The sequence below is a fragment of the Ursus arctos genome, unplaced genomic scaffold (assembly GCF_023065955.2).
Source record: "Ursus arctos isolate Adak ecotype North America unplaced genomic scaffold, UrsArc2.0 scaffold_5, whole genome shotgun sequence".
Classification (NCBI taxonomy): domain Eukaryota; kingdom Metazoa; phylum Chordata; class Mammalia; order Carnivora; family Ursidae; genus Ursus; species Ursus arctos.
In genome coordinates this window covers 75,386,509-76,471,513 of record NW_026623067.1, presented here as the reverse complement: position 1 = coordinate 76,471,513, position 1,085,005 = coordinate 75,386,509, and the positions used below count along the sequence as shown (strand labels likewise).

The following is a 1,085,005-nucleotide window of genomic DNA, read 5'->3' as shown; positions in this document are numbered from 1 at the left end:
GGGCAGTGCTGGTAGAGGCCCCGGGACAGGGTGCAATCCTGCAATCATATCATCTTCTCTTCGTAGTAAAAGGCTGTCTCATTAACAGACTCCAGCTTAGGGGCTGTCCAGTCTGATTTAGACCTAGGATATTTCTCCTAGCTGGGTCCTTAACCTCTGGTTTCTACAAGTTTTCTGAAGGAATAATGGAAAGGAAGAAGTTCTCGACTAAACATTGATACAGAAAACCTGGAACACGATCAGTGCCAGGAGTGATTCTGGTTAGGTCTACGAGGAGCCTCACAGATGAGTGAGGTTCCTAATGTTACCATGTCCGCAGCCCTCCCCCACCGGACATTTGACACTGAACTTGTTTCTTAACTCTTTTCCTCAGCTGTGAAGTGAAAACATGCCTTCTTGGGCATGGAAGAGGCTTCATCATTGGTAAAGCACTGGGGAGTTCCATGAATAACTGCCATCTAAATTATGGATTGTCTGCGGAATGCCATAGGGAGAATTTGTTGGAGGATTAGTTTCCTGGTGAGAACAAGTCCTTTTTGACTGATTGCAGAGGGGGCAAAGGCAGAGAGAGGCTTGAGGTTTCAAGGTGGAGTGTTTGGGGTTTGCTTTATTGAATGCCGAGACCCACGCAGACCTGCTCCACTGGTTTTACCTTTCTGAGATTGGAACAGGAGACTGACAGTGGCAGGAAGTAACTGATATTTTTATGATTGCTCAATTCTCAAGCTGGGGTCAGATGATCCTGCTGTGTGTGACAGTAGAGCTGTGTATTTACAACTCCTGCCTGCTGAGTTCAACTGGCCAGCCAGGCTGGTTTGTCTTACTGTAATTAGATCCTTGGTGCAATATGGGCATCTGTAGATGGGTGATAAGAATTCCATTTCTGGGTTTTTGGAATGTAGGAGAGTGCTTCCTAAAGACGAGCCCACGTGATCAGCCACCACATTTGGGTTCCGAAGCTAGGGCTTCTAGAGGAATGGCCGCCTGCCTTTCTATATTTCATGTATTTCTAAGGGCTTACAGAATTCCACCGCGGGGTAGACAGACAGCATGCTCTACCTTGCCCGTGTAATCGCCTGTGGACCCACTCTCCGCACACCAGTCACACAGACCTGCCCTCGGGTTCTCCGGTGACCCCCGCTCCTCCTATCCCAAGGCCTTACTCAGTACTTGCTATCTCTTCTGTACTACCAGGTCCATCCTCCACCCCTTCCTCGCTTAGCTAAGTCCTCCTCACCCTCCTGATCTCCCCTTAACATCACCTCCTCCAGGAAGCTGTCCCTGACCTCTCGGACTAACTCAGGTCATGCTGGTATATGCTCTGTTTCATCTTCTACTTCTCCTTTGTGGCATTTATGATGATTATAACTAAATACTAATTGTGTTAAGTTCCATGAGAGTGGAGACTGTCTTGTTCTCTAGGGTGTTCCCAGCTCCTAGTCTAAGTCTAGTACCTGGCACAGAGAAGGTGTGCAGTAATAATTTATTGAAAGAATGAATGAGGCAGGCTATTCATATGTCCTATTTAAAATCCATGTGGCCAGAGGATTTGGATTACTGCGAGAGTCTGCTGTGTCATTTAGGTCTCTGTGCCGTGCCACATCTTTCCAAAGTCATGAGTTAGGAATTAGTTACTGATGGCAGACTGACTTGCCTTTGGGAGCCCCTTTGCCATGATGAACCAACTGGACACCTTCAAAGGGGAGGTCTCTTTCCAATTTGGCATTCATACCTCTAGTCACCTCTGGGACATGAGCACCTCAATAGTCTAATGCTTTGTAAGATTACATGATTTTAAAAGTTACTTTTACTTATTGTTAACTCGTGGGTTCTGATTTCATTTCCTGCTGTATTTTTTCTATACCTTTCTCCCACTTCTCAAAATCATAGTAGAGGACAGCAGTCTAGAGATAATGTTATATTTCATTTTTCTATCTTCATTAAAGCACCTCTAGCCTGACATTTCTTTAAATTCGAGATGAGCTTTTGTCGACACTTATTTTATGCCTAGCATTTCTGTCGTCTTCCAAGCGTAGACATTTGGAGGACAAAGGACTCTGGGATTCCCGTAACGATAGAGCCAGCGGAGCCCATCAACAGCATCCTGAACTGGACTCCATAGATGACGAAATGAAGATGTTTAAATGACAGCCACCCACAGCAGGTTGAGACCCTAGGAGCTTATGGACTGTCCCTAGGGAGGGGCTGAGAACAACCCAGCAGCCGCTAATGGCAAACGATACAAAGATGGAGTCGTAAAGTGCCAGACAAGACGTGCCGGTCACAAGCGGTTCAGAGCAGTCAAGTCAGACAGCCTGGCTCAGTGCTGCCCTGCCGCTCACCAGCTCCACACCGTAAGCAGGCTGATGAAGCCCTGCGGCTCGGCTTCCCGTCCGTGAATGGGACAGCACCTCCCTCGGGGCCCTGTGGTAATGTATACGTAGGACGGTGCCTGGCACCCAGTAAGTTTTCCATAGACACATTTTTGTTCATTTTCTAATTCCTTCTTTCCATCTTTTATTTGGATTTGGAGAGTTCTGTTACAATATACCTGACAACAGGCAGCCAGCCAGGACTGAAGAGCCAACTGGGGTCATTTAGATTTTTGCATGACAGTGATTGAGCCCCTTACTGTATGATAAACACAATCCGGAACATTTCTAAGGCTCTGCTCCTTCCTGCTTTGTGAAATAAGTTTTCTCTGTGAGTCTTTCCAAGTATCACATTAGCTTCTCTTAACACCACTGACTACCAGTAACTTAGTGCTGATGCACTAGTCCCAAGCTTGAGCTTAACTTTGAATATCCTACTAATTCTCTCTTCCACTTGTCTTCATAGGGGAGTTTTAAAACGAGCTTTGTTGTCTGTAAGCCTGAGTGCTTTGGCCCATGCAGGTACTGGAGGGGGCTGGCACAGTTCATTTCAGGTCAGATGCTTTGGGGAAAAGCCTGCTGTGGAAGTAACTCTAGTACCCCTGTAAGCTTTTCCTTCTCCTCTCAAGGATAGAGATCATTTAAGTCAGCCTTGTCAAACCAGTGCCAAGAGGGTCTCCAGGGGTCTTGTGGCCACCTGAGCCACAGAGCTCTGCAGCTGAGAACAGGCTATAAGGGGACACCGGGGACTGTTGGCAAAGCCACCTCCTATCCTCCCTCATCCTTCCTTCCTCCCTCTGCCCCTGATGACAAGTCTTTATTGCCATGGTAGTCAATTACCGCCACCCCACCTGCTCCTCACTTCGCTTAACTCACCATTCTTGCCTGAATGAACTAGTACAGCTGCTCCCTTCTGTTAAGATGCATATCTTATCATTTCTCCTGTCTTTGGTTACAGATGACTTGGCTTATAGATCATGGGAAGGCCAGTTCAAAACCAAGAACCTGTGAGCAAAACATGAAAAGTCTGAGCAAATTGAAAATACTTTGATATGAGGTGCAGAGAGTAAAGAACAGATCTATACCCTGGGTCTGAGCCTAGTTCTGAGATTCACCAACCCCGCGACCCTGAGCAATCTGCCTAATCCCCTGGCTCTTCCTTCCAACATTTCCGATGAATTAGGATAATACCTATATTCTATAGTTATGCAAGGATTAAACAGAGAGTGTTGCATTCAGTGAGAGGGACTGGGCGGGGCAATCATAAAGCACACGATTGATTCTCACACGTGCCCCTGCACACATCCTTTGGTGGCTGTTTCCTTGCCCTCAGGGATGAAATCTCCAGCAGATCTCAACTCCTCTAGGACAGTCGTTCTTGATAAGTCCTGTGGTCACTCCTAGTATAAGTTTCATTTCATAATGAGTAAGTCCAACCTTCTGTTAACAGCCAATACTCTGAAATTCATTTAAAGTTAAAGCCTCTCCTCTCTTCCAGGTTAGACTTACTGGAAGCCAAGGGATTCTTGCCACCCTCCCCATTGACCCACCCCTCAGCCATCCCTGGGTTGATGATGGAGGAGAGGGTGGGGAGGAGAGATTAGGGCCACAGAGACCTTAGCACCCCTGGAATCTGGCCTCGGCTTCCTGCAGGCATTGTCAGAACCCATCCTGGGTGCCTCAGGAGGTGTCCTGCTGAGCTCCTCCAGCCTTTCAGGGTGTTGATAGGACCTCTCCTTTGGCCAGCCCTCCCACAGCACACAGGTGTGCGTGCGCACACATCCACACACATCCACACGCCCCTCTAAAGGCAGGAAGCTAGTAGCTTGGGCCTCTTTCTAAAGGACCATGCCAACATGGCAACTACAAGTGTTCTGTCCAGTCACACCCCCCCAGCCATGAACAAAAATAAGCGCTGAGTGCATCCTCCACTCTACTGCAGGGGTTCTGTGTCCCCCAAGCTTGAGGAGTCACAAATCAGGGGTGTTTTGTTTATTTCAACCACTTTTTTAAAATACGACTGACATGTCAAAAACTGTAGCTACTTCCTCTGTACAACTCAGTGAGTTTGGGGGAAGGATACACCTACAGAGCCATCACCGCCGTCAAGGCTGCAAACGTGCCAACCACCTCCCAAAGCTTCCTCTCACACCCTTTGTCAACATTAGTATTTTTGTGTGAGTGGTAAGAATAGGTCACACAAGATCTACCCTCTCCGGAGATTTCAGGTACACAATAGAGTTCTATAACCTGCCAGCGCTGTGCTGCATAGTGAGTCTCCAGAAGTTGTCTGATGCTTTGTACCCTTTGACCATCACACCTCTTCATCTGCCTACCACTGGCCCCATGATCGCCATTCTGCTGTGCTTCCGTGAGTTCCACTCTTTCAGAGTACACATACAACTGAGAAAATAGAGTACCTCTCTCTGTCTGGCTTATCGCGTTTAGCATAATGTCCTCCAGGTCTATTTGTGTTGCAAATGGCAGGACTTCATTTTAAGGCTGAAAGATTCCATTTGTGTGTGTGTGTGTGTGTGTGTGTGTGTGTACTTGTGTGTGTGTGTGCAGCACATTTTCTGTATCCATTCATCTATCTATGAACAGTTAGTCTGTTTTCCTATCTTGGCTTTGTGACTAGTGTGGCAGTGAACAAAGGAGTGCAGATACCTCTTTGAGAACTTCATTTCTTTTGGATAAATACCAAGAAGTAGGATTGCTGGATCATAGGGTGGCTCTATTTCTAATTTTCAAAAGAACTTCCATTCAGTTTTCCATAGTGGTTGCAGCAACTTCCACTCCCACCGGCGATGCCCCTGATTTCCTTTACTCCACGTCCACGCCAGCATCTAAGTGGTCTTTGTGAAACTGCTATCTCTCATTAGCCTGTGGTAAGGGGAAACACTCCCAACCCTCTGGAGAAACCCTCTGATTTCCCACATCAGCTGACTTCTCAACTAAAAGCCCTTGTGCCAGTGAGAGGAGCCAGAAGCGAGGGGGAGCAAAACTGGGTGTTTTGACCACCTCTGCTGGCCCCGCACGTGTGGCCCCGCACCTTGCTTTACAGTTGTGGGTATACAGCAAGTTACTGCCTCAGGACATCAGCCAAAGCTGTCCAAGTCCTGTGTTGCGCCCCATGCTGTGTGTTTGTGGATTTTTAGTCCGAGCACTGGTGCATTAATCCAACAAATACTGATGGGCCCCCAGGCACCGTGCTAGGTGGTAGGACTCTACCACTGAGCCAGACCCATGCAAACGACACTTCCAATTGTGGTAAATGCTGCAAAATGAAAGGGCAGCTAGGAGAATGAGTACTAAGGGGACATAGGGCAGTGAGGCACTGGAGCAGGGGAAGTGGCGTGGAAGCTAGTGTCTGGGGGATGAGTAGGAGCTGGAGGAGAGGAGACTGTACCAGAAAGAGCAAGCATGTGGGAAAGCCTTGAGAAGCCCTTTAGCACTCACTGAATGCCTGTTTATCCAGATCGCTTCTCAGTAACAAAAGGCATTTAGGGTCTGGCTTTTTTGTTGTCCTTGTTTTCTCAATTGCTGCTTTGCCCTTACTAAGCATTTCTGCCGAGATGAAGCCCAGACAAGATTCCCTACTGAAGTCTAGGCACTCGAGGTTATTGCCTTATCACGGGCATTTCGGTACTTGGGGTTCTTATCTGGTGGCCTTCTCACATTGCTTATAGTTCTGAGGAAAGTTTCCAAAATAGACTGTTATCAGTTTAGGGGCCAGTTGATCTCAGACAGGTCCGAGAGCTCTCACATGGCAAAGTGTGAGCTGGGGAGGAAAGTGACCGGCCTTTCCCAGAAATTAGCCAGCCCACCTTCTCCTCTGAAGTGGGAGCCTAGCGCAGAATGAATGCGTAGAGAGCCAAGACGGGCAAGTGCCCCGCACTGATGGAGGCTTCTGGGGTTACGGCAAGAAGTCTCGGCCACAGGGATAGAGCCCGATCAGCCGGAGGCCGTTTCTCCAAGAAAAAGAAAGAACACCTGGACTATTAACATTGCCAGCCTTTTCTCTCTGCTGCCAGCAACCAGGCAAACCATCTGTGTGCCTCTAAAGAGGTCACTGGTGGGCAGGGAGGGGTGGAGAAAGATGCCAAAAGGTCAGACAGAGAAGCTGAAAAGGAGCGCTTCTGGGAATCAAAATGAGCAGAAGCTCGGAAGCAGGGTGGGTATTTTGAGAAACCACTTTACAGCATACGACGCTTTGTGCGTCTTCCAGGCACTTTTTTTGCACATATTCCCAGTCCTCCCTTTAAACCCTTTTTAGCATGAGGTGGGATATCCCACCAAGAAAAAATAGGCTTAGAGGGGTCACATGGTAGCAGCACTAGGACAAGAAGACCATTCTTGTCGCTCTCCTGTACCCCACTTGCTGCCGGCACACCTCCGGTGCTTGCCCTCTAGGACTCGGTGCTGATCCCCAAAATCTACCTAGTTCCTGAGGGGACCCAGCAAGGTCTCCTCCCAGCCAACTCATGTTCTGCCTCCTTGAAATGTAGTTTCTCCTGTAAGAGTGCTGAAGTAAACCCCTATTTACAGAAGGTAAATTTCTGTCCCTGTCTGTGCTCTGAGCCAGGTATTCCTCAGTGCCCTGGCTTCTTCAACCAGGTAAACACCTCAATCTGCTATGAAAATGCCTCATTCTGGAACACCACACTAGAGTTCAGCCATGCCACATGATAAGCATCTTTCCCAGACTCCCGTCCACGACCGTAACCATCCCTTCCTCCTGTATTCTGCCGGGAGGTGGGATGCCCTCTGTCATAGCCAGACTAAGTTTCCCCCTGGCAGTGGGAACAGAAACTCAAAGGACGCTCCTAAGCCAGTCAGTTTCACCAGATTATCTTTCTAACTCCCCGACCATGACTGTTATGATCATCCAATGAAAAATTAAAATTTGTCCTTTTTTTTAATCTGTAGTTTAAAAAAAAAGAAAGAAGTCCTTTCCACTCTTGACAAAAATTTCCAATAGTACATAGTAAACAAAATAAAAAGCAAAAGCCCCCTGTTCGCACTCAACTACCTCAGGCCCCAGAGGTAGCCAGGAAACATGCACAGTCTTCTCTTTGGCTCAAATAGGAGATCAACCATAGTCTGCGACTTATTGTTTTACTTAACAGCAATGCTTGAACATCACTCCATGTTAGTCCCTGTTGCCTTATTTCATTCTTTTTAACAGCTGCTTGGTATTCCAGCACTTAGGTCATAATTTCGTAATTTAATCACTCCTGAGATTCAGGATTATTCCTAATAGTGAAAACCTTAAATCACCAACAATGGCCACATAAATTCTCTTTAGGAAAAAAAAAAAAAAAAAAAGATGGAGCGCCCGGGTGGCTCAGTCGGTTAAGCATCTGCCTTCAACCAGGTCTTGATCCCAGGGTCCTGGGATCGAGCCCCACATCAGGCTCCCTGCTCAGTGCGGAGCCTGCTTCTCCATCTCCTCCCCGCTCGTGCTCTCTCTCTCTCTCTATTGCTATCTCTGTTTCTCTCAAATAAATAAAATCTTTAAAAAAAGAAAAGATTCTATTTATTTGGAGAGAGAGAGAGAGCACATGAGCAAGGAGGGGGCAAAGAGACAGAAAGAAAAGAATCTCAAGCAGCCTCCATGCTGAGCACAGAGCCTGACGCAGGGCTCGATCTCGTGACACTGAGATCATGACGTGAGCTGAAACCAAGAGCTGGATGCTTAACCCACTGAGCCAGCCAGGGAAAAAATTCTGTTTTTAAACTGAATGGTTTAACATTTTAGTCAGTAACCCTGCTGACAGTCTCTACCTTACCTTACTCGCCAAATCCTCTTAAAGCATGAGAACCGTAAATATAAAGACTGTTTAGAGGATGTTCAGAAATCACTTACAAATGCAAAAAACTTAAATATTGTTCATCAGTTTCTAAAAGTGATCAAGTACCTCTTGTTTCTTAAGTTCAACAACCTTTGATGGTAGCTGTGGCTCCATGCTGTGAATGGGGAAAGAAGAAAAAAAGCTAATTTCCCTACTGACCATTTTGGACTATTATATGTTTATATATTTTTATGATGTTAAGGATTTACGGTAGTTACATTCTGTTCTTTAACCATAATTTCGTGCATTTGGTTCAGTTCTATAATTAAATGGATTCAAGACTCTACCTCAATTCTTTGACTCCAAGCCTTCCCCATTCTTGAGACTTTGATTCATCTCATAGTTAACCAGATTTTGTTGTGTACTTTTTTCCCTAATTAAATATCTCCAATGGGAAATTTGAGGTCAATCTGTTCTTTTCTCCTTTGTAGGAAACATGCTTTTTCAGCTTAGATGCCCGTGGGATTCTTATATTGTCAAAGTTCAACTAACTTGAGTATGTGTCTTTGTGTTGATTATTCTGTTACAAGTTTCTTCCCCCTAAGACCTCTTTCAATGTGCAGAGTCAGATCATGCTTTATTTCCATGGAGTTTTCTTTCACTTTATTGTCGATATTTTTATTTCCTGCTCCATTTGTTCTGTCATCTACTTCAGGAACACTGTCATCCCATATGCTGACTAACTGTTGTCTGGCTGGCTGTCATCTTGTACTTAGTTTGTTTTATTTGGAGATCCCCCCCATAAATGCTATTTTATTCTCCTTGGCCTGACCTCTGCATCACTGAATATGTTTTCAGCAACATCTGATCTACTGTGATCTTCATTTCTAGGATAGTTGTTATCTTCAGTTTCATTCATCACTCTTAGTTACTTGGTCTTCTTTTGCCTATTTTCTTTGATCTTATATTTCACTTCAGAATTATTTCACAAAGACCTACTGTGTTTCTTAAATTGGGAGTACAGACAAATATGCATCTGAAATTCCTTGGTGTGCTGGAATAATTCTTAAGAGTATTAGTCTTTATTTGCTTTATGGTTTTTGAGTTTCTTTGCTCATTTTTGTTTGTGATTTTTATTTGCTTTTGACATTATTAATGGACCTACGTCTACTTGAAAACATAGACCCTGCTCTGAAGGGAATGCGGTTCTCTCTTGACTTGCTATTTGTTTTAACTATGGAGAAGGGTAAGCTGGAGCGCTGGCAGGCTTCAAACTGGGTTTTTTATTGGGCTTCAGTAGTTTTTAACCATATTTGCCATGTTCTCTGACCTCTCGAGTGAGCAGATGGCCCCAGCAAAATGTAAGGATCATGGGGGAGCTCCCAGCTCTCTAATCTTTTATTGGGCTATTTATATTTATCTATGGCTGCATGGTTGAATCAATCAACCACCACTAAGCCGGCTGCCACTACCACCTTTTCATCCTCCCTGCCTCTCCTCCTGAAGAGGAATCCTACTGTGGGAAATAAATACGGCTCGCCCAGTAACGTACTTCCATCTGTCTGACCATCCTCTTCTGCAATATAGAGCAAACCCCCTCAGTTCTTGCTCTAAGTAAAAGAGCAGCACCTGAACCCCTGATAACACTTACTGTCAGAACACTCTGAATCCTAATTGGAACCCGAAAGGTGTGTTTCAGCTCTTTCCAGCTTCTCTTGACTCAGTCCAGACTCACTATATTTGGGGGATAAAATAATTTGAGATTTTAGCTACTTCCTAGTTTTACTGCAGATGGACTTTTCCTATCAAAATTTCATCCATTTTGTAGCTTTCATAGAAGGGATAAAGAAAACACCACTTTACACCACCATCTTTTAGCTCAATCACTTTTTGTTTCTTTGAAACTCTCTAGTTAATAGGATCCCTGGATTATGAGCATTTTGCTTCCTTTAGTTTCATTCAAAGTCACTTATTAAACATTTATTACCCTATTGAAAGCTCCCTGCCCCCAGCACAAATCATCAATAGAATATAAATTTGGCATGAATCATTTACACTAGGAACTTAAAATAAAAATTTGTTGAGTAAATATTAAATGCAGAACAGTATGCAAGATGCTGCTTAAGGTATAAAAACGAGTAAGACTCAAGACCTACATTCAAGGAATACTATGGTATAACATGGGTAAGATGAGACATCTCTAAGTAACCATAGTAAGATGCATTAAATGAGGTCAATGAACGATCACTATTATTATGATGTGATCGTGACGATGGAAGGAGCTATGGAGAGTGTGATCACATCCAGCTGAAACGATGGTGCAAATCAAAAGGAAAGAAACGATGAGCAACATTCACACTAAGTAACTTGACGTAGGGTGCCATGATGGCAGGACAACGGGCTTTGGAGCCGTACAGACAGACGTGGGCTCACCTCTCGGGTCGTACAGTTACTATGCTCTCTCAGTGAAACCACTCCTCTGTCAGTTTTGCCTTTGGCAAAATACCCAATACTACCAGTCTGTTGTAGGGACCAAGAAGAAGATCCCCGCACAGTGCCAGGCTCACAGTAGGGGTCTCATAAATGTTTATTTTCTTGCCAAATTAATTCTGTTCATGTTTCACCCCTTAATTGCCATATCTGTTCTATTAACTATTTTACACATATGGAAGGTTTTTGTTTTTGTTTTTAAAGATTTTACATATGTATTTGTCAGACAGAGAGCACGAGCAGGGGGAGCGGCAGGCAGAGGGAGAAGCAGACTCCCCGCTGAGCAGGGAGCCCGATGCGGGGCTCCATCCCAGGACCCCGGGATCATGACCTGAGCCGAAGGCAGACGCTTAACTGACTGAGCCACCCAGGCGTCCCGGAAAGTTTTTTTGGTTTTTTGTTTTTGTTTTTTTCAAGATGAGTGTTCTTACCCCTTGTTAATTCTATCTGCTATAGAATTGCATAATTCTTAACTAGATCATTGTCCTATTAACTCTAGCTCTGAAAAATCCAAAGAGGGAATCATGAGAACACTCCACAAACTGTTAAGTAATAGCCAGTGTAAGGCAATCGTATTACCGTCCACCTTATCTTATGTTCTGTCCTTTAAAACAAAATCCCAGCCCTCCTTTGAATGGGAGAAACCTTAAACAGATCTGAACTGGGTTTCACCCTACTGTGCATTTAGACAATTTCTCTATTGATTGAAGGCTATTTCTCTGAGAATATTTAGAGTCTCCTTGAGGCTGGCTTGGGACCTTGCCAGTGTTTTCCATGGATATGCAACATTATACACATAAAAAGAAAATAGGTCAGAATCTCCTGTAGTTGTGCTGCCTCTTTCCTCAGCTAAAGGTCATTCTTAATCCTCCTCCAGCTCCCAGAACGCTGTGTGCAATGGTTTTTCAAATGTTCTGGGAAGGAAATGGCTTCTGTAAGAAAAGCAGGGAACAAATTTTTCATGGGAGCAAGGGACGCTAAATGTTTCACAATTCCATTTAAAACACCGCAAAGATGAGTTCTAGGGAAACTTCATATTGGTCTATTTCCTGTAGTTAAATTTTGAAATTACATCCCTAGATAGAACCATGGCTGGAACGCTAACCATTAGCCCTCTGTGACAGAGCATGGAAAATGAGAGGATTCCACGGGCCGGTGTGACCACACGTGAACGCAGAGGGTAGTATTAACACAGCTGGAGAGTTCCCACTAAACCCAGTGACCACCACGCTGGGACCAGAGTAGACGATACCACTTCTCAGAAACCTAGAAATGACAACAAATTCTGAGAATGCCACGGGGCACACTCAGATGGCTACGGAAGATGTGGCCTTGAACAAGGCACACCATGACAGCGAGGCCAACCTGGAGAGCTGCCTCCTCGCTTCCTCAGAGCTCCCGCTGCCCGTGAGGAGCGCCAGCTGCTCCCAGGTCTCCACCTGCGGCAGAGGCCAACCCAGTCCGGTTCCCAGAGACGCTGGCTGTCCCTCCATCACCCCGAGTATTGGCCACTGGCTGGACCACACGGCATTCACCATTTTAGAAAAGCAGTTATTTTCACAATTTGTTGTTCCCTGTGCATGAGCTCATTTCCACACTTCCTAAGCCTACCACACAACTTGAATTCCCTTTTTCTATTCATAGCAGTTCCCTCATTTAGTTTTGACTCAACCATTATCAGAGCATGTGTCACTCTCTCAGACATTTGTCTGGAAATACTGTGTATGTGACTTAGGAACAAATAAACATGAGCACACAGGTATCATCCCTTTGGGATGATGTTCATTTTCTAAAAGCAATGCTTTTCCAGGTATCTGCTAATAACAGAAATAAAAACTATACATATATACATACATGTGTGCATACATAATACATGTACATATTTATGTGGGTATATAAAATTTGGTTGATGCTAACATCATCTGCAAAAACTGTACACATTCGGGGCGCCTGGGTGGCTCAGTCGTTGGGCCTCTGCCTTCGGCTCAGGGCGTGATCCCGGCGTTATGGGATCGAGCCCCACATCGGGCTCCTCCGCTATGAGCCTGCTTCTTCCTCTCCCACTCCCCCTGCTTGTGCTCCCTCTCTCGCTGGCTGTCTGTGTCAAGTGAATGAATAAAATCTTTAAAAAAAAAAAACTGTACACATTAAAAGAAAGCATGGTACGGGGCACCTGGGTGGCTCAGTCAGTTGAGCAACTGCCTTCAGCTCAGGTCATGATCTCAGGATCCTGGGACCGAGCCCTGCGTAATCAGGCTCCCTGCTAAGGAGCCTCTCCCTCTCTCTCTCCCTCTGTGTTCTCTCTCTCAAATAAATAAATAAAATCTTAAAAAAAAAAAAAAGCATGATAGCAACATCTAAAACAAAAAAGGTGAAATTTAAAACTATGACACTGAAAAGACGAAACAGAGCATAATACTTCTAGGATCTATTAAATTCTTTTGCTTCCTTGAGCACACATTCTATATGGATATTGTGGAGTTATGGATAGCAGTACATTTCTGCCTCCTTTTAGCCACCCCCCCCAAAAAAAAGCCAATTCTCCCAAACCAAGAAATTGTAGGTTTTGTGTTAACTTCTACTTATGTGGTATTTCCATTCCTGCTGGGGAAGTGACTATATCATGTGTTCACTGTGAAACTGGTAAAAATGCCTGTTTGGCCCATATTCTGTGGCTGCCCAGGCCTGGGGGCTGGAGTTCTAGGAGAATGCCCAGTCCAGGCTCATCTCGATGCCTGAGCTCAGACATTTCTTGCCTCTTCTAGCTCCCACTTTCATGTCGCATCTTAATGTGGGCCTTCACTCACCTTCATCTGGCTATCAGCCCACCTTTGTACTAATCTCCTCAGCTTTCCTATGGGGGCTGGAAACCCTCAAAGTCAAGATGACCCTAACAGTTTGTTTTTTCAAGTGCTCTAAAACCTTGGCTCCCTGTTGTAGGGATATCTGGTCACTGTAGCAAAAGCACAAAACAAGTATATATTGATTCTAGTTCCCAAATGAATTTTACCTTCATTTCTCACCATTAAACAGAAATATGCCATTTGGGAATGAGCTGGGAAAGTTGGGTTTCATAAGTAATGCTGTTCTTAGTTCATGTGGCTGTCCTTTGAACCAAGAGCAAAGAAGCCACTCTGGCAGGGCCCACAAACACCCACATGGTTCTTGGTTGGAATTTCAGGGGTCTATAAATTTGGATGGGGAATAATCCACTTATTTATTTTCACTAGCATACAACTAAAATATAGCTTTTCTTTTAATTATGAAGATAGGCAACAAGCTATAATAGTTCACTATGATTTTGTCACCATTAGTTGTGACCAGTACCTTGAAATATCATTAACATTCATCCCTACTTTGAAGGTGCAATGCTTACTAAGCCCACCAGATCTTATTTACTGTATTAATAAAGAAGCACCCATATTGCTATATCACATATTTTTTTTAAATTTTCTTCAACATAATTGGTTTCGTTAGTATCCTAGTATCCTATGTATTTTGTTTTGTACTTTCAAGAACATCACTCTAAGAAGTGGTTCACGGGCTCCACCAGACTTCCAAACAGGGCCATGGCCCCAAATCAAAGACTGTGACTCCTTGCGCTTGGCATGAACCTGAGTCGCTGGTTTATAAATACATCATCCCAATAGGAACACGGCAAATGATAATGACTAATGCTTGAGAAATGTGATTTAGGCATGGGCTTCTAACAAGTGTCCAACCCTCCTGGGTCAAGAAACTTCAATGAAAGGGTGGAGAGAAAGAGAACCTGCTGTCAGCAAGCTTTCAGAGATGCAAGACGAGCCATTGCATAACCATAGGCTGGATTCGCTGGTTGGCCTTCTTGATTCAGCTTGCCGAGATTATGATATTCCTGTCTTCAAGAATGATTATAGGTTGTGAGGCCTGCAGGTTCAAAACTGCCCTCTGCGGCTATTTTTAAGTTCCCCTGACTCTTCATTTATTGCCTGTTGAGTTCCCTGGTTCTTTGCCCTAGAAGTTCTAGCTTATTCCTTTGATTCAGGGTTTCAATTAGACCTTTACAACAGAAGACAGTTCTTTGTCTTCAGGAGAAGCTGACTCCATAGTGTCAGGTCCTACTGGACTTGAGATGACTCTTCCCTTAATTTCGGTTGATTCATATTCTCGGTGGCTGACTCAGAGGCATGGCTCAATCATGACGACATTGTTTTAAACTTATAAAATTTGAAGGGAGCCAGGGACAGAAATAGAAGGGAAAACACGTAGAATGAATGATAGGGATAAAAGGAAGACTGTATAACAAATGAATGACTGCCAGTGGCCCTTTGTCTTGGAATAAAATAGAAACTTTGCTAATAATAGCACATAATTTACATGTGAGTAGGGTTTATATAGTCATTATTCTGTTCAACGTCCTTAACAACCCAGCCAACAGTTACAAAAGCTTGTATCTCAGAGAACATCAAGGACAGGCCACAGGACCAGATTAGAAAGTGGGGCTTGAGCCAGGTCAGGGGTCTAGGCTCTCTACTCTTGGGGCAGGGCTTCTCCACACCACACAAAATCTGAAAAGCCCAGAGTCCTCAGGGGTACTGCTTGAAAAAATGAAACAAAACATAGAAGAACTGTGTACTGACTGAAAACTAAATGGGACTCAGGAGCAAAACAGTAAACATCAGCACTTCCTAATGTTTATAACACTCACCAAAGATAGAAAAGGCCAGAGCAGCATCGTTGGCTATTTGAAGCAAAAAAAAAAAAAAAAAGGGGGGAAAAAGATAATATATAGAGAAGACAGGATTTTAGCAAAGAAACTGGAGGTCAGAAACCATTGAGAATCTACTTGAAGTTATATTTCATTTTTTAACAAGGTTATTGCGTATCTCTTCATAGGTTTGGTTCTTGTTTATATTGAAACATAATATATGTATATTGTATTATCCACAAGGCAACAGGAGCTACGATACAAATAATAATGTCTTCGATGGTTTATAAATACATTTCCTATATAGTTTTCTGAGTAATATCCAACAAAAATTATGTAACATGCTTTGGCTTTATTCAAAAATAAGTAAATAACTTCATCTTTTGGTTATTTTGTTTATGATCTCTTAGCCAACCACAGGGAAAGCTTGGTGCTCATAACAAGGAAAAAAACAAAAACAAAAAGGAGGATGGAGGGCCCCACTGGTCTCCAAGCATTGTGCACGCAAGCGGTTGCTACACAGGTTTCCAGATCCTGATTTGAATCTCAGGGGCCAGAGCTGTGTGTGTTCCACAAAAGGCCCTTTGAAACCCTGTTCCCTTCCTGGTCTGACGAAGCCCTAGATGGCTGACCTTTGAGGGACAGACACGTTGGTTTGGCCTGGCCTCTGATCTCTGTGAAGGACTGTGAGCCATGCTTATCTGTCTGGGAGCTGCTGCCTACTTCCTCCATTATATTTAGCTCTTCGGTTATTTTCCTAATGAGCTGTCTGTTTGCCTCCAGCCTTCCAGCCAGAAAATGAATGTGTGCAAATCATAAACTAAGTACCCAGTGCTTGAGACCTACAAGGAGCTGTTCTGCGCATTTTGAAATCCACCCACTCGAGAGTTCTTGCTGGGGCTGTGTCTTTATTCTGTTTGCCCCGTGGCTGGGCAGGAGCAAGACCCTCCGGCTCGAGCCCCCGCCCCCCCCCCCCCCCCCCCGTTCTCTCAAATGACCACCTCCACAGCTGCCCTTCGCACACCTCCCCGCCTTGCTAGTTTGCTAAGGTAGCAAAGAGGCAGGTCGAGCATGTGCCCACTGTGGAAGCAACCCAAAGAGAAAGGAAAAATTAAATATATTTTAATCAACCAGGTAATTCCCATGGGAGAATTTTTTACAATTACGATGTAACTTTGAATAGTCTATTATGAATCATGTGCAGGGGGGCTGGAGGAGAATGAATCTTAATGTTTTTTGATTCATGGAGACTCTAAAGGTCCTCAGCCTCTACTGCCTAGCGATCTACAGACTGGTTTTTGCCCCGCCCCACTCCTCAACTCAGAGTTGATGTGACTCAGAGAATTCAGTCCTGCTGGAAATGTGGGACTTGGTGAGCCTCAATCTGCCTTCACGTGAACTTCTCAGCTCCTGTCATTCTACCCTTGCCCGGCCCAATAACCGGAAATTGTAGAAACTCACTACTTTCCTTCTTTAAAGCCAAATGACATTTTGGTGATGGTTTGGAATCTTTATTTTCATGGAGTTGATTAACACCAAAATATATACATGGTTATATCTTCACAGATAGAATATCACACGACCCCCACCTCTCGTGTCTTACAGAAGACTTACGTGCATATTTTAATGAGGTCACATTATATAAAATGGACATTGATATTTTTAATTTGAAGACCTAGGAGGGGCTGTGTGACCAAGCTCTCTCTAAACCATGAGAAGCAGTTTGCACATCATGGTGGAAAAGCGCATTATCAGTATGTCCATGAGAATCAACACAGATGGGCACACGGCTACCACGCAGAAGTTGCTTTTCTGCTCAAGGTGACACCAAAGGGTGAAATGACCTAGAGAAGATTTGGAGTGGATTTAGCAACTGTTAGATATTGCCAAATACTGAGTACTTGATTTTTAAAAACTTTAATATATTAAAAGTATATATACATATATAAATTTGCACAAAAAATAAACCACATGGAGAATGTCCATCTTTTAGAGGACTCAGAACAGCACTGCTTAGGGGAAAAAAAAATTACCCAGAGCATTTAAAATACAGTGTAGGTTTTAAAATTTAATTTATATATAGCTTTTAAAAATCATTTTGGAAAAATTAAAATTACAGGCAGACGATCTCATGACTTGATCTGCAGTGCCAGTTTTAAAATTACATTTTCAGGGCTCAAACAACTGATACATCGCCTCACCCCACCTATCCCTGTCTTTCCCCTGGTAACTTTGTGCTGGGCAGGAACGAAGGGATGGCAGTTGCAAGGTCTGCTTGACATTCTGTGCCTACTTCTTTTCCAGCCCTGGCAGGAAGAAATCATGGGGCTTGGGATTTTATAAACATGAGTTTCTTACTCAATGCTCTAGGGAAGGTAAACTCCAAGCCCTGGCAGAGGGGAAAACGCCTCCCAGTTTCCAAAATTGGACAGTCGGGCCCAGTTTGGACCATGGGATCCGGCTGCACCAGAGTAAGCCTGGGTGGCCACACTGTGGCCACATCAAAGCAAAGCACACATGCAATTTGGGGACATTCGCCCTGCAAGTTTTGATGGGAATGCGAGTGGGAGGAGAGGCAGTGACAGTCCCTACCTCTTACTTCCAGGTTCCCCCCTCCCCTTGGGACTTCCAGGATAAACTGCTCCCCGTCTGTGGTCTGGGACTCACTTGTTGAGACAAGGAACTTGTTTAGCCTTACACATGAATGAAGAGCAGATGGAAAAGTAAGCCTCACTGACCACTGCTTCCCCCAGTGGTTCCTCTCCCACGCCCCTCATGGAAAGCCCTCCACCAAAAAAAAAAAAAAATCAATCTTCTGGCCTTTAAATCTGCCTTCTGTCCTAATGAGAGGTTGCCAAGCACAAAGCATTATGGGGATTCCTATCGCAAAGCTAACAGGGCCTGAGTGACCGGAAGGAGAGAGCTGCTCTTTAAAAGCTTTTAAATGCTGTTATATTTTTACAACCACTTACTGAAGAGGTGAATTATTTTCTACTCCTCCTTCCCCAGAAGCACAGCCATTAAGGTTACCTGGAAACCTGTCCAGGAAGCATGTGGCAAATAGCAACCAAGTAATAGAAACATCCGGATCTGTCATCTAAAAGGAGATGGTATCAACAAGGTCATATTTGGGTAGAGGTGGATTGGAAACTTCATTAGTTTGCATGTCCTGGCTATTTTGGGGGGCTGTTTACACACGCATTTGGGAAGGGAGTTTGTTCTTAGTTTGGCTGGGGTGGGGGGAGCTTGGTTGGGCTAAGTGGGAAAAGAGGCGTGAGATGGGATGCTCCTCGTTCTAAAGACTAAGCCCAGGGAAGGAAGAAGCCCATTAGAAGGCACGGCCTCTAATCTGGAAGAACTTCCAATCTGTGGGAGACGTGACGGACAGAGAACGACAAGACAATGATGAAGTTTCAGAAGCACGATAACATACCAGGAAATAATATCTCCTAGGGAGACAAGATTTCACAGTGAAGGTGATTTTGAATAAGGTCTTGAGAGACAGAACAAAGAAAATGGGAGAAAAGGTGGGAGGGGGCGGCTAGCATGGTATGTTAGCCGGTCGTGGGCACTGAGGACATGAAACAAAGTAACAAGAAGAGGGTTTGATGAGAAATGTACAGTGTTGTTTATTTTGATGTTTTAATTTTCCGGACTGTATGGGTGAGAGGGGGCAATGACTCCTCTGTGTCTTCATGACCTTAGTTACCGGGGAAAAGCCTTCATGTCGTGAAAGCTCGGTTTTTCGCTTTTTTTTTTTTTTTTTTTTTATCTAAAGAGCTTATTCCTAATGTGTATTTCATTTCCAACCAACACCCTTTCTATGTCAGATGAGGTGATAAAATTTGTAATTATAGAGAAGCAAAGCTGTGACTCAGCTCTTTCAGCACACTGCCTTGCCCACAGACGCGGGGCTTGGGGAACTCCAGCGGGCAGAAAAGCAGCAGCAAGGAGAGGGGACGCTGAAAAAAATGCTGTATAAATACTTGCTGCACCCATTCCCTTTTGCTTTACCCCAGAGTATGTCCTCGTTCCGATTCAGCATTAAGAAAGCGAACGAACGAAACTGTAATTCTGAAAGCTAAGCTATCTGCAAAGCCCATTCTGAAAAATCAGCTGCAACCGGTAAGGCAAGCTACGGGACAGTTCCCGGGCTTTCCACACGGAGTGCTTTCCATCCAGCAGCCATCAGGTTTATCAGGGGCACCAGGGCATCTGCGTGAGTCAGTAAAACATGGCCACGGACACTTGAGCAACCATGGAGAATCAGACACTAAAAATATGGACAGGAAATCTCCACAACACAAACAATTCTCAGGAAGGGAGAGGGGGTGAGTGATAAAAGCCCAGCTGACATGCCACACAGCTCTCAAATGACACAAAACCAGTGCTGTCGACCTGAGACTACTGAACAATATTCTAGCAGCCTGCGTGTTTCACCAACGGTGGCCTCATCAGGTACTAGGACCTAGAGAAAAACACTCACCTGAGCATCGGGGAACGTGCCCATGGTCTCGGCGAGCCCTCCTGCCTTGTAGGAGACACCTGACCTCAGCCCCTCTGTAAATGGAATGAGGCACGTATCAGACCGGCACCTGGTCTTCCCCCCTCACTCACAAATGGCAAGAGGGTTGAAAGGCATGAATTGGAAGCTGTACTTCTTCACTGCACCTGTGATATACCACGGTCTTAAAAAATTCACACAAGCCCTCTATGAGTCTTAGTTTCACCATCTCCGAAATGGTGTGAGTCCGCCTTACCTATTTTATTCTACAAAGGTCACATATTAAAAATGCCAGACCAACGCACGGTTCTTTGTGGGAATAACAGTTGTTTTCTGGCCTTATTCATATTTCTACCCTGATAAATCGGGATCAATCATAATCTCTTAGTAAAGCTTCTGTTTGCATTTGTTTCCTCTCTCACATAAAACACACACAAACACACATACTTATAAAGAATCTGAATTCTTTCATTTTCTTCAACTCCAGTACATTTCTCTGAGTGAGCAAGAACAGGAGAGAATTTACATCACAAGCCAAGAATTACTCATAACATTGCATACGTCCATGAGAATCTATTACACATACAGGCATCATTCTTCCTGTATGCCCTATGGGGTGGGGATGGGGGTGAGTTTATTTGGACTTAGCTAAACTCTGCTGGACTTGGCTTTCAAGGTGTATGCTTTTGTTTGCTCACTCACCTGAAATGTCCCTGTCCTTGTGCCTGAAAAGTACTCAGTACTTGTACTCACGTTCCTCCCATGGGCCCCCACCCAGTTCCACTAAAGCCAGAGACCCTGTGACAGCTGGGGACCCCCGTCCCCTCCCCCACCAGTGAGCCCTGGAAGGAAAAGGGAAATCAAGAGACACCATGGATTCCCTTCCTCCTCCAAGGCCCCAAAGATAATTTTTTCTCAGTAAAAAACTACAAGAACCAAACATCAAAAACCAGAAACAAAATCTAAAGAAAAGCACAAAAAGTTTAACGAGACAGAGAGATTTCTGTAGGAGAACTTTTAGGGAACAATGAAATTTGAGATTACCCAAGGTGTGAAAGGGGATTGGACACCGGTAGGAAAAATCCCAGAAGAACAACTAGCCGAAACTAGGAATGAGGACGTGGGGAACTTCTCTCGAATCTATTTCCCTCTAAATGGGGGAGAGGAGTCAGAGCAACACGCTGGCGACAGGCAGGTAAGAGAATTACCTTTGAGTGCCCGGACCGACGCTACCCTGTGTACCTTCCTGAGCAGGCCGGCTGCCGCTCCCGCCCACCCCCTCCTGCAGGTGAAAAGCTTTCCCGGACCCCCCTCCAAGTTAATTCTTTTCAGGTGCTTCTCCTGATGTAAATCCAGGGTATCATTCAGGATCCCTGTTCACTGGCTCAAGCCCTTCCAGACCTTCCCAGATCTGTTTTCTCTCCAATTCTACCCCCATCTTGTGTCACTTCCCCAATACCAAAATTCTGCCATAATTCTCAGAACAGATCAACTGCAGTCATCTACATTTTTTTTCCTAGATGCAGAAAAAAAAAAAAACCACAACACTCTAGGCGGGTCCCCTCAGTTCACTCCCTCCTCACCCACATTTCCTGCTCCGGCTCTGACCAAGTCACCGTCTCCAAGAACAATCCCCTCCTGGGCTTCCTGCCAGAGTAATATTTTACAGGTTTCACTTGAATTTCTAAACGGCATACTTTTGAACACGTAAATAATAGACAAGGCAGACCTATTTTTGGAGCTAAGAGTGACAAAATTCTCCAAATACAAATCTGTCCCAAGTTGGTTTTAAAAAAATTAAAGTGCCCTTGAAAAAGTAGAAGTGCTTATGAAATACTCCAATATCTTCAGGGAGCACAAATACAGTTGGCCCCCTAAAAGTTCAAGAACTGGTCCGGAGCGAGGGGGAAGGGTCAGTGCTGACTGATTTACAGAAAGTGAATCTGAGTCACCGCAAGGTCCTGAAATTTCGCATGAACTCATTCTGCCTGTAAATGCCCCAGAATCAATGGTGAGCAAAGCGAACTCTGGCCAGGCAGGCAGAAGCACTTTGTTTTCCACTGTGCGGTGACGCCAGATCCCCCGTGCCTCTGACAAAGGCCCTCGTCAAGCCGGTGTGTCATCATCTGCGTTTGCCATGGCTGCAGCTCGGGGTGCGCGAAAACCCACTTCCCGACTTCCCAGTAAGTCCGGGGCCTCCTCTGGGGAGCGTGGGCCGGCCGGGGCCGCGCGGGGTGCAGCGCCACCTGCTGGACGCCGCCCGCAGAGCCGCAGACGAGGGGACGGCGGACCCCAGTGAGTCCTATGGTGGCCCTGTTTGCTTTGAGGGAACAACCAGGCCTGACTGGAAGAAGAACAGAAACACGAGCAGAAATACGCACTCTTGATCCAAACCCGTCCTCAGGGGCACACGCGATCCTTTCTCCACTATAGAATGGGGTGTGGTGTGTGTGCACACGGATGTGTGTCAAGGTATACAGTGTGGTTGTGCCTCCGGGCGGGTCCAGAGGTGATCTCTTCAAGGTAGGGAAACTGTTACCATCGTTATCCTCCTTGTTGGATCTGCAAGGAGTTCCTCAGTTGGCAGCTACTCCCACATAAATTATCCCACTGAGTTTCCTACTACTCTGTTCAAGGAGGTAAAGCAGTCCCAACCACGAACGGCCAGCACCCCGGCTCTGCTAGCAGAATCACTCATAACCTCACCATGTTTGAGGATGACAGCAAACAAATGAGTTTTCCCCCGTTCAAACGACTTCACCCACATGGAAGCAGACTCACAGCCCCTCAGCCAGGCGGCACTGGCCGTCAGCGTGGACGAGATCCAGGGCTGACTGACAGGAAGTCAAGTCCAGCCAGCTGTACGAAGGAATCTGAAGTCAAACCTCAGCCACCTCCAACAGGCAGTAGCGGGTACGTCGGAAAACTCAGATGAACCCTCGTGTGTGGGTCTTCGTCAGAACCTCTTTGGCTCTTCAGAGATATGCTCACATATGTCAGAATTATGAGGTGACTTTCCCTGCCTAAGAGGTTCCTGACCTAAAGCCGTGGACATTTGTTGAAGCAGGAGGCCTGAAAGGCAAAAGCAAAGGTGTTTCATGAAGATGCTGCTGTTCAGCAATGTGGCAGTGTCTGCCGACAGTTCTAGAAACACCAGTGACTCAACAGATTGAGTCTTCTGGATTTTCCTGGTGACTGAATAATACAGACAACAGTACTGTGAGGGCTTACTTATGCCAGGCAGTAGACTAAGTACTTCACCTTTTCTTTTCTCATGTAATCCTCACAACTGCTCTAGAAGATAAACACTATGCTTAGCCCTGCTTTACACATGTGGAAACTGAGGCGGAGAGTTTAAGTGGCCTAAGGTTACCCAGCTCAGAGGTGTAAAGCTAGGACTCAAGCCCAGGTCTGTCTGGCCCAAAGACTATGCTCCCCATGTTTACTGCTTCCCAGCTGTTAGTGCCCAACTAGGCCATGAACTATAGTATATTTTACTTGTTATTTCAAGGCCAAAATGAGTCATCATCGGCCACATGACCACACCACTCATTTTCACTGACCCCTGGAGTATGCAAGCAGGGCCTGAAGAAAGAGCTTTCGTTCACTTTGTTCTGAGCCAGGATGACAGACCAAGAATGGTTGGAACAAATAGTTCTAGGTCAGAGGTCAGGGGACAGAGCTGGACTCCTAGGGCAAAAACAAACAAGGCTCTCGGTGCCATGTGGGGGCCCACAGGCTGGGGCTGGCGCACGTGTCTCGGGATAGGATGATGGGGTGTGAAAGGTGGCCTGCCCCATTCTTAGGCAGCTGGGGTGGGTGACGAAAACACTGTCCTGCATTCAGCTTCCTGTTCTGCCGCGTACCAGCGGGGAATGTGTGCGACAGATGGGAAGGGCAGCCTTTGGCAGCGTCATCTCTGAGAACTTCACATGGGCCAAAGCTTCTCGCTCTAAAGCGGCAATAATGACTTCCATGCTCAACTGCGGTCAGGTAACACAACCCAGTGTATGAGAAAGTGCTGTTAGACCCCAGGGTCCTGCAGATACAGTGCAGTGTATGGTTATCAGTTCCACAGGAAAACAAATATTTTATTAATTCTGGCATGTGCTTGTATGAGAAATGGTAAAGGGATATTATCTGTGCAGTCTTTTGCCCTCTGGTAAAAACTTTGGGATGGAGTTACACAGTTTGAGGTTTCTGTGAGGCAGTTTGACCTGCCCGGCTAACCCAAGTGACATGTTCCTCAAAGCCGTCCTGTGCGGCCAAGTTCGGGTGTACCAATGTTGTTGGTATCTTCCCCCACTGAGCCAACCAGTTCTAAGAGCAAAGGAAAAGAGAGCCAGATTTACATATAAAGGCTCTGAGGAGCGCTGGAGAGACAAAAGTGATAGGAGAGTGAATGCAGGAGCCGCCCAAGGCCTCCCTGTGGAAGCAGGGCGCTAAGACCCAGCTAGTGTCTCTCTCCCTGGCCTCCTGGGAAGGCCCATCCTCCCTCACCAGTGCAGGGCAAAAGGACACTGGAGGTCTAGGTGGCGCAGGCCTCAAGCCTTCAGACCAAAGCCTTTTGTCTAGGAGGTGCTGGGAGACACCACACATTTCTTTCTAAATTGATTTTTTTTTTTCTACATTTTATCTAAATCCTGGAAAGCTATTTCCACGAGCTGATTTTAAAATACCTTATGATATGTGAAAAAACTGTCAGCAGCATGAATGTCTCCCATTCGGGGAATTGTTAAGTAGAGGCTGGTGTATTCTATAATGTTTATGAGAGTTCATTAACACCCAGAGAAGTGCCGTTAGCGTAGAGGAAGGCTTGTGTTAGGCTCTAACAGAAGAGCAGAGAAAAGCTGCAGGCAGAGCGATCTCATGGTGCTGCCTGATTGTACAAAAGATAAACGACGAAGCAGATGAGTATGATACAGTAATGGCAGAAGCATGATCCCGTGCGCTGGTCAAAACCCACAGAACTGGGTAACACAAAGATGAACCTTACTGTGAAGAAGGGATTTCAGTTAATAATAGTGTCTCAATACTGGTTCACCAATTATACCAGCTGTACACCTCACGTAGGATATTAATAACAGGGCAAGCTGTGTGCAGGGAAGGAGTATATACGGGAAGTATTTGTAACATCGATTCAATATTTCTATGAACTTAAAACCGTTCTAAAAAAAATGAAGTCTTTACTTTTGTTAACAAACTAAAAACAAATAAATGAAAAACCAGAAGGAAATAATCAAAATGCTAACAGTACTGTTTTTTGGATGATGAGATTATGACTAATTTCTTTTTTTTTTAATTTTTACTCTTCAAATTTTCTACATTCTAATTTTGTCTGTTTTTACCTATGTATATCACTTTGCCAACCAGGAAAAACAAATGTTCTGTTTTACAATCTTGTCTGGGTGACCAGTCTCTGTGACAGAAAATGTATTTTTGCTCTAAGTGGTTGGTTGTCCAGTTCTTTATTAAGTAGGAACTTAATAAATTTTGCTTATAAAACATAAGCACCTTTAAATATGTTGTCACCTCTGTCAGCCTTGGAACCTGAGAATTTGTTGCCTCGTGGCTCAGGAGAGGACAGCAGATTAAAATAAAAATTGTGAGAGGAAGAGGATCAGAGCCTTGAAGGATGAGCTGGATGGGTCCCTGCGAATTGAAAATCTCTTCTTGAGTAGCCAGAGGCCTGTTTGGGCAACTTGAGAAGCATCTAGTAAATGGCACTGACAGGCAGGAGAGTGATGGGTGCTGATATAAGACAAGATCCCAAGGTCGTTGTGTAATTAAGCGAGAAGCATTGTGTAGAAGTTATAGTCATAGTACTGGTTTGAGAATCGGGGAAGGTGATGCCAGGAAAACTCTTCACTGAGTTCCTGGTTCCCAGCAAACCAGTCAAAAAAATGGTGACTGATATTTGAGTGCATTAGACAGGTTTCTTATATTCTAGTTGTAAAGCAAATCTTCATAGTAGAGGTGCTTTGCAGTTTACAATGAATCTTTGCATTGATCTCATATACTGCTTTCATTTGTTTGTTTGCCATGTGACCTTATGTGACTATGAGATTCTTGAAGATGGAGCCTTGTGTTACTTATTTTTGTATGGCCTGTATATGCCTGGCCCATAGTTGTTTCTTATGGTGGATTAAAAGTGGCTGCAGGGGCGCCTGGGTAGCGCAGTCGTTAAGCGTCTGCCTTCAGCTCAGGGCATGATCCCAGAGTCCTGGGATCGAGCCCCACATCAGGCTCCTCCGCTGGGAGCCTGCTTCTTCCTCTCCCGCTCCCCTGCTGTGTTCCCTCTCTCGCTGGCTGTCTCTCTGTCTCTCTGCATAAATAAATAAAATCTTTAATAAATAAATAAATAAATAAATAAATAAATAAATAAATAAATAAAATAAAAGTGGCTGCAAACTCTTTGACACCTCCCACCAAGAGATGCAATCTATTTCTCCTTCTTTTGAATCTGGGCTGGCTTGTGACTGCTTTGAGCAATTGAATACAGTGAAAGTGACATTATGCCAGCTCGAAGCCTAGTCTTCAAGAGAACTTGGTATCTTCAAGCCATGAGCTTTCACATATAAAATCCAGCTACCCTAGTAGAGAGTCCATGGGGGATCACACGGAAGGGGGATGAGCCCAACTGAGCCCAGCCTTTCAGCTGCCCCCACCAAAACATCAGACAAATACATGGAGCCATTTTGAACTATCCAGGTCAGATCAGCCACCATTTGCCTGTCCCGAAGGACCCCAGCTGACTCCACATAGAGCAGAATAATCACTCAGCTAAGCCCTGCCTAAATTCTCAACACACAGAATCATGAGCTATAATAAAATGGTTGATTCAGTCACTAAGCTTTGGGGTAGTTCATTCTGAAATAATAGATAACTAGAATAGCTCTCAATAAATGTTTGCTGCTGGATAGGTGGATGGATGGATGGATGGATGGATGGATGGATGGATGGATGGATGACTTAGAAGGGCCATTGCTTTTCCTAGAGAAATGATGCTCAGAGAACTAAAGAAACTTGCCAAAGCTACCATAGTGCACATTTGTCATTCGCCTTCCTCCTCCAGGATCTGAACCTCCTCCTTCTTTTGGAGAATCCCCTCCAATTTGAATGTGGCTGAAATACAGAGTCTAAGTTGGAACTGGGTTACTCCATTTCTTAACTACATCTAGTACTGCTGTGAGAAGTCGGCTGTCATCGGACTCTTGCTCCTTTGCAAGATGGTTTTTTTCTTTCTCTCTAGCAGTTTTTAGACTTTTCTTTTGTTTATGAAACTTTAAATTGCTCTAAAATTCATCCAGGTACGGGTTTTTCTTTATCTCTCTGTGTAGCACACCACAAGTCTAGTCAATCTGAGAACTTTTAAAGTTCTTTAATTCTGGGAGATGTACCTCCATCATTTCCCCAAATAGTTCCTGAATTTGGGTTTTAGTTTCCTCTTTCTCTGGGACTCCTGTGACTGGAGGTTAGCATCTCTACTTCTTTCGTCCTTATATCTTAGCTTTCTTTTCATACTATTTTCTCTTTCTCCTTTCTTGCTCCCTTCTGGGAAAATTCCCTTAGCCGTATCTAATTCATTCTTCAACTATATTTACCCTACTATTTATGTTATATATTGTGCTCTTTATTTCAACTATTTTAAAACTTAATATTTCCACTTAATTCTTCTCATGCTCTCCTATGCTTGTTTCAAATTACTAATATATTCTCATTTTCTCCAGGATATTTATATCAAGCTCATTTTATATCCTCCTGTTTATTCTAATATTTTTGCTTGCATAGTATGCATTGTTCAAATTGGGGTACTTTCTGTCCTTTGAGCTTATATTGAAAGGGGAAATCAGCCACCCTCTGATAGTGCACATCAGGAAAAGAGCTTAAGGAAAGGGAGGTGATGTGCCCAAGCACTAGAACCACTGCCCCTATTCCCATTCGCAACTCCTTTATGGAGAAGCACTCTGGAGGTGGGCAGTTTGTTCATAATTTTTAAAAATCTATGTTTCTTTCTTGCTTCTATAGTTTCTTCAGGTTGATCTGGGGAAAGGAGCTCCAGCCATGTCAGTTGGAACTCTCAGGAAGGATAGATTCCAAATAAGTAATTAATTAATTTCAACTAAAAGGACAATTAAAAGAGGTAGAACTCACATGTGACGCAAAGCTGGTTCCCAGCTTGTAGGGGCCTGGATTGCTGGTTCTGAGGGTCCCTACTGTCGTGTTTCCCATACAGTCACCCAACGGTCCTTTACCCGACCTGCAGAAGCAGCTGATCTGACCACAAAGCAATGGCACCTAGAGTCCTGGCCTCAGTGACCCTGTCCATGTCTATGTGTGAAGCTTCTGAAGCACTTGGAGACTGACTCAAAATTGCCTAAGACCGTTCTTCATCGGCCATTTCAACCACGTGCCACAACTGCCCAAGCAAGTAGGAAGAGAAGGTGGATTGTCAGCTATGGGGTGGACTTCACCAAGGAAAGCCCGGATTGGCTGCAGCCACTGTAGCAGCGATGGGCCAGGTGGACAGGGACAGGACACAGAGTTTCAGGTTACACAGAACAGCTGATCTAAGACACAATAGGGCCTTGTTCTGTATCACTTACTGAGAAGTGTCCTCAATATCTCTCTGCTCTGAGAAAGTCATTTCCTTGGTAACAAGGGCATGTCCTTGTGTCCTGTGCTGGGAGTCGACAACAAAAGGCCAAGGCTATGGCTTGTGCGTGCACGCTGATGCTGAGCTTTTGAAACAGGTTTTTTGCAGACACTCATATACCAGCAAACTACCTTTTAACCCTATTTCCTGAAAGAGTTCAGCGTTATAATTCTCAAAGTTCTAGAAGTTAGAATCTGAATGACAGATCTTTTGAATGTCAGTGCTTGACCCCGAACTTAGACCTGAATGTTTCAGCCTCATCCCCACTGGTCAGGTTCAAAATCTTATTAGCCACTCCTCCCGTGCTAAAGGAGGCTCCTGTTCCTGCTCCTGAATACCGCAGCACGCTTTCGATTTATCTTTTAGAGAGAGAGAGCACACAAGGGTGTGTGCGTGCATGTGCGGAGTTGAGGGTGAACAGGGGAAGGAGAGGGAGAGAAAGAACCTTAAGCCAGCTCCATGCCCAGCGTGGAGCCTGACACAGGGCTTGATCCCAAGACCCTGTGATCATGACCTAGGCCAAAATCAAGAGTTGTACGCTTAATAGATTAAGCCACCCAAGCACCCCCTACTTAATAAATTTGAGTTAGAAACATTCTATCATCTAAAGTCTATGTATTATTATTCATGCATACTTTTACAGAGATATAATTAAAATATCTCAGTGACATGTTGTTATTATAAACAAGATACCAGTGAGTGAATAAGATGATAATAGTTGTCACATATCAGTGCTTTATATACACTAATTTATTTGTGCCTGTCAACAAGTAAACCAAAGACCATCAAAGGTAAGGGGCACCTGGCTGGCTTAGTGAGCATGTGACTCTTTTTTTTTTTTTAAGATTTGTTTATTTATTTGAGAGAGAGCTCACGTGTACACACACACACACACACACACACACGAGCAGGGAGGGACAGAGGGAGAGGGGGAGAGACAGTCTCAAACAGACTCCCTGCTGAGCATGGAACCTGATGCGGGGCTCCATCCCACAACCCTGCGATCATGACCTGAGCTGAAATCAAGAGTTGGACACTCAACCAAGTGAGCTTCCCAGGTGTCCTGAGCAGGGGTTGATCTTGGGGTTGTAAGTTAAAGCCCCACATTGGGTATAGCGATTAGAGATTACTTAAAAATAAAATATTTAAAAAATTTTTTTTAAAAAGAAGACCATCAGAGTAAGTAAGTGGAGAAGAGATGGATAGATGGATGGATGAATAGATAAAAATAAAAGCTAAGTCTATTGATTTGCCAAAGGAGCACAGGCTAGTGAAAAAAAATTCACTGAATAAGTAAGAGTTCACTGAGAGGGAAAAATCAGAGTTTTTAAAGTCCTGGGGGTAGGGAGGTGTTCATGTGGTTATTGCTAACTAAGGATTGAAATCAAGTACTCTGGAGAGGACAGAAGGAGTCCACGGGGTTTAAACACAGTTGGCTGAAACAAACCATACTGCTCATTCTTTAGGAAAGTCTTCAGAGAGGACCACTAAGAGTCTGGGGTCTCAGGGTCAATACAAGGTCCTGGTCCTTTACCAACCCCAGCTGGTCAGAGCCAGCTGTAAGAAAGACACCGTCAATTGTGATCTCTTCTTGGCAAGCACTGCTGCAAGCAGAACATTTTCCTTTACATTCTTCACCACAGCTGGTAAGAGAGCGCAGGTTTTATTATCCCCACTTTATAGAGCAGTGGACGAAGGCACAGGAAATGTTAAGTAAATTGCCCAAGGTCAAGACGGAATTTGAACCTGAGCAGAGGAGTTCAGAGCCCACACTCTCAACACTTCAAAAGCTGAGCACAGGGGCGCCTGGGTAGTGCAGTCGTTAAGCGTCTGCCTTCGGCTCAGGGCGTGATCCCAGCGTTCCGGGATCGAGTCCCACATCGGGCTCCTCTGCTGTGAGCCTGCTTCTTCCTCTCCCACTCCCCCTGCTGTGTTCCCTCTCTCGCTGGCTGTCTCTCTGTCACATAAATAAATAAAATCTTTAAAAAAAAATTAAAAAAAAAAAAGCTGAGCACAGATCTAAAATCAATATTGATGTATGTTGCTGATGTAAAATCATTCAAATTATTTAAATTATACTTACCAAACTTATTTCCCCATCTCACCTAAACTAAATGAACAAATATTAATTCAGAGAGTACCATGATTTAGTACTATGACTACACGCTAGGTTTAACTTGAGATCTGCCTTTAACCTTGGCAACCTGCTTTGTACGTGTTGAATATTTTATGAAGACAAGAAAGGGATGTATTTGCCTTTTAATTTTTGCATCTTCTGTTGCCATAGGAACCAAGCCTGTCTCTCTACAATCCTCCACATTATACCAAAACCATCCTGAAGGAGAGGATTCCCCTTTTTTTTTTTTTTTTTTTTTTTTTTAAAGATTTTATTTATTTATGTGACAGAGAGACAGCCAGCGAGAGAGGGAACACAGCAGGCGAGTGAGAGAGGAAGAAGCAGGCTCCTAGCCGAGGAGCCCGATGTGGGACTCGATCCCGGAACGCCGGGATCACGCCCTGAGCCGAAGGCAGACGCTTTAACGACTGCGCTACCCAGGCGCCCCAGGATTCCCCTTTTTAAAGACTTTCTCACTGGTATCCCCTCCACCCATCCTAGACTTACCCACTCCACTATTTTAAAACCTCACACGAGGAACATTGTCGAAGTGAACGTTATTTGCACTTGTTTGCCCATTTATCTCTTTCCTTGCATCTTAAACTCCGTCAAAAGTGAAGCATCTCTTGGAGTCAGAGGCACACATTGTCTTCTTATTTGAGGAGATTTAACTTTTAAAAAGAGGACAATCTTTGATAAATCTGACAACTAAGAAAGTTGGCTGAGCTGCCTAATGGAGTTTTTAGCTCCAAAGGAGTATCGCCCAAAATAATGTACCGTGACTTTCACCTCACCAATGAAAACTGATGATAAAAAAAAGAAAGGCAATCCCAAAAGAGAAGTCCCCAAAGTTTAAAGCTCAATGATATGCCATTGGAAAAAATGAACAGCCTCCCAAGATGATTATTTTAATGATAATTACTAGGTGTACATATGTCAGTGTGTTTGTTGGAAAACTCCACATGATCCAGCGTGAGCTATACATCATATGTACATTGAATTCAAACATACAGACAACTGCGTGGCTTCCCTTCTTGCCAAGTCTATGGGTTACAAACCGAAATATAGAGTGCAGAGTAAGATTTCATTAGAAAAAAGAGTTCTGTGGCCGAGAAAACATTAAGTACAGGACTAAAGTATCTTTGAAGCCTTTTATAACACAAAGATTCTAAGATTCAATATTTCAAAAGAGCTTCTAGCAGCTTGAATTATTTTTCAGCCATGAGTTCCCACTGAATCAGCTATATTTTTTCTCCAAATTTCTCTTGTAAATGATGATGATCATTTATAGGCTGGTATTAAGAATCTTGTCACTGAGAACCCTTTCCTTAGACTCATTAACACTGAGCTCCAGGCAACTGAATTAATTAGCTTGGAAAGTACCTTCAACTCCCACTTCTCCAGGATGCAAATAACTGGAGAGCTCAAAGAACCAGATTTATTTTCTGCACACAGCTTTTCTAGAAGGAAGTGTAAAATGTCAATATTATGACTATTGCTAATACTGCTACTACCAATAACCATAATAATGGCTACTATTTATTGATAAGTACTATTAAAGACTTTACATTTAAATTGTTTCTTTATTTGGACATGGAACATATTACTTGCCAGAATGCAAAGGGCATAAAAGAAACACAGCATCAACAAATTAGATGTGTGTGTGGGTGTGTGGGTGTGTTTACTTTCAATTCCTTTCCCCAGTCCCCTGGCTCCTTTCCCCAGAGACCACCACAGTGATTAGTTTATTAGGTATCCTTCCAGGATAACAAAACAAGTATGTATTGCTATATTGTAAATCACACATACACACAAAAGTATATGTGTGTGTGTTTAGTATACATGTATGTATATACGTATTTCCATACATATATACATTTTTCTGTTTCCATGTGAAATACAGCATTCCAGCGATAGTGTTCTACATGTTCTTTCTTTTAATATCTCTTGGCCAGTTCTTTTTTTGTAAGATTTATTTATTTGAGAAAGAGAGAGCGCTCTCAAGGAAGCAAGAACGTGAGTGGAGGAAGGGGCAGAAGGAGAGAATATCCAAGCAGACTCCTCACTGAGCACAGAGCCCAACGTGGGGCTTGACCCCAGGACCCATGAGATCAGGACCTGAGCTGAAACCAAGAGTCGGACGCTTACCCAGCCAGGTGCCCCTCTTAACAAGTTCTTTATATAAGCCTCTTTCTTTTAATGGTTATATGATATATTATTTCTGGATGTACACATTTTTAAAAAATAGAAACTTAGATGAGATAAAAAGTTTTTTATAGATTTTTTCCAATCTGTTACATTTATAGCACTCTATAATAATAACTAGTGTTCGTTATGATGACACTCATGTTTTTGGAATCATTAAGATAAAACTAAAATTATGCTTATGTTTAGTATAATAAATAATATATAATCTAATATGTTTATTATAATTTTGCTTAAAATCATATTCTCCGCAGAATTGTTTTTGGAGATCAAAGATCCCTGAATACTATTTATGTCACTACCCACCCATTGGAAAGATTTCTCGTCATTCGTCACACACTGTTCTTCACTACCACTAGATGGTGCTCGCACATTAATGTCTCCACTTGCGCTTCAGGGACCCTTTCACCCTACACAGTCCCAGGTCGGGCCCCACGACTGGACAAGGCCAGACCTGAATGAAATTGCAGCATATGAAGTATGTTTTTAAGCCCCATAAAATTTATCCAGATCCCCAGAGTGAGACGAGAGTGGTAAGGCACTCTAGTCAGAAAAGCAGAAGTCTCCTCACAGCGGTGAGGAAATGACTAAGGCGGGTGGGGTACCAGTGACTGGCCCAGTCTTTTCCTCCTGTGATGCTTCCAATAGTAACTTAATCCCCCACTCCAGGAACTGGCCCAGTGACGCTGAAAGGTGAGGCCAGCACCCAGCTCACACAGACGTCTTCCGTGACCTCCCATCTACCACAGCCTGGCCAGCGTGTGCACTGGGGAGAAAAAGCCTAAACAAAGCACCAAGGTGGGGCCCGCTGGTGTGTCGGCCCTGCTCCACCCTGGGAGGTGGTGTGGAGTAGCAGCTCAGCTCCCGCCAGCACAGGCCACTTGCCACAGGGGGCAAAAATCCAGATGTCCCCCGTCTATGAACAAAGCAGCTCTCCGCAGTTCCTGCAGTGCTTTCCATTACATTCAGTTTCTGAAGTAACTCTTGAGCCACTTCCCAAAAGAAACACAAGGATACACTGACTTCACCAGAAGACAAACCCCCACATCTAGGTCAGTTTGCACACGCAGGCCACAGTGTGTGTGGCGTGCTCCCCAACGCTAGCGGAGCACAGAGAAGGATGCGCTCTGCTTGGGCCAGGGTACCGAAAGAGGTTCCTGAGAGTGGCACTTACAATAAGAGAAGTGTAATGTTTGGAGCTGGCAAGGCCTTGGCAAACATCTACGGAAAGGGGGGAGGTGCATTCCAAACAGTCCCTCAGAGTTCCAGGGCTTCCAGGAGTTACCTCAGGAGCCCCCTGTGAGGCTGAGTTCTGCACAAGCTCTGTTTAAACCAAAAACCCTGCTGCCCGTTTCTGGTTTGGGTTGTTTGTTTGTTTGTTTGTTTGTTTTTAACTGGAACCGCTAATTTTACAAATGAGAACACTGAAGCAGGCCAGTGACTTGCCCTAAGTCACACGCCCTGGAGACCATTTTGGATATGATACAGAAGGGAGAACGAGGAAGAAGAAAGAACCACATTTCATCTGACCCACGGGTTAGAAAGGAATATTTGTCAAGCCATGTGAACCTAAAGGCAGTTTATACTTGCCTCTCAGGTTCAATTAAGAGACATATTTCCTCTTACCAGAGACAGACATGGAGCAAGACATATTTCATACTTACTAACCCCAAGCCCACACCTATAGAGCTTGAAAAGTAACAGAATACTTGTATCCATTGTCCAGATGCATTTTTTTTTTCTTTTACATCTTTTCACTTGCTCTCTTAAAGCCATTTCCTACTCTTCATCAAAATACAGTCAAGAAAAAGGCAATCCTCCCTCCTGGGAGCCTGATCCAAACCCGCTCAAATCCCTGATCCAGACTTGGCAGTGGCTAGCTACACTGGTTGATGTTGGCAAAAAATCCTATCTCTTGTAAAATGTTTTCTCTTTCTCACCAACTTCTGTTTCCCTTTATTTCACAAATGTGAAATTCATTTCAGACTAGCTTCAAGAACTTGAGTCAAGAGGTGGGTTGGGAAAACCAAAAGAGAGCATGAAAAGATCAACACTTGAGAAGTGGTGGGAGATCTATGATCCAGGTCATAAGCAAAAGGACCCTGTTGCTTTTCTACTCCTCTGGTGAAGAGAAAACAGAAGGTGCCCCTTCAGTTTCCTGTTGTCTTTAGGTGAAGAAAGCCCACCTCAAACCAACTTAAGCAAACAAGGGAATCAATTAGTCCAGGCAATGGAAAAGTCCAGGGGTGGGTCATCCTTAACGAGAGGCAGGTGTTCAAATAATGTCATCAGGCAACTATTTCTCCCTCCCTTGTCTCCACTTTATTCTTGTCTCCATCTCACCCTCACTTAGACTTTCCTAAAGGGAAGGCAAGATGTAAGCAGTTGCAGGCTACAAACGTAAGGCCTCCCAAGAAAAGAACACCCATGTCCCGATGGCTCCAGGTATCGGGAGTCGCATCTCGTTGGCTTGGATGGTACCATGTGTCTCTCTTTGAACAAAGTGGTTCGGTTCTGATGGGCCAGCCTGTGTCACATACCCACTCCTGGCATTGGGATTTGAGAACTAACCAGAGGTCACATCCTACCAGAACGGAGTCTTAAAGGATAGAACCCAAACCAAGGGCCAAGCGTAGGAGAGGGTTAGTTCTCCAAAGGGGAAAGATAGGTTCTGGCACTGGAGGACGGGATGCGGGGCAGGCAAAAACCCTTCCTCGGCCCAGCTCTGCTGCTCTCAGCGCTGAGTGGACCAGGCGCACCTGGTACCCTTGGCAGTCTGGAGCTCGGCTAAACCTCAGCAGCTGTTAGCTAAGCTTCCCTGCCCATTCAATGATGTGCTCATTCGACAAATGTTTATTTGTAGTAAGTTCTGAACTTGGACTGAGCTCATGCGGGAGTGTTATTGGGTAAACTGGCTTCCTGGAGCCGCTGTGTCGGGAAGCTCTGCAGGCTGGTCAAATCCCCAGGGCCACATTTGGAGCCCCGGCTGACTGTCAGCTACTTTTTCTTCCTTCCTGCAGACCGCGGGTTACCAGCCATTTTGTTTTTCTGTCTACTCCGTTCCCTGAGAGTTTGTTCTTCTCCTAAGTTTGAAGAGGCCTAGGACACGTCCTTCCAGCTACCTTTGACACTCCTGAAAATGAGGAGCAAGATTTTCTTCTTCATTAGAACTAGAGATGGATGGAGGACCGGGGACAGTTCAAAGATTCGGAAGTCTTACAGTTTCCTCATGCTTATTGTTCCCGGTCATCACCCTTTTCAGGTTCCTAACCTTAAGGAGCTCCTGAACCTTCGTGACATCTCTGTCTCCTCTTACATGCATGAAGTGGAACCCCCAGCATCTCTCTCCCGCCCCCATGGATGAGCAGTCTCGGCTACCTTCCCGAGCGCTCCCTCATCGTGTATGCAATCCTCCCCTCCCCTCTGAGGGGAGGTTCCCATCTTGCACAATCTAATATTGCCCATCAGGGAGGACACTGGGGGCTGGAGAGATGAAGTCACTTGCCTGAATTCACACGACCGGTCAGCGACAGCAAGGGACCGAACCTAGGTCTGCCTGACACTGAACCTCTGCTCTTCACCATTACACACTGTCCTCCGTGGCCCTCTTCTTCAGAAAGCCCTCTGACAGCATGGAAGCCTAAAGACACAGAATGACAAGACCAAACGAGGGTGTCCTGGAAGACCACTCAGGAGCCCCCGGACTCAAGAACGCCATTTGCATCTCCAGTGGTCACAGGGATTTTGATCTCCACGTCTGATGACGTACCCTTCCCCACAACCAACGTACACAGAAGAGGTTATCATAACAGGGGTTTTCTCCGTGCATTACCCCAGCTGGTGCCTGACCAGAATCACCTCTGTTTTATGTAGTTGGGTGTTTCCTACCTTATTTCATCCATGCCTTTCTGATAAGTGCAAACTTCCTACTACCACTGTTGCAATGTCTGGAATGGTCCCCAGTGGTTTCTTCCCTTCTATTCTGTGTTTTGCATAACTCCATCTCACCAGCCAAAGCATTTCACTGAACTTCGCTTCCTGTAGCTTGAAATACAAGAGAAATCCCCTTTTATATTCTCCATGTATAAAACTATTGCGTGATAGTGACAATGATTTTCAGAATATGCCCAGCCACACCTAAAATATTTAACAGCTCAGATGGCATGAGGCCCAGCCAATCAGAGCTGGTGCTGGCCCTTCTAGCACGCTGGGGCCTACCACCAGAACATCGGCCCGCCCAGCCAGAAGTCCCCGCAGCACTTCCCGAGGGCACCTCTCCCACCATCGCAAATGAGAATAACTGAAGTAGGTCCTAGTGTTTCTGCGAATGTTGCCGCAGAACTCCACCAGGTGAGGAAGGAACAAAAATGGGGATGCTGTAATTCTCTTTCTCCTTTCTTTCACATAAAACTTCCTTCCTAACCAATTTCTTCTTGTAAAAGAGAAGTAAATTTTCAACCATGAGTAATAACAGCCCAGGGGCTACTGTGTGTCAGGATGAGGACCTGTAGTCCATCAGGTGGCATCGCCCTGCTACTCATCTCAAAATCCAACTCTAGGAAACAGCAGGTCCCTATCCAGCAGCCACCCACTTAGTCCTCCCAAAGGAAGCTCGTGAAGTCATGAGGGTGTGAGGCACTTGTTTTCATGATCCATGAACATTGACCCAGTCCTGGAAGAAGAAGCCAACACCCAAGCCTGAATACTTCTCCTCTTGCTCTTAGTAGGCGAGGAGTGTGGTGACACGGCAGGGACCTTAGAGGACCCGCGCCCCTCCTGTGAACACAGCTTCCAGCATAGAGCCTCTGGGTCATGTCAAAAGTGAATAAAAAGTGAATAAAAACAGTGAAACAGATGGTATATTTTTGTTCACAAAAAATAAGGCATATTTAGTTTGATATTTAATTCAGTCAAATTGTATGGAGAGCCTGTGGTGAGCAATGCCAGGAATGAAAAGGCAGGCTTCCATCCCTGAGGTCCTACTGCAAGCTTGTTAGAAGTAACTTTAAGGTATTTCTGGGATTCTGAGGAAGCAGAAAACGGAACGATCAGCTCTTGAGCTCTCTTGAGGATCACCTCAAATCTCCAATACCTGGGCTGAAAAAGCCCAAAGTTCCCCAATATTAACAATTTCTGGAATTAATGTCTCTTGGTCCTCTGACTGCCAGCTCCCGAGTGCCCTCCAACCACGAGAGCAACACCCCGCCTCCCTCTCAGCTCTGAGAGAGAACGCACTCACACCACAAAGAAATACACTGTTAACAGTACAGGCCGACTGAAACAACCCCAAACTCCAACTGTAGGACACTGGTTACATGGGTGATGGTACGTTCATTAAACGGAATACTAAGTAGCGTTTACGAAGATGAGCCCGAGGGGCAGAGGTAAACTGTCGCCTGACCAAAGCAAGCGCAGGCATTGAGCACATCGGCGACCACTTAAGAAAAAATACGTGAACAACTATCTCCAGAAACGTGGTTGCATTTGAGAGAGGAACATGAGGCTAGGGGTCAAGAGTAGGAGGAAGCTGTCTTTCAAAATGATTTTGAGTGAAAATGACCCAGAGTTACTTTGAAACATTTCCAAAGAGGAAGAAGGGAGAGGAGAAGCTGCCCGCACAAAAGCATTAGGGAACAAGTTTCAGCTTCACTGAAGAGGTCCTGGAGAAGACAGAGGAGGGATTTATATCCAGGCCCCAGGGGAAACTGCAGAGATTTCTGGTCCCATAGCCCCTCTTTGAACACCTGCTCCCGGGAGCTCCTCTGCCAGCCTCTCCCAATCACACAGTCAGCTCCGCAGGCCCTGTTCATGTGTTCTCCTTTCTCCACACACCAAACTTCAATTCTTCCCCCTCCTTTAAAGCCACTAGATGGAAACTCTCTTCTTCAATGACCTACCAGTAAACCAATAAGTCTCTGTGTGTGGTGGGAATCATTCCGCTACCCTTGAGCCTAAGAATTCCCACATGGCTTAGTTTCTCCAAAGAAAATGCAATCTGGCTGCCCCCAGCCACCTGCTCCCACCCCTCCTTTGGGATCATCCAAGATCTCCAGAGTTCTAAGGTTGCTAGGACCCAAGAACAGGAGCAGAGGCCCTGATGCAATGTGGTGGCGGTCGCCATCTCCCAGCCCACGGTGCAGCTTCCCAGCTCCTCTGGCCTCACCGCCTCCAGGCCACGTGAGGCCCAGGGCATTCCCCTTGGCTCCCAGGTCCTGAGACTCAATGCTCACTCCCAGCTCTCCACCAATTCCTGTGCTTGATTCATGCTGGGTGTATCATAGCTCGGGATGCTGGACCTGAGAGGCACACAGGCCCCGGATACTCAAAACTGGCCACCCTCTCTCTGCCGTCAGAGCCAGGCCGCTCCCTTCCCTTCAAAGCCCACCTCCCATTCCCTCCTTTTCTAGCTCCTCCTTACATTACAAAACTAATACTTCCATCATAAAACGTGATAGAGCATAACACTGACCCCTTCCCTATCCAGAACAAGACAATCCAGAGCTCAGAACATCAGGGCCTGTTTGTCCCGCCTGCAAGGGGGAAAGGGAAGTTACCCACACCACAGAAAACCTCCCCGTGGTAACTATCAACCCTCTACTCGGTTACATGTTCCGCTCAATAAATCCTTGTGCTTTATAAAGGGGAAATACTTTCCATAAATTAATAGGGATACTTTCAAAGGGAGGTAAGGGCACTTCTTAGCCAGGGTAGCTGAAACCCATTTTTCTACATTTAATATCAACTTACTATTGATTTACAGAGAGCAGTTTTCACAGTAAAACAACACCTCACAGCGTAGACAAGCTTCCCAAGGTTTGGCAGATGAACCTGGGCTCAAAGAGGATTTTCCCGCCTCCTGGCCAGGACATACCTCTGAGTGGGTCTTCCTCTGTGGAAGGAAGGTCTTTGGTGGGAGCATAACCCCAAGGGGCTCCAAGTCAATTAACCCAAAGTGGGACTCAGGCAGGTATTTTTAAAGCTCACCAGGGGCATCTCCTGTGCAGACAGGACTGAAGGCTGATTACGCACAGGCCTAAGGCTGTAAATCTCATTGGTGCTGAGTTGGTTTCCTGGCCCCAATCTCTGTATCACCGTAGCACGTCCTCAAATAATCATTCTCTGTGTTCTCCTAGTATCCACGCTCCACGCAGGCCCCAGACCAACACGTTTAGATGCCAGTGTCCCCTTTTAGGGTTAGGGCCCTTCCTCCTCCTGGGTCTCCCTGGCAGTAACAGATGTTGGAAGTGGAGCCCCCAGTCAGCCTCATTAGGGTTGGAGAGAGGAAAGCGGAGACCCTTTTGTTTCCGTAGCCAGATAGGGTGTGGCAGGGCAGAGAGGAAATGCCACCCAGGCTTTTGGGAACGCTGCATGTCGTTGGCGATCCCGGGTTTCAGCCACTGAGTGGCACACCCTTGGCTCTCTCGCTGGCAAGGCCAGGACGTGGAGCGTCCGTGGAGATCGACTAGCACTCCAGCTCGCTCCCCTTCTTTCACCAGTTCCGCTAGCTGTGAGCTCCACCACTGCTCTTCTGCTGTTGATGCAGGGTGACCACTTACTCTGGAAGCAGTGAAGACCTAGGAAGGGCTTGAAGCCAGTCAGGCTGGTGCAGAATGGCGATGTCACTCAAGGTGTCTCTCTAGGTCCTACTGCAAATGGACGGGCCTGGTCCCATAGCTGGCCCCTCACCGCCCCTAAGGAGGACACTCTGCCCCCATACTTCTAACCTACGTGCTTTAAAAAGCACATTTCCCCAGATTTGGGGAGGGGATTCGAAAAACTAACATGTAGCACACCCCCCCCACCGGCTCCTGTTCTCCCCTTGCCGTGTGTCTGGGTGGTCTCAGGATGCAGTCGGAGTCAGCTGATGGCCCCCTGGAGCACAAGAAAGGCCTTGAAGGCTGGGTCTGTAAACATTCCTTCAGCGCAGGTCCCCGCCACCAGTCACTTGCGATCTCGGTTTGAGGCAAGATTCAGATGTTCCCTCCTCCAGGATGAGATGTTCATTCTCAGAAAATACCCTCCGTTTCTGAGCATCATCTGTTGCTCTCACATGCAGACTGGCCTTCACTGCCACCTGTCCCGACACACTGGCCCCCCCCTCGCAGGGCCACAGGGCAGCTTCATCGTCCAGCTCAGGCTTCGCCAGCCACAGGGTGACATTCTGCTTTCTCCAAATAGTTCTAGTTTTTAGTAATTCAAGGTCCAAAAGAGAATCCTTAAAATTCCACATTCTGAAAATTGTAGAGAAATGACTCTTCCATGGCCCTGAGAAGGCTGCGGTTGGTTTCTCCCCCTTCCCACTGCCTGCCAGCTGCCCAGGGGTTCCCATCGTTTGACAGGGACTTTCTTGCTCGGCCTCCTCACAGCTCACCGGTAGCCCCACGGCTGCGGAAGTGAGGGACTTGGGAGTGGGACGTTCCCTCTCTCTTTTATGACCCACTGTTGGTCAGCTCCCAGCACAGGCATGATTACTAAATGTGGGATGTGTCCCCTCATGTCTGTACCTTCCGGTCCTCTAGGTTCCCAGGAGGGTATCAAGAGTGATCACACCGCTTTCATCTTTGGTCCTTGTTGTTTCTTTTTTTTTCTTACATAAGTAAGACATGAATACATCCTTATTGTACAAGTTTCAAATAATATAGAAGACGATAGAGCAACGCTGAAAACCTGCACCATCCCTCCTGTGGCCTCTTTTCCCCTCAGAGAACACACTGCCCACCATTTGCAATGTACGCTTCTAGCCCCTTTTCTAGGCATTGACATCAGACATAGCACATGGATCCATGCCCCTGTATCATCTTTTAAATTTCTCATTATTTTATATATAGATATTATTTCGCAACTTTTAAAACTCGATAGGTTCTTCACTTGGCAATCTTTCATGTTAGGATATGTAGATAGAGCTCGTTCATATGTATGTATATACATCATACACACACAGACTACTCTCATAGCCTACGTTTTTATCTTCCTACGAAGGATCCTGAACACGTGACTGTGCAGTTTGATTTTCAGACCCTAGAAAACTCAGCTCACGTGCCTGAGGGGTCTCAGGCACTGTTGGGATTAACAGCCGCATCCTGTTCCACCATTTGGATGTGCCAAATGTATTAACCAGAAGCCCACTGAAGAACATTCTTATTAAAAATATACTTGGCATCTCTCCTCAGTCAAGCCTCACGTCCTGTGGAGGAGTCATGAACCACCCGGTTGCTGTGCGGGGGCAGGAGGCAGAGCCGAAGGGGGGAGGGGGAGGGCCCCTGGGCAGCTGTTTCCTCTTGATTCACCTCCTAAGGCTCCCGGAGATTTTGTTCCAAGTGACCGTCCACTCAGGTTTACCTCAAGCACTCTGGACCAGTCACTCCCAATGGTCGCTCCACACACTTGTGCCCAGCGACTGTCTCCGGGTGGGGCCAGCTGTCCTTTCCACCACGGACACGCTGTCCCTGTGATTCATTGCCTTTGAGCATTGCAACTCAGGTGTGAGTAACGGTTTTCACAACCGGCTGCACCTGGAGGTAGTTTCTTCTTCTACAGAAGACGGGTGCCGTGCAACTGATAATCTGGAAACGTGATTTTAAGATTTGGATGTGTTGGTATCGACTTGACCTCGGTGGTTGGCTTTTCTTTAGTACTGTCTCCCTGGGCAAACAGACCTCAGGCCTCAGTTAGTTGTAGGGTCACTGTAGCCAAAGTAAAGTTGTATTTCCCAAGAAAGGCTTAAAACTGCTTTTTTTTTTAACTTTATTGTTTTGTTTCCACTGCTCCTATTTGTCACACAGTCAAGTATCCACCAAGTGCTTGCCTAGGAGTCTGAATTTCCCATCCTTGAGCATAACTTCTTTTTTTTTTTTAATATGATTTTTTTAATCCCTGCTACTGGACCAATATTTCATCTTCATTTGGCCATCAATTCCTCCCATTCTGCCCTTTTGCGATCTTCTCCTGGCTTCACCTGCCTCCTCTCCAGCCTGGAGTCCAGGCCTGGCTGTCTCAGCTATGCGTCAGAGTCTATAGTCCCCTGTCCCTTGGGCTCTCCCTGTGCCTCCTTGACTTGCCCGTCCTCAGCCCCAGAAGCACTTCCCCTGAAGATGTGTCCCTCCTTCTTGCCAAGGTTAACCCCACTGCCTGCCCTCGGTCCCCTACTGTCAGTTCTAGTCTGTGACCTGGCTCCATCCACCACCCTCTTTTCCACTTATATTTTCTTCCTTCAACTGGTTGCTTTCTCTGCGAAAACAAATTTTAAAAATGTACTCAATGCTCCCTCATACTACAGACTTTTCTCGACCCTGCTATTTCCTCAAACTACTGCCATATCGTTGCTTCTCCTTCTGCCAAAGTTCTTTAGAGGTTACTCCGCACTGGTTTTCTCCACTTGCTGCCAATCACTACTTTACGTAAGGAGAAAATTAAGCACAAAAGCAAGAACAGATTCAATAAAGAAGGGATGGAGTGGAAAATAAAGCCTCTGCCCAGGAAGGAGAGATGAACGAGCAGCGCACAGAGGACTCTTAGGCAGGGAAACTACTCTGCATGGTGGATACAAGCCGTTAGACATCTGTTCAAACCCACAGAATGCACAAGACCGAGAGAGAACGCTCACGTAAAATATGGGCTTCGGGTGATGGCGATGTGTTCCTGTAGGTTCCTCAGCTGTAACAAATGTATCCCTCTGGTGGGGGATGCTGATAAGGCCAAGGGTACACATGTGTAAGGGTAGGGAGCCTGTAGAAGAAATCTCGGCACCTTCTACTCACTTTTTCCTGTGAAATTAAAAATGCTCTAAAAAGTAAAATCTAGTTTGGGGCGCCTGGGTGGCACAGCGGTTAAGTGTCTGCCTTCGGCTCAGGGCGTGATCCCGGCGTTGTGGGATCGAGCCCCACATCAGGCTCCTCCGCTGTGAGCCTGCTTCTTCCTCTCCCACTCCCCCTGCTTGTGTTCCCTCTCTCACTGGCTGTCTCTATCTGTGTTGAATAAATAAATAAAATCTTTAAAAATAAATAAATAAATAAAAATAAAAAGTAAAATCTAGTTTAAAAAAAGATATACACCTGAAACTTATATAATGTTATATATCAATTATACCAAAAAAACCCCTGAGGAAATAAAGTAGGGTTCATAGTCACTCTGGAGGCAGAAGGCAGAGCAAACAGGCCTTGTTTTCCCCTTATAGAGGGCACAAGGAAACAACACGGATTCACATAGCCACATTTATACACTCCACATGTGTGTACATACACACACACACATACACTCATATGGCCCCATCCCTTCCCAACTCTCTACTCTGAGGATCTTTAAGCTGAAGGCTGACCATACCCGAAGTTGATCCCAAGCGAGCAGCTTAGCAGAAGTCTTATCGCGACCTGCAAGTGTACATGGGGCTACTTGAATGTCCTCACAATATACCCCTAGAGTAAGAGAGCTAAGAAAGAGCAAGGCAGAAGATACAATGTCTTTAAAAAAAAAAAAGATTTTGTTTATTTTAGAGAGACAGAGAGAGAGAAGCAGAGGGAGAGGGACAAGCAGACTGTGTGCTGAGCACAGAGCCCCACGCGGGGCTCAATCCCACAACCCTGAGATCGTGACCTGGGCCGAAATCAAGAGTCAGATGCTTAACTAACTGAGCCACCCCGGTGCCCCCACAATGTCTTTTATGACTCTCGGAAGTCATATGCATCATTTCCACAACATCCTGTTGGTTGATAAATGTCAGCTCTATTCAACGCAAGAGGGACCCACACAAGGATAGAGATTCTAGGAGGGCCAGCTTGGACACTGGTTCCCTCAGCTTTACCACAGTACTTCTGCCTGGTTCCTATGTCCCACCAGTCCTTGCTGATTCTTGGCTGGCATCCTTGTTCTGCTTGCTAGACCTCAAACTGCCCTGTGACTTTAAATAGTCTCCAAACCTCCCTGAGTCGGCTTTCCCATCTGCAAATGGCAGGTACCTCCTATAGTGGGATATCTGCTTATTACATTATTTTAAGAACCTGCCTTGGGAAAGGAGTAATTGGCAGATATGAAACTGCTAAAAAACATTTAGGCCCGGAAGGCACCGTGTTCAGTTAAAGAAGTAGATAAAATGGTCTACGAAACAGCGGAAGTGGCCATCTTTTATTTGGTGTTTTCAGCTTGGTTTGACTAAGCAAGATAAAGTTCCTATTGGTAGCTTACTTCTTCTAAGTTTATCCTGAGGGTTGGCCGTGAATACTGCGGGTCGCTTCCCTGACATCCCTTTCCCCTTCCTTCTTCCTAGAGAACTCCAGCTGTGCTCAGGCAGCCACTGCTCCGCACAAGCTAAAACCATCGCCACTCCAGGGTGGGCCTGATCTTCCCCAAAGTCAAGTCAGTCCATGCCTTTTGCTAATCTTTGGGCCTGGAATGAGCCTGGGAATCAATCTGGATCCGTAACACAAGGTGAGGTTTACTGTGGGAAAACTTTATATGTGACCCTTCCTATAGCTTCCTCAGGACATTTTTGTTCACAGAGATGAGGCATCCCACTATCAGGATGAGGGTAAACCATCACATGGACAAGGGCAGGGAAATGGAGTTAAGGCCACTGAATCATGCCAGCCATAAAGCTGGCCCGACTTCTGGAAGGTTTAAAAAAAAAAAAAAAAAAAAATATATATATATATATATATAAAATTGTTCAAGCCAGTTTGAGTTGGTGTTTCTGTTCCTCATAGCCAAAGTCATCCTAAGAAACACAAGAGTAATTAACTGGTACAGAAAACCCTCTGCGTCCGATGCAGCTACCTTGAGAAGGATCAGGGAAAAGCAGACCCCTGCTTCTGATGGTGAAAGGGGATGGTAGACAAAATCAGAGTGCCACATGCAGTACAGGAGAAGGCTGACTGATTATCTGTCTCTTCTTGCTGTCCCAGAGAACTCGGGTACTAAGCATACAGCAATGTGCTCAGGGAAGAGCGACACTGACTTTGAGGTGGGCATGGGAACCACCCTCTACCTCCCTACCTCCCTACCACCTTTGAACACAGCTGTGTGAAGGTGATGCTTGGACCAGCCGCAGCCAGCTGCCATCCTGAAGGAAGGACCAAGAACATCACAGAGACACCTGCCCAGAGCCCCGGATCACTGAGCCTCCGAGCCACGTTCTACCTCCTAACTTCTTGAGAGCCAAGAACAATAAACCCCTACTCAAAACTAGTTTTAATTGGGTCTTCTGCTAATTTACACCTAAAATATCCAAATTGATAGATCTGGCTGGAGGCCAGGACAATAAAAAACCTGGGGTATTATATTCTGCTTATTCACATCATGCTTTGAAATCTACATCTATGTGCTTTCCCTTGAAGACCTTAGAACCCCTTAAAAGAAATCCAAGTCACAGCCCTGGGGGAGTCCTTAACTTTCCATCTATCTCCAACCACATCCACCCCACAGGACACAAGTATAATGTCCTGTGAGCTATCCTTCCTTGGCACCAAGGGCTGGGAAAGATAGAAACCTAATGGCACTTTCTTATTGGGGCCCTTGATAAAGAGATTCCTAATAAAGGGCTTAGTGTATTTTGACATGATTAGGTTAAGGTGGTCAGGGCAGTAGCGCTTATTGCCTCCCAGGAAGCCAATAGCAAGAGTAAGATCTACGTGTGGTAGAACACCTGGAAAGGTAAAGGATACAGTCTTCAACTTAAATGACAGCAATAAACCTCAGTGGAATCCAGAGACTTTTCAGTCACCTGTGTGAGTAGGTGATACACTTGATAGAGACTGAGCCTGGATCTTAGAAAAAGTGGCAACAAGAGAGACTTTCCAAATATATGCTGGAGCTTGTTGGGAAGCAGCCTAGACTAGAATCTGACCTTGGCTGAACTTCAAGTCCTCCAGGTCAGGACCCTCTCCTTATTCCTCCAGTCACCTGCATTCCAAAGTCTCCAAAGTATCTACCTTTCAAGTTGCTATGAGGATTAGAGATGACGTGTGAAAAGCCCCTAGCCCCAAGCCCGGCACACAGTAGGGACAAAGTACGCGGTAGCTATCCATGCTACTGCGCGGAGGGGGACGGTGAGGAAACAATCCAACCAAAGGGACGGCAGTTAGAATAAGTCACTGCTCCTCTGTGGTCAGATCTAGAGAGGTCCAGAGAGAGAGAGCACCAAACAGGCTCAGACTCTGAAAAAGGGCATGGCCTCACACCAGAATTTTGATGGGTCTGAGGCAGGAAAGGGCCGCTGGTAACACGGTTCATTCACCTGAACTGCTACAGCCGCTCGTTGCAAGGGCTGAGAGCGGCCGTGATTAGTCTAGGAAGTCCTGGCAGCCTGCCACCTGCTGAGCTGCCCCTTCCTGCCCCTTCCGCACCACATCGAGCCTTGTGGAAGCCAGGAGTGGTCCCAGGATGAGCTCTGAGAGATCCTCAAAGGTTGGCCTGCTTCAAGGCATTCCTCAGAGCCTTTCTGTGGTCAAAGTGCATTTAGGTAGCCGATGTGCGACTTGGGAGAAGTGACACAGTCACTAATTGATCATTTCACTGCAAATCTAACCATTCTTAAAATACACCTAGTACAACTCCTCACTGCCCTTGTGTAAAGTCCGCACTGTTTCGCTTGGTAAAGGATGCCCATCATCTGCCTGCTCAGCCACTGTCTTTCTCCCCTCTTCCCGACCTCATACCCCTTATGCTCTATCCACACGCAGCGACGTCCAATACAAATGCCATTTACATCCTTCCTGCTCTTCCTCCGTCCTCCGCTCGCAGCGCCCTTCCCCACCGTGTAACTCACAAACACCTCATCTCTTGGATTCGGCCAAGCTCACCTTTGTCACCCTTTCCCTAAGCGCACGGCAGGCAGGAATAACCACTCTCTCTCGGCCACCCTAGGACCCATACATACTTCTGTTAGGCCACTTAGAATACTTGATGACACTTGTGTCCATTTCCGTGTCTGTATTCCCTACTGGACTATAAACTCCTAAGGACTGGGGCTATATGAAATGGGTGTTCGTGTCTGGCTCAGAGTAGTTGATTTAAAATATTTTTTGAATGGAGGCATGCGTGAACCGATAAGGACCAGAGTGTCTCTGTTAATCTTCTGGGTTCTGGAAACACAGAGATGAAAGCCCTCTCACTGCCCTCAAAGAGCTCACTGTAGGTGACAGAAAATGTGTAACCAAGGACAAGGAAATGGAATAAGTCAGGCCACACCATGTGAGCCCAGCCATGGGCATTATGAGCTCAGCTGAGGGTCGCCCATTCCGGTGGAGAAAAGACGTGCGTGCTCAAGGATACTTCCTACAGATGATCTGGATCCTGTTGGACCAGGGGAGTCAGCCACACAGGAAGGTGGGGGGGCACGTTAGAGAGATTAGCAGGACCCAAGCAATGAAGGTGTGGGCAGCAGGTGTGTGGAAATGGCTCAGACTCCACCGAGCTGGAATAAAAGGAGAAATGTGGGGGGAAGGCAGTGATACAGCTAAAGAGGGGGAGGACCCATCACGCAGGGCCACAACCCCACTAGGGAATTTGGAGTTTTTCCTAAAGAAAAATGGAAAGCTTCTAAGGCAAAGAGAGAACATGGTAGGATTTGCAGATATAGAGACCACCCCAGGAGCAGCGTGGGACCAGGTCGTGAGGCCAAAATGGAGATTCCAACAAAATGTAGCCCAGACCTCATATGAGAGTGGGTTGAAGGCAGGGCAGTCACGATGAAAAGGGTGTTCAGACCGGGGTCCGGGGGAGGCAAACTTGTTAGCGTCTGGTCACTCTGCATAAACAAAAGCAGGCGCATGGGGGGGAAGTGGCAGTGCAGATGCCCCCCAGGTCCACAGGGCCGGGGCTGGTGCTATGGGAGCACGCGTACCCACGGAAGAGAAGAGGGTTGCTTCAGTTTTGTTCACACTGAGACTAACACGCCTTAGGAACTCCCAGGGGGTCTTCTCAGTAGGCAACGAGTTGTCCATTCCTGAGGCTTAGGGGAGAAGTCTAGACAAGAAAGATAAACGTGGTCCTCCCCAGCAAACTGGGGCTAGCTGGAGCTACGTGGGCAGATGAAATCTTTCAAAGAGGGTATGTGCACCCACCAGGAGAAGAGGATCAAGCCCCAGGATGTACCACATGTGTGGGCAAAATTCTTGAGAAAGAGTCTGAGACAGAATACCCAGAGCTACAGGAAGAATAATAGTTTTTTTAAAAAGCAAGCCACAAATGACCTTTCAAAGAAGAGAATATTGTGTGGCCAAGTTCTGCAAAGTGGCAAGTCAGGAAAAAGCCTGAAAAATGTTCACGTGTGGCCAAATTTCCCAGCCCTCATCTGCCTGTGGGTCCACACGGGGTCACATGAATAGTACCAGCCACCATTCACACGCATCGCGGGCTTGCTGCCAACCATCTGCGGAGCAAGTCCTCCACTCCCTGAAGAGAAGTCCTCGCTTCCCATTATCTCTCCAAGTGCCTGGGGGGCAGGGCACAGGCCCAAGAAGAGTGCCCGCGTGCTCCTCCACACACGCCAGCCTCTGATGTCCACAGCATCTGGGGGCAGGGCCTCCCCGCAGCTGCCCTGGGACGCCCCCGAGGTTAATGGGTTCCGTCTCTTGACATGCCAAAGCTACACCTTCACGATGTCGAAGCAGCAGAGCATTCTACCCTCTGACTTCTCCCCTGAGTGGAAGCCACAGCATTTTCTGAGAAATGATGAGGACACCCCCTATTTGTCATCTGTCTGTGCTCCACGTCTCACAGAGTTCCTCACGAGAATGCCTTCTTCAGCCACGTGCCCATCTGTCTTAAGGCTTCAGACTCCAGTCCCTGGGGCTGAGCTGTGGAGCGGACAACAGAGTCCCCGTATCCCAGGCTCTGCCCCAGGTACCCAAACCCCCAGGTACCCACAGATCTTTTGGGACGTCCACTCCACCAGTTTACCAAAAACTCTACACCCACGGTTGTGGTTAGTCTGTCGGGACACCTGGCCACACAATGACTTAGCAAAGGAGTTTCAGCAGAATGGTGATAAGGAGGTCAGATTGCAATGAGGTGAGGAAAGAGTGGGAGATGAGGAAACCGCAGATAGCAAACAGAACAGCAAGTTTCCTGACACTTGGTTGTGGGGAAAGGGCAGAGGCAGGAGAGTAGGGTCGAAGGAAATGAAAGGTGGTGGTGGTTTTCAATCAGGAGGGACTTGAACAGAGTTGCATGCTGGCCGAAAAGAGCCCCAGAGAGGGACAGGCGAACCCCAGACACTGAGAAGACAAAGGCTCTGAGAGAATAGCCAGGTACAAAGCCTGCCGATGAACCTGGGGCCCAGGAAACAGAAGGCAGCACCCCTGAGGTCCCTGAAGAGATCCTGGGCCCCAGGGAGGAGCCTGGCTACCAGAGAGCCCTCTAAAGGAAGGAAGTGGGTGGCATAGGCAGAAGAGGTGAGAGAATCAGCCCTGTGCTCAGGCAGGAGGGAAGGAAAGCCATGGGCTGGGCAGGACAAGCTGCCTCAGCCCCCTAACCCCTAAGCACATTCTTCTTGTTGACAGAAATCTCAGTAGCTCCCTCTCTGTGACTCAATATCTGGGTTTCTCTTTTTGCCATTTAATTTTAGTAATAATTAGAGCTGCTTCTGCGAGTCCATCTTCTTCCCTTTGTCAATCACACGATGCTGGGGGTTCCAACGACATGACAATCCCTGGAAGGGTCCCTTGCTGGCCCCAGCCCCACCCCTCCTGAAAGAGTCAGGGTAAAACTTCCTGCAGAAAAGGACTCACTTTTAAAAGTGGTGTTTCTTGGATTGATTTATTTAACTTACTGCACACAGAGGGGTCAGAACTGAACCTAGAACAGAAGACTCTGCTCCCCCTACTAGGGACTGTGGGCCATGCAGGGGAGAACATCACAGTTTCTGATGCCACAGCCCCTGCTTGAGGTGAATGTGGTGGCCGAGTTATTACACCACTTCATTCCCAAACGTTGAAAACGAAGGGGCACAAACGGAGGGTTAAACAGAGGAAAACACCCTCCTTGAACCTGCAGTTTGAAATCGTGGTGTGTGTTGGAATTTGCTTTCATGGTAAACTGATGTTCAAGGGTCCCAAATTCAAATGCTTATGGCAATAAAGAAGCAGATGTCTCCAAGACAGGAGCTAGCCCGTGGCCTGTAGCAAACTGGAGTCCCCGTCCACCCTGCTGAGAGCGACAACAGCTCCTCAGCCCCAGCTGCTGCCACAAATTGGTGTGACCTGACTTCTCGGAGAGAGGTAGAGGTTGCAGGACCGGATTCTTCTGTGAAATCTCTGGATTGTTAAGGGTTGGGAACTCATTCCATCAAAGCAATCACAACCACAAACACCCATCAACCATGACCAAGCCACAGCAAAATGGATGCAAAGTCCCAATTTCAGTTTCACTTCCTCTAAGGTGATTTCCATGTCTCGTGAGTGATTCTGTTTCCCTGTGAGTGTTGGTGTCTCTGAGACAGAAAACGAAGATTGGACTCCTAAAAAGTCACTGCTAGCTCAGCCCCCTCCCCGGTGCTGGTCTGCATACTTGATGCTTCCCCAAAGGGTACTTTGACTCTGCTCTCTGCCAAAGGGCGGGCACTCCTGAAAAAGCTGAGGACAACAATGACACCCTGGACATAGCTATTGATGAAATACAAGTATGCCGTCCTCGGCATCTCAAGCTGGTGAATCACACCAGACTGAAACGACACTGGAGCTGTCTCTTTAAAACTCGAGCACGCTACCGGGCAAACTCCTCCTCCTGGGAGGTTCCTTTAAATGAGAGCCAGCTGGCCCAGCCACCGGTTTACACCCCGAGCAACCCCGGCAATTGAGGATTCCTCCCCGGGGGGCAGCTGCCTGTCAGCATGGCTCAAGAGTTTGTGAACAGCAAAATCCAGCCTGGGAAGGTGGTCGTGTTCATCAAGCCCACCTGCCCCTACTGCAGAAGGACCCAAGAGCTCCTCAGCGAATTGCCCTTCAAACAAGGGGCTTTGGAGTTTGTCGATATCACAGCCACCAGCGACATAAGCAAGATCCAAGATTATTTGGAAACGCTCACAGGAGCCAGAACGGTGAGTTCTCAAAGGCTGGGCAAAAGGTTCTCAGATTCCCTTTCCTTGTGGGGGCTGTGCAGGGGATACGCCTGCGCCTTTCTCTAGGACACCGCTAGGGCTCCGTCCCTCAAGGCGCGGGAGGGCTCTGCGGGGTGGGGGAGGGCGACGAAGAGGAGACACCGCTCCAGGGAAGGGGCAGCTGGGCTGCGAGGTCCTTGCCGCCCCTGTGCTGTGCCTCCCGGTCAGCGGGCCCAGCAGCTGGCCCAGAGTGCTTGAGCTATCTGGAGTCTTTGTTTGAAGCACTGCTGGGCAATGACAGTTTGCTGCTTGCAGGGCTGGGGTTGGAAGGTGGGGTGCAGGGGCCAGAGTGACCTGTGCGTTTCTGTTATTGAAGGTGGGAATCATATGCACTCTTTCTTCAGTGTTCACTTGGCTAAGTGGGATTTGCTGTCCTTCAATCTTTTCTCTAAGCTTTCTTTAACCATAACCCAATTACTTCATTCTTCCATATCTTACCTAACTCCTCCCACTGGAAGAATCTAAAGGCTCAGGATTTGCCCCTTCTTCTGTGAGATGCTTCCAGGCCTGTGCTAGTAGGCAGTTCAGGGGCCAGAGGTCCAGCCTGGCTCTCACGATGGCCTGCAGTGTGGTCCTGGGCAGGACACCACCTCGGTGATCCTCAAGGACTGCCCCGGCTGCAAGACCAGACCGCCAAGTCCCCTTTACTCTCAGTAGACCATAAGCGTCTCTAAGAACTCTAAGAACTGCTTTTCTCTACCTCAAAAAGGCTTCCTCTTCCTCAGCACCCCGGGCTTCTGGAGGGATGGCCAGCCAGCCAGCTTGCCTGAGTCTGTTCTGGCGCTGGGTGGGTAGGAGCCGGCCCACCAGCTCACCCCCGCCGCACTCAGCGTGCACATTCTCCGACACAGTGTTTGCAGAAGCACATGTCCTGCTTCAGTTTGACTTTGACTCCCAGGCTTCTGTCTGGATTCCTAGCATGAAGCATTGGAGGCTGTTTCTCTTTGCCTCTCCAGTCAGAAATCAGTATTTTGGCCCAGAGGGAGGCTAAACCTGTGACGCTATTGCTTCCAGGGCCCCAGCTGTGAGCTGAGGACTCTTGTGTCTGATGGGGAGGTCCTGCTGCCTGGGTCCTGAGAGCCGAAGGGCAGGGCGGGCACTGCCAAGGACCCCGTCGTGATGGGTGGATGGAGCCCTCTCAGCCGGTGGCTCCCAAGCCTTGCGGCACGCTGGCATCACATGGGGAGCTTTTTAAAAAATCTGGACACCCAAGTCATTCTGCATATCCATTAAATCGGAGGTGGGAGCCAGGCATCAATAGCTTTAAGGATGCCCAGATCAAAGGGTACACACTCTCAGTCATAAGATGGGGACGTTCTGAGGATCGAGTGGACAGTTTATAATACCGCACTGTGTGCTTGAAGTGCGCTGTGGAGGAGATCTCAAGTGTTCTCACCACACATACACAGACGTTAACTATGTAAGCGTTAGATGCGTTAACTAACTCGATTACGGTGATCGTTTCAAGATGTGTACGTAGATCAAACCACAATACTGTAGACCTTACATATATACACATTTGTCAATTATACCTCAATAAGGCTGGAAAAAATAGTTTATTTCCTACCAAAAAAAAATCCCCAGGTAATTCCAATGTGCAACAAATTTTGAGATCTCTTGTCAGCCTGTCAGCGTCTCTCCTTTAGCAGGAGAAACCTCTTCGTGCATTCATTCAACACCTTCCCCCCATCTCTTCATAAAGCAACAGTTAGTCTTGTAGTCTTTTAAGTTTGTTTTTGAATTCTTAAAAAGACCTTTCACAGGTTCTTGAGCCCTGAATGCATTCCTCCAAGGGGAAGATCCTTTTACAGGGTCTGCTTCCGGTTCCCTCCCAAGGAGGGGTTTATATCTGAAGAGACGAGAGACTTGGAAGTAGTTGCTCTTAACTTATCCTGTAATGACCTATGGTCGTGGGCACATAGTAGGAGCCCAGCAGGACCTGACTGATTCCAGAAATGTGTGTCTTCAATCAGTCCATGTAGTTGAAGAAATTGTTTGGGTTTGCTATGGCCAAAGTACCTTCATTTATTCTTTCTCTCATGCTCTTCCTTTCTGTAGATCTGAGTTTCTGGCTGTATCATTTTGCTTCTCTCTGAAGAACTTCTTTGAACATTCTGGGCAAGGCAGCTCTGTTGACAACAAATTTCCTCAATTTTTGCTTGTGTGAGAAAGTAATTTCTCCTTCACTTTTGAAGGATAATTTTATTGGGTGCCGTAGTTTTTTCAAGCACCTACTACATATCAAGGCACTTTTCTGGACACTGGAAAACCACCACGAACAGAACAAAAACTCCTGCCTCTGTGGAACTGATATTCTAGTAAACACAACAAGTAAAACAGTTTGTTGGAAGGTGGTCGGTGATAAGTGCTGCAGAGCAAAACTAGGCAGGACAAGGAGGTGGACAGTAGACAGCAAGGTCCAGTTTTAAACGAAGCCCTCAGAGCCTCACTGATTTTAGATCTCTAAAGGTGAGACAGCAATGCATGCAGAAATTTAGCAGAATGCTCCAGGCAGTGGGAACAGCGAGTGCAGAGGTCCTGTGGTAGAAGCGTGCCTGGCAGGGAGGCCTGTGTGGCTGGAACGTGTGAATTAGCAGGAAAGTAGGAGGAGATGAGGTTGAAGAGGGAAGGGTTTTCAAGCTGTTACAAGGACTTTGGCTTGTAAAGGGCAATGAGATTCCAGAAGAGTTTTGAGCAGAGGAGGAACCCCAACTGACTGAGTTTTGAAACGGTGGTGGCTGTGGGGAAAAGTGAGCATTGGCAGGCCAGCCTGAGGGCTAAAGCTGGGAGACATCCGGAGGCCAGAGCAGTTACTCAGATGAAAAACAATGGTGGCCTGCACCCCGGATATAGCCAGGGAAGGGGTGAAGAGTTTGGTAAGTAGCCAAGTCACTGGCTCTGAGCGAGCACCCTGGAGTATAGTAGATGGAGATGGGGCCAGAGAAAGGTACCCAGGGACAGCACAGGCCCCAGGATCATAAAGCTTGTTTTTATGATGGTCGCTCTCTTTCTGTTCTTGACAGTAAGAGATTCTTAGGTTCCTGGAAGAGGGCGCTGGGGCCAGGAAGGGAGGACACAGCACATGTTCCTTCATCCTTCCTCAGCAGAAGCAACAGATAGCAGCTGTGTCACCACAGCTCCCCACACTGTCCTGTGCAGCCAGTAGCCCAACTCCTTTCTGTATGTGGTTTTGCTGGTGCCTAGCCTACAGGGTGGGCGGAAGGGCAGAGGGGCCTTTCAGCCCTCAGGCTAACCAACCCCTTTGCCAGGTGGGGTCTAAGGAGAGGACTCCTTATTCAAACTCCTAATTCAAACCCTCTTAACCAACAGCCCGGCCAAAGGTGGGGATGTGGCAAGCAGTAGGAGTCGTGACCGTTGCTCAATTCTTTTTGAAAATAAAGAAGTTCAAGAGTGAATACATCTCCTCCTTGTTTAAAGCTCAGATGATTTCAGGGTGCCTGGGTGGCACTGTCGGTTAAGCGTCTGACTCTTGGATTCAGCTCACGTCATGATTTCAGGGTCCTGAGATCCAGCCCTGCTTGGGCTCCCCGTGCTCAGCGGGGACTCTGATTGAGATTCCTTCTCCCTTCCTCTGCCTTTCCCTCTGCTCCTCCCCCACTCCTGAGCACTCTGTCAAATAAATAAATAAAGCTCAGATGATTTCTATTTCATTAGGCAATGCCTTTGACAGAAGGAGCGTTGCAGTATAATTATATTGATGTTACACTGGGATTCTCTTCTAGTTCTTGCTACACTGACCACGCCAAGTGTTCCTAGGGTTATAAAAGCCCTCTTTCTCATCTGTCTCATGTTTTAAAAAATTCACTTGAATTGTTATGCCTTCGGAGGAAAATCAAACGCTTTGAAAATATTTTTTACTGCTTTCTGTCGTTCATCTCTGCAGTAAGTTTTTAGGGTTCAGGAAGAGGACCTGGTTGCTTCTCACAGTCAGGTGACCTGTACTGTTTGTCTCTCCCTTGCCAGTCAGCTTTTCTGTACAAGTGGGCCTGGAAGGTTTTGGGCCACAGTGAGAGGACTTGCTCCTCCCTTCAGGATTCTAAAAACATTCTGGAAGCTAGCAGTTGGGAGGGAGCCTAAGTGGGTCTGGAGATGATGGCATTCAGCAGGTGTAGTGACTGTGTCAGCCTGGCCTGCCTTGAGTGACCCACACATGCCAGAGGTGAGGCCAAATCTGCCCTTACTCCCAGAGCGACAGCACTTGAACATACTGTGAGAGGCCAGGAATGAAAAAAGGAGAGTCAGATACCACCACCCCCTCCCCAGCTGAGGACACAGCTCACAGCAGACAGAGATGACTAACATACCGTGAATCTAACAGTCAGGGACCGGGACCTGGCGCAAATACTTTTCTCCATACTTTTCTCACTGTGTTGAGAAACCAACTCCTTCCTGGTCCTCGTGGCTCAGCCTAAGGGCTCAGGTGTGGTCCTAGCTGCAGAGAAACCAGAATCCAACCAGTGTGGTCCAGCTGCAGCCAACCAAAATTCTTTCCCTGAAATGTGTTTCTCGAGAATGAAATTTTTAAGTTATTTTGACAAGTTAGACAATCTCACACGCTGCATTCTCCATAAGAAAAACATCTTGGCTTACAAACATTCTTTCGTGAATAAATTTACGCTGGTAAAGTTCTGACCTGAAAGAACATACATAAGGAGGTGGTAAAGTGATTTTAAAGGCTTTGGATCATGGGAAATTTTTAAAGGAAGGAAAACTGTCATTCTTTCTAACCTAGTAATGAAGCTCCTTACCTATCTTCGCTTGCTTGCTCTTTTAGGTACCTCGGGTCTTTATCGGTAAAGACTGCATAGGCGGATGCAGTGACCTGGTAGAAATGCATCAGAGAGGGGAACTGCTGAAGCGGCTGAATGAGATCGGAGTGCTACAATAGCTGTAGGTGAGTGGGGGGGGGGGGTGCCCGGCCACAGCACTGGGAGATGGTAGAATTCTGCTGGATTTTATTATACTCCAGAGAGGCAGTTCAGCCAGAGAAAAGAGAGATGTGGGGTGATTTAAAGAACTATGACGTCATTTAGGAATTTCCTATTTTACAAAGAGGTTGTGTGGATAGGAAGAAATCCTTTCACTTGACCTTCATTTAACAAATATTTATTGAGCACTTACTATGTGCAGACACGGTACGAGGCACTGGGAGTAGGGAGGTGAACAAAAAGATAACCTGGAACCTCTCTTCTAGAGAGGTGGACTGATCAAAAACAAGTAAGTAAATAATTCCTGAAACAAATTAACAGAATGACATGATAGAATGAGGCAGGGGGTGGGGAGCAAACGTAGCTAACATGGGGACGGAAGGCCGTTCTCAACCGGTGGCCATGAAGGAGGCAGCCATGTAAAGATAAAGCCAAAGAGCTTCTCGGGCAGAGGAAAGAGCAAGTGCAAACTTCCCGAGCTGACAACAAGTCTGGAACATTCAAGGAACAGAAAGCAAGCAAGAACAGATCGAATGAAGTGCAGTGAGAAGGAAGAGTAGCAAGAACTGTGGGCAGGGGCCAGGGCACACAGGCCATGGTAAGCAATTTGGATTATTCTCCGCGTAATGTTGAAATCAAGGTAATTTTTACATTACCTGTGTTCACACTGCAAATCAACTCCATCTAATTGGGTTCCCAGATGTCAAAACAAAGTTTTCTACAATTGTCACCCAAAGGAGATCCTTGGCTGAATGGAAAGCCATAGAGCGATGAACTCTTCAAAAAGGAACCAGGGTCCTTTTAGGGTCTGATGAGCTCTTCTTTCCCCCAGCTGTCGTCACTATTAGCTGGCTGCTAAGTAGGCCAGCTCCACTGACTCACGAGCAGAGAGACTCAGTGGGGGTTTTTTTAGTCAAAGGAGACTTTGACTAATGTATGGTTCTTAGACCAAAATATTCTCTGAAGTATATTTATGGCCCACTAGTTAATAACTTACCCGTGAGCAATGTGTATATGTAAGTTGTGGTGGTTACTCAAAATAGCAACAGAAGTTAAAAAAAAAAAAAAAAAACTTCTGAAAAAGTATAATTGGATACCTTGAAATGAAATGGTCAATATTATAAAGCTCCTAATCACAAGTCTACAAGATGATTGCAGCAAGTGAACACTAAGTCTGTTTGTATTAGCTTTCTGGCCTCACCCCATGTATCAAAGCACTTAAAACCCAAATAACTGTGGTAACAAATGTTTCCTATTCCGGAACATTTTTGAGCAATTTCAACTTAGATTAAAAATGGAAGAAAATTAATGACTTTGCTGGGAAGAGATGAAAGACCATTTCCCCAACTACCTCTGCATTGGGGTAGGCGTTAGAGTCCCCCTTATTCACAAGGTCTGTTCACACTGTCCTTTAGCGTTCTGTGATCTCAGTATTTTGTTGCCAACTCTATCTCAATGCCATCTGTAATAGAATGTGCTTAAATAGCAGGAGTAACTGTTTTGGTGATGGGGGGAAAAATGAAGGGACTTTACCTTTCCAGAAAATCCACGTCTTTGTGTTTTGTTTTTCTGGCAGGACAGACCCCAGGAGGCTATCCCCCTGAGAGCTGGATGGCACTTCAAATGACAACCACACTTCCTGGCAGATGGATCTGGGGCTAAAAGCCACAGCAACTGGTTATTTAAAATTCTGAAATACGTTAACCAAAAAAAGGGGGGGTGGCAAAAGAGCTTTTTCTTCTTTTGATTCAGTATTAAAAGTGGACCAACTTGCCCCAAACCACAGGTCTGAGAAGGTTGATGGATATCTTGGGTTTCTTCTTGATTGGCCCTTTGGTTTCCAAAAGACCATGACGATTGATGGCTTAGGATTCACTCAATGACCCAAAAGGTCTTCTTTCTCTTTGGCACATGTCTCTTTCTAACTGTTCTCCATATGCCAGGACACCTCTACCTCTAAGCCAGTGTTTCTCAACCAAGTTTATCCCAGGCCCTCTAGGATGAATCTGTAATTGGTTTTCTGCTACTGCCTGAAAGGTACTTTGTTGAGTCTGACTTTATAGAATTTGCATTATGAAAACAAGACGTATTTTGAATGTGCTTTTTCAGGCTACATGGGTCTCCTCAGTTATGACCCCCATCCCACACCATCCTATCTTGAGAATCCCTGCTCTGAATCAGTGTTCTTCACCTTGACAAGTCACAGATCTCCCACGAAATATTCAACAATTCCTTGAAGGGTCTTGAGGACCTAATTTGAGAAACACCACATGAAAACTTAAGCATGGCTGGTCTTCACTTGCTGCCACAGAGACCCCAGCTGCTGCAATCATGGGCACCTCTGTTATGTAAGATGGCCGTCCAGGTAACCCAGAATAAGTGTGTATTAACTTGTTTAGATTATCACCAGAAGTAAAACACAACATTTAAAATGTTATCACAGAAAACTTGCAAACCCCTCCCCCACGAATAGGTCTGTGAAAATGGCCGTATTTGAGAAACACTGTCCTAAATGGTTTTCTCTCTCCTTTTTCCCTCCACTCTACGAAAACTTAAAAGAGTCCCTGATTGTGAAGTTCATTCTAGAATTGCAATTTTAAGTTAATTTTCTTCTGCAGTCTCTAGTGTGAATGGTTAATTGACAGTGATTTTTGTCTAATTCTTTTCTATGTGTTCAATATCTTAAGGAATGGTATTAATGTGAACTGCACCATATTAAAACTTTATTCATCTTTGTCCCCTACCATTATGAATAAAGGCACATGCTATCGTCCTTCAATGAGTACAAATGGTTGATGTGATTTTTAAGTTTCATATTGAAATGACAAATAATTTGAATACATTAACACTAACCTATTGAATAATGTTTAGAATTCAATAATAGTTTCATTTCACATTCTATTTTTCCATTTCTTACCTAATAATACCCTTCAACCAGATGGCTGTGGACAATTGTGCAGGTTGCATACTGCACAATACTGCGAATGCCCCCCTCGGGGTTGTGTGGTATGCAACCTGCACAGTCTGTAATCCCCTCCAGACCATTTTCCCACACTTCATCCTCAGATACCCTTTCTTCACCTTTGGTTTACTTTCAGACTTCTCCTTTAAGGCCTGATTTACAGATTTTTCTCCCCTGTACCCACCCTCTCCTCTCACTGCCTTTTGACCAAAAAAAGCCATTGCCCTCTCTTCTGTACTCTAAAGCACCCGAATACAGGTACTTCAAAACTCTCCTAGGGGTGAACTGCAGTTAATTCTCTGTACTGGTCTCTTGCCAGATTGAGAAATACTCGAAGGCAAGAGTCTCGACTTAAATATCATTGTATGCCCAGTTTCTAGCGCAGAAGATCTTTTTTATCAAAGCAATACATGCGTGAGGTTTAAAATGTCAAACAATACTGAAAGTTCTTCCTCCTCCGCCCATCTGCAAACCCTGTTTTGACTGCACATTTATCAGTTTCATTTAAGCCTCTTAAGATAGGGGTACCTGGGTGGCTCAGCCGGTTGAGCGTCTGCCTTCATCTCAGGTCACAATCCAGCGTCTTGGGATCAAGTCCCGCATCGGGCTCCCTGCCCAGCAAGGAGCCTGCTTCTCCCTCTGCCTCTGCCCCTTCCCACCACTTGTGTTCTTGTTTGCTCCACGCTCGCTCTCTCTCTCTCTCTCAAATGAATACATAGATAATCTTAAAAAAAAAAAAAAAAAGAAATGTAAGATATATTAGGCCTATGTAAAAGTGTGTAGAATGCATAGTTCTGTGTAAATTACCAGCCATATATCTGCCTCCTAGGTTGAGAAATTAAACAGCTCTCTAACAGAGTCGTTCTGAAGTAATAAAGCACCAGAGAGGCCCATGTGCCCCTTCCCAACATATCCCCTTCCTCCCTCCACAGAGCTAACCACTGACTCATATTTGTTGTAATCATTCTTATGCTTTTCTATAGTTTTACTCCCTAAATATCCTCAAGCAGCACATTTTCATTTTAAAAAGCAGTAACGAACACCAACCCAGCTGTGTAAGGTAAGGGCAATCTTATCACAATCAGGTGAATGGCCCCAGGAGAAGATAAACTGAACCCAGGCTCTGAGTCTTCAACTGGCTTCGGTTTCCCTGGGAGTTTACCAGAAGGGTGACCCCGAATGAGTCCTTCGGAACCCCAGGAACCCTCTGGTTGGGAAAGCTAACATGGGAACAAGTACTGGGCATCCCCCAGAAATAGAGTTAATGGACGTGGGCTCCTCTGCATTTTCTCCTTCCATGGCCCCCCTCCAGCTACGACGAGCAGGTCAGAGCACGCCGCTTCTGTGGGAATGTGGCACGCCTGTACCCCCTCAGCTAGCGAAATGTGTGGTATGAAGAATGGAAATGTCATCAGCACAAGGCAAGCTAAGTACAGATAAGGATCTGCTGTGGGCTCATTTGGGCGCTCTCTGCTCAAGTTAGAAAAAAACAAACAAACAAACTGAAGAGCCATCAACGGCTCGAGTCTGGGCTGGCTGCCCTCTATGTCCTGGCACGGCTCTCTGCCTGGGATCTCTCTTCTCTGTCATTCTGAGTACTCTGTTTCTCTCCTGGGCTGGATCTCCAGTTTCGCTCTCTCCATATATATTTGTTACAGCTAAACTGCTTTAACAAAGACGTACTCTCTCTCCTGACAGTCAAGAGGCAGGCAGGAGGCTTTGCTCCAAGAAGTCACAGTCAACCCAAAGGTTGTATGCACCACTTCCACTCACATCCCGTTGGCCAGAACTTGGTCTACGGCTCCAGTTAGCTGCAGGGGAGGCCAGGGGATGGTGTCCCCACTGGGGAACCCCATGCCCAGCTAAAACTCTGAGAAGTCTACACCAAAAGAAAGAAGGAAAGTTGGTAGATTGTGTCTTTCTCTTTTTTAGTCTTCTTTTTTATTCTGGAAGACCATATGTCTTCCACGGTTTTTAAGAAAGAGCATGGAAGGTAAATTTTTTGAAACCTTGCTTGTCTAAAAATGTTTTTATCCTACCCTCCTATTTGACTGATAGTTCATCTGTCTATAGCTTCTAGTTGGAAATCATTTTCCTCCAGAAGTTTGAAGACACTGCTCATTGTCTACCGTTTGCAGTGCTGCTGTTAAGTCTAAAGCCATTCTCATTCTTGGTCTTTTGTAGATGACCTGTTTGGTTTTCTTATTTGTTTTATACTCCGGAAGCTTACAAAATCTTCCCTTGAAGCCCCATGTTCTGAAATATCACGGTGATATGCCTTGGTGAGGGTCTAATTTTTCCATACATTTTGGGGACTACATGGAGGTTTGGAGGGTCCATAGGCAGTTTTATTGGATTATTTTATAGATAACTTTCCTCCCCTCCATTTTCTCTGTGTTCTCTTTCTAGAACTAGTAGTCAAATATTGACTTTCCTGGACTTGTCCTTTAATTCTTGTTCTATTTTCTCTTATTTTTTTCCCCTGGGGGATTTACTCATCTTTATCTTTTTGTTTTTCTAGTGAGTTTTTAATTTCTGACATCAGGTTTTTAATTGCCAACAGCTTTTCAGTATTATTTCAATGTCCCTTTTTTAAAGGATTGTTTCTGTTTCATGAATGCAACGTCTTATCTCTCTGAGGTTATTGTGATTTTTCAAAACGCCTTTACTGCATTTTTTCCAACTGTGATTTGTTTTATTTCCCAGAGTTTTTTCTTGTTTTTAGTTGGTTTTTTTTTCCTTTTTCCTCTTGTTCTTATTTTATGAATGCAAACACTTTTTTTTTTTAATTTCTCAAAGATACTAATTTTACTTGGGGCTTTTCTAAAAGCTGTCTTCTGATTCCTGCATTATCTCTTTTCCCACTGAGGCCCTATTTTGTATTTCTGCTTTATATTTTAAGGCCATTCAGTGTTCTGCCCTGAAAATCTGATATCTGGCTGTCTGCACCTATCTAAGAATGAAGCCCCAAACACTGGTTAGAAGATCTGCGTGCCTGGATTGGGTTCGTCCACTGGTGAACTTCACCACAGTCTTTGTGCAAATGCCACCTTCTCAACGAGGCTCCCTGCATTACCCTATTTAAAATTTCACCTGACATTCCCTATCTCTCTTCCTTGTTTTATTTTTCTTTATAGCATTCATCACCTAATATGGTGTGCAATTTATTTTGCTTGCTGTCTGTCTTCACTAAGATGTAAGCCCCTCGAGGCCAGGAATTTGTGTCTGTGTATTTACTGCTCTATCTGCAGCACCGAGAAGACTGGTTGCACACAGTTGGCATTTGATAAATATCTGTTAGATGTTTGGATGGATGAATGAATGAATGAATGAATGATCAGGTGAGGATCCCCCAGTGGTTAGTTCTGGATGTTTTCCTTTTAAGCGGTTGGGTTTCCCCAGTTTCACAGCTGAGGGGTTGGGTCTTGCTACCAGGTTCTGGCTGCCAAGCAGGGGAAAGGGATTTGGCAGCCCCCGGGCCAGTGTGCAGTCTCTCCTGTCACCTCCTGTCACCTGTCAGCTCCTTGCTGAATAATTCTGCGGGATATGCAGGGATAGAAAGGAATATCATCCGAAGGGCACCAAGAGGTTGGCACAAGCGGTTAGCAGAGAAAACAATAAGAATAACCAGGCAAACAATTCAGAACCAAAGCTCTACTACTTCTGTTTACTTTAAAAAGAAAGTGATTCAATCTCCTGCATGTGTTCCATTTTAATAACGGCCATAGGTCTGCTGCTTCCAGCCTGGCTCCTGGAATGGGATACCTAACAGCTGCTCTTTCAACTTCAAGGCTGTCCAAAGATGGCCCTTAAGGGGAAATAACATGTAGGGTGATAAATGGGTCTGTGTGACCCAGATCACACTATTTATATCCCCAGCAAATATTATTAGGCCATTATCTTAACACTTGGTTGTAAGAGAAACCCACGCTCCCTAATTCACTGTACCACAGCCGTTGGTAGCAGGTTCTGGAAAATTCATTAAAGAACCGGCCTCCTGAAATATTTTAAGTCAAATTTCTTTCTTATATTAATAGCAGTCTTTTTCTTATTAAATACATTCAACATTTGAATGAGTAAAATTTAATCTTACTAATTAATGGAAGAGAATTCTAGCTTGGTCCATTTAAACACAAGTGATATTTAGACACAGGTCTGTATTTACACACAGATTTATATTTGTTGTCCCCAGGTGACTTTTCTGGTGAGCTGTGCAAAGCTGAAGGGAGAGGAGAGAACAAGGGGTATTAGGAGAGCCAATCAACGTGAGGAACTTTGTGTCACCTTTCTGGGGTTGCATGTGGCACAACATTCTGGCTCTTCCTGCCCAATCAAGGTCCTTCCTCCCTGCCAGCAGGGCTGGCGCCTTGGGGTGCCTGCCGCTGAGTTTTCTCAGGAGAAAGCAAAATCACTGCCTTCTCGATTTTGTCTTGTGTGCCTTGTGAAACTTGGAATACTTTGTACATAAAATTACAAGTTGTTTTTAAGGTGGGGATTTTCTACTGCCTTTCCTTACGATTCTTCCAAGTCATCCCGAGGATTAGGTATGAATGTTCTTCAACGCAATCTGCCCTGACTGCTAACCAGAGGTGTCGAACAGGGACCAGAGGATTGGCTCTGGGAATGAAGAGCCAACAACTCCTGGGAAATCAGAGAATTCGGCCGGGAGCTGTGGCCATGAGGAGGGCTGTCCCCTCACCTCTAGGATGCAACCGCAACGTGTGGCAAGAGCTGATTCTGACTGCCTTGAACCAGCCACTTGCTTGGAAGACATCACTCATAAACCCAGTCACTGGATGACTGGCGAGTGCCACAGAGTGCAAGGGAAGAAAAGGAAGGATTACAGGCTGCCTCCTAAAAGGGCAGAATGTGGGTAGCCTGAGACTGACAAAACGCACACTAACCAGAAAGAAGCTGTGCTTCTTTTCCCACCTGGGGAAACCTGAGGCAGGCAGCACCACGGAGGGGATAAATGTGGCTCTGGGCCACTTTTGAGGACAACTTACCCCACCCAGATGGGGGACAGAGCAATGAATGCCAAGTGCCCTTTCAAACATACCCCAAGCTGGCAAGAGATGAGAAACCCCCTTCATAGGAATTTGAGGAGGAGGGATATGTGTTCCTCACTAATGAGGTCATCTTAAATATGAGGCCTCTTCTCTCCACTGGTTATTCTTTGACTTCAGGAGAGTGGGCCCTGGGAGCCGCAGAACCCTGGCATGGTCTCAGGGCTATTGAGAGGGTCAGAGAATATACACAGGTATTCCCATTTTCCACAGGTATATATAAAAAGGTACCTTTCTATGTATCTTTTACTGCATCTGTTTTTTCTAATATTTCAATAAAGGTGAACAATTGGTTTACCCAGTTAGTTTTTCTTGGTTTATTTTCTTACATGGTAGAAGCAGCAGGGAAGAAAATATAAATTCGTTTAAAGAATCACAGCATGTACATATAATTATTCAAAATACTTAATTTACTTACTTAATTTATACTATTATTTCTCTATGTGGGGCTTGAACTCACAGCCCTGAGATCATGACCTGAGCTGAGATCAAGAGTCGGACACTCAACCGGATGAGCCACCCAGGTGCCCCCATACTTACTTTACTCTGAAAAAGAGAGCGTCGCAGCATTTACAGTAGCTTTTGACCGTGACTGTTTTCTCAGTCAATGGTTAAAGCACAAGCACTGCATGTGAAGAGGCTGGGGTCTGCCCCATCTTGTAACATGGGGAGGCAGGTGCTCCACAAGTTTGGAAATACTAGAAACTATCGCCCTGTACCACAGAGATGGCTAACACCATTGGTTCTCAGTCTTTCTACTTAGATAGATCAGAATCTAGAAAATAGCTGCGGTGTAAAGGTAATATCAAATCATGGTTGGGGCGCCTGGGTGGCACAGCGGTTGGGCGTCTGCCTTCGGCTCAGGGCGTGATCCCAGCGTTCTGGGATCGAGCCCCACATCAGGCTCCTCCGCTAAGAGCCTGCTTCTTCCTCTCCCACTCCCCCTGCTTGTGTTCCCTCTCTCGCTGGCTGTCTCTATCTCTGTCAAATAAATAAATAAAATCTTTAAAAAAAAAATCATGGTTAACTCATCCAAAAGTCATGTGTAAACGAATTTTCTCCCGTGTTTCCTAGGCATTTCTAAAGGGCTATAGAATCTACCTATTAGCTGAAATAGAATATAAAAGTCTGCATGCTATGACAAAAAGGGCTTAGAAAGACCCAGCTGCTCTCACCAGCTCCCAAGCTCATTCCAAGTTTTGAACATGTTTCACTCATGTGATCCGCACAGCAGCCCTATAAGCCAAATACTATCCCCACCATTTTCCATTCTAAAGACGTAAAAACCAAGACACGGAGAGGATGAGTAAGTTGCCCAGGGTCTCTCAGCAGAGCCAGAATTTGAGCCCAGCAGGCTGCTAGGAACACATAATGGTAACCATGCTGCCCTCCGCCAGGCCTTTCGTTGTGAAGAAGACCTACCTGTGTTTCCTGGTCGAAAGAAAGGGCTGAAGGAAGGGCCTTTGCAGGCCTCTGGACACTAAGCCACAGCCACAAGACGCAGTCTGATTCCTCTCCAGCGTGGACTGTCTCTTAGCTCAGAGTTTCCCAGAGTGGGTTCTTAAGGACACTGGCTCCATGCCACATTACTAAACGTTACATGACAAGAGGGGTTTGATGGTCAAATACATTTGGGAGAGGCTGGGCTACACAACACACTGGCCACAGGGCTTGCACTCATTTTGAAAGTCTAAGCGTTTTATCTGATAGACTTTAAAAACTGATGCACTTGAGGACCTCCAGTGTCCAATTCAATATGTAAGAAGCTTAGAAGTTGACAGTCTATCTCAACAGCCAGTAAAATGCTGAATAAACTGAAACATTAACAGTGTTCCTTAGATCCATAAGAGGAACGAAGTCACAGGGTAAACCACGCCCCCCAAGTTGGAAAGACTGACAGGCAGATACAGAGAATCACAAGTTACCAGAGCCGAGAGCTCCGTGAGAATTAGAGCTGGGGGAGGGACAGCTGAACTACAGCTGGTGAATTGCTGGAGGCTCAGTGTGGACTACAGGGGGCCCCAGGCATCAGGGTGCCCCCACACTTTGTGGAGGTTTACTTCCTGGAGTTCTAACAAGGTTCTCACAGTGAATATTAGAGAAAAGTGCCCTCGTGCTTCCAGCAGGGGAAGGAGGGGGGGGACAACTTTGAAATATGCCAGAATACTTTGTTTTTCGTAACCAGGTCTATTCTCAGGAGTGAACTCTAACTGGGGCCTAAGCTGCTGGGCTTTTATCAGAAATTAACTGAGCGGGGGGAGGGGAAAACCCAATTTTGACCCACCGTAGTCTTCCACAAGGGAAAACAGAAATACCCAACTCTACTCTAGCTTTCCTATGGTGCCTGGCTGGGGGGGGGGGGGGGGGGGGGAGGGGGGTGACATGTGGAACTTACAGTCCAGAAGCACTGGCTCACTAAAACCTGACACCTACTCAAGAGACTAAGGAAGACTTCCCCTCCCTCCACACGTCCTACCACCACATTACTAAAGTCGTGTTTATCGCAGTTACCCAGTACACCGTGAAAAAATGATAAGGCATATTAAAAGGCAAAAACACAATTGGAAGAGAGAGAGAGAAAGCATCAAAACCAGATATAGCTAGGGCAGGGATGCTGGGATTATCAGACGGGGAATTTAAAACAACTATGATTAATATGCTAAGAGTTTTAGTGCATAAAGTAGACAGACAGCACACAAGAACAGATGGGCAATGTATGCAGAGGAAATTCCAAGGAAGAACCAAAAAGAAATGCTAGAGATCAAAAACACCATAACAAAAATAAAGAATGCCTTTGATGGGCTCATTAGTGGACTGACATGTGCTATGGTCTAAATGCCACCACCCGCCACCATATTTCACAGGTAGGAATTCTCATGCCCAATGTGAAGGTGTGAAAGTGGGGCTTTTCTCGGAGGTGATTAGGTCATTAGAATAGAGTCCCCCTGAGTGGGGTTAGTGCTCTTATAAAAGACCCCCCAGAGCTCACTAACCCCTTCTACCTTATAAGGACACAGCGAGAAGCCACTAGCTACCAGGAAGAAAGTCCTCACCCGGCCATGCTAGCATCTCGATCTTGGACTTTGTAGTCTCCAGAACTGTAAGATATAAATTTCTGTTGTTTATAAAATACCCAGTCTATGGTAATTTGTGAAGCAGCCCAAATGGACTAAGACCAAGGAAAGAATCTCTGAGCCTGAGGACATCTCAATGGAAACTTCCAAAACTGAAAAGCAAAGGAAAACAAAAATGGGGAACAAAAATACGGAGCAGGATATCCAACAACCATGGGACAACTACAAAAGATGGGACATATGCATAATGGGAATACCAGAAAGAGAAGAAAAAGGAAAGGAACAAAGGAAATATTTGAAACAGTAATGACTAAAAATTTTCCCAAATTAATATCAGCCACCAAACCATAGATCCAGGAACCTCAGAGAGCATCAAGCAGGATAAATGACAAAAAAACTCTATCGAGGCATCTCATTTTCAAACTACAGAAAATATAACAGAGAGAGAAAATCTTGAAAGAAAACAGAGGAAAAACCGTCTTACCTATAGAGGAGCAAACATAAAAATTACATCTGGCTTCTCTTCATAGACCATGCAAGCAAGAAGAGAGTAGACTGAAATATTTAAAGCATTGAGAGAAAAAGCCCACTAAACTAAAATTCTCTACCCTGTAAAATTATTCTTCAAAAGTGAAGGAGAAATGGAGATTTCCCTAGACACAAAAACACTGAAGGAATTTGTTGCCAGTATTCATAATTGATCCAAGAGATAGCTGTTTATTCAAAATAATAATAGCAGCAATGTATTTGATTACATATGCTTAGGTGCACATATGGACATATGTATGCTTCCGTATAAGTGAAATGAGTAACAGCAATGACACAGGGATGGGAGGGAGAAATTAAGATTAGCTTGGTAGTTACCTGGGAAGCAGTACAGTGTTATTTGAACTTGGACTTGGATTAGCTGTAGATGTATATTGTAAACTCTAAAGCGACCACTAAAAAAAGTAAGAGAAAGGGAACTGACATGCTATGAAAGGAGAAAAAAACTGAATCTTATAAAATGCTCAATTAAAACTACAAAAGGCAGAAGAAGAATGGAAGACAAAAATAGGAACAAAGAACAGGGCAAAAAATAAAAAATAGTAACAAATATGGCAGATATTAATCCAAGCGTATTAGTAATCATTGAATGTCAATGGTCAAAATGCACCAACTTAAAGACAGAGATTGTCAGGGTGGATCCAGAAACAAGGCACATACTTTAAATACAAAACATAAATTAAAACTAAGTGGATGGAGAAAGATATATCATGTTCACATTAATCAAAAGAAAACAGACAAAAGCTATATTAATTTTAGGCAGAGCAGACTTCAAAGGCACAAAAGTTACCAGGGATAAAAAAAGGGCATTACATAAATATAAAGGGGTCAATTCTCCAAGAAGACATAACAGTCTTTAATGAGTATGTGTCCAACAATCAACTGTCAAAATACATGAGGTACAAACTGATAGTACAACAAAGAATAGGGAAATCTACTATATATTGGAGAATTCGATAACCCTCTATCAGAAATGGACAGATCCAGCTGGCAAAAAATCAGTAAGGACATGGTAAATCTCAAAAACACCTTCAAAAGTAACTGGATATAATCAACATGGATAGACTATTTTAAAAACAGTAGAATACATATTCTTCTCAAGCTTATGTGAAACATTTACCAAGATAAATCATAAAACACACCTTAACAAATTTAAAAGAATAGAAATCATATAATATCTGCTCTCAGCCCAAAATGTAATTAAACTAGAAATTAATAACAGAAAGATATTTAGAAAATCCCAAAGCACATGGGGATTAAACAACGCACTTCTAAATAACACATGGTTCAAAGAAGAAATCTCAAGAGAAGTTTGAAATATTTTTGACATAAAAATGAAAAGGAAAAAATGACTTATCAAAATTTGTGGGATGCAGCCGAAACTGTGTTTAGAGGGAAATTTATAGCATATATATTAAAAAAGGAGAAGGATCTAAAATCAGTCATATAAGCTTCTACCTTAGGAAACCAGGAAAAGAGAAAATTAAAGCCAAATTTTGCAGAAGATAATAAAAACGAGCAGAAACCAATGAAATTGAAAACAGAAAATCAATAGAGAAAATCAACAAAACCAAAGCTCGTTCTTTGTAAAGATCAGTAAAATCAGTAAGCCACTAGCAAACCTATCTAAGAAAAAAAGAGAGAGGACACAAATTACTAATATCGGAAATGAAAGAGGGTATATTACTAAAGATCTCATGGGCATTTAAAGGATAATAAAGGAATACTACGAGCAACTCTATGACTGCATCTTTGATAATCTAGATGAAATGGGCAATTCCTTAAAAGATACAATTTGCCAAAATCCACACAAGAAGAAATAGACAAACTGAATAGGCCTGTATCTGTTACAGAAATTGAAAAAATGTTCAAAATCATTAGCTATCAGGGAAATTCAAATCAAAACCACATTGGGATACCACCTTACGCCAGTTAGAATGGCAAAAATTGACAAGATAAGAAACAACAAATGTTGGAGAGGATGTGGAGAAAGAGGATCCCTCTTACACTGTTGGTGGGAATGCAAGCTGGTACAGCCACTTTGGAAAACAGTGTGGAGGTCCCTTAAAAAGTTAAAAATTGAGCTACCCTATGATCCAGCAATTGCACTACTGGTATTTACCCCAAAGATACAGACGTAGTGAAGAGAAAGGCCGTATGCACCCCAATGTTCATAGCAGATTGTCCATAATAGCTAAATCGTGGAAGGAGCCAAGATGCCCTTCAACAGGTGACTGAATTAAGAAGATGTGGTCCATATATACAATGGAATATTACTCAGCTATCAGAAAGAACGATTACCCAACATTTGCAGCAACATGGATGGGACTGGAGAAGATTATGCTAAGTGAAATAAGTCAAGCAGAGAAAGACAATTATCTCATTTATGAAATAAGAAATAGCAGGAAGATCAGTAGGAGAAGGAAGGGAAGAATGAAAAGGGGGGTAAACAGAAAGGGGAATGAACCATGAGAGACTATGGACTCTGGGAAACAAAGGGCTTCAGAGGGGAGGGGGGGTGGGGGACTGGGATAGACCGGTGATGGGTAGTAAGGAGGGCACATATTGCACGGTGCACTGGGTGTTATACGCAAATAATGAATCATGGAACATTACATCAAAAACTAAGGATGTACTGTATGGTGACTAACATAACATAATAAAAAATTATTATAAAAAAAGAAATTGAATCAATAATTAATAACCTTCAAAACAGAAAGCATCAGGCCCAGATGGGTTCACTGGTGAATTCTACCAAACAAGTCTTTATGATCTCTTTCAGAGCATAGAAACAGAGGGAATATACTTCCTAACTCATTCTATGAGACCAGCATTACCCCAATAACAAAAATACATCATAAGAAAAGAAAACTACAGATCAATATCATTCATGAACACAAATGCAAAGGTGCTCAACAAATTATTAGCAAATCCAACAATGTACAAAAAGAATGACACTCTTTGACTAAGTGGATTTATCTGCCCCAGGTATGCAGGGCTGATTCAACATTTGAAAATCAATTAACAGAATCAATCAATCAATCACAGGCTAAAACAAGAGAAGTCACATGATTGTATCAATAAATTCAGAAAAGGCATTTGACAAAATCCAGCACCAATTCATGATAAAAACTCTCAGTAAACTAAGAATAGAGGGGAACTTCCTCAACTTGATAAATATCCACAAAAAGCCCACAGCTAACATCATACTTAATGGCGACAAACTTGAAACTTCCCCAGTAAGATCAAGTACAAGGCAGGAATATCCCCTCTCACTACTCCTTTTAAATATCTTCCTGGAAATTCTAGCTAATTCAATAAGGCAAGAAAAGGAAATAGAAGGTATACAGATTGGGAGAAAAGAAATAAAACTGTCTTTGTTCACAGATGACATGATCATCTATGTAGGAAACCTAAAAAAAGTACCAAAAAACTTTAAAACTAATAAGCAATTACAGCAAAGTTGCAAGATACAAGAGTAATATACAAAAGTCAATCACTTCCTTATATAACAACAATGAACGAAAGGAATTTGAAATTAAAAACACAATACCATTTATATTAGCACCCCCAAAAAGAAATACTTATGTATAAGTCTAACAAAACATGTAAAAATCTACATGAGGAAAACTACAAAAGTCTGATTAAAAACAAAATCCAAGAAAAACTAAATAAATGGAGGGACAGTCTGTGTTCATCGATAGATAGATTCAATATTGTCAAGATGTCAGTTTTTTCCAACTTGATATATAGATTCAATACCACAGTTAAAATCCTGGAGATTTTATTCTTGGATATCGACAAACTCGTTCTAAAGTTTATACAGAGAGGCAAAAGTCTCAGAATACTGAATACAATATTGAAGAAGAACAAAGCTGGAGGATGGACACCACCTGACTTCAAGACTTAATTATGAAACTACAGTAATTAATATGTTGTGGTATTGAGTGTCTATAAGAATAGACAAAGAGATAAATGGAACACAACAGAGAGCCCAGAAATAGACCCATATAAATACAGTCAACTGATCTTTGACAAAGGAGCAAAGGCAACGCAACGGAGCAAGAAAAGTCTTTTCAGCAAATGGTGATGGAACAACTGGGCATTGTTTTGCAAAACAAAGAATCTAGACACAAACCTTACAACCTTCACAAAACTTAACTCAAAATGAAGCACAGGCCTAGACATAAAATGCAAAATTATAAAACTCCTAGAAGATACCATGGTGGAAAACTAGGTGACCCTGGGTTCAGGGATGACTTCTTAAACACAATACCAAAGGCACAGCCCACAGGGGAAAAACTGATAAGCTAGACTTAATTAAAATTAAATAGTTTTACTCTTTGAATGACACTGTCGAAAGAATGAAAAAGCAAGCCACAGACTGGGACAAAATATGAGCAAAAGATGTATCTGATAAAGGACTGTTACCCCAAATATACAAAGAACTCTTAAAACTCAATATTCAGAAAACAATCTGATTTTGAAATGTGCCAAAGAACTTAACAAATACATCACCAAAGAAAATATGCAAATGGGAAACACACATACAAAAAATGCTTCGCATAATATGTTATGGAAATTAAAATTAAATACAACTACACAACCACTAGAATTGCCAAAATCTAAAACACTGACACCACCAAGTGCCGGTAAGAATGTAGAGCAAGAGCTCTCATTCATTGCTGGTGGGAATGCACAATGGCCCGGCCACTTTGTAGACAGTTTGGTGGAGTCGGACAAAACCACACATAGTCGTAACACACAATCCAGTAATTGCACCCCTTGGTATTTACCCAAAAGAGGTGAAAACTGATGTCCACACAAAACCTGCACATGGATGTTTACGGCAGCTTTCTTCGTAACTGCCCAACTTGGAAGCAATTAAGATGACCTTCAGTAGGTGGCACTGAAAATAAACTGTGGTACAACCAGACATGGAATATTACTAAAAACAAATGAGGGGCGCCTGGGTGGCTCCTTCGGTTAAGCACCTGCCTCCGGCTCGGGTCGTGATCCCAGGGTCCTGGGATCGAGCCCCGCCATCAAACTCCTTGCTCAGCGGGAAGCCTGATTCTCCCTCTGCCTGCCTCTTCCCCTGCTCTCTCTGTCTCTCTCTGACAAATAAATAACCCCCCCCCCAAAAAAAAGAAAAGAAGAGAAAAGAAAAGAAAGCTACTAAGCCATGAAAAGACATGGAGCAACTTTAGAGGCATATTACTAAGTAAAAGAAGCAAACATGAAAAGGTTACATACTATAGGGTTCCAACTATATGACATTCCAGAAAAGACAAAACTATGGAGACAGTAAAAATGTCAGTAGTTGCCTGGGGTTGCAGAAGAGGGATGGACACACAAAGCCCAGAGGATATTTAGAGCTGTGAAACGATTGTGTGATACTATAATAATGGACATATATTATTATATATTTGTACAAACCCACGGCAAGTACAATATCAAGAGTGAACTCTAACATAAACTATGAACTTTGGGTGATACTGATGTATCAGCGTGTCCATCAGTTTTAACAAATGCACCACTCTGGTGGGGGATGTTAATAATGGCGGAGACTACGCATGTGTGGAAGCAGGGGTATATGGGAAATCTCTGTACCTTTGCTCAATTTTACTATGAACCTGAAACTACTCTAAAAGATAAAATTTATTTAAAAAACAAACAACTTACACTCTCAGCCTCACCAAAGCCCACATACATACAAACAACCTCTCTCCCTTTGCTGAGATACAGGAAGAAGGCAACAGAGATCAATGGTGGGCAAACAGCCTCCCTGAGAGGCATCGCCAGCTTGGAGGGATGAAACGGGGGAGGTCACTTAGGGTCGGAACTAGGCGGGCTCAACCATGCTCTAAACCCATGTACGCAGAAACAAAATTTTTATCCAGTCTTCACTGAACTCAACGTCATCTGGTGCTTATTGGACCAGATAGAAAACATTTTTCCAACTACTCATGTTTTATTTTCCTTCTTTCCTTCCTTCCTTCTTCGTCCCCTCTCTCGCTCCCCCACTTACTTCTTTTCTGTATTTTCCTTTCTTTCTTCCTTCCTTCTTTTTTTTTTTAACAACTTATTTAGCTATGTTTTATAGCCCATGTAATTCACCCATTTCATTTGTACAGTTCAATGAAACAATGTTTCTCAAACCTATAAATCTCCAGTAGGAACTGGCCCAAGACCTGAAATAGCTACTCCAAGGACAGATTTATTATTATTTTTTTTAATGGTTTAGAAGCAACATGGACTGAATTCAAATTCTGGTTAGGCTATTTCCTAGCTCTATACCTGTGGCTAAATAAATCTCTTCAGCTTGGGTTCTGACAAGAATTAAAATGAACTAATTAAAATGCAAGAGGATTAACGGAGAAACCTCACTACCTGGCTGCTGGAATTGAATGTGCCCCACAATCAGCTCCCTTTCGCTGGGATCGCTTCCTACCAGGATATGCTGATTGTCTTCCAGCCTTGGGTTATTTACTTCAAATATTAACCACCAGGGTGCTATGTTAACCAATCATAGCATTTGAAGCATCGTGATCAGATTAGACCTTGGAATAGTTTCCCCAGAGCGGGGTGGTTGCTGTTTGCTACCTGGGCTTTGGAATAAGGTCTCGATTCTTCCCACTCTGCCACTTATTAACACTGTGACCCACTTCAGGCTATTACTCCCTGTGCTCATTTCAGAAAGGACACACTGACAGCACGTGGCCCACGGCATTGCTGGGATGATAAGATAATAACAGTTAAAACAGTTAAAACTTTAGAGTGCTCACTCTGTGCAAGTCAGCGTTTTATGTGCATGACCTTACTGACTCTCCCATGAGACTGTGAAGTCGCTGCACGCATTAGCTTCATTTTATAAATGAACAAGTCCAAGGAGAAGCCATTTCTCACGTCTGAGGTCCCACGGTAAGAGGCAGAGCTGGAATCTGAATCAACCGAGGCAGTCCGGCTTCATCACCTGTGCGGTCTGTCAGCCCACCAGACGACCTTCCTCTGCTACCGTGGCTCTTCTAAAGGAAAGAATGTATGCAAAACGCCTGACACTTAGTGAAAGTGCCGTAAGTGGTAATGGGGACATAGTAAGTGACGCTTCAATCTGCCCAGGCTTCACCAGCCTATGGAATTCACACAAACTGCAATCATAAAATTTCACTCAGTTATACTCTTGCCAATAGGATGTGGGCCCCAGAGTCTCCCCAAGTTATTCCTGGGTGTCTCCTAGCTTTCCACACTGACCCCTCGCTGAAGGCCCTGCCCCTAAAGTGGGGCCTCATCCTGCTTCTGTTGCGGGTGTCTCTTGTGTCCCTCCCCAGGGCCAAGACCCCTGGTCCCTAAGCAGAAAGGGAACACCTGGGCCATAAGAGTCAACATGGTTGACTTGGACCCAGTATGTCTGCTGGGCTCTCCATCTTATACTCAACAGATGTTTCTTAAGCAGCTATTATGCTTTCTGAAACGGTGCTAAAAGACATAAAACTATGAAGTAAGAAACAAGCAATCAGTATGTCCACTGTGGTACCTTCTTGCAGTTCTGGGACCCCTGGTGCCTAGATACTAAGATCCCATACAAGATCAGTCTTTCTAACATACTCGCTAGAAGTAGTGAGGGTTATAAAAGAGAAAGTTTTCTTACCGGTGGTGTTGTGCAGCTTAGGAAAACATTCAGACCATTCTTTACTATAAATTCCAATTTATTTTATCTAAATGATCTGCTTTACATTTGGGTTCTTGCCAAGAAAATGTCCTAATGTTTGTTTTCCATCTATTCAAGGAAATCATTCAAACCACACCTGGGCACTGCTACATTCTAATCTGCCTTCTGACCCATTTCCAGGGGTTCTATCTTGGCCTCTCAGGTAGTTTGGTCTGTAGTTTAATTCTACCCCGAAATGTCCTAGTTTACTCTGAGGCAATTCTTTCCTCAGAGGAAGTCACTAGAAATTTAGAAAACCAACCCTACTCTTCTTCCAACCAAGGGGACATAAGACCCAAGAACAATGAGGTGTCCAGTTACCATGGTGACACATGGGGAGACTATTAGACGAGAGATTTCTAGGAAAATAAAAATGAATCTACATAAATTTTATGAAAACTGAAAGAGGAAACTGTAGTTATTCTTCTCCAGCTTTAAACATACTAAAGTAAAGGCAAAAGCAAGACTTCCAATCAGGAGGAGGAAGGGTTGAAGCACTCAGAAGTTTGAAGCAAGCCTGTGTGAGGGGGACACTGGTTACTTAGTAACTCCCTGCCACCTGTGAGAAGAATTTCTGGGACCCACAAAACCGGTTTAACCAAACTTTGATCTTCTAGGACCTTCAGTTTAAAAAAGATTATATATGATTATGCTCCAATGTTGCTTACAATTCTTACAGCAGCTGAATATTTTTTAAAAATCAGAGACGACAACAAAGAGATAGACAATTTTCTGGAAAAAAAAGTATCCTGTGAAACAGTAGCAAAATATGTCATTGTAAACAAAAAAAGATTTAAGGACTTACATTTCCTGTTAAAACTCTTTCAAGAGTAGTATATAGGACTGTGTCTGAGGCCTTCCAGAGTTAATTTTACTTTCATTTATTGAGAGTTCAGAGCCGTGCATTGCCTCTTGGGCAAGAAGGTCAAAGACCCAGCACGCAGCATAAGCACAGAGAAACCGGGAGCTCCAGATGAGACTAAAGGTCAACAGTAATGTGAAGTGAGGCCTTCGCAAGGTTTAGTGCGTGATCTTGAGTGTCTGAGTCCAACCCCTCTCCTCTGACTCACCACCCTCAACCCCCCACACCCCCAAATAAAGAGAAATCATCCCGGGAGGCTCTGCTCTGACTGGCTGCCCCACAGGCCAAGGCCTCAGGGGAAACTGTTGGCTTTTAGTCAAACTTTTATGAAGCAGAATCAGAAAAATGAAGAGAGGGTAACAGAGCTAGAAAAACTATCAAGGAGACAGAGGAGGGGCCTGGGTCTAGAGGTCAAAGTTCAAACCGAGAGTGGAGGGGGAGAGGGGAGGGCCTGGAGTAGTCAGAGGCTTCAGACCCAAGAGAAGTGAACTGTCCGATGTGTTCTCAAAGCATGTTCTGTGGACCAGCGGCCTGGGCATCCCCTGGGAACTTCTTTCAGAAGCAAACGCTCAGCCTCCAACCAAGACCTGTCAAGTCAGAACTCTGGGGTGGGGCCCAGCACTCTGCTTTTATAAGCCCTTCAGGTAATTCTAATGACTGCTACCATCTGAGAGTAACTGGCTTAATTAATTACTGAGTTCAAGGTATTGAGACCCCACTCAGGGCCTCCTTACCTGGTATTGATAGCAAAGGATACAATTCATGTCACCTCTGTATGAAGGAAAGAGTGTACTCATTTCCTAGTGCTACTGTAACAAACGATAACGAACTTAGCAGCTTACAACAACACACACTTATTTTCTTATAGTTCTGGAAGTCAGAAGTCCAAAATCAGTCTGACTGGGCTAGACTTGTCAGCAGGGCTGGTTCCTCCAGAAGGCTCAGGGGAGAATCCATTCCCTTTCTGAAAAACTGCTGGAGACTATCCTTCTTCCTTGACTCATGACCCCTTCCTCCCCCAAATCCCCCTCCCCACATTGTCTCCTGTCCGGACTCTCACTCTACTGCATCCCTCTCAGAAGGGCACTTGGGGTTACCAGGGACCCATTCAGGGTAATCTCAAGATCCTTAATTTAAACACACCTGCAAAAATCCCTTTTGCCATGAACGGTAACATTCACAGGTTCTGGGGATTAGAATGTGGATATTTTGGGGAGCCATTATTTTGTCTCCCATAGGAGGAAAATGAAAATATGCATTTTCATTGCTCATATTCACGTTAGTCAACACTGTAATGATGCCTAAAAAACGAATGCAAGTGATTATTACGGGGAACGTCAGAAACGGGGTGAAAGGAAACAGGTGGGAGCAAGGACTCTTTTCCCAAAGTATACTTTTTAGATGGTTTTGAGCTTTCAGCCTCACAAATACATTGCCTACTAGAAAGTGTTAACACTAAAAAATAAAAAAGAATGAGAAACCTTTTTAGTAATTTTTGGCTGTTGAATTGCTCTGCTTGAACATGGCACGTCAGAGACTAAACCACTGGCAAATTTGGAGTCAGAGAAGTTACAAGTATTTTAAGAGAAAAGCATTCCAGGGGTGATGTGGTTACTACAAGAAGAAGAAATAAGATAAAAGGACATCCATTCTTGTGAACAAAACAAGACAGGTACTAAGTCAGAGATGAGGGGCTAAAGCTCAGCCTTTAAGAACGTTAAGCTCTGACAGTTAACAGGACAACTAAGAATTTGAGAACTAGCTTCGCACGCCACAGAAATCACGTACATGCAGTTAAAGGATCATTTACATACAAGCATTATATGTGACACTGGGAGCTCCTTCCGCTTCGTTATTCACAGCAGAAACTCTTCTGTCCCCCCAGCTCATCTTTCTACTGACCTTCTATGGCAATTCCCAGGCAGGTGTCTCCAAGGATCACTTTGTACATGTTCTTCATCCCCCTCAATGGTCGGGAAATTATCACTCTTCCATCCTGTTCATCAATTCCCCAGAAACCCAGCCACCATGGTCACTCTGGGTCCCACATGCCAGCGGACTCTGGCTACTCCTGACACAGGGCAAACAAAGCTTCAAGTGTGAGCGTACTATTCACTTGCATTTACAAGTTTTTGATTATTGTTCCAACAGAAGCAATCTGGCCTTTTCAGTGCCATTTATTATACACAGTCTATGTCAGTCCCATGTTTCTTGGAGGGTTAGGGAGGGGCCGCAAAGGTAAATCAAGACATGGTCCCCGGCCTCAAGTTACAGGCAAGTAGAAACCACCAATACATAAATACCTAAAATGCAGCAGGTGCCATAAGAAAGGTATGAATAAAGAGCTAAGGAAAGACACATGCAGAAGCAATTAATTCTTATTCACATGTAGAAGCAGTTCTGAAGTCCTAAAGAGCATAAGAGATATGTTTAAGTGGGGTTTTCCAGGATATGCAGGAGTTTGCGAAATGGACAAGGAACGGCAACCCAACCCAAGGCACAGGAAGAGTATGAAGTGCGCAAGTGCACAGCCAATATCCCACACGTCAAGGCAGAGAGACGGGGCTAGTTAGGAAAGGCCGTGGTGGCAGCAAGGACTGCGGAGGTTCCTATAGGTAATTGGGGTCCTCTAGAAGAATGTGTTGCCAGCTCAGATTTGTGCTTGCAACATAATTCCAGGGGAGCTGTGGAGGCCTTTATGGGTTTAGCGGACTTTCGTAGCAGTTGGGTAACCTGGGGAGGGATTATAATATATACTGCACACTCCATGTTCATACTACGATTGCCTTGTCTTTCTCCCTCTCCTATCTGGCCTCCTCAGCCCTGGAAAGTTCCAAATTCTTTTTTTTTTTTTTTCTTTTTTTTAACTGAGATACAGCTGACATGTAACACTACATTAGTTTCAGGTGTACAAATAATGATTCAACATCTGTAGATGCTGCAAAATGATCACCACGTTCCAGTTACCATCCCGTTACCACATTACCTCTTAGCAACTTTCAGATAGACAATACAGTATTAACTAGTCACCATACTGTGTCTTACACCCAATGATGACATCTTATAACTAGAAGTTCATAACTTTTGACTTCCCTTTACCCTTTTCCCCCACCCCAATCCCCAACCTCCACCTTTGGCAAACACCAATCTGTTCTCTGTATCTGGGAGCTTGGTGGCTCTTGTTGTCACTGTTGTTTTAAGATGCCACATATAAATGAGATCACACGGTATTTGTCCTTCTCAGTCAGACTAATTTCATTAACGTAATACCCTCAAGGTCCACCCGTGTCACAAACGGCAAGATTTCGTATTTCTTATACCTGAATAATACTCCATTGTGTATATACACCACGTTTGCCTTATCCCTCCATCCACGGATTGAGACAGGTTGTTTCCATGTCTTGGCGATTGTAAAAAATGCTGCAATGAACATGGAGGTGCAGATAGATTTTCAAGTTAGTTTCTTCATTTTTTTTTTTTTCAGATAAATACCCAAATGTGGAATTGCTAGATCACAGGGTAGTTTCATTTTTAATTTTTTGAAGAACCTCTTCACTGTTTTCCAGAGTGGCTGCACCAATCTACATTTCCACCAGCATCACGTGAGGGTTCCCTTTTCTCCACATCCTCGCAGACCCCTCTTATCTCATCTTTTTGATAATAGCCATTCTAACAGGGGTGAGGTGATACTTCATTGTGGTTTTGATTTGCATTTCTCTGCTGAACATCTTTTGATGTGCCTGTTGACCATATCTATGTCTTCTTTGGAAAAAACTCTGTTCAGATTCTCGGCCCATGTTTCAATCACACTGTATTATTTTGCTTTGTTGCTATTGAGATGTATGAGTTCTTTACATATTTTGGATATTAACTCATTCTAGATAAATGATTTGCAAGCATTTTCTCCCATCCAGTGGCTTGCCTTTTCATTTTGTTGGAAAGTTCCAACTTCTTAACCCTTTATTATGCAGAGTGGCTTCTCTACTCAAAAGTCTTGGCCCCAGCCAACATTCAAGCCCACAGGGCTCACTTGCATGCTAAGTCATTATCAAAGAATTTTTTTTTAAAGATTTTACTCATCTACTTGATCGAGAAAGAGAGCAGCAGAAGAAGCAGGCTTCCTACTGAGCAGGGAGCCCAATGCGGGGCTCTATCCCAGGACCCCAGGATCACGACGTGAGCCGAAGACGGACGCTCAACCTCCCGAGCCACCCAGGTGCCCCTGAAAGCATTTTTCTAAATAAAGGCAGTTATTTTGTTAAGAGAAATTCTGGTACCAGCGGTAAAGGTAATATAAATGTCTTTATCTCATCACAGGCATCTACAAAATAACAATATTCTACATATCTTACGTGTAATGGAAATTATCTGTGAAACATAATTATGCTTGAGAAACACAGGCAGTATTCCCAAATTTATTCCAACATTTCAACATCCGAGGTAAAATAATTGCAGGACACTGTGTTAAACTTGTTTTAAAAAAGGTTTATTTGTTACAAAATGTTAAATACTAAAACTAAAAACATATAAATTCAGGTCAGGCTATATTAAAATACATACATACCCTTAGCAAAATTATTAAAGATTGAATTAAACAGATGCTCTAAATAAAATAAAGTACTCTCGAGGAAAATTTTTTTCTAATTAAGTATGTCAGTGTAGTGTAGTTCTTAAAACTGCAATTGAAAAGTTAAGCTGTCTTGGAAGTTAAAATTACCCAATTGTTCAGTTTCCTGCAACTGCCCAGTATGAAGCCACCATGCTGGCTGGACAGGGTGAATTTCAGTTGTGTTACTGAAACTTCTATTTTATAAGTCTACTCTCTTATAATAGGAACAGAGAGCAGTCAGAAGTATACAAAGGGTTATATAAGGTGAAAACCTGGCCCAAAAAGAAAAGGCCTTAGTTCTATCACACAGTATCTTCTCTAATTAAAATGATTGGTAAATATATTGAAGCAGAGATGAACACAGCATACATTCATCTAGAAATAACCTTTCAATTAAAAAAAAAAACTCAAAAAGAGCACTCATTTCTCCAAGATAGTTAAGTATTTTTAAATTTCTTGTTATTTTAAATTGAGTTAATTCAAAGGTACTGAAGAGTCTAGGTTTAAGAACTAATCTGATTACGGTTCTGACCAGCTCTGGAGAGCCACGACAGCAGCGTGTTTGAGTTACTCACACAGGTGGTAAAGGACCTTCGTAATAAAATCTACGTGCTCGACACCCACAGAGCACCAGCTTCCAAACTCAACTTCCATTCAGGTTAAACAACCTCAAAGTATCTATAGTCTATGAAAATGTTAAATAGTATTTTCAAGAAAATACTTTATTTTGCTCTAGAACTTAATGTTTTTTCAATTTCCTAGATCAAAAGTTACCGACTTGGAGTTTTAAGTGTTGTAATTCACACGGGGGAAAGACCACCTTAGGAAGAACATAAGGCTATTGCTGTGTTTTAAAAGATCTTAAATGTGATGAATTTCTAAAAATCTACTATAGTATTTATTCTTTACAATGTTTATCCTTATCAAATGGGATCTGCCAAGAGTTGATTAACTCAAGTAATTAAAATACAAAAAACATAAAATGCATTCCAGTAATCTGCATCAATACAATCGAATTAAAATCAGGTTTCTTGGAAGATACATATAGGGGATGTTTACTGTTTTACTCTAACAGTGTTGATATACCTCCAAGGACTAATTGTATAGTATTATGTCTAATACTGTGGTATAAAACTGTTTAATCAAGCTTTTGAATAGTTGGAAAAACTCGATGTTCTTGAAAATCATTAGAAATTAAAAGAAAAATATATCCCAATACTGAATTACAGATGAAAACAATGTTAACAATAAATAGTAATTTGGTTTTCCATCTCTCGGCTTGTGAGCTTCCGATGTAATTATTTCTGTTGACATGTGATACAAGAGAGACTGTAATTCTATCCTACTGCTATTTTCTCTCTATGTACTGAGTCTTTGATTTATAACCTTTCTCTTAACTTACTGGGTTATCTTGAAGGACAAGATTCATGCTACTCACTAAATAACCTTGCGGTCCTCAGAAAGAATTCAAACAATTCAAGCTGCTCAGTAAGTACACGAAACAAAAAACTCTTAAGCCACTGATTGCAATTTCTCTAGAAAGCATCTCTTCCTACGAGCATCATTTTAAGTGCATTTTAAATTCACACTGGTCAGTCGCTTTTACCAACGTCCTGGTCTTAGAATGAGCAAGAAGACATTTGTTCAACTGTGATAGAGCCAGAACTGTGAGTGTTTTAAAGCTGAGTAAACACAAGGCATGTGTCTCTTGCCCCCGGAGGTGGCAGCAGAGCACCGCCCCCCCCCCTACAGATGCCCCCAAGGATGGGAATTCCCACGTGATCTCTTCCCTCCAGCAAGCCTCCTTCTCTTCCCTCGATGTCAATGCCTCTTTTTTGCTTTCAGAGAGAATGATGTTTGAGTAAGAAAATGCAGTACATATCCTGCTAGGAGACATAGATAATTTGGGGGGCCCAGTACAAAGTGAAAATGCAGGGCCTTTCTTTAAACATTATTAAGAATTTCAAGATGGCGATAGCAGAGCATCGAACCAAGCACGGGGCCCTGTGTGACGACACAGGTTACACGGCCATAAAGCTAGCCCTGTGCAGGTTTCCTGCCCAATCAGGATCCCACAGAACAGACGAGGTGGTTCAGCTGGGTTGTCCACATAAAAAACAAAGTTTTCTCATGATGGTTCAAACACTGTCACTGATTTGAAACCAACTGGCGTTTTTCACTTTCAAAACCCCATGCACATTTCTACTCCTAAAATTTCGGATTGATCAGCTTTACCCTAGATTTTTCATTACTGAAATAATCATACTGGGTCTTTAAAATGCCCTTATTTTAATAGAGCAATTCATCAGACATGATGAAAATTTCTAATTAATACTACATGATTTTTTTTTAATTTAAACATTACTTAACCAGGAGGGGTATTAATATCACTAAAGCGACAGGGCATCTTAAAGAGAAAAAGAAGCTGTATGACAGCTTTATATACTAGGATGGTGAAGCCTTAGTTTTAGCCTGTGGTATATTTTGTTCCCTTTTAAGATCACAATAGTAGTTTTTTTCAGAGAACTAAGAAATCCACTAAGCTGTATGGTAATTTTTTAAACGCCCATATTGGTTTCAGTCACAGAATTTTACTGGAACACAGAGGTATCCCATTCTTCTTCTTCATAATAGTAATAATAATAATAAAAAGCGTATGTATATAAAAGCTCTGGGTTACATTACTAAGCAACGACATTTCCGGGAGTGAATATACTTCCTGTATTCCGCAAGCTGCTTCAAGTACATATTCGATGGCCATCTGTGCTTTTCAACAAAACTGCGTTCTTCCACTAAAATTTTTAGAAAAAGAATGTTAATTGCATATATTTTATTTTGGATCAAGTTTAGATATTAACTACTGATGCCCTATTTAACAGATTAGATCTGAGTTCGGCTACATTTCCCCTACCTTTCCCTCAACGCTTCCACAACTGTTCAACACACTTTTGGTTAAATCAGTCATCAGGATTTAAATTATTATGTGATTTGCAACAATATATGTCTTGTCCACTGCTTCATCAAGTACTATGTATATTCTTTTGTTTTTCCGCATAAGACTTATTTTTCTTGGCGGTAACAGACTTGTTTTTCATTGACTTTTCCTTGCAGCTACCTCAGCCTCCCAAACTCCTTAAGGTCCTCTCAAGCCTATTCTCCACCCAGCCACAGTCACTCTGGTGGCAGCTGCCCGCCCCTTCTCCTCACAGCCCTGCACCCTCCTGCTTTCCAGGCCTCCTGCCTGCTTCCGTGTTGGATCCCTCCGTTCTTGGACTCCAGGCTTTTCACTCAAGTTTATTTTCCATTTCTGGTGAAGCACAACCTTTATTAGCTCCCTGAAAAAGGGGGTACATATGAAGTATTTTTGAGACCTTGCTTGTGATGAAATATCTTTATCCTCTTCACACACGATTGATAATTTGGTTTGGTATAGAATTCTAGGCGGAAAACTTCCCTCAGAATGTTGAAGACAGAATTCCATTGCATTCTAGTTTCCAAGGTTATTAAACACTCCTCTACCGTTCAGATTTATAGCTCTTGGCAAGTAATCTGTGTTCTTTTAAAACTTTCATATTTTTCTATTTATAGTCGGCATTCTTGCACGTCCCAGGGATGGACTTTGTTCACTCATAACACTGCGCGCTTAGGCGGTCCTTTCAATCTGAAGACTCGGTCCTTCAGGACCAGGATAATTTCTCGTATTACTTCCTTGGTAATTTCCTCTCCACTGTTTTATTCTGTATTAACTTCATTTACTCAGAAAATTCATCTCCTGGATTGAGCCCCAAATTTTTTTTAAAAACTTTCTTTCTTTCCTCTTTATCTTTTTGTCTTACTTTTTGGAAGATGTCCTCATTTTTATCTTTCAACATTTATTTATTTATTTATTTATTTATTTATCTTTCAACTTTTATGTAGTTGTTTCAACTCTCTTATTTATTTAGGGTTCTTTGTTTGTTTGTTTTTGCTATCCTGTTTGCAATTTCCAAGAACAACTTCGTTTTTGTATTGTTTTCTAAACTACGTATGATAAAGCACACATAACATAAAATTTACTATCTTAACGATTTTTAAGTATATAGTTCAGTATCATCATGTACATGCACATTGCTGTGCAATTTCCAGAACTCTTTTCGTCTTGCAAAATTAAAACTCTGTACTTATTAACAACTCCTCATTTCCCCATCCTCTCAGTCCCTGGCAACTATCATTCTACTTTCTGTCTTTGGGAATACTATTTTTTTTTTTTAAGATTTTATTTATTTATTCAACAGAGATAGAGACAGCCAGTGAGAGAGGGAACACAAGCAGGGGGAGTGGGAGAGGAAGAAGCAGGCTCATAGCGGAGGAGCCTGATGTGGGGCTCAATCCCATAACGCCGGGATCATGCCCTGAGCCGAAGGCAGACGCTTAACTGCTGTGCCACCCAGGCGCCCCGGGAATACTGTTTCTTTTTAAATAACATTTTCTCCTGCTTTATAAATTTATATCTCTTATTCTCTGAGGATATTAATTTTAGGACTTTTGAAGGTTTTTTTTTTTCTATTCTTTGTTCCTCTAAATTCTTTCTCTTCTGTTTTTATTAATTTTATTTTGGTTTTGGTGTTTATCTTTCATGTTAGATATTGCCTAAAATACCTGAAGATCCTCAGTTGTATCCTTACGTTTAAGACTGAGGTGTGACATAGCTGTTTGGATATCTTGTGGTCATGGGTAGCACTTACTGATGGTGGAATAATTGAACAGATATCTGTTGGGTTCACTGAAAGAATTTCCAAATGATTGCACCTATATATTTTTTTTCCAGGGCCAGAGAAAGATGCTTCAATCTCATGCCCAAAGTGTGGGAGTCAAGGCAGCAACATCTGGTGCCAGAATTCTAGAATCTGGACACGGGAAGAGGCTGGTGGCTTACTATACAATGTGTACACTTCCACAGGATCCCCATGTATTCAGGTCAGCTCCTTAACAAATTCCAGCTCTACCTGGAATTTGTGATTCTATAACTCTTTTGGCTGAATTTCTCCAGGAATAAACCTCCCATCTCCAAGGATGATGAAGGAGAAGGAGTTGCCTGCCTGGGTGGGATGGAGTGCAGCAAAAGCTTCTTCATAACTTTCTTTTTTTTTTTTTTAGATTTTATTTATTTATTTATTTATTTATTTATTTATTTATTTATTTAAGAGAGAGAGAGAGCTCACACAAGCTGAGGGGGAGAGAATCACAAGCAGACCCCGTGCTGAGCACAGAGCCCAATGAGGGGCTCGACCCTAAGACCCCAAGACCAGGACCCAAGCCAAATCCCAGAGTCGGATGCCCAACTGACTGAGCCACCAGGCGCCCCTTCCTCATAACTTTCAACTAATTCTACTGCTTTCAGCCCCCAGCCTCATTCTGCTTTCTGAAATACCTGGTCTTGCAAATCTCTAAGGCTTCTTGGTGTTCTGCTGAGTGACTCAGCTTGCTTCTCATCCACATTCCCTTCTGTGGGTACTTAGGTTTCCTTCTGCTAAGTCAGTTCCCACTTCCTCATCTACTGTTTGACCTTATATATTAGAATTCAGATTAATGAGGTCATGATTCAGGCTGCAGGACTTGGACAAAAAGAAACGACCTAGTGGTTCAGGGAAGTTAGTCGTAGGGTTCATTAGTGAGCAAACGTGACGTAAGACTACTCCCTTGGTTAAGATTTAAACAGAGAGAAAAGTTATCGCAGATGAGCTCTGGCAGCCAGCAAAAACCAAAACAAGACAAAAAACTCCACACTATATAATATGCAACATAATACTGAGCTAAATTAAACTGTGAGAATAATGAACCCATAAACGCCAAGAGTAACTTATATTCCTAATGCATTGCTGTTTGTGTTCCAAAGAGTCCAACATATAAAATATACTAACATTTAATGAGCTATTTAACCGAGTTCTGCTATATCAAAGCCAGCATTAACATGACATCTCTTCTCATCTCACTTTTCAGTTTCTAAACACCCCTAAAGAATTCTCAGGAAAGAGAAAACGGTTCACAGAGTTCCGATAATAACTCGATAATTTTTGAAACTTGAAAATGGGAAATTATTTAAGGGAGCCGTAAACTGTGATAAGAACCCTTCCAACTTCAAGTGACCGTGTAAGGCAGTTCAAGTGTGAGACAACAGGGAGGAGAGGTGACTAGGACATTCTGGAGGAGACATGTTCCTATAAATGCTCAGCTCCAGGTTGCTGCCATGTGGGAAGATGGGCCCAGGGCTGCCAGATCTTCCAACTTTTCCAAAGAAGCCAGAAATTTGGATTTTTAAGATATGACATGTTACAATTTTTAAATGGTGACACTAAAAAAAAAGTAATACCATGTGGTCCAAATAAAACCTCTTGGTAGACTGTATTCTACTTTTGACCCACGGATTCCCAGTTTGTGACCACTCAATTAGACTATCTCGTTCTCCCTTATCCACCAGGGGCTTTTTCTCTGCCCCCAAGGACACGTCACAGCAGGTCCTGAACAGAAACAGGTACCACTGAATGGGAGCATTCATGATACCTTTTTAGTTCCTATCAAAGGAAGAGAAGACAGTCAGGGACACAGCCTCATCCTCTTACCCTGCTTCTCAAATTACACGGTGGAGTCCTATTTCTCACTATGCCAGGTGGTCATAACATACTTTATAGTCAATTATGTAAGTAATAAAATAAAATAAAAATGTATAACTCAAAGGATTTATAGAGCACCTTTCTCCGCAGGTTGTATAGTACTCCGTGTGTGGCATTCATCTATACAGGATAGTAAATGGAAAACAATCTCACTCTTTTAAGAATGAAGGGGGACCTAAGGCCGCATAACAAAGGTAGTTCTACAATCACAATGTTCACTCATTTCATTCTGAATTGATTTCTTAAAGAATGACTGTATTAGAATGTCCCTATTAACAGCAAGAAGTGTGCCTTCTCTTTAGGAATGGAATTAGTTTGTTCCTTTTTTGCACGAAGTAGATAGTTAGGAAATATCTATATTCCGCTTTATTATGTCACTCTACTGTACTAATAACTAAGTCTACATAAGAAGGCTCCCAATAGGCATACAGTGTTGGTCAACTAACTGAATACATCTGCCAAAAATAGACTGTTTCCTGGTTTCCTCATCTGTGCAAGAAGATGAAAGAAGCCGGGGATTTTCAAATATTTCAGCAGCAGATTATCTTTTACAAGTAGAATTTTACGGAGAACCCTAAGATATAAAGCAGATAAAAGTGGAACTACTCTGGCTGAAGAGCGAAGGGGTCTAAGAACTACAAACTTAGCCTTCTCTTCTTCCTTCCCCCTCTTCCCTCAGCCATTCCCGGCTCTCTGCCCCCACCTCAGAAAACCTTCAGGAATCTCCAAGGACACTTTCCTGCTTAATGTTTAAAACTACTTAACTAGGTGATCTTTTTGCCTTTTAACTTGATTATTCCTTGAGCCTATTCACAGTGTTACGCAACCATCATCACTATCTATTCAAGGTAACCTGAGCAAACCATCGTTATCTAAATTGACGGTCTACTCTGATGACTACTCTGTTCTCATTTTCTTTCCTCTTATGCAGCGCTCAGAAGCTCACACTTTGATTGGTTTTCATCTTTACGCCCTACCTTAAAGATCACACTAGGTATCCTCTCCAGTAAGTTTTGCAACATTCTTTGACTAATAAAAATACTGTTTTTTCCCAAGTAATATAATGGATTCCTACACAGATATACTTAAATAGACACAGATATCAGAACAATAGACCCACATATTATAAATAACAATAGTTAAAATTCCTTCACAAGAAAAAAATGCTTAAATCTGTACTATTTAAATTTTGCTTCTAACTTAGGTGGTTAAAACCAAGATATCATTTATTACAATCAAATGCCACCTGAGGCAACCTTATCTCTCTACTTCAGAAAAAAGGTGCATTTTAAAACGGATGGGAGCTATAAAACTGTAACACAGGTCAAGCTATTTTTATAACCAGGTGACTGTAAGTTAAAGTGTCCTCAATTACAGCACTGTGTAGTTAAGAGGAATGTATTACACTTTTTTTTTACTTTTTTTTTTTTTTTAACAACGACTATTCCTACAAACTATGTCTTAAACCTAAGAACAAAGACCGAAGTTTTCTTTTCAAAACAGTAATTGGCTATCTACCTGAAAGATCCTGAAATTCAGGTTTTTGGCTGAAGATGAGGTAGTTAGTGGCGATGAAATGGAGTAGCCAGGTTGAAAGGCAGTCGGAGTGGTGAAACTGCAAGAAAAATGGAAAGTGAAACAATGTACATAATAACCATCAAGACGATGACTAGGTGGAGAGAATGGTCTGGGAGAAGTCGTGGAGAGCCCGACTCCATCCCGACTGCGTCCAGGTGTGATGCAGCCTTCTGCCTACTCTGAGAGCAGAAAGGAAAAGGGAGAATTATTCACATGTAATAATAAAATTACATCAGCGAGGAAACCAAATCAAACGAGTAACAAGCCGCCGGTGCTGGAGCTGCACAATGGCTTATACGGCGGCACGCGGCATCAGTGGTTAGCAGAGACTCTTTGAGGTTCTTAAGGATTTCCTTTAAGCTTTTAATCTTAGGTCAGGGCCTTCACTAACTGCGCTTATATCTGTGTAGCAGAGATAAGATTATGGTTAGCAAAGGTACACACTTGTCCATATCTAAACAAGTTCACCTGAGGAGCAAACCGAAAAACATTTTGTGGAGAGAATGTCAACAACCTAAGGGTTTGGGTTTCAATGTGTACATATATTTCTATGAGAAGGCTATGTCTGAACAGTTGCTTCTAACTAGGATGTAGTTAAAAGGACGCTTTTAACTAGGATGTAGTAATCCTGCTCACTGAGCAGGACTTCTAGCACATTTCTCATTCTGAGTTTCAAACGCTAATGGGAGGGAAACTCAGAGCACCACGGCCATGACATCCTCACCCTGGTGCCGATCCAGTGATGCTCACTGATCCATCTAACCGCTCAGTTCAGACTACAGTAACCTGCCGGCAGGCCACTCTGATACAAGAGTATAGTTCTTTTTGTTATAATTGTGGTTAAAATACACATAACATTTTAACCTTTAAGGGTACCAGGGGCATTAAATACATTCAGATGATCATGCAACCATCATCACTATCTATTTCCAGAATGTTTTTATCATCCCAAACTGCAACTCTATATTCATTAAATCATAACTCCCTTTTTACCCCTACCTCTAGTCCCCAGTAACCACTATTCTATTTTTCTCTCTATGAATTTGACTATTCTCGGTACCTCATAGACACTGACTCATACAATAGGTATGCTTTCTCTGTCTGGTTTATTGTACTTAGTATAATGTCCTCAAGTTTCATCCGTGTTGCAGCACATATTACAGCGTCATTCCTTTTTAGGACTGAGTAAGATTCCACTGTATGTATAGACCACATTTTATTTATTCATTCATCTGTTGATGGACATTTACGTTGTTTGCACCTTGAAGCTAAATATAGCTCTTTAAAGGAAACTCAAAAATAGTAGAGAAGCAATAAAAAATGCTAAATCAAAGAAAGATTTATAATCTCAAATCTTAAGGAAGAAACTCAAGTATTGCTTTTTCAAAAAGTATAATGTGGGAATATTTTCACATGTAAATCCACAGGTTCCTCTGATTTTCAGTATACAAAATCAGAATTTTTGAATTGTAAGACACTTTATGGTTCATCGAATCCCACATCACATTTTACCAATTTTTATTCGCCTTAACTTTTAGCAGATAAATGTGAGTGACCGCAAAGAGATAGAACAAGAATGTGTAGCTATTTCAGCAGAAGCCTCCGGCACTATCAGATGATTAACCCAGAGAAGATAACCCAGAAATGAAGGCTCGGAACATCGCCCAAGGGCTGTGACTTTAAAGAGAGGGAAGATCATAGAAATGAATAGCTGGCTATGAAAACATGGCTAACATGCAGAATTTTATTTTTGGCTAAGATTTAAGATATTGTAATTGTAGGCTCTTGGTGAAGATAGAAAACAGTTCACTGTAAGAACTACCTTTTTTTGGAAGAATATGTGCTAACCTGAGAAAGCAGTTTTGTTTATTTATTTAATAATTAAGTTATTTATTTGAGAGAGAGAGAGAGAACATGCATGCGCGTGTGTGCACACCCAAGCATGAGTGGGAGGGGCCCAGGGAGATGGAGAGAGAGAATCTTAAGCAGACTCCCTGCTGAGCATGGAGCCCGACTGGGGGCTCAGTCTCACAACCCCAAGATCACAACCTGAGCAGAAACCAAGAATTACATGCTTGTCTGACTGTGCCACCCAGGCACTCCTGACAAAGCAGGTTTAAACTGAAATAACGGAATAAAAAAGAAAGGCTTTAAAAATCCCATTAACAAAATGTTATAGCATTTAATAGCTCTGTGAAGAATAATAATGGTGGGGAAAATACCCAGAAGCTCACAAAAAAAAGATCAGATACAAAACTGGTGGCCTGAAGCAGCCAAATATTAATGCACAGATTATAAGTAAGATATTGAGTTTTTGTAAGTAAGATACTGAGTTTGAAACTTTAATACGGTTAACAGAACTTCAGAGGAATCACCGAAGTTCGACCAGTTAGGGTATAAAAGGGAGCAGAGATAAGGAGATGTCTACCTGAGTTCAAAGGACTTAATCTGATTAAGGGAAAGAAGCTTCTCTTGCATGTTAAAAGTTCAACTTGATGGAAACAGACAAATTTGCAGGTAGAATCATGGTAAAGAACTGAGAAATGTTGGGGGAAGGGGAAGGGGAAGGAGGAAGCAGAAGTGAGAGAATGCCAAACTGCTCAACTATACCAAAGATATGAAGGATGCTTTCTTGATAAACAACGCAAAACTAGCAGAGATGATAATAGAGTATTTGGATATTTTGATTATTCAAAAAGCTACTCAAAGTCTAATTCTGCTAAAAGACAATTTCACCTCCCAGAAGTCAGAGAAACAATGAAGGAAAGGTTAACTAAATTTTGACCAACAGTATGAACTGGCTGGTGAACTAAAACCTCAAACTAGGAACTTACAAGAGAACTGGCAAAGAAAATGATCCTGTTATCTTGCATTTGTAATTGCCGAATTAGGGACCACCAGGAATAGAACAAAGGAAAACTGGTAAATGGAGACTTAATCTGAGAAAATAGAAAAGTCTTCAGAAACAAAAAGAAAAATTCAAAGAGGGCTGGTATCTTCAACTTTTAAAGTTAAAGAGAAATAAATAAGGATAATTACATAATCAGAAAGCATAGAGTCAGGAAAAACAGGTCAGTAACAACCACTGACGCCGCCATCATAAATGACACCAGTGAGGAAACGTGCGCAAGTGCACGCGTGTGACCTAAAACATCAGTGCAACTGGACAGGAAGTTCTCGGATGCAGGAACTAAAAGGATACGACGAGATAAGGAAGAGAAGATTATGATCATTTTTTTAAAGAATGACAGACTTGGTTGAATTGTATGAAAATGATATATCAAAAATGAAGAGAGATTGTGAAAAATACCAGAAAGAATGAAAAATAAATTTTAAACTAAATCTAGAGGTTAGCTATTTATCCCAAGCTCAATGTAAATACCCTACAAGGAGAGATCAAGGTTTTGTTTTGTTTTACTTGTAGCAAGAATTACTACCACAATGCACTCACTGGGCCAGAGACCTTTGTGGTGTTAGCAAAGGACTTAGCGCTCCTGTGCACACTGCCTACACTCGTGAGCTCAGTGGCCAGTCAGCGGCCTCAGCCCCAAGCTCCAACACTGTGCAGAAGGCTACTCAGTTTTTTAAATTTGTATTTATGCTTTAAATTAAATATATAAGGTCTTAAGACTTGATTATGAAAGAAATGAACTCCAAAATAGTTAAGGAGACAGAGAAGACCTAGATGCTTAAAATGAATTCCCTTCTATGCCCAGAAATACACGTTATTGCTTTATGAATTCAACTCAACATGGAGGCAAGCTTTTAGCAGTTTGTCCTTTGCCCTGTTATGTGGCTCCATTTTAGCAACTTGAAGACAAAGTTGTCCTATTTTTCTAACTTTGGATATCAAATTGATAGGGATAGCCAAATGTTGTATGCCAGATAACATTTTACAAAGTCCTGATAGTCACCAATGATGGACCAAATATATTCCTATAAAAAGATCTAGAAGGTTCAGCTTACAGCAAGTTCAATATACACCATTATATTCCACCATGGCCGCAAGCCCTAAAACTGTCATAGAGCAGAGGACAGGACAGTAGAATAACCATCGGAAGAATGCCGGGTCTGGATAAACTTCCTGCTCCCCCTTTAGTGGGAATGAGGAAATAACAGATTTTTGACTGGCACATCTGCAGGTGCCAGAAGATTTCAAGACCGCAAATCTAGTTGACTTATAGACCGACCTAGACCTTTGTCCGATTCAGATTCTAGGGTCTTTGTGACTGCAGTTATTCACAATTAGCTTAACCATGCAAGACCTGTTTCCGAGAACGTGTGGCAATGCAATTCTCAAAAACAAAAAGGCCCTAAGCTTAGAAGAAGACAAAAAGTATGGTGTACTGTAGTGATTCTCAACTCAAACGTTTTTACTGAATGTACATGAGACGAATCGATAAATGGCATTTGGAAAGTATTAATGAAGTACACCAATACCTCCTACAGACAACCAGGAACTTCAAAACATGGCCGTGAAGTAAAAACAGGAATGAATGAACAAATAAATGAGGTTAGCCTAACCATCTCTGTCAGTATGCATGGACCAACTCTGTCATTTTTCTTTTGCGAACCTAAGATGTGACTGCTCTGGGGAAATTCAACCTTAGTTCTCTTTCCTACAATGCCAATATGGCGCAATAAAGCACCATACTCTGATGACTCCAATTCAGGCCGCCATTCAGGTGAAAACCTTCCTGTCAGCAAATTCTACCTCCTTGGAAAAAACTGCTCAAATATCCGATGCTTCAAAATGATCTGGCCACAGAATTAGTTGTGAGGGCACTTCACCCTCATTTGGCCAAAATTCCAAACCGAGACAAGCACTACTGTATCTCTCAACAAACAGAAATTTTTTTAAAGTAGTAGAATTTTTAGAAGAATTTTCTTTTTTTTTTCACTCCAACAACCAGGTAGGTAGGGGCAAGTACCTTGGCCTTCTTGAGCAGGTCCACTATATCCAGGTTCATGGAGGCCAGCTCCCTGCTGGGCATGCTCTGCAGCTGCGTGATGATGAACAGCTCGCAGATGTGCTGCAGTCTGGACACCTGATACATCTCCGCGCAGATCAGGAGACACATAGCCTGAAAAATCCCAGCTGACGCGGGAAGGGAAGTAAGAAAAAATGGACAATGAAGCTGTTTCTGTTATGACCTAAAGCAAAACCACAACAGAAAGCAAACCAACGACAATAGAACAGGGCTGACTAGATCATCCAGCGTAGGACAGAATGCAGAGAAAAAGCCTGGAAGCAATGAGTCTGCAGTCAACACTAGTGAGCCATTTTCTTCTTTACTTATTTTGAAAGATTTTATTTTTAAGGAATCTCTACACCCAACACATGGCACAAACTCACAATCCTGAGATCCAGAGTTGCACACTCCACCGGCGGAGCCCCTACAAATAGGCGCCCCTATTATGCCCTTTTAAAAAGAATTAATTTAGGCCTTAGTACTCCGAAGTGAATCTTTTCCTTGTTGTTTTTTTAATTCTTCAGAGAAGGCGATTCTACAATTGCCCTTAAATAATCAATTCTAAGGCTGTTATGTAATTCTTTACGCTAGCTAAACTAAATCCTTGCAATTTTGCTTCTCTTTAGTCACCAGGTGTGTTTGTTGTTTTTATTGTGGTAAAACAAACATACGATTTATCACTGACCACTTTAAAGTGTATGGTTCGGTGGCATTAAGGTACATTCACACTTCGGTGCAACCATCACCATCATCTATCTCCAGAACTTTTTTCTTCTTCCCAAACTGAAACTCTCTATCCCTTAAGCCATAACTCCTCATTTCCACCTTCCTTAACCCCTGGCAATCGCTAAGGTTGTTTGTTTTTAAACTTCCCTAGAAGTGATTTTTCAGGTTATTCTCTTTCTAAGCCCATCTGAAATTCCTTGCATTGTTTTGTAGCTAGGAACCAAGAACCCTATGTATGATCGATACTTAACATAATGAATAGACCACCTTTTTTTCTGTGATTTCCCAATGCAAACATTCTAGTACTGATCTACTTTGATTATTCACTTTGACTCATTTTTCTCCCCACATCTTTTATCAACTTTTAAAGGGCTTTGTCCTATAGTTATTAGTGCTTCTCTGAGCACTTTTTCTAATCAGCAAGAGAAGATCTAAAATCTGAAGCTTCAATGACAATAGTGGGAAGATGACTAAGAAACTAAATTTTCTTATTATTTTAAATCTGGGTCAAAATTTTTATTTAACAAATTCTCCAGTATCATTTTTCTTAAGCAAATATAATAAGCCAGTCTTTAACACTGACAGTAGCAACTCTAAGTGGCTCCAAAGTACTCTACAGTGGCTGCAAGACCAGAATCAATTCAGTTAAAAAAGGAATTTTCTTTTTTTTTTTTTTGAACTTCTAAAACCTTTCACTAGAGGGCTCACGACTTGTTTAAAACTTAAGAGATTTTAATAACAAAGGTTGAAAATCTTCCTAATCTAAAAGTAAAAGCAATAAATCTGAAGAGAGGGATGGTCTGAAATGTGTGTTTTCTTTTTATATTTGCTAGAGTACCTGGCCAGGTCTTGTAATCAAGGTCTCAGGCTCCTGATCAAGTAAACCACCAAGGATTTATTCTAGCTGTGTTTGTGGTAGTTGTGTTTGTGGTGGGAGCCATCTAGTGGCCAGAGGTTGAAGATGAATTAAAGGGGCTTCCGTGCCGGCGTCCCAAGGCTCTAGGACTGTAGAAAGGATTTTGCAATTTCTCCAAGGAGGCCCCAGCTAGAAAAAAACCTGCAAGATCTGTTCCAACCTATCGCTGCCAAAGATGATTAGTTTTTAGTCAGATAGTTCTAAGTCCGTGAATAGGGAAATAAATCCTACAGTCTGCTGGGGATCCTAAACATGTCAGGAAAAGTTTTTGGAGAAGTTAGTTTAAGGAGAGTATGACTTTAGGAGTAGTCAGAAGAAGCCTTTAAAAAACCCCACATTCCTGAGCCACAGAGATGACCAAAGGGTCTCAGAATATTCAAAGTCCTTAAAAGTGCCTCAATCACAAGTTAGAGCCATAAAAGCAGCTGCCCAAACCTCTTCTCTTTATGGAAGGGATGTCCCAATCTGTAGAATTAGTGACTGGGTACCACAAAACACCTCCATTTCTAGGGTATCCACATAATCAACACACTGTTGGGGTTGGCTGGGACATGGGAACTGACTGAAAATTCATTGTTGTCCCACTACCACCTCACCTGACTACCACATTCCATGATGTCAACTCTGATCAATCTTAAGCAAAAACAAATTTCACAGAAATTTATCAAAATGAGTGACAAGGAAATAAAAAATCATGAGCTATTACCTAATATTTAGACTGCTCACCTGGGCAACAGGAATCTGTGTATAGGTATTCTAAGAATGACAAGAAAGTCTCTTTGGAAACACCATAAACTGGAATCAGAACACTCTTTGCTTCCATGTAATTCCCATTAAACATGGCTGCCATCACTTCACAACGGGCCACCAGGATGGCCCTGTGAGCTGGCACCGTTGTACCTGCAAGGTTCAAAAGCGAAATAAAGCTAAGTTACATAAACTTGCAGAGTTGTTATTCTAGCAATCTCCCTTTCAGTTAGAGTGGTACTGTGTTAGGCACAAATAGCTGATGTCAGAAAGCAAGTTTGGGGAGATAACCAGCATTAATCAGAAACTTTTTAATTTTTAATTGAAAAATAGTTCAAAAGTTGATTCTGAAACCGACAATTTATAAAACAGGCAATTATTTGTTACTCAGCTTATATTTTCTGCAGATAGAAACTCTGAAATGAAATATTTTGCTGTGTATCCTTTTAATTGGCTTGGAATACCATCACCCATTCTTCCCCATGTGCCTCCCAAGAAAACACTGCCATTATCCTTCTTGGACACACTCAAAAGAATAGGTCTTGGCCATGCTTCTGCTAATGAGAAAGAAGAAACTCTAGAAAGTGAACTATCCCTTGGCCTAAGCAATCCATGTTACAGCAAGTACGGCAAGGGACTCTTCTTGGAGCCAAGGGGAGCATTTCATAAGTTATGGAAAATTTGGAAGGGGATGACCTAGTCCCCGGATGTCTCTCCAGTGTACTACGTCCTCAGGGAACAGTGCTGCTTCTGGCAGAGCCAGAGCTACTTTGAATTTTATTTTATTTTTTTTAAAGATTTTATTTATTTATTTAACAGAGATAGAGACAGCCAGCGAGAGAGGGAACACAAGCAGGGGGAGTGGGAGAGGAAGAAGCAGAGAAAGAAGCAGAGGAGCCTGATGTGGGGCTCGATCCCATAACACCGGGATCACGCCCTGAGCCGAAGGCAGACGCCTAACCGCTATGCCACCCAGGCGCCCCTACTTTGAATTTTAAAGCTCCTCAGCCCATACCCTTCTCGGAAGCTCATTAAACTGAACTCTCTAGTGAAAGCCTGCTAAGCTCTCCAGCTACTGGGCTGTCCCACCAACGCAGCACCAGCTGGCACATGGTGGGGAAGCCAGTGCTTACCACTCCCAGCACCTCAGGAAACCACGAATCCACACGTAGCCTTCAGTTCAGTCTAGATCAGTTTGACATCTTGTTAGTGAGCAGCCACGATGTGCTAATCACTATGTTACGCACTAAAGATACAAAGATGAAAAAGACGAAACTCCCCTGCTTGGGAGCAATTAAGCTTTTAATTTGGTGGAAGACACCACAGCCAATGAGAATGACAAAGTCTTCCAAAAAGTAACTCTATGAGCCAAACCACTCGGCTCTGCTCAATAGTCTTCATCTATATACCCCTAAAATTGCAGACCTCTCAGGAGCACATATTCTATGCTATGTAAAATATCCTAAAATATTTTACAATGAGGAACACCTGGGTGGCACAGTCAATTAAGCGTCTGACTCGGTTTCAGCTCAGGTCGTGATCTCAGGGTCATGAGATTGAGTCCTCCACCGGGCTCTGCGCTCAGCATGGAGTCTGCTTAAAAGACTCTCTCTCTGTTCCCCTCTCCCTCTCTCTCAAATAAATCAATAAATCTTTAAAAAAAATTTAAAAAATATTTACAATGATTGGATTCTTCAGCTTCTCTAAATCCAAGCAAAACGTCTTCTGATTCAGAAAAGAAGAGTTCCACCTAAGCCCAGTGACAATAATTTGTCAATAATCCCCTAGGATTCACACACAATGCCCAACATTACCAGTTCTGAGCTCAACGCTTAGAGTTATGCTTGGCACAAATGCACCTCCCAGAGGAGCAGGGAGAAGAGGCTACATACAGTGAACATTGCTACTGAGTCATCAGACACCTGCTAACAGGCATCATCCCCTCTCAGCTCTTTCCCCTCCCTGCCCTTTTGCCATTAGGCCTCCTGCTCTCAATGGAACAATGTCCACTGATGGAGATGACCAGTCTCCATGATTAAACACGCTGCTTATCTTTGTACACAACAATTCACAAAGAATCCAAACAGGTAATGCAATTGGGCTTATAATTCTAAGGTTTTTTAAAATCTGAAGTAGGACTATTAAACAAAAGGAAAGGAAAAGCAGAAGCATGGCTTAAACAAACTAGACAGCCTCTTATTTGGGTTAAGCAGAGGGATTTCATATTGAACCAAATACCAAATGGACAGTAGATGGGGAAGGAATTTGATAAGTAACCTTGGAACTTTAATGAGAAATTTCCCATTGATAATATAGTTACAACAGTTACAAGACCAGCAGGAAAACACCCAGTACCTTAAAGCACTGTCAAACCCATTTCAAGCTTTGGATTTGGCTTGGAAAACCATTATACCTTCTGCTCAGAAAATCGTCACTTCGTTTCTCACCTTTTCCAACTACTGTTTGGTATTATAAACTGTTCCATTGTGAAACCACAATGCAATATAGTCACATTTTTCAACATAGTATAAAAACTGTATAAATATATAAACACTGTATAAAATATGCCAAATGAACACAATCCAGTGTTCTTATACCAACCAGCAATAAGATAAACCTGAAGAATGAAAGGGGGGGCATCAATTTTCTAGTTAAAAGATAAACATGTTATTTGAAAATGTCAAGGCCTAAGTATCTTTCCTTTGTAGAATTCAACTGTTGTTACAGTTTTAGAAACTTTGTTTTTAAAGGAAAATGCTTAAGAGTGAAATAAAATTTGAAAGCCCAAGTTTCCTAATAACCTTAACATAAATTATCAAAGATTTTTGTTTATACTATACACTAAAATAAAATCCTACGTTTCTCATACCTTCTTCCCATTACTTTCCAAGTTTCATAAATAAAATTTTTAGAATATTTTTTGTTTTATTCTGAAAATAGGAAACTTGCTCAGTTCAAGAGAGATTTAGAATATGTACCATGGGAGCGTTCATATACCATTACATGCACCATCCCGATCCTCATGACCACTCTACCAGGTAGAGATCAGTGTCCCCACGTTACAGGCAAGGAAACGAAGGATCAGAGAGGTAAAGTAGCACAGGCACACCAGTCCGGTAAATACGCACTCACACAAGATCCCAGCCAGGTCTCTCTAGTCCTGGTCACTACCACCTCAACAAGCTTAACACTAAAAATGACCTTTTAGAGGCTATCTGGTTCACCTTGTTCACTCTGGAAATGAGAAGACTTAATAAAGCGAGATGCGTTTAAGCGACTGGCTGAGGACACATGCTGGTTGGAACGCAAGGCCAAGGCTAAACCTAGGGTTGCAGGTGAACCTGCCTCCAGAGGAGACAGCACTGCTCCCTTCTGCACACTAGAGCTCTCTTACCAAACTCCAGAACCATCCTCCCACAGATGGCAGAGAAGCTGCTGCTAGACCCCGCTTCCACCCGTGCCTGCTGTCTCAGCTCCCGGCCTTGGGGGGCCGTGGTTCTGAGCTGACGACGCTACAAAGAGCAGCTGAGCATTAGCAAGGCCCCCAACTAGCCTGCCCACACCCAGCCTCTGCCTAGGTGGGGGGCCAGGCGGGGGCCCGCAAAAGAGTTGGCAGGTGGAATTGTGAGAGAAAAGCAAGAGATTATAAGGAGAAATAATTCTCCACATCACTGTTTCTTTCTTTCCTCTTAACGTGTATTTTCGTATGTGGCATATTCCTTTTAAGAAGCTTTTCAGCAGGTTACACTAGCGTGACGTGTGGTGTGAAGGCACCCTATGCAAATTATAAGCAAATACAGTCTCTTGTTAGCTTTTTTCCCCAAAATCATTTTTTATGTATTTCAAGGTCACCCTTATTGTCCCATTCTCGTGTCTCATGCTCACATTTCAAACAGTGCTGACTGGAGCTTATCAGAAGGCACTTGGGAAGTTTCCAATTCACTGTTTGTCTTGGCAAGTGGCCCAAGTTAAAATGAATCTTCCTGAGGAAAAATTTTAAAAAGCAAATGACTGCTAGCTGCCATACACTTCTCTCATAAAATTATAATTCTATCTTACTTCTAGTAATAGCCTACTTGAAGTTCTACTTAATACATTTGGAAACAACTCCTAGCCTTCTTGCATAGTTGCAGGTACCTGACAATTCACTTGCAACATTATGCTTTCAATCCACTGAAGTGGCAAAATTATCCAAGTGAATAATCAATAATGGGCATTAAAACAGCTTACCATTATTAAAATTAGGTAGCATTACTTTCCTACAGAGATAAAAAGCAGCTCTCAGTTGCTGTGGTGATAATTCTCAGAGTGCTGTGAGGAATAAATGTAGTAATACCTACCCAGGCCTAATGTAAGCCAGGCATGACCCTCAACGCATGCTTAGTTTCTTTGCTCAAACAGAAAGGAAGAGAACTGAGTAAGTTACAGGTAATATAATGTTTAGGGGGCTGGTTTCAGATGATTCAACAACTAGTATCTTAAAGAAATACAGGGACAAAAATATGCAATGACGTGATATTATAGATCAGTCCATTCCATGCTGGTCCCTAAAAACTAATGAAGCATATGGTAAGGGGGAAAAAAACTAGGAAAATATAAATTTCTTTTCTTAACAAAATACTTCATTTCCCTAGATTTTGCTGAAATTCAGCCAGCATTAATCTATATCCTGCATTAGAGATTAGTCATCTCTTCACCCAAAATATTCAAAGCTGAAATAGAAAGTTAGGTAAGAAAATAAGGAAAAAAAACAAAAAGAGTTTTGAACTTTGTAAAAATTGAACCTTACCTTGTATTTCGAAGACAACATCAGCAAGCATTGGTTTATTAAGGAAAAACTTGAGGGAAGTGTTATAAAACCATAGAGGTTTTCTGGCTTGATAAGTTTTGCAATTCCTTAGACAATTAATCTATAAGGGAAAACAAAAATACAGGAGGAAATGTACGATATGCTCTGGTAATAAATTTGTAGGTTGGTTAGAGAATTTGCAAAGCTGTACTAATCATCCGAAGAAATGATGACTTCCTCCTCCAGGGCACCTGTGCTCATGGCTGCCACGGGAACTTGCCCTCAAGAAGGACACGCGCTACACGAGAGGGAGCAGCGTGGCTCTGTGTAACGTTCTCAGCAGTGCGCGAACTGTCTAAGGGAAAACACAGCTCTCTGGCTGAGAAACGCCGAGTCCTGAATCCAAGCACGTCCGCGTTAGCTGGGAAACAGACAACGGTCAACCTTCTATGAATGCCTGGTAAAATATGTTCACATATACAACTTGTTCGCTTGTTCACTAGCTAAAAAAATACACATGCAAAAATTTAATTTGTCATTTTAAAAAACACGTATTTTCCCCCATCGGATCATGTCCTACAACTTACTAGATCAACACTAAAATACCTGAGAGTGATGAACTGATTCATCTCCGTCTTAATGCACAGTCTTATAGTCCTACCCACAGCTGGGACTCCTGGAATCTATCAAAGGTCGCCTGGATCTCCACTCCGCAGTTCCAGAGAACCTCTTCCATGACTACACCTATCTGCTCACACACCTGCTCACTCTAGGTGGCGGCCTCCCTGTAATAGTACCTCTGTCTGTCGGACTCAGGGGTCTCCAGCCCCCAACTACACCCCACTTGGGCTTTGGTGCTTTGTTTATCCTTCCTGTAATCTTTCAGACATTCCTTATTCCAACACATTCAAGAGCCAGCCCTCATCCCTCCCCTTCCCCCCATTTCCCTAGCTGAATCTCAGGACCTCTGCCTGGGTCAGAACTCTGACCTCTGCGCGGCTATCCGGGGAATACGGAAAGCTTCATTCCTAAGAAATAATCAGGCCTACAACTGCAGCAGTAGGAGTAAATGGCTCCTACTCTCCACTCTGGATTAATCCACTATGGCGGGAAATTTAAATCTTTGGTAAGAGGAAAACAAAATATTATCCGTCCTCACAAGGAGGGAGAAAACACACCCCAGACTGATTTCCATGAGCAAGGCGGAGAAGCAAAACAGGATCGTCCAAATCCTGCTCCTATAAGCACGTTCTCGGATCTTAATACACATGGAAGGAACTGGTGGAGAGGGTTCAGGTGAGTGCCACACACAGAGCAGAGCAAGTCAAAAAGCCTCACAGAATCTGAGAACCAGCAAGGGCTTCTGAAATCATCATTTATTCCTCATTTTACAGAAAGTCCTGAAGAGACTTGCTCAAAGCCAGGAATAACTCATGGCCAACTCACAACTTAATGTACATTTCCTGATTCCTAACTCAGGGTTATAGCTCTGTGTTGTACTCAGTGAATGAGAGAGACCTCTACCCTAGGAAAGCACAGGAAGAAAGCACAGAATTCATCTTTCCTCCTGTACAAAGGACGGAATTTAGTTCAGTATCATGGTATTGTATAGCCCCCAGCTTCTTCCCCAGTAAGAATTCTTTTTTTTTTTCCTCAGTACTTGAAGGAATGACTGTTTAAAATCACAATCAAGGGAAGGCTCAGGTTTACAATAAGAGGCAACACTTCTGTCCTCACCATTCACGTAAAGGTTATGAATTTGTATATCATCAGTACTATATAGATGTACATTATGTATGAATAGATAGGTAGGTAGATAGATAGATAGATCATGAATCTGGGTCAACAGATTTCTTTGTCACCTATGCCTTGAATTTGAAGGCAAAAAAGATAGGAAGATAGTAGTTTGGACAGACACTGATACACACAGTGTACATTTTCCCTGCTCTATAAACAAGTATTTCCAGAGAAATCTGGAAAAACAGCATGCAGGGTTTAGGTGCACATTCCTACAAAAGCATTATTTAGTTGAATTAGATTGCAAGAGAGCTACCACTCTGCCACCCCCCTGTGAAACGGACAGTTCTGTATACTTGCTTCCATGTGTGACAAGCTAGAAAAGGCCTGCCCCTTAATTCCATGTTACTTTGTTTACACTTTTTTTCTCAAGTCAGGAATCTTCATTAAAAGCTAGTACAGTTTTAAAATATTAACTTATAAAATATTAACTTAAAATGTCATTAACTTAGGTTGTAGAATTGACAAAGTCATCAGCATAAAAAAACTAAAAGAATGATAATTTCTCTTATATTTAACGTAAGTCTATAGTCGGCTAGGCATTGCATATAGCTTACCTTTTGATCTACTGAAGCCAATTTGTTTAGCACAGAATCTGAAATAAGAATACACTGGCTCAACTGTATAATGTAGTTGTCTCTAACATTAACAAATTTATTTTTAAAGCCCTTACAGACTGTGTAGTCTAAGGGCCTAGAGTTTTAACATGCACACATTTAGAACTGTATACAAAGTCTGTATTTTATAAACTTTGACCTTGTTTATAATTTTAAACCTATGCAAGATAAGATCTTATATCTTGTATCTTACAAATCCTTAACTGTCTACCTGATCAAATAGATTTCTCAGAACTCTTGAAAAAGGCCCACAGAGAAACCATCTTGCTCCTGAAAACTACTTGGACTTAAACTCGGAGAAGTGAGAGAGCATCCCCATTAACAAGCTCAAATGGAACTGGACAGATTCGGCAGCCCTTCATTCTTGACATAGACTGCATATTCCTGGAGCTCCAGGGGAATGTTTCAGAGGATGGAATTCACAAATCAACATTTTAAAGACATGACTCACACATATTTTAATTCTTACATGAATTCAAATCTGAGATGGTGAGAAATACATGTTTGTGTTTAAAATATTCAAATGGCAAAAATAGACTCAAGAAAAACATTTCTATACTGTTGACTCTTCTCACGACTCAATATTATTCATTCATCATCATATATTTGTTAAAATTCAAAGAACATCAAGGTAAACTGATTTTCAATAAAGGAATTTACCTTTCCTGGTGTTTTTAAAATGCATTTAACTTTCTCAATTACACTTGAAACATCCCCAGAATCTTTCACTTTCTTCCTGATGTCTTCTTCCAATTCTTCCCACTGAAAAGCACCTGTAAACAAATTAATATATGTTGGATTTTTATGTTTAAACAGGAAGTACAAAAGTAAATCTCTCATTAGATACCACTGTTCCTTCTTTTAGTATTTTTTGTCTTTACCAAATATATATCCTCGTAATTACACGAAAACATTTTAGACATTTTTAAAAAATCAGCTTCCCTTCCCCTAATGTATTTCTCAAAACCTAAAGTTTGCCTCCTTGGACAGCTGCTACCTCTTTATAATAGATGGTCACCTAAAAATGACAGCAACGGCCAGAATATTAGTTGTCATCACAAGCAGTCCTTCCGACACTCAAATTATTTACTTATCCAGGGTACGAAGGCAGATGTAGTTTTTTCATATTGAATTAAATCGTACTAATCATGGAAGGCAGTGACTACCATCAGAAGAATAAGCAGTAGGAACAGAATGCATTCAGAAGGTCTCGCGCATTGTCAGGGTCAGATAAGGATGTTCAATAGCCATGTCCGTGGAACCAACCTGAAGAAGGGAGGTGGGTAACATCCTGAGGAGCTATATGACCATGGCACTGGAGCAAAATCACCGCACCTGGTACCCCAACCCACTTCCAAGCTATCTCTTCCTAGGCTCATGTCACGTCTGTCTACACTGTCAGCCCCTTTCCTCTGTGTCTGACAAAACTGTGGGATGATCTGCAAAAGTTCTCCTTTCTCCGAGCACTTGTCTCGCTTGGCTTAGAGCAGCCTCCTATACAGCCTGCCTGCTCCTCAGTGGCCTTCTCCTCATTGAATCGATCTCCACACTTAATGCTGGTAAGTTTCCAAAAGTACGATTCTGATGATGATATTTGAAGAGATGACCCCTATCTATCCCATGGCTTACAGAAAGTCCTCTAACTCCTAAAAATAAAATTAACCAAGGTGTAGTGTGGTTGGGCATAACTGGGAGACCGAGGCCCTAGTTCTACCTCTGCCATCAATTACTGGTGTGACTTTAAGCAAGTCCTCTCACCGCCGCATAACTCAAAATCCTTTTTGATCTCTCAATCTGTTTCTTCTGATGCTCCCCTTTCTGTATCCAGAACTTTGCCAGATGCCCTCATGGACATCAGGGATGGGGAGAGCACATAATAAACATTTACTGAACCAATGGGAGCAGGCAATTGTAGCCGGCCTGAGCCAACCAGATCCAAAGCTACTCTGAAGAGTCAAGTGATAGTCCAGTGGCTCTCAGGCATCATTCCAGCGGAACCCTGTAGCAGTTGGCACTCTAGAGTATCTTTAAACTTCTCTTCACCTAACCCTCATGATTACTATACTGCACCCTGAGGTGAGAGGGAACGGGCAGGAGAGCCGTGATCTGGTCCATTTGCTACCTCTGTGGTGTAAATACTCGCACCATGGCCACATTCAAGCCACCGACATGACATCACAGAGCACAGAGTTGAGAAGAGATAAACACAATTGGCTCTCACAAGCTGGTGCGAGCCAGCTCCAGCACACCACTGTTTCTTCCTACCTTTCATGCTCTTTTTCTGACTTCACTGTCAGCTCCCCTTCCTTCTCAAATTCCTGAAGGTTTTCAGCCTAGAAATATCCAGGTTTCTTGTTTTCACTTTTCTGAACTAAGGATTTTTAACTTTAAAGTCACATATTCTTTTCACAATCTAATAAATTCTTTGCATTGTCTCCCTAGAAAATTTCCCAAACACACATAGACATTACAGTCTACATTAAAATGTCAGAAGTAAAAGAACCCCTGAGAAGCCAACAGAACCCAGATCAAAAGAATTTATGCCAGTGATTCTCAACCATAGCTGTGCTTTACATTTACCTGGACATCTTTCATAAAATACCATCAGGGAGGTATCATTCCCAGACCAATTAAATTAGAATTTCTGGGGCTGGAGCACAGACAGCATTTTAAAAGCCTCCCAGGTGATTTTAAGGTGCACTGGGTGCTGATTATCACTGCTCTTCCTTCAGACATTTCACCCATGATCAAAACCCAGGGTCAGTGGTACGCAGCAAACAGCAGGTATTTTTTGATTGTCTATACTCACATATGCTAAAGGAGAACAGATATTAGCTCTCAAAAAGAAATTGTATTAACTAACGAATATCTACACAATATCTCCAGTCAGATATTATCTGAGAGGGGTGCTTGGGTGGCACAGCGGTTAAGCGTCTGCCTTCGGCTCAGGGCGTGATCCCGGCGTTGTGGGATCGAGCCCCACATCAGGCTCCTCCGCTATGAGCCTGCTTCTTCCTCTCCCACTCCCCCTGCTTGTGTTCCCTCTCTCGCTGGCTGTCTCTATCTCTGCCAAATAAATAAATAAAATCTTAAAAAAAAAAAAAAAGAATATTATCTGAGAGAAAGCAAGAATTAAGTTGAAATACATAGGATTGAACAGCAGGTAAATCCCTACAGGCCACTCATTTGTCTGAGAATAGACACAGAAGGACCCAGTAACTAAATTAAGACTAGTTCATAGGGGACTCTAAGAATTGGGCTATTCTTATAATTAGAAATGCTAACCAAGTCATCTTTGACATGTTTTGGTCCAAATAAAGTAATAATCCTTATACTGGGATTTTCTTTAGCTTTTTTAAAATTGTGATATAAACATTTAACAAGTGGAACGCCTGGGTGGCTCAGTCGGCTAAGTGTCCAACTCTTGATTTCAGCACAGGTCATGATCTCGGGGACCTGGGATCAAGCCCCAATCTGGCTCCACACTCAGCAAGGAGTCTGCTTGAGGATTCTTTCTCCCTCTCCCTCCACCCGTCCTCCCACTTGTTCTCTCTCTCTCCCCCTCTAACATAAATAAATGTATCTTAAAAAAAAAAAGAATATCTAACGTGATCTTTTTGGCAGAATTTTAGGTGTCCATTATGGTGTTGTTAGCAATAGCCATGATATTGCATGATATAGCAGATCTCTAGAACTTACTCATCGTGCATAACTGACTGAGATTTTCTGTTTAGTTCTCAGAGCACTGATTGAACTGACTGAGGTTCTGGGGAGCACGGTACACTCATGCATACAAGCTGTGCTTTTAGGCAGGGCAGAAAAGAGCATACCGCAGAATAATTCCAAAAGCCGGAAGATACCAGGCAAGCTGAGGACGAAAGCTCCCTTCCACATGTTCATGTGCTCTGGCGGCATTTCAAGCAGCCATGTGAAATTCTAAGGGCCATCCGTGGTGTGAAGAGCTCAAAGGAAAATTCTTGAGGCTCTTACATACATTTCAATTCCTAACCATCTGAAATTGTGTGCATCAGGAATGTGCAAGCATAAAGACTATCACGTATTGTGAGAATGTCACAACTGTAGGCCAATAAAGGATGACTCGATGAAGACCCAGAAACTGCTGACCCCACTCCTTCTCTTTGGCTAACAGTCTTCCAATTCCTATACAGTATACAGTGTTAGCTGTTACCCAACAGAAAACTAACATACACGAAACACCTACTTTTACTGGGTCTATTTATTTAGGAATTTGCATAGGAGAAAACACTGAAGCCTTAACGTTAACCAGACCATTCAACAGACCCTTTCTAAATACAGGACAAATGTCCATGGTGACACAATATACACAAAATTTCAAATTCCTAACGATTAAAAAGAAGAATGTTATTTAGAGGAAATTAAGACATTCTTTATAATTTGTTTTTGTTTTTTTTTTTTTTAAGCAGGAGATAGACTGAAGATGGTTTTTCAGTCCATGTTTGCTCAGGACGAATATTCCTGAGCCTGCTGCGTCCTGGAGTTCTACCTCTGCCTTACCGACCTAATAGACTCGAGTACAAACAGCTCCTGCCTGCACTGCCCCCAGAAGCTGATTTGTGGGTAGGCCACGGCTGCTGTGAGGAAACCACTACATAACTGGGTCTTCAAACTTGTGCTCGGTTCAAAAGTTTTAAAATGCTCAACAACAGCAGCAAGAAAAGCAAGGAAAACAAAGATTCCCATAAGCCTGTCCTCTTTACTGAAGTCTCTAAAAATATGTGTGTGTGTGTGTGTGTGTGTGTATTTAAAACTTCATTAAAAATATTTTTTTAAAGATTTTATTTATTGAGAGAGAGCATGAGCTGGGGTGAGAGGCAGAGAAAGAGGAAGAAGCAGACTCCCCACTGAGCAAGGAGCCTGATGTGGGGCTCAATCCCGGGAACCCAAGACCATGACCTGAGTCAAAGGCAGATGCTTAACCAACTAAGCCCAGGCTTACCAGGTGCCCCGATAAAAAAATATTTCCTAAATAAATGGTAACCTATGCACGAGATAAAACAAAACATCAATAAGTGTTTCAACATTTGAGAGTAAGAGTTGATTTTTTTCTTAACAAATTTTCTCCATTTTTCACAATTGTCTTTACTGTACAAGTACAGCTTTAATATCTTTTTAAATATAATTTAAACACAATGTAACTCTTGTTTGAGTCTGAGGTTATACTCTATAAATACAGAATAAGTAATAGGTTCCTGCTAAAGCATTTCTTTTCCGTTCTCCTCAAAGCATCGGGGTCTCCCTGCAGCCCCAGGTCGATGGCCTGTGTCCGGGCTCTTACCTGACACCACCTCTTCTCTGGGTCTGGACATATAAGCAGAGAACAAATGGAGCAGAAATGCAATAGCTCAGTGGCAGGTTAGGAAGCCTGTCCTCTGACTGGTCAAGGGCCTGCAGCCAGCTCTCCTTGCCATGATGCACCTCTGCCTCTACTGGCTCTTCCTGGGCTCACGTCGTTTCCACCCAGCCACGAAGCACCCCCTGCCCACCCTCAGGCAGCAGCTACCACAGGGCACCTCCGGCTCCAGCTCTGAAGAGCTCACGTCAGTCTGTCTTGCAGCTGGCCCCATTTTGATTTTGTGCCCTGAGACTGATAGACTGGTCCCTGCCCTGGGCCTCTGGACTGAATGCCAGCCTCTTTGAGCCCCCTGGCTAGGGTTGGTACGTGGTTCCTCACAGGGCAGGTGGCGCAGCTGCGTGCGGTCCAGAGCATCAGCATGACGTGGGAGACTGCGTGAAATGCAGTCTCACGCCCCACCCCCCAGCCTACTGAATCAGAATCTGCATAGGAGGGGGGCCTGGGTGAGTCAGGTCATGACCCCAGGGGCTTGAGATGGAGCCTGGCATTTGGCTCTCTGCTCAGCAGGGACTCTGCTTCTCCCTCTGCCCCTCCCCCTGCTCGTGCTCCTTCTCCCTCCCTCCCTCTCTCTCTCAAATAAATAAAATCTTAAGAAAAAAAAAAAAGGCTCTGCACATGAACAAGATAAGATCCCCAGCTGACTTGCATGCACAGTAAGCTTGAAAAGCACTGGTACAAATGATGGACAAGCTGTAGCCCCAACCACCTGTCGTCAGAATAATGGCCTTACTGAGGTTGATCTCCAGAATAATGGAGCTTCCTTATTAAACTCCTGTCTTGCCTCCTCTATTCCACCTCCCTACTATCGCCAGAGATGATCGTGTCAAAGCCCAGTCTGATCATGCTTAAAATTCTAGAACAGCTTCGATGAATAGCTTCCATCTGGCTTGCCAGCCTCATCTCCTGCAAGCCTTCACCTCCCACTCTATGCTCCAGCCGTGGGAAACTGTGCTTCCTGGAAAACAGCACTTACTCAAGATTACATTTTCCTTAATGTATGTTTCTCAATAAATTAACTGCTTTCAAATAGCATCAGTGTCAACACATAAGGGGGCTGAGGAAAGAACTTCTTTTTTTCTTTCACCTTTTCTTCCATCTGCATGTATTAATTTTGCAATTTAAGAAAAATCACTCCTCTGGGAAACAAACTGAGGGCTTGGGGGGGTGATGGGATAGACTGGTGATGGGTATTAAGGAGGGCACGTATTGCATGGTGCACTGGGTGTTACACGCAAGTAATGAATCATGGAACTTTACATCAAAAAATAAGGATGTACTGTATGGGGACTAACATAATAAAAAAATAATATTATAAAAAAAAAAGAAAAAGAAAAAATCACTCCCTACAAGAAAGACAAGTAGGTTCTGTCACTGGAGATACAACTAGCTATTTATTGCTACCTTATTAAAGAGGATATAACTGACTTCAAAGTGTTCATGTGCCTTCGAAAGTATTCAATAGATATTGTAGCAAACTTGCTGAATAACTCATAATTTCAACAGTAACATCACTGAAAAGCCAAACACTTCCTTCATAGTTCTCTAAACACCATTAATGACTTTTTTCTTTTAACATGTAAACATTTTTGTTTTTCAGAACTAGCCTTAAATTCTAAACTGTGAGACTCAAAGTTTAAACATAAAAATCTGTAGTAGTAAATGAAGTGTTTAGTCTGCTTTATTCATATGATGATTCACAGCTACTAGAGTCTACTCACTGATTCAACCAACACAAAACCTGCCATGTTGAAGGCGCTGTGTTGGAGTGCTCTGTAGGAGTGGTTATTTATGCCTTTCCCAAGCCATATTCACTGAATAATGTGTAAGACCTACTACCGTTCCACTCCTACATAGGTATATGTATGTACATATATAAAGGTTTTTTAAAACTTTTTTTAAAAGTAATCTCCACACCCAACATGGGGCTTGAACTCACGACCTGGAGATCAGGAGGCACGCGCTCTACTGAGCCGGCAGGTGTCCCCATATACATACTTTAATCCGCTTAAATCTTCATACTGCAACTGCACTTTTCAAAACCATTAATTTTTTACTTTAACTTATAGTAAAATTATATAACCACAGCCCAAATGAAAAAAAGCAAAATCTTATATTAACAGCTATTATTTCAAACTGAAGACTATCCAAAAGTTTCTTACAAATATGAAACAGCATTTTATTTGCAAACCTTTGAAGTCTAAAAACAGATTATGAATGTTTCTCCAGCCACATTCCAGAGGAGTGACCTTAACTTAATATTTCATCAGAACATGATTCCAAGCGAAAAATTAAAGAGAGAAGTTCTCGGAAAATTTTTACTTCAATGCTTACTTTAAAAATCATTTTACATCAATTCTTTTCCATTCTTATATGGGACACTTAGATGTGACACCCTCAATTCATTAGCTAAAATGACTCAGATAAAACTTCTATTTTTTAAAATATAGTAGCTACAAGTATTTAAAAGGACAAGAAGAAAAAAAATTGATAAGCTCTATCTTAAAAAGATAAGTGCACTGTAAGAAAAAAAAGTAAAATCTAAAAGAGTCAAAGTCAGGGTGCTTGGCTGACTCAGTTGGTGGAGTGTGTGACTCTTGATCTTGGGGTTGTGGGTTCAAGCCCCACACTGAGGTGTAGAGATGACTTAAAAATAAAATCTTAAAAATTAATTAATTAAATTAAACAAAGTTGTTCAGATCTCAGTCTAAACTAACATTAGATACTGTTTCCAGTTCCTAAACTGAACGCAAGGACCCTAATTTCTCTCAATTCCCTCCAAAATCTAAGAGTAAAACAGAAAAGTGAATAAATGGCCAGCTTTCAAGATGCAGATACTGAGGAGCCTGGGAAGCGCAGCTGGTTAAGCATCTGCCTCTTGGTTTCGGCTCAGGTCATCATCTCAGGGTCATGACCTCAGAGTTCTGAGACCAAGCCCCACATTGGGCTCCCCACTCATCTGGCAGTCGGCTTCCTCTCTCTCTGTCTTTCCCTCCACTCACCCTCTCTGTAGTCCGTGCTCGCGCTCTCTCTCGCTCTGTCTCTCTCTCTCAAATAAATCCTTTAAAAAAAGATGCAGATACTTATTTTCATTTAGACTTTGAAAATTTTGTTTCTTTAGAGTTAGTCTAGACAATAAATTCTCGTATTTTCACATTTTGGATATTTTTTTTTAAAGATTTTATTTATTTGTTTGACAGAGAGACAGCCAGCGAGAGAGGGAACACAAGCAGGGGGAGTGGGAGAGGAAGAAGCAGGCTCCCAGCAGAGGAGCCTGATGTGGGGCCCGATCCCATAACGCCGGGATCACACCCTGAGCCGAAGGCAGACGCTTAACAGCTGCGCTACCCAGGCGCCCCTACATTTTGGATATTTTTGTTTAAATAAAATACTAACACATCTGCTCAGTAGGAAAAGAAATTATTATTTTCACAAGTAGATTTAAAACCAGGGCAAGCAAACTTATAAGGAAGATGGAAAGCTTGAACGAATTCCTGTATATAAAGACTATTTCATGTATAATCCTTGCCTCAGAAGGTAGAAAGAAGATAAAACTGAAATTAACCAATACACCTGAGGACCACAGGCACAGTTGCTTTCAAAAGCTTAAGAGAACGTACCAGAACCATTTAACAAGATACCTGAATAAATGAAGCGCAGAATGTCCGACAAACAAGAACAGAAGAGGGCGTCTTTGACAATGACACGTAAGGGTGGGTTGCCTGGAGAATCCTGACTAGCACCTGGAAATGCAGTGTCTCTGTTGATAGCGAAGAGGTCCTGGGTAGTTCGGATGATACTGGAATCCTGAATGTCTGCGGGACTCTTCACATTGAAAAGTAGCATGAAAACATGGCTTACGGCACACAGAACAATCTTGTGGGCCTCGGCAACTTCCTTTAAATCTGGGTTGTAAAATACCACATCCACACACTGGCAGCAGAACAGTAAATTATTTAAATCAGAGTTATAATGCGATGCTTCAGCCTTTAAGACGGGCATTTTCTCTGTTTCAAAAAAGAAAATAAAAGTGATAGATTATTCTTTAGGTCTATAGACCTAATCATTTCAGGTTTCTTTTAAACACAACAAAAGAATATCTTCTTAGTATTATTAAGTTGAGCCATATGAAATTGCCAACATTTGGCCATTTGTGACCTACGAAAACAGCAATTTTGTGTAACTTAATCTAATTATAAACACATATAAATTAATTATCCTGAGATAACAGTCACAGAAATACTGTACTTTTTATAGTGCAAATGAAAATTACACTAATGCCATTAACAGCAATAAAATAGTACTTCTCATTATTTGCATGTCCCCAAATAAAATACCTCTCCAAAGACTAAATTTTAGTATGTTGGTAGTTATCATTCCTTACTTCCACCTGATAAAAAATTCAAACAAATTACTGAGCTAGCTCTGAAGAACCTAACCTCACATTTGAAGTCGTTTTCCTCCTGGGTTTGGACATGGAGGGGGGAGGAAATTGTAAAATTAAATTATGAAAACTGTAACCTCTCAAAGCCCGTCCTCAGAGTCTTGGGACTCCATTGTTTGAAACCATCTTGACCATTTTGTTTTGATCCTAAAATTAATATTTTTTCCCTCCTAGTAAAACAAGAACCAGTCTTTCCCCCTCAGCACACCTCAGGTAGAGTGTTGGTTAGACTCCCCACTTTCCAAAAAAAGGATGTAACCTTCCATTTCCTAGTTTGATCACTAACAAAGATAATGAGCCCTCAGTCAATTCAGAATATCCCCAAGAGCATCACACCCTAGGCCCTCATCAGAGACCCTAACTGTGAAATATCTGCTGGCTAGCTTTTATCCCAAGCTGAACTGAGGAAAGTGTTGTCTGTAAAGGGCTGCTTGAAAGATACACAATCTTCTAAATCAGAATTCAAACTTTTTTAGGAATGAAAATTCTTTAAAGCAAAACTCCAGTTTCTAAAACTGATAATAACAAAGTACTTTGGTGGCTAGGCTTTTCCTGAACTGTACCCCTTCCCTCCACAGCCTAAGGCACCTCACAGACCCCTAATGGCTTAAGGACAATCTGAAAGCCACATGCCCCAGAGCCCAGGATCTATCCTTAGAAGAAACGAGCACCAGAATGAATGTTCAGTGTGATACTTAACAAAAGGGCACAAGGTACCACCTGGGAGAACAGAGACAGCATTTGCTGACCAGACACTTGACACTTCGGAAAGCCCTGTCCACTACAAGTGCCCCAAGCGGAGACCCCCATGAGAAATTTCTCCTACTGCTAAATGCCATGAACTGCTTTGCTTTCTCAGAGGAACTATTGTGTTTTCTCTTCTTGAATAATAAGAACCAAGAAATTATCTATCTTCATTGTTTATTTGGCTATTCCCCACCCATCTTCTCATCCGGAAAGTATTTAAAGCAGCAGGTTTGCTACATAACAGACCAAGTCTCCACTCTTACTTTGCACACCAGGAAGTTCAAAGCCAAATTGTGTATCATCTAAGATCTATCTGCATCTAAAAAAAAAAAAAAACCTGGAATTGACTTCCCATACTAATTTATGTTTTCCTGATTTTTAATTTATATAGATTTATTTAACAAGTACTTACCAAGTACCTATATTTTAAAACAATTTCCATAACAAATCAGTCTGAATAGAGTACTACTATTATATTTCTATGACATAATTATGCGATAATGTTGATAAAAGTTAATTTTGATAAAAATTATATTTATTTATTTTTAACTTTATTTTCCTCTAACCTTGTGTTATGAACATTTTTAAGCATTCAAAAAGTTGAAAGAATGATACGATAAGCACACACATATCCTTCACCTGGATTTTGCAATGGACATTTTGTCATGTTTGCCTTATCTCTAGCTACATACACACTTACACACACCCTCAAGCTGCTGAACCACTTAAAAGTAAGTTGTAATCATCAAGATACTTTAGCTCTAAATGATGTCATATTCATTTCCAAAGAATAAGGACATTCTTCCATTAATCATACCCATTACCATACATATAAAAATTAACAATTCTCTCATGTCACCCAATTACCAGTCCATATTACAATTTTACCCAACTATCCTAAGAAAGTCTTTAACATGTTTTTATTGAACCGTATCCAATCAAGGTTCATGCACTGCATGTCGTTGTTCCTTCTCTCAGACTCGAGTCTAGGATAGCTCTTCATCGCACACACTATTTTTTTAAAAAGCTATAGACTCAAGTTTAAGACAGTATTCCTCAAAAATGGGTTCAAGTACCACCTGCTTCAGAATCACCTGGAAACTTATTTTAAAAGCAGATTCCACACCCCATCCCAGATTTACTGAATAAGAATGCCAGGTAAGTCCTCAACATACTCAAATTTGGGAACAACCGCTCTAAGACTTGTGAAGTGATCTATAATAAACATCAATTGAACATCTAGACATTCGTTAAAAATGCACCTGGTTGTTCAAGCTGAGGTGGTCTAATTCCATGAAATGAGTTGCTCATTTTCCTTTTCTTCATTTTTTCACTTGTCTTCTGATTTAAGGCTTGAATCATAAAATACTCCAACTAAAACATGAATCGAATTGTAATTAAAGCTTCAACAAAATTATGTATCTGACATGATTATTGGTACCCCAGATCACATTTGCCAAATGTTTTTAATGCCAATACCATCTACATGTAAGCTTTAGCAAACACTTTTGAACAAATTTTTATTTTAAAAAATGTATCAAGTAGAACAGACTGTGCTTTGTCTAAGCATAAATAAACTATCCATTCAAGAAGGAACTGTTTATTCTCTTGAATAATCAAGAAAGCCCAGCAGTACAACTGTGTGACTGTCAATAACCATCTCGTGGGCAACCACAGCAGTTAATACTAGAAAAACTCAAGGCAGGACAGACCCGGCTTTATGTCACAGAAGCTCATATCAGCTAGGGACGTTTACACATGCTCTATCTTTTTCTTGAATAAATTACACTGAAATACGTCCTTTAGGTTATAAATTAAAAATCCTGGGGCACCTGGCTGGCTCAGTCAGTAGAGCATGCAAATCTAGATCTTGGGCTTATAAGTTTGAGCCCTACATTAGTGTAAAAATTACTTAAAAATAAAGTCTGAGGGGGCACCTGGGTGGTTCAGTGGGTTAAGCGTCTACCTTCAGCTCAGGTCATGATCTCAGAGCCCTGGGATCAAGCCCCGCATCAGGCTCCCTGCTCAGGGGGGAGCCTGTTTCTCCCTCTCCCTGCACCCCCTGTGCTCTCTTTAGCTATCTCTCTCTCTCTCTCAAATAAACAAATAACATCTTTCAAAAAAACAAAAAGAAAATCTTAAAAAAAAAAATAATCCTAACCACACATACTCCTCGCACAGTTCCAGGCCTAAGTCTTACACTGTGAGGCTTGGGGCAAAAGAATAAATAGAGGTCTATGTACCATATACATAAATATTTAAACTTTGTAAATAAAGAAACCAAACTATTATGTAAAAGATATTCTATCTTCTTGCTTTGACAAATGTATCATCATGAAAGCCTAGAAGGCCAGGTTTGGATTTAAATTCTCAGTCTTCTCAGAGCTTCCTACAGCACAGGGAGAACTGGCCCCTAACTCCCGGGCCCCAAGACTGCCCCTTCTCTTCTCACCCCCTGCTCCATCCCATGCCTTGAGGAGCTTTATGCATACAAGTAGACATCCACGCTTGCGTATCCAAACTCTACTTTCCCCTCCCCCATTCCTCACATGCAGCCATCCTTTGGCCACCTTTCAGACCTATGGACACACACGCACTAGTAATGCAATCCACTTTCAGGAGGACTGATCCAGGAAAAAGGCCTGCACAGGCCAGAGAAACAGACTGAGAGCGCTGGTCAGAGAATTCTAGGCTCCTGGGTTTTGGAACACGGTTGCAGCACTGTTCTATTGTACAGTGTTGTTCTGGGTTGATGGAAATGCTCTGTAATATCTGTGCTATTGAATAGAGTAGCCACAAGCCACATGTAGCTATTAAGCACCTGAAATGTGGGTAGTGCATCTGAGGAAGTGAATTTTCTTTAATTTAAACACAAATCGCCGCCTGTGGCTGGTGGCTACCATAATGGATGGTGCAGGTCTAGAAGGGCTACCAGCGCCAGGTGGGCATACCCCCTTGGCTCCATCAACTTTTGCCACGGCGGTGCAACTGGAGGAGGGCCAGATGGGGCTCTCTAAAGCTGAAGGGCACAAAGCCCTCTAGCCCAAGTCTTCATCCCTGACCCTTAAATACAAGGTTTAAAATGCTCCTTGCACTCGGACATTATCACCCCCACCTATACTCCTGCAAGTACCACTATTTCTTACACTCAAGATCGAAGCCGTACTTTTCAACAATCTCAAAACAGATAATTCTGATCTTATTTCCATAGTCTCACCAAGTCTTAAGGAAAAAAGAAACTGCCATGTCTTTCTTCCAACCTTGACCACATCTTCAATCCTTATCATGCATCCAACTCTAACTGCAACACCAGGTGTGAGTAACAAAGAGAAACAAGGAGGAGGAAGCAGAAGCGAGCAAAGTGGGCTTGTAAGTTGGCAGGTGGGAAGAGAGACCTTGAGATCTCAGGTTCAGGAAGTGGAGCAGGGAACAAGGAGACCTCCAGACCCCCAAGAGAGCCAGCCCCCTCCTCTCCAACACATGAAACCAAGCTATCATTTTTCCCCAGTTTCCTAAATATTTCAAGAAAATGCAAGATTCTTAGACTAAATTAAGATTTTTTAAAATCCACTACAACATAATATCTTTGACAGGAAAATTAGATTTCAGTCCTCTCTACCTTTCCACCCTTTCTACTTTTAATTTATCACTGCAAATAAATAAGACAAAAGTTTCTCACAGTCATTATGATACCAATATTGTGAGTCTATCTTCCTTAATGCTATGTTATCAACATTTCTTTACATTAGTGGGCTGTATAATAGCCACTTATACATGATAGAAATCAGAACCATTTATATTTGGTTCTTATTTTATCTTTGGTTTTTATTTGGAGTTTGGTAACTGTCTGGAACAAATAAAATTTCTACAGTCATCTGTGGAGACCTCAACATGTTGACATGGATCAACATAATGAATATTCTGGTATATTGGAAAGAGTACTTGACGGAGATCCAGGGAACTAACGGAGAAGTTCAAAGTGCTCCTGCTTCATGCAGGGTTTGCTTTGGTTTAAACCTCTCATCCATGTTTAACAAATGTGTCTGTTGAGTGGAGTCACTTCTAAGAGGGTTGAAAAGATAGTTCCAAAGTCAGTTAATACTTACATGATACAGCTCCACACTATTCTCCAAGCACCACACAGTCCTAATAGTGTAGGGTAGATGCTGTGTGCTAAGACGGGCCTCAAAATGCCTATAGGACCCAATAAATGCCATAGTTACAGAGCAAGCAAATCCCAAATGTCTTTTTTTAAGATTTATTTATTTGAGAGAGAGAGAGCGTATGTAAATGCAAGCAGGGAAAGGGGCCGAGGGAAAGGGAGAGGAGAGAAGCAGACTCCTCGCTGAGCGTGGAGGCCGAGGGCTCGATCTCAAGACCCTGAAATCATGACCTGAGCAGAAATCAAAAGTCGGACACTCAACCGACTGCACCACCCAGGTGCCCCAACAAGCTATTTGTATAAGTAGTTTCTATGGACATTTTTGAGCTGAATCATTTAGGAGTATACAAAATCTTGATGACGCACACGTGGAGGAAGAAAAATCATTCTTTTCAAATTGTAGTAGAAATGAAGGAGAACTTTCAGGGCCCAATGGTTTGAGTTGTAAGGCTCGTTGAACTATATAAAGATTACGAATCAAATGACACCGCAGGTTTGTGTAAGTAAATATGATTCGATATGTACAACAAAACACAACACTGTCACCAAACGGAAAATTCTAAAATATCCTATTGGACAACAGAAAATGCTTCATTTGGATAGAAAAATAAAATTATAATTTTACTCTTTACTTCTACTCTCAGTGTGTTTCTCAAAGTTAAAACCAATCATGCTTTTAAAACTAAAGTTCTAATTGAGGTTCTAAAAAATAGCTACACAGCCAACCTGACAAATGACTTAAATTTATGTAACAGGGATTGCCACTTACCACTCCTCCAAAATATTTCCCTATATAGAAGTCATCAAGGCTGTGTAGTTCAAGGTAGGTAGCTCCCAGTTCTTTGGCAAGCTGGATTCCTTCCGTCGTACTGACACAGCTCCCTCTGTCTGAGGTACACAGCGGGCACGTACAAGGCAATTCTTCTGAGAAAATAAGTATGAGTAATAACGAGCTTTGAAATTAAACAGGAAAAGAAACACACACAGGCAACCTGAACATTAAACAACAAATTAACAGCTCATACCAGAACCACAGTTCAGGGGCATTTGGTATATATACTATCAACTAGACTCTGAATAAAAAGCATCAGTGTTAATAGAAAGTTCCCTAAAGTAAACAAGCTTTGAGTGCAAGCGGAATAAACAGTATCTTAGAAAACAGAAAAACTTAAAAATAAGTGAATATATATTACCAAGACTTTTATAGTAATTAAACCAATCAACTAGTAATGGAGGACATGTTTCCCTTTATACAATGCTGACACCCTATCAATAAAAATTAACAACTTAATTGCCCATAGAAACCATGGAAAACAGTGGGTTAGCTCTTTTCCTTTTTCTTTCTTTCTGTCTGTCTTTCTTTCTTTCTTTCTTTTTGTAATAAACTCGAAATATATTCACCGAGTTGACTAGATGTGAATCCTCAAGGCTGCAAAATTTTGTAGATTTCATATAAAGTACATTTTTATTAATCCAGACATTTCAATTATTAGACTCTAAAGTATATTTGACTGCAGAAACCAAATTCAATCACTTATCTTTCTATTCAAGATTAAAAATCATAAACTAAAGGAATAAAAAGTATTTATTCAAAATGTGAACTATCCTAAGCCTCATGGTTGTACCACGTACAGGTGTATGGCTGGGCAGGTGGTAGATCAGCATATCTATTAGGACACTCCTTAATAAAGCTAAAAATGTATATTCAACTCTAGATTCATCAGCAAGCTTTGTTTTGCTTCATGACACATCAGATACATCATTGTTTAAACAGCAGCCAAATCAAAGAGGGATAAATTCATTTCTAGAAATGCATGTTGTTATGGATTAGTTTCCCTAAGAAGCAGACTCTCAGATGGAGACTGGTGTACAGGAGGTTTATTGGGGGAATGATCTTGGGAACAAATGTTCTCAGGGATGAGGGAAGGAGGACTGGGCAGAGAAAAAAATTCAAACTGCAATATAGCTACAACAAAGATCTCAGAGGATCCTACTTGGGGTTCTGGAGCTTAGATGGCCCTTTAATGGTTCCCCATTTGGGGAAAGGCAGCTGGGCCTTTGTGCTCCTAAATCAATCAAGATAATCAGTGATTAGATGAGGGCTGCCATGGAGGGGGCAGAACCTTGAGCAGACAACTTCTATCAGCACAAAGTAATACCTAGGAAGGGACTCAGCTGTCCACCATCAGCAGCCCACAGTGTGGTAACTGAGGGAGTAAGTACAGTGGCCCTCAAAGGGCATTTGGGGGACACCTGTGTGGCTCAGTTGGTTAAGTGTCTGACTTGAGTTCAGCTCAGGTCGCAATCTCAGGGTTGTGAGATCAAGCCCCACGTGGAGCTCTGCATTCAGCATGCAGCCTACTTGAGAGTCTTTCCCCCTCCCCATCCCTCCCTGTCTGCTTTTCCCCGCTTTCTCTCCCTCTAAAATAAACAAATAAAATCTAAAACAAATTTTTTTTTTGAAAAGGACATTTGGGCAACTTCCCACAGTCTACCCAACAAATTCCTTACCAATGAACTGCATATAGGTAGACCATATATATGTACACAAAGGATATTTAGGGCATGTGCGTGCTATGCATGTAACTACGTAGATAATTTCAGCTTCACTGAAAGCATTTTAGAGCTCAGAAACCAGGAATTTACATCCTCCTTTTGCAAAGGAAGAAACTGGGGCTCAGGGAAGATAAGTGACTTGTCCAAGTCTCTTTGTGTGTCTGAGATGGAAAAACAACGATAAAACTGTTACTTGCTCTGATAAGCAAAGTGATATCAAAAGATAAGATAAAAATTTAGTTTGAGTAAAGACAGTGATTTAAAAGTTAAGCATGGGTTCTCAAAATTAAGCCACGAATTCTGAGTTTTTGCTTTTACTTTTTCCAAGATCATCATGGGTTTGGAGCACATGAAGTTTCTATACAGAATTTAGCCTATCTTGAAAAATAACACATTGGTATTTCACATTCTTTACAAAGAATCATACACAGTGCCTTTGATTTTCTGAAGACAGAGGCCTTCTTATGTCTACAAAGCTCTCCTTATGTTGATGGAATGGGGTGAGTAGGCAGCCCATCTTATTAAACTGTATTTCTAAACAAAAATTGAGCAACCGGTTTCAAGTGAAAAATAAAGTGAACATAATGTAAAATAATTTTTAACAAGTAATCTTGATTTGAAGGAAAATCTATCTAATTTCAGGTTTAACCCAGCTAACCAGGGTTTTCCGTTGTGTGTAGCCATGGCCCCTTACTGACATACACGCCTAGAAAATTCCTCTTCACATCTAGTCTTCACATCTCCTCTGTGACACAGAAGACATTGCTTTTTGTTCACATGCACCCAAAAGGGAAAAAATGTCTCGTCATTATGTGGTGGGTATAGCAGGAAAACCAACAAAACATTTACGGAATAAATAAACCTACATTATGCATTTTACCAGGAACCATGAGAGGACCCAAAATAATTTTAAATTGCGGTGCCTTCTTCAGGAGATCACTCCTGTGAGCGCACCTCAGGGTCACAAGGACTCCAGACATCAGTGTTACACTTTTGGTTAACAGTACAGTCTTTTTTCTTTCTCTTATGTGACATCCTTTAAGGTGTTATCACAAATGTCTATTTTTTTTGGAAAGCAAACACACGGTAACTCTGGAATTCAAATGAATGGCATTTCTTTCAAAGCAGTGGCTTTCAGAATCTGTAGGGTGATTCTTACAATGTTGCCAAGTGCTTGAAAGTTTTAGAAATCCTTTTCAGAATTCTAGCCTAGCAATGTACTCGACTCTATCAGAATTTCAAAAAGAAAAGACAGGATGCCCATTTTGGGGAGCTTAAGGCTATGAATACCCCTAGGCATGTTCAGAAAAAAAATTCTTTTTAAAAGACAGGTTCAATATTTAGTAAAAGCCAAAAATTTGTTCAAAGCCAAATGTGGTGAAGAAGACACACAAGTCAAGCTTGTCAAAATATGTGTAACAAAGGAAAATGATGAGACTGATTGTGTTTGCTGAGCTAATTCTAAAAAGAGCTCAGGAGAGGAATTATCAGGAGAACACACAGCACAGATTCATGTATTGCAAGGGACTGGGGGAGGTTAAGCAATAAAAATCCTCAGGTTGAATATCAGATTTAGCTTGGTAATTACTTTGCAATCACATCTATATGTGAAATTAATTTCATCTTGTTTAAAACCATTCATTCACTAACTGAACAAATGTTTATTGAGTACCTACCATATATCAAACAAGAAATACACACAGATAAAAGCTCATAGTCAACTGAGCCAACATAGACATGACTGCAAATTATAATATAATACATATAATAAATACTAAAATAAAGTATGCAAAATCACCACGGGAACAGAAGGGAAGAAATGAACTCTGCCTGAAGATTACGGAAGGCTTCACAGAAGAGGTAGTGATTTACTGGATAAGTATGAATTTGCCATGCAGATATGACAGGAGGGGCACTCCCATTAGAGGATATAGCATATACGGAGGTCTGGGTGTAAGAAAGAACAACAACACATTAGCTTCCAGTTTCAAAATGGCAAGCTAAGCTCACATTGCAACTCCTCTCCCTGCCAAATCACAGAAATGACTAAACAAAGAGGGGAGGGAGAGGGAAGGAGAAAGGAGAGAGAAATGGAAGGAAGGAAAAAGGGAGGGGTGGGGGAAAGAGGAAGGGAAATGTGCATATAGAGCAACACTCAAAAATTAAGAGGAGAGAAACTCATCAGCCCAGGAAGGAGGAGTGCCTAAAGGAGAAAGGCAGATAGCATAGGACCAAAGAGGGAAGCTGAAGCTCAGAGGACGGGTGGGAAGTCACACGCTGGGCAACATCAAGAATACTCAATGCTCAATCATGGGGGAGCAATAAGGAGGCCCACCGACAACTGAGTGGAGGTCAGCTGAAGACCCCAGTGGAAGCAGCGAGGCCTACAGATCTCATATGAGCTCTCACTCCCACCCCAACCTCAGAGAGCAGCTGGGCAGAGGAGGAGAAAGGCGTTAATCCAACAGAGAATCTAAACTGCAAAACTACGCAAATTAAGAATTACCCAACATTTAAGAAGCCTCCATACTATGAAATAAAATCTCATCAAATGAAAAGACTTAGATTGTCTTCCTTAAAACAAGACTTAATAGACCAATCAAAACAGAATCTTAAAATAAGTATAATTAATTGAGAGAGGTTTTCTTCTTAAAGTATTTACATTCTTAAAACAGGTAGAAGAAATTATGAAAAACAACCAGAGATCTTGGATATGAAAAGCTGTGGAAATTTTTAAAAGTGTAATAATGCAAGAGGGCAGGATAGATCCTGCAGAAGTAATCTGTGAGCTGGGGAAAAAGACCAAAGAATTCTCCTATAACACAACACAGAGAAATAAACATTAGGAAACATAAAAGAAAGATAAGAGAAACAGAGGAGAGATCCAGAAGTTTCCACATCAGTCTAATAAGAGTTCAAAAAGGACAGAATAGAGAAAATGAGGGAAGGTGATACCTGAAGAAATCATGCAGTTGAGACTTTCCCAGACCTAAAGAAAGACATTAAGTTCAAGCAGTTCAGTGTGTTGGGTACATAAGACACAAAAGATCGTGCCTACAGGTTGCAGAAGTAGTCAGGAGATAGACCATGAAGGATCATGTCTTTTAGGTAAGACATGACAAGAGAAAATTACTGAAGTGAGATACAAATACTGGATTGGAAAAAGAGTATCAGTGGGAACTCATGATTAAAAGATATGTATTTTAAAAATATATATATATCCAATGAAAGGGCCTTGAAGCAATGACAAAGTTATGAGCACCCCTAAAGCCCTGATCTTGGTTTCTAAATATCATGGCTCACTAAATGGAACCAGGGATCCCTGAAGAAATGACTGATTCCAGGTGAGCCTGGAACATCTTATGCCAGAAAACAAGGAAGCACTCAAAACTTAATTGCAACTAGCTTGAAAAGACTCTCTCCATGCAAATTTGGAGTAGTGTGAGCAACAGAAAGAATAATGAGAAGAACAGATTATAAAATATTGAATTAAAAAAATCCACTAACTATAATGATTCTAAAAGAAAGATGTGGGAGCAGAGAGAAGGGAAAGTTCTATTTACAGAAGAACACCAACTAATAAGTGTAGGTGGAATGATAGAAAATCACTATTTTGCAATCACAGTCATCACAACTAAAGGAATTATGCCAAATAATGGGCTTAGATTCTTTAAAAATGCCAATGTCATGAAAGACCAAAAAAAACAAAACAAAACAAAACTCTGGGGAACTTTTCTGGATTAAAAGAGACGAGAAAGACATTAGAGACACATAAAAAAAAGATGTGAAGAGCGAAGAAATATGCTGGAAGAAACACTAACTGTAATTTTCTTCTCTATATAGAAAGTATCAAAAGTGGTTATCATATGAAGAAGTAATCAAAGACTATGCAGACAACGAACATAAGAAAAATTAAAGAAATGTCAAGCTGTTAAATAACAGAAATATTTTTTAGATATTTGCAGTATTTGACAGCTTTTTATTTTTTTTATTTAAATTCAATTAGCCAACATATAGCATATCATTACTTTCATATGTAGTGTTCAATAATTCATCAGTTGCATATAATATGCAGTGCTCACCACATCACGTGCCCTCCTTAATGCCCATCACCCAGTTATCCCATCCCCCCACCCACCTCCCCTCCAGCAACCCTCAGTTTGTTTCCTACAGTTAAGAGCCTCTCATGGTTTTTCTCCCTCTCTGATGACTTTCAATTCAATTATCCCTGCCTTCCCCTATGATCCTCTGCGCTGTTTCTTATATTCTACATGAGTGAGATCATATGATAATTGTTTCTCTCTGATTGACTTATTTTGCTCAGCATAATACCCTCCAGATCCACCCACATCAAAATAAATGGTAAGTATTCATCCTTTCTGATGGCCAAGTACTATTCTATTCTGTGTGTATATATATATATATATATATACACACACACACACACACATATATATATACCACATCTTCCTTATCCATTCATCTGTCGATGGACATCTCGGCTCTTTCCATAGTTTGGCTATTGTGGCCATTGCTGCTATGAACATTGGGGTGCAGGTGCCCCTTTGGATCACTACATTTGTGTCTTTGGGGTAAATACCTAGTAGTGCAATTGCTGGGTCATAGGGTAGCTCTATTTTTAACTTCTTGAGGAACCTCCATACCATTTTCCAGAGTAGCTGCACCAGCTTGCATTCCCACCAACCGTGCAAAAGGGTTCCCCTTTCTCTGCATCCTCGCCAACATTTGTTGTTTCCTGTCTTGTTAATTTTAGCCATTCTGACCAGTGTGAGGAGGCGTCTCATTGTGGTTTTATTTGATAGCTTTTTAGATTTGCAACTTGTCATGCTTCCTTTTCTCTTTCTAAATGTGTGTGTGTGTGTGTGTGTGTGTGTGTGTGTGTGTGTGTAATGTTGTCACTTTTTCCTTACAAAGGACCTCTAGAACTGTATAAGTTTTAGGGCCTACAAGATCAGGAACTGCCCCTTTAGGCCAAAAAGAAGGCCACTATGACAGATAATTAAATGACTAGGATCTGAAATCCAATGAAGATAAAGAGAAAACAATGAATTTGAGGTTTATTTGGAATGTGAAACCAAAAGAGCTTCTTAGCCCACTGGATATGGTGAATGGGAGAAAAACTGGGTTGGATGATTCTAGTTTGGGTGAATGCATAGGTTTGGCATCATTCACCAAGACAGGGAATTCAGCAGAAAGAGGAAGATTCTGTGGTAACACGGGTTGGAAGAGAAACTAGAGCTGGAGAAAGAGACTGGGTATTTCATCAGTGTCTATACAGGGAAGGGAGAGCAACATATTAACAGATTCAAGGTCAGAGTAAACAGCAAGAAGAGGTGAAGCCAAAGGATGGAACCCTGGCAACAACTAAGGATCTACTGGTTCAATATGTGTATTGGGGGGCAAGGGGGGCAGGGGGTATTGACTAGTAAGAAGACAGAGAATTGAAACAACCAAGAAAGAAAGAGTAGCTTTTTTAAATGGAGGGAGAGATGTGTTCGAATAACCTCAAGGGTGAATTGTTATTAAAATATAAATTAAAGTGTTAATTATATGGAAATGGAAATCAAATTTGGCAATAAGCATTTAACTGGTAACCCTGGGTGGGAACAAACCCAGTGTAATTGTGAAAGTCAAAGTCAGACTGTAGTGGACTGAAGAAGAAATGGGAAGTCAGGAAGTGCACTCGGGAAGTGTGGATGACTCTTTCAAGAGTCGAGGGCAGCAATAAAAAGAAACATAGGGAAGTAGAGGGGATGTGGGGTCAAGGAAGGGTCAAGTCTGCTTCATTTGTGTCTCCTAATACCCTATGACCATGACCCAAAATCCTACTCCTAGGAAACAACCTAAGCATCACGAAAAGGAGAATGAATAAATATATTACAGCACATTCACACAACTGAAAAATACACAGCAAAATAACAAGTTTAGATAAGCACCACATGGATGAATGTAGGTATTATGCTAATTGAAATTAGAAACAAGATACTACATACAGTATAATCCCATGTATATGAAGTTTTAGAACAGGTAAAACTAATCTATACTGTTAGAATAGCGGTCATCTCTGGGGAGGTGGGCTAGTAACTAGGAAGAGGCATGAATGAGCCTTCCAAAGTGAGGCAAACATTCTCTTTCTTGACCTGTAAGATGGCTGCATGGATGTATAAACGTGTAAAAATGCATTAAGCTGCACTCATGGTACCTAGTGAACTGTGTGTCCTTTACTTCACTATACCTTAATGAAAAGGAAAAAAATAAATGAATCAAATTTTAAAGACAGCTTCACTGGGGAAATACCACTATAAAGAACTATCAAAATTCCACCAAACCAAAGTGAATTCTGAGTTGGTCCTAGGACTTCTGACAATGATATGCACAGCCACCACTGCTGGAATGGACTGAGCCAACGGAATCCATCAGCCATGGAGGAAATGATTCTCTCTCTCTCAGGCGGGACCGTCAGTGTCTCCAGCTCGCTCGTTCCTGGCTACCTAAAAATCCTGCTCCGAAGCCCAGTCCTTCTGCGGACAATCTATCCTTCCCACTGGACAGACATTTAGAATGTCAAAAGCAATCTTCCAGAGCTCAGTGCCAGCCTAATACCTCTCCTATATCAAAAGAATACAATTACTGACTTCCTTCACTTCTGTGGAAGAGCAATTTAGAAGACAAATTTGTTCCCATCAGAATCCCAGCAGTAGTCTGTGACACTTTCCTTTGATGTCTCACTATCATATCCAGTGATGGAGAGATAACAGCTGGCATTTGAACATAGTCATTTTTTTTTCCAAAAAAAAAAAAAAAGACCCATAATAATCATTAATAAACTTAACACTATTTAAAATGAACATGGAACCTGCACTCCTATCACAAGAAAAAAAAATTGAATACTTACCATTTTGTCTGGTACCAACAGCAGCAATGATTACTGGAACTGAATTTAATGCCCTTTTTATCACTGGAATATAATTATCCTTCACTTCGTGGAAGGAGAACTTGTCATTTACGTTGTATTTGATCACGATGATGTCGGCACTCCCAATTAGGTTTCTAGAGGTATACCAATCACTGTCAAAAATGTCCTAAACCAAAATGCAAAGAGCACTCTTTAGTCGACTTGTCTTCAAATCAGTCATGAAGTAAAATGGGACACATGCCATTTTTTGCTATAGTTTAATTTTTGGAATTCATAAAAAGAATTTGTTTTTAAATAAGTAACGACCTAAAATTAAAAATGTCTGAAGCCTACCAACTCTTCTCTTTTTACGTATTCATTTAGCCTAGACAACAGTGTAGTTGTTGTACTGTGAAGCAGATCTACAGAATTACTGAGTGTCTCATGAAATAAGCAGCCCCTTTTTAGTAGTTGTACTTAAAAATAAGCACTTTGTTTTAAAATTATGCCATACTTTTATCACCTAATAATTTTGAAAATGTTAGCACTACAGCATTAGATGCCCAAGCATCAGTATGAGTAAGGAAGCTTCAAAGGATTTTCTGTGACCCAATTAGACGCTGCAGGATTGTTCAGTGTTTTAAACTGCGATACATTGTGAATTCTCCGGAGTTCCATATATTTTATACATATTTTCAAAATTTATAAATACTTTTCAACTTTATCCATCCTTTGGACAGTACTGTATACATACGTGTGTGGTATGTCTATGTGTAGGGACATATGTTTCATAGAAAACACCGTGTATTATAAGGTCTTAACATGGTAAGAAACAAATTTTCAATTCATGTATTTAGCTTATGTAAGTCAAAAATTCAGGATAAACCTTTCAATTTTGAAATTTTCACTTCTGGACTACAGTTAATAATATTTATATTTAGAATCAGGACCAAAGTAATTTATCACAAAGCCTACTTCTTAAAAGCTTTGATATTTTAAAAGTATTTTTTCAAAGTTTTTATGTGAATAGTAGCACAAGAAAAATATATATCTTAATACCACTGCTAAATATGCATTAGTAGGTTTCTTCTCATATTCTAGTTAACTATTAATCATTATTTGTCCTTTCATGTGGCCTTTGGTATGTATTTCCAGGATATATTAAAGCTAGATTAAGAAAATAGTTAGATGTGGCTAACAGGTCCAAAAACTGTTGGGCTATGAAAGTCTGCACTTTGATATATGAGTCCAAAACAGGGTAATAATCCTGGAATCAGTCGATCAAGATCCATGTGACAGAGCTTCTACCGTATGACAGAAAATTCTAGGGAAGTGTTACACAGCAATGCCCTTTTGCAGAGAGAGCTGCTTCTCACCAGTACGTCCACGGTGTTCATCAAAGCCTCTCCCAATTCCCTATATCCACCCCAACCCACCCATTTCCCACAAGTACACTCACAGTAACAAGAACTGCAGAATTTTTAGGTATAAATACCCTATTGAAAATAGGAGCATTTAAAAATGAAGTTTAAAAGGACCAAAAGAGAAAAATAGGCAAACTATGGGAATATAAACACCAAAGGCAAAGTCTTGAACTTGAACTAAGAGGGGGGAGAAGTGAAATGGGAAACAGATCAAGAAAACGTGAAAGCTTCCCAGCAGAGTTCTGCTAATTTCCAAATCCCAAACCACAAACCCATTCAGTTCCAATTGTATCTGTTATAGTATCCGAGCTCAAAGTATACACGCATAACAAGGGTACGCAAGTGTAACAAAGAAAGAGAACAAAGTCAGATGAATGGAATAAAAAACAACAACAAAAGCTAAACATAGGTGGGACCAATATTAAACAGCCATTTAACTCTGAGAGAACAAATCAAAAGTAACTGCTCTTTGCATTCCAAACAGTTTAAAATTCCAGAGTTACTGGAGAGGTGTACTGGGCAAAAAAGAGATATTTAGAGGAAAATGTCATGAGAAAATGGGTTCGGCATTATCTGTTGTATTGAGGACACGAAAACTACAAATAATTTTATTTTTAACACAAATCAGATTTTCAAACCCTGCACAAGAAAATTGCACATGCATTACCTCACTACTTTTTGTGGAATATTTTTGGTAAACAGGAAAAGATCTAGAAATAAAATAACATAATTGCACAAAAAAAGGAGGGTAGGTTTGAGAAACACATACCAAATAATGAACTGCGTAAAACGAATTTGAAGCACATTTATGTTAAAAGTGCCAAGTATACGGCAAGGATCCAGAGTGAGGCTACGGATCTACAGAAGAAACTAGAAAAGAGAAGCACAAACTATCTCACTCCGATTCCAAGGAAACAACACCACATTTCTAATCAAGCTATGTCAAAGAGAAAATGCTCTCCTGGTTTCTAGAAACACGAAGGAAATCAAATTCTCCCACCCCTTGTAAATCAGTTCCAGGATTTCCTCTAGGAGGTTATGCAATGCAAGACTTGGAGCCACACTGGGAGAATGGAACTCATCTTGTAAAAAAAATAACCCAAAATGTTACAGCAAAACAACAATTTTAATCTACCTGACGGCAGGGCTGCAAATACAGCACCTACTAAGTACTAACACTGCTGCCTCAATGTACTGTATTTATGTAAATTTGAGTGATGTGTAGGGAAACTTAACTTTCACTCAGTATAAGTGATATATAGTTACACTAACGTTGCAATAAACACTTTATTACTATAGTAGCTACCACCTCGAGTACCTGCTACATGTCAGCTTTTATCCTAAGAACTTTACAGGTATTATCTCATTCACTCTTCAGCACAGCTCTAGGAGGCAGGAAGTCTTTAGGAGGCAAGCAGTCTTTTTATTGTATACACAGGGAAGAACAGGACTAAGAGAAGATAGTTGACTCACCAGAGAAAACCACTAAGCACCAATGCGGGGATCTGAAATCAGGTTCTTTTGCTATCAAAACCTGTGCTCTATCTGCTTTGCTATACTGAATATTCTGTTCCAGTACATGTCAAGTATCAGCTGATAAATACAATCAACTTGGATATCTCAGATGGAATTTACTTACCACAAAGAAAAGAAAAGCACCTTGTAAAGGGAAGCTCTACAAATGTTCTCCCTTATGCTTGAAGACCATTATAACCCAAAAAAGTGCACCAAAGCTCAATGTCTTAAACAGAACCAGAGTCTACACAAACAAAAGGTGATTATCACAATAAACCATAACGAATCAGTATAGGGCAAAAATCTGGACTACAGAGGCGTATTTTAATTCATTTGGAAGATTTCATTTACTACAATACCTGGGATCACAAGTATTGTTTTTTGCTAAATTAACAACATAAACGGGAAGGAGTTAACAGCTGCAAGAAAAAACAGGAAAAGTAATCCTAACATCCTAATTCAGCTTATTTTATGTTCCCTACATTTATTTACTCTATTCACTCACATTTGTTCAACTGTGTGTAAAACCAGTAAGTTTTTAAACTGTATGATCTTTCACAGTGAAATGGCCAAAGTAAAAGAAGTGTTTCATTTGCTTGCATAGACTCCAGCCAGCAAGTTCCTTACCGATGCTTCTTATCATTGGCATCATCACTATGATATATGGGAGTTTAAACCCGGTTATTGAAAAAAACCCATTTTTCATTTATTTTAGCCTATTAATATAAATATCCTTTAACTGAAAATTTATTTGAGCTAGTGATCTTTTCATCCCATAATTTGCGTAAGTAATTTTTCTCGGTATATTCCATACATTCCTTTAGAAAGGTGTATTAGTTCCCTATAGCACATAATTCAGTTTTTTAAAATTGATGTTTAAAGGTAAAATCTCACATAATGATAATTTGTATTCTTTTTCAGACACTAAGCTTTCTTCAGTTACAAAATATAATCTTTAGCTTCAGTTATAATATTGTAAGTCCAATATCAGAAATTTTCAAATAAGATTAAATGAAAACATTTAAATAATTACTGTTATTGTGTATTACATTATTACTATATTATTGTGTACTGAAAATATTTGTGTGTCAGAGAGTAGATTCCTTTCTCCTTTTATCAAGCACTCAAGAATCAGGCTAGAATTTTATCAACTTCATTACAATTTCTTTTAATTATTGCAAATTTTAAAGGTTTCTGAAAATTCCAAGCAGTTTTACTATTTCTGATTTATGAGTCACTGAAAGCAAACGGCCAATATAACAAGAGTAACTGCATTATTAAAATTAAAAACACTAATTAAAAAATTCAAAGGAGGATAGTATTATAAATGAGTGGTTTAAAATTAATTCTCAGTCTCTGTCTCTTCCTCTCCTTTCCAGGGGTCCTATTCCTGAACTGTCCCAGTGAAATTTATTTTTGCTTGTGTTGAGCTTTCAGAGGACTTTATTTTTAGAACACTAATATTACACTATCACCCACAGGGTAGGCATGAAAAAACATTGCTCTCTGCTGGTGAAACTTAGTGACCCCGTCCCTTGGGGTTGTCACATTCAACTGCCAGCTCCCAAGGGACAACCTACAGCCGTGAATCGTAGGAGTAAGTGCTCCATGTTGCCACTGGGGCTTTTTGCGTTCGAAGAGTGTTCTATGACCGGGCTGCCTCCTGCCTAATGAAACAAAGGAAAGCAAAGATTTCCCCCAAAATGTTTTAAAAACTCTACCCAGGTGACCCTGACGGTCCACATTCATGAAAGGGGGAAAACGGAGAAGAGGGAAAACCAATGAAAGAAAAGCTCTGTCAGCCTCGGCACAGAGCAGCTGCCACCTCTTACCCAGACGGGACAGTCGTGGACCACCAGCTTGACATTCCCAAACGCGCTGGCCTGATACTCGGTGAACACCGGCCGTGCGACCGTACTGGTCGCGTTCAGCAACAAGCTGCTTTCGTCCCCCGAGACCAGCGGGCTTCTCCCCAGGTAAGTGCGGATGAGCCCCGACGGCCGATTGTCCTGGTGAAACGCGTCCCCCTCGTTCCCCAGCGCCACGATGTGAATGGACCTACACGACAGTGAAGGGGAGAGGGGGAAAAGAGGCGCGTGGTCAGCCCGAGAATCACTTTAATCCGAACAGGAAGGGCGGGGGGCAGCGCGCGGCGAGGATGAGCAGGAGCCCCTCGCGCTGGGGCGCACGACACGCGTTGGGGTAGAGACAATGGCAGGACTGCGACGCGTACGTACATGATCTCAAATCCAAGGGCAGGGCGGCGACTCGTAGAAAAGCGGCTCCTCGCGGCCTCTCTGGGCCAGGCGGCGGCGTATTTACCCGCAATCAGCTCATCCCCGGCCGCGTCCCCCTCGCGCGCCTCCACCGCGGCGCGGCCGACGCAGAGCGGGCCCGCGCGAGCGAGCGAGCGACAAGGGGGCCGGGGACGTGCGAGTCGGGCCGTGTGCGCGCTGCCAACCAGTCAGGAAGTGCCCGGGAACATCCCGAGCGGCCCGCCGCTCCCCGCCTCCCCGGCCGCCGCCGCTGCAGCCAAGAGTGGCCAGGCGCCCGGGCGCTGCAGCCCCCTCTCTGCCGCGCTCCCTGGGCAGGGCAGCTGTCGCCTCCTGCTGCTGCTGCTCCTCCTTCTGGCCGAGAGTGGCTTAGGAGAAAAGCCGGGGCCTCCGCCCCCTCGGCTGGCCTGGCAGGCGGGCGCAGCACGTGCTGGCCTTGGGGGTCGAGAGGACGCGGGGGGCGCGCTCCCCGCCGGGGCCCCGGGCCCAGGCAGCGGCCTCCGGATACAAAGGAGCAGCCCGCACAGGGCCCCGCGGAATATAAATTAATAAATACAACGCCCAAGCCTGGGAGCTCCTGATCGCCAATCCGCCTGCAGCAAGTTTGTTCAACTCGAAAGGCTGTAACCAGAGCCAGGGAAAGGGGGGTGGGGCGGTGAGGCCCCCGCTCCCTAAAGACTGGGGAAAAAAGAGGTAGGGAAGCTAGGCATTCAAGCCCGTTGGCCGCTCCAGCAGCCCAAAATTTTTTCCCCTCTTGGCCTTGACGGAAAGTGTTTTACCACGTCTGCCGCTTTGTCATTTGTCAACATGCGCTACAGCTGTTTTCTAAAAATCATACTTGTGAGAAAAAAATAAAGGCAACATTCATGCTAGAGCAGAAAGGGTTCTTTGTTCATACACCAATTAATTTGCTAATATCGCTTTTGAGGGATTATTTACTATTTCAAGCTATATTTGGCATATTTTGCCAAAAACTGCAGGGTTTTTTTTAAAGTGCTGGGGTTCTTATTGTGATAGTTTTAAAAAGAAGTTACGTGTGAGATGTTTAACGTGTTTACAAGCTAAATGCTAGTTTACTTGGAGATTTTCAGTACACATTCTGGCTACATATTTAATAATAGCTCCTTAGACCAACTGAAGTAATAACGATCATGCTAATGCAAGGATACTTCAGATTCTTTCATGATAACGCACTGAAGTAAAGGTTATGAAGGTTTCTAAAGAGACTCAAACTACCTTAATGCAAATGAACACTGGAATCCACTAACACCAAGAAGAAGGGCCAGAGGTTACTCTGGGACTCAGCTTCTCCATAAACATAAAAATTTTCACAAGTGCTCTGTGTTGAAAGAGTTTTTATTTATCCCTTTCCTTATTTATTTTGCCCTACTTTAAAATTTCTTTTCTCAAAAGAGCTATTTTGAGGGCATGAGGTATTGAAGAGGTACTGAGGTACTGAGTAGGGCAGTGAAAAGACTAGGGCAAGAGGCCTTTGGAATGTGAACAGCTTTTTATTATGGGCCCTTGCTGCTCAGTTGGAAGCAGTATAATACAGTTTCTCATGCTTCTAGGGTATGACAAGAGGCATTCATTCTGTAGTCACTGGTTGGGTTTTTTTTTTTAATCTAGTTTCCCTTGCACTAAGTATAATTTCTCTTTTAGTCTCTAGAACATAAACCATCCTGAACTATTTAAGAGTTTAGGATCACCTTTTCTCTTGGGGCAACAGAAAATATTTTCTTGTCAGTCCCCTCTAGTAACCACAGGTCAAAAACAAAGACAGTAACAATGAATGGATAAAGAAAATGTGGTATGTACCTACAATGAAACATTTGGACTTAAAAAAGAAGGAAATCCTGTCATCTGTAACAACCTGAATGAATCTTGAGGGCATTATGCTAAGTTAAATAAGTCAGTCACGAAAAGACAAATACTGCATTATTCCACTAACATCAGTTATCTAAGCTAGTCAAAATCTTAGAAACAGAAAGAATGGTAGTTATCAGAGACTGGGGGTAGGAGGAAATGGAGAGTTGTTCAACGAATAGAGTTTCAGTTTTGCAAGATGAAAAAGTTCTAGAGATCTTTTGCAAACAAGATGCATATAGTTACCACTATTGTAATGTACACTTAAAAATGGTGAAGATGATACATTTCATATGTCTTTGCCACAATATGAAAAAGGGGGATCAGATTGGGAACTGGCAGGAAGAGAGACAGCATTCATTTTTCTCCTCTATTATTGAGTATGTGAGCCAGGCCTGTGCTAGGCAGGCATGGGAGATATTAAGATATATAAGACTCAAGTGTTACCCTTGAGAAACTAAGTCTATAATTAAGGGTCACTATATTGTAAATATTAATCACCCAATCCTTTGAAAACATACTGGTTCCTTAAATAATTATAATACAGGCTCACACATTCAGTAGCAGAGGTAGGTACAAAGTACAAGGATAAAGTTCAGTGAACATTAAGAAGAGATCTGTGCCTGTGTGTCATCAGAAAGAAGTTCATAGAGGAAGTAAACATTGTCTTGGGTCTTAAAGGATGAGGAGGAATTGCTAGATATGGAAGAAGAGGAGAGAGGAGGAAAGAGAAAGAGTTTTAGAAAGAATGGACAGACATCATATGCAAATCACAAGTAAAGGTGTAGAGACATGGAAAATCATGGCTTGTTCAGGGAACGGCAAGAGCTGAAATTCCTGCTGGAGTGCAGATGCCTTTATTACAACAAGCAAAAAAGACAGTGACTTCCCAAGAGATTTCCAAAGGCAGACCTGGTGACACTCAATTATAGATTAGGAATGCTTCTGTATATATGATAGAGCTCAGCTAGGTGCTCACCAACCCTATCTTCTCTTCCAGCACCCAGAGCTAAACTACATTTCCCAAAGTTTTTACATGTAGATAGGGCCATACAATAGGTTTTGGCAGTAGAATATAATCCCTGCTGAGCAGTTAAGAAAAGCATGCCTTCTCCACTCTCTTTTATCCCTCTTTCTGCTAATTGAATGAAGCCACGTCAATGTTGAAGCCATGTGTTTGAAATTGTTGGTCTGCAGCATGGAGGAAGCCTGCGTCCCTGAATAACTGGTTATAGCACAGCTGCCCCACTGCATGCATTGTACTGAGACATGAGTGAGAAAATGAATCTTTACTGAGTTAAGCCAGACATTTTGTGGTCAATTACTACAGTAGCTAGTGTTACTTATCTTGACTAATTCAAGATCGCAGATGGTCCTTTTCCTGATATCTTAAATATTCTTTTCAGAATTATCTTAAGACTACTTTTACATAGTTATTTTCCTTTTATTTACAATGTTTATTTGGCTTATATATTTGTAGTTTCCCTCAGTAGCATTTAACAAGAAATTTACTTTTACCAGGGTGTGACAAATTCGATTATTATTATGTCCTCCAATCTCAAGGTCACTGGGGAACAGAAAAGCAAGCACCTCTAGCCCAAACAATATGTTTTCCTATTTTCACAGCTGAAATGCCACTATTTTATATTCATTCTAATAGATGTTCTCATCCCCCAGATAAAATGTAGCCACATATGCGTGTCAGGTATGTATGAGGTAACTCAATGAGTTATTACTGATCCCCAGATCATGAATATTAATATACCAGCCTTTGAAAAATAGGCTGATTCCTTAATGACTAGAGAGGAAGCAAGTGTTACTACTAAGGGTAGATCTGAAGAATTAGGGTTGGCATAGGATTTTTCCAACTATGTTTCAAGGAAACTAGTTTTCTACCTGAGGAGGCTGGGGAGAAAGATGGATGCCTAGAGAGGTCTGAGCACCAACTTCTCGTAACTCAAAGTCAATCAGACCAGTGTTATTGTCATCTAATTTTAAAAAAATATTAGAGTTTCAAGTTTATTTTCAGTAAAAAGAGGGGCTTTCTAACACTGAAAAACCCCCACAAAATCTTAAAACACTTATCTAGAGCAAGGGTCTCCAAAGTGGGGTACAGAAGTTGACCCCTGAAATTTTAGAATAAAATATTTGAACTTCTATGTACAATTACATATATTTTTTACCAAAAAAGAGGGGAAAAATTAAGCTTTACTTATATTTAATGTGAAGACTGGCAGCAGCACCCCCACTTGATCCATAAGTGGGCAAGCAGCTGGGGTGCTCTGGGAAGAGGGCGGGGAGCACAGCAGCACATAATAGGGGAGGGGAGGACTCTCGCCTTTGTTCGCTTTCAACATACTGCCAAATGGTGCAAATTCTGTATCTAACTAAGTGGATTTATGTATGATATTTGAGTAAACTAATTGTTATGGCATGGACCAATGGCGGTAGTGTTCATAATGCAAGAACAGGCAAACACAATTGGCTGAGCTACATTTCTGATGCCCTTTGGAAGCTACCTTGCAAAGTAAAAAACTAATGACTAATCAGATCTAACAAGGTGGCCATAATCATTGAAATTAGAAAGAACAATGTTATAATATGAATTTACACTATTACTGACTTTACCCTCAGTGCGTGTTGGAGTTAATAGATGATATTCTGAACTGATTACAATTAGCTAGCCATTTAAAAACTCGGTATTCCAAACATGAAGGCAAAACTCCACAGTATCTCCAGCATAATTAGCAATGTACTATTTAAGCAATACTTTAAAGAAAATTCATATATTATAAATGCTAAAAAGCCTCTTCTGAGCTTTCTTAACAATGAAAGTCAAAAAGCAACATATGATTGGGAAAACAGTTTTCTTCTTGCCAAGATGAAAATGTCTGAAATTATACATGGAACACAAATGGAAAAAAACAACTGCATTCCTTTGACAGCGAATACCTTGAGAATATGCATATAAAACACTGCTAAAGACCCCAAGACACAAGTACTGGAACAAGTTACACAATGTGGGAAGTTTACCATAAAGTTAAACTGAAAGCACAGATGTTTTTAATATGTCTCACATTATGGTAGATAGATTCTGTTAGGATAGATTCTGTTTCAGTGTGGTATTTACTAGACTGTGTTTCAATAATGAAATACATTTTAAAATGACATGTTTCTGTGAGTCACTAAAGGAAAGCTACAGTAAAGAAGATAATCTTTCTCTGCTACTTCTTTAAATGGTATTTTAAGTAATAATTGAATTTTTAAAAATAAAAACTATATTTTATGCAAAACTTGTGTAAGTGTAATCACTGATTAGTCGTTTTGACAAAAACTTTTTATTAAAAAAAATAATAAAAGGGAGGATTCCAAGCTAAGGTTACAGTGAGCGCAACCATGTGAAATTCATTCATGGTACATCTTACAGGCAGTTATTCCAGCAAAGAAGTTGGGGCCAGAATACATAGTACTGTAAGATGTTAAGTCTACACCAGACTTGTGTAGCGTTTTTAAAAATTTCTTCACTGTGAAATAGAACACACATACACAGAAAAGTGCATAAAACCTATCATAAGTTAATAATTATAAAATAAACATTCCTAAACAGCTCCCAAATCAGAAAACAGGGTACTATCAGCATTCATGCAAGGGAGCAGGCACACGTGCTCACACACACACATGCACACACACCCCTGAGGCCCCTCCTCAGTTACAGTCCTCTTCCCTTTTTAAGAGATAATCACGAGCCTGACTTTTGTGATTATTATTTATCTATTTTTCTATATAACTTTACTATCCGTGCATTCCTAAACAAACGTCGTTTTGTTTCTTTTTGAACTTTTTATAAGTGGCATCACACTATATATACACTTGTGTGTCTTGGTTCTACGATCATCATCATTTGTCAGATTCACTCATGTGAATGTAGCTGTGGTTTGTTCCTCTCATTTGTTTTTATTGCTGAATAGCATCCAGTGGATACAGACAAGGCCTTTGACTTATCCATTTCATTGTAGATGCACATGAGGGTTATTTGTAGTTTTTGCCTATTACAAACAAAGCCTCAAGGACCACTCTTGTTAAATATATTTGTGGGTATGCTAGGTCACAGGATATGTGTATATTCAACTTTGGTAGATAATATCCAACTGTCTTTAAATGTAATTTTAATTATTACACTCTTCTAACAGCAGGGCATGAGAATTCTCCCCTTAATCCTTTACATATTTAAGTATACTTACTATATGTCAGATATTATATTAAGTACTTTACTAATATTTGAGTTATTTAATTTTCATAATGACCTTGTTGAGTAGGTTCTATTGCCATTCTAATTCACAAGAGAGAAAATTGAGGCACAAAGAGACTAAGTAACTTGTCCACGGCTACATAAGCAATGAGTTGAGGAGTTGGGAGTCCAACTTAGTAGACTGGCTCCAGAGTCTATGCCCTTACCCACTATGCTATGTTGATGCTTGAAAATATTTCCTTCATTATATAATTTTTGTGATGAAAAACACTGCATGTAACCTATAAAAACTCATATCTTATAGGATTTTTTAAACCCAGTTAAACATTTTCCAAATATAATTTCCATGCAGTTTGAAGCCATTTGTTAAAAATATAAACATTTACAACACCTTCTCATTAGACTGTAGAAACAAATGAGTAACAGGTAAATTAGAAATGTATTCATTAGATATTAACCAAAACCCTCACATAACAAGTGGTACTGAAAAATAAGTATTGTGATTTTGTAACCCATCTAAGGAAACAGTTCTTCCATTTAAATCCATATAACTTTGTGAGCTCTTTTCAGAGAACCTTTATTTAAAAAAAAAAAAGATTTTATTTATTTGAGAGAGAGCAAGAGTGAGAGAGAGCACAAGCGGAGGGGAGCAGCAGCAGAGGGAGAGGGAGAAGCAGCCTCCCCGCCGAGCAGGGAGCCTGATGCAGGGCTCGATCCCAGGACCCTGGGATCATGACCTGAGCCAAAGGCAGTTGCTTAACCAACTGAGCCACCCAGGCATCTCTCAGAGAACCTTTAAATAAACTGAATGTAAAAGGAGACATCTAGGGGGGCCTGAGTGGCTCAGTCGGTTAAGCATCCAACTCTTGGTTTTGGCTCAGGTTTGACCTCAGGGTCAGCCCCAGGGTGGGCTCCCTGCTTAGCATGAAGTCTGCTTTAGGTTTCTCTCTTTCCCTCTCCCTGTGCCCCTCCTCCAGCTTGCTTGTGTGCTCTCTTTCTCTCTCTCAAATAAATACATCTTAAAAAAAAAAAAAAAAACAGCAGACATCTATGTTGCTGTATCACAAAATGTTAAACCAAGATTTAAAAAATACTGAGGCACATTTAATTATTGCTCTCTCTAAAAAGCTTTATTAACAGTAACATTATAGAGAAAATGTATTTTGTATTATTACTAATACAGTTGAAATTTATTTAAAATATGATTTACTTCATCTTTAGCTCATCTATTGAAATTTTTTCTGTCTCAGTATGTTATATTGTATTCTTAATGTATTAACAGAAACATATGCATGTAATTTATGAAAATATTGAGGGTGTGTTCAAAATTCTTTCTTATACGGTACTCAGTCAAAAACAGTTTGGAGACTATGGATCTGGCGGCTCGGGCTGTGCTCTAGAGAGCAAGCTTAGGGAAACATGGTAGTAGAGTCCTGCGCTGCCAGGATGCAGAATAGGGCATCAGGCCTGGCTGCTGGGGTGAGGGAGGCTGGGAGAGAGGAAGCAAAGAGGAGATAGGAGAAGGCAACACCGATAAAATGCAGAGCTACAGGCCCAGAAATCAGCCTGGTGAAAAGTGTATTTGTATTGTATTAACTTATCTAGTGAGAGATAAAACTTGCAAATTTACACAAAAATCATAAATTTCAAGATTAGCATTTTTTTTTTTAACAACAAGAGCTTGTATGTACTTCACATAGAGTATTGTAAGCAAAGTCACATACCAGGGTCAGTAATGATACAGTTAGTCATAAGGAAAGTTGACTTCATTCACTTTATTACCTGTGTAATTCTTCCTAGAGAAGTAGCTGACAGATTTCTTCTAGTGGATTTCTTCTAAACTGCAAGGCTGCTATATTGTCAATTCTGTTTGGAGAAGCCAAGGTGATAATCAGAATGATACTTATATGCCCAATCTAACTACCCTAAACTCTTTCAGAAAAGGTCTAAAATGTTCAAATGTTTGTTTGAATAGATATTATCCACCCACCTCTATCCTTGTGCCCAATTGTGTTTTTCAAACAAGCGTTGTTTTCCAGTTAAACTGTTACTTAAAAATACCAGAGCATATGTTCCTTTGAACCAGGGCTGCTTGTTTCTACTAGCGTTTTTCAAAGGATTGAACTTCAAAGAAATCTGGTTGTTCATCCTTTAATATGCCTGCTTTGTCATTTAGTCCTTGAAAAATATATATACAAGTATCATTATCAAGCATTATTGATGGTATCATTTACTTATGCATAATATTTGTGAATATTTCCATTTACAGCTATACAGAAATATAGACTATTAGATTTAAACATTTAAACCTTTCTGAAGATCTCTAATACATTAAAAAATAGATTTTTTTTTCAATTTTACTATAATCTGGCTCTAGGGTTAACTGTACTAAAAGTTATGCCATTTACTATATGGTGAATAACATAAAATAAAATTTTTTTTTTTTAAGTTATGCCATTTAAATGGGTAAATTGCTCTTAAGTCTTCCCATTTCTTACTCCTTCTCTGCTATGCATCCCTGCTATGACCATCCATCAGGCATTGTCCCAACTGGGCATTTCACAAGCCTGCTTTGAAATGTTCTTTTTCATTCAACAGCTTGGACAAACCAATTCACTTGACTTCTGCTCTCATACAATACTTCTGATCCTTATTTTTCTCACCTTGCTTTTTACTTTTCACTCCTGAGTCTATAATACTGTCTGCAGTTAAAAATTCTATTTTACAGTGAACAACAATTGAAATTTTCTTAGAGGCTTTTTTTCTAAGAAAAGCCCAGGTTATACCATTAAATATTAAGTTAACAGCTTGTATCTTTGGTGAATAGTCCTTTTGGCAACGTAACATCCCCTAATGAGGCATTTAAAATTTTCAGCTTAATTTAAGGAGATTTTTTTTTCTCTCTTCCTTTTGTCTTGATTCTCACCTTCTCCAGAGATCCCCCGGGCATATTTTTACTGACAGTCATCTCCATGCTTTAGAGCCCAGTCAATGTTTTAAATCTTGGTATGGGACTTCAGTATTATTTTTGATTGATATTCTCTCTTATCTTCAAGTTAAAATATCTGCACTTGCACAGCTATTATCATCTTTCCAATTATACTACCGGTTTTTTCCCCACTGTAGCCAGATCCAACCCTCTTTCCCAACCAGTAACTGCCCCCACTCCTACAGGGCTGATACTATTTCTGCTAATAAAGGGGCATGTCCAATATTCTTCCTCAAGATCTTCTAGTGTTACAAGCTCCTTCCAGTTTTAGGACCAGAATGGGACAAGGGCAATTCAATCTACATTAAAAGATTGAGTATTTTCATTCATAAGTATCTAGACCTTTCTCAAGGAAGTGATAAGTAGGAGAAACAAAGCAAAGATGATTCCGGACTAATCCCAGTGGCAAGCAGAGCTTCTCAAAATTTCCATTAGAATATCCCCCAAAAGAGAGGACCTATACAACCCCCTCCAACATCCCATCCCTAAACTCCCATCTTTCCCCACTGCCAGCCCAGGGCTTTGTTTAAATTCTCAAGTTGTGCCTTTAAGTCATAGTATATCCTTGCTGATTTAATATAAAAATAAGGATTAAGTTACTTACCAGCAGGTAAAATTAAAGGATGTGCATGTTTATACTGTGACTTTTTCCCCCCCCACATACCAAATTGGCCAATCATTAGAAAAACTTATGAAATTCTGAGGGGCAAGAAAACACTTTTCTTCTAGTGAAATCTAGCAAGAAATGACATTTTGTTGAATTGGTTAGTTATCTTTTTATAGGTGAACAGAAACAAAAGAATAATCAGTAATTGTTATTGGAATGGTTGCCATGTTGGAAAAAATCCTGTTTTTATTGGTCATTATGTCCCACTCTTCAGAATAGTGGGAAAAGTTTATGATTCTATGAACGAGAAGAATGAGACACTCAGAAATGTGCAACTCTGGCATAACACAAGAAGCAAAGAAGTATAATACAAACAAAACAAACCAGTCAAAAGAGCAGAGTTTGCTTTGTTTTGTTTTGTTACAAGCATTTTAGTACTCACAGGCTATAGCCTTAAAATGGAACAGTCTGTTACTAGGTCACTACCCATGAACAGTCACAAATTATATACACTGTTAAAAACTCCCCATGCTAGACTCTAGAATTAGGAGACATTTTCAGCCACCGTACCTTATTAACTCACTATGATTTCTAATGTATCACATAGTCCTCTTGCATTAACTGAGATTGCCACAATGTTTTGCTAACAACTCCATTGTGGTCTCACAGATTCTTATTGCAGGAGGTGAAGATGATTTCAATAGAGTTGCTGTTCTAAACAACCAAGTTCGAAGTGTCATAGGGAGAGGCCAGCTGGGCCTCACAGGCTGGCCTCAGGATGATATTGCCTCAGTCAAGTCACATTTTCCAGGGCTCATTCCTCAGTTTTGCAAGTCCAGAAACTTAATTTTGTCAGGGTGCCCAGAGTTGATCATACTCAAGGGATGAGGTTTGTGCTAACTCAATGCACAAGAGGCCAGTGTATAAACTAGAACACTAATTTGCTCATTTATAATGAGAAGGGTAACTATCAAAAGGCCTAGAAACCTATGATATGTAGCCAACACCTTCTTTTTCCTGCAGGAAAGTCTACATGGAAAGTCTGCTCTTATCTGTTCAGTTCAGCAAGCATTTATCAAGCACCTAAAGTACAAGTCATTTTGATCCCAAGGATGTTTTGTATATATAAATAAACATTTTAATTGGACTTATGCCAGCAATGAATTGTTAAGGAGACATCATTTTCCAGAGAAAACTGCCAATTTATAACTTGATCAACTTCTAAAGTTTTCTCTTCTGATTGGCTTAGGAGAGACTAATATCTATCTACATGATGGAATTAGCCACAAAGATCATCCAATAGCCATATTTACAAAGCCATCTTCTAAATATAGCTCTTAACCTGGAGCTTCAAAGGAATCTGATAATCTACTGAACTAGTATGCAAACATTTGTGTTTAATGCACAAATGTTCTTTACTACTAGATTCTCATATCAGGGAGTGACCTAAAATCTTGGAATCTTCCAGAGCCAACCTGGGCAATGTGGGATACCAATACCACCCACTACTCAAAATCAGGGCATTTCTAGAGTGAATTCTTGAAAACTTTATAGCCAGTTTAACCTAATATGCCCCATTCCCTGATATTCTTATTACAGGTCCAACTATAACTTATCTTGGTCATCTACGTTTGCCTATGCATTTTTTTCCTGCAAAACTTTTCTAGTTTATCTTCTGGAATTCCAACTGGGGCAGAGGGGAGAACCAGACCATTATTCCTCTATCCTCCTAAAGAACTGTTCTTCTGACCCAAAGGTTCATTTACTATACTTCCTTCCACCTGTCTTTGTACTGTCATGTAGCAACCTCCCAGTCAGCCCTACCCCACTTCATACACTGTGCACTATTTTTCTCTCTACTTCAAATATGTCTATGATCCTCCGTGATGTCAGTGTGCACATGAACTACTCTTTCAATTTCTTAGCCTCTTCATTTTGATGACCTTCACCTCCACTCCACTTCATCCCTCCTTTCCCATGGCCAGTCTTTAGGTATTATCCCTACCTGCAACTATTTCTCATTCATATATTCCATAACCTGGACACACCACCTTCCATACTTTCATTTCCATCATTCAGTTGCTCTCTACTCATGCTCTCATATAACATCCAAACCCTTGACCCTTCCATGTTCTCCCTCTCTGCTAGCCCTCTTCTGTCTTCATTTCTCACCCTATCCATTTGAGATCCCATGGTCCTTCTCTTTGTCCTTAGCCTCACATTCCTTGTTCTATTGTCCTTCAGTCTAAAACCCCAACCCTGGATCCATTCAGGTGTCTGATTTTTCCATATCCATATTTGGGTTGCTAAGTAATGCTATATAAGTCACCATACAGACTGATGGTGCTAAAATTCACGGTCTCCAACTTCAACTGAGTATTTGGTACTTCTCGGCAAACCTGATTATTGCTCTTGTTCTCCAAAGTAGTTCAAACCTTCTCTCTGTCTTCTCAGATTTGACATCTCTTCCCCTTCCTCTCTTCCCTCATGTTTTCTGTCCCAGAGAAGAAGGAAGCATCAGATGGGGAACTCCCCTCAGCTTGCCACTACTAAGCCGACAAGTTTATATGCAGCCTTCAGTCACAGCGCAATAAATATCCCTCATCTTATTTAAGGCTAATCCCTCTGGTAGTGCTGTGTGTGCTTCCCCTTTCGACGCTGGAGGAACTGCACTCCATCCGTTTCCTCTTTCTTCTCTGGTGTCTTCAACATTTACCTCTCTACTATTTATTATTGTCAGTATTTAAACATGTCCAAGTCTCTAGCTCAAAGCAACTTTTTTTTAAAAGAAAATATCTTTTAGTCTTGAGTAATTTAATTATTTAACTTGTCAGGACCTGTATGCTTGTTTATGACAAATTTCTAGTGTTTTAAACAGACTATTTTAAGTGCTACAGATTTGCTCACCTGGAAAATTGTTATGACTTTGAAAACTAAAGTATTATACAAGTTCTTACTGTTCAGTATTGTTGTCTTCTTTAAACTTTTAAATTATGAAATATACAAAAAGCACAAAACATAAACACATGGTTCAATGAATAATTGTGAAAACAAACGCCCATTTAGCCATCATTCATATAAGGAAATACCCCAACCCTTGTGTCCTTTCTAGATGCTTTCTCACCCTCCTAGGGAACCACCATTCTCAATTTTATGGTAATAATTTCCCAGCTTTTCTTTATAAAGTTTAACTCATTCTTTGCCTACCCAGGCCCACTCTTTTCTCTTCTCCCTTCTCCACCCTCTTCTGTATACTGGGAAGTTAGCTTATATGAACTGTATCAACAGATTCCTTTGGCCTCTGGCTTCCACTTGCATTTATCAACAGGGAGATCAGAGGGAGTGGAATGAAACAGGATATTTTCCTTCCCTGCCTCCTCCCCTAGAGTCTCCCCAAGGGCTAGCCAAGTCAGTTTTATTACCAACTGTGTTCATCAGGGTAAACAAAGAAACATAATCAGCGGGGTGTGTGTGTGTGTGTGTGTGTGCGTGTGTGCATGTGCTTATATATATATAATACTGTCATACATACTGCGCTGAAATATCTGTCATATATATATATATATATGTCATACATATATATGAGAGAGAAGGAGAGAGAGATTTATTTTAAAGAATTGGTTCATGTGATTGTGGAGGTTTGGTAAATCTAAAATCTGCATGGTAGGCCAGCAGGCTGGAGATGTGGGGAAGAGTTGCAGTTCAAGTCGAAAGACTGTCTGCTGGCAGAACTCCTTCTTGCTTGGGGGAGGTCAGTCTGTTCTATTAAGGCCTTCAATTGATTGGGTGAGGCCAACCCACAGTATGGGGGGTAATCTGCTTTACTCAAAATCCACTGATTTAAATGTAAATCTAGAATGAATAAGTCACAGGAATAAAAGTCACAACATAGGGAATATATTCAATGATACTGTAATAGCGTTGTATGGTGACAGATGGTAACTACACTTGTGATGAGCATAGCATAACATATGGAAAAGCTGAATCACTATGTTGTGCACCTGAAACTAACTTGTGTGTCGATTTTGCTCAAATAAAAGAATCAAATAAATATTAATTTTGTATTTGAAAATACCTTCACAGGAATCCAGAATAAGTTTGACAAATACATGGGCACCATGGCCTAGTCAAGTTGATAAACAAAAATAACCATCCCAACAACCAAAGGCCACTATTTCTAGGAGACTTAACTCTCATGCAACTCTCACCCTCTGGGCTCCCTCTGCTTACCCTTTTGACCTTAGTTATGGCTTCTGCTGTTATCAGCACTAGGACACTGTATACCGTTCCTTATACCTTTTCTCAAACCTTGCCCATACCTTTTATTAAACAATCTTCAATTACCTAGCTTGAGAATATCAATACAACTACCCAAGTGTGCAATCCCAGAAAACAGAGTGCCTGTTTTAGAACTTGATGTAAGTAAAGTCAAGGTGTGTGTGTTCCATTGTGTCATGCTTTCTTTGTTCAGTGGTATTTACAGAAGTTTCACCCATGTAGCAACAGTTTATTCATCTTCAGTGCTGTATAGAATTGAATACATGAAAGTACCTTATTTATATATCCATTCTAGGGTTGATGTATCGATATATGTGTTGTTTCCAGTTTGGGGCTATCATAAATAATACTGCTATGAATATTCCTTACATGTACCTATGTATGCAATTTTTTCTACAGTATATGCATGGGACTGGGAGTATACATAATAAAATAGGCACATATTTAATTTCATGAGATAATGCCCATTTCCCAAAGTGGTAACCCCAATTTATATACACACATAGTATATGAGTGATTCTGTTACTCTATATTGTCAGTAAAGTAACCATCTTGTTATTTTCATACCTTTGAATTTTTGTGACTTGTGGTAGGAAGTAAGTCATTGTGATTTTAATTTGCATTTCTCTAACAAATAATAAGATTGATTTTATTGTCCATTTGGATTTCTTCTTTTATAAGTATCTGTTGAAACTTTTTGTCCATTTTTACATTGAGTAGTCTTTTTCCCTTGATCTGATGAATTATTTCTTTATGCTAGATTATAGTCGTTTGTTGGCTATCTCTGTAACAAATATGTCTGCCCATCCTGTGGCTTATCTTTTCCTTTGTTTTTCTGAAGTCCTTCAATTTCATGATGTCAAATTTCCTTTAAAGTTAGAACTTTTTCTGTCTTGTTTAAGAAATTCCTCTCTAACCTGAAGTCATAATTTTTTTCTATATTATTTTTGTAAGTTTTATATTTTGCCTGTCACATGTAGGTCTTTAATATATCTGGAAATGACTTGTATATGATGCAATTTTACTTTTCTCCATATGGATATCCAACTGTTCAAACGTCATTTATTTAAATGAGTGCTCTTTCCCCACTGCTCTGTGGTGTTACCTATTTCATAGAGTAAGTGTCCATAAATGCATGGGTCTATGCTTTTCTATTGGTTTATTTGTCTGACCTGCCAATATCATGCTGTCTTAAATATTATGGTGTTAGAAAAAAAATAATTATGGTGTTAGGATAACTAATTCTACTCAATTCTACTTCTTCAAGTGTCTCTTGCCTGTCCTTGGCTCTTTACAATCCTATGTAAATTTTAGAAACATACTGTCACAGGGTGCTAAATGAGAAAAATATGCAGCCAAGAATACTTTATCTAGCTAGGATGTCATTCAAAACAGGAGTGATAGAAAGCTTCCAGGACAAACAGAGACTTAAAGAATTTGTGATCACCAAACCAGCCCTACAAGAAATATTAAAATGGATCCTCTAAGCAAAGAGAGAGCCAAAAAGTAACATAGACCAGAAAGGAACAGAGACAATACACAGAAACAGTGACTTTACACGTAATACAGTGGAACTAAATTCATATCTTTCAATAGTCACTCTGAATGTAATTGGGCTAAATGCCCCAATCAAAAGACACAGGGTATCAGATTGGATAAAAAAAAAAAGCAAGGCCCATCAATATGCTGTCAGCAAGAGACACATTTTAGACCCAAAGACACCTCCAAATTTAACATGAGGGGGTGGAAAACCATTTATCATGCTAATGGACATCAAAAGGAAGCTGGGATGGCAGCCTTTATATCAGACAAATTTGATTTTAAAGCAAAGACTGTAATAAGAGATGAAAAAGGATACTATAACATAATTAAAGAGTCTATCCAACAAGAAGATCTAACAACCATAAATATTTATGCCCCTAACATTGGCACAGCCAAACATATAAGCCAATTAATAACAAAAATAGAAGAAACACATTGATAATAATGTAATAATAGTAGGGGACTTTAACACCCCCCCCCAACTGTAATGGACAGATCATCTCAGCAGAAGATCAACAAGGAAATAAGGGCTTTGAATGACACACTGGACCAGATGGACTTCACAGATATATTTAGAATATTGCATCCTAAAGAACAGAATACACATTCTTCTCTGGTGCACTTGGAACATTCTCCAGAATAGATCACATACTGGGTCACAAATCAGGTCTCAACCAGTACCAAAAGAGTGGGATCATTCTCTGCATATTTTCAGACCACAATGCTTTGAAACTCAAACTCAATCCCAAGAGGAAAGTTGGGAAGAACTCAAATACATGGAGGCTAAAGAGCATCCTACTAGAGAATGAATGGGTCAACCAAGAAATTAAAGAAAAAATTTAAAAATTCATGGAAACAAATGAAAATGAAAACACAACCATTCAAAATCTTTGGGATGCAGAAAAGGCGGTCCTAAGAGGGAAGTATATAGCAATACAAGCCTTTGTCAAGAAGCAAGAAGGGTCTCAAATACACAACATAACCTTACACCTAAAGGAGCTGGGAAAGAACAGCAAAGAAAGCCTAAACCCAGGAGGAGAAGAGAAATAATAAAGATTAGAGCAGAAGTCAATGAAATAGAAACCAAAAGAACAGTAGAACAGATCAACGAAACCAGGAGCTGTTTCTCTGAAAGAATTAACAAGATTGAAAAAACCCTAGCCAAACTTATCAAAAAGAAAAGAGAAAGGAAGGAACCAAATAAATAAAATCATGAAAGAGGAGACATCACAACCAACACCGAAGAAATACAAACAATTATAAGAACATATTATGAGCAATTATTTGCCAAAAAATTAGGCAATCTGGAAGAAATGGATGCATTCCTAAAGACTTACAAGTAGAAATCCTGAACAAACCCATAATCAGTATGGAAATTGAAGCAGTAATCAAAAATCTCCCAACAAACAAGAGCCAAGGACTGGATGGTTTCCCAGGAGAATTGTATCAAACATTTAAAGAAGAAATAATACCTATTCTTCTGAAGCTGTTTCAAAAAATAGAAATGGAAGGAAAACTTCCAAACTCTTTCTATGAGGCCAACATTATCTTGATCCCCAAACCAAACAAAGACCCCACCACAAAGGAGAATTACAGACCAATATCCCTGATGAACATGATGCAAAAATTTTCACCAAAATACTAGCCAATAGGATCCAATGGTATATTAGAAAGATTATTCACCACGACCAGGTGGGATTTATTCCTGGGCTGCAAGGTTGGTTCAACATCCGCATATCAATCAATGTGATACTCTACATAAATAAAAGAAAGGACAAGAACAATATGATCCTCTCAACAGATGCTGAAAAAGCATTTGACCAAGTACACCATCCTTTCTCGATTAAAACTCTTCACAGTGTAGGGATAGAGGAAACATACCTCAATATCATAAAAGCCATCTATTAAAAGTCCAGAGCAAATATCATTCTCAATGGGGAAAAACTGGGAGCTTTTCCCCTAAGGTCAGGAGTGCAGCCGAATGTCCACTATCACCACTGCTGTTCAACATAGTACTAGAAGTCCTAGCCTCAGCAGACAACAAAAAGAAATAAAAGGCATCTGAATCAGCAAAGAAGAAGTCAAACTCTCACTCTTTGCAGATGATATAATACTTTATGTGGAAAACCCAAAAGACTCCTCCCCAAAACTGCTAGAACTCATAAAAGAATTCAGCAAAGTAGCAGGATATAAAATCAATGCACAGAAATCAGTTGCATTTCTATACACCAACGAGACAGAAGAAAGAGAAATTAAGAAGTCGATCCCATTTACAATTGCACCCAAAACCATAAGATACCTAGGAATAAACCTGACTGAAGAGGCAAAGGATCTGTACTCAGAAAACCATAGAACACTCATGAAAGGAATTGAGGAAGACACAAAGAAATGGAAAAACGTTCCATGCTCATGAATTGGTAGGACAAATATTGTTACAATGTCTATGCTACCTAGAGCAGTCTACATATTCATTGCAAATTCAGTATTAAAATGGCATCAACTTTTTCACAGAACTGGAACAAATAATCCTAAAATTTGTATGGACCAGAAAAGACCCCAAATAGCCAAAGGAATGTTGAAAAAGAAAACCAGAACTGGTGGCATCACAATTCAGACTTTAAGCTCTATTACAAAGCTGTAATCATCAAGACAGTATGGTACTGGCACAAAAATAGACACATAGGTCAAAGGAACAGAATAGAGAACCCAGAAATGGACCCTCAACTCTATGATCAATTAATCTTTGACAAAGCAGGAAAGAACATCCAATGGAAAAAAGTCTCTTCAACAAATGGTGTTGGGAAAATTGGACAGTCACATGCAGAAAAATGAAATGACCATTTTCTTACACCATACACAAAAATAGACTCAAAATGGATGTAAGACTTAAATATGAGACAGGAATCCATCAAAATTCTAGAGAAGAACACAGGCAGCAACCTCTTCGACCTCGGCCACAGCAACTTCTTGGTAGACACGTCTCCAAAGGCAAGGGAAACAAAGGCAAAAATGAACTACTGGGACTTCATCAAGATAAAAAGCTTCTGCATAGCAAAGGAAACAGTCGACAAAATCAAAAGACACCAACAGAATGGGAGAAGATATTTGCAAATGACATATCAGATAAAGGGCTAGTATCCAAAATCTATAAAGAACTTCTCAAACTCAACACCCAAAAGAACAAATAATCCAATCAAGAAATGGGCAGAAAGGGGTTTGGGGGTTCTGAAACACACCTTCACCCCCCCACACACATTTACACCCCAATGTTGCTACTTATTGTAACAACTGAAAAAAGTAAACTGAATTTTTAGAAAAATGGAACTATTCTGTATGACACTGGAATTGTAGATACAACCACTTGCATTCGGCAAATCCCATACAGTTATACTACACAAAGACTAAACCCTAAAGTAAACTACAGCCTTTAGTTAATAATAATAATAATAATAATACAGCAAAGTATCAGTATTGCTTCAATTATAACATAGGTACAGCACCAATGCAAGATGTTAATAATAAAGGGGGAGGGAGTAATATGGAAACTGTACTCTCTGTTCAATTTTCCTGTAAACCTGAAGCTGCTTTAAAAACTAAAGTCTACTATTAAAAATAAAAGGAAAAAGTTAAAAAAAAAAGAAAAGAAAAGAAATGGGCAGAAGGCATGAACAGACATTTCTCCAAAGAAGACATCCAAATGGCCAAGAGGCACATGAAAAAATGCTCCACATCACCCAGCATCAGGAAAATACAAATCAAAACCACAATGAGATATCACCTCACACCAGTCAGAATGGCTAAAATTTACAAGTCAGAAAACAACAAATGTTGGCGAGGATGTGGAGAAAGGGGAACCCTTTTATGCTGCTGGTGGGAATGCAAGCTAGTGCAGCCACTCTGGAAAACAGTATGGAGGTTCCTCAAAAAGTTGAAAATAGAGCTACCCTATGACCCAGTAATTACACTAGTAGGTATTTACCCCAAAGATACAAACGTAGTGATCCAAAGGGGCACCTGCACCCCAGTGTTTATAGCAGTGTTTGTAACATATATAACAAAAAGCTAAAATTCTCACTTCATATGGGACTCATAAATAAATATATAAACATGCCAAAGGGAAAAATATTACCAAATATATATGTTACAAATGCAATATGTACCCTCCCCTATTTACACTTAATTTTCCTTTTCCAAAAGAATAGAAAATAATATTTGAGGGGCGCCTGGGTGGCACAGCGGTTAAGCGTCTGCCTTCGGCTCAGGGCGTGATCCCGGTGTTATGGGATCGAGCCCCACATCAGGCTCCTCCGCTATGAGCCTGCTTCTTCCTCTCCCATTCCCCCTGCTTGTGTTCCCTCTCTCACTGGCTGTCTCTCTCTCTGTCAAATAAATAAATAAATTCTTAAAAAAAAAATAATAATAATATTTGAACATATGGCTTAATTTCATGGAATAAAAAAGTCACCTGATTTAATACGAATGGTACTTTATTGAAATCTTTAAAGAAATGAATGAAGTAAATGCAATATAGCAGAGCAAAGTGCTGACTGCTCCTCACTAGAGATTCTCCTCTATTTAAATCAAGTTATAGGAATGATTTGTAGATATTAGTGCAGAATATGCCAAAGAACAGCAAATTTTTGAGTCAGGAAGATCTGGTTCTTATCCCATTTCTGCCCCTCAGCAGCTGGCGATAAGGGAAAAAATCACTTAGCCTCTAAGGATCTGTAAGCAAACGGTCTCTATGTAGTATTCCATCCCTTAGTAGATACTTCCAAAATGGATACTTATTCTTAAATATGAGAACAAAGTATATCTAGAGCCCTAAATCAGGCTCAGGTTCTCTGCCAAAAGTTTGAAGATAACACGAAAAAATATATATACGTTTTACATGTTTTATTTTTGGTTTTGCCATAATTAATTTTAAACACCTGGATTTAATACATCTTGCAGAGAAGTTATGTTTTTGTTTTGTTTTCTCTAACAACTCTGTTGACTAAAACCAAGTACTTTGTGTTGTTAAATTTTCCCTTGACAGAAGAATCTTGGCATGATGAAAGGAAACTACTAGCACAGTTGTAAATGGAACAAGGTATTGAACAATCCTTTAAGGATTTATATGTGCTCCATTAACTCTAGTTCAGTAAAAGTTACATCATGAAGTATTTTAGTCCACTGTTCTGGGGTATTTTTACTAGACTATTACTGAAGTAGAAATCTAACTTTACTAAAGCTGTGTTGCCGTCAATATGTAAAATTGTCGAGCTTTCTAATATGACTAGTGTACAAAGTGTACATCTCGTGGCCACTTTTACAGGGTGGTATTTACTCAGCCTGCAAATATTTACTTTAACACTGATCTTACTTACGTGGATCTTCTACTAACACTTTTCCCCAAGCATACAAGCTTTAACTATTTCCATAAGATTAATTATAGATCTTTTTTGGGGGGGTGAATTCCGTTTATAAAGATTAATTTTCTTGGCAACTGGCCTAATACTATTTTCTTCCTAAGTAGCAGAAGCTTCCTCCTTGTCTAGTCCAGGTCAGAGTATCACAAATTTTTATTTGATTAAGAATGAAGCTCACTGCTGATATGCTGTTTGTTGTCAGAATAGAAATGGTTCACGATGTTTTAGTTATTAAAAATAATGGGTAACAAATATTTTCACTCACAAAATACAAGTTATTTTTGTTAGAACAATTGTTAGTTTATTCTCCCATTACCTAATATATGCAAGCCCTTTTGAGGAAGCAGCCACTTGTGGAAGGTATGCTAGAATCTTTCCAGGAAACAGGGTATTATTTACTACAATTAGAGAGTTATTAATTGTGCCCCACTGGCCACTGGCCCAGTAAGATAACAGACTGACCCTGACTCAAAAAGAATTGAGGCAGAAATCTATGCTTCAGATCAAGAGACCAAGTGACCTAGGAATTAGAATTCTAAAATTGTAGAATTGCAGGGTTTTAGAAATCATAACTCACATTTTACTGATAAAGAACTTAGCGAACAGTGAATGACTGGCTAAAGTTCTCAGAAGAATCTGGCTCAATATATTCAATAGTATAAAAAATGTATAAATACTTTGTTAATTAGATATTTTAAAAATTGATATGATTTTTGTTGTATTTGCTGTTTGAACATTAGAGAGTATCAAAAAACTACAAAAAATACTTTAACAAAATCCTGTGGTGTAGTTTCTTCATATCAAATAATTAATTGGAGTGAGGAAAAAGAAAAAAAATTTAACAATTAAGTATGAAAGATTCTATGAATCCATTCATGTGATAACATGGCATAAAATTGGGAACACATATATACATAAATGAGTGCGTGTAAAACTGGAGAAATCTGAATAAAGTCAGTGGATTATATCAATGCCAATTTCCTTGTTTTCACGTTGTACTCTAGCTATGTAAAATGCAGTCATTGGGGGACCCTGGGGGAAGGGTAAATGAGACTTCTGTACTATTTTTGCAACTTCCTGTGAATCTATAATTACTCCAAAATAAAAAGTTTTAAAAATATGAACTCCAACTGTACAAATGCTTTTTTATAATTAAATATTTAGAAATGATACATGACTGGCATTTAACATAAAAATAATTATGATCCTGGTTTGGTTCTCACCTGTTTGTCTATTTCTTAACTGATTGAGCCACCCAGGTGCCGCAAGTTTTTCCATTTCTTAACTGGAAATATCGTGTCTCCTTAACTGGGAATATTCCTAGAAATTGTGTCTTCTTGATACTCTCCATTAGAAAACTGATTAATATTCATGATTTCTGGGACCAGCTGTATGTTGGAGGCCCCCAAATCTTTCTACCAGCCCAGATGTCCCATTTAAACTCCAACTCTACTAAACTATTCTCATGTAAGAGCCTTACATGATGTTGTCCAACACCAACTTGGCACTGAATGAATAAATAAATAACTTTCCAACTATCTATAGGATGTTTGCCTTTGGAAGTTCCATCATCGCCTAAATTTGACATGTAGCAAAACAAAACTAGTATTTTCTTCCCACCACTCTTACCAACGCCACCTGCTCATTCTGCTAATGTCTATATCTCTCCCTTTTCTACTATTCTCCCATCCAACCAAGATTTAACAATTTAAATTGGTGTTGACTCTTCCTTTTCCCTTATTTACCTTATTATATCTAAGCAGTTACCTCTTCTGTTCATTTGCTCCTCAAATATTCCTTACATTTGTCCCTTGACCTCTATTTCATCTCTATAGCTACCATTTAGCCTCATTTTATTACTCAACGATTCTAAGTTTTCTGCCTCCTCCTAGTCTTGATTTACCTTCAGTCTATCTTCCATGCTAATGGCTGGTAAATTTTTCTAAACTACTATTTTTGTCAGGTCATTATACCAACTAAGATCATAGTAATCCTAATCATTGCTACTGTTTATTGAATGCTCACTGTTAACTCTTTACAACAATGCTGTGAAGTAGGCATTATGTATCCCCATTTTATAGATGAGGAAACTGAGAGTCCAGGAGATCAACAATGAGTCTGTCACATTTTTTAAGCAGCAGAACTGGGACATGAACAGGTTAGCCTGGCTCCAATCACTCTGAAAACACCATTCTCCTAAATATGTACACATCTTGCCCATTCATCGAAACACGCCCAGCCGAACCTTGGCCTGGCAAAAATAAATGCTCAGTGAATAGCTACTGCAACCACTTTATTAAAGGACTAGAACTCTGTAGGGTGTAAGCTGAAAGGAAGGATCTCTTTTTGTCCCACTGTCCTCCAAACGTGCACTATCACTCTGCTCCAACTCTCAGTGCTCCACCTTCACTACCTTGAAATCTCAGGTCGATTTTGTAGTTTTGTGCTTGCTCTCATGTAGTAAATGAAGTTTTAGTACTTAAAGTCCAGTCCAGTGTCATAATCCAAACTCTAATCTCATTCCATTTAAAACTTTCCTTTCCTGATTGAGTTTTGCTGCAGGGGTGGGGGGGGCAGCTGGGGAGAGCTCTTACTTAACTACGTGGTTGTGACTAGCATTGGTGCCCTCAGGAGCAACAAACAAAGGTGACTGTATCATACAGAACCCTACTGGGAACCTCCTACTGCATTTCTAGCTAGATTACCGTCCTGAGAAACCCCTGGGCAGTCTAGCAGCCTTCCCCCCTCACCCTGCCCCTTCAGGTGGGGTCTATCTTGTGAAGATGTCCATCTAGGTCCCTCCACAGGTGCCCAGATCTAGTCCACAGTTTGCTCCCAAATAACATTCCCTCTCTCTCCTCTTGAATGTCATATGCTCATTTCATTCCAGCCCCACTGGATCTGCGTATTTGCCTCTCCCACCTTTCCTGTTCTCTGCCAGCTGAAAGGTAATTCCCAGCTAATCTCAACACACACCTTTCCCTATGAAGCTTTTCCTTTTTTTTTTTTTTTATTTTAAATATTTTATTTATTTATTTGACAGAGATAGAGACAGCCAGTGAGAGAGGGAACACAAGCAGGGGGAGTGGGAGAGGAAGAAGCAGGCTCATAGCGGAGGAGCCTGATGTGGGGCTCGATCCCAGAACGCTGGGATCACGCCCTGAGCCGAAGGCAGACGCTTAACCGCTGTGCCACCCAGGCGCCCCACCTATGAAGCTTTTCCTGATTTACCTCTTCTTACAATGATTTTCCCAGTCTAAAGTTCTGAGCACTACAGACTGTTCCGCTCCCCCCAAGTCAGTTTTACCTAAGAATATCCTGGATGAAGCAATGAAAATGATTGAACTTATTAAATACTGACTCTTAGGTGTGTATCATTTTAATGCTGTGTGTGAGTTAATAGGAAGTACGCATAAAGCCCTTCTGCTGCATACTGAAATACATGAATGCCTCAAGGAAAAAGCAGTAGTATACTTGTCCTGACCTGTGACCTGAATTAGTGGCTTTTTTCATTGAATATCATTTTCACTTGAAAGAACAACTGACAAAGAAACAATGGTTATACAGAGTTGAGTGTTAGGCAAGATATTTTCTCAAAAATAAAAGAAGTTAGGCTGTCATTTCAGGAAAACAAGTGACAGTGTTTATTGCCAATGATAAATTTAAAACAAAAACTAAAATTTGGGAAAACCTGAATCTGGCACCATGAATTTGACAACTTGTGGTGGCTGGGTAGACATGCCCCACATTCTTTGATCGAGTTCTTCTCAAGAGGTGGGGCTTAGTTTCCCACCCCTTGATTGTGGGCTGGATCATTTCCACTGAACAGAATATGGCTGAAGTGATGAGTTATTATATTGAGATTATAAAATGACTATGCTTCTGTCTTAGGTTAGTATTTTTATATTCATACTCCCTCTCCCTCCCCACTTTCTCTCTCATCACTCATCTGGGACAAGCTGCTAGGATGTGAGGTAGCCCTGGTAGAGGAAAGCCAACTGCTACAGCTTGAGAACACTCAAGCAGCCTATGGAAAGGTCCACTTGGCAAGGAACTGAGGCTTGCAAGCAACCATATGAGTAAACTTGGAAGTGGATCTTCTGAAGCCTGCCAAATGGTACATGAGTGAATTTGGAAGTAGACTGTCTCTCAATTGCGCCTTAAAATGACTGCAGCCCAGCCAACAGCTTGACTACAACCTTTTGAAAAACCCTGACCCAGGGGCGCCTGGGTGGCACAGCGGTTAGGCGTCTGCCTTCGGCTCAGGGCGTGATCCCGGCATTATGGGATCGAGCCCCACATCAGGCTCCTCTGCTATGAGCCTGCTTCTTCCTCTCCCATTCCCCCTGCTTGTGTTCCCTCTCTAGCTGGCTGTCTCTATCTCTGTCAAATAAATAAATAAAATCTTTAAAAAAAAAAGAAAAACCCTGACCCTGAGCCACCCAGCTAAGCCACTCTGGATTCCTGACCCACAGAAACTGTGAGAGAGTAAAAACTTGTTGTTCTAAGTTGCTAAGTTTGGGTAATTTCTATGCAATAATAGGTAATACTATACCTTCCCCAAACTTAAAGACTTTTCTGATAAGAGCAGTAGTAATATTAACAAAGGGTTTTTGGGGGGTGGAGGAGTGGGGGAGGACAGGGAGGCTGTTGTGTGATAAAACATGTCAATGGCAGATCTGCATAAATCAGAGGACCAATATTATCCAAATGATCAATGCACGATGTAACAAAATTATGCATTAGAAGATCCAGTCAAAGTACAAGACAGACAAATAAATTTTAACATAACAGAGTATATGATTTCTATGTTGCAACTAACCTTTGGGAAACTACCACTTATTGAAAGCTGGTATAGGATCAAAGAAGACTATGCACACTTACCAGGAAAGAGGATTACATAGTATATGTGCTGCAAAAGCGAGCACACCAGGAAAAAGTACTAAAATATTCCTTACTTTCACAACTATATTATCTGTCTGAGGCTGGATTTTCTTCACATATTTCAACCAAAACAATGTACTGCAACAGATTAAATTCAGAGGCAGATATGAGAAACCAGATGTTTTCAATGAAACTAAACATTAGAGAGATTTGCAAAAATGAAAACAACATCACTCATCTCACTACATGTTTTATTTTGAAAAACAGTTATTTTTCATAGGAAATATTATTGTCATTTTTAAAATGACTTCTATTAGTTATATATTGTGTCACCATTTATGCCAAAATTTAGCAGCTTAAGAGTATTTCTTTATTATCTCACCATGTCTGTGGGTCAGGAATCCCCATGTAGCTTCTTTGGGTTCCTCTGGCTCAGGGTGTCTCACAAAGCTGTACTCAAGGTATGAGTAGAGCTGCACTGCAGGCATCTTAAGGTTTGCCTGGGGTAAGATCAGCTTCTCAGTTCACTTACATGGTTATCAACAGGACCCAGTTCCACACTGCTGTTGGCCAGAGACATCAGTTCCTTGCCATATGGGTATCTCCACAGGAAAGTTACAACATGGCAGCTGGCTTTCCTCAGAGAGACTGAGAGAGAGAGAGGGCAATAAAGACAGAAGACACAGTCTTTCTGTAACCTAATCTTGAAAGTGGCAACCCATCATTTTGGCTGTGTTCTTTTTTTTTTTTTTTTAAAGTCAATAAATCCAGCCCACACTCAAGGGGAGGGGATTATACAAGGGCATGAATACCACAAGGTAGGAATCATTGGGGGGCATCCTGAAGCCTACCATATGAATTAATAAATATTTTATACATTTCTCAGTATTAATTTCTAATAAGTTATTATCAATAGATACAAATGACATAAACAAAAGCTATTCGGGGTCCTCAGTAATTTGTAAGAGTGCAAACAGATTTTGAGACCAAAAACTTAAAGAACTGCTCTTCTAGTAAGACAAATACTGGCTTTCCACATGGTAGAGATGCAGAGCATTATTCAAGAGTTGATAATTCATGTCTCATTTTTATTATCATTCATAACTATAAACTTTTTTCCCCAAAATGATAGTATTTATAATAGCATTATAAGATGCACAAATGCATAGTGAAATATGGTAGCCTCTGCCACAAGTACATAGACAGTAGGTGTAGTATCAAGACTTATGAGTACTATACGTACTGTATATTTATCATGTATCCGAGAATACTTCATTAAAAATTTTTAATAATACTTATTCACTATATTAAGTGCTTAGACTGTAAGCACTCAATAATTGGTGACTTTATTTTATTATTATTTTGTTCAGCAAGTATTTGGGAAACTCTGGACAAAATAGTGTTAGAGTTGGAGATATATAAAGTTTCTAGCAAGAATTAATAATTTAAGCCAATATTCAGATGTGATTGCCATGACACAGAATTTAATGATAGAACAAATAAAGTACAAGACTTTGGGGTGTGGAGAAAAGACAGAAAGAAGGAAGACAAGACATGGAGAATAGCCAGAAATAAAATAAAAAATTATCTTATGAAAGAAAAAGATGGCTACATTAAGAAATATGGGCTATTAATAGCATCAGATACTACAAGGCTCAAAAAGAATGAAGACTGAAAAAGGCTTAGATTTGGTGAGGAGACTTTAAAGGAAATCCCCCAGACGGCCAGAATGCAAATCTAAGTAGGAAATAAGAAAGCTGAGACAATAAAGGGAAAAGAAAACTTTGGTTGGAAACAAAAGAAGGTTGCAAGATCTAAGGAACAGGAGATCTAAATATGTGTCTCCCTACTGCTTACTACTTTCAGCATTGAAGAATTTTATGGGACAGTCTGTATTTATGCAAACCAAGAAGGGCCAATTTTGAATTATATTTGTTATATTTTTAAAACTGAAGAGCTTAATAAACTAAATTTTAGAGATTTTGCTTTGACTAGGAATTTTTCTTTTTTTTTTTTTTTCTTGCCAATAAGTTATAGGTACATCCTTGATTTTTTCACCCTGTACTAAGTGCCCCTAATATCTGGTTTGATCCTGGAGAAATTACAGTTACAAAAATATACAATGACTATCTGTGATAATGTCGGACAGCTGCTAAGGTCAAACAAAATTTTGGAGATCTCTGTTGCAACTTCTTTACTGTACTGATTAATAAATTTGAGCGAAGGGATTGTAGTTCCTACAGGCAGCCAGATCAAGCCTGGCACTAATATCCCAGGATCTCTAGACTTGTAACCCTGGGGTACCTTTTGACATCATATTATGCTACATTACTTTTGATGATTTTTTCCAAAATTATTACTGGTGGGCTTTTTAAAAAAGTACTTTATTTATTTATTTGAAAGAGAGAGAATGCATGCTCATGAGTGGGGCTGGAGGGTAGAAGAAGAGGGAGAAGCAGACTCCCCGCTGAGCAGGGAGACCCACGCGAGGCTCGATCCCAAGACCCCGAGATCATGACCTGAGCAGGAGGCAGAGGCTTCACCAACTGAGCCACCCAGGCGCCCCTACCTACCTGTGTGATTTTAACAGAAACTTCGTATTTTGGAAGAGAGCGTTTCAGGGTGAAGAAACCTCTGAACAACAACAAGGGATAGTGGTTTGACAAAAATTAAAAGGTGTTACCGTTTAGAATTAAATTAAAAGGTGTTACCGTTTAGGATTAAATTAAAAGGTGTTACCGTTTAGGATTAAATTTTTCTGCTCCCTGGTAGTATTCTTGGGCTTCCTAAAGCCATCATCCCCTTTCTTCAAAATGATGTATGGCAGTACCTTCTCTCTTGGGCCTTCGTTTTCATCACAAATCAACCACACTTTGCACCATTTGCTCTTCTCCACAGCCAAAACTCCAAACCGCGAGGACAAGAGGATCTCCAGTTTGAGGCTGGAGTGCAGTTCTCTGGAGCGGCATTTGGGTCTCAGGTACCAGGGCCCTAAGCATGTCCAAAGTTGGGGAGTGGGTTGGAGGAGACGCCAAGACTCCCCCACTGGGCCTGCGCCGCATCCGGGAGCTCTGAGAGGTTCTGAGTACCACAATACCACCCACGCAATTCAGGCGCCTCCCTGTGCCTGGAGCCCTGCGTCTGTCCCAGGCTCCATCTGGCGACGCTCAGCCTCACGCATGACGTGTTGACGTCACACATTATGGCAAGTGCGGCCGGGTCCGCCAGGACTAGCGCAGAGGCTCATGGTTACATGTATTTGGAAGTGGGAGTTGTTGGACCTTGGGCTCCTGGGTGTTTTATTTCCGTGTGGGAGGCGGCTGGTGGAGGCGAAGGCTGCAGCCCGGAATGCCGGAAGGGCCTTCGGGGAGCTGCACTGGTAGTGGCCCAGTGCGGAGGGCAAGGAGGCAGCCTGCACCTGGCATCTGCACCTGCACCTGCATGAAATGCACGGCAGCCTCCTCCAGACAGGACGCTTCCATGAGAGCCGGTGGAGGTGAGGACAGCCCTCAGGGCCATCAGCCTCTTGTGGCCGCTGCCCCAGGCTAGCCTCTGCTGAGAGCATCTCTGTTTACTGAAAGGAAAAGGGATCTTTCATCTTTATTTTTTAAACTGGGTAAGGATGAAACTTGAATCAAGAGATTTTGAGTTTTGGCGGAATTACACTATTTCCTTGAAAGTAAATTTTATGTAGAATATAAAGGTACTGAGTTTTTAAAAACATACTGATTTTGCCCCCAAACACTAAGCAATAGCTATTCGAAGTGTTATACACCCCTGATGTCTCAGGTCCTTCTCATTTTCTCATGGGAGTTCTTCCTTGACATTTATAGTAACCCAGTTTTCTCTGTATATTGATATATTTCATTTCCAGTATAGCACTTATTAGTACATGGGATGACCTCATTTATTTGCTTGGTTAGTTATAGTATCTTCTTAATGCAAGGTCAGGGAGAACTGTGATCTGGTCTGTTTTATTTATCATCTCCAGCTTTTAACACAGTGCCTGATGTTTGTTAATTAGAGGAAATCTTTTATGACTCTTTGGCCACCCAGAGTTGGTGCCCTGCCTCTTGCTTGCAAGGAACAACATCCTATGTATATCCGTTTTATTGCATTTATATTTTATTGTAATTGTCCCTGAATATGTCTGTGTTGTACTGTGTGCTCCTTTATTTAGAACAAGGACTTTTATTATTCGTTTTTGTATCCTATGTGCCTGGCATGCAGTGGGCACTCAGATTTTGATTGAAAGGGTGAAAGCTATCCATAATAGAATTTCTGATAATCTGTATATTTTCTAAACTTCTTAGGCTATCTTAGAATATTTCTCCTCTTGATGGTATTTTTGCCCTGATATTGAAAGCCACTCACTCTAACTAAAAAAGGTAATAGATGTGGTGAAAAGAATTCAAATTTTGGAAAAGAATCTAGATAAGAGTGCTTGTTCTGCCATTTGCTGGTTTGGAGATACTTTCTAAATTTTTCAGAGCCTGGCTTATCATTTGTAGATAGAGATAGTAATATTTATATATGGTCTATATAACCATTCTGTTTCTTTGTATAGAATTTAAAAAATCTGACTTTAATACAGCTCCTTAAGAGAAAAAAATGAAGAGTTCTCCACTTTTCCATCCTTTGCCTACATAACACATATTAGACATATTTAGTTTTGAGTTTTATTGAAAATTATTCATGTAAAAAATGAGTAAAAACCACAAATTAGGCAGGTACGATTTCAATCCTTGGTCATAAAGACTTTATTTTAAATAAAGGGTGTTATTATTTATATAAATGTTATATATCATCTTTATAATTTAGGACTGTAGGCAATTAATTAGTCTTTTAACATGTAAGAATTATTTGTGTATAAGATAGCTTAGGAATACCTAAGAGGATTGGTTGGTACTGGCTGAAAATAAATGTAGTCTCATGGCAAGTTTAGATAAATTCACACTTAGTGAATTAAGTCTTGTCTGGGCTCCACTTCAAAGAGGTGTCATCAACTTGCTGTTAAAGTGTTGGGTCAAAATAAAGAGTGGGTTGCATCATTTACTGTATTCATTTTTGGCACTGTTGAATGAATATTATTTTTTATAATTATGTAAAATTCCATGGAATAACTAATTATCTTTTTCATTATGCTTGAACATTATTGATTTGACCAGAGAGATCTTACATAAGTATCTGTACACTATGACTCTAAGTGAAGCGACCAAAATACACAATCTATATTGGTTCCTGCAAAGGTTACTGCAGAAGTAGATAAATCTAAGACTTCTAACCAAAGGCTGTTAAAAGTAGGGATTGTGAATACTTAAATGTATTTAATATGTGTTTCTTTTCTTGACATGCTTCAATCAAGATTGCCTGTTTCCAAGGTGGAAGGATCTATCAGAAGATATGCAGCTGCTCAGAAGCCCTTACTGGACAGTGATGACTACCAATTTGATGAGTGATATGTAAGAAAAGAATGATTTAAGTTTAAAACATAGATTTATAACAAAATTTCCAAAGGCTAAAATAAGATCTACTTTTCAATCAGGGGAATATGTTATATATAATTCTTTCAATTGTTATAGAGAATGTAGTTGTGAAACATTCATCTTAAATCTGAGCAAATTACTAGTGAAAGAGATGGCTTTTCTTAGTTCATAGAGAACAGCAATAAGTAGTTTGATTCTGTACCACTGTATGCAAGCTCCAACAGAGTCAGGCTTTTTGTCTGTTTTGTTCATGCAATGGTGAACAGTGGTAGCACGTAGTATATGCTCAGTAAATAGTGAATGAGTGAAAAAACTACGCTTACTGTTATTACTGGAATAGCTATTGATGATAATTTTTCACAAAAGTTCTTACAGCAATTTGCTCTTCAGGTTATTTCATTGTATTGTGTTTATGAAATATTGAAGAATCACATATATTTATAAATTGTGAGATATAAATAATTATAGTACATTGATATTTGTACACATCATTAAGTTTTAGAAAAAGTACGTTACCGTTACCCTTGAAATGGCCATGTGTTCTTGGTCCAATCCTGTCTTCGTCCCACCCTACTCTGAATTTTATGCTGTTCCCTTTCTTTTTCTTTGTAGTTTTACCACACATATGTGTACTCCTAATATATTGCTGAGTTTTGACTATTTTTGAACTTTATGTAAATGAAATCTTGCTGTGTTTTTTCCTGTATCTTTTCCTCATTCAAAATTATTACATTCCTAAGATTTATTCATGATGTTGCATGTAGCTATAATTTATTCATTTCTACTACTGTACAGTAACTACTAAATTATATAATTTATTTATTAATTCCGTAGTTAATAGATGCTGGAGTTGTGTCCATTTTCTTCGTTCTACAATTAGTGTAGTGAACATTCTAGTGCCTGTTTCCTAGTGCTAGTGGGGATATTGCCAGAATTGGAAGCGGTGGTCACAGCTATGCAGCTGTGCAGGTCTTCAGTTGTACTTAATAATACTGTTTTTCAAAGTAGGCATGCCAATTCACGTTCTTGTTACCACTATATGAGAATTTCTGAGCTCCACATCCTTGCCAGCACTTGATAAAATAAGAAAGAAATAAGAAATGCAAGGAAAACTTGACAAGAATACAATTTATGGAAGATTTTAACATTTGTTTTTTAGTAACACAGCTAACAGGCAAAAATTAATAGGCTGTATAAGAACTGAATAATATAATCAGTAAACTCAGTTTTTTGTAATGTAAATGTATTTTTACATTTTTTGATTAAAGAATATATGTTTCCTTTGTATGATTTAGGACATTTATAAAAAATTGTTCATGTAGTTCGTCCCAAAAGAAACCTTAAAATCAGGAAAGTAGAGATTTTATAGACCATATTCTTTGATCTAAAAGCCAATCGGGTAGAATCAAATAATAATAGAATATCAAATCTTAATTACTGGGGGGTGCCTGAGTGGTTCAGTTGGTTAAGCGTCCGATTCTTGATCTCAGCTTGGACCTTGATCTCAGGGTCATGAGTTCAAGCTCTGCTTTGGGCTCCACGCTCGGCATGGAGCCTACTTAAAAAAGAAAAAAAAAACACTTAATTACTTGGAAATTATAAAACATAATTAAAATTGTTCTTGGAGCAAGGAGGAAATCAAAGGAAGCGTTGAAATCTCTTCTTTCAAAAATGTATGGGTTAAAGTAAAAGATCTATTCAGAGTACTTTCATTATTGAAGAAGAAAGACTAAAAATACAGAAATTTTGTACTTATCTTAAATTCTTTCAGTGTGTGAATCAAAGAAAAAAGAGAAAGAAAAATATGTAAGATTAGAAATACTACAGATACAGAAGATTAAAGTAATTACACACAGCTCTGTGACAACATACTTGAAAATCTTGTATAATAGGATTTCTTAATGAAACAAATTATTTAAACTTCCCAAGAAAAAGACAAGTTTAATATACAAATGAACGTATATGAAATTTAACAGTTGGTAAACCAAATTTTTAAAAAACAATCAAGACCAAATAGTTTCACAACTGAGTTCTAGCTAGCATTTAAAAAAAAGGGGGTGGTGGAATTTTACTGTATGTAAATTATACCTCTGTTTTAAAAAAGGAAAAAGAAAGAAAGAAGAATACCAAATACTGTTAATGTTATTGTTCCAGATACCTCTGAAAGATGCAAGCCTTCTCAATTCATAGTCACATAATTTTATATTTCATATATTCCATAGTCACAGATTTTGGTACTAACCTGTTAAGTACACAAAAGAAAGCCATGGACAAATCTCACTTAGGAATATAGTTGCAAAAATCGTAAATGAAATATTAGCAAATGACTCTAGCAAGATATCAGAGAAATAATATGCTATGAACGAGTACACATTCTATGCCAGGAATACAAAGATGATTCCAATAACAGGAAAGCTAATACAGAATTTCTTATATCAACACACTGAGGGAGGAAAAAAAGTGATCATATCTATAGATTATGAAGTGGAAGTTGATAAAATTCAATAACCATTCCCAATAAGAAAGAACAAAACCAGGGGTGCCTGGGTGGCACAGCGGTTAAGCATCTGCCTTCGGCTCAGGGCGTGATCCCAGCGTTCTGGGATCAAGCCCCACGTCAGGCTCTTCCGCTGAGCCTGCTTCTTCCTCTCCCACTCCCCCTGCTTGTGTTCCCTCTCTCGCTGGCTGTCTCTATCTCTGTCGAATAAATAAATAAAATCTTTTTAAAAAAAAAAAGAACAAAACCAGAATGGGCATAGAAATACGAAAAAGATTGCTTAGAATAACACTTGCTGTTGGTCTTTTGGTGAGCAGTAAAATATTGAAGATATTTTAATTGATAACAGGAACAAGATAGGTGTCCCTTCCATAATTGTTGTTATTCAACATTATTTTTGGAAGTCCTAGTGAATGCAGTTAAACAAGATAATAAAATAATTGGTATGGACATGGAAAAAGAAAGATGACATTATTTTTTTCCCCCTTGATGACAGTGAACACATGGAAAATCTAAGAGATTAGTGGAAAAACCAAGCTGGGGGGTGGGGTCGAGGAACTCCACTGGAAATAATAGAAGGAAAAAGAAGAGTAGCAGAGACTTTCCTTAACAGAAAATGAAACATAGTATAAAGTCACTGTGGTCAAATTAGTATCATAATGACGTAGAAATAGACAGATCAGTGAATCAGAATAGAAAGTCCAGAAATAGTTCCCAATATATGTGTGTGTGGTAGTAGCAGTATTTCATATTGATGAGAACAATAGTTTATTTAATCAGTAGAACTAAAACAGTTGGATATTCAGATGGAAGGAAACAACAACCTATTAAAATTGAAGTATAGATGGATTAAAAAAATTTTAATTAATTTTTAAAGAAAGAAAACTGAAGAAAATTTGGGAGACTTTATGTCTAACTTAGGGCCTGGAATAACTTCATTAACAGGAAAACCATAAGTTTTATAAAGAAAGATAGTTTTATTTGACTATATGAATATTTAAAAACAAAAAAAATCCTTTTTGAATATAAATTTTATTTTTTAAGATAATTTACTTTTAATTTATGAAGGTATTGGATTTTCACTGCAGTTCAAGAAGCACTGATATAGGTTGTGGGTTGCCTATATTTTTGAGAAACTAGAAGATAGATTTAAAGTTAGATTAAGTTGGAACATTTTTGGCTACAGTATGTCATAGATGATATATACTTAAATTTTCATGATTTTAAGAGACACATAATATCTGTTCATGCCATAAATAATAATGCTGTATTGACGACTGGATTCGTATGATAATGGCTGATCATCCCATGAGACCAATAGGAGTCCCCTTAAGCTGACTTCTGGGTTCTCTTAATAGGATCCTATTAATCTTCAAAAACTTCCTTCCTTTCTGGATGAGATCTCCCTGGTTTACCTTGTACTTCTCCTGTCCCAGACCTGATATCAGCTGTTTCTTCAAGGAGTCCTAGTTCATTGTAGTGAGGAATGATATTAAAGCCCAGATTCTAGGTACTAGGAGTGTTCTTTTCTACTGGGCTGGCAATGTTTCTAGCCATTCCAGTCTGTACTCCTAGAAAAAAATGCATTTTTAAAAATCATTTTTGATTCTGTTTACTATTACAGTGTTTTACTTTGTTCTTTGGTTTTCTGATTAGGCCTTTTTCTTTTTCTCTTATACTGAAATTCTTGATTCTTAATGTTATTAACTCAAAACTGTGTTTATCCTGTACTATAAGCAAAGTAATTTCAAATAACAAAACCAGTAATAATACTACCAAGAAAATGACTGAATGAAATTTAAAATGTCTTTTTAGTTCTTTTTGTCCTTGCAGTGTTCTGAACTGTATTCTAAAGTTCCTGGAAAGAAATCGTCTCTATGTGTTATACAAAAATTTGATACACAGCTATTTTTTTAATTTTGTCCAGTTTTAGGGACTAGTTTTTAAAAATAAAAATTTTGAAAGTTTTTACATGTATATTCTTTTGATCTCTACTGCATTAGATATTTTCATTTACTTTACTCACATATTTATCAGTACTATACCTATTAATGTGCTACACTTTTATTTTCTATTCTCAGATATACAGTATAATAGACAGTCTGCAGTTAATATACCCAGCATTATTTACCCAAAAAAAAGCAGAAAGGGAAATCAAAGACAAATGTTCTCATCATGTCTGTTTTCTAGTCCTTAATGATTGAGCTTATGTTGAATTATTTCAGTTAATTAGGATATGTCACATGACCTAATATTCACTATGATGGGTAAAATAAATAAAAATGTAGTTGTATGTGGGAAAGAGTGTTCTTCCCATAATGTGTGATAAACATTCTGTGTGTGTGTTTGTGTGTGTGTGTGTGTATGTATGTGTGATGTGTCTTATGTGTACTATATTTACAGCTCAGTTGGTTGACTCCATGATGAATTTGTTAATGATAAAATTTTTCATCCTACCTGAGACATGAATATTAGGTTTGATTATATTCATTCAGGAAATATTCATTGTAATATTGTAAAATTATAAAAGTACATAAAAGCACCATCCTGGTTTTGGGAATATAGCCTTGAGCTAACTAAAGACCCTGAACTCATGGAGCTTATATTGTGATGAGGGAAACAGACAACAAATAAGTCTGACCTTCTCAGCTTCCTGCCATCTAACCAACCTCAGCAATTCCCACAATTGTGTAGCAATGCTTACGTTGCAAATTTTGTCTCCTATATGGCCTGCCACTTTATTATAACTATTTGAAGACTTCCATTGGGCTTTCCAAGGCTACTCAGTATTAATGGTACACAACTAGAATTTTAGAATATAATTATTAAAGAATTTTTAAGAAACAAAGTGCTTCTGTTTTGAAACATTTTTGAAAAATCTATCTGTTTGAAAAATCTACCTATTTGAAAAATACCTGTTTTCAAACATTTTTGAAAAATCTGTATAAGCAAGATATATAGCAGGTATTTATTTTTGGTATTAAAAAGATGATAATTTACCCTACAGAAGAATTTTATCTAGGGTTACTTTTAAAGAGTAAGTTCTCCTAGTGCATTTCAAATGATTGAAGTTACAAACATCCTGTTTGCACGCAAGCTGCCTCAAATTTTTATTACAATGAGAAGGTCTATACATTTTCTCTTGTGACCCAGGATTTCCCAAGTTTGATCAACTTATGATTACAAGTTGGGATCACAAGAATAATAGTAACCTATACTTCACTGGCTTTGCCCCACCTGCAGAACTTCACATCTGAATCTGCTCCCTTCCCTCCAAGTATTTTTGGGAATTCCCACAGAGCGTCTAATTATTAAGAACAAATCTGGTCAGCTGCCTTGCAGGTAGCATCTGCTTGGCACTTGTGAGTACTTCTATGGATATCATTATGTCTCCCTCGGGCACTGCTTCAGTTGGCTCTGTTCTGGACACTGCATCCTCACAATGAGTACCACTGCTAATGCATTGATACTTACAAAGAGCCAAAGATCTTTGGCAAAGTCCTGAAAACGCCTCCTTTCCCTTTTTTCTTTCTGGGGGGGGGGGAGGGGCACCCTAACTGTATAGCTAATTTGTGCGCACTGCCTTAAGAAAGCTGAGTAAGACTGTTTAAGGTCTCTCTTTTCATTCTATCTGAATCCCTATTGGATGTGAGATCAAGGATAGATCTGAGGGATATACAGCAGCCTATGCTCAGAATCACTCCTCTCTCAAGAAAATTAAGGCATCGTTACTTGATTGGCTTTGTCAGAGCTGGCTAATGTAATTAAATCTGGGTTCTCTCCCAGAAGGATCCCGCAGTCTCGTGTATGTATATAGGCTTTGATCAGTCTGCCGCATCTGTTGTCCAACATCAGGACCTGTCTGAGCCTATAACAGTAGATGCGGAGACCTCTCCTACACACTAAGCTGATTTATATAAAACTTTTCACTAGTCTCTGAGCAAAGTGATATACTATTGTATTTTCAATCACACTTCAAGACGTAAACTTGGCATTTAATCAATTAGACATAAGTGAATAGTTATATGGAAGCAGTTTTTCTATAGTATTTTTAAAAATTTGTGTGCCTTGTTTGCCATGACACGCAACTTTTTAGGAATAAAGAACCCAATTAACATTGATTTTTATTAGTATTTTCCTTTCTAAGCTTTGTGTACATGGAAACTTTGGGTTGTTATGAACTATATTGTTTTCCACACATTTTGTTTAGTTTATGTGCATAGATTTTTAAAGAGTCCACATTTTACAGATATAATGAGCAGAAGCTTTTCCATAGTCTTGGGGTAACAATCATTTGATGAATGTTATGTACAGGTATCCCCTACTTTTCAAAAGTTTGCGTTCTACCACTGTGCTTTTGTGAAAGACCTAGTGGTGGTACCTGATTTCACTATCCAAAAGAAATCCAAAGAAATTTTCACTTTTATGAAAAAAAAAAGAAAGAAAAATGAAAATAGTATTGGATGTGTGTGTGTGTGTGTGTGTGTGTGTGTGTGTGTGTTGCAGCAAGCTATGATAGAGGGTGTGGGCACCCGAGCAGCAAGAGTGGCCCTGCCAAGCTCCTTCCTCGGAACTACACTCAGTATCAAGCTGTGATAGCTTTGAACCGTGTCTGTAAGCATCTGTGCTTTACCTCAATTTATTTTGTGTATCCCTTTGCAAGATGTGTCCTAGGGTATCAGAAAAGCCTAAGAGAGGTTACTTTTTGGTCTGGAAACAGTCAAAATAAATTAATAATGTATAAATTAATAATGATCATTGCTTCTTCGCTTTACTCCGTTTTGGCTTACAAAACGTTTCCTAGGAATAGAAAAGCTCTTTCTGATAGCAAGTGAAACCTGTATTTGAATTATTTCTAATTTATGCCATCCTGAATAGCCTTGCATTAACTGTCTTTATACAAAGTATTATTGAGGATTTTTAAAATTGGGATATATTCCCAGAATGATGGTTGGTTTTAGTAATATTAATGTATTGGTATTATTTGATATTTTCAGATTGCTTTCAAAACATTCTTACCTCTGAGAGTGATTATCTTTTTTCCATATTAAAGCCTTTTAAATACAAATAAATTTTCAGGGTTGTTATAAAATTTGGAGGTATTTGTAACTGTTGCCTAATTAATTTTTTTTAAGTATGGAGCACTGTATTATGAGCTATAAAGAATAACATTATAGCTAAAGAAGATAACCATTAACATTATTTATTTTGTCTAACTTTATTACCTGAAATAACATAAGATACATAAGGATATAGGTATAATTAAAATTAAGTAAAACCCATAATATGATCGGATATGGTCACAAATATAAAGTAAGTATGGCAGGGTGGGATTTTTAAAAATCTTATCACCCCCTGTCTTTTTTTTCATCAGTCCTCTCCCAAGGAGAGTCATTAAGAAAGCAAAGACAAAAAGAACTTTGTTAGAATGACACAGAGTCTGGTTATGCTCTAAGTGTGGGCAATATTAGCATGAGAACTTGTTTTTTCTTGTAGATTTGTTAATTTCATAAGATGCTTAGGAGGGTGAGAACTAATAAAAAGAAAAAAAACTGGATGAAATCAGTTGGGAGCTAGGACAGACATCAGGAGTTGGCAGATGGATAAAAAGAACTTAGGGGGTCAATGAGAATGAACAGGGAAGAAGATCAGAGACAAAAGGGACAGCCAACTGTTCCTCTGGGGTAAATACTGATAGGCACATATCATAATAGGACAAATAAAGGGTTACATTTCTAACAGACTTTCAGTTTATGTGTTCATCATTGTCTAATAAGATTTTCTTTCTGGCAATGGATTGCAGTTTCCACCTATTAAGGGTGTAATTATCTTAAGTACTAGGGCCATGATGGAGGGAAACATGTTCTTCTAAGGTTAAGAGAAGTGTTTGTGGTGTGGTGAAGAGTGTTCTCAGACAGATCAAGACTAAAGACAAATTGAAGGTGGGGATCTGGCAAGCTTCACATGATAGAGGAATTCTATGATGAACATTTTTCTCTTTCCTAGACAACTCCAATGAACAAACCTTTAACACCCACAGCTTAGGCCTGCTAAAGACAATGGTCTAGCTACAATTAAATGTAAAGGCTTCAAATTAAAATGGGATTTGTGTTAATCAACTCTGAATTCATCCACACTAAAATATTAACTAGGTAATCAATCAAATCCACATGATATGAAGTTCTTCCTAGATTTGATAAATGGAAAATAATGAAGTGGGGTAGTACTAGAAGGGAAAAAGATGAGGAAGAAGTAGAAGAGGAAGAAGGAGGAGAAGGAGGAGGAGGAATTTTAAAGAAGAGAAACCATAGATTTTATAATTTTGCCTGTGTTTGACCTAGTGATCTTTATTTGAGTGAAGGACAAACTATCTGTTCAAAAGTCTTTCTGAACTAACTGCTGGTGTTTCTATTCTTCTTCGCATCATATGCGAAGCATTTCTTTTAAAGCATGTGCCAACTTTTTTCAAAGGGAGCTTTGTTCTCAGATGATCCATTAATTGAGGTATCACTGTAGAAGTTGGGTCAAAATTCCACATAATGCAGAACTTCTTAGTATGGTTTATTTTTCATTCTCCTTTCTCCTCCCTTTATGCCTTCAAACACATTCTTCCTCTTCTCACTGCCAGAGTGATTTCAGAAGATTCTGTAACAAGCTCTCAGAGGCCCATTGTGCAGTAACAAAGAATTCTGGCAATGAGCTGAAGGTTCTGTCCTTGCCTGCTTTCCTGAGTGGAAGGGTGCCCTCATCCCTCACTAATGGCAGAGTAGGACAAGCGTTGCCCTGGCCTGCAAACCTGCCAAGTACTAGGAACCCAAGCAAGAATTTGTCATGCCAATCAAACCTGTTGGGTGGATATGTGGGCAGGTGTTGAAGAACTTTTCTGGAAGAAGTATATGCAATCTTGTTGTAAAGGGGATATGGGTGTGGGAAACAACGGGGAATAAAATCCCCTAGGGTTTACTTATTTTCCCAGGCACTTACAAAGTGGACCCAGTGTCCCATGTTCTTTTGAATTATGGTTAGGTGATAATTTTCCTTAAGCTTTTTTTCTTCCTAACTTCTTTTTGTCTTAGTCGAGGGGATCCAGAAAGTCATCATGGACCTTATAGATGAGTTTAAAGATGAATTCCCTACCATCCTAAGATTATCACAGTCTAATCAGGTAATGTGATTTCATAATTTTGAAAAGGATTACAAAAAGTATATTGTATTTTTAATATCATATCCATTATTTAATGCTTGACTTTAAGATCAGTGCTTGAAGCTTAGGAAGAAATTAATCTTGCCTCAGAAGAATGAATTTCAAATCTTACTCACTGGGTAGGTCTATGAAAAGCAGAAAGATGGTGGACAAAGAAATGAGATGGATAAATTAAGTTTAAAGAAAATCACCGTGCTATTAGGTCGGAAATGTGGAGCTCTCTCATAGCCACAATTGCAATGTATGTAGTTTGCTACATTTTCTTAAGATTTGCTTTATATAAAAATCAGGAAAACACCTAGATATATTTTAACTAAAATCTATGGCAATTAAATCAGTGAAAAAAAAATAACCAACATAAATTATAATAATGGAAAGATAAATATGGTATGAGTGTATGTTTTAACATGGAAAGAAAATAGTGATATCAGATAAACAAAACATATGTGCATATGTTTTGTATAACCTCTGTTCCCAAAAGGATTTGAGACAGATAAAATATTGGGAGTGAAAGGGGGAATAGGTAGAGATTTCTGAAAAGACATCTGATCAGTAAAAAGTAATATCTTGTCATCTAATTTACTTAAAAGTACACAGCTCTTAATGGACAAGTGTATTTTAGTCATCCAGACCACAGTTAGAATAGAATATATTGTAAAGTTACATGGTACAGTAATAATTTCCTCATCCAGATACCAGAGTTTTGGCAATGTCAAACATGAGGAACATAGCCCAAACCTGGAAGTAAACAAAAAAGCTCTCTGAGTAACATAGTAATCACAAAGTCTTTATATTTCATTCCAAAGGAGAGACATTAGAGCTACTTTTACCCATTCATCCAGACAACCAGGCATCAGACATTTACTAAATACTTTCCTATTGGCTGGGACTGGGAGAGGGAATACAGGGATAAGACAGGATGCTTTCAGTCAGTTAGCTTAATCTAATGGAGATGGAATTGTAAACAAGTAATTGTTTTAAAATATGGTAAGAGGTAAATCCGACTTAGTGGAATGAGTGGCTCTGCCTAGGATGGTCAGAGAAGGCTTTATGGAAGAAGGATGCTTAAATTGGGTTTCAGAGGATGAATATGAATTTTCAGTAAAAAAGGGATAGGGTAAGTAGATAGGAGCAGAGGAAGCAGTGTCAGCTAGGACAAAAAGTATGAAACAGCACAGCATATTCCCAGAATATCAAGTAAATATGAACCAATGGCGTGAGTCTTGGGTCTAGACTTTGGGGAGGGCTGATACTGAAGTGTAGATATCTGGATACCTAATGGTAAGATGGCATCCCAATGGTGGTCCACGAAGTAGGATAGAATGAGGCCTAAAAGCCCCAGACTGCAAACCAGATTTTATTAATCTGTATCTTAGACTCGGTGTCTAGTTGCTTCCCCCTGTAGCATTCCCCTAGTTTTAGTATAAAATCTTTTTAGATGTTGGAAATTTTTCTTGAGTATGCTCTGGAGTATTAAAGAAGGAATGGGCAGGTGACCATGCTTGGTCTAGGATGTAAAATGGATAAGACTGGCACAATCTGGAAAGCCCTGTTTCCCCTTCCAAGTTGTGATTCATTCACCACAGGCAACATTAAAGAAACTGGGTTTAATAATCTGAGAAGTTACAACTTTTTTTACAACTCCCTTCATCTCTTCCTACTCCCTGAACAGCCTCATTATCACTAGAGGCATAAATTTGGTTTAATAGTAAAATAGATTGATATTCTGATCCCAAAGAAAGAACTCTGAGTTCTCATTTCCAACTCACTGAAGTTATTTACTTATAAGAACCTTACCTCATTCAGAGAAGAATATAAACATAGTTACTTTATTTCTCATTTTCAAAACACTTACGTTGTTCTTTTTCCACCATTTACTTTGCTGAGATTGCCAAGAAACCCAAGTTCTTGGGGGATATTACAACAGATTGAAGTTACTTGTACTTCAAAAGTAAATTATTCAGAAAACAATGCTAATACTTGGATAACTAAATTATTTTTAAAAGGTCAGATTGTAAATGCTACAAATTTTATTATTTTGGGGATGATCCATAGTTCCCAAACATACTGAAAAGATTGGTTTTAAGAATACTTAGAGGGTTTTAATTCATTAGGTTGGATTTTAAATCTCTACATTTCATGATTAGTATTTAAAACTTTTTAAAAAAGTTTTAGGCATTTATTTATTTAGGAAAAGGCCATCTTGTTGGCCTGAAACAAACAAAAGATTTGGTAGGAGTGATGGTGGGATTTTTATAGAGAGATATATCCAGAATAGTGGTTATTAAATAGTTCTTCATGACTAATGATTTTGAAGGAAATTTTCTTCCTAGGGCTGCGGGAAGTTAATTTTAGAATCTTGGCTTGAGGTCATGGCTTCTGATGTCATGTATGCTCCAGTCCAACGCAGACCCCAGTACCTTCAGTATCCACTTCCTTTAGCAAAAAAGTGATTTAAAGGTTTGCATTTGTAAATTGCATATGATTTTCATAAGAGGATTTAAAAATATTAAAATATTAAAGTTTTATATTCAAACAAATGAAAAATGTATTAAGTTTTAACTTAGATGATCTTTACTTGAATGAGAGAAATCTTTTGTGGTAAATAGGGTCAACTTTTGTGGTTTTAATTATGAAGGGTAATTATGTGTTTTATTCTGTAATTATCTTGCCCTTAACCTTATACTATAAAACTGGGAGTTGTAAGCAGAACATATTGGAATCCATACAAAACTTTGGATTTTTATAACTGTAGATGTACTTTTCTGAATTCTCTTGGCTTCTTCTTTTTTTTTTTTTTCTTTTAAAATCGTAGGACAAAACTCTTGGGGCTGCAGCAGTGATGTCTGGAAATTACTTTCATTGGTATAGAATTTCCAAATATGATGAGAGTAGGACTGTGTTCTATAATTCAGTTACCCTTTTGTCTTTGGTGAGTTGTTTCAGTGGGGCACTGTCATAACTGTGGAAGTTACAGAGCACATTGTACATTGAAAACTTTCAGGGTGGTTTCTAATTTAATATTTGGTACATTTCCCTAGTTAATTTGTTATATTTTCTGATACTCTTCATTCATTCATTTCAACAAGTATTTCTATACCCTACCCTGTGCCAGACACTATTCTAGGTACTGGTGAAATATCAGTGATCCAAATAGATACAAAACACTGCTGTCATAGAACCTACATCCTAGTCAAGTAGGAAAACAAGAAACAAGGAAAATGAGCTATATATTATGTTAATGGTAGGTCTTAAGAAGAAGAAGAAATACAGCAGAGTTATGAAATAACGGTAGGGACAAGGAGAATAATTGACCATTAAGGTAGGGTGACCAAGAGGGTCTTAGTGAGAAAGTAATTCTTGAATTAAGACTTGAGGGAAGTAAGGGAGCAAACCTTAGTACCTTTGAAGAATCAAACAGCATAGCTAGTGCTAAGCCCCCGAGGTGGGAGCATACTTAACAAGTTCAACAAGTAGGAGGAAAGGGAGAAAAAAGACAATGAGGTTAGGGAGGTAAAGAAAGGACAACCTTTGTAGGGCTTTGTAGACCACTGTTTGTAATTTGGCTTTACACTGAGTGCACTAGGAAGCCACCGAAACAGCGGAGCAGAAAAGCAAGATACAACCTAAGTTTTAATTCTCTCTCTCTGGCGGAGGTGTTGAGGAATAGAATGAACATAGATAGACAAGGATGGAAGCAGGGACACCGGTGAGGAGGCTAATTAACTAGTCTGGAGAAGAGAGGGTGGATAAGTTCAATGGACTGAGTGTTGGCACTGGAGAGTAGTGAGAAGTGGTCAAATTCTAGGACTATTCAGAGAAAGAATTGAATACGACTTGCTGACAGGCTGGTTTTTTTGGATGTAGAGTAGTAAAAAGCTGACGTAATAGAAATTGGAGTTCAGCGTTGAAACTGCTGATGATAGAGAGATGAGTATGGCTCCAGAAAAAAAAAGAAGAAGAAAAGAAAACAGAAAGGCAGGATATATTCAAAGAATGGGGCTCAAATAGCGAAATCTGGAGCAGGATTCTCAAAACAATCTGATTAATTGATACTAGGTTTCTTGTGGTAAATGATCATGACCTTTGTGTGTCTCTGAGGTGGCGGAGGGGAGGGAAATTGGAATTTCTTTTCTCACATTTGGTAATGTACTCAGATGATAATGATGACAAAAAGAATCATGTAAACTTGCACATCTTGCAACCAATTCCAGGATGCTTAGGACAGGAGTCAAACAAAACAAACCAGGAAAAAGAAATGAGCACTTCTTAATTTGGGGTCAAAGTTTAAATTTACACACATGGCTTGGTAGGAAAATATATAGCATGCATAGTAGACAAAGGGAAAAGCTGGTAGCTTAAACAAAGAAAAAAAAACCCTTTATTTAAAAAGTTTTCTATTAGAGCCTATTTTAAAAATTCACTGAAGGTAAGAGTGAGTTGGAATTGTCACTATAAACTGGTACTATTTGAAAAAAGAGAGAGAGAGAGAGAGAGAGAGAGGAAAATCTCATCTCATTCTGCATCTCCAGGATTGTAAGTAGCCTCTTCTCTGTTGTTTCCTTTCTATTCTCAGAGCCACAAAAAAACCACTTTACATGCACCTCAGTGTCTAGATTTGGTTTCTAATACCATTCCGAAAAGCAATAATGGTCTTCTTGGGAACAAGCTGATTGTATGTTTTGTGTCAGGGAAGATAAAGGTGGTCAGAAACATTTTGTTGCTAGAGGTAATATTTCCTTCAGAGACTGAGATATCTATGAAAGTTTTGAAAAAGGAAAGCATTTTAAAAACCATGAAAGGAGGGGCAACTGGGTGGTTCAGTCAGTTAAGCGGTTAAGCATCTGCTTTCCGCTCAGGTCATGATCCCAGAGTCCAGGGATTGAGCCCCACATCAGGCTCCCTGCTCAGCAGAGAGTCTGCTTCTCCCTCTCCCTCTGCCTGCTGCTCCCCCTGCTTGCTCTCTCTCTCTCTGTCAAATAAATAAAATCTTAAAAAAAAAAAAACCAACCATGAAGGGAAGCATAGTTATCAAATTGTAATGATTTCAGCATTAAAAGGAAATAAAGATGATATTAACTAGGAACAAGTTGAGTCTGTTGGAAAAAGGCATGAATTTATGACAATACTAAAATGAGAAGCATTATTTAAATGTATGCTTGAATTTTTAAAAATATTGTTTATCATAAATGCTATATTTTGGTCAACACAAATTTTATGATCCTACAGGAGAGTTTTGATTCACAGATTATCAATTACAAGAAGTCTTATTCCTCTACAGAGGTAAAGATTTAGAAAGACAATTTTGTAAAAGACAGGAGGGTTGAATGAATCAATCTAGTAAAGTGTTTGGAGGAATGAATCAAGATTAGTTAATAGAAATATCTGAGTAAAGTCAGTGAATCCAGGCCAACAAGTACAGATCATCAAAATTTTGTAGACACAAAACAAGGAGAGGGAAATTTCATAACGTTAATGTTTCATCTGCAAAAACTAAGAGTCCTTAAGGCACTGACTGACCTTGTAGACAAATTTCAGCATAGGTGGAACTGCATATATCCCACTCTTGTTCACTGTGGCAATCTGGCCCCACCTTTTTTTTTTTTAAGATTTTATTTATTTATTTGACAGAGAGAGAGACAGCCAGTGAGAGAGGGAACACAGGGAGGGGGAGTGGGAGAGGAAGAAGCAGGCCCCTAGTGAAGGAGCCTGATGTGGGGCTCGATCCCAGGACCCTGGGATCACGCCCTGAGCCGAAGGCAGACGCTTAATGACTGAGCCACCCAGGCGCCCCTGGCCCTCACCTTATGACTATAAATTACGAGCGAAAACACAGTAAACTGTACTAGAAGTAAAACCAAACATTCTAGCTGCTCCAACTTCAGGAGGAGCTGGGAGGAAGAACCAGTGAGGCAAAGCATGAGATCACAAGAGAAATTCAATCTGCGTGTGTAGGAGCGCTGGACAGTGCAGGACAGTGCAGGTAATTGTGGTTTCTCTCCCCGGTGCGCTGGAAACCAAGCTACAGAATCAAGTGATTGCACCTGTGTCTCATTTTGCTTGTTTCACCCACCACATAACTGCTTTTAGGGGTTGCTCTGCTCTAAACTGGCTTGAAACTGCAGCAATTCTAGCAGCCCACAACTCAGACGGCCTTCTCTCCTGTTTGCATTGACTAGGAAGGTTGAGACCAAAGGTGGGCTAATGGGACTTTTTCAGTAAAGTTAACAGATTAAGCCACAGTATGACACCAGATGCCACAGATGCACATCCTCCTTGACAGGTGAGTAGTTTGTGGTTGTCTCCAGTCACAGATGCTAAACCATTAGGAGAAGCGTCAGACTTTAATGACAAAACCAGCGAAAATAAAATCATTTCTTAGGATAACAGTTGAGGCATTTCAAGTAAATATACAGTACATTAGCTCTTAAGCAAATACATGTTGCTCGTTGTAGACCAAAACAATCCATCTTAAAGATGTTTTGTACTTATATATTTGGATTCAATAATTAGAGATTCAAAGTTGCTTATTTGTATTATAAACCATTCGTTTCCCCCAAGTCCTATATGAAAAAGCCAGCATAGCCCATAAAATTGCTTAAATGAATAATAACAACTCTATTCGCTGTTGCCTGGAATGCAGTCTAACCACATTGTAAGTAATTTCTCTGCGGTTCACTTTCTGGTACAGCAGGGAAAGAGCTACATGTCATATGTTTTGCTAATGCCACAAATTTTTTCTGTCTGAACGCTCACAAGTTTTGAGGTTTTCAGAAGTAAAGTTTCTTAAGCTTGTTAATTGGTATGTAGGGAATTTGTTTTATTTTTTTAAAATTGAACCATGTGGTATGTATGAATGCTTTATCATTTAAATTTTTAAAATAAACCGGGAAAATATTTGTAACAGTTTTGAATAAGAATTATTGTTTGAATAATTCAAACATTGAGTAATATTTGAATAAGAACTGCTTACTTTCGAAAGTGCTCTTAAAAAAAAAATCAGTGCAAAAATAAATAAACCCAGAGAGAAAAATGAAAAATTTAGATCTTTTGGCTCGTAACTTAAATTGTGGATATTTATGCCAAGGCAAAACTCATACATTTATTCAAAGATTTAGGTACACGGGGTATGGGATATAATTATTGGACACCGAGTATATGCGTAGGGCCATGCGTAATATGCTGTTATGTGGTACTTGTTCTCGGTCTGAAGTAGATTGTCATAACTCATGGGAGAATCACACACCAGTCACTTTTTAGAGGCTTATTTTCCAGAAAAGAGAACCCATGCAGAAAACATCCAAAATCAGAATGGCTGTCGCCTTAGCGAGGATCAACCGAGGAACATTAATTCAAGGATTAAACAGCATATCCAGATCTTCCAAATCAGTGGCCAAACTTCTGCAGCCTCAGCTTGCTTGTAGACTGCTAGAGTTAAGGGACATATCGCATCGTTTGCTGAGGGAAGTTAACGCACCGAAGCAACCCCTCTATAACGTGCAGGTGAGTACATATTAACATTTGCACAAGATATGGACTCTTTTCTAAGAAACTGCTTTGAAATTGCAGGATTTTAAAATGGAGCACATTTGGTTGTCTTACATATAAAACAAGAATAGTTGGATAGGAAATGAATGGTTTGGTCTTTTTTCACTATAGTATATATATTCTGGTTTAAATAAATCTGAAAGAGGAAGTAATGTGGACTTTTTCCCACTTTGTTATTTGATTGAGCTACATGAAACTGTACATTTCAAATGGTTCAACCTAAATATCAGCAGATTACCACTTACGTCAAACCTAAAAAGATTCCTATAAGCCTTAAAAATGATGGTTTTGTTCCTTTTCCCCCATAACCCTGCTATGTTTCCAAGATAATCTTTGTTTGACTGAACATATTTGACTATATTCAACTATAAACTCATTTTGCTAGACCCACCAACACACAGTGTATTTCAAATGACAGGCTCTACGTTGTTTTATTGAGGCTCTGTTATATTTTGCTAAGGACAACAGCTTTTAAAACTTTTTCAGGACCAGTTTCTTTTTTTCTAAACTTTATGGCATAGAACTCTGGGTTTTTCCATTTGAGCATTATTCAAAGCATTCTAAATGTTTGTTATAAATGATTGGGAATCCTGCAAGCCTGGCACCTAAACCCCAGAGTGAGTCATTTTGACTCTGTTGTTGAAGGGAGAAGAACCCTGGCTCAAACAGAGTGAAGCCAAAAATCTGTATTAGTTCCTGTAGTCAAACAATCCAGAGCTGATAAGTATTCAGGATATAGGTACTCAAAAGATGCCTTCAGGGTCCTGTTTTTCTCTTTCTACCCATCTCCTGGCTCTGCTTCCTCTGTGTCGACTCCATTCACAGACTGACTTTCCCTTCGTGGTTACAAGGTGATTTGCAGCTGTTCCCAGGACCCCATCCTTCCAGGTTCAATTACGGCCCCAAAGAATGACAGTCCTTGAGCCAGCATTCCTGGCCAAGTCCTGAGGGTCACTCTCAGAGAAAGGCTTACTTCTAAACTAGGGAAATGGGATGCACTGATGGGCCTCTGACCCGATTGCATTGCCTGCTTTCTCCCTGGATGGGGGTTGGAGCCCCATCCAGACCACATGACCAGAGAATGGAGAAAGGATGAATCCTCAAACCAAATTTTGGTTATTTTGAAAAGATGAGAAAAAGGACAATGGATGGCTAAAATCAACAAAATATCCATTCCCTAGGAGTCTCTCTTTAATCAAAGATTTTAACATTTCCAGAAATCATGGGATAGGTTCAACTAGGAATTACCTGAGATAGCAATTATAAAAAGCTCCCTTATAATACCTGATGTTTGAGAAAGTAAAAAATGCCTTGCGTTTGTTACCTCCTGGTTTCTCTAAGCAGTATAAACCTTATTCCTGTATCTTTAGGTTGTCAAAAAGAAATACAGAGGAGCTGTGTCATCCCCACTGAGATGCATTTTCTAAAACGAATGTTTTGCCTTGATGTTTCTTCCCTTTCATTGTTAACCCATAGTTTTTATAGAGCGTTGACATAAGAAACGTCCTTTGAAGAATATTTCCGTATGTATTAGGAAATCACATTTAAAGACACTCTCCATTATGTTATTCAGTCTTTCTTTTTGCTTCTCTTTGCTGAGTCGGAACTGAAGAATCGGAGATTTTACACTGTTTGCGAGCTAACAAGTTAGGGTGCTACAGCTGTACAAACACACACACCGAGAGGAGACACAAGACTCCCTTGAATCAGAGACAGAGATTGTTTATTTTTTTTTTTAAGATTTTTTTTTTTTTTTATTCGACAGAGATAGAGACAGCCAGCGAGAGAGGGAACACAAGCAGGGGGAGTGGGAGAGGAAGAAGCAGGCTCATAGTGGAGGAGCCTGATGTGGGGCTCGATCCCATAACGCCGGGATCACGCCCTGAGCCGAAGGCAGACGCTTAACCGCTGTGCCACGCAGGCGCCCCAGAGATTGTTTATTATTAACCACAAAAGCAGCAGCCAGAGCAGCATCTTGTGTCATTTCCCGAACCCCTCAGTTCCAGCAGGGCACGTGATGAGAGCTGCGTGTTACCTATGCATGTAGTAAGTTCCATCACAGGAGAGGATACTGAAATTAGGAGACTCGGCTTTTGTAGGAGTGCTGGCGTATTGGCCCAGCCTGGGAGAGAGACAGAGACAGAAACAAAGGGAGAAAAGGTAAGAGGGGGTTGGGGAGAGAAATAAATGTTTCTGGAGGGTTTAAGGAGAAGGCTTTATCTTTAGTGCCCCGTGACATGTCTTGGGAAGTACATCTCTAGATCTCTCCAGAGGAATACACTTTCTCTAGCTCCTAAAGCTGTTATTCAACCACGTCCTTTGCTCAGTAGGCCCAATCTGTACAGGAACTAGAGATATCCACAGAGAATTGCCTCCCAATACTCAGGAAAATTCAGTGGCAGGAAAGTAATCTCTTTCCAGTTGAATTTATGTTTCCTTTCATCCAATAATGAGAACTGAAAAACACAATACATTTGCCTTTTTGCCCGACAGTGAGTTTCCCAGGTAAATTTAGAGCTTTATTGTGATAACGTATTCCAGGAACCTGAGGTGGAGGGAATCAGTGACCTGTCCAAGGTCCACATGCTGACTGTGACTGTCTCTATGACATCAGTTCAAAATCAACACCCATGAAATTTCTTCCCCTTTGCTCTTATTCTAATTGTCTTAGAACCTAGCTTTAATTTTTAAAATTCTTATCAATAAAATGCTTCAAAATATATAAAAGAGTTTATCAGAAGTCCCATCCAAATGCAAATTGGTAGTAATATTTTGCAATATAGCCTTTGGATATCTCCTTTATAAAAAGAAATATAGGGGCGCCTGGGTGGCACAGCGGTTAAGCGTCTGCCTTCGGCTCAGGGCGTGATCCCGGCGTTATGGGATCGAGCCCCACATCAGGCTCCTCTGCTATGAGCCTGCTTCTTCCTCTCCCACTCCCCCTGCTTGTGTTCCTTCTCTCACTGGCTGTCTCTATCTCTGTCGAATAAATAAAATCTTTAAAAAAAAAAAAAGAAAATCTATTTTAAAAAAAAAGAAAGAAATATAATTAACCATGTCCCAATACATTCCCCATTTTTTTCTCTACAAAGGTAATCATTGTCCTGAGGTTGATGTGAGCATTTGTGTGCATACTTCTATAGTTTCACTACATTTGTATACATTATTCTCCATATATTTAAAATTTATATAAATGGTATTATACCGTACTCATCCTTCTGAAACTTTCTTTTTTCACTCAACATTTTTGAAATGTGTAGCTACGGTTTATTATTTTATCTTCTTTGTAATATCCCATTGTAAGACAAAATAATCCACAGTTCATTATTGGACAGACGGGCAATTTAGTTTCCAATTTTTTTTTGTTTTGCAAACAGTATTTCATTGAACACTCTTGTAAATGACTCCTCATCTCTGTGTGAGAGACATTCCCCAGGTATACATCTAGAAGGGGGATTACTGGGTCACGAGGGACACATATCTTCAATTTTATTAGCTGTTGTCAAAATGCTTTTCACTTTCTTGTGAATCATAGTGGTTCTTGAATCTGAGGATAATTTCTTCAGTTCTGGAAAATTCTTAGCCATTGTTTGTTCAGATATTACTTCTTTCTCATTTTCTCTAATCTCTTCTTCTGGAGCATCTGTTGAACATACTTTGGACCTTTTCATTTTATTCTTTATATCTGTTTACCTTCCTCATATTTTCCTTTTACTTATCTCTTTTTGATACTTCCTGGGACATATACTCACACACTTACTGCTCCGCCTTTTAGTTCCTGGCACAGGGAAATTTCTTTCCCTCCCTCCTTCCTTCCTTCCTTCCTTCCTTCCTTCCTTCCTTCCTTCCTTCTTTCCTTCCTTCCTTCCTTCCTTCCTTCCTTCCTTCCTTCCTCCCTCCCTCCCTCCCTCCCTTCCTTCCTTCCTTCCCCCCCCCCTCTTCCTCCCTCCCTCCCTCTCTCCTTCCCTTCCTCCCTCTTTTTTCTTTTTCTTCTTTTTTGTAAACTCAGTCTTGTATTACGTTTTGGAGTTTGATTTTATATAGAATTTCTAGGAGTATTTATATAGAATTTCTAGAGAATTCCACATTAGCTCAGTCTACCCTACTACTGGAACCAGATGTCCTTCCTCTGGTATCTTTTACGATTTTAATATACGGTAGTTACATTTCTTTCTGGAAGTAAGTGGAGTATTAGTCTACTTTTTTATTTATTCAACATATATTTATTGAACATTGATGTGTAAAATCACTAGGTTAGATACCAGGATTCATAGATGTCTTGCTCTTGCCCTCTATGGACTGTGTGGATGATAGGTTAGTAAGCAGTATCAGTGGAGTGTAGCAAGCGCATGATCAGAATGTGCAAAGTGTGGTATGGAAGCATCAACAAGGGGCATATAATTCCACAGAATAGTCAGTGTTGGCTTCCTAGAAGATAATACTGGATCTTGAGGGAGGAGATACTAACCAAGTGAAGAAGTAGGAGAATTATCCCCAGAAGGGAACATTGTCTATTAAGATGTTGAGGTCAGAGAGAGTATAACTTATTTAGGAAATGTAAGCAGTTCCATATGGCTAGAGTGAGACAAGTGGGAAGAGTCTCAGAGATTCCAGGGTCCTTGAGGGTTAGGAATGAGGAATAAACTCTACTTGGATAATATGGATTAGCCAGGTTAGAGAATCAGAATTGCTACTGAGAGGAATTACGTTGTAGCAAGCAAGAAAACAACATATCTCAGATGTAAAAGTCTCAGTGAAGAAGAAATAGAAGTATAAATAGTGAAGATAATGTCCTGGAGAGTCGAACAACGGAGTAACGTAAGAGGTGTGGTGGAGGTCAATGGAGCATATCCAGGGTGCCAGTGTACCAGAGAGAGAAGTGGCACAGAGTGAGGGAGCTGTACCAGCCCTGGTACATACGTTGCTTGGCTGTCTTTCCATAGTGCTAGAGTTTAGCTTACCCAGAGTGGATTCCAGCATGAATTCCTTCAAGGATTGAAGGAATCCTGCCTGTGTCAAAGTGGAACTTTCTGGTGTGCAGAAGTAAAAGGAGTGAAAACTGAGATTGCTAATGCAAGGGGATATGCTTTGTAGGTGCATGGAGGACATCACTTTGTGTGGGAAGGTGAGCAACCTCGTTAACCTATCAGGAGGTGTTAAAGATCCTCTTCATATATCTGACTTGTCACTGGTCTGAGGATAATTCATGATAGAAAGATACTTTTGTACACAGAGCACCTTAAATGGTTCTGCCAAACTCTGTTGGATATTATGTAGCTGGGGATGCCAGTCCAGCAGATTACTCCCTCAAAAACATGTAATAAAGGAGCGTTTTCATTAGGACACTACCTATGACTAGGATAGTGTTTCAGCCCTCTGATGTGGTCTGAGACGAAGCATGCAGTAATAGTCTCCTCAAGGTAATTAGAGTATGAATGTTGTTACGGGAGCTCCTTGCCAATATGCCCAGGCCTTTCTGATTGTATGCTCAGCCCTAGAGCAAGTCCTCTTTATGTTAGCATATCCAGAGATATTGGGCCCAATATGAACAATCCAAAGACCCCGCTGATACAAGTGACCTGAAGAGATCCTGACGGCTTGTTGTAACATGAGCACGTTGCTGGAGTCAGTCTTCTCCAGCTTGTTACAAGAGACTTGCTTTGCACCTGTCTTTACGGGTGCTGAGTCAGGTTGTTTCTCAAACCCTCCCAGCTTATGCAGGACTGAGATTATCGCGAGTTATCTGCTAGTTCTAAAAGGGCCTCAGGAGCAGAAAACTCTGGTTAGAGAACTTCTTGGTGGTTTTCACCATCGCCAGCATCAGTATTACAGAATGGTTCATCTGCTTAGCCTCGTAAGCTGTCTGGGTGAGTTAAGCCTGCAGCTGCTCTAGGCTGGTGACCTAGATAATCCGCTCGGACGCTCGCTTCAGCCAGGACACGTCAGCTCCCAGACAGAGTTGTTGACTTTGGCAGGGCAATGCAGGGCCACAGGAGCTCTTGTTATGATAGAATCTTCCTTATATATGTCACAGTCTTCCTTATAGTAGCATTAGAGGTGACTGTTTCTCCTTTATACAGGCACTGTGGAGTGGTGTAGGCCAGATATGGGCAAAAGTGAAGAAAACCCTCACCAACTAAAATACCCGCGACTTACGTGGATCCCAGTGAACTTGTGCTCCCTTTTTCAGGATGAAGATCAGACACTTTTCTAAGTCTAGTTTCTTCCTCACCCCCAACACTTCAACGTAGACTGGGGTTTAAACTCAAACCTCACATATTTTGTGTAAAAAAAAAATATATGTAAACCTCAAAAATATCAAGAATGTCTATAGGTCCTCGATGGGCCTGCCATGAGGTTATCTTGGATGGTATAATTCAAGACCTGGGGACAAAGGACAGTTCCTAGAAAGTAGAATCCCTGGAATCTTGAAGACATAACTTCTCCAGGTTGGCCAAGAGGTTGGGACATTAAAGCTTTTATAGGACCGTGTGAGTAAGAGCTTATTCAAGAACAATGTTCCACTGCATAGTAATACTGGGATAAATGAAGTCAAATAACTTTCTTCACTGTGGACTGCTAGGAGTCCTTCCTGTGCTCATGAGTGCTGTGGGTTGCTCAAGCACAGACAGGGTCATGAAGCTTTTCCAAACCTACAGGAAATACTTTTTTCTGGGCCAGTGCTTCTTGCAACACTTACTTGTGAATCACTGACTTAAAGCTCTTCGGTGACTCCCCTAGTATCCTTCGTCAGGGTAGTTTGGAACAACATAACTAAGTTGGGCCAGGTGATTCTTTAACCTTCAAGTCATCTATAAGTAGATCTTTATTGTTTTCTAAACTGCTTATGGTTTGCTTTTTTTGTGATTTATCTCCATTTTCCTCCATGAAAATAAGATAAACACAGGTACTTCTTTTATAAGGTGAGGCAAAGTTATGTGACAGAGGTGGAACTCAAAATGATGTGAAAGAAATTTTGTTAAAGATTGAAATGTTTTTACTGTTGAAATATCCATATATCTGAGATGTTAGTATGACCATATCCTATATATGTATATATACATATGTATATTAAGAACTCAAAAAAACATAAGGGCATAATATTGATATCAAGATTCTTTTAACTTAAATATGCAAATAAAGTTAATACAAGAAGTTCAGATAAAAATTTTTAATTGGTTGAGATGATCTAAATACAACCTTTGATTTATAAATCTCCCCTATTTATCTATTTTATCATACACTAGTCCTGCTTATAGCATGCCAAAAATGAAACAGGGTGGTTTGTAATATGAAAAACATGTATTGGAAGTAGGTCATAAAATTGAAAAATGGCTACTTGCCAGTAGCCACATAAATTTTGGAGGAAATGTATTTTCTACAGGAATGAATTGTTACAGGAATAGAACGTATTTATTAAAAGCACTAAAATGGTGAAAAAGTGACCCTTAGGCAATACGCGGATTCCTCATTCAGAAGCATAACATATATCAGATATATAATTTATTTTGAAACTTTGAAAAGTCATCAGTTTTAATTACTTCAGGTGAAGGACAAAATGTGGGGGAAAAAAGATGCAGTGAAACAGAAACAGAGAAATTTCTCGTGCATGCAGACACCGCTTTTATTTTTATTGTATATGGCCTACCAGGTATTGAATATGGACCTGTACATTGCCACTGTACATTCATATATTCACAAACTCATGAGTCTTTTACTCTCCTAGGAGACATTTTGTTGGAGTGTATCTGCTTTCTTCCCTAACGTCTGCTCTCCACTTGTCTTTTTGTCTCCCTGTAGCCCAATAGTGGGATTCGAAAGCATGCTATCAGTTTGATTCTTCTAGCAAGAGGGAAGGAGCAGCAGCTGCTTCAGTTCCTGGAAACTCTTTCCAGAAGCCAGGAACTCTGGGAAATTTTCCAGACTAATGGAGAGCGTGGGCTAAAACTGCCCCTACCTAATCCCATATGTAGGAGTCAGGATGGCCTGAAAGACAAGGCATAAGAAGGAATACCTTCCTCCCCTGACCTGCCCCTCCCCCACCTCCATCTCTTGGCTGGTAGGCTACATAGTATTCTTGGCTTCAGCATCCCATAAATCACTTAAGAGAGAAGAAGGTAAATTGTGATGGGCAATTTTGTTCTTTATTCGGCAGTGGCAGCAGTAAGCAAAAACTGAACATACCGCAATAGGCACTTAGAACACAGTGCCATAGAAATGTTTGTTCAATAAAATGTTATCATGCATTCTTCAGAAGCACCCTTTAAAAAGCTGCGATATGCCATTGAGTGGATACAGCTTAATTTACCTAACCATTCTGCTTTCAGTTGTTTCCATTTTTCAATGTCGCGAAGAACTTTAACGTACATATACATACTGTTCTTTCTAGTTTGTATGTACTTTACTGTGCATTTACGTGATTTTATTAGCTGCAGCCTGTACCTTTGGGAGTTATCGAAAGCACTGAGTGTCTTGGCACTTACTTCGGAGCAGCATGGCTAACTGCCACTTCGCCGCTGAATGGGAAGGGCATGTTTTTCTTCATGCCCTCCTTTCATATCCTACTCAAGGCAACAGAGGTGACCTAGAAGACAGTATAATTCCCTTAAACTAAATATATTCTGCTACATTTGGGGCAGAGACTCCTATTACCAGACACTAGAAGCCTCTGAGAGACAACTTTATGATTCGTGTAAACCTTCCCTGTTTCAAAAAAGCATGCTGGATGGGAGCACAGTGCGTTTCCTGAAGCTTAATGATCATCTAAGGTTAATGCCGGCCTTCAGCCGTCTCATGATTAACGTTTCCAATCAGGTCATTAATCTGCAGGAAATGCTTAGTATTTCGATTGCTGTTTGCTTAACGAAGAGGTGAATTTAGTAAAGGATGATTACTTGAATCTGAACAAAGAAAAGACTGTTTTTCTAACATGCACAGTGGCACCCCCTAGTGAGCACACTTGTTAAATGTAAAATAGTTAATTTAGATTTTGGAAATGCAAGGTTTTCTATAGATCTTTCATAGGTTTTTATAGATCTGCCATGGCAAAAGAAAGTATCTTTTTGTAAATAAATAAATAAATAAATAAACCGATATATTTTTGGAATGTGAAAAAAACCGAGATAGACCCAGTAGATAACTTTCTTTAGAAATATTTAAAATCTCATTTTACAGTAACATTGTAAAATTTAACATTGTAACATTGAAAACTTTTATTATAATAAGAAAACTATTTTTCTGTTTTTGCAGGTCAGAAGGGGTTCTTTGTTTGAAATCATTTCTTTTCCAGCAAAGACTGCTTTAACTAGCATAATGTATGCCTCATATGCAGCACTAATTTATTTGGTAAGTTAAGAAAATTATTAGAATGTGGGTATAAATATACTTATTTCATGTAATGTTAAAGATATATTATAAATTCATAAGCCAAGGCACTGTTCTTTTGTTGTACAAAATAATTTTACATTGAAAATTTACTTTTCTAAAAAAAAAATTATTTTCTGAGGTGAAGTCAATCCATTTCTAAGGCAAGTCAATCCACCAAAAACAAATTTACTTGAATAAAATTATTTTTATAAAGGTTATTACTATTTGGTCAAAACATTTTGGTTTTACTTTCACTTAGCCATGGTGGTTTTGTTTCAGCCATTGTGCCATGGTTGGCTAACACTCAGTATTTCCATCATTTAAGTCTATGATATTGGGGAACACAAGTATTAGTGTATTTTGAATTACAAGTGCTGTAATTCAAAAATGTTCATTAAAAAGTGTGACAAAAGGAGCGCCTGGGTGGCTCAGTTGGTTAAGCATCCAACTCTTAATTTCAGCTCAGGTCATGATCTCAGGGTTGTGAAACTGAGCCCCGCATCAGGCTCTGCACTGAGCGTGGAGTCTGCTTGGGATTCTCTCTTTCTCACTCTCCCTCTGCCCCTCCCCCACCTTTCACAGGCCTGCTTTCTCTCTCTCAGAATTAAAATAAAATAAAAACAAAATGTAACAAATATATAAAGGATTTTTATAAATTATAAGGGGTTATTTTCTTTTAATCCATTGCCATTTATACTTATCTCTAAATATTTTTTAAAAGTATAATACAGAGAGAAAAGTATGCAGCTTGATGGATTATCACAAAATCTATTTATCTACCACACACATCACGAAACAAAATGTAACCATCATTCTAGAAGCCTCTTTCTTGCTTTCCTCACGATCATGAACATCTTCTATAAAGGGTGACCACTATTTTGACTTCTAATACCATAGACAGTTTTCTTTAAATTGTGTATAAATGAAATAATATACTATATATTCTTTTATATTTGTCTTTTTTGCTCAATTATCATTATGAGATTCATTCATTGCCTACAGCAATAATTTGTTGGTTTTCATTGTTGTGTAGTATTTCATTGATTGAATACATATATATTCAATATATATTCTCTCTATATAAGTCAGTGTCCACACTATGGTTGAAGCTTTATATTATTTACAGTTTGGGCAGTTGTGTATATGGTTTCTATGAATATTTTTGTACATGTGTTTTAATAAAATTTCTGGACCACACAATATGCATATGTTCATCTCTAGTAGATACTGCCCAACAGCTGCTATTGTCAGTCTTTTCCATTTTAGCCACTCCTGTGAGTATGTAGTAGTATCACATTGTGCTTTAATTTACATTTCCTTGATTATTAATCAGACTGAGTTCCTTTTTATGCATTAAGTGCATATTGGGATCTTTTTTTGTGAATTTCTGTTACAGTCTCTTCTGTTTTTCTATCTTTTTTATTGATTTGTACTTTAAAATATACTCTAAATATAAACCCTCTTTTGGTTATTTCTTTTATTCTGTGACTTCCTTTCACCCTTTTAGCAGGGTCTTTAAAATAGAAGTTTTTAATTTTAATGTAGTCCAATGTTTAATCTTTTCTTTATGTTAAGTGCTTTTTATGTCTTAATTAGGGCAGCTTGACCTATATCCAAGGTCATGAAACTGTTTCCCCTGATATATTCTAGGGGTTATTATTTTACCTTTCACTTTTAGATTTACCAATTCCATCTGGAATTGGTATGAGGTAAGGGACAAATTTTTCCTCTATGGGTATCCAGTGGATCCAACTTAATTTATTGGGGAGAAAAAACTTTTCCTTTTGCCCCAGAACATTTCTTTTGTCATAAATCAAGTGTCTTTATATATGTAGGTCTATTTATATATTCTCTGTTCTATTCAGTTAATCTCTTTTTCTATTTTTACACTGATTCAACATTGTATTATTTATAAGAGCTTTGTAAGTCTTGATAACTAGTAAAATAAGTCCTCCCTTCAATCCAGGAGCATAGTATATTCTTCTATTTATTTAGGTCTTCTTTAATTTTTCTTCATAATTCTTATGGCTTTTTTGTTAGAGGTCTTACACATTCTTGTTAATTTTTTTTATCATATTGAGACACACAATAATAAAGATTAAGTTTTCCCATCATCTGTAGATTGATTGCAGTCCCAATTAAAATATGAGCAGGTGTGTAAGTTGACTAGTTTATTTTAGAATTTACAGGGAAATGAAAAAGGTCAAGAATAGCCAAGACATCCCTGAAAAAAAAGTAAAGGAATTTACTTTTATAAACACATCCATAGTTTTTTAAAAGAGCCAAACTTATAAATATTTTGCAAGTGTTAAAAATTTTTGAGAAGTGCTCAGTATCTTAAATGTGACTCATTCAAAAATGCCATCCAACTGAGCTAGGGTACAAATATGCTGCAAAGAATGGGTGGGATGAAATAACTGTGGCGAAACTAAAACAAATTAGGCTAAAACCAAAATTAAACTCTAACTTCTTGAAGGCTTTTGAAATCATCCCACATGACTTGTCATTCTATAAACTTTCTAAATAGGTATTAGAAACAATTTTTTGGTGACCTGATAATTGGTCACATATGCACCCAAGATCTAGGAGAGGTCAGAGCTGGAATTATGAGTTTGAAAGCAAATAATTATATGTTGGAAGTTAATATCCTGTGAGTGGAAGCACTGTGGAAAGAGTGAAAAGTCTGGAAGTGAAAAGAGTGGAAAATCAACAGAAATGTAAAAAACAGCAACATTTAGGGTGAGCTAAGAAGAAATCCATGAAGGAGACAAAGAAGCAAGAATCAGAAAAGTAGGAAGAGAACCAGGAGAGAAAGTGTCAAGGAAATAGAGTCTCAGGAAGTTGTGAGCAGTGAAGTGTCAATTACCAGCAGAAAAAGTCAAGTAAAATAAAGATTTGAAACGTGTTCATTAGATCTAGTAGTAAAGCTGTTGGAATCAACCATCTTGTAACTATTTCAGTGTGATAGAATAAGGAAGACAGAAATGAGAAGGTTTCAGTGAAGAGGAGATGATAAAATCAAAGCCATGAATATAGACCCCGGTTTGATCAAGAAAAGCAAGCATATATAGCAGTCAAGAGAGAAACAGGGTGCCAGGGATTTTTATTTTAAGATGGAAGATACTTGAGCACATTAGAAGTTTCAGGGCAAGAGGCAGTCAAGAAGGAGAGGCTGAAAGGCAGGGAATAATTGGTAGAGAAGAGGTAAGGTATAGATTAAAAATAAACATGGAGTTACTGACCTCAATCAAGAGGCTTCATTTTCTGTGACTGGGGTAGAAGTGGTTAGAATGGGCACAGATAAAATTTTGTAGGTGAGGGAAGAAGAAATATATCAAATAGGACAGTTTTTAGGGGGCGGGGATGGGAGAAGGAGAAAGTGCGTGTGCACGAGCGTCTTTCTGCTAATCAGTTGAGTAATAAGATCCAGGTTTTACAGCGTGAGGGGCAGAGGGAGAGGGAGAGAGAGAATCTTAATCAGGCTCCATGCCCAGCATGGATCCCACCATGGGGGGCTCCATCTCACGACCCTGGGATCATGACCTAAGCCAAAATCAAGAGTTGGATGCTTAATGGATTGAGCCACCCAGGCACCCCCCACATCTTTTTTCACAGCATGGCATGCATACAAAATGGTCCTACCAGGGGATAAATGGATGAAGCTGTTTGCAGCTGGAAGTGGTGGTTCTCAAGGTTTATAGCTCTAGGTTGGGATATACTTGGATGGCAGTGCCTTAATGGATGAAGACATTTAAATATCTCAGTTCATCAGAAGTCTAGAGTTCGGTGGTTCCCAGGCTTATACAGTGGAGCTACAATGTCATGAATGCAGGGCCTGTCCATCTTTCTCCTGCGCTATCTTGTTTATTGTTTCTGGTTCTTAGGTTTGCTGCCTCTCGCTCAGGTATCCTGTCGATATCAGTGTCCAAAGCAGGGAGGAGGGGATAGTTAGGAGCAAAAGACAAAGAGTCTTTCTTTTTATATAGGTGAAAAACTTTCAAAAATCCCTTCTGACCTCCTCCTCAGCAGATATATTTTATTTTGTTGGCTAAAACAGGGTCACATGACCACATGCTAACTGCAGGGAAGTGAAGGAAAACATCTGGTATTCCCTCATTCTATAGCGGGGTACAGGCTGAGAAAGGAGGAGGCAGGAGATCAGGAAGAAATTGAGGTTGGTCAGTCAAGGCCCTCAGTCATTTCTCTATTACCCTCTTTAGGAAAACCTTCTAAGAATTTATAGCCTATTATGTGAGCTTTAGGCATCGCTTTGGTAAGATAAGCTAGCTTAGGTCTTCTCATATTTTATGGATTTTATTATTGTTGTTGCCTTAAATACTTGGCATCATCGTCATCTTCATCATTACAGTTCTTTGTGATTCCCACTTTTCAAAGCTCTATTTCTCTGTGTGTTTTGACATTCAAGGTACCGAATGGCATTTTTTCTGAGGGAAAATGGATCATGTGTTTGCTTAGAAATCATTGATCTACTGGCTTACTAAATTCTAACTAATATGTTTAGCCCTTTCAATTGTACACATGGGTATAAGCAAAGGGTGGGGGGAGAAAGTAAAAACAAAAAACCTACTTTGAGATAGTAACACATTTGGGGACAAATTCCATCTCCCAAAAAATGTTTCATTTAATTCAAGAGAAGAAAGGGGTCTCATTTAATTAAATCAGAGAGGAAAGATGTAAAACATTTAATCAATTGGGGGGGAAAGAGGTAAAGTATGTCTTTATTGAAGCATACTATGCTTTAATTTTCTTTCTAGATTATGCTATGATATATTTAGAACAAGGAATCAATCTCCTGATGTTTATCATGTGCCAGGAAAGGAAGTGCTTCTTTATTAGAATAAGGAGATTAATGACTTTATGTTACACATTTTATTGGACTTATTACTGGATGTTCAGTAGCTTAAAAAGAAACTTTACTTTTCAAAAATTTCTTTATTATTAGACAGTCTGTGTTAATGCTGTGCTGGAGAAGGTAAAGAAAATTTTCCAAGAAGAAGAATCCATAAGGCAAAACAAAGAAGAGAGTGAAAATCTTAGAAAAGCCTTTTCTGAGCCTGTGCTTTCCGAGCCTACGTTTCCTGAAGGTGAAATCAAAGCAAAACCTTATAGGTCATTACCGGAGAAACCAGACAATATTTCCGATCGCCCCAAACTTCCTGCTAATAAGTTGAGTAATAAGATCCAGGTTTTACATTCTGTGTTTGACCAATCAGCTGAAATGAATGAATGAGCAAACTGGAACGTAAATATCACTGAGTGGAGCCTGAGAGTTATTATCTATTCATATTTCATCTAACAAAACCAGGAAACTAGTTTTCGTATATTGACTGCTCTGCTTTAAAAAAGGGGTGGGGAACTACTAAAATGTCATTCTCAAGTATTTATATGGTAGAGAAAATAAAATGAATCTTGATGTAGAAGCATGACTATGATATTTTTTAATGGACAAGAAAGTGCACCCTTCGGAGGGTTAGACTTTATGCTATCGTTTATAACATGGCTATATTTATAATATATTTATGTTTTTGTTAAAGACCTGTTTCAAGTATCTTTCCAATTACAGCTGGCCCTGGAACATGGGTTTGAACTGTACAGATCGACTTACATGCAGATCTTTTTTGATAAATAAATACATGATAGCACTGGAAATGTATATTTTCTTCCTTATGATTTTTTAAACATTTTCTCTAGCTTACCTTAAGAATACATGATGTAATAATACAACACTCAAAATATGTGTTAATCAACTGTGTATGCAATCAGTCAGGCTTCCAGTCAACAATAGACTATTAGTAAAGTTTTTGGGGAGTCCGAAGTTGTATGTGGATTTTCAACTGTGTGTGGGGTTGGCAGCCCACCCCCCCTGCAATGTTCAAGGGTCAGCTGTCCTCAGCTGGAGGGAAAACACCCTCCATATCAAAATACTACAAATCTTTTTCGGAGATAATAAAAGGATATTTATTTTCTATCTACAGGCTGCATAGTTTGAATCTGCCTATTATCGAGCCTTTTTTTTTAAACTCATCTGTAAAGTTATGAAGGACTTGTAATTCACAGATGTAATAAATTTATAAAACAAAATATTAATTACAAATCTTATAGAAGATTTCTTTATGTGAGGATAGGCTATGACATGACATTTTTTATTTCCGGATTTGGAGGAACACATTTAGAACCAGAAATCAAGTCCATATTACTCATTGTTGCCCCTGGGTCCTGAGAGAAAATGCTTCTGGTACTGGCCCTGCAAGAGAGGGCCACTTTTCCGCCTGCAGAAGGTACTTTGGTTTCTTCCACGTGTCTTAAATTCTGGACACGTGTTAAGACCTGACTGGTCATTGGAGGATTAGCACCTGATATAATAGGCTAGGATGTACCCATCGAGTGATGGCACATTTCCTGTACCTGGGAAATAGCCGCTGCCATAAAAGTATTATAAAAAGCCCAACCCTGACTTTTCAGGAGTCTGAGAAATGAGTAACCAGTGCGGTATCACCTCATGTTACCCATATTCCATCAGAAAAGGAAATGCAATAATATGTAGCAAAGGGCTCTGTAATCAGACCCTTAATGATAGGTACTTAATTCACTTAGTATTTTTGCAATAACCAAGGGAAAGAGTCCAGGTGGCTCCCCTAGAATGTTCAGTATTAGGTTTGGGGCTTTAATTCAATCCTAGGCCACTAAGAAGATTACTGTGCTTAGAGACAAGGTTCCAATTTTGACAAACAGTTTTTCGCACTCTGAATTCGTAATGTGATCATCGTGGTTCTGATTCTAGTTATGCTTGTATTCTACTGCCTGCTGCCGAGTTTCAGATGAGAAGCACCCAGAGCGTTACAGTACGGTGTGGGCACCAGGCAACCAACCAGAACAGTGCTGGCCATAAATAACGGGCCTGTGACCGCAGGGTGGGCCAATTTAACATCGACCCTGCCTGTGAACTCAGCAGAAAGAACTCTGAGGAACAACACCCTCTATCTCATCTCTGGAACAGTTACAGGAAACACTTAGTTCTACATACATCACAACATTCTCAAAAACAGAACAAAACAAAACCAAACCTTTATTTGAAAATTTCACGTAGGACATTCAAAGTACTTTGGCTCACTGAGTAAGAGACTTCACATCTCTCACGGCTGGGCAGCAGCTGTGTGTGCCTTCCTTGCTTGGAGAGGGTTTGCTTTGACCAGACAGAAACTGTGCCAAGATTTATTTGGTTTCAATGCACAGTACATGAGGATTAAGAAGTGCACTTGTGGTGAGCACTGGGTGTTGTATGGAAATGTTGAATAAGTTTCTTATTTTTAAATGAAGCACTGTAAATTGATCCCATTTTGGAGGCATTGTTTTAAGTGTAAAAAGTCTGCCATATATTTGGAAAAATTGAATAGTTGAGATATAAGCATTTCAGTGTATTTAAATTTTACCTAAAAAAAGTAAGAATAACAACCAAATGGCAGGGGGCAGGGGGTGGAGAGTGTGTCGAAGTATCAGTGAAACAAGAATACAAGAATAGAAGAATGGAAGAATGCTGATAATTGTTGAAGCTGGGTGATGAGAGCTTATTATGCTACTCTCTTTAGTTTGTATATATTAAAACTTTTGCATGATAAAGTCTGCTACATCAAGATAGGGATCCCCCCCCATTTCTTATTAGATCTAATTTTTTACCTTTTCTTCATTGTGGCTACTGCAAATATTTTCACCCTTCTTAAAATGCACATTCCAAACCTAAAACCTTCAGGTTCCAATCAATCCAGAGGACTAGATGAAATGTATTCTATAGATCTTGATAATAATCCTTCCATCACACTAAATATATGTACTTTTGAACTGGTCAGATTTATATGATTTTTTTAAAGATAAGTAATAAATATGCCTATGTTGGAAAAATTAATACTTTTTGGTAGTGAAGCACGATTATTCTAATATACTCAGAACATACACAACATTTTTCATTGCCATATAGTTTTATCAGAAAGAACTCCGAATTACTTTGAAGTCTCCAGTGGCATAAAAATCAGAGTCACACTTAAAAGGTTCATTAGAAAGAGTCACATAAATATTCCCATTGTCCACTGTCACTGTATGAATCCTTTGCTTTACTCCCTTGGAGCACCACTCGGGTTTTGCTGATGGATCTCTAGGGTTTATAGACTGATACAGTCCTTCTCCCGTTGCCAAAGTAATTTTGTATTTATGCCAGGGGCAAACTATACATGGTCGTCCATCAAAATCCTGGGGAAGGAAATAAATGGTTTAATAGTCTGACATTTCCAACATTCGCAATAAATCTCAGACTCAACAGATTCCATTGCAGAAAAAACAGGTTAAAGAACAGGCCGGCTTCTCTTTTTTCCTTCCATTTACAAATTATTCAGCATAAGGCAGAACCTAATCTTGGCAGTCATCAAGTCCCCTCTGCATTTGATGAGAAACCCAGTGTGTGAGAGCTCTATCAGAAAACGAGCTCAGGGGACGCCTGGGTGGCACAGCGGTTAAGCGTCTGCCTTCGGCTCAGGGCGTGATCCCGGCGTTATGGGATCGAGCCCCACATCAGGCTCCTCTGCTATGAGCCTGCTTCTTCCTCTCCCACTCCCCCTGCTTGTGTTCCCTCTCTCGCTGGCTGTCTCTATCTCTGTCGAATAAATAAATAAAATCTTAAAAAAAAAAAAAAAGAAAAAGAAAATGAGGTCAGGCAACTATACCATGTGACTGAAGCTACGATGTTATCTATTAGATGTTAATATCATTTCCTTGACAGAAAAGGGACAAGGGCATCAAGTGCTTCTAAAGGAATTGTCACTAGCTGCTCGAAGAATGGTGAGCTTCAAATATAAATTTAAGAGAGGTTCCTAAAGGCAGGAGAGTATATGTTAACTAAAGAGCAATTTTTGATCTCGAGTAGTCAACTCCCAACTTTTTAATTGTCTCAAATGGGTGCTTCTCAAATTTTAAAGAGCATGGGAATCCCCGAATCTTGTTTAAATTCAGTAGTCCTAAGGTAGGGCACGAGATTCTGCATTTCCAAGAAGCTCCCAGGTGACACCAATGTTGCTGGTCTATGGAGCACACTTTAAGTAGCAAAGTCTTACAGGTCTCAGTATGGTCCCAAACTGAAGGAGATTCTTTCACATTATCACCACCAGGTGCTGACGTTTGTTTCTCTACACCAGAAGTGCAGTAATACTGATATTGTATCCCCACGGAACAGTCAACAGACATCACATTTTTATAATTCATAAATCCATGTTCATGATTTAAGCACACATAAGTCCTTTAACTTGAGGACAGGTGTGGAAGTAGGTAGATATGAAGTAGAGAGAGTGAATGCTAAGTTTCAGCTTGTACTTTGTACCAGTGGCAGGTGGCAGGAAGGAGAAGGATGGAGAAAGATCAGTTTTATGAAGTAGAAAACAAGAAAGTAGGCAACTAGCTAGTTTGGGAATGCAAGGAAGTAAGTGCCCGCATTCTTTCCTCAAATTAACCTTCAGTGTGTGATTTTCTTTTTAAAATATACATATTTATATGTTTACTACATTATTCACATAATATATACTCACTGAAAAAACAAACTGTGTAGAAGTGTATAAAGTACAAAGCAAATATTATTTTTTATTTAAAAAGTGGGATCTCATTACACCTAGCATCCAATGACTTGCTTTTTTCACTCAAAAATATATTGCTGACATCCCTCCATACCAACACATACAGATCTGCCTCATAAATTAATGAGGCAGTGTTGCACAGTTTTCCATAGCATGGCTATTGAGTTTATTTTAAATGTTTCTTCTTATTAAAAACATTTAGGTTGCCTTCAATTTTTCATTGCAACAAATAATGCCACAGTAAACCTCTCCCATATATATACTTGAACATTTGTGCAATGATATCTGTAGGGTCGATATCTCAGAATATAATTGCTAGGCCAGAAGCCATGCATACTTCCCCTATTTACCTGTGAAACAGTTTTCTTTACATTGTAGGACTGTGAATTCCTGAAATATTAGCAGTTATACTCAAAGCATTAAAATGCAGTTCAAACCCAAATATAAATTATTTTTCCATACAGAATGAAATAAAGAATATAAATAAGAAACATGTGAATTTGTAGAGAACAGATTTAATTTTACATACCTCTATATCTCCCAAATGTAAAGGTCCTCCTGAGTCTGAAAAGAAATTGAATATTACATCTAGTCACTAAAAAAAAATAGCCTTAAATTTTGATAGTTTTGTGGTTAGTAAACAAATATACAAGGTTTACAAATGAAAAATAAACTCTTACGGTAACAGCGAATATCCATAGCATGATATTCTCCTTTGTGGTAGAAAATGACCACTTCTCTATCATGGACAACAGCTGTCATTCTTTCAGATTTTTTAATGTCCTCTTCTCTCCCAACATAGACAGAAGAATATTCCTTCATTTCAGGATCTTGTTCAGAGCCATCAAGATCCATGCTAGTTGAACAAAAGAAAAAAGAGGCAAGTAGTTTTCACAACTTTGGCTACAACTTAACTCACAGAGATCATCATGTTATTATATATTTAAATGCTCTAAGATTGATGGAGGCTTTTTTTATAGCTATATAAAATGAAACATTCATAAATACTGGGTTATAGTTAGTCATGATTTTGAGTTAGAGACTCTTAAAGCTTGCCAAAATTAGGGGGGACTCCCTACTTTGAGGCTGGACCCAGATTCATTTCAATGTGTAAGATGGATATTTCAGAAGTCGCAAGACCCAGAGACTGAAGTTTCATTTTTCTTTTGTTCCCTGTCATTTCAATGCTAAACAACACCCAGTTATCAGTGTTGTTTTCAGCCTTCTCTTAAAGGTAGGATTCTTTGATAGTTGGAATAGTCTTGGATCTCTTCATTGAGGTGACTCATTTGATACTGCCTGGAGTGGACAGCCAGGCTTAGAAGTCAACCAGATAACTATACTAGCACAAGGGGATAGGTATGAATGGGCACATTTCATTTTCTTAACTCAGACAGAAACTAACATTACTTTCTTCTGCCTTACTTGGGAATTCAGAGAGATGGCTTTCTCTTCAATTAATTTATATAAGTATATAAACCCATATTTCTAAACAAAGAACTTTTAGTAGAGAATTTTCAGGTACACTAAATATATTTTTTCTCAGCATAGATAGTCTATTTTTTTGAAAACAACGCTTTTATTTTTATTTATTTTTTATAATAATTTTTTATTATGTAAGTCACCATACAGTACATTCCTAGTTTTTGATGTAAAGTTCCATGATTCATTACTTGTGTATAACACCCAGTGCACCATGCATTACGTGCCCTCCTTAATACCCATCACCGGCCTATCCCAATCCCCCTCCCCCCGCCCCGCTGAAGCCCTCAGTTTGTTTCCCAGAGTCCGTAGTCTCTCATGGTTCATTCCCCCTCTGTTTACCCCCCCTTCATTCTTCCTTTCTTCTCCTACCGATCTCCCTATTTCTTATGTTCCATAAGATAATTGTATGTTCCATACGATAATTGTCTTTCTCTGCTTGACTTATTTCGCTTAGCATTATCTCCTCCAGTCCCGTCCATGTTGCTGCAAATGTTGTGAAATCGTTCTTTTTGATGGCTGAGTAATATTCCATTGTATATATGGACCACATCTTCTTAATCCAGTCATCTGTTGAAGGGCATTTCGGCTCCTTTCACAATTTAGCTGTTGTGGACAATGCTGCTATGAACATTGGGGTGCATATGGCCCTTCTCTTCACTATGTCTGTATCTTTGGGGTAAATACCCAGTAGTGCAATTCCTGGATCATAGGGTAGCTCAAATTTTAACTTTTTAAGGGACCTCCACACTGTTTTCCAGAGTGGCTGTACCAACTTGCATTCCCACCAACAGTGTAAGAGGGATCCCCTTTCTCCACATCCTCTCCAACATTTGTTGTGAAAACAACCCTTTTAAAGAGACCTTATATATACTTTAAGAATATAGTCATAGTCCGTTAATTCCACGTGAGAAGGAAACATCAAGATACATCAGTGTCAGGACTGTCAGGCCTTGTAGAGGATTTTCCTGAGGGCCTCCCACTTGGGGGTATTTATTTTATGCTATGACAGTTTCTGAATAAAACTATATATCCTGTTTTGCCAAGAATTGCTATAATTTTTCTTTCTCCACTCTTAACCCCGTATCTTTCTTCTTATACCCACCATTTTTCTATTAGAGTAGTTATCCCAAATTTTCTGGAAACATTCCTGCTTTTCCTCCCTATCTCAGGATGGAGACTGGTTGTCTATAACTTTCAAAAAGTGTAAAGAACCATGTATAATATTATCTTAGGGTTGACAAAGAACTTTCTTCCCTGAGCAAGAGCACATTTTGAATCTTTGCACATAATGAAATAAAAAATCACAAGATGGGGCGCCTGGGTGGCACAGTGGTTAAGCGTCTGCCTTCGGCCCAGGGCGTGATCCCGGCATTATGGGATCGAGCCCCACATCAGGCTCTTCCGCTATGAGCCTGCTTCTTCCTCTCCCACTCCCCCTGCTTGTGTTCCCTCTCTCGCTGGCTGTCTCTATCTCTGTCGAATAAATAAATAAAATCTTTAAAAAAAGAAAAATCACAAGACACAAACTGGGTCAAATGACTTTACTTTTTATTTCTTCAATAATTGCATTTCCGGATATCCCTGCATGGTTTCTGCCCTCTGCTGGAGAATGGGAATCTTCAACCATCTGGACAATATCGTTTCACAACTGGCATAAGGCAAGCTCACTCCCCGATATGCGTGGACAGGAAAGAGGCTGCCTACAGCATTTGGGCATGAGATCTTATATGTACCTCAACCATTATCTTGGAGCAGTGCTACTCCAACTCCTTTATTATATGAAAGAAATTAAAAGTTCATTGTAACATCTAATCACAACCTACTTTTTTCTTTGGGTCACTGATGGACAAGTTTCTCTGTCATCTATTTAGGGAGGAATATATGTCTAAAAAGCAAGCAAGCAAAATTCTCAAGAAGTGACTACTGACAATAATCTTTAGCACAGAATAACAAAATTTCAAAAGAAAAATTTCACCAGTGGATCTTCTCCTTTTGCCAAGTTCTCTTTCCTTGTCGGAGATTATCATTTATTTAATAAATATTTTCTGAACATGTAGTATGTCACTGGCACTTCGAGGAAATAAATCAGATCAGGTCTCTGTCCTCTAGATAGTATATTCTAGTTGGTGAGATCAACAACAAATACCAGTAAACACACAAATGAGATAATTACACACTACCGAAGCAGCCATGAAGAAAATGAACTGGGCAATATGAGAGAAAAGGGGAGGCCATTTCGGAAAGAAAAGACTGGGAAGGTGACTCTGAAATGACAGTTGAGTTGGAACCTAAAAATGCAAATGAACTAGACATTTTAAGAGCTGAAGGAAGAGCATTCCAGGCTGAAGGAACAACAAATATGAAAGCCTGAGGAAAGGGGGAGGTAGGGGCAGGAGGCTTGGTTAATTTGCGGAACAGATAGGAGACTGGAGCATAACGAGTGAGCTTGGTGAGACAGACAGGAGCCAGGTCGTGCAGCACTGTGTGTGGATTTTGTTCTAAAAGCAATGGGAAGGCACTGAAGGGTGTAAAGCAGGGAAGGGTGACATGATTTATTTTTAAAAGAATGCCCTTGCTGTGTGGATTGTAGCAAAATAAGAAGGAAGCACAGAAATCAGAAAGCTATTGCAGTGGTCCATGGGGGAGAATATGGTGGTTTGGACCAGGGTGTTGACTCTTCTGGGGAAGTAATAGTAAAACAGTAAAAAGTAATAACAACAACAACAGCAGCAACAGCAGTAGCTACAATCACACTGTGCTAACTACATGTCAGGCACTGTTTAAAGACTTCACATTTATTTAACTCATTCAATCTCCCAACGTTTTACCACAAAAAGATTAGACTCTAATTGTGCAGTGAATAAACTGAGTGAGGTCCAGAGAGGCTTAAGAGGGCCAAGACCAGTAGAGTGTCCAATCTATTGCTAATCTAATGAAATCCACTCACTGCTCACTACTCTATCCTACGTTCTCAAATGGCAGGTAAGTGGTAACCCAGCAAAAAAGGCAGGCTATGAGGTAAAATACATTCTAATGCTGGCCACCTCTTCACACAATGATCCATGAACAAAACACGGGCTTCCTAAGAAGCTGTCCCAAAAGACTGGTTCTTTCATGAAGAGTTGGACCTATGCCATACCCCTTTCTCCTTGTAATTTCACTTATTCCTTTAACCTCCACTCTCCTAGAAATAAAATACTGGTTAATATCCAAGCAATGGTTTATATCCAGAATTATTATTACTACTCTTTTCCCAGTATTTTTAAAGTTTGTCTCCTATTAGAATCTTAAATACTCTTTTGGTCAAAAATAGAAATTGAAAAGTGAGAAGAATCAAAACTAAGAAATCTTTCGATATTGTTCATTGATACTGGCTCAGGTGTCAACTCTGCATAGGTCTGATCCAGTCATTTTTTAAAAAAAAGATTGTGTTTATTTGAGAGAGCAGGGGGAGGGGCAGAGGGAGAGGGAGAATCTCAAGCCCACTCCGCAGAGCACAGAGTCAGATGCAGAGCTCGATTTCAGGACCCTGAGATTATGACCTGAGCCGAAACCAAGAGTCAGACCCTTAACTGAGTGAGCCACCCAGGTGCCCCTGATCCAGTTCTTGAATCAAAATAATGATTTGTATTCATCACAGTATAACATTTAAGAGCCATTATTTGACATTCAATTAAGCACCAGTCAGCCTTAAAAATGGCATATATGTTCATTTTCTTTTTTTTCTTTAATAGTTTGGGGCCTCCAGCCCTTCTTTTTTCTTTTCTTTTTTTTTTTTAAGATTTTATTTATTTATTAGAGAGAGAGAGAGCACGAGCAGGGGGAGGGGCAGAGGAAGAAGCAGACTTCCTGCTGAGCAGGGAGCCTGACCTGGGACTCGATTCCAGGACCCTGGGATCTTGACCTGAGCTGAAGGCAGATGCTTAACTGACTGAGCCACCCAGGCGCCCCCATATATGCTCATTTTCAATCCAAAATAACTCTCCAGTCATAATGTCTCAATAGATGTTTATGTTGACACAAGCCTTCCAAAACAAAATGTAACAACTATTTCTAAAGGTGGTGGCAAGGCTAGGTTTTATTTAACATTTTCAATTTCAGTTCCATTTTAACAATTTCATTATTTTATGGATTTCATCAGATTGGGAAACTAGAGAAAGTTCCAGATAACTTGAGAGGCATCCAACTCTGTCTTATACAATATAAGGCATTACATATAGGAAAGGAAAAGGAAGTGAATCAAAGTGATGGCGCATGATAGCCGCAGAGACCCAGATGGGTGTTAAACATTAGGAAGGTTGCCGTGGAATGCTCATATCAAACAAAATACAACTGCCTATACTTTTAGATACTTCACAAAATGACAAATCACATGTCAACTTCAAATATTCTAATTTTAGAAAGATGATCCTTCCAAATCCATGTTCTCTTCAAATACAGTAATACTGTCATATTCACAGGAAGTTGTACAGAACGATGATGTACCTTTCTTGATAACAGAAAACTACCATTTTTATTTCACTCAAGTCTCAGTTTAACATTTTACATACAAACATGTGTATGCAACTTCTTTAAAAAGGGCACTTGGACCTTGATGAACCTAGCTTAGGATGGTTATAAACTATAGACCCAATCCCCACCCCTCAACAAGAGGGAACATTTGTTATGTGGCAGCACCAAGAGTCTCCAGGCTTTCTGATGGCTTCTCTAAATATTTAATCTTGTATGACTGATGGGAAGTCTAGAAATGTTGGGAGGAAAAGAACACGGAGTGTTAAAAAATAAGTTTGTAAAACAGAAATTATTATTTAGAAGTAAAAATCTCTATATGAATGTGTTAGGAGTGACCTTTAGAAAGTAGGAATTTATAGGCTACTATTTTGAGAGGGGTAATTCTGAGCCATAAGGAAGACAGATATTAGATCTTACATAAACCTGGGCTCCAAAACTGAGGTGTAGGAAGTGGGATGTTTGTGTGTGTGCATGTGTGTTGATGGGGAGAGGCAGGAAGGAACTTTGAATTCAAGGTATAAAGGAAAGCATTACACAAATCAAGCTTAGGAAATTACAGAGATGTCAGATTTGTACTCTGAAGTTTGCACTGTCAACTCTTGATCTAACCTAGTCACTTTTTAAATGATGGAAAAAAGAACATGCTATTTAAAAAAACTATTTCACAATAAGTCAAACTGAGAAAGACAAATAACATGTGATTTCAGTCAAATGAATAAACAAAGTAACAAAAAGCAGGATCAGACCTATAAATACAGAGAACTGATGGCTGCCAAAGGGAAGGGAGTAGGGGGGGAAATGGCAAATCGGCAAACGGCAGTGGGAGGTACAGGCTTCCAGTCAGGGAATGACTAAGTCATGGGAATAAAAGACACAGCAAAGGGAATACAGTCGGCAATATTATAACAGTGTTGTATGGTGACAGATGGGAGCTACACTTGTGGTGAGCACAGCATAACCTACAGAGAAGTTGAATCACTACGTTGTACACCTGAAACTATTGTAACATCGTATGTCAGCTATACTGAAACAAACAAGTTAAAAATTATTTTACAGTGAAAAACAAAAATATAGTATTTTTGCGAAAAGTCAATGAGGACCATGCCATGATTCTCTGGATTAGCTATGGCTGACAGAAGGCTGGATTACCACAACTCTAAACAGTTATCTTGTTTTGCTTGATATTGGCAGGTACCCAAAGTATACAAATTGCTCAGGTGGTAGTACTTACTTCCACAGTATTGGGTGTGCAGACTTTATCACATTTTGTGACAGGACAGATAGAGGGGCAATAAAGATAAGAAAAATGGGAACAGATGAACTGAAATAGGCTGAAAAAAAAAAAAAGAAATCTGGAATTTGCAACACATAAAACCGACAAAGGATTATGATTCAGAATACATGAAGAAGTTCTACAAACCAGTAAGAAAGTTCAAAAAAAAAAGAAAGAAAGAAAAAGAAAAATGAGAAAAAGATACAAACATTTCATAGATGAAGACGTCTGAATGGCCAGTGATCACATATAAAGATGCTCAACCTCATCAGGAGGAAAAAATAAAAGAAATGTAAGGCAAAGTCACAAATGGGATACTATTTTCTATCCAATTGGCTGGCGAAAATTATACCAAGTATTGGTAAGGATATGGAGAAATTGATGGTGATGACATCAAATAGCAATACCACAATTTGGCATTTCTAGACTTTTCTAACATATTCATGACCCATTAATCCCCCTTTAAGTATATTATAGAGAAGCATGCACAGACACCAGGAGACATGCATAAGACAAGCAAAAGACAGGAAAAAACTCAAAATGCATCAACCGTAGAATGGAGAATTTTTACATTCATTCAGTGGAATGCTATATAGTAGCAAAAAATGTCTGGGTACATTAAGTTGGATTAATTTCAAAAACATAACTTTAAAGGAAAAAGTTGTTTTTCAAGAACTCAGAGTATGCTTCTATTTTTACCAAGTGCAGAAACAGGCAAAACAAAACAATATATAATGGATACAGGCAGCTAGGGTAAATTTATAAAGCAAAGCAAGGCGATAGTAAACACAAACTTTCTTAAATGTCTCAAAATATCACACTTATTCCTATATTTAAAATTACTCTTTTAACATTTAAGTTGTATCCTACTGTATATTTATGCAGCAAATGATCCAAAAATCAAGAAAAAAGGGGATAAAAATGGCACTTTCTATCCTCAGAAAATGTGCCTGTGCACTTAGATCATGAATGGACTATTCGAGAATTTTGTTCAGCTTATTTAAAAACTTGGCACTAGAAGAGGAAATAAATGAATATTTACTTTTCTTTTTCTAGGCAAAAAATTAGAAAAGAAATACTAGTATCAAGCAAGTAACAAAATACATGAGATGTGGAATAGTACCAAAAGTTAATTAAGTTCTCCCCCATTTCCAAATAAATGAGAACGAAATACAATCCTTCAAGTTTCAGTTTCTTTGGACACAGAGTTTTAGCAGAGTATGCACCCCAACCAAGGAAAACTGCAGGGAACTTTGCAGGAACTGATAAGAAATGAGCAGAGAATGCTGGGCTCAACGATAAAGGTTTCAGAGAATTATGATTACAGTCTTGCATTTTGCTTAGTAAAGTATTATCGTATCTCTCAAATAATGGTCATATTTATTTATGATATCTGGTTATATTTATAATTAACACCCACATTATTCTTAAATATTATGAATATCACGGTCCATTCAGACAATAACAAAAGTCAATGCATTCACCTTAATTACCATTACTTTGATGCACTATTCATATGCTCCCACATATTTCCTCTATTTTGAGTCGACTTTAAGATAGCAAATCTTAATTAAATAAAAAGAAAGTGAAAAATTAACTGGTCTATACAGTTTGGGAGCTAGATGAAGAAAAGTTACTCCTGAAAAACTTAGCCATTTTGTTCCATTTCCTCTTAAAGAAATGTTTTTTGGTCTGTGCCTCAAATAGGTTTCTAAAGGTGCTAATACCATATAAACTTACAGATTAGCTAAATGGATCATGTGTCTCTATCAGATACCATTCCAGCACAGGTTGAAATTAAAAAAAAAAAAAAAGTAAGTTTCCATAAGACACTGGAAACGAAAGAGAAAATTAAAGGAACGTACTTATTACTCCTCTTGAGCTCTGACAAAGGTGCTTTTACTAAGTCTGGGGCCTTGGTCTACACATTATCAGAACGCATAACTCCAGGGTGACACCCCTGCTTTTAGTTCAGAGAAGAGAAATGCCTTAGATAGTAGTTTTGTATCTTTTTGGATGGCAGAATAATAGTAGATAAAACTAGTTATCTTTCAGTGAGTACCAACCTCTTGGACTGTTTGCATACCTGAGTTCATTAATCCTCACAAAACCTCCAAGGAAAATAGCATATTTATTTTCCAGATGAGGAAACTAAAGGTAAAGGAACCTTTTTAACGAAATGTTTCCTAAAACCACAAAGTAGCAGTCAAGATACAAACCTATATCTTCTGAATTTAAATTCGATGAACACTGGTATATAAATCTTAACATTTCATCTAAGTAGCATCCACAGGTTTATAAAAACACGTGGCCTGCAAGTAAACTGTCTTAAACGTACAAAACCTTTTAGCAAAATAAAGCTATCTGTGTACGTATATGTGTATGTGTGTATCACCAAACATGATTCCACATTTTTTAAAATTTAGGAATGCTAATGTGCAAGAGTTGCATCAACAGATGTTTAAAAAGGAATAGTTTCCTAATCTTTTAATAAATTCACGTAGCTGCTCTGGGATCCGCTACCATGTCCCTGCTATTAGAGATCTGTGATCACCAGGTGAGTTCATCTGGTTTTGAATCCCTGCTCTGTGTGAACTGGGGCAAGTTGCTTAATTTCACTGTGCTGCACTTTGCATGTAAACACACACACACACACACACCTCTGCCAAAATGCTTCACTACAAATCAAGTGTTTTAGAGCAGGGCCCGCCCGCGGGGAAACGCTCCAATCCTGTTAGCTGTCATCTCTAAGTCCTTCCAGCTCTGACAATTTATCAACGCAAGACTTCAAGCTGTATTTAACATTTTAGTAAAGTAGTTACACGGAGAGGCGCTCAGGAACCACAGGCACAGTCTACGCGTGCCTGTTCTGGTGGACTGTTCCACCGGCAAACTTCGGGAGACGAGTACCTACGACCGCCAGGGCTGCGTAAACCCCGAGGCAGGTTCAGCGCGTACGAATGCCAGGAAAGCTAGTGCTTAAAAACGCCCCTCCTGCCCCACCCAGGAGGCGGGTCCCGCGTGGGCCCAGACTCAAAGGGGAACAAGCTCGGCGGGCCTCGCTGTCACTGGGCGGAAGCCTGCCCGGAGGTTAACGTTTAATGAACTCGTGCCCTTCCTGAGAAGGGCGGAGAGCAAAGACCGAGGAGACCCCCTCGACCGCTCCAGGCCGCCAGTGCCGCCGCAGCTGCGGCCGCCGGAAGCCCGAGCTCAGGCCCGCCGCCCGGCCGGAAGCAGCGGCGCTCGCGAGCCCCGCCCAACCCCGCGCGAGAACATAACTTACCTTCCTCTAGTTCCTTGCTCCGCCTCCGCAAAACCGGCCAGCCGCGGAGTCCGCGTGACGGTCGTGCGCCAGCCAAGGTTCTGACCGACGAGCGGAGCCTCCGCGGGGCGGGGCGAAGTCGCCCACGTGACCCGAGAGCGCCTGGACCCGGAGAGTACCTCTGTGGCACTGCCGGCTGATGGCCCTCCCACCCCCGAACTGATAGTCGTGAAAGTGTGCTTGACAAACGTAGGTGGCATCTATTTACTTTTGAATGTTAATCTCATTACATTTACCCACATTTTATTTTATTTCAAGTTTATTTGCTTATTTAAGGAATCTCTACACTTAACGCGGAGCTGGAGATCAAGAGTCTTAGGCTCTTCCAACTGAGCTAACCAGGCGCCCCTTGCATACATTTTAAATGCACCCACCAATCTCATTCTCCGGAATTTACCTAATAAAAAAATTTCCGGAAGCTCCTTATACATGTAATCCATGTATAAGGATGCTTATTGCAAGGGAAGAATAAGAATAGCTGAAGTGATCGGCAAAAGGGAACGATGGTTAAATAAAATATAGTGTGGACATGTGAATTACTTTGTAGCCATATACTCACAGGCCAGATTTCATGAATGTACTGAATGTTAAAAAGGAAAGTATACAATACACAATTCTTTAGTATTAGTAAAAATTATTTCTCAAGATACAAATAGGTATGTTTGCACATAAGCTTTTTATAAAAAAATTTTTTTTAAAAACTTAGTGGTTGCATTGGAGGTGGTGGTTTTTCACTTTAATTTTTTGAACATTGCAACTTTTTCTCTGTACTTTAGGAGTTAAAAAACAATCAAAAACCCACTTCCTACTTGTATTCAAAACTGGAAGGTAGTTGAGTCTGGAATGTTTTTTGAAGTGTCCTTGACTGTCTTCTAATACTGTACTTCTTAACTCGGGTTATGCCTTAGAGTTACCTGGGAGTTTTAGACAGTCATGATGGCCAGACCAGTGAAACCTGGGGGGTGGGGGTGGGGGGTTAGGAGGGGTCAATATATTTTTTCTAACTTCCCAAGTGACTCCAGTGTGAACTCAAGGTTGAAAACCACAATCTATATTTAATATCCTGAATACTGATCTCAGATCCTAGAGTGGCCCAGTGGGTCTCAGGCAGCTGAAACCCAGGGGCCTTGTCCATTTACTTCAGTGTACCATGCAAATACCATTTTTTCTATAAGCCCAACATAAAAGAGATTGAGAAACCCAAAATGATGGATTTGCCTCCAGAGTTTCTTTTGATTTCTATTCTGTTCAGTATAGTTTTAGGATGACAGTATTTTATGGGATAACTTCCCTTTTGACCATTTATTTCACTGATCCAAGCAAAAACTAACCATCTAGTTTTGATGAACTGCTTTACCAAAGAGATAATAAAATATATTTGGATTATTATAATTTACATTATCAATTAGCCATCCAAATTATTTTATGACCATGGAGGGTATTAGAAGTCTTTTGGTTGTGTCATGGAAGGACTAAATTAGGTTTGCTGTATCTAATGAAAAGTCCTTCTTTCTTGCCTTGGCATAATCTGGGCATTAAAATAAGACACATCTTAGATTCATTGACCTTAAATCTGGTTTCTAATAAACTAAAGACCTCAGTTGTTATGCACCCATATATACACAAGAGGGAGAGAGAGAAATGGAAAGTTTCTTTTATCTCTACCTAAAGTATTAATGGGGTTAATCATCTAATAATATGAAATGCCTGGAAAACTTTAATGGGAGTGTGGGAACACTTTCTACCTTTTCTTTTTTTTTTTTTTTTTTTAAAGATTTTATTTATTTATTGGACAGAGATAGAGAAAGCCAGCGAGAGAGGGAACACAAGCAGGGGGAGTGGGAGAGAAAGAAGCAGGCTCATAGCGGAAGAGCCTGATGTGGGGCTCGATCCCGTAATGCTGGGATCACGCCCTGAGCCGAAGGCAGACGCTTAACCGCTGTGCCACCCAGGTGCCCCCACTTTCTACCTTTTCTCTCCTTGGAACCAATCTGCATCTTCCTCTAGAACCTTCCTCCATTTTTGCTTTCATCTTTTCCTTTCCTACTATTGACACCTAGTGGTAGCCCTGGCGTGAGTTTTGTTACCTACCACAGAAAGCAACTTTGCCTCTGTGAACTTGCTCCTCAGTATCTTTGTCTAAAAGTTTTAAATGTCCCTTTTCATCTCTGTGAGCCCCTCTCCTGTGCTCTGAGCATCAGGCTATGTCTAGGCAGGCTTTTTTGGGACCAAGCCTTTCCGCTTAGAGATGTTCAAAACCTGCCTTCAATCCTAAACTGTAATCTGTTTTGTGAGCTAATGAAGACATCAGTGTGCTGATAGTTTCACTACAGGGAGGTTTGAAGAGTATCAACCATTCTGGATTTCCTATTCGTTCACACCAGAAAAGGGTGACAGCATTGCTCTTATTAGGCTACTGGGATTCAGATAATGAGAAAGTGAGGGTGGCTTTAAATACAACCTTTCTGCTTATGACCCCTAACTGAAAATCTCCATAGTATTCATTTGTTGTGGCCACCTATATGACATTCCTACCTGGATATTGTGGCAGAAACAGTGGTGTTCACCAAGCATCCCATCTACTACCCTACATTTCCAACCCCAATTTCAGTTGGTTGAGGCTCTGTGACTACTTTTGGCCAATGGGCAGTGGGTGAATATGCAGTGTGTCACTCCTAGATTGAAGCATAGAAGAGCTCCTATTCCACCTCTCCAGTGTCTCTCTCTCTCTCTCTTTTTTTTTTTTTTTTTTGTCACAACCACAGACATTCTAGATGGTGGACCTCTACCAGCCTGGGTCCCTGAGTGACCATGTGGAACAGAGACCACCCACCAGTCACTACCTTCCACTGAGCCATTAAAGATATGTAACAAGTGAGAAATAATCAGTTTGTTGTGTTAAGCCATTGAAATTCTAAGGTTGTTTATGATTGCCCCAAAGCATAATTTGACCTAACATCTCATTGCTATCTTCGTTTTATGTGTTCAAGATTGAAATATTAAAGTTCTCCTGTAAACCTATACTTCCTTTGTTCCCTCCATCTCCATAAGTGACAGCCTGTTCATCTACATGCTTAAGGGAGAAACCTGGAAGCCGTACTCACATCTCCCCTTTTCTCACTTCTCCTGTGCAGAAAAAAGAGTTGACATAGCTGACCTAAAACTGCTATCCTTATAAAGCTCTGCTTATAAGGTTGGCCCCTAGCTGGTGTCTGGGAATTTGGCTGGCAGATAGTTCCCTACCCTGACATAAGATCCTAAACAAGAAGGATGCCTCACTGTGACTAAATTGTTTGCACAAACAATATGGTTTATGCCGACCACAACCTGCTTTCCTTCTGGGAGTCTAAAACTTTGGTACATGCTAAGCAGAGGTGCCTACATGACCAACCCGCAATAAAAACCTTTGGGTGTTGAGTCTTTAACAGGCTTCCCTGGGCAAAAACATTGCACACATGTTTCTGCATTTTCATTGCTGGCTGTATTACCCCTCCAGAGAGGGAGAGAACATAAGGAAGCCTGCACCTGGATTCTTCCATTTTCCATCTGTGTCCTTTTTCCTTATGAGCCAGCTGTGTATCCTTATAATATCATTATAATCATCTTAGTATGATAAGAACTATGTAATGAATTCCATGAGTCATTCTAGTGAATCCCCAAATATGATATTGTCTTAGGGACCCCTGTGGTATCCCCCCATATCTAATCCAGCACTGAGTCATGTCAATTCTACTTCCTAAAATATACTTCAAATTATTGCGCTGCTTTTCTTTATTTGCTGTCACTACTCTGGAAGGTGTCATCATCTTTTAGTTGTATGGGACTTTAAGAAGACCCAATAAAAAACACCTTTTTTTTTTTTCCTGCCTGAGTTTGGAACCAACTGAGAGATACAGTAAGAAATCAAAGTGTAAACTTTATTTAATAATAAAAATCTAGATTAGGGTAGCTTAAATGTGCAGTCAAATGGATTTGCTAACATCTCCTGAATTAAATTTATATGCCCAAATTGCTGCCCTCTACCTTAGAGCTGTCCATCTTGAGAGGATGGACCAGATCGTACTCTCTTTAGGCACATGCTTTTGTAGAAAGGAGGGGTTGCTGAGCTGAGCATACCAAAAAAAGGAGTGAAAGTTGGAGATTTTGAGATTTCTTGCCCACTGTGAATTTTATGTTGCAAGTGGAACTCCAAATCCTGGGCATTAAGCAAATGCTACACGTGCTGACCGTAAGTAGGCAGCGGAGAAGGGAGCGTGGTCAGTGAACACCACGTTGTCTGTAGTGAGCCTTGAGCAAAACAGTGGCCATTAGTACCAAGCCAGGCTAAACGAAGTAGGCACAGAGCTCCGTGGCCCCAGCAGGGTGCAGGCTGCTGCTCCTTGACCTTGAAGCGTGTTTAGAACAGACTCATTCTACCACATTCATTCTTAGCAAAGGTAGGAAGGCCAAAAGACCTCAGAAAGCAGGCATAGCTAAGGCAAGGATTAAATTACAGGAAAAATGTATCTACACAGAATGATATTTACTGCAATTAGAGATAGTGAAGTTAATGAAACATAAGCTTCAGGTCCCCTCACATTTGTGGGCCCTTTCCAAGGTCCTGGGCAGCTCTAGTTATGTGTTCCCATGGTCATCCTTTATATCCTTTTACTATAATTTGAAAGCACACAGAATTACACAAAAGTAGTACAGGGAACTCCATCACAACAGCCATTTAAAAGTACGTTGCTAATCTGATGCCACATCAGCCTTTAATGCTTTAGTATATATTTCCTGCAAACAAGGACATTCTTCTACATAACCACAATACAGCCATCAGAGTCAGGAAGTTAACCCTGCCATCTAAGCCTCAAATCCAGTTCAGAATCAAGTCGATTTAGTTGTCATGTCCGTTTCACTTCCTTGCCTGGGACGATTTCTCAGTCTTTCACTAACATTCATGACATGCACATTTTCAAAGATTATAGGCCATATATTTTATAGAATGCCCCCCCCACCTGCAGTTTGTCTGGCATGTCTTTTTTTTTTTTTTTAAAGATTTATTTATTTATTAGACAGAGACATCCAGTGAGAGAGGGAACACAAGCAGGGGGAGTGGGAGAGGAAGAAGCAGGCTCATAGCGGAGGAGCCCGATGTGGGGCTCGATCCCATAACGCCGGGATCACGCCCTGAGCCGAAGGCAGACGCTTAACCGCTGTGCCACCCAGGCGCCCCTGTCTGACATGTCTTTATGATGAGATTCAGATTCTGCATCTTTGGCAGGAACTTCACGTAGACTGGCCTCGGAGCCCCCTAGGGCTGTATTCTCTACTCATTCAGCTTGAAGGAGACTCACTACACTACTGTGTTGCCATCTACCCCACTGGGCCTCTGTCTCTCCTCTCTAAGCCACCGTATGTCCCCCCAGTCCCCTAGCCAGCGTAGGTGTCTATACCCTGTCCCGTCCTCCCTACTGGCTTTAGGACTGCATTGTTCGTGAGGGAGAGAGAAGACAGAAAGGAATAGTTGTCATAAGTTTTTGTAAACATGTGCAAGAGTAAGATAATTTAACTTCAGTGGATGAAGGCCATTGTCTCTTTTCCTTCTGTCACACAGGCATTTTTGGGATTTGGCTGAGAGACATTTGAGTTGGAAATGTATTTAATTTGTGTTTGGTGGGATATATTTATATGGTTTGCAGCCAATTGTGGTGTACGTTAAGTTTTTGCTGGCCGTCCCAGTGTAAAAACAGCCTCCAAAAATACTCCCAGTGCCCACTGTGATGGCTCTCCTTATATGTTAGCACGCAGGCCAGGGTGTTTTCAAAGTATGAGTACGGGCTGTGGTGTCTGCCCCAGGGATTATGGAAGTTTGGGGAGAAATAAGATTTGAACAGATAGAGCCACTATTCTATGGAAAATTTGTCTTATCATTAGACTCTTGGTAAAATTGTAAGCACAGGATTCTGTTCTCATAGACGGTACACGTGGGATATATAATACAGCCTATAAATTCATATATCTTTCTTGATGGGAATCACATGAAGTAGAATTTATCATAATTCCTATGTCTATAAGTACACAAACCTATACTAAGACTACCGTTTGTTTTATGCTTTCTGTCGATTAAAAAAAGATTAGGCTATAGGAAAGATCAAGTTATCTTTCTATTGTCTTTATGTAAAATATTTTTAAATCGTTATTATATGAAGGGACGAGTAAAGAGTGAGAGACAAAAATTGTAGGCAAAAACTATGATAGTAGTGTATCTAGCAATTAATAAATGTTTGCTATTATGTTCGATTTTTAATATTTGTATCTTTTGTGATTATTTGCCCATTCTGAATTTTCAATTTCATACCTAATTTTTTAATTTATTATTTTGTATTCTTTTTCTTGAAGAGAGCCTCCCTGTCCCACCCACTGTGACCTGGATCTACTCTGAGCTACATTTAAACTGCAGGGCAGCTGAGCTCTGTGCCCGCTACAAAGCACTAATGAGTATCTAACTGGAAATTGTCCAGGACAGCGTGGGTAGGCTGCCTGGGCTGCTCCAAATTCCATTTGCATTCTGGCCCAGAAAGGGAAGCATGGCAGAACGAGCCTTGGATTCGTGTAGATGTCACATGCTCAAAGTCACTCCACACCACCTCGTTGAGTCCAGATGGTGCTGGAGAAAGCGTACCTAGAGGCAGATTGCTTAGCCAAAGTCAGTGGAAGCAGTCACTGAGGCACAGGACTGAAAATACATGTTCCAAGAGAGCTCCGTGGCCGGACAAAGAGGCCCTGCTCAGTTAAGTAGGAGCACTCAGAATGGAAATGACAGTGAAGAGATTTTTGATCTGTAAGAAGAGAAAGAGATGGGGACCTCCACCTTTGCAAATTTCTAAACTTGTAAGAAGGCAGATTCATTTGCCTCTATCTCGGGTAAATGCATGGATGGATCTTCTCCCCATCCCCAGAGTTGTTAAACATGATGCCAAATTAACCTTTTATGAGCGGATTTCTCTCAGTTGAGTTCACCTCCCAGGTTGTACATTTGGACCACCTGCATCCACCAACTGGCATCCACCCTGGGGAAGCCGAGACCAAGCGCCTTTCTTATCTCATAGCCTAAGCCTCCTCTTGAGAGTCTTTGGTAACCCCAAGTACTGTTCTCAGAACAGTTTTGCTTGGCCATTGTTCTAGGAGTAGGGGGTGGTTTGTTTCCTAAGTTAAATAGGGGGGTGAGGAACCAGTGCTGCAGTAAAGTTCTGCTTCCTGTTGACACTTTGAACTTTTTAAAAGAGTGAGGCTCATCATAAACTGGGAAATGAACAAATAGAGCCTCAGAGGTCCTAAAGGAATTCCCCATTTCAGGGAGAGCAGTCTGCACTCCGGCTGCTGAAGGAAGGATCCACAAGTCCCCCGTACTTCAGGGGAACTCTCCAGCAGAGGCTACGTGAAATCGGCAACGAAGGTCTTTAATTTTTTCATATAAGATAGGAAATTTTGATTTTTGAACTGCAGTTCTTGGGATTTGGTTATCTTTGGGCTTTAACCTGCAAGACGATTTAATCTCTGAACCTCAGTTTCTCCCTAGACATTGGTTTAGAACCTAAATAGGGAGAATGTTTGTTTTGGTTTTGATTGTTGTGTGTTTTGGTTTTAATTTGGCTCCTCTCACCCCAACAGTGGAGAGATTCCAGGAGAGCTGGTCTGGTTGAAGTCCCTTCACGTGAGGCCAAGGGGTGAGGGCTGTGTGGTGCTGTCTAACACTCCGCCGAGCCCAGCGTTCCAGGCATGCATGCGCTGCATTAGAGGTGGGTCTCCACATCTCTTGAGAGCAGCATTTTAAGTCTTGACACAGTGTCTGACTTCTCCTCATCTTGTTATAGAATTGGTTAGGTTCATGCAAAATGCTGCCAGGATGATTCTCCAATATTCCTCACCTTTGCTGCACCTGGGTTATCAGTTTGTGGCACAGTTCTGATACTGCTGTTGATGCTTCTGAATCTGGTTTCCTCAGGCCTTAGGGAGCAAGAATACCTCTGCCACATGGTCTTCAAAACTACGGCCTTACCTCAACTCTGGCTTTGTCTGTATATGGTAGAATATATCTTCAATGCTTCAGTCCCTCCCGCTGTGCCTCTGTTCCTTCTAAGAAGGCTTGGGTGAGTTTCTAACGTGTTAACTTGCTTCTTAGGTTGGTGTCTTTATCTGCCATATGCACTGCCTACCAAACTGAGTGCCTTCTTTCCTTCCTTTAACTTACTCCTTGCTTTCTAGCCTAGACTTTTTCCCCCCTGGATCTTCCCCAAAGAAGCACTGTGCAAAAGCAAATTTTTCTTTAATTGGATGATCCCAAGAGAAGATAACCTTCCACCAGATCAACAGCTAAGCCAGACCTGTGCTTGCTCTGGTATTGTCCAAGCTGGCTTGACTTTAGTGTGTGTCATCTTGGTTGTGCCTTCTCTAGGGCCCTAACTCCACACATTTCTACTGCCTATTCCCTCGAAGTGTGGGCATTACCAATATCCTACTTTTGGTATCACTTTTGAACTCACCTAAACTGAGTATTTTATCCTGATTTTCCTAGTCTTCTTCTCCCTTAAATCTGTATTATCTTTAAGGAGGTGGTTCTAATGGACTAGCCCCAGAGGTCAGGCTACAAAGTCCATATGTGACTGCTGGAAGCCCCGTGTGTGTGTGTGTGTGTGTGTGTGTGTGTGTGTGTGTGTGTGTGTTTTGAAAGTGGGGACATTTCCCAAAGAAAGGATTATTGCAAAGAAGGCAGAGGTTCCTAAAACGTGTTCACTTGGAGGGTTGTTTTGCACTTAGCATATTGAAGGCTCTGAGAAGTCCTGCTTTCAAGAAACCTGGTTGGGAAGAGAGGAATCAAATAGAAGTTACAAGGAAGTACTCAGAAAAATTCAGAATGTGGGATATTCTGCAAGACAACTGGCTTGGTTTTTTCAAAAAACACAATAGCTTTTTTTGTTAAAAGGTCAGGGAGGCCATTTTGGAATAAAAGAAACCAGGAAGACCTAGCAATCAAAGGCAGAGTGTATACACTATGATTAGATTTTGGCTCAAAAGGAAAATATTCAACTTACGTTGAGGACAAAAGTGAAAATTTGAATATGGACTGAGTATTAGGAGATTTTAGGAAATGTTAACTCCCTTAAGTGTGGTAAGCTCTCGTAGTCATGCAAGAATGTCTTAGGAGCTGCATGCTCAGGTATTCAGAGGTGAAGGCTAATGATACCGTGTTTGCTGCTAATTTTCAAATTATTCAAAGACAGCAAAATATATGTAGATGTGTAAAAGGAAAGATGGCAAAATGTTAACGACTGTTGAATCTCAATGGTGAATACGTGGGTGTTCTTTTGTATTATTCTTCAACACTTCTATGTATTTTATAATAAAAAACTAAAAAGAGAGATCTATTTAACCTAGTGTTCTAAACGTTTAACTGAAATTCTCTTTTTCCTTTATGACATATTAATATGGAAGCATCTGTTGCTTCGCACAGTATACTCTGGAACATGTTGGCCTAGGTCAGGCTTTCAGTGGCTACATTTAAAAAATATGCAATAATGATAAATGCTCAGTGAAGAATACAAATCCTTTTTAAAAATTCAGAATGCCCTCAAAAAACTCTATCCAGCTAGCCGAGGAAATGTTTGCTACCTTGCCTACAGGGCAGCAGTTCTAATACTCATTTTAACACAGTGGTGTGACTTCACTGGCCAAAGGAATGGAGTTCACAGCTTGTAGGGTGGTTCTTGAATGTCTAGAATTGCATTATCCAAATACTTTGTTTTAATGTAACCTTTTAGATGATGATGATCCAGGCTAAATTCTCAATCAACTGTATCCTTCCGTCCTTAAAGATTTAGGTGAAATGATAGATGGCTTAGAGCACTTTCAGGAAGAGAGAGAAACAAAACTTTGCAGGCATAATTGACTCTATCTGGGATGAATTTATAAGGAAGCCCTATAGTCTCTCCTGGTGGTTGTTAATTCTATGTATCAGCTTGACTGGACCAAGGAATGCCCAGATATTTGGTTAAACATTATTTTTGGGTATGCCTGTGAGGGTGTTTCTGGATGAGCATTTGAATTGGTAGACTGACTAAAGCAAATTGCCTTCCCCAATAGGGCTGGGCATCATCTAATCCATTGAGGGCTTCAATAGAACAAAAGAGCAACAGAACACAAAACCGGAGAAAGGGGGAATTCACTCTCTCTGCCTGACTGTGCTGGGACATTGGTCTCCTCCTCTCCAATGGGAACTGCACCATCAGCTCTCCTGGGTCTCCAGCTTGTAGATAGCACATCGTGGGACTTCTCAGCCTCCGTAATTGCTTGAGCCAATTCCTTATACCATATAAATATATGTGTACACACACACGATTGTTGTTTCTCTGGAGAACCTAGACTAATACATTCCTTATAACCACTTGGATGACTTTAGAGAAGACAGCAACTCAGGCTGGTTAGACAATGAGAAAATTTACTGTTTCACATAAGACAGTCTGAGGTTGGATGACTCCAACTTTGGTGAACTCAGCTGCTCAACTACATAATCAAAGACTTGGGTTTTTACCTTTCCATTCTTTGAGCTGGATGATGGTGGCCTTCTCTTAAGGTTATCTCCATTCTGTGGGTTACACAATGGCTGTGAGAGCTTCAGGTCACATCTATAAACTACACCATTCAGAGGAAGAGAAAGAATTGCCTCTACTGATACCTCCTATTTAAAGTTAGGAAACCTTTGCCAGAAGCCCTTACCGCTAGTTTCATTGTCCAGAACCAGTCAACCAGCAAGCAGAATGGGATGACCATGGTTGACTTAGGTATCTCCCAGAGCTGGGGGAGGGTTATCTTACTTGATGGGTGAAGTGGCAGTTGTGAAATATGACACCGAATTCTTTGACACTTCTTCCATTAGAAGGTAGGGTTTATGCCTTTAAAATCTGGGCAGGTTTATGACTGCTTCAAGCAGTAGAGTACAGAGGAATCTGTATGACTTCTGAGACAAGGCATACCAAGCCATGTGGCTTCCATATTGTTCACTAGAACATTTGTTCTTGAAAACTTGAGCTGCCTTAAAAGAAGTTTGACTGCTGTAAGGCTTCCATGCGGTAAGAAAGTCAAAACCCCGTGGAGGGCCATGCTTAGAGACTCTAGTCAGTAGTTCCTGATGAGCCCTGCTTTTGAATATTTCAGCCAAGGCAGCAGATATATGAGTAAAGAAGCTCCCCATTGTAGACCCCAGTCATTTGAGTCTTCCCCCACTAAGGCCCCAGGTACCATGGAAGAGAGACAAACCAGCTCTCCTATACTCTGTCCACGCCCTGACCCACAGAATCCATAAGTGTAATTAAATGGTGGTTATTTTACACCACAAAATTTGGGATAGGTTGTTGCATAACAATAGATAACTAGAACACATTAGTCCTGAACAAAATTAGGATTCTTTTAGTAAGGCAAGAGAATAGTTAGAAAATGGTTGATGTTGTTATGGACAACCACAGAGCCTGCTCTGTTTTTGATGCTGGCTCTTATATTGATGTCCATGGACATTGGGTTTCTCTAACATACCCAACTTTTAGATTTTTTTTTTTTTTGAACAAAAAGTGTTTCCTAAGGTTAAGTGATGTTCTTTGGGGCAAATAAAAGACATCCTGGGTAGCTGGGTAGCTTATTCGATTAAGCATCTCTCTTCGGCTCAGGTCATGATCCCAGGGTCCTGGGATTGAGTCCTGCGTAGGGCTCCCTGCTCAGTGGGGAGCCTGCTTCTCCCTCTCCTCCCCACTCGTGCTCTCTTTCGCTAGCTCTGTCGCTATCTCTGTTTCTCTCTCTCTTCAAATAAAATCTTAAAAAAAAAAAAAGACATCCCACAGGCATGATTTTGTTCAGACATTTTGGACCTAGGGTCCCTCCTCAAGCCTCTGAAGAGTTACATTCTAGACTTGGTCAATCCAAATTGACACCAAGCTCCCCTGCAAACACAGAAGCTCTGTGGAACAAAAAAGAAGCAAAACCATCCCTTAGTCTAATCTAATACAACCTTGAAATAAAGTTGAGATAAAGGCTAGCTGAAATAAGGAGACTCCCAAAGTTCAGTGCCTTAAAGAAATTTATTTCTCTGTCACATAATCTTCTGTCCAGTTTAGGCTGTCTTTGTCCTGCAAGATCCAGAAAGGACCCAGATTCCTTTCATCTTGTTGCTCTGTCACCTTCTAGGATGTTGTCCACATCTGCATGGCTGAACCTGGTCATGGTTACATTGTGTGACTATCATATCATATTTTCCAGCCAACAGGAAGGGGAAGGACAACATGGAGGAGCCCAATCTCTATGTTTTAAGACCCAAGTCTGGAAGCCACCCATGTCACTTTTGTTCACATTCTGTTGCTAAGAACATAGTCACATGGATCTAACTAGATGCAAAGGAGACTGGGAAATGTAGTCTCTGGCTGAACAGAGGAGGGGAAATGGATTTTGGTGAATAGCTGGCAGTGTTCTCCATTCCTAGCAAGTCAGTTCTTTACTTGGATAATTTGGAGGCTAAGATGATGAAACTCTGATATAACCGTGTAGTTTTTCTAAAATGCATTTAATTTTTCAGGTAGCCATTTTTTAATGTAACACGTTCTTTCCCACCTCACACTTGTGTGCCCAGGCTGCGGCTCTAACAGACACAGTTTACATAAAGCAAGACCAGTATCTTAGGCTCAGATGAACTTCTTGGCTATCACCTGTTCAAATGACAAAACAACACCAACATCAATGAAGAACCCCTCACGGCTTTACCTCTGCCACTTACTAGCTGTTTGATGATGGGCAAGTTATCCTTAGTCCCAATTTTCTTATCTAATAGATGAAGAGGATTATGATATAACACTTAAAGTTGTTGTGAGGATTAATTGAATTGATGCTTGTAAAGTGCCGAGCGTCATAGAAATTATTTAGGGCAACCTTCTTGGGTCCCCTTTCTCTTTGGGAGCCTTGTACTATTGCTCAGTACTATCGCTTAATAAACTTTGCTGCCCACTGCTAAAAAAAAAAAAATTAATAAATTTTAGCTATCATTATTATGGTTCTCATTATTTATCTTATGGGTATTTTGTAAGGCACACAATAGTACCTTACTTAATAAAACTACCCAGAACTGCCAGGGTTTGGCAATAGATTTCACCACATGGAAAAAGGGTTAACTCTTTCCCTTGATCTTGATATTCCCTTTGGGGTTCTCTGCATTTCAAGTTGGTGTGAAGTCTCATCAGATTACATGGTGAGCAGTAAATATCCCAATTTGACATGTGGTGGAAGACTAGAACCCTGTGTTCTGATATCTGGGTCATTTGACTTCCATTTTTAATGTATCCAACACCATTTTACTACTCTGACATGATTTAGTTATCTATTGCTGCAAAACAAACAAACCCCCAAACTTCATGGCTGTGATTTCTTATTTCTCACAAGTCTGTAGGTTAGCTCAACAGTTCCTCTGTTCGTCTCCCCTGGGCTCACTCATGTGGCTGCAGTTAGCTGGAGAGTCAGTTGGGAACTGGGCTCAGCTGCAGTGGCTGAGTAGCTGGGCCTCCCTCACCATATGCTCTTTCATTCTTGGCTTCTTCATGTCATACTGATACTAGGGCAGCTTTTCTGAGAGGGCAAGCCCCATGTGTATGTGCTTTTCAGTACCCTGCTTGTGAACAATCTCCTGATGTCCACTGCCAAAATCGGTGACATGACAAAGCCCAGACTCTCTGGGAAAAGATTACACAAGGGGTGGATATCAAGAAGAGTGATTCATTGGAAGCTATTATATAATTACTCCAACCCATTTTGTGGTTGTCAATTCCAGGTTTGGCCAACCAGTAATAGTTGGTCCTAAGTTCCCACCCAAAAGCTAAATTTTAAATGGAATGTATGTCTATGATAAGTGATATATATATATCTATATATATCTAAAAGTTCCTATGTACATTTCACATGATGGATCTTTAATAAATAGCCAGTGAATAATTAATGAATGAATCAGTCATACCACCAATGGTAAGAATTTGCAAATAATGTCCTATATCATTAATAATTATAGATTGAGATTTCTCAACAAAGTCCTTACCATGAAAATCAAAGTTCTTCATAGAATACAAATTTTTTAAATATAAGAGTTACATTTTTTTGTTTTCTTCCCTTTGCTCCACTATGCTCAAGATAGTGTCCAATACGGTTCTTCAATACATACTGGCTGATGGACTAAATAAAAGTACACTTGGAATGTTCTTATTTCTTTGATAAAGAACATGCAGTAAGCTAAAATGAGACACTTTTTCTTGCCAAACTTTTTCAATTACAGGATGCTTGCTGTCACAAATAACAGAAAATCCAGCTCAACTGCCTCAAACAATAAGAAAATGTATCTCATTTAACAGGACATACCTCTGGTGTTTGATCTGACAGCTCCGTGAGGTCATTAAGGACTTCAGTTCTTTTCTTCTCTCCACTCTGCCATATGCATAGTGTTGTTGTCATCTTCTGGCTTCTGATGGTCAGAGGTGGGCTGCCAGCAGGCAGGAGCACTACATGCTTCCTCATTCACCTTCATTAAGAGAGAGAGGGAGAGAGCATATTGGCTCTCAGAAGGGTTAAGGACTTCTTCCTAGAAGCCCCAGCAACTCCCCTTGCCCTGTAACACGTCTCACTGGTCTTAACTGGATCACATGACCATTCCTGAGCAAGCCGTGGAGGGAAGAGGAGTGAAATTACTTTGATGTGCTTACACTAATTAAGGTCCAGTGTTTGAGCTTCCCTCAAAGCACTTGACTCCTCATAAGAGGCATTAGATACAAGAATCTGAGTCCTGCTAGAAAAGGAGAAATGGATGCCAGGAAGGCAGTCAACAATTACTGTGAACAGTATACCTTCTGTAAGGCCCAACTTCCCTATTGCTATGTGCCACCATTAATCTTCCATAGATTGATTTCCCAAGATCCCTTGCTTCCCTTCATGTAATATTACTCAACTGGATTTTATCCCTTATGACCCAGTGTTAGAAAATAATAATAACTATTATATATTGAGTACTAGGGCGAATCTGAAGAGACAGACTGACAGGATCCCCCTCCCCCCATCAAGTATTTTACATTTTTACATATATCGATCCTATGAAGTAGATAATATCTCATTTTTACTGATAAGAAAACCAAGAATCAAAAAAAAAAAAAAAAAGAAATAGAAAAGAGAAAAGAAAGAGAAAAAAAGAAAAAAAAAACAAGACTCAGAAAGATTCAGCAAACAACCTAAAGTCACACAGCTACTAAGTGGTAGAGATGAAATTCAAGTCCAGGTCTGTAGGCTCTAAAGACTGCTCTTTTCATTATACTGCCTCACAACTCAGCAAAACATCTGTTTAATTTAATTAGACTATTCATTTTCATTATAATATCTTCCCTTCAATAAAGTCAGAACATTTTAGGAATGCCAGGGAAACTCCTCCAATTTTTGGCTTGCTTTCGTGTTTCCCGGGAAGCTTCCTAGGAAGCTTAGAAAAAATCTACCTCCTCTTCCACAAATCAGCTCGACTATTCTATTTTTAGTAAATGAATTATAGCTAGTCACTAATTGTGGTTTTAATTCCACTCCTGGCTGTTTCCTACATACTTTCTGCTTCGAATTATGTAATAGGTCATGTTTACTTATTTTAGCTGTATGTTACCATGCAGCCAGTTATTTTTTTTAAAAAAAATATAGAATTCTTTGTATTTAGGTTTTAAAGTTCTGGTGATGACATTTACATTGCTATCTATATGAATAGTGCCTCCTGGAGTCCTGCAGTCTAGGCCTGTGTGCGGCAGCCTAGTTAAAATCTAACTCCAAGGGGAAATGTGCAGTGGGTGAGGGTATATTATTTGATTCCTCCTCAACTCCAAATACGTGGTCTGGTTTCTCCTCTAGTCATATCCTATTTGGGTAGTACCTAGAAAATAGATCAAGGTCAGGGTCAACTGTTCACATACTTTTGCTGTGAAGTGTGAATGGTATGTCCCACTCAAGCAAGAGTCTAAATTTAAAATAACCTTTGGGGGCTTCCTTGATGGGAACAGAACTGAATCTCTGAGTTGTCTATAGCAATGAAGGTTCTGGAGATCAAATTCTGAGGTGATGCTTCAAATTTCTTAACCTACAATGCCTCTAAAGATGGGAACCAAGTCACCTAGATCTACCTTCTATCTTCAAGTGTCAGATTTAGTTAAGATTAGGGAAACTTCCTTAGCTGTGGAAGTATTTCAGTATGAATTGGGCTTAGCCAACTCTTCCACAAAATCTTGGGAATATACAGTTTAATTTCAAATTAACTACATGAATATATACTCTCTATTTTTAACCCAGATGGAGATTTCTTAAAATTTCTCTAATAGATTATAAAAATCAACTTAATAGTTTGACAATTGTATGAAAGTTTAGTCTTGCCCTCCCATAAACATTTCCCCTTCTTTTCTTAAAAAATGGAAGTCTCATTTTTTTTTCACCCCTTTACTGTGCAACTCATATCTTCCACTCAATGTCTAAGCCATCATGGTGGCCCCATTTCCCTTGCAATGGTCTGCATACTGATATATGATATAATTGTGGCCAATGAGCCATGCAGGAACATGTGCTTGGGAATTGTGAGAAATGTTTCTTCATTCCTATAAAGTGAAAAAAAGAGAAATTCTTCCTTTTCTGGACATTGTCATATATGAATGTGATGCCTGGAACTGTAGCAGCCATTTTGTGACCTCAAGGAATGCAGCCCTTAATGTCAAGTCCACCAGCTCAGGATGGCAGAATAGAAAGATGAGAAGGAGCTAGGTCTTTGATGTTGAAGTTACGAAGCTACTCGACTAACCAACTCTGGAGCAGCTCTACCACTGGACTTCTTGTTATGTGAGAAAATAAGTTTAAACCAGCTGAACTCATTTTTCTGTTAGGGTGCTCTCAATTGCAAATAACAGAAACAGCAACTCAGCTGGCTTAAATCCTCAGTTGGGAACATTCCAAGTGATGCAACAGGTCATATTTTGAGTCTCTCTGTGCTTCTGCCTTGATCCCTGACTTTACCTGTTCCCCCTTTCCCATTGGTTAGTCCTTCATAACATCATTGGAATGACCGCTTCAGTCTCCTGAGGTTGTCCAGGTGTACTTTTTCAGTGACCCAACACCCTGAGTGGAACCTTATTAAAGCATATGTGCTACTGTGCAGTAATTCTCAGATTGTCTCCTACATATGATTATAAGGCCTTTGAGGGAAAGATGTGTGCTATTCATTTTAGTATGTCCAATGCCCAACACATTGCTTGGCACAAAATAAGGAATTAATATTTATTAATGAAAAATGCTAATGAATGTCAAATGCTAATGAATAAAAATAATATGAAGACAACTGTGTTCTCTCTTTGGCTGACTTATTCTTATATTATACACCATAGTATCCTATGCAGGGTGGGGGAATTAAAAAGATGAAGGAAAACCTTTAAAACATTTTTATTTATTTTTTTATTTTTTAAAGATTTTATTTATTCGACAGAGATAGAGACAGCCAGCGAGAGAGGGAACACAAGCAGGGGGAGTGGGACAGGAAGAAGCAGGCTCATAGCGGAGGAGCCTGATGTGGGGCTCGATCCCATAACGCCGGGGATCACGCCCTGAGCCGAAGGCAGGCGCTTAACCGCTGTGCCCCCAGGCGCCCCCCTTTAAAACATTTTTGACAGAATTTGAGGGAAAGGTAAATCAAGTTTAGTGGAGATTTTTGTAAATCTTGTATTCATTCTATATTTGCCTGACTCATATGATGAATTATTTAACAAATATGTGGTGAGTGCCTAGTACATGTCAAGCATTGTTTAAGAGTTTGGGATACAGAAGGGCGCCTGGGTGGCACAGCGGTTAAGCGTCTGCCTTCGGCTCAGGGCGTGATCCCCGGCGTTATGGGATCGAGCCCCACATCAGGCTCCTCCGCTATGAGCCTGCTTCTTCCTCTCCCACTCCCCCTGCTTGTGTTCCCTCTCTCGCTGGCTGTCTCTATCCTGTAGAATAAATAAATAAAATCTTTAAAAAAAAAAAAGTTTGGGATACATCAGTGAAGTAAACAGAGAAAGCCCTCAAAGAGCATTGACTCTACAAGTGAACTCTAGCAATCATATCATATCCCCTTTCTCCCTCTTAGTTTGGCATTTGTGCACGAACAGGAAGCACTGTCATGGAAAGCTCGCAGATTCTCAGATGAAAGACACTGGTAAACATGTGGATATATTGTTCATAAGTGCTGCCACTTCTTTCTAGAACCAAGGACAGTTAAGAGGAGGAGGTCACGGTTTAAATCTGCTTCTTGACTTTGTTCTCAGCAATACACACCAATAGGCATTGCCTTCATTTTTCAAAAGCGAGTTTTACATATACATGCAACATGGGGGGGGGAGGGGAGCGGGGCAGCTTTCTTCCCAGCTGCACATCTCCGTGAGGCTCCACCTGGGACAGTGAGCCCTGCCCGGACGCACCACCTTGGTGTTTCACTTCTCTAGTTTGCTGGGCACTCTGAGCTGGGAGGCTACGCCGGAGCACAGCACCTCAGCTGTAAAGGCTAGTTTGGGCACAGGCACAATTTCCTACAGGAACTGGGCATATCTGAAAGGGACTAAGGGAAGCTTTTACGCGTCCCTCCTACAACCCCAGCTTCTATTGAAGTGAAGACTGGAAATAAAGGCCACACTGATTTTCTTCTGAGAAAACACATTACCATGGAAAAAAAGTACTAATTGCTCTCTGGGTAATGTTTTTATTTTACAAATACTCTGTGGCTCTGCAGTGACAGCATGATTACATTTCTGACAGTATCACTGGTACAATTTCCAGGCTCCTCAGGGAGAGCGGTGTGGGGATTTTCCTTCTGGAAAGCAAGGCAGATTCTCTGGTCTCGAAGGTACGCTTGATTTAAACACGATTCAAAATAAGTAAAAACGGATGATAACACAGCAAATAATGAAAGCTTGACAATTTAGCTAAACCAAAAGATCTTATCCAGAACACTATGGGAGCGTCAAAGAGAACTGCAAAAATAACTCTGTATCTTTGTTTTTACAACTTCCCAGTGGCTCAAACTGTCTTCTCCAAACTGGGAAATATGAGAAGAACCGAAACGGAGAGAAAAAACTGGAAAAGTGTAGGAAAATGTAAACATTAGAAAGAAACAGAGTGTAGGATGGGGACAGCTTCAGGGGCAATCTCTGAGACTCTCCTGCCCGTTATGATCTAGATAGACCCGGGCCAGCCTCGTGTTCCGTGGAGGCTGTGTGGCGGCGACAGATGACCCGTCTGGCCATCGAGCAACTAGAAAGCGCTTTCGCAGGAGCAGGGCAGCGGCCGGGGGCGCGGCGGGGGTGGGCGCAAGCCGCCCTCCTCGGGCTGCTCCCGTCTAGCGTGGTGGTAATGGGGGTGGGGCCAGCGGTGGCGGTGAAGCGCTTGGTGGCCCCCGGACCCCTCATCGTCCTCCGCTCTTCCCTCCCACGAGCAGCAGACTGCGCCCAGGCGCCTTCGCAGCCGCCGCAGGAGCTGGCAGTCGCCCGCCTGGAAGAAGAGGTAGACGAAGGGATTGAGAGCGCTGTTGGCCACCCCCACGAGGTGCAGTGCCGCCGCCAGGTCCTCGGTCTCCCAGTCTCCCACCTGTCCGGACGACCACGCGGCCGCCAGCCGGGCGGCGAAGTAGGGAAGCTCGCAACTCACGAACAGCAGCGCCAGCGCCAGGCTCATCTTCAGACTCTGCACCTTCGCGCGGGGCAGCGCACTGGGCGCAGGGGCTCGGCCGGGAGTCGCCGACCAGGGCGCTGAAGGCGGTGGGGCCTGGGGCAGGCGCTGCCACCAGGCGCAGAGCAGGCGGCTGCATGCTACGCCCATGACCGCGACCGGCGCCACGAAGCCCGCGACGGCCTCATAGAGCGCGTAGACCTGCAGGTGCCAGCGCGGCAGGGGCGCGAAGATGTCGCGGCAGCGACGCTCCCCCGGCCAGGGGCGGACGGCTGAGGGCGCGGCTGGAGGCGGCGAGGGGGCGCCCCCGCGCACCACGAAGGCGGGGGGCAGCGCCAGCAGCAGCGCCAGCAGCCAGCCCAGTGCGGCGAGGGCGCGCGCGGGCAGCGGCTGGCCCTGCGGCCGGCGCACTGCGCGCTGGCGTTCGAGGGCAATGAGCACCACGAGGTGGGCAGAAGCGCCGCGGCCGGACGCCTGCAGCAGCTGCACGAAGCGGCACGACAGGTCTCCCGCCGCCCGGCGCGGCTCGCCCAGCAGCTCCCAGGCCAGCTGCGACAGCGCGGTGCCTCCGCACGCGTACAGGTCAGCCAGCGCCAGCTGCACCAGTAGGAAGTCCATCTTGCGACGCTTGGGACCCGCCCAGGGCCCGCCACCCCCGCACAGGCGGCACAGCACCGTGGCGTTGCCGGCCACCGCCACCACCAGGATGACCCCCAGGAAGGCCAGGCGGATGCCGCGGCTGGGTGGTCCGGGAGGCGGCGGCGGCGGCGGCCCGGGGGCTGGGGCCCCCTGTCCGGAAGTAAAGTTGAGACCCCAGCCAGGAGAGACAGGTACGGAGACGTTGGGCGCCGGCGAGAAAGTTGAGGGGCTGAAGGGATCCTCCATCCTTCGCCTTGGGGAAAAGGAGGTACGGAAGCGGGCTGGCAGCGCGCGGGAAACCCAGGTGGAGGCGAGGCAGTGAGGGGCACGACGCCGCGTCTACGAGTTCCCAAAGTTAGTTGAAAACGCACACACACAGAGGGAAATGGATTCGGGTAGACTTGCGCTTAGTTGTTTTTATAGGTTGTCCTCGTCATTTGTCACTCAAATGTGGGTTGTACACTCGAGGAACACACATGATTCTTATTCTCCACCTTCTCCGGGTCTCTCCTCCCAATCCCGGTGGATGGCCCTCCAATCTCTGCGGCGGCTCCCGCGGTGCGCTCGCGGTAGCCGCGGACCACCGAGCTCTGGCGCCTCACGGGTTCGCTGTCGACACGGAGAGCACAGCAGGGCAGAAGCTCGCTTTGCCTGGCCTTTGCAAAAGCTCATGTTAGCTGGGACCAACACACCAGAGAGGAAGGTCCTGACCGAGATTGTACCTCTCAAAATGGTTACGGATTGCCAGTAGGAAAAAAAAAAAATAACAACAGACACTAGTTTTGATTTAAAAGAAAAAAATCGAAAATACCATGGATCTGCATGTACTAGCATGAGAAAAACAGGAAACACAAGAAACCCAACAGCATTTGGGGCAAAGAGGAGCCCAGCAGATGAATCTTTGATAAAGATATGCCTTCCTCTGGCCAACAGTCAGAGTATTTACTTGCCGAGAACTGAAGTAATGATATTGCTTGGCAATTCGGTGGAGCAGTGATTTGCAGATGTTTCAAATACTCCTCATTACTAACTAGAAGCAGTGGATCACAGCTGCTCTCAATGATGTAAAATTCACTGCATTAGTCTGAAGAGGGCATTAATAGGTTTCATGCAAATGGTAGTACATTTGTTGATTTTTCCCGTAATATTTTCATCCAGTGACGGATGTGTCATCATGGCTCTTCATTCTCTTGATTCTGTTTTCCAAGCAGATGGAGGTTGCTGGGAGGGACTACGCCCCCAATAAGCCTAGAGAAAAGGTGACTAAGAAAATGATAAGACGGCCAATTTTTAAAAAAGAAATCCAAGTCACAGGAAATGGTTTAGATTCAATGCTGTCTCTTTTATTTTAGCCCTATCTCCTCACAAACAAATTTTAGTTTTCCTGCTGGAAGCATCAATTTGTCTTTTATGCAGCCTCCACATGATCACTGTGCAAGTAGATTTCCTGCGCTTCCTGGTCTGGGCATCTGCTGGGATTCACTGTCCCAGGCTGGGGACACATTTGGCACTTTAAGAGGCTCCCGAGAGGAGGGTTTGGTGGGTGCAGGTGACAGTCAAGACGACTTGAGGAATCCTAATTTCCAGACTGTTCTCCTTTGGCCAGAGACCTTTGTCATTTTTATCATCCTCTCCCCTGTCTCAGGCCTAACAGTGGGCCTGACACAGTCTAGAAATCAGGAAATAATGTTTTGAATTGCTGAACTAATGGATATATGATGCATTTCAGAGAACTTTGAGCAAATGTTCCTGCTTTGTCCATAAATCCATCAACCTAAGGAAAAAAAAATGCCTTTCATACCTACGCCAGGATCATCCAGAGAAGGCCAGGGAAGCTCTGGGGAAATGGAGGAGGAGCCATTCTTGGTGGAACACTTAAAAAAGAGGTAGAGCGATAGCCTTGGGAAATCAAACTCTTGGTTTAATTTTCACATTCTCCCCTCAGAGGGTTTTGCCGAGGCCTTTCTCTTTGTAACATACATCATCCCAGCTTATGATCCGCTTCTTCCAGGGAGCTCTCTCTGAGCAATACCCATAATTCAATGATTCCTCTAGCCAATACCAGCTTAATATTTCTCAAGATAATTCTATAATTTGTCTCAAATTTGTTGAAATGCTCTCATATAACAAGACTCTGCCAGCGAAATTACATTTCACAGAACTTTACTAAGACCTGATAAATCATTGATTTAAAAAAATAATTCTTCTCAGAGTGAACACATACACAGAGTTTGGAAAGTTGAATAGAACTAGAGGGCTGACAACAACACAGTTTTCGTGTCCACACATCCTCACTCCTCCTGCCCCTCCTCTAAACAGAACCCATTTAGAATCGATTTGCTGTTTCTTCTGGCATTTACTTAATTCCAGAATTCTGAACAGTAAATGCGTAATGCGCTATGTATTAGCTTCTCATTGGATAATTTCTCCCTTCCCATACTTAATACAGTAATATTGTCATTTTGGGTTAGATCTATATTTGGTGTTTACATTATTATGAAATGAAAATATTCCCAGGTGAAGTTGTAGAATATTATAAATATCATTTTCTTTTTCTTGAAGTTAATAATTCCATTGTTACATAGCTAGTTCTTCCCGTACCTCTAAGTAGTCCCTCAGTTCAGTTTTGTAACATAGGGTAGCAATTCCAGTTTATTTTTCTTGGAAACTTCCTTACCGGAGACCTCCATCCATTTCCCTCCTATGTGGGCTGGTTTCTCTCTAGGCCTACTATACAACTATCATCCTAGAATGTCTATTTGTCATCACTGAAACTCTGCCATTCTCTTGAGTTGGAATTCTTGTTTCTTGGATATCTGGTCATTTTTCATGTTTTTTTTTTTTCCCCTTTTAGTAGAACACATCATCCAACATGTCGGAAGATTAAAAAGATCACGCAGAGGCTGAGGACATAGCTGTGAGAGTCTCATTGTGCCTATTTCTTGAGTCACGTGGAATCAGTCATGTTGCCCTTCAGGACAGCTGTTACCCAGGCAGCTCTCTTTACCACGATCCTAGAGACTCCTTTCATTATCTCATGCTGGGTTTCCTGCTTTCTAATTTCGCGTGTGTGTGTGCATGCATGGGAGCGCATACGTGCTTGTTTTTCTTCTCTATTTCCCTGCTTGGTAGAAAGCATCCTTCAGTGGCTTCTTGAGAAAGGATAAATTCTTGGGATATTGCAGGTCTGAACATTTCTTTATTTTGCCATCATGCTTAACTGATGATTCGGCTGGGGTTAAAATTCTACACTGGAAATGCTTTCCTTCTGAATTTTCATGGCATTGCGCCATTGCCTTCCGGCTTCTAAGTGTTTGTGTTGAGAAGCCTAAAGCCGCTCTGGTTCCTGGGTGTGCCAATGTGATCACTGTTTTTTCCATTCTAGAACTTGATTCTTCTCTTGTCTCTGACAAATTTCACAAGGATGTGTTTAGTTGGATCCACTGCATGGGTTGTATTTAACTGCATTATTTCTCTAGTGGCCTTCAATCTAGAACAATTTCCCAGTCTTTCTTTTTCCTTTCATGACTCTGACAGGTCTGAAGTGTCCATGACACGTTTCGTAGACTGTCTCCAAAGTGGTATTCGTTTCCACATAATTAAATTTGGAATAGAGTCTTTGGCTGAAATACTACACGTAATACTGTGTTCTCAATGCAATCATTTCAGAGACATACAGTCTAGTTTGTCTCAATACCAGTGATGTTACGCTTGACAAATGTTTTTAAAACACAAGGTTTTGAGTTCTGTGCTCATCCTCCAGAGGTCGCCACTCCCTGGCCCACTGTCCACCTGACCCACTAAAGGGGTTCCATTAGCCCTGCCCCCAGTCCTTCTCATGAGTGCTGCTTGAGGTCCATGAACCAAAGTTCATGTGTGGGGGGTTCCCAGAATTTCTATTGTTATTTTCACACACATTGGACATTTAAGGATTTGTCAAAGTATCAGTTGTTTTGTTACCCATTCTTTTGGCTGCCAGTTCCCCTCCACCCCCCCGCCATGTTTTTCCAAAGGTGACCCAGTTTGAGTATCTCACCCCTTCTCAGAGGAGCTTGCCACACTTTTGAATTCAGTTTACCTGTTGCCTTGCAGCCTCAGGCACCTGATGGCCTCAAAAAAAGCTTAGATTATCTGGCTTTTTTTTCCTTGATTTTTGTTAACATGGGAGGAACATTCCCTTGCAACCTTCCCTATCCTATGTGAAAGCAGAACTCTCAAAACATTATTTAAGGAACAAATCCTTTGCTATAAATATTACAAAATTGATGCTTATTTTGTTGTCTAACTTCTTGAACAGTTTATTTCCTCTTAATAATAAAAAGTTTAAGGCTAAAAATACTCTGGGTATAGTTCTGGTTGTGTGTCACATGTTCTGAGTTTTCTCATTTTCTTTATTTTAGAAATAGCATAGAACTGTAATTTTTTGACCTAAGAATTATTTAAGATTCTGCTTTATAACTTTATTTTTTTTTTAAGATTTAATGTATTCATTTGAGAGAGAGAGGGGCAGAGAGAGCACAAGCAGGGGGAGCAGCAGAGGGAGAGGAAGAAGCAGACTCCTCGCTGAACTGGGAGCCCAACGTGGGGCTCATACCAGGACCCTGGGATCCTGACCTGAGCCAAAGGCAGTTGCTTAACCATCTGAGCCGCCCAGGCGCCCTTCTGCTTTCTAACTTTAAATTGTGTTTTTAAAGGGCTAAAAATCTTACCTGAAAGCTTAATATGTATAATTATAAATAACACACACATATATCCACAATATATGATCAGTGTATAAGAGAAGAATTCTAGCACAGGTCTAGATCTTTCCCGTTTTCCACAATGATTTTCTTCCACCTAGTTCGTGTTGAGACATATCTTTCTTTTTCATGGTCCCTCATTGCCAAGTTCTTAGTTTGATTCAGTGATTTATAATATGATTTAATAGCCAGTAAGAATAGTCCCACCTTAATTTTCTTTTTTCCATAATTTTATTAGGTATTTTAGGCTTTTTTTTTTCCATGAAAATTTTAAGATTGTTTAGTCCAATTAAGAAAAAACACCCCAAACTCTATTCAGATTAAAATCAGAATACAAAATTTATACATTAATTCTAGAGAAGTGACATTTTAATATAAGATCCTCCCATCCAAGAACTTGCTGTCATTTCATGTTCATATCTTGTTTGTATATTTCAGTAGAACTTAGTAATTTTTTCATCTATGTTGTGCCTCTTGCTAAAATTTATTTTATATTGTCATAATGTCAGATAGTTTTCCTAATTTTCATTTTTACCCAGTGATTATTCTTGTAGATATATACTTATTTTTGTATATGTAGTTATTTAACCCATTTCACCAATTCTAGTAATTTTTTTTAGGATGCCCTAGGTTTAATGAGATGGAAAACCACAAAGAGTAGAAGGATAAATACAAATCTACCACTTTATTTTAACAGAAACAAATAAAAACATATAAGGCTCCCAGTTGATGTCGATGGTTCTGGTCCAAGGACCATCATTTGAATAACAAGGTTCCAGAACCTTGGTTCCCAGATTTTGCTGCACATTAGACTCACCTGGGAAGCTTTTAAAAATCTCAGAGCTTATAGGTGGGAGCCGGGCGTTAATAGTGTAAAACAGCCTCAGGTAATTCCAGTTTGCAGCGAAGTTATGAACCATTGTTCTAGACTAGGGGTCAACAAACTGTGGTCCACAACAGGTCAAATCCTGTGTTTTTGTAAACAACGTTTCATTGGAAAGCAGCCCTGCTCATCTGTTTACGTACTGTCTATTGCTATTTTCACGCTACTAGGGTAGTATTGAGTAGTCATGAAAAAGTTGTGAAAAAGACCATATGGGTCACAAAGCCTAAAATATTCACTATCTGGCCTTTTTCATAGAAAAAGACGAAGAAGAATAGAGTCCTCTTGTCAACTCTCCTGTGCGGGCTTTTGCTAGAACTGTTTTTAGAAGGCTCTATTGAGAAGGCTACTCCCTTTCAACTCTGCCCTGCCGTGGCCTAATGTGTTGGTTTTTTAATCCAGTGTGTTATCTGAAAAACTCTAATTCCCAGCAAATTCATTCAAGAAGTGTTTATTATTCTTCTGTGTGTCAGGCACTTGGGATACTTTAGGAAACAAAAAGGACAAAAAGCCATGCCTGTACGGAGCTTCCATCCTATTGGGGTAGGAGGAGTGGGGGACGGTATAAACGAATTAAGTATGTGAACTCTACCCTGCATTGGATGGTGATGACTACCACAGAGAAAAATAAAGCAGGGACGTTCTTGTGAGAAGGGAGCAGTGGAGCAGTAGTTCGAAGGAGGTAGCAGAGTGAGCCATGTGGAAATCTGAGGAAAAAACCGTATTCCAAGCAGAAAGCATTGACAAGCACAAGGGTCTTGAGGTGCTGGATGCCTGGGGTGCTAGAAAACAGCAGGGATGCCAATGTGGCCAGAAGAGAGTGAACAAAGTGGGAGTGTGGGAGGAGAAGTGGTCTGTGAGAGAACATGCAGCCAGAAAGTTCAGGGTCCTATAGGCCTGGTGATGATTTTGGCTTTTACGGAGTAAGATGGAAAACCCGTGGAAGGTTCTGAGTATCCACTGAAGTGATGTGATGTGGTACATCTTAACAGGGTCACTCTGGTTGCTGTGTTCAGAAAAGACTGAAGAAAGCCAAGGGAAGGTTCAGGGAGACCTCTTAGGAAGCTACTGCGAAATTCCAAACAAGAGATTATGGTAGACTGGACACGGTGGAGCAGTGGGGGCAGTGCAAATGAATCCGAAAGATTGTCCTCAATTTAGTTTGTAATTAGTTTAGTCGGTTTCTCTCACATCCTGGCATTCATGTCTTAGTTTTCCAAGTTTTTCTGATGTTTCTGTTTTCATGGTTAGATACCAGTTTGAATTAGATTTTGTCTTAAAAACTCAGTTGGACCTAAGTATGATCCTATATCCAATATGCTTAAACCACTGTGGATGGTTGGTTCGTCCAAACTATGAAGACATCTTGAAGGCCTTGGGTAGAACGAGATGGATTGTATTTATCTTCACATGCCTATGTTTTCAGAACCACATTTCTATTATTATTGCTTTATTTTCCCCCTGTAATTAGCATATACACCCACACACTAGCTATCTCACGGTCTTTAGGTTTAACTAGGAGATGGGAGGTAGATTTGTATATTTTCATTTTAATTGTAAGAGTCTAATATTGAGATCTTTTCCTTAAGGGTTTTACTTTAAAATGTATCTGAAGTGAAGTTTATTTCTCAAAAACTCGTATGTAACTGCAAAGATAAGCTCATACAAATTCCCTGGAGAAGAGTAAACCAAGGAGATGAAGTGGTTCATCATGAAAACTTCAAAGACAGTTTGAAGAGGGAGTTAGGTAGAATTATCATTTGCAGATCTGGTTTTTACCTGAAAAATAGAAGATACGACTTGAAAAACTGGTACCAAAACATATGGTATTATTGGCATAAAATTAATATATAGAAAAAGAATCTGCATATATAAACAGCCAGTTAGAAGATTTAATGGAAGAAAGGTCCACCTAAAACAGCACACCACCAACAAATGATAAAACAACTAGGAATAAACTCATCTCTGCCTACACTTCAGGATCACCAGCTAGAGAGCTTAACCGGACAGTGAGAAAGAACAGTGCCCAGATGCCATCCCTAGAATTCGAATTTCACTGGTGTGGGGTGGGGCCTATAGGCAGTATTTTTTTTTAAAGGTCCTTACTTTTCGAAAATTCTCTAAAGAAACCGATCCGTATGAAGAAGACTTAGACTAGTTCTAGGAGATCAAAGAAACTTTGAAGAACGGGAAAAGGGTGCTACATTCTTTAGAATAACTGAAGATGATAAGTCAATTTTTCTAAAATAGGCTATAAATTGAATATGATTTCATTAAAAGACTAACAAGATTTTTCATTTCTGAGCTAGGCAAACTTATTCTAAATTTGCGTGGAAAACCTAAGTTAGCAAGAGTGGCCAGGACAACTCTGACAAAGGAGAGTGTTGGAAAGGACTAGTCTGACCAGAGATGAACTACCACATCAGTTAACAAAGTAGATTGGTCCACTGGAAGATAAAAAATGCTCTGAAAGCACCCAAATGTAAATGAGACTTTGGAATATGATAAAATGACATTTCAAATCAATAGAGAAAAAGATAATTGATTCAATAAAAGGTGTTATATAATGAAGTGGCATTTTTCTAACCAAGGGGACAAATGTTAGTTTACTCAATAAAAAGTCATTTGGGTAGCCATCTTAAAATAACAAACTGAAGTTAGATTTCTAATATGGAACACATTCCAGATGGGGAAAGATCTAAGGACAAAAAATAAAACTCTAGAAGTTAAGTGGCGAATACCATGCTGAATGCGTGTGACATAAAATCCCAAAGCCATAAATGCAAAGATGCATAAGTTTGCGTGAAAATACCAATTTCCACAGGTTAAAAACACCAGAACAAAGTCAAAAGACAAATTACAAAAAGGAAAAAAAATGTGGAGCTTCTCTTACAGACCAAAAGCTAAGATCCAAAACCATGGGTGTAATAAAAAAGACAAGCAATAGAAAAACAGGCAAAGAATAGAAATAGGAAAGGTCGCAGTGAAGGAAATTCAAATGGCTGTTAAATATATGAAAATATGATTTATCTTACCCATAATAAAAAAAATAAAAATAATATATATTTTTTATTTATCAGGTTGGTGAAGGATGCGAGGAAGTGCCTCACTGGTGAGAATTTAAATTGGTCTAACTTCTTTGGAGGGAATTTGATGTAATTTTTCTAGATACAGTCTTGCCCCAGCAATTTTACTTCTAGGTATTTTTAAGTGGGAGGAAAAAAAAAAAAAAAGAGCAAGATGCAGAACATTTTGTAGAGTAAGCTACCTTTTGTGTGTGGAGGGAAAACACAAAGTTTGTTTGTTAGATACAAGGTGTGGGTCTAAAAGGATACTTAGGAAGGTGGTTACCGTGGTTGCCCCTGGAAGGGAACTGGGAAAGGAGGGAGACTTCAGGCTCATAGTTAACTCTTTTGTACCTTGTGTATATATTACCTATTTAAAAAAATAGTAATAAAGTCAGCCACATCCAGGATCTGTGTCCCATCAAATGCTCTGAATACTCCCATGAAACACATCCACATGATTTATGCCCCCTGAGAGGCAGATAACTCGTCAGACACCATCAAATACAAATAACTATTTTATGGTTCATAAATCATAAGATAATTGTTAAAATTGTCTATATTCCATACTTTTCAGAGGAACATAACTTTATACTATTTGCTTCCATCCTTTTAATACCTCCATTAAGTTGTTAGAAGTTAGTAAGAATGAGGTCTTGATAGTAATCATTTTTGAAAATATGTAATTCTGTAACGATTACTATTTTATTTTAAAATAGAATACGTTCTTTAAAAGGAACTAAAAATCAGTAATTATTAAAACAAACATATAAAAGCTAATCATGATCTCTTAACATATCTCTATTCGTTGCTCTCGAACATTATTTTCTAACTTTAGTTCAGATTTTAATAGGATTAATGGGGGTTTTAAGCCACCAATCAATCGCACTTTCATACTTCCTTGGTTCTTTCAGCCAGTCCTGATGCCACCTGAGGTTCGCTATAACATTGGAATAGTTCTGCCCTACACTTTGCTTCCACTTGATAAACTGCTCTTTGTTGTATTGGTGGACAGAGGCAGAAACCTTAGGGTAGTTTATAATGGAACGAAGCTTCTGATCCAAAGAATACGTAACTTCTGGAAATTTTGTAGCAATATTTGTTAGCTCATCTGGATCTGAGGAAAGATCTGGAAGAAAAAAAGGAAATAGCTGTCAAAAGTTACCTGCTACAGAAACATATTTTAGAATATCATGACTCTGTGACAGATAATGCATTTGAGTTTATTTTTATTTTCAATTCCTCTTAGCATAATAAGATAAAGGACTGTATAAATGGTAAAGAAATATACCAAAGGTGTCCAAATTACCTTCCTACTATCATCCTGCTCTCTCATTTTTTTTCTTATCCTTTCCTAGATGACAGAAATAGATGAACTCATCACTAGTAAGCTGGCTTAGCCCTAATTCTTCCTGGTTTTGATGCCTTGTTTACTTTGACATACGGAGGAAAAAAAAATAGTAATGCTTTTATTGTCCCATTGCAACAGCCCCAAACTTGCCAGATATAAGAATTCTTTACATAGTCAAGTCATATTCTTGCAACTTCACTTACTCTTAGTTTTCCATATACTTTAGCATCTTGTGCTTGGATTTTTTAACGTTCGATTCATCAACACTGTCCATTTGAGCAAATAGCCATGGAAATAAGAATGTATCTCAGTTGCTACCACCAAGAAAAGAATGATAAATATTTTGGAACATGATACCCTTTTTTACCGAGGTAAAAGGAAGTCAGAGAATATGACTGGATGTCAATCTAATTAGAAAAATCGCAAATCAAAGATCTTATGACAATTTACTTAAGATAATAAATGAACATTACATGTTGAGGGAAAAACCTCTATGGGCCTATATGGTGTATTTGCCAGAAGAGCTCTGAAAACACTGATGAATTTGTTAGGTGATTTCAGATGGCACCTCTTTGGGAAAGGGAAGTCAGTGAACAAACCCTAGAGAATATAGGAAATGTAGGCTCACCCATTGATCCTTTTACAGTCACATCTGCTTTTTGCAGAAAATGTCCAATGAATGAGCAAGAGATGCCCATTACACATCAGGATGAAAATTTAAGGACTACCCTTTGAAGCCAAGAATCTCCTGCTCTTAGAGTTAAGAGGGGAGGTGGAGGTCAATCAGTTTAGCCCCTAAAGAATTATTTGGAGTTAGCAATTTTGACATTTCTAATTGGAAAGGAAACTTAGGGGGAAATGAATATTAATAATGGAGTATTTTATGTGAAAAAAGGGGGCAAAGGATAAATAAAACTTGAATTTAATAATGTTGCTTTAAAATTAATTCACAAAGGGGTGCCTGGGTGGCTCCATCGGTTAAGCGTCCAACTCTTGATTTTGGCACAGGCAGAGAGAATTTCTCAAGCAGACCCCCTCTCAGTATAGGGCCTGATGTGGAGCTCAATCCCAGGACCCTGAGATCATGACCTGAGCCAAAATCAAATCCCCTCTGTGCCCACACACTCTCTCTCTCCAAAATAAATAAATCTTTCTTAAAAATTTAAAAAATAAAATTAATTCACAGAGTAGTAAAACTAGCAGGCATCTTTATAGAGTAGGAGCATGGATTTTGAAGTTAGATGTGGCTTAAAATCCCAGTTCTGCCACATAGCTGTGCGGTCTTGCACAGGTATTTGAATCCCTTTGACCCCTAGTCTTCTCTATAAAATGAGGATAATGGTATCATCTTAAATAATAAATGTAGCATGTCAGGATTCACAAGATATAGGGGTTAATCTCCAGAACAGCTGAAATCAAGGTATAATGAGAGGGTGTTAACTACTATTTAGGAAAGATAACCATGACTATTAGAAGACACCTTGATCAGAGAAAACCATGGTTTCGATCTTGAGACCCGATCAGAAGCCTTCAGACACTTGCTCTGAAATTCAGATGATTTGCAAAGCTGCAGCTCACGTGGGCAACCTTTTGTAGATTGTCCTGGCATGAGAAGCAGCAGATATTTATTTATTTAACCAATGATTTCTGGATCTCTTGAGCAACACCATGGAGTCAGCTCATTCCATATAATACTACACTTAAAAAAAATGTATCGACAGATTTACCGAAGAGTTGAGGCAATACTGAAGTACCATCAGAGTAGGCTATATACTTCCATTGGTTAGTCCGAAGCATATACGTGGAAGCATTCACATTGCTTCCATGGAATTCACTCAGAATCCAGGGCGGATGTAGGTTTTTGAATTTATGCGCATTCTTAAACATTTCTGATGATAATGGCAACAAAGAGTATCCACTCAGGTTCTGAGGCAAAGGAGCTCCAGCAATATCTATGTAACAAAATAACATAATATTTCTAAATACCTTATTCTTTCATTAGTTGAGATATATGTAAATGACATCATTAGATGCTATGGAGACCAAAGACCACATATAGACATTGTAAATAGACGGCCTAGGTCCAAATACTTACTTCATGAGCCATGTGGCCCTGGACATGATATTAACCACTCTGAACCTCAGTTTCCTCATTTGTAAAAGGGGAATAATAATCATACCTGTACTTCATATGCTTATTTTAGGTTTAAATATGATGATTTATGTAAAGTTCTGAGAACAGTACCTGATAGGAAATCCTCAACAGATATTAATCAGTCCTTTATTTCTGAATGATAAATAATTACAGTTGTTTCTCACATTTGTTCCACCAGATATTAAGATAAAAGACCTATATGAGAAAGGGGTTTAGTAGTCATATATGTTTGCAAAGAATGATTAAAATTAAGTATGTAAATTTATTGTAGATGTAAATGTTTTGCTGATATATATCATAAACCTTTAAGGGTGGTATAATAGTATGCCATTATTTCCAAAGTTATTTGATGACATAACATTTTTAAGTAGCATATTGAGGGGCTAATAATATTTTGCAGAACATATGTTGGAAATCCTGGATTATACTGATGTAGGGAAAAATACTTTATTTTCCCCTTATAAACCTATAAAACATAGCATGAGAAATGTCTAACTTAAAAAGAGGTATTTTTAAAAATTGCTTTTAAGGTACCTGGAACTCAAACTATCTTTTTCCTATAGAAAAATTACCATTAATTATGACTGGGTACGTGGGATGGTTCCAAAATGAGTTTGCAGTTGCTTTCCACCCCTTTTCTGGTTTCCATGTCCCGTGTTTTTTAGGTATAATTAAATATGTCCAATGAAAAACAAGAAGTAATATATCTGCAATGCTAGGAGTTAAACAAAATTGAATAAGAAAGTTAACATGACTAAGCATTTGAGGAAAAATACGTTAATTGCAGGAGAACAAGGAGGTCGAGGAAGACCTCTATAAATCTTCTGAAGGTATGTGTTTTACATATAACGTAATTTAAAAATCCGTATTCTCCCATTTCCTTGGAGGGGGCATATTACAAGTACTAATCTGCCAATCAGTCATAATCACGGACTTTTTTGAAGAAAGAAAGAAAGATTAGAGATAGCTGGTTAAAAACAAAAGGAGTAAAGGGGCGCCTGGGTAGCGCAGTCGTTAAAGCGTCTGCCTTCGGCTCAGGGCGAGATCCTGGCGTACCGGGATCGAGTCCCACATCGGGCTCCTCCGCTGGGAGCCTGCTTCTTCCTCTCCCACTCCCCCTGCTGTGTTCCCTCTCTCTCTGGCTGTCTCTCTGTCACATAAATAAATAAAAATCTTTAAAAACAAACAAACAAACAAACAAACAAAAGGAGTAAAGACATTAAAGAGGATGTGTGAGACAAAGGGACTGCCTGAGATAAAACTCACTGAGCCACAAGGCAGTAGGCCCCTACTGTGAGGTCTACCGTAAGGAATGCAAGCAGTGGGGAGCAGCTGGCTCAGGCTGGTCTCCTGGCAGCCGTCAGGGGGCACCACCAGTGAGGCGTAGAAAGGGAGAGAAGAGGACTTCAAAGATGACTGGGAAGCAGGGACCAATTGGTATATACCCAGGACTGGGAAGTTCCCGTATTCAGCATTTTAATAACCTCTGATGCTTAGAAATACCTTATTTCAGATCTATTCTTAGCCCAATTTTCCTTAAAAAAAGGTTGGAAGACTAAGAAAATTGTTTTTCTGTGTTTATATGAGAAGTCAGTAGTAAACTGGGAGAAGAGCGCAGTTGAGTTTTTTTAATTCATTCAACAACCTAGGCGCTGTTCCAGGTGTAAGGAAACAACAGTAGAGAAGGCAGGTAAGCTCTGCTAGAGCTTACATTCTAATGTGGGGAGACAGACGCACAAACATGTCAGGTGGCGCTGGGTGCAATGAAGAAAAATCAAGCAGGGCAAGGGAGACAGAATGATGGCGAGTGTGTGTTCAGGTGCCGTTGTATATAGTGTGGTCGGGGGAAGGCCTCTCTGATGAGGTGACATGTAAACCCCAAGGAAGGGCCAGGGTGAATCCCGTAGATACCAGGGGGAAGGGCAGCCCCCTAGGGCAGAGCAAATGTACAGATCCTGAGGCGGGAGCCTGCTTAGTCCACTCCCCAGACACCACGGAGCCCTGAATGGCTGGAGCAGAGTAGGTGAGGGGTGCAACTGTAAAAGAGGACTGAGAGATCATGTTGGAATCCCAGGCCCAAGGAGAGATTCTGAATTTTACTCTATGTGAAAGGAAAACCAGCAGAGGCTTCGAGTAGAAGCACGCCATGCCTGACCGAATGACCTCAGGGTGAATTGACTAAAAGCGGTCCGTGCAGCAGGTGGGTGGAGGAAGGTACTGCAGGAGTCCAGGCAAGAGAGAACAGTGACTTGTTGCCAGTCTATTAGGAGTAGTGTTATATACCTTTGTAAACTGATGAAGAATAAAACCCCTGTCAAATATCCAGAGTATTTAATAAATACTTGAGCTATTGATTAGCTTCTCTGTGCTGCAGGAAATGGGGTATTCACTTCTCATACATTTATCAATGATGTCCTTAAAAGCACGTTAGCCTGAACTGCATTTCAAAAAGCTCTTTGATCTTCATTTAAAACCCCTTTTTGGGGCATCTGGGTGGCACAGCGGTTAAGCGTCTGCCTTCGGCTCAGGGCGTGATCCCAGCGTTGTGGGATCGAGCCCCACATCAGGCTCCTCCGCTATGAGCCTGCTTCTTCCTCTCCCACTCCCCCTGCTTGTGTTCCCTCTCTCGCTGGCTGTCTCTCTCTCTCTGTCAAATAAATAAATAAAATCTTTAAAAAAAATAAATAAAACCCCTTTTCATACGTTTTTTCCTTCTGGTAAATCTGTCATTCGAATTCTGTTTTAAGTAAATTTCATCTTTCTTGGTAGTATAAGCAAAAATTAAAAGTAACTGCAGGATTCTCAGTAAAGGGCCTTGAATTTAAAACAGTGAACGAATGGGGGAAATGCAGACCTGGATACATATGATGGTTTCCTGAAGAGAGAGAAGATTGTATTTCTTCCTGAGCATATGAGCGGATAAAAGACTAGACTGGTACGGCAGTGACGCACACTGCGTTCATGTTTTATGGCATACCGAAGAATACAAACTACTAATGATGACATGCCTAACATTAATCGTTTGCCATGTTCCAGTCATTGTTCTAAGCTTTGCAATAGCCGCTATTATAGTCACGTTATTGATAAGAAAATTGGAGACCAGAGATGTTAAGTAACTTGCCCAAGGCCAATACTGAAGGAGGGATTTGAATTTCGGCAGTCTCAGGCCAGGATCTCTGGATTCTTTAGTACGACAACACACGTCTTGCTTTCCTGTAGTTACTCAACTTCACCATATTTTTTAGGTAATAAAAACAAAATAGTCTGTGTAGAATGCTTCTCCCAACCCTCCACTAAGATCTTGTAGCAAGAAGGGGTTTGCAATTTGAATCCATCACAATTAAGCATTCTTTTAAACACAACTGCGTTTTTACATAATTACATTTTCACAATTCAAAAAACACGGGTTTCTCTTTTATGTGAGAGGAAGGCAGGTATTTTACAAAAAAGATCAACAAAAGAAAAAAATTCACATGAAGTTAAGTTTAAAACAGAAAATCAAAACAATTTTAATTTTAAAGTGAGACTACCTTTATTTCTAATGGAGCCAAAAGATGCCGATAATAGGTTATTAAAGAAGAAAAAATATGGGGGAGGAAGTTTTAAAGAATAATCTCTGAAGTGATATCAACTTTAATAGCATAAAGAATTCCTGTTCATAAAAATGGCACTCTTCTGCCAGTATTAGAAAATGATAATGTGAAAGTATACCAGAAAGGACTATTAAGATAAACAGACTAAGAATACCCTTTCTACTTTATCATAAAATACCATTTTTATAGGAAAGAAAAAAAAAAAACTCTTTTAAAATACCTTTTATATTTTTTCCCCAAGTTTTTATTAATTTTACTATGCTGTGCAATACTAGTTGCAGGTGTAGTTAAAATACCTTTTAAAAACTATTTATAAATTTAGACTTTTTAATAAAAGCATTGTAGCCTCTTAAATTTGAACAGGCTCTTCATAGTAAGGTAGGTTTATTAAAACAGGAATCTCAATTGGTTTTTCCTATTTAATATCCTTCTATTTGAGGTGTTTTTAATCACCATCTCTTATATGATATTTATGAGATTCATAAGGGAAGAGGAGGTCTGGCTGGAGGCTTTGATCTAAGAAATTTAATCCCATACTCTGTGTGTAATTTAGATTCATACAAAATAATACAGCTATGGCTAAGCTAATAAAGAAAGGGCCTTTAGAATCCTAAGAATAGATTATGTTTTATATCTATCGTAAACTCCTAATTGGTTAGAAGAATCACCAAAAAAAAGCCCCTTGTAGATATGTTATCACAATCCGTGTATCTTACTTATTAAGCAGAGGTGAAAGAGAACATACTGTCCTACGGGTCCAATTTTTGAGTTAATCTTCACTGAAGTAACTTTAAACTCTTCCAGTACTGAGCAACTTCATTTTAAAAGGTAGACTGAAACATCAGATTAAACACAGACCATCAGAACAATTCTTCCTTGTTGGCTGGTGAGAATGTTCAACAAGGCAACAGTCTCTGTTTATGGCCGTTCATCCTGGTGTAATTGTTACTAGTCTCCAAAAGGTGCTAATTTGCACAATAAATTAGATACACCCTATCTCACTAAATAAAACAAAAACCCCCTGTTTATACAGTTTCAAGCCTCCATTTTCTTTTCGATAATTCATGGGGGCCATTTTCACATATCATGTCACCGTTTAAAATAAAATTGACTGTTTTTTTACCCAGTCTGTTACTACTTGGTATTCATATTGTTTCTGATTTTTTAACTTAATGCAATACCACAATAAATATCCATGGAGATAAATCTTTGTATATAGCTATAGGTTTTTTTCTAAAATTGGTATTTCTAGGTCAAAGAGTATGCGTTTTTATTGCCTCCAGAAAATCTGTGCCAGTTTATACTCCCAGAAGCAGAATAAGGAAAAGCCTATTTCCAATATAAGACTTCCATATATATATATTTTTTCTATATTTCTTATATATATTACATGTATCGATATATATCTTATAAAATATATATATTCTTATATATATATTCTTTTTAATCTTTGCAAACTCTGAATGTGAAAGAAAACTGGCTTCTTGTTTTAATATTTTTCTGACTACCGAGTTTGAACCTTTAAAATATCTTGGCCATTTGTGTATCTTCTCTTGTGAACTGTTTGTTTATATCTTTCTGTCCCTACTTTAGTAGGGTATTTCTCTTTTTCCTATAGATTTGTAAGAGCTCTATGAATACCAATGCTTTATCACTTGAAAAAAGGTTAATTTTAGATAAATGATAATGTTGCCATACTGTTTCCTGGTTCCAACACAAGATTCTTGCTGTACCCCTTCATTATTCTCTTTCTACCTTATCTCCGGCTAATATCTGGTCAGTAGGATGTTTCAGTGTTTTATAGAAAAAGACCCATGCACAGATGTTCTCCTTCCTGCCCCAACCACATAAATGTAATTTTTCCCTTTTGGTGATAAAAAGAAATTTGTAATGAAACGTATTATAAACTGTGCTAAGCCTGAAGATGCTAATTTCCAGTTTAGAATTAGAGAGACACCGATTTTTGGCTTAATTTCCTTTACTCTAGTTGGGCATATCTCATCAACACATGATCTAAATGCTGTTAATATATTCTGTGGGAAAATGTGACTCAGAAGGAGTCTATTACAAAGAATCAGTGAAAGATAAAAATAAGTAAAAATCTACAGAGAACTGTGAGTTTTAGAAAATTGTAATAATTAACAAATTGCAGGAAAAAGAAATTGGAGAGCACCTACATAATTTCCAGAAGAGTAGGGAAGGAATGGAAGGAGTTTCTGGGAATGCTTGGTTTTGGCTAATGAAATGCTTATTGTCATGCAACACAAATTAGCCAGGGATAGGCAGGTATCCCCCTAGGTGTCTTATAAATCCCGCATTCTAACCAATTTTATTTAGTGTTTTCTTATATAATCTGTTAGCTAAATACATTGTGAAATCTTCCAATGTGAAATCTTGCAGATGCTTTTTAACTTTTATGATATATAAAATGGCAAGTAGTATTAATGGTGGGTCAAAATTATAGAGTAGAAAATTTGCATTGTAGGCAAATATAAAACAATGTTTAAAGAAAAATGACTTAAACAATGCATATTAATCACCTTACATATCAGGTGATAGGCTACTAAGCACAGATAGAGTAGGACTCACTGCAGACAGCTCCCTGTACATAATGGTCAATTGAGCTGCTAGAGTCAGAAAGACAAACAAAATGTCATATATCACTAGGAAATATATTGAGGGGATACTGAGAAAGAATCAGCCCAACCTTTCATGATTGTTTGCAGTTCTGGTCACTGTCCTTCAAGAAAACAGAACAAAGCTAAAAAGTTCAGCAAATTTGGAAATGGGGTGGGGAGACTTCTACATGAGGAAAAACCAGGGGAGCAAACTACAAAGAAATGCCACCATCAAGAAGCCCCTGTTCCACCCCCGACCTGGGTGGCTCAGTCAGTTAAGTGTCTGTGTTTAGCTCGGGTCATGATCCCAGAGTCCTGGGATCGAGCCCCACATCGGGCTCCCTGCTCAGTGGGGAGCCCGCTTCTCCCTCTCCTGCTCCCCCTAGCTTGTGCTCTCTATCAGATAAATAAATAAAATCTTAAAAAAAAAAGAAGCACCTGTTCCTAAAACTATAAAGATGATAATAAGAGAGACACAAACATACATAATCATATACACACTTCTTATCAAAACAGAAATGAGGAAGTAATCAGGATTGCTTGAAAAGTTTGGGAGCCAGAAAGCGGCAGAGATATGGCTAAGTGTGATAATTGCTTTGGGACATAGGGGAACCAGCAAATGACAACTAAGAAACTGAAGAGATTAAAAATATCATCAGGCAAAAGAACAGCAAAGAAGTGTGTTCAAATATACAAGAAATGATGTAAAATAAGAGAGAAAGGGAAAAGGCACTGAAAAAAAAATTAACACTAAAGAATTTTAAGACCCTGGAATAGTCTTCAGTTAAATGAAGGAAAGGACTTCATAGCAGAAGGAAGGAGATGAAAAAGAACTTTCTTATGTCTTTGGTTTTCAGATACATGTTTCTTCCACATTTCGATATATACCTATGAAACATACATATCTTATGTTGTATTATCTTCTTCTTTCATCAAAATCTATTTATAAGTAGATGGTACTTTCTGTAATTGATGGTGCCTTAGAACAGAAGGATTTCAGTATTTAAATGTTACTGAATTTAAAGTAGTCTGCTAAATTAGATAGAGACTAACAGTTCTATATGATTTCCTCTGAATTTGCTGACGGTATTGTTCTGTTACCTTCAACAAAAAACTGTTAGCTACCCCTATCCATACGTTGCTGTTCTAGACGTATGGTTATGCTTACAGACATTAAAAAGCTAGTAAAGTTCTCAGCACAGAACAATGTAAAGATTCTGAAGAGAAACAGGTTCACACATCAGATTAAGAGACTTTTCTAACGCTGTACAAAATTAGTAGTTTCAAAGTGGATAAAATAACCCAGAAGGGAGCTACTTACACTTTTGAGAGGTGGTGGTAGAGAGTCACGTGATACACAAATCACATCTGTAACGTTACGAACCTGAATATCTTCTGTGGCTGACTTTATAGTCATGTCCTGATTGTGAATCTTCTGAAGGGAAGAATGGCCATCATATATGAAGGCTACAGGAACCTGAGGACGACCACCCCCATTTTCCAGATGTGGATCGGACTCACAGTTAAAGGACTTGCTCAAGGTTATGAACCAGTCAACAAAGTCTCTCACTACTTCGCTTATTCATTTTCCAACACTATTACAAATAAGTATGGACAGAATTGTGTTACTTACCAAGCATAGTCGGGTAAATATCCACAAGAGAAACCACAGTTGGTACTTGTAGGTTGGCCTTAATTCCTGGTCCCATCATCAGGAGTGGAACGTGGGCGCTAGCTTCATACATACTCATTTTATAAAACTGACGATGCTCCATGGCCAGCTCCCCGTGGTCTGAGGTGAACATGACAATAGTGTTCTCGAGAAGATCTAACCGGCGAAGAGCTAAAATAATTTCTCCTACAATACGAACCAAGATAAATCTTAATTAGCTTTCGGTTTGTGTTCTATCACAGTGAGTTGTAACAGCTGTCTCAGAAGAGGATGCTTCTTAACATCCGGATGTCAGCTAGTGTTCTTAAGTAAGTTATGCCGTATTTCACGTGCCTGCTCCTCACCTGACTGACGAGAGAGAGGAAGGAGAAAATGTAGTACCGACAGGATACGTTTCTTTATTTGGAGATTATGCTGGCTTGCTTTCTATGTTCCTATCAGAGATTGGGGAAACTTTCTTCCCCCCTTAGTGACTTAAATGAAAAAAAGAAAGACAACTCTAGATGTCAGCACTGTACTGCGTCTCAGACAATGAAAGGATTGGTATTATCACCAACCCACAAATTCTGCCCCATGGGAGGTCAGAACTCTTCCTCCCTGCTACCCCTTCTCCCAGATCCCCAGTTGGCAGGTCAGACTTAGCATATTCTTGGATAGGGAATAACTGGGCAATATCTTTTGACCAGTCCCTGTCTCTTAGTGTCCTCTTCCTTGTAATTAAGAGAATCACAGGAAGGCATAGTCTAGAGAGAAGAGTCATCCCTATTTTAGCAGTTTCCAAGTCCTGGCCTACAGGGGTCTGTCTTATTAAAAACAAAACCCACAGGTGATTCGGAGGGTCTGTCAAACTGAGACCCACTGTTCTATGGAGTTATTTACAGAGTGCTGACCATCAAGATCTTCCAACTGGACAACTACAGTGGCTTCCTAATGGGTCTTCTTGTTCATATATCTCTTCCCATCTAACTCTTGTACCACTTGGGTGGCTATCTTTCTAAAATATCAGATCATGTCATACCCCAGCTTAAAACTTTTTAAAAACTTTCCATTGTCTAATTCTTCAACAAGCTCAGGACCCTCAACTACCCCCTAGACCTTTCCCTTTTATAGTCCCAAACTACTTAGAATCCCTGAACTAGTAATAATTAGGTTGGACTTCCTTGCCTCTGTACCTGTCTGCTTGCTTCTGTGTGGAACGCCTTTTCTCCCACCTTCTACCTGGCAGATTCCCATTCTTCCTTTATGACCTAGCTCAAGCATTATCTCCCTGGCGAAACATTGCCTGCTCCTCCAGGTAGACGGACTCGCTATCCTCGAAGGCCCCTACAACTTGTATTCTGCTGTAGTTACAACAACACGTTACAAGTGCTGGTGTTTATACTCACTCCGTAGATGTTTACTGAGTTCTTACTATGTGCCAGGCACCATGGATGCAAAGCTAGGCACCTGGGATGCAGTCTTGATTAAGACTGAAGTCCCTGCTCTCATGAGGCTCCCCTCGTTCAAGGGAAGCAGGCCATCGACAAGTAAATAGATAGAACAATTGAAGAGTATGATGTAAACAATCAAGATGATAAGGTAGAGAGTAAGGAAGATGGTGGGGCTGGTATACTAACGCATGGCGGTTGGGAAGACATCCCCGAGGAGGGGATAGTTGAACTGACAGCTAAATCTGAGAATAGCCAGCTGTGTAAAAAGCAAAGGGAAGGGCATCTCAGGCAGAGGGAAAAACAAATATAAAGGCCCTGAGGTGGAGCAAGAGCTTAGTGTTTTTAATTAAAGTGTGATTTCATAATAATATTCAATTAGTATCAGCAGTGCCCCAAATAGTGCCTGATAGCTAGCTAGTGGGCACTAAGTATTTGTTGAACAAACACAGCGAACAATAAGAAATACTCTCTGGTGACAAGACTAGTGTGGATATCACAAGATATGACCTATTTCATAAACTTAGTAGTTGAAGTGAGCTGCTGCATTTTTTTTCTCTAAGAGACGTCAAGAGATATTCCCACACCCCCTGCAGCAACATTATATACACAGTATTTCACCTTAGTGGCAATGGATGAACGGATAAGCTGCAAACTTTCCAAAGTGATTTCCAGGGGCAAATGGGTGAATACTCATTAGCATCAGAAAATATGAAAAAAATTCATTTGTAGGGATTTAGGATTAAAGAAAGTTACTTTAAATCTCATTTGCATTTAAGATTGAGTATTTAGAAAATCCTTAGGACTTTTAATTCATATTATACTTGGTATATTATAAATAATTTATCCTTTTTTTTTTTTTGGCTTTCTGCTTTATACTTTTCTATTTTTGTCCAGTGAATGCTTTTTAAGAAACTGCCGCTCGTTCACTCTCAAAATTTACTTTGTACAGAAGAGGTGCCTCCCTCATTACACTAATGCAATTTGCATACTCCAAAGTATAGCAAAATATGAAAATACCTGGTTAGATGATTTTTTTAAACCAAGCGTTCTCCAATCTAAACTGGAAACTGCCATTAACTCTACAAATGAGTAAGCAAAACATTTGCTTGACAGTCATCTTATGGAAGCAGGCAGGGTTTTGAGCTGAACTGGGGAAGGAATTCAGTATGATTCTGGACCAGAATACACATGGGGAAAATGATGTCAGGTTTAGTTAAGTCTTGCTCTAAGGGGCCTGGGAAGAATGGTTTTGTCTTCTAATTATTACAAGTCTGGGAGAATTCACGAGATTCTGTGACTAAACTCTTATCTCTTAGAATCTAAACTGCCTTACAATTACCTGTCACATGTGTACCTGTGTTTGGTTCAATACGATTCCTGTTTAAAGCAGGTAATACCCTTCTATGGTCCTGTCTTTATGTATGAACAAATCTAAGCATTTATTAATTTATGAGTAATTAAGATAGAAAAGGCTTTTTATTCTTTGATTAATAATGCAAACTATTCAATTTTTATATGTGTCAAGGTTTTTGCAATTCTAAGCCTTTACCATCTAAGCAACTGTTGTAAAACATTGTCTGAGGAAGTTCATACAAGTCAGCAACCAGCATGATCACAATTTGTTGGAAAAACATTATACTTTTTCTTCATTTAATTGCTTATTAAATATACCACCTACCAAGCATGGCATCTGTCTCAGCACACATAGCATAATAAAAGGCCCTAATATTTTTTATTTCTTTTTCTGTAAACTTTCCAGTGCAGTTTTTTGTATAAGAAGAGTAATAATCTATAGGGTGCATTTCTGACAGAGGCAACCACTTTGGGATTTTGATGGCATCATAAGAAACCTAAAAAGGAGAGAAAAACAAGGTAGTAATATTCTTCTCTTCCAACAAGGATGCATGGTGAATTAGACAATGCTTAATTACTTAGGATTGTGGAAGAAAATAGTTACGAGTTATGTAAAGAAAATAGTAAATCAAATACATAATTAGGAACAAATTGTTAATATTCCTAGTAAAAACAAAAGGTATATATTAATATCTGTATACATAGTGAGACAATTGTGAAAATTATTTTTATAACTATAATTTCCATTATACAATGAAAAACATGAGCTATTTTAGACATTATTCAGTCCAGAAAAAATACCCAAGCTTTTAAAAAAATTTTTAATTAATTTATTTTTAAAAGATTTTATTTATTTATTTGACAGAGAGAAAGAGAGAGAGAGGAAGCACAAGAAGGGGGAGCCACAGGCAGAGGCAGAGGGAGAAGCAGACTCCCCACCGAGCAGGAGCCAGATGCAGGGCTTGATCCCAGGACCCTGGAATCATGACCGGAGCCGAACGCAGATGTTTAATCATCTGAGCCACCCAGGCGCCTACAAGCTTTTTAATATAGTGTGTGACTCACTCAAAATTCCAGAATCAACAACCTGAGAATCTAGATTCTGTTCCAAATAATTCGCTAGTAGAACTGCCAATATCTAGTGAGATAGCCAAATGTTTGCTAAGAACAAATACAATTTTTTTTTTAAAATGATTTTTTATTATATTATGTTAGTCACCATACAGTACATCCCCGGTTTCCGATGTAAGGCTCGATGATTCATTAACAAATACAACTTTTTAATACATATAAATGCTTATAGTTTTGGTGAAAACAAGACTAAACTTAAGTCATATCCTTCTTTTAGTCATGTGACTTAAAAAACTCAGATATCTACTTACTATATACTTACAAGTTATTTGATTCAGTTCATTAGGCTAGTACTAATTTTTCAAGATAGAGCCAGTTACAACTTTTTCTGAAAACATGAAGTATCTACAATTTTGATATTGTTTCCTTTGAAACAGGGTTAACTAAACAGCATTTCTGATTATAGTTTTTAAAGCAACTTAAATTCAATTTAAGTTGATACCTTTCAAAACACAGGTGGTCCTCGTTTGCATGGTTCAGATGTGCATGGATTTCATTTACCACAGTTTAAATACCACCAGTCCCCCAACAACACAAATTTCAATTACCAAAGTATATTAACTGTGACTTACTGCATAAAGTACAAACTTTCACATTCAAATACTGCTAATTCTTTAGTTTACAGATCCCTGTATATTACAGGTGTGTGTCCCAATCAGGTACTAATCGTGTCATTTTTTTCAAAGTCTACCAGTGATTGGTCCCTGGATATCGTTTATTCAGTATGCATACATACAGCCAAATGTGTAGTTGGGCCGTCTCCTTGTCTCTCAGTGAGAACTCCATGTGACATTTTACAAAAATGGATAATTGAAAAAGGGGATTGGTCAAAAAAGATGAATGTACAGTAAAGAAATAAAAAGTGGTAACACTGTACGTGAAATCTGAATTAAATCTTAATTAGAATTATAGAAAAAAGAGCCAACCTGGGAATGTTGACACTGCCACCATTTGATACACTCTAGCTATGCAGCTAGAGGAACTTAGTGAAGATAAACTCACTGATAAAAATAGGAAGGTCGTTGCAAAACAAAGGGATGAACATATCCTAGAGAAAGTGACACTGGCAGAAATCTATAGGTTAAAAGAACTCTCAGAAATATATCATGACTTGGAAGTGCAAAGGGTAAAATGTTGGAAGGTGATCCACATTTAGAAAGGGATAGGACAGTCTGCCAAGACTTAGAGAAGATGCTTGCTCCGTATCTTGTTACACAGTGAGAAGACAAGCACTGTTCAAACTCTTTTGATTTTTTTTTCAAAAACCCAAAACACTTTAATTCTTACTATTTCTAGTGTCTTCAGTTACAGTGCATTCAATATTAGTTTTGTTTTTTTTTTTTTCATTTCCCTGCACATTTATAACCCAAAGCAAGAGAGGTTTAATGTTTTGACAAATGTTTTTAAGAGTCCTAGAAAAATGGTCATTTTCTCAATTGACTGTTGAGATCTCTTTGTACAGTTTCAGCTTGCATGGTCACTTTTACCACCCTGACCTCTGCCAAGTGAAGACCGCCTGCCTGCACTATTAAGAGAACGTCTTTTTTCTTTCTTTTTCCTTTTTTTTTTTTTTAAAGTATTTGATTTATTTAAGAGACAGAGAGCTCACAAGCTAGAGAGGCAGGGCAGAGGGGGAGGGGCAGAGGGAGAGAGAGAGAATCCTGAGCAGACTCCGCACTGAGGGAAGAGCCTGACCTGGGGCTCGATCCCAAGACCCTGGGATCATGACCTGAGCTGAAACCAAGAGTTGGACACTCAACCAACTGAGCTACCCAGGCACCCCAGTTTCTTTTTTTATAGACACATTATATGTAAATGTGTTCAAATCAGAAGTACATTACTGAGTTTTAATACTTATTTGATTTCTGTAAAATTGACCCTTTGTTTTTTGCCAACCAGTTATTGGTCATATTTGATTTACTAAGATACAGAATTTTCAAATTTTTCTTTAAATTGATAATCAAAGAAACAGTGGGCAAGTACCAATAACATACAGCTTATAATGTTAACTTGTACTTTTGGGCACACAATAGTATACTTACTTTATTAAGCCAGTGAAGAGATGTGTGAAATGTCGAAGATCCAAAATTTTCTCCTGAAGATGGTGAAGGATATGGATGTGGTAAATTTAATCCCAAGTACAGAACAAATGGTTGAGTGTTATTACTTGCTTCCTTCCTTAACCAATTTACTGCTTTGTCTGTATTCTTCCAGTCCTTTTCCATTACTCTTACTTTAGTCTTTTTAGGGATAAGATTAACCATAGGTCTGCCTTCTTGTCTGAGTAAGAAAGCAACATCTCTTGTCCATGCTTCAACACGGTTGCTGAGGAGGCAAAAGACAGGTGTATTATAAGGTACTAGAAAAGTTAAAAATACCGACTAAGCATAAATATAAGAAAGCATTATGGAAAACAATTTTAGACTCAGTCATGTAAATGTTCAGGCTCACTACACTAGATCTCATTAAGAGAGTTACTGAGACTTGCAAACACAAAATCCAGGGGGAAAAATGACAAGAATCAAATATTCACCTATGTGTTCTTTAAAACTAAAATAAATTATTTAGAAGGGTTACTTTTTCTTATAACAAGATAATTAATAAAATAAAAAATGTTTCAAGTTCCTAGTATTTCTCCTAAATTTTCTAGCAATTTTTTTTCTGTCAGAAGAAGAGAGGTTTTTATTTTTATTCTAGTATAGTTAATATACAATGCATATTTGTTTCAGGTGTATAATATAGTGATTCAACAATTCCACATATTACTCAGCACTCACCAAGGTAAGCGTACTCTTAATCCTCTTCAGCTCTCTCACCCAACTCCCTACTACCTCACCTCTGGTAACCATCAGTTTGTTCTCTATAGTTAAGATTCTGTTTTTTGGTTTGTCTCTTTTTGCCCCCTTTGTTTATTTGTTTTTTAAATTCCACATATGAATGAAATCATATGCCTCTGTCTTTCACTGACTGGCTTATTTGCTTAGCATTATACTTTCTAGCTCCATCCCTGTTGCTGCAAATGGCAAGACTTCATTCCGTTTTATGGCTGAATAATATTCCAGTGTGTGTGTGTGTGTATGTGTGTGTGTGTGTCGCATCTTCTTTATCCATTCATCTTTTGATGGACACTTAGTTTGCTTCTAAAATTTTGCTATTATAAATAATGCTGAAATAAACAAAAGGGTGCAAGTATAGCTTTGAATTAGTGTTTTCTTATTTTTTGGGTAAATACCCAGTAGTGCAATTACTGGATCATAAGGTGGTTCTATTTTTAACTTTTTGAGGAAACTCTATACTGTCTTCCACAGTGGCTGCCCCAGTTTGCGTTCCTATCAACAGTGCACCAGGGTTCCTATTTCCCCACATCCTCACCAACACTTGTTTCTTTTGATTTTAGCCATTCTGGCAGGTGTGAGGTGATATCTCATTGTGGTTTTGATTTGCATTTTCCTGATGACGAGTGATGTTGAGCATCTTTTCATATATCTGTTCGCATTGGGATGTCTTCTTTGGAGAAATGTCTGTTCATGTGTTCTCATTTTTAATTGGATTATTTGGGTTTTGGTCTTAGAGATTTTGTACATTAACCTTTTATGGGATATGTCATTTGCAAATATCTTCTCCCATTCAGTAAGTTGTTTTGTTGGTTGTTACCTTTGCTGTGCAGAAGCTTTTTATTTTGATGCAGTCCCAACAGTTTATTTTTGCTCTTGTTTCTCTTGTCTCAGATGTATCTAGAAAGATGTTCTTATGGCCAATGTCAGAGATATTACTGCCTGTGCTCTCTTCTAGGATTTTTATGGTTTCACTCTCACATTTAGGTCTTTAATCTATTTTAGGTTTATTTTTGTGCATGGTTTAAGAAAGCAATCCAGGTTCATTCTTTTGTAGGTAGCTGTCCAGGTTTCCCAACACCGTTTGTTAAAGAGACTGTCTTTTTCCCTTTGTATATTCTTGCCTCCTCTGTTGAAGATAAATTGACCATATAATTGTGGGTTTATTTCTGGGCTTTGTATTCTGTTCTGTTGATCTATGTGTCTGTTTTTATGCCAGTATCATATTGTTTTGATTATTACAGCTTTGTATTATAACTTGAAGTCTAGAATTGTGGTACCTTCAGTTTTGTTTTTCTTTTTCAAGATGGCTTTGACTATTTGGGGTCTTTTGTGGTTCCATACAAATTTTTGGATTGTTCTAGTACTGTGAAAAATGCTGGTGGTATTTTGATAGGGAGTTCACTAAATCTGTAGATTGCTTTGGTTAGTATAGACATTTTATAATGTTTGTTTTTCCAATCCATGAGCATAGAATGTCTTTCCATTTCTTTGTGTCATCTTCAATTTCTTCCATCAGTGTTTTATAGTTTTCAGAATACAGGTCTTTCACCTCTTTGGTTAAGCTTATTCCTAAGTATTTTTGGGGGGGGTGCAATTGTAAATGGGATTGTTTTCTTTATTTCTCTTTCTGCTGCTTCACTATTAAGTGTATAGAAATGCAATGGATTTCCATACATTGATTTTGTATCCCGCAACCTTACTGAATTCATTTATCAGTCCTATAGTTCTTCAGTGGAGTCTTTAGGGTTTTCCATTTATATAGTATCATGTCATCTGCAAAGAACAAACGTTTTACTTCTTCCTTACCAATTTGGATGCCTTTTATTCCTTTTTCTTATCTGATTGCTGTGGCTAGGACTTCCAGCACTATGTTAAATAACAGTGGTGAGAGTGGACATCCCTGTCTATTCTTTGACCATAGAGGAAAAGCGCTCCATTTTTCACCATTGAGTACGATGTTCACTGTGGGTTTTTCACATAAGGCATTTATTATGTTGAGGTATGTTCCCTCTTAATCTACTTTGTTGAGAATTTTTTTTTTCATTGTGAATGGATGTTGTAGTTTGTCAAATGCTTTTTCTGCATCTACTGAAATGATCATATGGTTTTTTTATCCTTTGTCTTATTGATGTGATGTATCACATTGATTTGTTTATACTGAACCACCCTTGCATCCCAGGAATACACCCCATTTGATCATGGTGAATGATTTTTGTAAATGTATTGTTGGATTTGGTTTGCTAATATTTTGTTGAGGATTTTTGCATCTATATTCATCAGAGATATTGACCTGTAGTTCTTTTCTTGTCGTTGTACCTTTATGTGATTTTGATAATCAGGAAAATGCTGGCCTCATAGAATGAATGTGGAAACTTTCCTTCTTCTATTTTTTGAAAAAAGTTTGAGAATAGGTATTAACTCTTTTTTAAATATTTGGTAGAATTCACCTGTGAAGCTGTCTGGTCCTGGACTTCTGTTTCTTGGGAGTTTTTTGACTATTGATTCAATTTCATTGCTGGTGACTGGTCTGTTCAAATTTCGTATTTCTTCCTGTTTCAGTTTTGGTAGGTTATATGTTTCTAATTTATCCATTTCTTCTAGGTTGTCCAGTTTGCTGCCATATAAATTTTCATAATATTCTCTTACAATCCTTTGCATTTCTGTGGTGTTGGTTATTTCTCATCTTTTGTTTCTGATTTTGTTTGAGTCCTCTCTCTCTCTCCCTCCCCCTCTCTCTTTCTCTCTCGATGAGTCTGGCTAGAGTTTATCAATTTTATTGATCTTTTCAAAGAACCGGCTCCTGGTATTGATCTATTGATTTTTTTAGTTTCTATATCATTTATTTTTGCTCTAATCTTTATTAGTTCCTTCCTTCTGCTGGTTTTAAGTTTGGTTTGTTCTTCTTTTTCTAGCTCCTTTAGGTTTAAGGTCAAGTTGTCCCCTTTAATGTTTCTTGTAGGGCTGGGTTAATGGTCATGAACTCCTGTAGTTTTTGTCTGGGAAACTCTTTATCTCTCCTCCTAATCTGAATGAAAGCCTTGCTGGATAGAATATTCCTGGCTGCAGATTTTTTCCTTTCAGCACTTTGAATATATCATGCCAGTTTCTTCTGGCCTGCAAAGTTTCTGTTGAAAAAAATCTGCTAATGGCCTTATGGGGTTTCCCTTGTATGTAACTGTTTTCTCTTGCTGCTTTTACAATTTTTCTTTATCACTGCTTTTTGCCATTTTAATTACTATGTGTCTTGGTGTGACCCTCCTTGGGTTGATTTTGTTGGGGGAGCTCTGTGCCTCCTGGATTTGAATTTGTTTCCTTTCCCAGATTTGGGAAGTTTTCAGCTACTATTTCTTCAAATAGATATTCCGCCCCCTTTTCTTTCCTCTTCTTTTCTGGGATGCCTATAATGCAAATGTTATTATACTTGAAGTTGGTAAGTTCCCTAAGTCTATTTTCATTTTGCATTTTTTCCCCTCTCATCTGCTCAGCTTGATTACTTTCCATTACTCTGTTCTCCAGGTCACTGATTTGTTCTGCTCCTTGTAGCCTGCTATTTATTCCATCTAGCGTATTTTTAATTGAAATTACTCTGTTCTTCATCTTTGATTGTTTTTTATCCCTATGTTAAGGATCTCACTGATGTCCTCCAATCTTTTCTCAAGTCCAGTGAGTAACTTTATGATCATTACTTTAAATTCTCTATTAGGCATATTACTTAGCTCTGTTTCACTTAGGTCTCTTGCTAGGATTTTGTCCTGCTCTTTCGTTTGGGACATATTCCTCTGGCTCCTCATTTGGCCTAACTCTCTGTGTTTGTTTCTGTGTGTGAGGAAAGTGAGCCATGTCTCTTGCTCTTAAAAGTAGTGGATGGGGCATGCACTTTTTTAACAAAGTGGCACTGGTTCTCTTCCACGGGTGATTGACAGCTTCTGCAGAGATCTGGCCTGCTGGGGCCACTCCGCATGGCACAAGCAAGCTGGGTTGCAGCGCTTACAAGTTGTGCAGGCTGGTCTTCTTCCACAGGGGATGTGCAGCCACTGTGGAGACCGAGGCCCGCCTGGGCTTCTCTGTAAAGTGTGTGCCAGTGTGGGGTGCAATTTTAACAAGGTGTGTATGTGCTCTGTGGGAGCTGACAAGCTGGAGTCAGCAGGACCCAGGCTGTGCAAAGGGCAAAGTTGGGAGATACAGTGTTGGTAAGGTTTGTACTGGTTATCTGGGGGAGGGGCCCCACCGTGCTGGGACTGAGGGAGGCCCACCTGGAGGGGGAGGGGCATGGTGTCAGCAAGTTAGGTGCTTATGCTACACTGGTTTCCACAGGTGGCTGTGTGTTTATGCTGGGGGGTGGGGGAGCGAAATGGTGACTGCCAGCTCCTTTGTTCCAGGAGATGTCCCTCACAGAACTCTGAGTTTGGTAAATAACTGTCCCTCCTGCATGCTCCAGGTGATTTTCTTTTTTTTTTTATAATAGTTTTTTATTATGTTATGTTAGTCACCATAAAGTACATCCCAAGTTTTTGATGTAAAGTTCCATGATTCATTACTTGTGTATAACACCCAGTGCACCATGCAATATGTGCCCTCCTTAATACCTATCACTGGCCTATCCCAATCCCCCACCCCCCTCCTCTCTAAAGCCCTCAGTTTGTTTCCCAGAGTCCATAGTCTCTCATGGTTCATTCCCCCTTCTGTTTACTCCCCCTTCCTTCTTCCCTTTCTTCTCCTATCTTCCTACTTCTTATGTTCCATAAATGAGTGAAACCATATGATAATTGTCTTTCTCTGCTTGACTTATTTCGCTTAGCATTATCTCCTCCAGTCCCGTCCATGTTGCTGCAAATGTTGTGAAATCGTTCTTTTTGATGGCTGAGTAATATTCCATTGTATATATGGACCACATCTTCTTAACCCAGTCATCTGTTGAAGGGCATCTTGGCTCCTTCCACAATTTAGCTATTGTGGACAGTGCTGCTACGAACATTGGGGTGCATATGGCCCTTCTCTTCACTACGTCTGTATCTTTGGGGTAAATACCCAGTAGTGCAATTGCTGGATCATAGGGTAGCTAAATTTTTAACTTTTTAAGGGACCTCCACACTGTTTTCCAAAGTGGTTGTACCAACTTGCATTCCCACCAACAATGTAAGAGGGATCCCCTTTCTCCACATCCTCTCCAACATTTGTTGTTTCCTGCCTTGTCAATTTTTGCCATTCTAACTGGCATAAGGTGGTATCTCAATGTGGTTTTGATTTGAAGTTCCCTGATGGCTAATGATTTTGAACATTTTTTCATGTGTCTGTTAGCCATTTGTATGTCTTCATTGGACAAGTGTCTGTTCATATCTTCTGCCCATTTTTTTATTTGATTGTTTCACGTGTATTGAGTTTGAGAAGTTCTTTGTAGATCTCGGATACTAATCTTTTATCTGTAGCGTCATTTGCAAATATCTTCTCCTTCCGTGGGCTGCCTCTTAGTTTTTTTTATTGTTTCCTTGGCTGTGCAGAAGCTTTTTACCTTGATGAAGTCCCACAAGTACATTTTTTCTTTTGTTTCTCTTGTCTTTGGCGATGTGTCATGAAAAAAGTTGCTGTGGCCGATGTCAAAGAGGTTGCAGCCTATGTTGTCCTCTAGGACTTTGATGGATTCCTGTCTCACATCGAGGTCTTTCATCCATTTGGAGTTTATCTTGTGTATGATGTGAGAGAGTGGTCAAGTTTCATTATTTTGCATGTAGCTGTCCAATTTTCCCAGCAGCATTTATTGAAGAGACTGTCTTTTTTCCACTGGATGTTTTTTCCTGCTTTGTCAAAGATTAGTTGCCCAAAGAGCCGAGGGTCCATTTCTGTTCTCTATTCTGTTCCATTGGTCTATGTGTCTGTTTTTGTGCCAGTACCATGCTGTCTTTGTGATCACAGCTTTGTAGTATAGCTTGAAATCCGGCAACGTGATGCCCCCAGCTTTGTTTTTCCTTTTCAGCAATTCCTTGGCAATTCGGGGCCTTTTCTGGTTCCACACAAATTTAAGGGCTGTTTGTTCCAGTTCTTTGAAAAATGTCATTGGTATTTTGATGGGGATGGCATTGAAAGTGTAGATTGCTCTGGGTAGCATAGACATTTTAACTATGTTAATTCTTCCAATCCATGAGCATGGAATATTTTTGCATCTTTTTGTGTCTTCTTCAATGTCTTTCAAGAGTGATTTGTAGTTTCTAGAATATAGATCCTTTAGTCTCTGGTTAAGTTAATTCTGAGATACAGTATGATTTTTGGTGCTATTGTAAATGGAATAGATTCCCTAATTTCTCTTTCTTCAGTCTCATTATTCGTGTATAGAAATGCAACTGATTTCTGAGCATTGATTTTGTATCCCGCCACATTACTGAATTGCTCTATAAGTTCTAGTAGTTTGGGGGTGGAGTCTTTTGGGTTTTCCATATAGAGTGTCATGTCATCTGTGAAGAGAGACAGTTTGACTTTGCCTTTCCCTTAAGATCAGGAACAGGACAAGGATGCCCACTCTGGCCATTATTATTCAACATAGTACTAGAACTCCTTGAAACAGCAATCAGACAACAAAAGGGGATAAAAGGTATTCAAATCAGCAAAGAAGTAGTTCAGGTGCTTTTCTAAATGCTGCTTCTATGCTGAATCTCCTCAGGCTGTCTGTCTTGCTTTGTTGTTAAGGGCAGGGACTTGGCTTCCCATTACCCTGTATGCTGTCTCAGCATGGAACCTGCTTATATTTAAAGCTCTGTGCTTTAAGACCTGCTGGTTCTAAGAACTCATGAAATTTGGCCACTTTTACTTTCAGAGAGCCAGATGCTGTGGGGATCTGTCTTCTCTATGCAGACTCCCTGGTGTGATAGTCTCTCACCCCTCTCCATGCCCATGGCTCCCTGCCTCCAGTGGCCAGACTTGCAGGATTTAGCTCCCCACTACATCTCTACCTTTCCCACCCTCTTCAATGTGGCCTCTCCTCTACATTTAATTGTGGAGTTTGTTCTGCCAGTCTTTGGGTCGTTTTCTGGGTATTTTGCATTGATATGAGTGTTACTTGCAATAAGCACAAACACACAATGTGTAGGTTCCTATATGGCAGCATTTCTCGAAATGTGGCCCAGGGATCTCTGGGAGGTCCCTGAGAGGCTTTCAGGGGAGTCATGAGGTCAAAACTATTCTCATATTAGTAAGATGTTATATGCCTTTTTCACACTCAATCTCCTATGAGTGGACAAAGGGACACAAAATTACCACATTTCTGATAAAGCCATCCACAATAGGTTAAATCCTGTCCGGTTACCCCTACCTAAAATCCAGTTCTTTATAGCCTTGCTACTGGAAGTGGTCTGTGGACCAACAGCGTCAGCATCACCTGGAAGCTTGATACAGAAGTCGAATCTCAGGTCCCATCCCAGACCCACTGAATAAGAAAGGGTATTTAACATGATGCCCAGGTGATCTGTATGCATATTAAAGTCTGAGATGCATTGTTCTACACAACAATCTAAGAATCCTTTTATGCAAAAACGTCTCAATTTTTAGATAGGATCATCAAAATAGTATCCCATAAATGGGCTACCTTGGTTCACTGCCAGAAAACAAGTTGATGGCCAAATGCACTACCAAACAATCAGCAGTCTGATTCTTTTTAATAATAAAATATCCTCCTAATATCAATGAAAAACCCCTACCTAACATATTACCAACTATTTAATGCATACTTTTGCATATATGCCATTGCTGTGTGGGTTTTCTGTGCCAATATGCCAAATTCTGCTGCAGCATTGGACACAACCAGTCTGCAGGAAGCACAGGATTAATTAACATAGTAGCAATCACTTCTGAAAAAAATATGGCACATTACAGCTGATTACATGACCATTTTCTTTCAAGATGAATTCCGAGGTGAGACTTAACCTGCACCTTCCTAAGATAATTAATGCTCAGCCTTCAAGAGTTTTGTGGGTATCTCTTTTTCTCTCTCTCACACACATACACAATTATTGTTTCTGATGGGATTTAAACAGCTAGATGTATCTCAGATAAGCCTCCTGAATGAAAACATTACAATTCTGAATAATGACCTTGAAAATTTTGGTATCAGCCTAACAGATTCTATAAAAGAAAAAAGAAATCCATACTCCTTTCCAGTAAATATTCTTCTCTCAATGTTGTGAGAAATACACACACCATTTTTTAAAGAACTTATAAGGCTGTCATCTATCTTCCTCACATATATAGGACACTCAAAAAACAGTCTGTTTTAGTGGAATGAATAAACTCTAGCAAATTTAGGTTGGAACATTCCTTTTCAATATACATTATTTAAATGCTGAATATATGCATGCTCTCTCATTGATTAATTTTATTAATTCCATTTTTTTGGGTGACATTAAAGTGGCCAGTGCTCCTTAATCTTTTTTTTTAAATTCATAGCGCTATTTGTAAATAAGATGAAAATCATGGATTTTCACTAAATGATATAATTTTCACTAAATGATTTATTATTATTACTAATACTTATATAATATAAAATATTAATTTAATAATGTTAATACTTCATACTTTAAATATTTCATGATTAGTTTTTATTATAAATATATTTTTATATAATAATATTAAATGCATAGTAAATAAATTCTCTATTTTTCATGGCTAACTACAATAGAATGTAGGCAATAAAAGAGCCACCTGGAAGGATGGAAATACTCAGAGAAGAACACAGGAAAACTCTGAATGGATGACAAATTAGATCAATCAAAAAATTACACGAACGAGGGATGCCTAGGTGGCTCAGTGGGTTAAGCCTCTGCCTTTGGCTCAGGTCATGATTCGAGGGTCTGGAGATCCAGTCCCACATCGGGCTCCCTGCTCAGTGGGAGCCTGCTTCTCCCTCTGCCTGCAGCTCCCCCTGCTTGTGCTCTCTTTCTCTTTCTGACAAATAAATAATTAAAATCTAAAAAAGTTCATTTAAAATAATCATGGGACTTGACCAGAGGGCAAAAAATCTGTTCAAGGATGAAAAAAATAAAACAGAACCATTCCAAAGTTGTTACTGCTATTTTTTTTTTTAATAGAACAAAAACTTTGTGGAGATTCTCAAATTCAGCTTACCAGATGAAACATGCAGGGTTTTGTTTTTTGTTTTTTTTGTTTTTTGTTTTTTTTTGCCAGCTGCCTGAACTTGTTACTGAAATCCTCTCACATATGAAAGTTTTACCTTTCATTGATTTTCTACAGGAATTCTGGTTTATCCAATGTTCTCCAAAAGGTTTGTACTTTCCTACTTGGATGCCTTTGTTTAAAAGTTTCTCCTTTCTGTCCATTTTAGCCTAGTAATGTTCTACTTCTATGAAATCTTATCAAATCTAAAATGCTATTAAAACTATATATACCATACACACACACACACACACACACACACACACACACTCTTAAGAAAAAGACTGCCAATTAGGCTATAACAGAATTTTGTAATCTCAATGGTAAGATGCATTGCAATTTCAGAGATATCTTAAATTGTGGAAAAGAAAGAATAAATTAAATACAGCACTTTACAGCCTTTACTCCCATCCCCTGAAAACAGAATGCAACATATTTTGCCCTGTACTGTAGTGATCTAGACCTATTTTTTTTTAAACCCCTTTTTAAAACCATAAGTCCTTCAGCTAGGTCATATCTGGCTAATGTTAAATTGAAAAGTTAAATCTCCCTATTATTAGATAGTTTCAGACTCTTCTCAAATAGATTGAGATAAATTTCCACAAATCGCTAACACTGGCCAAAGTAGGAGCTAGAAACTTCACTATAGGCAGCTAAACCCTAATACATTCAAGTTTAGTAATTAAATGGGAAAAAATCCAAGAATAGTAATGAGATTGTACGCTCAGAGCGATCCACTGATGTCTCAAGAAACTGATCTAGGAATTATGGTAGACAGCATCCAAAGATAGCCTCAGGGGCTGTTTCAGCCAAGAATTTGCTAGTCATCAGCAGACTTGTTTCCTTATCCTAAATTATCTGAAAATGCACCCAGAATAATGCAAGCTGTTCTAGATAAAGTAAAGATGGTGGTAGTGGTGTGGGTTCTATAAAAGCTTCTAAACTGACCAAAGGAATGGATGCCTTTCTCCATGATAAGGAAAAGAAAAAAATAAACTCCTCTTTGTATGGAGAAAACCAGTCTAGAGATATATAATCTTAGATCATAAAATAATAGTGGATATGGATGAGATATACACATATTTACCACTAGGCTGCAGAATTGAAAGGGACTGAGAGAGGGCTCTATGGTTGCTATTCTGAGTTCTGTCCCTTCCTTCTTAGTCACGCTAATTCTACTGAGAAAGCCTGCGTTTCCTGGAGGCCTGACGGCGACAGGAAGAGTGGTGTAAGCAGCTCATGGTTTGCTTCACGTTGCTGTTTGCCAAGATGTTCAAGCTTGAGAACTCCCCAAAGCAATTCTCTCATTTTGGAAGTAGGCCTTTATTTTTCATTTGTTTCAGAGGAGTGAAAGTTGCCTAGCGTGACTTGGCTTCAGAAAAACATGAAGTTACATGAATTGAGAACATAGATAAAATTTCAGTGGAAGTAGGATGACAGAGGATTTGATTTTAGGTTTTAAACTTTTAGCTAGGAAAGAGACGACAGCAGCTTTTTAAAACTGGCTTCTGATGCCATTAGAATGTAAGTTCCCTGAGTTTAGAGATTTTTGTGTTTTGATCACTCCTGTAGTCCCATCATTTAAAAATAGTGTCTGGTACACAGTACTTGGCTTCATTAAGTACTGGCTGAATAAAATACATTGGACTATACTTTTGTAACTTAAATAAGAATCATCTTTAGTCTTAGTATTTTAAGGAATATTACTCAATACTCAATTTCTTTATTAAATTGTGCTGATCTTAGAAATCTAGTTTTTAAAATGTCTATATAAAATACCTCCTAATTCTACACACTTCCAAGTTAACACATTCTTTGGTTTTGTTGATTTAGAAATATTTAGAATATTTTGCTTTAGATCATGTTTTCTCAATCTCTGCACTATTGACATTTTAAGCTTGATAATTCTTTGCTGCAGGGTGGAGGCAGATGGTGGAGGGTCTGTTCTGTGCACTGTAGACTGTTTACCAGGAACCCTGGCCTCTCCCCTCTGGATGTCAGCGGCATTCTCCCAGGCCTCGTCAGATGTCTTGGGAAGGGGTTGGTATCAAAATTGCCCTTGGTTGAGAACCATTGTGTTTGATATTGAGAATATGCTGGCAAAACAGTCTTATCTGATAGTAAAAATTACCAAAATACCCTAGGAGTTAAATATAAATGTTTTCTTTCAGTTGCTAATAAGATATGGCAAATTTGAACGTAATCAAACCCATTATAAGTATAACACCTACAATGTGAGGGGAGGTTAAGTAGATAAATAACTTGCCCAAAGACTTACAGTTAGTAAGTAGAACCATAATGAGTACTACCACCACTACTTGTTTAACAGTTGTCTAGAAGAAACAAGTGTGAAGCCCTTAAAGATCCCAGTATAGTGTAGTATATTATACAAAGAAGGGACACAAAGCTGGACTAGCGTTCTTAAACTGATACAAGAAGAAAGTATCACTTGAGGCCTAAAAAAGACAGATGGAGTATTATTGTAGTAAACTAAAGAAACTTGTAATTCTTTTTTTTTTTTAAGATTTTATTTATTTATTCAACAGAGATAGAGACAGCCAGCGAGAGAGGGAACACAAGCAGGGAGAGTGGGAGAGGAAGAAGCAGGCTCCCAGGAGAGGAGTCTGATGTGGGGCTTGATCCCATAACGCCGGGATCACGCCCTGAGCCGAAGGCAGACGCTTAACCGCTGTGCCACCCAGGCGCCCCAAGAAACTTGTAATTCTAACTGAAAATACAAGTAGGTTCAAAAATGGCCAATTTCAGTGGAACAGGTAGCAGAAAGGGTTATAAAAACAACTTCTGACTTTGAGAGTCAGTCTACCAAAATGCTGAATACCCCTATTAAGTTTGATATCGAGAGACTTTTTTTTTCCTGAGACCCATTTTTCAATTTGCACAGAAAAATCTAAAAGATAATGTGCCATAATTTATATAACCTTTGCAGATATGCTATTAGTAGCAAACTTGACCTATCTGTCAGCTAAATAACTGTGTGGGTAAATTCAGCACCAATACAAACAGTCCTGAGAGCTTATTTCAATTTCCTAAGCCCTGGTGAGATAGGAAAATTAGCTATAAGCAATTATTATACTGAAAATCATCTTTGATGTCCCAAATGTCAGCATTTAAGTGGCTTTTTTTCTTTTACTGATTTTAAGCCATAGGTTAAACAGAACATCAATGTTTATCAAATAATAAGCTACAGCCAGATCAATGTAACTTCCTATCCCATTCATTCAGACATTTGATTCTGTGCCTACAGTGCACCGGCACAATATTGGCAAGGAGAATAAAGCAATGAAAAAGAGAAACAGGGTCCTTATTCCTGAGGAATAAAATTCAGATCAGATTTTAACCACGTCATACACAGAATGATAGTTATAGTTTGGCCTCAGATTCTTTTTATTATTGGATTGGTTGAGGAAACCAAGAAAACAATAGGATAATAACATAGGACAGGGGGGTAGTATAGGATAGGCTAATAAGAATAGCTACATTTTACTTTGGATTAAACTTACTTTCTTTTTTTTTAATAATTTTTATTTTGTTATATTAGTCACCATATAGTACATCCCCAGTTTTTGATGCAATGTTCCATGATTCATTATTTGCGTAAACTTACTTTCTAAAAAGTAGAAGAACTTTAAAAAGAAATTTGTGAAACTGCATGAAATAATTAGCAGTGCAACACACCTTAGGAAAATAAAGGGTTTTGGGCGCCTGGGTGGCTCAGTCAGTTAAGCGTCCGACTTTTGATTTCTGCTCAGGTCATGATCTCAGGGTCATGACATGGAGCCCTGCATTGGGCTCCATGCTGGGAGGTGGAGTCTGCTTAAGATTCTCTCTCTCCCTCTCCCTCTGTCCCTCCCTCCCTAAAAAAAGGAAGAAGAAGAAGAAGGAGAAGGAGAAGAAGAAGAAGAAGAAGAAGAAGAAAATGAAAGGGTTATGTAAATATTAGACTATAATTCTGATTAAGCCATTTTTATAATAATAATTTTTCCCCTTGATTAAATGCTTATTCTGTGCCAGGCAGTGTTAAGTACTTCATATTATTTCATCTAATCTTTTTACATGATCTCTTATATTAATTCATTTAAAACTCCTAATCATCCAATGATGTGGGTATTATCTTTTTTTAAGATTTTTTTTAAAGTAATCTCTATACCCTGTAGGAATAGAAGGTACATTTCTCAATCTCATAAAAGCCATCTATGAAAAGCCTACTGCAAATATTATTCTCAATGGGGAAAAGCTGGAAGCCTTTCCCTTAAGATCAGGAACTCGACAAGGATGCCCACTTTCGCCACTATTATTCAACATAGTACTAGAAGTCCTTGCAACAGCAATCAGACGACAAAAAGGGATCAAAGGTATTCAAATTGGCAAAGAAGAAGTCAAAATGTCTCTCTTTGCAGATGACATGATACTCTATATGGAAAACCCAAAAGAAGCCACTCCCAAACTATTAGAAGTTATAGAGCAATTCAGTAACGTGGCAGGATACAAAATAAATGCTCAGAAATCAGTTGCATTTCTATACACGAATAACGAGACCGAAGAAAGAGAAATTAGGGAATCCATCCCATTTACAATAGCACCAAAAACCATACGTTACCTTGGAATTAACTTAACCAGAGACGTAAAGGACCTATATTCTAGAAACTATAAATCACTCTTAAAAGACATTGAGGAAGACATAAAAAGATGGAAAGATATTCCATGCTCATGGATCGGAAGAATTAACATAGTTAAAATGTCCATGCTACCCAGAGCAATCTACACTTTCAATGCTATCCCGATCAAAATACCAAGGACATTTTTCAAAGAACTGGAACAAACAGTCCTTAAATTTGTATGGAAACAGAAAAGGCCCCGAATCTCCAAGGAACTGTTGAAAAGGAAAAACAAAGCTGGGGGCATCACAATGCCGGATTTCGAGCTGTACTACAAAGCTGTGATCACAAAGACAGCATGGTACTGGCACAAAAACAGACACATAGACCAATGGAACAGAATAGAGAGCCCAGAAATGGACCCTCGGCTCTTTGGGCAACTAATATTTGATAAAGCAGGAAAAAACATCCGGTGGGAAAAAGACAGTCTCTTCAATAAATGGTGCTGGGAAAATTGGACAGCTACATGCAAGAGAATGAAACTTGACCACTATCTCACACCATACACAAAAATAAACTCCAAATGGATGAAAGACCTCGATGTGAGACAGGAATCCATCAAAATTCTAGAGGAGAACATAGGCAACAACCTCTACGACATCGGCCAAAGCAACCTTTTTCATGACACATCCCCAAAGGCAAGAGAAACAAAAGATAAAATGAATTTATGGGACTTCATCAAGATTAAAAGTTTCTGCACATCCAAGGAAACAGTCAGAAAAACTAAGAGGCAGCCCACGGAATGGGAGAATATATTTGCAAATGACACTACAGATAAAGGACTGGTATCCAAGATCTACAAAGAACTTCTCAAACTCAATACACGAGAAACAAATAAACAAATCAAAAAATGGGCAGAAGATATGAACAGACACTTTTCCAATGAAGACATACAAATGGCTAACAGACACATGAAAAAATGTTCAAAATCATTAGCCATCAAGGAAATTCAAATCAAAACCACACTGAGATACCACCTTACGCCAGTTAGAATGGCAAAAATTGACAAGGCAAGAAACAACAATTGTTGGAGAGGATGTGGAGAAAGGGGATCCCTCCTACATTGTTGGTGGGAATGCAAGTTGGTACAGCCACTCTGGAAAACAGTGTGGAGGTCCCTTAAAAAGTTAAAAATTGAGCTACCCTATGATCCAGCCATTGCACTACTGGGTATTTACCCCAAAGATACAGACGTAGTGAAGAGAAGGGCCATATGCACCCCAATGTTCATAGCAGCAATGTCCACAATAGCTAAATCGTGGAAGGAGCCGAGATGCCCTTCAACAGATGACTGGATTAAGAAGTTGTGGTCCATATATACAATGGAATATTACTCAGCTATCAGAAAGAACGAGTTCTCAACATTTGCTACAACATGGACAGCACTGGAGGAGATAATGCTAAGTGAAATAAGTCAAGCAGAGAAAGACAACTATCATATGATTTCTCTCATCTATGGAACATAAGAACTAGGATGATCGGTAGGGGAAGAAAGGGATAAAGAAAGGGGGGGTAATCAGAAGGGGGAATGAAACATGAGAGACTATGGACTATGAGAAACAAACTGAGGACTTCAGAGGGGAGGGGGGTGGGGGAATGGGATAGACCGGTGATGGGTAGTAAGGAGGGCACGTATTGCATGGTGCACTGGGTGTTATACACAACTAATGAATCATCGAGCCTTACATCGGAAACCGGGGATGTACTGTATGGTGACTAACATAATATAATACAAAATCATTAAAGTAATCTCTATACCCAACATGGGGGTCAAACCCACAACCCCAAGATCAAGAGTCACATGCTCCACTGACCGAGTCAGCCAGGTGCCCCAAGGTGGGTATTATTAATTCCAGTTTTCACATGAGAGCATTGACACTTATAGAAGCCAAGTAACTTGCCCAAGCTCACAAGGATTGTACGCAGGGAAGCTGGGCATTTAACACGTCCGATGGACTCACAGCCTCTGCCCCTTCTACTGTGTTTACTTCTGCTTCCACCCTTTTCTTCTCCTGCATTACTGGGCAGAGCAGGGGAAGAGCTTTTTGCACAAGACTAGCTTGTGCTGTGGTCCACAGCTAGTGAAAAGCATGTGAGAGGAATGAAAGAGCACGTGCGTACTGAGGGGGAGAGAGAGTGGTACACTGGGACTAGATAATGTAGGGTCTTAAAAGCCATGTTGTGGGTTTGGGATTTTAGCCTACCTACAGAGGAAAAAACCACAGGAAGATTTTAAGCAGGTCAGGCACTTGATCAGATGACTATTTTAAAAAGATCACTCCGTCTGCCTCTAGGAACCAGATCAGACAGAACAAAAGTTGGAGGGCCACTTCAGTATTTTAGGCAGGAGAGGCTTTGGTAGAGATGATAAGTGAATAAATTGGAGAGAGATTTTAGAAGTAGAACTGACAACACCTGGGGATGGATTAGAAGGCAGAGATGGGGAGAGGATGCAGTAAACCCAAATCCTGGGTTTGCAGGATTGGTATCTTTTAGATTTTGGAAGGCAGAAGAGGAAAGACATTTCACCTTATCCAGAAGAATAAGACTAATACTCAGATTATTCTAGGTTATTTTAGTATCCGTTCACCCAAAACTCATTCTATTAGTTTCCTAGGGCTGCAGTAACAAATTACTGCAAATAGGTGGCTTAAAACAACAAATTTATTCCCTCACGGTTCTAGAGGCTAGAAATCGGAAATCAAGGTATTGTCTGGGTGATGCTCCCTCTGAAGGCTCTCAGGAAGAATTCTTCCTTTTTCCTGGCGTCTGACATTCTTTGTAGCTGTGATCACTCCAGTCTGCTTCTGTCTTCTCACCGCCTTCTCTGTGTGTCTATGTCCTTTTCTTTTCTAATGAGAACACTAAGTCATCGGATTTAGGACTCACTTTAAATTCATGGATGACTTCCTCTTGAACCCTTAACTAACTGCATCTGTAAAAAGGATCTATTTCCAAATAAGGTCACAATCTGTAATTCCAGGTGGACATGAAGCTCTGGGGAACACTATTCATCTCACTACATTCACCGTTATTTTTATTGAATTTATTTTTCTGGTTCTCACCATAATCATTAGTATCATCATCATCACTACTACCACTGCCATAACCCTCAATTAGCACCTATAGGCAAGAGGTACTGCTCTAAGGCTTTAATATGTATTTGTGCCAGGAGTCACGAGTGTTGGGAGACTCTAAGCACATACCCAAGTTCACTAGGAGAACTCACGGGACTCAGCATCTCGTTGTACACATAGGTATGATTATAGTGAAAGGACACAAAGCAAAATCAGCATAGGGAATGATATTTAGGCTAAGTCCACAGCAAACCATTTTCAAGCTTCCAGTGGAGTCACAAAGGGCACAACTTAATTCATCCAGCATCAAACATGACAATGCATGTGAAGAACTGTGTATTACGAAACTCATTAGTACCCACGTTGTTATTGGGGGTTGATCATGCAGACACCCTCTGCCTGCCACATACCAAAATCCCAGACTCTCAAAGGGAAAGCAGGTGTTCAGCATAAACCACATTGTACATTTCAGGTATAGAATAAGTCACTTTTATCAGGGAATAGATGGAACACTCCTGATATCCAAGTTACTAGATATAAGCCACGCGCCCATCTTGAAAGCAGGCCTTTCTAAGGATAGCTGTCTCAGACCTGCTGTGCTAGCTTTTTTTTTTCTGCAGATCTCATTGCATTTAATCCTCCCAACAAAGAAATTAGAGGTCAGTAGTAAATAGAGAAAGTAAGATTCACAAATAGGCATTCTGATTCCAGATCTCGGCTCTTAACCACTATGCTTGGCTGCCTGGTTTTTGAGGACTTGGTAAAATGAAAAAAAAAGTTATAATAGACTGAAAGGAGACAACTGACAAAAGAAAGCAGCAAGAAGATTATGGTCTTTAAAAAAGATTATAAACTGTGTTCAGTACATAGTAGATATTGTATAACAAAACCCAAAATAAATTTTGAAGTAAACAATTTTATAGACCTTTCATGTTTAAGAAAAACAAAAATTACCAGCATATTAGCAATTTTAATATTTTAAGATTAAAGAAAGGTGAAGTTTTAGCCAAATTGACACAGTTGAGGGATTAAGAGCTTTACTTTCACCTTTGTGGAGAAATAACAAAAGCCAAAAAAGAGTACATGTATGTGCTATAGCAGAGGGTAGCACATTAGCATTCTTTTGTTTTACTTTTTACCTAATGGAGTGATGTCCTGAAGTGTAGTCCAGTTTTCCAAATTTTTGTGTCCGGTAGCCATGCTTCTCCATGATATCCATCCATGTTGTATAATTTGGATCTAGGCCCTTAAAGTTATTCCAAGATTCTGTTAAGTGAGTGAAGAGGCCACTCCACATTGCTGGGGGTAGGGGGAGAAATTGGGATTAGTGTAAAGCTTATCGATTTGTTTTAACTATGAAGACAATTACAGCAAGAAAAGAATCTACTAGTTTAGAGCTCGTGCTCTTGAGTAAGACATAACCTGCATTAGGTGCTTTACCTAACATTTCTCTTTGTTACCTCGTGTTATCAAAGGGAAAACTCTGCAAGGAGTTACTATTTCTGTTTTACAGGTGAGTCTTCAAGGCTTACAGGTTAAGTTGTTTAAGGTAAATACAGCTGGAATTATGTATAAAGCCTGTTGGACTCTAGAGTCTTTTTAATCATAAAAATAATCACTCAGTGTTTATTTATTTTCCAGGTCAGTCGAGTGAAGTACAGATCTTTTTCCAACATCCTTAAGGATGTTGTTCTTATACTGCCTTTCCACAAAAAATTTAAGTGTACTACATCTTTGCTGTTATTTTCTACAAGTATGATTGTATCCAATAAATCTTTCTTCATGTATTAACAAGACCTAAAGGGAGAAACAGGCAGCAATACTGTAATAGTAGCGGACTTCAATACCCCCGATTCAACAATGGATAGATCATCCAGACAGAAAATCAATAAAGTAACACTAGACTTAAAAACTACATGTTAGGCCAGATGGACTTAACAGACATTTACAGAGCATTCCATCTGAAAGCAACAGAATTAACACTCTTCTTAAGTGCACATGGAACATTCTCTAGGACAGATCATATGATAGGCCACAAAACAAGTCCTAATAAATTTAAGAAGTTGAAATATCAGTTATCTTTTCTGACCACAAAGGTATGAAACTGGAAGTCATTTATAAGGAGAAGACTGGAAAATTCACAAATATGTGGAGATTAAACAACATGGTACTGAACACCAATGGGTCAAAGCAGAAATCAAATGAGAAATAAAAAAATATCTTGAGACAAATGAAAACAGAAGTTTAACATATAAAACTAATAGCATGCAGAAAAAGCAGTTCCAAGGACTAAGTTCATAGAGTTAAATGTCTACATCAAGAAGAAAGAGCTTGAAATAACAACCTAACTTTACATTTTTAAAAAGATTTTATTTATTTGTCAGAGAGAGAGAGAGCACAGGCAAGGGGAGCATCAGGCAGAGGGAGAAGCTGACTGCCCACTGAGCAAGGAGCCTGATGTGGGACTCGATCCCAGGACCCTGGGATCATGAGCCGAAGGCACTTAACAGACTGAGCCACCCAGGCATTCCCCTAACTTTACATGTTTAAGAACTAGGAAAAAACCAAACTAAGCCCAAAGTTAGTAGAAGAAAGGAAATAATGAAGATTAGAGTAAAGAAAATAGAATGGATCAATAAAACTAAGAGCTGTTTTTTTAAAAAGATAAAGAGACAAACACTTACCTAGACTTACCAAGAAAAGAGATGATTCAAAAATCAGAAATGAAAGAGAAGTTAAAATTGATAACACAGAATACAAAGAATTATAAGACTACTATAAACAGTTACATGCCAACAAATGGGAAGACCTAGAAGTGGGTATATTCCTAGAAGTATACAGCCTACCAAGACTAAATCATGGAGAAATAGAAAATCCAACAGACCAATCATGAATAAGGAGACTGAATCAGTGATCAAATACCTCCCAAGAAAGGTAAGTCCAGGACCAGAAAGCTTTACTGGTGAATTCTACCAAACATTTATAGAAGAATTAATACCAATCCCTCTCTCCAAACTCTTCTAAAAAATAGAAGAGGAGAAAACACTTCCAAACTCATTTTAAGAGTCCCACACTACCCCGATAGCAAAACCAGAAGAGGACAGCCCAAAAGAAGAAAATGACAGGCCAATATCCCTGATGAACATAGTGTGAAATTGCCAACAAAATATTAGCAAACTGATTTCAACAATACATTAAAAGGGTCATACACCATGATCAATTGGGACTTATTCCAGGCATGCAAAGATGATTCAACATCTGCAAATCAATCAACATGATATACCACATTAACAAGATAAAGGATAAAAATCATATGCTCATCTCAATAGGTGCAGAGAAAGCATTTGACAAAACTGAACATCCATTCATGATAAAAACTCTCAACAAACTGGGTATAGAAGGAATGTAGCTCAACATAATAAAAGCCATATATGACAAGCCAGAGCTAACATTATATTCAGTGGTAAAAAGCTGAAAGCTCTTCCTTAAGATCAGCAACAAGATCAGGGTGACCCCTCTCACAATTCTTACTCAACATAGTAGTAGAAGTCCTATATAGAGCAACTAGGCAAGAAGAAGAAATAAAAGGTAGACAAATTAGAAATAAGTAAAACTGTCTCTATCTGCAGATGACATATATAGAAAACCCTAAAGATTTTACCAAGAAACTGTTGGAACTAATCAACACATTTAAAAAAGTTGCAGGATATAAAATCAATATACGAAAATCAGTTGCATTTCTACATACTAAGAACAAACTATCAGAGAAATTAAGAATAGAATCCCAATTACAATTTCATCAAAAAGGGTAAATTACCTAGAAAAAATTTAACCAAGGAGGGGAAAGATCTATAAACTATAAGACACTGATGAGAGAAACTGAAGAAGACACAAATAAATGGAAAGATACTCTGTGTTCATGGATAGGAAGAATTGATATTGTTAAAATGTCCGTACCACTCAAAGCAACCTACAGATTCAATGCAATCCTTATTAAAATTCCATTGGCATTTTTCTCCAAAATAGAACAAACAATCCTAAAATTTGTATGGAACCGTATAAGGCCCCAAATAGCCAAAGAATTCTTGAGAAGGAAGAATAAAATGGGAGGCATCACACTTCATGATTTTGAATTATATTACAAAACTATAACCACCAAAACAGCATGGTATATGGCATAAAAGTAGACACTTATTTCGACGAAAACAAAAGAGAGCCCAGAAATGAATCCATGCATATATGGTCAATTAATGTAAAACAAAGGAGCCAAAAATATATAATGGGGAAAAGGACAGGCTCTTCAATAATGCGTTGGGAGAACTGGACCCTTATACCATGCATGAAAATCAACTCAAAATAGATTAAACACTGAACACGAGACCCGAAACCATGAAACTACTAGAAGAAAACGGGGTAAGCGCCTTGATATCAGACTTGACAATAATGTTTTGAATTTGACTCTAAAAGCAAAGGCAGAACAAGTAAAATCAACAAGTAGACCTACATCACACTTGAAAGCTTCTGCACAACAAAGGAAACCATCAACAAAATGCAAAGGTAATCTATGGAATGGGAGAAAATATTTGCAAATCATCTATCTGATAATTAATACCCAAAATATACAAAGAACTCCTACAAAAAAAATCTGATTAAAAAATGGGCAGAAGAACTGAATAGATATTTTTCCAAAGACACAGAAATGGTCAAATAGCTACATGAAAAGATGCTCAGTATCACTAATTATCAGGGAAATGCAAATCATGGCCACAGTGAGATATTACCTCACACATGTTAGAATGACTGCCAAAAAGACAAGAGATAGTGAGTCATGAGAAGATGTGGAGAAAAGATGACCCTTGTGCAATGTTGTTGGAAATGTAAATTGATGAGGCCACTGTGGAAGCCACTATGGAGGTTTCTCAAAAAATCAGAACTAGAATTGTCATACAGTCCAGCAATCCCACTTCTAGCTATATATCCGAAGGAAACAAATCCTTATCTCAAAGAGATATATGCATCCCCATGTCCACTGCAGCATTATTTACAATAGCCAAGATATGGAAGCAGCCTAATTGTCCACTGATAGATGAGTGGATAAAGAAATGTGATTTTATATTTATATATATCACATATACATACATATATATTTCACACATACATACACACATATATATACACATGGAGAAAAAGGAAACCCTGTCTTTTCTGACAACATGGATGGAACTTGTGGGCATTATATTAAGAGAAAGAAGTCAGAGAAAAACAAGTAGTGTATGATCTTACATATTTGTGGAATCTAAAAAAAGGGAACTCACAGAAACATAAAAGACTGTGATTGTTAGAAGTGGGGGTTGGGAGGTGGGGAATATGGGTGAAGGTGGAATGTACAAATTTCTAGTAATAAGTAAGTTCTGGGGATATAATGTATAGCATGGTGACTACAGTTAATAATACTGGATTATATATTTAAAAGTTGCTAAGAGAATAGATCTTAAAAGATCTCATCACAAGACAAATTTTTTTAACTATGGGAGGTGATGGATATTAACTACACTTACTATGATAATCATTTCACAATATATACATATATGATGTCGTTATATTGTACAACTAAATTAGTACAATGTTATATGTCAGTTATCTTGATAAAGCTTCCATTTCCAGGTACACACATAGTAGGGTTGAAGAAGGTTTCTTTTCTCATCTAACAAAATGATTTCTTTTTGAGCAGTGAAATCAGGGATCATCAGGGTTTGAATCCTAGTAATGCCAATTACTGATGGCCTTTGATAAGTTACTTAACCTTTTAGTACTTTTGTTTTTATATGCAAAATGGGGGTAGTAACAATATCTACTTTATGGACATGTTATTATTATATCAATTAAGACATGTAAGGCACTTCAAATATTTGCCAGACCCTGGGTAAGAATGCAACAAACGTTAGTTTGTATTACTATTATTCCTCCTCTTTGTTCAAACTCTTTAAAATATAGTTCTTCTAGGAAAAGCATCACCTAACATTTTTGAAACCTTTAGAGTTCATTAATCACCTTTTTACGGATTATTTCATTTGATGCTGGGAACAACCCTGTGAGATAGATAAGGAACAGACAGATATCTAACCCTGTAGATAAGGAAACTGAGTGACTTGCTTCCCCTTGAGGATTAGAATCCAGGACAACACCTCACCCTAGGCCACTGCTCATTCCACTTGTTCAACAAGGAATAAAAAACTAACAAAACTGTTTTAATATCCCTGGGCCTTCATCACTGAACTATCATTTAGTGCTGTGGGTTTCCTTTACTCACTGGTGGTTACATAGGTGATTGTCCTGGCGGTGAAGGGATATGGGACGCAAATCACACAGAAGATCATGTCATGTATGTCCTGACAGACGTGCTTTTTACGCATCCCAAAGCAAACAAACGTTAGAAAGGCAGGAAGGAAAACAACTCTGTCAGAGAACAGAGTTTATTTTAAAAATGGCTTTTCCCCTGCTTCTCAGTTATTCATGGATTAATACTGCTGATATTTTACCATTAAAACTATGCCTATTTGGTAATTACTCTAATAAAAGTGAACAAATAAATTTGGGATAGAAGTGAATTGAGACTGAAGAGAACAGATAAAGTCTGTAATTTGAAATAATATGGAAACATTCAGAGTAACCTGACGTATGAAAATTCTAACTACTCTGTGGTATGCTCCAAAGTCCCCTCCCAATCCCCTCTACTCTTCCTGAAAATTTTCTTGAAGATACAACTCTTCTAGGAAATATGAGTATTTCCTCATTTGCTTGGCAGAGGATTTTTAGTCACCAATCATAAGGAAATGAAACTAACACATGAATTAAACACCACTTTGGATGATATAAATTCCTACTCTTGAAAAATAAAGTAGAAATTCCAATAACCCCCAATACATAGCTTAAAATATGCATCACTTGTATTAAAATTTTTATTAGATGACAAATATAACTTACTATTATACTTTTGGTTATAATCTTTTAAATTGTGAGAACATTTTTATGTGTGTGGCCCCTCCCATTAATATTAAGCATGTTCTTACCTGCACGTGATGGGCAACAAATTGGAGAGTTTGTGTAGGCATTCAGAAAGGAAGTGCCACGTGCTTTCATAAAGTTAATAAAAGGAAGTTTCACTACCTGACTTCCTGGATAAAATGTTAGCCTTCCATCCTGGAATAAAGAAATTTAATTAATACAGATTGCATTAGGAAAGAAGAAAATTATTTCCTTTAATTTTAACCATAAAATTTACAAGTAGTAGACTTCAATATGATCCCAAGGATTCTCAAAAGAAAAAAAAGTATAGAGAGTGTTACCTCTATTTGCCTCATAATATTAAGAATTTAATGTTACACTTGGATTCATTTGAATATAGTAAATAAACTAAAGGACTTCCTGGAAAGTTCATTTGGGGCATGATGGACTGATGGAATAAATATTTATTAAGCATTCACCATGTTACAGGTACTGTGAAAGATCCGGAAATTCAGTGGTGAAAAAAATAGAGTCCCCGGCCCCTTGAAGCTTATAGTTTAGTGGGAGAGCCAAAAAGTATACTGGTAAATAAAGCATTAATAATTACAAATTGTGATATGTGCTTTGAAAAAAACCCTGAGATACAGAATAACAAGGGAGATGTACTTTACATAGAGTGAACAGGGAAAGCTTCTCTGGGAAGTATGAGACCTAAAGGGTAAGAAAGATCCAGCAGTTCTTTAGGCCGGACATAAGTGAAGATGTCAGTAGCTGCTAGATAAATGAGCCTGATGATTAGAAGAGATATTGGGGCTGGAGATGTACATTTTGGAACTGAAGAACTCTTCTTGGTAAAGAGTAAAGACAGAAAAAAAATATTTTAGGTCTGGAGTTATATCTATACTATATTTTCAATGTAATTATAAACAAAAATACGGTCTTAAAATGAGTTAATCCAAATGTGAGAAATACATAAACCCTTGATTTGTCTGAGATTTCCAAAAGGATATAAAGTAGGCTGTTGATTACAGACAGGAATCTGGAGCTCAGAAAATCTACTGTGGTGAAATAAACATGGGGGTCTTTAGCATATTCATGGTATTGAAAACTATGATATTGAAAGAAACCTTTCAGGCAGAGAGTGAAAAGGGAGGAAAGAAAGGAATTCGAGGAGTCCCAAATAAGAAGAGAAGGTGTCATGGGAAACAAAGAATGGCCACCAAGGGAGGAATATGATATGAGATCGAGCACCATGAGGCAGAGAGAAAATGGTGTGTCAAGAAAGATATAACATCAGCTGTGTTGAGAAGCTACCTAAAATAAGGCCAGAAAATGCGCGTCAGTATTGGTATTAGTTTCTGCTCTAACCCTTATTATTTCCTTCTTTCTGCTTGCTTTGCACAAGCTTGTCTGGTCTTTCGATTTGTCTCCCCTGGCATTGAACCTTTCCCCTAGTAGTGAGCTAGGGCAAGGGCGATTGGGGCACTAAATGTATTTATTTATTCATATATACATATATATATGTTTATATACTATATATATTTATCCAAATATTTATAAAATATAGTCTGTATAAATATATACATGTTACATATATTTGGATAAAGAAACCAAAAAATCATGTTAATGTAGTTAGGAACCAAAATACTTGGTATAAAAGAGATACAAGTGCAAAAATCAAAGAATTAATAACCCTGTAATCTTAAATTTGAGTTGAAACTATCAACATGCTCTCATGTTTTACTTTTTCTAATATATGTACTTTCTAGATCTGTCCATTGGAAAGGTCTAAAAGCAATGAAAAACCGGAACACCTGGATTATAGTCTAAACACAAGATAGGACAGGAAATACACAAGTTGGACATGGAAGTCTATCAAAGTAAACTGCTGAAGATTATTAGGCGTGGGTCAAAAGGACTCACGAACAACATGAAGGGTCTTTCACTAACCAAAGATGGGACATTTTGAACATCAGTAGGTATAATAAATGCAAAGGATTTAAACACAAATACATAAAAACCTATGTATTCATACTATACTGAAAAAAAAAAAACCCAAAATATTTCAGTCATCTTTGGAAGTTTCTAGGATGCTTTCATGCACCACCCAAATTCCCTTTAGGAATGAAAGAATGCCTCTGCTAATGAGAGTTGCCTTGCCCCAAATTATGCTCCTTTCTGGGAGCAGCGCACAACTAATGGCCATCCAACATGAGGGTATAAAGGCCTAGCCCCTTCACCCCAAATGGAAACAGTTCTGAAGCAACATACTAGTTCGAGAATTACCCATAAAGTCAGCTGAGGCTTCTCTTGAGATAGCAATACAACTTAACTTCTCTTTCTTTGCACAATCCTCCTTTCTTCCCTTCCCTTTGATCTCAGGAGCACTCCCTAAAAACCTCTTTCATGTTAATCTCCAATACTGCTTGTTCCCTAAGTTTAGATAATCATAAAGATTACTTTGAATAATTTTCTCAACAAGTCCTATGAGCATATCCAGATTATGAAATTTTAATCATCACAGGTTAATCAATGGGAAAGGCAATAGAATATAGTGATTAAAAGCACTCTTTTGATGCAGACAAGCTTAACACCAACAATCTGTGTGACCACAGTAACACCCAGTGATAAAGCTAGTATTGTAACTCATAATCAAACATTCGTCTAAGCGGTAGTTTTAAAATCACGGATAATACTAAAAGTTTCAGGTACTGTTGATACTAGTATTCTTTTGGGTGATGGCTTGGGGAAGTTCCAAAGACTGTTGAAGTTTGGGATTAAACAACAACACACCCACACAATTTCCATGGAACATGGGGGAGTGGATCAAATTAGATCAACTAACGCACTTAAATCAGCACTAACAGGATTATCAGATACCTGGGTAATAAAAATATTAACTTCATTCACTTCTCACCCAGCCATGAGTTCCTGTAAACTTGAAGTGGAAAATGACCACTGGGAAGCTAACACGCTCTTATGGAGATGCAGAATGTTATTTTTCCCCACAGTAGACGCAAACTGGCCTACGGACTTAAAGTGCATTAGTAGTGATAAAATTATTGGGTCGAGGGCAGCATTAAAAAAAATGCAAAGGTGTTATCAGATACATTTTACTTACTAGATTATTGTTTTATATGTGCATGGTGTACGGGTGTATACGGGGCCTCAAAATAAAATGCATTTTTTATTCTGCGTCGGGGTAGAATATGTTTGAAAGTCTCTCAGATTCTGCTCCCCAAAGCCTGCAGCACAGTAAAAACTGGGGGCCAGTCGCTAGTCTGGCGCGGGACGCCTACTCTCTTGCCCTTCGGTACTTACAAAGGAGTCGCTCACGACTAGCACCACGTTGGGTGCAACGGGCCAAACCCGAGCAGCTCCTTTTCTCTGCCCACCTGCCCCGGGATCTGGTGCTGCCAGAGCCGAGGCTGCGACCACCGACACCCACAACAGCAGCATTGCAGAGAGCCGTTCAGAAACGCTGGGAGCTCGGCCCGCCGCCGCCCTCTAGGAACGCCTCTGGAAAGAGGGCGGGGATCACAGAGCTCATAGTTCGGGTTTCTCCTAGCGCTTTACCCATGGAACTACAATTCCCAGCAGGCTGGGCGTAAGCACATGCGCAAAGGGGGGTTCCCGGCCTTAACTCACATTAAGACCTTTTAAGCAAATACCGAGCGAACTAAACGCTCAGTCACTTCCAGTCACGTGAACGATGCCTGGGGAATGCGCATGCGCTCAGATTCCAGCCTTGGCGTTTGGAGGAGAAGCATCTGTACCAGGTGGGTTAGGGTCGCTGTAGCTTTGGCAGAAGTTGGAAGTAATACGCGGTTGAAATGGTACCTACAGAGAGAACGGGTCAGAGGCCAGGACTGGTCATTTTGTGACGCGCAAGCATGGCCGAGTATTAGACAGGACCATGAACTGGTCAGTGATGAGGTGGCAGCGCGTCTGTCACTTAAGTTGGATGGGGCGGTTCTTTGTGGGGCCTCTTGCTGGGCCGTCTCAGGTGCGATGTGGATTCGTGGGACTCCTCGAATACATTCTCCCAAAGAAATTTCTAGCCTGCCTCATCTTAACTGCCAGTGCAGTAAGGATTTATGATGCTCCGGTGGAGTGAGGAACGGGGCCTAGTAAGTCAGTTTCATGTTCTAGATGGGGAAGAGCTTAGGTGCATCTTGCCTTCAGAGTGCAAAGGAGAGAAACCGAACAGGCTCTTAGGGGAAGAAATACTGAGCTGTGTGACGAGTTCGATTAATTGACAGGTTCAGAATAGCATTGTTTTGCTGCAGAAAAATCACTGGTCCCACTTGACTGTCGAAGTACTTTGGAGAATTCTGGAAGAAGCTGATTCCTGTCCCAGAGCCAAATTCTCATTTCATTATCATAGTTTCAGATATATAATTTCTTCATCATGTTAGTCGTATGAATATTTTGACAGGAAAAGGAGTTGCAGTACCTAACATAAAATCAACTCAATTTTATTATTTTCCGTAATCCTTACTTTGACCATTTTGCAGATAGGAAAACTGAGACTTGGACAGGTTAAGTGATTTACCCAAGATTACACAGGGGGCCAGTCTGAGCAGGACTTGAACTTTAGTAGTGGCCCTAACTCACTACAGTTCTCTGTCCCTAGTTAATTATAACATTTCATGACATTCTGATGAGTTTAACTCTATTAGTGTAGACAAATTCTTAATCAAGAAGCATGCTGAAGCTCTTTGTGAGGATTCAAATATATGAGCAATAGTTCCTGTCCGCAGGGAACTTAAACTCTAGGGAAATAAAGCTAACATACATGGCATTGCAACCTTATAGCATGGGAGATAACATAGGTAAGCTATGTCATGATCAGGTTATGTTTCAAAAATTTGTTTTGAGTTAATTTGGAGTGTGGAAAGCATTTCACCATAGAAACATTGTTAACTGACTTTTAGTTTTGTAAAAAATATATCCAACTTTATCTGTGGGGTGATACCATTTCTGTGAACTGTGTTTACTCTCTCTGGCTTTGTTTTCACAGGGCATGTATTCTGAGTTCCCCGTCAGAATGACAGGAGCACATCTTTTTTTCCCCTCTCTTTCCCCTTGTCATGTCAGTGGGAGCAGGTGCTGCAGTGAGTTGGAACAAGATGGATATTTTAGGGCCCCAGAGACATAACACTGGAAGAATCTAAGGGACTTCTATTCCCACTACCCATCTGACATTCAGTTTGTCCTACAACATTCCTGCCAAGTGAATTGTCCAGTCTGTGCTTTTTTTTTTTTTTTAGCCCATTCCACATTTGCCATGTCTGATTATTAAAAGTTCTTATTTTGAGCTGAAGTCAGTCTCCCTCTACATTTAATCGTTCATTGGTCCATTTCTCTTTATTCTTATGTGAGTAATCTCTCCTTTTCAACAACCCTTTTCACCTCTTTCTCCACCAATTTTTTTTTTTTTTTTTTGCCAAGGCCTTCCCAATTTCCTTCAGCTAATTATGTAATTGCAGGTTTCTTCATCATTTTGGTCACTCTTTTCTGGACTTAAAGCATTTTTGCTAATCAGTAACTATCTGAAAAGGTACTTTTGAGGTGTGTTTGTGTGTATCGCTCTGTTTGCTCATGCTGACGTATGTGTTGCATTGAGGGTAGGTGCTTTATTACACGTACGTTTAAATCATCAGTTAAAGATTTGTATGTTAGAGATTGCTTGCTTTTGTGAGATACTCAACTGCAGTTTAGAAAGATCTTCCATTAAAAGGTCTTGGTATAGATTTTGATTCTTTATAGTTCTTTTAACGTCCAGTATACCCCCAGCATTATATTCTGCCTTAGGAAAAGGAGGCAAAATGTGAAGTTAGTGACTATGTGGAATAAATTCAGTGTTGTCTTTACCAGCTGTGATTTTGTGAATATTTGTTGACTATCTACAATGTACTGGATACTGTAGGAAATAGAATAATAGAAGTAGTCTTTGCTCCTAAGGAACTTCCAGTTTAGTTGTGGGAAATAAACACACACACCTATAAATTTAACAATATAAAATACATAAAATAACAATATAAAAGACATAAAAAGTATAGTTAGTTGCCAAACATACAAAAACAAAACCCAGAATATCTCAAAGTGTACTTTGGAGAATGCTGATGTGCTTCAAAATGTTAATTGCTGTTCATTAAAATAAATGTTCCATAGTAACATAAGTTTTAGAAATGCTAGGTTAAACTGTCTTTGGATAGTTTATCTTCAAGACTTTTTAGAGCTTTTAAAGTGCTAATATATATTTAGGATGACTTTAAAAGAGAGTGAGATATATAATTGGTAGCATTCACAAAGTTACTAGATGGTGTGTTAATACCTTTAAGCATGTTTTATTCCTTGGAATGCTTTTTGGAAATGTTGGTTTAAATTAAAAGTGTTAGATTAGTGAGATTCATCTGAGTAGGCTTTATGCTTGACGCTTGAATTTGGCTTTCAGTTACATGTACCATTTGACTAGATAGAAGCAGTGTGAACAGGCTGAATGAGAGGAGCAAAGATGTGAAGTGGAAAGTATTGGGGGACAGTGAAAAAAAGTTATGTGAGCTAATACTCAAAAAGAGATTCTTCCTTTCCCATTTTAGCAAATTGAGAACTGCCGTTTGGCAGTGGGATAGCTGAATGTTTAGAGCAGGCTTTGGGAGCTGGACAATCAGCCATTTATTGAGTACATATTACTCATTAGGTGTTGAATATGTAAGGAACCCCAACAATCTAATACTTTTGTGTAGGGTTTTATTGACCTGGGAGACAGGGCATATCAATATAGCATGGCAAAAAATATCGATTAAGTTTAAATTGAATAGCTCAACTAATGTTTCATTGATTTAGAGTATAGGGTGGTCTCTTTTGCAGGATTTACTCTGGACTAGTATTCACGTAATTCAAGAGGGTACTTGTGTTTGATGATAGCCATCTTTTGAAGAACACTGGCAAGAAGGTTACTACTTGAGAGATCAAGGAAGGAGGGAGTGGGGTTTTAAATGTGTAGAGAAAGTTTGTAGTAACCATGTGGATTAGGAATAGAAAAAAAAGTAGTGAAGTTGATTGAGAGGGTGGCAGTAGATAAAGAGAATAGAACTAATATACGGTTGACCCTTGAACAATGTTGGAGTTAGGGGTGCTGACCCGCCATGCAGTCAAAAATCCACATGTAACTTATTCCTCAAAATGTTAACTACTAATAACCCGCTGTTGACCAGAAGCCTTATAGATAATATAAGGTTAACACATTATTTTCTATGTTATATGTATTATATACTATATTCTTACAATAGAGTAAGGTAGAGAAAAGAAAAGGTTATTAAGAAAATCCTAAGGAAGAGAAAATATATTTACGGTACATTTATAGTACAGAAAATACATTTATTGGAAAAAAATCCATGTATAAGTGGACCTCAAGCCCATGTTGTTTGAGGGTCAACTGTGTCTTATGTTCAGGCACTCCATTTACATAGATATCAAATAAGTGATGTATGTAATCCCCACGTTACCAATGAGGAAGTAGGCTTGGAGTAATGAAGTAAGGTGTCCAAGTTCAGATTGTACTAACCCAGATATATCTGATTCCTAAGCACATTCTGAACAAGGTTAAGTTTTGGCTTGGTGGGTGGGTATGCAACGAAGGGGCTGACAAAACCTGGGGTGTTTTGTAAGAACAGAGTTGAAGTGACTAAGTAATTATAATCAGGTTGGTTTGGGGCTTTAAAAAGTTAGTGTAATGGATAGAGTCAGGTTTTTACTTTTATTTTACCTTTCCCTCCAAATAAGGGTAACCTTGTTTTAACTTTTATTTTACTTTCTTAAACATTGTTTGCATCACAGTACTGTTTTTTCCGTTGAGGCATTTTATTTGCACGTATGTATTGCATCCATAGAAAAAAAAATCCCAGGATTTTCCCTCCTGTGTATTTTCGTCTTATTTCTTCATGGACCATGATGCCAACTGAGGTTATCAGCACAGTGAAACAAATCTGGCAGGATGGGAGCAGATTATTCTGCCATTTTTCTAGATCTTTGAGTTGTACATCAAATCTGGGGCTGATCACTCCACACTTGTTCAACCTGCCCATGGGGTTCACAGCAATTTTTCCAGCTCTGTGACCATCAGTGATTTCAGATTTGCCAATGTAACCATGCTTCATCATTTCAGTTAGAAACTGGCTGATGACTTTAGAGCATGGCCTAGTAAGAACCTGGTGTTTGCCTCTCTTTTTGGCATTGCTAATGCTCTTGAGAACACCTGCCAGGACATTCATGTGCACCATTATGGCAGCATGGAAAGATGGTAGAAAGAGGACAGGAGGCCACAGTGCTTTTTTTCTTAACGGTTAGACCCTTTTCTATCAACTAACCATTCTATTTAAGTATACTCCCAATACATGTTTCAGTCTAGTAAGTTTACTTCCTCTTTTTGGTCCAGACCCCACCTGCTTCACCTAAATTTTTTTTCATTTCCTGGTTTAAATAACATTGCTATTTTTTTTATTCAGTTTTTTGAAACCACTTCCGTTCTGTTTATGAAGCATTCTAGATTAATTTTGTTTGATGAAATTTATTCCAGAGATCTCATCAAAAGATACTTAGGATTATATCATGTAGAATTTGTGTTAATATTCCAGATGGTTGTTTAGCTGGGTTTTGACATTTAAAGAAAGTTTTCTCTATTTTCATTAGATTATAAATTAATCTAGTTACATGATGTGAGCAACATTTTACATATTTATAATTCTTTTTATGACTTAAAACAGGTTCACTTTAGTGTAGTTAGGCAGCAAATAGGGAGTAAATAAGTACTGTTGATTGTCCTTGATTCAAAACAAAGTAGCATAAAAATAGTTGATACCCTTTTTTGGCTTATTTTATATTGAAGTTCATGTATTTTTGAGTTTCTGGAATGTTTTTTGGGAATTTTTCTGATTGCTTATGGAAGTTCCTTTATAACCTGAGGCTACGGGAATACAGACCAATTTGGAAATTTTGGGAATGAAAAAAAGATTGAAAAATTGTACCTAATTATTTCTTGTGTTTTTAATTATGAATTGTGAAAATTAAACCTGAATCTGATGTGTTAAAAAATTCACAGTTTTCACTGTTTTTCATTCTTTGTATGTGCCCTCTCATATTTTACTTAATTTAGATGGATAATGGTTAAGGAACAACCTGAAATTCAATTAAAAGGAAGATAGAAGATAATAGGTAAAGGGTAAGTGTCTAGAATGCTAAATAATAGGTAATTGGAGTCTCTTTTTACTTAGTAATTGTTTTTTACCAATTCATTTCTGAAGAAGGGTGTGATGGTGTATAGGTTGTTATTGCCAGACTACAGGTCATCCAAAAACACCTTTAGACTTTTGTTATTAGATTTAAAAGTACTATATTTTGCTTTTCCGTGATTAGCCTCCATTGTCATTATTGTTATTATTTATTGTTGTTGTTTTTGCTTTGTGGAGTCATTGTATCTACACAATGGAATGTAGCTTTAGGTTGCATAGCTTTAGCTGGGGTGTGTAGGACATAGTAATTCGTTCACCTACATTTGTTATTTTTGAGATTTATCATTTTGGCCTGTGTATCACTTTCTATCTTTTTTTAAGTGCAGTTATTGCTACTTTTTATGCTTGATATGTTGAATAAAAACCTTTTTTAGTTTGGTAGTAGGAACCCTTTCATTGAGTTGAAAGTGTGCAAAATGGCTCACCTGGGTGGCTCAGTCAGTTAAGCGTCTGCCTTCTGCTCAGGTCATGATCCTGGGGTCCTGGAATCTGACTCCGCACTCAGCAGGGAGTCTGCTTCTTCCTCTGCCCCTCCCCTTGCTCATGCTCTCTCTCTCTCACTCTCTCTGTTTCTCAAATAAAAAATAAAATCTTTAAAAAAAAAAAGGTGTGCAAAATGAATACTGTTATTGAAAAAAAATGACAAGATTGAGAGGGAAAAAAATAGGAGAGATTATCCGGGGCTGTGGAAGAATTTTAAGGACACTTATAAAAGAGCTAGATTTTTCTTTAAAATGTTGGAAATGATTGCAATAGAGGGAAATGTCCCAAATAGAGGTGTATCATTTTTGTTTATAGGTTTTTGCTCTATGAAAGGAAGTGAGTTTGATGATACCTAGTAGGTTAGTACTTAGGAAAGTTTTTTGTTTAGAAAATGAATGAATGAGTCTCTTTTTTCTCCACTCCATCTTCCAAAATAGGAAGTTTTTAGGGCTAGAAAGGGGCAGATTATTTTGTCTTTTCAAAAATTAGTTAATCCCATAAAACTGTATCTATGTATCAATATTGTCTATATCTGTGTCTGTATATTTCTTGCTGTATAAATGTTAGGTGAAGAGAGAGGGCCTCAGTGCTAGTGTATTATGCTAAATGCCAAGTCAAATGAAGAAGGAAAAGAAAGAGAAGAATAGAAGATCCCACTGCAGCAAGGGTAATTGTCATTACATATGGAGACATACAGGGATATGGAAGGATGTTGAACATTAGTTGGTTACCAAGAGAAGAATGGGGTTTGTCTGTTGTGGTCTTTAAAAATACCTTATGTAGAGGCATTTAGCAGCTCTGTTTTTGCTGCTGTATTTAAGTGACACTTGTCTGTGTCTGACTTTTAAGGTCTTCTGTAGTCTAGTGTTTTACTTTATCCAGTAAACCTCATTTTCTTCTGTTCTTTAGCAAGTCCCTTCTGCTCCACTGAGCCCATTTTTCTCATTGTGTCCTACACATGCCACATTCATTCCTATTTCTCTGACTTAGCCAATGCAAATGCTTCTGACTGGAGCAGTTTTCCTTCCTCCCTCCATTCTTAAATCCTGTCTTCTTGTATCCCTTCATTACTTCACACCACACTTCTTTCCTTCTTTAAACTCCTCTTGCAGTTGTACTCATTATCCGTAGTTCAGCATTTGATTCTCTAATGACTCAGATGTCTTAGGTTTGGTTTAGATTATATTCTTTAGAGCAGGAGCCTTCTTTTCTATTTCTTTTATGGCATATGCAGTGCATGGTTTGGGGGTCGCATGTTGGATTGGTGGTGGCTGGTTCTGCCTTGTGTGATTGTGCTCCCCCTCAAATCCTGGGTGGTAGAGATGGTGATCTTTCCTTCACAAAGTTGAATTCTTCTGTTTGTTTTTGCTTGGTCTTATTTTGAAACTGTTTTTGTTCTTTTTTAACTTTTTTCCACTTGGGTGTCTTTGTTTTTATCCCTTTCTTTTGGTCCAGATTAGTTGTTACATCATTGATTTCTCTTCTTTTTAGTCTGCAGATTTATCTACCCAAGGTAACTTTGGTGCAAGAAAAAAAAAATTTTTTTTAAGATTTTATTTATTTATTTGACAGAGATAGAGACAGCCAGAGAGAGAGGGAACACAAGCAGGGGGAGTGGGAGAGGAAGAAGCAGGCTCATAGTGGAGGAGCCTGATGTGGGGCTCGATCCCGTAACGCCGGGATCACACCCTGAGCCGAAGGCAGACGCTTAACCGCTGTGCCACCCAGGCGCCCCTGGTGCGAGAAAATTTAATGTGAAACCAGCATTGAAATTTGTTGCCTGTTCCAGTCAAAGTTTGTAGGCTAAAAAAAAAAAAAATCCTGAAGTTTGCACCTATAAATTTATACCAAGATAATTTCAGGTAAGAGAACAATTTCTAAAATAGGAGCATATGAACTATGCAGCTTTAATTGTGTAATTAATGTAGGTAGGCAAAAAGTTACTTTTTGCTTATTTAAGGAATCTCATTGTAGCTACAAATAAATTGATTTTATATATTAATTTTTATATTATTTTGATCTAACATTCTTTAAGTCAAAAGCCTTGGTTTTTAATTTTTTTTTTAATTATTTTTTTTATTTCCCTACTTTCTTAAACTTCTTTGACCTGCACTTGTACGTCAGCTTCTTTGGGTATAAAGGGTGTCAGTACACCGTGTCAGCAAGCCTTCTTCTTGGTTCATTTTGCTGCCATGAACATCTGCAGTCTATAGTGGATTAATATTTACCCAGTTTTGTTTCCTGAAGAGATTAGAGTTCAATGGAGTTGTCAAAAAATACAAGTGTGTCTTTTCTTCAACATGGAGTTGTGATTGGATCTGAATTGTTTACTGGTAAATCTGAATAAGTTGTAAAATCTTAAAATATATTAGGTTATTTAAAATTAAATTAACATAGCTTAAATTAAATGAAGAAATACTTTGTCTACCAATTGAAATATCTTTTTATGGTTGAAATTAGTGCATAATCCCCTAGCATATTCATCACCTTCATTTAAGCGTAAACATTGCATTTATTCCTCTTCAAAGAATATTATATTGCTACAACTCGACAGTGACTCTTACTGTGAAAAAAGTTAATATCCTGATTTATATTTTACAGAAACCAGCATTAAAACAGAATGCTTTCTTATGCTCTTACATCATCAAAGTTACTGAAATTAATTTGTATTCGTTTTTTACTTTGCGATTTGGACTTATTCTATTAAATCTTCCTTGGTGTAGAATTGGATTGAGATTCACACCCGTGTTTTGGGTCCTAGTCCATTAGATCATCTGTGTTTTAGCTACTATATGAAGAATGAGTATAACTCAAATACAACGGACTTTCAACAAGTATTTATTAATGTATACAATTTGTCAGATACTAGGTGCTGGCAATGCAGCAGTTCGCAACAACAACCACAGACAAAAGTCCCTGCCTACATGGCATTTACATGCTGGTGGGTTTGGGGAAAAGATAATAAATAAAATAAGTAAGATATATAGTGTATAAGATGCTAATGTTAGGGAGGGGGTCAAGGGAATTTTGTGTGCTTGGGTGTGGGGGGAGGAAGGGTTGAAATTTTAAGTAGTGTGGCCAGCCAAGGTTTCACTGAGCAAGTGACATTTGAGGAAAAATCTGAAGAGGAGAGAGAATACGCTAGGGACCTTAGAGTGGAAAGAGCGTTCCAGATAGAAGGAACTACATGTGCGTTTTTCAGATAGTTAAGTTTATTGGTATTATTGTAGGTTCACTCGGTCTTTTTATTTCCACAGGATGTCCAGCAAGGAAGTAAAGACTGCTCTAAAAAGTGCCAGAGATGCAATCAGAAACAAAGAATACAAAGAAGCTTTGAAACATTGTAAGGTAACTGATATATTTTTTTTATTCCACAGTAGAAGTATGTTACCCATTTACAGGCATTATGGATTTGTAATATGTGTATCATTTATTGTCTAAACATAACAAAAGTGGTTAGATTGTTTAGTCGACTGTTAGAAAACTACATTGGCCATACTCCAAAGTCAGACTCTTAAAATCTGAATGTTTTGTATCTTATGATGGGTTGTATTATGGAGCACTACTGTATCATAAAGTTTTCATTCTTTAATGGTAATTTGACAGTGTAATTCTATTTGGTTTGTGAATGGGAGACTCAAGATTCTAAAGCTCCTCTGTAAGGTGCTGAGGGGAATGTACCTGTCCAGAGGGAGAAATTGAATGTGCAGGAGAGAGAGTGTAAGGGTAGGAGTGAGAGAGGATGGGATCCTGAGCTTGAGAGGGAGGTCTTTGATACTCTCTCCATCTTAGCAGGGGGGAAGATAGGTGTAAATCCATATACTGTCAGATTTGTAGATTTGGGGGTAGGAAGAGAGGACTGTTCTCCTCTCATGTCTTCTATTTTCTTATAAAAGTATAAGCTGAAAGTAGAGGAAGAATTAGATAGGAGGTTTGGGATGAAAGAAGGTATGAAGTAGTTGTTATTTAACTTACTAGTGAGGATTGAAAGGATTGCCAGGCCCTAATGAATGTTCATTTGAAGTTTCATGTTATTGAAGTAAAATCACTGAACTGAGTTGTGTAGTTTCTCCCTTCATGTTCAGCTACTCAAGCTTAGAAATGGGCGTGCTGGGATTCAAGTATGGATGTTGAGAAAGGTGATAAGAAAGAGAGGCAAAGGAGTTGAGGATGTTTGCAAGGGAGAGAGGACAGTGATGGGTCAACGAAGTCTAAGCTGGGAAAGGAGAGATGAGAATTGAGAAGTGGAGCCATAGTCGAATAAGGGGAGGTCACCTAATTGGACATATCAGAGGTTAAAGAATCGTCAACTTTAGTAGTTATCTTGTTGTTAGTTTTTTGGGAGACAGCGTTGTTGGATAGAATGGAATTTGTGCTATGGAGTGGTGAGAGATTGCTACAAGTGTCATGTGGATGCATAGAAACACAATAATCTGTCTCAGTTCATGGAAATATTCTTATTTTCCCAGAATATGTAAAATCTTAAGAGCTAATTTCATTTTAGTTACCAGTTTTGTTTTCTGTCACTAGAACATCTTTTTCTGTTTCAAACTTTTACATTAGCCAGTAGCTGTTCTTTCTGAAAGCAGTAGCTCTACATATAATTTTTATTCTCATTGACAGGTGGTATTTTAACATTCATTGCTGCTATTTATTTTGAACATATTTGGTATGTCACATTGGGATCAGTTTACCTTCCTACCCTGTTATTTCAATGAAAAATCTGTCTGATAGTAGGAAATGTTATCATAGTGAAGGAAAATGTGAGCATTGGTTAGGGTGAACCTATACGGAAAACAGTTTTGTGAGTTGATGGGTGGCAGTGTGGAGTGGGGGCAGGCAAAATGGTTGGGTGGTATGAATAGTCTTAGTCTTCTTTTTATACATAGTATTTTCAAGGAGCTTGGGGAGGCATTTGATGGAGGCATCAGCATTGGTTGGGCAGCTTTTAAAAAATATTCCTCATATTTTGGACTCCTTACAATTACTGATCCACTCCAGCTCCTTCTCTCCTTGAGGAAACTGAAGACCAGAGAGGTTAAGTGGCTTTCTTAAGATCTCCTAGTTAGTGGTAGATCCAGATTTTCTGACACTCAAGTACACAGTCTTTTAGTTGTTGTTTGTTCATTAGCTTTTAAAATTTAATGACCTGTTTTTTAATTTTTTTTTTATCAGACAGTGTTAAAACAAGAGAAAAATAACTATAATGCCTGGGTTTTTATTGGTGTTGCTGCAGCCGAGTTAGAACAACCTGATCAGGCCCAGGGTGCCTATAAGAAAGCTGCTGAACTAGAACCAGACCAATTACTGGCTTGGCAGGTATGTAGAAATTTTTTCCTGTATTATGGTAAAGAATTTTTTGTCCCATTTTTTAAAATATAGGTAGCAGCTTTTAAAAAAGCGCTTAAACCTTTATTTACCCCACAGAAGAAAAAAATTTTAAATTTAAAAAAAGGCCAATGGTCCTATTTAACATTATTTGACATCCAACCCAATGGATTATTTCCAAAGGTGAGGATTGGAATTGAAATATGATTATATAAATCTCTAATTTAATTATGTGTGCATATGAAAGACTTACCAAGAATATTCTTTATGCTTATTCAAGGGAAAAGAAATGTATATTAATATGTTTTCTAAAGGTAAAATAGAAAAAATTTGCAAGTTTATATATTGAGTACAAGTGAAATTCTTTTTTCTTTTTTAATGTTCTTCATTTTTTTTATTGGCTTCCCCAACTTTTTCATATTTAATAAGTTTGTTTCATATCTCAATCACATCTTAGAAATTGTGATTAATAGTAGGCAGTAGGCTTGGGAGAACATGAACCTGTTTGTCTCATGTTTATGTGAACAAGAACATGGAGTGGAGTATCTGGTAACACACTTAAAGAGGTGCCTGCTTTTATTATGTATTGATTGATTTAAGAAATCTGATCTTTCTTTGAAGCAAAGACGACAGGTTCCACAAATTACTTGGATTTTTTTTTATTTTGACCATATAAAAGTAGTGTCATATAGTAATGCCTTAAGAGTTAAGTTTTTTGTTGTGAAACACTTCAAATATATTTTCAAAGCTTTTTTTGAAGATTTATTTATTTGAGACAGAGAGAACACGTGCATGTACTCATGCATGAGTGGGGGGTGCAGAGGGAAAGAGGGAGAGAGAATCCTCAAGCAGACTCCCTGCTGAGCATGGATCTTGATGCAGGGCTTGATCCCAAGACCTTGAGATCATGACCCGAGCTAAAAATCAAGAGTTGCACACTTAACTGACTGAGCAACCTGGATGCCCCGCTTCAAATATATTTTCAGAAGTGAAGAGAATGGTATAATGAGCCCCTCTGGCAATCACCTAGCTTCAGTAAAAATCCACACGTGGCCAGTATTTTTTCATCTGTACTTTCATCTACTTTCTCCCACCCCTAATTATTTGGAAGCAAATCCCAGACATATTACTTTATTTGTAAATTATAATTTTCTTTATCATAAGTAATCTTTATAGATCGTCACTTTATTTAGCAAAATGAATGTGTGAGCATTAGACTTTTTAGAAGAATAATCTCTACTGTTTCCTATTTTAGGGGTTAGCAAGCTTGTATGAGAAATGTAATCACATAAATGCTAAGGATGACTTACCTGGTGTTTACCAGAAGCTCCTGGATCTTTATGAAAGGTAATCATTGTATGGGGAAAGGCCAGTGTCTTTAAAAGCTTTAATTCGAATAAACTGATTAAATCTTACATAGAAGTACTCCAAACTTTTATTGGGAATTGAGAAGCATTTTTCTTTCATACCATTGTTACAGAATCTTTTGATTGTGATTGAAACAGAGTCAAAACACTATTAGTAAGAGGATTGACTAATTTGGGAACTTTGATATAATTTTCAGTTAATATAATGGAAGATATTATTTCTTAAACCTTTTCTTTTTCAATGAGAGGTTCATTTTATAAAATTTTCCTGTGTTATGAAAGAGGATATGTTCTAATTTAAAATAGTACCTGACAGTAGCATTGGGATATTTTAATTTTAGTGTCTTAAGACCTTGGTTGTTTTCATTAATCAGATTCAAAATCCTTTTTTTTTTTTTTTTAATTTTTTATTCTAAGTGTTGACAAACAGAAGTGGTGCGATGTCTGTAAGAAACTTGTGGATCTATATTACCAAGAAAAGAAACACGTAGAGGTTGGTTAATGATTTGCTGGGGAAGTAGACTTCTTTTGCTAAAGCCATTATTAGAAGAAACCTTTCATTTAGCTTAAGGGAAAATTAAAAAAATTAATATGTAGCATGATATTGAAAGAATATAGAGAGATATTACAACTTACATTGTTTTGAAACTAAATTAAAATGCAAGTTTTAGTTATCCTAACTTCCAAACCTGTTTGAAACTGGGCAGGGATAAATAAAAGAAGTAAAAGCATCATCTGTAGAATTTAGTGACGGATTTGTGGTGTGTCCATAGCTGATGCTATGAGTTACGAGGATTGGGACATGTAGTCATTATACCTGTTTCCACTCTGGTATCTCAGTTGTACTTCTAATATAAAGGCTGTGTGGATTTGCCCAGTCACCTTATTTCTTGTGGAGTTCATAGTAGATGAACTTCTGTGCTTTTGCTATTTTTACATATTAGCAGATGAAAAATATTTTTATTCATAGATTTTATATTTTAATTGGCATTTATTATATTTAAGATTAAAAAAAACATTTAAATCTCCTTCTTGATAGGTAGCCCGAACATGGCACAAATTGATAAAGACACGGCAGGAGGAAGGTGCAGACAACCAAGAGCTTCATCAGCTGTGGAGGAAATTGACTCAGTTGCTAGCTGAGAGTACTGAGGATCAGAATAATGAAACCCAGCAATTGGTATTGCCCCATTTATTCCCTACAGTTTGTATCATGAAATTGATCATTTAATTGAATTTAGCAAATGGAAACATAATGGTGTAATGTAGAAAAGTGTTTTATAAGTGTTCAGTTTTAAATTCATAGAGGTTCTTGCTGATACAGTCAGAATTACTGGCCTGCAGTTTCATACTAAGTCTGGACAGAGTGGACTTGGTGTTTAGGGTATCATAATTTACCTCCTTGTGTTCATAAGAATCCACAGTCAATTAGTAATTTAATCACTGTGAAAAAGAAACTGAAATTGGCTTTCGCAAAACTGCTGTAATATCTAAAAAGTTGTACTTACTTAAAGGTATGTTTAAAGGTATGTTTCTTTATGTTTGTGAAGTAAGAGTACTAAATTACGTTGAGGTTTAGCAACTCAGAATATTTCGTTTAAAGTATTTATTTAGGGTACTTATATCTAGAAATATTCCATTTTAGTGTTTTGATTTGAAGTAATTGAAAAGAATTTTTAAAAAGACTATAAAATAATCCATTGATTTTGAACTGTAATTGGAAAACATCTCCATTCTACTTTTGTATATTTGTAAATTTAAAAGTAAACTTAACTTCTTTTATCGTACATAGGCATTCAGTGTATACTTGTGAAATTCAAATGGACTTTTTAAAGTAAGCAATTATAGACTGAATATAGGATGAGAAGTTCATTTTTTGTATGTTTTTTGATTCATTAATCCTTTTTCCAGAAAATATTTATTTTATATAGAATCTACTATATATGTCAGGCAGTGTCCTAAATGCTGGAGATAAAAATAGAAGAATATGATTTGCATTTGTTTGTATGTTGATTTATCTGTGTATAGATTTAGTTGTGGAAAAAAAATTGAGCAGTGACAAAATTAGGTGATTTGCAAACTTCTCTTAAATCATATCTTAGTATTATGAATTCATTGTTTTCCTTGAAAAACCATAAGTTACCAGAATATCAAACATATACCAAATACCAAAGTAAGTAAAAATTTTTTTTAAATTATCTGTACTATGCTCCTCCATGAAAGAGAACTAATTATGCTTGTCACTTTAAGAATTGATTTTTAACTGTTAAAAATAAGATAAGAGGATTTCGGGGTGGGCTTATTTTCATCTTGAATTCTAATGATAATTTTGCTTATTTAAGTGTGTTCAGAAAAAAATATATCACCTGTTTTCCAGATGGATTAGTTGCATTGCAATTTTTTTAAACCCCTTGCGCTAAACTGCATAAGTTAGGCTTCCCTTTTTGTAAGATTATTAACTTTATCAGAGGAGTAAAATTTCCCCTATTTATGTAGACTTTATACCATACTTCACAAAGAAATTTGTAGTAGTGAACTGTATTACGAGTTTTCATTTTAAAGTCATGGAGGGGCTCATGGGTAGCTCAGTCATTTAAATGTATGACTTTTGATCTCAGCTAAGGTCTTGATATGAGGGTCATGAGTTCAAGCCCCACTGGGTGTGGTGCCTACTTTAAAAAATAAAAGTAAGAAAAATAAAGTCATGGAAATTCATTTTTAAAAAAAGTTATAACTTATGTAACTAAATGAATGGTATCCTTAAAGTGCTTGATCTGGATTCTAGTATTGTTGTTCTTGCTCAAAACACAATCAGAAAGCTTATTTTGGAATTCTCTGCAAAGTCATTTGGTAATACTGGATAAGAAGTGATTTTGTTATAGTTTAGTCATATTTCTAGTTTTCTTTTGACAAAAGTAGAATTTTTTTTTTTCGTAAATGTGTTTAAGATTGAAGATTTGCCACCATTGAAAATGTTCTAAGGAACATACTGGTGATTTCAATAGAGGTGTTTTAAAAATGATCTGAATAGTTGCAGTTACACTGGTATATAAATAAGACTGTACCTCTCCAGTTGACTACTTTACAGGGAACAGCAAGCACTTACAAGGATGTTTTGTTAAATTCATGATGCTAATTTATAGTTATCTCTCATTAGTTCAGTGCAGTCTCCTGGCCAGTTGGAGCTAGACTATATTCTAAACCTTGCATAGATGTTTCTTTCCACATTGAAATTGTCAGGGCCAGACAATATATAGTATAGGAAAATATGAGACAATAAAATACATTTGCTGTTTGTTAGTTGAGGTGGTATATTGTATAAGTGAGTCTTATACATTCAACTATTTATTACGTTTGTCATTTCAGTTTGCTAAAGATGATAGCTTTTTTGTTTGTTTCAGCTTTTAACTGCTTTTGAGAATGCACTGGACTTATCAGATAAGATTCCTAGTGAAGATCACCAAGTACTTTATAGACATTTCATTCACTGTTTATCCAAAGTAAGTTGATTTTTAAAATCTCTAATGTGACTTTTATATTCTAATTAGGAAAGTGTTCACAAGTATATTTTACTATTACTTAGTTTATTTTACTTTTATGTTTTCAAGTTTCCTCATGAGACTGCTAGATTGAAGAAGGCCTGTGAAGGAATGATAAACATCTATCCCACTGTACAATATCCATTAGAAGTGCTTTGTTTGCATTTAATTGAATCAGGTAATTTCTTCCCTATTATATTGTGTGTTCTTGAAGTGTATGAACATACAGGAGTGTTGTTGCTATCAATCAAAACCTGTTTCAGTGCTTACCCTGTGTAAGGTATTGTTTGAGTATTTCTGGACAGAAAAGGAAGTACAGTGTGTTGTCTTTCTGCACATGAAGAGACTAATAAGTGTAGGAAAGTATAATGATACAGAGGGATTATGAATTACTGAGTTCATTGTTGATCAATAAAGTCTTCTGGAAGGTGGGAATTGAAGAAAATCTTAAATTTTCCATACAAATTAGATAAATAGGAGGAGGTAAAAGGTACTCTAGATGGCCTGAGCAGAGGTATGGAACTAGGTTGAAATTTTTGGGAATAGTAAAATAGTTTTATTTGCTCTAGTGGAAGGAATAAGACAGATTTTGGTTGAGAAGGTTGGACTATATTGCCTAGGTCTATGACTGTCCTACATTCTCAGCGTTGATGTTATAACGTCACAGGGACATGGTTATAGATGCTATAATACTATAAAGTAATGAAGTTTGTGAAGGAGCTCCTTTTTTAATGAAATAGAGCAGATTCAAGTCAGAGAGTATGTCTTAGCTTATGCCTTGTGCTCTTCTTTGTGTCTTTTCTTATGGGGGAGGCGAGAGAGCTGATGAAAGCCAGCCTACTGGAGTTGCCAGAACCTGTGCCTGCGGATGTCTCGCGCCCAGGGCTGGTGTTCAGTCAGTTTACAGGAGGTTGACCCAATTGCTTTTCACACCAGCCTCTGCCCTTTATGTCAGTATCTGTGCTGAATAGATTTTTACATAATTTAACTATCACTCCTGTCCATGCCTGTATTCAGTGAATGAACAAAGTTCACAGTAATCACTCACTGAAATAGAAATAACAGTACCAGCACCAATGTGTTAGTGATTATAAAGTTTGTAGAGCTTTACTAATTTAATTGTTTTCATTTTGTTGCTAAATGAGTATACACCTGGGAATGTTTTGTATGTGAATGACCATCACAGGTCTCATTATAGAAAAATTGTTGAAAACTAGTGATAGAGGTAATTGAGGGAAAGTGCCTGTTGGAAAAGTATCATTGCATCTATCTTGGCTCTCCCCACTTTAACTTTGCCTTCTAAGTTCTACTAGTACTTCCACCCCCAGTGTCTGAATTAAAATTCAGAACTATTACCTTAAGTGTTGGATTTTTTTGTTGAGAAGTAAGTGGATCCCCATTACTTTAACTGAGTCAGAGATAGATTTGTAAGAGTACTTTTCACTAATGTGAGAGAAGAAATACTAAATGTAGCAAATCAATTTATGAAATATAAAGTCAAATTAATATGGTATGCGGGATAGGTCGTATAGAAGGTAGACTAGATTGGATAGACGAAATGCTCTCGGGAATGAATGAACTGGGACTATGATAGTGGCAATAGAAAGTAACAGATGAATGAAAAAAATAGAAGAGATTTGTTAAGAGGTAAAGGGAAGAAGAAAATAATTTTACTTTTAGCTGTCTTGAAAAGTTGGCCTAATGTGGAATAATCAGCCATAAAAAAGTTGCGTTGTGGAGAGGAGAGGTTAGTGGACATTCAAAGGGAAAAATGCCCATCCGGCTTGTAGATGGGAGATCAATACAAAGGCTAGACATAAGGTTTGGAAATCGCTTGCCTGTAGATTGAAGTGAAGTGAAGTGGAGTGGATGACTTCAGAGGATGACTAAAGAGCAAAAAGCTGAAAATTGTGTCTTGGGTGGTGCTGGCTGGCTTGAAGGGAAAGGGAGGGAAAGAGGAAGGTAGAAAACAGAGAAGCGGGGATGTTGTAAAGCAACAGAGAAGGCAAGAAAGAGCATTTCAGAAAGGAGATCTGTACTGCCAGATTGAGCAACTAACTATATGATTAGGAGGTTTTTATTAGGGCTATCTTTTCTAACCAAAGTGATTGAATTGGAACTTAGATTTCAATGATGGGAAAAGAGTAGGAAGAAGTGGTTAGCAGATACTAAAAGAAATAATCCAGGGATTTGGCTGACTGCATTTAAGGGAGAGGAGGAGGAAGAAGCATACAAAGGGGTTGGTAAGCTTTTAGAGGACTAGGAGAAGAATTGAAGTAGTGTTGCCTAGTAGGAGGTTCAAGAAGAGAGGGCTAGTTAACATTGTGACCTTTGCGTTAAGATCAAGGAGGATGAGACATAGTTAGAGACTTTCAATATGAAGAGCATGTTTGTGAATTTTGGGGTTTTTCCCCCCCATTGACAGGGTACAGTTCCAGAATTCAACTAGTTTCTTCACATTTTAACATGAGTCCCAATACATTCCCAAGATGAATGGGCTGATTTCATACTTGGTCTCTGGTACCCATTCCTCCACCCTTTTTCTGCTATTACAATTGCTATTGAGTAATTAATGGCTGGTGTTCACCCTTTTTTTTTTTCTCTCTCTATTTTCTTTCAGCTATTAATGGTTTGTACTATTCCCTCATTCTTGACCTGGTTGTATGCCAAATGACACAAGAGGATACTTGAAATTTCTTTTTGAGGACTGATTGAATGCTTTCTCAATAAGTACACATATGCCTATAACATTGGAGTTTTTGATTAAGCATGGCCCTTTATTAAAAAAAAAAAAAACCCTACAAAATTATAGAAGAAATTAAGTCAACAAAGTCTGTAGAGTTTTGCACATAAATTCAGTATTTGACAAAGCGTTCTAGAATAAAGAGATAGCAAATGGATTGTACCGAATGATTAGAGAGTGTGTTGGTTTATATGAAAAAAATCATTCCTGGAGAGGGTATTTTGCAGAATTGGAAGAAAGAAAGATTTATATCCTGGTAAAGGGGAGGGGGTAGGTGGGATAGGTGGATATTTACACACAAGGAAGAGTTTTTTCTCTGTAGACTACAATCATTGGTTATGAGAGTTTATGGGATGGAGCCATTCAGGCTTAGGTACTTTCTAAGGTAAAGCATTATTCTGGGGGTAAAAGTTGAACAGTTAATGCCAGACAGTAAGAAGCTGTGCTTAATGATTTCTTGTTTTCTTTTCATTGCTCCAAACTTTCTGTGTATGAAGAACTTCTGAAACTGTAAGGTATTTAAAGGCTGACCTATCCTCCCCCAGTGTGTTTTAGTATCTGCGGAATTTGCTACTTCACAGCAGTTAATCACTGGGTTCTCTTCCACTGGGGATAAATGTATTTCATTCTCCTTTGTCCTCCTTTACATGTTGAGACTTGAAGATTCATTTTCAAAATGACTCAGTTTATAAAGCTTCACATAACAAGTAGTGAATAGCTTTCACAGTTGTCAGCTGATGAAATGTTATTTCATGCTAAGTGACCTTTTCGGTTTATTTTATTTTCCTTTATATTTGAAATGGGGGAGGATAAGAAAGCTTGGTTCTTCAAATCCAAACATGAAAGAGCTTAAGATTTTGTGCTCTGGAAATGTTAGAAAATTCGGATGAAAATAAAGAATTGAATACGTGCCGTTTTGTTTTTTTTTTCCCTCAAGCTAGGTTTATTTAAAAGAAAAATTCTATAGTAGTGATCAGTTTCTTTGTGATGTCAGCAATTAATGTTACTTTTAAAAATCACCTTTTTTTTGTGGTTAACTTTAGGAAATAGAATTCTCATAGGTATTATTTGCCATCTACCCTGAATCTCTTCAGAGCACCTTTTATTCTTAGAGATTTAGCATTCATCAGCCCCAAAACTAGCTTGCCTTATTGACAAATAAAAATAATTTGTCAAACTTGTTTTAAAGTTGTTAAGTCTGGAATCTTAGAATCTTTTAAATATTAAAAAGAGCAGGTAAGTTAAAGAAATGATTTTCAATTCAAAAAAGAAATCAAGTGTATTTCCTCTCTGTTTCTATCCTCCATGTATTATTTAGCTAGCATTCAACAAGAGTTAGTATGGAGAAGAGGATTGACAATTGAAGCTTTGGACTATCCCTTGCCTCTACAAAGGATCAGTGATGTTGTTACTACTGTTGATAGTTTTGGGAGCACTAGAGAAGATTCCTCTAAATGTCATTTGTTCTTGGTCATATGTAGAGAGTACATTTCCCAAGGGCTAGAACATAGTCTCCCCAAATGTCTTATGGTTTCTGTAATTGTGCTCTCAGGTATTAAGGAAGATTTATCTTATTTAGAAATTTTTCATGTTCATCTTAGCTTTTTAGAAACAATTTTCATCTGTAAGTTTTTAGGTACCGTGCATATGGATGATCCTTGGGATGATGCATGATTGGCTTTTCTTTCCATCACAGGTGTGTTCTCTATAATAAGGGCAGTTTATGTAGCCTAGGTACTCTCATGAATTACATTTCTATGGAGTAAGATAGTTCTGACTCAGATGGCTAGAAATTGAAGGTAAAATTTTAATAGCCATTTTATTTTCTTTTTTAGAATGGTGAAGATTTTTAATTTTCCATAGTAGTTCTCAGCCATTACTTATTAACAGACTAAGCCTTTTGGTACATTAATTCATAATGGTATTCTTAAAGAATCATTACAGTATTTAATGGATGCCTACTGGGTACAAGATACCATGCTAGTCCCTACCCTCCAGAAGTTACTGTTTAGCTACAGAGGTAGCAACTATAGTGTATATATAAGACTAACAATAAAGGTAGTATATGGTGTTGGTAAATACTCTTGGCCTGCGGTTCTTAAAGTAGTCTCTGAACCTGTAGCATCAGTATCATTTGAGAACTTGTTAGAAGTGTCAGCTTTCAGGTCTAACATTAAAATCAGAAACTTTGAGAGTGGGGATTAGCATTCTCCAGGTGATTCTGTTGTCTAGTTTAGACAATACCACTGGTTGAAAAGGGGAGGAAAAAATCCCATTGGTTTGCTTGGGAGAAGGAAGGTGTATGAAACTAGGCATGTCTGCTTTTGGAAATTACATTTATGGAAGCCATAGCGAGAACAGGTTGATAGAAGGAAATTCATGTCTAGAAGGATAATAATAGCTGGCTCAGGCCTTTTATACTTGCTAAGTAAAAAAAAAAAGTAGTATTTCTTCCACTTTGTTTTCATATCTCACCTAACAGTATCTAAGTTTGAATTCTTTAGCTGTTAAGAATTCTTTGAATTTTTGGTACTAACTGGAACTTCTAAATCAATGTATAATATCATGGATTATGCACTGGTATGTATCTGGTTTTGAAAAATTTGAAATATATAACCTAAATGGTAACATGCAAGGAATTTATCTTTGACATCTGAGACTAAAAGAGTGGTTCCACATGTGGTCTGGGGGCATAAGTTTTATATAGATTGTAAAGTATCAAGCTGCTTTTTCTAACAAGTTATTTTTATTTGTTCCTGTATTTATTGCTTCAAGTTGTAGTTTATCTTAATTAGTTTTTAAGAATTTTCTTACATGGTTAAGCAATTTATTAAAGTGCTGAGTACTCTTCACAGTTTATTCTCAAAACAGAAATCATATTTTCTACTTATTTTTATGCTTTTCTGGGAATGGAAATCCTGAGATTGAGGTTGGAGAAAATGGAAATATAACAAAATAAATAGTGTTTTCTAAACTAAATTATTTTACCAAAATAAATTTGAAACAAATATAGGCATTGGACGACTGTTACATAGGTTTAACCATTAACTTATATAGGAAAAGAAAGTTTTTGAAATAATGCAGAAATGTACTGCTGAACTTGTAAACCTAAGAAAAATGTGACCAAGTTTTTGTACAGTATCTTGACAAGTAGCCTGTCTTTTGGTCGTAGGATTCTGGAAGAATCCACTCGATTTGGCATCCTGGCAAGGTGGTTTCTACTGCTGATACTTAAGAAGATGAAGAAGCATAATTTTTTAATGATATGTTAATATTTTTTTGGTATTTGTTGGTCTATTTAAGTTTTGAATTCCTGGAGTCAGGATATGGTGGAGGATGTAAGACAGCATTTGAACTTGAAGTATATATGTTTTGGCAATTGGAAATTTGGAGTATGTATGCTAATAACTTTTCTTTATTTCTTTATTTCCAGGTAGTCTTACTGAGGAAGGACAGCAGTATTGTTGCAGACTAGTGGAAATGGATTCCAAAAGTGGCCCAGGCTTCATTGGTTTAGGCATTAAAGCATTACAAGACAAAAAGTATGAAGATGCTGTTAGGAACCTAACAGAAGGTAAGTGTACAGTGTAGAGCATGTAACATGAGGTATAGTTGTAACCAAACTCAAGGGTATCACTGCTTTGGGTGCATTAAATTGAACACAACTTAAGGAAGTGTTGAAGCAACATTTGTCACAAGTAAGAAGACCGGGAAATAGCCCTTAAGGCAGTGTCTCCCTGTGGGGTTAGTACAGGAAGCTTTTATTCAGTATATTAGGGGGCAGGGGTAGAGGGCTGGTGTATACATTAAGAAACAACATATTCATATTCTCTTCCCCTGTTTAAAACCTTCCAAGGGTTTTCAGCTGCCCTTAGGATAACATGCAAACTCCTTCACAAGGTTTGCAATCCTCTCAAGTCTGATTTCTTGCCCTTTCCTGCTCCCATGCTTTATTTTCAAGATAATGAGTCCATAGGCTATTAATTAGGCACTTTGCGGGGCACCTTGGTGGCTCAGCTGTTAAGCGTCTGCCTTCGGCTCAGGCGTGATCCCAGGGTCCTGGGATCGAGCCCTCATCCAGCTCCCTGCTCGAGTGGGAAGCCTGCTTCTCCCTCTCCCACTCGCTTTGCTTGTGTTCCCTCTCTCGCTGTCTCTCTCTGTCAAGTAAATAAATCTTTAAAAAAAAAAAAAATTAGGCACTTTGGTTGAGCTACATATGCCTAGCATGTCAGCATGCTAGTGCATACATTGTATGTTCCAAAAATGGCCAAAAACCCCATCCATAACAATAAATCTTATTATTATAATGAGCTAAAGGTAACTTCAGAATCACTCAGGTGGGTGTTAGTACAGGCCCTCAGCTCCAAAGTGGCTCCAACTGGCTTATGCAAGAGGCAATCAGGTAAAGCATCTAGCAGGTTCCTGGGTAGGATCTGCTGGTTGTACGAAACAAAACACATTCCTTCCCTGTTTTTGTCCCTTCCCCTCCTCCTCCTGCTCATAACTTTCAACCCTCTGATCTGAACAACTCCCCCTTACATCCTAGCTAACATAGTCAGCAGGCAGTTATCTTTGGGCCTTTCTTTGAGGAATATATATTTAAGATAGAAGTGAAAAAAATACACACTCTGGAGTCTGCTTAGGTCTGGATTCCAACTCTGCCACTCGCTGATTTCAAGACCTTGAAAAAACTAATTAAATTCTCTGTCTCAGTGTTTTCATTAATAAAGTAAGGGTAATTACATATATATACACACACACACACAACATAATTATTTTATGTATATAGATATATATATTCTCCCCCCCGCCCAAATCCTTAGGAATCTTAAACTTAGTTTTGTCAGGTATGATGTTTCTGGATGAACTTACATTCAAATAGAGATCTGAATAACAAATACAAGCTTAGGGTGGGAGGAGCATTTCAAGCCAAGAGCTGAAATAGCCTGAGACTAAGAGCACGGCTGGAATTCAGGGTAGTTCAGCAAGATTGAGAATGATCTATGGGAGCAGGAAGAGTCAAGAAGGGAGATTGGAAAGGGGCCTTGCACACCTTGTGAAGGAGTTTGCATGTTATCCTAATGGCAGCTGGGAACCTCTGGAAGGCTTTAAGCAGGTGAATTTCATAATTCCATTTGTTTTTATAGAGATATTCTGGCTACAGTGTAGAGAATGAATTGGAGTGGGTGGCAAGCACTTGCAGTGATCTGGGATAAAGATGGGGGAGCTGGGAGCTGAGGTAGGGGTGGTAGAGAAATGGATTGGGGCGTGGAATCAGTATTGTGAATGATTATTTATGAGAGACAAGAGAGAGAAGGGATCCGATTTGGGGAGTAGATGGTGTTGCCATTTATCTTTGTAGTCATAGAAAGCTTGGATTTTGTGATTGCTTTTATCCTTTTAGGGTTAAAGGAAAGCCCTCTTTGCACAACTGGATGGTATCATCTGGCAGAAGCTCAGGTTAAAATGCACAGACCTAAGGAAGCTGTTCTTTCATGCAATCAAGGTATTCCTGACATCTGTAGGGTGACCAACCCTGTTTCTTTTCATATTAAAAGAGAAAAAGACAGTGGTTTAAAGAAACTTACATGCTTTATTTTGTATTTTAATTTACTAATCTAAATTTCATTGAGGTGGTTAAATAATGCCAAGGGTATATGCATGTAGTATATTTTCTTTTAAACTAACAATAAGTATTTTTCAAAGGATCCCTGCACTTGGAATTTTGACAGTCAGTTTAGGCTTGTGTGGAGGTGCTCTGTCATTGTAACAAGGCAGTTTCTGGTGTGTCCAGGACTTCAGGAGTTTTTGATTCCTCTGATGTAAATAAGAGAAGTCTTAGGCATCTGGAGCCTATTTGAATGTGATCAGATGGGTCACGTGAGGGGATAGGAAATCATAAAAAGTGGCTCACTGCTCTTGACCCAGCTGGTGGCGTAGCCTCTGCAGTTGAGAGACAGTTCATCCTGGTCCATTTGAATTAAATTTCTTTTCCCTTAGTATCCCTAATTCGCTAAGTTTTTTACTGATGCTTTGGCTAACCTTTGTTATGTAGCCGATATAGATAGCCATTGTATTTCGGGATGTTCGTGTTATATGTTACGTAAAGATAGAGATTTTAAATTTAGATCGTTTTAAATGCAGATATTTCCATAAAGAATTCAGGGAAGAATTTATATTTGGCTCTGAATTATTCTTCATGTATATTGTTTTGGCAATTTATTCTTATCGTGTCTCCAGTTTATTTTTTATTACCCTTAACAAGAAGAAAAAAATGAAGTAATATGGTTGTCTTCATTCAGATATCCTTAATTTTGTCAGCTCTGAAGAACATAGATAATCTTGGTGTGTCTGGTCGCAGTCTTCATCAGAAGAATCTTTGTCTCCGTTTGAAAGCAGAGGCTTTGATTAAGCTCTCAGATTATGAATCTTCAGTGGAAGCAATTTGTACTCTTGATCAGGTAGTCTTACTGGGTTTTTCCCTTCAACTTTTTTTTTTCCAGTCAACCAGGCATCAACCACTCTCTCCTTATATTTACTTTTAAACAGATTTTGCGTTAGCGGTATGAATTCACCACATCTGCATTTTCTAAATCATTCACACACTTGGAAATTACTGAAGTTATTTGTTTGCCTTTTGGTTAAGTACTTACAGTGTTCTTCATATGGTGCAATTTCTTTCTTTAGTTTTGTTCTTATTCTCCTTTTCTCTTTTTGGCCTCTTAGGCTGTTACTACTTGATTATTATTAATTTAGGATTCTAAATTTTTTCCTCCAATAAAGAGTTCATAGATTATTGCTAAGAACAATGAAGAACACAGTAGCTTCGTAGTAGACAGTATTGTTTATTTGTTTTTCAGTTTAATAAAACAGAAGGAGATTGATATTTAAGAAGGAATCCTATTTCTTAATGTTTTTGGTTCAAGCAATTTGAAAATCCCTGGCAAAAAACTAGTAAATTATGAATTATAACAGCATGGTGCTTTTAAATATTTTTGTCAGATAAAGACTATTTTTTATCTAAAATTAAAATTATATCACTCAGTTTATTGTGAGGTTTTGAATTTTTAAAATATCATTGTTTTGTATATTTCAAAGGGCTTTGCATTTCATAATATTTCACTAAAATTAGAACAGTTGTCAGAATCCTTCAAGAACTAATATCTTAATTTCTTATTTTCTACTTATCTTCTACCAGTAACGTATTTTGTATTTTGTATGAATGCTTTGAGGAGGTCTTTCCAACTTTTTTTTTTTTTTTCCACACACAAAAAGAAAAGTTTCTTGGAGAGTTGATGAAGTCCAGGTCTGAAACAGAAAATGTATAGGATGAGCTCAGGACATCTTAGAATGCTAGAAAGCAAGGAAACTATGAAAGCCTACTAGAATTATATTAGAAAGGCTAGGAACTACCATGGTTTGGTTGTCACTGGCTAAAGGGGGAGTTTGAGCACCAGTATCTACAGTGGATGTAAAGATATCAAATATGTTTAAATTCATGTATTCAAGATGATACAATACAAAAAAATCAATAAAACATCCTCAGTAAAAAACTCTGGAGGATGCCAAGGAACCATTTGGAAAGATTCAAAGTATTTATCCTGCCTTTCCTTTATGAACTTTTCCTCAGAATAATCAAATAGGTAATGAGAGGAGGGAGATTTTTTTTTAAGTATTCCATCAATAAGGAAGGAAGAAATACAGAATTAGAAAATCACCAGTTTGCAATCCATAATGAATTAATAGGTCTAGGCATTGAAGATCAGTGGTTGCTAACTAACGTCACCCAAGTAAAATAACCAAGTGCGTGCACATATGAGGCATTCCTGCCAAAGCATCCAACTTGAATCATATTAAGTGTTGAGGCCTAACTACTAATTTATGGGAGATACAGGGGACCAAAGAGCATAACAGGACCGTGAGAATATATTCAGTAAAATCCAGGCTGTGAGAAATTGTGAGAAGCAGCCCATATTTTTCAACAATTAAATTGTAAGGGAGGAAAAAAATGGAAGGGAGCCCTATAGATTGAGGGAGATTCAAGAGACATCAGCCTCTTGAAATGGATGTACCTTATTTGGATTTTGATTAAAACAAATAAATTCTTAAAATATTTTATGAGCAACTGAGAAATTTGAACACTTGCTGATTTTTTGATGATACTAAGGATGTATTGTTGGTTTTGTCTAGGTGTTTGCAATGGTAGTACATTTATGTTATATAAAAATGAACTTTTTAAATATGCTAAAGTATCGGATGAAAAGTTATAATATCTGGGATAATCTAAGCAGCAGTGTAGTGAAATGGATAGAGGTGTGGATGAGAAAAGATTGACTTTGAGTTAATAATTTTGAAGCTGGATAATGAGTACATGTGGGATTATTGTACTATTCTCTAATTTTTTGATATGTTTTTGAAATTTTCTGTAATAAAAACATTACAAAGAATGAATGTGTTCATAGTGATAAAAATCAGGACCTGTGTGCCTTTACTCTATGCTCTTCTATGGTCATTCTTTAATTAAAGCAAACATTGCTTCTTTGTGTTGAAATAGACTTAATTTCTTTACAATTATTTTCTAGGTTTCTGATGCAAATAATATCCCAGGACTTTTGGTTCTTAAAAGCTTGGCCTATCTGAACAAAGGCTCATTAGATGAAGCTTCAAAGGTTGGTTTTTTTCCATTCAAACTGGGAATTTTTTTGGTGGGGAAGGGGCAAAAGGAGAGAGAGAGAGAGAATCTCAAGCAGGCCCACTCACAGCAGAGAGCCTGATATGGGGCTCAATCTCACAACCTTGAGGTCATGCCCTGAGCCAAAACCAAGACTCAGGTGCTTAAATAACTGAGCCACCCAGGTTCCCCAATTGGAAATTTTTTTAACTACAAGTGACTTAATTTGGATAAAGAATTGACAGATATCTACTTTATAGATTATGGAAGACCTTCTCTCTTCCTACCCTGACCTAGCTGAAGTTCATGCCCTGGAGGCTTTGATTCATTTTACCAAAAAGGACTATCTACGAGCAGAGAAATGGTAAGGATATGTTTAGATTGCTCATAGATGTAGTCATATCTTCATGTATTATATTTCTCAACAATTCAAAATGAGTAGGTTTGATAAAGATCCATTTCATATAAATTTGATCTGTGTGTTAGTATCTTTAAGAAATGTGTTTAACATGTAGCACAGTATCTGTAAGAAAATTCTATCATGGGTGTGAAATTTAACTAGGTGATCATAATGGTCAGTGAGTAGATACAGTGTTTGATGTGTCCTTCTAAATGCTTAGCACATTGGTAAAGCTAAAAGGCCACTGTGCTTTTATAAGCTCCTCTTCAAATAATATTTTTTCTCATTATAATCTAAATTCTAAAGTAATAACTTACTTCTGATTTAGCATTTTTGAATCACTCAAACTTTGTCCCAACAGGGAATTTCCTACATTGTGTGCGTGTGTGTGTGTGTGTGCCTGTGCGTGCGTGTGCGTGTGTGTGTGTTCTATGTATCTTTTTACTTTCCTTTGGTGACTTAGTTTTCAGAGAGCTCTTGAGAAAGATGCTGAAGTTGCTGAATATCATTACCACCTTGGGTTAACATATTGGTTCATGGATGAAGAAACAAGGAAAGATAAAACAAAGGCTCTTACCCACTTTCTAAAGGTAAAACAAATGCTATTCAATTCTTAGTTGAAATGGATTTGTAATAAAATCATAAATAATAATCATATAAGTTAGGTATTTCAAATTACTGTTTTCTGAACTGCTTTATTCATTTATTTTTAATTTATTTATTTTAGAGAGAGCAAGAGCATGAGTGGGAGGGGCAGAGGGAGAGGGAGAGAGAGAATCTCAAGCAGACTCCACACTGAGTACTGAGTCCAGTGCGGGCCTCTGTCTCACAACTGTGAGATCATGATCTGAGCTGAAACCAGGAGTAGGACGCTTAACTGACTGTGGCACCCAGGCACCCCAAACTGGTTTTTGTTTTTGTTTTTTTTAACTGAACTTTTTTTGGTGTTTCATCTCTCACACATTAGGTTTTGTGAGAATGTTATGTGGGTTTTCAAGGAGAAAATAAAAAATGTAAAAGTTACTTATTTCAGAAACACATTATAGAAGATGATACATAATTATCTCTGGAGAAATACATTGTTTTTAGGTAATTTCCACTGTAATATTATGTGCATATATACTTCTAGATGTTTAATTTCTTATATTTTAGATGTTGTAGATCTAAAAGTCTTACATTCTTATTTTGATGCATGAAAGAAGGTTAATGTAATAACTCTAATTTCACATTTCTTTTTAACAAAGAAATAATATTTTTACACTTGTTTGCATTCTATAAGCAGTGACAACCATCTTTTTTGTTGCTTTAAATCTTACATTAAGGGATGTGTTGGCATATTTTTCTATGTTTAACAAAAGTGTTCCATTTTTCTTTTAACCTGTGTTTTTATTTTTTGTGTTTTTAAAGAGAACCACACAAACTTTAATATTGTGTTGCTATCAATCTTTATTTCAAAGGCTGCCAGACTGGATACATACATGGGCAAAGTCTTCTGCTATTTAGGTCATTACTACAGAGATGTGGTAGGAGATAAAAACAGAGCCCGTGGCTGTTACAGGAAAGCTTTTGAATTAGATGATACTGATGCTGAGTCTGGAGCTGCAGCAGTTGACTTAAGCGTGGAGCTTGAAGAGATGGTATGTCTAATACTTAAACACTTAGAAATATTTTTATATGTGTGTACCTGAAAGTTATTATGTTTTATTTTTCTTTGTAGAGGCAATAGAAAAATTTTTGCCACTGCTTGTGGAGTGAATTTTCTTTTCATTGGCAGACATTACATTACTCCTCACTTATTTTTGAAACTGTAGTTGAGTATATACCAGTATAAGTTTAAAAAATTGGAAGCAGTAAATGAAAATATGTTTGGGTACTTTACATAGGTGTTTTGTATTTTTCTGAAACTTGAGATCTCTATTATTAGTCTTTTCTTAATTTCAGGAAACTGCCTTAGCTATCCTAACAACAGTAACTCAAAAGGCAAGTGCTGGAACGGCAAAATGGGCCTGGCTCAGGCGAGGACTATACTATTTGAAAGCTGGTCAGCATTCTCAAGCGGTGGCTGAGTAAGGCACCTTATTATATTTAAACTATTAGCATATTGGTTCCTTAAATTAAACTCTGTTTATACACAAAGTGGACTTTACAAGTTGCCTCAATCCAGGTTATATTTTGAGAGAAGAAATGGCAAAATTTATTTATAATTGATTGGTTGTTATTATCTGCAAGGCACTGAATTGCAAAAATGGACGCAATGATGTCCATTTGTTAAGGAGGTAGCCATTCTAATGAAGTGAAGTCTTCCTGGTGTTATACATATAATAGGTTCTCAGTGGAAACTTAAAGAATGTTAAAAAGCTGAGGCTGATACCTTTGTTGTTCTCCCAATGACACGCTTTGTTTTGGGGCAGGAAGTACATTTGCCAGCTTCACATGCATGTGGTGCAGCTTGTTTTTAGTCTTTTGGTTTGAACTATACTTAAGAATAAATGAAATAGAGGAGCCTGGCTGGCTCAGTTGGTGGAGCATGCGACTCTTGATCTCAAGTTTGTGAGTTTAAGCCCCATGTTGGGCATAGAGCTTACTTTAAAAAAAAGAATAAATAAAATATATTTAAAAATAATAAATTCATAATAATAAGAGAGATAGGTGAAGGGGATTAAGTGGTACAGACTTCCCATTATAAAATAAAAAAGTCACAGGGGTGAAAAGTACAGCATATGGAATATAGTCAGTCATGTTGTAATAACTTTGGTGATAGATGGTAACTACACTTATCAACTACACTTATCATGGTGAACATTTCATAGTGTCTGTAAATTTCAAATCAGTATGTTATACACCTGAAACTAATATACTATTGTACGTCAGCTGTACTTCAATTTAAAAAAACAAAGACTTTCTGTTTACAAGGAAGTGTAACAGAGCCTTGGCATTTCCTAGTAATGAGAATATAGCATCTCTCTATCAATTTAATTAAGTTTATAAGACCTCAGTCTGTATATAAAGTTTTTTGGTTGTACTACAAGAGATAAATTTCATTTATTACTACAGTCACACTGAAAACTTAAAATGAATACTTAAATGTGAATGATCACAATTAATTATAAGCCTTGTATATTTTCTTTCTAGAAAGGATTAGAAAGTACCTTTTTTGTGAACTAACAAATCGTTGTAACACAGTTATTTTTTTCCTCTAATTTGTGAAAACATTAACAAATATATATGTATATTTGGATCGAGATAAAATTTCTGATTTGTGTCAATACCTAGAATACTGTGATATTTCTGTTTTGGTGTAAGGAGCAGTGGGGGATTATTAATTGTTATGAGGCATATGGAGATACATACCTATTCTGGTGGGAAACTGGACTTCTTCCAGATAGTCAAGGAAAAAAATTCTGGCCAGCACTTGTTTGAAAAAGCATTTTGTTCTTACTCATTCCAAATTCGTAATAAAATTTCTTAGAATTAAAATATTCAAATTATAAGAAATATATTGAAGTTGTAAAAGGAACAGGTATACCTGGTTTATTTTTTTTTTAAGATTTATTTATTTGTTTATTTGAGAGAGAGTGCATGAGCGGTGGGGGGACAGGCAGAGAGATAGAGAATCTCAAGCAGACTCCCCACTGAGTGTGGAGCCCAAAAAAGGGCTCAGTCCCATAACCCCAAGATCATGACCTGAGCCGAAATCAAGAGTCGTCACGCAACTGACTGAGCCACCCAGGTGCCCCGTACACCTGTTTTAAATAGCAGTTTTATAAATAGAAGGAACCATGGATATATGTGATTCAGTTGAATTATTTATTTTATATTTTCTTTTCAGATGTGGAAGTAGTTCTTTTACTTTTAGTTCTCTTACTATTAACTGAAATTTTAGTTTACAGGCAGCATTAAGGGCAGACCCAAAGGACTTCAATTGTTGGGAGTCATTAGGAGAGGCATACTTAAGCAGAGGTGGTTATACGACAGCCTTGAAATCCTTCACAAAAGCCAGTGAGCTGAACCCGGAATCCACATACAGTGTGTTTAAGGTTGCAGCAATACAGCAAATCCTAGGCAAATATAAGGAGGCGATAGCTCAATACCAGCTGATCATTAAAAAGAAAGAAGATTATGTGCCAGCTTTGAAAGGTAATTTTTTAATACCCCCTTGACTTTTGTGATACTGGACTATAAAATCCTGAGTAAACTTCCTAAATGTATTTCATAACCTGAAAAAGACTTTTTTCGTCAACAGCAAGTGTCTTCTTTGATGGACCTCTTATAGTATGACTTGTTATATAGATTTGAATATAGAAAGATCAAATCCTGTTTCGTAATAGTAGATAAATAGTAATGTGATAAACATTTAACTTTTAGACCAAATAGCATGTTAGCTATTTGATGGATCTCTCAAACAAGAGTTTCTCTGCTCTTATATTTTAATAATTAATTCACTATATCTTCAGAATATCTCAGTACCTTTTAATTACTTTTTAACTTAGATTTTTTTTCATTTTTTGCATTTTGGGGACAACTTGCATTGTTTTGTAATTACCTAAATTAATTTTAGTTTCTCCATATATACCTACTCCTTAACAAATGATTTTTGGTAATATAAAGTAAAACACCACCGTCCACATATAATCTAAATTTTATGTGATTATACCTAACCACTTAAAAAAACCTGGAGCCCATTATATGTCCTTCATTTCTTTTTCCTTTTTAAATGAAATAATTGGGGTTTAAGTCAGAAGTAGTATATGTTGTTAGTGATACATAACTTAGGTCTTAAAAACTTTTTTTTTAATTTTGTAAAACTTTTCTCAAGAGAAGAATTCATATTTATTAAATCTTTACTGGGCACTTCAGGAAATTGCTATTTCATTTAATTTTTACAGTATAGTTTCCTATCCAGTTTTGAATACAAAAGATCAAATCTTATTTCACAATAGTTAATAAATAGTAACACGAAGGAGTGAAGCATTTAGTAGCATTTTTAAAGCGGAGGTTTTGAGTTAAGTAACTTGCCCAGAGCCAAGGAAATTCTTTCCCATAGATTTTTATCACTTTTAGTACATGTTTACTCCAAAAGAACCCTGCCATTTGAATTTCTATACTAAATGTATGTAAGACTGTACTTAAAGATAATTTTTATACAATACTACTGAGTTTTGTTTTCTGGAAAGTGGCTTTAATATCACACCACTATGTTTTTTTTCAACTTTATTCTAAGTCTTTCTTGTATGTGTTTTAATAATTGCAAACTTAACCTGATTTTAGGTTTGGGCGAATGCCATCTTATGATGGCAAAAGCAGCTCTAGTCGATTATCTTGATGGAAAAGCTGTAGACTACATAGAAAAAGCACTGGAATATTTTACTTGGTTAGTATTATTCTTATTATTCAGAGTGTTTATTTTCTTAGAATTATAATAAAGCCAAAGTTAGAAAAATCTTTATTTATTCTGTTAGATGAAGCAGTCATTATGCAGAATATCAAACCTAAAGAAAAAGGGACTAGCCAATGAATTCTATAATATACGTGTTCTATTACTTTTGGATTAGGGAACAGATACCATTTCTTGCTCTTAGTAGCAGCTGACGTGCTAGGTGCAAAGGGAGGGGTGGGAGGGACGAAGCGGTCTGTCAGGGGCGTGGCAGCTTGGATGTAAGGTATCAGTGTTACAGTCCATAGTAAGGGCCTTTATTAGGTATATTGGTAGGGCTGAAGGTGAGGGGAAATGAGCAATCTCATTGTTTCTGGAGAGAATCTGTGTAGGAAAACAGTGATGTCTAATATTAAGGGAATCAGAAAAATTTGAGTAAATTTGGTGTTTTAATAGAACTGTAAATTCACTAGCTAAATAGAAGTGTTATTTGTGTTAGATGATTTTTAAAAGTCTGTTACACATACATTTGAATTTTTTTTTTTAGACATCTTTCTTGTGCTCCCCTTCTTTTCTTTTCCTACTTGCCTTCTCTTCTGGTTCTCGTTGATTTGGTTGCCCAAAATTGATTTTCTTTGAGTATGAACCAAATATGAAAAGAAAACTTTAGCCTTTTCTCACCCACAGATTTTTATTGCTACTTTTCAAGTCTCACATAATATAGATCTTCCCAAAGAGGAGGGGGTATTGTGAAGAGGGCGTGCTTCGTTTGAACTAGTATTTAAGAATAAACATGAACCTTTCAGTGATGATACTTGATGTACAAATACTGCCTTTCTTACAATGGGAAATTTTGTTCTGGGTAGCATGTGGCATTCACAGCCGATTATATGAAGGTCTATAAAATTTGTTAAGTGATAATCCCCAAATTTATGTTTACTTCTAGACTTAAAAGTTCATATTACCGTAATTCTTATGTAAGGGTGATAGAAGTTATTTCACATTACAGATATTTTATTTTTTATTCAACTTTAAAGGAAATAAGAATTTAGGCTGTTGAAATTGCCTTTGTTTCTCTCTTTTTCCCCTCTATTTTCTTCTTTCATGCTGTCAATTTTATTTTTTATTTTTAGGTATTTTTATTTTATTTTACCTTTTTTCAGCACAATAAGCATACTCTTTAATTCCCAAACTCCCCTATTTCCCCATTCCCCTACCTATCACCCCTCTGGTAACCATCAGTTTGTTCTCTATAGCTAAGAGTCTGTTTCTTGGTTTGTCCCTCTTTTTTTTTTTTCTTTGCTCATTTGTTTCGTTTCTTATATTTCACATATGAGTAAGATCATATGGTATTCGCCTTTCTCCGACTGACTTATTTCGCTTAGCATTATACTCTCTATCATGCTGTCATTTTTAGAAAATATGCTAGGATATTTAGGCAGAGGAACTACAAATGGTGTTGTCCTTCCTCCTGATCCTCACAGTGGGCTTTCAGCGATGACTGCCATAATTAATCTTATTTCTCAGGAAGATATTGGAAAATGATTTTTGGCTGGACTTTTTTAGTAGAAAAGGCTATGAGAAATGTTCCATCTGCTTGTCCATCTGCCAGTAGCATAGTTGTTTGATAGCGGATTATTGAGAGTCGGCTTAAGTGAAATTGTCATGTTTTAATTATAAGATCTTGAGAAAACTGAAGAGAAATGGAGAGCTGAGATTTTTTTCATTCTAAAAAGAAGTGATCTTTATCATCATAATTAATATTTTTATTTACTCTTTTAAGCTTGTGCATTCAGTCTTATTTGCTTCAATAAATATGGATTTTCACATTTTCATATTTAGCTTTTTGGTAATCTTGGTCTCAGAAAGTAAAAATCCTTTGGACCACCAAACATATTTAATATATTATACATTTACCAGTCTTTTTTATTTGACTGAATATCAACAAGCCAAAACATGAGTTTAGAATAATTAACTGTCAGAGAGTTACCAACTTTACTGCTTTGGTTATTGTTTAAAAAGACAAACACAGAGAGCATACTTAAAAAAAATTCAGTATTAATGGTGAATTGGTCCTGGAAAACTTATTGTTTTACTTAATGTGATTTCTACTACTTCTAACAGAAAGAGTACCAAAGAGATGTTTGCAAAATTTCTGGCATTTAAAATAATCAGTTCTTCCCCATCCCTCCCTTTCTTTCTTCTTCCTAATAGGGAGTTGATAAGATGTAATCCATTTAGAAAGAATTTAGTAAAGCATTTACTGTACTTAACCAGGGAAGTAATTCGTAATTAAGATTGTAATGAGAGAGATAAATTTCCTATTGTTTGGAAAAAATTTATAAGAATCACACTGTTTATTTTTTTAGGGCTCTGCAGCATCAAGCTGATGTGTCTTGCCTTTGGAAGCTAGTTGGGGATGCTTGTACCAGTCTGTATGCTGTCTCACCATCTAAAGTGAATGTTAATGTTTTAGGAGTCCTTCTAGGTCAGAAAGAAGGAAAACAAGTATTAAAGAAGAATGAGCTCCTCCATCTTGGAGGAAGGTAACTTACAAAGATTGCTAGTTAATGACATTCACTTTGAATTAGGACATTTTAACAAAACGTAACATTTATTTTTATATTTCCATAGGTGTTATGGTCGTGCGTTAAAACTGATGTCTACATCTAATACGTGGTGTGATCTTGGAATTAATTATTATCGCCAAGCACAACATCTAGCAGAAACAGGCAACAATACAAATGATCTTAAAGAGTTGTTGGAGAAATCTTTACATGTATGGTTTTGAGAAATTTTTTATAAGCTTTTTAAAAAACCAAATGCTTTTCTGATAGATGTTTTTGATATAGTAGATACTGTCGTGTTTTCACATAAAACCACATTTATCTTGATATAAATGCTGATGTTCCAAGATATAGAAATTAATCTAATTTTCAACTTTTCAGTGTCTGAAAAAGGCTGTGAGACTTGACAGTAAAAATCACTTATACTGGAATGCTCTTGGTGTGGTTTCATGTCACAATGGTAAGAACTGAGTAACACTTCAATATTTTTAGAAGATTGTCTGTTTTAGTTAATAAAGTTCAGTTTCATCAAATTCTGTTTTTCAGGTATTAGAAATTACGCCCTTGCTCAACACTGTTTCATCAAGTCTATCCAGTCAGAACAAATTGTGGGTGTTTTTTTGTGTCTGTCTATGATAAAGAACTTCAGAATTTAGTGTTAATAATTTTCTGAGACTGCCATGTAGGCAGGAACCTAATTGTGTGTATATATATATATGTTTTTCAGAATGCTGTTGCATGGACCAACTTGGGAGTGTTATACCTTGCAAATGAAAACATTGAGGTAAATGTGTTGTCTGTTTTGTCACATTCAAAGTAAAAATGTTCTTTATATATGACCTCTTCGTAATCGCTCAGCTTCTTGTGGAGAAATACTTTGAATATTATTGTCTATTCAGTATGCCCTCCTATATACTAGATAATTGACGACATTTAGTTTGTTATATATGTGAATAGTGAATGTGTAAGATTTATTTTCCTTTCTATACAACTGAAGAAATTTTGGTTTTATGATTATGTTGGGTTTTCATTTAAAGATTAAAACAATTGTGTTATGAATTATTTGGGTGTTTTTCTTTTTATCTGTACACGTGTAAGAGGAGCCCGGTGTAGGCTTTTTTAGGGTAGGGTGAGGAAGTCAGGGGGATGATTAGTACTGTCTTGCAGCTTAAGTTTAACCTATGCTTGGGTGATTTCAATTGGGCTTTAGTGATATTAATTCATTTATATGGCACGATGTAATTTGTCATACTTGAACAGTTATATATTAGAGAATTAGAAATACAGTAATTGGAAACGTGTTAGTAGGTCATGTTTAGAAGTTTCCGTAAATCTGTAGATAATAGCACATCTGTACTGTTTTGTGTTTCAGCTATTATATTGAATATCGTTCTTTTAAAATAGCTTCAGTAACATTTTCAGGGATAAATTAACTCACTGCAAAGATTGCTTCAGGAGACTGTAAATAGAATGAAGGAGAATATTAATTTGGGGCTTAAAATATGTGAAAATATTTTTTAAAAATTTAAACAAAGCTAGATCTTAGTTAATAAGCTATGGATGTAGTTTTATGATAGCAAACTCAGTTGCCATCCATGAGCTTCCTTTTTCATAAGAAAAATAAGACTGTTTCCTGTCACATACAGATTACTGAGTAAAGAGCATAAGGTGGCATATAACAATAAATGTTTGTAGTAGAAAAATAAGCATGCACCTTAATGTGTCCAAGTGAGGTATCTTTAAAGTTTCCTGACTGCTTAGCACAGATTTATGTTGATCATTCTTTTTTTGCCCACTATCAGATACGTGTCATAGACCCCATTGTTGGTTAGTTTGTATCCGACCACTTAAGCTTCAGGAGAGGGCAGTACCTACATCTGTCAGACTTGTGGCTAGCAAATGGATGGTTAATTCTGCAGACTATGAGGTGCATTCCTATATTGCCCTTTCACTGGGAACAGAACCCCTAAGCCTGTAGAGAGATCTGTTGTGCCCAGGAGTTTTTAGGACTGTGTGGTTAAAACATGGTTTTAAACATTGCCAGTTGTGTTTAAACAATGAAGTCTTAGAATTGTAAGTGTTATGTTGACAAGTGTGACTTACCTTATTCTCTTAGGCTTTTTAAACATAAGCAATTTAATACTAAGTAAATAAAATGACATCTGTTATTTTTTTGACTTTTTTTCCTAGCAAGCTCATGAAGCTTTCAAAATGGCTCAGTCTCTTGATCCATCTTATTTAATGTGCTGGATTGGACAAGTAAGATATATATGTTTATTAATAATCCTAGGATATAAACAACCTATAAACTATAAATATAAACTACTATAAAGTAGTATAAGTAACCTATTAATGCAAATAACAATGATGATAATGATAACGGGTAACATTTGAGGACTTCCTTTGTGTCAGTCACTGTGCTAGTCTCTTTGTATATATTATTTCAGGTAATCGTTCATCAATCCTCTGAGATGGTGGTGGTTATTAACTTTTCATGGATAGGGAGATTGAAGTTTAGAAATTGTAAGTGTTGTGCCCAAGGTCATACAACTTGTAATGATTAAGCTTTGATGTGGGGGTCTTTGAGCCCCATCAGTCTGACATTATGCAAAAAAAAAAAAAAAAAAAAAAAAAGACCAAAAAACCCAGAACTCTGTTATTTAAACGCACATTTACCAAAAAAATTAACATTGACAAAGATCATTTTGATTATGTTTTCCCATTTTCTATAAAATCTTTATATTTGATTTGATGCTTGTTTGTGAGTATTCTTCCTCTGTTCCCCTAAAGTTTAGATTTGTGTACTGACAAATAGGAATCAGGAGATTCGGTTCTGAATGTGAGTCCATCACTGACTGATTGTTTTATCTTAACATATCACTGCTAGATTTCATTTTTCTTACTTGAAAAAGAAGAGGCTTGCCTGAGTGGCCTCCAGTGTCTTACCTAGTTGAGAAGTTGTAATGAATTAGTAAGTGGTTGATTGTTTTGGTTCAGAGAATAGCAGGGGCATCACCCATCTCAGAAAATCATTAATCAGAATTTAGATATGTTTTATTCTACTTTTGACTTTTGGGCTCAAATTCTAGTTAATTGCTGAAGCAAGCAGAGTTAGCAAGGTAACTCTATGAACTGTAGTAGCATCTGGGAGCAATGGCATTACTACTAATCTCTGTGTATGTTATTGGACTCAAGGGGCCCAAGAGTTTGCATTTCTAACTGTTCCCAGGTGCTGGTGCTGGTCCAGGGACTTGACTTTGAGTACTACTGCTCTAGGTCAGGAGATTTTGGATGCTAATTAGAGCCACCTAAGTATTTTTTTTAATATTTCATTTCTTTTTATTCTTAAAGATAATTTATTTCGGACATTAACTGGTAGATTTAGTTAAAATGGTAACAGTAAAAGTGAGACCTAATATTTTTTTTTAAATAATATTAATAATGATAACTTAAAAAACATGATTTTTTTTTATAAAAGATGGATGAGTTTGAAAGTAATCTGACCTTATAGTCTATAAGGTATATAGGTATGTTATTTAAAATTCTGGGGCACTTAAAAAAATTAATATGTTGAAACTCTATCCCAGGTCTGTGGAAACTAGAAATCTAGGGTTAAGGACCTCCTTCTTTAAAAAAAAGCTTATCTAGGTGAATCTGAGGTGATCCTATGATTAAGAACCCTACTGCGGACAAATACCAGTATGAATGGATCAAGGGTGAAAGGGAAGGGAGAAGATAGTGCAGCTTCATCAGTGTTCTGAGGAATTTTTATGTGGATTATTCCACCACTGCCTGGTTGCAGATGGAATTCTGAAAGCATTTGCCAGTTTAAGGGCCAATTTAACAAGTCATTCTGGTCCTCTGAGCCATGGGAATAGAGTAGCCAAGATTTAAAAAGAAATTAGCTCTGCTTTTAAGCATAGCTAGTATACCTTTGATTCTTCCAAATAGTTTCATTTATTATTGTTCTTATTCCTTTTAAACACATTAAGAACCTCTTTTTTCCTTTTATAGGCTCTTATTGCAGAGACAGTTGGAAGTTATGACACTATGGATCTTTTCAGGCACACTACAGAACTCAGTATGCATGTAAGAATTTGGCCATTCTCAGGATTCATTAATGAATAAAGCATTATCCTTGTTGAGAAAATGGATACAAGTGGTATCAGATGTTAATAACCGCAGTTTTCTCTACTCTTTATTCTGTCTTAGAAACAGATAAACTGTCTTTAAAGAACTTCTCATTTTCGTCTTCTGTTATCTTTCAAAAGCTGATGAAGAAATGACATGGATTTTAATAGATGTAGTAGTCATGCAGAATTGAAACTGAGACTCTAGGAAAAAATCAACAAGAGATAAGGACTAGACTTGGTTAACATTTCTTGGTTATTTATGGAAGTGTTTTAGAACCCTTTTGATTGGTAATTGTTAGTTTTATCTGTCAGAGTGGTGCTGAGAAGAAGGAAATCAACCCAGTGGGTGACTCTCTGTTTTCTGCACTTTATTTAAATCCCATTTGATTCTTCTACTTAGGATTGGAGCAAGTAATTTAAATGTGCTCTTAGCCGTGTTGAATCATAGCGACTCTTTATTTAGAAGACACTTAGCAGATGACTTAAGACTAAGATGTGATATTTGCTGTATTAAAGTCTACTGTTTATAATTTTTATTGGTATATTTATTAACTTATGTTTACTTGTTAACCTTGTCTTTTTTATAGACTGAGGGAGCAATAGGTTATGCTTACTGGGTCTGTACAACATTGCAAGATAAAAGCAACAGAGATACAGAGCTATACCGATACAACATTGTTCAGATGAATGCTATCCCAGCAGCACAAGTTGTTTTGAGTAAATACATAGGTAAGGTGTTCAGTATTTGAATAACTATTGACACAATTTAGTTTTTAAAATTAATTAATTCCAAATTAAATATTATTAGTGTTCCTTAAGACATGAATTTGTTTTTTTTTTTCTCCCAATGGCCAAGCAGTCTCCATTTCAAATTTTAGTAATGACTTTTGAAGAATGATGAAAATTGCCCTTACCTAATGCTTGCAATAAAACTGATTTTCATGTAGTAGTGGAAAGCGTTTTGGAGCCTAATGGGCCTGAGTTGCTGCTGTTCCATCTCTGCCATTTATTTCTCTGCAGTCTTAGGCCAAGTATTTTATTTCTCTTAACTTCTATTAGCCTTATAAAGTAGAAATAATAATTGCTAGGTGGTAAACATGTGAAAATTAAATGAAATAATCTGCATTAAATTCCAAAACTAGTGTGTTTAACCTCCATCTGATTTTTCTTCAGTATACTGGAAAAATACGTTTAGGTTTAGGAAAAGGACAGAATGGTGAGGTTTCATTAACCTTCTATTGTAATAATTTCCTTTCTTCCTTAATAAAACTACGAGTTTTATTGCCAGTTTAATCTTGCCATTTGCAGCACCATGGATGGAGCTTCAGAGTATAATGCTAAATGAAATAAGTCAAGTAGAGACAAATAGAGCCAAATAAGTCAAAAGAGAAAGACAAATACTATGTGATTTCACTCAAATGTGGAATTTAAGAAACAAAACAAATGAACAAGATTAAAAAGCAAGAAAGGTGACAAACCAAGAAGCAGACTCTTAATTAACTACAGAGAACAAACTGATGGTTACCAAAGGGGAGATGGGTGGGGGAATGGGTGAAACAGGTGATGGGGATTAAGGAGGGCATGTGTGATGAGGGGTGAGAGGTGGAAAACTACCAGTGACTTTTAATCTTTGCTCCACCTCTTAGTAGCTATGGTGAAACCTTGGGCATATTAACAAATTGAATTAGTTTTCTCATCTGTAATACAAGAATGAAAGTATCTATTGCTTTGAGTTTAAATGGGATGATTTGTGCAAAATGCAGGCAGAGTACCTGGCATACCCTAGCTGCTCAAGAAATGTTAGTTTCACTAGTCTTTTATTTATCCCTTGACGAAATTCTAAAAAAGAAGCAAGAAGTTTAAGCAGGCGCAGGGACATGAATATTATGAAGAATCAGATAAACTGCAAAGCAGAAGAGAAAATTTCTCATCGCAGGTATGGAGAGGATTGTAATATTCTTCCTGCATTGAGCCTGGGATACTTGAGCAGAAGGCAGCTCGTTTACAAACATCAGCACTTCAGCGCACTACATGTTAGGCAGTATGCCAAAATGAATGACTCGAAAGACTATCTAGAGCCTCTGTGAGAGTGCGTGGATCAGAAATTTTACTGTTAAGTTTCCATAAGAATGGGTAACATTCGTAAAGGATTTACACAGAGAGGTAAATCTTTAGCTTTCTACAAAATTCAGATACCTAGAACAATGAACACAATTCCCTGACGGTTATGCACAGCCTAGTTTTTTACCCTATAGTGGGGCCGTATCAAATACTCATTTAAATTCAGCTATATGTGGTTTGCCATAAATGAATGAATGAACAAATGAATAAGTAAGAAAGAAAGAGGACGGAAGGAAAGAGGTGAAAAGAGAGGGGATCAGAGAGAATGCAGGCAGTGTCTTTGTCTTGCTGACAGTTTGCCTCAGAGTGTGTGTGCTTGGAAGGCATGAATCTCTTCCTAGTTTGACTCAGTTTTGGTGTCCCTCTCTTTTGTGACTTCAGGATTTTTCAAGAATAACTTTGTGTGATTTTCGCTTTGTGCTCTTAGAGCCTACCCATCACATAAATTGTGATTGCGCTGTACTTTGTTAAACAATTTAAAGGATTTGAAAGCTTATTTCCCAATACTACTTTTAAGTAAATCAGATGTGTTTCTCTGTACGTTCGTATACACATGATATTTTTTGACACTAAAATTTCAAAATACTGCATTGAAAGTGTCCAAGTCATCGTGGGTTTTTAGTGTACAGTACTGAGTTTATTTTTTTTTAACACGTAGAAATTGGAAGAGAACCACCATCAAAATTGCAGGAAAGATTAAGTGACTAGTCAAAGAACTGAATTTCCTTATAAATCTTATGACTACTGTTAACATGAGCTACAATTTCAAATTATTACACCTTTGGGGATAAAAATGTTTAGACTTTAAGATGTAACTGGAAACAATAAATAATTATAAAACATTCAAAAATTTAGAAGTTATAAAATGATTACTAGTATTTTATAGTCAAGATAAATATCAGACTATTCTTAACAATGCCAGTGATCATAGGAGATAATCTGGTATTTAAGATACTGAAAATAAAACTAACACGACAGCATGCACTTGTAAAGAAAAGATATTTTTGGATTTTCAGAAAGAATTCAGAATTATGCTCCAGCTTTCACAATGTTGGGTTACTTAAATGAACATCTACAACTGAAAAAGGAAGCCGCAGATGCATACCAAAGGTAAACTCTACATTTAATTAAAAGTGGTCCTTATTTGTTAGTTGGCCTTTTTTTATTTAGTCTCAGTTCATAAGGAAGGTAATAAACAAATGCTCTGATTCCTTTCCTGATTACTTATCATCTATTATTACATATTGGAAGATGAAAAGACCCAGTTTTAAATTTTCAGCTATATTTGGGTTTCTGTTGCTCAATCCAAGAGAGCGATAGAGAGGGGAAAAAAAAAATCTCTCAGATTTTGTTTTAGAAAAATCTTTCACTTTAGACTTTGTCTAGCTTTATAAAAAAAAACCACTTAGATCATTCAGAGAAGAAATGAGAACATTATGATATATTTGTTTGAATTTAAGATCTATATTTTATTCAATAGTTTTGAACTGCTTTGTGCCAAGCATTGTCCTTGTCACTGGCAATTTAGCAGTGAAAGAAAACAGACGCAGGCTCCATTCTCGTGGAGCTCCTGTTCTAGTGGTGGGGAGACATATGATAAGCTTATAAACATCTGTGGTGGTAATAATTGCTAAGAAACAAAATCAGAATGGGGTAAAGGGCCAGGGAATATTCAGGCAGGTAGTGAATTTGAGACAGGTTTAAGAGTGCTAGGTTTCCTAAGGAGGCAGTTGAGGCTTGGCCGGAATGAAGTGAGGCTCTAAGCCATTTGGTTAAGAGGCAAGAGCTTCCAGGCAGAAGGAACAGCAAGAGCTAGTGTTCTAACACAGGCGTGGACTTGGTGTGTTGAAGAAACAGGGACAGTGTGCTCAAATGAAACGACCAACCAGGAGTGGGTAGGAGATGAAATCAACTTGAAGGTTTATTCTTTGCAAATGAATTGATTGGTAAATAAGAAAATGTCTACTAATGTCGTGAATACTAGGTGAAAAGTTAAAAGTCCTGATTCCATGTATCATTGCCCTAAATCTAAAAAGTACTTAGAAGAAGCCTTGTCCTATAAAAAATAATTGAGGTACCCGAAATGCTTTGCCATGTCCTTTTATGGATCTCTTGGTAGTTCAAAGGAGTCATCACTAGATGGTACTGGAGGCTACATAATCAAGAAGGTATTTTTCCAGGTGTATGTGGAGGTTTATAAAAAACCACAAGTCTGTTTCTTTCAATGTCACAATAAGCTTACCTGTAAAGAAACTGTAGAAATATGGTAGAATACAACAGTGAGCAGGATTTTTAAACAAAGAAGACTAGACAGCTTTACAGTGCTTGCTTTTTTTGGTACATATTATAATCACAAACATTGTGAGTCTAACATTAGTTAAACATTTAACTTAAAATAGCAACTTTACAGTCATGTGGATATGCACTACTCTTCCTTGACTGATCACTGCTATTGTTTTCTGCCTTAGACAACTATTTGAGGCTTAAAACCACAAATTAGGTATAAATCTAACCATTATAGTTTTTAATATACTAATACTGTCTTTTAGATTGCTTTGGCAAATTTTTTTCGTGTAACATCATAGATATTAAAAACTTTCCTTGGATATTTCTCCCTAGATAATTCTTTTTAAACAGAAAAGAAAAGTAAAAACAAAAATCTTACTAAACATCCAACTCCTGTTAGTTGTTAAGACATTTTTCTGCCTGTCCAAAGGGGACTGAACACAAGGTAAAAATAAGGCCTTTAGGGACTCCTTATGATTCTTTTCTTAACTAAATACTGCTTTAATCTATTTCTCTTTGTAACAGGCAAGGGCCCATGAAAGCACTCAATTTCCTGACTTCCTAACTTAAACTACTGGTATATAAATATTTTTAAGATTGTTTGCTATATACTTGAGATAATGTCAAAACTTGAAATAGTGACACCATTGTTTCCCATATTTAGATTAAGGGTTTTTTTGGAATATTTAAAACTCAAGTATGATAAATGATTTCACTTAGTAAGAGATCACCTTATTAAAGTAATTTTCCTGACAGTCTAAAATCTAAATATTAAGTGCTTTTGTTTTACCAACTTGTTGCAAACAAGTTGTTATGTGAACAAGTTGTTATGACAGCATTAAAGAATTGGAATTAAATGAAGAAAACAAAAATCTATAGATTCTGTTAAAGAAGAAGAGGAAAAGAATGCTGTTGCTCATAGGTAACTTAAAATGCCTTGTCCTTCTTTTTAAGGGCAATGTTATTGTTACAGAGTGCGGAAGACCAAGATACTTACAATGTTACAGTAAGGAATTATGGCAGATTGTTATGGTAAGCATATTTTTTCCCATTAATTCTGTGACTTTACTAGATTTTTCTGGTGACAGCTATGGGACAGTGAGGTGGTGACAAATTTCCAGAGTAGTGGGGCATATATAGATGAGTGGGCTAATAATCTCCCAAGGATACGTAATTCCCTCAATACTGGGCTTTGTTAATAGTTTCCTGTTCCTGTACCGATACCTCGGGCCACTGTGCGTTAGCGAGAAGCAGTTTTAGAACTGATGGTTGCGGACTGTACAAGAGAACATTTCAAACAGAGGCACTTGCTATCTATTGTAATAGAACCCTAGTTAATTGGAAGAGGAATTGGATTTATTCTGATTTGTTTGCTGTTTATACTTACATGGGGAATGGCCACTAAGGAGCCAGAAATCCTTTAGAAATAGTACAAAAAATTTTTTGTGTATGCGCATTTTGGGATGGAGGGAGAGCAATATAGCTTTCTTCAGATTCTCAAAGACTTTTGACTTCAAAAAGAGTTAAAAAAAGAAAAAAAAGGTTAATACCCAATTATTTTAAAGATTAGAATTAGGTCTGGAGAACAGAAGTATTATGGGAGCAAGGTTTTTGGCTCAAATTAGGGAGGTGTTCCTCAAGCTGAGAACTGCCCCCCAATCGAATGGTCCAGTTTGAAACACGTTAAAACTAGTTTGATATTTTGGGATTAGCGCCTGCATCTGTTAAAGAGGCACATAGTAGAGATCTGAGGTGGCCAGTTATTTTCTTTTATAACCATGTAACTGAATCATATTCATAGACAGGAAAATATTATTGTTCTGACTGCTTTTCCCTCCAGTTCTTTTAAACTGTTGTGTTTAGGAGTTGATAGTTTTGTCATTTCTAAGATTTTGTTGTAGGAGAAGATAGATTGTAAGAAATTATGTTATAGTATCTGGTTGTTTTAGTTTTGGTTTCATATAATGTAAATAGTTTATTTTGTATTTTTATTTTTTTTTTTTTTAGGGACAGGGGAGGGCAGAGGCAGAGGGAGAGGGAGAGCCCTAAGCAGGCTCCATGCTTAGCACAGAGCCCGACATGGGACTGAGTCTCACAACCCTGAGATCATGACCTGAGCCAAAATCAAGAGTTGGACGCTTAACCGACTAAGCCTCCCAGGTGCCCCATCATATAATGTAAATATTTTAGAAAAAAATCTGTGTTTTCTATTGAAAATAGATCATGTCTTTTTAAATGTTTTTATTATAAAATATACTAAACATGCAAAATGCAGTAAGTAGTATACAGCATAATTTAATGAATAGTCACTGCTCAAATATAACAGACTTTAAAATTGTCCATTGTCTTCAGGGTTTTTTTCCAAAGAAAAAGTTACAAATAAAATTGAAGCCCCTCCTTTGTGCCCTTCCTAGTTCTATTCTATTCTCTACAAAAGTGACACTTGTTTGAAGATAATGTTTATTAAAAAAAAAAAAACACACAAAAACTACTTTTAATATATGTATGTATTTTAATATATGTATTACATATTTTAATATATGTATGTATGTGTATTTAATATATGTGTGTATGAAAGCCCTCTTTCCTTCACCAAAATATTTATCAAAATTTGAGTTTTTTGACTTTAGAAACCATAAAATTTTTTGATTTTTAAGATTTTTCACCTTTATGAGACTAATTTTAGAATCAAAGATTGCCTGTAGTTTTAGATTTCACACCCCCCAAGATTAAAAGGATTTTCTGAAAAGATTTCCAATAACACATTAAATATATAGAAAGAGTTTCTGATTATGGTGATGGATATGAAAAATAAGAACCTCAAGGACACAGTGCATCCTTTCCAGGTGATGGCAGCTTCTCTTCATTTTTAAATAAGCAAAACAATTATGTTTTTGTTATTAAAAAGTATTGTACCTTAGGGGTGCCTGGGTGGCTCATTTGGTTAAGCGTCTGACTCTTGATTTCAGCTTAGGTCATGATCTCAGGATTCTGAGATTGAGTGCTCTGTGGGGCTCCCCGGGGAGTGTGGAGCTAGCTCAAGATTCTTTCTCCTTCTCCCCTCTTTCTCCCTACCTCTCACCCCTCTGCTCATGGGCCACGCACTCTCTCCAAAAAATAAAATAAATTTTAAAAAGTGTTGTAATTTAGTATTGTATGTAACAATTTTTACTTTTCTTACTATTAAATATAGAAAAGGTAATCTGTAGTTCTGTCTGTGGAATTTAGGTTATCTTTATAGTGTCCAAAAAAAGGGGGGTATGCAGGTAAACAGTTTATACAAAGGCTAGGTTTGATTTTAACTAGGTGTTTTGTGCTTGTTAAGCTTGTCAGAGATGCTAGAACCACACTCATAGAGCAATATTCAACCAATATATTAAGCGTAAAGAGTTCGGTAAAAAGTCAACTTGAAATTATTTTTATACCTTGGGATTTTAGTTCAAGTTTGTTAATAAGACACTTTGTAAGTTAGCAGAACTAATCATTTTCACATGTAATTTAAAAGAAAGCGTGAAGTTAAATTGCCCCAGTACATCTTATTTGAAATAAATGATATGCCTTCTATTTTAATATGTCTTTTCTATAGCTTTAACACTGATAAAGTATGTGAAGGTATTAAAAGAAACTTGGTATAATAATCTCTCTGTATTCTTATGATATAAGCCAAAATTGCTTTTAATATTGAAAGTAAGTTCTGTTTTGCTTCTTAGTTCCATTGGTGAATATGATAAAGCTATCCAGGCTTTTAAGTCAACACCCCTTGAAGAGTTGGAAGACCTCATAGGTTTTGCATTGGCTTTATTTATGAAAGGTCTATATAAAGATAGCAGCAAAGGTGAGTAGGAAGCTAAAGGACACATCTTACTTTTTCCAGGGCTGAGTGGAATTTAATCACAACAAGATTACATACAGAAAGATGGAACATTGAAATGGGAGTAGAGGTTGCAGTTGTTTATTAAAATCCAGCCGGGAGTCAGGAATGATATTAGGTATTTTTTATATGTTCCTTCCTTTAGTACATTATTATGTGAATAGTCCTTATAGCAGTGTTATGAGCTGAGTGTTATCTTAATTATTTACATAAGGAAACAGCCCAAGATCACTTAAAGTAGAGTTAGCATTTGAAAGCAGGTCTTTGCTTAAATGTAAATTTCTGACAAGTGAAGACCTTGACATTATTGGTAGTAGTGTGTTTCATTTTCTCCAAAAATGCTCATTGAGTACATTTTCATTTTCTCCAAAAATGCTCATTGAGTACATTTCTCCAAAAATGCTCATTGAGTACATTTTCATATATATATATAAAGCTCACTATAAGTATCTATAGCTTGATGGAGAGACTGGTATGCACATGGAAATGTCTGTGGTATCAATGGCTGCAGGCGTTCACGTCCCTTAAAGACTTCCCTATAGATTCGGAAGGTAGAAGTTTGGGAATGTCTCATAATAATCCTAACGATATCCCCAGGATCACCTTGCACCCAGCTAAACCAAGTTAGATTATTTAATATAGTGGACTATTTTTTTTCCGTCCACTTGAAAATAAGGAAACAAAAAGATATAATTTTATTTAGACCTTTTAAAAAAATAGGGTTAGAAAGGGAGAAATTTCACTGTCAATCACGGTTGTGTTTATATTGTTGTGTTTTTGTTTCCAACTCTGGTAACAGCCTATGAGAGAGCCTTGTCGATTGTTGAATCAGAGCAGGACAAAGCCCATGTCTTGACAGCTCTGGCGATAACGGAGTATAAACAAGGAAAAATGGATGTAGCCAAGACATTGCTATTTAAATGGTATGTATAGTTGACATCAACACTTAACATGACCAGATACTTAAACATTGGATTAAAAATTGGAATGATGTAAAATGAAGTTTTTAATGTTGTAGGAACTTTTTGGTGAACAAGAGGGATTGGAATGACCGGGTTGTGAACAGACAGTCATAGGTGGAGCTAGAGATCGTGACTTAATTCTTAGCTCTGCATCCATCCAGTCCTTTAAAACCATCCTGTACTCTGTGTGTATTATTTATTTGTTTAAAAGAGTGGTTGATCACCTGATCTAATAGGATCTTAAAATTTTAATGAAGGGAGTTCTAACTGGCACATTTTTTGGCCTCTTTGGTCCCCAAAGAGACTTTTTCCTCTTTATTTTTCTAGTTAACTTGATAAAGTTCATTTAAAATTAAAGCTTTAAAAAATGTACCAATATAACTCGTAACTATTTCTATGTTTTTGGAATCAATTAGTAAAATAACAGCCTACAATATCTGTGGTTATTTATGGGTTATATGGTTAGTTATTTTTCTAAAGCCCAGACCCCAAAACACTATTTATAGTTGTTTATAAAACTTAGGTATAATGAACAGAAAAGAAAGGCCCTTGGTATTTTGAACTGCTTTAGACATTTAGGGAGATTGCTGTCCCTAGAAGCCAAGGAATCTGTTTTAGATTTATCTTAAAGCTGGGCTTAGTTTGGTGAATCTTTAAGTAAATTGCTTTTTTACTAAATGTTAAATATGTTTTAATAGTTACAGACTACTGTACTATGGCTAATAGACAAAAATATTTATAGCTCTATCTTAAAGGAACCAACCACAGAAAGCCTTCAAGCCCTGTGTGCTCTGGGATTGACAATGCAGGATGCTACACTGTCAAAAGCAGCACTTAATGAATTACTGAAGCACATCAAACAGAAAGATGATTATCCCAAGTGCCTTCTTACTTCAGCGATTTATGCACTGCAGGGCCGCAGTGTGGCAGTGCAGAGACAAGCATCTAAAGCTGTTCACAAGTAAATTCTGTGGTTGTAAACTTGGAGTAATTACACTTGATGACCTAATCTTTGACATTTAGACCGACTAAGAATATAAAATTAGTGAAGCATATATTTTTGTAAAACAGAATGTAATTTTATGAAATTGCACTTAGGACCAGGTAGCTGACTATACACATTATTTCATCTATAAAGATTTTTTCTTAAATTCAGTTGATAAGGAGAAAGAGAACAAAAATTTTGCACTTATTCAGTAAGTTAAGGCCTAAATCTCATTTTAATACAGAAGTCCTTACTTATTCTCAAGTTAGTGATATGGTCCATTTGTTATTTGATACTGTCCAGCATGATGGTTTTAGGAATTTTTGGCCACTCAAACATTCACTAATGTCATCAAAATTTAGAAAATAGAAAGCTCTTATTCCTAGCAATAGTGGTTATTTGTTTTATTTCCTTTTTTTAAGATTTATTCATTTTAGAGAGAGAGAATGCGTGCATGCGTGAATGGTGGGAGGGGCAGTGGGAGAGAAACTCAAGCAGACTCTGTGCTGAGCATTGAGCCCCATGCAGGGCTCAGTCCTACAACCCAAAGATCATGAAGCGAGCCAAAACCAACTCAGCCACTCAGGCACCCCAGCAGTAAAGTGTTCTAAATGAAGTTTATTTTCCTTTCACAATTTTCATCTCTGTCTTTTCCTTGAACACAACATATTAAATTTCCTTTGCTTTTCTTAATGGCTTTGTAATTACCATATTGCTGATTTTTCCTTCTTATTTTCATAACGACTCTTGGTGTATATAGAAGATATGTTTTCTGGAAATTAAGACACTTTCATTCACACATAGACTGTTAATATGAACTTGTTTTAGGTGTCTACAAGATTTTGCACTTAGGTACTAAATAAAATGTTCGTTGCTTTTACTTTTTGTGGTTTAAAGTAACTCCCATCTCTAAGTCTTTTGCTTTTGATGATCTCTGTAGTAACCCGGCTGATCCTGCTCTTTGGTCTTTGTTGTCCCGAGTAGTCGCTCAGTATACTCACCGAAGTGCAAAGGTGAGTAATGTTCTAAATTCTGGCAAAAAGATAAAATAACATGTGATATAGAAAGTAATATAATTTTTAGAATATTAACATTATCATTCTGGGAAATAACTAATACAGCAGAGGAGTTCTGTTATTCAACCAGATTTTCCATTAGTCATTCGATAAGTAAGTAGTACATTGAGTTTCTTCCATGTACTATTGTAATGTTCTGGGTGTTATGAAAGATACAAAGAAGTAGGTGGACTTTTTTTTTTAAATACATACAGATTATGTTAATGGCTATGTGGTTAGGTTATGTTTATAATGTTGCCATTTAAGAAGAATTAACTGTTGTGTTTTTTGAATCCCAAAAGATAGTTTTATCTGAAAGCTCTTTAAAGATAAGAAAATAAGAACTAGAACACTGCTAATGTCTAAAATCTAAAAATATGAATCTCAACATGAAGTCACTGATGTTCTATGAAAGGGGTTATATGTTATATTTTAGTTCATAATAGCTAGATATTTTTGGGGGTCTATAAAATATTTTGTTAATTTCTTTGGTTACTATGTCCTTTCATAGTTGCTTAATTAGTGGGTAAACATAATGGTAGTAGCTAATATGTTTTGAATACTTACTATGTCTAAGACTTATTACGTCTTAAGTCTGTGTAGGTCTGATTTTATTTGTTATTCCTACTGGTTTTTGCACATGGTAGTTCAAAGAACCTAGAAGAGCATCATTGTTAGATACTAGAATGAAGTACTTATTACGTGCCAGCTATTGTATATATTTTGTCATTTAATCTCAACAACCACATGAAGTAGCTGCAATTCATGTCCATTTTGTAGAGGACACTTGAGACAGAGAGAATTAATAACAATAGTGCAAAACCACAGTTAGTATTTGTGGTAATGGGTCATTCCAGATCTAACCCCTGCCCCCTCCCTCTATTCTGCTATGTTTTCTGTTTTCTTTTTAATCCATCTTCTATTTGTTTTATAGTGATATATTTTTAAAGATTATTTTTAGCATTCGTTATATGCTAAATATGATGTGTAAAACATTTCTGATACAATTCCAGTATAAAATTAGGAGAACCGTATACTTCTGAATTAAAATCATTCCCATAATTCACTTTCTTATCCAGGTAAAATATCTAACTGAATTTAAAAATTAAGGATTTCAAATTGACTTTACAAAAACTATGATGTATATATTTTTCTCATTTTTACTTTTGAGTTGATTAGTGAAGCATTGATTTGCTTCAAGGTCCTCTGGCTGTTCATTTTACTAGGAACTACAGAAATTTTTAAAACACTATATTTTCATGGAGTAAAACCATGTTAATCCTAAAATAAGTTTGGGATTCTGTTTCTCTTTCAGTCTTTCTTTCACATTCTTTTATTGTTAGGAAATATGTACTTGTGTTTGGTGTAAAATTGTGTAACTTTTGCACCGTTAATGAGTATTTTAAAAGAGCAGAGTTGAAATGATTGTAGTAGAAAAGATTTTTTATAAAAATACTAAACTTAAAAAAAATACTAAACTTGTCTCTTAAAGCAGTAATCATTTGATACTTCAGGAGTTTGGAAGTTGTGACTGTGATAAAACAACTTTTCAAGTAATTTAGTGGAAAGATTTTCATCAGTTTATTTGTGAAAATTTATGCATTTATCTAAATATTTTCTATTATAGGGAGGTTCTGTAGCAGGAAATGTGGCTCATATTTTGGACTCGAATCATGGAAAGGTTAGTTTTCTTCAGTACAAAGGAAATGTCCTACTTGTTAAATAAAATTATTGATGGGGGCGCCTGGGTGGCTCAGTCGTTAAGCGTCTGCCTTCGGCTCAGGGCATGATCCTGGTGTTATGGGATCGAGCCCCACAACAGGCTCCTCCATTGGGAGCCTGCTTCTTCCTCTCCCACTCCCCCTGCTTGTGTTCCCTCTCTCTCTGGCTGTCTCTCTGTCAAATAAATAAATAAATAAAATCTTTAATAAATAAATAAGTAAAATTATTGATGAAACAATAAAATAATTTTTCTCCCTAGGTTTAGGAAGTCACATCATACCCGACATAGTCCTATTATTAGTCAGTTTGAAAGTCATGGAGCTATAAGGATAATTGGTTAACATTTTTCTTTTATGCAGAAGGCGTTACTGTACACTGCAGTAAATCAGTTAGCTATGGGAAGCAGTTCAGCAGAAACTGAAAACAATATTGCACTGAAGACCATTCAGAAAGCAGCTCTTCTTTCTCCAGGTGAATATAATATAATCCATTTCATTAATTCAGATTCTTTTGGTCTTACATTTGTGGCCTATAGGTAAAAGTTTGCATTTCATGAAATAAGGGAATTTTAAGAAAATATTCTAAGGTTTTGTATTTTATTTGATTATGTTGCTTTTGACTGCTGATAATTAAGAAATAATCAATTCTTGAAGCAGGCTGAAAGGAATATGTGCATAAAGATACTTTGTTACTCTTTATTGAAACTCTGAATTGTGTGTTTTTGAGAAGTAGTTTTATTTTTGTTTTCCATCATCTGGTTTCATGAGGTTTACCTATAGCTACTAAATTATTTAATGAACATATTTAGTTATTTTAGTTATTTTTATGGGTATTTAGCTCCTTAAAGAGTGGAGATAAGTCTTCTGGGGTAAATGTTAGAATGTCAAGGTGATCGCCTCACCTGAGTTAGCTCTTCTTTGTGTCTTTGATCACATTGATCACTGAGGAACTACCTATGACCACATAACTATACTTCCATTATCATTGCTAGAGGACTGGAATACCTGTCAGTGTGTATTTTTACATAATGGTATTTTTAATGTGAGATATAGAATTAAATAATTTTTTTTCCTGCAGAGCACTTCAAACATTTGTTAAATCAGAAAACTTTTGCTTTTGCCTAGGGACTGTTAGGAAGCAAATTGTACAAAGTAAGTCCAGTGTTATCTTCACAATAAATTTAAAGATCCTAACTAAACCGCAAAATATTTAATAATTACACAAACCAACATCTTGTTGTTTTTTGTTTCATTTATGTAATAGAACAATAAGAGACCCTAAACATTTGGATTTGTCTTTGTTATACATTGGATAAGGTTTTGATTTTTAGAGGTTATTTCAAGAAAGTATTAGATAGAATTACTCTCAAGGATTTTCATCATGGATCTAGTATGATAAAAGATCTGTTATCTTTTGATTGCATGAGTGGCATAAACTTTAGAAAGGTGAGATTGCCCAGGCAAGGTCTTCTGTAATGATCTTCTTGTTTTCCCATGTTATCTGGAGAAATACATACTCAAGGAATTAGAGTCATCATATTAAGCTGCTTAAAACAGGGACTGAGTAATGAAGCTGAGTGCCTGTTTGAGACTTGTTTTTGGAGTCCAGTGAAAGTAGATATAATTGTAGTTATGTGTAGTAGCTGTATACCTAATCCTTGTAGATCTTTATCCTTGTAGAACTTGTAGAACTATGTCAAAGTATAGTTTTGATAGATGGTATTCAAAGGAGTCTTTTCAGAAATTTAAATATAATCCCAAGAATTTAGAATTAAATAAAAAAATCCAGTTTCTGCTAGGTTAGTGCTTCTGTAATATTAAAAGGTATTTTTAGCAAATTATATTTAAAAACTTTTAGGTTCATAGTATATACATATATTATCACTTGGTTTCTTAGGGAATTTGAGTTGCTGATTATTTATGGAAGAGTTAATGAAAGCAGCAATTCTTTTGAATTGTGACAGAAGAAATTACTGCCATGTAATATCCTTTTCCTCTCTCCTGAAATTAAAACTATACCCTGAGATCCCTGAAGGAGTTCTTCACTTAATCTTAGAAATAAGTTAATATTCAGAAACTGAGTCCACTTCATTTGGAATTTTGGGTATTAGGCCTGATGACACCTGAGCCATCATCTAGTTCACTTGCCTTGTTTTATAGAAAAATGAGTCCTTAAGGGAAAGCTGGCACACATTTAGCTAGGGGCATTGTTAGAACTAAAACCCAGATCTAAGACTTAGTCACGTGTCCTTCATTATACAATAATCAGATCTTATGAATTCTAAGGAATGGTTCCCATTTCCTTATTCTGGAATTTGATTATATCTTTTGTTATTTAAAATAAGGTAGTCATTGTCTTGGGCAGAAATTATTTTATAATATGGAGATATGCATTTAATTTTTTGTAAAAATTTTTTATCTGCCTAAGATTTCTAATGATTCCTGTACTATTAGCAGTAATACTGATCTTCTATAAGTGAAGTAGATATACATTTCAGGCATTTGATAGGGGATATATATTGGATGGAACAGTTAGATAAGAAAAAATATAAAACTTAAGCTAAAATTTTTGTTTAAATGACTATATTGTTAACTAGCTCCCCTGTGGGATTTTAAAATTATTTGTCTTTTTGTTTGTTTGTTTGTTTGTTTGGGGGTTTTTTGGGAAGATTTTATTTTTAAGTAATCTCTACACCCAATGTGGGGCTCAGACTCCCAACCTTGAGATCAAGAGTTGCATGCTCTACCAACTGAGCCAGCCAGGGGCCCCAAAATTATTTTTTTAAGCATAACAGGACTAAGATAGTGATCATGCAAATATTAACCTGTAAAATATGACTTAAGACCAAAAAATAAAAACTCTTCTAAGTTCTAAATTCTTTTTCACCTTCTTTTCACAACTACCTTTTTTTAAAAGAGGCATCTATATATGCATTATCTTTATTATTACCGCCTCAGTCCACTGCTCCCCCTCTCCTCTGAAGCTGCTGTCAAGGTGTAAAGGAAAGAAGGAAAGATCAAATCAATGAAAGGATATATATAATCCTAGAATTGCTTCACTTGGAATGATAAAATGACTTTCATGCTTGGCTGTTAGAACATAGGTAAATGGAGTTGTCTTGAGCTTTTCCGTTGGCTCGAACTTTTCTTAAAAACTGAGAAATAGTATTATCTTGCTTTTCCTATGACTGAACCTTTAATACAGGGTTTGAGTGATGACCATAAGTGTCTCTTTGAGACTTGCCCTTGGTGTCCAGTGAAAGTGAATATAATTGACTTTTCCACAGTAGCACCGTACTCTAGGCAACTGAGCTAACCAGCCATGGAAGAGCTTAATAGGATATTTTTCATCCCCTGCTGTATTTTGAAAAAAAGGCAAATCTTGAAGGATGAATATAGTAATGTGTCTTCTGAAAAGAAGTATAAATTCATTTCCTTTAAGAAAATGGAGTTTTTCTAGAGATATAACTTATTTTTTTTTAATTTAATTTGTTGGTATTTATAAACTATTAGTCTCATTTTTTATAGTTTCTCAGCAATATGTTGATATTAACAAGCCTTCTAACTACATTCCTCTGTTCAGGTGATCCTGCTGTCTGGGCTGGGCTAATGGCAGCCTGTCATGCTGATGACAAACTGGCTCTAGTGAACAACACTCAGCCAAAGAGAATGGATTTGTACTTGGCACTGTTGTCTGCTGTTTCTGCTTCAAGTAAGTTAAAAAAAAAAAAAAACATTTTATACACAATGAATTCAGGGTAAAGTACTCAGAAGGATATTGCAAAAGGGTGGTGGGCACAATTAGCCCTCCACTAAAGGCTGAATAATCTCATCTGACAAAACAAGCCTTGAAAAGATGAAATCATTTTCTAGAGGCTTAACTGCATACAGAAGAAAGCTCAAGAACGTTACAGGAATACAGAATGTTCAGCATTCAACAAGGTAAAATTTACAATGTCTGGTGTCCAGTTAAAACTTAATAGGCATGCAAAGAGGTAGAAAAGTACTGCCCATAGTGAGATAAATCAATCAATAGAAACAGATCCACAGATGACATGCTAGAAATCTCTTTAAAATGTAATTGACTCTTTAAAGCACATATTATGACAATAGCACAAAGAACAGGAGGAGAAACAGAAATATTCTGTTGTAAAATGTTTATACTGTGAAGTGGTATAATATTACTTAAAGGTAGACTGTGGCAGGTTAAAGATGAATACTTTAAAATGTTAAGTAGATACTAAATAAAGTTATAGCTAATAAGCCACCAGGTAGATACAAGGAAATCATAAAAAATAATTCAAAGAAGAGGAAAAAGGAACAAAGACTTAGATAAGACAGATAGAAAATAAGTAACACATTAGAGTTAAACCCAACCATATCAATAGTCAAGTTAAATGGTCTAAACACCCCAGTTAAAAGACAGAAACTGTCAGATTGAATAAAAAAGCAAGAGCCAACTATACACTTCCTAAAAGAAACAGATGAAATATAAATTTATATTTAAAGACAAAAATAGCCTAAAAAGTAAAAGGTTGGAAGAAGACATACCATGCCAACACTAATCAAAAGAAAGTTGGAATGGCAATACTAATTTCAGACAAATTGGATTTCAGAGCAAAGGATATTGCCAGTGATAAGGAAGGTCATTTCAATGGAACCGGTTCATCAAGAGGACATAATAGTGCTAAGCATTTAGGCACTAAGTAGCAGATCTTCAAAACATATAAAATCTGCATTGTATTTTACAATCAAATAGGTAGAAAAAAACTTGTGAAAAAAATGTATGAAGCAAAAACTTACAGAATTGAAAGGAGAGACAGACAAATCCACAATTATGTGGTTAGAGGTTCAGTACTCTTTGGTAATTGACAAAACAATTGAACTAAAAAGTCGGTAAAGATATAATAAAGACTTGAACAACACTGTCAACTAAATTGACCTAATTGACACTTACGGAGTACTTCTAATAATAGCATTGTCAAGTGCACACAGAACATCTACCTACCTATCTTATGGCCCATAAAAAATTCTAAGTAAATTTAAAAGACTTCAAATCATATATAAAGCGTATTGTCTTAATGCAATAGAATTAAGTTAAAAACCAGTAACAGAAAAATATCTGGAAAATTCGCAAATATTTAAAAACTAAATAACATACTTCTAAATAATCCAGTTTAAAGAATAAGCCAAAAGGGAAGTTAGAAAATATTTGAACCATTTGAATGAGAAGGAAAAAAACATTTCGGAGTTCTACAATGTAGAGCAATGTAGACATTAGGAAATAAGGAAGCCTTCAAATCAGTGATCTCAGCTTCTCTGTAAGAACAAGAAAAAGGAAGAGGAACTTATACTCAAAGTAAGCAGAAGAAAAGAAGTAATAAATAGTAACGATCAGTGAAATAGGAAACAGAAAATCAACAAAATTGAAAACTAGTTTTTTGAGAAGATCCACAGAAGTTGATAAGCCTCTAGCCAGACATCAGGAATGAAAGAGGGTATGTCACTATAGCTATATAAAGGCTAATCAGAGGACTTTGTGAGCAAGTTGACACCATTAAATTTGGCAATTTAGATGAAATAGACAAATTCCTTAAAAGACACTAAGCTCACTTAAGAAGAAATAAATAAACTGAACAGCTTTGTATCTGTTAAAGACACTGAAGTTATAGTTAAAAATCTTCCCACAAGGGGCGCCTGGGTGGCACAGCGGTTAAGCGTCTGCCTTCGGCTCAGGGCGTGATCCCGGCGTTATGGGATCGAGCCCCACATCAGGCTCTTCCGCTATGAGCCTGCTTCTTCCTCTCCCACTCCCCCTGCTTGTGTTCCCTCTCTCGCTGGCTGTCTCTATCTCTGTCAAATAAATAAATAAAATTTAAAAAAAAAAAAAATCTTCCCACAAAGTAAACTCCAGGACCAGATGGCTTCATTGATGAATTCTCCCAAACATTTAAGGAAGAAATAATACCAGTTCTATATAAACCCTTCCCGAAAATAGAAAAGTTGGTGGTTCTTCCTCTGTGTGGCCAGCATTACCCTGTCACCAAAAGCAGGCAAAGACTTTAACAAGAATACTACAAATGCAGGAATTCATAATAAACTGTAGCAATTCAAATCCAACAACGCATAAAAAAGATAACAATATATCATGATCAAGTGGGGTTTATCCTAGGAATATAGTCCTTTACATTGGAAATGTAATTTACCATGTTTATAGTTGTAAAAGTGCTAGACAAAGGGTCTCTACTTTATGATTCCATTTATGTGAAATTTGAGAGAATGCAAACTGATCCATTGTGTCTGAAAATAATTAGCGGTTGCCTGTAGACAGACAGTAAGAGGAGAGGTATGTGGGGGGCAGAATTGATTACAAAGGGGTAGGGCGAAACTCTTTATGATGATGCATATGTTCATTATCTTGATTGTAGTGATGGTTCATAGATATATGCTCATGTCAAAAGTCTTCGGATTGTACAGTTTGAATATGTGCATATGTGCAATTTATCATATATCAGTTATAGCACAGTAAATATTTAATTTTTTCAGTGAATTATTTTTAGTTTTACTGTAGATAAAGTGATTTTTTTATGTAAATCACAGGTCTATAAAGTTTTAAGTTATTTGTCCACAAATATTCCTACCATGAAACTTTTCAGAAACCTGGCATGTATTAAGATAGTCTATGGTATTCCTGTAATACATGTAAGTTTTAAAAATTATATATGCCTGTTAAGTCTAATTGTAATACTTCTTTAGCAACTAATTACTCCTCTGAGAACATGTTATAAATTGCAGAAGAAAGTAACACTGACATTTTTGTTAACAGTTAAAGACAAAGAATTCCTTAAGGATTATAACCAATCTCTTGAAAAGTGGTCTCTCTCCCAAGCTGTCACTGGTCTAATAGACACAGGAAGAATATCTGAAGCTGAAGCCCTCTGCACAAAGGTATTATTATGAAATGGAGCATTGAGATTTAGGGATTCTTATCTTACTTAGAAGATAACATTAAACATGGAATGCATGTTATTTAAAGGACATGTGGTGGTGGTGATGATAGTGATGATGATGATGACACCACCCAACATTTACTAGTACTTCCTGTAAGCCAGTCAGTACATTTAGCAATTTGTATTTGAACTTCACAAGAATATATGACATAAATACTTACTATTATTCCCTTTTTATAAGTGGATAAGCTAAGCCTTAGAGAAAGTAAGTAATTTACACTAGAGTTCACAGCTAGAAAATGATAGAGTTGCCATTTGAACTCACATTTTGTCTGACTCTAGGACTCAGGGACTTCATAGGTCTTTGTTGGGGGGTACCGTTATAGACGACGTCTTTTCCTTTGATTTCTGCTTACTGCCTTCAGAATGGTATATTTTCTGGCATCTCTGTATTTTTCTAAAGCCCTGAACCATAGAAAGACAATGAGGAGTAAGTGGGTGAGTGAAGCTACCTTTTGCATACCTGGATTATACGCTTTGTGCGTAAATCCTTAGCACCTTGCCTAACACATAGTAGGGGCTCAATAAATATGTATTGAATGAGTGAATCAGTTTCATAAACCTACTCAGAAATAATTGAAAGAATAATACGAGTTTTAAACATCACTTTTTCTGAAAACATCTTTTTTCATAAATACTTACCAGATTGAGATTGTATTTTCTTTCTAGAAATTTTTTGGGGGGGCAGGAGGGCAGGCAGAGATGAATTTTACAGAGAAAGAAGAATGGGTCTTCGAAGATACCTTTGGTGTTTGAATTCTCTGAAAAGCAGAATAATAAATTTTCTCTTTTATTGAAGAATTCCATCTAAATTCAGGACAGATTAGTATTATGCAGTGAGTGTTTAATAAGCAACTGACAGTTGCCACGCTCTCTCTGACAGAATAAGAGATAGTTTTATGAATCTTATTATTTTTTTGTTCCAATCTCTTAGAAGAAAGCAATCACATATATTTAAGACTATGACTTAATTTAAAAAATAAAGAAGTATATTTTTGAGGGACAAGCAATAAAGAAGGAAATGTTTAAAACAGTGGAAGACTTGTTTAGAGAAGTTTCTTAAATTTCATATATATAGGGAAGGAGGTACATATATATATATATGATTCTATGTGTGTGCTTGTGTATAAATAATGGCTTAGGGAAATGGGTATATGAGTCATTTCTCTTACAGTGTTTAGTAAGTCTATGCCTAGAGAAGGACATCTAATGAATATCTTTGTGAAGAGATTGAAAAAGGAAAAAAAAAGCTATAGCTCTTCTTATCTAGTTTCTTCCAATAAGGAATAGTGTTAGCCTTCACTATTCATTTTATGTATTTTTAATTCACTTATTTACATTCAGAACTTAAGTTTTTCAGGATATCACCTAAGAATAAAACAAGTCAAAAGACAAACTAAATCTAAAATAAATGACTTAAAAACTACAGTAATAGCATTATCAGTTTTAATTTAAATGTGAAGTTTGATATTCTTAAGATGTTCATTGTTTTATTTATTTTACTTTTGCAGTTCTTAATTTTTTTCAGATTTTTTTTTTTCCCAACATGGAGAATAGCTTAATTGCCACTTAACATTCAAGAATCTATCTGATGTATTTCTATTTGGGGTTTAAATTTTAGAATTTAAAAAGTAACCCTGATCAGCCAGCTGTTATCTTACTTTTGAGACAAGTTCAGTGTAAACCACTCCTGGAGTCACAAAGCCCTCTCCCAGACGCTGTACTTGAAGAGCTGCAAAAAGCAGTCATGTCCAACTCCGCCTCTGTTCCAGCGTGGCAGGTAAATTTTCTCCTCTCATACGTGAGTCCTGAATTAGAATGCTGCATGATACTGGATGAAAGCAGGGGTTAAGCTCCATTTTGTTGTGTTGCCTTTAAACTCACCGTATATCATTTTCAAGATTTAGAGTATGCTGTATTGTGATTAGGAAGACTAAGGAAGTTTAATACTAATTTAGGATCTGCTGCTACCGTGCTTCAAAGCTTTTTAAATTGTTGATTATAAATTTCCTCGATTTAAAACAATGTTGAGAATACTGTCTTTTACATGGTGTTGATGTAAGAGAGCTAAAGAAGTGTTTCGAACATTTTGTCATGATGTTAACTCTACGTTTAGAGAGAATCATTGTAGTTTTTCTTTAGCTACAATGTAGGTAACGCATGGATTTTGATGATTACTTAATGTTTTTTGAAACAGTTATGGATACCTGAGTCAACAGAATGTCCTTTTAACCGGCTCTGGTTATCTACAATGACAAACACATAATGATCACCATGTACTTTATTCTTATTGATGTTAAAACACAGAAAAACATGTAATTACTGTATTCAGTTTACTACAGTTTCCACTGTGCTCCAGAGAAAGTTATCAAAGGGGCTTTTTGATGTCGATTTTACAGAAGCTTATTTTACTATAATTTGTTCTTCATTTTGATCTTTCATTAAAACAACTTTTTGATGTTCCTGCTTAAAAAGATTATCTAAAGGCATAAAGTAGTTTGATTATGTAAGCTAAGTCTGCTTTTTACCCTAATCATTGGAGGAAGATGGTGCTTTTTTTCCCTCTCTTCAAGTTTGCCATATGAGAGTTAAGATAATATAATTCTGAGGTCAAATGGATACTGATGATTTCATCATCAAGAGGAAAATACCTTGTCAAACTAAAAGGGAAAAATTAAAAGATAAACTATATAGGAAGTAGAGTCTTAAGAGATAATGTGTGTTTTCTTTTATATTATGATATAATCCACAAAGGATAGAGTATAAAAATCTTAAAAGTACCCCTCATTACGTTTTTACTAACATACACACCTGTTTAGCTGCCACTTATATGAAGATACAGAACATTTCCAGTAACCTAGTTGCCTCCCCATGCCTCTCTCTGATTTCCCCCTATTTCACATAAAAAGGAGAAGCACTATTCTGACTTCTGTCACTTCTGTCTAGTTTTCCTGTTTTTGAACATCTCGTGAACAGACTATTCTTTTGTATCTGGTTACTTTCATTCAGTGTCATGTGTGAGACTCATTTTGTTGTTTCAACAAACTCATGTTTGTTGTAGGCATAGTTTTTCCATTTCATCGTACGAATATACACTTGATGGACATTTGGATTATTTCCAGGTTTTGGCTATCCTGAGTAATGCTGCTACGTCTGCCCTTACCTGTGCCTTTCAGTGGGTGATAAGGGATATGTGTATTTACTCTGGTAGATCCTGTCAAACAGTCTTCTAAAATGGTTGTCCATTTGATGTTCCCACCAGCAAATGTTGAGCATTCCAACTGCTGATATTGCTAGATGTGATTAATAGTTCCCTTTTCGGTAGGTGGGTAATAGTATCCTGTGGTAGTTTTAACTTGAATTTACCTGACTGATGATGTTGAGCCAGTTTTCATATGCTTACTGAACCTTTGGATGTCCTCTTTATAAAGTGCCTTTTCTTTTGTTTTTCGTGGGCTGTTTTTTTTTTTTTTAATTGATTTTTGGAATTCATTGTATTTTCTGGATTGAAGCGCATTTTGGGTATTTGTATTGCACATATTTTCTCACGTCTGTACCTTGGCTTAGCATTCTGTTAATATTATTTTTTGATGAATAGTTCTTAATTTTAATGAAATCTAACTTACCATTTTTTGATAGTTAATGCTTTATTGAAATGTTCTATTTAAGAATGCTTTGCTTACTTTAAGCTCCTGAAGATATTTTTTTGTTTTCCTTTAGAAATTTTTGTTTTACATTTCACATGTTAGGTATATGATCCATCCAGGATTAATTTTTGTTAGTGTTGTAGGATCAAAGTTCATTCCTTTCTTATGTGTATCATAAGATAGACATATCTTATGGATATGTCTATCCATAGATATGGATATGGACAAAAACATTGTCCCAGCATCATTCCTTGAAAAGACTATTCTGTACCCACTGAACTGTAGTGATGCTTTTGTCATAAATCAGGTGACTGTATCCATAGGTCTCATAGGGCTCCTTCTTTTCCATTATCTATTTGTTTATTCTTGCTTATAGCTTTATAATTAGTTTTTATGTGTGGAGGTGATATTAAGACCTCCAACTTCTTTTGTTCTCCTTCAAGTGTCTAAAGTCATTTTAGGTTTTTTGCAATTGCATATAAATTGTCAATTACCCTGCCTCCTTCCCCCACAAACAAAAGTCCCGCTAGGATTTTGATTGGAATTACATGAATCTGTAGTCTAATTTGGGGAGGACTGGTAAAGTAATACCACTGAATTTCTCTATCCACAAATGTGGTATTTTCCTCAAATTATTTAGGTTCTAAATTTCTCTCAGTCGTGTTTTACAATTTTCATTGTAGAGGTCTTTTACATTTTTTTGTGTTAAATTTATAAGTAGGTGGTTGATATTTTTTGTTGGATTACAGATGGTATTTTTTTCTTGTATGTTAGCTTTAAACACTTAGAAATGCAGTTGATATTTATATGTTGACCCTCAACAACCTTGCTGAATTCACTTATTTTTTTAAACGATTTTAGGTTTTCTGTATACACAATTATGTCATTTGTAAATAATAAAGTTTTACTTTCTCTTTCCAATATTTGTATATTGATTTTTTTTCTTGCCTTATTGCACTGTTTATAACCTTGAATACACATGTTAAATAGAAGTGGTGGTAAGACAAGTGAACATTCTTTTTCTTATTCTCAACCTAACGTAGAAAGCATTTACTATTTCATAATTACATATGATTTTTGTTGTAGGTTTTATCATATTATATATATATAGGATATATCATTTATCATATCATGTTCATGATACACCCTCTTTGTAATGTTTGGAAAATCTGTAATGTTTTTCCCTTTTTCATTCTTATATTGGTAATTGTGTTTTCTAAATTTTTTCTTGATAATAGCAGTTTTATTAACTTTTCAAAGAACCAGCTTTTTGTTTTGTTTTTCTTCATTATACTTTATTTACATGTTATTGATTTCTTTTCTATATTATTTTTGCTTTCTTTGGATTTAGATTTTCTTTTCCCTAGTTTCTTCAGATAGAAACTTACAGCATAGATTTTCCATCTTTCTCCAATATATGCATCCCCCAAGATTTTATGTAGTGCTTTCATTGGCATTCATTTGAAAATGTTTTCTAATTCCCATTGGGATTTCTTCTTTGATCCATGTGAGTTTTTTCTTTTTGCTTTTTCATTTTTGGGGGGTGGGGGTTTTTTCTGTTCGTTTTTTTGAGAGAGAGAGTGTTAGAATGAGAGCGAATGGGGTCGGGGAGGGGTGCAGGGGAATCTTTAGCGCAACCCTGAGATGATGACTTGAGCTGAAATCAAGAGTCAGACACTTAACTGACTGAGCCACCCAGGTGTCCTGATCCGTGTTTTTTTCTGAAGCATGTGGTAAAATTTCTCATATGGGAGAGGAGGATTTTTTTCAGTTATCTGTTACTGATTTTCAGTTTAATTTCACTTAATCGGAGTAGACTGTATAATTTCAGTTCTCTGAAATGTGACCCAGTATATGGTCAGATTTAGAAGATGTTGCATATACGTTTTCACTGAATATGTGTACTGCAGTTACTGAGTATAGTTTTCTAAATGTATCATTTAAGTCAAGTTGATTAATTGTTTAAATCTTCTATATCCTTATTGAGTCTTTTGTCTGTTTCTTTACCATTAATGAGATAGGTGTGTTAAAATCTCCAACTTTGATTCTGCATTTGAGTAGTTTTTTCCCTTTCATTTCTGTGAACTTTTGCTTCATTAATTCTGTGTCTATATTAGGTGAATACAAATGTGGGAGTGTTATATCTTCCAATTAATTGATTCTTATAATTATGAAACAGTTCCTTTTATTTCTTCATATTTCTTGTCTGCACGTCTACTTTGTTGGAGGTTAATACAGCTATACAAACTTCTTTTTGAGCAGTATTTACATGATATATCTGATTTTACATTCCATTTTGACTTTGTTCCTGACTTCCCATCATGGAAGACTCTTTAAAAAGACTTTGAAGTGGTGTGGCTAGTAAGCTATTGCTGATAAAATGGGCAGAATGTCTACTCCTTTCTTAACCTATGATTTTTGGATGTTGGGGGGCACAAAAACTTACCAATAATTAAATTAAAAATTTAAGTTCATCGAAGTTTATTGAATTTATTGGAAGTAGAGTGCCACACTATGTACTAAATTTAAATTCTTTCGGTTCTGTTCTCTTTCTGTTCCTCAGTGGCTGGCATACATATATCAGTCCCAAGGAATGATGGGTGCTGCAGAGATGTGTTATAGAAAGAGTCTACAAGTAGCATCCCAACAGGGCAGTTGGAGTGGGAAGCTGTCGAGTCTGTTGAGACTAGCTCTCCTTGCTTTAAAAGCCTATATGGTAAGATCATATTATAATTATGATGATGAAAAAACTGATTCTTTTATTTTTCTTTAAGATGACAATGCTTTCTGTTGAGTTCTTGTTGTTTCTTCACCTTCTTGTGTGGCCTCCTCATAGACTTTGTATTTGGGCTTTTGATGGAAATAAGAGTAATGTAAATCCATAGATTCCAGCAGAACATTGTCATTGTTTGGGGAAGAAAAAAACAAAGATTACAATTTAAAAGTTGAATTATGACAGAATATACATATTTGTTTCCTGTTTATAAGTTAGAATTAACCCAGGTACTCATCTGTGACAAAGGTGCCAGTGATTTAACATTTCAGTCATTTCTCAGTTAAATTTGACATTCTATAAGAAGGACTTATAATAATTTTTTGTTTGACACCTGTTTTTTGATACAAGGTTAGATATATTAATCTAGAAGTCTTCAGTACTAGCATGGAAAACTCTAAAATAAATGTTTAAGTGTGTGTGTGCTTTGGGGGGCAAACTGCCGAACAGTGTATATGATATTCTATTTGAGGGTATGTGTGTTTGATACATGTTTTTTTCAAAGATTTTATTTATTTGTCAGAGAGAGAGCGTGAGCAGGGTGGAGGGGCAGAGGGAGAGGGAGAAGCAGGCTCCCGCTGAGCAAGGAGCCCAGTGCAGAACTCGATCCCAGGACCCTGGGACCATGACCTGAGCCAGGAGCAGACGCCTAACCAAATGAGCCACCCAGCCATCCCAGTGATACATGTATTTGAGAAAATATATGTCTAAATGTATTGTGTTTGTGTGCACATGCTTATGGGTACATAGATAAAAAAAGAAAGTTAATGACAGTTTGGAAAATAGCACAGGGTCTTTAAAGAAATGATAGAGAAGAGGTTTTCATTTTATATCTTTTGATAGTGTTTGAATTTTTTATCATATGCATGTGGCTTCTGTAATTAAGAGATAAACTGTCATTCTGTGTTTTATATGATTAGAAGAAATTGTCCTAGGTAGGCCTGAATTAATTCATGCTTTTGCCATAGTAATCCATTGCCAATGTTATTTTCTTGATTCAACTAAGCTTTCTGACAAAGATATTTAAGGATTAGGAAATTTTTTCAGCTGTGGTGCTATCACTATAGAACACATTTAAGAGCTCCTTAGGTCAGGGGCCCTGTTTTGGTCATCTTTGCATCCTTGCTTTACCACTCTGCCCCGTACATAGGAGCTCTGCAATAAATGGTTTTTCAGTGAATGTATAAATAATAATAGTTGTCAAATTTTTGGTGATTTGAGTGAAAAGAAATGATGGTTAATGGTAATTGTAGGCCATCAAATGTTTTGTTTTGTTTTGTGTGCCCCATATTTATGTTTAACAAGTGTCTTTGAGACATTGATGGCTGGGGAGCTATGGAAGCTACACATAGTACCTTTTGGTCTCTTGAATATGTGTACTGGAGTTGATACCCGTGTAGTCTAACTTATTATTTGTTAGTTGATAAATATTTTTATTTGGTGGTATGTATTTTATCTGTTCTAATGTTTGGAAATTAAATCTGACCTGGAATAAAACAATAGCGATAACAATAGCAAACATATGGTGCTTAGCCTGTGCTACTGTTAACAGAACTTTACACATATTAACTTATTTCATATTCACAGTAATCCTGTTTTACAGTGAGGAAATTAGCTTGCAGTTTAGTAATACCCATATGTACCCCATCTCCTCCCATCAGCCACTACAGCCAAATAATATTCTCTCTACTTCCTTTGGTTCTGGTTCTACCATGTATTCCCTGTGAAAACTTCAGCCAATTAAGCTGTTTAGAGCCTTTTTTTTTTTTCCTGTAGGAGTAGAGATAATACTACTACTTTGCCTTGTTACAGGGTTGAATATCAAATGAAATAACATTTACAAATGCCTTTGTAAACCTTCAAACACTGTTCACGTCTAATTTGTTCTTATTGTAACATTTGACACCCAGCAGTTTTTGTAAAAGAATATGAGATGCCACGTTTCTGTGGTAAACAGCTGGCAGTGTACAGAAGATGAGTATGGTAAAGTTACACTTTTATGAGAGGCTCCTGTATGTGTGGTAATATAGGACTAGGATATTAAACTGAGAGGTTCAGCTAAGATATTAAATACTAGATTTCAGAGATAACAGATTCCAAAGTGAAATACAAGTCAAGGTACAGACTTCCAAAGTGAGTAGAAACCTAACCCGTAAGGAAGCTATAAAAGGATTAGAAGTTGGAGAAGGATTATGCAGAAGTTTTTTTGGAGAGAGCTGTTCTGTTTCTCCCCCATCTGTATGGCACATTTCCACACACAGATGCCCACAAATGTGAGGAAGGGAGAAAGTGTGTATTTTTTGCTCTTAGTCTGTACACAATTGGGCTTCATCCTCGAAGGTAACTGATTATGGGATAAACAGATGAAGAGTGAGTTAATTAATTAATTAATTTAAAAAAAGAATCTGTCTGAATTCTGTCAGAGAAAGGGAGGTTTTGCTGTGTGGCCTCTGAGGTCCTGGAGGCACATGTCTAGAAGCATATAGACAGGTATGACATAACCTCAGGAGCTTGTGGCTCTCCACCTGCTGTGTTAGGATAGAGGAAAAGAGGTGTTTGGAAAGTGAGCACATGCCCTGGCAGGGAGTGGTCTGCAGTGGGTGAATCCCAAAGGTGGGTAAGAGTGTATGCTTGGGTACAACATGGAGGGAGTGAAGGAGAGTTGCTGTGACATGGGTTTGGCAGCACTCCTAGAGTTTGTCGGAATGAGCGGGGCCAGTGCGTAAATGGATTGGCATAGGAGGTATCTTAGATCCTATCCAGTAGGGCCTCCTAGAGGAGTGATGGGATCTCGGCAAAAAGGAAACTACAGGTTTCCAGGTTGCTTAGAGGATGTGGAGAGTAAGTGAAACAGAGTACATTTGTCCAGGTTAGTGGAACTACAGATGAGTAGGACTGCTTCACAGGCATGCATTCGATGCAGTTGCTCAGGGCTCCTCACTTGGTTTAATGCTCTCCAGCATCTTGAAATTCTTAATTATTTTTGAACAAAGGGCCATGCATTTTTATTTTACATTCGGCTCCACAGATTACATAGCTGGTCCTGCAGATAAGAGACTACCCATGAAATTGGGAGTCTCTGATAAAGCCAGGAAAGCCTGAATGAGAAAAAGAGATTGAAATATCAGGCCTAGAGAGCAAGGCATCCTCGTACAGTGGCAGCAGTCAAACACAGACTTCTGGCATTTCAGTAGCTGTCTGAAAGTACAGTTAGCAAGGAAAGGTGAAGGTTGGGACGAGGAGCAAGCCATCTGCTGCTATCCGTAACCAGACCCCATCTGGGAGCTGTGGTGGGGCAGGATGCAAATACTACCTTTGAGTGAAGATTGAAGTATTGAAAGGAAGAAGATATTCTAATTAAGATTGTGATGACTCTAAGAAAAATAAGTATCAGAATCGTGGAGCCTACTGTAATATACATCCAGGGACAGAGGAAAAGTACTTCTTCATATAATAAATTTTAAAGACACAGTGGAAGACAAAAATGTGCATTCTGTTGTTTAATATACCAGGTACATAGAGACACTTTTTCCTTATATAATAATCTTTGAGCTAACTTTATAGAATATTTTATATGAGAGTACATCATAAAAGCAACCAGTGAGAGTTCTGTGCTCTTGGTTTTTAAAAATATTATTGGGAATGAGGCACCTGGATGGCTCAGTTGGTTGAGTGTCCGACTCTTGGTTTTGGCTCTGGTCATGATCTTGGTATCACGAGATGGAGCCCTGTGTTGGGCTCTGCGCTTAGCGCAGAGTCTGCTTAACATTCTTTTCCCATCTCTCTCCCTCTGCTCCCCCCCTAAAATAAATAAATTAATTAAATCTTTTAAAAAAATAATATGAAAAATAAAAATATATTAGGAATAGTTTTATTACTTTTGAGCCTTGCCTTATTTTCTTTGCCAAATGTACCCAAGGTCTCATTGCTTCCATCTTTATAGAAGATGCCTTACAATTTATTTTCAAATTTATTATCTTTATAGCTTCCTCTTTCTTGATTACACACATTATTGCCTGTACTGCACTCAGTTTATTGCTCTAACATTCTTTTTTATAATTTAGTGTTTGAAATGGACTAGGTATTAACTCATCCTATTGACTTTATTAAAATGTGTACTCTAGATACCTGTAAATATGAAATCTTAGTTTTTAGTGAAAGTTTGAAGTTTTTAATGAAAGATTTTAAGTGCATTTTTCTTCTAACAGAATTCAGCAGACTGTTCACCATTTTATCTTCACTTTATTGTTTCTTAGGAACATACTTATCTGTTATTTCTGAGTCAGTACATGTTGTAAGAAACTAAAGCTTGCAACATAAGTGATGTATAGGTACCTTCACATTTTCCTTATAAAGTAGAATTCTTTAAAAAGTTCTCAGTATTGATGAGTTTGATTGATCTGCTTTGTACCTTTTTTCTGTTTTGGGATTTTATTAAAATATTTAATTTCAGCCCTCTCTCTCTCCTTCGATAATTTTTGAAATGTGGGAATTTATCACTACCAATTAAAGAGTCATGTTAAATTGAGTTGTGTATATTTGGTAGATCCCAGGAGCTTAGTGATTCCTAGAGTTCATACACCTATATAGTAGAATAGTGCATTTTCTTTTAAGAAATATTTTAGTGTTTTTTAAGTAATATTCCTCTTTGAAACCTTTCTTTTTTCCGGTCTGCCCTGTTCTGTAGCTTTTTAAGGGCAGGAATCAGATTGTAATCATTCTGTAGAACAATGACCTCTGTAGCATTTACAAGGTGACTTGGAAGTAGGCACTTAATAAAATGAGAGTTGAATTTCATTCTTTTAAGGTAAACATGTTGAAAGCCTCAATTTAATATCTGTCTTATATTTTTACAGGCTAATATTTCCAATGATCACTGGTCATCTTTGGTTCAAGAAGCTACAACTGAGGCCTTGAAACTTTGCTTTTGTCCATTGGCTGTCTTTTTACAAGCTTTGTTACAATTCAACCGCAAAATGGGGGCAAGGTATGAAGAATTCTTGTTGCCTTTTTTTTTTCTTGGAAATGTTTCTTCACTTTCAGTCCCTCAAGGAAACAAAGATTTAGAGTTAGCGTAACAAACTTGGTGTTATTCATTTATCTGTTAACTACTTTGGAAAGGCTGTTGAAGTAACCAAGTAAGGAAGAAAATAGTCTTACATTTGTTTTACAAAAAATAATTTGGTACACAGATATAGAATATGAGAGTTTGGGCATGACAGCATTTCAAGTGAAGAAGGGCTTGGAGATTTGCTGTCTCTGGATGCACCAACAGTATAATGTGGATTCTAGAAACAAAATAAAAAATACTGAAGTTCAAGGCTAGATTGAATTAAGTTTATGCAAGGTACTAAGCTATGAAAAAAAGTAATGAATATTGAGAAGACAGAAATATGTTTATAAATAATGAGGTTTTTATATCTAGAAAAACCCAAAGCTTCTGAGATTAAAGTATACAAATTTTAGTGATCTTTTTTTTGGAGGATGGGGACGGGGTCAGAAATAAATTTGAAAAAAATTACTTAATGATCGTGTGGATGAAAAACCAAGCAAGAATATTTTACAAATTCTGAGAATAATATCTAGCTTTAATGGATATTACACATAATACAGAGCAACTGTAAGTAAAACAGTGGTTTAGGAGCATTATGTTACTGCAACACGATAGACATTGTAGACAAAGAGCTTAATATAAATAGGTTGCAAAGGTCACATCAGCATCTCAAAATAGGAGTGAAGGAAGGATTAAGGCTATGACTAATCAGCAATTCCAGCACCATTTATTATTTATTTACTTTTGGTCAGTTTTTTGTATGGCTAATTTGACCAAGAAATGTTTTAGGCTATAATTTATCCTTCCTAATGAACTTTCTCCTGCAGCTCAGTGTGGGTGACTTAGTGGGCCTTAACCTCTACCTCCCTGTAATCTGTTAATACCTCCTATAATTTTTATCCCCACCAAAAATCATCCCAAATCAACATACACACAAAGAAAAAAACTACTTACTATGTGATTCGTATGTAGAAACATCTTCAAGACAAGTTCTTTAGTTTCTGCTTTAAACCAATTACTATTTTTTAAATTAATATATTTTTATTTTTTATTGTATTATATTAGTCGCCATACAGTACTTCATTAGTTTTTGATGTGGTATTCAATGATTCATTATTTGTGTATAACACCCAGTGCTCCATGCAATACGTGCCCTCCTTAATACCCATCACCAGGCTAACCCATCCCCCCACCACCCCACACTCTGAAACCCTCAGTTGTTCCCCAGAGTCCACAGTCTCTCATGGTTCATCTCCTCCTCTAATCTCCCCCCCTCCAGTTTTCCCTTCCTTCTCCTAATATCCTCCATGCTATTCCTTATGTTCCACATATGAGTGAAACCATATGATAATTGTCTTTCTCTGTTTGACTTATTTCACTTAGCGTAATCCCCTCCAGTTCCATCCATGTCAATGCAAATGGTGGGTATTCATCCTTCCTGATGGCTGAGTAATATTCCATTGTATGTATGAACTACATCTTCTTTATCCATTCATCTGTTGAAGGGCATCTTGGCTCCTTCCACAGTTTGGCTATTGTAGACATTGCTGCTATGAACATTGGGGTGCAGGTGCCCCTTCGGATCACTACATCTGTATCTTCGGGGTAAATACCCAGTAGTGCAATTGCTGGGTCATACGGTAGCTCTATTTTTAACTTTTTGAGGAACCTCCATACTGTTTTCCAGAGTGGCTGTACCAGCTTGCATTCCCACCAACAGGGTAAGAGGGTTCCCCTTTCTCCACATCCTCTCCAACATTTATTGTTTCCTGTCTTGTTAATTTTTGCCATTCAGACCAATTCCTATTTATAAGATCCTCTTATTCAGGACTTTTGAAGTTACCACAATTTGTGTTGTATCTATTAGTACGGAAGTCTCTGGAGTCATAGATGTTAGTAAATAAGGAAAGAAAAACTTAGAACACAATTGCAAATCAGCGTTTTATTACATGGGTTTACATATTGTACACGTCCGTTAAAGCGTATACTAAAAAGCCTAATATTATACACTTTGACTCTGGTGTAGATTATCTTTTTATTGTTTATGGATTTGTTTTCAGTCTGTTTTCAAAAAGGATTAGAGCTACATAGAGCATTCAGAAGTGCTCATGAAATAGGAGCCTTTCTCCTCTATTTGGAATGAGCCTTAATTTACTAATTGCAAAACGAGAATAGTGACAGCAACCTGACCTTACAAGGTTGCGAATATTAAATGTGACCATATGTGTAAAATACTTAGCATAGTACCCAACACATAATAAACACTTAATAATTGTTAGCCATTATTATTACCTTTATTCTATTTCATGAAAGTATCAGTACCACGTGTGTGCAAAAGAATGAGAAAGATAATGTGTGTGAGACTAGTATATGAAATATCTTATGTTAATTTAGATGCTTTGGACTAAATGTAAGTATCCTTTTCAGAGAGACACGGCGACTTTTGGAAAGAGTGGTGTATCAGCCTGGGTATCCCAAGTCTATTGTATCAACTGCACGTTGGTATCTGCTGAGACACTTACATGCCAAAAATGACTACGAGCTTATTGATGTAAGGCACTGGTTTTATTTACAATATTTCATTTTGGATCTTTGTTGGAGGAGGGATGAGGGTTGCCGTCCTGTGCATTATAGGGTATCTAGCAGCATTCCTAACTACCGTAAGCACCGGGTGCCAGTGGCACTGTCCTCCTCCCTCCACCCAGCTTGTGACAACCAAAAATGTTTTAGACATCTCAGATGACACCAGTTATTGCCCCTCGTTGAGAACCACTGATTTAACCTGTAGGAAGTACATTCTCATAATGTGATATGTAGAATAAAATAGTTAGACAAAGGTGCTAGGTGCTGGTTGTGGTATTTTTCTATGACCATTGCACTGGAGGCAAATATGTAGGATAGGTTTGGAAGTAGCAGGATTTAATGGGATCTTGATATTATCTTTGGAAATATTATTTTACTTGTCTCTTCTGTAAGATGCATGTGACAGTTTCTGCTCCTCATGGGATAGCTCTGGTATCTACACAAACATATATGTATGCGTATCTAAAATTCTTTTTAAAAAGGTAGAGTATATAAAACATATAGGCTAAGATTCTCTTAACTTGAGCTTACAATTTACAAAATACAATGAATGTTAATGAGAAGCTTTTTAAATATCTAAAGCATTTGAAGTATTGTTTGCCTTTCAGTGAAACTTACAATATTTAAGAAATATTAACAAAAACAATGCTTGAAGAAAGGGATTTTAATTAACATATTGCAAACCAAAAAGAACTTCTGTGACTGTTGTAGACAGTTCTCCATGCTTTTCTTGCATTTCTAAGCATCCTGTGAGCAGATGGCCTGACTGCTCTTTGTTCCAGACTGTCTTTTCAAGGATGTTTTTATAGGGAGCCTTGGAAGACAGACGCAAGTGTCTCCCTCCAGAGCAAAGGGTAGGCCCATTATAAAAGATTCTGGTCTCCTAGGTGCAGGGTTCCTCTCTTGTAATGCAAACCAGTATGTATATGGGAATCTATATACTTTCATCATGTCACCCATGTGAGTCTTAGGGGCCAAGGGGAATAAAATGTAAATGTCTTGATGCTCATGTTACACCATGAGTGATATAGACCTTTGTCTCTGTTCCAGGAGAACCGTGTTTTTTGGCAGTATCCATGAAACTGTGCAGGCTAACTTGTTAGCTTACAAGTAGAGCAAAATCTGGGACCCTTCACAGTGTTCAAAAATGAACAAGCAAAAAGTTTTAGTAATCAAATGAGCAACCGAAATTAAATATTATAGTTTATGGAACTGGTGAAAACCTTGCAAAGTTTCTTGATAGAGCCTAGAATCTAGAACCTCAATTCTAATCTTTGGTTTTAAAGGAGAGGAGTATTGGGGCGCCTCAGTGGCTCAGTTAGTTAAGTGTCTGCCTTCGGGTCAGGTCATGATCCTGGAGTTCTGGGATAGAGCCCCGTACCGGGCTCCCTGCTCAGCGGAGAGTCTGCCTCCCTGCTGCCTCCCCCCACCCCTTGCTCACGTTCTCTCTCTCTTCCTCGCTCACTCTCTTTCTCAAATAAACAAATAAAAATCTTTAAAAAAAAATAATAAAGGAGAGGAGTATCACTTGCACAGTTCTGTGTATAAAGTGTTCTTTCAGGTAAGGGTTTAGGGATGACAGTATTGTAAACAAAACCACCACTTTAATTTTATACAATACTGACGAAGGGTAACAGTCAAAATGTTGCATCCATACTAATTGAGCACTTGAATAAATTGTGCTTATCTTTGATGTTGGCTTTGGCTAAGCGATTTATTTCAGCAAAAATGACTGAAAAGATTGCACACAGTCACTTTTTCTTGTGGTGTTTGATGTTGCTTGCTGCCTTTTGGCATACTTGGCTTCTGTGAATTTAAAAATAGTTATTGTTAATAAAATACTAATGTTCCTATATGTGATTTCCCATAGGTGCTGGTAAACAATGCCAAAACTCATGGAGATACAAGAGCATTGGAATTGAATCAGAAATTGTCCTCAGAGTAACAGTATGTTATTTTATAGTAAGCAAGCAAAGAAAAAGTTATTAGAAAGAATCAATGAATCAAGACTTTTCCCCAAAGCACCATTTTAGAAACCATAGTTAATGATCATCCATTTCTATTTTAAATCTAAAGACACTTAAGTTCTTAAGCTAGGGATTTAATTTTCCCAAAACTCTTAATATAACTTTAATTTGAAAAATGTGTTTGATTGTGAGAAGTCCATAATGAAAGGAAAAAACATGATTCCCTAGGTGTCCATCAGTAATTTGTAAACCATTCTTTTCCCCATCTTGCATTGTGCATAGGATTTTTTTGTACCCCTTTACAATAAAGCTTAGTAGCCATTTTCCAAATAATATGCAAAAGCAGATTAGCACAGTGCAGAATTTTACTTGTTAAAAAATAAATTGAAAGATGTAATTTCTTCTGTGAATTCTGGAGTTCAGCAGACCAACTCATCATAACATCTAAATAATCTTATAGCCTATTTTACTAGTGGTTCATCTCAGATTCTGTTGAAGAAGTGTAATGTAAATGTTGGTAAGTCTTAGACTGCTAATGGATATGTTTGTATAATTCAAAACTCTCAGGTGTATGGCTGCATTAAAAAAATTAATGGAAAATTTTGGAAAATAATGCTGACAGTGTTTAATCAATCATGTAGTTTCTTCAATGAGGATGAAAAGACTTGAACCTTCTGAAATAAAAAACATAGTGTCTTTCTTTATAGTATTAATATCAGATATAATTTCTAAATTTCAAATTTTAGACTTGAAAGCACATTTACCTATTTTAGTTTTTTAAACTTTTATATATCTGAAAAAACTATATGTTGCTTACTTTGGATTTGTGGGTTTAAAAATATTTTCAGATATTTACACATATTATTTGTTGTGTGAAAATGTGTGATTGTAGACTTTATGTATGTAGTTTTTCTAAATCAGCTTTATGGTGTTATTCTGTAAGATAATATAAATTGATAATATTCTGTAATTAAATTTTACTCCAGAGGTTAATCTACTGAACTAACTATAATTTGATGAATTCCCAAATTTGGCTGAATATTATCATCATTCAGACCTATGCAATCAGAATCTTTAAGGATAAGGGCCTAGGACTCTGCATTATAAAGGCATGCCTAAGAGATTCTAATGTTCATTCAGGTTGGTGAACCACTGGATTAATCCAATGATGATTCTTCCCTTTACTTTTTTCTTTAACAGGATCAAGCACTTGCCATTCTCTGCCCATTTCTTCCTTATCTTCACAACTGTCCAACTGATCCAATGCTTTTAACAGCCTGGCCCACAGACTTAGCCAGACATGAGCTGCAAAAGGTTACATATGCCTCTCTGGTGCCTGTGCCCTCCTGCTTCCTCTGGAAAGCACTTTATTTAGCCTTTACCCCAGAATGGGCTGGATCTATCTGCTTAAATGCTTATGAGTCAGTTCTTGTTTTCCATCTGCTTTCTGGGGTGTCACTTGCTTCACAAGGTTACTTTCTCCTACAGTGTGGACTTGCTTAGCCTTTGCTCCAGGGCTGTAGCCAAGGAGTGACCTTTTGACTAAGTTGCCTGGTTCTGGCCTCCGAGGACCTCAGACCCAGGTTTTCTAGAAAGGAAGGTTCAAAAACACGATAGTTAATACCATCTCAGGTAATTCTTTTTTGCATGGATGTACACACATCTTCTCTTTTCTTTGTTATCTTCTCTTAAAATTACTGCCTAGTTATTGTGAGGCTCAAATCATAAACATATGATTTTTACAGAGCTTACTTCATGCCAGACCTATGCTAAGTCATTTAATCCTAGTAAGTAAAGGAAAATAGTGCTAAACAGCATGCTTAAAGCAAGTAAAAACCTGAAATGGAATCAGTGTTACCAGATTCTAGGAACTTTAAAGTAGCCAAAATTTCCTTTCATTTTATATGTAAGTTTAGAGAAATTACATTAAAAGTTATTTCCAGAAGTGTCAATATTTAGCATTCATATTAGGTGTTTCTTTATTTGAGAGCTATAGTGCATTTTTGCTAATTTTTATCCACCATTTGGCTCTTATTGATTAATTAGGTGTTTATAGTCTAGCTAGACATCTGATAATCATTTTCTGTGAGAAAAATATATTTTAGTTTATGAGTAAACTTTCAGAACACAATCTATTTGTTTGGGATCACTTGTCATATTTCTAGAATGTCCCTTGCATTAATTTCTGATCAGGATTAAAAAAAAAAAAAACACCTTAGTTTAAAATGCTATGCTCTTTTTTCAGTTTACAAAATGAGCTGACAAACTTCCTTTCATTTGGGAAGCTACACAGAATAGGATTGGACAGAAATACTCAGATTCTGCATTAAGGGAATTAAAGATATGGTTACCTAAACTAGCATAAAAAAAAAAAAACTACTCTGAAACATTAGGTAAATATTTACTGATATGTAATATATGAATATGAAAAGATATGTGTTCTGTTGCTTCATAGAAAAGTATGGTACTTGTTTTGGGGACATTTAAAAAGAACACAAAAAGAAGCATATTTTATATATGAGTCAGAGGGACTTGCAGATCTGTTTCAGTTTTTGCCCACTTTTAAAAATGTGGAATTTGTTTTGGCATAGTTGACCCTTGTCTCTCTACAGGTGTTCCTTTCTTCCACTTTAGTTGCTAATGGACAGAAAGCTTCTCAGATGCGCATGTGTAGACTCAGCTGCTGGTTATAAACTGATCATCAATTTGCAGGAGAGGTTTTTCTTGTTTTGTTTTTCGCATTAGAAAGATACATTTGTATATCAGATACAAGTACAATAATCTACCCATATATGTATTTTTTAAGACTTCTTTTTTTTTTTTAAAGATTTTATTTATTTATTTGACACAGAGAGAGACAGCCAGCGAGAGAGGGAACACAAGCAGGGGGAGTGGGAGAGGAAGAAGCAGCCTCCCAGTGGAGGAGCCCGATGTGGGGCTCGATCCCAGAATGCTGGGATCATGCCCTGAGTCGAAGGCAGACACTTAACGACTGCGCCACCCAGGCGCCCCTTTTTAAGACTTTTTATACAGAGAAGGTAAAAAGTCAGAAAATTCCCGTTAGAGTATATACCTTATTTTTGTTTTCGAAAATAGAGTCACTTAAGATCTTTTGCACTGAAAATCCACTCAGGGTGTCTAGCTGTCCCTCTGCCATATAATAATGGGTTTTCCCTCCTTTGGGCTGACTAAAATAGGAACTTTTTGAATAGCAGTGTTTTAAATTCTAATGGACCTAAAAAAATATCCTGTAAAACTATAATTTTTTTTAAAAAATGCTAAGTTATCTTTAGACCTCAGAGTGTTTTGAGGGAACTTAAGAATAGGATCTCTTTAACAAACAGCTATTATGAAACATTTGAAATCCTTTTTTCTTGTATTTTCAATTTAGAATTGAAAATACCGATTTGTTTTAATGAAGGGATAGGGTGCCAGGAGAGGGATAATTAAAATTGGAGTATCCCTTGGAAAAGGGGTTGGGTTTCATATTACATCACTGGAGTGTTGAAATAATTTGTGTGTCATCATCTCTCCTGAGTTTGAATCAGTACAAAAGTTCATTTGGGCTACATACTTCCCCTGTATATTGTCCCTATTATAAAAACATATTTAAATTATATTAATTTTTCTGAAGAGAAGATGGGCAATAAAGAAATGTTTATCTTGCTATTTCTGCTTCTATGTGAGGCAGAATAATGGTTCCCCAAAAGTGCCATGCCTAATCACCAGAACTTGAGAATATGTGGCGAAGGGGCTATGCAAATGTGACCTTGACATGGAGAGATTGTCCTGGATTATTTGAATGCACCCAGTTTAATCACAGAAGTCCTTAAAAGTAGAGAGCCTTTCCGAGAGTGACAGAAGGTCAGAGGTTCGACCTTGCTGGCTTTGAAGATGGAGGAAGGTGGTTCCAGCCATGGAATAAAGGCAGGCTCTAGAAACTGGACAAAGCAAGGCAACTTTTCCAGTGGAGTTCCCCGAAAGGGGTGCAGCCCGTCTGGCACCTTGATTGTCACCTGCTGAGACCCATGTTGGACAGCTGACTGACAGAACTGTAAGATAATAAATTTATCTTGTTTTTAAGCCACTAAGTTTGTGGTAATTTGTGATGGCAGCATAGAAAATGAGTGCATTGCTCACTGTGGATATTGTTAAAATGAATATACATTCCTCTGAATTTGAATTTCACTAGATCACTGAAATTGGGGATTATCATCTTAATTGTTGCCCCAAAAAGGGGTCATCAGATAAAGATGTGGAGTTATTAAAAATGCTTACTGTGAAAATATAAATGGCATAAGTATTTGACTCTTAAGAATACGTAGCTGTTTATTTCTGTAACAGTAGCTGAATTATTCTCACTAACATGCTGCTTTCAGCACAGTATCACCATATAGTTGATCAAGTCCTTCACTCTCGTTCTCCTTAAAAGAACTGCATTAAATTATACTCACAAAACCTAAGTGGTGTGTTTTAGTATTTAATGGGTATGTAACTGGTGAAGTCTTGTGTCTTGGCCTTTAATTTTCTGTAAATTTATAAAGCCGGGGCCTTGAGCTAGATATCTAATGGCAGCAATCTGTTATTTTAAGGTCATCAAAGTTTTCTAGGTCCAAAATGAGCTGGTGCAGCACCTGTGAAGCAGCAACTCTGGTTTCCACTAAACGGAGGGCCCCCCTTGTGCTTGCAAACCTGAGGGTAGGACCCTTTTCCAAAGAGGCCTCCCTGTAAAAAAGTAGTTAATCAGTTGTAGGTAGTAAGACTCTGAGAAGGAAAGTAAACCTCCACTCAGAGCATATTGTAATGGAAAGCAGCATCTATGAATGGTTGGGTGTAATCACACGTGCCTTCCACGTGCCAAATAGTTATACGTCATACAGAAAGAGCACCCACATTACATAAAATAAGCACATTGTTTATCTGACTCCCAGGTGGCTTAAGTAACTTGAGTTTCTAAGACCCTGCCTTTTTTAAATGCCATTTCCTCCCCTTTGATCATACAAAATTATAGTGATTGCTTTCTCTATGGAGAAAATATGCCACATAGTTTAATTGCCTGATACTAAACTATGTGGCATATTTTCTAGAAAAACCACTATATACAGGCTTTAAAGTTCTAATCTTAATTGTTCTGTTTAATAGATCAAGAAATAGAGTACAGGCAGTCTTTACAAAACGATTATTTGCTGGCTCCAAAAGTTTGGAAATTAGCCTAAAAAGTCAGGTGGTGTGGAAAAAAAGATACGGTTACAGGTTCTATCTTTGCAGACTGAGTTATGTGTTTCTGGGCACAAGAGAAAAGCCAGCTGGAGCGGAAGATTTTTCGTGTGCAAAGAAGGAGATTAGAGAGAAAATATACTGCTGAGAAGGCAAATTTATATTGTCATAAGCAGCTTCAGTATTTATTTCTGAATTGCCTGCGGCCAACTCCATAGTACCTCAGAACAAGTGCTATTTATATGTGGTTGGAAGGCTTCTCTGTCTAAGGGCGAGGCTCAGAATGATTTATTAACTCGCTAGAATCAGATTTATGATCAGCAGTGGTGAAGACTTTGTGAACATTGGGAAATATGTAGGCAGGAATAAGATTTCACGCAAGTCAAGCAGCTTCTAACAAAGCCAAATAAGATCCGGCATCGCGAGCATCCTGGCACTGTCGCTTGCGTCAGCAGAGGGGCTTTCTGTGCTTATGAGGCGGTCGTCATTGCCCGCCAGGGCTTCGGCAACCAAGCATGCACGGGCGGGGATAGAGAGAGTGCCTACTATGTGCCAGGTTCTCCCACACTGTTACCTCATTGAAGGCTCACATCATTTTTTACAGTAGATACTATCCTCATTTTACAGACCAATAAAAAAAAAAAAAGGAAGCTCAGAGATATTACTTTTCTCTGTATTCTTAAGTAAATAGAATCAGGCCCCCAAGGTCAGGTCCAATACTATTGTCTAATTTTGTAGTAGCTGCTGACACTTCAAATGTCAGTGAGTTGAAGTATGCCATTGGGACTGACTCGGTTATCCTGCCAAGTTGTATTCTGATACTGCCATTTACCTAGTGCCACTATCTGAATTCTAGACAGAATCTTAGGAGAAAGGAAATTCCTCCAAAAGACTAACTTGGAAAATTTATTTTTCCCCCAGCTTTATTTGCAAACTTAAACCTGTGCAATGATGAGGAGTACTCCACTCGTTCGACTTTGAACTTAATAGAAACTGAGACTGGCAGTGAGCTAATTGTTTCAGTTTGTTCTTGATAACATCACAAGTGCCGAACCTTGGTTTTCTCCTTGGCATTATTAATCTCTCTTCAATGAACTTTCTTTTGGCCTTCCACATGTCTTAGGTAACTAGCACTTGGTTAATTTTGTAAAGACCTTGTTTTACTTACTTTTCAACTAATCCCTGCAGAGGAGGTAGTTGATAAAAGCCCCTGGGTGTGTTTTTGTTCCTTTCTAAGGGTTTTATGTTGGTGTTGTGAATACTTAAAAGCCTTTAAGTGCTAAGCAGTGGACTTTAGGCATAAGGACAAGACAGATTCCTTGATATAGGAGTTGTTCTGAGTTGCAGAAGTAGGTTTGTCCACCACCATTCACATGTCTCCGTAAAGGCCCCCACCCACTTGAAGTCCATCCCTGAATGTCTCCTTTGTGAAAGCGGTGCATTATTTTTTGGAGAAGCATCTGACAGTTGGACACTAATGACTTTGACCTGACGGTAATGGCTGTTGGGTTTGCTTTGAGAGCCAGAACTTACAGAGGAAATATGCTTCACCACACGTTGGCATCAGCACCTTGCCCACCTCCAGTCAATGTCTATAATGTTTCTTCGTTATGTTAGCCTCCCTCCCCAGAGACAAGAGAAAGAAATGCTTTTAACGCAGAGGAATTCTTGCTCATTATAATTTTGTTCCAGGAGAAATCTATATTTTATATTTCTTTCTGCTTTGGTCCATTGCTAGATTATTGCAAGCCAGGCAGGGTATTTCTTCTCATACATAGTGCAAGGACCTTTATAAACTCAAGTATTTTTAGATACTAATCTGAATCAGAGTTGGATGAAAGAGTATCATGGAACTTGTCTTTCCCATCAAAATCAAAAGCTCTGTTTATTATTAATCGGTACCAATTATCAAGCACAGTACCTACTACGTATCAGATCCTACATTAGATGGTCTACATATATTTAGAGAAATAATACAGTAGAATATTTAAGAGCTCTTCTCTGGACTAATGAGTTGAAATTCTGGCTGCACCTCTGATTAGTGGTGTAACCTCACAAAAATTACCTAATCTCTCTGTGCCTTAATAGTAGACATCTCTTTGGAGGATTAAATGAGTTAGTCCAGGTAAAGTGCTTAGAAAAGTCTCTGATAACAAGGTAGGTGTTTTATCCCCATTTTAAGGGAGGAAACTAAGACTTCAAAGTTAGAGAACATATCCAAAGTCACACAGGTAGTGACTGGTGGCACACTGGTTTTAAACTAAGGTCAGACCTCAAAACTCCTCAAGACTTCTCAGCATAGATGTTTAAATTATTTTTCTGTTTTCTCAGTTTGTGTCTTTTGGGACTGTGAAAGAGGACCTGGTTTCTGACATACTGCTGAACACATCAGTCATTTTTTACCCACACCATTTATCACATGTGTAAATAGCTTCTGAAAATGAAGTAGCAGAACCAAGGAATGGGTTTATGGAAAATTTAGTCTATGAAGTTAGGAAATTTCATGACTGTATATTTAAGGAAAGATCTGAAATAACAAATCTTTCCCACAAATGAGTGTGCCTCTAATCTCCTGGAGAGGGAAATGCCAAACTGGGCAGGGGCCAAAACAGTCTAATGTTTTTCCTGACAACAATCCTTCCTCTCTCTGGAAGAGCTCAGCACCATTTCTGCATCTGAAAAGATGCAACACTTTTTTTTTTTTTTTTTTAATGGCTGGAAGGGTAGTCGGGAAAGCATTTACAACTGTTCTACTGAATTGTGTAATGTACCCACTTTTGGACAGGGTCCTCTTCAATAAGTGGGGATTTAATGCTGGGTCTGAAAGCATTACTGGAAGAACTCCAAGTTGATACCATCTACTAGAGGAACTCACAGGGAAGACTGAAATCCTCAAAAGATGATACTTCCTCTCCTGCTTCGCTGTTACTGTCCTCAGATAGTCACCTAGAAACTTCTAGGTTCCTCCTCTTCTTGTCCCCTCAGTGTCCCATATCCTCAGGATTTTCCATGCACCTCTGATTCTGTATCTCATGGTAGTCTTCATATCCTCCACTCCCACTCCTCCCAACGCTAGGTGGTCTCTTCTTTCCTCGTCCGTAAGTCCAATTACTATTTCTATGCTAGATCTTCAGTTTAGATCTTTCTCTCGTGCTCCAGGTCATACTTCTCAATCACCGCTGGGTACCTCCATTTGGACAGTCCCATAGATACTTCAAAATTAATTAGTTTAAAACTGAGCTCATTATCTCCACTCTTCTCCATTATCTCCTTTCCCATCCAAATTGCTTCCCACGCTGTGTCTGTAATCTGTTCTGCACACTACAACCAGAGGGATCTCTCTAAAATGCAAATCTGATACTGTCACTCTCCTATTTAAAATCCTTCAAAGCTACTCAAGGTCTTGAAGATAAAGCCCAGGTTCCTCTCAAGAGTTATAAAGCCTTTTGTGATCAGACACCCTAATCTCTCCAGCCTTCTTTTCATTATTTTCCTCCTCAAACTTTCTCTCCCACCTCCCACGGCATACTCTTTAGGTTCTGACCATACCTTGCAGTTCCTGGCATGTGTTCCATTCTCTTAGCCTCTGGGCCTTTGCCCGGGCTGCTCTATCTCCCGAGCCCCCTCCTCTACCAACCATGGCCCTCTCCCTTGCCTAGTGTCTGCTTATAGAGGTAGAGGTCTCAATTTAGGTATCCCTTCTGGAAGACCCCTTTGCCTGATTTCCCATATTTTCCTAAATTCTTCTCTCAGTTGTTCCATCACACTCTTTACTTGCCCATGTGTTTGAAAGTTTAATTTTTGGACTATAAGTTCCCTTAGAGCAGGGTCCATGTTTAGTTTGCTCAATAAGGTATTCCCAATGCCTAGCACCTGAATGAATGGAGGCTGCAAAGATGTAAAAAGTAATATCTCACAGAAGTTTGGAGACCCCCTTCCAAAGGTAAAAACACAGATACGTATGTGTATGTATTATAGATCAAGTTTCCGCCTGGTGTTTTTGAGTGCTACTTGCTGCTATCATGGGTGATACCAGTAGAAGTAAGCAGACATTTGTTAAGAAGAAGGGAAGGCTGCTAATGTCCAGGGAACTCTGGGAATGCTTTTTCTTTGACTTTGGGCCTTATTGCTCTCCTGACTATCGGGTGATGAGCATATCCACCCCATGATGGGGCTGAGAAGGTGCTCACCTTTGTAGCATAAGGTGAGGAATTTGGCCTTCATCTTCAGTGAGGAAGCAGAATCCTTTGAACATTACCGTTTAGTCCTCAGTGTAAAAAAACCTCAGCGCAGGTTTGGACAAAAGGAAGGAAATGGCAGGAAGCACTAGGAGGCAGCAGGACCCTTGGACTATCCGAACCTGTTCAGATCGTGTTGGTGCCTAAACTGAGAACTCTCAGAGATGATCTAACCTATGCCTCAAGTCCACAGGGTGGATCTGCATTGCAGATTCTGTGATGTTCAAACATCCTCCTGTATTTGTGGGAGACAAGTCTGACATTTCCCAGGGGAGTAAGCGTTGGTATTTGATGTAGAATAAAGTGCCATGCATATTGAGCCTCTCGAGGGGGATTGTTTGTCCTGGTCATCTTTTTGGATCCATGGCAAAATACATGCAGAGGGAGGGAGGCCCAGAGGAGAGGTGAATTTGTGGTGAAATGACAGCTCTTAAGCTCCAGGACCCCTCACTTATTGAGCCCTAGCCAGGTGTTTACAAGGTTGATGGAAAATTCGCAGAAGTAGGACATTTTAACGACAATAGACCGTTGATTAAGATCGTTGTCTCCACTCCCCTTTCCATTGATGTCAGGTACCCCTGGAGCGGCTATGGCCGTCTTTGGATCCAGCAAAAGAAAAGTTGACATGGGGATACATTTGGGTTAGAGGGATATGTTTATGTTGTTCGTGATCACTTCTGTATGGAGGTAAGTCGCAGCTGTCCTGAGGTAGCCGTGGCTTTCGGGAATATTCCTACAGACTTTGGCGCCAATTCATCAGGACAGAACATTAACAGTAAGTCGAAACTGTATAAACTTTAGGCCCTACAAAACCTGGAGCCACCTTCTCTCTAGGCATAGCTCTCAGGTCATCTAGAGCCTATGCAAATCTGTGAACACCCCAACTTGGGATTCCAAGCAAGAACACTGACAGAAGACCCTTTGATTCCCCTCCTACCCTCTGGCATTACTCTCACTTCTACGTGGTACAACCCCGTCACCACCAATGAGAGAGGTCCATTCTGCAGAGCCTTTGGCTTGATCCTACACTATTATTTGAACCACAATTTAGAGCATTTTTGCTTACAAGGAAAAAAGAACTATAGAGTAAAAAATGGGTATGAATGAGATGACATGGCTCTTGTTCTATATGAATTTCTAATTTAACCCTTCCTATAACAAATTGGTTCATTACAGAGAGTTACTGTTTCAGCCTAGTAGTATTTTTACCGTGGTGGTGATTTTTTAAAATACATTTTTACTGGAAAAAATATTATGATAATGTAAAAATAATAAATTCTTATGTAGAAAACAAAAGTATAATCCAGTCACTGCTATGTTTGTTGTAAATTCCTACTTTTTTTGCATACTGTATGGTATGCATATTCTGTTTAACGTATTTCAGAATATTTTTTGACACAGTTGGGATCACATCCATATTGCTTTGCAACTTGGTTTTTTCACCTACCAACGTATCTTGGCTATCTTCTCGTGTTCTTTTTAAGGGTTGGAGAGCATTTTTATCTGGTGATATCATTAATTTCATCACTTGCTAATATTTAGGTTGTTTTCAGGTTTTTTGTTTTGTTTTGCTTTGTTTTTACTGTAACAAATGGTGCTGTCATGAACATCCTTTGTCATTTATCTTTGCACATTTTAGAAGGTTTTTTATTCTCTGAAATATAAATTTCTTTCCTTTTTTTGTAATATAAATTTCTAATAGTAAAATTCCAGGGTCAAAGAATAAATACATTTTAAAATGTTAATAGTTGTTTCCCAGTTGCTCTCTTACTCACTGTACCAGTTTATAGACTCACCAATAATATAGGAGTACACATTTCTCAACAGCCTTGTCAATCACCTTCATTTTTGGTGGTCTGCAAATGGTACCTAAGAGTTCCTTTAATTTGTATTTAATGGGTTGAATGTCTTTTCATATCTTCATTTATTATTGTATTCTTCCATGACTTGTCTGTTCATTATTATTATTTTCTTATCCACTTACAAGAGTTTAGGATTACTTGAAATATTAGTCCTTTTTCTTAGCATGACACTTGATTGCAAAGAATACTTGCTATTGCATTTTAAACTTTTAAATTCTGCTATGAAAATCCTTTGCAATATAGTCAAGGATGCTGTTTAACAAGTAGAGATGTTTCATATAACTAAAAAATTGGTGGACAGTGGTCAAAATTTTATTTGGAAGGTAAATTTGTACTTTATTAGTAGAGAAGTTGTCACTTCTCCCTAAACCAAGGCAAGAGACTAAGTCCGAAGCAAGGCGTCCTCTTGCCAGGTTACAAAATGCTCTGTGTTAGAAATTAGTCTTTGTTCTAGCAGGTCATGTGTGACACGAATAGCTTATTTTTATTTTTAATGGTTTTACTACCCAATACCAGGCTCTACAGCTAACATTTATATCTAGAGAAGTTAGAAATATTTTCATTTTATAGGTAACTAATTTGAATTTGGCACCTAGATCAAATTATGTTAGATGTTTCTCATAGAAACCGGTGTATTCTCTTATTTTGCGTGGTTAGCTCTGACTTGCTCATAGTTCTGATACATTGAATACAAATGAATCAATAATTTTATATGCATAGGTTAGACTTGCTATAAACACTGAGATTGTTAGCAGACAAAAATCTCTGGATCAGAGGTTGCAGTTTGGCAGCCTGCTGGTTATATCTGCCCCACAGATACAGTAAATATTTTGAACTAGTTGCTAATGCTTGTAAATGGCTTCATATAAAACCTGATTTCTAGTTCCTCTTGGAAAATAAAATTTGGGCACTAATGGATTAGATACATATTGATAATGAACTGGAACTGCATGGCGGCTAGTCTTTTATAGACGGGGTAAGCGGTCTTCAGTTTGCCGCAGTTCCTGCCCTTTTATGTTTACACGAGGCCCCTTCACTGGTTGATGGACGTTTTGTAGAGTGCTCTTTTTTATTTGTAGGCAAATAAAAATACAAAAAGCCATATCTGTAAAAAATTCCTTAACATTTTCATTAATAAATTAATGAAGACATCATAAATTTCTTTGCTTTATTGGATTTTCTGGCACATTTCATCTCCTTAAAAAGGTGGTAAGAAATACAGAGATTTAAGAAGCAGTAAATACCCCAGAGATACTAACTTCTTTCCAACTTTTACCAACAAACCACTATATTGGCTGGTGAAAAAGATGACCGAAAAGTTTTATACCTCCTGGAGTTCCACTATCTTACGCTGTAATTTCTTCAGGTCTTTCTGTACTTTATATTTCTCTAAATCCATCTTTGTTTTCTGTATTTGTTGGAGGGAGCTGAGAGAGTCATGAATTGATTTAAATCCTGGAAGAGGATATGAGAATAGGTACACTTAAATTAAATAATACGTTGGAACTTAAAAAAAAAAGTTGCTAATCAGTAGTTCTGCCATAATTGATCATCATTTAATTAAAAGCATATTAAATTCCATTAAGACCAGTCTAAAAATGTACAATAATCTATTTCTTATATGTCATGAAGATGCATTACTGGTAGGGTTTCAGCTTGTGTCTGGCTTCACTGTGAAAATTTAATTCAGTTCCTCTCCTCCTTGCCCAAATACATTGCATAACAAAATAGTTCTATATTTCAAGAAAGAAATTTAAAATATTTTCTTCTCTATTTTGATAAGAAATTTTGATGATTTTTTAAAAAATTCTTGTTAACCAAATTGAAGATAAAGAACACAGGTGAGATTTTAAAACTTCTCAGAAAGTAATCTGTTGGGGGACCTAAGGAGTTGCCACCAGCTGTTCCCCTGCACCCCCACCCCCGGCCCTTTGTCTCTCTTGTGCAAGTCTAGTCACTCATGGCCACAGACTTACCAGACCTCGAGCTTCTTAGAGTACAGCCCATTTCTTATTCATTGGGCCTTTCACATAGTCATGTCTCAACACATTTTGATTAAAAGCATAAAGGAGCACACCATTAATTTGGAATTCCCCTTTGCTAGAATTCCAGGTTAGTAAAATGAAGAAGCAGAGTGCAAATTCCTCTCTAGCTCATCTGGGGATGTACTAATGGAATGAGTATAATTAAACCTCTGGTGCCAAGGCAGAAAACAGGGCCCGAAAAGAAGGGCCAGTTAAGTTAGCAACATGATTCCTGGCCAGATAATTCATTATATTGATTTGGCAGTGGGAGATGTGGGGTAGGGGCAGCGTGGGTCAGGTTTCCAGGCAGCAAATTTTACTATTTTGCTAGGAACATCTAGCAGAATGAGACCATATCATCTTCCCTAGATACCTTCAAGGCATCTCTGTACAGGACCAAAATTTGGGAGAATTTGCATGAATTTTTTGATAGCTAGAAGACAGAAAATGAGATGGGTGTTTCTTTAATAAAGGAACCTCTGGTTCCTGGTGATTCCCTCAGGATCGTGACTCGAGGCAGATGGCTGCTCCACAGCACCTAGCCATGTCCTTCCCTTTGACAAATTAGATGAGCCTTTCAAATTAATCCTCTTTGATGTTAGCTCAGCTTGACACTGCTGCCATTAGCCTCCTTAAGAGGGAAAGCAGTCATTATACTGGACTCTGTTAATTCATCTCTCTTTGTCACTTCTAAAGGTCAGGTCTCCAGTCTGACATCTGTCCAGGCTCATTACCTGCAGTTCAATGAGAGACATTTGATTTCAGGTCCTAATTTCATGAACTACCACAAGTCAGGTCTTGATCTCAAGGACTTTGCAAGTCTAACAATTCTATGAGTCTATGATCTTAGTAAAAAAAAAAAAAAAAAAAATCTCACAGCGTTGGCAAGCTTGTGACCGTCACTGCCAAGTTGGAATGAAGGAAGTAAACTTGTTTACTTACCTTCCAATGGTATGCTGACATTCTGTGGGATATTTAGAAAAGTCAGATTAAATACAAAAGGATATCGATAATGACAAGACTGATCCATGGCCATGAGCTCAAAGTAGACAACTCTGAGGGATTGGGTAAGCAAGGACTAGTGTTCTTAATTAAGGTGTCTGCTCACCTGATTGATATTCACTCTGCATTTTCTCTAATTCACCCCAGATGTGCTTTTCCAGTTGGTTCATCTTTTTGGACAGTTTATTTTCTATATGCTTTACTTTGCTTAGTTCTGCTTCCTGTTTCTCTGTGTTAATGAAATTCTCTAATTTGCTCGAAAGCTTCAGTAATTTTTCTTCCATTTTATTTTCAGACTTTTCCTATAAAAGATACCATGTGATAAAACTCTGCAGAAAAGAAAACTTATGTGGATTGGTATTTCAGCTTAGAGAATGTTTTTAACAAGTTCACTTTTCCATGTTAAACATGAAAAATCCCACCAAGTTCCCTTGTGTCTAAAACTGTTCACAAGTGTGAGTTCATCCCTTTGTTTGGCCTTGTGAATTCTGCATGTGATGGGAGGAAAGAAAAGAAAGGGCTGTGGTGTTGCTGAAATGCCCTGAGGATTTGGAATTATAGTCTAGTGTTTAAAGAAGTGTGGCCAAGGAAGGCATTTTAGATACCGCTTGACCTAAGGTCCTTGGACATGCTCCTGTTAGGTGTCCATATTCCCTTGAGCTTCATATCGTCACGTGGAAGAGTTCAGCTAGAATGGTGATTCTTGACCCCCTGTTGTCTATTCATACCACCTGGCCATCACACCACCCCCCAAAACTCTGATTTAATTGGTCCACAGTAGAGCTCAGGAATTTATCTAGTTTAAAAACTCTCCAAGTGATTCTGATTGAAGCGTGGTGGGGACTTCTGGGCAGCTCAAGCTTCATTAGCTGCTCTGCTCCTTCTCACCCCCCACCGGGAATTTGCGAGCAGAAGCTGGTTGAGACTGACTTAGCTCCCTTGGTTCTCCTGTCTTTGGCCCTGCCTGCCTGAAGGAGGTAGACTCCAGCCTCTCTCTTACTTGCAGTGTGAAGCTTCTGCCTGTAGGTGACCCGTGGTCACCTAGTGCTGCCTAGAACTGGTGGAGGAGTCTTTCTAAATCCAGGAGAACTAGCAGGCCCTCTTGGCTGCACATCAGACCACACAGACTTCAGTAGCCTTATCAGTGATAAAGCTGTCATGGTTATCACCATCTCTTGGACTCCTGTCTCTGTCAGCTGCCCAAAGCCCCTCTACCGAAGTTCCAGAAACATCTTATTTGAATCATCAGCAAGGCTGGCAGTCCCTGGTGACACAGATGGCCTTGTGCTGCTCTCCCGTTGGGGCTGGCAGCTGGCTGGCTGGGCTGGCTGGAGTGGAAAGGAACCTGCAATGAACAGATTTCCCCCCCATCCTGGTAGTCTTGCCTCAAAGCTGGGGGTTCTCTACAAAGTTGGAGCTGGAAAAGGAGTTTTGAAAACCTTTGGTCTACAAATGGATCTTCGGACAGGTAAACGGACTTGTCTATGGTAGAAGTTTTTAGGCTTTACAGTGTCCAAGTGTCACCCAGGGAGCTGGTCTGGAAGCACAGATCCCCAGAGGAGGACCCAGGGGGTCTGATCCCGCTCCGGGTTGGGACCAGGAATCTGTATTTTTTAAAAAACCAACACCTGTCTTTAAGTTATTCTGCCATAGGTAGAGCACACTCGGAGGTATGGGTTCATGGAGTGGGAGAGTAGCACACCAGGACCAAAAGTCAGGCCTCGGGAGTCCTATCCGGGTGCAGGAAAGGTAAGTTATAGACAGTGAATGTGACTGTGAATGTCGCAATGAAACTTTCAAGACCTTGACTCACTGCTAACATCCAGACAATGATTCTGCAGCTGTTTACTTCATGAATAACAGAACTCCTTACCAGTTTCTCCTGTAGGAGCTTCAGACATTGATTTATATGGCCAAGGTGCTCTTTTTCATAGGTGATGAACCGGCTTTCTGTCCATTTTTGATGGTTCTCAACTTCCTCATATAGATTTTTTGAAAGTGAATTAAATCTAAGGGGGAAAATATTTCTATTTTAATAGGTAAATTTAAACATAAAACCAAAATTTAATATTGAAAAACGCTGCAGTTTTTTTCTGATGTCTAGCAAGTACTTACGGTTTGATGTGGGAGGTGGGGGCTGAGGGGCACAATCTGGGTTCCTGCCCTGAGCTTGCATTCAACCCAGCTGCTGACAACACCCCTCCTCATACCTTAAAATACACATATACACAGTGACAGACAGATAGACACGCAGAAACACATGCGTCATCCACGCAGATTTCCTCTTAGGGCCCGGGGTGCGCTGTGTACGTGGAGGAAGCACTGTGATAAGTCACTGGGGATGGGGATTCCACTCTGTGGAAGACGTCAGCAAACTTTTTCTATGAAGGGTCAGGTAGTAAATACTTTAGGCTTTGTGAGCCTTATGGTCTCCACGGCAACCACTTAGTTCTATAAGGACGCAGTGCTGCCAGTGCGGTGGGAAAGCAGCCACAAAAGATACAGATAAGCATGGCTCATTTATAAACAAAGAATGAACATGGTTGTGGTCTAATCTAACTTTATATATGCTGAAATTTAAATAGCATATGATCACATGTCATAAAATAGATTGTTCGTTAAAATTAGTAAAAAGCGTGCCAAACTTTCTTAGTAGTGGGCAGCTTTGGCTAAGGGTGGTAGTTTGGGGAATCCCTGTTCTACAAGGTCACTTCCCTGCTGGGGCTGGGGGAGGAGCTGAGCTGAAGAAAAGTCAGATAAGGAGTGGGGAAGGGAGCGGGAAGAGAGCCCCAAGAGGACTTTGGAAAAGCAGAGCGTCCGTGGGGGACGGTCCTTGGTTGTCTTTTCTGTGTCAGGTGAAACTTCAGTAAGGGCTCCATTGCTTCCCGTGGGTCTGTGTGGGTTCTTTGGGGGGTGGGGTGCAGGGAGGGCTTAAAGAAGTCCCGAGTCACTCATGTGGAGCAAAAACCGTTCTAATAGGCTAAGGTGCTGGAAGCGACTGCTGGCAGCAAAATGATGCACCACAGGAATGTTAAATAACAGAGAAGGAAGGATTTTTAAAGATGGAAGTGGGTGTTATTACAGAGAGTAAAGGATTGGAATCCTATATCATCAGTTTGAAAAGTCACTGTAGAGTGGCTGAGGGCGTGAGTAGAAAGGAGAATCCACAGCTGGCACGACTGAGAACCCTGGGTCTGAGAGGAGGTGGGATGAGGATGGGGCCTGGCAAGTGGTCCCTGTATGTTTTCCGCATGCGACTTGCTTGTAGTAAGATGTCAGTTTCAAATTGCTTTGTAGAGTAGGCGGTATATTAGATAGGCAGGCACGGTGCATGTTGTTTGTTATTGAAACTATTCAGACTACCTTACAACAAGTGGGTGGCTTGAAATAATCATTGCTGTAATGTTTTCAGGACAAATTATAGGCAGATAATTTAGTTCATGGTATTTGTCATTGGAAACTGCTTAAGACATACTGGACATATATTGCATGTATATGCCTCTTTAGCTTCCCTGAAAAAGTGTTCAAACTAGTATTTGGAAAGACTGGTTATATGAGGCTATTTCCATTTTTATTTAGACCGGGGGCATCTAACAATGTGCAGAGACATTTTTGGTTGTCACAACTTGGAGGTGCCACGGACATGTAGTGGGTAGAGGCCAGAGATACAGGCGAACATACAGCAGCACACAGGGCAGCGTCGCGATAAGGAATTATCCAGCCACGTGCCAGTAGTGCCCGCGCTGAGAAATCAGGGTTTGGACGATGAGACCAAGGAGCGGGAAAAGTGAATTTACCAATAGTTATATTAGTTGTAGTATAATAGCTGACTTCTGTTCTTCATCTCTGTGAATGACCACATTTTTTTATAGGAGAGAGAGATTTTCACATAGAAAGCGTGCCTTGATTCAGGTGAGTTCTTCAACAATGAAGAATATACCTTTGACCATTCTTCCTGTTCTTAATTTAATTGTGATTTCCAAACACCTATGCTACTGGCTAACAGCCGAAGGAACTCAGACATATACGTTCCCAACTGACACATGGACAACCTCATTTTAGCCGACTGTTTCCTATGTCTGGAACACTCTTCCTTAGAACACACATTGGCTCCTGCTCTCTTTCATTCAGATTTCTATTCAAGCACCACTTACCACCTAAATATAGGACTTTTTTTAAACCGCACTTAAAAAAACAAAAGGTTTCATTTTCCCCATCTGACTCTCCCTATTCCTTTACCCCACTTTATTTTTCTCCAAAATGCTCATTACCATGTGGTATATATATATATAATTTGTGTGCTGTCTGCTTCCCTAGAACCTAAGCTCCACGAGAGCATTTTGCTTTGTTCAGGGCGGTGAACAATGGCTGGAATACAGGATGTGCTCAATGAATAGTTGAATAAATGGATAAATGATTCATTCTTTCTCATTCAGTACCTTTTACTAGGGCTGTTCACGAATAACAAATCATACACTTGCCAAGATATTTAGAGATCTAGTCTTCAGTTTTCATCTCCCCTTTCCTGTCTCTGGTGGAAATACTAATTAATAGTGATGGTTAGGAGGGACAGTAAATCCCCAGATAATCAAGAGGTAGCTTTGCAGTTGGGAATCCAGCCTTCACTGTTCACCTTTACTGTGTATATAAATGAGAGCATTTACTCTCATTACTGATACAGTATTAACATCCCTCTGAACACCAGGGAACCATTAAATGTGCCCCAGTAATATCTTTAGAAGCGCATATCAGTAATTAGAATTCTGAAATTAAAATAAAGTCATAAAGAATGAGTTACTGCTTATGATCATTTTACTTCGAGGTTTTGCCTGCGGTTGGAGACTCGCTTTACTGGTAACCATCAAAAGTCAGACTCTGTTTATGAAAATATGAGAGCATTTTTTAAAAAGCATTCTTCTTGAAAGATAAAAAGGACAAGCTAAAATAAAGGTTTATATAAATCTCTTTCTTTCCTTAGACTTTCCCCTAACATAATGGACACGATTTTCCAGGAAGGAATTACTTTTCTGTGAATTACAGAATTTACAGTTAAAATCTCAACAGAATGAATTTATCTTGGATGACATTCACATTTTAGTTCCCAGATCCTCTATTCCAGTGGTCATGGTAGTATTTCTAGCAGATATAGGTAGATACAGATAGGAAGATAGGGAAGGAGGGAAGGAGGTAGATGCATGGGTAAATAAATAGATTTTTTTCCCCCCTTTTTCAAAAAACACAAAAGTCAGACTTTTAAATCATGGCCAGAGACCTTACTAGATAATGTGAGAAACAGTTTTTACAAAAATCTTCTATTGGTGGAATCACGTTCATATACATACCAAGGACAATAATGAGGGAGAAAGTTACAAAGGGTAAGATAAAAAATTTACCGGGGATCTATAGACATAGCACATAGCTGTGGTGAATGCGAATGGTGAGGGGAGTGTGGCTCTTGCAGCAATCATCCTAGTGGTCACTGTGGTTATGGTCGACATACATAAATGAGGACATAGCCCGTTCTGGGCCTTTGTTTCTTTTTTTTTAAAACCAGTTCACTTATGTCTCAAGCTCATTGTCTTGCATTCAATAAGTGATTGAACTTTTCTGGAAGACATGAAAAGTTTGAATTCTTGGAAACTCTTACCATTAACAGACTCTCAAGAATTCAGATAGTGGCTTTTACAAAGTCAGTGTTTGGAGATTGAATCTAAGATTTTAAGTTTCATGTTAGAAGAAAGAAATTAATTCCAAGAAGCATTTTTTCCTACTAAATTTGTACCTATATACTTAAACTAATTTCTTCTTTAGGTCCTGTGGTTTCTAATTAGTAACACTAATAAAGAGCAACTCCAACTCCATGCTGATAGGAAGACTTTTGTTTATCATTCCATCCTGGACTTGAGCTTAAATCCCAATACCGTCATAGCCTCATTCCTTCATAGTTTCAAGCAGATGTGATCTTTCCATTCCCTAAATTCATTACCTAAATTTCTGTAGCACAATTAGTTTACTAATGGTTGGAATTGTGAGATGGAGGTGTCATAGATCGGTAAAATAACATGAGATTTGAAGTCAGACTCTTTCTAAGTATGTGACTTGGGGCAAATTATTTAATTTCCATGATTGTGTTTCCCCATCACTAAAATGGGGATAAGAGCTGAATGCACCTGAATATCTTGATCACTTAGTGATTGGTAGATATTTATAAGTAATAATTAGCATATTTATTTTCTGTCTACTGATATATCTCGTTTAACATTGTCTTAACTTTTATTTTACCTCGGGTTAGCTTTTCACTTACTTATGTATTTTCCCCGAACGGTATGTGGCTATGATTTTGTCTTCGACTATTCCAAAACACAACTTACGTATTATTGGTTTTCATAACATTCATTCATTCATTCATCGGCTTCTATTTGTGTCTGGTGTGCTGTGTGCTGAGAATACAAAGATGGATGAGACATATCCTTGACTTAAGTGGTTAGTAACTTAATACTGTGGTAGCATTTTCAAAGCTGTGTGGGGAGATTTGAGTCTATGCATTTGCTTCATTGATCAAATAATTTTTCTTTTCTTATAAATCACTGTCAATTAAACATTGTAGGAGCAAGAACTATCTAGGGAGTGAATGGTTGGTACTTCCCCTGCTGAGCCCTTGCTAAAAGACAACTGTATTTTATGATGACTAAGACTCTCACTCTATAAGCACTAAGTTGTTGACTTACGACATGACTTAGCTGAACATCTCAGTAACACCCTTCTGGAAAAAGGGGGCTCAGTGCAGGGGTTCAGATGAAAGAGGCAGTGCATCTCCTTTGTCAGTTCTAGTGATCATGCCAAAGGCCCAGGAAATCACTAAAAAACCACTGACAGCACGGGGGCTTTTAAGTTCTATATAAGATATATGTTTAATTGACCATTAAACTTGAAATTGTTAAAGTTTCTAAACGGTAAAATTGTCCAATTAAACTTGCTTTTTGAATGTCATTAAAATACTTTTAATCCCTTTATTCAGAAACAGTTGTTTCTTTAAAAAAGAAAGAAAGAAAGAAAGAAAAGCAAATACTGTACCCCATTCACTTTAATTTGAGATATGCTTTGAAAGGAAAAGAAAAAAAAGAAAGCCCTACCCACCTTACCTTCTCTTGGAAGAAAATATATTTGCAATACATATCTCAGTCAAAGGGTTAATATCCCTAACTTGAGGGAATCCAACAAATGATAAAATGGGCAATTCACAGAAAAGGAAATTCACATGGTGAAGGGAATGCAAATGAAACAAGAGATTCAATCTTCATCCTTAACTGGCAAATATTTTAAAAAAGAATCCAGTATTGGTAAGAATGTAGAGAAAGGTCTTCTCAATATTTTGCTGGTGGAATTGAATGTAGCAATGAATTGCTATATTTAAAAGGAATTTCTAAAAATTAATAAATAAACTTTTTGGCCTAAGAATCTTGTCTGTAGAAATAAAAACATCTACATTTAAGAATATTTAAGGATATATACACACAATATTTTTTTTTTTGGTTTGTTTGTGGTAGCTGGAAACTGAAAAGAATCTATTCGTCAATATGATAAATGGTTGAATTAATTATATCATCTGTAAGTTTATTATGCAACTATTAAAAATAATGTTAGAATAATATTCACTGGTCTAGAGAGATAATTAAGATGTACTATAAAAAGGCAAATTATCGAGTAATGTGAATAGGATGTATTTTTAAAAGCCATGCTCTATCTATAATATATGATATATATAATATATATAAACATCCTTTTTCTGTTAGATATTTATATTAACAAGGAGGAAAGTAAGGAAGGACACATCCTTGGTGTTAGCATTGGTTATATTAGGAAGCTGAGATGAAGACCTTTTCTTCCATCTTTGTTTTATTTTGTTACTTTTTAATTTTAAAAAATTGATGAAGATTTAAATAAAAAAGAATTAGTTGTGTATTTAAATGAATTATTAGGGCTCATAGGTATTTGCCTGTGGAAAATTTTGGTTTATAAATTCAGTGTTACCTACTGTAATACTAATGAAATTTTAAGACTTTAGTATTTCAAGTGAGAAAAAGATTCAAGTTTATATTATTACAAAAGTGCCCAGATTCATATTTAACTATTTAGATGACTCATCTATAAGCCGATTTTTCATAGGACTGAAGATGGAAAAAGCACGCCACACCATCAATAAGGCAGTTAACCCTAGTTCTTACACCTTTCCTTTTCCTTGATTTGCTGTTTGTTAATACACTTTAACCTTTAAGCCAGTTTTCTATTCCAGATTATAAATCCCCTTTCTCTCCAAGTAAAATCAGTTCTTAACGTGTACTTCTAGAAACAGTTTACTTTTCTACTTCTCCTTTGGGCATGTTATTTAATTGTATTTAGTTCTAAGCTAATGGGATTAGATCAAGCACCACACAGGTATTTACTGGGCATCTTCACTGTGCTGGAATTTAAGCACTGAGACATGATTTTGTAGATTGGTATTTTCTCTTTACTCAAGACATTTACTTCTTTGAGTTTTAGGGATGACTACAGTTTTTCATCAATTTCTGGGACACACCTATTTCCCAATTTAACATCGCTGAAATCGGGAGGTGTCTTGAAAATGATGGTATGCTACGGTGTAATTGTTAGCATCACATCTTAGAGGTAAAAAAAATAATAATGGTATGTCTTATAACCAGTGGCACTTAGATTTTATGAAGTACTGTAAAGATGGGGGGAAAGGGAGCAAGCAGATGATATTCAACATACTGGATTTGACTAAGTCATTAAACCCAGGTGATGTGGGACAGAGAGGAAAAAGAACGAGGCGAGAAGGGGCAGTAAGGTGGTATCGTCCAAGTGACTAGAATTTTCCTCTGCCTGCAGCAGGACTCTAGGAAATGGTGGTCACTTAAACAAGAAAGGAGGATTTGGGAATAAGGAGGCCACTAATTGGAATGTTTGTGGAGTCTTATCTCCTTTACCGTCTTCTCTATTGCATTGGGGGAAACTCAGTGAAGGTGGGACAGAGACCAGTCTGAAAAAAAGGGAGAATGTAAAGGATCAAATAGAGAATCTTAGAAGAAATTTTAAAAGGAAAGCTTTTAAATCAAAGTTATTTTAAAAATTATTGGATAGTCTTGTGGAATTGTTGTATATTCAGTGAAGTGCATTACACTGAGGCATTTTAATATATAATTGATGATAAGTTAAAATTACTCTATAGAAAAGAATGACAAAATTATTATTCACCTTTCCTTTTGTTAACTTTTTATTTAAATTCCAGTTAGTTAACATACAGTGTAATATTAGTTTCAGGTATACGACATAGTGATTCCACGCTTCCATACAACACCTGGTGCTCACCCAGTGCCCCCCTTGATCCCCATCACCTATTTCACCTATCCCCTACCCACCTCCCCTCATAGTTCCTTTATTATGAATAGCGTATAGGTTGCTTTAGTGTAGAGTATTCTCTCCATCAGTTTGTTGCTTTATGTCTTGGCCGGTTTCAAATTCCTGGGGTGGGTTTTCATTTAATGCCAATACTTTCATTAGGCAAAACCTTTTGGAATGTACTTAACATAATTAAGAATCTTCCATTCACTTACTTGAACTCCAAAAGGTTCATTTCATGACGATAATCTGCCTGGACCATCTTTAAATTTGAGATTTGCTCAGAACTGGAAGTCTCAATCTTTCCTAAGAGCTGCATTACCTAATGAAAGTACAAAAGGGAGCTTTTGTGTGTGTGTGAACAAAATCACTAGCACTTACATTAATTATGCTTTATTCCTAAAAGAGCCAAGAAACAGACTTGAGCCTAGAGCATATTTGTGTTTGAAAATGATTTTTTCTAAAGGAATGATTCAATAGAACTATCTTCAGGGAAAGAATTATAGGGCAGTGTTCCATTCTGCTGTCCATAATATTCTTTTTGATAATAGGCTTCCTAATGATATAACAAAAAAGTATAGAATTGATATTAGTTTATCAATTTGTTAATTTTAATTATTTCTTAACTTTTTCCCCAATTATAGTGTAAGGCACTATATATCCTCTATCACCATTATAGCCTTAATGTACATTAGGTGGCCAATGGCAAATATTCACCAAATACTTATTGAATAAATGTTTAAAGGCACAATTAGACTCTGAGGAAAATGCATGAGTGGCCTAAGATTAGGCTTCAGGCATTTCCAGGGAGGAGTCCAACATGAGCACAAGGGAATTCCAAGTGAAATGACTTTAGGGCATATAAAGATAGGAGAAAACAAGTTCCATTTCTGGACGTTAGGATAAGAGTGCGTTCCACATAACCAGAAACATTGAGGAAATTCCTTTAGGTAAAGGACTGGATTGAAAAATAGAACAGAATTGCAGCACATAATCGTGCCTACACGAATCACTGTCCAGGGGAATGAAACTATGCAGTGGGCTTTGGCCAAAGAGAATTTAACTCCTGAAACAGACAGTTGCATGGAAGAGAGTTAACAAAAACTAAGTTCCCAAAGAGATGAATACCAGAAGAATTTAAATAGATAAATGTTGGGTGGGCAATCAGTAGCTCATGAATGGCTATTTATAGGAGATACCCTTAAAATGGGCTAAGTGAGGAGGTATACTTCAAGGCAGAACTGTTAGCAATAAAATAATAGGCAAATATATTCCTGGCAAAAGCAAAGGAAAAGAAAGCTGGCAGAACAATATTGTTAGGCAAAATGTTATTCTAGGTAAAATATGTTAAATGGGACGAAGGTGGTCATTTTTACAGATGAAGGCTAGAATCCCCAGTGAAAAGAGTTTTGAGCCTCTATTTACATTTTATTTTGAACAAAAAGTAACAGCTGTAGAATTACAAAGATAAATGGAGATGATATATTAATGAATTTAAGTGACTTCTCTTTGACCAATAAAAGTCGAATAGGTAAAATATAAAGATATGGGAAGACATGAAAAGTATAGTTTATTTAGTAGATTTATATACCAAACACTCTAACTTGCAAACAGCAAGAAACACTCATTCTTTCCCCACGCCCAGTGAGCATTTGCAACAATTAAGCAGACATGTGACTATAAAGAACTCAAAGTTGGGGCATCTGGGTGGCTCAGTCGGTTAAGCGTCCTACTGTTGATTTCAGCTCAGGTTATGATCTCAGCGTCATGAGATCAAGCCTGGAGGGCTCTCTTTCTCCCTCTGCCCCGGCTCCCCCCCAAAACAAACAAACAAACAAACAAACAAACAAAAAACTCAAATTATTCCACAAAGCAGGAAAAGCACGGATCATGACTCTGCACGAAAACTAGAAATTAACAGGAAAAGTATGAAGAAACAAAAACCTAGCCATTTGAGTAAAGTTGCCTCTTTTAATTCTGTTGTTTAATTCCAGTGTTTTACATGGAAATGTGCCTCTCAGATCTCCTACTCAGAGGATCATAACTGGCCAAGGGCCCCGTCTGTTGTGTTTAAAATGCATAACTACGTGTGGATACCATGCTTCCCGTTGGCTGCTCCCAGCCAGTCTCTTAATAGTTTTCCTTTGATGAGTGACTTTGGTTCAAAGAACTGGATGAAACTCATAGAATATCTCAGACCTTCCTTTTTTGTCTTTTTACAGGAGTCAGACCTATTTCGTAATCTGATGGCTCTCTCCATCTTTTTTAGGAGCCTCCTCATTTTCCTTCAAATTTTTTCCCCTCAATTAATCTCTTCTTTTCTTTTTTTTTAACATTTGTTTATTTACTTTAGAGAGAGAGTGCACTTGAGCGTGAGTTGGGGGGGGGCAGAAAGAATCTTCAAGCAGGCTCCCCACTGAGTGCAGAGCCCATGTGGGGCTCTATCCCATGACCCATGAGATCATGACATGAGCTGAAACCAAGAGCTGGACATTTAAGTGACAGAGCCACCGAGGGGCCTTCCCCACCTGCCCCACTCCCTGGTTAATCTCTTGCATATCAATTCCTTTATGGAATTTGCTTCTCAAGGGACTAATTCTGGTGTCAAAGAATAACTCAACTCTGCAATTACAGTTTACTTAGGAAAGGATAATAACATATATCGACAGGACACAGCCACATCCATGATCACAGGTAAATTTGTGGCATTAAATGTTTCCATAATTATTTAAGACAGAATAAAGCCATATAAACTAACCATTCATTTCACAAGGTTAAAAAGAATAACAAACCTAACCAAGGGAAAGCAGAATGAAGAAATTGACAAATTGTGATAGGTGGAATGGCTCCTTTAAATGTCCGTGCCCTAATCCCTGGAACCTGTGAATATGACATGTTAGATGGCCAAAGGGATTTGCGGCTATAATTAAAGCTACAGACCTTGAAATAGGGAGATTATCCTGTTTTATCCAAGTGGGCCCAATTCAATCATGTGAGCCTCTAAAAGCAGAGAACTTTCTCCAGCTAGAGTCAGAGAGATTTAAAGCATGACATGGACTTAGCCTGTTTCTGGAGAGAGGCCACATGGAAGACATGAGAAAAGGCTGGCACATCAGGGAAATTCAAATCAAAACCACACTAAGACACCACCTTACGCCAGTTAGAATGGCAAAAATTAACAAGGCAGGAAACAGCAATTGCTGGAGAGGATGTGGAGAAAGGGGATCCCTCCTACTTGTTAGTGGGAATGCAGGTTGGTGCAGCCACTCTGGAAAACAGTGTGGAGGTCCCTTAAAAAGTTAAAAATTGAGCTACCCTATGACCCAGCCATTGCAATACTGGGTATTTACCCCAAAGATACAGACGTAGTGAAGAGAAGGGTCATATGCACCCCAATGTTCATAGCAGCATTGTCCACAATAGCTAAATCGTGGAAGGAGCTGAGATGCCCTTCAACAGATGACTGGATTAAGAAGCTGTGGTCCATATATACAATGGAATATTACTCAGCTATCAGAAAGAACGATTTCTCAACATTTGCTGCAACATGGACAGCACTGGAGGAGATAATACTAAGTGAAATAAGGCAGAGAAAGACAATTATATGATTTCTCTCATCTATGGAACATAAGAACTAGGAAGATCGGTAGGGGAAGAAAGGGATAAAGAAAGGGGGGTAATCAGAAGGGGGAATGAAGCATGAGAGACTATGGACTCTGCGAAACAAACTGAGGGCTTCAGAGGCGGGGGGTGGGGGAATGGGATAGACTGGTGATGGGTAGTAAGGAGGGCACTTATTGCATGGTGCACTGGGTGTTATCCGCAACTAATGAATCATCGAACTTTGCATCAGAAACCGGGGATGTACTGTATGGTGACTAACATAATATAATAAAAAAAACATTAAAAAAAAGAAAGAAAGAAAGAGAGAAAGAAAGAAAGAAAGAAAGAAAGAAAGAAAGAAAGAAAGAGGAAAGAAAGAAAGAAAGAAAGAAAGAAAGAAAGAAAGAAAGAAAGAAAGAAAAAAGAAAGAAAGAGAAAGAAAGAAAGCAAGCAAGCAAGCAAGCAAGCTGGCTGGCAGCTGGGGGAACGTCAGTCTTGAACCAACAGCCAGCAAGAACCTCAGTCACACAACTCCAAGAAACTGAATTTGGCCAAAAGGTTGAATGAGTCTGGAAGAGGGCTAATTCCCAGAGCCACCTCAAAGGAGCACAGCTCTACTAATATCATGATTTCTGTCTTGTGAGACCTTAAGCAGGGGATCTACTCTAGCGTTGGCCTGCAGAAACTATAATATATTTATGTTGCTCTAAGCCACTAAGTGTGTGGTAGTTTGTTATGACAGCAATAGAAAACTAATACACAAATATTAAAAATTAATAAGCAAGAAAAAATTATAGGATTGCTATGTAAATCCAAGAGTCGTTTCTTTGAAAAGGTAAGAGACAAAGTTTTTCTCAGTCTAAACGTAAAGAAAATACGTAGACACTAAAATTAGGAATAAGAAAAGATAATTATAAGTGTGATCCAAATAACGTAGTGAAAATATCCACAAAGCTGAAATTATAGATGAAGTGGAAGCCAAATAATTATAGATTTTAATTCACCTCTCTCAATCCAAGACAGAAGAATAGACCAAAAAAATAAGGATACAAAAGACCTAATCAATAGGTTTGAGTTTGTTGATTTAAGCAATTTTTTAGATATTGGTTGAACTTTTTACCCTAAAAATACAGAATATATTCTTTTTAGAGCATGTACAAAATTTTACTATCCAGCCAGCAAATAAAGCCCTCAAGATAGTCCAAAAACTGAGACTGGTAAATACAATAAAAATTTCAATTACAATGAGATAAAACTAAAAATGAATACCAGAATAACAAAAAATCCTTAACGCAGGGAAAACAGCAGCCCCTCTTAAGCTGTTCAGTCAAAGGAAGAGTGCAATGTACCACTGCAGAATTTCTAGGAAACAATAATGAGAACATATTATCAACCCTAGGGAACACAGGGAAGTAGACAAATGCTCAGGGAAAATTCAGTCAAAGTGCTTTTATCAGTAAAACAAAGACTACAAATATATGTAGTTCAAAAAGCGAGAAAATGAACAGCAAAAGAAATCACAAGAAAAGGAAAAAGATAAAGACAAAAGCTTACATTGCTGAGAACACCTGGAAAACAAAATAGAAGCAGAACTTAAAAATACATAAAAAGACTGGCTCATTGGAGAATAATCAGTATCGTTAAGACACAGCTCACCTAACTAATCAAAGGGGAAAAAAAGCACAAATAAAATGGCAAGGGGAAAAAATATAAAAGCAGAAAGAATTAAAACAATCCTAGAAGTATTTTGCATAATTTTATGGAACTTATTTTCAAAATCTGGATGAAAAGTTACTTTTTTTCCAAGACCCTTAAAGAGATGGAGCCTTTAAACAGGCCAATTTCCACAGAAAAAAACGGAGCAAAAATATCAAACGTGGTTCCTTCCCACTAAGTCAGGAAGACCATATGGCTTCAGAGGCAAAACTACCAAATCTTTAAAGAATAGATCGTTGGAATGCTCTTTAAATTATTTCAGAGCATAGAAAAAGATGGGAAACTTCCAAATTATTTGTATGAAGTGAGCAAAACATCAATTCTAAAATCCTAAAAAGTTTGTACAGAAAGACTAATCTTGTGTATAAACATGGATGAAAACTTCTCAAATAAAATATCAGCAAACAGTATCCAGCAGCACAACTTAAAAAAAATCATACACAAGTGCAATTTATTTTTTAAAACAAGAATTATTTAATAAGAAATATGTTAATACAAATAATTATGCTAGTACAGTTTAAGAGAAAACTCACATGACTATCTCCACAAATGCTGAAAAGGCATTTGCCAAACTCATAATCATTCTTAATTAAAAACAAAAACTCAATAAAATAGGAAGAGTCATGCATCAAACATGTTTACTGAGGAAACTTATTTCTCTCACCATGAGGGAAACACTGGGGGCATTTCTGTTAACATCAGGAACAAGAGCAGGATGGCCAGTATCCCCATGTTACTATTTAATATCATACTGGAGTTATTAAAACAATTAGAACACGGAGAGAAATTATGTGTGTGAAAATGGGAAAAGATGAATGAACTTATTATTGAAAAATCATTTGATTGTGTGCCTGGAAAACAACAGCAACAAACTGAAAAATTTCTATAATCACGAGAAGAATTCACTAAATTAGTAGAATATAAAATTAATATAGCCTTCATTATATACAACTAACAACTAGTCAGAAGAGATGATGAAACTTCATTACAATAAACTAAAAAGAAAAAAGATAACAAAATCCCAAAATACCCTGAAGATGATACATACATGAGGAAAATTTGAAACCACTCCTGAAGGATAGAAAAGCAAACTTGCGCAAATAGGAAGCACACTATGTTCTGGATAAAACATTCAGCATTATCACTCTGTCAGTTCTAAAGATTTTATATATTTATTTGAGAGAGAGAGAGAGCACAAGCAGGGGGAGCGGCAGAGGGAGAAGCAGGCTCCCCAAGACCCTGGGATCATGACCTGAGCTGAAGGCAGCTGCTTAATTAACTGAGCCAGCCAGGCGCCCCTACTCTGTCAATTCTCAATGTAATTTATAAGTTTAACATGATTTCAATAAAAATTAAAATTGAATGTATTGATTTATTTTGCTGGGACTAGACAAACTGATTTTAAAATATTGATTACGACGAAAAGGGAGAAAAGAAAGCAGTGAAAGGGACTAGAGTCTGTACCAGGTATTATAAGTACTGGGGCACCTGGGTGGCTCTGTTGGGTTAACGTCCAACTCTTGGTTTCTGCTCAGGCCATGATCTCATGGGTCTTGAGACTGAGCCCTGCATTGGACTCTGTGCTCAGCGGGAGACTGCTCCGGATTGTCTCCCTCTGCCCTTCCCCCCACTTACGTGCTCTCTCTCCCCTTCTCTCTCTACAATGAAGAAATAAATTTAAAAAAATTAAAGTACTATAAGGCTTCAATGATTAAAATAATGATTAAGACACATTATTAGGAAAAACTCCAAATGTATCAAGAATTTAAATATAAATAGTAAAGCCATGAAAGTGGTAGAAGAAAATATTGAGTAATTCAGGCCTTTGTATGGGGAATTTCTTTCTAAGTGTGACTTAAAAGAAGTCACAAAAGAAAAAATTTGGTAATTTAGCTACAAATAGAGAACGTAAGCATGCCGAAAGTCAAAAAACAGATGACAACCTGGGAAAATGTATTTAAGATCAGATCATAGAGAAAGGCTCATCTCCCTAACATATAAAGAGCTCCTCGAAATTGAGAAGGAAAAGAAAAACAGACTAATAGGGAAATGGATAAAAGAGATGAACAGACAGCTTCCTGAAAAAGAAATACAAATAGTCTTGAAGATACGAACCTTATTCACAATAAGAAAAACTAAGTGAAACATGGAGACTATCACTATCTTTTTCCTATGAGAACGGTAAAATTCAAAAGTCAGCACCATTGGTGAGGCACGGGGGACACAGGACGTTTTCCACATTGTTGGTGGCTGTGCAGTATGATTAAAGCCCCACAGAGAGCAAGATCTTCCAAAATAACAAACATGTACTTAGACCCAGCAATTACATTTGTGGGTGTTGGTCCCACAAACATACCTATACACACACAAACACACACACACACACACACACTGACATAAGTGCAAGGTTATACACTGCAGCATTGATTTGAAAGAGAGAAATATTAAAAATAGCCCAAATATCCATCTGCGAGAAATTGGTTAAATGAGCTATTATACAGACAGGAAGAGTACACAGTTGTAAAATCGATGAGGAAGCTCTCCATGTACTAATTGTCTGATCTCCCGCATATATTTGTTTAGTTAGAAAAAATAGAATGAAAGACCTAAATGTGAGACAGGAGTCCATCAAAATCCTCAAGGAGAAAATAGAAACCTCTCTGACTTCAGCTGTAGCAACTTCTTACTAGACATGTTGCCAGAAGCAAGGAAACAAAGGCAAAAATGAACTATTGGGACTTCATCAAGATAAAAAAAACTTCTGCACAGTGAAGAAAACCAACAACAAAACTACAGGCAGCCTATAGAATAGGAGAAGATATTTGTAAACAACATATTGGATAAAGGGTTAGTATCCAAAATCTATAAAGAGTTTATCAAACTCAATGCCCTAAAAACCAAATAATCCAGTTAAGAAATGGGCAGAGACATGAACACTTTTCCGAAGAAGACATCAGATGGCTAACAGACACTTGAGAAGATGCTCAACATCACTCATCATCAGGGAAATACAATTCAAAACGATAATGAGATACCACTTCACACCTGTCAGAACGGCTAACAACAACAACACAAGAAACAACAGGTGTTGGCAAGGATGTGGGGAAAGGGAAACCCTCTTGCACTGTTGGTGGGAATGCAAACTGGAGAAACGCCACTCTGGAGAACAGTACGGAAGTTCCTTGGAAAGTTAAAAATAGAACTACCTACCCTCTGACCCAGCAATTGTACTATTAGGCATTTACCCAAAGGATATAATACAGATTTGAAGGGGTACATTGCACCCTGATGTTTATAGCAGCATTACCAACAACTAAACTATGGAGAGAGTCTGAATGTCCATTAACTGATGAATGGATAAAGAAGATGTGCTTTAGGGGCGCCTGGGTGGCTCAGTTATTAAGCATCTGCCTTCGGCTCAGGTCATGATCCCAGGGTCCTGGGATCGAGCCCCACATCAGGCTCCCTGTTCAGCAGGAAGCCTGCTTCTCCCTCTCCCACTCCCTCTGCTTGTGTTCCCTCTCTCGCTGTGTCTCTATCAAATAAATAAAATCTTAAAAAAAAAAAAGATGTGGTTTATATATACTGCAGAAACTAGAATGAATATATATATACCACATATATATACTACAGAATATATATATACACACCACATATATATATATATACCACAGAATATATATACATACACACACACACACACACCACAGAAACTTGAATGAATATATATATATATATATATATATATATATATATATATATATATATATATATATATATTCATTCAATGGAATATTACTCAGCCATAAAAAGAATGAAATCTTGCCATTTGCAACAATGTGGATGGAGCTAGAGTGTGTTATGCTAAGTGGAATAAGTCAGAGAAAGACAAATATCATATGATTTCACTCATATGTGGAATTTAAGAAAGAAAACAGATGAACGTATGGAGAGTGGAGGGAGGGAGAGAGGAAAATAAACCATAAGAGACTCTTAACGATAGAGAACAAACTGAGGGTTGATGGAGGGAGGTGGGTGGGGGAAATGGGATAGATGGCTGAAGGGTCTTAAGGAGGGTATATCTGTGATGAGCACCTGGTGTTGTATGTAAGTGATGAATCGCTGAATTCTACTCCAGAAACCAATATTGCACTGCATGTTAACTGTATGTTAACTGAGTGAAATTTAAATTAAAAAAGATAAAATAGGTGCATAGTAATATATATATAATATGCTATCTATTTTGTAAAAAGAAGGAAATAAGAATATATTTGCACTTGCTTATATCTGCCTAAAGGCATATGGAAAGGATCCACAACAGCATAATAAAAATGGTTTTCAATGAGGAAATGAAAGAATGTGATAATTGGTGACAGAAGTGAGCACAAAAATTCTCAGTGTAGACTTTTTTTTTTTAAGATTTATTTATTTGAGAGTGAGAGTGCACTGCGGTGGGAGTGGTGTGAAGGAAGAGGGAGCAGGAGACAGAGAGTCTCAAGCAGACTCTTTGTTGAGCATGGAGCCCAATGCAGGGCTCAATCCCATGACCCTGACATCATGACCTGAGCTGAAATCAAGAGTCGAACATTTAACTGACTGAGTCACCTAGGCACCCCTGTATTTTCTTACATAGATTTGATTTGTGAACCATACATATCATATGTATCACTGTAAAAAAAAAAAAAAAAAAAACTAAGGAGGAACTATAGTCAATGTCACTTTTGAACTTAGCCGAATGACTACACAATGACCGTATGGCAGAAAATGCTGGAATGTTTCAGTATTGGGAAATGTATTGACATAGCACATTTAGAAGTCCAAAGATGTACACAGGTGAACAAATAAAAACCCAAACCAGAAAACAACTAATATGAGGATTTAGGCATTTGTTGATGTATACAAGGCAACTTGTAAAGTTAAATATTCAGTCCTAATAAAGACTAAATACTAATAAATACTAATGGAAGTAAGTAGGAATTGATGGATACTTCCTTAACGTGGTTAAACATATATCAAAGCAACAGCCAACAGCAAACAACAAAGGCATCTCCAGTATAATCAGAAACTAGAGAAGCTGTCCTCTATGACCATTTTATGGTCCAGCACTTCATGACCATTTATGACCAACACACTGTATTTAACAGCGACCTGGAAGTTCTGGTCATGGCTTTACGAAAAAAAGTACTGAGGTTTTAAATCAGAAAACCAGAGATAAAGTGGTTATGGTTTGTTGTTGATATGACTGAATATTTTGAAAAGCAAAGAGAATCAACCAAAACACTATTAGGATTAACTAGATGGGTGTATGGGTGTGGGCCAGGTGAGGCAAACGGGACTACAGCAAACCATGTGCCCCTGTGACACTTCTGCTCTTGTTAAACTGGATCCTATGAACAAATAACCAAACACTGATCTCCCCCCAGTTCCCAAAGGATTTCCACTTTGTTCTGCCCAAATGACTTCAGAGGAGATGTGCTTATTGTTACATGAAATATGTGATAAAGTGGGGTGCCTGGGTGGCTCAGTGGTTAAGCATCTGACTCTTGATTTTTGGCTCAGGTCATGATCTCAGGGTCCTGAGATTGATCCCCACATTGAGGTCCACACTGAGCATGAAGCCTGCTTAAGATTCTCTCTCTCCCTCTTCCTCTGCCTCTACACTTGCTCCCTGCTCTCATGCACTCTCAAATAAGTAAATAAATAAAGATGTGACAAAGTAGGACACAGAAGAATTTGCATTAGCTCCTTTAGTTAAACCATTGACTGGGAAGATGAGAAACGAGAGGCATTTCAGGCAGAAAAGAGCACAAGTAATATGGAGGCCATACAATATCTTAGAGTGAGTAGGGACCTACCAGCAGCTTGTTCAGTAGGCGTGAGGGGTAAGCCAGGAAACATGGGGTGAGCTGAAGAGCTAAGCAGGGGCCAGTGTAGAGGTGGCCTTTAAAACCAGGCCAGTGGAGGATTTGTATATTATTTTGTGAGAGACACAACCTACTGTAGGGATATAACATCATCAACTCACATTTAGCTCGTGTCTTTAATAATAATAGCTTCCATGGGAAATTACTTTGCTTATAATCTTTGGTTCTACAATCTTTGAGGAAAACCCAGAGAGTAAGGGAACAGCAGCAGCAGTGGAATCAAGCAGCACAGGCTCGCAATGGGTGGCTGTGTTGGAATAGGAGACACTCATTAAATATATGTTAATCGGGCTGACAGTGCTCATGGTATCTATGCACGAGCTGTCATATTTAAACTCTTTGGAAGTGGGGTGCCTGGGTGGCACAGTCATTAAGCGTCTGGCTTCAGCTCAGGGCGGGCGTTCTGGGATCGAGCCCCACATCAGGCTCCTCTGCTATGAGCCTGCTTCTTCCTCTCCCACTCCCCCTGCTTGTGTTCCCCCTCTCGCTGGCTGTCCTCTCTGTTAAATAAATAAAATCTTTTAAAAAAAAAAACAAAACTCTTTGGAAGAAAAGAGTTCTTTTGAAATATTACCACTTGACTAGGCATTTTGATAAGCTATAATGATCTTCTGGCAGTAACACATAACATAAGAGTTCCAAATATTTTCAGTTACCTTCACATCCAAGTTCTTAGAAACAGTTTCTAAGGCAGACATAAAATCTTGAATTGTTTTTTCAGTTCTCCGGTGCTCGTGCCTGATGAAGTGAATGTCTCCAGAAAGCTTCACAATGCTGGAGTCACATCTAGCAGCAAGATGAAAATTGGTTGTGAGATCAACAGGCTCCAACATTTTTAATACTACAGTAGGATGTGTGCATTCCCCCAATGGCAAAGGTTCTAAAGTTCTTTGAATAACAAGTTAGTAGATAAAGGAGCAAATGCAGAAATCTTCATTGTTCTCTTTTTTTCCTGATGGGAGAGAAGCTACTTTGGATAATGATACATTGACTGAAATCAAAGAACTGGGTTGAAGTAGATGAAGACATTGGGAGAAAATGGGGAGAATTTTAGATTTTCAGTCTGATATGTTAATTCGGTCATAGGAGTTTCAACAGATTTTAATGTTTTGGGAATACTGCTTGCTGCCTATGGTTAGGCAAAATTGAAACTTTTTCCTGTTCTATATTGCATTCTGAATCCACTTTCCTCTGATTAGTCTCTTTCGTTGACTCCAAGATCGTCAATTGTCTTCTGGCTACAAAGAGTCCCAGGTTGCCATCATCTTCCAACCCATCTTCAAAAACCAATTTCCCTCCTCTCAGCCCCAGTCAAAACTCCTGTTCCTCGAGTGGCCTCAGTCAAGTGTTGTCTTATATTAGGACAAAAACAATTCACACTAACATGTGCATAAAGTTTTGGCCCAAAAGTTGCATTGGTATCTTAAGGAAGGAACCCTAGAGAAGTGGGGTTAGAGGTGAAGATCAGCCATCTTCCCAGCGTGTCAGGGAACCGCACGTCACTGTCACCACTCAAGGCTTCTCCTGGGAGAGAACAGGTTACATATTGTATTATACTTTCAATACACTCGTGTGTGCATGAAAGATAGGATGTAGAATGTTGAGGGACTCTGTTGTTTATATATAAAGTTATCAGAAATCACTTTGAAGTTTATAATTTTATAAAATAACTCTTTTGACTGTCCTCAAATAATATTTATTAGGAGGCACATTTTCATGTTGTCATGCTAAGTGCTATAAATAGTGTTTGTTTTATAGCTGTCAATATTTTTTAGGATCTGGAAATGAATTTGTTTTTCTTAAGATTTTTGGTGCCAAAGTTGGGCCAAAAGTGAGTAAGATGGTAATTTTGCCTGAGAAATCCTTTCAAGAGATACTGGGGGACTGTCGTGGGAGTGGGGAGACTGCTGGGAGGAAAAATTAGGAATTGATCTGGTAAAAAATGGGAACAGGCTTGTAACGCACCACAGTCATGGGCAAAAGCCGTTTGGTACGTAGAAACCGTCGTTGTCAAAACAAGTTCTGTTGCTGGTTAGTTCGGATATTCTTATGTGAATCCACGCTAAGATCCCCAAAGATTACATAGAAACAGTGGCTTCTGTCACCGATCCCTGCCACTCCTCACTCAACGCCCTCCTTATTCGACCTTCGGAGACAGCTGGTCTGTGCCTTGTAGACTAATGGTTAAGGGCTGGTCGCTGGTGTCACAGTGACCTGGCTTTGAATCCGCTCCTTTCTAGCTTGATAGGGTTAAAGACGGAGGAGGAATGAATAGACAGGATTTAGCTGGTACCTGGCACTGAGGAAGCGCCCCCACCCGGTCAGCAGCTTTATTTAGTCCTTCCTGCCCCTCCCCACCCCCCCCACCCCCCCGCTCCCCCGCAAAGACACACACCGCCAGCCTCAGGCCACACACGGTTTGTGTTGTCTACCCGGTTGTCTAGTGATTATTACCAATGTTCCGTCACTTCAACGCGATATCTTGATTTAATTGTTCTTACAGTAGTGTTTCTGGGATTACAGTCTTGATCCATAGATTCAAATCTCTGAAGAAAATTTTCTTCTCTTATACCCATGCATAGTTTTTTCCTGAAGAATTCTTTCTCTTTCTTCTTGAGGAGGTCCTACAGGGTCTATGTGGAAGTTTTACTTGTCTGCTGTATATATCATTTTGCTACAACCATTTTTTTATATTGAAAAACATTTTCTTTCTGTTTTTTATGGTTTGCTCATGTTTGCTTTTTTAAAAATAAATTATTGGGGTTTTTAGCTGTATTTATTCCGTTTGGAGGGCTGCCTCAGCATATTTAATCTCTGATGTTTCAGGGTTTGCTTTTTTTTTTCCCATCTTATTCCTGAGCAAGTCCAGTTTATCGATCTCATTCTTTTATATGATAATCTCTTTTGGGGGGAAGCCCTTTTATTTCTTTTTTTAAAAAAATATTTATTTATTTATTTATTTATTTATTTATTTTAAATAATACTTATTTTATGAAACTAAAACATGCCTATAGTTTAGAAGTCAATAAAAACTAAAAGGCTAATTACAAACTATAGTGACTCCTTGCTCGGCCTCTTCCTGCTTTTCTCAGTTCTCCCTGGACACAAGTGCCTGTCTTTCCCCCCAGTTTCAGAGGTTCCTGGCACAGCCAACTCCTATGCTTTTTGAGAATTCTGTGATGTAAAACCACATCACTCTCAGCTTATCCCACAGATTTAAAATGGGTTTTATTATGTCTGCTAAGTCAGTTTCCACACGTCTGTTTTCTAGGTTCCGAGATTTCTAGGCTGATATCCTCTTTGTGGGTATGTTTTTAAGAGAAACATCATTTTTGCTGTAGATTTAGTGGGACTTTGGGAAGGAGCAAAGCTATATGTGACTGTTCAATCAGCAATCTTTTCTCTCTTTCTTTTGTTCTTAACTTCTCTGAAACCAGGAGAACCTTTGGTTTGAACTCTTCGTGTGTTTTTCTGGGTAATTCCTCTCATTAAGGTATGTTCATCAGCCTTCTATTTTTCTCTCTCGGTTGATGCTGGCGGGGGTGCTTTTTATGCACAGCCTGGGTTCTTCCTAACTATCATTCTCACATCTTTGAATGATTCGGACTACCTGCAGGTCACCAAGTGTGTTTGGTGAGGACTAGACCGCATCCTCCACTTAGGCTTGTGGTATCAAATCTCTTATTTCCTTAGGCCTGGCGGGGGGGGGGCGTACATCTCCCCATTTTCTCCTCAAAAACTAGATTGGTGTATTGCCCAGCCCATCACTGAGCCGTAGATTGTCTGTTGTGACACTCCAGGCCTCCTCCACCTCCTCGGCCTGTGGCATGTCAGTATTTCTCTCAGGAGTGAATTCGCCAGCGCGGAAGTAGGTTCCAGATGGTTAATAACATGATGGCGGCGTCAGCTACACTCCCCGGCTGCTCTGTGTTACTGGCCTGAATCTCTAAAGCCCCGTTTCCTGTCTCTCCTGTTTCCCACCTGAGCTCCTAGGTAATATGCTCCATTCGAGTTATTTGGCTTCTGCCTTTGAGGATTACGACTCTTGATCTGGAGCAAATCATCACGTTTAAGGTCGGGGGAGGACTTTATCAGCCCAGACATCAAGTAGTTGGTAAGTGGACTTTGCGGTTACCGGTTGTAGCAACGTCCAAGTTACACTGAAGATGGAGTTTTTGTTTCCCTTCTTATGTTTTTAACTGGCTTTAAGATGTCTCACGTGAGAGAAGTGAAGTGAAAATGTTTTTATTCAACTATCTTTAATCAGAAGTTCCTACTCTTAGCTTTTCAAAAGTTGACAATATCCTTAATATCATTATTGTTTCTCTGAAGGTTATGACTTCTGCTTTTAATCACATACCAACACAATTTATTATTTTTTCATAAGCAGCTCTGCCTTCGGGGTCCAAACCAGCAAACGTGGCTAGAAGTTTGGCCGCCTCTGGCCGCTGCTGTAGGCTAAGTCACAGCCATCCCTGTGGGTATTCTTTACATATTTGCTTTTCCTCATTTGCATTTGAGACTCTCGTCTACGGAAAAGAGGAGAGGGTATCAAAAGCAGGCGAGATAACTTTGAGAACCTCATCTCATTGGAAGTACTTGCTTTTAAACTGCCACTTATTTTGGAGTAGGAAATAAGGTGCAAAATTCAAAGCACATTGCTGTTATTAAATACTGGGTTTGACTTCAGCAGTAAAATGTTTGCTAGGAATTATGTTAAAATAATCAGCTTAATCTCAGTTATGCCAAGTTACTAATTGGAATGAAGGTCAATATATGTGGAAAGACAGTCATTAATTCAGTCTCAGCTTGTCCCTTAGTCACTTGCCTGGCAAAAATGCACAAAATGGGAGAGGAAGAGTGAGTTTAAGTCTCGTGGCTTTTAGCCAGATTCTGTCTCAGATTAACAAATAGATTTAAGACATTTTCATAAAAGGGAGACATTTCAAGGAAAAATAAGACCTTGTCCTAAAATCACTGCTTAAGATTCATGGGGAAGGTAATTAAGCAATTGAAGAGTAAAATGGAGGAATAGGTGGCTCTTGGTTCCGCCTCCTCTGGATGCACCAAATAGCTACACCCAGATCAGTTCCTTCTGAGAAAAATCCAGAAACTAACCTAAAGACTCCTACACATCCGGCAACTAAGAAAATATTGAAATGGGTAGGGAAAGCTGAGACACACTCATGCTGTAAACCCCTTTCTTGGCACAGGACCTTCCTTCCAACTTGGGGGGGGGGGGGATGGACTTCCAAATCCCAGCTTCTCCCTGTGGAGTGAAGGGTTTGGACCACACAGCCACCTGAGAGACTGGCTTCCAAATCACCCAGCCCTGAGATTTGATGGCCGCAGGTCCCTTGGGACTTGAAAACAAAGGATTAGTTTTAAGTGACCACAAGATTAAAAAATGGACAAAAGATCTGAATAGACATTTATCTAAAGATGACATACAAATGACCATCAGGTACAATAAGAGGTACTCAACATCACTGATCATCAGGAAACTGCAAATCAAAACCACAGTGAGATATCATCTTACACCTGTTAGGATGGCTATTATCAAAATAATAAAAAGATAACAACTGGTGACTAGTATGTGGAGAAAAGAAAATCCTTGTATAGTGTTGATAAGAATGTAAATTGGTACAGCCATTGTAGAAAACAGGATGAAGGCTCTTCGGAAAACTGAAAATAGAACTATTACATCATCCAGCAACCCCTCTTCTGGATATATACCCAAAGGAAATGAAATCAGTACTTGGAAGAAATATCTGCACTCCCACGTTCATGGCAGTGATATTCACAATAGCCAAGAAATGGAGACAACCTAAGTGTCTGTTGACAGATGATAGATAAAGAAATTGTGAGACACACACACACATTCTGATTATTATTTAGACTCAAAAAAGGAGATATTGCCATTCGTGAATACGAATGGATAAAACAGGAGCACATTACGCTAAATTAATTAAGGTAGACACAGAAAGAAAAAAAACAACTGCATCATCTCATAAAGAAGCTGAAAAAGTAAAATGTGTAGAAGCAGAGAGTAGAATGGTAGTTATCCAGGGTGAGGAGGTGGAGGAAATGGGGGAATGTCGGTCAAAAAGTACAAAGTTACAGTTAGGTAGGAAGAATATGCCTGGAGACCTAAGGTACACTGTGACGATTATAGTTAATAATGTATTGAAGAATGGAAATATGCTAAAAAAGTAGATTTCAGATGATCTTATCACACACATAACATGGTACCTATGTGAGGACAAGATATATTAATTTGCTTGCCTGTCGTAATCATTTTAGTATATATATATATATATATATATCTCAAATCATCATGTTGTAGACTTCAAATATAAATAATTTTTATCTTTAAGAAAGGAGACAAAAAGGAAAAAATAAATTAGAGCAGAGCAAAAAGAGTTGCACATCTTGTTCTTGATATTATTCCATTCATGTCTCTGTTTCATTTAAATCTGTTATTTTGTCTTATATGTAAGGCAGGATTTACAAAAATAGAAGAGTAGGTTTGAAAGCAGTTTGCAGAAAAAATAAAGGATTGCGGTATCATTAGCACACCGCCAAATGGAACCAAATTCCAAGTTGTATTCGAAACAGATATTTGGTATCTATCTTTGCAAAATCATGGCACATCTAAGTCTGATGGAGGGTTTGCTAGTGTTTGTTTTATTATCTTGCTTCATGACTTACCCAAATATTAGAAAATTTCCTTTGTGTGTATCAAATATGATATAATGAAATGTAGAATTTTGTATATTTTAGACATATAAACATATATTTATAAATAATATAATTACATATCTGTGTGTGTGTGTGTGTGTGTGTGTGTGTGTGTGTGTGTGTGTACACAGGTACTATTCCTATAGATTCTGTTTTCCGAATGTCTGTTACCTGCTCTGGGCTTCCATGGCTAGTGCTTTAGTTAAGCCCTTGACATTTGGCAGCTTGATTGCTGCAGTAGGCTTCCTTTTATTTTCACGCTTCCTTTCTGTACCCCAGCAATTCAGCTACTACCAGAATGTCACTAAATATGTCATCCCCTTACTTAAAATCTTCCCATGGTTACTTATAACCTCTACATAAAGTTCAAACTTCTTACCTTGGCCCACAAGGTCCCTCAGCATCCAATCTGGACCACCTGTGAGCTTCATCTCCCCATCTCCCATCTCTCCCTAAATGCAAACCCCAAAATACCAAAATACCAAAATACCAAAACGAAAACACTCTTCTTGCAGCCTGTCACAGTAATTCATCCCTCAGTTCTTTTGCACATATTATTCCTCCTATGTGAAGTGCGTTTCCCATCCTTCCTTGTCTAGCGAACTGCTATGGATCCTTCAAAACTCATCTCAAGTGTCACCTCCTCCAGGAAGACTTCCCTATGCCTCAGTCTGATTTGGACATTCCCATGGCACCATAGGCTCTCCTGGTAGTGTTCATCTCATTTCTTATATTTGGAGCTTGTTATCCCAGGTAGACCATAAACCTGAGGTCATGGGGAGTGGGAGGTGGACCACGTTGCTGAATCCCTGAATCCCAGCATACTGCCTGGCATACTTAATGCATTTTTTGTTGTTGTTGAATTGAATGGACAGATACTCTAAGAGAAGTTTGTCCTAGGTATTAATCACCTAATTCTTATTTGGTCATTAACATTTCAGAGCAGATTAACAAGGTGGAGATTGGGTATTCCAGGAGAGAGCAAAGAGGTGCTGACGAAGATGCAGAGTTGCAAAGGTGTCTATAGTCAGCCATTCACAAGTGATCTTTGATATGCCTCCTAGGGTGGTCCTGCCATTGTCAATACCCACAGATTTTTGCTAACCTGTATAGCATTAATTCCTTTGATTAGAAATATCATATGAAAGATGCTACACAAAATTTTATCCATTCAGAAGTAAATCCCTTCTGTTAGACTTTCATATGTCATTCTTATATATTTTAAATTTTTCAAACATTGGAATTTGACACATGCGGGGATTTTGTTTGTGGCCATGAGGCAGTGTCTTTGTATAGATGTTGGCATTTGGACAGTCAAGGGCTGTAAAGACAACACAATTCTTGTCACTTCCAGATAGAACCAAACTGGACATTGCGTATAAGGGGTCTTTTATAAAACCCTTGACTCTCACAGGTGGCATAAGGCTTTCAAATTCTATCATATGCTTTCTCAACTACCACCTTGTCAGTTTAGCCTCATGTAAAGACAATATCTACTTTTCTACTATATGGAACTTATTTGGGAATGAGAATTTAGTGGGCAAGAACTGACTGTTAGATGCTTCTTCTCACCTGGCTACTCTTCCTCGAAGATCTCCAACTCCTTGAAGGTGTTTGGTGTTTAGCTCCTGTACTGCAAAATTAGTTCCTGTGGCCACCTGGTCTCGAGCTCTTATTTGATCTTCCAAAACCTGTAATTTTGAGTGAAAATTCCCATTAATTTTCCATCACACATGATAAGAAAATATAATTTAAAGCGGAGGTTACCAAATCAAATGTGTTTCCTAATTAGGCTGATAGTGGAAATGAGTGAGAGAGTCTTATGTCAGAAAGAGGCAGTCCCTGCCTTGTCTGAGGGAAGTGGTGATGGCCTGATCCCAGCAAATTGTTGCCAGGTAGGAATAATGGCTCAACAGTGTTTCAACACAAGTCAGAAATCTAGATTTTATGTTAAATATTTTGATTTTTGAGAAAGATTTATTTCAGAGGGCGAGAGAGATGGAGAGAGCACAAGCATGATTGAGAGGAGGGGCAGAGGGAGAGAGAGAATTCCAAGGAGAATCACCACTGAGCGCTGAGCATGGAGCCTGATGTGGTGCCGATCCCCTGACCCTGAGACTATGATCCGAGCCGAAACTGAGTCAGAAGCTTTACCGACTGAGCCACCCGGGCACCCCTAAATCTTTCAATTTTTAAATATTGACACCTTAGTCAAAATCTTTTATGAACACAATATGGGCCAAATAAAACATTTATTGTGCTGTTATGGCCATGGGTTACCATTTGGCCATCATCGATATAAAAGCTTTTCACAAAACCTATTTCAGAATTGGTGGTAGGTTTAGAAAAAGGGATTCTTCGTATGGCATCAGGCAAAGCCCTTTATAGACTGACTCCGAAGCACGGTGGAGCTAATACAACTAACACATGCAAATCTGAATCAGACTGTTTCACTTCTGTGGAGTGAGAAATGTTTATATTCTTGGTTTTTTAGAGAATATGAGAGATTTATGGCTTGAAGTGTGTCCAGATTTTGCCCTCGAGTATCCTTAGTCATGTCTTCAGTATTTCTTGGTATTCTGAAATAGAGCTGAACTACCAGGTTGGCAGTTCCAAGAATAGTCGTTTAAAATTTTTTTCACATTCATATGTATTAATTTAAAAATTTTTTAAAAATCCGCTTGTCCACAGAAAAAATTTCTATTTTACTTGACATTCCCACAAATTCTAATATAAAGTGAAGATATATAAAATAATTTGTATTTATTCATTAAAAAAATGAGAGTATAAGACAAGTTCATGATTTGGGGAAACACTGTAGTTGTTCTATTTGACCAAGGCCTGAAATACGTTTAAATTTGTGTTTATGAATTTTATGAGGAAAAGAAAGATTTTTGTAACAAATGAATGATAGAAATCTTAAAGACCATATGCAGGATCTTTCTCATTTTTAAACAGGCAGGTCGAGACAACCCAAGGGCAAATAAAATTGTAATTGAAAACGGAAGTGTCAAGAACACTAGCTTTGTTTTTATTTGTTTTTGCATTCGTGTAGGTGTCTTAGTCCATTCGGGTTACTCTAACAAAACACCGCAGGCTGGGGAGCTGCTAAAGAACAGAAATTTATTTCTCACACTTCTGGAGGCTGAAAGTCCAGGTCAGGTCCAGCTGGTCCAGTTGTGGTGAGAGCCCTCTTCCTGTTTGCAGACTCCCTCCTTCCTACTGTGTCCTCACGTGGTAGAAGGGGCTAGGGAGACCTGTGGGGTCTTTTTTAGGAGGGCACTAGTCCTATTCATGAGACCTCACCTCCTAATACTATCACACTGGACATGAGATTCCAGCATATGAATTTCTGGGGAGAGGGGAGAGACGCGGACATTCAGACCATAGAATAGATGTCGTTTTGCTTTGTTTTAGTAAATAATTGTGATGAAAAGGAAGTTGCCCTACTAAACACCAAAACATTATATGAGACAAGGATAAATACATCAGTGTAGCTAAATAGATATGCAACCCTAAATAGATCGGTGTAATGTAATGAAGACCTTGGTAAATATGAGAAAGAAAGGCGCTATCCTTGAGAATCACAAATCAGTGGGGGAGGAATTTCACAAATGGTGTTGGGATCTCTGGTTATTTATTCAGAAAACAATCGATCTAGATCCTTACCTCATACATACATCAATATACATTTTAGAAAAGTAGATTAAAAATATAAACAAAAAGTTAAGCCATAAAAATAACAGATAATACAGGTGATTATTTCAGTTCTAAATGAAGACATTTCGATTCTTCAAAATAATGAGAGAAATCTCAGAGCAAAATATTGAAATGTTTAACCTTATGTAAAACTTGATAGAAACATTGGAAATATAACGAAGGTGTACACAACAAACTGGAAAAACATTTATGACAAACGTTATTGCCAAGGATCTCAGTTCTCTGCTACAATCAGCATGCACCTGTTGGTGAAAGCCAATTATGCCTATCTTTTCCCATCTTTGAGTTTGGTGTTTTGGTGTTTGAAATCAATCACAGTGAGAGTATTAACAACACAAACCACGTTTTTATCCTTCAGAAAATATTTGACTGTTGGTTGTTAAACATTTGCTAAGGTACCACCAACTATTATCCTTAATTAATAAAAAGTCTCATCAAATCAATAAGAATTAAAAAGCACTAAAACTCTAAAAGATAAATTGGCAAAAGACATTAATAGATGCTTGACAGAGAAAATGCAAATGGTTACAGTCACTTTTAGAAAGTGAAAAAAAGAGAGGGGTGCCTGGGTGGCACAGCGGTTAAGCAGTTAAGCGTCTGCCTTCGGCTCAGGGCGTGATCCGGGCGTTCTGGGATCGAGCCCCACATCAGGCTCCTCCGCTAGGAGCCTGCTTCTTCCTCTCCCACTCCCCCTGCTTGTGTTCCCTCTCTCGCTGGCTGTCTCTATCTCTGTTGAATAAATAAATAAAATCTTTAAAAAATAAAAAAAAAAAAAGAAGAGAAAAAAAGAGAAAGATCTTATTTCTATACCACCAATTTAGCAAAGTTAAAACAACACATCTCAATGCTGGCATGGGCACAGTGAAAAAGCATTCTCATATAATGCTAATGGAAGTGTAAGTAAGTATAAACTTTCCGGAAACCAATTTGACAACACATATCAAGAGCTTTTACAGTGTTCACACCCTGGAGTTCCACTTCTAAGAATATATACTATGGAAATAAGCCAAATACAGATGTATATTTATGCACAAAGATATTTTAATATTAAGATAATAATTTAGGAAATCATGGTGTATGCACCATGCGAAGAACCTTTAATGACATGTGAGGATTTATGATACAATTTTATATTAAAGATTGTGTTTACGAATGCAGTGTCAGCCTCCTAAATGGAATATGAGGAAGGACTTGAGGGAAATTACTCTGGCTGTTTGTAGAGATTGCCATTTGCTGATGGAATTATGAGCATTTTCCCCCCCAGGTTTTAAATTTTTTTTCTAAGTTTTCACAACAATTATAATGAACAAGTATTGCTTTTATAAGCTGATAGGAAAAAACACAAGAAAGCAATGTCATACACAAAATTATTTCTCAAGTTTAAATTAATTTTAAAATTTGTAATTAGCTGCCAGCTTGAAAAACAGATAATTTGGTTATGAAAAGGAATAAGCAACTTAAGTGTTATAATTATGGTTGATTAAAAACTATTTTTTTCATTCCTTTCAAAGGCCCAAGTAATGCTTCAGCTCACACTCAAACCTATCTTGCTGGTCAACCTGCAAGGGCTGAGCTGGCTAATGAGTTCGAGTTTTTAAAAAAATACTTGAGTAGTATCTATTTCTCTGTAAAGTGCTTAGCACTTTATAGTCTTAATTATTACTAGAGGTAGCCTAATAGTTTCTTCTTTATAATGTTTTAACTATGTTATCTACAGACTTTAAAATCTTTTCTAATTCAGTTTGCTACACAGACCAGTCCTGCTCATTTTCCCTATATATGCCAACTCCTTAGCAGGATTGCAAATATTTTGAGATCTTACAGTTTTTGGCAAATGATTTTTCTTTTTTCAGAGCTAATCTAAGACAATCAATTATTCTAGGAAAAGAAACTCTTAGCAAGATTTCTAGAGATCTGGAAAATTTCCCCCCCTTAATGTTGTGTTTTATTGAGGCATAATTAATACGTATTAAAAGGTACAAATCAAAAGGTATATCTGGATGGATTTTGACAAATATAATCAACCATTTAACAACCACCCAGATCAAAATATAGAACATTCTAGAAACATTTTATGTTTCTGACAATGCTATTTTCTTTTTAATTACCAACAAGTTTTGACTTTTAAATTGGTATCTTATTTTAGCACTAATGCTATACTTGATTTTGTCATTATCTCAAAGGCACTGAGCCGCTAACCTCTTATCACTTTCTTAACGCTCTTATGCCTGGAAACACCTTTGACCACTTTGAGAAGTGCATTGACTTTTTAGGCACTGGGGTCAATTCAGATTGTGCTAAATACCAATAAAAGAGCTTTTTAAAGTTCACTTTGATTTTTTGATGATTACATGAAAAGAATCTTGGAGATTTAGGTTAAAATGAGCACCTAAACACAATGTCTGACATAGTGTTAAACAATTCTCTCTGCTGTCACAGAATAGACACTGAATGCTTTTTGAATAGAATTTCCTTCTACTTTTTGGCATAAATGAGCAGTTGAAAAGTTGAGCTGTTTTTCTCTGGGGCAACACGTTGTATTCATTTAAACTTAAGCCATAGTGACTCATTTCTATAGTTGAAAGATGATATTGATGGTTGATAACTGTCAAGCGATGATGTCAACATAAGGAAAACAAAGAACTACCTCAATATTTTGGCTGAGTTTTTTGACGATGCTGGTGATGGTCTGAATGTGGTTTTCCAGTAGCTTCCTGGCAAGCAACTCCTCTTTTCGAAAGCCGTGGGTCCCCTGAAGACAAGCAGAGATGTCCTCCTTGATGCGGAAGGCTTGTTCAAGGAGGAAAGCAATGGTGCGCTCCTGGTTGTTCAGTCTGTCTTCTAGCTGACTTCTCTGGGTGTTTGGAATCACAGGAAGAAAAGAATGACTCCTGGTCAGGAAAAGGAAACAACACCAGGGGCGTTACAAGAATGAGTTGGAGGAGCCAGAAGCAGAATGTGCATCGTCACTTCTACTCCAGTCTTATCTCCCCTGTGAGAAGTTTGGAAGTTTGGGAGGACTCTAAGCACCTGACTGGTTAGATTCCTGGTTTGCGTCTCATCTAAGAGGAGCTGACTTCTGCCTTGGTCTTACCTTATGCATCTTTCATGTTTCCTAAGAAGGAATCATCTCATACTTTACCCACTATTCTAATAAGTCAAGTTGGATCCATATAAATTTAATGTCTGAAATCCACATGGAAGAGAATGTTGCCTTCTAAGCTGGAAGAAATGATAGCTCAAAGGCAGAGATTCATAAAAGAATCAGAAGTTCAATGAAAAAGTAAACACAGTAAATTAGAAAAGAAACAGACAGGCTGGGGCTTTTTAGTATTTGGGTAAAGAAACATGCAAGATCCTGATAGCCCCTACTGGCATTAGGACATTTCTCTTTCCCTTCACAGATAAGCTTCTTGAAGGACAAGCTACTTTTGCTTTGTCTTTTTTTCCTTCTCTTTATTGAATTTACTTGGCTTGTTTTTGTGACCTAGTCTCTGAAGAAGGGCAATGAGGTGCATGGGTCCTCAGGAGTGCAATTTCCTGGGCGCACTATGGACTTGACCAAAATGCCGACCTAGTGTGCTGCTGGCTTCCTATCCTCTCTTCCTCCTAACACCTTGGAGAATCTAGGAAGAAAACTTAGAAAACTGTGAAAAACCCTTGTGCCGTGGGGACTATTTTAAACTGGTGAGTGTGTAGGGTGGGGTTGTGTAGTGGGTGCCATGATGTGCCCCCCCCCCAGCTTCCTTTTCGGGAAGGAGGGACTTCTTTCCCCAAGTGTTGGGAGTGCTGCCAGCTTGACAGACCTCAGCCGACAGCTTCTCTGGGAACTGCCTCAGTGAAGAGAGCCACTTTTGCCTGGGGCTATGTCCATTTCCTGCGGCAGCTTGAACTCAGTGAGTGGTCAACGTGTGGATATGAAGGCCCGGCACATTTGCTCTATCTCCGAGCAACTTGGAAGGACTGTCCCAGCTTCAGAGCTCCCTGTGGAATCATATCATGATACTTTTCTTTCTTCCCAATTCTGTTTCCTTCCCTTCCAGGCAGTGACCCCAGAGCATTCCACGTGAGCCTTCTGTTCACCAATCTCTGTCGCAGAGGCTGTTTCCTAGGCAACCCAACCTCAGACCTGCTTTGGTAAGAACCTGAAACAGTAAAAAACAAAACAAAACACCAAAAAAAAAACCCCCAAAACAAAACAAAACAAAAACTTGGGAAACAACTGACATGGGCATTTGTTTTTACATCGTCCTACTCACAGGCCCCAATGGTGGGAAAGCAGTTGGTCTCCTACTATTACTTCTTCCTAAGGAGCAAAGGTGAAGACCTGATAGGGCGAGTTGTTTCGTAGGATGAACAGTGGTGGATTGTGGTTTTACTGTGCCTGGGGCTCATCCATACCCTGCCCCTGAGTTTACTGGAGCGGACAACCCCCAGGGAAATTAACTCACCGGCCAAAATAGCAAGACATTTGAGGAGCACAGTCTTTAACAAAACCAACTAGCCTACAAATAATCTGCTGGATTACAGATTTCTACATAAGAGAAATAGTAAGATATAAGAAACAGGACATTTTTTAAAAGGCTAGTAAACAATAAAAGAAAGGGGGCGCCTGGGTGGCTCAGTCGTTAAGCGTCTGCCTTTGGCTCAGGGCGTGATCCCAGAGTTCTTGGATCGAGTCCCACATCAGGCTCCTCTGCTGGGAGCCTGCTTCTTCCTCTCCCACTCCCCCTGCTTGTGTTCCCTCTCTTGCTGGCTGTCTCTCTCTGTCAAATAAATAAAATCTTAAACAAAAAAAACAATAAAAGAAGGGAAGATGTTAGCAGAATGAAAAGAAAAAACCAGAAAACATAAAAGTAAACAAGGAGAAATATTAGGCATAAAAACTATAATAGTCAAAATAAAGAAAAAAGATGGGAAAAATATGACAGAGGAGATAGCTGAAGGATGAACTAGTGATTTGGGAGACTGGAATGAGGAAATATACCAGACAGAAGAAAGGGTCACACAATTCAGGTATGTCAGGGCCAAAATTTAAAACTCATCTATGTGACTCCAAAATCAAATGTTAAGCTTAACTTTCCTATATTCCTGTAATTCTAAGAGATAATAAGCAGAGGCAGGGGTCGTGCTTTGATTAATGCTACTCATGTGATCTATTAGAGTGGCAGCGGAAATGACACACAGACACGTAGAAGTGTCCCTAGGCTCTGTATCCATTCTTTCCTGAGTTCTTTCTTCCTTCCTTGGTCCTGGCCACTATTATCTCCTCTACTTCTGTGTCCGAACAAGAAGTGCATCCTCCACACAGCAGCTGGAGTGGTCTTCTAAAAGCCTAAGACCCTCCAATGGCTTATCCATTCTCTGAGAATTAAGTCCTTGCTCTCATTTCCAACCTCAGCTCCTCCCACTCTTCCATCCATTCACTCTTATACAACCTCATGGATCCTCTTTCTGTCCTCCACACATGCCAAACTAGCTCCTCCCCCGGAGCCTAGGCACTTGCTGTTCTTGCTGCTTGGAATGCTCTTCCCTGCAGTCACTGCATGGCCGCCTCCTTCTCATTGCTTTTGTCTCATATCCAGCATCCCCTCCTCAGACAATCTTCCCCTCAGTCACTTTCTATCGTAATACCCCATTTCATCTTCTCCCCAGCATGTGTCATTATCTAAAATTATCTTACTTGCTTGTGTGTGTTTTCTGCCCTCCCTCAGTAGAGTGAAAGCTTCCTGTGGGCGGGGGCTTTGCCTAACTTGTCCTCCACAGTATCTCCAGCACTGAGAAGAGAGCCTGACATGTAGTAGGTAGTCAATAAATATTGGCTGGCTGACTGTTTTTTTCTAGCTGGACTGTTTATTCCCTTAAGACCTATTAGTTGTTGGAAATTGAGGGGGAAATGGGCCATAAAGCTACAAATTGGGAGAACCTCAAGGTTTACAGTTTCTTCTCTTCAGCAGTGTGAAGTAGCCTCAGCCTGGGTGAGGCTTCTCTTTCCTTTCCCTGCACGTCTGAGGCACAGAGAAGGCTTTGCTTCGGGTTTCATTAGATTCCCTCTACCACTCATTTGCCTCAAAAACGTTCTTCTGGAAAATTACAAATGGATATATATATATATATATATATATATAATCCATTCCTCTAAATCCCCAGCATGCTGATGGTACTCCCCTGGATTGGCTGTATGAATCACAGGCAGAAGGGAAGAGGATGTCAGTCCCTGCTGATGGTGACACATAGCCTAGTGGCAGACTGCACATTTACTTGTTACCTTCCTTGAGTAAGCACTTCTTTCTGGCCTCTCCACAATCTGCAGCCTGAACGTGCCAGTGAGAGAGTGTTTGGCCCTTAGTCTTCCATCCCACACAGACACTTGTGAAGGATGCTGCACTCCTCTCAAAACTGAGTATTTGTGTACTCTTAGGTGTTCCCAGTGTGGCAGACATTGTTGGTTAACTCTTCATAGCCGCCTCCCCAACCCGCATGGCTTCTGCCTGATTTGGTTCATCCTCCCATCCCCCATATCCTTCAGCGGGGCACGGTAATCACGGTGGTCTCCTTCGTCTGGGTTGAGATGCAATTGGATAAAGTAGGAGCATATGAAAGAATTCTGGCCAGTCAGGTGAAAGGGGAAACATCTTGTGGGGTTTCTGGGTAAGGTTTCTTTGCTTTCAAGAAGAGATACATAAGAAGAAACTTCCCACTCGTTTGCTGGATGTTGTCATGTCTGTGTGTGATGTCTGGAGCTGCTGAAGCCATCTTGTGATCATGAGGGAGAATAGGATGACAAGGAGGAAGGATAGAAAACACCTGCTTGATAATGTTAAGCCTCAAAATTAACCAAACTCTAGATTTTTTAAAATGTGAGCTAATCAGGGGCGCCTGGGTGGCACAGTGGTTAAGCGTCTGCCTTCGGCTCAGGGCGTGATCCCAGCGTTATGGGATCGAGCCCCACATCAGGCTCTTCCACTATGAGCCTGCTTCTTTCTCTCCCACTCCCCCTGCTTGTGTTCCCTCTCTCACTGGCTGTCTCTATCTCTGTCAAATAAATAAATAAATCTTTAAAAAAAAAAAATGTGAGCTAATCAACCATTTTAGTTGGAGTTTGTGTTATGTGTAGCTGAAAGCACTGTATCTATATCTAATAATCTACCAATACAAATTATAGTTGAAATAAAAATGTCAGTATTTACTAAATGTCTACTCTAGTCCATGCTTAGTATATAATAGTCTGTCCCTCAAGGAACTTGGTCTAATTCAGTGTTTCTCATAAAGAAACTTGAACTAGTACCATGGGGGTGGAGGGAAGTCGTTACACACACAGATTCCTTGGCTCTACCATAGATTTGTTTGATCGCAATCTTGAGGGTTGGGAGGGACACTGCAAGAATACATATTTTAAATAAGCACTTAGGTGTTTCTAAATGCCTTCTAAATATTGGGCATCATTGATTTATTTAACGCTAGTCACGTGAATTAGTGAACGATATAAGGCGGAATATAATGAAGTGCTAATGTGTGAAATAGAGAATATGAGCGATCAGGTTACGTGGATAGTCAGAAGCAATTTGACCAGGGGCTGGGCAAGATAGAGGGTAGAATACGGGTTCCACCATTTACCAACCAAGGGTTTCATTAATTCATCCTTCAATGGGGCTACCAGGCCTACTTGGCTGCATGGTGGTGAAGCTCTGTGTGGTTCATGTGGGAGGCACGGTGGCGGGGGGGAGGGTGTGAAACCAGTGCCACAGAGCTGCAGGGTCATGAGGAGCCCACGTTCACTCACTCTTCGGGGGTGCTATTGGCTGGTGCCAGCATTGTATCCAGAGAGAGCATGAGGAATCAGACCGAAGCTGGCAGAGAGCAGAAGCGGGCTGCCAGCTCTGCTCAGATGCCGGTCTGTGGTCCTGCCCGATGATGGGCTTCGGTGACGTTGCTATTTGTCACGCGGAAGGAAGCCTCTAGGGAGGGCAGCACGCACTGCTGAGCTAGTGCCTATTCGTGCAACCCGGGGGGCAGTAACTGACTTACAGAAATGCTGGACTCTGTGGTTGCCTTTAGCTTTTAAAGTTCATTTTCTGAAGTTACTTTACACTTAAATGGAGAGCATTCCTTTTTGAGTTATCTTTTCATGCTTAAGGGTTACTATAGCTTGGAAGTTTGATTATTATTTATTAACGATGTTTAATGAAGCACCAGATAATGCTCTGTTTAGTTCGATTTACATGATTCCTGCAAGATAAACAGAGAGCTTGTATGTTTTTCCACTTCATTACCATAACAAGAGAGAAGATCGTTGTGCAATTGAGCTTTCTAAATCAACCACAAGAAAAACACACATACGAACATTCTCAGTCTTCGAAGAGAGCTCCCTGATGCCATTGTTCAAAGCATCAGACCATCCAAATGGCTAAAAACTGAACAACAAGAGGTGGCCACTCTGATTCTTTCAGTAAGTTAAAAACAAAGAGCAAGCCCACTGTTTTATTAGTAATATTTTATCAGTGGGCCTTATACCTAAATTTAACTGTGAATATTGAAATGACTGAATATTCCAGACTAGTCCAGATGGAGTTACTAACCACAGGAGGAAGAATTCCCAGGGGCCTTTTCAGAGAGCTATTTAGGCTTTAGAGAAATCATTGATTATGGAGCCGACAACGGGCTCTGAACAGATTTTCCACAGACTCGGAGTTCTCATTCTCTGCGATTCCGTGTGACTCGCACCAGCTGTGCTGTTGCTGGCAGGTGCAGCGGCACAGAGCGCCTCTCACTTCTCTGCCTGTTCTGTTCTTGGGAACAGAGCCCCAAATTTACTGAGGAGATTCTGATAACCGTTCTGGCAACCTGTAATACTCAAGACGCAAAAATCTGAGAGCTGAAGGCCTTTTCTAGAACAATGAGGAGCAGAACTGAAGAAAATTTTCATTTTTGTGACATCTATTATGACTAGTTCCATTCTCAGTGCCAAGAGTCCTGTGAAAAATATACATATGAAGTGAAATTTTAGGGAACATTTGGATGCCTCACAAAAATAACCTGTAAGTGAGTGCGGAACAATGGGATTGAAAATGTTTTCTGTCGTTTCTCCATGCTTGTTTCTGACCACCCTGGCAGATGGATTTGGGCAGCTAGAGAAGCCTCCGTGGCTGAGTTTTACATGATACTGAATGCTCTAGGGGCCTAAGGGAGGCAACTCCAGTTTCATGAGTACAGTCTGGGAAGAGGCCGACCAAAGCCGGTAGGGTTGCACCAGCTCGAGGTCTGCATGGAAGAGCCTGGAAAGGGCAGGACTCTAAATAGGGACATAGCTGAGAAGAGACGGGAGAAGGAGACTGGTTGTGGATAGTTTCTAGCAAAAAGTTATATACTGTATGAGGCAAACACCTCACGTTAGTAAAATTTTCGATAAAATTACAGAATGCATGATGCACTTGCGGTGACTGGCTTTCTTGCGGGAGGCATTCAGGGGCTCCAGAGTCTGTGTGATGGAGGAGGAAGACATGGTGGGTTACACTTACAGGCAAAGCGTATGCAAACTGCAGCAGCAAATTGTTTTGTTGGTATTTGGAGTTCTTATCACACTTTGTCGTGCTTTTGTGACACTCTTCCATGTTGCCTGGCTATTTTCGGGGTGTACGTGTTGTTTGTAGGAGTCTCCAGGATAAAGAACACTGCATTTGGAGTCTGGAGACTGGGGTTCAAGTGCTGTCTCTGCCACTTACTATCTCCAGCCTTTCTTAGGTTGTCCAGAAGAGAGCTCCTTGTATCCTGTGGAGATCAGGGCTCCTGCCTGACCCAATCAGTTGAAGGATATCGATTTACCTAATGTACTTGGGGTGCTTTGTGATGTCCATAAGTGTCATATACGAATGTTCTTATGATGATTATTAGTAATTATTAATGGAATTATGGGCTGAATTGTGTCCCCACAAAAAGATATGTTGAAATCCTAACTCCTAGTACCTCAAAATGTAACTATTTGGAAATAAGGTCATTGCAGATGTAATTAGTTGGGATGGCAGGGTAGGGTGGGCCCATAATCCAATATGATTGACACCCCTATAAGAAGATGGCCTTGTGAAGATGGAGACCCAAGGAGAATACCATGTAAATATGGTGGTAGAGATGGAAGGGATGCATCTAGAAGCCAAGGAACACCAGAGATTGCCAGCTGTCACCAGAAGCAGAGAGAGAGGAATGAAACAGATTCTCCCTCAGAGTCCTCAGACGAAACCAACCCTACTGACACTTTGATTTCAGACTTCTGACCTCCAGTTGTAGGGCAATAAATATCTGTTGTTTTAAGCTACCCAGTTTATGAGATTGTGTTATGGCAGCCCTAGGTAACTAACACAAAGGGAAGTTCCTAACCCGGGTCAAATGTAAGGAACTTATTATTACATGACCTGATTTCCATATAATGCTTATAATCGACATGTCACTTTCGTAAAAATTATTTCCTCTCATCCCCACAACTACATAGGTAAATTTTTTCTCAATTTGGATGGAGACTGAGCCTTGAAGATTGGCAGTAACTCGGCTGGGAAATGTTTTAACCTGCTTCTTTGACTCTTTCCTATATCACAGCAACTTTGCTTAGACCAGTTAGTAGCTCTTCCTGTCACCTTGTGTTTTCTCAGGATATATTATGTAACCACGAGTTACCTTTCCTCTGCTTGGCTCCCATCTCTCCGAGGAATTCTTAGGGTCCTCTCTGAGGCCCAGAGGCTGGAGGGGCTCCCTCTCTGCTCTGGAGAACTGAGTCTGGCCTCAGTCTGACCTCAGCACAGTTCTCTCCCTTGAGCAGAAGCTCCTACCTGTGGCAAGAATCCAGAGGGCCTCCTGGGTGGGGGGAGGCGCTGAGCTTCATCTGGGCAGCCCCTGCCCTGACTGACATCCGGGGGTGCTGTGGGTCATGCCCAATTTCTGCAGCTGTGTCCACCCACAGCCAGAGTCTCGCCCATCACAGGCAGGGGGGTAGAGATGGAATCTAGAAGATGCTAGACAGGAATAAGAGACTGCATTGAGGTTGACGGTGGTGCCTACCAGGCAGGGCTAAGACGCTGTGAGTCCAGGCTGGCCGCACCTCACAGATTGTAATACAAATCTGTGAGTTTAAAATTTTTATCATCTTTATTGTTAAAGGTAATATTAAAAAATGAAAAAATTTTTTTCATTTAAATTTTTCTCTTCTCATTGACTCATTTCATTTGTTTGATAATTTTTCTTCTGTGGTCATAATGTATATTTTAGGATCAGAATTATTTTATTTTATTTTTTAAAAATTTTATTTATTTTTTTTTGAGAGAGAGAGAGCGTGAGCGGGCTGAGGGGCAGAGGGAGAAGCAGACTCTCCACTGAGCAGGGAGCCCAATGCAAGTCTCAGTCCTGGGACTCCTCCGGGATCAGGACCTGAGCCAAAGGAAGACGCTTAACTGACTGAGCCACCCAGGCACCCCAGGTTCAGAATTATCTCAAAGCTACAGTGAGTCCAAGAGAGCTTCTAATCTAACCTCTCCGTTTGGCAAATGAAAGAACCAAAGCCAAAAGACATTATGGGACTGACTGAGGTCATACAGAGATGAAATCCCAAGTGCTCTAAAAGCATTAATTGTTGCCTCAGACCATATCCTCCTTCGACATAGAAAATAGAAAACTCAATAGACTATGCCTTGCCTCTGTGATCCTACCTTTACCAACTGGAATTAAAGGGTCTTTTGGACATTGCCCATGTATCAATAATGTGTCATATTGTCAAGCCCCCAGAGTTGTCTCTCTTCTGCAGACCTTCCCTGGATTAGCTCCAGGTGTGGCACTATAAACAGCAGAAACACAATTTTCTGATGATTCATTTAATATACTTAAACATTTCTGAGTTTGTATAACAAAATGCTAAAAGATTTACTTGATGTATTTTGAAAGTCATAGTTAACTCTATCTGATCTTTTCTTATGTCATTCATTGCCTGTGTTGTATGATTCATAATCTGTAGGAACTTATGGAAGTTACGTCAAGAGGAGGCTATCAAATGGCTCGTTCTGTCAAAGAGAAAGGAATAGCCTAGAGAAGGTCATCTTCTGAAGTTGCTTATGCAGTCTCTTCCGAAAGCAGAGAACCAGTTTAGATGAACTCAAAGATCTCAGTCAGGCACTTTAATCTTTAGCTGAATCATTAAATACAGTAAATAGTTAAAGCCGGTTGCAATGTACAGACTTACTTGTCGACATACTGAACTAGATCTGTAGAATTCTTGGTTGACATTGTGGCAGGAGATAATCTTACCTAAAACAAAGGTCATGGGTTTAAAATGTATCATCAGCTACTTTATAGGTCGTACCCATCTTATTTTTACATAAATATTTTAATTTGAAACAAAATATATGCTATAGACCGTCAGCCCAGTTAAACTTCCACATGCTCCATCTGTATTTCTGGAGACTTAAACCAAAATCAAGTTCTAGAAAGACGCTGGAGAGCTTCATTTCATAGATTGGTATCACAGTCAGGAAAAACTTATTGGACAAGTCAAAGCCATGGATTGTTCTTAGAAAAATTTGGAGTGAAATAGCCAATGATTATTGGATGAGTTACTAAAGAGGTTCTCACAGAGTGAATTTACTCCAACATGCTCATTTCTGAGGGGAATCAACCAGTTTTCAGAAACAAAGCGCACAACTAGAAATCTAGTCTAGCCAGGTGATTTTGTTTTCTAAGAAACCTGGATGTCAGATTATTACAGTCAATGAGAAATGAAAGCAGAGCACAGTTTTGTACATGACTTACTAGTATTTAACCTACGTGGCCATATGAACACTTAACTAATTCAATAATGTGGTACTACTAGAAAGTTCCCCTTGTACGAAAGTTCACAATTTTGCAGCATTTCTAGGAGGAAAGAGACTGCCAAATGCACTCACTGTTTGACATATGCTAAAACTGTTTTGAACTCTAATGTTCTTTATTTTTAAGATAAAAAACAGGACACCGACTTATGCTCATTTTAATAGCCCATCACTGAACTGGATTCAATCGGGAGCGTGTGAGTGGTATTCTGCCTCAGTTTCAAACTTAAACAAAATAGTTTCCTGGGATATTTTTCTTAGTTTATGTTATTGCACACGATCGTGGTGAGCAGAGTAGATAAGATCCACAAATAGAAATCATTTCTTTTGCAAAACTACCACATCTTACTTCTTAATTTAGCACCTAAGAGACTAAACTGGAACGCTCTCTCCTCCAATAAAACATACAAAAAAAATGAGTCTATTATCAAGGAAACTAATAAAGACCCCCTGACAATAGTCAGGCTCTCCTGATCCCACCCACTTGGTGGTGGGTGACCAGCACAGGCTCAAGGCTGCTCAAAGTGGAGCCAGTGACCACCCCGATCATGCTTTAGGCCCTCTCTCCCCCTTGCTGAGTGGCGTCTGAGGCTCCAAAGCCAGGTCTTCCCCTAGAGGATGGATACACTGATCCACTGGGTACCCAGGGGTCCATGTTATGGAAACCATCCTAACTCCCTACAGAACACGACTGGCCTTCTGCCCTGCTTTGTGTTTGGACTCTAGTTTCGAGCTGGAACAGAGCTGGACCCTGGGCTCCTGGCCTACTCAATGCCTGCTCCTCTTCTCACCTCTCCACGGTGACCCTGCACTGGTCTGTCTGTGGTATCCCCTCAGCACCTGGCTGCCCCCTGGCCTTCCATGTTTGGCACCTAGGAGCCCTTTCATTCCCTTTTGTGGAATGCACGACTATGTGAATATTGTGTCCAAGGACACTAAATTACTGCATGATTGTCTCCTTCCCCCTTCTCAAGTGAAACAGTGGGATATGTATCTTTTACTTTTATGTTATTTTCAAGTCTTATTTTGAAGACCATAAATAACATCATCTTAAAAACACAGCTACAACTCATATACTTTTAAAGTAACAAATGTTAAACCTGATAACAGAGGAAATTTGGAAAAATATAGAAAAGTAAAAGATACAGAAAAGAGAAATTCTCATTATAATTGTACTACCTATAGAAAGCAAAAGCTGTTAACATTGTGGCCTATTTGTTTCCTCTTCTATGCAATTTCTGATGTATCTAAGCTAGTACGTAAATTTTCATATCTTTGCCAATTGCATTTAGGAGGCAGCTCTGTTTCACCTCTATTCCTATAAGCTAGAATATAATTATATAACGATTCTCACAAACAACTTGGTGGCTATTCCCTGGACTTTTTACATGTATCAGTTTTCACCTGTTTCATAACAATACTTTAAAATGCTGTGTTCCTTTATGGTTTAACTAAGGCCTATAAAATACTTTCACATATATGATGTCCTATAAGCTGGGAATCACCATCTTTACTGAAATCCTACCCTATTGCAGAAAGAATTTAAGATGATTATTTTTAGAGGCGAGGAATCTGAGGATTAGAGAAGTAACAGACTTACCGAAGATCGTATAGATGATAATAATAATCATATCATAGTGACTGGCTGAATCTCTCTTACTTGCTAAACCCTTTAGCTTAGTGCTTCATTCAAACCTCACATCTTTGGATGATAGGCCTAATTAGCCCATTTCATAGAAGAGGAAACAGGTTAAGTAATTGCTGGAAGTCACACAGCCAGTGGGTGCTACAGCCAACAGCTTCCAAAAACCAGTACTTGACCCTGGGCCGGCTTTCCAGTGCTCTTACCATCACCAGAGGCTGCGTCCCCTGGTGAGATCTAAAATACTGCTTCTTTGAATTTTTTTTTCATTAACGACAAGTACCAATAAAAGAAACTTATATAGCTATTCTCTTTTTCATGTTAAAGCTAAAGTCTTTATCTTGAATTTATCAGAGTTTCTTTTGAATCTTTATAAAAAATAATTATCAAATGTTTGTTCATATTTAACCCTGCATATTAAAAGTCAGTCCAGTGAACGTATTCACGTATTGAGACCCTTTCTCTTTTCGGATTGTGTGGTCATCAGTCACTTTGTCAAAGCAGAGCAAACAAGAAATGTAGGTAGAGTGAAAAGAAAAGCAACTCTTCTAGGACTCCTTAGAACTCTCTGAACAACGCTAAGCTTTAAAGAAGCTGAACAAAATATTCTATTTTTACTATTAATGTCTAAAAGTACTTGCTTTCTTTTCTTGGTCATTGACTGGGCCAGGAAGGGGGCCATCAGTTTCCGTCGGCTGTTCCTCTGCAGTCAGGGAGGCACTTTTGTTTACATCTGTATCTAGGCAACCAGAATGCTGAATCAGATCAGGAACTAAGGCAAGTGAATTTTTGCCTTGGTGGTTATTATTATTATTTTTTAAAAGTAAGAACAGTTTCTGTACATATGGTGAACGTTAAGGGAGGCTTCTAACTTATTTTATACTCCCCTCTTCTGTCTTCCCCTACATCAATTCTTCACCAGGCCCCCATCACACCCATAGTCGTCTAGAAGAATTCATCGTCCCAGGTACTTCCATCAGACATTTAGGAAACTTTGTTGAGATGCAGACACTTAGATCAAACTGTTATAAAATAATAGGAAACGATTGCTCGCTCTGTCGTGCCCAAGCCATCCAAGGATCTCCTTTGGGATTTATTACCTTGTTTACATGTGGTAAGAAATATAAGTAAGATCGTCGAGGATGAGAATTTAGAGACCTTGAATAATCCATGAGATAAATACCTGAGCTCATGATGCTTGATTTCCTGGGCTTTATTTTTTGTTGATCTGACTTTTTTGAAAGGGAGCAGAGATTTTTTATTTTGTCTTTCAGAAAGCAAAGCTCTGAGGAAACCTGGTTGCAATCTGACTAAAGTCTTTGTGTTTCAGGGGCACCTTCCTAGGGTGGCTCAGTAGCATTGTGACTGCAGGGAGGATCTGTGATGTCAGTGGGGTTGGCCCTCACACTTCAGGTCAAGTCCCTGCGATTTCAGAGCTTCAAGGGTTTTTAGTGCTCATCCTCGTAAAATCACTAGGTCCTTCACCTACTGGTCCCATTGTGTGTGTGTGTGGGGGGGGGTGATTCGGCTGACATTTCACACCCTTCCCCTGATTTCACCATCACATTTGATAGAGGAAACCGGTTTCCATCAAATTAGACAAAGAGAATGAACTGCTGAGGAACTCCCCGAACTTCCTCCAAGTGTGCTCGCTCAGGAAGCTGACGCGTGTGGGCCACTAGGGGGAGTCTCACAAAAGAATGCGGCGATAATGACAGGCGTGGTGGGTCTGGGCTTTAAATGAATTAAAGTATTGAATTTTGGCTTTGTAGGGAAAATGTTGTTCCATTACTTGGCCAAAAGGATGTTGATTGTTTCAGCTCTGAAACATTTCCCTGAGTTCTAAAGTCGGGATCTGCAGATTTTGGTAATACTACCTGACCCTCGTATACAGAAGTTATATTATTGGTTGAGTTAGTTTTCAAAGTATGGTGCCAGGTTTGCCTTGCTCTGGGGACATGTAATGTTCAGGATGCCAAATGACATCTTAGATCCCACAGGTAAATACCGCTCATGATTTTTGGCTTCAGCAGTATGTCTTCTAGTGCTAAGCTGAGCTCTTAAAACTTAGAAATACAGTATTTCATGGTTTGTAAGGTGTCCAAAAGGCTCATTACACCATCCTGGTCATCATTTTATCAAGCACCAAGGGGGACTGGTACACCATGAGTGACAGCAAGTGGCCATGGATACCAAGAGAGAGAGGGTTGGAACCCTAACTCCTCAACCACCTGGCTATTTACTTTGGGCAAAATTACCTCACTTCTTCAAGACTCAGTTTTCTCATCTGTAAAGTGAGCTAATAATATTGATCTCCTAAGGTGGTCGAGAGGGTTAAATGCAATGATACACTTAAAGTGCTCAGCTGAGTGTCAGGCTGGGACTCCACTAAAAGGTAGCTATTATTAGTGATTATTTCACAAGGTGGCAATTATCCAAGAAATACATAGACAGGGTCTGTGTGAGAAAGGAAAACTGGATTTGACCTTGTTAAGAGATCTTTTGTGATTCTCTCTCTCCTTAAATTCAGCTTCTAGTCTGTAGCATTTGGCTAGAAAAATGGACCCCAGTGAAATGAGAATCTAACTTGTTTGTTCTCGAAATGGTTGCTTGTACAGTGCACATAATATATTTGTACCCTTGGATTCCCACCTGCCGAATGCATATGTAAAATCCTTCCTGGAAGTCGGTAACCTTCAAAGACCTCTTCTAATCCGGGCTTGCCGAGAGTAGAGCCTAAAGTACAAAGGCCGATAATGTTCAATTTTGATCTTGAAAACTTAAAAACATTATATTCTGATATTACTTTAAATATAGACATAAGGAAATAATTGTGAAGTGGTGGTCAGTGAAGGGTTTGGTAAGTGTTAAGGGTCAGCTGTGTGTACAACAACTGCTGTGTGTTGTGCACTACACAACACCAGGGGGTGCCTTTTACACAATAACACAGTAGATTTTCATATTTGTTACAAGTTTTCAGGTTTATGTCAAGCAAATATCTTATTCTAACAAGCTAAGTACATCAGGACAGTGTTCTGATATGTGGGAGTAAAGGGTCTTGAGAAAGGGGCACCTATTTTTTTTTTTTAAGATTTTATTTATGTATTTGAGAGAGAGAGTGCGAGCACATGAGAGAGAACGAGTTGGGGGTGGGGAGGGACAAGCAGAGGGGGAGGGACAAGCAGACTCTGAGCTCAGCTCAGAGCAGAGCCTGACTTGGGGCCCCGAGATCATGACCTAAGCTGAAATCCAGAGTCAGCGGCTTAACTGACTGAGGCTCCCAGGCAAGGGGGAGCCCATTTCTCACTCACCACAAAAAGTGTGTATGGACCAGGGGCAGCCTGGATCCTGGGTGTCTGCGGAGTGCCATGTCCTCAGCTAACCAGCTTCAACCAGCCCTAGACCACAGCAACTAGTAGTCGTTGGCCGAGTGTGTCCTGTTCAACATCGTTTTCCTGTAGGTCACCTGCGACCTGTTCTCCTAAGTGCCCTTAGGCCATCCTTCCTGGCAAGACCTCAGTTGGACCTGAGGACGTTTCCTCGTGCTATTCCAATTGAAGTTTGACCTGCTTTAGTCTTCTAGGAATCTCTGATGTGTTTAACACTTAACAGTTTAGAAGATGTTCCTCAGGTTCCATCTCATGACTCTTCTGAGGAAGGCAGTGCAGACACAATATCCCAGTTTCACAGATAAAATTGAGAAGGTTCAGAGAGATGAAGTGACACACGTAAGTGAATGGTGAAACCCTGACTGACTAGTCAGTCCCCAAGTCCGCTAACCCTTAGCCTTGTGTGTCAGCCCTCCTGGGATAACCATGCTGGATTGTGCTAAGGTGTGAGTGTTTGACTTCCATTCTGAAGGAGTGCTCAACTCGAAGCGAGTCCTGAATGCTTCCTGGCAATTATATTTCCTTTCTACAGGACTTTCCTACTCTCCTAGATGACCCTCCTACTTTCCCTCAGCCCTCAAACTGCCAACAGCTGCTCCCGTCCTCACTCTAGCTCATGACCTTTCCTTTCCATTTAACCAAGAAAACAGAAATTATCAGAAGAGAATTTTGAGGAGTCCGCACGCTATGTCTGTAGACCTATGTGCATCTCTGTCCTTAAATTTTGTCTCAGCTCCTGCGTCAATGAATGAACTGTGCTCCTTGTTTAGGTCCCACTTCCTTTCAACTATTCAAAGACCCTTCTTCTCTCTTATCTAGATCATTCTCATCAGCACACAAACATGTTTTTTTTTCCTTCTACCCATCTTAAAACAAACAAATAGCCTTCCTTTCCTTTATGTCCTTTTAACTACCACTCTCCCACCCCTTTTCTGCCCAGGAAAACTCCCTCAAAGTGTTGTTTTTATTTTTCTCTTTCTATTTTTTTCTGTTTGCTATGGTCTAAATTGTACCCCCCCCCAATATGTTGATGCCCTAACGCTGAATGTGATTGTATTTGGAGATAAGGTCTTTTAGGAAGTAATTAAGGTTATAGGAAATCGTAAGGGTGAGGTCCTAACCTGATAGGACTGATGGCCTTAGACAAAGGGATCCCAGTCTCTCTCGGTCTCTGCACACACACACACCGAGGTAAGTGGGCACAGAATGAGAAGCCAGGTGGAGCGTCCTCACCAGGAACCGAATCTGTCAGCACTATGATCTTGGACTTAGCAGCTTCCAGAACTGTGAGAAATTAATTTCTGTCACTTATGCCACACAGACTACGGTATTTTGTTAGAGCAGCCTGGGCCGCCTAAGACTCTCTTGAATCACCAGAGTCCAGCTTTCTGTCCCAGGCACCTTGCCCTAAAACTGCCCTTGTCAGAGTTCCTTGTGACTTCTCTGTTGTATGTCCGGGGGTCAGCTCCTCCCTCTTCCTGTCACTTGCCCCATCAGCAGCATCTGACAGAGTTGAAGGCTGTCTTTTCCTTGAAGCTTCTTCCTTACTTGGCTCCAGGGCAATGTGTCTCCCAGGCTCTGCTATTCTTTCTCATGGGTTTCTCATTCATCTCCCTCACCTCTGAATAGTGGACCAATGGTTTCAGTATTCTCAGAGCTTTACTGAAGGTCCCACATCCTGGAATCCTCAGCCTTGGGCAAACCAGAATAGCTGGTCACCCTGCCTGTGAGTGCGGTTCCCCAGAGCCCTGTCCTTACACTTCGAGACTCAACACCTTGATGAGTTCACCTAGTCTCAGGGCTGTAAGCTGGTGATCCCTCAATCCCCTATTCCCCAGAGCTGCTGCCCAAACAGCCTTCCCTACTGCAGTAAATGGCAACAGCCTTTTTCCAGGTGCTCAGGCCCCAAACCTTGGAATTCTACTTCGCTTCTCTTTTTCTTTCAAACCCAGTGTTTGCCCCACCTTAAAAAAGTATCCAGAATGGGTCACTTCTCATTGCTTCCTGTGCTGCCTCACCGGTCCAAGCCACCATTGTTTTTCCCTTGGACTGTTGCAGTGGCTTTCTAAAACCAATCTCCCTTCTGCCAAACTTGCCACCTATAAATTATCATCAATGAAATAGCCGGTGATGTTGTCAAAGAGTGATCAGGGAACCCATCTACTCAAAATCCTTCACTAGTTTTCCATCTTGTAAAAGATGAAACCTTTGTAATATCTACAAAATCTTTTCAAGGCGCGTGTGGTAGAGTCTTCCTATAGCCATCTGACCTCATCTCCTACATCTCCTTTCCTTGCTTACTCTCCTCCAGCCACAGAGGCCGCCTTGGTGCACCCCTTCGACACGCCGGCCGGCTCTTGCCTCAGCGCTTCTGATCCTGCTGTTGCCTCTGCTTAAATGACCTGGGAAGGGTGCTGGCCGTATTTTGATAGGGGTTGAATTAAATGTGTAGATTGCTTGGGGTACTATAGACATTTCACAATATTTGTTCTTCCAATCCACGAGCATGGAATGTCTTTCCATTTCTCTGTGCCATCTTCGATTTCTTTCCTCAGCGTTTTATAATTTTCAGAGTACAGATCTTTCACGTTTGGTTAGATTTATTCCTAGGTATCTTATGGTTTTTGGTGCACTTGCAAATGGGATCAATTCCTTGGTTTTTCTTTCTGCTGCTTCATTAGTGGTGTGTAGAATTGCAACAGATTTCCGTACATTGATTATGTATCCTGCGACTTTACTGAATTAATCATGATCCCAGGGTCTTGGCGTCCCACATCCGGCCCTACATCAGGCTCCACGCTCAGCGGGGACTCTGCTTCTCCCTCTGCTCTGCCTCACCCGTACTCTTTCTCTCTCTCTCGAATAAATAAATAAAATCTGTATAAATATAAGCAAAAATAAAACTATATACTTAGTATTACTGTTTCCTGCTGCATTTCCTCCTTGGTATTTATCTGTATCATACACATTTTACCTTTCTTATTGTTTTTCCTATTAGAATCTAAGCCTCACAAGGGCAGAAATTTTTGTCTCTCTTTTTTTTTTTTTTTTTACTGTTCTGCCTCAATGGCTAGAACCGTGTCTGGCACAGAGTAAGTGCTCAATAAGTATTTGTTAAATGAATGAATAAATGAAGTCCATCAGTATGTATAGACAACATTCTAAAGAGGAATTCAGAAGTATAGGTGACTTCCCTCTGGGTTTAGGTGATGCAAGTGGCACAAATTGTTGAAGGAGTCGACATTTTACTTGAACCTTAAAAAATACATGACTGGTAGTTCCGAAGGTCTGAGGGGCACGACCTGTGGTTTGACTCTTCTCTCTGCTACCCTAACAGCCCTCAGAACACTTCCAGGGGCTCTTCCTGCCTAGGACCCTACACTGGCACTTGGAGAGAGGAAAGACCTCTCTCTCCACCACCAAATAGTTCTTGCCATATTCTTCTGCTGTCTGACTTTCCACCAGTGTCTGTTAGGAAGAATCGGATTAGGGACATCTGGGTGGCTTAGTCAGTTAAGCATCTGCCTTCAGCGCAGGTCATGATCCCAGGTCCTGGGATCGAGCCCTGCATCAGGCTTCCTGCTCAGCAGCTAGCCTGCTTCTCTCTCTCTCTCTCTTTCAAATAAATAAATATAATCTTTAAAAAAAAAAAAAAGGAAGGCTCTGATTAATCCAGTGTGGACTTTACACCAGACAAGGGATGATGCCTTAGTTCAGGCATTTCAAACACTGGTGTATATAAAACTCATGTGGAGAGCTTCTTAAGCCATAGATTCCTATGCCCCACCCCAACTAGTTTCTAAACAAGCTCTTTTTTTTTTTTAAGATTTTATTTATTTATTTGACAGAGACAGCCAGCGAAAGAGGGAACTCAAGCAGGGGGAGTGGGAGAGGAAGAAGCAGGCTCCCAGCAGAAGAGCCCGATGTGGCGCTCGATCCCAGAATGCTGGGATCACGCCCTGAGCCGAAGGCAGACGCCTAACGACTGTGCCACCCAGGCGCCCCTAAACAAGCTCATTTTGATCCAGAGATCCAAGCACCCACAGTGAAATACTCGAAAGGAATGAATTTCTAATGTTGGCATTCCTAAAGTCCTACAGAGAACATAATTTTGGTCAGGGGACCTCTCTAATGTTCCTAAAAATTGCTACTGTATTCCCATAAACAATCATCTAACTGTCCGTCTGTCTGTTCATCCACCTGCCTGCCCCTCTGCCCATGCGTCAATCCATCCAGTCCACCATGCCTCCCTCCATCTTTGCCTTAGATCTTGTGTCTGTGTAAATTTTCCCACCTGATAGCAGTGCTGGAGGAGATTTGTCCTTTTTAAACAACTGCCCCAGGTCCTAATTACCATCTGCACCTCCCCCAAGGCCAAGCGCGCCCCTACCGGGAAGTCTGCCTTCAGGTGCCCACCAGGAATTTGCTGGCATTGCTACCTTGTGTTTGTGTCTGTCTACTCCTCCTCCTTTCACTTGTTGGAGAGGCTCCCTTTTTCCATTCTTTGGTTTCCTGTTACCCCTTCTGTCTCCCCTACCTCAGAACAAACACCTTCTCCCCAGACACCTAATTGTAGCCAAGTTGCTATGGTGAATTCCCACGTCCCTTAGCTCTGTTTCCTGCCTGTTAATCCCACTGCCCTTTATCTGGCTTTGGCCGATAGCAGCCAAGTAAGTTGACTAACCAAATTAGGAAGTGCAATACTTTAAAATATGGGAACTTTGATAATTGCAATGACATAAAATGCCAAGGGGAAAAACACACTCAGGGCAAGTGGATTCATCTTTGTATTGGTCTATCACACATATTCACACACAGAAGCAGAGCCCCAAACAAAAGCAAAACACAACAACTGAAGATACTGACAAAATCCCACGTGGCTGATGATGCCGTATAAGTAGGTAAACTAAGAATTCCAAGTCAATGACTATTTGAATGACAGCTAATTGTGTTGCTACCAGATACAGGAACCATGAATTTTGGTGGAAGCGAGAAAAGCTTGTGCTCCTTGTTAAATTAAAGAATCTTTAGGATCCTGGCAGCAGACTATTTATTCTTGCTGCTCTAACCCCATGGCTCATTTTTCTATTTCTCAGTACACATCTCTTTTGCTGTGGGGACACTTCTCCCTCTGCCAGGGAGGCCCTGAGTGAGCCTTGTGGATCCAGCAGTCTGCTCTAGAAAAGTCAGCTCAACATCGCCGGTAGTGTCAGCTCACCAGGAACGGGCTGTGGTGGGCAGCCATCCCATCTGCGGCCCTAATGATCCCGAGGAGCATATTTTTGTTGTATAGGAAGACCAGTGTTCCCAACCATCCAGCAGCACATGAGCCCTAGCGCTTCAAGGTGAACAGAAATATCTGTTTGGAAAGTATATTAATAGAGTCTAATCCCAAAATCAATGAATGTATTTTTGGCCCTAGACATCCACACATTTAGCCAAATGGCTCTAGGACAGAATTTACTATGGTATGTGCTTGTCTCATCAATATAAAGGATAACAAAACCTGTAAGAGAGGAGTTGGCCTGTGCTCTGGGAATACTTCTTTGCCCCATCGCTGAAATATGTAAGATTCTGTTCTGTACAAAACTCACCTCTGAGTAACCTCTGGGGTCCCCACCTGCAGTACGGGTTACACATGCACATCTCCTCGTGGTTATGACGTCTGACATCTTCCCCTTGCCCTTCTTCTAAGATGATTTATCTTTGAAAAAATTACAGTAAAATAATTTTGTCCAGTGCATTTTTTCTTAGAAATTTGTGATCAGTTTTTCATAGGTATAGCAATAACTAGAGCAAACTATAATGTAAGGAGGTAGGAGAAAGGTCAAACATTGACTGGATGCTTATGACACGTAAGGCTCTGTGTGTGTGTATTTATATGTATAGTTCAGCTAATTTTCACAACAACCAAATGAGTATAAGGTCCTATTTCACAGGTGCAAACTAAGGAACTTTCTCAAAGTCAGATAGCAGTGTTTCTGACTAAAGTCTATGTTCTTTCCATCTGGCCAAGCTACTTATCTCTCGATATCTTCATCTTTTTCTGCCTCCTTTTTGGCATGACTTCTGCCCCTTGCCAGACAGACACCTTGTGTTTTAGATACTCAGGTTTTCTGCTGAATCTGTCCCATCAATCATTCACTCATTTATTCTGTCAGTCAGTCATATAAACATTTGAACATTGCTTGGGTCCTCTAAGTTCTTTTCTGGACACCCAGCCTATAACGATAAGCAAAACAGGAAAAAAAATTCTGCCCTCACGGACATTCTAAAAGGGAGTGAGCAGTGAGTACCCAGGCGTTCAAGAGCAAGTGTGATGAATACAATTATCGAGACTAGCAAAGGCATGGTGGCAGCCCAGAGGAAGGCCATGCAGCAGCCTGCAGGGAAGGAGGAAACAGAAGACTCCTCGAAAGTAGTGACCGCTAGGGAGAGTCTTGTGGCCCTGTAGGAACCGCCCCCATTGAGAGGATGAAGTACGTTTCTGTTCAGTGAATGCCCATCCCCATGGCCAGGAGGACAGATGGCAGGAACAGGGAGGGTTGATAGTCACAGCTGAGGCTATATAGGGAGTAGAAGCCAGATGCTGAGGGATCTTGTATCTTTGTGGGCATTTGAGGAGTTTGGAATGTACCCTGTAGGTGATGGAGAGCTGAGTGGTCACATAGTAAGTATTTACTGAGTCCTGGAGTGCAGTGCCTGTGTTGAAGTGTTAAAACCCAGCCTGGAAAATTAGTCAATCTTTCTTTTCAAACAAAATAGACAAAAAATAAGCCTTGAAAAATTATTTTTTAAGAATTGGAGTGTCTCTATTTCTATGTTTTAAATATTCTACTCAATTGTATGTATATATATACATATATACTTTTACATAAATGTAATAGATCATAGAAATACAATAAAGGATTAATACTCTGAATATGTAAAAATATATATACCAGGGAATATAGCAAGGAACACTTATAAACATCCCTTATGAAATAATCATTGAAAAAAATCATTATACACATTGTGATGTGTTTCCTTCTAGACTTTTTTCTGTGAACACATACATATGTAATTAGGAATATAATTGACATATTATACATATAATTTTATATTCTAACTTTTTCATTTAATCTTAAGTATATGTATATTTTGACATTTTACATGTTTTTATATATTTTTTGAAAAAAGTATTTTTTTTTATTATGTTCAATTAGCCAACATATAGTACATCATTAGTTTTTGGTGTCGTGTTCAATGATTCATCAGTTGTATATAACACCCAGTGCTCATCACATCATGTGCCCTCCTTGATACCCATCACCCAGTTACCCCATCCTCCCACCCCCCACCACCCACCCACCACGGAACCCTTAGTTTGTTTCCTGGAGTCGAGAGTTTCTCATAGCTTGTCTCCCTCTCTGATTTCTTCCCATTCAGTCTTCCCTCCCTTCCACTGTGGTCCTCCACACTATTCCTTATGTTCCACATATGAGTGAAACCATATGATAATTGTCTTTCTCTGCTTGACTTATTTCACTTAGCATAATCCCCTCCAGTTCCATCCATGTGATGTATAAGTATATTCTATGGCTACCATAATTTTATTCTAACTACTTCTTTAGTTTTGGACATTTAGATTGTGACCAGCTTCCTTGGTAATGGAAATAATACTGCAATAATATTTTAAACAAAACCATTTCATATATCTCTGATTGTTCTCTAAGAAAATAATGGAACAAAGGTTTGGAATATTTGTGAGGATCTTGATACATGCTGCCAACTTGCCCTAAAAAGAGACGATTAGATTTTTGTAAAGCAAATTGAAAATATGTCACGAGAGATGTAAAACTTTTATACCCAAATGCAGAGACTGCACATCTTAAAATGTATTCTAGGGAAATATCCCAAAATACAGAAAAAGACTTACATACAACATATTAACCACAGTTTTAACAAAAAATTGGAATCAGCTTAATTGTCCAACACTGAGGAAGTAAGAGTATTACTTTTTTTGGACTTATTTATGACAACCATTAAAAAAGTTTATTAATAATTATTTATGAATGTAAAATAAACACATTATAATTGTTAAGTGAGAAATTGGGATACAAAATGTTATATACAGTTCGATTTAAATTATGTTAAGAAAAATCCCAAAAGAAATTTTATCAGAGCTTTCTGGGAGGTAGAATTGTGGGTAATTTTTTTCTTCTTTCTAGTTTACCGTATTTTTATTAGTATGAATTGTTTTTATATTTTAAAAAGTGACTAAGACAAGTCTTTTGTTGTTGTTGTTGTGCAATTGTCACTTTTTTTCCTCCTGGGTTTCCTTACCAATGTCAGTTTTTGGATAAAATTTCAGCCATAATTTCATTTTCTAGTGGTATGTATCAATTTTAACGTTTTCTTAAGAAGTCATACTAGAAATCACTAGAGTCTCCTAGCTACAGCCCGCTTTGAAGCAAGCAGGCTGAAAAGTGCCTTTTCATTCTAGAATGTCTTCACAGACTGCACGTGACAGAGAGAGATATGGGGTTTAGGATCAGGAATTCTCGCTGGGTTCCTGCCGTGCCCGATTCTCTGCATCTCTTAGAAAGTCGCAGCAGAGAAAGTTCTTGTCTGATCTATTATTGATTTGTGGAGAAGTAGGGAGGGAAGCACTTTCAGAGCAGAATGTTGAGCTGCAGGCTGAGAAAGCACTTTTCACTCCAAATCTCAGACTCCATTTCCATCAGTCAATAATCTGTTCTAGATTGTAGTTTGTTTTTATTTTTTAAGAGGGATGAGAAAATTATTTGATGTGACATAAAGCAAGAAATGTTTTGAGGGGAATTCACTAGGAAGCTTTTAAAATTTTTGTGAGAATTGAGGTATCTCTGTAATTATTTTCTATTTGTATTTTAAATTCGACTTCCACATACACACATATATATAATTTTAAATAAATATATAAATGGTATGTATTTTAAGTGAAGTCTTTTTTCTTTCCATTTCTGCTTCTCCCTCCCCCAACCCTCTCACCCATGTGAGGGATCTACCATGTAGCCTTAGTGGGAGACCTTTATAACTTCAGAATATGTCAAGTGGGTTAAAGCACCCCTTTCCCACTCAGATTTTTTGGTGAATGTTGCACTTCAAATATTAGCCAGGTTTGAGAGGGCTATGGCTGTGGCTTCTCATTAGTAGCTGGTCTGTGCTAAAACTATACTGAGAGAAGTGAGCTGATTTTACGTTAGGAATTTAAGATCTAAATGTTGTTTCTGGCAAGTGAACAGATTCTTTTTCATGCTACTTCAATTTTAAGATGATTCTATGCCTTAAAAAATAAAAAAGACTTCGTGTGGGCATTTCCAGGGAAGGGCATGAGGAACTTTCTGGAGTGATGGAAATGTTCTCTATCTTGACTGTGGTGGTGATTACATAGGTGCAGAGTGTTTGTCAAACCCTCTTGAACTATATGCTTAAAATGGGGCCATTTTATTGTAGGTAAACTCTACACAAATAAAGTTTATCGGACAAAAGCATTTCTATTCACTTAAACTGTGGCTTTTGAACTTGCTGCGAAGACATTGTCACTTATGACCACAGTACTCCCCCACCCCTGCCCATGATGACATGCGGGTTTCAGATGGTTTATTCTAGGTGGCCATCTTAGGTCTGGGGTGTGACGGAGAAGCGGACGTGGCTTTGCAGGTGACAGGTGCCACTCAAGGAAATGTCATCAGAGCTGTTTGCATCGCAACCTCATTCCACCAAAGAAGCTGCTCCACTCGGTCTTCTGCCAGCAGCATCTCCCTGGTGGTGACATAAGATGTAGAAGGAGGCCGTTCTTGATTTGGTATCATGGAGACAGAGTCCAATTCTCTGTCTCAATATTTCTGTCTCTTCTCTCTCTAAGACTGTATCACACCTGGGTCAGGCAGAGTGATAGGTATGAGCTAATAAAACAAACAGCACTATTTCTGAGCCAAGCATCTCTCCAGCTGCTTGTTCGAGTCTCTATTAAGGCAGTTCTGGCCTAAACTTAATTATGTTTTTATTCTATTGTTTAATCATGGTGTTGAATAAACTGTACTACAAGAAATGGCTGAAGTACCCTTGGTTAGAGAGTACAATTTGGACTATGAAATGGATAAAGCAGATTATTTCATTACCCATCCTTGCCAATACGTGGTCTTATATTAGACACCATCGGTTGTCTGTTGTCAGGGAGACCCAGCCTTCCATTTGCATCTTGCTTCATGTTCAAAGCTGCAAAGCTGGTGTTCATGAGCACTCTTCACTCGTATTACTAAGTCCCACGGAGAGTCTATTCTTTCTGGCTCTAGCCACAGCTGGGGTGCAGGGTAGTGTTCACTGGGGAGGGGCCTGTGTGGGGCTGGGAAATGCGGAAGGTGGCAGAAGTGTGGCAGTGAGAGGGTCTGATGGGGAGCCGGCCTGGCCTGGTCAGACAACAGCACGGGAGTGTCGGAGTGAGCCTGTGACCTGCGTGTGAAACACGGTCTCCACCAAAATGTCTCCAGTCACCTCTGTCCCAACCTTTAAACCATGTTTCATACTTACTTTTTAATATTCACAAATTCAGTTTAAAAATGAAATTTTTAAAAGACAATGCAAATGTAACCTAATATTGGGCTTTTAACAATGAATAAGTGAATTTATGTAAATAACACTGAGTAAAACTTGACTAATTCAAATTCACTGTGTGGAATCTGGGATAGCTTATGAGGGTTGGATTGAAGTTTTGTTTTTGCTTTTTTTTTTAAGTGAAAGAGTTGACAATTTTATTTTCACATTTCACAATACAAAGGAAAATTGCCTTTTTTTTGGTCCCATTACTCCCCTGTGAAAACTGTTCTGTCTCTGATAGGAAGGGGGAGCAAGTCTTCCTTGTCCTGTTGTGAGAAAACACTCACAGTCACAGCACCACGATCTCCTGATGAAGTAGAACAAATAATATAAAATGAATATAGAGAGGTTCTTGTCTCTCCTTATCTGTCTGGCCGAGTCATTCTTGACTGAGTGGGCACCAACGTGGGACAGGCAGAAGGGGTCATCATTGGGGGCCCAGGCATCATTGGCATGTCCCATAGGTGGCTGCATTCCAGGAGCAGGTCCCACTGGCATCATCCCAGGAGGAGGAGGGCCCGTCACTGGCATCATGGGAGGGCCCCCCATATGGGGCATTGGCCTCGTACGGGGGCAAGGAGGGCCCCGGAGCCTGGGGGAGGTGGGATCATTGCCCCTGCAGGAGGAGGAGCAGAGAATGGAGTAGGAGGGATATCTTTCCTGGTTGAAATGCAGCGGTTGTTTTGTCCATCAGGCTCTGGCCTGCTCTTCTACCCATTTCTCATAGTAGACTTTCATGTTCTTTTTGTGTCTCCTACTGCTGCAGTGTGTCTCTCTCACAGATGGAGAGTCATGGGTGAGGAATGTGTCGCAGTAATCACAATAAAACTTAGCCATGTTGCTCTGCAGGCTGTTGGCCACTCTGTCCCAGGATTGAAGGGTTTTTGTTTCTTTTATTTTTTTAAAGATTTTATTTATTTGTCAGAGAGAGAGAGAGAACACAAGCAGGGGGAGCAGGGGGGAGCAACAGGCAGGAGAAGTAGGCTCTCTGCTGAACAAGGAGCCTGATGTGGGATTCGATCCCAGAATCCTGGGATCATGACCTGAGCCAAAGGCAGATGCTTAACCAACTGGGCCACCCAGGCATCCCCAGGATTGAAGTTTTTGATAAATTTTTTTGTAAATTCTTTTTTTTTGGTAATCTCTTTTTAAAAAGGTTAAGAGCCTAGGTGATAATGCTAATGGTATAAATAAAGTTGAAGAGGGATATTGAAGATACTTATGAGGAAAAGTCTCACTACTTTGAAGAAAGAAGAATGGATTTATGTATGTGTATCTGGTATGTACATATTTACTTATTTATTTTAAAATCTCTTCGAAAAGTCCTTGGAAATTCCACTGGATAATTCTTTGTTAGCCTAGTTTGTTCAAGTAATAAATGAATAATACATAAATGCAACTGCATGGTTAATAGAATAAAACTACATATTCAATACAGTAATTTGAATGTATTCGAATTGAGAGAAAGATATTCACATTATAACACTTAGAATGTGTAATAATGGAACTGAATACATGATGAAAACTGCAGAAATTCATCCAAATATCCAATAAGAATTTGTTGTTAACATCTCTCCAGGTGACACACTGCAGTAGAAGGAGCTAGAACGTGCTGCCACACTAGGTGCTGGAGTAGGGGATGATACTGCCCCACGCTAGCCCTCGGTCCCTGCAGGGGCCCTTCTCCTCTTGGTTGTGTGGTGAGTATGCCTCAAGGTGGGGCAAATCACCTTTTAAAGGAAGATGCCACCATGATCCACCGAGGAGCATGCCCACTAGTGCCCTGGGTTTTGACAGGGGGGCAAAAGCCAGTGAGGGCTGGTTTGTTCCTGAAAGGGAGGAAAATTGCTGGGATGCGTGTGGGAGATTGAGAGAGCCTCCAGGTGTGGAGTATTTAGGGCTTGAGGTGACCGGTCCTTTGTCTGCAAATCTTCAGTCCTTGCTAGATTCCTTAAATGCTGGGGGAGAATGCTATTTTTATTTGTTTGTTTGTTTGTTTTTGGAAACCAGTGAACAGTTAGTGTTTTGTGACTGGTTTACACTGGTGGAACAGAGATCCAAGCACAAGTATAGGAGCTGACATAAGAAGTATGCCCTGTAGATTCCACTCCATCCAATTTGTGACAAAAAGCAAACCTTTGTTGGAGGTAATGACTCCAGTTTTATGGTGGAGCAAAACCATGAAAAGTAGGGCAGACCTTCCAAACATTAGATCGTGGGTGACTTCGCGGAGCACCAAGTCAAACAGCTTTTGAAAACTTCCCTATTTTAGACTTTCCAGTTTTATGAAACAATACAATCCCTTTATTTTATAAATCAGTTGGAACAGGGTTGTCTGTTACTTGCAGTAGAAACATCCTAACTGATATAAATAATAAAAAGAGTTTTAATACCCTGTGTGTAGACCATACTCTTTATATCTTAGGTCAGGAAGCTGTGATTCAGCCAAAGTTTCTGGAAGAAACCATTCCAGACCAGGAGGGTTTTCAAGCCCACTGGTCACAAATAACAATGAGGTGGAAAGAACCTAAATGTTCCATCATGGCGATGGCTGTGCCTCCCATTCCCCAGGGGGCATCTGATTGTGCTGACTCTTTGCCCAGTCTCTAGGGGACTCCCCTTATTAGAATGACTTACTAATAAGGGATGATAAGGGAAGTAACAAAGTGGGAAATTCTGTGACCAAGACTTGAGGACAAAGGGAGAGAAAGAGGCGGCTCTGGGGGTCGTTGGGAGGTGCTGAAGGGGAGGAGGGGGAGAGCCAGACTCCCCACTGGTCATTATCTTGGCCTGGCTCCTTGCTTACTAGCTCCTTACAGACAAGAGGGGGAATCACTAGAAAGGAGGTTCTGTTACCCTGACTCTCTGCTCTTACCAGGAAAGACTGCTGTCAAAGGTGCTTTGAGAACAGAGTGACCAGTCCCAGTTTGTTCAGGACTTTCCCAGCTTTTGTCCTGAAAAGTCCTGAGCTGTGGAAAGCTCCTCAGTGGTTGGTTGCCCTAGAATCCTTTGGAATTTGATGTGGGGCTAGTGGCTCGGGGCCTTGCAGGAAGTGGTGGTCTCTGGGACTCAGTATTAGTAGCAAGGAGGAGCAATGGGAGCTAGTTCGGAAAGTATATTTTTCACAAGAGATTTACTTTTCTCTCATTTCAGATTGGATTCCAGGATTCCTTGATCCAGAGAAAGGACAGAGCTGTCACTCCTAAGGTTCCTGAGCACACTGAGGTACCAGGAGGCCAACATGATGAGGTTGTGGAATATAGGTGAGGTTCAGTGGGGTGGAGTCCGGAGCCAACAACCAAGAAAGAATTTTTGAGGTGTCTTTGGTGCAAAATTGGTTGTTTATTAAAGCACGGGGACAGTACCCGCGGGCAGAAAGAACTGCTGCGCCGGGTTGTGAGAGGTGGCTGTTATATACCACGGGGTTGGGGGAGGTTGAGAAAATACTTTCATATGTTAAAGAAGAGTCACAGGATACCGCAGGACTTGCCATTGTCAAGTTAAGGTTGTTTTGCCCTCTAGCAAGGCGTTAACATCAAGATGGTTGGGAACTTCCTGGAGGGGGCAGATTATAACGACATTTAATTGTATCTACATTCCCTTCCGGAAGCTAGGTTATTGATTGGTAGAAATTCTTGTAAACTGCTAAGACATTTGTAAACTGAGGGAGACTTCAGTCTTGCAGGATTGTGGTGTCTATAGGTTAACTATTTCTTTGTCCTTTAGGGCAGCCAGGAGTGCCTGAGGAACCTCACATACATGGGGGGGGGTTGCGGGGTGTCAGTTTCTGCTTTGTCCTCAGCTTGCCTTCTGTTCCCTCGTCACACAGACCCGACTTCTTGTTCTGGGGACAGAGATAAAGGGATTAGAAATATGGGGTGCAGTGGGGTGGCTGCAGAGGCTTGGCAATGGAGTAGTTTCTTCCTGCCCCCACCTGCCACGGCAAGAAGCTGGCTGGTTAACTTTACTTTCTCCTGATAGGAAGCAAAGTACATTCCACAGTTCCTGATGCAAGAAGCCATCGCTTTTTGAAAATAAATATGGGAGAGGCAATCAAATCCTGTTACAAAAAAAATTCCACTGATTTCAACTCAAAATATGTGTACATGAGGGAAAGACCCCTGGATAAAGGTATGAAGAGATAAAGAAGTGCCGTGGAACACATCAGAGGCAGCGACCTGTCCTTTTGCAGGAGTTAGAAAATAAAGCAGTCACACTCTTTCATTATAGTAAAGGCCTTCCAACACACGGGGTGAATACCTGCTGATGTAAATTCATAAAGAATAGAGCTGAAGGGGTAGAAATATCTACAGAATCGTCAGTGAAAACTGTGGAGGTAATGTTGGAACAGGACATAAAAGAAGGGACAATTGACCTTTGACCTTGGTACCTTCAGATCGTCCTGGGGACCTTTAACAGTTCTGGTTTTTTTGAAGGAAGAGTTCATGGTCAGATGAGCTTGGGAACCACTGGTGCCCTTCCTCCCCCCTCTTCCGCGGGTACAGTAACATGTCGAACTGCTCACCTTTGCTTAACCATTTCCAAACGTCATATAATTAGATTCCGCTTTTATTTTAAATTGAGAAACAATTATTATCGTCCCAGGTAATAGTGACCCACTTTCAGAAATACTGTCTCAGAAAGTTTGTTTTTGAGAATAGTCCCAGTGAAAAGCTCAGAAAGGAATTTCCTTGAAATTTTTTTAGAGGTAAATGGCACCTTCATTGGTAGACTTGCATAGTGCGGCTCCCTCCCCCAACCCAGGGACCAGGCCAGCTCAGTACCAACTGCTCAGGAGATGGGTTCTTCCACTAAGACTCAGGTTTGACATTGGAATTCCTGGCCTTTCAGAAAAGAAGCATCATCTTATTTCATTGGAGATCTGCATGATTGAATCTCTGTGAATCTTCTTTTTGAACAGACATTTAAAATCCAAATCTTTAGAAATCCTGCCAAGAGTTAAAAAGACAAGTGTGGAAAATTAAAGTGGCCATTTGAAAATCAGAGTATTTCAATTAAAAAAATGTATCACTCAAAAGAGATATTGAAATTCTTTCTAAAATTTGGATGGAATTAAGAATAAAGATTATCATGTGTGAGTAAGGACCCATTGGGAAAAGACTGCTATTTGGGGAAATGGTCAAACTGGTAAGATACAAATGTAGTTCCTACCCAAACACTATACTATGCTTACAACTGCAAACCTGTTGAAAGGGCAGAACATAGGAAAATTACCTTATAAATATTTTATAACTAGAGAAATTTTTGCTGAGCAACCTAAACATAGCCTTTTAGGTTAGAAGCAATATACTCCTTTTCATACGATATAAATAGGTCATCCATCATTATTTGAGAACATTGTTTTTGCACTGAGTTAAAAAAAAAAAGGGAATTTTATTCAGATGAGAGGAAACAAGCAGCACTGATTAAAAATATTTAGGAAAAGTGTGTATTGCATTATCTTTGAAGAATTCTTATGAAGATTTGTTTTGATTGAATTACCCTTTCTAAGTTAAATGAAGCCCTGAAGAAGTTTGTTATCACTTGACTGAAGTTCTAGAAAAGTGTCTTCTCAGAGTTATGAGACACAGAGAGGTGAGTGGATGTGTTAGCTTTGGAAGAAGCTATGTGCTCTTTCTGAGGCAGCCACTTCTGTACATGGTACCATGCCTGGGAAAATGGTGAATGGTCAATTTTTCTTGGGGATTTCCACATCTCCCAAGATATTCCTTCTGCCCATCTTAGTATCTCCATAGGCGTCTGGGGGCTTTCAGTTCTCCAGCTGGCGAGTGTACCTCTTTCCAGTTCCTAGAGCAAAATGTTGGAAACAATGTAATTGTAAAAAATAAGAAAATGTAAAAAATAGATTCTGATGAAATACAAGTCAATCATTAAAATGGTGATTTTGTCCTCTAAAGAAATGTTAAGTGAAAAAGTACATAAATTCTGTGTTATATCCTCCCTATATATAAATTCTCTCTATTTGTACATTTTCTGTTTTCTCTCTCTCCACATGAGTTACGTTTAATTTTATTTATTTATTTTTTAAAGATTTTATTTATTTATTTGAGAGAGAGAGAGAGAGAGTGCGCACGCACGTGTGGGGGGTGGGGGTGGGCCAGAGGGAGAGGGAGAAGCAGGCTTCCCACTGAGCAGGAAGCCTGACGCCATGCTTGATCCCAGGACCCTGACCTGAGAGGAAGGCAGATGCTTAACTCACTGAGCCACCCAGGTGTCCCACTTTTAATTTTAAAATACATTTATTTGAAAACAACGAAAACATTCCACTGAGTACGTTTAACCTGAATACCACGTCTAACCTGAATACCAAGAGGATCTCAGGATGTCTCATGTATGTGCAAAAATTTTGTTATAAAATAGTCTTTATACACACATATTTGCACATATGTGTTCGCACACTAAAATGTTAATAGCACTCTTCTCTTGGTATAATTATACTTGATTTTTGTCCCTTTTTATGAGTTTTATTAATTCCAAATCCCCTACATGAATGTGTATTAGTCTCCTAATACGAAAAATAAAAATGCTTAGAAATAATAAAACTATTTTCCCTACGGTCCATTTTTTTGAATCCCTGGTTTTTGCTGGAGGAACTGAGTTTTTTTGTGCCATTATGTTAGTATCTGGTGCAGACCTTGAATTTTGTGTCAAGAAGTCTGGAGACTAGCCCTCGCCCTCGGCTCATCAGCCCTTCGGCTGCGGACGTGTTCCTTGGCCTCTCTGGGCCTCAGTGTTCTTCTCAACAAAAGAAGAGGTGCCCTGAGGTAACTCTCTGGTGAGTGTGGCTGTGAGTGGCTTACTTCCCCAAGTAAGACCTGGTCACTCTAAGGGGCTTGTGCATCAATCCCTAGGAATACATTTAAGCGATAAACACTTTTGTAACCTAACCGGCAGTCTCGTATAAGCGTATTTGTGGCCTTGTGGGCGTTGCCAGGCCCGTACTTACCCCTCCAGGACAATGGGTCTCACGCGGGAGCCTGCATCAGAATCACCTGGAGCCCTGTTAGAATACAGCCTGCTGCGCCCCAGCCAGAGTTCCGGGTTCTGTGGGGCGGGGGTGGGGCCGGGAAACTGCCTTTCTAACAAGTTCCAGGTGCTGCTGGTGGTCGGAAGAATCCTACCTCAAGAAAACACCCCGGTTCGGAGAAGGCATTTCCAATTTCTGTAAGTGTTTTGTACTTCTCCCCCCCCCTTTCCAAGATTCTTAGAAAAGTGTTGTGAAGGTTACTCAAGGGTACCTTCAAGTCACTGTTAATTTTAAACATTGCTTTGAAAACAGTGAAAACAGGATTCCACCCGGTGCTGTAAGTAGGCGCGAATGAGGAGACGGACGGGACGCCGGGGTCGGAGGGCGCGCCGGGGAAGAGTGAGTGCGTCGCTTCGGTGGGCTGGAGTCTGCGGCGCGGAGCGGGCGCGCTGTTTCTCTGGTCAATTAGGACGGTGAGAGGACTTTTTCTGTGAGGCACGTTTATTTTTATTTATTTATTAAGATTATTTGAGCGAGCGCGCCCACGCGCAAAGCGAGCACATGCGGGAGGGGGAGGGGCGGGCTCCCCCCGGAGCAGGGAGCCCCAGGCGGGGCTCGGGCCCGAAACCCTGGGACCATGACCCGAACCCAAGGCAGGCCATTAACCCACTGAGCCACTCAGGCTTCCCTGTGAAGCACGTTTAACCTGGATACCAAGGTGATCTCAGTACGTCCCGGTTCCCGGCTTGGCCGTGGTCGGCCTTCCCAGTGTCCCTTGCCTGCTACTCAGCGTATCCAATCGATGGCAGCCGCTAGGTGTGCACACGAGACCCCAGCAAACCCAGACAGGGACGCTGACAGGGCAGCCTCCTCTGCCTGTGGAACCAGTCCACGTTCTGGAAATAAATCGTGAACTGTCACTTCTCATATCTTTTGCACATTACCACTCCTGCCTGGAATGCCTCAGACTAAGCGACTTCTTTGTTTTTCTGTTCGGCCAGCTCTCTGTAAGGGACTTCGCTCTAGGACTTAGCGCGTCCTGCTGTCACGGTGCCAGGCGGTGCTGCCCCCTCCATGGAACTGGAGATATCTTGGGTACACAGCTGGCCTTGGGTTCATCTCTGCATCTCTAGCACCTGATAGATCCTTTGCCAAATGTTTTCTGTTGAAAATAGGTCCATGGATATTCACAGGCAAAATTTTATCTTTAATATAAGTAAAAGGATCAGTAAGACAAGACCAAATTCAAAAATAGTGACTTTAAGCCACTGTTCTATTTTCTGGTCAGTACTAATTCTTAATAATATGAGGATGTGTTACTTTTACAATTGCTGTCCCCAAATAATTAAAGAATGTTCTTAAGTATTGAGAAGATCTTATGCCTCATCTCACGTCAACCATGGATTTATCTGGCCTGTTACTTGGAAGACACAATTGTTAAGGTGCATTGACTCAAGTTATCAAAACCCCAGAGTGGAAAAGTGACTCGTATTTATTTATAGTAGTTTTGACCCTCGAAGTCCTGCTGAGCTAAGCTGTGTGCCTTTTCAGTCTGCAGTACGTGAAGCATTCTTTGGGGATTGAATCTGACACTATTACAGGTAGATCAAGGAGGGAGTTATTTCAGGCAGCCGAGATGGTTCTGCCTTTAGTAGGAGTTAAAGCAATGCTGTTTGCCAAGTTTTCCTAAAAATGGCATGTAACCTCAGAGATGAGAAATAGAGCACAAGGTGGTCATGACCTGATTGTTGCCAGGTGAGACATGATGAAGGGTAGTTGTTCTAAATATGCTTAGCAAAGAATCTGACTTTTTATCTGGATGACTTTACAGGGTTCTGACACTGCTGTATGCTAGCTATATTAGTCCTTGCTAAAACAGAAAATTAAAACGGAAGTTTTGAATGAACCCTCAGGTGATAGATAACAGTATGATCTGTGAGACAGTGTCCCATAGGAATTTCCAAGTAAGTGTCTAAAAATCAGTTACATACACATCAGTTACAGGATTCTATATCTCATCCACCTCCAGGATAAAAATGAGTCAGTTGTTTAGGATCAAGGAGAATTTGTGAGGAAGATGTCCTTAGAGACCTAGCCCCCAAGGAAAAAAAGTTTTATGTGTGTAGGTACTTCCTCTGCAGGGCAAGTCAAGAGAAAGGGGGTTCAAGACTTCCATGCTATCTATCCCTTGGAGAACTTGATATGTGTCCCCTGAAGTTAGGAGGACACAGTGGTCTGGTGTCTGACTCCTACCTAGGAAATGTTCAAAGTGAGAGTTGGGCTGACTATGTGCTGTGGTCTCACTTAGCCTATGGGATGGGATAAAAGGCGCAGGTCTGGATGAGAGGGACTGAAGATGACTTCAAGTCAGAGCTCTGTCAGCTCCCCCCCTTTGGATTAGTGGCAGAATGCACATACTTCCGGAAGTGAAATCCCAGAGCAAACATCCCAAGGCTCAAGGACAACAGCTACTCCAGTACTGGGATTCAGTCCACACCATGGCCTACTCCAGACTAGGAATGATGGGCTAAAGGCAGGATCAGAAAGCAAGTCAGTCAGGTTATCAGTTTTAAGGTATGTTAAGATATAGTTGGGATAAGTCAGAACCAGTTACTTCAGGTTTCCATATGCAGCCTCTTACATAATGACCAAAACATTAATTAGTCCCATTCCTGCTGAAGAAAGCAGTGACCTCCAGTGGAAATTAAAACAACAGCAATCATAACATGGAACCCAACAACCAATAAACAAAAACTGCATGTTGGCAGATCACACATCACTAAACGTTGGACAAATTTAAGGAGTGTCAATTAGGATAGGGGCCAAATGATTAGTTTGATCTGTGATACCCACATCCACATGTTGTGATTTAGCGTTGTGTCTGAGACCCGCTGACTCACATGGTTTGGCTCTAAGCTCGTTCCTCCACTCTTGTGGAGTCTTCTCCCTAACACCTTATCCAAAAGTCTTATTTGCTTGCTTTGCAGGGGAACGCAAGATTAGGGCATTTCAACCACAGACCTGTAAAATAAGAAAATTATAATCTCCTATTTAAATCAAGTTTGGTTAAAAAAAGTATAACTGAATTTGATGGATTTCCAGTTCCAACTAGAAATTATTTCTGAAGAGCTGGGAAAGAATGGGAGTCTGTTGACACATGAGGTTTGAGACAAGACTCGAATTGTCCATTACATGTTAGATGGGTAAGGTGAAGGTGACATATTTTCAAACCAGTGACTATAAAATGTAAACTAAATATAAACTTATTCTATATCTTATCATAAAGTGTATATTTGTCTCTGTTTGCTATGAAGGGCATTGAGCTTTCCTAAAATATTATGCTGATTTGAGTAGTTTCAAAGATTATTGATTTGTAGTTCCAGACTAGACTACGATGTACATAGAAACTCAATTTATTAGAATGTGTGTTACAGAAAACTGTTTTTTTTTCCTCCACTTAAAGTTGTAAACTAGTTTTTCATGAGAGGTTGATTCAACATAGGAGGTTAAGTGTTGGTAATAGTTAACAGATGCTATAATTAATCTAGCTCAGATTAACCCAAATAGAAAAAAATAAAAGACCGATGTTTCTTAACATTAGGAACATAGTTAAAGGCACAACTCTTCTTTTTAATATTTATTTACAACTAAAATGAAAAGTCTAACATATTAACTTTGGGTTCCTCAAACCAATCACTTTTCAGAGGCATACAGTGCTTTAATTGACAGGGCCTACCTAGGTCACATCTCCCTTCCCCACCAACAGATGGAGGACCATCCCCACTGATCAGAGAGACCTAGAGTGCATATATGCAGATTTGTGGGTGGAGGGGGTGTTTTGAGTATAGACAAGCTCTCCTTCATATGTAGACAGCCTTGTCAGGTCTGTCCCTCTTTTATTCCTTTCTTCCTGGGTGGGGCTTCTCAGTGTGCACACACTGTTCCTTCACATTGGACACCTAGCTCCTGTCTCATCTCTAAACCCTCTAGCTTCACAATCATAGCCCCACGTTGGAAGTTACACGGAGCACTTGAACTTTAAAAAGTACTGGGGCTGGAAAGAACATCCAGTGGGAAAGACAGTCTCTTCAACAAATGGTGTTGGGAAAACTGGACCACTTTCTTACACCATATGCTAAAATAAACTCAGAATGGATGAAAGACCTAAATGTGAGACAGGAACCCATCGAAATCCTAGATGAGAACCCAGGCAGCAACCTCTTTGACCTCCTCCACTGCAACGTCTTGCTAGACAGGTCTCCAGAGGCAAGGGAAATAAAAAATACTGGTGCCTAACCCCACCTCCAGAGATTCTGATTCACTCGTCTAAAGTAGAACCCTTTCAGTTGTGTTTGGGAAAAGCTTCCTAGGTGATTTTGATGTACAGGCAGGGTTGAGAGCTGCTGCTTCAAGCTAAACCTGGTGCTGGGCAGAAACTGTCCATCTTGCACCCAGAGGAAGAGGATGTTTGAATGCTAACCTGCCTCGGGGGTGTTGCAGTTTGACCACATCCAACTGTTATGCTAAAGGAGTGAGGCATTAGTGGTGACATGTCTGTCATTTACCAGGACAAAGAAAGCATTTGGAGAAAGGTCAGTGTCTTCTCATGGCTTCTGAAACAACACCAGAAGTTGTCCCTCATTTTGCCCTTGCCTGTGGTTCATCCAGTTTATAATTAACCTGAATGAGATGACCCACCAAACAGATGTTGGTCATTGATTTTTAGAATGGGAGATGTTTCAAAGTGCAGGCTTGTGTGTGTGTGTGTTTCCTTCACCAAAAAATGATTCACTCAAAGAGAAAGACATCTTTACCTTTGGGTTTTTATACTGATTGTTTTTGCATTTTCTCTGCCACAGGATTGAATTGTCATTGCTTGGCTCTCGAGAACAAAGTTGTATATTTTCTGCTACATGAATCATTATAAACAACAGCTTTGGGAAGGCACTCTAGGGCCAGTAATTATACTGATGAAACAGAAAGACTGTATTCCAAGTGAGGTTAATTTTAGCAGAAGTCAGATAAAAATGTTGTCAACTCACAGCAAACATGCTGGCAATGAAGCCAAAGTCGTTGGTGGCTGTGCCTGGCTGAGTGGTTTCCAGGGCACCACAGAAAGCAGACTGGCCCTCTCGGCAATCCCAAATTGCTTAAATTTTGAAGTAGATATATTAAGCTGATTATATAATAAGCCTTAGAAGTCACAAGTGGAAAGTAATCCTGAGTTAGAAATGTAACTAAGAATGTAGAAAGCTGAAAATTTAAAGTGTGTGTGTGTATTGGGGTGGGGAGAGGCTCATAGATCTATGTGACTGATAAGTGATCCAAACTGAGGACGTTTATTTCTCCAGGGAGTAAGCTAGTCCGTGAAGAAGACCCCTAAATGGAGAAAAATAGTGTTGCACCTTATGATGAAAGCAATTTTGATGTCACTACCAAAAAAAAAAAAAAAATCCATGTTTAAATTTTGTTTAGAATTCTGTTTTCTACAAAGAATATACAGCTCTTTTAAGAAACCACTTTGGCTCCATGTAACCAGTGTCTCAACCCAGTTTGCAGAAATGAGTGTTAGTGGTTAATTAAACAAATGAGTCCTTCTGAAAAGGTAAAAAATTAAGGCTAAAAACCCAAAGGTATTTGGTAAAGAAGTCTGCCACTGAGGAGAACTGTGGCACAGGAGGAAAGGTGTTGTTATATTCTCATTGGAAAGATGCCACATGCAGCTTTTTCTTTTCCTTTCTTTCTCATGTGGAGAAAAGCAGCAAAAATTCTAACCACAAAAGGCTTGAGTATAAAATAAGGTCTTCCCTATTGAATCATTTAAGCCAGAGTAATACGCCGACCTGGTATCTAACCTAGAGATTAAAGATCAGTTGACAGATAAGTAATTTCATTAGTATGGAAAAAAATCCCCATTCAAATTAGCTTAATCAGTAAGAGAATGAATTGAACCTGAGATGTTCATGGGTGGAGACGCTATTTCAGAATCTACTAGATAAGGGAACTCTAAGGATATTGGTAGGTGTGTGGCCTTCCCCACCCTTTCCCACACATCTGTCTATTCCTTGCTTCTGATTGTTCCAGACTAATTTGAATCTACTTCAGTCTCTTTCCGTGGGTCAGGCAAGATGGCCGTTCACAGCATTTTTGATAAACAAACATGGTAGAAAGAGAGGAATCTCTCAACATCTACGTATCAACCTTAGAAAATTCTCTCATTGTCTCTGACAGGGCTGTAAGCTCATTCTTAAAAAAATCTCTGTAGTCAGGGCTATAGGTACTGCAACTGACCCAGTGTGGTAGGCTGCATTTCTGGAATTGGAACTTTGCTGATGTGATTAAGGATTTTGTGATGGGGAAGTTATCTGGTGTTAGTTTGCAAAGCCCAATGTAGTCACAAGTTCCCTTATAAAGGGGAGGCTGGAGGGGCAGAGTCAGAGAGAAGGTGATGTGACCGTGGAAGCCAAGGTCAGAGTGAGAGCGAGATCTGAAGAGGTTAGGCTTCTGGCTTTGAATATGGAGGATGTGGTCATGGGGCCATGAGTTCAGGCAGCCTCTGGAAGCCAGAAGAAGCAGAGAAATGGCCTCTAGAAGGAATGCAGCCTGGTGAGAGCTTGACTTTAGAAATTCTGATCTCTAGCCCTGTAGAAAATAAATTTGTATTGTGTGAGTCACTAAATTTGTAGTCATTTGTTACAATAGCAACAGGAAACTAATAGACCTAGTCTGTGCCCAACCCACCGGGTTACAGGAACGTAACGATTGATAGATAGCCCAACTAGGAGCGCATGAAGGGTGGGGCAGAGATGATTTTTCCACTGAAAGACAAAAACAACATATATATCCTATTAAGCAAGCAAAATCAATGCTGAGCAATCTGAAAGTTGGAGAAAGAATTCCAGAAGTAGTCTGTAGAAGAACTGGGCCCTTTTCAAATAAAATTAATAGAAAGAGCTTGTTCTCTCTAGCCTTTGCCCATCTTGTTCTCCTGTCTTCCCCTGGGAGGGAGGAGCTCCTGGAATGGTATGTATTATTTTAGTGGACATCTTAGGAGGAATCAGTGATACATATGCTTGCAAGAGAGAATCAGTCATACTATCCTTGTAAGGCAGTTCTCTATAAACTAATAGATTTAAATAAATAGCTGTTCCTGAAGTATTTGTTTCCTGTGCAAAGTGGTTTGGAGAAGTAAATTTATGATTGGTGGATACATTTATTCAAGGTAGTTTGAAAATGCTAGCTGACTTATGAACTAGGGACTAAGATGAATAACTAACTTATATTTTGAATAAAGCCAAGAAAGGAGTCTCTTTCCCATTTCTCTATTTGCTTATGATCATTTTTTTTTGATTTCTGATTTTCAAACTTCAGTTATTTGTGAAAGATATCAATGATTTTTGCCACTTCAAAGCACCGGCTTTTCCCTTATTAGTATTTTTTCTTTAAATCAACTCATTTTAAAACTTTCCACAAAGAAAAGGTAATTGTAACAATCAACACATGACTGTTAAAAAAAAAAGTCTGTCACCTTAAATCATTTAATGTACCACCAGTTTTTCAGATTTAAAACTTTTGAATACTTTTAGCTTACAGAACAACTTTAATTAACTTTTATCTTAGCTATACTTGCAATCTAAAAGCATAGACATCAGCCTTTGACTTCTAATAAAAACAAAGAATAATTTGGACAAATACTCCCATTAAGAACAACTAAAATGGGTGGACAGAGTATGAAAGTAGTCTTTTCGAAGGTATCAGAGAACTACTGAGGCTGCAGAGAATTATGGGACTCAGATCCAGGATAGGTAAACCCAGAGGGATGCGCTCAGAATATTTGGGCTGCTTTTTCCACCGTGATGCCTGCCACGTTCAGAAATGTGGGTTGAGAACCTGAAAGGCTGAGCAAATATTTAACAAACTCATGGGACTGGGGTGGAAAATGAAGAGAAGAAGGTCTCTGACAAACTGCTAGGCATTGGATTGGCACCCCATAGATGCATGCATTACCCAAGTAAGGGTGTATGGAAATTGGACCAGTGCTCTCAGATACTGAGGCCCAGATCACTCAAATAGTTTTAATCCCTTTTAGTATTAAGCAAATCCAAAATTGCACTGTTGATGATCCCTACCAGAAGTAAAAGTGAATTCTCTTAGGCAAAAGATAATATCCTTATAAGGTTCAAGTTACACTTATTATTTTTAATTTCCAATATCTGGCACTCAGTAAAAAATAAAAGACATATGAGGAAACTAGACAATGTAACTAAAAACTACAAACAGATTCACAGAGAATTTAGATAATAAAATTCAAAACCATGTGTGTAATTTGATTAAAGAGGTAAGGGGTGCCTGGGTGGCTCAGTCAGTTAAGCATCTGCCTTTGGCTCAGGTCATGATCTTGGGGTCCTGGGATCGAGCCCCACATTGGTCTTCCTGCTTGGTGGGGATCCTGCTTCTCTCTCTCTCTCTGCCTGCAGTTCCCCCTCCTCGTGCTCTCTCTCTCTCTGTCATATAAATAAATAAAATCTTAAAAAAAAGAGATAAAAGACAAGATCAAGAATTTTGCAAAGAGCTGAAAGTTAAGTGAAAAGAAATGAGAAATACAATGTAGTAAATTAATGACACCAAGTTGGGCTTAGAAGATCAGATACTACTGAGGAGAGAATAAACAGAGTTATAGGTCAGAGAAAACATCTGGAATGAAGGAATAAGAAGTTGGAAATACTGAAAGAGAAAGATACAAAAAACATATAGAGAAAAGAAAATACGTGTTTCCTTGAAGTCACAGAAGAAAAGAAAAAGATGGAGAAGGGCAAAAGAAATATTTGAAGAGATAATGGCTGAAGATTTTTCTGAAACTGATAAAAAGACCTCAAGCCATAGATTGAGAAGAAATACAAGCAAGGTAAATGCAAAGAAAATCACACCTGGACACATCATGCTAAAACAGCTGAAAAAAAAATGTCAAAAACAAAAATGTCTTACAAAGTAATTAGACTAAAAAGGCAAAACCTGCAAAAATAGACTCCAGAGCACAGTAGAGTAGTATTTTCCAAATTACTGAGATAAAATAATTTCTAGCCTACAGAAAATGAGGATAAAATAAAGACTTTTTCAGACAAATAAAAACTGTCCGAATTCATCACCAGAAGATCTGCACTAAAGAAAATACTAGGTTTTCAGGTAGAAAAAAATCCCAGATGAAAGCTTAGAGATGCAGGAAGAAATGACAAGCACTAAAAAGGGTAAATCTAAATAAACATTGACAATATGAAACAATAATGCTATATAAACATGTAAATAAAATAAACATACTTTAAAGTACTATAAGACAACAATAGTATTAAGAGAAGAAGTGAATGGAATAAAATTATTCTAAGGTCCTTGCGTTATCTGGAAGGAGATAAAATACTCTTCTAGATGTAGGCCAGTAAAAGATGATTGTTACAGCCTGTAGTGTAACCACTTTAAGAACATTCAAATACTGTAAAACTAAACTAAAATTAATGAGAGTGGGATTAGAATTAAAAAAATCAATCTGAAATAAGAATGGAAATACAAAGACAGGAACATAAATAGTTCTACAATACCAACCCAATAGCTACAAGTACTCTTAGCTCTCAGATAGTGATCTCTAAGTACCATTTCCCACTAAAGTAACAAGAGTGTCTTGGAGAAATGTCCAGTCCAAGGAGACACTGAAGATTTGCTTTGTCACAACAAACAGGAGAGTTATCAAGGGCTACTTGTCAAATGAACTCAAGAGCCAACTTGAAATGATTCTCACTAGTTTAAGGTCATAAAATTTGATAATGAGAATAATAAAAGCAAATATATTTAAATCCATGTATTTAAAACCATAAAATTAAGAAAGCTCCAACAAACTCAGAGATTGTCTTTTGAGGACACAAGGGCACCAGCTCATTATAAATATAGGGAAAGGATCAAGCAGTTATAATTTTCATATAGAACTATACCTCCAAGTAACCAAGTAGTTGACAAAGAAAAGTTCCTTCTTATGTATTTTAAGTAATCAAGAAGAAATGACAATTAGGAATTCATCATTTTACAACCCTTGCTGAATTAATGGATCTGTGAACCAACCATCAATGGTTCTTAACATCACTTAAAAAAGGCACTCAGATATCATGTACTTCCTTATGGAAGTTTTCAGCAACCCCAGCGAAGTGGTCTTGCAAAAAGGGAAAGAATCAAACCTGAATGTGATCAAGCTTCTAGGTATTACCATCAATTTAAAGGAGAAGAGGACCATGTTGAAAGACGTACTGAGAATACAAACAGCAGAAGTCAGACTGTGGGGAAAATCCATAAGACAAACAATCGAGTTTCTGTAGCAATAAAATTGCAAGGGAAAAATAATTAGTTTTAGTAGGAACCTATAGATTATTAAAGACTTAAGAGTCATATTAACTAAATGTAATTATGCTCTTTGGATCCAAATTCCAATTAAAGAAGCTTTAAAAATAATATAGGCCAGTTGTAGTAATATGAACACAGAATGAATATTTGATAATATTAAGGAATTATTAATTTGTTTAGGTTTAATGATGAAATTATATTTTAAAAGGAACATCTATATTTTTGAGATATGCAGTGAAATATTTGTAAATAAAATGGTCTGACGCTTAAGATTTACCTCAAAATAATCTGATGGGGGTAGGGAAGTAGGAAGAAGTTTAGAAGAAACAAAACTGCATGATAATTTTTGAAGCTCTGTGATGTGTGAGTCAGGAAACATAGTACATTGTGTCTACTTTAGTATGCGTAATGACGAGTCAGACTCCATATTTTGGTTGACTGCCAACAACCATTAAGTGTCGTCACCTTCCCTCTTCCCATTGTGCCCCATATCTACACCAGCTGATAAGAAAGCCTTCCCTCTTTGGCACTTGCAGGAGATTCAGTCCCTTAACTGCAGTAAAAACCCAGGCCAGTCTCCTTTCTTTGCGCTTTCAAGCAAACCTGCGTGAGAGACCTGTCCTTCCCTCCCCCAGAGAACTCAAGTGTATAGCCAGTTGGTCAGAAGTGTGGGTGGCCTGGGGACTCCACTTACAGCTGGTATGTGAAGTGTCTTGTTGGGTACTGGGCTCTTGAACTGGTGGCGTCTGTGCTGTCTCTGGGTGGTCAGAGTCAGAATTCACTGCAGTCCACAGTCCACCAGTTGGTGTCTGAATAACTCCTCTTTCATGTGCAGAGATAGCATCATATCCATCTTTTTCATTTTTAAATATACCTCCTAGAACGACTGGGATGTTTCCTTTTTATAAGAAAAATATGAAGATTTGGGTAGATCAGAAATCGTAAAAGCAACGAAGTGATTCTAGAAAGCAAGCCGTCTCTGGGGAAACAAGAGGCAGTTTCTCAGCTGAAGAGAGAATACCATTACACTGACTCCACTCAAGCACTGATTACTCTTAGAGGTTCCTGCTTTCTCTCTGACAAGTCTAAAGCTATTTTATGCACTGAAGATTTCAGTTGCTAAAAGTAACTTGTAGCTGAAAGCAAAGAAACATAAATTAATCTAACCATGCAACATGTATTTATTTATTTATTAAAAGTTTTATTCGTTTATTTTGGAGAGAGAGAGAGAAAGTGCATGCAAGTTGGGGGAAGGACAGATGGAGAGAATGTCAAGCAGACTGTCTGCTGAGTGTGGAGCCTGACGTGGGGCTTGATCTCACCCCCCTGAGAACATGACCTGAGACAAAATCAGGAGTCAGGATACTTAACCAACTGAGCCACCCAGATATATCACAACATGTATTTATTAAGCGTCTACTATACCCGACACAGTTGTAGGCATTGGAGATCCATGTGGTCAAGGCTAAACGTAGCCTCTGCTCTTATGCAGCTCATAGCATAAAAGGGGGGGGAGCTAGACCCCAAAAAGTAAGCTAATTATTTAACATCTACAATTGTATTAAGTGCTATAAAGAAAATAAAAAAGAAACAGAATAACTAGAAATGATGACCTTGGTGATGATAAGCCAGCTATGTGAAGAACAGAAGAAAAATGGGGCCAGTTTTTGTGGGTGTAAGACCTGTTTATTCACTCAGGTCCCCATGCTTAGAAGGGTCACATGCTTGGTATAAAGCTTTGCTCTTCACCATCTTGAAATTATTAATGAGTTTTGAATAAGAACACCTGCATTTTAATTTTGCAGTGGGCCCTGAAAGGGTGTAGCTGGTCTGGGGAAAAGCATTTCAATTAGAAGAAAACAGCGTGTGCTCCGACTTGAGGCAGGGAAGAACAGGTTGTATGAGGAAAACTGAAAGAAGGCCAAAAAGGAGTAAGGAACAGAGTGGCAGGAAGTGAGGTCAGGGGGAGGCAGCTGATCTGGCAGCCGAGGAAGTAGACTCTCTTCCACTGCCATAAACTCAAGTGTTCCCATTGGCCCCGGGACCACTTCCTTGAGAAGTTCTCCTGGAGCAGGGAGTGCTTTTCAGATAACCCATCACCAGACTGGGGCTCAAGCCTTGCAACATAGGTCAACAAGACATTACAAGGGTTGAAAGACAGCTAGTGACCCGAGGCTTCCCCTTGATGTTCTCCTGTCCAGGCAGAGGGTCACTGGATGCAGAGGTAGTGCTCACTGGGGCCACTGCTGGGATGGAGCCTCCAGAAGCCTATCGTCAGGGGTTCAGGAAGGCGTACACATCAAGTAGAGGGGTCTGCAAAATGCCTAGGAATTGTTTTTCTCTATGTTCTTGCGTTAAGGTAATATTTCAAGTCCAGTATTATTTCTTTGTAGAAAACTTGGCATTTTAACAGAGTCTCCTCTGATGAGAAGAGTTAAGAGGCATTTGTAAAGCTGGTTGGCTATTACTAAGTTACACATAGCAAATAGTGCCATCAAGTGATGAGTACCTGAAATCATTTGTAAGTTTCAAGTGTTTTGCTTTATCTCTCAAACAGGATATTCTAGACCTTTTTATTGTGTTAGAAGCAGCTATTTTTTATTTCTCTAAAACTTTAAGATCACCAGGTATCCAGGAGACAGGGGTTTAACGGACCTTTCTTAGAATTGGTAGGGGAAGTGAAAGTTGCTATCAGTTACTCTTTTCCCCACGTGGGAATCCAAAAAAGACCTAAAGACCCTTGGAAAGGAGGCACAAGGAGGTAGGAAGATCATGTTGGAATCACCTTGCAAGGTATTTCTCTAACATGTCTAAATATGAGGTCCCTTATCAGTGAGGACCCCCAGGTAAATGGTCCTGCTGAGGTCCCTAGCCCTAGATAAGGGGCACAGGGTGGATATAGTGATTGGCACTGATACAAGACGGCCTTGGTAGGTTGCTTAACTTATATACCCTCAGTACCTGCCATATCTCTATGGATTGGTAATTGTTTAGCAGGTGTTTCTCATCTGAAGAAGGAAATTTATTAAGACATAAAAATGGTATCTGCTACTGTTGAACGCCTACTATGTGCCACACACTGCTATACATTCTCATACTTAATTCTCACAACAAATCAAATACATGGTTATTAACCTTCTTCTTCTATAGTTGCTAAAAGTGAAGCTCAGAGAGGTTATGTAAGTTACCTAGGGACTAAGGTCTTAATGCCAGTGAACAGCAGCCTAGAATTTGTACTCAGGTCGTCCTGACGTCATGGTCCATCCTCTCAATGATTACCCCATTCCTTGCCAAGGAAGCCTCTTCTCCCACTTGCCAGAGAGCTGGAGCAGAGCTAGGGCAAGCAGTCAGCATCTTGTCATCTTCAGACTGGCTGACTCCTGATTGGCTCAGTGCTTACGGAAGCAGATGGAGCAGACACCAGGATTCTGCCGAGCTCAAAAGAGACAATCAAGCCCTGCTCCTTCCATCTTTTTTACATGACATTTTGTTAGTTTGAAATGTTATTAAAACCAGGGCACTCAAAGGCAAAGATGGGCACAGTCTAATTCAATGCATATATGCATTTAAAACCTAGATTGGGTGTACTATATTTTTAAAATACTGGCCAGTTCTGCACAATGGGCTTTGTTTAAATACCAGATGGCTCCAAATACCCAGCCAGATTCTCTCAGGGTATACAGGATTTTTTGGCAGTAAACGGACATTTGGGGAGGTCTATTAACTCTTCCTGACCACTGGCATGGTAGCTGATGCTTTTAATACAGTGACTCTCAAAAGGCTTCTCTAGCGGTAAAGACAAACTCATTCAGAGAATTCACAATGACCTAAATGCATAAGTAAAGTAAGTCATAATTAAAGTTAAGAAGTAAGTGACTTAACCATGAAACGACAATGGTGCATTAAATGAAGACAAGAAATAATGTCTCTGAATTGGGTATTTACGGAGATGAGTGAAAATAATGATCTAACCATACCAGCCTCCTTTCTAGCCTCTGACTTTGGGGGACTTTTCCAGCCTCCGACTTTTGCATATATGTTTCCTCCGCCTGGACATCTGTCCCCATCCGACTCCACAGCATGACTGCCTTTTTCTCATCCCCTGGTCTCAGCTGAGATGTTATGTCCTGAGAGATGACTTCCATCACAGTTTTCTCCATCAGCCACTCTCTACATTTTGACCTAGTTTTTCTAACAATTGTGTTGGTGTTTCTTTCCTGCTCCTTCTTTGGGATGTTATCTCTGTAAGGGCGGGAGCCAGTGCCTGGTTCAGTGCTGTGTCCTCAGCTCCCAGAGCACACTGGCTGACACATTCAGGGAATTGATACGTATTTGTTAAAAGAATCAGTGGCTATTCCTTGATATATTTTTTAAAAGATTTTATTTATTTATTTGTCAGAGAGAGAAAGCACAAAAGGGGAGGGGCACCCAGAGGGAGAAGCAGGCTCCCTGCTGAGCAAGGAGCCCAATGCAGGACTTGATCCTGGGACCCTGGGATCATGACCTGAGCTGTAGCAGACGCTTAACCCACTGAGGAACCCAGGTGTCCCTATTCCTTAATATTTGACAATACTTTACAAGTATCAGGTGTCTTTAGAAAAAAACTCTAGGGGCGCCTGGGTGGCACAGTGGTTGGGCGTCTGCCTTCGGCTCAGGGCGTGATCCCGGCGTTGTGGGATCAAGTCCCACATCAGGCTCTTCCGCTATGAGCCTGCTTCTTCCTCTCCCACTCCCCCTGCTTGTGTTCCCTCTCTCGCTGGCTATCTCTATCTCTGTCGAATAAATAAATAAAATCTTTAAAAAAAAAAACCTCTAAATTTAATCCATACATTTAATTTTCATCTTAATAATTGTGAATATTTTCAAAATTTCCGATATTTCAACTACACAAGTTGACCTCACATGTTATGATACATTAGAAATAGCAAGTGAATGTGTGGGACTATAGATTTTTTCTTCTCTTTGAGGGAAAAAAGAAAAAGTGCAGTGTTATGTGGTGATTCAAGGCAGAGATAGCCTTGAAGCGATAAAGGCAGAAGTTGGCCTTCACATCTGCCTGAGAGAGACGAATATGGACAAAAAGAACAGAAACAAATCCATTGCTGTGTGGAGAATTCATATGGAAGGGCTCTTGACTGAATTAATGATAGCAGAGATGAAAAGAAAAATACTACATAATAGAGAGTGGTATTATAGTTTTTATCTGTACTAAGTTTGAAAATTCTTCATTGTTCAGTTATTTCTGGAGGTATAGGCTGGTATGAGACTTGGCTAGATTGTTGAAAAATAGGAAAATACATCCAGACTTCTTGTATAATTAGAATACGAGGAACCAAAATGATGGCACAGGTCTTTCAAAGTATTTGGAGGTACTAAATTCAAAAGGGCTTAGACTGAAAGCCTGAAATTTTGTACTAATCTGGGTAAAGTAAAATTTAATGATACATTTAATGATACTACGAATCGCCAATTTAAGAAGGAGGGGGGCACCAGACTGAGGAGGAGAAAAATGATGTGGCCTTGATGATACTAAATGCTGGATGTCTTTGAGTCTTTTCTCACAGATGGACTGACACTAATAGCATAAAAAATATTACGATAGGTGGAGAAACTGAGTTTTTAATTAACCCAGATTTATCTCATTTGTTCTTATGCTCCAAATAAAAACCAAAGCTCACATTTGAAATTAATAAGCCTGCCTAAGCCTATGAATTTGGCATCTACATCTATCTTCATATGAATAATAACACATTTTGGGAAATACGTGCCTGCTTGATTATTCTTCATTTACTCTTTGATCTTCAAAGTGCTTCTTTGTAAACTGATTCTTCTACACTTTGTTTTCTCTTAAAAAGATTTATTTATTTATTTATTTATTTTAGAGAAATCGAGTGAGTGAGGGGGAGGGTCAGAGGGAAAGGGAGAGAAGGAGAATCTCAAGCAGACTCCCCACTGAGCACGAGCCCTGGGCTCCATGGGGCTCAGTCTTACAGCCCTGAGATCACGATCTGAGCCGAAACCAAGAATCTGACCCTTAACCAACTGGGACACCCAGGCACCCCTCCCGCACCTTTTTTAAAATCCCACTGAAAAGCTGGGCAGAATCCTTGCTTAAGGTCATCTGCAGCGTTATGGCACCCAGCTATGAAGAATACCGAGGGCTCCTAGGATATTCTGTAAGCTTCTTCAAATCAGGTTGCCCCAGTTATAAACTGGATTTCAGTGCTGGAGAGTCATTGGAAGTTGTAGTATCTGCAGTTTTGGCCCCATGGAGCTTATTCTCTTATCTTTGGGTAATAGAACACCCATGTCTTTCCTTGGGGACACAGCCCTGGATGTGATCCAGACATGGCCAGGTAGCCCATTCAGGCCTCTTGGCGGAAGTATTTGGTTGGTGGTGAGCACATGACCCAAGCTGATCTGAGCAGAACTGATGCTGGCACTTTTCACAAAACAGTAGGAAGAAGGCTTTTCTCCCCTCTAGACCTGGAACTATGCTCATGTTAGCCTTAGAGGAATGAAGCCCACCATGAGAATTTACCCTGTTGGAAATGAAGCAACACAGGATGGCAGAGACAGGAGATGGAGAGAGGCTGCTTCTTGACAACTTTATTTGAGCAGGTGAATTCAGCCTTGAGTTCTGACTGAGTGGAGAATCATCTGTCCTAAAGTTCAATGCTTGTTCAAGGGCCAATGACTGTTCATAATGAAGTTTTCATGCATTCATGATGAAATGAGAAAAAGCAGCTGCAAGGCAATGAATTTTTCAGGAAGCTAGCTTTTCAATCTGAAGGACTGTTCCAGTTTCTAAGATTGTATGCTTCCTATAATTTTGATGTTAAAATGTCCTTTCTTTGTGATAGGAGATGGTATTTTAAAAATGTCTTTACTTGGTATGTGACTTACGTTAAGTAATGATGGCTGCTATAATCCCCAGATATCAATGGATTAACCCAATAAAGTTCATGTCTTCCTCAAGTAAAATCTGAATATAGGGGGCATTACGTTCACTCAGGGACCCAGTCTCCTTCCATCTTGTGGCTCTGCTCTCAGATTTCTTTGAAATTTTAGTAGTTCATAGAATTCCCCCCAAATTGGTAACCAATGATCTAGTTTAATTTCTTCATTTTATAAATGAGAAAACTTAATTGCAAAAGGTTAACTGACTTGCTCAAAATAACACAGCTATAGGGGTGCCTGGGTGGCTCAGTCAGTTAAGCATCTGACTCTTGATTCAGGCTGAGGTCATGATCTCAGGGTCATGAGATTGAGCCCTGCATCAGGCTCCATGCCAAGTGTGGAGTCTGCTTGAGATTCTCTCTCTCCTTCTCCCTCTCCCGTTCCCCATCTCTCTCTCTCTCTTAAAAAAAAAAAAAGTTAAAATATAAAATGATTTTCCTTGTATCATCTAAAATCTTTTAGTACCTCCAATGTTACCTGGTGTACACTTTGGGAAATACTGCCCCAAACTGACAACTCCTAGCTGACTATGGTTTATTTTTATTTTAATAAATTAATTAAAAAAATTTTTTTTTAATGAATGTGGTTTAGATTTTTCATTCTCCATACCTTCACTCACAGTTTCTCCCACCGGGGATATCTTCACCTCTTTATTCCATTGTCCAAATTCTCTAGTACCCAACAGAGCTTCTTCCTTAATGAAATCTTTCCAGTCCTTTCAGACCACAGTGACTTCCTCCTTTATGGGCCTATTGCACCTACTGTTCTCCTCATTCTTTTGACTTTTGTGGCAGACTGCACTGCTTCACCTTCAGCGCTCTTGTCTGGGGTTATTATTTACTTTTTCATTTTTCTATGTCAGGTACATCTCTATAGCCTTATGCACATTTTCATGATTAAACAAAAGCAAAAGTGTGATGGATGTAGTAAATGAAATCAAAAGAAAAACAAGTGATGATATCGCAATCTATTTTTTTTTTTTGAAGAACCAACCCTTGTAGATGGGAAGGTACTGAAGAGGGAGGTAACCTGAGAATTGAAATAGGAAATACCACCTGAGCTCAAACCTATTCTAGTATTTTAAGACTCCAAAAGGATTCTAAAAATGGTCCAAGGAACACAGAGGTGAAGGATACTGAGTTGTAGGTAACAGGGATTGCTTTAATCATATAGAAAAATGGAAAAGTTAATTAAGTCAAATTATTTTGTCCTCCCAACTACTTGGGTTATTGAACGCGTAGCTTTGTTGGCCTCTTCCCTTTCCTGGGACATTTCTTTCCTCATTCGTGCTTCAATCAGGGAATTTCTCTTTGCTGCTTGAAAGTGGCTGTAAAGGTCAGGTGGGAGAGGAGGCTGAATTCAAAGGATGACGTGGCTCAGGCTCTGCAGGAAGAGAGTTCACCTTGTTCCCTTTGGGGAAGGAGGTACAGAGGTGTTTGAGCTTGTTCTCTCATTTCTAATGTCCTTGAGTCTTGAGTTCACTTTGGGTTTAAATGGGCCTTTGTGTGTCGTTGTTGTTTTTAAAGAATCAGAACCTGCTGAAAGATAAAATGTTCTATTTCATTGTCTGTAATTGAAACCATAGGGAAATATGGATTTTTTTTTAAATGGCAGACTTACCATTTATTTTATTTAAACTAAAGAACTGAATTTTTGAAATTGTTGGGTGAAATTAGTAAAGGTTAAAATTTATACATTTAGTTCTAAGATAATTTAGGTGGAGAGAAGCAGGGAATGAAAGCTAAGAGTTTTTTAGCATTTATTTTATGCCAGATATTGCAGTTCATTCATCTATCCATCCATCGATTCATTCAGCTTTATCAAATAGGTGATGTATTTGTTGTTTCAAAATTTGAAAGGTCCAGAAGGGTATGCAGGGTGCCTGCTCTTCCCTCCCCGGGTCCTCCAGTTTCCCTCCTCAAAGGTCGCCAAAGTGATATGATCTTTTGTATCCTTAGAGAAATATTTCATGAATATTAAACTAATATTTTTTCTTTAAAAAAACTTTTAAAATCTTTTGAAATTTTTAATCTTTTAAAAATTGTGGTATATTTCATACTTTTCCTTTCGTACCTTGGTTTTTCACTGAACAAGGTACCCTAAAGATCTCTCCATATGCATACACAAAGAACTTCCTCACTTTTTATAGTTTTATAATTTTCTATTGTATGGATGTGCATTATTTCTGTGTATTTAGATAATCTCTAAGGCTCTGTAATTATAATCCTATAATAAACAACCATGCATGTATTGTCATTTCATAATGGTGTGAGACTGTGACAAACTTGTTGAAGTGGGATTTCTTGTTCAAAGGATATGTCAACTTTATGTGATGGATGTTGCCATGTATCTCTCCTCAGATGCTGTACCAGTTTCCTTTCCCACCGGTACAGTAGAAGGATTTAATGTTATATGTTAATTAATCTTCCCCGCAGTCCTATAAGGCTAGTATAATTATCCCATTCTACAGGTGAAAAAACAGAGGTTCAAAGGAATAAATGTACTTGATAAAGATGACACAGCTAAAAACAAACAGAGCCAAGGTTTGAACCCAAGCTTGTCTGGCTATAAATCTATCTTCTTTCTGCCCCCCTATGCTCTTCTATTTCTTTAGTTTTGTTGAAATACAGACACAAATTTCTTTTTTTAATTATTATTACAGGCACACATTTCTTTATAAATGTTTATTAAATTCACATACTTGTAATAAGAATACTTATAATAGTATTCAACTTTAATATAGCACTTAACTTTTCAAAATGCTTTCATGTTTGTAATTATATTTCATAGGTCCAGGGAGATAGGTTATATTTGTGAGTGTTTTGACACTGATAAATTTTTTTTAAAAAACCCACAAAATATTTAATTACTTGCATAAATTCACACAGTGAGCTAGTGTTGGAACTGGGTCTAGAAACTTGCCTTTCAACTATATAGCACTATGTTAGACACAAGGTATGTCAGGGGCTGACCTGCCTTGAGTTCCAGTTGCAGGAAACTGGCAGGAAATAAACAAGAGCACCCACTGGTCTTCTCATTAGACAATGACGATCCTTGGGCCTTCGAACTCAGGCTAGGGAAACACGTTTGAATTTGTCATGCTCTTTAATTAAGGATTTTTAAAAAAATGTTGGTACATATAGTTTGGGATATTTTTCCCCCTAAAAGATGGGGACAGACTCCTAAATATGGAGTGGTGGGGGAGAAAGGCTATGGTTACAGGATAAGATACGAGAAACAGTCAAATTCTGGACACCATGTAAGACTAGAAGCTACTTAAAGTAGAACTTGATTGCTCCTTTTAAAAATGAGTATTTGATACATTAAAAGAATATAAGTAAAGTATGTGTATGTTGTAAAACACAATAAGAGAATGAACACCTGAGGATCTACCATCCATTGCAGAACTCCCACACACCCATACCAGTGGGACTACCTGTGTAATCCTCACCCTTCCCGTCTCCCTACCTCCCCTAGAGGTGGTACTATTTTGAATTCTGTGGGCTTTAAAATCCATTTAATCACACATATACATATGTATATTCCTAAACAATCCACTCTTTAGATTTTGGGAGAGTTTCTTAATTCCTGGGACATTGTATGAACTTAATAAATACTTGAACATTGTTGAAAGAATGAATTATTCACAAACAAGGAAGCTCAATCCATTCTCTTTCACCAACTGTTGAAATTACCAAAGATGTGGTACATCACTAAAACCTTTTTTTCTTTTTTTAAGATTTTTATTTATTTGTCAGAGAAAGAGAGAGAGAGAGAGGAAGAAAGAGCACAAGCAGGGGGACTGGCAGGCAGAGGGAGAAGAAGGCTCCCCACTGAGCAAGGAGCCCCATGTGGGACTTGATCTCAGGATCCTGGGATCATGACCTGAGCCAAAGGCAGCCGCTTAACCTAACTGACTGAGCCACCTAGGCATCCCAAAAACCTTTTGTCCGAACAGTGTTCTTTGATACTTTTTATGTGTATTTCTGTCAATACTAAGAAAAAAGTCTCCTGTTGTTAACTATTGAGAGTAAGAGGGTGGGACTCTTCAGACTAAAGCAAGACCCTAATGCAAATCTCTTTTTCATGCTTTGTAGGCATGAGGATGGATGGTGTTGAAGATTGTGTTCTCTTAGGGGATCCCAGAACTTAGTAAAAACAAAGTTAGGCATATAACAAAATTTCCCTCTTGTGAAAATGTAAATTATTTAAGTTAATCAAATACTGCAAACACATTATATTTTTCAAATAAAATGGCTAGATGTACTGTAAACACCCTAAATATATCAAATACAATATACTTCAGAAAGAATTTAGAGTTCAGAAACTGCCAAAATCTGTAATGGGAATCAGGTCATTGGCAAGTGTGGCTAATTTTATCCCATTGTCATGGTGCAGTCCTAAGGCGACAGGCTAATCAGAGAATGCACTTTCTCTGTGTTGTATCAAGAACTGAAATGACTGTGTTTATTTCAAGGTCTCGGTTTAAAATGCAAACTCATCAACCAGCAACACTGCAATTAAGTCCTCAAGAGTAGCAAAGTTCTTTTTAAAAAATGGTGTTAGTACGGCTTGTTCTAACAAGATAGGAACAAGCAAGATGAGTTAGATGTTCAAAGCTAGAAACAAAGCACTCTAAGAAGGTACACCAGGCAATTCAGGGCTTCAGGGGTATTAATCCTTTAGCAGGCGTGGGCCTTGTGCTGTTTAAGTGGATACAGGAAAAACATATTTGGAGTGTGGGTCTCAGGTAAAACCTGGTGACAAAAATGAAAGAGAAAGGTAAATAAAAAACAACAATGAAATAACAATAACAACACTTAGCATTGAGCACTTGCTGTGTGTCTGACATTACTCTAAATATTTAATGTATTATCTCATCTCATTTCATCAGTCTTATTTTAAATAAGAGTAGAAAAGTAATATCCCCTAAGTCCACCGGTGGTAAATGATAGTCAGGATTTGAATGATGTAGTCACTGTTAGTTTTCTATCGCTGCCGTTAACAAAGGGTCACAGATTTAGCAGCTCAAATGACACGTTTCTTCCTTATATTTCTGTAGGTCACGAGTCTGACGAAGGTCTCACTGCACTAAAAGCATGGCTCTAGGGGAGGATGTTCCTGTGCTTTCTCCAGCTTCTAGAGTTCCTGCCTTCCTTGACTCCTGGCCGCCTTCCTCCAACTTCAGAGCCAGCAAAGGCAAGTTGGGTGCTCACAGTGCACCACTCTTACCTCCTCCTTTGTCTTCCTCAGGTACTATGAAGGGCCCTTGTGATAAAATGGCCTCCCTGTATAAACTAGGGTACTCACCCTATGTTAAGGTCAGCTGATTAGCAATCTTAATTCCTTCTGCAACTTTAATTTCCCCTTGCTACATAAGATAACATCTTCACCATTTCCAGCATTAAGACATGGACTGTTGTTTTGATATGTGTGTGTCCTCTTCTGTATACCGCACAGTCTGATTCCAAAGCGGGTGCTCTTTACAATTTCACCCTACTGGTAGAATGCAAAAATGTTGTTCATTTATTATTTTGGGAAAGCTGGTTTGCAGATTTTTAGTTACATATAGTCCAAAGTGAATATCTCTTCAGGGAAAAATAATTTGAAATAATTAATGTGGTAATTTGACCTCAATGTTACTTTATTTGGAATTGTTGCTTTGTTGGTAGGTATCTAAGCATTAATTGTTCTCTGAGTATAATCCATTAAGTATATAGAGTTGGAGCCCTCACCAGTGAATAGAAAATTCTGGAGCAGGCAAGTCTTTCTGTGAGGAAGTGGCCTGTTTGTCCACCTGAGCAAGAGCAGCCATGCACAGCTGGATAATCAAGGCCCAACCTTGCACCTTCTCCTGGTCTGGCTGGACTGAGTGCCCTCCCTATTTCTTGCCTGGGACTTGCACCCAGCCTGTACGATACATTTAACCCTACAAATTTGTCCTCTCCCTCTGCCTCTACTTGCCACAAACCCACCTTTACTTACTGGTGTTGGCAGCTGGATTCTGTTTAAATAATAGACCTCCCCCCCAGTCCCCTCTGCCCCACTCCCCCATACACTCTTGCCTTTGATCAACCCTTATTAGGTCCTTCCGCTGATTTAGCTCACTACCTGACTGAGCGTTCAATGTCAACATGACATGTGCAGGCTCTTCTAAAAAAAAGTTTGGACAAAAAAGGAGAGCAATAACTTGGAGCTATAATTAAAGGGATGGGGATCTCCCTGGGTGTGTGTACCACCTGAAGAAAGGAGCCTGTGCAGAATGACAGTGAATCTGCAGAAAGATTGAAACTTTGAGATGCAGGATGGGATTAAATCAGGAGGGTAATTCTAAGAAAGACCAGAAAATCAATGTGGCTACAGGTATGGGAGGGGAGATTAGGGTTGAAACCAATGGAAAATATGCTGGAGGGACCAGAATTTCTCTAAAATAGGGGGAAAGATGATCTGCAGAGAGGGAAGGGAATGGGAGAAGGGAATGGGAAAACAAATATTTTTGTTTCAGCTATTTCTTGCTTGGTAACAAACCACCCCAAACTTAGTGGCTTAAAAGCTGCCATGTATGATTTATGATTCTGAAATCTGAGCTAGGCTCAGTTGGGCAGTTCTTCATATGGTGTCAGCTAGACAATCCAAGATGGTTCCTGCACTCCTGTATGTGGTGTCTCAGCTGGGATGTGGGATGCCTGGAACAGCTCGGGCTTCCTCCCAGCACAATGGTCTCAGGACTGTCAGACTTCCTTCATGGTCGCTGGCCACCAAGAGGGAGAAAGCAAAAAGCTGCTGAAAGGGCGGGGCCAGAACTGGCAGAGTGTCCCTTGCGTCTCGCTCTGTTGGTCAACACAAATGAAGAAGCCAGCCCAGACTTAAGGGGAAGGCAAAGAGATCGCACCTGTTGAAATCTTGAGCAGCAGGCACGTATAGGGAGGAAAGGAACTGAAAGCAGTGGTCTTTGAAGTCTCTCCATCACAATTCCTGAGGGTTTGAAGACCCACCTGAGGTTGGAAACTATCCGTTTTCTACTGCCAGCAGAACATATTACTACAAACTAAGTTGGCTTAACCCAACACAATTGATTCATTTACTTTGAAATAATGTATTCATTTCTGATCACACAATACAGGGAAGCAGCAGGGCAACGCCTGTATGGTGTGCGTGCCCAGTCTATGACTGTGAATGTGCAACCCCAGGCTCCCACTGCCCCCCCCCCCAGCACTCTCCGACAGCTGCGGTGTATAGTACCCGACATGTGGGAAGCTGAAACAGATGCCTTGTTCCAATTAGTTTTCTAGCTTGCTCGTGCAAATACCAAAGCTAAAGTAACTGGTTGTCCTTAACTCTCCATTTTCTAAAACTCTCTTGTGAACTAGTATATCAGAGACGAATTTTGTCTGCGCAACTGTTAGAGCTGTTTGAAGTACATTTGAAATACATTTGCAGAAGACTGTTCTTTTTTAAACAGAAGCAGTGACCAAGGCCCCTTCTGTGCTTCAGCTCTCTAAGGCCCACGCTGCCTTGACACCTGGATGGCTGCCCCTGGATTCCCGCCCCCCCCCCCCGCCCCATCCAGGGCAGGGATGGAAAAGGGAGGCCAGGCCAAGCATGAAGGATAAACAGTGTTTATCATGCTCAGGCCAGGAGTCCATGGGTCTTAATAAATACCTGCATGTGTTTATCAATTTTCTTCTTCATGGGTTTTTTGTTTTTTTTTGGTCTTGTTTCCATAGCCTCATGAGCTGGGTTTTTTCCTCCTGTTAATGGATCTTGGCTTTCTCCTTCCTCTTCTCTTCCACGGTGGCTGTCACCCCCGGTACACTCAGCCAACCTCCTAGCACCAGATAGGTAGGCCTACTTTCACCTAGGCCTCAGAGGCACAGACTCAAGAGCAGCAGAACTACCATCCACTTTTACTTGTCATAAGGTGACGGGATCCCGTCAAACACCTAGAGGTGGTGTAGGGCAGCCTGGATTCAAGTGGTCTCATGGGGCAGCACACCTGAACGGGCCTGCCCTTGTTTCTGTAGAAATTACCAGAAAGGTTGATGCCCTCCTAGTGCAGGAGTACCACCTTGCATTCAACAGTACCTCCTTGGTCACGATGTCTGCTGTGTGGCCAGGAGATGGCATTGGCCACCAAGCACTAGGATCTGCCCCCTGTCATTGTTGGCAGCCACAGAGGAATGCCACATGTTTATTGCCTTGAGGATCTGATTTCAGAAATCTAAAATGAGTCCTGTGGGACTAGAATCAAGGTGTCTGCAGTGCTGTGTTTCTTCTGGAGGATCCAGGGGAGAATTTGTATCCTTGCCTTTTCCAGCTCTCTAGAGGACACCTGTATTGTTTGGTTTCATGGCCTCTTCCTCCTTCTTCAAAGCTCATCACCCCATCTCTCTAGGTCTGTTCTTTTCCTTTGATCTTGACACTTGGGCTCACTTAGGTAATCGAGGATAACCTCTGAATATTGAGATCTTAATCACATCTGCAAAGTTCCTTTTTCCATGTAAGGTCACATATTCCCAGATTCTAGGGGGGAGGGATGTGAGTATCTTTGTGGAGGCCATTATTCTGTCTACAGAAACTTAACCTATGAATTACTGCCAGTAGATTAAGTTTTGAGATTTCTTCAATAGTGTGCAACTTCATAGCAGGGATGGTAGAGAAAGTAAATTGCTGAGTTACTACAAGTTTAGGGATTGGTAGGGTAGGGTTAAGATTTAGGACAAGAAGCTAAGTGAACGAAAGAGGCTGGTAGATGTTACTGAGTTGATTGATCAAGGGGCCTGGTAAGGAGGAAAGTAAACCCAGGAAGGGTTTGGCAGCTTAGGAGAAGAGTGAGATTTTTCTTCAACTTCTTAACTCTATTTCCTCTTTGATATGGCTTTTACATTTTATTAGCTTCCCCCTTGAAGGAGTTTCTGAGAGGCTGCAGTGAAAGCACTTTGATTTCCATTTCCTCTTTGTTGGTAACATCCAAAGATTGTTGTTTTCAGGTCATAGTAGCCAGTGTTTGAACTCACCGGTAATTTCTGTGGCAGGTCATTTAGGATGAGAGATTATGTGGTCCACTCAGTATAGATCTCACTGTGTCCCAAGAAGACGAGGGGGCATCACACAGGGGAACATAAATTCAGCTGCCTGATTCACAGTTTTTTTCCTGAATAAATAAAATTGTTTTTATCAGTCTTATGAGGAAATCCAGTGAAACAAGAACACTTTGGCACATGTTTTGTAAATCATAAAAAAATGAGTTTGCTGCTATTTTCCCACAGGTCTTGACCAAGATGGCTTTAAAGTACTCTTTAGCTTGACTGACTTTAAACAGGCTTCTTCCTGACTATAAGCGCCTGGATCTCCCTTTTCCAAGAGCATTTACTGTAGATAACTTGTTATTGTATATCCTTTACTCTGCCCCTTTCAGATGTAAATCTTTCAAACTGCCTCTTGCCAGTTTTACAACCCAGAAATGTCTTTCTCAAGGATCTGAAAGCCACCTGTTTTTTTTTTTTTAATTTTTATAAGATTTTATTTAATTATTTGTCAGAGAGTGAGAGTGAGAAAGAGAGCACAAGCAGGGAGAGCAAGTATAAAGTAACTTTTTCACTATGATCGAAGTCATGAACACCCATCTCACTGAGTTGAAACACAGCGATGCCCTCTGGATTGAGAGGACCTAACCACCAGGGGACCTGACAGGGTAGTGGGCACCAGAATCCCTGGACAGTTTATTCGATTGTCAAGCTCCACCCTCAGTTTCTGACTGAGTAGATCTGAGGTGGGGCCTGAGTATTTGCATTTACATTTCCCAGTGATCCTGACGCTGGTCCAGGGACTGCAGTTTGAGAAACATGCCCTGTACTTCATGGTGATCTCAAATAGAGGTGCCTTTCTTTGTTCTTAGGTCTTCGTGCCGTAGTCCTTCAGTACCAATACTCAGCTGTCCTTCTCCCACTTTTTTTGGTCAGCTGTCAGTACGTCTGTCCCTCACAGTCGTCTGACTCCTTTAGTTCCTTCTAAACTGCTTCTTCTCATTTCCTGCTGACTGGGAAAATCAATCTGCAAGTTTATTACAACTCTCTTTAAAATAAGTGCATCTATAGGCTTATTCATGCATTTTTTCACTGAGCCAACGTGTATTTGTCTTTTCCTCTGAACCATCACTCAGGGGAAAGGCCTGAGTTTGGATTTAGGCTACTCACATGCCTTGCTTCCTTTATTTTCTGTCTCCCAGCTGGGCTTCAGAGAATATATTTTCCACATAAATGTGGAATAAGTGAGGGATAACTGCAATAGCTACTTAGAGAACATGTAATATAGAAGATATCTATTAAATTTTTGAAAGGACATTGCTCTGGAGATATTGCTACATAACATTCCTTTATAGAGAGAATGACTAATTTTTTACCAAGATTGTTTCGGTAAAATCTTTATAAAAATACGCGATTAATTGATAATATCCCTCCTATATTTGTCATCAGCCCTACTTTTAGGAAATCATCTGTTATCCTTAAAATACTGTCATCAGATTATCTTTATCCTCTTGGCCCATCCATGCATACTACAGTGTTCCTTCATACTTTACTAAGATACATGGATTCTGCTAGAAATATAATGGAACAAACTCAGCTTTAAAGGAGGCCTTTCTCATAGATAGGAAATCCCCATTTAGCAAAGAAATCTACTTTAGCTCATCTGAGAACTTTGTGGCTGTTAAGCTCTGAGTATTTCTTCCGTTTTTCATTACCCTCCAATAGATATTCCTTGACACCAAAAAGTTGTTCCAATTAAAATTGATGCTGGAGTAGTGGGTGAAAAAAACAACTCTCACAAGCTGAGAGGGAAAGGAGAAGCCCCAGTGTTGGGTCCACTCCAGCCTGGACACCAAGACAAAGTATAAGACTGTACAACCGAACCATCTCCCTCTCATCCTTTGCTACAGCTGTCATCTCAAGTCAAGGGCAGTGAGCAACTGGGAAGGAGCTGGGCTTTAGGGGCGAGCATACCTGGCCTCCAGATTCTTCTCTGTCACCAAGTAATATGACCAGGGAGCCCCGAGACTCTTACTTTCTAGGATTCTCCTTTCTTTTGTTATCTAAATAAAATAATTCACACTCTGAGAGAAGTTCATCACCTCCCCAGTATTTCTGAAGATTTTAGGAAGAGGGACCTTTAGGATGCCATTCCTTCTTGCTCCAAGTTTGATTCTCAATCCCTAGTCATATTATTCTCTCCTGTACCTGCTTTCCTTTCTCTTCCTCACTTCACCCTAAACGTGAGCCACACAACCAAAATGCTATCAGTGCAAGACTTTTAAGGGTAACAAAGTTTTACTAAGCTTTGACTGCCACTGAGAGTCATCGGACACAGTGCAAAAAAACAGCTATGAATTCAGTGCAGATCTCACTGTCCCCAAAAATGCATCTACCATTTCCAATCAGATGGCCTTTTTCTTTGTCAGGTTCTGACTTGCTACTAGGTGACTGGCCATACTAGTGACCTAGGCACTAGGTGACGTACTGGGCACTCTCCATTCTATTTATTCCTGTCTTCCAGAAATCCTGTCCTCCTCTCAGATCACTAGAGTGCAGTCTAAAAACTTCTGTTCCTTTATTATACAGAGCCATTCAGTTTCTCAAACTCCATTCTAGACTGGTTGTTGGTTCCTTCACATAACCCAAAACAAGCTCTTCTCTGAAATTAATTTTATTGCTGTGTTAGAGTGGAAATCAATGACTCTAGTCATCTTTTTTAATTGCATTTTTCCTGTCCAAGACATGGCTGCACGAATGTGTATCAGCCAATTGGTTTAGCTGAGCTTCAGTTGACTCATCTACTTCATGTCGTTATTATCAAGATTATATGTAAAAGCCCAGCATAATGTTTGCCAAAAGGTAATTGACAACCATGAGAAATTTCCATTAGAAAGGATAATTAATAATGGCATCACTTGGGTAGTATGAGCCAACACTCACAGCCTGATGTGCCAGGCTCAAACCTGAGGGTCCCATACTCTGGCACCAGGGATTGCATTTCCTGATGCCCTGGATGCTACATTTTCTGGCAAATACACGGTTAGAAATATTAGGCAAATCATCACACCCAAGAGCTAAATATATCACCACTACCCCCAACAGCAAGGGATGGTGTTCTATCTTGCTTATGTTGTTTACTTCTTTCTCTCAGAGAGGAGAACAGAGCTGGACAGAGGCCCAGCTATGTGCTACACGCTTCTGCAATCCATTGCCTGCCATCATATATCTGCTTTGAGAATAAACTGCAGTCACAATTTTACAGGGATTTAATTTCCCAATGAAACCAAAGTTGGTCTATAGATCATCTACAAATCATTTAAACTGACAGATGAGTTAATGTCAGTTAATGTCAATGAAATGAGTTAAGGTCAGTGAAAAAGGAGCCAAATTTAAGGTGACTACCAGGGTGTGGACTTGAATCAGGTCCCACCAGCCTACCTCTTGTTCCCGGGTTACCTTCACATCAAAGGGACCCAAGGCCTTCTCTGAGGAAAGAGACACTGACCCCCTGTCTCTCTTTCTTTTTTACATTTCCAAGATGATTCCAACTCCTACAAGACCTTTCCCAGAACCATAACTCAAGCGCTCATCTAAAAAGAGGTGTGGCCTAAGTAGGTTTGCATGTAGTGTGCACCAGCTGTGTGCCAGGATCTCTGCTTTACATGTATAATCTCTTTACATGCGTCATCTCGATTATCTTCCCAGATACACAATGAAATAGATAGTATACCCATCTTAAGGACAGAAAACTCATACTGGGAGAAGGTAAGGTACTTGAGCATGGTCACAGGATCAGTAAGTGAATAAAGGGGATTCAAGTCAAGCTCTGTCAAATGTCAAGTCTCAAGCTTTTCACCACAAAATTCTCCCTGTGTGGGACCATCAGCCTACCATCACCTCCAAGAAGATTTCTGCTTAGACTCAAAGAATTCAAGAATTCTTAGTTTGGAACTGCTCACAAAATATTTCCAAATACCTTTATCTCTACCCAACTGGGGACTGTGTGGCATTGCTTTTTCCACCATTTTTGGCTGACTTGATAAAGTATAAGGTGCTATCTCATAATACATGAGTGATTAATATATTGATGCAGAGCCCTAGAACCACCTCAACAGGAGTACTCTTCCCAGTTCAGCCAACGTCATGGTACTCTCTACTGTTCTAATTCCCAACTCCCATTATGGCATTTCTTTCCTTAAAAACTACCTTTCACCCTCTGATGTGACTCTGCTTAGTGTTCAAAGCCCTGTTCTTCCTGGCTGTAATGGAATGTTTCAGCTTCATCTTTCATTGGTCCACACATTTAGAGGGCCCTCCTGTCAAGTGAAACCACTCAGGGACTGGCTCACATGCCCTGACCCTTTGCTAGTTCAGGGTGGAAGTTGAGAGTAAATTTCTCTGTAATAAGAAGTAACAGAAACTTACCACAATGAGATACCACTTCACACCTACCATGAGATTGGCTATATTATAGGATAGCCAAAATCAAAAAAGTGGAAAATGTCAAGTGTTGACGAGTATGTGGAGAAATTGGAACCCTCATGCACTGCTAGGGAATGTAAATGGTACAGCCAATATGGAAACAGTTTGGTGGTTTCTGAAAGAGTTAGATACAGATCTACCATATTACTTAGAAATTCCACACCTAGGTATACATACAAAAAAGTTGAAGGGAGGGACTTGAACAGATATGTCTACACCAATATTCATAGCAGCATCATTCACAATAGCCAAAAGGTAAAAAAAAATGGATAAACAAAATGTGGTATATACATACAATGGAATATTATTCAGCATTAAGAAGGAATGGAATTTTGATATATGCTACATGGGTAGACTTTGAAAACATTATGTTCAGTGAAGTAAACCAGCTATAAAGACTACATATTGTATGATTTCATCTTTATGTATTATCCAGAATAGGTAAATCCACAGAGAGAATAGGGAATTACTAGTTGCCAAAGGCTAGGATGTGGGGGAATGGAGAGTGACTTTTTAGTGGGGATGGAGTTTCCTTTTGGAGTTATGGTAATATTCTAGAACTAGATAGTGCTGATGGTTGCACATTGTAAATGTACTAAATGCCACTGAATTTTATACTTTAAAATAGTTAAAATAATTAATTTTGTTATGTGCATTTTATCACAATAAAAATACAAACTATAGAAATGACATAAAAACTGTTCTATCATATTTATTCCATAACTCATTTATCCAAGGATGCTTGCCTTGAGGACAAATGAATTTCCAATCCTAATGCAATAAATGTTTATTTGGAATTGTTAATAACAAAAAAACACCCTCAACCAGATGTCAAAGTGAAGGAACTGGGTACCATTTTTTTTTTTTGTTATTAAAACTCTAGGTATAATGATTGACATGGTATGTGGTTATGATTTGGAAAGTATTAATATTTTGAGGAATTTATCAAATTGGTTAAGATGTCCTGGATTCAAGTCAATTCAGTAAATAACCATCCCTGAGAAATAGTAAAAGTGTTTTTGAATGTTTACATCTATATTCCTGAGAAGCTTCATGACAGAGATTCTGGAGCCCAATCCCACCACTAAAAGTTGCATTTCAGACATTCATCCATGGGCACCAATTATCTATTAATCTATTAATCAGTGGTGAGGAATGAAAAACATTTTGTAGTCTATGCAAGTCCAAAGGGAAGGACAGCCTTGGTAAATCCTCACCTTTTAGTACTGGTAACCACGTAGAAAAATTGTTCAGTATATCAAATCTAATACAGCAGTTAAATTTCTATAAAAACAGAATTAATTTCCAGACAACTTAAATGGACAAATACAATCGAAAGAGAAAATGTGCATTCCTCCTACCATTCGGGGCAATGATTTACATAAAATTTGCAGTGATTTCATCTTCAGCTATTTATTGGGAAATATGATATTATTCCTGGAGTCATTACAGACAATCAGTTGGAACAGAGTTGCCAGGAAAAAACATTGTACAATTTAATGTTGGGCACTCTTCCACTTTTTTTCTTACAGCTATTGCTTTTTGAATAGCAGTTCTGACTCCAGAATCTTTCAGATTTTTTCCTTCATAGATTGTCATCTGCAGTCCTGGGGCTGGTTGAGATGGAGCGTATATCACATGGTAGACATAGCAGTGACTTTTAAAGCTAGAAGATTCGGATTAAAATCTCTTCTCTGCTTCTTTCTAGTTGGAAAAATGAGTCCCTTAAACTTGGTCTCTCTTGATCCCCATGTAAAATAGGAATGATAATCTGTCCTCCCTCCTTCAGGAGGTTGCTCTGAAGATTAAAATGAGGTGCTGATTGTGAAAGTAAATTTTAAGTGGCGATGTTGAAAACAGTGATGACAACAGTTAGCAATTACAGCTCTTTACTACCTGCTCGTTACTTACAAGGAATCCAACCACTTGCGCTCTTCCTATCCTCTTGTCCTATGGTTGTTGAGGTGGCTTTCTTGGGAGATTGTTAAAGAAAAACTGGACGAGATGAGCAGAGTTGTTTTTATTTTGATATCATTGCCAACAAATAGGGGAGAAAGCAAAGACCAAGTCTAAGATACCTAGCTCCACAGAGAAAAGGGTTGGAGAGACTTAAATTTAAGAATTAGCATGGCCGATCATAGGCCACTTGTGTTTGCTAATTGGCCTCAACCAAAGGAAAAGTAAACTTTCTCATAGCTTCATGACAAAAGTAGTTTTACCACTTGAAGCAGGAAGGTGGAGGAAGTGAGGCTCCTCCACTCCCAGGAGACTAGGAGAGAGGGGCGCTATAATTGCATTTCCAAGGCCGGCTTTCTGGGTGGCTTAGTGGGTTAAACATCTGCTTTTGGCTCGGGCCAAGATCCCAGAGTCCTGGGATGGAGCCCTGCATAGGGCTCCCTGCTCAGCGGGGAGCCTGCTTCTCCCTCTCCCTCTGCTGCTCCCCCTGCTTGTGCTCTCTCTCTTTCTCTCTCTCTGTCAAATAAATAAATAAAATCTTAAAAAAAAAAAAAAAAGAATACCTCACACAAGGAGATAGGAAAGTTACCAAGTGTGACCATACATCTGGTTTTCCTGGGACAGTCTTGGTATAAATATATTGTCTAGCACTGTTAAAAATAGTATTTCCTTTACTCTTGAAAGTATCCCCGTTTGGTTGACAAAGTATATAGTTGCTCTGTTAATAACTTGGAAAGATTACAGTCAAACTTGTTAAAATCAAGAGATGTATTGGAATTTAAATGAGAGTTGAGGTATTTGGTAAATTCCCACCCCTTATTCCTTGATAATGACAGATAATGAGATTTTAGTTTGTCAGTACTTTTCTTGCTCAGACTCATTACCGACTTTCTTTAGTCAAAGGTGGATTCTCACCATTCTCCAAGCGGGGTTTTAAGCTATTCTTGTCCTTTGCTGAGCAGGACCTAGAGACCTTCATGGCACTGGGGCACATTTGTTTCTCACTGAAAGTCTGGGTTCCCAGCCAATTTGCCTTTGCACTCCACCTTCTTGGTTACTCACTTTTTAACCCCTGATGGGGCAGTACTCTTTTTTTCTCTTTCCTCATCAAAATGTTATCTGGGAGAGGGTCTAAAAACTTAAGTGCAGTGAGGAAAAAACTGAATATAGTCTCACCTTGGGATGTTTGCATTTGGAAAGAAAAGATTGTATTAAGTTACTGAAATAACCTGCAAAAGTCATTCAATGAGTGGAACTGTTGCAAGACTCAGGAGGTGATGCAGTAGTTGGGGGCACAAAACAGAGGCCTCCTAGACTGAAGCTCTAAGCCTGACCTTCCAGCCTACAGAAAGCATCATGGGGCCAGTGATGGGATCTAAACTTGGTCAGAGTCCCACCATTCAAACCCAGTGTCAGTGATGCAGAAGGACCACTAATAAGTGCATCTCGCCAATCTCAGTTAGTTCTAGATCCCAATAGTAATATACTTTCTTGCAAGTCACCATATTCACTGAATTCTTCTTTTCTCTCAGGCCTCCAGTCTCATACTCTGTCCTCCCAAGCTGATCAGATAAATTCTCCCTAATATCCAAACCAGAGATTGACTTAATTGAATCCATAAATGGAGTTGCTTCACTGAATTGGCTGTCAAAAATTGTTCTACAGCTATGGATTTTTATAGCTCCAGGGGTGGCACTTAAAGATCAAGTCCAATGCTTTCATTTTGCAGAGATGGAAACTGAGGCACAAAGAGGTCAAGTGACCTACCCATGAAACACACAGTTGGTTGTTTCAGGAATTAAGATGAAGACCTAGGTTTTCTGATACAATTTTTCTCTTTGGGCTGTTACTTGGATACTCAAAGAAGGAGTAGGGAACATTTCATAATTACCTCAATTTTGGTTTAGACCTTAAAATGAGGAGGAAAATATTGAAAGTGGAAACTGGGGGACTGCTTTTATGAGTGAAAATATGAGAATATTTTTCTGAAGGCTCTTTTGGGGATGATAAAAATATAGAAACAATTACATAGAATCTTGTTTAAAAAAACAACAACCCAGCTGTCGTTTTACCAGAACACACTCTGTAGTTCAATAGACCTTCATGTTCAAGTGAAACAATAAGATCAGTTTATTTATGCACACATTTTCGTCTCCCTCTACCATGACAGACATCCTATTTTTGTCAATGCTTTTTTTCAAATGAATGGGCAGCTTCCACCTACTTCACGTGAAATAGGAGACTTCCCATTACACAGTCAAACTGAGGGCAGGATGATTTGGTACTTGGAATAGTGATACCAAATAGCTGTATTTCTCAGTTCCTCCAGCTCCTCCCAGGTCTAGGGGGAAGGGCAACTACTCCTTGAAAGAGTAGTCACTTTGGGTACTTCTCCTCCCCATAGGAAGTATCAGACAATGCAAGGGTGTCACTTTGCACTAATGGGAAAAAAGAGAACCAGGAGCAAGGATGATGACAAAACATATCTGAGGTGCAGTTTTATATAGTGAAATTTTCTATCTCGTTTTATGAGAAAATACAGGTATTGAGTTGAAGTTTAATATTCTGTAAAATTTGCACCCTCGTTAATGACCAAGAAGTATTACTATTGTTAAAGTGCTCATACCTCATTCAGTTTTAAAATACCAATAATCTAAAAAAAAGTATGTTTAAATAATCATCTAGTGTTGAGGGAAAGGAAAGTTTCTTTCAAGGAAGTACATTTTTCAGGGACCTCTGAGTGGCTCAGTTCGTTAAGCATCTGATTTCGGCTTGGGTCATGATCCCTGGGGTTCTGTGATGGAGCGCCCTCCCTCCACCCCCATCACCTCGCTGGACTCCCCATCTGCTTCTCCCTCGCCCTCTGCCCCTCCCCCTGCTTGTGTTCTCTCTCTCTCTCTCTAAATAAACAAAATCTTAAAAAAAAAAAAAAAGGAAGTACATTTTTCAGTTGGCTTTTCTTTCAACAGAAGATCACTGGTTAAAGTATATTTTGTTGTTTTACCCTGGGCTATTTCTTATAATTTCTTATCAGTGCTACAGCAATGTAAATGGTTGGAATTTTTAGGATGTATTTATCTGAAGACAAATTTTGTATCTGCAAAGAAACTTACAGCTCATTCCTTCCATCTCTTCTTACATAAAACAAAACAAAACAAAATAAAACAAAATAAAGAAAACCAAGGCCCGGGAAGGTTGAGATTCATGTGCTCAACCTTGGAGAGACCAAGACATTGCTGGGATCCATGCTAGGACTGTGACCCATGAACGAGACGTGACTAGATTTCAGTGTAGTCGGGGTTGTTAGAATCCCTTTTATTCCTATTATTTTTTCCCCAAAAGATTAAAAATAAGAATTTATTTAAGTTTAATCCAACTTCTCTAAGTTCTGTATAAAATATGATGTAGAGAAGAATACGAAAACAAGAGTAATAACAACAGGAAAGATAGTGAAAAGCCCAGAAAACCAAGAATGCCTTAGGATCTAATTTACTGGCAACAATATAAACAAATTAGTTATTCCTTCTTATGAAAATATTTTAATTTTTCAAATGTAAATAGAAGATTAGTTCTTATTATGACGTATGTTGAAGCAACTCAGAAAACATTTAAAAAAATCAGAAAATAGCTAAAAAGAGGCCAGGATACCATGAGAATGAAGACAAGGAAACCTGCCCTTATGACCAAATCTAGTAAGGAAAAGGCCAAAGAAGGACAGATGTTCTCACCACCACCTATAAGGTAGTTTCTCATAGAGGTGAATTAAAAAAAGAAAAGGAAAGGAAAAAGAAAACATGTAATATTTTAAGACATAAAAATATTCTAAAATGTGAATTCAATTTTACTCAAGAGGAGAAAGGTAATTTTAACAGAGGAAACACTTAAAATAGTCCCAAAGAAATAGAAAATTACTCAAAGTAAAAATAAGAACTCATGAATCAGTGTCTTGAGTATAAACTTTATCTTCCTGACACATCATGCATTATGCAACTATAAAAAATAGTGAAACAGTAACCAGGGAAGAGAAGCTAAGGTCAGTGTTTTGTATTCCTCAATATAATGAAGATAAATGAATAGAGAATAGAATCATATGTGCCAAAACCCAGTAGGAAGCAGACTTGAAAATACAATAAATCAGTTAGTATGCTTTGAGGTATATCTGCACCATCGACCTAGTTTATTTGCAATAAAGAAGATCAAGTAGCCCTATTCAAACCCTTTAAAATACTTAGTCAATAGCCAATTTAGAATGAGTTTTTATTTATTAAACATTTGTTATATAGTTGTCACAGGCATTGTGATAAATATTTTGTATGGATTATTCCATTCAGTACACTCAATACAGTTCTTTGAGATAGATACTGTTGTTATTATTCTAATTTTGTTGATGAGGTAACTAAGCCCAAGAGAGCTTCCATAACTTGTCCAGAAATTCTGTAGCTCATAAAGTTAGTATTTGAACCAGGCAGGCTTACTCAAGAATCTAAATGTTGAGCCACTGTTCTAGCAACACTCTGATGCCTCTACCATGGTCCCTGTCCTCCTGCAGCTTAAAGTCTAACAGATTTTTTTAAAATTGTAAAATTTAGAACACTAACACTGAATGAGACCTGCCCTTTAAGAGGCTAGAAATTAAATCATGGATCTCTCACAAGCATTTTTCTTATTAAGTATAGTAGAAATTGCATATTTTAAATGTCATGGAAAGGATGGGCATTAGCCCTGATGCCAGAGGAAAGACAAAACCACTCAAAAGACAAAGAAAAAGAAAAAGAAAAAAGGAATAGTCTGCAACTGAAGAAGTTGAGAGAACTCAAGCAGATGTAACTAGTGCACATGTTGGTGTTCAGGGAGATGCCCGAGACTGGTGTCAGCCTGGTAGTTGTCCTGCAGTGTTTGCGTGACCCGGAAATGAATTGCAAGGGATACTGCCCGGGGGGTTCTGTCGTCGGGCACATTGGACCACCTTAAGGGAGGCCACTTGGCCTCTGGCTGAAGGAGACCAAAACTGCCCTTTGTCTCTCTTGCTGGATTCCTTTCTGAAGTCCTTGTTTTGACCCTCAGCCATGCTGCTGTCCTTCTTCTGTTGTTTCTCTGGCATCAGAAGGATATACATGGGAGGATGCTGAATTTTCTCACAGGATTTTGTTCTCCTCCCAGGTTTCCCAGGTGCCAAACTGGCTTCTTCAAAGGAACATGACGCTAATCTATTAAAGACAAGAAACAAACCCAGGGGGACTTAGTGATCTTGTACACAGTTAAATATATTAGAAGCTTTGAGTCATTTTCTTCTCGTACTTAATCTGACGAAAATGCAATTAGTATAGAATAAATGCCAAGATTGTGGTGATAGATGTTTTAGTCTCACTTCTCTGGAAACCTTTCCTTGTGTTAAAATACTTTGCTGAGGTATTGAGAATCCTAGTTCTTAAGAGGTAGAAACATTTATTTCCTGTTAGTTGTTTTAGATTATTCAGATAAATTTAGCACTCAATCCGATTTGCTCCAGGCAATTGTAATTTACCTTGAAATGTGCTGTGCTTTGTTGGAATCAGCAAAGGGGGAATAATTACCCCCAAAGTGTGAAGCAGACACTAATCATTATTAAGGACATTTTTTTTTTTTTTAGAGGCGGAGGTTGAAACAGTTTCTTATGTATAATCGGTTCTCACGTTTGCTGATTTAGATTGGTGGAATTTACATTCCAAAAGAAGGAACCAGAAGCCAAAGAATTATCCTTAGACCACTATCCTTAGTCTTCTGATGTTCAAATAACATACCCTAGAGACACTAGTCTTATGAGCTCAGAACCCATCTCCTGTTTCAGTGAGACAACTTCCTTTATGAAACTATTTTGGGCATTTTCCATGAACTATGGCTGAAAAATATTTTATCATGTACTTGACTTTACGGAAAAAACAACTCGTGAAACATGAGACTTTTTATTTCACGAAATTAACTTCTGAACTTTGTCAGTTTAGATATAAATGTTTACATAGTCATACGTTATTTCCTTACTTTTAAAATTTCTTCTAATTTATGTCATCTTGTTATGTGCTAGATAGCCTTCAAAGTGACCAAATAATTTTTTAAAGAAGGCAGAGGTTTTTTTTTTTTTTTAAAGATTTTATTTATTTATTTGACAGAGATAGAGACAGCCAGCGAGAGAGGGAACACAAGCAGGGGGAGTGGGAGAGGAAGAAGCAGGCTCATAGCGGAGGAGCCTGATGCGGGGCTCGATCCCGTAACGTCGGGATCACGCCCTGAGCCGAAGGCAGACGTTCAACCGCTGTGCCACCCAGGTGCCCCAAGAAGGCAGAGTTTAAATAAATAAACTATAATAATTTCAAACAGTATGCATGTTATATTTTGTAGTTACTTTTAGAATGAACACCATTTTGTAGACGTGTTTATATTTACAATATTAATATAGTTTACATATTTATAATTTTAATGAAAGTACTGTCACTGGCTGATGTATCATAATTTGTTTGACCATATTCTTTCATCCCACGTGAAAGCACAGCTGCAGTACACAGATTTCATGAAAAGAATGATTATTACCATTAAACATATTATCTGGCACATTTAATCTTGAATTATGTGCTTGAATATTTTTTTTTTCATGATGTGCTAGAAGCAGAGCCACCATGTATCGATCTTCAGCAAGGGAAAATAAAATGCTGGTATGCTTGTATGTGCTCCTGCAGATGGGTATGGTCCTCTTTCAAATTATAAAATTTGGGCGTGAAGCGGCATAATAGTATTGCAGGGAAAAATAAGTGAAAGATAAAAGTAAAATAAGACTCTTGGGACTATTTCTCAAGAGGAAACTATAGACACTTTTTAAGTCGAACCAGGGAACCTGAATTTTTTTTTTTTAAAGATTTTTTTTATTTATTCGACAGAGATAAAGACAGCCAGTGAGAGAGGGAACACAAGCAAGGGGAGTGGGAGAGGAAGAAACAGGCTCATAGAGGAGGAGCCTGACGTGGGGCTCGATCCCATAATGCCGGGATCATGCCCTGAGCCGAAGGCAGACGCTTAACTGCTGTGCGACCCAGGCGCCCCAAACCTGAATGTTTTTGAGTGAAAGTTTGTGGAATGTATACACTCTTGAGAGAAAGATGTTTTTTTTAATCTTCCCTGAAATTTATTTCAAGTTTCTTGATGATCTATGATAAATAAACCCTGGAAATATTTAGAAGGAGATGGAAATTATTTGAAAAAAATTTTTAAGGTTTTTATTTAAATTCCAGTTAGTTAACATACGGTGCAACGTTAGTTTCAGGTGTACAACATGGCGACTCAGCACCTCCATACAACACCCCATGCTCATCACAAGTGCCCTCCTTAATCCCCATCACCTATTTCACCCATCCCCCACCTAGCTCCCCTCAGGTAACCATCAGTTTGTTCTTTATAATTAAAAGTCTTTTTCTTGGTTTGCCTCCCTCTCTCTCTTTTTTTTCCCTTCCTTTACTCATTTGTTTTGTTTCTTACATTCCACAAATGAGTGAAATTATATGGTAGTTATCTTTCTCTGACTGATTTCACTTAGCATAATACACTCGAGCTCCATCCATGTTGTTACAAATGGCAAGATTTCATTCTTTTTTATGGTTGAGTGGTATTTCATTACATATATTTATATATCACCTCTTCTTTATCCATTCATCCATTGATGGACACTTGGGCTACTTCCATACTTTTGGCTATTATAGATAATGCTGCTGAAACATCAGGGTACATGTATCCCTTCAAATTAGTATTTTTGTATTCTTTGGGCAAATAGTAGTGCAATTGCTGGATCATAGGGTAGTTCTATTTTTAACTTCCTGAGGAAACTCCATACTGTTTTCCAGGGTGGCTGCACCAGGTTGCATTCCTACCGACAGTGCAAGAGGGCTCCCCTTTCTCCACATCCTCACCACATCTGTTCTTTCTTGTGTAGTTGATTTTAGCCATTCTGACAGGTGTGAGGTGATAGCTCATTGTGGTTTTGATTTGCATTCTCCTGATGATGAGTGATGTTGAGCATCTTTTCATGTGTCTGTTGGCCATCTGTATGTCTTTTTGGAAACATGTTTATTTATGCCTTCTGCCCATTTTTTCATTGGATTATTCGTTTTTTGGGGTGTTGAGTTTTATCCATTCTTTATATATTTTGGATACTAAACCTTATCATATATGCCATTTTCAAATATCTTCTCCTATTCAGTAGGTTGCCTTTTAGTTTCGTTGATTGTTTCCTTTGCCGTGCAGGAGATTTTTATTTTTATCATTGGGAAATACTTCAGTGCAAGGGAGTATGGACTTACTTTTTAATTGCACATGGATTTGTTTCATTAATTGTTTTTATTTTAGCAACCATCAACATTATCTTTGTGTTGCTATGTAGAACTATTAACATTATTCTAGGTTAATTGTGGGAAAAGTACTGTCCTACACTTAAACAAATGATAAACTTTAATGGAAGAAAGGGGATTTTTGTAGGAAAACAGTAATCATTGCCAGGGAAAGTCTCAGCTGCATGAAATCAATCAGTGAAGGATAAGGATGGCTAAGCTCTTTTCAAATTCAAATCCTATGAATCAAAAGGCTAAGATGCAGTTACAGAGAGATCTGGGAGAAGGAATACCTCTGTGGCCAGTAGGAGAGAATTATTTGCTTGTTTTCATACCGATCATGAGTGTTCATGCCTAATGATTTTGGCATCAAGGATAAGAAAGGCTGACATTTTGGTATAAAACTATTCCATATCCCATTGTATTAATGTGTTCTCCATGTTCAAGTATCTAGTCCAATTTCGAACTAATAAAATAGTCAGTGGTGTTGTTCAGAAAGTTGTTCATTTTCTGATCAAACCCTTGCAGTTAGATAAAGAACTTCTAGACCTTTCTTGCCTCCTTGGAGGAAAGACCATCCTACCCCAGTGGGCATCAAGAGTGAGACGCAGGGGTCAGAATAAGCCCATCTCTTCCCATACCTCCAGGTCTCCATTAGCAGGACTGAAGAAGGGCCTCACCTTCTTTCTATCACCCTTTCTACCCTTCTTTTTTTAATACCTCCTCAATGATCCCAGTCTTGCCACTTTCGGCCTTATGACAGGTAGACTGTGCAACAGAATTACCTTGGGGGACTTGTTCCAAATGTAGATCCCAGGTCTCTGTAAGAATTTCTGGGGAAGGGTTTCTGGAATCCACAATTTTACCAAGCTCCCCAAGTGAGTCTTACATACACTGAAGTATGAGAACTGTTGTTTCCAGAGTCTGAAACATATGGTATAAAGTTTGCAAAGCACCTTTATACAGCAGCTCATTAGATCCCTAGAGGAATCAAATTAGATAAACAAGGTAGGTACTATTTTTATTTTACAAGTGGAGAGAATGGGTACCTGTAATGCCCAATGTCTTTTTAAAAAATATTTATTTATTTATTTTAGAGGGGCAGGGAGGAGCAGAGGGAGAGATAAACTTTTTTTTTAAGTTTTTATTTATTTATTTGCCAGAGAGAGAGACAGAGAGAGAGAGCGCAAGCGAGCACAAGCAGGGGTCAGGAGGAGCAGCAGACTCTCTTCTGAGCAAGGAGCCCAATGTGGGACTCAATCCCAGGACTCTGGGATTATGACCTGAGCTGAAGGCAGACACGTAACCAACTGCACCACCCAGGTGTCCCAAGGGAGAGAGAAACTAAGCAGACTCTGTGCTGAGTCCTGGTTCTGTCACTTTCTAGCTTACAACTTTGGGCAATTCACTTCAAACCTCTGAGTCTCAGATTGCTCCTCTGACAAATAGATTTAATACTATTTGCCTTACCTACCTCACAGGTTTATGGGAAGAATAAATGAGATAATGTAAGAGAAGGAGTAAACCATAAATCTCACTATTTCACAGTCTGTATTATTCATAGGCAGTGTGCTGTATTAAGAGTTTTTGAGCTGTATTATGGTTTGACCAAGACATTGGGCATTACAGGGGCACCTGGGTGGTGCAGTCAGTTAAGTGTCCAGCTCTTGGTTTCGGCTCCGGTTATGATCTCAGGGTCATGAGGTAGAGCCCCATGTCTAGCTGAATGTGTTCTAGGTATCAGGTAGTAATATTCTAGGTGCTTCGGATACATCAGTGAATAAAGCAGAGTTACCCTTCTTCATGGTACTTATTTTATGGTGGCAGAAGATAGACAAACCATAAGCATAAAAAGTAGATTATATGTGAAAAGCACTATGAGAAGGAAGAGAAAAAGACAGGATAAAGAGAATCAGGAGTGTAGTTAGCAGGAGTGGTGATAGGGGTATTGGTTGCGCTTTTGTGTAGGGTGGTTAGGGCTGGGCTGGCTCAGACAAAAAACATTTATAGAAGTCTTAAAGGATATGAGGGAGTTAACATCAAAAATATCCCAGGGAAATGCATTTTAGGCAGAGGAAGAGCCACTGCAAAGACTTAGTGGGTAGGAGAGAGGGTCAGAGAAGAAATGAGAAGTCAGATTGTTTAAGGTCTTGCCAGGCTTTGGCTTTTATCCTTTGTGGAATGGGAAGCTATTGGAGAGTTTTGAGCAGAGGAATGACATGACATATTTTATAAGCTTAATGGATTATAATGGTTCCTGTGCTGAAAAAAAGGTGTAGGGTAGTATGGATAGCTCTGAGAGACCAACTGTAAAGCTATTTTCCAATCTGGGCAAATTGCGATAGTGGACGAGAATTGTAGGAGTAGAGTTGATGGGAGATGGTCAACTTGTGGATATATTTTGGATATAGAGTCATTAGAATTTCCTGATGTATTAGATATGTTTAGCCTGAACAACTAGAAGAATGGAGTTGCTATCAATTGATATTGAAAAGGTTGCAGGTACAACAGGTTTGATGGGGGAGGATAAGGAGATCACATTTGGACATGATAAATTTGAGGCATCTATTTGACGTTCAACTGGAGATGTTGGGTAGGATTCTGGGATTCTGGCGTGATCTTGGGCTGTAAATATGAACGTGACTGTTGGTGCCATATAGATGGTGTTTGAAGTCATGTCTGGCTGAGACCACCATGAGGATGAGCATAGGTGGAGAAGACAAAAGGATCAAGGATAGATCCCCGAGGCACTACAACATTACAAGTTTGAGGGGAAGAGGAAGAGCCAAAGAAAGGAGACTAACAAGTTTTTCTGTGAGCAAGGGAGCACAAAGTGTTAGAGAGAAAGTGAAAAAAAATTATCAGGAAGGAGAGGGAGCACAGTTGCATCAAATGTTGTTGTTAATTTAAGATGACAGTAGGGAATTGGCCATTGGATTAACAGTGAGGCGGTCATTGGTGACCGTCACATGAGCAGTTTTGGTAAAACAGGATGAAAGCCTGATCTGAGTAAACGAACCAGTGGGGTGAGAGGAAACAATGCCTATTGATAACACCTTTAAATTGATTCAAACTCTAAGTGTCTAAAACTTGACTCTTATCCTCCTCTTTATTCTTTCTTTAGGATATTTTATTTTTATTGGTGGCATCTGCATCCTCTCAATCACTTATGGTCAAAGCCAAAGAGTCATCTTTTACTCATTTATTTCTCTCTCTCGTATTGCCCCACATTAATCAACTAGCAAGTAAATTTTACAGAAAAATATGCACTTTAAAATCAGACACAGTTAGCAAGTTATTTGATCTCTTAGCCTCAGTTAAGAAGGATAATATTATTTACCACCCAGGATTCTTGTGGTGATCATATACATATGTAAATAAAATAATAAAATATATATATGTGTGTATGTATATGTATATGCATATATATATTATATATAAAATATATATATGGCATCTAGAACAAAATAAGAGCTCAAAATGTGTTGTTTCCCTCCTGTGTGTCACTCAAAGTATTTTAAGATCTCTTCCTTTTTGCCACAACCTTAGCCTAAGACACTAAGGCTATTATAACTTATCCTTTTGTCAATGCATTCTGTAATGTTTCCTCCAGCTTCCCATTTTGCCCTTGTCCAATACGCTGTCAGACCAATCTCCCTAAACCACAGCTCAAACCATGTCACTTCTACAACTAAAAAAAAAATGTTTAGTGACTCTCCATGACTTAGAATAAAGTCCAACACACTATATAAATGATGGCAATATTTGGCTCCTCCATGATATGTAGCGCTCCCCCCATCCCCACCCCAGAAGTTGCAAGAGTAAGCTGGGCAAATGAGACCATTTGTTGATTCTTGAGCACGATCTTACATTGTGCTTTCGCTTATGCTTTTCCTTCTATTTGGTATTCCTGCTCCTCGTCTCCACCTGTCAAATAAAACCTTACCCGTTTTTCAAGGCTTAGCTCACATGCCATGTTGGTCATGGAAACTTTCTGATCCACATCACCTACCCCGTCTGCCAACCAAAAAAATCTCTCTCTTCTTTATCTCTTCCTAAAGCGTCTTTTATTTCTTTAAGAACTCAGATCATTCTTTACTGTTTAATAATCATTTCTGAATGTGTCAGAGCTCCCTTTCTAGAATATATGCTCTGCAAGGACAAAGATCAGGCATGATTGATCTTGTGTTGAGGTAGCACTTAGGACAGACTCTGTACTTTGGAAGTACTCATAATGTGTATGTCGAATTGAATTATTGGGTCCTTTTACTGCATTTTTGGCTTTAAAATTGCAGTTATTGTCTTAAAAGTTACTTATGTCATTTGATCTTCTTAGTTGTTCATATTACTACCACAGAGAATAAATTCCAAGAATAATCCAAAACTATAAAAAACAAAAATGACTTGGCTGAAATTGATGCAATCCCCCTTCAAGTCTACTACAGTGAAATAGCAGAGTCATCTCTAATTCAAATTGACCGAGTGATTTTGAAACAAATGCCTTTTCAATCATTATTTATAAAAGTTATATTGACAGAAAAGCAGTACGTCTCTATTGTTCTCAATGGGTTCAACATAAGTATTATCTATTCTCTCTAACCCTTTACCTCCTTATTATTGTTTCCATCTCTTTTCACTGGCAACTTAATTTCGTTAAGCGAACCAATAAAATTGCTCCAAAATTGCTCTAAAATTGTTTGCTCTAAAATTGTTTGCCATTGTATCATAAACAAAAATTGTTAAAATACATTTAAAATAAATATTTTAAAACCATAGCCAGGTTAGTCCATATTTATTGGAGTGAGATTATGTAATACCAATTCCACCATCTTTCATTTACAGATTCAAGCCGGGAATGCCAGGTTGTGAGTCTGGCAATAACTAGCAAATCCAAACATATCCCAAGAGCTTTTTCTGTGATGATATATACTAGTTTGATATATTAAAACTATTGTTTGTTACAGGACCACTGACAAGTTTACTAAAATAAAATAGTTACCTGTCTTGGCTGATTCTGAGGAGGGAGCAATATTCTCTCGGGCAATGAATATAGAAGGACTGGCATCTGTTACGGACTGAATGTTTGTGTCCTGCCCCACGTTTATACATTGAAACTGTAACTCCTGCAGGGATGGTGCTTAGGGGTGTGCCTTTGCAAGGTGATTAAATTTGGATGGAGGCTTGAATGTGAGGCTCATGATGGGATTCGTGGCCTTATAAGAAAGGAGCCCAGAGTCTTTCTCCACCTTGTGGGTGGGGTTCTCCCCTTGTGGGGAGCCGCAAGAAGGTGACCAAGTGCAAAACAGGAGGAGAACTCTTGTCAGAAACAGAATCTCCAAGCATCTTGACCTTAGGCTTCCCAGCCTCCAGAACCATGAGAAATAAATGTTTGTTTTTTTACCTACCCTGTCTGTGATATTTTGTTCAAGCAGCCTGAAGTAAGACAGTATCTATCTATCTATCATTTGTTTTCCAAACACAGGCACTTTTGTTGTCTTTTTTATTTTCAATACAAACTCAGGCTAGTGAAGTCATCTGTGACTGCACACAGTTCACATTCAGCAAACATTTTCTGAGTGCTTGTTATGTTCCAGGCACTAGCTAGATGCTAGATACTTTCACATGCATTAACTCATTGAATTGTCACAATAATTTGGGAAGTGGGCATTGCTACTCCCATTTTACAGATGGGAAAACTGACTCCAGATAGGCTAAGTGATATAACCAGTAGTTGTTGCCTCTATAAAGGAAAGGTCTGTTCTGTCTCATTAGTTGCTGGAATCTAGTAGCTAGCACAGAGGTACTAGTATCTCAGTAAATACGGGTTTGATAAATTATTGATAGTAAGTAAGGGATAAAGCTGAATTCAAACACAGATCTTCTAATTCCAAGCCTTCTAATGCCCAGTACATTGTGTCATATACTAATATAGTTGATATTAATTAATGTGACATTAATTAATGTTAATATATTATTTGTCCTATATTAATTTTACTCTTTATTTTAGAAATATTAAGGCTTTCCCATATTGTTTTAAAAGCTTAAACAGTTATTAAATGGTTTTTATTATAAAGCCAACAAATGGTTGTAAAGATCTGACAACTTAAAATTGTGTGATGTGAGAAATGCTCTTTGCCCCATACCAGAAGTAACCACTATTTAGAGTTAGGTATATTTCCAGGGTGCCTGGGTGTCTGAGTTGGTTGTGCTTCTGACTCCTGATTTCAGCTCAGGTCTTGATCTCAGGGTCGTGAGATCAAGCCCTGCATTGGGCCCTGCACTGGGCTCCATGCTGGGCATGGAGCCCACTTAAAAAAAAAATAAAAATAAAAAGGTGTATTTCTTTCCGGATGCCCGAAGTGCACACATGGGGTATACATTTACCTACATATATGCTTCTAAAGATAAAAAATGGCATTCTCATGTTGTTCTGTGGGTTTCTTTTAATTTTAAATATATATTAATTTTTCATATCTTGCAGTTTATTTTTTATTTTTTGAAGATTTTATTTATTTATTCGACAGAGCGAGAGAGTACAAGCAGAGGGAGTGACAGACAGAGGGAGAGGGAGAAGCAGGCTGGGGCTGAGCAGGGAGCCCTCTCTGGGCTCGATCCCAGGATCCTGGGAGCATGATCTGAGCTCAAGGCAGACACTTAACCGACTGAGCTGCCCAGGGACTCCTCTTGCAGTTTACTTTAATAACTATGTTGTATTCCCTTATTTTTATGCGTTGCTATTTAACCAGACCCCTACTGATGAATATTTAGATTGTTTGAAAATTTCACTATTATAAACATGCTGTAATGAATATACATCTTTGAACATTTGTGATAGTATATTTGTCAGATAAATTACTAGAAAAACTTAATGTTGGAGGAGGTCATAGAGAGGATGCGACTGCTGGTTGACCAGAGAGCTGTCTGTCCTTAGACTGTATATTCTACCTACTATTGTATGACAGCTCTCTTATCCCTAAAATGTATGTTCTGCCTACTATGCCCATATTAGAAGCTGTTTCAAGGATGCAGCCTTGAAGGTGTTGTTGAGACCGGGTGCACTGAATTTGTGACTGGACCCAGTTAAGTTCTCTATAAACTTATAAGATTCTGGTGGGTGGGTATGGAGATTGATAGTCTCCATAGACAAGCTGCAGAAGTTCCTTTGCTTATTGAACCTATGTGGGGAGGGGGCGATTTGATATTATATATAAATAATAAAAAATTTGAATAATGAATTTCATCCAGGAAACTTCCCAAGGTGGTGGACCAACACTTACTGGGTCAAATGGTAAACATTTTCAGCATTTTGATTCCCCAAATTACCTTAACAAATGTGTTCCATTTTACATTTTCACTAATAGTGCATGAGAACTCCGTTTAAAATAAGTAATACATGTGAAAACTGGGTATAATCTATTTAATTTACCTTTTCAAATATTATTGGTTAGAAAATGTGGCATTTAAAAAATTGATATTTCGTTACTTAATGATGAACTTATACTTGACTGTCTGTATTCCTTTCTCTGTGTATAGCTTATTCTCTATGCACTAATTTCTGCTAAGTTTCCTCTTGGGTTGTTGTCTTAGTATTCATTCTGAATGTTAGAACGATTTGTCTTTTGCCACTCATGTATGTTTTTTATGTATGGGAATTTGGTTGAGTGGACAAGTTTAATTTTCATTTGACCAGGTTTATCAATCTTTACTCCCCCCGGTGGTTTCTGGAATTCCTATTATAATGAAAACCATCTTCCTAATTCAAAGATTTTTCTAAAAAGATTTATTTATTCACTTGAAGGGGGGGAGGGACAGAGGGAGAGAATCTCAAGCAGACCCCCTGAACCCCACCCATGGAGTGTGGAGCCCCACATGGGGCTCGTTCTCATGACCCGGAGATCATGACATAAACTGAAGCCAAGAGTGAATACTTAACCAACTAAGCCATGCAGGCACCCCTCTAATTCAAAGATTTTTAAAAAATTGTTTATATTTTCTTCTGTAGTTTTTATCTTTATTAATGTTTTGCTATATGATTCAAACAAATATTCATGTTATACTAGCTGTTTGTCAGGCATCTTTTTTTTTTTTTTTAAAGATTTTATTTATTTATTCGACAGAGATAGAGACAGCCAGCGAGAGAGGGAACACAAGCAGGGGGAGTGGGAGAGGAAGAAGCAGGCTCATAGCGGAGGAGCCTGATGTGGGGCTCGATCCCATAACGCCGGGATCACTCCCTGAGCCGAAGGCAGACGCTTAACCGCTGTGCCACCCAGGCGCCCCAAAGACGCAGACCTCACATGTTTGTCAGGCATCTTATGTTTTAGTGAATGAAACAGGCAACAGTGTCTGCATTCATGGAATAATGTTGGATCCACTTAGATATTCCTCTAATATGCTCAATTCAATTTGCTATAATATTCTTAATTACTTTAGCATTGGATTAGTAGTTGGGCTATATGAAATTTACTTGGATAACAGGAAGGAGGTAGGAATACATTTTTGTTTTGTTTTTCTTTATAGGATTAGTTATTTATCTCAACTAAGTATTTCATCTTTTACTGTTGGTTTTCAAGTAACATCCTTATGAAAAACTAAATACCTGTTGGTACTTGGGTTCATTTCTAAACTCCATTCTGAACATTGATCCATAGAGTCTATTTCTGAACCAGGACTATAATTTAAAAATTACTGTAGCTTATAATGAATTTTGATTTCTAAGGGAACTAATTTCCCCCTGAAACTCTTATTTTACAGATTTATTTTTCTGATTCTTACAACATACATAGTCTTCCAAATGAACATTATAACTATTTCCTCATGTTTTAAAAATTCTTGGTATTGTGATTGGGATCACATTGACTTTATGGATTCATTTAAGTATAAATGATCACTATTCAATACTGAATGTCCTCACCCAGGTGATTTTCATTTATTGAGCCTTCTTTCATGTCCCACAATAAAGTTTTAAAGCTTTCCTCATATAGCTCTTAGGTTTATCTTATTTTGTGCACTTGGTTTTTATATTTTGTTTTTTATTTTTAATTATCTTATTTTTCTATTTTATAATCTCTGTAGAAAGAACAACTATTGATTTTTATGGATTAATTTTGTAACTTACTCCTTTACCGTTTTTCCTTATTGTTTTTATGTTTTTTCTTTAGTTTTTCAAGTATACAATGATTATCATCTATAAATAATGAAAAATTTGCTTCATTCTTTCCAATATTTGCACCTTATTTTATTTTCTTATTTAAATGCTTTGGCTCTCTCTTGCAGAACACTTATAAATGGCTGTGCCATTATTTGGGTTCCTTGCCTGGGTCTTGACTTATACAGAATTGCCTTTATTACTGCTTTGCCATAAATATTATTGCTGGCTTTGGAGTTTATGCATATAGTATTATAACATGTTAAGAAATTATCCATATCTTTCTTTTTTTTAAAAAAGATTTATTTATTTAAGAGAAAGAGAGAGAGAGGGCATGAGCAGGGGGAGGGGCAGAGGGAAAGAATCTCAAGCAGACTCCCTGATGAGTGTGGAGCCCCACTTGGGGCTGGAACCCATGACCAGAGAGATCATGACCTGAGTGAAACCAAGGGTTGGATGCTTAGCCGACTGCACCACCCAAGCACTCCTGTATCTCCTTCTATTTCACTAGGATTTTTAAATTAGTAAAGGGCGACAAATTTTGTTACATGCTTTGTATTATTTGATCTCATTTGACAAATTAATACGGCATAGTATTTTAGTAAATTCCCTAATATTAAACTATTATTATTCCACTGTGGAGATGCATCTAACTATATTATGGTGTATTATTTTTTACTGAACTACTGATTTCTATTTGTGAATTTATTTATTTATTTATAAATGGAAATATGTTATTATGGCATAAATATTTATTTGCAACTTGCTTTTTTTGACTCCGCAATGTTTTGGTGATCTTTCTTATGTGAACATATCGATCTACCCCTTTCTTTTTGTCTGTTGCATAAAATTTCATAGCATGGATAAATCACAATTTATATAATCACTCCTGTGTTGAAGGACATTAGCGTTTTCCCTTTTTGTTCTTTTATTTGGCTATTACTAACCATTATTGCTATTTCTAACAATGCTGCAATATGATCCTTACACGTATAGCCTAATCTATGTGCAGAGTTCGGGGGTGTTGGGGGTGGGGGGAGAAGCTTAGGAGTAGAATTCCTGAGTCATGAATTATGTGCATTTAAATACGTATTGCCAAATTGACCTCTTTCTTTTTTCTAAGATTTTATTTATTTATTTGAGAGAGGGAGAGAGAGAGGGAATGAACAGGGGCGAGGGGCAGAAGGAGAGGGAGAAGACTTTTCACTGAGCAGGGACCCTGATGCAGGCCCTGATCCTAGGACCCTGGGATCATGAAGGCAGACGCTTAACCGACTGAGCCACCCAGGTGCCCCCAAATTGACCTCTTAAATGGCTATAATAATTCACATTGTCATTAGTAATAACTGTGATATATACTCCCCACACCCATACCAAAGCTAATACCCTCAAGCAATTTTATATTTTACTAATTTCTGTAATAAATTTTTAAAAGTATCTTCATGGGGTTACAATTTGCATTTTTCCTGTTTTGCTATTTTATGAATTTCCCATTCATGTTCTTTGCCTATTTTTCTATTGGGTTGTTTGTCTTTTTTGTATCAATTTGAGGAGTTCCTTATAACCTCTCTAGTTTAATCTCTAGGCTGTTATATATTTTGTAGTTATTTCCCCTTCCCCATTTTGTTTTTTATCTTTTATTTTTTTATGATGTCCTTTCTTATAAATAGTACATGCTGTGTAGCCTTTGGAAAACTCTGCTGTACACTTGTAGGAGACTATGACAAAGGCACATGACAGCTTAGAATTATTGGGAAAATAGCTTTGGCCTGAAAGGATCTCAGGTCTCTGATCAGATTCTGAGAGCCACAGCTCTTAACCTTGCCACATCTTTGAAAATAAAATTTATATCAAAATCTTCTTATTTGAATGTGGTCTCTATTTTCTGCTGTAACCCTGAATGATAAACCTATCCTGTCTAGATACCAAAGGGCAGTCCAAGGGGATGGAGGGAAGGCAGGGGAGAGAGGGATAGTGATAGGGATAGGGGGAGAGGGAGCTGGAGAGATAGGGTGAGACAGGGGGGAGAGAGAGAGAGAGAGAGGGAGAGAGAGAGAGAGAAAGAGGAAGTTCTCTTTACTCCCAGAGGACAGGGCAGTCGCAAACCCATTTAGGGTGCAGACGCACTAACAAAGATTAGGTGGCGCTCTAGAGCTGGCAGGAGAAGGCCCTGACATTGAGCTTTTTTGAGCCTGACTCATCTCTTGTATTATGGATGCCTAGTCAAGTGCCAGTGGGCCTAGGTGGCCTCACAGTAGAAGCTTAGTAGGAATAATTGGGCCCAAGCTGTATAAGAGAAATGACAGATAGATGTCAGGGGCCCCAGCCAGCGGGAGCCAAGGTAATGTTGAATCATCTGGGAGCTTTTTCGGGCTCTGATTAGGGTGGGAAACACCAGATCATATGAGTGCAGACTTGCTCATGAATGCTAGCAGGCAAAACAGGTAGACAAGGCATATCTCTCCCAAAGCAGAAGAGGCAGATGACATTGCCCTGGCTGTTTCCTGCTTTCATGAAGATGTGAAAGAAACAGCCTTTCCCCAGTTACCCAGATACCTTCTTAGGGAGAGTAACGAGGGGAGAGAAGCCTACCTGAGAGACATTTTGTTGCAAGAAGACTATAGGCGTTTCCCAAAGGGACTGTCTAAATGATTAAATCTTGGTGATTGTTAAAGTCGGGTTGGATATTTCATTCTTTTTTCTCCATTAACTTCTGGTTGAGTGACATTAGTCTAAAGGAAACCAGATTAGTTACAGAAAACATAAAGGAGCTGTATTTTTCTCTCCATCTGCCCAAAAGTTAGCCAGACTGTTTTTTCATTCCAATACACTCCTATTTGCAATGTCAGACTCTCCTTACTGTCCCTAGCCTTCTTGCCATATATCCAATCTCATTAGTGCTCAGAGGTCTTATTTATAGATGACAGCCCCCATAAATGGTGCATGTCATTTTGTTTATTTATGGCAGCAATTTTTCTGCCTCAAATTCATTTCTTCACCCGAGGCTGGGGGAAATGTGCAGAGTTTCCAGGTGCTGCCTTCCAGCTTGAGCCAGAACTTTGCAGTGCCAGACCTGATGTCTTTGGAGTTTAGGCTATTGTCTGACGCATCCTGACAGAGACAGACAATTCTTGATCTTGGAGTGGTTAAATAGTGCTTGGATCCAATCTGTTGAATTGTAGAATTGAACGAGAAATAGATCCACATACACTGGGAGTCGTGGGAGTAAGGATGGCCCAAACTCTGGAAGATGTTGCTACCTGTAATTACCTCACTGATCTCACCACTGGCTTTATATGAGACCTGGGCCAAGTCCCCTCATACGTTGGTTTCTTAGGTGTTCTGTCAAAGGGGGAAAACAATACCTGTACTACCTATGTAGTTATACAGACAGAATTTAGAGGTTTAACTGTGAATGGTGGCAAATGTCAAGATTAAGAACAAACCAGGGGGATAGACTTACAGGCTACAAATCAGGGTCTGGGAAATCTATTTTATTTTATTTAATTTTTTAAAGATTTGTAGTTATTTATTTATTTGAGAGAGTGAGAGAGAGTGAGCATGAGCAGGGGGAACTGCAGGCAGAGGGAAAGGGAGAAGCAGACTCCCCATTGAGCAGGGAGTCCCACACGGGGCTCGATCCCAGGACCCTGGGATCATGACCTGAGCTGAAGGCAGGAGCTTAACTGACTGAGCCACCCAGGAGCCTCTGGGAAATCTATTTTAGCCAAAATAGTTTCATTTAAAGTAATTTTCTTCATAAAATACATAATACTTGATTTTAGTTTTCCAAGGATGATTGTACACATTTAGATACTCCCTCTTTCCTTCCTTTGCCTACTTCCCCGATGGGATTCAGACAGAAGGTTCACTCAGAATAAAACTCTACAAAAGTTTTTTCTAACTAGTTCTTGCTCATGTATTCCCTAAGCAGGCATTTTTAAGACAGAGCTTGCCAGAAAGGCAGCTCAATTTTTAGGCAATGGTTTGAAATCAATAATGTGAATTTTTTAAATAACCCTTTTAGCTCAGAGAAAAATGTGTGAGTTATGGGATTAGATTTGAAATGTACCCAAAACTGATTGCAACCTGGGAAAGCATGATGTTAGGTGAAAATAGGGGAGCAGTGTGATTCTCATTAGCAGAACGACCAGATTTGAAATAACACAGTGAAGAGGAAAGTTCTGCCCTGTTTAGCTCTCAGTGCTCTTACCATTAGTGACTATTGATGTGTCTCAATTCTTTGTAACATGGAGCCAATTCCTCTAATGCCCTACTGTGAATGAGGCAACCTGGGGAGATGTATTTTGTTCTTCTAGTCTACAATGAGAATGTGCCAATCAAGACACGTTGGGTTCTAGGAAACTTGTGGTAACTAGAATTCTAACGATGTCTTCCCAAAGATTCCTGGCCTCCGGTTATTCAATCAGTTACTAGTAGAGGTATAGCTGTGAAGGGACTTTGTAGGTGTAACTGAGTTTCCAGTGTGATCACATGAGCTCCTAAAACTAGAAGCCAACAGAAGAGTTAGTAAGAGAGGTGAGACAGAAGGGGAGGTGGTTGAGATCTCATATGTGAGAAGGACCTAGTCTGCCATTGTTGGCTTTGAAGATGAGGAAGAGGGCCAGGAGCCAAGGGACGCAGGCAGTCTTTAGAAGCTAAATATGACTCCTCGCCCCAGTTCCTGTGGACAGCTGGCAAGGAAACAGGGATCTCAGCCCTGCAAGGACACAGAACTTAATCCGGCCAACAATCTGAATGAGTTGAAAAATTAATTCTTTTCCAGAGTCTTCAGAAAGGAGCACAGCCCCTCCAACACTTTGATTTCAGTTTTGTGGGACCTGAAGTAGAGGAACCACGGAGCCATGCTGTGCTCAGATGTCTGAGCCACAGACATTGTGAGACAATAAATGAATATTTGTTTTAAGCAGTTCTGTTTGTTATGAGAGCAATACAAAACTAAAACTGGCTAAAAATCTAGAAAAATTAATTTCCTACTTAATAATTAATATATAGATAACTACATAAGGCAAGGATCAGAGTTAAGGAAGGCCTCAAGGATTGACTGATTGTGTAGCACAATGACATCCAGAACTGAGGTTGTTTGTCTCTCCTCTGCCAATGCTGGGGTTCACTTCATCCTCAGGTTCAGAAGGAGATGGGGACAGCAGTTCCAGACATCACACCAAACATCAAAACATGTGGATAAAGAAAAGAGATCATTCATTTTGTGCCCTTTCTTTATGAGTGAAGGAGCCCCTCAAATGACTACTCCTCTGTGTCAGAGTCTGCTTGTTGTCCCCCAATATCCACCTGCCCCTTCTTCCTCAATAATGAAACCCCAGATTTCTTAGCTGGACACATGACTGCCCAGAATAAAGATTTTACGGCTAGACATGGCCCTGTACCTGAGTTCTAAGCCCTGGGATATAAGAAGAGTTGGGAAGGAACTTTAAACGTGGGGGCAGACTCTTCCTTACTCTTTTCTCCTGTCTGCTGGAAGGTGAATGTAATGACTGGAGTTCCACTGATGACGGTGAAGCATGAGTGACTTTGAGAATCGTGGGCCTGTGTAGTGGAGCAACAAGATAGGAGTGCCGTACTCAATCTGAGTGACAACCTCCCAACTTCTTCAACATTTTTATTCTTGTAAGCTTTTATTTAAATTTCAGCTAGTTAACATACGAGCTGTATTATTAGTTTTGAGTGTAGAATTTAGTGATTCAACACGTCCCTACAATACCCGGTGCTCATCATAAGTGCTCTCGTTAATCCCCGTCACCTCTTTAACCCATCCCCCCACCCACCTCCCTTCTGGCAACCATCAGTTTGTTCTCTTCAGTTAAGACAGACTTGAACATGTTGAAGGTATATGTGTTACTCATAGTGGAATCCAGTCCTAAGTAATGTACCCTTAGCGCTTCCAGGATTGGTTACAGATCTGACAAAAGGGATGAAATGACCATGATCACTTGAGACTGATCTTCCAGGGTATCGTCTACACTAGGAGGTAAATCATAGATGAAAACTCTGGTTCTCAAGGGGTCTCCCTTTCAGGGTATAGACTGTAGGCTGGGGGATACACTTTGTATTTATAGTCCCCTGTAAGAGAATTGTATGGCCCAAAGGAATCTTGCTGGAGAACATTACTTTTATTTTCATTGAATGGTCAAATCGGGGACCTCATTAGCTAAAGATTGAAATGTCCATTGCATGTGTTTTCGTTTGGGTTCCCCCAGAAGCCAACTTAGCAACACGGACTCAAACACAAGCAGTTTATTTGTGACATGCAGGGTGCAGTGTTAGGGGAGGAGATGTGTGAGACAGGAAGAGAAGGAAGCTCAGAAAGTGTGTGTTATCAACCCAAATGGCACCAAGGGCACTGGAACTAGGAAAAAGATAGAATCTCTCCCTCTGAGTTATCCTAACCCAACCCCCTCTCTGAGGGAGCTCAAAATATCTATACATCATCTCCTGGAACTTACTGGTTTAGGACTATTCCAGGCACTTGAGGAAGGTGTAGTAGAGAGATCAGATACCCACCGTGAAGTGCTGAGGCCCGAGGGATAGGAATAGGGCCCTCGGAGCTTCTGTGAAATGGTATATATTCAAAGGGGGTTATTTACATGCACATCCAGTAATACCTGCTTTTGCATATACCGGTGAAAGTAGGACATCAGACCTGGCATGAGTAGATGGATTATATCCTACACTGGAGAATTGTTTCAGAATCTTACATAACTTTTAAGCTGAAAAGGACCTTGGAGGGAAACTAGTTCAATTTCTTCATTTTACAAGTGAAAAACTGAGGCTCTATGGGCTGCCTGTGGTTACAGAGCACTTAGGTACAACACCAGGCAAAAGCCCATGTCTTGTGACTTTGTGCAATGTAGAATTGGCATTGAGAGGTGGGCAGCGGAAGGCTTTTCTCTCCCCAAATCTCCACTTAACTCCTTCTTTTATAAGGACAATTGATTGAAAAAATATGCAAAAACGGCTTAAACCTCCCCTCTCCCCCATTCGGGCTACATGACATAGGAAAAATCCTATGCCTTTTCAACGTAGACATTCCAGAGCACATCTTGGTCTAGGACCCTAGAATTTTTAACACTCTGGTTAAGAAGAAAATAGGAGGTGGCTTAGGTTAAACAAAGTTAATAGAAATAGCTTCTCTGAAATTACTTAAACTGCATTTGAGAACTGTTGAGAAAACTTGCAGGGAAGAAAAAGGCCCAAACTAGTTCACACCTGAACAGGGCTTTATTCTGTTGAGCTGACTGTATAGTCAACATGTGAAACTGTGATGACTTGCTTTTAAAAGGGTCACAGCGCTTCTCTCCACACAGGCAGGGTTTTTCCATGTAAGTTGAAACGAGTCAGTCTGGTAGTTTTTCTTCTTTTTGGTTACAAAGTGATGCAATCATCTCTGTTGTAGACAGGCTTTACTCATCAAAAACACTGCCTACGTTGGCTTTTAATTGGATCCTTGTGAGGTGGGTCAGGCCAATAGACGATATTATCCCCATTTTAGAGACTGATAGAGGAAATGAGGCCATGAAGGCATCTGGCCCAGGGCTGGGAGCTGGCTGGGACAGCAGCCAGAGCTCTACTGATGAGAGGGCTCGTTAAGTGCCATTTAGTTGGCCTTTAACTCAATTAGTCCCCCAAATGTTGTCCTTATGCTTGCATTTATGTCCTTGATCTCATCAAGTGGAGGTTGTGGTTCTGTCCAAGACAGTCTTGTTGCTCACGCAAGGCAAGGACATGGATTGGTGCATCTTTTGAAGCCTCTTTCAATTATTTTATTCTCTTTACTTATGTGTACATTTTAAAACTAAAGAAGGTTTGTGGCTTTGGAATCCCTAGACCTGGGATCTTCTCACTACTCAATGTGTGACCTTGCAAGATCATGTCACATGCCTCAGACTTGGTTCCCACATCTACAAAATAGGGTTGCTATGAGAATTACAGATAGTGATGCAAACCATTTAGCCAGTGTTTGAGTACTCCATATCTAGACTTGCCTAGTCCTGTTGCTTCTAACCTGCAAACATCGTGAATCTAGAATTTAACCACTCTCATCACTCCTCAGCTAAAGCTCAAAGCTACCCTTGTCCCTCGGGTATTATAGTGAGTGATAGCTCCTATCTAAACTTTGTTTCCAGGACACCTGGTGGCTCAGTCAGTTAAGGGTCTGCCTTCGGCTCAGGTCGTGATCCCAGAGTCCTGGGATGGAACACCACTTTGGGCTTTCTGCTCAGCGGGAGCCCGTTTCTCCCTCTGCCTGCCACATCCCCCTGCTTGTGTTCTGTGTCAATAAATAAATAAAATCTTAAACAAAACAAAACAAAACAAAATTCTGTTTCCACCCATTCCCTTCCTCTACTTTATTGTCAACAAAAAGACTGAGTGAATCTTTTGAAATGCAAATTAGGTAATAAGGAAACTCTCCTCAAAGCCCCCTAGTGGCTTCCCATCCACCCAAATCCAGAGTCTCCACTGTTGCCTGCAGAATCCTACGGGACCTGGCTCTTAGACATCTCTGCGATTTCTTCCCCTCCCCCTCTCCTCTTGCTTTCTCTGTTCTGCTACTCTGCTGTCTTTGTCATATCTAAGTCTGAGCCAGTTCCTGCCTCAGTCTCTTCACATTTAATGTTCCCTTTTCCTGGAAAAATTCTTCAGATTCACTGCTTGGGTCCCTCCCTCACTTCCTTTGGGTTTGTGCTGAAATATTACCTTACCCATCCCCTTCCCAACCTCCTGTATGTCAGTGTGTGATGCATCTATTAATTTCCTATTAATTCAAGCAACAGATGCTCTATCAATATTTAAGATGGTTAGTAAATTATAATAAAAAGAAAAGCTACGTGCCATGAATTTTGCTTTCCCTGATGGGTGGCTATCTATCTTCTTGGTATACTCTGTCGCCTGCAATAGATCTTAGCTCAGATGATGCCTCCAGCAAGAAATCTTCCTTGATCAGTCAGGCCAGAAGTGATTCTTCACTTCTCAGCGATCACTGTGTACCATTCCCTTTTCCCCCTGTGTTGTCGTTTTTATAAGTATCTTTTCTTAAATATAATAAGACATTGGGTATATTGTGTACAACTTTATATAATGCAAAATTTGTAGGACAGCCTTTCATCTTATAATCCACTTTAGATATTTAGGAAAAGTTACATATGCAAGTTACATACACGTACATATTCAAGTTGTATAAATGAATTCACATTGATGGATAAGTGTTACTTGGGATGGATCATAGAGCCCAGAACCCAAAATCTCAGTTAGTATTTTCAAGGCAAAATTAGGTGGAGGAGAAAAATGAAAATATTAAACTACAAAAGTCAATTAACTGCATCATTAAGACTATATGAATATAAGTCTGAATTGTATGGAGTTATCTCCATGGGTCCACAGATCCGTGTCATATAAATCTGACAAACTGACATATTTATAAAGAGTTTTGGTAAGAAGTGGTGGTCATTTCTTCTTACTTGTTTATGGCAGTTCTACATTTCTTATTTTCTCTATGCTTTGGTTTACCATGTCTTAGAAATATCAGTAACAAAATAATTTTTCTGTGTGAGAGAAGAAAGACCTGTATATTTCAGTTCTTTTTGGACTATCATGGTAGTTCTGTACTGAGGTAATTTTTTGTGGTCATGGTACTTTAAACTTGATTGTCTTGTGTAGAAAAGCCTCAGGCCTAAGTCCTTTTTCACTTAATTCTTAAAACAGCCCTTTGGGGCAGGTAGGTATTAGTTAATCACATCATGTTACTCTCCTGTTTAAAATCTCTCTAATGGCTCCCCATTTCATTTACAGGAACTTCAAATTCTTACTGTGGTTATGGGACCCATCCCACCAGGACCCTGTCCATTTCTCCACTCCATCTCTTACTCTTTCAAACCTTGCTCCACTCTATATGGCCTGGGTCTCCATCTGTCCTTGAACATGCCTAACCAACCTGCTTCCTGCCTTGGGGCCCTTGCATCTGCCGTTCCTTCTGCCTGGAATGCTGTAATCAGATCTTTCAGGAACTATCTCTTTGTCCTCATTAAGTCTCACCTCAAACTTTAGTTTCTCAGTAGACTTTTGGTTTAAGAAAAAACAACAACCAAAAACCCTTTGTATGGGGTTGTCAGATTTAGCAAATAAAAAATACAAAACACCGGTTGAGCTTGAATATCAGAGAAGCAACAAATGGTATTTTAGTGTGTCATGTACAATATCTGGGACATACCGATGCTAAAAAATTATCTGCAGTTTAAACTTAACTGGGTGTCCTGCAGTTTATCTGGCAATCCTACCTCCATAGCCAGTCTGTTATGGTACCCTGTTTTATTTTCTCCACGGGACTTTTCCTTTTAGAAATTCTGTTTACAGTTTGGCTCTCCTACTGGTAGGTGAGCTCCATGAGGTTGGGGCCCTGTTTGCCTTGTTCACAGCTTCATCCTCACAGCCTATCATATTGCTTGGCACAGAGTCGGTGCTCAATAAATATGTGTTAAGTATTTGTTATAAAGGTAAAAAAAAAAAAAAAAGACTAAAAAGCCAGGATGGTAAGACCTGGAGGGCATACTGATAGCTAGAGGCGACTGGAATCAGACAGTATAGTGCCAAAGCCCAGGGAACTCTCATTTTCCACGTTTAATGGTGTGGAGGACAATGGAGGAGGGAAGGGACATGGTGTCACCTGCTTTTCAAGAAGCACTCTTGTACAATCAGAAGACCCTTGGATCAGTAGATTTAGGGAGAAGCAAGTTCTGAAAGAGCTAGACGAGACCTTTTCCATTTGCGTTGCAATGAAGCAAAGGAAGTAAATGCATTTGAATGAAAAGATTCTCCGCATTTGGGATGGTGTGAGAGGCAGTGGACATCCTCCACGTCTTCGTTCACCATAAACTCCCCGCAACTTTAGGGCTGGCTATTTTACGGTCACACTCCGGAAACCTCTAGACCTGGAGCACAAAAAGAACGACCGGTGTACATGCAAATAAAGAGCAACGAGGGCGGATGGGATGAAGTCAAGACAGAAGAAATCAAACTCTCTTGTTGGATCCAGGGCACACAACGGGGAGGGAGCAGCAGTGTTCAGCCCCAGAATTCGGTCAGTTTCACTTCTCGATATGGACTCTCTGTGCCCCACAGGACGCACCCAAGGCGCATAATCTTCTCTCTAGCTCACTTCATTGGACCCAGACACTAGCCGGCGCGCGCGTCTAGCCGTCGGCCCAAGGAGAGCTACGTGGGGAGCTGTGGCCAGATCCTGGGGAGCAACCTGGCTCGGGTCCCTACCCATCTCCACCCGGCTCTTGCCTGCCCACCTTCCCACCCAGGAGCTGGAGGATGGTCCCGGGGTGCTCCCGCGGGTCTGCTGGTCGCGCCTGTCTTCAGCCCGATCCGCCCTGTTGTGTGAGTCGCGCGCGCGCCCAGTTGGGAGGCAGCCGCCCCCGCCGCTGACAGGTGCTGCCCTGAGGGCGCAGGGCGCGGTCCCTGGCGCAGCTGGACGCGCACGCTCCGCCGGGCGCTCGTAGCTTCTCCAGCCCAAAGCCAGCGAGGAGAGGGAGCCAGGGCGCGGCCTGGGGCACTCCAGGGGACTGGAGCTGCGGAGCTCGGAGCTAGAAACTTTGCAGGCGCGGCGGCCAGGATTCGGTGGCAGCACCAGCCCACCCCGGCAGGTGCAGGAGGAAGAGGCGGCGCCGGAGTCCGGCGGCCGAAGAGCCTTGGAGGCGGCGGCGGCGGCGGCTTTCCCCCGCGCTGTCCTGAAGCCGCCGGGCACTCCCGGCTTCTGCTGCTGCGCCCGTCGCCGCCGCCGCCGCCACCGCGGGGCTCCGGGAGGAGGTGCAGCCGAAGAGGGCGGAGGAGAAGAAGAAGGAGGAGGAGGTGGAGGAGGAGGAGGAGTGGAGAGGAGGAGCAGGGGGTGGAGGATGGAGCCCCGGGCAGCCACGGCGGGGTCGCCCGAGCCTGCAGCGGCGTCCTCCTCCTTCCAGGCCCGGCTCTGGAAGAACCTGCAGCTGGGGGTGGGCAAGAGCAAGGGCGGCGGGGGCGGGCGTGCAGGGGGCCCAGAGCGCCGCACTGCGGACACCCCATCGCCCTCCCCGCCACTCCCGAGGGGCAGGCGGGACGCACTGGCCGGCGTGGGTGGCGCGGGCAGCAGGTGGAGCGGCTTCAAGAAGCGCAAGCAAGTGCTGGACCGCGTCTTTTCCTCCTCCCAGCCCAACCTGTGCTGCTCCTCGCCGGAGCCTCTTGAGCCCGGCGGCGCCGGCAGAACCGAGCAGGGGTCCACTCTGCGCCGCCGGATCCGTGAGCATTTACTCCCCGCGGGAAAGGGGTCGGCGACGACCGCCGGAGCAGCGGGAGGAACGCCTCCTGGCGGACGCTCTCCGGACTCGGCTCCCTCTTCGTCCTCCGCCTCATCCTCCCTGTCCTCCTCGCCCCAGCCGCCCGCGAGGGGGGACCGCGCCCGAGATGAGGGTGCACGGCGTCGGGGCCCCGAGGCGCACTTGTGCCATCAAAAGAGTTCATCCCTGCCGGGCACTGCTTGCCTGGAGCAGCTGCTGGAACCGCCGCCGCCTTCCGCAGAGCCAGCTCAGAGCCCGGTGCAGCCGCGGACCCCGGAGAAAGGCGAGGAGCTCGGCAGCAGTCAGGTGAGCGACCTGTGCGTGTGGCGGGAGACTAGGTGCGCGGGACACGCCTCCGGCTTCGGGAGGTCGCTACGCGGGAGATGCCAGAGAGTGGAGGTGCTACCTAGTAAATCAAGTAGTGAAAAGAAAACATTCCCGATCCTGCTCAGTAAAGATACAGTTCTGACTTGCACCCTGACGTTAACTTTTGGTAGAAATAACACCTACCACGAGAAGCTGTTTGGGTAGCTTTATGCGTTGCCAATGAAAACTGAAGTATTAATAGTAGCCAAAAGGGAGAGGAATAAAGTTAGACATAAAATGGGTACTTTTTTTTTGGAGGTCTCCTAGGAGAACTGTCTTAGCTAAGTCTCACCCTCTCTAAAGAAAAACAAATCCAGCAACTTAAAAAAAAATTACAACCGTGTATGAGGGTGCAGAGGGGCCATCATTGGAAACAGATGGTTTGCGGGAAGGAACAGCAATGCGGAGAGGTGAATCATTGGCAAACGTGAGGCCGTTTATTGGGGAAACTCTTAAAGCAGGAGTCCGCTTGTTTTCTCGCACTCCCTTCTTAAAAGTTCCGGCTGCAAGTAGATCGCTGCCCAACAAGTGGACAGCGTAAGCGTCTCAGCCGAGTTAGTCAGATTCGGTCCTAGGGCCTTTTCCAAGTTGTAATAGTCATCTGAAGCGGTTGCGTTTTAACTATGCTGCTTTTTGTACATCGTGTTGCCTCTTTATCCAGGCAAGAGTTAAGTTTGGTCCAACAAGAGCCAAGTAAAAATGAACTTGTAGGATTCTTAAGGCGTTCCACTGAGCAGCTGCTTTTGCTCTCTGGGTTTTGGAGAGCAGATGCGCTCTTAATACTTACAAATTGTGTTAATGCTAACAAACAGTTTGAAAGTTCCAGTCTATCAGTGACCTAAAGAGCTCTTTTCTTCCAATACATCTTAGCTTATTTAAATTCTCATTATTTTGACTCTGGTTAATTAATCTTTAGTTAATTTAAAGGTTAATCTTTAATTAGATTGAAATTTGAGCTACAAAAAAAAAAAAAAAACGTAAGGCCATGTTTCCAACAGCAAGAGACAGGAATAGATGGGCTATCAATTGAAAAATTTTATGGATTATTAGCTAATTAGCGTAGTTTCAGAAAACAAGCCAGAATACGGGTGGGTAACCGGATGTTATTGATGTTCTAGAAAAAGTTTTTAGTTATTCTGAGAAAAGTAGCTCTTGATAACATTGACAAAGAGTCTAAATAATAATAACCATGAATTTTGCATACCAAAGACCTCAGCCTGTTTTGGAGAGCACACTAAACTAACATCGTGTGTGCCCTCACCATATGCTTTACATCCTTACTGGATCCCATCCTCCCAACAACCCTACAGGACAGACGTTCTTGCTGACATTTTATGGATTAGGAAACTGATGCTCAAAACATTAAATATCCTTTCTAGGGTCACATGGCTAATAAGTGACAGACAGAGGTTTTGTACTAAAATTCTTCAGAGTCTTTTTACGTGACTATATCTGCCTTTGACAGCTTTCAGAGCTGCTTGTGCTTCTGAGATGACTCCAGTCCTATGATTACACTTGCAAGTTTACAGACATTCTGGGGGTTTTCCCCACTCCCTAGAATCAGTTCCATGATGTACTAGCTATATTAATTTGTTCTTTTCTCTGTGATACATTATTTCATAACTATTACATCATGTTTACAAGTGACATTATTCATCATACCATCTATTGTTCTAAAGAAGCTTTTTGTTATAAGCAACCAGCATTTCAGTGAAGACATAAAAGGAATAACAAAGCTAAAATACCTTTCAAAGAATAGGTGAAAGGTGGGGTATAGGCAGAACAGTAGCCCCAAGGGGCTTGTTTGAGGCCACACAGTCCCAGGAAGAGGCTCCATTGTTGGTTCCCTGCGTCTGCTGCTCATGGAGTCAGTTCCTTGAGGAGTGGACAGCTTTCTGTTAGGAGTCACAAATCTGGCTTTCAGCAGCACTCTCTTGCCAGTGCAAAAGCAGGATTCCTTGGTCCTCTCATGGCCCCTTTGCCCAACTCCGAGAGCTCAGCTGGCTCACCTTGTGATGAGGAAGAGGAAGAAATAGAGTTGGAAGCTGGAATTAGAAGAGGACTCCCTGAGGCGTCCAGGAATAGGTTGAGTTGTGTGGCACCCTTGCAAGCTTCCTGCATCACTCAGAGATCTTTCTTTGCTCTCCCAGCCCCTGGCCTCAGAACATATTTGGGCTGGGGGAGGGAGAGTGTAGCATATGCAGATTCCTGTGCTGTTCACCAAGCCAGATGGGTACACATGAAAGACAAAGACAATAAGAGCATTGAATACATCTTCAGATTGCCTAGATAAAAAGAACTTTCTTTCAAAGAAGAAAGAAAATTCATTGCAAAAATAACGCAAATGTCTCTATCTCTCTCTGCTTGATCCTGGCATTAGCCATGTTCTCCAACACCTCCCTACCGCTCCACTTCCCCCCTCCAGCTCAGCATGAGGCCACAACAACATATGTGCATAAACTCCGACTCTGGGTGGAGGTGTTAAGCAAAAGCAAAAGCAAAAGCAAGAAAATAAAAAATAAATAAATAAAAGCAACTACATCAGTTTGAACTCCTGGGGGAGAGAAATCACTGACCTACAATGATTAATACTGAGCAAAGCATGCTGCCTCCCAGGCCCCTGCCAGCCACCTCTTGCTACCCTGTGGTCTTCAGCCCAATAGACCTCTGAAAGCACTTTAACAGGGTTAATAATGCTTTGTTTTGGGGGCATGTACATTATTCAAAATGTTCTGCTTTGAGAAAAAGAAAATAAAAACCCATTTCTTCCCACTGATTCTAGTTCACGTGCTTGGCCATATTGTCATACCAGATGCATTTCATTTTCTGCAACACAGTTGGGAAAGATGCTTTCTCAATTTGTGTGCATATCAAAAATATGCCAATTTTATGTATTCTGTCTTGATGAGTTACTAAAATTATATTTTGCTAGAATCAGGAAGCCAGTATTTTAAGATAAAGAGTGAAGAATGAATATGTCCCATTTTTTAGGGCTTTAACGAAAGCATAAAGTTTATGAGTGTTAAACTTTTATTGTTTTTTTCTTTTAAATTCATGTTGTTAAAATTGCTTCCATAGAAAAGCAAAAAATTTTTTGTAAAAAAAAGTGGCTACATTATTCAGGATATAATAGAAATGCTTCAAAACATAGTAAGAGGAATAGTCATTCATTGGGTAAAATTCCTAAAATACATCTATAATCTCCAACAAAAAGTAGAAAAATATTTTCTAAGATGAAGTCTATACATGCAGTGCAAGTTGGTTAATTATCTGACCTTTTAGAGAAAGTTTATGTTTTCAGAAATGATTTAAAAATGTGATTTGGGTTAATTTTTGCTATTTTCCAAGTGTCTTTAATATTACTTCAAAGAACATAACTTTGTCTTGGGGAAGACACAAATTTAAAGAAATGTAATTCCTAATGTGAATGACTTAAAATCACCAAAAAACAAATACTCTCAAAAACAAGCCCTACAAGCAATGTTAATAGCTTTTCAAAGCTTTTTCAAAGTGAGAGAGGAAGGATGAGATCTTAGGGCATTTTGGAACAAGGCATGAAGTTTGATGTGTGATAGCATTCTAAAAAATATGGGGATCATCGGCTTATTGCAGAGGAAGAGAGTGCACAGTGACAGGTTTACTTTGGAGTGGAATTATTTTCCTATGGCTTTTATGTTCTATACTGTGTATCTGGAAGATTTGAATGCAGCTATGAATCTCGTATATATGGAAGTGTTATCAAGTAAATATTATGGGAGCTCAATAAACCCAAGCAATTGCTAGTATATTATGGTATAACAGTGTATTTTTGCCACTGCTACCATTACAAATAAGTGGGTGGCTGAAAAAAATTAACGGGGAACTTTGCCGGTCCTCTTCATTTAAGATATAAATTATTTTACTTGCATAGGTGGTAAAAGTAGCCTGAGATTAACCAAGGTGGTACTGGTGACATCATTATTTCACAGAGTAATGAAAAAATCTTATATTACTTTTGGCAAGTGTGTGCACATTATTCTGGAAAAGTGAAATAAGTATTTAGAGAGAGAAAATGGGATTAATAGATTCATAAAGATAATAGGACAACCACTCTCCTTTTTTTCTTTTGCCCCGTCATTTGGAAATAAAGGATGATTTTACAAAATTAAAGGTTTATAATATATCTTTTGTTACTCAGAAATACATGTAGTGTGGTTTCTTGGCTTGTGATGGTTATCAAAATGTTTGTGAACTCTAGGTTGACGAAGAGTAAATAGTATGTCTAGATAATATTATAAGCATTGATGAATTAATTCTTCATATTCCGAAGTTAGGGTTGTGTATTTTTTTGTTAATTCATAGCTATTTGCAGTGTCATAGTTGTATGTTTTAGATAAACAGAAATTATGTTTTTGAAATCTGCAACTTTTTGGTTTTGACTTCTTTTTTTTCCTGGAAAACTTACTAAATATGATATATATTTTCTTGCCGCAATAAGCTAAGAGTCCTAAATAAAACCTTCTCTTGGTAACGGAGAGTTATTGTTTGAATACTGGCTTTTTTGTTTGTTTGATTAATGTGAATGAAGTAAATATTGTGCTAGAAGTTGCTTTAGATAAACTTTTTTGTTTTTCATAAAATCATGGTATAAAGCAAATCTGCATATAGCATCTGTATAAAGCATAAAGTTGATATTTCTGTAAAGTTAATTATAGAAAGGTATGAGACACCCTTCCTCATGTCATTTTTTCTGTTGCCAAATAATCTCTACTGTTTTTATTGGTGATTTTTGATTTGTTGAAGCCGTTGACAATCAAACATTTTTTCCCCCGCAAGATTAACTTTATGTGCCATTTGCCTTCTTTGTCACTGTCAACCATTCTTCCAACTTACATTGTTTTTTATAAATCAGATGTGGAAAGTGATTACTACCCCTCAACAATTGAAGATTTTGTGCAAATAGTTTCCCCCTCCAATGAAGACGTTTCTTCTTTCTTTCCTTTCTTTCCTTTCTTTCCTTTCTCTCTTTCTTTCTTTCTTTCTTTCCTTCCTTCCTTCCTTCCTTCCTTCTTTCTTTTCTTTTCTTTTCTTTTCTTTTCTTTTCTTTTCTTTTCTTTTCTTTTCTTTTCTTTTCTTTTCTTTTCTTTATTATATCATGTCAGTCACCATACAGTACATCCCCGATTTCCGATGTAAAGTTCGATGATTCATTAGTTGCGTATAGCACCCAGTGCACCATGCAATACGTGCCCTCCTTACTACCCATCACCGGTCTATCCCATTCCCCAACCCCACTCCCTTCTGAGGCCCTCAGTTTGTTTCTCAGAGTCCATAGTCTCTCATGCTTCATTCCCCCTTCTGGTTTCTTATCTGAGAATTTATTTTTTCAGCAGAATATCAGGCTATGATTTTCTTCATGTTTCCAAATATTTGTATTTAACATCAGTCTGAATGCAAGCAATGCAAAAACCACCTGTATTTTCAATATAATAAGATTTAAAAGTCCTGCATACTGCCTTCTTGAGAGAATAATATTCCTGTGCAGTCTCTTGAGATATTTTATACCAGCCTGGTTTCTCATCCTTTTGGGAAAAATTACAACACATGATAGATGAATGGACCTCTGGATGTGTGGGGATTATTGCGTACTCCTAATCCCACAGGTTTTATTCAGTGAGGCCCTGTCAGTATGAGTAACTCACCCTATTTTGCTTAAGCCTGAGCTCCCTTCACCAGCACGGCTAGAGTAGAATTTGGCAAACCTTAGTACAATCGACCTGTCTAATCAGCATTGTAGAGGGAAGGCTACCCAATAAGTGGTTGCTGAGTGAATGAAGGGATGAATGGATGGGCTAGAGCTATTCAGAATTCTCTGGAAAAGTTTCAAAAGCACTTTTAGTTATATAATGATGTTCCTGCCTTCTTGTTTCCAAATCCTTTTACGTCTGGCAGATGTATTTGACCTTCTCCTCTTCCTTAGCTGGTGGCTTGGCTTTTCTCAGACTGTACTTTAATTCCTGGTCATGCCCGTGGGTGTGAAGGGAGGACATGACACTTACTAACGGGCCACCATCTAGTATCCACTTGGAGGATGGAGGAGTGATTTCTACTTCTGAGGTCTCTGGCTCGGGGACGCATTTTCTTGGTGCCAGTCTCTGACTCTGGGTACCCTTTTTTGGCACCCAGCTCTCCTTTTCTGACCGCTGATGTTGCACTGCACATCTGGATTTCCAACACCTTGTGACATAGTCTCACTCACTTATGATCTCTAAGTCTTGATCTCTGCTTGGATCTTAGCTCAAGATAATTTCCTGCCTGCATCACTGCCACCTCTCCTGAAACCCATCCCCTTGAACTAGGTTAAAATCCCAGCCTCGGCCAGGAATCCTGTCCTCACTAGCCTGGTCCACTCTGTTGCCTTTTGAATGTCAAGTGTGTGAACTCTGGGTCAGACTTTTGGTCAATTGCTTTTCACAGTGACCACATCTAATGCTGAGCCTATTTATGAAACACTAAAGCCTCCCTCCAGAAAATCTGCATTGCCAGTTAATTGCATTTGCCTATGAAGGCTGTCTTTATACCTGGAGCGCTAGACTACAGCTGATCTTTTCGGGGAACACTGTTCATTGTCTCTGTCATCCTGCCTCCTTCCCTCCTTTTTTTTTTTTTTTAAGATTTTATTTATTTATTTATTTATTTATTTATTTATTTATTTATTTATTTATTTGACAGAGAGAAAGACAGCCAGTGAGAGAGGGAAAACAGGCAAGGGGAGTGGGAGAGGAAGAAGCAGGCCCCCAGTGGAGGAGCCTGATGTGGGGCTCTATCCCAGAACGCTGGGATTACGCCCTGAGCTGAAGGCAGACGCTTAATGACTGAGCCACCCAGAGCCACCCAGGTGCCCCTGCCTCCTTCCCTCCTAACTTGAAGTCCTCACCATGCCTCCTCTTTAATGTCTATCCCCCTTTTCCTCAGTCCTGCCTGCTTTCTTCTTTCCTCTTAAAATTCTCTCTCCCTCTGTCTACGTGGAAGATGATTTTCATGGTGAATCATTAAGCATCTGGAGCTGTGCTGTCTCAGAGCCACTAGCCACACTTGGCTCTTAAACGCTGGAAATACGGCAAATTCGAATTGAGATATGCTAAAAATGTTAGATGCACACTGGATTGTGAAGGCTTAGCACAGAGAAAAGAAGGTAAAATATCTCATTATTAATTTTTTATGGTGCTTGTACATCAGAATAATATTTTGGATATGTTGGATTAAATGGAATATATTATTAAAGTTAATTTTACCTGTTCCTTTCCATTTTTTAAAAATATAACTACCTGAAGATTTAAAATTATGTATGTGGCTCGTATTTTTATTTCTAGTGGACAGCACTGGTCTAGAACAGAGATTGAAACTTCACTGCTCACAGGGACCATCAGAGAAAAGAGAATGAGCATAGAGGGTTTGATGGGGTCCATGGTGAACCAGGGAGCTCTTGCCCCATTGAAGGGGCAGCTGCTTGTCAGCTTCAACAGGTTATTGTCATATCATGAAGGAAGCATTGTTGCCAGAATTTCTAGATTCTTTAATACAAGCTAGAAATCTGGATTTTCATGTGAAATCTCCAGGTCCTTGAATTTTTGGCAAATGATTTGAAAAAATATGTTTTTTAAAATGATAGTCCAAATGAAATATATTTCTGAGCTGAATTTAACTATCAGTTTGAACTTCTGGTTCAGGGAGCTCAGGTCCGATTTCTCCTCTCCTCTCTCAGTGCCGGGCATATGTTATCTGGAACATAGGAGGTGTCAATATTTTACAAAATATTGGAGTCAGGACTGGTGGAATTGAAGCCAGAATGCAGTGGACTGAGGGGTGTGAGAAAGAGAAGCTGGGAACAGGGAAAGAAGCCAAGCAGTTTGGCTCTTTAGGGGATAAAAGAAAGTGGTAGTAGGAGAGCAGGAACCAGTTTGTTCCAGAGTTGGGATGGGATCTTTGGAAGATTTTTGGTTTATTAATGGGTATCACCTGGAGTGGGTTGATAAGTAGGAGCCTCTGAGGAGGGAGAGGTTGACACTTAAGGAGAACAGAGGGATAAATGAAGGGGTGACGTACCTCAGGGCATGGGTCAGAGTAGGCCCCAGAGTCTAGGGGAAGTGGTAGCCTCAGCCAGAAGAGGGGTTCCTCTTCCATTGCAAATGGGCGTAGTAGATGCAGGTAAGAGGTAGGCTTGGTGTCAGCAATTCAGGGGTGTTCCCACCTGATGGCTTCTGCCTTGTTCTGGAGTGTGGTTGGGATTTGGACCCTGGGAGATGGTGGTGGTGGCAGGGAGGAGATACTGCCACAGTCACGGAGGCGAATAAGTGTGCTGTGTATTCAAAACATGGGAGTCAATGGTGGACTGAGGCCTGGGGTCAGGAAGGAGGGTACTGGGAAGTAGAGGTGAAGATGAAGCTGTGGCCAGACTGTGGGCACTGAGCAGTGCATCCGGGGCACCTGGATGTTAAGAACCCTGGAGGTGTCTGAGCAAGGGAGGCAGGGTCAGGTGAGCATCAGAAGGCACTATTAGCAGCAGGAACCACAGAAGTCCTAGGGGGAGCCGGAAGCTGGGCAGTAACTTGACCTTGGGGATGGGAAGAAAGAAAGATTTGAAAGACCAGTGATTTGGCTGAACCGTCAGGGAAAGGAGAGTGGAAGGACATAATCACACCGTGTTTCCCCCTTTACTTATGTCTTTGGTTTTTCTTGGTCCTGTTAAAAAAAATGGTTTTATTGGAAAGTCTTTTTCTGGGGAAGGGAGAGGGAAGGTTGAGTTTTGAATTTGCATTTATGGTTGGGGATGTCAGGCTCCTGAGTACCAGATTGTCACCTACTTACCGTCATAGCTCATATTCTTTATAGTTACTTTGAATTCTTCCTGAATAAATAGTTTTCCTTTTCTCTGCAGCATTAGGCACTGAAAATAGTGTTAATGGAGTAAGAGAAAGGGTAAAACATGTTTGTTAAACAAAATCAGGTAAAACAAGAAAACCTCCCACATGACTCTGTTTCATAGATTCTTATGGACCTGGTATCAGAGTGGCTAAATATTGATGAAATAGTTAAAATGAAAAGTTTTAGAATCCATGGGCTCCAATGGAAATTTTCATTCTTGAGGTGTTTTGTGTTTCAAACATATTAAAGTTTGTTTTCTTAGATGAAAGATTGATCTGTGCATGGCAAATGATCAATTTCTGAAAATTGCAAATAGGTATCTTCTCAAAATAGAAACCATATTCTGTCTAGACCCTTAAGCCATATTTGACTTCTGTTTTTTTATTGAAGTGTAAAATAGCTTTTCATAACAGAAAAATCCAGCATTTCTATAGTCGCTTTTAAATAGTGTTTTCACCACACCAAATTAGAAGTCTAAGTGTTTTCCTAAAGTATCTTTTGAGATTGGAATAGATTTTGGAGAGAGAGCTTCTCTCTCTCTTCTCTCTCTCTCTCACTGCAGAGCTGTTGCCAAGCCTCATGCTCCCTAGAGGTGGGAAACCCTGACTCAGCATGGCCCCCCGCTGTCTCCTGGCTGAGAGCAGGCGTGGACTGCACCTTCCCCTTCTCCTCTTTGCTCCCCTCTGCTTTTAAAGAGGAGCCAGAGCTGAGGAACAGGGCTGGAGTCCAGCTGTGATTGTGACTGGCTTTGCATACATGCCAATTCAACTCTGTAGTTTCAAGTTAAAAAAAACCATTTACTTAATCATTTTGGTTGTCACCCCTCAATCCTTTCCTGCTCCCTTTGGCTCCCTAGGCAGCATTCCTTTACTCTAGACCCAGCTGGTGTTTTTTTGACTCTCCGGCCTGCTCTGTAGGGATCAGCTGAGTGAGATGGGAACCAGGTGGAGATGGAGGGAAGCCTGCATTTTCCAGTTTCCCAGGCCCCATGCCCTCTGCCTCTTTTCAAGGAAGACGGAGCTTTGTTAAGTGATCTTATATTTATTCCTTTCTGCCTGACATTTTTACTTTCTCTGACTTGAACTTTTTTTCTCCCTGGGTATATGCCAGAACAGAGGAAGAACTGTATGGAACTTACTAGGAGGGGATTTTTGTGTATTTTGGATTACCAACAGTGGTTAGGCTGTTTACCTCTCACAGGACTCTCTGGGTGGGGGTATTATGTAGCTCTTGGCTCTTCATTCTCTGCCTTGCTGCTCCCTGGCTTTCTGCTATTTTACTTCTCTTTCTTTCTGGGAACATGGGCAGGGAAAATAAAAAAGGAAAGTCAGGCGCTTTTATTTATTAGAAGCTTTTATAATTTTTTAATAGTGAAGTTTAAATAGCTCCTATGATGTTTTGACATTTTGTATTGCTTTGACATATGCTGTACACACACACACACACACACACACACACAGTGTTACGTCTTCTCCAGGTATGTTGTATAAACATACCTATTCTTTCACACACACTGTTTGCTCCTGGAGTCAAAGATGACCATAACTCCAATATTCTTCTACTATTTTATTTTATTTTATTTTACTTTATTTTTATTTTTAAGTAGGCTGCATGCCCAACATGGGGCTTGAACTGACGACCCTGACATTAAAATCTCGTGCTCTACTGACAGAGCCAGCCAAGCACACCAATATTCTTCCACTTCTAAATTAAATGTGATAGTATTTCAATGATAGCATTGTCTTTACAACCGGCTTAAGTCTATGTAGTCTGAGTAGTTGTATAATAACCAGCTCAAGCAAAGAGAGAGAAGAAAAAACCAATCAGCAGACAGTTTTCGTGGCTTACTATGGGGTGTGTTCTACAAAGGGAATGAGTAGTCTTACTTTGAATTTGAACTAATGTATAAGGAATGGCTTTTCTTCCGCAGAATGATCGTTCTTTCCTAAGTATCTACCTTATTTACAGCCACCTTTGGAAAGAATTATTCCCTTAATCTTTTGAAACCTAGACATCACAATAACCACTATTTGTCATTAGTATTTTCAAGCCTGGCCTGGCTTTACCCTCACAAATAGATACTTACAGTTAAAAATAGGGAGGTGTTTTGGTGAGCTGCTTTATTGATACAGTTCGTGTTTTAATTAGAGCAAAAGTGATACCTTTAGGATTGGAAAGATGTGTTCTCATCTGAGGATACTCCTGATACTCATGAGGAAGCTCGTTTTGTGAAATCACCTCAAAAGACAAGTCAGAGAATAACTGATTTAGGCCTTTGCTTTTGTTGGCTTCTTAAAAAATGTTCTGTTTTCTGTTAATATTGCTACCGATCCTTACTGACTGTTTTTGAAAATATGTTCTTATACCATTTTGTCACTTTATTCATCCTCTTAATTATATCTGGATAGCCTCCTGAATGGGGTATTTATTTGTGTCTATTGCATATTTTAAAATCTTTTTTTTTTTCTTTTAGGCATATGAATCCAATGTGAGTTTTTAGTAGCTACACAAATTTTGTTTGTATTTGGTGCTAGAAATTGGTCGTGCAAACTAGTTTTACTTAAGTGCCCATTAACTTCTTCCTAGCGGTAAGGCTTGGCTTTACGACCCTGCATTTGAATTAACTTTTGTAAAATCGCAGCACACGCTCCATCTTCCGAAGTTAGGTCACATGAGGTAGGACATGCTGAGTGTCCCCCGCCCACCCGGGCTGGGCTGTCTTTGTAATTGTAGCCTCTCACCTCTGACCTGTGGCCCACGAACCCCGGGGCCTCTCACCCTGGTGCCATTTTAAAATGACTCTTTATACCTACTATTAAAAATTACTAAACCTACAGAGTATTTATTATGTATTGATACTAGTCTAGGTGCTTTATATGTATTAGCTCATTTCTACTACAGTACTGTCTGAAGTAGGTTTATTACCTTTTGCATTTTCTGGATGAGGAAACTGAGTTATAGGAGTTTAAGGGACTGCTCCAAAGTCACACATCAGCATAATTTGGAAGATACAAGGCAAGGCTCTCTGAAGGAGGTTGTGCTGAGGAGCCTGGCCTAGGGATATGGAACTTCAGGGGAAGTTTGAATGAAGTTTTAAAACCTTGTCTTTTCCCCCATCTCAGTAGTAACATTACAGCTCTTCTGCCGTTTCCTTCCCGTCTTTCTTATCTGAAGGTTATCTCATAACAAGTAATTATAATAAAGACAGACCTTATGTAACAGAAGATTTTGGTGTCAGGCATAATCCTAGCTCTCCCACTTACTTTCTCCTGGTGCTAAGTCCTCTTAGTGCTCTTAGACTGCTAGATAAAGATATTGCTAGCAACTTTGAATGTCAGTCTTGCTTTAAAAAAATTTCTTCCTCATCAGGTAACCCCGCTAGCTCATCGCCACTATTTCTCTTATTGGTATTGTCATTGGGAATGCTTTATAAGTTATGAGACCCTTATAATTATGTATTATCTATGTTTTATAGCCTTCCCTGTCTTCTCACATCAAGGCTTTCTTGTTCTGTTTCTTGTTCTTGTTCTATTAGGGAAAGAATATGAAATGAAATTGATTTATTTGCTAGGTGCTCTTTATATGGTATTTCACATAGTCATTATAGATTATGTGCATTATTTCACTCAAAAGCTCACAACAGTTTTGACAGAGAGGTATTATTAGTGCATCTTATACCTGGGAAATGATTAGAGAGGCTAACTTGTATACAGTCCAGGTTCTGTCCATAGCTAGTAAGCGGCAGAGCTTGGGTAACAGACATCTGATTTCTGCCAGGGCCGTAACTTCTGGAAACCCCCCGCTCCACTGGTTAGCAAGGCCACATCGGTGCACCAGTACCGGGTACATGACTGGTACCCAAACCACTGATTCATCGTTGATTCTGGCATTACTTTAACACCAGTCTTACCAAAGGGTCTGAGTCTCAACTTTGTTTTGGAGAGACAACTGGAAGAATGTGCCATTCTTGGTTGGAGGAAAGTATCCAGAAAGATGAGTAAGTGTGAATGGGTTAGTGTGTTTCTTTGCATGCTCAGTTCTGAGAGCTCGTAAGTGAATATTTTTCAGAACATTCTTGTTGTGAATTCTGTGCGTGTATCTGGACTTCCAATCATGTTGTTAAATGCCTATGAAAAATGAAGCTATGCGTTCTATACCTAGTTAGTCTAGGTGTTAGGATCTCTGGACAGGAAAACAGCTTGTTTTCTTAGCAACTAGTTGCTGGCGACTATGCCTGGTTGGAGTATATTCCTTTAACAAGGAAAAGGCAAGATATAATATCTTGTGAATTTAGTATGACTTCTAATGTTTCTTGATGATAATAATAATGGCACCAAAATCTTAGTCATGAGAGCTTCACAGGCATTATTTCTTCTAGCCTTTGAGACAACTCTAAAAGAGGCTAGAGCTCTGAGCCTCATTTTACAGATGATTCCGTGGAGGCTCAGAAAGGGTGAGGAGATGGCTCAGGTCACATAGCTGGTAAGTGATGGAGCTGGGATTTTTGTGCGTGAGTAAGTGGCTGGCTCCAAAACTCATGAGTCTTGCTGCCATGGTTCATGGCTCTCCTCCACACTGAAGCTGCTCCATCTGCTCACGAGCGCTGGCTCTTCTAGATGTCGTGGAATGGTGAAAAGAGTTGGTTAAATGTTCTGTATAATGAACCAGCCTCAGATGTATATATGTAGCTGGAACATTTTCTTCTGCTATAGTACCAACAATTTTGGTAATCTGTCTCTCTTCTTTTCTCTCTCCCTTCCTCACATATTTATGAAATATCAACCCTATGGTAGACATGGTATCTTGTTAATACCTTGATAAAGAAGACATACCAATTCCTGCTCTCTGAAAGTTTATGATTTAGTAGGAGAATTTTCCATTACAGTTTTCTAAAATACACAGATTGTGCTCCATTATAATCGTAATAATGGAGTCAGAGGAGTACAGAGAACTACAGGCATCAATTTTAAGTGGTCCCAACCTAAGCTTGCAGGAAGGAGGGGGCAGGGACTGCTTCCCCGAAGAAGTGACATTTAGGATGAGAAGCAAAGAATGAACAGGAGTTGGCCAGATTTGGGGGAGCAGAAGGAAGCAAGGAATGTGGCAGATAGTTCTGGGCACAGGACAATGCAATGGAAGGCACTTAGAGAAAATTTGCCTGGGCAGCTGGAATTCGGTAAAAAGAAGGTATGGGGATCAGTCTGGAATGGTTGGAGCTCTTGAGAGCTCAGATGCTCGTCTATGAAGAGGAGAACTGTCTTCAGGAAGTTCATGGCTTTGGTCTGAGAATAGCTGTTCTTTGCTGCTACCCAAGGGGCCACATTGTGTTCACAGACCTGGTTTGTAAAGAGGTAGAAATGTTGATTGGGGCTACTTCCCTCTCCTAAGGTGTTGTATTTTTGAAATGTTTGTAAGAAATCGAAGTACCTAGTAGATGAAAATATCTTTCCCCCTGGAAAAACAAGCCATTTCATTCTTCCTATTGCCTTTTTATTGTGCACTATTGGAAGGTAAATGAAGGCAGGAAATGCAATCTAATCTCCCCTTGTCAGTACTCAGGGGAGAGATTCTAAGAGACAGCACATTTCCGAGCCTAAGTAGAGATGAAAATGAGATAAAGCCCGGTGATTTAGATATTACAGCGGTAAATTATGGAAGACACATATTTTGTGAGCTTCCAATGTCTTTCCTGAATTTAGGATGGGGAAAAAAATGAAGAACCTTGGGAAGAGATTCTGTAAGGAGGCGTACATTTAAATCTATTTTGTTAGCATAATCATGGGTAATTAGGAAGACTGCTTGATGAACAGATCTAAAACATGGTAAAGGAGATTTAAGTTATATATTTTCCTATATGTTTTCTTAGATATAAAACCTAAGTTTTATATTTTCATGTACAACCAATATTCACATTTGTGAAACAGATTGGCAGTAGTGCCTAAACAACAAGGAAAGCTTAAAGGGTATAAAAGCTCACCGTGATGTTTGTTGTGCCATGTTACAGTAGGGAAAAAAAGGAAATACAAAAATACAAAAACTTCTCATTGAGACTCTAGTCCATCAGACAAACCTGAGGTAGTAGTATTAGTAGCCTGTTTGCTACTTTATGAAAGCCCAGGGTACGGATTCTAGCATGTCCAGCAAATGAGGGCTCAGAAATTATACCAAGACCTGCCCAAGTCAGGCCTGCCAATCAAGCTTTGACTTCCCCAGCCAATCACGGTGATGACCTGCATTCTCTTCATAAAGAAATACAAATGTACGCAAATCCGTTATTGTTGATTCACCTTCAAGTGAGGAAGTCTATGACTTTCAACCCATGGACTCCAAAAACCTCAGTTAGTGCCCTGGGGTTAAAAGGAAGACTCAGTGATAGCTCTCATGAAGTAAGATGGCTCCATCAGCACTACAAAAAAATCAAAACCCGAGTCTTTGAATTTTCGTCCATGACCTTTTATATTTATTTATCCCAGAAACTTGCAGGGGACATGGATTGGTTCTAAGAAGGAAAGAACTATAGACTGGCTTCCTAAAAAGATGAGCAGATGTGCCCAGAAATAAAAAGCCAGTTGTGGCCTGCAGCATTTACTGAGACCAGTATAAAATTGGAACCCTAATTTGGTCACAACTGGAGTTTATTGTTAATATTGGGTTCTGTTTCCTGGAAGTTGATTTCTGTTCCCTTTTATAGAGTCTTCTTTGGGACTGAACCACTGAAAAGCAAGATTTCTTTACTAGAGGATGTAGTATGGAATCCTCTTAGTTATCCTCCTCAGGGGTCAATGTTTGCTGCCTATGAGCTATACTCACATGTCTCTGTTCTAGCTTCTGTGGACCCATGCCCCTGCCCTCCAGAAATTTGTCCTCTTAGTTGGGGAAATAGTAAATATACACAAAAGCGAAATGTCACTACCGTAGTGTAGACCCCCCACTGTTAACTAAATAAAACCGTGGGGATTCATAGGAGATACAGAGGCTCAATTACCTCATGGTAACTGCTGTTGGTCTGGTTTGCACCAGTACTAGTGTGAATAGACTTTTGTCCCCTCAGCTGTCTCTACTCATTTTCTCTCAGTGATCCCATGGCCATGTTTTAGAAATAAATGTGCTAGAAAAGGTAAAAGCCCATTCCCTGAAGACATTTTGAAGAGAGAGCTTTGTTTAAGTTAGAAGGCAGTTCTCAAACCTAAGAGGTGGTTAATTCAGAGGGACGTGGATCTGTGCTGTGTGCTCTGGGCCTTGACAAATGGAATCACCCTTAACTCCCTCTAAAAGAAACCAGCTATAGACCTAACCTGGAGCTCCCTGCCTGAAAGCCTGATTCTCTGCTTGGGGCAGCAGCTGATGAGAAGGAGGGCGGGTGGAGCTGGGCGGGAGGGAGTGTGAGTTCCTGCTGCAGAACTGATGCCTGGTGTGCCAGGAGCCAGGAGATGCACCTGCTACTGGGGCTGGGCCCTCAGGTTCTGCCAGGTGGTCCAGGCTCAGGAGCACACACTGGTTCCCATCATAATAATGCGAACATCTGGGAGAAGTGGGCAGGAATGCAGATATCTAATGAGATGAATGGAGCCCAGACACAGAGATGTCTTATTCAGGACCCTTTCCTTGTAAGTGACGGAAGCTCAACGCTTTGTGGCTATGGCTTCAACAGAGAGTATATTGGCTCGCTCCTCATAAGACCCAGAGCAGGTTGGATGCAGAGCTTCAAACAATGCCATCAGCTCTCTCCGTCTCTGCCCCTCCCCTCGGAATTGTTTGGCTCTGGGCAGCTTGCTCAGGTGGTTTCCTCCAGCAGCCCTTGGCACACAGTTCTTTGGAGTGAGTCTCATTGGAATGATTGGGCTCTTACTCTACTCTTTGTGGCCAGGGGATGAGGTGCTTGGCCAGGTCATGGGTGTACCTTGGAGTCCCAGAGTGAGGGGAATCCAACCTAAACCACGGGGACTGAAAGTGGGAGAGAGCATGTCCTTAAAGGCAAATCAGATTGCTGTGGGCATTTTCTGAAGTAGCATGTGGACTTCGTCAGCTTCCACCATGGCATGTGGTGGGCCAGAGCCTGAAAGCACAGAAGGTGATGGTGCAGCCCATCCACCTCATCTTCAGATACTTGCAAAATAGATCTCAGATTCAGGTGTAACTTCATGAACAAGTGGACATGCAGATAGAGGGCTGTGTCATTGGTTTTGGTGAGTGCACAAACTTTGTATTAGTTAATGCAGAGGGGATTCATTCTAAAACAAAGTCAAGAAAACAACTGGGTCAGATCATGCTGAAAGGAGGTAATATTACCCTGCTCCAAAGTGTTTGAAAGGAGATAATATTACCCTGCTCCAAAGTGTTTCTGACTAGAAGTGATCAGCGAAGTGAGAAATTCTTGAGAAGGCCGTGTAATTTGTTTTTTTGGATGTCCTTTGTTGGGAGTGTAGTTCTAAAACATTTGTTCACATTGTTTTGATTACCTTCATTTTATTACTAGATGACAATAAACCCTGTGGGATTGTTTTTATTAAAAAAATACTGCTGCGGGGCACCTGGGTGGCTCAGTTGTTAAGCGTCTGTCTTTGGCTCACGTCACGATCCCAGGGTCCTAGGATCAAGTCCCATAATGGACTCCCTGATTATGGGGAGTCTGCTTCTCCCTCTACTCCTCCCCCCTGCTTGTGCTCCCTCTCTCTCTTGTTCTTGCTTTTAAATAAATATATAAAAATTAAAAAAAATATTGCTGAGGGCAAGCAGAAATTTCCCATGTGCACTTGGGGTTCTGTCAATAATCAGCAGTTGGGAAGATGAATGATCGAGCACCTAGAACTCTGATCTGTGAGCTGCTGGATCTAGCTACTGGCCGGGGGCACAGGGCTCACAGCAGCCCTGTGTTCTTAATGTAAAATGAGCATAGTGTATAGAATAAAAAAGTATGTCAGATTCCTTTTTTAAATGCCTTTCTATACTATTGTAAAGCCATAGTAAGAGATGAGTAGTTTTATTTATTTATTTATTTAAAATATTATTTATTTATTTATTTATTTATTTATTTATTTATTTATTTGACAGAGATAGACAGCCAGCGAGAGTGGGAACACAAGCAGGGGGAGTGGGAGAGGAAGAAGCAGGCTCATAGCAGAGGAGCCCGATGTGGGGCTCGATCCCGGAATGCCGGGATCACGCCCTGAGCCGAAGGCAGACGCCTAACGACTGGCTACCCAGGCGTCCCTGAGATGAGTAGTTTTAAAGTCAGCTTTGGTACAAATGATAACACTTGAGTTAACTTAAATGCTGTCTCATTAATTGAGGCCTAGAATGTTGGAAAAGAACCTATAAGTCATACTTTTCACAGGTAGATACTGAGGAAGTTATACTGTCTGGGGATAAATACACTGAGGAAGTTAAGATACTATCTTCTCCTTTCACAGGGTCTAGTATATGAGCAGGTCCTGATTCACACCCCGCATAGAAGCAGTTCCATTTATACAAATATGCTTTAGTAGTATTCATCCATTGCTGCCTCAGTTTCTCTGCTGTCCCAACTGTCACACTCTGGAAAAAAATTGCCTTTAGAGGATCTCCGGTTTCAGTAGAAAGAAAGAGAAGGAATCATGCAAAGGAAGAATGGCCAAGGCGAGCTGCCTACCCCCGGGGTGGGGATCCTACTGGTTGACTTTGCCATGGGGGAGAGAGGACTGGGCAGACTGTGTTCAGAACTCACTAAGGTGCTAGCCTCTCCAAATCCCACATTTCTCTACTGTAAAACTGGGGGAATAACATACCTACCCGACGGTGTCCTTTAGAGGGTCTAGTGAAGCAGCGAGAGTTCCTGGCAAATGGTAAACTCTCAATATATATTCATTGCCCCCCGCCCACCCTGTCACTGTTAATGGGCTGTTATTCTTCACATTTGGCTTAATGAGTATTTTCTTTAAAAGTTACTCCCTTGTCTTCTGGATCCTTAAGGACTGATCATTCCTACTTTAGCATGAATTAATTCAGTTAGATTCTTTCCTCCTCATTCCTGGATAGAAAACTATACATTTTGATTGGGGTGGGTGGAGTTGGTGGGAGGAGAATGAATTAGCTCTATCTGTAGAATTTGGGGCATTGACCTGGGCCTGAGGGGCTGCTGCAGGACTGAGTAGTTGACGGACATGCGAAGAGGCTGGGAAAGAGTAGAGCTTTGAGTAGAGGTGTGAGAGAAGGGAGAATGCTATCTGAAAACTTTCTTTGATCCAGAGCTTTGCTGCAGAATGACTGGATCTGGTAAAGGAGTGAGGAACCTACCATGTTCTCTTGTCCCTCATAATCTCTTGCCCCCAGAATGTGGGCTGGAGCTGTTAGGACTGTATTAGGAGGTCTCATCTGGAAACCAGCCCCATTTGTGACATTGCTTCCTGGGGCCAGTGAAGTCAGTAAACAGCTTTCTGGAACCTCACCAGTTCAGGAAACCAGGGGCTGCCTGCACTTTATAGATAATAGTTTTGTAATGATTGGCCTTCCTACACTTGGAAATTTTTCTTCCCCACAGCCCAAGTGGAGTGTCTCCAAAGGGGTCACTTTTAGTTACTTCCTTTGCTTAGTATATGCCTTGCACATAGTAGATACCCACAAATGTGAGATCAAATTGAATAATTAGTAAATAATTTTTCTATTAGTTGAAGAAAAACTTTTTAAAAGTATTAGAATAATTAGGGACAGATGATATGGTATGACGTAAGTGAACTTTATCTTTTAGTTTTCTGATATTTATTGAATAGCTTTGGTCATTTATTAAAAGAATAGCTCAAGGAGCTGTTTAGCTGCAAGTTTTTAAAAAGTACTTAACACATCTTTATCAATTTCTTAGTATTTATGCAACAGTGAACTTTTTCAAATAAAACATTGCATGAGTCCAAAGTTCTGTTTTTAAAGAAAGGATTTAAATTGTCAGACCCAGAACAATTACATAAAGTCTGGAAAAAAACAAACAGATGAACCCAACATAAGAAAGTTAAATGCAAACTTTTGTTCACGAAGTCGTAAATTTTTGAGTTAGGCTACCTCTTATTCTCCTGAGAATATCCCACATTGCTGCAACTACTACAGGGATTTTATTTTTCAAGGTTAAACAGACAGAAATAATCAATTTCTCAAGTACAGATTTAGAATGTGATTCCTACTCTTTCTCTGCTCACAGCTCTCCACATAGTCCTCCCTCGGGTTTTTTTGCCAAGAACTGATTTAGACATCTTCATCTCCTTGTTGGTCCTTTTATATTATTTATATTTTTATTTTTATGTGTCACTTCCTTTCACTTCCTAAAAGTGGGGGTAATGCCTAAGAATAGTGGTGCTTTTGGTATTCTCTGAAGATATTTCCAGAGTGCCTACCCAGGCACTGTGCTAGGAGTGGTATGTAGGGGTGCCCGCCCTCCTTCACTGTTTCACAACTGAAATGAACGACAAGCTCTCAGAAGTCTCCTTGATTTAAAAAAGTGTCCGAGGATTGTAGACTTCATTTTCAAGAGTTTGATGCTTTTAAGACCTACTGGCAAGAGTAAATGAGCAAGCAAAGACTTAGTGAGAAGAGAGCCATTGTGGAAACCGGTGCTCCAGCCACATCCCCTCCTCTGGTGATGTGCCCTTCCTCCCAGCTCTGGGGCCGTAGGCTGTGACTTCACAGCTGTGTCCCTCACTGGGTATTGCCCTCGACCACGGGAAATTGCCTCTCCCAAGGTTGGCCCCCTCCAGGGGGGTGCTCAAGCCAATGACTGCTTGATGAGAGGTCATAACGGCCCAACCTTCTCACCTCCATTTGGGGCACCTCTGCCGTCCAGGCTACAGTGCTCCCTGTGGGATATATTTCGACTCCGTTGAAATCACACCGTGGGTCACCTCTTCCCTCCCACTCCTGCTGCCCTCACATCTTTACAGGTGCATCTGCGGGGTACCACCTTTACCCCAAAAAACCATCTGCATGAAGTTCTTCGTCACAGAGAATGTTTCTAAGAAACTCAATCTAACAGACAACATTGTTGAATTTCTTGAAGTGATCTCTAAGTTTTGGGAAGAAACAATTAGATGTCATGGAAACAATGGTAATGGTTTTGAAGAGTTTGGTGATACATGGACATTTTGAAGACAATCAAGGGAAGTTTTGCTGGTGTGGTTACACCCAGGCTTAAAATAACATTTACGGGAGGATGAAGAAACACAGAAGTGCCAGAGGGGATGGGCGTTAGGTGGCACCAGAGGGCAGCGAAGTTATAAGGAGGTAGAAAAATACTATAGGAAATTATTTGTTATAGATATATAATATATATTATAGATATATAATATATATATTAAATAAGTATTCTTAAAAATATCACCAAATGCTAACGTGGGAGGAATCTTTTTTAGCTACAGAATCACACTGTGGCCTGGAAATTCAGAGGTTGCAAAAAATTAATTGAAAAGCGCCTGCCACTTACTATTCATATACTATCTCACCACAAAGATCAGGAAATGATCTTTAACTGTCAAATTAAGAATTCTGTGAATTAGGTGTTCTTTTATTATTTATAAAATAATAAGGTCTTAAGGTGATTAGATGGTTTTCCTAATAGTACATTTGCCTGGAGTATAGCAGCTATTCAAATGTTTATTGAATGAATGCAAGACAGTGGATAAGGCTGGGAGTTGAATGCGAATTCTGAATTTCTTTTTACTGTTTAGAGGAATGGAACTTACTTCAGAAAAGCTGCACAATCTAATGGGACTTCCAATACTTTTGGTTATTATTGAAATTAGGTAAATATATCATTTCGATTTTTTAAAAACATAGAATGAACTTCTAGGAATCTATTACTAGGACATAATCAAAGGTCTGAACCAATCTTCATGCAGATATTTGTTATTCCTCTGCTACTTTAAATAAGGAAAAATTGGAAATGGCTCAAATATTCAACAATAGGGAAATGCTTAAAGAATTTAATAAACTCTGTAGGTTATTATGTGGTAATTTAAAATATTTTCAAAACATTTATCAGTATGCATACTAAATGAGCTTTATTTTTAGAACAATTTTGTAATTACAGAAAAATTAAGATGGTACAGCAAATTTCCATATATTCAGCAATCAGTTCCCCTATTATTAACATTCAACATTACTATAGTACATTTGTTACAGTTAATGAACTGACATTATTATTAACTTATAGTCCATATTTCATTCAGATCTCCTTAGATCTTACCTAATGTCATTTGTCTGTTCTGGGATCCCATCCAGGATACCAATTATATTTTGGCATGTTTCCTTAAGGTCCTATTGACTGTCATAGTTTTTCAGACATTCCTTATTTTTTTTAAAAAATTTTTTTAAAGATTTCATTTATTAATTTGACAGAGAGAAACAGCCAGCGAGAGAGGGAACACAAGCAGGGGGAGTGGGAGAGGAAGAAGCAAGCTCCCAGCGGAGGAGCCTGATGTGTGGCTCGATCCCAGAATGCCGGGATCACGCCCTGAGCCAAAGGCAGACGCTTAACGACTGCACCACCCAGGCGCCCCAGACATTCCTTATTTTTGAAGACCTTGATAGGCTTGAGGAGTATGGTCAGATATTTTGTAGAATATTTCCCAATTGGGATTTGTCTGATGTTTTTCTCATTATTAGACTGGGGTTATGGGTTTTGGTAGAAGGACCACAGAGGTAGAGTGGCATTCTCATCAGATCTTATCAAGGGTGCATACTCTCCACCTGACTTATTACGGTCAATGTGAACTGTGATCACTTGCCGGAGGTAGTGTTTGGCAGGCTTCTGTAAAATTATTCCCCTCCGCCTTCCCATACCGTATTCTTTGGAAGGAAGTCATTATGCACAGCTTATACTTACGGAGTGGGAACTTATGTTCCCCTTCTGTGAGGGTGGAGTATTGACATAAATTGTTTGAAATTCAGCAGAAGTGATTAACTAGTCTCCCCATTATTTATTTATTCAATCATTGATTTATAGTAGCACGGACTCATGGATTTCATTTTGTACTTTGTGTTATAACCCAACACTAATTTATTTGCTTTTTGCTCAGATTGTTCCAGCTTTGGCTATTGAGAGCTCTTCCAGTTGGCTGCTGTGTCCCTTTAGCTTACTCCCATCTTTGTATGTGTATTTATTTTCTTCAGTATTTCCTTACTTTCTTATTATAAGATGCTCAAGCCTCATCCCTTATGTTTCCTGCCTTAGTCCTAGAAATAATCATTGCCCAAAGAATCCCTAGTTCCTTTTATTAGAGAATGGTATTAGAAACCAAGGTCTGGACACCAGGTGTGCTCATTGCTATTGGGAAGCATTTTTAGTGGCATAAGACAATGTTTATTATAATCTGAAATTTTAAAAACACATAAAGTTAGATAAAGAGTGATATCACTTTTGTATATGTAAAAGCTATAAATAAAAGTTCATAGAAAAGTAAAGAAAAATTACCAACATAGCAACAGTTCATTTATCAAAAGATTGTAAGATTTTTATATTTTTATACTTTTATTCCCCCCTCCCCACCCCAGTTCTGGATCATGAATCGTATATCTGGCAATTATAAAAAAAAAATAGCAGCTGGTGTTTTTTTTTTAACATAAAATTATTTTTCTTTTAAAGATTTTATTCATTTGAGAGAGAGAGAGACAGAGAGAGAGAGAGCACAAACAAGGGGAGAGGCAGAGGGAGAAGCAGACTCCCTGCTGAGCTGGGAGCCGGATGGACATGGGTCTCAATCCCAGGACCTGGCAATCATAACCTGAGCTGAGGGCAGCCGCTCAACCATCTGAGCCACCCAGGAGCCCCTAAAATTATTTTTTATTTTATTTTATTTATTTATTTTTAAGGATTTTATTTATTTATTCGACAGAGATAGAGACAACCAGCAAGAGAGGGAACATAAGCAAGGGGAGTAGGAGAGGAAGAAGCAGGCTCCCAGCGGAGGAGCCTGATGTGGGGCTCGATCCCAGAACGCCAGGATCACGCCCTGAGCTGAAGCTAGACGCTTAACGACTGCGCCACCCAGGCGCCCTGCCCCTAAAATTATTTTTTAAAAATAAAATGAGGCACAGGGCACTTAGGTGGCTCAGTTGGTTAGGCACCCGCCTCTTGATTTCAGGTTAGGTCATGACCTCAGGGTTGTGAGATCGAGCCCCATGTCCTGCTCCACACTGAGCATGAACCCTGCTTAAGATTATCTCTCTCTGTGTCAAATAAATAGTAAAATGAGGCAGATCGTGTTGATGTTGCCCATCTCCTTACTGATCATTAAGCAACATTCTCAGGGTATATAACATGAATTGAACCAGAAATTGTTATCAACATCTGTTCTGAGGAGAATTTGAGTACAGTCAATGTAATGAGGGAAGTTTCCCAGTGACCACAGTGTGGTGAAATGTCCTTTCCAGTATTAAAATAATTAAATAATTCAAGAACATTATTCTTATGTCAGGGTTTCTTAAACTTCAGTAATTCATAGTTTCTGCTATACCTACCCACCGTCTGTTCAATATGTGTTTAATGGTTTTCTCTAAACCGATTTTTTGTTTTTAAAGATTTTATTTATTTATGTGACAGACAGCCAGCGAGAGAGGGAACACAGCAGGGGGAGTGGGAGAGGAAGAAGCAGGCCCATAGCGGAGGAGCCTGATGTGGGACTCGATCCCGGTACGCCAGGATCACGCCCTGAGCCGAAGGCAGACGCCTTAACGACTGCGCTACCCAGGCGCCCCTAAACCGATTTTTTTTAAAAACTCTAGGTACACTTAAAAAATTCTTTTTCACTACCCGAGGTAAAGATCTCCTATCATGAATAGAATGTGAACAGAAACCAAATTACATTGGGACAAAACAATGTTTTTAAAGTTAAAAAAATAAAGTGAAGGGTGTGTTGATGTAAAGTCAGCATGTAAAAATATGGCCTAAAATTTCTTTATGGTTTTGGACCCTATTCCAGCACCTCATCTTGCTTTTTCTTACTCTCTCCAACTAAGGTACGCTCTTCTTAATTTAAAGCATTTTGTTGGTCACAACCCTCCCCGTTATGCTGTTTCTTCTGCCTGGAACATTTAGTTCATGTCCACTTGTTTGCCAGCTATCAGCTCATCCTCAGGGAAGCCATTCTCTGTCTTCCTGACTTGATCAAATCCCCAGTTATAGTTCTTTCCTTTATATACTCTGCTTTGTAGCATTGTTCCCAGTTGGGATGTTATAATAGTGAGATTATTTGAGTGCCCATCTTTTTAGTTTCCTCCATGAGGGTGTGGATCTGGACACACTGTTGTATTACAGGCATGTTGGACTGTGCCTGGCCTATAATAGGAACTCAATACTGAAATGTGTGAATATATGAATACAACACTCCCTCGGTGGTTGACATGATGACATTGACATTAGGAATGATCCAAACATTCCTTGTGAGTGTAGTATTTTTCCTCTCAATTTGGTTTTTTTCCCAGGTCATGTTGAATTTGACTAATATGAGTGATAGGGTACAAACACCAACTAGCTTTTTGTGCCCCTGAGAAGGATTTTGAGGTTCAAGCCTTGTCTTCCTCCCTACTCATCTCAGACTCCTGCTGGCTGTTTGGCGGGTGGCATCTGTCTGGGTTCAGCAATGGGAGGAGGGTTGGAAGGGAGAAGCCAAAGTATTTCTCCTATCACCTCTGTGCTTCTTGGAGAGGCTCTGGCCAGCGTAATATGTCTCCTATGCCTCCAGGCCCTGTACCCCCAACTCATTCCAGTGTGATACCTGCTTCATTGGGTGACCTCAACCACTGGGCCCCAGTCACCTCCTCCCTTTGTCCATCCTTCCTAAGAGCGACGGTAACTGTCTGCTTTTGCCAAACTCTGGGTTGCCTTGTGGTCCCCTGTTTAGCTTCTTGGCTTTTCCACCATCTGTGCAGCCAATTCCCCACATTATATAATCCTTTTGCTTCGAATACTCAGAGTGGTGTGTATTTTCATTATTGCACCCTAACAGAACTCTTCAGAAATCGGGCTAAAAAGAGAAAGAGGAAACAAACAAACCAGCCTGTATGCCTCTGTGATTGTAATAAAATGATTTCTTTAGTAAAATAAATGCATAAATAAATTCTTTTGAAACAGTCTTTCACTATCAAATCCCAGGAGTAGTATGCCCCACTGCCTAATATATAGACCAGTATGGGTGTGCTGGGAATAGTCTGCTGGCAGACAGGCCCTAGACCAGCCCAGATATTGTTGGGTGCACTGCAGGATAGTTTCCTAACACCCTGCTAGAAAAGAAACCCGCTTTTATTTTCCTTCTTTTTAAAAATTTTATTTTATTTATTTTTAAAGTTTATTTATTAAAACTTAAATTTTTTTTCTTATGTCCAGTTAGCCAGCATATTTTCCTTCTTTATTCCTTTATTCCTTCTTTCTCTTCTTTCCTTCCTTCTTCTCTTTCATCCTTCTTTTCTTGAAAAATAAATAAGAGTAAATCAAGGAACAAAGCAGAAGAAGAAAGGTGTAAGGCAACTCAAACTAGTGTTCTTCCTATTTAAGTACCATGTGGCAGAACTTGATGTGGATTTTTACTAGAAGAGTTCCATGAAGTACAGTTTTTAGTCCTTTATTTAAGAGCATCTGATGCTTCTGATTAGCCATCGATGCCCTGAGCTACAGATGAACCACCTTCCCTTGCACTAGTTTATGGCTAAACCTCTTCCTGATTCAGTGCTAGGGTGCACACGTTGTTAGGGAGGGCAATGACTCCCTGATTGTTGGGCAAGAATCGTTGAGAAGTTCTGGAGCCCAGTCCTTAAAGGCAGGCTGCATTTTGATGCTAGGGGAATTAGCCTGTCTTTAATTCCTGGTTCTCTGACCCACTGCTTTATATGTAATATCTGACCTTTGTTCTTTGGGCTCCTGTTTAAAATAGAAAGCATGAATCACAACCCTCTAATTTTATCTTTTCTGAGAAGATGGTTAACACCAGCTCTTCTTAGTGTCCTCAGTGTACTTTTCTAGCCTCGGGCTCTAGGACCTATAACTTTCCCATTGTTCATAGGGCTGGGGGTAGGATCAGTGCACTGTGGGGGGAGGGGAGTACCATCCTGGCTTTGCTGTGTCATTCAGTTCATTATCTCCCTGCTCTGAGTAGAAAGCTTTTAGTTTTATTTCCTTCCCAGCCCTAGTATATGGTCAGGAAATGAAAGAATGAATTCTAAGGACCACTACTCAATTCTCTAAGTTATCGAAATCCTATCAATTCTTTAAAATTGAGGGAAATCCTAATATCCTCAAATGTCTCTGGCTATTTCCACTTAGCCCTGAAGCTCTCCATCACGTGGTAAAGACTGGCTCTTTGCCCGGTACGTGGCTAGTGCCGGGAGTACAAACAGTAGTAGTGAGACGTGGTTGCCACTCTTGAGGTGACAGCCTAGAAAGTTATTTGCTCACCTTTGGAAAGATCTGTATAGGAATGAGAATGTTTAACTCATATAACCTCCTGCACCCTCTACAAGTTTGGAACACAACACTGGCTTTCAGATTTTCATGATTATGACCATATTAAGAAATACATTTTACAGCAGACTCTGTACACACACCCATGTACACACGCACAGTTTAAAATTCAAGAAACTTCAAGGGAACCTCTGATATTTTCCATTCCAGTCCATTTTTTAACAGAGTTGCTGGTTTTGATCATTTTATTGATTTTATGACCCACTGATGGGTTGTAACCCACAATTTGGAAAAAGCTGATATCAATATAATTTGGAACTGTTATACAAATTAGTATAACAATGCTCCCAGAAGATGCTTAATCGACTTGGCTAAATCAGAGCCGAGAGTGCAACATCCTGGAGTTTTCTCTCCTGCCTCTAAATTTCAATAACACCTATATAGATAATTAACTCGGCAATTAATATATGCAGTGGGTTTTGAAACATATTTTTCTACTGTCTTAAACACTAATTGATTTTTTTATTGCTACTTTGTTTTTTCTCACTATATTTTAAGCATCTCAATACAGTATCCATGTCTGTGTTTCATTACAACCCCACGTCACTCACCATAATAACTTATATAGAAGAGTCAATGTTAATTTTATTTGAGATTAGATGCTGAAAGACATCATTTGTAGATGATCAGAAAGGACAACAGGCTTTATTCACAGTCAAACTTGAGGTTAAGGTATAAGCTCTGGATCCAGTCTTCGTGGGTTGGAATTCTGGCTTCACCATTTACTAACTGTGTGGTTATGAATGAAATGCTTCAATAGTTTATGGTGTGGCAGACTAAGTTATTCACATTTTTATTGACTGAATTTTTAGCAGTTGTAGTAAACTTGTCTAGCGAGTTAAAAAAATCTAAGAATTTATTGCCGATTCAATAAGAAGTTAATATAATAATGGATATTTTATGGCCCAGACTACAAGTATGTTTAGCAATCATGAAAATTGCAAACTAAACAATAGACTGTCTGCTGTTAGGATATTGGATTAAGCTTTCAAATGAGCAAATTTACAATTCTCCCTCCCCACCACCGTGTTTCATATGCAATGAATTGTCTTCTTTTCAGAACCTTTAATAGTCATGTCTCTGTATGTTAGTTTGGATTTACACATTTATTATTTTCTTAGTACTTATACCTTTATTTTATTCTAATGGTGTGTCTCGTGGTTATAAAAGGATATATGTCAATTTGGCCCTTTCTTTAGTAATGCTTTTCATGAATTGTCACTGGGTACAAGAGCAAAGACAAAGATTCACCGTGGCATCATCTGTGTTCGGAGTACATTGTTTAATTGCGTTTTGGTTCATTTTCTATTAAATTTGAACTAGTGTGTGTCATACACTATCCCTTCTTGTTCTGAGTGGAGTTGTTAAACTTGATTGCGGTCGGTGGGAACTTCTGAAATTATACTGGGAGAGTGCTTATCGCACCCTCTGACAATGTTCTTGTACTTGCACATAACAATTCTTGTAGAGTATATGGATACAAAATGGATATTATAGAAAAAAAATCTTTATTTTTAAAAAAGTCATTGATGTTTATATAGATGAAATTTTAGAAAGCATCTCATGTGTTCTCACCCCTTAGTCTCTTGTATATTCTGCAAGTTGCCTTATAATCTGCCATATTTATATACTAGCCGGTGATTTTCATTTTCCAAACATGCCAAGTATTCTTTTCTTGAATGATTTATATGTTAGTCAGTATTGGTACTTATAAAAAAAACTATTTTTTACAACAATCATCTAGAAGGTACATAAAATAACCTTATTTTTCTGTTCTGCCAGGGTTGTTAATGCATTATTAGATGGGCAAGTTGCCAAATTATTGGTAGATTTGCCCTGCATTTGCTACAGTGTTTAAACTTTGGGAATTAAATCAGTCCTGTTGACAGTATGGGGTCCAGTGTTTATGACTGCAGTTGCTTCCTCACATCTATTATTTTTCAAACTAAAGGCAGAAACAAGTGAGAATTAGGAATATAATTTTATATATGGGAAAAATAGGAATGGAGCTCCTAAGAAATAAAAATATAAAAGTGCAGATCCTAGACCCAGACTATGTAGGGTCAGGTCCCAATTACAATACTTATGAAAGGGCAAATACAAATGAGAGATTAGAGGCTTAATTCTTAAAAGTAAGAGATGAGACTCCTACTTCCTGCCTTTTCTTAGAGTATTTACTTCAGAGAACTTTTAAGTTCTCTGTCCCTTTGAAATGTGTGCAAATCTTTTAAAATGCCCCATAAAACTTTCGCCCTCTTGAAGACCCAGGAATATCTTTCTCAGGGACCTGTGAAGCATCTCTTTGAAATGTAAATTTCAGGGAGGATAGCACCCCTGCCTCCCAGTTTCTGTGGAAGAGGAGAAGCCTAACTTTGGTAGGTTGTCCAGTTCTGAAACTACCTTCAGTCATAAAGATGTGAGAAGTATATTCTTCCTTTGGATAATTGCCAATTAGCTAGCACAGATGATCCTGAGTCACCAGATGAGTTTAGGATGAATGCTATGTGACAAATGGTGCATCAAGTCCTGTAACCTGGGGCTTAGTTATCTTGAGAGCATGTATGTAATGGGCTGTATCTGCTTGGCTGGATACAAGGGTGAGATTTCTTTCTGTCTTTGCAATCTCTTAGGGGAATGACTGTGGCACACATCACATTCTGGTTTGATGTTTATTCAGTAATAGAACTGTTTTCTTACTCTTCTCCCTTTGCGGAGAAGTTTTTCTATGGTTGGCAGGAGATTTTATTTTTAATTACATTTCCCCAGTGCTTACTAGATATGTGATTTGAGGCAAGTTTCTTAATCTGTGTGTGTCTTATCTGTTTCTTTATAGCTTCCTTATCTGTTAATTGTAGTTAATAGTAGTACTTATCACTACTGTTTTTCTAGGATTGTTGTGAAGATTAAATATAAAATGACTAAATAAAGTACTTAGAACAGAGCCAGGTAGTAGTGGGTACCATATGAGTATTAACTATTACTATTATTATAATACAGAGAAATTTAAAATGCTCACTAATATTTTAAAAAGCAATTTTGGCTTTACTAAATTCTGGTTCCTACTCAAATATACCATATTTCCAGAAGATTTTCAATGAAAAGACCATTAAACTAAGAAATTTATCAGTAAGACATAAAATCTCAGCCCAGATTTCACCATCTACATGGAAATTGTGGAGTTACTTTCCCTAAATTTGAGAAATCTGTGAAGTATTACTCTTTCACTGATAATAATAACTCATGAAATCAAAGTCCTTACCACAGAGGCTTGCATGGCCTTTGTCTACTTCTTCAACCTGAACCTCCTACCATTCTTTCCCTTGGTAACTAGAAGGTAGTCATACTGGCATTCTTTAGTGTCCTCTAACAGCCTAACCTGTTCTCACCTCAGGGCCTTTGCACTTGCTCTTCTCTCTGCTTGGAAAGCTCTCCTTTCACATCTTTGCACTGCTGTCTCCTTCTGATCATTTTCTCACTTGATCCTGTTGTGTTTTACAGCAGTTGTCTTGATCAGAAGTTCTTGCCTATATTTGCTAAAGCTGTGATTATGAATATGTCAGCTTCCTGAGAGCAGGAACCCTACTTGCTGAATCCCTGCTTCATAGTACAGTGCCTTGAACATAATAATGTCTCAGGAAGTATTGAATGAATTAGTGAATGAATAAAATATACTACCCTTATCAACTGGTCCTTCCCTGATTTAGCAGATGTTTGTTGAGTACCTCATCCACTGCATACTGAGGGAGGTTCAACATTGTCTACGCAAATCTCACTACTTCTTGCTGACGTTAAGATGTGTATCATAGAACTTTAAAAATATAACTGTAGAACTATACATCTGTAATGAAAAAGTGGGAAATGAAAATATAAAAAGGAAAGACCTGCGGGTTAAACATTATACTAGCACATACTTTTCGCTTTATGTGTTATTATATTCATTTTTATAGAAGAGGAAAAGAACTTCAGAAGTTATTAGGCAGCTTGTGAATGGATGGGTCAAAATTCAATCTTATATTGGTCTGACTCAGAATCTTGTTTTCTTTCATGGCACTAAAAATGAAAACCCTGTCCTCTGTCAAAAACTGTGAAGGGTCTGAGATTTTGCTGTTCTTGCAAGTAAGCAAGTTAGTTGCCACAATTTCTTGGATGCTGACAGAAGACACTACAACCCTGGGTCAGAGACAAAGGACTTTATAACTTATGACATAGCAGATGAGCTTTTTTTTTTTTTTTTTTTTTTTTAGCATCTGTTTTCTTTTGCTTTTCACAAGTGACCCTGATTCTTCATTGCTCATACAATAAAGTCGAAAGTCCTTAACAAGAAATATTAGGCCCTTTGTGAAGTGACCCCCACATAACTCATCTCTCAACACTTAGTCAAACTGTGCTCCATTCATACTGTAGTTCTCCAGGTTCCATGCTTATTCGTTTCAGGTGTTTCAGGTCTTCTCCCTTTGCTTGAGATGCATTTCTCCCTTTTCTCACATGTTTACCTCTTTTTCTCCTTTAAGTCTCAGTGTACATATCGCCTCTTCTGAAACAAATAAGCCTTAAATTCCATTTGTATTTTCTGTACCTATCCCTCTCTCAGTACTTGGTGTAGTTATTCTAGTTTCCTTTTCATTATTTTTAAGTTCTTGGAGGGCAGAGACTATCTTGGTTTTTTTTTAGGTGAATGCTTAGGACCAGCACAGAGCCTGGCCCTGAGTCGACCCTCACAGCCATTCAGTGAAAGAGCAGATGGATGAGTAAATAATGGAGTAATTCAGGAGTTAGCGACTAAGGACTTCCAGATCAGGGAGAGCAGGGATGACCTAAATGATATAACATTTCATTTACATTTGGATAGTTATGTATATTCCAATGGAAGGAATGTAGAAATGTCTTATAGTATTGCTTTTATTCCTAATCAGTTGTTTTAGAAAAAAAGAAGGGTTATCACACTTTCCCCTATCATATATTCTTAAGTTTAAAAATATGCATCTGGAAGGTCAAGAGAGCTGACGTCAAATAGTTATTGTCTACCGGGCATTGTGTTAGGTTTTCTCCACACTTTTAGAATTCATTTTATCTTTGTAATAGTCCTAAGAAGATAAAATTAATTTCCTTTTCTTCCTAATGAAGAAGTTGAGGCTCAGATATGAACATAAAATGCCCCAAGTCACGTGATCAGAGTAAACCTTTATTAAGGGCATGTCAGGCATTAATCTAAGCACTTACATATAATCATGTACTCTGAGGTAGGTATTATTTTTATCCCCATTTTTTAGATGAGGAAACAAACACAGAGAAGTGTATTAACTTCCTCATCAGTTCACTCCTTATTACCATGTGTTCCTTTAAGTCCTTGAATATATTTATAATAGCTGCTTTACAATCCTCATTTAATAATTCTAACACCTGAATCATCGTTTCATGGTTTGTTTCTCTTGACTGCCTTATTTCTTGACTGTGGGTTGTGTTTTGCTGTTTCTTCTTATGTCTAGTAATTTTCTTATTGTATGGTGTATATCGTAGATGATATATTGTATGCAGTCTGAATTATCTCCTTTTCTACTCTAGTAGAAAGTCCTAAGGCATGGGGTCTCAACTGAATGCCTAAGGTTTTCAGCAAGATCTCTTCATTCTGGTCGCACCAGAACTCCATCTTCCAGCCCTGTGCAACGTTCGTACAACCTTGTTCAGCTCTCATCTCTGTATCAGATGATGTCTGCTAGGCCTTCTTACTTGCAGCAAAGACTTGTTATAAATCTCTGACTTCCAGCCTGCTCTCTTCCCAACCCCTGAAGCTTGGGATTCTGTTCTCTCTGCCTCACTGGCTTACTATGGTCCCTGCTCCACTTGGTATCTGTTATTCAGTGCTGCCCCAGGAAAGGCCAATCCTGGACTAACTCTAGGTTTCTCTTCTTTTCAGAGCCACAGTTGTATGCTACCTATACTTTGGTGTTCAAAAACAGTGCCCTCTTATATTTTCCCATTTTATAGTTGTCCCTTCCTTTTTCTGCTTTAAACTAGTCCCATCTTTTCTTTTCTTTTCTTTTTTTTTTTTTTTTTAAAGATTTTGTTTATTTATTCGACAGAGATAGAGACAGCCAGCGAGAGAGGGAACACAAGCAGGGGGAGTGGGAGAGGAAGAAGCAGGCTCATAGCGGAGGAGCCTGATGTGGGGCTCGATCCCATAACGCCGGGATCACGCCCTGAGCTGAAGGCAGACGCTTAACCGCTGTGCCACCCAGGCGCCCCTAGTCCCATCTTTTCTTATCATAAGAGATTTTCTGTGAGTTTCATTTATCCACTGCTTTCACAGTCCCTTATTACATCATCAAGAGGGGCATGTTTAATGAAACTAAATTTCCCTTGTTCTCATAATTATAAGGGGGATCAAGGTCCTCATGTCATACGGTATATATAATATAATATAATATAATATAATATAATATAATATATATAATATATGTATATAACATATAATATATGTATATCTCCTTCCGAGACCTGGGATTCATCTCGTTTATTGATTTACATATTCTCAGTAGCTATAGTTGTACTTATCTCCATTTCATGAAGGGTTAGGTTGGGTTTTGTTTTGTTTTGTTTTTTTGAGGTTTTATCTTGTCCTTTCATTTGGAACATCTTCCTCTGTTTCATCTCACTTGACTCTCTGTGTTAGCTTCCATGCATTAGATGAGCAGCTACCTCTCTCAGTCATGAAGGAGTGGCCTCATGTAGAAGATGAACTTTATCATTCAACCTTGCCCTAGATCTTGGTTGTCTTTTAAGGCTTTCTGATTATCCAAGCAGCTCATTTTATTTTTCATAGCTCCCAGTAGTTGAAGGTGCCAAGTCCTTTTCCAAAGGGGAAGATTTTGTTTAGCACATAGATGGAGACTGATTGGAAGCCAGACTCTCAAGGAGCAACTTTGAAGTGTGCAAATATATAGAGTCCTGTGGGGTGAAAAGCATAAGCCCCACTGGCCACCAGTGCAAGGCAGTCTGAAGCCGTCCCCTGGAGAGCATTCACAACAATTGGCACTCCAGGTGACGGTATAAGCTCCTTTCTGGGAGATACTGGCAAGCTGTCGTGAGGCAGAGGCAGAGGGAAAGTGTAGAGATAGTGCCTGACAGAGGAGAAAAAAAGAAAATAAGGGGAAAAAAAAGCCTAGAGTTTTTCTTTTTCTTTTCTTTTTTTTTAAGATGGTGTCCACTGGCTGGAGCAAGACAGAAGGAGAATATAAAGATGGTGCCCACAGTCTCTATCCCCAGAAACACCAGAAGGCCCCAAAATGTGTGTCAGATTAGATACTCATCCCTCAGGCTGATGTTCCAAGATGACCAGTTGGGCTGTTCCCGTACAGAGTCTAGGCACTCCTTGATTATTTCCATGCTATGCCCTGAGCTGGGTGAGTCCAAGTGTGCAAGCCCCTTAAGAGCCACGTCCCAGTTTGTTGTAGCCTTGTACGTCTTGTGGGTGTGAGCCCTGTTGGTTTTCAAAGCTAGATGTTTTGGGGGCTCATCTCTCAGGAGCAGGTCTTAAAAATTGGGGCACCTAATGTGGGGTTCAAACCCTTTGCTCCTTAGGAAGAAGTTTGGGGTTTTGAGTTCCCTCTGGATCTGGCTCACTGCACCAGAAGTGGTTTATGGTGAGATTGTGTGCCAGCCTCTCCCACTGCTTTGTCGTGTGCTTTGTCTGGCTCACCCAGTGCATAGGAGTTGTTCAGTCAGTTCAGATTTTTTTCAGAGGAAGTTGTTCTGTATGTAGCTATAGATTCTGTGTATTTGTTGGTGGGGGGAGCAGTTGAGTTCAGTATCCTCTTGCATTGCCATCTTGGACTGGAACCACTGGAAATTCTAATTTTGATGGAACTTCAATGACTTCTTTTTGGGATTAGTGTTTTATGACAGTTTTTTTTTAAACAGCTTTATTGCAGCTTAATTGTCACATAATAAATTTCACATATTGAAAGTGTATACAGTTTGATGAGTTTTGAAATACGTATACATCTGTAAAATCTTCATTATAATAAAGATAAGAAACATTTCCATGGATCCAGAAAGTTTCCTTATGCCCATTTTAATCCCTTCTTTCCTCCGTCCTCTTGTCTAGGCTACCGCTGATCTGATTTATGTAATCATAGCTTTAGTTTGCATTTTCTAGAATTTTATGTAAGGGAGATCCTATACTATGCATTTTGGAGGGGCCTGGGTTTTTTCACTCAGTATAATTTTGAGATCTGTTCATGTTGTTTCAGGTATTAAGAGTTCCTTCTTATTGCTTATTGTATGGATATATTTCAGTTTGTTCATCCTGTCCATCTGTTAGTGGACATTTGGGTTATTTCACTTTTCAGCTATTACAAATAAGGCTGGAAATGTAAAATCTTCCAGTAAAATAGTCTGTGATTAATTCCCACAATTTAATAATTTAGGGACTCTTGTTTAAAAAACTGGCTTTTAAATGGTGCCAAATCAAGCCGACCAAGGCCTGCTAGTATTTCTTGCAAGGCCGGCTACATGGCCTCATCCTGCATCACTCACCTGTCTCCTGACTCCCTGACCAGTGCACATCCATTGATGGCAGTGGGTCACATTTTTGCACCCTGACTCAGAGCAGCAAGTCTGGCACTCTCCCTCCAGGACCCCTGGGGCATACCACAGAGGTCTCTTGTTGAATGACCCTTGTTGCCCTGGTGTAGGACCCAGCCCCTCTCCCCTAGCACTAACCCAGGAGGTACATAGGGCATTGGGCTAGACTAAAGAAAAAGGGCAGATCATGCAGGGAGAGGACTTTGTTCTTTGATTGCTACCCTAACCTCGACCTCTAACTTGTGATTCCCCTCAGCTCCTAAGATAGATGTCCTAATATCTCTTAGAGACCCAGACCCCTAAATTATCCTTCTCCCTCATTTTGGTATGAAGGTGGAGAGGGTACGTATCCCATCTCCCTAATCCAGGGTCTGTAGATAAGGGATAAGAGGTTGTTGTAATGCCTATGGTGCCTCCGTTAGACTCTCTACTTATTCCATTGCAAGGGTAGGGGACTTGGGGCCGGGAATCCATTCACCAAAGCCAGTATGGCTTCTCATTGCTTAAGATCTCTGAGGGGTTTGGGTCTAAATGAATGTGTGTCAGGGGAGGCTTGCTGGTGGGTTAGTGGTCCTCAGGATGTGATAGAAACATCTAGTGTGAAATGGAACTTGGCATGGGATGTTGTGGACAATGAACAACTATGAGTGAAGGATTGGAGCTGGGGCAATAGGAAGGGGCCTAGGGCCATTGGCTGCACAAAATTTCATAGCTGTCTAGGTACATCTAGAGTGGAAGGGGGAGGGAGCTAAGCTGGGGCAGGAATGCTTGGGGCTTGGCATAGGGGTGGGAAGGGCTATCTTGGGGAGTTCTGACCACTGTGTTATGTGTGGAGGGTGTCTTCCTGTGTCCTGCAACTTCTGCTGTAACAATAAACTGTAGAGGAACTGAAAAAAAAAAAGATGCCAACCATTAGAAAATTTTCAGAGTCCCGATTAAATTTCCAAATGACTGAGTTTGCATAGTACTTTTCCTCTCTCTCTCTTTTTTATTAATGCCTCACCAGAAATAAATGGAAACAGAGAGAAAAAGTAAAGAGTGATATAACAATTTAGAAAAATCTAGTTTTGTTGGTTAAAGATGAACCTGTTCATTTCTTAGTCGAAAATAGCCCCAGGGCTGTGTTTTAAATGAATAAGAGTCACATCATTTGAGTGAAATGATTTTACGCATTTCTCTAAACCTTTGCATAGGCGTTTTGATTCATGAAGGTGTTGATGTTCATTAAACCTTACGGTCGGTTTATATTTTTATTTTCTCTACCTATTTTCACTCAGTGACAGACTGTGGTTCAGTGTTTCCTTTTTTGGTAAGTATGTAACTTTCTAGCTCTTCAGTCCATTTTGCTTTGCGTGGTTGTGCTTTAAGTCTCCTCCAGAAGAGGAAATGACTCATTGCTATACAGTAGCATGTAGGTGTCTGATGAATGCTGCTGCCAGGTAGAAATAGACTGTACTGCCAGTGTAAATGGAGTTTTACAGCTACGACACTCTGAAGGGTTTAAATTTTCTTAGGAATTTAAATTGAGGGAAAATAACTTCAGACGTTGGTAAGGGCTTGATGTTCTTTGGGCAAATTAAAAAGTGGTACGAATGTTAAGAAGTCGCCAATGGCTTAATGAAAGAATGGCATGTTCCTTGAGATGTTTTGCCCCCTAAAATGTTGTTTGGGGATTGTGCAAGTTTGGGCAGGATGATACCTCAGGTGTATTATAGGCCCGATGCATCGGATCAACACAGATCAATTTTTTAAAATTTAAACTCAATTAGCCAACATATAATACATCATTAGTTTCAGATGTATGTTCAGTAATTCATCAGTTGCATATAACACCCAGTGCTCATCACATCACATGCCCTCCTTAATGCCAGATCAATTTTTAAGATTTCTGACTGTTGTGAATTCACAGAAATCTCCAAGTCTATGTGTTCTTCAGACTGCTGTGGTATAAGAAATGGGGAAGTAGGTTGTACAATATCTTCCTCTGCAGACTTCTTAATGTTCTAAAAATAATGGCATTGTCCTCATTTTAGAGACCATAAGAAGTTGAGTTGCAAATAGTACATTGTCCTGCAGAGTAGCTACCACACTGAAACATGAAAACAGTTTTTACCTCTGTGGAAAGACTGCTGTGAGTGCGTTTTAGGCACAATTCCCACATGGATTTGGTTTATTAAATATGAAGCACAATTATATGTAGTAGATACCTGGTTAATTACAAGTTTTCTTAATTTATGGCGATGCCTAGAGTTGCACCTTATATATAATACATACTTAATAAAGTTTCATGAGAATGGGTGAATTAAAATCTGAAAGATGTGTGCAGTAAACTCTAAAATTGTTCTTTGTGGTGTGATTATGAAACTATGTTTCAGACTTTGCAATCTGTGGAAATAAATGCAACCCTTTTTATTTCTTAGCTTGTTATACTTTTATTAGTTTGATCATTTAAAAACTGTGCAATATTGTAGTACCTCCTGGGATTTATGAAACTTGATCAAGAGTCTGTATTTAAGAACAAAATGCCAATAAAGGGAAAAAATAGAATATCTCGTTGATTTAGAATCAAATAAGATAAATAATATTTACAGCATAAAATATCCTAGTAGAATGTTTTCTAACATGTGCTTTTAATCAACATGAAGAAAGGAGAGAGTATGTGTTAGTAGATAACAAAGAAGAATATAAGCTGTAAGTATAAAAAGAAATGTAGATAATAAAAAATGATGAGAAATTGTAAAGGTAGAGAATTGTTTTGGTTAAATGTAAGATGGTACATTGCCAAGACTTCAGTGCGCATGACCAAGTTGGAATCCGCCTAGGTATATGCAACTAGCAAAGATCTTAGAAAAATAAGCCTGCACTGATTTGATAGGTCAGTTTATTAAATATTCAAAAAAGCATTTTGAGTATTCACTATTTGTCAAACACTATCCTAGATGACTGATGTAGAGCACCTGCCTTCAAAGGGTTCACGCTGTGCTGGGGAGGTGGAGAAGCAGACCAAAATTACAATCTGGAGTTTAGGGATGTATTACCCTTCAGGCTTGACCTCACTATCCAACCAGAACCCATTGTCAGGTCTGAGCATTCGGGCAGCTCAAGAGGAAATGCCCACCCTACCGTTGTTTCTGTCATCCCTGAACTTAGGCGTGAACACTAGTTTGGCATCATATCTAATCTATACAACAAAATCTCTTAAGTATGCGAGGTATGACATCATACTTAAGGTTAATGTCTGAATGTTAACTTTTCAATACAGATAAGTGTTGTACATACAACTTAAAATGATAATATCCTTATGTGCTTTTTTTAAAAGATTTTATTTATTTGAGAGTGAGTGAGAGAGAGAGAACACAAGCAAGGGGAGCAGCAGAGGCAGAGGGAGAAACAAGCTTTCCACTGAGCAGGGAGTCCAATGCGGGGCTCGATCCCAGGACCCTGGGATCATGACCTGAGCTGAAGGCAGATGCTTAACTGACCAAACCACCCAGGCATGCCTCATTTTGTGCTTTTTGTGTCGAATGTTGAATTTCGAGTAATTAAATAAATAAAAAAATAGATGGATAAATAGCACAAATACTAAGATACTGTGTTAGCTAGATGACTTCATGGAGGATGTTATATATTTTCAATAAATGTTTATTAAATATAACGTATATCTAAATATATACATTATAGAAATTTAAGTAATAATACATGAAAGAAGAATCCAGATTAAATCACAATATTTCTAATCTTTATAGAATCCTAATATTTGTAGAAATCTTTAGGACTCAAAATTTCATGAGGAGGAAAAATTATACAATAATGAGTAATAACATCCATGAGAACTCTTTAATCAGACATAATAAATAATATACAAAGTGTGAAATAAATAGTATTAGAAAGAGTGAATTACCTCAAAATCTCAGTTGAAAGTGAGCATCTATTTAGTAAGGCAGGTGTGTAGCGTGGTAACGTGGTGCCATGTAGATTGCAACCTTTAGGTGCAATCTAATGACAGACGGGGCTGAGAAAAAAATGTAAATTTTTACATGAAATTATGATAATTATAATACTAGTTAACATATGATAAAATTTTACAGTTACTCTTACTGTCCATAAACTTGTGTGTTTTGGTGAAATTAACTTCAGCCTCAGCTTTGGCTAAATGTGGATTTTAGGACTCAGCCTCCATTGGATGGAAGTGTACACAGGTATTCGTAGAACATAAGAGGAAGATCTTTGACTCGGTTCAGGTCAGGGGAATGTTCCTGAGTCGTCTCGAAAGATGAATGGGAGTTGGTGAGGTAAAGAAGGGAGGGGTGTGGTGACTACAAGGAAGAAGAATGGACCTCCAGATGTTTAGCATTACTGAGGCCAAGACTGAGGCTGGGATTATGGCTGGAGATACTGAGGAGGAACTGGGTCATGCAGGATTTCTCTGCCAGGCTTGATGGTTAAGCCTTTCTCTTCTGAAAAAGCATAAGGAGAGGAGTGACTTGCTCAAAGTTGTATCATTCTTGATAATTTGAGTGGCAACAATGTGAGGTTGGATGTGAAAGAGTTTAGGAAGCTACTGGGATAATGAAGGGACAAGGTGAGGAGAGCCCAAATGAGACATTGGCAGAGTTGAGAAATGTTTCAGATGTAAAATCAGGAAATGTGATGCTTATTGGGTTTGGGGAACCTGAGGGAATTCTCAGAAACTGCCTCGGCTGTGTAGAGGAGTAGCCAGCTGAACTGTGGTAGGTTTAGAGATGTGAATGCAAGGGGAGGTGAAGTCAATGGTAAGAGAAGGTGTGGCATTGAGCTTTGTGCCAATGAGTTATCCAGATAGAGCCAGAAGAGATCTGGATGCATGCATCTAAAGCTCCCAAGAGCCAGGCACACCCTGAGGGAGTTATAGGTGGGTGATGGATAAAATGATCAAAAATATATAGGGTGATCCACAGGTGGGTGATGGATAAAATAATGGAAGAGGGTGGGATCACTTGAGGAGAGCAGCAGAGTGTTAGAAGGTGATAAATGCTATGGTAAAAAGAAACCCAGAACATGGTCAGGAGAATGAAGAGGGCTGGAGTTGAGGGTAAGGGTTTGATGTTTAAACTGGCTAGACAGGGTAGGCTTAATTGGGAAGGTGAGATTGGAGCACAGGTTTGAAGGATGTGAGGGAGTCAGCCATGCACATGTCCAGGAGAAGAGTATTGCAGGCCAGAGGGGACAGCCAGGGCAAGAGCCCTGACTTGGAAGCATGTCTGCAGTGTGGTAGGAACATGGAGGCCGGGGTGGCTGGGAGGAGTGTGTGAAGTGTCGCAGGGTTTAAGCAAAGTAATGGCATGACTTGCCTTCGATTTTAAAGGAATCATTACAGCTTCTGGGCTGGGAATAGACTTGGGATAGAGACAGCAGTGTAAGCAAAAACCGGAAGGAGGCTGATGCAGCAACCCACAGAGAGCTTCTAGCCTTATCTCCTGCTGAACCCTGGGCTTATTGCATATATGCCCCTCGCCTACCTCAGGCCCTTTGTACATGCCAGTCTTCTTATGACCTATCCTTCTTGCTGTTCATCTTTGCCTAAGTAACCCTGCCTGCTCTTTCAGATCCCTTTTAAATACAACCTACTCAAAAAAGAGGTCTTACCTCACCATCTCTGACTACACTATGTTCCCATTGTTATATATTCTCAAGACTCTTAGTGATTTTCTCTCTTGGAGCTTGTTTATAAATATGTGATTAAATGAGTCTACGTAGATTCCTTGGAGACTTCACTCCATGAAACATCTATACTTTATGAGAACAGAGACTTATGACACTCAATAAATATTTGCTGGATAAGTTGTGAATGAATAAATGCATGATTGAATGGATGAAATAATGAGATGGAAGGAAAACACTAAGCCTCTGACGAGTCATCAAAAGCACATGCCCTTTGCCTGTCTCTATCCCATTAGTCCTCTAGAAACTAGAAAAGCAAAGCAGAGAGTTGTAAACATGTACCCAACAGTTTATGTAACTCAATGCAGGAAAATGCCTGTGGCAAGAGAAAATAATTAGCCATTTCACTGAACATCTTTAACTTAAGCCAGATGTTCTCTGAGTTGAAACACTTGATTACAGACTGCTAGGAGTGCCTGCTGTTTGCATTTTATGTTTGATTTTTACAAGTGTTGTAATTCAAACCTGGAACAAGACTCACCAGATAGATCTGGTGACACACCTTTAATTAAACTCTTTATTAAAACCTACAACTATGAACATAAATAAACCCCAAAGCCCAGTAAATAAATTTGAGAGGTGTTCTGAAAACGTAAAAGCCCTAAACTGACTTACTTTTGTCTCTTCTCTTTGCACCCATCTCCATGAGAGTTCTTTAGGGTGCCTGGATGTGCCTTTTATCATTTTCATGATTTTACCACTGGAGGGCTCAGTGGCCTTTTTCATGTCTCTTTTAAGAGACCAAATGTTACGTTGTGCAACAGTAAGACTTGGAGACAAAAAATTTTCTCCCTCTTTTGAGAAAATCTGTTTTTTGTTTTTAGGGAGGGGGTAGATTTAGGTGCCTAAGTGTGTGTGTTGATTCGTCCAAATTGCTTTCATAAATGCTCTCAAAGATGGAAAGGCTGGCCTTTGCTATATGTAAAATGAAATCAAATAGGGCTGCACTAACCTCTCTCCCAAAGAATACAAGGGAAACAGGATCACATCCAGCAAGACTTTCAGCATGTGTGTGTGCCCCCGTGGTGTGCTTGCGTGTGCATGCTGGTAGTAGTGTGGAGGAGAGGTGGGGGTTGCTGAGAGCTCTGCACGCCTAGGAATTATAGGATTAATGTAGTTGGGGTGGGAGTGGGGATATTTTTAAGGACTGATTGAAAGGATAGAGGAGTGAGTGGGAAAGAGTGGGCATGGATTGTTCCGGGACTTGTGGCTGGTTGTTTTATTGTGAAGATTGTGATTGCAGTTCTTTCTCTGCATGTGTTATATGCGGATGTGGTCCAGCTTCTCTGAGGCTGCTGCTGGAGTGCGGATTGAGCAAAGGAATTCTGATGTAAGTGCTACATCAGTTTGGCATGTATTGGTTTTTTTTTTTTTTTTTTTTGCAGTATTTTGGAGGCATCCAGGGAGTAACAATGAGGCGTTATGCAAATAACCTAGAGACAGTGTTGGCCCCCAAGGGAAAGTATAAAATGAACACAAAGCAGAGAGATGGAAATATCAGAATGGCTCTCCCAGGCTTGGTAAGACTTAACTACAAACTATTGGAAAAATTAACATATGTAAAGAAATAATGTACCACTTGGAAGGGAGATAGGACTTCTCACTCTGACACCTACACAGGATCAGAGGAGAATCTGAGAAAGAAACTAGAGGCGCCTAGCTAAGAGCTGCTCAGGAAGGCTGGTGTGGCAACTTGCATCCTTTTCACTTCCCCAGCATGGTGCTGGAGACTTGTGCCTCTAGGAGTTTGAATTGTCGATGAATTCTCCTTGTCCTGAGGTCATGCTTCTTTGACAGTCACAAAGTAAATCAGAAAGAAAGTCTGAGACCAGAAAAAACTAGTTTTTAAAAAGGAAATACCAAGCATTGTAATTATAAAATTTTCTTGAAGTATTTTATTCATGAATCAAAGAAAGGGTTTAGTGAGCATTTACTATGTGCTTAACATTGTGTGTTTTTCACCTTTGTGTCCCACTGCAATTTGCCAAGAAAATAAAGTGGAATATCTCTCTTCCTTGAAAGCCTGATTCCCCCCCCCCCCCCCCCCATGAAATAGCAGCCACAACTTCTAGGCTTCTTGTGTAGGCAGAGAACAGCCCTCAAGGGGCTTAGCTGTCAGGCTCCATACCTTGGTCACACCTAGACGAACTGAAGCAGTTCCTTTACTCACAGATTTTGGGTCTATCCTACCAGAGTTATTCTCTTCTGGGTGGAGTCCAAGCTTACTCCAACTCACTGTGTCCCTAACGGCCTGTTATGAAGCCACCTTCAACAGTTGTTTCTGGAAACTTCAGTTTGGGCTCAGCAGTGGTGCCTGCTGCTTCTGGGGAAAGGTTAAGGGGCAGAGAGTTGGCAGCCAGCATCTCCTCTAGACGCTGTGTATGGGCCTGTGTATGGATATCTTGCCTGGCAGAGTGCCACCTTGCCGATCCTTAGAGGATCTTTGGGATTTCTGGAACATGCCAAGAAAAGGGACTAGAGATAATTACTACATACTAAGCATTCCTAGAAACTTCCTGGGGATGTTACCTGATATAGGCAAGGAAAGATTACATGAGTTGTAAGGAAGCATCAGAATACCTAGCCAAAAATGGCTTCAATAAGAAGGCCATTTTAAATCTCACTTAATGGGGTATTTTGAGACTCCAGGATCAGTTTGGCAGCTCAAGAGTCTTGAAGGATGAAGGTGTTCTTCATATTTCCCTTGGGATCATCAGCATGTCACCAAAGTCTCTCATGTCATGGGATGACTCCAGTGGTTTCGATTGTCTCGTGTTTCTTGGTGTGTTATATGTGGATGCGGTCTGACCTCTGTGAGGCTGATGCACCTGCCTGGGAATTCTGACATGAGCACCACATCAGTCTGGCATCTGCATACATTTTGCTTGTTTGTTTTGGTGATTTTTAGAAGGGAAAAAGTGGTGTCTCTCTGTATCTCCCTTTATACCAGGAAGGAAAAATCTTTCCCATGATCCAGCAGGCTGCTTTTTAGGTCTTTCGGTCAGAACTGGATTGCATGCCCACCTCTTATCCAGTTACCAACCCAGACATATATAGCTTCAATTTAGACCAATCACAGTTGGCCTCTTAGGAATAGGCACATTGCTACTCACCGGTCTCATAGGAAATAAAGGATGTAACATAAAAGGAAGATAGCCAGCTGTTAACTATCTTTTCCAAGATCAGAAAAGAGTAAATTGACTTGAAAGACATTAAAAAGAAGTTAGAATGTCTCTAAAGGAAGAATGTGCAGACAAGAAAGTGGTATTGTGCACTTGATCGTATTATTGGCAGTGAACATATTTATCACTGAAAATCGAATAAATGGATTTTGACTAGAACATAATTTGTCCTTGCTTGGAATCTGGAAAATGAATTAAGTGACCGTAAGAGTTTTTGTCATGTTGATAAGGAAAAATGTCATCAACAAGGAATGAAGTAAGAGGTATATTCGAATCATAAGTGGATTTGGCCTCTCACGCTTTGAGAAACAAGTTCAGAAGTGTAATCTGTTTCGTTTCTGTGATCGTGTTCTTCTGGTTTGATTGGTCTCATACTTTACTGTGTACACAAATAAATTGGGAGCTTGTTAAATGCATAAATTCTTGGGCACCACTTTTCAGAAATATTGATTCAGAAAGTGTGTTGTCTATTGCTGCACAACCAGTGATGAACTCAGGCAAATAAAACATTACCCCACTTATTATTTCACAATTCTGTAGTCAGAAGTCATTCTGGTGGGCTCAAGTGGGTTTTCCATTTAGGGTCTTGCAAGTTGAAATCGAGGTGTCAGCTGGGCTAGGCTCTTAGCTGCAGGCTCTGGGTAACTATCTGGTTTCAAGCTCCCTCCTGTTGTTGGTAGAATTGACTTCCTTGTGGTTATAGAGCTGAGACCCCTTTGTCCACCCAGCTGTTGACTGAGGACCCCTCTCAGCTCCTAAAGGCTGCTCTCCATCCTTGCCACATGGCTCCCTCCATCTCTGTGGCAGAGAACATCTCTCTTATTCCATCGCTCTCACATTTCAATCTCTATGACTTTCCTTCCTGCAACTAGCTAGAGAAACCCTCTGCTTTTAAAGAGCTTGTGTGATTAGGTTCAGCCCACCTGGATAATCTCTCCAGTTTAAGTTAACTGAATAGTAACTTTTATTACATATGCAACATCCCTTTCGCCATGTAACATAATATTAGTGAGTGAGTGACACCAGGGGATGGATATCATGGGGGGACATCTGAGGGTTCTGCCAACCACAGCATATCTGGTGTGGGACTCCTATATCCTCATGTTTAACAAACTCCTCGTAAGATTCTAGGGCAGCTCACAATTTAAGTGCTCTTGCTGAAACATAGTCACAGCTGTTCTTGGGGATTAAATCAAACCCCTTGGAATTAGAAGTCTTAGAAAGGAAGGCAAACAATGTGTATAAACAAAAAGTTAATGTGTTGATGCAGTTTTGAGTCAAATTGCTATGGTAATATAAGTGACAAATGATCACTTAACATTTCCAGGGTCTGGAGAGTGTAGCAGTGGGTCAGTCATGTGGTAAGAACTATCTGTATATTTAACTCTGGGTTAGACTCTGGACTGCTTTATAGCTATGAGGAATCATGTTCTGTTTTTACTTTTTCCCCCCCCTTGCAGGCCAGGAGGGTGTTGTTAGAATATTGACTGGTTTATTTGGCACGTTTATATGCAATAAATGCAGGGTGTGTGGTGGAAGTGTTTGAATTTGTAGCAAATACTCTGGGATTTTACCTAATAACCCGTTTTCCTCCTACTTGGCTGCAATGAGGATACCTTTTTTTCTCTTTTTTTTTCATTTTTGCTTTTGTTCTGGCTTCGTGCAATTGACATGATTATTTGAGATTCATTCATGTTGCCCGTATCAGTCATTCATTTCTTTTTATTGCAAACAGTATTCTATTGTATGGATGTACAACAATGTTTGTATCCATTCACTTGTTGATGGACACTTGGGTTGTGTCCAGATTTTGACTATTGTAAATCTACTGTGAACACTCAGATACACACCTTTGTGTGGACTTGGCTTTCACTTTTCTTGGCTAAATACTTAAGAGCGGCATGACTAGATCAAACAGTAAGTGTATATTTAAATAAGCTACGAAACTATTTTCCAAAATGATTTAACATTGTATACTCCCAGAGGCATGAGAATGCATGAGAACGCCATCTCCTCCACACCCTCATCAAAGGTTGGTGTGGTCAGTCTTGCTTTTGAGCTGCTCTGATAGGGCTGTAGTGGTATCTTGTGGGTTTAATGTGCATTTCTCCAAAGACTAATTATGTTGCATATCTTTACATATGCGTATGTGCCATCCGTATATCTTTTTTGCGAAAGTGTCTCTCTTGCCCACTTTTTAAATACAAGTTTAAACAAATTATTATTGAGTTTTGAGGGTTCTTTCTGTGTTCTGGATTCAAGTCCTTGATCACATACATGATTTGCGAATACTTCCCCCAGTAGTAGTTTGTCTTTTCATTCTTTAAACCATGTCTTTCAAAGAATAGGAGTTTTAATTTTGATGCAGTCTAATTTACCAATTAAAAAAATGTTATGTATGATACCTTTATTGTTGTCATCTAAGAAGTCTTTGCCTGACACAAGTTCGCAAAGATTTTATCCTATGTTTCCTTCTGGAAGTTTTATAGTTTTAGATTCTACATTTAGGTCTGCGATCTATTTCTAGTTAATTTTTGCATGTTGTGCATGAATTGAAGCTCCTTGTTTTGCATATGGATGCCCAATTGTTGTAGCACCATTTATTGAAAGATTATGCTTTCTTCACTGAAATAATTACCTTTCCACCTCAAATATTAGTCTTCCTTGTAAGTGTGGGCTATTTCTGGATTTTCTATTTTAATCCATTGATCTTGTTCTCTATTTTTACATCAGTACTATACTGTCTTGAGTACTTTAGATTTGTGGAAATCTTGAAATCAGATAGTAGTAGTCCTTTAACTTTTTTTCTTTTTCCAAGTTGTTTTGGCTATTCTAGGTCATTTGCATTTTGACATGAATTTTAGCTTCGGTTTGTCAAATTCTACAAAAAATTTCCTGCTGGGGTTTTGATTGGGTTGTGTTGAATCTCTAGACCAATTTAGAGAGAATTGGCTTCTTATCAATATTAAGTCTTCCCACACATGAAATCAGTTTGCCTTTCTATTTATTCAGATTTTTAATTACTCTCGGCAGAGGTTTATAGCTTTCAGTATTAAGGTCCTTCTCATCTTTTGTCAGGTTTATATCTAAATATTTCATATATATGAGGCTATTGTTTATAGTATTCTTTTAAAATTTCAATTTTCTATTTCTTATTGCTATTATATGAAGATCACAATAGATTTGTGTATATTGACGTTGTATCCTGAAAGCTTGCTAAACTCTGATATTCTGTCTAGTAGCTTTTTTGTAGATTCATTGGCTTTTTTACATAGACAATTATGTCATCTATGAATAAGGACAACTTTACTTCTTTCTATTCTAGATGCCTTTTCTTTCCTTATTATGCTAGCTTGAACTTCCAGCAAAATACCAACTAAAAGTGATGAGAATGACCATCACCCTTGTCTTACTTATGCTCTTAGGAGGAAAGCACTTAGTGTTTCATCTTTATGTTGTTAGCTGTAAGGATTTTTAGTTTAGCTTTTTAGTTTAGTTTAGTTTTGTTTTTGTTATTTTGGAAATGCCCTTTATTAAGTTGAGAGAATTTCTTTTAGTTTGGTGAGAGGTTTTATCAGAAATAAATGTTGGATTTTTGTCAATTGCTATTTTTGCATCTACTGAAATTATCAAATGGACTTTCTTCTTGAGTTTGTCACTATAGTGATTACGTTGCTTTTTAAAAATGTTAAATCAATCTTGCATTCCTGGGGAAAACACCACTTGATATATTGATTTTTATATAATGTTGGCTTTGATATGCTAAAGGTTTGTTTTAAACTGTCATATCTATGCTCATGACACTGTAGTTTTATTTTCTTGTTATGTGTTTGTCTGGTTTGGTATCAGAGAAATGCTGGCCTCTAGAATTAGTTAGGAAATATTTCCTCTTCCTCAGCATTTTGGGGAAGAATTTGTGTAGAATTTGTATTATTTCTTCTTTAATGTTTGCTGGAATTCACCAGTGAAGCCATCTTAGCCTTCAGTTTTCTTTGTGATAAGGTTTTTTTACAAATTGAATTTATTTACTAGTTTAAGGCTATTCTGGTTATCTATTTCTTCTTGAGTCAGCTTTAGTAGTTTGTGTCTTTCAAGGAAATTCAAGAAATTGGTCTAAATTGCCAGTTTTGATTGGGATTGTCATTTACAATATTCACTCATCCTTTCAGTATTTGTAGAATGTGTAATTATGTCACTGTTGGGTTTTAAATATTCATATTTACTCATCCTAAAAGTAGACATAAGTTTTCTGAGACAAGGACAGGCTGTTATTACTTACAGCAATAACTACATTGGTTCCCCTATCCTTAACATTTCTCCTTTCTTGGGGGATAAGAGTCAGAAGTCACCCAACATATACTTGGGGGTTTGAACTGTAGGTAAAGAACTGCAAAAATTTGAATCTGAGACCTTATGTAATTGTTGAACTTTACCCTCCTGAAAGAGAAAGAGAAAGAAACTTAATTTTCTCTTTGTAAACAAATTCTCCTTGGAAAGAGGAGGGAAGGAAACATCTCAGTGTTTATAGCTTTTTGTTTGAACTACTACAGTAATTTCTTGGAACCTACTTATTCTTAGTGTTATCTGTATACATCTTTTCTATTTCATAAGATCATAAACTTTTGAAAAACAGGCACAACTGAAAAAGTACTTGTCATGGTGTCTAATATACAGTATATTTTAAGTAAGCATTTAAATGAATAACAACATGTGGTTGCCTTCTTTTGAGCTCTTTGAACATGCATTGTCTGAACTGTTTTGGTTGATATTCACTGAGCTTTCTACCCAACTAGATCAAAAGCTTCTTGAGGGTCAAGGAATGTCTTATACTTTTTTGTGTTTTTTTATTTACAATTTGATAAATCCTTTGTATACTTATTTTTGAAACAAAGACTTATTTGATTGATAATGTTAATATAAAAGAATGATCTACTGATGAAAAATGGTATAATGTGTATTATAAAATGTTATCCTTCTATTGAGCCCTCTGTCCTTGGAAGGGTATATAGACACATTCCATCACCAGAAAGAAGGTAATGTTATTCCTTGACATTCACACAGATTCTAGAAGACAGTATAGATTATTTTTTATGCTTCATATCAAGTTGCCTTTTAGCTGGTGCAAAGTCTCAGTTTGGAGTCTGATCTTTCTCTGGCTGTTCTCATTTTCTTCTTTTCTGAATCCTGGAAGCTGTGAAAGTTCTCAGTTTTGTCATTGATTCCATCTAAGAAGAGGTGATGAGTGGTTCTCTCAGTGCTCATAGAAAAATGCCATAAGCCTTCAGTGTATACCTGACTAGAACATCTGTACACATAACATGCTTTTCCTTTACTAATATTCACCATCATTCAGAGCAAACTCTAAGGGGTTCATGTATTAAAAGAAAGCCACTATCTCTACTCTGCTTTACCTGTTAGGTGTTGGGAGTGAGGAGAAGAGAAAAGAGCTAGGGAGAGAAGAAAAATGCAGTGGTGCCACAGTAAAATCATAGGCTATTCACATGAAACATGGGCAGACTCAAATCTCAGCTTGAATTTACCAGTTTCACCAAGATTCAAACTGTCAGTTTCTAATTTCTTTTCTAAAACTAAAGAAATGCATCAAACCCTTGCCCTGTAGTCTGTGAGACTTAGTGGGCTTGTCTGAGTTGATTTGCCCAGAAGGCAGGAAAAGAGTGGAAGCAGTTACAGAGACCTTTAATTCCGAGCCTCTTTCTTGACAGCTATCGAATTTCTTCTTTTCTGAATAGCCAAAAACCCTATTGTATTTTATAACCCAGCATCTGTCTGGACTTGCATTTTGTAAATAGCCTCAAGAAAATAAAGTGTTCTTTCTTGATGACCTCATATAGAAAATGACCTTAAATTAATTTTTTTCTTTGCTTCAAATTCATCTTGAAATTAGTTTAGTATAAAATGAGATTACACTTTAAAAGCAAATTATTAGGTTTTGGTGGATATTTGGACATTTTTTGAAAAGTTGCATTTTTTTCCTCAACAATAATTATTTTCACAATTCACGAGTAAAAAAAAATCCCACATTTACAAAACTTAACAAAATTCTCTCATGGAAATTAGGGGAAGGAGTTGAATACATGTTGAGTTTTGAAAAAGGAGTGTTTTTGAGGGTGTGGCAAATGGTGAGGGAGGGATTAGTTAACAAGGGAAATAAGTATGGAAGGTATTTAAAGTGGACATACAGGCCTCTGACTGAAATCCACTCCAAGCAAGAAAAGGCCTGCATGTGTCACACAGAAATTCTCAAGCTTTTTGTGCTGATTTGACAGCTTACAAAATATTTGTTGGTGTTGCTTTGGTGGACTGGAATATTTGTTCAAAGCAGGAGGTGGTAAACTCAAAAGAGGAGGAAAGGTTCTCTTTAAATTAAATAACTATAAAAATGACATAGCTGTGATACTCTACTCGAACACATACAATATGCTTTCCTAAAGACAACAGTAAGAGCAAACATATTAACAATAAATATGTTAAGGTCCAGGTGGTGACCAAGTGAAAAGGGTGGAGAGAAGAGGGAAGGCAGAAGGGGAGATAGAGAGAAGAGAAGCTGGAGAGGGAAAGACCCATAGGCAAAGAGAAAGACAAAACAAAATCCCAGGAACAGAGCAAGGCAGATTTAGGGGATAGAGAGAGAACCCTGAGGAAAGAAGAGAAGGCAGCAGCAAGCACTGTGGAGTCTCAGTGGAATCTAAGGTGGGAGTGAAAGGCTGAACTGTTCTTTCTCACTTGAACTTGGAGCATTTACCACTTTTGGAAATGTTAAGAGCTAATTAATAGTATAGGACAAATATATATACATATATATGTATATATATGTGTGTATATATACATATATATATATATTCATTTGCTCCTGGAGTGTTGAAGTTTATACATGCTTGCTGGCAGCCAATCTCTTTTGGAGCTGGTACCTTAAAATTGCTCTCATATCCCAGGTCAGAAGCCATCACCACCTTATGTGGAGTGACCCAACATGTTGTCAGAATTTTTGTTCAGAGGGAAATCAGTTGAATTATTTCAACTTGTCTTCTTAATACCTGTACTGCTGACACTTATATCAGGTAGTGAATAACCTGACCTTTTAACTGCTGTGTTTTTGTGGGTCTTTTTATTAATTATTATTATTATTAATTTTATTTTATTTTATTTCTTTTTTTTTAAAGATTTTATTTATTTATTTGACAGAGAGAGAGACAGCCAGTGAGAGAGGGAACACAAGCAAGGGGGAGTGGGAGAGGAAGAAGCAGGTTCCCAGCGGGGGAGCCTGATGTGGGGCTCGATCCCAGAACGCCGGGATCACGCCCTGAGCCAAAGGCAGATGCTTAACGACTGAGCCACCCAGGCGCCCCTGTTTTATTTTATTTTATTTCTAAGTAGACTCCATGCCCAGCGTGAAGCCCAATGCGGGGCCTAAGCTCATGACCCTGAGATCAAGATGTGAGCTGAGATCAAGAGTCAGACTGAGCCACCCAGGTGCCCCTGGTCTTCTTAAATAGTAGCAAATAAATAGCCTGTCAGCTGTGAATAGTAGGTGGGCTGAGTTCATAGGGAAGGCAGAGGAACCATTACTATGTCAGAGCTGCATTAGTCTACTGGTATGAGACGCCATGAGCTGTTTTGGTGCATTTATCTGAGAAATGAGGAGAAAGTTCTTTTGGTAAGCTAAAAATACCTGTAGTTGACTGGTTTAATTTTCAGATTTTAATTTACATTCTCTTTCCAGCTGAAGCCTTTCAATATGTACACTTCCACTTGCAGGAGCATGTTCTGATGCATGTTCTCATTTATACATGGCAGAGAGGACGTTGAGAAGTAATTGCATGTCTTCTCCATTGGAAAGCTAAAGACTTATGTTTTTCTTTTCAAATGTTTGGATAGAGGAGGTGATCAGGAAGAGGAAACATGACTTGGGGGTATTACAGAGGCAGTTCACGTACCAGACAGATGTCCTCAGATGATGCCACTAAGATTCCAACCAAGTCTGAGGATCCCTTTGTACACATTGGCCATTTGATGGTGTCTTTTCTGTATTTGTGATTATAATGAAGCAGTGATTCTCAGTTCTATCAAAAAAAGGTCCTCTTTTTTATAAGAAGTAATTTGTAATGACTCATTTAATATAAAATGTATACTTTCAAAAGATTAATACGGTCTAACTATTATAAAGGAGAAATAAGAGAAAAGCAATTTATAGTAAAATATATATACTAGTTATCTAAATACTTAACACAGCTGTCCTGTTACCTACAAATGCACCCTAGGGGGCGATGCTACCCTCCTTGTAGTAAAGTAACATTTCACACAACTGTGCTTTCCTTGTCGCTTTGTCTTTGGTATTTTTCTTATTTCTGTTATTTGTTTCACTATGTTTCCTTGTAATTGCTAGAAAATGAGTGTAGGAATAGAAACAACTAAGTTTATGCCATTTACTTCAGAAGGATTTCAGCTGTGGAATTCTGGACATAGATGACTAACCTGACATAGTGATACCCTTTGTATGCTGTTTAGACCAAAGTCATGCATTTCTGCATCATGAAATTGTCAGTTTCTTCTGAGGCAATATGAAATTATGTCAGTCCAAACATTTGTACTGATGACATAGGATATTTATGGTGGATCTAGATGCTTTACCTCGTGGCATTTTATTACCAATACATTTTCAGAAAAAAAAGTCCAATTTTTTCTACTAAAATGTCACCGATTAGCAGAATACAAAACCTCAAAGATGCCTTTGAGATAAGGCAACATCATTTTGATATTTATTGAGGTGAAATCTTCTGACCTAGAATGTCAGAAGTCTTGCCTAGAATATATGTGAAGTTACAATATTTTATTGGGAAATTAAATTTGGATTAATGCTTTCAAGAATAAATTTTAAAAAATCAAGATTAGGTAGCTTGACTCCTTTAGAAGGAAATTAAGGAGCAGATATGTACTTGATAACCAAAAATTAAAAGTGGAGTGGAAAAATTAGGGCCATACAATGAAGGAAAAAGGAAATCATACTCATTGGCATGTAATTAATTTTAGAATGTAAATTTATAAAGCCATCACCTTAAAATAGAATTGTAGTTTAAATATTCCTGTTAATAAGTTTTTTGCTTTTGAAATACTACAGATCCTGTGACAAAGCGTTAACTGTTATCTATTTTTCATCTTCTGGCCAACTACAGTTAGTGAAACTTATCTATGTATAGAGGCTGTATGGCAGGGAGGTTAAAAGTGTGCGCTGTGGAGGTCTGTCTCCTACCTCTTACCATCTATTAGCAGTGTGAATTTGGGCAAGTCACTTCTTTGGCCTACAAAAAGACATAATAATAATATTTACCTCTCATGAAGTTGTTGTGGGGATGAAGTGGGTTAATGTGGATAAAGCACTAACAGCCATGCCTAGCACAGAGTAAATGCAGGTGTCATCAGTTATGATTCTTATCGCACGTGAGCGAGGACAGTGATCTCTCATTTTTTATCTGTGTGTGGATTATTCATATCTGTCTCTAGATAATTATCCCCATGTCCTTGAATGAATAAGCACAGCCCCTTGTTTTTACCCAGATGTGTCCCAGCATGGATGCCTATCTTAAGCTGTGTTCCCTAGGAGCTGACCTTGACAGGATTTGTTTCTGTGAATATTATTTATTGGGAATTTTGCTCAGAAAAGCTGGTAGGATGCTGGGAAGGCAGGACCAGAAAGGAAGCAGGCCCAACAAGGCTGTGACATCAAGCAAAGTCTCAAAGGCACAGCTGGCTGGGTCTTGCAGGGAGCACCCAGAGACAAAACAGGCCACACCCTGGAGGTGCCCATCAGAGCAGGGGAGCTGGTGTGATCACACTCTTCCATCCTTTGGGCATTGGTAAGTGTTGCTTCTGGGGAAGCATGAATTCCTAGGCACTTTTGTCTCTGCTCTGGGGCCTGAGTAGGAAGAATTTTTGTTTGGGTTGTTGAAGATACTAGATACTGTTGTTCGAGGCCATGCAAGGTATTAGGTTTCTATATTCATAACGAATGAGTTGACACCTTTCATTTTGCTTCGTAACTGCTGGTCACTTCTGAAATGCCCGTGTGGTTTGCTTTTCAAATGGATCCCGAAAAAAGAAAAGAAAAGAGCAGATGACAGCATTTAGTAGTTTAACTTAGGCGCCTGGGTCTAGTGAGCCTGGGGTCTGGGCCAGGTGAGTCTGGGGCAGAGGTCTAGGTAAACACTGTTTAATTTGACTGCTTAGTTTCTCTGAACTGGTAGAGGAAGTTTCACCCCACAGTTTACAGCGGTGCTGAGAATCTTGCCGCACAAGTGAAAAATGGAAAGTTATACCAACTAATGTGCTGGATCCTGTGTGCTAGGCTCCTGAAAGTGATACTTCATTTAGTCCTTATCACATGCATGTGAGTTGGGCATTACCCTAATATTAAGGCAAAGGAAATGGAAGTTTAGAGAGGTTGAAGCTTTATACCATACCCAACACTGAAGAGCTAGACTTGCTTGTGAAGGCCAAGTCTGTACTGTTCACTAGTTCCTATAACATAGGTAGCAGGGGAAAGCTTTATATCCTGATTTTGGTTGGCATCTGGAGACACAGAATTTTCTGTCTTTGAGCCATCATGACTTTTTAGTGTTACTGAGCCATGAGGGAGTAGGGAGTGTGTGTGCGTGTGTGTGCGTGCGCGTGCGTGTGTGCGCCTGTATGTCTGTAAAAGAGAGAGACACAGAGAGCTGAGAGACAGAACCATATGGAGAGAGACAGAGACATACACATAGAGAAAGAGAATGAACATAATCGATAGTTCATAATCGATAGTTGTTCATAAATATTTTTCCTCTGCGCAGTGAAAACCACAGTGTAAGTTGTAGAGCATTGTTTGCAGGTCGTCCGCTTTTTTGTTGATTGGGGTATAAGCACACAGATACTGCTTTTTGATTTAAGGGGGGGGCACACTCTTTGGACAAGAGAAACAGTAACTGGGTCAAAGGATTAAGAAAAAAGTTCATTTATCTTATTTTACTTTGTTGGAAGCAAAGTAAAACTCGTGCCTTCCTTTAAGCCAATCCCTGTGCACCTGAAATTGTACTGATTGAGAGTCATTGACTCTCTTGGTTGATTTAGGCAGTTGTTTAAATGCAGGGAAATTGGACTGTGGACTGATTCTTTGGATGCCTGAGTGCTGTGCATGATTCACCAATAGCCGAATCTAAGTATCCCCATAGATGTTGGCAAGGCGAGTCTTGAAAGTTCTTTTGGTTTTATCAGGAAGATGTCTACAAGACTGATTCCCATCTCTGAGGGGCTCGAATAGCTGCTGTACACATAGAAACCTTATTCCAAGCAGTAATGGCTCACTTGTCTTCAGTCCTGCAGGAACTTGGTTACACTGGAGAATAAAATTTCAGAACACGCTCTTTACGGTAGCTGACGCTTTCCTCACCAGAGCCGTTGCATTTCTCATGTTGCTAAAAATCAGAATTTCCTTTATTTGTACTGTGTTTCCCAAAGTTTACACATGATTTCCTGCTATTTAGATACATTTCTTAGAAATGTTTTCAAATAGCCTCATTGTTTATTATGAAAAAGACCTAGAAAAACAGAAAAGCATTTCTATTCAAGCTGATCATAAATGTTTGATATGATCTTTAAAAACATGCAGATGAACAGTTTTTAGGCAGAGTATGCAGAATGGCTTACAGATTTTAGAAATAAATTTTATTTTTTTATTTTTATTTATTTTTTTAAAGATTTTATTTATTTATTTGACAGAGACAGCCAGCGAGAGAGGGAACACAAGCAGGGGAAGTGGGAGAGGAAGAAGCAGGCTCATAGCAGAGGAGCCTGATGTGGGGCTCGATCCCATAACGCCGGGATCACGCCCTGAGCTGAAGGCAGACGCTTAACCTCTGTGCCACCCAGGTGCCCCTAGAAATAAATTTTAGACTCAAGCTAACTCAAAAGAGGAACTGTTACACCTGAAGAAAATTCCTTCTGATGGTCTCAGCGCTTGATATTCTCTCACCTAAGACCCCTAGTGAATTTTTCTGAATTTAGATTTTCTATTACTGTACTCGTTTTTTCAGTTTCTAGAAATATGCAAGGAAGGCTTATGGAATCAATAACAATTAAATAATAACTGATACAATTATTAATGCCCCTGATTAACCGTCATAACCAATAATGAGCCACTTGTTAAGCAGAAAGTACCTAGTTCACTCACCTGCAAGGGGGCTTCAATGAATAGTTGTTCATATAATGTGATGTGCTATATCTAAAAGCATAATGAATGTATACGAATTATATACTTATGAAATGTAAGGAGATATACATAAAACTGTTCAGTGTGATCAAAATATTTAAAATGGACCTAACTAAAATGATTATTTTAACTGGTCATCAAATTCTACCTTAAAAGGGCAAAGTCTGTAGCAGAAAAAGGGAAAGATTAAAGTTTACCTTTTTTCATTTTATAAATATTTTTCATTTCCCCTCGCGTTTTGTGGTAGTATAAATGAAGACATCATCACAGTACAACTGTAAAACCACGTAGCAGAGTTCTTTAAAAGTTGAGAAAAAATAAGGAATTTTATTCAGTGACTAAGCTCAAAGAAACTGATGAATAAAGAGTCGAGAATCAATGCTTATTTTGTTAACGAAGGACTGATGTTAGATGAATCTTTAGCATTGGCAAACTTTGAATGTTAAAATATGATTCTTAATTGAAACTCGTTATTCTCCAGAATCCGTTCTCTCATTCTTACTCAGTAAGCGACATACAACATCCCCTAATTTCTACCTGGTACCTGGGTGCATGGAATAAAGACCTTATTTTGCAGTTAGTTTGCAGCAAGCCGTGACCACGCGACTAAGTCCTGTTTGGACATGACAGTTAGAACACAAACAGCTCTCTTGGACTGTGAGGGAGAAGCACATGCCGAAAATGGCAGAGCAGTGAACTAGGCAGTACTGGGTGCCTGGCAACACGGGATGCCATACCAGACCCTGCCCGATGATGACCTCCAGTCTTTTTCTTTTTTCTTAAGATTTTATTTGTTTATTTGCAAGAGAGAGAAAAACAGAGACAGAGAGAGTGAGAGTGAGCATGAACAGAGGGAGGGGCAGAGGCAGAGGGAGAAGCAGCTTCCCCACTGAGCAGGGAGCCCGATGTGGGCCTGGGTCCCAGGACCTGGAGATCATGGCCTGAGCCGAAGGCAGACGCTTAGCGACTGAGCCACCCAGCACCCCTCTTTTTTCAATAGAAATAAACTATTGTGTTGAATCAGCTCATTTTCAGCTACTGGATTGAGATCCCTTTTTAGAGTCCATGTTTACTGAAGTTAACTTTGGAAGATACTTCAAATCATTTTTCTTTTTGATCCCTTGTGAGATGATTTTCTGTGCAGATTCCTCAGGTTAATAAAATTGAGTGGCGCATTCCCAGACCAACAACAGCTTTGAAGGCCTGGTTTACAATAAGACCTTATGTGTCAGTCCTCAATGATCAGAGAACTCAGTTGGCTAGAACGTGTGAATGGGTCTGGTACGTGTAAAAAGAACTTACACTGAGCTCATCAAGACTTCATATGTAGCAACTATTGGCTATCACCTGAACAAATGAAACGACCAACATGTGTATAAATATATTTTGATATTAAAATGTTTCCATATTAAAAATGGGTCTACATTTTCCAGAAGGCACAGGTCAGAGCATAGAAGACAGAGGCGTGGCGGTGGTGATGGTGATGGTGATGGTGGTGGTGGTGTCAGCGTCTTTGATGTTTGTTTTAGTCTATCAACACGATTACAGATGGTATTTCTAACTGCGTGTCTCAGATGTACCCCATTGGTCACCATGGGAAGTAGAGGACAAACTCAAAGCCAAGTGCAACCCTAAGTACAGCTCTCAAGAAGCATTATTTCTGTTTTGGTCCACATGCAAAATCTGTCCAGACAGATGGCTTTGTCTAAATGGAAGACAAATTCAGTCTTATAAAAATGCTTCGGATAAAGCAGATTTACTTCCTAAATGGAATCTTGTATTCTTTAAAAGTTATAAACATACAAACCCAAACTTCTCATTGGCACTTTCTAATGAAATCGTAACCCCCCCCCCCATCTATGATAAGCTTTATATTTATGTGACTGCCAGTCCCTCTTTCAAAGCATATTGGCCTGTTAGCTGATTTTGAGGAGTTGAAATGATTCTGACTGGTATGTTTTTACATGCTGGTTGTAGCATCTCTGCTGGACAGTGTATTTTGGGCTCTCTAAAAGAATGTCACTTTCTTTCCCCCGTAAAGTTAAAAATGTTTTGCTTTTATTTAAAGCATGTTAGGTCTCTTTTGCATAATTTTTCTTGCCTTTACTGATGTTTGCAACACTTCTCAATTTAGTACCATCTGTGAATCCATCAGCTTGCTATTTACTGCCTCTTTTAGATCATTAAGGGAGATGTTATGGCAATAATGCTTTATTTACATGTCACTTTTCCAGGAAACTCAAAGTATATTTATAAAGTTATTGTATTGAACAATGGCACCCATGTGAGGTCAAGAATTTTACAGTTAGAGAGCATTTCAACACTAGTATGACTTATTTCAAAAAGAAGGAAATATTTCAGGGATGGTAGAGTCTAAGTATGTCTGTTATTAGGTATTCTTGTTGCTTTGAGCTGTCGGGAAGTTGTTGCCCTGTTTCTAGTTGGTTGTGTAACAACATGAGAGGTGGGAGTCATTGTCTCAGATTGATGATTGACTTTTCCCTTTTTTCCAGTTCCCTCTTGGCCCCAGAGTCAAAGTCTTAATTATTGTGAAGTGGCAAAAAGCCAATAATGTTAGAGGGAGAAGGAGAAACAAAAGAATCAGATAAAATGAATTATTAAGGACGATGAAAAGTTTCACCATATTGTCTCTCTTCCTTTTAAATTATGGCATCATCAATGTTTAGACATCCTTCCAGCAGCCTGCAGACCAAGGAATCCTTCGTGAAAATGCAGAAGAGGAGAATCTAGTTCCATTGCTGAATGTGTTTTTTATTTTATTTTATTTTATTTTATTTTATTTTATTTTAATTTAATTTAATTTTTTATTTTAAAGTAGTATTGTACTGTGTCCATCCAGTTGTGCTTGGTTAGCCCAGAAATCAATCTCTTCTGTAGTTCCTCAGTTCTTTTACTGACTACCCAATGACCTAGACCACTAGCAGGTACATATGGAACCTCAGTTCTGGGTTAGTGCTTTTTTTATGCCTAGTATTGAATGTCAGAAATGAAATGTCATCTGTTAGCAACTCATACCATCCCAGAACTTTGGGCTCCCAATTTAGGTGATGCAGGTTGTTGCTGAATTGAGTTTGAGATCTATCAGGTATTTATTATGGAATTAAAGTCAGGATCATCCAAATGTGGTGTTTAACAGAATTCTGTCTGATATTTGGCTTCAAAATTCATATTTTCTCTTATTTCTTAAGTTCATTAATTAATTTGCTTAGAATTTATTTAGAAATAAGCTTAACAGTGGAGAATCAAATGAATAAAAATGAGGGGGCGACTACAGGCATTTCTTTCAATAAGAATATAAAATTTATGGCAAATTTTGGAAAGTGGAGTTTCTGTGTTTTCATTTAAGTTGCTCCCTAGGGGACTGAAGAATACATGTGGATTTGTTTGATGGACTTTTATCTCAATTTGCTGTGTCTGCTGGGTGAGGCTGAGGCTTTTGGACCTAAGGCTAGTACAAGTGCACTGAGAGAGGGCTCAGTGAGGGCCATCTAAAGCTGACATTAAGTTTTTACTAGAACAGCAGTGAGACCTAAGGCCCATGTGAGGCCCAAAGCAATTAGACTAGAGACTCCCAAATTTAATTCATTTGAGTATTATCGTCTCATTTTTGCCATATGTATTTACAACCTTCATTCTTAACCTACTCATTCTCCTTTAAATCAACAGAGTTTGGGGACTTAAATTATTTTAAAAGGAAATTTTATTTTACTACCACAAATCAGAAAAAGCCTCTTTGAAAATAGATGGTAACTATAAAAATAAATAGACTGAAAACCAAAAAAAACCCAAAACAACAACAACAATAACAAAAAACGTACAGCTCTAGCTAGATGATGTTACCTGCAGGCTCAGCGCCTCCTGAGAACATCTTTCTTCTGCTAAGACAAGAATGGAGAGATGTTAAAGGCCTGCTAGCACCAAACTCAGATTTTTCTCCTTGATATTAGAAAATTGAACGGTGAGCGGCGCCTGGGTTGCGCAGTCGTTGGGCGTCTGCCTTCGGCTCAGGGCGTGATCCCGGCATTCTGGGATCGAGCCCCACGTTGGGCTCCTAGGCTGGGAGCCTGCTTCTTCCTCTCCCACTCCCCCTGCTTGTGTTCCCTCTCTCGCTGGCTGTCTCTCTCTCTGTCAAATAAATAAATAAAATCTTTTAAAAAAAAAAAGAAAAGAAAATTGAACGGTGAAAACTTTGTCAATCCCTGAGTCAGAGTTTTTAATGTACTGTTACCACCTGAAATGATAGCCCAGATCATGCTTTGGGAAATATAGGATTAAAAAAATCGAATAAAGGACATGGATCTAAAAGCCTAATGAACTCAATAATTCATTTATCCCTTCAACTAATCATGTGCCCCAAACTGAGATGCAGTTGACCAAAGCACACAAATCCTTGCTTCCGGGGACTTACCATGGAGCCTAGATCTTTCCTACCATGTCCTTTTTTTTGTGTCCCAGCTCCTGCTTGTTATCCTTGTCCAATGTAATTTTGCTGTGGGGACTAGAAACTTCTTATCTCTTCTGACATCAGTCTGCTCCCTTTGTCTAAGGCTCAACCTTGGAATGCACCTTGATCTTGTCCGCAGGCAGAACTTCTCCAAACTTCTAGCAAATTTAAATAAGATTTCAAGTTTCTTCTGCCATTACTGCAATTCCTACAGGATCAGAAGAGTGAGAAAGCCAGGAGACACATCTGCTATTATGAGGTCCAGGATCCTAGTAATTTTTTCCATTTGTACTACTCTTTGGTAGTGAGTTGGTTTTAATCCCCAAATGTGCTCTGGGGGCTAGACTAAACAACTCGGTCACATGAAGTATCTAAACATTGCCTGGTAAAATTACTTCACTGAAGGTGGTTAATATAAAGGACATTTATTTTATTAATATGACTTAGTACACTAGTAAGTGTTTTTCTAGGTTTCCATGTACAATCTTGCCTTCAGTGTTATTACCAAGCCTGAGAACATCTTCAGAGTCAATACCTGTGATCTCCCTGGTTAACTCTCCATTTTCCCATAGAAATTAATCTCATTGTACATTAGCTGATGTCATGAGAACTTAATAACAAGGATTATGGCTTCATGTTCCATTTGTCAGAGGAAAGCAGTCATGGCCAAGACCAGCTGGGCTAATAGGTCCCCCTCATCTTTATTGGAACAGATATAAAGAGTTGTCTGTAGTTAGAATGTGCGACCTCCAAATTCCCTTTGTTGTTCTGACTAAACTTCGGTGTAATTATATAAAGTGCTTTGAGAAGGGGGTATATATACCTATTCCATTATCCTTCTAAATTTAGATATGATACATTTTGGCATCCTCCAGGGGAAGAAAAATCTTAAAAACTCTGATGAAAGCAAACCCACGAGCAAATTTTATAAGTAATGACAATGGTAAATTCCAGGAAAGAAAAGCTATTTACAGTGTATGCTAGGAATATTTGGAAACAATACTAGGAAATATGAATGTGCTAGAACGCATGAGTAATACATATTTTTTTGAAGTTTGCAGTGGCATCAGTGAGCATACATCTGTGGTCTTATTGAAAGTGAATCTGTCTTGTTGCTTTTTGAAAGCTTTACTGTGTGTGCCTTCAATTGTAAACTCCACTAGGGCTGTATATAACCATATACATCTGCTAACTGGAGTCATGTACCCCTTGGGGTAGTCGATAAAAATGCTAACTGAGAAGAGTTGAATTGCTCTCTTTTTATTTTGTCTTTTTCTTCCAGAGATAGCTTCAGGAGAGATGAAACAGGCTGCCCTCTTGTACTTTATTAATAATAGTAATTTGGAGCTGAAGTCTTTGCTTGGCATGCAAGACAACAGGGAACAGTTGCACAGCTTAGATTGGAAAGGCAATAAGTATGTGTTTGTTTGCTGCCAGATTATCCATCAGCTTAATGCAACTCTGCAATTTCTCACTTTGCTATAACAGTGTGTTTATAACAATAATTTATAATTCTGCCATCTCATTCCTCAGCATGTGTGACCTACGTTTCTTGTAATGGCCGCTTCTGAGTGTTGTGATGATGGAGGGACTTTGACATCTGGTGGAATTTCCTCTAAACACCTTAAGAGGAGCTCATGTAGGCATTTCTTTTGGGGCATCCCAGCAGGTACCTGTCAGGCTTGGGAGCCTCATGCTCTTTTGAGCTGGAAAAATGCCAGTGGAACACAGTGTCAGAGGAATAAAGCCAACAAAATAGTCTCGCTATGGGTAGCTGTGGAAAAAGGACAATCTGTAAGATGGAGTAGTTCTTAGTAATTCTCTGGAAAGGCAAGGGATGATTTTCCCAGCACTAGTTCTTTGGACTAAAGCCCAGACTTCCTATGGACATACCATAGCAAGAATTCCTGGCAACATAGTGGGGTCTCAGTTATGCCAGCCTACACTTACAGAGACATCTATGAATAGGAAGGACATTGACACAAGGGCATTGACAAAGTTATGACTAAATTTATAGATAACACTTAGTGTATGTATTTTCTCATTGGAAAAGGAATCTCTATTCACCACAGGCTTTCTTAGACTACTGTGAAAAACATGTTAACAACAAATGCCAAACAAAGATCAAAGAGTTAATTTACTGGTGATTTGTTTCCATTTAAATCAAAGAAGGTAAATTCTTGATTTATCAAATTGAGAAGTGAACTAATGTGTTAAATAAATTAATCTGAAAATTATTTGAAATATTTAATTTCAAAAACACCAAGAAAATATTGAGTTGTTCCAAAAATGTTATCCCTTCAGGTAGTGTAAAAGTTTTTGTTTGTGCTTTTTCTTTTGCTTTTTAATTCTCTAGGTCTTAACAGTATGCACAGGCTAATATTAGTCAAGGTATTGAGGAATTCTCAGTGTATATACTCCTTTTTATTTAAGTATCATGAGCATGTAAGATTTTATATTTGGGGTGTTGAAGATGGTAGTTGTTGATCGAATGCATCTGGGGCTAATATGCACTGTAAGTGAGGTTAGGTGAGCTTGGGAGAGGCCTTCGCAGCAAGTTAACAGTGGATTATTGCTATCATTTGCCTTAAACATTTTTCAAAGAATCCTTCAGTTGTCCTTGAAAAAACCATCAGCAGTGATGGAGTTGATTGAAGAATGGGAGAAATAAGTGAAGTCTGGGGTAATTCTAGTTCTTATTATCAAACACTGTTCCATTGTATTGGACTTGAAGCCTTGCTTTTTTCTTTATAATATTTTTCTTTATAATGCCTGATGTTCCCGGGAGGGTAAATATGACAACTGAGCTATGAGTTGAGCTACAACTTTGAATTCCAAGGTAGAAATCCTACCCTAGAGGAAGTCTGAGGTTAAGACTGGGGAGAAGCTAATTAGCATCTGAGTTGCCCTTTCTCAACTTTCTTAATAGTAAATCACTCTGAAAGTAAGGGAATAGAAAGAATAGCTCCACTAATTTGGGACATGATCCAGGTAGTTTGTGCTGACTTAGGCCTGCTCTGCTCCAACACGGATATACATAAAAGGAGCCATGAACCAGTTAGGAATTGTGTTCTTCACATAACAGACCCCTCCAACCCCCTCCACTCCTACCAAAGAAAAACCCAGTGGCTTAAATATTACAGAAATTTTATTTTTCTCACCAAACTAAAAGCTGGAAGGTAGGTAGTTAGGTAGTTACTGGCTCAAAGATTCCAGAGTCTAGGTCCTGCAAATCTCTTGCCCTTTTCTTTGTGGTCTTATGGTTACAAGATAGCTCCATCTCCAACATTACATCCATTTTCCAGGCAGAAAGAAAGGGAGGGAAAAAGTTAAAGGACTCATGCTAAGTTAGCATGAGTTTACTCCGTTTTTGAGAAACTGCTTAATCTACTTGTATCTCATTGGCCAAAACCGTGTTGCAGGTCATCTTCTGCCTGCCAGAAAAGCTGATAATTGTTTTCTGGATGAGAACATTACTAGTCCTCACTCGCTAAATTGACATTCTCTTAGAAAAGAAAATGGAAATGGTAGGAAATTAGTCTGTTATAAAAATCTTATTACTAATGTTACCTCAAGTAATTCTCAAATCTATTCATATTTCTTTACTTCCCTGTTACCATATTTAACAAATTAGAGAAGAGATCAGTTAATTGGATTGATCAGAGGATGAATCATGAGGATGTAAGACTTGAAGATGAATTTTGGAATTTAGTTATCATTTGGAGAAGAAAGTGGAGTATTAATTCTAAGCAGAAGGAAAGAAGGAATAAAAGCCCTAGGATGGACGTGATCATCGTACATATGAGTGTGATTATGGTTATGGGCAAAGAGGCAGTTAGGAGATCAGACTTGCATGAGCTGAGATGTTTGGAATATCTTAGAGGTATTTCTTTAAAAAGTAGATTGGATGAAAAGAACTGTGTAGGATACTCAGATCTGATTGTTATATAGTATTATGGGGAAGCATGAAGCAATCCAAAGTGTACTCTAAGAGAAGTTCTAATTTTTAAGGTCTGAAAAAGAAGGAAACTCATCACTCACTGTAGCTATTTAATATGCATTTTCCATTTCTATACTCATTATCTTTGAGGCCACCTTGAATTTTCTATGTTTTTGGGGCAATTTATATTTCATCACCTTCCTGGAACATAAAGAGTACTCATATACTTACAGAATCAAATTAAATTGAATTTCCACCCGCTCACCAACATTCATGGGAATGGTCCATGGCTCTTGCTATATGAGAGTCTTCATAATTTCACTCTCAGTAACAGAACTACCTATCTGGAAATAGGGTCACTGACAAGCAGATCCAAGGGGAAGGGGACGCCATAAATCGAGAATAAGCAGAGGAAGCTGTTCTGCTTGGAGAAAAAGTACACAGAGAAGCGAATGGGAAGGTGTCACACCAAAGACGTCAAAGTTTCCAGTTCTTAGAGGTTTGGCTTCACTTTTCCTTCAATGAAAATCTGGTGTCCTTTCAGTAACTTTTCTTTTCTTAGACTGGTATGGATGGGTTTCTCTTTCTTGCTCTCAGTTATGCTTGACAAAGACAGAAACATATTTTAATAATATTCCTCTATATCCCTATCAGGGGGATGAGATTACATTTAAAAGAGGAGGCACTATTGATACATTATATCTTTTTAAATGACAGTTTACAATCAGTGCAACCACATTCCAACCATCTTATTCTTGCATGGTAATCATCATCATCACTCATGTTTGAAAATTGTAGAATTGATCGTGAAGTCTTTATAAAATTAAAGTCCTTGTCATCTCTGAAGTTCATGCAGACTGTCATAATCTATTACTTACATATTAGTCCAATTAATTATCACAATTCATCCAATATTAGAAGCTCTAATAACATAGGATAGGAAGGATATCTTTTATTGGGAAAGTTGGAAGGTTCTATAGGGACCAATCAGAAGTGTGTTTAGTAAAAAGACCACAAAACCATGGTTATGAGCTACCTTCTGTATTGTTCTGAGACTTTTGGTCTTACCACAGAGATCACAATCACTTCCTTGGTCTATTGGATGAGAATTAACTCATGAGCCAACCTTGACCTTGAGTGCTTCATCAGAGTGAATCCAGGGATGCTGCAAAGCAAGCACTAATCACAGGAGAAGGTGTTGCCCCCACTGCTTGGTTTAAGCACCTGTCTGAGAGGACGAATGAAGGTCAAAGGAACTGCCGTCATCAGGGTCATAAACTTGGTTTGTTGTGGTTTTACCTTATGGAAGTCCTCTCTGTAATAACATTACAAATGTTTAGATGAAAAGGACTTTTTAAAATTCCGATTAATTTAGGAAATCCTCCATTGGAGGGTTTGAATACTGTCTATGGTAACCTATCCCTGTGTCTGAGTCATAGCTCCTTGGAAAAGTGAGGTTTTAAGAAGTAGGGTGAATAGATGCAAACCTCCAGTGTTCTGCCCCTGAACACAGTAGAGCTTTATTTTGAGGGGAGAAACGACCTAGCACTGCCCCTGGATTGGGTAAGGAGCATCTGGAGGCTGTAACTCACCTCAAGGGGATAGGGAATACGTGAGGGCCTGAGAGGTATTGAGGAGATGAGAATTAAAGGGACAAGAAGAAACTCTCCTTTCTCACAAAATCCTTTTATCCCCTATCTCCCCATCCCCCGCCCCCACCACTGTGTTCTGCTTGTTTTACTAAAGACAGAGGAAGAATTGTTGTGTATTGAGCACCTGCTACAGCCAAGGCATGGCTTTAGGCTCTTCCATGTCCAACTGCCAGCCAGTCTACCAACCGTCTTGGGAAAACTTAGATGACTCCGCACAGCAAGGTTGTCTGTGGTGGTCTAACTAGTGTGAACTGCCAGCCATCGGTGAAAATTAGCCCACGCAACTGTGGAATCAGAAAAGGAATATCCATTAGAAGGACTTAGAAATAACAAGTTGAAAAGTTGGGTACATTTATTTTTGATCGTTTATACAGAATTTGATTTTTTTCTTTGCCAAGTAATTTTTTCAAAAGAGAGGCAGAGAGAGAATGAATTTCTGAAAACCTGATTCCTTGAAAACTGTTTCACTAGTCAACACAAACAAGTGTCAAATTTGGTGGCTTTATAAGAATCATCAATTATATATTATAAGTGGTTCTTAGTAAGTCCAGCGTTTTATACATGAATCTGATCTGTTTTCTGCCTCCTAGAGGGCTGAGCTGCTGGTAGTTACATTTATGCTATAGGAGTTCTAACTTTGCATCAGAATATCTGTGTGGTGTTCCTCTGCATGCAGTACAAGTGGGTTATTTGGTTGCAGGAGTTAGCAGTTTAGTCTGCAGCAAGTAGAGGGGATGGTTATCCTCTCTTGGATTTTACCTTTCATCTATATTATTTCTTTTGCTGGTTGTCTACATTACTATAAATCTTTTCTTTAGACATAACTGATATATTGAGTACCCACTTGTATTACAGTGTGCTTGTAGAACTTGAAAGAACTTTACTGGAGGGGCGTCTGGGTGGCACAGCGGTTAAGCGTCTGCCTTCGGCTCAGGGCGTGGTCCCGGCGTTATGGGATCGAGCCCCACATCAGGCTCCTCCGCTATGACCCCGCTTCTTCCTCTCCCACTCCCCCTGCTTGTGTTCCCTCTCTCGCTGGCTGTCTCTATCTCTGTCGAATAAATAGTAAATAAAATCTTAAAAAAAAAAAAAAAGAACTTTACTGGAGAGTTTTAGGTTTTTTATTAAACTTAAAATTTGTTGTAATTTACTAGGCATAGATTATTGTGTGATAGTGATCTCTCCTAGAAGTAATATATGAAAGGAAATATTACCTAAGTTAGCTCTTTATACTTCCTTTTATGGTTTTTATTTTCTTTCATTTCATTGAATATTCTGAAATAATCCTTAAAAAATTAATATGCTTTGTTGAAAGATTTAAATAAACACCCAAGAAAATCTATTTTTTATGTTAGAGAACAGATATTCTAGTTATGTACTTCGCATTCAGATAAGGTTTAGGCATGTGTAAATTTCTTTTTCATAGGAAAATGAGGTTGATTTCCCACGTGAAGACTTAAAAATTTTTATACATATAGAAAATTATTATGTAACAACGTGGTTTGTTATTTTAAGAATCATATGTTATGTGGAAAGTGGACAAATAGATGAATAACATTATTGACAAAAACACTAAAAATAAAGGTAATCATCAAACCAATGAACTCCTTGTAATTCAAAGAAAAATCTGTGTAATTAATTTACAATACATAATTTAACATGAATTGCTTCATTGGAATGTTAGTGTTTCTCTAGTGGTGAGTTATTAGTAGAGATAATTCAAATGGTGATTGATTAGAGGATATTTATGGAATTTATGCGAGTGATATCTTAGAAATTCATAAATTTGTATTTCTGGATGAGAAAACTAACACACTTGGTGAGAGTTTATTCACTTTTTGTGTAGTAATACCTTATAATCTCATTGGATATTGCAGAAGGTTTCAGTTCTCCAAATGGCCACAAACTAATGGCAATTAGTGCTTGCAATTAGTGTTTTTCCCCTTCAAACTAAATTTCTTTAAATTTGAGAATCAGACATGTATAAGATAGGATGTTCCTGTTTGATATTTTGTGCTTTCTCATTTTCATGCACTGCTAAGATATTTTCTTGTGCTCTTTTGGCAAAAGGAGAAGTTAGCATAGCACAACTATTTTTTTTTTTTTTACCTCATTTTATTCTTTTAAAAACTCAGTCTTATGCAGCATCGAACTGGCAAAAATAGATGGATCTTAATTCACATTTATAGGGTTTGTAGCAGATCTAGAAAACATCCCTGAGCACACACATCAGAAGTTGCAGGTCATTGAGGGAAATCGAGCAGGGAGAGTTCTAGGACATACTACCGATTATAGCTAAAGGTTGTGGCTAGAAACTTTGAATAGAAACAGCATCATAACCGGTCTCCTCTTCCTCTCTCAAGTTTGTGTACTCCTTACAGAGCTCATTCTGATGTGTACAAGGATGTACAAGTAGAACAAAGATACTTACTTTTTTTTTTGGTACTGTAATAAAAAGAGAGATGGAACAATTTTATTGTCTTATTAAATATAATTTAACCTTAAGAATTTCTATTCAAATGTTTATTTCCTTATAACTTCTACTACACTAGGCATTTTACCTAGCAATAATTTTTTTTTTTTTTTTTTGCTGGAAGTCAATTCAATGTTATGTAATATTATAAACCTGTCAGTTTATTGCTTATTTTTAAGTTTAAGTGCTTTTCACTTGGTGATGCCACAATTCAGTAAACATAGCTCTTAGCATATTTAGAATAAAAAAAATAGGAGATTGTAATTTAGTAGGGGAAATGCCTAGTTTTGGTGACTGTAGTATGAAAAGTATGGGTAAAATGAGTAAGAGAGGCAAACAAAACAGAATTAAGAAATATACCATTAATTTTGACTGAGACTTTTGGGTAGAGGTGACATTAAAAGGAGCTTCCCAAACGGAGTAATTATTTAAGCAGGACCCTAAAAGATAAATAGGACAGGGGTGGGAGCATTCCAGATGTGGGTTGGTGTTGAAGTTGCCTAACATGAATTAAATTGTGACCATCGGTGAGTCTCAGGTGTATTTGGAAGCATCAAAGAATCCATATATTGGTAAATTGAGGCTAGATCCATGCAAGGGGTTGAAGGCTGTGCTGAGGAATCTTGACTTCATTCTGTGAATATTAGGGATTCTCTGAAGGCTTTTGAATAGAGGAGTCATCTTTAAGGACAGTAACTCTGATGGCAGTAGGAAAGATGTAGGTGAGAATGAGAAAGGAGGAGGGAAGGGGGGCCCAGGCACATGGAGATATTTCTTGGGAGGCTACAGGTAGTTCAGAGAGAAACAGTGGATCAAGGAGAAGGGGAAAAGAGGAAAAGAGGGGAGTAAAAAATTTTCTTCTCAACATTTTGACTTAGTCCCTGGGAGCTCTTAGCTAAAGGTGGAAATTTTGGAAGACAGTGGGTGAATAAAAAATTCCATTTTGGTCATGCTGTACATGGGAATTAATGATATGTCCTTGTGGAACAGTCGTGCATTGTGATAAAAGTCATAGTGATAAGGGTCTAGATAAGTTAAATGTCTTCCTACAACTGAAGAAAACACACACACACACATATATAAGGAACAGTTACAGCAAAATAAAGGCAAAGAGGAGATGACAGAGAACAGGGTCCTGAAAGCAAAGAAGAAACGGTTCACAATGATGAATGCTATAGATTGGAAAAGTGGATTGAAACTTGAGAATTCATTGACTTTTCTGATTAATGTATCATCGGTGCCTTATAAGAAAGTAATTTTTAGGTAAGGAAGAACATTCTAATTAAGGACAATAAGGACTTTTTAGATTTGTTTACTTATTTAGGAAAGTTTCAAGATGAACAGATTTGATACTTACTCTGTGTCTCCCTATGGTTCTTTGCTCCTGACATCCATTATAGATGCATGGGTTTAGGACTGGCTGCCGGTTCCTCTACTTGTATGCTTCTGTTCATGTTATTTAAACTCTCAAAGCCTAAGTTTCTTCATCTGCTAAATGGAAATAATGTAATGTCTACCCCAGAGAATATCGGGAATGATTAATGCATGTGAAAACATTTTATGAATTGTAAAGTAAGTCCCATACAAATGTAGCTGTTACAAAATTTGTATTGGCTTTTGAAGAAGTGGTGGATACAGAATGACAAACTATTAATCTGTTTCTTGTTATTGTTCCAAGGAGTGATTCTTCTTTTTCTTTCTTTTGGATGTGTTAGAAAGTGATTCCATGTCTTACTTTATGTAGAAAAATTTCTGGGGTTGTATTTCTGGTCTCTTCCGTCTCCCCAGGTTTTCTAATCACTAAATTTTGTTCTTTCTCTTACTTTCATTCTTATTTTTCTCCTTCACCTTCTCTCTCCTTTTCAGTCACATTTTCATAAATGTATTCAGTAAATATTTGTTGCGCGTGTGCTGTATTCTAGAAATTTTTGGGGGGATCTGAGCATATACTAGTCTGCAGTCTTTAATTTATGTGTGTTTACCAGGCAGTTTTATGAGAATCTGCATTTACCCCTCTCAATTACTCTATCTCACTCTGACAAAACTCATTATTCATATTGTAGGCCTCAGCTTACTTCAGGTTTACTATCCCTGATCTACTTCATTTTGCCTAACTCTGATCAATTTAATCACAATTAGCAGTGATATTTAAATAGCATTCTGAAGAATGTGCAGAAACTTCTTAGCATCATCTCTAGATCAGGGTATACACATCTCCCTATCTGTGTTGTCAGAATTTGAGGGGAGTAAACTTTCAAAATATGTATTTCAGCCTGAAAGTTGTCAAACCTCTATCTCCTTCCCTTATTCCAGAAGTATGTTCTCTACTCCCCACCCTCATTGCCCTGTATTGAAGAATGTTTCTGATGGAAATTGGCCAAATTCTTCAGTGTGTTAGAATTATTGAAAGAAAAAAGACTGAGATTCATTGGTCTATTGGATAGAAATAATATGATATGTATATGTCAGTAGGTATAAATATGTAATTTGATGTATATAATGAACAGGTTCCTGAAATCACATATATTGACATTTAGTAAATTAAATACTTAAATTGTAAATGTAGATACAATTCAAGTTCTCTGACCTAATGTAAAACCTTCCACGTGTCTTTTTAAAAATGATCTATAAAGTGAAGGATATAAATGTCCTTTTATCTCCGTAATTCCTTGATTCCTGGTAGTTAGGGATTCTTCCAATTTGTTTCTATAATTTTTTTCTTATAATAACAGCTTCATTGAGATATAATTCACATATCTACAATCCCTCCATTTTAAGTGTAGAATTCAGTGGTTTTAATATACTGATAGAGTCGTCTGTCATTATACTTTGGGAAAATTTTTATCACCCCCAAAAGAAATCCCATACCCATTGTCACTCATTCTCTATTTTGTTCCAACCTTCTGACCCGTAGGCAACTACTAATCTACATTCTGTCAGTATAGATTTCCTTATTCTGAACTTTTCTATAAGTAGAATTATACAGTATGTTGTCTTTTGTGTCTGGCATCTCTCATTTAGCATAATGTTTCCAAGATTTATTCATATTTTAGCTTGTATCAGTATTTCATTAATTTTTATTGCCAAATAATATTCCATTGTATGGATATATCACATTTTATTTTTCCATTCATTAACTGATGACCATTTGGGTTGTTTCCACTATTTGGCTATTATGAATAATGTTGCTCTGAACATTTGTGTTCATTTGTACATACATTTTCATTCTCTAGGATATATAACTAGGAGTAGAATTTCTGGGTCATATGGTATCTCCATGTGTAGACTTAAAATTCCCAGTTTCCCAAAGTGATGTATTATTTTACATTCCCACCAGCAGTGTATGAGGATTCTACTTTCTCCACGTCATTGCTAACATTCGTTATTATCTGTCTTCTGGATTATAGCCATCTTGGTGTGAAATGGCATCTCATGTGGTTTTGATTTGCATTTCCCTCATGGATAATGATATTGTGCATCTTTTCATGTGCTTATCAGTCATTCATATTTCTTTCTTCCTCCCTTTCTTCTTTCCTTCCTTTCTTCCTTTTCGTTCATTTGTTCGTTCTTTTTACAAGACTTTATTTTTTTATTATTTTTTTAAAAAAGATTTTATTTATTTATTTGACAGAGATAGAGACAGCCAGCGAGAGAGGGAACACAAGCAGGGGGAGTGGGAGAGGAAGAAGCAGGCTTATAGCGGAGGAGCTTGATGTGGGGCTCGATCCCATAACGCCAGGATCATGCCCTGAGCCGAAGGCAGACGCTTAACCGCTGTGCCACCCAGGCGCCTCTACAAGACTTTATTTTTAAGTAATATCTCCACCCAATGTAGGGCTTGAGCTCACAACCCTGAGATCAAGAGTCTCATACTCTTCTGGGGTGCCTGGGTGGCACAGTGGTTAAGCAGAAATAAGTTCATGTCATCTACACATTGAGATAGTCTCACTACTTCCTTTCTAGCCTGGATGTTTTTTCTTTTCTTGTTAATTGTTCTGGCAAGAATCCCCAGTGAAAAGCTGAAAAGAAGTAAAGAAGAAGACATCCTTGCTTGTTCCTGATCATAGGGGGAAAGTATTCAGTCTTTCACCATTAAGTATGGTGCTAGCCATGGGTTTTTCATAGATGCCCTTTATCATAGTGAGTTGGCCCGGCCCCCCTCCCCTTTTTAAAGATTTTATGTATTTGCTTGAAAGAGAGAGCACAAGCCGGGGGGCAGAGGGAGAAGCAGGCTCCCCACTGAGCAGGGAGCCCAACTTTTAATCCTGGTTTGTTGAGGCTTTCTTTGCTTTGCCTGGAATGTCCTCTCTTCTCTCTTCTACCTCCAGAATTTTCTCAAATTCTCTAAGACCAGCTTAAATGTCTCCATTCAATAAAGCTAATCTTCTCCCTTTTTCCACTTCTGGCTTGTAGGGTTATAAGTCATAAAGGAATGGAAGAAATTGACTTTGAGTCACTTTTAAAAAGACTTTTTTTCAATTTGGAAAATGTCCAATTTTGAATTCAAGTCTTGAAGATCACAGAGCCCTCAGAGATAATTTAACCTGTCATGTGATTTTCAAGCACAAAACTCTAACAGTGAATTTGCATAAGCAGGAATACATTTGCAAAGTATAAGTTGATGCACATCTGTTTGTGTAGTTAGTAATCAATGTATTTGTAAAAATCTAATAAAAATGTGTCCTAGACATACAAGATCTAAAATGATAAATATTGAATATCCTTCAGTAGAAAAGATATTGTGAGCTATCTGATCCAGTGACATCAATTTTTTAGTAAGATGGCATATTAATTGAAAGCTGAAGAGTAATGATTTTTACTTGCCTGCATATTAAGTCACAATTCACTTCTGCTACTTCTCAAATAGTAAAAGTGTTGAGTTTTTCCTTCACTTGGGGAGGTTAGCTTCTAACATTGTTTTACTGGCTTTCTTTAACTCACTCATTCACTTACTTAGCAATTCATTTATTTAATTAATTTTTGAAGTGTGCACTTAATTTGTATAGGAGATATAAAAAAAACCCAGAAATCCTTATTCTGCTGAAATTTGTAATTTATTAGAGAAAATAACATGACTTCCAGTTCAATATGTAAGCCTAAGTACTTGTGTCAGCTTCCCTTTGCCCCAACATACACACATGCGCGCACACACACGTACACACACGGACATGCACACATCAGCACAAAGAGGAGACAAGCTGGGAAAACAGATATAATATAGAATAAATTTAAGTTTGTTACTGATGCTAACCAGTATATTCTGTGACTCATAAACATAAATGGACACAAAATATTACTATATTCTTTAAAAGCCAGCAAAATGAAAGATGAATCAGTAGAAATGATTCCAGACAAAAAAGATAAGTTAGGGAACAAAATAGAAATGAAGAATATTCAATTAATATGTTCTAATGGTTTTTTATATCCATAAGGTAAGGCAAACGTGATATGATAAAATTAAGAAAATAATCTGGAAATTTTAATATATAAAAATAAATTACAATAACATTTGAATTGAGTAAGTCACAAGTTGCTTATAGTGGAAAATAAAGTAAGAATCTGAAAGATAAAGCCAAGGAAACTACATAAATTTCCTAAGAATAAATTACTATAAAGCCAATGCTGAAACAATAGAATTTTAATCCTTCATGGTTCTGGAAACCAGGAATTTGAAGTCAAGGTGTCAGTAGGGTTGGTTTTGTTCCTTCTGGAGGCTTCCATGTGTCTCTCCTAGCTTCTGGTGGCTGCTGGCAATTCTTGGTTTGCGATGGCTTGTAGATCCATCACACTAGCCTCTGCCTGTCTTCACATGGCCTCCCCCTCTGTGCCTGTGTATGTTTCTCTTCTCTAAGGATTTACCATTGAATGGAGGACCCACACTAATCCAGATTAATGTCATATTTACCTTAATTACATCTTCAAAGACCCTTTTTCAAAATAAGGCTATATTCTGAGGTTCCAGGTGGGCATATCTTTTCATCTACTACAGAAGCATATCACAGAAATGGAAAATATAGGAGATCAACAGTCTTTAGGGAACCAAAGAATAAATCCAGTTGAAGTCACCATTCAAAATATTTGACCCATGGTGTGGCATAGGCACAGATTGATCAAAATGGAAGCTATCCAGTCAGAATTGATGCTAACTCAACATTAGCCCAGGATTGCAACGTGGAGGATAGGGGCTGTGGAGCAGAGGAAATCTCAAAGGATTAGTAGAAGAAAATTTCTTCAGACTTAAGAAAGGTTAATTCTTAATTTTGAAGGAGCCCAGTAAATGTCAAACAAGATAAATGGAAAACAAAAACAAAACACAGGAGAAATTCATTTGGATACCTCCTAGGAGAAATTCCCTAACTCTAAGAATAAGGGAAAAATCTGAAAATCTTCTGATGAAAATAAATGATTTACCTATGAAGAAATGTTGGAAATATGAATCAGATTTTTATCCTAGTATCAGATGATAGAACTCAAAATAACAGTATCTTCAATTAACTATCAGAAAAATTAGGGGACAGAGTGCCTGGGTGGGACAGTCGTTAAGCGTCTGCCTTCAGCTCAGGGTGTCATCCCAGAGTCCTGGGATCGAGCCCCACATCAGGCTTCTCCACTGGGAGCCTGCTGCTTCCTCTCCCACTCCCCCTGCTTGTGTTCCCTATCTCACTGGCTGTCTCTCTCTGTCAAATAAATAAATAAAATCTTAAAAAAAAAAGAAGAAGAAAAAAAAGAAAAATTAGGGGAAAAGAAGTAATAGCAATAAGAAAGAAACTTCCTATTCACAGTTTCTGAAAAGGAAACTGGAGTAGGTGGTGGAGAGGCAAACTTTTCATTTTATGCCCTTGTGTATTTTGTGGTTGTTGCTATTGTCATTAAGAACAGTTTTAGATTTACAGCAAAATTGAGAGGAAAGTACAGAGATTTCCCATATACTCTGTATCCCATCTGTGCAGAGCCTCTTCCACTTATCAAAATCTGAAACTCCAAAAATTACAGGCTAGCTAACTTTAATAAGTTGGTTAAAAATGAAATGCAGCAAATTAATTTATGGCAGATTGAAGGTGTATTTTATTTTTTGTGTAAAATTTGTAAAAACTTACTGTTTTCTTTTTAATTATATGAGTAATGTAAAAATTCTTTATTTTTATAGAAATAAGTAAATGGGACAAAGGTTCCTTTGAATACGTCCCCAGCCCCAATCTCTATGCATTATATATATGTTATGTGTATGCAGAGGACATGTTGCATTATGTATATATATATATATATGTGTTATGTATGCAGTAGACGTGTTGATAGATAGAGAGATCCTTATGTAAATACATTCATGGCTCCATGTGAGTGTGTGATATTTCTACGTAACTGGTATCTTACTACACATGTTGCACAACTTGGTTCTTTTCATTAACATGTGTTAGAGAGCTTACTATGTTAGTCCATAAAGATTTACCTCATTGTTTTTAACTGCTACACAGGATCCCTATTTATTGCCTGATGGGTGATCATTTATTTTACTTCCAGATTTTTTTTTTTAAAGATTTTTATTTATTTATTTGACAGAGAGAGAGGCAGCAAGAGAGGGAACACAAGCAGGGGGAGTGCGAGAGGGAGAAGCCGGCTTCCGGCTGAGCAGGGAGATTGATCCCTGAACGCTGGGATCATGACCTGAGCTGAAGGCAGATGCTTAAGGACTGAGCCACCCAGGTGTCCCTTGCTTCCAGCTTTTGCTCTTCAAACTATAGTCTGCATGGAACCTTTTTGGGCATGCTTCATTGTGCCTACCTATGTGGAGATTTCTGTAGGGTAACCACTGAGTAGTAGAGTATAATAGAGATTGCTCTATTATAGGTTATGTACCTTTTATGTCTTGGTAGACACTTTTAAATTGCTAAATTAATTTGCTTGTGCAGATCTAATCTTACTAATATTACAAAGTATTAAAGCTTCAAAGTGGGCCTTGTGAAAAACAATTTGTTCCTGCTCAGTTTAATTTCCTCAGTAACAAACTATAGCCCTGTAGATAAGGGGGAAGAAAGAAAAACAATATATTGGAAATGAAGACTTGGATTGGAATTACTTAGTTTTCTTACTAGTGAGCATGGGAAAACTGCTTTGAAATATACAATGGTTAGCTACTCAATTAGCTATGGTACCAAAACAAAAAACCAGTAACAGCATCAATCTGAGAGACTTTTTTGAAGTTCCTCTGGTTTGATACTCTTATTTTTTTAAAAAAGTGAACGGAATAAAAAGCAGACTTAATAAAACCGAGAATAGTTTAAGAATAATGGGGACCTTGGGCTGTTTTAAGAAAGTCATCACTAAAACAAGGATCTTCCTCATTGGTGGTACTATCCAGTGATGCATTCCAGGGATGTTTAGAATGAATTCGTTCAGCTGGTAATTGGCCCTCCTGGCTGGATACTTTCCACCCCTAGGTTTCCATAGCTCTTTTTGCTCAAGACACCTATTTCCCAGTTTCCTTATCTGTAGATTGGGGCTACCTATCTTAAAGTCTCCTTGGGGAGGGATAATTTTAATATTTTTATTCTTTGCATAGTATAAACAGTGAAATGATAACTTATTATGATTATTGTTGCTGAAATATAGTTTAAGAAGAAATATGTAAGAAAAACTCTTAAGACTAAATAAAAGAAGGATAACTCACTATAAAAATGTAACCCAAATTTCCCAGTCTTTTATTTTCTAATATAGGGAATAGAGGTGAGTTACTTCTGTTTTCATCTAGTATAAGCTGCATCTCTCTGCATTTATTCAGCACAGACTTAGAGAGCTCAACGTAAAATATGGTCAGGGATGCCTGGGTGGCTCAGTCGGTTAAGCTTCTGCCTTCGGCTCAGATCATGATCTCAGGGTCCTGGAATCGAGCCCTGAACTGGGCCCCCTGCTCAAGAGGGAGCCTGCTTCTCCCTCTCCCTTTGCTCCTCCCCGCCCTCATGCTTGCTCTCTCTCTTTCTCTCAAACAGATAAAAATCTTTAAAATATGGTCAGGTTACCAAGATACATGTTTAATCGGTCACTATAAAAATTTGACAGAGGGCACAGTACTTACTCTTAGTAGTGATGAAAATACCTAGGAGTGAGTCTGCACACTGAGCTCAGTGGTCTTCTCTCTGACTCAATGCAGAGATTTCAAAAAGATGAAGGATCACATATAAAGGAGACAACTGAACGTTTTCAGAATGTGATATCATGGCTAGCATTCTCATCTTCCCACATCTTTAATCTCCCTTTGTGAATTAACTCATATATCCCTCTAACTTTTATATGCATAAAATATTCTTCCCACCATGAGCCATACAGCTGCCATTGAAACCTGGGTCTAGGAGTTCTTACTTCTGAGCATGGTCATCTTATGCCTACTCTTCCCCATGTCCTTTATTTCAGAAAGCCCCAGTGCTCTGTTAACTGGACTTTTGGATCCAAACCTGTACTCTTTATAGTGTCTGCCTGTCAAATTGGCAATTAATGTACTGTCTGCTCCTGAACCCCTTTCTGGTCCCTCCTTTTCTTTTTTGATGTTATGTACATCCTTTAGTTCTCTCTTTCCTTCTGGAAAAATACAGGTCCTGGGGTGCCTGGTTGGCTTGGTTGGTTAAGCAACTGCCTTCGGCTCAGGTCATGATCCCAGAGTCCTGGGATTAAGTCCCGCATTGGGCTCCCTGCTCAGTGGGAGCCTGCTTCTCCCTCTCCCTCTCCCCCTGCTCATGCTGTCTTTCTCTCTCTCTGTCAAATAAATAAATAAATAAATAAATAAATAAATAAATAAATAAATAAAAAAAATCTTAAAAAAAAAAATGCAGGTCCTTAGTAGAGAAGCCCTTTCTATGATCATACTGACCAGGGAGCTCCATTTCCTATGCTCCCCACCATTGCTGAACATCTACTTTTTATTTCCTTTTGTCTTCCGTCACAATAGTTTCTCTTTCTCTCTTTCTCCTTCTCTCTCTTCTATTAGAAATAGATATAAAATATTATTCTTTTTTTAAGAGGAAATTTTTATTGGGGCGTTTGGGTGGCTCAGTCAGTTAAATGTCTGACTCTTAATCTCAGTTCAGGTCTCGACCTCAGGGTCATAATTTCAAGCCCTGCATCAGCTCCACTTGGGGCATGGAGCCTACTTAAAAAAAAAAAAAAAAGTGATTTTTATTTCCGCATCCCTTCCTTCCTGGTAAAAGGAAGGCAGATAGTGTATTGAAATTTCTCCTCCAGTCAAGCTGCCTCTGGGGCAAAACTCAAGATACTGTGAGGTTGCTATGTCCCAGATCTTTCCTGGAAATGTCATAAGCAGGAACTTCTCTGTCATCTGTCATTCTGAATCCCTGGAGTGTATTCTAGAATGTGCTGTGAATAAGGATGCTCTTCGTGCTACCTCCTGCACTTTGGTTCCCTGCCATCTTTCTAGCGTCAGGATTCAAGGTCTTACAGGCTTGGCTGGACTCCACTTTGTACTTCTCCTGCTGGTGCCAAATTAACCAATCTGCCTTTCTATTTTGGACCTTCTCTGAAAGCTTTCCAGCACTTTCTTATTGTCAAGGTCTCTGTCCCCAATTTTAAAGCCTTAAGGCCTGCATTTTCCCTTTTATGCCTCTGGCCTCATTTGATCAATGACCTCTCTAGTGGCCAGGACCCTGTTTTTGTGGGTGCTTTTCTACATGTTTGGAAGGTTCTTCTCCGTGCCATCCACTTTCTGCCCTGGTTCCTAGCCCAAATGCAGAATGGGCTATTTTGGTTACTCTTTCCCCTTGATGGGTTCAGGTCTAGATAGGACTCTGGACATGTTTTTCTTTTTTTTTCTTTTTTCATGTGAGTGTCATAAGAGTCATTATTATCTCCATAATATCAGTTGAACCTTAGCATGTTGGAGAGTGACAGCACATGTCCCTGAATACCTGCATCAAATAGAGGATTTTTGAAAACAGATCCTAAGAAGGAAACTTCAAATGGTGGAAAGTAAGTGAGGTGAATATTTTAAAGAGGTGTCTTTCTTGTCTTTCTCTCAAATCATGCTTCTGGATACCATCTGATCATAAGATGAACCCTGCCTTCCCCTTTCCTTCACACAGTTTCAAGTTCCTGTTCACAGTAACAGACAACTTCTCACGGCAGAAGAGTGGGGTTAGGAGCAAATTGTAGGGAGCCAGACTACCTGGGTTTGCATCTCATCCTGGCCACTTCTTAGGTGTGTGATCTTGACCCATGTTTCTTAATCTCCATTCCAGGGTTTCCCCACGTATAAAAAGGACTAATGATAGTGCCTCCCTCACAGGGTTCTAGTAGGGATTACATAAGTTAAAGCCTATTTTATTATCTTGAACCAAAAAACTAAGTGATAAATTCTGCTTACCATATTCATCTGAGCTTAAACTGATGTAACACTCAAATTTTTTCCTGAAGTTATGTACATTTATCATGTCTTCATTCTCTACCTGTATCTCCTAGTATGTTTGTCCATGTAAATGCCTTATGTTTATCTTAGAGCACAGTGCTCCATGCAAATATTACTTAATAAAAACTTTTCAGTGAACTTGATAAAGTGTTGAGTTTGCAAAGCTCTCAAAATATTTAAAGCCTAGGGTCTTAATCAGCCTGATTTAACTGTTTATATATTTGGTCTTTTTGTGAACTTCATCCTCTGCTTTTTACGTAAATATAATCTGTTCTCCCGAAATGGTGAGGCACCAGCGAGGTCATCTACAAATGAAAAATCCTTTGTAAACAGAAAAATGGTATGCAAATATGAAATATATTAATAGTAAGTAGTTTTATGGACTCAAAAAATAGTTGTCTTCAGGTGAAAATATGGCAGTTGTGGTTAGATTCACATAGTCAAAAAAGCCTTGATGATGATAAAAAGTGCATGAGATGTTTGCCTTTAATTTGGTGATCAATGACTACAATTACTTATTTGCTTATTAACTGTCTTTAGCTATTTATTAAACTTTAACCATGCTTAACATGATTTTTTAATATATTGAGATTACTAGAGCATAATTTTTTGCCTGCTAACTTTGATTAGGGTACAACTTTGTACAGGTTTGAAGAAAAGCAATGACCCTTCTTCTCAGACTCAAGGTAGATCCACTTACATGACAGGGGAAATGTTATATGCTTTACATTTGATAATTCTTTATTTTCTAATTTCTCACCTAGCCTACCTTCACTGTCAGAAGATCTCACCACCAAATAGCAATTCATTCACTCAGGATATCCCTGCTGATGTGGAAAAATAGGAAAGAAATGTCACTGGAACCGTAATAGGCTTTTGTAATCTTGGTTTCAGTATCGATACAAACAGCCTTTGTACTCTGAAGTCCTCTGATATTCTTTAATTAAAGGTCTCCCAGCCCTCCCGGGAGGCCTGAAAATGGCAATCATGTAAGCTAAAATACATGTACTATTTTATGAAATGTGGTTTTAAATACTTTTTAAAGACATGTAAGAGTATTTGTCAACGTCTTCTAATTTTTACTAAAATCAGAACTTACTCCCTTGATTTTAACATGCGTACATGTGTATGCGCTTGTACTGTATCCTACCGGTTCCCTAAAAGAGATTTGAAAAAGAATATGATATATTACTAGGCGCAGTAAAACTAATGAATTTTAATAGACGTTACTCCAGAACTTGGGAAAGAAAAAGAAGCAAATTTGTTCAAGAGGCTAATATAGTTATGTAATGAGTAGCTGATTTATTTGACTCTCAGCTTCCTGGATGCCAGGGAAAAAATGGAAATAGGCTGAAATACAAATTCTCAGTATCATAAAGGAAAAAATCATGTCAAATTTTTAGTGTACTGTATTATGAATGTGGTTGTACATACATGATTCGTCACACTTAGGAAAAGACTTGTCAAACAAAACATATGCCTCTTTTACTATTTGTATTTTTAATTACTTCACTTAGGTTGACGTAAAAGCTTTTTTCCTCGGGCATATTCTCTCTGTGCACACAGTTTTGGGTAGCAGCAGAATATGTGTGATAGGGAAAATGTTACTGTAGAGAAAAAAGTGAAAATTTTGAGTTTGTCTAATGTTTAGAATTTTGGCTGTTGTATAATTAGGATTCTGACTTGTACAGTAATTATATCAATAATTGAGAAATGAATAAAAAGAAATTGATTTCAAAGTTTGGAATTTGTCTAGAAAATGAAGACCTTTATTTTCACTATAGCTACTTAGAGTTTGTTTCCCAAAGCACAAATCCCTTTAAAAATCTTAGCCTATGAAAAGAATTTTAAGCACTAGGAGAGAAATGGATTACTCAGCTATAATAATGTAACTTGGAACAGGGGTTGGAGTCAGTTCAGGAAACATATATTCTTCTTGGTTGTTAGTGACACACATTGACCATTTGAAAAAGAAGAGTAGATAAAATATTTTCAAGCAAACCAATATATTATTTTTACCTTTCTAAAAATATTTGAGAAAATGAAGCAAAGGAAAACAACTCATAGGGACTCATGACTGAGAGCCATGAATTAAATGAGAAGGTGTAAGGGTAGAAAATAAAAACAAATTTCTCCTCTGGGTAAAAGGATGAAGACTCCAGCAGATGGCTTCTTAGATTAATGGCCTCCTTTGCAGATTCATATGTAGAATAGAAAGCAATGTATAGATTGACATATATTGTTGTATTTTTGTCAGCATTATTAAACTTTTTGAAACCTAGGGATATTTAGAAGATTTTAAAAAGTTTTATTCTGCTTAAATTAAGTTTCAGTCTGAACAGAGACATTTTTAATGTGAACCCTTTGTACAGATATTTAAATAGTGTTCCCTGGCATATTTTAAGGTTTCATGACGAGTAGATTTTATGTTTTCATTATAAAAATTAAAATGGAAAGAATAGAGAACATTTGCTTAACAATTTTTTATTTCAGTCTATTATATACTTTGATCTTCAGAATCAAATAACTTGTAACAAAGTTGTGGAAATTCATGAACTGTCTGGGAGCTATTTAACTGTACAGGACTTTACGTTTCATGCTGGTTTCACACCATTATCATGCTCCATAAAACCAAATATATTAGTTAGTTTTCAACTCTATTGGAATTTTGAAGATTTCAGAATTTTAGTCCCTGAAAGAGTCTTATTTTTGGTTACTTATGTTGTTTAAATGAAAGTTAATTCTCAAACTTTATCAAGTATCCATATAGTAAATCTCTCTCTTCTGCCAAGTTTTTCCCCAAATATGCATCAAATAGCACTTGTACAGTATTTAATACATGGAACATGCTTTCCGTTTTATTTGGTTGATCCTCCAGTCTTGTCAGGAAAATAGGGAAGTAATTATTTTTATTTCTGTTTTTCCAGTAAGGAAACTGGGGAGCAGATAGCTGGTAAGTGTCGTATATTTCAGGTTTCAATAGCTCAGCTCTTTACATATCGGAAAATATAGATTCCATATTGGAATGCCCTTAGTAGATTTCCCCCCAATTTTGAATGGGAGGAGATTAGAAAGCCAATATCTGTAGAATATAAATGTCTAAAAAGAAGAGGTTTAGCAGAAAAAAAGTACAAAAAGAGCTTGGTGTATTGCTTTTATGGTGAATAATTGATTCCCTAAATAACCAACCCCACAGTAACTGAACGCTGTCTTTATGCTTAGCATCTCAGACATCTTTCCCCGTGTCTTAATTTTTTTAAAAAATTAAGATGATGATGCTATCTCCTAGAACTGACTTCTCTGCAGACTAGTTGGAGATTCCAAATATCTGGGCATCAGAATTCATTGCCAGTTCCAGGAGATGTAAAAGGTAGAGAGCTGTTTGTATCCTTCCCAGGTTTCCCTTCCAGGCTGTGGTGTGTTGCTGGAGTATGTGTATTAGGAACTCATTCTGTTGCTTTAAAAACGCAGCAAAAATTGAGGCAGTTGAAGGCCATTAATAAAAGGCTGATAGCTTCATCTTTTAAACTTACTTTTCTCTAGCATATACTTCAACGTTTTTGCATATGTGTCACTCCTGCCAGGTATGGGTATCAAAGCCACCAATCATTATTTTCCATGTCATCTAGTCTCCCAGTCTGTTTGTTGATTCTCTGAAAGTGCTTGGTAATCAAAAGTGCATAGTCAAGGGAAGGTGTGTTTGTTAGATGTGTTCCTGAAGTGACAAGTTTATTTGTTTATTTAAACCTTAAACATAACACTGATGAAGCATATGTGGAAGAAATACAAATTAAAACCTGTGCAAATTATGTCACCATCAGAAGTATCTCACTAAACTGTAAGCTTTAGGGTTTCCATTTCCCCACATGCCCTATGTTGTGGAAAGGTAACAGGAAAGAGGCTTTATCTCTCACTGATTTCTTGGCTTGTTTTTTTCCCCTCCAGCTTTATTGAGATGTAATTGAGATATAACATTATGTAAGTGTAAGGCGTACAGTGTGATGACTTGATATACATATCTTTTGCAAAAATGTTTACCACAGTAAAATTAGTTAATACTTCCTTCACCTCACATAGTTAGCATTTTGTTTTTGTGACAGTGAGAACATGAAAGTTCTACTCTGGTAGCAACTTTCATGTGTCGTTAACTATGGTCACCATGTTCTACATTAGATCCCCAGAACTTACTCATTTCAAAACTAAAAATTTGTACCTTTTGACCAATATCTCCCCATTCCCCTAAGCCCTCAGCACCTGGTAACCAACCACCATTCTACTTTATGTTTCTATGAGTTTGATATTTTTAGATTATACATATAAGTCACATCATACAGTATTAGTCTTTCTTTGTCTCACATATTTTATGTAGCATAATGCCCTCAAGATCTATCCATGTTGTCATAAAAAGGCAGGATTGTTTTTTTTTTATGGCTGAAATAATATGAGTGTGTGTGTGTGTGTGTGTGTATGTGTATGTAACACTCTTTCTTTATCCATTCATCCATTGATGGACACTTAGATTGTTTCCGTCCATGTCTTGGCTATTACAAACAATGCATATTCTCTCTTTCCCATCCTGCCCTTTAAGGCCATCTAACCAGCATATAACATGCCCGCACCAGGACCTCCCCAAATACTTCATTGCTTCTATTCTCAATTTCCTAACCTCCTTTTCTGTCTGTCCTACAGTCGTGTGGATACTTAGTGTTTAAAATAACTTATTGAGGTATAACTTGCATACAATAAAAAGTGCAGATCTTAAGAGTACAGTTTTGTGGTTTTGACAAATGTGTATACCATGTAACCAGTACACTAATCAAAACGCAAAGTATTTCCATCATCCCAGAACACTACCTCCTGTCCCTTTGCAATCACTTTTACCCCTCTCTTTCGTTCAGGCATCCACTGATCTAATTTTGAGCACAATAGATTAGTTCTGTTTGCTCTAGAACTGTATATAAATGAAATACTGACTTCTTTCATTCAAAATAATGTTTGTGAGATTATCTGTGGCATTGCATGTATAAACAATTTCTTCATTTCTATTTCTGAGTGCGATTTCATCATATCACTCTACGATAAGTTGTTTCTCCATTCACCTGTTGGTGGACATTTGGGTTATTCCCAGTTTGGGACTCATATAAACAATGCTATATGAGATTATGTATACAGGTCTTTTTGTTTTAATAAAACTTTTTATTTTGAGATAATTGTAGATTCACATGTAGTTTTAAGAAGTTATGGAGAGATTCCATGTACCATGTATTCAGTTTTCTCCAATGATAACATCTTGCAAAATTATAGTATGTTATCACTACCAGAAAATTGGCATTGATATAATTCACTGATCTCGTTCAGATTTTCCGGTTTTACCGATTTGTGTGTGTGCGTGTGTGTCTGTGTGTGTGTGTGCACGTATGTGTGTGCATTTATTTCTAGGCAATTTTATCCCGTGTGTGGTTTTGTATATCCACCCCTGCAGTTGGATGCAGAACAGTTCCATTACCATGGAGATCTCTCACGTTGCCTTTTTATAACCACAGGCATCTCCCCCCATTCCTAACCCCTGGAAACCACTAATCTGCTGTCCACGTTTATAGTTTTGTCACTTCAAGTATGTTGTATAAATGGAATCACACAGTATGTAACTTTTGAGATTGGAATGTTTTACTCCACATAATTCCTTTGAGATTTATCTACGTTTTACCTCTACCCGTGGTGGTTACTTCCTATTGGAGGTTGTTTCAGTTTGGGGCTATTATAAATAAAGCTGTCATGAGCATCAGCGTAGTGGCTTTTGTGTGAACGTAAATTTTCGTTTCTGTGGCATAAATGCTCAAGAGCACAATTGCTGGGGCATGTGGTAATAGTAAGTTTAGTAGAACTGTTTTCTGGAGTGTCTGTACCGTTTCACATTTGCAGCAGCGGAGTATGAGTGATGCACAGCCCTACATCCTCACGAGCATTTGATGTGGTTACTTGTTAATTTTAGCCATTCTTTATTTTGTAGTGATACCTCATTGTGGCTTAATTTAGGTCTTGAATGGCTAATGGTGTTGAGCATCTTTTCATGCACCTGTTTGCCGTCTGTTTATCTGTTTCAGTGAGGGATCTCTTCATGTCTTTGGTCCATTTTCTGTTTGGATTTTTTGTTTCTTTCCTGTTCCCTTTTGGGAACTCTTCCTATATCTAGGGACTAGTCCTTTATTGGATATTTTCTCCCACCTATAGTTTGTCTTTTCATGCTCTTTTAAGGGTCTTTCACAGAGCAAACATTTTTAATTTTAAACAAGTTCATTTTACCAATTTTTCCTTTTGTGAATCAAGTGTTTGGTGTCAGGAGACTATTTGCTTAGCTCTAGATCTCAAGGATTTTCTCCAATGTTTATTTCTAAAGTGTATTTTTTTTCGTAAAGGCTTTATATTTTTACATGAAATCTGTGATCATTTTGAGTAAATTTTTGTATAAAGAGGTATGTCAACCTTAGTCAAGGCTCATTTTTTTTTCTTTTTTTTGACTAAAAGTGTCCAATTGCTCCAGCACTGGTGTGTGTGTGTGTGTGTGTGTGTGTGTGTAAATGGCTATCCTTCTTCCAGTGAATTTCATTTGCCTATTTGTCAAAAGTCAGTTACATATTTTGTGTGTCTATTTTTGGTTCTCTATCCTCTGCCATTGATCTCTTGTCTATACCTCCACCATTACCACGCTGACTTGATTATTTTTGGTATACAATAAGCCTTATTATCAGCTAGAAGATTTTTCTCCTTACTTTATTCTTCTTTATCAAGACTATTTTAGCTATTTTGAGGGCTATAATTTTCCATATAAATTTTAGAGTAAGACTGTCAATGTCTACAAAGATGGAATTTTGATAGGAATTAACACTGTACACTGATTTGGAGACAATTAACACCTTTAGTATGTTGAGTTTTCCAGTGCATAAGCAAGGTTATGTCTCTGTATTTATTTGTGTCGTTGTTTACTTCATCAGCGTTTTGCAATTTAAAAAAAATTTTTTTTTGACAGAAGAGAGAAAGAGTGCTTGTGGGGAGGAGCAGTGGAAGAGGGAGAGAGAATCTTGAGCAGGCTGCATGCCCATCATGGAACCCGAAGCAGGTTTTGATCTCACGACCCTGAGATTATGACCTGAGCTGAAACCAAGAGTTGGACACTTAGCTGACTGAGCCACCCAGGCATCCTGCATTTTGCAATTTTGAGCATGAGATCCCATACTTGTTTGTTAATTTTATACTTAAGCATTTAATTTTATTTAAAGTGATCCTAAATACTGTTATTTTCTGAAAAGTATCAGAAGTCTTTTGCACAGTGCTTGCCTTCTCATTGTCTAACCTATGAGACAGAGTGAGCATCTTCTTATATATTGACAAAGAGTAAGAGCAAGAGTAAGAGTAATTTTAAGAGGAAGTTTTTGGCAAGGGTGACTTCTGGGACATCATCACCTTTTCCATCAGAACGACTTTTCTCATTTATGTTGAAAGTTCCTCTACGTGCTTATCTAGTTTCTTGAATGGTGGCAGTGTCTACGTTCCCACCACTGAGTATTTCTTCTGTAACCTCATTTACATTTGATTCAGTTTCACTTCCAGTGTTGTCATTTTTCAATCTTTAATACATTTTAATCTTTGTTGGCTAATTCTCTCTTGCAGTTATACATTTTTATAAAATAGCACATGTGTTTATCAGCGGGAGACAAGGAAACATCAAAAGTCTATGCTTTGCTTCTGCAAATGAACTGCATAACAGATACACCATGACCAGTCACAGACAGATTTAACCAGAAGTGATGTGATCAGTTATTGATTATCGTCTGCATGTATTTTTTATATAGTGATTTGTGGACTGAAGGGCCGACAGCAAAGTTTGTACATTATGCAATTACTTACAATTCAACTATTATGGTAACTAGAATTTGAACTCTGTTGTTGAGGGACTGGTGTTTATAACTAAACCATGGTGACTGAACTCCATGAATATTGAAAGTGTGCAAAATGAGAACTGCCCGTGTGTGTGTGTATGTGTGTGTGTGTATAACACAATGCCAAGATGTGTGATGATTTCTATGAAGTAAAATGAAGAAGGAATGGGGATATTGAGTGTGCATGGGGAAGTGCTGTTTTATATAATGATGGAAGTCCTCTTGATAACCTAACATTTGACTAAAGACGTCCAAATGAAGTGAGGAAATAAAACATTGCTAAGATCAGGGTGAAGAAAATGTTATGGGGAAGGAATAGCAAAATCCAAGCTCCAGAGGCAAGAATGAACTTGCTGTGTAAAGGGAACAGAATGTCGGCCAGTGCAGCTAGCGTGAGCGAGAGGAGAGTAATCAGAAGATTAGCTTGGAGAGGTGTGAAGAGGACAGATCATACAAGGCCTTATAGACCATAGTAAGAACTTTGGATTCTATACTTTGTGTGATGGGAATCCACCAGAGAGTTTTAAGCAGAGGAGTGATATAATTTTATGGGCTTTCTTAGATCATTCTGACAGCTGAACTATAAAAATTGGCTGTGGGGCAGCTACAGTGGAAGCAAGGAAACCAGTTGGGAGGCTTTCAGAACAGTTCAGGTGAGGGAAAATTATGCTTTGGGTCAGAGTTTTAGCAAAAGAGAAGGGAGAAGAAGCCAGCTCCAGGTTATATATATATCCTTAAGACAGAACTGAGCAGACTTATTACTAGATTGGGTGTGGGCTCTGAGGAAAAGACAGGGATTAAATATCATTCCTGGTTTTTAGCTAGGGCAACTGAGGGTATGATAGTAATGTGTACAAAGATGGGGAAACAACAGATGGAAATGGAGTGTACAAAGTTGTCTTAGACCTGGTAAGCTGAAATGCCTGTCATCACTTATTTAAAGACCAGGGAAGGCATGTGAGCTAGAGGTAGAGATGTGGGACTCCTCGACATAGATGTTACTTAGAACCCAAAACGGGATGAGGATCCTGCAGGGAGTGATTAGAGGACAAGAGATTGTGAAGGACCGTATCTTGTGGCAACCATCTGCACCAGTGAGTTAGAAGGGGAAACTCCAGCAAAAGAGATGATAAAGAAAAGCCTGTGAGGCTATGGGAAGACTAGTGCCCAGAAACCAAATTTGGATAGTGTTTCAAGAAAGGGAAGGTTAACAGTTTTGTCAAAATGCTCCCAGAAGGTCAAGTAATGTGAGCTAATTAACCATTGAATTTGGTAGTATGAACAGGGGATGTTTTGGCAGAGTAATAGGGCTTAAAGCCTGGCTGGAATATCTGAGGACAGGCCGGGCGGTGAGAAAATGGAGAGAACAAATATTGACCACCACTTTGAAGAGAGTTGTTATAATGGAGAAGAAGGAAAAATGAGGTACTATTTGGAGCAAGATATTAGGTCTAAGGAGAAGTTTTATATATGTATTAAATATAAAACTCTATAAAACTTTATAAAACTATATATATATGTGTATATATATATATATAATTTTCAGAATATTATGTTTGTATGCATGAATTTAGTTACCACAGGTTAGTTAAAGAACACCAGACCCTCAACAAGTGTGTTCCAATTTCAGTATATTAACTGTGACTAAAGTACAGACTTGGCTCTTACCTCTCCAGTACACAAATGGTGATGTAATTAACCTGTGTGCATCTTGAGCAGTGACAGTCCTATTGCTTCTTTCAAAGTGTATTAGTGACTGTGAATCTGTTATCTAGCTCATGCACAGACTGCAAAACATAGAGGTGTTTTACTTATCTCTCAGTGATTATACCACTATAGTTGGGTTTTTAAAGCACTATTCTAAATGTGAAAATTTGCTTTTTACCTTCAAACACAAAGTCATTAATTCAGCCAGTGGACCATAGAACTATTTCAGTGTCCAAAACCTCTTATCTTACATGGACTTTCAGACAGGGTGTTGAATTAAGATCATGAAATTTTTTTTAACTGAGTTTGGGAAAAAATAAGATATAACACATACAACTGAAAATATTCAACCATCATGGGAAGAAGTAACAGTGAATAATAGGCAGGCAGCATGGCAAAATCTTTTAACTTACTTTACAAATAACTTTGCAGTATTTGAATTAAATGTAAATGGAGTTATAGAAGAAAGAACTGACTTGGAAATGTTAGCACTGCTTGTAAGTGTTAACGCTATCTAGATTTGAGGGACTTATAGATATGCAGCCATGTAGTGAATGCAGACTTATCCACACAGATGAGAAAAGCGGCAGTCATGTATGACGATGTCCCATAGGAAGTGATGCTGGCAAAAAACTACATTGAAACAACTCGGGGCGGGGGGGGGCATTTCGTGACTTTGGAAAATGCAATGGATAAAGTGTTGGAGGCTGATTCAAACTTAGAAACAAGTATGCCAGTTCACCAAAGCACAGAAAAGATGCTTGCTTCATATTCTAAGTCATACAATAAGAAGGAGGCAAGTTAGAAATGTAGTTCAAATTACTCTTGCTAAATTTTTTTTACAGAGAAATGAAGCACTTGAAGTTCCCAATATTTCTTATGTTTTAAACTAGAGTATGCTAAATAAACATTAGTTTTACTATTTTTTTCATTTCCTTATACATTTATAACGGACAATAGACGTAGTGAAGAGAAGGGTCATATGCACCCCAATGTTCATAGCAGCATTGTCCACAATAGCTAACTTGTGGAAGGAGCCTAGATGCCCTTCAACAGATGACTGGATTAAGAAGTTGTGGTCCATATATACAATGGAATATCATTCAGCTATCAAAAAAGAACGATTTCTCAACATTTGCTGCAACATGGACGGCACTGGAGGAGATAATGCTAAGTGAAATAAGTCAAGCAGAGAAAGACAATTATCATATGGTTTCTCTCATCTATGGAACATAAGAACTAGGAAGACCGGTAGGAGAAGGAAGGGATAAAGAAAGGGGGGGTAATCAGAAGGGGGGATGAAGCATGAGAGACTATGGACTCTGAGAAACAAACTGAGGGGATGGGGGGTAGGGGAATGGGATAGGCTGGTGATGGGTAGTAAGGAGGGCACTTATTGCATGGTGCACTGGGTGTTATACACAACTAATGAATCATCGAACTTTACATCAAAAAAATAAATAAAATTAAAAAATTAAAAAAAAACACAACAAAAAAAAACAGGTAATTCTACTGCAAATCTGGATTTACCTTGAAGCTATTTCAAGCAGTCTTTACCAAAAGTCATGCTTTAGAATGCTTTAGAATTTGATTGAAAAGTGGAATTTTTCTATAGTGTAGGAGTTGGGGGGTTTCGTTTGTTTGGTTTGTATTTTTTTGGCATGATAGGAAGAGGATTTTGCTTTGGAAATTCTCGTTTCTTCCACGTGCCCCCGATCCAAAGTGTTGTTCTATTTTCTCCTCAACTAAAAATATAGCTTTATGAAAAATAGAGCTGAGGGTACAACATCTGTTGAACAGGTAGTGTCAGCCACCCCAGATGACAAACAGAGGCTAAGAACAGGAGGTTGGTTTAAAGCTTGTGCCATTTGCTGTGTGTTTGCTGTGCTAAACAGCAGCCAGTGTTCGAAACTAGTCCTCTTAGCTTAAAACTCGCCTGACAATAACGAAGCTTGTCAGTTCAGGATGGCGTTGAGAGCTAAAGAGGTGTCAGATGCTTGTGTTCAACATTGCTGAATGAATTGCAGTCTCACAGGATGATTTTCACTTGTATTTTAACTTAAAAAATTGGTTTAAAAGCACAGCATGAGTTTAATTCCATTTTACCCATTGTACCTGAAAAAACAAGTGTTTTATTGTATCCTTGTCTTCAGCGGTATTAAAGTTATTTCTTCATTACTTGTGTAAGTAATATTTACTTATGCTTATTTACTTAAGCATGGATCTTGACTTAAGCATAGCCATTCTCTCCTCATTTACCAAAAACCTAACATTTGTCTCAATAATATAAGAAATGTTGAAGTAAGAAAGACAGGGGCACAAAATGGGAAAAAATAAAGAATTCAATGTATGGCTAACAGAATGGGGATAGAAAAAAAGAATGGCTTTTTAATAATGAAATAAAATGTATATGTGAACTTAGTAAATATCCTGTTAGTTTGTAGACATTTTTTTTTTGTATTTTAGAATAATGAAAAATGGTAACAATTTATTGAGTACTTACTTTATGCCTGGTTCAGTTTTCCCTGCTCTCCGTGAAATAACTTTCAGAACCCACACAGCAACCATATGAAGGAACTACCAGAACTGTCCCCATTTTGCATATGAATTGAGTGAGCTTGCAGAGATGAGGTCACTCGCCTAGGGCCACAATGTTAGTAAGCGGTGGAACTGCCCAGCTCCAAACCGACCACGGTTAACAGCCGCGCTCTGCCAAACAGATGTGGCTTGTGGTGGTGTTGCTTATCACATTGGTACTTTTTCAGATGGCTGTATGTGCAAAGAAACAACTCTTTGTTCCGCTAAGCCATTTCTGACTAAATTCAATGAATGTTCTAATTTCTAAGTCTAATGTATATCCAATTCAGTGATTAAATATGATTTTTAAATATTAGTGTTGCCAGTGTGTTAATTACATTATACCACTTTAAAAAATGTATTTAGCTGTAAACATTATGATCAAAATAACACATTTACATAGATGAAAAGGTCATATAATGATCCATGGCTTAGATAAGAAGCTGTGGATCTCTCCCTAACTTTCTTGGCACACCCTGCAGCTTTCCCCCTCCTTTAGTCCTAACACGAGGATTCTAGTTCTTTCCTTCCCTCTACACGTTCTCCTAGTATATTTAGGTTACATTTTTGTTCAATGCATCGTCAACGTTTTTAGTTTTATGACTATGTCAATGTATTTCACAGTTACAGCATAATTAATGTCCTTTCATGTGTAACTGATTTTCCTAATTTTTTTTGTTTAGTTTTCTTATGTCTTTCCACATTCTCCAGTAACTAATTTTCCATATGGTCACACTTGTCAAATCTACTGCTCTTTTTTTTTCCCCGCCTTGGAGACATTCTTGCTAGAATTCTCCATCCCTAGCTTCCATCTTGCTGAACAATTGTCATCCAGGGATTCCGTTTGCTGTCAGCCTGGGCTTCCTCTTCACTTCCCTTAGGTTGGATCCCACTTCAGGGTCCATGTACATCTCCTTCTCGGCTTACCTCTTTGTTTTGGTGGAACATACCCTCCAGTAGTTTACTGAGAAACAATAGTTGAGACGAATTTTCTGTTACTCTTCACATACAAAAATGTCTTACCTACCGTTTGGTTAATAGTCCTGGGCCAAAGGGGCGCCTGGGTGGTTCAGCGGTTAAGCGTCTGCCTTCGGCTCAGGGTGTCATCCCAGAGTCCTGGGATCGAGCCCCACATCAGGCTCCTCCGCTAGGAGCCTGCTTCTTCCTCTCCCACTCCCCCTGCTTGTGTTCCCTCTCTCGCTGGCTGTCTCTCTCTGTCAAATAAATAAATAAAATCTTTAAAAAAAAATAGTACTGGGCCAAGAAGTAATTTTCTCTTAAAATTTGAAGATGTGATTCTTTTGACTTCTCCCTTCTAAAGTTTCTTTGAGAAGTTCAAGCCCTTTTGATCTCTGATTCTTTGTACTTGACCTGATTTTTTTTCTTGGTTTAGGATTTTTACATTATACCTGATTCTGAAATGTCATGATAATGAGCATTGACATGAAGTTTTTTTAATAGTCGTGCTGATCACTTTGTGGGCCATTTCATAACACGGATGTTCTTCATTTCTGGAAATGTTTGGTTCTTCTTTTGCTTCCATTGCTAGCTCTCTGTTCTCTTTGGAGCATTCATTTATTTATTCAACGAATAGGGTTATTAAGCACCTTCTCTGTGCCAGGCATTGTGATTCTATGCTTGAGTTTGCAGCAGTGAAAGCATTGCTCTCACTGAGCAAGTTAGTCAGATATTGGGCCTTCTCAACTGAGCCTTTAATTTTCTTTTTATTGTTGTTCATCTGTTCATCCACTTTGCTCTACTTTCTGAAAGATGTCCATGGCTTTATCTTCCAGATTGTTTCCTGATTAATTTTCAACTTCAATTCTTTTTTTTTCTAGTTGCTGCTGCTTATTCTCTGATTATTTCTTTTTTATAGTATCCTGTGTTTTTTTTTTTTTCTTCTCTGTCTCTGAGGAAATTAACTAAAACAAAAATTTTTAATGTATTCTTCTGTTCTCTGCATGGTCTCTATTTACTCTAAATTGCTTTTGTGGTTTGTTTGAGTCTCTGTCATGTTAGTGGCTTTCCCTAAATGTGTGATGATCCTTGTCTATGTGTTAGTATTTAAGAGTTAAGTACTAAAATGGTAATTAGATACTATGCCTGTGTGTGTGAGTTTATCATCTGTTAAAAGGAGGCAAGAGGGAAGACAAAGTGGAGCTGGGACGGGACATGATTGCTGGGATCAGAGTGTAGTGTGCCTTGTGTACCCAGATAAGCAGTTTAAGCTTCATTCTAGAAACGCTGATAATCTAAATGATATTCATGTTAGGTGAGTCTTTTGCAGTTATTCCTTTTGAAGATTTCATTTATTTATTTATTTTAGAGAGAGAGTGCATGAGCGAGAGAGAGAATCCCAAGCAGATGCCACCACTGGGCATGGAGTCCTTTGTGGCGCTTGAGCTCAAGACCCTGAGATTATGACCTAGGCTGAAATCAAGAATCCCATGCTTAACTGACTGAGCACCCAGACACCCCTGCAGTTACTCCCTTTAGATGCAAATTTCTGGTCTTTTTTCCATTGTCTCATAAACATTTCTTCCTGGCTATGATAATAGTTTAATATTAGTGACTAAATATTAATCTATTGCTCTTAATTGCTATATCTATTGTAATATAATTAGTTCTTGCATTTTCTTTTTGTATTTTGGGTTTTTTTAAAAAATATTTTATTTATTTATTTGACAGAGAGAGAGAGCACAAACAGGGGGAGAGGGAGAAGCAGGCTCCCCACTGAGCCAGGAGCCCCAGCAGAGCCCCATCCTAGGACCTTGGGATCATGACCTGAGCCGAAGGCAGAGGCTTAACTGACTGAGCCACCCACGCCCCCCAGTTCTTGCATTTTAACTACAAATATCAAGGAACAACTCTACCCAGTTATACTGTTGCTGTCTAGGGAAGTGCTGAGTTCTAATTCACTGAAATCAATTACAGCCTCATTGGCCCCAGTGTTAGTCGCTCAACAGTGTGTATTTTCTGGGTACATGTTGTAGTAACTAATTTAAAAAAGGTAACATTGTCATTCTTTGTTCCATAGTACATAATAACTTTTCTTTGTTCAAAGTACAGTTGACTCTTGTACAACGTGGGGGTTGGGGTGCCAACCCCCTGCACAGTCAGAAGTCCCCATATAACTTCTGACTCCCCAAAAAGTTAACTTCAATTAGCCTACTGTTGACTGGAAGGCTTACCAATAATTAATAGTCAATTAATACACATTGTATGGTATTATATGTATTATGTGCTGTATTCTTACAATAAAGTAAGCTAGAGAAAAGAAAATGTTATTAAGAAAATCATAAAAAAGAGAGAATATATTTATAGTTCTGTAAGTGTATTTATTGAAAAAAAAATCCACATGTAAGTGGACTGTGCAGTTTAAACCTATGTTGTTCAAGGATCAATTATAATTCCAGGTAAAATAAGTGACAGTGTTTAGTTCAACAATTTATAGAAACAGAATACCTCAAGACACAATTTCTTTTCCTTAAGAAAAATGGCTGAAAAAATGTTTCAGTATGTGGTATATAATTTGTGTAAATTACTACGTGTGAAGAAAGTAGAAACAAAGTTTCTGTTCAGTGAATTTATATACTTTTTTATTGTTAGGGTCTGAGGCTGTTTGTTGTGGTCTCTCAGAGCCCTTTGCACCCATAAGCTTTTGGAGATTTGCCCTCTGGTAATAGTGCCCCAAATAATGGAGCAATAGAGTAAAGGAGTGAGGTCCTCGGCCTCAATGCAAGGAGATGGCACACAGTGGCCCAGAAGATCCCATACTTTTCTCCATTCGCTTCATTATTCATTCAGCACAGAGATGTTTTATGTAGATTATGGATCAGGCACCACTAACAAAAAGCAATTTTTACATGTTGGTAAATCTTTGCAGTACCTCCCATAGAGCCAGACATCATACAGGCACCAAATAAATGTTGGATGATGAAGAATGGTAATTCATCTATGCCTGTGAAGAAGGTCAGGGAGGGCTTTCTAGCACTCTGGCAGTTGAATAGAAGAAAATCCTCAGTGAAGCTACCAACACAGGAGAGAGTCTTAAAAGTAACAAGAATTATGAGCTGCATTTGACAAGAGAGGTAAGAATCTAGCCAAGGGACCGTGGAATGCAGCAAGAATCTACTTTTTAAGTGTTTTCATGAAAAACACACTTACTTATATTTTGATTACATTACTATTGGGAGGAGTGTTTTGATCTAAAGAGATGAGCGCTTCTAGAGCAGGCTCACCTCTTTGGAGCACTTCAAGCCCTTATGAAAGAAGAAAAATGAGAGAGGAATTCCTTTGAGTGGCATAGAGAAAAGTAAACACACTGATTCCATTTTCTCCTTGGGGGAAAAAGTGTAGAAAGCCAGATCTTGAGCAGCCTGAGCAATTTTCACTTTCATGTAAGACTGGAGCTCATTGTTAGTGGTAGGGAGAGTAGGAGGTGACCTTCTGTCATTTCACATATGTCAGGAGAATGCTTTTTCAAAGACTTTATTCAGGGAATGCAGTTTATCAACAGTGGCTATAGATTGAATATCAGTGTGTACGGGGACTGAAGCTACCAAGAGAAATGGTAAGAGTGGCGTTACGGAAGCTTTGACCAGGAACCCAGTTACAAGGAAAGGGATGTTACTGTGGTCCTTATGAGTCCTGAAAGGGAGGCAGGTGAAATGCAAAATTCTGTGCCAAATGGGGAGGTCAGAGGCAGTGGGTAGAAATCCAGCATGGGCAAAAACACAGGAAATAGCCAGACAGAATCAGAAAGTATAAAACTATGTCTTCATTTCAGTTCAGACCAGGCATAAGCAAGCAGTAGGGGACTGAGTCCTCAGAGGTGGAATCACAGAGACTTACAGGTTAGGACACAAAGGTCGTGGTTAATCCTGTGGTTGAGGGTCTAGCCGCCTTCAAGGGCTGACAGTTGTGTCACAAGCTGGTGAGGGTGAATTTGGTGGCTGGTGGTCTTTGCAGCAGACAGATCCTCTGAGGATTCTGCAGTTTTATGTGCAAATGGCATTTGAATTTCTCAAAACAAGTCACGCCTATTAGCTTGCTGATTCTCATGATAGATCTTTGACATAGATTGGTGTAGATGCATAATCATGATTTTTTTAGTATCGAGAAAAACGATTCCACACAAAACCATCAACTTGGCCAGCTTCGTTTCTACCATAAAAAAAATCACAGATTCTGTGCCACTTATGCAAAGAGGGAGGGCTCCAAATATGTTCAGTGTTTTATCTTTCCAGAGTACAAAGTAGGATGGTGTAGGGTGATTGTTGTGTTTATTTCCTTTGGTTTCAAACTGAGGCACAAATGACTAACTTTTCACCAAAATGTCATCTCTCTTTCATTATGTAGAGTTGTCTCTGGGGAATCACTACTCAGCAAGGAATTCTATTTCTCAGCTTTTGTTTAATCTAGGTGGGGCCATATGACTACTTCCCACCAATGATTGTGAGTAGAAACTGTCACTTCTGGGTCGGGGTTGTTAAGAAGTGGGTGTGCCTTATCCATCCTTCTCTGTCTTTCTGTCAGCTGGTTGCAAGGGATGCCCTCTAAGGCCCTCAGGATGGGAGAGCCACCAAATGAGAGGAGCCTGGGTCCTTGATTGACCACCTAGAGAAAAGCCACCTGCCAACTAAGAACATTCACATTAGAAAGTGGGAAACACTTAACTCACTTAACTCAACATTTATGTTGAGTTAGGCCAGTTGGGGTTTATGTTCAGCATTTGTCATCACCCTATGTATTTCCTCTTACAAATGGGAATGAAAAAGAATTACCAGATTTAGTAAATAAAAATATAGGATATTAAGTGACTAAAGCCACAGGCATGAGCAAGTGAAGACCACTAACATTCTATATATATAGAATATATATACATATGTATTTATATATACATATATAAAATATATATCTATATTTCAAAACTGTAACTGTAAAAGGCATTAAATCAAGCAGAATATTGAATCATCAAATGGTAATATTATTCAATATGTAATATATCAAACTGATAATAGATTTGAGAATTTGCAGCATTCAGCTATTTAACCATTCTTATTTAGGTAAAATATTCTCAGTCCTAAAACAATATCTAGCTGTTATCAATGTAAATTTAAAGTGAAGTTTGCAAGTCTTTGTATCTTAATGCAGTAACATAGAGTATTTAAAAAATGGAAATCCAAAATTATTAGGTTATACCAAAAAGTGTATTTATAATTGTGTTCCACTTTTTTAAAAAGTGAAAAAGTTAAAAAAAAAAACTTAATTAGTTATTTTAAACATAAACTTTAAGGGATTGGGAATTCATGCTATAAAATAACAATATCTTTTAATATGGTAATCATTTCTAAGAATAAATTTAAGTATATTAAAAGTGGGAAAATGTTGCTATTATTTTTGTATATTTCGAACAAAGATTCCATAGTACTGCTGGAAAACAAGAAAGGGTATCAAGAGTAGAAGAGAAATAATGAACCACATCTTCTTATGGTGACTAACATAGCATAATAAAAAATTATTATTAAAAAAAAAAAGAGAAGTGATAAATTTGCAAAAGTTACTGAAGCAGATTGGGTTCACCTCTAATTCTGTTTCTCAGGAAAAGGTGAATCAGCATGAGCTGCTTACTGGTTTCCCCTCCTGGAATTAACTCTGTAGAAACTATAAAAGGAAACAAGGAAATAGGGTAGAATAACATTTGTGTTTCAGTGCATTTTTTTAAATTCTAGAGGATATCTTTTGGGGTCATTTGAGTCTGATTCTATGAACCCTAGTTAGAACTCTTTACATTACAGATAACTGAGAGCACTGCAGAATAACTATAGACAGGCACACTCTATTCTATCCAATAGACATTCAACTGGTTTTTCTTCTCCCCTGTGGAATAGTTTTCTGCCTATGGCATATTCATTTAAATGGGCCTTACTCCTTTCATCTTTAAATGTGTCTCTCAACAGATTCTTTTTTTTTTTTTTAACTGAAAACTTTATTAGAGTGGTTTTAGGTTTAAAGCAAAATTGAGGTGAAAGTAGTGAGAGTTCTGTCTCCCTGTCTCACTCTCCCCCTTCCCAGAAACTCTACTGTTAACATCTCTTACCACAATGGCACATTTGTTTTAAACGATGAAGGTACATTGACATACCACCCTAAGTCCATGGTTTTTATTAGGGTTCACTCTTGAGTTGTACATTCTATGGGGTTTGATGATTGTATAATGACATTTACCTACCACTATTGTAGTATCATACATGCCCTAAAAAACCCCAAACCAAACTATATATATCTATATATATATATATATATATATATATATATGACATCCAGTTAAATTTAGATTTTAGATAAATAGCAATATCCATTAACATAGTAATCATTTATAAGAATAAATTATTATTGTAAAAGTTGCATGCTTATTATACTAAAACTATTCACTGTTCATCTGAAATCCAAATTTAACTAGACATCCTGTATTTTATCTGATAACCCTAGAATTATGAGTCAGCAAATTAAAGAGTTGGTGACATAATTGTGTTTAGATCATTAAGTATGACTTTGTTGTATGAAACCTTTTATTTTGGAAGAAATTTGTTTATTAGCAAATGTTTTCTTTAATCCTGTCCTCTATAGTGGATTTCAGAGTTTAAAACCCGAAGGCATTTACTGTTGCAGTTAATGTGAAGTGAGAATTTGCTAAGGGGCTACTTGTAAACTTGTCCTGAAAATGAATAATGAAAGTATTGAAAAATAAAATGGAAATTAAACATGAGTTAAATGTTTTACACAAGTAGATCTTTTTTTTTTTTTTTTTGATGGAGACCAATAATTCTACCACTTCAGTTTCATATTCTTTTGATGGAGATAAAGGAAAAAAGCTCGCTGCATTTTCAAAGCAAATTATGCAGAGCTAAGGAGCTGCATGGTGGGCTGGTTCCTTTTCTGCCTCACTATAAAGTCACGGAAAATAGAATATATGAGTTCATACACAGAATTAATAAATCATAGATACAAAGAATTTCGAAGAGTTACTGATTAGAGAAAATAAAAATTGATTGACTTTATGGTATCTTAATCAAAACTTCTTAACATAAAGTAGAAAAGCTGTAAGAAAAGTGCCTTTTCATAATAAAAGCAGGAGATAATGAATGTGACAGATTTAAATTAAGGGAAAATTAGTGATTCTCTACTATCATTTAATTAAATCCCCCCCTTTTTTTACAGAGAGGGAATGGAGACCCAAAAAGTCATGAATATGCCTCAAGACACACAGCTAATTAGTGCTACAAAACCCAGCCATGTGCTTTTTTTCTTATGTTCATCTCTTTCTCCTACAGAGAAATTCCTGCAATGGAAGCAAACTGAGAATAAAGACCAAATTCTGTTTCATCAAAATTTCATTTCTTCATTAAGAGGAAATACTTACATTTAATTGCCTTAAAGCACAAAAGTACAACTTCTGTGATATGACACATCTCTCCAATAAGAGTGGCAAATCATACAAATTCTAGATATTTAAATGTAGAGACAAGGTTTGTATAGGACTGAATACACAGTATTCAACACCTGTTAAGGAGTACTACTACTCTATGTAATGATAACATTTTATATGTCAGTGTTTTTTTTTTTTCCCTTTCATTTGAAACAGTGAAGGGATTTGCTCTGCAAGAATGAACCAAAAGAACATTTAGACTACTTCCATAATAAAGGATGGATTTTTACTGTTAAGTTAATGCCAACTAAGAAACATCAATGCATGGCATACATATTGGGACTCTCGCACGATTAACATACATTTTCTGTCTAACTCAGAAGGTCATGATGTATCTATCACATTGACAACTGGGGCCATGTTCATTCAATAGTTACTGATCAGCGACTGGGTAACAGGCACTGTGCCAGGCCCTGGCACAAACGTGGGCTTTTCTCATTCTTTCCACTTCACTGTACTAAATCTTTAACTCCTTAAAAATAAACACAAGATTAAGGTATTTTGGGTAAAATAGTAATTAGAGAAGTGTACTGGGGGTAGATTCATATACAGAGATAACAAATTCTGATATATACATTTTTTAAAAACTCAAGTATATTTTAATAGTCAATAAAATTAAATTTCTGAAGGTATGGGGTGGAATAGACTTGTTCAAAGAGTAAGAATGATATTTCTGATATTGCTTTCTGGTTTAGGCCATTTTGAAGATATGACTTAATATTTAACCCTCCTTCCTGCTAATATTGTGCCTTTGCTGAGTGGAGCCAGAAAATGGTCCCAGATAATGCTGTCAGGTTTATATATATAAATCCTCTGGGAAAAGCACAAAGTTGAGTAATGTTCATATTTGATAGATAAATGGTAATAGTGACAAGGAATCTCACTGTTGCAGGATGAAGTAAGCTATTATTGAAGCTGGGAGAAATGAAAGTAATCTAAAATTTTCCTTGCCACCAAGTGATGTGCATACAGCTTTCACAGTTTCTGATTGGATCGTGACATTCCATTAATATTTTGGCTGAAATGTCTCATAGCAATGTAACGAGTCTTTTAAGAATAATCCTTTAAAGATAGTTCGATAAAATCCTGCTGACCTAATAGTCTGTAGACTTAGCCACATGTGTGGTAACCTGTTTCCCTCCTAGCCCATAAATGATCTGAAAGAAGAAGTCATATCGCTTTGTTCTCACTTAACCGTCTTTCCCCTCATGGCTTCCCTCTTCTGTAATTTTAGGCCAGCAGCAAGTGTTGAAAAACCCTGTCCAGTAATTGTTTCATTTCTTTTTCCAAAAATAGAATTTTTATTATCTTATAAATGAAGAGGCAGCCTTCTCCAAAAAATGAAATTCTGTTTATCATGGAATATTCAGAGAAGTAGATAGAGATCTACCTGTATCTAAATATAACCTTACATTAAAAATGTCAAGGGTTTACCTTCCTCTAAAATATTCTTTTTTTTTTTAAAGATTTTATTTTTATTTATTTGACAGAGATAGAGACAGCCAGTGAGAGAGGGAACACAAGCAGGGGGAGTGGGAGAGGAAGAAGCAGGCTCATAGCAGAAGAGCCTGATGTGGGGCTCGATCCCAGATTGCCAGGATCATGCCCTGAGCCGAAGGCAGACGCTTTAACCGCTGTGCCACCCAGGCGCCCCCCTCTAAAATATTCTTGATGCTTTTCTTAGGCTGCTTCTCTTCTCCCATCACACGTTCTTCCTCGGCACCTCCTTTACACCAGGAATGTCAAACTGCCTGCATATGAAAAGACTCCCAACTCTAAATGCCGGGAGCTCAACTGACCTGCAGGTACACATCCTCAGCTGCCCGCCTGACATCTCACCAAGTCTCCCAAATGGACCACAGCGTCTTTCCTACGAAACTAATTCCTAAATTCCTCTATGCTTCCCTAGATTATCTATATGTGGGAGGATAGCAGAATAATGACAAGCATAGGCTGTGAAATCAGACTGTCTGTCTTCAGATCTTGACTTTGTCACCTTCTAGTTGGTGACCTTGGCCAAGTTACTCAAACTTTCTGTCCTCACTCTCCTGATCTTTAAAACAGGTGTAATACCTGTCTCTGGGTGTTGAATGAGAATTGAATGAACAATCTTTCAGCAGTCCTAGAACATAGCTTATGTTCTCTAAATGTTAGCTTTTATTACTGTTTCCAGTACATGCATAATCTAGTTAGTTTCTCAAATTACAAAGTACTAAATTTCCTTTCTGTCTTCACAATTTATTTTATCATCTGGATACATCATCGCTGCTCCCTAAAAATCTATTTTATCTGTCCTTCCTTTTTCCCGTAACATGATCATTTTAGTTCAGGTACTCATCATTTCTCACCTAGAATAACCTATCTCTCTGCTTCCATTGAATTCTCCTTTACTATTTGTAATTGGTCTAATAATGTCACTTCCTCGATTACAAAACTTCAGTAACTCCCTTATGGTCCACAAGATAGAATAAAAATTTTTAGCAGTGTACACAGGGTTCTTCATAGTCTGGCTTCTTGCGCTTGCTTTTCTCATTTCTTCTCCTGGATTTTCCCCATGCATGCCTTCCATCCATACTTAGCTATTTGCAGTTCCCCAAACATACCATGATGTTCTCATGCCTTCATTTTTTTTCCACATGGATTATCTCTGCCTGCTTGTCTGCTTGGTGTATTTCTCATTTACTAAGACTTAGCTTCAAGGCTACTTCTTCACAGAAGAGCTCTCTGATCTCTCCAGGTAGAATTTGCTGCTTATGTTTCCATTTTATTCCTGGTACTTTCCTTATTTCTTTATGGTGCAACTTCCAGGCAAATGACTCTCAAAGTCTTTACTGTGCACAACTAGAACGTGCAAAAATTCAAAGTCATGGGTCCTACCATAAGAAATTCTGGACCAGTGGATCAGGTTGGAGCCACGCCTCTGTATGTTTATGAGATCCACAGATGTATCTGTGCACATCAGTGTTTTAGACCATTCTTCTGTTTTACTCATTACTTTATCCTTAGAATCTAGCATGGTACATAAGGATATATTATGGTACCTAACAAATGCTTGTTGTGAATAAAATATGGCATTCTGTTTCTGTTGGGCTAACATACATAGTGATAGAGCAGCTAACATATCTGGTACATAGTAGGTCATCAGAAAGTGTGTGATGTTTGGTAATGTGAATGATTGAATGAATGAAAAGAGCTCAGAGAAGCTAGGGAAACTTATCGTAGTGCATTGAATCTCTCAAATATTGCAGGTGTGTTATTCTGAACTTTTTAGTTGTTGAGGTTTGAAGTAATGGTTGATCTCTCTGAAGGCATATTTGGAGACATGGTATTGTGGTTTGAAATTTTTTACACTAGATGAGCAGACAGATTCTTTTATAAAATTGACAACCTGTCATAAAAAATCAGGTACTCTGACTTTAATTCTTCTCTAGACATGGTGTCATTCTACTTCGACATGGTTGTAGACTGGGATGGTTGCTTCCAGGTAACATCAAATGCTTTTTCAAAAAATAATCATCTCAAGGACAAATACTCCTCAGAAACTCAAAAATTCTACACTATAAAGAAAAGAAAGATATATTTGCATTTTAATCATTTACTTTTGAGTTTAGCAATTTACCTAAAATTACATGTGCTGTTTAAATTATATGCCTTTTGGAAAATGCTGGGAATAGGTTTGCCATAATTTTTTTTTTCTTGATCCCTGACAATAACATCCTTAGAACATACTAGATTTAACATTTATTACAAAAGCATATCCTATAATATCAAAAGCTGTCATGGCCTTTTTAAATTTCCACTTTCACTCTGTTTTTTTTCCTTCTCAGCCAGGTTCTAGAATTATTTTGTACACAGAGGATTATAAAATTTTTATACGGAGCTCTATTACACAGAGGTGTGTGGAAAAGTGAAACCCATCAAAAAAATGTCTCATGACTAAAATGTCAAGATGAGATTTGCGATAAATGAACGATATGTAATGACCAAAAATACTAATGGGATGTGTTTACCGCTTTAAGAATGCTTACAAAAAAAGAGCAAGATGTCACAGTTCAGATGGTTTGGGTCTTTATAGAATCAACAGCTAAGCTCAATATATAACATGTTAATTTTGCACACTTACTGTCAGTTCCACTTAGTTACTTCATCAAGGACTTTTTTTAAATTTGGATCATACATAATTTCTTCTAGGTATTATGAGTATAGAAGATACAGGCTTAGACTAAATACCAATGTTCGGCAAAGTAGAACAGGGTCCGCCTTTTCTCTAAAGGGTCAGGTAGTAAATATTTTAGGCTCTGCAGGCCACACAGTCTCTGTCATGACTGCTCAGTTTTGTCACTGGTTCAGGAAAGCAGCCACAAGCAATACATAAAGGAAAGGGCATGGCCATGTTTCAGGACATTTTTATCCTCAAAAACACGCAGCTGGCTGAATTGGCCATGAGCCATGGCTTGCTGATCCCTGCTCTGCATAATCATGTTTTTGATTCCAAAACTGAGAAACTAGGATAGGCTGTGGTGGCAGTGGCTTTGTGTGTGCATTGTCTACTAATCATAACTAGAAATCTTAAACTTGTCGCCTCTAGCCCCATCTATATCACTGACCATGGTTAAGGTGCTAAAGTTTTCTCTTCCTAGGGTTTCTATATGGGCAGTTGAATTACTTTGCTAGAACAATATGCACTAGAAAATTAACTTTCAATGTCATATTTATATCTAGAGGCAATGCAAGTAAATTCATGAAGTATTCAGTTTATCTGCAGGGCACCCTAGGGCCCAGGGCCTTAATCCTAACTCTTAGCTTTCCAGGGCTTTTTACGGCAGCACCTTCTTCTAGCAAGACAGAAGCTAGTCGATTGGTTAATATTTTCTAATACCTATCAACTACTCTGTAATGTATTTGGATTTCCATAGGCTTTCTTAAGGTAATGTTAACTCCAAAAAAAGTAGAACTCTCATTTATTTATATATTTATTTGTTTTATTTAGAATTTTCACATAAGTACTTCAAAAAAGTATTAGGGGCACAGAGTACCATCTTAATGATGGCAGCTCTGGCCATCTTATAGAAGTGGTATAAGAGCTTTATGGTTAGCATTTAGTCACTCTTCAGATCAAACTTCCCAGTGAGCTCGGCTGATCTGGGAAGACAGAATGCATGAGAAAATATGAATTAATAAAGGAGCAGCCATGAATGCAAGTATATGGATTATTAAAGTTTCAGGGATATATATTTTATTGCCAAATTAGTGTGCTGAAATATTTGGTTTTGTGGCTTTAGCTGACCAGTGACATGGATATAAAAACCTCAAGATTTTTTGGTCAAACATATACAGTTAATTACAGAAGGAGGCAAAGACATTTACAATAAATGTACAGATTGTGACAAATGCCCAAGTTTCTCAAATTGGAATCTCATTAGGAGTGTCTTTGTTAGTGAGTCATTTAATCTACCTCTATTCTTTATCTCTAGAACCAGTATGAGTGTGGCTGTGAAGAAAGCAGATGAAAATTTTAAGGAAATATTGTAAAATATACAATGCCAGGAAAGTAGTGTTTGTGAACAAGTCTGGTTTGAGCTGAGACAGGTGGAGAACAGGAATCTTACTTCTCCACACTACTGTAGAATGCATATGCAGTATAATTAAAACCCACAAAAGAGGTTTCCAAAGTGGTCAGGCATTTGATTCAGAATATCTGTAATTCACTTTGCAATTCAGATCATCACTTAGGAGTTGTGTTTGTTGGCCCTGAAACATCTCATGGACAGCCAAGTGTTGGTCATTAGTTTTCTTTTGCTATGTAATGAATTACCATCAACTTAATTTAAAACAACGCAAATTTATTCTCTCTCAGTTTCCATGGGTCTGGAGTCAGGCTAGCTCTTCTCAGGGCCCTCTGCTTAGAATTGCACTAGACTGTATTAACGTGTCAGCTACACTGTGGTTCTCACCTGGGCTAGGGGTACTTTTCCAGGTCCAGTGAGGTTAAGTTTGTTTCCTCGTGACTATAGGACTGAGGTTCCTGCTTGTTTTGATGGCTGTCACCCAGGGGTTGCTCTCAGCTCCTAAAGACCACTTGAGGGCTTAGTCATGTAGCAGTCTCACAGTATGGCAGCTTATGTCTTCAAAGCCGGTCAGAGAAAACTCTCTCCAGTCTGCTACTACCAGCCTTGTGTAGTGTAACATAAGCAAGGGAGCGACTGTCTCCATCCCCTTGGTCAGATAGTGGAGCCAAAGCAAGGACCAGCCTATTTTATCGAATTCACAGACCTCCCATACTCAAGGGAAAGGCATTATGTGGGGCATGAGCACCAGGGGGCAAGAATTTGGGGGCCATCTTACAATTCTGTCTACTATAGTTAATGTGCAGTTTTGGTCTCTGTCCATGGTTTTGGGGTCTGTGTGGTTTAATGGGCTTTACTCATCTTGTTCGTAGGTTGTGATTTTATATGCAAGGGAATTAGGTGAATGAGAGTTCAATAATCTTGCCAAAACTCTTCCTTAGAGCATAGGAATGTGCTGAGCCTGGTTTTCCATAAATTATATGCTATTTCCTGCCTTTCCCTCCTTATAACATTGACCTCTGCAAGATGCCTTTAATTTTAGCTCAATATCTCCTCACCTGTGTCTTTATGTTCGAATCATGCAGTCCTTGCTTATCTTTCTAATCATTCTTCAATATACACTGCATATGAGTAGAACTCTAAATAGCTAATATTTTTCTTTAAAGCAAAGGCTTAAAAGGAAAAGTTGATTTTATTAATAATTAATGGTGTGTTTATATTCCTAATGTGATCTATTTTGTTTCCATTCATAATGATTGGGGATATAACTATAAAATTATTCAGCCTTATACTTTCTTTTTACCAAACATAGCTACCCAACATAGTACCTACATTGTGATGACCTCTGTCTTCTCTATAAACCCATGCAACTCATCATATTTGCATTTTAACCAACTTTCCTTTATGTATCGAAAAAGGAAACTTCTCTAAATAGGATATCACCATCAAGTTTCCCTCTAGTAAATGATGGGAAAGACAGAATTTTCACAAAATTTATTCATCATGGTCACACTTTTCATTTAAAAAAAAAAACAGTTCTGGTATTTAACATTATTATGAAAGGTACATCCCGGTTAAGTTAATTTTTCTAATATTCTAGGTACTCTAAATTTCATTATCTTTCTTTGTTGTTGCACTTATTTTAAAAATTGCTCTATGTAGGAACTTTGGGCAACATCCTTTGACTTTTAGTTACATGATTGAATCAGTTGTTTGCCATAATTACACAGAACCCAATCTTTTGGTTTTTAGTTAGGATCCGGTATAATTTCATTTTGAGGAAGTTAATTTTTGTAAGCCAAAAAAGACTTAATTGGTATGTAAATGTGGTGGCAGCTGTCTTATTCTTTGTGTTGGACGCTAGAATTTTAGAGCTGAAATGGGACTTACAGTTTGTCTACTGCTATTGCTCTATTTCACAGATGAAGGAATGAATCCCAAGGGAGTTAATATCTAGTAGAAATGCATTCAGAGTTTGGACGTGGTGCCCCGGCCTCACGTTTCTGTGGGCATAAACATTTCCTTCTGCTGTTTCAGTGTGCTGTGCTTTCAATTGTATCATCCTAAACCCTGCGAGCTTCTTCCTCTTCTAAAAGACACATCGTGGTTTAAGTTAATTTTTCCAATATTCTTGGTGCTCTCATTTTCATTAGGTGCTCTAATTTTTTTTTTTTTTTGCTTCATAAAAAAAAGCTGGCATAATAGCTTTTAGCAAGAAACAACTAAGTCCTAGGCTTGCTCCTAGCTCACCTTTGAGGGGGGACACAGTGTGTCAAATATCCGTTGGTGGCTGAGTGACACAGTGTGACAAGATGTGCACAAATACATCATCAATAAAGCAAAAACAATAGCCACCACAACCATCAACAACTCAAAGGTTTCTTCTGTTGACATTGTTAGGATACCAATTCTAAGTGAATAAAATGTTCAATGTATTTTATCACAAAGGAATATTTCTTGCATCATTAAAAATTATTTAGTATTTCTTTCAGGCGTGATTTTCAGAGAAAGATAAAAATATAGTCTCTGAATTTTTTTTTAGAAATACAATAAAAATCTTTGATTTTAGAAAGATGAGCATGGATAATTCAAAGGCCTTTAATTACTCATTCTCTTTGGAGAGGAAAAAAAAATGGCCTTAAACACAAAGACTGCTCCTAATGAGGCTTCAGAACCCTGAAGACCATTCTGGCAACTGAGAGCTCCATTTCCTCCTTATGGGAAAGCAGTTTGGCTCAGTACCTCCTGATTGCTCCTCAGAGAGAGAACCATGCAGCAGATTTAGGGACACATTTTTCACTGCTTCAGAACTTTATCTACTGACATTACAGAGAGCTTTTCGAACTTCTTTGCAAACTTTGATGTTTGGGAGCATTTTCTCCCATTTCATTCTTTCCCTACCCCCCCCCCCCCCCCCCACCCGCAGGTCCCTGAGGGATCTGGTGGCCAGTGGTCAGTACCACAGTGCCTGAGCCTGCTCTGGACGACCCGGGGGCTGGGCAGAGCTCACTGTGTGTTTGGCCAGCTGAGCTGGTTCCTTGAACTGGCCAGGATTCTGTTTGGGTTCCTTGATCTTCTTGTGTGTTTACAGTGATTATTATAATGGCATATTGTTATGTTAACAGTGTGGCTATGTTCTCTTTTCTTTCCCCTCAATGGAAAGTTATCTTTCCCCTGCTATCCTGCTCTGAAGGAATATTTGCCAAAGCAACGAAACAAAGGAATAGAATTGAATTGCAATCATCATTAATGAGGCTGAATAGGTCTAGATTTACTTTCTGGGTCCAAATTTAGCCACTTTGTGAAGTTAGTATTCCCCCCCTCCCCGCCCCGTACAGGGCAACATTCCCTAGGTTCCAAACGGAGAATTATCCTAGATATTATCTGTATATCTTGTGATGAACCTCCAAAAAGAATAGCTGAGAGCTAAGGCCCAGGATATGTGAGAAATCTTGTACCCTTCATATAGAAGGCATTTCTTTGGCTTTTGGCTTTCAGTCTGATATGCCTGAGGCTTGCTGCCCAAGCTCATTTCCCTTGCATGCCTCATTTGAAGATGCAAAAATAGTAGAATAGAATTTGGAATGATCTTGGTGTTTTGATCAGATTTAAATGAGGAATAAATCCAAATCATCTCTCATTTTTGAATTTCCATTGAATCTCACTAGGGTGGTGGAGGGCAAGTGACATCTTTAGGCTTTGTTTCAGTTTTTCTTTTGTTACTCTTTTGACAATATTAAATGATTTTAGATTTTAAAAACTGGTGTAAATTGCATTCATATTCCAAAGCTTTTTTTTCCCCATACCGTTTAAAGGAAAGATAAATGACAAAGTATTATCTTTGGCTATAACCTAGAATATTCATAAGTAAAGATCTAAACAAGTGCTGGTATTTGAAATTGCAAGTTGTCCAGGGAGAGAGACTAGGGATGTTGCTAGTGTGTGTGTGTGTGTGTGTGTGTGTGTGTAAGTGGTTCAGGGGCTGCTCTGGGAGTGCTGGCCTTTCTGGTTGGAGGCATTGAGTCAAAGGATAGAGCAGAGAGGAAATGTCAGCTAAGAAACCACTGCTGGTGAGCAGAAAGAAGGATTTTGCCTGAACATTAAAATAAGTGGCAAATGGTAGGATCTCCGAATCCTACTAGCTAAGTCAGAGGGCAAGGCAGGTAAGTAGGGGAATGGGTTGACCGCATTATGGAAATACAGCATTACAGAGAGTTCAAGGTGGTGCCAGTAATGGGCAATATTTAACTATTACATCCTTCTCTAGTGGAGCTGTAAAATAATGGTCCTTTCAGATGCTATTACATGATAATAAGCTTAATGCAATAATATTATATTTAAATATATATACATATATATAGTCTTCCTATGGCATCATTTAGACATATGAAATAAAAATTCAGTCAACTTGAGTGTTTTTTTTTTACTTTCTTAGAAGAAATGCTAAATAATTCTAATACTTTTGTGGTAATCAAAAATGATATGTAATCTTATTTCCTAGTAGAATAATATTCAGTTTATTCATAAATTGGGTTTTTTTTTTTAAGATTTTATTTATTTATTTGACAGAGAGAGACAGCCAGCGAGAGAGGGAACACAAGCAGGGGGAGTGGGAGAGGAAGAAGCAGGCTCTTAGTGGAGGAGCCTGATGTGGGGCTCGAACCCAGAACACTGGGATCACGCCCTGAGCCGAAGGCAGATGCTTAACCACTGCGCTACCCAGGCGCCCCAGGGTTTTGTTGTTGTTGTTAACTTTAAGTCCATGTTTTAATCCAAAAATTGTTGGATAACACTGCTAATGAGAAAACTTCTCAGCTAAAATCAAAGTTTCTACTCTTAGGCTTCACATATGACTCATGAATTCTTACTTAGGGACCCAAAGTATGAAATTTAATTACCTCCTTTTCCAAAGCTGATTAGAACCAGCAGTGTAGAGGGAGGTCATCCTGCTAGAGGTTGGCTCCTTGACAGCCAAAGGTACAGTCTAATAGCGAGGGAAGAGAGAAAGCAGAAAGCAGGGACATAATTGTTGCATTAGTTATGAAAATAGAGGTGCTTATAACATCCCAGCCATCGGAAGAAGTTTGAATTATCATCCATTAGGTTATATACTGAAAACAAATATTGAGAAGGGATAATCCATTTTAGGACGCTTTCATCAAAAATGGTTAAAATAAAGGGCGCCTGGGTGGCTTAGTTGGTTAAGCGTCTGACTCTTGATCTCAGTTCAGGGCTTGATCTCAGGGCTGCTGGTTCAGGCCCCGTGTTGGCTCCCAGCATGGAGCTTACTTTGAAAAAAAAATGGTTAAAATATGAAAATACTCCTTTTGTAACCTGAGAAGTTGAGGTCCTGTTTCTAGAACTTTTACTTATGTAGAACAGTTTGTTCTAGAAATTTATAGTAAAATGTGTTTGTAGAGAATTGGGCCAATTTGGGGCCTGTCAAACAGAAAACTTGTTGTTAAAACCTATGAGCCTGTTGGTGAGGATGGAACCTGTTCAGGTGTCCTGAGCTGCCTCTGGTTTCTCTGTGTGTCCTCCTGACAGGGGTGAGACAGAGTGTCCCAACGGGCAGGCATTCTGAGCAAGAAGGGACTGCCTCTGAAACATGGGAGTCACGGTGGGCAGGGGAAAGGAGATTCTCAGTAACCCACGGATTTGTTGCTTTTTGGCATTGGCCCTTGTTGTTCCTTTTAGAATTTTAATTTTCTTGTCATTAGGAAATAGACTACCTTTCATTTGCACAGTGATGTTTGTAGTTTATATTTCTCTTCCACATCTTTCATCGCGCTTTAAGCACTAGATTTTTCTTCACGAGCTTGGGTTACTCCATGGCTTGAAGCAGCATAGTTACTATCGTTTACCTTACCATTGCTCTTCTTGCTTTTTTAATTGTTTTTTTCCTGTTGGCGGATTATCAGGTTTTCATGCTATACACATGGGGCCCAAGGTCAGCGGTCCAGAGCAATCCTGGACCAGGACCCAAAGACCAGGACCCTTTTCATTCCCATTGGTTCGATGCAACTAGATGCTGAATTTTGACTGGAAATGGTCATTTGGAAAAATAAAATAAGATAAAAACAGAGAGGGAGGCAAACCATAAGAGACTCTTAACTATAAGAAACAAACTGAGGGTTGCTGGAGGGGAGGTGGGTGGGGGGATGGGGTAACTGGGTGATGGGCATTCAGGAGGGCACATGATGTAATGAGCACTGGGTGTTATGAGCAACTGATGAGTCGCTAAACTCTATCCTGCACCTAGTAATACACTATATGTTAACTCACTTGAATTTAAATAACGTATAAAAAAAATGGAAACGGTCCTTTGTTAAGTTTTTTCCTTAAGTGGAAGTTAAATTTGTAACTTTTAGTGACTGTGTCCTTGGTCCACAGTCCCTGCTTGTATTTATTTTGTTTCTTTACCCATAGTGACTGTAATAATGGAAAAAACAATGATAATTTTCAGTTTTCCAGGAACTGAAGGCTTTAATTATATATGTCTGCAAGGAAATGTGACATAGGGTCTAATGTGGAATGAAATTTCCAAGCATGCTGAGGAGTTGTGCCTTGTATAGAAATCTCATGTTTGATTCCTAATTATAAGCACAAATTCTATTTTAAAAAGTTATTATTTTTCCTGTTAGCTTTATTCCTTGGCAGGGAGTTCAAATTAGTACTAACAATAGGGACACATGATAAGCCACGATTCTTGTTAACTGGAGACTTGGCAATTAGGAGAATCACGTGGTGCCTTTCTGGAGACAATGACCAAGCTAAAGTCTGTGTTATTAAAATCCCTAATAACCAGAGTTAACTCTGTACACAGCCTTCACGAGACCTGCCTTAGAGCTTTTAGACAGTTACCTAATACAAAAAAAAAAAAAAAAAAAAAGAAGATGAAGATAATTCTAATGACAACTCATTCTGAGTATATTTAAAAGAAATGAAGTTTGGGACACCTGGGTGGCTCAATCGGTTAAGCATCTGCCTTTGGCTCAAGTCATGATTCTGGGGTCCTGGGATCGAGCCCCACATCTGGGGATCAAACCCCTGCTCAGTGGGGAGCCTGCCTTTCCCCTGCTGCTCCCCCTGCTTGTGCATGTGCTCTCTCTCTCTGACACATAAATAAATCATTAAAATAAAATAAAATAAAATAAAATAAAGTGAAATAAAATAAATGAAATTTTAGTTCCTTTAGTTCACAGTAGCTCTTGTATAAAAACATTTTTTGAAGTGTGCAATAGACCACTGTGGTTATCTGTTAGTGTTCTAATGGAGACTAGCAATATACATGATGTCTTACTGTGTTTACTCAGGTAGTTTTTCTTAGTCTTCACTGATAATTTTTTTAAAGAAAAGCCTTTTAGCTGGCATCTTACTGCCTCACATAAGTGTGTCTGATCTGGTCTAATCAAAATATTGATTTAAATGAATGTAAAAGTTAAATTCTAATATGAAAACCAGCACTGGTACCTGCCCCCCAAGCTCCCCCCCCAAAAAAAAATAAAGGATGGAAAGAGGGGAGGGGAGGGGGAATCAAGAGGACAGTGAGGAGGAGCAGAAGCAGTGATTTGCCAGATCCTAGGAGGTGAAGAAACTCTCTTGACAATTTGGTATCAGATGGTAAAAAGGAGCAAAACACAAGCCAGATGTATGGGCCTTTGCTCTTTAAAAAAAAAAGCCAAATCTCAGTCCTTGCACACTACTGGCTTTGATCTAAATTGAACCATGGGGGCGCCTGGGTGGCACAGCAGTTAAGCGTCTGCCTTTGGCTCAGGGCGTGATACTGGCGTTATGGGATCGAGCCTGACATCAGGCTCCTCCGCTATGAGCCTGCTTCTTCCTCTTCCACTCCCCCTGCTTGTGTTCCCTCTCTCACTGGCTGTCTCTATCTCTGTTGAATAAATAAATAAAATCTTTAAAATAAATAAATAAATAAATAAATAAATAAATAAATTGAACCATGATTTAAGGGTCCCCCAACCACTTGAATAAGTGCTAGACTTGGGGGGGGAGTGTTATCAAGTAAAACAGGTATCCTTGATTTAATCCATAAAGTAATGTAGGCAGTTAGAGTGTTTCAATAATATTGGGGGGGGGGAAGACTTGATCTCTTGACTAACCAGCATATGTCCATTCTAGTCTTCTCACACTTTTTATTTGCTGGGTCAGATCCTTTCAAATGTCCATCATGAAAGCAAAGGTTAACTTTCCAATAATAGGTTCCAAACTTGTAGGAATCAAACTAATGAGATTTTATTAAAATGTCAAAATGCCCACTTTTAGTTAGCAGGCCTGACTAAGTTTCTGTGAAAGAAAAGTTTCAACTTGGTACAATCCCATCTTTAAGGTTTTTAGGAAAGAGAAATAACACAGGTAAATCACTCTGCCTCAGTATGAAGGTCAGTGAGTGACTTTCTTAATGAGGTTAGATAACCCCGGTCTCTCGGCTTTGTCTTGGGCTTCCTCTGTGGGAAAACACCTCCATTCTGAAATTGCCAGTCATGGGAGGTATCTGTAGTGTTTTCTAGCACATTTTCATTAAATTGTTCTTAAAGTAAAATCATAGTCCAAAGGTATATTGTGGCAACTGTTTTTCAGATGTCCCCCCTCCAAAAAAAAGTTTTTACTTTGTGAAGATTTCAAGTCCTCAATATACTAGTTTGTTTTAAAAGTTTGTACATAGAATAATTTCCTGTTTAATGAAAGATTCCTTTTGTCCTCTCAAGGTTTCGTTTGGAGTATAGAGGAATAATAAATGAACCAATTGTGTTCACATATTTTTTCCTGTTACTTATTGGCCTGGAATACCTTCCATGTCACATGGCCAGTGCCAGACTGCAGACAAGGACGTGAATATAACTAGCGCTTTTGAAAACAGGACTGGAATCAATGGAACAGCTTACCCAAAACACAGTTTTTGCAAATATCAATTTTTTTAAGGAATGTCTGATTACTCTCCCGAAGGCAGAAACCTCTCTAAACTTTGTAGACATGAGACAGTCTCCTGCCATCTCAAATCATCGGTGCATGTGGGAGTGGGAGCGGGAGGGCTGGAAGACAGCAGAAGGCCAGCCTGAAGTAGAAGGTTAGCTCTCGATGAGGGGACTGAGTTGAAGAGGAGCCTGGGCTAGATGACCTTAAAAGTACCTTTAAACATCAAATTTTGTCATTTTAAATATGTGCCCATTCTTCTCCAGATTATCTGTTTTTAAGCCAACTCTTCAGATGTGAAAGTTGATTAATAGTCCCTTATACGTTAATTGTTTAACCATTTTTTTTACTTTCAGGTATGCAACATAATGATTTATTAAATCCTACTATGTATCAGGTTAGGTGTTAGTAATACAAATTTAATGATACTTTCACTTTTGAGGAGATCACAGTTAGTGGGGAGTGGGGCTGATAAGCACTGAACGTTGCCCAGATGGAGACAGATTCTGTGGATCCGAAGCTATTTAGTTTTTGGCCTGTGCTCCTGGATAAGGAGCTGCAAATAGGAATGTTTTGTCTAGAAACTGATCTGTGAGTAGCAAGAATTCCTCTTATCTAGTATCAGGCTCAAAATATCTTTAACTTTTTTATATTTTAATAAGGTTCATTTTGAGAGTCCTTTTAAAATTCCTTTGACTTAAATTAGTTTGGGGGAAAAAAGAGAAAAATGAAAAAAGAAGCTCTCCTGTCCCCAGGAGAGGAGACGCAGGTACTGTAGCAGGCAAATCCTGCTCTCACCTGCGCTCGCTGTCATTGGACACGCTGCAAATTCTGGATCTTTTTATTTCCTTAAGAAATTTGCATTTGCCGGAAAGAACACCATGCAAATATCTCTAAATCTCTAACCATGCTTCTTCATGTTGGGTATATTCTCAAAAGGTTCCTAGGTTACTAAGACATTAAGCATAATATAGTCTAGTTCTGTTTTCTTTGTCTTGAGCAGCACATGTTTCTGACTATTAGCACACACACATTCATTCTTCTATTCTCTGCATTTATATTTTGGGCTTTGACATGAAGAGCTACCTTTTTTGGTGAATGTATTAAATCACAGTTATGCTTCTTAATTGATACGAAATTATATGAGTATTGACAGAAAGAATTCTAAAGGTTTTGAACAAGTACTAAATTTTTTAAACTGTAAGTTTAGGGATGCCTAGGTGGCTCAGTTGGTTAAGTGTCTGCCTTCGGCTCAGATCACGATCCCAGGGTCCTGGGATGGAGTCCTGCATCGGGCTCCTTGCTCAGCGGGGAACCTGCTTCTCCCTCTCCCTCTGCTTGCATCTCCCCCTGCTTGTACTCTCTATCTCTCTCTGACAAATAAACAAACAAAATCTTTAAAAAAATAAAACTAATTTTAAGATCACACTGTAAATAGTTCATATGTATACACACACACACACACACACACACACACACACACACAGAAGAGAAGATGTAAATGAAAACTCTGACAAATTCAACACTCCAGAAGAGGATCTAGTTGAAAATAACTGACAGTGGGATTATCATTACATTACAAGATACTATACAAAATATACTCCACTATTTTGTATATATAGTATAATGTACTCTACACTACTTTGTCCAGATACGTTACAGATACTAGTCAAAAATTGTCATCCAGATAATAGGCAATTTCTGAATTTCACACTCTAGAGGCAGTGCCAGGTCAAAAATCAAGTGAGAAAATGAGAAGATAATTATACGTTGTGATGAGGACTCAGAAGAGTGATATGATAGGGAATGGCCGGTGGGGTGAGGGTAGCGTGAGGACAGTGGCTTGCATGGATTGTCAGAGAAGGCCTCTATGAAGAGGTGATGCTTATTTTGTGCACTGAGAGGTGAGAAAGCTGACTGTTCCCTTTGTTAGCAGACCTTTCCCTAAACTTTTCAGAGGCCCTGCCAGACTAATGTACACGTTCTGTTAAATGGTTTGTTTGTACAATGATGCATTTTAGAAAGGAAATTTGAACTGAAAAACCGATGACTCTTTCTTTGTATATGTAACTAATCCAGTGATCTATCATAAGATTCCTGCTCTTCTAGAAAGATACCGGTGAGTCTAGTGAGAAGAGCGTAGATGGGGACTGAGGAACCATGTTCTTGTTCAGTTCTGCTTCTACCATCCTTGTATCATAGAAACTCCCTGGACCTTATCTAAAAAGTAACACAGCTGGCTTCAATGCTTTCTACATTCTTATGCAGGCCCCAAAACATCACCACTATTGTGAGGGTCTAACAGAAAAGTCTGTGCCCGCATCACTCAGTCATGATGAACTCACTAGCAGACACAGCACAGATCTTCTCCTGGGAGAATGAGGAAAGGATACTAATTGAAATTATTGTGAAAGATGTCTAAAAATGGGGAAAACACTTCTCATTAAAAAATAAATTCGAAGCAATTTGAAAATATTTAAACTTGCATGAGTATTATCTAGAACTGGAGTTTTAATATTTTCAGTAGGACTTTCATTACCATATTCCCTATAATTCAATATTCATATATTAGTTCAATGAACATTTTATAAGACTATGTTGCATACAAATCATCACGTTCAGTTTTCTTGTGGGGGGACCAGCATGTTACCAACTTTAGGGGAATAGTCTTTCGTGGTTGGTTGACCACACATACAACCAAACAAAATTATTTATTTATTGTTTCTGTTTTGCCCCATAAACATTTGAAGCAGCTTACAATAACGTGTATATCAGTAGAACAAACAGTCTGGATGAAGTAAAACATAGATGGAGTGGAAAGCAGTGTTTGATGAAGGTTCAGCAAGCAACAAAATCCCACAGAGCTGCCAAGGTTGAGGTGAAATTTCAACTCTGGTCCTAGTAGTGACCAAAGCTAAAAGAGAATCTCCACATCCGTGAAAAGAAAAGTGTGTTGACTCTTCAGGAGAGGCAAAGCCTTCCCTAGAATACACATCTTAAAGTAATCGCATCTTTTGAATTGGGGGATACTGTTTGGTGATGACATTCATTGAGCACTTAATATGTGCTAAGCATCCTAAGTGTTTTACAAACATTTTCTCATATAAGCTTCACAATGACTCTGTGAGCTAAAGACTGCCGTGGTATTGATGATAAAACCAAGGCTTTGAGAATCCAATAAACCTTACATGCTGCATAGTTCCTAACAGTTGAGGCAGGGCCTGTCTTTGTCATCATGACATTTTACCTCCCCTGTGCAGTGCTCCCTGCCTTCTCTAGCTGGGAGCCAGGTCATAACCAGCAAGTCAGCGACAAATACAGCACCCAACATCATAAAGCTGTTGCTTACAACATCTCCGAAGGTAAGCGGGGGGCATCATGCTTTAAGGAATTCAGGAAGAATTTCTGCTGCAAACTGAGAATGAGTGTCAAACACATGGCTTAGAAAGTTTTTGTTCACTGAGGTTTAAAATCTAGGCTATTTCGAGGAATAGATGGAATGGACTTCACGAGCAGTCTTTGAAAAATGTAATCTCTCCCCATGTGGGCTTGATGAAATTGATCTGGAGACAGGTCCAGGCATGAGTCTGGAGTTAGTCTTTGGTGATTCAAGGGCAGATCAATGTGAGGCAGGAAGAGTAGGGGTGACTGCTCTGGCTTAAGGGTTCCAGGCCTTTATGAATTCTCTTGCCCTGCCTCTTCCTAACATTCAGGTTCTAGTACTCAATATCTCAGTTTCTTTATCCATAATATAGGGATAAGAATAGTATTTACTTTATAAGATTATTATAAACATTTACAAAACTAATGTACGTAAAAACCAAGAGCTGGGTACATTGTAAGCTCTCTGTGAGCTAATACTGCTTCTGTTCTTCACTTCTCCCTAAGTTCCTTCTTCCTAGACTTTCTTCCTTCCCCACTTGTCCCATTCTTGATCATCTTTCTCCCTAACTTCCTTCCTCCCCACCCTTTCCCTCTTGTCAACTTCCCATTTTCCATCTTTCTTCTCCTCTCCTCCTTCATCCCAATTCATTCTCCCATCTTCAACGGAGCAAATAGCTGATACCTTGTCACGAGCCTGAGGTGTCTCAGCTGGGCTCTTCCTGAGTGGACAGAGCCATCCACCCGGGAAAGCAGCCCAGTGGGTAACAAGAACCATCTGGGAAGACAAAGAACCTACAGGACTGTGGGAGCACAGAGAAGTGGGTGAGCAGTTATCTCTTTGGGGCATTCATCTAGGAGGTGACATTTCTCTGGGTCATCAGGAAGGAAAGAATGGATGAGATTGAAAAGAGAGGGAAGGGATGTCAAGGCATAGAAATCATGCTTATCAATACCATACATGTGAAAGAATCAAGTGTTTTAGGACAATAAAGTTCAGGGACAGATTTTTGAAACCCACTCCAGTGACCCTGAAGCCCACTCTAATTGCAAACTTCCAAGTGGATGCTAAAGCCTGACACGTAATATGTTTATTTTCCCAAAATAGAAAATGTTTAATAAACTGGTTTGACACAGTAACCAGACTATAATTTTTTCTTGGTTTATTGAGCCAGAATACTATAATGTTCACTGAGCCCAATGATATTTCATTTGGCTTGAGACCTTGTTCACTTCACAGGATTTTTTTGAACTCAAATTATAAACATTAAGTCATACTTGTCATTAATATTCTCAGTTACCATCTTAATACATATTTTTCTTTCTTTCTTTGTGATCTTTTGGTATTTATAACCCCTGACTGAAAAGTTGAGAATATATATTATTATTGACTATATTTTTTCATAGTAATAGAAACTGTTCATATTTTTTCTGCAAACATAATATTTTCTTCGTTTTATTTGTCCACACTGGTATTGGAACTATGCTTGATCTAATGAAATATTGATTTTCACGTCCCTCAGTGTCTGAGTCTAACTTGGGGGAGAAAAAAGGAGATTGCCTTTGCCATCAGGCAAAAGTGAATTAAGTTCCCAGAAAAACAATGTAACGTAGAGGTTATAACAAATGACAATTGCTGTCTTGGAGAATGCTTGCTATTTAGTCAAAGACAGTAGCAGCAGTGGTATTTTGAAAACTGAGAAGAAAGGTTATTTTAATTAATTATATTCTGTAGTAAATTGTTACAGAGATAGTTTCCAATTAATCACACCTCCCTTTATCAATACCTCACTCTGACTTTGAGTGTAACGATGTGATTTGCTTTGAGGACTATGATAGTGTTGCTAGCAGAGCCGTGAAAAGCACTTGGAGTTGTCTTTTTCTTGCTGCTATTGGAATCCATCTGCTGTGTGAATAAGCCCTGGCTAGTCTGCTGGAGACCTGTGGCCCAGCTAACAGCCCGCACCAATGTATGTGAGTGAGACCATCTTGGACTATCTAGTCCCCGCTGAAATGCTGTGTAATTGTAGTGACTTGGATGAGTCCCACTAAGGAACTCCCTCGCTGAACCCGGTCCAGAGTTCTCAGCTAGTAAGGTAATTGTTGTTTTAAATTACAGCGTTGGAGAGGCTTGTTTCACAACCGTATTTAAAAACTGCATGCCACTCTTCTACGTAATCTCACTTATACCATGAGAGTATAGATAGATATCAGAGTTGAAACTAGATTAAGTCTTTAAGTGCTTTTAGTGGAATAATTTATAATAACTCAAGATATGAAAAACATAGTTTCAAAAAGCATATACTAAAATAAGTAAAACACTTGACATTGGAAACATTAATTATCTAAAATATTTGCTTATTATTTATAATCTCACCTATTGACAGAACAGATTTGAAGCATTTTGCAGTACGGAAACATGCAGACACAGGTAATGAAAAACATGAGTAGAACGAAAATGAATTAGGTAGAAAGAGAAACAGATGAAAAATAAATACCAAGAATGTACTAATTATTATTATCAGGAGCTCAACTTCAGTCTGACCTCGTGGGTAGCCTAGAAAATGTAAAACATTTTCAGTTTATATGGTTCTTATTCAAGTAGGAAGCACACAAATTCATCTGAAGAACAAATCTTTTTTTTCCCCGTAGGAGAAATTTCGTACTTGACCTTAGATGGAGACAGTGAATTTTTTTTGACTACTGTTTTGCAGAAGTTATAAAAACATTATTCTAATGGACATTTCTTATACTGTCTCTTGTAAGAAGCTTAGTATACGTGATCAAATCTTGTATCAGATCATGACTTCTCTGGGGTAATTAAGTGTGATGATTTTCATGTAAGTCAGACCTTGATCAGAATCCAGAAATATTCATGCCACTTCTCCCAGCAGCTCATCTGATTTCTGGCAGGCATTCACCACTTAAGGAGCGTGTGCAGAATGAATGAATATATTAATGAGCACCTGGTTGGGCTGGGCTCAACAGGGAGCACTAGAGGGACTATGGTGAGCAGAGCACCCCTGCCTGTGCCCTTCTGTTACTTAGGTAACTGTGGAGGCAGGTGTGAATCCTAAGTCACCCAGTACATAACCACCCACTATTATCAGTGTCTCAAGCCAAAACACAAGGGACCTAACCTACCTGGTAGTGATGGAAGGCTCCATCGTGGAAGCAGTGGTAGAGCTGAGATCTGCTTGGTCAGGCGGTCCCACCAGATGAAGGAAGGAATAATGGGGGAGAACACACCTGGCAGAAGAGAGAGCTTTTTGCAAAGGTGCTGAGACAGTAGGAGCACAGAGAAGTAAGCAAGGAAGGCAATGTGCCTGGTGAGCAGAGAGTGGGAGTGCGGTCTGAGATGAGGCCCGAGTCCACAGTCATCAGGCTTTCCTCACACTTATTTCCTGGACACAGAAATTCCATCAAAACACCATTTTGGTTTTTTTTTGTGTGTGTGTCTTTTGAGTTTTCTCCGTTAAGCGCATAACACTATTTGTATTGGTGGAAAATTGTGTACAAAAGGTAGCCCCATGAAGTACCTTGTAAAGTAGTGTCACTTTGCTAATTTTTCATGGCTTTGCTTCTTGTTGTACTTAATGTCCTACCCAGCTCAGAGTACTTAATTAAAAAATTCAATTAAATCAGCAAGAGATGGCAAAACACATAGATATAAAAGAACAAACACATTGTCAGATGTGATCGTCCAAATGCCTCTAAGGAGCAAGAGTTATGTGTCCTGCCCAAAATGTTTTATGCAGTCTCTACTGACATTAATAGCATGATAGGATGTTCCTGGGGTTCTCTTTCTTCCATTCTGCTGATGGTGCAGTGAGAGATGTTGTTGTTAATTCTCTATGGATTTGTCACAAATCTTCATCCTTTCAGGTAGAATTTCACTTGGAGAAAAAAAACTAAAAGTCATTTAGAACAGGGTTTAATAAAGGAAATAGATGATTGCGCTGAAAAAGTATAATTATATTGAAAAATAAAATATAACTTTAAGGTAACAAGACTAATTTCTTAATGTGGCTCATAAACCACAGCTTAAGAAATTCTAAATGTTTTTTGAGTAATGGCATAACTGGAATTAGGATAGAGCCCTGTAGGATATTTCAAGAGACTGTATGCTTATATGTAAAATTATGAATTCTGGAATGCATGTTCACAAAGTTAATTTATTTTATTTAATGAAACTCATATATATTCATTCATTCACTCATTCAACCATTCTTTTTTTTTTAAAGATTTATTTGAGAGAGAGAAAGAGAGCACATGCACGTGCATGAGTCGGGGGGGGGGCAGAGGGAAAGGAAGAGAGATCATCTCAAGCAGACTCCCCACTGAGCACAGAGCCTGACATGGGGCTCGATCTCACAACCCTGAGACCATGACCTGAGCCAAAACCCGGAGTTGGACACATTCAACCGACTGAGCCACCCAGGTGCCCCAACCATTTTTTATTGAATGTATGCTATGAGACCAGTTTTATTCTAAATGCTTGGGATACATCAGTAAATAAAAAAGGCAGAAATCCTTGCCCTAGAGGAATTTACATTTTAGGGTAGTATAGATAGATAATCAAATGTAAAAGAAGTTAAGTAAATTGTGTAGTATGTTAGAAGTGATAATTACTATGATAAAAAACCAAAAGTAGAGCAGAGTAAGGGGACTGGGAATGTACCTAGACCAATGTACCTACCATTATAAAATTGTAAATTAGACCTAAATCATAGTAAATAATGAGATTACTTTTTAAATTTATCTTTAGCATTAAAAAGCCTGACCCTGCTTGAGGTCCTTGCCTTAAATTCCATTTCATGATCACAACGTTGGCCACTAATTAGTCATATTCCAGGGTTATATTAGCAACTCCCAAAGTTCTAGGATCCAGTGAGTAAGGAAAAAACCCTCAGCATCAAAACTGAGCCACATGAATAGAAATAGATCTATTGAATCAAACCCATTCCCTAAATCACGTTTTCTGGAGCTCAGACTGCTTTATTAATAACCCTGTCTCTCACATGCTGGGCCTTGGCCTTTCTCTCTTCTCCTGATTGCAGTGTCTTAGATCTGAGAGTTAAACAGAAGTGGTATGAGAAGGGCAGGGTTTCCTTCCTTATTTTTAGAGGCGACTCTGACAACATCAAGATTTGGAAAAGCAATTCTATTTGTTCCTCTTTTATCCCCAGAGAGCATGAGAGCATTTCATCAGGGGAAAAGGAAATAATTGACACCAATTTTGACCACCAGTAGTTTGCCAGAGTTGATTGAATATAGAGTGAACATTGGAATTAATTACAGTTAAAACAGTAACAACAAGAACAAGAAACAAACCCAGAATTTTCCTCAAATTTAAAGATAAAATAATAATACTTTTTATAAATACTTTTTATAAATCTTTTAAAAAAGATTTATATATTTATTTGAGAGAGACCATGAGCATGAGTGGGGGAAGGGTCAGAGAGAGAGGGAGAATCTCAAGCAGACTCCACACTGAGTGCAGAGCTTGATCCTGGGGCCCTGAGATCATGACCCGAGCTGAAATCAAGAGCTGATGCTTAACTGACTGAGCCATTCAGGCACCCTAATAATTTATTAAATGAATAATTTATACCCTTAAATTCTATTTCCTGGTATCTAGCCAAAAAGTCTCTTCCTGGTGGAAACGGAGCAGCTAGTCTTTGCTAATGGCCCATCCCAGATCTGTTACCTCAAAGTGTCTGGGGGGAAAACACACTTTTCCCCACAAAAAGATCGGCGATTCCAGTATGCTTTGTGCCTTTTATTTTGTACATTAGGTAGCTGTGCCTGATAGAAGTTGAGTGAAGACAAATGTGATGAGCCATCTAGGAGAACACACTGCAGCTAGTGAGTTTATTGAGTTACAGGGATCTGATGCACTAGATGAGAACCATGAAACTTGCAAGTCGTGAGCTGAAAAATACAAGGCCAATAACTCGTCCTTTCTGTCCAGTGCTCTCTCTCTTCTAAGATGTTCCTAAACTAGTATTTATGTTAACCTTACAAGTTTTAGTAAAGAGGATTTCTTTGATCTTTGGAAGAAACTGGACACTTTATTTTCTTTATAGTACTTCATAAGTATGGATATAATTTTGTAATCCCAATAGAATAAACATGAGCCATCATTTTTTTAGACATCTGATAGTGCTTTCCAGGTGGCCACTGTAGGTTCTCCTAACAATGTTTTTGTTGTTGTTGTAGGAGCTCCTACTCTGTTTCTTTTTAAACAGCTTTATTGAGATGTAGGTCCTATACCGTACAATTTATACATTTAAAGGATGCAATTCAGTACCTTTAAATGTAATCACAGAATTGTGCGTCCATTACATGATCAATTTCAGAACATTTTAATTAACCCAAAAAGAAATCCTGTGCCCCTTAGTGATCACCTCCGTTCCCTCTGTCCTTCCTACTTCTCCCCTTCCCAAGCACCCCACCCCCACTCTGGCATAGGCAACTGCTAATCCACTTTCTGCCTCTGCAGATTTGCCTACTCTGGATATTTCATATAAGTGGAATTATGCAATATGTAGTCCTTCATGACTGGCTTGTTTCCCTTAACATAATGTTTTCAAGATTCATCCATGGTGTAACATGTGTTAGTACTTCACTTCCTTTGCTAAATGATATTCCATTCTATGGATATACTACATTTTATCCATTTACTAGTTGATGGACATGTGTTTCCACTATTTGGCTATTATGAGTAAGGCTGCTGTAAATATTCCTGTACCAGTTTTTGTATCGATACATGTTTTCCCTTCCTCTTGGGTGAAATTCCTAGGAGTGGAATTGCTGGGTCATACAGTAGCTCTGCATTTAACCAATTGAGTAATGGTTTGAAGAACTGCCAGAATATTTTCCAAAGCATTCATACACTCTTGTGGTTTGAACCACCATAACTAGCTCTGGGTGATTGTCATGGAGCTTTGGGTGAGTGCTAACCACACTTTTTCCTACCTGGCCAGCCTTTTCCTCCTCAAACCAAGCCGTGCATAGGCACCAGAGTGAACTGTCTAAGCATATCTGTGTCATTTCCATTTTAGCCCTCCAGTGCCTTCCTATTCACCTGGATAAGCCCAAGCCCTCCGTAACAGGTTGTATCGGAGTGCCAACCATCTGCCCACTGTCCATCTCTCCAGCTTTGACTTGCTCCACTCTCTGCTTCCCATTTTAGATTCCAGCAGCACTTGGTGGCTCTGGTTCCCCTCAAATATCAGCCTTCAGTCTTTGGACTTGAATCATACATGTCTATTGCCTCTAGGCCCAGTCTGGGTCATTTCTATCCTGGGGTTTTGGTTGTTCAGTTTGACTTTAAAGATAAAGAACTGAAGGATACTTACAGTTTTTAAGTAGTCTGGAGAATAGTTGAAGAAGGTTTGTTGGTATAGAAGATAAAGATTTCTGGATAATTAGACATTTGGGATGCATGATTAGATCAATGTAGAATGAGTGAATTGAATCAGATTTTCCAGACCTGATAAGCTGTGAACACTAATTTCAAGGGAAATTTAGTTTATGTATATGGTTTTATTCATTCATTCATTCACTGAGTTGATTGAGCAGCTACTATGTGCCAATTCTATTTTAAGCCCTGGGGATATGCCAGTCAATAATACAATATACCTGTCCTCAGGGGGCTTACTTTTTATTAAGAAAAACAATAAACAATGAGTGTGAGGAGTAAATCAGGGGAATCTGATTTTATTGTGTCATTGCATGGCATGTCCATTAGATGGACAGAGAAAGCCTTGCTGAATTGGCAAACTTTGAGATGATATCTAAAAGACGAAGAGACAGCCAGGCGGAGAACTGGAACTATCAAATTCCAGGTCATCGGGGCAAAGGCACTGAGACTCAGGTGGTAGCATGGGTTAATTAGTTAATTGCACAGAGTTAGATTTTGATCATATTATTACTGTCTTCAATACAACAATTTATATGTTTAAAATTGTTTCATAAGAACTCAAACCAGATAGTTGATCTACCTGGAAGTAAATACATGTATACTTGTGTTGGTCTACTTGGGCTGCCATAACCAAATACCATAGCCTGGGTAAGTGTAATGACAAAGTTTTATTTTGTCACAGCTCTGCAGATCTGAAGTGCAAGATGAAGGTGCCAGAACATTTGGTTTCTGGTTGAGAGGTCTCTTTCTGACTTGAAGAAGAGCCTCCTTGTTGTGTTTTCACATGGTCTTTCCTCTGTGCATACAAAAAGAGAGAGAGAGCTCTCTGATGTCTCTTCCTCTGCTAAAAAGGATGCCATTACCCTTGAATTAGGGTCCTACCCTTATTACTACATTTAATCTTAATTACGTACCTAAAGACCCCATTTCCAAATACCATCACATTGGAGGTTAAGACTTAAAAATAGGAACTTGGGGACAGCACAATTCAGCCCATAATAATAGTCCAGTCATTTGAACACCCTAAAAGGGTAACTACGTCAATTAAGCAAGCAGTTAGATTGGGAGGGACAAAATGCAAAGTTGTACAATAGAATAATTTCTTAGTAGTTGATGGACATTACTCCCCTCCCTTCCACACAAAACATACACATTCTAATGTTTAATGTATGTGCAATTCAGTGTTAAAAATTTCTTTAAAAAAAACGGTTTTATTTATTTATTTGAGAGAGAGTGCAGAAGCAGGGGAGGGAGAGGTGGAGGGAGAAGCAGACACCCTGCTGAGGAGGGAGCCTGATGTGGGGCTTGATCCCAGGACCCTGAGATCATGACCGGAGCTGAAGGCAAACACTTAACCAACTGAGCCACCCATGTGCCTCTAGTGTTAAAAATTTCTTAACCTTTTAAAACATTTTGTTTTTCAAGGATAAAAGTCCGATGCATTCAGATTCTTGATTGTTGATCACTGAAGGATATTCAAAGAAAGATCTTATGATTTAACTATAACCTATTCTAGGTGAAGTGATATCTTCAGTATACAAATGGAAGCACTTTTAAGTTCTAACAAAACAAAATAAAAAGTCATGCAAAAAGTGAAAGCAGAGAAGGAAAAAATTGGGATAAATATCCTTACAGTCTCAACTCTTTAGATTTTATTGAATAATTTGACTAATTGGTTTAGTCATCACAAAATCCAAGATAGCAGAATCATATGTTTGTGGAAAATAATGCAGTGTGTTAAGTTCTACAAATATAGGGATTATGCTTTTGCTTTCTTATATAAACTAAGAAAGTACTTTCAGTGTATGCATTATAATCAATAGTGATGGAATGAGCAAGGATTGCAAATATTGTAGGGTTCTTTTAAAGGGAAAGTAAATCAGAATGCAGTTCTGGGATCTCGAATTTAAACAAGGAAGTACTGCATTTCAGAACCTAGTGCCTAACAGACATCCAGTTACTGCTGGCTTGACATACATTCTCAGCATGCATATACCTCTAGTGTTAATTCATTAAAAAAAAATCATCATCTTTGGAAATCTCACATTCCAGGATGAAAATAAATGTTCTAACTGAATAAACATTTATATGAAGTAAAGAAATAATCAGATTCTTAAGTCAATATATAAGTTAGATAGTAAATTTTTAACAAATTATATTAAAATGTCACTGTCAAATACACAGAGAATACAGGGGGAATATATAATTTCTTTTTATGAAGCACCAGATGTGCTTTTGAAAGGATATGTTGGAATAACACAGACTGGACTGGCTACAAATTTGTAACTACGCATTCAAAATAGATGCACAGCCCTGCCAGGTGATCCTTCTTTCCCTCTCAAATAAAGTCACCTCCTCTGAGATAAAGTTTTCATTCTTAGCTCTTTCTTCTCAAATCTTCAGCAACTTCTCTTAGTTGATTATTTCTCCAAATACTTACAGAGAAAATAAACAGAGTTGGGCAAGCTGTTCTTCTTCCTACTACCAAAATCTATTGACCTTGGCCAGCAGCCTCATAAAATGGCCATCATATTCCTGCTTTGTCGAAGGCCACATCTGCCATCGGGGCCCTGGCTGCCATCCACAGCTCAGAGACTCAGTTCCTGCAATCATCTCTCTTCTCTCCTGTTTCTGGATGTTTTTCCTTTTTACTGGATAATTCCTATTTGGCATGTAAGCCATGCAATTGGCATGCAATCATGTCACGCATTTATAATTGAAGAGGCAAAAACCCCTCTTTCAGCCCTTGTCATCCTCCAAGTACTTCCCCATTCCATTCACAGGGGAAAGTGTTTTTTTCTTCCTTTTTTAAATGCTTTTCTTCATCTTATCCCTTTTTGATCCAGTTTAACCAGGTTTTCGTTCTTACTACTCCAAAAATGGCTTCTATCAAGATCAGAATCTTCCCAATGCCAAAGGTTATGCTGATGATGGTGGTGATAATAATAAAACACTTCTATAATGTTAACTATGTGTCAGGCACTATTCTAAGTGCTTAATAGGTACTAACTCATTTAATTCTGACAACAACCTGTATAATGTAGATACCATTAGAACACCCATTTTACAAATGAGGGCACTCGAAGGTTAAATAACTAAGTTCTCACTTTTGGTAAGTGGTGGATCCAGGATTTGAACCTGAGAAGTCTGGTTCAGGATTTTATCTCTGAACCCTTACACTATTATCTATATCCTACTTCCTGTCTTTGCAGCTCTTAACATGATTAATATTATCCTGCATGAACCACTTCATCCCTAGGCCTCTGAACTGTGCGGAGTTTTAAAGTTTATTTTGATTAATGAATTCTAATTTCTTACTTTCTTGTCTGTTCTGTCTGAATTGTATTCACTGCCTCTTCGTCCTCCATCAGCCCTTTGAAGTTGTAGTTCCCTAGAGGTCTGTACTCAATCCTCTTCTTTTCTAACACCCTAGCCTCATTGCATAAAATAGCAACTCTACACTGCTGACTTTCAAATGAGCATCTCTAGGCTGACCTTTTCCCATGTGCTCCAGACTTAACAGAGTCAATAGCCTACCAGCATCAGTACTTTGATTTCTGATAGGGATCTGAAACTTAACATTGGCCAAGACAAAACTACTGAGTCTTCACGCTACCCATTCCTGCAAAAACCCCATCCCATAAGTATTTCAAGTTTCAGTTAATGACAGAAAGGCCATGAGGAGTACGTAACTATATTCAGTGAAAATTGAACTATATTCTCTTTGCAGTGCTATTTTGGATTCCCATGGCCGATCTTTGGATAGATTCTGAAAGCTTATCGAAGTGCTCTGGTAAGAGAGCTAGTGTGTGTAACGTAGGAACTGGCTTTCTATTGTACACGTTCCAGCCAGCTACACACCATAGATGCTAGATCATAAGACCACAGCAAACTGTCAGGTGGGGACTGGGAATCAAAAGCTGAGCATAGTTTTTAAGGTAAAAGGAAAGTTTGAAAGTATCATTTTTTTAGTCCTTTGTTTAATCCATACATTTTTGAATCAGATTTTACCATTTTATAAAGTGCCTTTTTCCATTTTATAAAGCAGTCTGACAGATAGTGTGTGCTTTCCCACACAGATCTGTCAGTTCACTCATCTTTACCACACCCACCTATGGTTCAAATGTGAAAACTTTCTGAAGCAGAGAATGCCAGTCAGCTAGAGGCAGTTGGGTGAAAACTCAAAAGTAAAAGTAAAAATTCATCATAAACCTTCATTTATCTGGGCTCCTAAGCTATACCATATGAGTAACGGCTAGGTGGGTAAAGCCCAGGGCCTTTGTGGCATCTCTCAGGCCCCAGGCTGGGTACACGAACAGGATAGATACACACAAACTCTTAAATTTGTATATGTGACCATTAAAAACCTTTTCTTCTCTACGCATTTAGACATCCAAGAATGTCTCAGAATACCTTTATTTGTATATTGCTACATGGCTTTATCTGAGTAGATGAGATCTTGTTACAATCCGAATGCTTTCTTGGAAAGTAAAAGTACAATCTTGTCCTGAATGGTAAATTCTGCCTCTCTTAAGCTCGATGGTGTCTTTAGTGAAAGGAGGGTGACAAATATTTCACATGCAAAGGGGTGGGTGTTTTTCTTGCAAATCCCAAGATAGATGTCATCTCTTAAAAGCATTTTCTCTTCTGAAATACACATTTTGGATCCTCAGTGATATCTAAACTTTGGCTGAAGCCTACACTTAGTGTAAGCTCATAAATCTGTTTAGGTTTTTCCCTAAGCCAGTAAATTAGAAAAATCAAATTCTTTATATGTTATATTCTATTCCTCCAATAGTTCAAAGAGGAAAGCCTAATTTTAAGGATTTTAGTTATTTTTGAATTGTAATTCCAGTATAGTTAACATACAATGTTATATTAGTTTCACGTGTATAATATAGCGATACAAAAATTCTATACATTACTCAGTGCTCATCATGAGAATTGTACTCTTAATCGCCTTCACCTGTTTCACCTATTGCCCCACCTCCCCTCTGATAAACCATGAGTTTGTTTTCTATAGTTAATAGTTAAGTCTGTTTTTTGGTTTGTCTCTTTTTCTTTGTTCATTTGTTTTGTTTCTTAAATTGCACATATGAGTAAAATCACAAGGTATTTGTTTTTCTCTGAATGACTTATTTCACATAGCATTGTGCTCTCTAGATCCATTCATGTTGTTGCAAATGGCAAGATTTCATTCTTTTTTATGGCTGGGTAATATTCCATTTTAAATATATACCACATCTTGGATGCTTAGGCTGCTTCCATAATTTGGCTATTGTAAATAATGCTACAATAAACATAAGGATGCATATATTTTTTTGAATTAGTGTTTTTGTACTGTTTGGGTAAATATCCATCAGTGGAACTACTGGATCATGTGGTAATTCTTTTTTTTTTTTAAGTTTTTGTTTGTTTGTTTATTTATGAGAGAGAGAGAGAGAGCATGAGTGGAGGGAGGAGCAGAGGGAGAGAATCTGAAGCAGACTCCATGCTGAATGTGAAGCCCAACATGGGGCTTTAGCTTAGGACCTTGAGATCATGACCTGAGCTGAAATCAAAAGTCAGATCCTTAACTGACTGAGCATCCAGGCACCCTGGATCATGTGGTAATTCTACTTCTAGTTTTTTGAGGAACCTCCATACACTCTTCCACATTGGCTGCACCAGTTTGTACTCCCACCAACAGGGAATGAGGGCTTCCTTTTTCTCCACATCGTTGTCAGCACTTGTTTCTTGTGTTTTGATTTAGCCATTCCAACAGGTATGAGGTGATATCTCGTGGTTTTGATTTGCATTTCCCTGATAATGAGTGACGTTGAGTATTTTCCATATGCCTGTTGGCTCTTGGTATGTCTTCTTTGGAGAAATGTCTATTCATGTCTTCTGTCCATTTTTTAATTGGATTATTTGGTTTTGGGGTGTTGAGTTGTAAATTTTTTTTTTTTTTTGAGGGAATGTCTTCAAGTGCTTTAATAGAACTATGTACTCAACTGCTTTTGGCAAAGGGCTTCTCCCAAAGGCTTGACTGGATTAATAAATACACAATCCCTTCTAGATAGTCTCCCAAGAGCATAATCCCTGAACTCCATGTCAGGGAAGAGGGGGCAACACACTATACCAAAAGGAAACCAACCCCATCTGTCAAAGGTGAGTATACCCTGACGTCTTGGCATTGGTGGCAAGGGTCTGACCTCACAGGCAGACCAGGGGATGCTGGTGATATTGTAGGAAGACATCTATGCTGGACCCCTGCCTGGCCAAAACCTGGATAGACCTAGAGGAAAGTAGTACAGTCAGGTGGCATGGTGCCTACCTGTAGTCATCCTCCCACTGAGCCTGAGTCTGGATGGTGGATGCCATCATAACAAGGCAAAAGAAGCCAGGTTGAGGTCCTTCCTGAGCCTCTAGGGAGGCACAGAGGGGTCTACGCATGTAGGTGGACACCTAATCCAAGGGAAGGCTCAGGTTGGTCTTGTTCTCTGCCAGGGTAGTCAGAATGAGGTGGGCTGGTGGAGAGAGTTATAGTGGAAACTCAGGTATATGTGCAGGTAGTGCCAAAGACTGCTCATAGCTCTAGCTGCACCAAATCGAGTGGTATAAATTCTTTATGTATTTTGGATGCTAACCCTTCATCGGATATGTCATTTGCAAATATCTTCTCCCATTCCATAGGTTGCCATTTAGTTTTGTTAATTGTTTCCTTTGCTGTGCAGAAGCTTTTTATTTTGATGTAGTCCCAATAGTTTATTTTTGCTTTTGCCCCTGCCTGAGGAAGAAAAATGTTGCTATGACTGATGTCAGAGAAATTACTGCCTGTGGTCTCTTCTAGGATTTTTATGGTTTCAGGTCTCATGTATAGGTCTTTAATCCATTTTGAGTTTATTTTTATGTATGCTATAAGCAAGTGGTCCAGTTTCATTCTTTTGTCCAGTTTTCTCAACAGCCTTTGTTGAAGACTGTCTTTTTTTCCATTGCATATTTTTTCCTCCTTTGTTGAAGATTAATTGACCCTATAATTGTGGGTTTGTCAGCTCTCTGTATTGTTCTATTGATCTATGTGTCTATTTTTGTACCAGTACCATACTCTTTTGATTATTACAGCTTTGTAGTATATTTTGAAATTTGGGATTGTGATACCTCCGGTTTTGGATTTTGGGTTTTTTACCCCCAAATTGCTTTGGCTAGTCAAGGTCTTTTGTGGTTCCATACAAATTTTAGGATTTTTTATTCTAGTTCTATGAAAAATGCTGTTGGTATTTTGATAGGGATTGCATTAAATCTGTAGATAGCTTTAGGTAGTATGGACATTTTAACAATATTTATTCTTCCAATCCATGAGCATGGAACATCTTTCCATTTGTTTGGAACACAAACAATTGGAAACACAATTTCTTTCATTAGTGTTTTGCAGTTTACAGAGTATAGGTCTTTTACCTCCTTCGTTAAGTTTATTCCTAGGCATTTTATTCTTTTTGGTGCAATTGTAAATGAGATTATTTTCTTAATTTCTCTTTCTGCAGCTTCATTATTAGTATATAGAAATGCAATGGATTTCTGCATATTGATTTTTTATCCTGTGATCTTACTGAATTTGTCAATCCTAGTAGATTTTTGGTGGAGTCCTTATGGTTTTCTATATATAGAATTGTATCATCTACAAATAGTGAAAGTTTTTTTCTCTTTTTTTGTCAAAGAAATCTTTTTTTTTTTAAGGTTTTATTTATTTATTTGACAGGCAGCAAGAGAGGGAACACAAGCAGGGGGAGTGGGAGAGGAGAAGCAGGCTTCCCACTGAGCAGGGAGCCTGATGTGGGGCTTGATCCCAGAATGCTGGGTCATGACCTGAGCCGAAGGCAGATGCTTAACGACTGAGCCACCCAGGTGCCCCAATTTTTTTTTTCTTCCTTACCATTTTGGATGCCTCTTATTTCATTTTCTTGTCTAATAGCTATGGCTAGGACTTCCAGTATGGTGTTGAATAAAAGTGGTGAGAGTGGGTGTCCTTGTCTTATTTCTGACTTTAGGGGAAAAGCTCTCAGTTTTCACCATTAAGTATGATGTTAGCAGTGGGCCTTTCAGATACGGTCTTTATTACATTGAGATATGTTCCCTCTAACCCTACTTTGTTGAGGGTTTTCATCATGAATGAATGTTTCACTTTGTCCAATGCTTTTTCTGCATGTATTGAAATGATCATGTGTTTTTCATTCTCTCTCTGGTTGATGTAATACAACACATTGATTGATTTGCAAATATTGAACCACCTTGCATGCCAGGAATAAATCCCACTTGATTGTGGTGAATGATATTTTTAATGTATCGTTGGATTTGGTTTGCTAGTCTTTTGTCGAGGATTTTTGCATCTATGTTCTTCAGATATTGGCCTGTAGTTCTCTTTTTTTGTGGTGTCTTTATCTGGTTTTGGAACCAGAGTAATGCTGGCCTCATAGAATGAGTTTGGAAGCTTTCCTTACTCTTCTATTTTTTTGAATAGCTTGAGAAGAATAGATATTAACCCTTTTTTAAAATGTGTGTAGAATTCACCTCTGAAGATGTCTGGTCCTGGATGTTTGTTTCTTGGGAGTTTTTTGATTACTGACTCACTTTCTTTGCAGGTTGTTGGTCTATTCGAATTTTCTATTTCTTCCTGATTCAGTTTTGGGAGATTATATGTTTCTATGAATTTATACATTTCTTCTATGTTGTCCACTTTGTTGGCATATAGTTTTTCATAGTATTCTCTTATAATTGTATTTCTGTGGTGTTGGTTGTTATTTCTCCTCTTTCATTTCTAATTTTTTCATTTGAGTCTCCTCTCTCTCTTTCTTTCTCTCTCTTTTTATGAAACTGGCTTGAGGTTTATCAATTCTGTTGATCTTTTTTTATCAATTCTGTTGATCTTTTCAAAGAACCAGCACCTGGTCATGGATCTGTTCTATTTTTTTTTTCTTTCTTTTTTTGTTTATTTATGCTCTAATCTTTGATATTTTCTTTTTCTCTACTGGTTTTGAGCTTTGTTTGTTCTTTTTCTAGCTCCTTTATGTGTAAGATTGAGTTGTTCATTTGAGATTTTTCTTACTTCTTGAGGTAGGCCTGTATTAGTACAAACTTCGCTCTTAGAATAGCTTTTGCTGCACCCCGAAGATTTTGGACCATTGTGTTTTCATTTTCATTTGCCCCCAAGTATATTTTTATTTCCTCTTTGGTTTCTTGGTTGACCCATTCAGTGTTTAGTAACATGTTATTTGCCCTCCATGTATTCGTGTTCTTTCTGGATTTTTTTCTTGTGGTCGATTTCTAGTTTCATAGTGTTATAGTCAGAAAAGGTGCATGGTATGACTTCATTGTTTTTGAATTTGTTGAGATTTCTTTTGTTGCCTAATATGTGATCTATTCTGGAGGATATTCTATATGCACTTGAAAAGAATGTGTATTCTGCTGTTTTAGGATGAAATGTTCTGAATATACCTTATAGATTCATCTGGTCCAATGTGTCATTCAAAGCCACTGTTTCCTTGTTGATTTTCTGTTTGGATGACCTATCTGTTGCTGTAAGTGAGGTGTTAAAGTCCCCTACTATTATTGTATTACTATCAATTACATCTTTATCTTAATAGGTGCTTTATGTATTTGGGTGCTCCCATGTTGGGTGAATATTTACAATTGTTATATCTTCTTGTGCAGTTGTTCCCTTTATGATTATATAGTATTCTTCTTTGTCTTTTGTTACAGTCTTTGTTTTAGAGTCTATTTTGTCCAATAGAAGTATCACTACACCGGCTTTCTTTTCATTTTGATTTGCATGATAAATGATTTTCATTCTTTTGCTTTCAGTCTGCATGTGTCTTTAGGTCTGAAATGAGTCACCTGTAGGCAGAATATAGATGGGTCTTGCGTTTTTATCTATTCTGTCACCCTATATTTTTTTGATGGAGTGTTTAGTCCATTTACATTCAGAGTTGTTATTGATAGGTGTGTACTTGTTGCCATTTTGTTACTCATCTTATGGTTGTTTTTGTAGTTCTGTGCTGTTCCTTTCTTCTCTTACTCTTTTCTCTCACAGTTTGCTGGTTTTCTTTAGGGATATAGTTGGATTCCTTGCTCTTTATTTTTTGTATATCTCTTACTGGTTTTTGATTTGTGGTTATCGTTAGGTTTGTATATAACATCTAATGCATATAACAGTCTATATTGATTATTGATGGTCACTTAAGTTTGAACCCATTCTTTACTACTGTCCCTTCCCCACATTTTAGGTATATGATATCATAACTTAATCCCTTTATTTTGTGACTCCCTTGACTGATTTTTATAGATAATTTTACTTCTTTTGTGTTTCTTACTTTTCTTACTCTTACTTATGGTCTTTCCTTTTTACTCAAAGAGTTCCCTTTAGTATTTCTTGTAGGGCTGGCTTAGTGGTCATGAATTTCTTTAACTTTTGTTTGAGAAACTCTTTATCTCTCCTTCTCTTCTGAGTAGTGTCTTTGGTGCATAGAGTATTGTTGGCTGCAGGTTTACTTCTTTTAGCATTTTAAATATATCATGCCTCTTCCTTCTGGCCTGCGAAGTTTCTGCTGAAAAATTAGCTGATAGCCTTCAGGGGTTTCCCTTGTACATGACTATTTTCTTTTCTCTTGCTGCCTTTAAAATTCTCTATCATTACTTTTTGCCATTTTTATTACTATGTGTCTTGGTGTGGACCTCCTTGGATTGATTTTGTTGGGGGCTTTCTGTGCCTCCTGGATCTGGATTTCTGTTTCCTTCCCCGAATTTGGGAAGTTTTCAGCTATTATTTCTTCAAATAAATTTTGTGCCCTGCTTTTTTTCTCTCTTCTCCTTCTGGGATCCTTCTGATGCAAATCTTATTATGCTTGATGGCATCATCAAGTTCCATAAGCCTATTGTTATTTTTTATTATTTTTTCTTTCCTGTTCAGCTTTATTGGTTTCCATTACTCTGTCCTTAAGGTCACTGATTCATTTTGCTTCTTCTCATCTACTATTTATTCCATCTAGTGTATTTTTAATTTCAGTTACTGAGTTTGTCATCTCTGATTGGTGGGGTTTTTTTTTTTTTTTTTTTGAATGTTTTCTTTCTCTTTGTTAAGGGTCTCACTGAGGTCCTTCACTCTTTTCTCAAGTCCAGGGAGTAGCTTTATGACCATTACTTTAAATTGTCTCTCAGCTGTATTACTTACTTCTGTTTCATTTAGCTCTCTTGCTGTGATTTTTTTCTGTTTTTTCATTTGAGACATGTTTCTCTGTCTCCTCATTTTGTCTAATTCTCTTGTCTGTTTCCATGTCTTAGGAAAGTCAGCTACATCTTCTGCTCTTAAAAGTAGTGGCCTTCTGAAGGAGAGGTCCTCTAGTGCCCTGCAGTGCAATGTATCCTGTTCACCAGAACCTGGAGCTTCAGTGTATCTCCTATTTGTGCTGTGTGCACCCTACTATTATGTCTGAGCCACTTTTGCCTTCAGTCCAATCATCTGCAATGGCTCTCTTTCCCAGTTGTGGGGGCCAGTCTTGGGCCATCTTGAGCTTGAATTGAGTCAGACTTGAATTGAGTCAGGCATTTGCGAGAGATGCAGCAACACTAAACTGCAGGTTGCTTCCCTTGTGTTGTCCTCTGAGAAACTTTGGTCGGTGGGCAGGGCCTGCAATCAGAACAGATGTCTGCCCCCAGGCCACTGCTGGGGCTGTTGTTGGATTGGTGTGTATAGTTATCTTCCCCTCTCCCCAGGGCAGGAGTCCCTTTGGAGTGGTGCTGGCCGCTGTTGGTGCTGCTTTCACACTGGCAGGCTTGTGATACCACTTTGGATGGGATCCATCCAAGGGTATATAGGAAGGGACAGGGCTGCAGGAGAATGCTGGGTTAGGCTGCATGGTGTTAGCAAGCTAGGTAATGAATATCTGTGCTGCACTGTTTCCCATACGTGTCCGTGTGTCTAGGCTGAGGTGGAAAATGGCACCTGCCAGCTCCTTTGCTCCTGGAGGAATCTCCCAATGATCCCTGCCCCTCCAGCACGTGCTCTGAGATGAGTAAACCAATCTCCCTCCCATGTACCTCAGACATTTTTTCAAACTGCTGCTTCTTTTTTAAAAAATATTTTATTTCTTTATTTGAGAGAGAGAGCAAGAGCAAGAGAGAGAGCATGAGCAGAGGACAGGGGCAGAAGGAGAGGGAGAAGCAGATTTTTTTTAATTTTAAGATTAACTTTTTATTTCACATTTTAACATTCCAGAAATTAAAATGTTTCTTGCAATTGTCATTTTAGAAATAATTAGCAGTGCTTTTATTTCTTAATAGAACAATAAATAATGGTATGACACAAAATAATTGTTTCTCAGATTAGATGGAATATGATATTTTGTCATCTGATTTTTTTTTAGATATAAATGACACATTGGAATTATGGTGGGTAAAATAAATGAAGAGATGATTGCTAGGCTTTTATTTAGACCTCCAAATGAAAATTTAAAACATTTTAAGGCTTATTCCTAGTTATTTATTGTTTTTAGACTTTAGGCTGTGTTGTGATGGATGGATCTAGCATTTTAAAAATGCAATATTCTGATTTTTAAATGTCATTGCACGATGTAGATGAGGAAATGCTGTGGAGTAGTTTAAGCGCAACGTTTAATGAGGTGAGCCAATCTACATAGATTTTAAATGTTAATGTTTGGGCATTTTTTCTGGTTACCGTTCCACTGAGGTTAACTTGAGAACTGGCCTTGACATTATTCAGAGAAGAGTTTAGTTATCAGAAAAAAGTCCAGCAGTACCTCCACTGTAACTGCTTTGTTATATAAGGTACAGAAACGATATCCTCACCTGTATTGGCATGCGAACACGAGCTTTGTTTCCTTAAGATATTACAGCCCTCAGTCCATGGACAGTGTTCTGTGGTGTGTGTGGTTCTTTTGAAACATGTTTTGTGTTTGTTCTACATGCCTGGCAATCTGGTAGTTACTGAAATACAGAAGAGATCAAGGTAAATCAGATGTGGATGCTTCCTCAGAGCTGGAGTCTATTAGTATAAGTAAGTAGTGTGTAAAGTGTGTAAATAGCTAGAAAAACAAATTAGAGAGTAATAGGTGCCATAAAAGGTACATAGATAAGGAAAAAGATACTACACCCATCAGAGAAAGATAAGGAAAGCTTCGTGAACAAGGTATTCTTATAAAACTGATTAAAAATTAATAGGAAATTAGTTATTTGGTCTCAATTATTGGAAAAATCCATTTCATTGATTTTTCATGTTCAGCTCAGTTTAAGTAGGCCCCTTTCCACAATCATAATGGTATCTTTTGTACGTATGGTTCTAAGTAAAAAGTTTTGTACAAATCAAAGCACTCTCTGGGTAATCTCACCTTGTTATTTGACAAGTATAACACAAAGTTAAAATGTGCAAAATTGCTGAAAGGTTTGATAGTGTGAACTATGTGAGCAACATCTGAGAATAAGCAGCTACAAACGAAGCTGACAACACAATTTTGGCTTCATATGAAATAAAAGATCTCAGATTTCATCATGTTGTCTGCCACAAGCTCTGATAAAAATTTTGTGGGACTCTACTTCCCATTTGTTCAAGCCTTTGTTTTACGGCATGCCACTGAGAAAAACACACCTTTGTAATCCCATATTCCCAATTTAGTTCATAACCAACTTGTAGCTCTAGTTTTCTTGTTTTCTTTTAAGAAGATACCACCATCACTAGTTAGTATAAAAACAGGGGCAAAGTAGACAGTAAACATTTCCATTGGAAGTTAACTCATCATTTGAACAACGATTTATTGGCCATAGGAGATTTATACCTCATTTTTTTTTTTTAATTAAAGAGCAGGCACGTCTTTTTAGTCAGAACCTTGGACATTTGAACTTGGTTTAGGACCTTTATTATTGCAGACTGTCAAGTGTCTCCAAAATAATCCTGCATGGTAGCACCAGGAATTGATACTTCTTCCTTCTTTTTTTATTTTTATTTTTTTTAAAGATTTTATTTATTTATTCGACAGAGACAGAGACAGCCAGCAAGAGAGGGAACACAAGCAGGGGGAGTGGGAGAGGAAGAAGCAGGCTCATAGCGGAGGAGCCTGATGTGGGGCTCGATCCCATAACGCCAGGACCACGCCCTGAGCCGAAGGCAGACACTTGACCGCTGTGCCACCCAGGCGCCCCGATACTTCTTCCTTCTTAAAAATAACATGTCCTCTCACATAAAGCCCGTGGATGGGGAGTTGTTTTACTGAGATGTTAAAGAGTACCAAGTCCCCTTGGGTTTCAGAAACTTACTGAGACATAAGTGACAACAGATATCTGAAGTCAGGGGCTATCGCAGTAAATCTTATCACCCACCATATTGGTAGAATAAAAAGTCCTTTTAAATGCTCAGCTTGACCAAAGAACTTTTGCTTTTGGGTTCAACTTAGCTTAGCCTAGCCAGCAACTGTGATCTTAGGAGTAGGCTAGACAGAGGAAAAACTTAATCATAAAATGTGTGTATTCTGTGCCACATTTATTGGCAGTTACTATCATCTGGTTGTCTGTTTTGCCTAGGGATCTACCTAGTAAGGTCAATGTGTTACTTGGGGTTTTGCTATAAAAAATAAACTCCAAAATTTCAGTGGCTTAATACAATAGAAGTTTATTTCTTACTCACGTAACATCTGTTATGTGTGTTTTTGAGCTTCCCTAGAATCCAAGGTCCTTCCATTCTGGGACTGTGCTATTTCCTAGGAGTCCTGGAGTCCTTTGGGTTTAGGCAGAAAGAATGAGAGAGGATGGAGAAAGGAAGACACAACCTCCTTTCATCCACCTTGGCTACCAAGTGACACATCTCTCTTGCATCTACATTCCACTGGAGAGAACCAGTCATATAGCCTCATTTAGATGCAAGGGTTGCTGGGAAATGTCACTGCCAGGGCGATTGCTTTCCAGAAAAACACACAATAAAAGAGTGGGTAAGTTTTGCTGGGTTTACAGGATCTGCATTATGGCAGAGAGCCCATAGTTTTGTGAGAGGGTCAATTCTGTCTGCCCAAAGTTGATCACACCAGATTAAAGAAGATGCTGTGAAATGTTCTGTTGTAATTTGTTTTGAAAAGCTGTGCTTCTTTGGGAAAAGTATTTTACACCCATCAGTTAACTGTTTATAAAAGTTCCTTGAAAGTGATACCTAGGTTATGATGGTAATAAACACTAGTCTACCACACACAAATTAGTGCTTTACTTGTTAGAGACATAGTCTGTGAATGGTTCTGTTGGGTGATTTTGTAAACCCAGTAAACCTACGTACTCTTTTCTTTTTAAATTTTGCATATCCCTTCTAAAAGGAAATGGGAATTTATGCAAAAGTACTTTTGACTTGTTTTGCTTGTCTGCAAACATTTGAGCTGATGAAGTATTTATACAAGGAAATTGTCTTCTGCCAAAGGTGTTAACCTGCAGCAGAATATGAGGAAGAATTGTTGGATTCTGAGACACAGTAGGTGTATAAGAAATAGTTCCCCCATTAAGGTCAGTAGATTTGTCTTCTGCTGTCATTTTCTGCCTCTTTGTGACCATAGGCCAGTCCTCACCATCCTCAACTGAAAATTAAATTTGGTTACCCAGCTCTGACTCTTTCTGTACTAAAACACTTTTTTCAATCTATAGTTTGAAGACTCTGGAATCTAAAGAGGACAGAAGTCATATTCTAGAGTTCATTTTATAGGTAAAAGACTCAAAGAGTTAAGAGTAAAGAGAATATTTTTAGCATATTAAGTACTTCACTTAGTGAGCAAAAAAGTCCCCATCTTCTGAGAATTTATATTCAGAGGAAAAGATATTTAAAATCTAAATGAATCTGCTTTGTAATTATCTTTGAGTTTAGGGGACTTTTTAGAATTTTATTGGGGCTCTCAGCATTGTATCGTTCTTATCGTTCCAATGATATCCCATTTTGCTTTTGCCTAGAGCGTATCCTCCTATATGGGGAAATACAGGTGCCCACTTAGGGCAAACCTAAGTGGTCAAAACTGAATTTACTGAACATGAATATCCCTGAATTCTGGATGGTCCCTGTCAGTGGCCCAGCTCCCTGAAGGAAAAATGACATTGACCTCAGGCTGTGTGTTGATTAGTTCAGATTCTTGGTAAACTTACAAATAATGCTGTAATTGCCCTTATCAGGTAATCCTCATGTGCCAGGTTTTGACTAGTTTTACAATGAAAATAATTTTACTTCTATTTAAAACCACTTTTTAGGTGATTTCTTTGAATGACCTGTTAAGTATTATTTAATTTTTTTTAATGTAGCATCTGTTATTTGGTAGATACTGAAAATAGGTCATTATCTATTTTTTCTACCTATTAATATTTTTCCTGGATTTTCATCCTTTCCTCGCCTCATGCTATGACCCCTTCACAAATATTTATTAGCATCTACTAGGTAAGGAGGACCTTACTACAAGTATCGGTGGATATTATGATTCATGGGGAAGAGTATCAGATGGTACAATAGGGAGAGATGTCTGGATATGGGTAGTTTACCAGTTGTTGGCAAAAGCCAACTTTCCTTTATTACAGATGGAATCAATGTTATGAAATTAAATTGATTCGAGGGCCTTATTGGTCTAAAAATTTTATAAGCTATCTAGGCATTTAAGATTTCATCGTACTATTCCATCCCCTTGCTTTGTTCTTTTAAAATATAATACTGGCTTGTGTTTGAGCCATAACACATTAAGCTTGTTATTAATCATTAACATCTTGCTGTGAATTATAATTTGAGGTTGCTCTGTGCTAATTAATAAGGTGTGTCAAGGCCTGGGACCTGGCAGGAGGGACCTGTCCTGACATTTAGCACAGGTTCTTGGTTTCCGTCTGGTCTTCCTTGTGGGGTCCAGAGGCTGGCTGGCTGTTCTCACAACTGTACCTGGAATAAAGAGCGCTTGAAGGGAGTGTGAAAAAATCTCTTTCATTTAGGGCAGGTTGGGTAAGGTTTGGTCTTTTAAAGAAATTGTTACCAGGAGACTGTGGACAAAGGAAAGTAAAGAGCAATGCAGAGCACAAATTAAGAAGATCCTAACCTTCTTAATGGCAGTGCACACTCCGATGGGTTTGGCTGATTCACTGACCTTGACTTCACGGTGTCCTTGGGAGGCGAACCCCAAAATTCCTGCTTGGTACAACTCGGTCATATTGCCTCTGGATGGGGAGATGAAATAGACTAAAAATATACTGAAGTTTTCCTATCCCCCTCCCACTTCAAGAAAATTGCTTTTCAAGCTAGTGTGAGCATGTCATTCTTCCCTGTGGGTACTCAGTCAAAGGGAGAGAAATACCTTTAGAATTTGGAGAACTTCCAGGTGAATGGAGGTGACGGGTATATGGTACGTGAAGAATAGTTTAACACAACGGAGAGCTCAGGAAAGTGAGAAGCCAAAACTTTACTTACTTCTCAGCTTTACTTAGAGTTTGCTCTGCACTACGGCCTTGAGATTCCTACCAGATTTACTTCTATAAAAGTGAAATGCAAATTCTATTTTATCTTTTCGTTATGACCTACTGAAAATACTTGTAACAAAGTGTTACTTTTATTTATAGTTGGTGAGTGAGGCTAATATGAGATCTTTGGAAAAGGTCACACTTTTTTTACTCCTCTTAAAGTTCTCATGTAGTTTTATGAAAAGTGTTGCTATATTCTAATGAGGAAATGTGACTCTTCACTTGTTAAAAGTAAATGCCCTGCAGCATTTCAATATCGGGTCTTCCAGAATACTCGTGCTGTCATAGGATGCACAAAGTAACCCTAAATCTGTTTGAGAAGGTAATCTGTTCCTTCCTGTATTTTTGGGTTGAAAATGAGTATTGATTAATAGTATCAAAGTACATTATTTTAAATGCAAAACTATTAAAATGAACTCCTAACTTACTGTGTAGCCATGTTCTCTAGGTTCATTTGTTTTATCCCCATCATTGATAACACTCAGCTAAATTTAGGATGAGTTTCTTATTCTAATTGTGATTTTGGGCACAGTAAACTTTGAATAAAGTATTTACTATTATGTTCTAGAATACTGTTTTTAGATGATCTGATTCTCATAGAATAGCTTCTCAAAGATAATTTTTTTCTTGATTATTAGACTGTAAAAATATACTGCCAGTTTTATGGCTTTTTTTTTTTTTTTTTTTTTTAAAGCTTACCAATTGGGTGTTATTCCCTTTCCTTGTCCTTCAAAATGACTGTTCTGGTCCAGTGAGGCTGTTCTGGTCAGGACAGAGATCCATGGATCTGTGGTTTCAAAACAGCACGTGGCTTGCTAACCTGTAGAGAATCATTAGAAGTTAGATTTAGGACCCAGCACAGAAGGCTCACGAGATCAGCAACTATGTTTCATTCATATTTGTAACATACGCAGGTAGCTCAGTGCCTGGCCCTCAGTAGGTCCTCAATCAGTGTTTGCTGAATCCAAGTAAATAGAAATACAGGCAAGTAAGTTAAGATTCTCAGGTTTTCAAGTGATAGAAAAGCCAGCTCAGGGGCTCCTGGGTGGTTCAGTCGTTTAAGCATCTGTTTTCCGCTCAGGTCATGATCCTGGGGTCCCGTTGGAGCCCTGAGTCCAGCTCCTTGCTTAACAGGAAGGCTGCTTCTCCCTTTCTCTCTGCCCCTTCCCCCACTCGTGTTCTTTCTCTCTCTTTCTCTCTCTCTCACAAATAAATAAAATCTTAGAAAGGAAGGAAGGAAGGAAAGGAAGGAAGGAAGGAAGGAAGGAAGGAAGGAAGGAAGGAAGGAAAGAAGGAAGGAAAGCTAGCTCAAACCTGCCTGTACAAGACAGAAAGTTATTGTTCAAATGTCTGCAATATCCAGGGATGCATGTGGCTTCAGACTTGACAGGATCCAAGGGTCTGCCTAGTGTCATCAGAAACACTGTGCTTTTCCCTTTCTCTTTCTGCTCTGGACTCTCCTCTCCTCTCTGTCAGCAGACTCTGTGCATGTGGAGGCAAGGGGCATTACCAGCAGCTTCCAACTTACGTTGCCCTGACAGCTCGCCTTCTCAGGAAGAGACGTGTTCCTGCAGATATCTTCTGCTTAAGTCGTGGGTCTGACCCTCTGAGTCCCAGTGATGTTGCTTGGGTGGCCTCCCCGTCCCTGAATCCACCACTTTGTGCAGGGGAAACCTTGTATTATGGCCAGATCTGGGTCAGGGACAGCCCACTGGTGGTCAACTCTACCCAGATCATATGTTCTAAGAACAGGGAGTAGTGGTTCCCCACACAGATGCCAGCAGATGAGCACCACCCCCAGGAAGATGAGGAATGATAGCAGTTGGCAGCACATCACAAATTCAAAACATACTAGATTAACCTCCTTCCATGGGGCGATGTACTCCTGGTAGACTAGGTGTTTTAGGGGCTCAGTAACAGATTTAAGCCTCTTCGAGTTTCTGGGTCTCTAAACCTACAACATGTAGGAAAAATGTATTCACTCTCCTTGATATGGTATATATGAAAAGCTTAATGATTAATATTTGTCCTGGACATTATGCCTATTGGTGACTGAATTATTTTTCTCTTAACAATGAATCATGTTGGAATAGACACCTCCTGGCACAAGTTTTGTGTAGCCTAATATTTTTTCCTGCTACTCCTGATGGTAGGTAGCTCTTGTAGGAGACAATTCCTGGGTTTCCCTCTTAGCCATGCTCCCAGGGTACATCGTGGTGGCAGAAGCTCCCTGCCTGTCCCGATCTTCCCAAGAGGACGCTCCTGGAGTGTAGAGTAGAGATGCCTTCCTTGCATCGAGCCCAAGTCTCCAGGGCACTTGGAAAAAGTTCCTGGTATTCTTTTCAAACGTCCTTTTTTTGGTTACTAATAGTCACATTCAGAGTCATTCCCGTGAACAGTTTTGTGGGTCGCAGAGTTCCCCAAGACAACAGACAAACGAGGCCCTACAATGACCCCAAGTTTCACGTGAAAGTCTATTTCTGAGTTAACACTATGCTGTAATCTCCTCGCAGGGTACTGCTGTAGGTTCATGAGGTGAGGCCAAGTAGAGGCTGAAGCTTGCTAGTCAGATCAGACCTCTTATAACCCTAACAGCTACCTTCCTCTTCCTCCCCCTTGCTCCGCAAATACAAGGTGGACTTGCAAGCTGTCTGAGGTCCTGTTACTCCTACTCCTGTTGACCTGTATTGTGTTTCTGTGAATGTCTAGAGAAATAATACTAATAAAGAACAGTGGAAAGTAAGATTCTGCTCTGGCAAAATATAATAAAAATTTCAGTGAATATTACAAAAATCTTGCTTTCATTATAGTGAGATGTTGAGTTAAATTCGCTTATCAGTATGCTACTCCTGTTTCATTTTATGAATATTTTTATTTATTGGAGAAGAATAATTGACCTCTAAGGAATTTCATATCAATTATTACTTGAATATAAAGCTCTCACCAACTGTGATAGAATGTCAGTTATAACCAAATAATTTTGTTTTATTTATATTCTTATCCAAAATTAACTTGCTAAATATTCATATCCAAATTGATGTAGTAATACATTAAGAAAGTTTTCTTTTGGCAAATTAATTCACATGCTAGGCAAGCATCTCCTATGTTTCACAGAACTTTTCCCATACAATCAATACAGTGAGTCTTCATATTGGCACTTGAATTCATACATGGGTGCCCCAAGACCCATGTGAGGATGTGGTTGTTAAATGTGTAGTGCTGGGTATGCCTTCTATGAAATAAGGGATTCTTGCTGTTCCTTGATTGTCAGTATTATTATTATTATTATTATTATTATTATTATTATTTTGTTTCCTAGATTTCTTAGAAGGTTAATTGAGCCTCCACAGTATTTCATCTTAACATTCAGTGTGATATTCTTCTTTTATTTCTTTGCGGAAGATCTGATTGATTGCTATCACTTTTATACTACTTCATCATGGGTCAAAACTGCTCACCAAAACAAAATAAATAGCCATAGTAGATCAGAGAAAACGTATTCCAGAAATACAGCTTGTATTTTTTACTTTCTTAATTTACTTGTAATGTTTTGTCTCTTTTTTGTTATTGTTTCATTTATTGATTCTTTTAATTATCAGAATGTATAATGTACGTCACAGTTATATGAATCTATCACAGATATATGTATATACACACATATATCTACATATTACATATGCATATCTCAAGTCAAACAAAAATAACAATAGTTACACATACGACTTCCCACGCGTTTAGGGTATCAGCCTCAATTTCAGTGGTAGTGAGGCATATAAAGTGGTGGTTAAGAGCACAGACACTGGAGCTAGACTGGCTGGGTTCAAATCCTAGTTCTGTAACTTACTTATTGGGCAAGAGCTGCTAAGTGGCTCTCATTCACTGAGAGTATTCAAATATGAGAATCACACAGGATATATACAGCATACTGGAATAGATTGTTCCAAGTCTATTTTTAGGAACCGTTTTCTTACCACTTGGAGTAGCTTTCAGTGGGGCACATGAATATGTAGAGATAAATGTTTTCATAAGAGATCATCGTAAAGGAGCTTAGAGGATTTCAGTCATCGAAAAGAACATTATTTTATATGAATCTCATCTATAGTCCTGCCTGTCTAAATGTGCAGTTGATGAGAAAGGCTTTACAAAGGCAAGAAAGGATCAGTAGATGTTGAGGGTGATGGTTTAACTTTCCCAACCTAGTCATAAATTTGATAACTGCTGAGAAAGTTTTCTTGTGTTATAAGAAAACCCATAGTATCTATTCTTTAATGTATACCTGTTCTTGCAGTAAATTTTGGCAGAGCAACTCAAAGACCATCAATGTAATAGAAGTGCACATTGTGGTATAGGTGAACACAGACTGAACACAAATATAAAGCTGGAAAATATGGATCCACTGGTGAGAGTCCCACATATGAAGGGTCACTGTGTGCCACCATCTTTGGTGGCTGCTTAAGCCTGGGGATTGGCTGCTCTTGTTGAACCGACTATAGAGATCATGTAATAATAAAAGTTATTCAAAGTTTTTCATGTTGGATTTTTTTTTTTTTAAAGATTTTATTTATTTATTTGACAGAGATAGAGACAGCCAGTGAGAGAGGGAACACAAGCAGGGGGAGTGGGAGAGGAAGAAGCAGGCTCACAGGGGAGGAGCCTGATGTGGGGCTCGATCCCATAATGCCGGGATCATGCCCTGAGCCGAAGGCAGACGCCCAACCGCTGTGCCACCCAGGCGCCCCTTCATGTTGGATTTTGCTTGAAAGTTTTCGGTATGGATTTCTATTTTATCAAAAATCCAAATTTTATGGTATAAATCATAATATGGCTTTTAATGTGTGATCTAACATTGAACAAAACTCAAACTTATGAAATTGAGAGCCATGGGGTTCAAAGTAATCAGTTTGGATTTTTGCTGAATCGTGTGGTTGGTTAGTATGAGTTTTAGAGAGCTATTATAAATTTGGGTCCCATTAACAAAAATGAAAAGTTGCCAGCTTTACCTCTGGGACTTAGGAATGGGGTAAATCTAAATATGCAGTGTTTGTGATTTAATTCTGTTGGGTCCAGTTTATATAATATTATAAATAATTGCATTACTTCTTTGATAATTGGTGCCCAGGGTATTCACATTGGTAATGGCAGGCAGCAGACTTAGAAATGGAAATGGTACTCTGACATGATGGAGAGGGTTATAGGAAGGGGGTGGCCTGTAGAGAAACTTTAGATCCCAGAAATGGACAGAGACAGGTCATTTTTCATTCAGAACACCACTGAAATCCTACTTCCCGCATTGTCATCCTTAACATTCCTGCCCCTCCCCATTTCCCAGAATTAGTCGTCCTGACTGTTTATACCACACAAATTGATTCATTTTCCACTTACAGCCTAGTATGTTGAGTTGTAACCTTTGCTTCCGAGGCAATCTTACCTACTAGCTGGGTAGTAGGCTATCTTACCTACTAGCCTGGAAACCCTCTGAGAGTCTAAACTGGATCTTATTTGGATTTGCCTATCCTGGAAAAGTCGTGATCTATAGAAGGCATCCAAAAATTATTGTTGGGCAAAGCTGAATAAATGAAAGGGTGCTGTCTTACTCCTACTCAAATAATATTTTGATTGTTTTCTAAGAGGACTGCTGCTTACATCAATTCCAAATAAGAGGCACCATAGCTCCCCATCGTCTGTGGCATGAACCTGAAACTCTGCTCTACATGTGAGGTCCTTCGTGACCCGGCTCCTGCTATTCGCTCTGCCTCATCTCTCCAACTATGTCCCTGGCATATCGCCTTTTGGTCTGATTTGGCATTTGCCATCCCACGTGTGCGCCAAACAGTTTCACAACACCCTAAATTTATACTTGGAGAAAAGGAAAACCTTTTCTCCACTTTTATTTTATTAATTTGATTTATTACAGAAGCACAGAACATAAAGATTCTGGTCAAGAATTTGCTTCTTTTCAAGGTTAACATATATATTTATAGTGTTCAGTGATCACTTTATTTTTCAAAGATTTATTTTCTACTTTGTTGAAATATATGTAAATCCAAAGAGATATGTGCCTGCGATAACAAGACAACAAACGCAATGATAATAGACAGGCTTGATTAGCGAGAACATGCTGGCACCGGGCACGCGCTTTCCGTAGGTTACCTTATTCATTACTTAGAACACCTCCACGTGCCAAGCACAGTTCGGGTCCTACTTTGTGGATGAGGAAATGAAGACTCCGAGCTGAAGTGAGAGCTGAGGTCCATGCAGCTGGTAGCAGAGCCACACTAAGTTCATCATCTGCCCTTCCCCCGCTGCAGTCCCATTTTCCTGAGCAGTTTAGTGTGTAGCCTTCTACATTTTTCTCTCTGTATGCACATACGCACAACACCACCACTTCATCTGGTCACTTTGCCATTTTTTTTAAACACTTAGCCAATGTATCGCCTCCTCAAGGAGCTCCCGCTGACCCTGCCCCTCCTCTGGAGTCTGGGCATCTCCCACGTTATCCTGAGCATAGCACTAGCAGTAGGTTGCTACACTATCTTGTGTAAATACCACCTAATCGTTCGTCTCTTCTGCTAGCCTGCTAGCTCTCTGATGGCAGAGACCATGTCTGTTCTCTCTCTGTCCTCACACTGGGCACAATGCTGGCACACTATGGGCATTACAGTAGATGAATTAATTTATTCAACAACACATTTATCCAACTTTTGATGTGTGCCTTCTAAGTGCCTGGTACTGTGGTCAACACTAGGGACGGTAGTGTAGCACTTGGCTTTTACTACATGATAAACCACCCCTAAACTCTGTGGCTTAAAACAATAGCCTTTTACTTGGCTCATCATTCTGCAAGTTGGCATTTTGGCTGGGCTGAGCCCGACTTCTCTTCTGGCGTTGGCTTGGCCCATTCATGTGTCTGCAGTTAGGTCAGCCGAGACTGGCTAAACTAGAACGGCCTCAGTGCTTGTTTTTGGTCTAAGTGGTCCGATGTCCCAGGCAGCTAGCCTGAGCTTTTTCATGTCGGCAGGCTGTCAAGAGCATGAAATGTCCCTTGAGACCTATACTTAGAACTAGCACAGCATGGCTTTTTTTTTTTTTTTAAGATTTTATTTATTTATTTGACAGAGACAGAGACAGCCAGCGAGAGAGGGAACACAAGCAGGGGGAGTGGGAGAGGAAGAAGCAGGCTTATAGCGGAGGAGCCTGATGTGGGGCTCAATCCCAGAACACTGGGATCACGCCCAGAGCCGAAGGCAGACGCTTAACCGCTGTGCCACCCAGGCGCCCCCACAGCATGGCTTTTGATGCATTTTATCATTTGAAGCAAGTCGCAAGGCCAGCTTCCATTCAAAGGGAAGGCAGATAAATTCCACCTCTCAGCGGGAGGAGCTGCAAAGTCACATTGTTTCGTATGTGAATTTAAGGAGTAGTAAAAGATGGTAGCAACTGACCACTTATGGTGAGGAAAAAAGCCACGGTCTCTGGCTCAAGAGAGCCAGATGGATGAAATACTGTTATTTACTGTTTTTTGTAAGGTCACAGAGCAGCTCTGTTTTCCATCAGTCACCTGAAATTAGAAATCATCGAGGCCATTTATTTGGTCTTTCAATGGGGTTCTTCAGACTCTGTCTTTAGTCTGCTCACGTATAATTCAGGTTTTCGTTCTCTCCATTGACACTTGTGGCCAGCAGAAGGAATTCCCCACGGGAAAGTGGAAACTGCGGAAAGAAAGGCATCACTCCTGACGAGGATTTGATCTGACTCTCTAGGTTCCTTCTCTTTGCCAAGTGGACTTCTGCCTCCACCGCACCCTGCCGTGGGCACACACACTGCCTGCCACACACAGTCAGGACCAATCTGGTGAATGGATGGGGTCTTGGTGGGGATGGCAGTGAATCAGTCATACCCCTAGTCCTGGCTCAGGGTCTGCATTAGATTTGTTACACTGATCACAAAACATACACAAGAAAGTTGTTACTTTGGTTAAGGGAGGAGGCTCTGTATCTTTGATGTGCCTTGTTTTTCACTAGACTGAACCGAAAAGAAATAAGATGTTTTCTTCCCATATTCATACTGTTTTATACCTTGACAGGAAAAGCTATCTGTTTTGAAAAAAGACACTTTTGTTTCACTATATAGAATCTTTTTTCAAAAGACAAATTTATCAAGTGTAGACTTTTTGTTTTAATTTTAATTAAAAAAAAATTCTAGTTTGGGTGCCTGGGTGGCACAGTTGGTTAAGTGACTGACTCTTGATTTCTGCTTAGGTCATGATCGCAGTGTCCTGGGATGGAGCCCCATGTCATGTTCCCAGTTCAGCAGGGAGTCTGCTTCTCCTTCTCCCTCTGCCTCTCCCTTCCACTTAAGCCCGCTCTCTCTCTCTCTAAACTAAATAAATAAATCTTTTAAAAAATCCTAATTCTATTATTCCTTCTGTGTTTTTTTGGCTTTTATCCTATTTGGTATTCTCTGAGCTTCCTGGATCTGTGTTTTAGTGTCTGACATTAACTTGGGGACATGCTCAGTCATTATTGCTCCAAATATTTTTTTTCTTCCTTTTTCTTTTCTCATTTTGGTAATCCATTTATACCACATATAGATTATATTTTTTCGTAGTTGTTCCACAGTTTTTGGATATTTTTTTTTTCAGTCTTTCTCTCTTTACTTTTCAGTTTTGGAGGTTTCTATTGACGTTGCCTAAAGCTCAGAAATTCTTTCCTCAGCTGTGTCCAGTGTACTAATGAGCCCATCATTTGTTTTACAGGATTTTGATCTCTGGCAATTCTTTTTATTCTTTCTTAGAATTTCTGTCTCACTGGATACATTGCCCATCTGTTCTTGCATGCTGTTTACCTTTTCCATTAGATCCCTTAGCATAGGAATTGTAGTTTTAAATTCCCGGTCTGATAATTCCCACAACCCTGCCATATCTGAGTCTGGTTCTTTTTTTTTTTTTTTTTTTTTTTTTAAAGATTTTTTATTTATTTATTTGACAGAGATAGCCAGCGAGAGAGGGAACACAAGCAGGGGGAGTGGGAGAGGAAGAAGCAGGCTCCCAGCGGAGGAGCCCGATGTGGGACTCGATCCCGGAACGACGGGATGACGCCCTGAGCTGAAGGCAGATGCCTGACAACTGCACTACCCAGGCATCCCCTGAATCTGGCTCTGATCCTCTGTCTCTTCAAGCTGTGGTTTTCACCTTTTAGTATGCTTTGTAGTTTTTGTTGAAATGTAGACGTGATGTATTAGGTGAAAGAAACATCAGTAAGTAAGACTTGAGTGATATGGTAGTGAGGTGTGAGGGACTGGAAAGCTTTCTACAGTGCCATGGTTCAGTTTCAATCTCCTTTTTTAAAACAAAACAAAACAAATCAGTTTATTTATTTAGCTATTTATTTGAGCTAGAGAGGGCACGGGGGTGGGGGGGGGGGAGGCAGAGGGAGAAGCGGACTCCCCACTGAGCAAGGAGCCCAGTATGATGCAGGGCTCCATCCCAGAACCCTGAGATCATGACCTAAGCTGAAGGCAGATGCTTAACCAACTGAGCCACCTATGTGCCCCTCAGTTCAATCTTCTAATGAGCCTGTGCCCCTAGACTGTGAACTTCGCAAGTGTTCTTCAGTCCTCCTCTAGCCCCTGAGACGGACAGGATGGCTAGAGTGGTCTGGAACTGAGTATTTCCCTTTCCCCAGGTCACTTAGGCTCTGATTAACTACTTGCCCCTGAGGGCAGGCCTCATTAAGAAGAACAGTGTGCAGGATGCTTGGGTGGCTCAGTCAGTTAAGCATCTGCCTTTGGCTCCAGACGTGATCCCAGGGTCCTGGGATCCAGTCCCACATGGGGCTCCTTGCTCAGCGGGGAGCCTGCTTTTCCCTCTACCTGCCACTCCCCCTGCTTGTGTGCTCTCTCTCTCTCTGACAAATAAATAAAGCTTAAAAAAAAAAAAAAAAAAGAACAGAGTGTTCTGACCTATTTCAAAATGGTTCCTTTTGCCCTCCTGCTGGAAGCACATGGGAATTTTTCTTTAATATTCACTGTAAGAAATACTGGATGTAAAACTCACAAAACTGTGGGCCCCCCTGTGACTAGACACCCCTGAAATTTTTAATTCTAAAACTAGTTCACACTTAGCCCATAATAATTCATCAATTCTGGTTTAGGTGTTCCTATCCTGACACATTCTCGCAGAGGTTTCTGCTCATGGAGTTTGCTGTAATAGGTTGTGATTTTCTTTGTCTGTCCATCTCTCCAGTTTTTGAGTCTGTGTTTTGCCCTGTGACCTCACTTCTCTGCTAGATAAGAAGAACTTTTGATTTTCAGTTCAGCTTTTTACTTGGAAGGGCATGACTTCCAAGCTCCTTACATGCCAGACCAGAAACCAGAAGTCCCCCTTCTGTGTTAATTAGCTGAAATTCTTTGGCAAAGAACAGCTTTCTCTTACCTCCTTTCTCTTTCTTAAACATCACTATGGACTCATATTTTGGGGGGAATTCTTTCCAGTAAGAGGTTTTCAAGCTGGATCTTTTATTCTTACTTGTATGACCTTTCAACACTGAGCACATTGTTGTTTTCTGGCATAAAATATCCCAAATTATCTTGTCCTTTCCCTTCTTCAGACCTGGAGTCAAGCATTTATGTAGAAATCCCTGGTTCCTTTTGGTGGAAATATTTGGCATAAATGTTTACCCTATGTGGCAATTTGATCTATTTAATAAACCATTAGTTTTTTTTTCTATGAGTATTTAATTTTAGTTCTTGCTCTTTTTCATTGCTTGCTTGGTTTTGTCTTGCTTTTACTCCTAATGAATTGATTCGATGTTTTAATTAATTAATTAATTTTTTAAAGATTTTATGTATTTATTTGAGAGAGCATGCTTGTGTGTGCAGCTGGGGGGTGGGGCAGAGGGAGAGGGAGAAGCAGACTCCCTGCTGAGCAGGGAGCCCTGACTGCCAGGGCTGATCCCTGAATCCTGGGGTCGTGACCTGAGCTGAAGGGATGCTTAATCTACTGAGTCACCAGGCACCCCGATGTTGTGAATTTATTTGATGATTTCATTTCTGGGATATGTAGCGATGAAATGACAGCATCACTTATTGTGCTAGGTGCCATGACCTGTTGAGTAAGTTGGTGGTGAAACTCCCGTGAGAGAGAGCACTCAAAAGTGGAAGTGCCAGGAATAATACAGTTATTTAATGAAAGCAGACAACCACACCCCTAAGACCTGAGCCCATGAAAGCCCATTTCATAAATGATTGACTTCGTTTCAAATAGGTTGAAAAGGTACATACAAAAAGTAAATATTGGGATAGCATTATAGTCACACAAAATCATGAAGAAAATAGTAATAAATCTGTGTAAAAATAAAATACTTCTTGTATAAGAAAACATCAAAACGAAAGTGGAAAGATAAATGACAAATCAAAATTCCATGCAGACTAAGGGTTATTTTTAATATAAAAAGAAGTATGTTTTTATTTTTATTTTTTTAAAAAAACTTTATTTAAAATTCCATTTAGTTAACATACAGTGTAATGTTGGTTTCAGAAGTAGAATTCAGTGATGTTTTACTTACATATAACACCCAGTGCTCATCATATCCAGTGCCCTCCTTAATACCCATCCGCCACGCAGCCCATCCGCCACGCAGCCCATCCCCCACCCACGTCCCTCCATGAACCCTTAGTTTGTTCTCTATTTAAGAGTCTATCTCTTTTAAAAATATATCTATTGTATTTATTTTATTTTAGAGAAAGAGAGGGCAAAGGAACAAGAAGAGGGGCAGAGGGAGAGGGAGACACAGTATCTGAAGCAGACTCCACACTGAGCACGGAGCCAGTCACATTGCTGGATCTCAGGACACCGAGATCATGACCTAAGCAGAAACCAAGTCAGACGCTTAACTAATTGAGCCACACAGGTGCCCCCTTTTAAGAGTCTCTTATAGTTTATTTCCCTTTCTCTTTTTCCTCCTTTTTCTTCCCTCCCTCCCATATGTTTCTCTATTTTCTTTCTTAAATTCCACATATTAGTGAAATCATATGGTGTTTGTCTTTCTCTGACTGACTTACTTCACTTAGCATAATACTCTCTAGCTCCATCCATTTCATTGCAAATGGCAAGATTTCATTCTTTTTGATAGCTGAGTAATATTCCACTGTATATATATACCACATCTAAAAGAAGTATATTTTTAAATTAATGGTGAAAAACACAGATACACACATTTAAAAAAAGGCACAGGAGCCAAGTCAGCCGTCGCAAAAGAAGAAATAAAGGTGGCCAATGGATATAAATATTGTTCAGTGTCAGGATCCAAGTTATGTTTTTGGTTAGGAACAAACTTACTTTTATTTGTAATAAATAACATTATACTATTTTAAAAAAAGTAAACCTAGCATTGACCTCAAAAATAGGACCCTAAATAAACAATGAAATCAGAAATTATTTAGTTGGATAAAGAAAAATATGTCAGAAATCTCAAATACCAATTACTATAATTTAAAGCTAATTATGTTTCTGAGCTTTATAAGTAGCTAATGAAAAATGGGAAGTTTTGACAATGTATTCTTACTATGTGATAAAATTACCTTTATATATGAAATTTCACTACTCATTAAATAGAACCACTATATGAATTGTTTAGACCAGAAGCCTAGGAATCATCTTTGATCCCCCCCCTTTTTTGTCCCTTTCTTTTCTTTATTCTATTAGTAGTTTATATCTCCCTTACCCAAAACACATCCTGAATCTTAGCACACCTTCATCCAAGCCACCTGGATTCTGCAACAACCTCCTGACAGGTACACCCATGTTTATTCTTCTGTCTCCTTGATCTAACCTGCACATAGCAGTAGGAGTGTTCTTTCTAAAAGAGACCATGTGACTCCCATGATGGAAATCACACCAAAATGAAGTCCACATTCCTTTCCATTGCTTCCAAGACCCTACACAGTGAGGTCCCCACCCAACTCTCCAACATTCTCTCCCTCAACTCTGCCCCTCTTTCGCTATACTCGGGCCTTCTTCTGTCTCTCCCTCACCAGAAGATCATTTCTACCCCAGGGACTTTGGTTGTTCTGGTCCCTGTTCTCAAAACAATCTTCCCCTGGATCTTGTCGCACTTGCTTCCTGATCATCGACTGGTTCTCCACACAGGTGTTACCTTCTCAAAGTGACCACCCTTTCCTGCTAACCTAAGCTCTTTCCTCTTCCTACCTGTCATTTACTTACTATCACATTAGCCTCATTTATTTTCCTCATATTATATTATAGCATTCAATATTTATTTGTTTATAGGGTTATTTTCTGCCCCTTCTCATTTGGAAGGATGGAAATTCTACTGTGTCTTTATTCTAAGACAAGGGCCTGGCACAAAGTAGGTGCTCAAAAAATACTCGTTAAGGACATAAGTATGTTAACATCAGTTATTTGTAAGAGTTGGCATTATAGACTGTTTTTTTAAATCTTTACTTTTTAGGATTTTCCTAGTATGTAAAAATAAACATTGGTTACCACTATAATCAGAGAAAAAGCTATTAAAAATAGTGGTTCACCATCATGGTAGAAGACCCTAAATCCTACCATATATGTGTGTTTGATCAATTATAATGCATTTGAACAGTATGAAAAAGCAAAAACCGTAATGGAATTACACAAAATTATATACCAGGGGCTCTCATTAGAGCTATTTAGAACAATATTGTTTGTAATATATACTTTAGAATGATACTAATATTCATTGATGAGTTGGGGAGTTATTTTGAAGATTCAACTGATTCTTTCTCTGCCCCATTCAGTGTTCATGAAGAGACTTTACAATGAGAATCTTGCCCTTTATAAGAAAAGAGATTTCAGGGCTTTTATGGTATGTAGTTTTTGTTCCTGAAGTTTTGCTTCCATTTACCTCCTCTAACTCTGTAAGACACTAAAAGCATTTGTGCTTGAGCGTACTGCAAGAATTGAAGCTTTTCCATTTATGGAAACTCTTTTAAGCAGACCCATTTTCTCAAGCAGATTTTGGGACAACTCTTTGCTTTTCCTTTTTTTGCTTTTCTTTTTTCTTGCTTGCTTCACATATGTTCTCTGTCTTCCTTTTCCTTACTATCCTTACGGCTAAAGTAGAAGCTGAGTAGCCTATAATCACCCCTCTTGGAAGTTTCCAACGGAAGCTGTATTGGTTGTAAGAAGTTTATTCCTTGTGTAAATGTAAAAATGTATCAAACTGAACATGCACTTAAGAATTTCAATTATGCCTGCCAGAGGATGAAAAAGTTCTTTGGTGTTTTACCCAACCAATTCTCACGTGGTCATTAATACCACCTTAAAGAAGCTGTTGAAATACTTTGCATCGTTGTCATTGTTGCGGCTGCTGTTGTTCCCTATTGAACATTTCTCCTAGAAAAATCACAGTCTCTACAATGGAAATATTGGATAGCTCTTGTGTGGCCCAGATGGAACACTGAATGTTCTAATTTTGTTTTGCCAAAGATGTGGCCTTTTTGAAGGAGTCTTTGCCCACAAAATCAGTGTGTGATAAATACCACTTTTCTTCACTATCTTTAAAGCAGCTTAGTTCTAACTCTCAGTCCCCATTCAGAAGTGTCTGAGGTCCCACTTTCACAGATGTGACCTGCCAGCCTTCCTCCTGGAGGTCTTGTTACCAGAAACCCATGGAAGTCTCTTCACTGTCTCCTGTGCCTCCTTTTATTTCAAATGCACTGTCACCTCCCCAAGTCATATATCAATTAATTTCTTAATAAATGTAAATGAAGAGAAAATCATGGCCTTCAGGCTGATTCTGCCTTTACTTTTGTCTAAATCCAGCATAATGTACAAAGACCAGGGACTACTACTCAATTTCTAATAGAAGAGACTGGCTAAAGGAGAGTAGCTTGGAACTAGGGATCCTGCAGTCAACTTAAAAATGAGAGATCGGGACACCTTCTTTTCCCAAGGGTAGCGCTATAAAGTTGACTGTGGTTTGAACCTAATTATTTTCACAGTTCCCTGAGATCTCACTATTCTACAAATAAGCCAATTCCTATTCACTTTTGACCTTGCTGATCTGTCCCCTGCTCTGTGCTCATAACAAACTGACCCAAGGTTTCCCCTAACTTTGCTGTTTCAAGGCTTGGAAGATGTTCATGAAAACAAATAAGATACAAAAAATCTTCTGTATGCCAAGTACCTTAAACTCCTCGGAGGAAGTGGGTTTTATAAAAATTTAACATAAATAATAAAAAAACAATCTGCCTTGGGAAGAGGTAATCACTAAGAAACAAAAAGAAAAAGAAAAGATAAAAGGACAAATACCAATAATTTGTTACAGAGAGAATTTGGGAGTAGTTGTGTACTAACAGAAGGAATAAAGGAATATTCAGAAGAAAATATATATTTACGTTAACAGAAAATTTGGAAATTCTCAGAAATGGTAATAATAAATATTACACTTGGGATATTAAGAACTGCTTATAATTTTGTACTTTTACATGACAAAGCAGAACTATTTTTAGACTTACCAAATCAGATTATTAAGGTTTAGGGAAAACAGTATATTTTCTGCTTATAAAGAATTATGTGTCAATTTTTCACACCATATTTTCTTAGTCATAAGATGTTTTCATCAAGAATGTCTCTCGATTTATAAGTACATACTATTTTAACATTTGAAAGTGAATTCTTTAAATTTTTTGTCCTTGTGCTCATTAAAGGGAAATCAGCAGTATTGTTAATTTGGCAATTCAGTTTCACACAATTTACGTGTTACAAGTCAAGACTCTAGTTTAGATTCTACTTAACTTACAGAAACAAAACATTTTGATAATTGATTTATTCAGTAGTTTGTGTGTGTGTTTTAAGTATTTTTATTTATTTTTGCGAGAGAGAGAGAGAGAGGGAGAGAATGAATGAGTTGGAGGGGTGCAGAGAGAGAAGCAGGCTCCCCAGTGAACAGGGAGCCTGAGGCAGGACTCAGTCCCAGGACCCTGAGATCATGACCTGAGCCAAAGACACATTTAAGCAACTGGGCCATCCCGCTGCCCTATTCAGTAAATGTTTAATGCTACTATAAAGTTAAGCAATCATTCATGACCTTGGAGCGATTATAGTTTAGTGGCAGAGATCCTAATGGCAAAAAAAGGGGGGCGGGGCGGATCTGGGACATAACTTGATCAGCTTTATCTTGTAGAAAATTCATGGGGAATGAGGAGAAATAGAAGGCAGCATGCAGGGAAAGCAGTGAGATGGTACTTCAGTTATATATTGCTGCATAACAAACTGACCCAAGGTTAGTGGCTTAAGGCAGCATCCGTCATTTACATTGCTCATCAATATGCAATGTGAGCAGGGCTTGGCAAGATCAAATTGTTTTTGCTCCCTGCAACATCACTCAGCTGGGGCCTAGAAGATCCACTTTCAAGATTGTTTATTCAAAGCTGGTCCTGCCCATTGGCAAGGAACTCAACTGGGGCTATAGGCCTAGTTTTTCTCCCTGTGAGCCTCTCCATGGGCTGCTCTGGCTTTCTTATGGTATGGTGGCTGGATTCGGCTGGATTCTAAGAGCAAGCCCTCCAGGGAACTAGACTGATTGTGAGCCAGTTTTTATGGCCTATCTTCAGAAGTCACAAAACCATCATTTCTGCTATAGTCATAATTCTGTTCAAGGAGAAGGAAACTTCCATCATCTCTTGATGGGAGAAATGTCAGTTGCATTGCAAGAATAGCATGTGGAATAGGAAAGATTTTTTTCCCCAGTATTTTTGAGGTATAATTGACAAATAGAAATTATATATATTCTTGGCGTACAATATGATGGTTTGACTCAGGTATACATTGTGAAATGATTACCACAACCAACCCTAATTAACATCTGTCACCTCACAATTATCACTTTTTGTGCGTGGTGAGAACATTTAGGATATACTTTCTTAGCAGATTTCAGGTATACAACATAGTATTAACTATAATCACCATGCTATACATTAGATCCCCAGAACTTAGTTATCTTGCATAACTGAGACTCTGTACCCTTTAACAACCAATTCCCCCACTCCCCACAAAACCCAACTTTCAGTGACAGGACACACATAGGTAAACTGCTGTCAACTCACCCATTTAAAAGGGGGGAAAGCAGGAGGCACATAGCAATCACTGGCCGACCGCAATCCAGAAATCCAGCCAGGCTCAAGCTGCCAGTTTCTTCATTAGGGTGTAGTCCTGCTCCTGGGAACTGTCGTTTCTGGCTCCTGCTTTCACAGTGTAGGCTCCTGGCTCTGCCTTCTGAGTCAGTCTTTATACTCCATTAAGGAAAAAAAAAAAAGTTTTATTTGCAACCAAATAGCCTCTTCTCTCTGCCTGTTTACTGTCTCTAGTGCTGGGGGTCCAAAGTCCACTTTTCATTTGTACTGTCTCCAGTGTTTTAATCCAAGTTGGTGGTTCCCACTTCACAACAATTCTCTTAAAAATTTTGTGGTTTTCCTATGAGTCCACAAACACAAGTGTACTTTATCTCTACTTTCGGATCCCTATGAGATACCTCGAGATAACATTCTTATGATTCATAGAAGCCCAGTTGTTTAATGCAGAGGATTTGTAAAGCATACTCTTAAGATGCTTAGAGGGCCTTTGTGTGTCTAAGAAGTTCTAGGAGCCACTGCCTTAGATTTTTCTGAGCTCCTAACAAAGGATTTTATAATTTAGATCTGGATTATTATTTGTCCTAAAGCCATTTCTCAAGTTGAGAAGTGTTTACTGTGTGGAGAGGATGAGAATAAAAAACACCTGCTTTTGTTGTTGTTTTCTTTTTAACCCAGTCTTCCAAGGACGTAAGGAAGGAGGCACTGGAGAAAGTAGGTTTGTGGTGGTGAAGGAGCAAAGGAACAGGAGGCATGGAGTAGAGTGGTGGTGATAAAAATAATTTCAAACAAGCCCAGTTTGAGTGGGGGCTGTGTTGAGAATTTTATAAGGTGTAAGACTAGGGAGTATTGCTAGGGGAGTAAGCTATGTTTGCTTACCAGATTACATAAATTGTATTAAGCAAAGAAGGTTGGATTGTTTAGGAGAATAAATAGCTGAAAGAAAGAAAAGGTTATAGTGAATTTTCCTTTTAGTTCAGTGCCATTTTATGAGCTGGTTAAGTAGCACGTTCTGTCCTCCAATATGATGGTCCCTGGAAAGAGTTTATGAACTAAATCAAACAGCAGAGACTTGTAGGGGAACAAAAGAAATCCAGGACTTAAAGAGACTACCTAGATTCAGGATGGAGCTAACTTTTTAGACCTTGGCTCAAAAGGCCTGAATTGGATTGTTTAATTGGTATGGGAACCAGTGAAGGCCTTTCTCATTATTTAAATAGAAAAGTTCCCCTCACATTTACAGTATGAGTCAGAGGGTGTTATTTTTACCAAATCAATTCCTAAGTATTATTCTTTTTTTTTTAAAGATTTTATTTATTTATTTATTTGACAGAGATAGAGACAGCCAGTGAGAGAGGGAACACAAGCAGGGGGAGTGGGAGAGGAAGAAGCAGGCTCATAGCAGAGGAGCCTGATGTGGGGCTCGATCCCATAACGCCGGGATCACGCCCTGAGCCGAAGGCAGACGCTTAACCGCTGTGCCACCCAGGCGCCCCCCCTAAGTATTATTCTTAATAAAAGTCTATAATTTATGGATCTGCAAGTTCCATTTTAAGTTGAATCAAAAGTTTAGTTTATAGTAGGAGGTATCTAGAAATAACAAGTGTTGGTGAGGGTGTGGAGAAGAGGGAGCCCTCATGCATTGTTGGTGGGAATGTAAATTGGTGCAACTACTATAAAAAATAGTATGGAGTTTCCTCAAAAAATTAAAAGTGAGAATATCATAAGATCTAGCAATTTGACTTCTGGGTATTTACCTGAAGAAAACAGAAGCACTAATTCAAAAAGATTTATACACTCCTATGTTTATTGCAGCATTATTTACAATAGCCAAGATATGGAAGCAACCTAAGTGTCCACTGATCAATGAATGGATAAAAGAGATATGGTGTATGTGTGTGTGTGTGTGTGTGTGTGTGTGTGTGTGTGTATAACATATATATAAATAAAATGAAGTATTAGCATAAGAAAGACTAAAATCTTGCCATTTGTGACAACATAGATAGACTTAGAGGGTATTATGTTAAGTGAAGTAAGTGAGACAGAGAAAGACAACTACTATATAATTTCACTTATATGTGGAATCTAAAAAAAAGCAAAGAAATAAAATAATAACAAAAAATGTGGAAACAGACTCATAGAGAATAAACTGGTGGTTACCAGAGAGGAGGAGGTGGGGAATGGACAAAATAGGCAAAGGGTATTAAGAGGTACAGATTTCTAGTTACAAAATAAATAAGTCATTAGGATGAAAAGTACGAAGGGGGGAATATAGTCAAGAATATTGTAACATTGTATGGTGGCAGTAACATCATGGTAAGCACTGAATGATAGAATTATCGAATCACTGTGGGTGTTGCACACTTGAAACCAGTATTGAAACCAATATGTTAATTATATACTTTAAATTTAAAAAAGTAAAATTGTTAAAATGGTAAAAATAATAAACAGAAAATAAACATGTATGTAAATGTGTGTGTATCATGCCATGAAAAGATAAGTTACGTTCAGAGAGGAGTGTGGTAGAATAATGTGAAAAGCATATTCTTTTTTGTGGGGTAAAAAGTGTGTGCCCAGGTCATGTATATGATCAGATATTCTTGGAAAATGAAGAAATCATAAAATTGAGAGTGGTCCGCTTTGGGTAATGAGGAGGCAGGGTTGGGAGCTTTAAACTGTGCTTAATACTCTTTCGTATTGTTTTGAGGTTTTTTGTTTTACAGAGTATGTATTTTTTTAACAAAAATACACATTAGGGTTTTTTTTTTAAAGGCAAATTAGGAGGTAACCACATCGATTTTTTATGCTCAAAGAACTTTTATTCTGCTATTAAACTTGCTCGGTTTCTAAGAGAAACCGTCCCTTAAATTAAACTCTGGAATATTTGCTTCATCTTAGATTTCTCAAAAGTATTCCAATCTTTATCTACCAGGATTTATAAATTCAGAAATAAAAAGTGTCCTTTTATTCCCTCTGTAGTAATGAGGGGAAAAAGATGTAGAATTAAATTTGTTACCCTCTTTGGCTATCTTTCCTAAGAATAAACATACCCAGGCCTATCGTACGCTGTGGTGTTTACTTGGCCCACGTCTCTTAAATACAGAAGAATTGCAGTTTTTTGGCTTGGCATGTAATGAAGAGAAATGATAGGCTATCAGAGGTGTCTTTCTACAGTATTTCTATCCATCCCTCTGAAAAACTGCACTTACAATAGCACTAAAATGAATATTTAAGATTGGCATCTTCCTCAGTTTTCCCCGGGGAACCCGGTGAGAGTAAGCATGGAGACAGAGCTGGACTCTGGCGCTGGATGCCTGGATCTGAATCCTGCCTAGACCATCTGCCATCTGTATAATCTTGAGTGAGTTACTGCTGTCTGCCTCAGTTTCCTTTTCAGAACGGGGATGTTTTAGGGCCCAACTCATAAGTTTATTATGAGGAAGTAATTAGCCGGTATTGGTAAAGTGGTTAGAACAGTCCCTGGCCATGTAGTAAGTGCAAAATGCATGCTTGGTTTTTAAGAACAAGCGTGCTAAGTGCACAAACAACACAGTGCCGTGCTGGAGGCTACAGGTTCTCAGCCCCACTCCACTACTGGTCCGCTGTGTAAGTAAGTGTGCTCAAACGGCTTCGTCTCATTAAGCCTCCGTTTCCTCCTTTGTGAAATGGAGTAATTGTCAAAAGTAGTGCCTGCCTCACAGTTTCTCAGGATTTCATGGGATGGTGTTTGGCAAGCTCGGAGCACAGCGTCTGCTTCCTAGCACCAATGCTTGCAAATACTTTAATTCCCATGAACTTTCTTTTCAAATTTTTTCCTTTCTCCCCCCTTTATTCCCTTTTCCCCCCATGAACTTTCTGTCCCTTTGTGTTCATTGGATTTTATCTTTAATTCTTCACTTCACGTTTCTAGGTCACTTCTAGATCTTATGAGAACCAGGTAGGGATCCTTTAGAAGGGATGACCACAGGAGCAGAATACAGGGGAAGCAAGGCTGCTGGATAAATTACTTAAGGTCTTAAGAGGCTTTGCAGGTGGACTTGTGTTAGGGAATTTGCCGCTATCCATGGTCTGGCCTGAAGCCTTGTGGGCCTAGAAAGCACACTGGTCAGCAGTTCCAGAGCCCATCTATCCCCCAGAGCTTTGCTCATAGTAATGAAGCTCATATGACTACTGTACAGGATCAGAAAGCCAGTGTTTCCATTTACAAGAAGTGAAACTCCTGGGCCTGGCGTTCATGTACCCATCCAGCCTGTTTGTGCCTGTAGACAGGCTACGTCTCTAACCAGGCTGTCAGTTTATTAATTTGTTGTGAGGACAGGTCCCTCAAGTTTCCAGCAAGTTCTCCCTGAAGGCATGCTGACAGGATACCACATGCTAATCAGAAAGCAGCTTGGGCATCAGAAGGGCATTTTACTCCTGGACTTGGGTTTAATGGAATTGGAGAGACAGATCCACAAGAGGAAGGATATGCCACCAGCCCGGATCACCCTCCCCCAGTGTTTGAACAGCCATTGCCTGTGTTTGCTTCTGAGACTGCCTCATATATATATATATATATATTAAACAGTCTTTTCTTCCTCCTGGGTGAAGAGGAAGTACTCTCATATTCTGTACTTTTTCATGAAACTATAGATATTACCTACCTACACTGACAGAAACAGAATGTGAACATTCGTATTTGCAAAAGACATACGTTTGGATGCCTAAACAAAATGTGTTCACCAGTGGATTTCTTCAAGGAACAAGAGCTTATTTTTAACTTTAGTGTTATAAATTACTAATAATCTGATACAGGTAGATATGCCCTTTCTTAGGATTCCTAAGAACTATTATTGGCTTTTGTTTTTTTTAACTCTGTCTCTAGTGAATGAAGAAAATGTCATTATTTGATTGGATCACCGGTCATAAAAATGAAGTTGTTTCCCAAGGAAGCAGTTTTTTCCAAACAAATAACCCAGCCCTTAGTTACTTTTAATCTTCTAACTAAATTAGTATTAATTTATGTGTGAGCTGTTTGGGAAAATAGAAACAGCAGGTCTAGGTCTTGCTATCGCTCAGGTCATACTGCCTCAAACATGACCACTTCATGTTTTGAATGATCTTTGGGGTAAAGGTGATAACATACTGTCTTCTCCCTGCTTCTGAAGCACCTGGTATATATCTCTTACAGTAACTTTTACTCCATCTTATTTAAACCACTAATAAATAATGAAGTAGCACAGTTTCCGGCACACGGTTACTTCTTCATTTCATCATCATCATCATCATCACCTGCTTATGAGTTTTTTTCCATCAATTAGACTGTATATTTCTTGGTTGTGTGGACTGCTTGTTCATACTTTCTAACACAATACAGGCACCCAGCACATGCTCCAGAAATGTGGAGCTGAAGTGCTCATTAGAAATAGGAGTTCTCCTAGGTACCCCTTAGCTATGCAATCTGACGTCATGTCTGGGAACGCCTCAGCAGTAATGACTGAGGAACACTTACTCTTCACCATATTTCTGGCTCAAGAAATAAAGATAAATAACTGAAAAAAAGTAGACTTTTAAATTAAAAACACAAATCATAAATTTAAAAATAATAAATAGCAAAAGACAGAGTGGGGCAGAGAACAGCACTTTCACTTTTGTTACATTGTTTTAAAAATAATAATAAAGAGTAGTCCACTTAGAGTGAGAATAATATAGTAAGATATAGACATAAAATATCAAATTGTGATAACATTTTTAAAAGTAGCATGTTCTTTTCAAATTACCTACAGAATATGTGAATTTATTTTTGTAAGATTTATGAAATAAGCAATACATTGAGCTAAATGATTGGATCTGTTGGTGTCCCCCATCACTTCCTTATTTCAAGCATCCTTCCTAGATATAATGGCTTGTCCACAATTGGTGCGCAGTCCATCCAGGTTCTTTTCTATGAATTTGCATGTAAAAATTCACGTACCCATAACTGGGGTAATGTATATTTCCGCAACGTATCATTTCATAATGTCTTTTAGGGAGCTTTGCAGGGTAGCACATCTAGATAACCTGGTTCTTTTTAATAACTTCATAATATTCCTTGGCGTGGTGACCCCATGGGTTTTTTTTTTAACCCTTCTGTTATTCATGCGAAGTTTCCATTTTTTCACTATTAAAAAACAATTTTGCAGTGAATATTCTAGTATATCCATCATCGCAACAGAGAGCAGATGTGACTTAATGGTGTGGCCAGATCTAGGAACTACAATAGCATCAGGAATCTGCCTTTCACATCTTCAACTTTGTTTTTCTCTTGATTGGCTTCATTTTTAGACAACTCACCCCAGGTGGTAGCACGTGTGTCAACCAGCAGTTCCAGGCTTACGTTGTATAAACTTAACAATGTCTTTCACATTCTCAGCAAAAGTAGAGTGTTGACTGTCAGTGGACCAGCTCTGGTTATGTGCCCATCCTTGACCCTATCACTGCAGTTCTGTAGATCGTATACACTGGTTGGTCAGGTCTGGGTCACATGCCCACTTCTGGGGCCAGGTCAGCATGCAAGGACAGATGGGTGACTTGCCAAATAAAAATCAGGATGATGATACCAGAAGGAGGAGGCATATATGCCAGTCAAGCAAATATATCAGTGTCTCCTAAAAATGTCTTATAGATAATATTTTATGTTTTTGTGAGTAGGAGATGAATAGAAATCCTAATGGTATCCAGATTTATCTTATAAGGAACAAAGTATTCTTATAAGTATCTTTCCAAATCTTTGCTAGAATAATGAAACAAGTATGTTGCTTATACTATTGTATATGAAAATAAAGCATGTTATAGATTGAAGATCATTGACATTATGAAAAAGACGTAATTTTCCCTATTCAGGAAAAGTGTTATTCATTATATTTGCTAAAAGTTCAGTGATATCTTTTCTATGATAAATATCTTGTCTTTTTTTTTTTAAGATTGATTTTATTTATTTATTTATTTATTTGTCAGAGAAAGAGAGCACAGGCAGGGGGAGTGGCAGGCAGAGGGAGCAGCAGGATCCCCACTGAGCAAGGAGCCCAATGCGGGACTTGATCCCAGGACCCTGGGATCATGACCTGAGCCCAAAGCAGATGCTTAACTGACTGAGCCATCTAGGCATCCCAATAAATACCTTGTCTTTGAACACCTTTTTAAATATTGTGTTGTTTGCCAAACTGCAGCCTAAATTCTATATTTTGTTTATTTTATTTATTAAACAATGTTTATTAAATTCCACTCCGTACTCATCACCATGTCAGAGGCTGGGGATAAAATACTGACTATAAGATCTCTGTCCTCAGGTTTCTTATATTATTGTTAGGGACCACAGACTGTAATTAAGTAAAGGAATGAATAAAGGAGAAAATAGGCTGTGGTACACTATGAAGGAAATAAAAAGGATCATGAGATGGAAAGTAATTAGGGAAGGTTGTCTCAGCTAAGGTGGTAAGGGAAGACCTCTGAGGAGAGAATGTTTCACCTGCAAGTTGAGGATGAAGAGTGAACCCCAAACTCTAGACCTATGCTGCCAAATACAGTAGCCGCTAACCATATATAGCTATTGAGCACTTGATGGCTGTTAGTTTGAATTAAAATGTGCCATAAAGGTAAAATGCATATTGGATCTCTAAGATTAGTTCAAAAATTGTAAAATAATGAATAGTTTTTATGTTGACTACGTGATGAAATTGTAATATTGTAGATATATTGGGGTAAGCATTATTAATTTTACATATTTCTCTTTACTTTTTTAACATGACCACTAAGAGTTTAAAATGACGTATGTGGCTTATCGTACATGTCTATCGCACAGTCCTAGTCTATGTGGTTTCAATTTGCTATAAATGAGACTTTATATAAATGTGCTTTTTCATCTTTTTGTCCTTGATCATGCCGATGGCAATTGAATTTATGTAGTAGATTTTTCTTCGAGGATCTAAGTCTATAATATTCATTGACTGAGGTGTATAAATATAATAATTCAATGTGTGATCAAGCTTAACACAGCTCTGTGTTAAGTGGTAGTGGGTGGTGGAGAAAGCATAGAAAATTGCCACATTTACTAAAGGAGTTGTGTCATTAGTCATGTTCCTTTAGAAATGTTCACAAAACAGATAAAGGAGGGCTCTGAGTTGGAGAGGTAGGCAGAGCAAGCTTCACAAGGTAATGACAGCGTGGGACAGGATTTCTGTGGGAATCGGCGACAGCAAACCACAAAGATCTATTTCCATTCTCTACTTCGTGAAGGAGATTCTGTTGTGTTGTATAGAACTGCCATTTCTTGAATATTAAAATAGAGTTTCGTTCTACACATTGTTTTCGAACTGATGGGAATGTTAGTGACTTTTGTGTGCCTCTTTGTTAAATCTCTGTAAGGACGGTGCTAGCAAGTTCACACACATTTAATAACATTACATTAATTCCCTGCAGAGAGCAAGCAGGAGAGGTTTCTTTGTGCCATGTAATTCTCATTTCCATTTGTGGCTTGTGCCACGGGGAAGAGGTTAATTACTTTAAAAATGCATGTTTGATTTACGAGGGGAAATGTTTACATTTTAGTTTGCAAACAGTTTCGGCCCCCAAATGTGATGCTTGTTACGTAATCTGACAGTTTGGTGAGGAGAAATTCTATCCTTACTGGTTTGAGAGAGAGTTGAGTCATATCCTGTGAATGTGAAGCCATGGTATTTAAGCATCACGGGTTCCTCTTACTTTCGTTCTAAGTGGCTGCAGTTCAGAGCAGCAAGTGCTCTCTGTGAAGAGGCTGTTACTATCCCTTGGAGGTGAGCAGCCTCCCTTGTAAGGATTCAGGAAAGAAAGCCAAGTCTGAATATGCAGTTGTCTCACTGGAATGAAAGATGTTTTGTTTATTTCTAATCAACGATGCTAGACACCTGCAAGCTCAAAAGTGCCTGCAATTTGCCATTTGTTTATAATAAGGTAAGTTCCATATTTTGGTTTACTCATTATATCGGGACAGCCTGGAGTGAATGTGGCAGTTTTCGTATATGATTATGCTTCAGAAAATGCCTTCTCACAGGTACTGAAGGTGGCATTTGAGATTCTAACGCAAGTCATTTTAAACTTACAGTACAATCCATTTGTGAGATACTTAATTTAATAGATTGATAGATCCTTTGTAATAGTTTTTTTATAAAAAACGTAATACCTGAGAAGCGGAAACATTCTAGTAGTTTTTTATCATTTCAGTTTTTCTTTTCTTTTTTTTTTAAGGATTATTAAATAGGACCAGTCTCTTCCCCCCCCTTTGCTATTCTCTGATTTCAGTTAAAGATGAAACATGCATAAAATTCATATGTGATTATGCTTGAATCTTACTCTAAATAACCATAGCTTGACAGCTGTATTTCTCCACTGAAATAAAAAGTGGTATTAATAATTATTAGGAAGTTTAAAGTCGAAAAGTAATGCGAGTCTTCTGCCCTTTCATATTTGGCTTTCTGTATAAGTGAAAGGCCACCATCTTCATAAACCTCTGATTGATGTGTTAGCTTTAAAATGTGTATAAGTTTATCACAACCCACCTCCTCAGTTGCTCTTGGAGACACTCACATATAAATTGTATGGATAGAAAAATCTGTGGATAGAAAAGTGAATGAGAGGTCTATTTTCAAATTCTTTAAGCTTGCTGCTGAGACGTTGGGGTGAATGACAGGAATGCTGTCTTGGTTTTTTATTGATTAGAGAAATGACATCAAATCAGAACTAATGCTGGTGTCTGGTGTCACATAACTTTGGACATTCATATTTAAGGCCTATGAATTCTTTTGAGGTAGAAAAGGTTAATTTGATTTTGAGCTGTGAATAGCTGTGAATTTGTAAGATATTAATGAATCGAGGGGTTTTTGTATGTTTAATGACGGTTGGCATTAGACTACTTTCTTCTTGATTGACCCACTGTCATGCTTATGGATTGTTTCATGTCTATTCAGAATTATACTCATTACAAAATTGCTTGATTCTAACTAAGATGTAGAAATTACTTTTTGTTAGGTATGTATTGAATATTCATGTTTTCACAAAGGTCGGGGGGTCAATGAACTGATGGAATGCATGTAGTTTTCCTCTTCTTTGAAGGGGAAATTAAAATTAGTCCAACTTCCAGGGGCATCTGGGTGGCTCAGTTGGTTAAGTGTCTGCCTTCAGCTCAGATCATGATCGCAGGGTCCTGGGACCGATCCTTGTATCTTTGGGCTCCCTGCTCAGTGGGAAGCCTGCTTCTCCCTCTGCCTCTGCCGCCCCCCCCCCCCCCCCCCCGCTCATGCTCTCTCTGTCAAATAAATAAATAAAATCTTAAACAAATAAATTAAAATAAATAAATAAAATTAGTCCAACACCTTTGAAGGCAGTATTCCAAATTGAGAAAATAAAGAACTTTAGGGAAAATGACTTCGCACTGTGAGAGGCTTTGGGAACTTGCATAGTAAAAAGGCACATATCCCAAAAGATTAAAATCCAAACTATTATAAATAGAATATCCTGATACCAAATCTCTATGAAACTCTCCCCCCCGCCCCCCGGGCAGAAAGGGAGCTATTCTGGTTAGTTAAGAATTCTGCTTGAGAATTTTCCTTATACTGTACATGAATTACTAAATGTCAGTAGAAAGAATAGAATGCATCTACATCAAGACAAAAAATACGTGTTATGATACTTTGCATAGTTTCAGATTCTTAAATACAGATTATAATGGCCACAGGAACTGTTGTTATGAATAAAAACTCAGACTGACAAAATGTTGTGAAATCAAGTCTTCACAGTCTGCTCTGTTTCGAATATGGACTTTGTTATTTATGACATGGTACAGCCAGCTGGTAATTACCTGGTTAGATGATTGAGGCATCTTGTTTCCCCTCCTTCCTTGCTGTGGTCCCCATCCTTTGGCTATATTCTTCACAGTTCCAGAAGAGGTGTGGGTAACTCACAGGGAGAGAGAAGGAAAGGGAGCAAACACACATAGTGTACTATTTCTATTTCTTACCTCTCTATCAAAATGGTTTTGATGAGGAAAGAGGTCAGATAGATAGTTAAAACGAGTCTTTCAATAACCTGTGGATCTTATTTACTCAGGAAATCCCTTGAACTCTGAGATGAAGAATAATTGGGAGCTTGGTTGAGAAAACTTTTTGGCCTTATAGGATTGCTTGCAAAGATGAAATTCTTTCACATCTGTTGCTGTATTTTATTAGCTGTAAAGTGTGAGACATATTTTTGAGAACTTGTTTCTTTGTCTTCCTATAGTTAAGGAGCTGACAACACATCAGAGATGCTCAGAATTCCACTCTGCATTCAGAATATTTCTTTTCAGCTCCCTTTTCTCCTCTTTGTAAACTATTTTACTGGTTAATTTCAAATTTATATAAAAATATTTTGCAAAGATGAGCTCCAGAAATAAGACCCAAAAATTCAATTTTACCTCAGTCCTAGTGCTCCTTTAAAATTTCAAATACCTGAAGGAAACTTGTCCTCACTCAAGAGATATTTATCAAATGGTAACTAAATTTAATTTTCAACCTAAAAGCAGCATGATGTCCCTCAACTGAGGACTGCATTAACAGAAGCACAAAGCATGACATTTTTTCTTTGTTTTTAAAGATTTTTCTTTTAAGTAAGGCTTTGACAGTTTCAAAAAAAATTTTTTTTATGGAGTATTCATTTTGACTCCTGAAAACTAAATCTTTCTGGAATATGCTTTAGATCCTACTGGCTCTAGTGAATCCTGCTGGATATCAAAAGTAGCTCACTTGCTCGTAAGAAGAAACAGTGCTAACTCCTCCACCTACTTCTGAAAATCAGATCTGAGAATCAAATGAGACTGCTGGTGTGAGAGTCCTTGTAAACTCCATAGAGCTTACAAATAACACTATCACCAAGTAAGATACACAAAATTATGTATGTGGAACAGAACTTGGTGTCATCTCACAAATTCTCATTTCACAAAGAAGGGAATTAAGATCCACAAGAGTGAAAAAGGTGCCTTGCTTCACTCAAGCTGGTTTCTGAGTCGAGACCAAAACCTGGGTCTTTTTGTCTGTTCAGTTAGCTAGAAATTGATCAGAAGACTGGCTGTTTCTTGAGTTGCACTAGTAGGGTTTTTAAAAAAATAAATAATACTTTTGGAAGATTGATAAACATCTTTATTGGAAGCTATATCCTTGAAGAATATTTGCAGAAGACATATGGCCTTGTGTATAGATTTTGTGGGCTGTGGATTCTCTGTTGGATCTTGTTTAACGGAGCATGAATTTTTTGGAATGATTATCAAACTATAACATCTGACTCTTGCAATCTCTTAGTTTCTGCCACGAAGTGTCCAAGCCTTGCGCTCATTAAAAGTACACATGCGTAATGGATAGGCATAGATTTTGTAGCTTTTAAAATTGTAGGTAGTAAGGTGGATGGTTTTGATATGTTTGTTGAATGTGGTTAGCAAAAAGAGAGTCTCCAGATGCTTACCCTTAAAAAGAGATTAGGAAAATTTAAATAACCAATAAGACTTGCAACCATTTCTGTTAGAATTGATCTGGCTGTTTTACATTTATGAAACTCTTTTCTTTATCAGGGACAGAGATGGGAGAAAGATGACTTTTCAAATTATAAAAGTTAATGACATATACCTTACTATACCCAGGAACGCAATGAGTTTATACAGAAAATTTTTCTTTAAAACCTCTTAGTATTAAGATTGAAAGACAGATTAATTAAAAAATTTGTTGTGTTGGTGGTCTTACTAAAAGTTCTTTTTTACCCCAAAGAACCAATACATGATCACCATTTCTTTTAGTGAAAGTGTAAATCATATAAAAGGTTCATGCTATCTGCATATCCTATACTCCAACTTATGTCTTCAGTAAGTAAGTGAAATTTATCACCATGCTGTCTTATGAACAAATCCTAGTCCTGCTTGGAATAAAGTTCAATATTTACTTTGATTCCTAGAACCGTATGAATATATATAACATAATATATAGCTGTATAACCATTAGGAGATAAAGGACAACAGATGAGATGAAGAGGTAAGGGTCTTTAAAAACTTTGATAAATAGAAATGCAAGGTGATGGTGTGTGGTTTAAGGCACAGAGCTCTAGCCTCTAGGAGTGCAGTGGCAGGAACAAATGCTTCTTTGTGATCTTGACCCCCCCCCTAGGGTTTTGGACATAACAGTCTTCTTTTGATTTTGTTTTTCTGTCTACAAAGCTCAGGAAACACAGGAAAGCCAGACAATCATCCCGCATATCCTATAGGTGCTTGGTAAATATTGATTAATATTCCTGTGAACATCAAGGTGGGTGAAGCACTTTGAACTCACTTGAAGAGTCTCTCGATGTGCCATTGGTGTAAGTGCCAAGGTATGTAAAACATCCCCTTAGGAAAAGCCCAAGGGAGAAAGCTTTAGAGATGGTTTGTTGGGTTTTAATTCCATGTTAATTTATTAAAATGCTCAAATTAGGCAATTAATCTTCCTTGCTTGAGTCATTTCACTAGCAGAATGGCAATTTATAACATCCCCAAAAGTAGTAACAAATCAAGTTCTATATCCCTCACTCCACAAGTGTTTTTGTCCAAGATGAAAATAACAGTAATGGCTAACATTTAATTCAGGCTATATAATTTAATTTCTTAAAACCACCTTATGAAACTTAGGTACTATAATTATTCCTTTTTTTTTTATAATTATTCCTATTCTCCGTTTATCAAAGATGGAGTAACCTGAAATATTTAGAAGTTAAGTGACTCATCCCTGACCTCATACAAATGGTTGTAGAAACCAGAATTGAACCAAGACTGTCAGGCTTCAGAACCATGTTACTTGACTACATTTTCTGATACCTCCAGTTAGAATCCCTTGATCCCAGTAATAGGAAGTGTTTTAAAGTGCCACAGAGAGGAAAAGAGATCTTTTTTTTTTTTTTATGAGAAGAAGGGGCACATGCACCCCAATGTTCATAGCAGCAATGTCCACAATAGCCAAACTGTGGAAGGAGCCAAGATGCCCTTCAACAGATCAATGGATAAGGAAGATGTGGTCCATATATACAATGGAATATTACATAGCCATCTGAAAGGATGAATACCCAACATTTGCATCAACATGGATGGAAAAGAAATCTTTTTAACGTTAATGCACTTCATTTCGATGACTCCGACATTCTCATTCTTAGTGAAACCCAGGCCTTTATGAACCAGAAATATATTAAATTTACTCAGGAATTCATGTAAGATGAGGCTAGTAATAATGCAAAATGTGCCTGGAATGAGTAGACATAATGGTGAGATCTCCTAGATGATCCTAGTCTTAAGCAATATAAAAAGATTTCCTTTTTTGGGGGTGTGGGGGAGACAGCTTTCAATGTACACATGATCAACTTATACGGTCCTGGAAAAGCTTGTGGAAACTTTTGTGTTTTGGGAGAAGATTAATGTCATGCCTCCTTTTCTCTGTATAGTCCATAAACATTTCCTTAGAAAAGGTATTAGTTGGGGGAAGAGCACATTGAATGAATTGTAGAAGGAGTTTAGGTCTGTTGTGCAACTAGGTACATTTTGATCTGCTTTCTCTAGAGACTCCGCAAGTTATGCTTGAAATTCTTGGGTGGTTTTCAAACCTTCATGTTTCTTGAGGATTTGCAAACAAGGACTTTCTTCACAATGCTGTGTACCCTTAGTGCTAGCATGATGACTAATACTGTCAGTAAGGCTTTCTGACAAGTTAGTTGGGTAGACGGATGGATAGACGGATAGACGGATAGACGGACGGACGGATGGATGGATGGATGGATGGATGGATGGATGGTTGGATGGATGGATGTGATGAACTGGGACTTCTCCAGATCTGCTCTGAGTCCTGACTCACGTAGCTGAGACTGGATTGGGACCAGACTGCCGCTCTGCATGTGGCTACAAGGAAATGAAGTATAATGTGTGAAAGAGTTTATCTCAATTAATCTCATACTTTATCATCTGATGATATTCAACATGGAACTGATATAGCCATAAGTCATTTCTTGCCAAAAGCTTTTCCCACTCTTTCATATTAGAGTTTCTTTAATTACACATAGGAAGCATCATTGCTTTACTCCCTTGATTCAAAAACTAAATGTATGCAGATATATACATATATAATTATATACATTATACATATACAGAGAGAAATTAGATAAAATCAAAAGATCAAAGTAATTTGAATACCTAAATTGATGGGTATTGTCAGAGTTTGATTATTTTAGGATTTATTGTGAAAAATAAAATGCAGAAGAAACAATTGATGCAGAGGATTAAAGAAAAGAAAGGTATATTTTAAAAGATCATTTTTATTTTTTTATTTTTTATTTTTTTTTAAAGATTTTATTTATTTATTTGACAGAGAGAGACAGCCAGCGAGAGAGGGAACACAAGCAGGGGGAGTGGGAGAGGAAGAAGCAGGCTCATAGCCGAGGAGCCTGATGTGGGGCTCGATCCCAGAACGCCGGGATCACGCCCTGAGCTGAAGGCAGACGCTTAACGACTGAACCACCCAGGTGCCCCTAAAAGATCATTTTTAAATGCTTATTTAAAAAATTCCTATTTCTTTTGCTCTTAGAAGAGAAACCTTTTTTTCCCACAAAATTTCATTAGCTCAAACTAAGAAGTCTGGAAACCAGAATTTATTTAGTATCACCAGTCACTTGTGAGAGATGGTTTCTTTTCTTTTTTTTTTTTTTTAAAGGTGCTTCTTTTTTTTTTTTTTTTTTTAAAGATTTTATTTATTTATTCGACAGAGACAGCCAGCGAGAGAGGGAACACAAGCAGGGGGACTGGGAGAGGAAGAAGAAGCAGACTCATAGCGGAGGAGCCTGATGTGGGGCTCGATCCCACAATGCCGGGATCACGCCCTGAGCCGAAGGCAGACGCCCAACCGCTGTGCCACCCAGGCGCCCCGAGAGATGGTTTCTAAAATGAGTATAGTGACTGAGGAATTGAGTTAGTGAATACTGCAGATTTTGAGAGAGTGTATTAAGGTGGTTATTGCTTCAAGTTTTCCAAGGGGGGGGGAAACACACAGAAAATTTCCTGTAAAAACATTTGATCAAATGCAAAATATATACAAGTTTTAGATAATGGGAGCAACTCTATTGGGAAAAATTACACATTTGGCCTTGGCCCAAAGCAATCATTAAAAATGAAACACACACACACACAGAGAAAAAATCTCAGCACAAAAAAAGTCATTGGCTGGATTTTTCTTTTTCCTGGTCCTAAACACAGCAGCATATGTTCACTATATGAGGAAATTCTATTCCTTGGTGTACAGGTGGCTTGTGTTATTTGAAATGCATTTGATTCCTATGGCTCACTGTTACTGATGGTGATTTTCCTACCTTAGAAATAGCATGCTCCAAGTCAACAATCAGTAGAAAGCATTACCCTGACCACAGCAGACCAGAATCGTACACTGTACAGTCTGGGCTTCAGTTTTAATCCCTCAAATGAGGGATCCTCTAGCCCTCTTTCATTTCCCAAAGACTAGGAATTATTTTTGGATAGGATTCTTTTCTTTCCTTTTCATTTTCAAGTCATTGGTTGCTTTTTATTTTCAAATTAATTCTGAAACGATTACTTCCAAGTTTATCTAATCAAAGTGGCTGAAAAACTCCTGCTAAGTTCATGCCTAGAGTTTGAGAAATGTTCGTGCTATGAATAGATATGTGGATGGAGAGATGAATGAATTAATGCTTCATGGTGACTGTGTACTCCAAATGTGCAAATTGCTACAAAAGGTCATAAATACACCAGACATAAGAAGACTTTGTAGCTTTCTTATCTCTTTTGAATATTTGATAAATTATACAATATATTAATGTTCAAAAGTTTTTGAAAAGTACATTGCAATTCCAAAAGTATGCAGATTACTACCAGGAAGCCACTGATGTCGACAGGAATATGATTTCTTAAAGTTATTTTTAGGAGAAGGAATTAAGGTGATCATTGTTTCAAGCTTTTCCAGGGAGAAAAGAACAGAAAATTTCCTGTACAAAAACTTGATCACGCATAATTTTTAGGGTCACAATATGCAAGATTTAGACAGTGGAAATAAATCTATTGGAAAAGCAATCCTGTTCTTTGGCTCTTATGGCAAGTGCTTTACAGTAAAGGGCAGAGTCCCCACTTGGATGTTTTTTATATATCAGACACTAGTATATATATTTTTTTCAGAAATCAACTAAGGTCTGAAAACTATATTTGCTGCATAAAAATATTTTTCTCATCATATCTTGAGCCCTTTCTCACTACGTCTATTATTTTTATATGTTTTCATAAAAGATTACTGTCACACTTTTCTAATTATATCTTTTAAACAACACATAAGGAGAAAGTTAATTAAAAAATAAACATCAGATTTATTTAAAAAGTATAGGTCAGTGAGTCAAAGTAGTTCAGAGTATTGTAACACCTGTGAAATTGCCACGATTCCTCCCTTTATCTTATCAGAGCAACATGCCATTCATATTCACAAAATTTTGTAATTGAAATGTGCCTTAGAGATCAACCAGCTCAACTCTCTCTCTTTTTGCAAATGAAAAATACTCTAGCACAGGCAAATTAAATGACTTTTCCAAGGTTATATACATCCAGCTCCCGACAGAGCCAAGCTGGGCACAGGGTTCCTAACACACAGCTCTGCGATCTTTTTACCTCATGAGTCAACGAGAGCATCACGATCTGAATTTAGTATTCGAATAGCACATTGGGTTTGTGCTTCTTATTAAAATGTTAGCTGTGCAGAGCATAAGTCAATTTAAATTTGGCCTAATTTCCTTTTGACCACTAAGCAGCTTTTTTTTTTTTTTTTTTTTTTTTTTTGGCCATATTTTTTGGAAGGGCACATTTTAACCACAGAGGCTACATAGAAGCTTTTTCTGACCCCTGAGAGTTTATCTCTACTCACTTGACACTGCAGATGCACTTACGATTATGGGGATAAGTCCACATTTAACCACTTGTGCGCATCTAAGTTGTACTTTTCCACAGCCTCCAGTGTCCAGATCTTCCAAATGAATGCGTACATCAAATTGACAGAAAACTACATAAATGCAAATCATCGTTAGTGAACAACGTATGTATTTATTTGAATCGCTTAACTGAATAAGTGGCAACAATTACTAAACAGTGCTCTGTCCTAATAACTACACTTCTGTCATTAAAGTGAGTAATGCATTTGAAGTCCCGGCCTCCTTGCCTCTCTCTTGGTGGCTGCTGAGGAGCTGCGAGGCCACACCCAGTCTGCCCTGCTCAGGTCCCTTCAGAAAATGGCCCAGATGCAGGCCATGCCAGGTCATGAGGTCTGCTCTCCTTCTTTTCGGGTAAGAACCAGAACACTCATGTCTCATTTGGCTCCTCATTTGCAACTGCAGGGAGGAATGAGGAAGGCAGATTTTTTTCCAGAGTATTCTTTGGAATGCTAGTTCTATGAAAATGACATTCTATAATCAAATAACTTTGGGAAATGCAATATATTGTGTTCTCTTTTTGCATATTCACACTGGAGGCAAAAGACAAGCACGTTAAATCCCTTAAAAGGGGGATTTGTTTGATATGCTCTAACCTGGTATTTTTCAAAGAAGCCCAAATATTCAAAATATTATCTAATCCTATTGTGGAACACTCTTGAGAAACACAGTTGAAACATTCCCCTTGGTGACCAAATGTCCTAAAAAGAGGGTCGATTGGAACATACGAATTTGCTGTTCCCTTGGGGTCTCTGACCCGACAAGCCCATAATGTGAGCTCACTACCAAGTATAAAAAGTGTTTAAACAGCAGTACTGCATAGTTACATTCTCTGTGTGTGTGTATACATACATACATGTATTGCTGTGTTTGTTTAAAACAAACTGCTTACTTTATGAGTGATTTAAGGAATTTTTAAGAGTAATTTTGACTTTGAGATTTTTACCTCATTGAATAATATCAGAACCCTCTAAAATACTGTATTTCTGGACTGGTATGTTCAAGAAACCATGGAAGCTCAAGGCAGGGAGTGATGAAAGTCTGAAGTAGGAGATGGGGACGATTTCACAGAAATGCTTCTTAAGCCGGATCTGGAAGGATGTGTTGTCATTTTCCTGGTGTGTAAGAGCACAGGCACAGAGGCATGGCTCAGCATACCAGTTTAGGAAACTGGTTTAAAAAAACAAAAAATAGTATTCTCTGGGTCTAAGGTGGATATAGGGAATGGCTGGTGAGGCAGGTCGAAGCAAGTCAGCTCATAAAGGTCTTTCAATGCCATGTGACACAGCTTGGCCTTCACCTTGGAGGGCAGTGATTTTTCAAATGGGTGGTGCATCAGATTCACCAGGAATCTTTTTCAAACTGTGTGTACCCAGGTCCTATGCCCAAGTGATTCTGATTGATAAAGCTATGGGTTGAGCTTAAGAATGTAAATCTGGAGAAAAGCACTCAAGCGATTGCAATGTTCACTGCAAGCCAAGCCAATTTGAGGCACCAAAAAAGTATTTCAAGGAGGGAAATGCTGTAATTGGAATTTTGAAGGCTTTGAGGAGGAGGATTTGAGAGGAATGATTTCGAAGTCAGGGAAACCCATTTGGAGGCTTTTACATCAGTCTGGGCAAAAAACAGCTAGGGAAACAAAGGCAGTGATATGGGAGTGGAATGGAGAGGATGGGTGCCCCAGACTGGGTGCAGATCTGTTCTATCTGGTGTTTGGTGGCTGACCATACGGGTGAGAAGAAGTGTCCAGGTTTCTGGCTTGATGATGCCGACAGTTATGGCAGGAAATGCTGAAGGGGTGCACATGAGCTCCTGTTCATTCTTCACTCTTCCTCTTCTACCTCCAACCTTGCTACCTGTGTGTACCCGACTCATCGCACTGGCAGCTTCTTCTGTGGCTTTGCAGCCATCAGACATTCTGTGCCGCTGAGCACCTCCCCGTTGTGAAAACACCACAGAGATCCTGAGCTACTGGCAGAGCTGTCCTAGGACCAAGAGAGCACTTGGGGAAACCTGAGCATGAGAATCACCATTTGGGGAGACGGAGGTGAAGAAAGATGTTTGGGGAGAGCTCACAGAATCCGTTGTCCTGTGAATCTAGTCAGTGCTGCCATCAGCCACTTCCCCACTCTGTACTCGGTGAGGTTGAGGAGGTGGTGGGGGAGGGGGGGTCGGGAAGTGTGAGAGGATAATAATCACAAAATCGGCCATGAATGTATACCCTCAGTCCTGAGGCTCCTAACAAAGCCTGAGCAGCAGAGGGGAGTTGAGCCAGGAGTCTGAACGAGGAGAAAACAGATGAGGTGTGGAAGCTGAGATTCTGCTGAGCAACCCAAAATACCAAAAATAACTTCGGCAAGAGCCACAATGCGGGCTTGGCCCTTCTCTGCCACAGCTAAGAGAGAATTAAGAGGCCCCCTGGTGTGGGGCTTGGGGAACTCCTTGGAAAGGATGATGGCCCAGCTCTACAGCATGGCTGGGCATGATCAAAGAAGGCCTTGTGAACGGTGGCATGACCATGGGGTAGTGGGACAAGCTGTTCTGAGGGGGCAGAAAGGGCATGGGAACAGGACTTGAGAAAGAGTCTCTCAGTACATTCCATGAAAACAATGGGAGCTAGAAGTCATGTGTTCAAATCCAGACCCCACCACATGTGACATGACCTTGAGAACATTATTCGGCCTCTCTGGGGCTCAGTTTCCTGCTCCTAAAAAGAGAATACAAGTGCCTTCTTTGGAGCTAATTAACATAGGTCAGGTGTGGAGTATAATGTGGACCCTTTTGTGCTGCCAATATTTCCATGTCATCGGTGCCCAGGCTCTTTCAAGTTCTTATAATGCAAACATATTCTCGTCTAGCGGTCTGTGGAGCAATCAATTCAGATGAGCCAGTCTTGGGCAGAAATTGAAAGAGCCTCTACTATGCAGGGTAAATTCAACAGTAGAGTGATTGATGGGACTCTTGTTCAAAAGCTCTTGTTTATATTTCCTCAGCCTTGGATACTTTGTTTTGTCCAGGATTTATCCAACCAGGATTAGGAAGGTGCGATCGAATGTACTGCAGAGCTGATCAAATCCTTCTTGATACTGATTTAACCTGAACACAATAGCAACTTGACAAACCCTGTTCTATCTGTGGGGATGGGAATGGAGTCCATTGGTGCCTCTAGAACCATATGTTTAGTATCAATATGTCAACCCATCCTGACTGTCCCCCCAACCCGCACACACGCAGGAGAACTGTAATGGATAGTTTCACATTAGTGTCTCTGAGAAGACCAGTAGTAAAGCCTGTATATTAGTTAAACACATTTACTCCAAAGGAAGCCTTATTTTTCTCATGGACCTATTGAAATCTCTCTTAACAGTTTTCCTGACAGAAATGGTATAAGTGAGTTTAAGTAGATGGACTTCCACAAGGGCATATTTCTTTCTATTCTTTTTTCTTGGAAGTCCAGCAGAGAAGTAAAATAATAAAATTCATCTCTCATATTATTGCCAGATTTTAGTAAAACCCTAGTCAATGTTAAATTTTAAATTTTATTTTAAATAACTTCAGGATGCCTGGGTGGCTCAGTTGGTAAAGCGTCTGCCTTCGGCTCAGGTCATGATCCCAGGGTCCTGGGATTGAGTTCCACATGGGGCTCCTTGCTCAGTGGGGAGCCTGCTTCTCCCTCTGCCTGCCGCTCCCCCTGCTTGTGCTCTCTTTCTGACAAATAAGTAAAATCTTTTTTGTTTAATCTCATTTATGTGATGATGAATGTCATTCTGATTTTTAGATACATTGGTCTGTGCAGTGGCCACAAGTCCACAGAGTGAAACTTTGAACCCACAAGGGCCTCTGGAGCTCACATGCAATTCACTGGTTGCTGCATTGCATTCCTTTCCAGGTAGTCAAAGGAGCAAAAATATTTTCTGAGAGCCCCTGTGCTAGAAACTGTGGGGACACATTTAGCAGATAAAATGAAACAATGTATGCTAACAAGGAGCTTTAATCACTCTCATGAATATCAAATTATAAGCTGTGCTGAGTGACATGAGATGAGGTAGAAGATAATAGAGAGTATAATGGGGAAAGTTAATTTAGATAATGGGCTCAGGGAAGTCTACTCTGAGAAAGTGACTTTAAAGCTGAGACTAGTGAGATGTAGAGTTAATTTTGGTGTCCCCGTTGTGTGAAAGTTTGTGAGGATTAGGGAAAACATATGTCAAGTACCCAGCATAGTATTTGGTGCCAAAGTTATTCAGAAGAATCAGATCGATCCTGTTTCCTGACCTCTGAATATCGAGCCAGACAGTGCCTGAGAGCCCAGCTGCTGGGCTGCCTACCCTGCCTTCTGCTGCGGATCTGACGAATTGTTGGGAAGCCCTCGGTTTGCTGTGCACCCATTTGGCCCACAGCCTTCCTGGCCTTTACTTTCACTGAACGTGCTCTGTGTGTGAATTCCACACAAATCTGCTCTGTTCAACATTTCTCTGCAGTGTCGAGCACCCTTCCCTCCCTTACTCTGTGTTCCAGTCCATTCGGCTTGTCTCTGATTCCCTGCCTCCTCTCCTTGGAAGTAAGTCCATTTCCTGGAACCCCACCCTAGGGAACTTCCCTGAACCAAGACATGGCCATCTTCCCAGTGAGAGATATCAGCCTGTCCCCCTTCCATCCCCTCAAACGACCTTACCCAGGATCACGCCCCTTCAATACAGTCCATCGTTCAGATGAGAACGAGCTTTATTTGCCCCTTAGACTTTGTGGTTCCTCCTTGTGCATCACTCCTGGGGGGGGGGGGCGTCTAATGCTGCATGAATTCGCAGGCTGCATGAAGCCACTGCCAGCTGCCCTTGATGACTGTGCCTTGAACAAAGCCAGAGGCTTGTGTAATTGGTAAGGACCCAGAGTGTTGCTTCCTGGGCCATGGCAATCCAGGACAAATCTCACCACAGAGGAACCAGTCACAGGGCTTAGGGCTTAGACTGGGTCATCTCACACTGGGCTTCACTGAGGAGAATGAAACCATCACCTACATGGGCTGGAAATGGGCTATGTTTGAGTTAGTTGTCAGAGGATCCCAGCGTAATTATGAAGCAACTAGGGTTACTGTGGATGCTTGGGGGCGGGGGACTGGAGCTCCCTGGAGCTCCCCCATCTGTACTCTGGATTGGAGTATGCCCCACCCCCTCCCTGGCAGAGGGGAAGGAAACTAGAGGAGAGGAAGCAGGCTTTGTGGTCAGGAGGCAGCAGAGAGCAGGGACACTCCATCAGGTTGCTCCAGCACTGTCCCCGTCTTGGGAGGAGGCAGAGCTGGCTCACGACTGCAGCCGAGTAGGCCTTTCACGGATCTGGTGTTGGCAGATGTGTAAGAAGAGAACTTAGGTGCCAATCAGACAGTGCCTTGACATGGGTGTGAAAATGACAAACGCCACCACCAAGCACAGGAAGAGTGTTCTCTCCTCTCTCTGTGGTTTCTAAGGTTCTGTCACGGAAGACCACAGAAAGCCAGTGAAAACTGTGATCTGCCACGTTAGTGCACAAAGATGCTTAGACTGTACGGACTTTAAAATGATTTTATGGTCACTGTCTGTGCTCGCGGTTCCTGTTCACTGACCTGCCAATAATAGAGCAGAGTTCTTGCTGTCGCATGAATACCTCCCATCACATCACCCCTTTCTTTCTGAGCAATCCCAGTGGGCGATGAAATAGGACACATTTGAGAGAAAATAGGTGACTACACAAAAGACAAGTGCATTTCTTTGGCTGTCAAAATTAGCTATGAAAATTAAGATTGAGAACATCTGTTTTAATTATGTATGTAGCACAGACTGTTCCGTTGTTTCACAGTTTCTCTTGGGGGGGAAAAAAGGAAAGAAAAGTAACCTGCTAGTCTCTCACTATCTCCTAAGTCTAATTTGCTCTTAGCTATAAAATGCTACTATTGATATGAAATCACATTCCGACCTGCAAACATTATGTAAAATTTTTATAATTCTTGTTGCAGAGCTTGCATGGTAAGATTGGAGAGGACAGACCGAAAATGGTCCACATAAATTTCTGCATAGGAATGACTGCCAAAGAACGTTAGCATGGTGTTGAATTAGACACTGAAGCTTTACTTTTGACCCAGTTGTGAAAACCATAGTAATGCAAACTGACACCCAGAAAGCTGCTGGGAACAGCAAAGGAAATGCAAGTGCCCTAAGTAAAAAACAGATTCTAGCTGATGGGCCAGTTGAAGGTTTGAAATACTTACCACTCACCAAGTGTCCCCAGAGTGCTGGACGCTGTCTGCAAGGGCTCTGCAGCTGCCACCTGCCACTGGGTGCTGTTGACATTTTAGACTAGACCCCTGTTTTTTTTTTTTTGTTGTTGTTGTTGTTTTCTTTGATTTTCACTTCCTTTTAAAAAATCATCGTGGCCTAATTCCTGCATTTACTGACCCTGAGAATGAAATGTTTTCCTTCTTCTATCCACGTAGTCTCTTTCTCTTTCTCTTTGCTGGATGTTAAATCCAATGTTCTCTCATTGGATTTTTTCTTAGGGCGAACCTACCCAAGACCTTCTGTCTGTCTGTCAGAAACTTACAGTCAAGTGTGGCTCACTTCATTTTCTGCTCTTGCTGACCAAATAATTCATTTTAATTTGAATTGAATAGAATAGTAAGTTTAATAGAATAGAGTAATTGCCGTTTTCTCTGTCATAAAAGAACTTATTGAAATATTAAATTAATGATTTACTTTTTTAATAGAAGCTAAGAAATTGTTTAAACTTTATTCTAATAAAACAGGTGTAAAATATTTGAAAATACATGTAAATATATTTTGAAGCTTAATAGTAAATATCTTATTTTTGTGTAACTATTTTTCAGAAAGTTATTAATTTTAATGTATTTTTATTTGTACATCCTTTTGAATTTTCTGTAGAAACAATAGACTGTAGAGAGACAATCTGTGAATATTATCCATTTTATTTCTTCCTTCTAAGTCATATATTTTGTATTTTGTTTTCACCTTTACCCGCCTGGTCAATACCTCTAGTGAAATGTTGAAGTGATGATAGCGAGCATCCTGTCTTTTTCCTGATCTCAAAGGGGAAGATTTCATGTTTTACCATGAAGTACAATGATATTTGTTAATTACTTTTAGGAGATTAAGACAGTTTTCTTCTATTGCTAACTTGCTATGATTGCTTTAAAAACTAATAGATATTGAGGGGCCTGGGTGGCTCGGTCGGTTAAGTGTCGGACTCTTGATCTTGGCTCAGGTCGTGATCTCAAGGTTGTGAGATTGAGCCTGTGTCAGGCTCAGCACTGGGCATAGAGCCTGTTTAAGATTCCCTCTCTCCCTCTCCCTCCGCCCTTCTCCCCCCAAATAAATAAATAATAGATATGAAATTTTATCAAATGCTTTTCCTATTATCTCTTGAGGTGATCAAGTGAATTTTGCCTGTAATACTGATTGTTGGATTATATTGTGATTATCTGATGGCAACCCGCCTTTGAATTAATGGGATAAACCCATATTGGTCATAATGTTTTATCCTTTATACACACTGCTGTGTTTAGTTTGTAATATTTCGTTTGGAATTTTTGTATGGATGTTTGTGAGTGATATTGACCAGTATTTTTTCCTTTCTTATAATCCTCTTGTTAAATTTTATTATTAAGGTATTGACCTCCAATAAATAACTGATTATTTTCTTAGACTCTGGAATAATATATAACCCTGAAATGATTTCTTAGATATAGGAAGAGTTTAACTATTGATAAAATTTCTTAAATAGTTTCAGTAATGTCCAAATTTTCTAGTTCTTTTTGAATTCATTTTAACAGATAGTATTTCCAGATCTAAGTCCATTTTGTACAAATTTCAAACGGATTGGCGATACTTTGTAAAAAATGCAGAATCATTGAAGATTTTTGAGTAGAAAAAAATGGTACGGTATTCAGAGATGTTATGTAAGTTGAGTCGGATTAGGGTTAGAAAATATAACTCTTCACTGGTCAGCTATTTAAATGGCAACTGTCAAAATCTTTTCTAAAATGGTCATACTCAGCTTCATCATCTCTACCCACTAACAAAATTATTGAACTTTTTGCTCAACTTTACTAACTCCATAAAATTTCATCTTATAAGATGGTGCCTATTGGTTTAAAATGTCTTGTCACATTTTAGACGACAGTTCCTGGGTGGTTCCCTATTTCATTGTTACATGTCATATTGATATAGCTATGGGCCTTGGTATTTGGCCCTACCTCAGAGTTTCTCCAAGGAGAGTCTTTAGAACCTGTGATGAACCCTGAACATTCTCCTCATGGACTGAGAACTTATCCAAAATACCAGGCTAATGTTTTTATTCTTAGAGTCAAATAACGTTCATTTTTTATGTACATGTATGGGGTATATACTAGTAAGCCACTACATGAATTATGAAGAGAAAGTAAAATTTGGTATTTGTAAATAAAATTAACATGTTATTATGTTACCAGATTCTGAGAACACAAAATTAGTGTAATCCCCAGAAGTCCAGCTGTTAACACCACAACTGGCAGCATTGCTTGGCTCCTACTGTGTACACACATGGAGTCTTCACAGTCTCCTGGAATGAGTATTAGTATTAGTGTATCTTTTTATTTTTTTAAATATTTTATTTATTTATTTACTTGAGAGAGAGAGAGATACAGTGAGAGAGCACACAAGCAGGGGGAGCATTAGAGGTAGAGCGAGAACCAGGCTCCCCATTGAGCAAGGAGCCCCATGCACAACTTCATCCCAGGATCCTGGGATCATGACCCGAGCCGAAGGCAGGTGCTTAACCAACTGAGCCACCCGCAGATGCCCCAATTATTAGTATTAGTGTATCATTAATGTCATTTTTAGTTGCTTATGTTTGCTGTTGCAGCTGTTCTTGCATAAACTGGCATCAGTTTTCCTTCACTATCAAATCCATTCGTAGTGGGTTATCTGGTTAACACCATAGTGTGTATATACGAATAGTGGTTAGGGGCCTCTAACTTTCCAACAGTTAGACCTTAAGACGTGTGAGGTAGTTTGATTATGAAGTATGTATGCATTTAGTATGAGAGTAGATGTTTACACAGTTCGATCCACTGTGATGTTTTGTTGTTATCAGTTTTGCTTGCACCTCCATCTCCCTGTCTCCCACTGGAAAATGGGAATTGCTGGGGTCGGTTGACTTTGGAGCTATTTGCCTTGTTATAACTGGGACAAGATAACAACCTTTTGTGGGTTACAATTTAGAAAACCATAGGGGTACCATCCTATGATAAAAAATGAAGTGGTTACCGGTGAACATTGTTCATAGAAAATTCTTTTTTATCTTCTCTTAAAAATACACATTAAATGAATGTTTCCTTGTGTCCTGTCTCCAAAAGTGAGGCTTCTTCCAGAATTAACTTCTGTGCTAATGTATAATCTTTTGACTTGGACAGAGAAGTTGGGAATCCTGCAGCTTAGGCTTTTGTTAAAGGAATGAATGACCATATCGGCACTACTGATAAGTTTGCTATAATAAAAACAGATTTCACAGGAGAGAGGGAGCTCAATGAAGTGGAAATAGAGACAGAAATGGAAATGAGAAGATCCCTGATCTCTCGTGTTGAGGAAGAGAGGGTTGACTTCCCCAGTACAGTCATATTCCACAAGATAACGCTGACACACATCTTTCTTCATCAGCAGGAGAGCTCATTTCTTTAAAATGTTGGGGAAACTGATTTTAAAATTATGCAAGGGAAGTTCTTTTTAAAACATCAATTTCTGGACCCAGAAATAATAAAATAACATTGTCTTGACAGTCACCATCATTTACAGTGCATATTGGAATTATTTGCATGTGGGTGGATTTTTCTGGCTTTGAAAGAAGTTGTAATTACTGAAATTAAATAATGCAGATGCCAGAAGAATGTGTGGGGGCTGTTCAGTCCTTTTGGCCCATCTTATGCTGAGGGGACTCTTGGATGGGATCAAAATACCAGACTCTTATTCTTGTTCCTACTGCTTGTAGGTTTTATCACCTTCTGGAAAGGAAGCTGAGTCCGAGCTTGGGGAGGAACCGTGAAGCTCTTTTTCTCGTAGTCTTGGCTGGCCTGGATGCTGCTCTGAGCCTAAAGATAAATATACTCCCAGCCAAGAGATGGCTACCAACCGAGAGTTGAAAGTCAGGATGCCATCATGTCATTTTTAGTTGATCACATCTGTCGGTTCCAGCTCTTCTCATATACGCTGCCATCGGTTTTGTTTCACTATTGGTTTCACTTGAAGGGGGCTATCTGGATCGAGTACATGAGAACAGTAACTAGGATAGGCTTTCTAGTATCTAGGTTTGTGCATCAAAATATATTCTCTTCAATAAAAATCATAAAGGCATGGAATCTCTAAAATCTTGTAGGAGTGAAGTTTTAGTCCAGAAACACATCAAAGGCTGAAAAAAAAATCAGTTATTATGAAGAATTAAATAATACTGAATCAGTGCTGCGACCAAACCCCATTCTTAGATCAAACTGGGGGAAATGGTCGTTCTTAAATCCAAGTCCCGTGTCCATTAGTGGCTTCACTTCCCATTTTCAGTCTGAAGTTGCTAACCACTAGCTGGAGTAAGTAAACCTAATCTCTCTGGACCTCATGTTCTTTCTCAGGAAACAGGGTAAGCACATTGAAGAACTACACAGGCTCTGGAGTCTGCCTGCAATTGAAGGCCTACTCCCTGCCCCGCACTTGCAGCTGTTCAACCTGAGGCATGTTTGCCTCCCTCTGACTCAGGGTCCTTATGTGTCAAATGATAATTGTCATAAATCTGCCTCCTGGTGCTGTCATGAGTTTCAAATGAAACAGCAGGTGCCAAGCACTACATAGTGTCTTCCACAAAGAAAAGCGCTTAGTAAATGTTATTAAAAACCACCTTGAAGAGGGTTTGTGAAAATGGATATGGAAGTACATTGAACATGCATTGGAAGGAGAAAGGCCATCTATAAAGAGAGCCCAAGGAATCATTTATCAATATGACTTTGAAAACTCATCTCCATTTTTAAAAATTCTGTTTTCAATTGCTATGTTTTTCCTTGATTTGTGTCTTTCATCAGTAGTTATTCCCTGTTTATGTTCATTCAGCCCATGATTTTCTAGTCTTTTCTTTTTCTGAATTTGGCATATGGGGAAAGACAAGGCTGTCGGAGAGTTGATGTGGCTATCTCCATGTCAGCCATCTTCCACGACCAACCTGTACCCATCATTTGCCTAATGAGTTGCCAGACAATGGGAAGGGTTAACAGAGGCCTGATGACCTTTTGCTGGGAATTAAGAGTGCAGAAACAAAGGTTTAAGGGTAGATTCTTCTTTAAATTCTGTTTTAATATGTCATCTGGAATTCTGCAGAGAACAAAGTCAATTTAGATAGAGACATCGACTACCAACCAACGATGATGATTTTTTAATTATTATAAAAAAAGAGAAAGATTCATATTAGTCCTGTCTTTATTCATAAGCTTTGATACACCTGCAGATATGACCATTTATTTTTAAATTTTTTTTTCCTTTTTACTTTTTTTAGTCTTCTTGAATTTAGAAGTAAATTATGCTCTGTAAGGTTGTTTATTAGAAGTTAGGGTGCATTTTCCAGCAGAAATAATTTTATGAATAATGACCAAATTCCACAAGTCTGTTTAACCCACCAGCAATTAACTGGTGAGGTTCTAACAGCTCTGTAGGAGCTGGTCATCCAGAATGCCAGAGATGCCCTGCTAACACAGGGATGGGGACTTTACTTCAATTCCCTCGCGTCGCAGGCAGATTAGGTGCCCTCCAGCTTCAGGAATCTAGAGTAGATGTTCCAAAGAGACGGGATGAGACGGAGAGGAGTGGGACTGATGGTCTAGAGACTGGGGTGCTAAGGAGAACATGGAGCTGAAGAGCAGGGTGAGCAGAAGCAGAAAATAACCAGGGGCTTAGGACCCGAGGCTTGTGAAACATGCTCCTTTTTTCTTTTTCTTTTCTTTTTTTTTTTTTTAATGTTCTTTTATTATATTATATTAGTCACCATACAGTACATCCCTGGTTTCTGAGGTAAAGTTCGATGATTCATTAGTTGCGTGGAACACCCAGTGCACCATGCAATACGTGCCCTCCTTATTACCCATCACCAGCCTATCCCATTCCCCCACCCCCCTCCCCTGGGAAGCCCTCAGTTTGTTTCTCAGAGTCCATAGTCTCTCATGCTTCATTCCCTGTTCTGATTATCCCCCCTTTCTTTTATCCCTTTCTTCCCCTACCGATCTTCCTAGTTCTTATGTTCCATAGATGAGAGAAATCATATGATAGTTGTCTTTCTCTGCTTGACTTATTTCACTTACATGCTCCTTTTTTCTAAACTACCTCCTCTTTTCTGTCCCACCAGAGATCCCAGGGTTAGGCCACCTATTTCCTTTTCCACCGCCCTTAATTTCTTTCTTCTGACCAGGGTTTCCCTCTGTCTCAGTCTCACAGAATAAAACAATCTCTCAAGTTCCTTCTCCCCTGCCTTTTGAGAAAGGGTAAGAAATTTTATTCCAAGTGATAAAAGAAAGCTGACTAGAAATGAGAAAGTGTCCTTGTTATGCTTACCCTCCCCTCTCCCTGTCCTGTGACTGCTCTCACCACCCTGTACATCTCTTCTTTTTCTCCTCTCTTCTTCCCTGTGATCTGCTGGAGATAAGACTCCAATAATAAAACTTTGGGTACAAATTGGACTCAACTGAGATTTCTGCAAGATTTCAGAGAACCATCTTAACAGTCGTATGCATATGCTTGTTACCGCAATGGCCAGAGTTTCTGCGCCCCTGGGTCCTAAGGAAGAGGGTGGACCTACACACAAGGGTTTGGGATGGGAGCTGTAGACACCGTGAAGTGGGCCAGCACTCGGGTCAAAGAACTTTGGGCCTTTTCAGAAGAGGGTGTCAAAGAAGCTCCAGAGCATATCACTCTTCTAGTCACCCGAAAACCCTGTTTGGAATTATCCCTGAGGTAAGGTACACAGGACTAAATTGTCGCAAGTAGCAGGATGCAACATATGGAAGGAAGGGAAAAAACCCTGAATCTTCCCTATGTGGAAATCTTTTATCTGTACCCTTTCATTTATTTTTATTTAAATTCACGTTGGAATAGCTTATTTTAAGTCTGCATAAGGCCTAGTAGTTTCTGAAATACTTTCCCATACAGTATTTCATTTGAACCCCATAACAGTTATAAGGTAGGCAAAAGAGGTCTTCGAAGCCTTATTTTATTAAAGACAAAAGGGACCAGAAAGATGAGTTGCCCCAGGTCATACACAGAAGATATGGTACAGACCCAGGAAAGAATTCAATTATTTGCTCACTGTTTTCCTTCGCATTAGAGTCTTAAATCTCTTAGTACTGGCCTTGACTCGGGATTAGCAAAACTATAGGAATGTGAAAATATAGTAAATTCAGTGTTTTATGTTTCATGAAAATCTTTAAAAGTCAAATCTGAGCTATGCATAGCCTAGACCAAAGCAGGAATGTATCTTTCCTTTATTATTTCTTCTTTAACATTGTGACATTACATTAAATTCTACCGTTTTCTAAGAATCAACAATACATAATTTATGTTTTTGAATTATTTGGAAGAGCTTTAATAGAATAAGAGAAAAGAGCTGAAACCTCAGCTAATTTATTCTATTAGAATATGAATAGCGAACCAAAGGCAGTAAAAATTGCTGGGGTGAAAATGATTTCGATCTGAACACTGATCTATCTTGAGAAGCATGTTTTTTCCGGGGATTTAATTAAAACAATCCCAGTTAACAGAAATAAAGTTACTCTTTTATTATAAAGCTTCTAGTCATTGAACTAAGTCTCGTGAAATGGTACTGTATAAAAAATGTTGTTGAGGGGAGATTATCTATGTTTGATTATCTCTGCCCTGGCTTCCCATTGTTCTTCCTTTTGACATTTCGCTGCTCATTGGTGCTCCAGTGGTTGAAAAGGGAAAAAACCAAACCAAACAAAACGAAAACCAAGCCCAGCATGAAACAGATAGAGCTCAGAGAGCGCCACTCATCACTGCATTGACTACTTTCGAAAAATTTAGGAGTGGGGGCACCAAGAGCCACCAGAAGGAAATACTAAGATAAAGTTTGGAGGCATTTGTAATTTGAGCCCATCCCTGTCTGAAATTATCAAAAAGTTGGGAGTTATTTCCTTAACAAAACAGAGTTATTAACTTCTGAGAGACTGTCTCAATATCTATTTAAGTGTGTATACACACACACACACACACACACACACACACACACACACATTTAATTCATTTTTATTAGTTGTATAGATTTCTGTTCAATGGCTCTTATTTCTAAGTGACTTGTGTGGCCCGCAATCTGATGTTAAATTTTTAGGTAAATGATATCTAATATAGAAAGAGGTACTACTTCTAACTCATAACAACTAAATTATTCTCACTGACCTCTGTGTTGCCAAATGATTCATTTCTGCCTCGCATCACATCGCAGAATCAGTTTTCAAAAAGAACAGAACTTTTTCTTAAAATGGTTTTTACTGCCCAGCTGAACATTTTTAACTTCAACATCTGTGACATAATTGTAATTTGCACACAGAGTTATTCTTTTTTTAAAAGATGTTATCAAAAGTACAGAAAATACAAAGAATAACAAGCACCTATGTTTCTAGTCTTTGTAACAAATGTTAATGATATTTTGTGATATTTCCTTCCAGTCTTGTTCTTCCCCAAGAAGTAAAATATTATAGATACACTTAAAAACCCCTTGTGACCATGAATCCAGGATTCTTTCAATCACCTTTTCATCTTTTTACATAAATATATATGTGTCCATAAGTAAAACCTAGTATATAAATGAAACCATACTACATATTTTCTGACTTGGTTTTCATACTCACTATTATGTCTTTGTGATCAGTCTTTGCAAGGGGACGAGGAGGGATGAGGGAGTTCACTCCTCTTAATGGAAACCGTAGAGCAGAGCAGCAGTATTTGGGGATTTAGGAAGTGTACTTCCTCAGAGAACTGGCAAGAGCAAGGTCACTAAGCTAGGAATTACCACTATCAAAGCGGGATACAAGCATACAGACCCCAGTGCTGGAATTGGAATGCCATGTGAGACAATGTGTCATGAGCAATGCTGATGGGCACTCACTAGAGAGACTCAGAGACCCATATTTGTCAAATGGGTGTTACCCAGTCCTCAGAGCTGTAAGTAAGAGCTGGAAGGATTTCTGTTTTGTCCCTTTTTATATCTTCTGCAGGATCGAATACTGTCTCCTGTACAGAATAGATAATGACTACTAAATTGAATCATAATTTATTCTTTTTAAAAAACCCGAGAAGATAATCTTCCTCATGGCAATCCTCTGTTTTAAAATGATTTTATTTCGTTTTATGGTTATGATGTATTGAGCTTGGCTTCTGGAAACATGGAAACAAGTCCTAGCTCCATTAAAACTACCGGGGTGATCTTGGACAGGCCCCTGGAGCTGGAGGAGACTAATTGTTTCATCTATTCTATTGTGTCTTAGTCCTCGTGCATGTTGGAGCAGAACAAGATTACTTTAAGCTTTAAATATTTAAAATTTCTAAAAACAAAATAAAATAAAACCCCTATATTTTCTGCACTTCGAGAGTAGAAGAATGACCGCAATCAACCTGGGATGATTCAGTAGGTTAGGTAAGCCTGAGAGCTTTCCTCTACCAAAGGGTCCCAGTGATTCTCACAGTAGGGCAAAATTGGAGCATATAATCATGGACATAGAAGACAGTTGATTTTTATCCCCTGCCTAATATCCTTTTTAGTCTTCCATTCAATCTTATTATTATTGCATAGTTGTCCCCTTCAATCTTCTTTTCGAGGTTCTGCTTTTCAGCTTCAAACATTTGGTGAGCAGCTGATGATCTTGAATTCTCCTGTCTGTTGAGTTGTGGAGGCCACACCTGGGCACGCCGTCAGTCAGAGAGGATTGTGTTGCAATTTGTGAATCAAAGTCCACAACCCTCTGCTAGGCACCTAGTAGGTACTCACTGAAGGTTGCTTTCCTTCTTTTTGAATTTCTTTTAGTTTCTCTGCTCGTCCTTTTCTTTTTGACACAAAGAATACAGGTTAGAACTTTGCTTTTCAAAGTGTAAATGTCATGGGCACTCAGGCCTCAGCCCAGACCATGGAATCCCCTACTGCATTTTGACTAGGCGCCCATGATTCCTGTGCACAGTAGGATCAGAGAAGCAGGACGTAGAGACTGGATGGCAGCATTCGCAATCCTCTCTCCTACTCCCAGTGCCCCGAAGCTCTGGATCTATGTGTAGTCATAGATTTATATTCACATGTGAACAGCCCACTCATGAGCTCAACAACACCTTGAATTAATGTCTACTCTGGAGTGCGTGGTTTTATAAGGACTGAGAAGCCTGTCATTCTGATTTAAAGGGAGTGGAGATATGCTTATTTAAACCCATGAAAAGAGCTCATGCTTCATATGCTCTTGTTAATATCTGGAAATCATTCTGTCATTTCAAACTTTGCAGTTCTCCTAAGTATTATTTTATTTCCCTGATTTACATGTAAAAATGTGGAGCATTTACAAACACACTCTTTTGTGCCTAAAAATAGATCCATTGCTTTTTGAATAATAAATAGAATTATTTTAGGATTACAGGTATTTCTTCATCACATTTTACTTGCTGTAGTTAACTTTCTGAGGTAAAGAAAGCTATAAAATGCTTTTCCCTGTTGAGGCATTAGTTTCTTTTAATTTAAATGTTGCATGGCCAGAGTTGAATTTTAAATGCTCAGGTTGGTGTCCTAGTACTAAAACTTGGTTCATCTGGACAGCCACCTTCATAAAACAAGCTGAGTGAAATTTTATGTGTTTAGAAACCACACTTTAAAACGTCTATAGCTCAGTATCCTCAATTTAACCCGGGGCCCGTAAGCAAACAGATGGAATAACACTTTCTTTGTTCATTATTCACTTGATCCCTGGAAACCACCTCCCACCAAAGCCACAGTCCTTGAGTCTGGAGCCCTCATACCCCTGCTGCCACGAGAAGCAGAGGGCTTTTAGAAGAGCTTTAGGTCATAAAATTATAGCTCTTTGATTGGGGACTGGAAAACAAGAATCCAATTTGTAAAAATATAGAAAAGGAGTGATAGCAGAATGTTTTGAAGTTTAAGCCAACCTCCAAAGCACTTTAAATTATTTCAAATCTCACAGTTAATATGCATAGGAATTTCTCTGGACAAATCTTTGGGTCCCATCCTCCAAGAGTCTGAATGACTCAGTAGCTCTAGGGTAGAACCCAGGACATTGCCATAGTAACAAGTCATTGAAGGCTTCGTGGATCACATTTTGAGAAATACCTGCTTCAAATGTTTGGAAGATATTAAGACTGACCCAGCAAGTGCTGAATCGTATTTCAAAACATCATAGGATTGACTTAGCAAGTAACCTACCTACTTTGCCATATTTTCAGACCAAACTTACTCAGTATTATACATAAATGCATTGCATTTAGGTTATTCTCTTGGAGTTCCCCTCTTTATCTTTCAATTTGTGCTTTTTTGGTATGTGTAGAAACGTGTTTCTCAAATATATATTTTATCACAGATCTACTTAAAGTATAATAGGCCACTTGGTCAAGGATAGGAGATGGGTGAGACTAGCTCATGGTCGAACCTCCTTAGAACAGAGAGCTGGAGAGGTCACATGTCCAATAACCTAAGGAGGGAGTCCTGGTGATTAAGGAAATGCTGACAGGGAGGTCCTGAGCTAGGCAATGGGTGGTCACCTCAGCAGGTGGAGAGATTCATTGTTACAGGATTGACATAATATAAATATATAGAGTATTTAGATTTATGAGCTGGTCTGTACTTTCTAAGTGATTGGGGATTCTATAGGACCCCAGTTTTTGAGAATCTCAAGTACTGAATATATGTAATGCCTCAGGCTTGGGATGAGATTAGATAGGACTGGGGTACAAGACATGCTTTGACCAAAGCAGTTAAATCAGAATACAGTTCCTGTAGCCAAAGTAAAAAATGAAAAGAAGGAAGGAAAGGAAAGGAAAGGAAAGGAAAGGAAAAAAAAGAAAGAAAGAAAGAAGGAAGGAAGGAAGGAAGGAAGGAAGGAAGGAAGGAAGGAAGGAAAGAATGCTGATTTTGTATACATGTTAGTTTCGTAGGCCTGCCCTAATAACATACCACAAAATGAATGGTTTAAACAATAGGAATGTATTGTCTCACAGGGTGGAGGCTGGAAATTCAGGATCAAGGTGTTAGCAGAGCCATGCTCCTTCTGAAGGCACAAGGGAAGGATCTATTCAGGCTTCTCTCACAGCCTCTGGTAGTTCTTTGGCCTGTGACAGAGTAACTCCAGTCTGCTCATGGTCTTCCCTCTGTGTGGATGTGTCTGTATCCAAATTCCCCTTTTTAGTAAGGACACTAGTCATATTGGATTAGGGATCCATCTATTCCAGGAAATATGGTTGCCAGATAAAATACAAGAATCCCAGTTAAATTATATATATAAAATTTATTTCTATTTAATTAATTTATTTATATTTCAGTATAAGTATTTTCCAAATATTACACTGAAAATGCTTATACTAGAGAATTATTTATTTATCCGAAATTCCAGTTTAGTTGGGCATCCTGTTGTTCTAAATCTGGCACCTGCCTTCCTGTCATATTACCTATGTCTTCTTCAGCTATAAAAGGAGCCTTGAATTCTAGTGCTATAGAACAATATCTTCCAGATGTTACTTTGGTGGCATAAGGACTGCTACAACATCTAGACGGTGGCCTAACATCTTTTGAGGGATGGGGATAAGGGTCATCTGGGGCCCTGCCTGTTCTCCATCTCTCTGAGGGCCTTAAGAGGGAACAGTGAGGATGTTTTTCAAATGTTTATTGTGAACTCGAATATTCTTTTTTCTACTATATGTATTTGGATTTTAATCTGTGTGACTTAGAAGCCTGGGTGCTAAGGGAGTTTTTTTAACCTGAAAGTCACGGCTAAGCTATTTTATCCATTTTCAGGTGGGATAAAGTGAAGGGAGGTTTATTCTTCTGGGTTCTTTTGTTCTACCTGGTCGTAGTACTAGTGTCCATTTGATTAATCTGAAAATAGCATTTTTGTGCATTATGGTAAAGGGCAACACGCTTAAATAATCAATGATAACAATGATTAAAGATAACAATTAACAAATTGTTGAAAACCATATGGAGGGATGAGAAGTGAGGTAAGAAATTTCTTTTCACCAGGGGAACGATTTAAATACAGTGAAGGGAAGGAAAAGGTCTTTTTTTTTTTTTTTTTAAGATTTCATTTATTTATTTATTTATTTATTTATTTATTTATTTATTTGAGAGAGAGACAGAGAGCACAAGCAGGGGGAGCTGCAGGCAGAGGGAGAGGGAGAAGCTGACTCCCCGTGGAGCAAGGAGCCCGATGCGGAACTCGATCCCAGGATCCTGGGATCATGACCTGAGCCGAAGGCAGACGCTTAACAACTGAGCCACCTAGGTGCCCCGGAAAAATTATTTTCTAACCTTTAAGGTCTTCAACTGGACTAAGAATTAGATTTACATGAGACAGATTAACAGGAGGAAAAAAACCCAGTGTTTTGTTATGTGCACCCAGGGGCCCAATAATGAAAGTGAGACCTACAGAAATGACCAAGGGAGGCAGTTTTTATACATGCTTTTTAACAATAAGAAAATAAATCTTTGAGGAACTGACCAAAGAACACTTGACTTTGGGAGCTTTAAGTACTAAGGAATGCTAGACTGAGTTTGGGCTGGGGTAGGAAATCATTGAAAAGGAGCAAGGGTTGTTTACACAGCTTCCTCAGCTCTATGTGTCCCATCGGTGGTGATACGGATGCTCTTTGCCTCCTGCTGCAGGGTGCCGGTACCTTTTACAGGGGAGGTTGATTTCCTGCTTTCAGGGGGACAGAGGAGAGTCTCAGGCTGTCTGCACAGGCTGTCTCTTAAGTAACCTTTATTTAAAATAATCAGTAAAAGTGGCCCATGTTGGGGAGGCCTGCCCTTGGTCCCTACCACGGAATAGATCACCGCTTTCCTGGAAGGCCAGTCCTTTCCCGACTGCTCTTCTGCATGTTAACCTTTTTAGTTTTTGTATCTCTGGATGCAATTTTATTCCTTCTTTTTCTTTCTCATTTGGTGTCATTTCACTGATTTCACTATCATTTCACTATTTTAGAACAAATCTGTAGCCTTTATGCTATTCCAAGTTTTGATTCGTTCGTCTGAGGTTTCTGCTTCAACAAACTTTGCACTTATTAATGGGCAGTAATTCAAACCTCCTCAAAAGAGTCTCGGCCTCCAACCGTGAGGCTGTTTTCCTTGAATGCGAGTGTTGCTCCATAGAAGGCAAATATTAAGAAACTTAATGGGAAGTGCTAAACTCAGAAGTGCCTTGCTGGCATTTTCTTGTTTTGTGGAGAAATGAGCTAATGTGTAGCCTCAGTACTGTGAGCTCCTCACCCTTGAGTTTGATGAGGAAAATAAGACTCTGGGGATTCAGATGCAGCGCTGTTTAATTAAAGATGATGCCATTAAAGATTTTAGAGTTGTGAAAACAAAATGGCTGATGCCAACATGGGAAGCTTTGCCCGCGATGCCTTTTAGAATTCAGTATGTTCCAGTATACAGAAGGATTTTCCATTAGTGCAACTTCCTGACTCTACGTATCTCTTTTTCAAAGACTAGACTGAGGTTCTTTGGAAGTGGACTCAAGCAGCCACCATCAAGAGCTCTTTGCTATAATATTTGACTTCCTCTTTCTGTTCTGCAGGGAGGAAGATGGTAACATTGATCCTTTGTCACTCTTCCTCTCTCCAAATCTCCTGCCCTCTGATAATGGTGGATCAAATTGCAGAATTCTGGTAGTTATTATATCTTGTTACAGTGAATACTCTTCTCAACTGGGGAAACTGAGTTGGACCCTCCAGTCATTCAATCAGCAGCCATGGAGTGCCCCTGTGCCTCAGGTCTTCAGACCAGGGAATCTAGTATTTGGACTATTCCCAAGTATTTCTTTGGTGTTACCTCCGTTGCTTAGTAAGGGGGACATTAATACGTGTTTTGGTCAATGGTGAACTCTTACTTCTGACAATGATTTATCTATTTTAGTAGCTTCTCATCTTCCCTCAGGGGAGATAAGTGACATTCTGACTAGAATCTCTAACAGTATTTATCATCATTATTTGGTGTTCTCAGCATGACAACGGTGGGCATAAATTCTTTATGAAATTAATCCTAGTGACAAAGTATTTGTCATTATAATGATCTGTGTCTTTTCTTCCGTAGGGTGCAAGTTCTAGTAAATATTAAGTCAGTCAAAATAATATTTTTCATGTAAAAACTTTTATATAAACCATATGTTATGTTTCTTTGCCATCTTTAGTTTATGGCAGCAATTACAACTAATGGCAGACAAAGATTAAAAGTACATCAGTAAATTACTCATACTCTGGCTCCTAAGTAATCTAATTTAAAAAAAAAAACAGCAAATTCTATTCCTTTGATATGTTGGAAAGAGAGGAAAAGCAATTATGCTGCAGTTATGTTTGTTTGTGTTACTTAAGTGCAAATATGAAGAGTTCCCTGTACTTAACATATTTTATATGCAGTCATTATCAGAAAGCTTCTTTGAATATATTATGCAGTTTAATAACTTTCTGCTTAATATCTCATTACATTACAGTAACACCAAATTTATGCGTTACCTAATGGGTGAGAACCATGTCTTAATCTATTTTTGTGTACCCATTCCCTAATGGATAGATGGATGAATGGGTGGATGGTTGGACTTATGGATATGAGAGAGAGGGAGGAGGTGGGAGAAAAAGGAAGAGAGGGTGGGTAGGCTGTTTGGTACTCAGAAGTCCTATCCCTCAGAAATCATTATATGAATTCCTTGACTCAGTGTAGACTACTAGAATGCCACCATTGTTAATTTTATAGAGGTACAGTGTTTTCATAGGAAGAGAAAACACAATAGCGATGGCCTCTTATTTTCTTTATTCTTTGAAACTTACATTAAATTATTATTGAATCAAAAAAACTACTTTTTATTAAAATGGAAGTATTTCTAAAGTTCCTCATTTTTATTAATGCAATGACATAATACTTTGAGAGTGGTCAACAAGTTATGACATACTGCATGCTACCAGTTAGGCACTCAGGGAACCAAATGTCCTCCTAGGACTTGACTTTCAAAGGTTAAACATCCTTTCATCCTTTCATGGATAGACATGCCAAGGAGAAACATCCACTGCTTGTAGGGAACAGTGTGAGTTTGTACCATGGTACCCACGTAGTGCCTCATGGACCATTTAACCAGGGTTATATGAGGCGTTAGGAAGAACAGATGTCACAGAGGCCATGGTGGTGCAGGCCCAGGGCTCACTTTGCAGACACGTTAGGCATCTTTCTGAAGAATGAAAATATCTCTCCAGTTGGTGCCAATTGATACTGATTTTTAAAGTTCTCTTCACACAATCAATAGGAAAGTAAAAATGTTAAAGAGCTCTCCAACAAAAGGGACATGGTGCACAATTTAATCTCTGCTTTCAACAAGCAAATTCTGAGTTTTCGGCCACGACAACTTTGGACAAGCTGTGCCAATTACATACCTGCAACGACAACATCATGGCGGCCTGATGCCAAGCTGGCACTTAGTTATTTTGAAGGCTTTGGAAATCCAATCTAGTTTTGGGAATAAATAAACCAGGTACTGTATAAATTCACCCACAACAAGAGTATTAAACGAAACACTTTATAAATTTGAATTCTTATAACCTATGCAGATCTCAGTGTTCAACTGTATTCACGTTCATAGATGATCTATGAATTCAAATGGAGATTAATGCATGAGAAAATAAATGGTCTCATCATCTACTTCCATGTAGTTGTTGTGGCCTCTGGTTAATTTTCAGGCCTATTCTGATACAGGATCCATAAACCATAAACCTCTTACTTTAGGTTATAGGTATCTCCTCTCTTCACTCTCTTAATATACATTGAGTGCCCCACCATGTCATATACTCTTCTAGACACATAGTGGAGTGAACCAAATAGATAGAAATTCTTGCCCTCAAAGAGCTTATCTCTCAGCAGGAATTCCATTTGAAACACTGTATTAGTGTCAAATATTAAACATGAGTGTAGTCTTTCATGAAATTCAAATGAATCTGGTAAACCTTCATCAAGGTACCTGCAAAGATGAGTCAGTCTTGGTCGTCATATCTAGGAATTCACAGTCTAGTGGGTTAAATAGATATGTAAGGTCAAGAGTTAAAAATACAGGGAGACAGGAACAAAGGGAGATATTGCACAGAGTGGACGGGAACTAACTTCAGGGAGAGGAGGAATCGAGGAGAGAGGATGTTAGATTAGGGATGGTCAGGGGGACTTTTGCAGTGTGACCCTGTCTGCTGAGCTCCTCATCATCCTTTAAAACCCTCCTAACTCTTGAGTGCTACCATTTGATGGGAGAATCAGCAGAACCTGTAGGATCATATTGGAAATTGACATTCTCTATTGTAATTTTGGTCCTGTTAATTTTTGAATTTTCTTTTTGTTTCACTGGAAAAAAAAAGATGATGTTCAGTTTTAAATGTTAAAAGTTACAACTTACTTGGTTAAAATAAAACCAAACATATACACACAATAAAGTAAAGTAAAATAAAATAAACAGAACACTCATAACTTGACATTGTAAAGGAAAAGTGGTGAGATATTATTGATGCTGGTGCTCTTATTCATCATTCTTTCATCCTTGACTATTTTAGCATTTCTTCCTGAGGCTTGAGAGAAATGAAGAATAGAGTTGATCAATAGGGAGACTATTAGCATAATGAAATAACATCCAAGATAAAAGTTAATAAAATAGGCACATTTATTTTTAAGAGTTCTCTCTCTGGAGGAATTGAGGGGGAGTCAAATTGTGAAATTAGCTGTTAGAGCTGATATAGATTTCACATTCATTTAGTTGACCGTAGCTTTGTACAAGGTTTCTGTGCATCTTCTAAAGAATTGCGTATGCAGCTAATTAGCCTTTCAAATGAATTCTTTTCAAGGTAATAATAGCAATGAAATTATAGCATCTCTATCTGTGCAAGTTTTCATGAATTGCTGCATGTGGTTGGATCTACAGAATACTGTATTGCTGGGAGACATGTTCTCAGAGTTCATCTGCTCCAAATACAACCTTTCCTGCTGTTTCTGGAAATATAATACTAACAGCTAACATTTCTATAGTGTTTACTGTGTACCTGACACTGTCATAAGCATGGTGCAATTATTAGCTCCCCACATGCTCACAACCCAATGAGGCATGACCTGTTACTATCTCTATTTCCACAGAAAAGAAAACTGAGATATAAAGGGGTTAAGCCATTTGCCCAAGGGCCCACAGCTAGAAAATATCAGAGCAAGGACACAAATGCAGTCAATCGGGCCACAGAGTTGCCTTCTTAACCGATATGTCACACTTTTTCTAAAATAAAGAATAAACATTTTTATCATGGTCTTATTTTTGAGAACTTTAAATATCAAAAATTACCATGTACCATGTATCAGATGTTAGCTATGTGTTTGCATATTACATACAAATTCCATATCTGATGATGAGGCCACTATAGCCTTTGAATCCCATTTGGCTCATATACAACCGCTGACTACAAATCCCATTTACTGATGCTCCTGGTTGACATCTGACTCACTTCACTAAATCCCGAGACACTTCATCAAATGCTGAGGCTTTTGTTCCCTTCCTAAACTATGCTTTCCTCTTGCTGAGGGCTAGTTCTGTGCCTTTCACTGCATCTACGAACCATTCTTCATTCACTCATCCATGTATCAAAAGTATATTGAGTACCTCTGTGTGCCAAGTACTCTGCTAAAAGCAGGACTCATGAGGTATACCACACAGAGATATAAAATCCACTAAAAGCAGGTCAATTCACAAATAAAATATTTCCAAATTATGAGGAGTTACATAACAGACACAGTAGGTTGTCGTGATAAAGAATAGCAGATGGAGGGCGCCTGGGTGGTGCAGTGCGTTAAGCAGGTTAAGCGTCTGACTCGGTTTTGGTTCAGGTCATGATCTCAGGGTCCCAAGATCAAGCCCCACGTTGGGCTCCATGCTTAGCGTGGAGTCTGCTTGAAATTCTCTCTCCCTCTCCCTCTGCCCCTCCCGCTTTCTCTCTCTCTTTCTCTCAAATAAATAAATCAATTTTAAAAATAAAAAGAGAATAGAAGATAGAGAACTCTTTCCGTGGGTGGGTCAGGGAAGGCTTCTGTGAGATGATAGGAGCTGACACTCCAGGAGGAGGAGTAGTTATGCAAATAGCCCAGGGAAGAAGTTTCCATGCAAGACAAACAGCCTGTGTAAATCCCCTAATGGACAAGAGCTTAGCCTTGTCAAGTAACTCACACAGGGCTGGTGTGGCTAGCAAGTAGTGAAAAGGGAGAGTGGCTGGAGAGGACACTGGAGAAATTGGTGTTGAAGATTGTACAAGATTTTGTAAGCCACAATACAGAGTTGTCAGTGTTTGGAAATCCCCTGAAATGTTTTAGGCAGGAGAGTAACATGATCACTTTTGTGTTTGATGATCACTTCAGCTGCTTTGGAGACATGCGTGCGACATCACTAGAAGGCTCCTGGGTGAGTTCAGGTTAGGGATGATGGGGCACGTGCTAGAGGGTGGTGGTGATGGATTTGGAAAAGAAGAGTTAAGACACATTTTGGAAGTGTACTTCGTGGCACCTGCTGATGGGTCCGATGAGAAGGTTGAAGAGAAAAGAGAAAAGGATGCTGCTGAGCAGCAGGATGGATGGTGACGACTTTGCCTGAGTTGAAGGATGGGGACAAGTCGAATGGGACAATTAAGAGATGATTTTAGACATGTTAAGTTTGAGTTGCCCATGAGGCATTCAAATAGAAATGTCATGTAGGTGGTTGGCTATGCGGGCTTGAAACTTAGAAGAGTCTGAGACCCAAGGCATGGGTGTTACCCAAAGCAGTAGAGATTGATATACTGGCTCAAGTACAGAATGCCAAGATCAACGTGAAGCAGGCTGAGGATCACAACCTGTGGCACTTACACCGACGTCTGGAGAGAGAAGACAATGCACTCTCTTCCTGAGCACAACTGCTCTTTCTCTGTTGCGTGCTGGAAAGGCAGAAATGGCCAGGCCATCTGTCCTGCTCTGCTCCAGTGGCTGCACACAGCAGGACACCAGCTGAATTCTACAGGTGGAATGAAATTAATGCCACTGCTTCCATTCTTTTCCCCCTAGAGTCCCTTCTTTCTCACTTGACTTTACATCTGAGCCGACCCTCCCAGAACCTCACTCCATGATATGGCCCCACACCACTGATAACAACAAAGTTCTTGGATGGGTCCTGCCGTCCCCCTAGGACACAGAATCACCCCACCTATATGCAGAAAAGGACAGAACATCCAGGTTCCTCCACCATACTTTTCCCCTAAGAACATTAAATTCTGTTGTACTGTACAGGAACAAATCTAACAAATAGCTTCTGGCAGAAAGACATTCTTTTGGAAGCCTGTGAGCATACAGAGTTTAGCAGGCAGAGCCAGGATGGTGAGAATACTCTGTCAGAATGACTCCACGGGTGTACGCTCTGGTCCCTGGCTCTATGCACAAGCCACGTCCTTTAGAATGCAGCCCTTGCTAATTTCCTTAACTTACAAAGAGCACATTCTAGCCAATTAAAAAGAGCTCAACATAAAATAAAAGTGACTCCAGGATATGCACAGGCAGTTCACCAAAAAGAAGTATAAACAGCTCGTAGACATGAAAGACAGTCTCACTAGTAATCAAACACAACATGCATGCAACACAAAAGGAGGTGCCTCTTTTAATCTGTTAGAGGGGCAAACATTTTACAATTTGTACGACAGTCAGATAATGTTGAAGGTGTGACTTTCTGTGTTCCAGCCCAGCATTTGCAGCATTTTCAGGCTCGGTTTCTTCCTCTTCACAACTGCAGAGGAAAGTAGGAAAAGGGCTAAGTAGAATGACATGGTCAGGGATTGGGAGTCAGGGTAGGGATGGGAAAAGGACATGGGTCTCAAGAAAGAGAAACCATGCTGGCTGGGGTGGAGGAGAACGCTGGTATTAGTCGAAAGTACGACAGGACCTAGGGGCAGATCCATGCTTAGCAGTTTTAGAGGGGGAGGAAGGCAATTTTGAGAAGTGCTAAACTAGGTTATAAGTTGGGTTAAATTTTTAAATGTTTTAAAAATGCAAGTAAATAATGAAATTTCTTGTTTAGCTTTTGCACCATGTGTCTTTAAACGTGACCTTCTGTAGAAGATTGGCTTCTTTGAATTATCTGATAATACCTATTTTTGGAGTGGATATATGGGAAACTCTCAATCACCATTAGTGGGAATGTAAATTGGTGGATATTTTTGGAGGGCTGGTGATTTGACAACATCTCTCAAAAACACAACACTTTTATCTAGCAATTCCATTGGTAGGGATTTACCCATTAAACCCTCACAAAAGTGCACGCCACCATGTGCGTAAGATGAAATTCATGCAGCATTGTTTGTACTAGTATAGAAAAGGAGGGAAAAACTAGAAACCTAAGGATTCATCAATAAAAAGCTGATTAAATAAATTTTGATATATACATTTAATAGAATTCTGTTGATCTCTTTCAAAGAAATGACAAATTCAATCTAAATTTTTTGACATCAAAAGATTGTCAGGATGTTACTGTATGAAAGAAGTGCGTAAGGGACATCTGGGTGGCTCAGTCAGTTAAGTGTCTGCCTTCAGCTCAGGTCATGATCCCAGGATCCTGGAATCAAGTCCAGCATCAGGCTCCTTTGCTCATCAGGGAGTCCGGTTCTCCCTCTGCCTGCTGCTCCCCCTACTTGTTCTCTCTGACAAATAAATAAATAAAATCTTTTTTTTTAAAGTGTGTAATAATGCGTGCAATATATTCATTCTTATATCTGTATTTTTTAAAAAGGTATGTGCTAATTTTAAAATGTTAATGGTGGTTACCATTGTGGAGAAGCAGGGGTTTGGATGGGCGATGGAAGATTTCACTTTTACTCTTACGTCAGTGGGTATGTTTTAAAGAAATGACATCTGACGTAGACGTTACTGGGCATTCTCTGTGCAGCGCTCCCAGCTCCCTGTGTAAGCTCTGGTTTGTCTTTAACAACAGGATAGTGTGTGACGCTCTTATGTCCTAGCTCTGGTGTTGCTTACCTATCCCCATCCATAAACCATGACACCAAGTAGACAGCACATTTCTGGATCTTCCACTTTTCTGGCCATGTGCTATCACTTCTATTTGTTTAGTGTTCAGAACTAATAGTTTCATAGGAAGCAGTTTGAATTGCCAAATACCCTTTGTACAGCACCCGTCTGATTCACTGAGTGATGCATTTATCAGCTCTGTAAATAGACCTCGTGCCTGTTCGATTTGGTGATATAAACAGTCTTTCTGAGTAACATTGGAAAACAGGTCCCTGGCTGTGAAAATAAGCGTATATACGCCAATTATCGATAACTGGGAACTTCTCAAAGTACTGCGGTGAGCCAGCAAAAGCAGCTGGTCTAACATCTCAGTTGACGAGGCAGTGAGATTCAGAACCCTCGCTAATACCTCGGTCTTCAGACTTTCGCAGCTGGAGCTAGCACTCCTGTGGAGAGTGAGGTGCTGTGCTCACAGTAGCCTTTTCAACTAGACAAATGGGACAGATTCAGCTGAAGGCATGGAGACTCAGGAGCTTAAAAAAAGAAACGAACAACATTTTTCTGCAAAATGAAGGGGCACATTTTCATCTTTGGAATCTAAAAATAATTTTATAATTATGTACTCTACTTCTTTGGGGAAGATTTTTTCTGCACCTTCTGGATGGAGAAAGTTATATATGATTTCTACACTACATGAACTGGTATAAAGGTAGTACGTGTGACTGTATTCTCTTTACTAATTATAAATGCCTGAGTTGTCTATCATTGAATAAAGGCTTTATCCTGAAATAGTAGTATCCAGCTATTTAGTCTAGTTAATGACACCAAAGAGGTTTGATTAGAAGCTAACAAATGCTCTACAGATTGCTTAAAGTAATAGAACGCAGAGAATAATATCTTTTCCTTAAAAAAGATTCTGAGTCTGTAATTTAGTAACCCTTGATATTAGAAATTTAAAGCACGTTTTCTTCCACAGTTTGGCTATTGTGGATATTGCTGTTATGAACATTGGGGTGCATGTGGCCCTTCTTTTCACTACATCTGTATCTTCGGGGTAAATACCTAGTAGTGCAATTGCTGGGTTGCAGGGTAGCTCTATTTTTAACTTTTTAAGGAACTTCCATACTGTTTTCCAGAGTGGCTGTACCAGCTTGCATTCCCACCAACAGTGTAAGAGGGTTCCCCTTTCTCCACATCCTCTCCAACATTTGTTGTTTCCTGCCTTGTCAATTTTTGCCATTCTGACTGGTGTAAGGTGGTTTCTCAATGTGGTTTTGATTTGAATTTCCCTGATGGCTAGTGATGTTGAACATTTTTTCATGTGTCTGTTAGCCATTTGTACGTCTAACTGAATATAATAAAAAAAGAAATGAAGTACTTTTTCTTTAACCACAACCCACCCTTTCCTTTTGATGCGAACTTTCAGTTAAGGAGACTTATATAATTAGGGTCTGAGCAGTTAAAATTGCCATTGAGTTTCAGATGTCTAGTTCACTTTCTGATTTTTTTTTTTTTTAATCTGGGAGGAAATATTTGCATAGTGGCTGAGAGCATGGGCTTTTGGTATTGGTTTGAAACCTACTCCTAGCATTTTCTAACTAAGGCACGTAATTCATCCTCTCTAATCCTCAGTTTCCACACCTGTATTGCTAGGATAATAGGAGTAATTATTTCTTAGGTTTTGTGCACAAGAAATGAGGCAATGTTTGTGTTCCATCCGTGTTAGCTATGTCATCCGTTGAAATATTTTGGGTTGCAAGTAACAGCACAACTCAAATAGACTACAATTTTAAAGGGGATTTATTGGCTCATATAACTGGAAAATCTAGAGGTTAACTCAGTGATTTAATCAAGTCATGATAATTTAGTCTATTTCTGTATATCCATCTAACCTTCCCCATTATTAGCTTCATCCCAGGCTAATTCCTCTCATGAGCCCAACATGGCTGCCAACACTCCCACAGCCAGCTACGTGTTTCCTTATTCTCATCCCAGAGAAATGATCTAGCCTATTCCAGCATTCTCAACCAAAACCAAAGACTTACCCTGATTGGAAGAGCTTCAGTCACATTCCTAACCCTGAACCAGTCATTTAGTCTGGGCATTGGATTGGCCTAATCTTTGTGACATTTTCCACCCTCAAGATGAAGAGCAAGTTAGTTTCCCACAACCACAGTGATTACCAAGAGGAAGTTGAGGGCTATTAGGAGGAGAAAAGTGGAAACCCCTGCTTGGAAGGTAATCAGCACATGTAGCATTGTGATCAGTGTTGTCTAGTCACTGCAGAAAAGGCTATCCACTGCCCAGGCAGGAAGTTATGTGTGTCCCTGGGTAGGCTCAGGGAATACTTACACCAAAAAAAAAAAACTTGTTAAAATTTTTATTAGCAGCAGAGTGATTTCCAGAAACACACGCACACAACTGTTTGCCCAGTTGAAGAGTATATATTTCTGTAATAAATCAAAGCTTCCCTATACTGAATACCTATTACTGAGAGACATTTGGCCATTTTGGGTTTTAAATTTAATCCTAAGCTGTGAGGAAGTTTTTTTTAAAATTCAAAGTGACACTCAAGCATCATTATCTACTCATATGATATCACTCAAGTTTTGGCAGTTTAGAAGATGTCTTTTGCAATTAGTACTGAGAACACTTAAGCTGTTATTCATTTTGTTCTAGCAATGTGTTTGGAACACTTAAAGAATATCAGTTAATTGAGTAATTTAAGCTAAGCATTTATTTTCATTGTATTTACTTCACTGCTACAGTCAACTCCTGGTAATTTCTAGGATCTATTATTTATCTATAGCAGATCCTGCTTTAACATTTATTAATCCAATGGATTTTATTTATGTGTGGAAAACCCTCATAAAATACCTTTCTCTATGGCAGACTATGTGCCAAGTAAATAAAATTAACACTCCTGTGGTAACACTTCAGAATTTGAAATTTCACAAACAAGCATAAAAGCATATTGAAAAGGAAATAGAAATGTATTTTTTATTTCTTGTCTTTCTTATTATTCATACCTCTACTCACAGCCCTTTCCCCCACTGTAAGAATAATTGTGAATACACTTTCCTCACAAAATCATGCTCAGATGAGCATTTCTATTCATGGATGAAAGATTCTGAAGATCTGTGAAAATTGAGAAATGTCCATATTTATCCCTGACAAATGACTTCCTACAACCGTTCAGACTTCTCTCCTTTAAAGTGCTTCCTTTGTGAATGTGTCTTAAAGTCTCAATTAGATACTAATCTTTCATACCATTTAGTTTATGTTCTTATCTGTAATCAGACTGTCTCCTTAAGAGTACAAAGGGCAGGGTCTAAATATCACATTTTTAACACAGGATACTGTTTCACACAGTATTTTATTTAATTTTCACAACTCTATCATGTTGGTACTATTTTTATCCTAATTGTGTAAGGTGAGAATCTAAGCTATTGGATGATGGAGCAAAAATTTAAAGAAAAAATTCTGACTAGAATCTGCTCTCTTTCCCGTTGAAAGTGAGCAGAAAATTTGGAAGTAAGGTAGATCAACCTCCTATTTCTACAGGTGAGGAAATGAGGATCAAAGAGGGTAGCTCTTTGCCTAAGATAGTAAAGCTCGTTTTATGGAGGGGTAGGAAGAAAACCCAAGTCTTGTGATTTCTAGCCTAATGTGTGGTCACTGTTACCATCCTTCTCAGTTACCTGCAGTTGAAATGGTTATAGCAGTCATACTACAAAATTACTTTGATTAAACATAATTAATATATAACCGTATACACATCACTGTGTTTTCTCGTCCGTGAAATGTGGGAAGGAAAGGGGATGGTGAGGCAGGTTAGGTTAATTTATCACTGACAGGCCTTCTGTGAGGTGTATCATTATACTTACTAAGCAAAAACCAAATTAGAGTTGTTGCCCGGTACCAAAAGACTAGGTTATTTACACAAAAGAATTAGCTGTATAAAAACTTTTTAAAACTGTTTACTTTAGAGTATTTTTAGATGTACAGAAAAGTTATGAAGACAGACCAGGTGACTCCCATAGATCCCACACCCAATTTCCGCTGCTGCTTCCATATTACATTCATTACTACGGTCCATTTGTCCCAGCAGATGAACCGGTTTTGATACATTAATATTAACTAAAGTCCATACTTTATTCAGACCCTTCGTTTTCACTGAAGGTCCATTTTCTGTTCCAGGATCTCATCCAGGATACCACATTTCATTTATTATGTTTTCATGTATCGTTAGGCTCCTCATGGCTGTGACCATTTTTCAGACTTTTCCTGTTTTTGATGATCTTGATGGTTTTGAGTCATACTGGTCAGATATTTTATAGAATATCCTTCAATTTGAGTTTGTCTGGTGTCTTCCTCATGGTTAGGCAGAGGTTATCTGTTTTGGGAAGAAGACCACAGAAGTAAAGTGCCATTCTCATCACAGACTACAAAGGGAACATGCTATCAGCATGACTTCTCCGCATTCATTTTAACCTTGATCCCCTGGTTGAGGTAGTGTTTGTCAGGTTTCTCCTTCCTCTCCTCTTTGGAAGCTACTCAATGCAGCCCACGTTTAAGAGCTGAGGTGTTATGCTCCAACCTGTTGAGGAACAGTATCTACATAAATTATTTTGAATTCTTTTGCACCACAGATTTGTCTATTCTTCCCATTCCTTTTTTTTTTTTTTTTTGAAGATTTTATTTATTTGAGAGAGAGAGAGAGAAAGCACAAGTTGGGGGAGGGGTGGAGGGAGAGGAAGAAGCAAGCTCCCTGCTGAGCAGGGAGCTGGATGGAGGACTTGATCCCAGGACCCTGAGATCATGACTTGAGCCAAAGGCAGACACTTAATCGACTGAGCCACCCAGGTGCCCCTCCCTATTTATTTCTTTATTCTATTATTTATTCAAATCATTTGTTTATATCAGTATGGAATCATGGATATTTATTTTATACTCTGTGTTATAATCCAGTACTGTGTTATTTATTTTGTTGCTTGAAGAGTCTTAGTAACAACTTCTGCCAGGTTTGACAAAGATGAAAAATAATGAAATAAAATCACAGTATTCACTGAGGGCCCCTTTGTGCCAGACTCCACCGCAGTTCCACGCTTGAGGAATCCCTTGCTATTTGTACAGCTGAGTGTATGAGACCCCGCTTCCACCACACTGGTGCACCTGCAGCCGTGCACTTGTTTAAAAGTGGTAAAATATACATGAGTTTCATCTTCAATATAAATGGGAGTGGCACGTGGTTGCACTTTACCTCATGTAAAGGCATTTATTGAATCAAAGCAAATTTATAGAATTCCATTCCATAGTATACTTACTACCGTTATCAAAGGGTAGAAAGAGCAGAAATCCGTATTATTTTTAAGCCTTTGAATTATTAGAACAATAACACTATACATTTGTAGAAAAATCTGAAAACTTTTGAAAATCAGGAAGAAAGTAAAATTGCCTTTCATCTCATTTTCCACAGGAATAACCCCGATTAACATGTCATATTTCCTTCCTGTATCTTTCTCAATACATAGATATATTTAACCTAATTAATATCATTCTGTATGCAGGTTTTTTGTCATACTTTCCACCTCACTGCTTTTTCCTAAGTATTTGCCCATAAGATTAAAAATGCTTCACAAGAATCATTTTAAATGACTCCATGAACAGAAGAAACCAGAGTCTGAGAACAGGCAAGAAGTTACGGAGGTTGGCCTGTGCCGTAGATAAGACATAGACTGGAGTGGTGGAAAAGGTTGACTGAAGAAACATTTGTAAGATGTAATTGATAGGATTTCAGGGTTGCCCCCTGGGGGTCCAGGAGTAACAGGTGCAGGTTTTCTGGCTTAGGTGGCTAGGCATTCCATAATGATGCCTCAAACCCACATTCAGAACAAAACAGAAAAGAAGTAGGTTGGAGGAGGAGAGAACTTCTCATTTATTGCCATGAAACCCCTTGTCTTGTTTTTCCACGGTGGCATTTAAACTTTGCATACAAAGCTGTTTCAATGGTAGTCTTTGAAACCGAAGACTATAATCAAATATCTCTGTTCTCCGTGGCATGAATTCTGTGCTGGGCATCCAGTAGGGGATTAAAAAATAGTAGGTGAGGGAGGAAGAGAGAGGGGGAGGGAGGGGATGAGTGAGAGAGGGAAATGCTGAAAGAGAATGAGATCAACTTTGGGTGTTGGGGGAGTATGCGGTCATAGATTAATTTCTAAGATTTGTTAATTTCCCATTCAGAAAAACTACCATCTCCATGCTTTTCTCCCAAGAAAACCAAGTGTTGAAATAAAGAAAGTAGAGTTTATGTTGCCTAGAGCTTTTTATTGTTCTTTGGAAAGATTCCTGTATAATTTTACTATAAGGATTGATAGGCTATTCCCACAAAATTGATACCTGGTAGAAACACTAAAATATTACTCTGGTTCTTTGTTGTTTTCTGGAGTTAACTTTGAGAGAAATAATAGCCTTCTCAAAAAGAAACCCAAATAAAAAACTCTTGTGCGCCACAGAAAAAAAAGTCAAAACTGTAGGATTGTCCCAAAAGAAGTAGAGATATGCTTTTAAGTCTACAAGAAGTTTTGTTCATCATAAAAGCTATGAGGCTATGGGTCCCTGCACTGCCAATTTTATCTATTTGAACAGATATAAATACTACAAGTATTTTCCCAAATGTTTAGCATCAAGCATATCATCTGTTACACAAGCTTCTGTCTCTCAGTTTGTTGGAATCTCCAAAATTCACGTCCTCTGAAACAAAATGTTTTCCTGTACATATTGCTCAAATTTTGGAAATCATAAAGCTGGTCTAATTTATTAAAACACTTATTGGCAAAAGTATTCATGGCAAGGAAGATAAAATCAATAAAGAATTTGTTTATTGTGCATGATGCCTTGCTCTTTCTTTTTTTTGTTAAGATTTTTTATTTTATTTTATTTATTTGTCAGAGAAGAGAGAGAGAGCACAAGCAGGGGAAGTGGAGGCAGAGGGAGAAGCAGGCTCCCAGCTGAGCAAGGAGCTTGATGTGGGGCTCGATCCCAGGACCCTGAGATCATGACCTGAGCTGAAGGCCGATGCTTAACTCGCTGAGCCACCCAGGAGTCCCAGGATGCCTTTCTCTGACAAATCTTTTCTTCTCCAAGTTGGTCTTTTTGCTGGTAGCTCCATACTTTAATGCAGCTTGATTTTCTTTGGGGAAGAAAGAGTGTGCTTTGGAACTCACCAAAAGACGAAAGTTCAGATGAGTTAACACAAATAAAATCTATCATGCTCTCAGTTCTGACAAATATTTTGGTGAAATAATAAAGATAACAGTCATCCAATAATATAATAGCACTGAAAGCAGAAGAGTCACCCTAAGCATGATGTACTTCTTTTTTTTTTTTTAAGATTTTATTTATTTATTTGAGAGAAAGAATAAACACTAGTGGTGTAGGGCAGAGGGAGAAGCAGACTCCCTGCTGAGCAGGGAGCCCACTGTGGGGTTCCATCCCAGGACCCTGGGATCATGACCTGAGCCGAAGGCAGATGCCTAACCAACTGAGCCACCCAGACGCCCTTCAGCATGAAGTACTTGGTAATCTCTGATTAGCCATCAATGAACACTAGCCATAGTATATACACAATATATATTATAATTTTTAAAAGGAGAAGAAGCCTACTTTGCTTTTGTAAATCACTTGATTCTTGACAAACTCTGTAAATTACATTATTTTCTTTAATTTTCACAGGCTTCTTTTTTTAAAGAAGAAAATGAGGTCCCTAGAGGTCAAAAACCTTTACCTCTGCCTCGGAGCAGAGTTAATAGTGTAATTGGGCCTTGCGTACAGATCTTTGTGTTTCGACTCTGTATTCTTCCCTCTGTTTTATAATAGCTCTCCTCACCTCCTACCCCCAAATAACTACTTATAGTTAAATAATTTCTTACACTAAACAGAACACTTTTACATATTTTATCCTAGCATTGAAACATTCCTTTGTAAGGTATATATTGCTCCATGTTAAAAAGAAAGCAGAGGTGAAGAGGGGAGAAGTATCTGGGGTTCGAGTTACATAGTTGACCTCACACAGGGCTCTCACCATCAACGTCTGCAGGTGCTTAACAGTTAGGCTGGTTATAGGGTCTGATTCCCAAAAGAAGTGGTCCATGTATGTAAAGATTGAGAAAAGAGAATTTTATTTGCTTTCCTTTGGCTTCGGTTATTTTATATGCTGTATGTGTGGGTGGGAAAAGTTCTCTGCAGTAATGAAGTGCTGCCCCACCAAAGTCAATTTAGCAGACAAGGCAAGGGTGAGTAATCAGTGTTGCGGGAGTCCCAGAAAAGACATTCTGGGAGTCCTGAATTTTGTACTGTTTTCAGCAGTGGTTAAATATTGCCACTTAGTGGGCCTGAGTATTTATAGGGCCATTTCATTTGGTTTGGACTGTTGGCAAAATCAAAATCCCAGAATTCAACCCAGGGTTGTAGTTCAGTTCTAAAGCCGACTGTCGCAAAGCTTTGGTGTGACCAGGTGATCAGCAGAAGCTTAGTGTATCTTTCTAATTAACCCATGGCTAACTTGTTAGGTACTATAACATGCATCCTTCTTTCTCTGAGACAGTTTTGTTAATGCCTGGTTTTGCCTATAATTATTAAGAGCACTCCCTCTGCCTCTCAGTTTGAATGATAAATTATATGATTACTCTAACCGTAAGACTTCTCCCTCAGTTCTTGCTGCAAATATTAATAAAACCATGATATTATCCTCACTTTGTAATTGCAGAGCATTGACCTTATTTGACTTGTGCGTGGAGAGCTAGCATCTCGGGGGCAACTGTATGTGAACATCAGTGAACACTGCCCAGTATGGGGGAGGAAGAAGTCGAGGCATGAGGCGATTTCTATCTGCAGCCTCTCTGTGCAGCTCACTTTCTCTTATATTACTGCATTCTGAGTGCCCATGGATTTCCCGTGCTACCTGACTGATTTCTTATTTCTGTGCTTCTTTTGCTCATTCTTGTTGCTCTTTCCTTTTCTTGATCTGTTGTGTTGTAAGAGCCAAGGGCTTCTTTGCCTGTCTCATAAAAAGCCAAGGAGACCATAACCATCCAAGAGCACAGAGCCCAGAGCAACTGGCCCTCAAGTCCCAGAGCCACTCCAGGGCTTGAACAGTAGTAACTCATAGATACTCAATCTCCTTTTATTTTTTAAAATTCTTTATTTAAACTCAATTAGCCAACATAGAGTACATCATTTGTTTCAAGTGTAGTGTTCAATAATTTATGAGTTGCGTATAACACCCAGCGGTCATCACATCACGTGATATTCACTCTCCTGCCCAGCCATTGTCATACTTGACTTTGATTAGTTGGTCTGTTTATACGTCCTGCTACAAGGTGGCATTGTACTTACGACTCTATATGCTTTTTCCACCCCATACTTCTGCTTAGTTACAGCACCACTTTCTTGGTTTGGAATTATACATGGGTCATCGTGGCCTTCCAGGCTCTCTGTCATGACGCTTTGGCTTTAGCAGCCGCTTTTAACTTCTTCTTCTCTTTGAACTTGATACAAACAACCTTTGCCTAATAACACCTGTGTTAATAACAACCTATCACTGACTAGCCTGGCATTGTCTGTCCTTAGCTCAGAGAACCAGCTGCAGGTCTAATCAGCTAGGAACAAGAGGCAAGGAAGTTAAGTTCACATCAAGCATAAGCTGCTCTTTTGAGGTGGGCTGTAGATTAGTCAGACACTGTGACTGACATACCTAGTGGGTCATGCCCATTGGTTGCCATGGATTTTCCTCATTCTGTGTGGTTTCAGTTTCTAAAGTCATTTAGTCCGTTGACCTCCAACTAATCATGGTGTTGTCATGGTAAGTGAACCAGGGAGCTTCACCGAACTGAGAATACCTCAGTGGCTTTTGAGTCTGTTTTTGAGAATTAAGTTTAAAAAATTTTTGATTTCCATATGATGGAGATTTCCACTGTGCAAATATTTTCAACGTCATCGAAACTAGGAGAGATGACTAAGTAGAAATTGGTAATGACTAAGTAGAAATCCTCAGTGATGCCTCTTGATATCCTTGACAAGGCTGTTAAACTTGCAAAGTTGAAAATGTAAAAGCTTTCATGAAGTTCTAACTTTAAGTGGATTTTGTTGAGAGACAAAGTTAGAGCTGCACTGAGCATGGCCTGAGTGTATGAAACAGGTACTGAAAAACTGAGCCAATCTGCAATCCACTGCACATGGCAGTTCAAGAAAATCTCCTAGAATGCAGACATTCTTCTCCCTTCCTGTATTACACTGCTACAATAATTCTACTTCCTGTGGGTATAATGATCAACCATCCCAGCTAATAGAGTAACCCCATTTTTTGCCTATAATGAAAATCTCAAAAAAGCAAGGTGGCACTCTCAACTTTCAATCCATCAGCACCATTATATCTTCTGGTGGAAGCTTTCTTCACCTGGGTAAAAAGGCTTCCTAAGCAGCAGAGCTCAAAGTAACAGGGACCCTTAGATTGATTCCCCCACATATTTTACAAGTATTTCATGATATACATTTTAAAAGTCTGGAAATTCTTTGTGTATAAGCCTTCTCAAAGACTTGCTTTTATAATTAGCACAATGGACCAGGCTAGGCTACAAACTGAAATAGTCTGAGGCCCTGTCAGAGAAAATACTGCTGCCTGGGTCCCACTCCCAGCATTCCCGGGTGCCCAGCCAAAGCCTTCAAGGTTGAGAACCACTAATCTGTTTAAACAAGGGAAGGAAGTGTTGGGAAATTTGACATCATCGATGGTAACTGCCCCGCTTCAAGCAAGCCAGGAACATGGAGGAAGGGCTTCTGCAACAATAGTGGCTGGGTGAAATAGAAGACGTGGGTGCTCTGGACATAATCCTTCCAAATTCTCAGAGACCTTCTCTTCCACATTCTTTTTCTGACTTTCCCATAAGTGACCTGATAAAGTTCTGACTTTTACTCAAAATTTACAACTTCAAATATTGCATCTGCTTTTTGGCTTCATCAGTCCCAAAACTTTGAGTGTTGTCACAGAAACCGCCTTAATCCTCTCCCTGTGGCTAGAACCCTGAATTTCAGAATTTGAGCTAGGCATTTATTTTACATTCCCATTGAAGGTGTACAAGGATTCCATCTTCTCCATATTCTCACCAGCATTTGTTATCTTTTAATTTTTTTTAATAATAGCCATCCTAAAAGGCATGATGTGAAATCTCATTGTGGTTTTGATGAGCTTTTCCTGATGGTGATGTTGAGCACCTTTTCATGTATTTGTTGGCCGTTCTTATGTCTTCTTTGGAGAAATGTCTATTCAGATCTTTGCCCAATTTTTAATCAGTTTGTGTGTTTTTTTGCTATTGAATTGTATGAGTTCCTCATATACTCTGGATATTAATCCGTTATCTGGTATATGGTTTATAAATATTGTTCCCATTCCATAGATTATCTTATTTTGCTGATTGCTTCTTTTGTTCTGCAAACGCTTTCTAATTTGATGTAGTCCCACTGGTCTATTTCTGCTTTTGTTGCCATATCCAAAAATTCATTGCCAAGACCAATACAGAGGAGCTTTTCCCTATGTTTCTTTCTGGGAGTTTTACAACTTCAGGTCTTATAATTAAGTCTTTAATCCATTTTGAGCTGATTTTCACATATGGTGTAAGATAAGGGTTAATTTCTTTCTTTTGCATGTGGATATCCAGTTTTAACAACACCATGTACTAAAGAGGCTGTCCTTTCCCTACTTAGTGTTCTTGGTGCCTTTACAGATTCGTTGACCTTGGGTTTCTTCTCTGATATATGGGTTTCTTTCTGGGCCTTTTATTTTGTTCCATTGGTTTTTGTATATGTTTTTATGTCAGTACCATACTGTTTTGATCACTGTAGCTTTGTAGCATAGTTTGAAATCAGGAAGTGTGATGCCCCCAGATTGGTTCTTTCTCAAGATTGTGCTAGTTATTTGGGGTCTTTTGTGGCTCCATATGATCCAGCAATAGCACTTCTGGAGATTTCTGCAAAGGAATTTAAGTCAAGATCTTGAAGAGATACCTGCATTCCCATATTTATTGTAGTATTCATAATCGCCAAGATACGGAAACAACCTAAATGCCCATTGATGGATGAATGGATAAAGGAAATTTATTGTATGTATACAATGGAATAACATTCTGCCTTTAAAAAAAAAAAAAGAGGGAAAATCTTCTATTTGTGACAACATGTATAGACCTGGAGAACATTATGCTGAGTGAAATAAGCCAAACATAGAAAGACAAATACTGAATGATCTCACTTACATGTAGAATCTAAAATAGTCAAACTTATAGAAGCAGGGAATGGTGATTGCCAGGGGCAAGGGAGAGGGAAAAATGGGGAGGTAATGGTCAAAGTGTACAAAGTTTCAATTTTGCGGAATGAATAAATTCTGGAGATCTGCTGTATAGCATAATGCCTTCGGCTGACAATACTGTACCGTATACTTAAAATTCTCTAAGAGGGTAGATCTCTTATTAAGTATTCTTACCACAAACAAACAAACAAAATGATAATAAGAATAAAGGAGGTGGGAGGAAACTTTGGGAGGTGCTGGATATGTTGGCAGCCTTGATGGCGGTGATGGTTTCACAGATGTATACTTATCCTCAAACTCATCAAATTGTATATAAGTATTATAGCTTTTTACACATCAATCATACCTCAATAAAGTAGTTTAAACATAGCAACTAAGTGTGGAGCATGACACTTTAGGGAGGAGAAGGATATATTTGAAGTCCCCATAAAAATAAATATTAAGTTTGAAAAAAAATGTTTAAAATGACAAAGTTTGTTTTAGAGCTGTATATGTACCTGGCACTTCAGATATATCTTTCCTAATACATGTTAACATTTGGGGACTTAATAAACATTTTTAGAAAAATACCTTACAATAAAAAATTATACTTCTAGTATCTCTTTATAATCAGCCTACCAGTTTTCTTCTGGGAACCACTTCACTGAGCCTTAGGAGAGCTGACTCTCTAGGTCTTCTTCAGTTCTTGACATCCTTCTTTTAGAGAGTTGGAGGTGTCCTTGGAAGTTTCTGTGGTGGTTTGGAGCTTGCTTCTCCTCTCACGCTGCTGGCACCACCATTCTCTCAGGGGCTCAGCTCAGACCTTCCGTGTGACTCATCCATCCATTTCTCTATCTCCCACATCTTGTCAGCTGACAAATTTAGTTGATTGAATCTCCTCAATATCTCTCAAATTCACTTTTTATTTCCATTACCACTGACCAGATCAGACCCTTGTGACTTAAACTCGACTGTTATAAAACCTTTTAAATAACTTGCATATCCACAGGATTTCCCTTCTGTCTTCTCTCCAATGGAAAGAAAAGTCCTGGTTTTGATTATTTCTGAAATCTAAGCACTTAGGCCAGAGCAGATAGGCAATAAATGTTTGCTAAACGAGGCCTGTACACTAGTTACAAGTGTACTACCATAGTTCCAGAAATGTATATTAAAGGGAGAGAACATTTTTTGCCCTACAAACTTGAAAATTAGTAATATCCTGTGTTAAGTAGGATATGGGAAATATGTGTCTTATATACTGCCAATAGTAGTGTGAACTATATACGCTTTTTTGGAAAAATTCATCCTATCAGTGAAATAAAAGTGCAGGTCCTTGTAGTGGCAAGTACCGAAATCAGCTCACATGTTCATCAATAGAGAAATAATTGAAGAAATTATGGTACCCCACACTGTGGAAAATGATGTACCTTGGAAAAAAAAACCTAGATAGATCCAGATGTATTGATTAGCAAAGTGCCCGTTCCATTTTTAACTTAAATAAATTGTTAAATAATAGGCAAATATAGTACTATCTCTTTAAAAGATAAAAACTGAAAACTCAACCAAAGAACAGTAAACCTGTATGTGTATGTGTTTGTACAAGCCCTTCAAAAGTGTGGAAGGATATACCCTAAATTGTTAGAATTGGTAATGCCAAGGAGATGGGGCAAATCGACGTTTGAGGGAAGAGCAAGACAATCATTTCACCTCTGTTGTTCTGTTGTCTGGAGCCCTGATCCAAATTATGGGTAATAGAAATTAAAAGAAAAAGACAATTGGGAGATGGAATGGTGGTGGAATGGTGGTGGGAATGGAGTGGATGGGATTTGGCAAATTTTGCATGTGGTGGAGAGGAAATGAGGAAGTCAAGGAGAGCTCATTGATTTCTAGCCTGAGCCACTGCAGGAACAGTGCTGTCATACATAGGAACAGGGCTGCCATGAAAAGAAGTGGGATCTTTTTTATTGGTACCAGAGGAGAGATGGGAGTTTGGGTTATCTGTCAAAGTTGTGCTGCTTATTTTAAATGATAATTGTTCCTATAGGAAAGCTTCTTTCTTGGTCTTAAAACACGGGGGAAAAAAGCTGCTTTATAATTGTATTTCATATGAGCTGTAGGACTAGAAGAGCCAGACTGGCATCTAAATTTTTACCTTACCCATGCATATTATTCCAAAACAAAAGAATATTTCTTTTTGAATTGGAAGAAAAATTATAGGAATTTAAAATCATTTCAAATGTGTAAAGAAAAGTCAGTTTTCCTGTTGTATTCAAAGTGACATAAAGTATAAAATATGACCTATACAATTTTTACTGTTTCTTTTGTGTTGTTTTAATATAGCTATTCCCCTCGCAAGTGTTTATTTAACTTAATGCCTGTAAATTAACAGCACATCGTTACTAAAGATATTCTATAAGGGTAGCACTGCAAAAATTTTTAGCTCTAGGAATAGCTTGTGCACTTTTATTCTACAGAAGGCAGCATTAGAAATTTAGCCCCACTGAGTATTTATTTCTTGCAAATACTGTCAAAATACTGGGTAAATTTATTTCTGTATAATTATATCATATTTTATGCTGGGATTGAAATAGAAGTGTGTAATCCATCAGTATAACCCTTTTGCATAGATAAATGAGTTAACACAGTTACCTGAATAAATCACTTTAATTTTCAGCTCACTTCTATGGAGATCAAATGCTCTTGCATACATTTATTCTCCATTCATCACTGATTGTGTTTTTACTTCAGAGGTTATTCCTATGTAATCTTCCTTAGTTGAATTATGTGGGGCCATCCGTGGGGAATGTTTTTTATATTATATTTGTTATCTCGAATCTGAGTTAAAACAAGAATTCCTATAAGTGCCATGTTTTTATTTAGAGTAAAGAATTTCATGAATTTAAAAACCTTCAGAGAACTGGGTGATTATAGCATGGGAATGCATAAGATGATTCATCTTATTGACTAATTCTTCCAGTTTGAATGAAGCTATTTATGGTCCCCCACTGGAGGAAATAGGAAAGAGATAATAAATTTAATATTTTGTATATTTCTTGTTTTTCAGAAAATAAATACTGCTGGAACCAGTAATGCAGATGTCCCCTTGGCTGATCCCGGAATGTACCAATTGGACATCACATTAAGAAGGGGTCAAAGTTTAGCTGCCCGAGATCGAGGAGGTAAGAACATAAGAACACCATCACCTAGAAACTTATTCTATGTGTTTTTGACAAATTTTGTTTTCCTTATGGTTGCTTAAGTTAAAAAAAATCAATTTTAATATAATTTTTAGAAGGTTGGATTCAACAATATGGAGTAAAGCTTTATTTGACGCCTGTGACCATGGAAGAAGAGGTTATGATGCAAATTCAAAAACTCTGAACTGGTCCTGACCCAAACAGTATGGTCCCTACCGAACTGCTGACAAATTGGACCCTGCCTTATGTATTATCAGTGACATAACTGGTTAGTAGATGAGGCCCATATTTGGAGCCACATCAGAGGTAACCATATGGCAGACCTGAAATTCTTGTTGCTACAGAGATTCGCATAGTTGAATCTGCTGAAATTGCAGAATCCAGGACAAACATTTCACCAAAATTTTGATGATTCCTACCAGTGATTTTCTGAGGCTTGGTTGGACCTGGCAGTAGGCTCATGGTAGGTCTCAAAGGCCACGATGAAGAACAGACAAGGAAAATACTGTCTAGTTTCTGGATTCCAAATCTCAAGGCAGTCCCCTGGTGAACTAGCCTGGGCTACATTAGGGACTCCTTGAACCCACCTTAGAGACAGCCCGGGGATGGACCCTGGGTAGACTATGGACCATCCTGCTCACACTGCAAAATACTAGCTATTCGGGGTGTGGAGACCTGAGGGCCCTGAGAACCCACAATTCCAATTCCAAAGGAAGCTGAATTTGAGTGTAACTCCTCCAACAAGGAGGGGGGGCCCTAGGCCTCTAACAGGTGTTAGACAACCTGAAATGTGCTCCTGACATCATGCAGTCCTTTTTTTTCTCTTCCAACCCTATTTGATATCCAGACTTAAGGTGTGGAAGGAACCAAATTAGGACTACAGTTTATAATTCTATCTCCTGTCTCTACAAGAATATAATAGAGAAAATAATTTAGTGTGATGCTGGATTTTTAAAGACTAGAAACCGTACAACTAACAGATTTAATTTTTGCGTAAAAATTAGTGAATGAAGGTATGATTGGAAATGTAGAATTTTAACACATTTAATTTTCAAAATTAACCATCTGGTGAAGTAGCCAAGGACAAATTTTCGTTGAATTGAACTGCTTGTCTCAAAAGCAATTACAATTAGATTAGAAAAAGAAAATAATTCTCTTGATATGGTATTATTCTGTTGTGTGTACGTATACTACTTTTTTTAGTTTGAGGAGTATTCTTAATTACATTCTGTTGCATCATTTGATTTAAAACAGAATTGAATCAGCCATCAGGAGATCAAAATTTTAGTCCTAGATATGCCCTCCCAACAACATTAAATACATATGCACATAATTATTTAATACAATGTTGTTTGTAATTATAAAATGCCTATACATAGGTGAGGTGATTAAATAAAATATGGCACATCCACATGATGAAATATTATGCAGCTATAAAATAAAGAATAAGGAAAATCTCTAGGAATTGATATGAAAAGAGTTATAGGGGGGTTCCTGGGTGGCTCAGTCGATTAAGCATCTGACTCTTTATTTTGGCTCAGGTCATGATCTCGGGGTTGTGGGATTGAGCCCCTCATCAAGCTCCTCGCTCAGCAGGGGGTCAGCTTGAGATTGTCTCTGCAACCCCCTCTGCAACCCGCCCTCAAATAAATAAATAAATCTTTAAAAAGAAAAAAGGAAAGAGTTATAGGATATTATTAAGTACAAGGCAAAGTACAAAAGGTTATTGATAGTATGGAATGTAAGAAAGAAGGGAGTATAAGAAATCCTGCATTATCTGTTCATTCATTCAAAAAGAAATATTAGAAGTAAAATCCAGAAACTAATGAGATTAATAACATATATAATATACGTAAGAACAGGTATCAAGAATGAGTGATGGGAATGGGGTAAAAAGGATAAGGAGAAAGTGATTTTTCTCTGAGTAAATCTTGTGCAGTTCTAACCCTTTAATTACGGCAATATTTCAGAACCAACTAACTAAATAAATAAGTAAATATCAATTAGGGTGTAGGAGGAACCCAAAATTAATGGTAACTATAACCATACCTTAGGGGGATGAGGAATAAAAAAAACTTATCCAAGTGATCATGTAAAACAATATTTGGATTATACACCATAAAACTCAAGACAAAAAGCACTATACATGATATACTCTGGAGCATGACTATCAATTCTGAAACTACTTAATGTGTATACTGGGACTGAACAAATAAGCAAATGTATTGTGGATAATGAGAGCCAGTTTTTCCACTGTTGGAGAAAGAAGTTACAAAAACAGAACAAGGGAGAGCTGCAATGAAACTTCTGTTTTTAGAGAAGCATCAGTATGAACTAATGGTTTTTAACACATATACAGATAGAAATTAAAATGGATAAAGGTGTGTGTGTGGGGGGGTACGTGTGTGTGTATGTGTTTCCTACATCTATCTGCTGAGAGGGCCTAGAAACAATTGCAAATGTATAATGACAGAGTAGCAATTGACCCACGTTGGGTCCAGATTTTGGTTTCTAAATACAATTTTCCCAAGAAAAGTAAGCTGTGCTCCTAGCGAAATGGTTGATTGCAGATCTGGGCCAGGGAAAGTACAAGATAAGCCTGGAATAGTTTGCAGACCCAGACAGTAAGGAAGTAATAAAAAATTGATGGCATGATGTCAAAACAACATAGAAGCCAACTTAAAAGAGCTCCTAGTAATCAAAACTTGGACAATTTCAGTAACAAAATAAATGATGGTAATAATGAATTCTAATCCATTGAATAATATAAATACGAGTTCATGCTGCTAAGTAAATAACGGAATAAATAAATAAGTGGGGGAGAAGGTACAGTTTTTACTTTTGGTAGAATTCCAATGAACAAATGTAGAAGGGAAAATAAAAATAGAAAATCACCTTTTAACAAATAACACAGTAACATTTTGCAGGCAAAAATTATCAATAGATGCTAAAATTATATGTGCAAATTTATGATGAGAAATAGGATATTTCCATCACCCCAAAGTATTTTCTAACAGTATACGTATGAATTACAAAGGGGGAAATAGTAACTTTACAGTGGAGAAACTTGGAAGATACCACCTTACCCAAGTGTAATGAGAGACAGGTATCATGGACTTCCTGATAGGATGCACTGAGAAAGTCATATCATTTCTCTGACATTCTTGCCAAAAAATACACAAAGGCAATGTGATCATGAGAAAACATCAGACATACTCTGACAATATATGATGCTAGTTATCTGACCTCAGTAGCAGCTGCCCTGTGGACACGGGGCACATGAACTCGTCCCACCGTTCCATGTCTCCACAGTTGTCAGTCTGGATGGCACTGTCAACACACACTGTCTTTCCGATGGTTGCCAATTACTCTCTACATTTGTCTCTGTCACAAAAAGGAATTTTTTGAAGTAGAACAAGAGGGCCATATTCTTAAGAAAAATGGGAAAAAAATGTTTTGTGGAAGTGAGGAATATCCACATGTGTTTAAAATGCAAACTCCAATCCAGCTTCACTGTTTTACTTACTTGGCCTGACATTTATGAGGTTTTTATTGAGTTGATATAAGAGGAGATATTTAAACAAAGGAAACAACCTGAGTTAAGTATCAGTTTGATTAAAATTTATTTTAGACCCACCTGTGAATGACAGATGTGTTAAGTATATGATTGGATAGGTCGTATTGGGTGACTTTACCCTTGTGAATTTATATAAGTAGAGGATAGTTAAATGGAGAAGGATCATTGGAAATGAGCTTGAAACACTGAAGGCATGTGGGAGTATAGTTTTGAGGGCCTCAACTGCGATTATGGTGGGGGAAATGGAGGAAAGGAAAATATGAGAGGCACTTGAGGGGAATGTCTGGTAGCATCATGGATGAGGAAGCTCAAAAGAATTATTGAGATTTAAGGGTCATGGTACCTGGGAGCCATGTGGCTTTTGGAAAAAGGTGAATGTCAGCAAAAATATTTTCATAACTATTAAAACTAGCAGAAATTGACTTTTATCATTTATTACATTGATGCCCTTACCTACAGCCCAGCAAAACCAAAATGCCTATGCCCCCTCTGTTGCATATCACCCTGGCATGGAATAGTGGAACGGGAAAACACTTCACCATCACCTCCATCGCTAGAATGTTGTTTGAACTTTTCATCTCCGGAATCTTCCTTCATACCTAATGGGCATGGAGTTGGGCTCAGCAGTCAGAACTGGCTGTCATTCTTCCATTTTTATAAACTTTTTTGCAGAAAAACAAGTAGATGACTTCTTGCAGTGCTACTGCCTCTTGCTAAGTTTCATTGTGTCTGCTTTAAGCAGCCTGATGAACTAGAAACACATGATCTTGAAGGGTCTGATGCACATAATTTCAAAGCCAAGTTCAACATGTTATTAGCTATGTGATTTAGAGTGATATGTATAATATCTCTGCTGCAATCATAGGGCTCCAGAGTTAGCAAATAAAAATACAGATGCTCATTAAATGTGAATTTCAGATAAACGACACATTATTTTTTAGTATAAATATACCTCATCTAATCCACAGTATAATGAATATAGATAATAATATTGGACTATAACTATATAATAAGGATTGCTACACTGGCAACATATGACAATTTATAAATTTATCAGAGTAATATGCTGAACTCCTCAAATTTACACAATATTACGTGCCAACTTTATTTAATAAAAAATAAATACAAAAATTTGTCAAATAAGTAAATATATTTCATGTAATATTTAAGACATACTTTACTAAAATGTTATGTATTGTTTATCTGAAATTTCAGTTTAACTGAGTTCCTTTCTGGCAGCCCTGTGACAATCATCATGTCTTGTTATTATTAGAAATATGCCATTTATATTTTAGTTGGATCGGGTTTTTCAGGACCATATTATAATCTACCACATTTGAATGTAATGTCTTGACATGATTCTTTGCATTGTTAGTAAAATAAGAGCAATCTGTGTATTGATGTCTAGTGATAGCAATTACCTATAATTTGATTTCTTGTAATTTGCACCATGGAAGACGTATTAATTTTCTAGAGCTACTTTAACAAATCAGTACAAACTTGGTGGCTTAAAAAAACAGAAATTTATTATCTCACAGATCTGGAGTCAGGAGTCAAACTATCAAAGGTGTGGTAGGGGCACACTCCCTCCAAAGATTCTTGGGAAGAGCTCTTTCCTGCCTCCTCTAGTTTCTGTTGATTCCAGACGATTCCTTGGCTTATGGCAGCATCACTCTGACTTCTGCTTCCATCCTCACAGGGCATTTCCCTCCATGTCTCCAAGTCTCCAGTTTCTACCTCTTTCTCTCGTAAGGACAGTCATTGGATTTCAGGTCCACCCTAAATCCAGGATGATCTCATTTCAAGATTCATACCTGAGGTACATCTGCAAAGACTGTTTCCAAATTAGGTCACATTCACAGGCACAGAGTTGGAACTTAGACATATCTTTGGGAGAACCCAAGTCATTCCACTGGAGAAGACAACTGATTCTCTTCAAATAGTAGGAACAAATTTAAATAATCAAAAAAGTGAGCCATATTTTATGTCATCTAAAGAAGGTCTTAGAACTAAAGTAAACTATGGCATATAGCATTTGAATGAGGCATTAGATCATCTGCAGAAAAAAAATGTGATCCATGTGAACTTGTTTATTGTGACTCTAACAATGTTAGACGTCCCTACACTGAGTAGAGTTAGAGAATTCCAGTCACTCTACTCTGTGAGTCTGATGTGTCACCGCCAAGGAGTTTCCAATTGCTCTGAGAACAGTGTTTTCAGGTAGGAGTCAGAATTCTAGAAACCTGGGAATGGGAAAGGATCTAGAAGGTTTTCCCCTGCAAGCTTCACTTTTCTCACAGTTTAGTGAAACCTCACTAACTGAGACCATTATCAGTTATCAGACAGCCAGATCTGAGGAAATGATTGGAAAGCATTTTTTTTTCCAAAATAAATTCAATTTTATAAAACTGAAACATATTTTGTATTCTTAGTATAAACAAGCCCTTTTCAAGTTGGAGGGCCTGCCAGCAATTTTGTCATTAGATGTAATTTATGAGAATTTTAAAGAAAGTTATTCTCTGAGTGTGAATTATGCCTCAGGGACGATGTTTGGTGTTTACATATATTTCCTCTAATCTTCACAGGGTTGGCTACAAGGGCAGCTGCTACCCCAACACGTTCACTCACCTTTTGGTGTTCAGGATCTTCTGGTTTTGACCCTTAAGAATTTCTTCTATGGTAGAATGGCCGTATATCCTGGTTTACCTGGGACAAGTTTTTTTTTTAAACCGTTAACTGTCATAATTGTTAATAGTGGTTCATTTCACTCTCAAAATGGTCCCCATTCTAGAGACGTACTATATATACTGATGCTTTCTAGAAAAAATTCTGGTCCCATTAAAGTTGATCAGAAAATTAAGCACTGTGAGCGTTCCTTTTTTCCCAGAAGGAGAATGCAATTTGTATCATCAGAGGAAGGTTTATCTCTGAGCAGGTTTGAAATACTTTTTTTGGCAGCTCCTTCTTTAGATTCATAGTCTTCAATGAGCTATTTTGATCAAGAAAAGGCCTGTCATGTTACCTTTTTGTGCTAAGATGGTGAATTAGTCAATTTTTTTTTTTTTACATTTCTTACAAAAGGTGGAATCAGGTATAGCTTGTTTTACCCAATATAGGCACAATCATATTATATACCTGTTAAATGTCATTCCTTTCACCAGTTTCCTACCATTGGGGAATTTTTAAAAAAATGACATGACTCAGAGTTTTAATAACAACTATTTCACATAGTCTATGATCTGAAGTTAAGCTTTATGTGTGTGTGTGTGTGTGTGTGTGTGTGTGTATATATATATATTTAAAAAACTGAACATTTTCTGTATTTATATATAAACACATATATACACACACAGGCACATATATACATACATATTATACTATACATCTATAAGCTTCTGCAGAATATATATATATTCTGTTCTATTTTTCCTATTTTATTTTCACAGGTGCAGAAAACATCATTCATTGACAAAGATTCCCTTGCTACATGTTAATATCACTAAAGCCATACAATTACTAAACCCTGAGAATGAACTTCTACCTGAGATTCTGTAAATGACTCTAAGACTGCACCATTGTCCTAGAAAGCTTTCTGCACTGGTCTTAACACTTCATTTATTCTGAGCCAGAGCAAAGGGTTCAGTAGCTCTTCTCCAGGCTGTCTGCAGTGCTGCATACATCAGGGTATTTCCTTCCTCAAGATTCCCAAGGTTGGACAAGAGGTGACGTTCTTTACCAAATGAAAATCTGAAACTCTTTAAGCCACACAGCAACTACAGCACCCATCTCCAAAAAGAGTCTGAAGGTGATGTTTCCATATATGGAATACAGTCAGATCACACCTAGCTAAATAATATTTACTTTTAAATGTGCTATTTCTTATATTATTATGGCTACAGACTTACTTTGCTTAATTAGATTTAGATAAGAAGAAGGACCAACTTTTATTGAACCTTTGCAAATAACTGCATGCCATGCAAAGTAAAAGGACCCAGGAAAGGCAGTGTTGTTCTCAGGAGTGTATCAACAAGGTCAATCAATGTGCATCATATTTCCTTCAGAATCTGCACAGACTTTGCCAATCGTGGATTTTTGGGAAATATGTTTTGATTTTCTATAGATGAATTTGACTTAGAATAAACATAGTTTAATTCAGGATCTGTTAACAAAAGATGATTTTAAGCTTAGGCCATTTTAAAAGTGCATCTCTGAGTTCCATTTATTAGACATTGTCCTCAATTCACCAGAGGTTAATTAGCTCATATTCTTGATTTTCCATATTTAGACTTCTTACAAATTATGTTTCTTCTTGACATAAGCATAAAGGAAATTTTATGTGTTCCCGCATTTTGATGTATTGTGCCCATAGAGAGAAATAGCCTCAGGAATTTAGTTATATATTCCCTGAAATTGGATTGTATGAAATACACAAAATTATCCTTTCCACAAATTTTGAAATGTCAAATTGGCACAGCAGCCCAATTAAGAATGAGCTTACATTTTGGGTACAACTCTTTGGTATAGCCAAACCTTACAAAGTTATAGGCCCATTGATTAAGATTATTTTAAAAGAGGACATTCATTCTAATTAGCACTGATTCAATCTTCTAAATGTGGGGTTGAGAGGAAGAGACTAAAGGAGCTTTATCATGTGCTTATTATAGAGTAAGCCATTAAAAACAATTCCAATATTTAGAGCAATATTTAAAGCAGTGTCTGTTCACTTTCCCAAGATCCTATTTCTACTGCTGCTAATCTTGGTAACCTACTTGGTAATCTACTTTCACAAAATCATCTGTCTTTGGAGCAAAACAGTTCTGGAAATCCCAACTTTCAAGTCCCCTGGCACAGCTGATGAGGTATTTACTCCTGGTGGCAGTTTCAGCATACTTTTAGAAACCTGTACCCATGGGCTGATTCTTAGCAGCCTCAACAATCATTTCCAGCAAGGTCTGGGACTTACTGTGTGATTTTTCCAGAAGACACAGTGTCTTGTCTTTAGCTTACAGTAGGGACTGTGAGGCAAGCATGAGGGAGAACAGAGGTGACCCGTTGATGACATACTGAATGCTTGAGATAAGTTATTATAGAAACCAATCATCTTTGTGTGGAAGACAGTAGAGTCTCCTCCTGGAAGGGATGACATAAGCAATTGGGGATAACCATAATTTAGGTGACAATTACCCTAAGGAGAAAAATGTATTACGGACAATGAAGACATTGGCAAATCTCCAAAGCCTTAAAATTGGTGCAGTAGTGTGTACGCCAAAATCATCTCCAAGTGATAAAATCATTTTAAAACTACAAATCTTCCTGGAAGTCAATTTATTGCCATCCATTGTGTCATGGGCATGACTATGAACATGCTTCCCCTTACCCCAACAGGGCATGTAATAGCATGTCAAAAAATAATACTTTAAAGATGGCCTTGGCTAAGTTAAGTTTTCTTTTTGTTTTGAAAGCTTTTCCCTGTCCCAGAAAACAATATCCCATGCCCAGTATGACCCTTAGGTTCAACTGAACGTCAGCCTCACAAGACTATCCAAGGCCATACTTGACACCTCTTCAGGAAGATACAGGGCAGGGACCACAACTCAACAACAGGATAGCATCAGCTATCTCTTGTTGCAGTCCATGCAACAACCCCCACAGCCATCTGGGAGTTGTCTTCCTTGGCTCTGCAGGTAACACAGTGCAGGTGGAAGAAGACAAGATCACACTGAGCAGGCGTGAGAATCACTCTGGTATGAATGCCTCATTTCTCACAGGAGCACCAGTATCTCTTATTATAACTACTTCATAGATGTAGCTTTTTTTTCTTTTTAAGATTTTATTTACTTATTTGAAAGAGAGAGCAGGAGCCCGGGTGGGGTAGAGGGTGCTGGGCAGAGGGAGAAGGACAAGCAGACTTCCCGCTGAGCAGGGAGCCCAACTCGGGGCTCGATCCCAGGACTCTGGGATCATGACCTGAGGCAGACACTTAACCAACTGTGCCACCCAGGTGCCCCATAGATGTAGGTTTTATGGACTTGTCCAGTTACAAGAATTGTTACACTCGGGGAATCCAAAAGATACAGCTTCCTGTCACATGTTTCTACTTCTCCCATGCCAGATGAAATGTACCAAGTAGATCATTTTTACCATTTGCTGCCTAGCAACATAATTGACATATTCTCTATTCAGTTTAACAGAGAAATAGAGGAACTGAAGGTCATATTCTCAACAAGAGGGAGCAAGCATTGAGAAAATTAAGAAAATACGGGGTATTCCAGTTGAGCCTAATTGTATCAGACAGTCCCTCCTTGCTCGTAAGTGCCACAGGAAGGGGTTCAAGGCGAGGTGGCGAGGTGATTCCAGCCTTTGGAGCTACCTCGGAGCTGTTTAGGAAGCACCAGAGTCAGTATAAAAACACCTTGACAGTTTCATTAGTCTGAATTTAAGACCTGACCCTGGAGAACAGCAAAGTCAAAAGAATCTTTGGACAGGCACACAAGTACTCAGAAAGGTTGAGAAGTAGCTATGGCCTCGCCTGTGTTATTAACCAAAGTAACAGCACCTTACAGCAACCATAACAACAAAGGCAGAACAACAAATCGGGTAGCTGTTTTATGTGGTCTAAACATGATAACCCCTTACTACTCTTTCTGCTTATTTTTTTTTATAAACAATTGACCATGGTCATAAAATACTCAAAATCAGAGTAAAAGCGGACCCTTTTTGAGAGGATGTGTTCAGTTTGGGTGAGGCCAAACCTTCCATCCATCCAGAAAATCAATCATGTTTTACTACTTTGTGTTGAGAACAGTGACCAGTTTTTCTTCTGAATTACCAGTCCTCTCTTATACAAAGCTCTTTCACCAAGAATTGTATTTAATTTTTTTCCAAATTACATTTATTGAGATATAATTTACACAGAGTACAACTTCCAGTTTGATGACTTTGAAGCAGAAAACTACAGTCGTAACTAGCACCAAAACAAAAATATAGAACATGTCCATCACCTCAGTTCCCTTATGAGCTTTTGTGGTTAATTTTCTCCTTATACTTCTGGCAACAACTGATCTGATATCTGTAAAAAACAATTTCAAATTTCCTTAATATGTGTGTATCTTAAATATACATGCAGATATATGAAATGACAGGTGATACATTTTAGAGATTGAATATAATTAATTTTGTAAAGCATAAGACACTGGTTTTACTGCATTGATGTTATCCTTATAATTTGAATGCTATTTACATTTCAAATATATTTACATGCTGACAAAATATGTAAATAAAAACTACTCGGTGACCCTGGTGGAAACTATGGACTTTAAGTGATAATGATATGTCAGTGTAGATTCACTGATACGAATGTACCGCTGTAATGGAAGATGTTGATAGTGAGGAAAGCTATTCATGTGTGGGGAATAAAGAGTATAAAGAACTCTCTGTACTTTCCAGTCAACTTTGCTATGAAACTAAAGCTTCTCTAAAAATCAGTCTATTAAAAAGAAAAAAAAAAAAACAACACAACACTGTTCTGTGGAGATCAGGTATCTTTGCTCTGTCTCCATTTTAATTTAGCTTAACTATATAAAATAATACAACTATGGTTGATATTAAAAACTTAATGGAACCATAAAATTTTATTCAAGGAAAAATCCAAATCCAAAAGCATGCAGCATTGTCCGAAGTTTAAAACAACTATACTTTAATCACTAATTACTAAGGAAATGCAAATCAAAACCGCAATGAGATATCGCCTTACCCCTGTCAGAATGGCAACAGTCAAAAAGATAAGAAATAAATGTTGGCAAGGATGTAGAGAAAAAGGAACCCTTACACACGGTTGGCGGGAATATAAATTGGTGTGGCTACTATGAAAAATAGTATGAAGTTTCCTCAAAAAATGAAAAAATAGAACTACCATATGATGCAATAATTTCACTACTGGGTACTTCCTTGAAGAAAATGAAAACACTAATCCAAAAAGATATATGCATCCCTATATTTATTCAGCATTATTTACAGTGGCCAAGATATGGAAGTAAATAGATGAATGAACGGGTGGTATGTGAGTGTGTATGTATATGTGTACATTATATGTATGTGTATATATAATGAAATACTACTTAGCCATAAAAAAAGAATGAGATCTTGTCATTTGCGACATGGATGGACCAAGAGGATATTATGCTAAATCAGACAGAGAAAGACAAATACCTTGTGATTTCACTTATACGTGGAATCTAAAAAACAAAACAAAGAGACAAACAGTTGCTTAAATACAGAGAACAAACTGGTGGTTCCCAGAGGGGAGGTGTGCGGGAAAATGGGAGAAATAGATAAGGGAAATTAAGAAGTAACAACTTCCAGTTATAAAATAAATAATCCGTGGAGATGAAAAGTACAGCATAGTGAGTTTATCAATAATATTGTAATAACATTGTTTGGTGACAGGTGGTGACTACGCTTACGATGACCACTGAACAATAGAATCATTGGATCAATACGGTGTTACACCTGAAGCTAATATAACACTCTGTGTTCATTATACTTCAATAACTAACTAACTAACTAACTGACTAACTAACCCAGAACGTAATACAAGAAAACAAGGAGATAGAAATTCTGCAGCTGGGATTGAGAGACGTGGGAAAAGAATAATAAATCTAATTTATGAATTTCCATGAGAATAGAGGAGAAGAAATAGTTGCTGAGTTAATGGATGATAATTTTTCAGTTCCGACAAAGGATATAAATCCATAAGTACCCAAAACATGACTTACAGCAAGCTCAGTAAATACCAGAACTCTAGATCTGGATACATTATAGTAAAACTCCAGAACACAAAGGCAAAAATATTTTAAGAGCAGCTTAAGAGAAAAAAAGATCTATACATGAATGACAATTTGACTGCAGTTTTCACAACAAGGACTCGGGTTAGAAAACATAGTTATCAATAATCGCTTGAAGGGCTGAAAGAACCTATCAATCTGGAATTAGAAAATAATTGTCCACTTCGAGTTATCTATCTAGCAAAATAATCTTCCAAGATTGATGGCAGAATAAAGCTATTTTGAAATGAGTATCTGAGAGGATTTGCCATTGCCGAGCTTCACCAAAAGAGCTTCTAAAAAATGACCTCAGGAAGAGGAATCTCAGCCGTGAGGGCTAGAGAGGAACAGTGAGCAAAGGAGTCGGTAAACTTACAGGTATCATTAAATAAGCATTGTTTACATGAAGTAAAAATTGTTATAATGTCTTGTGTGATTTGTAGAGGACTAAATGAAAATACCGGGTGACAACTTATGAGTCAGGAGTGGAGGGTTTGGAAATATTCTACAACAGGATGTAATGAGCACCGGGTGTTATATAAGACTGATGAATCACTGAACTCTGCCGCTGAAACTAATAATACACTTATGTTAATTAATTTAAATTAAAAAATGGAAAGAGAAAAGATATTCTACAGACTGTATTACTCAGCAGGGGAGCAGGTATGAACTTCAGAATTGTTGATGTAAGGAGGCATGTTAAACTTGTCAAGAATAACTAGTAAACGAATGGAAATAGAGGGTAGACTTGGGGCACCTGGGTGGCTCAGTCATTAAGCATCTGCCTTCAGCTCAGGTCATGATCCCAGGGTCCTGGGATCGAGCCCTGCATGGGGCTCCCCACTCGGCGGGGAGTCCGCTTCTCCTCTGCCCCTCCCCCCTGCTTGTGCTCTTTCTCTCTCTCTCTCTCAAATAAATAAATCTTTAAAAAAAATGTAGACCTTAAAAATTTGCAGAGAGGTAAAATGAAATTTAAAAAATACAAGGACAAAAAACCCCATATTTTTAAAAATGAAGATACTACTTATTCTAATTCAGTTTAATTGCATACATATTTATATCCAGTCTTAAATTTTAGTGATAATTTACCTGTTCTGTAAGACAAGTATACAAATTTTCCAGTTAATTAGACCTCCTATTATAAAATCAATCTCATTTACATGAACAAAGTGTTATGTTATATATCTCTCTCTGATATAGACAAAGAGAACACATTTAGCTGTCTTTTTAGCCTAATTTAACAAATAATTTGTCGTTCAAGTATTTTTGGTGATCAAGCAAATTAAGAATTCTGAGTTAAGTCAACTTAAAGAACTTTTTTTATAACTGCTTAATATTTATTTACCCAGTAATTCCAACTATCTTTAACTCTTGGTTTAAAATCTTAAAAGACAAAAAGTTTTCTTAATTAAGGCTGTGCCATTAACGTACTTTTTTGTTCTTTACTTTATCTTAGTGACCAAGACACCCATGAACTAAAACTCTGCCATACCCTTTGAGCACTTTTTTTCTTCCATTTATGTGGAGCAAGGTTTTGAGACTCTTTATTATAAATTTACGTGCATCTGTGAATCTCAAAACCAATCAAAATATGAGCTCTATTAAATTTGTCATACTGACTGTACAATCTTGTTAATTTCCCTCTGAAGGCAGGCAAAGGTACCTTCTCCAAAAAAAAAGTATATGTGTGTGTGTGTGTGTGTGTGTGTGTGTGTGTGTGTGTGTGTTAACATTGTTAGGGGATAGCTCTTTTGCCCTTGGGATAAAGTTATCTTGCTCAATTGTTTGTTCAGTCTTTTTAAAATTAGAAATATTTCTGGGGCACCTGAGTGGCTCAGTCAGCTGAGCATCTGAGTCTTGGTTTCAGCTCTAGTTCAGCCAAAAGGCGTTGGTGAGTGAGTATTCGCTCACCCTAGAGTTTCTTTCTGGGGGTTTTGGTCACTCTTCAGTGAGACCAGACAACCACATGGAACTCCTCAAATACAAAACAAAGACCACAGAATTCCCCAGGTCTGAAATATTCTCTAGAAATCTGTGAAACCGTTCTGAGCTTCCCTTCCTGAAACCCCTGAGGTACCCTAGATACCAAACTATCCCTTCAGTCTCTCTCAGGCCTTCAGGACCATTTCACTTTTCCCAGGCCTCATGTTAGATGGCAAGATGCCATAAAACCACCGAACAAGAGTCCTTTCAAATGGCCCTTAGACTTTGACAGGAGAGAGCTCTGAACATGAGCTGGAATTGTCACATCTTTGAAAAATCTAGTATTTTGTCGCCCTTAAAGAGCATGGTCAGGGAAGCACAAAGGCTGATGTCTGCTGACTTTGAAGTCCCTATGAGGCAGATTATCTCTGGTGTAGAGGCTGCTTTTAGGCAACCATCTCGAGTGATGGAAGACTGAGTAAGGTAGAGTGACCCACAGTGACCACCTGGCTGAATGCAAACAGGCCATTAGAATGACCCATCTTGAAATAGTCATGATCCCTAGCTGACCAATGGACACAGGTATCAAAAAAAGGAAAATTCCATACGTTCCCATACCTCCTCACCTTCCCCCTTAACTACAGCCGTCCACCACTGTCTCCTCACAGACAGTCTCTCCTCCGCTGTCCTGCCTATTGCTCCCTTGCGGTATATTCGATAAACTTCTATCTCTTTTGTTCTGCCTCAGGTGAATTTTCTCACCGTCTGCACTGCTGGTCTCCACCCCATCGGGTCGCCCCACACGTGGGTCCTCCAAGAACTGTAGAAAGAAAATATTTCAATTTAGTTATGAATACATATTAGAAATATCTCACTTTTTTTTTTTTTTTTGGCAGTTAAAAGTCTCTCTCCAGGCCATAGCAAAGATTCACTCCTAAGAACGTTTATTGGCAAGTTTTCAGCATTTATCTTTATTTTATTCTAAGAGCAAACACAAGGTTTCTAGATCAAAGATCAGACAATATTCCTTATAGTATTGGCTTCCCGTGCTTCACTCTCTGCCTTCAGAGAGATGCCATGAGAACAAATGTCAGCGGTGTTTTCAGGGTCTCTGTACTGTGCAGAAGAACCCGAAATTACACAACTGGGGAGTTTTGTAAACACGGGCACAGCAGCCCTCCTCCCCACTTAAGAGAGAAAAGCAGCGGATCTTTCTGAAGGGAACAGATCCTCTCTTGAGAAAGAGAAGACTCCTAGATCTTTACAACCGTTTGAAATGTAAACTCATGGCTCTAAGTCTATCAAGCAAGTCCTACTGTATGAAAGGAAAGTGGCTCTGGGGAAAAGCAGACTTTCTCTATCTTTATAGCTTCTACTTGTATTTCATCGTTCATTATGCCCCTGTTACTTATCTCACCTTTGTGTTAAGCGTGGAATTTGCCCATTGTGAGTATGTGTAGATGTTCTGCTATTAAGGTCTAAACTGAAACGATCTTTGCAGTTGAAGAATGACCAATTTGTCACTCACAAACATCTTTCAAATGCAGACTGATGAGTGGTCTTAAGTTTTAAAGGATTACGGTTTTGTAACAAATGTGCCAAGAGACATTGACTACAGAATTGTGTATTCAGCATTTTCTAAATTTTCTAGTGTTTTGAGAACTTATTACCTATTGAAAGAAGTTATCAGAGAGTAATTCCTAGTTGAATTTAGAAAAGAATGAACAAAGCTTTCTTCTTTATTAAAGAAAATGTGAGTATAAATTATAAGAATAAAATGCTTTTCCAAAAAGTACATTCAAGTGTAAAAGTTCTCAAACTTTAGTCAGTTATTTTAAATAACATCTTACTAGCAGTCTGTCATAGAAGAAAAGACCGTGTTTTTTAGGTTAGGTTATGTCGAAGCAGAGCCTGAGACACAGATTTGAGTTCCTTTGGGGGATAACCCTACGAAGCAGTGGTAGGGGTGACAATAACACAGGGAAGGGAAGGAGGTCAGTACAGGGTGAGTGAAAAATCGGGTTACCTCTGGGACCTCTGAGACATGGTATAGAATGTCCCCAGCAAGTCCTGATGAGTAACCAAGAAGATGGACTATTCATTTAATAGTTTCCATTTGCCATTTGCTGAGGTCTGCTCTCCGGGGGTGTATCATCATGGTCTGGGCCGTGGATGCATGAAGCACACTTCTGTGACTGCAGAAAGTCACAAGTGCTTGAGGAAGGAATGGAGGGAGAAAGTCTTTGGTGTGTAGGAAAGCTGAGAGTGCAGACAGGGTACGGCTGGACAGTGGCATATGGTGGGCATCAGAAAGACAGAAGTGGGTCACTGAAAAGCTAAGCCTTATATGTAAAATATGGTAACAAGAGCATCTGCCTCCTAGGCTTGTTCTAATAGGATTCTACATATAATGTTTTAGAGCAAGATACAAAGTAAGCCCTCTGATCATCTACAAGGCATAACTCCGAGATATTGTGGGTTTGGTTTCACTGCAATAAAGTGAATATTGCAATAAAGAGAGTTAAAAGGATTTTTTGGTTTCCCAGCACATATAAAAGTTTTGTTTACACTATGTTGCAGTCCATTAAGTGTGCAATAGCATTATGTCTAAACAGACAACAATGTGTACACCTTAATTTAAAGATAGTTTATTGCTAGGGGTGCCTGGGTGGCTCAGTATTTCCAACATCCAACTCTTGGTTTTGGCTCAGGTTAGGATATCAGGGTCATGAAATTGAGCTCAGCTATGGGCTCCATGCTGGGAATGCTGCCTGCTTAAGATTCTCTCTCTGCCTCTCTTCCCTGCCCCCCCAACTCACATTCTCACTCGCTCGCTCTCAAAAAAAAAAAAAAAGTTTATTGCTAAAAAATGCTAACCATCATCTGAGCTTTCAGCTAGTTGCAATCTTTTTGCTGGGTCAGGTTCTTGTGTCCATGTTGATGGCTGCTACTGATCAGGGTGGTGGTTGCTGAGGATTGGGATGCTTGTGGTAATTTCTTAAGATAACAGTGACATTTGCCACATCGACTGACTCTTTCTTTCACAAATAATTTCTCTGTAGCTGTTTGATAACATTTTATTCACAGTAGAACTTCTTTTAAAATTGGAGTCAATTCTCTCAAACCCTGAAGCAGCTTCATCAGCTAAGTTTCTGTCATTTTCTGTATCCCTTGTTGTCATTCCAGCAGTCTTCACAGCATCTTCACCAGGAGCAAATTCCATCCCAAGAAACCACTTTCTTTGCTCATCCTTAAGAAGCAACTCTTCATCTCGTAGTTTGATCATGAGATTGCAACAATTCAGTCACATCTTCAGGCTCCACCTCTAATTCTAGTTCTCTTGCTGTTTCCACAACATCTGCAGTGACTTCCTCCACTGAAGTCTTGAAGAACTCCTTTAAATCCAGGAGCATTGAAATCAACTTCTTCCAAACTCCTATTCATGTTGAGTTTTTAGCTCCTTCCCATGAATCACAAATGTTTTTAATGGCATTTAGCACGATGAATCCTTTCCAGAAGGTTTTCAGTTTACCTTGCCCAGATCCATGAGAGGAATCATTATCTATGCAACTATAGCTTTACAAAAAGTATTTCTTAAATAATAAGACTTGAAAGTTGAACTTACACCTTGAGCCACATGTTGCAAAATGGACATTGTGTTAGCAGTCATGAAAACAATGTTACTTTCATTGTACATCTCTCCATCAGAGCTCTTGGGTGACTGGGTATGTTATCAATGAGCATTAATATTTTGAAAGGAATATTTTTTCTGAGCAGTAGGTCTGAACAGTGGGCTTAAAATACTCAGTAAACTATGTAATATAAACAGATGTGCTGTCATCCAGGTTTTGTTATTCCACTTATAGAGCAGAGGCTGAAGATTTAGCATATTTCTCAAGAGCCCTACAATTTTCAGAATGGTAAATGAGCATTGATTTCAACTTAAAGTCACCAGCTGCACTGGCTCCTAATAAGAGAGTCAGCCTGTCCTTTGAGACTTTTTTTTTTTTTTTTTTTTTTAGTTTATTTAAGTAAACTCTACTCCCAGGGTGGGGCTCGAACTTATGACTTCAAGATCAAAAGTCACATGCTCTTCTGACTGAGCCAGCCAAGTACCCGATCCTTTGAAACTTTGAAGGCAGACATTGATTTCTTCTCTCTAGCTAAAAAAAATCCTAGATGACATCTTCTCCCAATATAAGGTGATTTCATCTACATGGAGCATCTGTTGCATAGTGTAGCCACCTTAACGAACCATCTTCACTAGATCTTCTGCGTAACTTGCTACGGCTTGTACACAGCACTTACCTCCTCACCTAGCACTTGTACGTTATAGAGATGGCTTCTTTCCTTAAACCTCATGAATTAACCTCTGCTAGCTTCCAGCTCGCCTTCTTCAGCTTCTCCACCTCTCGAACTCAACAGAATTGGAGAGAGCCTGTGGCCTTACCCATAGGCTTTGGCTTATGGGAACATTGTAGCTGGTTTGATCTTCTGTCTAGCCTACTAAAACCCTCTCGGGATCAGCAATAAGGCTCTTCCACTTTCTTATCATTCATCTGCTTGCTGGAGTAGCACTTTTAACTTCCAAGAACTTTTCCTTTTGTATGTATAACTTGGCTGTTTGGCACAAGAGGCCTTGCTTTTGACCTATGTCACCTTTAAACTTACCTTCTTCACTAAGCTTAATCATTTCCAGCTTTTGGTTTAAAATGAAAGATGTGCAACTATTCCTTTCACCTGAACACTTAGAGCCCATCGTAGGGTTATTAATTGTCCTAATTTCAATATTATTGTCTTGGGGAATAGGGAGACAGAGGAGAGGGAGAGAAACGGGGAAACGGCCAGTCGGTGGAATAGTCAGAACACATACAACATTTGTCACTTAAGTTCACTATCTTATATAGGCACAGGTCATGGCATCCCAAACCAAGTACAAGAATAAAATAAAGATCACTGGTCACAGGTCACCGTAACTATAAATATAGTAATAATGAAAAATTCTGAAACATTGTGAAAATTACAGATGTGACACAGACATGAAGTGAGACTATGGTGTTGGAAAAATGCCTCTGATAGACTTTTTCAAGGCAGGGTTGCCAGAACCTTCAGTTTATAAAAAATGCAATATCTGCAAAGTGCAATAAAACAAGACTGTATCTGTATTTCCATCATCACCAACAGCAACATTATTATTAGCATGATATTAACTGAAGTGTTATTGGTTAAATAAGTGAATATTTCTGAATGAGAGCTGCAAGGACTTTTTTTCCTATTATTTTTAGTTAGTATATATTTTCTAATTGGTTCTGGCATTCAGCTTAGAGTTTTTGTCTTTTAAGGATTTCTCTTTTATTCAGCTTACATTGTTGACAGTCTGCTCATTGTACGTCTTTATACAATTTATTCCAATGCCAACGGCCCCTCAGCCTGAGAGAGAAAGAAAAGCAGGGTTCTTGCTAAGAATTGAAAAGGCAATTGCTTTTGTGATGTTGAGGATATTTCTCATACTTTTTTTCTGACTTTTAAAAGCACAAATCTTATATTATCTCCTTAAATACCATACTCATATTTCCTTAATCATGTTGGAATTGAACTTAGAGATCATTAAAATGTAATTCTGGAAAAGAATCATTATCAGTTTTCAAGATGGCAAGAAAAATAAAGCTAGAGAAAGCAATTCATACTGCAGAGTATTTAAAATTATTTGAAATTTATTTTAACTGAGTTCAGTTTCACTATTCTGATTCAATAACCTTGAGATACAAAAATGTTCTTTACTGTTATGAATTATAGATGTCGTAGAGGAAGTCGATAGGTTTTTCTTTTTACTCCATCACATGTACCAAAAAAATCAGTAGAGTAAAAAGACAACTCATCTCAAATGGATAATTATTACTCTTGAAATATATTGATGGAGAGTATCAGTAATGGGAAAAACTGAGCAAGGTTAACATTTTAATTTTTCACAAGAACATAAGGAATTGTTCTTAAAATTTTATTAACAATAATAAAAACATTGTAGATTTACCATTGCTTAATAACACATGTAATATCTCTTCATAGATTTCAAACTTCTGATACATTTATGAGGCTCTTTCTTCCTATGGTTTGATGTATAATTAGGTGTCATGCTTGGGGGTGGATGGTAGGATCTCGTTTATGGCCTTGTGAAGACAAAGCATTGCACACACTGCTTTTAAAAAGTCCAGCATAATTGGTAGAAAGAGTACTAACAGAAGTCTCAGGGGAAAGTGACCTGGGCCATGCCAAGGAGTGCCTCAGGTTGGTAAAATTCTGTAATTTATCTACCGGGAGAGCCTATGATTAGGTCTGGAGAATAGGATGTAAGAAACTGGTCCAAGAAAATTGGATTTAAGACATGTGGTGGAAGCAGAATTAAATTGACCCCTAGTGATCTATGTCCTTGTATTCATTCTCTCCCTGTTAGTATGGGTGGAATCTGTGAGTATGAGGGGATATCACTCCTGTGATTATAGCATATTATGTTATGTGGCAAAAGTGAAGGGATTTTTGCAAATTTCGTAAATGTTTCCAGTCAATTGGCTTTAAGTTAATCAAAGGAATATGATCTTTGGTGAGCCTGGCCTAATCAGGTGAGTCCTTTAAAAGGAACTGGAGCCCTCCCTAATATAATGAGATCCTCTTGCTGACCTCAAAGAAGCAAACAGCCACGTTGTGAACTAACAATGGAGAGAAATGACCTCTAAGAGCCAAGGGCTTCAGCCCTATAGCTGGCAAAGAACTGAATTCTATCAATAACCTAAAGATTTCAAGGTCCAGATGAGAGCTCAGTCCAGCTGACACCTTGATTGCAGACTTCCGAGGCCCTGAGCAGAGCTCACAGTTAAGCCAAACCTGAACTACAGAAACCTTGAGACAAGAAATATGTGTTGTTTAAGTCATTATGTTTAGAGCAATTTGTTACACTGTGATAGAAAACTAATACCCGGTCTAAGTTAAAAAGAGACAAAAGGAATCTTCTTTGTCTTTCCGTCCTGATGTTCATCCTGTTTCAGCTTTCCTGGAAAATATGACTTAAAAAAACACTCTTTGAGCCATTGGACTTAATCAAATCTTAAATAGTTTCCCTTAATGAGGTTAGAAGGTACAGAACCAAATAAATGAACATATGAAATTATCAGGTGCCAAGTTGTTTTCAAAAACCTACTTCCAAAAATCATTTTTACAACTTCCAATGCACAAAATTGCTAAAGAGCATTTTCATTCTGCTAAAGCATTAGCATTTGGAAAATATATTAATTAATTCTTCAGATAGCAAGCATTTGAATGCAATAGAAGTCAATTGTCACATTTCTAAGAGGAAATGGAGAGGTTAGGGAAGATTGAAATGACTCAGAAGATACATTGCTGTTCTGTGAAGGCTTGTAAATCAGCCCAGAAAAAAGCAAAAGACCTCAATATCTGTTAACATTAAGGTGTTTTTGAAAGCTATATCTCTCTCTCAAGAATAAATGTTAATATACACCTTCAGTGCTTTTAGTATCTATGAAAAGTAGATTTGCCTTAGCTTGGAAGAAACTACTCTAATTGATAGGGAAGCAACTTTAAAGAAAATAAATTGAAATCTAAAAACACACACAGAGCGCGAGCCTCGGAGGACAATACAGCTGGAACTTGAATGTAATTCTTCAGTTTCTGCAGAGCCCGGTCACAATGTACAACGTCTGTGGCAAACAGGACCAATGTCTCTGACAGCAAAGAGAAAATCAAGATTTTTGGACTTTATAATTTTTACTCACTTTCGTAAGGAGAACGTAATTAAATGGGAAAGGCTTAAGCAAACGGAATAAGCCCATAAAACTCCCTGTGTAAAACCACACTCATTAAGCATTAAGAAGCTTTCCAGGCAGTCTTGCGTTTAACAGGGAAAGCTTTTAGGCTTTCATGGGGTCATGCCTAGGACTTATCAAAAATAGTGCGCTATGTCCTAAACACAAATAATGCACTGTAGCTGTTATTTTCTATGCATACACATTAAGTTATTTGTTCAGGTTATGCAGATGGTCCTGGCGACTATCCCGAGGAAATCCCAAGGTATACCCTGAATTACTCCATCATTAAAAGACTTGTGCTCTTTTGCCTCTGAAATATTTTTTTATTTTTTATTTTTTTGAAATATTTTTTTAAAGATTTTATTTATTTGTCAGAAAGAGAGAGAGAGAAAAAGAGCACAAGTAGGAAGAGCGGCAGGCAGAGGGAGAAGCAGGCCCTCACTGAGCAAGGAGCCTGATGCGGGACTCGATCCCAAGACCCTGGCTTCATGACCTGAGCCGAAGGCAGACGCTTAACCAACTGAGCCCCCAGGGTGTCCCTTGTCCCTGAAATATTATTCCCTGTTCCAATCTAAGACAGATTCTATTTTTAATTGTACTTCCTTTTGGAACTCTATAAATAATGCCTTTTGCAGAATTTATCTTCAACGTAAGTCAGAAGAACTCCTCAGAACACCATAGATATGAAAATGAACACAGAAAAGCACAAAGTGCACAAGTGTTAAAAATTCATATCCGTGAGCATTTACTGAGCAGCTAGCCTGCGCAACACCTCGCACGGTGCCAGTTCTAGGAACCCACTGATTTCTGCAGCACCGCAGCCCTGCAAAGTCCTGTGTGGGTAGTGATACAGACGACAGTGGTGCTGCTGATGATTATAATTATCAATTAGAGAATACATAGTATTGAATAATAAAAGAATAGAGTATAAAATTATTTTGAGGATTTAGTGAGTTGAGACGTGTAAAGTGACAAGGACAATGCCTGGCCCACAGAAATCATGCAACAGGTGTTAACTTTTCAAATAAAAAGAACAATCACAAATGGACCTAAGCGCAGGGCTCGGGTGCTCTGAGGTGTGAACTACTGGTCCTTAATGAAGAAGAAACAAAAAGCCTGTATTATATTCTTAGTAAAGCAGATCGTGATCAAAGGACTGAAGTTTAGCCAAGGTCCTGATAAGTCAAACCAAAGTGGATACTTTGATACAAGACATGGAAAACAGAAATATTGCACACCGTAAAACTTAACACAATTATATCTCAGTAAAATTGGGAGTTGGGGAAGAGTAGCTGTCTTGGACCAAAGAACAGAAGCCACACGTTGAGAATGGCAACATTGTTACATCAACTTAGTTACTTCTTGCTCTATGGTTTTGCAAGAGGAGAATGAATTTCTCTCTAGTTCAAACCACTATATTTTTCTGATTGCTTTGTTATGGTATCTTAGCCTGCTAGCTAATACACTGATAACTCTTTTTAATATAAAGAAGACTTTTATTAGTTCAAATAAGTTTCCTTCTGGCTTTTCTTTTTTTTTTTTTCAATTCTCTGGCTATACCATAAATATATTTTTCAAGGTAGACTCATTAGTTTTCTATTGCTTTGTAACTAATGTCCACAGGTTTAGCAGCTTAAAATTATATCCATTTAATTGTTCACAGGTTATGTAGGTCAGGAATCTGGGCTCGGCATGACTGGGTTCTCTGCTCAGAGTCTCACAAGGTCAAAATCGAGGTGTCAGCTGGGCTGAACTCTTATCTAGAGCTCAGGGCCCACTTCCAAGTTTATTCTTGTTATTGGCAGAATTCATTTCTCTGTGGCTATAGGACTAAAGCCCCTGCTTTCTTGTCTCTGCCAGTCAGGGTTTTCTTTCAGCTGCTAGAAGCTCATCTCAGATCTTTTCCATGTGGCTCCCTTTATCTTCAATCCAACAATAGCATGTCAAATACCTCTCATGCTTCAAATGTGACTTTCTGCTACCAAGTAGAGAAAACCCTATGCTTTTAAAGGAAATTAGATGAGATTCAGTCCACCCTGACAATCTCCCTTTTGAAGAACTCAGAGTCAACTGATTAGTAACCATAATTACATCTTTGTCCTATAAGCAGCATAATCACAGATATGACATCTCATCATATTCACAGTCCAGAGATTGAGATGAGAAATCTTGGGGGTACATTTCAGAATTCCTCCTACTCCAGCAGGGAGGACATTTACCACCAGCTACCAGAAATGACTGTCTCATTATGTGCTGAGAGGACCATTAACATGGAATTTATCCTCATTGTCTTAAATATGATAGTCTACTGATGAATGTTGGTTGCCAAATCTATTTTATTTTTATACTAATATCAAAATAAGATAATACTGACATCAACAGGAGTCATAACAGAATCTGCATATACTTTATATTCAATTATATTGTATTATATGTAGCTTAGAAATCTAAATTTTAAAGGATGTAGTGTAGACATGAAGATGAGAAGTATAAAAGTTCACATTTGTTTTACATGCATTATTAACCTTTAGATTGCCTTTGTCAAAATATTGCAGACCAGCTAGTCTCAAATTTAAAAATTACTCTGAGTAATTGAAGAAAACAACATACTTGCCCTTTTATAATTGGCCCTTTGAGTACATCCTGTTTTTCAGGTGTTGGTGTAGTCTCTAATCAAAGACTGATTTTTGACATCAGACAAGGCAATCTTAAATGATTTTAGTCTACTTATTCACTTGCTCTTCTATTTTAACTCACTTAAAGAAAAACTCCAAGTCCTTACCAAGGTTCTGGAAGGCCCCACGCGATCTGTTGTTTCAATAAAGTTCTGATTTCATCTCCTCCCACTCGCTTTCTGGGTCACTCACTCCATCCACACTAGAATTCTTCAGGGCCTCCATTCCTGCCGCTTCCTTTGCCTGAAATCCTTCCTTGTTGCTTTGGGTCCCTTTTCAAATGTTTCCTTATGGGGCAGGTTTTCTGTCTGTACTCCATCTAAAACAGCGGGCCCCTCTGATCACCATCCCTTTACCCATGGCTTTATGTTGTTGCATGGACTGATCACCATAGAACTTATTATCCACTGCCTTATTAGTAGTTTACCTCCCCGAGAATGAAATTTCCTGGGGAATAGGGACTTAGTTCTCTGCTCTGCTGAATCCCCAATGCCTAGTATGTAATAGACATGCAGCAAATATTGTTGAATGCATGAATGTCTTTCAGAAAAGGAAAAGTATACCAGCTGGAGAATTCATTCATTCTGCAAACTAGCTCAAATCTTTTATTAGGAAAAATCCCTGCCTTCCTTTAAAAAGTAACAGAATATTAATAGAAATGGAAAAAATAGCAAGTGTGGCAGAAAGGCAGAAGGCAGGAAAGAGTGGATCCTGGGGAAATGTAGTGCTTCAGTTGGTTCTCCAGTTTTTGTGAAACTTGCCGATGCAGGCCATCGACTTTTCCACACCCTGACAGAGAATTGAAGGGAAGACAGTGTTGAAGATAGAACAAGAGGGCACAACACCTACTGCTGTCCTGTATCTGCCATCTTTGCCTCTGTTGGTGACGACATGCTTTAGCAGGATAATTGCAAGTTTTGAAGTCACTTGTCACATTAAACACTTATTAACTGTTTTTAGCATAAGGGGCGAAGGTTTTTTCATTGTTCCTCAAGTATTTTAGTTACGTTGTAGGTGTTAACATTTTGCTTTGCTTATCTTTTTTACTTATAAAACTTATATAACCACGGACCATATCACATAATATGGTAGTGGAAGAAAAGCCTTTAACTGATAATCCAGAGATATGGAGGTAATTGTAATCATTCCTTGTAAACTTGTACTTTGAAAAGAAAATTAAAAAATCTTTCCTTTCTATCGTTTACTTGTAGAAGCATAGCCTTTAAAAATGCTCTCACTGGGGCGCCTGGGTGGCACTGCGGTTAAAGCGTCTGCCTTCGGCTCAGGGCGTGATCCCGGCGTTCCGGGTTCGAGCCCCACGTCAGGCTCCTCCTCTAGGAGCCTGCTTCTTCCTCTCCCATTCCCCCTGCTTGTGTTCCCTCTCTCGCTGGCTGTCTCTGTCAAATAAATAAATAAAAAATCTTTAAAAAAAAATAAAAAATAAAAAATAAAAATGCTCTCACTGAAAAATAATTGATGGGAAGATTAGCTTATTATATCTTTATTTTAATGACCTTAGAGATATAATTGTGCCAGTGAAAAAAGTATTAGGGACTGCATATGCTTGGAAGGGGTATCTGTGAAACAGGGACTGGCTGTTTTCTTGTAGCTCTAAAGATTCAGAGGAATCAGGTTAGCTCTGTAACATACATTTTGTAACATTTTATAATTTGGCCAAAATGAAGTACCATATCACACAGTGTATACGTTCAACAAATACTGAATTTAATTTTGAAGTGCTGAGCTGTAAGTATTTTAACTACCTCTGTGTTCAATGACCATCTGTCTTCTGTCAGTTTTGTAGCTGGGATTCTTGTTTTCAGGGGAAGACTGGACAAGGTCCCCTTCCAATTCTAAGACTTCATTTTCTATAAGACTATTATCATCACTCAGTTTTGAAAGGAAAACACTGCTGAATGGCAGTGATTTAACATAATAGAATCTTATATCTTGCTCTTATCATAGTCCTGTAGGGGTCAGCATTGGAGAGAGGGGCCTCAGCTCTGCTCTACACGGTCATGAAAGGACTCATCTTTTTTTTCCTTCTAGTATTACTAATTCCCTTTGTAACCAAACCCAAGTTCATCTACCTAACACACAGCAAAGCCAATCACGGAGACTTCAGGTACACAGCAAGGAAGGGGTTTATTCCAGAGGCAGCCTAAGGAAGAGACAGGGGGACAAGACTGAAATCTCCCTCCCTAAAAGGGGAGAGAACAAGATTTTTATAATGCTAAGGGTTGAGATTACATACATATCGATGAAAAAGACAGGGAAACTTACGACTGTTGATGAGGACAGATGGAGCATGCGCATTGAGCAAACAGATAGGAAATACATATTCCGTGTTCATTTTAGGGTAGAGACAATATCAGAATGAGTCAAACTTCAGCTCCTGGTGTCAGGAAGTTATCTTAGGACAAGGGAAGGGGCTATGGGCATGCTCCGAGAGCTGGTATAAACTGGGTGGAGTCGTAGGCTCATTATCTCAGGTAAGGAATGAAGGGTCTTGCTTGTTAGTAGGCTGCAATCGTTATCTGACCTTGAGTCCAGGCTTCTGCAGAGACAGCTAGTGAGTTTGCTAGTGGGGTCTGAAAGACACAATAGCTGATTAGGGAAAAACAAGCTTCATCTTTTCTGCTAGTTCCATCTCATTAACCTTATCGGGCATGGTTTCAGTCCCTCCTGAGTCATGATCAGTCCTCAGTCTTAAAGGAATTGAGATGATGACTGCTCTGGCTACTTCCTTATCTCCTTAGGTGAGGTAGGCTTTGCGTAAAGAGTGGTTTTTGCAAATCTCAGCTGTAGTCAAAATTCCTTTGATGGTTCACATGCCTACATGCAGGGTGAAGCAGAAGTTCTTAAGCTGTAGGTCACAGCATCAAGGGGAATAGAGGCAATATGGAGTCAGATGTACTAAGTTTCTCCCTGTTACACCTTTTCGTCCTCAAGTCTTTTCTCTTCAGCTGGTAGATGAGAAAATAGAGTAAGAGTCACACGTGGGAGGTTTTTCATGTGCCGGGCTTAGAAGTGACAATTGACCAAAATGCAGATACTTGTCCATTCCCAATTTTACAGGAGGCTGGGAGCTATAGGCCAGCTCTGTGCTCAGAAAGAAGAAGAAAACATGTATGTAGCCAAGCAGTAGCAGTTGTGGCTGCATTCAACCTTCCTGGTCACCAAATATCTGGTCCACTCTTCCTTCTGCACCTTTCCCCAAGGGAAACAGCCCAGAGTCCCATGTGGTCACTGTATTCAACTCCAAGTCCAGGATCTTTGAATGAAAGGAAATCCTTTATTGGGTCCAAATGCGGTTCCTTGTAGCCCTTTGAAATATAAATCTGCCTACACTTCACCATACGCATCCAACAGATAATGACCAAAAGAAAAGCGTGGGGGACACATAGCAGTTCCTTGTCCGTAGCAATTCTGCAGTCTCCATGGGCAGACTTTATGAAGGCCACCTAGCTGGAGGGTAGGGAAGTTCCTTGAGTAGAATTCTATCTGGGGAGAATCCTCTTGTTTATTGTTCTCTGTAACAACTGTCTCCTCCATCTGAGAAGTTCTTGATCCTGTGTAGCCATATCTGAAGTGGGTATGAAGTAAACTGATAACCCTGCTTCCTGCTGATGCAGGAGCAAGTATGTCGACCAGAAGTTCTTTCTCTCAAAAACTCAGTTGTCTTCCAGGTGCCAGCAACCGTACCAGTGTTCTTTCTTAGACTCTTGCGGGCAGGATTAATCTCTTTGCTTCTCCTTTTTAACACAATGACAGGTCCCTTAAGGCTGTGGTGCTTGCAGGGGAAGGCCAATGTGACATTTGTCTTTAAGCTGTCTTAATGAGCTTCTGTTGTTCAAAGTTTTTTCAATATTAATTTCTATTATTTGGGGTCTAAAAACAGCTTTTTCACTTCTTCTCTTTACTTCGTTTCTACTTGCACGTCAGCCTGTTTTCATCTGAACTCATCTCTTTCTTATGATTACTTACTAAAGGCAATCAATTATGGAAAATATACACCTGCATTCTGGCTCTTTCCAACCACATGCCCTCAAGCTTAGGTTCGATAGCAGGTAGTTTGCCTTGCAAATTATCACAGGAACAGTTTTACCAAATGTTGATCATGGCCCAATAAGACGCTCCAGCCTTTCAGTGGTACCATGCTGCCCACCACCTAACTGCTAAGTCAGTGTCACATATTTTAGGGATTTTTTTAATGTCAGCACCCATTTTTGGAATCAATTTTCACATCGGTTAAGGTAAGTAGTGTTAGGACCTGTAAGAGATGAACACCCAAATCTCAGTAGTTTAACAAAATTAAAATTTGTCACTTCACTGTCCATTGTAGCTGGTGGTAGTGCTTCTGTTTCATTCAGGAACTTCGGACTCTGTCTATCCCATGGTCCTGCCCTCATCTCTCCTGTGGTCCTGCTCTCTCAGTGTTGGGAAGGAGGAGACGATTGCATATGAGAAGATATCATGGGCTAGGCTACAACTTCAGCTCGCATTCCCTTGGCCAGAACCCCATCCTTAGTCACATGGCCCCACCCGAACAGAGTAGAAAATGTAGTTTAGCTACTTACCTGTGAAGAAGAGGAAAAACACAGATGACAGTGAAATGTAGCTGTGGCATCCATAATTTTTCTGTACACAGAAAAATAACCTTTCTTATAAGTAATTTTGTGTGAAAATGTGGCACTGTTTACTGTATGTTTAATGTGTCTATGTATTGGACATTTGACATAATAATAGAAGATATATGTCACAAGCATATTCATTCACCTTTATTCTGGTATGATTTCTAGTTGATTGTTCTGGATAAATCCAGATCAATCTGTCTGTCAAATAAATAAGCACTCTACGCAGGTTGCTACTAACATGAGACTGTCTAAAAGCACTTTGTACAACTAGGACAGCCTGACCGTCTTTAGGAATTACAGTGACTGTCCATCGCCGTAGTTTGGGACCGTGGCAATGGCAGAATGCTTGCTGTCATGGAAGTTGTGACACAATGCTGGTTTGGTATTAAACTTCATTCGGATTCAGTATTTGAGAATAAAATCTGAATGAGATTCTTACAGTCCTAGTGAATAAGGGAGTGGGGGAGAGCAGGAAATAAAGGTTAGACAACTTACATACTGGTTCCCTTACTAGTCTTTGTGTTATTCTGACATGAGACAGACGGTTCCTTTATTCAGGTATACGTGAGCGTTGTCAGTCAACCAACATTTCTTGGTCACAGATGATCACCCAGGAGCCGTACCCGACACCAGCCATCAGAAGTAAACAAGTCCTCACTGTGACACGTGCTGTTGCAGACGATGTTTGAGAGCATAAGAGAAGGGCCGAATAGTGCTGTAGGATGGTAGGAAAGCTGTCTGCACAGTGGGGAGGCTCGCATTTGGTACAAAAGAGGACTGAGGATAGTGGAGACTGTCAAGTTCAAGGCAAAGGGACAGGGATGAGGAGGGGCACAGGCATGGGAAAGAAGGCAAAGCAGGAATCTGGAGAAATTCACAGAGCAACATTTGATTAACCTGCCAGGGATTTTGAACTGTGTCCTGAAATCCGTGAGAAAGCAATGAAGAACTTAAAGCAAGGGAGTAACAGCAGACTTTTGTGTCCAAAAAAAAAAAAAAAGAAAAAGAAAAGAAATTCTAGGCATAGGATTGTGGCAAATGAGTTGGAGTGGGGAAGACAGGAAGCAGGGAGACAAATAGGAGACCACTGACTTTTCTTTTTGTCTCAAATTGAATTTGTGGGTATGCTAAGGAACATATAATCCCATGACCATGCATTTTTATCATATTGCAATATAGTTGTCTTGAAATTGGTTCAGTTAATGATGGTAATCAATCAACAAGAGTCATAAAACTATTTACATTACTATTACTTATAGTTTTGATTAATGAAGAAGATTTTGTTTTCTTCTTAGGGTTGTAATAACTCTTTTTTTTTTTTTAGTGGATATGTACTATGGGCTGCAGTTATTTTAATGTCATAGTTTATGGTACTTCCTTCTACTTATTCATGCAATGTTTATAATTATTTCTAGGCTATTTTTTCTTTTTAACAAATCCAATAGAGTTGCTATCTCTAGCATAACTGGGAATGAGAAATCCCTGGAAAATAATAATTACTTTGCTGCTCTGAGTTTATGTATTCTTAAATGATTAAGGAAAGTAGCTAAATTGTAACTGTTACCTCAACTGAAATGAATTATTCAACATGGGAAGTCAGAGATTTGGTATCCATTTTGATATGTTTGTAGTTCCTTATTTCAGTTTTGTTATGTTCAAGTTTTCAAATTGTGATGAAATTATATTGCTTTGTCTCCATGTTGAATAAGATTAAGAATAATTGCTTATTGTTATTGAATATTTTTGTGCCAGTAACTGCGCTAAGTACTTTATACGGATTAAGTAATTAAACTATCACAACGACCTTTATCAGGTTTTATACCACCTTCATTTTCCTCTGAATTAAATGACTTTTTGCAATTCACACAGATGGTAAGTGCTGGAGCTGATGTTGGAACCCAGGCTTTCTAACCTGGAGGTCAAGCACTCCCCTACCACCCTACCTGGTATCAAACCACCTTTGTTGCGGATGGAGTGAAAATAAGCTTTCATCCCCTTCAAAATACATTAAATAATTTTATACTTTTTAATTAGATTTTTCTGCAGAGCATCGTTGAACAATTTCCTTCTTTACAGAGAACCCCAGTTTTAGGCAACTGAGTAAATGCCCAGCTTATCAAAGCCAGTATATTAATGGTCATGTATGTTATTCATACAAGCCAACAAATATTTATTGATCAGTTGAGCACCTGGTAGGTTCATGGTAGGTTCTGGGATGCAGAAGAATTCTAGCCCTCATGAGATTTTCTGTCAGATGGAGGCAAAGGACACTAAATGAATCAGCTCCCCAATCACATTCAACCATGGTTGTCTAACTGCTATTCTGCCATGATTATGGCTCAGAATTAAAGATTGCCAAGTTCGGTGAGCTCTAGGCTTCTTAGTATAGAATCCGGTCTCTGATGGGGCTACCATATGGGAGGGCTGAGCTAAAAATGATAGCTTGAGATAGGTGGGACACGTCAGTTGATGGAAAAACTTACAGTAGGTAGGCATCATGGTGTAGTGGAGTACATCTGGAATCTAGAATCAAATAGATACCATAGCCAGGTCAAGCAGTCTAACCTCTCTGAACCAGTTTACTCATCTGTAAAGTACTAAGAATATCAATTTATTAATTTATTCAGCAAACTTCTTTTGGATGGCTCCAACGTGCTGGTTTAACTCACCGCACAGGGCTATAATTATAACTAAATAAAATATTGTAGAAAAGCCCCACGCATCTAGTAAGTGTTCAGGTAAGTTGGTTCCTTCCCACCTTGACCTTTTTTCTTTTCTTGACTGGATTTTATCTTCCAGTTCTGTAAGTGAGAAGTCCCAGTGCTCAGGAATGGCCAGGCTGTGGGAAATGCTAGTTCATATCACCTGATCTTATGAAATGGATTGAATGGAACTCAAACAAGATTGATTAGCTGTATAAAGTCAAATAAATCATTCTAATAAGAAACATCCTCGTTGAGAAGCAAAATCTATTTGGAAAGGTGTCTTAGAGTGCGAGCCAAGCTTCTGGTAAAAAGAGACCCATAGGGACGGTGGCTTCAAAAAGGTGTGCTGTCCCATGTGAGTCCAAAAAGGAGAGATCGCAGGCTGATGAAGGGGCTCTGCCTGCACCAACTTGTGCTTCCTCCTCTGATTCAAGGCAACTGCTCTGCTTTCCACCAGAAGATCCAGAAGTTGTGTATGTCACTTCTCACATTTACCAGCAAGGACTTGCCATGGGGCCACACCCGTTGCTTGGAGGATAAGAAATTCTCTAATGAGGGGATCACATGTGCTGCTAAACTCAGAGGCTCCATTATTAAAAGAAAAATGAAAGAAATAGATGTTAGGGTTCAATCTGACACAGAAGCCAAATTAGGATCAGAAGGCCCCATGGTAAGAGTATAAAATAATAAAAATACACACAGTTTATGCAAAATCCCCTAGACAAGAGAAGCTTTGAGAACGGACCCTGAGCCTGAGTTGTGGGGCCCGGGTGGCCCACAGCGGAGCTCGTGGGTGAGGAAGATGGAGTAAAATGGAGTCTCAGATGAATCGAGAGCCTGATTCGTATATGACAGAGAGAACACTGGCAGCACTTGGGGAAGAGATTTAAAGGGAAGCAGGGAGACCAGGCAGAAGGTTCTTAGAATAATCTAGATAAGGAAGAGTGAGGCAATACTGGCAGGGATGATTTCAAGAGATATTTTAAGAATTAGAATCAGGGGGTTTGGGAGCATTTATCAGGTGGGACAGTCTAAACGGTGGTTGTAAGTAGAACTGTAATAATTAGAATTCACAAGATGTAGGACTCTGTATTGGTTAAGGTAGGCTGAGCTGCTATTATAAACGCACCCTTAAAATATTTAATGGTGCAAATGTAATAGAAGCTTATTCCTCACCCACACAGTAGTCCAAGGCACGTGCTTCTGGTTGGCAGATGGCTCCCTTCCACACAGTGATCCAGGAACTCAGGCTCCTTACACCTCAAGTCACTTTTAACTTGTTATATTTTAAGAACCACTTTTAATTCACTGACATATATAATAACAGAAATATTACTGTCATTGAATTTATAACAACTCCAAATTGAAAGGAATAGAGCAAACTAAGATTATATAGAATATATTACAGATCATAGAAATACCCATGGAGGGGGGAACTTTCTGTGATAAATATCTCTCTGTGAGATATCTTCTGACTTTTAGCAGCATTCCCTTGGGAGTTCCAGAAATTGAAAGATTTCTGCCAAGTTTCACCAGTTTTCTACAGAAGATTTAACTTAGTTTTCCTAGAACCTTAGTGACAATTTCCTAGGCATATATAATCAACATATGAGGCTCTGACTCATTTTTTAAAAAATTACACTCATTATTTATCTAAAAAGGAGAAAAACACAAATTTTAGAAATATTTTCTTGAAGTGTATTAATAAAACAGATCTTGGAGTTTGATGTGACAATGTTTAGTTTACTGGAAAGTTCATATATGTGGAATGGTTTGTTCTCTGTCAAATGACATGTAAGTGAAATCTTGTTAGAGATCCTTTACTCTCCTCAGAGAAATCTGGAAAATCCTCTCATTTTAAAGATCAAAAAACTATAGACAAGAGAGGTTAAATGACTTTGCTATGACCGCACTGCCTCTAAAAAGCAAAACTGGCTATGGTGGATATTCTTTTCACCATAGGATTAATGTGAGTGGAGTCACAGAATCAGAAAGAAAGGAAGGGAAGGGAAAGAGGGGGAGGGAAGAAATTCCAGTTAGTGGAGTTAACTACATTCCATGTGACCCACAGATAGAAGGGGCTGAGGACTAAGAAAGGCCCATTGGAATTGGTGGTTAGAAGTTATGGGTTTCAAAGAAACAATTTCAGAAAAGTATTGGGATAGCCAGAAGAAAGAAGATTGAGAGGAGCATGGAAACATTAGGGTATAATTTTTTAATATTCTGATTTTTTTAATAGAAAAAGTACTTAATTTTTTAAAAAATTTCCTTCTATATGAGTTTTTAGGGAGTTATGATGGCTGAATAAACATAGTAATATATACTGTCACAATTCCAGGGAAAACTGTTTCCCTCTGGGAAAAGGAAAAAAAAAATGTGAATGCTGAACCATATCTATTGTATCTAGCCAGTGCATTAATTACTGGTCAGAGAGGGAGCTCCCAGGGGCAGTGGGAGAAAAGCCCTTTGGAAAACATGACATCTAGGACACTCCTCTATTGTGGTTGCTCTTATATCACAGATTAATATATAATTTATATTCAAAATTAAAGCATATATGTAAAGCAGTGTGAAAAAAAACTGTAAGTGAGCACCGCCCTTCCTTTTTTAGTCTACCTGTACTCCCAGATGCTATTGGGAAATTGCATGTAGATACCCCTGTAATTTACGCCACATGTGAAAGGGAATTGAGCAAGCTGTATTTATCCCAAATATGAATGTAGAGTTTTTTCTCACATACCCTGAGCTCTGCATTTATAAGAGAAAAACCAAAAATTTACTCAAAAAAATCAGTAGCCTATTCCTGTCACGTACGCCTTCTCTCTACAATGTGTCTTGAAGTACCTTCTACTCTTCAAAGAAAGAAATTTACTGAGTTCAGCCCTGTGCTGTGTTTCATCACAGTATTGTTTCTAATTCATCTATGTGCCGTATCATGTAACTTCATTAGCCATAAATTTCAAAATCATTGGAATATTCATAGTACTTATTATGAAAAATGTTAGTTTATTCTCGCTTTATTACAGTATGCCATATGCTATTAGAAACCTTGCATTTGAATTTTAATATTTTTAGTTATTTTGCCCTATATAATATGTAGATTGTAGGGCATTCCAAATCTCCAACAAAAAATGAAGGAATGGGAGAGCCTAAGGAGATAGTTTTAATCCATAAGTAAGGTCTCTATTTTGCAGATTTTTAAATCATTAGTGAAAAATAAATGTACATAAAGACGTAACTTATTGCTCTGAGTATGCTTTGAAGATTGCTTTTACAGGCATCTTTCAAGTATGAAGGACATCGTTATACAATACACCCTTTCTTTGTTGCATTTGGGTAGCAAAGATGGCTAGCTTAAAATATCTATAGAAAAACTGGCACCTTCAGGAAGGTCCAACTTAATTTAAATTGTTTTTAACTGTCTGCACTCAATATTTATGTTTACCTTTCTCTGTGGTCTTCTTTTGCTCTTTCTCTTCCTCCGGCTCCTCCTTTTCTCTCCCTACTTCTTATGGGAGACTGAGTTTCAATTTGGCATTGTTTTTGACAAGGGGTTAGCATTACTGAATGACAAGAGGTCCCCAAAACAGGACTAGCTGTTTCTGTTTCTTTATATACTACGTTTGGGATAAGATCGATTGAAACTTGTTAACCAAGAGGCTCATTTATTCCGAGGAGGAAAACCAGTATTTATATTGAAATATCTCTAATACCGCTTCAAGGGAAGAGAGGCTGCCACCTTGTGTATGCTGTGTTTATTGCACACAAAAGTGGACCCCTTCAAAGTTTTCTGTGTTAGACTTAAATTACGCTGCTAAAGGCTAAACAATCACACAGAATGTTGAAGAGCTCACTGGTGACCTGACTCAAAAAAAAAAAAAAAAAAAAAAAAAAAAAAAGAAAAAGAAAGAAAAAGAAAAGAAAAGAAAGTATAGCACTAGGGACATATGTTCCTTAACTACGTGAGAAAACATTTTACACGCTATCTAAATCTTTTTGAAACAATTTGATCCTAAGGTTCAGAAATAATTAATAATCCCTAGATCTAGAATACTCTAGAATCTTTAAAGCATAGAATTTATAATTATAAAATAAAAGGATTAATGTTGAATAATAAATTCTGAAGTTAATGCTGTCTGCTAAAGTGCTTGTGTGAGGAAGTTTGCTCTTGAATATGACATTAATAACAATAAAACCTGAATTTTATTTTAGGGCTAACACATCCTAGTTTCTTCTCCCATACTTATTTGCCCTGTTTTCATTTCATTAGTGTCATAGAAAATGTTTTAATGTTTTAATTGCTCAGCTAATAATGGCAAAACACAAGTGGCTAGAAAATGCTTGAAAACCATAGAGTGTAGTAGAGAGGCCTTAATTTTGAATAGAACCACAGGCCTCACAACAATTTGATAAGTTTTAGTGCCATCTTGTGGTAGAGTGCAATATTGCAACAAAGCAGCGGTAACACATGAATTTAAGGAATTCTTTGGCCAAGCATATTTAGAAAATGCTGGTTTAGAACAAAATTAAATAGGTTCGTTTTCTATTGCCTTTAAATAAGTGAATATGCACTGTGATTCTCCAAGAAGGGGTATGACGTGCAGCATTTTCAGGCCTCTTTGACCATGGGGCTTATTTTTCTTATATCTTGTATCTTTCTTTCGTTTCGTTTTTCTTTTCTTTTCTTTTCTTTTCTTTTCTTTTCTTTTCTTTTCTTTTCTTTCCTTTCCTTTCCTTTCCTTTCCTTTCCTTTTCTTTTCTTTTCTTTTCTTCTTTTCTTTTCGAGAGATTGAGAGCACTTAGTGTAGCAATTAATTCAAGCCCCAGCATCCTAGCTTGTGATTTTGGAAAATTTACTCGCCTGTTGCATGCTGTGACTTCTGCAACTGTAACCTCAAGATAGCACCAGAAGTCATCTCTCAGGCCCGTTAGGTGGTATGTTATATCTGACATAGTAAGTGTTCAGCACATGATAGCTCAAATGATCTAGATTTCCTCCTGTGATTTAAGTTCTACCATTGAGCCCTTAGCACCCAGCAGGACTCCAGGAACTGGGTGTGTCTGACTCTGAGGGAATTTTGACAGTTTACATCGACAGCAGGTGAGGAAAATGTTTCTAAGAAGGAGCAAGAAACAGGTTGTTTCTCAAAAGGATTTACTTTTGTGTGTATGGGCTTCTGGGCTGAACTACTGGAAGTTTTGTCCTTTTACAGAATAGCTAAACCAGATGGAGGGAGACACTATTTAGAAACACAAGGCCAAGTTTCTTGAAATCACTTTTCTTGTAAAAGAGTTTTCTTTTTGAACAACAGAAACCGAGCACTGTTACATCCTGAAATGAGTGTTTCGTGGTGATGTGCCAGAAAAAGCACTAACCAGACTGGTCTCCAGATGTGAGTTCTCACCTGACTTGGAATAAGCCACTTAACCTGTCCGGGTTTTCTCATCCGTAAAATGGAGACGATAGTAGGCTCACAGAGACGTACAGTGGTTAAACAAATAATGAGTGTGAGTGTTCTAGAGACCAAGGAGGCTACTTGTAATTATCAGTATTATTTACAGTATCTACTGATTATTCAACATCTTTACCTGATAATTCTCTGAGGGTATTTTAGAGTAAAAGCAGGACAATATGGATGCTTGGGCTTCCTAAAAGCTAAGTAAAAGGAACATTGCATCTGGAGTCTGAAAGTCTAAGTTTGCTTCTATCCTGTTACTTCTTGGCTTACTTATCATGTGATTTGGAGCAAGTCACACTGCATCTCAGATTTTTTTCTCATCTTCCATATAGGGTGATCAGGTATGCTTTTACCAATATCTCAGAGGGTGCATTTAACAGTACTCTGCACACGGTAAACTCTGTAATCATTCATTGACTCATCCATTTAACAAATACGTACCGAGTGCTTCCTCCTCTCCACACACTGTGTCATGTGTCGGGGAAGAGTCTTGGCCTTAATGCAGGTCATAGCCAGTGGGAAAATTTACACAATAAAGAGGTAGACATACAAATTAACCAAAAGTAGTATAATGTTTAGTGCTACGAAGCAAAGAGCAAATGCCAAGAGAAAGTAATAATGAGAGGTTCAAATTGGGAGGTTAGGAAAGGCATCTCTGAGCAAATTATATTTAAGACCAGGAGGATAATAAATTGTCAGCCAGGCAAAAGGGGAAGAGAATGGGAGGGAGGGACTTTTCAAGCAGAGAAGCTGGCTAGAATGTGCAAGAACTGGGAACAGAAAATAACTTCCAGTAACAGGATAGCTGGGACATACTAAGGGGCCAAAAATGGAGTTGGAGAAATGGCAAGTCCTGTATACCGTGTTACCAAGTTTGGATTTTCTTGTAGACGTAGTTGAAAGCTGTTGAGATGTGTTAAGCAACGAAGGGAGAAGATTAAATTTGCATTTTTAAAAGGTCAGTCTGTCTCTCGTATAGTGATTAATGGAGGGGGACACAGAAGATGTGGAGAGCCCAAATAGGAGGCTATTATTATAGTAGTACAGCAAAGCAATCATGGTAGCTTAACTAGATTGGAGGCAAAGAAGATAGCTAAGGTGTTTTGGAATTTATCAGACTTAATGTTGTCCTGGGTACAAAGCATGGAGAAGAAAGAGGTATTGAGAACACTTTCCAGGTGTCTTGCAGGAGCAACTGTCAAATGATGAAGTCATTAATTGCCTGACATGACAAAGCCTGAGGGAGGGGCAGTCTTAGCAGGAGAGAGGATCAAAACTTAAGTTTTGGACATCGTGGACTTTCGAATGCCTATTAGATATTCAATGGAGGGGACAACAGTCAGCAGGAACAGAGGTCGGCCACCCATGAATTAATATTCATTCAGTTATTCACCAGATGTTTGTTGAGGACCAACAGTATGTCTGATTCTGTGCTAAGTGCTGGAGATTTTTTTAAAAAGGTGATCCAAGTAGTTCTGATATTATGGGGCTTATTATATTTTAGCAGGTGGTAATAGTTAAATAGATGAATTTCAAAATCAAAGACGATAACTTGATCTAGGACGTGACTGAGAAATTTCAAATGGGTACGTGGATTTTAATAACCTCCAAATTTGTGCTGTAAAACCCTCAATCCTCAGGGTCCTCAGCCCATAGTTGGGAACCATTGTGTTAAAAATAGCAATTTTAAACATTTTAGTTCATTGACTCCCCAAAAGAATGCATTATAATGAGTCACCATATAATAACCTGTGTTTATATTTATAACTTTTTAAAGTTTGTACCATTATGATAAAATCAAACTGTCAAAATAGGAGTTTCACAATGAGAAATTGAGATCATTATTTTATTATACCCAGGTCTAGGCATACAAAAAGCAAGGTATTATATTTACTTCAGAACTGTGGAGCGTTTTAAGAAAGCTCCCAAATGATTAAATAAAAACTAAATCCTATAAGGCATTCCTTATATTTAGCATCGATATTTATGTGTCACTGCCGTGAGTGGAGTGTTGAGAAGTGATACGGATAGAGAGCTTAAGGATATCAGCATCGTAATAGTAATGCCTAAAATTTATATCATGCTTTACAGTTTACAGACCCCCACTCACATTCTTCTCTACATCATATAGACTGTGGTTATCAACTATAGCTTCCGTTTAGACAAAACAAAGAATTAAACAAAAATTTTTTAAAAGATTTTATTTATTTATTTATTTGAGAGGGAGAGAGAGAGCACGAGCAGGAGGCAGAGGGACAAGCCGACTTTCTGCTGAGCTCGCAGCCCAACGTCGGGCAGTTGCTTAACCCCCTGAGCCATCCAGGCGCCCAGCAAAATCTTATTATAAGGGAGTTGGGCCTTGTATAAAGAATTATTTCCTGGGGATGAAGGTCGCACTGGGATGATTTACTTGGGGATGTCTCTGATTCACCTTCTCTAGGAATCCTTAACAATAGCCTAGACTTATTAGATCAATTGGCCTCATTCATTGGTCACAATGAGGAATGGTATGATATATATGGAAGTATGTCAAAGCCCTTCCCCCTTGCAGGTGTAGTGGAAAAAGCACAGGTGTTAGAGTCAAACAAGCTTGGTTGCAATTTTAACTGCATCTCCTGCTAGCTGTGTATTGTGAGCAACTTACCTGAGAGCTTTGATTTTCTTTATCATCATAGGGAGTTTGGGAGGTATGAAGGGATAATATGAAGTTTGCAGATTATGTAATAAACAGTTGTCCCCTTCCCCCCACGCCTTCCCCTCAGACCTCCATCCTTCCGTCGCATTCTAAAATTGCAACTTCTGAGCTAGAGAGGATATGGGACCAAGGATGAAATGAAAGCCCAATTTGAGACTCACCTTTCCTTAAGCCCATCACTTTAGTCTAAAATTTGAGCAGCATGTATAATTCTAAAATTAGTTAAGTCAGTCGAGATTATGGATCATCTTTTATAGTTGACCGGATGATACCAAAAGAAATGTCAGATTAATCTCTATTGTTTATAATATGAATTAAATTTACATATGCAGCATACAATAGAGGTTTTTAAATACCAGGACAGGGTTACTGTATTAAGAGTAGAGATAAAATAATAACAATAATTATTATTACTTAGATATAATACTAATTTTATTACAACTTAGATATAATAATTATTATTACTACTTAGATATAATAATTATTATTATTTCCTGTCACTTTAAAATTTAAGGAAAAATTTGGGAGAAAACACGTAACCTTTATTTTCCCATGTGATAAGCTTTATTTAACTTTGATTGCTTTAAATACTTCCTGATGTTTAAATGAGCTAATCTCTTGCTTCCCAACAAGTAGTGTGATTAACATGAATCAATCTCTCTCTCTCTAACAGGGACAAGTGATCCATACGTGAAGTTTAAAATTGGAGGAAAAGAAGTTTTTAGAAGTAAAATAATACACAAGAACCTCAATCCTGTGTGGGAGGAGAAAGCTTGCATTCTCGTTGAACACCTGAGGGAACCCTTGTATGTCAAGGTGAGCCAGTTATGTTTTACTCTAATGCAATGACATAAAACTCCCTGTTTAATGGTTTTCTATCATGTCTCCCTGTCTGATGAGGTTTTTCACTAGAGATAAATTCTGCTGTGCACGACTCTAATCTGTTGATGGTGTGACAGAGAGGAGTCCGAGGGGAGGGGAAGCTCGGGAGCATTTTTCTTCACAGTTCTATTGCCAGTCATTAAGAGGATTATGAAGTCCGTTTTCTGTTTGGTGCAGTTAACTGATTTAGTGCAGTCTGGGAATGTAGAAAACATGTCTCTGTGAAATCTAGCAAGAAGGAAAGCTTGCACAGAGCCCAGCCTTTCTGTTCAAGAATTCTATCAGGCCATCTACCATTACTGGTTGCAAAAAAATATTTTCCTTGGTAAATGAGAAAGGTAAAGATAAAAAGGGAGGGGTGGATTTCCTGTCTCTATTATATTACCAAAAATGGGGGAAAAAGAATCTTTTTCTCTCTCACTTGATGTAGTTTAAAAAAAAAGAAGAACTTAAGGAGATCATTGCAACCCTAATTCCTTGTTTTATTTCCCTATCTAAATCCTCTTTAATCCATATCTCTAGATACTTTTTAAAAAATCTCATTCATATCTCTATGGATATCCTTTGTGGCTCCTATCCATTCAGTGACCAAACTTTTTTCTGCTTTTACCATAATAACCACACGCCCCCTCCTTTTCTCTATATTGCACAACTGGCACATGAACCAAAAATCTCATATAATCACTCGTTAAAAATCTCTAGGCATCCTCCTTCCCCCAACTCTTCATTTATATTGCCTCCAGCTGCTTCTCTTTTCACAAAAAAATAAATAATCATCAAGATTTTATTAAAATCATAGCAGAACTGGCTGGTCCAAAGATAGTGAGTTATCTCAATTGATTGTTCACAGTTACAGATTGAACTCATTCTACTCTTTCTCCCTTTTCACTACTGCACTTGACTAGTCTTAAAAAAAAAAATCATAGCAAAACAGTTTATTAGATCGATGAAAAGAGAATTTCCTAAGTACGTAGTTGTAAGTTTCTAGAAGTCATTATGGGAGAAGAGATCCGTATTTGCATAAGAAATAGTCTCAGGTGGACATTGGCTAAAGAAAATCAATTCAATAGAATTCACGAACTATCTGTTAACATACAATGTATGACGGCATAAGAACTATTAATGTGGGAATATTCACAGACAACCCTCCTCCCACCGAAGGGAAGATCTTCAGGTTCAGGGATGTTTTTCTTCCCTGCTCCCCACTTCCAAAGAGAAAGAAATATCTGCATGAGAAAAAAGGAAATGCCTTCATAATGAAGAACTGAGATAGAAGATGAAAAAGGAATTAAAAAAAAAAAACAAACCCAAAAGACAAGTGGGATGTAAAGGAAAGAGCAGCTGCAACCATGGGGACAATGGACAGGAGAGGAAAGCAGGTGTTAGTAAGGATTGCGCTGGGCCATTTGCATCTTGTTTAAGGTCCCATCGAGAAAAATCATGGAAAGAAAAGGATTTATTTTTAATTACTTTTACTGTGAATCTGTTTCTTCACTGGGATGTTACTCTACAACGGAACCAGGTAGATCTCCAGTCTTTGAAAGGGTTACAAAATGAACTTCTGGAAGTTACATTAGACGTTGGTTAGGTCCTGTTGCTATTCTCTTGGGCTTAAGAATGAGTATTCACCTCTGTAGAAACCTAAATGTCAAAATGCGTATTTGAAAAGGAATGACAGTAGTTTCAAAAACAAACAGAAATCTGAAGTACACAGAAAAAATGGTGGCAAAAATTTTTATTGTGGTCTGAGAGAGCAAGAATGTGTACGTACATATCCTTCACCGTCACGGAGCCGGTGATACTGCGTGCAGGCCAGAGGCCTCGGCTAACGCCACACTATAAGCTAAGAAGTTGGAGAGAGACCCCAAAGGTCGTTGTTGGGTTTTTTTGTTTGTTTACCACTTTGAGTTTTCAAAGTATGACATCATATAGCCACAACTTAGCTTCCACCATACAGAAAAAAATACTTAGTGAATTGTAAAATATTTGACATTTTTGTACATTTCTACAAAAGAAAAATGATTATGTAGGAATCACACTGGCTTCCCAAAAACTACGTCTACAAACATAAAATGACAATATTTTCATGTACTACTCTGTGCTTTTAAATATGCTTTCATATTTTTCATTTGATTTTCATTTTCTGTGAAATGCATAGGGCTTCTTTTGAGAAAAATCTCTAACTTTTTGCTTAATTTTTTCCATTTTTTATGTTATCTGCCTTTTGCCTAACCTTGCAAACACAGAGACCTAAACAAAATACGTTGGCGGAAATATTTTAGGTTACTAGAATTTCCTGAACATTGCAGTATTTTCATTGTCTCTACACAGCCTTGTGTGATTGACTGACTTGATTTTGATATGATGCCCATATCCTTCATGCTGGGAGATTAATCTTGCCTGAAAGATCTCTTAGGGACGAACTGATTCTGTGATGACAGGTGATATGAAAATGCATCCATGTCCTGGATGGTTAGAAAATATTGTCTACAACCCTCCCATCTACAGTTAAAGGAAAAAGAAGTCTTTGTGTACCCTACAATCTGATTTCTATCAATGTAAGGATTACCAAGGGAAACAAAAGTCAATTCTGAGCCAAGGTTATAAAATTGCATTAAAGTTGCAATGCTTTTACCAATGCTAGAAAAAACAGATTTTTTCCCCCAGAAAGTCTTGGAACTGTCATTTTAAAAAAACTAGACACATAATAAATAATACCATACTTTCCAACTGGTTGGAGTTCATATAGATTTTAATTTTAATGAGAATATTCCTTCAGCTCCAAATGACTACAGCAAGGGCAGGTGAAAACAAGTCTATAGGAATGGACTTGAAATATATTTAAGGTAGTAGTAGTAGAGGCTAGGGGTTTAAATGCAGTGTTTTTTTTTTTTTTTTTTTTAAGCTTTTATTTATTTATTTGACAGAGAGAGAAAGAGAGAGCACAAGCAAAAGGAAGGGCAGAGGGAGAGGGAGTAGCAGGCTCCCTGCTGAGCAGGAAGCCCAACATGGGGCTCAACCCCAGAACCCTGGAATCATGACCTGAGTTGAAGGCAAATGCTTACCTGACTGAGTCACCCTAAATTCAGTGCTATTAACTGAGGCAAGAGCCACTGGAGCCTGCCACAAGGATGCTCCTGCATGCATCTTAGAGAATAGGGTGAATTTAGTGTTCATTTCAGTTGAATTGAATTAAATTCTCTATTTTTATTTCACTGACACTATTATCCAAGGTACACAGTGAACACCCAGAGTTACAGGAAAAAATTTTTGTGTAAATTGCTGCTTCTTTGGCCTAATCATAGACTAGAAATCTGGGTATTAGATTGAAGTACTTTTCTAAATAATAAAACGTTTTTGATAATTAGGAAGGTGATTCTGTTTGGGGGTCAGATTACTGTTTCTAAGACTGTTATTTTACCAAAATTGACAATTCCTTAAGTAACACATAACTATCCAAGTTTAAGATTTGAAACTGAAAATTCCTTGGGGCGGCAGGGTATCACAGCATATGACTCTTGATTTTGGCTCAGGTCATGATCTCAGGGTGGTGAGATCAAGTCTTGCGTGGCTCTTTGCTCAGTGGGACGTCTGCTTGAAGATTCTCTCTCTCCCTCTGCCCCTGCCCCCGTGCTCACACATGCACTTTCTCTCTCTCTCTGCCAAAAAAAAAAAGTCCTTAAACATGGTTCAAGTTAAAGACCATATTGCTATCTTATGCAAAATTATTTCTCACTAGGTTTTAAGGGCCCTAAAAGAATGTTATACACCAATGATCGTCAACCCTGGCTGTACATCAGAATTGTCCTTAAAAGGTTTTGTTTTGTTTTCGTTTGTGGTTCTTTTTGTTTTTTGTTTGTTTTTTTAAGAATCTAGATGTTCAAGTGTCTTCCCTAAAGACTTTGATTCAGGACCTCTGAGGTAGTGTCCAATCTTCTGTATTTTTAAAACACAGTAGGTTATTCTGATGCCCTGCTTGGGTAAGGGAGCCACTTTTCTAGAATTTTTTTTTTAAAGATTTTATTTATTTATTGGACAGAGAGAGACACAGCGAGAGAGGGAACACCAGCAGGGGGAGTGGGAGAGGGAGAAGCAGGCTTCCCGCTGAGTAGGGAGCCTGATGCGGGGCTCGATCCCAGGACCCTGGGATCATGACCTGAGCTGAAGGCTGACGCTTAACGACTGAACCACCCAGGTGTCCCACTTTTCTAGACTTTTAAATGGAAACAACTGAGTAATTGGAAAGAAAATGTTTCCAGCCCTAAACTACACAGCACCCAAACCAAATTATTCCAAACTTAGATGTTTCTATTATCTTAGACGTTTTGTCTTGTGTGGTTCAACGATACTTCCTAAATGCGTGAATCAAGAATCTCAACTATTTTAGACAACAACAAAAATCCATAGCAAAACAAAACAAGGAAATAAACAAGTGTGACCGTACTTGCTTTTGGTTTATAGGCAGAGAACACATGAAGTTATTGGGTCTTGGGAAGATGGAATCTGTGGTCACATCTTCATCGTAACATTAACTACCATTATCTTGAGCACCATGCTAGGTGCCAGGCCTACTTTATCTCATGTAAACCTCACAGTACCTGACAAGTAACTAGCCTCATCCCCATTTTATTGTTAAGTGAGACTTGAGAGACTCAGGGTTTCCTACGTCCACCCAGCAATTATGCAACATAACTTCTTTTTTCCACTAAAGATGACTAATTGCAATGGCTGCAGTTAGGTTTTCTTTTCTTTGTTTTACAATGTCAATACTATAATCTAGAGTTTAATTATTCCTGTATAGTGAAACAATTATTTTGAAGCTGACTGGGTATGAAAATAAGTTATGGACATATTTGAGTAGAATCTTACATCTTGGGTCACATTATATGATCTGGATCCCTTTCCATATCCTATTCCCATTATGCCTCTTTATTCAAATGCCACTTTCTCTGATTGTCCTAAACATCTTCTGTAAAGAGCACTTCCCATCACTCCCATACCTTGATAGATTTTTCTCCATGGCACTTATTACTACCTAAAATGCATTTGTTTATTTTCTATATCCCCCCATAGGCAACCCCCAAGAAATCAGAGACTTTGTCTCATTCATTGTTGTATTTCCAGTGCCTAGAATAATATTTGGCACATTGTAGATGCTGGTGAAAACTCCCCTGAAATCATAAACACCTATGGGCATTTCAATCATCTGAGCTAATAAATTCCCTTTCATGGGAGGTGAGTTTTCTGCTACTTATGTCCCAAAAGCCTTTTAGCTGGTGTACTCCCAGATGCAATTTTTCTTGGAAGACAATTGAATCAAGATGTTAAATAAATTCGTTGATTAGAATAAAACACGTGTTGCTCTAAACTCACATGAGAATAAAGAGAAGTGTTATGGAGCCCAAGCAACTTTGATCTAATGTTACCTAAGGTTTCCACTTCTCCCAGGGGAGGCTCCGTGAAAGCAAGGATCCCATCTAAACTGTTCATGGGTGAATTCTCAGTGCTTCACTCACAAGTACCCAAGTCATAGTTGTTAAATTTAAATATGTTCTGTCCTGAACAGACCATCTTGCACAATAGAATCTGAATTTGACCTCTTCCAAGCCCTGAGTTTTGGGGGGAGTAACATAAACTTTTCAAGCTTCAGATTCCTCATCTGAAAAATGGACACAACAATACCCTGTTCACTGAGTTGTGTAAGATATAAATTTAAAAATCTCCAAAATGGAGGCTCCTGGGTGGCTCAGTCTGTTAAGCATCAGCCTTCGGCTCGGGTCATGATCCCAGGGTCCTGGGATCGAGTCCCACATTGGGCCCCTTGCTCAGAGGAGAACATGCTTCTCCCTCTGCCTGCCACTCCCCTGCTTGTGTTCTCTCACTCTCTCTCTCTGACAAATAAATAAATAAATAAATAAATAAATAAAATCTTTTAAAAAAATTTCCATAACATGTTTAATGGATAACAGTGTCTAACAGAGAGCAAATATTGAATAAACATTAATCAGTGTTAACTGTGTGTGTTCTTATTGCAGTGGGGGTACGTTTCTCTATTTTCTCTCTTCTCTATGCTCTGACTTTCGGAAATTCCCCCTAGAGCAATGCTCCTTCTGACAAGTAGTTTATAAAGCGTAGAACCAAATAGCATAGCTAGTAATTTCATTAATGAATGGATTCTGGTGGTTCCGTTCTTTCCCATGTGGATGCCCTTGCCAAGTAATAAGAGAATTAAAGTAAGCACCTAGCATCAGGACTGTAGGAAAGACCTTCACCATGAGAAAAAAGAGAGCTCGAACCTTCCATCACCCGGCTGGGCTGGCTCTTCTAGCCAGTTCATGGGATTCACAGCTCTCCACTGCATATGTCCACTCCAGATGGTCTCATGGATTATCACTAGAGTCCCCAAGATTTTAAGCTTTAGGGTGATATAATTAGAAGAGGTTGCGTGAGAGAAATTTATTTAATTTTTAGTGTAAATTTTATGTTGTAAAATACCCTACTGCAGCCGCTTGCAAATACTGACGTGTCCTTTGCCTGAGATGTTGCACTATACTCATGTGATACGCCACTGAGGAGATGACTAGAACTCAGAAGTGTAACTGATCAAGGAGAATATTTATTGCGGGAGTGCTGTGCTTTCTATAACAACTGTACTCCTGAAAGGTTGTATGTAAATCAAATGACTGTAAATTGAATAATTTAGAAGGCATTAGGGGAACTTATCACTTAAATAAATCCCCTTGTGACTCTTCAAATTTAAGAATCCTTTTGTAATGCAAAGTGTTTATCTTTTAGTTTAAATATCAGTTTTTTACATAATAAGTTTGTTTAACTCAAAGTCTGCTCATTCTAGAGAAAAACCAATAATTCAGGCTGCTGTACATACTGTCCCCTCTCCTTCAAGCTTTCTAAGTATTGAGCACGGTTGTGCTGATTTGGCCACAGGAGTACTGGGCTGTGGATTCTCTCAGCCTCATGGATTCTCACATCCTGGAGGGTTCGATGGCCTGGTCCGTCCATTCAAGAGCTGGCTTGCTTGTCCATGCTCATTTACTGCAGTGTGCAATACAAAGACTTTACCTAAGAGCATCTTTCTTCCATCTTAAAATTTTTCCCTGATCTCTATTGTTATTTTATTCTTTTCACACTCTGTTCTTTACAACACTTATCACAATTGGTAATTACTTAGCACCTGTGCACTTCCTTGCTTAATATCTGTCTCGCTCACTAACCTGTAAGCATTGACAGTGTCCACTTTGCTCACCACTGCTTGCGCAGCACCTAGCATATTGGCTGGTACATAATTAATACTTAATTAATGTTGGTAGAGGGGATGAATAAGTAAGAAAATCAATAAATGGTTGGAAGTTAGCCAACTCCCATTTACTTAGAGTTTTTTGGACATGGCCCTAACTGACTTAGCCCTGAGCTGGTTCTCCAGCCTTCTTCCACTCTCTCCATCTTTTGCATTCGGCTTCAACTGCACTGGCTTCTGGATGACTCTTACATATGCTAATCATCTGCTGTTTCTTCTGGCTGGGAGTGATCTTCCCAAACTGGCTTAATCCTTCTCATTATTCTGGTCTCTATGCGTATATTTCCTCCAAGAGGACTTCCTGGACTTCCAATCTAAAATAGCCACTCCCAACACACACCCTTAGATTTTTTTTGTCCACAGCACTCATCACTGAACTGTATATATCTATTTGGGTTTTTATGGACCATCTCAGCTCCTATATGCAGGTCCCAAGAGATCACGGGCGTTGCTTTCTTATTCATCATAGTATGAATAAGAACCACGAGAGGCATACAGAAGATACTGGATAAACAGTTTTGACAGAAGGAAGAAATACATTCTCTCTTTTCTTTTCCTTTCTGTTTGTTGCTGGTAGTTACATTAATATTATTTTCTAGTCTTGCTTATGATGACAAAAACTTAATTCTACTTAACTTTAATATGACTTTACAAAATGCTTTAATAACAACACCTCAATTTTTACTTTTTTGTATATTTAAAATAGCATTTTCCTATAATAGCAGAGAATTTATCTTCAATGACTTGAAAAATGCAGAGATTAGAATTACATTCTCATCACCAGTAACCCACTATGAAAGACATATTTGTTGAATTTCATACCAACTTATTTTTCCTTCCAGTAATGTTAATAATATAGAGAAAATATTCTAAGCCTATGTTCCTCAGATTTTTGATGATTTACTATATTTTATTTGATTTTGTTATTTATCTTCCTTAAAGTTCTATTTGGTATAAAATAGCAATTTTAAGTAGAAAATTAAAGGTAGTTTCCTTTGGTGGTTTTATGAGATGCTAACATTTCAAACAAAGTAATTTTTAAAAATATTAAGAAGTTTCATTGCTTTTGGTGACATAGACAACAAGTATTTTATAATTGAGATATTTTCATTTAAATCTTATATTTGAATTATTTTTAATAATGCGTTGTCTCTTTGGCTTCTTAGGTGTTTGACTATGATTTTGGACTACAGGATGACTTTATGGGCTCGGCGTTTCTGGATCTCACACAATTGGAGTTAAACAGGTAACTTTTGAACCATTATAATATCGCTACATCTTTTGAAGCTGGGCCTGTATAATAGCAAGTATCCGCAAATCTGGGGTCTAGTCACTGTTCTCTCATTTATTGTTGTGAGCCTTCCTGCTAGCCAGGCTTTTTCAAGTACATCTTTCTTACCTACGCAGTGGAACTAATAGCATCTTCCTTGACAATCTCATTCAACAACTACTCAGCAAAAAACATTCTTGGGGGTGCCTGGGTGGCTCAGTCGTTAAGCGTCTGCCTTTGGCTCAGGGTGTGATCCCGGTGTTCTGGGATCGAGCCCCACATCAGGCTCCTCTGCTGGAAGCCTGCTTCTTCCTCTCCCACTCCCTCTGCCTGTGCTCCCTCTCTCGCTGGCTGTCTTTATCTCTGTCAAATAAGTAAATAAAATCTTAAAAAAAAAAAAATTCTTGGACACCTGCTTTGTCTCTCAGCACTGTGCTAGGCACCAGGAATCTAGAGAGAAAAGACACATCCCTTACTTTTCACATGGCTGGTATGGTTGTAGTGGGACATAAAGTAGATTATCCATGTTAATCAAAATTATTAATTTAAGAATCAGTCCACCCTGTAGGAAATAAAACGTGTACTTTGCTTCAAAAACAGCTACTCTCTTATCACTTGAGCCCCGTACAATCTAATTTTGCCATCACCGGTAATCCTAGTTTACCAAGGAGTGTCTCAAACATGGAGGAAGATTAGTTGTATTTTCTCAGTTAGATTAGTTCATCATTGCTTGACTATTTGTAAAGTTATATAATTGTTACTACTATTAGTCATTCCTCATACCTAATTATGGGCTTATATTTTTTAAAAGGCATTTCAACTGAGAGCTTAGAATTAATTAATACGAGAGAAGGGGAATATATATTTTAAAAGGGTCAAGGAGTGCTGAGGTAGATTGCAAAGGAGGCTGTGAGATCTTTGATGGTTCTAAGATGTTTTAATGATAATGTACAGCGTGTGCCAGGAGTAGTGGAAAGCAAGAAAGCAGAGTAATGGCTGGATCACTACTTTATATTTTAAATGCAAATGAAATAGAAATAGTAGAACCCCCCCTCCTTGTGTATTATAGTCAGCTACGTTTGACTACACTGATAGCTTGTTGGTCTCCCAATAGTCATTTTTGTCACGGACTGCACAAAAGAGCAGACTTTTCTCTACCTCCTGCATGTCCTCCCTTCCAACATAGAGCTTCGTGCAGGCCGACCTAATGATAGAGCGGAGGTGATTGCTGGCTCCCCGTCCCCACCACAGTGGAAGGACATGTCCTAGATGGTATTTTATGTAGTCCGTTATCATGAAAACTGAGTTCCAACCAGAATGGACTGTGACGTTCTTTTATAAAGGCCACAGTTATTTTCTCTGTAGACTTCTGCTAAAGGATATGCAAATTGCTGGATTTAATCACAGAGCATAAATTTCTCTTGTTCTCTATTAAAGATAAATCATTGATGAAAATAACTTTAAATGGAAAAAATACGAGATGATTAAGAAAATAAAAAGAGATTAGATAGAAGCATTTCGTGTTTATTTTGCCACATTACTTATTTTATGTATTTAACCATTCCTTCTTCTCAAAACCACATAAACTTCCCAAATTACTACTTTTTAAAATCGCTAGCTGGTGTATACCATTACATTCTATGTATAAATCAGTAACCCCTCAATGCAGATAAATGGATAATGGTAGTAGCCATATAAATACTTATCCTTTTATATAATGCTTTAAGTTTTTGCTTTGAAAGAAGATAATAGATAATCATCATAGAGTAATCGGAAATGTTCTTCAGTCTTTATCACATAATCATTATAAAAATGTAATGAAGTTTTTTCTATTAATTTTATATGTAATCGTTATAAGGAAATGAACCAAATCAAATCGTAACCCCATGTAAAAACATATATGCATGTATATTATATACATATATTCTATAATGCTTAACATGAATTTCTTAAAATAAAAGGAACAAATTATTACTGTCAAACCACAGTGATTAGTTGTAGTAAATTGATAGTGGAGCAATTTGTATCACAACTATTATAATGTGTATTATCAGTCTAATTTTTCATGTTTTGGTTAAAACCTCTGATGTCGGAAAACCGTTCATTATTCCTTGACTTGGTAAATTAAGCATCATGTGAATCTCCTAGTATTATAAAATCTTAGCAAGAAAAAGTATCTGAGGTTCTCAATTCTGGTTGTACGGGAAAATCACAAAAGAGCTTTACAAATAATATAAATTTCTACACCCCACCCTTGATCTATAGAACTGGGGTCATCATGGATAGAATTGGGGAATATACACTTTTTAAAAGTTCCCCGATGGATTCTGATGTGCAGACAGGATTGAAAATTCTTATTTGGACCAGCTTTCCCCACCAAGTCCTCTTCCCAATACTAGACTCCAACTATATCATTTACTAATTGTTAAGCTCCCTGAAGATAATGATGTTATCTTTGATCTTGACATCTGGTTTTTACCCAGAACTTAGCACTGTGTGTGGTAATTCATATGTGTTTAATACATATTTTGTGAATGAAAAGAGTAAGTTACTAAACAAGTAAGGGAACATCCCTAATTTGCCAACATTTGAAGATTTAAGTTTGGTATTGAATATTCCACAGTCCCTTAAGTTTATGGGGGGGGGGCATGAACCCTTTTATTCAACAAAATGAACCAAATCAAATTACATATAAAATATATTTATGTATATATCATATATATATATACTATAAAACATAACATTCATTTGTTAAAATTAAAATATTTGTTTAGTTGAAACATGGAAACACAAGATATTACCTACCCATTGTCAGCTGAATGTGTGTTTTGTGAATTTGGGTAATACTGAGTAATTCATAACCTCTTCCTCAGACATACGTAATTCTAAAGCTTTCTAGGTATTCACCAACTCTTCTAAGTATTGATTTCCTTGTGTTTCTGAGCCTAAAAATTGTTTAGGCATAGGTTTAAACAGCCAAAACATACAGAAGCATTATTTTAAACAATGGAATCTGTTAAAAATGGTAATACATTTTTTAAAAATGATGTCTATGATGTGTATTAGGCAAATTATATTTTATCTTTCCTTTTTTCCCCACTCCTCTGTTTACTCTAAATCATGTAGTGGTCTGTAAATGATCCTCATTTACTTGTTAATCTCAAATTTATAGAAAATAGCTGGCTTTGCTTTCTGTGTGTTTAGAGATCCTGAAGAAAGGACTTATAGATTTCTCAATACTGTTATAGTTTCTCGGTCTTCTAGAAACCCAGGAAGGACTGAGATGCCTGCAGTGAACCCAAGTACACCCACTTGGTCACAATTGATTGGATAACTTAATGCATTAATGATATTTCAATAGCAGCAGAAATTATACCAGAAAAGTAAAAGGAGACGAGATTGAATTTCTCCTTAAAAATAATAAATTGTCAATATAAAACATATTTTTGACTTATCCATTTAACAACTGTTCACAATCTTAATATTTTTATATCATAGGCCCACAGATGTGACCCTAACATTGAAAGATCCCCATTATCCTGACCATTACCTTGGAATCATTTTGCTCTCCATCATCCTTACGCCTAAAGAAGGAGAACACAGGGATGTGGTAAGTTCCCCCATACCCTAGTAGGAGTGCTTTCTTGCTCTCATTGGTGGGATGTCATGAGCCTTCTTTGAACCCAGAGGTGCTAATAAAGAGAAGCAGCGTATGAAAATCGGGCCTGTTCTTTGTTTCCGTAAGTATCCTGGGTATCCTTAGTCCCTGCATTTTATATCTTTTTCTATTCAAATTTCCTGTTCTATGCTCCAGATCAGAACCTCTTGTTGTAAATAAGGGACACGTTTGCATCTTTTATTATAATTTCATTTCCCAATTTCAGACATGTTATGTTGTAGGCAAATGGTAGTATTCATTCAGGGAATACATTTGCTACTGAATCGAATATTTGGAATTCCACATTGAGGTATCCAGACTCTACTATTTTGACTGTATTGTCAGGTGTACCATAACAAAGAAAAATGAGGTGAAATTATAATAGAGTTTCTGCTTTCTGGTATTTGTTTGCTGAATGATAAGTGAATACCTTTCATCTTCTTGATGGGCTTCCATATTGGTATTACCCATTTGCCAGCACTGGCTGTCTGTACTTGCTTGCACACCATGCTGCTGTGAGAAACTGACAAGGGATACAGAGGAGCCAATTACTCCAGCATGTTGAAGGGACATTAAAAAATATCAGCTTTGACCTGCATCGGTATGCTTGCCAGGGCACTTTCTGCCACAATTTACCAGAGATTATTTATTAGACTCAGTGTGCTTTCATATACTGGGAGCTGCTCTCACTAGTTTTGATTAGAACACATTTTAGGAGGAAACATAATTTTTTCGATAAGTCCAAATACCCTATCACAGCAATGTGTGTATTGCTGTCTTAAAATAATGCATGATTAAAGTTGGTATATGTTGTCTGCTGGAAAGGTGTTATTGATATTTTCCCCTCGATTGTAGATTAAAATCGTGAATCCCAACTACAAATTTGGAACTGTTTTAAACTCATTGAAAAATTCACCCTTTTCAACAAGTATTTTTCACTATCCTTTCTAAAAATTAAACAATGAGCACACATATTCATATACTGTATTTGCTAAGTATGGTTTAAGTACCTATGCTTAATTCAGTGAGGGAAAGATTTCTCTTTTCTAACAAGTACTACCAAATACCTACTGTGAGAACTTAGCAGCATAAACAAAATGCATGTAAGTGTGCATATGCCTAGGCCCATGTGTACAAAGGGAATGGTAGGTGAGGAAATTTTTTTACAGAGAATATTTAGAAATAGAAGCCCATCATTGTAGAAGTCACCCATCCAGAATACATTATACAGTACAAGTATGCAGTACAGTACAATACATCACCCAGTACAAGCCAAGGAGTATGTCCTGGCTGGCTAATCCATACCCAGGAATAAATTATGTGTGTGTTTATTGCTTTATCCAAATAATCCTAGTATTGGCCAAAGTCTACTATAAGCCAGGTTCTATGCAAGACCCTTAGGAGACTACAGAACCTCTCTACAGTTGAGAACTCAGGGATCAAATAATTACTGAAGGAGATTTAAAATGATGACTGTTTTGAGTTCTGTGAAAGAGAGGTATGTGTTGCTGTTAAGAGCAAATACAGTAGAATTTGGTCTAGTTAGGGGAACAGGAATACTCTGAGGAAATCAAATGGAACCTGAGGTCTGAAGTGTGAATAGGAGTTAATAAGACAAAAACCGGATAAAAGGAAGTGTTTCAAGCAGAGGAAACCGTGTGTGCAAAGGCCCTGTGGCTAGAGAGACTATGCTACACTCCAGGAATTGGAAAAGTCCTGGAGCTTAGAAAAGGTGGATGCAAAAGAGAGTGTGGGAGATCGTGACACATGATGTCAGTGGAAAGGGGATACCCAGATGTGTAGGGACTGTTGGCCGTGTTAAGTTTTGTGGTCATTCTCCAAAGAGCAAGGGGAATTCTATAAATCAGAAGTGGCACAATCATTTTTGCCTTTTGAAAATAGCTGTATAGCTACATTGTGGAAAACAGATGGAAGGATGAGAATGGGTACTTGGAGACCAGTTAGGACCAATTATCGCAAAAATCCTGGTGGAAGATGATGGAGGTTTGGATTAGGATTGTCCGAGGTAGAGATGGAAAGAAATCAGCAGGTTTACATCTAAGAGGTAAAATCAACAAAACTTAGTGATAGAATCTTGTTTTGAGATTCTTTGTTCTTTTAATGAAGAACAGTACTTCACAACTGAAAAAACCTAAGTGCCTGGGGTCTTACATATACCAAACCATCCCAACTGGCAATATGACTGGAAATTAGAAGGCTATGGCAGTGGATGTAGTTATCTGGGTCATTTGATGATGGAGGGTCTGCTGAAATTTGGCAGAAAATGGATATTTATTGAGTGCTTTAACATCAAACTGAGGGCTGAAGAGATCAAGTTGGGACCAAGATGGAGCTGCTGAGTTGTCCTCAGCTGCACAGAAACGGTGTCAGCACAGGCAAAGTGGTTCCCAACATTACTTGTTCTTTAACAATTCTTGTAAAAATCTTTCAATCTCCATATTTGCTCAAATTTATTATTTCAGCACAATGTTTTTCTAATTAGAAAAACATCCTTTAAAAGTATTGCAGTGGTCTGATTGCTGATTATCAGTGATTTATCAAACGTGAATAGGGAGAAAACAGGTGGGTTACATGAAACAGTTGCTCATCAAAATTCTGGTATTGTTCATCTTTTCTTCCTTTTCTGTTTTCCTCATTGTCTCTCTCCAGCCCCATTTACCCTAAAGACAAAGAGTTCTTCCTGAAATCTTCATGCCATTTTTTTGATTCTAATTCCTTTGACTACCCCAGCTTTTTGAAAGAAAATCCTTTACTGCCAAGTATTTCTCATTCACTGCTTTACTTCATGCCCTCCCCTTCAGAGTGCCAAATAGCACTGAATTCATCCTTCTGTGGCAACTGAAAAAGGACGTCTTCTCCCCTCCCACGCTAGCACTGACATTCACCTGGCTTCTCTCTTCTTCACCAGAGAAGCAAGTAGCTTAGTGAGGACTCAGTGCCTCAGGAAAGCACAATGGGTGCAGCCGATACCAGAGCCAGCTTCCAGCTGGTGACCATCCTGACCTCAGTCACGCCTGAAGAGTGGAGAGACGGGTGTACAGTGTGGTTTCACTTACTCCTCTTCATGGGTGCAATCAATAGCTGGAAGCATGGGGCTGATTGTGGAGAAGCGGACTGACTCATGTGGAGGGGAAAAAGTAGGAAAGATCCCCTACAGAAATTCTCGTGGCACCCCCAGTATCCTGGCTAATCTGACGTCCTAGATTTTAATCGGGGTTTCTAAGCATGTGCTTACAGGATGAAAATTTCTAACAAAGACATAAATTTGCTTTTCTTTTATTTTGGTCTATGTAGCAGTTTTATAGCTATTTTATTAAGGTCTCTAAAACTATGAAGAAACACTAATTATGAGATTTTGACACTCTGAACAAGGACCATTCATTGGCAGAACAAGCATCAAAAAACATTTATTGATCATCTATAAGCATTGTGCCAGGTCCTATAATGTCCTCTTTATTCTTCTTCTAAGGTTTCGGTGACCTGTGTCTATTTCTCTAATTAAATGGAAATTTCTTTTTTTTTTTTTTTTTTAAAGATTTTATTTATTTATTTGACAGAGATAGAGACAGCCAGCGAGAGAGGGAACACAAGCAGGGGAGTGGGAGAGGAAGAAGCAGGCTCCCAGCGGAGGAGCCTGATGTGGGGCTTGATCCCATAACGCCGGGATCACGCCCTGAGCCGAAGGCAGACGCTTAACCGCTGTGCCACCCAGGCGCCCCTAAATGGAAATTTCTGATGAGGGACTTGAAAGCTCTCCAATGAGCACCATATGTTCCCTCAGTTGTAACCTCTGCCCCAGTCATACAGACTCCAGCAGAGGTCACCTTCTCTCAAGTGTAGGCTTTCTTCAGTGTCTCTTGTTCTACCTGACTTACTTCACCTTACCTCCAACCTCTAGCTTATTACTTCTGGTTAAATAAATAAATAAATAAATAAACCCCTCCAAAACCCCATAAATATATATATACAATATATACATATTTTATATATAAATAAATTTATAAATATATATATATTTATAAAATTGCTTCTGATTACCTTTATTTTGGTGACTGCTCTCAAAGCTAGTCCAGCTTTCCGTACTAGTGGTGGTTCAATGAGTTGTAGATGAATGTCTATGAGGATTTAAAGGGATTCTTCAAAAGTCCAGGGAAGGGTATTTTAAGGTGTTTTTTTTTCTTACCTCAGTATACAAGTTCCTGAGATTGTCACAAACAATATTAAGTACGTTTTAAATTTCCTTTTCCTTGAGTTCTTAAAAATAGTACTTATTAATGATCATCTGCTTAAAATCAATCTGTATTGCTCTATGAAGATATTTAACGATGACAATGCGTTAGAAGCATATCACTGTATTTTCTCCATTTTGTAACATGTCTAGTATTAACTCCATATGTTCCCCTGGAATATATTTGAAGTTTTTTAGTTAAAAACAATCAGGGCTCCAATGTATCTTTAAATTAAATTTTTATGTGTCTGAAATATATAGCATATTGCTGCCTTGAAAGTGGTATGCCAAACTTTCACAAATTATCCAGGAACAAATCTTATTTAGAAAAATTCAAATGCAGAGGCCAGAAATCAGTTACTAAAGGCTTCACAATTCCATTTAATATTTAGCATGATACATAGGGAAGGAATAGAGGATGATTTTTGCATTGATCCTCATACAGCAAAATTATAAGAGTTCTGTCCTCTTTGATTATTAGCACAGAAATAATCTATTTTAAGCTTTTGGGTTAAGACTTTAGTCCAAGAACCACGTGTTTATTCTTGTGCCTGTATTTACAAAACTTTGCTAAATATTTTGTATGTGTTAAAATAGAGAATGGAAGGCATGAGTTTTAAGAGCTAGTAAGAAAGTTTAACAATCAAATAGAAAATAGAACATTAATGTTAAGAAAATGCTATCAAAAGTAGGAATAAATTAACTGGAAATACCGAACTTAGCATCACAAAGTGCTGAAGTCTCTAAATCAGTTATCTTGTAAGTTGTTTTTTTTTTATATATACTCTTAATACTGACAATATATTCCATGAATAATGCAGTTGGGATGATTTCTCCTTATGTGGATTGCCAGTTCTGGAAATCAGTAAAACTGAAGAATGAGTTGAAAATCCTATCAGCCTACCGAATCTACTAAAGTCTCTAAACATGCAATGTCTAATTACAGCAATTTAAGGAGTATAGTATGAGTAATAGCAAAAGTATTTCAAAATTGCTTATACTAAAGTCTTCTCCATTGAGTTCATCATTGAGTCTTAAAAAAAAAAAATCTTGGATGTGAACGGATATATAGAGATATATATTTTTTAAGTTTCCAGCATTGTGTGTATGAGAAACCACAATCTTCATGGGGGCAGGGGCATGCTGATGAGTTGCATGACACAGCTGTCATTTCTGTTTTGAATGCATGTCTTGTTTTTGAACCTACAAAAGTGTCTAGTGCATACATGTGTGTCCTGTATATGGTATTTTGGTCTGATAGTGTGTTTGAGTTCTTTCTGGCTCTTTTTCTAGCAGAGTTCAATCCACAGCTTTCTTCATTGGAGAATTTGTGAAATAAAAGTGAGTTAATTTGTGTTACACACTCTCTTAGATAACCTAGACCTACAAATTGCTTGGCTAAAGCTAAAAAAATAGAAGATTGTAAGAAACATATGAATTGACCCTAGTTGACCTTTAGCAAATTAAAAAAATACTTCTTTCATGTTAGTTTATTTTGCAAATTTTTCTGAATTATTTCATAGCTAACATCTTTTTAAAATCCACCTATAAAAATGTAATGTTTATAATATGTCTATACTATAATATCTCGCTATTCTGTGATTATTTTTATATCTTTTGCAGCCATGTAATTGCCTAAAAAATACTACAATAAAAAATAAAGGTAAAACATGGATTGAGAATGTGGAATCTCATGAAAACATAATCAGTCCTACAGCTCTATCACAGGCCGTATTTCTATACTACTTATTTCTTTCACTGGCTTCAAAGAAAGTTGAACTGCTAATGAAGAAGTTTGATTATCCTATAATAATATTAGATAATGATGCTTTCAAAAACAAATTCATATGTTTCTCAGCTGAAATTAAGATCATAGAGCAAAAAGTAAACCTTATTTTTCTATATTTTGCTATATCTCCTATCTTTAACATTCCCCAAACAATCTTTCTTCTCTAACATCTCACAGATAGCAAAGGTAATTCTATGGATCTAAAGTAGTAATACTATATTTGTTAAATTCACCTTTTTAAAAAATTTTCTACTGTTTTCAGTTTTATTGGATCTAGCTTAACCCAACCATATAAAAAGAAAAAAGAAACTTGGGAATGGGATACTTAAACTCATTATTTAGCTAGTTGGCTTGGCTCAAGAAGCAGAAATCTTGCTATAAAATCTAGGGACCACTTTCTTTCACCATACACTAAAATAAACTCAAAATGGATTTCAGACCTGTGAGACCTGAAAGTATAAAAATCCTAGAAGAGAGCACAGGCTGTAATGTCTCTGACATCAGCTATAGCAGCATTTTTCTAGATATGTCTCCTGAGGCAAGGGAAATAAAAGCAAAATTAAACTGCTGGGACTACATCAAAATAAAAAGTTTCTGCACAGAGAAGGACACAGTCAACAAGACTAAAAGGCAACATATGGAATGGGAGAAGATATTTGAAAATGACATATCCTATAAAGCGCTAGTATCCAAAATGTATAAAGAACTCAAAACCCAAAAAAGCAAATAATCCAATTAAAAGATGGACAGAAGAAACAGACATTTCTCCCAAGAACACATCCAGATGGCCAACAAACACATGAAAATATGGTCAACATCACTCATCATTGGGGGAATGCAAATCAAAACTACAATGAGATATCACATCACACCTGTCAGAATGGCTAAAATCAAAAACACAAGAAACAGCAAGTGTTGGTGAGGATGTGGAGGAAAAGGAACCCTCTTGCACTGTTGGTGGGAATGCAAACTGGTGCGACCACTGTGGAAAACAGTACGAAGGTTTCTCGGAAAATTAAAAATAGAACCACCCTATGGTAATCGCACTACTGGATATTTACCCCAAAAATACAAAAACACTCATTCAGAGGGATACATGTACCCCTTGTTTATAGCAGCATTCTTTACAATAGCCAGACTGTGGAAGCAGTCCAAATGTCTATCAATTGATGAATGGATAAAGAAAATGTGGTATATATACACAGTGGAATACTACTCAGTCATATAAATGAATGAAATCTTGCCATTTGCAACAATACAGTAAGAGCTAGAGACTATAATGCTAAACAAAAGTCAGTCAGAGAAAGACAAATATCATATGATCTCACTCAGATGTGGAATTTAAGAAACAACACAAATGGACAAAGAAAAAAGAGAGAGACAAACCAAGAAACAGAGTCTTAATTGTAGAGAACAAACTGATGGTTACCAGACGGGAGTTGGGTGGGGGGGATGGATGAAATAGGGGATGAGGATTAAAGAACACACTATCATGATGAAAAAAAATTAATAAAATAAAATAGTAATTTTAAAAATCTGGGGACATTTTGAGAGTCAGTAGATCTAATAATAGAATTCTAGAAACCAAATCAGGAAAATAATGAATTTGTCCCCATAACTCCCAGATCGTTCATATTTATACTCAAGGGAATTATTGACTTTTTGTCTGTGTCAGTGTCTCAATTCTGAAAAATGATACCATGCAGCCTATTTGTAAGGCCAGTTTTGAGAGAGGAAAAATAACAACCCTATAGTTAGCTTTACGTCTTGAAGGTATATTGGCTCTGGGTCAGGGCATCTGGTTTTGAGCAGCAGTAGTGAATGAATGTCGTACTGAGTAGTGTTGCCCTGAGATTCAACTCTTCCTCATGTTCTTAATCCCTTTTTCATAGTATAACATTTCTTATAGAATAGAATTTTAGGAAATTCTTAGAAATTAAATGATGATAATAAATGGCCATGAGTTACAAGATTTTACTTTCTGATTTACCTTAATTGTTCTCACTTGATTTGACTCAAAACATTGTCTCTAGGAATTATCATTCTTTGTGCATTGAAACTCTGCTTTCTGAGAAAGTTGAACATTTATTGTCTGACTCCTACTGGTGGAGTTTCTGTGAATATGGCATACCATGAAAGTATTTGGTTTCCATTTGCCTTTCAGTGATAAGGGAGGAGGTGTGATGCTGATGCTGATGACGGAGTTACTAAGTAACTCACTTAAGATCAACAACAAACATTTATTACGCGGCCACTACATGGCCATCTCCACAACCCAATGGTGGGTTTTGTTGCTTCAAAATAAATTACACATTAGTACTTAGAAAACATATAAAATATTTCTATAAATAGTATTTGATAACAATGCTTTGCTGTTTCCTGGCTCCATTAAAAAAAAAAAAGGAATTGTAATCTTAGGAAAGCTATCACTCTCCCATTCAATATCTAACACAGAGGATACACAGGGGAAATATAACTTATAAGACCACTATCTACAAGGAAGAGGAACGAATCCTTATCTTTGACAATTTTATGATTCTCTAATTTCCTACCATAGAACTTCTATGTAATTCCGTTGTCTTGGTTTAAGCCAAAGGTTGTCTTCTACATCACTTAATCTTATATTAAAATCTTTTCTTTGTTGTATTTTTATAATTCATGAGTAGTTTCTGAAATGGACCTGCTTTATAGTGAATTCTGCTGAAGGAGATACAGTCCTCATAGGCACCAGTATGCTTCCTTGATGTACAAATATGACAAGCATTTCTATGAGCTATATTCTTTGCTCCAAATATTCCCTATGCTCCACTTCATCGGCCTTAAAGATAAGAAAGGGTAAAGAGGTTAATCAGGAAGTTAATACCTCGTTGTTCACTGAGAAAAATTTAAAACTGGAGAGTAAATAAAAGATCTTTGGATTTTTATGACTTACTTCATACAAGAGACCACTGATCTTGGGCACTCATTAAAGATCTCCATTAGCCTTAAATAAAACTTGTAGCCATAATTACTTCTTACTATGAAACACACAGAGAACACTGATTTAAAGGACATGTTATGGCTGAACATATTTAGCGGGAAGATTGACTAATATAGCATTTTTCACAACTGAAAGCATTTGTAGACCCCAATATAGTTAAAGATTAAATGGAAGCAGAGATATTTCTAAGATGCCACCAAAACGACAGACTTTTGAACATGTTTGAAGAGAAAAGTTACCTGGTAAAGTCATCGTACATCCTCAGCCTCCACCACCAAAGGGAAATTGTTCCAAAGGGAACAATTGCCAATCATGAGACTCAATAGGTTTCTTTTTTCCCAACCAATAATTAAGATATCTCAAAATTTCCATTCTATTTAAGAATACTGTCTCATTTCTCTCTACAAAAGAATAAAGCAAATGAACTCTCACCAGAAAGACTGCTTGAATGTTAAAGGTGCTTCTTCTAGCGGTGTGTATGTGATAAACAAGTTTTGTCTTGTATACTCGTTGCTGGAAACTGCTGTTTAAATGTTAAGCTTCCTCTGGAAAACCACTGGCTTCCCTATTCTGTACTTGAGTGATAAGATAATGAAAATGCTTTATTTCGTTTACAGACAATGCTAATGAGGAAGAGCTGGAAAAGATCAAGTAAGGTAATGGCTTAGCATGTGATCTTTCAGCTTTTCTTGTTGAGAAGAACTATCAGCTGCATTTCCAAATCTCTTTCACACCTCTTCCAACTGTACTATAGGATTTCATCACTCTTGTTATTTTTTGCCCATAAACTTCAATCAAATCATGTGATGCTTCTTAAGTAACTAGAAATCACACTGATCACTCACATCCATATCACCCTCTTGCTATTGCCTGGTCCCTTCTCAGCATCATCCTCAGCATCTGGTTCTGTTGTGTGTGCCACAGGGTCTAGAAAATGTCTTTGCTCCAGATCAGGAATAAAATGGTCGGGTTAGGGGAGAGACCACTCCAGAGAGAAGGAAAATTCATGTAACTCTCTGTCTTTGTTCACTGAAAATTGAGTCTGAGGTTTTCTAAACTCAAAATCCTTCTAGTGCTACATCTTTAGAGTCTGTAATGAGAAGAGTTTTCCAGCATGGCCTCTTCCCACTTCGAGAAATACTAGCTCTTGGGAGTGAGAGGAGTTTATGGTTTCTGTAACTTACAAAGACCTGACTCTTCTTATAACTTGTAAAATATATAAGATATAAATTAAGCTTCTCATTTGTTCAGTGGCAATATCACTCTTGGACACAAACAAATACCAAGATGAAACTGACTTTTATATGTAAAGTCCTTGAAATAAAGGGATTTTATTTGTAAAGATCTTTGTTCAAATTTCTATTTAAAAAGTCAGTACTCATTTTTAATAGTGAGTAATTTTTTTAGACCCTGGAACATGACAATCTTTTTTTTTTCCCATTCCAATTGAATCATGCTATTACTTAAAATTTTCTTTAATTTTGTCATTTTTATTACTGTGAATTAAGAAAATACTTACATCAAAATGTTTTTGTATTTATGATAATTCTTAATTTGCTTTAACAAGTGTTTCTTACTGTACAGTTTCTTCTCAATTCTTATAGTATTAATGACTGAAAGATAACTTGGCTCACAAAAAGGTCAGGGCCACATTAAAAATCACCTTTAAATTTTAATAAAGTGAAAAGCATTTATTAGAGAAAGTTGCTGAGTATTTCTTACTTGGTGCTCACTGTGTTTTTTATCAACCAAAATAAAGTTTCAAAAAGTCTTGAACATTTCAAAAAGAAATATTTGCACTGTTCATGTTTGTATTACATATTTTTCTTTGTAATTGTATTTCAAAATTAGTATTATATGAAAAGTATGTATTTTTTAAAAGTCATGTAATTTGGCTTCCCTCATTCTGTGTCTATATTATGACATACCTGTATAAAAATAATATGACATTAATAGATATCAATATTTTCTCTTCCAGATGTAGTTAAGATGTAATGTTAGAGCAGGATATTATATAGTATTTAGTATTAATTAGTATGAACGATCCATTTTATTGTAGTATAAAAGGAAGAATAAATATAAAGATTCTTTTTAAATAATTTATTTAATTCATATTTAAATTTAATTTTAATGATAAATTAAGTACATAAATCCACATCTTTTCATTTGGTCTACAAAAAAATTAAAATGAATAATAAACATCTGTTCAGCACTATCTTTACATCTAAAATTCTTAAAGTTTTAATTTATTATTAATAAGCCATTTGTACATTTAGACTGGTACATCTTTCTGGCTCACCATTGAAGATACAGAATTCCGGGTGTCTAGCTCGGCACTTACTGGGATACTTGGAAGATTATTTTTAGTTCATATGGTAATATGTCTGGGTTTTTGGCCTAAGGGATTTTCACTTGTATAAAATTTAGTAGGGATATTGAATGGTGAGTAAAGGAAAATCAGTCCACTCATTTGGTGTTTTTCTATGAGAACATACTAAACACCTGGTAATTCATTCAAATCGTTACTGTTCCCTAAAACACTTGCTGTATTCATCCATATTAGTGTGATAAGAACAGAGTGTCAGATTCAAAATCTGGGGAAAGTTTGTAACTTCAATGACCACATAGTCTGCCATCCTTCACACACAATGAAACCGCTTCCCCAGTTCCATCCTCCAGGGATTAAAGGAAGAAGGATGATGTTCAAGCAAATTGTGCTTCTGGAGAAACTAAGGGATGAGTGACTATACTGTGTAGCATTGTGTATTACTATGTTACTATTTTATGGAAATGTATCCCTTTTCTAATTATTTCAATCTTACCCTTAAAGGTCCTTGTGTCTAAATTTTTTTCCTCTTCTGTTTTTGGAAAAAGGACATAATTTATTTGCATTACATTTAAATATAGGTATTTTATATTTGATACAACTGTCCACAAAGTCAAAGGTGTATTTTTCATATAAACAGGTAATTTTCATCTTTGGAATCTTGATTTATGAGAATGAGGTCTCCTGCTTTTCTGTAGCCAGGCTTTGATATGAAGCCTGTCTGTGAGTACCAATGGTGATTATAAAGTCCGAGAATTATGAACTTTGTGGCAAAGAATTAAATAGACAGTTAACATTGCTAGATAGTCTCTCTAGGATGGAGTTTTTCTTCCTCTTCTTGTTTTCTTTTGTTTTCAGGAGTGACATAACCATAGAGAGGGAGAGCTAAGTTGACATAGTTATTTTTTTTAAAAAAGATTTTATTTATTTATTTGACAGAGAGAGAGACAGCCAGCGAGAGAGGGAACACAAGCAGGGGGAGTGGGAGAGGAAGAAGCAGGCTCATAGCGGAGGAGCCTGATGTGGGGCTCGATCCCATAACACCGGGATCACGCCCTGAGCCGAAAGCAGACGCTTAACGACTGAGCCACCCAGGCGCCCCGACATAGTTATTTTTTAAATATGCACATCTCCCTGGTATACAAGTGAATCAGCTCATGGCGTTTCCCATTACTTAAATATCTGTTCATCATTTTCATCATCTTGCCAATAATCGACTCTTTCCATGGAAATTATATGACTTGTGGCATTCTTATAAAGCAGGATAGTATGTACTACTGAAAACAAGAGCTGAATAGCCAACTTGAAGGCAGGGAATTATAACTGCTGTTCAGGACTGACTTAATGTATCATTTGGAGTAATTGTGTTACCATCCAATGACAAGTAGGAAAAGAAATATACCTGCATTTACATCTGAGAAGCAAGAATGTATAAAATACATGCTATATTTGAATGGTATGTTAACCAGTAAATAATTATGAATTCCATCATCTCCTCTTCTGGGGATGATAACATCCTTTAAAACTCTCCTTCTGGTTTTCCACAAGCTTACTTTCCATGCTGCACATTGGTAATCCTGCCCCACATTCAGCTGTTAAAGAAAAATGTTATTTTAAGAAGAAAGGGATCAGTGTCTCCCTAAACTTGGGCAACTGAATAATTAACCTAGTCAAAGAGTTCTACTTACGTGACAAAATGCATTTTGGCAGAGAAACGGTAATGCTTTGAATTATTGCAATATTTTATTCTTTAGAAGAAGCTTATCATTGATAATTTATTCTAAGGTTAAATTATTCAACAAGAAAGTTTCATGAGCTCAGAAGAGAAGATGTATATGAGTTTTGTGAATAAATTTTTTGGGGTCAGACAAAAAATAGAAAAAATAATGAAATAATTGCCTCTATCAGACAGACAGTAAGCAGAAATTATTTTATACTATATTGTGTGTGTGTGTGTGTGTGTGTGTGTGTGTGTGTTTAATGGAAAAGAATTAGTTTATTGATGAGTGTGATAATAAACTTATGTGCTTTCAGTAAATCACTTTAATTATATGAGACATAACCGTTGTGATAATATAAAGATATACACACTGCAACTCATATTCCCAACAATAACAGTTTAGAAATGTTTTAAGAAGAGTTCATCCTTTGAATAATATAATATGGACTATGTGATCATGTCTCATTAGCATATCTTCTGTTACCTGATGGCTTATTTTTTTAGTAATATATCTTTTTTATAAAGATTTTATTATAATCACTTAGCATAATTTTAATGAACTATAAAACACTATTCACTGGTGAATGAAGCAATTTTTAATAAGACTTTGGCAAGGATATTGTTAATTTAAACTAGAGAACACTTTCAACTCTGAGTCTGCAGGGCGTAGTTAAACCTGACACCTTGGGTGACACGTTAAAAATGCATCAGTGAAAACCTCTAAGTGCTTTAATTTAAGAAATGCTAGAGAAGCAGATTAACGCATTTTTAAGTATCTCACACAGTCAGTCTGACATAGTGAAAAAAGTCATTATTTAACAATTATCAGGTTCTTTCTCTAAAGACCTCATATCCTGATAATAAATAGATGATTTTTTAAAACCTGCAAAATGTGCGAACTTTCTTGGTCATTGACTCTTTCAAATGTGAGTCACCCAAATGGCTTTTCTCTGGTGTCTCAATTCAAATTATTATGCAAAAATCTTTGAAAAAATTAGATGTTTACATATTTTCAAAGGGAATATATAATTCTTTTAGAAATTCCTACCACTGTTTATACTTCCAAATCTGTGTTACTTGGGAATGCTGTCAAGTCAATCTCATAATTAAGGCTTCTGAGATTCCAAAATGCAGCAAAGGACAAATAGCACGAACATTTCTACTATAAGAGATGATTTTTACCTCAATCAGCTAAACTCCTAAAATTTGTAGTGAGTTTATTTAAAATAGAGATATCATAATGCCAATAAATATTTTATTATCCCCAAAAATACATGGAGCCACAGTTAAGCTTTATGTTGAGATAATTCTTTCTCTTGCTGTTTTGACAGTATTTCCCCATAGGTATAAAATATCATACATTTTTATATATTATAATTCATAACTACAGGGATTAGCTGTAACAGTGGTTTTACGTTTATTTGACCACTCATTGAATTTTTAAAATGTTGTGGGTCCTTGAGGGAGCAAATCTGGATGAGTCGGCACAAAGTGAAAGGACAACACGTAATCTCAAGCAGAGCGTGAATGCCATGACACCAGCATGCTAGCTCCAAGATGTTTAATTGTGGGTCGTTGACTGGCCTTCACATTGCTCATCTGTGTTACCCAGTGAGCTGACAATTTCCCAAGCTCCTTTCTGGACTGATCAAAGGGCGGGAACCAATACAACTCGGCTCCAGGATAATGGAGCTGAGGGTTGGTTTGCAAGATTATATGGCCTCCTAATTCAAAGATATACATTTGTATATATAATAGACATCAAATATATCTAACATATATATGTATATATGTGATATATGGATATATACGTTCAATCGAATGTGACTGGTAGGAGATTTATTGGCTTTAAAGCCCCTAAATATCCACAATGAAAATAAATCATAATTTTGTGAAGATTCTGCTTTCGAAGCCCTGGTTGACAGCAGTATACACGCATATATGCATGTGCTTATATGTACACCCCAACTCACAAAAAAAAGATTTAAGTTAAAATTTCTAGGAAAATGAAAGACAAAGCAAGGCCAGACTTCAGTTACAGGGCATGTCCTCTGGGGAGCTGAGATTGTCTCTCCCTTGTCAGAAATATTTAGATGGACAGTTGGAGTTACAGAGGGAATCATATTTGTGTTTAATGAGTATAAATGATATGAACACCAATTTGAGTAACCAAGAAAACAGGAAAATAGCATTTCAGCGCAATTTCTACTCACTTCATGCCCCTGTTTTCAGTTATATAACGATCAGCAGGCATATTCAACTTGATGGGAGCATCTAAGAGCCATAACTTTGATAAACAGTGATTGCAGTCAGACCAGCAAAGCCTACGAAAATTATTTACTTAAGGATTTATTTACTTTTAACCTCATAAATGCCTGAAGAGTTATTGACAAAAGGAAATTGTGCACCTATTAAAATATGTTGTGTAATGTGAGTGATACCTGGCTTGACCTTCACATTTGAATCTCAGGCTTCAAATCTGTGGTGAGTGTTTGAGTATTGAAGAATTGCTGAATTATAATAACATGCAAAATGTTTAAAGGCCTGTACACATTAAGGCTAATAAAAAATATCACTACTAATTGAAGTTTAGTAGCCAATCCTTGTTCGTCTGATGACAAAGTCCTTAAAGGTTTTTATGATTTATTTAAATAGGAGACTGAAAAACATTGTATTCATTTTGTTAAGAAAGAATGAACTGTCCTTTAGTTTTATTTCTCTGGGAAAAAAGTATATCTTTTAGGTTTTTAAATTTAAAATCTTGTTACTTTTTAGATTCATAGTAGGATTTTTGATCTTTGAGGATATATGTTCTTGGTGTATATTGGTGTTTTAGAGGCAAAAAGTAGATTTAAATAAGATATTATCAATGGATCTTGCTACTTTCATAAATTCAGAGTCTCAACAGAAATAGTCAGCCATTCAATAATCAGGTTAACTTCAGTAATTTTCCCTTATTAATTTGATGCCTCTGTTTTTTGTGTTTTGCTTCCTTTTGCTCTTACTTTTTAATTTTAGCACTTTTAAAATGGTACTTTCCCTCACTTATCAACCTCTTGTCTCGATGGAGACTGAAGTATAACTAAACATCTACAATCATGATTGAAAACTGGTCTTCTCCGAAATTCACAGTTTATTTGGTTTTTCTTGCCCTCAAAATAAAATCACTTTTTTTTTTTTAGAACTCTTTATCATAATGCCAGGTGTCTTATTATTGTCGTTGTTATTATTAGAAACTCACATGAAAGGAAAGCCTTGCCTCATCTGCTGTGGATTTTATATTCATCAAGGCAATAAATGGCATAAAGGTCCACAGGAAAATTAAGTTGTTCCATTTGAAATAAAGGCCTAAATTTACATGAGAATGTGGGTTGTAAAATGAAATATAAATTTTAGTTGATGAATAATGACAGGAGTAATTAAATATGGCATAGAAAGCACAGCCTAGGGACTTCAGTGGATCCAAATGTGGCTAATATTTTTGTTTCTCAAATTTTAACAGAGAAACCTAAGTTCTAAATCTTGATCACTAAAACTCCCCCCCCCACACACACAATCATCAGTCTCCTCTTGCTCTTTGCATGCTAGTCACATAATTAGGTCATTAACCTCTGTATTCATTTGAGGAAGAATGGGAAGTATGGAATTGGTACAGTTTCAATATTAGTCACTTTAGACCACCTACACTTTAAATGAATTAACAAGACTTTTAAATATTTAAGGGTCATATTATTTGTTATAACTGTCTTGAGTCTACAGCCAATACTGTCACATCCATTTAAGTTGCCTTAATACATTTTACATTAAGATAAAACTCACTGTTAGTTGTATAACTTGTGTTATTGGCTCTGGGGAAATTATTTGTGTAAGGAGACTCCAAGACTTCAGTGTCTTTAATATGACACTTTAAATTTTTTCCACATGTTGCTAAACATGCTGCTTAATTACAGAAGAGTTGGAAACCAAAGTAAGGAGAGAATGGGCAATACAAAAAGAAAAACACACATCTTGTGTAAAAGCTAGAATGAGATTTTTCTAGTTAAACGATGTTCAGCATCTAAAAAGACTGCAATCATTCCATCTAAGGTTCATGCCCCAATGTCCAAATGTAAATGTGTTTTTTAAGAGACTAGTGGTTTTTTTTTTTTTTTTTGGTGCTGATATGACAGTATGCTAAGTGTGACAGATGAGAACCATAGCTGTAAATGTAAATGAATTATAACTCTGTAGTTATATGTAAATGTAAAATGAGGTCTTAAACTCCGGACTTTTTCCCAGTCACCTCTGACATTAGCCACGCTACCTGACCAAACCCTATGCAGGGAACTTGGGAAAGTGATATTAATTTAGATGATAAATAGATTTCATGTAAAAACAAAAAACAACAGGTAGATTGTATAGATGATCTCTGATGTATTTCTAGTTCTAAATTTAGATTATTCAACTTGCTGCACGCCCTAAATATTTTAGTTCACTATTATTTCCTGATATGATTTTTGGTATCATGCTTGGAAGGAATATCTGTACCTAACCAAACGAAACTCCCAGAGACTAACAATCAACAAATTATTTATTGAGCACCTACCATGCAATAGGCATCATGTGAGGTGCTGGTCCACCATTTAGCTGCTAACACAAAATCATGGAATAATCAAAGAAGTTACAAAACTTCATTCTCTGCATCACAGTGTCCACAGTTAATACTGCCCCATTACTGTCAGTTTTCTATAACTTTACCATAACTGACACCCAGAGACAGGATGCTAAACGTTCAAGTGTAAAGGATGTGTGTAATGCAAATGTTCTTTTTAAAAGTGAGCAACTATGGTTTTGATTTCCTAAAGTCGAAATGGTTTCACTTTATGAAGCTGGAAGATTAGTGACAAAATATCCAACATGAATCTGTGACTTTGTTTTCAGCCCAGTTGCCACTCTGCTCAGTATTCATTTCTCGTCAAAATTATTTTTGCGGAGCTCAAGTTAACTTGTATTATCTATATTCTATATTCTATCATAAAACTAGGAAGTTTTTAATAAGGCATTAAACCAAATTTGACTAGGTGTGTGTTTATAAATAAGATTTCTACTGTCATTCTTTAAAAATGCTCTGAAGGTCTGTGGTGTTAACTTGTTCTGTTAAAAGGAAGATATTATCTGACTTCCTTCAGAATCTTAAAAGTGTGTTTGAACAGTCCTACTTTCTAAAATAAAGCATTAGACCTTGAGATGTAATAATCAATAATTTAAGAATAAAGAGGTAAGTAGATTCTTTAAAAATGACAGAAAGAATCCTTTCTAAACTTATTACCATTGATACCGGATAGGAATAAGACAAAAAACTTTAATTTGCTCAAGGGAAGAAAACTAACAGTTTATAAACATTGAAAGTATCCTTAGGATATATAACTCTCGGGTTTTGTTCATTTGGATTTTTGTTGGGCTAATTAAGTATTCTTAAAAAACACCTCAAAATGTAGCTAAATATTTGTTTGTTTTTAGGATCTCTCAGAAAATGAAGTGGTTGGATCTTATTTCTCTGTGAAGTCTTTCTTTTGGAGGGTAATGTCTAAATCCTTTATGTTAATATTCTTGATTTAGGTTTTGAATAGTAATTTTGAGAGTTAAATATAGAATAGGAAATTCACTTTTTAAAAGAGGCGCTCAGAAAAATGTGGTCAATTGGCCTCTTTATTAACCTTTTTTCCAAGCCATGCGGGGGACTCTTTCATTTCTTCATGTGTAAAAACTGAGAACTGCATATACTGAACATGTTGCTTTGAAGTCAGTTCCTTGTGGGACCAAGTTTATCCCAAATTCTTGCCAGCTAGAGGCCCACAGTCCTTCCAGGGAGATGATGGTGCTATCTAGAGGGTCCATTCAGTTTCTTTTTTTCCTTCTTGTAAAATCTACTCCATCTGTTTGAGAAAAATTTACTTCCATTCCAGTGATCTTATACTATGTACATACTAGATAATCAGTGTTCTTTCTTGGAGAAGGAAAAAAAAACTTACGAATTAGAAAACAGCAACTCTGCTTTTGACTTAAATAAAGAAAAAAGTGAAAATTCTACAGAGATTTTGTTTTAAATGCCATTGCAATTTAATGTTATTTACTCTTTCATGACTTACACATAACGAGCTCTCTCATCCTGTTTGCTCTGCTCTAATTCTGCAGAATGCACAGCACGGTTTATTACAAATGCACTTACTAGTTTGCCAAGAGTTTCCTTCTTTCTTTGAAAATTCACACTTGGTACATGATTACCTAGCAATAGATACTGCAGTGAAAATGCTGCATTCGTAGGGCCTTGCCATTTTCTTTCCTTGGCTCTGAAACTGCTCATGACTGAAAACCACCTTTCCCTTCAGAACTTTAAGATTTGTTGCAGTGTCTTTTAAGCAGACTGGCCGGCACTAGGTTAAGTCATGCATCGAGCCAGTATAAACCACCTCTCTTCATCCTATGCTCCTTCCACACACACTTTTTTTGGGGGGGGGAGGGGGAGGCAGCCTTTTGTTGGCAGGGCTTATTTTAATTATTATAGCATCTTCATTTCCTTTCAGTCTACTGATGGCTGCCTTCACTGATGTTATTCTGTGTCTTTGCTTAAATAATAATTTCTTTGATATGTTCCTGCATTATCCGTGAAAACATAGAGTGACTGCTTTTGAATTGTCACATTACCTTAAGTGGAATTTGGCTTTTGGCAAAAATTCAGTCTCTGTTTTCTTGAGACCCGTAAATACGGTGAATTCCTACAGTATACTTCTTAGCCAAGAGAGCTGAGTTCAGGAGTGTTCTGTGTTGAATTTGTTCTATATGCAGCCAGTGTGAAAACTGATCACATGAATGAAGCTTTACTACCAGGATCAATTGTATAAGTAATAATTTTTAAGGGTTTTCCTTCCAATGATTCTTTCAACATCTTTCCACTTTGCTACTTCCAAATTAGTATTCCATGTACCAGTACTTTCCATTTGGTTGTGTTCATCCATAAATATTCCTTTTTTAATCCTTAAATATTCTTTACTAACCTTTGTCAATCTCTTGAACTGTCTCATTTTAGAATAAGAAATACACAAATTTAAAATATAACATTTTTGTATTTGAGGTACAGTGGTCTAATGTCTTCTGAGCATCTGTTGAGTAACTAACAAAGTGAGTCATAAAGGCAGAACCTCTAGGGGTCATTTATTTTATCACTGAGGAAACTAAGGCCCAGAGAAGTGATGCTATGATGTACCTGAAAATGAGATGATGGATCAGGACCAATATTTTTCTTTCTATGAACATCACAATTGTTTAAAGCAACTGAGTTCCTTTTCGGGTCAATGATGAATACAGATGTGATGTAGAAATAGAACCCTTCCCTTAGTTTTTCTTCACTGACCCCCTTCCAGGTTCTTCTTGCATTATGTAACCCTTCTCCCCCACAGCTCCTTAACCCACTGATGGATGTGTTTAAGGGCCGTGGTGTTGCTATGTTTGAGATCCCATCTTACAGAATCAGAAAATCAGTGATCCCGTCTACCTTGGATAAGTATGGTCCTTCATATTCACAATCAAACGTCACTCTCATAACCGACCTCGTTGCTCTTTACCCAGGTAATATACTGTGATTAACTTTTAGAGGAGATGTGGATGAAGAGAGGTTTTCGTAGACATTTTCAGATATGCAGAAAATCTAAACAGTTCAGATACAATCTTACATGAGGTGCATATGTGTGCTTTGTGAGTTTTTATCAGTTTATTTATAAGGAGCAATACATGTGTCCTGGAGACAGCGACTGAATTACACCAAGTGAAACTGAATCCTGGTGAGAACTTGCTTAATAAATGTCAGGGCTACTTGGTAGATCTTAATTTTCTTGAGAGTAAGATAATAGAAAGAAAAGACTGAAGTGATACAGCAATATTCTTATTTTCCAAAGGCATGACATTTATAATTCATCAAAACGTGATATTTTAGGACACAAAACATTACACAGTGGGTATGGTAATTACCCTTTCTCATGAAAGCAATAAATGTTATCTGAACCCACTTGGTTTACCCTAAGTCAGAATTTCATTGAAGATTTTTAACTTCCCATTAAAGGATGGTAACTTAGTGCTGTTGCTTCAAATATTTAGTACATTTAAGTTTTTCCCAGTTAACTCCATTGACTAGACATTTAGATTTTCATGACTAAGAGTTAATTGGACAAACCATGTTATGAGAACACTATAGTGAATTAAAGAGAAAAGTTAAGATTGTTTAAGTGGAGAAGGCTAGGCTATACCAAGATACCTAATATAGAAAAATGGAGAAATGAATCATAATATGAAATGGGCCAAAGCGAGTGCACAGAATACAGAATGGTTAGGAATTATGTCAGAGCACCATCTTAGGGTAGGGTCAAATCAAAGTGTGGTTGAAGGAAGACCCTGCAGACCAAGGAGAAGTATTCGTTCTATCAAACAAGAATGTTATCCTGTGCTGGAGTGCTTACGTTCTGAACAACTCAACCATATGTGACATACATCCAAGAAAAGTGGAGGTATTATTTATGTCTTTAGGTAGGAAAGTAAGAACCTCAGAAAACAATGTATTTGTAACATTTCCATCATTGATGGAAACCAATACATTATTTGAGCAAACCAATAAGATTACAACATATATGATGATTTTCTGCTAGTATATAATTTGAGCAAACATCGTAAAAGCTTAAGAACTTTTATTTGGCCACAGATAAGTTTAGAGATGGTAGCTAAAACATCTGAAGTAAACATAAATACCGTCCTGACACTGTAAGTTGTTTCAAGAAGCAACAGAAATAAGAAAGAAAGTTTAAGGATAAAAACCAGGAGAATTTCTCTAAGGATTATAGTGCTGTGAATCATCTTCTAAGAAAAAAGGGATCGAAGCCTTATTATTACATAAGGCACTTTAAACTAGGCTGGACAAAGCCCTGGGAGGGTTTTCTGTAAAGGCAATCCTGCTTTGAGAGGGTGGATGGACTGTAGAACAAATCTACTTGTTGGACTTCATCACCCAGGTGCAATTCGCTAGAATACTCGGCAGGCAAAGGAAAAGATAGAACATGCCTGTGCCTGGGATTGAGCTAGTAATTGCTCCACGCTCAGGCTTTGCAGCACAAAACAGCAATTCTAGGCTGTCATTATCTCTTCTTTGTAGTGTCTCGTGGATCATTTGATTAAATAAAAGCATGTGCACCTCTGTGCTGAAAATAGAGGTGAGCTGACTCCACACACAGCTATTGTAAAGCTACAGTGATGTCTTTCACTTCAGTTTCACAGGGTCTGCGTCTCATTTGGAAGGATTAGGTTGTATACAGGTAATAAAATCCAAGATAACAGAAGCCAAGGATTATTTGCACATATCAGGGAGAAGATTAATGTGACTGGGTAGTTTTTAGCCACATGTTAAATCTAGATAGATTTGTTTGGTTTTGATCTGTTTTTTAATCAGGATCTAGAATAATAGGATACCTCCTTCTATTAGTGATCCAGTTCTTTCTTTTCAAGGAATTGAATAAATAAACTTTAATAACCAGAATTGAAATACAGAAGTGTTCTCAATTTACTTATGAGATTCTACAACTTCACCACCTTATTAATAGATGTTAGACAATAATTCATGATGGAGCACAGTTAACTCTATGCTCTACTGAACAATGTATGCTAGAGTTATTACCACCTGCCAACTTTTGCTTCCTCCAAGCCCCTGATTAGACTTTCTCCATAATTGATACCCATGGATATATTTTACCTAAACAGGAGTCAAAGTATTTCAATGAATCCTGTACCAGTGATTTCCTTTTTTGTTTTTGTACTATGAACTTCTTAGGCTTTGTCCAGAGCATGAGATATACTGGGGGAAACGATCAGTTAAGTATCAGCAACCATAGATTCAAATCTCAGCCTTACCAATCACTAACCATTTGGCTTTGAGTAGGGTATTTATCTTCTCTGTGCCTCGGTTTCTTTACCTTAAAAATGCCTGTTATGAAAAACACTGGAGTATGAAAACCCTAGCACTGTTAGTTGCTCGATACATGCTTATTTCTTAGCGTATGATCTAACCTGTCTTTCAGATTGGCCAAATCTAACCCTTCTGCTGATGTTCTCGGCTCATGATGACACCATTGTTTGGAAACTGTCTAGCTGCTCTAGTGGTCATTTAATACAAACTTTGAGCTTATCATGATTATTTCCTTCCTGTATTTCTTGTTCAGCTGGGTCTCTCTGAATCCATATCTTTCTGCTCTCAATCCCAGAGACAAAGGGACTTTTTGGCTGTTTTCTCAGGCACAAGGGCAACAAAGAGAAAATGAGGCAAATTACATGGGGCAAAATTTCTGTTACTTTAGAGATATCTCTTTAGTCATTACAGAAGATTCGCGTGTGGGTTGCAGTTAACGTGATCACAGTTGTCACCTATCCATGTAACGTGTATCTTGTGGGATCTTACTACTTTTTTGACGTTGGAAACAGTGTCCTAAATATTCTGAAGCAGCAGTCTTGGGGAAATGACTCTTTGCATGATTTCTCTTCCTGTGTTTCTTTTTGCTACCATGCTTATGAGCGAAAACCTGAAACACTCCAGCAGTGTCCATTTCCGTGTAATCTCTGTCCTTTTTTTTTTTTTTCCTGACCACTGTGGTATTTGGCCACTGTAGAAAATGGTGGCCGGAAATTGTATTATTGCATTGGCTTTTATCTTCATCGTGCTAGAAGACATTTTCTGACAGTGACTTGGGGAGCCAATACCTTTTTTTTTTTTTTTTTCAAATAATGGGTTTTTGAAAAGTAATGTTAAATACTGATTGGAATGAGGTGTTGATAGGGGCACAAAGCTTTCCCGTACAGCTCTGATCGTTTATCTCCATCCAGACGTGCGGCAGGCCTGCTCTTCCCGTCCTGGGCTTCTGCAGAGCAGAGTTTCAGAGTACTTATTCCCAAAATGCACAAGTAAGTCCGATCGTTCAGTCCGTTTATTCCTTCTGAGCTTGCATGAACTGGGAACTCTATGGCTGATTTACTGTTCTGCAAACCTATTCCCTCTCCTAACCTCTTTTATACATATGAAGAGGAATTGAATCTTGAATTCCTTTTCAAGGAATAATATACATAAACTAATGTTCTCCTTGGGATGCCAACTCACCCATTCTAAAATCGTACTAACGATACAGGTTATGGACTAATTGCCTCAGAATTTCAAATTGGCAGTGATACCTGGTGTCTTGGTCGTCTTGAGAAGTCTGAACTTGAATGAATATTCCTCACCAGAATAATCTCAAACTTGGGCGTGCGTGCGGATCACGTGGGGCGCACGCTGGAAATACAGGCGTAGCTGCGCGAGAACAGCATCCCATCCAGGACGGCCCATTGATCTCAACGAATTGCCCACTAAAATTTGGGAATTACTCCTTTAAAAGTTCAAAGGTTATTTCTTCCTTTTGTAGTGTTGGTTCTTCGCTTTGAAGCTAGGTTGTTTTTGTTTCTTCTTTTTTCTCATTTCTTTCCTCAAACAGAATTCTGTTTCAACAAGAACATAATTGAAAACATTACCTCATATAACTAAATCCCAGCTCTCATACGTTAATTTTACTGAGGGATTTCTTGGATCTAACACTCCTTTCCATTTAGGTGCTCAATAAGCAATTTTTGAATGACTAATTATCAGTACTTCAATTAATATATATTATTTAAGTACATCCTATGAGGAAAAAAAAAAACCCCTAAAGGAAAGAAATAATAAAAGAACTTCACACATTTTGCAGTAGGCCCCTGATTCTCTCTTTAAATTCTCCAAACATCCAGACTAACCTGCTTTCCTAATCGGTAAATTTAGAAACAGGACTAAAAGACTTTAATTAGCATATATGGTATCTATGCAAGAGAATGGATAATGTTCACAATTATAGTAATCAGAATATAGAAGAAGACCAGGGCCTATGACCCTTAGAACTTTAAAGCAGGGGTTCACACCCTGGAGCATTCTTCGAAACGACCTTGAGTGAGGGCTGAGTAAACCAGAGCTTCTGATCCTGTTGGTCTGGGGTGCCGCTAAAGAATTTGAATTTCTAGCCAGCTCTCAGGTGACACTGATGCCATTGGTGTGTGGCCTACACTTTGAGAACTTGACTACACAGAGGAAGAAAACTTTAAACAGAGCAGCAAGTGACTCAGCAAGTATCTTGAAGAGCATAAATGCTAGTTGTTTTCAAAGTTTCTTTTTTTTTCGTAATTGTGGAATTCCATTTGTCACCATTCCTTCAATGAGCTCCCCAAAACTGTGGTTTAAAAAATTAATAAAAGTGATAAATGTCTATCTTAAGTAGGTTAAATCTTTTCTGTTTATGGAATATACTGGTTTCTATTCAGGCCTCCTTCCCCCAGACACCCTTAGCCACCCTTTTACCCCCTCCCCCCCCCCCCACAGAATTGTGCCCTTAGTACACTTGGAGCTCTGCAGTACAGTCTAGAGAATCATAGGTAAGAACACTGAGGCCCAGGGACACCTGGGTGGTTCAGTCGGTTAAGCATCTGCCTTCAGCTCAGGTCATGATCCCAGAGTCATGGTATTGAGTCCCATATTGGGTTCCTTGCTTAGTGGGGAGTCTGCTGCCGCCTCTGCCTGCCCCTCCCCACTGCTTGTGCTCTCTCTCTCTCTCTCTCTGATAAATAAATAAATAAATAAATAAATAAATAAATAAATAAATAAATAAATAAAATCTTTAAAAAGGAAAAAAAAAAAGAAAGAAAACTGAGGCCCAGAGAGGGAGCAACATGCCCAAGTCACATAGTCAGAAATTCCTAGAAAGATGCAAGTGGGTCCTTATGTTAAGTCATTGTCTCTCTGAGTATTGGTGGTATAAGTTTCTATCTTCTCCCTTTACCTTATAATTTTATTTCAAGTTCCTATTCTTTATAATTAGACAAAATATTTATCTATTTAATGACTATGCATTAATCAAATTACAAAAGAATTATGGAGCTTCTTTTTTAAAAAAGATTTTTATTTATTTATTTATTTGAGAGAGAAAGAGCACAAGTGGGGGGTGGGCGGAGGGAGAGGGAGAAGCAGGCTTCCCGCTGAGCAGGAATCCCGATATGGGGCTTGATCCCAGGACCCTGGGATCATGACCTGAGCCGAAGGCAGATGCTTAACCGACTGAGCCACCCAGGTGCCCCTTGTGGAGATTCTTTTTAGAAAAGTATCATTTTTAACAAATAAAAATATTGGAGAAGGGAACATTCCTTTTAAAATGGTATCTTGTTATTATGCCTTTGGGACCTCCTCTCCTTTTCCCTGTTAACCTTTTATGCAGATCATCTTAATTCCCACATTCATTAACCCTGTCTGTGTGAAACAGTATTCCCCCTCTTTCTCTCCCTTGGCTTTCCAACTTATTTTAGGAATGTTCTTCCAGGTTATAGAAAAGCATTTTGTAAAAAATGGCAGTAGGTAAAGCCTCCATGAAGTTCATTTTGTTTCTGTAAAGCATGAAGGATCCCACAGAAAGCTTTCTTTCTCCTTCCCACTCTATAAGTAAAGTTCCTGTTCTCATGTGAGAAATGAAAAGGGGGGAGGGGCAAGCTAGGAAGGGTTTTAGACATGGTACCATTGGAGAAGCTAACTTAGCATTGCTAATTGAAGGTGCCACATAGCCTAGATTGTACCCAGGTATAATGTGACTGAGTGCCATGTATGACTTCTACTTCCAGAGTGCCTAAAAAATGTTATTAAGTATATCCATCAGCAAGCTGAAATCTTGTAAGTATGAATGCATGTGCTCCTACAAGAGAAAAGTAGAAGGTGATTTCACATATTAACCATGCAGGAAAATCTAGACTGGAATGTCATCTCAAATATAACAACACACCTCCCTGAAACATCATAGGAACATTAGGAACATTGTACTTAAATCATGATTCCTTTTAAGCTTAGGAGAGAGTGTCTACCCAAAGACCAATACTGGGAGCAGCTCAGGAATAAAGGTCAGAAATACTAGGTTGTAGTCACACATCCAACATCTATTAGCCCAAACCACACTGAGCCTCAAATTCCTCATTATTAAAATGGAAATAGCGGGGCTTCTCTTCGTACCTCAGAGGGTTTTAGTGGAAATCAAGTGATATAACACACACATATGTACTTTGAAATTGTACAGCTCTATGTAAGTTGGTTGTTATTAACTCCTTGGCCTTTGCTAAGATAATTGTTTCTTCCTATTTACAAAAATTCACTTCTTTCCTTCTTTGCCACTCGTATTCCTTAACCAAAAGTTCAGACCCAAAGTTTAGCATCTGTTTCTCTAGAGTCTATAGTTAGAGGCACTCTCAGCAGCTGCAGAAGTGGTTAGATAGATAGATAAATAACAAAATGAATAAAAATACACTGCTATCTATTGCATTATATATTAATAAGTAGCATGAAATCTTAGAACCCCTTCAAGTTCACTTGGTGCAATAAACTTTTTTAATCTGAGAAATCCTTGGTTCAAACAAAAGCCAATTCAGAAAGTCAATGTGTACAACAGAAGACAGTGGAGGGACTCTAGCTGAAGTGGGCCATGGCGTCCTGTGGAAGTTACAGGTGCCCCATGAAAGTCCGGGGCACCCCAGCACACGCTTGAATGCTGCCCTCGGAGCTCACAGTGGTGTGGGGTGTGTAGGTGCAGTCCTGTGTTGATATTAATAAGGCAGAGACCAGGCAATGTTGTGCAAAATTTGCTGGTCACCAAGGCAGGCAACTAGGCGATGTGATTTAGAAAGATTTCCATTAAAATGTTCAAATATAGAGAGTATTGTCTTTTGAAGAATGTAGTTCTTATTCTCCTAATAAAAGCAACCTGAAATGCATTACTTTTGATAATGATAGATAAAAATGGGTACGGCATTAGTGTGGTAAGGAAAAAAAAAAAGCAGAGATTCAAAATGAGAGAGGGAGTTACACAAAATAGGCTATAATTTTATAATGTTAATGTAGACGGAATTAGGCTGAAAATCGAGTCAATGTATAATTTAGAAATGGAGCCCTTTGAGGTGGAGAGACATGTTGAATTTCTTCATGAAATGACTGTAAGTGAAGAAAACATGCTTGACAGTATGAAGGAAACAGCCGTTTTTACAATACTCCTTGGTTCTGAATCCAAATCGAGAAGGTTTCAACATTTTAGCTACTTTGATTTGTTGTATGTGCTGTTTAGTTCAAAGAGATTATACAGCCATTTCTGGTAGGCTTCCTAATTTTCAAAAATTGTGACTTTGTTCACTGGCTTGAATATTGAATTGAGCATAGTAAAAATCATTAAGGAACATGTTCAAGAATTAGAATGAGAAGTAAGTTCAGAAACATACCTGCCAATATAAATCACATATGTAATTTTTAAAGTTTGTGATGCAAGTTTCAGTATAAGCAAGACACCTCAGATGGGTATATTGATTTCGTTTTCTATTCTACAGCACCTTCTCTAGTGAGCTGAAACTCCATTGTCTCCTAATGTAACAATGAAAAAGTTCTTTAATTGTCTGCACAGAACTCGTAACTAATCTTACAACTAAAACCCATTACTAAAACCAACTTTTAACATGAAAAAAAGATCTTCAAAAACCATAACTAATTAAAAATTAAATATCACAGTATGGATGGGGCCTTTGGTAGTTATAATATTTATTTTTTACTTATTTTGACACTGGCATATTTGACACATAGGCAAATGTTCTCTGATATTCTTGAAGTATCCACATCTAGTGATTCTTAAGAGTTGGAAAACTAAACGTTATTTTGAGCGTTCACCTCTTTTAAATGGCAACCTTAAATTTACCAGATGATAATTTCACATTTATTGATGTTTTTATAATTAACAAATAATCTGTAAAATACGTTTATTTTTTAATTTTAACTGCGTACTTTGTTTTATTTTCAAAAAATTATAACAGGAGAAAGGGTAATGCCAAATGAGGTGTTTTCGTTTAAAACTCAAGAGGCTAACTCTGTTTTCCTTTACCAAAAGTTTCAGACCCAAAGTTTACGTCTCTCAGACGTACACAGAAAATCACAGCTTTGGAGAGGAATAGTCAGCATCACGTTGATTGAGGGACGAGACCTCAAGGCAATGGATTCAAATGGATTGAGTGACCCCTATGTGAAGTTCCGGCTTGGGCATCAGAAGTACAAGAGCAAGGTAACCATATCTCTTTTGTGTTCCTGTCCGTATTTGGAAGGCAGTGGTTGGTTAATGGCCATGCTTTGGGAGATGAAAACGCTAGATACTTTTTTAAATGCTTAACAGAACTTCTTTCAAACATGAGGTCAGCAAACGAGACCAATAACTGTATTGTTGCATTTCTTACTTAATGTGCGCTGTGACCTTGCCCCATCTCCCCATCTGTAAAAATGAGAATTAAAATAATGCCTAGGGACACCTGGGTGGCTCAGATGGTTAAGCATCTGGCTTTGGCTCAGGTCATGATCCCAGGGTCCTGGGATCAAGTTCCACATCAGACTCCTTGCTCAGCAAGGAGCCTCCTTCTCCCTCTGCCTGCTGCTCCCCCTGCTTGTGCGCACTCTCTCTCTCTGACAAATAAATAAATAAAATCTTTAAAAAATATATTAAAAAAATAAAATAATACCTACCTAATAAAGTTATTGAGAAGATTGAATAAATATATGTTATGCATATCAAAAGCTCGGAATACTGCCTCATCCATAATAAATACTCAATAAATAGTAGTAGTAGAAAGAAGACTAGCAGCAGTAATAATAAGTATATTGTGTAATAACAGTTACATTAGTAGTAATAATATATTAGATAATCATATTAGTATTATATTATTGTTAGAAGTAATAATTAGTAAAGGTCATAGTGGTCATAGTTCTATTTGGGACACATGTCTTATCTGTGTTGTATTCAAATACAACCTTTTTGGGGGGCCCTGTCTGGCTCAGTCAGAAGAGCATGCGACTCTCAATCTTGGCGTCATGAGTTTGAGCCCCACGTTGGGTGTAGAGGTTACTTATACAAATAAATAAAAACTTTTAAAAAACTGAAAAACCACAGCAAAAACAAATACAACCTCCTAAGTGGTCAGCTTCTATAGCTCGTATTTATCGCTTGGGACAACTCATCATATCTGTCTTTATTAAAAATCACATTCCACTTTGTTGGGAATATCTTCGCTTTGACATTATCATTTTCAAGAACTTCTTTTTTATTATGTTAGTCACCATACAGTACATCATTAGTTTTTGATGTAGTGTTCCATGATTCATTATTTGCATATAACACCCAGTGCTCATTACAACATGTGCCCTCCTTGACATCCATCACCTGGCTAACCCATCCCCCCACCCCCCCTCCCCTCTGAAACCCTCAGAGGTTTTCTGGAGTCCATAGTCTCTCATGGTTCTTCTCCTCCTCTGATTTCCCCCCCTTCAGTTTTCCCTTCTTTCCCCTAATGTCCTCCATGCTATTCCTTATGTTCCACATATGAGTGAAACTGTATGATAATTGTCTTTCTCTGCTTGACTTATTTCACTAACCATGATCCCCTCCAGTTCCATCCATGTTGATGCAAATAATAGGCATTCATATCTTCTGATGGCTGAGTAATATTCCATTGTATATATGAACCACATCTTCTTTATCCCTTCGTCTGTTGAAGGGCATCTCAGCTCCTTACGCAGCTATTGTGGACATTGCTGCTATGAACATTGGGGTGCACGTGGTCCTTCTTTTCACTACATCTGTATCTTTGGGGTAAATACCCAATAGTGCAATTGCTGGGTCATAGGGTAGCTCTATTTTTAACTTTTTGAGGAACCTCCATACTGTTTTCCAAAGTGGCTGTACCAGCTTGCATTCCCACCAACAATGTAAGAGGGTTCCCCTTTCTCCACATCCAACGTAAGAACTTTTGATGAATAGCCTGCCTAGGTTCCTTCTGGCACAGGAAGTTTTCATCAGTAACTAGGTAGTTAGAAATATCACAGAGCTGATTCATTAGCAGGCAGTGAGAACTGCTCGCAGGCTGACTGAGTGACCACATGGAAAGGAAAGGTACCACTTCTGACCCGAAGGAAATCATATAGGGAAGACAATCCTTAAAAAGAGAACTGAAAAATTAGGCTCTTAATGGCCAAATAAGTAAGACAGACCATTCCCCAAAATACCATAGAAGAGCATCTGAGCCCAATAATGAGAGTTTTGAATTATCATAGGATCCATCTAGTGCCATCTTTTTTTTTCTGCCGTGGACTTAATAACATATTTTAAAGAAACTACTGATTCCAAAAATAGGTACCTATGACCACTTCTATCTTGTCCTTTATCAATTAACATCATTTCCATGTTCTGGTAGGCTTAAAACATTACTTATTTTTATAGTTCTGCTCTTTAGGTATGAAATATGAAACCCAGCTATGGACACGTGTCTCTCTTTGCTCTTTCTTTCATGATATATTGCTGATTAATTTCAGATTATGAACTTTAAAAATTGTGATTCATTTGTATTACCTTTGCACATAACATACTCCATTGCTTTCAAAGTCTTTACATCTGAAGATCTGTCTCTTATCCATTTAAAAGAGAAAAGACCACCGCATGCCCTCCTGCTAAAAAGAAAGAATAGGGAAACAAATATGAATGTTGTTTAACCCAATGGTGAATGAAATCTCAAAGCACATCAACATGGGTCACTTTATTCATTGGTTCTACCAGGTGTCTTATCTGAATACTTGAAGTTACAAAATTTCACTTTGGATAAGGTATCTTTTTTTTGTATTTGCAACATAAAGATTATACACACACACTTGTATTAAGTCACAAACACTTTTTGGCATATTGTTTTGGGGAAAGAGACCTGAGGCTCTAATCAAAGAGTTAGAGTCTAGATATTAGAACGTCGGTCACTTAAACTCTAGGTCTCAGTTTCTCCAGATATAAAATGGGGATGAAACATCAATGCTATAATTCTAACATAAATGTTTGCCTGACCACCCCAAAGTTACTTGCTGTTTCTTCCTGCTCCCATACAACTTCCTTGTCTGGGTTTTTTTTTTTTTTTTTTTTTTCACATATTCAGCTCAGAATTCCCACGTATGAGGGGAGTAAGGGAAAAAAAAAACCCTGGGAATCCACATCTCCCTTTATTATGAGATGACAGACTGCGAGTTATGTCTTTGTGCATAACCAGTTATGTAAAATAAATGCTAGTATTTGAGTGAGCTATTTCACTTATAGACTATTTGCCTCTTCTGTATAATTCATACATTTCATCTCTTATTCAAGATGACGAAGAGGTGCCCTTTGGTTTTTAGGACATATCCTCGAGGGTTCCTTCAGATGATATGCATTAAAGATGCTAGACATCTAATGACTCATTTCCATCATTTCTGGAAGCTTTTGTTCAAATCTCACACATGCTTTTCTAGATAGCACCTTAATTTTGATGTAATGCCTCGAGTTAAAATTTTTTCAAAGACTGGTATTTATGAGACAACAATTACTTTTTTTTTGTTTTCCAGATTATGCCAAAAACTTTGAATCCTCAGTGGAGGGAACAATTTGATTTTCATCTGTATGAGGAAAGAGGCGGAATCATTGATATCACTGCCTGGGACAAAGACGCTGGGAAAAGGGATGATTTTATTGGCAGGTTTGTATAATTTGGTATTTTTGGTTCACCTTAGAGATGGTGAATGTTGTTAAAAGGATAATTGCTTTATGTCTGGTTGTTGTAATTGATCTTTACCATTTTGAAGGAAGGGATCTGATCATGGTAAAGCAATGCTTGGGTGAAGGGAAAAATAGATTTGAAGACTGACCAGTAGGTGGCAGTTTTGACCAGTTGATGGACAGACCATCTGAATTTGATATATAGAAATTTTCTCCAGGTGTCAGAACATTGTGTATAAAAGTTATGGGAATTGAGAAAAAGGAATCTCATTTGATGCAAGATACTTAAAGAGCACAGTCATCGTCTGTAAAGTGGTCTGAGATCATATTACTTTTATAAAGCGTATTGTAAGACCATAAAATGCATTGTTTCCTACCATTCCCTACAAGGTAGAAAATCTTTATAATCTCTTAGGAGTTCATAAATCTGTAGAGTTCTCAAGTTTTAGTGATGGCAACATGTAAGTGAGGCGGATCCATGTTAATCTAATAATCCAGTGAAGAAAGGGGTGTTCTGAGGCTTAATGACATCTCTCCACAAAGACAAGGTTATTTCGAATGACTGCTTGAATTCTATGAATTGTTTTCTTGCTTTAAAACCTATTTTTATTTTTTGATACGTATGTGCCTTTGTGGTGAAACACATCAAAACCCGCCAATACTAAAATAAAGCATAGCGTACAGAAGAGTTTGTTAGTTTAGAATATTCTTTCTTCATTGCAGTTCACATGAATTCCAAGTCTCTACACATACAGCTGAAGAAATGAATACATACAAATAATAATCAAGGGCGTTTCGTTTTAGAAAAGCAAGAATCCAACCCAACGTGTTTGCTTCTTTGTTTTTGTTGTTGTTGTTGTTCTGAAATATATTATTTAAACAACAGTCTTCTTTGTAGGATTATAAAGTGAGAGGTTAAAGATTAGCTTCATTTAACCCGTAATGTTTTACTTATAAAACAAAATGGAAAAAACTATTGTAACCTAATACTGTGTTACCTTTCAATCCTTTTAAAAGGACAGGCCTTCGTTGCATATTTTTTCCTTTAAGTAAAACATTATTTTCAGAGTTTTCTTGAAGTTCTACCTTGTTCTCTTTGGGATATATCATCAGTGTAAGTAGCTTAAGTATACATCTGTTAATACACTGACTCTGTATCATTATGGTTGCTTATATGTCTATGTTTCTGTCTCCCTCAACATGCTATGAGCTCATTCAAGTACGTGCTTTCTAGTTCTTCTTAAATAACTAATTCATTTTCATCCTTTAGAGCAACATTAGCCATACTTGGTTACCGTAAGATAATCAGAACGACTGTCATGTGTAACTTGCTACCTCAGTCTCATTACTGTATATTCATACTTTCTTATGTTAGTAAGATAAGGAAATAATTGCTACCATGTACTGCCTTCCTGTGCTTCTGAGTCCATAGCACATGAAATAACTCTTATCCCTTTTTCTATTTTCCCCCATAATAACAGATATCTTTTTATGTATTTTTTCTTTGAAAATAATTTCCAAATTTAGAAATTATGACAATTTCGCAGCCCATCTGGTACTGACCTTTCCCTTTTCCCCACTTGATAATATTATGGGTTCTTCAAGGCCGTGGCTAATTATATTACAGAAATGGTTGGCAGAGAGGTGAACCTGTTTATCTCATCTCACCTTGTTTCTATGGGTTTGTCCATAATTTGGCAAATTTTGAGAGAGCAGTGACAATTGGCTGATCTGAAGAGAACAGGGATTGTTCTAGATAACTGGGAGCTAAGGAGGTCTTCCGAAATTTGGGAGAGAAGAAAATCATCTTTGGAGCTTTGTGGTTGGCGAGCATGTGGAGGGGCTAGGCGAGGGGCGTGCCTGAGGGGCCATGGAAGCTCTGGGCCCTATCCCCATACCTTGCCTAGGTATCTCTTCCATCTGGCTGTTCCTGAATTATCTCCATTTATAATGAACCAGTAATCTAGTTGGATGTGTATTCTCCCTTTTTATTTTTTCTAGCTCTGGGAAGTGTTACCGTGTATGTATAGTTTCTCGCTTGGGCTTTGCCTGGATTGTTAAATGAGTTGTTAATATTCATGATTATTACACAGGAGAACCCAGCAAGAAGAATCAAGGAGCCCTGGGCTCCATCACCTGCATTGCCTTGATGGGCACAACTTTATGCTCTGCTTTCCAGTATCTTGGTTATATTAAAACTGGGGTGGTGAGTTCAAATGCTACCACTAAAGAGTTATTGGGTGTTTTTTTTTTTTTAATTCTTATTTATTTTGAATGACTTACTTTTATTTCAAGTTACGTTTTTTTTTCTAAATATAATAAAAACCTACCTGGCATCAGCCTCACTTAAAAAAAAAAATCCATGTTTGGTCATATGCTATACATAATAGCGTATAAAAGCAATTTGAGCCAAAAAATTTTAGGGTACCCCAGACTACAGGTGTCCACAAGATGACTCCTAGGACAGCTTCTGAGTATCAGTTAAAACCCCTTTACACAATAAAGGGAGTTATTGTCAAATTTTGAGGTAATCACAAATGTTCAGTAAAACTTTTTTTTGTACACTCACTCTGCTAATTTAACCAATTATGCCCATTGCAGAAAAAGGAAATGACTATGGTAAATCACCGTTTAAAATCTATTCAGTGTCCAGATAGCACCAGAAACTCTTAAGTTCCTAGGTTTATGTTTATTAAGTGGTACTTTATTTTTCTATTTAAATTCAATTAATTAACATGTAGTGTATTATTAATTTCAGAGGTAGATTCATCAGTCTTATATAATACCCAGGGCTCATTACATCACGTGCCTTCCTTAATGTCTATCACCCAATTACCCCATTCCCCCACTCCCCTCCCCTCCAGTTTGTTTCCTATGATTACGGTTTGTCTCCCTCTCTCATTTTATCTTGTTTTATTTTTCGCTCCCTTCCTCTATGATCCTCTGTTGTTTTTTAAATTCCACATATGCGTGAGATCATATAATTGTCTCTCTCTGATTGATTATTTCAGTTAGCATAATATGTTAAATTATACTTTAAACACATTCTGCCACTGAAAAGAAAGATATTATTATATCTAAGTGGTAGGCAGGGTAAAGTCACTGTGTTTATATGAAGATTGTGTAGTAATGGTGGAAATAATGCAGATTGTAATAGAATTCCTGGGTTCCTAGGGTGGTTTAGATGAGAATTGACTTATAAGTGAGAGTTCTAGGAGTAAAGTAACAGCAGTAAAATTCATCCTGGTCTTCTGCCTTGTTTTGCAAGCTATCATTGCAACATTTTGTGTCCTATTAACTTTTTGTTTTTTATTTACTTATTTATTTAGAAATATTTTTACATGTAACAATGTAAATTTAAGGTGTATAATAGTTGATTTGATACACTTATACATTGTAACATGATTGTCCTTGTAGCTCTCGTTAGCACCTCTATCACATCACACAATTATTTCTTTTTTGTGAGGAGAATAATTAAGATATGTCTGTATTAACTTAAAAAGTAGAAATTATTCTGGGAGTTGGCTGGTGGTTGGTAAGTAAATTTAAAGTTGGCCCTGAAGGATAACACTGTCCCTTCAAATGGCTAATAACTTTTTTTAAGGGTACTATCTAAATTCAGTCCTAAACTTGAGAATGCTTGTATGGATTGGATTATCTACATAGACTGGTTTATTGTGTTAGAATTTTGTTATTGTCCTACTTTATTTTCTAGTTTTGGTCAAAAGAATGATTTTTGAAAATGTGTTTTGTAAATGTTCAATAAAGGTGTTTTGGGTTTTTTTTTTTTTTTTTTTCGTCATTATAAAGACAAGGCTGGCTATGAATGAAAGGGCCACTTGCAAATTTGGAGTGTTGATACAGTAAAAAATATTTAACACTGAACATTACCCACTGTCATTCCCATTTGAACCCATGCAGTCAGGCTTATGCCCCCCAACAATCCACCAAAACTGTTCTTGTCAAGGTCACCTGTGACCACCAAGTTGTTAAATCCAATAGCCAGTTTTCAACCTTCATCTTCCTTTACTCAGCAGCAGTACTGGACTTGGCTGGTTGCTTCCTTACCCTAACGCACATTTGTCACTTGGCTTCTAGAACACCAGACTCTGTTTTCCTCTTACCTCATCACATGTTCCTTCTTGGTCTCACTCACAGAATTTTCCTCATCTCCCTCCTGTTTTAGCTCTGGAGAGCCTCAGAGCCCACTCCTTGGGCATCTTCTCTGTCTATACCTGCTTCCATACTGTCTCCATCCACTCCTGTACTTTCCATACTGTCTGAGATGGAGAATGACAAACAGCTCCACTTCATAACCCTTCCTTGAACTCGATTCCACACCGTCTGTCTGCTAGATCTCTCCACTAGGATGTCTAATGGACTTCTCCAGTTTAGCAGGTCCAAAGTCAAATTTCTGATGCCCAATATCCCCAAGTCTGCTCTTCCTTTCAAATTCTCCCTTGTTTGTTGTTAATGCCAAAAACCATGGAGTCTTATTTGTTTCCTTTCTTTCTCTCACTCTTATCAAATCCATCAGCAACCTACCAACTTTTCCTTCAAAATATACTCAGAATCCACTCTTGGTTTTGAAACCATCATCAGCTCTTATGTGGACAATAGGCATAGCCTCCTGTTCTTCCTTCCACATAACACAAATAAAATAATTTAACTCCTCTGCTCAAAACTCTTCAATTGTTTCCCATCTTAATCTGGGCAAAACATGGGTAACTCCTTATAGTGGCCCATAGTGCTTCACATGATCTAGCCCTCTTATCGCTGTGCCCTGAACTTCTGCTGTTCTGCCCCTCCCTCCCTTCGCTCTGTTCCAGCCTCTTTGCTCTTCCTCAAGCACACCAGACACCCTCCCACTGCACAACCTTCCCCTCCATCTGTAACACTCTTTCTTAGGTATCCAACTGGCTTGTTCTTCACCTTCTTTAGGCATTGTGCACAAATGTCACATCAGGGAGGCATCCATACCAATCCTATTTTAAACCCAAACCCCCTTTCCTTGACATTCCCTTTCCCCTATCCTGCTGTGTTTTCCTCCATAGACTTAATCACCATTTGACATATATACATTTCACTTACTTATTTTATCATTTATTTCCCACCACTAGAATGGAGTCTTCACGAGGGCAGAGATTTTTGAGCGTTTTGTTTTTGTTCACTGTTGCATCCCCAATGCTTAGAAAAGTATATGGCTTACAAGAGGTGTTTTATAAATTATTTGCCAGATTTTTATTGAAATACCTGAAGTTTGATTTAATACCAGAAATTATGGCTCTTCTTTCTCTAAGTACAGTTGACCCTTGATCAACATGGGCTCGAACTACACATGTCCACTTATACACAGATTTTTTCCAATAAATACAGTACTGTAAGTGTATTTTCTCTTCCTTTTGATTTCCTTAATGACATTTTCCTTTTTCTGGCCCTCTTTATTGTAAGAATATAGCATATAATACATATACTGTACAAAATATATGTGTTGATCGTCTGTTCATGTTATCAGTACATCTTCTGGTCAACAGTAGGCCAATAGTAGTTAAATTTGGGGGGAGTCAAAAGTCATACACAGAAGTTCAATTGTGCAGGGGGTTGGTGCCCTAGCCCCCATATTGTTCGAGGGTCAACTGTAAATACATAACTTGACAATAGGTGTTAATGCAAAGGCAATTAGAACAACATGACTTAGCGGAAGGTATGAAATTTCAGTGTATTTGTACATAACTCAAAAAGGGAGAATTACTGAGTTAGAGTGTAAAAGTGTCTGAATAACACTTATACTTGAAAAATACTAAATTGTTGCATTTTTTTTTTAAGTAGCCTATACATTTACCAAGATACTTATAACTTCTTCATCATTCTAATATCCAGGGAGTTAATGCCATCTGGTTAGTAAATTTTACACACAAAAAATAAATTTACCATGAATAGAAAGAAACAATAATATCGATGTCCTACAATGAATAGGGCACTATTACATTAGCTCAATATTAGGGGATAACTGGAGTGGTTCGTATTATGCCAGTTTCGCAGATGCAAAACGTGAGGTAGAAGGAGATTTAGAGGTTGCTCAGCTAGTATGAATCTGGGGTGATTGACCTGAGATTCAAATCCAGAACTCCTGACTCTAAAGTCCATGCTCTTTTCACTTTGGTCTTGTATTCAAAATGGTCTAACGCCATTAAGTGCTCAATAAAATGCCAAGTAGTCAGTAAACCAACTTAAGTGGTATATACAATAGTGCAAGTTGGAACAACAAATTTTACCTGTCGCTGAACTACAACGATCAAGTGAAGGTGAAATAATGTTAATCTGCATGTAATTATTTAACTTTCTGATCACCTGCATTTTGGCAGGCAAGACGGACTGCCACCTTTACGATAATCAGCTAATAAATCCTCATGATTGTTACACTTTTATGCAGAGCAGTAATCTGAACAAATTGGCTGCCGACAGCTGCGGTAAATTGCCAAGAATGAGTGCTGTCAGAGAACAAGTTGTTTTTATGAATGTGCAGAATAAGTAAATCCTGTGTCAAGCAATCTTATTCAGTTGGAGTTATTTGCAATCCAATATAGCAAGATTTATAACGTTATTTATTAGTGTCCAAAACGCTTGTTTATCTTTAAAGTGGCATTGATTTGGGGTACATATATTTTAGGTTGGTGAATTGCTACTGAGTTTATTTGTTGCGTTGTGATGAGGGCTTAGGCATTGGAACTGTCCATGACAGCAAAGTGCTACAGATGTAAGCTTCGCTAGAGAGCTCTAGTTCAACAAAATTTTTATTAATGATGTTTGATAAGAAAAACTTATTCCAAATGGGCAAGTTCTGGATAAAGAACAAATGCTTCCAAATTCTACAACCATAAAAAATAAATGTGTAACTCTGTATTTAACGCAGAAGGAAGGAGAATGTGGGATGTGTAAGTAGTGTGGCAAGTGGGGAAAACAGCCTTTGACTTTGGATGGTAGCCACATTAATGTTCTCTGCAGGTTGAAGGTCATTGCATTTGACCCTCTGTGGATTCTAACTTGCAATGTTTCCTATTTGTGATACTAATTCGCCAATGACTCTTTTACTTCCCATATAGAATGGAAACAATCCTCCTGCATTAGTCATTTGAAAGCACAAAGACAGCTAGTCAGAAAATTCTAAACTGAAGAGGGTTTTTTCATGAAATCATTTCACCATTTTTCTTCCTAAGGATTGAGTGAAATATTTCATTAGGGAGATCGACAATATTTAAGAAGGGAATGGAATGTGTCATTGATTCTTGTCGTGGTTTTTCATAAAATCAACCTAAGCCAAATATATTAAGATTCCAATCTGTTTTCTTTCATGGGTTACTATTCTTTTCTTCTGGAGATTTCTTGCAAAAGTTCCTACTCAATGCAGTGTTTCTTATACAGTGGGCAAAGCTTCCAAAGACAGTTTTCATGTGCTACCGTGTGCATATTAAATAGTTTACCTTCAAGACAGTGAATGAAGAATTTCACAAGTTTGTGGAAGTATGCTCTGATAAAGCAATCTCCCCAAAGATAGTCAAACAGTGAAAACTTCCGACAACAGAAAGGCAAGATTAGTATTAGCATTTTGTAATGTCAGAGGTGGTGTAAAAACTGCGTAATTGTGAAACTTGAAAACTCTTTAGTGGTTATGTATTGAAATCTTTAAAATGCAGAGATTCTAAAGAATCATGTATTATATTGATTTACAATATGAAAGTTTATAATATATTACATATTAGTTTTATGAATGGAAAAAAGTTCTCATATATTACAAAATCTCAACAGCTCTAATTTTATTGTTAGATTAGGTCAAAATTATGTAAAATGTATGTTTTTTAAAATTACCCCCTGCCCAAGGAATCCTGTAGAGGTTTGTCTGCCTGTTCCGAAGGCTTTGTTTTCAAGTGTCTTGGCTAATCATGATGGCTTCATAGTATCATTAGCTAACACTTGGAAGGCACAGCACACACTCAGAAGTTTATTGTTAACGTAGGTGTAAATTTCTATTGCAAATATTATACTTTGTTACTTTGGAATTGTTTTGGCTGAGTTCTTGTGAGATCAGGTTATACCACCATTGGTTCGTCAGTCAGAAGGTGGCTGACACGGGGCTCAGCTGGGAGAAGTGGTTCGTGGTTCGGCACCTTCTTGTTTATCATTCTGCTCGCTTGTGCTTGTTCAATTAGCATTATCGTCCACCCACAGTTTCTTTACTGGGATCTTTTAAAGCCAATTGTCCATTTTGTGAGGATTAGTTCAGTTAAAACTAGATTATATAATCCGTAAATCCACTTAACGAGGCATCTATGAACTGCAATTCAGTGAAAGCAAGTCAGCAAGTAAGGGGGCCACTGCCAGCCCCTCTATGTTACACAGCTCCTACTCTTTTCCAAAATACTTGCAGGCCAGAAGTGATATATCTGGTGCAAGGACCACCTGTGTTAATGCACATATCAAATACTTAAAAAGCTTGATTCTTGTCCTATTTTTAAGTTACAAAAAAAAAAAAATTCAAATAGTCCTAACATTTACTTCCTGCACCCCAGGGTACTCACATGTATGTATGTGTATGTATCCAGGGTGCTAAGCACAAGACTGCTTCATCTGGGAGGAATATCATTGGTCACTGGTTCAGAAATAGCAGACAGAAAGGTAAAGGAGGAAAAAGATGGTAAGAACACTGAAATTTTACTCTTTAACTCTTAGAGAGAAATGTCACCAAATAAATGTGACCTATTTCTTTCATGTGGCTAAATAAATGCATACAGTTTTTAGAAAGCACAAAGAACTTGAGGCTTTTGTATGGAAGTCAGGAATGTTCCAGTTCTTGCCATCATTTAATTTCTCGGAGTCTCAATTTCCCCATTTGTGGAATGAGAGAAAGTAGCTCTGAAATCTTCAGTTTTGAATCTGTTTTGATTCTCTATTGATTGATTTTTTATTTAAATTCAATTAGCCAACTTATAGTACATCATTAGTTTCACACGTAGTGTTCAATAATTCATCAGTTGAGTATAACACCCAGTGCTCATCCCATCATGTGCCCTCCTTAATGCCCATCACCCAAATACCCCCATTCTCCCTCTCCCCTCCCCTATAGCAACCCTCAGTTTGTTTCCTATAGTTAAGAGTCTCTCATGGTTTTTCTCCCTCTCTGATGACTTCCCACTCAGTTTTCCCTCCCTTCCACTGTGATCCTCTGTGCTGTTTCTTATATCCCACATATGAGTGAAACCGTAGGATAATTGTCTTTCTCTGATTGACTCATTGATTGATTGATGAGTTGGGTTCAGCAGGGATAGTGAGTTTTTAAATTTTCCAGTTTTGAACCAAGTCATATGTGCTAATAAAATCACACACTATATTTAGATAGTACTTTCAACTTTTTAAAGTACTTTCTCACCTATTATGCCTGTGTTCTTACAACTCTATGCAAAGAGAAGGCATTTTTTAAAAATTTTTATTTACTTATTTATTTATTTTTGAGAGAGAAAGCAGGGTGAGGGGAAGTGGGGGAGGGAGAAGGAAAGAGAATCTCAAGCAGACTCTGAGCTGAGTGCAGAGCCTGACATGGGACTGGATCTCGCAACCCTGAGCCATAAGCAAGAGTAGACACAGAACTGACTGAGCCACCCAGGCACCCCAAAAGAAGGCATTTTTTAAAAAAAATTTCCATTTGATAAATGAGGAAAGCTGATGTACAAAACTCTAAGTGGCTTGCATAATATCAGAATGCTAATGAATAAGCTTTATTAAAACTTCGTGTGCTGAGGGGCGCCTGGGTGGCACAGCGGTTAAGCATCTGCCTTCGGCTCAGGGCGTGATCCCGGTGATCCAGGATCGAGCCCCACATCAGGCTCTTCCGCTATGAGCCCGCTTCTTCCTCTCCCACTGCCCCTGCTTGTGTTCCCTCTCTCGCTGGCTGTCTCTATCTCTGTTGAATAAATAAATAAAATCTTTAAAAAAAAAAAAAAAAAAAAACTTCGTGTGCTGAATCCCTGGCCACGGACTCTGAAGCCATTTGAACTTTGTTCAGAACAACATGCTAAGTCTATGGTAGTTCTGGGAAAAAGGAAATGAGAAACCAGAAGGCTTAGCAATGACCGAGTCTACAGAATCTAACAGAGCCTGCCACATAAGGCACTTAAAAAATAAGTAATGCATAAATGAGTTAATGAGTGAGTGAAAGAAGTGTTGAAAGAAATCAAATCCCTTTCTTTCTAGGAAGACAATATAAGGTGGTAGAATGAGCACATTGCACGTTAGTCCTGGCTCTGCCACTGTCAGCATGGGTAAATTTTTGGTCTCTCTTGATTTCTATATTGTCTATAAGAACTTCAGTACTTTAGAGCACCAACTATATTCCAGGTGCTGTGCTAGGCCCCTGCCACTGAGATGTCTCAGGATACCGGCAGAGAAAGACAACTGCAGGTTATTTCATCGAGAATGGGTAAAAATTTGGCAAGCAAAGATAGACACATCATCTCAGGCAAAGGGGTTGCCTTGTCCAAACACAAAGAAACAGGTCTAAGCCCTCGCATGGGTGGTGGGAGAATCACAAGCTGTCTGGAATGACTTCAGCAGTCAGTGTGAGTCTGCAAGGGACACATGAGCTGATGGTAGGTCAGGAAGGGCACCACTGCCTCGCCAAGGGGATTTCATGGGTGGTGGGAACCGAGGGGAGGAGCACGGACAGGTTTGTGTTGTAGATATCTGTTATTGAGGGGACTGAATTGTATCAATGGTTTTTGCCTTCACCAGATTCCCTAAGAACAGAGCTTGAGGCAATGATTAAGTGCTGATACTTCATTGGGAGGTACAATCCCAAGCACTGAAGGGGAGAAAGAAAGAAGGTAAAACAGGGAAGACTAGGAGGTAACACAAGGAAGTATTTTCCTGGGAGGGCCCCTGTGTTTCAGAGACGTAGCTGGTTGCTGTGCACCCTCTTGGCCACTTGTGGACAGGCTGTATGGAGACTCACACTTTGAAGCACTCTGTGAGAGGGAAGGAGGTATGAGGAGTTACCTTCCTATCTCCTATTCCATCAATCTCAATTCACCCCTCGAGAAGACACTTCTGCATTGTTTCATCTAGTTTCTTTGACCAGTGATTAGGGAGCCAGATCCCACAACCCACAGTGTGGCTTTTTATCCAAGCGTAGAAGCAGTCTTAGAAGCCAGAAACTTGGGGCTTGTGGCCATTGGGCCTAGATGCACAGTGGCAGCCAAGTGGAGCACCCGGCTTATTTTGGTAAGTGAACCTTGAGCCAGTCCTAGGTGAAAGCCGCATGAAGACCCAAGCACAGTTAATTGGTTATGGTGCTGGGAAGAAAAGCAGTCCCTTGGGAAGGCACAGACAAAGTCACAGCTGTAGCAAAGCAGGCAGCAGAGGATCCAGGAGGCTGTGGCTCCAGGAGAATCTAAGAGGATGAAAGATGTATCTACCAAACCTACAAGTGGAACATCAATATGAAACGGACGTACGAGGAGCTGTTCTTTGAACCAGAGAGAAGGGTCCACACACTATTTTTCACCCTTCTCCCCTCCATGGCAAATTTTGAGGTACCCCTTAGTGTTCCTTGGAAGACAATTTCAAATAGATTAGATTATCTGCCTTCTAGCATCAAATGAAGACTCTTGGGGGGGGTGATACATTTGAGGAATGATATTTCATTGCCTATAAGATGAATTTGTTCTCTTAGTTGTTTGGTTTGTGGAATTGCAAAGGGAAGACGTAAACAAGGTAAACATGGATAGAGTTGTAGCAAAGTGTGATTTGGGGTTTTCAGGAATTTTAAGTTCATCTAGTTCAATTACCTCATATCACAGATGAGAAAACTGGAATTCAGGAGGGTAAGTTGTCTTGGGAAAGGTCATGCAACTAATTAGTGACAGATGGAGGGCTGAAAGCAAGGGACTCTGACTCCCGATCCTGAGCTCTTTTCCCTGTATACGTATCTGTGTATGTACTTCATGAATTTGCCTCAGTACTTTTTAAATTTTGCATTTCATTTTGATAACAATTTGAATCTATTAATTTGTCTATTCTGGCCATCCAGATTACCGCCGAGGACTTTTATATCCAAACCGTAGTGCACCCTTTCTTTCTTTAGGACATAACAGTACAGGTGAGCTAAATACGGGTGAATCTGCCTGTTGGGCGGCTATACCAGATCACCGCAGACTGGCCGGTTGTAAACAACAGAAATGTATTTCTCACAGCTCTAGAGGCTGGCATGTCCACGATCAAAACACCAGCAGATTCTGTGTCTGGTTTCCTGGTTCATAGACTACTGTGTTTTCTCTGTGTCCTCAAATGGCAGAAGGGGCGAGGGATCGTCTGGGGCCTCTTTTATGAGGGCACTAATCTCATTCATGAAGGCTCCACCCTCAGGACCTAATCACCTCCTAATACCATCACACTGAACAATAGGTTTCAACATAGGAATTTCGGAGATAAACATTCAAGCCATGGCCCTGACCTCTGGGAATAAGTCCTGGATTCACTTTGCAATAGACTTTTGCAGGAGTTGCATCTTTGTACATATTTATTCAACAGCAACAAAGGAGTAGCAAAGGCCTTTTTTCTACCAGATTCCAGCAATAATTTGATTTAATGTAGTATCAGTGATGCTATAATGCTAACTTATTTCTAGAGTTAACAAGACAATTTTGTTCAATTATCAGGTGACATTTCATTTAAAATGGCATCTGAGGATTACTCCTGAGCAGAGTTTTTAAATGAATAGGAGAGCTGACTAACCCAAACTAGCAAAAAGAACCTTGGAGTCGTTAATACTCTCTTCTAATATGTTTACATAAGTAGGCATTTTCTATATTGGAGTTATTAAAGTCAAAATTCTGAAACACTAAATATAGGACAGGATCTGAAACTATCTCTACTCAAATACCCGTTTTAAAACTTTAGTTGCAGCATAATCTTCCCTATAAATTTCCAATGTCAAATTTTATTAGTTTCATAGTTTTAAAAATTTGATTTGTATATTTTTCTGATTTTATCTTCTTATAAGAGCAATAACTTACAGTCTTCTTCCATAGCTTATATAAATTTTAGAAGTATAAAAATAACATAGTTCCATACTTGAAAACTGAGGTAATTTTTTCTGTTAGAAACAAGTGCAGATTTCATCCAGTTTAAGAACCACGGCAAATAGATCCGCCTTGGTCTGGTATGCACAGTTACTTAGTGAAGACTAGCCCAGGAAAAAGCCTAGAGCTTGGAGTCCATTGTTCCAAGTTCAGGTCCTAGCTCTGCTAACAACTAATTGTATATCTTCATTAAGTCATGTCGCTTCTCTGGACTTTAGTTTTCTTATTGCTAAATTAAGGAGATTGTGAGGGCCGCAAATACCTATGCCTGTTTGAACCAGATACAGAATTAAGTGAAATAATGTAAATAATAGACAGTATTCGGGACAGTAATTAAGTCAGAGGACATTTACTCTGTCTTAAAATGTTTTTAATTCAAAACTTTTTTTAGCACTACAAGCAAAAACAACACATCCGTGGACCAGATGTGACCTGAAAGTTGCCAGTTTGCAACTCGTGGACTAAATCCTCTTTAGAGCACTTTCCCCAACTCCAGCGCATCAAGCGCAATGACTAACGTAAATGAAGAGTAGGCCAGCATCCGTAGGACCTGTGTAAATGGTAATGGCCATAGAAGGAAACTCCCCAGAAGGCTTTAGTGTATTTTAGGAGTGGCGCAGTGTCATACCAAAGAGTAAGGCGAGGACAGGGTTGGGAAATGCAGGATCCAAATGAGTGAAGGACCTTTCTTGTTCCCAACTTTATCCAACCAAAAGTACTGTGCGAATTGTAACCCATGTTTGATTCTCTAGTATCATACTCCCAGTCTAATCCAAAGATTCATTTATACTCCACAAACTATAGGCGAAACACTCTGCCAGTTACTGGAAAGAGCTGTAGAAAACCATATTGACATCTTTCCTTTTTATTAGAGAATGCATTTGATTGGTTGGTGTTCACCATTGCATCTTTCTCCTCAATTTGGTCCAAGTGTTATTGACAAGAACATAATTCCAATTAGACAAGGATTTGGTATGTTTCTTTAGCCTTCAGAGTTTAAGGAGACAGTGTGAAAGTATTTTGAAATGCATGTTGTATTCGCAGAAACAATGAAGGTGTTTGATATACGTTCTCACTTTAGGAAGATGTTTTCCAGACTTGGTCCAGACTCTGATTTCCTGCTCTCTTTCAACAATTAACATTGACACCCACGAACTTTCTGTCTCTGACCAGGGTGTTGCTTTTTCTTTTCACTTCTTGCATCTGTACTCCTCTTCCTCTCAGTTGTTTCAGTCCCAGCTATCTCCCTTGTCATTTTTAATAGGCACAGATAAAAGGAAAATGGCAGACTTTGGTTCAATTTCTAAATTTATTCATACTAAAGAGATGCTTGAACCCAACTATAAGCTTCGAGGCCCTAGTCATAGAAATTTAATTTAAAAGTAAAGCAATAGACAATAAATGGAGTAAAGAATAAGAATGAACAAAAATTTAATCAGTCCCTGGTAGCTGACTCCCATGTTTATAATATGTTACCACATGTATGCTTATAGTTGACTATTTCCTGTTTTAAATGCCTTTTGTTCATACCTACCCCCTTTCTCTCAGTTTATTGTTTTTGTGATCACCTTATTATCTTTCTCTTCCAAACCAATGGACGTTTTTATGAAAAGAGTTTGCAAGGTGTTTAGCTCTGAGAGAAGAGCTTATCAAGCATGGGCTGCCATGTTATGAAACGTCTTTTAGAAAAATGCTGGCACATAACCCTTGAACTATAACATTTTTGGAAAATTTGTTTTTATTTGGATTTATGTGTGGTATTCTATGAATAAACTGTCATGGTTTTAAAAATGTAAAACTTACGGCATCATCAAAGTACATATTCTATTCATTGCTTAATAACATTTATGAAGGAAAGAAGAACCCCATTGTTTAAAAACCTACACAAGAATTTAGATTCTCAGTGGTTTGCCTCTCCAGACAGCTCGTGGTAGTCTTTCTGTCGGCAAAGCCCTACACTAGGCCATCCAGGATTGAAAGTCCCTTCCGACTTAATGAATACGGTGACAACGGGTAGTAATGGAATCAGATAAACATGTGTTTTGTATCTTACAGAAATAAGAAATTGGACACTAAAAATAATCATCGTCTAAATTTTGTGAAGAAAGTGTGCTGAATCTAAGGTGTATTCTTTCAGTGGCTCAAACAGAATTTCTATTGATTTATCTTTCACATAGCTCTGAGCAGCCTGCACTTTCACTGTTTGATGTGACCAAAAAAAAAAAAAAAAAAAAAAAAAGGAAGGAGGGAAAGAGAAGAAAAGAAAAAAGGGAAAGGGAAAGGAAAGCCATTTGCTAATTCAAAACATTTGTTTCCAGGTGCCAGGTGGACCTGTCGGCCCTCAGTAGGGAACAGACACACAAGTTGGAGTTGCAGCTGGAAGAGGGTGAGGGACACCTGGTACTACTGGTCACCCTGACAGCTTCGGCCACAGTCAGCATCTCTGATCTCTCGGTCAACTCCCTGGAGGACCAGAAAGAACGGGAGGAAATCTTAAGGAGATATGTACGTATGTAACCCTCCTAATTCAAGGTCATGTGTGACGAGCTGAGGTGGTAAATGATTTACTTGGAGTGACAGAAGTACATCTGAAGGGCTGTGTGACAGTTGAGTCAGCAAAAACAGAGAGCTGGGCAAATGCAAACGCCGTTCCCCTGAGGTCTGCCCACCTGCTCTTCTCTAGAGCCTCTTCCAAAGCAAGCTCTAGATTCTGAGCCTCTCCGCAGGGATTTTGTCATGCAGCACAACTCTCATGCAAGGCAACTTCTCATAAAGGAAAGTCAAGTATACAGAACATCACCTCAAAATTAATTCATTGACCCTTTGTAATTGCAATTAAGAGTTCTTTGTCTTTCCAAGTTTGAGATGGAATTAATGACACCTACATTAATTAGTAGCTTGGTAATGAGAGGATATTCACAGAAAGAATTTTTATTTCAACTGCTTAGAAAAGCCTCACTCCATTCCTTTATCTTATTTTAATGAATGTGAAATATAATTAAAAGGAAGCCTCCTTCCCTTTGGATCATTTGAGGAGTGATAGGGTGGAATAGTGAGTCGCTGTAGTAAGCACCCTTCTCAAATTTCACCAAACCAGAATATTCACACCCAAATTGACCTATTTCCCAGCATCCTCACACTGTGCATTTCCACCATGTAGTTTTCTTCAGTCAACAGAGAGGGGAGCTCTTACTCCACCATTCTCTCTCAATGGCGTCTCGGTAAAGTGAATGCCTTGGTACCCATGAAGCTGGGAAAAAAAAGCTTTTCCACTTAAAATTACAAAGCTTGTATTGTACAACGCTGCCAGGTGTTTAGAAGCCTCCTCTAGACATTCAGCCATGAAACCAAGCTCTGACTAACAAAGAACCGCTTAATTTTTTTTTTTAGATTCTAAAATATTCCTATTTGCTGACTGACATCCTTCCAATAACTGAATTTAATAAAGATGTACCTTATCAGGCTGTGCAGATAACATGGAGTGCTGGTACTAATGCTCTACAATATTCTTCAAACAGATTAGCAGGATGTGGGCTTCAGCAAATTTATTCTGGCTATCTCCACCGAATCAGCTGTCTGCTAATGCTTGTACAACTCATCCACCAATGGTGTTATCATAAACAGTTTAATAGAGGTGACTTAGCAAGCCTAAATAGTATATATTTTTAAACCACCTAAGAGCCCAGCATATTGTTGGGCATCTTCTAATATGCAATTGCAATTATGAGAATTATTTCACATTTTGGTACCCACAAAAACATGTTCTCCTGTTACCAGGAGTGAGCCTTGTGAGTTGAAACAATTTTAAAGGAATTAATTGGTATATTAATATAAAAATTCTAGGTATTATGATACTGTATTTTATGTATTAATATTTGATACTATCCTATATATTAGGATGATAGTGCAGGCTAGGTAATGAGGACTAATCCAACTATGATTGATTCTTTTTTTTTTTCTTTTTGCCAGATGGGTTTCCTTAAATCGGCCATTTCCATTCAGAATTTGAATATTTGTTTCCGCACCTTTTTTCAAATGTTAGTTATCATTTGAATAAAATATAAAATATTATGTGGATGCCCTGGTTAATTCTCTGATTACATGCTGCTCAACATATTAAAAACTGAACCATATTTAAAAATTTTTTTTTAGCCCTGCATTGCAACATAGGCCTGTATCTCCCTCTAGAGACATAGTTGCTACGAAGCTACCATATGCAGGGTAGCACACGTGTTATAATTGCTCATAGCAATACAAGGACAGAGACCTATGCTTTATGGTTTTGTCATGTTTCCTTTTTATTTCACAGACTATGAGATGAATGAATGCTGTATCATGTCTGAAACATCACTTGTTTCAGAGAAACACATAGAGGAGGTTATTTGGGGAATTAGTTATATGTTTTCCTGGGAGAACATGTGTATTTTTTAAAATTTAGGCAAAACTTATCAATGTGATTTGGCACTGGCCATAGTGAGGAAAGTAAATTAATTACCCCTTGAAAAAGCTCTCCATTTCTATCATTCAGTTGTTCATTGTGAAGCCTCGAAGCCCCACAAATTAAACAGACATTACTGTGTGAGCCATTATTTGATCACTTCTTTCTGAAAAGATGGCTAATTCCATTTTTCTTTTTTTTTTTTTTCTTTTTTGGGGGGAGGAAGGCAGGGAAGGTCACTAGGGGGCGGGTAGTAATGGGTAGTAGACCAAGAGCGATTATATGACCTTTTCAGAACGGGTATGCTGAACCCTTGCTCCCCCTTGTCACAGTTTAAAAACCAGAGGAGCTAGTTTAGAGAAGAAGTTGTTAGCATTCCATTTTTATTATGACATTTCACAGTCATCTGATTTAATGTCCCTTGACCGGATTGTCCACCGTGAGACGATGGGCTTGAAATGTTATTTAGAGCATTGATAAAAGGTGAGCGGTTCTAAGATGACAGCGAGTCATAAGGCTGGTGGTGTGACATTAATTTTCTCCATAACAGAGATGGAATAAGACGTCACGGTGACAAGCTGTCAATCAGCCCTGGCCCCTCAGAGCATCTCGATGCCATAGGATGGGGTATTGCCTCTCCCGTAATAGAGCTGAACTGAGATGCTCTCCCTGACAGCTGCTGCAGCCATAGAGAAAATATATTATACAGCCTTTCATTAAAAAAATAAAGAGGACTCCTCTCCAGAGCATTTCAATCTTTTCCCATCTATTGAGGGCTGAAAGGATTCACAGCAAATCATAGATTCCTCTGCTATGGAAATTTCTGGCTTCAGAAGCCATCCAGGTTTTGAGGCCTTCTAAAATAACCATAAATAACAAGGCAGGAATGCCTCTTGATGAAGCATTCCTGAAAGGTATATTTTTAAACCGATATATTTAAGTTTTTTGCTTTTTTTTTTTTTTTTTTGGAATTCTTATTATAAGCGATGTATCACTGGCCTAAACAGTTGAAGTTGGCAATAAATTCCTGAGTGTCAGCTGACTGGAGGAAAGAAACCCTTCAAACAATAATTACCCCTCCAAATGAGAAGCAGAACATTGGAGCTGAAACGTCAGAGATTATGTGTCTGTGCAGGGAGGTTACTAGTATGAAACAGTTCTCAGCCCGGGGATGAGATTTGTTTTAGACATGGTGAAACTTGGTCAGAATTGCTCCCAAAAATTAAAGGACAGAAACCTTTTGATAAAACTCTTCTCTATCATTAGGATAGGAGACTTACCTGGTTCATAACACTCAGGGAGTTCTGAGATAAGGAGGAGCTTCTCAAACCTGATGTTACTGTATCAGAAAGACAACACGCCAACAAACCTCTGAACTATAATACTACTGTCTGAAGTTGTATTTCAGTTAAGCCCTTAATTTACAGGAATTTAAATAGAGAAAGAGGTGCATTTTTCCTGAGCCCTGTCATCTTATAGTTTCAATAGATTTTGGGGTGATAAACAGCTGTTTAAAAACAATACAAGATTAAGAGCTAATTCTGTGCTCAACACTCTTAATAGTTAGGTGCTGAGATTACCCATCTAACTGCACTTTCTCCTCTCAATATACCAAGGTCATAGCGTCAGTGTACACGATGACTAGTCATACAGGACTGATCAAGTTAATATCTCAGTAAGCTTCTGCTTGTCAGTATTCTCACATCCTTAAAACAAGGACGGGGATGTTCCTTAGTAACAGTTTAATAACTTCGTTATGCTCCGTGGTCTTAAAGCATTTTAGGGATTATAATACAGAAGTACCTTTGATTTACTGAGTAGAAACGCTAGTCTTATCATAGGAAAAATGCTAGGAAGCGTAAATAAGCAAATGCATATAACTGTTCTCTATCAATACTTCATCTTTAAATATTTGTGCCCATTAATTAGAGTTCTGAATTAGCACATCGGTATCCCTCTTTTAATGCCTTTGGGTACTGTACTTCCCAAAGCACTACCATTATTAATTTATAACATTAAATAGGTTTATCCTATGGATCTGATTCTTCTATTGAAATTTCCCTACCTCTATACACACTACATGGCAAATAAAATTGCAAACTTAAGAAAAATTATTCATCACTTTTGAATTTATTTTTAGTGATCAATTTGACTTATTTTAGAAGTTATATATGATTTTTTCCTAAAAGATTCATGGAACTATGTAAATCTTTCAATCAAATATTAGAAAACAGTATTTCAGTTATTTAACCCTCATCTAGCACATGCAATTTCCAAAACTCACCAAGAAGAAAAGAATAAAAGAAATATTAATATTGACTTTTTTTTCAAGATTTTATTTATTTACTTGACAGAGAGACAGCCAGTGAGAGAGGGAACACAAGCAGGGGGAGTGGGAGAGGAAAAAGCAGGCTCCCAGCAGAGGAGCCTGATGTGGGGCTTGATCCCAGAACTCCAGGATCACACCCCGAGCCGAAGGCAGACGCTTAACGACTGAGCCACCCAGGCGCCCCTAATATTGACTTTCTTAATCCTAAAGGCTGACGTGCATTACATGACGAACCACCTCAGACTCAGTATTAACAATCGTTAGTCTCCAAACCATCGTGCCCATAAATGACAGATTTCTTGGAGAGCTGCAGTAAAGGAGATTGAAGGAAGAAAGTAGGCATATCCTATTCTATAATTCATTGTTCACCATCTACTGATAATTATTTACGGGGAAGAAATGGGGAAGAATTCTTTATTCTTTTACAAAGTCTGGTGTAGCAACAGTTATCTACATCAACACATGTGTGCGTGTGTCTACGTGTAGGTGCACGTTAATGATGGTGGAAGGGTAATCTGTATTGAAGAAACACAAATATCCTTTTGAATCACGTATGCAGCATCCTGAGATCAACCACAAAACTTAGTGTTTCCTCACATACTCTTGGGGACCCTCTAAGACCTTTCTTTTCTAACACTGACGTTGGGGTCTTTCAGAGCCCATTGCGGATATTTCACAACCTGAAGGATGTGGGATTTCTCCAAGTGAAAGTAATCAGAGCAGAAGGGTTGATGGTCGCTGATGTCACAGGTAAGAAATGACACAATTCTATTGTCTATACTTATTTATATATGTGATTTCTAATAGATACATTATATAATATATATTCATAGTATTTATTGTATGTGATACATACATCTTGAGCGGCATGCAGGGTCCATACCACTTAATGACTAAACTCTTCATGTCACCTGACGAGATCATCAAAGTAAATAATATAAATATAAAGTTTCAGGTTTGATCTTACAAGAATTGCCAACCGCCCAATTTTTATACTGTTTCTGCTTTTTGAAAGAAGGGTGATGTATTAAAAATAAACAATAAAGAGTAAAATAACTTCTGAATTGTTGCCTTTTCCAAAGTTTGGCCAATGCGGCAGGAATATTTCTTCCGGGTTTCATCGTTTTGGCATTTTGGAATAATGGTATATCTTCTCTCGGGCAATATCAGCTTCCCCCAGATGATATCATAACATCAACACTTACAAAGTCCACTACACGTGAAACCTGTTGCATAGTTTACTGAAAATTTTAGATACAAATTACTCAATTACTTGGTGTGTACTCCTGGCATCTCGGTTGCTGGTTCAATTTTTTGGTTGTTAAAATTCCTTAGCACATCCCAGGGATAATTCTGGATCTAAACTAAGCATCTGTGTTGTTCTAAAATTTTTAACCAAGAAATGGGCCTGTAAAAACACTGAAATCAGTCTTATCTCTTAAAACTTCCTGATTTGGATATCAGGATATTTGGATATTTGGATATCCCCCTTTCTATGATGTATTAATTAACTAGTGATAATTATTTCATCAATTTCCAGAATGAAATCACTGTTTTGAATTTGCAATTATGTGACCATTCCTTTACTCTTTAATTTCATATGTTTTGGGGTACTTATACCATTCCTTAAGTTGTCTATCTCAAGATAGATAACAGATAGGACTGACTTGGCCAAGTTTTGTTTAAATTTTGCTCTTCCTGAAAGAAAGCATCCGCTTATTATTTGTAGAAATATGCTTACCATTGTGAATATTCAGCAAGCTGATCCTAATAAGGTAGTGGACTTATCTGAAAGGGAGAAATGCACTTTTCCTACCGTCTAAGAGCTTGCGAATCTGTTATCTGATAGTTGGTACTCTTTTTAATTTCATCAAATCTAAACAGAACAGAATCAAAACCAAATTAAAAGATGACATGCATTAAAACTAAAATAGCAGATGTCTGCTCCAGAATGGTAATATTTTTAAATTTTTAATATTTGCATAGTATCAAGTGACTGTTTATTGTGTGATAAAAATGTTGAGAGTTTACAGTTTCTTTAAACAGGTGATTATCAACTCATTTGTAACCATGAAGATAGTAACAACTGTCAAATACTCTTTCAAAATAGGCATATTTGGAAGTAGTGGGGGAGAGGGTAGTTTGTAATCTTTTTGCATGTATGCTGACTTGGTTCCTTGTACTGAACAATTAGTGAACATTAAGTTTATTCATCTTTCTTACTTCTGATGTGGTTATCCTCAAATTAATCTGGACATAATGATTTTTTTTCTTTTATTATGTTGCATTTAGTATTAGAACCAATAGTCAACAATGAATGACTGATTAACTGCTCTTTTTTTTTTTTTAAGATTTATTTATTTATTTGAGAGAGAAAGAGGGAGAGAGAGAGAATGAGGGGAGAGGAGTAGAGGGAGAGGGAAACTCAAGCAGAGTCCACACTGAGCACAGAGCCCAACTTGGGGCTTGATTTTGTGACCCTGAGATCACGACCTGAGCTGAAACCAAGAGTCTGATGTGTAACCAATACGCCACCCAGGTGCCCCGGTAATTGCTCTTTTTTTGTTCATTGTGGACATTAACTTAAAGACTGGAATAGGAGCTCAGTATTGCTTTCACATACAGAGGGTACACCTAGCCTCTGATTCCCCGAAGTGGGTAAATTCTGAATGTGACATTCACTACCATGGGAGGCACCTTCAATTTTCTGTGGGATTTTCTGGGGGGGAGGGGAGCCCTCAGTGTTGAGCTGAAAACCTCTGAAGGTGGGGAGAAAGGCCTAAAATAATCAATATCTCAGGGGGCACCTAAGTGCTAAGAATTATTACTGAACATTTTTAGGGGGCACAATAATTTCTTATACAAATATTCAAGTCCCATTCACTTCAAAAGCTTAGATACCTGCCCATTACACAAGTTGAATGCAATTATATAAGTTTGTTTCTCTTAGAAAGAAGCTGTCATTGCTCTTAAAACTTCATGAATATGCAAACTATGTTAACCTACCTGGCCTATATGCCACTATGGAAGTTAAAGTACATGTTCTTCCAAAGCTGTAAAAAATAGATATATTTCTTTCCTAATGGTTCTATGTAAATTAATGTGAATAACAATAGTCTTTTCCCTAGGGATTCAATGAGGACATAATTTCGATCTGATAAAATGAACTTTAATTTGGGGAATACTAAGTAACAGATTCTCCATTTTTTTCCCTCTAGTTTTAGGGATATAAATCTAATGATTCCTCATTCCGCACTGACCTTATAATCTAATGTGCTCTGAATTGAACAAGAGAGATGTTGAACTATTCAGGGGCAAGAGGATAATTCAGTCTTTGACCTTGCTCACTCTTGGACCTTTTGTGGTCTTTATGACATTTGTGATGGTGGTAGAAACTGAGGACCATATGTTTAAGTGAGAAATGTCTGAATATACTATTTTTTAAATGATCTTCACTTCTGGAAAGGTAAATATTTATGTGTAAACTGATCCTTCCTTGTCTTTACTGTTAAATCTGGAGCACAAATAAGCTCTTTGTAGACTTTCTGTTTTACTTGTTCAAAGAAGAACTTTAAAAATGTATTGTACATCTCAGTGGATAACCATAGGCTCTACAAGATATTCAGCAACAGTTTGAAAAACGGAAATTAAGTCAATGGTGTTGTCTTCAAATCCTCAAATTAGCATCCATTTAGGAATGTTGTGGATGGAGAGGGGAGATTTTAAATCACTGATAGCTCTCCGAGCTAAGCAGAGTATTTTCTGACCTGCTATAAATGAGGCTATTACTATAAGATACTTAGTTGTAAGCTTCAGAACACTTTTTTCTAGACAAGTCTAACAAGACAAACTTATATTTGACCAACTTTGCTCTATTTTTAAAATATTTTTAATGATCAGAACATAAAGTCAAACTTCCATAGTTTAAGCAAAAAATTTTAAATTACAATATTCCATCATTTAACGTGAGCACAGGAAGAAGAGATTCTATAATCTTTTAAGTAGCCATCAATCTTACTGCAGTTACAAAGAATTTTTTCCTTTCAAAATGTAAAATTTTTCTTTTGTTACAACACATTCATTGAGAAACATTGTGATACTGTATTAACTCTGTGTGAATAAAGAGCAATTGAGACTCTCTTTGAATGAGTGAGTACAAAGCACAAATTACTTTTTAATGAAACCCTCAATTCTTTCCCTTTCCACAAAAAGCCTATAGCCTTGTTCAGCTGAACACTACTACAGTAGGTCACTTCAGTTAAGCCCCTAATAAACTGTTGATAGTCGAGGGTAGTTTTTTCTTCGGTCTCAATAGCCCAGTGTTGGACAGTGCACTTCAAATCATTAAGGTTAATACAGATTTAAAAAAGAGATTAACTCTGGTGGTTAAGGCCTCAATTTACAACTCCCACACATACACATGCATTGAGCAAGGCACAAGAGTGGATTGCAATTTCAGTCAAATTGTGGGCAGCCTTTCACAGCCTGAGAAAGTGGCACTCTAGTTTTCAAAGATGATCAGCTAAATTCTTCGCGAGGAAAAAAAGTTTAAGTGAAAAATACTTTGCAGTACAACTTACTTACCTTTCAACTAAGCAGTGAAAAGGTGAATGTCTGTCTGTACCATCAAAGCAAAACCTAGAGACTGCCTGGCCCTGCGTTCACTGGGGAAAAATTCTCTCTACCGCCAAATCAAGTATTCCTTAAAACTGGACAGTTTGTGAGGAGAGAAGACCACTGGGGGGAAAATATATTTTTTTAAAGGTGGTGGGAAACAGTTCATGTCGGAATTTGTCTTTTCTAGCTTCTAATTATCCTCTTGCTTGGATGGGGCCTAATTTCTGCTTTCAACAGAACATTTAAAGTCTTCTATATCGAGTGAGGCTTTCTTCGCAGAGTATTTAGACCTGGCCTATTGGTTCTTTCAAGTTCTAAGAGAAGAAAGAGAAAAGGGTTCTTCTCTTCAGCCCCTCCCCTGCATTTTCCCCTGGGTTGTTTTTTTGAGTTCCCGAGGAAGAGGTCACAGCCTCCCCAGGGGATACCAGCCACTCGGGTTCAGAATCGGTGATATGGGAGAACTGTGAAAGCCTTTCAAAAGACGTCCTACCTTTTCACCGTATTAAAAGGCGCACTAATAGAAAACTTCTCCACCCCAGGTGAATTGATCTCTCGAATTAATGCGCCATCTCTTTCAGGAAACAATAGAGGGAGAGGGAGAGAAAAAAGGAAGAGGGAGAGAATTTTACAATTAACATAATCTGTCACTGAAACAGTCCCATTAAATGAGCATATCTTTTTCTAAAACAAGGCTACGCATAAAGACCCATGACTCACCAGCCCCATAGTCTGGAAACCTACTAGTTATTAAGGGAGACGTTTACTACCCCTTTATTTGCATAGACTTTTCCCATGTTTTTCTTTAGGAAAACTGTCTTTATTGTTGGAAAATATTTAAGTAACAAAACAGCAGAAAAAGACATGCTACAGTTTTTTTTATCAGCTTCCGTGAGAGTCTTATTATCTTAAGAAATAACAGTTAGCAGCTCAGATTCATTAGCAGAGCTAAATTTAAGCCCCATTTGACAGGCTGCCTAGAAAACATTTTGTTTTGCTGTCTGTGGGCTTTAATTAAGATGTGTTCAATTTCAGTCCTCTTCAGTCTAGCGCCGCCCCCCCCCCCAACCTTGCTGTGTCACAGACCGGCGATCAGACACTTTTAGACGGTCCGGCCCATGACTTTGACCTTCTGCGCAGTCCGGCGTTCCCTGGGGAACCGTTCAACTCATGAGGTCTGATTTCACACTTCCAGGATGCCTCAGCTCTCTTAACAATGACAGGGAGACAAAGCCCTTTAGAGCAGGCCGCATGGGGACTTGTTTAAATTGGAAACCAGAGAGGAGTCAAGGAACAAGGTTATGGGCTACAGAATAGTGCTTTTAATAAAGAGCTCACAGCTCTGGCTCAGCTCAAAGAGGTCTACCTCTGTACAATTAATTGAGCCATTTATCTGGAGCATCTTAGGCCTCTACTTTCTCACAGAATTGCGTGGTAAATATCAGCTAAGAAGCAAATGAGATATGCATGAAATGAATTTTAACACTTTGATTACTGTGCTTCCAGTCTTCATTAAAAGTAAATTTATTTGTATTTCTGACCTCATTATCAGTAGGCTGCCTGCATTTTTATTGGTTCCTGTGATTTCCAGCTTGAGTATGTCATGAAGGTATATTTTATACAGAGATTTGGATTTATTATTCTTGGTATTTTCCCTGAACATTATGGGTCTATTCAGAGAAAGAAAATGAAAAGGTGCCTGTACAGAAAAAGGCGAGTCTGTTCTTTGAAAGTTTTATATATAGCTGGAGAAATGCCACGCACATATATATATAATGTAGATAAGATACTGTCCTTTAAAAAAATTAACTTTTCGTGGGTTACCCAAGCAAACTGCATAAGATCTATGCAGTTGTTGCTTGAGTGGCCCTCAGAATACAAGAGCTCTACTGGAAAAAGTGGGTACATTGCTTCTTTTGCAGAACTGTAGCAGTCTGAATTTTTGATAGCATGTGCCTTTAATTATGTCGTCATATTTAATAACGTTGGTGATAGCGGATAAATGCAGCCTTAGATTTTATGATCATTATTTAAAACCTGTGTTGAAAGATGAGATAATGTATACCCTTTAATATACCATACATTGATGGTATTGTATATTAAATATAGTGGAAGTCCTTCATATTTGTGAATCATCAAAGGTAAAATAATTTACCAAATAAAAGGGGGTTATGCGTGGATGTCACTCTTAATTTTTCTTTCACTTTTGCTATTGTTAAAACTTAAAATTATATAGCTTGAAAGAAAAATACCTAAGTTTGACACAAAACGTATTGAAAATTTCCCAAAGTGTGCTTTATTTCCACTGTATAAACTAATGAATTCCCTCTTTGCTTTTTAACAAAAATAGTATAGTTTGAGAAGAAATTTCATCCACTTTATAATGCACCAAAAATACCCAACAGCTGACATTCTTATCACGGTAACATGCCCAGTTTAGAAAACAACCTTATACACATACATGTTAAATCTCTTAACACTATAAAAATACCTTCCTTAAGAATGAGACGAACCAAATGAAGGCATCACAAGGAGAGAAAGCAAATTTTGCTCTTCATCCTCTTTTTTGTTTTGTTCTTCATTTTTCTCTGTCATCATAGCTCACATAGAAGTAAAAGGGGCTTCCTTTTAGTACTTGCATCTTTACAAAACTAAATCCTTTCTAATTTTAGAAATGCAGAAGTGTTTTTCTAAAACCAAACATTTGATATGAGGAATTAAAATGATAATTTAACTCAAGGGCTAGTGAGGCTGAGTCTGATCTGGTGTTTTATATGGGATGACAGAACTCCTGTGTGATTCAGATGCAGGTCACGTGGTTAGAAGACACTGCCCTGGAAGAATAGGTGGGATGACAAAAGAGATTAATAATGGGGTTTGATATGCTCTAGAGGTGAAGGACTATGGGCTGAGTGAGAAAGTGGTGGTCCCACTATCGGTGGGACTGGGGGGGAAGAGAAATACTATAAAGTAATTAATTGAGTTCTGTGGAAGTAAGATTACAAAATTATCCTTTGAGTAAAGAAATAGAGAATTGCTGATCTGGCTTAGAGGGCTAGCTTCATGAGTCTACTCAGTGCTTGAAGAAATGCTTTCTGATGCTAGAATCGTTGTTTAAAATTAAACTGTTCTTTATTGTTTGTTATGATATAGTTGTGTAAATAAGCAATATGTATCCTAGAATGATGGATTGGGGAACTGCTGCAAACAGAAAGGATCTGGATTTAACCAGATTTTTGGGGAAAAAAAAATCTTACCACAGGAATACTTGGGTTATATGACAGTATAGTTAGGAGCATAAATGACGACATGGCCAAGCCCAAAGAGTGATTGCTGTAAAGGATTGATGTCAATGGGAATGCCAAATGGAGGAATACAGGGCTGTTCTTTGTCTAATCTGTTCAATCTATTTAGTAGTGAGTTTGAGGAGATAATTGATGGCTTCCTTATCAAACTTGCTAACATGTACATATATATATATGTATGTATATACCGTATGTATATATTATATATTTACACTTTTAAATACTTATATAGTATTATGGTATTTATACATTATATATATGTGTGTGTATATATATATCCATATATGTGTGTAATAAACTTAGTTCAGACTGAAATAATAGGGTTATTAGTTCAACAGGGTGGGCATTAAAGAGTATATATAAAAAGACGTACCAGGATACAGAACAGTAATGTCCTGCTTTAAGAGCAGAAATATAGAAAAAAATTAGAATTTAAATTTAGTTTAAGCTCTGTGTGAATGAATTATGCGCATGTCAATTTTGTTACATTGTTTTACAGTACACAAATTACAAATTGGTTACATTGAATGCAAGGGAAATGTTGAGAATGATACTCACCTCTGGACTCATCAAACACACTGGGGTATGAATTCAGGATTGGAAGCTATTCTTTAAGCAAGGACATTGACAAACAGAGCAGAAGTTATTCTCAATTAGGATATCTGATGTTTTAAAATCAAGTCAATTGAGAACAGCTCACAGAGAATGATAATAATACTAATAACAGTAGTGGCAGCAACATTTATTGAGACCCTATCACATGTCAGACACTACCCTGAGCTTAGAACAAGGATGATCACAATCTCACAACAACCTGATTAGTTACTGTTGTTATCCCCACTTCACAAATTAGAAAACTGAGATGTGGAGAGGTTAATTAAGCAACTGGCCACGTTAGCATGTTGAGAAGACACTGTGAGAACTACTTACACTATTCCTGTTTGCAGTCTGCAGCAGCAAAATGGACTCCACAGGCTCTCGGGTAACTGAATTCTAACATCAAATCTTAGGCAAGTATACCTGATTGGTGCAACCAAATTCACATCTCCCACCCTAGCTGCAGGAGAGTCTAAAAATGTGACCTTGGCCTTTGCAGCCTCTCTTGTTCAGGAAGAGGCACCAGAAGTGAGAATACGTGCTCAGCAAGCCATCCACATTATCCGGCTCAGGGGGGCAGGTAATGAACATGAACCAGGTAATCTAAGTGACAGATGCTATGCCCTTACTTTTTTACCCATTAATTCATTTAAAGTTAAAAAATGACTACAGAGGGCAAATCATAAAAGAGGTAAAAGTAACAGAGACATAATTTTGTGTGCAGTGTGAAGAAGCACTTCCCAAAAATTATAATTGCCAAAAAATGTATCAGAATAGACCTGTGGAGGTGGCGGTTTCCCCATCACTGGCCCAGTTAAACCAAAGCCTGTGAGACAACCTGGTAGCAGAGAGGATTCAAGCCCTAGGTCAGCTTTCGAACTTGGCCTCTGAGGCTTTTCTCCCAGCCCTCAGAATCAGAGATCCCGTAGGAGGTGCCAGGATGAATAACAAACTCTTGAATGAGTAGATATTTTGTAGAAGAGAAATAAAAAGACAAAGATATTTTAAAGACAAAGCCTTGGCAGATGACAATTTTCAGTTTTATTGCCTAAAAATATTTTTTTAAAAAGTTTAATCACCTAATAGAGTACTTAATTTTTTCAGTCTAAAGAATTTTATTCAACTGCACAGGATCTCTCCAGCTAATTAATTTACTTATAAGAGAGATTATCTGAATCCTCTTGCTTTTCTGTGGGCCATCTAATTGAATATATATTTACTATAGGTCCTAAAGTATCTATGAGAACTTTCAAAAACAAAGGAGCTTATAATAAATATTTATACTTATATTTTTAGACAAATAGCTTCCATGTTTCCAATCTTGTAACAAATCACTTGCATATAGTTTCTATATTAAATACTAATTGAAATAAAATCCTTCAATGTTTTTACCATAATTTATCTAAACTCTTTAAAGGTTGTACATAAATTTTTCATAGCTTCTTCTTATTTGACAGATCCCATAGTCTCCCTTTTCTTTCTTTTCCAGTTCTTATCTTTCTCCTGTTATTTCTTGTTCTTCTCTCATAAACTTCAAGCTTCACAGCATATACCAAGATGGTTCAATTTTAGGACTCAAGGATGCATCTTGTTACACACAATACTATAAATATTCTTTTGCATCTAGTTCTAAATCCCAAAGGCAATAAATTCATATTACATTGTGCTTTATTCCCATTGTTCTTAGTCATGGTTCTCAAAGTGTGGCCCGGGAGCTTCCGGGGATCCCCAAAACACTTTCAAGGATCTTTTAAAGTCAAGACTATTTTCATAATAATACTAAGACGTTATTTTCTTTTCTCACTCTCATTCTCTCATGAATGTACAATGAAAAACTTTCAAAGGCCGTATATTGATTGCTCTGATGTTAACATGTCATGGATTTATTCTATCATTTTCAAATGAATGATAGTTTTACATGCTCTCATTTTTAATTTCTAAAATGGTAAACTGATAGATATAATTTATATAGACAAAAGCTTTTTGATGTCCTCAAAAATTTCTAAGAGTTCCTAAAGCTGAAAATGTTTAAGAACTGTTGCTGTAGGGCAATGATCCTCATTCAGAGGAGACAGTATTGCCCTCTTACGCATTTTCAGAGCTTTGTGGGAGAATTTAGTTGCCACAGTGTTTGGGGAGCGCTATTGGAATTTGGTGGGAGTGGGATGGGGATGCTAAATATCTACAAAGTATTAGACAATCTTAACTAGTGAAAATTGTCCTATGTCCTGCAGGATTAAGTATAGACATTGATATAGGCTTTAAATCTATTTCGTGATTATCTGAGCCCAGATTTCATTCTGAAATACGTATTGTTTACTCAAGTCTTGCAGACTGCTGCCATTTTACACACTAAACACCAAAGACCTTAGGATTGCCTCCACGGTAATCTGGTTCATGATCTGGTTGCCCATGACTTCTCTGACACGTTCCACCATTGTTCCCAATGCTCACTGTGCCCGACTATATCAGGGTCCCTGAGCACACCAGGCCTTTGCTCTAGCTCTTGCTTCTGTTTGGGATGCTTCTCTCCAGATATCCAGTTGACTACTCCTTCACTTCCTTGAGGTCTTTGCTTACAACTCGCCTTCTCAATGAGGACTGCTCCAACCACACTACTTACATTTATAAACTATGCCCCTCCCCCACATTCTTCAAACCCCTTGTCCCGCACTATTTTTTTTCTATTTTTCATTGACACGTATCACTCCCTAACATACAATATAATGTACTTCTTAATTGTGTTCAATATGTAGTCTCTTTTTCCTCCTTCCCCACTACAAATAGAATCCAAAAGAGCAGGGACCTTTCTTTTTTTTTTTGTTTACATGGCCTGGCATATAATAGGCACTCCATGAATAAACAAACATATGATTTTATTATAAACAACTTTCTATTTAATCCTCCTTTATTATGGCATTAAGGCATTATATGAAATTTTGAAATCATGATTGAGTCTGTTTTATTTCAAAATAGTAAGGAGGGCATTACAAAATCTTCAATATGAAAAAGGATGTATTAGGTCTAATGGGCTGAGAGCCACAACTCTAGGGGGTCGATTTTGCTGCCACAAGGAAACCTAATGCATGACTTAGTGAGAAAAGGGAAGCCCAGTTATTATTACTCAGTCCCAGAAACAGACCCAGTGGGAACCTAGTGAGGAGTGTCAGTTAATGTATTTCTACCAATCAGATGTTTAAAATATGTTTAGGTCAGTTGATGAAACAAGCAAAGGTCAAAACCCCATCTCCAGTGATAAGGGAAGGATTGGAAGATATATCCAACGTACATGGCTTTTTGTTTTGGTGGACCCTGTGGAATTCCCTCATCTATGTACAACATTGTTATATGTTATGATTGAAATTCCAGTTTGGGGAAAGGACAGATGGCAATCTTGATTATAATTAAAAAAAAAGATTAAAGTATAGCCATTTCAAACTATGACACCTGAGGAAATTAGACCAAGGAGCTTAATTTGTGCAAGGTAGGCCCCAAATAAAAGGCCCCAATGGATATGAATTGCTTTCCATGCTATTGAAAGCCTTCTGTGTTTTCAGAGACAGGACAACAAAGAGGTGGTCGCTGGGTATCCCCCTACACACACATTTCTGTAACACATCACATCCAGGAAAGTGTGGTACTTGTCAGCAGCAAAATGACCCTGGACAAAGCCCACCGCTGATGGATCAGGATTAACTTTCTATTCTGGGAGCAAGAATATCATTCAGTATCTTTTGAGTGACTTTAATGCTCAAACCAGTAGTTTGCACAAACAGAAGCCGTCCACTTGCCCACATAACAGGTAACAAGCAAGCAGGGGAGGTACAGCCTTTCCCACAGTTCTTTATAAACGTGTCAGTGTTGTGACCTCCAAGAGCAAGGGCTAAGAGTGAGAGAGAATTAGCCAGTCAGCGCATCCCATTCATGCCTCAGTGCTGCTTTGAAGACATCCAGAAAAGATGCCCATTGGAGACAATTCTGACCTCGGTTTGTAAAGTGGTAGGAATGGCTTTTCACCATAAGCATTTAGGTGTTAGAGTATATGCTTTAAAATGTGTTATAGATTAACTTTTAAGTTAAGATAGAAGAATCTCTAATTTTAATTCCCTTGGGAGATTTTTTCCCCTTATAAAAATCCGTAGGGAAAATAAACAGCCCCTAGTATTTAACTAGATTATGGATAAATGCACGTTAGTCCTACCGTAATATTTTTAAGTATCTATTGTACAGTCACTACATAACATATATCTAAGTTGCTGTGTTATAGAGTCCCTATCAAAGGAATAAAGAAACAGATTTAAGCTAAATATTCCTTATCATAAATTGTTAAAGTCTTCTTTTTAGATAATCGTCCTTCTCCTCTGAAATTGTTGGCAATAGAGATGTGCAATCGCCGTAGATGACCAGGGTCACCTCATCCACTGAGGAAAAGTCCTCGCCTCCCTTTCCCTTCCTGTTCTAGAGCTGGAGGATGATACACTTCTTTCTCCTGGCTCCCACTGCACCCTTCACTTAGCTTTATTACAGCACTTACAGTCCTGCGTTATAATTGTGTATTTACATGCCTCTCATGCCCACTAAACTGTGCGTGCCTTGAGTGCTGGACTATGTCTTAATCATAATTCTGGGACGAGAGGAGCAGGCATTCAATAAGTAATGAATGCTTCAAAAGGTATTCCTATTTCTCTCTAGAAAATTGTCAACATGGAAAATTGCAATGTTCTCAAGCAAGGCTAAGACTCTTAGCTGTCATGGCGGTTAACGCAATCAACCCCACTGCTCCGATCCTCACCGAGCACTGCTGTGATTTCTACCTTGTATCCAAACCCAAATCTTCATTTCCCTGCACTGCAAAAGAGAGGGATAGGCACTTTTTTACCCCAAACGGTGAAAGTTAAGAGAAAGCCAGTTGGTACCCACAGGTCAGCTTCAGTCTTATGACAAGAATGACTAAGCGGGAGATGAGAGGTTGTATAATCTGTTCCCATACATTTAGGTTGTTTAAATAGCCCAAAATTATCAGAAACAAAATATAGTTCAACTTTGGATGCTGCCTTAATTCCTTGCCTTGCACTTGTCCCCGTGCCGTACTGAGTAGTCATCACAGGGAGCTGCTTCGCATCAGTCTTTAGAGCTTTGCAGAATACGGTGTACTTTGTAGACATCCACACTGCATCCCGTAGTCAGTCCCACTCCTCAGATACTCACGGCAAGCACAGCAGCATATCACGGGGTCTAACTAGAACGATAAAAGGATGAAAGGAAGGAATAATTAAGGAGATAATTAATGGTTAGGTCCATCACTGGTATTTCTGTGATTGTTTTCGGTTGTTTAAGTGGCACATAATCAAGGCTGCAAAATTTAGGAACTGAAAAGCCAGTCATTTAAAGCATCATTTAGCAAGCCAGATAAGCACATTAACTATGTGTAGCCACTTCTTTAAAATAAAACTATGGTGAATGCTTTTTAGTGGAAAGTTTATAGAATTTGATATTGTACGTTTACTATTATTTTGGTTGAAATTGCTGTTAATTTTTAATTATCCTTGAATCATGCAGTGGCAGAAGGATACTTTCTAAATTAGTCGAAAATAACATAGTGTGTAAAGACCTGATGTTGGCATCCATTACTGATAACTGTAAAAACATAACTTTTTAGAAGGAAATGATGAATAGAAGTTAAATATAAAATTGGCTGCTCTCTCCTTACGTAAATTTTCCTCTTTGCCAGATTCTAGAGAAAGCGACCATGAGTACTTTGCTGAATGCTTCTTGTCCTTGGGGAAAAAAAGACTGACTTGGCTAAGTTCAAGGAATTGTTTTCCATCAGCAAATAACAGTATCAGGCATAAGAGATTGTTTGCTATTGGCATCTTCAAGCCCTGTTGGTTCTTCCTTTAGGGTATATTCAGAATCTAAGCATTTTCCATCACCTGGATTGTCATAATATCCTCCTCATTCTTCCCACTGCCTCCTCCATTGGCTTCTCTCCACCTTATTCTCCAAGTAGCAGCGGTCAGATGATGTCAACACCTCAGCCCAAATACCTCCAAAAGCTTCTCCTAGCATTTCGAGAGAAAGCCATATCCTACAGAGTCCTGCCACCACCCTCCCCATACCTCACCCAATACTCTTCCCCTTTCCCCCAGTTCATTCCTTCAGTCACTCTGGCTTCTTGGATATTCCTAGACACACCAGGCACGGCCATTTCTCTGACCTTTCCCCAGCCTGCCGTTCTAGGTTCTAGCCCAGAGCCCACTTCCTTGCCTTTTTCATGTCTTTGCCCATACGGCACTTTCTCAGTGAGACCTTCTCTGAAGGTCCTTTTTAAAACTGCACATACATAGCAGCACTTTTCGTCGCCATTTCCTGTATTTTTCTCTATAGTACATATCACCTTCTAAAATACCATAAAATGTGTGTATTCATTGTCTTTTTCCTCAAGGTAAACACCTTGAGGTCAGGCTCATCATTATTATTGTTTTATGCACTTCTGTCTCCTCAACACATAGAACGATGCCTGGTACACAGTAAGTAATAATTACTTGTTGTGTGAATGGATCTGTGGTCAAAACACTAGCCAGCTCTTCCCATGTGCGTGGCCTACTAACTACTAAGATATAGCACAGCTATTGGGAAAGGTCTTGCCTCGTGCCTTATATTTAAATATATGTATATTTAAGATTTTATTTATTTATTTAAACAGAGAGTGCAGGGAGGGGCAGAGGGAGAGCGAGAGAGAAAAATCTCAAGCAGATTCCACACAAAACACAGAGCCCAATTCAGGGCTTGATATCATGACCATGAGATCATGACCTGAGCTGAAATCAGCAGTCAAGAGTCGGCACTTAGACAACTGGGCCACCCAGGTGCCCCACATTTAAATATATTTAATTAAAGCTATGTTAAATAGTAGCTTGGTCTAAGGTTAAAGTCTCTCTCTCTCTCTCTTTTTTTTTAATGTAAGCACCATTACATTTGGTACAGTGTCTAATATGATCTCTTAAAAATTACCTTGCTTACCCATTTCAAGTTAAAAGCAGGTACATAAAAGAGAATATTTTTGCCAATGATAGAATGCCCCTGGAATTTGATCTAGCCAAATGACTGAGAAGTGGTTTCAGAAGGTGCTCACACTATTTTTGGTGGGTGTGGCATTGTCTCCAGGGCTTCAGTGTCTTCCTTCTAATAGAAGAGAGTGAGTGAGAACATAAGTAAGTTGGTGGTCAACGGCAGACACTGGTTTTCCCTAGGGATGGTCTTGCAAACTAATCAACTACACGGTGAGAAAATATGGATAGCCACGGCCTCATGGGCAAAGGTTTTGATACATGAATTAGCTTCTGAACAAGATATGGAAAGTGTTAATCATTAAGAACAGATTTTATTTCTTTAAGACTCCAGATCTTTTGTCAGCAAATACAGGTAGAGTAACAAGGTGGCGATTTAAGGGACTTTCCACGTGGTTGAAAGTCGCTTACACAATTGAATGCAGTTCCTGTGGGGAAAAAAATCAAGTAAAGATTTGCATCCTCTGCTGGTAGAAGTTTCAAGTAAAATTTTTTTCAGGGCACCTGGGTGGCTCAGTTGGTTGGTTAAGTGTCTGGATCTTGATCTCTGCTCAGGTCTTGATGTCACAGTCATGAGTTCGAGTCCCATGCCGGGCTCCACGCTGGGCAATAAAAATGAAATAAAATAAAGTAAAATGTTGTCCCAACAGATATTGTTCTCTGGACTTTGTCCTTGTGTTTTACTAATGAAGAAGTGGTACAGTTTTGACGGAGTCTGTTACACATTGCTGATCACTTGAGGGCAAGTAAAACCAAGTCAATTGAAATATAATAGTAACCGAAGTAGAGCAAGTGAAAATGAGGGGACAGAAATGCCCCAAAGTGTTATCTTTACATAGTTTTGTTTTTTACTTAATTAAGATTTACATGAATATACGCATATATGAGAAAAATTAAAAGGAGGTCGCAGGAAGAGTGTGAATGTTCCACTTTTCTTTTAAGTGAAAGTTTCCAACACGAATCTAAAGTTCTGTCTAAAGCGATGGCAGAATAGTGACGTTTTTGACATGGAATTCTATTAAATATGGCTTTAATTTTCTCTGTGATCATTACAGGTAGATATGTTTTCTCTCTCCAGCCCTTTTCTAAATTATTTGAGGTGGTAGCGTGTGTCTTCTTTCTTATGGTATGCATATTACCCAGTACAAAGCTAGGTGAAAAAACTTAATATGGGCCTGAAGAATTAGTAAGGTTTTGGAGATTGTTTGAATACACCTTTTTAGGCTTGTACCTGAATTCTATGGAAGAAAATAAAATTGTTGATATGGCAAATAAAACCTTTTGCACTGTGTTTTAATGAACAAGCTGTTCTTTTTTTAATTCTGTCTTCCATGGTGTGTATCTGTATATGATTAAAAAAAAAAAAAGTAATACAGATCCAAAGGCAGAAATAAAAATATCATCAGACCTCATAGACTTTTGATTCTCTGTATTCAAAATTGTTCCCAAGACCAAAAATTGAAAAGACTGCTAAATTATGCAAGCATCCTGGGGTATATGGGGCCACTGAACTAACACACATGTATTTACACTTTTTTAAAATTTTATAACTAATAAATTAAATTAAAGGTGAGTCAAAGTTTGTATGGTCCATTTTAAGAATTACAATATGGAAAGTAAATACACTGCTGTGTGGGAATACATGGCTTATCTGTCACTGATAGCTAATGGATTCCTTCCTATTAAAATTTAATTGAAAATCTTCAATGATATTTAAGCTTTCACAGAAGTGTAAACTACTGTGACTACAATTCACAATGCATTTAAAACAATTATTCTTTATCATTAAAGTTAATAATATGCACATTAACCTCTTATGTAGTCTAAATCAATATTGTAGTTTAAAAGATATGACCTCTGGACAGTTTTGTCTAAATATTGATTTCATTGTCATTTGTATAAGGTATCAAACAAATTACATGCTGCACTAATATCATTAATGCTGCCCCCATAGAGCCTCTGACTTTATGGGGTTCTTATAATACAGGACATGACATTACAAAATATTGAGGATATCACAAAATATAATTGCCGAATGGGCAAGATTTGATTATGGCAGAACAGACTTGCTGTAAACAGATGATAACTTCCAAATTCTTTACTCTCAGTGGACAGAAAAAAATACTGCTCTTTAACATGCAGATTGGTTGTTGAGGTTAAGTTTCAAGTGGCAGAATCTTTTCTGCCTCTGAGGGTCTAATTTACCTTCTTGTGATGCCAGAGATATTTCAGGAGGGAATCTAAAGTCACGTTAAAATGGTGTCATTCTGTAATGTAGCAGTTTTCTACAACATAAACTTGTTTAGAAATTTCTGTTAAAAGTTACTAATGAGTCGGAGGAGTTGGAAAATATATGCATAAAAGTGAAGGGGTTGTGAGCCTTTCAAATGATCTTTATAGAACTGAATAAAAATTGACGGATGGGCATGCATCGCATTTTCTCTCATAATAATTATTACCATTTTTGTAAAAAAATAAGTACAAATTGAAATACCAGCTGCATAGTTTCATCTCTTTTACTTTTTTCAGGTTCTAATTTGCTATGAATCACAATTGTTAACACTCTCCAGTTACATCTAACTCTGTTTTGATGTTTAAATTTTTTAAACTGTATGTTACTTTTTGTTTCTCGTAAAACTTTCAGAAAAGCAATGTGGCCATAATCATGATGCTGTGAACTGTGGGAGTTATTTATACTAAAAATGTTCCCCCCAAATCTCTTGTAGGTAAAAGTGACCCATTTTGTGTAGTTGAACTGAACAATGACAGGCTGCTGACACATACCGTCTACAAAAATCTCAATCCCGAGTGGAACAAAATCTTCACATTGTAAGTAATCATTACCTTGAGCTCATTTCAAAAATGGAGCTAATAATATTTATTTTTGAGATACTAACTGATGAACAACTCAGCATCTGGACTGCCTCTGCTAGCAACAGCCAATATCGTGATTGTTATACCTTTCTGACAGTGAGACCTGGGGCAAGTGTATGCCATTTTTCTTTGTTTTCAGATTTTTTTTTAAACTGTGATTTTTATATGGTTTGACTAAGGATTTTGCTCCCATTAACTGAATTGCCATACTGCTTCTTCCTTTTATACTTTCTATTGAAATTCTCCCCAACTGCATTGACACCAGGGAGGACAAAGCTCTATTTGTTCCATTGCTCAAATCAGCAAACAATCCAGTCTCAGATTCAGAGATGCTTTAGTTTTGCTTTGTTGCATTTTAATACAATAAGAATATTAAGTGTTGTCCTAGTTACCAGAACACCATTAGGGTTAATTTTCCTTTTGTTTTAAAAAAGTTTATAATAATCTTTTAACCACGCACTGTAAAAGCTGCGTACCAGCACCATAGTATCTCTTAAGTTCGGGGTGTGTGTGTGTGTGTGTGTGTGTGTGTGTGTGTGTGTTTTAAACTGGGCTTTAGAAACGAACTCTGAACAAAGGAAAACTCTCCACACAGAGTACTTCTTAAAAGTTTTCTAACATAGTTTTATTTTTTTGTATATGAAAACTGCTAAATTCCTCATTAATTTCTTATAATGTCTCTGCTTAAGAGTAAGTAATCAGATTTAATTATCTGACCAATTTATCTTTAAGGAATTCCACATTTTTATAAGAGATGAAAGCCTGGTCAGGAGACTTGCACTCCTAAGAAGGTTGTTGAGAGTGTTTTTCTCTGGAATGCATAATTGAATGAATAGGTTTGATTATTATCAAAGCCATTAATTGATTGTGCCCTGATAAAGCCTCTCCTCACATGTGGTTGCAGTCTTTCAGTAATGAATATATTCATTTTTTTTTGTTTTCTCTTAATTCATGTTTTCTTGGTAAACAGTTGGATCAAAGAATAAATGTTATCAGCAATTGGGGTTTATTTTTCCAGAAACAAAAATGAAGAGCTCGCACAGTTGTTTATTAACATACGTTGTCTTTGGAACATAATGGGACACTATTTAATTTCTAAATCCTGGGGTGGTACAATAGCTATCAATGTTACATTTTCTCCATTCTGTTTTCTGTGTTGGTAAATTCTTACTATAAACGTACCAAGAATAAGTCAATGTTTTGGTAAGAACTGTAAACAAAGGAGATGTCCTACTATTACAAAAAAAGAAAAATTATATGAAATATACTGTGACTCTTGATGATACAGAATTTAGTGGAGTTTTACATGGGGTTAATAGGAAGGTAGGAATTATTGTGATAATAATGAGAGGGAGAAGTCTCAAAAACATCAGTGCCACTTATTGATTTTTTTTACACTAATTCTGTGCCCATCCAGATGGAAAATTATATTTCATTAAAAAATTATAACTTGAAATTACAATAGTGTTCAAAGTTCAAGATAATAGAACCATCACTGTAGTCTACAAAGGTGCATTATGGGAAATTCTGTCAGATACCAAGCCACCTTGTATATGTGTATATGCAAATGGCATACATAAGAACGCATACACACAAAATCAGCTGGAGCCATCTAAATTTTCAAAAGCATTTTTGTTCTTGTTCCCCACTGATGAAGTCTTTTCTTCTTACGTATATTTATTATGCAGCAACATTAAAGATATCCATTCAGTTCTTGAAGTGACAGTTTATGATGAAGATCGGGATCGAAGTGCTGACTTTCTGGGCAAAGTTGCTATACCATTGCTGTCTGTAAGTTTTATTCACCTGACACACTGCTCTGTGTTGCTTTTGCTCAAGGAAGAAAAAAAAAACCCCTCAGCTCTGTATCTGTCATTTCTCAACCAAGGTCTGTAATAAGAACACTAAAAATTTTAACATACTCAATTCACGGCCATGTTGAATCCCATGATAGTTAATTTTTCCTGACAGACTTGATCCTGGTAATGAACAGGTACTTGTCAGAATTGCCACAGTTGTTTTGGGTTCTCTGTCAGTTTCAGCAGCTGGGGGTCAAAGGTCACTGAGGGAGTGTATTCAGTGGAGACCGCGAGACAGACGGCTGTCATGTCCTTTTCCCGCAGATTCAAAATGGTGAACAGAAAGCCTACGTCTTGAAAAACAAGCAGCTGACAGGGCCAACAAAGGGGGTCATCTATCTTGAAATAGATGTGATTTTTAATGCTGTAAGTCTTAACTTTGGCTTTTTTGTACTGCTAAAGAGTTCAGTTTCATGAAAGCTTTTGTTCCTGATTTGTAGAGAATTTCTGTCATTCCTCATTTTCTCTAAACCTTGATGTATCCTGGAGAATACGCTTCTGCCACTGCCTGGCACACCCACACTTTCTGTTATAGTTGGCGGCTGCCACTGCGGCTGTGCTCCGGCCGCTGCCTGCCGGCGTAAGAAGGGGAAGCGCGTGCGTGTGCAACTGTATACATTTATATTTTATGAGCACAGCAGCCAGGACTTTGAAACTTTAGGAATTATTGCAAATTGAACTGCGTGAAAAACTTGTAAACATTTGTAATATATGAATCCATAACAGACACATATGTTGATGTATAGGTGAAAGCCAGCTTACGAACATTAATACCCAAAGAACAGAAGTACATTGAAGAGGAAAACAGACTCTCTAAACAGGTAAAAAGCAAGGCAAGATTAATCCCTCTGGGAAGACCTGATTATAATCTGTAAAACATCTAGGTAAATTCAAATAAACTTTGGAAGTGTGGAGGGGGGAAGACTATGGAATTTTTGATCCTCTACTTATGTGAAATGGCTCTTTCTTTTCTTTTTTTTTTTTTCTTTCTTTCTTTCTCTCTCTTCCCTTCCTTTCCGTAAGAGATCAAAAACAAGGACAATACCAAACTAATAAATTGGATGGGGGTGGTCAGAATGGAAAGGGGATAGGGTAGGCGCTGCGTAGAACGGATATGTATTCATGCATTAGCCAAAGAATGATCATTTTGAACATAAAATACTGTCTGATTGCCATGGAATGTGTAAATGAGAACACCAAAGGCTGAGGTTCAAATATATGTCCAGACCACCCACAGGTATGATGCAGGTGTGTGTAAAGTGAGCCCTGGGTAAAGCTCTTCCCTCTAATCCACAAGAGAGAGGGCTCCATCTTTTAAGGGAAACCTTCCTGTTAATTAGATTTTGACTATGGTCTTTTAGAAGTGAACTTTTATTGGCACTTTTAGCTAAGAAAATAGAAAATCAGCCCATCTGATTTTTCTATCATGAAGAAATTTTAAATAAGACTCGATATCTTGTAATTAGACATAGATTTAAATCAGGTTTCATATCAAGTTAAGAAAGGGTGTTAAGCTACCTCTTTAAAAAAAATGTTTACTTCCAATTAGCGCAGCTAAAATAAAATGTTTTTTTGTGATGGCTATAAAGTTTACAGAACTCATTTGTGTGTGTTAAAATATTTAACAATTTTCTGTGCTATTAGAAGACTAAAATTAGTTTTGTTTTTAATCTAATCAATTCACCATAAACAGTGGGATCTTTGGTTGTTTAAAGACAGTGCATGATTACAAATGCAATATCTATCTAAATAGAAATACAGATTACATTTTTTTCACAATTATAGATAAAAGTAATAAAAGTAACTCTAAAAGGAAGGTGATCAGGGGAGGAAGGAAAAAAGGAAACAAATAGGGTGACTCTTTTTGTGAAAGAATTTCAATTTTAACAACTTGTTAAAACTGGTATGCCTGTACATGCATCTATATTTATACACACACACATATACATATTTTTTCCAAATGACCTCAGGAACCTTTACATAACTACTTCTTTAAAATGCCAGATCAGTATTGAAATATATTTGGCATCAGCAAAATATGAACCTGCAGACAGATTATTCCAATTGTTAACAGAGCTAGAAATTTTTTGTACCATCATCTAGTATAGGGGCGATTCTGTTTATAGTTGTAGTCATGCCTTGTTTTAAATCTTAGATTTGAATTGTATCAATTCTCATATACCTTTTTAATGAAAGATTTTATAAAGCACTTGGTTACCATAAATATTTTCCTAACTCCAAAATTATGAAAAAGCAATGAGAAAAATCTAGGTTAAATTGATTGTGGAAGAGAGAGAGAGAGAATTAGAGAAGGAGAGATAGAGAGAGACTGAGAGAGAGAGACTGAAAAATTAATAGTAAATAAGGGAGATTCCAACAAAAATCATGAAAATCTTGTTTTCTGTAATAAAGCAATACTTGACAAGTTTTCCTCTAAGACATGAAATGAAAACATTTCATGTTATCCATTTCGCTTTGAAATATCTTGAAGTTAAAGCACTTAAAGAATCTTAAAATCACAGTGAGATTTAAGAGTTAAAGAAATTTATTTAAGGTTCAGAGTATATAAATGTTTTTAATCTGTTGGAGTTTTTTTTTTTTCTTTTGAACAAAGGTAGCCCGACCCACATAATAATATTATTTAAGAAAATATATTTAGCTAAGAAATTGCTCTTGTAATTCAGTTCTTTCTACTCTCTCCAGAGATACTTCTCTTCCTTTAACTTGTGAGCCAAATTGCGTTATATTCTTACAACTTTATTAACTTTCTGAATCCTTTTTAAATCACACTAAGCTTGAAGAATTTTGTACTCTATCTGATGGTTTTTAGTCTTGCAAATGCTGATAATATTCTCATCTTCCTTACAGCTGCTACTAAGAAACTTTAACAGAATGAAGCGTTGTGTCATGGTGCTTGTAAATGCTGCATACTACATTAATAGTTGCTTTGACTGGGATTCACCCCCAAGGAGCCTCGCCGCTTTTGTGGTATGATAATTCTTTATTACTTACATTGTTATTCATTAAATTCAGTAATCATAGCTGCATGTTTCTGTGGCTATAGTAACAGTTAGGTTGATGTGGCCATTTTAAAAACTCCTATTTTAAGACTTGACTGGACAGATTTGCCGTGGGCAGGAACCTGATGGATCGTTCAAGGTCCGAGTCCAAGAATACACATCCACTCCCCCCCTTCAGATTTCCGGAAAGCAAGATATCTCAGCCAATATATAATTTTCTCCATGACAGTTAAAAAGTAAAATTTTACATATTGCATAATTCCAAATCCCAATAACAGAGCCAAGAAAAGGCCTTAGTGTTAAAAAAAATTAATAATCTCGACCATCCTCATCTTAATTTTATTGTTCTATAGACTTTTTTTCAAAATAGGAAAATCGTTGGCAGCAGGATGCTAGTTGGTACTGTTCAAATATGTGAGTCAGTTGGAAGTGGGTGTGACCTATTTAAGAGACGTTTTATTGTTTCTGAGATTTTCAGTTTTTAAAAAGGCACAAGTGAGAATTTGATAGATCCAAATAGTCCTCTAACAATGTTCATCTTGTGGCCTTTTACTTTGGTTATTTAAAAACTGCCGATGAGACCAGCTTGCAGAGCTCGAAAATCTGAGAGAATACTTTCCTCTGAGCTTTAGCTGGGATTTTCTGCTCTCACATTAGTTTTGCTTATTCAGGATTTGAGTTTGAAGTTTAAGTGGAGTCCTTCTTTCGAAATCCTTTATTTTATTGTCCTATTTGTTAGACTATGAGTACCTTATGCTTCCTTACAGTTTCCAAGTTAGCAGAATATGACTTTATTATGGGGGCTTATAAGAAGAGCCTTAATTATAGTAACAAATCAACATTTTAGTATTACCATTCAAACAAGTGTATGCACATCTGTTTAGCACTTTGAGCCCTGTCCTCCTCTCAGGCCTTGTATGGGACTTTCATTAATGTCTGAGCACATGGAACAAAGAGTGAGTATGTCCCTTTGTGTTGTAAGTTACCAGAAAGTTAGGCGGCCAGCTTCCCATAGACATGTTGTTGTCTCCTTAAAGAAAGCAATTGCCATCATCATTAAGATTGAGAAAAGAAAATCTGCCTCTTTGACTATTCTTTTATTTGGTGCTTTCACGTAATAAATACGTTGGGGTACTGTTAAGCAAACTTTATTATGATTTTTCGCTATCATAGAGGCACTTTGATGTTAATGAGGAAAAAATGATACTGAGTGTCTGTGTATATTTTACGCCATTACTTCCAGGTTCTGTGGGGCCTTATAACAGACACAGTAATATTCTCCTGAAAATGCCATGATGCCATCTTTGATTCACTCTTTCCAAAGTCATTCCCCACAACCATTTGCAAAATTTGAAAACAGAGAAATCTCTGTAATTATATTATTTGTTCAGGAACATCATTTCGAATGCTTTAACATTACAATATGTTGTGTAAGCCTTCATAAACTCCCTCTGGCTTCTCGAGGTCACTCATGTGAAATGAATTCAAGATGGCAGAGACTTTTTTTCCCAATTTTCTTCTGATTAAAAAAATCAGGCACTGAAAGTCCGAGAAACTTCGGTACATGTATATGATAATACTTGAGTGGTTTCACTGTAAGGGAACCAAAGTTCACTGGGGAGGAAAGATAATAATATCTCTCTTAGTTTGTAGTTAGTTTCCAACAGCCTTGGTCGTACAAACCACAAACTGACCGCACGATGCTTGCAAAAAAGAGGGGGAGGCCACCGCGAAGGTAGGAAATGGATTGCAGACACGGATAGTGAGAAAAGAGGCCTCACAAGCTGCACGTGAATGTGTAGTAAGAGTACTTTTGAGAAGAAACGATAATATTAACTGTTTCATTGAATAGAAGCACTGAATCACATTCTATTGAATGTGATTGAAATAACAAATAATAAAACTGACCTGCATTTATCTAGACCTGAGCTGGGCATTCCATGAGAAGGGGGCCCTACTTGTTTCACCCTGGTACTCCAGCATCACCTGCAGAGTATCTCGCACTTGTTAGGCTCCCAATATAAACGGCTATCTGAATCAATAGACCAGCCAATAAACCAGTCAATCAGTCTGAAAATTTTTCTAAAGTGAAGAAAGTCTTCTTGAATGATGCCAGATAAATAAGGCCTTGCTCTAGTAAAGCTGGTTATTAAATGATGATAGACATAGCTTAATGCTCTGCAGCAATTTTCCCTCGAATTTCACTTAAATTCTAATGAATTTAATCCTCTAAATAATAAATAATAATCCTCTATATAATAACTAATATATAAAAATATATTATTATGTTATATAGATGCTATATAGAGGCTATATATATGTTATGTAGATAACTAATATAAAATAATATAATAATCCTCTAATAATAATATAATAATCCGCTATATAATAACAACTCATACTTCCTGAGCATTTATGTGCCAGGAAGCTGTTTTACAGGCACTAAAGCATGAAAGTGCTTTTCAGGCGTAAATGAATTTAATGTTCCCAACGACGTAATTATAAGATAGATACTATTATTTTCCCGATATACAGAGTAAAAAACTGAGGCAGAGAAAAGAACCTTGTCCAACGCACACAACAGATATTATTTTCTTTCTAAAAGAGCTTTTAAATTATGCACCTTATAATATAAGTATCATAATAATTCAGAAAAAAAAATACTGTTGTAGGATTTTGATTCATCTTACAGATATTAAATGATGTATTTAAAAAGGAAATATTTCAAAGATCTCATTGCATAACCAGAGCCTTTTTAGGCCAATGTATTGAAAAGAACTGCTTTCCATTAGGAGGAGAGTATGAGCAGCACCCCATTGTTACAAACATATTGTTCCCATCATTCCCTGTTGATGGATCTCGGGTCTATTATTATAATATTGGTTCCACTTGGCCCACTTTTTCATAAATGCAGCTGCTTCACGGAGCACATGCATTTGTACCATTATGTGGCTTGGTTTTAGGCCCAGATCGGTAAACTTTATGTTTAAGTGCCTTTTTTTTTCTATTCCATTTTATTTTTCTTTGCTAATTTTCTATCCAAAAATAAATGTAGAATAATGAAATCAAAATGGAAAAACAATAATTTTTTGTCCCAATGTCAATTAAAGTGGAAAGCTTAAGAAACGCAGGGTTAGAGCTGCTCCAGCCTCTTTGGCACTACCTGTGTGTTCTGGGGAAGATGCAGAGCTGGCTGCCGAGATTAGAAGCTGCAATCGGCCTGGGAGGTGAGGGATAAAATATAGGCAAGCATGTTCCTGAGAATGTCCTTGTTATTGTGTGCTATGAATTAGGTTTTTAAATTTTACTATGAATATTGTATGCCTAAGAGCAAACACAGACGTATGTGGCGCAGAAGGCCCGGCTCGTCTTTCGGAATCATCTATTGTCGACGTGGAAATGTCTCATAAATTGGGTCTAATTTTCATCAGGCTCCTGACCAGACATTTGTGTTCTTGTGGACGTCAGTGGGTGCAACATGGAAAAAAAACCAGAGTGCACACTCTCTTTCTCTTCAGTACTGTCATTTCTCACTGTAATGAGCACAAAAATAATTGGACAACTGAGCTATCAGTAAAAGGACACACTTCAGTGTGCGTCAAAGAATTATTTTACAGGACAAACTTTAATCTTTAAATGTGATTGTAGATAATTTGTGGCACCATCTGTCCATTTGGAATTGTTTTAGCCTTTTCTGTCGTTATACAGTGAGTGCCGCTGTGTTTAACAGTAACATTTGATATTTTACACATTTAATTTCTGTTCTGCTGTGTGGTCCTTAGGGAATGGAGCGCTAGTGCTACATGAGAGAGACAAAGTATTGATCAGTTAACATTTCAGCTACATTTATGTATGTCGCAAAATTAATGAAAATGCCAGACAAAAATGTCAGAGTGCACAAAAAGGTAGAATTTAAATTTGGTAGTTTAATGAAAAGTTTAAGATGTGCATTATCAAAAATGTCCTCTTGCCTTTAAAGTACAATTCCTAACAGAATAACTACGGGGAGACACATATTTTACTTAGAGGAACAATGAACATGAATTATGAAGGGATGTCAACCCCTCAGAGTACGTTGTGTTCCAGAACGGGCATGTTTGAATGCCTAACTGTTACTCATAAAATACATTTGTTTCTGTTCATATCTGGAAGGCTACTGGCTTCAACCCTCTGTACTGACCAGCCTATGAGGCAGGCTTCCTACGGAGATTCTCCCCCCACCTAGGTCTGCCTTGGTATCCCTGTGTTCCTTTTGTGTCCAAACTGAGAATTCCCTCTACAGCAATTCATCCAGGCCACTCTGGTTCATTACTCGTTCCTTTCTGGGTCCTTTTCAAATGCCTGGTTTTCCTTTGCTTCCAGAAAATTTGTGCTCCACCTTCATTCAATCCCCATTTTAGTAAAGGATCACACTCGGGACAACAGCTACTCTCAGAAAAGCTGGGCCATTATGCAGGAAAAGAGAAAAACAGAGATGATGTATGCAAAGAATGACACGAGGCAGCTCTGTGTAGCCAAATGATTAAAAAAAAAAATAGAGGAGGCATAAGCAAGGGAGGAAGAACTGAACTTGCAGAGGCGTTGGGAATATAATACAACGATCTGAGGACAATAGGCTCACGAGGATACCGTATCGAGTATTTTCTGTGGAGAAAGCCTGCTGCTATTAGACAACACATGGATTTTTCTAAAAGTTATTATAAACAATAAGGACATTTTAAGTGGCTTTCACGTTCAAGGACTAAAAAAGGGGACGTTGCTTAAGAAGAAATATCAATGTGAAAACAAAGGCATATCTACATCTCCATGTAGTTCCAGTCTCAGCATTCATGTTAGCGAGCAATGTGGGGGGATTGTACTGGACATAGGAAAGGTAACACTAAGATTCCAACAGAAATGCCTATTCTCAACATTTAAGAGGTATCAGTATTACCACACCAACAAAATTACACTTCAAGTCTATGGCAGTTTTCAAATGATTTTTATGGAAGCTTTTGTTGTTGTTGTTGCTACAATTATTTTTTTAGTGCTAAGCAGAAAAACTGGAAATGTCCCAGATGTAATTGTTGTTATTTTCTCTGCCACAACAAAAACAGAAGGACCCTCGAAAATCAAAGAAACAAGTACTAAAGCAAAATGATCTGTAGCTCATGGTCCTATCCTTGCGTTCTCTCATTTTCCTAAAATTATGTAAATCAAAATTTCCTTTTGTTCATCCTTCTTCATTTATGCTTTCCTCTGAAAACACTTATTAAGTTTACTAAACAATACTTCCAGTCTAATTTATACAAATTTTAAAAGTACATTAAATATTTCCTTTACAAATGTGTGAGGAGAGAAGAGAGCCTATATAGAACTTCATTGATTTAGAAGATTGTATACCTCCAAAATGACCTAAAATTCCTTTTACAAAGTCAAAGACTATTGTCACTTAGAAGATTCCAGTACTACAATTTTCTTTTCAGTAAATAGATTGTGTGTCCAATTCATATGGACATACTGACACTTTAAGTTGATACTCAAACTCTACATTTTTTTCCCTAAAATTAATTTGAATTCCAAGGAAGAAAAAAATTTTCGAACATTGGCCTATAAAAAATTAGGTTTTCTAAGGGGTGCCTTTCACAAAACACTGCCTATAAATTCTTGCAATTGCATAAAAGCCCCTCAAAGACCACAATTTAAGAAGTGAGTTCAGTTTTAGGATTGATCGCTCTCGGCTAAAAATCAGCCGTGAATCTTAGGAAATGTAGCAAGTCAGATATTAATGGAACAAAGCATTTCGACTAGATTTCTCTCATCCTTCTTAAGGAGTGATGCTACAACTCAATTTATAGATCTATTTAAATGTGTCGTCTTCTTGTTTTGTATTTCAGTTGTTACGTCTACAAAGGCTGCACCTCCTCAGATCAGCGCATAGTTCTCTTTAAATGGTGCCAACACCCTTTTTTTGTTGTCTATTTTCATAGATGTCAGCAAAATGGCCTCCTGCTCTTTGGAGGATATAATCACCCAAGACACAGAGTCCACTACTCTCTGAAAAGCTTATTCTTCTGAAATTTTATTGTATATTTACAAGAAGACTTTAATTCTTAAAGCATGTCACAAACACATTTTCTATTATCTCTACTCTCCCTCCTCTGTCCTGTAGGGTAGGAAGTAGTAAAATGCTGTAATCTGGGACGTACTCTTCTATGGATGATTTAGGGAAAATTAAAACTATTTCACTTTTTCCCAGGTACAGTGCTATTGCACTATATTATAATTCAAACAGAAACTGCAAATATCACAAACATAACTGTGATACCTCATTGAATTCAGGAATTAGCCTTCTTGTGAATCTTCATGGTTTGTGTAATGAACGCTGGGGCAGTCGGGGACACCAGGGCCTCAGTGTGGTCTCCTTCTGGCTGTATGGCTGCTGTCCCACTTCACTTTAAGCATTACTTCTCAGGTAGTTTCAGCCTCAGGAGACCCTTACAAATATGTTACTTTGTCCAGATTTTATAACTGAGTTGACTTAAGGATCAAAAATTATAAAATAATGAAATCATTACTCGTCCTCAGATTCCTAAACCAATGTTCTTGTCCTCTGAAGAGTTTTCTACCTTCTGGCTTCAATTTAAATTTTTTGTGACGAAAGAGCAAGCCACATTCTATTGTGAAATATTATCATGTAAAGTGTTTTTGCAAAGAAAAACATTTAAATGAATGAGATAATTCTGTAATTTATTTTACTAAGATTTTGCAAAGTAAGTAAAAACTCTTCTGAAAGGTTGTCAATTATCACAGAAATGCAGTCAGTAAGTTTACTCAGCACATATTTTCATGCCCCCTTGTATCAGGTCAATATTAAGAAATAGGAGTAGAATGCTTTCTTTTGTTCCGTTTTTCTATTTTGACTAGTCATGAAGATGTCCCTTAGAATTATGAATATATTAGAGTTAATTTACCAAAGGAGAAGCCAACCTGAACACTGTTAAGAAAGTTGTTTCTATTTTTTGTGGCTCCTTCTCTTGCCCTCCTTTTACGACTTTGACCATTACAGTCAAAGTTGGCTATAGACCTGGTAGCCAGTCTTGCCAGAGTAGGTCCGGGAGTTACGACTCCACGTTGCGCCTTCTCCTTTGCTGTGACAACAGAGGCCCAACACTCGGCAAGTGGTAACATTAGAGATCAGTAAGAGAGGAAAGATGAAGGAGTAACCATTTCTCAGTTCACAACAGTCATCAGATATTGGCTCAAAGGGACGTAATGAAGAGAAAATCAGAGAAAAGCAAGAAAAGCTGTAAATTATATTAAAATGTCAATAGATATTTGGGTGAAAATGAAAGGCAACCTTGATTTTAAGAATGGAAAAAGAAATGTTGGAGGTAAAACTTGACTTTTATTTTATCTTGAGTCAGTATTCTCAGTGGGTTTTTTTTTCCATGTTCAACGCCCTAAGAAGAAAATTTTCATTAAATGAGAGAAAACAAATGCTAAGGAATAAGATTTTCTCAGGACATGTTGGGTTTTGGAAGGTCACAGATCACTGTAATATCTAAGTTTTTTTAAATACTCCCCTAAGGGGGCTCCTGAGTGGCTCAGTCGTTAAGCGTCTGCCTTTGGCCCAGGGCGTGATCCTGGAGTTCTGGGATCGAGCCCCACGTCAGGCTTTCCCGCTGGGAGCCTGCTTCTTTCTCTCCCACTCCCCCTGCTTGTGCTCCCTCTCTCACTGGCTGGCTCTCTCTGTTAAATAAATAAATAAAATCTTAAAAAAAAAAAAAATTCTCCCCTAAGAACCAATTTTTGCCCCCTTGGGTGCCATATTGCCCCCATTAAGAATGAATGATTTTAAATGAAGTTTAATGTGAGCTTAACTATGTTTATTTTCATGCTTTGGGTAGTGAAGTCTAGTTTGGATTTTCTGTAGTTTGCATACAATAGAAATTATTCCCATAGGTAATCAGTCTGAAGAAAGATAATTTGTGATCTCAATACAAAATTATTGACTACATTGGAGTCCAATTAAAGAAAGGATTTTGTTTGGCTTCATAGAGATTAACGAATTGAATTTTCCCCTTATGAAAATCCATATGGAAGTTTTCTTCTCTGTACCAATTCCAAGGGTGCCTTGTTGTGCTTCACTGACATGGAGAAGTGGGGTGAACATTAATTCTGGCCTAAGTAATATAACCTCCATCATTATGAGGGTTTGATGGGTTTTGTCTATACATTGCCCTGTATTTATGACTAGTAGATAATCTTTATATTCTTAAACGAATATCATTATGTCAGAGATATAAAAGCATACTTCATTAGGCTTGATTACCTATTAGATCTTCATTGGAAGGGAAGGAAAAAGGTTGTGAAATAGAAGTCATTTAAAACAGTGAAGATACATGTTTTACTGGCTGTTCTGCATGTCAAGTTTTCTAATTCCCCATAGGAATCCAAAAACTTTTACTATTGCAATTTATCAATAATATGTAAATATATGATGTTTTATATTCCACTTAGCTCTACACAAATAATTCTAGGGCATTTTCCATTGTTAGCATTCTTGCCAGGCAGACTTCAGACAATGCTTACGTGTTTGAAAAAAGAAATCTATCATTCAGTTTTGTCATAAAATGTTGGTGAAGTAAATATTATTTCCCTTAGTCAATTACAGAAATCTTTAAGATTTAACTTAAAATAATAGATTGCCGGATGCCTGGGTGGCTCAAGTCAGTTAAGTGTCTGCCTTCGGCCCAGGTCATGATCCCAGGACCCTGGGATCAAGTCCCTCATTGGGCTCCCTGCTCAGCGAGGGCCTCCTTCTCCCTCTCCCTGTGCCCCTTCCCCCTGCTTATTCTCTCGCTCTCTCTCAAATAAATAAATAAATGAATAAAATCTTTTTTAAAAAATTTTAAAATAAAATAAAATAATAGATTGCCAATGTTAAAAGTAGTCCATTAATTACCCACAACTTCCTATACTGAAGCCGTATAAAGGAGGTGTTACATTTTGAAGCATGTTAGTAAAGCAGTGGCTGCTACTCAGAGAAAACTAATTTATAAATGTAGACGTTCAGATAGCAGAGTTCGCTTTTCCTGGCTAGGTGGCGATACTGAACATTTTTCTGCTTGTGTTTAAATTATTTTAAATAGAGTTTGGCTCTTCCATTGCAAGAGCCTCTTACATGCCTCAACCGGGACTCTGGGATTTATAAAGGAGACCTTTAACCTAGGTTCTGCTAGCTTCTCTGGCAGTCGTACTATTTCTTTCATTTTTTAAAAAATTCTCAGAGTATGAGACTCCTTCCACAATTTCTAAGTCCTACATCTCAGTTGATGTGTGCTTAAAACTAAATATTTTTCTCAAATAGGGTCCCGACCTTCAAATAAGATGTAAGAGTCTGTTTTGTAAGACAGTTGCTTAGACTTTAGAACACATTTCCCCACAGTAGCAATGTCATAAATAATGACAGAGAGCCACTAACAAACCTGCCAATCCCTTGGGGGTGTACTAGCTGGAGAGTGGACACACTGCACGTAAGAAGTAGATTCTGTGCAATCATGGCTTGGTGCTCAGGATGCCAGCAACACACCTATCCCAATCCTCCCGTCAACGTGGAGGCCCTGCCATGGCAGAGGCAAGGGGCCTACAAAGGTGGAGAGTAAATGGGCTTTGAAGGATGCAGATGAAGTCATAGATCATTACAGTCGGAAGGGAGCTTGGAGACGATTTTACGGTAGAGGAAATGAAAGTTCTATAATGTAAAGGGACTTACCGAGATACTAACTCTCTTTCTCCCCCAGTTGCTGGGATTGGATGCTTCAAAGACAGTGGCATTGAAAAGATATAAGGGACAGAGAGAGAAAGAGAGGAAGATAGAAATATCAACCTCTCTGGCCTGAAGTTTATGTGTCAAATTGTCCTTAATTAAGGAAAGCCAAGTGTCTGACATTGTCCTGTAGAATTCTAAGAGTATAAAATTGGACTCCCAATCCTAGGTATTTCCTGTTAAGCAGTATGTTGATCTGAGAGGACTGGCATTGCCATTGGAAAGAGTAAACTTGTGTTCACTCTGCATAGTATTCTTCCTGAGGTTAATAAGTGCGTTATCTTATGTTTTAATGAACTTTTCTGTTAGTTGAGGTCACATCACACTATAGCTCCCCAACCCACTGTAGAGATGAGTATACAGTAGTAAAGAACTCTTAGGGTTCACTGTGTGTCTAAGTGAGGCACATTTTAGGCAAGTAATGTCAAGAGGCCTCCAAGTATTATAATTTACTTTGTCCCAAAAGTGAGAATATACTTTCCAGGTTTCAACCATATTTTCACTGAGTTACTTAAACAGTTTAAACTATCTATATTGATTCATACTGATTTAACAGTAGCGAAGATGAAGCTGCCCATGGCCCAAATGTTCACTAGACTAAATAAATGCCAGGAAAATAGTGTATGTATTTTTAATTTTTTGGAAAAATTGGTGATCCAACTTCACTGTATTGCTCTCCTCCTAAATGTCCTGCAAAACTCTATAAATCGATTTTTTTCTAGCTATAATTAAGTAATCTAATAAAATAGTTTATCCTTTTACAAAGTAGTCATAGAAGCACTAAAATAATAATTTGGGCATATGTTGAGATACTCTTAGATTTTGTAGGGTGTTGCCTCCTTCATTATATAAATTATGTGCTGTAAGCTTGGTGCACCAATTTATTGCTATTAAAGTTATTGGAGTGAAGAAAGCCAAATTAAATCTCCTGTATGAACTGCTTTGAAGTCCTGAAGTACAAGGGCCTGTGGGTCATTTAGGCTCGAAGGAGGCGCACGGTCCCACCATAGGTTTTTGTTTCTGGGAGCGATGTTGTCTTTCTGAATTTGTATCTGTCTTGAAAACTGATACAACTTAAAATTATTCTTTGAAAATATCTTCTATCGCATCGAAGAAAGAGAAATAAATCACAAGAAAAAAATGTCTCATCAGTGTTTAGCTGAAAACGCGTGACTCTCCGTCCACGAATATTTAATAATCTTTAGACATGTTTAGTAATACTGGGGTTCTCTTTCTCATTGAGTAGAATGTTTAACCTAAGTGTAAGGAACTGGGAAATAAAATAGATTATAAACTGAAAAATGCCATTTGTCAGTATTTTTAATCCATTACTAGAACCAGTGACAGGAAATAAATCCAGGCAGTTCTGCCTGAGATGCGTTTCAGTTGCCGTTACCAGATCTTCCCCGTTTTCATGCACACTCAATAAAGCTGTGTTGAATGACTGACTCCGATGACTTCAGCGGCAAAACTTGAAGTTAAAGCTGTAATATTGTAACAGAAGCCCCCAGCAGTAGTATCAGATGAAGCTGAGAATAAATGTAGTATATCAGGCATCATAAAAGAGTGAACGTGGGATACATTTATGCCCTCCTCTATCTACTAGGAGATTCATACATAAGATTCACACTCATTATTCTCGTCATCTTAATGAGATCAGTGTGGGAACATTTCTCTCCTTTTCCTCTTGACTGTCAGAAATGGGACACTCCATTATTTCTTCTTCTTCTCTCTACTTTAAGGGACTAGTTATATTTTCTTGGAAGGCCAGAAATGTTAACTGGTTACAGTAGGCAGCCCCAGAGTATCGCATATAAAGGCTTAAGGATTTGAGGTAGAGACCACAGCAGTCTTCTCTCTCGTGCTCTTGCTCGCACTCTCTTTTTCACTCCTGCATGTGCTTTTATTTTCTTTCAGATTTTTATCATCTGCCCTATTTCCCAAGGAGTTGGCTCAGAAAAGAAAGGAACAGATAATTTCTCTGTGAAGAGGAGAATAGGGTACCTGAGTATTCCCTCTAATTGCTATCTCCCTTCTCATTGGATCTATCACCTTAATTAATTTTGCACCCAGTCTTCTTAAACCAGTTCTGAATGCACTTGGTTCTTATGTCCGAGCCAGACGATATGTCCAGCCTTGAATGGAAAGAGGTAAAATGGGCAAGGGACCAACTTCTAATGCATCTTATCCTCACATAAATTTTCAGATCTGTCAAGAAACAGTCACTATTTATAATTGAAGTTGCTAGGACAGATTTTTATCATGTTTTTAGATCACAGATTCCCTTCATCCTTAAGGACAAGACAGCAGGAACTTACAGAAATATTGTTTAAGCTCTCTGGGCTATTGATTATTAATTTATATTGTAATGACACTGTTTGGGATGCCGCTTTCCTTTAGAGAAGCTCATGTGTGAGAGGATTCCCTTTAACATGATTGAAGAATTTTAAATAGGCATTTTTAATATTTGCTGCTCTCTTAATATAACTTGTTTAATGCACCACTGTTAGCACAGGGATTATGAGTTAATAAAAATGTCATAGTATTAGTGAATAAAACACTGTGTAATTTTCCCCAGGTAATGATTAACAGCATAAGGCTATATTAACAATACTCTTAGTGTACAGTCCTTAAATGTATTTGATCCTCATCTTTTAGAAAGTAATTTTATACTGAAATTCAGTAATAAAATATTTGAAGGATTTAGTTAAGCTAGTGAATGTAAACTTCTCAGGTGCATGAAATCTTTCAAATGATTTGTATCAAACTGCTATGTAAAATATCACTCTGTTTTAAAGTCAGTCTGAAAGTTTTAAATGTTAGTTTAACATTCACCTTATTGAGATTCACAAAGAGCTTATTTATCTCATCGCACCATTTGTTTAAACAGTTGAAAAATAAAATTAATAAGCCACTGGGTCATTATTACGTAATGTTCCTGCTCCCATAGATAAATGGGTTTCTTTTTCTGTCTTTCTTTTTAAATAATGTCTCTCTGGCTTTGTTCTGTGGCTGCAGCAGGCTGTTAGTATGTATCTTTATACCATCAGAATGAAGGAGATATATCTGTATAAATTATTGATTCACTTGAGCCTACCTCTGTAATTCAGAGCTGAAAACCCTGGCAGCTTATCTACTAGAATGATATAACTCAGAGACTGAAGTTACCTACCACAGCAACAATTGCCAGTTGGGGGGTCAAATGCCCTTTTACCTTTATACCCGAACACCTGCAAATTGAGCTGTACCCCATTCAGAATTTCAAGAACAGGTCCATTGTCGCAGGAAGTAGAGTTTGTTTCTTGGAGAAAATTATGCCAGTTCTAGTTCTGAATGAAAGACAAGGCTTTCATTACTCAAGGGATATTAGGGCTGACTGCTTTTTTGAGAAAACAAATTTGCTGTAACTTTATCTGTAATTTAGTCTTGAATGGGTGCAAATAGACTGCACATTGTATGGTGCAGAAAGAAGAAAATAGGGGTTTGTTAAAGCCATACGAGGGCTATGTAACCATTATATTTCCGAGGGAAGTCTTATCAGAGTTGCAGGTTATAGGGGGGAATAATTTGGTTACAGCCTTAGCGTCAAACACCTGTTTGGAATTTTAGTTTAGAATGACACTGGAGAAGAAAGTTTTTGTCTAAAACTGTGGGTGATGAAATACACATCTCCTTCAGCTTGCTGTACCAGCTGTCTTTCACCCAGAGACTGGCCCTCTCCAGAAATTTCCAGAATTATTATAATTACTCCCCCTGAGATTGAATGTTAGACCTAGTCTGAGGGTGTTGACTTGTTTCACTTTTATGAGAAGATTAGATTCATAGCTTTATAGACTCTTTCCAATTAAAAAGGAAATTCTATGCAATATTCTTCACGTAAAAGGCTGATTTAAGCTTTGCCAAGGCTGAGAGCAAGAGGAATGTTTTGAGCAAGGGACAAGAAAAACCATGCTTCAGCTGGGGAGCCTCCAGGTTACAGAGTGTGGGGCCTAATGGATCATATATTATTTGGAGAAATTCATCCCTCAAGTTGGTCACCCACTACTTAGTCAGCAAGCTCAGTAGTTGTCATAGAAACACTCATTTTTACAGTGTTAGAGTTGATCACTGACATGGAACCAGACTAGGTAATCAAACATCTTAGCCATATGCTTGTTCTGAGCTCCAACCTAGTCAATTAGCACATTTTCTATTAAAAACTTAGTTGTAATAGGTCTTCATTAGCTAGCAGTTGCCATAATTGAATACTTACTCAATTATGTCCGTCCCCCAACCTCATTTTCACTTCCTTACAGAGTCCAAGTAGGAATATATCCAAGAACGTTCATGAGCCCCACTTCAAGCAAAATTCATGACCCTCACCTCAAACAAGCTGTTAGAGGTTGATCCAGGGTTTTATACTTAATTTTTCTTTCTATGTGTTGGCATATATAACCAGGCCCTTGGTCTCTTCCTTTTTCTGTTTATTTCAGGATTTCTAGTATTTCTTTACTGAGTAAGGAGTGGGAAGAAGTCTATGGTAAAAGCCATAGACATGTTCAGTAATGTCCCTAGAATGTGAATGCCTTTCTAACCTTAAACCCATCCCTTCCTTTACATTTTTCAGTCTTCCCACCAGATACCCATCTGAGCATGTCATTATCTTGGGATCACTCCCCATTATCTGCATTATGGCCCCTGCTACCCTCTGCCCATGTCTGCCATATTTTACATCAGGAAATCTCATCTGTGCCCTGTATCATCTGATGATCAAATCTGTTATCTAGGGGTCGGACACCTTCCCATTTATGCATATTTTATTGCTGGCCTTGTGGACAAAATATTCTGATTTTCTTAGACATCCCCGTCCCTATTTGCAAGCTGTATGAAAGGTTGTGATTGGGATATCAGAGAGCAGGCAGAGCATTGAAGTGGTCCTCAGATAACACCATGTAGGAAGTTTCTGGCCCCAGCCACTCACATGATGCTCTCCTTGACTGGTGAGATTTGTACCTCTTTCTTCATTATAAAGTCATAAATGTTAAAAAAAATCTGGAAGAGAATTGGTCATAAAGGTGTTCTGAGCTTGGTAGCCTCATTGTGTTTTTCTCTGTGTATTACAAAAAAAGCAAAAGCACTTACCCTCATAAGAAGTGTAACCACGCTTACTTTAAAAAACACAGGGTTTCAACTTCCCTGCATAACCAAGCAGCATAGCTGCAAAGGTTTTGCCATGAGAATGGCACATGAAAAGGAAAAATAGAATCAAAGTCATACTAATGATCCTGCTACTGTCCACTCTCTGGAACATGGTAGGGTCCTTTCTAATACATCCATCCTTGCTGACCAGGTCTTTGCGATTTAGATTTGCAGGCTGGATTCAATGTAAGAGTATAAATTGTTTCAAGGATGACAGATTGCACATCTGGTTTCTTCTCCCCCCAACCCCTGTGTTCACCTTTATAACATTTTTTTTCCACAAAGTAATGTGGTTTAAAAATCATTTTAAGTTGCCTAACATAAACGATAAAATCAAATATTGGATTCACAAACAATAGCCTTTATTGGTTTGTGACAAGTGATCCATCTTTTTACATTAGTGCAGCTTTCTGAACCAGATTATTTTTCATAATTGATAATTTGTGAGTCATATATTTGTTATCTGTTCTTTTATGGCTTTGAAAATAGTGAACGATGCCAAAGATCACTGTGCTTTTATAAAGAAAATTATTTTAGTGTCGTTTATTGGCTGGCATTTCTGAAAGTATGTTACCAGTAAGTTTTGCAGAGAATGTAACAAAGATAAAAGTACCATCCCCTGCTAGAAAGAGACCCGATAGGTCTAGAATTCATGTTGATAACGTGAATTTAGTCTTAGAATTAATTCGTGTGTAGCATGAGAACAATGAAAATACACAAATAAGAAAGAAATGTTGAATATAGTCCTGTAAGCTGAAAATAAAAGGTTTTGTTGCATGTTTGGACAATTTTTCTGATACACAATCCATGGTAGAATGACACACAAACACAGTAGGCTACCTTGTGATGAGCATTACAATTATACCAACAGAATAATGACACTATTTCTTATGATCAATAATTTTAGTTGATTTTGATAAATAGCCTTAGAATAAGTATCCACCAACCATAATAAATTTTTTATGATTCAGCTTTATATTTTGTTCCTAAAGCCTTCTTAAATACAATAGGGAAATTTTTACCCTTTATTATGGTTTGTAATTATGTTATGGTAGAATTAGAGCTCTACATATGAATTTATTTGCCTCAGGTAAATAATAATAAGGACTCGAAAATCTATTTTGCCTAAGAAGGCAGAATTAAAAACTTTTTCTTACCCTTAATTAATAATTCTCTCACACATCCTGAACGCTTTCACTAATTCTGTTCACAGTTATACTGACTGACAAAGTATAAATCAGTTGGAAAAGTAACAACCCAATTTATGGAGAACTATATGAGGAAAAATACCGTTAGGTAAATTAAATATTAATTTCACAGAAAATTCATTATGAATTTGCTTTTAGAAATTATATGGTTTGTCCTCCATCTTTATTAAAATTTCTCCTGAATAATTTAATTATAGAAAACTATTTCTAATAAAAATATTATCTACTTAATTAAAATAAAATTGAGATCATTTAATCATTGCATAATTATATTATGATTATATACAATTAAACACCATATATAAAACATTTGCTCTTCAGGAGACACTAATAGTAGGGTAAGAAAAAAAAACACCTGTAGGTGAATGCGTTCGACACTTCCACTTTTTAAGTTATAGATTCTATTACACACGTTTGTTACATCATCTAATTGCTTAACATTCATATTTAGTTGGGGGGAAATGCTGAACAATATACATTTGGCTACAAATCAGAATAAACTAGCATACTTATTACTAGTACAATGCCTTTTCTTTGATGAGTCTGTTACATTTGCACTCTTTAATCAATTGAACTTCACCTAAGATTATTACTTCTAAATATTTCAAGGATATATTTTGGCTAATATTTTATTATTCAGAACCAAAATCCAGTGATAGAGATTAGCATTCTTCCCTTCCTCAAACTGAATATGTTCTAAATTGTGTTTAAAATTAAGGATGTGGGGAACATCTTCATCATATGGGCAAGCAGAATGTTTGAACTATATAAATAACCATATTATAGAATGATCTTTCCTTTAGGCATATCTTGGAAAATGTTGACAATGTTACTTAGCATCTGTAACAGTATGAGGAAGAATTTGCTCTACCTTTTCGGATGTTTCATTGGCCTCATTTATGGCATTTGCAGTGATGGTAGGATATGTTTATTTGTACATATGGTGTGACAGATTGTTGATGTGTTTTAACCATAATATATTATTCAGTTTTGAAACCTACTCTCTTTAGAGTTGGAATTTCTTTATAGTTGAAGGAAAAATGCATTTCTAATAACTTGTCTTATAATTTCAAAGATCTGTATTTTAAAAATCACCCTCCATATTTCAGAAAATGTGGCTGTTATATAAATTACTGAGAATTCAGTGTTAACCATATTTTTTTGGTCAGTGAAGATCAGATTCCTTTATTGTAAGATGAACTACCATTTGAGCCTCACAACCAAAGTATTTGGTATTTTCTTAAAGAAGAAGTACAGTTTCAAATACACATAATCTTTAAATTACTCTAAATATGGAAAGTAGAGTTTTGAACAAATGAATTTGAAAAGCTATATAGAGTCAGGGAGAATGTAGTATAAACCGTCTCCTCCTCCAACCACTGCTGCCTTACGAGATCTGCTTGAACCATAATTGCTTGCTCTACCAAAAACAATTAAAATTATCAATATAGATTCTACGTAGAAAAAAGTGTGTGTGTGTGTGTGTGTGTGTGTGTGTGTGTGTGTGTGTGTGTATTCAACGTACATGTAGAGGTATTAGAATACATTACTGAGACGGAACTTTTATCCTCAGGAGAGCAATTTACATTTTTCAGAAGATGAAGAACCCTCCAAAACAAACAAAAAAAGTAGGAAATAACAGAAAACTCTAAAAGTGGATTGTAGTTTTAAAACAAAAACTGCCAATAAGCATCCCAGTGTGTGTTATGCAATCTTTACGTGCTCCTGGGTTTGTCTACTTATCAGTATATAACTTACATTGCCGTGATAAAACAGTTTGCCTCTTTTTTCCCTCCGCCTTAATTGCCTTGTATGTCATTCTGCAGTTTGGCCTGTAGGTAGCAATCTTGCACCGCAAAAGCTCTCTGCTTTCTCATTTATTTAGGCTGGGAAAGCTTACACCATTACAGATCTGTTAAATGTAAGCAGTGTTATTTGCATAAATCCCAGACTTTGATGATGGTCTGTGGCCTACAGATTATTTATGCAGTTGTTTGGCCTTGAAGTTCACGATTTTGCTCAGAGGTGACTTTTCTTTGCATTGTGACCCCATGTAGGTGGGAGACAGCTGAATAGCTGAGTGCATAACCTGGAATCTTGAAAATCATGAGGCCTCTTGTCTGAAACATAATGCTTTGTTTTTCAATACAGCTCTTCAGATAAAAAAGAAATCCACAGGTCTTCTGAAATATAGAATAATATTTTAAAAATGTGTAGCAAATATTACCAAAAAAAGTGCTTCTGAAAGTCAGGCACTCTCACAAACAACGAGGCTTACTGTTAGCATCTCCGACCCTTTACCAGTTTAGACCTGTTTAACCTTATTTCTGTTAAGAATAGTTCAAAGCCAGAAGGACCGGCATTCTCACTGTGACTTGTTATTTTTAAACTAATACTACAAAATGCCATTGCGTATATATTTCTTACGTGAAAATGAAGATCATTGCCTTCCTTCTCAGCTGTGTTTTGGAATAATTGACAGCAGTGTATTAATTCAAAGAGTTGCAAGCATGTGTTTCATACCAAAATGCACCTTTATTTCTAATTCATGGGTTGAAAATAGTACCTGATATTTTTAGAAGTAGAACTTCTGATTTATTTCAGAAAGAGAATTCTCTTCTCTCAGCAGGGGTATTTGTCCGATTTTGTTGTAGTTGCCTTCATTCCTTCCTTCCTCACATTGGCTGAGTGCTCACTACATGTCCAGGTTCTGTTCTAGATCGAGAGACCCAAGTGGTTAGGATCTGACTGGAAACATTTATATTTTATTAAAGTCTTACTTCACTGAGGAGGGAAATGGATTTTAATTACACTGAAATCTTACTACTAAACTTTACTTTTAGGCAATATATCACACCTGCGTATGTCTAATTCCATAATGTTTTTATGGTGGTCAAAAAAAATTATAAACCCTCATTCCTGTGTTCCTTTGCTACCAAGGAACTCATCGGATTTTAGAGAATGGAGCTTGCTTTATGTACTTCAGGGATCCTTTGAACAAACTGTTTTTGAATTATTTTATTTCTTAATATGGAAAATTATATTTAGATGGGAGAGAAACAAACCTTTGATCGTCACCGCTATGTCAACGTAACTCAAACCGTCAGCATTTTTAGTTTCAGCTGTTGACCAAATCTGCAATACACTGCATCTTATTTTGCAAAAAAATGCCCCAGAGTCTTAGCAATTGTATGTCATCAGTTACCGCCTCTGTCGATAAAACTTCAACTACTTTTCTGAAGTTTGAAATTAATCCAATCATAAGAAACTTACAGCTGTAATTGCACTGGAATCCATCATGCCTACTTTTTGTAATATTTGCCAAGGTTACGGAGTGCGGGTTCAGGAACAAGAAGAGTTTATTGTTTGTGAGGAGTAGGCTTTGATTCCATGGATCAGTGGTTATTAGAGCTGCAGCTGGTTCGTAACAAATATTCACATCTTCAGCGGTTAGATAGAGAAGTCATTTTCTCACAGGGTGACCCCCAGGGCTGGGGGTGGGGGAAGCTCTGAAAGACGTAACTTGACTAAGGAGTTCTGAATAGACTGGTCAAACTGGGACCACTAATGTTAATGGGGTAGGGAGGCTTCTTCATTTCTTAATGTGATACATTTGATTTTGAATCTTTCTTTTTTCAAGACGTTCTGATTCTAAGATTCAATGATCTATTCCTTTACTGAGTGTAGTTGATTTACATGTTGGCTTTGATCAGACTCGGGCAGAGTTTGAAATCATTGTGTTTTGGGATGCTCTTTTCAACTCTGAAAATGTTCTTTTTATTAGCTACAAATGTAGATCGTCTGACAGCCCTTTTCTCCACCCGCTCACCACCCCTTCCAGATCAAGGCTTAGGCTAGGATACCAAACAGGGAAGGACCTGCAGTTTCAAGGGATCAGTTCTTATCTGAGCTAAATGAGGCTGAAGTTGCAGATGAAAGAAAAGAGTGGAAAAACAGGTGCTTGAGCAGGTGGGTTTGTGACCTTTTGGCATTACTTCGGTTCTCACAAAGTAATGTTTTAGAATAATCACAAGAAGCAACAGAGCTCCCTCTGTTATAGAGAAATCCGGGGCATCCTCACACCAGGGCTTGACCCTTAGGGGTGATGAACTTGACTTGCTGGAGATGACATTTCCCTCTCCAATTTACCCACCCCAATATATGTGTATACAAATACACACATTGCTGCCTCTTAATACGGTCAGTAAAGTTGGGTGGGTCCCCCCCACCCCAGACATCCTTTCCTGTGTGTGGGAGTGGACACAGCAAAGAATCTATCTTTGTTCTCTGTCAAACCTTGGATCCCATTTCCAGAGGAATAAAATGGGTGTATCTCAGAGCTAAGGAAAACATCAGGAATTTTGACCTTTTCTTTCTTCATTTTTCTCAGGAGATGTGAAAATACCCTTAGAGCAAAAACAGAAGTATAGAAAAAGACTTAGCTCTGGCACCACATAGGAAAAACAACGTTGTGTTTTAATAGCTGAAGAATAAATGGGTTCCATTTTCGAGAAATGAATAATTATTACATGTATTAATAAGATCCTAACAGCCAGCTATTTGGCAGAGTCCATGGAATTGTAAGTTCTTAGAACAGTTCTTCTCAGCCTTTGATCTCTATACACGTCACCTGGGGGTCTTATTAAAAACCTCAGTAAGCCAAGAGTAGAGCTCTGAGGGGATCCTGAGGTTGCCAGAGACCACACTTTAAAGGAGATTTTGCTTAGGCAATTAAAATGTCAGTGATCTAGCACACAGGCTTCCGAATTTTAGCATGTTTCAAAATCACCTGGAAGGCTCTTAGAATTACAGAACTCTGAGCCCTGATCCCAAGGTTTCTGATCTATTAGGATAAGGTCGGGTCCAAGGATTTGCATTTTTAACAAGTCCACAGGTGATGCCAGTCATGCTGGTCCAGGGTCCACACTGTGGGAGCCAACCATCTCCAATCCGCTCTACTGGATGCTTATTAAAATCACCAGGGATGCAACGGGACATGCACTCACACACCAGTTTCTGCCTTTCATGGTTCTGCTATACCTGGCCTTGGAGAAGGCCCAGGTATGAGGAGTAAAATCCCACACTCCTCAGGTTATTTTAATGTGAAGTCAGGTTATAAGATCCACCTGGGTTCCTTCCATGAAAGGATCTATAATACATTGAGAAAGGAAGCACTATGTCGGGAGAAGAAAGTAGATGGTGCTTCAGAAGACCAAAGAAAGAAGCCAGAACTTGCTGGAGGAGGAGGAGGGGGAAAATGGTAAAGATTCTTTTTTTTTTTTATCAATATAAAGTGAAACTTGTGAGTGAAGGATGTTCAGAAAAACGTTCCTACAACTGGCATTTGGGGAGCTGCCAGGATTGCGTTGAGACCGACATCCTGACACTTTTCAATCCATCTTTCTTTTCCCATGCCTCCTGTGTGCTTCTCTGCCACCTTCAATCCAGAAGGAAAAGCAGGCTCTGCAAGGAGCATCTGTAGGTCTCGAGCGTTCTGGGAGTACGTTGTAACTGTAGAAGTCAATTAATGAAATGCATAAAAATGAAATAGCCACATGTTGGCTCAAATAGTCTAAAAATTTCCTTATCTTTCCAACTCTTTTATAGAATGATGAACAAAAGCCTTGTCTGTTCCCAACACTATTTGGTGTTAGTATTAATGGGGGACTGTTCAAGAAGCAGAATGAGGGGAATCTAGGAGAGGGGTGATCTCTCCTGGTCCTTTTCGGTACTTGGTATCTGTTCTATATAGAGTAGACCGAACAGCTGCCTCCAGCTAATGTTTTTTGGCTAACATTTGGAGACATAGCAAAAAATAAACCTCTTTATTTTTGCAAGGACACAACCTTTTTATGTAAAAATCAGTCTGTTTATCTCTTGCAATGTGGGACCAGCACATCTGAAAATTCCCAGAACCCATGAATTTTTCTCTGGTATTTTCTCCAGTTCAAAGCAGTCTCTTACTTGCATTTACAGAGCATTTGTTTTGTTACTGTTTTGTTTTTAAGATTTTATTTTTAAGTCCTCTCTACACCCACCATGGGGCTCGAACCCTCAACCCCAAGATTAAGAGTCACATACTTCTCCAACTTAGCCAGCCAGGCTCCACCATTTACAGAAGACTTGTAAACTTGTGTATCTTCAGCTTTAGTATTGAATATTTTATTAATGCTTTTATTTTCTACATAAACTACTCTAAAATTCATATGAGGCACAGTCAATGATCTCAAAACCACTGTTAATCATTGGTTAGGGTTTTTTTTTTTTTTTGAAAGATACTGAAAATAAAACCTCACTAACCATTCTCCCCTCATTTCTTCCATAAAGTCCCATCTCACCCCTGCATACCAACTTTCGGCCAGAGCTGGCAGAGACCACATGTACACTGTACCACCTCTGTTGCCCTTTCTCTTGGCAGGCATTATTAATTGATCACAGCACGTGTGCAAGCACCCACGTGTATCTAAACCAAACCCACCACATAGCCACCCCCAGTATTTCCCATGTGTGAGGTCTCTGGGATTGTGTCTGCCTTCCCTCCTGGCGTTAAGCCTCTGAAGGGTGGAGGAGAGGTTGAGTTTGTTTCTCTGTTCTACTCAAGTTGTGGTAAAGGCTTTGGACGCAGTAGATCCTCGGTGTAAGTACATTGTTGTTGAATTTTTTTATTTTGTAGGCTAGTCTAACCTAATGGAAAGACATATTTACAGAATTTTTTGTCATAGTTCTTATTATCCTTAATAAACTATCTCAACTAAAGGAAAGCAAAATATAGCCAAATAGAATTAGCCTGAATCAAGAATGATTGCTAGCTAACTTGGATACAAACAATACAGCTAAAATAGAAAGTAGATTGTCCCCTCCGGAGTGAACACTCTCCCCGCTGAAATCATTTTTATGTTATTATAATTTTCTTTAGTAAACCCAATATATCATTGCAAACAATTGCAACTCTCTAAATTTTCATAAAGCCAGATACGGGGTTTATACTAATGGCCTTTTCTAGATTATTTCTATTATGTTTCAGTAATAAAGAGCAGGTTAGTAAAACCTCATTATTTACTCAGTTGTGATATTTCACTATCAGGATTATTAGAGATGTTGTTGATTAAGACAGCCTTCATAACATGCACTTTAAGGAAGAACACTTGAAAGTAGTTAGGTTGGTTTTGTCTTTTTCATATGGCAAAGAAAAAAATTGTCTGTGGCCTTCTATTCGTGGATGATTTTTCCCAGATCTATTCCTAATTAATAAAGTTGTGGAAAATCTCCGTAAATCAGAAAGATAAAGTGAGAAGTAGACATGGAGAGAGAAAATTGTTGTTGTTTTTTTCAATGACACGATCCATATGTTAGCGTTTAATGAAGAGCTTGTTTGCTTATAAAGTAAAACATGCCCTTTTTCATAGCCACGATCTATAGACTGTGCATTGAGTGTGTGTGTGTGTGTGTGTGTGTGTGTAATTTTGATGTGGAAGGAAACATAAAATCAAGTAAAAAGCTTTACTGGAATACTAATAGTTTCTCAATAAGTTTCCCTAATGTCTTCAGGGGGGAAAAAAAAGACCTTAGCACCTTGTAATTTTGCAGCTGTTTTTACACTTTTATTTCCTCTCCTTTCCTCCCACGTTTACACAAAACCCTTCTCAAGTCTCTTTTAAGCATTGCAGCAACTAAATCAATCCTAAGTGGCAACCACTTCTAACAGCGTTGTGTATGACTGTGTGTTAATTAGCTCCAGTAGATTACCCCCCGGTGTGCAGCAGGGTGTTGGTGGGAACTTCTCAATATGCAGAGAGTGCTGAGGATTTCATGTTTATTTTCATGTATTGAGGCAAATTCTCAGTATGTCTTCAAATTATCTCCTTGGGGGTGTTTTTCCTGAGCTAATCCTGACAGAATCTTTCTGTCAGATATGCCCATCATCAAGAACAGGAGAACGGTACACATACAGGAACCTCTGCGCTCGGGGCTGTATGCAAATTTAATGCCCAGCTCATTTCTGTTTCTCTTACATGGATGACAGACATTTTAACAATGTGTTCCACATTTCCCTCTGGGAATCCAGTTGGATTCCTATATGTATATGAGCGCGTATATACATCCGTTCGGAATGTGTCTTTGAATACAGCATTGGGAACATATATGCATACAAACGTGTTTATATATGTACATATAAGCACATTTATTATAAGTAATGTGGATATTGGGATGCATGTGTGAGGACGGGAACGAGTCAAGCAGCTCTTGATCAGAGATGTGTCTACATCCCAGGGAGACTAATCAGCTGCTGAAAAATGGATAGGGTAGAAGAACTGATAAACAAATCTATACTGAATGTGATTCCACAACATTTGGGGTGGGAGTTGTGCCACTAGGAAATGGTGAGTAGCAACAGCATAGAAAATCAGCTTGGTTTTTCAGCTCCTTTTAATGGAGAAAGTTAGATCCTGAGAGTGTTTCTAATCTGAGTGCCAATCTTTGTGATTGACCGCAGATTTGTGACTTCAGTTACGTTTTGCCACCGTTTTATCTGTGGTGGCTAGCCTATTAAGTACATTTTAGGGAATGCCATTGCTTTATTTTTCAGGGGTACTTTCTACCCCAGTGATGTGTCCTTGAGCCCCTGTCTTTATTCCCTGGTGAACTGGGCTGGCCACCTGGGACAAGGGGAAGGACCCATCTGCTTCTCGCCTTGAAGACTAGCGTGCACGCCCAGCAGCCAGCTCTGTGCTATTCTGTCTGCTGCGGTACTCCGATACCAACGAGCCTTGCCATATTGAGTACCTACTGTGTGCCAAGTACTTAGCTGTTGAATCTGAAATGGCAGCACCTGAGGGTGGTACTCCATCAACAACCTCCCCCCCCCACATAAAAATCCACCTGAAATCAACATAGATGCTCTGTAACGTAGCTTGTTTAATATTCAAATTCAATTTCAAAACAAGTCTAGCCACCTTTCACAATACAATAGTGCCTTTCTAGAAACCAGGAAGCATTAGCTGTCTAGATTATATTACAAATATTAGACGATCTGGTTTTCACAAGAATACTTACGTCTTCTAATACTCTTTACTTCAGAAATGGAAACTGAGTCCAGTGAGGTGAAATCATTTACTCAGTAGCACAGGGCTAGTAAGCCCAGACCACCCCAGGTGTTTATCTTTCCCAACCCAAAATAAGAAATAGGAAACAAAGGGGTTTAAGGGAAAGAATGAAAGCTATAAGAAATACAGAGCATCCCAGGAGACGAAAAGCCCCAATTACCTGGTTCTAGTAGGGTCAAAATCTCTTCTCACACTGTGAGTTCTTCCCTGAGAAGATCCAGGCAAAATTCTTCTCACACACTCTTCTTCCCAGGCTGCTAGGGTTCCAACTAGAGAGTGAGAAAGGAGAAGAGAACGCGATTTGTCATCTCTATTCCTCTCTATATGCCCCAGGCTTTGCAATTTTGTCCTGTTTTCTTCCTATTAATACCATTTGGAATCTTGAAGGAGGTTCTCTCTCAATTGTTTTTCCATTCTCAGACTAACTTAGATAGCTTCAAGAATTCCCCTGAGGGTTGGGGAATGGGGGCTTTTCCCTAGCTACGTTATTTGAGTTTACGATGGGTGTTACTTCAAACCAAACCCAGTTTTAGCATATGGGATTCATTTGTGGTGATAGGAGGTTGATTTAAAGGACTTGGCTTTGTATCCCCTGTGGTGGTCAGACGCAGCCATGTTTCTAGTGCTTAGCCTGAGGTCATTACTCTAGATCTCTAATTATTACCAGAGGACATAATTAAATACCGAATTGAGAGTATATAAAGTCCTAGAATTTGATGTGTGAATTAGTTTCTTTCAATTAGGGAGAATGAATATTTATTGAGCATATATTATATGCCTGGCAATGTGCAAATGTCATCATGTGATCTTTATAATAATCTTTTAAGAAAGGTGCTATTATTTTAGCATTTCATGGAAGAGGAAATCAAAGCTCTGAAAGAGAAATTTTTCGGAGATCATAGAGTTAGGAAGTGCTAGAGCCAGGATTCAAACCCGTGGTTTGCGTTTGCACCTCAGTGCTTCCAGGCTGCGTCATAATCCGTACAACAGAGTAAACATCTATCCCAGCGAGGCCTGAGTCTCCCAGCCTGAGACGGACTGTGGTGGGCAAGAAATATTAGAAGTCTCTTATGTTGCTTTTTTTAAAGATTTTATTTATTTACTTGAGAGAGAGCACAGAGGGAGAGGGAGTGAAGAAGGCACAGAGGGGGAGGGAGAAGCAGACTCCCTGCTGAGCAGGGAGCCCCATGCGGGGCTTGATTCTAGGACCCTGAGATCATGACCTGAGCTGAAAGCAGACGCCTAACTGACTAAACTGCTCAGGCACACCCTCTTCTATTATTTTTAAGTGAATATAATTTAGTCCTTCTATTCTGAAACCTATTTGTGCTTAGTTTATCCTTCCTTATAATTATTACCAATCAAACAAAAATGTTTCCTATCTTGTTTAGTCTTATCTCTCCCTACCCTCAGCAAGCTGCTGGATAAGCCCTAGAGTTTCTTAGTATTGTGAGATATAAAAACTCAACCATGAGGAAAATATTCCATGTTGGCTTAATATCTTCCTATTTGTAGTTAGCGGGTAAAGCAGATTCTGGTGGTAGTGGGATATTTGCCCAGAGGCATGGTTACAGTTGATGACAAAACTTCCTGGATATTCAGGTGTGACAACTTCAATGTGAAGGCGATAGCCAAGTACTAGTACTGGGAGAAAGCTGGGTATATTTTTAAAGATTGAATTTTTGAGCTCTTGAATTTCACTGTACGTTTCCTGACTACAGGGATGGCATCTCTGAGAAGTATTCATGTCTGTGTCCCAGCACCCAGCACCTGGCACATGACTTGGCTGGTCAGTTTGTTGAAAGGTTATTTGGTTAATGATGAGGGAAGCATATCTCTTCATTGATTCCAGCCTCGATAATTCCAGAGGTATCCAGTCCCATAAGACTAATTCTAGGCAAAATAATGGAGTTTCATCTTGAGTCACACTACATTACTTCAGAGAAGTTAATACGAACAACTCTGAGGTTCCCTTCAGTTCAACCAGTTAAAATGTCCACCAGCCAACCCTATTACCATCTTTCTTGTCCAGCATCCTCTTACTGCTTTGTCTCTGCCTGTATCCATCACATCTACTGCACATACATACTGTAAAACTCTTTGTGATGGTTGCAATAAGCTAATTATGCATTTAATACATTTGTCCACTCAATGTTAATTTATCGACCACCTGCTGTGTATATGGCACAATGGTGGACACCAAGGAGTAGGTCTTGTAATCTGATAGAGAATTTCATGTTCAGGTAGGTAAAGACTTAAGGTGGTGCACTGAGTTCTCTCCATTGCCCAGACTTTTCCAATGCATTTTATAGGAGTTTCTGGTAATGACAGTTTAGCCATTGTCCTCTGACTGAAATGCAGCAACTCTAATAACTAAAGAGTCTACTCAAAGAGCCAGGAAAAAGGTCTTCGTCCTACATGCCTCCCATCTGTCTTCTATATCATAGGAGTTCACACTGGAGACATTATCAGTTATAAGAATGCCATCATGAAACCATTATGGACTTGAAGAAACTCCTATGTAGCAATTCACCAGGAAACAGAGCCAAAACCAAACATAACAGTTAAGAGACTGTCCTTTTGGAATTAGGGTTAACACCTCTGTCTTAATGAAACTTTTATAACTTACATAATATTCTGGCAGGAAAGATGCTGGGTAAGTGCAAAGCATGATGATGGCTGCTGCTGTTGCTTCTGTGACATTTGGACAACTTAAACCATATGGCCTAAATGTAACTCTAGATAAGTGTGTAATTTTAGGTTGATTTTGTTTCAGAGCACTTGGAGGTCTGTTTGAATTAGGAGCCAAATCAAATCCCAGAAACAGGTGTATTTCCAAAAAAAGGAAAGGATCTGTGTTACAGATGACCCAGTTAACAAATTACTGCCTTAAATCAAATCGTGGTATGCAAAGGAATGTTTAAATACCATCGCCGAAAGTCCCGTCCAAGAGCTGTGCCTCAGGATATCTGCCTTTCTGACTCCTCATGAGCGTAAAATGATGTTAAAAACACAGATTAATACTTTACCCTTACTTGAACATGAAGAGTAATCTGCTTTGGGGGCCCTTATTAAGACTCATTGTACGTTAAGAGATGACCGAGCAATTCACCAGTGCCCCCATCTGTGCCCTCAAACACAAGGGCTTCGAATTTCAGATACTCCCTTTCTCATCCCTCTAACCTGAGAGAAGCTTGAAGAGAATGGGCAAGCAAGCTCAGCTGTCTTGACCCATTTAACCTGTACTCTAATTGTGCTTACCATGAGCCAGGCTTTGTTCTAAGGGTTTTATAAATAGTTGTTCATCTAACCCTCCTAACAATCCTTACCCTCCTATTATCCTTACCCTACATACAGAAGAGACTGAGGGACAGAGCAAGAAGCGAAGTGATTTGCCCAGGGACCCATAGCTGCTAAGTGGAGGATCTCCTACTGAAACAGTAGCTCCTAGCTCCCAGCTCTGTTCCTAACCACTGTGTTCTGATACCTCACCAGGGACCATGGGACTCATTTTTGCTTCTGTCAAAACCATAGAATCTTCCTGGAAAGAAATGAAAAGTCAGGTTTTCAACAAGATTTGCTTTTAAGGAAAAAACACTCTTAAGCATTATTAATGGTCCTGTATACAGAGAGACTATTCCTAATCATAAGCCTTTTTGCTTTCTGGCATGCAAATGATCCCATAATTTTTAAGTCCATGATTTTTTAAATGGCAGAGCAGGATCCAATCTAATGACCTTGCTTATCTTGTCCTTTTGTCTAAAAGAAGCAAAGATGTTATGAATAGGAAATGGCAAATTTGATCACCTCCAGTTAACTGAAGAAAGTAGGGTTGCTGCTTTAAGACAAAACCATGAGCAATCAGGTCGGTCATTTAAACCTATCCCAAAGACACAGGCTCAGACTGTGAAATTATAAAATCCTTGGGGAAAGGGAGTTTTGGAGTATAAAACTTGCAGTGTTAAGTCTCAACCCTGAGTGTCTTTTTAAAGAATCTCAGTTGATGCCAGCCACCATGGTAACCTGAAAAGCACAGGAGACTGGAGAAGGTGAAGAGACTCCGTAATGAAAACCGCTCAACTCCTAAAGTGCTTTTCGTCTTGACCGTCCTTCTGTTGCTTAACAACACGGTATCATGTTTTATGTATTAAATTGGTCCTCTGTGTGCGTTTTCTCTTCCCCGCTGGATAGTAAGCCCTCGAGGGCTGGCATTCATATACCTTTGGCACCTCTCAGTGACACAGTGTAGATAATACAGATGGGTTTGTTACTTCATTCATTTCTTCCCAGAATCCAGTTGGAATAACTCTGTTGAGGGAAGGGCAAGAACTTTAAAGTAAGACAGCCTGGATGCAGATGACGACTCTCTCATGGTTAGGAGAAGTCCACAGGATCACAGCTCGGGCCGAAGCAAGGTTTTCCGTGGCCGCGTACCGTGGGTCAGGTACCCATTGAGTTGCCACGCATAGATAACATCTCTGCTCGTGACAAACAACAACCCTATAGATGAGGACGTAAGGGCCAGAGATGGGAGGTCTCTTGCCCAGTGCTCTCGAGCTAGTAGAACAGGCCCTTGTCACTCCCTTTTTTTCTGTTCCATTTCTAGATAAGTGTGTAATTTCTCGTCTTGGACAAGTTCTCTAACCTCTCTGACCTCCAGTTAGTTCCTTTGTCAGAAGGGGGAAACTCCTGCCTTCCTGGTAGGGTTTTGTGAGAATAATGTAAGAAAATAGAAGAAAGCGGTATATTCACAGAACCACTCCCATAAGAGATGCTAGATAACAGTCCATTTACCTCCTCTTTCAAAATCCCCAGCACCTGAACCCTCGAGCCTCTGCATTCGTAACTGCTAACTAAACTAAGAAAAATCATCTACAGTAATGGCACACCATCATCTCATCCAGTTGGGAGGTGTCCCAATGAAGTTTTGTTTGCAATAGGTTATTTTGGGCTAGGTTGTGTCTGAAACCTCGCCAAAAGGGTTAGGAGGACCTGTGTCTGACTTAAGGAACTGTCCTGCCAGTGGAAAATAGAGTATTGTCCTGCTATGGGAAGGGGCCCCTTTCATAGGCTCCACCCTCTGGCCTCTGTCAGCTCGTCCCCTGTGCAACCGAAGATCTCTACACTCCGCTGCCTCTGGACTGCTATCGGAGGTCTCTTTGTTCTTGGTGAGTGCCTCCTGCTCTGAAAATTAATTCATCACAGCTTTGAGATTTCATAAATGAAAATACTTAAAAGCCTTTGTATCTCAGAGCTGTTATAAACCCCAGAGAAGAGGTTGACAGCAAGCAAAAGCAGTATGAGTGTCTGCCTGGAGAGATGGAGGCCCAATGGTTGGAGTCTCTCTGCGTGTCATACAATCGGTAGTCTTGAACTAATTCTCGGAGTAGGCGTGAAAACTCAAAAAGGACCGCTCACTCTATGGAGTACTATCTGGGTAATACTAGATGTCTGTCTTCTTTCCCCAGAACGGTTAGCTACCTGTTTCTCTGGAATTGCTCTGTGTGCTTGCTTCGATGCAGTCCGGACTGGCAAAAGCGTACACGGTTAGGCAAGCTTCCTCTGTTTTGCAGTGGTGAAATTTCACTGCCGCACAGCCCGCATTTCTGACTTCTACAAACTTGTCACAAACTTTCACCATAATGGCCAAGTCTCTCCTGAAGATTGTGCAAAGCGAAAATCAAAATTCTTGCACAGCTTTAATGATGACATCAGTGGTGAGAAAAAGATTATGCACGCACATACACAAACCCAGCTGGCACATGAGCATAAATAACAGTTTGGTGACAGCAGAAAAGTATTGATGCCTTTCAAATTTGATGTCTTTCCCTGAAGAAATTTGCTGATTTGCTGTGTTGAATTTAGGATCGTTCTCTCTTTTCTTGATAAATCTATTTTTTTTCTCACTTTCTTAAGTTATTATGCATTCGTAAACTGCATCTCGAAAGATCGTAGTTGTCATCACCCTCCCCAATTTTTCTTCTGTAGATAATCTAGGGAACTTTTTTAACCTTTATTTTGGCACTTGATGAACAACAAGATATTAATACATTTAACAGAAATGGGAAAAATAACTTGAATAGCCAACATCAGAGCTCCAGAGAAAAAAGTTTTGATAGCACAAACAAAGTAATAATACTGGTAATAATTTAGGATCATGCATATATTAGTATGCCTCTAATTTAAGAGCCAATTATCTTTGTTTTCATTCTTTAAAACAAATTTGTTTTTTCCATTAAATATAAAAATGGTTCCACCTTCTAGCAACCCCTTCATTAAAACTATACAAATAATTAAAACAAAGAAATTACCACATAATTGGGCCATATTACGCATAATTTATTACGCGTTTTCAGTCTTTAGATAATAGTGTATTTGTATAAATAATTTTTATCATACTTAGGTGTTGTGTAGGGAGGATACAGTCTCTAGCATAAAAGAAGCCGTGTGATTAGTTGATGAGGTGTTGACATTGCCTTTATTTTATTATAGCTACAAAGGTTGATTAGCATCATAACATTAGAATAAATCTGCATACAATTAAAATAAAACATTGCAAAAAAAAAACACCAAAAACACGGAGGACTAATTGGCCTGATTCAGTAAGTTCTCATAGAGCTGAGATTTTGCTTTAAGAAATTGTTCACAACTCTTCTTTTGCTTGTATTTTTCGGGTGTGTTTTCTTTGACAGTTTTTCTTTACCTTCTGAAAGATATTTATAACTCCCCAGGGTGCACCAGCCTACTGAGATAACTGTGTTCTTAGATGCTTGAAGACAAAGATGAACAACTCACTTGTGGTGTGTGGTTATCTCATTATCTCTACCCACCCTGTTGTAGGGTATTGCTTGAGCTGCACTGAACTGTTGGCCCTGCTGGCAAACAAGCCCCTTGCAGCTCGTGACACGTGTTTTAACCGTTATTTAGGCTAGCTCTTCGCCGTAAGCCTGAATATGCCCTTAGGCTCCCAATGAAAAGGGAGCTTAATGATGTGTCAAAAATAGCACTACAAGGGCCCCCAGTAAATTCAGACTTTGTAAGTACAGGAGCCACCAGGGCAGCTGAAATTTAAGGTTGCGTTCAGAATCAGACCACTTGTCCTAAAGTCATTCCGAACGGGTGTGTGTGCATGTGTGCATGCGTGTGTGTGTGTGTGTGTGTGTGTGTGTGTGTGTTTTCGGATAGCCCAAAGCCTGTGGCAAAATGACTGAGGGAAGAAGTAAAAGGATAAATTGTGGACTGTGAGTCAAAGAAGAGAAATGCACTTTTTCAAAGCATTTTATAGAGGGAGATCTAAATGTTTTAGCTGTCGATCAAAGAAATCACTGGTATATTTCCCCAGTGAAAATCACCTTGGGTAGAAATTAAGCTTTGAAAGCCGGGGAAGAAATGGCTTTATCTTCTGAGAGTGTGGGGATTACTTGCAAACTTTCTTCTCTTACACTGAAGAAAGCAGGGGTAGAACTGGACAACTTTTCTCACTCCTATGGTGGTGTAAGTAGCTTTTCATTGTATGTCCTCTTAGTCTCGTTTAGAACAAATAGCTTTCTCAAGGAGGGACTATATTACAAAGTAACTCCCGAACATTTGTGTAAAGAGATGAAGACCTTATATTTTCCTAAAGCAGTTGTTGAATCATGAACTTAAAGGGGAAACTGCAGAAACCTTGGGATTGCCCTAGCTTTTAGAAATCTTTTAATACCCTAATCAAACATCAGTGGGTTCATTAAAGAAACTGTCCTAGCTTGCTACTCGATCAGTAAAAAAATTCCAAAGAAGCATGTGTTCTTTAAAACTTCACTCTTCCCCTTCTCTCTAGCTTAAATACTGACATTAACAAAGTTCTTATCTTTTTGATTATTTGAAGTAACTGAATACCTATATATTTGCCTCCAGAAAATGGATATATCCTTCCCATGAAATCTTTGCGGACATTTACACTCTTAAACATCTTCAGTATAATTTGAAAAGAACATTTAAAGGAAACGCATTAAAGCTTGGGTTTATTACATTACACAAAGGATTCTTATTTTAAGCACCTTTGACTCCTAAAAACAAATCCTATAGACAAGATGGAACACCAGGCTCAGTGGCTGCAATGTCCGGTGTCTGTCAGCTGTGAGAAAGTTTTAAGTGTATCCTTAAAGGATGTTCCAAGATGACTGCTGGCATTAAATACGAGAAGCTTAACACTAAACAAGGATCTCATAAAAATTCTTTGTAAGCATATTTTTGTGTATAGTTACAAAAGACAAATGTTTTATAATCTGTTGGAAGCACAAAGCAGTGGTCCGGAGGCTCTTACTGGATACCTAGTGATAGAAGATTGAATAACCAGAAAATAATATGTAGGCCCATTTTGACCTGCTCAGGAATATCCTTGGCTTCATGTCATCAACTCTGAACGAGTTATCCTATAATCATAGTGTAGAATTTTTCTCGGCATCCCCATTTGTCAATGTAATTCTCGGTCTCCAGTCAACTGGCAATGCTGTTGTGCTAAGGCTGGTGTGGAGCTCTTAATGTGACCCTGCACTTCGGTAGCCTCCCCTTTAAAGAAGAAGTCTGCAACACCGTGTGTTGGGGCGTAATCTAAGAGCACTCAATAAATGTTAGCTAACGGGCAGCAGCAGAATGAGAATCCAGAGTCTTTCCCTTATTTATCTCTAGATATGGACCTGGATCTGGATCTAATCATCTTTAATTTGTTCATGTTTTACCATTTACAAAGCGCGTTCTTATGCATTACCTTCAAAACAATCTTGCCTGATGGGTTGAGGCACGGTGTACCTGCAGTGCCCCCTCATGGGTGTTGGATTTGGGGCTAAACCTGGGAACAAACACAGTGCTTCCTTCACCATTGTATAGCTCCTCTGAGTTTAAGAAGAGTCAAGGCAACTTTAAAAATGACTCAACTTACCTGTGTTTAGAAATCTCTGCCACCAAAGGAGGAAAGACTAGAGAAAGATGCCCAGAGCGTGACCCTCAAGGAGTGCTTCCATGTGGAAACGCAAAGAATATTCACCCCCCAAACATATCTTTCTTCCATGAGGAATGATCTTAATCAAATACTAGCTTCCATCTAGACAATAAACTCAAATTCTCCTGTTTGGAATGTTGAATCCCAACGGGACCTACAGAAATCAGCAATTACATAACCTAATTCTCTCAAAGATGATCATTATGACAAATAATAAATCTTAAACATATTTCCAGCTCATAAAATCACAGACATCTAGCCAGTTCCAATAGAAACTTTTAAAACTATCATTTCTTAATCTATAGCAGATCCTTTAAAATTTAATGGGGGGAAAAAAAACCCTTCGTTTTAAAAATAAATGCTAAGGGGCTCCTGGGTGGTTTAGTTGGTGGTTGAGCGTCTGACTCTTGATTTCAGCTCATGTCGTGATCTCAGGGTGCTGAGATCGAGCCCTGTGTCAGGCTCAGCGTGGAGTCTGTTTGTCCCTCTCTGTCCCCCAATTGTGTTTTCTCTCTCTCCCTAAAATAAAATCTTTAAGATTCATTTTTATTTTTCAGTTTTTTTTCCTTAATTTGAAAATAAAAGCAGGGAAGCAAGCTCTTTTCTAATATAGCAAGGGTTACTTTTAAAGTGTTTTTGGAGCATTCATTATAAATTCAAGTTCCAGGAATAACTTATTGCGACCTATAGAAGTCCATGTAAATAGCTGTACTTCTCGGGAGCGGTGGTGGTGGTGTTATTGTTGTTTTCACATTCACCTTTCATGTCCCCTGCTGTGGGAGGAAACCAGAAAGTGATGATTTCTTGGCCCTGGGTCAGAAAAACAAAGGAGTTTGATTTTGGTTTTGTGTGCTTAAGTCATCTTTTCGTTTACTTCTGTGGGTGACAATAGAGAGGAATTTATTTGGAAAGAAAAAACTACCAGGCTCTTTCCTGGAAATGAACGCTGTGACCCCTCACGAATGCTGATTGGACCGCATCCGATGCTACGAAGAGGGTGGCCGTGTTTTCCGTGCGCAGGTAGAGTCTGCTTGGTTGAGAGCAGAAACAGAAGACAGGATCAATAGCAAGAAAGAATAGCAGGTGCTTTGTGGAAAGGAGTGGCTCAGACGGGAAGAGCTACAGAAGAGTTGGTGTTTGTGTTTGGCTAATACTCGGGGCTGACGCTGAAAACACCGTTCTGAGAGTTCAGACAGTGACACACTTCGGGGACAGACTTGTGAACATACTCCATCTCTGTCCTGTGCTCTTTCTTTTCCTCTCCCTTTTCTGTCCTCTATTTTAACTTGCTCCTTTTCTTCCCTTTAGGGAACCTTTTCCCCACCCTTCCCTTTTCCTTTCGCCACGTCTCCTTTTTTCCCCCCATCCTATTCTATCCATGTGTTCCTATTAACTCACCATGACGTGGAGCTGAAGAGACCCATGCATAGCGGTCAGGGGTTTGGATTCTGGAGTCAGCCAGAAATCGGGCTCTACTATATGGACCTTTTATTCAGCCTCTCTGAGTCTCAGTTTTCTCGTCTGTAAAATAGGGGCTAACGATAGAAACTAATTCACAGTTACTGTAGGGTTAAAAAGGAAAATGCTATCCAATGCCATTTAGCACAGTTCCTGAAACTAAACGCTTAATAAGTGCAGACCTTTTGTTTGGGTTTTCTTGTATTGTAGGTCCTTCCAGAAAAATAATGGAAGTAGATGGCAAGAATACATGCAGTATAACAAGCGACTATGTTAAGTAAAGGAATCCCACCCAGTGGCCAGAGAGTGGGAGGCTAAGTCAGATACCAGTAGTGGTGAAGGTGCCACATTAAATGCAGAGCTCAAGGACGAGACAGAGGGAGATCAAAACTTGGCATCTGGGCTTCCCAGAAAGTAGATGAAGGGAAACACTACCATGTTTCATAATCTTAATATTTTTATATTAAGCCTATTAGTTGCTCAGTGAAAGCCCAATTACATCCAGTATTAAGAGCACAGAAATTCTTACTCAAGAGCCTCCATAAAGTTGAACAAAGTCTCTAGAGTTAAATACAATTCTGTGCTTCATAGAATTCGCTCTTCTAATTTCCCTCAATAGAGGCTGCGGTAACACCAAAATGCAATTCAGTAAAAGGGACTCTGGTTCTCCAGGGTATGAAATTTGGAGCCAGACTGACTTTGGTTTGGATTATGACTCTGCCATTGACTTGCTGGGTGGTCCTGAGCAAGAAATTTGATGGTGCTCAGATTGTTTCCTCCCCTGGAAAACCACTATTAACTCTGACTTCGCATGATTGTTTGAAAGATGATTGCCAATGCATGAAAAGCACCTAACTCAGGGCTAGGCACATGACCATAGATGAGAACTACTATTTTGAGGTAGCATAGCCATGGGGTTTAAGTATGTTACTCTCGAATGGTTTGGCTAAATCCAAAAATACAATTGAAGAGCTAAACGGGAATGTGTGTCCTTCAGGCAACCTTCCATAAATACAATTTCTCATGACTGATTTTTGATAGGCACTGGGCAGCGAGCATTCAGCGTTATCCTCTTTTGACAAGTACTTGGAGTGCAAATATTCTGTTGCCAATTAGGGACAGACCATGCTTTAAGCCTCGGCTGAGATGGGAATATAGTTGACAACTCTTTTAAAAGTTGAGAAGCCTAACCAAAACATACGTCTGTAAAATGCCACCTCGCCTCCACATGGACATGGGCTGAGAATGGGACAAGATTTTTCTCACAAACCTCAAAATTCTATGCCAAAGAGCATGACTGTGATTATTTTAGCCTGCAAAATGTTAGAGTGCTGTGAAACGCCCACTGCCTTAGGCATACGGAAGGTCCCATTAGAGCACTCACAGCCTAGCTAACATTCTAACTTCCTGCGAGTCTTCCAACAAAACCTGCTACCCTTAGGTGACAAAATCCTGTTCAGAGTGGTTAGCTTCGTAAGCAAGTTAAGTGTAACAGAGCATCTGTCAAAAATAGTGATTTGGGTTTTAAGATGATCTATCTTAACACTATTTTTTAATACTAATTAAATAGTAGTAGGCTGTTTCTTCAGCTCACACCTATTTTGTGACAATGAAGCTGTGACATCAGTACATCAGGAAATCCTTTTTCTCTCCTACTCTTGCTCTGTGTACAGCTCAGTCAAAAATGATAACAAGTCATTAACGTACAATTCTAAGAGGAGATGTGGGTTGGTGCGAAGATGAAAGGAACATATCCCATAGCATCTCAATGGAATTCCTATCCATCAAGACAACTTGCCCACAAAACCAAACTCAAGATGGTACAAAGCAACAAGGTTCTGTAGGACCATTAGTGGCTGGAGTCTCAGAGAACCTCAAGCAGCTTGTTCATAGTGAATTCTTGTCCATTTTGAAACGTCTCAGAATGAAATATCTGAGAGCATAGGGTTTGAGGCCGGTTCCCTGAAAGGAATAGTGGTCAGTGGTACAATGCCATGCCCGGAACCTGCCTGCTCCTTAGGTAAAATTTTGGCCTGAGAAGGTTGAATTGCAATTTATTAAAGGAAAAACTAGCCTAGAATATCTAATGTAAAAAGGTTGATAATTTTTAAAAATTATCATTTCTTTTTAGTGGGTTGGTCACACTAGACCTGTTGCCTATCCTTGGAGTTGACATAGGTGAACAAACGTGCAGGGCTGGAAACCACCCTTAAGCAGATCAGAGGGCAAGAAATCTCTGAAGATTTTGTTTACTTCAACTTTTCTAAACTGTGCTATGTGAAAGGTGTTGCTAGAAGCCAATTGGAAACACAGTAAATTTGGAAAAATTTCTCAGACTAGGCTTCTTTCCCCCAATTTTATAAAGCATAGCAGTTGAGATCTCCCTCCATTTATATGTCAGGAGATGATGTCTCAGGATGATTTCTTGTCCTGAATTCTAAACAGACAAACTTAGTTCCTCCAGTGTGGGTTACCTGAATTTACTAAGACAATGAAAAAAATTGAATTTGGCTGTTGAATTTCAAATTATATTTTGTCTGCTCATCCTACTTTCCTAATCAAACAATTACCAGGGAAGTAAGCCCCACCTCTTCCAGAACACAGAGGGATTAGAGACTGTTTTAATTTACCAGGAGGCTATTGGGAAGGAAGAAAGGAGACCTCCATTTATTAAAGTCTCTCCCACATGGGGCACCTAGGTGGCTCAGTTGGTTAAGCATCTGACTCTTGGTTTCGGCTCAGGTCATGATCTCAGGGTTGTGAGATGGAGCCCCACATTGGGCTCTCTGATCAGGGGGACACTGCTTGAGATTCTCTGCCTCTCCCTCTCCATCAGCCCCTCCCCCAACTAGTGCATGTGCTTGCGTGCTCACTTTCTCAAATAAATAAATATAAAATCTTTAAAGTCTCTCCCACTTAACTGCAATCTCTTCTCTTTCGTGGCTGGAGGAGAAAAGGGGTGGTGGCATTACAGCTACCTGAATGAGAGTAACTGTGGCCCTCAGCCTACTTTGTTTTATAGCCTGCTTTCTGGGAAGCCTCTGGGGCATTATGTGATGCCCTAGCCTGTTGATGGTGTTAGAAAAAGGGTGAGAACCTTTGATAAATGCCAGTGATGGTTCCCTTTAATTAGCTGAGCAGTAGAAATGCTGAGGAAATAGTTAAAATTACAGATTCCAGGACCCCACAGCTAGAGATTCTAAGTTAGTCTGGTGGGTACCAGCAGTGGGTGGACGAATTATAAATTTCTCAAAAGCTGTAAGAATTACACCAAAGTGTTTGAATTGTCCTTTTAACCTACTTTTACATGTGTACGTATGGAAAGCCAAATTATACTTACAGACTTGTCTGGATCTGGGGGCTCACGTGATTGAATCAGAACTCATTTTCTTGCCGTTTCTTAGCTTGGTTTCCATTTGTGCCAACATTGCCACGTAGGGGGCCTATCTATTTGGGCTCAATCAACACCCCCAGGCCTAGTCTTCTAGCTTTTGCTCAGTTTTCAGTAGGTCCAAAGACCCAGAGTTGAGCCTCGCTTATTTTGTGATCGGCCCATCCTGGATCCTGGAGCCGGTAATGCTGTCATTGACCCGGTCCAGCTCAAATGTCCAGCCATCTGCAGCCAGAAGCAGAACCCACTCTGCCAGAAACCGTCAACTGCTAACGGTGGAGGATTTCCGCAAGGAAGTTCCCAGTGCAGAGTAAAGAGCCGAGGGACGTCAACTGTACATAGATGGTGAATGGGCCAATAGTTATTGCAAAGTCCGTAATCATCATATAATTGAATCATTTCTGAGGAGAGGAATTACCACACATGAATAAGAAACTGATTGGCGGATGTTTTGCAGAGCATGGAGCCTTCTCGCCCTGCCTCTTCCTACTCAGTGTCTTGTGTTGCAGATCAAGTCACACTTCTCCCAGTAGAACTTGCCTAAGATTGCGGTGGAAGCAAAACAAAAGAATCGACAATGAAAACAAGCCCCCCCCCCCACCTCAAAAAGGGACCATCACTATACTTCTTTAAGTAACCAGTGCATCAGGACACTAAGACTCTTGTAATTGTCACAAAAAGGTGGTGGAATTGAAAGGTTATGATGTAGCAAATTTCAACTACTTCTGTATGGGAGGCCAGACACGTTTTAGCTGTACCAAGGTACTGGGTGAGTCTTGAAGGTGTAAGAAGATAAGAGGTTTTCAGCAAGGTATAAGATTTCTCTGTTACAGGTTTTCAGTACCAGCTATCAAGTACATTTCTTATCTTTGACACCTTTTATCTTTAGCACAGTTTTTAAAATGGATCTTAAAGTGGGGAAGGAGAACTTCTTAGGGCAGATTAATAAAATGGTGCATTTAAGTCACATACTATAGGAATACTCTTTTACATTTAACAAGCTTTAAAAATATATCTTTTCGTATGATCTGGAAGAGAGGCTACAAAAATTGTCTTAAAATCCTGTCAAACTTTACCATCTTGTTTCTGGAAATAAGATCATGAAGTAGAGTTTAAAAATTATGTCAGAAAATGCTTGCTTCACCCTCAACTCAATTTTCCTATCTGCAATATGGGAATAAAAATAATTAAAAATTACAAAGGTGAAAAAAGTTAAATGGTCTCTTGGGACATAGAATTACTTCGATATAATTACTCCTCCATGGGTAATTTTATTTAATTAAAATTATTTAAAGCTGACTTCATTTTCAGTTCCTATTGAGGTTTCAAAATAATAAAATCTCTTAAATATATTAATAGTATGATATGAATCCCATGTAAAATTATTTCCTAAGAAGTGAGATAAACTGTATCATTAACAGCATTTAATGAACTTTCACATTATAATTGATATTTCCATTCTACATTTGAGGGGGAAGGGACCATAAATAATCACTCAGTAGTTAAGGATACACACGTCTCATGGGATGAATAAATAAAAGTATGGCTAGATCTAGATACAATATAAATTTATATACACACATCTTCTGTTATATCCAGATACACACTTGGTAAATTTATTTGTACATAAACTATTTTACTCTGAGTACTAAAATGTTGCAGCTGTTTTGGGGCTCTCATTATCCATAAAGTTTCTCAATAGAAAAAAAAAGGCTAAATTGTTACATAGGAGAAATCTTAGAACACATTTTCAGCCCTTTTTAATCTTTTACTGTGTTCCTTTTTAGGTTCTGCCTCTCTATCTGTATGCCAGTTACCCCTTACTTTGCATAGACTAGGCATAAAGAAGAGAAAACACAGCTATAAACAGTCCAGAGGATCCATGATAGTTGGTGTGATATGTATTTTATTTTCAGTGAGTATATTGCCCGCTCTTTGACACCAGCCCATTCCTTTTACTTTTCCTCTAATTTGCAATGAGGTGCCCTTTCCTGGTTGATATTTAGAAGCCACACACCCCTTCCTGCCTCATCCAGAGGAAGCCATCGCTAGGAAAGAGAAACATGTCGTCCGTCTTTATGACACTAGTCAACACTGAACCCGGAGTTGCCTCTGAGTCAGTGTCTTTATTAGAGCAAGAAACGTGACGAACACTTCTGGACAGAAGTGTGGTCAAACATGTCTGAAAGGCAACACAGAAATGAAAGAAAGGCAGTGTTGCCACAACAGTGAACCTCTGAAAGGTGAGCTGGATTCTGCCCAGTGTCGCTCACTTAGAGGACAAAGCCACACCTGTCGCCCTGGGAGCTAGACTCGCTCTGCGGCACTGACAGCAGAACAGGGAGCCAGTTTAGATTGCAGCGATTGATAGATGGGCAGCACGGCTGTAAAAGCAATGGGAAATCTGCCAGGGTTCACCTGTTTTTCCATGCCCGATATAATTTAGTTAACTTGCAAACACAGGGATTAAGCTTTACTCTGGAAAAAAAAAATGAAAAGTATGCAGTAGTTTAGAAAGATAGAGGATTTTCCTAGAGTTGTAGAAGTGCTTGAATAAAAACAGTTGGAAGCAATGTTCAGATTTATTTCACTTTTCCTGCTGCGTTCAGCAGTTTTCATTTCTATTTTCTTGTTGTAATATACTGAGAAAAACAAACCCAACCAACCAAAGGGAGCTGCTGACTATTGCTGACCAGAAAAATAAAGCAAATGCCTCTTAACATTTCCCTGCCATTTTGGTGGATGGGGGCAGGGAGGGGGGCAGGGAGAAGTTTTATTTCCTAATAGGTGGCACCGTAGGTAACTTGGCAGTAGAGATCACGGAGGAATCCCATGAAAACCTAGGACTCTGGACCCAGATTAAAAGGGCTCCCCAGCACGATTACAAAGTAGAAAACACTGTTGTATTTATCCACTAGTGCTTTCTTCTGGGCAGGGAGGTTGACCTTGCCCGCTCTGTCCTCATCCTCCTGTACGAAGATTTGCTTCTGTTCTGCTTTATTCAACTTAGTTTTTTTCATCCTGATGCTCTCCACTATCCTTCCTTCCTTTTCTGTTTTTTTCCATATCTTCTCTTAAGTTTTCCTTAGAATCATTTTCTCATCCTGTCAGCTATCTCTTACCCACAGGGTAAGGAATTCAACATTCAACAGTTTCTTTCCCCAACTTGATCATGGTTTTCCTGGGAACTTAGAATTACTGCATAGTAGCCTCGCCGTAGGGTGGCAGCATCTTATTACCGTCCTCTTGGCCTGCCTCTGGGACCTTGCTTTTCCCATTAGAATCAACAATGATTGGGGTTGATGTTTGCTTTAACTATTTTTTTAATAGTCTTGAAAAACTTCTCTGAACTCAAAGGAGGAACAGCTGTCCAAAGGATCATCAGGTAGATAGTCTCATCAACTAGCATTTTAAACATCTCGAGAGTACTGGCAAGACACATCTCAGATCTATGGTTATTCTTTGACCTAGCCTAGGTGTTCTTAGTTCTTTGTTTTGGAATTTACCTCCCCAGAAGGTAAACCACTTTTATTTTTACACAAATGTACTAAAGCGTAATTTCTATATCATAAAATTCACCAATTTAAACATATAATTCACTGATTTTTAGCAAATATACAGAGTTGTACAACCATCATCCCAGAAAGATCACTCATGCCAGTTATAGTCACTCCCTGTTTCCACCTCCAGCCCCTAGCAACCACTAGTCCATTTTCTATGTCTAGCAATTTGCTTTTTCTGAACGTTTCACATAAATGGAATGGTGCAAAAGTAGTCTTGTACATCTGACTTGTTCATTTAGCATAACGATTCTGAGTCCATGATGCAGAATGTGTCAGTAGTGTCTTCTTTTTATTGTTGTAGCATTCCAGTGTACGGGTATGGCACGATTTTCATCTTCCACTTGCCAGGTTGTAAACAATTGGGTTATTTCCCTTTGGGAGGTATCATGGATAATCCTGCTATCAATAAGCATTCACGTACAAGGCTTTATGTGAGTGTATGTTTTCATTTCTTTTCGGTGATTACTAGAGAGTAGAAGTGTTGGTTCATACATTAAGTTTAGGTTTGTTTACCTTTTTAAGGAACTACGGAACTGTTTTCCAAAGTGACTACACCACTTTACACCCTCATCAGCATTTTACGAGTTCTAGTTTCTCTGTGTCTTGACCATTCAGTACTTTCTGCCTTGATTAAAGCCATTCTAGTGGGTATGAAGCAGTATTGCCTTGCAGAAACTCTCTAGTGACTGATGATGTTGAGCATCTTTTCATATGCTTATTAGCGATTCATATGTTTTCTTTGGTAAAATGTCTATTCAAATCTTTTGCCCAATTTTTAATTGAGGTTTTGTCTTTGTATTATTTTTAAGTGTTCTTTATATACACTGGATACAAATCCTATATTGGATACATGATTTGCAACTATTCTTTCCCCAGTATGTGGCTTGTCTTTTCGTTTTCTTAATAGTATCTTTTGAAGCACAAAAGTTTTTAACTTTAATGAAGTCAAATTTTTAGATGCGTATTTAGATCATGCTTTTGGTGTTGTATCTGTGAATTATTTGCCTAGCCCAAGGCCATAACTACTCTCTCCTTGCTTCCTTCTAGAAGTAATTTTATAGTTTCAGCTCTATGATCAATTTTGTATTAAGTTTTGTATATGGTACTTTTATTACTTTTTAAAGATAGATTCATTTCTACCATCCTACTAATTTCCACAAGTAAAGATATCTTTGGGAAGGTTCTGAAGGCAAGTAGAAGGCGGTCGTTTTTTGGTATTTCTGACCTAATTCCAAGCTGATTTATCTTTTGGTTAGTATTTAAATTTACTTTTTGAAATAGCCACCTACTAGTAGCTCATACTTTTCCTTGAGAGGACATTAAATTCCAGAGAGCGCAAGAACCCTCCTGACGCTTGTGAAGAATTTAAATATTGAGTAAAGTAGCCTTTGAGTCACTGTCCCACTAATGAATATCCAAATAAATTGTCTGGAAGAAACTGATATTCATCACATAAGAGTTTAACATCAGAGTTATTCCATCCGAACCTGTGATCGTGCCTCCTTGATGTCCTCCTAAGAGAACGCAATAGTTAGTTATTCAGGAAAACTGGTAATAATAACATGCTGATAGAAAAAGTCAGAAAATCTTGATTCAGAAAGTACTTGAGGAAGTATAAATGTTTGTTGAGAATCCTACATCAGTACCATGTGGCTCAACAAAATGTGTCCGCTCCCGACAGGTTATTTTTAGAAATGAGGTTTTACAGGCAATCAAATACAACAACAGAAACGCCTGAAAGATAATACATGTCAGCATCTCCATGTCAATGAAGTGAAAGCTTTTCTGAAAATGAAATGGCCTTCTTTTAGAACTCTGGAATCCTAAACTACCAGACATTTCAGGAACTATTTTGGCTGAAAATGATATGAGAGATTTTTCTTTTTCATAATTTTTATTACAGTGGAAATGGTTTTTGTATTTCTAACAGTTTGACAAGAGCTAATTACAATGCGCTCATCTGCTTGGCGGACTAATTTGAGCCATCGGGCATCAACACCATAGACATGCAGCAGCATTGCAAATGATACGCATGCTTCCCTTGCTCCAAGAATTTGTACTTGCTATAAAAGAAAACAGATTTGGACAGCCCTGAAAAAGTTGGGTTTGGTTTGAAGAAAACATTTCAGAATTACATTAGAGCTGGCCTACAAGTGAACTAAAAATACCTGCTCATCTCAGTGGTCTTGGCCCAGGGCCTTTCCTTTTACTGTAAAAGTCAGGCTGTTGGAACAGTTGGAGTTCAGCTTGCTTGCTGTCTAAACTAGTGTTCTCTGATAACTTCTGTTACCATTGAAACACAAGCCCTGTTGCATTTAAGAGAATGTTTGGAGGTGTGGAAAATAGCCAAGAGAAATGTCTACTTAGTGTTCAAACCTCTAGGCTTCCCGTGCAGTAACTACACCACTTAGATCTGTTAAGAAACGGGAGAAAGACATTCATCAGTAAACATTACACAGCAAGGGTAAAAGATGGAATGGAGTAAAGAAGGCTGTTAAAATCAGCCTAAGATGATTATTTGAATTGCAAAGAGAAATGTTCAGACATAGCTAGAGCTGCTAAACATAACTCTTGAAGTTTTTCCAGAACAGAGGGATTGGGGGGAAGGAGACCAGTGAAGGAGAAAATTAGAAAATTATAAGACAGAATGGGAGATGAAGTTTCAGAAGCTGGTAAGATAGCTGAAATACATGATATTATTAGGTCTTAAATATATTTATAAAGGTGAAAATTTTAAAACACGCTTTCTGACTCTGGCTCTGTGATTTTAAGATTGAAATGAAGATATTAAATCTGGACAAAGAAATCACCAATGGTAACAGCTAGGTTATATCATGAAAGATTAAAATGAAAGATCAGAAATCAATAGCCCAGGGAAGATATTCATGATAAGTTGAATAAGTCTGAGTGAGATCATTTGAATGGCAATGAATCAGAATGGTACCAGATCCCCAAATATGGCAGAGTGCAGCCCTCTGCACATCATCTATTGTATTAAAAAGAAAAAAAAATCACTGTAATCGATCATCTGCTTTTTTGAAGGCATTCCTGTTCGGTGACATAGAATGGGGATTATAAAGACGACAGTACTAATTTTTAAAGTAACTTGTATCACAGACTTTACTAACATGTGTTTGGCTGGGTATCCTATTTTCTGGCACAGTATATAGAACAGAGGGAGTTTCCCCCCATGAGCAACTGAAGTGCCAGCTGTTGCCCTAAATATTGTACCTGTTCATGATGGAGATAGCTTTAAAGCCAGATTTCAAGCTTGGGGAAAATTTTACATTTTGTACATCAGCAAACATTTGTATCGGATTTGTAAGTCTAGTTACAGCATTTACACACACAAAGAAGGGAGTTGATGAAGAATGTACTTCAAAAATAGTAATGGTAACAGATTCATTTCTTTAAAAATATAAAAGATGGGGCACCCTGGGGGGCCCAGTCAGTTAGGCGTCTGACTCTTGATTTCAGCTCAGGTCATGATCTCAAGGTTGGGAGATTGAGGCCCACATCAGGCCCCGTTCTTAGCATGGAGAATGCTTGTCCCCCTCTCTGCTCCTCCCCCACTCATGTGTGCACGCTCTCTCTCTCAAATAAATTTTTAGGAAATAAATAAAAGTGTAAACGATGACTATCTTGAATAAGCCTTACCAAACCTACAGTGCTTCTAAAGCCTAGAAAACATAAATGGCATATTTGTATGGCAACATCTCCATATAATATTATTTAGAAAATATATAGAAACATATGAAAATGGCATATTTGTATGACAGTGTCCCCAAATGGTATTATTTACACATATAACCCAATAATTTATTAAATAATAGTTTAAAAATTAAAGAGAAAAAGATACCAGAACATTATATAATGACTCGAATATCATGGGAAAAAAGGTGCCTTTTTCAGTGGCACTGAAGGCATAAATAAAAGACAAAAAGAAATTGAGAACGAACATTAAAGTACTTTTTTTTTTTTTTAATTACAGCATGGGATGTTCTTCACCTATGCTAGTGAGACAGTCATGGGTCCTTTCAGAACCAGCTGCAGCCTAGAGAAATGAGACACTGTAGAAGGATAAGCTTCAGTGAGCTTAACAGCCTTAACACATTCTTCCATGTTTCTTTGGATAGTCCTTGAGTATTTTTTTAAAGCAATTGTTACTTGGTATCAACAACCTGTTCATGGACCAAATACTACCAATTCCTCTTAATTATTCATGTTTGGTCATTTAAAACAATACAGTATATGTGTGTTGATCTGTAATCTGCAAGAATGACTTTGCATGCAGCCTGATTTTCAATGAGCAGAACTTTTGTGAATAGTAAGATGAAAACTAAAAACTTGACTGTATTTGATCCTATGGCAGGTGTTACAAACTACTGGTAATGTACTAATTTCTAATGAAAAGGGCCTCATTCTCCAGGCATCTATAAGCATTTGTTCCTTTGATTCTGCATCCCAACTCCTACTAACATTAGACTCACAACGTTGCAGGGATTTCTTCCAGTTACTCATGTGTGGTTGGGGCGATGCTCCAGTTGGACATACTCTGGGCTTTACATTCTGGAGTTGTCAGTGTTCTCAAAGCAAAGCCAGAGCCTTTCATCTCTGACTTTGATAAAAATGACATGAAATATCAGTACAAGTTATAAGCTGAAAGAGAAAAATAATCTAAATAAATAACTTCCCAAGCCTCCTGGCTGGCAGATTCTATTGATAGAATGTCTCCATCAAGGAAAGTAGTGTGCGGGAGGCTATGATTGGTTGATAGCACCGTCTTTGAGGTGGTTTTGGTCCATTTTGTTGTGGAGATTCTTCAGGAGGTGTTTCTGTGAGTCGTATGTAAGGCATTTTCAGATGAGCTCTATCTCATTGTCACATGTGCTTCTTTAATAGACGGAGTCAGGCTATGCTTTTCAAAAGGGCATGGGTGTACTGAGATTGTGGACTTTAAGTTTCAGGAAGCAACTTCAACAACTCAGCGTACGCTTTCACAAAGTAAAGATTTAAAAGTTACTGATCTGTATTTATAAGTAGTCTAAGTAAATCTGAAGAAACAATGACTTTTCAACACTACCAGTGAATAATGACTTAAGTTATAGTATATACGTTCAGTTCAAAGCTTTACCAGCACACCAACCAGTATCTTTTTTTTTTCTACTCCTAACCGTATATTTCTCCTGTCATCAGAAAAGAGGTAGATGGTTCTCTTGACATATTTTGCCTAGTCAGTATAAGGGATCATTTAGTAGAGAGTGCATTTTGATTATTTTTGGTCTAAACACACAAGCCACACACAAGCCACACACACACACACACACATGCATACACACATCCAAAGCACAACAGAACACAACACACCAACAGTCTTGTCAGTTTGGTGTCTGGTTGAAACTACTCAAAAAGAAAGCAGTAGAGGGAGCCGTCACAATTCTCAATTCTAGTTGGGAGAAGGGAAGAGAAGGCACTGTACGTGAACATCTGTCTGAGGCTCTTTGGAACATGGTTAAACTCCTTGTATCATTGTGGAATGACCCCAGGAAACAGCAAAACGAGTCGGAGCAATCCAGTGGGTCTGAGATTGTCACCAGTTCCCTGCTGTTTATTTTAGAAAACAGTCCGAACAAAGCAAAATCTCTCTTCAAAAGAGCAACGTCTCATACTTTAAAACCACCTTGAAAAAGCTGTCACTACGCTGGGAATTAATCGGGTTCATTTTGCCTATCTTCTCTCCTCTTTTCATTGGAGGTGGAACAAAAGGCTGTAGTGGAACCAACCAGAAATAAAGACCTTAGAGCAGGTGGTGATGCCATCTGGCTATTTAAATCAAGGCAAAACCAACCCCTTTCCAGAAGATGAGTTTCTGAAGACTGATGATGTGCAGAGTCTGACTTAATCCAAGGGAGAATAACTGGGCAGAATGGGTTCACCTCCACTTCTTCAGCCATATTTTTAAAAAGTGTTAAATGTAAATAGATGGTGAGAAAGAGACTTGAGCAAATGCTAATGATTGAGTGAGATTTTTTTCTATGCTGCTGTCTCACCCTAACTCCTTAAGTCAGAATTCATGCCATCATCTGGGAAATAGACCTACCCTTCTTCTGTATACACTTCTTAAGGATTTTATTTAGAGAGAGAGTGAGCTGGGGGAGGGGTAGTGTGAGAGAGGGGGACAGAATTCCAAGCAGACTCCTGTCCCAAGTGCAGAGCTGATGTGGGGCTCGATCCCGTGACCCTGACTGAGGTCATGACCTGTGCCAAAACCAAGAGTCGGGCATTTGACTGAGCCACCCAGGTGCTCCATTCTGTATACCTTTGTTTATCTGCATACCATTTCTTCTTTGCTAAGTCGAGGATGATCTATTGTCTATGTGAGAGAATTGGCAATGTTTCTCAGAGCGGAGTGGTGGTAGCATCTGAGACGGGAAAATTTTTCGCTGGGCAGGACTCTTCCACCTAGTGGAGGATGTTTTACACCCTGGCCCTACCCACTAAATGCCAGTATCTCCCCTCTCCCCCAACCCCTGCTGTGGCAATGAGAAATATCCCCGCATATTTCCAAATGAACCATGGGGGAGAGACGTGGCAGCACAGAACCCAAATGTTGGAGAGTTGACCCTCTTCTCTTCCTTCCCTCCTTTCTCTCCCTGCACCTAAAAGGATTTAAGAAGCATTTGATGTGATTAATTTGCCAAGAGAGCTTTCATTTGCTTTTTACTATGCTCTTGAATCATATTTTTAATTCAAGAATTTTATAACCTTGCTGATGATGGCTTTTTCAAAAAGAAAAGTTGCATTTTTAAGTCCCACTTTACATTCTCTAACTTTCCACTTTAAGGCCAGTCTTATTGGTAGAGTTGAAATACATCCCCTCCCCCTTTTTTTTAAAGATTTTATTTATTTACTTGTCAGAGAAAAAGAGAGCACAAGCAGGGGGAGCAGCAGGCAGAGGGAGAAGCAGGCTCCCCATTGAGCAAAGAGCCCAACAACCCAGAACCCCGGGATCATGACCTGAGCCTAAGGCAGACACTTGCTTAACCAACTGAGCCACCCAGGCACCCTGAAATACTTTGCTTTTAAGGATTGATTACCTTAAACAGTTTTTTTTATGTACTGCTAAGTACCTTATAGTTGTTTCTTGTTGTTGTTTTGGTTTGTTTGAAAGCACTGCCTAGTTCCTCTACAGGCAAATGCTATTCATTTATCATCTTTCTAATTTGAGGCCTCTCTCAGATCAGAGAATATTCCCATACCAGATGCTCTCTGTTAGGTTAAGCATATATGTACTTTTGATACATTTCCTCAGTCTCTTTTACCTAAAGTAGATATTATTGGATGATGAAACAGACGGGAAAACATCAGCGAGGGAATGCTGGGTGAAAAATGGGTTAACACTGGGAAGGCCTGAGTGTGAATGTGTTAAGTTTAAGAAAAAAAATGCATTGAAATTAGGGAGGAAAAGGATTTTCTAAAAGGGCCGTGAAATAATTAATTGTTTTGTAGGAGAGGGCCTTTCCATGTAGGCAGAGAATTTTTTCTTCACTTCTTTCTGAAGAGACAGTCAAATAGAGAAGCTCATCTCTTAATTAGAAAGAAAAATACTCATCAAACACATCTCATCACTGGAGAGCTAATGATCCACAGCTGTTAGTCTGAAAGGGCAGGCTTTTTTCCTGAACAGTAGGAAGTGTTAATCATTTTGGATGAGATTTCTTTTTAAAATATACTGTAGTTTGCAAAAGAATAGGATATTCAATATTCCAACTTAAATGATTTTTTTGAAGTGTTCTCCCCCAGGGATACTGTCATGTGTTACACTGAATGATCATTGAATGCAGACATCTTCCACGGCACTTCAATGAGACCATCAATTGATGGGATGATGGGAATGGCCCTGTCCTGCCTGGGACTCTTAAGACCCCAGGCTCAAGGAAAGAAAAATCATGCGTGTCTTGCACCTCCTAAGAAATGGCCTTGCTCTAAAATCTTAATATTTGGAATCATTCACTCTGCTTGATATAATTTGCCTTGTTTAAATAGGAGTGAAAAGCCTTAGCCCACCTTCACCTAGCTTCTGAGTGAAAAAGGGGTTTTTTTTTTGTTTGTTTAATCTTCATGTGAAAAAGTAAGGCTTTTTTTATCTGTAAAAATGTAATTGGCTCATTCATTTTCTAATCTCTGGCTGTACTGGCACCTTGCTAACCTCTTCTAAACATTTTGGACAGAAGAAAACCCCGTTTAATAGAAACCTTGTGAATAGCCAACTTTTGATTATTCAGAGCCATGCAAGATAGTGAGAAAGGGGAGGAATGACACTGGGCTCCACAAACCTCGTTTTGACCATTAGTTGTTGACCTCTCTGCCATGTGAAACCTTTACCAGAACGCCTAAGAAGTGGTATTCCATTTCTTTGCACTAATGCAAAAGTACCCAGAGCTAGAGGAAGGAAATAGACATACAGAAAATCTGCAAATTGAATGATCAGTCTGTAAATAATTGATAACTTTAGAGCATCAATGTTCGGTATAAAAATCCTTCCCCTTAGAGTCAGTGGAGTACTGATGGAAAAACAGACTGGATTGGGGATTGGAAGACCTGGTTTTGCCGCTTAGTAGCAGGTGTCCCTAGACATCTCAAACTTGAACCTATTTGCAAAACACACCCAGTAGTCTCTGCCTTCCCAGCCTGCCTCTCAGGACATTTTCCCTCAAGTTCATTGTATGTAATATGATATATATATTATGTATGTATGTAATATATATATTATATATATGTATGTAATGTATATATGTATGTAATATATATATGTATGTATATATATGTATGTATATATATTTGGATGAATTATATTATTCACCTTTCAATAAATTATAGATTTTCAAAAAAGCCACTCTGAATATTTATGATTAAAACTTAAATAGCTTTTAGAGTCTAGCCCAGATAGACACTGAATAATTGCATTTTGTGATGTTGTTGCTAGTGTCATAGGCAAGATAACATTGATTAAGATAAAAGGTATTTGGATTTAAAAGCAAAAAAAAATTATGAACAGGAATTGATAGTCACAAAACTGCTAGTTCAGATCAAGATTCTTTTATATCTAGGGGCATGAGGTTGTTTAAAATGGTTAACATTTAAAAGCCTGATTAAGTCTGGAGTTCACAAAATCTGCAATGTGTGCTAATGCCATTTACTAGAAATAATGAGTTTATGTAAAGACCTGGGTTTTTCTTGTTTCAGCTATTAGCAAAAACTTTTAACAGCAGCCCCTCTATTGAACACTTATGATTTCCTTCTAACAAACCCCTTTCACACACAAATCCCTCTAAGAAACCCCACCCATCTTCTATAACTGCCTAAAGGGGAATTATGATATTGACCATTCTTGGAGCATTCGTTTATAAAGTCTCTGAAATTTTCAGAAACAATTTTAAATGTGAAAAGCATCAAATTGATACTACTTGGACTTATTGAGTACTTTGTGATAAAGTATTTTCACATACATTGCAGGAGTTGTTCCCCCACGGCCAACTTGTGAAATAGGCAGGTGTTACCATCTCCATTTGATAAATAATAGACTCAAATAAAAGAGAATAACTGACTTGCTCAAGGTCCTGTGAGGATCAAATAGCAGACATGGAACTAAAACCACTTCTTTAGTCTTCTGGTCCAGACCATATTTATTATGTCCCATTGTCTCCTTGGAAAACTAATATGTATCGGTTAGCTTTTGCTGTATAACAAACCACTCCATAATTAGTAGCTTAAAACAACTACCATTTATTTAGTGATGATTCTGTGGATAAGCAATTTGGATCAGGTTCAGTTTGGGTTCTGGAAGTATGGGTCAGGATAAATGCTAGGACTTTAATAATTTGTATTTATATTCTGTGAATATGTCAGGGATTTTTTTAAATTGTTCCTTGATTTCTTTTTCTACCCCATTTTAGCCTGTTATGATATCTGACTTTATTCTCTCAAACTTAGGAATAAGTGGAGTCAGGACCAAGGATAGATCCTATATTGTCTTGGCTTTCCTGGCGTTTCTCTGAGATGTCTTTCATATGCTGCCCTAGGAGGACACTGAGGACCTGGTTTTAAGTGTAATCTTGTTTTTTTATAGGAAAGAGGAAGGGATCAATCTCAGTGCAGGTGGGCCCTGAGAGAAGGGAAACTTGAGTGTGGAGACAATAAGCTAAAAGACAGCCTTCCTCCTCTGAGGGCTCTCTTTATTAGACAATCCTCTCCTGCTAATAAGTATTCTAATCATCACTAATACTTCAGTGAATGGTTGCTTTTTTCTTAGTGATTTCTAGCAGTCTGAATCCAGAGACCATATCATATCTTAATTTTCAACATCAACTATTGTGTATCATGTAGTAAATATTCAGTAAGTATATTTTATTGTTAATTGGTGTTTATGTTCTTTTTTACTTTGACCTTTTGAAATCTCCAGTTAGATACTGAGGAAGAAAAAAAATGAATGCTTTTGTGTTTAGAGTGTATTCAAAACTCTCTTGTTTTTTTTTTTTTAGAAAAAAAGGTATTCTCAACAGCAGAATTTCCTTACCTTGTTACCCAAATATTTGATTCTTAAAGAAAACAAAATAGGGAAGACTATTTTTCCACTGCCAAGATCCATGAAACTAATGAAATTCTACCTTTTTTTCCTCTTCTATATCTTTCCCCATCTTATGTTCTGATGCCTGTGTTGTTAGGGCATATAAATACCACAGGTATTAATTAGACGTGTTGTGTCAGTTCTGAGCGTTCTATTTTAAGAAAGCTATTGCTTTCTTATGGACGTGGATGTGGTGAGAGGATGATGTCCACATTGGAGACATGCCCAGAAACCATACCTTGTGGGCTGGTTCTTAAAGCAACTAGTCATGTTGTATCTAGAGAAGAAAAAAAGCATGATAGATATCTTGATTCCTTGGTTATCATCTAGAAAGTGTATTCTATGCAATACCCGTCCTCCAACTAACACCAACACATAGACATTCCAAGTAACTTTATTCTGGGTGACATCAGAACTCTAACACCAGTGAGTGGACATTACAGGATGGAATATCTGTGCTTAATAAATTTAAGATAAATACAATTGGTGACATTTAGTTGTGGAATCATCTGAGTCCCATCCATGAGGCCAGAGCACACCAAGTCAAGTGATCGTCCTCAGAAGAGGCAAACATAGAGGAAGGTCCAAAAGGGAAGACGGTGGTCAGGCCATAATACAAAAGACAGTTTATGACTGCCTGAGCAGAATGGAAAGAGAATCTTTCTGTGCCTCAGGGAGAAAGTGGTTAGTGGCAGCCCAGGTTGTAATTCTGAATACATGTTCATGAACTTACTTGATGTTATATAGTGGCTATATAGTACTTTTACTAAAACAATAATTTAGTAGATTTATGTTCAAAGAACCCAGTGCCTATTTATTCATTAATGCAGCAAATATATATTTATTGAACACCTTCTATTCCTAAGCACTGTTGTGGGCTCTGGGGGTAGAACAAGAATAAAAAGTCCTTATCCTTAAAGAGCTTATGTCCTAGTAACTGACTAAATTTTGCAAATAATTGTGTAAAGAATTAATGTGGATTCTAGCCAAAAATAATTTTCCCTTTTACATGTGTTCGTGTCTGTCAAATTTGCCTTAATTCATTTCCTGAATAAAGAATTATCTTTAAAAAATACGTTTTAGGGGCGCCTGGGTGGCACAGCGGTTAAGCGTCTGCCTTCGGCTCAGGGCATGATCCCGGCGTTAGGGATCGAGCCCCACATCAGGCTTCTCCACTATGAGCCTGCTTCTTCCTCTGCCACTCCCCCTGCTGTGTTCCCTCTCTCGCTGGCTGTCTCTGTCAAATAAATAAATAAAATCTTTTAAAAAAATATGTTTTAATAGAATAATCATAACCATCAATTATAATTTGTATCATCTTTATATATATTGCATAAATTTCAAAAATTAAATAGAAATATTTTATTTTTCTGGAAATCCTTCTACTTATGAAAGTAAAGATGAGCCTCATGTCTCATTAATTGATACATTTGAGATTTTTCTTATTCAGGAACTTGACTGTACAGTTACCATGTAATTCTGTCCAGAAGTCATTTCTTAGGTTACTAAATCATTATTTGTTGGTGTCCATCTGGGTTATGAATATCCCAAGAATTCTGGATTTAATGTCGCATAAGACAACAACAACAACAACAACAACAAGATATCACAGTAATGCCATGAAATCATTTTAAATAGTAGGGAAGGGATGTCAAAAGTTATCGGTTCTACAGACCTGTGTGTTTAGAAATGAAAACACTGAGGCAGAGTGACTTTCTAAGGCCTAGAATCTGTCTTCTGGTCCTTAGGCCATGGGTTTCTCTACCACTCCGCACAGGTTGATTTTCTCCACCATCTTACTAGGCTGTGCACTTGACAGAAGCGCATTAAGAAGGCTGTAAACGGCGCATGCTGCCCTGCCTGACATGAGTGTTCTCAGGGCACTGCTCCTAACCCTCGTGGCCTGTCAAATGCCTGATGTCTATGTTGCCCCAAGCAGCTGGCTCCAGTTCCCACTTACACTGCGGTTCAGCTAAATCTCAGCAGGCAGATGACTTTCCAGTTTTCAGTAATGGAATAAGGATTACCTGAGGTCCTTAGTTGATATTAGTTGACTTTCTGAATTTTGTAAGGTATCGATAAACATTTACACAATGATACAAATATTTCCTGAGCACTTACTAGGTACCAAGAGTGTGTTAACTTCTTAACACATTTCAGCTCTTTAATTCTCACAGCGTGTCAGGTGAATAGTCTTCTGAGCCCCATTTTACAGAGGGAGGGTGGTGCCGGGAGTGATGGGGCTAGTCGGCATTAGGAGTGGAATCCAGCTCTTCAGTACCTTCAGGAAAGCATCTGACTTAATATTGCCTTATGTGGCAGCTGGGGCCACAGACCCAGAGAATTTAGATGATCTCTTCAGGATTGTAAGAGAGTGGGGGGGTGGGAGGGTGAGGGCAAGTCACACTTTGTACACAGCGCTGCTCATTTTACAGTGCAGATGCTCTTAGAATGGCTCCTCCTGCTAGGCTAGGTGCATTCTTAATATAGTATTTATCTTGTAATTAAAAAATAATTTGTATATGTAGAGAGTCGGTTGTTTTCAAAGATAATATATATAGACATTTAAAATTTCCTTTGACAAAGCTATCCTATTTTTTAAATAGCTGTTTGATTTCTATGGTAATGCTAAATGTTAAGCCAACCTATTTTTACACTTATTGGTAGCAGTGCTTTTATTCGTAATGTGAGGTCTTTGGCTCTCTGGTGCAGACTTGGTATTTTCATCTGCCTATTATGCGTGTTGCATTGTGAGATTCAAAAAAAAAAAAAAGTCCATGATATTAAACAGTGATTCATTCTCTATCATTAAGGCAGATAGACCAGCTAGGTCTGACAATGCAGTGAAGCTCATTTGGCAGCCTTTTTTTTTTTTTTTTCTAACTTTATTTTGTCCAACCTGACAATAATGTCACAGACAAGAAAAATTAAAATTGCCTTGTTGACAGTGTAATGATATCAGTTTTCCTTTCTAGAAATTAAACAAAGTAAAAATCCTAACAGTAACTTTCCAGGGGTCAGTTATGCTTTTAGAAAAATGACTAACAAGTTCTCGAGGCTTTGTTTTCAAGATGAATCTTTCCGTTCTGAAGTATTTAGTTTTGTGTTTTTGAAGTGGGGTATGGATAAGAGAGTCCATTTAATGAAAGTCAGAGTTGACTCATCTTTTTTTTCTCTCCTTCTCCCCCAGCTCTTTCTCTTTGTTGTCTGGAACTTTGAGCTCTACATGATACCACTGGTTTTGTTGTTACTATTGACATGGAACTACTTCTTGATAATATCAGGGAAAGATAACAGGCAACGTGATACAGTAAGTTTCTGCTTTCTTATTTGTATGTGTTTTTGTTCTTATTCCTTGTCCCTCTGACAAGATCAACATTGATTTATTTTTACAAACCAGAGATTCTGTTCATAAATACTCGAGTTTGGAGGAAAGTTTTAATCCGTTCAAAACTAACAACTCTTTGGTCCTAACATAAGAGGAAATATTCACCTATTTCAAACATGACTCCTCTTGGTGGGAACTAAAATCAAAAGCATACCAAAGAATGAGCTGTGACTTTTAATTATAAATGGGTTGTTTCAAATGAATATTTCTTTTACTCTCCTTATTTGTTTTTATATCTTAATCTTGAGTTAAGACATATCATAAAATTATTTATGATCAGACCAAATGAATGCATTTTATTTAAGACATTTTTTTGTAGTCTGTCATTGGAAGGAAGGAAAGATTGATGATTTGTTGGCCTGCAAAAGTGCATGAAGTACCTTAATTCAATGAACATTCACTGAACAACAGCAAATATCTGTCTTTGTGTCAAGGGTGTATCAGGATTACCAGCTCGAGGGTAAAGAGCCTTCATTTAACCTAGGGAAAGTTATACTGAGCCCACCTGCCCTCTCTGGCATTTTTGAAAGTTTTTAGAATCTATAAGACCACTTCTCTCTCAAAAAGAGTTTTAGAACGAGAAGCAGAAGCTAGCCACATTATAATCATATCTCTTGTTCTCCTGCCAACTTTCATTCCCCTTAGATTATCTCAGTCACTACACCCTTGGTGAACATACGACTTCAAAAACCTTTCTGATATATAAATGAATGGGAGGAAGGTGTCTTCTCCAAATAGGATATCTGCAATTTGATAACTTCATAGATAGCTATTGAGAAGAATGTAAAGGTTCGTCAATGTGAGATTCTTTTTGGTTGCCATTTGTCTTCATCAGATTACATTTTTTTTTTTTTTTTTTTTTTGCCATTGAGGGTCTACATTTGATTTATAATCAGGAGTTCTTGCCATCTACCATGTCCATAATGGTGCAGGAACCAAAGTTATCTGATTTTCAGTTTAATAGTATTATATAATATTTCATTATAGTAGCATCATAATGTTTGCACAGACACACCTGTGACATAAACCTTTTCCCTTTTAAATAACTCAAGCAGGGGTGCCTGGGTAGCTCAGTCAGTTAGGCATCCAGCTCTTGATTTTGGCTCAGGTTGTGGTCTCTAGGTCCGGAGATCAAGCCCCGAATTGCATTCCAGGCTCAGTGCTCAGTCTGCTGAAGATTCTCTCTCTCCCTAGCCCTCTGCCCCTCCCCCCACTCACATGCACAAGCACAGCATGGTCTCTTAATTCATTAATTAATTAATAACTCAAGCAAAATACACTTCAATTGGTAATACAAGCTGAATATACTTCTTCAGAATAATTTTATCATCAAAACAGAAAAAATCCTGATGCATAGCCACCAGGTACATGTCATGTTGCCAACAACACACCATGTTTATTTTCCTATTTTATTTGTATATATTCCTCTCTTGTGATTGTATATTTGAGGGAGGGGACTCTTTATTCATCATTGTACTTGCCACTTTATCTAACAAGTGTCTTGCAAATCTGAAGTGTTGAAAACATTTTTTGTAAGGTTTATCAAACCCAACATGAGATTGTTAATAGAGATTTTAATGGTTAGGCAGTATCAACAGACAAGAAGTTATTATTGGCAAGGATTTTATGGATATATATTTAAATTGCACACTGAGAGACAAGCCCCAAATGCCATAAGCACTGGTGTCATGGGGACTAATAGGTACTTTTGTCAATTAATCCAGGATGTTTTCTTTAAGAAAATGGGACTCTCTCAGACAATTGCTTTTTTGTGCCATTTATTTCAGGGAGATTGTCGAGAGAGAAGAATTTCTACTTTTCATTCAGTTGCCTTGAGACAAATTTGCAAATAAGATTATTTGCAAATAGGAAAAAGTGGTAATTTAGTTTCAGCTTCTTAATCCTATGAGGCGGCTTATCGTCAATATTTAGTCATTGGTTTGAGTATTCATACTGAAAAATTCTGTAACTATAGATTTGCTTGTTATCTTCTCCAGAATATACCTGCCTTGGCTGGAAAGGTCCACTTGTAGAGGGGAAATGGTAACATATAATATATCCTCTTGTGCTTACGATTCTTTAAGAATTTTTATAACTATTGAAAAGTTAGACTATGTGAATTTCTCAACTGCTCTTTTTTTCTTCAAAATATAGTTCCAAAATTGTTATTTACCGGATCTTTTAGGCACATGTCTAACAGAGCTTCCCCTTTACCCACGGACATTGGATTCCTCAGCACAGCGCACTGTGGAAGAGTCTATAGTCCAGGTTTTCATGGAACACAGGCTACATATACTCCATAACTCTCAGTAACTGCCTTTTATTTGGCCAAAACACACTGTCCACACGGTCTGTTCTTCCTGGACACCAGGGCAGCAATCACAACACGTCATTCAGTTTTCTATGCAGTGGCTCAGCTGAGACCTTATATAGCTCTTAAATTCATTTTGCCTAATTATGTGTCTTCTCCCATACCTAGCTATGCATTTGAACTTGTTCCTTTGGATTAGACCTTGCTGGTTACAGATTATACACACGTCTATACATATACCTATGTATACATATGTACACACATTATACACATACACATCTATACGTATACCTATGCATTCATGTACCCATACATACATATAAATATGTAAATCAAAGGAAAATATTGGTAGGGGCTGCCATGCTTTGTCTAATTGACTACTCCATAGTGCATAGCACCGGAGGAATGGTATTTTGCCCTAAGTCCTTATTGCTATCCCCAAAAGCATGCAGAACCTTTCAACATGTGTGAAAACTTTAGGCAATCTCTGAAGTGCATTAATCACCCCACTGCGTGATTCCAGAAACTTTCCTCTTTTAAAAGAGTGAGAGAAGGAGGGAGGGTGGGCGGGCAGGCAAATTTTCTCTCATAAAAAAAATCATTTGTACATTCAGCTGAGAACATTCAATTAGGATGAAAATGATAAAAGAAAAACAAATCAAATTGACCTTGAGCTTTGTATAGCAAGAGAAAAAAGGGAATGACATTTCCATGACATAATAAGTTGAAAGACAAAAGAAAACACTGTGAAAGATGAAAAGTTCGTAGATGGGTAAAAATTCTGTCTTCACCATATGGGTTGATAGTTGAGATTAAGACTAAAATAGGAAAGGATTTCTTTGTGTATTTGCTGTTTATTACTGAGACCATGTCCTTTCTTGGATACTTAAGATCGCAGGAGCTAAAACCCCACCTTTTCCCTACCATGGTGCCTGTTCTGGTTTAATGAGAGAAATGAGATGTAATCCTTGCCGAGGAAGTTACGCTGCATTTAATGAGCTGAACCCTTTGAGGACAGGGTGAGGAAACAGCCGGTCCTGAGGCTAATGCCGTAGACTCAGAGGTGCACAGGAGAAAGAGGCGTGGTCAGAAATGGTATCTCACCTCTGCTGTTTCCCAATTGGACTTGTCAGAAATAAGCACTCCTACATCTGAATCTACCTACACTCACACCGTGACATTAAAATTTCTGGCATGAGAATTGTTAGGCTTTTCCGGGGGCGGAAAAAAAAAAAAACTTTAATAAATACGTGCTTTGTTGAGAAATGTCTCTGGCATGAAGGGGTTATAAAGACAGCAATGTCATACTTGTCTTGGTTTGAGCTGTCACTCCAAAACTTGAGGAAAACTACCCCTCCCCACAGTGCCCATTAGGCTTGTACCAACTATCCACATTATAGTTACCGTGGACTGAAATTTTTCAAGTAAAAGAGTAGATGCCAGGAAGTTGTCTTTCTTTGGATTTAAAAACCACTGAATCCTCATTACACCCTGGGCACCCCATTAGGCGTTTTGTCTCATCATGACCTTCATCTCACCCCTAGGAGAGAGAAGCTGATTTTATCAGCCCAGCCAATGGGTTGGGTCCTCCTAAGTCAAGGGCCGCCCCGTCTCTTCCTCTGTGGCAAGCAAGGGAACATGCTTTGGGTGGAATGAGCACACTGCAAGAGTCCTTCCTTGAGAGGAAGGAAGCAAGTCTCAGACGAGGAAAGACCTGGGTTGACCCCCGCCCCAGGGGACGGGTGTCATATTACTACTTTACAAACAGGGAAAAGGGCCAGAGAGGTTCAATAGCTTACCCAAAGGCACACAGTTAGAAAAGGCATGCAGTTAGAAAGTAGCAGAATGGGTACTAGAGTCTGTCAGTCGGTCTAAAGTTTGTACCTCTAACCACCGGTCAAGTGCATTACTCTTGAGACTGTATTTTGATACATCCCATGTCTTCCTGGGCACCTTTAGAGCAAGTTTCTCCCTTGAGTTTTAGAAGAGCCAATAGCATTAACTGCACCATCAAGCACACAGATTGATGGAAAACCCTCACTACCCCCACTCCACTTCCGTCCTCCATATCCTCCTTGCTTTCAGGGAACTGGAACAGATATTCATTAAACAACTTTATGTATCAGGTATCCTGCTAGACCTTTTGAGACACATCATCTATTTTAATTCTTTACAATAACTTTATCAAGTAGATTATTCTAAATGGTTTTATCATCATTTTACAAACGAGGAAATTCAAAACCAAAGAAGATAAATAATGAGCTCCATGGAGGAAGTGGGATATGAACCCAGCTCTTCCCTCTTCTGAAACCCAGGCTGTTTTCATGGTATATGCTTGGCCATGCTTTTCCCAAGGGCTTACTTTCTAAGTGTCGAGAGCCTTATGTGGAATCCCAGGTATCCCCCAAATCCTTATGAGGTTCCCAGTGACCTCTCAAGAATTGGGCATGGAGCCCCTATTTGATCCCAGGTGACCCCACTGATTTCAAAATTGTTCATGACCTGTAGGACTACCTTCAGTCCTACAGGTGAGCATGGATGGGAAGAGAAAACAAAGCTGAGAATCCTTCACATTACTGAAAAAAGTCTTTGAATTATTTTTGACATACAAAAATTCTTCAAGAGGTGTTTTTTAATTACGCTTTAAAAGAACATTCAGTTTCACTGTCATGATATTCCTCCCACATAGCAATCTCACTTGCCTAATCAATGGAGGCATTAAAAGACTGAAGAGTAGGGTAAATCAATGAAATCATTCTCTGATTCACGATCTGACTGTGACACAAATTGAGCCAAAGTCTGCTTTGCTAAAATACTTTAGTAAATACTGAAATGTGTTGTTCGCTTCCTCAAATGGCAAAGCCCTCAATTCTGCTATCCCCTTTAGAATGGTACTGGATATTGTTGTTGGATCTGTTCCAATTAGGCCCAGAGTACTTATTTCTAGAAACAAACCTTATGAGGGTAGAATGTTCTTTGCTGCTAGAAATGCTGGTGATGGGACAACTTGGGATGGCCCACCAAATACAAGCCAGCCAAGAAACATCTGCTTGTTTGACTTGAGTTCCTGTGAATCGAATAGATTTATCATTTTCTCAGCTAGTTTCAAAGAAGTCCATGGTGCACTATTTGAATAAATAGAATATTGAACAAGCGAAATATTGCTAATATCTAGAGGCTGGCCAAAGTGGAGCGGAGAAGAGAGGACTCCATAAGCAAAGCACTTTGAATGTACAGTTAGACCTTCTCTACTTCAGTACTTGATCATTCACGGAAAGTAACATAGACCACAAGCCTCCTCTGTTTGCATCTCAGTACCAAAAAAGACCACATACTTGCTCTTAACAGAAGCAGCACTGAGTCATACAGCCTGTAAACACATCTAAAAATGGATGATCACTTTTTTCTTCTTCCTGCTTGTTTCAACAGCAATTTTCTCAATTTTTTCAGAAGGTCACCAGCTTGCAAAAATCTGAGAAGGACCATGGAAAGAACCAGACCTTTCGTTTTCTAACACCGTCACTACCATAAAAAAAAAAAAAAAAGTAGAAACCAACAGCCAATCAGATGTCAGTAGGAAAGTTCATCCCCCTATGACTCCTCTTGAAGCTGTTCACCAACAGCTTAGCTGTGCCAGATAATCGCTCACTGTACAGATTGATGTCCCCAGACATCAACGATTATCACCTCATCAGGCTCTGGACATTAACCAACAGATACCACAATTTTTCCCCACTGCTCAAATGTCCCCCTCCTGACCACCATGCTATTTACCTTAGTCTTGGTGGATGAAAAGGCCTTCTACCCTGCAGATTTCTCTCAGACTCCAGCCCCTAAAGCTCTCTAAATTCACCCCAATTTAGGTTTGCCCGATGTAGCAAGTAGAGATACAGAGGCCTAGTTAAATTGGAATTTCAGATAAACAGAGATGTTTATCCTAAAATAATACTCATTATTTATCTGAAATTCCAGTGTAACTAGATGTTCTGCATTTATCTGGCAACTTTATCAGCTGCACCTTGGTGTTTTGTTTTTGTTTTTGTTTTTTTACCTCAAGAGCTTTAAGAAGGTGGTCTGTTCTGATTGTCTGGCTACTTTGGTCTTTCTCCAACCTCTTCAAGCATGGTATAGAAGACTGCCTTGTCAGCAGGTCCCATCCAAACCATGGATAGATTCAGCTTTACCTCCTCTGTATTCCAGCAGACTTATTTGTATGTTTTTTTGTTTTCAAGGACAGAATATTTATTGAACAATAGGTGAGAGTACTGGGTAGAAGCAGGGGGAGTCACAAAAATGAACCAGAGGGTGCCACTGCTCTTTCGTCCTCTCTTTGACCGTGAAACAGCTGTTCACCGTTTGGGAGAGCAGGAGACCAAGGTTATGCCACTTGCAAAGACTCACACAGCAAGGCTGGACCAGAACCCAGTTCTACCTGGTTCCCAGGCCAGCGTTCATCCCTGTCCTCCCCTTCCTCGGGCACCCTTTCAGCAGGCCCTGAAAGGGCCAACACTTGGTCTGGATAGCACAGTAAGAGGCAGGGAAGGAAGGAATGATGCCTTTCTCATCATACAGATGTAGAAACTGAGGTCCAGGATAAGTTGGTAACCTCTGCAGAGCCAGTCAGTTTGTGTGGGACAGACATGGTGGCCGAGGGAGGGGCAGCGCAGGCCAGGCCTCCAACTTCGTAGAAGCACACACGCTGGGCCAGCTCCGAGTTGTCCTGAAAGGCACGTGCGCTGCCGGGGGCGGCCGTGCGGGCTGGCACAGTGTGTGGTGCGATGCCGGGACAGGTGGCTGCGGCTCCTGAAGTGCTTGCCCGACGAGCCGCACAGGAAGGGCTTGACGTGCAAGTATGACATATGGCGGCTCTGCAGCCGCCTCACTCACTCCGAGGCTCCTCCTCTAGCTGCACCGCCAACTCGTGGGGGTCCTTGATGGCCTTCAGGAGGAGCAGGGGGTGTCCTGGCCCTGGAGGTCAAGGCCTCACCACCGCCACCAGGGGGCGGTGAGGCGGGCGCGGGGCGGGCAGGGGGAGGAGCAGCAGCAGCAGCCGCCCCGCCGCCGCCTTCCCCCTTGGGGGAGAGGGAAGCTTTGAGGAATGGTGGATGTGGGAGACCGGGGCTGAGGGTGGCCCGGCTGGTGGCTGCGTTGGGAACAGCAATATCCGGAGCAGAGGGTGTTTGTGGCTTCCCAGATAGTGATACATTCTCTCTATGCCTTCTATTCTTTTCTCAAAAAATAAATTTACTAAAGTAAATGTGTGTTTTTCGTCAGGCATATTTTGTTTTTTATGAAAATTGGATCACATTAAGTGTACTGTCAGTACACCCACTTTTTATAGCAGCACTATCTAGAAGTTTCCCTTAAATCACTGGGAAACCACATGATTTTTAGTGACTGCACAGTTTTCACCATGCTACTTAATTTTTCCTCAAGCCATCGTATTAGACGTGTTTCAGAGATTGTTGCCATCTCAGATAATGCTGTAGATAAATCTTTGGACCAAATCTTTGGTCAGGTCTCTGGTAATGCCCTTTGAGGCAATCATTGTAGGAGAATTTCTGTGTCAGAGTTTGTGTGCATTTTGAGTATTTTTGGTTTAGTTAAATTAATACTAATTTGCCACCTGGTAAAATTATAATATTTTATGTATATATTCCTGGGTAACCACCTAGCATTTTTATCATTTTCTCTGGAGAGCCATCTCTGACTTCCCTCCCACTCTTGCCCCCTACCACCAGCCTACCGCTGCCGACACATACCCTCAGAGGGTAATCTCGCCCCTCTGAGACCCCATATCCCTCTCACTGTATTGTAATAGTAACCTCACTGTGGGTCTTCGTTACCAGCCTGAAACTGTTCTCATTGTATCTGCATTTGTGTATTTAATCCCAGCACGGAGCAAGATGTCTCAGACGTGGCAGTGTAGTAGTTGCTCAAAAAAATGTTTGATGAATGAAGAAGTATTTTAGTCTAATCTTTATTTCCAAGTCAAAAATTGTCTAATTTTTATACGTAACTATTTCCATTCAGTGAAAGTCTGTCGAACATCTACAGGCACAGTGCTAACTGTTGTTCAAAGATGATTAAGACAGGGTCCTTGCCCAGGACAGTTTGTGGTCTAGTGAGGGAAACAAACGACTGAATCAAGGGCATGAATATAACAGGTGCAGTAAGAGACGTGTGTATGGGATATGCCGGGTGTGCAGCCAAAAGACGTTCAGATCACCCCAGACGTCTGTGCATGTGCTGCATAGTAAAGAAAGGGGTCTGTTTACCTGTGACCACTGCTCTCGTTCCATCCTTCAGTCTGTCCCTTTCACTCCATAACTCCGTGTGTGCCTTTCATGCTTCTTCAGTTTATTGACTGTCTCTTTACTCTCTTCTCAGACTGTGGCTAAACTTCAAATTGGAAAGATAAAATGGTAGAACGCTAGAAGATGAGTGTCACCTGTACGTGACATGTCTGTTCATATAAAGAAAGATGTAAAGGAAAACATTTCTATTTTTAAAAGTCAATTTACTAAAGACCCTCCTCACTGGAGGGCACACTTCTTGCTTTGGATCTGTGAGGACTCAAGAAAGAATTTAAAGTTAGTGGTAGCCACCATACAGGATGCTCACAATTACTCTCCTCTTTTGCCTAAGTCCTTTCCAACTTGCTCAGAGTCTCCAAAGATGCATGTGAGACTATAACAAGGTAAAGAGGTGAGCTCCATTCTTCTAGATGTTGTCTGCCCTGAAATCTAGCTCCTTTTCCACTAAATGAACTATCTTGGCAACCTTGAAAGAAACCTGAAGGTCTTGCCCCCGTATTACTCATTTTCTCTTATTTGGGCCCAGATGATCCCTGTAGCCCCCAGAAACTCCTTGAAAAACCAACTTACTAAAATCCCTTCAAAGCCTCCCTTGTATCCAAAGAATTCGTCGTGTAGATGATCTCTAAAGTATCCAACCCAAGCATTTACCTGTATGTCAACCAAATGGTTTAATTGTCTCCATTCTTCCAAAAGGTCTGCCCCCATAATTTTGTCATTTCTATAATTGAAGAGGGAGATGGAGAAGAGGAGGAAAAAAGGGCACTCACAATTTTGGTCTCAGTTCTCAGGGTGGCTGTGTTATTCTTACTCTCACTATTTTTAGTGATAGCTTATTTGTTCTTTCTGAATGATTTTGCATTCTCCTTGTAGCTAGCCAAAATTCTTTCAAACTTTATGGTGAGGGAGGTAGGATATAGGGCCAACAGAAGCTCCTTGTGGCTGACTCATGACCCCATGACTAGTTTGCATTACTAGTCCTGAGCATTATGCCCTTCTTAATGAATGGTGTTGGCACAGGGTTTCCTATGATATTTGTGGAGAGTTTTTTGTTTCTGGTTCAGAAAGGTGATAAGAACGTACAAAACCTCAATTAACAAACTAAAAGTAGAAACCAAATGGTATGTCTTTATCTGCTTGTGGAAGATGTTTGTAAATCAGAACTCTGATAGGGATCCAGTAATCTGAGAGTTTTGTATTTATTTATTTATTTATTTATTTATTTATTTATTTTTTTAGTGTTATGTGATATACATTTATCAAGAGCATGCAACTTTAAAGTCTTTCCACTGTCTTTTACATAGAACTGTAATGGTACATGTAGGTAACCAAACTAAAATATGCCTTCAAGGGCATTTCCTGTCATTTGGTACTGAATTTATTCTATCATGCAAGAAAAAAATAGCTATCATATCATATCATTTGTTTAAAAAAATAACCAAATATTCCATTAGCATGCTTAAATGAGAGAAAGTCAGTTCATGTAAAAGTTTCCAAGTGAGTTACACTCCAATGGCAAGCCTCAAAAACATCTTAAAAATGACTGTTACCCCAACTCATTTCCAGTTGGTAGAGGTTAAAAACCCAAACTTTGAAATTAGGAAGACCTGGGATTTAATTCCAGACCTTCCTCTTGTTAGCCATGCAAATTTGTTCGTTCCCCTGAGCCTCAGTTTCCTCACCAATAAGACAGGGATAATACCCACCTTGCTGAGGTTTTGTGGCGATTAAAGAGACAACATACTGTGTTAAGCATACAGTGCGGGCTCGGTAGAGGACAACTAGGCGCCTGCCCGTGTAGAAAACAGGACAAACCAGTGTGGGTACAGTGAGGGTTTAGACACGTCACTTCCTTTTTTGAAAAGTTCCCTTGTAAGTGCTCTTGAAGCGGATGGTTTTCCACGACCATCAGTCTTGGTTTTAAGCTTGTAGGTAAAGACAGTGGCATTGCCACAGAAAGATTTCCTGTGTCTGTAATCCCCCTGCTATGTGCATGGAAATCCCACAAAAATAAAAACGGTATTTTTATCAGGAAAAAAAAAAAAAAGCAGATGAAAATTTGACCAGTCCTCTACAGATGAAAACTTCTTGGTAACTGAATTTTACAGAAATACCATAAATAAACGCCGTTTTCCAGATCATACCAATAGATATTTGAAAGAAACATTTTTCTTGTTTATTGCAATACAAACCTCCACCAGGCACAAGGCATAAAGACAAAGGCCGGCAGCACTCTGAGCAAAGAACAGGGCATTTTCCTGAAACTGTCTTTGAGACCAAAAGCACAATACTCCTTCCTGACTGCCTCTCTCTGGATGTCGCCTAAGAGAAGGAGAAAGGTAAACCTACACTAGCATACCAGGCCTGGGCACGGGGACTAATTTTAATAAATCAGAATAGAACATGAAAATGTCAACTTAATCAAGCATTTAAATTTTATTAATCAAGCCTAATTTTTATGAGTGCAAATAATCACTGAAGCTGGACAAATTTGTTCTCGATTGCATCAGAAACATAATTTTAATATTTAATGGACTGATGAATTTAAATGGAGAATTATCTTTATGAAACATGCTCTTCATAATTTGCCATTAAATGAGAAATAAAAAAAATCAACATAAATCTTACATAAAGGTTATTTAACTAAATGTTGGTACTATAAATATTATAAATGCATTATGCACTAATTTAGCAATCATACAGTACACTACATAAAGCAGAAATGATAAGTGGACCAGGCAAGCTTTTCCTAGAATATAGAGCTCTTGTGTTATATTGTGGGAAGCTCGTGATAAAACGGTTACGGAGGTTTTGTGTGAGGTTTCGTGAACATTCTTTTCATTCAGGCTTTTATGCTGCAATTCACCATACACCATAGACATTCTTTCCAGTTCAAATGTAGGTCTAAACCCACATGGGCTTTCTTTTGTGAGGTGATTATTCTTTACAAAGAGAGAGAAAAAATATTTTATCATTATTATTTATAGAAAAGGGATATAAAGAAGAAAACTAAAGTTTTTGGACTATATGATTTTTTGACATTCAAAACTCAGTCTATTTTTAGATTTTTCTCACATAATGTTCTCAGGCCTCGAAATATTCTAGGCACGAGAAGAACAGAAGAAAAAGAAAGTCAAATTAGTGTCAGAATATTTTTCTCTACAAATGTCCACCGATTCCCCTCACCCCTTCCATTATCTCCAACCTACTGCTTCACATAGGGAGTAGCTGTGAATTTCTGTGAAAAGTGAATCAAGCCTAGCAGAGCAGTACGGTCCAAAAGTTTGCTAACGTTAATCTCCAATATAAACGATTTTTTGTTTTGTTTTCAAATTCTGTTGTTCCAAAAGTGTAGCATTTTCCTCTGTTCCACGTGCTAAAATATACACTTACCTGAAAAGCAACTTCTTGACTATTGCAGCTTTCATGTTCCCACGCCTGTCTGCAGGGGTTAGAGCAACGCACGTTTCTGAGAAGATTGGAGGATGGTACTCTCATAGAGGTCACACCTCTCCCGCCTCTGGCTTTGCAGACAATGTTTTAAGTAAAAATGTGGACTCTTCATACATACTTAAAAAATAAAAATTCCTAAGGTTGTTTCAGAATTTCAAACATTTAAAATTGTGCCTTTAAAAAAAAATAACAAATTCGTGGTTCTGGAATGGAAATCTGGTTTTGTAAGAGGCTTAAGTATATAATTTTCTTCTTTATTTGAAATCCATTTACTTTTTGTGGACAAAAATATTTTCCTTTGAAAATACTAAATTTGATAAAATCCATTAGTGGAAGTCTAGTTCTCTTTTAATTTCACTTTGCAAAAAAGCACATTAAACAATGCCGTTTTGGGTTTTTGTTTTGTTTTGTTTTTTGTGGGGTTTTTTTGGCCTTTTGTATACTTTTGTTTTTCTAACTTGACCAAAAAGAATAGTTTCAAAAAAGCATTATTATTTAAAAAGCACACTCTAGGTTAACAGTTGACCTATTTTTCCCTGCTCAGTCAAATTAATATGCAATATCCTAAGGACACCAAGCTTAGAATTTTCCCTGCTAGCGAAAATACAATACATTGTGAAGCCTTTAGATGGAGACATAGTTCAAATAAACACTAGAATTCTGTTCCCAGTGCTTTGTGTAAGTGAAAGAATGGACATTTAAGACTACTCAGAAGGAAGTATGAAAAGAAATTCATTTAAGATGCTTATACTGATTATAGAATTTATATTATATTTAGTCTTTCGTAATGGAAGAGGTTTTCTGCATATTAAGCTGACACTTAAAAAAATAAAAGGTTACATCTTCTTGGCCAGTAAAGTAAATTTACTGCCCTTGCACCTTACAGCAAAGCATATTATACTGCAAATAAGAATGTTGTTGATGATGCAGAATACAGGCTGTATGTAATCAGTGGCATGCATCAAAAGTCATCTGATAGCCACATTAAAGCCACATTTCCTATTAAGAATCAGACTAAATTACAACATGGCACTTCCCAGAATGAGCCAAGGAAATGCATTCTGCAAGAAGAAATAATTGTATTTGAGTGTCTCCGTAAAAATCAGGAAGTCTTTTAGCAGTAAGTAATAATGCTTTTCTTTTTAGTCTGCCTTCTTTTGTATTGCAATATATTCAACCTCACTGGCAAGCCTATCACACTAATTATTATTACATCTAGTGGTTCAGTTATCTTGATGACTACTGTAGCTGAAATACTCCAAGGTCAAATCTTTAATAGCGCGAATCAAACTAAGCAGCCATCATACATCCAGTTGCTTTTGAGATATACTGGATGAAACAGTATATCCCAGACCCGTTTATGAGTCTTATTATTCTTCCAGACGTGGAGAAAATTATACGTACAGCTTAATTATGCCGTTTATTTTGCAAAAGTTCCTTCTCAAAAATTTCGTGAGAAGCAGACGTGCTGTTGCAAAAATGACAGCACAAGTGCACCTATAATGATCTTACTGACCGCAAAAGTCTTTAGCTGACTTTGGTTGACCAGAGGTCAACTCTGGTACTTCTCAGTGATCTGAAAGAGTCAGAGTGTTTATATGCATCTTCTCCATCCATAGGCTTCCAGTAATTTCATATGATATTTACACATGTAATAAATTCATTGGCACACAAATGCATGCTCTGCTCGGTTTCTGCAGACACAGAATGGTATAAATGAACTCCAGACCATGTTGAAGAATACTGCTCTCTCCAAATTCCTCTGTATCTCTAGGGTGGAAATAGGCATTTAGTTTGTAATGTGTCCAAATATAAGCATCTGTACACATTTGGATGTTCTATGAATATGAAATTAAATATGAAACTTCTTTCTTTTGTGACAATTTTCTTTCTTTAATTTTTTAACATGCAGTTGCACATCTGGACAGCAGTGATTTCTTCTTTAATTTAAATGTGTTGCTTTTTTATAGACCGTGTTTGAGTAAAGCAATTTGAATTGTGCAACTATTCATTCTGAACATAGCAAAACATCTATTTAATTCAAAGATTATTTCCAAGGAAAAAAAGTAAACATATGAAAGAAACTAGTTTGTGTCAGCTTTGACTTGGGGAGTGTTTGGCTTTGTGGTTCTCAATACTTATCTTACAAGGGTGATATAGCCAAGATTCTTTTGGTTTCTTTTTCTTTGAAGAGTAGTAAGTAAGTGGAGGACTTTATTCCTGGGCAAATCAAAATACAAATTGTTTTAAGAATTATTGGTGGACCTTTTAACCCCCTTTGGTCACTTTTGTTTTAAAACACACCCTTTAACTTGGCATTGTAATTAGTATTCACTGCCCCACGATGACTTTAACAATGAAGTTTACCCGAATCCACTCTTTCTCATCCCTTCACTGTCTTGGTCTTCCTTTTCTGCATCCTCTTGTCCCCTCCCTTATACATCATTGTCTGGGGCAGGAGTATTAAACATGTCGTACTTGTATTCAGATTACCAACACCATTATTAATATTTTCAGCCAAATAAAATTTTATTTCCTTGCAAATCCTAAAGCATTTCAGTTGTGTTGAATTATAATTAAAAGTCATAATATGAAAAGAGCTCCTGTGCAACTGCATAATATACAGATGCAGTTTTGCCCCATTTGAAAATGGATTTTTAAAAAGTACAGCCACATATTATATTTTATATGTTAATGACAAATGCTCAACAAATATGGAATAGGAAAGAAGAAATATTACGCTCTTTAAAATAATGTTATCTGCTTATTCTTTGGCTGTAATGTAGCTGGCATGCTGCATTTGGGGCTGTCTACGTGTGTTTTTAAAAATGTCATCTTTATTAGTATTACATTCAAGGAATAGTACCAAGAATCAGTTTCTTCCAAGACCTTGCTCTGGTGTGTGGCATATAAGTCTGTGACGAGCGACATTACAGAAGGTCATGTCAGTTTTAACTGCTTGCATTACATCTTTCTGATTTCCCTAGTGCCCTTCCTTTGTTTGATTAATACTACTTGCTTTCAAGCAGGGTATCAGAAAGCATAATTTGGAAAGAGAATTCTAGAGCCGAACTGAGAGATCCCCCTTCAAGAAAAGGGAAAGAAAAAAGAAACTTTGGAAAAAAATATATCTTTTCTAACACATGCATTTTTTTCAACGCTCATTTTTTTTTTTCTCAAGGAAATCCTGCATATGTGTTGTTATTAAATTATTGTTGACAAATGTTTGGGCAACTGGACTTCATATACTTGAAAACAGAACTATGTAGTCCTTATGTGGTTTTATTTGAAGAGGAAAGAGCTGGAATTTGAGACTCCTTTATTTTGTTTTCCTTTGTTGAGTGTTAAATTCTGCCACTCTCTTTCTAAATATAAGTGTTACTTGAGTTCTCTGGGAAAGGTTGCAGTTTTGTGCAGTCATTAAATGCACTTTGGTGATGTGTACGGTTTGTTTTTAAAACCTCAGGTTGCAGTTTCTGTACTCATTGTATTTGGCCAGGGCTCATGTCTTCAAGCACAGCCCCACTTCTGAGACATTCTTGCCTTAGCAGCCGTCCATTTCATTGGTCCGTTAAAGCCTGAAAATTAGTGGAAGCATTATCATTTTAAGGGGCAGTCTTGATCCTCACCTCTACCTGTGTCCCTTTATGTGTTTCTTAGTGTCTGCGAAACATGAATTGGAATTTCATATGTGATAAAGAACACTGACTATTTTGCCCAGGACAAAAAATATACATAACTTAATTTTTAAAAATTAATGTTGAGAGGCACCTGGGTGGCTCAGTCAGTTAAACGTCTGCCTTCGGCTCAGGTCATGACCCCGCTCCTCCCTCTCTCTCTCTGTCTGCCACTCCCCCTGCTTGTGCTCTTTAATCTTGAAATCTTTAAAAAAAATAATGTTTAAAATATCATTAAATTGATGTTATTTTTCTTTTCACTAATAGCTAACCTTTTTGAATACTTACTTCGATACAAGAACTGTGCTAAGTACTTCAAATACACTATTTCATTGGATCCTCAGTCAACACTGTGGGATAGGTGCTATTATCTTCAGTTTCCAAGGAGTCTTAAACTTCACCTGAGCAAAATGTAATAGTGGGACATATCCTGAAGCAGCTTAAAGGCATCCGTAGGAAAGCGTCTGTATTATAAATCCTCACTCGTAGATGTTTATGATGTAACATTAAAAAGGCACTGGAGGAGGGGAAAAGCCCTCGCTAGAGCGCTAAAACACAACACAAAGGCCTCTCGCTAACACAACACTTTTCTGCCAAATGTAAGAGCAAATGGTTGTATTGGGTGGTTCTCGCTGCACATTTGTAGAGCAATTGTGCGTAGCCAATTACCCACTTGTGCAGGGTGAGAACAGTTTGGGTTTTGCAAATGAAGAGCCTGATTCTGTAGACCTCTTTGAGTCTTTCTTGAACATAAGATCTGCAGCTGATTTGGAAAATGTGTAAATTAAGCAATTGGCTTATGTTTAGATAATATTTTGAATTTTTGAAAATTAACTTGAAGGTAGTAGAAATCTCCAAATCTTAAAGGTTAAACGTGTATGCTTTCTGTTTCCGGGCCGATTGGGAAGGCATTTTGAATATTTGCTTTTATTAGTCTGCATCACTGATTAAGTATACGTCTTTCCAGAAAAGCTAGTTCAGGTCTGTGAACTAGTTCAGTTCTTTTACGTAAAAGCCTGTTGAGGCCTATGAAGAATAGACGATGCTTTCATCTGTTCATTCTATCAACAAATATTTCTGGAACACCTATTAGCACCTGACAATCTGCTAGGCAAAATCCAACACCATTCTTACTTCCCAGCACCTGCACTATGATCATAAGTACTGAAGAGGAGAGGCATATAATACATTTTTAATAATAACTACCAAAAACATTGTTTGAGTTTATGCGCAAAAGTATACTTGTAGTATTTCTTTTTCCTTGACATATTTGATAAATGACTTTGTGTGGGTAATTTTAGTAAAACGTTACTTAACCAAATCATCCCGTTTTATACCTCCACTATATACAGCTTTTACTGAAAAATAAAATGGATCATAATGACCAACCTAAAAAATCACTTAATCTAAATTGATCATTTTATTAAAGATACAAAATTGTACTCATTTAAACAAAACTTAGGAGAGCTAGGTGAATTCTTCCCCCCACCCCTACCCAAGAACTGGGCAGGGGGTGAGAGCTGACTCTGTGTTGTCCCATTGTCTGGGTTTGAGTTCTGTTTCAGCTATTTGCTGTGTTAGGTGAATTCTTTGGAAGAAATACAATGTACTGAAATATTGCGGCTGTTTCTCCCATTTAAACCTCCATCAAAAATAGCCCAATTTGGAATTGCCTGGCATGTAGCACCATGATTATACATTGTTACTATTATTGTCTTTATACTTCTGAATACTTTAAAATTTCAGGAAATTAAAAGTCAACATGAAAGATTATCTTATAGTCTCCATTTAAATTCTACTGAATTATAAACCTCTTGAGGGCTGACATGAGTATAGATGAAATATCTGTGTTATTCATCTTTGTATTCCCGCAGTACCTAGCACTGTGTTTCTTGGCCAAGGGGCTTTACAATAAATGCTTACAGAGTTGCTGAATATAGTTAGAATGTTAAGAGTCCTTCTTTCTTGCTGAGGCTGAATTGCTTTATATGTCTTCAAAATAAGTGTAAACTTTCACCAGATATTGGAAACAGCACATTGTGCTACCATGGTTCTTTCGAAATGCCAAACGTCCAGAGGAAAGACCACAAAATTCTACCATGTAATAGAAGATTTAAAGTATGACATTAAATTAGGAACAATCTCACAGGTTGTGAGATGCTTTGGGTTATATATTGGTTTATGAGAAATGGAAGTTTGCATTTGGGCTATTCTTTTATATCAACTAATGCTTTTAGAATATTTGAGAACAATTGTTAGATCACTGAGAGTCCCAACATGTTATCTCAGTTTCTGTAGCTCTTTGCGTAATACAGTCTTAGCTATTGAAGTTTTCACTCATAACATATTCCTGTCTGTATCATAAGCCACATGAAAGAAGCACTTGCTGTCTCTGTCTTTTGAAGTTATGAGTTTTGGGAGAGAGATTTAAAAATATTTAATAACCATGATTCTATCAAGTTTATTCAGAAATAGAGATACAGACTGGATAAAAAAGGAAAAGCACCACAAGAATTAGAAATTATATGAAGTGCCATGAATGTAATCAGAAGTTGCCACTTACCTGAACAGCAACCCTCCCCAAAGTTTCTTAAATTTTTGGTTTCCATGGAGAGAGAGAGAGAATGTGTGTGTGTGTGTGTGTGTGTGTGTGTGTGTAGGTATATAAAACCATAATAAAACACCTGAAACAGAGTGATGTCCCATTTGTAATGCCACAGTTACACGTTAATCAAGGAAAGGGTAAATTATTGAGCAAATCCAAAATGACTATTCCATAATGCTGAAGTAAGTAAACTAGGAGGCATTAAAAAATACCTTCTTGCCTACCCACCTACCTGGATTATATATACATATTATATACATTTGATTATTGAATACATTTCTAATTTTCTTTCAGTGTCCATTCTCATAATATAACCCTTGTATAAAATCAGAGAATTAAAATTAGAGTTTCCAGTAATTCACCAAAATTGAAAAGTAATACAGAGATAGTCAAAAGTTGACATTTATATGCAAGAATTAAATCTGGAGCCCTGATGGCACCAAAACCACAAATGACAAAAGGAAAAATTAACAAATGGGACTATATCAAACTCAAAAGCTTCTGCACAGCAAAACAAACAATAAAAAGACAACCTACAGAGGGGGAGAAAATTTTTGCAAACCATATGTCAGATATGGGGTTATTATCCAAAATATCTAAAGAACTCAGTCAACTCCCTAACAAGAAACCAATCCAATTTAAAAATAAGCAAAGAACTAAACAATTTTCTAAAAAGGACATCGAAAAGGCCAACAGATAAATGAAAAGATGCTTAACATCACTAATATCAAGGAAATGCAAGTGAGAACCACAATGCCGTATCACCTCTGTATCAGTGGACCACTGAGTTAGCTAACGTCTGTTAGAGTGGCTGTCATCAGGTAGAGACAGTAAGCGCCGTGGAGCACGTGGTGAATAGAGAACCATATACATCGTTGGTGGGAATGTATATTGGTCCAAACACTATGGAGAGCAATATGGAGTTTCCTCAAAAAAAAAAAAAAGGTAGATCTGCTGTATGATCCAACAATTACACTTCTGGGTACATACCAATGAAAACAGGATATCCAAAAGTTATCTGCACTCCCATGTTTGCCACAGCAGTATTCACAAAAGCCAATATATGGAAACAGCCCAAACACCTATCAGTGGATGAATGGGTGAAAAGGATGTGGTACATATACACAGGGGAATGTTACTCAGTTACAGGAAAGGAAGATAGCGTCCCTTTTGTGACAACATGGATGGACTTTGAGTACATTAAAAGCAAGATAAGTCAGTAAGTGTAGTACTATATGGTATCATTTATTTGTGGATTCTAAAAAAGTTAAACCTATTAAAAAAAAAAAAGATAGTAAAATGGTGGTTACCAGGGGATGGAGGGCAGGGATAGCACTGATGGCGTCTAAGGTACAAACACATGACAGGTAGTAAATAAGCCACAGAGCTCCGATGTACAGTGTAATGAACATAGACAATAATAGTGTGCAGTAATTATGTAACATGGTAAATATTGCCCCATTAGCAATCCTAATACAATATATAAATGTATCCAAGTAACACGTGGTGTACTTTAAACTTAGCCAATGTTACGCATCAAATATATGCAACAAAAAAATTAAAAATAAGTAAAATTTGAGCCATGAAAGCTATTAGCTTCATGCCATAGACCAGCAGCATAAATCAATGAAAAGGTACTGTACCTTAGAGTTTGATGAGAAGTGAATTAGAAATAACAGAGCTGTTTTCTGCTTAGTTATCTGATTCTGAACTTAAAGTGTCTGATTAATACAGACAGTGAAGCAGGTGAAAAGGAAATCTCCTGATTTAAAGCATCTCTCAAATTAATGTTAGTTTACCTTAAGCACGTTGCGGGTACTTTAGGTTGTCACGGAACATTTCACACAAATACGGTTCCCCCGACTGGGATTCAGTTCCCTGGTTTTAATCAATTAAAAACATCGTGTTTTCTTCATCCCTATCTCTAGATCAAACATTGCCTCTCTGTGCGTCTGTTTCAAATGTTAATAAAGTTTTCATTTCCAAAAGGTTCAAAATGACAGAACAAAATTCTCTCCTTTAAGAGCGCGAGAATGACTTCTGTTCCTGTCTGCAGGTAGTGGAGGACATGCTGGAGGACGAGGAAGAAGAAGATGACAAAGATGACAAGGTAATTATCTTTCCCAGCACTTGGGTACCAGGGGATGGGGAAATGTAGACATGACACTGTTTTCACAGACAGTTAAAAAAGGAGTTGAAGTGTTTGAGTCCAGAAAATTGGACAATGCTGTTTATCATCCTAACAATGCCACTGCATGTTGCAAAGAAGGAGAGAGGGCTATAAATCCTCTTCGTTTTTGTCCAGAGCTGGGTCAAATATTTTTCTGCCAGGAACAAAAAAAAATAATTCAGCTTGTCTGGAACTTGATAGCTCTCGTGAAGATAACAGCAGTGACAACTGGTTTTGAAGGGCAAAAATTTGTCCTATCTTGAGTATTACAAATCGGCCTGCACTTTGGAGGAAGGGAGAAGGGGAAAAAAGAGCAGCCTGCTTAAGTTGAACATGGATATTGTCATCTGTAATTTTCAAGGAATTGCTCAGCAAAAGCACACACGTGTGTAGGGAGGGCTCCGGAGCGCATTTAAATAATCCCAGTCCTCACGGCCCCTGCCTAGACTTGACTTGGAATGGCTCTGTGGCTTCTTGGTCAGGAAAGCTTATTGAGAGGTTATTTTCTGACTGCTGGTTGACATGGGAATGATGACCACAGTAAAACAAACAAACAAAACCAGCTAGTTTCTGGGATTGCTTGGATTGGTTGTCCCCTGGGAAGAGGGGACAACTAGAGGGACGAATTAGAATGATCTCGCACACTGTAGCAGTGTCTGGGGTCAGAAGAAAGGCTTTTTATGGAAAGGAGGAGAGTGAGGCTGGTTTATCAAAATCCTTGAGCATTTCTAGATCAAAAATCTACAAAGTGCTAAAGTGAGACTGGGAGGGAAGAGAGAATATCATTCATCGTTCCCAAATTGTTTAGCATATAAAACCAGATTTTGACCTTCACTGGAATCTGAGTTCTGTGATAGTAAAGCAGTGAATTTTTTTTTAATAAAGAACAGTAGTGTATCTTAATGTATGCCCTTGACCTTTGGTTCTAGTAGAGATGTACAGTTATATCCTGGTATAAGAACTTGCACACTGGTAGCAAGCGTTAGAAATGTAAAAAAAAAACTCCAAACAAACAAAAAAACCCACAGTGGTTAGTCAAACTCCCAAATGATTTTTTTCTTGACTAATAGTCAATGCTAGGAGGAAAATAAAAGCATAGATACACACATGCACACTTTCTCCCTTCTAATGCCGTTCCAAACATCTTAAAATTGATAGAGCTTTTAGGTGAAATTTTTCTTCTGTACATCATTTAGTCATTAGCGACATCATCAAACATCCACTAACAAAACGTCCTTTCTACAAAAACACATATGTGCTTGTTTTTAATGTTAAATAACATGAACGTACACTTCTGGCAATAAATGATACGATTTATTGTTAAGGTCAGTTGTAGAGCTGTAGAGAGCTTGTATTTTAACTCAACATGCCAGCTCTGAATCATCATTTCTCTGCTGATAAACACTGAGCTGCCATCCATTTATGCCCATTTTCCCTTGCTTGTTGCTGCTTTATTATTAAAGCCACCATAAAGATTCATTCCAGCAGCAGGCGTTCCCTCCGAAATGTTAATAAATGGAAACCCTTAGTGAATCTAGTACTTCAGTGTCCCTGCTTGAAGTCAACCTGGGTTTTTTTTTGTTTTTGTTTTTGATTTAGCCAGTTGGTTGATACTCCAAACCACTCATCTCCCCTTGATGGTCATTTTTTTAATAGAGAGGATGTTAGGAGTGGGAAGCGGATAGACGCCTGGCTAACCAGCTCCCCAAAACCTAGATGTCAAGTGGGACATGCCAGGTGGAAACGGCACCAAGCCTCTGGAGTGGCATCTATTGTAATCTAGTGTGTAGATATCTGAAACTGACACCCTGGTTCCAACACATTTTCAGATCTAGTTACCAAAGTTGATTGAAAGTGAGTGCGTAAATTACTGTGTGAATTCAGCCGTATTCTCGTGCGCGGGATGCTGACAAACTGTGTTTTCCATATGAAAAGATGGTGAGCTGATTTTCATAAATCCAACCCTTTATTCAATTGATACGTAAGGAGGCTTTTCTTTTCTACTCATAATGCAATTGATAGCATAAAAATCATATCTGAACAAAAAAGAAAATCTCAAGTATAATAATTTACAAAAGACTTTTAGGGGCTTGCATAATGGAAGAACTCTAGAGTGGATGTGTTAAAATATAAAGTTTCTCCTATAAGAAATGGAAATATGAAAGGATCCTTCGAGTTTCCATTTAGCAGGCTCCGTCTCTGGGCTGGCTGTCAGAGTGGTAAAGGTTGTAAGTCTTGGCTATCAGTGTGTCTGAGTGGGAGAAGGGTCATTTCCTACTTTAAAAAATTCATTGGTTCCTCCGTTTAAAGTTTGCGTATAGAGTCATGCGTAATGGAATTTCAGGAGAAAACAAATGTGTTTTTTGCCATATGAGCAGGTAGTGACCTCTAGCTCTCATTATTTCTCTGTTTTCTCATATGGTATAATAGTGGGGTCAGGTCAGTGAGTCCTCTTATAGGATAAAAGTAAAAAAGATTAATAAATGTGCCAAAGCCTCACTTTAATTGAACCTGAAGCATATGTTGCAAGTATGTAAAATATGTCCCAGATGTTTCGCCAGGGCCAGTTTCTTGGCTTTCCCTGATTACCACAAGGCAGCTATTAGTCCTCTAACCTTTGGACTTGGGGGTAAATGGGGTATTACGTGGCACAGAATGAGAGCACCTGTTTTCCATTCAGCAAAGACCCCTGGCAGGCTTTGCCTAAGCCTATCCATATGTTTTCACTTAGCAGATTGTTGGGCGATTATGAAAAGTGTCTTTCTTTAGAGGCAGCGTTGATATTAGTCACTCACAATGAAAGGGCAAGTCATTGGCTACTTGACAAGGTCCGTGTGGGCATAAACCGACATCGTTTATTTCATTTCGTCTCGAAACGTTTTCCCTCCGCATCATTATGTAGATGGCAAAGACACAGGTACAAAAAGGTGAAGCAGACCAAGATTATAATTCCTCCGCATAAAGTTGTGTGAGAGCTCTTCTTTAGCGCTGACTTCAGCACCTGGGAGGACTTTGGTTAAAGTTGGTCAAAGCTAAGTCATGATTCACCTGGATTACCAGATCTTGAAGCTTTTCCACACCCTGACCATTTGAGTATTCTTTTTGTCCTGTGTTCTCCCTTTTTATTAAAACAGCTGATCGTTATTGAGGTGAGGGCTTGTGATCCTCAGACTTCACCTCCATTCAAGAATCCATTGTCCACATTGGCTTTAATCTAAAATTAGGTGGCTTTTCTCTTCATCCAGTTCCATGGTTTTCACAAAGACAGAGAATGTGGGTATTAAATGGCGGGCCTTCATTATGAATCATTGGCTTGTTAATATTTTCACTTATCTGCATTAGGTAGTAGCACTCTGTGAAGCTGGGCTGGAGATGAAATTTCTTCTGAATCGAATGTTAGGAAGACATCACCCTGTGTTCTCAATTCCCTTTGTTGTAGACCATTCTCTATGCCGTCAACCACGAAGTCACAATTTGATCTGATTTTTGACCTAACACCAAATCCTGCCTTTGTGATTAATAGAATGTCTTAGTAAACATGCTTAGCTCAATTACCCAGGTGGGGCTATCAATAAGCCGTATAATAGTGTTCTGCCCGTGTTATTTATGATAATACAGTGGTCAATCTGCATAATCTAGACATCTAATTAATGAAGATCAGCTTTCGTTTTGTAGCTTAAAAAGTTTAGGCATGCTTCCCATGGTGTGTCCTACCCTTGTAATGGGATCCAGCTGCAATATCAGGAAGCGGAAGATAGAATGCAGGTTTTCCTCAGGAGAGGCATGGATTCAAATGCATGGCGTACTACTAATGTTTATTGATAAAAGATACTAAAGTGTTCAGGCATTTATGCTTACATTGCTTCTCCTTTTTCTTCAGTCATTAGGTCAAGGTTACTGTGTTTCAAGATAACTAGATGCAATGAGTGAAACATATATGAGTTCCTTCAAAATACTCAGATTGTTTGCTTTAATTCTCAGAATCTGTGTTATCTGGTTTGATTCTCCAGCCCTAAACATGTGTATAATATACCCAAGATGCATACTTCTCTGCATCTCAAATCAAGCATGGGGGGAAGGAGACAACTCTAATATGTGATAGGACAGAAGCTTTTAATCTGACAAAATGGCATTTTCTAGTTACATTCAATGAAATAATTACATGGTGGGGAAGCAGATCAAAGCTTTGGAGAAAGGCAAGGAAAGAGGAGTCAAGAAAAAAAAATTCTTAAAAAGAAATCTTAACTCACATTTAACTGAAATAGCATTATATTAGTTTATTGGTTTCCTACTACTGCATAACAAATGGCCACAGACTTGGAGGCTTAAAACAAACCATATGTTAGTTTGCTCCCAGTTGGGTAGGTCAGAAGTGTAGGGCATGGCTCAACTGGGTTCTCTGCTCAGAGTCTAACACTCAAGGTATCAGTCAGCCTGAGTTCTCATCTGAGGCTCTGCAGAAGAATCCACTTCCAAGCTCACTTGGGCTTTGGTAGAATTCAGTTCCTTGTATTTGGAGGACTGAAGCCCTTGTCTTTCCTATTGGCCTGTCACTCCTAGCAGTCACTTTCCATGGTCCCTTCTATCTTTATACCCATCAGTGGAGAATCTCCCTTCTGGCAAATCTCTGTCACACTTGAACTCTCTTTCTTCAGGAAGAGCCTAGTCTCTTTTAAGGGTTCGCCTGATTAGGTCAGGCCCACCAAAGGTAATCCTTTGTGGGACGTAACCTAATCATGGGATGACCACCCCATTGTATTCTTTTTTTTTTTTTTTTTTTACCCCATTGTATTCTTACTTCCCTTCACATACAAGGGGAGGGTATTATACAGAACATGTACACCAGGAAGTGGGAATCTTGGCAGTCAACTTAGAATTCTGCCTACTACAATCATCTAGACCCACTAGTTCAAATTTATTTTAAAATGGGGAAATTGTCCTTCAGCCAAACATAGGTGCATTGCCAAAGGTGATATAGAAAAGTGTCAGAGCCAGGGCGAACTCAGATTTTCCAAGTTTGGCATCTTTACCATTTCCTAAAACTAAGTTTCCCAGGAGAATAAAAATCAAAGAACGGATGCAAATTACCTTAGACCTGATCTTCAGGTGTTCTGGTAGCATAGTCAGGGAGTATACCATCCATCCCAGCTAGGAGCTCTTTACTTCTAGGTTTCCAGTTCTTCACACTGTTTTCCTGTACTTTCAGCCCCTTCCCACTAGCCCAGCTAAGCCATGGTGTGGTGGGCAGAATAATAACCCCACAAAGATGTTCTCATCCTAATCCCAGGAACCTCTGTTAGACTACATGGCAAAGAGGCACTGAGGTGGCCGATGAGGTGAATTAACTGACATTAATACAACAAACTGATAGGGGGCAGGATGGGGTTAGAGTGTTGAGCTGCTATCCAGGCCTTGAAGACGGAGGAAGGTGGCCACAAACCAAGAAATGTGGGCAGCCCTTAGAAGCTGGAAAGGGCAAGGAAATGGTTTCTCCCCTAGAGCCTCCAAAAAGAAATACAGCCCTGCCCACGTCTTGATTTTAGGCCAGCGAGATGCATTTCTGACTTCTAGACTGCAGAACTGTAAGTTAATAAATTTGTGTTGTTTAAGCCACTAGGTTTATCCATTATAGCAGCAACAGGAACTCCTACAGGTGCCTTCCAACTGCATTTTCCACACTTCTAAAATTACAGTACGTTTTAAAGCACTAGATCTGAGCTCCTAATTTTCTCCTTATTAATTTAATCCTACTTTTCTGTATGAATATGGCTACACAGTTTTTCATTCAATATGGAAGTTAAGAACAGTATAACAAAGCAAATATTTTTATCCAAATTTCCTTCGTTTTTATTCAGAGAAGCTTGTCCAGGAATAAGAGTGGGTTTGTACCCACGTCTATGTACTTGTTTACTTTCCTGTTTAGGAGCCTGTATTCTTCATTGGTGAGTGCAGCACCAAGTCACGGTTAACCTGCTTTTTCCACAGAAGAATTTCGCTTCCTCAGAACATTCATTCTATTCCCCAAAACATTTCACTCAATAAAGTGTCAGGGCAGAAGGTATTAGCCCTACTCAGGTCACAGACCCTTTGAAAATCTGAAGAAACCTGTAGACATTTTCCCCAGAAAGAAAAAAAAAACATAAACACATACACAAAAAACTTTTTCACGCCTTTTTTTATTGCAATGGAAATAGAATTATTTTACAGAGACTATAAAGTTTCTTTATGAAGTCATATCTCTGTGGCTCTCACTACCTTCCTCTTGACATTAATGCCTATTTTCCTCAAACACCTGAGATAAATGCAAATTTTCCAAGTAAAAATAAAGTTTAGTTCAGCTCAGAAGTGAGCTTCTACAAGAAGGCTGATGTTTGGCTTTGATATTGAAATTATGGAGTGGTTTTTGACACAGCAATAGGCTTGTTATTTTTGACATCTGTTTGACTAGGACTTTGCAGTTGCATGGCAATACGTGCTTAAAACACTGACTTGGCAAGAGAAAACAGTAGCAAACAAAATGGGAGCTGCCGTGGCTTTATTAGATGAGGGTTAAGCACAGAGGAATTCCTCCAGTTCTCCGAAGTCCTGGCTGAATTCATATTCTGTTGTGCTGAGGAGATCATCTTTTAACACATTTTCATCATCAACCCCTCATCATTTAAAAAAAAAAAAAAAGGATTAGATGTTCACAGTTCCATGAGGTCATTGGAGACATAATTCGCTTTTAAAGAGTTATCTAAAGATTCCAACTGTCTGTGGGTTTCTACCTGTGAACAAATTGGAAAGCTTTGTCACCCCTTGTTCCAGTTTCCAGAAGCACTTCTCTAGTCTTGGAATGGGTAGATAAATGCCCCAATATGTCCTTGCAGCATGGCAGTAGAGTGAAAATGATTGAAATAGGAAGGTTTAGTTGGATAATTTGGCAAGAATAGCCATCAAGGAAAGCAAACTATGACTGGACTCTTTCCTATTGGTTTATTCTAATCATTGGATTTCCTTTGCCTCAGAAAAGCAGAACTTGTATTTGAAAGTCAATCGCATGTTTCAAGACAGGTCCACTGGAAAGCTCGTTAACGTCTATATTGCAGCAACGAACTTACTCTTAGTCTCCCGTTTCTTGACAAAACCTCTTGAAATAGTGTGTCAGCCCTGGCTCTCAAGAGGTTGACAACATTCGTAGAAATAGACACAGTTTTTTCAGGAGCCCTGGCAGGATCGTTGACACTGGCTGACACCACTGCATGTCGAGATGAGGAGCACACTTCTTCACCAGAGCAGCAGAACCAGATGTGTTGCCAAGCATCACAGATGCTCTGTCGGAGCCCAGAGTGCCAAGATTTTTATTCTGCCTGAAAATTTGTTTGGCAAAGAAATTCTTCACCATGTTAAAGGCATTGACTCTGCAGATTCTAAAAGAAGTTCACGACGAAGGAATTCTTTGATTGTAAGAAGTTGCCGACAGGAGTTGGCTATGCAAGTAGAAGTATCAATTTGTATCGTTAGGTGCAAAAGGGAGACATTAGAGAAATGTCAGAAATTCTGTAGTGTTGACATCATTTGATGAGAATACAACTTGAAGAAATGGGTGGCTTCACCAAAATATTTCCAGTGATGTGGATTATTTTGCTTGGTGGTATGATGAGCACAAAAAATATTTTAATACAAGTCTTTTTTTTTCCCCCTTGGGGCAAATCCAAAGCCAGGTGAAGTCCTGTCTTTAATAACCAAGACATTTTTATATAAAGAAAAAGATCCACCATATCTAATAGGTTTTCAGAGTAGACAGCCTGAGCTACTCCCTTTAATTTCATTGGTTGCATGCTTCCACTGGCCAGAATCCTGCACTTCCTGTGTTCTGTCACACTCCAGAATTAATAGAAAATCAATAGATATGAAAACCTCATGGTACTATTTTTTTTCCTTTGCAGTTTTCCAACTTAAGCTAGACTCAAAGTAAACAAAGAGGTATGGCTATAATCATGTTAGCAGAGTGTTTTCTCAGAGACCTATCAATAGCAAACTATGCTAGGGGTCTTAACATGGCAGTGACAATATTACCTGTCTGTTTGCCTTCGATAGCAGATTGCTGTCTGTTCAAAATATTCTTCGCTGCCTACCAGTCTCAGGCTTGGCCGTGTAACTCACTCTGGCTGACCCATGCCGCTTCCCAGCCAAAGGCTCAAGAGCTATCCTTGGCTCCGCCATCTCTCTTTTCCTTCTGAGACATAGCTGGAACTGTCCACACAGGAGATCCTTCTTTAGCTTGTGTTCTAGAATAAAGATGATGTGGAGCCAACCCAGAAGGGCATGTAGTGTGAACAAAAAATAAACCCAACCCTTGTTTTTATAAGCCTTTGTGATTTTGAGGTCTTTGTTGCTGCAACACAATTTAGTCCAGGCTGATGGACACAGCATTCATCACATATTACTCTGTGTGAATCAATGTGTTAACATTATAATTTGAAATAAAACATGAGTTTTTTAATAAAACTAATCAGGGTCTCAGAAAGGAAAATTTAAAATACTTTTCTTTTCCTAAAATGCCCAGATCTATCCACAGCCCTTGAGGCCCAATCTCTGATATAGGTTGAACGAGTTTGCTGTTAGGTCTCTCTCACTGAAAAATAATTTCTTTTTCCCATAAGCTTATAGCGAGAACAAGACACTGGGTAGACAAAAATAAATATGGCCGAATATGGGCCTTTCAGGAGTCACTGTCTAGTGGGACCCTTGATTATGTAAACTAATAATTATAATACGGTGAGAAAAATGTTACAATAAAGTTAAAAGGAGTTTGGGGAAAACAGGAAGATGACCGTCTTCACAGAATTGGCAGCGAATGTTGCATAGAGGTGGCATTTAGTTTAGGTCTAGAAGGATGAATGTGAATGTACAAGGAAGTGTGAGATGTAAAGGCAAGGAGAACGTGGTACAGTAGGAGTGTAAAGTGCAGGACCATGACACTGGGAAAGGTAAATTCAAGATTGTGAAGGCTTTAGCCATCATCTAGGGAATCTGAATTATCTTCAAACAATGAGGAATCAGAGGCAGTTCTAAAATGGGGACTTGTCATAATGACATTTGTGCTTTTAGAAGAAAACTCTGGCAAGGGGCAGGCGATGGATTAAGAAGGAAATGAGACTTGAAGTAGAGAAGTATGTTAGGAGGTGCCATGGTCGCCCCAGCAAGAAGTAATGGCCGCCTGCGCTTAAACAGCAATCATGATGATAAGAAAGAAACAAATTTGAGAGATATTTTTAATAGTAAATATAGTAAGATTATTGAAACAATTTATGTTGTGTAGAATAAGGGAAAACTATAAGATGTCTGGTTGAGATATCCTTATATTTGTGTAGCACTTCACGTATTTCAAAGTACCTCCCCTCCCTTACCTTAATTTAATGTTCACAATAACTCTGTGTATTGGCTTATCAAGTATCATTCCCATGCTTCAGGGTCAGGAAGATTAACTTGGCTACTGAGGACGTAGCTAAGATTAGAAACCAGATAATGTGACTAAAATAGAAAAGTAGTTGAGCCTAGAAAGAAGTTAACCTATCTAAGAAGAAGCTAAGTCTAGGAATTAGGTAACTTGCCTAATGATGAAGAAACTGAGATCAGAATATAAATCCTCTAATTAACTTTCCCTCCTGGTCATGTTGTAACAAAGCCCGTTGACCCACCTAGAGATGACAGCTAGGTCACTTGGTATGCAGTTTTGCATAGTCATCACCCATTCCGGTCACTATAGACAGAGAGTGTCGTCTGTGCCTGCCCATCCCTCTTCTCCTTGGGCTCTAGGTCTTGAGAGAGAGCAGCATTTGGAAAAATGATGGCAACAGGTCCATATTCAGTGCCTTTTCCCCATTCAGTGTGCTTTCAATAAGTAAACACAGAACCAGTGAGGAAGCAAGAAGTATCCATGTAAAAAGAGGCAAAATATTTTTGATACCTCAAAAGTTGGTTCAGAGGGAAAGGTGTATAATGACCATGCTCATTCTGACTCTGATCTAAGAGTCTTGAGGAAAATATGATGCAGGAGGATCATGGGTCAGTTAAGAGGTGCCTTCTCTTGTCACTATTTTTAAAATGAAAAGACTGAAATCTCTGAGACATAAAGTAATTCACTCAAAGTCATAAAAGAAGTGAAACAACCAAACTCCAAACTTGAGCCTGCCTCCAAAGCCCACCGTTTTTTGTGTAACAGTCTCCCTGTACACCCCCCCACACACACACACACAAAAACCCACTTAGTGACCTAAAGCAATAATTTTACCTCTATTATTCAGTGGGTTGACTGGGCTCACCTGGGCAGTTCCTACTCGAAATTTCTTGTGGGTCTAGCCAGATGTCTGGGGCTTTGGTCCTCTAAGATTGGACATAGGCTGGACATTCAAGATGGCTCAGTCAGAAGACTGGAGGTTGTTGCTGGCTTCTCATAACATGGCAGCTCAGTTCTGAGAGGGAGAAGCGATCCAAAAGTGAGGGTTTCAAGAGACCAAGCAGAAGCTGCAAGGCTTCTTATAATACAGCCTCGGAAGTCCCAGGATGTCCCTACTGTCATGTTCTGTTGGTCAAGCAAGTGACTAAGGCCAGCCCAGATTTAAGGAGAGGATGAGTTCAGTTCTACCTCTTAATCAGGAGTGTCAGGGTCCTATTGTCTAAGAATCTAAGGGATGGGAGGTATGCGGCCATCTTTGGAAAATAAAATCAGCCACCATTTCTAAAGAGGAAAAGCTTCTATTAGGTGTCCTGTAGCATTAAGGAATGGGAACCCTGTTACCTAACAGGAGAATTTCCCCTTAAGGTTTATCAGCACTTAGTGCTCGATAAGGTTATCTCAAAAATTAAAGAAGCATAGCACCTTGGAATTGCCGGATATATCCAAATCTTATCCTATATATATTTATTTCACTTTTTGTTTTGGATTTACAGGTTTAGAAGCAACAAATTGTCATTCTCTACTTCACTAAAACCTCAAAGTGCTACCTAAATCTCCCTTCTTCTGCTTTGTCCATAGATAAGGATTCAGTCCAGAAATTCCACCATCTAGTGGCACTCTCCATTGAGGCTAGTTATTGGGTAGAAAGGAGTCATAAAAAAATCCTTTTTAAATTCCTATTCAAACTGAAATGGACATCCATTGTCCTCCACCGGTGAAGGAGGACAAGACGCCACTGTCCTGTGTCCTGGAAGTCAGGCTGTTCTTGCTCTGACTGGCTGCCAGAAATAAAGAGTCAAGTGAGGAAAGGAGATTGCAGAATGCTTCCTTCTTAAAACATGGGGCTTTCTCCTTTTTAGAAAATGTAATTTGAAATTGCCAACAGTTCACATCTGGTATTTTATTAATTTGTTCAAGGACATCTCTCAGAGGATTTACAAGATCACTAATATCTCTAAAAATGTTGATGTACAAACTCTAAGTAGCTCGGTCAACACGCTACTCCAGGATCGCTGGAGCTCATGTTTTTCTGCTGGAGTGAGGTAACATTATGTGAATATTAAAATCAGTATTCAGCACATCATGCACGTATATGCTATTTCCTGGTTCCGGTATCTTGACCGTGTATTCTGACCAACAGTGATTTGGGAATGGGGACAGCATCTGTGTTCTCTGCAATTCCACACTAGAATATTTTGGAGACATACAAGGCAGTATAATAAACGAATATACGGCTGTTGCAGTCCGATAATGTAAGATTTTATTGATTATCCAACAGAGTAACCACCCTGGGTATTAGGCTTGCTTGTCACAACCTTCAGTGCCTGGAGTAGTTGAACAAGATCTTTTTTTCCACTGAGCTGACCTCAAAGTCACATAGTTTCAGAATCAAGGTCCTCAGATTTCATACTCTGGCAATTTCTTTCCTTTCTAATGGGGTATATTAGAGAAAATGTGTCACCTTTTGCACCATGTAATACCAAATCAGATCAGAATTCATGCACAATTATGTCAGTGGAAATCTAATAGTACAGGCTAGCTTATCTCTAGATAACACACGGAAAAATAAACTTCCACAACTGACAGATTTACTTGATTTTTTTTTCAGATAGGTTGTTTGTAAGTAATCGAGCTAAAGAATGTAACTGGATTATTTTTCATACTATATTAAAAAAAAGACTCTCAACAGTAAAATGGTTGCTAAGTATTCAAGCTCGGTCACTCAGCCCCCCCTACTCCTTTTTCTTTGAAAAAGTTCATGGATAATGAATGCAAAGAAAGAACAAAAAAAATTTTTTTTCGCATTAGCTATATTTATTAAGAGAACTAACAACTTCAGGAAAACAAAATTTACAGAAAGCGCTTGTGTAAAAATAACATTCGTTGATAGTTAATGGCATTAAAGTAACACAGGTTAGGTGGTAGTCTACCTGGGAATGATATTAGGCTGCCTAAAAAGCGTTCATCTGTGTTTCTCTTTTATGATCAGAAAAAGCCAAAGCCCATCACTAATCTGAAGTCATCTTGAAACCAATTAAAATAATTTAAGATAAGTTGTACTGCAAATGTGCTTTGTAAGTGTTTTAGACTTAGGATGTCTTAGGGATGTTGTAACCCCTTTTTAATGTTACTATTTAGATATAACTACCATGTGTATAGTATTACACCTTTAATTCTCTGTATTAGCTGTCACTTGAAATTAAGTGCAAGCATGTTCTTTTTTGGCCTTCAGTTTCCCCTACATTAAACGTTTAAATAATGGTACCAGTAGTAAAAGGGTAGATAGCTTTCCCAATGGAAACTCACTTCTGCTTCTGGTTGTGTTCTGTTCGGGTTGCTACGTGAGAGATATCGTAATATCAGAATCTCTTTGTGTTTACACACCTGCTATCCAGAACCCTACCTGCTGTCTTTTCTCAGGAAATTAATGGAATCAAAGCTTATGGTAGGCATGTTTGATACATAGACCTTGCCTGTACAGATCTGGTGATAATTCCATCAAAATTTGTCCCTAGTTGATCATATACCTATGCATTTTTATATCTTTGTGGATTTCTTCACCAACTCTGTGCTTGCTTCAGTGCCTTCATTAGAAGGTCAGTTTCTGAGGATTTAGTAATTTACCTTGAAAATGAACTATAAGTTGAGTGTATCAAGCATGAGTTTTCTCCACCCGGCATGAATTTTGTACCATTAAAAAAAAGGCAAACCCATAGCTAAAATCTTTTCTTAATACCTGTTTTTTATTTATAGGAAGTAAATAGACGCTTACTGATTTCAGGTGTTTTTTGTTTGTTTCCATAAGCCATGTTTGTTTTTTTATAATGATATTTTACAGACTTTTCTCCATGATGACAAAATTGTGCATTTTCCAAACATACAAAACGATTAGTTTTAATACAAGAGACTACCCAGATGGGAGCTACTTGGAAGGGTTATAGCTTCTACTAAAACAATTGATATGAGAATTAAAATTTCTTTTTTTTTTTTTTTAAAGATTTTATTTATTTATTCGACAGAGATAGAGACAGCCAGCAAGAGAGGGAACACAAGCAGGGGGAGTGGGAGAGGAAGAAGCAGGCTCATAGCGGAGGAGCCTGATGTGGGGCTCGATCTCACAACACCAGGATCACGCCCTGAGCCGAAGGCAGACGCTTTAACCGCTGTGCCACCCAGGCGCCCCGAGAATTAAAATTTCTTGTATTTATTTCTAAATAGTTCCCTCCCTACAATCTAAATCGTAACTATAGGACTTCCTGTGTGAATCTTTTCCCATCACAAGAAGTAAACGTAATGTGCTAGAAAGAGATCGGTTTTCATTTTATGAGGGTTGACCTGCATTGTCACTGTTAAGTGTGTTTGCGTCTAGTTGCATACTCATAGCACAGAAGTGAAGCGGGAAACGTTCTGATTAAGAAAAAAGGAATCAAGATATGGTATTTTTCTCATATTCAGTATAAATGATTCATCCAATTAATTCATTCATTCACATAGTCATGTGTGCATGCACATAGTAAATATCTGTGTACCTATGACAAATGTCTGTCCTTGCATCCTACGTGGACACGTTTTAAGAAAATAGTGAGATTTCTTTTCCTTCCTTCACCATCAATCTCAGACACGCTCTACATCTGTTGCCTCCATTTCCTCCCCTCTCTTGTTCAATCTTAATTCTTCCCTTAGTGGCTTCCATTTATAACACTGTACTAAACTTGTTCCCTGAAGCCATTAATAACCTCACTGGATCTTCCACCTTCTCAGTGCATTTAGCTCAATGCTATCTTAACCACCATTTAATATCCTCTTCCGTCTCCCTGTGCACTCAGGTTTTTTTTTTAGTCTCACACTTCAGTTTTCATCTTTTGTCTCCACTGTTTGGGTATCTCCCAATTTTGTTCTTTCTTAAAGAACTAATCTATGCCCACAATTTTAACTATCCCTTCAGTGAGCATAATTCCAAAATCTTTACTTTCATTCATTTATTCATTCATCCATGCAACAAGTATTATGTACTCATAACGTTCAAAGCACTGTGCTATGTGCCTCTGAAGGATACAAAGAGAAATGAAACCTAATTCCACTACTCGAGGAGCTCAACTTTTCTGGTTATGCCTTTTGTCCCAAGTCTGTTGTGTCTTTCCACCCTTTTGGACATTGAAAGTTGTCTCAACATAAACCCAAACTCCGTATATTTCAATCTGAACTTGTAATCTTCCTCTCAAAATAGCTTCCTTTTGTAGCTAATGGATTTCTACCAGTTACCCGGTATTTTCCTTATGAAGATGCAAAAACGCAAACCATCTTTTGGTGGTTTTCTCTAATCTGTAATAAAAATTCCATAGATTAGGCAGGTGAACTGTACTCACTTTATACCTTCCTCTTAAGTTCTTGATATGCTCTGCCTTGCTATCTACGTGAAATGCCCTTTCTGCTTATTTAAGTCCCATTCACCCTTTAGAATGCAGTTGGAATCCGCTCCCCTCCCTGCATCCTGCCAATGAACTCTTTATCCAATAGTGAACTGTACTTCGAAACATAGAATAATGTGTTTGTTCTCCTCAGTTGATATTCATCTATTTTTCCCTTCCTTTTTTTTTTTTAATTTCGCACCCTGTGCTGAGCACCTTACATGCATCATCTCATTTCTTGTTCATGATAACACCATCAGATAGGTTCTGTCATCTGCTGTGCTAGGCTAAGCGACTTGTCCAAAGTCACAGATAAAGACTAAAACTAGAACTCACTTCTATCTAGACTCCAAAGCCCATGAGTTAAACCATTATGCCACATTCTTATGACATTTACATATTAATTATTAATTCATGATCTTATTCAATTTTAATGTGTCCTGTCTCCACAAAAACATTATAAACTCTAGTAACAAAAACTGAGGAGTATTACACATATTATCCACAATGATATACAAATAGTAAGCATTTGGTTAAATACTCAGTGAAGAGAAACTGTATGTGTGTGAATGGAAAACAGCAATTCAGGTGTCAGAGTCCCATAACTACTCCAGCTAGCCATGTTGTATACCGGATAGTACTTAGCAAAAGAAAGTGACTGTCATATCATCTTCACTTTGCCAGTGTCTTTCTGATCCCTTATCTAACATTTACACCTCCCATATGGAAACAGAATTGAATCTGCCTTTGCCAGTATAATAGAAAAAGGAACTTTCTGTTCCCTACATGTAGAATTTGTTCCTATCCCCATTCACTGGTCTCTGAAACCCAGTCATTGCCCGTGGTGCCTTAGATGATGCAGAGCTGAGTGCCGTTCCTGTCATCACAGAGCTCCGGTGGGTTCCCATCAGCCACCCTCCTTTCCATTCCTAAAACCATCATTTGATTTCAAGTACCCCTTCCTCAAATAAGCCACCTTCTAGCCACTCTCAGCTCTAACACATTCTTATGAATGCCTCTAAAAATCCCTTTAGATTTCTTGAAGCAGGATAGCATAATGGTTAAGAGTATTGGTTCTGGAACCAGGCCTTTGTGTGATGTTAGGCAGAGTACTTCACCTCTATCCCTCTGTTTCCTCATCTGTAAAATGGGGTAGTGATAGTTCTTGCCTATAAGGATTAAATGAATAATGTGAATAAATATGTACAAAGCTTAGAATGATGTCTATATCACAGAACAAGTTTCATAAGTATAATATTATTAGAGTGGTATTATCATTATTGTTAGCACCAGCAGCAGCATTCATCTGTCATGGGCACCCGGGAAGGTTGTCATGTTATTAAATGGAACAGAGTCTGAGTAGGGATAGATTTTAGAGGGGAAGAAATTGCTTCTGTTCTAACATGTTGAGTTTGAAATGTCACCAGGCCATCAAATGAGGTATTCCAGTAGATACTAGAAATATAAATCTGGAATTCAAATAAGAGGTTATGGCCAGAGAGTTAAATTTGAGCAGTACTAATTAGAGATAAAAGTAATTACTGAAACGGAGGCTGTTGAGAGTGCGGGGAAGAGGGCCAAGGACAGTTCTGTGGAGAATGCCTCTATTTAAGGGGCAAGACAGGATGAAGAACAGAGCATATGGCTGAGAAGGAATCATAAGAGTGGTAGGAGGGGAATCAGAAGGGTTGCTGTTATGGGAACCAAGAGTTTTGAGAAACGTAACACTAGAATAAATATGGCAAATGCTCATGGAAGATGAGAACTGAGGAAAAAAGTCATGAACACTGATGATTTGATCAATCATGACCCTGGTGCTGGTAGTTTCCCTAGAGTGGTGAGAGCAGAAAGCACAGGGTACATCGAGGCAACTTGCAAAGACTGCCCTTCAGAATGGTCTCACTCTGGAAGGGGAGGGGAGTAAGGACAGGAACTTAGGGCTTTGGCAGGAACTTGGGATTTGTTTTTGTCATGGGGAGCTCACACTATTTTAGAAGGAACAAGTGGGGGAAGATGGGTTTACAGAGCTAGAAGAGTGCTAGAAGGTCTCGGAAGAGATAGGGTGGGTGGAAGAGTACAGAAGGAGGGATGGAATTCCATGGTAAGATTCAGGGAGGAAGGGTGGGTGTTGAGGAGGCACATGTGGCTTCTTTCAGCAAAGTAGGAGAAATGGTCACCTGTTGTGAGTTGAAAGTTAGGGTAGAAGACCCTGGAGAAAGGAGGAAGTTTGAAAGAGCACTTGAAAGGAATGTGATAGCCAGTCAACCCCAGAATGACCAGATGGTCAAGTCAACAGTGAAGGCTCAGCTGGGGCTATGTGACAGAACATGAGTATGTAACAACAAAAGCACAATAGTTCACAGGTGAACGACTGTGATTTGTACACAAACAGGATAATACAGAAAGGACATAGGACAAGTTGCAAAGAAAGGTGACAAGTGAAGCTAGAACTGAGTTGATGGGCTGGGGAAATGGTGAGACGTTGGAAGGAGGAAGCCTTTTAATCAGCTGGATAGGAAGGTTTACCCACCAAATGAAGATGTAAGTGACAGAACTAGACTGTTGCATTATTCTAGACACTACATTCCCTCCCCTCTTTCTCTTCCTTCCTTTCCTTCCTTCCTTCTTTCTCTTTCTTTTCTTTCTTTTCTCCTTCCTTCCTTCCTTCGTCTCTCTCTCTTTCCTCCTTTCCTTCTTTCTTTCCTCCCTCCCTCCCCCTTTCTTTCTTTTCTTTTTTCTTTTCTTTCCTCTCATTTTGCTTATAATAGAAAACTCTTCCCAGATAATAAAAAAAATATTTTTTTAAGGTAAATGTACTGGGACACTTCTGAAGGCATCAATCAAACTGGTAAGGAAAGTGGAATTTTGTTCTCCATCTTCTTTAACTTTTCACCTTTGGCTTTAGATGAAGTCCGCTTGAAAAGAAGGAGAAGGAAAAAAAAAATGATGTCAAAAAGAGTTGTAAATTATAGAATGACATCTACCATGCAGTTCTTCTGTCACTCTCACTAATATTGCTTAGCATTCTGAGTTTTAAAAATAACACAGTTATTGAGATTTAAAACTCTGTGGATGCAGAATACATTTTTGAAAATAAGACTTTTTACTATGCATAGCCAATTATAGTCCACTGAGAAAATGATGTATTTTTCCAATACATTTTTATTATGTACTTAACTGACGGACCTTCCCAGCTTCTTCATAGACATTCCACTCCATCAGCCACTGTACATAATATACTTCTTAGGAATCTACTTAAATTTGTATTTACCTGTGAGGCTAGATTGGCTCCAGAGGACACAGTCCTTTTTTCCTTGAGTAAATTATACATATTTTAGAAAACTATCTAAAAACATATTTACCTCATATGGAATTCTGGTCTCAAGGGTAATTAAGACCAGTTTTTAAAAAGCATAGCCAATGCACTTTAACTCTCTCAGGTAAATAAGATATATTTTATAATCATCTAAGAACGATTTTCTCTTCCTTTCCTTCTCTTTCCCTTCTCCTGTAACTATCACCATGCCTCTTTTATACACATATTTAGTAATTATTTCAATGTTTCCTCAGATACTGTTTTTCTCTCAGGGGCCAGCACACCAATTATGCTTTCCTTCCATTCCATGCACCGGCAACTCTACGCGGAAGAGGCATAGCCTACCGTACATATAATTTCTAGGAGAGAAGTTACTTTTAAGATCCAGATTCTTCACATAGTACTTCTTTGGTTTTCACATTTTAAGAAGGAGTTCCAATATTGAGGCATTAACCCATAGAGCAAGAGTAGAATTTAGACTTTCTTTTGCTAAGAGATGCCTAATTGAATGAACACTGTATTTTGAGCTTGTCTTAAACATAGAAGGAATATCTGAAAGGAAATATGCAATAACATCACAATAATTATTTGCAAAAGCCACTATATACCACAATCGTTATTAAAACCAAAGAAATAAGTGAAATCTCCTAGAAAAATAAAATGTTTTCTCATTTAGCTATTCTGCCCTTCTAAAACATCCTTTACACTCTGATTTCTTTGCAAAGATTGAATAATGAAAATGCACAACCCATTCTTCCTTTGTCCTCCAAGAATATTGCAATAGTTCCCCCAGGAAGAAAGCAGTAGGAAATCCATGTGACAGTAATTGTTAGGTGGTTTGTGCTGACCACGTGAGAGTAAAACTAAAAACTTGGGGGAAAGGTATTTCCTAGAAACTGTAAGATGGATGTAGCGCGAATAGAATAATGCCTGGTTTGTTTCTCCTCCTCTTTGCCTCTGAGGAATAATCCTTCACGTTTCATGAGACTGGCTTCTGAAGTTGTTGTGGATAAATGTTACCGCTGTATGCACTCTTCCATCGGGAGGTCAAGATTTCTACTGGTCTCTTCCTAGTCAGCGTAATTGGGACCTGAGGGTTCATCCAGCCTGTCCAAGCTCGTGCAAGCCTCCGAACCAGATCCTCTAGGTTTAGGGCTCATACAACCCTTCCAATTAAAATATTTGCAGCGATTGCTAAGTGTCAAGACTTGGGTGAGGGTTTTCTGTTGGGCTGGTGGCATAAATCCTACTCAGCTTTCCTGTCAGATTAGTCTTCGAACTTGGGTGACCATGAGTCCTGGTTGGCCTAGCGGAGTCCCAGCGTACAGCTGTTATCCTGCTGTGATTATTATATCACCCGGTTTTGCTTCCAGAAGAGTCTTGCTTTGGATGAGAAAGGATATTGTCTCTCTCCTTACACGAGTTCTTTTGATGTCTTTGTGTTTGTACTTTTTATGTTCACGAGGGGTTACTTTTTCTTTTTTTGTTACTCAGGTAAATTTGAGGAGATGAAGAAAACACCCTAGTTTTCATCAAGAAACTCTAGGAACCACATTAAAACGTAGATTCCTCAGCTCCACCTCAAAAAATGCCTGTTCAGTAAGGATGGGGTGGGTCGCAGGAATTTTTTTTTTTTTAACCTAGGTGATTCATAGGCGCTCTGGAGTTTGAGAACTTGGGTGTCAAGCACCAGCAAACTCGGCCTGGCTGTTTGACCCCTAAACTCTGAATGCAGGTGCGTGCAAGGGGACGTAACTACTCGGAGGTACTCGGGTACACATGAGGTCAAGCTGGACAGCTGCAGGCCAGCTGGGTAATGCTGATGGGCTGGAACAGCCACTCTCCCCCAAGCTGGTGCGGAAGGCTTGTCCTCGGTACCTTGTCGTGCCTGGAACTCAGGTGATCGTTTTGGAGGAAATTTCATCGGGAGACTTCTTTCCTCAGTCTCTCTGGCCAAGCACGCAGACATTGCTTCAACCGGGTGAATTAACTGATATACCTGGGAAAGCTATTTTGAATATTTTGCAAGGTGAGTTGTGAGTATGGAGTGAATTGTGGTTTGTTTCTGGAAGGTGGATCCTAGAACAAAAGGCAAATCATGAGGCGATGCAGCCACCCCCTCTCCGTTCCTGCCCAAGGCCAAGGCATTGTGCTGTGCGCAGTCAAGGACACATGCCATTCAGCCCCGGCTCTGCTTTGCTGACGCTCTCAAAGTCATTCTTTGCTTGCGCAGCTGTCAGGGCTCTGCGCGTTATGCATTCCTTCTGGGCACTTGATGCTCACCTTCCACCGAGCGGGAGAAGCAGGCCCCCACTCGAAAGGAAGCGAGGACTCTTGGCCTCCCAAAGATCGGGCCGTGGGCCTCACGCTTATTAACTGACTGCCGTTTACATTCCCTGGGTCAGCTTTGTCAGACTTTCAAGGGCACCTGCATTTGACGGGTCTCAAAATGTTTTCTCGTCCCTCTCATCTTTGCCCCCTCCTGCCACCCCACCTTGCCCCTTCTCCCATACACTATCTTGCATGCCTGGGCTCTGTAGAAGGAAATTAAACTGTGATTTGGTATGCTAAATTACCTGAACTAAAAACTATAATTTGCAATATTATTAAGTCATCACTGTCACGGATTTCAATTTCTTTCTGTTTAAACCTCTAACTCACAGCATCGCTCTTTTCGCTTATTACTGAAAGGAGAAAAGGAGAGAGAAAAGCCCTTGGTTGCACTACTGACTGATCATATCTGTCAGGAAAGTTGAAATAGTGTGCTTCCAAGTGGTTTCTTCAGCCCCGCCAGTTTTTAGTTAAAAACTCGACGTTGCTTTCACAGTGTGCTTCGTCATGCGTCAGGGTACATGGGGGAAATGTGGGGCTCCTTGGGGGCTCGGGGCAGTTAAGGCCAGTTGCAGGAATTGGAAATTCCCACATTTCTATGTCCCAAGAAATCCTGACCAGGTTTCAGTCCTGGATGACGAGGACTTTTTCTTTCTGTACTGCTATCTCCAGTGTTTTTGGCAATGCCTGGCTATTTCCTGTTAGCTGGCAACATCAGGAGTCTTCATGGCAGCCGGGAGCCCAATCTCCTCCTTCTGCCATATTCTCTATGCTGCTTTGAATTAGGCATGAATATTTTCTGTAAGCTGGACCGATCAGGAGAGGCGAGGTATTGCTGCAATAATGAATCCAAATCTTGGCGGCTTAAAATCACAGGCTTTATTTCTTGTTTATAATCTTTGTCCGGCATGGCACACAGAGAGCTTTGCTCTGCAGCTTTGCCATCATCCTCACCTTGAGCCCTAGGCTGACAGAGCTGCCGCTATTTGGAATATTGCCAGTTACCAGTTCTCTGAAGGAGAAAGATGGCAAAGCATGCATTGACTCTTAAAGCTTCCTCCTGGAAGCAGCACAGACCACTCGTGTTGACCTTTCATCGGCCAAAGCAAATCACTTTGAGTAGCTGGAAAAGTGCAATCCTACTGCAGGCCCAAAAGAGAGAGCCAGAATATTTGTGCATGGCCTTAAGGATTACTACAAGCGTTTGGTAGGTTCATGAGCCTAAAATAACAAAGAAAGAGAACGACCATAAAAAAGTTTGTCTACCCAAACATATGTAGGCTGAACCATTAAGAATTTATACTTCCCCCTGCACTTCAGTAACATTACAAAGGCGAGATGCAGACCTTGGTAACTATTGCGAAACTGCAATATTGAGATCTGATCATGGGGTCCTGTTGCTGGTATCTCCCTCTTTGACAGCCCTGGCAGCCATAGGAGCACAAGGTGGGATGTCCTGTGTGATACATCAGCAGTGATCTGGGGAGCAAGGTGACTGGAATAGGTCGTCTGCTCTTTCTGCTCTTCTGCTCTTCTCTCATTCACCAAGTCGCCACCAAAGGATCTAGATTTTACCAGGTGATGGTGCCATTAGAGTAATGGCTTATTCAGGCTGTGGAGTCAGACTTCCTCAGTCGGGATCCCAGCTCCATCATTTACTAGCTAAAAGACCTTGTAGGGGTGCCTGCCTGGCTCAGTTGGTGGAGCGTCCCACTCTTGATCTCGGGGTTGTGAGTTCAAGCCCCACGTTGGGTGTAGAGATAACTTAAGAATACGATATTTAAAAAATAAATATTTAAAAAAAAAAAAGACTTGGATAAGTTGCTTCACCTCTGTATGGCCCCAGTTTTCTCATCTGCATAATGGATATAATAGTAGTATTTACTTCATAGCATGGATAAAATATATTTATAGCTCTTGCCCCAAGGCTCCATAAATGTTATCCCTAACAGGAGACCACTTACAATTTTTATATTTATTTTAATATAATACTTAAGGATTCTGAAAATTGGGGAAACTAGCTCTTTTTCCACAGCTTTGATAAAATATTTTAAATATTCCTCATTCTTCAAAATCAGGTTTCAGGGTACAGGACTGCATATATCTTAAGTGCTGGGAGGTGCCACCAAATAAGACACCCCTGTGGATATCTTGACCAGTCATCCACGGCAAATACGTCTGTCACTCAAAGAATTTTTTTTCTTTAGTCACTTTGATGATAAATTGGACTAGCAAAGAATTAGATAGGCTGGTGAGGAAGCTGAACTTCTTTCAAGGTTGATCTAAGTATTTAAATATGATGCGCATATCCTAATAAGACACGGATGCTCAGAATCAAAATGTAACCCTAGGTCGTGACATAAGTCAAGGACAAGAACGCTGTGGGGCCACAATTAGAGCAGAAGCATGAAGGATACCCGTACGTCTTGACCTTGTAGAGTCAGCTCATCTTGCAGCCTTCAGATTGTGTTGCGTGCCCCTGAATAGGCTGGCCATCCGCTCATGGTTAGTCTGCTGGGCACAGTCGAGGTAACAGCATCACCTCTCGTATTTACTTTGCCGATAACAGTGCTCGAGATATAGATGTGCAAGGGGATATTAACTATATTTTCCATGATATTACAAGGCTATTAATGGAATGAAAGTCACAGCATAACAGTTTGCCCCATGTAAAATTTATTTCCCGTCAAAGATTTGAATCAACAGCACAGAACTGAATAGGGCATGGGGCTAAGGAGGTGAGGCAGCCATGGGTTTTGTCCTGGAGCCACAATGGATTCTTACCCCTTCTAACCATGTCAAAATGTTCCCTGGCAAATAAGGAAGCCAAATTAAAAAGTTGGCAGGGAGCCATGTACATTCCGAACCACTCTGAGGAATCTTGTCAAAGTTCTTCTGTCTTGACAATGTTTAAGGAGTTCCAAACCCCCCAAACCCTGCTTTTCAGCAAGCACTAAGTCCTAACTCTACACGTAATTGTGTCATGTGCTTAGCTGGTCTGGAAAATGCTTTCCTCTGCAAGATAAACAAGGAAACTGGCTTTAACAGTTCCTATAATTTTAGGAGATCCAGAAGATAGAATAGAATCCACATCAGTTACATGAATCTAATCATCTGGGTCAAAATTATCTCATTTTTCAGTAGCATCAGATCTGCTTTCCAGCTTCAAAAGCTCGATTTATTATAAAATAAGAATTTATTTAGTATTAAAGACTGCTAAACAAACCAGTCAGAAGACCTGTATTCTAGATCTGCCTCTGGTGCTGTCTTGGGCAAGTGGCTTTACCTCTCTTGGCTTAATATGTAAAATGAGTTATTTGGACCAGAGCAGAGGTTAGCAAACAGAAGTCCATGCATCACATCCAGCCTACTGCTTGTTTTTGTAAATAAAGTTTTATTGGAACACAAGTACATCCATCCGTGTATTTAGTATCTGTGACTGTTTTCATGCTACAACAGCAGAGTTGAGTAGTTACAGCAGAGACCATATGGCCTGTACAGCTGAAAATATTTACTATACAGCCCTTTAGAGAAAAATTTACTAACTCCTAGGTTGGAAGCTATCTATAGCCTCTCTTTCCTCATCTGCAAAGTGGAATTATAAATAGTACCTCATAAGATTATAAGAATCAAATGATAGTTCTTAATACAATTCCTTTTTAGTAAATGTTCACTAACATAATTATATCAGTGCTAATTAAGCGGTGAGTATAATCACTATCAGAATTCTAGCAGTTTCCCACTACAGAAGAAATAGTTGTCGCCGCAGTGCTCTGAGGAAAGGACTGCATGGAAGGGAAAGAATGCAGTTGATGCATGTGACTCGGACAGCTGGAGTAACAAAACCCAACATAGTCAAAAGATAGGCCATAGGCAAACTATATTTCTAGCCTGAAGAGTGCTAGAAACACACATTATGTAAATATCGACTTGACACTTAAGCCAACCTTTGAAGGCTATGATTAAGACTAGCCAAGAGAGGAGTTGAAGGTATTCCAAGGCAAGGGGAATTGAATGCCAAAAAGGCATGAGGAGCAGTGAGTAGAAAAATTTGGTTGGAACAAAATATTCTGATACAAGAATTTTGAGTGACAGAGCTAGGAAGGTTGTTTGGGGCCAGCTTGTAGAGTTTTGAGCACTGGAGCAAGGAATGTGGAAAGTTTTTTGTGGTTTTGTTTTTTTTTTTTTTTTTTATGTGCATTGAGATCCACTGAAGGTCTCTGAACCTGCAAGAATTAGTATTTCTAGAATAATGTATCTTGATGGTATAGAATGCATTAGAGGACAAAGAAATAGGAAATTAACTTCATTTCATAGAGATCAATGACAGTTTTGTCTGCACTGTTGTTGTAATTTTAAGAATGCTTTATATTTGTTGTTTTTGTTTGTTCTTATATTCCTTTTCTGAAACTTCACTTAAGCCTACTTTACCTAGTGTGTTTAAAATGGAGTTGTGGGTAATGCACAAATGTAAAAATGAATTCATATTTTTTCTTTAAAAATGCTACTTAAAAAGCATTATTTTACATGTACTTCAAAAAAACATTTGCAATGTTTTCAATTTATTCAACAATACTTACTAAGGGCCTACTTCATAAAAGATAAGGGAGAATGAGTAAAACATGGGTTCTGTCTTCAATCTAGGAGGGAAATAACTGACATAAATAAATTAATACATTACCATAAGTGATTTGAGTATTCAAAAGGAGCAAGGGGCAGGAAGGGCTCTGAAAGTGTGTGGACACTGTTAATTGTCTACCCAATGTCCATTTCCCCTTTTTCACCTGCTAGTAGAAGGCTGATTTTATATATAACAGCAAAGAATCTGGCTAAATATTCATTTTCTAAGGTTTCATTACAGCTATGCATGGCTTTCTATAATATAGTTTTGACTAAAGATCTGGAAGAGAACTTTGGAGATTTCTAGAAAACATTTTTTACTGTCTTGATAAAAGGGGGACAGATACTGCTGGCTCCATTCTTCCTTTTGCTATCTAGTCTTGAATATGGACACAATTGCCTAGGGCTGGGGCAGCCATCATACCACCATGAGGCAATAAAAAAGAAGATGATGGAATGAAAAGAGAGAAAGTTCTTGGGGCCCCAATGATATCATTGAACATCTCGAGCAATATTTATAACCACTGACTTCTGCACTTCCTATTATATGAGGAAAATTAGTTCTATGACCTACACTACTGTTAGTTGAATAGTCGCAGACAGCTGAACGCTAGAAGATTCATTGAGGAAAGTTGATTCTATGTTTATTCACTTCTACAACTACTTATTTCTTCAACTCTTGTATTTCTTCAAGTATTTTGAAATACCTACTATGTGTCAGGCACTGTGCTAGAGGCTAGGATTACAAAGAGAATTATTCTACCCTTAATTCTGCTGTGCAAGAGTACTTGGTAATTCTGTTGAAGATACTCAGGTGAAGAACAACAGAAGGCCTCTTTTCTCTCATCTCTATCTTTCATATCACTCTCCCTGCTCTCTCTCTTTTCCCTGCAAAAAAAAAAAAAAAACAAAAAGGGCGCCTGAGTGGCTAGTCAGTTAAGTGTCTGCCTTGGGCTCAGGCCATGATCCTGGCCCACAGAGCACTCTCTGAGCTCTAGCATGGCGATAGGCTCTTCATCTAGAGCATTGTAACGGGCCCATTTGGGAAAAGATTAGTTCACATGTGGGTATACTACTCCCCAAAAGAAAGATGGTCATTAAGCGAGTCCTCAAACCCAAGCCCCTAAACTCCCTCTTGAGCCTTGCCTTGGGCAGGATTGTGCACAAAGAAATCCACAAGAGTCAGATGTGGCTGGAGAACGTTTTTATTCGACACAGGTGGGAGTATATCCGAGGAATGCTCTGGAGTCTTCCTTCTCGTCTTGTTTTTCACCATCTTAAAAGCAAAGGTTATCTGACAGGAAATGCTTTGTGTTCAGTCTCTCCTTTTGAAACCGTATTTTGGGAAATGAGTTGAACATAGTATCAAATGGTGTCAAATCTCTGAATATAATCCAATCAAGAGTTAGCTTTTGGTAAGAAAACCTAATTGCTTCCGAAAGGATCCTGTGGCTAAGATGCTGCAGGGATAAAGTCAGTCACAGACTCGGGTGTGCCATTTACCAAAACTCTACTAGGATAAGCTCAGCTCATCGTCCTTGCCAACACACCAGTGTCTCCTTTTGCCTTCCTCATTGCTGCTAATGCCATTATAACTGCCCTGTCACCACAGCAGCTCAGGACCCTGAGTCCCACCAACAACGCACATTGCTTCCTTCTCCCTGCCGTCTCTGCTCTCCTCTCCTCCTGGATCACGTCACTGCCATGGCCTTCCATCAGGCCATCATGACCTCTCGCTGGAACCAGCAATGGCCTACCAACTAGTCTCCTCAACCCCAGGCTCTTGAATCGAACCCACATCTGCTTCCTGTGGCCTCTAGTGTGTAAGTTCCATGGAGCAGGGACCTTGTTTGTTTGCCTGTTCACCACCGCATTCCTAGAATGCAATACAGTGGCTGGCACATAGTTAGCTCTCAGTAAATAGTAGCTGGATGAATGTGTCATACAGAACAACCCTGATCTGATTTCGATCCCCTGCTGAACCTTATTGTCTCCTCATTTCCCATGATACAAAGTCCGGCCCTCCGTAGGGCGGCAATCAGGAGCTCCAGAACTTGGGTCACAGTCTGACATTCCTGTATTCATCCCTCTACGTTCCATCATCTACTCTCTGTTCCAACCAAACCAGGTGACATTGCTTTTCCAAGACAGGATCTTTCTGCCTCCTTCCAGTGTGTGAGCCTTCGCTCCCTCTCCCTGGAATACCTGAAAAGCCCTGGAGGCCATCCCTGCCAGTCCAAGTCCTAAATCCTACCTCTCTCCCTTGAGAACTTTCCTTCATGAAGGCTTTTCTAAAAATAATAATAAACATGTCAGTTTTTTGGAGAGCTTACTTTGTGCTAGCTCACATTTCCTTCTCACAAAAACCCTAGGAGGCAGATGTATTTATCCCCAGTTTAAAGATAGCAACACTGAAACTCAGAGCCATTTTAAGGATTTGCCTGAGTTTGCACAGCACAGGCAGGGTAGGATTTGAATCCAGTGCTAAAGCCTGTCCCTTAACCCTGCCTGCTATCATCCCGTCATCCACCATAATTGCTCCTTGTGCATTCTGGTGACAGCGAAGCTACAAACTGGCAGCCGAGGAGATGAATCCAGCTAGGGACAGGATTTGAAAACTATCTTCAAAAATGAGAAGATCAGAAATTTTGGATTTTGAACTTCTCTTGAAAATGAGGAAGTTCTGGCAACACTGGGTGTGCGTTCCCACATGGCCATGATCCAGGGGAGCTGTGTCACAGATGCCCTTCCACATGGGACTTGGACTCTCACCTAGTCTGGCCGAGGCAGGCATTTGAGTTTGTGTCCCTGATAGCGCCTCGTTGGCACCTGTCATAAAGCATTTTTCAAATGCTCCCTTAACTCATTCCACCTTTCTGAGGCTGCAGACTTTCCCCTTTATTTCTGTCTTCTTTACTCTGTATTTTCTTTCTCTAGTGTGAAATCAGTGCTTGGCATGTTGTGGACCCTCAATTATCTTTTTATTAAATTGAATATGGGTAAGTTTGGAGGTTTGCTAACAAGCCCGACTTTGAATACTTCTCTAAATACAGCTTGTGAGGATACAGATGTAGTGATCCGAAAGGGCACCTGCACCCCAATGTTCATAGCAGCAATGTCCACAATAGCCAAACTGTGGAAGGAGCCGAGATGTCCTTTGACAGATGAATGGATAAAGAAGATTTGGCATGTATATACAATGGAATATTACTCAGCCATCAGAAAGGATGAATGCTTACCATTTACATTGATGTGGATGGAACTGGAGGGTATTATGCTGAGCGAAATAAGTCAATTGGAGAGAAACAATTATCATATTGTTTCACTCATATGTGGAGTATAAGAAACAGCACAGAGGATCGCAGGGGAAGGCAGGGAAAACTGAATGGGAAGTCATCAGAGAGGGAGAAAAGCCATGAGAGGCTCTTAGCTCTAAGAAATAAACGGAGAGTTGTGGAAAGGGAGGTGGGTGGGGGGATGGGGTAATTGGTTGATGGGCATTAAGGAGGGCATGTGATGTAATGAGTACTGGGTGTTATATGCAACTGATGAATTACTGAACTCTACGTCTGAAATCAATGATGTACTCTATGTTGGCTAGTAGAATCTAAATTTAAAAAAAATAAATACAGCTTTTGGGTTAATTTTAGTATAGCCAACTCTCACTTTGTCCCATTCATAGAAAAGTAGTAGGAGTGAAAAACCACAGGATAATCTCTGAGGTTTTTTGTTTGATGTTTGTCTGCTTTTTACATTGGATTACCTTGATGTTTTCATTAGATTCTCATTAGATATTTGCTCCTACTCGTGCTCATTGGTAGATGAAATCATTTTGCTTTCCCTGGGAAGTCATCCTGCTTCCACCAGATAGCCATGTCCTCCCCCTTCTAGGCCTCTAGTGTAGAATTTCTTGGATGGAATCCTAAGGATTTGTTGAGCAGCCTTTTCTCTTCCCAGCGGGGACTGAGTACTATTCATCTTCATACCTCTCGGACTCAGCGTACTGCCTGGCATATAATAGGTGTTCAATAGGGTTTCATTGACTGAATTATTGCCTGAAGTACGTGCACAATAGATAGATGATCTCAACTGAAGTTTCTTAAGTCTGACATGAAGAGACATTGGCACTGCTTCCTCAAGTTAATCAATGGTATTGATAATTTAATATAGTATTTCCCTTTATACTTCCTTCCAGTTAAAAATTTTAACGCTAAGTTCTTAAACACCAAAGGGATATGTTGTTGTGGAGTTCTTGGTAAAATCAAGAGGCTTCAGAAATTGCTTATTCTTTCTTCTTTTGAAGCGGTTTTAACAGGCAGTAATTGGGTTCATTAGCCTGTGCTTTTCTCTACCACAGCCTTCGGGGGCCAGCCCTGAGACCCCGTGTGGGCCTGTATGTTTGATCTGTCAGCCGCTCCAGTTCCTGGTCCAGCTCTGACTTCACTGACCAAAGCAAATGACAGCCATGCTACTCCATTTTCTTAATATGACCAGGCCCAAGAAATTAAAAGCTAGTGAAAATATTTGACACGAATAAAAAAAAAAAAAGACATACCTTCTTTTTTCTTTTCTGCCGTTGAGCTACAGTGGAAGTGTTCCACTTTTCATGGGTTTCACTCTGATATTTTACTGCCTTATGGACACTCAAGATTTTGCCTTGAACTCTGCAGCTTAAATGATGTCTTGTGAACATTCTGGAAATAAGGGTTAACATTGATGGACTATTGCTGTGTGGGCCAAACCCTGCGACAGGCATCCTTACTGGATCGTTATATCTGGTCCTTATGAGAACCCTAAGGAATGGGTATTCCTATTGACCCAGATCTTGCATTTGAGGAAACCAAGGTTTAAGTGGGTTAAAGGACTCAGACAAAGTCTCACGTGGTAAAACCACAGAGTGGAATTCCAGTTCAAGCCATGCAAACATTTGCTCCCCTGCTCCCCCAGCATTCTTTTCTCACAGGCAGCTTTGCAGAAATTCCCCAACCAGAAAATGCTGGTGGCGCTCGCTAGAGAAGTTCCTAACTAGGTGACATGGGCTGCTATTACTCAACGCTTATCGAAGTACATGAGAGGAAGCTAGGCACGAGTTACTTTCATTTTTAAATTAGGCACAGAGTGGCATTAGCAAAGTCTTCAGGCTTGCGTGATTTCCCTTGTATCATCTAGGATTACTTTTGTATTGGACTCCATATTGAATTTGACACCATAATTATTGATACAAGAAGAGAGTAAAGTGATTTTATTTACTAAAAACAGATGCAAATATTTGAATGTTGGAAACGAGACCATCCCATAATGTTTTCTCTCATACTTTGGTTTAAGAAGGAAAGTACAATTAGAAACGCATAAGCCAGCGCTCCATTTTTATACTTCTATTCTGAGACTGATTATTTCCTATTTTTAATTTAATAATTTTGTTTATTAGGGTATTATGTGAAAGTATCTCCAGAAGCCAAGTATTTTCTGTGAAACTTTAAGTTTGGGCAATAGAGTTATGAATAAGACCCTAATTAACTAATTTATCAGGGTTCTCTCACCTGATGCACATATCGGAGATAAACAGTGAACATCTCTCACTTCAGGGAGGAAGGAGATGATACCAGGATGGCTGAACAGGCGCCCTGGGCAGCCTCCCCACCACCGCCTTCTACCTTCTGTTCTCCTTGATAGAGATTCTTAGCTTGAATTCAGCACATTGATGTCTCCTCATCATACAGTAACTTGTGTGTTTCCACATTCTGTGTCCTCACCTTCTCCTAGAAGTCTTCTTTGCTTACTCCTACCTACCTGACGCATCACTCCCCCTAGAGTTAATGGATTCGTCATTCCCAAGCATTTGAGGACATCTTCATGTACGGGCTGTTCAGCTCCTCGAGGGCACCAAAGTCCAGGATCCACCTAATTGCTGGGTTTGTGACACTGTACCCACGGTGGATATTCAGGAAATTGACTGACTGACTAAGAAACAGGCAAGGCATCTCTCAAACTGAAGCCCTATGGACTTTGCATAAAAATTGCCAAGATATCAGGAATAACCTCTTCATTTATATTAAAACTATGGAATCCAACAGACAGCATTTCTACCACGTAGAGCCGTGCCAGTTATGCTCCCAAAGGGCAGCTTGCTCACTGGGGAAACCTGACTCAGCAGGCTTAAATTATTCCTTTTGAACCACTTAACTTTTGAATTTCCTCATTCAGTGGCTTAAACTTGACTTTAAAACTGCATGCACTCAAAACATTTGCATTTAATTGCAGCGGTGGAATGTTTTCCTGTTGCCATCTGAAACATGTTCATATCAGTGTCAGGCTTACATTGAGAGAGTTTGGTTATTTATATCTAAAAAATCAAATTCAACAAAGATAACTGAAGGCATGTAAGTTGATTTTCCTACTTTTTTATTATAAGAATATGCAGCCTGTAGACACACAAATTCAAATCCTTGGCAAATCATATTTTCGATGACTGTTTGTCTAGAGATAAATGGATATGAGTAGAGAGAGTTATTTTAGGAATGATAAGTCAACATGAATTTTATTTTTCGTAACGTATATACACATATATTTTCAATATGTGTATGATTCAAGAAAATATTGTGTCTGGCAAGTAATTGCTGTGGCACTTCAAGTGGTAAGAGATTTGAGCCTTATACAAATGCATTTAAAACGGTCTTAAACCTTCCTCTAAATTAAAGAACATTAAGATCCTGTTGTACACTTATGACTCCAGGGTTAAACTGGAGGTTAGAGACGCCAGTGGGCTGGCCGTGCACTCCCTGGGTTCTCCCTTTGATTAAGACCAACACATCTTCTTATTCGAATGCCATGTCATGGAGGGCACAGGTGGCCAAGTGCAATGCCTTTTGTTATTCGAGGATATATTTAAATTAATTTGAGAACAAAGTGTTCTCCTGGATCCTCGGTTGTTGTTGCACTACTTTTAATCAGAACCAGAAGTCCTGGCTGCCTCAGGTGATGTCATGTGAATAAATGTGGATTTCATGAATCCTCTGCTCTGGTGATCAGACGGCATTCTTGTCTAACGTGTTGGTGAAACAGTAAGTTTCTTTCTTCAAAGTGGAAGGTTGCTATTGAAGATTGATGTATTTTAAAGATGGATAGTGACCTTGGAAAGGTATTCATAAATCACAACTGACCTGCAAATACAAAGTGAAATGAATAAATGAGACAAATCCTTGCCGATAGGAGCCCTATCTTTACCTTAAATACCCACATCATCAAAGAAGAGCTGTTCTCTTGGCCAAAATTACTAGGAAACATCATGCCAGTTCCCCTCCTCACTGAATATGCAGATACACTGACACGAAGGTGCCTCTGCTGTTGAAAAGATCGCAGGTGTTTTAACTCGCAAAAGATGACAGGGTGATCAGAAGCTGCACCTGGGAGTCATCTGGAGCCTAAGAGATCAGAATAATGACATGCTAGTAAGAATTGGTAGACACAACCTTCGGTATTTATTGAGCGTTGGGCTCTTCCCTGGGCTGGGGGCAGTGGGAGAATGGGGTATTTAAAATCACAAAAGAACAATCTCTGCTTGCAAGATGTTTCTCGAGTCGTAGAGAAACTGTCTACTAGTCCATAGATATAATGGACACTAATAAGAGGGCAGCAAAAACCAATCAAAGGGAAACGTCAGGCCACAGACGATCATTCTTAAAATTCATCATGGGAGAGATGAATGGACTGCAGCCATGAAGAAGGGCTTTTTGCCGGCATGGGGCTTTGACCTAAATCTTGAACGAATGGGTAGGAATTCTCCAGGTAGAGGGGAGGGAGGAAGGAGGCCTCAGGTGGTGAGTTCAGGAAGGGGACAGGCTGGAAGCTTCATGTGTGCTCACGGAGCAGTCACACTTGAACCGCTTGCTGGAATTCACCTTGCTGAGCAAGTTCAACATCAGGCACTTTGCAACAGCCCAGGTGCTTCTACTGGATGTATTACAGAGGAGTTTGTTCGTATTTCTTAAGCAGAGGAATGCTATAAAGGGCAGTGTTTTAAAGGAGCAGGAGAATTCGGTCAGGTGGCTAGTACCACGATGCCAGGATAAGGTGAGCATTGTCTGGTCTAGACCGTGCAGCGGGGACTGAAGAAGGGATAAGAAGGGAAGTTACTCTGCACAACTGCCAGGGGATAAAACATCATACATGACCAGTTTCTGATGTTATCCATGAGTCAGATTCGCACAAGATATTTTAAGCGCAAGGTGCCTGCAGTTTGCCAAACGTGCCGCTAGGTGGTGAACGTGCATTATTCGTGGCTTTAGATTATCCGTTGGCTTCCCTTCTGGAGAAATGGGTTTAGCTAATTTTGAGAATTCAAGTTCTAATTGAGTTAAATTAGATTTCTATTAGTGAAATATAACTTTATAACTTATATAGCTGGTTATTAATCGATAGAGGAAATTGAAATATTACTCAGTGGTAGTTACGTCAAGCATATAACCACCTGTGTACAAAATTGAAGCTATCGAAATAAAACTCCTACAAGGATTCCCCATTTTACTTTAATTTTTCTTATTAGTTCCCCACTCAGAAAACTTCCTCGTTTAGTATTCAAATAGCAGCAAGTTATCTTTGGTAATGAATGACATCAAACTATTTGGGTGTTTAGTGATTTGGAAATCGTTCCCCATTCTAATATCTGAGCTGACTGCTCTGGGTTGCAATCTATTTCTTCCTCCTTAGCTGTTACTAATGTGTTACATAATGCCCTTATCTGTCAGTGCTTCTGCTATTACCAGGAAGCTCAGTGAGAATGTATCTCACTTCCACTGTTTCCTTCAAGATGTTTTACTGACTGTAAGCATCAGGAAGGCAGGGGCCATATTTATTGGGCTAACACTCATCCCAGTGCCTAGTTTGGTGTAGACCCTCAGGGAGTTAATGAACTTTTTCTGCTAGTTGAAAAAAATAATGCAATGGCCTTTCCACCTGATCTCTGTAAGTCAAATACAACTGCATAGTATATTGTTGCCAATGAGACAATCAGAGCTTACCTCTGTTACTTTCCAAGAACAATTCAAAAGAAGTTCACACAAAGATTTTCATGTATCCTTTGTTTCTTGCAATGTTTCATTTAAAATATTCACATGGACACACACGTACGTGTGTGTGTGTGTGTGTGTGTGTGTGTGTGGAAGAGTCCTGGTACTTTGGCATTAATCTCTGTAGATTAACAGGTTAACTCAACAAGATTATGATTTTGTTATGCTTAATTCTCAGGGTAACCTGTATTTCTATTGCTTATCTTTACAAATGTGGGAACACATCTCACAATGGGACAGAATAGTTGGATTTGAGATTGTGCTTCCCCAGCAGTATTGCAAGTGGTAATAATAGTGATTTCTTGAATATTTAGGATATGTCACTGACTATTTGCAATAATCAGTATTATGAGCCATATTTTCTAGCTAAAGAAGCTGAAGCTCAGATGGGGTTAAATTAGATACACAGGGACACAGAGTTAGCAAACCAGGGTCCAACCCTGGAGCTGTTTGGCAGCATTAGCCCTTATACTTCACCAGGATGCGATCTGCTTCCTGTCTCTACTACTGTGTGGAATTTTCCTGCTTGAAAACCCACCCAAAGCAATAAAAAAGAAACATACTTCTTCAAACATACTTACGGGGTTAAATACTTTGGACATTATATGTAAATAATATTAAAATCTCTTTCAGTTTCATTTTGGTGGAAATTGCCATTTAGCAAGAAAAACTCTACTTACTAGTAGTTTGGAAGTTATTCCTGACCCTCTTCTGCAAAATATTCAACTGGTCTGGCCATTCGTATAGCCACAGGGGAACTGTCCTCTTGTTTAATATCTCCTATGGACTCAATAATCCTATAAATCAAAGTAGTGACCACTTAATTAAAAACATACTGTAAACAAATACTTGGCTGAAAAGTGTAAACGCTGACACGCTGGGGCCCCCGCAGCAGCCAGTCTGGGTCTCCAGACAGTCTTGGAAACACGGGGAAGAGAGGAAGCACATCTTTGACACAGCCTGGCAAGGAATTGGGCACATCTATGTCTTCCTGGTGGGAGTGGAAGGCGTACAATCTCTTTTGGAAGGCGATTTGGCAGTAGGTATCAAAATTACAAAAACACAAATCCTGTGCCCAAACAATTCCATTTTTAGAAGCTCATCCTCCGGATACACTTTACACAGGTGTAAAATGATCACGTACATAAGGTATTCTTTGCTTTTATTTCCTTATAATAGCAGAATGTTGTTAAAGAGCCTAAGCATCATGCATGGGCTCACTGAATCATTATATTGCACACCTGGAACTACATGTTAATTATATTTTAATTAAAAAAAAACAGCCTAAGCATTCATTAAAGAAGACCTGATCAAATAGATTATAGTGCATCAATACAATGAACTATCACGCAGCTGGAAGAATGAGAACGTTTTTTTGGGCTGATAAGAAACAGTTGTGTGTGTGTGTGTTTTATTTTTAAGTAGGAAAAAAGGGCATGGCAATGTTATAAGAAGGTACTATTTATGTCTTAAGAAAAAAGGGAAACAGGGTGCCTGGCTGGTTCCGTCAGTAAAGCATACAACTCTTAATCTCGAAGTTGTAAGTTCAAGCCTCACGTTGGGTGTAGAGATCACTTAAAAATAGAATCCTTAAGGAAAAAAAAGGAAAACAAATAATACACACACCTATTCATGACTTTATTTGCTTGACTATGCATATAATAACCTCTAGAAGAATATACAAGAAATTGGTAACATTGATAAATGTCCAGGGACGGGAGCGAACTGGCTGGGAGCCAGGGAGTAAAAGAGAGGCTTTTCTGTATGTTTGAACATGTATTCACTATCTTTAAAAACCTTATATTTTAATTCTAAAACCTTTTAAAAACATGTATATCTTTTAATCCTGCATTTCAAGTTTTAGGACATTAGCTTGAGGATACTGTAAAAAAGGTACCAAAGACTTATGTCCAAAGATGTTCTGTTCATCATTATTTATAATGGTAAAATTGAGAGGGGATTCAGTAAAATGTTTTTCATTTGGAAATTTAAAGCAGGAAATAAATGCATCAATGTGCACACTGCACACCTCCTATGTAAAGTGCAACTCATTTTTATGTTTATCATCATGGATTAAGAGCAATCTGTCTTGTTCATTGGATCCGCAACATCTGACAACAATGCTTGACACGTCGCAATCATGTAGTTAGTAATTACAGAAAAAGTAATAGAGAAAAAGACTGACAGGATATATTCTTAAATGTTGACAATGTTTACCGGAGATTTTTATTTTCTTCTATGATTTTTATTTTCCAAGTTTTCCGCAATGAACATGTACTGTTTTTGTGATTGGAAAGAAGGACAATGAGTGTGGTAAGACTGCATCCCAAAAAGAAATTCGTATTTTTCATGCCATGTCTATCAATGGAGGAATGAGCAGCTATTTAGATGAGTACTGGGGAGTGTTTGCATTCGCTCAGCAGTGCTTACAGAAATTCTGGAAAGGATGGTAGTGGTGTGTAAGTGGCAGCTGGTACATTTAGTGAGTACTGGAGGTACATGAGGGGATAATTTGAATGCTAATTACAATAGCACTGTGCACTTAGGAGGGATCACAGAACTGGGGCTGGAGTTATTTGACTGAACAGAGTTATATACGCATTAAGATCTCTTCTGTAACATTAGACCTGATTCTTTTTTTTCCCCTGTTTTGGACTAGAGGCACATCTAGGTTCGGGGCCCCACTCAGCCACTTACACACTGTGTGATCTTTCTAAGATTATCTATCTCCACCTGCAAGATGAGGCTAAGGGCGTGGTCTTTGCTGGGTTGCTCGTGAAGTGCGTTAGGAGGTGAGCTCAGTTAGACTCTCTGGATGCCTCCCTCCTCTTTTTCTTCTCCCCCATTTGTCAGTGTGTCTGCGTGGGAATGGAGAGCAAAAAGTTGGTTTAGATGGGGAAGGGACTTAATTTTTAAGCAAACATTCTACTTAATCCTAACGTTGCTCCTTTACAATAGGAATCATCCCATTTCACTCATGAGGGAGGGTTGCCGGGGAAGCTGTGACCATCCTAAGGTCCTGATGATTAGCACCTATGATATGCTGACACACAGTATACACAGAGCTTTTCTATGACCTCTAGAATTTGTTCTAAGGAAAGAAGATGGAAATCCTCTATTGATCGTATTGCTGTGCCTGAGGACACAGGAGAACTTATTACATTAGTATGGGTTTTGGAAGTTTGCCTAAAGCCACAAACCTTTTGATGTCCACCTTCTAGCCCTGAGAAATTCCTCATCACTCATATAATTCCTGCAAATAAGATAAAGCAGGATTTTTAATGGAAAATTCTCTGCTCCTCCTTGCTCTCCAACTTCAATTGCCATAGAAATTTTTTTTTTTTTGGAAATACTAATTTCACAAAATAATTTTCCATTGTGTGTTCCAAATAATTTTAACACCCTCTAACACGAGGCGCTTGCTTAAATAACAAAATAGATGAGAATGATCAAAACTTCCTATCTGGAATAGATAAAATTACTCTGTAAGTAATTAAGCAAAATTCAACTTCAAATGTTATAGGTATAAAATGTTAATATATAAAAACCATTGTGTAAACCGTACCTAGATGACTTGACTTTTTAATGTTGATTAACTTTCTTAATCAAGCTGATCGTCTACTTAGGAGAAATATACAAACGTAGATGGACGAATGTTTTAAAAGCTGGCAGAAAAAAATCATAACAATCAGCAATGTAAAAAATACTGCCAACAAATCCTTTCTGTAATGTGATAACACTACCTTTTACTATTTCTTCAAACCTTGTTTCTCAAAATGTAGAGTATTAGTAACTTCACACTCGCCCCCTCCCCGCGCTGAGCTGGTGAAACGCAGGATACTTGCCACTAGGGGGCTGGTCCGCAAAATGACCTGATGATACCTGGCATTACTAATATTTTTAAATTGGTATCGTTGGTTACCTCTGCTAAGTTAAAAGAAATAAATGCCCATTCACTTAAAAAAAAGTGTTTTAAAGATTCTCACAAATAGAAAAACAAGAATGCAGAAATTAGAAGGAAAATTTCAGCATTTGGACTAACCAAGCGAATAATCAGTTCTTTGAAAAATCAATTAATTACTCATGTTGTCTGTTGTCCCCAGCTCTCTGTCTGTCTGGAGAATGCTCCTTCTATTTGTATTTCTGCATTGCAGCAGTTTGGCTCAGCTGAAATTTCTAATTCATAATACTGGTAGATGTGCCAAAAAGTCACACAAACCAGAAGGTTAAAAATAATTTCTATCAACTCCGCATAGTGTGTTTGAGGAGGAGCAGATTGTTGTAACTCTCATGCTTACAATTAGATCACATTCATAAACAGAGGCATTGAAATGTGTATATCTGATATCCTAGAAACATGAAAAATCAGGTAGGAACAGTCAACATATATTATCCTCTATCTTCCACCACTCAGTGAGAGGAGCAAAAATGGTAGTAATAATATGAAAGTGATAAATAAGTCACGTTTTTGAGAACTCACCGTATCTCAAGCAGCAGGCAAAATGCTTAGCAAATTCAGGATTAATTTACGGTATTAGGGTCAGAACAATTTTAAATCCATCTAAGTATGTGGAGATTTATTAAGCTCTGCAAGAAAACATACCAAAAATTATTTTCTTTGTCCTCCTGAAATGTGTCCTCAAAGAAAAACCGCAAGTCGGGTCACTCCCCATTGCCTTGCCACCGTGTCCCGATTCCCTCCTATTGGAGGTTCCCTTCTTACGTTTGTGAGTTTGTGACATGGGTACTTGACTTTATTTTGGTCAAGTTCTGCACTTCGGTGTGTATGTGCGTCTGGAGCTGCTAATGTTAACCGTAGTCCAGAACTCAGGATTTCTGACTCTGTGGCTCAGGTCCCCACATGGTGGTGAGCATCGATTTCTAATTCCCTTCTGAAACCTTTGGGAGTGGGGGTTGGCAGGGAACAGCAGAGGATGTCGCGGGATGACAGGAGAGCGCCGCCGTCGGGGCAGCTGGCAGGAGCACAGTTGGGAGATGCCCACGGAGCTCCTTCCTCTACAAGGGATGGCTTGGAAACCCGCCTCTGGGTCCCCGTCTGTGTGCGGGGCCTCCTCTGGCCCCAGCTCTTGCTAGCTTACAGTGAAGAGGATTCCTCCTTACTTGATGCCTGGATCTCTGGCACAAACAAGACTGGGCTGAAAGGTTGTCTCAGAATTTTGACTTGAGGGGCCACAAAGATCCCTCATGCCAACAGCAAACACCTCCCTGACAGACAATGTGAGAGACCGGTTGTCTGCCCCCATTCCAGCATCATGAAACCAACCTCAATTACCTCCGACCTGGCTAAGTTCTAGATTGTTTCTAGATTGTTTATCCAGTTACTTAGCCACGAATGTCTTTGGTCTCCCTTAGAAATCAAAAGAGCCCAAAATAGGAAGCAGGAATCGGGGAGAAAGAAACCAAAATAGCTTCTTGTCCTCTGGTGCCAGCTTTGGGTGCGGGTATAGGCTGGACCACAGGTCTGCTGGGGCAGGGCCCGGAGAGGTTGTCTTTGTCCAGAAGAAGGGTCGAAGGGTCTTTTTTTTCCTTTTAGGAGCAACATGCCTGTTAAACACAATTCTGGTTAAGATGTTTTAACAGTAAGTTATGTGACATCCTTTTAAGCTTTATAAAAAGGAGCTAAATGAAAAGAGTGTCTAGGCAACCTAGGAAAATTCTTAATTTTATTAAGGCAGTGAAAGAGAATGAAATGCAAAATCGATAGCAAGTAGGACAGGGCAGAGCTCCTGTAAATCACCCTCGCAGGCCTGTGAACAGACCCGAGAACATGGCCAATGTCTTTGCCAGTGACAAGGCGGTTTCACACCTGCTACTGGCTTCACCAGCCCCTGCTCGCTCCCAGCCAATGATTTTGCCTCTTGCGTCATTGAGAAGACAGAGCCATCAGGAACTTGCACATCTTCAGGTCTCTCTTCTGCCAAATCTAAGACCTAATTCATCTAAACCGCTCTCCTGCCTTTGCTCTCATCAGTGGGGGAGAGGTGTCCCTACTTCTCCCCGGCACTTCCCAAACTCTGTCCCACCTCTTCCCAGACACACAGCTCTCGAAGGTAGTGCCCCTTTCTGCCCCATTGCTTTCTCCTCTGCCCTCAGTCATTCCAAGAAAAGTAAATACACTGTAGTGTCGCCCTTCTCAAACTTCAACATGCATATGCCCCGGGGATCTTGTTAAAATGCAGATCATTATTGGAGGGGTCAGGCTCTATTTTCCATATTTAAATAAACAATCCCCTCTTTTAACTTCGAGTCCCTGCTCTCCACCCTTCCCTTTTTTTTTTTTTGGCACTCTTTACAGCAATGCTTAGTGAGAGAGGAGGCTGCAGGCAATGTGTCCAGTTTTCCCTGCAATTCTCTGCGCAGTCTACCTGAAGCTTCTACTCCCACCACCGCGCTGCCGATGGTCTTGTCCATGAGCTCCACCTGCCAAATCCGCTGGCACTTTTGACCTCACAGCAGAGTTTCAGAGAGGTTACCGTTCCCTCCTTAAAACCTTTGACTTCGGTGATGCCTCTTCCTAAGTTTTCTTCCACCTCAGTCTTTTCCAGTATTCTTAGCTGGCTCCTCCTCATTTGTTGTGCCTTGGGGCTCCTTTCTGCCCCGCCCCAGCCCCCCGTGTATTCTTTCCCCAAGCGACTCCTTCTATTCACCTGCCTTTAAGGACCTCCTAAATGCCAAGGGCTTTTACACCTGTATCTCCAGCCCTGTCTCCTATACCCATCCGCCTAGCAACATCCCCCCCCACCCATGGCCAGGAGACAGCTCATCCTTTTTCACGGCCCTAAGGCAGCGCTTCATCTACTCTTCGCCCGCACTCGTTCTTTCTCTACTCTCCTGTAGCTCAGTAAAACCAGCATTCGTTTACCTAGTAGTTCAAGCCAAAAATGTAGGCAGTTCTTTGTATTGGAGGTGAGAAAAAGAGAAATCACTCTATTCACTTGTCTACAGTGACTCTTCTTACAGAACATTCTACATATGTCCAGTGTGGTCTAAGCTATCATCTCTCGTCGATTACCACAATGACCTCTTCTCTTTTCTTTGACAATACTTTAAGTGTCTTTTAAAAATGTCAACTAGATCATGTTATTCCCCTGGTTGGAGCACTCCACCACCTTCCCATCACACTTGTAATAAAATCCGCACTCTTGATACCGGTTTACAAGGCCTTCTGGCCCTGCCGCTCCTCCGACCTCTTCCTGTGCCACTCACCCCTGCACCTGGCTGCTGTGTTCTGGCATTTTTTCTCCCAGAGAGCATTCGCATTACCCATACCGGTTCCCCTGATCTTCTCCTCGGCATGTGGACCTTGTTCTAAGTATTGCCTCTTGGCTTCCAGGATGAGCCCCACCCACCTTTCTCCTTCAAGCCACATTTCCCAGCTCCCTGACAATGGCTTTTGGGGGATTTGCCCAATGGGAGATGGTGGGAGGAGGGAAGAAGGAATGGACAGTGTCTTTCACTATGTCTCTCTCCTCGTTCTCCTCCCCTTTGTGCTTGCCTTTCTTCACTCCCCTGATCCCACTTCTGCCTCTGGGGGCATTTTCCATCAGTGACTGGGTGCTCGTTCCCTGCAGTGGTTCAGCTCCCCACCACACAGAGGCCACTCTCCTCCTCCGTCATCACAAATGCAGCCCTGTCCATGGCTCCAGCTCCTGCCGCGGTCAGTCTGTGTGGTCCAGGCGCTGGGCCGCAGGAGCATCACCTCCTCTGGTAGTGGCTTCCTGCGTGGCTAACGTCTGTCACTCTGTCTCTCAGTTCTTCCGACACCACTGTAGTCACTTCACGGTGTTAAATTCATTTGTGTGAAATACCTACGGTTGTTTCTGCCTTCCTGACCAAAACAGTTCTGAGCTTTAACGTTCATCCCAGAGCACCCCTCCCTGACCCCTCGGTCACTCTCCAGCACACGCACCTGTTCTGGGTCTCTTCATTGCACTTTTCATTTTCAGCTTTTTTCTTTGTTTATTCATCTCTTTTTGTGGTGCTGTCCCCAGAGCCTAGAATGTGCTTTTTACGTAGGTGGCATTCGTGAGTATTTATTGAATAAATGAATAAGAAGAATGGACTGAGATTTGGCTAAACCTAACATAGCTTAAATGGGGAGGTGATGTGAATGAATGGTAATCAGCCTTCTAAATACAGAATGCACGAAAAAGAAAGGAATATGAGAGAAAGAGAGAAAATTTAGGCAAAAATGGAAAATGTTACCCTTTGGCAAGAGAGACAATTAGTAGGGAAAAGAAAACATATTTATTTTTTATATCTACTAATGTGCCAGTTGCTTTATATACACGATCTCAGTCTGTTCCCACATCAGCACTATCGGGGAGAGACATTATCTCCATTTTACTGTTGGGAAAAGTGAGCATCTGAGAGGTGAACTTACACAAAATCACAAGGCTGTGAAATGTACAAGAGGATTCAAGCCCACAGTCTGAGTAGGACCAGAGGAGGAAGGTACATCATAGTTTCAATCCGTGACCATCCTACTTCTATTTTAAATGCACAAGATTTAAATGCAGATATGTAAACTATTTCTGAAGCGTTTATTTTATCTTATTAAACCCCATGGCCATCCCCTGTGAAAGAATTTGAGATATTTTTTCAAATCGATTCCCAAGTTTTTCTTGCCTTTCCTCCTCCCTCCCCCTCTTCTGAATGGGAAGGCAGGCCGTGATCCACACCACTAACTAAATAAAAATATTGCCATCAGCGCAGTAAAGCGGGCCTTTGGCATTTTCTTCCAGGTTGACCTCAGAATGAGCCTGTTTTAGTGATTTAGTCTGTAGTAAGGAAGGGGTTTAGGGGATAGGCTCACCCCATATATCAGCAGCATCCCATAGAGCATGAAGTTTTATTCAGGTATGTGCTCCATATGGCATCAATAGAGAAAGATGGCCCGGTTCCCTTCAAATTCACCAGGACTTTATTTGTACCACTGCCTCTGTTTCGTCGAATTTCATTGAAGAGCCCCATTATCTCCTTAATGGGGACAAGGGAATTCTCAGTCTTGTCCTTGCTTTCCTACATTATGCCAGGGTCCGAAAATGGTGGGTGACATTGTACTATGCCGTGTATAGGGAAACTGAGGGAGAAAAGCCCCAAATTGTCAAGCAAATAGTTTTTTCCAAATAATAATTTCCCTTGTTTGGTTGAACCAAGTATTTTAACATGACTCTGACACTGCTTTTTCCCTGAGCCATTCTTAAGACTTCTTCCTATCCCCAAACATCATGCTCTCAGAACCCTGATAACTTACAGCAAACAAACAAATCATGGAAATTAAATAGCAATAAAACTGTTGTTGGATTCATATAAAAAATATTATCCAGTATTTAAATGGCTATTATTTACAGAAACTTGGCAATGGTACCATACAAATAATGAAATTGATTCCAGTTACGGTCCATCTTTGTTTGGAAAGGAAATACCAGTAGTGTTTGAAAAATGGATTATTAAAGACCTTGGTTTGCTGAAGGTGGCTCATATGTTCTATTTGCTAACACAGCATCTTGTTGGGGGGAAAAATAATAAGTGCAGCTTTTCCCTACCCCAGATTATTTTCACTCCAGATCTTTAGAGCAGGAAATAAAAAACAGCTAATGGTTCATGGGGCATGTGGAATTAGTTTAAGCAAAGCCGAGCCCTGGTCTTGCTGACCGCCTCCTCTTTCCTGTGCTGTTTTGTCTATGCCGGCCTTCGAGTATGTCAACAAATCTCTTTTAAGCTCCGATGGGAAAGAAAGGATGGTGATTCTCTCTCTTTCTGTAAGGGTGTAATTTACAACAGATGTGCTTTTTTAGAAAGGTACAAGTTTGTCTTGTAAAATATTTGTAAAGAAAAATAGCCTCCGGATTTCACAAAGTAATCCTTACTTAGTTTTGGAGATGTCACAAAGAGCATTGTTTTTATAATACTAATGTAATTCTTTTCTCACACAATTTGATTATAACTCAAGATTAGGTTTTGGGAAGAGCCAAGTGAAAATATGTAAAACAGTGTAGTGAAGAAATACCATATGTGAATTGATGGCTTTTTGACAGTGACCCAAAAGGAGACCAATTTCAGTCAGGAGACATGGGTTAAAGTCCTAGGAACACTTTTTAACTAATAATGAGATCTTAACTTCTCTAAGCCTCAGTTTGCTTATCTGTAAAATGGGGGATCCACTTGCCCCTGCCATCCAAGTGGGAAGATAAATGTAAAATGTTTACTAAACCTTAAAGTCCTACATAAAAGTAAAGGAGTATTTTCGTAACAAATCTATTCAAGAAATAAATCTTTGTGTTTCCACACCTTTATGTATATGCCTTTTGTATACATAATAAAAGGAAATTTTAAATTATTATGAAGAGCTATACTGGTAGGTAGATTAGCAACAAAACCTTGTGCTGTTTAAGATAAAGTAATAAATTCTGACCCTGATTGAGCCATGAGGGTCGATGAAGAAACAATCACTGATTCTAGTGGAAGTTTTACCTGCATAAATACTGACAGATAAAAATCATGTGATAAAAAAGGCATGTGTCCTGCATGGCTATGACTAGCTTTGGTCTTTGGAGGACGCACAACCTTCAGGGAATGGGAAATACTGTAAACCGGTGAACTTTCTGCTAATTTTTCAAATCCGACATCTTTGAAGAGAACAGATATGGCTGGAGGCTCCAGAGAGCAGTGAGCACAGAATGGGATAGAAGTTCGTGTTGGGGTGCGAGGCAACTGGGCTTCAGTTTCCTCATGGAGGGAATGAGAATAGTAATACCCATCATGCTCATGTGACTGTTGTAAGGACTTTGCAGGGTGACCCGTTTAAGATAATCTATGGTTTTATGAGATGATTTGTACAAACACAGGAGTCCTGAAATATATCATAAGGAAGGGAGAAAATTCTGTCATCTTTATTAAGATTTAATACAATTTAACATTTGAAAGTTTTATGGTATTTTCTTTGTCACGTTCTTCAAATTGGTAATAATATTAATGACTCACATGTGTTCAACACTTCCTTTGTTCTAGACAAGAGTGGTAAAGGCTTTAAGTGGATTAAATTTATTTAATTCTATCTATAACCATCATGAAAGTAGGTTCCATCATTACCCCCATTTTACAGATGAAGGTAAGTAAATTGCTCACAAGCACATCACTAAGGAAATACTGGAGGTAGGATTTGAACCAGGCTTAGCAATGGAGCCAGTGGGAAGTCTAATCTACATCAGATTGGGGGCCAGTAGAATAAAAGAGAGCTCGTAGCCTTCTCTAAATTCTCAGCTGCCCTCTCATCTGTGCATCTAAATTCCAACCTTATTGAAACACACATTTGAAAATAAGCAATTTGAAAAGAGATTTTTTTTAAAAACACACACATGTATACCCCACTTTTTCATTACAAGTTAAGGTAAAGACAAACCAGCCCAGCATTTGCTGTTTGGATTCAGAAACAAGCAGGATGCTTCTGTTCCCTGTCGTCACTTACGCTTCCACCACGGAACCTATACGCAGAGCAGGAGAAATTCCATCCACCAGCCAGGTCCTCACATTAGCTTTCAAAGGGCTCTGAGGGGCAGAAGAGATTCCACAGCCCTTATCCTCTTGGTAGAATGGCTAGTTTGGAACCAAAGGAGATTTTAGGACACATTTTATTTAACCGTTTTTTTTGGGGGGGGGGGTTTGTTTTGTGTCATTGTTTTTCATGAGATCTAAGGACAGGTCATGGGCCACTGTAATCCTGAGCGTGTGTTCACATTTTCAAAACCTTTCCACAATCTGTTGGTTTCGACTTTACAGAAAACCCCCCTGAGGACTACAAATTCTTCTCTCAAAACTTGTATTGTACTGTCCTGGGTGGAAAGTATATTTTGTCGCTTATTTTCCTGTTGGGTTACTTGGGAATAGCAACCTCGAAGCTTCTGATGTGGCTTCCGTCAAGGTGAGCCTGGAGCCAGGCCTTCTGGCCCTTTCACAGGGAGCTCGTCTGAAAGCGGAACTTCCCATGGGACCAGAGCCTGAGCTGGGGTCATCTATGAAGCCACTCTCTGGAAGTGCACTTCCTGCCTACTGGCAAGGACTTAAGTCCAAGGTTTTGAGACTGATATATAGTCCTAATCTTTTAAGAGCTTTCAAGCACTAGCAGGACAGTTAGAAGGAATTTTCTTAAATCATTAGGAAGAGGGAGATTGCAAGTCCCTTAAGGCCCGCTGTTGAGGGGCTGGAGTAGCAAACAGTTGGGCTCCAGGGACGTCTCCCTCCTGGCAGCAGGTGCGCGCACATCCCTGGGTGCGTTCTGTGAGCTGTATTTACGGTTACAGTGAGTGGCATTGAAACCTGGACATACGGACTTCAACAAATAACGATTTCTGTTTAATGGGGAGTTAACACAGTTGACAGGTTGTGTTTGTGCTGTGGTTTTATGTCATTTTTGTTGGTGATCGAAGGTATTTCCCTTCCTTTCTTCATGTTCATCCCCGAGTTCTTGGTCCCCTCACTCCAGCCTCCTTCAGGGCCTTGGCGTATCTCTGAGTCTCTCCTCTTCTTTCTCTCTCTCTCTCTCTTTTTTTTTAATATTTTATTTATTTATTTGACAGAGAGCCAGCTAGCGAGAGAGGGAACACAAGCAGGGGGAGTGGGAGAGGAAGAAGCAGGCTCCCAGCGGAGCAGGGACCCCGGTGTGGGGCTCGATCCCAGGACCCTGGGATCATGCCCTGAGCCAAAGGCAGACGTTTAAATGACTGAGCCACCCAGGCGCCCCCCTCCTCTTCTTTCTCTTGCCCTCAGTCTCCTTCTGTTTCTTCTCTTTCTTGCTTTTCTTCCCCGCCCCCCCACCCGCTGCTCTTCCCTCTCTTTCTTTCCTCCTTTTCTTTTCCTTTCCTTCCTGGCTTTCCTCATAATTCTTAGGAGTGCCAGTTGCCATTTTTAAAATGCCTGTTGTTTACATTGCCTCGCCCAGAGGCCATTTCTCTCCAAATTTCTGTTACTTTACAGTCACTTTTAAAGATACATGCAAAATGGATGACATTAAACTAAGAACATGGCAAGGCACAACTAAATGCGATTAAAAATTGCACTGTAGAAAACGAATACTGAAAAGCACAGGGCTACCTTGCAAAAGAGGAAGCAAAAAAATTAAGACCAGGTAAATGCTCATTCTGCAGAAAAACATGTGCCGAGTCAGCAGAAGGAGGAGGGGGAGAAAAGATCTTCTCAGTGTAACATTATACAGAATCTACCATCATTTTCAAAAATGAAATTTGACAAGTTAACACTAAGTCGTCTGGGGCAAAACTAAACATGCATGAAAAGGCTGCACATTTTGGGGGAATTCTGCCTAGTAGTTCAAAGTTTTGTTTTTCATATAAACAAAAGTAGATAAAAATAATTTGAATTCTTTTAATAAGAACCTGTGTCCATAATTTTATTATTACTACTACTAATAATTATAGACAGTTTATTTGTACCAGGCATTGTACTAAGAGCTCTATGTGTCTTATTTAATTTGGTCCTCTTTATAACTCTGAAATGTAAATGTTTTAGAGAACTGTTTTACTTTTTAAGAGAAAAATATTCTGTCTTAAATGGTCTACATCTGTCCTCTTAACCTTAAATATTATCTCAGAATCCTTTAATGTCTCAATCTTAAGGTTAATATGAGGAGAAGAACCAAGGCATTAAGTAACCTGGGTAAGATTGGATATCATAAGAACTGAGTAAGACGGGGAGACACGATTCAGTAGTCAAGGGTCTCTGTGACTTGCCAAGCTGCTGTGAGAATTTCAGTATTCTGGATTTGGGGCTGAAACGTAGTTTTCCCGATCTGTAAAAGAAAGGAATATTGGCACAGAGAAAATATTTCACCACTTTGTGTGCCTTTATTCAATCTCTAGCTCATATCTAATATATTTTGCATGTGTTAGAAGTATAGCTCTGAGAGGAGTCTGTTTTGCAGGACATTTTACTGAATGAACCAAGCAAGTTGTGCACCAAAACCATCTTTAGCATAAAAAATAAATCACATGAAACACAGACATATTCCAAACACAATTGTACACTCTGTGCTGTGTGAGACTGTATTTACTCACAGAAGAGCTATAGTCAATAGTAAACTATAACAATTACGTCTCATAGCAAATATCAATCTTACCGCTTACGCTTTGTCAGAAGAGGTTACATATCAAGGCTTTAAAGGAAAAGCAAAATTATAATCAAGATTAGCTCTTTGGGGTGGAAAATCTGAATGCTTCCTCCAGGAAATAATAGGTAAAGTGAACATATGCCCTGGTTTCCTGGGTCAGTTCCACTTTACGCTTCTCCTAGCCGAAGAGTCCTAAGAGTCAACAGCTGCTTCCTCGCATTCTTTTTTTTTTTTTTTCCTCCCTTGCATTCTTAAGACATTCTCTCCCACTAGTAGAAAGTAATTGACATCATATTAATTCTAGGACAAATATTTTTGAGCCAACATATTCTACATATTTGTTGTGTTCAATACAGTACAGGCGTCCAAGAGACCCATTATCTGTCATGTCAACAGGGCTGACAGTGACTCCTTTGGCAGGGCCCCAGAATAGCATTGTGACTGGGGTGGATGCAGCTGGATGCACGAGGAACCCAGCCACACAATACATGTCCCCTGAGGCCTATCACTCCGGGTTCTTGTTCCCATTCAGAACAGAACCAATGAATCGGGCGCTTGTCATTTGGGTTTGAAAGTCAGTGGACAGGATTCTCTAAATATGGAAGGTACTCTTCCTGATCCTTTAGATCCTTAGATTTTCCTAAATATTTCAAAGCTAGGAGGTAGATCATTCTTTGGAAAAATCTAGTTAACTTTCATTGTTGTGATATGTGATCGTAAAATAGGTGAATATGAAAGAATCACTGTATTTCAAGTTTGCAGTTATTGATGTTTTGTGGACTATTTAAAATATAATAAGATTTTTAAAAATTATATAGAGCCATTAGAAAAAGTTGTGCGATATAAATCTCACATGTTCTCAGATTTATAGTTATAGCTCTTTTTTATGGGTAATTTTTTTTTTTACATCTTCAAAAGAAACCTTAATGCATTAAAAAAAAAAAAAAAACAACCAGTGTCACTACCAAGCCTTTGGATGATTAACTACCCTATGATATTTCTTTCATCCAAGCTGGTTTATAAAGGAAAGCAAAAACGACAATAAAAGAAATGTACCAATTTATTCTCTACTAATAAAGTATTGAACATTAGTGAAAAAGTGTGAAATATTGGAACGCAACACAGAGCAATTCCATTACCCATTGCAGTTTTGGGTCATATACTGTATATAAAGAGTAATTACTTCATTGGTTGGGGACCGCAGTGGAGGAATATAGGATTTGATGAAAGAGATTTTAAAATAAAAATTTTATCCCAGAGCATTTGCTTTTCAAAACTTTGTCGGCATTACAGACCATCTTATTTTGGTTTTTGGTGTTTGGGGGAGAGGGGCTGACAGGGTAGTGGAGTGGGAATACAAAAGAAATAGGAAATTAAGAGTGAGCAAATTTGTAAAACTCTCTAGCCAGTAATCATACATCACATAGATTTTAAAGTATCTACTAAAAGTAGTTTTTGTAGATGCCTTCAGCGACACATCTTACTAACAAAGATCCTGTATTTAATATTTGCACACTGCATTATTGACATTGCATCTGGTGGTTTCTAACACATCTCTCACTTCCTACTGTTGAACGAATTTTCCGGATTTTATTATCTTGCTGATGGTGGCTCCTACAATGTGAGTTTCTAAATGTTTTCAAGTCTTTTGTTCTTGTTTATCACACAGGGATTCTGGGTAGGAACGGAAAGCTTCCTGGGTAGGATGGTAAGGTAACATGGTATATTATGGAGAGAATTGACCTAGAGTTGGCCTGTCATAGTCCTAATCCAAGCTGTCACTTTTCTTGGATCCTTCGTTTCTTCCGTAGAGTGCAGAAAAACAACTACGTTGTAGGATGGTTGTAAAGACCAAATGAGCCATGTGAAAAGCATGTTATGATGCTTGATGAGTATCTGTTTATATTCTGCTGCTTTCTAAAAATAATTTTAAATAGGTATAAAAATACAAAAAATACAAAAATCAGGAAAGAAATAAACCACCTAATACGATCAACGCGTGCCAATTCCTTTCTTCTTCTTTTTTTTTTTAAAGATTTTATTTATTTATTAGACAGAGATAGAGACAGCCAGCGAGAGAGGGAACACAAGCAGGGGGAGTGGGAGAGGAAGAAGCAGGCTCATAGCAGGAGCCCGATGTGGGGCTCGATCCCATAACGCTGGGATCACGCCCTGAGCTGAAGGCAGGCGCTCAACCGCTGTGCCACCCAGGTGCCCCCAATTCCTTTATTTCTTCTACTCATGTTCCTTCAATAATGATATTGGAGAAAATCAGGGATATAACCTGGTTACCGAAGTGAAACATGTTAATTGCAAAGAATTATTACTATTATAGGAGGTTATGAAGAAAATAAACTTCCATTACTAATATTTTGACATATTTTCTTCATTTTTTTTTTCTAGCCTACCCATTTCAAAAAAAAAAGTTAGGATTATACTCTATCTCATGTTTACCTCCCCCCACCCAGTTTCTATTAGATCATAAGCAGTTTTGTTATCATTATTCTGTTTAAATAATATTTGGTGGGGCGCCTGGGTGGCACAGCGGTTAAGCGTCTGCCTTCGGCTCAGGGCGTGATCCCGGCATTCTGGGATCGAGCCCCACATCCGGCTCCTCTGCTGGGAGCCTGCTTCTTCCTCTCCCCCTCCCCCTGCCAGCGTTCCCTCTCTCGCTGTCTCTCTGTCAAATGAATACATAAAATCTTAAAAAAAATTTATAAAAAATAATAATATTTGGTAACTTCATAATAGTATATCAGTTGTATGTACCATAATTAATTCCACCCACCATGTCAGTGATTTGTTGTTGTTGTTACTATAAACAAACCTGCAGGGACAGTTTTTCCAGATGTTTATTGAATATGTTGGAAATCCCATTGCTTGATTTGTTGTATTTGTTGCAAATTTTTCCCATTACCCTTTAAAATTTATGAGAACTTTTGACATTATAAGTTTTTTATTTTATTTAACTCCTATCAATTTTTTTTTCCTTTGTGACTTCCTTTACTTCTTGTGCGTTTAAAAAGTTATTTCCTATTCCAAGGTCTCTAAATAACTTACCTATATTTTCTTCTGTTTTTATAATTCACCCTTAGCTTTTTGCTTTTTAATTAATCTAGAATGTATTTGGGGCTGTTTATTTAAGGTACATCTGAGGTAGAATTGGGCTACCTCAAGTAGATTTGGGTCTATTAAGGAGGGATTTAACATAAGTTTCTGCAAATAAACACCAGTACCCAGTAACATACTACATTCCTCCGTATGGTGGATTTATGATGGTGCTTTATCATAAAACAATCTTTCAGTGTTCATCTTTCATATTTTAATTACTTAAATATCTGGTACAATAAATGCTTTCTCATTTCTGTTTTGCAAAAATTTCTTGGCTATAGCACTCTATTTATTTTTCTAAACAAATTTATCAAATTCTCCCCCTTTCACTGCACTCCAAACACATTAGGATTTGCTTGAAAATGCGTTAAACCTATACATTCAACAGAAGAAAAGAAAACATTCTTTTAATAATCAGTGTTCCAGTACAGAAACGCTGTGTCTCTATTTTCTTAATGTAAATTCTGTACATTTCTTATTAAGGTTATGCCTAAGCGATTATAGATTTTATTGTTATTGTGAAAAATATTTTTTCACATGATCATTTCGAACTGGTAAGACATTATTCTCAATGAATTTTGATTGTGTAGTCAGCTTTCTTCGATTCCAGCTTGATTTATTCTGTATGCAGAAGAATATTTGTTAAGAGCACTTTACTTCATAGACGTAAATGAATTAAGCAGGTGCTTGAGAGAGAAAACACTGAAGGCCATGGAGATGATTAGAACAGGCCAGCTTGGTAATTAGGAAAGAACAGAAGGAGCCACTGGATATCCATTTTTTTTTTTTCCTAAAGTGTACAATTGCATAGGTGAAATTAATGCCCTTTGTTTTATTGCTGGGGAGGGCAAAAGACAAGAAATTGATGCGTTCACGTCTGTAATGACAAGCGAAGGGTGACTTTTGGAGACAGTGGGGACCCTGAGAGTACGTAATTGTTCTGTATACTTTGAGCCTTCTGCATCTCATGTATGTCATTGTCTGACAATCCAACTTGGTATAAGCAAGATGAATAATGTAGACAATTGTCTCCCATGGGAATTATATTTAAAATGAAGGATCTAAGTAACTTCTACCTAAAGATCGAATTGAAAACTGGCCTCCGTGTCTTCAGTCCCACCGTACCCTGTTGTTCTTGGAGGCGGCACGTACCGTCACTCACTTGCCCTCAGTCTCTAAGGCGGCAGGATGCCACGCCCAGCCGTGCTCACAGGGCAAAGTGCTTTAGACTTTTCTGAAGTGAAAGTCAGTATGTAAATGTGCAACATGACGACATTATTATTCTGGCTTTCTGGCTGCTTTCAGCAGCACTGACTGCCACATGAGGTCTCAAGTGTTCTGGCACAGTGTGCAAGTGTTCAAAAGAAGTTAAAGTAATGAAATTGGATCTACATTCCCATAGATATTCAAGCTGGCATGGAGGAATGGAGTCATGGAATCAGGGTTGGATGGTCTCCACCAAACAGCCTAGGCAAGTGCCTGTGATGCCAGGCTACTAAGCAGAAATTTCAATCGTGAAAGGCCACCACTATTTCTTCCTCTGGGTCTAAAATTACAAAATGTGCACATTTCCCCCAGGCTCACACCGTTCTCTGGGTGCTTTATAGCCAATCCCACCCACCCATTCCCCAGAGCACACCAGCTTTGCTTAAATCCAGGACAAGTTTTAAATGGAAGAACTAAGCACCAAGGGAGAAAAATGTTTCCTTAGAACCCTAAAATAGCGTATGCTGTTGTATCAAGTCTGTGACTGTTACACTTGAGAGGTGGGCCAGGCTTACCTTGTATCTGATCTTCCGAAACTACTATTTAGAAGTGTCTACTTAACGGATTTCAGTTGACCTTGTCTTTTTTTTTTCCTTCCAGTGTTCATTGCTCACAGGTCTTCCAGATTTGGTCATTCCGAGACCTGCCCTCTCTCCTACACCTTCACATGCTTCCCCACCCCCAACTCTGGCTAAAATGTCTCTGTTCAACAGGGCAAGAGCAACAGAGTCTGAGCTGGTGCTTTGTAACCACCTTTATATTGGCACAGGTCCACGATGCTGGGTGTCCCTCCTCCATCTCCCTTTATATCCAGAAATTTCCATGGGTTCCAAGCATCCATTTGTGTGTATACACACACACACACACGAAGTTTACTTAAGTTTAAAAATGTGAGAGGGACAATTCAAAGAATTCAAGCACTGAAGAATACCTTTACTCACACAGAATCTCTCTTTTGTCTTAATTGTATTTTAGGACAGTGAAAAAAAAGGATTTATAAATAAAATCTATGCCATCCAGGAGGTTTGTATCAGTGTCCAGAACATCCTAGATGAAGTGGCTTCCTTTGGCGAAAGGATAAAGAAGTGAGTGAGTGATGCTGACATGTGAGCCCTGGCCTTCTGTGGGACAGAGTGGCCATTTGTTTTTCAGAGGGTGAAATGCCACATTCTTTTTGGCAGGGGAGACTCCTTCTGGGTGATCTATTGCTCAGTTTCTTCATTATTTACTTTGTTTCTGCCAGTCTTTGGTTTTATGAAAGTTCTGTCAATTTCCTTCCTGAGATTTAGAACATATTGGTTGGAAAGAAGTCCTACTTGTAGCTTTGAAGAAATAACACCGTCCTAAATTTTAGCACATTTTCAAGTGAAAGACTTTGTTCTTAAATGGAATATGAAATCGTGATAGGAAAAAAATAAACCAAGCTAGATGAGAATTTCAGGTAATCAAGACACAGCTTCATTTTATTATTGGTTGACTTACACTGTCATTGAGGAACTCTAAAATTTTTTTAAAAATCAGATTTTATGCAGCACCCTGCAAAAATATTTTCAAATTTATGTATCTAAGTAGCTGAGATCATAGTTACAGATGAACTAAACTAATGCACTTTTAATAATTTAAAAAAAGGAATCCCCTTTCCTAATTTAAAATATAGTTTCACTGAAAGCTAATGTAAAATTAAGAATACAAGAATATTCCTAATATAAAAATATAATTATAGTCTTAATTTTACATTACTTGTATTTTACTTGAAATAATTTTATTTACTAATGAGCTTTTAAAAACGACTGTAAATTCCATTAAGTGGATTTACAAGTATTGATGATCAGTTAAAAATATACCGAAGCCCCATACTTTTATTAAAGTATGTGGAAATTTGCTACATAACGATTGCTAAGTAGTCTATTCAAGAAGAGGTGCTGTATATCCAGATAAGCCTACATATTCCTAGTTCATGTATCAATTCATTGTTTATTTTTTATATTATTATTCACCAAAAGTGTTCTACAGATTTGAATATTTGGGCATAGACATTTGAAAGGAGTAAATTATTTAAAGGTGTGAGACATTCACCTAATGCTTTTCATGTTTCAAGGAATAATGCATTTTACTTTGTATAATTTTTTAATACATTTCCACATATGCATAGATGCTGAGTTTACATTTTTTTATATCATATTAGAACAGCCACCCTCTCACTCCAAATGTACAGCAGCCTTCAGTCTCAGACTTCTGAAGACTGATTCCTGCATCTTTTTCCTTCTTCCATGTTATTTCCAAGAGTGTTCCTTTGTTCTGTACACCCTATCCACGAGAGCCAAGTGTGAAGTCTTAAATAGGTCATTTCCCTTTTGAGTGTTGTCCTTTCTCTGAGGTACACTGTGTGTTGATACCTGATGGAAGTATCTCATTTATGCCATAAGATGCTGGGCCAGCTCTGAGGTCAGGCAAATGTATGCCTGAGAGGGAGAAGCTTCTTTGTAACCCTGGGTGGTAGGGGACCTCAGGTACTTGGCTAGAAAACATCATAGCCAGTTGAAGGATATGGCCAGATGCTGGCTGTGGACCAGCCTGGGGAAAAACTGAGTTTTGGAGAACTTCCCACAGGCATAGACAGAGGCATAGGTATAGGGTGAGGTATAGAAACATGCATAGGTTCCAGTGAGTCTTAGGGAGCCATCTTTTCCAAATAATTTTTTTGAATATTAAAATAGAAGAAGTCCCCTGGGGTTGCATGAGATAAAATGCATCTATCCAGAAAGCAGATTCAGAAGCAATCATTAAGTACAAAATGAAAAGCCTCTATAATTACCACATCTTGTTACTAAATAATCATTCCAGAACTTTCTTGAATTGCATCTTTTTTGGGGGAAGATCATAGTCTAGATTTAGTTTTCATGATGCACTGTGGAAATAGAAAAGGGCAGTCTTTTTTTCTGACAATAGCTGCACTGGTAAGGATTCCTTGCCATGTATCCTTCCAAGAGGAGAAAGAAGAACACAGCCCTTCAGGAAGGCTGCCCAAAAAAAAGGGTTTTCTGACTGAGGAGCCGGTGCCCTTCCACATTGAGGAGTGTTGATGGATGGCTCTGAGCTGAGCCCCAGGAAAGCAAGCAGACCCTCAGCCTTCTGTTCTCTCTGCAAGTGTCAGTGAAGGAAGGAAGGCACGATCCTTTCCCAGGTGGCAGTTAAACAGGGCGCTCACTCTGGCCACGGGGGAGGAAAAAGACAAAGAGAAAAGCTAGCCCCCGAGTTACTGAAAACAAGACAGCAAGACTGATCTAATGTTGGCTCTTTTACTAGGAAAAACAATTTTAGTAAGCACTGGACCTTAAGCAGACACAAAAGGCAAGCTACGTGGCCGCAAAGCTGAGGATTCACTCCTTGGTGTTATGCGGAAGCAAACTGCAGAAGAAAATCTCTTAATCGTCCTTTACTGGATCAAAAACACTGGACAAACTCCACCCCAGGTGCACATAACATCCCTGACCAGAAGAGGAGAGAAAATTAAAAATATTCACATTTATCCATATCACATATAATTTCATATTTTCTTGAGGTGTCTTTGGGGCCCTCGTCACTGTGACAGACTCCGAGAGTGGACTAGCTCTGAAAATATCACTTTGATTCACATGTTACCCTCACTACCGGTCCACCTCGATATAAGAAAAGTTGTCCTCATTTTTAAGTGGGGAAGTTGAGGCATAGAAAGGTTGATTCCTCTAAAGTCATATGGCAGAATCTAGGCTGTGGATGCAGATCGGATACTTTCTTCCCTCTTTTCATTAAACTGCGCTGAAGTGTCACTCAACAGTATGAGGACCTTAGAGGCAACTGGGTGCCTGGAAACGGTGACATACTTACGTACCCAACACCCGAGACACCATGCAATGGTTCTGTTTTATTACTTTGCCTCTTTCTCTTAAAAACTATGAGATTCACTACAGAATTTCTACAAAAAAAACCCTAAATGATTATAATCGTTCCATGTTCCATTTCCCTCATTTTCTACATCCTTTTTTTTAACCTTTTCTCTCATTTTGACTTTTCCTTTTGTCTCACTATAGTCCTTCCCATCTTCTCAGTACTTTTTTGTAATTTCCCCCACTGCTGTTCATTGATCCTGTTTTTGTTCTTTGTTCTGATGTTATCTCACGTCAACACGCAGTCTTGCAGCCTTCCCCGACCCCCTCCATTATCCATCATCAGCCATATGAGAACACGGCAGACCCATCAGTTATAACCCACTTTGCCAGCTTACACTCCATTTTCGCCGTCTTTCCAACACATCTACCATGTGCTCTCCTTTGCCAAAAATAACACAGGGAGAACAGTAGTCAATACTGACTTTATTTCTTAATCATCTCTGTATTTCCGGGAAGGGCAATGATGGCAGGTGAATTTTTACAAGGCTGACTACTCTGTTCCCGCTTCCTGACTTCTACATCCATTTGAAACATAACCGAAGTGAAAAGGGAATAGTATTCCTCAAAGGAATTCTAAACTAGGGAGGATTTACACAACAGTGTAAGAGTTAAGTCTACAGACAGTTGCTGACATTTCATTTCCAGTGTCTGGAATCCACTGTGAGTTGACAGAAGAAAAGAATGGTAGGCCCAGGGGCATTCTCCTCTATGAAAATTGGGAGAAAACAAGATTGGCTACTTGTTTTAGAAGCAGAAAAACACCTTTAAATTTTTTTTTTTTTTAACCACATAAGGAGTCCCTCAACTAGTGCAACTTCAGACCCTGAAGTCACTCGGGACCATCTGGAAGGGTTGGTGGCAAGACTTGTTTGCGTGGGCCCTGCTTTCATGAAACTCGGCACATTGTGACTCACCTGTGTCCTCTGGTAGGCTCACTACAATTGCCTTCTGTTCCAGAGAGAAGTGCAGTCTTACTCGATCCCTAGTCCAGAGTCTGAGTCAGAATCCCATTTATTTTAACCTTTGTTTGAAAACAGTGTGAAGTGCTCAGATTGCTGATGTGTTAATTTCTTCCTCAGTACTTTCAACTGGACTGTCCCGTTCTTAAGCTGGCTGGCCATTGCGGCCTTGTGTGTGGGCACGGTCATCCTGTACTTCATCCCGCTGCGATACATTGTCCTCGTCTGGGGTAAGTAAAGCCTTTGTTTTTTTTTTGTTTTTTTTTTTTTTTTTTGAAACTGTCTTAGATATACTAGGAACGAACGATTTTTAAGGGATGAGTTATACTGTCAGTAGTTCCCTGTATTTATGATCACGAAGCTACTCCATGATGAACAGAGACAGGCCAGTTAAAAATCACAGCAGTAGGAAGATTTAGGTCTACCTACAAAATGCATTTTTCTTCTCTGGCACCGTAGGCTCCATCATACTGTAACCGTGCAGCTGTGCAGATTCTTCATATATCAAAGCGTAGCTTTGTCTAGATAGCATGCAGATTTATTTCCACCACTTATACGTAAACGGAGGCATTTCGATCCAGGTGGCGCGTTTAGGGCAATATGCTTTTGCGCTGTGGTACTTTATCTTGTGGAAGCGTCCCTAAACACGGACTGCATATGGCCGCCTGTTTAAGAGGTCACCTTTAGGATGCAGGCAAAGGGTCCTTGGCACTGACAGGCTGCTTAGGAACAAGAAACCTGCTTTATGTGTACGAAACAAAAGTGCTTCTGCAAAAACCCACTTTAAAGGTGATGTTTCCCAGTCCTCTTTTTATGCTGCATGCCAACAGTTCCTCCGGCCCTAGGCTCCACTTAGATGATGGTTTCAGATTCTTCATTGTTTTAGGGTTTCTACTCCTTATCTGAGAGAAATCGTGCTCTGAAAAAAACGGTCAGTCTCTATGATGGACTCACATATAAAACTACATTAATGATATATATATAAACAAGACCGGGGAGAAGGAGGTTTCTCTACTTGCCGCCGGCCTGCACACACCCAAGATTGCTAACGTACACAAAATGCAAAGAACCAAAATGGGTACAGATTCCAGAAAACACATGTTTACACTAAAAGCAAAAAGATCAAAAGGAATGTTTTGTTATTTTCTTTTTAAGACTTTTAAAGAAATGTGACAGAGGGGTCTGAAGTCCCCACACCCTCCAGTTTTAAGATTCCTATCGCCCTATTCTTTTTGGTCTGTCTTGTCATATCCTGAGTAAGCCCTCTTACCCTTTATCGTCACTCTGCTTACCTTTACAGCTTGGGTAGGGAGGGGAGGTGGGGGAGATGACGATGATTTTTTCCCTTGTTGTAATTTAAACAGTTTCAAATAAGATAGTACTTGCACTACACAGGGAGAGAGGCCTTTCTTCCCTCTGTTCAAGCCCTCATCTTTCATTCCTTCCTTTGATATATAAAACAGATGCTGTTTTCTTGAAGGAATTAGGGTAGGGCATGAGGTGTGGCAGTTTATTATCTCTAACCTTCCTAGGGTCGGGTCTGCCATCTCGGCTGTGATAGGTGATGAACCTCTGGTTTTGTTTCCCAGCGCTCGCAGAAATTGGAACCCAGGGCAGACATCTGGCTCTGTAACCTGGGGTGGCCTCACTGGCTCTGTCTTAAACGTCATTCTTAGAGAATGTGTTTGGGCCTCTTGTTTCATCAAATGAAATAAAACAAGAACAGTATTTCTGGAGTGCTAGGTGATTGCTGAAGTATTAACTGGAAATTTAAGACATGGGTCTCACATGGGGAGACGGACCAAAACCAAGAATGCAAAAGAAGTTTATTCTGCCGAACTTCCTGAAGAAGAGCCAAGAGGCTCTAACTTTTGACCCAGTTTGTTGACTTCATATAAAGCTGCTCATTTATTTTGTACATGTGAATGCTTGGCCACTTATTAAGTACAACATAAATTTCAAAGAGCAGACTTAGCACATTGAAATCCTACCTTACATCCCAGAATATGCAGAAGAGGTACCTCTGGTTTTATACATTGTTTCAACATTTCTGTCTCATTAGAGTTTTTGTTTCCATACCAGCCCCAATTTCACCTGTATGTACCCCTCAAGCACGTTTGCTCTCAGGTAGCATAGAGCATTAACTGCCGAATAACTTCGTAGGGGTAGATACGGCTCATCCGTAATGGTTCTCGGCTGTTCTATTCCAAAAGTGATCCAAGTAGGTCAATCACAGCATCTTTTGCAAGCACGAAATTTAAATTTTGTGTAATTTAAAAGGAAAGTGGCTTCCTGAAAATCTCAATGCCGGAGATGTAGAAATGGAAACCCCCGCCACCCCGGTGAGAACTTTTAAAATCTACTCTCTTAGCAACCTTCAGATATGCAATGCAGTAGTAGTAACTATCGTCATCTTGTACATTATATCCCCAACACTTATCTTGTACCTGAAAATGTGTAGCCCTTCACCCATTTCACCCATCCTCCCACCTCTGGCCTCTGGTAACTGCCATTCTGGATCTACGAGCTTGGCTTAACGTATTTTTTTTAATTCCACACACAGGTAGGGTCTTAGGGTGTTTGTCTTAGACTCATTTCACTTAGCGTAGTGCTCTCGAGGCCCACCTGTGCTGCTGCAAATGGCAAGATTTCCTTGATTTTTATGGTTAATAGTCCGCTGTGTATACATACACCCTATTTTCTTTATTCACTCATCTGTCGGTGGACACTGAGGTTGTTTCTGTGTCTTGGCTATTATAAACAGTGCTGCAACGAGCATGGGCCGGGAGGGTGTATTTATCTTTTTGAGTTTGTGTTTTTTGTTTTCTTTAGATAAATATCCAGAAGTGGAATTGCAGGAACATAGGGCAGTTCCATTTTTCTTTTCTTTTTTTTTCAGGACTACCCATTCTGTTTTCCACAGCGCACCAGCTTACATTTCCACCAACAGTGCATGAGGGTTTCCATTTCTCCACATGCCTGCCAACACTTGTTATTCCTTGTCTTTTTGGTAATCGCCATTCTAACAGGTGTGAAGTGATAGCTCGAGGTGTTCTTGATTTGCAGTTCCCGACAGTGATGTTGCGCATCTTTTCACATTCTAGTTGGCCATCTGTGGGTCTTATGTGGGAAAATGTCTATTGAGAGCCTCTGCCCATTTTTTTAAGTGGATTGTGTTTTTGTCTTTGCTATTGAGTTGTATTAGTTCTTTATATATTTTGGATATTAGTCCCATAGCAGAGATAAGATTTGCAAACATCTTCTCCCAGTCAGTAGGTTGCTTTTTCATTTTATTGATGGTTTCCTTTGCTGTGCAGGAGCTTTTTAGTATGATGTAGTCTTATTTTTACTTTTGTTGTTTTTGCTTTTTTGGAGACAAATTTGAAACATTGCCAAGACCGATGTCAAGGAGCTTACTGCGTTTATTTTGTTCTTGGAGTTTTATGGCTTCTGGTCTTACATTCAAATCTCTAATCCATTTTGAGTTAATTTTTGTATATGATATTCGATAGTTCACCGTCATTCTTTTGCATGTGGTTGTCCAGTTTTCCAACACCATTTATGAGACTGTCCTTCCTCCATTGTATATTCTTACTTTGTCATCATTATATTGATTATACACATGTGGGTTTACTTCCTCACTTTCCATTCTGTTCCATTAACCCATGTGTCTGTTTTGATGCCATTATCATACCATGATATCAGGGAGCGTGATGCCTCTAGCTTTGTGGTTCTCAAGACCGCTTTGGCTATTTGGGGTCTTTTGTGGTTTAGGTTTGTTTGCTCTGCTTCTGTGAAAAATGCCAGTGAACTTTTGATAAGGATTGCATTGAATCTGTAGATTACTTTTGGGTAGTCTGAATATCTTAACATTATTCTTCCAATCCATGAACATGGACTATCTTTCCATTTATGTGTGTTATCTTCAATTGCTTTCATTAATGTCTTATAGTTTTCAGTATACAGGTTTTTCACGTCCTTCTTTAAATTTATTCATAGGAATGTTATTCTTTTCGATGTGATTGTGAATCGGATTGTTAATTTATCTTTCTGATAGTTCATAATTAGTTTTTGAAACAAAATAGATTTTTACTGATTTTGTATCCTTGGTTTGCAAATTGGCCCCCAAAGTGCATAAACTGACAAAAGAGGCAGACCATTTCAGACTGGTAGGTGGCAGATTTAATATACAAGGGAACTCACTTATGAGGCTTGTCTTGGGTGGCTACAGGCAAGTAAATCCCCACCCCTGCCCACCTGAATCTTACAAGTTTACAAAGAGGAATTGACTGGGCTCAGTCCCATACACTGTTCAGATGGTCTTAATAACACCTTCTTCTTTCAAGGCTACGTCCTTGGAGCAGTTCCCACTGTGGGTATAGTGGGCAAAATGTACATTTCAAAAACCAAAGGGTGAGGAGCCTCTAATTGCTAGAATTCAGCAACCAGGTCAACCACAGGTCATATCCTCTCCTATCCTCTCCATTAGCTCTTCCCCCAAATCCTGCAGTTTCACTGAATTCACTTATTAGTTCCTTTTTTTTTGGGGGGGGGTGGACTTTATATATAACATTACATTTCAAAAACCAAAGGGTGAGGAACCTCTAATTGCTAGAATTCAGCAACCAGGTCAACCACAGGTCATATCCTTTCCTATCCTCTCCATTAGCTCTTCCCCCAAATCCTGCAGTTTCACTGAATTCACTTATTAGTTCCTTTTTTTTTGGGGGGGGGGTGGACTTTATATATAACATGATGTCATTTGCACATACTGAGTTTTTCTTTCCAATTTGGGTGTTTTTATTTCTTTTTCTTGTTTGATTGCTCCAGCTAGGACTTCCAGTACTCTGTTGAATAAAAATGGTGAGAGTGGACATTCTTGTCTTGTTCCTGAACTTAGGGAAAAAGCTTTCAGCTTTTCACCACTGAGTATGATGTGAGCTATGGGTTGTCATATATGGCCTTTAATATATTGAGGTATGTTCCCTCTATATCCACTTTGTGGAGAGTTTTTATCATCAATGGATGTTCGTGTCAAATGGTTTTCTGCATCTATTGAGATGATCATCTGATTTTTTATCCTTTTCTTCACATGGTGTATCATACTGATTGATTTGCAGATGTTGTACCATCCTTGCATCTCTGGAATAAATCCCAATTGTGGTGAACGAGACTTATAATTGTTCAATGCAGTTTACTAATATTTCGTTGAGGATTTTTTCATCTCTGTTCATCAGAGATATTGGCCTGTATTTTCCTTTTTCTGTGTGGTGTCTTTGTCTAGTTTTGGAAACACAGTAATGCTGGCCTCATAAAATGAGTTTGGAAGTGTTCCCTTCTCTTCTAGTTTTTGGAAGAGTAAGAAAGATTGCTATTCTTTGAGTGTTTGGTAGAATTCACCAGTGAAGCTGTCTGGTCCTGTTTTTGGGGAGGTTTTTGATTACTGATTCAGCTGCCTTCCTAGTAATCCAGGCTGAATAGAAATTTTCTGTTTCTTCATGACTCAGTCTTAAAGACTATATGTATCTAGTAACTTGCCCGTTTCTTCTAGGTTTCCATTTGTTGGTGTTTAATTGTTCATACTAGTCTCTTATGATTCTTTATACTTCTGTGGTTTCAGGTTTAACATATCCTCTTTCGGTTCTGATTTTATTTGAATCTTCTTTTTTTCTTGGCAAGTCTAGCTAATGGTTTGTCATTTTACCCATCTTTTCGAAGAATCAGCCCTGAACTTTATTATTCCCTTCCTTCTACAACTTTGGGGTTTTGTTTTCCTTTTCTAGTTCTTTGAGGTATAAAGTAGATTGAATATTTCTTTTTTATTGAGGTAGGCATTTATTGCTATGAACTTCCTTCATAGAACTGCTTTGGTTGTACCCCATACATTCTGTTTTCATTTTTCTCAAGGTATTCTTTTATTTCTTCATTGATGCACTGGTTTAGTAGCATGTTATTTAACCTCCCCATACTAGTGGATTTTCCAGTTTTCTTTTTGTAATTGATTTCTAGATTCCTACCGTTGTGGTTGAAAAAGATGAATATGATCTCAGTCTTCTTTATTAAGGCCGGTTTTGTGGCTTAACATATAAGCTGTCCTGGGGAATGTTCTGTGTGCACTTGGGGAGAATGTGTATTTGCCTGCTTTTGGATGGAATGTTATGTTGATGTCTGTTAGGTCCATATGGTCTAACCTGTCATTTGATGCTGATGGTTCCTTATTGGTTTTCTGCTTGGATGATCTAGGTGGTGATGTGAAGTATTAAAGTACTCTAGTATTATATTGCTATTTTTCCCTTTATGTTTGTTAATATTTGCTTTATAAGTCCAGGTGCTCCTATGTTGGCTACATAAATATTTTAAAATGCTAGATCTCTTGCTGGGTTGGCCCCTTTATCATTATGCAATACCCTTCTTAGTCTCTTATTACAGTGTTTGTTTTAAAGTATGTTTTGTCCAATGTAAGCATAGCTACTCCAGCTTTCTTTTGGTTTTCATTTGCATGGAGTAGGATTATCCAGTCCTTCACTTTCAGTCTGTGCATGTCTTTGCATCTGAAGTGCGTCTCTTCTAGGCAGCATATATATAGACGGGTCTTGTTTTTTTTATCCATTCAGCCATTTGACACCTTTTGACTGGAGAATTTATCTTATTTACAGTTAAACTAATAGTTAAACTACCTATTGGCATTTTGTTAATATTTTCTGTTTTGTAGTTCCTCCGTGTTCCTTTTTTCTTTTGCTCTCTTCCTTTGTGATCTGATGACGACTGTGCTTGCTTTAGTATCTTTTGTGTATCTAGCATAGGTTTTTTGCCTTGCTACATATTACAACAGTCCATTTTAAGTTGGTAACAATGTACGGTTGGATGCATTCTAAAGCTCTACATTTTAACTCTTCACCCACGTGTTCTGTTTTTGATGTTACACACTCATCTGGAGCCCCCAAAATACAAGTTCCTTTCAAGGGGAGCCCAGTGGGTTAGAGCAACAGCACAAAGACAGCATCCTGCAGCGTCCATGTCCTCAGAGCACTTTACCAAGCCTCTGGATGTATTATGGCGAACCTGAAGCTCCAGGACAGTCGGATAGGTCTCTCTCGCAGATAGACTGTGGCTGTTTTAGCCTGCTGTCTGTGGGGTGGCAGCCTGCCAAAAACTCTAATTGTTACAGTCCTGTAGGACCCAGAAATACAAGCCCCATGCCCACCAGAGTAGGAGATCAGGGGGCATTCCCTCAGTGGCAGCTGTAAAATCCAGGCCACCAGATATATGTCAAACCTCCCCTGAGAGAGACTGCTGCTCTGGAGCATGGGACAGTGCCTACTCTCCAAGACTTCTGGAGAAGTTTACAGTCAGCCCTCACATGTGTGTTTAATTAGAAGCCTGCCCCTTAGGCAGTGACTAGGATGATAAGCTTAGGGTCCGTGACAAAGACTGAGCACCTGAGTATGTTGCCTCTAGCTACATCCGCAGGGTCGGAGCTGTTTAAAAATTTTTTCTTTGGTTACAGTCCTGTGGGACCTGTGAGCATCACCACATTGGCCACCACAGCCAGGTGATACACAGGTGTCCCCCAGCAGCAGCTACAAAAGTCAAGGATGTCAAACAAGGATATAGGTTCCTTACTGGGAGATATTTATAAGTGATAGTGAGGCAGAGAGTGCAAAGACTGCATCCAGCGGAGTCTGTTCCCTGAGAACTCCATAAACTCTCTTAAGTGTGCCAGACCAGAGGGTTGACCAGCAGCCCAAAGCTCCTCTGTAAGCAAATAGGCTTCTTTCTCAGAAAGACTGGGGGTGGCTTTCAGTCTGCTGTCTGTACAGTGTCCTGGGGATGGTAGTCTGCCAAGAATGGTCTGAGTGTTAGAGTCCCATGCAACTCAGGAATGGAAGCAACCCTGGCCTACTGAGCCCAGCAATCAAGGGGTGTCCCCTTGCTGGCAGCCACAAAAGCCAAGGCACCAGATGTGTGTAAAAGCTCCCCTCCAGGAAATGCTGGTGCTCTGAAGCATGGCCGAGGGAGAGCGTGAAGCTGGTGCCTGCCAGTCGAAGGGTAAAGATGGCTCACTGGCTTTACGAGGCAGACAGAGTGCAGGGTATCCCAGCAGGCCGCTGCCCGTCCAGCTGAAGCTGTAAGGTTACACGAAAGAGATTCATTTGCTCAAGTCCGGGTCCTTTCCCAACGGCTGCTTCCATGCTGCACGCTGGGGCAAGTGAGTCTGCACACGAGCCCTTTGAGCCATTTCTCAGTTCACTACAGCTCTTTAGGTCATGATTTTCAAAGCCAGATGTGTCGGGGGCTCATCTGTCAGGTATAGGACTTAAAAGCTGGGGTGCCTGATATAGGGTATAACCTGCTGCTCTTCAGAGAGAAGCTCTATGTTTGTGAGTTACGTGTGCTCGTGGGTTGCCTTGCTGGGGTAGGACTTATAATGAGATTTTGTCTCAGCCTCTCCTACCCACTTCCATTGGCCTTTTCTTGTTCCCTGATGTGAAGAAGTCGCTCAGCTGGTTTTCAGGGCCTTCTCAGAGGGAACTGTTCCATAGGTGGCTGGAGATTTGGTGTATTCATGGGAGGAGGTGAGTTCAAGGTCTTCCTACGTTGTCCTAGTGAGCCACCTCCTAGATGTAAAGCCAGACATAAAACCGGGGCACAATGCGTGTGTAAAAGCTTCCCTCAGGGAGATCCTGAGCCTCTGCGGGGTGTGGCAAAGGGAGAGTGTGGAGATGGCCTGCACCGGCTGCCGCAAGGCAGAGGGAACGTGCAAAGATGGCACCCCAGGCTCTGGCTCCAGAGAGCACCCTGGCCGTCCCTTGAATGTGCGTCTAACCAGATGCCCACCCCTCGGCCGGATGCTCCAAGACAAGCAAATGAGCCTCTCCCAAAGTCCAGGTACCTTTCAATTAACTGCTTCCACGTTGGCCCCGGGGTGACTCCAAGCATGCAAGCCCTTTGAGAACCATTTCTCCGATCACTGTAGTCCTGTGGGTCTCATGGGCGGAGCCCCATTGGTTTTCAAAGGTAGGTATTTTGGAGAGTCGTCTCATAGGTGCACGTGTTACAAGCTGGGGGTGCCTGATGTGGGGTTCAAACCCTTCGCTCAAGGAGAAGCTAGAGCTTTTGAGTTCCCTCCTGACCGTGGGTTGCCACACTGGGGGTAAGGTTCCTGGTGAGATTATGTCCCAGCCTCTCCTACCTGCCTGCTTCCGAGTGAGCCTTCACTCAGCACCCGGAATGTGGCAGGACAGTTCGGGGTCATCTTGCATCACCACCTTTAATGCTGTTTATTTTTTTTTAAAAGCTGGTGGTAAACTCTTTCTCATTTCAGGTCATTTTCAGAAGGGGAAAAAAAAAACAAGGACAGCTGTCTTCTAAACATTTAGTTTGCATAACATTAACACCTCCCCCCACTCCAAAAAACAGTAAGGTTTATCTTTTGAAAAAGGGAAAACCAGTAAATCAGACTTTTTGCCTTGAATAGTTTCATCATAGATGAAATACTAAAGCAAGCCTTCTAAGTAATAGGACACTGAGTGGCAAGGCAAGCTACGCATTGCACGTTCTTGCCAGGTGCCTTTTGTTTCCCAAATAAAAAGCCTTTCCTGCTGGGAAGAAGCCACTGAAGTACAAAGAGAAAACCAGAGCTGCCATTGAGTTGGGGATGGATCGAGAAAGGAGACAAAGAAAGCAACAGGAAAAGGGGAGACGGAGGGAGCGTGGGAGGAAGAAAACAGGGTGTACGGGTTCATTCAGTCAAGACTGAAGAGCCGCTTAATCTAGATCTTCAAATCACTGCAACATGTGGAAATAGACGTGACGTTTCTAATTCCTAACTTCGGAGATTTCAATAATGTTTGATCTATCACTTTTTCAGGCATCAATAAATTTACAAAAAAGCTTCGGAGTCCATATGCAATTGATAACAATGAGCTCCTTGACTTCCTTTCCAGAGTCCCTTCAGATGTACAAGTGGTATGTAGGTTTCACTATTACTGCTATTTAATGTCGGATGGCATTGGGTTTTCACTTTTCATCCTTTTAATTTCAAAGGTTTTAGAAGAGCCACTTAAAAAGGCCAGCAGCTGATTTTGTCTTTCAGGAATTTAGTCCACTTGGGGTGTTACCCAAGAACTTTTAAAAAGCATGAGGAACAGAGAATGAGAGAGGGCTGCATCAAGAACCTACCAGGGCTCATAGGGGCAATTTTCCTCCAACAGAAGGTTCACCTGGTTTGTGAAGGGAAGTCACCATTACCTGAAGGGAGGAAACGGGAATATAGATGATGAAAGCAAGATGTGCTAGTGAACATTTGAAAAACCCTTCTTTGCATAATTTGCATAATTAACTGAGTTTTAAAAATGTATCTTGGAGACAAGTGTGTGGGTGGGGTGGAGAGTAACTGCTTTTTCAAGACTGGGGCACATCTCAATCCTTTAAAATTCCTTGAGGTTAACTCATGCCCATTCATCAGTTAATTTCAGAATAAATGAGAAATGTTTTTATCAAAATCATGACACTGTGTTGCAGCCATACCTTTCTTTCTTGCTTTGTTTCAGTTGAGTTTTCGATTTGGTATCCCATGTGAGAGTAGGCTGGAGGGAGATTAAGCCTAAATTAAACAAACAGTAAATTTGCAAAGAACCATTATCCAGCCTTTCAAAATTAAGATAAAGATGGTTTTGCTTTTAATGTAATGTGTTACTGACAGCGAAGAGGCAGGCTATTACCAAAGTTCACATCAGTGCTCTCATGTAATTTCTGGTAGGATTTCCCTTATGATTCTTGCTCTATCATTCTATTGTTTTCTGCATCCCAGCTGCAGATCTCATAGACCCTCCAGGGTGAGTGCTCTTCCCACCCCTGCCTCCAAGCAGTGCCTCTCATTCCTTTGCTTTTCCTTCCCTTGCCAGAAAGTGACCACCTGACCAGTCTTTCTCTGAACTCTGTTTAAACAGGTGCAATACCAAGAACTGAAACCAGATCCTTCTCATAGCCCATGTAAAAGGAAGAAAAACAATCTTGGCTAGCCAGCTCCCGCACTGAGGAGCCCAGCATCTGTTTGGGAAGATAAAAGAAAAAGCCTTCAGCCTCAGCAGCATTTCCTTTCTTCCTGCTTTTTATTTATTTTGCCTTTTTATCATGATCGAGAGAATTTGTAAATAGTGTACAAAGGCATATGTCTTTGAAAATATACTTCCATTGTACAGACTCAATTGGATAAAGGTCTAGCTGTTGCTGTGTGAAAGCCTCGTTGGCTGTGGATAATAATGTAACAACAAATGTAAGAATGGTGACATTGGGAGATATACACTTCTCTAATTACAAGTGGAAGAACCAGAATATTACATTAAATGCTCAGCTGTGCTCTGATTAAATCTACATGAAATGTAAATGTCAATTTGATTTTTAAATTTTTTTTTAATGTGACTATTTTTTATCTGAAAAGTAATCCATTACAGTTTTCTATGTTTTATACATTTTAAAAGGGAAGGGGGAATCCCAAAATCTGAATTATGGAACAGATGCATTTCAATTTAACACAGATTCTGACTTCAGATCCTGACTTTCATTCCTGTGCAAATTATTGAGATATGACCCAGCTTATTTTAAGCTAATGAGTGAAGGTACATTCACTCTGTCAAGATAATCTTCCACATTCTACAAAGAAAACTTCCAAACCTTCTATCATTCCATCTAAAACCTTAAAATCTCTACAGGATTACACATAAATACTGCCAGGTTTATAAATGATTGCCTATCTGAATTTTTATACCTACTACCACTTTAATTTGTACCAAGTCAGCAAGTTAGCAACCCAGTTCAGTTGTCAAAAGTACTAGCAAACTAAATCTGTGTTGCTTTTGGTGTCTCTGTGCATCTAAAAATATTTAATACTCAAGTGTTCTCACACACACAAAAAGTATCTGCTTTCTCATTAGATTACTGAAATGCTTTCATGCATAGAATGATTTTGTTAGTGTGAATTTTAATGTAAAGAATGCTAGTGTGCTAAATGGTATGCCAGTGTTTCATTACATTCATTTATAGAAAAACTAATCATTCTTGGTAATATGAATGCATGAAATCTATTTTGTAAAACAAAAACAAAACAAAACAAAAAAAAAAAAGAAAAAAAGAAACAATGAAACAAAACAACCCTGCTTATGGGAAGGGGGAGTTTGCCTTTAAAAAAATGTTTCACTACTTAACCATAGAATCTATACTTAAAAATTGCATTCCCAAGACTTATGGCAGTTTTTGCACCTCGCTCCCTGATAAATCAAGGGAGTATACCTCTGGAGAGAGAAATAATTTGGTGAGAATGTTTTACTTCCCTGACTGGGTAGGGGATTAAGCTCGGCTGAAAATGCTACAGAAAATGTTTTGCACTACTTTATTAATAGACTGGGATAGGGTGAGGGGGGGTTATGATGGAAAAACATAGGAAAGCCAGAAATATAGATTTCACTCTAAAGGAAGATCCTTTAAAAATAAACTTAATCTCATCAAAGCTAATTTTTAAAGTATTTTTATTTTAAAGCGACGTTGTTAAATACTATTTCTTATGATAGAACTATTTTGATCTGTTTATACACTATGCTTGAAAGAGAATGTCAGTTAAATTTCCTTTCTACAGAAAGGCTTTGACCTCCGTATGCTCTGTTTAGCTCACCATGTTTATAATGACATGCTTCTATCCGCGTACCATCACCGTTTGTTGCTTAGACATAATACTCCATGAAGCTGATGTTACCACAGAAAGTTTACTGATGGGATAATTTGTTTGAAATACCTTTTGATTATACCTCGTGTGAGATTTATGTTCCGTGCTGACAGTGTCTACTCAAGTGTCTACAAGCCTGATATTGTACAACTTCAGATGGACCTGGTGCACAGTAACCATTAACAGATGCCTAATTTTTGTTTCATTCTACCAACTTGCAGATGTTAAATTCAGTGGTAATGTTGACTATACATTCACTGCATTAAATAAAAAAAAATTTGTTTTCTAAGTATAATTAGTACTCCTTTCTTTGCTGTTTTTTGTGGGGTTTTTTTGGATTGTTTTGTTTTTTGGGTTTGTTTTGTTTTGTTTTGATTGAGAGAGGAGTGCTGGAGGATTATTTGCGTATTCTTACAAATGACACTTCACTTAGAGAAACTAGGTTTGGTTTGGACAAATGAAGCCTTCTCTGAAACCTTGACTATTGTATGAAACTCACCACCTTTTAAGGCGTGAGCGCGCAATGAAGTTGATAGAAGAGTAAGGACTGTCTTGAGGCATGAAATGATATTCAGAGAAATCTTCATTGCTTTCGAAACTACATTCGCAGGATGAAAAGAAGAAACTGTGTCTAATAAAATTTTAACTGTTTCTTTCCCCTTCTCGCATAGGTACAGTTTTGCCTTTTGAAAGCTGCTTAACGTTAGTTTTGAAAGATTTTCCATGTAAATATTTTAAGATATATTTAAGAGATTAAATATCACTCCAATAGGGGTGAGACTGCTAAATCCGGTAATCTTGTCCACTATTAAATATTCTTCAGTGTCTTTGAGTAAATTCACTAAAGGTCATTCACATGACAAAGTACTATTGTTGCTATTAATTGTGGTAATTCCTAAGAAATGCATATTTTAAACTTCTCATTTATAAAAAGAACATAATACTTGCTCATTTTGGTACTGTTCCACAGCTTCAAACTGACAGATGCTGTAGGGATTCCAAATTATATTTGAACCATACTATACACTGGGATAATCTGCACTCTAAGATTTTTTTAAAGATATCTTAAGTGATCTCCACACCCAAAGTAGGGCTTGAACTCACAACCCTGAGATCAAGAATCTCATGTTCCACCAAATGAGCCAGCCAGAACCTCAAACTGAAACGTTCTTTTCAATGACTTTGCTTTGTGATACATTTATTGAATACCTATTACTATTATATGACTTGCCCTGTCACTGGCAATGATCCAACCAGTGACAGTACATTGAAATCAAATCGGGAGCTAAAGTATAATAAGAACAAAATTTAATTGATAGGTTTCTGAAAGCATCTTTTACAGAATTGTATTCTATATATTTTTTTCTGAGTAGCCCAATTTATTAACCTTACTGAATTTATAATTTAAAATCTTTTTTTTTAAAGTACAAAAACTAATGATAGAGTACATCATTAGTTTTTGATTAGTGTTCAGTGATTCATTAGTTATGTATAACACCCAGTGCTCATCACATCACATGCCGTCCTTAATACCCATCACCTGGTTAGCCCATTCCCCCCACCTCCCCTTCTGCAACCCTAAGTTTGTTTACCTGAGTCAAGAGCAGTCTCTCAAGGTTTGTCTCCCTCTTTGATTTCTTCCCATTCAGTTTTCCCTCCCTTCCCGTATGATCCTCTGCACTATTTCTTAAGAATTTTATTGTATATTTTAAGGTGAAAAAAAATTCAGTAGTAAGCTTTCTTACTCAGGGACCATGGGAACTTTTTTTCCATTTTGATCTCAATATTCAAATGTCTGTAATGCTGTAAGTGGTCTAATTTTGTATTAATTAGTCTTATTCAGAGGCTTTAATTTCAGTTTATACACTTATTAAATGTACCTCAATATTTCTGAGTTTTGTACTCAGCATTAAAAACAAATTAAAAAAAGTATTATCAGGCAACTGATGTTCCAGAAATACAAGTAAAGAGATCCACCGTTACGCTTCTGGCAAAAGCTTCAGGTATTATTAAAGGAATGCTTATTTAAATTCTGGGGCTTTAAATGTCAAGTGTGAGTACGTGCATGTGTACAGATGCCAATTCATTTGTTTGATTAGAGTATCCAGAATCAGCCTTTTCTAATTGTTCAGTCGAGTATGAATTAAAACCACATAAAAAATGTAATGAATACTTACAATAGTGTCACTCCTTGCAATTATACTTCTCTTCGCCGAGATGACTGGTGTAACTCACTGAAAGAAAAAACATAAAACCTTTTTTGGGGTGAAAATGTTAGGTCTTATGCCTTAGTTTCTTTCTTTCTTTCTTTTTTTTTTTTTTTAAAAGATTTTTTATTTATTTATTTGACAGAGATAGAGACAGCCAGCGAGAGAGGGAACACAAGCAGGGGGAGTGGGAGAGGAAGAAGCAGGCTCATAGCGGAGGAGCCTGATGTGGGATTCGATCCCATAACGCCGGGATCACGCCCCGAGCTGAAGGCAGACGCTTAACCACTGTGCCACCCAGGCGCCCCTATGCCTTAGTTTCTACATTCGTACAGTGGCAGTCACATCATAGAAGTTTTATCAGCTGAATCTTTGAGTTTTAAGAAACACCAAACAAAAGGCCTCATTATGTAAGAATACAATGCAAAACAAAACAAAACCACCCAACCCCAAAACAACCAAAGTGGTCACGTGCTGCAGAAGCCAACCCCACCGTGGAAGGTTCGCTGGAAGGTAATGATTATGCGTGCGCTTTCCCAAGGGGGTTTGCGCTAACGACCCAAAAAAAGTGTAACAAGTACATACATGGTCTCAAATGAGTTTTAATTTATTGAGACCTTCCTTTCTTCACATTCTAAATTAATAACAAAGAAGTGGTCCCTCAAATGCACCAGCTGTATTTTTGTAGACAGGTTTTGTTTTTCCCCCTCTGACGGTTGTGTCTCCACATGTTACTGAACAATTATAAAACTCCATTTAAAAAAAAGGAATGGCACTGCTGTTCTGCTCTCGGCAATTAATAGCATTACTATATTAAGCTGAAAGCTTTATTTGTATTAAAAACAGAAACAGGTAAGTAGTCATGCCAAAGTTTTCTCAGTCTGTAGCATAAGAAAACATGCAACATAATTCTCCCCTGCTGCAGATTTTTCAGTGTTCCTTCAAGAGAAAAGGAGCGACCAACCTGTCAGCGAAGGAACTTGCAAACCACGTCTTCTCCGGAGGAATGCGTTCGAGCTCCTAAGACCTGGCTTGCTGCTGCTGCTAGGGTGAGATGACAGCACAGGCTCAGCTCCGCTTCCTATCAAAGACAAGCTTCACGATGGCAGGAGGCAACTTGAGGCAACATTTCATTTTGCTGGAACTCAAACACCAACAAGTTTAGGGGAAATGCTAACTGCATAGAACAAAGGTGCACATCTGGCCCCAACCACTCATAAGCGGATCTTGATTACAGGAGCCCCGCCTGAGACAACGGTAATTACAGAGGCAGCTGCAGTACAGAGGGAGCTGAGAGGAAGAAGTACCATTGCTGGTCCCAAGTTCAGGGATCTCTTAACAAAGCCATCCAGAGAACTGGGAACCTTACGATTCAACTCGACATCATTCCCTCAGAACATCCCTCCTTTGTACAGCAGTGATTATGACAATTACAAGCCCAAATCCGTGCGTAACCTGTAATAGTGAAATCGTGGAAAGTAATTTATTGGTGTCAAGAACTAATAAACTCGTAGAAATATTTGATCAAGACTTAAGTGTCTATTTTCTATCACACAGAGGGATAAAGTTTGTGTTTTTGTTGACTTTGTTGTGTCACACAGGAGGTAAGAAAGCCAAGTTCTAACCCAACCTTACACAATGGTATTCTTACCCCTTACCTTTGATCTGGAACTCTTACGCAGCAGATTCTGTCAACACAGAGAACTAGCAAAGTTACAGCAGGGTCTTTGAAGCACAGGGGAACCCACTGGGAAAAGTCAAATACTTCATATGTTGAAAAACTAGTTTTAAAATAGATCAATGTGGTGGTCCATTTTATTTGTTTGAAGTTGAACATTACTTTAAAAATTTCCCTGTAGGATTAAAAAAATGCATTTTCAGATATCATAGAGAAAACCTTTTTTTAGGGGGAGGGGGTCATCCCAAAACATCTGGCACTTGATAACCAAGTCAGGCAGACAATGGTGTCTTGTGGGGTGAGGTCGCAGGTACACACCATTCTTGTGGCACTATGATGTTAATGCGCGGACCACAGAAGTACTTGATAACCCATGATCTCCCGTGGTTGTGACGACCCCCCCGACAAGCAGGTGAGAAATCTCACCCCCAAAACACATTAATGTGATATTCCCTAGTTACGTTACCGGTATCCAATGAGTTTATATAAAATCATGGTTAAAATACTCTACTTTGGATTGTACTACTTAAAACAGTACCTTACAAGACACCATTTTCCTGGCCTTCACTGAAGAGGTGCAAAATAACGTGCTCTGGAGAACAGTGGCAAGACCCTTTCACTCGGAATCCTCTCGGTGAACAGCTGGCTGCCTGTATCAGCATCAGTGTTGTAAATAATAAAATCAATAGTAAAAAGTGATTTTTTTCCAGGTCTGTGATGATAATGAGAAAAAAATTCTCAGTAACACAGTAGTAACCTCCCTTCAAATAACAGATAAATGTAGCATTCATTCAATCTGAGTGTCCTCCCTGCTTTTTGGTGTTGAATCTGAAAAACAAAACAAAAATCAGACAAGTAATTCTTCAGGTTCCACGAATATTTCTAAAATCAGACAAGGCCAAGAGTGAAGGTATGTTCTCATGACTCCACATGGTAAGTACATGAGGAATTTTCATCTTTGGCAATTTAAGAATCTTCCTAGAGTAAAGACCCCAACCAATATGGCGACACACTACTTGGAAGGGGCTGAAAAAGAAGACTGAAGAAGCCTGCCAGTAAAATGATGAGCCAGATTCACTCTTGAAGGAGGGGCATATAGTGCAGGTATATTTTTTCTGAGATCTGCGTTAGATGGTACTATGTTTAATTACATCCTTCCCTGAAGAAAAATGGCACATTTTAAAAATGTACTTTTTATTTTAAAAATCCAGTAGATGCCAGTTTAAATATGAGCTTTAGAAAATTTCCAAGACTTGATTCTCATTTATGTTAGAAGCATTACTTTCAAAAAATAAATGAGTTACCAGCATTATAAATATAAATCATGTTACAGAGAAACTTGGAGAAGTGAAGAAAATATTGAAATTCTATAAGTACACCACTATTAGCTACTTGAAGTAATTTTTAATTACATCCTACTTTTTAAAAAAAGAACTAAAATTAGCCAAGAAAAATGGCTTTGAGAAAACCAGTCTAACTACTTTCTATAAATGGCTCTCAACCTCTCCTTAAGTTCATTTCCTCTAATAACATGACTTTGTATGAACTTGAACATAGTTTGAAAGGAAGAGTAAGGGAACTAAAGTCATGGGGAAGGGAACTAGATTTGCTTAACCTCGAGGAAAGGGCTGAATATTACTACTCGGATAGTCTATTTCTGATAATACCAAGTAAAACTGGCACTTTTATTTTTCTTTTTGATTGAGTTTCAACCAAAAGAACCTTCCATAAAACAATTATCTCAACCCGTTGGTTTAATGAACATTATTCAAAATTTTCAAAGACAGTTTAGTGTATTCCTGAGAGTAGAAAATCTGCCTCTATGCATTTGTCTGATTTCTATACCTTCATTAACTTTTCAATTAATTACCTCTCGATGTTTTTAAACCAGAATGACTCCTAACCATTCTCCCCTCGTCCCTTTGCCCAGTTTTCACCTTTATAATTTTGCTTGCAAGGTTCATGAAGAGCTCTTTAAAATGTTTAATTTTTCTGAGTATTACTTATTGCTCTGTAATTTCATCTCTACGTAGTAAAAACAAAAAACAAAAAAACAATGCAAAACAGAAATGCATCTTTGGGATGAAGTCAGATACCAAAGACACATACTCATTAAAACAAAAACAAAAAACTATTATAAATCAAACCATTCTGGTCATTAGAAAAATTTATCAGTGTCATGACATAAACCATTGTTGACCTAACCTTTAAGTTGAGAAGTACTGACAACAAACTAAGTTCTTTTTATCTGTCACCACTTTAAGATTAATGATTTTTTTTCAACATGACTATTTCATTTTGAGGACAGAAAAATGGAGAATCACAGGAAATTTTAGTTCATCTACTATTAAGATAAATGATAGTACAATAGGTGTAAATTCAAAGCTGGATTCCAGATTTTCTGTTCAGTACAATTTACCTGCTGGAATTGCTAAGCAAATTTTTTAAAAACTTCTTTTCTTCAGAACTAAATCCCATGTTCCAAAGAGTAGTTAGCCTTTCTCCATTAATGTTTAACACCCATTATGCATAAATGTTCATTTGCTTCAATTCAGATGCTTTTGAAAGGAAGATTAGATTTATCAAATCTGGGTTTACTAGTCTAAAAAGATTTGGAGGCCATAATAAAACAAAAAATCGGTAGAAATGTTTGTTTCAATTCTTATTGGAGACAGCTAATTGTAAATGATTGAATAAAGAACTTTTATTTTTTGGTCTATGTAGAGGGCAATATTACATATTATAAATTACATATATAAACAATATTATATATTTGTTTTATTAGAGGTATTGTTTTTACGACAACTGATGGCTGGTTACTTTGCTGATTTAATACTATTGGATCTTAATTCAGCAAGTAGTTTAAAAACCCAGAAAAGTTCACTATATTTGTTTTTAAAAAGAAAAATATAAGTATATATTCAACAGTACAAAGACAGTATTATAAAAAGAAAAATCATTTCTATCTAGTACTAAGAGTTATAGTTTAGGCGGTTTTTTTTTTTTAAACACATAGCTTAAGTGTATTCATAAAAAACCCCTACATATTTACACTTATAAAAAGGCTTATAGTAATGAATTCAAATATGTAAGCTATTGGAAAATATTTGTATATTAAATATACAAATTATCATTTTGCTTATAACACAAAGTACTCCCAAATAGGAGACTCCCCTAAAAGTGAATCATTTGAACTTGTGATTGGAAAATGTTGAGAAGCCTCTTTTTCAAGTAATTTAATCTATTTCCCTTTCTAACAATTCACATAAATTCATGTTGTTGCTTGGAAAGCACTATTTGAAGACTAGCATTTACTGAAGAGGAAAAACTTTTTAAAAAATCTAGTGATCGATGATGTTAAAATTCTTTTGTTTGTTTCATCTGAAAAGGTCTTCTTTTTGTAAAATTTGCAATACCTTGAAAGATATAGGCTTCGGAACCAAGCAAAAACAATACCACAACTTTTTCTCATTAATTGAGTCCAATAATTTCTAATTCTATATCAGAGCAAATAATTGTCAGAGTATATCCTCCCACCACAATTCATTTCAACCGACAAGGTGAATTTTTTGATCATGTAATTTGACAAGAAAGAGTTAACAATTCCATGTTTCCATGGAACTGATGCCTGCAGTTTTGACACCACCAGGCACAGCCTAATTCCAATAATGCCATCGCTGACCTTTCTAACTCAATCCACATTTGTTATAAAAACAATTATCATTCGGAACTTTGCAAGCTCCACGTCAGCAGGAGGTGCGATTGGCGTGGAAGCTCCGTGATAAATGCCTGAGGGAAAGAGTGCCTCATGTCACTCAAAGATGACCCTTCCTACTGCTTCAGGAGCACCGGTGACAGGCTCTCATCAAGTTCATAACTTAACTGGAAAAGTGTGTAAAGGCGTATGGATTGCACATTCCAGCAACAGTGTTTTCATGTGAAGGTATTCATTTAACTTTCCGTAACAGCATAGACAAAAATGGCAAATGTTTCCTGGCATTTATATAAAGTATCTTAGCATTAATGCATTTGTATTTACCTGGGAATGCGTATTAGTTTGCAAAGACTGCAAAAGCACACCCTGCATTCTACTCCCTCTAAAACGTAACTGCCATAATCATAACAATCAAAGATTAAACTATTAGATCTGTGTAATATTCACATTTAAAAACTAAAACAGAAACCGATTATTACTGCAAACTTGAGAAACACAAAATTGAAATTTTTTTCAACAGCCGATACAGAATGCAATAAAAGTAACACTATTTCAATCTAATTTACCTTCCTAGACTGTAAGCTTTTCCTTTTATTGTAGTCAGCCCGTAAGCACACCACCTGGAATATAGTAGGTGTTCAAGAAACAATAAAAACACTGATTTTGCATTTGATTTATACAAGGATGAATGTTTTTCTGATCATCTTGGAATTAAGGAAATGACAGAAAATGTATATAAATGGACCACTTTATTCTGCATTGGGAAATTAATAACAAGCTAGAAAACTAATTTCGAAAAGACCCTTCCTAAGGCGTTGCCAGTAAACAATCTAAAATCTTTATATTCCAAATGTTTCTACAGATTACATATGGGGAAAGCTGCATCTTAACAGCTCAGAAATCTTATTCCAGCCTTTATTTACATTTGTAATAAAAGCCTTGATAGGCATTTTTTTTAAACGAATCTATTGAACTACAGATATGAAATCTAGCAAAGTACAAGAAAGAATAGCATGACTCAGCCTTGCCGTCAGTTGCTGGAACTCTGAGCCACTTACAACTAAAAGCCAGGACTCGGAAAGCCCATGAATTTTATTTATTAATATTTCTATTTCCTCTACCTCTAAGATCAATCTGAAGCAATTACTATATCTTCTAAAAGCAATATTAGAAAAAAAGTTTCTCATTGAAGGTTTAAATTTCATATACGTTTGTTTAAATTCATGTACATATCTTGGTTTTGTTAACTGGGACACAGAACGCAGTAATCTATTTGCCAAGTGGTACTCTGGAATCAGTGCAAAACTATAATGACACCTTATTAAAATAGGCAGAGACCTCGATGGCATTTTTTAGTGTTTAATACTCCGTATCATCATGAGCTGCAGAAGTTGGCAGATAGAACAGTTATGAAACATTAATTCTAATTGCAACTAGATGAATATTTCTTAAGAACATTTAATTTAGAAAACTACTTTTCTTAGCAGTGCAAAACCCTAACTCATGATGTTGGTTATTTTATTAACTTAGAATTATTACCAACTTGAGCAATTACTATCTTGCTTAAATAATTCGTTATAACTAAAAAGAGGAGGTAAGAATTAGAAAAGAGGCAACATTTATTAAGCACCATATTAAGGTGATAGGCTAAGAATTCTGTGGCACAGATAATACCTGGTGTTATTTCCATTTGACAAGTAAGAAAGCAAAAGCTCAGAAAGGAACCTGCCTAATAATGTAGTTAATAAGAAATTAGACGGGGATTTGTAACTATGCCTGTTAGATGTCAAAACTGTTTAAATTTGTAGTAATTGACCAAGTAAACATTGTTGCAGATGCCTTCACAAGTCAAGTACAGTGGCTATTCTTCAGAAGAAAAACTGTTCTTATTCGTCATGTTGGGAAACACTTCACTAAATCTTTCTGAGCATTTTAATGTTCCTTAGATAGTCTCTGCTACGTCATGGTTTGATACTCTGGCAGACTAAGTATATATTAATGAGACTTTTAGAAGATTTCACATTTGAAGGCTAACTCGAAACAACTAATATTTCCTACAGTCTGTGTAAAAAATTACTGATTTAAAAATACAGGGAAAAAAACCCCTTGATTTTTATTCAGAGCTGATATACTATTGTAGCAGTTTTCAGTTTAGATTATAAACCCAGTAATAAAAACACTCAGAATTTGTATCTTGTTAGAAGATCTATTTCCAAGATAAAACTAAAGTGTGCTGCTTTAGCTGATTAATTGCTGTGAGATCATCACTTTAGTTACATAAAAGCTTAAATCGAAGTTTTAATGTTTCTTCTCCAGCTGTACCACAGCGTAACTTATTCCCACCAGGAAAGTGACTCCAATTTCAAAAGTGGGTATTATCCACACCCTCTCTTTTAGTTTTACGATAAATTGCCGTTAGGGGAAAAAAACCTGCAAATTGAAACGTAAATTCATACTACATACTAAGATTTTAGATAATCGCAAATCTATTACTTAGTTACCACTTATAATCTTAATATTTGGCGAAACCTACTATGCAGCGGTATGTTTTCACTTACAGAACAGTGGTTACATGGAGTAGAAACAAACTTTGTACCTGAACTGTTAAAGCAGATCAAGGGATCAAACTGTCAAACTTGGCACATTCGCTGCATTTAAAAACCAAGAGAGTATTAGTATTGTAAATTTTAGAAATGTTTATTTTACAAACACACAAAACTAAAATGAGTATTTTAGCCCAACAGCCTACAGAGAGTAAACAGGGAGCTCCATGCTTATAGGTGCACATTTACGTGCGTGAGTATCCTTGCCATGATTCCAAACTCTTAAATCCCTGGAAGAGAGGACAAACATCTGGATTTCAAAAAATATTTAAATTAAAATGTTTTACACGTACAATATAAATAAATATCACTTTCAGATCAAGAAATAATAAAGATTAATGAAAGCAGTGTATACACCGAATGAAACTCTTTTTACTTTTGAGTCAAATTCTACAACATGGAAAAAGATAGAAGCCTACACAATAGGTCTGCAGAGGTTCTTTAAGTGCTTTTGAAATTTAGCAAAGCTGCAAATTCTGTCAATAAATAAATCAAATTAATATTTTTAAGAAGCTATGAGGTTCCATAAGAAAGGACAAAGCAAGCTAAGTACGTTTAGAAAGTTGACTCATATTTTTTGGCATCCTCACGAAAACTCCGTGACTGAACGGCACATCATTTCCAACGTCACCAATAAGGCCTCAGTGTGCACCCCAGGACACATTTTTAAATTCTCAGGCAGTTCCTTAAGAATATTTGGGAGCGTCTGCAATGTCTTTATATTTCTGGCATACAGATCCAATAGCCAGTCAGTGTGAGCACTGGTAGTTTCTTTATAATTCTTACAAGCCACAAGCAGCGCATTTCGATGAGTCAACCCTTTGAAAGCTAAGAGGAACTCGGAAGATAAATCAAAAATTGAACAAAAATTTAGCAACATTCTACTAAGTAAAAACGAGCCAAATTCAAGTTGCTGGTGGTAAAAATGTTTCTCTGCTTGGGCATGAAAGTTCTCCACCGTATCTTCTATTTTTGTAATAGCAAATAGTTCTTCCTTGATTTCAGACGATACCACATAATCCAAGGGCAACTCTCCCTTAGAGTTCCTCTGCTGTAAAAGCACTGGGCCTGTGAAGAAGAAAATACACGTCAAAACATTTTTATTTCAGCAGCTTAACAGTTGTTTTCTCTATTTCCCCAAAGCATCCAGGTCTCTCTTTACAATTATATTTCGTACTAATTCATGTTGAGAAAATTAACTGGCCATACATATTGACTGCCTAATAAAGGTGCATTAAAAAAACCCCAAAATTCTAGTCAACGCCTAATTAGGTTGCCTAAAAACACATGCCTTAGTTCAATAAATAATACATAATTACAAATTCAAAAAAGCATATAAACTTCATAAATTGTCATCTTGAAATAAGAATTTCAGTGTTCCCAGAAGATATTAACAAAATATGTTCTTCAATCTGTGTAAGAGTATTAAAGGTATCTTGTAATTTCACCAAGGGGAAAGAGTACTACCTCCTTCCATTGCTAATAGGTAACTGCAACAGAGCAGACTGTAAAACCTAAAACCGTGCACAGACACAGACCGCACTTTTCATTTACCTTTGCGTATGCTCAGTTTTTAGTACATGTAACTGGTTTACAAAAAATCAAATGTTAACTGCTCTGAGTCAAAAGTCAGATTTCATCTTTCTGTCCTGGCTAAACCTATATATCTACTTAGCAAACATTGCAGTTTATCCCCCAGGTAGTAAAGGATAATACGGGAGAGGCAAAACGACATGACTTAGTATTTGGTCACGTAGCACCGAGTACTTCGTGTCCCTCTGTCCGTCAAGTCCTGTCATTATTTATGCACTCTGCCATAAAGATGTTATAAGAGATGTAAGGTTTTAGTCCTAGAAGACATAATCAGAAGATCCTACATGCGACGTAAGAGCGTACAGTCAGAGAACACATCATAGCTGCAAAAACTCCTAATGATGAATCTGATGACACATATGTAATGGCCTAGTTTATAAAATGTGTTTAATATCAAAGATCAACCGCTGATAATATGTAATTCAATTTTACGGGAAAAAGAAAATTCTAAATCAAAATTAGGTCTCTTTTCATTATATTTCAAAATATTGCACCAAGTGACTCTTCTTAAAAAAAAAAAAAATCCCAAACTATGGACAAGATATCAAAAGTAAACAAAGGTTTTAGAGACATAAATAAACTTCTGAAATTCTTTCAAGACTGAGTAAGTCACAGAGAAGATGTGATGTAGTTAATATAACGCTGGTGTTAAACCATTTGATAGGTCCAAACTCAGGATATGACTAAGGCAAAGCTTAGTCTGTACAACTGCCAAAGGACCTCGGCAAATTCAACTACAAGTAGGTTTCTTCTCTTACGACAATGAACTCATACACGTGTTATTTTTCAACAAGAGCCCTGGAAAAATTCACTTTAGTCAGTATAATCCCATGCTCTTTCTAAAGAGTTGGACTTAATACAGTAATGGCTCTCGTACTGCTTACATCATTTGAAGCAAGGCCAAATATTGGCTTGAATGTCACATACATGATTGAGTAGAAAAATAAAACACTTAGAGGAGATAGAACATCATGGTTTAGTAAACATATAATACTAAAAAAAGTGGAAGAACTGAAAAATATATTGATTAGGAAACGGTGTCAGTAAAACAGACACACTAAGGCCTTTAGGGGGCAGGAGAAGACTATAAATAACCAAAATGGTTAGGCTCCCAAGCTATACAACCTTTCACATATGTATATACTTGGGGGGGGGGAGGGGGGAGATCTAAAGAAAATACACATTTTATTTTCATGCAGAATGAAATAGCCTTAATTACACGAGAAAATAATTTTAAATTTCCAGTTAAAATCCGCATAAATGAAAGTAATAGGAAATTTACAAATTTTTATTTCTGCACTATAAACTAGTCATCACTTTTCCTTTGTTTCTCTTTTAAAACACAAATCAGTTATCAGCAAAATTTAGCATAAAATTTATATTATTCAGTTCACATGTAAGAAGAATGTCACTGAAGAGGGGAGTGGGGGTGCTTTCTGAAATGCAGAGATCAAAATTAGAAAAAGCAGCAGATGAATATTAAGCTCAAGTTATCTCCATCACAAAACCCCTGCACAACAGTTACCACCATTTGAAAAAAATCTTTCCACTGTAACTTAATTGAGTGCAAAATGTGAATGAAGAAAAGATATTCTAGGATATGTTTCTTTTTGAAGTCTGTAAAGAAATGACTCATTAAAAAACAAAAAAGATTAATCAAGTTAACAGTTATATACAAGAAATGAAACAAGAATGGAAAACCCAAGTAACCACAATGGAACTCTTTACATTCATTTATTAATAAGCTTTCAGAAATGGCTGGTTCACAAAGACATTACACGCTTAAAGTAAAAGGGTTAATATTTAAAACCAACGCACTCAATTCAAAATATACTCTCATACACAAAGCGAAATAGGCTTTATAGTTAATAAAAATAAACAAATATTTACATATCACGAAAAGGTATCCCTATTAAATAAAAGGTGATTTCATTCCGGGAGACTTTTTATCTTTTTCACTAATATGAAATAAAGGCATTTTTCCTTACACATCTCAAACATAAAATGCTATCCACCTCTGAGGGAATTCATCGAAAAACTGGATAATTTATCAAAACCCGCTTAGCATAAACGCACTCACCCCCCCGCTGGAGCAGCAGCTTGCCAATTTCCACATGTCCGTTTGACAGCGCATCATGCAAAGGAGTCACCCCGTCCACTTGAGTGAGCAGATCTACCTCTGGACAACGTTGCAAAATTTCCTGGACACACACTGTGTTGCCATAGTTACAGGCTTCATGCAAAGGCGTCCAGCCAGCATTGTCTAAATTAGAAATCAAGGCAAGTTTTAAAACAGCAAAAGTAGGACTTTTGGTGGCAAAGTATTGATATTCTGCTCCCTCTATCAGTGTGACTTTCTAGGTGCTTCATATAGAAATAACATGTTTTGATAAGAATGCCTAAGGTGTAGTCATATTTTTAATTGTAAGAAAAATAAAACAATTTAAAAATAATGATTTTGAGATCTGTCAAAATACGGACAAAAAATGTTTCTGTGCTATTAGTTATAAATCAATATATGATGAATTTCTTGGTTTTGTGACTGGTAATATTTTAAAGATATGTTAGGTAAATATACTTAAATGATTTTTCTTAATGTTGACAGAACACTATTTAATACCACAAACATTAAGACACTAGATCAGACTACAAAAATATAGAACTTACCTTTAACATTGATGTCTATTCCTGGCAAAGAGAGAAGAAGAATCAATTTCTCCACTTGGTTATTTATGCAAGCTCTATGGAGGGCTGTTTCTCCTGCCATAAAAAATTAATAGATTATTCCAGAGAAGACACGATATCAACTAAAGAAAATAATCAAAGGGCATGAACTAGGAGATCTGGCCACATGCCAGAAAATTATTTATTGAGTTTTCCTTTTGACTGGTTTAAATATCTCTCGCATTAAAAAAAAGGGGGGGAGGATACCCACCAATCCATAGAGCTTCTGTTCTATCAGCAATTCAGCAATGAAATTCTACTGCAAAAGGTTTAATACAGGCATTGTCTCCCCCTAGCTCAAGGTTTAAAGCTTCAATCCCACTATAAAAGCCCCAAATGATCAGAGAACACCAAAAATACTGGGTTTTGCAGCAATAAAAGTTTAGAGTGCAATTGCCCTCTCTTAAATTTATTCATGAACCTACGTTAAATGTATGGCTCTTTTTTATACAGCATTTATAGCTTAATTCAAATGAATGTTTCTGGCTAAGCACGAGTGCCTCTACACACTCAAGTATAATTCAGAACTTCAAATCCATTAACAGATGGTTTGCTGCTTCTCAATAGGCTGTCTGGCTTGGCTACAGCAGCGCAGAGAAGGAGAAATGGGGGAATCTTAATATAAACACACACACAGAGAGAGAGAGAGAGAGAGAGAGAGAGAGAGAGAAAGCCCTAGTACCATTTAAAGCTGAATAAGAGTGACAAATGAAATGGTAAAGTTTTTTCTAGGAGGGATGCAATTAGTGCCTGCTGGCTAAAAGGGTCTATATCCATCTCTGTTGTAACCAAGATTAATAAGATGTAAGTGATAATTTGATGTAAAGGGAATTAAAAAAACTTATAATAAGCAATTGCTGAGAAAACAAATGAAATACTGAATCAAACCCTTTCTTGCTATTAAATACTAAGTAGCACATTTTCACAACAGTGCTCAATTTCATAGATTATCTCTGTAACTTCTCCCAAAACATTTCTTTTACATGCAAGGAAAAGCTTTTGAAGTTTTTTCTCTACTATTTCTCAGTTCTCTTCCTCCCTCCCAGATCCCTCTGCTGTTCAGACTAAAGTCATTCATATTCATTGTACTTTCTGACACAATAAACAAAGAAAAAGGACATTGTTTGTGTAGTTAATATCAGAGTTCTACTTTAATACATTTTTCACAGTTTGGGCTAAATGGGCAGCTATTTTGAATTCGTCAAATGCAATTATGAACTTTTATCATGTTGAGAGATTAGAAGGGCTTCACTCTTACTGTTTACATTTGGTGTCCTAATGATAATTTTTGTATTAAAAGAGCAATACAGCTCATTAACAGGAGACTCAGCAATTTCCTTCGGCCAGATATAGACTTGTGGAAGGTAACTTATATTTGTGAGTTAAGAGGTCACTAAGTAAAAGAGGTGCTGAAGTGAATTATTACTGCACTACTCTTGTTACTCCATCCTTTAGGTACTTAGGTTCCAGTATAGTTAGAACCAAAAGCCAAACACATTTCATAGTCTGGGCTCAATGCCTGGGAGAAAAGAGTCCATATGCTTAACACAGCTATGTAACATAGCCTACTCCTCATTCTTTGTTCACAAAATGTCTAGGACTGAAAGAGATGAAGACTGAATTATACTTTCAAATCAAAAGACTCTAATCCCAAGCTGCACAGGTTGAGGTGGAATAGAAAAGTAAGGCGGGCAAGTCTGGAATGAGCTCAATATGAGCTAATATCTGGAGAGGAGGGGGAGAAAGGAAGGGGAGGAAATATTCTATTATACTGAGTATTAAACAATCACATTCTCTGCATACATGACAGTTCAAAAAAAAAAATCAGATGCTATCTAAGAAGGTATTTTCTGGACCTAGTCAAGTTCAAGGATTCATCAGGGCCAGTGCTTGCAAATACTGACTACAGCCATGAGAAGTTCGAGCATAAATTAACTCAAGATACTTGGAATACCTTTTAGATTAGTCTTGTGAAAATTCATCTTTGTAACTAAAGAGGGGCAATTCTCCTTGGAACATGATAATTCTCCTTCTGACTTCTTTTTCAATCTTTTTAACGATGAGGAACATTTAGCAAGGTTCAGCTCTCTGAAAATAAAGTAAGAAAAAAATGAAAGCTTGTTTTTCACCAAGGCATGGCAGTCTACATTACATAGTGAGTACTTTTTAAAATCTAGCCTCCTGTTCATTTAAACCCCCTTATTCATTCAAATCTTTATTCCTTGTTTTTTATATTTATTCCAAATATGCAGAAACAAATTCTTATGCATTCATTTTTATTAAGCTCATACCCCCAACTGCCCACTGAAAAGTTTATGAATATGGAATGTCACGTAGAGGAAGAGCCCAAGTAAACTACATTTGGCAAAGAGAAAAAAGCAAAACGCAGGCTCCTGCTGCCCCTTCTTACTTTCATATTCTGATCCTACTCTTCCTAAAAACATTTTTAAGGTTTTCTGAATTTTTTGGGCATACTTTTAGAAAAGGTTTCGCCATGTGGGGGAAGCTATTGTAACAATTCAGAGTATCTTACATGCCTGCGGATTCTGAAATCCAATCTTTACTACATAGTAATAGTAATTTAAAACACAGGCAAAAATAGTGTGAAAAAATTTGAAAAACAGTTGTATTTCTTTTGGAAAGCACTTGATCTTAACACCAAGAAAACGTGTACCTTGAATGAAAGCAATAATGTTGATCATATGTATTTTTTTATACATCTCAAACCCAGTTTTGTGCTACTCAGTATAATTCAGACAACATTAGAGATAAGTATAAAGTTTAAGGAATGTGTCCAAAAAAGGGCTATACTAAAAACAAAAACAAAAACAACCCAAAACCAAAACCGAAAAACAAAACAAAAGTTGATATATAAGCATCACTTACGGTAACTCTGGCAGCCCTTCAACTTGTTTCTGTTTTGCACCGTTCAGCATCAATAAGGCTCTCTGAGATTCAAGGCAAGGCCGCTGTCCTATTTTCTTTGGTATCTGCATCTTTCCAGTCCCATGCACACCAGTCTTCCCCAAAGCTGGCAAATAGGAATATACCTGTTGCAAAATAGTATTATATTGCTTTCTCAACTACAAAGAGCTGGAAAGTAGTCAAAAGAAATTACCTGACTCATTTCACCATTAAATTTAGTTATATTTTCTTGGTTTTATCACTATGGTTGCTATCCTTTCTCATTTGAACATGATAAAATAATAAGAAAGCTCCTAGTTCCAGGTCATTTACATGACAGACAAAAAAAGAAAAATATCTTCTTGAAAATAATCATTTTTTCAGATTCACTTTTGATACCCTTTTAGCAAAGTTCTCATTTGGATTAGTCTAATGCCCAACTTGTTATGGTTCATTTGCATATTTTAAATATTTATGGTTTATGTATAACCGGTATTTGGTCATTTCCATTTGGTAATGCCTTCCTTCGACAGAAAACAACTCTGGAATAAGTGGAATAAGAAGAGCAAAAGTCGTGAAGGACAAGGACTGCTGTACAACAGTGTTTTCCCAATCCGACCAATAAACAAGGGTATTTCTCATTTGTTGAAGAAACTGCTGAAGAGAGCAGATATTAAAGATAGCCAAGATAAAACTGGAAAATCTTGACTCAAATGCAGCTTACGTGTGTGTGTGTGTGTGTGTGTGTGTGTGTGTATATGATAAAAAGGAATAACCTTTGGCGTCGTTTACAAATTTTGTTTTTTAAATTACCATTAAATACTACATAAAAATTTTTTGGATCTAGGTCTTTTCAAAATAATTACCTTATGTACTATGGCAAATGATTAGGAAACAAAGGTTTCTGTATTATTTTTCTGTTATCAATCCTTAATTACTCTCAAATAAGAATTAAAATTTTTATCACTAATCACACTTCATTTTTGAGGTTGAAAAATACCCACTCTTACATAGATTTGAAAGATCATATAGATTTCTATAAGCCTGAAAGATTTAAGGTTAACAAGCTCCGTCCAATTATTAGAAATAACAAAAAACATTTTAAAGTTGAATTTATGAACGCACTTCTTGGCAAGTAAAAGAATAGAGTGGTCTTACCATTTTCTGAAGAGAAAGTGGCTCAGAAGAAACACTGATGGAACTCTGTAAACACAACTTTTTAAAGACTGCCTCTGCAACAAACATTTGAAGCCAGGAAGAGGAAAAGGAACAAATGAAAATCTCTAATTCCTGCGAAGAAAAGTCTGTACAAAACGAGAGAAGTAAACAGTTACTGCTATACCCTATAAAAGTTCTGTCTACAGAATATTTTCTGCATGGGTTTTATTCATTCGAATAATGATTCCTACACCAGTAAGATTCATCCACATAATTTTAAATCCCCCAAAACGGTTAATACTCTTATTCCTTGCCTTTTAAGAAAAAAAAATTTTATGGGATATGTTCTCACATTTGAAACAATCATTTCTTTTTATTATTTTAAAGAAAAATCTTGAAATTAGATATATACACACATGAATAGAGAGATAATAAATGAATAGATAGGTATGGGATTTTTATCACTATATTTTCTGACTAATGTTAAAGGTATTTTCCCACAATAGGGTTGTGCCTTTGGCGAAGCAGTACTTGGGTTTTTTTAATGGACACGTATGTTATTTGATTTGAGCTGACAGGAAGAAAGAAATTAGACCCCTTCCCCTGACAACATCCATGAATCCTATCACTGCAGAGGAGGAATAAATGTAAAGAAAAGGAAAATTTACGACAAGAGAATGTATAAAGACTTCCTTAGAAGTTTGTACCCACTCTATTATAGGAAGTGGGGGGAAGGAACTATAATTTTAAATAACACCAAGAGCCTCAAATCTTTTTCCAAAAACCTCAAGTTCTCCAATAATATGGAGATGCATAAATATACAAAAGAACTGAGAGTAATGAAAAACTGGAACGACTATTTGCCATGTAAAATAATCTATTCGATGTTATGAATTCTCCAATGATACTCTCTGCGTAAGTAACAGAATGGATGATAAAGTGGAATATAAAGAATAAATAAGACCAATCAGCAAGACACTACAAGAGCTGAAATTAAAACAGGAGAAAAAAGTTGTGATATTATACAATACAGCGGAGTCACTATGTAGGGGAGAAAAAATTTTTCCTCTACCCTTCCAGATTCTTGTGGCTGGTCTATTAATTAAATTGACATAGGACAGATTAACAGGAGAAAAACAAATTTAATTCCTTTCATATGGGAGCCTCATAGACACAAAAGGTTCAAAGACAGGTAACTGAGGTTTGTATGCCATCCTGAGTTAAGCAGAATGGGGGCGGGGGTCTGGGGCTTCGAAGGAAAGGAAGACAATTTTCAGGAAGATGGGAAAAGCACATGTTTGATAAACAAGTATTTGACATGCTATGCAGAGACAATGGAACACAGAGAGGAATCTGAACAAACAGGCTCTGCCAACCTTGCCCTAGCTTACTGCATCTATCTTATACACTTTGTAGTTATCTCTGGTGATAGCTCTCTTCCTGGACCAGTCCCTCTACCTAAATTCTTTTAGGCAGTTAAGGGAGTAATGAAAAGTTCTTCCTGAGTCTTTTGAGTCTTGATTGTTTTCAGCTCAAAATAACCCACATGTTAAAGTTGCACATTCTGGGGTGGCATATTCTGCTCCCCTTCAGTTCTGCCTTTGAAACTTCCCAAGAAGTTTCACATTCTAGAAGTTGAGGTGGTAGATTGACCCGGCATCTTAGTCCTGAGAACTGGTCAGTTCAGTTAGAAGAGTTGTGTCTCATTTCAGGAGGTAGTGATGCTGGTGGGCTCCCAAAACTAGGTCTACATTGTACAAAATATCAGGAATTTACTACGAGTTATTTCTACAAAAGCAAAAGAATAGCAGATGCTAATGGTTGGGACAGACTATAATACAAATCTCTTAGTTCTGAAGGCAGCCAGTCAAGATTTCTAGATGTCTGGCTCAAAACATCTTCAGATGTAATGAGGGCAGGCAGTGGCAGTCTGAAAGATTTTCATGGTTTGCAGTTTCCATGTCTTCTGGTGAGTTTTCTGAGTGACCACCCAGCAACAGGCATGAAGACAGTCCATGCACGAGCTGCTGTGGTAATTTCTCTGAAGTTTATATCAAGCTGTCCACCTTTTGCTTGCACAGCTTCAGGAAAAGGGCAGTTTCAGTTCTCAGAGTTTCCAATTCCGAAAGGTGGGAGAAAATTTATAAGTGTCAGTTTGGACAGTTAATAGCCAAATACTGGAGGAACTACAATTCAGGATCTAGTCCAGTTTACAGGCAGAAAACAAGACCTCAAAGACAATTCACAGCAATAGAATTTGATATCCATAAAAGTGTATTACTGAAACAATTTTTCTCTCTACAGTCACCTCCATTTAGTCAAATATAATCACAATAAGACTAAGTCATTTGAAAATGAAGTCTAGTTTCACTAAATTTGGCCTGATTATTTACATAAGCGCAGCAAGAATAGTTACTGATCATACAGGCTCTTTTAAATCTGCTTTGTTGGAACTTTTCATAAAGAATCTCAGGTTGAATTTGATTTATTTTTTTAAAGTTTTGTGTACTTTTCTTTAGTAATCTCCTCACCCAATGTGCCGCTTGAACTCATGACCCTGAGATCAAGAATACATGATCTTCCAACTGAGCCAAACAGGCACCCCTTAGATTGAATTTTTAGAAGATCTTGAGACTAGGAAGCCAAGCCAAGGTCCTGCCATCAGACTGTTCTACCTATAGATGTGATAAATTCCTCTTTTCTTGAGGTCTCCAAAATATCCAGGTTTCTGAGCCTGCCAGGAAGTGACTTTGTTTACCTGGTAAGGCTGCTGGGAACCCTGAAAGCAAGGTACCAGGCTGTTTTTCCAAGGGGATTTAATGGCTCCATGAAGTCAGCTTTAGTTCCTTAAAGCTGTCTGGTCATATCTGATTCTATGCACATTCTCAAATATGACATTCCAGCCAAAGTTTTGGCAACACAACCAACGTTTCCAATTGTGTCCTGTTACAAGGAGAACAGATTCTTATTGAACTTATGCAAATAGCTATACTGCCATGAAAATAAGAACACTAAGAAGCTTCTGACTTCCAGAGAGATCAGGTAGGGAGAAAAAGTACGCGTTTCATCTTTGTTAACAAAGGATAGTACACTTTACCAATTTGTTGTAAAGTTTTCTTAAAAGTGGAAAAACATAACACTTGACCCAGCAATGTTGCAAACAAAAAGTCATAAAAATTATGATCATTTTCATTAGTTCATTAAGTCCAATAAAATTAATTCTTGTTGATCTTAATCTTAAATTTGCAGTTTTATGAAGCTATGTTTCTCCATCAGAGTTCTGTAAATTCTTACCCAATGGTATGATCTTAAAATGATCAGAAACACGTATTCTAGAGTATTTGTCACAGTCCTTTCATGAATCTGAGGATGAAATGTATTCACAAAGGCAACAGAGTAGAACAGTAACTCTCTGTAAATAACAGACTCAAAAATGGTTGTGGTTAAGGGTCTGCTGAGTTCATTACAATGCAATTAACAAGAAAATTTGGTTATTTCCATAGCATACATCTTAAGATGATAGCTAGAATTACAAGTGATAACATTATACCAGGACATATCAGATATCTGGGAATTTTCTATTATTTTTGGAACACTTATATACACCTATACAAATACAACATAAAGAAGGCTTAAGTATTATTTCTTATTTGACAATGTTTCCCATGTGATTTAAACCTAATTAGTTTAGAATTGCTCATTTGACGAGGGAGAACATATCTTTTATAATATTCCAGACACCCCCTGCAAAATCCCAAATTTAATTCGAAGTAAAAAAAGACTTCATTTAGAATTTAATTTTGGGAAATCAAGAATATCAAAAGATTTTACAAGACTTGGTCAAACAGGATCATGAGCCACTGTGAAATAATTTCACAAAAGTGACAAAAACTTTACACTCAAATACAGAAATTTAGCTGGGAAAAAACAAAACAAAACAAAACCTTAGCTCTTTTAAGAGGAGACTGTTTTCTTAAGTAATCAAAGACTTGACAACGACAACATAAGAAATTATTTTGCCAATACAGAGAATCTTTGTTTTCTAAGCAGATTTTTTAAAAGGTGAAGAAAAACCTTTTACATTATCAAAAGCAAACAGATCTTCCAAGAAAACTGTCCTTTTTGCAGATCAAAGAATACTTCTGGTTTTACTTAAACATAAGTACATTACTGATATCAAAGGTTATTTTTAAAAAACGATAATAATTCATTTAATTCTAGCCAATTTGACCACACAAGGTAAAATTCTCTCTCCTTCAATTATGAAACAAGACAAAATTATTTGTTTCCCCTTACCAAAAACACATCTCCATACCTCATGCTTTCTCTTAGTCAAAAACTCAACTTATTTTCCTTGCATGCAGTTATTTCCCCTATTATTTCTAGTAGTCTTAATCACATACATTAAAATTCTTAACCCTCAGAAAACTCAATTTCTAGTGAAAATTAGGAAGTAGACAATTGTGCTATTACCAACAAATTTTGAATACATTCTACAATATCTAGAAGTATATTGTTACTCATAAACTTGCCAAAGAGACAAAAGACAAGTTTACTAACACATCAGATTATCTTTAGTTACCCTATAAAAGGGAACCTGAAGTGGATAAACCTTTATACAGTAATTTATGTTTCACTATTTCATCAATTTAGAAATGATCTAGGTATTCAATGAATTTCTGTCATTTAACTTGACTTAGCAAAACTCTAAGGGTTTTAAGAAGTTACCAAAGAGATTTGGAAAGCTGTTTAAGCACACATACCATAAAACATAATTATCGTAGAAAAAATTCACCTAAAAACTCTTATCCCACTTACATCTACCTAAATCACTTGCTCCCAACAATTATATTTAGATTACCCATGGAAATGTCGTAAGACATTGGACAAAGCCAGCCATCATCCCAACCTATTTTTCTTGCTCACGAATTTGTTTAAGAGATAAACCGGGGATGTACTGTATGGTGACTAACATAATATAATAAAAAATCATTAAAAAAAAAAAAGAGATAACATGAACTTATTTCACTAACAAACTTGGGTAGAGTAAAAGTTGTAGGTCTGCATTATATTCAATGTTGGTAATTTTAAAGACATGTTTATTGTAATTAAACCAATGAACTTAAACTAGCTTTAATACTAAATACTTCCCCAGATTATGTGGACCTAAAAGGCATTTGCATTAGTCTGATGTATTTCCGAGAATTTTAAGATTTAATCCATTTATATGGACCGTTTGTTTTTAGGCCAATTAAGTAGAGCTCTTTTTATGATTTTAGCAATACTATCCAGAGGCAGAATAAGATTACAGATCTAACACACACACACCCCCCTGCAAACAGCCCTCACAGTTTTTGTTCTAAAATTTTAGCCATGAGATGGGTATGATAATGCAAAACTCACTAGTTTATAAAAGAGCAGTTGGATCCAAATTTTGTTTTGACAGTTGGAATAAGTTAAATTCACCTGCTCAGATGACTAAAGCTCTTCAGTATTTATGGAGATGATACTTAAAAATGATTTTTTATTAGCTTTATTTCCAAATAGTTCCTTTGTTTACTCCCTCGGATATTAAAAAAAAAAAAAAAACAAAAAACAAAAAACAAAAAAAACTTCTCCCTGAAGTTTGCTTTTCAAACAATGGATCTTAGAGTATGTGGCTGTAGAAAATTTACATCACAAACCCACTAAGTATCCAAGTTTTCTTCAAAATGGAGCTTTTGGGTCGTATTTGCCTAGGATTTATCAGAAATTTAGGGTGATTGCTATTTAAATTTTTCTTTTCCGAAGTGCAGGACAATTCTATCTTCAATGTCCGAATCTTTTACAATATCTACCAGCATTTTAAGATTTATAGGGAAGATTTTGGGGATGGTAATTGTTTCCAGGGCTTCATTTCTAGTTTTGCAAAGATCTGTAAGATAAGGACTTATATCAAGGAAAAGATTTCCAACTAAGATAGAAACCTAAAGATTGCTGTATCTACAGCTTCAGGGTTTAGTGCAATATATCTTGGTAAAGTTTCTGTAATGTTTTAAAACACAAAGGCCTTCTTCTGGATTGCACAATTCAACCTTGGACCAATTCATCTTAGCGGAAAAAAGCCTCTACTGTTGCTTCTATGAGACCCTGAACATCAGCCTTTAGGCTGTCAGCTGATCATTTGTAGGACAGTCTAAGAGATACTCTGGTTATCTGTTTCCTCAGAGAGGCGGATTTTTCCCCAGGCACCCATCTGGCTTGTCAGTTAACTACAGCACAACTATGGGTGGGGAGAATACCCTTTTGCAGCTAATGGAGGTCTCCCCTAGTGGGGTTGTGAATGGCCACTAATCTTTCTGTTCTCTAAATTTGCTAAATCTTCTGAAAGTAGAGGTAAGAGGGTTTTATCATGTAAAAGATTTGCTGGTGTTCCTGGGACACCAGGGGGGTCCAGTCCACACACATCCTCAAGAGACACTGCATAGGAAGGCCAGAAGCTGGCAGGGGCAGATCACAGAGCCCTGTGAAGTAGGAGGAATTTTAAGAAATAGTAAAGGGAGGCCTAAAACCCATTAGAGGTGTTGGTGTTTAAATTTACTTCCTAGCCGGCAGCATTTACACTAGTAACCAATACACTCTGGGCTTGCAGATGAGGCTGGAAAGCTCTACATAAATCTTTTAGTAAAAATACAGGTAGCTGGGTGTTTAAGGAATTTTGAGCGGACGACAGGAAAATTTGGGAAGTTAAGGGAATTTGCTGAGGAGATGGGGCTGGAATTCAAGATGTGAAATTTATATGGGATGTGGACTTTAATTTTTGTTCTCATTTCTCTTCTTTCCTCTTGTTAGGGAGTCCCTAAGGCTATTATATTCCTGTGGGTCCCGCTTTTTAAATCTGGTCTTTCCATAGGCACCAAAAAGACAACTGTTTAAGATGAGAGCTCTCTAAAATTTTTTCCTTTTAAATATAACCAATTATATATTTTTTTATTATAAAGGATCTATTGTCTGGCTATTGACATGAGGTATCTTATACTAATCTTAATAGCAACTCAAACCAGTAAGCCTTTTCGGGGAAAGACCCAGAGGCAACTTTCCACACTTAGAATCAATCTTTACCATGGACACAAGAGAGAGGGTACAGAAGATGCAGCCCCTGTGATCCAAGATCATTCAAAGAGTCTACAAAGGTTGTTACAGTAAAAATGGTATAGTGAAAACAGTGTCTCGGGTCACAGACATGCCAATCTGTGACAATGGGTAGATACTACAGGAATGGGACTTTTCTAGCAGTAACAAAACAACATAGGTTGAGATGATTAAGGCCTCTTAGGAACTGGGACCTCTCATGACAAATTACCCTCACAGCTTGCACAGTCAGACAAAGGGAGTGCTGTTTATGACTCTGTGTCTTGGAACCCCAGTCTATTCAACTGGTCGCCAAGAGGCATGCTGGTATGTACACCTTCCAGCTGGCAGAAACGATGGAAGAATATTCTCACTGGTCACAAAGCCAAGCTCTCAAGACACAGAACAAGACAAAAGGAACACCTCATCTAGTTTTTCTTATATGTACACTAACAGCCTCGGGTCTTTCAGAGACAGAGTAATACTTAATAGGGATGTTCGTCTTTGGGGATTGTGCGTTTTTGTTTTTGTTTTTTTTTTACAAAGTATCTCATGGCATAAAAATCGTCTTGAGGGGCGCCTGGGTGGCACAGCGGTTAAGCGTCTGCCTTCGGCTCAGGGCGTGATCCCAGTGTTCTGGGATCGAGCCCCACATCAGGCTCCTCCGCTATGACCTGCTTCTTCCTCTCCCACTCCCCCTGCTTGTGTTCCCTCTCTCGCTGGCTGTCTCTATCTCTGTCAAATAAATAAAATAAAATCTTTAAAAAGAAAAATCGTCTTGAGGTTGGTGGGTGACCTAGTGTCAATCTAACCTGCTCTAGTGCCAACTTATCCTAATATGGGAGTCACAGAGTTAGGTGGTGGGCACTCTAATAGCCTTTAAATGCTTGACCCGTGCCCCCGAGTTTTGCAGGTTTGGCTTCCAAAAGCCTTTACCTTATGTACATGTTGACCCCCAACAAAGTTTGTCTAAACATACACCTGTTTGATGAGAACCAGTCTGTGAGGCCAGTGGCTCAAAAAAGTAGGTTTATGGGGCTTACGCTTCTGTTATACCTTATGGTTTTCCTACTTACGAGAAACAACACAACAGAGGGACATAGAAAAACGGTGACCATCTCTGGGAGGAAAATGATCAACAAAAACCAAGACTACTCATAACGAACCTTTAAAAGAGTCACCTTACATAAGGAACTACTTTCAGAAATATTTTCTTCTGCTAATCCAAATTTAGGAAAGGAAAAAGAGGACTTTCACCATTCTTGTTTCCACCGGACCATGCAGGCAGAGATCTGGGACATTGACATGGTAAGAATTATCTTCTGCTTGTATTCTGTCAATGGTCCCAGGACCTCTCAGCAGGAGCAGCCCCAGAGCGAGCAGTAAAATTACTCTCTGTGTGGTCAACTGTAGGGGAGGAAAAATTTTCCCTCAACCCTTCTGATTCTTTTGGCTGGTCTATTAATTAAATTGACAAAAGAAAGATTAACAGGACAAAATCAAATTCCTTTCATACAGGAGCCTCACACAGACAGAAGAGGTTCAAAGACACCTAGGCAACTAGGGCTTTTAGGCTCTCCTGAGCTAAGGAAACTGGGGGTAGGGAGTGGGGATTCAAAGGAAAGGAAGACAATTCACAGGAAGGTGGGAAAAGCAAATGTTTGGCAAGCAAATGTTTGCCATGCTATGCAGAAACAATGGAACACACAGAGGAATCTGAACAAACTGGCCCTGCCAAGCTAGCTCCAACTTATGGCACCTAGCCCATACTCTGTATAGAAGGCCTGGCCCAGGAAGAAGTTACTTAAATTCTTTTAGGCAGTTAGGGTAAAAAGCTCTTCCTAAAGTCTATTGGTCCTCAACTGTCTTTAGCTCAGAATAACCCACATGCCAAGGGGACACATTTTGGAGTAGCATCTTCTGTTCCCCTATCACTACTAACATTGGAAAAATAACTAGAAAATGTCAATAAAATTAGCAAAATAAACATAACAGGTTAAACGTATTTTAAAAGTTGAACAGAATGATAAACTAAATATCAATATAAAGTGTAAAACTTGACCTGTGTAGTCAGAGGCTGATTTTCTTTAGGCTGAAAAGACACCAGACAACCAATTAAAGTCCTTTCCTGTTCAGATGCCTTACCAAAAGGCTATGGTTGGTATCCTTGTAGTCCTTGATTGTTTGATTTGTTCAATTGGGGGAAGGGGGTAAAGGGGGGGAAAAAGTGAAAAAGAATGGACTAAGTGGGTGGAGAATCTTCCCCCAGGGAACATGTGGCAATGTCTGATTGTCACAACTAGGGTGGGAGGTGTTATTGGCATCCAGTGGTCAAAAAGCCCTGGATACTACTAAATGCCCTACAACTCACAGTTCACAGGAGAGTCCCCAACAATAAAGAATTATCCAGCCCAAAATATAAAAAGCGCCCAGGCTAAGCTAGAAACTCTGCCTTGCCTAAAGACCTGAAGTTCCTGCCTTGACGCACACTGCCATATAGGCAAACGGCTCCCGTCAGATGTGAAGTAGATCCACGTAGCCCCACACATACAGGAAATAGCTGAATTCAAATAATCCTTTCCAAAAAGGCCTCAACTGCAATATAATTTATAAAAACTGAAAAAGAGAAAGGAGTTATTTATAACCTTTTGTTACAACTGACTCCTACAACCTACTAGAAGTATTATTGAAACTGTGCAAGCAGTATGATCATCAGATTTTAATCAACTTGACATGTTACATTTTATAAATTTAAGGTGTACAGCCTGTCACTTTGATACATTTATATATTGTACTGTGCCACTGAAGTAATATTATATAACATCATTAGAGTATAATATTATCTGTATTCATTATACTGTGTATTGGATCTCTATGGCTTATTTACTATTCGTCTCAAGTTTGTACCCTTAAACACAATCAATCTCATCCCCCCACTTCCCATTCTATAGGAACCACCACCAAAGGCAAAATAAATGTATAAGAAAAATAAAATTCCTTTGTAGCCCACTGACAAGTAGTTGAGACAGGCATAGTGACCTTCCTCCAGGAACTCAATTGCCTCAATGTTAATACTTTGCCAGAGGCGAAAGGCAACCTTAGCTAGACATTAGCCCAACTTCCAGGATCCTGTAAGTCTTCTTCAACATACAAAAATCCCTTTGGAAACTTCCTTTATCTCTACCCCCCCCCCCAAAAAGATATATGTTAGCAATCATCCTCCAAACATATAGCACATTGATAAACATCTGAAGGGTCTCATGACTAAGGTTTTACTAGACTTGTAGTGACTTTTCCTATAAACAGCTAGCCCCTCAAGATCCAAAACACCTTGCTTCCAAATTCCTTAGAGACTTACACCCTATCCTTAAACCCCTCCCAACTTAAAAGTATATAATCAGTCACTCCTTATAACCCCAGTGCAGCTCTTTCTGCCCATGGGTATTGTCTGTGCTTAAAAAAACAAACAAACAAAAAAACACCTCTTTGCACTGAAGAGGTCTCAAGAATTCTTTCTGGACCGTTCACTCCAGGACCCCAACATCATACCACATCAGGTTTACTGGGTTTTCTTTTGTTTTCACAGATTTGACTTTAAAGATTCCACATGTAAGTAATATCGTACAGTACTTATCTTTCTCTGTGTGACTTATCTCAGTATAATGCACTCAAGGTCCATCTAGGTTGTTTCAAATGGCAGACTATCCTTTGTCATGGCTGAATAATATTCCATTGTGTATGCATACCACATCTTTTTTATCCTTTCATCCAATGATGGGCATTGGGTTTTTCTCCTATCTTAGCTATTATGAATAATGCTGTGACAATGGGTGTGTGTAAACTCATCAAAATGCTGTTTTCACTTCTTCTGGGTATGAACCCAAAGGTGTTACTGCTGAATTGTATGTACGGTAGATCAATTTTAATTTTTTAAGGAACCTCCACATTATTGTTCATAACATTTGGACTACTCTACATTCCCGCTAACAGTGCATAAAGACTCCCCCCCTCTATTTTAAGCACATACTTGTCAGCTCTTGTCTCGTCTTCTTGATGATATCCATTCTAATGGGTAAGGCATTATCTCGCTGTCGTTTTGATTTGCATCTCCCTGATGATTAGGGATCCTGAGCATCTTTTCACACGCCTGTTGGCCATTTTGATGTCCTCTTCAGAAAAAGGTCTCTTTAGTTCTTCCGCCCAAATTTTAATAGATTTTTTTGTCTGCTATTAAGTTTTGTTAGTTCTTTATATATTTTGAATATTAACCCTTCATCTGATACATGGTTTGCAAATATTTTCTTCTAGTCTCAAAATAATTCTTTTGAATATAAAATCTCTAGTTACACATTTAAAAAAAGCCTAGCATCACAGCATTTACTACAACCGATTGCTCTCTTAACATATCACCTCTAAGCAGAGGCAAAAACAAAGCAGAAATAACTTGCACTGTACAGTTCAAAAGAAATGATGCAAATGAAATTATTCATCCAGAAAGAGCATTTGATAGCTTAAAAAAAAACAAACAGAAAACACTAACTATAATGGATCCACATATTAACAGGTAATACATTTAAAGGGAATAATAAGTAACAGATGAACAACAGAACACAAGAAACTAAGCCACAGGACTGTAAGACCTTTAAGGGCAGGATCATTTTTGTATCCCTCACAGGTTACAGGTCACTGACTTGCAGAGAACAAACATTTAGTATTTGAAAGATGAATGGATGAATGAATGACTGGCAGAGAGCAATAACTCTAGAGAGCTAAGCCTAGTTCATCTTTTTAAAAAAGTTTATCACCTCATGCCACTCCCTTATTAAAATAGCTTCTAACTCCTCACTCTGCCTTTGCCTTTATTCACCCTTCTCCTTGCATCCTGCCAGCAGCCAGCTACCATAAGATTTCAAACAGGCCCCACTTTTTCCTTTCTCAGTTTCGGCAAATGTTGTGTTTTCCAATGGGAGATGCTTCCCTGACTCTGCCAAACTCCTACTTACCCTTTAGGTACTTCTTCCTCGACTACCTGCTATAAAGTGTGAGTTCACTCATTTCTACACCTAGTTTTTCTTGTTTGAAGCACTTAGCATTTTTAAATGATGTATTTACATTAATCTAATTGTAGTCTGCTTCTCCCACCAAAAGCTCCAAAAAGTTAAGAACCATGTTTTGTTTCCCCCTCCACTGTACATGGCGTTTTAGATCAACGCTTGGTAGAGTGGTAATAACAACTTGCTGAATAAATGAAGAGAACAGAAACATTTTGAAGAGATACTTAGTAAAATTACGAAAAATACAGATGGAAGAGATCTGAAGTATGCAGAGGGATTATAATAGGGATTTAAAAAATAAAAGTGAATAAAGGTTTGGAAAAACTATTTATCAGGAAAAAACGATGATGTAGCCTGAGAACGGCAAAAGAAGCTTTATTAAAGTTCTCTAAAGATGTCAAGTATTATTGTAGATTGCGATGACGTGTTTTTTTGCCACTAAAAACAGGAGAAAGAAGTTTAAGTTAAAAATTAGGAAACAATGCCTTGCTCTCTATCTTTATAAATCAAATTTTACTGGAACACAGCCATATCCATTTATATATTGTGTGTGGCTGCTCTTCCTACAGTTGCAGAGCTGAGGACAGACTATGAGCCCGCAGAGCCAACAACACTACATGGTACCACACACACACACAAATTTGCCAACCCCTAGCTTTAGCCAATTTACCAGGAATTTTAATTAGGCATTAAAAAAAAAAAAAAAACCCTTTCAGATCACTTGATCTTAAAAAACAGGGAGATAAGAAAACTTTCTGTTCAAAGTGTTCAGAAATAAAAGAGAATGGCATCTATATGGGTGGGTGGACATGAGATCTGATGGAAAGGAGAAAGGATTTTACTTACCTAGTGAAAGACCTTCTGCCTTATTTTCTACAAAACAAAAACTAACAACAGTTATACTAAACTAAAACTAATAGATTTGAATCTGAGTAGCATCACAATATGAATTCTATACTTTTGCACTAAGAAAAACAAAAATGTACTGTTGGCCATAAATGAGAAAGATGGACCATTATCTAAAACTGGATGTCATATAACAGTCAAACTGTAACATTTTTACTAGTGACTTAGGAAAAGCAAAAATGGTAACTAAGATAAAGAATAATGCAAAGAGGGGCGCCTGAGTGGCTCAGTGGGTTAAGCGACCAACTCCTGGTTTCAGGTCACGTCCTGATCTCAGGGTTGGAGGACTGAGCCCTATGTCAGGCTACCCATCTAGCAGAGAGTCTGCTTGGGACTCTCTCTCCCTCTCCCTCTCCCTCTGCCTCTACCTCCTCTCTCTCTCTCTCTCTCAAATAAATCAATAAATCTTAAAAAAAAAAAAAAGAATAATGCAAAAAAATAGTTTAAAAAGGGGGGGGATGGGGTGGAGTGGTGTGGGATGGCGGGGGTATTGATAGAGAAAAAGAAATGGTTCTTCACCAAAATAGCAACATACAAAAAGGACATTATTAGAACACCTGGTCCACTTGCACAGATGAAAGTATTATGCTACAAAGTCCATAAGAAACACTTTAATTTTGCATATTAGCTATAGAAAATCTACCACTCTCTTAAAGATAAACTGTTTACCTGATTTCTGTCCCTTGACAAAGGTAAAAAATCAAGACATACTAGCAACAAAAAATTAGGAAGATAGTAACTTGAACCATTTTAGAAATAAATTTTTAAAACTGCCAACCTGTAGCCAAATTAAGAAGCCTAAGGGACCAACTTTGTGTGCTTTGAGAAGGGTAAAAAAAAAAAAAAAAGAATTTCAACCATGGATATAGTTTAAATCTCATTTAGGGTTTTAAACATTAGTGATCAAACACATCTGTGGAAGCAAAGTAATCACTCAGTATGTCGGAAGAATTGTAATGGTGGGGCGCCTGGGTAGCTCAGTCGGTTGAGTGTCTGCCTTCAGCTAGGGTCATGATCCTGGGGTCCTGGGACCAAGTCCTATATTGGGCTCCCTGCTGGGTGGAAGTCTGCTTCTCCCTCTATCCCTCTTTCCCTCCCACCCCGCCCAGGCTCAAGCGCACGTGTGCACTCGCATTCTCTCTCTCTCTCTGGCAAAAATAAATGAATAAAATCTTTTTTTAAAAAAAAAGAATTGTAATGGTAACATTACATTAAGATTTAGCTTAAGTCAGTCACAGGCTAAAACTTGCTGGGTTTGAACTTGCCACGTGATAGGTGGAAATAATGGTGGATAACAATACCCTGCTTTAAAGTAAAGGGAAATTGAGAATATGAGAGAAACCACCATTGAAGCTGATGTATAGAGAACCCCATTAGTACAGGCTCTTATTTCCTGCATTTGGCTTAAGTACAAGATAAATTATATTTCCCTGAAGGTGACCCATACATACCAGAAACAATACATGTAACTACACTGACTCTAAAGTCATTGAAGTCTCTAAAGCCACTGCTAATCCCGTCCTGGGTCCCCTAACTCAAAGTAGTTTCATTATGGAATAAAAACAGGGGAATCCTTTTAGCTGAATGTTTAGTTCTGAGGCTAGCAAATGATGACAGACATTTGCTTTTCTAAAACAACAACAGTAACAAAAGACCAGTAGGAATGGTGTGAAAGAAATAATAAGAAAAGATTCTAAAAGAAAATGGAATTTGAGCTAAGAAATGTTAAAAAGTCATGCAACAAAGGACAGCTACTCCACAAAAGGAACAGTAATCACCCCGCAGCTCAATGAAAACGAAAAGAAAAAAAAAAAGAAGAAGAAGATAAAATGCTTTAGATAAAAATCTTCTAACTTCAGTAGTATAAAAAGAGACCTCTCTTTGCAGAGGGCATCATCGAATAAATCCTGAACCTAGTTTTAATCCTGGATTCCTATTCTAGAATCTCTCTTCAAAGTATTAAAGTGACTGACAGCATATTCAAGAACTTTTTCTTTTACATAAAACCTAGATGCACTGAAACACATGTGTAACAAAAAAGAGTATTTGGCAATCTAAAATTTTTAAAGTATACAAAAATGATCTTTTATATTGGAGGGCCACAAACTCACTTGTTTTAAACAATACGTTCATTTTAGGAAGTTAGGATACAAGACAGAAAGACAGAAATAAAAAGATTCATAGTTTCCTAAATTGACTTTAAAGTTCAGGAATGTCCCTCAGGTCTTGGAAGCCTTCCTCACTTAGAAGATCAAGAGCGCGCAGCAGAACATTTCATAAAATGAGTTCTGTTATCACATTGCTTAAATAATATTCTCCCCCCCCCATTTATTTTAAAGAGGAAATTTTAAAATTAGAATAGATGACTGGTGGGAGAAGAAAGAGTGAGAAAATTATATATATAAGTTACTTATTTTTGCTTCATCCGTGCTCACGTGCTACATCACCAGACTCAATGGGAAACAAATAGTAGCAGCTTTTTATAATAAGGAAAGTTACACAGCAACAGGTACATGGGGCAAATGTTTTAAAGAGTGACATAACCCGAATTAATCCAAGTGGCTTTATAACATAAATATTGAGTCCATGTCATTGTCTTTTGTTATTTATCCAGGAAGAGAGCTGAGAACTATTCACAAGGCACATATGGGGTAGAGTCCCGCATTGGGCTCCCTGCTCCTTTCACAAAAGGTAATGCTTTCTACTCAACTTGAATGATTACCAAGTATTAAAGGGACTAAAAATAGTTCTTACCATGTAAGATTCCAGAACATCATATATGAAAAAGCCAATCTATTTCTTCAATGAAAAGAGTATAAACAGATTTAAATTTGTCTAGTTAATAAAAATAAAAAATAAATTTGTCTAGTGAAATGTTTACTTGTATAGGGTAGTTTACTTATAATTTTTAGTTATATGATTAAGGAAAACAATAGTTATGTACATATATAATAATTTCTTTCTAGGTACTATTTTCTATAACATTCAATTATTATGAAATCATCAAATAACATTTTGAATAATAAATGATGTATATGGGGGTGAAGGCTCATGTAACATTTAGAAGAAAATAAGAATACAAATTACATATATGAGTTCAACTATATAAAAATACTTAGAAATTCCTAGAAAAAAAAAAAAGATGAAAAAGTGTTTGTGTGAGAGCATTCATTAGGAGTAATTTTTACCTTCTTTATACTGTTTGTTATGTGTGTGTGTGTTCATACACATATCTACGTGTATGTGTATCTATGTATATATACTTACACAGGTGAGTGTATATGGAAGTATTTTTTTAAAACTTCATATAAATGTATATTAAAGATTACAGACTGTCTAAAGGAAAAATCACACAATTGGTCTAAGAAAAACATAATACAGATACACTTACCATCACACGAAAGGGAAACATAACTTCCTAAGTCATCAGACATGTGTCGCATAACATTTTTACCCCTCTTAAGACCAAGGAAGATCCAATAATCTATTGCTGCTCCAAGAATTCCAGTCAGTAAGTAAGCTAGTTCATGTTTGAAGACCTAATGTTAAGATGGGAAAATATTAGTAAAGTGTATTAAAATGTTTCTTTATCAGTGTTTATTTTGAATACTTGTTGAGGCAAAATTTAGTTTTTCAAAAATACAGGGCATGCTCATACTAAAAGGTATTCCTGAGAACCCTAACAAGCTACCTCCCTCACTCCATTCTCTGCTTTTCCTTCTTTCTCTTCTCCTTCCTCCCTCTATCCATATCTACTTCTTTATATCCACATGACAAAAACATTTAATAAAACCTCTGGGACTTAATATATGGATCGCTTATAATAAACTTTTAAAATAACATTATTCAATAGTGTTAAATGCTTTAGTATGGCAGTAATTCTATTACACTGAGGAGGAAGTATCTGGCTTCTATGGATTTCTGTTAACAGGAATATAGGATTATAAAAAAAGATAGACCTAGCCATCCCTAGCGTTTATACATAAAATTAATCTTTACATTTATCCAAATGGCATATGCCAGAGAAAGACTTAAAACACAATAAAAAGTTTAGCAGATAAGATTGTCCTTTTTGTTGTAAATGAAGAAACAGATTGGATCAAATTCTAATTATTAAATTGTATCAAATGCCATTACCTAACTTAGAGATGTATAAAGATCAATTTTTAAAGAATGAATACTGTTCTCTATTATCACTTCTATAATCAACATAAAATTTGTATAAAAAATATAGCAAGCATACAAATTTTTAATTATGGTAAGTGTGCTTTACCCTAATATGGAAAATATCTTTCTAACCCATAAAGTATGAAGGTAGAGAGGTACAAAAATATTTCTTAAACACCTCTGATAAAGACATTAAAACTAGTTGACATTTTCTACAAAGACATTAAGACTAGTTGAAATTCCTTTATTTTCAGTTATTTGTTCTTTAGACATGTTGGATGTATGAAAAAAAAAAAATCACCAAATTAACAACTGGGTAGAAAACATGTGAAAAGTTTTTAATAAATAAATATTATAGTATCCGAATAGATTTTGAGTGCTATGTTCTGCAACCATACTATGCCTAATATGGGATTGGGGACAGAGAAATCTCTAACCATCAGTGACTACTGGATTTATTTCTCCTGCCCTCAGCAGACAAGGTTCTTACGGTATATATAATATTTCATGAGGGCATCATCATTCCTTATTATAAGCAGCTCTTAGTTAAGTGATTTCAAAACTGAAGTTCTAGTTCTAGTTTGTTGTCCAAACAAGGGTAAATGGTCAAGCAGCACATATGTCAGCCCTGCCGAAAAAGTTTTTACCGAGGAAAAGCCCAGTCAGGATGCTTAGGTAGGTGTGCAAGTTCCCCACTGCTCTATCACACTGTGTGGCAATACACTGCCTTAAGGCTGGGCTGGACAGTAGAACTTGAGAGAGAGAGAGACCATGAAGAAATGGGGCTGAGGGGATTTTAAGCTGCATGATTAGGAAGCAATGCCTTTCCTCTAATATCATCAGAGGATACGATATAGAACCTTGACCACAGCCTGATCCTGCCAGGTCAGGATTTCTGAACGGGCATCAGCAGCACCCTCTCTCCTACCCTGATTGCAGAGCTGGGTTTAAGTCTTCCAGTGGCACCTTTATGACTTGGGAAGCAGCAGCAGGACTGGCTCTATCAGCTGGCTGGGAAGTACCATCTCCTTCCCTAGTACCCTGGTAGGGTCCAAATCATAAACTGACCAGAACTCACTCCCTTAAGCATTGAGTGTTAGCTACTCTTCAAAGCACTTTGCAGGAAGCCAAGTTCTTACTTTGTAAAGCCAACATGGAGACAATCAATCACTCCGAGCAAGTTTTATTTCTTATGGTTCAACTTATCAAAAGAACAGGATATATAAATATCCTGTTTATAAATATATAAAACAGGAAAGTGAAAAGCTATATTTAAACTAAAAATTGATCCTATCAAGATCTACATCATAGAATGCTCCTTGCAGCAACATGTATATCTGAATATCAGCGATGACACTACTCAGGAAGGACGCAAGAAACTGGTAAATTTTGATTTCTCAAAATATTCCCCATCCCAAGAGCAGAGTAAATCAGGATCACTTCAGATCCCTGGTCCCAAGGCTCTGGAGAGGGAAAAGGAGCTTAGCCCACAGAACTAAGTCTCATATAAACTACAACTGAACACTTCATCAATTCAAAAAAACCTAAGAAAATCAACCAGTTGGGACCTTTCCCTTTCCTTACACAAGTGTATGTATACACACCTGATACCACAAATTGGTATCAATATTGTCTATTATTCAATTTACCTTGATATTACTGTTATTAAACAGAGATGGGTAGCCCTTGCAATACTCACAAGGAATGACTATAGTTTCCTTACCATGATAAGATAGTGTCAAAATTATTCTTATCTGTGTGACATTGCCTAAACTTCCTACTACCATATATTCATAATAGTAAATTTTTATTTAAAAAAACACTTTCAAATTAGGTTCTTGGATCCTTTTATAATATATTCTTATCTATGTCACTCACTATAATCAAAGGGCCAAGACATTGCGCTATGGATTGTACTCACTGCAACTTTAACAGTGTATAAAGAATGCTATCCTTTCTAGCATAGTGGCTATATATATACACACACATACATGATTTAGAAGTAGATTAGTGAGAAAATGGCAAATAAACCATCAAGGGAGAAAAGCTTTCCTGGAATACTGTAAAGTTTGCTAAAGCTCAAAGAACAGAAAACTCTGAGAATTAACAAAGAAATGAAAGACATGATGTGCATATGACACATATTTACGTTAGAACACCTTTCTAATGTGTTAAAGTCTATTATCAGACATTCTGTCAATACAGTTCTCTAGTATCTGCCAGTACAAGTAACCTCCATTTAATAAATTTGGTAATCTTCCAAAAATTGACTAGTGTATAATGTAGAACTGCAATCTGGGCCTTCTGACTACCGGGTTAGGGCTTTAAGCAATATCCCCGGCAAGAGATGACACAAGGCTCTGCTAGTACCTCTGTCAGAAAGATGCAAACATAATACACATAATGTGCCTCTTCCTGTTTAAACCACTGGCGTCTGAAACAAGAGCAAGTATGCTGCAATGGAGACTTGGCCTCTAAGCAAGACTTTACCCTAACAGGCCGTGACACCTTGCATAAGTTACTTAAACTCTTTAGCCTCAATTTCCCTATCTTTAAATACAAAGTAGCTTCCACTTCTACCTACAATGGTAGGGTTATCATTAAATAGCATTTAAGGACATCACAAAGAAAAACAGGACTAACCACCAAGCTTAGCAAAATTTGTACCTCCTTCATAACCTTGACATAGCTCACCTCTGCTCTTTGCCAAGGAAAGCCCAAAGCTTTCTCAGATTAATGACAATGAAATTCACTGCCTTTGTGTCACTCTGTAACATTTGCTGATTGACATTATGACAAAACAATATTAGCATAAACTGAGGACTTCTGTTTAACTAATGACTTAAATTGAATGCTTCAACTCAGCAAATCAAGAAACAAATGCTTTACAGTACAGAAAATGATGTCTGTGAACATGCATGGAATTCTTGAAATTGGAAACTGCCAAAAAGATTTAATTAGGTACCAGAATGAATTCTAGCAGATAAGGTAACACACACACACACACAAAACAGTTTTTATGAATTTACACAATTCAAATGTTAAAATACTGATTTGCTAAGTTTAAAGCTAGTTCTAATATTACAACTGATGCTATAATTTATTGCAGATTGCTTTACAAAATATGTTTAATTTATTTATAAATTTGAACAGAAACCTTCAAGTTAATCATGGATAAATCTATTATTTACATCAGTATTTCCTGAGTAAGTTCTTATCTTTGATGGTCCTTTGGTGATTTAGTATAATTGTGAAAAACGTCAGTTTTATCATTGCCTTAAGTTACAAATGAGCAGATTTATTTATTTAATCAAATGGATAAAAAAGAAATGCTCCATAATTAGAAAATATTTTCTATCCCCAATGATTCCATGGTCTAAAAAGTACATAAGAAGCAGATGTTAATTAATAAGAACGTTATCAGTTTTATCTTAGAAGTATTACACAAGTATTAAACTCAACTGGCAATGAAGTATAGATAGTTCTATTTATGTTGAGTATTTTCAATTTACATCTGTATAATCATATTTCGTTTTAAACGAGACACATGTACAAGATAATGGCTACTCACTTGGTTATTGCCACATAATACAACTACTTTATCACAAACATGCTATACCCAGAAATAATTCTCCCTTTTTTAATGGAAATTAAAGAAAAATTAGGGCCCTCAAAAGAATTTTCTTTTTGTAAGCCTCAGGCACTCCCTAAGGAGAATTTTTAAAAACCAACAAGGGAACTGTTTCTGATAATGGAGGCTTAAGTAATTCAAATAAATGACCTTATAAAAGAAAACTGAAAATGTTGAATACAGTACGTAAATACAATATGTAAAACATCTTCCAGAAAGATAACATGTTATGTAAAACATAACTTCTGGAAAGTTATAAATAATTGCTAAGCCAAGACAAAGAGCCAAATGAAGCCCTCAAAACTAGCTGACTTTGCCATCAGGACACTTGCTGACCCCAAAGAAAGACCTGAGAGACAGAAGTGTGGTTTCTGGAGCCTAGAAGAAAAGGAGGATAAAAGCCATAGCCCAAGGCCTAATACACAAGAGAAAAAAACCATGTATTTGTAGCCCTGTACCTCACTTGGGACTAGCCATGAACCCTCAAACCTGGCAACAGAAGTTCTCTCTGGAGAAAGATATTTGGTGCATTTGTCATGTTACCGTTTCTACAAATAATTTTTCAAATGCGATTTATGGCACACAGTTAATGATTACTAGCTTGTAAGAGAATATAAAAAACACAAGAGAAGGAAATAGCAGAAACAACAGTTAGAAACAGACTCACAGGGGCGCCTGGGTGGCACAGCGGTTAAGCGTCTGCCTTCAGCTCAGGGCGTGATCCCGGCGTTCTGGGATCGAGCCCCACGTCAGGCTCCTCTGCTATGAGCCTGCTTCTTCCTCTCCCACTCCCCCTGCTTGTGTTCCCTCTCTCGCTGGCTGTCTCTATCTCTTCAAATGAATAAAAAATTTAAAAAAAAAAAAAAAAAAAGAAACAGACTCACAAAGACTTCAAATATGACACACTCATACATAAACTATAAATTAACTATCACTGCCATGTTAAAAGACCATTAGTGCCTGACAAAAAAAAATCTTGAAAATTTTGGAGGGAACTAGAAACCATAAAAACATGTTATAGTAATTAGGAAGTTAAAAAGTCTAAAACTGGATAGGTGCCTGGGTGGCTCAGTCGTTAAGCGTCTGCCTTCGGCTCAGGTCATGATCCCGGAGTCCTGGGATCGAGGCCCACATCAGGCTCCCTGCTTGGTGGGAAGCCTGCTTCTCCCTCTCCCACTCCCCTGGCTTGTGTTCCCTCTCTCGCTTCTCGCTGTGTCTCCCTCTGTCAAATAAATAAAAATCTTAAAAAAAAAGAAAAAAAAGTTTAAAACTGGAAAAAATACAACAGTCATGTTTAACAACATATTAGACATAGATGAAAAGAGACTAGTGAACTAAAAATTACATGAAAAGACACTACCCAGAATGCTCCAAGTACAGAAAAAAACCTGAAAATCTAGATGAGAGGGAAAAAGCATAGATGAAAAGCAGAAGGTGTAACATGAGTTTAACTGGAACTAAAAAAAAGTTGAGCAGAGAAAACATTTCAGAAGAAATATGAGAAGATAAACTATGTAAGAATTTTCCTTGAGAAAGAATACTTATGCCCACCTGACACCAGAATTCTCCACCCAAACCACTATGTATCACTACGTACAAAGTACATAGTTTAAAAAAAAAAAAAGGGATAAATTCACAAAGTAGATTCCAAAAAGTTTGACTAAAGCAATTATTAAACTTGACATAAAAGATGATAGAGAGTAGGGTGCCTAGGTGGCTCAGTCGGTTGAGCATCCGACTCTTGATTCGGGCTCAGGTCATGATCTCAGGGTCTTAGGATCAGGCCCTGCGGTGGGATCCCTGCTCAGTGGAGAGTCTGTTTCTCTCCCTCTCTCTTTCCCTCTGCCCCTCCCCCTACTTGTGACCGCTCTCCCTTTCTCTCTCTCTCAAATAATCTTTTAAAAAAAAACATGATAGAGAGCAATGAAAACAGAGAAAACGCACTGTATAATCATACATGGAGTCAAAAGGAAAGTTCAGGTAATTTCAGAAGGCAGAAATCATTATAGGGCTCGTTTATTAATTATAATTTACTCTTAGAAATTAACAAAAAAGCACAGGCAAACAAAAGCCACTAATCATAACAAAAATACATCCATTTAGAAGCTTTAAAACATCTTAAATATTTCTTGAAATCAAAGGAAAATACATAAATGACAATAAAAAACATTGAAAAAAACATTAACAGCACACAAGATTTAGGTATCAAAACCTGTACATAAATCTCAATTTGTACACAAATGCAATTTATTTTGAGTATATTTATTAGAAATAAAGCAGAAAATAGAGTCCCAAAGGCGATTATTTTGAAGAGGAGAAAGCTGACTAATAGTAATTATGCACCCAAAACATGGCGCAGTATGTTGCTATGCACTTTACATATTTCAGTGCATTAAATTTTCCCAACTACCCTTCAGGTAGGTAATACACTAAAATCACTGCATGTTAAATTCCTAATGACAAGCAAGATCTACTTATGAAGAAATAACTAACAACCACAAAGGCTGTTTTAAAAACAAGTCAAACTTTTTATTTATACACACAAAAAATTGTATGGACTCAATTTTTAAAATCATAGGTTCCTTATGAATTGAAATGTGCAAAAGTAAAAAATCTAGAATGATAAGTGAATACATATTTCTTAGCACTAATGATCAAATAACTGTCCCTAGCTACTATATCCAAATGTGTGATGATGAAGCAGCCAGCCTCTAACGATCTTTTACCATAAAACTAAATAAACTATATAGAAAACAAGGATACATTTGGGTAGATTTTAGTTTTATTCAAATTGTTCAAAGAATAAAGACAAAAGAAGCATAACTCAAAAGATGTACTTTTCCATAGGTCATTATTTGTTTGTAAATCAATTCTACTTACATCATTAGACTTGCATTTTTCCTTGTGAGAATATATAGTCCACTCCAAAAGCATATTTACTGGTTTGGTCAAAAGCCCAGAGGCCTCATTTCCTGACCAAAAGATTTCAAGAAGAATTGCCTTTCCTGTTATTTTCAGACTCTGAGAATCTGACCAGTCATACAACCTAATGAAAATATGAATCAAAGTATATCTTTATGCCAACTTGATCACTATAGGTATTAGGTATAATATCTCTTGCCATAATACAAAAAGATCTAGTGGTTTCTAAATATAGAAAGGGCATAATATATAAAGATTACAACATATAGTTATAATAAAGAAAAAATATAAAAAAGGCCACAATTCAATATAATGACCAACAAATACACAGAGTAATCTAACTGCATGTTTTAGAGCATACACAAAACTTATCATGGATATTACAGATTCAATGTTAAAAAACATAGTAGGGGGGGAAATCCCCCAAAAAACTAATGGAACGTTTACTTAAGTGTTCAATTACTTAAGAATTATAAAAAACATAAACCCTGAATAATATAACAAAATCTTACCTATCCAAATATCGAAGCTAGTGAAAAACAAATATGTAAACTTAAGACACATAAAGAACATAAAAAGCTTTATTGACACTAAAGAACTATGTCTGCAACTGTGTTTTAAAAATAAATCTAAACTAGGGGCACTTGGGTGGCTCAGTCGGTTGAGCATCTGCCTTTGGCTCAGGTAATGATCCCAGGGTCCTGGGATCCAGCCCCATGGCAGGCTCCCTGCTCAGTGGGAGCCTGCTTCTCCCTCACCCTCTCCCTGTGCCGTTCCCCCTGCTTGTGCTCTCTTGCTGTCTGGCCATCAAATAAATAAATAAATAAAATCTTTTTAAAAAATACACAAATCTAAACTAGAAAATAAGGTGACTCGGGGCGCCTGGGTGGCACAGCAGTTAAGCGTCTGCCTTCGGCTCAGGGCATGATCCTCGCGTTATGGGATCGAGCCCCACATCAGGCTCCTCTGCTGGGAGCCTGCTTCTTCCTCTCCCACTCCCCCTGCTTGTGTTCCCTCTCTCGCTGGCTGTCTCTATCTCTGTTGAATGAATAAATAAAATCTTTAAAAAAAAAAAAAAGAAAATGTGACTCTTCAGAAGTATGTACATAAATTAGAAAAATGTACATAAAACAATGAAAATATAGAAACATTTTTCTTTGTGATTAAACTTACTTTTGGGTCAGATGTCGCACTTCACTTTCCACTAAATTAAAGAAAAATTTGAGCAGAGTCAGGTGGAGCACCTTAGTGCCAATAATATTTTTTGAAATTTGATGGCAAAAACTTTCATTGTAAAGGCAAGACCTGAAAAACATGAACCCAATAATTTGTGACATACAAACAATTCAATGAATATTCTGTGGACAAAGTATTTCTTTCAGAGTATTATTAGAATCCTAATGAAATTTCCTTCAACAAAATATAAAGCTAATCAATAAAATTTTATCAGTATATTTTCTTCATTTAAAAAGAAAACCATGTCAAGTATCACATGACATTGAATTTTTAGTAATACAGATCTAATGTCTCTATTTTTCAATGACTGTAATGTTTAATAGCTTAATAGTACTCTCTCTTTGTATTCTTTATTTCACCGACAAAGAACAAAAAATTATGTATTACAGTAAATGCTTTCAATTCAGATGACCGGCTATACTCTCAATTCATAGATACTCTCTATAGTCTATAGTCATCTTCTTACTCAAGATTTTTTGTTATTATTATTTAGTGAAATGAAGGTCATTGAGGACTTTTTTTTTTTTTTTTAAAGAGAGAGAATGAATAGTGGGGTGAGGGCAGAGGGAGAGGGAGATAGAATCCCAAGCAGGCTCCACACCCAGCATGAGCACGGAACCTGATGTGGGGACTCAATCTCACGAAAGAGATCATGACCGGAGCCTAAATCAAGAGTTGGATGCTTAATCGAATGAGCCACCCAGGCACCCCCATTTAGGGCTATTTTCTAAGAGTTTAAAAAATTTAATATTTATTTTCTTTCCATCTGCTACAGCAGTCCTGTCCAAGAGAACTTTCGGTGACAATGGATATTTTCTATTGAACATGTGAAATGTGGATTGTCAAACGAGGACCGAATTTTTAATTTTTTAATCTTAAATTTAAACATTGTCAAATATGGCTACTGGCTACTGGGTTGGACAGCAAAACTATATATTATTTTTTTTAAAGAGAACATACAATTACTCAGAAGTCTAGGACTAGGAAAGAGATTCTAGGTAACAATACGTTTTATAATAATCTTCCAACTTTAACTGCCAGAGATGGATACCACAGTACCTTTCATTTTTTAAAAAAAGCATACAACAGGGTGCCTGGGTGGTTCAGTTGGTTAAGCATCTGCCTTCAGCTTGGGTCATGATCTTGGGGTCCTGGGATAGAGCCCCATGTGGGGCTCCCCACTCAGTGGGGAGTCTGCTTCTCCCTCTCCCTCTGCACCCCCCAACTTGTGTGCTCTCTCTCCCAAATAAATAAAATCTTTAAAAAAAACAACCCCTATATTATGGAATATTTTAAATATGTTTAAAAGTAGACTAATATCCAGTTCATCTATGTGCTTACCACTTCCCTAGACATCTTACTCCCAATGAACCCAATTATTTTGGCATGAAATCTGGTATTACTATATATTAAAAAGTCTACTTTTAATTCCACCTCCTGTTGCATCAATTCATCCAAATATTTATTAAGCATTTATTATGTTCCAGGTATTGTATTAAGCACTGAGAATAAAGATCCTTAAAACTGAACATCCAAGTGAAGAGATGGAAAAACATTTATCATGCAAATGGAAATGAAAAGAAAGCTGGGGTAGTAATACTTCTATCAGACCAAAGAGACTTTAAAACAAAGATTATAACAAGAGAAAAAGACATTTCATAACCATAAAGGACATAACCCAAGAAAAAGATTGAACAATTACAAGTATTTACACACCCAACATACATCAAGCAACTATTAAACAGACATAAAGCAAGAAATTGAGAGTAATACAATAACAGTAGGGGACTTTAATACCCCACTTATACCACTGGATGGATCAGGCACAAATTCAACAAGGAAATAGTGTCACGGAATGACACATTGGACCAGATGGATCTAACAGATACATTCAGAACACTCCATCCAAAAACAGTGAAATACACCTTCTTCTCAAATGTACATAGACATTCTGTAGAACAGATCACAAAACAAATCTCAACAAATTGAGAAAGATTTAAATCGAATCATGCATCTTTTCCAACCACACGGTTGTGAATCTAGAAATCAACCACAAAAAGAAATCTGGAAACGACAAAAATACATGGAGGTTAAATAACATGCTACTAAACAATGAATGGGTCAACCAAAAAACTGAAGAGGAAAGAAAAAAAATACATGGAGACAAATGAAAATGAAATTACAATGGTCCAAAATCTTTGGGATACAGCAAAAGCCGTTCTAAGAGGGAAGATTATAGCAATATTAGGCCTATCTCAAGAAGAAAGATCTCAAATTAACAGCTTAACTTTACACCTAGGGAGCTAGAAAAGGAACAACAAACAAAGCCTAAAGCCAGCAGAAGGAAGGAAATAATATAGATTAGAGCAGAAATAAATGAAATAGAGACTAAAAAACCAATAGACCAGATCAATGAAACCAGGAGCTGGTTCTTTAAAAAGATGAATAAAACTGAAAAACCTTTAGCTTGATTCATTTAAGAGAGAGAAAGAGGACTCAATTTCAGAAATGAAGGAGGGGAGAAATATCAAGTTACAACACAGAAATACAAAGGATTATAAGAGAGTATGTAAAATTATATGCTAACAAATTGACGACCTAAAAGAAATGGATAAATTCCTAAAACATATAACCTTGTAAAACTGAATCAGGAAGAAATAGAAAATCTGAACAAAATGATTACTAGCAATGAAACTGAATCAGTATTCAAAAATCTCCCAACAAACAAGTCCAGGACCAGATGACTTCCCAGGTGAATTCTACCAAACATTTAAAGAGGATTTAAAACTTACTCTTTTCAAACTATTCCAAAAAACAGAAGAGGAAGGAAAGCTTCCAAATTCATTCTGAGGCCAGCATTACCTTGATACCAAAACTGGATTAAGACATCATACACAAATAGAGTGCCCCGGTGGTTCAGCCAGTTAAACGTCTGCCTTCGGCTCAGGTCATGATCTCAGAGCCCTGGGACAGAGCCGTGTGACTGGTTCCCTGCTCAGCAGGGAGTCTGTTTCTCCTTCTCCCTCTGCCGCCTCCCCCCTGTTCATGCTCTGTCTGTCTCTCAAATAAATAAATAAGATCTTTAAAAAAAAAAAGGCATCAAACAAAAAAGAAAACTATAGGCTGATAAGTGACGAACATAGATGTAAAAAATCTCAACAAAATATTAGCAAACTAAATCCAACAGTACATTAAAAAAACAATTCACCACCATCAAGTGGGATTTATCCCCAGGATGCAAGAATGGTTCAATATTCACAAATCAATCAACATGACACATCACATCAACAAGAGAAAGGTTAAAAACCATATGATCATTTCAACAGATGCAGAAAAAGCATTTCACAAATTAAAATATCCATTCATGAAAAAAACCCTCAACAAAGCAGGTTTAGAGGGAACATAACTCAACGTAATAAAGGTCATTTATGAAAAGCCCACAGCTAACATCATCCCTAAGGGTGAAAAACTGAGAGCTTTACCTCTACGATCAAGAACAAGACAAAGATGTCCACTCTCACCGCTTTGATTGAACACAGTCCTAGTCACAGCAATCAGACAAGAAAAAGAACTAAAAGGCATTGAAATTGGTAAGGAAGAAGTAAAACTTTCCCTATTTACAGATGACATGATACTATATATAGAAAACCCTAAAGATTCCACCAAAAAACTACTAGAAGTGATAAATTAATTCAATCAAGTTGTAGGACACAAATTCAATATACAAAGATGTGTTGTATTTCTGTACATTAATAATGAATTAGCAGAAAGAAAATTTGAGAACAATTCCATTTAGGAATGTACCAAAAAGAATAATATGCATACAAATAAACTTAACCAAGGAAGTGAAAGACCTGTACTTTGAAAACTATAAGACACTGATGAAAGATACTGAAGAAGATACAAAGAAATGGAAAGATACTCCATGCTCATGCATTGGGAGAACCAATATTGTTAAAATGTCCATGCTATTCAAAGCAATCTACAGATTTAACACAATCCCTATCAAAATATCAACAGCATTTTTCCTAAAACTAGAACAAACAATACTAAAATTTATACACAACCAGAGAAGACCCCAAATAGCCAAAGCAATGTTAAGAAGAATAAAACTGGAGGTATCACGGGATGTCTGGATGCTCAGTCAGTCCAATGTCCAACCCGATCATGAGATTGAGCCCTGTGCTGGGCTTCATGCTCAGCACACAGTCAGCTTGAGAGTCTCTCCCTACCCCTCAGCCCTGTCCCACACTGCACGCTCTGTTTCTCTCTAAAGTAAGTAAGTAAAAATCTTAAAAAAACAAAAACAAAATACGGAGGTATTACAATCCTACATCTCAAGGTTAATTACAAAGCTGTACCAATCAAAACAGTGTAGTACTGGCACAAAAACAAACACATCAATCAATGGAACAGAATAGAAAGCCCAGAAATAAACCCATAATTATATGGTCAATTAATCCATGGCAAAGAAGGCAAGAATATATGAGAAAAAGACTGTCTCTTGAACAAATGCTACTGGGAAAACTGGACAGCTACATGAAAAAAAATGAAACTGGACCACTTTCTTATACCATATATAAAAATAAACTCAAAATGGAATAAAAACCTAAATGTGAGACCTGAAATCATAAAATTCCTAGAAGAAAACACGGGCAGTAATTTCTGACATCAACTGCAGTAACATTTGTCTAGGTATGTCTCCTAAGGCAAGGAAAACAAAAGCAAAATTAAACTACTGGAACTGCACCAAAATAAAATCCTTTTGCCCAGCAAAGGAAACCATCAAGAAAATAAAGAGACAATCTAATAATGGGAGAAAAATATATGAAAATGAGGTATCTGATAAGAGGTTAATATCCAAAATTATGAACACCTTAGACAACTCAACACCCAAAAAACAGATAATCTAATTAAAAATGGGCAGAAGATATGAACAGACATTTCTCCAAAGAAGACATCCAGATGGCCAAAGAGACACATAAAAAGATGCTCAACTTCATTAATCATCAGAGAAATGCCAATCAAAACTACAATGAGATTATCATCACCTTACACCTATCAGTATGGTCAAAATCAAACACAAGAAACAAGTTTGGCAAGGACATGGAGAAAAAAGGAACTCTCATGGAACTGGTGGGAATGCAAGCTGTGGAAAATAGTATGGAGGTTCCTCAAAAAATTAACAAATTAAAAAAAATTAAAAACTAAAAATTATGATCCAGTAATTCTACTACTGGGTATTTGCCCAAGGGAAATGAAAACACTAAACGGAAAAGATATATGCACTGTGTTTACTGCAGCATTATTTACAACAGCCATGGTATGGAAGCAACCCAAGTATGCATCCAGACATGAATGAATAAGGAAGATGTGGTAGATATATACAAAGGAACATTACTCAGCCATAAAAAATACAAAATCTTGCCATTTGCTACAACATGGATGAATCTAGAGGGTATAGTGCTAAGTGAAATAAGTCAGAGAAAGCCAATTACCATGTAATTTCACTCATGTGTGGGATTTAAAAAACAAAATAAACTAACAAAGAAAAGAAGAGACAAAATAAACCAAACTCTTAAATACAGAGAACAAACTGGGGGTTGCCAGAAGGGAGGCAGATGGGTGGATGGCTGAAATTGGTGATGGGAATTAAAGCATAACTCATCATGATGAGCAATGAGTAATATAGAGAATTGATGAATCCTTGTATTGTTATATCTGAAACTGAAAGAATGCTGTATATTAATTATAACTGAATTTAAAAAATCCTTTAAAAACAGAGTACTTTCTAGAAAGAAAGAAGCTGACATGAGTGAAAAACTTAACTGAAAGAAAAGGTCAAAAATTATGTAGTGACATGAGTTACAAGTTGAAGTATAATTAGGCGTTGGCCAGGTATTTGTAGGATGCAGGAATGCAGGCACATTTAGGAGGAGAAAACATACGAGTAAAGGAATAGGCAATGAAAAATAGTCACTGGGCACATTTAGGAAAATAATGAAGATGAAAATGGAGACACATACAGCATCTAAGTCACGAAAGGTCTTACACATTTTGCTAAGGAATTTCAACTGTCTCTTATACATGATGTGTAAGTTAATTGAAAATTTTCATCTGGTAAATGACAACATCACTTTGGAAAGAGTATACTGAGGTACTCTGGAAGATAAATTAAAGGGAAAAAAGCAGAATCAAGATCAATAAAGCAGGTATTGCAATAGTTTACATAAGAAGCAATGAGAGCTTGATGACGGTAAAGAAAGACAGTAAAGAAAGAAACAGATCTGGAAATTAGAAAGCATGTCAGCCACATAACCCATATATCCTCACATTCTATACCAATGCTGGGTTAGTACTGTTGTGTTAAAATTGTGTTTACATCTCAGTCACCTCCAAAAGTAAAGGAACAATATTCTCTATTTACCGTTTTATCCCCAGAGTGTAGCACAGTGCCTGACTCCCAATAAGTACTCAATAAACATCTGCTGAAAGAATGAATAAATGCATGCCATCTAGATGATTAGCTCACTTCAAATATATCACAACCAAGACAGAAAATGAAGCTTTATGAATCTCAAAGAGATAACCAAATGTCTAGCCTTTGCCTGGCTAGTCAAGTACCTTCCTCTCACTACTATGGAGCCCTAAAACTGAGCACTTGGATAAAAAGAAAGTATTTTCTAGACAAAAGCAGGCTATATCAGATACAGGGAGCTCAGAGAAGAAAAACAATTCATGGATTTGGTAGAAAGAGAAAAAGAAAGGATTTCCAGAGAAAAATTTTCAAGACAAAGGAAAAATCTAGGAAGATGATATGCAGACACACAAAAGGAATGACTATCTAGGAAACAGTTTCAAAATTCAGATTTCTAGGGGCGCCTGGGTGGCTCAGTCATTAAGCATCTGCCTTCAGCTTGGGTCATGATCCCAGGGTCCTGGGATCGAGCCCCGCATCAGGCTCCCTGATCAGCAGGGAGCCTGCCTCTCCCTCTCCCACTTGCCCTGCTTCTGTTCCCTGTCTATCAAATAAAATCTTTAAAAACAAAACGAAACCCTAAAACACCCAAAAAACTCCAAAAATTCAAATTTCTAGCTGAAAAAAAGTAACAAAACACACTAAAAGAGATAATATATACAGTTACAGTGTTTACACTTTTGATTACCAAAATTTGATAACCATATTCAATAAATTTTAATTAGATTTTAATATGCACACATATTGTTACGGAAAACAATCAAAAAATAAAAACAAATAATGATTTGGCTCTCCTGTTTATTTCATGTATTCATTAAACTTTTTTTTTTTTTTTTTTTTTTTTTTTTGGTAAACTAAATGACAAATATGACCAATCTAGATTTGGCCTGTTGTTTATTTTTTTTTCTTTCTTTCTTTCTTTTTTTTTTTTTAGAGAAAGGGAGAGAACACATAGGAGGGAGAAGAAGAGAGAGAATCCCAGGCAGGCTCCACACCCAGAATGGAGCCCAACATGGGGCTCGATCTCATGACCCTGAGATCATGACCTGAGCTGAAATCAAGAGTCCAATGCTTAACCCACTGAGCTGCCCAAGTGCCCCTAGACTTGGCCCCTTTTTAAGTTTTTAAAAAAATACAACACACATACTATACACACACATTTTCTAAAATGAAATTTACTTCTTGCATTTATATCTAAAACATACACAGCAGAACTGTGGGAGATGAAATTTAACATCCTCACATGTCAAATTCCTTACCTGATAAGCACTTCTATTAGAGACCATGCTCCTTTCATACAAGTTGGGCATTGAAACAGCTCTAAGTAATATCGTGACATGGCTGGGGACTTCCAAGGAGGATGTAGGTGAAGAAGAGCTGACAATATATGAAAGTATCGGCCAGAAAATGTATCTATGTTATCCTGTTATTTAAAAATAAACAAATTAAACACTATAGCTAAAAGTATACTTTGATCAGTTACTTCAGTCTAAAACTGTAATAACTCTGACCTTTCTTACCAAATATATGTGTTTGGACAAAGGAGATCAAATAGAAGTTATCATATTTAGCTAGTAAAATACTACAACTGAGAAAGGCACATTCTAAATATGTATCTATACATTAAGTAATCCCAGCTATTGAGACTTACATGAAATGTCCATTTTACTTTTCATGATTATAGTGAGATTAAGAGTTCCCAAATGTGACCTGAAAGGAATTAAAGGTATGAAGCTTTTCATGTAATATGCTTAGTTATCACCAACATTACTCTGACATAGCTTACACCTGTTATTTCTTCAAATTGGCACTGTGATGAAGAACGTAATTAGAAAGCTACCTTTGAAAAGCCGTTCTCACTAGCTTTCAGTTTAAGGAATATGTTTATTGTCTGTGTATACTGTGAATAAAAATGATTATTATCACTGTACAAATGGCTTTCTAGATCATTGTTATCAGATTTTTATGTTAGATACTTTACTGCCACAGAAAAACAATCGGATAAATTTTTCCCAAGAGAAAATGATCTTGGAGATGCTAACAAAATAAATTAAATCACGCAGAGTAGTACCTAGAAAATAGTTTAAAAATGGAAACGGGCACCTCAGGCTTGACCTCACTGGGGCCGATCAAAGAGAGCTGATGCCCAGTCCCATAATCCTTATGGGGGGAGATCCACGCTCCCACCTGGACAAACACAGGAAAACAAGCCTTCACAAAAGTGCTAGCTGAGCTCCCTGATGGGATTATTCAGAATGAACTCCTAACAGAGATAGTACTCATTTCCCCTCTGCATCTTCTTCTGCATCAACCGTCCTGAAGATGCACCCCCCTCCTCCAGAGTAGTACTAGAATATACTCCTCCCACCCCAAATCAGTCTCTGAGGGACTGCAGAATGACTCCGTTTCCTTGGTGCATTCATAAAACAGTTCACCCAGTGAAGTCAAGGAAGATTTCTGACAATGCTGCTCTGCTTTTTCTGACATCCTGCACCAGGTAATGGTGTTTTTTAAGTCTTATGACATTATCAGCATAATTTCACCTCCTGAATTTGGATGAATTCTGGGACATAACCGAGATCAGGCTGTAGATGTCTAAGACTGAAGGCCATGGACAATACCCTGGTGAATTTACCAAGGCAAATAACCCCTGTGAGACAATCCTATAGCACCCAATCAATACTTTGCTTTTGTGACACCCAGTCCCTACTGTGTAACTTCAAATTCCTATAAATCCATTAAGGTCCCATTTTGTCTCTCATTGCTGGGTTAGTTGCATTATGACTACTATCTAATAAACTGAATTTTTAATAAATGTTCTATAGTAACTCCAAATACAAAATATACCCCCCCACAAAAAGTAAAAATAAAAAAAAAAAAGAAAGAAGAAATTGTAATAAGCGGGTACTGCATTTCCTATTAAAATGAGGAAAAAAATACTGAAAAGAGAAATTAACTGTAAATATATAAAAAATGAGAATGTTCATATTTTAACATTCTCCTAAAGACTATAAACTCTTAAGACTACTCTTACCTGTAAAATGTTCTCTAGTAGAGCATGAAGAAGGCATACAGGGGGGATATAGTGTGCTTGTAAAGAGGAAAGTTCTTCAATTGCTTCTTTAAAAAACTGTCCTTCTATGAGACTTTCAATTAAATTTAATACACCTCTGGGAAATTCAGCATTTTTAACCTAAAAAAAAAAAAAAAGATTCTATGACTCAAAGAAGAAAAAAATTCTGGGAGCAAATCTTGAATTAGTAAGGAGACTTCAAATTTTCTCATCTGTAAAATGAAGGTAATTCTGTCCTCAAGACTTCATAGGATTGTTATGTGGTTCACAAAAAGATTATTTATATGAATGTGGTTTTTAACTATAAGGTACTACAAAAATACACATTATTAATTGATTTATTACTCTCTGTTGTCTTAAATAGTAAGGGGAAATACTACCACTAAAAGAAAATTTGAATAGGCATTTGCAAAGCATGGCTGATAATGAGGAGACCTCAGGCAGAGCTACAACTACACATAGTTCTTTAGGGGCAAAATTATTTTTTGGTTTTCTTTTAAAAGTATAAGCAAACTATACCCATTAAGATACACTGAATATATTAAGATGTCATCAAGCACAGTATTTGCTATAGTGTCACAGAATCACTCAAAGGATGCACATTAATATAAACTCTAAGAGTTCCATGAAATACATTCCCCTTGGGCAAAATATTTTTAACGGCAAAAATAACTACATTGAACTAGCAGAGAATTAAAATACTCTGAAAGAATACATAAAATAAATTTTAAAGGAATGAATAATGATACAAAGGAAATAATATACTTTAAAAAATATTATCCTGAAAATTTAATCTAGAAGTAGTAATTATGAAAGCTATGAAATGTGGTAACAGTGGTACATAACTCATCCATGATGAGTACAAGCTAAGTTTTTAATTCTTGTTATCAGTTTGTACTACCGTATACAATTTTTTTGGAGCTTTGACAGAATATTATTTTTCTTTTTCATTTCTGGTTAGAGAAAATACATTCCAAATTTGATAGGAGGCTTTGTTATGCAAACAACACATTCCTTTATATCAAAGTAACTAAAAACATCAAAACACAAGCTTATGTATTTGACTCCATCACCACCCTACTCCAAGCCCCTTACCTCAATATTGTATACTGGTTGTTTATCTATTCTAATGCAGCTGTATCTGATAGCCTACAAAATAGCAACCATATTACCAAAATTAAGCATGTTTTTAGGTAGAAAAATACATTTCAGTGTACAAAAAATAAAACCTTGGGCAAACTTACACAACAGACTCAGGAGCACATTAATAGCCATAACTGATCTGATACTGATACACATTTACTCAGACTATTATCTTCCATTATTTTAAAGTAATAGCACACTCATGAGTGTGAACATTCTCTATTTTCTCTTTCTAAACTAACTTAAAAAATAAAGTCATATTCACTTTGAAGAACTGAAGACGTCTACTGCCCTTAGTATTTTAATAATTAGAAATAAAAATGAGGAGAATATTTTGTTTAAAAGTCCAAAGAAAAAAATGTGGTCATGTTTTCTATATAATAACATGCAGAATCTTCCTCTATTGTTTAAAAATACCTATAATTGTGTATTTGTTTAAAAGATTATACTGGAAAAATACTTGTAACCAACATAAAAAGAGATAATATTCTGATTATATAAACAGTTCTAGATACAATGATATAAAATAACCTAATGGAAAACTGAAAAAGAATATAAGTAAGCAGGTAACAAAGAAATAACACAAATGGCAAGTGAAGGTATAAAATATACTCAAACTTACTACTGTCAAAAGAAATACAAATTAAAACAATGATAAAGCTCTGGCTTCCACTTAGGAGGTAGAATCGAACACCCATAACCCTCGGGGAAGGGAATAGGAAAACAAAATCTTTACCCCTGGAGAAGGGAAAGAAAAGATCAGGGTCCCAGATCATTAGCAATCCCCTACCACTGGGGGCAGGGCAAGATCACTGAGAAAATCCTTCCCCCAAAACTCTAAAGGGCTGCCTAAGACTGAGGCTGACCCGGAACACCAGAAAAGGGCCGCATTGTCAAGTATCAGGCTAGCAAGCATTTTACTTTATTATTTTATTTTATTATTATTATTTTTTTTTTTTAGAGAGGAAGACAGAGAAAGAAAGTGAGAGGGAGGGAGAGAGGGGCAAGGGGCAGAAGGAGAGGGAGAGAGGGAGAGAGAAAATCTTAAGCAGGCTCCATGGAGCCTGACACCAGGCTCGATTTCACAACCCCGAGATCAAAGTCCGAGCGGAAATCAATAGTCAGATGCTTAACCAACCGAGCCGCCCAGATGCCCCAAGCTAGGGAGCATTTTAGCATGAAGCTACAGCAGTCTATAAACACCCAATTCATCTGTAGTTTCACTGAGCTATAAACGGCAGAGAATTCGGCTTATTAAATGTACAAAAACATTACTGTTCATAACAAATTAATAAACAGAAAATTTTAAGACACATTAACGTAATAATGAGTTATTACTATTATTATATTTTGGTTCTACTAGAGAAGGATACGAAACTACAGAAAATTTTAGTATGCCAAGTTCTACCTGAGCTCTATATATGTGCTTCCTTAACTCATTTTTTATTTCAGCAATATCCACATCTGTTCTGACATCCTTGGTTTTTGATTCTTTGGCATGATCAGCAAAAACAGAATTCTTCATTTCTTTCTGCATACATGTAAAAGTACTTTAGACAGCGTACTAAAGACAATATCACCACAAACATTAAGTATCGTAAGTAACAGAATACAAGAAGAACACATTCATGAAGGATTAACTAACCTCAACAAAGATCCTTACAATCATATTTTATAAAAATTACACAATGAAATAAAAAGTTCAAAAAAAGCAAACATTTTAATTTGGAAAGTTTTACCTAGGGTAATATTCCTTCTAACCTGTTCCCAATCTTTCCTGGAATCTTTCCCCCAATCCCTTTGTTGCCATGGTCACACATAACATGATTCATTATTTATTTACCCTTATCATTTTTCTGAAGATCCTTCTGAATATATGCATATATTCAGTTTAGATAAAATCAAGTTATACTCTAGAATAATGAACTCAAGAAGGATCCCATTCAAAAGACAAGCTATCTTATTAAAAATGATCTATATTATACCAGAGACAAGCAAGACAAAAACTAAAATAGATCAGACTGTATTATCCAAACTACATACACATGTAGTCTTAACGTATTTTTTTTTTTATTTTACGAATTTTAGCCTCTTTTTTTCAGAACCTGTGTTTCTTTTTTGTTTTTGTGACATTCAGGCAAAACAATAATATATTTGAATATCCTGATTATTAATTCAAATTTCCTTGTGCATGCATGTAAAAAAAATACTGTCCTTATAAACCAAAGTTAATTACAACATTAGTTATGAATATCACACCAGATCAACTGAAGACCATTTTTTTCATAAGACGTGCAGGTTATGTTTGACACAGCAAGCAATTATAAAAGTAAGATTATATGTCTAGACTATATTATGGAAGCCAAAGAAAATTAACTGTTTAGCTTAGCTTACAAAGTTTTACCTGATCTCTATATATGTGCTTTCTTGAGGTACTTTTAATTTTGCTATGTTCAATGTCTTTCCTGGAATCTCTTTCATTTTCTTTTTTGCGTTTTTTCCTCAAAGTATAACTCCTTTGAACATCTTCATCCTTTTTCTTAACTTCCTTCTACAAGTATTTAGATCACAATTAAATCTCAACATGAATGATACACGTTACAAAATCCAAATAAACTCAAGAGTATGACTTATAACACAAGTATACACCGTTAAAAAAATAGTTTTATAGAAGAGGAAATCTCATCCATTGTTAAAGTGGGTATACATTAGTAAAACATTTTGTAAAACCGTTGGGCATTACCTGTTACAGTTAAATATGCACAGCCTTATTATGACCCAGCAAAGCCACCCCAAGGAATATATCCTAAGCTAGAGAAACTCTTGAACATGTGCACCAAGAGTCGTGTAAGAAAATGTTCACACTGTTCATGCCACATCTGTTCATAACTGCAAAAACCAAGCAAGCTAACACGAAACCCAAATTTACTTATATCAGTAAATAAAATGGTTAAAGATATAGCTGGGAATCAATTGATCAATTAAGCATTATATATAGCACTAAAAAAAAAAAACAAGTCATAAGATTATCAATACCATCAACTATAAAAAGTTCATTAACGGGCAAAACTGAACAATATATTGCTAGAGAGGAGTACATAACTGGCAAAACTATAATGAAAAACAAGAAAACAACACAAATACAAAGACAGAGGTCACTCATGGAAAGAGAAACAAAAAGATACTGTTTAGAAATGACACACAGTAGGATCTTAAAAAAACTTGTAATGCTCTATTTCTTAACCAAGCTGGAGCATACGTAGCACTCTTCCGTCTTCTTTTTAAAATCGTACACAGATGCCTTATAAACATTTTTGTACATGTAATTCACAAGAAACAATTTTATGAATATCTTTACATTTGCTGGATTTAGAAAAGAGTTGTAAAATATAAATTATTTTTCATTTGGAAGGTCTTACCTGACTTCCACATGTGTGCCTTCTTAAAACATCTCTCATTTTAACAAATTTCAAATCTCTACCGGAATCTCTGACTTTTTCTTTTTTGTGATGTTCAGTCAAAAGAGAACTAACATTAACATCTTCATCATGATTTTGCATTTCTTTCTACATGTATGTAAGAATACTTCAGTTAGACTGTGGATGAAACACAGCCTTAACACAACCAATGCGAATCACAACAGAAAAACCCACTCAGGAAGGCAGGTTTTCTAAAACGTACATACAAGATTAACTATAGTAAAGAGTCCTGAAAATTGTATTACATCTTAGTTACATTAAAATGAAGCAGAGAAATGTAGATTTTTAGTTCAGAAAGGTTTATATTGAGTTCACATATACATTTCATGTAGGTACTTTTATTAATACTTTTTCTTGGAATCTCTGCTTCCCCCCCGCCCCATTTGTCTTACGATTAGTCACAAACAGAATTTGCTTATCTTCATTATTTTTCCAAAGATTTAAGAAAAGATTTTTAAAGATTTTTATTCATTTACTTGAGAGCGAAGGAGAGAGAGAGAGAAAGAACACAGACGGAAAGAGAAGCAGACTCCCCGCTGAGCAGAGAGCCCAATGCGAGGCTTGATCCCAGGATCCCAAGATCATGACCTGAGCCAAAGGCAGACACTCAACCAACTGAGCCACCTAGGTGCTCTTATTTTTCCAAATCTTTCTAAAAATAATTTTAGACTGTAGACCAAATAGAATCTCGCCATTATTAGGCATACCAGATAAAAAATCTCAAAAAATCTTTTTACAGAACATATAGTTATAATAAAAAACAGAATAAGGAGTATTAAAACCATATTGTTTATTCATTATACAAAGTTATATTATATATGCATTATAAATACATTCATTATATTAGTTACAGGCATACAATATAGTGATTCAACAATTCTATACATTACTACTCAATGCTCATAATGGTTAAGTGTGCTTTTAGTCTCCGTCGCCTATCTCATCCATTCTCCCCTCACCTTCCCTCTGGTGACCATCAGTTCTCGATATTTAGGAGTCTGTTTTTTTGTACAAAGAAACTTATTTCTAAAAATAGAAATTTCTACCTGAATTTAAATAGTGTTATACTATATAAATTGATATATTTTCATAATTTCTGTATCTTTCATGTAATCTCCATTTGATTCTTTTTTCCACGTTAAAAAAAACTAAGTTTATTTTAGTAACTCCCATCATTTTATATTCTTTTCTGAAAGTTAACATTTTTATACTGTGGCTTATGATGCATTTTTCTCAGATAGATTAGCTCAAAAAGCCTCTTATTAAGACCATGTATATGTAGTTAATCATAGAAAGCAGCAGTCTTATAAGTCACATAAATATCAACTGTACTTTAGAAAAGCCAGAAAAGAATTGCATTAATATTTTAATCTGTTGTAAAGTTTTATCTAATCTCTCATATATAATTTAAGGCACTGGTGAGTTCAAGAAGTTCCAGTTCTTTAAGTTTTCTTTGTACAATTTTTGACAATTGCAGTAAAAGCAGAATTTTTAATTTCTTTCTACTCACGGTTAAAAATATTTTAGTTTAGGGGCACCTGGCTGGCTCAATCAGTTGAATGTCCAACTCTTGGGCATGACTCTTGGTTTTGGCTCAGGTCGGCTCACGTCATGATCTCAGGGTCACTGTGCGCTGTGCGGGGAATCTGCCAATTTCCCTCTCCCTCTCCCTCTGCCCCTCCCCACCTCACGTGCCCTCTTTCTCTCTCAAATAAATAAATAAATAAATCTTCAAAAAAATTTTAGTTTAGCCTAAGTAATAACAACTATGGGCCAATGATTTGGTAAATCAACTGAAGAGTCTGTTCTATAAAACACAGTATGAAATTCAGCATAATTAAACATTAGCTATTCTAGGGTAAAAGTAATAATGCCTTTTTTTGGTTACTGCTATTTGAAAAGTTTTACATGAGAGCCACATATATGCTTTCTTAATCCACTTTTCATTGCTCCAAGTTCAAAGTCCTTCCTGTTTGTTCTCCTTATTAAATCAAAATAGAATTCATTTGTATCATTTAAAAAAATTTTGTTCAATATGCAGCAAAATACTAGACTTCAGATCATGAATCACGAATATACATATTGCTGACAGAGAAGAACCCTTTATAAGAAGTACAGTTATATTAAACATTCAGGGGAATTTTAAGTAATTCTCATGTGTTGAAAACATACTACATATCAGGAACTGTGTGTTTCCATATGCATCTATGCATTATTTCAATAAGAGTCTCAAAAACAGAGACACAGGGCAATATCTTGAATAAGCTCAAATCACAGACAATAAAACACAGAGCTGGGTTCAAATACTAGCTCTGATTTCAAAATTCATGTAATTTCTACCATATATTGCCTCTCAAACAATTATGTAAGAACCAGAAATGTACATTTTTTTGGCCCATGAAGTTTTACCTGGGTTCTACACATGGTCTCTTTTAAGTCACCTTTCATTTCAAGAAATCTCGTATCTTTCCAGAAATCTTTGTTTTTTTCCTGATTGCTATGTTTATTCCAAACAGAATGGCTCTGGGAATCTTCGTCATTCTGAATTTCTTTCTGCATGTATATATAAATGGTTCAGGCAATCAATGAAGTATAATTTCAACAACATGTACTTCTTATGTTATCCAACTTTATCTAACTGCAAAAGAAGGTAAAATCTCTTCCTCTAAATCAAAAGGTACTAAACAGTAGTAAATTCTTTCAATGAAAATAATTCAAAACAAGGGTCCTGAATAATAAAGTGATTTCTGTGTATCTTCAAAAAATGTAATGCTTTGTTGATCTTTTCATGAATAATCCTGAACAGAAATATTTTATCTAGTTCCTGTCCAAGTTAAAGGTACAATATAGATAAAAAAGTTTCAGATTATAGATTATTTCTGATTATTTCTGAGCTTTTTACTGATAAGACTTCTCATCTGCAAGTCTACTACCTGCATACAAAAAAAGGCTTAATAGAAGAATTCACAGCTCTTATTTTACTTGAATAGCAATGAACAATTATTTTCACCTATCTCAAATATTTCAATTTTTCTTGCCAAGAAATCCAAACTGAATTCACAAACCACCTACCAATGATGTTAAAGACAGCTGCATATATACCCACACAGAGAATTCTAAAAGAGATGGGAGTAAAAATGAGTTCATGACATATACCACAATGTACTTAAGGCACTACCTTTACAAAGACATAAGAGAATCACTGTCTTCCTAGGAACAACTATGATATGAGCTGAAATGTGTAAGGCCTCTGGTGCCATCTTGGGTTCCCTTTCACTTGTACTGGGATTCCTATGGAGATATGAGTGTCTTTTAGCAGGCTGCAATCCTCCAATCAAAGAACAATTCCTGACTGTACCTGATTGACTTTTTTCAGTTATTCAAGAAATAAAACCGAAAACTAAGAAAAAGGAAGATTTTTCTTTCTTCCTATTCCAGGCATCAAAGAAAGAATTATCTGAACGTACGAACAATAATTTCTGTTAAGGACAACTTGAAGTGGGGTAAAAGTGAGTTTCTGGCTTTAAATTTCTGCCCACACACAATACACACTAAATGTAATTAATAGTTTCCATGTTCTGTTTTCACCACTAAATAGTAAACACTTTGAAGTCTGACATGTGGTCTTACTCATTTTGCCTAGTACACAACACAGTGCCTGGTACATCAAAAGTCTTCAATAAATATCTATAAACCTGAACTAAATAGATTCTTAATTCTGTTACTCAGGAGCTTTCCAAAAAAAGTATAAGCAGGTTAAACAAAACTTTTTTTAAACAATTGCTTGTTAACTCCATCATATTATATGGCAACTCTCAGAGGATACTTCAGAATCCATCTAATGAGAAATGTGATAAGCTGTATGCCAAAGTGGTAGAAGAAAAGAAAGACATTACAATGAAGTTAACTGTTTTCCTCTCAGAAGTAAGCACAAAATGCCTTCCTTTTTGGAATAAATAGTTATGGACTTCCAGCTGCCTAATCCAGAATTTATATAACAACATATTCTAAAACAAATGTAAGTTATAGAGCATCTGCTACTCTTACTTGATATACTATTGCTACCCTCCAATATATTTCAGCAACTGAATCTGAAGGCTGTCAAATTACTGCAGTAAAATAAGACTATGGATAGAGCATATCATATTTTACATTTTATTCATTTCTTTCCATAGAAAAAAAGAAAATTCAGATACTTTTACTAACCTAGTTAAAAATGGCTTTCATTCTATTAACAGTTAAGCTGTTCAGGTACATAGATCAGATAGGATGCTTTTGGCTGTAAATAATAGAAAACCAACTCAAAGTAATGTAAATGAAATGGACGTGTTATAACTTCACAGCACGGTAATGTGGTCCAGTGCTAAGACAGGTTTCAGGGTTTGCTAATCGAGCAACTCAAGTATCTCTGCAAGGATCTACATTGTGTCTCTACATTTTGGTATCTACAGAGTTGGTTTCATCTCAAGGATACTTCCCCCTCATGGTCAAAAATTGGCTGCTAGTAATGATTTAGATTACATTCTTCCATGTTTACATCTAGCAGGAGCCAGGCTGCCAGTGGCTATCTCTTCAGAAGGATGAAGAAACTTCCCAGAATTTCCTACATACTACTTTTCATTTCCCATGGATCAGAACTGGTTCACATGCCCATTCCAAGACCAATCATTGTCAAAAGCAACAAGATCATCTATAGTCCAAACAGATCCATTCCTTGAAATAAGGTCAAATTCCCAATCTACATTGCTGCTACTCAGTAGGGAGAGGTTATTATAGAATGACGTATTACATCTACTCTTGGAAAACTCAAAGATACTCATAAGTTCTCTATTAATTTAACATAAAATGAGAACTCATGTGCCAGGCTTTATGAAAGAAGATTCAGATAGAACTATGGAAAAGAGAGGTATCATCTTGATGACATGGTCCTTTTGGTTTAGATGGGGAAAACAGATATTAACCAAGTCATTGGCTAGCTGATTCCTTGAAGAGGCATCATTATAACTGCAATTTGAATGCTGAACAGAAGGCAGGCAGGCACGGAGAGTGAGTTTCTCTCCTTTTCAGGGAGAAAAAGTAGCTTTTGAGGAGACACTGAGGTAGGAAGTAGCTTAGCCTGTTTAAGAAACTGGGAGAAGGCAGTTTTGTTATACTACAGTTGAGCACAGAAAAAATTGAGCAGGATACACCTGAAAGGCAGGACTGAGAAGAATTCTGTGGGGGAGCTTTTAAGCCATGTTAGAAGTTTAGGACTTTATCCTAAAGGCAATGGGAAGCCATTGGAGGGTTTAAGTAGGACAGTGACAAGATTAGAATTGTTTTACACAGAGCATTTTGGCTGTTCTTTCTGAATGCAGTAGAATGGACTAGAGCAGAAAAAGGTAAGAGTAATCAGTACACTACCAAGAGTTAAAAGGTAGAGTAATTAAGAGTCTATTCTAGGAGGGGAGGGGAAAGAGGATGAACTCAGTATGATGTTAATATAGGAAGCAGCACTGTGATTTGACTGGTATTTAAGACAATAAAATCAACAGGACTTGGTGATTGACAAGGAAGGTTTCAAGGGTGATACCCAGGTCTCTAACATAAATTATTAGATAAAAGGTTATAGTATCGATTGAGATGGAAACTATTAAGGAACCAGTTATTCCTAGAAGATCAAGGTGTATTTTTCAGACATACTGAGGTTTCTCTACTTTGAGCTGACTCTTCTTAAAAATTTCTTCTAGGACTGCTCCCATTCAAACAACTTAAGAAGTGGTCTCTGCACTAAGTGGGAAGAGGGAGGTAAAGGAACAGGACAGGAAAGTATTTCTAAATCCTTATAAATAGCGTCCTCTTTTTTTTTTCCCCATGGGAAAAATACCCACAAATTCTTAAATGATACCATATGATACGATGGTCCACTGCTATTTTATTTATACTCTGACATTAAAATGCTAAAATTAGTTTGTGGTAAATATCATTAAAGCACAGAAAACTAAAATAGAGACACAAAATAAGACAAATTTTAAACACAACAAGCAAGTTTTTTCCATGTTTATCAGAAATATTCTCAAATATTTAAATAATTGAGAGCAATTGCCTTTAAAAATATGTCACTTTAATTATAGCCGACCCTTGAACAACGTGGGGATTGGGGCACCAACACCCTCCGGAGTCCAAAATCTACACATAACTTTTAGTCCCCCGCAAAACTTAATAGCTTACTGTTGCCCAGAAATCTTACCAATAGAATAGTTGATTAACATATATTTCATATATGGATTACATACTCTATTCTTATAATAAGGTAAGCTAGAAAAAAGAAAATGTTATTAAGAAAATCATGAAGAGAATACATTTATAGTACTGTACTGAATTATAAAAAAAAATGTTTATAAGTGGATCCATGTAATTCCAGGGTCAACTATACTTATCACTGTATTTTTAAACTTCAGAACATATTTTAATTTTTTTCAGAATATATTTTAATTTTTTTCAGAACATATTTTAATTTTTAATGTATTTCACAATATCAATATTTTATAAAATGAACACTGAAAAATGTTTTTTATTTATTTTACTTACCTCTAAAAGAAAATCCCCTAGATACTGAATTGGATAAAATGGAGCCTTAAAATGGTCTTTTTCTTGCTCAGCCTTGATTCTTGCATTACTAGCAATCACATGAGTTATTCCACTAGGTGAACTTTTTGGTAAAATAACATTTGCTTTTCCAGCCTCCAGAACTCTAAATAAAAATGTAAATAGTACAAAAAGTATTTTTTTTAAAGCATATTCAGCAAATTATAAAAATCAGTTACTTCCTAGGAGTAGAACTTTCTGAAAGAATGAAGTTCCCGAGTTATTTGAGTGCCATGGAGAATAACTACTTAAATTATAACTTGCTCAGAGATGGTGAAGAAATCACGCTCTTCTTTCTACTTACCCATTTCTTGATACGGAAAGACTTTTAAGAATCAAGAATATTGAATTTATTCCCTAAGGAAAAGTCACCTCCATAAGCCAAAAGAATAATGAAAGAAGTTTAGGGAAGTAGCTACCTCAGAAGGCAACATACCTCCAAGGAAATCATTCTAAACCACAAAAAAGGAACTATAGTTGCCAGCATTCTTTTAAAAAATTAGTTTTTGATTAACTAACATTTAACATCCCAAAAGTTTCATGAAAGTTCTGCTTGTGCTTAGGATTTAGAAAGCCATAAGAGAACACTGCATTCACTTAACAATAAGAAAAAGCCAAATAATCTCAAAATCTTAACTTTTCATGAACCCATCAGAGAACTGAGTTAACAACCAACCAAGAAACTTAATTTCCCTAAGAGTTATAATGATAAGCCCCTTTGTGAAGAGACTGGACACTCAAAACTATTTCATTTTGCCAGGGTGCAGGAGAGAAGTAGCTGTCACAAAAGTAGGTAAAAATCAAGTAAAATTCTAACAAATTGAAGGGCCATGTGCAAATACCATGACAACGTATAATATCTAAGAGTCACTGACTCAAAGAAAGTCTGCCCTCACTTGCAAGCAGAAAGATTAAGGGCAGAAAACAGATTCCTTACTGGGTGGCACAAGCAGACCAGTGAGGGCTGGCTGCCCACCAAGAGATAGACATTAAACCTGGTCCACTTCCCTGGATCCTTCTCGTATATTAAGCAAACGTCCTAAGTCATTTGGGTAAGGTAAGAAAGTGATATACTTTCAGAATCCAGGAAAAGATGCACTGCTTCTGCTGGGAGAATACAAATAAAATCCATGTACCCTGAGAAAGGGGCAGAAAAATCTCCTGCTGCATAGCCCAAAAAAGGATCCACTGTTTCTGGACGAGACAAAAGCCATCTGTCTCTGGACAAGGAGCAGAAGAAATGCCATTCAAACATAGGTTCCTGCATCCATACAAAGCAGAAATCTAATACTGGAGCAGAGGCTAGAAATTCTCTCTTGCCAAAACCCTGCCCACAGATACAAAGCAGAATTAGGCTGCCATGGGGGACTGAGACACAAATATTGAGAACGTCCTAATCCCAGAGAACACGAACACAAAGAATGCTTAAGACTGAAGTCTATCAGCAAAACCAAAAACACATCTTACTCTTACCCCCAACCTAGAGATGAGTAACAAGCAAGAGAGGAAGAGAATGACAAAAAAGTCCTTCTGTGACCAGCAGTGCAGGGACTACTGAAAGCTTAGAGTGAAGCAAACACATCAATTAAAATCCCACCAGCACACCAGGACCTGGGCTAAGCACAAAGAAACTGTACTCCACCACAGGAGTAACCAGAAAGGATGCATTGAAGGTAACTCTACCATTAACAAAATCCAAAACCTGCTCAAAAACTGACAAGATTAACTCAACTACCCATACTAACTGCTTTACAGAAAAAGTAAGCCCATTTTTGGATATAAATACTTATCTGAGCCTCTATTGCTCTATATGTGAAAACTATACAAGCAATAAAAAAAAATACAAGACATACACAAAAAGAAAACCAAGCCACTGTCAAGAGATAAAGGAGTATAAAGCACAGAGAGATGATCCATTTGTTGAAATTATCAGAAAGTGACTTTAAAATAACTATGACTGAAATGTTTGAAGATACAAAGGAAAAAAATGAACAAATTGCATTAAGAGATCAGGAACTGAGCACTGAGTACATAAAAATGGTAGAAATAAGTTACTATATTAAAGAATAATCTCTTTGACCAGCTTATGAACAGACTGCATGCAACTGAGGATGGAATCATGAACTTGATGACAGGTCAATAGAAATTATCCAACTGAAACACAAACATGGGAAAAACAGTTAAAAACAAAGCAGAACATACAAAAACTGTGGAAAAGAATTAATTGGTCTAAAACACAGGTAATAGAGCACAAGAAAAAGACAAGATGATGGCTGAGAATTTTCCATAATTAATAAAAGATAAAAAGCCACACGTCCAAGAAACTCAGAGAACTCCATGCAAGTAACATGAATAAATAATAATAAACAAGACACACACACATCTGGAAACATTATCAAGCTGCTAAAAACCACAGGTAATATATTTTTAAAATTTTAATTTCTAATTGTTCATTACTAGCATATAAAAACGCCATTAATTTTTACGTAGTGACTTACTACTCTGTCATCTTGCTGAATTCAACAACTACTTCTAATAGCTTTTCTGGATAAATTATTTAGTATACATCCATATCTTTTGGAAATAAAGACAATTACTTTTATTTCTTTCTATCTAACTCTATGTCTCTTATTTATTTTCTTTGACTTATTGCACTGTCTAGTACCGCTAGTAAAATGCTGAATAGAAAAGGTCAGAGTGTGGGATGCCTGGCTGGTTTAGTCGGTTAAGTGTCCGACTCTTGATTTAGGCTTAGGTCATGATCTCAGTGTCTTGAGATCAAGCCCCACGTCCGGCTCCAAACTGGGGGTGTGGCCTGCTTAAGATCCACGCCCTCCCCAAGTCCCAGGAGCTCTTTCTCTAAAAAAAAAAAAAATGGTCAGAGTGAGCAACCATTTCTTAATTCCTAATTATGGAAGAAAAAAAAATCCGTGATATTAAATTTATGTATTTTTACAGTTGTCAGTTGCTCAGACTGAAGACACAAAAATTTTTAACAAACTATCTGCAGTTAGAATCCACAATTATTAAAAATGGTAATACTTTATGATGAAGTACAGTTTATCTCAGGAATACAAATTTGGTTTAACATTTTAAATTGATCAAAATAATTTACCATATTAACAGAATAAAGGAGAAAAGCCAATCATCTCAATAGATGCACATAAAAACTTTCAGAGCAATCAATCCATTTATAATACCATCCCAAAACATGAAGTACCTAGGATTAAACTTAGCAAAATATGTACAAGATTTGTACAGTGAAAACTGTAATACATTAATGGCAGAAATTAAAGACCTGGAGAGATAGGGAATCTATAAATAGGACAATTCAATATTGTTAAGATCACAATTCTCCCCAATTTGACCTATAGATTCAATACAATCCCAATTAAAATCCTAGCTTGCCTTTTTGTAGAAATTGACAAGATGGTTCTAAAATGTATATGGAAATATAAAAATTCCAGAATCACCAAAACAGTTTTGAATAAGACAAAGTTGGGAGGTTCACCCAACCTGATTTCAAGACTCATTATAAAACTACAGTAACCAAAACTGTGTGCTTTTAGTATAAGGTACACACAGATACCAATGGAATAAGAAGCCCACAAATACACCACACAAATATAGTCAAGTGATTTTTGGACAATAGTGCCAAAGTAATTGCACAGCAATTGAAATCTCACACATTGTTAGGAGGAAATGTAACATAGTACAACTACTTTAGAAAACAGTCTGACATTTTTCTTATAATGTTAAATACACAACTGCCATCTGAGCCAGAAATTTCACTCTTGGTATTTACCCAAGAGAGAGAAAAAACAAATGTACATGAAGACCTGTACTCAAATGTTCATAGCAGCTTTATTTATATTAGCACAAGTGGGGGGGAAAAAAAAACCCGAAAACAAAAAATAAATGTCTATCAATGGGTGAATAAACAGATAGCGATACATCTGCAAAATGGAATACTACTCAGCAACAAAAAGGAACAAACTCCTAATACACACAATAACCAGGATGAATCTCGGAAATGATGAGTTAAGCAAATGAGACTACATCAAAAAAGTATGTATATAGAATAATTCCACTTACATGAACTTAAAAAAAAAAAAGACAAATCTAATGTATAGTGACACGAAGGAAATCAATGGTTGTCTTGTATTGGTGGGCAGAATTAAATATGTAATGACAAGAACACTGTAAGATTACATTAATGTTGCAGATCTTGACTGTGTGAGGGCGTAATATGGGTGTATAAATTTCTCCAAATTTATCAAAATGTATACTTAAAATGTGTGCATTTTACTTGCCTATAAATTATACTTCTATAAAGGTGACAAAGGGCCTTTGCAGCCCCCTGAAAGTCACTGCAGTCTTGGAATATAGTTTACCTAGTAAGAATTTAAAAAAATATGATGTAAAAGTTAGAAAGAAATGAAATAATGAAGGAAACATTATGAACCATGAAGACTGCACTATATAAACCCAGAAAAAAAGCCTTTCTGATAAATACTTATAAAAATCTAAAATTGCTTCAAAACTAAAAACAAAAATCTTCCAAGTTTTTTATTTTGCTTGAATTAGCCAAAAGAATTAACATGGAAAGTTAAACAGAGACCCAAGAATAACTTAAAGCAATACTATAAAATAGATTTTATTCCATTAGCAACATATGCTTAATTAAGTACAGAATGGCTTAACTCAGAGATTAAAAAGTAAATCACCATTGCTCATTTGGACGAAATCAACAATTTCAAAGAAACACAAGAAGGTATTCAAGCATATCAAAATTCTTTGTTCATTCATTGCTTAGCTTTTATGAGATCTCATCTTACCTTACAAGAGAATCACTTCGTTTATCAGCTCTAACAAGGAGAACAACTTTCCATCTGTGGAAGGCTCCTGGAGCACCAGTGCGTTTCAGTTCTTCACGCCATCTTTTAGGTGCAGATTGCATTTGAGGTGAATAATGGGAGTCTTTTTCAATTTTATAGCCCCATTCATAAGTTGTTTCATCAAGCCATCTGCCACTTTTGGCACTGTGGATTATGTAGTCCTTAGTTAGTACCCACTTTCCTAGAAAGCAAATCAACTGTCGGTAAAAGAATTCTGGTTCCAATGAATGGTCAACAATAAAGACCAAATATCAAATAAAGTTTGACCTTTTTCATCATGAGACTCTTAAGCTACAATGCAACATTATCTTTGAATTATGTTTGTTTTCCCAAAATTTTGGTAGAGGTCTACAATGTCACTGAACATTGTATGCAATCTTTCCCATAATGCTTCTAAGTCTAAACATTACTAAATTAAATACAATCCTAAGACTCACTAAAATAAATGTGGTATTACTTAAGCTATGTCTACTATTACTATTCACTGTTTTGGCTGAGATTTATATTATTCTTCATATGCTAAAAACTTCTTCAATCATGTTTATAGCAATGTTACACTTTCTAAAACAAATTTATTGAGGAAGAGAATTTTTCAGAATATCTAATAACATGCTGTAGTTCCTTTATCTGGGCATCAGTAAAATTTTCTCAAAAGCAGGGACAATATATGCTTTCATTTGCAGAGAAAATAATAAAACCAAGTATCTTTCTGGTAAATTACTCTAAAAAATAATAAATTTACTGAGTTAAACAATACTTTTTTTTTTTTTTTTTTTTTTTGGACAATCAGTGAACTAATGATATGCTAGCTCAACCACAAAAGAAACTATAAAGAAACATCAAGGGTGACAGAGAGGGAAAGACACTAAGTTCTAAGTTGGATTTATGAAATTTAAAAGCTTAGAAAAACACAATAGGGGGATCACTGCTTCATATCATGAATCGGAAGGGACACAGTAGAAGAACAAAAACAGATTCTTTCCAATGACAGATCATAGAAAACAAACTTATTTGAGAACAGCTGAGACTCAGACAAAAGCATTATGGGCAGGGGGCATTGCTGTGCCCAACTTTTTTGTTAAAGATTTTTTCTGACATAAAACACTTACACTAAATCTTTGGTTAAGTAAGTATTCCTGCCTCTTTGGTACATTTTCATGTGTTACAAAGCTTTACTTAGAAAAATCAGACAAAAAACATTTTAACAAATATTTTCAGAAAAATATTCAGCTAAAACCACATTTATGTTTGATTTAATAACGATACTACCTATCTTTAGCAGATTAAGCTACTTTTTTTTTTTTAACATGAAGATTTTTTTTTTTTCAAGGGAGAAAGGTAGTTAATTTACCTGCTGCACAAGCTGCTAAAAACTTTTCACTCTTACACAGGCGTTCAGCTATAAGATGTGTACAATTTTTGTATTTCTGGAAGGAAAAATGCAAATGAAAAAAATGTTACTAAGAGTTCCTTTATAGCACATTCACTTTATTCTTATAATATCAAGAGAGCATTTTGTCATTTTTAGACCAGCATTATTTTTCAAGTCTATCTTAAATATTTTATAAGTTTCTGTACTCACCTCACTCTTAATAAAAGTGCAATCTAGTTTTAAAAGCAATTTGCCTAGAGCTTCCTTTTCTTCCATCTTAAATCCTGTCATTTGGATGATATGCTTTGGAGCACCATCTTCCATCTAACATGTATACACATAAAGAAGATAACATATGTTAAAGATAATATTCACAGGATTGACATTACTTTTTCTTAACTACGAGTGCTAAAAATAAAAAAATAAAACATAATGAATTAAACATACAAGGCTTTACTGTAAATACCAATGTTAAGACTGCTTATGTGCAATAGAAATTGATTTATAAAGCTATCTTCCTGGGGCACCTGGGTAGCTCAGGTCAGTTAAGCAGCCAAATCTTGATTTCGACTCAGGTCATGATTTCGGGGTCCTGGGATTGAGCCCTGCATCTGGCTTGGGCTCAGCGGTGAATCTGCTTGAGTATTCTCTCTCTCCCTCTGCCCCTCCCCACTCACATGTTCTCTTTCTCTAAAATAGATCTTTAAAAAAAAAAAAAAAAAGTTATCTTCCCACAATGTGACTGTAAATAGATTTTTTTTTTGGTGGTTTGAACATTGAATGTGTTCCTACGTTACTTGACACTAAAACACACTGATGAATGAATATAATACTTCAGAAAGGATTATTTATATAAATATTAGCATAGTAATACCAGCTTCATTTTAAAAGCACTGTTTTTGCTAATAGCTTCTGAAACAAGCACACCGTGGACAATGAAACCTAATCAAATTTTATAATAATTTTTAAAATATTTGTGGACAAATATTGAAGAGTACCTAAGTCATTACAAAAGTTGATAGAACGCATGTTCCCAAAGCATTTACACCAACTAACTTAGTATGCTAGGTACATTATAATGAACCTGGATTCTATTCCCAATCTGTATTTCTTAACTCTGCTCATATGTTAATTTTATCACCTGCAAAAGCGGCAGAAAAAAAATCACAGTTTTCAAATTTATGTAAATAGAGACCTTAATCCACATATAAAGGTAGTTCATAAAGCACTTGTATTTGAAGTGGCACATTTATTTAAGCAAGAAAGACAACCTCACAGTAGTTTTAATGAGAATACAGGGTTTTGTTTGTTTATATGACATTAGAACTTCAGAACTGATAGCATCTTAGAGAAAATCTAGTTTCTTTTTATAGATGAGGAAAAGGACTATAAAAATCGGTAATTTTCCACTTCTCTAACAATTTTGTCACTACAGCTGTAGATTAGTGTTTAATTAATGCTAAAGAGCAAAAGCAGCTGAACTCTTTAAAGACAATTAAAAGGAAACTAAAAAATTATACCTGTTTAAGCCCAGGAATAGTAACAGACAACTGGTGACAAGTGTTACATAGAACAAGACAAGTGGATAAAGACAAGAGCTCTTTATAGAAATTCTATTGTCCAAGATCAAATATATACAGATAGATACTAAAAACATATGAAGCACATACATATATGTGTTTATGTGAAGACTGAGATTCATTTTTGAGTAAAACTTCAAAGAAAGTCTCACTATGAACAATTTAAGACATTACTCAGGGTTAAGATGAACCTTTATTTTCTTTGCTTAAGGTTTCTAAGAGGAGTAACGTCAGCCAACAATACACCTGGTTTCTCTACCCTTCATCACTCCTTGATCTGGGGGGAGAAGTTACTTGAGAGGACTAAATGGATATGCTTTGATGGATAAATCAGCATATTGCAAAGACAGTTCATATCAATGTTTTCTGACATGTCTTAAGAAGCTGCCAGTAGTAGTCCAGCAGGCTCATGAGTAAATGAATTCAGAGATTATGTATTACGAAGCACACAGGAGTTGCACAAAGCTACCTCCTCCAAACCAATTTTAATTCAGTAAAAAAGCTGTTATTTTGACCCCAAAATATCAGACTTTCTTATTCCTCTATTGGCTCCAAAAGAAGGAAAGGGATATAATGCATTAACCCTCTAAAATCCTAAAATTGAAGATGCAGAACATAAAGAAAGTGTCCATAAGGATAAGACCCCTCAATGAAACATTTTTTAAAAGTTAAAAGGTTCTGGGGCGTCTGGGTGGCTCAGTTGGTTTATCAGCCAACTCCTGATTTTGGCTCAGGTCATGATCTCAGGGTTCTGGAATTGAGCCCCAAGCTGGGCTCCACACTCAGCAGGGAGTCTGCTTGAGGATTCTAGCTCTCTCTCTCCCTCTGCCCTTTCCCCTATTTGCACAATGCATGCACTCTCTCTCTAAAAAGTTAAAAGGTTCTGACACAAAATTATATAATATACATAACAGAGGTTGGCATTCTATGAAACATCACTCATGTAAAATACTATCATCAGTACATAAAATCTAAGTGGCTTCTTGCAGAAGGAATTCTTTCTTGTATTAATCATCAAATTTTTCAACCAATTTTATGGGATATATGACATAGCTCCTGAATGATAATATCTATTAATATAGACTAGTAGTATATAAAAACTTTACAAAGAATATGCTGTTACTTGAAATAATGATTTAGTCTGATGCAAAACACATACTAACACATGTACAATAAAGCTGCAAGTGGATTATAAGGCATATGACCACAATAAGAAATGATGCTTCTATTAATTCTAGGGGTGTAAATAAATCCTTTAAACAAATTTCCTTTAGAAATTGGTAGGTCCGCCTTGAAAACAAAAAGCAAAGCTGGAGGCATCAGAATTTTGGACTTCAAGTTATATTACAAAGGTACAGTGATCAAAACATTAAAGTACTGGCACGAAAATAGACACATAGATAGATCAGTGGAAGAGAAAAGAAAACCCAGAAATGAACCTACAACTATATGGTCACATCATCTTCGACAAAGCAGGAGAGAATATCCAATGGGAAAAAGATGGTCTCTTCAACAAATGGTGTTGGGAAAACTGGACAGTAATATGCAAAAGAATGAAACTGGACTACTTTCTGACATAATACACAAAAATAAATTCGAAATGGATTAAAGACCTAAATATGAGACCTGACACCATAAAATTTCTAGAGGAGAACACAGGCCATAACCTCTTTCTAGATATGTCTCCTGAGGCAAGGCAAACAAAAGCAAAAATAAACTACTGGCACTTCATCAAAACAAAAAGCTTCTGCACAGCTAAGGAAACAATTAAAACTAAAAGGCAACTTAGGAATGGGAGAAGACATTTGCAAATGACATATATGATAAAGGGTTAGTATTCAAAATATATAAAGAACTTATCAAACTCAATCCCCCCCCAAAATAATCCAATTTAAAAATGGGCAGAAGACATGAATAGACATGTTTCCAAAGACGACATCCAGATGGCCAAGAGACACATGAAAAGATGCTCAACATCACTGATCATCAGGGAAATACAAATCAAATCTACAAGGAGATATCACGTCACCCCTGTCAGAATGGCTAAAATAAGAAACAACAGGTGTTGGCGTGGATGTGAGGAAAGGGGAACCCTCTTGCTCTGTTGGTGGGAATGCAAATGAGTGGAACCACTCTGGAAACAGTATGGAGGTTTCTCAAAAGGTAAAAATTAGAACTACCCTATGATCTGCGAATCACACTACTAGGTATTTACCTAAAAATAGAAAAATATATATATTAATTCAAAGGGATACATGCACCCTGATATTTAGAGCAGCACTTGTCTACAACAGCTAAATTATGGAAACAGACTATGTCCATCAACTGATGAATGAATACAGATGTGGTATATAAATATACAAATCCACACACACACACACACACACACACACAGGAATATTACTTAGCCATCAAAGAGAATGAAATCTTGCCATTGGGAACAAGATGAATGGAGCTAGGGAGTATTATGCTGAGTGAATGAAGTCAGAGAAAGAAAAATACCATATGATTTCATTCATATGTGGAATTTAAGAAACAAATAAGCCAAGGGGGGGGGGAAGAAAAGAGAGTGAGGCAAACCAAGAAAGAGACTCAACTATAGAGAACTGTTTGTTACTAGAGGGAAAGGATAGGAGATGGGTTAAACAGATGATGGGGATTAAGGACTGCACTTGTGAAGAGCACCAGTTGATGTATGGAAGTGCTGAATCACTATACTGTACGCCTGAAAACAGTATTACACTGTAAGTTAACTAATTTAAATAAAAACATTAAAAAAAATTAAAAGGAATTAAACAAAAAAGAAAATGGTGGGTCCTTTAAGAAATATCAGATGAGTGAAATTCATCATATCTGTGAATATCATCTTGGTATTCTAATGGAAAGGCAATCTAATTGTTTTTTCTATTTCTGGAAAGCCACTCTTATCAGAGGACACAAGTTTTTAAGCATATTTACATTACTTACTATATTTCTTTTATGCATATAAAGTTTTAAAAAGCTATTTCATAGGCTATTTCAAGAAATGCTGCCAAAAAAGGTAAGTTTAATTAGCTTTAAAAACCTATAGTCTTGGGAAACCTGGATGGCTGGGTGTGGAGCTTGCTTGGTATTCTCTCTCTCTCTCCACCTCCCTCCCTCCCTCTACTTCCTCCATCCTCCCTCCCAACCCATGTGCTCTCTTTTAAATAAATAAATAAAATCTTTAAAAAAAAGTAAAATCTTATCTGGCTACACTAAAATACTAACATACAGAAACTACTGTTAAATAATTGGAATATACATACAGAAAGCAATGAAAAAAATCAAAGTAATGCTATCATCCAGAAAGTTTTAAAAGTTTTTCTTTATGTTTTATTCTTCTGCTTCCTGATAACTAAATGTATGTTATATAGAACTATAAGGGAAAAAAGTTATCATACTATATTCCTCTTTTAGGTCAAATTAATTAACAGCTATTTTACAATTTGAATGTTTAGTATTAATGACATTTTAATACATTTTGATGTATAAATTGTTAAGTGATTTGGGTGTGTATCATGCAAACTTTTTATCTTAAATCATATTGTCTTTATAATGGGGAAAAAACACCCACGTTGTATATTTAACAGCATTTTCTGTCAAAGCAAGAGTCCACAGGAAAATGAAAGCAGGACCAACTGTGCTTAATGGTAGAAATCAGGAAAGCTTTTTAAACGCAGTTTCTTTCCTCTAAGGAACAATTAAATATGAAACTAAACAATCAAGAGGAAAGGGAAGAAATAAAGGTGAAATAACAGGATGTCCTGATTCAAACATTATGCAAATACAAATATTAAACAAATCAGGGGCACCTGGGTGGCTCACTGGTTAAGCTGCCGACTCTTGGTTTTGGCTCAGGTCACGATCTAGGGGTCCTGCAATCCTCCCCGTGTTGGGCTCCAAGCTCTGTGGGGAGTCTGCTTGGGATTCTCTCCTTCTCTCCCTCTGCCCCTCCCCTGATGTGCAGGAGCACTCTCTCTCTCTCTCTCTCTCTTTCTCTCTCTCAAATCAACCATTCATTTGAGAGAGAGAGAGATAGCTAGAGAGAGCACAAGCGGGAAGGAGAGGAAGAAGCAGGCTCCCCGCTGAGCAGAGAGCCCAATGCAAGGCTCAATCCCAGAACCCTGAGATCATGACCTGAGCTGAAGGCAGACACTTAACCCACTGAGCCACCCAGGTGCCCCGAAGCACAATGTCTTAAAAACAAGTTCCATTAACCTAATCAAATAGCGTCCTATAATCAAACACCTACTTGAAATAACAGTTTACGATACATTTGGCAATGCTTTTTAATACCACATCTTACGACAAACAAGCTAGATCTAATTCATATATATATGAAAAAATTGATAGCTGTAAATATAGAAATAGAGATCCATGGATAGAGTTATTTATATTTATAAAACTGGCAGTGTAATGGTTCTTCCTGTGACCCCGCAGGATTAAGAAAACAAGAAGTAACAGCCTGATATGCCTGTGTGTGATATATTCGGGGATATGGGGATCAAGGCTAACTGCTAGAAGTCTTTTAGCACAAGTAAATAAGTAAATACACTGCAATACAATTCTATCATTGGTATTTCCAGGGAAATTATAACTTTTTCTAGGACTTAGGGGGGCGTTCCTTCAGGTATTCATCAGAACATACTATCCTAACACAACAAAAGAAAAACAAAAATGAGAGCATTCACTTAAAGTTAAAGGCTTTATCTTTACTGCCAAAAAGTGAAAAATTATGTATTAGATTCTTAGTTACAAGAAAATGCTTCTGTTGTAATTTTTAAAATGTTGTAGTAATTAAAAAAATACTTAGTTACTTACCTCGAACCATATAATACACACAACTAAGGAGATAATGACTGTGAACAGAGCTGGCATTTATGCAGAGAAAGCAACTGTCTCTGTGGTGTGGACTTTCCCAAAATATCTCCCACATGGGCCTATCCCTGATGCCTGAAATTCCTCCGCAGTTGGTGCTAGTTAGAAATGCAAATAAACCTATAGCACTCACCATAATTAAGAACATTTTATTATGTACTAGCTTTTTAGGTCTTATGAATTCTTTACAATATGACACATAGCTGGAACATGTTTGAATATGACACACAGAGAATGTTGAAAAGAGAAGTCAGGGAAAAGTAGAGGCAGG

At 38.6% G+C, this 1,085,005-nt stretch overlaps 11 protein-coding genes, 2 long non-coding RNA genes, 1 other non-coding gene and 2 pseudogenes across 39 annotated transcripts in view; 5 read left to right on the top strand and 11 right to left on the bottom strand.

The window, feature by feature from the left end:
* The first annotated feature begins 51,248 nt into the window (after window positions 1-51,248).
* On the top strand, window positions 51,249-59,650 carry GLRX (glutaredoxin). The gene is made up of 3 exons (XM_026498592.4): window positions 51,249-51,852; window positions 56,708-56,827; window positions 58,438-59,650. The coding sequence occupies exons 1-2, from the start codon at window positions 51,646-51,648 to the stop codon at window positions 56,819-56,821; spliced, it is 321 nt and encodes a 106-aa protein (XP_026354377.2). The 5' UTR covers window positions 51,249-51,645; the 3' UTR covers window positions 56,822-56,827; window positions 58,438-59,650.
* Window positions 59,651-81,546: 21,896 nt separating this feature from the next.
* Window positions 81,547-134,226, bottom strand: RHOBTB3 (Rho related BTB domain containing 3). 2 transcript variants are annotated; one of them, XM_026498593.4, is made up of 12 exons: window positions 133,878-134,226; window positions 133,473-133,698; window positions 128,702-128,888; window positions 119,999-120,153; window positions 116,330-116,441; window positions 113,518-113,883; window positions 105,145-105,257; window positions 102,071-102,191; window positions 97,261-97,434; window positions 94,851-95,017; window positions 89,860-89,956; window positions 81,547-84,483 (listed from the first exon to the last, which is right to left on the bottom strand). In XM_026498593.4, coding segments are annotated over exons 1-12 (1,836 nt in total). In that variant the 5' UTR covers window positions 133,880-134,226; the 3' UTR covers window positions 81,547-84,367. The 2 variants fall into 2 exon arrangements, with proteins under 2 accessions (XP_026354378.1, XP_026354379.1); XM_026498594.4 differs by having other exon boundaries at window positions 119,999-120,150; window positions 133,878-134,175.
* On the bottom strand, window positions 93,336-93,488 carry LOC113255424 (small nucleolar RNA SNORA62/SNORA6 family). Its single transcript, XR_003316297.1, has one exon. It is a non-coding gene; the product is annotated as a small nucleolar RNA SNORA62/SNORA6 family (small nucleolar RNA).
* SPATA9 (spermatogenesis associated 9) lies at window positions 133,525-199,757 on the top strand. Of its 3 annotated transcripts, XM_044383997.3 has the most exons (7): window positions 133,525-133,616; window positions 162,638-162,719; window positions 165,105-165,201; window positions 174,799-174,887; window positions 182,202-182,429; window positions 191,724-191,819; window positions 196,804-199,757. In XM_044383997.3, exons 4-7 carry the CDS (start codon window positions 174,822-174,824, stop codon window positions 197,089-197,091), a joined length of 678 nt encoding a protein of 225 aa, XP_044239932.1. In that variant the 5' UTR covers window positions 133,525-133,616; window positions 162,638-162,719; window positions 165,105-165,201; window positions 174,799-174,821; the 3' UTR covers window positions 197,092-199,757. The 3 variants fall into 3 exon arrangements, with proteins under 3 accessions (XP_044239932.1, XP_057163214.1, XP_026354384.1); XM_057307231.1 differs by having other exon boundaries at window positions 162,638-165,201; XM_026498599.4 differs by lacking the exons at window positions 133,525-133,616; window positions 162,638-162,719; window positions 165,105-165,201 and adding an exon at window positions 173,018-174,614.
* RFESD (Rieske Fe-S domain containing) lies at window positions 198,912-212,158 on the bottom strand. The gene is made up of 4 exons (XM_026498598.4): window positions 212,026-212,158; window positions 202,153-202,328; window positions 202,002-202,036; window positions 198,912-200,102 (listed from the first exon to the last, which is right to left on the bottom strand). Exons 2-4 carry the CDS (start codon window positions 202,325-202,327, stop codon window positions 199,839-199,841), a joined length of 474 nt encoding a protein of 157 aa, XP_026354383.2. The 5' UTR covers window position 202,328; window positions 212,026-212,158; the 3' UTR covers window positions 198,912-199,838.
* LOC130542756 (uncharacterized) lies at window positions 211,495-225,105 on the top strand. Of its 2 annotated transcripts, XR_008957537.1 has the most exons (3): window positions 211,498-212,253; window positions 219,718-219,845; window positions 222,187-225,105. It is a non-coding gene; the product is annotated as an uncharacterized LOC130542756 (long non-coding RNA). The 2 variants fall into 2 exon arrangements; XR_008957538.1 differs by having other exon boundaries at window positions 211,495-212,253; window positions 219,718-225,105.
* A 6,303-nt stretch (window positions 225,106-231,408) lies between these two features.
* On the bottom strand, window positions 231,409-232,978 carry GPR150 (G protein-coupled receptor 150). Its single transcript, XM_044384206.3, has one exon. It carries the CDS (start codon window positions 232,705-232,707, stop codon window positions 231,409-231,411), a length of 1,299 nt encoding a protein of 432 aa, XP_044240141.2. The 5' UTR covers window positions 232,708-232,978.
* Window positions 232,979-241,655: 8,677 nt separating this feature from the next.
* Window positions 241,656-286,790, bottom strand: ARSK (arylsulfatase family member K). 2 transcript variants are annotated; one of them, XM_026498595.4, is made up of 8 exons: window positions 286,524-286,790; window positions 283,268-283,397; window positions 277,337-277,496; window positions 258,494-258,776; window positions 255,646-255,817; window positions 252,499-252,723; window positions 244,227-244,451; window positions 241,656-242,277 (listed from the first exon to the last, which is right to left on the bottom strand). In XM_026498595.4, the coding sequence occupies exons 1-8, from the start codon at window positions 286,659-286,661 to the stop codon at window positions 241,988-241,990; spliced, it is 1,623 nt and encodes a 540-aa protein (XP_026354380.2). In that variant the 5' UTR covers window positions 286,662-286,790; the 3' UTR covers window positions 241,656-241,987. The 2 variants fall into 2 exon arrangements, with proteins under 2 accessions (XP_026354380.2, XP_057163231.1); XM_057307248.1 differs by lacking the exon at window positions 244,227-244,451 and having other exon boundaries at window positions 286,524-286,780.
* Window positions 286,791-286,912: 122 nt separating this feature from the next.
* On the top strand, window positions 286,913-393,217 carry SKIC3 (SKI3 subunit of superkiller complex). Its single transcript, XM_044383998.3, has 42 exons — window positions 286,913-286,981; window positions 296,239-296,329; window positions 298,157-298,300; window positions 299,565-299,656; window positions 300,094-300,169; window positions 300,716-300,856; window positions 303,078-303,176; window positions 303,285-303,393; window positions 309,392-309,532; window positions 311,363-311,464; window positions 312,280-312,419; window positions 314,541-314,627; window positions 314,890-314,993; window positions 315,493-315,619; window positions 316,487-316,666; window positions 316,971-317,095; window positions 318,913-319,166; window positions 320,298-320,400; window positions 322,773-322,949; window positions 323,038-323,182; window positions 323,352-323,430; window positions 323,517-323,578; window positions 323,698-323,754; window positions 325,161-325,229; window positions 326,985-327,059; window positions 327,691-327,832; window positions 330,241-330,334; window positions 332,465-332,542; window positions 335,221-335,345; window positions 336,181-336,304; window positions 337,086-337,304; window positions 338,269-338,341; window positions 340,011-340,064; window positions 340,465-340,576; window positions 343,688-343,816; window positions 346,931-347,052; window positions 348,736-348,894; window positions 353,325-353,477; window positions 358,391-358,521; window positions 361,015-361,138; window positions 363,041-363,117; window positions 364,338-393,217. The coding sequence occupies exons 1-41, from the start codon at window positions 286,926-286,928 to the stop codon at window positions 363,113-363,115; spliced, it is 4,749 nt and encodes a 1,582-aa protein (XP_044239933.2). The 5' UTR covers window positions 286,913-286,925; the 3' UTR covers window positions 363,116-363,117; window positions 364,338-393,217.
* Window positions 291,026-291,493, bottom strand: LOC123001055 (40S ribosomal protein S15a-like). Its single transcript, XM_044384203.1, has one exon. The coding sequence runs from the start codon at window positions 291,488-291,490 to the stop codon at window positions 291,026-291,028; it is 465 nt and encodes a 154-aa protein (XP_044240138.1). The 5' UTR covers window positions 291,491-291,493.
* FAM81B (family with sequence similarity 81 member B) lies at window positions 375,693-432,102 on the bottom strand. Its single transcript, XM_026498439.4, is given in 13 exon segments — window positions 375,693-375,909; window positions 377,587-377,782; window positions 379,354-379,489; window positions 387,095-387,201; window positions 398,779-398,908; window positions 406,436-406,554; window positions 411,231-411,474; window positions 420,801-420,865; window positions 423,709-423,806; window positions 424,251-424,275; window positions 424,277-424,362; window positions 425,720-425,803; window positions 432,051-432,102. Coding segments are annotated over 13 exon segments (1,476 nt in total). The 3' UTR covers window positions 375,693-375,775.
* A 5,336-nt stretch (window positions 432,103-437,438) lies between these two features.
* LOC113254918 (U1 small nuclear ribonucleoprotein C-like) lies at window positions 437,439-437,913 on the bottom strand (annotated as a pseudogene).
* Window positions 437,914-443,616: 5,703 nt separating this feature from the next.
* MCTP1 (multiple C2 and transmembrane domain containing 1) lies at window positions 443,617-1,007,869 on the top strand. 19 transcript variants are annotated; one of them, XM_044384006.3, is made up of 25 exons: window positions 676,799-677,700; window positions 686,792-686,876; window positions 686,967-687,123; window positions 730,473-730,587; window positions 771,589-771,731; window positions 780,279-780,358; window positions 783,881-783,992; window positions 793,676-793,714; window positions 802,604-802,663; window positions 807,998-808,075; window positions 813,127-813,297; window positions 816,639-816,769; window positions 832,238-832,424; window positions 837,343-837,436; window positions 854,999-855,101; window positions 856,835-856,937; window positions 857,270-857,371; window positions 857,752-857,826; window positions 859,874-859,993; window positions 916,536-916,655; window positions 937,153-937,206; window positions 990,944-991,053; window positions 994,977-995,086; window positions 1,004,728-1,004,825; window positions 1,005,809-1,007,869. In XM_044384006.3, the coding sequence occupies exons 3-25, from the start codon at window positions 687,070-687,072 to the stop codon at window positions 1,005,878-1,005,880; spliced, it is 2,331 nt and encodes a 776-aa protein (XP_044239941.1). In that variant the 5' UTR covers window positions 676,799-677,700; window positions 686,792-686,876; window positions 686,967-687,069; the 3' UTR covers window positions 1,005,881-1,007,869. The 19 variants fall into 19 exon arrangements, with proteins under 19 accessions (XP_044239943.1, XP_057163487.1, XP_044239938.1 ...); XM_044384003.3 differs by lacking the exons at window positions 676,799-677,700; window positions 686,792-686,876; window positions 686,967-687,123 and adding exons at window positions 443,619-444,261; window positions 466,467-466,603; XM_044384007.3 differs by lacking the exons at window positions 676,799-677,700; window positions 686,792-686,876; window positions 686,967-687,123; window positions 793,676-793,714 and adding exons at window positions 443,619-444,261; window positions 466,467-466,603.
* On the bottom strand, window positions 469,034-469,593 carry LOC113254970 (60S ribosomal protein L13a-like; annotated as a pseudogene).
* On the bottom strand, window positions 651,041-668,869 carry LOC130542810 (uncharacterized). The gene is made up of 3 exons (XR_008957656.1): window positions 668,731-668,869; window positions 652,330-652,450; window positions 651,041-651,330 (listed from the first exon to the last, which is right to left on the bottom strand). It is a non-coding gene; the product is annotated as an uncharacterized LOC130542810 (long non-coding RNA).
* A 9,985-nt stretch (window positions 1,007,870-1,017,854) lies between the features above and the next one.
* Window positions 1,017,855-1,085,005, bottom strand: part of SLF1 (SMC5-SMC6 complex localization factor 1) — a 71,103-nt gene continuing 3,952 nt past the window's right edge. The window contains exons 2-21 of one of the 3 annotated variants that reach the window (XM_026498608.4): window positions 1,078,466-1,078,579; window positions 1,078,235-1,078,310; window positions 1,076,824-1,077,064; window positions 1,071,929-1,072,091; window positions 1,067,768-1,067,911; window positions 1,065,299-1,065,445; window positions 1,064,284-1,064,430; window positions 1,063,288-1,063,410; window positions 1,061,832-1,061,885; window positions 1,060,698-1,060,856; window positions 1,058,923-1,059,086; window positions 1,051,123-1,051,254; window positions 1,049,908-1,050,073; window positions 1,042,621-1,042,768; window positions 1,026,160-1,026,305; window positions 1,024,984-1,025,147; window positions 1,024,052-1,024,185; window positions 1,022,041-1,022,133; window positions 1,021,454-1,021,636; window positions 1,017,855-1,018,848 (exon numbers count right to left, since the gene is read on the bottom strand). In XM_026498608.4, the coding sequence (XP_026354393.2) occupies window positions 1,018,367-1,018,848; window positions 1,021,454-1,021,636; window positions 1,022,041-1,022,133; window positions 1,024,052-1,024,185; window positions 1,024,984-1,025,147; window positions 1,026,160-1,026,305; window positions 1,042,621-1,042,768; window positions 1,049,908-1,050,073; window positions 1,051,123-1,051,254; window positions 1,058,923-1,059,086; window positions 1,060,698-1,060,856; window positions 1,061,832-1,061,885; window positions 1,063,288-1,063,410; window positions 1,064,284-1,064,430; window positions 1,065,299-1,065,445; window positions 1,067,768-1,067,911; window positions 1,071,929-1,072,091; window positions 1,076,824-1,077,064; window positions 1,078,235-1,078,310; window positions 1,078,466-1,078,579 (3,180 nt within the window). In that variant the 3' untranslated portion in view covers window positions 1,017,855-1,018,366. Of the gene's footprint in view, window positions 1,018,849-1,021,453; window positions 1,021,637-1,022,040; window positions 1,022,134-1,024,051; window positions 1,024,186-1,024,983; window positions 1,025,148-1,026,159; window positions 1,026,306-1,042,620; window positions 1,042,769-1,049,907; window positions 1,050,074-1,051,122; window positions 1,051,255-1,058,922; window positions 1,059,087-1,059,766; window positions 1,059,851-1,060,697; window positions 1,060,857-1,061,831; window positions 1,061,886-1,063,287; window positions 1,063,411-1,064,283; window positions 1,064,431-1,065,298; window positions 1,065,446-1,067,767; window positions 1,067,912-1,071,928; window positions 1,072,092-1,076,823; window positions 1,077,065-1,078,234; window positions 1,078,311-1,078,465; window positions 1,078,580-1,085,005 lie in introns of all 3 variants that reach the window. The other 2 variants (XM_048220971.2, XM_057307501.1) reach the window with 2 other exon arrangements.

Coding starts and splice junctions, on each gene's coding strand:
- GLRX (XM_026498592.4), top strand. CDS start 51,646: ATGGCTCAAGAGTTTGTGAACAGCAAAATCCAGCCTGGGAAGGTGGTC. Junction 51,853..56,707: donor CGCTCACAGGAGCCAGAACG/GTGAGTTCTCAA, acceptor TTGCTCTTTTAG/GTACCTCGGGTCTTTATCGG.
- RHOBTB3 (XM_026498593.4), bottom strand. Junction 89,957..94,850: donor ACCTGCTCAAGAAGGCCAAG/GTACTTGCCCCT, acceptor TTTTTCTTGCAG/TTTCACCACTCCGACTGCCT. Junction 84,484..89,859: donor TGAATTTCAGGATCTTTCAG/GTAGATAGCCAA, acceptor TAAAAATTTTAG/TGGAAGAACGCAGTTTTGTT.
- SPATA9 (XM_026498599.4), top strand. CDS start 174,554: ATGCCAATCAAACCTGTTGGGTGGATATGTGGGCAGGTGTTGAAGAAC. Junction 174,888..182,201: donor GATTATCACAGTCTAATCAG/GTAATGTGATTT, acceptor CTTATTTTCCAG/AAAAGAGAACCCATGCAGAA. Junction 191,820..196,803: donor ATGCAGCACTAATTTATTTG/GTAAGTTAAGAA, acceptor CTTTATTATTAG/ACAGTCTGTGTTAATGCTGT.
- RFESD (XM_026498598.4), bottom strand. CDS start 202,327: ATGGATCTTGATGGCTCTGAACAAGATCCTGAAATGAAGGAATATTCT. Junction 202,037..202,152: donor TATGGATATTCGCTGTTACC/GTAAGAGTTTAT, acceptor ATTTCTTTTCAG/ACTCAGGAGGACCTTTACAT. Junction 200,103..202,001: donor TACATTTGGGAGATATAGAG/GTATGTAAAATT, acceptor TTCCTTCCCCAG/GATTTTGATGGACGACCATG.
- GPR150 (XM_044384206.3), bottom strand. CDS start 232,707: ATGGAGGATCCCTTCAGCCCCTCAACTTTCTCGCCGGCGCCCAACGTC.
- ARSK (XM_026498595.4), bottom strand. CDS start 286,661: ATGCTGCTGTTGTGGGTGTCGGTGGTCGCAGCCTCGGCTCTGGCAGCA. Junction 258,777..277,336: donor TCAGGACATCACTCCATTAG/GTAAAAAGTAAA, acceptor TTGCCTCCTCAG/CAACCGTGTTGAAGCATGGA. Junction 244,452..252,498: donor TATTTACCCGACTATGCTTG/GTAAGTAACACA, acceptor TTTGTTACATAG/ATATTGCTGGAGCTCCTTTG.
- SKIC3 (XM_044383998.3), top strand. CDS start 286,926: ATGCGCATGCGCTCAGATTCCAGCCTTGGCGTTTGGAGGAGAAGCATC. Junction 314,628..314,889: donor CATTAGATGAAGCTTCAAAG/GTTGGTTTTTTT, acceptor TCTACTTTATAG/ATTATGGAAGACCTTCTCTC. Junction 340,577..343,687: donor AGCAGCTCTTCTTTCTCCAG/GTGAATATAATA, acceptor TCCTCTGTTCAG/GTGATCCTGCTGTCTGGGCT.
- LOC123001055 (XM_044384203.1), bottom strand. CDS start 291,490: ATGGTGCACATGAATGTCCTGGCAGGTGTTCTCAAGAGCATTAGCAAT.
- MCTP1 (XM_044383999.3), top strand. CDS start 506,301: ATGGAGCCCCGGGCAGCCACGGCGGGGTCGCCCGAGCCTGCAGCGGCG. Junction 507,021..730,472: donor AGGAGCTCGGCAGCAGTCAG/GTGAGCGACCTG, acceptor CTTGTTTTTCAG/AAAATAAATACTGCTGGAAC. Junction 855,102..856,834: donor TGGAACAAAATCTTCACATT/GTAAGTAATCAT, acceptor TTTATTATGCAG/CAACATTAAAGATATCCATT.